The sequence below is a fragment of the Schistocerca nitens genome, chromosome 4 (assembly GCF_023898315.1).
Source record: "Schistocerca nitens isolate TAMUIC-IGC-003100 chromosome 4, iqSchNite1.1, whole genome shotgun sequence".
Lineage (NCBI taxonomy): Eukaryota > Metazoa > Arthropoda > Insecta > Orthoptera > Acrididae > Schistocerca > Schistocerca nitens.
The window spans coordinates 373128296-374281728 of NC_064617.1; the positions used below are offsets into that span (position 1 = coordinate 373128296).

A 1153433-nucleotide genomic window follows, 5' to 3' on the forward strand; every position below is an offset into this window, starting at 1 on the left:
AGAGGTGGAATGATAAAATGCGAGCGGTTGATTGCCCACCTGTCTGAATATCAATAACCTCTCCTGAAAGGCGCTATCTCGACCTCTGATCCTCTGTCTCTATATAACCCTAAGGGGATTGTACTCAAGAATCCGCCCAATAGTTTTCAGCTCTTATATCGTGCGGCTGAAATAATCTTCATTATTTTGAGCTGCACAGCTGATTAATAATAATAATAATAATAAGTACCCGAAAGTTCCTAAATGCAATGTAACATATACCGTACAGTTAAAAGGAAGTCACGCTTGATCAAGGTCCGCGTCACTTTCCATTTTTAACCAGACATAACGTCTGAGAAAGGAAAGAAATAATAATAATGATTAATGAGAAACATCACAGCTGTATTGATATACATGCAGGGTGTCTCTTTTATCTTGACCACCGTAAATAACTGTTTGTCCACATGCAAATTACAAAATGTTTCAAGCACATTTTCTTTAGCCGTCAGGGGTACATCAATCAGCGTGATTGCCTTCGTTGTAGCTTTGTTTTTTACAAAGATATGAGCAGCGGTGTGACTTTTTTAAAGGGGGCCCTGTATTTTTTATTCGATAATTCATTTTCTGTCCTAAAGACCTATTCAAAAATGTATCACAGTGTACCGTTCACAGAAACACAACGTTATTAATTACATAACACAACATTGGCTTTGAGCCCGGGACCACAAACCCGTCCACTTGCTGGTGTTGTCAGAAAACAAATGAAAACCAAGTAAAAACATAACACAAAATAGACTTTGGCTCTCCTGTACCATTGTCCAAGAGTAGAACATTCAAAGGTGCTCAAAGTGGTGACCCTGGACACCGGTACATTGATGCCCTCGTTGAATGGAAAAATTATTTACTGCTTCCAGTGTAGCCTGCTGATGAGAATTACAAGCAAACACAATACGTTCCTGCATGTCCTCTGGAGTTGTGCGCGATAGACAACGTCTTCAATAAATCCCCAAAGAAAAACGTCCAGAGGATTTAAATCAGGAGACCTAGCAGGCCAAGTAAATGTTCCTCGACCAATCCATCTGGTAGGATACCTTCGGTTCAGAGCAGGACGTGCACGCAAGACATTATCTGCTGGACATCCATCGTGTTGATACCACACAAGCATTCTGGTCCTTAGCGGCAATTCATCCAGAAGAGGAGGAAGAATTCATCTGAGGAAGTTGGCATACGCTATGACGTTTAGTCGACCGTTGATGAAATAAGGGCCAATAATTGTAGTACCGAGCATCCCACACCAGACGTTAACTCTCCATTGACGCTGATGTTCCAACTGTCTAAGCCATCGGGGGTTGTCGCTGGATCAATAATGCATGTTCCTTGTCCGCTCTTTGAGAAGGAACATTCATCCTTAAATAGAACATTCAACGGAAGGGAGAACAGTAACCTCGGCAGCTTCGTCTGTGCGAGTGCTACGACGATTGCGTTGTCGTGGGTTGAAACTTCCCGTTTCCTGAAGCGTCGCAACAAGACAAGAAAACATCCTTCGGGAAGATGGGTTCGTGTCAGGATATCGCTCTCTGTTCAGTTTCGCTGCCTGTGTAGTATTTCGCCTACCTTCTACAACAACAATAAAAGAAACGTTATGTTGATGCAGTTTGTAGGAAGGGCAGCCTTTACAGTATGCCCACTCTACACAACAGTACTCAAAAGGACTAAAGTACTGTACTAAATTTACCCGTACATAGGAAATCAGTATTACAATTAATATTCTGCTAACTTACATTCCCCACAGATGAGTAGCATTCCTACCTTCTCTTCGTCGGTGTACATTCTGCTCACATAACTCTTCAACTGACGGTGGTTGTCGGAATGAGGGGTGTGGATTCTACTTATGTTTACATTTGTGCTCTGTCAGCGTCAGCATATGGATGTGTTCCATTACCCCGAGTACCTGCACTAAGCGGTGAGAGCGTCAACGTTAGTGTTGTGTTATGTAATTAATAACGTTGTGTTTCAATGCATGGTACACTGTGATACATTTTTGAATACGTCTTTAGGAGAGGAAATGAATTACTGAAAAAAAATTACAGTCTGCCATTTAAAAAAGTAATACTGCTGTTCAAATCTATGTAGAAAACGAAGTTACAAGAAAGATAATCATACTGACTGATGTCCCCCTGACGGCTAAAGAACATTTGCTTGAAGGATTTTGTAATTAGCATGTGGACAAACAGTTACGTAGGTTAGTCAAGATAAATGGGACATTGAACCGCGATCGGTTTCGTGCGGTAGAATATCATCAGGTTGCTGATACCAAGACTGAAAAGGTATATTTATCTTATGTAGCGCTAGAGACAAGCGTAACTCCGAAATAATTGATACTTGCACAACTCGGAAACTTGACGTCGTTCTAACTATCTAAACCGGTCGTGACGCAATAAATGTTTAACAATACAGCCGTGGTCCTTTCTGATAAATCTTTAATACTGTGTAGTAGGTTTCACTGGATTCCTTTGCGCTTACACCACAGCTGATGACAGCTGTTTTTTCCCTCCTGTTCTTTACTCGAGAAAGAGAGGTCAAGGGCGTAACTAAGATGTTGGTGATAGCAGCAGCAAATGTCTTGCACTTCCTGGTCAGGAGAAATCTTGGTATAAGCAGCATACAGTGGCTCTTACGTTGTTACGAAGCTTTCTGCGAGAGTTACTCTGACCTCACCAAGTATATCTTAGACGTGTCACATTGTCTTTGACTCTGTAATGCAACAGACTGTGTCAGAAGCAAGTTTCTCAAAATGAAACACATTAACATTCGATAACATCACAGGAGTGCCACCAGATTCTGAATCTCATTTTAAGTGATAACAAGCACTTGACAAGGCTCACTAAAGAAATAAACAGCAGATGCATGATTTTAACTACGTGTACTCGGCTATAAACCAAATTTAATTATCCACAGTGTACAACGAATTAATGCAATAATTATTGGTATCGTAGCTTCAGGCACTGAACTACCAACCAATACTATTTTGCAATGATTCTCACCAACAGGTTGTCGACCACATATTGGCTCAAATGGCTCTGAGCACTATGGGACCTAACTTCTGAGGTCATCAGTCCCCTAGAACTCAGAACCAGTTAAACCTAACTAACCGAAGGACATCACTCACATCCATGCCCGAGGCAGGATTCGAACCTGCGACCGTAGCGGCCTCGCGGTTCCAAACTGCAGCGCCTTTAACCGCACGGCCACTTCGGCCGGCTATGGAGGGTGTAGTAACAGGCGTAGAGAAGCAGCTGAGTCAGTCGCCAGGTCCGGAAGGAATCCCAGTCCAATTTTGTAGAGAGTACTGTACAGCATTCTCCCCTTACTTAGCTTGCATTTGTCGCGAATCTTTCACCCAGCGCAATGTCCCAAGCCACTGAAAAAAAGCACAGGCGAGTCCGGTATACAAGAAGGGGAAAAGATGGACCATCAAAATTACAGACCTATACCCTTGACCTCGGTTTGCTGCATAATTATAGCACGTATTCTGATTTCACATGAATTAAAGTTCCTGGGGACGAAACAGCTTCTGCCCAGTAATCAGAACGAATTTAGGAAGCATCAGTGGTTCGAAATCCAGATAACTCTTTTCTCACATGATGTGTTGCGATCCATGAATAAAGCGCAAAAGGCAGTTTTCACATTCCTAGATTCTGAAAATCTCTGACAGGTGCGCCACTGCAGCAGGACCTACGGATTAGGTTTCTAGATATATCAGTGGCTCGAAGTCTTCTTCAATAATAGAACGTAGCAAATTGTCCTCGATGACGAGTTTTGAGCAGAGACAGTCAGGCTTGTCCCAGGGACGTGTGATAGGATCGCTCGCATTGTTTACATACATAAATGATATGACGGACAGAGTGAACAGCAAGCTGCGGCTGTTTCTGATGACGCTTTGATGTACGCGAACTGAGTGACTGAGGGAGGATACAAGACAGACAAAATTTCTAGTTGTTGTGATGAATGGAAATTTGCTCTAAACATACAAAAACTTAAGTTAATGGAGATAAGTGGGACAACAATCCCACAATATTCGAAAACAGCATTAGTGGTTTGCTGCTCGACACATTCATGCTGACTAAGTGTCTAGGCGTAATGTTGCAGAGCGATGTAAAACGGAACGAGCACGTCAACGACGGTAGTAGGGAAGGCGAATAATCGACTTTAGTTTATTGAGAGAATTTTAGGGAAGTGGAACTCATCTGTAAAGAGGAAGACCTATAGATCGCTAGTGTGACCCAATCTTGGGTACTACTCGGGTGTTTGGCATTCCATCGAGCTCGGATTGAAGGAAGACAACGAAGAAATTGAGAGGCGGGCTACTAGACGTGTTACTGGTATCAATACGCGTGTTTCAGCGAGATGCTCCGTGAATTCAGATGTGAATCCATGGAGGGAAGATGACGTTCCTTTCGCGAAACAGTACTGAGGAAAATTGGAGAATCGGCATTTGAATCTGACTGACGAATGATTCTTCTGCCGCCATCGTACATTTTGCGCAATCGCCACGACGATCAGATAGGGGAACTTAGGGCTTAGATAAAGACACGTACACAATGGTTTCCACCTGCCTCTGTCTGAAAGTGGAACAGAAACGGAAATGACTAATAACAATGTAATGAACCATCCGCCATGCGTCGTGCGATCACTAGACTATTTTGTATCTAAATGTAGATATAGATAAACGTTGCTGCTTCTTGTACGAGGTGAAGCTGTGCTGGTGGGTGCCCAACCTAATTTTGAGCTGATGGTTTCACTTCGATAATGGTAAACGTTGATTCGCACGGAATTCGCGTGCTTGAATCGTTTGAGCACAGAACAGGGCTTGGGTCCCGTTACGCAGCTAGCTCCCTTGTCTCGACGTTACATAAAGTCTTCGACTAGCCTCTGTACGTTGAAAACTCTACATCTTATCATATATGAGTGTGGAGTTTTACTTCCGTCTTGTAAATTAATTAATAATTATAACATAATGCTCTCACTTTTTGTAAACCGCTGCCACTTTTCCGACCCATCCCCACCATCTCTGTCGTTCGAAATTCAATCACAGCAATCAACTGACCTAATAGACATTCCCTCCCACGCTGGGTATAAAATTCTCTTGCAGCTAATCTTAAGATCTTAGACGTTTCTCTGATCTCTGTCACATCTGAGGCAACGTTTCAAAGGTGACTAGGATAATGCTGACTGGCAGCTTTAAAATCAGAATGGAGAACTAACTGACACTAAAACACACTACGTTAACGTTTCGGAAATATGCTGTGTTTAATAATTAGCAGAAGCTAAGTATTGTCATGCAGCAGGGAAGATTAAACTGCTCGTTCGTAACACTGCCATTCAAGATGACTACATATATCATTGTGTAATCGTATCTTTTATCAATGAACTTTGTACTATGAGCGGAGAGAGCACAAATCACTTTTTTTCCGCCAGGCGATATCCCATGGTCAATGAGGGCCTTCAAGCGGGCAGTACTACGTTGCTGCACTGCGGCACGAGGACCGTCTGCTGTACTGATGCGTTGCTATTTAGTCTTCTTCGGTGTTCTCAGTGCACATGGTGAAGAGAAGGTCACGGCTGGACGTACATGATTAATACTGCGTTGGATTAATTTTAGCAAATCGCACAGCTGCGGCCCAGTCTAGAAATGGCTGAGGCTACGCGCGAATTGGTCTCGGAGGAATGTATACCATTCATCATCAAAGAAACACACAAATCCATCTATAACGATAACAGAACACACATGCAGTGTACTTCATAGCAGTCGCACGTTGTAAAGTTGTAACCATTCTTCATGCACCTCACGGTTTGCTGGTTTTCTAATGAATCCCTACAGTGCAGTAAGCTCTTCATGCTCATCTTATTGTCAGCCTCACTTAAGAACAGAAAGGCAGAAACACATCCCTATGATGTTTTACTAGTCGATGTCGATCTTGAAGGTTCTTTATGAAGCATTAGAAGAGAAATGACTTAGGAAATAGGTTAGTGTAATTTGCTGAGAGTAACATGTTTGTCCTCAACACATTGTTCGAGGACAGGACAAAGTTGTGCTAAATATGACAGCAACCATATTTCATCACATAACAAAGAGACTGTACAGAATATGACGGTCCTAAATAACTTTTTAATTGAAAGTGATCGTAGACGCTTAAAATAAGAGTAAAAGTAAAAGAAACAATCGCATCAGGCAGTAAATTAGCTGTGTGTATTGTGAGATGATATAAGAGTAAGGAGATAAACAAGAATAAAATTCCTCTTCTTAGAAACTGAAAGTTACATCTACACAGATGAAATAGGCAATGATTTAAGAAATGAAATTATGCAAATAACAAAAAATTGCAGGTGCGAAGAATATAACAGAAAAGAAACTGTAAAATGAAGCTAGACACTTGTTAAAGTAAAGGCGAGAATTTCAAGCAACATAATTGATCCGAGGTAAACAAATCTCCTCTGAAATTGCTTCGAGAATGCATGAGAAGGTGCATTTGAAGTAATAAAAGAGAAATATCTTGCAACAGGAATAGGGAAATTACAAAACAAATCCTTATTTTGGGTTGACAGCACATTGCAACAGTTGAGATAGCAGATGGCACGACAGCAAATTTAATAAACATTCCGTATTTCGTCAAATACTTGTACCGCTCGAGAGATGAATCAGAAACACATTTAGTGGCCTCCGTAACGAAAATAAAGTCTTTCGAATGTAACGTCATATGAGTGCATAAAATGGATCGATGTATGCGGAAAATGAAGCAAAGGAAGTGCCAGTTTTTTCAATATTAACAGCTAAACCGGGAAAGCAGATGGAACCATTACAAAACGAGCTTGTAAAATTGAAGCATATGGCGGAAGAATGTGCTAACCCACTACAGTACTTTTTGAGAGACTGCGTGTTATAAGTTTAACTTCAAAGAGGAAAACGTAACTACAATAACACAAAGCAGTTTATTTAGTAGATGGCGTTTTCTAGCAGTACATGCATAACTACTTGTTATCAGAATGTAGTGTGTCTGGTAACAATAGATGAATCAGACTAATGCTTTGTAAACTCCGACGATCCCTTTAACTGGTTGAGGCGTCTGTAATCATCCCAAAAAGGTTGCGTAAACCTGTCCAATCTCCCATATGTTCGCCGACCGCGAATTGCTGTGACTTTCGTAATGCGCACCCTGTCATACGAGGTGATCGACGGATCACAACCATACACCTCCCTCCTAAACTGGATATCTCTGTTGGTAGTGCTGATCCATTCGTCCACCAGTTGGGGTACTCAAAGGCGTGTGACTACTGGGTTCTTCGTTGCCTGACAGAAGACCATAAAGACCAACGAAGGTCCATCTGTGCCCAATGAAGGATGCACCAAAGGACTATCCGCGCCCAATGAAGGATGCACTCCGCGAGAAGCAGTATGAGGATGATGGGGAGGTTATTGATGAGAAAGAAGTGGGCTCCGACATTGACCAGTTGAGTGGTACTATGCGAGTACACAGACCCTCCCAGTAAGGTAGGGTTAGGCTGTCGCATTGAGCGGAGACTGTGCTGATGAGTAGATTTATGTAGCAAAAAGAGTAGGGAATAATATGGCGTATGGGAATCATGAATAAAATCAATCTGCTTTCAGAAAACAAAGTGCTGCATTACTTATGAAACGATTGTCGTATGCCTGACCTGGACTCAAACACTACTTTCTCAAGCAATGCTCTTGCCAAATGAAATATCAAAGCATAATACAGGAAGAACTCCTACATCATCATTTAGGCCACTGCATTTCTCCTTCTTTCTCCTTGTTACCAGCTCTCTTGCATACCTTGCAGGATTCGCACGTCTCGAGAAATATTATCGCGGTAAAATGATTGAGTCACAGCCGACGTGGTTGTGTCTTCAGGAGTCCTTTCTAGCAAGGTATACAGGGCCGTTTCTGTAAAGTTTCGAAAGTGGGAGAAAGTAGATGTTGATATGTAACGGATTTTCTAGGCTGTTTTCAAATGTCTTACGCTTTTGAAAACGTAAGCGGCGCCTGCCTCTACAGACTACACATTTTGCATCATTTCGCCCACACTTTGATAAGTGATTTGCTGCCTAGGGGAAAATAAACATTAACGGTATGCTTGTGCCACTCGTATTTGGAGGTATTAATCAACCTAAAAACATACCAGTTGTAATAGCTGAAATCATTAGTCTGAAAATGAAGTAAATGTTAAAGTGTTATGTTCGGTACTCTGTCTTCAGCAGTCAATAGAAATACCTGCACTTACCTATACCTCTAACACTGTGTGTAGTAATATTTAATTTACCATTTTGTTTTCTCCGTTTGGCATAATAGTCCACAATGAATGAACCAGTTGTGTATCAGCAAGGAGATTTTTCGTTGGTGCCTAATCTGTGATGCTTGCCTTCTACATATTCTCGTAAGCTCTGGAGCTCGTACGGTGCCTGATCACATGGAGGGGCCAAGCGAGTTGGCGCAATGGTTAAAGTAATTGACCAGCACTCCGAAGAACCGACGCTCATATTCGCGTCTCCCACAAACATTCAAGATTTACATGGTTTCCCTGAAGAAAAATATCAAGTTCGTTCTTTCAGAAAGGACACGGACGATTTCCTTCCACATTCTCCTACAAATCGACTAGGGCACTTTCCACAGTGATCTCATTACCGAAGGCATCGACTCATCTTCCACCTTCCTTGAATTGCAGCAGCAGGCAGTCCGCTCCCCGCAGACTGCTTGTGCGGAACCGTAGCCGCAAAAAAACAGCTAGCTCGTTGTGAACGGAAAAGTCACAAGGTTTGTAACCACAACGGAAACTCCGACTGCTTCCTCACACAGGTTCAAACAGGTATAAACTGTGGTAATACAGGCTTCGACGCTCGCCTTGTTTACTTTCGCTAGGCAGTGTCTGCAGGAACGCGGCTCAGTGGGGGAGCGCCGGTTACAGGTGAGGAGTTGTGCCGCGCTTGCAAGGTGGAGACGAGATGCGGGCTGGTGTTAATCCGGCACATAAGCTGTTGCGGCGGATTATCATTACGGCGTGCAAGGAGTGGGTGGCGCGCCGCGACGCTACGTGCGGCCGCAAGTAAATCCCTCTCATTACGCGGGCGTGCTGCTCCTGTTGCTACCGGCGATTATATTCAGTGGCCGCGGGCGCTCCGGCGCGATGCGAGCGACGCACTGTGACAACACGCGCGGCGTTCCCGCAGGTGTCGTCCCAAGAGGAGTTTCTTTAAACTGCAGCTACTTAGCTAGGACGACATTTCGGTAAAGATATTACAATGAAATGAACACCCTTAGCTGCTTACAGTCGTTGACATACGTCAACGGGGACAGATGAAAATGTGTGCCCCGACCGGGACTCGAACCCGGGATCTCCTGCTTACATGGCAGACGCTCTACCCATCTGAGCCACCGAGGATACAGAAGATAGCGCAACTGCAGGGATTTATCTCTGGCACGCCTCCTGCGAAACCCACATTCTCAACGTATTGTCCCGCACTACAATCGTAGTGCTTCCGCCCATTACACTCATTACTCGCGGCGCAATGCCGATTCCCGTAAGAGTTCGGGCACTGTTTGTGCATTCGCACAGAGGAAGAAGATGGTCAAGTGGCCGGTGAGACTTATATATATATATATATATATATAGTTACATGGTTACCCTATATATATATATATTCGGGCACTGTTTGTGCATTCGCACAGAGGAAGAAGATGGTCAAGTGGCCGGTGAGACTTATATATATATATATATATATATAGTTACATGGTTACCCTAGATATATATATATATATTCGGGCACTGTTTGTGCATTCGCACAGAGGAAGAAGATGGTCAAGTGGCCGGTGAGACTTAACTATATATATATATATATATAGTTACATGGTTACCCTATATATATATATTTCGGTAAAGGTTTCTCTCGCTTAACGTAAACTAACTAGCTGATCAAAAGTATCCGCACCTCTCCAGTGTAATGCAGATTTTGTTTGGGCACCAGATCTCACAAAAGGGGACCCCACCATTGAAAAAGGGAAAGGAGGCGTGGAATATTTTGTTATCAGTAGCGAAGTTGTATCCGTAGGGATTCGTCGGGAGAGCTGAGTTACTTCAAACGTCGGAAAGTCATTAGATACCACGTGACCAAGCCGTCTGATTGTGGTATGATCATGAAGCATAAACGCTAAAGAACAACCACAGAGAATCCAAGAACAGGCGACTTCATTTAGTGACGGGAGAAACCGTTGCGAATTCCGGACAGTGTTTGTACAAAAGTAGCATGAAATCAGTAGAACGAATCGCTCTTGAGTTCCAGGGCGCTACCTGCAGTACATCTATCACAATGACTGAGCCGTTTTCGTTTGTTTCTTTCTTCAAGTAATCAGACTTCTGTCTGGATGTGCGTGTGAATTCCTAAGGGACCAAACTGCTGAGGTCGTCAATCCCTAGACCTGTACACTACTTAAACTAACTTATGCTAAGAACAACAGATACACTCATGCCCGGGGGAGGACTCGAACCTCCGGAGGGAGGGGCCGCTCAATCAAATGTGTTACATGGCGCCTGTAACCGCGCGGCTGACTGGATGGATACGGCCAGCGCGAATAACTCACTTCTGCCAAACTTTTCATTTCTCTGTAGCACTTGCAACATACGTACTCAGTTATTTGCTTGATATATCCCAATCTCTGTTTTCCCCTACACTTTTTGCCGTCTACATCTCCCTCTAGTACCATGCAACTTACTTCGTGATCTCTTAATAGATATCCTATTGTCTTGTCCCCTCTTTCTGTCAATGTTTTCCATATCTTCCGTTCTTCGAAGACTGTGGGGAGAACCTTCTCATTCCTTACCTATCAGTCCACCCAATTTTCAACATTCTTCTATAGCGCCACATCTAAATCGCTACGATACTTTTCTGTTCAGTTATCCCACAGTCCTTGTCTTATTTCTATAGAGTGCTGCGCTGCAAACGTACATTCTCACAATTTTCTTCTTCAGATCAAGTCCGAAGTTTGATACTAAAATACTTTTCTTGGACATCAGCATAATCTTTGCCAGTGCTACTCCGCTGTTTATATTCTCCTTGCTCCGGCCGTTCTGGGTTATTTTGCTGTCCAGTTAGCAGAATTAATTAACTTAATCTACTTCGTGATCACCAGTTATGATGTAAAGTTTCTCGCTCTTTTCATTTCTACTACTTCTCATTACTTCCGCCTTTCTTCGATTTTCTCTCAATCCATATTCTGTACTCATGAGATTGTTCATTCCGTATAGCACATCTATATAATTCTTCATCGCTTTCAGTGAACATACTAATGTCATCAGCGAATCGTAACACTGACATTCTTTCACCTTGATTTTTAGTTCCACTATTGAATATCCCATCCCTTTTATTTTGTTTAGTCGGCGTATAGATCGAATAGCAGAGGTGAAACACTACGTCCTAGTCTTAGACCCTTTTTAATGTGAGCACTTCGATCTTGGTCTTCGAATCTTTTTGTTACCTCTTTGTTTTTTTAAGCAGTGTGTATTACCCGTCTATCACTATAGTTTACCCCTATTCATCAGAATTTCGACCATCTTGCACCATTTTATATTGTCGAACGACTTTTCCAGGTCTATAAAACCTATGAACGTGGCTTGACCTACCTTAAGTCTTGCTTCCATTACCAACAGCAAAGTCACAACTGCCTCTCTGGTTCCTTTATCTTTACTAAAGCCAGAGCGATCGTCATCTAACTGATCCTCAGTTTTCTTTTCCATTACTTTGTATATTACTCTTGTCAGTAATTTGGGGGAATGAGATGTTAAGATGGCTGTGCGATAATTTTCGAAATTGTCGGGTCTTGCGATGATCGCAATTAGTGTGGATGACTTTTTCCGAAAGTCAGATATTATGTCACCAGACACGTACATTCTACACACATTTTGTAGCAACTTTTCCCAATGATTTTAGAAATTCTGATGGAATGTTATCTATCGCTTGTCTTATTCGATATTTTCCAAAGCGCTTTTAAGTTCTGGTTCTACCACTGGATCCCTCATCTCTTCTATATCGACTTCTGTTTGTTATTCTATCACGTCATCAGAAACGTCCTCTCACTCATCCAGGCGCTCCAATTTACTCTTTCTACCTACCCACTCTCTCCTCTGCGTTTAACAGCGGAATTTCCATTGAACTCTTAGTGTTGCCGCCCTTGCTTTTAATTTCACCGAAGATTGTTTTCACTTCTCTGCAAGGTGCGTGAGTCCTTCCAAGAATAGTTTCTCTTTAGATTTCTTCAGATTTTTCATGAATTCATTTCGAATTAGCTACGATATATTTCCTATTTATTTTATTCCTGACTTGTATTTTTGTATTCCTGAATTTCCCTGAACATTTTTGCGCTTCCTTCCTTCATCGATGATCTGAAGTATTTCTTGAGTTATCTCTGCTCTCTTTGCAGTTAGTTGCCTTCTTTATACCTACACTGATAAGCTAGAATATTATGGCCACCTCCCCAATACCTGTTATGTGCAACTTTGGCACGGATAAAGGAGGCGACGCGTCGTGGCAAGGAGGGAGTTGGCACCACATCTGCACACACAAGTCATCTGATTCCTGTAAATTCCGGGGAGGGGGCCATGAGCTCTGACACCACGTTCAATCACATCCCAGGTGTGTTCGGCTTCGTTCAGGTCTGGTAAGTCAGGGGCGGGGGGGAGGGGGGCGGGGCGTGAGTGGTGGAGGTGGGGGGGGGGGCAACACATCAATTGGAACTCACCACTGTGCTCCTTGCACCACTATATCACATGGCACATTATCTTGCTGAAAGATCCCACTGTCATCAGCACGAAGGAGTGTACGTGGGCCTGTAGGCCGATGGTAGCCCAGCGGTTCTAGGCGCTTCAGTCCGGAACCGCGCGCCTGCTACGGTCGCAGGTTCGAATCCTGCCTCAGGCATGGATGTGTGTGATGTCCTTAGGTTAGTTAGGTTTAAGTAGTTCTAAGTTCTAGGGGACTGATGACCTCAGATGTTAAGTCCTATAGTGCTCAGAGCCAGTGTACGTGGGCTACAAGCAGTGTACGACACTCCTTGACAGTCATGGTGCCTTGCACAAGCTCCACTGGACCCATGGATACCCACGTGAATGTTCCCTGGAGCATAGTGGAACCGCCGCCAGCTTGTCTCTGTCCCGCAGTACCACTGTGAAGAAGATGTCCCACAGGATGACTACTGATTCGAGCCCTCCTATCGGCGTGATGAAGAAGGTATCGGAATTAATCATACCGTGCAACGCTCTGCCACTGCGTCAACATCCAGTGCCGATGGTCACGTGGCCATTTCAGTCGTAGTAGCCGATGTCGTGGTGTTTAACATTGGCAGATGGATGCCTCGTTGGCTACGGAGGCCCACAGTTAGAAGTGTTCGGTCGACCGTGTGTTCAGACACACTTGTACTCTGCCCAGCATTAACGTCTGATGTTGGTTCCCACACAGTTCACCGCCCGTCCTATTTTACCAGTCTGCCCAGATTACGACGTCCGATACCCTTAATGACGGGTTCCCGCCCAACTCCTGGACGTCTGGACGTGGTTTCACCTTGGTTTCGTCAGGTGTTGAAGGCACTCAACACAGCAGTCCTAGAACATCTGACAATTCGTGCAGTTTGCGAAATTCCCGTGCCTAGCATCCGAGCCATCACAATTTTCCTTCGGTCAAAGTCAGAGAGACCGCTCCCCTATGCCATTCTACACACGGACAGCACGCTCAGTGATACTACATGTACCGCGCGTTCGTCTGACTAGCAGTTGTTTCTCGCCAGGTGATGCTGTTGTCTTCTGGCCGGGTTTATACGGTGACTAGGTCGGTGGTCATAATGTTGTTGCGGGTCAGTGTCTGTTTTTCTTCCCGACGTCTGTGACTGTCCTTTTCAGAGATTTACACTTCTCTTCAGCTGAAGTGCCTACTCGTCTATTCATGTGAACGTTATCTATAGTCTCACAAAACATCAAGCGTATTTCATCATTCCTTAGCACTTCCGTATCCAACTTCTTTGCATGTTGATTCTTCTTGACTAGTCTCGTAAGCTTCAACCTACTCTTCATCATTACCAAACTGCAAGCTGAGTCTACATCTGCTCCCAGGTACACCTTATAATGCAATGTCTGATTACGGATTCGCCGCCTCACCACGATGTAATCTAACTGAAATTTTCTATACCTTCCGACCATTTCCAAGTATACCTCCTCCTCTTCTGACCCCTGATCAAGTTATTCACTATTATTAGCAGAAATTTATTGCAGTACTCAATTAATCGTTCACCTCTCTCATTCCTACTACTAAGACCATATTCTCCTGCAAACCTTTCTTCTACTCCTTCCCCTACAACCGAATTACAATCTCCCAACACTATTAGATTTTCATTTCCCTTTACGCATGAATTACCCTTTCAATATCCTCGTGCTCTTCCTCTACCTCTTCATCCCTGCGACAACGGTATGGGAACTTAAATATTTTTGTCAGCTTTAGCTTTCTGTCGACTCTGATGAAAAGAATCGTATCACTGAACTTCTCACGCTAACTCACTCTCTTTCCTAGTTTCCTATTCACAGCAAATCCTACTGTCGTCACACAATTTTCTACTCCTGTTGATATTTCCGTATACTCGTCTGACTAGAAATCCTTGTCCTCTTTACATTTAGCTACACAGATTCCCACTACATCTAGATTAAGCCTTAGCATTTCCCTTTTAAGATTTTATGGCTTCCCTACCACGTTCAAACTCCTTACATTCCATGTCCTAACGCGTAAGACGTTGCCTTCTCGTCGATTATTCAGTCTTTTCCTCATGGTCACCACCACCTTGGCAGACCTCTCCCGGATATCCGAATGAGGGACTAGTGCGAAACCTTTTGCCGATGGAGACATCATATACTTTTCAATTGCAGACCACATTTCCTGTGGGTACAAGTTATGTGTGTTTAATTTAGAGGTTTCTATTGCCTTCTGCGTTCTCTAACCTTTGATCATTGCTGATTTTTCCGCTTTTTAGGGACAGTTTTTCACCCCATTGACAAGAGAGTGATCTGAACTTCCAGTCGCTCCACCGGCCTCTTTGACAAGGTCGTTGGTAGAATGAGATTGATTTCTCACTCCGAAAGTCCTTAGTTGCCACTACTGATGATTTTTATATGGTATGTAACCACTAGAGGGGTTAGAACCCGGGACTGAGGACGTTTTGGTTACTAATCAAAAACGCAACCCCTAGACCAGGGCTACAACCTGACTACCGTAGGGACTTAAATAAAATAAATGGGGTACAATGGTCGAACCACAATTTTCTGTAGCCAGTGGTGAGCGACGCTTGAGGTGGTGTAAGGTCTGACGTCACTGGACAGTGAATAACGAGGACGACTGATCTGTAGGGATGAATGACGCTTTACCTTGTGGCAGTCCGATGGGACTATTTGTGTTTGGCAACTTCCTGGAGAATCTTTCATCGTTTCTAGCGCCTACATGGAATACGGATGAGGAGATGTTATGGTATGGGAGTATAAGGGTTGGGGTGCAGTCCGCTTATGAAACCGCTTAATGCAGAAAGATACAAACACATTTTAGAGCATTGCCCACTGCGTACACTGGAGGGACAGTTCTGAGGCAAGGACTGTACCAGCATGACAGTGCACCCTGTCGTTAAGCAGAATCTGTGTGGCAATGGTTTGTGAACAATGGTATTACTGAAATTCCGTGGCCTACCCAAAGTTCCGACCTTAGCTCAATGGAACTTCTTTGGAATGATTTAGAACGTCGACCAGCGTCCAACATCACTACCTTCTCTGGTTCGGGCTCTGGAGGAAGAATGGGCTGCCGTCCCCTCCCCCCCCCCCCCTCTCCCCCGCCCCACTGACATTCAGACACCTGCAGCAATTTTCTCACGCTTAATACAAAACTTTTTCACATGAGGCATTATAAAATCATTTCAACTCATCTTGGTTACGGATATGTTTTGTTACAACCAGGAGTGATCCTTGCTCCGTAAGCAAGAAATTGCAGTTTGAGGTGGAATTCTAAATCCACTGTTCAGTGACCGCAATTGCCATAACAGGAAAACACCGTGCCGAAGCCATAGAACCCGAGATGTAGAGTAATGGAAGAAAGTCTTTTGGGTGGATGAGCCTTGTTTTATACTGTTTCAAACTTCTGGCTGAGCTTTCGCCTATCGTACGCTGTGTCAAGCCTGCGGTGGGGGCTACTTATGGAGGCTACTTACTGTCAGCTGTGAAACATTGCGTGGGTTCGGTGGTGATTTCGGAGGTCATGTCGTGGTACTATATGAGCCCTATTATTATTCTGCACGGTCGAAGTACTGCCAAGAATTGTATGGTCATTCTCACTGATTGGGTTCATTCCCTGGTACAATGTTTGTGCCCGACTGATGACACTTTGTTCCAAGACAATATGGCTGCTGTTCAGACAGCCTGCACAGTCAACGACTGGTTTTGTGAGCACGAGGATGAATATTTGCAACTCCCCTGGCCACTACAGTCACCAGACCTCAAAATTACCGATAGTGTGTCATGTGTGATTGCTGTCTACTTCCATCATCCTTAGCTGAACTTACCACTATTTTCCAGGAAGAATGGTATAAGATTCACATGAAAAAAAAAATACGGATCTGTATTGATCCTTTCCGAGCCGACTGGAAGCTATTTCGAATGCCAACAGTTTCCCTACACCGTATTAGTCATGAAAATGCGTTTCTGACGTTATGGTACTTTTATCCACTTCCTCTACCTAGAATTCACTCTCCAGTGTTCACAGTGTTGTTTCAATTAACTGCATATTACATTCAATATTACAACGTGACTAAGTTTAACGTTTTTCCAAAAGTTCTTTTTTCGTTTGCCAGTCCAAGTGCGAACACAGAAAACACACTCTTCTCTGTCTTCTACTCACGATAGCGGGCCAAACATTTATACGTAAAACCTCGGGGAAAACTTTTCAATGAAAATTTTGTTACATGTGGAATCAGATAGGTAAATTGCTTCCATGTAAAAAAAACCATCTTCTTGTGTTATGCGTAACGTAAAATAGACGATTCGAATTAGAATTAGATTACATACCATTGAAACGTAATGGATCCGTGACATATATACATGAAACTATTGGAACAGTGGAGGAATTTGACACAAGCAGTGAATAGTCTTATCTCCAAATAAGTTGCTTTTGATACGATTTTGTGTTGTTCTCAACATACCTTTAACTGGTAGCATTGATGTAGTGGTAGTCTTCAGTCAGGAAACTGCTTCGATGCAACTCGCCATGATAGGCTATCTTGTGCAAGCCTCTTCATCTGCGAGTAACTACTACATACTTACAGCCATTTGAACCTTTTTACTGTATTGAAGCATTAATCACATTCAAAATTTTTACCTCGCACACTTCCTCCATTTGTCAAACGGATCATTCCCTGATGCCTCAGCCAGTTCTTCTCGTCAAGCTGTTCCAGTTTTTTCCACTAATTATTGGATCTACCCATTTAATTTCCAACAATCTCCGAAAGCTCCTATTCTCCTGTTGACTGAGCTGCATATTGTCTACGTTTCCCTACTATACAAGGCTACACTCCGTACAAATATTTTCAGAAAAATCTTCCTAGCATTTAAATTTATATTCGATATTAGCAAATGTCTCTTTTTCCAGCCACGCTTTCCTTTCTCTCCCAATCTGCATTTTATACTGTAAACCGCCGCATTGTATGTAACACACAGTGTGTGCATGTGTCGTTGCCTAATGTCGTCTAATGTTGAATCCTCACGCTAAAAATAGTTGCCATTGACAACCTACACCTAGAGCTTCCCATAAAACGAAGTACAGTGGTGTGATCTTACTTCAGTTTATCACATCGAACCAGTCATTCTTATTGAGATGCTACAAAATGAATCACAATTGATCCCGTGATCTGTTTATTCTCAAAAAACATTTATAGTGCAAAAGTTTTTACAAGTTCTCAGTACACAATGTCGGATTCTACCATACATGTAATTTTGGGATTGGCAAAACATGTGATTAACTTTCCTCTGTTACATCCTCTATTATTCGAGACACAATGTTGGCTGATACTGCTAAGCATTGATAAACAGAAGATCTGCACCCTGCATGGCACTTAAAAAAAAAAGCAAATGAAAGTAGTCACATTTACTGTGGGCATTTCCCTACCCACAGAACTGGGGTGCACATGTCACCTATTGAAGTATGGGCAACAGTTGTAATGCGCTGATGATCTGCTCGTTGGGGCGCTGGCTGCTGTGAATATGATATACGTGGCATACCTGGACGCAGTATGCCTTTCGCCAACTCCTACGGCTGAAATTACCTCAGTACAAGACAAAACCCAAGTGAAGATTTCTCTTTGCTCACGGCCAGGAACAGAAATTCGACTGAAGCGTTCTCCCGGAATGAAGCACTTCAATGTGTCTCAGACTCCACAGGCAGCCAAGGAATCGTCACATCAGTAAACAGAAAAACAGCTCCGTTCACATAGAAACGACTACACGCGCCCCTTGTGTTGCAAGATCTCACCATCAAAGTATCTAGGTCAATCCCCAGAGGGAAGTGTCTTCCATCGGTCACAGTAGGTAAGTGCCCCTTCACGCCGTATCCAACTCCCTCCTGAACACGTGGCGTCTACGTTTGCGCTCTGGTTACGAATCCCTGCACCCGTTACAAAAACTTACCTCGCACTAAATAGGTCATGAATCTGTCAGCCAATCACCTGAAGCTCATACTTCATTCGGAAGATTTTCTGGAAGTTTCCGTTTCCCTTACTACGTCCTCAGCCTTCTGCCAATCAAATACATTTCTTTCTGGAAGTTTCCGTTTCCCCTACCACATATTTAGCAATCTGACAACCAAATATACGTCTCTGGTTTTCAGCGGGAAGTTTGCCCTGGTGCTTCCTGTAAGAGGTGAGGTCACTATTTTGTATTCCCACGCATTCCTTTGTACTAAAAGCATATCCTTTCGCCTTGTTACGCACCCGATGCTCTTTTTTCAGGTGTACTGTTTTGAAATTTTTTCCGTTCCACATTCGTGCCTGCACACTCCGCAATATGGGGGTTCGGTGGCCTCTGGCATTGTAAACCGCTGCCTCCTCGCTCTGTTGTCTCTCAGAGCAGTAAGTGTCCAATGTCCGGCCCTGATATATACGACACGTCTCTTCCCAGTCCCTTCCCTAGCCGACAGCGGCTTCTGAGGAACGCATGGCTCACGTCTCCCTCCTTATCAGTGCTCAACTCTAATTAACTCCCAGGCATGCTGTGCTACACAGATTGATAGCACGTGTTGCTAGCCGGTATCAGCAATTGAAATCATTAATAATCCGATCGTGCGTCGTAAACAACGGTCTAATATAAATATAAATCGAACAGAACACACAGAATATTAAAAGTGTGTTGGGAAAACCTTACTGCCTTACAATATCCCTTCTGTTTCGGCCGTTACCAGTTATTTTGCTTCGTGAACGGTAAAACTCATCATCTACCTTTAATGTCTCATTCCCTACACTAATTCTATTAGACTCACCTGGATTAATTTGCCTACATTCCATTATCCTTGTTTTACCTCTGTAGGAATATTGAGCATTGGGAGTATCTCGTACGTAAATCATCTGAATTAATTCTCCATGTTCGGTACTTCTGATTTCACATGGGATTTGACAGTTCAGAGTTCTGACACAAACAGAATTTTGAAAATGATACCTTCCTCGCGTGGCCTACAGGCAGCCAGACACACAGCAGAGGTAGGCTGGTGGTCCGACGAAGGCGAGCACGGGCGCGCGAGTTAATTATCCAGCCTCGCCTGCAACGCCGACTCGCAAGGCGGCGTGCGGGATGAGATTGGCCTATGAGCCGAGCGGAGCGGCCCCAATCTTCGCCCTCGGTCACAACGTACAGCCGAGCTGTTGCATCTGAGTTAATCATAACACGCCAGGCGCCGCCCTAACTAGCTGGCTAAATTGAAACGAAAAATATAGACACACCTGATTACCCGGATGAAATTACTTGCGAGAAAAAGTAGGTAAATATTTAAGCATCACTGCGTGATATAACAAGAAGTTACAAGAGGAAGAACGGTCATTTCGTAAACTAGAATTCGCCGAAAGAAACTATGAAAGGACACTAACCGACCAGCAGTTTCACAAGAGCAACGATGGAAACACGCTATCATAAGAAAAGTGCTGTGCAGTGTGGGTGCCTTCTTAACGAAAACACCGTTGTGGATAGAGGTTGCAGATCCGTTGCTGCCTGTCAGTCATCTGCTGGAGTAGTGTAGCTAATGAAGTGGTCAAAATCAAAATGGTTGAAATGGCTCTGACCATTATGGGACTTAACTTCTGCGGTCATCAGTCCCCTAGAACTTAGAACTACTTAAACCTTACTAACCTAAGGACATCATACACACCCATGCTCGAGGCAGGAATCGAACCTTCGACCGTAGCGGTCGCGCGGTTCCAGACTGTAGCGCTTAGAACCGCTCGGCCACTCCGGCCGGCAGGTCAAAATAAATGTTGCATATTGTTGAAACCTTAACGCTGAATGTTGTGATATTAATACATTGGTTTGTTTGCAGTGTAATGCTAATGGAAACATCCCATGTTCCTGGGGAGGGCACCTACAGTTTGTGGCAACTTCATTCTTCGCTTTCATTGAATGACAGGAGGATCAGGTTCTACGAGAAGAGGAAAGAAATACTAAAAACTAGTAAAAAAAAGCCCCGTTAGTGGCTGCTTGGTGACACGTCGAAGTGTTGCGTCTCACCCACAAAAAATCTGAAAATCTGAATCAGCAGCACAATGATTATTGACTTAAATATGTGAACTGGTATTATAATAAAGTATTCAAACACAGTTTGAATGAAAGTAGCATTTTGTAGTGTGTATTGAACCAGGGACCTAGAAACGACGAAGAGGCTTCGATCCGCCGTAGCCCTCAGTGGTTCACAACCCCACAACAGGCCACAACAGTCCACCCACCCCACCGCCGCCCTTCACCGAACCCAGGGTTATCTGAATGAAAGTTAGTTCACTATATTACATGTTTTGAGGCATCAAGGGATCACAAATTTAGCATTGGAGGGCAGCGTGGAGGGTAAAAATCGTAGAGGGAGACCAAGGGATGAATACACTAAGCAGATTCAGAAGGATGTAGGTTGCAGTAGGTACTTGGAGATGAAGAAGCTAGCACAGGACAGAGTAGCATGGAGAGCTGCATCAAACCAGTCTCAGGACTGAAGACCACAACAACAACAACATTACAAATTATTTAGAGGTACAGTGAACGGTGCTTACATGACAAGCTCGGGACGGTAAAAGACAAAAGAGAACAGTCAAGCACCTCCTAGAGAAACGCGTTTATTTGTACAGATAATGGCGTATAGACTATTTGGGACTTAATGGATGTAATAATTACACATTGCTTTGCGCAAGAAGACACAAAATTTTACACAGAATACAATTAAATTTTAGTGAGGCTAAGAGGAAAGCTTTGTGTCTTTGGACCAATGATTTCAATGCAGTGAAGGAAACATTAGTTAATTCAGATACGTTACTTCATTCTTGCATTATATACAGGTTTGGGCTCTCCTTCATCCTTGCGGGGCTAGCAGTAGTAGAACAAAAGATATTACAGAGACCTGCAGGGTGGGAGATGAGATACGGGCTGAAGTACAGCTGTGAGGGCGGTTTGTAAGTCGTAGCCGGCCGGTGTGGCCGAGCGGTTCTAAGCGCTTCAGTCTGGAACCGCGCGACCGCTACGGTCACAGGTTCGAATCCTGCCTCGGGTATGGATGTGTGTAATGTCGTTAGGTTAGTTAGGTTTAAGTAGTTCTAAGTTCTAGAGGACTGATGACCTCAGAAGTTAAGTCCCATAGTGCTATGAGTCATTTTTTTGTAAGTCGTAATTGGATAGCTCAGTCGGAGGAGCACTTGCCCATGAGAGTTTCGACTACCGGTCTCACAGTGTAGTAACATTTGCCTAGATGTAGGACAAATTTCCCAAGAGAATAAAAGTTTGAAGCAACAACAACAAACTTTGGAGACGTTGAAGGTAGGAGATGAGGTAATACGGAAGTCCAGTTGTGAGGGCAAGCCTCGAGTCGCGTTTGGATAACTCAGTGGACTGTGTACCGGTCCGGTACACAGATTTATGCGGTAGAAAGTTTCAAAATTTTTGTTCGGTGCGTAAATTACCGAGAATGCTGGTCAGGTAATCTCATCGGTGGCAAATGATAGTGTATTTCCACTCTGGTGCGAATGAAGATCATCATCTGACTAAGAATGGGATGTGATGATGGCGGACGAGGCCCGAAACCAATAGCGGTTAAAAACTTTTAAATTTTTTTATTGTGTCGCGTAATACATTATTAAAAAAAAAAAAATAAACACATCACTTTGCGTATCCAGCCCGACTGAAATCTTGTTCCTTCCAAAACTGTTTGATTTGATTCTGTAATTTTGCATGAAAACATTTAAGGATGTTGACACGTTTTGAAAGAATAATAATGATAATACTGTGAATGTATGTCGCGTGAAGGTACCAGTTTCCCTCGATGTTTCCTCATAAATCTATAATGGCACAAAGCATGCGACTGAGTGTACATTCGCGTGTGCGTCTGCGAGCGCGAGCGAGGGAGTATGTGTTTGTGTGTGTGTGTGTGTGTGTGTGTGTGTGTGTGTCGGTGCGAGGGTGTGGTCGTAGGCGGGTCGGTGAGTGGCGTACCGCACAGAGTGCATCGCGCCAGAAGCGAACGAGTGCCGCTGGAAAGTGCGCTAATCGCCGCTGACGGCGCTAATTAATTGATCGGCGCGACTGGCTGACGCTCCAGTCAGCCATACATCACCGCCGTCATTGCGGCTGCCGCGCCCCCGCCACTCGTAGTTCGCCGACCGGCGCTGCGCTCGTCTCGACGCTCTCCCAGCAGGGTGCCGGCATGCCCGACTAGAGAGCATTCCACGTCTCCACTCGTTCACTAATCACAAAAGCATTTACTTTCTCAGCAGAGTAAGCAGTTATAAAAGCATGAAATTAAATAAAAGGCACATTCTCGGCTTATTTGTGTCGTGGAATGTACATTAATAGGTTTTCGTGGATCTTAAGGGCATACCGGCCACATGTTGTGGCCTACATGGACGCTGTCGTTTCCAATATTCTTTCTTTGTATTCTCATACACTCTCTTTCAATGAATGTTCCAGCTTATTTTGATGATTATAATTAATGCTATATTTCTGAAGGCGTCCACTTGCGGTATCACGTGGTCACACATTGCTTCCGTATCGTTTGTGTATGTTTTTGAATAATGCACTCTTCTTTGTAAATACGTTTATTGGGCCAGATTACAGTAAATATAAACACATCACAAAAAGTTTTGCACCATCTGTTTTCCGAGAGTTCCGGAAAATAGAGATCAACATAAACATTATTTCCGCCCTTTTTATTGCTCACGAAAACCACACATTGCCTGTTGTACCATGTCTGTTGTCCTCTTGTATTAATGCATGCCTGTGTTCGTCGTGGCATACTATCCACAAGTTCATCAAGGCACTGCCGGTCCAGATTGTCCCGCTTCTCAGCGGCGATTCGGCGTAGGTCCCATAGAGTGGTTGGTGGGTTCAAAAATGGCTCTAAGCACTATCGCACTTAACATCTCAGGTCATCAGTCCCCTAGACTTAAAACTACTTAAACCTAACTGACCTAAGGACATCACACACATCCATACCCGAAGCAGGATTCGAACTTGCGACCGTAGCAGCCGCGTGGTTTCAGACTGAAGCGCCTAGAACCGCTCGGCCACAATGTACGGCAGTTGGTGCGTCACGTCGTACATAAACACCCCTTTTCAACCTCTCTCAGGCATGTTCAATAGGGTTCGTGTCTGGAGAACATGCTGGCCACTCTATTCGTGCGATGTCGTCATCCTGAAGGAAGTCATTCACAAGATGTGCACGATGGGGGCGCGAATTGTCCTCCATGAAGACCAATGCCTCGTCAGTAAGCTGCTGGTATGGTTCCACTATCGTTCGGAGGAAGGCATTCACGTATCGTACAGCAATTATGGGGCCTTCCAAGACCACCAGTGGCGTACGTCGGCCACATATAATGGCACCCCAAAACATCAGGGAACCTCCACCTTGCTGCAATGCTGGACAGTGTGTCTAACACGTTCAGCCTGACCGGGTTGCCCCTAAACACGTCTCCGACGATTGTCTGGTTGAAGGCATATGCGACACTCATAGATGAAGAGAACGTATTGCCGATCTTGAGCGGTCCATTCGTCATGTTGTTGGGACCATTTGTACCGCGCTGCATGATGTTGTGGTTGCAAAGATGGACCTGACCATGGACGTCGGGAGCGAAGTTGCGCATTATGCAGCCTATTGCGCACAGTGTGAGCCGTAACACGACGTCCTGTGGCTGCACGAAAAGTGTTATTCAACATGTTGGTGTCGCTGTCAGGGTTCCTCCGAGCCATAATCCGTTGGTAGCGGTTATCCATTGCAGTAGCAGCCCTTGGGCACCCTGAGCGAGGCATGTCTTCGACAGTTCCTGTCTCTCTGTATCTCCATCATGACCAAACTACATCGCTTTGGTTCACTCCGAGACGCCTGGACACTACCTTTCTTGAGAGCCCTTCCTGGCACAAAGTAAGAATGCGAACGCGATCGAACCGCGGTATTGACCGTCTAGGCATGGTGGAACTACAGAGTACACGAGCCGTGTACCTCCTTCCTGGTGGTGTGACTGGATCTGATCGGCTGTCGGACCCCCTCCTCTAATAGGCGCTGCTCATGCATGGTTGTTTACATCGTTGGGCGAGTTTAGCTACATCTCTCAACAGTCAAAGGAACTGTGTCTGTTATATAATATTCACCGTCAGTGTCTATCTTCAGGAATTCTGGGAAAGGGGGTGACGCAAAACTTTTGTTGATGTGTGTATATACAAGGTGAACGTTAATAAAACCGACAGACTGCAGGGACGGGTTGCTGATTGGAAATGGTGGAAAATGAACGTGTGTCCGGAAGTGCATGGTTGTCATGGTAGATGCCATTGACGAATAACAGTTCGTTTGACCACATGCTGTGTGCTCCTTGTACGTTGCATGCTGTGTGATTGACGCAGCGTACTGCAAGCAGCAGAATGGTCCGGCATTCATGTCGGGGGCAAGCCGAGATGGTGTTTGTGTAGGGCCAAGCAGGTGGAAACGGTCGAGAGGTATCACAGCTATACCGAAACAAGTACCCTCACAGACACCACATTTCAAGCCCGTTTCGGGCGTCTGTGTGACCATCGGTCCTTTAAGACAGACGAACCTGCAGGGAAGCGGCGAACTGTGCATACACCAGATTTGGACGTCCGGGCTCACATGATATTGAGACGAACCCTAGTATGAGATCCAGGCAAGTGGTCCGCCAACATGGTGTAAGCCAAATTAAGATTATGTGTGTCCTGCATGATAACTGCTACTATACCTATCACGTGCAATCCCATGGAAGCCACTTTGAATATCTGTTGTGACATGGATGCGATTCAGATCTGTGCTGTGTTCCGGGACGATTTGTTGTCTTTGCACGCACACCGTCCATTTTTGGACATATTTTCTTCGAACTTTTTCCCTCTATTTCCAGTCAGGAACCCGTCCCTGCAGTTTGTTTTATTATTGTTCACCTTGTGGAGACAACTAGTTTCAGCAAGCAAAATCAACGTCTTCAGATCTGAAAAGGTAGTACAAAAAGTTTTTCTGTCTAATAATCGTTATTGTTTATAAATAAGAAATAGTAATAGAATTATGACACACCGTCTACATACAAGGACCACTGTGCCATTCTGTGTCACATTTATTTAGTCATGGACATATTTGGGAAGAATATGACATAATTTGAGCGTTTATGGGAAATCCACCGTCAAGAAAAACAAATGTAACATGCCCGAGATGAACATACCTCGTTGAAAAAGACGCTTTAGTGTAACGTCATACAATAAAACCGTGACGGTGCCAAACAGACACAAAAGTTTCTGATCAAATACGTTTGGGTCATAGGATACTGCCTGCTGCGTCCTTGTTGACAGCTGACGGCACAATACCGAGCCCTAGTCGGATGTATTATGTAGTGTTCAGGGGTACTACCAGATGGCAGCAGTCTCTTATACTACAACTTAGAAACATAATAAATAAGTGTTTTCAATGTTTGTGTAATACATAAGAGGACGGAGAAAGACTTCAGTTAATTTTTTTTTGTGGGTAGAAACAAGATCTATACAGTTTCTTTATATTAAAAGGTAGCAAGTGGCAGTACCAGTCAGCTAATACAGGTGTAAAGTTTGAAAGTGTTCCAGGTATTACAAGATACTCTGATCATCGTCAGAACACTGTACAGTCATATTATACAAATGGAAACAAGGAATTGGACAGGAGCCGGTTCGCCTGAACCACTGACAAAACATCATCATATATTTAAGAATAAAAAATCGGGCTCGTGGTTGCTGATAGGCGTTACAATATGTAGAGGATCCACCCAGACTACTTAAAACAGCCAGCACTTGGCTGTTACAAGCAGCAGAAAACATATTATGATTCATAATTGCTAACTATGCGTTATAGATTTACTTAGCATACACTTGGGCTATTATACACGGATGAGCCAAAAACTTATGACGACCTGTTTATTGGCCTGTTTGTCCATCTTTGGAATGGAATTCATCAGTGATTCCGGGTATCAGGGATACGACAGTTTGTTGGTAGGTTTGCGGAGGTATGTGGCATTAGACGTCTACGCACAGGTAATGTAGTTTGCGTAAATAACTGGCAGCTGATTTGCGAACGCCGTGATGGCACCCGATAGCGGCCCAGATGGGTTCCTTAGGTTCTACATCACGCAAATTAGATCTCCGAAACACCAACGTGAGTTCACTATAATGCTCCTCAAAACACTGTAGGGCAGTTCTGATTTCGAGACACAGACAATTATCCTGCTGAAAGATGACATCGCCGTCAGGGAAGACATCAAGCATGAAGGGATGCAGGGTGTAACAAAAATATTATTTACCCGATGAGCTGACACGTTTCCATTGATCGACGTCCGAATCCTGAGCGTCCTGTGCCCATTGCAATCGCTGACGATGTCGTTGAGTCAACATGTAAACACGTAGGGGTGATCTGCTACGGAATTCCATGTTAAACAACGTACGACGAACGGTGTGCTCCGAAACACTTGTGCGTGCACCAGCGTTGTACACTTTCAGCAGAGAAGCCACAGATCACCATCTATCCAAATATACAGAGCAGACAAGTGTCCGTACCCCAGGTTCTGTGAAGAGTCGAGGACGTCCAACCATTTAACGCCTAGTGGTACTTTCCCGATCTTTGTACCTCTTTCTGTACATTCTGACGAGAGTAGAGCGTGAACGCTCAATGAGCTTCGCCGTTTTCGAGATACTCGCCGACAGTCTCTGCGTACTAATAATCCGCTCTCGGTCAAAGTCACTTATCTCAATGGATTTCCCCATCTGCAACCATATCCTCCCTAGGGTGATACCCTGTCAGTGTCTGTTAAGCTTAAATACTTTTGTTACTGCGTCAAATGCCCGCAACGCCACCAGGCGGCATCCAATGCCACGGTGGTCAGATGTCATAATGTCTTGTCCACAGCCAGCAAATATATAGATATATAAAACAAAAACGGTCCACGCATCCTGCAAAAGGTCTAAACTGTGTTCACGGGAAGCGGGGATACATAGTTACAATGAAGGACACTGTTGTGGAGCGGCTCTTCTCGAGCCTTGACTAAATGTTTTGGTGACTTACAGTACATTAAAGTGTACTATATATAACAGCAACGTATTAGTCATGACATACTGTTCTATAATACGTAGTAGCGTTGTAGCCATTTGCATAACAGAGATTTAAGACCGCATGTTAATCTCAAAACATATTCTGAGTCCATAACCCGTAATGCTTAATCAATAACAAACTGGAAAAATATAAATTTATAATATACACATAATTTGTCTCATGAGCATGGCAAGAAATAACTGTTGGCCTTTGTTTGAAGTGAACCCCTAATGTTAGGTTAAATCACATTGTCTAACATCCGCTGGTAGATGGAGGCCCAGGCCTTGATTAGAGATATATGTCCAAATAATGCCTACGAAATCGAGGGTAACGGCGTTCAAAAAATGGCTCTGAGCACTATGGAACTTAACTTCTGAGGTCATCAGTCCTGTAGCGTCTAGAACCGCTCGGCCACTCCGGCCGGCGGTAATGACGTGTGTCGGTAGAATTTCACGAATGTTATTAATTGTCTTCATAATGTTTACACGTGTAGTTAACGGAAGACGTAGAAACGATATTCCAAAACGAATACATATAGTGTAAGTCAAACGTTCGAATTAGAGTAGAGACCCCACGATTACAAAAAACAAATACTAAAAAAAAGGTTGCATGGCGCGAGATTCGATCCGGCGACTTCCGGATTACGAACCCGAGCGCTTACCGCTGCGCCACGACGCTGGAGGAAATAATAAATCATAGAGAGTATTTCACCGCAACGGTTTCTTTTAACTGTCGACTTTCTCGAAAACGGCTGAGAAGTGCATCTTGGTGCTTTGCCACATTACACCTCTAGCATGAGCTTTTATTATGCGCAGTATGAATCGAATCTGAATTTCACAATTGGCGGCCTCCCCTTGCGAGAGGAACTGATTGCAGGCCAGTGCTGTAACGATCGACGTGGTCTGTTGTCCTCTAAATAAAATATATAATGAATATACATATATCCTCGAATAAAGTGAGTAAAGTTACTCGATTTTCACCGCTGAAATGAATAAGTCTCCTGCGTATTATCATTTTGTTGTTGCCGATCAAAGCATTTTCAAAGCCTTGATGATGTATCCTAGCTCTCCCTTCAGTGTATCGTTTACACGTCTTTGATGAATACTTAAGTCTAAATTGATAATTTTTCGCTGGTAATTCCCCACAGCACACTAACTGTGATGACTGCTCAGTGTTTCCTCCCGTTCACAACAGCTACCTTAAAGATTTCGGTGTCGCTACTCTAAATCACAGAAAGTATAGTATTTGCAACAGGAAACAGACGGATCTCTCAGCGCACTCGGTCCACGAAGTACATCGAACTGAAAATGAAACAACAGTTCAAAGGAAAGTTATAGTACATATCGTTCCTTTACAGGAAAGAGACTTCTTACTTTTGTTCCGTAGCTCCGAGGACTCACTACAAAGGCATCATTTTATTTACTTGCATATCTGAAAGAACAGACTCTTCTGAAGATCGACAGCAGCACAAAAAAAAAAGGCTCTGAGCACTATGGGACTTAACTTCTGAGGTCATCAGTCCCCTAGAACTTAGAACTACTTAAACCTAACTAACCTAAGGACATCACACACATCCATGCCCAAGGCAGGATTCGAACCTGCGACGTAGCGGTCGCGCGGTTCCAGACTGTAGCGCCTAGAACCGCTCGGCCACCTCGGCCTGCTACAGCAGCAGAAATTTATTTAGAAATGAATTTGATGAGTGAAAATATCTTGACTTCGTCTGTATGAGGTACAAATAAAATATCTATTAAGGATATACGAAAATTTGTGCCAAACCGTTTACTTGTACGCGGATTTCTCGCTTATGGTGTCGCCTTCACCGCTTCGCCTATTCGTGCACATCTCCGGGACGCATTCAAACATTCACATGTCACACAGCCTACATCACTGCGCCATAATCCTCCACTATTTTGTATCGGTCCGGGAGGTTTGCACGGATAGCCGAATTAGTTAAGGCAACCTCTCGCGATAAGCAGGAAATCCGGGTTCGATTCCCAGTCTGGAAAAAATTTCGTATAACAATTATAGGTAGTACACGTATAACTAAAATAAGGCAGTACATATATATATCTGATACAGCCAATGCCAAGATATTCGCACTCAGCGATTTCAAACTAAAGACATCATCATATCGCAAGGGAGACAGCTGGCCATTCTGTTCATTTTTGATTGTTTGGTGTCGCAGATAACATGAAACAACAATTTGAGTGTATCATTCATCAGAAGGACGATATCCATTTCAAGTAAGAATACGATGAAAAAGTCAAGAGCTCAAAATCCTCTGTTTTGAGACTTTATACACTATAGTCTAACAATAAGGACGGAGTATCTTCCGCTTCTCCAAGTTTAGAAACAATTTCTATGATTAACTAAACCATAGTTCGAAAAAATTGTAGTAATTTTGAAAGGGTACAGTACCGCCCGACATTGAAAATAGGTACAACATACTTCATTAGTTTTGTCAGAACAACACATTTTTTTTTAAATAACTCAATTTCAATTAATACAGCGAAGCCGGATACTAGTGTGGGAAAGAATGACAATTTATTTATTTAATTGATCACATGTGCACTCCCACAAAATAAATCCCTACATCCAGTTTGGTGAGATCTGTGAAATGAATGAATGTATGGTCGTCTGCTAACCGCAGATAGCGAATGTGAATATATGATCATCTTTGAGACGATCCTTTGGCCACCTTTGGTGGGACCAAAGAGATGAAATTTACCTGAGCTTTGAGCGCCTGAAATGTGGCTGACCAATACGGTAGCAAGGTGCTCCCCCACTTCAGCAGAGGTGCGAGAGGACCTCGAGAACGGCCATGTTTCAGCACTCTGCCGCTGGATCTTGTGCTGTTAAGACCTGTTTTAGTTGTGCTCCGTAATGACGAAAGAGTGGAGACAAGGTATGCATGTGGAATATTTAAGAGTAGTTTGAAATAATAATTTCTCTATTTCAGGAACTTTTGTGGGGAGAATTAAATGTCAGGCAGGTAATATTAATGGGATTGTAGTAATCTTCGGAAGTGACCAACGGTCACAATGAAACCACGTGTAGCAATAAGTTGAAATACTTCCGTGTGCTTAAGTTAAGCTGAATTACTAGCGTGTGTACAATAAGTTGAAATATTTAAGGAATAGCGTGTGTACCATAAGTTGAAATATTTAAGAAATGGCGTGTGCAGGACTTGAAATTAGAGACGAGTACTTCCACGTGGTGAGTACTGTGTGAGTCTCAATCTGTGTATGAGACAAAGGATAAAGAGAAGTACTCGTCCATGGTATCAGTTGAGGACTCGCATGTGTGATGAATATGTTTTTAATATTACTTTGTGTGATATGATTCCGTGTGACGCCAGATTCAAACTCTGAGAGAGAAGCAAGGTGAGTCGGCCGTCTATCCAGCAACCCCACTTGGCTTGCATTGCACAGGAAGACGTGCAAATATCTCCAGAGTTCATAGTAGGAAAGTAGAATTACAAAGTGGGGCAGTGTCGTGTGAAACTGGGATAAATACTAATTGAAGTGGGAAAGCTGAAAGTGATAATTTTGTGACTATTTAGTGTTTTGTATTCCATGTCGTAGTGTGGAGTATGTCATGTAATTTGGGTATGTGTGGTTTGCATGGGAGAGTAGCAAGGTAGTTTCAAAAGATTAGTGGGTTATGCTTGTTCCTTCTGTACTGCTCGGTCTAGAGGATAGTTTCGTGATGATGATTGTGAGAGTCGAAGTGTGAGAAATAATAAAAGATCCACCATCCTATCCAGAAAGTGCACTGTAGCGTTAAATAATTACGAGACCATAATATAGAGATTCATCAATGTAAAGCCATGCCCACTGGGCGGAATTTCTCATGTGTTATTGTTGTAGGTTATAGAATTTGTGTGTTTAGGTTAGAGAATTTATCGGGATAAATAAGATAGTGAAAAGAAAAAGATTGGTGGACTTTTCCTTCGAATTGTATGATGTCATAATGTCCCGAATTTATAATGTGTGCGCCATTCATATTCAGTGCGGTGGGCACGAGTTGACAAAAGCCGTTAAATAAAAAAGAAAGAAAATGTGGTATTGCCAGTGCGTAGTGCACAGTCAGAGTTCTGTAAATTACTGATAGTCAGATGCGTGTTTCCGCTGCGTATTAATCATATAGGAGGATAACTTCTAACTTAAGTGTGAGTACTAGAGTTGATGTTACTCGATAAATAAGAATGAATCCACTCGCTTGGCAGACCACTCATCTTGCAGGCCTGACTGCTTGATGCCACAGTATGAGCAAGGCATGTGGGTGCCTCTCAATTTTTCCGTAGATAATTTCGCCACCTATGGAAAGAAACGTCTCTAATTGAAAAATTCCCTTCATTCATAATGGAAGTTGCCAAGAAACCATTGCAGTTATCGAAGTAGGCAGTATTCGACAGGCGAAAGAAGCAGACAGCAAGGTGAGTGTGCAAAATGGCATCATTCAACGCTTTCAATGAAAGGTTCTGTTTCAGAAGCAGTATTTGGGTCTGCATTGTTGTGTAGGAACAAAACTGCAGAAGACAAAAGACCGCCCATTTTATTCTGGATAGAGTGCCAAAGCTATTTCAGACGCACACAATAAACTTTAGAAGTTATTGTTTGCAAGTAGTCTGCTTTCCGGTGACCAGAGATGACGGTCTGAGCGTTGTTCTTAATAATTCACGTTCGTCCCGGCTCCTGTCACTGTGTCAGCCAACACACACTCAGTGTACTAGAACAGAACACATGCCGTACACAGCAGCGAATGTTCTCTTTTTCCATGCTCAGACAAAACATTGATACTTCATCGACGCTTTACAGTCCAACTTATCTTCAAGGTTAAATATTCCCGTTGTGCCAGAAGTTATTTATGATCAGTAACTGACACCTGCGAATTTTGCGCTCGAGTGTTTTCGTTGCCTGGCCTCAAACCAGACTTCACATAAAATGGAAAGAACAACTCGGCAAACCGATCGGAAATAGCTTAAAACCGTCGTCACGATTAAAACTGTTCGGGCGTTACTAATACCCACTGACCATCTGACTATTCAGAATACTTTGATGACAATGTTGCAGACAATTTAAACTGGACAGAGCACATTTTCGAACTCCTAACACAACTTAGCTCAGCCACATTTTCACTTAGAATTATTGCAAATATAGGTAAGAGACAAATCAGTTAGCTGACATATATTCATTCAATAATGTCATATGGAATAATGTTCTGGGGTAACTCATCTTTAAGAAAGAAAGTCTTCCATGCTGTTGTTGTTGTTGTTGCCTTCAGTCCTGAGACTGGTTTGATGCAGCTCTCCATGCTAGTCTATCCTGTGCAAGCTTCTTCATCTCCCAGTACTTACTGCAACCTACATCCTTCTGAATATGCTTAGTGTATTCATCTCATGGTCTCCCTCTACGATTTTTACCCTCCACACTGCCATCCAATGCTAAATTTGTGATCCCTTGATGCCTCAGAACATGCCCTACCAACAGGTCCCTTCTTCTTGTCAAGTTGTGCCATAAACTCTTCTTCTCCCCAATTCTATTCAATACCTCCTCGTTAGTTATGTGATCTACCTATCTAATCTTCAGCATTCTTCTGTAGCACCACATTTCGAAATCTTCTATTCTCTTCTTGTCCAAACTATTTATCGTCCATGTTTCACTTCCATACATGGCTACACTCCATACAAATACTTTCAGAAACGACTTCCTGACACTTAAATCTATACTCGATGTTAACAAATTTCTCTTCTTCAGAAACGCTTTCCTTGCCATTGCCAGTCTACATTTTATATCCTCTCTACTTCGACCATCATCAGTTATTTTGCTCCCCAAATAGCAAAACTCCTTTACTACTTTAAGTGTCTCATTTCCTAATCTAATTCCCTCAGCATCACCCGACTTAATTCGACTACATTCCATTATCCTCGTTTTGCTTTTGTTGATGTTCATCTTATATCCTCCTTTCAAGACACTGTCCATTCCGTTCAACTGCTCTTCCAAGTCCTTTGCTGTCTCTGACGGAATTACAATGTCATCGGCGAACCTCAACGTTTTTATTTCTTCTCCATGGATTTTAATACCTACTCCGAACTTTTCTTTTGTTTCCTTTATTGCTTGCTCAAAATACAGATTGAATAACATTGGGGATAGGCTACAACCCTGTCTCACTCCCTTCCCAACTACTGCTTCCCTTTCGTGGCCCTCGACTCTTATAACTGCCATCTGATTTCTCTACAAATTGTAAATAGCCTTTCGCTCCCTGTATTTTACCCCTGCCACCTTTAGAATTTGAAAGAGATTATTCCAGTCAACATTGTCAAAAGCTTTCTCTAAGTCTACAAATGCTAGAAACGTAGGTTTGCCTTTCCTTAATCTAGCTTCTAAGATACGTCTTAGTGTCAGTACTGCCTCACGTGTTCCAACATTTCTGCGGAATCCAAACTGATCTTCGCCGAGGTAGGCTTGTACCAGTTTTTCCATTCGTCTGTAAAGAATTCGCGTTAGTATTTTTCAGCTGTGACTTATTAAACTGATAGTTCGGTAATTTTCACATCTGTCAACACCTGCTTTCTTTGGGATTTAAATTATTATATTCTTATTGAAGTCTGAGGGTATTTCGCCTGTCTGATACATCTTGCTCACCAGATGGTAGAGTTTTGTCAGGACTGGCTCTCCCAAGGCCGTAAGTGGTTCTAATGGAATGTTGTCTACTCCCGGGGCCTTGTTTCGACTCAGGTGTTTCAGTGCTCTGTCAAACTCTTCACGCAGTATCTTATCTCCCATTTCCTCTTCATCTACATGCGCTTCCATATCCATAATATTGTCCTCAAGTACTTCGCCCTTGTATAGGCCCTCTATATACTCCTTCCACCTTTCTGCTTTCCCTTCTTTGCTTAGAACTGGGTACCATCTGAGCTCTTGATATTCATACAAGTGGCTCTCTTTTCTCCAAAGGTCTCTTTTAATTTCCCTGTAGGCAGCATCTATCTTACCCTAGTGAGATAAGCCTCTACATCCTTACATTTGCCTTCTAGCCATCCCTGCTTAGCCATTTTGCACTTCCTGTCGATCTAATTTTTGAGACGTTTGTATTACCTTTCGCCTGCTTCATTTGGTGCGTTTTTATATTTTCTCCTTTCATCAATTAAATTCAATATTTCTTCTTACCCAAGGATTTCTACTAGCCCGCGTCTTTTTACCTACTTGATACTCTGTTGCCTTCACTACTTCATCCCTCAGAGCTACCCATTCTTCTTCTACTGTACTTCTTTCCCCCATTCCTGTCAATTGTTCCCTTAGGCTCTCCCTGAAACTCTGTACAACTGGCAGAAGTAAAGCTGTGAGACCGGGCGTGAGTCGTGCTTCGGTAGCTCAGTTGGTAGAGCACTTGCCCGCGAAAGGCAAAGGTCCCGAGTTCGAGTCTCGGTCGGGCACACAGTTTTAATCTGCCAGGAAGTTTCATATCAGCGCACACTCCGCTGCAGAGTGAAAATCTCATTCTGGAAACATCCCCCAGGCTGTGGCTAAGCCATGTCTCCGCAATATCCTTTCTTTCAGGAGTGCTAGTTCTGCAAGGTTCGCAGGAGAGCTTCTGTAAAGTTTGGAAGGTAGGTGACGAGATACTGGCAGAAGTAAAGCTGTGAGACCGGGCGTGAGTCGTGCTTCGGTAGCTCAGTTGGTAGAGCACTTGCCCGCGAAAGGCAAAGGTCCCGAGTTCGAGTCTCGGTGGGGCACACAGTTTTAATCTGCCAGGAAGTTTCATATCAGCGCACACTCCGCTGCAGAGTGAAAATCTCATTCTGGAAACATCCCCCAGGCTGTGGCTAAGCCATGTCTCCGCAATATCCTTTCTTTCAGGAGTGCTAGTTCTGCAAGGTTCGCAGGAGAGCTTCTGTAAAGTTTGGAAGGTAGGAGACGAGATACTGGCAGAAGTAAAGCTGTGAGACCGGGCGTGAGTCGTGCTTCGGTAGCTCAGTTGGTAGAGCACTTTCCCGCGAAAGGCAAAGGTCCCGAGTTCGAGTCTCGGTCGGGCACACAGTTTTAATCTGCCAGGAAGTTTCATATCAGCGCACACTCCGCTGCAGAGTGAAAATCTCATTCTGGAAACATCCCCCAGGCTGTGGCTAAGCCATGTCTCCGCAATATCCTTTCTTTCAGGAGTGCTAGTTCTGCAAGGTTCGCAGGAGAGCTTCTGTAAAGTTTGGAAGGTAGGAGACGAGATACTGGCAGAAGTAAAGCTGTGAGACCGGGCGTGAGTCGTGCTTCGGTAGCTCAGTTGGTAGAGCACTTGCCCGCGAAAGGCAAAGGTCCCGAGTTCGAGTGTCGGTCGGGCACACAGTTTTAATCTGCCAGGAAGTTTCATATCAGCGCACACTCCGCTGCAGAGTGAAAATCTCATTCTGGAAACATCCCCCAGGCTGTGGCTAAGCCATGTCTCCGCAATATCCTTTCTTTCAGGAGTGCTAGTTCTGCAAGATTCGCAGGAGAGCTTCTGTAAAGTTTGGAAGGTAGGAGACGAGATACTGGCAGAAGTAAAGCTGTGAGACCGGGCGTGAGTCGTGCTTCGGTAGCTCAGTTGGTAGAGCACTTGCCCGCGAAAGGCAAAGGTCCCGAGTTCGAGTCTCGGTCGGGCACACAGTTTTAATCTGCCAGGAAGTTTCATATCAGCGCACACTCCGCTGCAGAGTGAAAATCTCATTCTGGAAACATCTGGTTTTGTCAGTTTATCCAGGTCCCATCACCTTAAATTCCCACCTTTTTGCAGTTTCCTCAGTTTTAATTTACAGTTCATAACCAATAGATTGTGGTCTGAGTCCACATCTGCCCCTGAAAATGTCTTACAATTTAAAACCTGGTTCCTAAATCTCTGTCTTACCATTATGTAATCTATCTGATACCTTCTAGTATCTCCAGGATTCTTCCGTGTATACAACCTTCTTTTATGATTCTTACTGATCATTACTGAAAAAAATGTTGTAAGAGTAATATGTGGTGCTCATCCACGCTCATGGTGTAGACATCGGTTTAAGGAGCTGGGCATTCTGGCTACTACTTCACAGTATAGTTATTGGTTCATTACATTTGTTGTAAATAGTACATTGCTTTTCAAAAGGCACAGTGACATACATTATTGTAATACCGGAAATAAGAAGACATCCATTAGTCAACGTTGTTGTCTCGAGCACACAAACGGGTGCAGAATGCTGCAACGAAAAATTTGATAACTTATCCAGTGACATAAAGTGTCTGACAGATGGCAAAATAAAATTTGCAGACAAACTGAAAAAGTGTCTCATTTAAGACCCCTTCTATTCTGCTGAAGAATTTCTATCATTTTAGTGTGTAAAAGATGGTGGACGAGAATTAGTATCTCCCATCTGCACATTTCAAAAAAATAAAACAAAAACTTATAAATGTTCAGCATGTTTACAAATTAATTCGCGACGTGAAAGTAAAATGACTCGTTCCACGTCATTACGATCTTGCTTCCAAGATAATCCATGAAACATGAAACTAACTAACTGTTGTGAATGTCTTACTTCTTGTTTTAAATTGAGAACGTGTCTAGTTAGATATTTCCTTGCATATAGCATGCTCGAAACAGTCTGCTTCTGAGGCTGATGATGGTGGTAATCCACATACAGGTCAGTCTCAGACTAATGGTGGAAACACTGGTGGAAGTGTTGCATCCCGAGACGGTTCCACCTATGTCCTTTAATGGCCTAACGTACAACACAAGGATATTCCCTCAAGATGATTTTAGGATATGGCCAATTGAATGTACAGATGAGTGACTTAGTGCCTTCGGAGACAGTACAAAGATAAGGCCCTTGACATTAAGGGCGATTGTGTTGATAGAAAATAAGCAATGATTTGGTAAAATGGTATCAGGAAGCATCTGACAGCAGAGACACCGGGAGAAGTGTTTGTGGAGTGTTTCGTAACAGCGCGCAAAGATAGCTAGTGGTGAATGTCCACCATATCGGGGCTTTGTCCTTTTTATGTCCGACCACAGACATAGCAATCATACCTTAAAAGGATTAAAAAACGAGACAGTGTTGTACCTGACTATGGGCAGTCTGGATTGTCAAAGTATATGATGGAGCGTGCATACCAAGGAGATGCCTTGTTTCGAGGATTCTGGAAAAGTGCAGTGCATTCGTGAAGGAAATCGCAAACAAGACGCTAGTCTCACAGGTTCTAGAATATTGTTCCAGTCTTTGGTGCCCTCATCAAACAGATATGATAACAGATGAACGAATTCAGAAACGCGCGGCGTAGATCGTAATGGTTCGATACATTCCAGTCGTAAGTATAGCTGAAGTACTCAGGGAATTTAAATGGGAATCCTTTGAAGAAAGAAGTGACTGTGCGATCTTTATGCTACCAGCAACATATACTTCACGTAGGGCTCACAAGAGAAAGATAGAGGTTGTGGGCGTATAGAGGCGGTTAGAGAGATGTTCTTCCCTCGCCCGACATGCGAATGAAATAAGAAAGAAAACTGATAATAATCGAACGACCTACCCTCAGCCATACACTTTACAATGGCTTGCAGAGTATTTATGTAATGTACAAGTAAAGGAAGAGAGATGCATGTTAAGGCAGGTAAGAAAGGTTCATATCTAGCAAGAAGTCATATGCTTGAATATTTTTGCTATCTCAACTGTCGATTTATCAGCGCTCATTTAACTTTAGAACTCTGTATCTGAGAATGAACAAAAGTGGACTTGTACCACTATTGAAATAAGCCCTTCATGTACTGAACAGAACAAGTCGGAAGGTGTTCTCACAAGAGTTAGAATTGGGAACTGTCTGAGTTACGTGGAAATTCACGAAGTGAGACCTAGAGTAAATCGCAGGAAGAACAGCGAGAGGAAACAAGATACTAATCAACAATTACGAGTAGAAATACAACTGGAGATTAAAGAAAAGAGGAAGGACCACACGAGACGACAGAAGACTACACGAAAACAACAGTATCAGCCGTAGGACTCTGTAGGTATACAATGCAGGCCTCATGAATAGAGCAGATGAAAGACGTCCTTGACAAAACACATGTACCTTACTAACAGGCGACAATCGCTGTGGGGGTAAGAACCATCTCCCTATCAAAGGAGCTGTGGTGAGAAAGAAGTATAGTCCACGACGCGTGAATTAACAATTTTTATCCATTCATTATTTGTGAATGAGGGCTCTTACCGACTTGCAACGGACTTAACACATAATTTCAAACGATTACGAAATTTGTTACCTCTCATATACCCTACAAAAGAGGAGACTTGTGACTAGGTTGATGAGGCCCACCAGGACCTTTTATCTTGTGTCAACCTCTTCATCTCAGAGCAGCAGACTACATTTTTGAGTATTTGTCCAACATATTCCAATCGCCAACCTCACAACTGTTCTTTATTTCCATTTACAGGTCCCTCAAGTACCATGAAAGTTATTCTTGTCTTAATACATGTACTATGTCCTATGCCTTCTCTTTGTCATTGTTTTCCACATGAGCATGTGAAAGTGGACTGAAAGTTCCATGAAGACAAGTTACTGATCTGAGGATGGGCGACGCTGCTAGAATTCAATAATTTTGAAATAAAAAACTGCGATCGACATTCAAGGAGAATAAGTCCATTGTGAATAATTCGATCTTCTGATATCTAACGATGAGGCAATATCTTATGATCACCTGCTTAACTACATGTTGGTCTTTGGGAAGTAGTACAGTAACAAATTCGCAGTGTCAAGCATTTGAGAAGTCCTTGGTAGCTTTCCAGTGGTATATGGCAACAGATCTCATTTTAACAAAATGCAGATGTGTAATTACGTAAGTGTGATTATATAACATCATGAAAGAAGATTACGAAGGAAATACCAGTGTGAATGTAAACAACAATAACACAGTTGAAACAGACTGTTTAATGTTAATGAGCTCCAATTGCAGAATAAAAATACACAAAAATCTGTTTGTCTAATCAGAAGCCTAGGAGGGATCATAGTTATTGGAAACCATCTTGCTGCCTAAGCTGTCAGACAAATCATCTATGTATATAGAGATCAACAGCGGTCCCATCACACTGATAGGACCACTGATGATACCCTTGTCTCTGATTAACACTCGCTGACAAGGACAGAAGTTTTCGTGCTACTCGCATATCTGCTCTGATAGGAGACCACAAGAAAAATTTTACCTCTTCGTTGCTACGGAACATGGTATTACCAGACTGGAAGCTGTGATTTGTTATTATAGACTGAATAGTCTGTTTGACCCTGCGGAAGACAGTCCAAGTGCATAAACCACCAACAAACAGTACTTACAATGCACTTTGCTGTGATCTGTGCCAATCACTTCTGTGTGTTGTACACTTTTGGTTAGCATACAGAACAGTTCCACTGCTGTGTTTAACAGTGTTCTGCTTTTTTTCTAAATGGGTAATAAAAACATACAATAGTTGACTGTTGCGCTAGTAAGCATTCCAGACAATCAATACTGAGGAAAAATTTTAATCTATGTTCTGTCTGCCAATAGTTTTAACTCAAAAAAATGGCTCTGAGCACCATGGGACTTAACTTCTGAGGTCATCAGTCCCCTAGAACTTAGAACTTCTTAAACCTAACTAACCTAAGGACATCACACACATCCAAGCCCGCGGCAGGATTCGAACCTGCGACCGTAGCGGCAGCGCGGTTCCAGACTGTAGCTCCTAGAATCGCTCGGCCACCCCATCCGGCCTAGTTTTAACTACCCAACTGCAAACCATGTGGAACGTTTTAACATACACTTCACAAGACCATACATATTGCACGTAAGTGACATTTTAAATCTGGAGGAACAGATTTTTTTTAAATTATTCCATTTTCCTCCAATATTCTATCAGAGATACTGCCAACTTAGTTTTGGTTCACAGGAGAAATGCTGTTCTATAGGTTTTAAGAAAAATGACCGGTATGTCAAGTACACTTGAACCTACTTGAACCAATTTCTATTAAAGAAATTATTCCTCAAAGTACAGTTAATGTGTTGTCTATATGGAAAAGAAAACTGGAAATGGAAAATTCTGAAGTTAAAAGCACAAACTTGGGTGTACGGCAGAAAGAACTGCCGTAACTGCTATTGGAATAAGAATACATTGCAAATGTGCATGTAAGCTTGTACATTACATAAAAAAACAGTGAATTGGAAATTCTGGATATATCTTCGGAAAACATCTGCATTGGGTGAAGTTGACTGTGTGTTGATGTACACATATTAAACAATGGATCCAAGGACGTTTGCTGCATCAGATGACACAGAAAAAATGTGTTTATAAACCTCGAATCACATCTGGATCTGCCTAGAAAAGGGTATTGTATCTAAGTGCGGTGGACTGGAGGATGTACAGGTGCAACATAAAAGCCATTTGCAGAATGTTAAGCCGATTGAATAACTACATTAAATGACCACTTCTTTGCAAGAATGGTAAAACTAAAATTTATAGAGAAATTCTGCAAGGATGCGGAGAAGGTTTGCCATCTTACACCAGTGAGGCTGTAGGATAGTTTAACAATATTACTATGCAGTAAATATAAGGCAAAATTAAAATTCATGAGTTTTCTTCACTAGAAGAATAGCAAGAAGGGACATTACCAATTGTTCATTCTGTGCAACAGGTAGTTTACAGAAAAAAATTAGGAACGTATTAAAATTTGAGGACAAGTACACCTCGTACTTATCAGTTTACTAGCTGGAGAAAGATGTTGGTGATCTGGATGTAGACTTCAATTATAAGTTCTAAATTAAATTAGCTGACATTAAAACTACAACAAAAAATTTAAAGAAAGAGTTGTCTTCTATGTGTAAATGTATAAGCATAAATTAATAAATATTTTGTAGAAACATATATGTCTCTTTTATCCATTACTCAGCAATATGTCTAAAAAAAGTCATCTATTCACAATGAGCGATGAGTGCATTTTGTGTATTGATCTTGAAAGGTAGCCAAAACTATGCACTGAAAGAAAATCATCCCCAGTTCCTTAACTGTGTCAAGAAACTTCTACAATTTTTTGGGAATTACTGTAGTACTTTTTGTTGCTGTTACCAATGATGATTCAGTAGACGGCTGAGAAAGTCTGTTAGGTACTTGTATCTTTCTGGTAAGCAATACAGTTGTGTGTGTGTGTGTGTGTGTGTGTGTGTGTGTGTGTTTGTGTGTGAGACTGAGTGTTCACAATTAATAGGCAAAATATCTTACTTAAATCTCTTTGGCTTCCACGGAAAAAAAGCAAATTCGCGACGTTTTTATGCATTATTTTAATATTAATCTGATTAAATATGGAGGTATATAAATGTGTACGTAAAAGTCTTCGGCTTTCACAGAAATAATGTGTGTCTTTGACTTTGGAGCATATTAATATGCAAGTTATGTAATTTGTTACTACGTATGCTTGAACTTGGCGCCATTGTTACGTCATTGACTGCTTCGTATCAATACTTAGCTGTGTTTGGGTGGAGAGGGACGGGGACGTATGGTAAGGTTCAAACCTCAACTGGGATAGTTCTACCGTCTTGAGAACATTTTTTTAAAATTACAACATTAAATATGTAATTTAATTTTTTAATTTAATTTTAATTTAATTATTAATTTGTAATTATATAAATTTTATTGATACCACATTCTGATTAGTGACCCCATTTTTATATTTGTGTTACTAGTAATGGGCTTAGTGAAGGGTGGATTGACTCCATTTTGGATTGTCAGGCCATGTAGATAGAAGGGCAGAAGGCAATACAGAAATTATAACTGTATTTGGTCTAGAGTCGCCACTGCACACACATTGCCATAGAGCCACCGTCCAACCTTGACGGTCTAGTGCGCACTGCACTCGTGATTAATCGTGTCGTTGGGACAACAGCAAGTAATGATCGGTCGTCTGCTGCCGGGCCCTGTGTTCAAGAAAGTGCACTGGACGGTGTGCTCTGAAGCACCTGCCATCATTTACTCTACCGTCGGATCTACCACAGACAGTCGCCTATCCTACTTTACAGAGAGAGCGGGTAAGCCTCCGATCTCAAACATGAGGCGTGGACGGCCGATCCGTAGTCGCATATTCCTGGTTTCCCGTCCTTGAACCACCTTCCATAGTTGCTCATTACACAGACGCTCACTACAGTTTCAAGCGAACAGCCGATCAGTTACCATGTTCCCTAGATGCTCTCCTCTGCGCCGGGCCGTAACAGTCTGCTCTAAGTCATTTACTTCAGTGGATCTCTCCCTTTGCAGCTTACATCGTCTCTAGAATGATTTCCACTTCGTATTGCTGCTCATATACTGTATACTTCCGTTATGGTGTCACTCCCCTGAAGGGTCACCTGACGACATTTTACTTCGCGGTGCGGAGTGATCTTAATGATTTGGCTTTGTCAGTGTAGTTTTGAATCACATTCTGTGTAATTTTCATTCTGATATTTTTCAGTGATTTTCTGCAAATGTTTTTAACCATTCTATCCTCATGTCAACCTGGTTCAGTCAATATATCGTAATCATGATTTGCATGCAAACAAATCAGCGGTCTCTGCATACTGTTTTGGCTCTACTAAATCATGCGGAAATTGGTTCACAGCGACATTAGAAACTAAATACATTTTTATTTGATCCCTAAGACAGTAATTTATACATTAGGATTTTTGATGGAGTGAGAATAGAAGCACCTCGGGAACAGGGAAGGTGATCAGTCGTTCGCTTGCCACTATAGTGATCATCTATGGAAAATGTTTCAAGGACTGTGAAACCACGAGCATGCGATAAGGTTTTAAGCGTCCACGCCCCATCACCGTGATCGTAAACACGGTAGGCTTCCATGTAATTCTGTCAGAGACAGCAAAGAACTTAGATGAGCAGCTGAACGGAATGAGCGGAGTCTTGAATGAAATATACAAGACGGACATTAACAAAAGTCAGAATTAGATTAGGAAACGTGACACTTAAAGTAATTGATGAGTTCTACTATCTTGGTAGTAAAGTAACTGATGATGGCGGAAGTAGAGAGGACATAAAATGAAGCTTGGCAATGTCAATCAAAGGGTTTCTGAAGAAGAGAAATTTGTTAACAGCGAATATACACTCCTGGAAATGGAAAAAACAACACATTGACACCAGTGTGTCAGACCCACCATACTTGCTCCGGACACTGCGAGAGGGCTGTACAAGCAATGATCACACGCACGGCACAGCGGGCACACCAGGAACCGCGGTGTTGGCCGTCGAATGGCGCTAGCTGCGCAGCATTTGTGCACCGCCGCCGTCAGTGTCAGCCAGTTTGCCGTGGCATACGGAGCTCCATCGCAGTCTTTAACACTGGTAGCATGCCGCGACAGCGTGGACGTGAACCGTATGTGCAGTTGACGGACTTTGAGCGAGGGCGTATAGTGGGCATGCGGGAGGCCGGGTGGACGTACCGCCGAATTGCTCAACACGTGGCGCGTGAGGTCTCCACAGTACATCGATGTTGTCGCCAGTGGTCGGCGGAAGGTGCACGTGCCCGTCGACCTGGGACCAGACCGCAGCGACGCACGGATGCACGCCAAGACCGTAGGATCCTACGCAGTGCCGTAGGGGACCGCACCGCCACTTCCCAGCAAATTAGGGACACTGTTGCTCCTGGGGTATCGGCGAGGACCATTCGCAACCGTCTCCATGAAGCTGGGCTACGGTCCCGCACACCGTTAGGCCGTCTTCCGCTCACGCCCCAACATCGTGCAGCCCGCCTCCAGTGGTGTCGCGACAGGCGTGAATGGAGGGACGAATGGAGACGTGTCGTCTTCAGCGATGAGAGTCGCTTCTGCCTTGGTGCCAATGATGGTCGTATGCGTGTTTGGCGCAGTGCAGATGACCGCCACAATCAGGACTGCATACGACCGAGGCACACAGGGCCAACACCCGGCATCATGGTGTGGGGAGCGATCTCCTACACTGGCCGTACACCACTGGTGATCGTCGAGGGGACACTGAATAGTGCACGGTACATCCAAACCGTCATCGAACCCATCGTTCTACCATTCCTAGACCGGCAAAGGAACTTGCTGTTCCAACAGGACAATGCACGTCCGCATGTATCCCGTGCCACGCAACGTGCTCCAGAAGGTGTAAGTCAACTACCCTGGCCAGCAAGATCTCCGGATCTGTCCCCCATGGAGCATGTTTGGGACTGTATGAAGCGTCGTCTCCCGCGGTCTGCACGTCCAGCACGAACGCTGGTCCAACTGAGGCGCCAGGTGGAAATGGCATGGCAAGCCGTTCCACAGGACTACATCCAGCATCTCTACGATCGTCTCCATGGGAGAATAGCAGCCTGCATTGCTGCGAAAGGTGGATATACACTGTACTAGTGCCGACATTGTGCATGCTCTGTTGCCTGTGTCTATGTGCCTGTGGTTCTGTCAGTGTGATCATGTGATGTATCTGACCCCAGGAATGTGTCAATAAAGTTTCCCCCTCCTGGGACAATGAATTCACGGTGTTCTTATTTCAATTTCCAGGAGTGTAGGTTTAAGTTTTAGAAAGTCTTCTGTGAAGGCATCTGTATCGAGTTCAGCCATGTGTGGAAGTGGAACATGGACTGTAAACAGTTTAGACAAGAAAAGACTAGAATCCTTTGAAATTTTCTGCTGCAGAAGAAGAGTGAAGATTAAATGGGTAGATCCGTAACTGGTGAGGAGGTACTGAACAGAATATGGGAGAAAAGAAATTAGCGGCACAACCTGACTAGAAGCAGCGATCGGTCGATAACGCACGTTCTGGGATATTACGAAATGAGGAATTTAATGTTGGTGGTGGGATGTACGGGGGGGGGGGGGGGGGGGGGCAACAATCGTGGACGGAGACCAAAAGATGATTACAGTAAGTAGCTTCTGAAGCATGTATGTTGTTGCAGTAGTTATTCGAAGATGAAGAATGTTGCACAGGAATGATTAGCATGGAAAGTTGCATTAGAGCAGTCTTCTGACTGGAGACCACAAAGGCAACAGCAACTAGGATACGTCACAAATCGCCCTTAAGGAAACTTTCTTGAGAAGGCATTGTAAAATGCTAGCAATTTTCATAAAGTTTAAACTACTCTAAATGAAAAACGTAAATTCTTAGTGGGACGAAAATTGTAGGACAATAAAAGTGTTTGTTGTATACGTTTTTAATATACAATTAGTCACATTAGTTCTCACATGGACTTTATTATAGCTTTTTTTGTGAATATCGCGGCCTTGCTGCGGTGGTAACACCTGTTCCCGTCAGATCACCCAAGTTAAGCGCTGTCGGACTGGGCTACCAGCTCGATGGCTGACCATTCGTTCTGCCGAGCGCTGTGGGCAAGCGGGATGCACTCAGCCCTTGTGAGGCAAACTGAGGAGCTACTTGATTGAGAAGTAGCGGTTTGGGCCTCGTAAACTTATATATGGCGGGGAGAGCGTTGTGCTGATCACATGCCCCTCCATTCTCACTTCGATTCTTCTTAATTGCAGTAATTTTCTTAATTTTTGATGTAGAAATCGCACTACCCCTCCGTATCCGCTTCCAGGACGCCTGTGGGCTGAGGATTACACAGCGGCCTGTCGGTACCGTTGGGCCTTCGTGGCGTGTTGGGGAGGAGTTTAGTTTAGTTTTGTGAAGAGCAGTACTCTAAATTTTTCCCGGCCCATACTTGCAATCTATGAACTGACTGACTGTGCTTCTTAGATGCTTGAAATCTTATGGACACTTTAGAAACATATCCATCGAAAAGGTAGACTACAATCATATCATTTCATGTCATAAGTTCCTATTCTAGAAACATGTACGTCTGATAGTCAAAATTAAGACAACTTTTGTATAATTGATTAGTATGTATTTTCCCTCCTGTGGACGGTAGGTTACTGTCTGTGGTCTACTTTCCTCAAATATTACCATAAATCGTCCCGAGAAATTTTAGTCTTCCAGCTCCCGTAGACTTTTTGTGAATAAAATGAACAGGTTAGAAAATTTAATTTTCGGGAAATTCAGTTCAAAGTCATATTTGAACTATAGACTTACCTCTGTGTTCCTAATACATTCCATTACATAAACTTCTTAATTTACACGTTCTTCGTCTTCTCTCTTCCATTTCTTGTGTCTTCTCGTAATTCTGGCGTCTTTACTTGCCTCAAGGACCCACTTTCCAGCATAGATCACTCTGACGGAATCACTTGCCAACAATGATTGCCTCGTATTAAACGAAAAATATATTCTTGGCAACTTTAAAATTACATGCCTGCTAACTGCCCCATCATTCCCGTCACCAAAACAAATTACAGGCGTAGTAACTGTCGCGAATGACAAAATAGCATCACCTCTAACTACAGAAACGTTTATAAAGATAACAACGACCAAAAGATATACAAGGGAAACGAGAGGGCATTGGAAAGTGTATCTTCTAACGGGGTTGCCAAGTTGAAAAACAGTTGTGCAGTACATGTTTGTCGAACTGATGTATGAAAGCAGACGGAACGTGGGTGTCCGCGTTCACCAAGAGCTTGTAAGTTGATTTTCAAACAACTTTCCTATGTCCACTTCAGTTTCAACTACTGTTTTGTTCAACAAAGTCTTAAATGCGATTTAAGATAAAAATAAAAAATAAATTTTCTGAGTAGCATTCACAAGCCAGTGACGTTAATAACGGATGCCGCCTCACTTGACGGTGAGCAGTTGTGGACAGCTTCTTATTAGTTAGACCAATAAGAAGCACGCGGTTGTGAGATTTAGGTACCTACTGGGGACACGACTATTGTGTAAAATGACAAAGCAAAGGTAAATCTCAAGGGCAAATAAATAAATGGTAAGGAAATGTCTCTCAGCAGTTGTGTGTCCTGATTTCCACGAATCAAGTTAATGTGATATCAACGACAGATATGAACGTCTGTTGTCATAGACGTGCGAAATACTGTACTTAAATTACGGCGTCTTTGACGGTGTTTCAGCAATTCATGGAAGAAGGCCTCAGCAAGAAGAACGCAACGTCGGATTATAAGATTCACAAGGATGTCACTGTTTCAATACCCAAATACAATCTCCGTGCGAAACAAAATTTCACCGAAAAAAAAATGATAAACCGTTATGAGCCCCAGCAGGACACATGTCACGTTCCCGATGTTGAGCGGTGACAGCTGACACCGAGGCTTAAGTAATTACTGGCGCTGCATCAATCATTCCAGCAGTTAGCGGGCGCGCCGCGACGCCGCCTCTGCACTGAGCGCCTGCCTCTCCGGTGGCGACGACGTCTGGGAACAAAAACGTAATTACAACCGCGGCGCGGCCTGGCGCGGTTCCTCTTTCCAGGCCCTCCAGCAAAGACAATCCAGACGCGCGGGGCCTGTCGCGCCCGCGTCACGTGGCGCCCTCGCCCTCATGAGTTATTACCTCCCGCGAAAGGGCGGCCGCCCTGCGAAACGAGAGCAAGTCGGCGGCAGGTCGTATTGTTGGCAGCCCTGTCCTCATTACCGGGGAAGCCCGCATCTGCGGCGCCGTTTCAGGAGGGGGACCGAGGCATTCCCCAGTTACGTGCAACGAGGAATCCGTGCTTCGCGCAGGCAGCCCCGCTAGAGGTTCACTTTTCAGCGTCGTTATTGCATTCTGACGTCTTCCTTCTGGTCGCGGAGAGGGTACGCCCCTAGTTGTTAAACTCTGTGTGACTAGCTTGTTGGTGGAAACGGCAAACGTCAGCAAGCCAACTGCAACGCAGGGAACGGAAGTCACGTGGTAGAAATGTAGTCCCCATCATATCTGTGGAGCCAATTACCGAGATAATGCAGGTCGTGTAAATTGAATGGATTACATATTGTGGCATCATTTCCAGAACATTTAGTGTAGGTATATTAGACTTCTGTTGCTCAGCTAATATGTACTGGAAATAATCTTAATCAAAGTTAGGTGTATCATGAGCTTACGACGGTTTCTGGCTTGTGCTAAAATTAGGAAGGCCGAAGAAAACCACGAAAATTTCGGACTTTTTTCAGTTTTCGCTTGTAGCTCGAAAACGATGCATCCTACAGAAAATTTGCAATATACCAAAATGAAAGAGCATAAAATTTCTCGCACATTGAACTTCATGATTGTTGAAATCGACTAAGACATTTAGCAACAAACGAACGTCAAATATCGGCCATTTTTACAAACTAGGCGAAAAAGTCAGATATGCTCACTTTCCAACGCCTGTAACTCAAAAACGGCTACTCCATATGAAAAATATCAATGCATCGTTGTCGAGTTAAAAGCAAAAAACTGAAAAACATCCAAAATTTTTGTCGTTTTTCGGCCCTAAAAAGCTTAGCACAAGCCAGAAAACGACGAAAACTCATGTAACTCTTGACATGTCTGATGTCGCTTAAAATTATTTTCAGCTCTTGCATATTTATTGGACAGTGCGGATTTTTTCTGGCTAATTTTCCTATGCTTCTTGTTAATACAAGGAATATTGTTAGATTTGTGATATTATCTAAGACTCAAAAAAATATGATGAAACATACTTGTGGCAATACCGACATAAAATATAGACTGTAATAATATCAACAAAAGTAAAACAATTTTAATAAAATATTTATTATTGCTTATTTGGCCAAACTAATACTGAGCCTTACAGCCCGCTCTTACATCTGACGAGGTACAAAACATTCCAAAGAATATTACATAACAGAATAATAATTATTTGCATAAGTAATAATAATAATAATGATAACAAACAATAAAGCAGAGCATTGAGAATGATGTCGATTGATCGAGCAAATTTGAAGCCGCGGTGGCTATTAACAGAAACAAAAGTGATAATGATAGGAGGTAAGACAGAAATGAAAGCGACCATGTCTATTAAGAAGGCACAGAGTTTCAGTAGAAGCATTTGTAGGCAACGAGAAGGGAAAAGAATTAGACTACGAAATGTGAAACTTAGCTTTCCTGTTCCGCTAGATGATCAAACAGCAATGATATAATACGCAGACTGACACTAAATGGAAAATCATATCTGAGGGAGATAAATTTGGAAATCGTCGAGTATAAAACAGTCAGGAAGTATTTTATGAAGGTATTTCTCTTAAGTGTAGCCATGGAAATAAGTGAAATACTGATGATAAGCAATTCAGCCAAGAAGAGAATAGAAATTTTTTATGTTGAGCTGCAGGAGAATGCTGAATATTAGGCAGGAAGATAACTCGTAATGAGTACTGAACTGAAATGGTGAGAGAAGAAGTTTTTGGCACATATTGACTAAAACAAGGTATCGGTTGACAGGACACATTCTCAGGCTTCCAATAATCCTCAGTTTCGCAGTGGATGGATGTGTGTGTGGAGGGCGGCGGGATGCAAACATTTGACAACAGTAAGCAGGGTCAGTTGGATGTAGGTTGCTAGCTATTCACAGATGAAGAGGCTCCACAAGATAGACTAGCGTGAAGAGCTACATAAAAGCAGTGTTCGTGGTGAAGGCAACAACAGCAACAGCAACAATACAGTTTTTCGCTGGGAAATATTTGTAGAAAATATTTCAGTGACAAAGCCGATTTCGGCTCATCAGTAAGTGTTAGCTTCTTTTATTCCTCAGTCCCCAATCTCTTTCTGTCTAGTCCTAATCTTCTCATCACTTCGTAACATTTACACCAGGAACTCACATTTCTTTCTTAGTCTAGTCTTGGTCTGATCCTCCCATGTTTCCATCTACTGCTGTACGCCCCAGTCAGATTAACATCCCCAGAGCCTATGTCCGACGTCAACTGGCAATAACTACCCACAGATAGCAGGTGGCAGCACTAGAAGAGGAGGATACATGAAGCCTGTCGGGGGTACGCGGAAAACAATTCAGTCGTTGTCGTAATGCCGAAACGGTGTAATCTGCTGACGTCCAGAATGGCATGATCATTGTCATTCGGGGCAAGGATGGAAGCATTTCCGAAACGGGTAAGTTTGTATATTGTTCGTGTGCCATTGTTGTTAATGTGTACCATGGGTGGCAAAGTGGCGCTATCCAAAATCGGCACCGAGGCTACTGTGATGCACCACGGGCATTAGATGAGAGAGCGAACAACGGCTACGGAAATGTGTACAGAAGAATAGACGTGCAACTGTTAAGCCAGTGACGGTCGAGTTGAACCAAGGGGCTGTCAACAGCGTCTCCTCAACAACCGTTGCTGCGTATGGCCATCCGCACCCTTCATGTGTGACGAAGGCTGGAATATGCACGCCTATACCGCAACTGGACGTTTGCAGAGAGGAGACAGCTGGCCTTTTCAGACAAATCGAGTTCTATGCTCCGTCGGACAAATGGCAAACACGTCCCAACAATCGTCGGAAGGATCCACGCCAGAAGAGGGTCTGGGGAAGGTTCTCGTGGCATTCTCTGAGTGATCTCGTAATTTTGGAAGGCACAGAGCATCAGCACAATTATGCATCGACGCCTGGGAACCATTTCCATCCCTAAGGCACATTGTTTTCTTCTCGGCATGGTGGCATTTACCAGCAGGACAATGCAAGGTTTCACACAGCTCACAGTGTATGTGCGGGGTTCGATGAGCACCAGGGCAGGTTCGTACTCGCTCGGCCACCAAACTCCGCGGATTTAAACTTATCGAGAATGTATTGGCCCACTTCAGTGGGGCTGTTTGTATCACGCATTCTCAACTGACAAACCTAGCGCAGCTGGATACGGCCCTGTAGTCGGCATGGTACTACATCCGTGTCGGTACCTCCCAGGACCCTTCTGACTCTCTTCCTGCAAGTCCCACAGCGGCCGGCTGCCCGGCAAAAGCCAGTTAGTCAGGCTGTGACTGAACAGTGTATTTCCCCTGTCGGGTATTCCTGGATGCCTTGGCAAAGGTTCCATTAACCTGAGCCTTCTTTGGATCAGAGTGTATATGGACTTCGTTCCACACCTGTTCAGTTTTAGCATATATTTATGAGGCTAACTTTATTTTTTCGAGGTGCAAATTAAAACTTTATGTCTATCCTTCATATGGTGACATCTTTCCAGGACCCTCCTTCCTTTGATTCCTTCTTACACAATAATCAGATGTTCCCTACACTTTCCGCTGTGTCCTTGCCACGTCAAATTTGTATTCATCCTGAAACTTTCGACTACTTCCACCGTCGTTATCGTCAGTTTACTGTTGGCCATTTGATACTTTACTCATTTGTCGGATTTGTGTCATGAAGACGTCGCGAGCCGGCCGGAATGGCAGAGCGATTCTAGTCTGGAACCGTGCTACAGTCTAAAACCGCGCGACCGCTGCAGTCTCAGGTTCGAATCCTGCCTCGGGCATGGATGTGTGTGATGTCCTTAGGTTAGTTAGGTTTAAGTCACATAGTGCTCAGAGCTCTTTGAACCATTTGAACCAGACGTCACGAAGTCACGAAATTTCCATACGCTACCAGATTTTACGTTGATGTTTATCACTCCGTGCCGTCAGCATGAAACAGATGCTTCATGCCGTAAGATAACAGAGAAATAAGCTGAGTCATCCGCCCTCCAACGAAATCAACACCGCTTCCATTCTGCTTCCATCATTGACGCCGACATGATCTCTGGTAGCCTATGAAAATTCCGTGACGTGAAGTCACCATGACGCAATTCGGCGAGCTAAATAAAGTACCAAACGGGCCACAGAAAATGTATCACGGCGATGACGAAGTAAGTCGTTGAAAGCTTGAGATTGAATACAGATCTGACATGGTAAGAAAGTGTCTTGAAAGGAGGATATAAGATGAACATCAACAAAAGCAAAACGAGGATAATGGAATGTAGTCAAATTAAATCGGGTGATGCTGAGGGGATTAGATTAGGAAATGAGACACTTAAAGTAGTAAAGGAGTTTTGCTATTTAGGGAGTAAAGTAACTGATGATGGTCGAAGTAGAGAGGATATAAAATGTAGACTGGCAATGGCAAGGAAATCGTTTCTGAAGAAGAGAAATTTGTTAACATCGAGTATAGATTTAAGTGTCAGGAAGTCGTTTCTGAAAGCATTTGTATGGAGTGTAGCCATGTATGGAAGTGAAACATGGACGATAACCAGTTTGGAGAAGAAGAGAATAGAAGCTTTCGAAATGTGGTGCTACAGAAGAATGCTGAAGATAAGGTGGGTAGATCACGTAACTAATGAGGAGGTATTGAATAGGATTGGGGAGAAGAGAACTTTGTGGCACAACTTGACTAGAAGAAGGGATCGGTTGGTAGGACATGTTTTGAGGCATCAAGGGATCACAAATTTAGCATTGGATGGCAGCTTGGAGGGTAAAAATTGTAGAGGGAGACCAAGAGATCAATACACTAAGCAGATTCATAAGGATGTAGGTTGCAGTAGGTACTGGGAGATGAAGAAGCTTGCACAGGATAGAGTAGCATGGAGAGCTGCATCAAACCAGTCTCAGGACTGAAGACCACAATAACAACAACATGGTAAGAAATCCGTCCATGATATATTCAAGGGTGTTGTCAAGTGTCTCCTAGTTCGTCTGCATCTACATAGACACTCCCCAAGCCACCGTAGAGGCGTCGCGGAAGACACCCTGTACCACTACTACTCATCTCCTTTCTTCTTCCAATAGAGTATATATGCCTCCGTATAAACCCTAATATCTCGTATCTTCTTGGTCCTCACGCGCAGTGTATGTTGGTGGCAATGGAATCGTTCGGCAGTCACCTTCAAATGCCAGTTATTTAAATTTTCTCAAAAGCGTTTCTCGAAAAGACCTTCTCCTCCGCTTTAGGGATTCCCATTCGAATTCCCGAAGCATGTCCGCAACACTTACATGTTTTTCGAACATACCGCTAACAAATCTAGCAGACCGCCTCTGAATTGCTTCAATGTCTTGCTTGAATGCGACCTGGTACGGATCCCAAACACTCGAGCAATACTCAAGACTAGATCGCAACAACATCCTATATATGGCGTCATTTACAGGTGAACCACCCTTTCCTAAAATTCTGCCACTAAACCGAAGTTGACCATTCACCTTCCCTGCCACAGTTCTCACATGCTCGTTCCATTTCAGATCGCTTTGCTAAGTTATGCTCGGATATTTAAAGACTTGACTGTGTCAAGCAGGACTCTAGTAATGCTGTATCCGAGCATTACACGTTCATTCTTCCTACACATAAGCGTTAACTTAACTTTTCCCATATTTAAAGCTAGCTGCCATATATCGTATCCGCTAGAAAATTTGTCTAAATCGTCTTGTATTTTCCTCCAGTCACTCATATTCGACACCTTACTGTAGACGACAGCATCATCAGCAAACAAAACCAGATTGCTGCCCAACATGTCTGCCAAATCATTTACCTATTTATAGAGCAACAGCTGTCCTATCACACTTTCTTGGGACACTTCTCAAGATACCCTTGTTTCTGATGAACACTAGTTGTCGAGGACAAAATACCATATTTTGTTTCTTAAGAAGTCCTCGAGCCACTCACATATCTGTCAACTTATTCCGTATGCTCTTACCTGCGTTAACAGCGTGCAGTATGGTACGATGGTAAACGCCTTTCGGAACACTGGAAGCGTGCCATCTGCCTGTTGCCCATCATCCACAATTCGCAATATTTCATGGGAGAAAAGGGCAAGCTAAGTTTCGCACGAGTGATGCTTTCTAAAACGCTGCTGATTCGTCGACATGAGCTTCTCAGACTAGAAAATTTACTACAATTGAACTGAGATACATTAAAGGATTCTGCAACAAACCGACATTAGGGATATTGGCCTGAAATTTTGCGGGTTTTGCTGGTTTTACCCATCTTGTGTACTGGAGTCACCTGCGCTTTCTTCCAGACGCTTGGAACTTTGTGCTGGGCAAGACATTCACGATAAAGGCAGGCTAGGTAAGTCGCCAATGCCATAGAGTACTCCTAAAAATGAACTGGGATTCCAGTCGCAGCTCGTTATTTACTTTTTTTCAAATCTTTCAATAGTTTCTCTATGCCGGCATGCTTATTATTATGTCGTCCACACGAGAGTGTCCGATCATCAAATGACGGCGTTTTTGCACGATTCTACTGGGTGAATGATTTCTTGAATACGAAATTTAAAACTTCGGCTTTCGTTTTGCTGTCTTCAACTGCCGCATTAGACTGGTCAACAAGGGATTGCATGGAAACCTTAGAGCTGCTTAGCGATCTTACAGAGTTCGGTAGCTTGAGATACTGTTGCGCATCTTACATGCTACATCCGAAATGTCCGCAGGCAGCTCTTCAAGAAAGTTTCCCGGGTGTGACGCAATTAAGAGCGTGGATGACGTACAGCCCCGACACGCCGCACCTTATTTCGGAGCGCTCGGACTCCTGCTGCGTCGCGCTATGGCGTCTGCGGCGCCAGCAGGAGGCGATGCCGGCCCAACTTTAATCCGCCGTCACTCGCCCAAGTCTTCCCCGGGCGTCGGCGATAACGGCGCCAAACTTGGCTGTCAAACTTACCTCCCAGATTAGGTTTTCAGCGAGTCCGCGCGCGCGCTATATATGAGAGAGCTCGTCGCTGTCGGTAAGCCGGCAACCTATTATCATTGTTGTACCAGGCGTCTTATGCATTAGTTAAGCCGTGTCGCCACGTTATTGGGATAACGCAGTACGGATCCTGCAATATATTCCTCCATCCCGTCGCTTATTAATTGTAAGGTATTAAGATTTACTCGCTGAGACCAACGTGGCGCCTACGTTTCCAGAAATAAAAATAAACCTCTCACTCCTTCTCCTTCTTCCTAACGCCATCCCGTCGAAAGAGTTCCGAGTTTTCGTTCAATCAACGGCATTTCTCATGTCTAAGCTTTCCCGTGGATATAGGATTCTTGATCTTAGATCTGCATCTTACGGTCCAGTAACAGTCATTTAGGTCTTCCGCGTTGTCTCAGACGTCTGCAGTGAGACGTTGGGCTGAGTTGATGACCGAACGTATTAGTAAAAAAAAAATTTCGTTTTTTTAATATTCTCATCGACTGGAGCCACTCCAACTAGTAGTAGAATCATTATATTGCTGATAACGTCGAGCAGAGAAATGGCTAATGATATAGCTAGACAAAATTCCAGGAACGTTTATGATAATTTTACGATTATTGACAGAGATATGGACAACTCGTTGTGCTGTGTATTGGTTTTGTGAATTACAGCAGACTATTTATTACTGACGAAGGAAACAAGAACTGAGGGAACGAGGAAGCAAAAATATATATATACAAAATGTTCCATATAACATGTGTTCTGTTTTCATAGGTTACTGAGACATTACAGTTAGAATGTAACCCAAAAAAAAAAAAAATACTCACAGAAGGAACTAAACGAAGCTGATTTTTAGAAGTTCCACCTCCGGCTTCGAATCCTCTAAACGACTCCTATTATTCTTTTCAGGTCGTTTAGGCGTTCTGTTATGAGAGAAGCAACATTTATAACCCAGAATGAGAGTTTCACTCTGCAGCGGAGTGTGCGCTGATATGAAACTTCCTGGCAGATTAAAACTGTGTGCCCGACCGAGACTCGAACTCGGGACCTTTGCTTTTCGCGGGGAAGTGCTCTACCATCTGAGCTACCGAAGCACGACTCACGCCCGGTCTCACAGCTTTACTTCTGCCAGTATCTCGTCTCCTACCTTCCAAACTTTAGAGAAGCTCTCCTGCGAACCTTACAGAACTAGCACTCCTGAAAGAAAGGATATTGCGGAGACATGGCTTAGCCACAGCCTGGGGGATGTTTCCAGAATGAGATTTTCACTCTGCAGCGGAGTGTGCGCTGATATGAAACTTCCTGGCAGATTAAAACTGTGTGCCCGACCGAGACTCGAACTCGGGACCTTTGCCTTTCGCGGGCAAGTGCTCTACCATCTGAGCTACCGAAGCAGGACTTACGCCCGGTCTCACAGCTTTACTTCTGCCAGTATCTCGTCTCCTACCTTCCAAACACAGTTTTAATCTGCCAGGAAGTTTCATATCAGCGCACACTCCGCTGCAGAGTGAAAATCACATTCTGGAAACATCCCCCAGGCTGTGGCTAAGCCATGTCTCCGCAATATCCTTTCTTTCAGGAGTGCTAGTTCTGCAAGGTTCGCAGGAGAGCTTCTGTAATGGAAGGTAGGAGACGAGATACTGGCAGAAGTAAAGCTGTGAGACGGGGCGTGAGTCGTGCTTCGGTAGCTCAGATGGTAGAGCACTTGCCCGCGAAAAGCAAAGGTCCCGAGTTCGAGTCTCGGTGGGGCACACAGTTTTAATCTGCCAAGAAGTTTCATTTATAACCCAAGTATTAAGTCAAATTTTTGTTTATCTTTTGCTTGTACACTTCGTCTTTAAATCACTCCCAAACGCATAAATATAAACCGGCAAAATCCGGGCATCTTGTCGGCCGAGAAACGGGATTTCTCGCAACCTATCTTCAGGGTGAATGCTAGGTTTATGTGATGTGTCACCTGACCATTATAACGTGCAGGTGCACCGTCGAGATGGAAAATAAACCATCCTTGTATCAGAGGGATCCTCTTCTTATAACGCAGGAAGCTTGTCTCCCCGACAGCCTAAATAAAGGGCGTCAGTAAGTCAGTGCGGTAAATGAGTGTCTATCATTCTGCAGTACAGATTTACAGAAAAGTTTTCTTGAAAATATGTGTCCACAAAGGCATGTAGAGTTTTTAGTACCATCGACGTGTGTTATGAACGTTTCTTATACAATCTCTAGTGAAAGTGACCATGTCAGTAAACAGTATAAATGGGATGTATCGGAGACTTGGAAATAGCCAGCGACAAAATTCCAGTCGTCTTCCTTCATGTTCCTCTTGATGCCGAATCCGCTGTAAAAACAACGGAAGCCGTGCGTATATAATGTCCGCCACGTTCTTTGCATGTGGAACATCAATACGTGTAGTAATTCTGCACTTACCTGTGAAAGAATCATGCTCTACCTACTGGATAGTGGCTTATACTTCATCCACACTCTCTTCATTTACGAGCTCAGATGCTATAATTTCTGGGCTGCGCATCAGCCTTACGCAGTTCAGAGAAAAAATGTGTGAACACTTTAAATCTGCTACTCTGTGATCAGAAAATGCACTACCCCATTCTGTACAAGTAGCAACAGCGTTTACCTACAAAAAAACGTACACAAATACCATATCAGCATATTCAACATCTGTAAATACGTGCAGCATGCTTAAAGAGTAGAGTAGAACTGGTCAACAAATAATTCACGAGCGCGGAAAAAATATGCAAATATGTGAACTCGAGCACAACTTCAGAAAGTAAACTTCAAGATACAAATACCAGTCTATAATAATCCCATGGCAAATAGAACAGCAACAAACGATGTAACCTCCCCACAAAAAATTGAAAAGACAATACTTGAATGTTAATCGGAATAGAACCAAGTGTAACCCCCCACAAAAATTTCTAAAGGACATAAATTTAAATGTTGTGCTAAGTGTAACCTCCCCGTAATTATATTTAATCACAACGACAATAAATCAGAAATATCAATCTGACCCAAGTATAAATTCCTCACAAAAATGAAAGTCAATTCAGTGATAATAAAATCTCAATGACAATAAAAACGCAAATAGACCGAAATGTCGATCTTAGGCCCTGTGCAATAATTAAACTCAAATTCTTACCTCAGTAAAACTGGATCTGCTCTTATTTTTCGCGATAGCTTGGAGGAAATGCATTGTAAATATTTTTTTTGAATTTAAGTAAATTTTTATTTAAAGGAAATGGAAGGCAAATATTCTTTCAATAAAATTGTTTGTTTTGTTAAAGTGCTTGGTTTGAAAACAAAATTATTATTGGGGCGATTGTTGAACAAATTAGTTACAGTTAATTTACATTACATTATCAAATGTGCGCAATGCTGCGTCATTACCTTATTTAAAATATATACCTTGTCCCGAATCTTGACCAGAGTGCCATGTCGACGCCCGCCGACTCCTCACACAACACCTAACTCCCTACATGCTACTGAATTCTCTCACAACTAGACCGTAACTGCCTCGCAACTGAACTCTCGCGCTACTGCCTCGCAACTGGACTGCACTCTCGCGCAGTCAAGCGCAGACTCTGGTCAAAGATTTTACAATGCCTCGCCATCGCCGCCACACAACATACGTGTTTCATAACCCTCCACTGGGGGGGCAAAAATTTGGCAGCGATGGTGAGTCATTTGGACTTGCCAAGCGCGGCAAAATTTTTTCTTAACTAATTAAATTTACAATTACAGCATATATACAGATGTAGTACATGAATTAATGTGGTGCACATGCACCGAGTACAAAACATTTCAGACAAAGACAAAATATAAGTACAAAACATAGCAGAAAAATGTATATACAAATTATTTGAGAGATAACAAAGTGCACACGCACTGAAAAAATTCTTTAGCATTTTCAGAACAAATAAACAGAATGGCAAAAAATCATGTTGACAAGTGACATGAGTGCACATGCACTGCAGTTGAGAACATATCAGCAAATGACGAAATGTATATACAATGAGTAACAAATGACATAAGTGCATACGCACTGAAGTATTGAACGTATCAGGAAATCATAAAAGGTAAACAGAATGAGTACAAATCATATTGAAAAAATGAGAAAAGTGCACAGGCACTGAAGTTCAGTAGAAAACATATTAACACATAACATAAGTGCACATGCACTGAAAAACTCTTTAGCATTTTCATAACAAATAAACATAAAGGTAAAAAATCGTTTTGACAGGTGACATAAGTGTACATGCAGTGCAGTTGAGAATATATCATCAAATCAGAAAATATTAATAAACGGCAAAAATACACACGCACTGTAGTACAGAGCATATCAGAAAGTCACAAAATATATACGTAATGAGTACAAATGGCATAGAGTGCACATGCACTGAAAAACACTCTAATATTTTAACGACAAATAAACCTAATGAGTACAAATTATATTGACAAATGACAAAAGAGCACACGGACTGTAGTACTCTCTAGTATTTTTCTACAACAAACAAACAAATCAAGGAGTGTGATAAAGTGCACATGCATTATACAAGTCTTTAGTAATTTCAGGATAACTGATCTTATTAAGAAAGGAAGTGCACACGCACTGTATATGACTTTTTCATTTTACAAGAATTAGGGAAGGAATAGGAAGGATTGCATCATGGTTGTAGCACTTAGGTTGCACGCAGCTGCACTGAAAGTCCATATCTTTCCACAGGAGTACAACACCAAGTGAGACAATTTGCAGATCTTTTCCCAGAAGTATTTATCAGCGTATCCAAGACACTGAAATGTCGTAGTAATATTTCCTGTTATCATTTTGGCAGTACATCAGGTACAACAAACAGTGGGACCATTATAACGTCTTCATCGCTCACGGTGGTGGACAACATGTCGTGTCAACACCACGCTCTTACAAGGCACACCATCGTAGAATTAGTGCAAAAACCAAATATAGTGCTCCATGATTATGAGGATGGACAGGACAAATGGATATTACAGTAATTCCAGGTAGTTAGGTCAGAAGGTGAAGGACATTAAGTCACAGAGTAGTCTTGATTACATTAGTAGTTTGCGGCATTCATAGCCCAGTTATTAAACATTTCTGTACCATGTATTTAGTATTACAGAATAATGTTCATAAAATTAAATTACTGGCATCATGGGTAATCGTATTACAATAAACAGTGGCAGTCCTTGGCCAGTCACTAAGCATATTTAGTACGACAGAATAATGTTTATCAAAAGTTATCATTGAAAAGGAGAGTCAATTATTGGCATAGCATTAACATAATTCATTGAGTTATACAAATTATTGGCACTCATTGGCCAGTTACCAAAACATGAAAAGTCATCATTGAAAACAGGAGCTAATTAATGGCATAATTAATAACATAATTCATTTAGTTACATTAATTATCGGCACTTAATGGCCAGCAAGTATTGAATAGTATAAAACATTGTTCATCATTCAGTATTATTCAGAACTCTCTTAAATGAGTAGCATTATTTGAAACTGGTGATACACACCATTAAGAAGTCATAATTAAAAATCAGTTAATTACAGTCATAGCATTAATAATCATGGGCATTATAAGTAGTCTCATTACAATAAACAGTGGCAGTTATTTGCCAGTTACAAAGCATTATTTTATATATTTTTTTTTGTATCATTAAGAAGTCATTACTGAAGTGACATACTATTCAGAGCTGATCAGTATTATTCAGAATTCTCTTAAACTAGTAGCATTATTTGGGACTGGTAATACATTTTTTTTTGTTTCTGTGCTAGTTAGTTAGCAATGCATTGCTTTGGGTAATTATAAGGGAAAGCAAGAAGAGAAAAAGAAAAAAAAATTGCTTCTGGGTTGTTCCTGTAAATGAAAAATGTGTAACGTCATTCGTCATGAGTCAGCTGCAGCAAGGTTGTGACACAAGTGGGTAAAATAAAAAAAATGCAAGTACTAGTATAGGCTTAATAAGTAACAAGTTTAGTAACTATTATGAAAGGCTTCTCCTGGAAAAAATACAAAATGGATTATTGAGCTGAAAGAAGAAACGCATACTATGCTGAAAAGTAGTGAACTTCGAATTAACAGGTAGTGAAATGTGTATAAAAATGTGTTCCATAGCTGTCCTTTCTAAAACCTTCAGTCATCAAACCATACGATATAAAACATACTGTCAAAACAAACTGCAACAAATACTTAAATAACTACATAGCATAAATACATAAACTTCAACATCATCCTCATCTGTAAAGAAAAACTTCACTATCCATATTATCTTAACTTCATTATTATCATCACCTGTAAAGAAAAACTTCATTATTCATATTCTTCATCATTACTCTTCATCAGCATAGCATAAATACATAAACTTCAACATCATCCTCATCTGTAAAGAAAAACTTCATTATCCATATTATCTTAACTTCATTATAATCGTCACCTGTAAAGAAAAACTTCATTATTCATATTCTTCATCATTACTCTTCATCAGCATTCATTATCATCTGCAAAAAAAAAATCACTTCATTATTCATTACACAACTATTCCTTATCTCTAGCATATTTCATCACTAAAACTAAGATGAATAGTTGTCTGACAGCCTGCATCAATCGCCTTGTATTCTGAAAGAAAAAATTAGTTAAGACTGCTATTCTACGATGTATAGTATATTCTTGTTAATGCTTGTTAATTCTGATCCATTTACTCTTCCTCATAAGGTTTTTTGCATCTTCTTTCGTTTATTCCGTATGTGAAATTCCCATTTCTGTTTAATTTATTTCCTTTACGTATAATTTCTTTCTGAAATTTATGAACAAAGATTAATGCCTTGCATTTAAATCATATACCCTCTAAATAATGACTGGTTAATGGTGACACAATTAAGCATACAGCATAACATGACAGAAAACGTAATATGTCAAAGGCATAGACAGTGTTCAAAGGCAAAAATGTACAGAGAATATCACAATGCAGCAGAAAAAAAAGAAAAATGTAAAATAGTCACGATGTTGAGATATCATAGGGCAAAAATGTCAAAGTCAAATGGTGTGTTATACCTTAATTATTTCACAGTGCATACAAACAAAACATGAAAACAATCGTACATAAAAAAGACAAAATGTGACGTTCGTTGTGTTCAGCTTGTATGTAGTGTAGTTAATAGAGGCGAGAATTAAAGACTTTAATGGAGAGAGAATTTGATAAAATTTATACGTCATTACATAGAATTGCATAATTATTCATAAAATGCGTAAGTTCATCTGGAAAATATGCACGGTCTGATGTGTAACGACAAGAAGAGCGACCTGCTAACCTTACCTTGCCGGGCCAAGAAAAAACACGATAGTCATCAATAATTAGTCACGTGAATATAATTGCAGAAATGATCATAAAAATTAGTAAATAGCATTACAGTGTGATAAATCGTAAAGTATGTTCATTCAATAAAGGGTTTTATGTTGGATAAGTGGTGGTTTCCTTTCGATTTTCTGGTTCTCAGAGTTTCGACGTGTACAACATTGGGGTGAGGAATGCTGCGAATTCGATATGGACCTGCGTATAAAAGTTCAAATTTACTGCACTTACCTTTTATTTTATTGGATAAATAGTGTGTTCGTACTAATATCTTCTGTCCAATGTGAAAGTCTCGGCGCGTACAAACCTGTTTTTGTTGTCTTCTCCGGCGCTCTGTGGCACGTTTGATGTTGTTCAGCGCAATGTCAATTATTTCGTAGTGTCGTAATCGACGAGATGTAGGAAATGTTACTAATTCTTTAATTTTGTTTGGTGGTTCAACGTTTTTCAGTATAACAGACGGAGATAGCATAGTGGATTCATTTGGAATGGAATTAATTACGTCTTGGAATCAGAATATGTGTGTGTCCCAATCAATATTTCTTTTGTGGCAGTATATTCTACACAGTTTACCAATTTCTTTCATTAATCGTTCACAAGGGTTCGAAGAAGCATGGTACTTGGATATATAGATCGGAGAAATGTTTCTAGCTCGTAACATGCGTGTCCATATAGCAGAACGAAATTGTGATCCATTATCGGAAATTACTCTCATCACATGCCCTACATGAAATAGAAAATGTTTTACAAATGCTCTCGAAACAGTTTTAGCAGTAGCTTTGCGTAACGGAGTGAAAGTAACAAATTTTGAAGTGAGTTCAACAGCGACAAAAATGTAGCAAAAACCTCAGTTAGTTCTCGGAATTGGACCAAAAATGTCTACTGCGGCCATATGTCTTAATTTAACAGGTACAATAGGATATAATGGAGGAATGTGTGAAGTGGTGTCTGACTTAGCTTTCTGGCAAATTTTACATGCCGCTAAAACTCGTCGTATACGTTTCTCCATGTTGGCAAAATAACAGTTCTGTCTCAGTATAAGAAAACATTTTCTGGCTCCGTAATGTGCATAACTTAAGTGAGTGTACCAGATTAATTTGTTAACCAGTTCGTCAGGAATGCATAATAACCAATTGTTGCTGTCAGGATGAGAGCGGCGAAACAGAATGTCATTGCGTACAGTGTAGTGGTTCCTAATCGTAACATTATTCCTATCTTGCCAAAGGTGTTTAATTTCTTTCCACACATTGTCTTTACTTTGCTCTTCTGCTATGTCCTGTAATGACGATGAAATAAAATTTTCAAATGCAACTTGCTGAATGTACATAACGCTGAAATTTGCTTTGCAGAAATTGGTTGCGACGTCTTGCTGATTGTTGCTGAGAGAACGAGATAATGCATCTGCTACAACATTTTGTGTGCCGGGAATGCGAACAAACGTAAAATTAAATTCCTGTAAATAAAGTTTCCATCTGCTTAATCTGTCATGAGTGAATTTAGCTGAAAGGAAAAATTGTATCGCTCTGTGGTCTGTGTATACGGTGGTATGTCTGCCATAAAGAAAGTGCCGAAATCTCATAAATGCCCAAACAACACATAATGTTTCAAGTTCTGTAACGGAATAATTTCGTTCAGCAGGTGACAAAATGCGGCTTGCAAATGCGATGTTTCTAATTACTGTTGAGCCATCTTCTTCAATCTCCTGAAAAATATGTAAGCCTAAAGCGGTGTTAGAACTGTCGGTGGCAATGGAAAAATTTCTGGTAAGATCTGGGTGCGATAAAAGTGGAGCATTCAACAAAGCATGTTTCAAATAACATTCTCGTGAACAAGATTCTGCGTGTCAAAATTATTGCTTACGTTACTGGAATATGCAATCTGTGCTGTATCTGTTTAAATTCTATCGTACGTGTTATTATTTTCAGCAGGATTCTGTGGCATTTCAACTATTTGAACTGTACTATTATTTCTTCCTGACGTATTACGCTCTGGATGATACCTACTGTCGGGTTCATTCATGAGAATATGTTGTTGTTGATCATTTTGTTGCTGGTAAGACCGACTGTTATTATATGTACGCTGATAATTGTGCTCATCGTTTTTACGTCTGTCGTAATAGTCATTTCTATACGGCGCATTGCGATACGAGTTGAAATAGTGTGTTGTCTGTACGTAGTTGTTCCTTTGCTGCCGTGCGTTACTGTTTGTTGGATCAGGGACTATATATGCATGCGGCGAAACATTAAAGCCTGGTTGACCTTGTAGACTGCATTGTTGGTTAGGTATGCTAAGCGGCTGACTTTGATGCTGTTGCGGAGAAAAACCTCTATTGTTACCAAAATGCGGTTCCTGTTGCTAAAAATTTTACACATACTGATGATTACGATTTTACCTGTTATTAAAATTACGCTGCTACTTCTGGAGTGCCTAATGAAAATTGTCACTTTCGGTAAAAAAATTTGTCACATCGGGTAATCATTATATTTTACTTAATTCTAGGTAGAGCAATAGTTAAAGAGCTGTTTTGATAGATATAAAGGATAGTAGAAGAGAAGGCAGCAGTGCAGAAAACTAAAGATGAAACAGCACTACTACAGCTCGGGGCCCTATGCATGCTACGGCACATATTCATTAAAGCGTAATGAATCCCCTGAGGTCAATTACGCACTGCAAATAATTTTTAGCTTTTGCGTTCCAGGCAATGTCGGTAAAAATTCAGAAATAAATTGCTGTATCCATGCTAATTGTTGTTTATTCATTACAGGCAATGCAATTGAAAATACAAAAATAAATCGACGTATCCAGTTCAAATCTTGTATCAGTGCACTGTCATTATTAAATTCCTTAGATTTTTTTACAAATGCAAATTGCTTATAATCAATGTTCTCGTCACTGAATTTGAGAACACGTTCAGGTTTGTGTGAGAATCTGTTTGTCTGTGTCATTTCTGATTTCAAGTTACGTAGCTTTTCAGATTTTAAGTCGCGTAGCTTTTCGTATTTTAAGTCGCGTAGTCTCTGTAAATTGCTCAAATTATACGCGCTCCGTAACTCTGACAAATGCTCGCAACGTGGCGTATTCTGTGATGTGTTATTAACTGAAATATTTTTCATCTCTGTTACTTCTTGCTGTAAACATGACAATTTTCTACGCAACGTGTTATTAAATGAATCTATCTCATTAATCGTCCGCTGTAAATTTTGAAATTCAGGTGTTTGGTTAAATGAAACAGATGGAGTATCGTCTGATTTGCTGTCATTATTACTTTCGATAACATCAATACGACTGGCCAATTCATCACATTTTTCAGTCAGTACTTTTACCTGATCATCGGTTTTAGAATCGGAGGCTTAATCTGTTTTTGCAACTTACGTGTGGTTTCGTTCAATTTTTTAACGTCAGCTTTCACGACATCGGAATCCTGTGTTAGTTCTAATTGTTCGAATCTGTCTGTCACTATCTGAATATCTGCTGTGTGTGTATCTATTTTTGATTTAAGGTCAGAAATCTCATCACGTAATTCCGCGTTCAACTATTCGATGGTATTAATTTTGTCGGACACTGTAGCAATATTGTTGTCTACGTACGTTTTTGCTTTCGCGAACAATTTACGTTTGTCTTCCTGTCTCTGTGCTGTGATTGTTTCCATTACTTGACGTTTTACTTTGTTTTGATCCTGAATACATTTACGGAAACGCGTATCACTGTTTTGTATGTGGAGATTAAAACGTTCGTCAATTTGAGAGTTCTGTTGGTCGAATTTTGCGTCTATCTTAGCATCCATTGTGCGCGAAAGTTCTGCCGTCATTAATTTAAATTCGTCGCGCAATTGTGTAGCCTTTTCAGAGCATTGTTTAGCGATTCCGCTAATTTCCTCTCTAAGTGTTTCTGTTGCAGCTGTTTGCATATCCCTTAATACTTGCGCAACAGATCTAATTTCTTCGCTACTTTTCTTTGAACAAACCTCAATTTCCTCGCGTAACTGTTCCTTGGTGTCATGACACTGCACGGCAACGGCTCTAATTTGTTCACTAAGCTGCCTAGAATTGTTGTCTAATTTTTCATTTAACTGTTTGGAATTGTTATCTAATTTTTCATTTAAGTGTTGTTTGAGATTTTCGTTATCTTGTTTGTTCTGTTCTCTAAGTTGTTTGAAATCTACATTAAGGTTGTCTAATTTTTCATTCTGTTGTTTGTGATTTTTGTCTTGTCTTTCATTCTGTTGTTTGAAATTTTCATTAAGTTGTTGTAGCAATATTGCCATAATTTGATCCAAGCCATTATTATCTACTCTATTCTCTGTGCTGTTTAATGGTGGATCTGGAATTGTCTCGCTTTTAGTAACCATTTGGTTATTCTGATATTTACAAAAAGGTTTGCCAGTCAAATGTACACTGTCGGTCACTATTTCGGAATTAAATGGATCCGTCGTACTTTCAGTACTCTGTCCATTTTCATTAAAAAAATTTGTCTATACGTTACTTGAATTTTCCAAACCGGGTGTGTTAAGCTGGGCAGCACTCATTACAATAGGGTGCCCCGCGTCATCAATTGTCGTCAAATTAACAGAGGAGACAATTGAGTTCGTTTGCTCATCAGTAAGGTAATAATCATCATTAGAGGTTGGAACGCACTGATTGTCAGTGAACGCAGGATTGTCATCATTACACTGCGTATCACAATTACTATCGGTCACATTGTTTAAGTCGGTAATTTCGTTCATAATACCTCGCGATACACTATTCATAGTCTTTCGCGGCATTTTTACGGTAGTCACAATTATTCACAAATGAAATAAGCACAAAATGCAAAAAGCAACAAACACAAATACAACAGAGCAAAGAATTGCCGATGATCTGAGGAAAGAAATTCACAAAATTAGTAAAAGCGTTGCGCCAAATGCTAATTATATTTATGCAAATAAGAGCAGATATCTGACTACTTTTCAAAAGATTTTCAACGAAATACGATCCTGGACCGGGTGTCGCCAAGTGTAACCTCCCCACAAAAAATTGAAAAGACAATACTTGAATGTTAATCGGAATAGAACCAAGTGTAACCCCCCACAAAAATTTCTAAAGGACATAAATTTAAATGTTGTGCTAAGTGTAACCTCCCTGTAATTATATTTAATCACAACGACAATAAATCAGAAATAGCAATCTGACCCAAGTATAAATTCCTCACAAAAATGAAAGTCAATTCAGTGATAATAAAATCTCAATGACAATAAAAACGCAAATAGACCGAAATGTCGATCTTAGGCCCTGAGCAATAATTAAACTCAAATTCTTACCTGAGTAAAACTGGATCTGCTCTTATTTTTCGCGATAGCTTGGAGGAAATTTTTCGCGACAGCTTGGAGGAAATGCATTGTAAATATTTTTTTTGAATTTAAGTAAATTTTTATTTAAAGGAAATGGAAGGCAAATATTCTTTCAATAAAATTGTTTGTTTTGTTAAAGTGCTTGGTTTGAAAACAAAATTATTATTGGGGCGATTGTTGAACAAATTAGTTACAGTTAATTTACATTACATTATCAAATGTGCGCAATGCTGCTTCATTACCTTATTTAAAATATATACCTTGTCCCGAATCTTGACCAGAGTGCCATGTCGACGCCCGCCGACTCCTCACACAACACCTAACTCCCTACATGCTACTGAATTCTCTCACTAGACCGTAACTGCCTCGCAACTGAACTCTCGCGCTACTGCCTCGCAACTGGACTGCACTCTCGCGCAGTCAAGCGCAGACTCTGGTCAAAGATTTTACAATGCCTCGCCATCGCCGCCACACAACATACGTGTTTCAACGAAACGAATCTTTTTCTCTCTACGTCAGCAGTTCTGTAAGGAGCTATACCTCTGTAATCATTAAAAACTGGAATAATGTTAGATCGAATGTTAGTCTAAACTGTTACTTCCCAAAATAATCACTATTTCTTCTAAAATGTGTTGTATATATTGCTTAAGTACGGATTTCGAAATGCTGTTAAATATGGCGTTCGGTCGAGAAATCAAATAAGTTTACGCGAAAAGAAAAGAAAAAACAAAAAGAATTCAAAATTCCTTTGTGTGGCTGATAAGAACTGTTTATATCACATTACGTATTCGTGAAAGGAATACGACAATTAGTCGAGGGTTCAGCAGACGAGGGCACAACAGCAGACGTGGGTATACGAGTAGAGGAAAGTCGCAACAACTCTGCGATTGTCCGGATCTTGCAGGCTAAGAGGTTCCCTCTGAAACAGGACAGGCGACAGCATCTCGCTCAGCGACAGTGTCAGCCATAGACATCACGTGGAACCTGTCTGTCAGACAAACCGAAGAGGCCTTACGTGCGGCCTCCTGGAAAGTCTTTCACCGCCTGCTGCGCCACAGGGAGATCTCCCGCTCGACCACAGGTGAGAGGTCAGCCTCAGTGCCAGCAGTAACTGGGCTGGCGACCGGCGAGGACCGATCGGAGGACTTCGACGTGTAGGACGTCCGTTGGATCCCCACGGCCCACAACAATGGTGCCCATCCACTGCAGCCTCAAGCGTGACCGAAGCCATCACAGCCCTAAGCTGAGAGTGAAGTGTCACCAACTCGGCTCGCATCCGCACACAACAATCGCAGTCCTTGTCCATACTAAAGACCGTGTAAAACTAAACTATGCAGATCAACGGACAACCGGCACGTGCTGCGCAACTCTACTGTAGACGCTGACTAAAACACAGGAACTGTGTTTAATAAATTAGATTAATACGCAGAGATTCAAAAACCTAACTACCGAAGCACTCAGGTGAAACTAAATGATTCGCCCGTCATTAGGAACCTGTACTATGTCACAAAATCGGTTTACTTTTCGACGATAATGACAACGCGAGAACTGTGGCTATTAGATATTAAATAAACACGCAGAAACTAGAGTGTTCCTGTAAGTTAGTATGGGCAGAGTCATTGTTGGCAAACGAAATAAAATACTAACAGGATCCTTTTACCGACCACCCAATTCAGACGATACGGTTCCTGAAAGGTTCAAAGAAAACTTGGGTTTGATTTCAAACAATTACCCGACTCATATGATTACAGTTGGTGCTGACTTTAATTTACCCCCGATATGTTGGCGAAAATACGTGTTTATTTCCGGAGATACGCATAAAACATCATCCGAAATTATGCTAAAGGCATTCTCTGAATTTTATTTCTAGCAGTTAGTACATGAGCCCACGCGAATAGTAAGTAGTAGTGAAAACACACTTAACTTCTTAGCAATAAATAATACTGAGTTAATAACAAACATCAAAACGGATACAGGGATCAGTGAACACAGGGTTATCGTAGAAATACTGAATATTGTAACACCCAAATCCTCCAAAAATAAACGAATAATATACCTTTTAAAAAAAGCAGTTAAAAATTAACTTGACGCCTTCCTGAGAGACAATCTCAACTCCTTCCAAATTAATAATATAAGTGTAGACCAGATAAGGCTTGAATACCAAGAAATAGTATCGGTAGCAATTAAGAGATTTATACCAAATAAAGTAATAAACGACGGAGCTGACCCTCCTTGGAACACAAAACGGGTCAGAACACAGTTACAGAAGCTACGAAAAATAATGCCAAGTTTAAATAGACGGAAAATCTCCAAGATTGGCGATCTTTTCCGAAACTCGAAATTTTGCGTGGACTTCAACGCGTAATGCTTATAACAGTTTCCACAACGAAGCTTTGCCTCGAAACCTGGAAGAAAATCCAAAGAGATTCCGATCGTATGTGAAGTATGTTAGCGGTAAGAAACAATCAATGCCTTCTCTGCCCAATAGCAACAGAGATATTATCGAAGACAGTGCTGCCAAAGCAGAGTTACCAAACACAGCCTTCCGAAATGCCTTCACAAAAGAAGACGAAGTCAATATTCCAGAATTCTAATCAAGAAAAGCTGCAAATATGTGTAACGTAGAAGTAAATGTCCTCGGATTAGTGAAGCAACTTAAATCACTTAATAAAAGCAAGTCTTCTGGTCCAGACTGTAAACCAATTAGGTTCCGCCCGCATCTCGTGGTCGTGCGGTAGCGTTCTCGCTTCCCACGCCCGGGTTCCCGGGTTCGATTCCCGGCGGGGTCAGGGATTTTCTCTGCCTCGTGATGGCTGGGTGTTGTGTGCTGTCCTTAGGTTAGTTAGGTTTAAGTAGTTCTAAGTTCTAGGGGACTTATGACCACAGCAGTTGAGTCCCATAGTGCTCAGAGCCATTTGAACCAATTAGGTTCCTTTCAGAGTATGCTGATGCATAACTCCATATTTAACAATCATATACAACCGTTCGCTCGATGAAAGATCCGTATCCAACGACTGGAAAGTTGCACAGGTCACACCAATATTCAAGAAATATAATAGGAGTAATCCACTTAATTTTAGGTCCATATAATTCACGACTATATGCAGCAGGATTCTGGAACACATACTGTGTTCAAACATTATACATTACCTCGAAGAAAACGGCCTGTTGACACACAGTCGACATGGGTTTAGGAAACATCGTTCTTGTGAAACACATGTAGCTCTTTATTCGCAAGAATTGTTGTGTCGTATCGACAAGGGATTTCAGATCGATTCCGTATGTCTGGATTTCCGGAAGGCTTTTGACACTGTGCCACACAAGCGGCTTGAAGTGAAATTGCGTGCTTATGGAATATCGTCTCAGTAGCGAGACTGGTTTTGTGACTTCCTGTCAGAGAGGTCACAGTTCGTAGTAATTGACGGAATGCCATCGAGTAAAACAGAAGTGTTGTCTGGCGTTCCACAAGGTAGTGTTATAGGCCCTTTGCTGTTCCTTATCTATGTAAACGATTTGGGAGACAATCTGAGTAGCCGTCTCAGGTTGTTTGCCGACTAATAAAGTCATCAGAAGATCAAAAGAAATTGTAAAACGATTTAGAAAAGATTCCTAGGACTTACAATTAGGAACAACTTACATTGGATGGAACATAATTATAGAAAATGTAGTGGAGAAGGGTAACTAAAGACAGTCTTTTATTGGCAGGACACTTAGAAAATGTAACAGATCTACTAAGGCGACTGCCTACACTACGCTTGACTGTTCTCTTTTAGACTACTGCTGCACGGTGTGGGATCCTTACCAAATAGGACTGACGTAGTACAATGAAAAAGTTCGAAGAAGGGCAGCACGTTTTGTATTTTCGCGAAATATGGGAGAGAGTGTCACCGAAATGATACAGGATTTGGGCCGGACATCATTAAAAGAAAGGCGTTTTTCGTTGCGACGGAACCTTCTCACGAAATTCCAACCACCATCTTTCTCCTCCGAATGCGAAAATATTTTGTTGACACTGACCTACCTAGGGAGAAACAATCAGCACGATGAAATAAGGGAAATCAGAGCTCGTACGGAAAGATATAGATGTTAGTTCTTTCCTCGCGCTACACGAGATTGGAATAATAGAGAATTATGAATTTGGTTTGATTAACCTTCTGACACGCACTCATATGTGGTTTGCAGAGTATCCATGTAGATGTAGATTATACGACTACACTATTAGGCAACAGTTGCTGGAGGCAATCCCATCGTCTACATATGTGGGAGTATGCGTACGAAACACTTGAAAATGGGAAGACCACATAACGTTAATCGTAGGAAAAGCCGATGCCACACTGAATGTACTAGAAGAATTGTCAGGCAGCGTAGCGATTTAAGGATGCCACGGAAAATCTAAATTAGAATTTCTCGCCAGGTATTTCAACCATCGTTCTCCTGAATTCGATGTGCTAATCCCTATATCACCTCGCACGGTGTGTCTAAATAATAGCAATATAACGTCGTGGGGATCGGGTTCTATCCCAGGCAACGCATAAATTTTGAATAAAATTAATCTGAGAAATGGTCTATGAAAGAGGAGAAGCGGACAGAGGTTGGGGACACCTTCTTATCTTTGGGGTGAGGAGTTTCCCCAAAAAGGCTAAAGAGCCACCTATGATCAACGGCATGAGAAAGCAGAAGGCAATGGAAACCATCGATTTAAAGACACATAAAATGTGTCCACTTGACATGTGAACTGTAACTGAAAAAATTTCGTGATGGGTCTCCTCTGACAAAAGATTGAGCGGTAATCCCTCGGTAGGATCTCCGGCAGGACGCTGCCAATGGTAAGCGTAAGTGAGGAAAAGAATGAATAAGCAACGGAATGAACATGTTCTAAGAGTCAGAGCATAGTATCTCAAAAGTCGGAACTTGTTTGGGAAAGAAGAAACTCAGGAAAGGGAAATGAAAAATCAGGCTAGATGTAATGTAGTCAGTGAAGTGAAATGGAAAGAAGATAATTATTTCCGTTCAGAAGTATATAAAGTAATATTAACAACAGCAGAAAATGGTGTAACAGGAGCAGAGCTCGTCATGAATAGGAAGGTGGACAGAAAGTGAGTTACTGCCAGCAGTCGAGCAACAGGAATGTTCTTATTGGAATAGGTAATACACCAACAGCATCAACATTAGCTCAAATATGCAGGATACATGCCGATATCGTAAGCAGAAAACGAAGTGACAGGAAAATGAAATGACAGGAAATACATATGCGCACTGAACAAGTAAGAAAGTACGCAAACGGACATGAACGTCTAATGATCATGGGGATGGGAACACTGTGGTCGACAAGGAATAAGAGAATTAGTTACTGGAGAATATGCATTCGGTAGTAGGAACAAGGCAAGAGAAGCATAATCTGAATTTGACACTAAATTTCAGCTATTGTTAGCGAATACACTGTTCAAAAACCACATGAGGAGGGGGTATACTGAAGGCCCTGGAGACACGAAAAGATTTAAGATGGATTACGCATGGTGAGACACAAATTCCGGAATTATATAGTGGATTGTAAGCGAACCCAGTAGCAGATGTAGCTTCAAATCAGAATTTAATAATGATAAAGAGTTGGCTAAAGCTTAAGACAATCGTTAGGAAGAGTCAACTTTGAAGTGAGGTACTGAACCATTGAGCAATGATGATATCGTTTCGAGGTTCTCAAAAGTTGTAGATACAGTGATGATGAATACCACAAGACGTGGCTGTGTTGAAAAATAATGGACATTTCTAAGAAAATCAATCACAGAAATTTGACAAACAAATGTAAGATACAAGTAAAACAGCTGCAAAGAAATCTCGGGTTTCAGAAAAGATTAATTGATTGGTGATAGAAGAAAGAACAAAAATATTGCAGAAAATGGGTTACAGCAATATAAGTGAAGAATGAAATAAATAGGAAGTGCGTGGAATTGGTTGCAGAAAAATGCGAAAAAATCGATAGCGAAAGTGTCTGCATTAAGAGTGCAAGTGTAGTTCCAATGTTACGTACAGAGGTAAGAACTTGTGGGTGGAAAGAGTGCGTTTAAAGCCTCTACGAAAGGGGGAGAAGGGCGTTCCGACACATGCCAAGCATTTCAGTAATTAAACAATGGAGATCTGCTGACTCGCGCTTGCTGTGTTTCAGTCTTGGATACATAAAATTTTGTATTTGATTGTCGCTGTTGTTGCTGATGTCATATCCCTGACGAAAGCGTGTTTACTCCATAGTAATGTGTGAAGTTGATTTTACCGCGATCGTTCGCTCCTTTTGTTGCCATGCGATAACTCCAGCGTTACAGTTTTTCTAACATACATCAATTGTACATTCTTTAGCAATAGATTTCATACAAGGCCACATTTATCAAGTAAACTATTTCTCTTTTTATTATTAAGACATTATAAATACTAATAAACATGAAACGAAACATTTCCAGTACGGACTAATTAAACAGATTGTACCATTACGTCCAGAACGAACACTCCAAAATAAAGGTATTACGTGAACAACGAAGGTCAACTTCATAGCGGTTTTACTAATCAGAGTCGGATTCAACCTCTTGTAACTTTTTCACTCCTGCGAGCTATATAACACCAAGGGAAACAGATATTCTTCAAGCCCTTTGTCGATGAGTTGCTGAATTTCTGTCTAGTCCTTTGTTGTGTATTTTACAATGTGGTAATTACATTGGCTGAAAAAGATAGTTTCCAGCAAACCGCAACCGTTTTCAAAATTTTTACTTCTCCTTTTACAGCTGGAAGCTGTCTTACAATATTTTGTACAACAGTTTTTGCTGGAAGGGTTTTGTACTTGAACCGTTTAGTTTTTCCATCGCTAACTTGATGCGTATCACGATTTGTAGAACTTAGGTCTCTCTCGTTTAGCGTTTCCCGTAGCCTCATCAGTAGCTTTTCGTCTGACGTAACTCCTTTCCTGTAAAACGCCGTATATTTTCACATCTCACAGAGCATGTCGAGCACTCTGCGTATGTAATTGCTTCATTCAATTTGTAAAGCTCACTAGGAATATTTGTTTTCCTTCCAAGGAATGTAATAAACAGAATGCGCACAAGAGAGAAAAAAGATAACTCCTGTCGCAAGTTAGTCGTTGTTTGTTGTGGTCATCTCTCCATAGACTGCTTTGATGCAGCCTTCCATGCTACTCTATCCTGTGCAAGCCTCTTCATCTCCGAGTAACTACTGCAACTGCAATGTCGCTAAATCTGCTTACTGTATTCATCTCTTTGTCTCCCTCTACGATTCTTACCCCCCCCCCCCCCCCCCGTGCTTCCCACCAGTAGTATTAAACTGGTGATGCCTTGATGGTCGGGATGTGTCCTGTCAATCGATTCCTTCGTCTAGTCAGGTTGTACCACAAATTTCTCTTCATCCCAATTTTGTTAAGTACTTCCTCATTAGCTGCGTGATCTACCCATCTAATCTTCAGCATTCTTCTGTAGCGCCACATTTCAAAAGCTTCTATTCTCTTCTTGTCTATACTGTTTATCGTTCATGTTTCACTTCCACACATGGCTACACTCCATACAAATACTTTCAGAAAAGTCTTCCCAAACTTAAACCTATACTTTTTTTCAGAAATGCTTTTCTTCCCATTCCCAGTTTACACTTATATCCTCCCTACTTCGACCGTCAACAGTAATTTCGTTTCTCGAATAGCAAAACCCATGTACTACTTTAAAAAACAGCGTCTCATTTCCTAATCTGATTCCCTCAGCATCACCTGATTTAATTCTACTACGTTCCCGTTCCATTAACCGCCTTTTGCTTTTGTTTATGTTCATCTTACATCCTCCTTTCAAGATACTATCCATTCCAAGTCCTCTGCTGTCTCTGACAGAATTACAATGTCATCGGCAAACCTCAGAGTTTTCATTTCTTCTCTCTGGATTTTAATCCTTGCTCCAAGTTTTTCTTGTGTTTCCTTTACTGCTTGTTCAATATACAGATTGAATAACATCGGGGATAGGCTACAACCCGGTCCTACTCCCTTCTCAACCTCCGTTTCCTGTTAGTGCCCGTCGACTCTTATTACTTCCATTTAGTCTATGTAGAAATTGTAAATAGCCTTCCGCTCTCTGTATTTTTCATGAATGCACAAAACAGTGTTACGCAATAACTCCCATTTGAGGAAAAAATCTGACACTCTGCACTGCTTCAAAGATACCCGGTACTAGCAGGTTTCAATTATGAATCAACCAGCGAAAGACACGTCCACTGCAAGTTGACATATCAAAGAGAGCATTACTAATTCAGCACTTCAATGTCTTTAAAAGAAATTGAAATAGTCCAGTAAAATGACGAATGTTGGATTTTTTTCTGTAAAGCGCTACTAATAGTTGGTTAATTCTTTCACCGACTCGCCCTGATGATGGCTGCACGATTATCAGCCGAGATGTCCGATAAAAAGTATTGTGGTATCACATGGACGTCTGCAATATGGTGAAACGATCTACCGGGTGATCAAAAAGTCAGTATAAATTTGAAAACTTAATAAACAACAGAATAATGTAGATAGAGAGGTAAAAATTGACACACATGCTTGGAATGACATGGGGTTTTATTAGAACAAAAAAAAAAGTTCACAAAATGTCCGACAGATGGCGCTGGACAGCAAAACGTCAGTGACTGAACATGATAATCGTATATAAAAGGAGGTGTAATGAGAGAGAGAATGAGATGCGCCAGCAGTCGCAGCATGTTGACGTTACCTGAGAAGGCGCTTTTAGTGCAGTTGTATTATCAAAATGGGGAATGTGCTAGTCCAGCGTTACGATGCTGTCACCGTAGGAAGAGAATTCCAAACGTAAAGGTCCGTTGACAAATGTAGCTGTGGCGAGAATGATTTCGAAGTTCGAAGCCACGGGTTGTTTAGACGATAGACCCCGTTGAGGCCGACCGAGCACAAGGCGTAGTGCTGCTGAGACAGTTCAGGAAGAAATGGAGACTACACGGGGAAGTCAGCGCTCGTGCAGTCGCACGTCGCACCGGCATTCCATACAATACTGTTTGGTTGGCACTTAGGCGTACCCTCCGATGCTACCCCTACAAAATCCATCGGGATCATGAACTGTTACCTGGCGATTTGGTGAAGCGGAGGGCATTTGCGGTGTGAGCGTTTCAAAAGATGGCGGAAGATGACGATTGGTTGAATAACGTGTTGTGGACCGACAAGCTCATTTCACGATCCGAGGGTCTGTCAACGCTCACAACTGCAGAATTAGGGTTACCGAAAATCCTAGAACTGTCGTGAAAACTCCATTGCACGACGAGAAAGTCACGGTATGGTTTCGATTTACCACATCTACCGTTATCGGACCTTTTTTCTTCGAGGAAATGCGTGATTCTGGTTTTGTAACTGCTACCGTGCCGGGTGAAAGGTGCGCCGATATGTGACAGAATCGCAATATCCTCAGCCTGGTTGATAAACACCTGCTGGAACGTACGATGTTTATGCAGGATGGCGTTCAACTCTATATTGCCAGACGCGTGGAAGATCTCTTGCGCGCGTCGTTTTATGATGATCGTGTGCTCAGCCGCCACTTTCGTCATGCTTGGCCTCCCAGGTCCCGAGACCTCAGTCCGTGCGATTATTGGCTTTGGGGTTACCTGAAGTCGCAAGTGTATCGTGATCGACCGACATCTCTAGGGATGCTGAAAGACAACATCCGACGCCAGTGCCTCACCATAACTCCGGACAGGCTTTACGGTGCTGTTCACAGCATTATTCCTCGACTACAGCTATTGTTGAGGAATGATGGTGGACATATTGAGCATTTCCTGTAAAGAACATCATCTTTTCTTTGTCTTACTTTGTTATGCTAATTATTGCTATTATGATCAGATGAAGCGCCATCTGTCGGACATTTTTGGAACTTTTGTATTTTTTGGTTCTAATAAAACCCCGTGTCATTCCCAGCATGTGTGTCAATTTGTACCTCTGTATCTACATTATTCCTTGATTTATTAAGTTTTCAAATTTATATCGACTTTTTGATCACCCGGTATCTGCCGTGAAAACTTCCAGACATGTAGACTGATGTTATCAGCGGTGGAAGAAAGAGTGATAGAGACGTGCTCAGTATTAATTGGCGGCAACGGCGTAATGAACACGCCTCTGCTGAGCTGCCACTCGGTACGCCCTCGCTATACCTGCACTCAGAGAGGAAATCGCCCCGCGCAAAGTGTCTCTGGCGCCCGGAGCGCGGCGGCAGTGCCCCTGCGGCCGGCTACCTGCATGGCAAGTCACGCGCTGACCCTCGAAATTTATTTACCGCCCCGAGTTACGGCCGAGAGGCCGCAAAACCCGCTGTGAGGGGTGGGCCGCCCCGGGGCGAGAGGCCAGACGTCTGCAATTTGTATGTGCGGCGGGCGGCGCGCCTCGTGAGCACATGACGAAACGGGCCAGCCGCGGGCCGTGGGGCGGCCGCGTCCCCCCAGGACCACTCGCCGCTTCCTCTCGCCGCGGAACGGCGGGCGACGTCAGTCTCGCTGTGTACGCGAACCGAAAATAAAAGAGTGGCGGCGGCGGTGGCAGGAAGAGGAGCGGAGCGCGAAAGCCGTGAGAAATCCTCTCGCGCCCTCTCCCCTGCACTGCTCTCCAGCTGTGTGGCTCAGCCGCTGCGCTCCCAGACGGACCGACCTGCACGGCCGCCGGCGGGCCCTTTACACACACACACAGGGGCCTGTGAATGATTGGATTCGTGAGAGGGTTTATTTCTTGAAAGCTCCTCGAGGACCAACTTCCCGCCGGGAGGAGAGTAAAAATATGATGAAATAAGTTGGGTGGCTTTTAGTTCGGTTCCTGTCTTCGATGTTGACTTGGCCGGGCAGTGCTTATCCGTCCGCCTCTTCAAGGCCCGTCCTGGAAGAAAGCTCTCGCAGCATGTTTTCCCCGCTACGTTGTGTCTTTGGATCGCCGTGTGTGTTTGCGTGTGTGTTATTTATCTACGTTTCTTGGTCCACAGAACAAAATGGACTGCAAAAGGCTTGCTCGTCTACTGAAACATCAAGCTGAAGAATCATCTAAAACAGTCCTACTTATCTCAAAGTGAATGTTGTTTTCCCACGGAGAATTACTTCTCAAACACTGCATTGTGAATTTTGCAGAAGAAAAAGTAAGTCCACACGGAGAGTTTCACGTCTTTCTCATCGTGGTAAAGACTTTCTGAAGCCAATATCGCAGCTTTCTTTATTTACAAACAATAGGTTTAGGCAAATACTGCATTCATCTTCATGTCTTCAAAAATTTATGTTATAAAATGTGTTCATTTTGAGTTGGGCCTCACGCCATGTTGCCATGTAGACAAAATGTAACATATATTACAAGGATTTGTCATAAATAAAAGATTTAGAATCGATAAGAATCTTGCGCATATGGCGATGATTAGAGCATGTCCAGCTAATGTTAACGGATATGCTAGTCTGCAATTTACTGTATAACATGTTTTCTGTGACGAAACAGCCATCTGTGAGCGCCAGCCGTATGGCCAGAGCCAAATGCACAAGATGCTTCTCGATTTTAAATGTTTTATTCATGACAAACTTTCACATTACGAACCACACATTTTATCTACACGACAACGTAGCGTGAGGTCCAGCTCAAAATAAACCTATTTAATAATACAAACTTTTAAAGATCAGAAGATGACAGCAAAGTCTGCTAAAACCGGTTGTTTGTAAATAAACACTTATGCACTCTTGGCTTTAGTAAGTTTTTACCTAGTACAACAGATAGCTGCTTCTCATATCTCAGCATAAGAAAATTCAATTTTATTCGTCGGTTGCAGGTAAAGTACTTTTATGAATGCAGTATGCGCCGTTTCTTTAATACTGTTAATATTTCCATCTTCTCTTCCTTAGTTGGTTCTTGAATTGTTTGTCAAGTACATAAACTGAATCATTATTTTCTTCTTAATCAAACGTGCTTCGCCTACCCAATGCTCCAGCCTACAATACGTGACGGAAGTCACGTGTAGTGTGCAACAGGAAAGGTTTTGCGTAGTGAAATGTCGCTTATTAGCAATAGTAAACATGTACCCTGAGCATCTAGCTCCTAAAGAAAAAAATATGAATGTATGAAAAGAATAGGTAAATATAATGAGTGTTAAATAGCAAATATAAATCCGAGCACAGAATTTTTCTTACATACATGATAATCATAACTGAATTTAATTAGCTCCTTTTATTTAATTATCTTATGTTCATGTAGAGGGTCGTCGTAATCTCTGAAAGCTAGTTAGGGTGCTGGAGGGGAGTACGTATCATTTCTTAGCTGTAAATTTTAAAATTTTTTTAACTTTGTAATATTCTTATCTGACTTCTACTTATTTGTAATATATTTTCCTGCACAGCATTCTGAAGAAGGGCACTCAGTTCCCGAAACCAGTAAGGAAATTAAATTTCTTTTATGCAACTTTCGCTTATTATTTCGTTACGTACGACTACAGTTGCTGAGAATGGCAAAAATGCTATCCCAGCAAATAGTAACGAAAGTGGTACTTGTATTTCTAAAATTAAGTAGTGATAATGAGTAATGTACAAAAGTAATAAATTTAAATGGTTGAGTGAAGACAATATATAAATTAAAAATGTAGTACCGTAACTGACCTAATGTATCAATTATTTGTGATCCCTTTCTCTTGTAGCAACGAATACCATCATCTGCATATCCACCTGGAGCCACCGCTCTCTCTCGCCACCGCGGAAAGACACCGACCGTCTTCCTCGTCTGTTGTGTCGATAATGGCTTTGCCACACCCAGCGTCGAGCGTCTCCACAGAACACCAGCTCTCAACTGACTTCCTACACTGTAGTCTACCAACTAATTAATTCAAACTGTGACCCACCATGACAACTAAGGTCTGTTAAGCCCATCCAAACAGGTCAGGCCTACGCCACACATCAAACATAGTGTCACCTCCAGATTCGCCACGCGCTAGACCGACAGCTCCTGGCAGAGGCGGAAGTCATAGCCAACACCTCCATCCTCCTCTTACCAACATCCTGGGCTTTCGCCCCCAGACCCATCCACACCCAGCGTTGACTGCTGACGGCACGTCGCATTCTTCCTGGTCGCTCCACGGCAGCGACGGCGCTGGATCCCGGGAGAAGTTCCTTGTTCAGAGATGATGTGCAGGTGGGTGCCTTCGTCCACCTCGCACCGTCTCAGCTCGCCTCAGAGCGGCACCAGCTGTGGTACTTACACCGCCGACCTCACCCTCTGGCAGAAGACCAGCGCCAGAGCAGAGTTGCTGCGGCCAGCAGGGGAAGCAGAAAAGACGACGTGCCGCAAATTTCAAATTCCTTGCAGACGAGTAAAGAACTACGTTGTTGAAATCATCCTTCCAACAGCTTTACTTCAAATTTTCTTTCTCATCAACTCGAAGCGGGACACTGTCATTCAAATGTTAATAAAAAAACACCAAAGTTACCCTTCAGGTGTAATTTTTACGCCACACGTGGTTTCGTTGTAAATGAACATCTTCATGTGTCATCGAAACATCGTCAACAGTCTTCGCAAATAGTTCTCGCAAAGTGGTACCAATTGGCCGCCGGCTGCGGTGGCCGAGCGTTTCTAGGCGCTTCAGTCAGGAACCGCGCGACTGCTACGGTCGCAGGTTCGAATCCTGCCTCGGGCATGGATGTGTGTGATGTCCTTAGGTTAGTTAGGTTTAAGTAGTTCTAAGTTCTAGGGGACTGATGACCTCAGGTGTTAAGTCTCACAGTGCTCAGAGCCACTTGAGCCAATTGGCCGTTGTCACTGTATTTCTGCCACTTCTTGAGATTTATGTTACGAAGTCTGTTGCTGGGCTTTCGTTGTTGCCTGAAGATCATTTAGAACGAAACAGATTGTATAGCTGTGATAGTTTTTTGATAATACGGCGAGATTCAAAAGGAAACATCAGACTTCAATTGCTTATAGCGGGCAAACTATAAAAGACAGAAACACATTGCTCATCTCAACGGATAGAGGGAAGTTCAAAGATTTGACACAGCTGCGCTGTTGTTTCTCTATAGCAATAAGATGACTACACCACCGGAGCAATCAATTTGTGTGTTGGAATTTGCGCTAAGCCAATACATTGTTAAACGGCAACGTGAATTTTTCCACCCGTTCAGCAAGGAGCCGCCTCCTCACAAGCAGACTTACCACTGGTACAGAAATTTGTTGGAAGGACGTTGAATATCGAAAGCGAAGAGCACTGGTCGACATCGAACGTCGATGAAAATATCGAATGTATCGGAAATGAGAAGTCCTCGGAAGTCCAGTAGTCGGGCAGTTCATGAAATTCCTCAAACAACGGTTTGGAGTGTTCAGATGCGACACCTGCATATAAAGCCTTACAGGTTGCAGTTACTGCATCACTGCGTCCCTGCGACGATTTCAGTTCTCCAGGATATGACAGAGGAAACTTTTTAGGAACAACTCATGTTTTCGAATGAATCGACGTTTCATCTCTCAGCTAAAGTAAACCGCCATAACGTAAGAACTCTGTCGTCGTCATCGAACAACATGAAATAGACTCAGCGACACTGAATGTATATAGTGCCGTTCCTATTCACAAAGTTTATACGTCTCTCTGTTTTGCAGAGTAAACTGCGACAGGTATGTCATACCTGGACAGGTTGCAAAAATGGTCGTTTCCTGAGCTTCACCAAGATCCCACTGACTTCATTTTTATGCATAACGGCTCCCAGCCTCACTTTTCCTTTTATGTGTAACGTTATCATAACAACACTGTCCTACAGTGCTGGATAGGAAGAGGTGGACAACAATATCTTGTTCGTTGTTTTCGGCCTTCCAGATCACCAGACCTCAAGCCTTCCAATTTTTTTCTGTGGGTTACATAGAAGACAGAGTTTTTGTTAGTCCCATGGCAGTTACTCTCCAAGATATGAGAAATCAAATTGTTGAACCTGTCTATTCAATAAACAGGGCGTTTTTGATTCGTATTTAAAATGAAACGGCTAACCGTTTCGATGTTTGTCGAGCAACGCATGGTGCTCAACCTGAGTGTATGGTACAGCGTCTGTGCGAACATAAATGTTACAACCTTCGTCTATGAAGTGACATGTGTACCTTTCACGGTTTGTCTGTACTAAAGAACTGAAATTTGTTTATTCTTTTTTCAAAAAATGGTTCAAATGGCTCTGAGCACTATGGGACTTAACATCTATGGTCATCAGTCCCCTAGAACTTAGAACTACTTAAAACTAACCTAAGGACATCACACAACACCCAGTCATCACGAGACAGACAAAATCCCTGACCCCGCCGGGAATCGAACACGGGAACCCGGGCGCGGGAAGCAAGAACGCTACCGCAAGACCACGAGCTGCGGACCTTATTCTTTTTTAATCACCTGTTCTTACATTATCTGTGGAGCACAAAGTGGACCCAATGTCATTCCTGCTTGATAAACCCATCTGATGATGCCTCCTGTAATGCCACATTACAAAGGTTTCCAATCGTTCCATTTCTACCCCTCTCATTGTCGTTTCAGAACCATACAGAGCTGTGAACGAAGCGTACCTCTACCTGAATCTTTGTCTGGACTCAAGGTGTGTACACTGCCAGCCATTCCAAAGAACGCAGCGTACAACATACATCATATTGGTATGAAGTATGCTGCACGGTTTAAATGCAAATGATTACCATACTAGCGCAACAGCCCATTGTAGGTCCTATTAACTCTACCTGCACTCTGTAGATAAGGAAAGATCAATCAGCGATTCCCTCATTCAGACTTCACAACTGTATGTTTGTTGTTTGTGAGGACAGCGTGTTGTTCCTGGTGTAAGAAGTCTGTACTAGCATGTGTCTGAACTCAACAGTGGCAGCGTCGGTGCTATTGAGAATGCAGTTTATGGATCCGCGACGTTACTACTAACGTTGATCAGGATCCTACAACTGTCAGGTGTAGATCAGGTTGCTCGGTCGGAAGGGCCACAATCAACCCCATGCAGTACTAAGCAGCCCCATGCGATCACCGCTCGAGAGGACAGATAAATTGTTCACTCGACAGTGCAGTATGGTGGAGCTAGGCCACATATCTTTAGTCAGTAAATGGTGTTGTTTGCAGCAAGGCAAGTCTCCGCAAGGACAGTGTGACATCTGGAAAACCACTGACTGTTAGTAGAGTGGCTGCTGTTGCGTCTTCCTTTGAGGCGGCAGCAGAGAGTCTCGCCGACGTTGGTGCATCCGACGACAACACCACATAGGAGTGGCACCATATAGCTTTCGTAGACGAGTCCAGGTTCTACGTTAAACACCACCATAAATATATCCATCTGCGTAGGTTTCACGAGAAATGCGTGTTGCCAGAATGCCTTCGTAAACGTCAAACGGGGCCAGCATAGTGCATGACGGTATAGAGTGCCACTGGGTGTCCAACACAATCACCTCAGGTGCGCGGAGGCGGTAATTTGTACAACAGCTGACTGTTTAAAACGGGTAGCTGTGCTCTGTCTTCGAGGTATCCCAGATGTCCTCTTTCTACAAGACAGCATGTTGCTTGTGATGTTACGTACTTCGATACAGAAGAGTTCGACTGTTGTCGTGTCCACCATCTCCTGCAGATCTCTCACCTATTGAAATATCTAGTACCTGGTCGACAAAGAGTTGTACACCACCAACAGCCAGGCACTTCCACTGATGAACTCTGAAATAGTTGAAATCCTTTAGTTGATTATTCAGTCTGTTTCTCATGGTCGCCTCCCCTCTTGGCAGTCCTCTCCCTGAGATCCGAATGGGGAACTACTCCGAAATTTTTTGTCAATGGAGAGGTTATCATGACACTTTTTCAGTTTTAGGCCACATATCCCGTCGGTACTGGTTATGTGTCTTTAATTGCGATTACCTTTTGCATCCTTATGCAGTGGATCAGATCTGATCTTTCCGCCTTTAGGGGAAATTTCCCACCCCAAGAATAAGAGAGTACCCTGAATGAGGGTGACTTCTTGTGCCGGAAATCTCCAGCCGCCATTGCTGATTATTAATGAAAATTTAAGCTGTGGCGTATTTCGAAACAGGGACCGAAGACGTTTTGATTACTAAACAAAGAGAGATAGAATGGATAGAATGGATATGATACCTAATTCCGTAATACTGGCGTGTCAGATAAGAAACACTCCGAAGTTGTTGAAGGGCCCTGCCCATAATACACCATACCCTCTCAATTGGTGAGTGACCCGGCCACTTTACTGGCCAAGTTGGGGCTGCATGTTGATATCCCACCACTGTTCAGGGTGCCTCCAACCACGTCTTTGGTTCTGAATGTCATTGACTGGAGTAGAATTGTCTTCAGTGATGAGTCCTGCTTCTAAATGAGCCCCGATAAGCAGCGAACCTCGAACCATCTCAGAATTTTTATTACTTAACGCGCCAATTGCACAGAATTTTGTGCAGTATCTCTCAGGAAGGCAGCCAAAAACAATATCATCAATGCCAAGCCGAGTAACTGTCTGCATAAGGACCAGAGGCGGGCCCTTATTGATTTGCTCAGTTTTTCAAGCTCTTTCTGTTGAATAAGTCATCTAATTTTCGTGAAATTGTAATCGCTTCTTTGTCTCTGCATTTACATCACATTTACCAATATCTGTCCCATTCGGACAATTCCTTCGAGGTGCGTCTTTTTTTGTCCTAGAACATCTTATAAAATTGTTTGCTTTATTACTTACTATTCAGGTCATACTTTTTTCCAGCGCCGCTACTCGAGGACTATCGGTATTTATTTTCAGCAGATGTTGACGTTTTCAAGTGAGGAAACAAAATTCATAATTCTCCTGTCTTCAGTGATGAGTCCTGCTTCTAAATGAGCCCCGATAAGCAGCGAACCTCGAACCATAAATATAACGTACTGTTCTACCGCGTGTGGTTCATCACTCCGGGGTATAAGATGAAGAGCGTATGATTTTCACTACTTTAAGGGGGATGTAAGGGAAAATGTAAACATTCATTTAAAAAATCATTACAGTCTTATTTATTAATGTACAAATCTAAAATTTTACATGTGTGAAGCAAAAGAGCTTTGTTTCAACACTAAAATATAATAAAATATGCTCCAAGAATTAGAATTTACAATATTTTATTGTCTTTTCTGTAAAAAGCCATAACTCAAATCCTAATCATGCAATTAATCTGAAAATTTTATCGTAGTGTTGTGAGAAGGTTATAAGACAGTTCATGGCACAGATTGTATCATTAACAGAGTTTTTAATTTTGCACACGCAAAATTAACTTTTTTCTACACACAATCATCCAAAAATCAGAATGTAATTGTAGGATCTCACATTTTTTTTAGTTTGAGGGAGACAGAACTAAGTTGCGAATAGTTCCTGAAAATTTCATAGCATTAGTGCATATAATTTTTGAGAAAAGGCTTCTCATAACGTAAAAAATGTAAAACAGATAAAATGAAATTCAAAGATTTTCGTCTGATACTTCTATATGTAACAAACTTACCTCAATTTTAAAATCCTCCATACTGATACTCCTCATCCTCCAGGTTTCTCTTCTCTCCTCTTCGAATCTGCCTGGCCTGTATTTGCAGGTAAGACGCTGATCTGTTAGCTTTCTTGACCCTACTCTCGTCGATGGTGTAAAATGCTTTGTTGTAAACACACCAGGATGTATATCAACTCATTTCAACACTTCAATTCTGCCATTATTTCTGTTATTGTAACTCAAATCTGCATCATACACACTTATTTTGAGTACTTCAAGTCCGCAGAATGTCCTTTATGACCATCTAATCCAAATTAAATTACTGAGGCTTTCATTTGCAGGAACCCTGAATGTTGGCTTAATTGCGTTCATAACAGGTTCTGGTAATGAGTGTTTGTGTTAATACGCCTCATTTCTGTTGTTGAACGTACACCAATCATCTTTCGGACGCAGATTGTGCGTTGGTGTTTAGTCAGTGGATAGTTTGTGGAAAAAGCTGCCCACACAGCACGCCTCATTGCCTCTAAATTATATGTGTTTTTCCTGATAGCTCTCGCATAAAATAACTGAAGAGAATCAATTTCTTTCAGAGTAAGCCTGCCTTTTCCCACTTGTGGTTTTGCATTCTCAAGTACTTCACCTTTTTTCTATTTCAGCAAGCGAGGAAGCCTACTACCAAGCCTCTTTTGGATGTGGCCAACACATTCCAACTTTTCTCTTGCTGTACTGTACGGATGTTTATCTGTTACAGCTTTGAACGAAGAAGAGTCCCCAATTCCAAGGTATTTAGTGTATCTAACACCATACCGGTGCTCAGAGCTGGAGAACATCCTCACAACTGCAGCAGCCTCCATGCCTCCACTTGAGCTGCTATAATTTTTAGAGCATGCTACTGCATGCTTTTCTTGCCGCAGTTTCTCGCTGCCTTAATTGTTGGACATTTTCCTTGTTGCAGACCGTTGGCAGCATTTAGACAATTTAGACAAAATTTCTACATATAAAACTTTACCTGAGTCAATACCAATAACACATGCAACTCCATACAGAGATATGTGACCCCTTCTCATCCAGGTCCCATCTACAGACACCCACAGGTAAGTAACATTTGTAGGAGATTCACTGTCATGAATACCTACCTCAGGATCTATTCCTTTTTGGTTTATTTCCACCAATTCCTCCACTGCTTTCTTTGCAGAAACTTTGGCAGTATCGCATACAGCACCAGACATTTCTTTACCTATTTTTTTCAAATATTTCACAAGGTGGAGACATGTTCAGAAAGCCATACAATGAATTACGTCCTTCCCTGCCCTGTCCTGGACATCTCAAAGCATATGATAACCTAAAATTGCATTCATAGGTACCAGTGTCAGTTTACTGGAGGAGGAAAATGAAAATTTATAGCCGCACGAACTACAAATTAATTTTAAAGTCGCAATCTATTCCCACTCTTTTTTCTTCAACAACAATCATGTATTCCGTATTTTTACAGCTAACACATGGACATGAAAACCTTGTAGCCTGGAAGAGAATCTCTAAATCAATAAGTCTGAATCCAATGGAATCCATATCAATATCATTCACGCACATGTAGAATTCTCCTGCCCCAAGTTACGATGTTGAAGCTGAGAGCTTATGGTCTACATTTCGAGCTGTTTCATCTTTTTCGTTAGAAAACCGATTTCTATGAAACCTCCGTTTCCTAAACACAGTTTTACTTGACTGCCACATGAAGGTTTGCGAATTGAATTTTTTACATACTAATATGTGTTAGTATTGTCAAAACGTAAATAAAACACAGGCAAGGAAGTTTTCAGCAAAGATATAGATGTCAGCCAGAGATACGAGGTGCATTCAAGTTCTAAGGCCTCCGATTTTTTTTTCTCCGCACTGAAATATGCGCATTGTTTTAAAATGAGGCCGCGTTCATTGTCAATACGTCCCAGAGATGGCAGCACCGTACGGAAGATGGAATTTTACCGCCAGTGGCGAGAATGAGAACTGTTTTAAATACTTAAAATGGCGACGTTTTCCTTACTTGAACAGCGTGCAATCATTCGTTTTCTGAATTTACGTGGTGTGAAATCAATTGAAATTCATCAACAGTTGAAGGAGACATGTGGTGATGGAGTTATGGATGTGTCGAAAGTGCGTTCGTGGGTGCGACAGTTTAATGAAGGCAGAACATCGTGTGACAACAAACCGAAATAACCTCAGGCTTGCACAAGCCGGTCTGACGACATGATCGAGAAAGTGGAGAGAATTGTTTTGGGAGATCGCCGAATGACTGTTGAACAGATCGCCTCCAGAGTTGGCATTTCTGTGGGTTCTGTGCACACAATCCTGCATGACGACCTGAAAATGCGAAAAGTGTCATCCAGGTGGGTGCCACGAATGCTGACGGACGACCACATGGCTGCCCGTGTGGCATGTTGCCGAGCAATGTTGACGCGCAACGACAGCATGAATGAGACTTTCTTTTCGTCGGTTGTGACAATGGATGAGACGTGGATGCCATTTTTCAATCCAGAAACAAAGCGCCAATCAGCTCAATGAAAGAACACAGAGTCACTGCCACCAAAAAAATTTTGGGTAACCGCCAGTGCTGAAAAAATGATGGTGTCCATGTTCTGGGACAGTGAGGGCGTAATCCTTACTCATTGCGTTCCAAAGGGCACTACGGTAACAGGTGCATCCTACGAAAATGTTTTGAAGAACAAATTCCTTCCTGCACTGCAACAAAAACGTCCGGGAAGGGCTGCGCGTGTGCTGTTTCACCAAGACAACGCACCCGCACTTCGAGCTAACGTTACGCAACAGTTTCTTCGTGATAACAACTTTGAAGTGCTTCCTCATGCTCCCTACTCACCTGACCTGGCTCCTAGTGACTTTTGGCTTTTTCCAACAATGAAAGACACTCTCCGTGGCCGCACATTCACCAGCTGTGCAGCTATTGCCTGAGCGATTTTCCAGTAGTCAAAACAGACTCCAAAAGAAGCCTTCGCCGCTGCCATGGAATCATGGCGTCAGCGTTGTGAAAAATGTGTACGTCTGCAGGGCGATTACGTCGAGAAGTAACTCCAGTTTCATCAATATCGGGTGAGCAGTTAATTAGAAAAAAAATCGGAAGCCTTAGAACTTGAATGCACATGGTATAGATGTCAACCATAGACATCGAAAGAAAATAGCCTTCACACTGACAAAAATTCCGCTGAAGCAAGCAGTTTCCCAAATGTCGTAATAGGTAGGAGTGGCCGAGAGTGCGGAGTTAATCAGTTTAACAATTTAAAGGCATTTCTAAAGCGGCTCTCACGATAAAATTCGCAAACCTCATGTATTAATCTGTGTATATCAAGGAAATAATATTTTTGAAAAATCGATTATCTGGACGAAAATCCATTACATTTCCCCATTAACAGCCGGTGCAACAGTTACTTTTTTTGTCCCTCCTTTCTTAGCCGACATGGTTTCTATACATAGGTACGAATTCCAAATGTTGGAACTGGTTGTTTAATTTTTTTTATACTTTGTAAACTGCGAAACAAAGCTTTCGGTGAAATACTGCCCGCAAATATCTACCTGCGCGTGTCGATAGCAACGCGCGGACCTGTTCGTGTATCTCAGACAGGGCATCGCTCCACTTTCCTTCCTGAGGAATCGTGTCTTCCCCTGCCCTCCTTCCCCTCCAGAGCCGGCAAACGCCCGGCGGACGAAAGCAGCGATTGCGCCTGACCTCGTCTATCTAGTTGTTAATGATCCACCTCTGCCCCTCGCTTTCTGCTGTTTGCAGCCAGCAATTTTGTACACCTTCTACTGCGCCATCCACCTTTCTCCCCTCCCATTTCCATGGCCTATCACCACCACTGTTGTGGATTAGCACTTCCCCCTTCAGTCTTCCTGACGGTACCTTGCTCCAGTACGCTAAATCTACATCTCTGTCTTTTCTTTTTTTTACCAGTTATGCTCTAGTTCAAGAGCTGTCCATACGAAATGCTAAAAAAATTTTCGTGGTCTTACTGGCACTTATTATAGTATTCTTGGCGATGTTGTAACTGTTTTATAGAGTGAGTCAAACAACTTAGAGTTTTAGCAGCTTGAAAAATCTGTCATGCGAGTAACAGAAGCCTGATAACAACAAAAATAGCAACTGAAGAAAAGGTATGGAGTGAACCTGAAACATGTTGGAGTTTATTTAGGGACTCCCCAGAGTATTTTGCAATTCCCTTCGCAATATTAACTTGTAAATTTTCTTATATGGAACTCAATTCAATGACAACTGCACTTCTTGTCGACTTTGAAACCCCTTGTCATAGACGAGGTGTCCCACTCGTCTCTGGTCGCTGTAGTTAAGGATCTTCTTATGACCACTGTTCTTACGTCGTGTTACGTGGCCACGAATGTTGCACCATTCTTTGGAGACATGTTTCAGAATCCGTGTTGATACACCAAAATGTAGGGCAACATTCTTCACGTTGTGGTCGTGGGCCCTTCCAAACACTGTAGCTCATTTCAGCCATCCTGTCGCGTCTACACGTCGATCCTTCTTCCTGAGCTTATACCATACAATCGACTGGGAACAATCGACTGGGACAACACAACACTGTATTGCCGTGACGTACCTTAGCAATGGAGGATCATACGGCTGGCAGTGGTTCTCCATCATCTACAGCGTTCCAGAGCGCCCTGTGTGCTCTTCTTTTAAGGCTGCGACGAAGGACGATTTTCAGTTATTCCGTAATCTACTACATTAAAGCTTTTTACTAAGTACAACATAAAGTATGGTAGTTTTACTCGCTCATGACCGCTAAGCTTTTTAATATTCAATTACCATGTATTTCGCTGCATTTATATTTTTAGCCGTTCCAAAGTTCGTTGCAGTAAAATGTGGAAGAATTTGATCGTGGAGTGCTTTGATGATATTAACCTACTTCCGAAGCGGACGGTTTATAATTTTTTTTCGGTCTTCTGACTAGTTAAATGTGGTCCGTGATGAGCTCCTTTCCTGTGCCCACATCTTCACCTTAAAGTTGGACTTTCAAACTACTTACTTAATTAATTGGTGCACTTACTCCAATCTCTGATCCTCTGCAGCTTTTGCTCTCTACGGCTCCCTCTTGTACCGTGCATGTTATACCCTAATACTATAATAGAAGTCCTATCATCCTGTCCCTTCCTCGCCACTTCTGCTCAGAGCCTCCTCATTTCTTATCTAATTAGTTTATCTAATTTTCAACATTCTTTTGTAGCGTCACATCTCAAATGCTTCGATTCTCTTCTGTTCCGGTTTTCCCACAGTCTCAAGTCCCACTGCCATATAATGCTGTGCTCCAAACGTAATCCTCAGAAACTTTCGTCTTCATATTGAGGCCTATGTTTGATACTAATAGACTTTTCTTGGCCAGGAATGCCCTCTTTTTCAGAGATAGTATGCTTTTTATGTCATCCTTGCTCGGTCCGTTATGACTAATTTGTGCTACGTAGGTGTCAGAATTTCTGAACTTCGTCTACTTCGTGATCCGCAGTTCTGGTGTTAAGTTTCTCAGAGGTCTCTTTCGTCTTTCTTCCATACAGTCTCAATCCATATTTTGTAATTATACTGTTCTTGCAATTCGGTAGATCCTGTAATTTTTGTTCCATTTCACTGAGGGTAACAGTGTCATCGGCGGATCTTATCATTGATATCCTTTCACCTTGTATTTTAATCTCACTCTTGATCCCTTTTTTTATTTTCGCCGTTACTTCTTCAACGCGTAGATTGGACAGCCAAGGCAAAAGACTACATCCCTGCCTTAACTCCCTTTTTTATCCGAGCACTTCGTTCTTATTCTTCCACTGTGCACGTCGCATATTAAGCGTCTTTCACGATAGCTTACACCTATTTTTCTCAGAATTTGGAACATCTTGCACCATTTTACATTGCCGAATGCATTTTATAGGAGCCTTGATTTTTCTTCGCTCTTGCTTCCATTATCAACTGCAACGTCAGAGCTGCCTCTCTGGTGCCTTTACCTTTCCTAAGGCTCAAGTGATAGTCACATAACAGAGCGTCAATCTTCTTTTCAATTCTTCTGTATAGCATTCTTGCCAGCAATTTGGATGCATGAGCTGTTAAGGTGACAGTACGAAAGTTCTCACACTTTACTACAGTACAGCTTTGTACTAGTTACGAGATACCATATGTTTTACTCTAGTGTGACTGAAGTGGACTTAACTCTCTCTTTGACGTAAACAATCAATTCTGAAACAGGCAGTGACGGGGAGTGGTAGTTTCTTGGATCTATTTTGCTGTCATTCTGTTCGTAATACACGTAAGCGTTCCCTTGTCTCCACTAGCTTCTGTTTCCGCTAGTACGCTGTGTCCAGTTGGGCATGAAGAGCGAAGCAAATGCGTCGAGTGTGGGCGTGCGATCCGCCACCGAACCCCACAGCGCGTCCTGGCGGCGAGGCGTCCTCAGAAGCAACACGGGGGCGGCGCCGGCCATCGCCGCACAGAGTCGGTGATTTAGGAGCTGATGATGGGATGCGATAGCCGGAGCGCCGGGAAGGGGAGGAGGAAGAACACGGGTGCTGGGGAGTGGGCTAACGGCAGCCAGGCACGCGAGCCCTCCTCCCACACACACACACACACACACACACAAAGCGTCCTCGCCGCGCCGCGGGCAGTACGGTTGCGCAAACAACGGCCTGCGGCGATCGCTGGGCTGACGAGAAGTTCGGTACCTCTACGGGGTAAACAACACGGCCCAGCTTTGCCCGAATTCGATAGGCGAAAGCGTCGACGGCGCGGATACATAGAGTGGTAGTCATTAGTGTCTAGACGCTGGATAGCCACATATGGTTTAAGAAAAGTGGTAACCGCGTCTGTACCTGACTTGGAAAACACTTTCTCTGTTGTGAATGAAGACTTTTTCCTCTAAGACCATATTGGGTCCTCTTGTCCTTCTTGTTGGTACACAGTGCTTAGGCTCAGTACACCTTCATGGTATTAGATTGCCCACAGGGCCTTGCAGGATGAGCTCTAAAATGGGATCTTGAGGCACGTCAGTAACCATTATCCAAAGTCTGCCTGCAGCTGAATCATTATTTAAGCATTTTCAATACGTCATGTGTTTCAGCTTTAAAAAATTGAAGAAAGGTTTTGTTAAGACTACGGCTGGTGTTTCTTAACTGGCTTACCGGTTTCAGGCTTTGCCCATTTTAGAAAGCCACTTATTACGCAGAAGGACATTTCTTATGACTGGTTGCGCATAATGAAGATAATAAACATGCCAGGGATAAAGTGATTATATGACAATTACTTATGTACTTGTATTGCGAAATATGGTTCGTGTGGAGTGTTGTCCGCAGCTCGTGGTCGTGTGGTAGCGTTCTCGCTTCCCGCGCCCGGGTTCCCGGGTTCGATTCCCGGCGGGGTCAGGGATTTTCTCTGCCTCGTGATGACTGGGTGTTGCGTGATGTCCTTAGGTTAGGTACGTTTAAGTAGTTCTAAGTTCTAGGGGACTGATGACCATAGATGTTAAGTCCCATAGTGCTCAGAGCCATTTTTTTTTGTTTGTGGAGTGTTATATTTGTGACGTCACTCGTAAATGTATCTCATATCTACGTTGAAAGATGTCTCCCGAAGTAGTTGCGCTTTACAGTATTATGCTAACGACGTGCATTGTGCTAATGCTTGTCTCATGAAACAAGTCGATATTGTGGACTAGGGCCTCTGAAAGTGCAAGACCCGTAGCATGTGTTAAAAGTGCTGTATATGTAAACCACCTCTGAAGGAGGGGCACCTGGTTTCTAGCTGGTGTGAAAAGAGTAGAAAGGAATGTCGAAAGGAAGGTACGTGTGAATATATCCAATCTTCTGGATTATTTTCCATTTCGAGTTCGAAAGCAACAGCCATGTTGTCAAGACGTTCGCCACTTCTATTACCAGAGTCTCTGAAATGGACTATTTTCAAGGCATAATAGCGCTTTCATACTCCCATATTAAGAGTGTAAGTATATATATATATATATATATATATATATATATATATATATATATATATATATATATATATATATATATATATATCTTTGTTATCCGTCATGATACGATCCAAGCGACAACTGTATTACATAGACAAAATAAAATGTCTTCTTACTGGATTACACGGCGTGTCACGCTGGCTCATTTACCGCAGGTGTTATCGTAATTTTAACAGTTATTGACCCCACTAATTTTATTATGAGGTGTTACCTAATATACTGAAATTACTTTGTTATTGTATTAATATCACTGTCAATGTTCAGTGTGAGACACAGTGTTAAGTCATAGTTGTGCAATAATTTTTTTATTTTTTTTTCAGTTCTCTCTAAGACAAAGCATACCGTTTCACGCGTATTTCAATGGAATCCACATACCATGATATCGTTATGTTGTTATAATTGTCAGTGTATACTCAGTAGACTCGCATTTGGTGAGTGATTACGATAGGATGGAGTGCAGTTCATATGTTAAACGAACAAACAGATTTGTGCAGCAAAAAGTTTATAGAAAATTTCTGTAGCACTTTAATCATCATATGAAAGGCACTCCATCCTGAATAAACCATCAAATACGCGACCACAAAAGGTTTCTAAAAACCTTCAACAGCACCTTAAGTATCATATGAATTGCACTCCGCCCTACCGAAATCGCTCACCAAATACGAGACTTCAAACTATACACTGAAACCTATAACAGCATAGCAATGTCATCGTATGTGGATTCTACTGAAATACATATGAAATAATATGTTCCTCTTAAACAGGACTGAAAAGGAACGGAAAATTTATTGTACGAATATGATGCGATGGATCACTTTGTCTCACACTGAACGTAGTCAGTGATATTAACATAGTCGCTAAGTAATGAATACATCAAAGATCATGTAAGATCTTATAGTAAAGTTCATAGTATCAACATCTGTCAGGACTAAGATAAGATAACACCCACAATAAATAAGGCATCGTGAGACGCAGTGTAATCCAATAAGAACAAATTCTCTATCTGTATGTAATACTATTGTCAAATGGATAGTATCCTGTTTAATAGCAAAGGTACCTAAATTTTGATACGTACAGTACTGCAAGGTGTATCTACAGCTGCGCAGGTATGAGACACATTTACATCTTAAGACGTAAATACACTCCTGGAAATGGAAAAAAGAACACATTGACACCGGTGTGTCAGACCCACCATACTTGCTCCGGACACTGCGAGAGGGCTGTACAAGCAATGATCACACGCACGGCACAGCGGACACACCAGGAACCGCGGTGTTGGCCGTCGAATGGCGCTAGCTGCGCAGCATTTGTGCACCGCCGCCGTCAGTGTCAGCCAGTTTGCCGTGGCATACGGAGCTCCATCGCAGTCTTTAACACCGGTAGCATGCCGCGACAGCGTGGACGTGAACCATATGTGCAGTTGACGGACTTTGAGCGAGGGCGTATAGTGGGCATGCGGGAGGCCGGGTGGACGTACCGCCGAATTGCTCAACACGTGAGGCGTGAGGTCTCCACAGTACATCGATGTTGTCGCCAGTGGTCGGCGAAAGGTGCACGTGCCCGTCGACCTGGGACCGGACCGCAGCGACGCACGGATGCACGCCAAGACCGTAGGATCCTACGCAGTGCCGTAGGGGACCGCACCGCCACTTCCCAGCAAATTAGGGACACTGTTGCTCCTGGGGTATCGGCGAGGACCATTCGCAACCGTCTCCATGAAACTGGGCTACGGTCCCGCACACCGTTAGGCCGTCTTCCGCTCACGCCCCAACATCGTGCAGCCCGCCTCCAGTGGTGTCGCGACAGGCGTGAATGGAGGGACGAATGGAGACGTGTCGTCTTCAGCGATGAGAGTCGCTTCTGCCTTGGTGCCAATGATGGTCGTATGCGTGTTTGGCGCCGTGCAGGTGAGCGCCACAATCAGGACTGCATACGACCGAGGCACACAGGGCCAACACCCGGCATCATGGTGTGGGGAGCGATCTCCTACACTGGCCGTACACCACTGGTGATCGTCGAGGGGACACTGAATAGTGCACGGTACATCCAAACCGTCATCGAACCCATCGTTCTACCATTCCTAGACCGGCAAGGGAACTTGCTGTTCCAACAGGACAATGCACGTCCGCATGTATCCCGTGCCACCCAACGTGCTCTAGAAGGTGTAAGTCAACTACCCTGGCCAGCAAGATCTCCGGATCTGTCCCCCATTGAGCATGTTTGGGACTGGATGAAGCGTCGTCTCACGCGGTCTGCACGTCCAGCACGAACGCTGGTCCAACTGAGGCGCCAGGTGGAAATGGCATGGCAAGCCGTTCCACAGGACTACATCCAGCATCTCTACGATCGTCCCCATGGGAGAATAGCAGCCTGCATTGCTGCGAAAGGTGGATATACACTGTACTAGTGCCGACATTGTGCATGCTCTGTTGCCTGTGTCTATGTGCCTGTGGTTCTGTCAGTGTGATCATGTGATGTATCTGACCCCAGGAATGTGTCAATAAAGTTTCCCCTTCCTGGGACAATGAATTCACGGTGTTCGTATTTCAATTTCCAGGAGTGTAGAACTGTGCACAACAAAAGTATCTGATAATACAAATACGAAAGTAGTTACCACGTGAGTCATTGGTCGCAGATGCCTTTATTATCATTGTTGCACACATCCAGTCATAACAAATGTTGTTCTCTGTAACAGGTGGCTGGTGAAAATGGACAAAGCCCGAAACTAGTCAGCCTGTAAATAAACAGCACCTTTGGAATTAAAATGTCTTTTCTTTAGATAACGGTTCATGCTATGACATAAGTTATCCGAATTAGTGAAATATTAGACACTGAACTGGACAAATATTCTGATACATTCAGTGCTCTTAAATAACAGCCAAAATATGACATGTGGGCGAGTTCGAAATTTGTCGTGCCAAGTCCAAGTCCCAAGCCCAAAACCCAAAGCAGAACAAGGTAGCTGAACCAAAACATTCAGGGATTCAAAGTGAAGCCGTAGTAAGCAAAGTCCTTCAGTACAGTAACTGAGTAATTATTCTAGTCCATATTCAATGGCAGGTCCCCACGAACATCTCAGGCGATGTGCCTGAAGATCTGAAGCGCCCTTACATAACTGTCACACATTCCTATACACTCGCCATACACCGTACTTCAGGGTTACGGCACTGCCGTGTTTCTATCGTTTTCTAACGCAGATCGCAACGTCGGTCAGCGATTTTTCTGTGTCGATAATGATGTCTGTGTCGAAGCCTGAGCTACTGTCAGCCCAGGGTACAGGAATCAGGAGCTTTATGCACAGGGTCACCCCAAAATGAAAGAACCTTGTCAAGTTAATAAACGTATACGTACACCAAAGTACAGATGAACAGTTACAGATCATAGAGATATTCAAAATGATCGCGTTTTTTACTACTGTTGCCACGGCAACAAAATTTAATCATTGACAGTTGTAGTGGCTGTTTGTATAGGGCTAGTCAGATTTAGAAACAATTCAAAAGCCTAGAACGCTTAAATACTGTTTCCTGGATAACCAGTTTCAACACACTAAAGGTGCCATCATCGAATCTAAATGTAGAACCTATAATGGCACTTTTAGTGTGTTGAAACCGGTTATCCAGTAAACAGTATTATAGCGATCTTGTCTTTTGAATTATTTCTACAACAGAGTGAACGGCTCACTAAGGACTACGTGTTCACTGCAAAACTAGTCAGTTTTATTCTTCTGCCGACCTCGCACATTCGACCAGTCTTGGGTCATTTATTTTTTCGTTCGTCGATCTTTACGTCTTCTTCTTACTAGTTGACATCTCAGAACCACTCATGAAACATATAATTCGTTCATCAAAGCAATGACGCAGACCAAAAAGCATAGAATTAGGTAAATTTTGTGAGAAAGCTGGCTGCTTAACATAAAAGGAGCAAAACCATAACGGTTACAGTTTCCTGTGCCTAATAATTCCGGACACAATCTGACTTGCCTGTCTTTCCCCCTTACTTGTTACTTATAATAACCTGTGTTAAAAGAGACTGAAACTTAAAAACATCAGGAATTCTACCAAAGAGTTGGGCAGTATGTAGTCTTCAATACTGCAAAACAAAAGCTCAATTTTATGTCAGTGGATTATTGTTTACAGAGCTTTGAAGGTAAATAATTATGTGCACATTATTCTGACCAGCGTCATTTTCTACTATTCATAACTGCTAATGCTTGACTCGAGAAACAAGTAGAGATTGTGGAGTGTGGCTTCTGAAAGCGCAAGGCCCGTAGCATGTGTTACAAGTGCTGTACGTGTAAACCACCTCTGAAAGAGGGACACCAGGTTTCCAACTGCTGTGAAAAGAGTAGAAAGGACCGAAGTTGTCTGTAGATGTATCCAATCTGATTGGATTCTTTTCCATTACACGTTCGAAGGTGACAACCATGTTGTCACAACATTTGCCACTTCTATTGCCGGTGTCTCAGAAATGGACTGTTTCCATGTCACGATGTAGCGCTTTGATACTGCCGTATTATGAGTAAGATACAAAACAATGAAAAAGATAATCGTGGGTCTGTCAGATGACGATCAATTGGTATTGAAGAAAGGTAAAGGCACAAAAAAAAAAAAAGAAAAAAAGACACGACCATAGCCCTCGTCGACCTGGAAAAAGCGTTCGACAATGTTAAATGGTGTAAGTTCTAAGGAGCCTAGCTCTGAGCTTTATGGATAGATGTGTGATACATAATATGTACTAAACGAAACAAGAGCAAACAAAGAACGAGCGACCAAGAAAGGGTATAAGAGAGGAATGTAATCTATCGCCCCTACCATCGAAGAATCAATGAAGGAAATAAAAATGGCTTGGAAGCGTGATTAAAATTTAGGGTAGATGGTATCAATGTTTCCATTGATTCAACGGTTTTTCCCGTTTTGATCACATTTCGCTTTTCTTTGTCACATTGGCCACTTTGTATGTTGTACAGCTGTCGATGAAGATGGTTTAAGACCGAAACCGGTAGCAGACAGAATAAGTATCATTATCACACACATCACTGTTTATGCGTTTTGTTTGTAAAAAGAGAAAGATAAAAAAAGAAAAAAAAGTGTCAATGATTGCCTGGTTTCTGATGACGTAACTATCTTCAATGAAACTGATGAACTGGAGGACTCCTTGAATGGAAGAAACAGTCTGATGAGCACACGCTGTGGGCTGGCAGTACACCGAGGAAGGTCGAGAGGAAGGACGAGTTGCAGGGATGTAATTAATAGTAACCTTATCATCAAAATTGTGGACAACGAAGTTAATTAGGTAGTAATATGTTCCGTAAATAATATTCACGATATCCTTCATGTTGCAAGTTTAATCAACACAACAAGCATAGAAAGCATAGAGCATGCACAAAATAAGTATTTAAAACATCAGTTAACGAAAATATACAAAATAATTTAACATATTGACTTCTTTATCCCAGAGTAGGCAGTTACTCATATGGCAAGAATATCCGAAGCTAAACATTTTAACAGGTCTGCTGCGCCATTATTTCCAGCTTAAGTTTTTATCTGTATGCACACCTTTCAAACCTGTTTATTATTTTTGGTAGAAGGTGGGATAGTTTTGAGAGCACAAAACTGAACGAGCTCTGTTTTTTCTATAGTATAAAGCTAGCCCATTGACGTAAAAGCAGTCACTAGCTTTCACAAAAACGTCATTTACTCTTTTTTCTGTTGATGCTTTTTGCCTCGTCTTCACAACAATGCTTGTATATTTGGCAAACAGGAGTAACTGTTTCTCGGAGTAACTATTCCTAGTGAGTCAAATAAAATGACAGATTACTAACATAAAGCAAGAACAGCAGCCTGTCAATCATCGAATTCTGTCGCACTCCCATGGTCATGTTTCTACATGCATATGATTGACGTCCTTGATATTACACGAATGCACTCCGTTTCTTAAATAAGTAAAACATGCATGTGATGTCTTATGTATTCCATAAAAACTACAATTAGCTAATAGAATGTAATACCTGACACAATCAAATGACTCTGATAAGTCAGTCCGCAGCTCGTGGTCGTGCGGTAGCGTTCTCGCTTCCCGCGCCCGGGTTCCCAGGTTCGATTCCCGGCGGGGTCGGGGATTTTCTCTGCCTCGTGATGACTGGGTGTTGTGTGATGTCCTTAGGTTAGTTAGGTTTAAGTAGTTCTAAGTTCTAGGGGACTGATGACCTTAGATGTTAAGTCCCATAGTGCTCAGAGCCATTTGAACCATTTGAATCTGATAAGTCACAGTAGATATCAGCTCTTGATATTATAACACTGGAAGACTTTACTCTGTGCTCACTAAATTTATAAAAAGGTGACTCAGTAGAATGGTTTTGTTCAAACCCTAACTGTGCTTGCCTAGGTATCCCTTCACTGCACAGCCGGACAACGAGTCAGAGTGAATCAGCTGCTTGAAAATTTTAAGAATCTGTGTGGCAAGGGGCACTAGTTGTTGACATCTGAGGATTCATCCTTCTTATACAGGGAAGTAGCTGTGCGATATTTTAACATGTGTGGGAAAATGCACTAATCATTGATGTGTTACTTAAAGTGACTAATAACTGTACATATTATAAATAAACAAAGTTGTAGGGTCTTATTGGAGATGTTATCCCCCATTGTGAACTCTTACTTTTTAAGCGTCATAATGATGATGGTGACGTGAGGTTAGATTTTATTTCACTAAAGTCACTAATTCTGTGTTGCTTCTTGGTGTAGTGTTTTATTTTATTTTCTAGACTATTTTCACCAATTTCTGCTCATACTTTTGAAAAAGTAAACATTAAAAATATCCGCCACACATGAAATGCCTTTTAACGTGCCCCGTTCGCTTTAACACGAATAATGTCATTTTCTATGGATTTTTCACCTACATCTCTTTCAACAATATTCCATATTGATTTGACTTTATTATCTGTCAGTATCAGAAAACTAGAGTATACTCCTGGAACTTTTTTACAACTTTTCTTAATACGTACTAATACTGTTTATAATACGCAGCTAGACGAAGTAGAGGAATTTTTTTTATCTTGGAAGCAAAATGACATATGACGGACAAAGCGAGGGGAATGTAAGACGCAGACTAACATGTTATGCAATGTTATGTTAACCGGGGCCCTAGGAACGACGGAGAGGCTCCGTCCCCGCCGCAGCCGTAGTGGTCCGCAACCCCACGACGACTACCACAGTCCACTTCACCCCTCCGTCGCCCCACACCGAACTACTCTTTCATTGCTATTGTACGGTTCGACCCCCGGTGGACCCCCCAGGGAACGTCTCACACCAGACGAGTGTAACCCCTATGTTTGCGTGGTAGAGTAATGGTGGTGTACGCGTACGTGGAGAACTTGTTTGCGCAGCAATCGCCGACATAGTGTAGCTGAGGCGGAATAAAGGGAACCAGCCCGCATTTGCCGAGACAGATGGAAAACCACCTAAAATCCATCCACAGACTGGCCGACTCACCAGACCTCGACACAAATCCGCCGGGCGGATTCGTGCCGGGGACCGGCGCTCCTTCCCGCTCGGAAAGCCGTGCGTAGGGCCGCACGGCCAACCGGGCGGGCTCAGATTAACATAGCCAACACGATACTGCTCGCTAAGATAAGGCTTTTACTATCATAGGCCATAATCTGAGGAAGATATATTGGACTACGTACGTTTGGACTTCAGCATTGTATTCAGATGATTTATTGACAGAAGGAAAACCAGGGAAAAAGAGAAAAAAATGTGGAATGAAGTATTATAGAGGGGCGTTATAAATTAGATGGAGTGATAAGAAATGAGGAGGATCTCCGAAGAATTGATGAGGAGCAAGTGTGCAGAAAACTGACCAACCGAGGGGACAGGGTGGAAGGTCTTGTCTTAAGACATTCGTGGCAATTTAGAGAACCGTAGAGGAAAACAGACACTGGAATATTCTGCACGCGAAATATGTTATACTGATTTCAAGGAAAACAGTGGATGGTTGCGTAACTTTAAACATTGCTACAGAGTTGGAAGACGTTAAGATACAGATATTTCAACCACACTGTCAACTTGGCTATGGACAGCGAACTGCGGAATCGGTCCGAAAATTTGTAGATGAAAGAAACAAACTTATATCATTGTTCAGTAAGGAGTTTGGTTTCAGCTAATCTGGATTTGAAGAGAAAATACATATTAGAGGAAGCCTCCAAATTAGAGTAACCAAGGAAGTTTCATCAAGATCAACTAACATCAGTGCCTTAACGCATTCATATCCAATTATGCCGACCGTTAATCTAGTTGGTAAGTTGGATGGAAAGTTAATTATCGTGCTGTGAGAAGCTGAAGGTGCCTTTCCCCTAAAATTCTTTCTCAAGTGCCTGATCTTGCAAGGGTAATAGGGAGTATTTACGTCACAGCATGCAGGAATGGGATAACGGGCGTAAGGGAGCTACGATTACGATATGAGAACTGGTTTCAATGGCTCTGAGCACTATGGGACTTAACATCTAAGGTCATCAGTCCCCTAGACTTAGAACTACTCAAACCTAACTATCCTAAAGACATCACCCGCATCCATGCCCGAGGCAGGATTCGAATCTGCGACCGTAGCAGCAGCGCTGTTCCTGACTGAAGGGCCTAGAAACTCTCGGACACAGCTGCCGGCTGATATGATAACTGCTTTCGGCTAATAGCTGGTCAAAATAACTTGATTTTGCTTTATTCCTGGTCTGCTTATAAAAATCATACTCCCTTACAACCAACTGTCCTGGGAAATGTGTGACATTGCAATTCATACAACGTGGAACAATGGAAAAATTGCCGGCCAGGGTGGCCGAGCGCTTCTAGGCGCTACAGTCTGGAACCGCGCGATCGCTAAAGTCGCAGGTTCGAATCCTGCCTCGCGCATGGATGTGTGTGATGTCCTTAGGTTAGTTAGGTTTAATTAGTTATAAGTTCTAGGAGACTGATGACCCCAGAAGTTAAGTCCCATAGTGCTCAGAGCAATTTGAATTTTTGAATGGAAAAATTCAGTCTCTGGACGTTTGTTTTCTCTAAGGCTAAAAAACACATTATCGCTGTGTCTGCAGCTACGCCGTAATGGGTAGCCAGTTTCACGATGATCTCCACGATAGACTGTTTCGCCTTCGGTCGCAGGCCATCACAGCCAGTCAGCCCTCATCACCCTTTACACCAATATGTATCTATATATATATTCTTTAAGAGATTAAAGTCCTGCGCAGTTTGCAACTCCCAAGGAGTTCGCTTCGATCTTGATGGTATGCACCTTTGTGTTCACTGTGGTTCGTCATTTTTCGTTCGCTGTTCGTGGTGGAACTTAACGGGCCGGCCGGAGTGGCCGCGTGGTTCTAGGCGCTACATTCCGGAGCCGAGCGACCGCTCCGGTCGCAGGTTCGAATCCTGTCTCGGGCATGGATGTGCCTGATGTCCTTAGGTTAGTTAGGTTTAATTAGTTCTAAGTTCTAGGTGACTGATGACCTCAGAAGTTAAGTCGCATAGTGCTCAGAGCCATTTGAACCATTTTTGAGCTTAATGATTTGTTTTGAACATTTCTTGAATGTCGACGACGTCCATGTTCTGAAGTGTCATACATACATCCCGTAGGAGGTTCATTTCTGCATCCCCCGGTCACACATTTTCTGTTGCCCTTCTGATGCACATGGTGTGTCATTGGCAGCTAATATTTTCCCCGTCATAGCTGTTAATATAACACTTTCAAATGAGTGCTACTAAAGACTGAACTTGCGACCTTGCTGTGAAGGGGTTCTTTGTTAGTCGCAGCACCGTTCATTTTGTGCTTCATCACAGGGATATCTTCATTTCCGCAATTAGCTGCCGTGTCGTAGGCTACACTGGGCTGACAGAGAACGTACTTGCCTACCACATCCTGTGCGTCGGCAATGGCGACGCCAACAAGACAGAGGAGGCGGAAGGAAGGCGCCTACTACTTCCCTTCTCTTCTGGCGAGCAGCAGGTGTCGGCACGGCGCGGCGGCTGGATGGAGCGCCGCCAGCCGCCAGCGGCAGTCACCAACAATGGCGGCGCGCAACAATGGCGGGAACAATGGCGGCGGCTGGGAGCGCGCCCACCTGCGCCACCAGCGCCAGATTTACCTTCTGCGGGCGCCGCCACTCTGATGGCCTCTTCCAACCCCTGGTAATCCATCCATTCCGGCCGCCTCCCCCCCCTCCCCCGGCGCCCCCGCCACAACCCACCTGAGCTGCAGAGCTGGAAGACACAGTGCGGTGCCGTGCGTGCCGACCTCCACCAGCGGATCCACGAGATCTCGCTGTTTGCTTTGTCCCTCTCACAAAGTTGTAAACCAGGTTTCTGTCTCACTTCGCCACAGCAACGTAATCAAAATCACTCTGATCAAATACCTCGAATAGCAAGAGAAGTGGAAACGAAACGGTCAAAGAGTTTTTTTCTCGCCAAGTAAAAAAAGAAATCGTTACAAATTAAATTTGGCCAAACGTGTGTGGCAATCATGGAAATCTATGTTTTAATATTGTCTTCAGTGCTGGATATACATTCTGCAGATGATTGGCCACAAAGCTCACTTTGAAGCTGATGGATACCTTGGTCTGTATAGAGGGTGATTCAGGTGACTCTGCCGATTGCGTTACGTCTGTATCAGCAGTGGTATCCAAACAGACGACATCCACGTAATCGATGTTAAGTTCCCTGGAGGAGGAAGAAGAGGACGAAATTAGTGTTAAACATACTGCCGACGAGTTCCCTAGAGACGGAACTCAAGCTCGGATTTGGGAAGGATGGTGCCCTGAAGCAGGTTTAAGGAAATCGCGAAAAACCTAAATCAGGGTAGGCGGACGAGAGTTTGAGCACCCGTCCTCCTGAAAGCGAGTCCTATGTGCTAACCATTGCGCCACCTTGCTCGGTGTAAGTTCCCTCTCAGAGCTCTGAGCGACTGTTTGCAAACAGCATCATGCTGTAAAAAGCTGCAGGTGAGGGTTGCCCATGAGTTACACCGTATTTCTGAACCAAGATATAGTTTACTTCTGCCATACTTATCAAAGTGTCTTCAGCCTTTCACGGTGAAATTAGCGACATTGTCGTGCAGGTGTTGGGTGTCTCTGTAAGCTTATTTCGTTTATAGTATTAAATCTTTCGTAAACCGTTCAGAAATATTGCTTTGTTAAGTTTCACCATCGGAAACAAAAAAATTAATAGGAGATACCAAACTGGGAAGCATTAACTAACAATTTCTCAGCATACAATATGATGAAATAATTAATATATGCCTTACCACGTTAATGTGCTTAAATAATTTCATAAGCAAAATTTGTACGATAGGTCTAAGCCGTCTTCGTATACTTTATTAGTTATTGTGAGACATTTTAACAACGTGCTTCACACCTGCACGGTTTCCAACAATATTGTCATATCATGTTTTGTTGCGTGAAACGAATAGGTAGGGGCAGCTGAATCACCCTTTACATTGTCACACACATTCGCGGTTCTCTTCTCGGCAAACATTGAGAGTCATTAGAACATGAAAACCTGCAGTACCATTGCAGAAAATCCATCTACGAAGAGGACTCACGATAATGTGCGTTAACACATCACGAAATTACTTATGCAGTACGAAAACGTGTCACAGAGCACGAAAACTTCAGGGGAAATATCAATATTGGAATACATCATACAAATATTAGAGGAAGTATGGTACAAGAAATACCCTGAAATGAAGAGATTTGAGTGGAACAGAAATTAGTGGTGAGGTACTGTAAGTAGGCTGTCTAGGTTTTTATGTTGGTAACGCCACGTAGCGCTCTGTATGAAAATCACTGATTGTGCTGTGTGAAGTCTGTGGCTGGTTTGCATTGTTGGAGTATTTGCTATTGTAGTGTTGGGCAGTTGGATGTGAACAGCGTGTAGCGTTGCGCAGTTGGAGGTGAGCCGCCAGCAGTGGTGGTAGTGGGGAGAGAGATCGCAGAATTTTGCGAGCGGACGATCTGGACGTGTGTCCATCAGAAAGAGTAAATTTGTAATATCGGATATCATGAACTGATATATATATGATGACTTTTGAACATTATTAACGTAAATACATTGCTTGTTCTCCATCAAAATCTTTTATTTGCTAACTATGCCTATCAGTAGTTAGTGATTTCAGTAGATAGAATCATTTATTTAGCTGGCAGTATTGGCGCTCACTGTATTACAGTAGTGTGAGTAACGAAGATTTTTGTGAGGTAAGTGATTCATGAAAGGTATAGGTTATTGTTAATTAGGGCCATTCTTTTGTAGGGATTATTGAAAGATTGTGTTGCGCTAAAAATATTGTGTGTCAGTTTAGTGTTCATCAGAATAACTAAAGAGCGAAATATCTGAGTACGTTCAGTTCTGCTTAGCCGTTTGAAAATCAAATAACGCAGAGGTTTTCCAGCACAGTAAAATATAAATTTTTCTAAGGGGGCATTTCAGTATCGTCGAGAAACTGACTGTTCGTAGAATGTGTTGTAATGATGTTCAAATCTCGTAATTCGTTGTGATAACTGCTGTGTACACATGATTCTTTTCATCAATCTTTCCACAGAGGACGACATATTACGCTAGTATGCCTTTCGCTTAGCGAACCATACGTTTTCCAAAGTGAAGTTTTCCCTCATATTTTATCATTATACGCTGTTCATCATAAGAATAAATCTCATTTAAACATTACTCTGATGTACCCTTCCGCATTTACTGGAACTTCATTGGATTTACTCTCACGTGAAAAGCAAGCCTACCTGTTTCGAGTGCAGTGAAGTACGATAATGAGTATACGTTTTACCGTGTGCGTTGCCGGTACTTCGACTCAGCGATGATACGGGCACAACTTTACCGGCAGATTCAACTTGGACAGCACTGACCTGGAAAGTAATCGAACCAACCTGCAGTGATGTGAATAGTTGCAATAAAGTAAAAAGAGACGAGCACGGAACGATATAGCTTTGAACGTCATTTGATTTTCAAACAGAGGGACATTTTAAATGGCAAAACTCAGGCGATACGCTTCTTAGTGACCTGACGGAGAACGTAAAATGCCCTTGATCTTAGCTAACATAGTACTGCAACTAAAAACAATAGTGATGAAGGTTTCTTACTTTAACAAGGGTAATTTTTCTGCTTGAGCTACGTGTGGCGTAAAACCGCACTGCTGATTTCTCAAATAGTTAAATACTGAAGCCATTGAAGGTATTACAGTCAGTCGTCTGGTAATCTCTGAAATCCTTCCGTATCGGACTCAAGAACGTATGGCAGCTTAAAAGTCTTGTTATTTCTCGCTATATATCTTTTAACTTGGCTCTATATCAGATCTGTTGTGTTCGGATGGCGGTGGTAGGATGACGACTGTAAAAATGCAGCATTTGTACATCGTGACCGATGGCGTGAAAATTATTGTTTTCCATGTCTCTAGGACGCTTGTCACTCTGACTTCTTACAAAGCAATAGGCAGATTCAAATAAAGAGTATCTGACTTCTAATTTTTCTCTAAAAGACTTCGATTGTGAAATGATTTCTTAACTTCAGCAGTCTCTAGCAATCTTCCACAAAAAACCGATACTTTAAATTTATATTTGCAATGACAACCTGATTTTTGCGTGCGATATGTAATTAGAAACTTAAAGATGGGCATTTTTCTTCAAAAACGATGGTTAAGTATGAGTTAATTAACAAACATTTGATGAACTTCATATTTAAATGATCTTGGTATTCAAACCGAAAGTAAAAATTACTGACTACAATTATATTCGAACAGCGGCCCTATAGAATACAGGATTATTTTTTCTACGACGCTACCGATTACGCCATGCAGATAATCGATGCAAGAGCTCCTATTTGTTACAAACCCTTTCTCGGAGCTGATTTTTCTGTGTAGGTTTCTGAAAAACATTAAGAACAACTTGTTTCTCGGCATTTACGGTGCTCCGCTACGAAGCAAGAAGCAGTGTCATCCATTTTGACGGCACATATTAACGGAGTGACAGAGCACAACTAGCGTTTATGGAGACTGTAACTACACATAAATTTTAAAATAAAAATTACTTTACTAAAGTATGTTTAAGAAAAATGTTGATGGATGTTAATACATCAGAATGTCTTAAAGTTTCATTTACAATTACACAACAATAAGATATCTAATTCATAAGTTTGAGCTACTTCCACGAGCGGAACACCACTGGTGTACAGAGTTATGGCTCCTGACTAGTCATCGCGCTTTTCTTTGATTACAACAGGTTTATTCTTAAGAGAAACGAAGTATAGTATCAATAACATAACTTACTTCATCCTACGCTACACACTAGAAATTATTACCATGCAGGTTTCCCCCCACTCGTATAATTTCGTTACGATGGTACGTTGTTACAATGACATGTCAGTCACACACCTTTCAACAGTACGTAGGCCGCAACCGTTCATTGTCCACACAGCAACAGATCGTACCTGTATGTACGCAGTTAACAAGGTGGGTTTCAAATAATATACTACGAACTCGAAAATACACACGCGTTTATTCTGAATATCATTCAGTGAAAATAGCCAACTGCACTTTACATTTAACGTTAATCGTACGTATGTCTCCATAACTAATTCTTGGTTGTTTATTATTATACGAGTACGTTAAAAATATTTCTTGCTACTTAGCACTGTAGTTAAAATGCAAGTAATAGCGTCTTACTAAAACAGTCTTAACTTCTCTACTATCTTGAAAGGAAAGAAACCACCTTTTACGAATGCAACCAAGTGGTCTATGTAAGAAAAGTTTCTATCAATTGTAATAGGTCCTACTATAACAGACTGAGAAAACAAAACGGTGCACCGCCATCCCACTGATAGTAAGAATTCAGTGTACTATGTACATAGTTATTTCACCAATACCCAGTGAGACACAAACGGAACACTAATAACTAGAATTATCTCGAAGGCCCACGGACCTTTGCGTCAGTTTTAGCTTCTCTTTTCGTCAGCTTTAGCTTTACACAAGAGGCCGTTGTGCCAAGCGATAATATCTATAGAATTGATTTGTGGCCAACATTTCCCTTACACCGAGTTGTGATGGGCAAAGTAAGAAACTCACAAACTCTCACTCACTCTTAAAAAATATAACTACATCTATGGTCAACATTTTGCTGTTGAAAACGTCTTAGCAGACAAGAATTATCGTTACATCAGATTGAGTAAATCTCTAACATTTATCAATGTTTACTGAGACATCATTACTTCATAAGAAAAAAAATTGGAAATTTGTGGGAAGGTCTCATGGGACCAACCTGCTGACATCGTCGGACCCTTAGCTTACACACTACTTAATCTAACTTAAGCTAACTTACGCTATGGACGATACACACACCCATGCCCGAGGGACGACTTGAACCTCCGACGAGGGGAAGCCGCGCGGACCGTGACAAGACGCCTAAAACAGCTCGGCCACCCCGCGACACTTCGTAAGATACACTAACTGAAATGTGCAATAAGTGTAAACCATTAAAATATCTGTTGTTTATGAAAATGCAGTGCTTAATATGAATTTAGTGATCGCATTATCAAATGAACATTTCTAGCAGTTTTTGACAAAATATTTATGAATAAAATCTGAAACTCAAAGAAGTTATAAAGTGAACTTTTTACATTGTTATGTTACGTGATGTTACTTTTTTTTGCCATCGTGTCACACTGCGGCTTGTTAGAAATTATATCACAAATTTTCAGAGTTTAATTCGTACTGAAAATGACATAAAATCCATCTTGTTTCAATCAATGTATAGTGCCACGTCCCCTTTTTTACACTTCTCTGTCCTTTTTTTGAGATTATTTTTTGTTTTCCTGAGGTTAGAAAAGCATCTGAAGACTGTAGAAGGCATTGAACCAGTTTACGATGCGTTATCTTTGCCTGCCGTTAGCCGTCTGTGCATGATGTTATTGTGTGTGGTGTTCCAATATAAACATTTATTGTTCTGGAGTTACTTCAAGAAGCACGAGTATCTGTAAACTTGTGAACTATCGATAAATGCCAAGATATAGCGGAAAGGTTTTTAAGAAAATGACTACGCCATTTACGTTAATTAAACAGTTTCGGCAAGCTATTGAAGAAGACTGATAATGTGCAAAACTGCTAGTTGCGAAATGTCAGTGAAGGATACTGCCGGAAGGTCTGGCCAGAACAATTACACTATTTTAGAAGAGAAGAGCTACGTGAAAACCAAGAAGATCAAAGATATGCTTATGGCAAGCATTGAGGTACTTTACTATCACATAAGTCCTAACAAAATTTTCGTTTTGCCTTTCCCGCAACTTACACTATTCAGTGTATAACATTTTCTGCTGAACCGTTGAAGGTGAAATTTGGTATAGAATTTTAAATACTAAAAAACAGCTTTCTGTGTACAAAATTTCTCAAAGAGCATTACGGGCAAATTTATTTAAAATATTTTGAAATAAAAATTGCAGTATATCATGCGCATAAATTTTTAAATTGATTGCCAGAGTTCTAAGAATGAAATTTAAAAAAAGTGGTAAACAGGTGTCCGCAGCTCGTGGTCGTGCGGTAGCGTTCTCGCTTCCCACGCTCGGGTTCCCGGGTTCGATTCCCGGCGGGGTCGGGGATTTTCTCTGCCTCGTCATGACTGGGTGTTGTGTGATATCCTTAGGTTCGTTAGGTTTAAGTAGTTCTAAGTTCTAGGGGACTGATGACCATAGATGTTAAGTCCCATAGTGCTCAGAGCCATTTGGTAAACAGGTTAGTTTATCTGACCACTAAGAATAACCTATCAAATTGTGAGAGTCATATGAAAATTAATTTTTTTAGAAAAAGTTCCTCATGTAATAGTATGTGTTCTAAAAATATCCAGCAATTTCATTATCAAATTATTTGACAAAAAATTTAAAAAATTGCTAGTTAAAGCGAACACCCAAATGACAACATGTGCAAAATTTTGTTTCAATTGTCTCTCAGACAGCAAGACTTACATTAGCTTATGCATACCAATGCGTTTTTTTTCATACGTCTTCCCTTAAAATGCTGTTTTCACACGTTGCAAAACAAAATTTATCGTACTGTACAGATCACTGGCATATTCATGTGCCTCACCTGGCGTCATACTCCCTGAGTTAGATGCTGTCTGACGCAGGCACAGAGCATATGACGATCGCTGGGCCATCGCAAGACGATGGTTGCTGTTTTTGAATAAGGAAATTAATAAACAAAGTGCAAAATAAATTTCTGTTGCTGTCACGACTTGTAGAATGCACTTCGTAAAATGTTGGGACTGCTTCAGAGTAGGATGCTCGTCTTAATTATGCCGTACTGAAATATTGCAGACACTGTTTAGCACTCTCGTCAGTGACGACTAGGTAATTATGTGCTTTAAATGGCGATCTGTCACTTTTGTTAGTAATCACTTTTAAATGTTTCGAGATTTGGTGCTTACACTGGTTAAACTAACTCAGCTGTCAACTTCGCAACAGGTGCACAATCCAAAGAACGGGCATAATAGCAGTCTCTCTTGACACGACAGTAACATCACTACAGGTCTGTGTGATGCTAAGAAACAGCACACTCCTTTGTGACGTTTTTTTGATTAGGTTGCTCTTGCTTTTTGAGTACCGATTATTTTTTGGCTCTGCCTCCCGACGTAGTCTGTGATTGAAAAAAATCATCTCTCTTGGTTATTGTTTTCCTTCCTATATTCAGAGTCTTCACCTTCTGCAAAATGTTTTCTGCTTCCAGATCTTCTCTTGAATTTCCGGTAAGTTAGTACAACAATAATTAATCGACCACTTATCGAGATTTTTGAGTTGTTCTCGCCTCCTCAGGTTTTACTGTGTTCTTTGTCTCTATAAAGTATCTCCGAGATCATCTTAATCTTCTTTGTTTCAACTGCCACAAAAAGTTTTCTACCTTCCACAAAATAATAAATTTTTCACTAATTAACTTTGCTTTCGTGATCCTTGCATGGGGGCTTAATTAAATGTGAATGCAAATAATTTTATTTTTTCGTTTTAGTAGCTGTCTGTCCGATTACGAAGTCTCGTAAACGGTTGGCCCTGACTTGTATTATTACGCTATCTGACTGCACAGAACAATAACAAAGAATGAAATGGAAATTTTCATTAACACAATTAATTAATTAAGTCCCCAGCAACTATAAAACCTACGAAACCAAAGCACAAGTGTAACTGTTCTGTGTGTGGAAGTATGACTCAACGTACGCATCTGGCACGGTTCTTCGTCAATAACACAAGAATTTATAAATATCATTTATACTGAATTAATTAAAGAAAATAAGAATACCATAATTACTCAAGAAAACCAGAATTACACTCTAATACAAGAACACAAGCCAGATGCTTTGTTGACTGAACCTGTAATGACGCATTATTTAAAACATGGAAATAATGAAAAATAAATCAAGTTTCGTTACCTTCATATATTGACCAAAATCACTCTCATAATTACAATATATCTCCACACCGACTCGCTATTACCAAATCTCAACAAGAACCTTTCAGTATCACATCTCAGCAAGCACTCTCTACTAGCACATCTGAACACGAACTGACTACTACGAGCTCTCCCCAAGCACTGCCTTCTAGCACATCTCAATAATGACTGTCAGTGGAGGCGGCGGAACAATGCTCTCTAGCGATCTCTGGCGCTGTGGCTCAGTGTAGCCACCTTTCATATGCCCTTCCTCCACGGCTAGAATTTGATGGTATTTTTGCCAGCATTGGTGGTGAAAATACCACCAAATTCGTCAAAAAAATACAGATAAAAATAAAAGATAATATTAATACGTAAATATCATATAACTAGATAAAATTTTGGCTTTGCACTGACCTTTCAATAACCTATTATATAGAATACAGTAAGCAATACAAATTCTTTCATACATGTGACTTTACATAACAGTTTACACAAGTATTATGTGGTTAAACAGTTCAATCAATAGCGTCAGCAATGACGAATATGTGCAGGTAAGAGTCTCATAACTTTCCACAAACAGTAATACACAAAAAAATCAGTTTATACAAATATTCACATAAACGCTTTCCATAGCCCATGAATAAGCAGTTGACAGTTCCAGCAATAGCACCCAGCAATGGTCAACAGGTGCAAAAACCAATAAGTAACATTTTTTCAATAGAAGCAGTCCATCAGTGGCACCCACAATGTTGATCAGGTGCACACAGCAACAGGTGACTTCATTTCAGTAGAAGCAATCCATCAGCGGCACCCAGCAATGTTGAGTAGGTGCAGACACCAACAAGTAACACCATTTCAGTAGAAGCAGTCCATTAGTGGCACCAGCAATGTTGATCAGGTGCACACAGCAACAGGTGACTTCATTTCAGTAGAAGCAATCCATCAGTGGCACCCAGCAATGTTGAGCAGGTGCAGACATCAACAGGTGACATCTTTTCATTAGAAGCAGTCCATCAGTGGCACCAGCAATGTTGATCAGGTGCAGACAGCAAGAAGCAACATCATTTCAGTAGAAGCAGTTCATCAGTGGTACCCAGCAATGTTGAGCAGGTACACACAGCAACAAGTCACATTTCTCAGCAGAAGCAGTTCCATAAAATACACTGTCACTGATCACACTGTTCATCAGAGTTTATAAGCAGAAATTAAACATGTCCTAGTGGCACCAATCATGTAGAAAAGGTACAAGTAACAGTCCATAATTTTTTACAATCACTGATCACACAGTTCATCAGCAGAAATTAAACATGTCCTTGTGGCACCAATCATGTAGAAAAAGTGCAAGTAACAGTCCATACTATTCACCATAACTACTGAGACAGTTCAGTCATGAACAATAGTTTGAATGCACATACAATTTCTTTAACAAATTATTATCAATGCTCTTACACTAAACATACAAATCATAATAAACACACAAATGATATCAGGTAATTGTCACATTAACTATTACAGTACACAATAACAGTTAACCTATAATATTTATGGGTGTCAGTGCAAGCCACTACCAACAAATAAAATAATATTTAGGAGATAGGTGGGTAGGATTAGGAAAGGAAAACACACAAAACACATCCACTCATCTTTCATCCTCATTAAGTGCTACTGTGTAATTGAATAGTGTTAACTGTGTAAATGTAACTCTGTCCAAGATTTGATGTTCATCATGTGTACCAAGTAGTAGTGGCAGCAATGTATAACAGTCAATAATAGTTAGTCAACGTCATAGTCATCATGTCAAGATCAATGTTTGCCAAGCCAGATCAAATTGTACTGTTGCTGAACAACTGTCAGTGAGCCAAGATATGCAAATACTTCCTCTCTTCAAAAAAAAGTGTATACTGCTTAGTGATTTGACAAAGTGTGTGTGTAGACAATCTTCTTTCTACTTGAGTGTTCTAGTCTGCCATCTTCATCCTCCTTGTTCCATATGGACCAACAAAAAAAAAAAAAAAAATATGCTCCTCACTTACTTTACCTCTTATCCACCAAAACTCCAATAATCATCCCTTAACTTCAATAATACCTCATTTACCTTACCTCTTGTCCACAAAACTCGAATAATCATCAACTTCACATAATCTCAATACCTCAATAATACGTCTATACATATAAACCTCAGCACCAATATCATTTCACTTCCATAACAACTCTTTCCTCTAGTCAGTCTCCTCGAACAAGTACAGACAAAATCCTAGTGCAACTTCAATTCAGCATCCCATGCAATCCGAAGACACAGTGTCCACACACAACCTCTGTGTAATCCATCTGACCCAAATTTTCTACTCATTATAAATTATAAGATACATTTTGGTTCCTTGTCCATCATTAAATAAAAGAAATGCATACATGACCTCTAACAGACTTAGTTCGAATAACTCTCAGTAATTAAGTACGATTACGGAGTGTGAATGATCATAATATTTCACAGTGTGTACACCACTTCAAGAACCATAGCAGAAGCAAACATGTGGAGTATTTTTTGTGTCAAGTGGCACTTCCTATTTCAATTGCTCACGGAAAACGCAGTGTAATAACTGTCAATGGTCTAAACCTAGTTTTGGTATGTCATGTCGTTAGCTTCCTTCCTATTAGCATACATTTATACAGCTTTCATAAAACCTCCAGCTCATGTGACTTCTATGAAGTTTCTTGTACTAATGTCGTTTATGTCGAATTACTGCAGTTCATTTTCTTATCTTAAAAATATAAGGCACTGAGCGTAAGCAAAACATGCAATAGCGAGTAAATATACCAGTAGAGAACAGAATGTCAACAAGTGGATGCAGCACAATTCTTACAACGAGGCTCTGCCAAGCGAACAATCTATAATTAATACCACAGTGTAACCTAAACTCTATGTTCGTACACAGTATATCAGCATTTCTATATACTAAATTGAAGAGTAGTTATGACAAAAAAACAGAAATGTGTAAATATGCAATCCATACGCACAGCAGCAAACATGCCTTACACAATAAACAGGTCATTAGCATCACATCGACATAAGCAAATAAATGTTCATATGTAATCTTAATAAGTACACATGAAGGCGCAAGCAGATAAATCACAAAGTATAACTTACATATCTAACCACATCAGCACAATTAATCAGGTGACAATTATAATTTAAATAAATAAGCACAGCAGGCACATAATTAAAAAATATGACATCAGTGAAAAAGCATAGCAGCCAAGCGATGCATAATATACACAAGTAATAACACTGTTCATTAATCAATAATTGTCAAAATCAGCAAATGTACACAAGCACGTCGCTTCACAAGTAAATTCATAGAACATGAAATTTAGCACAAAGTATGAATCACGTAATCGCAAGCAGCAAATTACGTCTGAAGTACGTACCTAAGTGGAATTATGTTACCTGAAAAATAAACTCAATTAACCGTTACCTTTTTTTGTTTATTACTTTCTTCTTCGAAATGACCTTCTTCCTGAAAATTTTCTCCAAAGCAAGTCGTCTTAACGTCGGACACGCACAGAATTTACCTGAAGGTCTTAAATACTTTATACAACCGTATCCTGAAAAATACTGAACGTTAATAACATAATTTATGAAGTCCTTATAGCTTTATACAGAATTTATTCGGAGAAATACGTCTGTCAGTGCATTCGCACTGAGCGCTCGATCAGCTGTAGGCGCGTGACGTAGGAAGTGATTGTTTGCGGTCAACGACTGCCTTGTGCGGCGCGCAGACTGACTGTTGCTTTGAGTACGTGCCGCCGCCAAAACACATCGCGGTACTCTTGCATTCTCCGCATGTTTACGTAGCTGTAAGTTTCTCTAAAGTATGTCATTCCACAAAAATTTTTTTTAAAAGTATATCATTCCACAAAAATTTTGGAAACTACGAACCTCACGTTTTGTGGTAGGAACAGCATAATTACGAATAGCGTCTAGTTTCTCTGGATCAGGGAGAATACCTTCTGTAGAAATAATGTGACCGAGAAATTTCACCTGAGAACGACCAAATTCTGATTTTTCTAAGTTCACTGTAATGCCAACTCGTGCAAAAATACGTAATAATGAATCCAAAATTTTGTTGTGCTCACTCCAAGAACGTTTAGCAATAAGAATATCGTCAACATATGAAGTAATATTGTCACGAAGATAAACAGGTAAAATTTCATTTAAACTACGAATGAATGCTGCTGAAGATACAGTAAGTCCAAACGGTAATTTCCGAAATCACTTTTAGGTAAAATCGTCATCCGGTTATTCTTTACCTACTGTCTAGATAGATGGATAGTAGAAGAGTTGTTTTTTATAGATGCAAAGAATAGTGAAAGAGTAGGCAGCGGTGCAGAAAACTAAAAGGGAAATAGCACCACTACAGCTCGGGGCCCTGTGATCGCTACGGCACATATTCACTTAGTGTAGTGAATCCCCTGAGGACTTTAATAGCTGCACATAAATTTCAGTTTGTGACTTAGTGGCAAATTTGGCGGAATTGCGTACGTCAATTGATCTAACCATGAACATGGATGTATGTCGTTCTTAGAATTGCGGAAGATCTTAAGTTTCCGAACAGTCAAAAAGTGTTTACAGTCAAAGCTTCCGCCTCGTGGCGACAAAGACCTACCGCGTCTGTCCCAGTTTGAATGTCGATTATTGTCAAGTTCGCGCGCCTGGCGCTCTCTTGTTGCATCCCGTAAATGAAACAAATTATTTTCTTCAAACCCCTCTGGTATCTGTGATTCTAAATCTCTTTTGCCGTCTTTTCCTACGATTTCGCCTTCAATTTGTTTGACTTGCTTTTTTAATGCCTCAAATTCCCTTTTCACGCGTTCATTAAATTTTCCCTGATTTTCAACATGCTTATTTATGTCCTGATACTCTTCGGTTTCTGCAAATGGCAATGGTGCTGTATCATCTGAATCTCTGTCCCCATGTAAACTAAGATTTGTCAATTTATCTGAAATCTCCTCAACTCTTTCCGATAAGTCACCTATTTTTTCTTTCTGTTTACCTACGTCTTCCGTAAGTGTCGCGACTCGGGTTTCAGTGTTGACACATTTGGTAGTTAACTGTTCATATTGTTGTGTTAGGTTATTTAATCTGTCATTTGGTACGGATTCCTCGATTCTCTCAAATATTTCTTCCTTATCGTGTGCACGTTGTAAATTTAACTCTGAAAATTTCTGCACTATCATGCGATCTCTTTCCTCCCGTTCTCTATCCTGTTCCCTTTGTCTAATCTCTACTGCAATTAATCTATTATTGTGAGCATTCAAAATCGGTTGTACTTCTTCTCTAATTTCTTTCTTTAATTCATCTTTCATGTTTTTGAAACATGTCCCTAGTCGTGAATCTAACCGTGTTTCCATTGTTCCCATCTCAGTTGTAATTGTTCCTATCTCTGTTTTAATTGTTCCTATCTCTGTTTTAATTGTTCCCATATCAGTTGTAATTGTTCCTATTTGTGATCCCAAATTTAATATTGCACCCATCAACTGCTCCATATTAAATGGTTCAAAATTCTTTTCGCCCCTAACATTTCCCGCAAAACCAGTTTCCTTCGTCATGGCTGTAAAGCTATTTGTGTTCGATACTATTTCAGAATCTTCTGTCGTTAATCTCGAATTCTGAAAATTTTCTGATTGAGAAAAATTTTGAAATGGTTCTGGACTATTTTCCCTGCTTATTAAATTGTTTTCCACTTCATTATTCATCATACTGTTCCCCTGTGTTGGCGAGTTCGCCATGTCAACAATTTCGTCATTCTGACTATCCATCATTTTTGCCTTTTTCATCGATCGCGTAATCTTTACAAAACATACAAAACTCGTCACAATACGAACATTACACACAATGGCTCTTTATCTCCAACAATATCATTCACACGAAATGCATCCCTCAACCACGATTAACGAACAATTGAAATAATTGCACTAAATTATCAAACCCGTAGACAAGACAACAAAAAATAAATAAATTTTGCAAAATACCATTAGAAGAATGTCAATTACCAATTCTACACATGCAATATAGACTACAATTACTAAACTACAAATTACTACAACAATACTACTGTCTACTATTTTTACAATCAGAAGAATTCCAAGGGACGATCCGAAGCAGTGGTCGCCACGTGCATGGGGGCTTAATTAAATGTGAATGCAAATAATTTTATTTTTTCGTTTTAGTAGCTGTCTGTCCGATTACGAAGTCTCGTAAACGGTTGGCCCTGACTTGTATTATTACGCTATCTGACTGCACAGAACAATAACAAAGAATGAAATGGAAATTTTCATTAACACAATTAATTAATTAAGTCCCCAGCAACTATAAAACCTACGAAACCAAAGCACAAGTGTAACTGTTCTGTGTGTGGAAGTATGACTCAACGTACGCATCTGGCACGGTTCTTCGTCAATAACACAAGAATTTATAAATATCATTTATACTGAATTAATTAAAGAAAATAAGAATACCATAATTACTCAAGAAAACCAGAATTACACTCTAATACAAGAACACAAGCCAGATGCTTTGTTGACTGAACCTGTAATGACGCATTATTTAAAACATGGAAATAATGAAAAATAAATCAAGTTTCGTTACCTTCATATATTGACCAAAATCACTCTCATAATTACAATATATCTCCACACCGACTCGCTATTACCAAATCTCAACAAGAACCTTTCAGTATCACATCTCAGCAAGCACTCTCTACTAGCACATCTGAACACGAACTGACTACTACGAGCTCTCCCCAAGCACTGCCTTCTAGCACATCTCAATAATGACTGTCAGTGGAGGCGGTGGAACAATGCTCTCTAGCGATCTCTGGCGCTGTGGCTCAGTGTAGCCACCTTTCATCCTCCGTCCATACTCATTCGAGTACTGAGCATGATTGCTCTTTCACTTGTTACTCCCGCACTTACAATTTTTTTCATACCGTAAATGTTCTGTACTGGACCAAAGCTGCAGAATAAACGGAAGTCACCTATTATCGCATTAACAGAATAATGTTACAATTGGATAAAACATTTTTCCTCGCAGTTTCACCATCAGTACTACACGAAATACATTTTAAAATCGACAATGACTAGCTAAATATAAATTTACTGTAAATTTCTGGTAAGTAGTAGACTGGCGAAAGGGTTTTATGTCATAAAATAAGGGGCTGAAAATTTTCCCGTTATAGAAAAGGTAAAAAAAATTTATACACAATTAACAGAATTCAATTTACTAATTTTACTGCAGTTTCTCAGTGATATAGTTACAAATATTTGATAACAATTTATATAGGATGTTCATAAGCAATGTGAGCAACAACACTTTACATTTGTTGGCGAATACAATTCACGCTGTAAAAATACTTTCGTCTAAATCGTTACTCAAACCATATTGTAACAAAGCATTAGTAGAAAGATCACACTTTCTGCCTACGCTGTCTTTGTCGTGTCTGTGTTGGCGACCGTGGCAATCTCTAGCGACAAAGCCACAGTTCAGATAACCAGCACTATATAACAACACATTAATTAACTGCCTTAAGCAGTGGGTTGCTGCAAACGAGTGCAAAATACCCATTGAACACAATTATCTACTTTCCTTTGCACATTGCTTAGCTGTCAGCCATTATTCTAACGGTTGTGAAATAGAGGCACATGCGTAATCCATTTCTAATTGTGCCTACGTCGACTGGATTAAGTTATCTGTATTGATAGTCACTTACAACCGTATACTCACCAAATGGCAAAGTACAACTCATTCTACAGGAAAATAGAGGCTTCTCTTGAAAGTCCTGTTAACGGACGGCTGTAGATTACGCACTATCTCATCTAATGGAGGCTACGAAGCGATCAGCTAATTTAAGGAATGACTTCGACATTCACCTGAAGGGATCTAAAGAAATAACTTTTTTTTGCATGAGGATGGCGGATTTCAGCCTACATTTTCCCATTTTCCGATATGGTAGCCCAGTGTCTTCATTACTTCGTTATCGCTCTCACTAAATGCCATTCTTTGACTGACCCTGCTCATCAAGTTGTCAGGAAGAATTGATTTGTTTCAGTCAACACATTTTCAGTTTAATAACATACAAACCAGTCAGTATTTAGTATAACTCTGCCTGTTTTAGGAAGCACTCTTATTTGTAGTATCCTGTACGGAAAGTTGTTTCAACAATTGTTTCTGTTCTTCATGTACATTAAAACAAGGCAATAACTGTGGCAGTAAATGGTAGAATAAAGTATTTCTCGTAAATGCTACAGTTTTTTTCTTAATATCGTGTAGTTATTCGTCAAGAACATTAACAGTTTATGTTTTAAATTGGCTTACCCACAGTGCTGAGACCGTCGAAAATTGTATAAATTAAAATAACATGCAACAACGTCCATGAGGAGCGTAAAAACTGGCAAAGAGTATGCTTTCTGTCTTTCTTTACCATTCTGAAAAAGTTTTCGTTTTATTAGAGTATTTGTCGCACCATTATAAGCTTGAATCAAAATGAATCAAAAAATGTCGCTAAATGCCATGTGAGAGGCGATACTTTTCCTGCTGCAAAGTTAGTTTTGATCTTTGGCACATTCTATATAACTTTACGTACAACGTAAGGTAAATCAGCAATTTTCATATAACTCTGCTGTTAAGCGAGTGTTGTGTGCTGTTTGTCGTGACGTAAACATTTATCATATCGTCTCATTGTCAGTTAGTGTGATTAAGTGCGATGATGTAATACTGCAGCAGAGTATCGTACAAATGGGGTTTCCATAAATGTTAGAACAAACTACCGCATTCACCTACGTGTTTACATCATATTTCCTGACATTACCTGCTATAATCAGAGCGTATACATTCCGTTCCTTCCCCCCATGAACCATGGACCTTGCCGTTGGTGGGGAGGCTTGCGTGCCTCAGCGATACAGATAGCCGTACCGTAGGTACAACCACAACGGAGGGGTATCTGTTGAGAGGCCAGACAAACGTGTGGTTCCTGAAGAGGGGCAGCAGCCTTTTCAGTAGTTGCAAGGGCAACAGTCTGGATGATTGACTGATCTGGCCTTGTAACAATAACCAAAACGGCCTTGCTGTGCTGGTACTGCGAACGGCTGAAAGCAAGGGGAAACTACGGCCGTAATTTTTCCCGAGGGCATGCAGCTTTACTGTATGATTAAATGATGATGGCGTCCTCTTGGGTAAAATATTCCGGAGGTAAAATAGTCCCCCATTCGGATCTCCGGGCGGGGACTACTCAAGAGGATGTCGTTATCAGGAGAAAGAAAACTGGCATTCTACGGATCGGAGCGTGGAATGTCAGGTCCCTTAATCGGGCAGGTAGGTTAGAAAATTTGAAAAGGGAAATGGATAGGTTAAAGTTAGATATAGTGGGAATTAGTGAAGTTCGGTGGCAGGAGGAACAAGACTTCTGGTCAGGTGATTACAGGGTTATAAACACAAAGTCAAATAGGGGTAATGCAGGAGTAGGTTTAATAATGAATAGGAAAATAGGAACGCGGGTAAGCTACTACAAACAGCTTAGTGAACGCATTATTGTGGCCAAGATAGATACGAAGCCCACACCTACTACAGTAGTACAAGTTTATATGCCAACTAGCTCTGCAGATGACGAAGAAATTGAAGAAATGTATGATGAAATAAAAGAAATTATTCAGATAGTGAAGGGAGACGAAAATTTAATAGTCATGGGTGACTGGAATTCGAGTGTAGGGAAAGGGAGAGAAGGAAACGTAGTAGGTGAATATGGATTGGGGCTAAGAAATGAAAGAGGAAGCCGCCTGGTAGAATTTTGCACAGAGCACAACTTAATCATAGCTAATACTTGGTTTAAGAATCATGATAGAAGGTTGTATACATGGAAGAACCCTGGAGATACTAAAAGGTATCAGATAGATTATATAATGGTAAGACAGAGTTTTAGGAACCAGGTTTTAAATTGTAAGACATTTCCAGGGGCAGATGTGGACTCTGACCACAATCTATTGGTTATGACCTGTAGATTAAAACTGAAGAAACTGCAAAAAGGTGGGAATTTAAGGAGGTGGGACCTGGATAAACTGAAAGAACCAGAGGTTGTACAGAGTTTCAGGGAGAGCATAAGGGAACAATTGACGGGAATGGGGGAAAGAAATACAGTAGAAGAAGAATGGGTAGCTTTGAGGGATGAAGTAGTGAAGGCAGCAGAGGATCAAGTAGGTAAAAAGACGAGGGCTAGTAGAAATCCTTGGGTAACAGAAGAAATATTGAATTTAATTGATGAAAGGAGAAAATATAAAAATGCAGTAAATGAAGCAGGCAAAAAGGAATACAAACGTCTCAAAAATGAGATCGACAGGAAGTGCAAAATGGCTAAGCAGGGATGGCTAGAGGACAAATGTAAGGATGTAGAGGCTTATCTCACTAGGGGTAAGATAGATACTGCCTACAGGAAAATTAAAGAGACCTTTGGAGATAAGAGAACCACTTGTATGAACATCAAGAGCTCAGATGGAAACCCAGTTCTAAGCAAAGAAGGGAAAGCAGAAAGGTGGAAGGAGTATATAGAGGGTCTATACAAGGGCGATGTACTTGAGGACAATATTATGGAAATGGAAGAGGATGTAGATGAAGATGAAATGGGAGATACGATACTGCGTGAAGAATTTGACAGAGCACTGAAAGACCTGAGTCGAAACAAGGCCCCCGGAGTAGACAACATTCCATTAGAACTACTGATGGCCTTGGGAGAGCCAGTCATGACAAAACTCTACCATCTGGTGAGCAAGATGTATGAAACAGGCGAAATACCCTCAGACTTCAAGAAGAATATAATAATTCCAATTCCAAAGAAAGCGGGTGTTGACAGATGTGAGAATTACCGGACAATCAGTTTAATAAGTCACAGCTGCAAAATACTAACACGAATTCTTTACAGACGAATGGAAAAACTAGTAGAAGCCGACCTCGGGGAAGATCAGTTTGGATTCCGTAGAAATACTGGAACACGTGAGGCAATACTGACCTTACGACTTATCTTAGAAGAAAGATTAAGAAAAGGCAAACCTACGTTTCTAGCATTTGTAGACTTAGAGAAAGCTTTTGACAATGTTGACTGGAATACTCTCTTTCAAATTCTAAAGGTGGCAGGGGTAAAATACAGGGAGCGAAAGGCTATTTACAATTTGTACAGAAACCAGATGGCGGTTATAAGAGTCGAGGGGCATGAAAGGGAAGCAGTGGTTGGGAAGGGAGTAAGACAGGGTTGTAGCCTCTCTCCGATGTTATTCAATCTGTATATTGAGCAAGCAGTAAAGGAAACAAAAGAAAAATTCGGAGTAGGTATTAAAATCCATGGAGAAGAAATAAAAACTTTGAGGTTCGCCGATGACATTGTAATTCTGTCAGAGACAGCAAAGGACTTGGAAGAGCAGTTGAACGGAATGGACAGTGTCTTGAAAGGAGGGTATAAGATGAACATCAACAAAAGCAAAACGAGGATAATGGAATGTAGTCGAATTAAGTCGGGTGATGTTGAAGGTATTAGATTAGGAAATGAGACACTTAAAGTAGTAAAGGAGTTTTGCTATTTGGGGAGCAAAATAACTGATGATGGACGAAGTAGAGAGGATATAAAATGTAGACTGGCAATGGCAAGGAAAGCGTTTCTGAAGAAGAGAAATTTGTTAACATCGAGTATAGATTTAAGTGTCAGGAAGTCTTTTCTGAAAGTATTTGTATGGAGTGTAGCCATGTATGGAAGTGAAACATGGACGATAAATAGTTTGGACAAGAAAAGAATAGAAGCTTTCGAAATGTGGTGCTACAGAAGAATGCTGAAGATTAGATGGGTAGATCACATAACTAATGAGGAGGTACTGAATAGGATTGGGGAGAAGAGGAGTTTGTGGCACAACTTGACCAGAAGAAGGGATCGGTTGGTAGGACATGTTCTGAGGCATCAAGGGATCACCAATTTAGTATTGGAGGGCAGCGTGGAGGGTAAAAATCGTAGGGGGAGACCAAGAGATGCATACAGTAAGCAGATTCAGAAGGATGTAGGTTGCAGTAGGTACTGGGAGATGAAGAAGCTTGCACAGGATAGAGTAGCATGGAGAGCTGCATCAAACCAGTCTCAGGACTGAAGACCACAACAACAACAACAACATTCCGTTCTTCTGAATTTTTCATGAAATTTTGAATTATAAATCGCTAATTATTGCTAGTAACAGTTCGTTGTTTCTAACAAGAGTGCGGTTAGTTAGTCGCGCATCAATCCTACTTCCTGTCTATGGTCATCCGCAAACCCATTTTAATACTGCGAAGGGTAGTTCAAATGTTGTTGGTTGAAGCTACACAATTAAATATGGCGTTTAATTAATGCTTCGTTCTCCTCACCTCCGTAGACTAGTCGATTATGTACCATGCATATGTTGTTATACAGACCAATGAATCATGCTGTGTGACACTGATTTACTGAATGCACGACGAAGTAACAAGCCGATTTTATGATTCCTATATTCTTTCCGCCAAACATTTTTTGTTACCATTAGGCTGTCATAATTTACATTTACTACCCCAATACATGTGTGACAGGTAAATGATTTTTATTAAAAATGCTGCAGTTTACAGTTTACAATTTTTGCTTTAGAGATATTCTACGTGGAGATCATGATGATAATTTGCCGGTTTGGGCGAATGACTGCGAGGTCCTTTGTATCCATACTAATATTTGCCGAGTTGCGTGTGGATAAAAGCGTCAAAATAATGAAACTTCAAAAACTATTTAGAATATGAAAAAGCCGGAACTGAATTAGAGTAACACCGGAGATAGCGATGGCTACTGATCGCTAGAATAAAAAGGATGATCTAGCCACTCTGCAACCCACTAAAATCTCTAGCCAAAAAACTTAGGCTGGAATCCACCTATTACACGAAAGTATATAAGATTAGCCGCTCACATCTCTACATCATCTAAAATGGAGAAAAAGTCCCTACTTAAATTAGCGTCTATAGGGTGACAGTTATTGAACTATATGAAATAAAATCGTTATAACTTCAGAATGGGTTGCGTTATGCCGCTGAAATTGTACGGTTGGCCGCTGGGCAACTTCACCGCTTGAAGAAACGTAAGAGCGAAGTCTATTCGAATGCCAGCGTTACATGGCAAAAGTTGATGAGTAATGTGAAGTGTGTACGGATGCTGTTTCACAGTTCTTCACAGCCCTTTTCGAACGGTTCCGCTGTCATGACACAGCTCGTGCCGTTCTTGAAGACTGCATACTGCGTCCAGGATTCTCAGCCGTGGCAACAGCACCTTCTTCAACAATTTGTGGTGCTATTGTCCGTCGGCCGCTCCGAGGAGAAGTTCCCAAATCACCAGTAAATTCGTACTTCCAAATCATATTCTCCAATTCGATGCGTAAAGAGGACCTCACCGCATTCCTTTAATGTGCCTATACTCGCGAAGACAACAGCATTTCTGCTACTGTTTTGATAAAATAGCTCTACGAGTAATGCCCTGCTCACTTTGACCAGGTTCATGCTGGCTGCGTCTGCAACTGTAACGCACACTGATTCTTGTGGTTCAACCCTACGCCACCGTAGCAGTACCGGAGCCTAACGGAACGTCATGAGCCGGCCGAAGTGGCCGTGCGCTTCTAGGCGCTACAGTCTGGAACCGAGCGACCGCTACGGTCGCAGGTTCGAATCATGCCTCGGGCATGGATGTGTGTGATGTCCTTAGGTTAGTTAGGTTTAATTAGTTCTAAGTTCTAGGCGACTGATGAACTCAGAAGTTAAGTCGCATAGTGCTCAGGGCCATTTTTGGAACGCCATGACACTAACACTAGTAACAACGCAAATTCTGGTGCGATCAGTTTGAATATCATTCCTATAAAGTTGGGTAACCATAGGGCAAATAGTGCCCATCTACAATGGTTCAAGTAATTATAATTACCCTGTACATGATGTATGGGAATGTGTATCTGTGGAAACCGCCAAGAGTAAAATTATTTGTATGTTTTGTTGGCATCGTATCAGGCTCGTATTTATGTAGTAGCTCTACTCTCCTAATAGTTGTATTTCAATTAGGGTCGGCTGGCGATGAGGGGTATGTAGTGGTGTAGTTGTCTAGGGCGTATGGGGCTGGATGATTTGCTCTCGATCTAGAACTGTCACTTTTATTTGTTTGTATTTTAGGGTACCAGAAGACTATGTTAAATTGCTTCAGACGCAGTTCAACGTGGAATTCGTCACCGTTTAAAACTATATTCGATCAAGCGTCGAATCCGGAAACGTGCTGGTAATGCGCTCTGCCTACTGAAAAATTTCGTGATCTTTACTTACTTTCTTACTGGTTGTTTAGAGAAAGTGTCTTACATTTACTTGCTTACTGAGTGCCGACAGTGCTTTTCTACTGATTAAGAACCTTAAAGTAAATCATTTTAATAGCCTCGAAAGGACACGACAGCTTATAGTTTGCGCAATGGATCGCTGTGCACCTAACCCGAATCTTCATGCAGCGACAAACCTCATGTGTTCAAAGACATAACACTGATGCATCCGGTATGCGCAGTGCTACGTACAAGTAGTTCATCTACTACAAAAAGGCGAAATCATGACACGGGAAAAGACATCCAGTGATTACGGAAGATGGAGCAGCGGCTGTGTGAAACTGGTAAGGGCTGTTTAAAATTAATCTACATTGGGACGAACTTCCGCACTAGTGTTTCCAATCACAACGTAAGAAAACATATGGCGGAATACTAAAGACAATCAGTGAGTATAATTGAAAAAAAACATTGAAAAATGTATCGAGAATAGTTGAAGAGAATAAAAGGAACGAATAACAGAAGCAAGAACGACTATATGGGCTGGAACACGAGTCGTAATATTGGTCGCTAAGCACGCTAAGATTCGGGGAAAAAAATTCATCTAAACTACGTGACTGTAACATTTCCAGAATGTGGCCTAAATTTCAACAGATAAAGCAAACAATAGAAATGATCGAAAGTCTTTCGGGAGACGTCTTTATCAAAAATGAGGATTTTTCTACACACAGATTTCCGTGCACCTCGTCAGAAATAGGTCCTCTTTGTTTCGTGGTCAACAGGTATGTTGACACGAAGATGATACCTGCGTTTCCGCTCCGCCGAAAGTGATCGTTACGTGCTCTCCTCAAAAACTCACGCTTTCCTAGCGCCAAAAGAGTTTCCTGCTTCAGAAATGTCGATATTCAGGCGATATCCTGGCCTCAGCAGGTAGTTCGTGTGCTGTAGGCTGAAAAAATATTAGAAGCGTGATGAAAATTAGTGTGGTGAATATTTATTGCCATACATCGAGGCAACGCAGCCAGCTTTCAATATTCGTGATATCCGAGAAATACTCGTGTAACGACTACAAGCTTGCAGCTTGACTAGTGTTCGAATCTACTAGTTTTAGATCGGTACATTACGTTTCACCTGACTGATAGGAATTGGGTGTACGAATTGGAGAACATACAAGAAATAATTTGAGTATTATATTGAGAGGTCAGCTCTTACATGACACTGCAAGTGAAATTAACGTATTAATGACAAACATACAGACTGACAAAAAGAAGTTCACCTCCCACAAGTGGAAGAGGAAACGAAATTAAGGTATGTGAGGGTATGTGATGTTATTTCAGTGACTGCAGAATCGAATCATGTTTACAAAGAACTTGGCAGCATGAGCCCACTTACCAGCACGACTTCTGCATCCTCTCTGGGCAGGATACATTCACTAATTCGGTTGGAAGCGGTGCCGTAAAACCGGTTTATTATTTGATGGGGCTATCTGACCCATAACGGTTGTAAATGGTCCCTGGTACGGGCACTGCGATGGAGTTGACGTGCAAACTAGACGCACACGTGTTATATGGGGGACAGCTATGTGGAGCTTTTTCGTCACGGGGGTACCTCAACATCATGCAGACCATTCAGAGGGAGACGTGCCACGTGTGGATGAACATTTTCCTGTTGAAAAATGGTACCATGATACTGTCACAAGAGAGGTAGCAAATGAGGATACAGGGTCCATGACGTACCATTGTACCGTCAGATTTCGTCGGTCAGTACGAGCAGTGACCTGAAGTCGTATCCAATGACTCTCCACACAATACACCTGGAATAAAATCGCTGTGGTTCTCCGGAGCATTAGAGTAATGGCAGTTCTCTACAGCTGGATGCCATAATCGCCGCTGTGGTCACCCACGGTAGTTCAGAACCGCAGTTCATGGCTGAAGGCAATGTGACGCCATTCGTAGTCCTTATTTCCTTCTTACTAAAAAACTAAACTCCATCCGAACATGCTTTGAAAGGCTCAACTGTACTGAACGGCCGCCGTGTCATCCTAGGCCCGCAGGCGTCACTGGATGCTGATACGGAGGGGAATGTGGTCAGCACACCGCTCTCCCGGCCGTATGCCAGTTTGAGAGACCGGAGCCGCTACTTCTCAAACAAGTAGCTCCTCAGTTTGCCTCATGACGGCTGAGTGCACCCTGCTTGCCAACAGCGCACGGCAGACCGGATGGGCACCCATCCACGTGCTAGCACAGCCCGACAGCGCTTAACTTCGGTGATCCGACGGGAACCGAAGTTACCATGCGGCAAGGCAAGGCATAGTATGGCGATCCTCTCTTGTTGTGGTCAGACGACTGTAACTATGGCGGTGAGTATGCTTGCATTCACTTTCCCATACACTACAACACTGGAAACTGTCTCAATACCTAAAAATATACCAATTATTCAATTCGACCAGACGGCCAAATGAAGACCCACATGAGGCCCGCTTTCAAACTTTGTCAGTTGCTGATGTATCATATGAATTCGCTTGACCTCTGTGTCCTTCACAGTGATCACTCACCATTTGACGCTATGCACGCCTCTTATATACCTACCACGCCTCGTAACAACTATACTCGAACATAGCTAATACACTCTGGGGGCCGATCAACCTCTGATCATTTACATTCCCGCCAATTGCGTGCATATGTACGAAGATAGACGTATGATCTTGTCTTCAGTATACTTCCTTTCTTTTTTATTTTAAACATACAGTAAATACTTGTCAAAGTTACGTATGACACACGTGCAAAGAACAAAAATACGCCAATTCGCTAGCTTTGAGCGACTACTAACTCTCAACTTCAAAATATCTCACAGTATCGAAAAAGCTTCCCTAAAATATATAATAATACAAGGTGATTGAGCTGCCCCTGCCTACGAGTTTTATGCAAACCACAATGCCTTCAAATACTACTCTCAAGATTTTCATACTTTGTCAGGAAGTTTGATGTAGTAAAATTTTGTACTAGAATATGTTTTTTGTAGAGGTCGTAGTTTTTGAATTATTCAAGAAAAATGTTCAGCAGCTACCTTCAAGTGTGTTTTTGTTGAGTAACTTGAAAACTGTGACCTCCAGCGAAAAGATACTCCACTACCAAATTTAACTAAATTAAATTTAGAACGTAACGAACCTGTTCATTTTTTCTGTAGGACTAGAAGTTTTTGCGTAGCGACCTAGAGAATATGAAAATCTTCTGCGTAATTTTTCAAGGACTTGCGTGTTGCATAAAACCCTGTATATTTTCGAGTCTCCATTCGGTGAGCCAGGCCGGATTTTGCTTCCTCCTGCTACTAGCAAGTTATCATTTTTCCTGGCAGCCTATCAAGCGCGAGAAATGAGAAACCGTCGCGATTTAACCCAAAAGGACTCACCTACATGGTGGCTGCAGTCCATGCCTTTAGCCTCTACATACCACAGAATGGTAATGAGTAGGTAGTATCAAACAAACATTACACGACGTAGGTCCAGCCATATAACGCATGACGTGAGTTCATTGCTAACCTCGTGGTGGCCGTATTGATGACGAACGTGTCCACATAACGTTTGCACACACGATAACGTCTTCGATGGCAGTAGAATCAGCTCGAGGGATCGTCACCCACTGCTGCTAAATGTGTTCTGCGGCGATCAATTAGTGGAAGCCAAACGTTCTCGCACCGGCTTTGCCTCATATAACGCACACAGACACAGACACGCAAGCTAGCGCTCTCTCTCTCTCTCACACACACACACACACACACATACACACACACGCAGAGGCATGGGAGAGGGGGCTGATGGGCTCCACCACAGACCGCCGCTGTCGCTCCATCAGCAGGGGACAAACAGCGAACCTCAAACACGGCGGCGCCCAGCCTAGAATGATCGGTCGGCGCGAGGAGTATGGGGGATCAGTGGCGGTCCTTCCGATCTTGGACGTGGTCCGCTCTGACGTAGAGGGACCACTGTAAACACGCTTCGGCATCAGCTGCCTCGATACCACAACTGTGCTTCTGCCCCTTCCTCTCTAAAGAAGAGAGCTGTCTGTCTCTTCTACGGGTGTGATCAGCGTCAACAGTGTATTATATGTATTGTTTTCTCAGAGTGACACTAGAGAATAATGAAGTAGGGAGGTTCAAATCGATATCGGTGAAAGTATCTATTTAGAGTGGAAGAGGCTTACACAGGATGTACGAGCGTGGAGAGCAGCATTAGACCAGTCTCGCAGCTAATAAACACAACAACAACAACATCATCATTCCTTTCATGCAATGAATAGTATTTAGATATGGGTGTCTGTTGTTTTCAGACGTATCCGAAAAAGCAAACACTATTATGATCTTGCAGCGACTATGAGCCAAGACATTAGTTGACAATAGGCATTGATTTTTATCAATGAGGAAAATTGAAAATTTGTGCCCGGGTTCGAATCCCGATCTGCACAAATTTTCATCTTACCCTGTTGTTGTAAATCAGCGTCCACTGGCAGTTAATGACTTTAATTCAGTTGTACCTTGATAAATAGTACTGATTATCTAGGACTCCAAACTCTCATGCCTCTAATAGCTCGCTAGCGCTTTCTCTCTAGCGTCCCAGTTCCCCTGCATCCTCGTCTTTTGACTCTACACTCCACTCATAGCTCCCTTACATTTAATACTAGGAGTTCTCTCACTTGAAGATTGTGCAGAGAGCCTTCTTATCTCTCTCAGTCTGCTTAATTTTCGGCACCTTTCCGTAACACTGAAACTCAGACACTTCAGTTACCTCATTTTAACCTTTCCCTAAGCTCTTGGTTCACTTCCGTACAATACCGTGCTCCAAATGAACATTCTCAGACCCAGTTTCTCAAATTAAGCTAATAATAGATTCTAGTAGTCTTTTTGCAACGAATACTCTCTTGTCCTGGGCTAATCTGTTTCCACTGTCCTACTTGATTCCTTGACAGTGGCGGACGAGTTATTGATGTTGGAATGTAGAAGCGTGTACTAGCTATCACATGCGGAGTATTTATATGTGCATTTAGTATAAGGTACGTTGACCTGCCAGGGAAGCCGAGAGCGCTAACGCGCTGCTTCCTGGACTTGTGTAGGCGCGCCGGCCCCGGATCCAATCCGCCCGGCGGATTAACGACGAGGGCCGGTGTGCCGGCCAGCCTGGAAGTGGTTTTTAGACGGTTTTCCACATCCCGCTTGGTGAATACCGGGCTGGTCCCCATGTTCCGTCTCAGTTACACGGCTCGCAGACATCTGATCACTTTCGCACTATTCCATGGATTGCACTCGACGCAGACAGTTGGGGTACACTAATTCCGTTCCGAGGGGTACGGGGTGGCGGGAGGAAGGGCATCTGCCCATCCCTTAAACATTAACATGCCAAATACGATTAACGATGGCGACACTGCGTAACTGCGGGACAAGGCTCAAGCGATAGATAGATAGAATTAGTATAAGGTACGTTCCTTGCCTACATAAAACCATTACAAGTTATAAGTTTAGAAAATATTCTTTTTGTTTATGTTTATTACTTTAAGGCTAGTAATTATAAGACGTGTCTGTAAGTACGGAAATGGCCGTCGGTGATGGTTAGGTAACCACTTGGAATCAAGCCTCCTGTACCTCGAAGTTACTGTAGTTTAGCAACGAGCCCTTGTTAGTACTACAGAATATCACATGTATTGTGAAAAGGAGTAGACAAGCACAATACCGGGGATGACAATGGGAAACATCAAAGGTGAGTCTCACAGAAACTGCGGAGACCGGGCAGGCGCGGCAGATGATTCTCAGGGCACAAACGCTATCGCGTGCTTTCTAGTCACGAGTTGATTAATTTCCGTCCAATCTGCGCGGTCAAAGCAGCGAGTTTCCCCACAGTGCCCGCTGTTTTTGTCCCTTCTCAGTCATACGACGGAAGCTTGTTAACGCGGTTTGTTGTTCGCGTGGAGCGCAGCAACCTTCTGACGACATTCCTCGACCAATAATTAGATGTTAATTCAACAGACGTCTAGAGAACAAGGTCAGATACGTCTACATAAAAGCGAACGAGTCCATTGATAGGCGTGGGGCAATGGTATAGCAACCACAATTCTCAATTAACCGTAATGTATATTGTGCTGGACATTAGCGTAAGTCATTGGAATTTAATCATTACGAAATTATCCTGGGATTACAGTGATCGTCTTTTCTATGCAGCTCATTGTGCCAGCTACGTAAGATTAAATTGATGATAACTGTGAGAGGTGATTGTATATTGTATTTTTGTGTTTGTGTTGAATTACGGAAGTGGAAGAAACGCGAGGATAAAGGTCGAGGGCAGAACTGATAAATGACTTTTTGTAAGCAGCATGAAAATGTCGTCGTTCCACACCGGCATACTGATCGCTATCAGTCACATCAAATGTCCTCTCGTTCTGAGAGACTTACGGAGATACAGCATTTACTCAAGGGCAGTGACACATTTGTGTGAGTATAAATAACTCTGGGCCAAGGCCAATCACTGTTTTCTCCAGCGAAGTATTTGAAATTTTCTTTCATAATTAGTTTTCAAACCAGCTACGTTCAGTAGCATTATACTTCTGTTACTTTATCAGCGGAAATATGAATGCAGGTGATGGTTATTATTAATTATCCTTAAAATAAGATTGTTGTGTGAACAACACCATGTACAGTGTGCAACAGGAAAGGTTATCTGCAGCGAGAAATGTAATCTGCCATTTAAAATCCAGTTTTGTGTGCAAACAGAACTTACAGAAGAACCCATAAATATTTTAAGAAATGATATAAAATTGAAAATAACTGACTGTGCCTAGTATGAACATGCAAAAAAGTTTGATTAAAAACAAACTAAACAGTCAGTTGCACAAGACTGAATTTTTCTTTTGTACGTGATAAGCATAATATAAGCAGCTAGCACCTTATCTAGGAGCCATGAACTAGGAGTAGCGTCTCTGACAAGTAATGTAAGTCTCCGCAGTCCAGGGTTCGAACCTAGCCACTGCTGAAATTTCAAATAAAAATCAGCAGCAATGGCGGTCAAGACTTCAAGCATATGAAGTCACCCTCGTTCTGCCGACGGCCTTGTCAGTGAGAGTGGAGGAATGAAAAGAGGTCAAGGGCGTTCTCTTGCCCTTGGGTTGGAAAGCTCCTCTTAAAAGGCGGAAGAATCTGCATTGATCGACGGCATGGGGTTCTAATGGTTCAAATGGCTCTGAACCCTATGGGACATAACTGCTGAGGTTATCAGTAACCTAGAACTTAGAACTACTTAAACCTAACTAACCTAAGGACGTCACACAAATCCATGCACGAGGCAGGATTCGAACCTGCGACCGTAGCGGTCGCGCGGTTCCAGACTGCAGCGCCTAGAACCGCTCGGCCACTTCGGCCGGCAACGGCATGAGGATGCAGAAGGCAATGGAGGCCAAAGTACTAGAGATACATAAGATGTATCCATAGAGCATGTAGCCTGTGGCAGAAAAAGTATCTTGATGGTCGCTCCATTGCCAAAAGATTCCGTATTAGTCCACCACTCAGAGCTTTTGGTAGGTGACTGCAAAAGGGGAGGTGACCATGACACAATGATTGAGTAACCAACGGAAGGGTAGCATTCTGTGAGTCATGACGTGGAATGTCAGAAGTTTGAACGTAGTAGAGAAGCTAGGAATCCTGAAAAGGGAAATGATAAGTGTGAATCTAAATGTAGTGACTGTCCGTGCAGAGAAATGGAAATAAGTAGAATTTCTGGTCAGACGAATGTATCATGATATAATCAACATCAAAAAAATTACATAGTGCATTACTATTTGTTATTAGTAAAAGGTAGGGCAGACAGTGAGTTGTTGTGAAATGTTAAGTGATAGGTATATCCTCATCAGAATCGACAATAAACCAACGCCGACGACAGTAGCTCAGGTATACATGCCGGCGTCACAAACAGAAGATGAAGAGATATAGAAAGTATATGAAGCTACTGAACGAGTAATTCTCTACGTAAAAGGAGGATGAGGAGGAGTTTAACGACAGCGGGGCCATTAGAGACGGAGCACAAGCTCAGATTAGGGAAAGATGGAGAAGGAGAACGGCTATGCTCTTTCGAGGGAAACATCCAGGAATTTTCCTCAAGCGTTTTAAGGTAATCATGGAAAACGTAAATCAGGAAATCCAGACACAGGTTTAAACCGTCTCCTCCCGAATGCGAGTCCTGTGTGCTAGCCACTGTGCCAGCCCGCTGCGTACTAGGTAAAGGAAGATGGTGATCAAATAATCAAGGTGACTGCTATGCGGTTGTAGGGGAAGGAATAGAAGAAGGGTAACGCAATATATGTTTTTGGTAATATGAATGAGAGATGAGACAGACTAATTGAGTTCGGCAATAAATTTCAACTATTAATGGAGAATAGTCTTCTCAAGAACCACAAGAGATACAGGTACACATGGAAGAGACCCGGAGACACGGGAAGGTTACAGCTGGATTTCATCAGGGTCAGAGAGAGGTACCGAAACCTTAAATTGGATTGTTTTGCGTATCCAGAAGCACATATAGACTCACATCACAATTTAGCAATGATGAAGAGTACTCTGAGATTTCAGAGAACCATACGGAAGAAACAGTGTAGGAGAAATTGGGTCACTGAAATACTGAGAAAGGATAACACGCCGATATTGCGATAAGCAATACTACGGTAGACAGTTCAGTTGAAGAGGAATGTACATCTCTAAGAAGTGCAATCATATTTGTGGGAAAAACAAACACAGTTATTAGGAATGTAACAGAGAAGAGAACTTGGGTAACTGAAGAAATACAATTTATCGACGATAGAGGGAAGTGAAAAATCTTCACGGAAAGACAGAATACAGTAATATAGATCACTTAGGAACAAAATGAATTATAATTGCAGAGAAGTCAAAGCCAAATGAGTGCAAGAAAAATGTGGAGAAATTGAAAAATTAATGCACATCGTAAGGACTGATACAGCATACAGAAATGTCAAAACAACCTTCTGTGAAATTAAAAGTAAGGCTGCCAACATTAACAGTGCAATGGGAATTACACTGCTAAACACCGAGATCAGAGCGGATAGGGGAAAGAGTACACCGAAGACTTCTGTTACGGAAAGGAATGGTCATGTGACGTAACAGTAGAAGAAGCTGGCGTCGATATGGAAGAAATAGGGAATCTAATATTACAGTAAGAGTAACAGTGCTTTGGAACACTTAACATCACTTAAGGAAAATGGGGTATACAACATTTCATCGGAATTTCTAAAATTATTGGTTGAAGTTGTCACGAAACGAGTACTGAAGGTCATGTGTAGAACCTATAAGACTTCCTGAAAAACATCATCTACAGAATTCTGAAGAGAGCAAGTGCTGGTAGTTGTGAGGACTATGGTACAATCGGTATAACAGTTCATGCATACATGTGAGGATGTTCTAGATTACAAACAGTTTGGTTTTAGGAAAGGTAAAGGCACCAGTGAGCCACTTCCGAATTCGTGGTTGGTAATTATAGCCAAAATGAAATATCGAGATAGGCTCATAGGATAGTCAATTATGCTGGAAAAGCATTCGGAAATGTCAAACTGTGCAATATGTTCGTATTTATGAGTAAAATAGGTGTAAGCTACAGGAAAGGAAGGCTGATGTACAATATGTGCAAGAACGACGAGGGAACAATAACGCTGAAATTCCAAGAACGTGGAGCTCGGGTTAAAAAAGTTGCAAGACGGGGACGCAGCCTTCTCCCCTGCTCTACAATCTGCACATTGAAGAAGGAACTACAGAAATTAAAGGGAGGTTCAAGTCTGCGATTAAAATTGATGGTGAAAGGATATCAATGATAAGATTCGCTGATGACATCGCTGTCGTCAGTGAAAGTGAAAAAAATTTACAGAAACTGTTGAATGGGATGAAAAGTCTAATTACAGAATATGGATTGAGAGTATATCATGAAAACAAATAAGTAATGAGAAGTTGCAGGAATAACAATAGCGAGGGACTTAACAAGAAAACTGGAGAGCATGAATTAGACGTAGTTGAGGAACTCTTCTATCTTGGAAGCAAAATAATCATGACGTACGAATCATGGAAGACATAAAAACCTGAGTTGCTCCGGCAAATACAGCATTCCTGGTCTTGATAAGTCTACTAGTATCAAAGAGAAATTAATCTGAAGAAGACGTTTCTTAGAATGTACGTTGTTAGCACATATTTTATGGTTGTGAATCATGGACAGCGAGGAAACAGGAACAGAAGAGAATCGAAGCATTTGAGGTATGGTGCTGTAGAAAATATTGAAAATCGGGAGGTCTGATAATGTAAGTAATGAGGAAATTCTCCGCAGCATCGACGAAGAAAGAAAGATACGGAAAACACTGCCAAGAAGAAGGGACGAGATGAGAGGAAACGTATTAATACTTTAGGGCATGAGTTGGATGGTACTAAATAGATCTGTAGAGGATAAAAACTGTAGAGGAAGACAGATAGTGGAATATACCCAATAAATAATTCAGGAGGTAGGTTTCAAGTGACTCTGTGAGATCAAGAGGTTGGCAAGTAAGTGGCATCAAGTTAGCTACAAGACTGATGACTTACAAACAGCGACTGAAGAGCTATAGCTGCAAATAATAACAGTTTTGCTTCTAAATACGTACTGTTAGTTTATTAGTTTTTCACCTAATTCCTGCCAGGTAAAACTCCTCTCTCTTTATTTTCCTGCAATTACATTTCTAAATACATGTGCTTCAGTGCATGTGCACAGTAGTATAAGGGATTTCTGTGAACCTGAAATAATTGCAAGAAACCTTCTCGCACATTAAATTCCTGTAGCTGGTTCTACCAGAAACCAGGTATTTCTGAAGTTGTTACTAAACTACAGCTTAAATGTGACTATCTTGATTCAGCATTACCCTAGACATTATGAAATTGATATCAAAGTTGTTTTCCTTGGATGATAATTTTAGAAATGCAAAATAAATACCACTCTTAACACTGGGCAAGTGTTCTTCAAAATACAAATGAGTATTTGTCTGAAGCATAAAGAGGCATGTTCTTTGAGTTCACACGCCAGGACTGGCTAAGTCAAGTCTTTTCTGCAATACTGCAAAACTGCAAATCCGAACATACAGATACTTCATTCAAAAACCAACATGCACAGGTGGATGGCACCACCAGGCTTTGTGTTTTCTCATAACTAAACTTCTGATGAAGTACGTCTGGAAACTCCGGCTTTGAGTGTCAGATCTGAATCTACCTCAACATCTCTAGTCTGGAAACTCTTGTGGACTGCGTAGCAGATGGTATTTCCCGTTGAACTTAACACCCCCTGTAACTTTACTATCGAATGATAGTGGTCATAAAACTACATCCCGTTGGTCAATAGTTCAGAGAGTTTTGACGCTATATTCCCATATTTCCTTAATAATTCTGTATCTTTGCGTGGCTTAGATAATCGTATGAAGTAAGTGTTTACAGTCTGTATTTAACATAAACGATAACACATTTTTAATTATAAATTTAACATTTTAAGAACTCGTGAAATAATGGTATTCGAATTTGCCTGTCAAACTCTCCACCAATGAAAGATTTCTGGCCCGTCCTTAGGAACATTCGTTCCTCTCTGTTTCGGTTTACTACGAAAAAGCCGGTAAGGCATCTATCTTCAGACCCACGAACATACTATGCACCACATTAGACAATTTGGGGAAAAATATTTTAGAAATACAGTGTCCCTAAAAAAAACACTGACAAACTTTAGGGACACGTTCCTTATACAGAAATAGGAAAAAATAGTATAGTAAATACGGGCTCTAAATGCATGCCTCAAGAGGTTGGTTGGTTGGTTGATTTGGGATGGAGTGACCAAACAGCGAGGTCATAGGTCCCATCGGATTAGGGAAGGATGGGGAAGGAAGTTGGTCACGTCCTTTCAAAGGAACCATCGCAGCAATTGCCTGAAGCGATTTAAGAAAATCACGGGAGACCTAAATCAGGATGGCCAGACGTGGATTTGAACCGTCGTCCTCCCGAATACGGGACCCAGTGTGCTAACCATTGCGTCACCTCGCTCGGTGTCTCAAGAGGTATGAGCACTTGTTCATCCTCAAAACTACAAAACAGATCTATTTTACTCTATGGTCTTTGTTTTCTATATTTTGGTCAAAAACAAGAAACAATGTGTATTATACTTTGGTCTATAATGGATACTTTAAGAAACATGAGCACTTGTTCATCTTCGATGGTGTGTAGCGTATCTCTTCTACTGAACAAGTGCTCATAGCTCTTAGGGTATGCATTTTGGAGCCCATGTTTTCTAGAGACTTGTTTCTTGTTTTGGTCCACACTGTGAAAAGCAAAGAGTTTCCAGCAGAAGAGATGTATTTCATAGTATCGAAGATGAACAAGTGCACTTGCGTCTTAAGGTATGCGCTTTAGAGCCCTTATTTACTAGGTTTACTTTTATTTGTTTGCTATAAGAAACCTGCTCCTACAGTTTGTGGATTTTTTTTTATCATAACCGATACATAAAAGACATTAAGAATTTAATCAGTGGCATGTCTCCAATGGGCATAAGGATAAAGTAAGCACTGCTTATTCAGAATAAGCAGGAAACAATGGCAAAACTATCGGAAACATTAAACTGGAAGCAATGGCAAAACTATTGGAAACATTAAAGCTTAAACGTATTCCGTACTTAGGTTGACAAATGTTATGTTATAAATTACCAGGTCGTGCTAAAAAGTAATTTTCCGATCTTTTTCTGTAAGCTATTAAAAAAAAAACAAAAAAAAACTCTGTGTTCTGCCTTACGGCAGGTCTTGCCATGAGGGAAGCCTCGTCAGAGAGGTCCACCGCATGAGTTTCTAGGGAAGTGATTCCAGTGTTGGTTTCCCGTTGCCTTCCACTGGTGATGATGAAATTATAATGAGGACAACACAACATCCAGTCCCTGAGCAGAGAAATTTCCGACCCGGGAGTCGAGCCCCGGCACCTTGGCGTGAATGACAGCCGCGCTGACCACTCAGCTATTGGAGCGGACCAATCTCTTAAAAGCTTTCTAAATTGAACGAACTTTATCAACATAATACATCTTTAGTCTTCATGTCGACGTATGTATTTCCCAGCGTAGTCATCCTGGCGACGAACACATTTTCACTACGAGAGATCAGTATTTTGATACCTTCGCTGTAATGTGTTTCTTGGCGGAGCCACTACCTCACCTTTGCTTGCACCGCTTCATCACCATAGAAGTGTACTCCTCGAAACCGTTTTTTAAGATTTTGATACAGATGAAAATCTGATGGGACGAAGTCTGGACTGTAAGGAGAATGATTGATGACAGTGATCCCAAGGTGTTGGATTGCTGAAGATATCGTAGCGATGGTCTGGTATCGTCATGGTGAAGGAGAGGGTGCTCCATGTGTCGAAGAATTCTTCGAATTAGAAATTCGGTTACAACAAACTGTTTCTCACTCACTAACAGAGTTTCAATACCCACTGCCATGTTACTCGATAGAATTAGCCCACTAGGGGCAGAGGGCTGTAAACGTCTACATGTGAAGATGAAAGATGCAGAATGTTAATAACTTTCATTATATTTAAAAAAAGACTGCAGTTTTTACTTAAGAAATTCGGACCGGTTTGTCATGATTCTCAGAAATACGATAAGTTCACCCTCACTATGAGTTACAATCAAGGCAAGGTCTGATGTTCTCAGAACGGTCTATGCACACGGCAGCTGGAGCTCCGTGACATATGGTTGCTGGGTATCCTCGACCATTAGGACCCACAGTCAATCGATTGTGGGTCTTGCTGTGAGGTTACAGCAACTGAAAGTTCTAATTTCTTTTTTTTTTTGTTGCTATGGAATCACACTCGTGGAAAGGCAATGACTAATTACTAGTACAAATAAATGTAAATAGTTTTCTTATCTTAACGCCATAAATAGCCATAACAGTTTATAATCGCCATCATACAGTTAAGCTGCTATTGGTGGGTACGTAAACAATCGAACCCTTGTGCATCTTACTACTGAGTGGTGAAATCGTGGAAATCCATGCAGCGTGACGCCACTGATAATTATGAAACTACTGCACAACTCCGCTGCCCGCAGTTTTCAAGACAAAGGAACATATTACAACTGGGTAGATCTGTAACTGAATCATTTACCACAACCATAAATCTTCCATACCCGATTTTTGTAAGCAACTTTACAACAGCAGTTCATTACTGTCACGATGCTATACTGTACAAAATCCGAATAAACGCAATTATGTTTAACTCATACATCTTATCAGTGAATATGAAGAAAAGCTGAAACGTCATTCACTGCATTCTTCCGTATTTACAACAGTGTCAAATCTAACACTTGAATACGTCTGTTTAAAATACTCTACTGTGTAAATTAAGGAAGGGGAAGGGTGGATCGAATTTTACGCCAGTTATTCTTCATGAAGTATCCGATATGTTTCTCGGAGATCTTCTCAGTACTTCACTATTTCACAGCTGTCAGTCAGTCCGTGACAGCTTTCTCAAAATTGATGAACATGCTCAGGGTGACAATGGAGCTTCAGCTGGCTGGCCATTTGAATGAATTGTAGCCAAGAGTGATAAAAACGTTTTCTACTGCAATCTTCGACCACTGTTTCGCTCGTCGACTCAGTTCAGTGCTATTGCAAGCGGTTTCAAAGATCAAGGAATTCATTTTTTTTTCTTCCTTGAATGGAATCATTATTTTTTCGTGCAACTCAGTAAAAAGTATCTTGGTTGTAGATGAATAAGTAACGAAACGACTGCCTAAAATGCCTCCTACGCAGTGGAGTTTTGCATTCCGTTTGATGAAAACCTAATATCGCTTTGAACTGTTTTCACTTTACGAGAATGTAGCAGAGCCAGACATCTTGGACTAAGAAGCTTATATTGCTGCATGTGAATTTGAAATCACGATGCAAACTGTCATGGTAAATTTCGTTCTACATACGTTTGCAGACATATTCTCTCTCGCTGATGGCTTATTTGATATATTTCAAACCTGAGTATACGGTGTTGGCTGATGTGTAAGACAATCAATGAATTCGGAGAAATATTGAAAACCAATTGTGACGAATTTGAAATAATATGGTTAAGAGTCATTTATGGCCAGCATTTGGATGAACCAGAAACTGAGCGTCCTGGGAATAATGCCGCTGTCCATCTGGAAACAAACTTTGGAGGAATCTACTTTTTAAAAATTGTACACAGCGATGTTGTAGTTAAAAGTTAGATTCAGTTACTTAGACTCTCTGACAGTTTTGTGACTTCTGAATGTACATGATTTTGCTCAACATAAACAGTGTTACCCTGGAACTGATTTGAATCATTGAAATATTGCTGTGGATCAGTTTTTGTTTGTCTTGTTTAAGATCACAGCTAGTGATTTTGTATGTATCCGGAGAAATGCATCGGAAAGATGTTGGTGATTTATTGAGGTTTATTGTCAAACGGGCTTCAGATTGGATGCTGTCCCAGACTGCATGTTGTGAAGTTGTAAATATCTTTGAACTTATAATGACTATTCATGCATCCAGTACTTCAGCTAAGAGAAACTTTACAACAATAATGAAGTAATAAACTATATATGTAGTTCACTCTCTCAAGAATAGCTTACAAACTGAGATATACTGTGAGCTGTATAGTACCACCCACGGCATACGAGTTTTGCGGCCTGTATGTATTAATTTGCGAAAAATATAGTTTATGTTTAAAACTGACATTTTGTTGTGTTTTAACAGCTTACTTTAAAGAAAAGTTCATTATAAGCGACTGACCCGTTTGATTTGTATACGCCTAAATCAATCTCTGTGAGTTTTAACTGGTCTAAACTTGTCTTCGTAATCTCTGCTGGAGTGACGTGTAGGGAGATGTAGCATATTTCTAGATTCGTCAGTACCATTCTTTGAAACTCTGGAATTCGGTTTCCATGGGAAGGCTCGCCTCTATCTTCAAGTGTATGGCATTTCTGGTTTTTCAACCTCTCTGTGAGTCAAAGAAACTTTTCCATTGGTGCTGCCCTTCTTCATGTACGTTCAAGATCCTCTTATATAAGGAGTATGATAGGATGGATCATGTGAATCTTTCATGAACAATATCCACTGCGATCATTTTTGTCATGGAGGGAACCACATACCCAGTTTTTGCACTTCACCCGTTTTTACAAGTAGTCGCTTTATTAGGACCTTAAAAATTGGTAAATTTCATCCCTACAGGCTATTTTCAAGTGCAGCTTGTGTCAATGTACAATTTTCCTGGCATAAATTGGCGGACACCCTCTTGAGATAAAAGGAAAATTTTTATATTAGTTCAAATACTTCCTGATAGGGCCGTGGCGTTTGGAAGTCATAAATGAGCAATATAACGCTAGTTTTTTGTTACTGTTCACCAGGAAAGAAATTTTCCTTTGTGCAGCCTGCTGGACAGTGGGACTCAAAGTGATTCATAACATAGGGCTATGAAACCAGTAAGTCAAGCGTATACTTTTTAAAAATCAATTTAACATTTAGAAACATTGCTTACAGAGTATTGCAGAACTATGAAAGAGGAAAAACAGTTTCAGTTATCTCCATTTCTGAAATTGTGTTAGTATATTGCAAACAATTTTCATTTGTGGAAGTGAAAAAAACAGTTTTTTTATTAGTGATACACTGATATAACTCGGATTCGGAGCATATGAACTTGGTTTCAGGGTTGGTACTTCATTAATTGTCTTTAACTGAGCAGAGATCAACGCCTACTCTGACATTTTCTCTGTTTGGAACTTGAACAACCTTTGAGCGTTTCCTAAGACCTGCTTCATCAGTGCAACCGAATTGCTGGATCCAACAAAATAAATATTAAATCCAATAGATCCATGATTGATTTCTTGCTAGCACCGACTGCCTTCTGAGCCTTTCTGTACTCAATAAGTGAGTTAACCATCGTCATGTCAATGAAACTAAAGAAGACACTAACGGGCCATTTCTTCGCGTGCGAGGATATTGGATAATAAGAAATCATTCTGTCATATGGATCCCGTCTCCTAACGATTTCTTGCAATCACATATTTGATCTGAGGTACTCCAACGAATTCTTCTGCTTTTCTTCCCCACCTTTTTACTATACTAGTAAGAGAAGCACCGATAATGTAGATGTCTCTCTAACAGGAATATAATCGATCAACTTCAACACAGACATGTTCCCATATCGTCTAACGAACTCATCAAAGGAACCTCTAATACTCCTCATCAATTCCTTGTCTCCAATGAGTACAGCTTTGATAGTAGATGGAATTCGGAGAGCGAAAATAGTTCCTACGGCACATATTCCTCTTTGAAGCGGGTGTTGTAGTGGAGGAATGGATGTGAAATATTGATCAAAATAAGCCACATGCTCGCAGGGAACCGGAATCTTCCACCAACTTCTTCACCACAGACCTTCCCAAACGGCGATCTGGTCTCGGTTGCCCACCTAGCCATGTGGGCAACAGAGGCGAGATCGCCGTTTGGGAAGTCCATCAGCAGTTGACAGCACAAAATTGTTCAGAACGAGTGGATTTGTTTAACATAACAAGGTCTATCGAAAGGTATCTACAAACCGGCTATGACAAACGTTTTCTCATAAGACTGTCAATGACTGGTTGCATTGCTTATTATTTACATTCATCTAATGTGAAACACTCAAATTATTAGAGTAGGGACCCTCAACCTGCTGCGGAAATACATTCTCGGTATTTTCATACAAACTGTTATTATGTGTTTACTCACAAGCTTCTTACTTTTAATAGTTACTGCATTTAGAGGAACCTACATATAGCATCGAAACACACTTGGTTTTTATAGACTTGCATAAGGTCTATGATAGTGCAGCACATTTTAGGATATGAAAAGCAACGAGTAACCAGAACATTCATAAACTTAATGTACAAGACGTTACAAAGATGCATTCAGGTAATACTTGTTGTATTAATTTTTGGAAGTTATTATCACATAAATGTAAGGTAGCAAAGGACTTAGACATAGTTGTTATTAAGTTCCTACCTTCTTTCGTTTTTTAAACGAAATACTGAAAAACTGGGAGAGGAAATGCAAAAACATCGGATTTACAACAGGTGATGGCACCCAGCATTCCATAAATTTCGCCGACCAGTTCATTTCCTCCGAGCAAGACCAGGATTTACAGGGTGATTTTTTTCCACCGTGTACAAACTCGAGGGATTGAGCGATGAAACGGTACGGTATAAATAGGTGTAATGAACTTAATGTCCGGAAATGCGTTGTTCCCATGCTACAGACCATTTACTCAATCACACTTTGTTACTGAGACTGCGGTCTACTACGCGTTGAACCACACAGCCACTGTTAAAGTATGTGTGGTTTCCTCTTAGAGCCGGCCGCGGTGGTCTCGCGGTTCTAGGCGCGCAGTCCGGAACCGTGCGACTGCTACGGTCGCAGGTTCGAATCCTGCCTCGGGCATGGGTGTGTGTGATGTCCTTAGGTTAGTTAGGTTTAAGTAGTTCTAAGTTCTAGGGGACTGATAACCACAGCAGTTGAGTCCCATAGTGCTCAGAGCCATTTTTTTTTTCTCTTAGAGGATAGTACTGTTCCTCATACGTCATGCCCTAGCACCCTCTACTGCCATAGTAATTGTTAATGTTGCTTCAGATTCACTTCTCTTTCTGGCTAATCTTGTAATGGATGTGATACAGCGTTGGTTCCGTATTCGACTCAAGAGCTTGCCGACATGGTGTTTACTTACGGAAAGGCGAATGGCAACGTGTGGGCGGGCAGCAAGATCGTATCAGGAGACCTATCCCTGGCGCCAAAAAACACAGCACTCAGTGTTTTCAGCAGTGCTTCGCCTTTTGTCTCAGAGGGTCGTTTTAGGAAACAGGAAATCATGAAGGACGTACCAGCAATGTTCGGACACCAGACTTGGAGGAAAATGTGACTAACACTGTGGAAGGCAACCGCCTTGTCAGTACCAGGCAGTTGGCCTACCAGTACAGGGTAAGCCAGACGAACGTGTGGAACATTCTCCACGACAGTTGTTCCTACCCTTATCACTTAAGCGCGTGCGGTGCTTACTAGCGACAGAGTTTCCACGTCAGGAGCACTTTTGTCACTGGTTTCTTCACCAGGCAACCAGTGTTCCGGGATCTGTATCATCCATCCTGTTCACTGATGAGACCTTCCTTACGCGGAGTCGTATCTTCAACTTTCATAACAGTCATCAGGGGGATAATATGCAGAACCCCTTACGGTATCGTGACAGTGAATCATCAGTATCGGTGCAACCGGAATGTGTGGGTCGGGGTGATTGGCGACCGTATTTTGGGACGAGTATTCCTTCCAAGTCGCCTAACTGGCGTTTGTTGCGGATGACTTTGCCTTTCCTGCTGGAAGAAGTGTCATTGATAATTTGAGGCGTTACGTGGCTACTACATGATGATGTTCCAGCCCACTTTGCCGTTAAGGTCCGGACGCATGTCAACTGGTCGCAGGATCGGACGAGGGGGTCCAGTTGTATGGCTTCCTCGTTCACCGGACCTCAACCCTAGCAATTTCTGGTTAAGGGGCGATCTCAAAAGTATCGTGTATGCAGAGCCAATTCCAGATATGGAGACACTGGTTCAAAATGTTTCAAATGGCTCTAAGCACTATGGGACTTAATATCTCAGGTCATCAGTGCTCTAGACTTAGAACTACTGAAACCTAACTAACCTAATGACATCAAACATATCCCTGCCCGAGGCAGGATTCGAACCTGCGACCGTAACAGCAGCGTGGTCGCAGACTGAAGCGCATAGAACCGCTCGGCCACAGTGGCCGGCGGAGACACTGGATCAGCGTATATATGCTACCTTTGACACTGTTCGGATGCAACATGGCCAGTGCGAACGTGTGATATAGAAAACGCTACGGCGCGTACGCGCATGCGTTGAGGCATATGGATACCATTTTCAACACATCGGCAACTGTGGCTGCAAGGTATAGCGCACATTAGGCGGCAGTCTCTGACACAATGGATGATTCAGTAAGTGGTCTCTAGCGTGGAAACCATGCATTTCCTGACATAAGTTCATTAGACCATTTTTGTTCCGCATACTCTCATTGATCAATCGTTATAAATTGTACACGGTGGGAAAAACCGTCTGTATATTATATGTCAAGTAAGCTTAAAGAAGAACGTCAACAGTGGGATATGAAAATAAACTTAACAAGATTCAATACTTGTTACGAGTGATCTGTCTATAGTCAAGTGCAAACGATCGTATTAGTATTTAGGGACTATCATTACGGAAAAAATTGGAAGCGATGAGGAAATAAACCAAAGAACAGGAAAGGGATGATTAAGCAGTTACACTCAATTATTTGGAATAAAAACTTCTCAGATATTTGAAGAGTAGGATATGCTACACAAATCTACAGTTGGGAGCATTTCTCTGTACTCTGTATAGTGCTGGACTGTGGGAAGTCTGAATGGTCAATGAGCAGACATTAATGTCAATGGAAAAGGAGTTGTGGAGACGAATTTTTGAATTAACAATGAGAGACAAAACAAGAAATGAAGTGTTACGAAAGCAAATAAGAGTTATTAAGCGTATTGAAGACAAAACTGAAAAGAAATGGATAGAGGAGAGGTGGCTTTCTAAAATGTAGCATTAGAGGCCTGCTTTATCGGAACGATGGAGTAGCGTGCAGTGCAGGAAAGAACTATGCAAAAAGGGGAATGACAAGATAAAAGAAGATGGAAACTTGGAGGCGAGATACGCTAGATGGTATAGAAAACTCACAGGGAGATGTAGAGGAGATGTACAAGTATATTTGTCACTTTGAAGTGTAGTGCAGCATCCAGTGAAAGTTTCTTGGCCTGATATTATAATCTGTAGCGGAACGGTTAAGGTGTTGGGCTGCCGAGTGAAAAGTTACGAGTTCAAACCTCGTGCGGTGCTTAATATTTTTCCCCCCCATGAACCATGGACCTTGCCGTTGGTGGGGAGGCTTGCGTGCCTCAGCGATACAGATAGCCGTACCGTAGGTACAACCACAACGGAGGGGTATCTGTTGAGAGGCCAGACAAACGTGTGGTTCCTGAAGAGGGGCAGCAGCCTTTTCAGTAGTTGCAAGGGCAACAGTCTGGATGATTGACTGATCTGGCCTTGTAACAATAACCAAAACGGCCTTGCTGTGCTGGTACTGCGAACGGCTGAAAGCAAGGGGAAACTACGGCCGTAATTTTTCCCGAGGGCATGCAGCTTTACTGTATGATTTAAATGATGATGGCGTCCTCTTGGGTAAAATATTCCGGAGGTAAAATAGTCCCCCATTCGGATCTCCGGGCGGGGACTACTCAAGAGGATGTCGTTATCAGGAGAAAGAAAACTGGCGTTCTACGGATCGGAGCGTGGAATGTCAGGTCCCTTAATCGGGCAGGTAGGTTAGAAAATTTGAAAAGAGAAATGGATAGGTTACAGTTAAATATAGTGGGAATTAGTGAAGTTCGGTGGCAGGAGGAACAAGACTTCTGGTCAGGTGACTACAGGGTTATAAACACAAAGTCAAATAGGGGTAATGCAGGAGTAGGTTTAATAATGAATAGGAATATGGGAACGCGGGTAAGCTACTACAAACAGCTTAGTGAACGCATTATTGTGGCCAAGATAGATACGAAGCCCACACCTACTACAGTAGTACAAGTTTATATGCCAACTAGCTCTGCAGATGACGAAGAAATTGAAGAAATGTATGATGAAATAAAAGAAATTATTCAGATAGTGAAGGGAGACGAAAATTTAATAGTCATGGGTGACTGGAATTCGAGTGTAGGGAAAGGGAGAGAAGGAAACGTAGTAGGTGAATATGGATTGGGGCTAAGAAATGAAAGAGGAAGCCGCCTGGTAGAATTTTGCACAGAGCACAACTTAATCATAGCTAATACTTGGTTTAAGAATCATGAAAGAAGGTTGTATACATGGAAGAACCCTGGAGATACTAAAAGGTATCAGATAGATTATATAATGGTAAGACAGAGATTTAGGAACCAGGTTTTAAATTGTAAGACATTTCCAGGGGCAGATGTGGACTCTGACCACAATCTGTTGGTTATGACTTGTAGATTGAAACTGAAGAAACTGCAAAAAGGTGGGAATTTAAGGAGATGGGACCTGGATAAACTGAAAGAACCAGAGGTTGTACAGAGTTTCAGGGAGAGCATAAGGGAACAATTGACGGGAATGGGGGAAAGAAATACAGTAGAAGAAGAATGGGTAGCTATGAGGGATGAAGTAGTGAAGGCAGCAGAGGATCAATTAGGTAAAAAGACGAGGGCTAGTAGAAATCCTTGGGTAACAGAAGAAATATTGAATTTAATTGATGAAAGGAGAAAATATAAAAATGCAGTAAATGAAGCAGGCAAAAAGGAATACAAACGTCTCAAAAATGAGATCGACAGGAAGTGCAAAATGGCTAAGCAGGGATGGCTAGAGGACAAATGTAAGGATGTAGAGGCTTATCTCACTAGGGGCAAGATAGATACTGCCTACAGGAAAATTAAAGAGACCTTTGGAGATAAGAGAACCACTTGTATGAACATCAAGAGCTCAGATGGAAACCCAGTTCTAAGCAAAGAAGGGAAAGCAGAAAGGTGGAAGGAGTATATAGAGGGTCTATACAAGGGCGATGTACTTGAGGACAATATTATGGAAATGGAAGAGGATGTAGATGAAGATGAAATGGGAGATACGATACTGCGTGAAGAATTTGACAGAGCACTGAAAGACCTGAGTCGAAACAAGGCCCCCGGAGTAGACAACATTCCATTGGAACTACTGACGGCTTTGGGAGAGCCAGCCCTGACGAAACTCTACCATCTGGTAAGCAAGATGTATGAAACAGGCGAAATACCCTCAGACTTCAAGAAGAATATAATAATTCCAATTCCAAAGAAAGCAGGTGTTGACAGATGTGAGAATTACCGGACAATCAGTTTAATAAGCCACAGCTGCAAAATACTAACACGAATTCTTTACAGACGAATGGAAAAACTAGTAGAAGCCGACCTCGGGGATGATCAGTTTGGATTCCGTAGAAATACTGGAACACGTGAGGCAATACTGACCTTACGACTTATCTTAGAAGAAAGATTAAGGAAAGGCAAACCTACGTTTCTAGCATTTGTAGACTTAGAGAAAGCTTTTGACAATGTTGACTGGAATACTCTCTTTCAAATTCTAAAGGTGGCAGGGGTAAAATACAGGGAGCGAAAGGCTATTTACAATTTGTACAGAAACCAGATGGCAGTTATAAGAGTCGAGGGGCATGAAAGGGAAGCAGTGGTTGGGAAGGGAGTAAGACAGGGTTGTAGCCTCTCCCCGATGTTATTTAATCTGTATATTGAGCAAGCAGTAAAGGAAACTAAAGAAAAATTCGGAGTAGGTATTAAAATCCATGGAGAAGAAATAAAAACTTTGAGGTTCGCCGATGACATTGTAATTCTGTCAGAGACAGCAAAGGACTTGGAAGAGCAGTTGAACGGAATGGACAGTGTCTTGAAAGGAGGGTATAAGATGAACATCAACAAAAGCAAAACGAGGATAATGGAATGTAGTCGAATTAAGTCGGGTGATGTTGAAGGTATTAGATTAGGAAATGAGACACTTAAAGTAGTAAAGGAGTTTTGCTATTTGGGGAGCAAAATAACTGATGATGGTCGAAGTAGAGAGGATATAAAATGTAGACTGGCAATGGCAAGGAAAGCGTTTCTGAAGAAGAGAAATTTGTTAACATCGAGTATAGATTTAAGTGTCAGGAAGTCGTTTCTGAAAGTATTTGTATGGAGTGTAGCCATGTATGGAAGTGAAACATGGACGATAAATAGTTTGGACAAGAAGAGAATAGAAGCTTTCGAAATGTGGTGCTACAGAAGAATGCTGAAGATTAGATGGGTAGATCACATAACTAATGAGGAGGTACTGAATAGGATTGGGGAGAAGAGGAGTTTGTGGCACAACTTGACCAGAAGAAGGGATCGGTTGGTAGGACATGTTCTGAGGCATCAAGGGATCACCAATTTAGTATTGGAGGGCAGCGTGGAGGGTAAAAATCGTAGGGGGAGACCAAGAGATGCATACACTAAGCAGATTCAGAAGGATGTAGGTTGCAGTAGGTACTGGGAGATGAAGAAGCTTGCACAGGATAGAGTAGCATGGAGAGCTGCATCAAACCAGTCTCAGGACTGAAGACCACAACAACAACAACAACTTGTTTTTAGGAATTTTCTGGCAGTTTTAATGATGCCTTCCTTGTAGGTGGTTTTGGACTGTATTTTCTTCCAGCTTCTCTGTAAACTTTTCTATTCGGCTCATCTGTGCTGCTGTAGTCTTCAGTCCTAAGACAGGTTTGATGCAGCTCTCCATGCTACTCTATCGTCAGCAAGTTTCTTCATCTCCGAATCACTACACCAACCTACATACTTCTGAATCTGCTTACTGTATTTATCTCCTGGTGTCCCTCTACAAGTTTTACGTGACCCCCCCCCCCCAACTAACACACACACACACACACACACACACGCAAACACACACTTCTCTCCAGTAGTACACTGGACTCGCATTCGGGAGGACGACGGTTCAATCCCGCGTCCAGCCATCCTGATTTAGGTTTTCCGTGATTTTCCTAAATCGCTCTAGGCAAATGCCGGGATGATTCCTTTGAAAGGGCACGGCCGACTTCCTTCCCTAATCCAATGAGACTGATGACCTCGCTGTTTGGTCTCTTCCCCCAAACAATCCAATCCATCCTCTCCAGTATTAAACTGACGATGCGTTGATTTCTTAGAACGTGTCCTATTAACATATTCCATCTTCTAGTCAGATTGTGCCACATATAACTTCTTTTCTCTCCACTTCTATTCAGTATCTCGTAATTTGTTACGTGGCCTGTGCCTCTAATCTTTAGTGTTCATCTGTAGCACCCCATTTAAAAAACTTCGATTATTTTCTTGTCTAAACTGTTCATCGTCCATGTTTCATTTCAGTACATAGATACACTACGTAAAAATAATTTCAGGAAAGACTTCCCCAAATTTCTCTTCTTCAGAAAATTATTTCTTGCCATTGACAGTCTACATTTGATATCCTCTCTACTCTAGCCATCATCGGTTATTTTGCTGCCCAAATACCAGAACTCATCTACTGTTTCGAGTGTCTCCATTCTTTATCTAATTCCCTCAGCATCACCCGACTTAATTCGACTATATCCCATTATCCTTGTTTTGCTTTTGCCGATGTTCATCTTATATGCTTCTTTCAAGACACTGCCCATTCCGTTCAACTGCTCTTACAAGTCCCTAGCCGTCTTTGACAGAATTACAATGTCACCAATCAACCTCAAAGTTCTCATTTATTCTCCCTGGTTTTTAATTCCTACTCCATATTTTTCTTTGGTTTCCTTCACTTCTTGCTCAAAGTATCGATTGAATAAGATCAGAGGTAGGCTATAACCCTGTCTCACTCGCTTCTCAACCACTGCTTCCCTTTCATACCTCTCGGCTCTTTTAACTGCTGTCTGGGTGATCTGTGGTAAAATATTATTATCAAGTTGGCTTACTCATGGTTAACAACGATGATGATGGAGATGACAATTAAATTCACTTTCCTCTTGGTACTGTCTTCGCGTATGTTTGTTTACTTGGTTGCAGTGTGCGCCGTGTTCTTGAAGTCTGCTCCGCTCCTCGCTTAGGAACGAGGGAAGAGAGAACCCTGGGGTCGGCAGGTCACAACCTTAAACGTGCGCCATTACGCGTCCGTCGCCTCGGTCGACAACCATTAGGGCGTCCGCCTCGGGACAAGTGCAGACGAGGACACACGGCCGTGGACGACAGCCGCTGCTCGGGGGCAGCGAACACGGCACCCCTGCCGGTGCTACCGCGCGACCCAGCTCGTGCCAAGTCTCGCTCCACGCCGCTCATCACGTTTACCGGCGCGGCGTTTCAGCGGTGGCCACGTACCGGGCGGCCTGTTCCAACTTTCACGGTTACGGCTCCCACTGCTGCCGCAATGTCTCGTCTCTCGGCCAAGACTGCGTCCCTTTTTCTACTCGCGCCAAGTAACGGCGTTATTCATGATTCAGGCGCCCGTCAGGTACGGACCGACGCAGCCCAATTCATAGCCGAGAATTCGCAAGAGGATGGGCACCGTAGAAAACTCCAACACGAGCAAAATAGTTCTGTACATCTAAAACGCAGTACTCGATTTTTTTAAACGATATACCTCACCGTAAGAGAAATGGATAGGAATCATGGTGAATGTGAAACGCTTCGTTTTATCACCAGTCAAATTTTATGCACAGCAAACATCTTGGGATTTGTAATTTTGAGAATGGGTTCACAGAATGAGACCACTCCTGTAGTTTTGCCTAAAAATGTTTCCGGTACCACCACTTGAAACTGAACCATTCTTTCGCATATACCACTAATTATTTTAGTGACAGAACATTTTTGCGTAACAATTCCTTGATTTTGAAAATCTTTCTTTAAGTGCTATTGATTTCTTAGCGGAATGCACTACATCAAACTCAAATTCAAAGCAAGACATAACTACGTCTGCCACGCTTTTTGATTGTAATAGGTATTTATTTTGCACTGTCAAAAATGGTTCAAATGGCTCTGAGCACTATGGGACTCAACTGCTGAGGTTATTAGTCCCCTAGAACTTAGAACTAGTTAAACCTAACTAACCTAAGGACATCACAAACATCCATGCCCGAGGCAGGATTCGAACCTGCGACCGTAGCGGTCTTGCGGTTCCAGACTGCAGCGCCTTTAACCGCACGGCCACTTCGGCCGGCTTTGCACTGTCAGCTTCAGGTCACTGGCAAGCGCTTCTACAACATAACAGCACACTAAAGTAGGTGTGTCAAGACATCAATGTATTGGTTCTTTTTCTATGCCTCGAAGAGTCTTCCCAAAAACGTGGCACGAACTTTGCTACATAATACTTCCTGGAAGACCGTAATTGCACAACTAAGTGGGTTGTGCCTGTCAGTATGGACTTACCATTTGGCATCTACATTACCACACTTCAACATCTGACCTGATACCCAGTGCAAAACAACAAAATAAACATTAATCGCTTGCTCTCGGCGCATGTACTTCGACATGATTATCAACCTATAATCGTATTACTCCTACTAGTAATAATTATTTGTTTGCAAATGAAGTAAATACTGATGTGACATTGTGTAATACACCATTCTCATTTATCACTATACGTATATGCAGTTATACCTGTTACATCACTTATACATACACAACACACACACACACACACACACACACACACATATATATATATATATATATATATATATATATATATATATATATATATATATATATATATATAATAAAATACGTAAACTACGTAAAGCACATGCAAGAGTAACAAAATAATATGTATGTATACCTTTGGGCGTAAACCAAAAGTTCGCAACAAAAAACAAATTAAAGTAATGTAAGACACACATCGCAGATCTGAAGTTAAGAGTATGTCCACAGTATTATAGCTATATACGACATAGTAGATTCGACAGCAGAAACACGCACGAAGTAACTGTAGTATTTGGGGAATTCGAGAACGTGATGTACTTCTTGTCTTTAGAGGTCAAAAGGAAAATATTCCTAAAACGGAATAAAATTTTTAAGAAATCCGTTCTTGCTTCCTTTTGTAAGGGTTTTCTCTTAGCAAAGTTATTGCCTTAACTGGAAACACGTCTTAACCGACGATATCCTAATATAAGGGGCGTTCAAGAAGAAACGAACCGGAGGCATAATTACAGAAACCAGTAGCTGTATCTAAGAAGTATTGACCCTGGCTGTGACATAAGGCCGTGAATGGCTGTGCCGGCCAGAGTGCCCGAGCTGTTCTAGGCGCTACAGTCTGGAGCCGCGCAACCGCTACGGTCGCAGGTTCGAATCCTGCCTCGGGCATGAATGTGTGTGATGTCCTTAGGTTAGTTAGGTTTAAGTAGTTCTAAGTTCTAGGGGACTGATGACCTCAGCAGTTAAGTCCCATAGTGCTAAGAGCCATTTTTGAATGGCTTTCTCATGAAATTCCCGGGACTGCGATGTTAACCAGTTCTGCAATTGCAGCTGGACGTCGTCGTCAGAGGTGAATCGTTTGCCCCTCAGAGCCTTTTTAAGGTGACCAAAATTGGCGTAATCACAGGGAGAGAGGTCCGGACTGTATGGAGGGTGGCCGGGCACCTCCCATTTGATTTTCTGCAGGAATGCTGCGACTGTGTTGGCCGTATGAGGCTTTGCATTGTCGTGGAACAGAATGACCCCACGGGTGAGATTGCCTGGTAGTTTTGATTTGATCGCTTGGCCAAGGCTGGTCAAGATTTGCTAGTAACACTGGGCATTCACTTTTGTCCGTGCTGCAGGAAGTGAATCAGAAGGGGTCCATCTTGGTCAAAGAGTAACGACAGCATAATCTTTCCTGCGCTCGTGTAGATGGCCTTGGCGTTTTTTGATGGTGTTAACCCTGGATGCTTCCAATGGAGACTCTGTCGTTTTGATTCTGGTTCGAAGTGATGACTCTATTACTCATCTCCAGTCACCACTCGTGCCAGTAACGCATTCCCTTCCCGAGCATAGCGCTGCAGGTGAGCGAGACAGCATGCCATTCGACATGCTTCCTGGCGTGGTTGATGACTATGGGGCACCCATTCGGTACACACTCTGCACATGATGGTACGAACACTGCCGATGCTCAATTCGACCACGGCAGCTATGGCTTTCACTGTCACTCGGCGCTTCTGGGTAATGAGTGCATCCACCCGCTGGACGATGTCATCGGTAATGCCATGTGGTGCTGCAGACCGTGCATCATCGGCTAACGACACCCATCCTTCCCTGATGCGCTTGTGCCACGCTTTGACACTTTCAAAAGACGTGTGGTGTTCGCCGTACACTTGTGACATTCGTCGATGAATGTCCGTTCCTACTACTCCTCGAGCTGTTAGAAAACTAACAACCCCTCTTTGCTTTTCTTTTGATGCCTCCATGTCACTGTTTACAATGCGACTGGTAGCGCTGGACTATTGTTGCCTGCTGCTGCTAGCTCTGTAAAGTCACGTGACGTGCATGCGTGCCCTCTAGCGACAGATTGTGAACTTCCACACTTCGTTACACACGCCACGATACTACCCTCCTGTCATCGGTATACTCATTCCAGGCTCCGGCTCATTTCTTTTTGAACGCCTCTTATATTTCTCACACTGTTCGATGCACCAGAGGACGATTTTCGTCATGCAACCTTCTACAGACGTGATTAGCTAAATGACAAAAAATAAATAAATATATAAAATAAAATGAATGAAAAAAAATAATTTTGTATCAAACAAGGGATGCAAAGCGATCGGCCGCAACGCTAGCCATGACGCCACCAGTTGGGGTGTGCTATGTCCATGCTAAAAGGTATAGAAAGCAATTCGAAAATTTTACAGTCGTTTTCTCAGAAACGGTCGAATGCCTACCCATAAGTCAAGACCCGTGATCGCTTAGTTTGGCTCCTCTTACAATGAGCAAAGTTTTTGGGAAATCGGGTTATCGCACTTGTCGGTATTCTCCTCGTCAGTACATACTTCTGTATCTTCAGCAAATCCATGACTACAGACATCGTGGATCATAACATCTCTTGTCACCCATTTAGCCACCGAATCACGAAATTTCCTCACAGCAATGCCAATATTAAATCAGAACTGAACACTCTCTGAGCAGCAGCAGACACTAATAGCTGTAGCTCAGAGCTAGTCAGCAAACTATATAACAAGAAATTTAATAAAGACGGAAGCATTAAAGACGAAATCACACTGACAAACACTAAAGAAGAAGGAAAGATAAAGTTGTAGTACTTCCATACCGGGAACACGTATTATATAGAACATATTATGCACTAAAAAAGCAAATCACAAAATAGGGTTCTATGACCAACAACACATTAGGAGCCAACATGATTCATAAAGTAAAGGAAACACAACGATAAAAACATCCTAGCGTTTACAAAATCCAATTCTCTGAACGTTCTGGAACCTATATTCGTCAGAAAGCAGAACGTTTATAACGAGTACAGAGAACACATAAACATAAGCGAAAATCCTTTCAGCTTTCAGCACATACTTCACATAGAATAGACACACCACTGAAAATATCGAGAGAAGCCTCACTATTTCCCATTATGTTTCCAAAAGCCAATTAATAGACATTTTAAAAGAAATACTAACCTACATTCACGCGACTAAGCACACAGAACGAATGCTAAATCAATAAACAGAAATGCGCAGCATAAAATTCATAGAAAATTTCCACACTACCTTCATCAGCATATGAAAGGAACTCCGTCCTGAATTAATCACCAAATACGCGACTACAAATCATTCATAGAAACAAGTTCGTTTGCGTTGCCATCATCCTTCAGTAACACCATAATTAGCATACGAAAAGCACAAGTGATTGATAGAAACTTTTAATAGCTCCATATAGCAGAAGTATTGTACTCCACATTACACTGTTCACACATCTAATATGAGACTACATACTATACTCTGGAACCTGTAACACATCACAATGCTATCATAAGTCGTTTCGATGGAAATACTAGCAAAATATTATGATTCCTCTTAAATAGTGCTGAAAGGAAATGAAGATTTATTTTACAACTGTGACTTGATGGATAACTGCATCTCACACTGAATGTACTGAGTGATATTAACACAACTGGGAAGTAAATTCAATACGTCAGAGGTTATACATGACCTGCTAATAAAAGCCTTTGGGCCAACTTCTGTCAAAATTGCGATAATACCTACCATAAAAAAGCCAGTGTGACACACAATGAAATCCTGTAACAACACTTTCTCCATTGTATATGAAATATGATTGTTACATGGATTATACCTACCCAGACAGTGAAGTTATAATACCTAAGAAAAAATTATAGTATGCACATACATTACTACAACACTGTCATGTTTACTACACCTGTGACATCGTTCAATAAAGATATGAGATACATTTAGAGTGATGATATAAATGGAACCATCCACACGTACCATATTACAAGTAAAACTACATAAGAAGTTACCAATTAAAACTTTCAAATACTGATATCTTTACTATACAAATTCTACACATTTTCTTATAACAAATTTTGTCCTCTGTAATAGGTGGCTTGTGGACAAAGCCTGAAACCAGTTAGTCAGTAAATAAACAGTAACTTTTATGCTAAAATTTTCATTTTCAGCCCGCATCTCGTGGTCGTGCGGTAGCGTTCTCGCTTCCCACGCCCGGGTTCCCGGGTTCGATTCCCGGCGGGGTCAGGGATTTTCTCTGCCTCGTGATGGCTAGGTGTTGTGTGCTGTCCTTAGGTTAGTTAGGTTTAAGTAGTTCTAAGTTCTAGGGGACTGATGACCATAGATGTTAAGTCCCATAGTGCTCAGAGCCATTTGAACCATTTTTCATTTTCAGTATTTGAGATATGCAGGACGTGACGTAGTGAAAACATTTATGTGATCCACACGATTATTTTAACAGTCTCCATGACAAAATGCTGCCCATTCTTCGAGACCTTTCAATATGCTGTTCTTCAAGAGACAAAAGCCACATTTAGATGACTGCAAGCAAACTTTTCTCGTTTAACGAGAATTCGAGGTCTCTATTGCATCTCGGTTAACGTACTAAAACAACCAGCCTTAACCTATAAGCAATTTTTGGAGGCAATTGGAAAATAGGATGAGGCTAGTCATCAATAACCACATAATCTGGAATGAGTGCCTTCAGGATTATATGCAAACGTGATGAAGTTTGTGAATTGTCTTCCTTCTCAAATTTGGGCCATTATGAAGACTTAGTTTTTGATCCAATACGCTTACTACAGATCCTATAAGTTGGTTACTTTTACCGCTCACGAGGGTGGAATAACAATGAGTGGACTGCGACTTATGTTCAATAGTATATATCTTTGTTTTTATTGCAGTGAGACAGATATGGATTATACTAATGATACAAATGATCACGGTACAGTCAAGCTGAATAGTAAGGAGAATGTTGTTGCAATGAAGTTTTGTTCGATGATTATATTGGTGATTGTACACTTCCAGAGGAATGTGATATGCAGAGGCTTCATGATGAGCTCCAGATAAATAAGTGAGTGTAAGGGAATCATGAACAGGGAAGTGGAATCGGAGTATGGTAGATAACTGATAATGAAAGGAATGTGGAGGACTGGGGGGTGGGGGGAGGAGGGGGGAATTAGATAAGGAAACTTGTCAGGTGAACTTCGACAGACTGCAAATTTTGGGGTGGGAATTTGATGCAATATAACTGGAGATGTAGTGCATGGTCGGATGGGGGCGTGATAAAACTGGGGTATGTAGAATGTGAAATGGAACTGATTCAGGGAGCATGTGGTGGCGGCATGTTGTTTAAATACAGAACAGGCAGAAAGTGCGATTTACTGGTGCATATGTGGTCATTTACAGGGGGTATTATGGAGGAAAGTCTTGACAATACGATGGGTAGTGGGAGGGGCAGAGGTGAATGAGGATGTAGGAGGGTGTCAAGAGTGACGTGACAATGGTTCTGATACTGACATTGGGCTATATCTCAAACCTGCAGCAGTCAAATGAGACGATTTCATATATTATACTGGAACAGAAATTGCTGTGTGGGACACTGCGTTAGAAGGTGGCTGCTCTTGCATTCGGGACTTGTGTGTGGGAACTTGCGTTGCTTATTTATGTAGGTGATCAGTGTATGTAATGTGTTTTTGGCACGAGGAGATCAAGATAGTTCTTTGTTGCCATTACACCGATAAATAAGAGCAATTAGGACGATAAGTAATCGGTAGTTAACAGAGATATCGATACTATACAGAAAGAGATTGTGATTCTCGACTTTTTGCTTATCTGGTTGGCTTTTCAAATCTGGGCTTTTGAGTGGGATTTAAGATCTCTTCCACGCCGGGTGATCTCAGGGTTAACTTTTTGATATCAGAAGAAGGGTATGGCAGGCGTGAAGGGATTTAGAATTATCTTAGGGAGCTTAGATGTTTATTTAAGGCAATTTGTGTTGTGGACAAAGTAGGGGTCAGAAAGTGAAAAATTTATTGTTACATAATCTTTGTGTCGTGTGAACTGGATTATATTGAAGTGTGCACTGTATCTTTGAAATCTTATGCTGATGCATTGTTATACAAGTTCTGCGATGATTCAAAAGCTGTCTTCATAAGTGTTTCAGTTTTTATACACATTAGGGTGTAAGAGCGTGTCTTCCCATTTATTTCTCTTTTCTACATTTCGTGAAGAGGTCTTAGGCGCTCGCTTTCGCGACATGCCAAGGTTGTGTGGTTTCTCGCCTAACTACGCCATCAGGTCCGATAATTCGCAGACAGCCGAGAGAGGTCTCTGGTGAGCTGGCTCGCCATTAGCAGGGCGCATTAGCGGCGACCGTTTCCTTCAAGACGGGCCTCCCTAGGGCGCTCGCGCACAATGAATATTGTTTAGGGGAGACTTTTGTTCCAATTAAAGAGATGCTGGCACTGGAGGAGAGCGTGGCCTGGGGGGGGGAGGGGGAGGAGGGGGGTGATGGACTCCTTCCGAAGAAGAGAAGGCTGCCTGGTGAGTACCTGTCTGCAAGCGGCGTCTCTCCGAAGATTACACTTTGTTTCGCGTTATCCCGACGGGGAAGCCGACTTCGAATAAACCGGCGGCTGTGGATGGGAGGTCAGAAGGAGCCGCGGACACCGTCGATAGATTGCGTTTATACGCACAAGTGGCACCGTTAATGGCGGACACCGAGACGTCTCGACTCCATCTATCTTTCTCTCTCTGTTTCGCGTTTCCATTTTCTCTGCCTTCCTCCCCCCCCCCCCCTCCCACCCCCTTTTCCTTTTATCTTTCATGGCATCCACCACAATTCGCGATAAATTGGGAGTATCAGAAGTAAATTATAAAGCCGACGGCAGCGTTTAATTAAAAATCTGCTCCGTGCCACTGCGCTGGGATTGGGCACTGAGCAACGGCAGCGGCTGTGAGATAAAGTGCGGCCGATCCATTTGCTTTCCTTTGTCATTCACTCCAAACGAAAGAACGCGTGCGGACAATGAGAGAAGATTTAATGTTTTCTAATTAAACCTTTGAGAAAAGTGTGACTGAAAAGATGCAGTGCATGCAACACAATGATAGGCCGTTGTAATTTATCTGCGATTGTGTCCCCGCGTATTCTCCTCTGCACGCAGTTACGAGACAAAGAAATCTTTGGACAGGTTTCTCATGTCTTGCATGTAAGGAGAGCCATACGCGCACGAAAGTATTGTCGGTGAGTTACTGCACAATAGGTTCACAGTATTGTACGGTAGATACGCTCCAGACACAAAAGTCGAAGAATAAAGAATTAGAATAATAACACCTACAGTATATGAGTCTCCGCAAATAACTTTACCAAACAATGCAAGTAATTTGTGTTTTTGTGTAAAGGTGTAGGGATACCGACATCGATCCCGATAGACATATCGATTCGCGCCCTTAGGTGCCAGCGGCGTGTACTTGCTATTACATTTTAACTCTTTATCTGACCATTTGTCTCGGCCTTCGACTTGTAGGACCAACTGTCTAAACAGTGGAGACAAATGCGTCCGATGCTACATTCTGTTTCATGAAACTTTTATTGTGCCTCCTGTTACAAATGACATTCCGACCCACAAAAAATTCCTAATAGCGAAGGGCGCTGGAAAATGAATTAATTTCCGCCCAATATCAATCCCTTATACGGATTTCAACTCGATGATCGAGAAAGTTGCTTATCACAACTGGAATGGTGGAGGTAACATATCTAGAGATGCTCTATACCATCTACGAAAACTACGTTTCGGTACTTTTGGTACAGCACAAAAATAACGTAGTAATTGGCATGATTACCGCTAGTGTTCGTAGCATTGGTAGGGAAATAAACGTAAGTGTATGTGTGTGAGGGAGAAACTGGGACCCGAAGACTTCTCTTTGAGTTTTGTTTGTTTGTTTTGCACATAATACTACTGCCGCACATCATTTAGTCCATTGAGTATTTTACATCCTAAGAAAATATAGACTGCATTTTACAAATAATAAAAATTAAAGAACCGCGTAACGTCTGTGCTTTTACGTAACTAAAGCAGTTCCTTTATTGCAAGTATAGTTTACCCACATAAAGAAAACAAAACGTGTATAATTATTGTTACTGGTTTGAATTCAGTAGAACGTACTTCATCACGATCAGAGAAAAGAGATTCCTGTAATTATCGATAAGTGTGAAAGTTGTTTATGAATAACAGAAACATGGCTTTTTTTCTTTTTTTACAGAAATTGGATTTCTAAGCTGTTAGATAAATCTGTAATTCGTTATTATTTTTCCTACAACATCACGCTCTGTCACGTTACAAATCAACAATTTCCGAATAAAGCCTGAGTTAAGCAATGACAATTTCAAATTTGCCTAAAATACTGTTTATTTTTAAGTAACAGACTGGAGCGTAACTATACAGAATAAAATGTTCCGTAAGTAACGCGGCCCTTTGTACATCCACATTCAGTTTCTAGAGCGTTCACTGCTTCCGGTTTTTAGAGCAATCTAGTAAGACACTTATCGCTTCCGCGAAGCATAGCGATCGGAATGAGGTAACGCCCGATACGCATGCAACACATCTAACGTACAGGTAACGCGGCTACGATCGTAACTGATCACATAGGAAAATTTCCCTAGTCTATGCTTCCTTAAGATAGTGTCTGGTAGCTTACGGCAGTTTTACGACTGTGCACGTATCGCAGCATTATGAGGGCAGCCACCTGGCGGCCATGTAAACGAACGTCTCTTCTCGGCCATGGTCCGCCTCAGTGAAGCTAACTAGACGTCAAGTGACTATCTCCGCATGAGGCTAGGAGACGGGTGTTATCCCTCCCACCTAAACCGGCTGAAAAACTTCACTTTTGCGTACTGTGATCAGGACGTAACGGTAGCGGTGGATCTGAACTACGTTATATTGGCGCGTATCAAGTGCTGGGCCTCACAGGCGGTCTTGTACAAAAAAATGTGTGCAAGGGGTTACGCCCTCCCTACAAGACTAACTGCTTCACCAAATCGATATATGTAGGTATTAATTGCGCGGGAACTAGTTAAAAGACTCTGGTATCCAGCTTTGACCTACAAGTTGTGTGGATCTTCTTCTCTCATTGAATCAGTACTGGTCGAAAAACTGGGACGTCCGGTTGTGTTTTTATTTTGCATTAAGAACTTATCTTTGTAAACGATGCCGTTCTCCAGTTTTTAATTATAAGCTGCTGTGAATGTCATTCTCCTCTGGAACAGGCCCGATTTGCACCATGAGTCTTAATTTTGTGTGTGTTTGTGTGTGTGTGTGTGTGTGTGTGTTTTAATTCATGTAACGAACTTAGCATTGTATTTCACACTTTTATCATTATTCTTTAGCGAAAATTGCGCTAACGTTAGCTTGGAACTGTTGTAACTAATGTTGGATGTTTGGAGTTAGTGCTTTAGTGTTTTCATATTGCATTACGAAGATGTGTCTCTACATCGAAATAGTTTTATTGTTTAACTATTGAAATTGCAGTTATGTTAATATTGCACTTTCGTAACTACTGTTGGCTGTATCGTCTTTGCTGCCAAAGAAAAAAATAAATAAATAAAATTGATTGTTGTACTATGGTGTGTTAGCCACAAAATATGATTTTCAAAGGCGAAAGCCCATAAGCACTTCTATTTTCACCAAACGTTAATCTTTGCAGTTTTATGTTTACTTTCTTTATTTACCAAAATAGCTTATTGCGTTCTTAACGTTTTCCTCTTCATTTTAAGGTAATTTATTTTTATCCCATCGTTTACTGTTTGACGTTAAAAAATTCTGTCGGGCACCTATCATCACTAAGTTACTAAAATAGAATGTTTTGTGCTTCACAAAACGCTCATAACCACATATTTATATTTACGTCCATGTCTTTAGTCATCGAGGTATCTATCTGTCTCTTTAATATTATCCTCTTGAATTTCAGGTAGTTCCTTTTGCATTCTATTGTCTATAGTTTTTCTTAAGAATTATACGTAACCGCAGAGATATCTAGATATTATTTTATGTCAGCAAAGTTTTCGGATCATTTTTCACAACGCAGATACTGAAACCTGCAGTTTTTGATGCAGTGCGAGTGAGAAACAGGAACAAATGGATTATCTGTTGATGATATAGATTTTCAGTCATGTGTTTATTCACTGTCCGTGACAATCTCCAGGATGAAATCGGGAACGAAATTCCGGAAGCTGGTTAACAGCTTCGGAAGGGTAATAAGCTCTTCAATAGAGTTCGTGGACCCGCAGCCGTAGTTGAAATCGAACGCACCTGCGGATTACAAATATCAGCGGCAATGTCGGAGCACACGGCGGCGTCGCACATATTTCCAATAATTGATGTGATACGTGTTTGCTAGAAATTCAATTGCTGGAACAAAATGCATTTTCGCGATGCATCTCTGTTTCCATGATTGCATTATCAGAGATAATGGGCAGATTATATGGTAGTTTAAAACGAATCACAGTGGTCGAATGAAGCACAAAGACAACATTACAAAGTATCCATCAGGCATTTATTGACATTTGATTTAACTTCGTATCATAACACAGTTCATTGCTCATGATTGGTATTTACCGTAAATTTTCGATTATCCCCCCTTTTGCAGGACGAAACTACAGTCGCTCGCCATTCGAGCGCGTAATGCGTCGCTGTTTGATTCACAGGGCCAAACGCTGGAAGTTCCCAGACACTTTCTAACGTAGTTCTGTAGCACAGTTATATGATTTATTTTCGGTGTAATGTATATGAGAATACCAAACTGGGTTGGTAATTTACTTTGTAATTTACTTTGAACGTATTATGAAGGCTTGTTAGTTTTTCAGTACTTCAACGAATAGGTTACAGTTTAAGGTGTGCCTACTATGGTTCGGTCCGGGATTCGAGTCCCGGTACTTCCACGGATTTTTCCTTAGTGGGAGGACTGGAACAGGTTGCACTCAGCCTCGTGATGCCAACTGGGGAGCTGCTTGAATGACAAGTAGCTACTCCACGATCAAGAAAGCCGACAGTGGCTAGGTGAGCAGTGTGCTAAGCCCGCATACTGCAACCAGTGGCACTTTTGGCAGGGGATGACAATGCGGTCGGCCAGTCTCAACTGGCCTATTAGGACCACAATACGGAGCTTAGGTTTGCGTTGCTAATTTGCTCCAGACCCCATTTTTTTCTCCATCTAAAACCAGTTGTTCATTGTGTTTCATATTTTCCATATCAGTTACACCAAATCGCTGTCAATATTTACACTTTATGTCTCCTTGAACCGTTGAAGGCACCACTTTCGCTTAAAGAGGACAATAAAAGTAGGTTCCTCATGAAAGCAGAGGTAACTAGGCCATTAAGTGGCCAGTGCATCAGTGGCAGTAAGGAAATTCAACACGTTCGTTCTACAATACTTCAAGGAATATGTTACAGCTCGAAACATTTATTTACTCTGCAGCTCACTTTCTGTTCTACATCGACATCTACATACATTTTCTGCAGCCACCGTATGGTGCTTGGAGGGTTGTACCCTGCGCTACCACTAATTTCCTATCCTGTTTCAATCGCAAATAGAGCTAGGGGTAAACGGCTGTCTACATTCCTCTTCACAATCCCTAATTTCTCTTATCTTATCGTCGTGGTTCTAACTGAAACGTACAATAGCGGCAGTAGAATCGTTATGGATTCAGCCTCAAATTCCGTTTCTCTAAATTTCCTCGAGTTACCATCTGAGTTCCCGAAGTACTTACATGTTGTTCCAACCTAATGGTAACAAATCTCGCATCCTGCCTCTGAATTTCTTCTATGTCTTCCTCTAATCCGACCTGGTGCGGATTCGAAATACTCGAACAGTATTAAAGAATACGTCGCACTAGTGTGATTCGGCCTCCTTTACAGATGAACCATGCTTTCCAAGAACTCTCCCAATAAACCGAAGTTGACCATTCGCCTTCCATACTACAATCCTTACATGCTAGTTTAATTCCATACCGCTTTGCACCGTTGTGACAGATATTAATCAACGTGACTACCTCAAGCAGCACTCTACTAATGTTACATCTGAATATTACGAGTTTCTTTTTCCCATTCATCTGCATCAATTTACATTTTTCTACATTCATAACTAGCTGCCATTCATCACACCAACTACAAATTTTGTCTAGGTCATCTCGTATCGTTCTAGCAGTCAACGACACCTTTCCTTGTACCACAGCAAACAGACGCAAACGGCTACTTATCCTGTCCGCCAAATTATTTATGTTTACAGAAAGTAACAGTGGTACCATCACACTTCCCTGGAGCGCTTCTGAGCATACCCTTGTCTGTGATGAACACTCCCCGTCGGGAACACGTACTGCGTTTTATTACTTAAGAAGCCGTCGACCCATTTACATATCTGGGAACCTATTGCCCATCCTCGTATCTTCGTTAAAAGTTTTCAGTGGAGTGCCGTGTGAAATGCTTTTCGGAAACTGAGGAATATGGAGTCTGTCTGTTTGCCTTCATCCATAGTTTTTACCATATGACGTGAGAAAATTACAAGATGAGTTTCGCACGAGTAATGCTTTCAAAAATCGCGCTTATTCGTCGACAGAAGGTTTTTTCATCACAAGAAAATTTATTATATTCGAACTGGGAATATGTTCAACAATTCTGCACCACACAGATGTTAAGGATACTGGTCTGTAACCATGCGCGTCCGTTCCTTTACCCTTCTTACACACAGGAGTCACATGCGCTTTTTTTCCATTAACTTTGGTCTTCGCGCAGGGTGAGACAATCGCGATAAATGCTGCCTAAGTACAAACAAACTCACTCCGAATAGGCCTTGAGGGTCCAACAGTACCAACCGGCCGCCAGTCATCCTCGGCCCATAGGCGTCACCGGATGCGGATACGGAGAGGTATACGGTCAACACACTTCTCCCCCTGTCGTTGTCAGTTTTCGTGACCTGTGCCGCTGCCTCTCAATCAAGTAGTTCCTCAATTGGCCTCACAAGGGCTGAGGCCACTCCGCTTGCCAAGAGCACTGACCTGGACGGTGATCCATCCAATTGCTAGCCAAGTCCGACAGCGCTTAACTTCGGTGATGTGACGCGAACTGGCGTTTCCGTTGCAGCAAGGCCGCAGGCTAATACTGTAGAACACTGGTAAAGCGCAGTGGGATTCCATCCGGGTCTGGTGAGTAATTTGCTACAGTTCATTAGTAATTGAATTCATGTTTTCCTTTTCTTCCTCTACATCTCCTTTTCCTCTTACTCCTTCTCCTCCTCCTCCTCCTCCTCCTCCTCCTTGGCACTCTAGCCATTTACTACGGGGTCCGATTTTTCAGTATTTGACGAACTTTATTTTTCTAATTGCATTTTGTCTGGATACACTTCCTAACGCCACAGTTGTCAAGGTAAACTGAGCGAGGAAAGTCTTGTGTAGCATCTGTAAGTGAATCTGTGTGGTATCGATTTTAACTGTTTGTTTACCGTGTTTTATAAGGCGTACTTTGAGAAACAGCCCAGGATTTGACCAAACGAGGGAGGGAAACAGCCTAAAAGTGACACTCATGTTTGCCGATGCACCGGCCCATGGTTGTTAGGTCTCGCTCCAGCTCAACTTCATCTCGTACCGCTCAGAGTAGAGAGCACCGGGCTTTGCGCTGCACGAACAAGACATGTTTTCTTTCTCACAAGGAGAGGTCCCCAATGATGCAGTCGACTTTCTTCAACCACCTAGTGGTGGTGTACGTTAAGAGCTCAGGCATCACACACTGAAGTCATTGACGCTGAGGGCCCTTGTTTACGAGTAAAAGCCGAAAACAATTTAGCCTGTTCCTCTATTGCATTAAATTAGCTGTCGATTCTCGACTGCCAGGCAGCGTAGTGGGTAGCGATCAGTAGCGTAACAGAGTGGGAAACCGAGGGTGGCAGGTTCGAATCCAATCACGCTTCTATACTTTCTCCTTTTATCCACCATTTTATTTTTCGTCAGTTATTTGCTTCAAATGTAATGTCTTTAAATTTTCTAAGTCTTTGCCAAGTAATTTTAACCAGCGAACTATCTTTTTTAGTTATTCTCATTTCTCCATTGCGCTCAAAATCATTGGTGGATTTACAGGTTGTTTATGGTGGACGAGAAAAACGAAAATTAACATACAGTTGTAAGGAAAAGCTTACCTTCTCATACAGACCCTCTTCGTCATCCTCGCTGTTTAAATTAAGGATATTTCCTGAACGCTATTGCGTCAGAATTTTTAAAATCAGGAGGGTTCCCAGAAATGACAGATCTTTCCCCGTAAATGGACAATCTATAGCGTAAGGCATTCGTGGATGTTGATGAATTTACGTTGTTGGACATTTTAAAAGCGGCACACTCATAAAACAAATGTAAGAGGAAAACGCAAAAAATAAACTAAAAGAACTGATTTGTAACTGGTAAGCGCAAATCTACCAATGATTTTTAGCCCAATGGATAAATGAGAACAAATAAGAAAGTCCATACGATGGTTAAAATGACGTGGCAGTGGATTAGAAAACTTAAAAACATTATATTTAAGGCTACCTGGGTTCTTAACCTAGACCTCAACATCGGTGGTTGCAAAACGTCGATTGCACCACTGGGGACTACTCCTTGTCAATGATTCGTAATCTCCATGGTTACTCACATTTTTCTGAAATGTCTCGTAGAATCGGTAGAGAAACCAGTCGCGCCTAAGAAGCCAATAAAAGTAGGTTGGTCTTGGGAAACATGAAATCCCCAGAGCGGCTGTTATGTACATGAAAATAACAAAAATCATGACAAAATTGAAACACGAAGAATGCGGACAGGCGAGAAACATGAGACACAAGAGTGCAAAAAAACAACTGTAAACGCTACCATCAACATTCATGAAGTAGACATTTCCTAAAACGAGGCGGTTATTTACTAATTGTCGTTATATATCACTAATATGCAAAAAAGAGAGCCACAAATATCTTACAATTTTGAAAATATGCTTGCTTTCATGAAGAACATTGCAAAATACTAAGCGAACTTCTTCGTGTTTTACGACTCACAAGATGTTTGCTATATTTTCGTTGTTTCTCTGAACAAAGTAATTCCTCCACAACAATCCTACTAAAAGTTGCTCTAATATAAACATGCGGATTATGAAGTTTGATATTTGTTACCAAACTTTTTTCAATGCATCTATAGTATGATGCAAAGATTTTGTAACTAGCCGAAATGATGTAGGGGACACACATTTATGAAGACGTAAAGGTTTTCCAGAAAGAGATTCTTGTTAAGGGACATAAATAATGTAGGCGTAGTAGCACACATACAACGCTGAGCTAAAATTTTCCAGACTGGCGTGATGTACCAGTCACCTTTCTAGGACTGACACGTTTATCACTATCTAAAGGAGATCAGCAGTTGGAGTTAGAATATTGCCGGCCGCGGTGGTCTAGCGGTTCTAGGCGCTCAGTCCGAAACCGCGCGACTGCTACAGTCGCAGGTTCGAATCCTGCCTCGGGCATGGAAGTGTGTGCTGTCCTTAGGTTAGTTAGGTTTAAGTAGTTCTAAGTTCTAGGGGACTAATGACCACAGATGTTAAGTCCCATAGTGCTCAGAGCCATTTGAACCATTTTTTGAACGTTAGAATATTTAGCGTTAACTTCAGTTTGGGAGGGAAACCTGGCGGTGGTCTGAAAAGCAATTTCTTAGTCATGATAAGTGGACCGCTGTGGAAATGGGTTTACTAGAGAACGAGTAATGTACAGTAGTGGAATGTCATGCAGGATGAATTTTGATTATTCAAGTAATATATAAGTACTTCCTCAATAATTACAATCCATTCACTTAGCAGCTTCCCTCTTAATTTAATGCTCTTTTTCTTTTAAAGTTTTGTCATTTCTGCCTTTTAGTAAGCTTTAGAAAACGTATAATGCAGGGAATGACATAGGCAGAAGAAGTTAGTACACTAATAACATCGCTTACACATCAGAAACATATAAGTTGGGATGCATAAACTAGAAACAAGTACTTTTAAATGCATGAGGGCTATACGAAAAGAAAGTCCGATCGGGCGTGAAATAGTAAAACTCCGATGAAGCTTTAGACAGATTTGTTGGGCAGTGTCTCTAACAGGCCATCGACCACGTCACGTCACAATTTTAAGTTGTGAGTGCAGAGTAAGAAGCCTATAAAGTATGTCTTCTGCTAGGTATGAGAGATTTCGCTTGATGTCATGCAGCCCACATAAGATAACTGTCATGCGTTTCCATTTTCATGACAATTCTTCGTCGCACTCTGCAGGGACAATGAAAATGCTACTGCACCAGTTTCGATGGGAGGTATTTGACCAACCACAATACAACCCGTAACTGGTTCTCCTGAGCTTCATCTCTGCTCACATGAACTGCTGGTTATGAAGAAAACATTTTGGCACAGACAAAGAGCTGTAGGCCAGCGTAGAGAATTGGCAGAAAGCGCAGGCAGCTGCCTTCTATGACTATCGTATTGGAGAGTTGGCAAAACACAACGACAAATGTCTCAGTCGGAGCGGTGACTTTGTAGAGAAGTAGCTGGAACTCGTAGCTAACCGTTGCAAATAAAATATTTTTGATTTTCACAATGGTTTCCATTTCGCGACCGATTGGACCTTGCTTCCCGAATAGCCCTCGTAATCCCACTGGATCGGCTAACTGTTTTCTTCTAGTAAACAATACTTCTATCTTTGTTAGACATTTACGTTCGTTTGAAAACGCTTTTTCTTTTTAAAATGACCTCCTGACGTCATCTACACAACCAGCGTTTAATAAATGAAAAATGGGAATTGTGTATTACAGATACGACATTATAATGTTGACCCCAAAATCGCCTCATACACAGACCAGCTTGGTGGTCTAATGTTAAGGTTCGAGCCTTGAGACCGGAAGGTCGCGGCATCGAACCACGGCAAAAGATCGGAATTCTTCTGTCTGCCTTTGCGATATTTATCCTCTCGTAAGCCAGGAAAGACACGTGGTTCGGGTTCCACGTCAAACTCTAGGTCCCCGTACACGATATGGTAAGGGCGTGAAAGTAATCGAAGTGGCATCGAACCACGGCAAAAGATCGGAATTCTTCTGTCTGCCTTTGCGATATTTATCCTCTCCTAAGCCAGGAAAGACACGTGGTTCGGGTTCCACGTCAAACTCTAGGTCCCCTTACACGATGTGGTAAGGGCGTGAAAGTAATCGAAGGGGCGTCCAGTTGAAAGAATTGGCTAAGAGGCGGCTGAACATCCCTCTTGAGGGACTGTCAGCCACCAGTCATGCCATTCGAATATACTTCACCATTACACACACACACACACACACACACACACACACACACACACACACACTACAAGCACGCGCATGTACAGTATACCCACTGGTGTCCTCTGAAATTTATCCAGGGTTGGGGGATGGTGGGCGGGGTCAGACGAGACACTATAATTTCCATTCTTTATATGAAGGACTTAGTCAGTTTCGAGATTTATCATGGAAAAAGAACTAAATTTTATAGTTGACACAAAAAAGTAACTATAACCCAGAGAGTAAAAAATCCGTACCGGAAATTCCGAAGGGTGAGGGAGGAGGTTAAAAGTCGCCCCTCTTCATAATACAGAAGATGAAGTTTGCGATTCAGGCAGCTCAGGACCACGTTAAGATATCTATTATAGCTCTTTACCTCCATCATTCTCCAAAACTTTCATTTTCTCAGAATGAGCTCTATTCCTCTCATCTGACCGATGGACCCCAGTTGTTTCCCTGTATGTTTCGTCTTCCTGAAAAACCTTTAAATTTCTTGATTGCCAATCTGAATTTGACTCTGTTGAATAAGGCCTCCTACTCAATCTACATTTCTTGAAGTCGTGTTTGGTTTTACCATGTTATCTGTTTGCATGTTTTGGAAGAACATGTAGATCTTCTTTGTTAATCTGTCTTCTTTCATTCCCTCTAGATATCCACAGAGCATATCACGTATTTTCGTAATCCCACCCGTTTTTTAAGACATAATGTATATACAGGGTGAGCACAAAGTCTTGCCCTGATTATAACAATTTATTACAGAATAATCGTTTGACATAATAATTTACATTTGATGCCGTTATATAGGTTAATGTTAGTAGTTTTTTTTAAGACCACTTACGTTAGTAAACCTCAACGTGTGCTCCCTTGGTAGCTCGGAGAACGTCGAGGCGGTATTCCAGTTCCCGCCAGGTGTTTCGTAACATGTGTTCTGTCACAGCCTTCAGTTCGTTGACGTCAGCAACTGGTACGACGAGGACTCTGTCCTTGATATAGCACCAGAAGAAAAAGTCAAGGTGCGTTATGTCTGGAGAGTGGGGTGGCCAGGGTGTTGGACCGTTCCTTCCAATCCACCGATCCGGAAATGTTTCATCCAGCAAAATCACGTACTATCAAAGCCCAGTGGGGGTGGGGGGTGGAGGTGCTCCATCCTCCTAGAAAATTATCCATGGTTGATATTCTTCAAACTGTGGGGCATTGATAGTGCGTGATTTTCTGGATGAAACATTTCCGGATCGGAGGATTAGAAGGAATGGTCCAACACCCTGGCCACCCCGCTCTCCAGACATTACGCCCCTTGAGTTTTTCTACTAGGGCTATATCAAGGACAGAGTCTTCGTCACACCAGTTGCTGACGTCGACGAACACAAGGCTAGGATACAAGCTGCTGTAGGTATTGTGACAGAACACATGTTACGAAACACCTGGCGTTAACTGGAATACCGCCTTGACGTTCTCCGAGCTACCAAGGGAGCACACGTTGAGGTTTACTAACGTAAGTGGTCTTAAAACAAAATAGTAACACTAACCTATATAACGGCACCAAATGTAAATTATTATGTCAAACGGTTATTCTTTAGTAAATTGTTATAATCAGGGCAAGACTTCGTGCTCACCCTGAATTTCCTTCTCTCGTTTCATAAGCTAAATGCTATCTTTATTCGTGATTGAACCTAATTTCTTTCGAAAGATATTCGTCTCTGTGTTTTACAAATCGTCTAATGCCATTTTGCATTTGTGACCAGTAGAGGATTTCTGGTTTTACAACGGTATTACTATGCCTTAATTTAACATCTGAAGAAAAAGATATTTATAGTACACATTTCTCAGGTTCAACTATGCTCTTTTTGTGTATATATCCCTTTTTCTTAGAACTTCGTCAGATCATTCCTCTGAGGTTCAGATCCTTTAAGAATGAAAAATATCAAGAAGTGCCATTGCGCGAGGTCTGCTTGTAAGTTATGCGGAAAGGCTCGTAAACAGAATTGTATCAGATCTGTAGTAGGAACTGAACGGAATCTGAGATTCATGTCGGGAAACATCCTGATTAATATTGTAAGGAAGAAAAGTGGTTCAGTATCGATTCATTAAGTTTTAATGCAAAATGCTACATGCGCTGGCAATTAATTATTCCACATAGTTTCAAGAAAAATACTTGAATTTTTAGTATACCTTGTACCTGTGGCAAGAGGGAAAACAGCTTGCTGAGAGTTAAGCGTAAATGGGAAATGGAGTACTCAATGTTATTCCCGTTTGCGGAGAATATTAACAAATGCCTGGCAACACAAAGGTGTCTCTAGATTACTAACAACAATGAAGAAAATATTTTATTGGCCAAAATAGACGAATTCCACGCACAAATAAAGGTAAAAAGAACTCATTGTAGATGCGGCGCACTTTTCCGAATTAAGTGAACAGATTTAAAGCCTTTGAGCGTATTAGACTTAACTGGCCTATGAATTGCTCTTGCAACATTAAGTTCGATACTACATCACCGAACCTGTCGTGTGATAGAATTGTATGAGTTGCTGCACGAAATAAATAAATAAATAAAAATAAAAAAGTACAACAGATCAAGTTAAAACCCAAATTTTGCAAACCCATATTGTTGTTACTAGACCTATTCCATATTATGATGAGACAACATTCATACAATAAGAGACATTTTGTAAAGTTTAAGAGCGCAATACATAGCAGGCCAACAGTTCATTGAAATTTCCCAGTTCTGCCCCACATAGATCTTGTTCACCTTCTTTCGTTATGGTCTCCACCCGTTGTTTCCCCATTCTTGTTCAAGGCTACTAGGGGTTTTAGGGGAGACAGTAGAGGAACTTTTGAGGACGAATCTCTGTCCAGAAATGTAGCGATTCGAAGTAAAATATGTTTAAAGATCACATCTCTTTCAGATCTCACATTCATTCCATCCATATTCATCCAGCCCACACATCCAGTAATTTTTACCTATCTCAGTCAAGTTTGTCCTGCCCTCATAGTGTGACACAGTTCTCCCCCGGGTCATCGCTTCCGTTTCTCGCCACCTCTCTGACGGCCTTGTATTTAACTCAGTATTTCTCCTTTCCTCTTTCTCTAGTTAATCTTCACCACAGCCGCCTAGTGTATCGTCTCAGTAACATACAGTATTTCATTCATCACCGTTGTCTTGTCGTGTGTGATTCTTGTATCTTTGTTTTTACTGCTTATAGATGCAGTTTCACAATTCCTGTTCAATGCTTCTAGGAGTTTTGGGGGGGGGGGGGACAGTAGGGAAACATTTGAGAAGGAATCCCTGTCCAGAAATGTAGCGTTTCGAAGTAAAATACGTTTGAAGACCACATCTGTTTCAGATCTCTCGCTTCACACTCCGCACACAGCGGAAACAATGAACTTTGAACTGCGCGCTCTACAAGAACCCATAGCATTGGCAATACTTCGGGTACTCGTCGTCGGGTTCTCTTCTACGTAGGAGGAATTTACTTTTCAAAGTAGAGAGTTCGGTGCGCCCGTGGAGTGTCAGAGTCAACCGTGCAAGTCGTGAAAATGTCAGTTTAACCACAGTCGTTAGCGCAGTGCTACTTAAACTACAAACGAATCACCTCTTTCCATTCGGAGTATTTTCAGTCTGTGTTCAAGTTTAGCCAAAGCGCTCTCTTACCTTTGGCCAGTCGCTTACATTTAATCTTTTATTCCGACCTCGCTCTCGCACAGCGTTTGTCACTTGTTCGTCGTGTTTCGCCAATACGACTCTTGCTATTCTCGACACTCGCCCGTCCTTCGATGCCTGTCGCGTTTGAGAGCTACTGATTGAGTCGAGGTGCTCCTGCTATATTGCTAAAGGCACAGTAAATGGATGAGCCTGTGTGCACGCGACAAGTGTATGGATCCTGAAACCTGGGTTAACTTCTATTGGACTTACGGTTTTAAATTTTAACATGACAGAAGGTAATGGAAACAGTAATATTTTTACGTATGCGTGTGACAGAACTAGGAAAATTTAACGAAAAGCTGGCCTCCTACATTTTGTGCTCGTGAATCTTCTGACAAACACAATACAAAAGTTAGATTCAGAGGGGCTGCATAGGAAGAGGCTGAAATCAAGACAGATATAAAACCGGGAGATGGGCTGTGACCAGTTTTGTTCATCGTGCACAGTATGAAGTGATCGGAAAGTGATGATCACTTAACGACGAAATGGTTTTGTCATGTACGTTGCCTAACCCTTGCAAAGGTCCAAACAAAAAACTCGAGAACGTAAGCAAGGCAGTCATAACAGTGGCATTGACGACTGCCTATAACAAAGCGAATCACACTGGCGACTGGCAAACACGAGAAGGGAATGCAAAAAATATGTACAAATACAAGTGCCATCGAGAAACAGGGTCTATGAGGTGATATTAGAAAGGTTGAAAAATATATGTCTAAAGGATGTTTCATGGTTGCTACTACAGCCTTTGGGCTATTGAAGGACGTAGTAGATAAAATTGTAACGGGAAAATCTACCATTTGGATACGAATTATAGTTTTCTCTAAAACGCTGCGGTAGGACTGAATTACAAAGGTTTCTTTTACACTGAAGAGCCAAGGAAACTACTACACCTGCTTAATATTGTGTAGGGCCACGCAAACAAGCAGAAGTGCCACAACACGACGTGTCATGCACTCGAGTAATGTCTGAAGTAGTCCTGGAGGTAAGTGACTCCACGAATCCTGTAGGGCTGTCAACAAATCAGTACGAGTACGAGGGGATGGAGATCTCTTCTGAACAGCACGTTGCAAGGCATCTCAGATATGCTCAATAAGATATATGTCTGGGGAGTTATGTGGGCAGCGGAAGTGTTTAAACTCAGAAGAGTGTTCCTGGAAGCACACTGTAGCAATTCTGGACGTGTGGTGCGTCGCATTGTCCTGCTAGAATTTTCCAAGTCCGTCGGAATGCACAAAGGACTGAATGGATAAAGGCGACCGGACAGGTTGCTTACGTACGTGTCACCTGTCAGAGTCGTATCTAGAGGTATCAGGGGTCCCGTATCATTCCAACTGCACACTCCACACCGTTACAGAGCCTCCACCGGCTTGAGCAGTCCCCTGCTGACATGCCGGGTCCTTGGATTCATTAGGTTGTCTCCATATCCGTGCACGTCCATCCGCTCGGTACAATTTGAAAAAGAGACTCGTCCAATCAGGCAACATGTTCCCAGTCATCAACAGTCCAGTGTCGGTGTTTACGGTCCCAGGCGAGGCGTAAGGCTTTGTGTCTTGCAGTCATCAAGTGTAGACGAGGGGACCTTCGGCTTCAGAAGCCCATATCGACGATGTTTCGTTGAATAGTTCGCACTTTAACACTTGTTGATGGCCCAGCGCTGAAATTTGCGGAAGAGTTGCACTTCTGTCATGTTGAACGATTCTCTTCAGTCATCATTGGTTCCGTTCTTGTAGGATCTTTCTCCGGCCGCAGTGATGTCCGAGATTCGGTGTTTTACTTATACCTGATATTCACGGTACACTCGAGTGTCGTACGGGAAAATCCCCTCTGTATCGCTACCTCGGAGATGCTGTGTCCCATCGCTCGTCCGCCGACTATAACACCACGTTCAGACTCACTTAAATCTTGATAACCTGCCATTGTAGCAGCAGTAGCCGATCGAACAACTGCGCCAGACACTTGTCTTATATATGCATTGGCGACCGTAGTGCCGTACTCTGCCTGCTTACGTATCTCTGTATTTGAATACTCATGCCTATATCACTTTCTCTGGCGCGTCAGCGTACGTCTCGCTTGGTCAGGCTGTCCGAAGTGCTCAGGGAACTCATATAAACATCTGAAACTCATATAAACATCTGAGTCCAATCTCCTGGAGGAACTAGAGTTTATTCTGTTCACAGATTTTTCCAGAGGATATAACAGAAACATTATGCTCATGGATCAGAAGGCAGCATTGTAGACACTCCGTCGCTCAGTAAGGATTCTTGTTTCCAGTCAAACTTTCTCGCCGAAAGATTCTGATTTATGTAATGCTGAAAATTAATTAAAAATATACCGAAAACTGTCACATGAGTCTGAAATACGACATTCGCAAGTCATATGTAAAATGGATTTAAACACAGGCACTAATTTCGTTAAAAGCCACATAAAATAACGATCAGAATCTTTGTAATCGAGCAACAGCTTTCCATAGAGAAAGGTTTTAAACAAACACAGCTCTGCAATAGCTGGCTGCAGCCTGTGACTTCACTACTATGAACATCAAAACATCCAACAAGAGACAGCAGCTGAAGACATAGTTTGAGCTGTCTGGTGATGACTGGTAAAAGCCGAAATAGGATACGGCTACCAGTTTGTAAACATTATGGTAGTCACTGTTCATTGTCCTTTTTATTTTGCCATCCATGTTTCCCTGAAAAACTTCAGACCTTCTATATACTTTTAATTTGATTATTTGTTCCAAAGGAAATCAAGGTTATAAGCAAGGCTATCCTTTGTTTGCAGGTCCAGCGTTTTGGGGTCTAATCAACCCGGAGTGGAGCCTCTGCAACAAGGGCCGGCGCCAGTCGCCCATCAACCTGGAGCCTAACAAACTGCTCTTCGACCCAAACCTGCGCGTGCTGCACATCGATAAGCACAGGGTGAGTTCTGACAAAAATCCCTTGGTAATGGAGCTAGGATGGGTAGCTCCTGAAGCTGAATCCGTGTGAAATAATCCAATCTGCTGAAAGAAATATGACCAAAGCTGAATTTCCTACCTACTGACAGAAGTTTTGAGCATGAAAAAGCTATTGTTGATACCAGTGTGAAATAGGTTTAAGGAGATGCCATATGGTATCATCAGGTTGATTCCCTAACAGCTGTCCATTGTCGGCTGCAGAGATTTTTCCGTATTTTGTTAATTTTTCCACTATTTCCACTCACCTCTTTTTTCCACATTAATTCAGAGGGCACTTCTTTGATGATTGTCATCATTGGTATGGCATTCTGAGTGATATTCGGGTCTCATGTCTTGAGAATTTCCTTATACCTTGAGTGACCATAGCAGTAACTAATAAAGACATATCCGATATATACGTTTTCTGAATTTTGGTAGCGGTGAGCACACACATGAAATAAGCAAGGACACTTCTCTTAGGGCAGCCCAAGTACTATGAATACTTTTCATGGAACTGGAGATATCTAAACCAAATGAAATATTCCGCTGGGCATAAAACTGCAACACCGGTGAGGATAGCAAATAAAGGAAATTTACTTATTGTGAGCATACATTATAGTAAAAAGAATATATGATTCAATTTTTAGGTAATTTGGGGCTGCGCGTGGTTCGAAAGTTAGTATCGAAAACTGTCATGTTTTGGCAGCAATAACGCCTCTAACTGGGCTGGGCACCAACTCGAACTGATCTTGGGTATATAATTCTATTGTTCTTCCAAAAACCCGTATGTAAGTGAATTTAACATAATCACAATTAATACTGAGACAGGCACATCATTGAAACCCAGTGCTGAATTTAATGAACGCAACGGATTTGTTAATCTTATAAATTATTTTGTTCCTAGCAGCGAAACTTAAGATCGGAGATTGGCATAATAGCTACCACTAAAAATGATTAAATGTGATTATAAACTCAAGATTTAAATGCACTCTATGGTTTATTACAAAAATATTTTGCAAACGCAAAATATTCAGACCAGTTACGAAATTATCAACGTTTCAGTGACATACTTTCCGATGAGACCTGAAAAATTAAGACTGTCAGTTGGCAGAGTTTCTAAATGCCGTGGAGTTCCTTAACAATCCTTCATGTGATTAGTTGAAATGCATCGCAGCCTGACGTAATGACGATTTCAGTCACTGTTTCGTCTCGTTCAAGAACATAAGAATCCCAAAGATCTGATGATACACTGACGAGCATGAGTCAGTGAAAACTATCACGAATCTGAATGACAAACCCATGCTGGTCCTATTATGCTGAAGCCGTAAGCGACGCTTTGCATAATCTTCGATGTAACATGAGCAGAATGTAGCCACCACTTCCAGCTGCCATGAAGTTCGATGCTCTGCAATAGCTGACTGCAGTCTGTGATTTCACTTCCGTGAACATCAGAACATCGAACACGAGACTGTAACTGAAGACATGGCCTAGGTTGTCTAGTGATGACTGGTAAAAGCCGATCTTGGGTACAGCTACAAATTTATAAATGTAAATGCGGACGTTGCGTCTACAAACGTTAATGTGGTAATCACTGTTCACTTGCCATTCTTGTTTAGCCTTCCATGTTTCTCACTCCTCTGAACAACACAGGTCGTCAGCTCAGGACTCGGACATTGGACCCCAAGTGACTTCCGCAGTTGAGAGTGCAGCGTTCAGAGCGCCGATCTCTTCACCTCCAAGCCCGGAAACGAAGTCTCTCCTTTTCCAATCTGTTAAAAGCTACTTTCTCACTTCTTCATGCCAACAAAACGGAACCACCAAACCCCTAAAAACTTATACAGCCCGCTAAAAGCATAATTCTTCTTTTAACAAAATATTGCACTAAGAAATGGAGATACATCAACAAGCCAATAAGCTGATTTTCTCGTCTCTTCTCTGAAAGCTTCCTGCAAAGTGTTATGTTCTCCTGCCATCACTTCTATCGCACCAATCAGCGCTCTCACAACCACCAGATAGCCTCACGTTACTCGTCCGCTGAAATGTTGATAAGAGCTGTCCATAAGGCTAGTCACCGACTCTTCTGAAACTTTTGAACCTTTAATAGGTCAAAGCTGTTACGCCGCGACTGTGGAAAGCCATGAGATATTTATCTGCTGATGTTCTTCTCTTAACACGATCCTTGCACCTGCCACCCACTGACAGACATCCAAAGTGGACATAATGAATAGGAAAATCAAAAAAATTTAAAATGAAAGATGGTAAACAGTCTGTAGTAAACTGAGTGGAAGTCCAAATGCCGGCCGAAGTGGCCGTGCGGTTAAAGGCGCTGCAGTCTGGAACTGCAAGACCGCTACGGTCGCAGGTTCGAATCCTGCCTCGGGCATGGATGTTTGTGATGTCCTTAGGTTAGTTAGGTTTAACTAGTTCTAAGTTCTAGGGGACTAATGACCTCAGCAGTTGAGTCCCATAGTGCTCAGAGCCATTTGAACCATTTGAAGTCCAAATCGGCAATAGCCTTTTATTGTGCTTTTCCCTGTATGACGACCGAATATCCACATTGGAGCCATGCTAAAAAAAATTCAGAATAGACCTTGCGCCAGTACACCGCCCGGCTAAGCGACTTTCTTTTCGACAAGGCGAGGCCGTTGCACCTGCTGCTCTCTTCCCCTACAGGTCTGCAAAGCCTGGTTGCTGTCGGCTCCTTATGGATCATTTCAATGAGCGTCGCTGCAAGTCACTTTATAACACTTCCATATTATTGAATTAGCAATACAATGAAGACGTTACTCCAGTGAAAGGATTTTAATTTTGACCATGTCTATGTGTTACGACTAACATATTCGACTATTTTTCGTTTCTCCAAAGATTACTACTGAAAGGAAGCAATAGCAGAACAGATCCAACCAAGATACTAAAAGTTATAAAATAAACCAAAATTGTATAAATGAAAATGGTCACCAGCCTGATAAGACAATGCTGCCCTAAGTACTAGCACAAAGAAAGTGTACTATTGATACCTACTTTACTTGATACTGAAATACTATTTTTGTTGATGGGAAACGAGACAGTACATTTACATCTACATAGATACTCCCAAGCCATCGTAAGGTGCCTGGCGGAGGGTATCCTGGACCACTACTTGTTATTTCCCCTCCTGTTCCACTTGCAAATAGAGCGAGGGGAAAACGATTGTCCGTACGCCAACGTATGAGCACTAATCTCTCGCATCTTATCTTAGAGGTACTTACTTAAAATGTTCATTGGCGGCAGTAGAATCGTTCCGCAGTCAGCTTCAAACGCCGGTTCCTTAAATTTTCTCAATAGTGCTTCTCGAAAAGAACTTAGCCTTCCTTCCAGGAATTCCCATTTGAGTTCCCGAAGCATCTGGGTAACACTCATGTATTGTTCGAACATACTGGTAACAGATCTAGCAGCCCGCCTCTGAATTGCTTCGATGACTTCCTTCAATCCAGATCCCAAACGCTTGAGCAGTACTCAAGAACAGATCACACCAGCGTCCTATATATGATCTCCTTTACAGGTGAACCATACTTTCCTAAAATTCTCCCAATAAACCCAAGTCCATCATTCGCCTTCCCTGCACAGTTCTCACCTGCTCGTTCCACTCCATATCGCTTTGCAACGTTACGCTCAGATATTTAAACGACTTGACTATCTCAAGCAGAGAACTACTAATATTGTGCTGCAGTCCGGAACCGCGGGACTGCTACGGTCGCAGGTTCGAATCCTGCCTCGGGCATGGGTGTGTGTGATGTCCTTAGGTTAGTTAGGTTTAAGTAGTTCTAAGTTCTAGGGGACTGATGACCTAAGATGTTGAGTCCCATAGTGCTCAGAGCCATTTGAACCATACTAATATTGTATCCGAATATTACGGGTTTGTTCTTCCTACTCACCAGCATTAACTTACATTTTTCCACATTTGGGGCTAGCTACCATTCATCACACCAACTCGAAATTTTGTCTAAGTCGTCTTGTGTGTTCCTATAGTAATTCAACGTCGGTACCTTACCGTACACCACGGCATCATCAGCAAACCAACGCAGTTTTCTGCCCACCCAGGCCGCCAAACCATTTATGTATACAGAGAACGACATCGATACTACCACACTTCCTTGAGTCACTCCCTCTGAAGACTTTAGCAGGCAGCATACCAGTGATTTGGCATGAACAACTCGAGAGGAATAGGAAAAATTTTTGTCAACAACCGACTCACAGTAGCTGTATAATAAAGATGCAGATGATTTACTACTGGTAGAGCACTAGCAAGTTGGACATGAGATTCTTTTATGAGGTTAATTACTGGAAAATACTATCATCGAATGATTTGTCAGATAAGTAGAACACTTGTACTGATTATCATTTGTATTCTCAGAAAGATTCACTTCCTTATATTATTTAGCTCAAATGGGCCCTTCAAGTCTACTAGCCAATAACTATTATGCATGAACACATCTTTTGTGCAGGTAACTATAATACTATAGTGAGGTTCCAACAAGACCTTTAGAATGAATACTTTATCTTTGTAATTGTACTTTGGTGAAATTTCAACTATCCTTTTGTGTAAATTACGTGGGGTGTTTTCATCACAGAGTCCACTGAATTATTATGTACATTACTACTCCACAAAGTTTATTAATTTTTGATAATGAAGGTAATAGCTTTTCAAGTCAATAAAATAGGATACGAGTCGACTAAATTATTATGTACATTACTACTCCCCAAAGTTTATTAATTTTTGATAATTAAGGTAATTGCTTTTCAAATCAATAAAATAGGATACTCGAAAATAGTGCAATGGTGCAGCACTTGGGATAGGAGCCTGTCTAGATAAACGACCAAGGTTAATGAACAAGTACTCAAAACAAAGTTTACAGAACACGAACGTACTACTGCAAAAGAAATTGTATAGCCGGTCCATGCCCTTATACAGTACTCAACTGATAATTTGAGTTGAAGGCGATGGCAATGTCAATCTGTTGTGGCTATTCAATAAAGAAAGCAAAAGTATCTGTGGCTTTTGTTGTGTAACAAGCTCTGAAAATTCTCTTCTTAGCTTCGGATGTTTATAGTACATAGCTAGCAAAAGTATTCTATGAATAATAATCCAAACTGCCTCCACATTCGAGTATGTGTTATATAATCTTGCTGTTCTTCTTGTCTCGTTCAGTTAACAAGATACGAAGACTTTGCCTGCAAGGCACCAACTAACTCTTGCCACAAAGGAGTCTTGCAGTTAGACAGCCAGATCTACCTTTTATATTCCCGGCAATGCCAGTTTTGTTGCTGAGGGACTTCCCTTCAAGTTTTACTGTTTTCAAACCTACTCTCCTGTGGATGAACCAGTATTACAAGCAACGTTTTAACAATCCCATTCTCTTACAGAACATTACTTTTGTAATTACATCCATAGATTAATTACAGTTTCATAAATGATCATAAAAATGAATAAAATATGAAAGATATGTTACACCAAAGTGCTTGATGGTACAGACAGAGATGTTGAATAAGACAAATATAGGTAACTTCTGTGATAGTGCATATGCTCCACGTTTAAAAAAAAATGGTTCAAATGGCTCTGAGCACTATGGGACTTAACATCTTTGGTCATCAGTCCCCTAGAACTTAGAACTACTTAAACCTAACTAACCTAAGAACATCACACACATCCATGCCCGAGGCAGGATTCGAACCTGCGATGCTCCACGTTTCAGTGATGTTTCCTCTTAGGGATTCACCCATAATACCTCATACAATGTGGGGAGCGAAAATGATTGCAAACATATGACAACAGTGTTCACTTTACGTAATCGTCATCATCATCATTAGTATTCTGCCGAAAGGCAGGTTTTCACATGGTAGTTCTCCAGGCTGTCCGGTATTCTGTCATCCTCTTCAGGTCTGCATAATATCCTCTTCCCTTTATGTCGTCTATCACGTTGTATCTCCTTCTTCCTCTCAGTCTTCTCCCACAGACCAGTCCTTCCAAAGCATCTGCCAGAAAGCACTCCCTTCTCAATGCATGTCCCAACCAGTTCTTTTTCCTTCCTCTTACAACCTTCAGCAGACATCCTGTCTCACCAACCCTTTCCAACACTCTTTCATTACTCACTCTTTCTATCCAGCTTATTGTCTCCATTTGCTCTACATCCACATCTCAAATGCTTCTAACCTTTTTTCATCCTCTTGTCTCAGCGTCCATGTTTCTGCCCCATATAGTACCACACTCCAGACAAAATATTTGCCAAGCCATCCCCTTAGACATTCATCTATTTTGCCACAAAAGAGTCTCCTCTTTCTGTTGAATGCCTCCTTCGCTATGGCAATTCGAGTTTTCACCTCCTGGTGACATCTTAAGTCTTCAGTTATTGTGCTTCCAGGATATTTAAATATACTTACTGGGCTAACAGTAGATTGTCCTATTTTAATATTGGGAACTCTGCGTCTTGTACTGATGACCATACTCTTTGTTTTTGCTGTGTTTATTTGCATCCCATATTCCACACAAGCTTCATTTAGATCCTTCAGCATGTTATTCACTGTCCAGTCACTTTCTGCCACTAATACCATGTCATCAGAAACTCTTATACATTCTACCCTCTTTCCACCAATATATATTCCTCCATTCCTATGTAAGCCTGTCGTAATAATCTCTTCAAGGTATACGTTAAACGACAGTGGGGAAAGGCAACAACCTCTTCTAACACCTTGTCCAATGCTGCTTCCTTCTGACATTTCATTTCCAATCCTTATTCTTACCTTCTGGTGTAAATGTAGATTCTGTATCAGTCATCTCACTTTCCAGTCTACTCCTTTCCTCTTCAAAATATCCATCAGCTTGTTCCATTGAACTCTGTCAAAAGCATTTTCTAAATCTATAAATACAGTAAAGGTTTCTCTACTTTTTCCATGTATCTTTATCCTATAGTTCTTAACAGACCAATAGCATCTATTGTTCCTTTTCCTCTTCTAAATTCAAACAGCTCCTCTGCAATCCCTCTATCCAGCTTGCCATATAATCTTCTATTCAACACTCTCAGCAATACTTTAGCTGCATGAGAAATTAGACTGATGGTCCTATGCTCTTCATATTTTTTCGTGTTTCTCTTTTTCTCTATTGGTATCATAACTGTTGCAAGGAAGTCCTCGGGCCATTCCCCTTTGTCATATATCTCATTACAAAGGTAGATTATGTCTTTTCTTGCCTTGTTTCTGAGATTCTTCAACAGTTCTGATGGCAAATTATCAATTCCACATGCCTTCCTATGCTTCATCTCTTTCAGCAACTTTCCTACTTCTGCTTCATAGATGGTAAATCCCTTTCCATCTCCCGGCACATCTTACCCCTCTTCAGCCTCAATTTCGCTTTGTATTTCATTCCCCTTAAACAGATATTCAATATATTGTTGCCATCTGTTCAAAACCTTTTGTGGTCATTCTGCTAGAGTACCATCCTCTCTTTCTATTTCCATGTTATTCCTCTCTCTTTTACGTTCAAAAACTATCTCACTAGCCACTCCATTGTTTCATGGTACTTTGGGATACTCTTCTTCCCAGTACTTCTTGGCAGAGCCCATGAGTCCTTACCTCATTTTTATCCATTTGTCATTAACACTTTCATCAACACTACCTCTTTCCCATAAGTTTGTTTTCCATCTGATGCCTTTCCAACCTCTTTGAGTCTTTTTGTGTGTAGTCTTTCTTTTGATCTACCTCTAGAGACTTTTTTCAACTTCACATGTATTTTTACCAATACTAGGTTGTGGTCTGAATTTATATCCGCTCCTGGATAAGCTTTGGCATTCTTCAAACAGTTCCTCAACCATTTTTGTATCAGCTTGTAGTTTAACTAATATCTTTCCCTATTCAAATTCGATAACCATGTGTAACGTCCACTTTTGTGCTGTTCAAATAATGTGTTACCCACTGCTAATGAATTTTCTTTACAGAAAATAATTAATAGTTCACCTCTGTCATTTTTTATTCCTAATCTAAATTTTCCTACTGTATCTTCATATTTTCCTTCATCCACCACTGCATTCCTGTCCCCCATGATGATAACGCAGGCATTTCTATTTCTTCTCTCGATGAGTTCTTGTATTTTCTCATAACATTCTTCAACTTCCTCATCTCTATGCTGGCTGGTTAGTCTCTATACCTGTATTAACACCAAATCTTTTGAACTACCCTTCAGTCATATCATCATCAGTCTTCCATCAATATATTGTACCTTGATTACCTTACTTTTCAGCTTTTGCGCTATCAATATTCCTACTCCGTTGTCACCACTCTTGATTTCACCTGAGTAAAAGAGCTTATAATCTCCACTTTCTACCTTCCCATTCTCTCCCCATCACATTTCACACAAACCAAGGGTATCTAATCTGTTCCTTTTCATTTCCTGTTTTGCATTCTCTAGCTCTCCTGCCTGCAGTAGTGTCCTCACATTCCATGTTCCAGTCCTTATCTTTCCTTCCTTCACTGTCCCTTTCTTCCTTTCAAATATGTCTACTCTCAATGTGTTCCCCTCCCGGAGACCCGAATAAGGGAAGTTTTAACTCTGGAATCTTTCACATGGTGAGACATAACATACACTGCTTGGGAATGTAACATGTTAGTTTCCCGTTACTTTCCACGTAGGCAGTGGGTTACCCAGCCCAAAATCAGCCGCTCACTACAATTCAGACGCTGTATGTAGACGCCCCTCTGGAGTACAGTCGCTATTTGTACTCTTTTCGCACTCAAAAAGGTGCCTCCTCCGCCAGCTTCAACGTTCCGAAAGACTCTTCCTCCGCTGTCGCTGCCGTAGACGTCTCATACATTTAACAGGAAAAGGGCATGGTCAGGACAGGTTTGGGATAGGAAAAGGGGAGCGATAGGCCGTTGTGACACATTGTCTGGCTCCTCCCTTTAGCCTGTCCGGCTTGGGTGACCCTTCTGGTAGTTAAGCTACCGCTGGAATAGGCCTCCAGATCCAGATCACGCAGATCTCCTCGCCCACACGCAGAGTTACACGTTAAGGCGGTGTCCCCTCAGGAGGACTTTACATAAAGAGCAATAAAAAGACATAGAACAACATTAGCCGCATGTTGTCAATACATATGTCATAGAAATCTATCTGTGTTACATAGAGCATTGAGAAACGATGAGTATACCCACTTGTGACACATATACGGGATGGTCCATTGATCGTGACTGGGCCAAATATCTTATGAAATAAGCGTCAAACAAAAAAACAACAAATTACGAAACTTGTCTAGCTCGAAGGGGGAAACCAGAGCGCGCTATGGATGGCCCGCTAGATGGCGCTGCCATATGTCAAACGGATATCAGTTGCGTTTTTTAAAATAGGAATCCCCATTTTTATTACATATTCGTGTAGTACGTAAAGAAATACGAATGTTTTAGTTCGGCCACTTTTTTCGCTTTGTGATAGATGGCGCTGCAATAGTCACAAACATATGGCTCACAATTTTAGACGAACAGTTGGTAACAGGTAGGTTTCTTAAATTAAAATACAGAACGTAGTTATGTTTGAACATTTTATTTCGGTTGTTCGGTTGTTCCAATGTGATACATGTACCTTTGTGAACTTAACATTTCTAAGAACGCCTGCTATTACAGTGTGATTACTTGTAAATACCACATTAATGCAATAAATGCTCAAAATGATGTACGTCAACCTCAATGCATTTGGAAATACGTGTAACAACATTCCTCTCAACAGCGAATGGTTCGTCTTCCATAATGTTAGCACATTCATTGTTAACGCGCTGACGCATGTTGTCAGGCGTTGTTGGTGGATCACGATATTCTTTAACTTTCCCCACAGAAAGAAATCTGGGGACGTCACATCCAGTGAACGTGCGGGCCGTGGTATGGTGCTTCGTTGACCTATCAACCTGTCATGAAATATGCTATTCAATACCGCTTCAGCCATACGCGAGCTATGTGCCGGACATCCATCATGTTGGAAGTACATCGCCATTCTGCCAAGCAGTGAAACATCTCGTAGTAACATCGGTAGAACGTTACGTAGGAAATCAGCTTACATTGCACCACTTAGGTTGCCATCGATAAAATGGGGCCCAATTATCCTTCCTCCTATAATGCCGTACCATACATTAACTCGCCAAGCTCGCTGATGTTCCACTTGTCCCAGCCATCGTGGATGTTCCGTTGCCAAATAGAGCATATTATGCCGGTTTACGTTACCGCTGTTGGTGAATGACGCTTCGTCGCTAAATAGAACGCGAGCATAAAATCTGTCATCGTCCCGTAATTTCTAAAAAGGTTCAAATGGCTCTGAGCACTATGGGACTTACCATCTGAGGTCATCATAGAACTACTTAAACCTAACTAACCTAAGGACATCACACACATCCATGCCTGATGCAGGATTCGAACCTGCGACCGTAGCAGTCGCGCGGTTCCGGACTGCAGCGCCTAGAACCGCGTAGCCACCGCGGTCGGCCCGTAATTTCTCTTGTGCCCAGTGGTAGAACTGTACACGACGTTGAAAGTCGTCGCCATGCTATTCCTGGTGCATAGGAGTATGGTACGGGTGCAATCGAAGTTGATGTAGCATTCTCAACACCGACGTTTTTGAGATTCCCGATTCTCGCACAGTTTGTCTGCTACTGATGTGCGGATTAGCCGAGACAACAGCTAAAACACCTACTTGGGCATCATCATTTGTTGCAGGTCGTAGTTGACGTTTCACATGCGGCTGAACACTTCCTGTTTCCTTAAATAACATAACTATCCGGCGAACGGTCCGCACACTTGGATGATGTCGTCCAGGATACCGAGCAGCATACATAGCACACGCCCGCTGGGCATTTTGATTACAATAGCCATACCTCAACACGATATCTACCTTTTCCGCAATTGGTAAAAACGGTCCATTTTAAAACGGGTATTGTATCACGAAGCGAATATCGTCCACACTGGCGGAATGTTACGTGACACCACGTACTTGCACGTTTGTGACTATTACAGCGCCATCTAGCACAAAGCGAAAAATTTTGGTCCAACTAAAACATTAATATTTCTTCACGTACTACACGAATATGTAATAAAAATCTGGGGTTCCTATTTTAAAAAACGCAGTTGATATCCGTTTGATCCATGGCAGCGCCATCCAGCGGGCCAATCATAGCGCAATCTGGTTTCCCCCTTCAAGCTAGACGAGTTTCGTTCTTTGTAGTTTTTTCGTTTGATGCTTATTTCGTGAGATATATGGCCAGCTCACTATCAATGGACCACCCTGTGTAAGAGAACTCATAACAAATAAATGCAGGAGAGAAAATATGGTACAAACTTTTACATAAACATTATTTAAAATTAGTTCGGTATTTACAGTTGTTTACTGGTGACATTAAGCTTTCCTTTATTTTATTTTATTTTATTTATTTATTTATTTATTTTTGGCTTTCAAGGCAGTACTTACTTTTCAGATTTTTATCATTTTCAAAATATTACCCAACATTTGACTTTGAGTTGTGTATAGGGAAAGTAATTAGGAAAAATTATTACTTTCACCTGGTAGATGTTTTCAGTAGCTTTAATTTTTATGCGGTTCAACAAAATAACACAACACTATTTACAGTAAGCTTATACTTCTTAGCTGCCCCTTCATTATTTCAGGCAGGCACACGAACACCTTATTTACAAACCTTGTTTTACCAAGGAAGCACTTGGCTACCGCCTGAGATTTCTGGCAGTCCGTTTTAAACACCTTTCCTGCTCTGTTCATTTAGGAGGAAATTATGGTGCCCATTTCACATGTTGGCACTCCGTATTATTAAATTGCAGCTCACTGTGCTGTGCAGCTCCTTAACATGTCATTTGACATATTTTTGAGAACATTATATAACGAGTACCTGAGGATTTCTTTGATTTCGTGTGCGCCAGATAGTAAGCGTGCGTTATTGTCAGGAGTTTCTTCCACTTATATATAATCTGGCATATAGTACTCTTGCGCGCGTCGTTTGGTGATGATCGTGTGCTCAGCCGCCACTTTCGTCATGCTTGGCCTGCCAGGTCCCCAGACCTCAGTCCGTGCAATTATTGGCTTTGGGGTTACCTGAAGTCGCAAGTGTATCGTGATCGACCGACATCTCTAGGGATGCTGAAAGACAACATCCGACACCAATGCCTCACCATAACTCCGGACATGCTTTACAGTGCTGTTCACAACATTATTGCTCGACTACAGCTACTGTTGAGGAATGATGGTGGACATATTGAGCATTTCCTCTAAAGAACATCATCTTTGCTTTGTCTTACTTTGTTATGCTAATTATTGCTATTCTGATCAGATGAAGCGCCATCTGTCGGACATTTTTTTAACTGATGTATTTTTTTGGTTCTGATAAAACCCCATGTCATTCCAAGCAAGTGTGTCAATTCGTATTTCTCTATCTACATTATTCCTAGATTTATTCAGTTTTCAAATTTATACAGACTTTTTGATCAACTGGTATATTTAAGCTGGCTTAGAGTACTTTGGTGGTAGTATTTCAGTAATAATCCTCCACGCATCTGAAAGTTTACTGACATATGTATTATTAATTACAATTTATGGCAACGAGACATGGTATTTTAATGCACATCTGTTAAGAAATAAGTGCTGCTCAGTTTACAATGGGGAGATCTACGCTAGGTATTAGTAGAGAAGACGAGAACATAAATATATGGGGCAGGGAAGAGATTTCAGTAGATGCTTCAATTACTATGGAACAGATTGCAGCAAATGCTTTAAGTACTATACTAATGGCAATGGAGTGGGTGTTAGGGGTATGTAGCCAGAGATACATACGATACATACTAGGCAGCTCTTTACTGAAAGTGATAAGGAAATATCACAGTGGTGACATATTGGAAACTGGTTAATTATCATCATAAAAGCACATGGGATAGGTATTGTTTATAGAGGTCAGCAATCATTCTTAACACCTCTGCCCATAGTTTCTCTGGATTGCAATGTGTTCATTATTCTTTGTCAAGCATTTTGACCATAACCGTCATCAGATCAATATAAAACCTAAAGAAAGGATGCGGCATAACTCGACAAAAACAGTAAAGTAAAACAGAGTTTGTGACGCTATACATAGTACCTGTGCTTCAGGTTTTATTTTGATCTTATGAAGACATACACATACAGACGAAATTGTAAATACTGTTTTTGAAAATATTATTGAGTGCTGTTCTGAAAACTGCCTCACTGTCAGTTTCAACAATATACAACATGTACAGTTCTCCACCTCTAAAACTTCAAATAGAATGATAAACATGTGGAGAGGAAGTAGTAACCAGAGTGGAATCATCAGTATTTTCAGGTATCCATATTGATATGAATGTAAAGAGAAACTCATTTCTGATTTCTTAAGACAATTCAACTACATTTGAATTTCGAATCACAGAATATTATGGATTGGCATAAATCATTAAGTTAAAATATTTCATTCAGTAAGTAAGGAGTAATATTCTGCGGTAACTCTTTACTTAAAAGCATGCTGTAACAGCAGTATGTGGATCTCACCCATGGTCATTATACTGATATCTATTCAAGGAGTTAGGAATTTTGACTGCTGAATAGATATAAGAACTTAAGGTCCTAAACTGGAATGCCAACAGCATTTCTGACAAAATTGTCCAACTTCAGTTCCCTCTAGATCGACATGCTATAGATGCCGCCTGCATCATGGAGACGCATCTATTACCGACCAACCGATTCAAGATGCAAAAGTGCTCTGTCCACAGGACAGATAAATGTATCTCCATGCTGTTCATGACAGGCAGATAGTCTTGATCGCCGGAAAGAAGGTGTGGCTGTACTAGTGCATCGGAAGATTTGAACAATCGATGTACCAAATATGATCAGAGTCGAGAGTCTCAGGATAGAGTTAAAGATAGAGAATAACGCTCTCACGGTAGTTTCTGCATATGATCCTCCAAACAATCATATCGCGACACAGGAACTTCGGGCAATGACTGGTAAGTTGGAGCGTGCTTAGACTTGCAACTTCATAAACGCCAGCGGGAGGGCAGTGAGCCAGGTTTTCGGTGATGATCCCTTCTTGAGGCCAATCACTTCCGAGAAGCCTACTCATGTCACCCACCAAGCCCATTTCAGGACAGATGTCGTGCACATCTACCTGTTCAAGGGGCTACCGTGAAGAACTGACACCACCGTCCATGATGAGCCGGACTCAGACCACAGGCCAATTGTCCTCGAACGTGCCACTGTCTAAGGCCCAGGTTGGGGGATGGAAAATACAGCAATATCACTGATTGGAAGCAATATAATAGCCTAGTAGGGCATCACCCGAAGGATATACCGAAAATATGAAACGAGAGAGAGAGACTGACTTGTTCGTCGAGTATTTTACAACCGCCCTCCAGACCTCTGCTCAAGATACACGTACCATGATGGCCACAGAAACTGGTGCTAGGGATCTTCCCCCTGACATATGGAGCCTGATCGTCACAAAGCGGTGCATGAGGAAGAATTGGCGACGTTATTGCGACCCCGACGATCGTCGTCCGCTTAGAAAGCTGGAAGGACAGGTGAAACAGACGTTACAATAACCCAGAGATTTTAGTTGGGATGAAAGACTCAGAAGATAGACAGCACATGAACCAAGTATGGAAGATAATGAAAGCGCAGAAGGCTGCTCCCCGAGTAGATACGCTACTCCAAAGTGGATGTACTGCCAACATCATTGGAGTCACAATTCCGAACGTGCGTAATCGAAAATGACGAAAATGAACGGCACGAGAGAGACATACTCGGACGAGTGGCTCAACTGAAACAAAACACACTAAGAACAAAGTCCACAACGGTTTCCGAACGCCTTGTATGTACCCACATCAAAGGACTGAGGAACAATAAATCCTTCAGTTTCGGAAAGGTCCGCCTCCCACACCTAAAACACACACCTCTTTCCACAGTCACCTATCTCACTACAATCTACAACCAATGCCTCTCCCTAAGCTACTTACAATCACCTGGAAAACTGCTGAGGTTATCACCTTACCCACACCACATAAGAGCCCTTACTTCCACAAAATTTCAGAAATGTATCACTGTGCATTCTAGGGAAATTACTGGAGTGTATTATACACTCAGCCCTCACCTGATTCCTCGAATACAACATAATCACCCCTGAGCAGTTTAGCTTCCAACCTGTACACAGCACCATCCAACAATCCCTGCGTCTGTGTGGAACGCATATGCTGAGCGAGAAACAGAAAACACAGTATAGGAGCGGACTTCCTCGACATCGAGAAAGTGTGCAGTGAAGTCTGGCCTGGTGGTTTAATATGCAGATTATCGCAGTCAGACGTTCCAGGACACATGATCGGCATGACTGATTCGTTCCTGGCCGGCAGGCAGTACTCTGTTAGGTAGAAAACATGTTAGAACGATTAGGAGTGCTGTGGCGGTGTAAAAAAGCAGCAGCAATATAAAGATCATTGCACAACTGCAGCAACACCTAGATACCCAGCCCCGGATCTACAATATCTCCGAACGGTGGCAAAAGATGATAGTGTCCACACACCCTCCTAGAGCGTTTGAGAAGATAGAATGCCACAAATTTTTTTAAAAAAATAGATTTTTCAACTATACGTTCATTTTGTAGCGCGCATATTACTGAAACGTTTGATATATAATATACATATGTTGGAGGAAATGTAAGACATGTTATTTGGTCTTACATGTGCAAAGTGCAGTGTCACTACTTTTCACACAGCATTCGTCTATTGTTCGTCACTGTACTTCGTTCTGTGGAATTCGAGCGTGTTGGCCGAAGTGGCCGTGCGCTTCTAGGCGCTACAGTCTGGACTCGAGCGACCACTACGGTCGCAGGTTCGAATCCTGCCTCGGGCATGGATGTGTGTGATGTCCTTAGGTTAGTTAGGTTTAATTAGTTCTAAGTTCTAGGCGACTGATGACCTCAGAGTTTAGTCGCATAGTGCTCAGAGCCAATTCGAGCGTGTGTATTTGTAATGAAAGCCATCAAACCTACATTCAGGACAATGGAAATTAAAATGTTCTCTTGAGACTCTCCTGCTCCCATTGTGCTGGTTTGACACACCACCCCCTTAAAAATAAATAAAAGATTTCATAATTAGTACTGTGTGGGATTATTTGTAACCGGGAGAATATTTTAGAAAAAATTACACTCTTTATTGCCTATTAGCTAATAACTTTCTCATTTGATCGAGCTAAAATTAAATATAGGAAACATAAAACCAGTAAAGACAAGAGACAAGCAAGACAGCACACATTTCTTCAGTCATGACGTATCATGCTACAGCTTTACCTGGCGTGCTTTCATTTCTGCGAAAGACTCTAGTACCTCATCAAAACTCGTGAAACGTTTTGCTACATGAAAAGCCAAAATGTCTTTTTCTAATATCGAAAAAGCTGTTAATACGAATAGTACCCAAGACTGGTGTGGTTTCTCGACTTTATTACCTATATTTTGTCACTGTCTGCTAGATAAATCGAAATAGGCCTTTATAATATGATTGTAATTGTTACACACCCCAAATAAGGGAGACTGTTTTGCCACAAGTAGTCACTTTTATCTACCTTATTTATATACATAACACGACAAAAGAGGTATAATTCACGAAGTACAAATATCAGATGCCTAGGTCTACGACAAGCAAAAGGTTTTACGTCAGGAAATAGTTTCACATGTCATTCACACGCTCCAGTTTTTCTAGCATAGTATCGAAAAGTAGTAGTACGAAATTTTTACATAAATTTGTAATCGTCATATTCTTCCATATAATTTGTGTAGATCCCCTGTTTCTTCTCCGTCTTCGTTCGAAAAATCAATCTTATCATCACTAATTCTGTACTATTACTGCCATTGTCAAAACGTATTGTCCGGATAACTTCACTAACCATGCAGGAATCATTAGTTTAGTTATCCACCTTTATTCTTCTGTCAGGCGTTATTACGCGTTCGTACAACGCGTTTCCACGCTATTCTGAGAATACAACTTAAAGGGCTGCTAACTGGGGTTGGCCTTTAGTAGAGTAGCGATCTGGCAAAAAATTTTGTGTCAGAATTTCATTTTCTTGGATACACCGAGAAGATTAATATGTAATTTTTCTTACTTGTTATTCCTGTTAGTCGTTTATTTCCATTCTGGCAGTCTGAATCTGTGGATTTCGCTAATAATTATAACAACGCTGATCACTCGCACAACCAATCAACCACATAAACAAACAGCGATTGGCAATTCATTCGTTCGAGTTTATTCGGCTCTGCTCGTGTAGCCCTGTCCTATTTTGTCTGGGAGAAAGTTTTCTTGTTTCTAGATGCGATGGGGATTCCCCTGGAAGAGACACCACGTAGGCCTACCCCATGCATACATTCAAAAATCAAGTTATGATTAGTTGAGGAAACAATTCAGAATGTGTTCGTAAATGTTCAAAACCAACAGGGATGCGTTTGAAAAACATAGGAATAATCGACGGACCAACGTGCGCTGGATGCTAGGCGTATGGAAACAATGTTTTTTCGTCAACAATATGAATTTGGCGCCTCCTGAAATTGTCACCCGAGCAGATTGCCCCCCTCCTCCACCCCCACCCCTTCCCCCCCTCGGCTAGATTTGGGCCTGTTGATACCATCATTTAATATTGCAAAATCTGGAAAATTGAAATAAATCCAGAGCAGGGAGTTGCTGTAATGTTCACAACACGTTAACTCCTCCAAATCGACAAATCTCTGTGGCTGGCAGAATGTTAGAATGGAGTGACTCCGCAACATACCTGGGCCTACAGCTCGACAAGTGCCTGACATTCGTGTTACAGTTAAAAAGAACCAGACACAAGGGTTGCGCTGCTTTTTACCAACCGTACCACCTCCTAAAGGGTGGAAGATTCTCGGTAGATACAAAAGTTAGATAATCCAGGAGTCTTACCCTGCCAGCGATTGTGTACGGGTCCAGCTTGTGGTCGTGCGGTAGCGTTCTCGCTTCCCACGCCCGGATTCCCGGGTTCGATTCCCGGCGGGGTCAGGGATTTTCTCTGCCTCGTGATGAGTGGGTGATGTGTGATGTCCTTAGGTTAGTTAGGTTTAAGTAGTTCTAAGTTCTAGGGGACTGATGACCATAGAGGTTAAGTCCCATAGTGCTCAGAGCCATTTGATTCTGTACGGTTCAGAAATATGGTCAATGGCAGCAGCCACATATGTGAAGAAGCTACAACTATTGCAAAGTTCAAATGGCTCGGAGCACTATGGGACTTAACATCTGTGGTCATCAGTCCCCTAGAACTTAGAACTACTTAAATCTAACTAACCTAAGGACATCACACAACACCCAGTCATCACAGTGTATGTGGTGATCACTTGGTTAAGTGGTGATGTAAATCCGATGTCTACATCTACAGGGAATAATACAGCATGCATAACATGTAAAACGGTTGGTTGTGGGGTGGTTTTAATTATCACCTATAAAAATTAGGCTGTAATCTCGAAATTTAGCCTTGGCGTTAGTCTTGCTCCGCATATACACTACTGGCCATTAAAATTGCAACACCAAGTAGAAACGCAGATGATAAACAGGTATTCATTGGACAAAAATGTATCATACTGGAACTGACATATGATTACATTTTCACGCAATTTGGGTGCATAGATCCTGAGAAATCAATACCCAGAACAACCACCTCTTGCAGTAATAACGGCCTTGATTCGCCTGGGCATTGAGTCAAACAGAGCTAGGATGGCGTGTACAGGTACAGCTGCCCATGCAGCTTCAACACGATACCACAGTTCATCAAGAGTACTGACTGGCGTATTGTGATGAGCCAGTTGCTCGGCCACCATTGACCAGACTTTTCAATTGGTAAGAGATCTGGAGAATGTGCTGGCCAAGGCAGCAGTCGAACACTTTCTTTATCCAGAAAGGCCCGTACAGGACCTGCAACATGCGGTCGTGTATTATCCTGCTGCAATGTAGTGTTTCGCAGGGATCGAATGAAGGGTAGAGCCACGGATCGTAACACATCTGAAATGTAACGTCCACTGTTCAAAGTGCCGTCAATATGAACCAGAGGTGACCGTGACGTGTAACCAATGGCACCCCATACCATCACCGGGTGATACGCCAGTATGTCGATGACGAACACACGCTTCCAATGTGCGTTCACCGCGATGTCACCAAACACGGATGCGACCATCATGATGCTGTAAACAGAAACTGGATTCATCCGAAAAAATGACGTTTTGCCATTAGTGCATCCTGGTTAGTCGTTGAGTACACCATCGCAGGCGCTCCTGTCTGTGATGCAGCGTCAAGGGTAACCGCAGCCATGGTCTCCGTGCTCATAGTCCATGCTGCTGCAAACGCCGTCGAACTGTTCGTGCAGATGGTTGTTGTCTTGCAAACGTCCCCATGTGTTGACTCAGGGTTAGAAAAAATGGCTCTGAGCACTATGGGACCTAACATCTATGGTCATCAGTCGCCTAGAACTTAGAACTACTTAAACCTAACTAACCTAAGGACAGCACACAACACCCAGCCATCACGAGGCAGAGAAAATCCCTGACCCCGCCGGGAATCGAACCCGGGAACCCGTGCGTGGGAAGCGAGAACGCTACCGCACGACCACGAGATGCGGGCTCAGGGTTAGAGACGTGGCTGCACGATCCGTTACTGCCATGCGGATAAGATGTCTGTCATCTCAACTGCTAGTGATACGAGGCCTTATGGATCCAGTACGGCGTTCCGCATTACCCTCCTGAACCCAGCGATTCCATATTCTGCTTACAGTCATTGGATCTCGACCAACGCGAGCAGCAATGTCGCTACAGGATAAACCGCAATCGCGATAGGCTACAATCCGACCCTTATCAAAGTCGGAAACGTGAGGGTACGCATTTCTCCTCCTTACACGAGGCATCACAACAACGTTTCACCAGGCATTGCCTGTCAACTGCTGTTTGTGTATGAGAAATCGGTTGGATCATTTGCATATCACAGCATCTTCTTCCTATAGGTTAAATTTAGCACGTGTAGTACGTCATGTCCGTGGTGTAGCAATTTTAATGGCCAGTAGTGTATCTTCTGTTACGGGACAGTTTCTCCAGGCGATGGAAGACGTGGGGGACATCTTAGCTGTTCAAAAAATGGTTCAAATGGCTCTGAGCACTATGGGACTCAACATCTGCGGTCATCAGTCCCCTAGAACTTAGAACTACTTAAACCTAACTAACCTAAGGACAGCACACACATCCATGCCCGAGGCAGGATTCGAACCTGCGACCGTAGCAGTCACGCGGTTCCGTACTGAAGTGCCTAGATCCGCACGGCCACCGCAGCCGGCATCTTAGCTGTAAAATGCACTCTGGCCGTTCGGGAACGTTCCAAAAAACCTCTTAGTCGTTCTAGAAATACCTGCCACGTAATGGTTTCTTCATTCGAGGAAAGAGGAACAGACCACTGGTTTCCACGCCAGGAGAATACGGGGCGTGAGTATCATTTGATAGCCCAAAGAAGCAGTGTGTGGCCTGTGATGAATGTGATGGAGCTCTGTCGTATAGCAAAACAATCCTTTGAACAGCTTCCTGCCACCCATTGCCTTGACAGCCATAACTAATGCAAGAGATTTCGGCAGTATGGGCTTTTCCCATGTACAGAAAGTTGTAAAAGAAGATGGAAACTGATCCACGACTTATTTCCACTCTTCGCCTCGCTCGTGATATGCTAGTGTTCAACCACCAAGGTCTACACGTCTCTTCAGGCGAAGGCCGGGATGGTTCCATTTTAAAGGACACGGTCGAATCCTTTCCCCAACTTTCCCTAATCCGATTGGACCGATGACCTCGCTGGTTAGTCCCCTCGTCCCAAATCAACCAGCCTCGACGTCTCTCCTAGCTCTCAGTTCTTCACAGAGAGACGGTATACCACGTCGTTCTGTCATTCAGGTTTGTTTGACCACACTGGAGGCCTTTGTTCCTGTAGACTTGTTGCCGCACTATACTCCGGTGCTCTGGTTTGTTTTTGCTCCTCTAGTGGTGTGCAGTGGTTCTGTGACGAGGAGGATTCTCTGCGCACTAAGGCTGCACTGAGGATGCAGTGAGGATAAAAAGAGAAAAAAATGGCTAGGTGCGAGTAGGACACGAGCAGAGAGTGTTCCGTACAAAATTAATTATCTATACAGACTATTTATCCAAATCGCGAATCGAGGATATTGCTAATTTTTGCCTGTTATGTATACTGTTACTGGCAAAGTGTCGGGCAAAGGGACTCGAACACTTTCGAGAATGTTTTAATTTCAAGTATGAAGTCGGGTAACAAATCACAAAAGAATCTTTTTCCTCTTTATAAATTACGAAGTAACGGTTTCGGAATTTTCCGTTTACTTCTATTGTGAAACCTTTCTTCTTACCAACTTTCATGATTCTATGTCAACTGGAAGTACCCTGTAGATTCTCATGAGTGAGTTTTCCTGTATCAAAATATGTGACAAAAGTCCCCGTATCTTTTGAATGAACTGAGTTAGAAGCTTAAAATTTTTACAGCGTGAAAGGAACAAGTCCTAAATATATGACATAGATTTTAACTTGATACTTCTATTCGTTCTTGAAAAGAAACGTTCTAAATATATGACATAGATTTTAATTTGATACGTCTATTCGTTCTTGAAAAGAAACGTTCTTAATTGTCGGACGGGCAGACAGACAGACAAAAGTCTGTGGTAATATCAGTATATGTCTGTAGTGCTTACTTTGACGTGTTATGGAAGTGGGGCGGAGGGTATCGGTAGGAGTGGAGTTTGGCTAGGGGCTGTGCCAGCGTATACTCTTATCCAGGGGTTGCGGCAATTTTCTGATTTAACACCTGACACAATAATACAAATACTCAGGAAAATAAACCGCCCGCCCAACAATGAACATACTGTACATGTATCATCTAATATAAATACTTCGCTTTACTGAGATCAACTTAACAAAAGAGATACTCAATATAGCGTACAACAATACACACTAGTAGACAAGGTAGCACAAATGCGTCACACTATGTCAACACCTTAAACACTAACAACTCAGAAATCATATACAGTCTACAGTAACACAGTAACAAAATATGCATCGATCGTGAAGACACACAGAAAGGCGACTTGAATCACTGAAGGTCTATCGCTAAAGTACAATTCTTCAGTCTTTAATTTACTTTTATTTAGCGTATCACAAAAAATATACATTTGAAGCAAATTACAAACTACTACCCTGGCCACAAATGCAGTCTTTTGATCATTCCGTCACAACCAGGAAGTCTCTTGGGTCCCCAGAGAAGAATCTCAGATGACATACTTTAATTACGTGGCGAACAGTCTGTTTTTCAACGCCACAGTCACAACTTCGGGAAATCATTTTCTTCCAGTTGTACAGAGAGTAGGCACACCTTCTAGTGCTTATTCTTATTCAGTCACGAATCTACCAGAGATTACGTGGTAATTCAAAGCCGGGTGGTTTGGTGGATATGTACGGCATCTTTAGTTGTTACTCAGAGAAACTTTCATAATCACTATTAGATTCTAGCACCCTTTAATCTTCATTCTGGGCTTTCTTCAGCCGATGCTGAAGTAACCGTATAATTTTAAGAAACGTGCACCATTTAACAGAAGTGTTAGATGTATTACCTAACATAATTTCACAGAAATGGTAGCTTCTCACCTAGTTATCTAATACTGTCACAGTGTAAAAATACACTAACCCTATTGTTAGCTTTGTTTATGTGAACCATAAAACAACAAACAATTAAAATCGCTCAAAAGAGGAAAGGCCGCTGGACCTGATGGGATACCAGTTCGATTTTACACAGAGTACGCGAAGGAACTTGCCCCCATTCTTGCCGCGGTGTACTGTAGGTCTCTAGAAGAGCGTAGCGTTCCAAAGGATTGGAAAAGGGCACAGGTCATCCCCGTTTACCAGAAGGGGCGTCGAACAGATGTGAAGAACTATAGACTATATCTCTAACGTCGATCAGTTGTAGAATTTTGGAACACGTATCATGTTCGAGTATAATGACTTTTCTGGAGACTAGAAATCTACTCTGTAGGAATCAGCATGGGTTTCGAAAAAGACGATCGTGTGAAACCCAGCTCGCGCTATTCGTCGACGAGACTCAGAGGGCCATAGAACGGCTTCCCAGGTAGATTCCGTGTTTCTTGACTTCCGCAAGGCGTTCGATACAGTTCCTCACAGTCGTTTAATGAACAAAGTAAGAGCATATGGACTATCAGACCATTGATTGAAGAGTTGCTAGATGACAGAACGCAGAATGTCATTCTCACTGGAGAGAAGTCTTCCGAAGTAACGGTGATTTCAGGTGTGCCGCAAGGGAGTGTCGTAGAACCGTTGCTGTTCACAACATACATAAATAACCTTGTGGATAACATCGGAAGTTCACTGACGCTTTTCGCGGATGATGCTGTGGTACATCGGGAGGTTGTAACAATGGAAAATTGTACTGAAATGCAGGAGGATCTGCAGCAAATTGACGCATGGTGCAGGGAATGGCAATTGAATCTCAGTGTTAACAAGTGTAATGTGCTGCTAATACACAGAAAGAAAGATCCCTTATCATTTAGCTACAATATAGCAGGTCAGCAACTCGAAGCAGTTAATTTCATAAATTATCTGGGAGTAGGCATTAGGAGTGATTTAAAATGGAACGATCATATAAAGTTGATCGTCGGTAAAGCATATGCCAGACTGAGATTCATTGGAAGAATCCTAAGGAAATGCAATCCGAAAACAAAGGTAGTAGGTTACAGTACACTTGTTCGCCCACTGTTTGAATACTGCTCACCAGTGTGGGATCCGTACCAGATGGGGTTGATAGAAGAAATAGAGAAGATCCAACGGAGAGCAGCGCGCTTCGTTATAGGATCATTTAGCAATCGCGAAAGCGTTACGGAGATGACAGATAAACTCCAGTGGAAGACTCTGCAGGAGAGACCCTCAGTAGCTCGGTACGGGCTTTTGTTGAAGTTTCGAGAACATACCTTCACCGAGGAGTCAAGCAGTATATTGCTCCCTCCTACGTATATCTCGCGAAGAGACCATGAGGATAAAATCAGAGACATTAGAGCCCACACAGAGGCATACCGGCAATCTATTTTTCCACGAACAATACGAGACTGGAATAGAAGGGAGAACCGATTGAGGTACTCAAAGTACCCTCCACCACACAATGTCGGGTGGCTTGCGGAGTATGGATGTAGATGTAGATTATGAAGAGAGTTACTGAGATGTAGCAGTTGTTAAATTACGTATAATCAACATCAAGTCTAGTGCTGGCAATATAATATTAATCTATGGAACATTAAACCTTCTAAATCATCCTGAACGCACTCTAAATGCATGGTGCCTTGCTTAATTCGTGCTAATGATGTAATTTTAGGTATAGAAAATCAAACTTAACGCCAGTTGACGGTACTGGTATTGCATAAGGATGTTATGGTGGCTGAAGAGATGCAGAATCCGTGTTTCGTGCTACAGGTGGGCGGCATGATCAGCAACACGGGACACAGCGTCATCTTCACGGTGGAGAACACGACGCGGCACCACGTGAACGTGTCTGGCGGCCCGCTCTCCTACAAGTACCAGTTCCACGAGATACACGTGCACTACGGGCAGCACGACGACTCGGGCTCCGAGCATAACATCAACGGCTACGCCTTCCCCGCCGAGGTGAGTCGCCGGCTGCCGGCCGCCACTTAAGTCCTCCGTTTCTCGACTCAGAAACCAGCCAGACTCCAGTCACCGAACAAACACTGTACGAGAGGATACTGTTGTTAACAGTGCAGTCTTTGAAAGTTTATGTGTCAGGTCGTAACAATTACTAAATACTGTCTCTATTGAGGATTGAGGGAAAATGATATTTACTGACGTTTTCACACATACGTAGCCCTTGGAAACCAATCAAGAGTTTGTCGTAAGTTTAAACTCTTGATTGGCAGCTGAATTTCATTAATAAACAGAGCTCCTTGAGGGTGTTGTGAGGCCGGTAGTTAAGAACGTTGTACCACGACATGTGTAAGGAATTGTCTTACACGTTCGACGGTGCAAGTTTACTGCTTGATTATTGTTTTTGATTGTGTCTAATGTCATATTGATAATTATTTGTGTTTTCCTTGTTTTACTGAACTTGATAACGAGATAATGTAGTTTCTACACATTTTGTGATAAAGGACATCACCATATTTCGAAAACTGGTGCTTAATTACCTTCACGCTGAAATAAAGAGCAGTCGAAAGAGATCGCTAGTATTCACACTGACTTACGTTTTACTCTAAGACTAAAGTTCAAATAGGATACATTTTGCTGGAGAATGAATAATTTAATCCCTTGCACATTCTAAATGTCTCTACTAGGATTTATACACATTCGACCGTGTTCCATGATACCGTATATCTGTAAGCTGACCGCTGCCTTTCGGAGCATGTGGTTCAGCGTAGGGCGACCGCTTCTCCCGATGTCTGCCGCTTTTAATTACTAAAGTCTCTTTGGACTGTGAGATACAGTTAAAATAGTAAATTCTGTGTCTCTTATCAGTGCCCTGTAGTAATCCAACAATTTTGGAAGGACTCCAAGATGCGACAACTGTACTGTTAAACGAGCATGACAAACATCACTACATCATCAACAAGCATTTGCTACCATCTCCACAAAATCTCAGAGATTAAAATTTCCACTCGAGGGAAACGGAATTTTTTATCATCTAATAACCCTTGACAAGTCGTCTTCTTTCGTTAAACGACACGTCCAGCTAGATAGTTGCTCTCCCCTTTGTTAGGCTGCCTCTTCCTCAACGGTCCTAGTAAGCTCGGTAAACAGTAACAGCCGCCTTGAAAAAAAAAAAAAGCATTAAGACACTTCCCACGTCCGCGTACGGGAACACACCTCTGAACACTTTGCAAAATTAACGCTACCGACTTCCCAAACACGCACCGCAACACCACCTGCATATCCAAACTCTCAAAACTTATCTTTTGCCCCCAACAGGGGTGTTGGCCCTCTCCTAGATTCTGATAGCTCCAAACTGCCCTACGAAAGTTTATTTAACACACAAGCCTTTGGTCCAATCAACCTTCGCTGCAATATATAGGTACTTCTATTGCTCGTTTCCCGTTAATACTATTGCAGTAAAGTGTTGCTGGTTGCCAACACTATCAACAGATTATTCCCAAGGGGTATTAGGAAACACCAGCGACCCCGTGAAAATCACTCGCCTTTTAAAACAGCGCCGGCCGCGGTGGTCTCGCGGTTCTAGGCGCTCAGTCCGGAGCCGCGCGACTGCTACTGTCGCAGGTTCGAATCCTGCCTCGGGCATGGATGTGTGTGATGTCCTTAGGTTAGTTAGGTTTAAGTAGTTCTAAGTTCTAGGGGACTGATGACCACATATGGTAAGTCCCATAGTGCTCAGAGCCATTTTTTTTAAAACAGCTGAGTCGCAGCAGGGAAAACCAGGCTTATATCTCCAGGCTAGAGAACAGACCAGAATACTTGTCTGCAGAAATTTAGTCAAGTAGGGGCACGATTACAAAAGTTACATTTTTGATACAACTTGTTAGCTGAGCACGACACAAAATGTGACACGAAATATACAAATCGTGTAGCATCCTCCGAGGGTAGGTTGCCACTATACGGTAAACGTACTTGATATCATTAGTATTTCCCAACTATGTCCTTACGCATTATTAACTTTCTGAGTACCCGCGTTTCCCTGGTACATTTTTATTACTCTCTTATATTAGCCCATCTCGTTCTTCCCTCTCAATCCCTGCACATCTCCTCCAACTCCTCACTGTTTGTCCATCTCCTCCTGCATCTCTTTCTTTTCATCTCCTCCTTTCCCCTCTCTCCATCCATTTATTCCTACCCTTCTGTCCACTACTCCGTTCCTCTCCATCTATTTCCTTGTTCCCCTCTAATTCCATCATCTCCTCTTCACATCTCCTCTACGTATCTCCAAGTCTCCCTCTATCTATCCATCTCTTTCTCCCTTCACCCAATTCATTTCCCCCTCTTTCCTTTCTCTGTCCACCTCCTCCTTGCCCCACATTCTCCGTCCCTCTCCTCCTCTTCTCTTTCTGTTCATTTCCTCCTCCCTTCTCTCTGTTCATCTCCTCCTCCCTCTCTCTGCCTATCTCTTCCTCCCCCTGCCTCATCCCATATCACCCCTTCCTTTGTCCATCTCTACCTCTCCCCTCCCTCTGTCCATTTCCAAGTCCAGCTCTATCCACCTCCTCCTCAACTTCGACCTGTGCTCAACTCCTAGTTTCCCCCTCCCCCCTCTCTATGTCTGTGCATATGCTCCTCCCACATTCCCTCTTCACGTCATCATGCTTTCCCCCAAGAAGAGCCTGTTGATTCTTATCCCCAAAGTATTTCTTTCTAGATCATAATTAATGTACATGTATCAAATTTGGTTGAAATCACTCCAGGGATTTAAATAAAACTTTTTACCCGTGGATTTTCCAGCGATACGCACATTTCAAATATATTTCACATATACACTGAAGAGCCGAAGAAACTCGTACACCTGCCTAATATCTTGTAGGGACCGCGCGAGCATGCACATGTGCCGCAACACGACGTGGCATGGACTCGACTAATGTCTGAAGTAGTGCTGGAGGGCACTGACACCACGAATTCTGCAGGACTGTCCATAAATTTGTATGAGTACGAGTGGGTAGAGATCTCTTCTGAACTACATATTGCAAGGCATCCCGGATATGCTCAATAATGTTATTGTCTGGAGAATTTGGTGGCCAGTGGAAATGTTTAGACTCATAAGAGTGTTCCTGGAGCCACTCTGAAGTAGTACTAGACGTGTGGGGTGTCGCATTGTCCTGCTAGAATTGCCCAAGGCCGTCGGAATGCACAATGGCTGCAGGTGACCAGACAGGATGCTTACGTACGTGTCACTTGTCAGAGTCGTATCTAGACTACCATATCACTCCAGCTGCACATGCCCCTTCCCATTACGGAGCCTCCACCAGCTTGAACAGTCCAGTGTTGACATGTAGGGTCCATGGATTCATGAGAATGTCTCCATACCCGTACACATCCATCCGCTCAATACAATTTGAAACGGACTCAGCGGAACATACTACACGTTTCCAGTCTTCAACAGTCCAGTGTCGGTGTTAACGGGCCGAGGCGAGGCGTAAAGCGCCGAAAAAGCATATCGATGATATTGCGTTAAGTGGTTCGCATGCCGACACTTCTTGATGGCCCAGGATTGAAATCTACAGCAATTTTCGGAAGGGTTGCACTTCTGTCGCGTTAAACGATTCTCTTCAGTCCCCGTTGTTTCTGTTCTTGTAGGATCTTTTTCCGGCCGCAGCGATATCGGAGATCTAATGTTTCACGAGATTCCTGATATTCATGGCACACTCGTGAAATGGTGGCACTGGAAAATCTCTCCTTCATCGCTACCTAGGAGATACCGTATCTCATAGCTCGTGCACCGACTATAACATGTTTCCAGTAATCAACAGTCCAGTGTCGGTACTGACGGGCCCAGGAGAGGCGCAAAGCTTTGTGTCGTGCACTCATCAAGGGTTCTCAAGTGGGCCTTCGGCTCCGAAAGCCGATATCGGTAATGTTTCGCTGAGTGGTTAGCTCGCTGACACTTGCTAATGACCCGGCATTGAAACTGCAGCAATTTGCGGAAGGGTTGCCCTCCCGTCACGTTGAACAATTTTCTTCAGTCGTCGTTGATCCCTTTCTTGCTGGATCTGTTTCCAGCCGCAGCGATTTGGGAGATTTGCTGTTTTACCGGATTCCTAAAATTCACGGTACAGTCTTGAGATGGTCGTACGTGAAAATAACCACTTCGACACTATATCGGAGGTTCAGTGACGCATCGCTTGTGCGCCGACTATAATACCACGTTCAAACTCACATCTTGATAACCTGCCATTGTAGCAACAGTAATCGATCTAACAACTGCGCCAGACACTTGTCTTATATTGGCGTTGCTGACAGCAGTGCCCTATTATACCTGTTTACATATCTCTGTGTTTGAATACGCGTGCCTATACCAGTTTGTTTGGCGTTTAGTGTATATTCGTTAAGAACAATATCAGACTTCGTTGACAAAGTTAGACCAAAATTCAAACTATACACGAACTTCTTTAAAATCGAGTAACACTTCTCCATCTTACCTGTGTATCAGGGCTAGATGGCCAGACACACAAGGGATATATGGCCACATGTAAAAAAAGAGTTTTAAAAACAAATAATGAATCGTATTAAAAGAATATCCAATAATCTTAGTACGTTTTACTGAACTGTTAGTAACAGTCAAGTTTTCTAGAGGAAGTAATAGGGAATCACACAAGTCGTCCCTCATTGGCTAAAACGGTTCAAATGGTTCAAATGGCTCTGAGCACTATAGGACTTAACATCTGTGGTTATCAGTCCCCTATAACTTAGAACTACTTAAACCTAACTAACCTAAGGACATCACACACATCCATGCCCGAGGCAGGATTCGAACCTGCGACCGTAGCAGTCGCGCGGTTCCGTACTGAGCGCCTAGAACTGGCTAAAACGAAACAGGAACATGGACCCATTGTAGTTTTTGAATCACAACCAATTTTCATATTTCGCTATAGAGTTTTCTGGCAATATCAAACACTATAGAACCTATTCTGACTGAACTACTCTTCTTTGTTTTTTACTTTGTTAATAGTAATTTGGAGGCCTTATTTCTCCATCTGCCTTCAGCAGAATCAATCTTCGGAATTTAAGAACCTTCAACATCGCAGCGCGTCAGCAATCGTTGCTTAATATATTAAAAAACTAGAAACCCGCCTCGATTGCGAAAAAGCACCTAGTGTTAACCTAGGTTCCGGCGTAGAGAACTACACCTTCTTCAGAACAATAAAACCCACAAGTGCCTAAGAAGACCTTTGTCAATGATTAAAAGAACACCATAGCTATACATTTATAAACGAAAAAAGGGGAAACACAAACAGTACATGTGTACAAAGTCTAAACTGTTACTTAACTTAATGGTGTAACCTCCACCTCACACCGGCCCATGTTCGATGGGCCATGACCCGCCATAAACTGCAGTTTGTGTTTCCCCTTTTTTTCGTGTATAAATGTATAGCTATGGTGTTCTTTTAATCATTGACAAAGGTCTTCTTAGGCACTTGTGGGTTTTATTCTTCTCAAGAAGGTGTAGTTATCTACGCCGAAACCTAGGTTAACACTAGGTGCTTTTTCGCAATCGAGGCGGGTTTGTAGTTTTTTAATAAATCTTCGGATTGTATTGAGTTGTCTCCTGTAAAAATAAAGGAATTCCCGTCAAGACAAAAAGTAAACGAAATTTTACTGTGTGGATGACTATTCAAAAAGGGTATGGCCATCTCTCCCACTCGACAGGGAGAGATGGCCACAGCACGTCATCAGACTTGGTGGATAGAACACAAGGAGAAACAACTTGATAGTTAGCAACAAGACTTATATTGCCTAGCAATGTAAGTTTCCCTAATTACTCAGAGTCTAACGTAAGTAAGGTGGAAAGTATTGGCATGCTATATAATATTACAGTGTATTAAAATCTAAAATGAAGGATAACATTGACTTTTTCTTGAAATAAAGAGTAAAGTGGTGCATTGACGTGTCGGTTGCGCAGAAGACTATCAACTGACTGCAGAGCTGTAAAACGTAAAGTTGAAGAACCACACCAGTTACCCATCTCCCCCATATGGTTATCGATTCCTGTTTTACCCTACCTTACCACGCGTGATATCAACACTAAACACGCACAACACTTATGCACTCTGATGGCCCCTCCAGCTGTCACGGAAGAGTGTAACCATACCCAGCCATTTACATACCCGACGATGGTATGCAGGTATACCACGTTACATTGCGATCCCACTATGGTTCCAGGGTGCTTCACCTTTTTTTTATCAGGCAGTGTATGTTTTGATTATTTGTAATCTTGCGTATTTAACTGCATTTCTCAGGTCCAGTAGTATGTGAAGAGCACGTTGAGTGCACCCCTCGTGGCTTCTTCAGTTGACGAATTGTTGTTGTTGTTGTGGTCTTCAGTCCTGAGACTGGTTTGATGCAGCTCTCCATGCTACTCTATCCTGTGCAAGCTTCTTCATCTCCCAGTACCTACTGCAACCTACATCCTTCTGAATCTGCTTAGTGTATTCATCTCTTGGTCTCCCCCTACGATTTTTACCCTCCACGCTGCCCTCCAATACTAAATTGGTGATCCCTTGATGCCTCAGAACATGTCCTACCAACCGATCCCTTCTTCTGGTCAAGTTGTGCCACAAACTCCTCTTCTCCCCAATCCTATTCAGTACCTCCTCATTAGTTATGTGATCTACCCATCTAATCTTCAGCATTCTTCTGTAACACCACATTTCGAAAGCTTCTATTCTCTTCTTGTCCAAACTATTTACCGTCCATGTTTCACTTCCATACATGGCTACACTCCATACAAATACTTTCAGAAATGACTTCCTGACACTTAAATCTATACTCGATGTTAACAAATTTCTCTTCTTCAGAAACGCTTTCCTTGCCATTGCCAGTCTACATTTTATATCCTCTTTACTTCGACCATCATCAGTTATTTTGATCCCCAAATAGCAAAACTCCTTTACTACTTTAAGTGTGTCATTTCCTAATCTAATACCCTCAACATCACCCGACTTAATTCGACTACATTCCATTATCATCGTTTTGCTTTTGTTGATGTTCATCTTATATCCTCCCTTCAAGACACCATCCATTCCGTTCAACTGCTCTTCCAAGTCCTTTGCTGTCTCTGACAGAATTACAATGTCATCGGCAAACCTCAAAGTTTTTATTTCTTCTCCATGGATTTTAATACCTACTCCGAATTTTTCTTTTGTTATCTTTACTGCTTGCTCAATATACAGATTGAATAACATCGGGGAGAGGCTACAACCCTGTCTTACTCCCTTCCCCTACCACTGCTTCCCTTTCATGTCCCTCGACTCTTATAACTGTCATCTGGTTTCAGTACAAATTGTAAATAGCCTTTCGCTCCCTGTATTTTACCCCTGCCACCTTTAGAATTTGAAAGAGAGTATTCCAGTTAACAATGTCAAAAGCTTTCTCTAAGTCTACAAATGCTAGAAACGTAGGTTTGCCTTTTCTTAATCTTTCTTCTAAGATAAGTCGTAAGGTCAGTATTGCCTCACGTGTTCCTGTATTTCTACGGAATCCAAACTGATCTTCCCCAAGGTCGGCTTCTACTAGTTTTTCCATTCGTCTGTAAAGAATTCGCGTTAGTATTTTTCAGCTGTGGCTTATTAAACTGATAGTTCGGTAATTTTCACATCTGTCAACACCTGCTTTCTTTGGGATTGGAATTATTATATTCTTCTTGAAGTCTGAGGGTATTTCGCCTGTTTCATACATCTTGCTGACCAGATGGTAGAGTTTTGTCAGGACTGGGTCTCCCAAGGCCGCCAGTAGTTCCAATGGAATGTTGTCTACTCCGGGGGCCTTGTTTCGATTCAGGTCTTTCAGTGCTCTGTCAAACTCTTCACGCAGTATCGTATCTCCCATTTCATCTTCATCTACATCCTCTTCCATTTCCATAATATTGTCCGCAAGTACATCGTCCTTGTATAGACCCTCTATATACCTTTCTGCCTTCCCTTCTTTGCTTAGAACTGGGTTGCCATCTGAGCTCTTGATATTCATACAAGTGGTTCTCTTATCTCCAAAGGTCTCTTTAATTTTCCTGTAGGCAGTATCTATCTTACCCCTAGTAAGATAAGCCTCTACATCCTTACATTTGTCCTCTAGCCATCCCTGCTTAGCCATTTTGCACTTCCTGTCGATCTCATTTTTGAGACGTTTGTATTCCTTTTTGCCTGCTTCATTTACTGCATTTTTAGATTTTCTCCTTTCATCAATTAAATTCAATATTTCTTCTGTTACCCAAGGATTTCTACTAGCCCTCGTCTTTTTACCTATTTGATCCTCTGCTGCCTTCACTACTTCATCCCTCAAAGCTACCCATTCTTCTTCTACTGTATTTCTTTCCCCCATTCCTATCAATTGTTCCCTTATGCTCTCCCTGAATCTCTGTACAACTTCTGGTTCTTTCAGTTTATCCAGGTCCCATCTCCTTAAATTCCCACCTTTTTGCAGTTTCTTCAGTTTTAATCTACAGGTCATAACCAATAGATTGTGGTCAGAGTCCACATCTGCCCCTGGAAATGTCTTACAATTTAAAACCTGGTTCCTAAATCTCTGTCTTACCATTATATAATCTATCTGATACCTTTTAGTATCTCCAGGGTTCTTCCATGTATACAACCTTCTTTCATGATTCTTAAACCAGGTGTTAGCTATGATTAAGTTGCGCTCTGTGCAAAATTCTAACAGGCGGCTTCCCCTTTCATTTTTGACGAATTAGTACATAACATATTCAAGTGCATATAATTGTGCGTAGATGTTAGTTTCCATTGCACGATGAACATAAAGTAAGTGTACTGTGGCCATAATGGGCTGTGGTTTTTGTTTCTGGAGGGCTGGCAACACTGAGTGGTAGAGGGGGATCCTCTGACCACAGCGAGCATCGCATGAGCACGGTAGAACCCCAACACAGATTATAGTATTCAGATGCGTGAAATACGTCGGTAAGGAATCCCGCAAAGTACGAATCACGTGCCGGCCATTGTGGCAGAGCGGTTCTAGGCGCTTAAGTCTGGAACCGTGCTGCTGCTACGGTCGCGGGTTCGAATCCTGCCTCGGGCATGGATGTGTGTGATGTCCTTAGGTTAGTTAGGTTTAAGTAGTTCTAAGTTCTAGGGGACCGATGACCTCAGATGTTAAGTCCCACAGTGTTCAGAGCCATTTGAATTTTTTAATTGCAAGGTGAAGATTTTATGGGCTGTGCTGTAACTGGACACGATACGTGTATGGCTCATTACACACCTTAGACAAAAAGTTGGTTGTCACAGTGGCGTTACACCGATTCCGCAGCTGCATCTGCCAAAAAATCCGAAACCACAATTTCGTGCAAAAAAACATGTCCTCACTGTCTTGCAACCGAAAAGGCATCATTTTAGTTGAATTTGTACCTCAGGTGGAGACCATCAATGTATAGCAATTCCGAGTCCCTAAAAAGTCTCAAAAGGAGGACTGAAAACAATAGTATGGGGCTGCTGACAAGAGGAGGGTGCTTGATGCACAATATCCGTCTTCACACAAGCCTAACCACCAAGGCCTCCTGGCCTCATTTTAATGTTTTGAATAGCCTCCTGTACCGCCCTGACTTGGCACCTTCAGAATATCATCTTTTCATCCCCTTGAAGTCTGCCTCGCTAGCCGAGAAGTTAGTGCGTCGGAATGCTGTGCAAAGGGGCCCGGGTTCGATTCCCGGCTGGATCGGAGATTTTCTCCGCTCAGGGACTGGGTGTTGTGTCGTCGTCATCATCACCATCTCATCCCCATCGAGCCGCAAGGCGCCGATGTTGCAACTGAGAATACCTGTACCAGGCGACCTGTCTACCCGACGGGAGGCCCTAGCCACACGACATTCCATTTCATCTCTTGGAAGGCACAAGTGAGTGGAATTAAGTGCAGAAAGTGGTTCTGAAGTGGGAAATGAACTTGTGGGAGAGTTCTTCGAGAAGGGCCACAGCTTACCACAATAACTCAACGGGATGGCGTATATGTGGAAAAATAGTAAGTGTACCAAGAATTTCTTGCAATGTTTTTCTCAAAAACACATTTTCAAACAAACAAAAAATTTAAAAAATCTAGCACTCTTACTCTCTAAACATACATCGTAATTTATGTTCTGTGTAACTTTCTATCGCCCATTCGCTTCCTTTTGAAACAGTCATCTGACGATAACTTGCTAAAACGTCGAAACTAGTAGTGATGTATGATGTATGGTAAAACATTTCACAAAATATTCCTGTCTCTCCAGGATGATGTTTGTAGTCTACATAACTACAACATTATTCGCAACAATGAGGGAGTATTAATGTTCAGCAGCTCTACAGCATATGGCCACTTGAAGTTTGTCCTTCGGCGGTTTCCTGCATCTGCATGTAGCGGGTAGATTCGCATTGTACACATGTTGCTGCATTGGTATAATGATGAAATTAGAGAAAAAAAATCGCACATGAGGTTCTATAGGCGTACTTTCATCCCAGGCAGCTGACTTGGATGGATCGGGAATTGAGACAGACGATACTGGTAACAGCTTTGTTGCACCACATACACGCTTACTATGGGATGGCTCGGAGAATACACATGGAAATGCATTCAGACGGAGTACAGCCATTATGCGCGATTGGTCCTAACGATGCACCTAACGTTTAATGAAATAATGTACTACACGACCCACTTTTACGAGTAGCGGGAGTGTGTGACGGCGGCAGGCACACGTCCGCAGCGGCCTGCCACCGCATTTCGGCCCGGCAGGAGGCTCGCTAATATTTCAAAGGGCGCGCGACATTAAGCATCCGCCGTTCGGAGCGCTAGTGAGCCATTAATCCGGAGCCTGGCGGTGCCGCGCCGCTGCCTTGCGCCCCCTACAGCCGCGCCGACTAACTACGCCGTACATTAGGTACTACATTAAGTGTAAATGACGCCTCGGACCCCCGTGTTTGTGCGAATGTACTGCTACACTGTTTGCCTCTCCGTGCGACGCGCTAACAGTATTTCGTGGAGCAGTGTCGCGTCCGGTTATAAAGCCTGGTACTGGACCTGGCGAGTACGTCGTAACAGTTGCAGAAGTCACCCTAGCAGTGTTTCAGTATCAAACTGTTGGCTGGACGTGACCAAATGATAACCGTAACCATATGCTTTACTACTACTTACTTGTATTATTTGGCAATAAATGCTATTTAAAAGTGACTTCTGAAGCATGTGACATTTCCAGACTTTAGTCGCCTGGCGTATTTACACCTACATCTACATGATCTCTGTTGGTTCAAATGGCTCTTATCACTATGGAACTTAACTTCTGAGGTCATCAGTCCCCTAGAACTTAGAACTACTTAAACCTAACTAACCTAAGGACATCACACACATCCATGCCCGAAGCAGGATTCGAACCTGCGACCGTAGCGGTCGCGCGGTTCCAGACTGTAGCGCCTAGAACCGCTCGGCCACTCCGGCAGGCAGTTCTCTATTATTTACACTTTTTTTGGCAGAGGCTTCATAGAGCAACTTGAAGCCTATTTTTCAACCGTTCGACACTCGAATAGTATGTGGAAAAAATAAACACCATATTTCCATACGAGCTCTGATTTCTCATATTTTATCACGATGATCAGTTGTTCCTAAGTTTTTGTGAGGCTTGTGTATTCAGTTGAATCGGCAGTCGTTAAATTTGTGTGATTTCTCGTATAACCGAAAGCTGATGGAGTTTTTTAGCAGTCATATGATAATATCACGATTTTTCACCATTCAGAGGAACTGCCATTTTTCGCTCCTTGCGTGTGCACTATCTCAATCATTTTGTAATTTGTTTCGATCTTCTGAAGATTTCACTGCACGGTAAAGGACAGCATCTTTATCTTCTGCTCAGATTGCTTCTTAAACCGTTAATATAGATTAAGAACAGGAATGGACTATAAGACTTCCTCGGAGTAACCCCGAAACAGTTTCCGTTTCATTAGATGGCTTAAAACTTTGATCTGTCTAATAAGAAATTACGAATGCAACTGCATAACTGAGAAGGTCCTCCATACACCCGCAATTCGATTACAAGCCATTTGTGAGGGACGGTTAAAAAGCCTTCTATAAGTCTAGAAATGTGGAATCAACTTCAGATTCCCTGACGACACCACTCATTACTTCGTATGACGAATGCGTAACGAAAGTTAAAATAACATACGGAAATGCAGCTGGGTAACCTCATTTGAACACCACCGATATTTCAGCAGCTGAACTCCCCGTCATTTTCTATTCCCAAATTAAACGAAATATCGCTGTGCTTCGCATGTCCTGTTCGGTGGGATACTCCAATGACGGGCGCTAATAACCTTGACGAAGAGCGCCATAAGCTCCAAACACACAGACACCAAACGTGAAACCAAATGGAAGGCGTATGCAGAAAGGCAAAACACTTGGTAATCAAACCAGCGGCACTACACAAACCATAGATGAGCAACGTTAGACAGTACCGATGATGAAATATTAGCCAATAGTAGGTGTTAACTTAACTCCACCGTTATTTGAAAGGGAGAATGCAGCATTCTAAACAGAATTTAAGAACAGTCCTCCTTCTCTTCTTTAAGATAATTTGCTAGTTACACCTAGACAGCTTCCTTAATAACAACTGCCCAACAACTGGAAGTACATACCATATTCTGTACGTTTCTATATTCCATTGAATGAAAGGTACAAAGACTCTGTTCTGAAATTTCAGATTTTCCCGGCTGCTGTAAGCATGTGCGATGCTTATGCTCCATATAACAGACCTTCACTGTTCTGATGATTTGCCCACAACAGCGAGGCATGTAGTAGTCACCGGATAGCATAATTAGCCATTACAGAGACTGTAAGTGCCCTATTCCCAAATGGCGGTCGAAAAATCAAGTTCACATTGTGTTTTCCCAGAATTTGATCAACACTTTTGGAAATACTACCTGCGTAAAACAAAGTAGCTGTAGACAAGCGTCACCTCATTAACCTCAACACACTCAATCGACATTTGATCAATAGCGCAACGGTCCTATGATCTGTCTCAGACTATACTCATGTTTGCGTGAGGTATCTGAAGTTGAGCTAAATCAACCGATCAGCTGATAAACTTTCAGTGACTGAGGTTATATGGGTCCTATCAACGAAGGTTTGAACTACCATTTCATGCTTATCTGGTAGGTGAGAACTATCAACCCAACAAAAAAAAGAACAAGGGCTGTTGACTTCCTGCAACTGGCTTCCTAAAACAGCCCTGTTCCAACGTAACATAATCCTTTTCCCTGACCAACATATGAAAGAAGAGAAGGCAGTTATCCTTTTACACCTCCACAGCAAAATCAATACTGTGTTGGACTGAACTGGGATATTCTAAACAGATGTGACAGTTCTTAGTGGCATGCCGCCAGCTGAGAAAGAGTGTCGCCTTCACGTCTAAAATAGCATGCAGATATCAAAGCTATTGATTACAGGATGCTTTTCCAGAAAACTTCCTTAAAATATTGGCAGTAATATTTGTTGACTTATGACTATTTTATGTGTTCAGCTTGTGACAATATAGAAGAAAGAGACACAGAATAATAATAAAACAAACAGACAGATAGAATAACGAACTTATGTAAATTTATTCCAAGTGAATGATTACATATCTCATAAACATCATAGTTCCATCAGAGAGTCGCTCGGAGTGTCCGGGCGGTTTGAGGCGCCGTGTCACGGATTGCGCGGCCCCTCCCGCTAGAGGTTCGAATCCTTCCTCGGGAATGGGTGTGTGTGTTGTTCTTAACATAAGTTAGTTTAACTAGTGTCTAAGTCTAGGTCCGATGACCTCAGCAGTTTGATCCCTTAGGAATTCACACACACACTCCATCAGAGCTCTGTGTTCCGAGAACTTAACCGTGCAGTAGTCTATCCAAAGGTCTTTGAGTAGTCGTTCCACTAGCACTGAAATCTTCTGTTTGGGGCTGTGTGACACTGTTTGTTCCACTGTGCCACCATGACATCCTCGGGTGAGTAATATAACACATCTATAAAATGATGTTTTGCATATTCCATTAGTGGCTCTGCTGTGGTTGATGCGTTCCAGAGTTTCCCTTACAGTTTCCCGTCTGTTGCTGAAATGGTTGGTTAAACTCATTCTTCAGGCCTTGTGCGACAATCCGTGTCAAATTCACTCTTTGGCGTTATTCTAAATCTTAAGGAATGCAGGACCTACATCAAATAGGACTAACAGGGCACACTGTACACATTCGGAGATGGTTAACACAAATGGCCACAGGTTTTTATGATTCACAGAATCGGCAGACGTTTGAGGACTAAAATCATCACGTAAAAGCCCATTTTGTTAGAAGATCCTGTATTAAGTGAAGAATCTAGAAATACAGCTTAGCCCCTTAACGTATCACACAGAAAATTAGACTAATTAACGTATGTACAGACGCACTTAATCAGTCATTCCTCAGGCAGCCCGTACGTGACTGGAACGGGATGAACACTTAACTTGTGGTAGAATGCTAAGTATCCTCTGGTGCCAGCCGGTGTGGCCGAGCGGTTCTAGGCGCTTCAGTCTGGAAGCGCGCGAAGGATACGGTCGCAGGTTCGAATCCTGCCTCGGGCACGGATGTGTGTGATGTCCGTAGGTTAGTTAGGTTTAAGTAGTTCTGACTTCTAGGGGACTGATGACCTCAGATGTTAAGTCCCATAGTGCTCAGAGCCATTTGAACCATTTCTTTTTTTATCCTCTGGTATACACTTCAAAGTGTTTTGCGGAGTATGTATGTCAATGTAGATGTATATACGGAGTTGATTGGTAGAGTCTATTTAGATCCTATACTGGCTTCTAGACTCAAGCCTTAACAGGAAGCACTATAGACTGTGTTAGTATACGTTGTTTGTATGTGATCCGGAACTTGTTCCAATTAACTTTCTGATAATGTTGATTCCAGTTCTAATTCGTTTGAGCGTTGTTTCAAGATGTCTTGAAAATGTTAGAAACCAGTCGATTATCACGCCCTGTTACGTAGGAAGCAGTTCGTGATTCAGATGTGATCCCTTCTGAATGGGCCGGCCGATGTGACCGAACGGCTCTAGGCGCTTCAGTCTGGCACCACGCGACCGCTAAGGTCACAGGTTAGAATCCTGCCTCGGGCATGGACGTGTGTGATGTCCTTAGGTTAGTTAGGTTTAAGTAGTTCTAAGTTCTAGGGGACTGATGACCTCAGATGTTTAAGTCCCATAGTGGTCAGAGGCATTTTGAGCCTTCTGAATGGCGGAAAATTCAAAAATCGAAAATGGTTGAACAGGCACACTTGTCCTAAGAGTAAAGTGCGAGATGTTGGACCTTAGGACCACCTCTACGATGTTAGAATCGAAGATGGAGATCCAAGATAGCAGACCTGAGGATACATGTGACATCCTGCATGGTTGTCAGATTTCTTGGATTTTCCCCAGCCATGTGACGTCACAATACAAGATGGTAAGCCGAGATATCGGGCAAAGAAATAGTGCAACAGCCAACATTGTTGCCAGGTCATTTTTCCTGAGTCCAGCATCGAGGATGGTGGACCTGAGGGTATTGGACAACTTACATGGTTCCCACATCATCTGTGCTAATAGTTCAATCATCCTATGTGTAAAGTGATATCTGAAAAATTTCCCCCACCCCTCTCGTATCTCAGTTCACTGACACAGTTTGCATATCAGAACAATTTGCCCCACCACATTTACTCTAATTTTAAAACTGTGTAACATAGTTCTGCTGTTAAACAATTACCACCACCACTGCGATAAGGCAGGGACATTTATCTAAACAACAATATTACTTGTTTATTTGGCCTGTGCACCAAGCAGTGTGCCGACTGCACAGCACAGCGTTCGCTGCCGTGCCGAGCCACACTACCTGCTTTCTGTCACCGTGCACCACCAGCGACGTCCCACCGACTCGGAGGTCCAGTGTGGTGTGGTTCTAATGCTATCACTGCAGCCACCTCTCTGTGTGATGTCAATGGTCCTACGTCTGCGTCAGCTCCACATCTCTGATAGAACACAGTGTGAGACACATATGTGTCAGTAGGTGCCCCCCTTCCTAACTAATCGTGCATGCCACGTGATTCTAGACACTGCCTGCTGGATATTTGTGATGCAAAGATTTTCCCAGTGCTATTTATAGCAATGATACTAATTGCAGTTGTACCATGGTGTAAATTTTTGGCTTGTCTGAACATGTAAGTTATTCCAAAAGAGAAAACACTTAGCAAGTGCTTATGCAAATATATTTCTATGACATTCATCGTACACGCATCTTAGTACTGGGCAGCAACCTACAATGCTATAGGAATGCGACGTAACAGTTGAAACATTCCACAGCTGCCTCAGCCCACACAGTCGCTTACTGAGCGATATTCAGTTTTCCTGATGAACGTTTTGTACTAGCTCATTAAAGTGTAGGAACTTGATGGTTCTATACTAAATGAAACACATACTTCTTTAACACAGTTTAGTCTACTTTTAAACCATGCCCCCTTCCAAGAAGCATGTGACAATTTTCGAATATGGTTGATTATTTTAGGATTTCTGATGTACGTAATAAGAATTCCAATTTTTTGCGCCTCATTCCCTGTATTGTAACATTTCGATGACATTCAGTGTAGTGTCGGCAGACTTGCCAACACTACGCACACTAATTGAAAGAGGCGGCCAATATGCACGCGCTAACTCACGATGGATGGAGTGTGGTCTGAAACAGGATACGCAATGAATGTTATAAAGAAAAGTACGTAGCTCCTTGAATACTTAACTTTTAATACATCCTTGTATACATCGTTCTTGATGAGACATCTGGAGATTGTGGCGATACAAGTGAGACTCTTTAGATACATGCAATGTTACAAATGGCGCCTTGCTAGGTCGTAGCCATGTACTTAGCTGAAGGCTATTCTAACTGTCTCTCGGCAAATGAGAGAAAGGCTTCGTCGGTGTAGTCGCTAGCAACGTCGTCGTACAACTGGGGCGAGTGCTAGTAAGTCTCTCGAGACCTGCCTTGTGGTGGCGCTCGGTCTGCGATCCTGACAGTGGCGACACGCGGGTCCGACATGTACTAATGGACCGCGGCCGATTTAAGCTACCACCTAGCAAGTGTGGTGTCTGACGGTGACACCACATTCCTCCCCTGCAAATCGGCGAACGGTCGTGTGATAAGGCTTCCGCCCGCCGTGGGGAGGACCCCAAGTTGACGTATGCGATGAGGTGGGGAGCCTAACAACAGGCGAGGCTGTGCCACCCGCACCCGGCCATTCGGTCCGAGGGGAGCTAGGAAACGCCTGGAAACCTAGTCCAGGGTGCACGTCAACATGCGGTGTATGCGCCCGTAATGAGACAGGAGGGGCCGAAGGGTCGACCTCCATTGCGTCGGGGATCCGACGCGCGATGACGACATCTGGGCCGGAGCGGGCAAGAGTTCCATGGCGGAGGACAGCTGGTCACGGGAAGCGATCGGCGGCGCGTGACCCAGGGAGGCGCTGGGCGGCTGCAGCGAAGCGTCCACTGCGGGCGGCGCCGGCGGGGGAACAGGCGGCGGCATGTCGCCATGAGGCAATATGGAAGGCAGCGTCGGTAACACCTGGGGATGAGGCGAGCCAGTAGATAGGTCCCCAGGGCGCTGACCGGACGGCACCGTCGCTGAAAGCAGACGGGGAGCGGCAGAACCCAGGCGACGACAGACGCGCAGCTGATTGAGATGCCGACGCACCTCACCAGAGGCCCCCAAAACCAAATACATCGCGCGGCCGAGGCAGCGAAGAATGCGCCCTGCGAGCCAACGCCGTGAACCTCGATAGTTGCGATAAAATACAACGTCGCCAGGAACAATAGCAGGAGTCTGCCGCTGCACAGGAACCTGATGCGGCGGATGCAGCAAAGACATCAAGGTTCGATGAGGACGACCATGGAGCAACTCAGCCGGCGAGCGACCATCGCGGGGCTGAGAGCGATACGAGGACAAAAAGAGCAATAACGCGTCCTCCCGAGAATGCGACTCTTTCAACTTCAACATCTGTGACTTGAAAGTCCGGACCAATCGTTCAGCGGCACCGTTTGACTGAGGCGAAAACGGCGCGGATGTCAGATGGTGAATACCATTGGCCTTGCAGAATGACTGAAATTCTGTGGTGGACATGAATTGTGGGCCATTGTCGGAGACAATAGTCTCCGGAAGACCTTCAATGCAAAAAATAGCAGATAACGCTTGGATGGTGGCAGATGACGTCGTGGAAGACATCCGGACAACAAAAGGAAAATTACTGAAAGAATCGTTTAATGTTCTGGCGACCTCATCACGCAATGCGTGGGGAACATTGCGCGCTCTGAAAAATTTCGGTTGCGCGTTGACTTTCAGTTCCAAATGTGCTTCATAGTTCTTAGCGCAACCAAGGCCCGGTGCAAAAATGTCTGCAAATTCGTCACACAGACTAGAAACACTGGCTGAAGGCACAGTCTGATTCACTGATAGGACCTGATTGACGATAGACAAGTTAAACAATTGAAATAAATCTAGACCAAACAAGTTCACTGCAGAAGAAGAACGAAGGACGTAAAAAGACACAAGTTTTGTTTGTCCCTTGTACGTTGCAAGAAGAGTGCACTGTCCTAACTCAGGGATATTCTGTCCTGAATAACTATTTAACTTAACAGTTGCGGCACGCAACGGCGGTTTGCCCAGTTGTTTATACGTGTCGTGATTGAGCAAGGAAACTGCAGCTCCGATATCGAGCTGCAATGGTATTACTTTGCCATTAAAGTCCAAATCTACAAAAAGTTTATTGTCCTGCTGACGACAAGAGCGACTGTTTTGTGCAACTTTAACAGACACTGGAACAGAATCACGCGCGACGTGACGGGACTTCCGTCGACGTCGACGCACACTTTTTGTGGGACGAACACAGTCACTGTTAGCGAGAGGAACACTGGGCGGAGTGGCAGTAACTACATGAATGTCCATGGGCGAAGGTTCCCGAGCCTGAGTGTCCTTGGTTCGATTCCAGCGCGAAGCAAAGGGCCTGGAATGGTTGTGATTGTCTGTTCTGAGCTTTTGCTGGCAAACACATTGAACATGTCCTTTCTTATGACAGTAAAAGCAAATAGCTTGGCGTGACGGGCAATGGTCACGCGAATGTCTAGTTGCACACCGCGGGCATGATTTCACTGCATTTGCTTGCCTACGCGGCGCACGTGTGTGAGAGCTAGGCCGCAGCTGCGCGGACGTGCGCGAGGGCTGTTTAGCGGTCCGTGCAGCGCGCCCGGCGGGCCGGTTAATGTGACACACGGCTGGCGAAGTTTCAAATGATTCCTGAGCAAAGTCAAGTGTGTCTTGCCTATCTAATATGTCTATCACTTGTTGAAGGGAGGGATTAACTAGTTTCAAAATCTGTTCCCTTATACGAACATCAGAAACGTTCTGTGCTATTGCATCACGTACCATTGTATCTGAATAAGGGAGTCCACATTCACATTCAAAAGCACAATCCCTTGTAAGGCCTTGCAATGTTGCAACCCACTCCCTATTAGTCTGACCGGCCGTACGTTTTGTACGAAAGAACGTATACCTTTTTGCAACGACATTTACTGTTTCCTTGAAATAGGCATCTAACGCCGACAAAATTTCTTCGTAGGACAGAGTTGCTACGTTGCGTTGGGGAAACAATTCCACTATCACACGGTAGGTGGACACACCTACACACGAAAGCAAAAACGGCTGCCGCTCATTACCTTGAATTCTGTAGGCGGCGAGATGAAATCCAAATTGGCGTGACCACTCTGTCCAGGATTCGGTGGCTGGGTCAAAGCTACGAAACGGGGGTGCAACTGCATGGTGTGGCTGCGGTAGCGGTGAAGCGGCGGCGGCCGCATCGGTGTGCAGTGCACGTTGACCCTGGACGAGCTGTCCTAGGGCATCCAATAACGCCTGCGTCTGCTGATTCTGCAAGCGATAAAATTCGGACAGTACATCTGGAGAAGCCATCACACGTAAATGTAAGCAAGGAGAAAGAACAAGACCCTTTTTACTCTCGGCGCCAAAATTGTAGTGTCGGCAGACTTGCCAACACTACATACACTAATTGAAAGAGGCGGCCAATATGCACGCGTTAACTCACGATGGATGGAGTGTGGTCTGAAACAGGATACGCAATGAATGTTATAAAGAAAAGTACGTAGCTCCTTGAATACTTAACTTTTAATACATCCTTGTATACATCGTTCTTGATGAGACATCTGGAGATTGTGGCGATACAAGTGAGACTCTTTAGATACATGCAATGTTACAAATGGCGCCTTGCTAGGTCGTAGCCATGTACTTAGCTGAAGGCTATTCTAACTGTCTCTCGGCAAATGAGAGAAAGGCTTCGTCGGTGTAGTCGCTAGCAACGTCGTCGTACAACTGGGGCGAGTGCTAGTAAGTCTCTCGAGACCTGCCTTGTGGTGGCGCTCGGTCTGCGATCCTGACAGTGGCGACACGCGGGTCCGACATGTACTAATGGACCGCGGCCGATTTAAGCGACCACCTAGCAAGTGTGGTGTCTGGCGGTGACACCACATTCAGCAACCCCATTGCTGTACGATAGGACATTACTGCATACTTTCCGATCTTCGTTAGAGCCTGGATAACAGTTTCTAGAGGAAACGCCATCGTCGGGTTTCACTTCGGGTAGTTGCGCAATCGTCAGAATACACAGTTTCCTCAAAGTGTTAGAGAATGGTCGTCAATGAAATGTGTTTCTTGGAGAGTGTCACACTTCGCTGAACACAAAGGAATTTTAGAAGGATGAAATATGACAACACCAATCGCATGTAGAAAATGTGCTCATAAAGCTTCATAATGTTGTGAGGCCACTGTGACAAATCTAGTAAGATAGTAGCAATAGTTTCCTATCGTTGATTCAAAATGGATTCACAACAATCTGTAGTCCCAGTAGCAGTAGTATTAGTAGTGTAAATAGTGGTCAGTTTATACCATCGATTCAAACAGATTCGCAACGAGTGGTCTTGTGACGATCATACACTTATTGTGACAGATGACAGTACTATTCTTTTCGCTGTAGGTAGTCTTTCGTGCGATAGGAATTTGTCAGTTGCGGTATTCATGGAGAGGTCTGGGTTGTTAATATAAGTAGTAGTGCAAAAGAAGGGAGAGATACAGTATGCCGGCCGGTGTGGCCGTGCGGTTCTAGCGCTTCAGTCTGGAACCGCGTGACCGCTACGGTCGCAGGTTCGAATCCTGCCTCGGACATGGATGTGTGTGATGTCCTTAGGTTAGTTAGGTTTAAGTAGTTTTAAGTTCTAGGGGACTGATGACCATAGATGTTAAGTCCCATAGTGCTCAGAGCCATTTGAAGCATTTTAGATACAGTATTTGTTGAATATGGCCAAAGTGGACACACCAAGAGTTGAAATATTTCTCATCATTAATTCGTACCATGTCTGGACCTTTCACGAGTCCAGTCATCCATAGACCATCCATTCTGTAGCCCCACTCTTGAAGTACCAGATTCCTTAGCTAAGGGCCCTGCACTTGACCGACTCATACACGAATATTGAACCAGCACCATCACAGGCTGGCCAGTCGAGGCAAGGTCATCACTACTACCAGGGAGCTGCATCAGCCATCTTTGTTGAAGCTTCTGCAGTGCTCGCTAAAACGTCCATAGCAGCTGTCTCCTGTCGCAGCTACTATTAGATGCAGTATCAGAGCTCTCTCGAATATCTGTCCTGCCATTGAAGTGCTAGCCGCCACTATCACTGGACGTGATAGACTATTGGAAGCGCCGCCGTGCCAGGACGTACCCTTAATTATAATAAATTTTTGCTGTAGGATAGACTTTGATGTGACAGAAATTTGTCAGTAGTCATACAGAGCTAGTTAGCTGTAGTTCAAATGGTTCAAATGGCTCTGAGCACTATGGGACTCAACTGCTGTGGTTATCAGTCCCCTAGAACTTAGAACTACTTAAACCTAACTAACCTAAGGACATCACACACATCCATGCCCGAGGCAGGATTCGAATCTGCGACCGTAGCAGTCGCACGGTTCCGGACTGCGCGCCTAGAACCACGAGACCACCGCTGCCGGCTAGCTTTAGTTTAAAGTATACAATTTCACGCAAAGTTTCTTCCCGTGACTACGAAACGTTTGGTGATCGTAGTCGATCTATGGGGTGTTTTGATGGCAAGGGGTGTTTGGGGCCATTTTAAAAGGCAAACACATATGGAACTTTCAGGTCTATTTGACGAACACAGAAGACCCAATTTTCACCTTTCTTTTTGGACATGTCTTACTGTTGATGACATTGCTACGTCTGGAATTTGGTAAAAAATGCAGAATCCATCTTGTAATGCGTAGTATTTTCCAGTAAGAGCTGTAATTTCCGAAGGTAAAGACCACTTCCTTGGTACTTACAATGAGTACTTGATGATGTAGTTTTTGCATCTCTGAAAAAATGGTACAGCTTCCTGAAAGTGAACATCAGGAATACCTGTGATCCATGAAGCTCTGTGTCACTCACAGGAAGATCAACGTAGAAACCTTATGGATAGGCCTCAAGAGAGTATAACTGTGGGATTGTCCTGCGTAGAACAGTGAAATCATTGTGCTAGAGGTGTGCTGTTCATGATTTAAGTCACTCAATTGCAGACAAAGGATTTCGAGCGGTTTGTATCACTTTGTGTCCAGCGTAAAACAATCACTGCTTCTGTCCACACTGTTACTTTTCTAAGATCACAGATTTTATCTTGAAAGAAGTACTATGAATTTCTTGTACTCACATGTTACACAAACAGTTCTAGACGTGGCAGAGCAGCCCATTAATTGGTGTAAGTCTTGCTTTGATACGTACTAGATGAACTACGAGAAGTGTCACGGGTTTGCAATTGGCGATAATTGACAGTGCCGCACACTCATTATCGGGAAGTGTATATCACTTGGACAACGTCAAGGTGAGGACACCAGAGGTAGCAGTGATGCGTGATGTCGAAAGGCAGAGTCTCGTTCCAAGCAAGCGAAAACAGTTCATGCAAACGTTATCGGTCTCTGGAAGGACGTGGCTTCTCATACGCAGGCTAACTGTTGTCATCCACCAACATTGGAGTCGTGAGAGCAGTCGTTATACATCTCAGTAGAATAGAATATTGAGAGGGTAAGTCTTACACATATGGGACTGTAAATACCTTATGGTGTAAACTGCAACAGGCAAATGTTAATGTTCTCTGTTGTGCAACGTATCGAGTCAGTTTGAAGTATTCTGAAACAACCCTGTTTTATACATTTTAAGTCTTTACTAGAAGACTATTTAACTAATGGGACGCAAAATGTTAAAGTGGACGGCAACTATCCCACGGCGGCCGATGTGGCCGTGCGGTTCTGTGCGCTTCAGTCCGGAACCGCGCGACCGCTACGGTCGCAGGTTCAAATCCTGCCTCGGGCATGGATGTATGTGATGTCGTTAGGTCAGTTAGGTTTAAGTAGTTCTAAGTTCTAGGGGACTGATGACCTCAGATGTTAAGTCCCATAGTGCTCACAGCCATTTGAATCATTTGAACTATCCCACATCTCAGTATATGTAAATGTTATAGCACTTAAGCAGCGCTGTAAGATTTTTCGGTGACGGTACTGTTGCATAATTGAAAGTATAACTGTTGGACTATCGTAGGGAATTCTGGAAAACCGAGGACAAATTTCGTATGAATACTGTTCCACATTCTTGACCATGTCAAGCCTAATTATAATGAAAGACTTTAAACAAACGATAATGATAATAAGGTAAAGAAAGAACTTCATGTTCTTCAATTCAAGATTAGCGATGAACATTGTACAAGTATTTAGGCTTATTACTAGTAAATGGAATGATCTCGTAATATGAGATCTTGGTTGGCGCTGAGCACTATGGGACTTAACAGCTATGGTCATCAGTCCCCTAGAACTTAGAACTAATGAAACCTAACTAACCTAAGGACATCACACAACACCCAGTCATCACGAGGCAGAGAAAATCCCCGACCCCGCCGGGAATCGAACCCGGGAACCCGGGCGTGGGAAGCGAGAACGCTACCGCACGACCACGAGCTGCGGACTCGTAATATGAGATTAGCGAATGGAAGTATTCTGGGAAAATGTTGTGTATCTGTAAAGAAAGTCACTTACAAGACAGTTATGCCACTATTCCTGAAACTTTTCCAGTGTTTTGAGTCTTCGGGAACGTGAATAGAAGTGTTATGGGAAAATCCAAACCACCTCTAGAGGAATCGCACATAAGGAATTTGTGCCACCAGTTCTGCAATATTTCAGCATTGCTTGGAGACCTTACCAATAGACATTGAATTCAGAGATGGGCTGCTAGGAACTCAATAGGACAATAGATCCCCACATACGAGAGTGTAATACAAATTCTAGGGGAACTTAAATGCGATTCCATGGAAAAATTACGACGTAGTTCTCGCAACACCACAGTGGGTAACGGGTTGTGAATATCGGAATGGAAAGGAGACATCGCCCATAGGCTGACTTCGACTACTCATGACCAAGGGGTTACACACAGTAAAGTACATGCATTCTGGGAACTTTATTCTTTTACCTCTGCAATTGCAGTGGTCTTAAACAGGTAGCGAAATCTCCAAAGTGCCTATTATTAATGCGAATTTCACTGCTAGAGACATATTTCCTTCTTTAAAATCATGATAGCTTCTTCTCAAATTTTTCATTGCAGAACATCTGATCATACATTTTAACCACCATATCATGGCCAAAAAACGGGTCTGTAATGGGTGTATGCACATTTAAATTATTATTCTTGGTGAGGACCATGCAGTTTTCTGTTAGAGAAGGGCCTGTCTATCATGTTAAAGAAGGAGGCATGTGGTGCATTTAACAGCTATCTACATTTCGCCATCTCTGTGAGAGATGGCGATAAGGCGAAAATACCATTTCTCCTGCACAGGAATGAAAATGCTGTAGCAAGAGGAATACTGCAAAAAACTCGTGCATCAATACGTCCTAAACAGTTCAAAATACTTGTAAATTATTGAGAACGTATTCTGCATTAACTGTGATGGACTGCAAAATTGTACAACTTATAGAAAAGAAATAGCACATGAAAGAAACAGATGCACATTTTCACATAACACTCGAAATAGTATCCTGTGTTCTTACTTCGCTCGGCATTTCTGTGACACCTTCGTCTGGTGCTGCATCAGCCTGTTAACATCATAGTGTTGCATCTTCAGATTCGGTGTGTATTGTCATGCCTTCTTCATAAGAGCTCCAACACCGAAAAAATAGTTCATAATTGGTGGCACTAGTCCCTTGTATGGGATATTCTTTACAGATGCATTTCAGTTTGCCAGAATGCTTTCATTCGCCTTCCCTAATAGTGATTTTGTGAAAAAAAATGGCTCTGAGCACTATGGGACTCAACATCTTAGGTCATAAGTCCCCTAGAACTTAGAACTACTTAAACCTAACTAACCTAAGGACATCACACACACCAGTGCCCGAGGCAGGATTCTAACCTGCGACCGTAGCAGTCCCGCGGTTCCGGACTGCATCGCCAGAACCGCTACACCACCGCGGCCGGCGTGATTTTGTGAGATCGTTCCACCTAATAGTATTATGCTCAAGTAACTGAACGACGTTCAGCGCTAATCTTGTAATTAGATACTATCAGGTACGTTCTCTACGTTATTGCCATTATCATACATTTCAAGTTAACGTCTTTCATTATACTGAGAAGAAATTTTGTCTTCATCTTTCAGCAATTCCTTAAGATATCTTCATGATGATACTGTGCTCTACACACTGAACTATCTTATAGCGTTGCTAACCCGAAGTGCTAAATCGTTTATGTGTATTGAGATGTGGTAGATTTGCCACCTACTATACCGCACAGTGTCCCATTAGTTAAATTTTCATCAACAAAAGGGTTAATACAATTCGAACAGGATAATTTTAAAGAGCTTTAATATGATCCCATAACCTGCATACAAAAGGAAAACGACATTGGGTGTTTTAGGCTATACTTCTAGATTTTTGCAGTCCTTTTTTTAGCCTTTCACGCTCCCACGGTTGTAATGTTGGGATGTGATGGCAGTTACCTTCCATGGACAAAAGATGTCTCCATCACCCGTTTTCTCCCACATGGAACGAGACTCTGCCTTTCGACATCTTGAACCGCTGGTAGGTTTCTGTGGGATAAACACCTCTCGATGGATGTGCCCACCGATCTGCAGGTCCTCTGTGGCGATTCTCAGTGGGTGTTCGGCACCGTCAATTATCTTTGACCGCAAATCTGCATCCATTCCTTGTAGCTCATCCAGTATGTCTCAAGGCAAGACTTTCACCAAGCCAGAAAGATTTCTCTGTCCCGTCTAGAGTTATCTGCATAGATACAAGAAATTCATATTATTTCTGTCGAGCTTTAAGCTATGACCTTAGAAAAGCGACTGAGTGGATTTATTCAGCGATTGTCTTAGATTGGATGCAAGAGTGATCGAAACCGCTCGAGTCATCGACATTGTCAACAGACCATCTCCACCTCGACTGTTTAACTATCCCGTAAAAGACAGACCCACAGACGTACTCTCATGAGATCTACCAGTTACACGTTTACGTTCATTTTCCTTATGGCGACACAGAGCTTCATAGTTTGCAGATCTTCTTTTCTCAGTAGCCGGTACGATTCTGGACACTTCCAGAAATTCGAGGATTACATCATCAAGTACTCATTGTACGCACCAAGGACGCGGTCATTGCCTACACAAAGAGCAGCTCTTACTGAAAAATACTACATTTGTGCCAAATTCGAGCTGTAGCAACGTCATCAGTCGGAATCGTCATATCCTAACAGTAAGACGATATTTAGGTGTTCTGTATTCATCAAACAGTCCTGGAAGTTTCACATATGTGTCTGCCGCGTAGGTTCGCAGAAAGCACACCTTGCCATAAAACAGAAGTCCCACACACCATGGAAGTATTAGGGTTGCCAGAACATTTCTCCGTCACAGGAATAAACTTTGCATGAAAATTCATACGGTCAACAAATGCTACATCGCTCTTAATAATCACGAAGCCTACCTACAGCAAAATTGTGTGGTACTTAAGGTAACTGCGTGCTACAGTGGACTTCCATTGGTCAGGTAGCATTGGCTCAGTCACAGTGGTGCATGGACTATGGCTTTGACCACTATAGGACTTAAATATCTGAGGTCATCAGTCCCCTAGAACTTAGAACTACTTAAACCTAACTAACCTAAGGACAACACACACACCCATGCCCGAGGCAGGATTCGAACCTGCGACCGTAGCGGTCGCGCGGTTCCATCACATGGACTATGCGACTGGCTTTTGTGAAAATCCTCGTGCTACCCCTGTTAATAGCTAGGACAGGAGATAGCTATTGGGTGTCAACACTCAAAACTGTGCGAACGAGAACTGTTTAAGTGTTATTAGAGATCGCTAGGTGTCTTCTGGGACACATGTGTGGGCCTGCCCTCGCACATCTGGCGCATGATGGAGCGAGTCTCGGGGCATGTATGAGTCGGCTAAGTGCAGCTTCCTTAAATAGTGACCTGGTTTTGCCAGACTGGAGGTTACAGAATGCATGGTCTTTGGGAGATTGGACTCGTGAAAGGCTCTGGCATTGCAAGTATAGATGGTGGGCAATATTTCAACCTGGGGAAAAATATTGATACTCTTAGAGAGTACACTTTGGTAGTTGTCAACAAATACCACATCGCTCTATGTATCTGCGCTACTACCCAACCACCTAGACTCCTCCATGAATATGGCAACCAACAAATGCATATAGCACTAAAGACTGTCTACAGGGAAAACCAGTGTTAATTAAAGAATAGTAACGTCGTCTCTCAAAGTAAGTGTACGGTCGTATCTTTGCAGCGATTTATGAATTTGTTTGAATCTATGGTATAAATTTGTTGCTAGTACTACACTACAGCTTTCTGGGAATCTATTTTGAATCAATGATAGGAAACTGCTGCTACTACTTCACTAGATATTCCACAATGAGCACAAAATATAATGAAGTTTTATGAACATGTTCTCCATATGCGATTCCTGAAATTGTCCTTCTTCTCTCTAAAATTCCCCAACTCTTTGAGGATTCTGTGGATTTTGTTGTCATAACGGAATATCACAGCTGCTGAACTGGAGTCTGACTTGGTCTTTACCTGTAGAAATTGTTATTAGGTTTCAACAAAAATCACAAGTTGCACTGTGAATTGCCATGATCCTGGGGATACTGAATGTCTTAGCAGTATTACTACGCATGGAATGAGACGTAAGAATTTAAAGTTCTCATTGTTTACATCACAGACTCAAAAATAATCTTCTATGTGTTTTTAGAACGTGGTTTTGAAAATGTCCAAAAAGTGCCAAACAAGGTGATATGTTACAAGTGTCTGATGTAGCACCAAGTACCTGTACTTCAATTATGTTGTACCAAACGCGCATTCGTTGAAAACTGAAAAGCTGTCTTCAGGCAAAATATAGGCTGCGTCAACCGTAGAAAAACACAAGTTCTACATTGCATTGCGAAGTACTGGATGTTACTGTAATTAGCAATAATCAATTATACAGTGGAATGCAGCAAACCAACTATATCCGTATATTCTGCGAGCAGCTACATTGACTTGTTGATATTTTCATAGAGACGCCCAACAGTTGGAAGCACTAGAGCATGGTAAAAAGAGTGAACATTGACAAATGTGTACCTCAGGTTTCCATTGGGAAAAATTGCTTCTTTTGCAGCTAAGACACAGTAAAGATAAATGTGCTGGATTGTAGCCATAAAATCTGAAAGGGTTAAACTAGTATCACCATGGCTTGGAAAGTACTGGAACGTTTGTTTAAACAAATGCGACAGTATTTTATTTGTTTAAACTATCAACACCACTACTGGCCTCTGAGTGAAACCATGTACTACCCGCATTACTCACTGCCCACCTGCAGCCAGCGAAAGAGTGTACTGGCCGTCACATCCTGTCGACTTGTAGGCCCAGTGTGGTGTGACACGAACGACACGACGGCACCCAATTCACTGCGTGACGTCATTGGTGCCACGCCAGTGTCAGCTCCACACCTCCAACTAGACACAGCGTGACTTACCAGACGCATGTATCAGCAGCTGCCCCACATCCCAGTGGAAAACGCTGCAAAATTTGACTCACTGTCCTGTCTATACCTTCAGAACTTTTGTCACGCTAAAGTTTTCTTAATGCCATTTATAGCGATGATACCAGGTGCAGCACTGTCACAGAACCAGTTTCTGGCATTTCAGAAGACGCAGGATATTTTCACATAGAAACCACGAACACAAACGCATTTTTAAGGCCCTGATAACACCCCTAATGAAACACGCTATCCTACAGGAAACTTAGTTTTCACTGAAACGCTTCAAAACAATCTCTAAAACCTTTAACATCCAAACAGTGTAATTGTTGCTTTACTCACGTAAACAGCATAATAGAGTGTGACAGTTACTAGCTACTGACCCGTAGCAGGGATCGGTTTTGACGTCAGCCTCTCTGTCTGTTACTGCGCCCACACACACACACACACACACACACACACACACACACACACACACACACACACACAACTTGCGACCCCTACCGTGTGTTCTAGTAACCGTGGATTCACGTAATTGTACAAGAGGTTCAGCATGGTCTTATAAGGACAGAAAGTGGTCGACGAATCACAGACTCCACCTCATAACATGCAACTGCCTTTGTACTTGAATATATGCCAGACCGGAGCACTATTGGGAAGCGAAAGCAATACCTTAAGTAGCTTCCGACGCAATCATGCTCCACCATGTAACACGGCTCATCAAACTTCTCCCAGGTTGCGAACAGCCAGTGGTTGGTACTGATCAGTGCATCCATCTCGCTGTGCCTTGTGGCGTGCAGTGATTAGAAGGTCCTTATTGTTCATCAATGACAGACTATGACAGATGTATCAAGTACCCCATTTCATGCTATGGAAACATTCCCCCCAAACGAGCATATCTCCAATATCGCCCTAAACGTGCCTTACTATTACCTATATACTATACCTATGTACTATACCTATATACTATTACCTATATAACAGGAAGCATCACTTCGTGTGGTGGTCGAAGTACTCGTATCCTGATATGGGCGTGTACCAACATGTAACGTGGCTCATCAATCTAGAGGACATTCTCGTAGACTAGCTTTCAGGATCCAGTGGTGGTGCGCAAGAGCTCATGCTTAACTCCATGCCATGTGACGTGTAGTGAGTCGAGGAACACGTGTGTGGGGGTCGGTTATCCTACCCCAAAACGAATCCTTGATACTGGGTGATAAGGTCGACCTCCAATTGTTGTCCATCTGTGGAATGGCGACTGATCTGCAGCACTGTAACCCACCTATTCGTTGCCACAGGCCTTGATAGTCGACGGCCATCGCTATCGAGAACACGCTACCACGTCTCTGGTGATAGCGTTTCTCCCCTTATCAAAGTACCCACGGTACGTCCTTGACGGGGTGAAACGCCCGAAGCCCAGTGCCTGCACCAACTCAGAGATGAAGTGTCCGTAGCGTCGGGTGCCTGCTGTCCGGCCAGGATCAAATGCGCTATCACGTCTCTTGTCTATTCTGCGATCGAGCCTCACGTCGAAGGTCAGTACAAATTGTAGTGCCGTGCTGTCAACGAAATGAATCGAAATATACCATTCTATAAGGAGGTAAGAGCGCGCTCACTCTTGAATGTCAGTTACCGCGAGTTCAGTTACTCGTTAATGTAATTTCAAAGTTAGGAAAACACTTACTAAATATAGCGGAAGACATGACGTCTCTACGTATGGTGATCACTGTAACTATATTTGCAATAATAACCCCGTCTGGGTCACTTGCTATAATCTGTTCCCCCTTTCTGTGAATAACTGTCCTTCGGATTGAAAGCTCTGTGCTTGAACTAATAAGCCGAACAAAACATAGAAAATGACCCTACGGATATGAATGCACAGCAGGTTGCTTTGGGAAAAAGTGCCGAAAAAGCAATATATTTAAGTGTATTGACGGAAAAAAGTCGCAACACCAAAAAGGAATTAATGCTGTTTGATGGAATTTCGGGAATACATTTCTCTAGGTAATATATTTAAGTGACTAACATGGAAAAATCACAGGTTACTATAAGTGCGAGATAAGCTGCTGCCAATGTGAATGATTCAAATGGCTCTGAGCACATTGGGACTTAACATCTGAGGTCATCACTCCCCTAGAACGTAGAACTACTTAAACCTAACTAACCTAAGGACTTGAAACACATCCATGCCCGAGGCAGGATTCGAACCTGCGACCGTAGCGGTCGCGCGGCTCCAGACTGTAGCGCCTAGAACCGCTCGGCCACACCGGCCGGCGCCAATGAGAAATGCTGGACATTAACAACCGGCAGAATGTTGAATGCAAGCATAGAAACGTGCATGCATTGTGTTGTACAGGTGCTGGATGTCAGTTTGTGGGATGGAGTCCCATGCATGTTGCACCTGTTCCGTCAGTAGAATGACGTATAATGCTGCTTGTCGATCACACTGGAGTTGTAGTGCGATAATATCACATACGGCGTTGACTGAAGTCAGATGTGGTGTTCGAGCAGGTCAAAGCAGCATGTCGACAGTATGTAGAGCACGTTCAGTTACAAGAAATGCACCTGCGCGAGCGTTGTTCTGTTGGAAAACACACATTCTGTGCATTATTTGCAGCAAAACGAGTCGAATCACCAGACTGACTTACAAATTTGCACTTAGGATGCGTGAGATAACCGTGAGTGTGCTCCTGCTGTCATATAAAAACGTTCCTCAGACCATAACCTCAGGTGTTGGTCCAGTGTGTCTAGCACGCAGACAGGTTGGTTTCAGGCCTTCATATGACGTCTTTCTAACCAACACATGGGCACCATCGGCACCGTAGCAGAACCAGCTTTCATCATAAAGCACAACAGACCTCCACCCTTCTCTCCAGTGAGCTCTCTCTCTCGACAGAACTGAAGACTCAAATGGCGGTTAGTAGAATGCACGTTACAGGGCGTCTAGCTCGGAGCTGTCCTTGAGGCAACCGATCTGCAATAGTTCGTTGTGTCATTGTGGTGCTAACTGCTGTTCAGTTTGTTGCTGCAGATGCAGTGCGATACATCAGAAGCATACGCCGGACACAATGGCACTCGCTAGTGCGACGTGTCCATACGGAGCAGTGGCTCCATCCTTGCCAAGTCTTTCTGCAACATCGCAGAAGGAACTTTCAGCTTCTCATAGCCCTGTTACACGACCCCTTTCAACCTCATAGAGATAGTGATAATGGCGTCTTTGTCGCCTGAAAGGTATCCTTGACTAACATCAACTTACCAGGTTCAATCTCAAAGACAACTAATGCGCTCAACCGTTTCAGCGTGTATTTCAGGCAAACGTGATCAGCACCCCCGTTGTGAGGCTGCTAGCGCAATTTTTATAGGGCTGGCGCGAAATATGAATAGACATCATCTTTCAGATGTGAGAATACTCCAATGAACTTTCATTTATGTCGCCCAACTCCTTGCTGTTGCGATGTTTTCCGTTACGCTATACTGAGGCGCTGATCGGAGTATATTAGGTGTGCAGAGCACTAAACAGAGTTGAACTGAGAATGACAGTATATGTAAGAACACTGCTACCGAACGTATGGCATGGTATGACCAAGATCATCTTCCTGCAAATAAGAAACAGTCGTACCTTATTCACAGAAACCGGAACAGAAATAGTTTAAGTACGGATAAGTCTGTCCTCACACAATCACATGAAGTAAAGATCAAATATTGTCATCCATATATCGCTCTGGCAATAACGTATTGATTGCTCTGGGCGTTGTGATAAAAAAGTAGATAAAATCAAAATCAATGCACAGTAAAAATCTTTGCTATACTGACGAAGTACGGTGTGATTCAGCGGCCCCTAAAACTGGCGTTTAATGTGACCCCCAATGCTATACCTGGTGTTGATAAACCACACCTGGATTTCCATAGTCTCTCACTCGCTACGCGCAAACTATTAATCCTACGAAAAAATTGAATTGGATCTTTTTGTAGGACATTTAGTCTAGTTAAACTTCGAGCTGGGATACATTTTTCGTAGAGGCAAGGCCCACTCCCACAGTCAGAGTTTACCGGTCAGAATTTCTAGTCATTGTCCATGGCACTCACTCCTACCACTGTACAAATATTTACGCAGGCATGAGCTGTTTCCCACATTCTACCTTTTTCGGGATTCAGTGAATGGCCTTATTACGCCACCGGCTTAGTCAAGCACTTACGAATTGTAAAACTGACATTTGTGTAAATGGTACCTAACAGTTTCGTGAATGTAACAGTATAAAATACACAATGACGTAGTTGTATTCGTCAGGCATTCTGACTACGAAACAACTGTGCTTTTAAGGTTCAGTTTGGATCGAATAGTCAACGTAATTAATTTTTGCACAACGTTTACAAAAGTCTTTTTCGTTCACTACCGTCACAGGTCGTTTAAACCAATAATGTTAACAAAGTAGCCGACTATGCTGGTAACGTAACTGCCCAATCAACACAGACCGAAAAAAGGCGAATATCGGGAACAGGTCGTGTAGTCGTAAATTTTTGTATATTGCTAAGAGAGATAGTCACAAGCTACATACTAGAAATCCTGACAGGAAGTGTGGGTTGTAGGTGCTTTTAAGGGTCACTTTTGTACGTTTTTCTTGAATAACTAGGAAACCTTGGCCCCCAGCAAAAATTTATCCCAGCACAAACATTAACCACTTTATATTTCGTACAAGAATGTCCTACTATTTTTCTGTATGACTAATAGTTTGCTCTTATGGAGAGAGAGAATATTAAAATGAAGGCCAGCTATATCATTCCCACCTGCATAAAACGACGGTAGTAGGGCAACTGAATCACGAGAGCTGTAATAATGCACTAGAAACAAATAGTGAGATCAGCTGGGTTATCATTAACGAATATGGATCGTCTTTTGAAAGTTTTTGTAAGTTAGTACTACGAACTATTTTATTCAGGCATTCTATAACTGAAAAACCAAATCACTATGAAAGTTTCTACAGCTTATTTCATCAGAAACACTTCAGAAGAACTCGCATTTAACGTCAGCACAAGGCTATTCGTAATCATTTTGTATTTGTAACTGTTGTGGCCTGATAACGAGCAGAAAAGCAACAGTCGAATAATTGAGGAAAAGATCCGTGTAGCATGAGAGAAGGAAACGTGGAAGTTACTAATCCGAAACAATTTTTGTCAACTCTATGAAAATCGTTAGCGATAATATAGCACATGTGACTACGTCCGATGTGATTCCCCATATTGTATGATGGCTTAGCAAGAGACTGTTAATGCTCTTCGTATCTACGAAACATCTCGTTTCTTTCGCGGGCATTTTTAATTTTCCGTTTGTTGAGTCCATTTCCTCCTCCTGGGTCACTTCAAAGGCGAGCAAAAAGCGAACGCAGATGAATCTTAATCAGCCTTCTTTTAAGTGAAATTATTCAGGGACTAATCGTTCGTTTTGTTTGCTGGAATTCAATTTTCCTTGTGATTAATCCGTTCCTCAGCGCGCTCTAAAACCGACGAAAAGTTTAACTCAGAAGATTTTGTAACGAGATTAAGGTATAATAAAACGTGCGAATGAAGGTTCATTTCGCTAGCTGCAATTACCTTGCGGTTTTGTAAAGCAGGGATTTAGGAGAGGGAGAGGAAGGATAGTACGTTCATGAGTTTCTATCGGAAGAGAGGTTCGTTATTGTTTAGCCCACACTATTGAATAGCTAATGGGACAGAATTTAAACTGGCATAGTGCCGTTTACAAAAACAATTTATCCTAATTTGTTAATAGAGAAGATAAAAATAAAAATGATTTCCGCTCTTTTTATTATCTTTTTTCGTTTTTGAATGTAAAATATTCAAAAGCTTTTAGTGATTGAAATTGGTAATAAATCCCTGTGTAGAAGTTACTACGGATCACGAGTGAGCCAGCACTTCTGTAAATGTATATATCTACGTGAAATGAAAGACCTCGCTGCATTTTCATTTTCAAAGCGTTGACTACACTTTAATCTACATTTTCTTCTTGGTGCCACATGGATTACCCTTTTTTTTAAAGGACTTTCTGGATAACTTTTAACGAAGTCTGCTTCTATATACTGAAGAAAATTTACTGTGAAATAAGTAACATCCCTTTCTGTGTATACTTTATTCTACACCACGTCTTTTCACTTACTGTTACAATACTGTATCCTATTGTCACTAATAAGCCTCACTGTTTTGTAAGAACGCGCCTCTGTTCTGTAAGTCGCTGAACTGTATGTTTCCATCAATTGTGTTCAGATAGTTCATTAACAGCTCAGGTATTATTAATTGTTTCAGCCTGAGCACAGGCTATAGAAATGTAATCAATCTGAGTACTACTATCTTGCTGCACACCAGCCGGAAAATTAACTACTGAAATGAAATTGGACCACCCATATAATGATTCCTGTTCAGATTTCCTGTCCATTTGTTTTAAGAAATGTACCTTCAGATCTCCACAAACCTGTTACTATTTGCCTGAGAGATTGCTTAATAATGCATCTAGATTTCTTATAAATAGTTCAAAGTTTCCTAAAGGGAGCTGTAGGCTGTTACAATTACAGCAGAAGTATTCTTCAGTTTCAACTCACAAGCACTTGCTTCTATGTTGTGATTTACGCAGAAGCTGCCTGTTTCAGTATTTTTTATTTTGTTTTAAACTTTTATATACGCCTCAATTCCACTTTTGTCCATGTTTATTCTACATGGAAATGATCCTAGTCTGTAAACCAGGATAGTTAGCTAGTCTCTTCCATTGGTTACATGGTGTTCAGAGTGGCGGAGAACATCTATCACTTCAAAATTTTCTACGTCCTCTACACACACAAGAAGCTCAACAATCTTGTTTTCTTGCCTCCTACTATTCTGATGAAACAAACTTATTTTACTTTTCTAGACACTGTCACATATGTTATAGCCCTATGCTGCATAATTTATTTAAAGATGTCTATCTCTTCAACCCGACTTTAAACTAAAAAATGTGCCACTGTAATTCTAGTAATCACAGTGAACTCCCCTTGTGTGCTTGTACCAATCCCCCGCTTATGCTTTAGCTACTCAGTTAAAATGTCCTTCCACCTCCCACTTCGGTGCAGGCCATAATTTGTGTATCCCCATCGCCCAATTGCAGCAACAGGTACAGCACAGATATGAGACTTATTTCCAGCTCAAATGTGCGTGAAATCTTATGGGACTTAGCTGCTAATGTCATCAGTCCCTAAGCTTAGACACTACTTAACCTAAATTATCCTAAGGACGAACACACAACCATGCCCGAGGGAGGACTCGAACCTCTGCCGGGACCAGCCGGTAGTTCCAGTCAAAAGCAATCCACTCAGTTGTTTCTTCACACAGTTGACTGCTGTGTTAAACCTGAGCTGGTCATGGAGATGCAGAAAGCTTCGCAAACATCACATGTTTGGGTACTGCTGCACCTACTTCCATCGTGTCACCTTTAATGCCTACTCAGAGTTACTCGGCAGGCTGTTTCCTGCTCCTCCAACTGTAAACATCAAATATTCTTCATCAAAATCTCTGCAACAAAATCTCTGTTCTCTCTCACCTGGATAAGCGTCGCACTAAGTTTCTCTATGCTTGTGACCAGCCATTCTACATGTTGCTTTTTCTGTAGCATTTGGCCTACACCCCTCTCACGATGCTATCTAGCAACAGCACTCTCTTTTTTTCTTCTCAAATTTGTTACAGACTTAGGCTTACAGTTTTTCCTACGAGTCTGCTGCTCTCGACATTGTTCAAAACTGATTGAGGTTCTTGTAATATTTCAGGTAACAAGTAAAATGTGATTTCTGATGTTTTCTTCTTTTGCTTATTACTTCCCACCTTTCCCAAAGTCACAGTGTCTCTAATTCCCTTCAATCTCTCAAATTTACTATACGCCATTTCTGATTCTCTCTGAAGGGTTCAAATACTTCTTCCCTGTTCCACTCTTCTCTTGCCTCAGCTGTATAATCTTACAACTCCGCGGAGTAGCCTCAACTTATACTTTAAATATAACGTTACTTTTACAGGAAACTGGAAAACAGTAACATGCACTTTGGTTCAAATGGCTCTGAGCACTATGGGACTTAACATCTGTGGTCATCAGTCCCCTAGAACTTAGAACTACTTAAACCTAACTAACCTAAGGACATCACACACATCCATGCCCGAGGCAGGATTCGAACCAGCGACCGTAGCGGTCACGCGGCTCCAGACTGAAGCGCCTAGAACCGCACGGCCACACCGGCCGGCTAACATGCACTTTAAACGTTGTAATGTAAGAATTGGTGAGTACTTATCTACCTATGTGCAGCAGACATACGTAAACGGCGAGTGTAAGCACTACACAGATATTCCACGAACGTAAGTTTTAGGTCACAGAAGACACGAAATGCATGAAAACTAAGAAGCTTGCTAGTTTTAATAGCAGCCTTAAACAGGCACTGTCACGTAATTACGAAAAGCACTGCAGTATATCAGAACAACAGCTAACGATTAGACGGCGGGCAGAACTACTGCAGTCGTCGTTCTCTAACCTGTATACAGTACTTGAGTCAAGCCTACGTCTCATTCTATAGTTTTTGCTGCTCACATTTCACTCGATGATCGTAATTAGGAAGAACTGGATGTTCAGAAACGTTAATGAGACACGGCCACAATAATGGACATACAATTCGAGGTTTGACACTGAATTACAGAAAAATACTGCAGGAAACAGAATTTATAGCTCAATGATCAGCCATAAATGAGATTTTGGAACGCAGATCTATTGTTGAATAAGTACTAATCACAAAATCGGGTGGAAATAGCATTCCAGCGTCAGTTATTCATTTCTGCGTGAGCCACGTGAAATAGATTGAAACCCGCAGGGGAAGCTAATAAAGAGGGAACGGAGGTTAGTGTTCACCATCCCCTCGATTAAGCCACAGGCCCACTAGTTTCGCAGTCCGCCGCACTTCCCAGCTGACTGTAAATGCGATACGTAATTAAATTGAGTGAAAGAAAAAAGAACTTAACTGTTAATCGAGAACACAGAAACAAAGTGATATCTGCGGGGCACCATAAAACAACTCTAGTAGTGATCACCGCATTGTGGAGCAAAATTGAACTAATACCGTTTAGAGTACAAAATAAAGTTATTCGCTGTGAAAAATTCATGTGGAAGCAAGATGAAACGTAAATTACTGCACGTGATAAATTTAGATCTGATATACGCCGATATTTCTTGAAAATGACTGTTCCGTTTGAATTATGCATTTCGATCGTTCCATTGCTCGGTACTGGCAATTTGTGTCTGCTAAGAGCTTTAGTTTCATTGCCATCTGATTTATGGCATAGAGAAAGTCGCGTTTATTTTCCCGTAAACTCTTACGTAGCTCCTCGTTACAACGCACACTGAGAAGGGGACATCTTCGCTTACTTGCCCGTAAGTTAGCACTTACTAATCATTTCTTTCCGAATTAATTCTGGTCTGAGCTGTAGAATATTATTCCTTTTTCGTAGTTAGCCATTCTGCTTTCTTTCGTTTCGCATGTGGTCACAGCATAGGAAATTTATCGCACTAGGAGACATGTGAGAGATGTACGTACATCTTATACACTGAAGCGCCAGAGAAACTGGTATAAGCACGCACATTCAAATACAGAGATATGTGAACAGGGAGAGTACGGCACTGCGGTCGACAACGCCTATATAAGACAACAAGTGTCTGGGGCAGTTGTTCGATCGCTTACTGCTGCTATAATGGCCGGTTATCAAGAATTTAGTGAGTTTGAACGTGGTGTTATAGTAAGCGCACAAGCGATGGGACACAGCATCTCCGATGTAGTGTTGAAGTGGGAATTTTCCCGTACGACCATTTCACGAGTGAACCGTGAATATCAGGAATCCGGTAAAACAGCAAGTCTCCAACATCGCTGCGGCCGGAAAAAGATCCTACAAGAACTGGATCAACGACGACTGAGGAGAATTGTTCAAAGTGGCGGAAGTGCAACCCTTCCACATATTGCTGCAGGTTCTATGCTGGGTCATTAGCAAGTGTTAGCGTGCGATACATTCGACGAAATATTACCGATATGGGCTTTCGGAGCCGAAGGTCCACTCGTGTACCTTTGATGACTGCACGACACAAATCCTTACGCCTCGCCTGGGCACGTCAGTACCGACATTGGACCGTTGATGACTGGAAACATGTTGCCTGGTCGGACGAGTCTCGTTTCAAGTCGTATCGAGCGGATGGACGTGTACGGGTATGGAGACAACGATATGAGTCCATGAACCCTGAATGTCAGCAGGGGACTGTTCAAACTGGTGGAGGTTCTGTAATATTGTGGGGCGTGTACAGTTGGAGTGATATGGGTCGCGTGATACGTCTATTTATGACTGTAACAAGTGATACATCCTGTGTGATGAGCTGCATCCATTCATGTCCATTGTGGATTGAGACGGACGTGGGCAATTCCGGCAGGACAATGCGACACCCCATACGTCCAGAATTATTACAGAGTGGCTCCAGGAACACTCCTCTGAGTTTAAACTCTTCCGCTGGCCACCAAAATCCACAGAAATGAACATTATTGAGCATATCATGGATGCCTTGAAACGTGCTGTTGAGAAGAAATCTCCATATCCTCGTACTCTTAGGGATTGAAGGACAGCCCTGCAGGATTCATGTCGTCAGTTCCCTGCAGCAGGCATTAGTCGAGTACATTCCACGTCGTGCTGGGACACTTCCGTGTGCTCGCGGGGGCCCTACACGACATTAGGCAGGTGTACCACTTTCTTTTACTCTTCAATGTGTTAAGTGGAACTTGAAAGAGTAAGTTACTCGTCTCATCCTACAAAAGTAGAGAGACTAGATTTCGAAAATCAAAATGCTGGAAAGAAATTAGAAGCTGAAAATGAATAGACTTTTCGTGGCAACTTCCGTCAATTACCACTTAAACATAACAAGATCTTTAACTATGTTTGTAGAAAGATGCATCTCATTCAGGAATGTGATGTTTTCAAATAGAATCCTGAAAATGAGTCTTAATTATAATAATTTCCTTAACAGCCTCCACACCAAACCTGTTCTCTGCACCATCAATCCACCAATATTTTGTAATAAGGTACACCTTTTCTGCAACAATATTATTGCGTGGTAGCGCTAGTACAAACACTGTAATGAGCTGAAAATTTTGCAGCAGGTATCTGACATACAACTAAATTGAACATGATATGGTAGACTATCTTTCTCCAACACACTTAACAGTTTTTAATTCATACTTCTCCACTTCACATACATTGTTACGCGGTTCACTTTCTCAGCGCAGTCCATGTTTCACTAAATGGAGAACTAGCAAAACTTTCTCAGCAGCAAGACACTTACCTTCGTCATTTATAATGGCACTATTCTCACGTTTTGTAACAAAATTCACAACCCTTTGTGACGAAGTTTTGCTTAAAACATCTAGCTTGCGTTTCTTCCGTTAATGCACAACCATCAGATAGATTCCCACGGTCGACTGAAAAAGTGCATTTGCAAATTTGTGCAAAATAATTTCTCTCTTTAGTGTTCAAATTCCTGAAATGGAAACTCAACTTTAATTTCGTCATTATACATACATTTTCTTTTAGGCGTCTCTGCGAAAAGTTATCACCGTACCACACCAGCTAACGTAAGCCGCGACTCTAACGATTTGAAGCAACGCTTCTTCACGCGGCGACCTGAAGCAATTGGCAATGGACAAAGAAAACGGAAATGACGAAACTGTTGGCCATGTGAAAGCATCAATTATTACTAACAAAAGTAGTTCAAATGGTTCAAATGGCTCTGAGCACTATGGGACTCAACTTCTGAGGTCATTAGTCCCCTAGAACTTAGAACTAGTTAAACCTAACTAACCTACGGACATCACGAACATCCATGCCCGAGGCAGGATTCGAACCTGCGACCGTAGCGGTCTTGCGGCTCCAGACTGCAGCGCCTTTAACCGCACGGCCACTTCGGCCGGCTAACAAAAGTAGTTAAAAAATCGTCGCTTGTTGAGTTTTATTCAATGAAAGAGTGGTTTTATCCGTGTACTTTGGGCATGACCACATTTGTTCCCCATTTGGTTATGCTGCACGTTACTTCAGCACACGCTGTTCCGAAAACCACAAGATGATTGATGAAAAACGTGACTACATACATCCCGTATATATTTTATCGCCGGCTGCTGTGGCCGAGAGGCTCTAGGCGCTTCACTCTGGAACCGCACGACCGCTACGTTCGCAGGTTTGAATCCTGCCTGGGGTTATGGATGTGTGTGATGTCCTTAGGTTAGTTAGGTTTAAGTAGTTGTACGTTCTAGAGGACTGATGACCACAGATATTAAGTCCCGTAGTGCTGAGAGCCATTTGAACCATTTTATATCTTGTCGCGACAACGGCACACTTACGATAAACAACGGGCATGCCCTTATTACGGGACGACTGGCCACCCTACGCTAATGATAAGCGCAACAACAGTGCCGCGTTGTCAGAGAGGAGTACATGTTCTGGTTTTCCTGCAGGCACAGTTCTGCAGCTATGCGGATAACAGGTGGATCTTAGTGTGGGAGAGAAATGGCGGAGCAAGGGGGAATGCTGAAGTACGCCAGAAAGTAGCAATTTTGTGGTCAAAACGTCTAAACTGCACACAGATCCACCATGAAATTTCGGCGATATATGGACCAAATGCAACGTCGCGTCAACCGTAGTAAAATGGTGCCAACAATTGGCCTAGCGCTACAGACATAGCTCATGTTGGTAGGGAAGGAAGGCCAGTGACATCTACCACAGTCGACAATGCCCAGGCAATCGAAGAAATGCTAGGCAGGTGTCACATATTTTCCAAAGATGAAGACATTCGCACGGCAGTTCTCGAATGTCTCCGTGACCAAGCAGCGAATTTCTACGTTCGAGCAACCAAACGACTGTTAAATGTTCCGATCGTTGTTTACAGACACTTGGTTCAAAATGGCTCTGAGCACTATGGGACTTAACTTCCGAGGTAAACAGTCCCCTAGAACTTAGAACTACTTAAACCTAACTAACCTAAGGACATCACACACAGCCATGCCCGAGGCAGGATTCGAACCTGCGACCGTAACGGTCGCGTGTATCCAGACCGTGGCGCCTCGAACCGCTCGGTCACCCCGGCCGTCCAGACACTTGGTGACTATGCTGAAAATAGCGTTATGTATCTGTGTCACTTTGAAGCGCACCATTCAACGAAAGTTACTTGACCTGCTGCAATAGTGTGTAACTTAAGTTTTTAAACCCGCTTGCATATGTACACTGCGGTGACAAAAGTCAAAGGATACCTCCTAATATCGCGTCGGACCTCCTTTCGCTCGATGAAGAACAGCAGCTGGACATGACATGGGCTCAACAAGTCGTTGGAAGTCCCCTGCAGAAATATTGAGCCATACTGCCCATATAACCGTCCGTTATTGCGAAAGTACTGCCTGTGTAGGATTTGTGCACGAACTGACCTATCGATTATGTCCCATAAATCATCAATGCGGTTCCTGTTGGGTGACGTGGGAGACCAAATACACTCCTGGAAATGGAAAAAAGAACACATTGACACCGGTGTGTCAGACCCACCATACTTGCTCCGGACACTGCGAGAGGGCTGTACAAGCAATGATCACACGCACGGCACAGCGGACACACCAGGAACCGCGGTGTTGGCCGTCGAATGGCGCTAGCTGCGCAGCATTTGTGCACCGCCGCCGTCAGTGTCAGCCAGTTTGCCGTGGCATACGGAGCTCCATCGCAGACTTTAACACTGGTAGCATGCCGCGACAGCGTGGACGTGAACCGTATGTGCAGTTGACGGACTTTGAGCGAGGGCGTATAGTGGGCATGCGGGAGGCCGGGTGGACGTACCGCCGAATTGCTCAACACGTGGGGCGTGAGGTCTCCACAGTACATCGATGTTGTCGCCAGTGGTCGGCGGAAGGTGCACGTGCCCGTCGACCTGGGACCGGACCGCAGCGACGCACGGATGCACGCCAAGACCGTAGGATCCTACGCAGTGCCGTAGGGGACCGCACCGCCACTTCCCAGCAAATTAGGGACACTGTTGCTCCTGGGGTATCGGCGAGGACCATTCGCAACCGTCTCCATGAAGCTGGGCTACGGTCCCGCACACCGTTAGGCCGTCTTCCGCTCACGCCCCAACATCGTGCAGCCCGCCTCCAGTGGTGTCGCGACAGGCGTGAATGGAGACGTGTCGTCTTCAGCGATGAGAGTCGCTTCTGCCTTGGTGCCAATGATGGTCGTATGCGTGTTTGGCGCCGTGCAGGTGAGCGCCACAATCAGGACTGCATACGACCGAGGCACACAGGGCCAACACCCGGCATCATGGTGTGGGGAGCGATCTCCTACACTGGCCGTACACCACTGGTGATCGTCGAGGGGACACTGAATAGTGCACGGTACATCCAAACCGTCATCGAACCCATCGTTCTACCATTCCTAGACCGGCAAGGGAACTTGCTGTTCCAACAGGACAATGCACGTCCGCATGTATCCCGTGCCACCCAACGTGCTCTAGAAGGTGTAAGTCAACTACCCTGGCCAGCAAGATCTCCGGATCTGTCCCCCATTGAGCATGTTTGGGACTGGATGAAGCGTCGTCTCACGCGGTCTGCACGTCCAGCACGAACGCTGGTGCAACTGAGGCGCCAGGTGGAAATGGCATGGCAAGCCGTTCCACAGGACTACATCCAGCATCTCTACGATCGTCTCCATGGGAGAATAGCAGCCTGCATTGCTGCGAAAGGTGGATATACACTGTACTAGTGCCGACATTGTGCATGCTCTGTTGCCTGTGTCTATGTGCCTGTGGTTCTGTCAGTGTGATCATGTGATGTATCTGACCCCAGGAATGTGTCAATAAAGTTTCCCCTTCCTGGGACAATGAATTCACGGTGTTCTTATTTCAATTTCCAGGAGTGTAATTCTACTTGTCCGGAATGTTCTTCAAACGAATCGGGAACAGTTGTGTCCCGGTGAGAAAAACCACTGTCCTGCATAAAAATTCCATCGTTGCTTGGGATCATGAAGTCCATGAACGGCTGCAAAATTTCGCCAAGTAGCCGAGAATAACTATTTCCAGTTCAGTGATCGGTTCACTTCCACCACAGGACATGGTCTGTTCCATGTAAACACTGCACACACCATTATGGAGTCACACCACTCTGCGTAATTCCATGTTGACAAATTGGGTACATAGTTTCGTGAGATTCGCACCACATTCGAACCCTGCCACTAGCTCTTACCAACTGAAATAGGGATTCATCTGATCCGACTACAATATTACAGTCGCTTAGAGTACAGCCGATACGGTCACGAGCCAAGGAGATGCGCTGCAGAAGATGTAATGCTGTTAGAAAAAAACCACTCGAGTCGGCCGTTTGCTGCCATAGCCCGTTAACGCCAAATCTCGCCGCACTGTCCTGACGAATACGTTCATCTTATATCCCACTTTGATTTCTGCGGTAATTTTACGCACCGACGCTTGTCTGTTAGCATTGACAACTTTACGCAAACGGCGCTGCTCCCGGTCGTCCACTGTGTTGTCCTTGTTCAGGGTTCGTGTGTGAAATTCGATATACGAGGTGTGGCTAGAAAAAAACGGGACTAGTACTGGTGAAACAATAAAATGAATGCAATAAGGCTGAAAGTCGCGTGGCCTGTCACGTGACTCTCGCTCCGCCTACTGCTCGAGTTTCATCTGCCTCCTGCACTCAGTCTGCCCGTGGCGTCTGTTTTAAGTAGTTGACGTTTTGTCTGTGCGTCGGGAAATGTTGAGTGTACAGAAAGAACAGCGTGTAAACATCAAATTTTGTTTCAAACTAGGAAAATCTGCAAGTGAAACGTTTGTAATGTTACAACAAGTGTACGGCGATGATTGTTTATCGCGAACACAAGTGTTTGAGTGGTTTAAACGATTTAAAGATGGCCGCGAAGACACCAGTGATGACACTCGCACTGGCAGACCATTGTCAGCAAAAACTGATGCAAACATTGAAAAAATCGGTAAACTTCTTCGACAAGATCGCCGTTTAACAATCAGAGCAGTGTCTGAGTTGACAGGAGTTGACAAGGAAAGTGTTAGGCAGATTCTTCGTGAAAGTTTCAACATGAACAAAGTGTGTTCAAAAATGGTTCCAAAGTGTCTCACAATTGAACAGAAGGAACGCCGAAGAATGATTTGTTCTGACATCCTGGAAAACATTGAAAGTGATCCCACCTTCTTACAAAAAGTTATTACTTGCGATGAATCGTGGTTTTTTACTTACGATCCCGAAACTAAACGCCAATCGATGCATTGGAAAACTCCTGGTTCTCCACGACAAAAAAAGCACGAATGTCAAAATTGAAATTCAAGGCAATGATGATTGTTTTTTTTGACATCAAAGGGATTGTGCACATTGATTGGGTACCAGAGGGACAAACAGTGAATCAGCATTACTACATTAGCGTCCTGGCTACCCTACGTGAGCGAGTACGGAGAAAACGGAACTATTTGTGGAGAAAAAAGTCATGGATCCTTCACCAAGACAATGCCCCAGCTCACAGTGCGTTGTCAGTGAAGACGTTTTTGGCAAAACACAACATTCCCATCTTAGATCATCCACCCTACTCACCTGATTTGGCCCCCTGTGACTTTTTTCTTTCCCCTAAAGTCAAGTCAGCTTTGAAAGGAACTAGATTTGAGACTGTTGAAGCAGTAAAAGAAAAAGCGACGGAAGTAATGTATGGACTTACCGAAAATGATCTGCAGCATTGCTACGAACAGTGGAAAATTCGTATGGAGCGGTGTAGTGACCGAGGAGGAGAGTACATTGAAGGAGATAACATGAAATTGTAAATAATTGTAAATAAATGTTTTTTCCAGCATCAGTCCGGTTTTTTTCTAGCCGCACCTTGTAGTCGGCACACTTTTGACCTTGTGGATCTCGGAATATTGGATTCCTTAACGATTTCCGAAATGGATTATGCCATGTGTCTAGTTCCAACAACCATTCAGCGTTCAGAGTACGTTACTTCACGACGTGCGGCCATTAGCACATATGAAACCTCTGCACGCGAATCACCTCAGTACAAATGAGAGTTCTGCCAGTGCACTTCCCTTTTACATTTGGTGTAAGCGATACTACCGCCGTCTGTACGTGTCCATATCGCTATCTTATGACTTTAGTCATAGTCATAGTCAGTGTATAAGCCATGGCGGAACCATTCGAGAATACCGCCTTCGATTACCTTGGCTCTTTACATTTTTTTATTCTGGTCACCAGAATGTGAATTCAGTACGAATGTTAGAACTAATTTAAAATCAGAGATGTAAATGCCTAGGCTCCATGAGAATATGTGCTACTGTCAATAGAAATTACCACTGGATGCGATGCGGAGGTATTCCAGCGTGCCGGCCGGTGTGGCCGTGCGGTTAAAGGCGCTTCAGTCTGGAACCGCGTGACCGCTACGGTCGCAGGTTCGAATCCTGCCTCGGGCATGGGTGTGTGTGATGTCCTTAGGTTAGTTAGGTTTAATTAGTTATAAGTTCTAGGCGACTGATGACCTCAGAAGTTAAGTCGCATAGTGCTCAGAGCCATTTTATTCCAGCGTGTCTCTGCATTGGGCTCTTGGACGCTAATTATTTGTTTCATGTCTGCGTAACCAGGAAGATTTTGAGCGGCAAAGCCATATGAAAATAATTAATAATGTCCCTTTATAAGCAAAGGGCTAAAATGATCTACTTTCGAAACTGAATCAGTTCTATTGGTAATTCTGTGAATTGGTAGCCACGTGAAAAGTCAGACTATCGGGTGGGTTTCCAAGACCAAAATGAGTTTGAATCAGATCCTTTTTGGTGTTAGGCATCGTAATTAAGGAACATTACAATGACCACAGAACGAAGATTTCGTTCGCCTTTTCTGCAGTCTTCTTCACAGCGACTGAAGAGGACCGAAGGGCAAAACGTCTGCTTTATGGTCGTTCAAATGTTTTATATCGATGAGGCCTAGCATTAAAAGAGATTTTTATTCAAAGCAAGTCAAGTGTTTAATTTACACATTGAATACACAACAAAGACTTTAAATTTTCGATGCGAATGTGCAGAAATTCTTGCGAATGAATTGCCGCTGCGCCCTGCACCACAGTACTGACTTCTCTCAGTTTCTTCACAGCCATTATGTCCTTCATATACACAGAATGTTATGCAAAAGGATCCTAAGGTAAAGCCGTTTCCTGCTCTAAGACTAGGTGGGGTCCTATTGGAGAAAGCGTGCTACGCCCTTCACCAGTCTTTGACTTTTCTCAGGCATTTATAAGGGGATCTACAGTATCACGTGGATATATCTTTATAATTTATAGACCGTAGGAACGAACGACGAAGAATATAACTTTGTATATTGTATCGGCAAGCAATCCGCTATTTCTACTATTTTTTCCGAGGCCATGTGTGTATGGGAACAAAACTGTGGTAATATTTTAAGAGAAAAGCACAGATATTACAATCGATGCTTAAGTTCTTAAGGGCCGATTCATGACAGCGTGAATCTCACAGCTATCGTAAACTGAGGGGCCTCTTTCTAAATATTTGTTCAAAGTTTTTTTTTTTTTTTTAATTTATGATTTTATTTTCATTCTATACGAGCAGATCAATTTTATTGAAATTTTCCTTCATTAGTTTACTCAATGAAAGATGCTATGAATTACGAGTTTTCACCCATTACCTGAACAACATAATACAGATCAATCGAATAACGAATCTTTTACCTTATCATTGTGTTTCTTCACTACTATCTTCTGCTACCTAACTTCGGTGCTAAAACGGCACTCATAGCGCACATATTAAATTTTATCCATGACCAGTATCTTATATATAAGTCTACATAGGACTTCTATCATTTAACAAAGATTGCATAAATGAAATATAACATTCCGTCACAATCACGCTACAAATGACTTTTTCAGTTGACGTGTATTATCTCAGTTCACACAGCAAAGAGAAACCTGTGTTTAGTCACTTAGGTACCTAAATGTCCTTCTCAACCTCAGTATGCTCATCACGGCATTAGTGGACTGCATAAGCGTTACGCTTCAGACAAACAGGAAGAACATGGGAGACATACATACAGCAGTGCAGTAATAGGCAAGTAGATTTCAAAATTCATACTTCCAACTGTAGATCTAGCCTTCCTCTTTAGAGAAAACACCAGTAGAATTACATTTACATGGAACCGTCACGTTGCAATCATATCGTAAATATTCAACAGTGTAAACTGAACGTACACCATGTTCTCGTGAGTGTTGGATAGAATCACAATTTTCGCTCAGATTGTGTGTAAGGTAGCTGGACTAGGGGGGGGGGGGGGGGGAGGGATGCAACCTCTCCCTAGCAAAAAAATAAATCTCATTAACTGTAATCGCAACTTGCCCCGCTACACAAACAGATGTGTCAGTTTAGTATGAGTTTGAGGAAAAGCTCAGTGACTCACTGCAGACAACTCAGAAAGGACCGAGCGTACTGATTTGGTTCTCAAATATGTACAGTCGTGGACAAAACGAGCGAGACCCCTCGCCTTTTCGTTATGCTGATCCGCACGGCTTTAAAGTCTGCTACACAGCATAACAGGCAAGGCGACGAAGTGCTACCAACATACTATGCGCAGGCGTGAAATTGACAAACTATCTGAACTTTTTTAGACTGTATTCCATAATTTCTAAGACTATATTAATGCTGATTAGTGTGTTAAATACAACACGTAAACATAAGACAGAACTGAAAGAAGAAACGCTAATTTGTATGAAACGGACGAATAAAAATGAATTTCAGCTTATCCAGATAACAGACAAAGAACCCCAGACCGTTACGAATTAGCAAAATATTATCCGCATTCGCCCGCGAAACGGTCTGTGTCAACGTTCAGACCAGTCATACTGGATTACCATTGCTGACCTACCATGAAAGTGTGCAAATTTAGCAATGCGTGAAGATTCATAACGAAATTCACTTAAACATCATTCAGTGCCACACTTAAGTCAATTCCATTATTGACAGAAGCGGAAAAAGGAGGCAGTATCATGTATGAAATTCTACAAGAGTGTCATATTGACATCCACAGAGCGCCAGTACAGAATAAAGGTAGCGATAAATCTTATTGGGTGCGCGAGAATTTCTTAAAATTGCTTTACTGATATTCTACCTGCCTCCATAGAGATTAGAACCGAAAACAAACCAGACCTTCCCTTCACTATGCTAGCAGACAACCTAGGCAAACAGCCCTCTATTATTACCCCAGACATGAACAAGCCGGCAATTTCGCAATAAAAATCTGCAGTTTCTGTTGCATAGAGCTTTCTGGACTGAAAAACATGAATTTTCTTCCTTTATGTCACCACTTATGCGACAATCATTCGGGATGATTATCGAAATAACAAATTACTGTTATTAGAGAGTAAATTTTGTAGGATAATTCTGCACCACCCCAGGAAATAAACGGCTACATAGCTGCCAAACGTATTCTGGCCGGCCGCTGGTGGCCGAGCGGTTCTGGCGCTACAGTCTGGAACCGCGCGACCGCTACGGTCGCAGGTTCGAATCCTGCCTCGGGCATGGATGTGTGTGTTGTACTTAGGTTAGTTAGGTTTAAGTAGTTCTAAGTTCTAGGGGACTTATGACCTCAGCAGTTGAGTCCCATAGTGCTCAGAGCCATTTGAACCGTATTCTGCATTGTTTCGAATTCTCCACTAGACTCGCCACAGCCAGAAAACGTTCATTAGCAGAAGTGTTTCTTAAGCTAGCTAGCAATGAGAATGTTCGTACTTCTAAAACGCGGTGGCATTAATACTGGGATGTGAATTACCACGTGTATAGGCAAATACATTCTATTTGCATTCCTGTAAACGTGATTTGGATCGAAAACGTAGCTACGACTAATATGCTTATGTATCGACAGCAACTAGAACATTTCGAATAAAGAGTAGCGGGTGTTATTTATGCGGCCCTCATCTTCAGTGTTTTCGTTGTTAGGATTTCGTCACCTAAACCGGTAAAAACGGAACCCTACTAGTCTCACTTTCTTGACCGTCTATCGGTCTACCCAACCCTTAAAACCCGTTTACCTCCAGAACGGGTGGACATAATAAGCGGAAATGTATCGCACTTCTTGCTGTAACCGGTCCCTTGCTGGTGTAAAAAAGTGAGCTTCTATGTCAACGCAATCAAAAGATACGACGGTTTATGTAAAGAAAATTTACGCGAAAGGTCAAAAAATGGCTTCAAGAACTATGCGACCTAACTGCTTAGGTCATCAGCCCCTAGACCTAGAACTACTTAAACCTAGCTAGCCTAAGGGCATCATAGACATCTATGCCCGAGGTAGAATTCCAACCTGCGACTGAAGCAGCCGTGCGGTTCGTCACTGAAGCGCCTGGAACCGCTCGGCCACCGCAACGCGGCGAAACCCTACTCACCTCATGTATAATGATAATATATACTGTCTAGTGAGGATAAACTGTATTCTCCAGCAACTCAGATCGTTTGATCACGGAACTTTTACGAAGCTACATTCAAACTTTGTCGAAGTCGTCTGCAATATCCATTACAAACACCCTAGGAACTTCGTATGCGATATGCACTTCTGAATACGCTGGCAGATAATGCAGTACTATAACAAGTAGGTGGGAACTTATTGTTATTGGTCCATGCATGACACTTTATTTCAATATCACTTTAACGCGCCTAGGTGTTCGTATATGGCTGAAATTAATGAACAAAAAGTAAATAAACAGTAAACAACTTCGATGTTCAGATCAAGTGAAAGTCACATGTCGTAATTACAACATAATTTCGTTGTTACATCTACATGACTACATCAACAGGATTTCTTTGCAATCCGGACTTACGTGCCTGGCAGAAGGTTCGGATTATTTCTCTACCGTCCCACTCATTAACAGTGTGCGGGAAAAGGGACTACTTAAATCTTTTCTTGCGAGCCTTGAATTACATTATTACTATGGTTTCTTCTTGTGTAAGTACCCTAGGAAATAATGTTTTGGCATTCAGAACATATGGTGGTGATTGAAATTACGTGAAAAGATCTCGTGGCAACGAAAAACGCATATGTTTTCATGAATGTTACCCCAACTCGATTATCAAATCTGGGATCCTCTCTCCCCTATTTCGTGACATTACAAAGCGTGCTACCGTTCCTTGGACGTTTTTGCGTGCACAGTCAATCACGTCTGTCAAGGATATTGTAGCAGTGGACGGACAAACGTAGTGTAGGCAGTGTTTTCAGTTGGCCTGTTGCGTATTCTTAGTGTGCGGCCAATAAAACGCAGTCATTCGTTTGCCTTCCCCACAAAAGTATGTTTTCGATCTTTCCAGTTTAAGTTTTACTGGGTACTGAGATGAACTGACAGTGCTTCGACTTGTGTTTTGTCATGTAACCGAAAGTTAATTATTGTTATTGGACGCAGCTTTCGTGTTTAATGTATTCCTCAGTCAACAACAGTAGACTCCTCGTACACCACACATAACTGTTTCAAAGTATTAAATTGTTACTGATCTTACCATGTTGCAGTGGTCATCTTAACTTGCCGTTTTGAAAAAAAGGAAAATATTTTAGCGAAATGTAGCAACTAAGAAGCGGAGTATCCAAACAAACAAACGTTTCCGGTTTAAGTAGTTGCAGTAGGTCTACTACACAGTAACGTAAATTAGGAGCAAAGTCCATAAGTAGATCCTCATCAGGAAAACCAGCCCTCATAATGCAAAGTGCAACTACAACAAAGAAAGTTTCCAAACATGTCAATGAGTAGTCGAGGAAAGTGGACGCATTCTGTCTACTGAATCCCAACGCACGCAATTTACGAGGGGGCACGCCAAGTGTCAGACCCCGATCTTGCTTTTAACTACGCTCATTGAAAGAGGGGACAAAATAAGCTTAAACTCTACCGCTTCTGAGAAAACGACGGTCAAAGTGTTCAATGCGTTGTTGCTATAGTGTAGATACCGCTTAGCGGCTAAGGATTCAACTGAAGCGGTGGCTCTGCGGCTACCATAGCGACTTCGGAATTTTGCGCTGCGAGTTCGAAACCCGGTTTTTCCTTTTTTCCCCCCTCACTCTCTGAATTATCTACGAATGTTTATTCCAATTTATGATGAAACACTGTTGTCGTTATTCGTCAGTTAATTTACTGTGTAAAGAAATAAGTTAAAAAGGGAACACACAGTGCGTAGTGGGGCGATCACTCTGTTGTAGAAATAATTCAGAAGCCAAGATCGCTTAAATACTGTCTACTGGATAACCGGTTTCAACACACTAAAGGTGCCATTATCGGATCTAAATGTAGATTAACATTGATAAACCATTTGGATATAACGATACATGAGGCAGACGAGATGATTTTATATCAGCTTGTCTCATTCGTTTATTATTTTTTTAATTCATTAATTACACATAAAGTTAATTGTCGAGTAATGACAACATTATTTCAACATAAATTAGAAAAAAAACATTCGAAGATAATTCTGATAGAGAGGCAGGAAAATAAAATAATTAAAAAACCCAATATGGTCTCGAACACGGGAATCAATGCTAAGAAGGAACGACGGTAGCCACTGAGCCACCGCTTCAATTGCGTTCTCGGCTGCAGAATGTATCTACACTAGAGCAACAGCGCGTTGATAACTTTGGCCGTCGTTTTCTCGGAAACGGTCGAGTGTCTGCAGATAAGCCGAAACACAAGTTCGCTTATTTTGTCCTCTCCTTCACTGACAAGGGGAGGCCGCCAATTGTGAAATTCAGATTCGATTCATACTGCGCATAATAAAAGCTCATGGCCAGAGGTGTAATGTGGCAAAGCGATTCATAATTTTCTACAGCGTCGTGGAGCAGCGGTAAGCGCTCGAGTTCGTAATCCGAAGGTCGGCGGATCGAATCTCGCTCCATGCAACTTTTTTTTTTTAGTATTTGTTTTTTGTAATTCAAATGTGTGTATAAACACACACACACACACACACACACACACACACACACACACATATATATATATATATATATATATATATATATATATATATATATATATATATATATATAATTCCCGGCAACAGGTTGCAACAATTATGCATATAATAAGTTGTTGAAAGTCGTTTGTCGTGGAAAAACTGGCGACTTCGAACATCATTATGTTTTCCGCAAACAAATTTGTATTTCACAAATGTTATTAATTGTCTTCATAATGTTAACCACGTATAGTTAGCGGAAGACGTAGAAACGATATTCCGAAACGAATACGTATAGCGTAAGTCAAACGTTCGAATTAGAATAGAAACCCCACGAACACAAATTTGCTGTGGCAGGTATGAAATATAAACTCCGTTAATCGCTCGTTACACTTGAAGGACAGATGTTGAATGGGCCGAAACGAGCCGCCGCATAACAGCGTAGTTGCCTGCTAACTTCGAAAGAAGGTAGATGCGGTCCCTAGCACAACTTATAACACCGTCGAAAATCAGTGCGGACGTGAGAGCTTTGGTACACCCTGTTAAACAAACGGTAAAATGGAGGCGGTACAATTGGAGAGCGATCCGCCTTCACCAACATGCATAAGCAATTCATTAATAGTTTATATATATATATATATATATATATATATATATATATATATATATATATATATATATTTGAATTACAAAAAAATAATAATAATAAAAAAATGTTGCATGGCGTGAGATTCGATCCGGCGACCTTCGGATTACGAACTCGAGCGCTTACCGCTGCGCCACGACGCTGTAGAAAATTATTAATCGGAGAGAGTATTTCACCGCAACGGTTTCTTCTAACTGTCGATTTTCTCGACAACAGCTGAGAAGTGCATCTTGGTGCTTTGCCACATTACACCTCTGGCCATGAGCTTTTATTATGCGCAGTATGAATCGAATCTGAATTTCACATTTGGCGGCCTCCCCTTGTGAGCAAAGTTTCGGGACAATCAGCCTATGACACTTGGCGAGTTCCCCTCGCTCGTCGAGTCGCTTCTTACGCCCGGCGAGAATTATGTATGCCTCCGAGTAAACTGCGCCACCTGGAAACACGGCGAGCGGGGATAAACACGTTTTCCTTCTTATAAGGCAACCCTCTACAGATAAAATTCATGAAGTGTTCTTCAGGTTGCCTCAGATATTTCAGAAATGTTTCTTGCGTCAGGCCTGCCGCATATGCAAAACGTAAACATTTCATTTCATGTAATATTTATCAGGATAAGACATGACAAGAGTGGACCAGTCCCTTCTGAGAAAAATTAGAGATTTTAAGTTGCTCCACTATGTAATGACACGGGTATGGGCTTGCGATCTCTCTTTTATGCCATCGATTTCCGTGTTACACATACTTGGCCACTGCGTTGTGGCTGCCATCGTGGAGGAGGCAGTCTGTTTCCTGCCAGCGCTGTTTCCGCAGCCAATATTAACCGCGACGAATCATTCAGTCAACGCTAAATGGCCCATCTGGCTGAGGCAGACAAGGGCGCTATAATAGAACTCCATGCAGAGGGATCTTCAAATGCCGACATAGCAAGAACTATGGGTCTTCACAAGTCGACGGTAGCCAGGTGGATCAGACGAAAGGAAGAGAGTGGTAACTTGAATGGGAGGCCTCATGGCCGTCGCCGCAAAACAACAGCAGCTCAGGATCAGCAGATACGCCGTTTCAGTGAGAACCACCCATTTGTCAACGCACGACAAATTCAGCAAACTTTGGGTCTCAATGTTAGCAGTAAGACCGTCACTCCTCGTGTAAGGGAAGGTGGACTGAGAGCAAGAAGCGCTGCTGTGAAAGAGACATTGACTGTTTCCCAAAGAGAAGCTTGCCTTGCTTTTGCTACTGAAAATGGCGACAAACCTCTCCAGTTTTGGAGGCGAGTGATTTTCACGCACCAAAAAGTTTTCTCTACGGCATCATCCGGAAAAGTACTAGTTTACCGGCCTAAATGTGCTAGGTATAATCGAAAATATATTTACAGTTGCCGAAGGAGTGGCAGGTTGTCGGTGCCGGCCGGTGTGGCCGTGCGGTTCGAGGCGCTTCAGTCTGGAACCGCGTGACCGCTACGGTCGCAGGTTCGAATCCTGCCTCGCGCATGGATGTGTGTGATGTCCTTAGGTTAGTTAGGTTTAAGTAGTTCTACGTTCTAGGGGACTGATGACCACAGATGTTAAGTCCCACAGTGCTCAGAGCCATTTGTAGTCGGTAACGGTATGGGTGTGGATATCGGCCGAAGGGTGTGGGCTCCTGTGGGAAGTGGAAGGAAGATTCGATGCGCGCAATTACATATCAATTCTGGAGAACGTGATGTTGCCTGCTGTGGCAGCAAGATTTGGCGATGATCAGATCATGTTCCAACAAGATCGCTCGTCTATTCATATGGCACGTGTGGTTAAGAGGCGGGTCGACGACCATAGTAATATTACTGTAACGGAATGGCCACCTAAAGGAGCTGACACGAATCCCATTGAGAATATCTGGGCAGAAATGGTCAGAGTAATACGAGAAAAGGGCAGTCACCGTCGACTCGCCGACAGCTTTCTGATGTGATTCATGACGCTTGGAATGAGTTACTTGAATCTCCTAGTTATGTGGCTCGAGTTGTGGGCTCAATGCCCAACAGACTTCGAGCTGTTGTGGAAGCCAAAGGAGGCTTCACCAATCAGCTGTTTCAAGCTTTGTTTCTTTCTTCTTCGTCTTTTTTTTTTTTTACTTACAGACGTATATTTTATGTATAATTTCAAGGAAACGCAGTAAATGGAATGTGGACTGATTTTTGAGGCTTCATTTTGTGACGGCTAAACAGTGCTGCATCATGGGACCCGCTATTTGTCCACATGTGGCTGAACATCAGAGGTGTAAAAAATTTTGAGGTGCCGAAGTTCTCTGGAAGAATAACGTCTTTTAGACAAGGAGATGATTTTTAGTTCATTTCATTTTAACCATTCACACTATGATTTGACATTCTAATCTTTGATTTCATTTTATTATTATGTATCTTTTCTCCAGTGAAAGTCAACGGTAGTAAGTTTCAAGATATGAAGAATAACTGGAAGTTTCTAATTTGTGGAAAGCGTATTTAACAGTTAATATTTTCGACAAATCTGTAGTTATAGGACATATTAAGAAGCGAGTCAAAAATGGCATTGTGGAATGATCAGGTTGGTCTCTAAAGGGTAACGACGATAAAATAGCAAATATGAAACTATGGGTAACAACTATTGTTGATGGTGAGGAGCCATAATCGATATGTCACTTTTCCGTAATTGTATTTCTGAAGTTTATCGTCAATCCTAGGACTGACACCGATACACTGTTTTACGTAAAGAATACAACCTTCAAAATTTATTTAGCAGCGCAGAATATTAAATCACAGTTTATAGATCAGGAACCTAATCCAACTGCCTTTAATTTTATTTTCACGGATGACATTGAGACAGTAAATAACAAGAGAAATAAGAAAACTCTCAGAATCAATATAGAGAATTCAAGTATCATGTGAATTCAAAAGTTTGCTATAATAGCGATTAATTGCTTTTTACAGACCCCTTCATGCCTACGTTTTCCGTCAGACAGACAATGTTTGAAACTAGGACTAACGAGGTAAACAATTTTTCCACAAATTGTCAAATTGGAAGTCGGAGAGCCAGTTACATAAATTACGATGACAACAAACGTTTTTCAAGTAAACTGATCACAGGAGGCATCCAACGCATTTATTGTGAGTTACATGCACAGTATGTAAACTGGCAACGCCACCAACACACAATACCACTAACAAGGGAACATCCCCATCGCACCGCCCTCAGATTTAGTTATAAGTTGATACAGGGGATAGGCCTTGAAAAACTGAACACAGATCAATCGAGAAAACAGGAAGAAGTTGTGTGGAAGTATGAAAAAAATAAGCAAAATATACAAACTGAGTAGTCCATGCGCAAGATAGGCAACATCAAGGATAGGGTGAGCTCAGGAGCGCCGTGATCCCGTGGTTAGCGCACGCAGCTGCGGAACGAGAGGTCCTTCCGTCAAATTTTCCCAGGAGTGAAAAGTTTAATTTTTATTTTCAGACAATTATTATCTGTCCGTCCGTCCGTCCGATGCGAGGTAACCGCGCCGTAGTATGATGACGCTACACCTAAAAAACATCGAAAGACATGACGTCAGTCGACTATAGCGCACGGAAGAGAGAGTATTCCTGCTAATGAGGCTCCCTGGCTGGCAGTTAACTGTTCGCTACTTTGGACGAGAGTGCATTAAATACGTGCGATGCATTGCGTGGGCAATATGAATCCAGCAAATATAGCTCGTGACTCCAATAACAATGTCAATGAATATTTTCCGAACTGTAAGGCATCGGAAAGTTCCTTAAGGGATCGAACGATTGTCGAACATTTGTATGATTATTTCCTACATTTGTTGAGTAACAGTACGTGTGGTGATGATTGTCCGAAAATAAAAAAAATCAAACAACTAACCCGAGGGAAGCCTTAAACCAACGACCTCTCGTTCTGCAGCTCCTCACGCTAACCACGCGACCACTGCGCTCCCGTGCTCAAGCTATCCTTGATGTTGCTTATCATGCACACGGACTACTCAGTTTGTTTGGTTTGAATATTTTTTTCATAGGTCCACACAACTTCTTCCTGTTTTTCGAATGATCTGTGTTCAGTTTTCAAGGCCTATCCACTGTGTCAACTTATAACTAAATCTGAGGAGGGTGCGATGGGGAGGTTCCCTTGTTAGCTATGAAACAACTGTAGCAAAACGGAGCATCCTCGTTATCCATGTGATGGATAAGACGACTAATTCGCAACATAAATGTCAATGTAAGCATCAGTTTCTGTTGGAACGTGCTTCCCGGACCAAATAACATACATTTCCTACGTCTTCAATGCGAATCATGTAGCAAATGTAATTTAAAGGACATAAAAATATCGAGTGAATTTACTAAAATAATTATGAACCACTTGAATTTGCATTCAACAGGCAATGTTCAGAAGTCTGGTGTAGGAGTACTGCATGCTCTAATTCGAAACAACAAAAATCAACAGAGTAACTATTATTGAACGTCATCAGGTCACTCATCGAGCATTCCTATGCAGTACTGTTACTGGTGACGTGTTATGATGCCTTTATCGTTAACTTCCTAAGAAGAAATGAAAGGCTGAGCCCCACCAAAAGACGTAAACTCGAGGAAAGAGTTGCGTGAACATATTATTTTACATCTGATAAATCCAAAAGTGTGTTTTGGGCTACGAATTCTGCCCCCAGGGTGTGTGCAACACAGCTGGAATTTGTTGCCAACAACTGAGACACCTTTCGGTCACAGTGTAAGAAAATCGAGCAACAAAACTACATCACCTGTGCTACTGCATGATAACGCACTATGTTGATTTGAGAAACAAAACTATCCAGGAGATTGATAGGAAAGTCGTCTCTCAGGCACATTTGTATTGATAGGGAAGTCCTCTCTCAAGCACTTGTCCCTCTCGTCATATATTTGTAAAATTTTACCTTTCCCACTCTAGATCGATCAACCGTCAAGGCAATTCATTTCTAGACGAAAATACTTTTAAAACTACTCTTGTTTATTGACATCGTTAGAACTAGTAGGTTTCTACAGGCGTAGAATTTGTAAACAACTTTAGCATTGTCATATCGTTTTAGATATCGTGAAAGAAAATTCTGCTGCTAATTAATTTCTCTTTGATAATTACTGTTGCGTTTAGTAAACTAATGGAAAATGCAATTAAAATATTCACTGTACTAATACAAACTAAAGTCAGCTTAATACAGAAACATCACGACGGCAGTCTATCTTAATAAAGCATTAAGTTTCTGTGAGACAATTGGGCTTATTTTAACACGAATTAGTAGGATATTACAGACTTTACACTTAGAAAAGATCTGTATTTATTTCATTTCCTGTACCATTCGTAAGTGTTATGAAAATGGGGCTTTTCATAGATAAAATTATGTATTCACAACAACAAAAAAATGTCGGCAGAAAACAAAAGTGGCATTATGAATCTGGCAGTACCGTAAGGTTTTCACTCTGACACTAAGAGTTACTGAAAGTAGCAAGAAGAATTTTGCTCGAGCGTTGTCTTACGATTCCCTTATTAAGTTTTTATCTGCCTGCTTGTAGCTGTGCTACAAAAGAATTAAAAATCTGGCTTTCAGCAAGTCTCGAAAGGCGAACAAAAGCAGCTTGCACCTGGTTACTAAGCATGTTACCTGGGGACTGGTTTTTTCTTAAAGCGGGAAGACATCCTTTTGTGGTTCAATTGGCAAATGTCAGTCAGACGTGTGACGTTAGTCTAAGCGTTTCGGTGTGTTGAATTTGTTCCAATGATTTTTCTACACGTTTTTTCTGTCCCAAATAGAGTTGAAGTCTCCCATTAGTATTTTCACGTCATCTTGGTGAATTTTGCTCATGGTATTTTCGAGTGTGTTCCAGAATTTTTCAACATTGTCGATGTTTTTCTTATTTTCGATGTTGGTGGGTTCAAATGGTTCAAATGGCTCTGAGCACTATGGGACTTAACTGCTGTGGTCATCAGTCCCCTAGAACTTAGAACTAGTTAAGCCTAACTAACCTAAGGACATCGCACACATCCATGCCCGAGGCAGGATGCGAACCTGCGACCGTAGCGGTCGCGCGGTTCCAGATTGTAGCGCCTAGAACCTCTCGAACACTCCGGCCGTCGATGTTGGTGGGGACACGTGCATTGATGAGTGTATATGTTTTACTGGGGCTCTGAATGACCATAGTCATAAGTCGCTTGTTGACGGGCCAGCCGCGGTGGCCGAGCGGTTCTTGGCTCTTCAGTCCGGAACCGCGCGACTGCTACGGTCGCAGGTTCGAATCCAGCCTTGGGCATGAATTTGTGTGATGTCCTTAGATTAGCTAGGTATAAGTAGTTCTAAGTTCTAGGAGACTGATGACCTCCACTGTTAAGTTCCATAGTGCTCAGAGCCATTGGAACCTTTTGATTGTCGATCGGTGTGATTTCTTTGACAGAGTTGATAGATCGGTGTTCGAGAAATGCAATGCCGAAGATTGGTACGCCTTTCGTTACCTTTTGTTGTATTCTGCTCTTGAAGATGCAATGGTTTCCCTAATGCACGGTTTCATTGTCAGTTAGTCGTGGTTCTTGAAGTGCAAGGATGAGAATTTTTTGTCGGTCCATTTCTTTTGTGAGATTATTTAGTTTTCGTGTTTGGATCAAGGTATCGATGTTTACTTTTAAATGCATGTTTTTTGCTTGTAGGGAAATTTACCAGAGATCTTCGATATTCTCTGTCGTGCTAACCTGGACTCCCCAGAATCCGAAAATCCAACTGCCGCCTGTCGACAGCCGGGTTGTGTACCACCTGGGATAAAGTTGACTTTGCTTGCATAGTTTACGTTTGCTTGTGTTTCATTGGTTGTGCTTGGGTGATACCAGGACCGGACAGGACCAGAGGGTGTTGAAGCCTTTGAAAGCAAATATTTTCAGCCAAGCTCATTGAGCTAACACGGTGACCAGAGTAACGGTGATTTTCACTCAGACGTGTCTGGATTTTGCGTTCAACGGATTGAGTAGCCGTTCAGGATTGTGTTAGTATTTGGTTCACCCCTAGTATTTGATTTCCTCGGTACCACCCATATGGGGGAGGGTTTCCACTATCCGCCACACGCGATTATTATTATTATTATTATTATTATTATTATTGTCATTATGTCTCAGCAAATCCCATATGGTGTATCTTCCCACCACTGAAATAGATGTGTATTGTTCGATTCAGTATTTCCATCACATAAATGTGGTTTATAATTACGTTACATTGCTACTAGTAGACATATTTCTCACTTTTTCTTAGACAGTTGCTACCTGTTACCCCATCATAGGAATTTATGTGCGAAGCATTGTTGAAATACAGACGTTCAAATTATCCGATTTCTGTAATTTCATTTCGATACCAGATCGTTCTAATCGGATTCAGCCAGGTAGTCTTAATGTGGATATCCGACCACGACTGTCATCATATGATAGACTGTGTAAACCACATTCTTTATCGGACTGTTGAATATAGATCACTTATCTATGACAGGACCTGAATTCTTAAACACTGTGGAAAATAATAATCCGATGTGCTTATTACAAATACGTTATTCCAATATAAATATGTGAACTAACGAGATAACAGTTTATTTACAGGAGCAGAACTAATGTTCAAATGTTCAAATGTGAGTGAAATCGTATGGGACTTAACTGCTAAGGTCATCAGTACCTAAGCTTACACACTACTTAACCTAAATCATCCTAAGGACAAACACACACACCCATGCCCGAGGGAGGACTCGAACCTCCGCCGGGATCAGCCACGCAGCTCATGACTGCAGCGCCCCTGACCGCTCGGCTAATCCCGCGCGGCTACTAAAAGTATACTCGTCCACAAAACCCATGTGGACAATTATCTGATAATCGGTCAAGCTTTGCTTTGTTGCAGCTCTTTAGGATACAAGTCCATTTACTTTCAGGCTCTTACATACAATTCTTGCAATGCAAGGTAATTGAAAAAAACTCATCCACTCGACGCCAACTGAGGAACTGACTGGTGCATGTGTTGTTCAACACACAGTAGTTTTCACCCTCACTGGAATCAATGAGTGTGTGCGTGTGTGTGTGTGTGTGTGTGTGTGTGTGTGTGTGTGTGAGTGAGTTTTCGTGTTAATGCACAATCTGAATCAATACTATTAACATCAGACAGACAACCGGGCATCAAATATGACTGTAAAGTATGTTAATGCGATGGGAAGTTACAAACTGAATTTTCACCTAACCCACGTCCTGCATATTACGTTAAGTAAGATGTATTAACTCCATAGTATCGTTAGCAGAGAGTGCGCTCTTGTTGTCGAGGCCTGCGACAAGCGCAGCGATCAGCACTGCCCAATGCCGCCGCGATTTGTTTATGTTGGCTGAGCGTGGACACTGCAGCAGACGCTTCGCCATAAACAGAAAGAAATCACCTTGGCTCTGACTGCAGTGAGCGGATATCACTGCCTGCGTGTTCTTATAGTAACCAACGTGAGACTCTACTCACAGGTGCCATGGAGCAATTGCAACGGGTATCATGTCATTAGTCATGAGAATATTAACCAGTGATGAAATGTCCACTCTATTTGAATCCTAAGAAAATAGGAACCTTCTCACAAAGGAATGTGAGGTGATATCAAAATTTATCCAACATACAAAAATTAACTGCAGGGCTTTCATGTATGCAGTAGTAGCACACAAGGAAATAATATGTCTTGGAAGCGTATATTTCATTTCCACTTCTCATATTAACGTCCTTGTTTTAGAATGAGGTGACAAAATTAACGCGAAAAACTTAAGTTCCTGAGAAGCATACAAGTCATTTCCTCGTCTCATATCACAGCTTTTGTTTTAGTATGAGAAGAAAAAATAAACAGTTTACGGCTCTGAAACATAATATGACACCAGATTCTTATCGTAGGCGCTATCGGAAACGCAAAAAGCAGGGAGCTGTCCATTCTTTTGTCCTAAAGAGCTGCGACAAAGCAAAGCTTGACCGATTATCATATAATTGTCCACATGGGTTTTGTGGACGAGTATACTTTTAGTAGCCGCGCGGGATTAGCCGAGCGGTCAGGGGCGCTGCAGTCATGAGCTGCGTGGCTGATCCCGGCGGAGGTTCGAGTCCTCCCTCGGGCATGGGTGTGTGTGTTTGTCCTTAGGATGATTTAGGTTAAGTAGTGTGTAAGCTTAGGTACTGATGACCTTAGCAGTTAAGTCCCATACGATTTCACTCACATTTGAACATTTGAACATTAGTTCTGCTCCTGTAAATAAACTGTTATCTCGTTAGTTCACATATTTATATTGGAATAACGTATTTGTAATAAGCACATCGGATTATTATTTTCCACAGTGTTTAAGAATTCAGGTCCTGTCATAGATAAGTGATCTATATTCAACAGTCCGATAAAGAATGTGGTTTACACAGTCTATCATATGATGACAGTCGTGGTCGGATATCCACATTAAGACTACCTGGCTGAATCCGATTAGAACGATCTGGTATCGAAATGAAATTACAGAAATCGGATAATTTGAACGTCTGTATTTCAACAATGCTTCGCACATAAATTCCTATGATGGAGTAACAGGTAGCAACTGTCTAAGAAAAAGTGAGAAATATGTCTACTAGTAGCAATGTAACGTAGTTATAAACCACATTTATGTGATGGAAATACTGAATCGAACAATACACATCTATTTCAGTGGTGGGAAGATACACCATATGGGATTTGCTGAGACATAATGACAATAATAATAATAATAATAATAATAATAATAATAATAATAATAATCGCGTGTGGCGGATAGTGGAAACCCTCCCCCATATGGGTGGTACCGAGGAAATCAAATACTAGGGGTGAACCAAATACTAACACAATCCTGAACGGCTACTCAATCCGTTGAACGCAAAATCCAGACACGTCTGAGTGAAAATCACCGTTACTCTGGTCACCGTGTTAGCTCAATGAGCTTGGCTGAAAATATTTGCTTTCAAAGGCTTCAACACCCTCTGGTCCTGTCCGGTCCTGGTATCACCCAAGCACAACCAATGAAACACAAGCAAACGTAAACTATGCAAGCAAAGTCAACTTTATCCCAGGTGGTACACAACCCGGCTGTCGACAGGCGGCAGTTGGATTTTCGGATTCTGGGGAGTCCAGGTTAGCACGACAGAGAATATCGAAGATCTCTGGTAAATTTCCCTACAAGCAAAAAACATGCATTTAAAAGTAAACATCGATACCTTGATCCAAACACGAAAACTAAATAATCTCACAAAAGAAATGGACCGACAAAAAATTCTCATCCTTGCACTTCAAGAACCACGACTAACTGACAATGAAACCGTGCATTAGGGAAACCATTGCATCTTCAAGAGCAGAATACAACAAAAGGTAACGAAAGGCGTACCAATCTTCGGCATTGCATTTCTCGAACACCGATCTATCAACTCTGTCAAAGAAATCACACCGATCGACAATCAAAAGGTTCCAATGGCTCTGAGCACTATGGAACTTAACAGTGGAGGTCATCAGTCTCCTAGAACTTAGAACTACTTATACCTAGCTAATCTAAGGACATCACACAAATTCATGCCCAAGGCTGGATTCGAACCTGCGACCGTAGCAGTCGCGCGGTTCCGGACTGAAGAGCCAAGAACCGCTCGGCCACCGCGGCTGGCCCGTCAACAAGCGACTTATGACTATGGTCATTCAGAGCCCCAGTAAAACATATACACTCATCAATGCACGTGTCCCCACCAACATCGACGGCCGGAGTGTTCGAGAGGTTCTAGGCGCTACAATCTGGAACCGCGCGACCGCTACGGTCGCAGGTTCGCATCCTGCCTCGGGCATGGATGTGTGCGATGTCCTTAGGTTAGTTAGGCTTAACTAGTTCTAAGTTCTAGGGGACTGATGACCACAGCAGTTAAGTCCCATAGTGCTCAGAGCCATTTGAACCATTTGAACCCACCAACATCGAAAATAAGAAAAACATCGACAATGTTGAAAAATTCTGGAACACACTCGAAAATACCATGAGCAAAATTCACCAAGATGACGTGAAAATACTAATGGGAGACTTCAACTCTATTTGGGACAGAAAAAACGTGTAGAAAAATCATTGGAACAAATTCAACACACCGAAACGCTTAGACTAACGTCACACGTCTGACTGACATTTGCCAATTGAACCACAAAAGGATGTCTTCCCGCTTTAAGAAAAAACCAGTCCCCAGGTAACATGCTTAGTAACCAGGTGCAAGCTGCTTTTGTTCGCCTTTCGAGACTTGCTGAAAGCCAGATTTTTAATTCTTTTGTAGCACAGCTACAAGCAGGCAGATAAAAACTTAATAAGGGAATCGTAAGACAACGCTCGAGCAAAATTCTTCTTGCTACTTTCAGTAACTCTTAGTGTCAGAGTGAAAACCTTACGGTACTGCCAGATTCATAATGCCACTTTTGTTTTCTGCCGACATTTTTTTGTTGTTGTGAATACATAATTTTATCTATGAAAAGCCCCATTTTCATAACACTTACGAATGGTACAGGAAATGAAATAAATACAGATCTTTTCTAAGTGTAAAGTCTGTAATATCCTACTAATTCGTGTTAAAATAAGCCCAATTGTCTCACAGAAACTTAATGCTTTATTAAGATAGACTGCCGTCGTGATGTTTCTGTATTAAGCTGACTTTAGTTTGTATTAGTACAGTGAATATTTTAATTGCATTTTCCATTAGTTTACTAAACGCAACAGTAATTATCAAAGAGAAATTAATTAGCAGCAGAATTTTCTTTCACGATATCTAAAACGATATGACAATGCTAAAGTTGTTTACAAATTCTACGCCTGTAGAAACCTACTAGTTCTAACGATGTCAATAAACAAGAGTAGTTTTAAAAGTATTTTCGTCTAGAAATGAATTGCCTTGACGGTTGATCGATCTAGAGTGGGAAAGGTAAAATTTTACAAATATATGACGAGAGGGACAAGTGCTTGAGAGAGGACTTCCCTATCAATACAAATGTGCCTGAGAGACGACTTTCCTATCAATCTCCTGGATAGTTTTGTTTCTCAAATCAACATAGTGCGTTATCATGCAGTAGCACAGGTGATGTAGTTTTGTTGCTCGATTTTCTTACACTGTGACCGAAAGGTGTCTCAGTTGTTGGCAACAAATTCCAGCTGTGTTGCACACACCCTGGGGGCAGAATTCGTAGCCCAAAACACACTTTTGGATTTATCAGATGTAAAATAATATGTTCACGCAACTCTTTCCTCGAGTTTACGTCTTTTGGTGGGGCTCAGCCTTTCATTTCTTCTTAGGAAGTTAACGATAAAGGCATCATAACACGTCACCAGTAACAGTACTGCATAGGAATGCTCGATGAGTGACCTGATGACGTTCAATAATAGTTACTCTGTTGATTTTTGTTGTTTCGAATTAGAGCATGCAGTACTCCTACACCAGACTTCTGAACATTGCCTGTTGAATGCAAATTCAAGTGGTTCATAATTATTTTAGTAAATTCACTCGATATTTTTATGTCCTTTAAATTACATTTGCTACATGATTCGCATTGAAGACGTAGGAAATGTATGTTATTTGGTCCGGGAAGCACGTTCCAACAGAAACTGATGCTTACATTGACATTTATGTTGCGAATTAGTCGTCTTATCCATCACATGGATAACGAGGATGCTCCGTTTTGCTACAGTTGTTTCATAGCTAACAAGGGAACCTCCCCATCGCACCCTCCTCAGATTTAGTTATAAGTTGACACAGTGGATAGGCCTTGAAAACTGAACACAGATCATTCGAAAAACAGGAAGAAGTTGTGTGGACCTATGAAAAAAATATTCAAACCAAACAAACTGAGTAGTCCGTGTGCATGATAAGCAACATCAAGGATAGCTTGAGCACGGGAGCGCAGTGGTCGCGTGGTTAGCGTGAGGAGCTGCAGAACGAGAGGTCGTTGGTTTAAGGCTTCCCTCGGGTTAGTTGTTTGATTTTTTTTATTTTCAGACAATCATCACCACACGTACTGTTACTCAACAAATGTAGGAAATAATCATACAAATGTTCGACAATCGTTCGATCCCTTAAGGAACTTTCCGATGCCTTACAGTTCGGAAAATATTCATTGACATTGTTATTGGAGTCACGAGCTATATTTGCTGGATTCATATTGCCCACGCAATGCATCGCACGTATTTAATGCACTCTCGTCCAAAGTAGCGAACAGTTAACTGCCAGCCAGGGAGCCTCATTAGCAGGAATACTCTCTCTTCCGTGCGCTATAGTCGACTGACGTCATGTCTTTCGATGTTTTTTAGGTGTAGCGTCATCATACTACGGCGCGGTTACCTCGCATCGGACGGACGGACGGACAGATAATAATTGTCTGAAAATAAAAATTAAACTTTTCACTCCTGGGAAAATTTGACGGAAGGACCTCTCGTTCCGCAGCTGCGTGCGCTAACCACGGGATCACGGCGCTCCTGAGCTCACCCTATCCTTGATGTTGCCTATCTTGCGCATGGACTACTCAGTTTGTATATTTTGCTTATTTTTTTCATACTTCCACACAACTTCTTCCTGTTTTCTCGATTGATCTGTGTTCAGTTTTTCAAGGCCTATCCCCTGTATCAACTTATAACTAAATCTGAGGGCGGTGCGATGGGGATGTTCCCTTGTTAGTGGTATTGTGTGTTGGTGGCGTTGCCAGTTTACATACTGTGCATGTAACTCACAATAAATGCGTTGGATGCCTCCTGTGATCAGTTTACTTGAAAAACGTTTGTTGTCATCGTAATTTATGTAACTGGCTCTCCGACTTCCAATTTGACAATTTGTGGAAAAATTGTTTACCTCGTTAGTCCTAGTTTCAAACATTGTCTGTCTGACGGAAAACGTAGGCATGAAGGGGTCTGTAAAAAGCAATTAATCGCTATTATAGCAAACTTTTGAATTCACATGATACTTGAATTCTCTATATTGATTCTGAGAGTTTTCTTATTTCTCTTGTTATTTACTGTCTCAATGTCATCCGTGAAAATAAAATTAAAGGCAGTTGGATTAGGTTCCTGATCTATAAACTGTGATTTAATATTCTGCGCTGCTAAATAAATTTTGAAGGTTGTATTCTTTACGTAAAACAGAGTATCGGTGTCAGTCCTAGGATTGACGATAAACTTCAGAAATACAATTACGGAAAAGTGACATATCGATTATGGCTCCTCACCATCAACAATAGTTGTTACCCATAGTTTCATATTTGCTATTTTATCGTCGTTACCCTTTAGAGACCAACCTGATCATTCCACAATGCCATTTTTGACTCGCTTCTTAATATGTCCTATAACTACAGATTTGTCGAAAATATTAACTGTTAAATACGCTTTCCACAAATTAGAAACTTCCAGTTATTCTTCATATCTTGAAACTTACTACCGTTGACTTTCACTGGAGAAAAGATACATAATAATAAAATGAAATCAAAGATTAGAATGTCAAATCATAGTGTGAATGGTTAAAATGAAATGAACTAAAAATCATCTCCTTGTCTAAAAGACGTTATTCTTCCAGAGAACTTCGGCACCTCAAAATTTTTTACACCTCTGATGTTCAGCCACATGTGGACAAATAGCGGGTCCCATGATGCAGCACTGTTTAGCCGTCACAAAATGAAGCCTCAAAAATCAGTCCACATTCCATTTACTGCGTTTCCTTGAAATTATACATAAAATATACGTCTGTAAGTAAAAAAAAAAAAAAAGACGAAGAAGAAAGAAACAAAGCTTGAAACAGCTGATTGGTGAAGCCTCCTTTGGCTTCCACAACAGCTCGAAGTCTGTTGGGCATTGAGCCCACAACTCGAGCCACATAACTAGGAGATTCAAGTAACTCATTCCAAGCGTCATGAATCACATCAGAAAGCTGTCGGCGAGTCGACGGTGACTGCCCTTTTCTCGTATTACTCTGACCATTTCTGCCCAGATATTCTCAATGGGATTCGTGTCAGCTCCTTTAGGTGGCCATTCCGTTACAGTAATATTACTATGGTCGTCGACCCGCCTCTTAACCACACGTGCCATATGAATAGACGAGCGATCTTGTTGGAACATGATCTGATCATCGCCAAATCTTGCTGCCACAGCAGGCAACATCACGTTCTCCAGAATTGATATGTAATTGCGCGCATCGAATCTTCCTTCCACTTCCCACAGGAGCCCACACCCTTCGGCCGATATCCACGCCCATACCGTTACCGACTACAAATGGCTCTGAGCACTGTGGGACTTAACATCTGTGGTCATCAGTCCCCTAGAACGTAGAACTACTTAAACCTAACTAACCTAAGGACATCACACACATCCATGCGCGAGGCAGGATTCGAACCTGCGACCGTAGCGGTCACGCGGTTCCAGACTGAAGCGCCTCGAACCGCACGGCCACACCGGCCGGCACCGACAACCTGCCACTCCTTCGGCAACTGTAAATATATTTTCGATTATACTAGCACATTTAGGCCGGTAAACTAGTACTTTTCCGGATGATGCCGTAGAGAAAACTTTTTGGTGCGTGAAAATCACTCGCCTCCAAAACTGGAGAGGTTTGTCGCCATTTTCAGTAGCAAAAGCAAGGCAAGCTTCTCTTTGGGAAACAGTCAATGTCTCTTTCACAGCAGCGCTTCTTGCTCTCAGTCCACCTTCCCTTACACGAGGAGTGACGGTCTTACTGCTAACATTGAGACCCAAAGTTTGCTGAATTTGTCGTGCGTTGACAAATGGGTGGTTCTCACTGAAATGGCGTATCTGCTGATCCTGAGCTGCTGTTGTTTTGCGGCGACGGCCATGAGGCCTCCCATTCAAGTTACCACTCTCTTCCTTTCGTCTGATCCACCTGGCTACCGTCGACTTGTGAAGACCCATAGTTCTTGCTATGTCGGCATTTGAAGATCCCTCTGCATGGAGTTCTATTATAGCGCCCTTGTCTGCCTCAGCCAGATGGGCCATTTAGCGTTGACTGAATGATTCGTCGCGGTTAATATTGGCTGCGGAAACAGCGCTGGCAGGAAACAGACTGCCTCCTCCACGATGGCAGCCACAACGCAGTGGCCAAGTATGTGTAACACGGAAATCGATGGCATAAAAGAGAGATCGCAAGCCCATACCCGTGTCATTACATAGTGGAGCAACTTAAAATCTCTAATTTTTCTCAGAAGGGACTGGTCCACTCTTGTCATGTCTTATCCTGATAAATATTACATGAAATGAAATGTTTACGTTTTGCATATGCGGCAGGCCTGACGCAAGAAACATTTCTGAAATATCTGAGGCAACCTGAAGAACACTTCATGAATTTTATCTGTAGAGGGTTGCCTTATAAGAAGGAAAACGTGTTTATCCCCGCTCGCCGTGTTTCCAGGTGGCGCAGTTTACTCGGAGGCATACATAATTCTCGCCGGGCGTAAGAAGCGACTCGACGAGCGAGGGGAACTCGCCAAGTGTCATAGGCTGATTGTCCCGAAACTTTGCTCACAAGGGGAGGCCGCCAAATGTGAAATTCAGATTCGATTCATACTGCGCATAATAAAAGCTCATGGCCAGAGGTGTAATGTGGCAAAGCACCAAGATGCACTTCTCAGCTGCTGTCGAGAAAATCGACAGTTAGAAGAAACCGTTGCGGTGAAATACTCTCTCCGATTAATAATTTTCTACAGCGTCGTGGCGCAGCGGTAAGCGCTCGAGTTCGTAATCCGAAGGTCGCCGGATCGAATCTCACGCCATGCAACATTTTTTTATTATTATTATTTTTTTGTAATTCAAATATATATATATATATATATATATATATATATATATATATATATATATATAAAAACTATTAATGAATTGCTTATGCATGTTGGTGAAGGCGGATCGCTCTCCAATTGTACCGCCTCCATTTTACCGTTTGTTTAACAGGGTGTACCAAAGCTCTCACGTCCGCACTGATTTTCGACGGTGTTATAAGTTGTGCTAGGGACCGCATCTACCTTCTTTCGAAGTTAGCAGGCAACTACGCTGTTATGCGGCGGCTCGTTTCGGCCCATTCAACATCTGTCCTTCAAGTGTAACGAGCGATTAACGGAGTTTATATTTCATACCTGCCACAGCAAATTTGTGTTCGTGGGGTTTCTATTCTAATTCGAACGTTTGACTTACGCTATACGTATTCGTTTCGGAATATCGTTTCTACGTCTTCCGCTAACTATACGTGGTTAACATTATGAAGACAATTAATAACATTTGTGAAATACAAATTTGTTTGCGGAAAACATAATGATGTTCGAAGTCGCCAGTTTTTCCACGACAAACGACTTTCAACAACTTATTATATGCATAATTGTTGCAACCTGTTGCCGGGAATTATATATATATATATATATATATATATATATATATATATATATATATATATATATATGTGTGTGTGTGTGTGTGTGTGTGTGTGTGTTTATACACACATTTGAATTACAAAAAACAAATACTAAAAAAAAAAGTTGCATGGAGTGAGATTCGATCCGCCGACCTTCGGATTACGAACTCGAGCGCTTACCGCTGCTCCACGACGCTGTAGAAAATTATGAATCGTAGAGAGTATTTCACCGCAGCGGTTTCTTCTAACTGTCGATTTTCTCGACAACGGCTGAGAAGTGCATCTTGGTGCTTTGCCACATTACACCTCTGGCCATGAGCTTTTATTATGCGCAGTATGAATCGAATCTGAATTTCACAATTGGCGGCCTCCCCTTGTCAGTGAAGGAGAGGACAAAATAAGCGAACTTGTGTTTCGGCTTATCTGCAGACACTCGACCGTTTCCGAGAAAACGACGGCCAAAGTTATCAACGCGCTGTTGCTCTAGTGTAGATACATTCTGCAGCCGAGAACGCAATTGAAGCGGTGGCTCAGTGGCTACCGTCGTTCCTTCTTAGCATTGATTCCCGTGTTCGAGACCATATTGGGTTTTTTAATTATTTTATTTTCCTGCCTCTCTATCAGAATTATCTTCGAATGTTTTTTTTCTAATTTATGTTGAAATAATGTTGTCATTACTCGACAATTAACTTTATGTGTAATTAATGAATTAAAAAAATAATAAACGAATGAGACAAGCTGATATAAAATCATCTCGTCTGCCTCATGTATCGTTATATCCAAATGGTTTATCAATGTTAATCTACATTTAGATCCGATAATGGCACCTTTAGTGTGTTGAAACCGGTTATCCAGTAGACAGTATTTAAGCGATCTTGGCTTCTGAATTATTTCTACAACAGAGTGATCGCCCCACTACGCACTGTGTGTTCCCTTTTTAACTTATTTCTTTACACAGTAAATTAACTGACGAATAACGACAACAGTGTTTCATCATAAACTGGAATAAACATTCGTAGATAATTCAGAGAGTGAGGGGGGAAAAAAGGAAAAACCGGGTTTCGAACTCGCAGCGCAAAGTTCCGAAGTCGCTATGGTAGCCGCAGAGCCACCGCTTCAGTTGAATCCTTAACCGCTAAGCGGTATCTACACTATAGCAACAACGCATTGAACACTTTGACCGTCGTTTTCTCAGAAGCGGTAGAGTTTAAGCTTATTTTGTCCCCTCTTTCAATGAGCGTAGTTAAAAGCAAGATCGGGGTCTGACACTTGGCGTGCCCCCTCGTAAATTGCGTGCGTTGGGATTCAGTAGACAGAATGCGTCCACTTTCCTCGACTACTCATTGACATGTTTGGAAACTTTCTTTGTTGTAGTTGCACTTTGCATTATGAGGGCTGGTTTTCCTGATGAGGATCTACTTATGGACTTTGCTCCTAATTTACGTTACTGTGTAGTAGACCTACTGCAACTACTTAAACCGGAAACGTTTGTTTGTTTGGATACTCCGCTTCTTAGTTGCTACATTTCGCTAAAATATTTTCCTTTTTTTCAAAACGGCAAGTTAAGATGACCACTGCAACATGGTAAGATCAGTAACAATTTAATACTTTGAAACAGTTATGTGTGGTGTACGAGGAGTCTACTGTTGTTGACTGAGGAATACATTAAACACGAAAGCTGCGTCCAATAACAATAATTAACTTTCGGTTACATGACAAAACACAAGTCGAAGCACTGTCAGTTCATCTCAGTACCCAGTAAAACTTAAACTGGAAAGATCGAAAACATACTTTTGTGGGGAAGGCAAACGAATGACTGCGTTTTATTGGCCGCACACTAAGAATACGCAACAGGCCAACTGAAAACACTGCCTACACTACGTTTGTCCGTCCACTGCTACAATATCCTTGACAGACGTGATTGACTGTGCACGCAAAAACGTCCAAGGAACGGTAGCACGCTTTGTAATGTCACGAAATAGGGGAGAGAGGATCCCAGATTTGATAATCGAGTTGGGGTAACATTCATGAAAACATATGCGTTTTCCGTTGCCACGAGATCTTTTCACGAAATTTCAATCACCACCATATGTTCTGAATGCCAAAACATTATTTCCTAGGGTACTTACACAAGAAGAAACCATAGTAATAATGTAATTCAAGGCTCGCAAGAAAAGATTTAAGTAGTCCCTTTTCCCGCACACTGTTAATGAGTGGGACGGTAGAGAAATAATCCGAACCTTCTGCCAGGCACGTAAGTCCGGATTGCAAAGAAATCCTGTTGATGTAGTCATGTAGATGTAACAACGAAATTATGTTGTAATTACGACATGTGACTTTCACTTGATCTGAACATCGAAGTTGTTTACTGTTTATTTACTTTTTGTTCATTAATTTCAGCCATATACGAACACCTAGGCGCGTTAAAGTGATATTGAAATAAAGTGTCATGCATGGACCAATAACAATAAGTTCCCACCTACTTGTTATAGTACTGCATTATCTGCCAGCGTATTCAGAAGTGCATATCGCATACGAAGTTCCTAGGGTGTTTGTAATGGATATTGCAGACGACTTCGACAAAGTTTGAATGTAGCTTCGTAAAAGTTCCGTGATCAAACGATCTGAGTTGCTGGAGAATACAGTTTATCCTCACTAGACAGTATATATTATCATTATACATGAGGTGAGTAGGGTTTCGCCGCGTTGCGGTGGCCGAGCGGTTCCAGGCGCTTCAGTGACGAACCGCACGGCTGCTTCAGTCGCAGGTTGGAATTCTACCTCGGGCATAGATGTCTATGATGCCCTTAGGCTAGCTAGGTTTAAGTAGTTCTAGGTCTAGGGGCTGATGACCTAAGCAGTTAGGTCGCATAGTTCTTGAAGCCATTTTTTGACCTTTCGCGTAAATTTTCTTTACATAAACCGTCGTATCTTTTGATTGCGTTGACATAGAAGCTCACTTTTTTACACCAGCAAGGGACCGGTTACAGCAAGAAGTGCGATACATTTCCGCTTATTATGTCCACCCGTTCTGGAGGTAAACGGGTTTTAAGGGTTGGGTAGACCGATAGACGGTCAAGAAAGTGAGACTAGTAGGGTTCCGTTTTTACCGGTTTAGGTGACGAAATCCTAACAACGAAAACACTGAAGATGAGGGCCGCATAAATAACACCCGCTACTCTTTATTCGAAATGTTCTAGTTGCTGTCGATACATAAGCATATTAGTCGTAGCTACGTTTTCGATCCAAATCACGTTTACAGGAATGCAAATAGAATGTATTTGCCTATACACGTGGTAATTCACATCCCAGTATTAATGCCACCGCGTTTTAGAAGTACGAACATTCTCATTGCTAGCTAGCTTAAGAAACACTTCTGCTAATGAACGTTTTCTGGCTGTGGCGAGTCTAGTGGAGAATTCGAAACAATGCAGAATACGTTTGGCAGCTATGTAGCCGTTTATTTCCTGGGGTGGTGCAGAATTATCCTACAAAATTTACTCTCTAATAACAGTAATTTGTTATTTCGACAATCATCCCGAATGATTGTCGCATAAGTGGTGACATAAAGGAAGAAAATTCATGTTTTTCAGTCCAGAAAGCTCTATGCAACAGAAACTGCAGATTTTTATTGCGAAATTGCCGGCTTGTTCATGTCTGGGGTAATAATAGAGGGCTGTTTGCCTAGGTTGTCTGCTAGCATAGTGAAGGGAAGGTCTGGTTTGTTTTCGGTTCTAATCTCTATGGAGGCAGGTAGAATATCAGTAAAGCAATTTTAAGAAATTCTCGCGCACCCAATAAGATTTATCGCTACCTTTATTCTGTACTGGCGCTCTGTGGATGTCAATATGACACTCTTGTAGAATTTCATACATGATACTGCCTCCTTTTTCCGCTTCTGTCAATAATGGAATTGACTTAAGTGTGGCACTGAATGATGTTTAAGTGAATTTCGTTATGAATCTTCACGCATTGCTAAATTTGCACACTTTCATGGTAGGTCAGCAATGGTAATCCAGTATGACTGGTCTGAACGTTGACACAGACCGTTTCGCGGGCGAATGCGGATAATATTTTGCTAATTCGTAACGGTCTGGGGTTCTTTGTCTGTTATCTGGATAAGCTGAAATTCATTTTTATTCGTCCGTTTCATACAAATTAGCGTTTCTTCTTTCAGTTCTGTCTTATGTTTACGTGTTGTATTTAACACACTAATCAGCATTAATATAGTCTTAGAAATTATGGAATACAGTCTAAAAAAGTTCAGATAGTTTGTCAATTTCACGCCTGCGCATAGTATGTTGGTAGCACTTCGTCGCCTTGCCTGTTATGCTGTGTAGCAGACTTTAAAGCCGTGCGGATGAGCATAACGAAAAGGCGAGGGGTCTCGCTCGTTTTGTCCACGACTGTACATGATTCGCAGGGAGGCGACTGTTTGCTGATGTCGTTGTAGTGTACTGGAATGTGCTATTGAGTGACTGTAAGAGAATACAAGATGATGTGGACAGGACCACAATCTGATGTGATGACTGACAGCTTGTTCTAAATGTGGAAAAAGGTAGTTAACGCAGGTGAATGGGAGAAACAATCCTGCAGCGTTAGAATACAGATTTAGTGGTGTGCTGCTTGGGACAGTAACATAGATTAAATACCTAGGCGTGAGTCTGTAAAGCTATATGAAATGCTACAAGCACATAAGGTTGGTACGAGGGTAGCCGAATGATCCACTATAGCATATTGGAAGAACTCTACGAAAGTGTAGCTCATCATTCTAACAGACCACCTACAGACCTACAGATCATTCATGTGACCCGTTCTTGACTACTGTGTTTGAAGTCCCCCACAAAGTGGAACAACGGATTAAATTTCTTTTTAGTCTTCCGTCTGGTATGATGCAGCTCGCCACAATTTCCTCTTGTGTGCCGAACTCTTCACCTCAGAGAGTAACTATTGCGCCCGAAGTCTTCAATTATTTGCCTTATCTATTCCAGTCTCTATCTTCTTCTTTAGCTTTTACCCTCTTCAGATCGCTCTGGTAACATGGAAGTTATTTTCTGATGGCTTAACACATCTCTTATTATCCTGCCCTAGCCGAGCGTTTCTAGGCGCTCCAGTCTGGAACCGCGCGACCGCTACGGTCGCAGGTTCTAATCCTACCTCGGGCATGGACGTGTGTGATGTCCTTAGGTTAATTAGGTTTAAGTAATTCTAAGTTCTAGGAGACTGATGACCTCAGATGATAAGTTCCATAGTGCTCAGAGCAATTTGAGCCAATATGTGGTTGACAACCTGTTGGTGAGAATCATTGCAAAATTTTTTTATCCTGCCCTTTCTTCTTGTCAATGTTTTCCACTTGTTCGTTTATTCGTCGACTCTGTGGAAAACCTCCTCATCCCTTACCTTAAAATTCCACCTAATTTTCAACATTCTTCTACAGCATCAGATCTTAAACGCTTTGATTCTCCTGTGTTCCAGTTTTCCCACAGTCCATGATTCACTACCACAGAATTCTGTGCTCTAAACGTATATTGTCAGAACTTTCTTCCTCGAAATTAAGACCTATATTTGACCCTGATAGACATCTTTAGGCCATGAAAACAGGGTGATGGCCTTTGCTATTCGTCTTTTATGTCCTCCTTGTTTCGTCCGTCATGGTTTATGTTGCTTCCACTGTAGCAAAATCTCTTAATTTCTTCTACTTTCTGATCACCTATTTTGATACTAGGCTTCTCGCTATTCATGTTTCTGCTGCTTCTCATTAATTTCGTCTTTCTTCATTTTACTCTCAATCCACATTCTGTGAATTAGTCTGTCCATCCCATGTAACAGGTCCTACAGTTCTTCTTCTCCTTTACTGAAGATACCATTGTTAGCAGCGATTCTTATCATTGATATCCTTTCACCCTGAATTTTAATCTCTCACAGTAGGTGTGACAGGCAGCATCCCTGTCTTACATGCTTCTTGTTCCCAGCACTTCATTTTTGGTCTTTCAATGTGAAACGTCCTCTTAGAAAAATTATACATGACTGTGCTTAAACTGACACACAACATTTTTAGCGCAACGCAATCTGACTTTCAATAATCCATACAAAAGAATGGCCCTGACTAACATTAACCTATACCTTCCACAAATCACTTACCTCACAAAAATCTTCGTTACTCGAACTACTGCAATACAGCGAGCGCCACTACTGCCAGCTAAATAAAAGATTCAAACTACGGAAGGCACTAACTACTGATAGGCATAGTTAGCAAATGAAAGGTTTTAATAGAGAACAAACAATGTATTTACCTTAATAGTCATCAAAAGTCATAATATATATAGCAGTTCATGACATCCAGTCTTACAAATTTCAAAACTCCGCCATTTCTCTCCCCACATCCACCACTGCTGGCGGCTCACCTTCAACTGCGCAACGCTACGCGCTGTTCACATCCAGCTGCCGCTGCCCAACACTACAATGGCAGACAACAATGCAAACTAGCCACAGACTGCACACAGCACAGCCAGTGATTTTCATACAGAGCGCTACTTAACGTTGCCAATAAGAAAACAAACAGCCTACTTACATAGCCCCCATGCTCCCCACAAAAAATTTTACAAATTGTTTTGGGCACTGGCTAATACAGATTTGAAAAAAAATTTCATAATTACAGTAAGAAAGATATCAAATGCACACACTTATTAATACAATGTTGGTCAAAAGCTAAAATTTTCTCACAGTCCATAAAGACAATCCTGATCATTCATCGCAGTAAAACTGCCGTTTCTTTTCTCAAAGTCTGAGCAGTAAAAGACAATGCACACGGAAGTAGTGGATTTCCATGCAGTCTTGAAGAAGTAGTGTTGTCCTTCCAACGGAAAGACAGTGCTTAATCTTGACATGCTGACGGGCCACAACAGAGCAAACCCACAGCAGAGTCATTCGACGTTTTGAAGAATATTGGTAGGTAGGTCATCACAGAGTAGACCCACTGTAGTCCTGGTAGAGATTACGGTATTGGTGGGCCACCAGAGGTGCAGACCCACTGTAGTCCTGGTAGAGATTGTGGTATTGGTGGGCCACCAGAGGTGCAGACCCACTGCAGTCCTTGTAGAAATAATGGTACTGGTTGGTCAGCAAAGGTGTAGACCCACTGTAGTCCTTGTAGAAATAATGGTACTGGTGAGTCATCAAAGGGGTAGGCCCACTGTAGTCCTTGTAGAGACGACCAGCAGCCATCTGCTGCGACTGTGCAGGTGCACGATCACCATCGAAGGGTCTTGCGGACAATATAGCAAGTCCATAACCACCACTTGTGCACTCACCAAGTTTTTGGAATGGTCCTTAGAACCAGCACTGCTGTTATCCAGTCCCTTGCTGAATTTTTAACACACGTGCAAACACTAACAGTCCCTACTTCTCACATATTGTCCATATACTACGACCAACAGAAACGTGTGCAGTGAAATGGAACTTACAAGTCAATAATATGATGAACTGGTGTCAATTACAATTTTATAACATAAGAATACAATTACAAAGGTACAAAATACATCATTAAAGAACATAACAATACAGATAACATTTGTAGTACAAGCTTTACAAAAGAATCGAAATAACATATACATCGGTGTTACAGGAATTATGACATGAGTACATACGTAAAAGTTCAGAATAACTTTTGAAACATCACCTTCACATGTGAGCAACAGAACAGAATAAATAATGTCTAAACATCTTTACAAAGTAAATAACATAGTATTAGAAAAATTCTACAACATAACTCTCATCAGCTAAACACATAAATACAGGAAAAACACAAATTCACATAGTGTAATAACACAAAGATACAGGACAGGGTTTGTTTTCAGTGTGACATCTGGTACTGCAGTCCACCCCAAAACTTCATTCCATATATCTTTCCTCTTATTTCAACATTTGTTTCCACCAAAAAAATTCTATCCAAGCATGCTTTCTGTATTTATGTGTTCACACATTCCTTACCTCATTATTTATTTTCCATTATCTTACCTCATCATTTATTTCCAAGAAAATCCTACCTAAACCTGTTGTCCCTAAACCCTACTTTTTTGGTTCGTATCCTCTTTCAAAATACCTTTTTGGCCAAACCATTTCCTTATAGCTTCTCAATGCATTTCTTCCAATTCATCACAACTTGTTCTCTTATAGGGCCTACCCCATCTTAAGCTAACTTAAATCTACTGAGCTCAGATGCTAAACTAAGGAACGAGGCAATGCAGCAGCACTAAACAATTAACACAAACAGCAATGATAAAAAATACAAATGGCAAAGCAAGCAGCATAAATTAGCAAAGCAAATGCAATATTACAACTAATATAAGGCAATGCGCAACAAACAAGAAAAATAAATTCGTAGTAAAACTGGCTTAACAGAGTAATGTAAAGTGAAATTTAGTAGCACTATGCCTGGCAAACAGCAGCAGCAAATGCAATAACTTATATCTAAACATGACATAGCTCAAGCAGAAAAAATATTACACTAAAGACAACAATGCAGAAAAGGGAAATGTCTATTCACATCTTAATGTCTATGTCATTAAAGTGGTGCACCACAACTTATTCTACAAAAGAAATTACCAAGTACTTGAAAAGAAAATTATGTATACAATTCCTGTGAAGGGAAATGTCTTTTTGTGCTCCTTCGTTTTTTTTCTGAAGTACATCATAAAGTTATGATTTACTGGATCTGTAGGCATAAAATATTTATATTAGTACATCTATAAAATTTTATTTTAACCAATGCTTCAGTGTAGCTAGAAACTAGATATTAAACAAAATAGGCAAAGCAAGGCGTGAAACGTCATTCACTAACCATATGGCATTTCATAATGCAGTAAACAATCTTTCAACTAGCAAGGCAATAGATGTGAAATGTTTCTTATCATTTCATTAGGCATTTTAGTAAACATCATAAATTACGAGCTCCACAGTGTAATCATATGTTTTCAAGTTTGAGCGTGTCGTATTTGCGATACTTTCTACAAAGAAATGTCAATAGCGAGGATAATGGCCTCCTTTTTTCTCCACCTGTGCCTCTGAAAGGCACACACTAATGGCTTTTTTCCAAGCGACTGTCGCGCAGCTGCCCACGTAATGCGTCGTGCCCACGACGCATTACGTGAAGGTCCTTAACTTTCTTACCGAAATATTTACAACACCAGTTTGCACTACAGTGGCAGTCTCATATACAAAATTTCACAGGTCGAGAATTTGCGTTGCAAATGTGTAGAAACAAAATCTTAAGAATATAACTGTGTCCAAAAAATTTTCGCCGGCATTGTGATACATTCACGCATTTACACACATTTCATAACTCTTAAAGTACGATTCTTGGTTTCCAACATCCTTTTTCACAAGTCAGAGTGCCTAACCACTATTCATTACTCCTTACCTTATTACACATATATATATTCGTTGACACTTCTTCAATATTTCATCATAAGAAATACGTAGCATAATCAAATTCCTCATATATGGTAGCATCATCTTATTGATCATAAACATACCTCAACAGCATAATACACATCGTCGTCGTAAAAATAATATCATAACACCTCAGTCAAATCTCAAAAACGTCGTAGCTTTCTGCAATAATGTCAAAATCTAAAAAAAATTCTCTGCTCATTTCAATAGTGTCATCTACCTCAAACGTACTTTAAAATCAAGCTCCCTTACCAAATACATCATTCAACGCTCTCATAGTATCACAATGGTTCCGAAAAAATATGAACAGTTCACAAATTACTTACAAAATACAATATCTTAAGTGTATATATCTGTCATAGATGTAGTAAAATAAATGTATGTCTCTCTCAGTTAAATGATCAGATAGCTGTGTAATTTATGTGTTAGAGAAATATGGTACCGATGTGTAAAGTTGTTTAAGCAAATACCATATTAGCTAGGGCTCCTTGTGCTTGCCACACATATGATACACAAAGTAAGCGTGTACCCCCCTGAGGATTAATGTAATTATACCCTCAGGTGTTACAGATTATAGCATTGGAATGAAATGTATCACGGAAAACCTTTGCATCATTGTTTTTCAAAAATCTTTAAAAATAAATGATTTAAGTGCAAAATTAATCACTCAAATACGTGTCCTGTAGCGCTAAACTGTGCGTCTTGTTGTAAGATAATCTCTGTGGAAGTGTCATAGTTCTCGTCCTCCGAAAGCTAAGTTCTGCAGAAGTCAATGTACTTACCTCATGACAAACAAAAGTGAAATGCTTTGCGTATAGATACCGTAGTTATTACGTACCTTACCGTGATCAAGAAAGTACTATAATGTAACGTACTGTTGTGCTACGAAAAAGGATGTCTCATTGTAGCTATACCACAAAAGTTACTACTAAAACGTGTTTTACTTTCCAGAATAATACAGAAAAACTGTGCAGATATAAAACAGATACAGCGCAAAAGCAATAATATAAATTGTGTCACTCATTAGTAGCGTCGTGATATAATCGTGTAGCTGTCAAATAAACTAACCACTGTGTCATCTGATATCTCTCAGAAAGTACTTTAAATCCAGAATGTATTTTCAAGTAAACCAAAATGTTGCATTAAAATCTCATTAGCAGTACTGGTAAATGTTCTAAGTATGTGAGCCTTATAGTCGTTACAAAATCGTGCAACTAACAAGCAAGAATGTACACACACAATAACACTGTGTCGTCTGTTTACTATAACAATGCATTCGTAATTTCTGTTTAAATAAGTTCTCTTGGTTCTTGACTGGATATTTTGTGGTGTCACAGCCAGACACCGCACGTGCTAGGTGGTAGCTTAAATCGGCCGCGGTCCTGTAGTACATGTCGGACCCGCGTGTCGCCACTGTGTGATCGCAAACCTAGCGCCACCACAAGGCAGGTCTCGAGAGACTGACTCGAACTCAGCCCAGTTGTACGGACGACAGAGCTAGCGACTAGACGTACGAAGCCTTTCTCTCTCATTAGCCGAGAGACAGAATAGCCTTCAGCTAAGTTAATGGCTACGAACTAGCAAGGCGCCATTAGCCTTACAGTGATTGTAATTAAAGTCTCCTTTGTGCGATGTACCACAATGATTGATTAAAGATAAGTATTATACCAGCTACGTACTTTTCTTCATAGCATTAATTACGTATCCTGTTCCAGTACTTCACGCCCGTCTGCGTTAGTCTAGCGTGCCTTTTAAGCCACCTCTATCTACAAGGTGTTGGCCCAGCTGCCGACACATCATATTTAACTTCAAACATTGCTGCATGTTAACAGATTCTAAGTCTGACAAAGCATACTAGTAATGTAAAGTGAAAAGTTATATGGCAAAGACAAAGTTAAAAAGCATATTATCTTTCAATAAACGGTTTTACATGTGAAAAGTGGTGTAAACCTTTACTCTTCCTAGTACGCAGAGTTTTAGCTTCAGTGGAATTATCATGTGGTATATGGTACATCGGTAAAGAATGTTAAAATTTTTCTCACGGTTAGCGTCTATGTAATTTTTCCTGAGCCAGCAGGCGCACGTGGCTGCCTGCGGTGCGAGTCATTGTCTGTCTCTTTGATGGCGTGCGTCGTTATTGGGATTAGGAGACCTAACTTCTACAAATTCACCTTGTCGAGAGTGCCCTGCTCTGTTTGAATCCCGCCAGTTCTGATGGAATTCAGGTCTGTCATTCTCTCGGTAGTTTACATAGTTTCTTGTTTGTCGGTCGTGTGGTGGAGAATTTCTCCCGGAATCGTAACTGCGCGCTGAACTGTTGCGTCTTAAGTTATTCTCTCTCCCTTGATAATAATTGTTTTTGTTCCCATATTGTCTGTTTCTATGGTAATCTCTGTCATATTCATTACTACGGAAAAGCGATCTTTCTCTGTAACTATTATTACTCTGCCAACGGTTGTCATATGGGTGGTGTCTGTTTTGGTCACGATTTGCGTTGTAAGAATAGACTTGTCGTGTCCAGTTATTGTTTCTGTCGTCACGGAATTGTGACGGATGTGACCTGTAGTGATTGTTTTCCTGTTTTCGCATCCCGCGACTGTCTGTGTCAATTTCTAATTCTTGTAAGAGTCCCTGAAAAGCTTCAATGTCGTCTTTGCAACGTCCTGCCAAAATAATATGTCGTAAATGTTCAGGTAATTTGATTAAGCAAATGCGGATGAGTTCTGAGGGGCTGTATGGATTTGACAGACAGGTACTGATTCTTGTGCAACATGTCTTCAAAATATTTCACAAGACTGGAAAATTCAGATTGTTCGAAACGTTTCATCATTATGATGCTGTGTTTTACTCGGTCTTGTGTAGCTTGAGACCAATATGCAGAGAGGAAGGCATGATAAAATTCTCCTTCACTGTGGCAATCGTGAATGACCGATCGCATTCTTACAGCTGGCTCATTCTCTTAAGTAGCCACACATAAATTCTAATCTGTGCTCCAATGACCAGTTGGGAGGAAAACAATGAGAGAATTGATGGAGCCACGCTTGTGGATGAATGTCGCTGCCAGAATTCTTAAATGTTTTGAATTTACGTGTAGTAATGAACAGCTTATAGTCAAAATCATCATGTCGGCGAGTCGCATGTCGGTCATTGTTACGTCGTTTCGGCGGTCCCATCTCAAAATTCGGTGTACCTTGCCAATTTCTTTCATAATTTCCGAAGTGCCCTGAGTTATTATTTTGTGGCTGTTCCGTATTTCTACGTCCCTCTTCCCGTATTGGAGCGCGAGTGTCCTCTAAAATATGTAATTCCTGTATTACCTGTGTCAACTGATGTGTTGGCAGAAGAGCCAACACCGTGTTGCTAGAGGAGGCCGAAATGCACGCGTTTAAGCTCACGCAGACTGGCGTGAGGTCTGGAACAGTTAAAGGAGTTGAGTCTACTAAATAAAGTACGGAGTTCTTGGAATACTTAACTTTAATCCATAATTGGAGAACATCGCTCTTGATGATACATTAATTATAATCTCAATATAGACTGGTAATGGCGCCTTGCTAGGTCGTAGCAAATGACGTAGCTGAAGGCTATGCTAACTATCGTCTCGGCAAATGAGAGCGTAGTTTGGCAGTATAGCATCGCTAGCAAAGTCGTCTGTACAACTGGGGCGAGTGCTAGGACGTCTCTCTAGACCTGCCGTGTGGCGGCGCTCGGTCTGCAATCACTGACAGTGGCGACACGCGGGTCCGACGTATACTACCGGACCGCGGCCGATTTAAAGGCTACCATCTAGCAAGTGTGGTGTCTGGCGGTGACACCACATCAACTGATCTTGTACTTCCCGGATTTCTCTTTGGTGTTGCGTATTAATTTGATTCTGATTTTGTTTGAATTTCCTAATTTGTTCGCGCTCGTCTGTGTCATTAAAGACTACCGGTTTTGTGTCATTCAGATTATCATCTACCTTCGTAGATAAATTATTTAGCTGATCCGAAAGTTCAACTACTTTCTCTGATAATGAACTAATTTCCTCCATGTGTCTTTCTGAACCAATTTTCAGAGTATTTACTGTGTCCTTTAAGTTTTCCTGAGTTTTTGCAAGTTGCGTAACCGAATCGGGAGATGCAACTGAGTCAATTTTAACAGTTTGCAGTTCCTTTATGGCTGCTTCGTGATTCTGTAATGCATTTTCATGACGCGAAAAAATAGGTTGGAAATGCTCACAAATTTGTGTTTTTACGTCATTACAGACTTTTTGACATTTCGATTCCATTTTATGTAACTCAGTAGTTAAATCTTCACGTGTTTGTTCAAGTGTGGTGTCTAACGTTTGAAGATTTTGTCCCATTGTGTCTAACTTTTGAAGATTTTGTCCCATTTGTTTCTGATTTTGTTCAAGCGTTGTGTCTAACTTTTGAAGATTTTGTTCCATTGTGTCTAACTTTTGAAGATTTTGTTCCATTGTGTCTAACTTTTGTAGCCTTTGTCCCATTTGTTGCATTAACTGTAATAACAATGCACTGGTGTCTGAAACATGTTCCTCAGTGCTTTTCGGCAGTGAAGTTGCACCGGCAACATTCACATTTTGACAAGGAGAAAATGTGTCTTGACTTATCTGAGAAAACGGTAAGGACCCAAAACCTGAATCTGCAGTATTTGCAAAATTGTGTCCTGTCATTCCAGATTCCTGAGGCGGGCTGTTGCCGACCGATCGATCGATAATGCTTCCCTGTTCACTAATTGTTTCACTGATATTTCCTTTTCTCTCAGATTTTCGAACATTTGTACAATTTTACTTTGTCGAATGTTATTAAATACATAGAAGAAATGCAGAGGAGTGCTACTAGATTTGTTATTGGTAGGTTCGATCAACACACGAGTATTACAGGGAAGCTCCATGAATTCAAATCGGAATTCCCCGGGAGAGAAGAAGACTATCTGTTCAGAAGTATTAGCCAAAAAGTTAAGAGAACCGCTATTTTCGACGGACTGCGGGACGATCTACTTCCAACATACTTTAATCCCTCCGGGGCATTAAAAAGACTGTGCAATGAAGCCACATGACCGCCCCTGGTAGCTGAGTGATCAGCGCAACGGAATGTCATACCTAACGGCCCGGGACTGGGTGGTGTGTTGCCCTTATCATCATCATTTCATCCCCATCGACACGCAAGTAGCCGAAGTGGCGTCCACTCGAAAGACCTGCACCAGGCGAACGGTCTACCCGATGGGAGGCCGTAGCCATACGGCATTTTCCGTCAAGCCATATAATTTTAAACATCATTTTTATTTGCATTTCAGAACAGCTAAGGTAAATTATCCTTAGAATAACGGCGTTGCGACTTCCGGGCTCCTGAATCATGAGGCCCGTGGTACATGCTGGTACTTGGCGACGAATAGCTGGTCCTAGCTGCCAGTAGCCGAGAAAATCGCCACTTGTTAGAAGATATTCATTTGTCTCAGAGCCGTTTCCGATATTCTCGCTTGAGTCACCTCTTACCCACAAGCACAAAACGCGAGTAATGGTGCCAGCGCTGTGGTAAGGAGGCGACCATGCCCTCCCCTCACCACTGTTCACCACCCGAGAGGCATAGTGTGGATACAAGGCACGTCTCGTACCGTTGCCCACAGACACTGCCAGAAGGGTCGACTTCGCGTGGCCAAACAGTGCTTATGTTATGTAGATAATCTGCCTGCGTGTATTTACAAATGATATCATTAGCGTGAATACCGTGGTAATGAAACAGACTGAATGTGCTACTTATTTCTAACTTAAGGTGCATTTCAGCTGTGCGGCCTATCATTGTGTTCTTTTCTTTTTTCATGTTTATGATACACTAGTGGCCATTGAAATTGCTACACCAAGAAGATGACGTGCTACAGACGCGAAATTTAACCAACAAGAAGAAGATGCTGTGATATGAAAATGATAAGCTTATCAGAGCAATCACACAAGGTTGGCGCCGGTGGCGACACCTACAACACGCTGACATGAGGAAAGTTTCCAACCGATTTCTCATACACAAACAGCAGTTGACCGGCGTTGCCTGGTGAAACGTTGTTGGATGCCTCGCGTAAGGAGGAGAAATGCCTACCATCACGTTTCCGACTTTGATACACGTCGGATTGTAGCCTATCGCGATGGCGGTTGATCGTATCGCGACATTGATGCTCGCGTTGGTCGAGATCCAAGGACTGCTAGCAGAATATGGAATCGGTCGGTTCAGGAGGGTAATACGGAACGCCGTGCTGGATCCCAACGGCCTGGTATCACTAGCAGTCGAGATGACAGGCATCTTATCCGCATGGCTACAACGGATCGTGCAGCCACGTCTCGATCCTTAAGTCAACAGATGGGGACGTTTGGAAGACAACAACCATCTGCACGAACAGTTCCACGAAGTTTGTAGCAGCATGGACTGTCAGCTCGTTGACCATGGCTGCGGTTACCCTTGACGCTGCGTGACAGACAGGAGCGCCTGCGATGGTGTACTCAACGACGAACCTGGGTGCACGAATGGCAAAAAGTCGTTCTTTCGGATGAATCCTGGTTCTGTTTACAGCATCATGATGGTCGCATCCGTGTTTGGCGACATCGCGGTGAACGCACATTGGAAGCGTGTATTCGTCATCGCCATACTGCCGTATCACCCGGCGTGATGGTATGGGGTGCCATTGGTTACACGTCTCGGTCACCTCTTGTTGGCAATGACGGCACTTTGAACGGTGGACGTTACATTTCAGATGTGTTACGACCCGTGGCTCTGTCCTTCATTCGATCCCTGCGAAATCCTACATTCCAGCAGGATAATGCACGACCGCATGTAACAGGTCCTGTACGAGCCTTTCTGGATACAGAAAATGTTCGACTGCTGCCCTGGCTAGCACATTTCCATATCTCTCACCAATTGGAAACGTCTGGTCAATGATGCCCGAGCAACTGGCTCGTCACAATACGCCAGTCACTACTCTTGATGAACTGTGGTATCGTGTTGAAGCTGCATGGGCAGCTACATCTGTACACGCCATACAAGCTCTGTTTGGCTCAATGCCCAGGCGTATCAAGGCCGTTATTACGGCCAGAGGTGGTTGTTCTGGGTACTGATTTCTCAGGATCTATGTACCCAAATTGGGTGAAAATGTAATCACATGTCTGTTCTAGTATAATATATTTGTCCAATGAATACCCGTTTATCATCTGCATCTCTTCTTGGTGTAGCAATTTTAATGGCCAGTAGTGAATTTGTTAAGTATGAGAAGTCTGTTCAGACATCCACCATTTTGCATGCAGCACTGAGGGTTTGGTAGCAGTGTTTACGCCATAATCACCCAAAGAACCATATTGTTTCAGATGGCTGGTATCATGTTTTTTTTTTCGAGCTAATGCTGTTCGAGTGGGTGAGGTAGAGTGTTTGTGGAGAGTTTTGCGCTATGCAAGGGTGTACTGCCTCCGACGTTTTATTGAGTTCTCAATATCGGTCGAGGTATTACACATATTGTACATTACTTTGTCCAGTTCGCCGCTTCTTTGACACAAGGTGTAACTCCCTGCCGCCACAGGGCTCAGAATTGTAACGTGTAACATAGCAGTATGTGACGTAATTACATTGATGCGTCAGAAACAGCGTGCTGTAATCGAGTTTCTAATTCTAATATTTAGTCCACACATGGGTCAATTTGCAACAATCCGACGCCTTCGGTTCACTGTCATCGATCATCCTCCATTCAATCCAGTGTTCATCCCTTTCGACTTTGATAGTGTTCAAGCGGTGCCAACAGTGCTGAGGTTGTGGCTCCGTCAACGAAGTCAAGCCTCTACAGTGACGATTTAAACAAACTGTTAATACGTTGGGAGAAATGTGTTCGCCGGCCGGTGTAACCGAGCGGTTCTAGGCGCTTCAGTCTGGAACTGCGCGACTGCTACGGTCGCAGGTTCGAATACTGCCTCGGGCATGGATGTGTGTGATGTCCTTAGGTTAGTTAGGTTTAAAAGTAGTTCTAAGTTCTAGGGGACTGATGACCTCACATGTTAAGTCCCATAGTGCTCAGAGCCATTTGAGCCATTTGAAATGTGTTCGTCGCCAGTGTGACGACGTTGAGAAGTAAATATGCAGGCATGAAGAATAAAACTGTAGAATATTAACAACTTTTGTTTCATTTCAAAATTTAAAGAATTATCACAGAAACAATTTGGAGGCATGACATTACAGCACATCCTCGTACAAGAACAACAGGCTTCATGGTCTCCAGTCTCTTATCGTTATACAACGCGATCGTGACACCGCACTACATACAGATCCATTACGCTGACGTACACTCAACAGATACACTTAGGACATAACTCTCAATCAAAGCGGGTAGAGGAGCCATTGTGCACAGAGGAAGGAAACCCACCACGATTAGGCGGTTGAATCTAACGCTTGTCGTCTCCCATCCAACTATGTCATTCGACGATTTCTTGCGTGAAAATTGAGAAGATATTTACGGAAACATTGAAATTTTAGTTAGGTTTAAGGAATTGATTCTCTATGTGGAACTCTGTGTCACGAATGGTTCTCCTGATACAAGGCCGACCGTTGTCGTCAAGATCATCCACTGAAAGGGTTGACTTTACACTTATAATAATGGTGGTCACATTCCTTAATCAAGAAAGTGCCGAGTGGCAACTACAGTCAGAGAACTTGAGGAAGAGGTGGTAATCCCAATTGCATCGTTACCATAGAATTGTAACAGTGATTATTCTTCCTTTCACGGCTGAGGAGATCGAGCTGCCTAGGATCCACAAACAAGCTGACGACGACGAAACATCCGTAGCAAGGTTGTACCAAGTAGAGGAGTGTTGGGGAACAGAGTAATCAGGTCCTGAGCTGAGAGATGGGGGATCAAGTTTGTTTCACGATTAGTGACTAAATACTGTAGATTTAAGATATCACCACAAATGTTTCTAGATACACTTGCAACTAGTCGGTAAGCATTACATGATCCACCTTTGTTCAAACTGATGCTGAACTGATAAGTTTGGTGGGGCACCATGCAAGTTCATTTTGCAAAAACGTCTCTTTCTAGACGCGTGGGAGACGGAGAGCAGTAGTTTAGTCAAGCAGCTACACACATAAAGGAGGAAGGAGATTCTAGATCAATTGTCCGCATATCGTTTCCACTGCTATAACCAGTCAATACAGTCGTGCGTTTCTAGCTTTTCCCTCAAGCTCGAATACACCATCTTTAGTTATTATGCAAACGTCATGAAAAGATTATGAGAGGAAATTAGCAAAATACCCCCACAGGTGCGGCAAGATAAGTCATAGTTCCTTGATCATAGAAATAAGTCTACCCACACAATCTTGAAAATTAACGAGTTTTCTGGCAAAATTGTGATAAATTTTGTCCCCCAGCCATCGTACGCTTTCTGTCTGTGTTTCTAAATCATCATTTCAGTGTCAGTGAAGACGTTATGGATAATTCAGATGGTTCAAATGGCTGTGAGCACTATGGGACTTAACTTCTGAGGTCATCAGTCCCCTAGAACTTAGAAATACTTAAACCTAACTATCCTAAGGACATCACAAACATCCATGCCCGAAGCAGGATTCGAACCTGCGACCCTAGCGGTCGCGCGGTTCCAGACTGTAGCGCCTAGAACCGCTCGGCCATCCCGCCCGGCTATGGATAATTCGTCACGAATACTGAAAGTCATTCCAAAAGAAAACTGCTCTGGCCCGTATGCTGAAGTGGAGACTACTAGGAAAGGAAAGAAAGTATGGGAATACTTTCTAGAAGAAAACGACTAATCATCTTCAAGGAACACAAAAATATTATTTCAAAATTTGTTTACTTTTAATGAGTCTCCATAAATGAAGGTAAAAAGAAGTGCCGAGTGCAGAACACTTAGCGGCCTACTGCGCTCCTAGTAAGCCGCCGCATACTTTCCATTTACCGCTAATGCTCAAACCCTCTCTGCGGAAACGCAGCTGCAGTCTATAAAATTAGGCCTTGTTTGGGGCTTGCTTAGCCTCGGAGCAGAGGAAGGCTCCCCGGGCTTTAACCTAATAAAGCGTAGAATTGTGGCGCTGCCGTGTGTTTGCTCAAAGTTTAAGTTACGCAAGATCCGGGCCGCCTCGGCGCGCCGCTAGCGTACACACACGCGCGCGAGAGGAGATGTACGCGGCGCTGTGACGTATAGCAGGACTTAGGAGGCTGAGTAGGCTAATTTAAATTAGATTCCCGTTTAAGATAACAATCCGGCCCGTTATGGATTACCGCGCGGCAACCCGCCGAGCACACGGCTGGGTGGTCTGCGTGCCCGACACAGCTGAGGTACAGGCTACGTAATTATCGTCATTGCGCAGCTCGCCTTGCTCGGCCAAGGTGCCGCTGCTTTATTGTAGCGGCTCGGAATGAATGTCTTGCGAGATTCTTAACTGCGCATGCGTAACACGCCCATCTACACGCACGTCCACTGCGCTGCCTGTTCTGCACGGGCGATAAGGCAGAAGGAATGAGGAACAGTATAGCCACTGACCGTGCAGGAAATATCATTCAGTTGCGAAAGATGTGTATACACTTATAGTGATGTTAGTGAATAAATCTAAAGGGATGTTTTCGGAACGTAGTCACAGAAAGTATCCCCCATAACAGTGACGCCACGTTATAAAATAGGGGTGGCTTCAATGCTCCATCGTCAATTAAGTCGGTTTTTCTCGGCTTGTCCTTCTTGTCGCCGTTGTACACTGAACACGGCATAGATATGTGTTCGGCATTCACATGATATGTAAATACACTACTGGCCACTAAAATTGCTACACCAAGAAGAAATGCAGATGATAAATGGGTATTCATTGGACAAATATATTATACTAGAACTGACATCTGATTACATTTTCACTCAATTTGGGTGCATAGACCCTGAGAACTCAGTACCCAGAACAGCCATCTCTGGCCGTAATAACGGCCTTGATACGCCTGGGCATTGAGTCAAAAAGAGCTTGGTTCAAATGGCTCTGAGCACTATGGGACTTAACATCTGTGGTCATCAGTCCCCTAGAACTTAGAACTACTTAAACCTAACTAACCTAAGGACATCACACACATCCATGCTCGAGGCAGGATTCGAACCTGCGACCTTAGCGGTTACACGGTTCCAGACTGAAGCGCCTAGAACCGCAAGGCCACCGGCCGGCCAAACAGAGCTTGGATGGCGTGTACAGGTACAGCTGCCCATGCAGCTTCAACACGATACCACACTTCATCAAGAGTAGTGACTGGCGTATTGAGTAGTACCAGTTGCTCGGGCACCATTGGCCAGACGTTTTCAGTTGGTGAGAGATCTGGAGAATGTGCTGGCCACGGCAGCAGTCGAACGTTTTCTGTATCCAGAAAGGCCCGTATAGGACCTGCTACATGTGGTCGTCCATTATCCTGCTGAAATGTAGGGTTTCGCAGGGATCGAATGAAGGACAGAGCCACGGGTCGTAACACATCTGAAATGTAACGTCCACTGTTCAAGATGCTCAATGCGAACAAGTGGTGACCGAGACGTGTAACCAATGGCACCCACACCATCACGCCGGGTGATAAGCCAGTATGGCGATGACGAATATACGCTTCCAATGTGCTTTCACCGTGATGTCGCCAAACATGGATGCGGCCATCATGATGCTGTAAACAGAACCTGTATTCATCCGAAAAAATGACGTTTTGCTATTCGTGCACCCAGGTTCGTCGTTGAGCACACCATCGCAGGCGCTCCTGTCTGTGATGCAGCGTCGAGGGTAACCGCAGCCATGGTCTCCCAGCTGATAGCCCATGCTGCTGCAAACGTCGTCGAACTGTTCGTGCAGATGGTTGTTGTCTTGCAAACGTCCCCATCTGTTGACTCAGGGATCGAGACGTGGCTGCACGATCCGTTACAGCCATGTGGATAAAATGCCTGTCATCTCGACTGCTAGTGATACGAGACCGTTGGGATCCAGCACGGCGATTCCATATTCTGCTAGCAGTCATTGTATCTCGACCAACGCGAGCAGCAATGTTACAATACGATAAACCGCGACCGCGACAGGCTACAATCCGACGTGTATCAAAGTCGGAAACGTGATGGTACGCATTTCTCCTCCTCATACGAGGCATTTCAACAACGTTTCACCATGCAACGCCGGTCAACTGCTGTTTGTGTATGAGAAATCGGTTGGAAACTTTCGTCATGTGAGCACGTTGTAGGTGTAGCCACCGGCGGCAACCTTGTGTGAATGCTCTGAAAAGCTAATCATTTGCATATCACAGCATCTTCTTCCAGTCGGTTAAATTTCACGTCTGTAGCACGTCATCTTCGTGGCGTAGCAATTTTAATGGCAAGTAGTGAAATTCAAAAACTTATCAAGTACAAACGCTCTTTCGTAAAGGAAAATGCAGGTTTACTGCCACAATGTAACTGTCTATCTGCCGCCATGGTGAATGAAAAAGATATTATTGTCAATTTCGTTGATAAGTAGCTGAAATCGTTATCAACTAACAATGCGCCAGTGATCGATGGAATCCCTATCAGATTCTATACCTTATTTGCGGATGGTTCGCTATTATAACCGTAATATGTCATAGATCTCTCGAAGAAAAAATCTGTGCCCATGGTTTGAAGGAGGCATTTGGTCATATCCTCCTACAAAAGAGTAATAGGAATGATTTACAAAACTACCATCCCGTATCCTTCATCGGTATTTACTGGAGCTTCTTAGAACACACTCTGAATTGAAATGTAATGAGGCATGTAGAAAAAAATGACTTCTTCCACCGTAACATTGATCACGTGAAATTGAACTCGCGTTTTTCGCGCTTGACATCCTGAAAGCTATGGATGCAGGTAGCCACCAAGTAGATGCAGTACCTCGTGACCTCAGAAAAGCATTTCACTCAGTAATACGTCTACGCAAATTATGTGTAGTACGTTCGTACGGCGTATCAAGCGAAATCTGAGAATTTGTCGGTAGGGAAGATGCAGTATGTGATCTTAGGTGGAGAGTCATCTGTCGATGACACAGAAGTGCGTTGAGAGTCTTGTTGTTCATGTTGTATATTAACGACCTTGATGACGCCAGCCTTTTTACAGGCTATGTGGTTATCTATAACAAAGTACTGTTTTAAAAAGCTGCACAAGTATACAGTGAGATCTATATAAAATTTCAGAGTGGTGCAAAGATTGGTGAGTTGCTTTAAATGTCAGAGCTGAATTTCGTTCTTCTGCAGTTCAAACATGAAGCGAGAAGAGTGGCCAAACAGGTGTGAAACGTCGTTTTGAGGTTCTTATTGCCGAAAGAAGGATATCCCTTAATGGAATAGCGTCCACGCTGAGTTAGCATGTACTTAGCCTGACATCAGCAGCTCACACTACGTTGATTACTGAACTGCAGCTTATAGCAGCACGAATGTATGTGAAGTATGCTTCACGAAAATATAGGGGAAAAGACTATTTGTGCATGAGCACAAATACTGAACTCTTATTTTCAGTTCCCACCCTGAGCAAGACTCCGCACAGTTAAATATGTGCAGAAGCTTCTAACTGTAACAAAAATTATTTAAACTTGCTACAAGATACGGCAATGACAATCGCTGCTTTGAATCAGACGCTGTAAAGGGAGGTGTGGTAGGCCGAGGATAGGGACTACCTAATTCTAAGCCGTGAGTTGAGAAGTTTGTTCGCCATCTGACCATCTGACTCAGTAGCGACAATGTATTCGAAGAAGAAATGTGCGTTTGTTGTGAAGATGTTTGTTTCTAACCGCGGCTCAGTAGCAGTTGCGCATTCCTATTGGGTGTTAGAGATGAGCAGTTTGTCTCTGTAACTTACAAATAATATGAGTCACTCAAAGGCATTATTATTTAGGTAGGTAAACGTAAGAAACGTTATCCATTATTGTGAATTATGAACGCAGATTATTTAGTTGTTTTCCAGAGAGTTATAGCAACCTGTTATCGTTTTCTATATAGAACATAAGTTTTTCACTATCATGTAACAGACGTATTTAAACGAATTATATATAAATCAATTTGAATCGAATTTCTATCCATTTTTGCTATGTAACTGGAAACGTAAAAATTTTTGGGGTTGGATCCAACATGCTGTACGTAATTTATTGACTGTGTTCAAATGGATGTGGATTCAAAGCATCTCCGAGGTAGCGATGAAGTGGGATTATTTTCCTGTACGACCATTTCACGATTGACTGTGTTCAAATGGATGTGGATTCAAAGCATCTCCGAGGTAGCGATGAAGTGGGATTATTTTCCTGTACGACCATTTCACGAGTGTACCATGAATATCACGAATCCGGTAAACAATCATATATTCAACATCGCTGCGGCCGGCAAAAGAAAGGGACCAACGACGACTGTAGAGAATCATTCAACGTGACGGAAGTCCAACCCTTCCTGAAATTGCTGCAGATTTCAATGCTGTGTCAACAGCAAGTGTCAGCGTGCGAACCATTCCACGAAACATCATCGATGTGGGCTTTCGGTGTCGAAGGCCCAGTCATGTAACCTTGATGACTGCACGACACAAAGATTTACGCCTCGCCTGAGCCCGTCAACATCGACATTGGACTGTTGGTAGCTGCGAACATGTTGCATGGTCGGACGTGTATCGTTTAAAATTCTATCGAGCTAAAGAACGTGTATGGGTATGGAGACACCCTCATCAACTCATGGACCATGCATGTCAGCAGGAGACTGTTCAAGCTGGTGGAGGCTCAGTAATGGTGTGTGGCGTGCAGTGTTGGAGTTATATGGGATCATTGATACGTCTAGATGTGACTCTATGACAGGTGACACATCCTTTCTGATCACCTGCATTCATTCATGTCCATTGTGCATTCCGGCGGACTTGGCCAATTACAGCAGTCCCACACGACACCCTACACATCCAGAATTGCTACAGAGTGGCTAAAGGAACACTCTTCTCAGTTTAAACATTTCCGCTGGCAACGAAACTCCCCAGACGTGAACATTATCGAACATATCCGGGAAGCCTTGCAACTTGCTGTCGAGAAGAGATCTCCACCCCGTCGTATTCTTAAGGACTTTAGGACAGCCCTGTAGGATTCATGGTGTCAGATCACCCCAGCACTACTTCAGACATTAGTCGAGTACAGGACACATCGGATTGTGGCACTTCTGCGTGATCGCGGGAGCCCTACACGATATTAGGCAGGTGTACCAGTTTTCTTGGATCTTCAGTGTATTAACTGCGAAGTAAGATGAACCGACGATTTTATCCGCAAGGATTCCACACCATAATTAATGAACCACATCTATTGACAAACGACGTGACTTACCCACCTAGAATTTCCTGTAGCTCAGTAATGTATATTATGATGTTTCACTGCACTTTAATTTCTGCACCTTACTACATCGGAGAACTTAACATTTTGTAAAGCGTTTGAAGTGAAATTAATCACGGCCTATTTGCAGGAAGTAAATTTCCTGTTGAGAATGTTCCAGAGCAGCTCCTATATCCGCGACTGGTGCTACAGGCACCAGTATTCACCCTGTACTATTTGCTTCACTACTGTAACGCTGATACCAGTGACTGCAGCAACTTCTTGTAAGTTTAAATGAGGACAGTGGGTTGCAGCAGAGAAATCAAACATTTCCATAACCTCACTTCTTGCCCGTATTCGTCTGTTACCGCCATGCCTTCTCAAACTACTTATTTCTCGAAGCCGTTGTTTAACATGTAAGAAATTAGTAACGTAGTGGCTGATGGAGCCTTACTACCAACTTATCTCACGGCATAAGTCATGCCTCCTTTGTTGTAATTGTGCCGGCATTCGCCGAGGATTAGCAACTTTTGAACGTATTTATTGGATGTGTATGCGTTATTTCGACCACGACAGTATATGTGGCAGACCGAACGTCACTTGTTGCGCATTCCTACCTATACTGCCCAGTCTATCCAAAAGCCAACTTCAGGCAGAGAATTGTGGATTCTTGTCGCAGCCAATTTAGTATATCTTGTCCTCGGGCCATTTAAACTGAGTTGTGCACTCAGGAAAATGGTCATTGGCCTGAATATTTCGTTTAAGTGAATATTCGTCCATCAGAAAATCCTTTTCGACAGAGTCAGTTATGTACTGCATGTTGAACCCATACACGAAAACTTTTAACGTTTTTGCCGGCCGAAGTGGCCGTGCGGTTAAAGGCGCTGCAGTCTGGAACCGCAAGACCGCTACGGTCGCAGGTTCGAATCCTGCCTCGGGCATGGATGTGTGTGATGTCCTTAGGTTAGTTAGGTTTAACTAGTTCTAAGTTCTAGGGGACTAATGACCTCAGCAGTTGAGTCCGGTAGTGCTCAGAGCCATTTGAACCATTTTTTTTTAACGTTTTAGTAAAATGGGCAATCGTTTCAACATTTCTTTTCAATGAACATTACTCCATCAGAAAATCCAACTCAGTACAGTTTGTTATGTACAGCATGTTGCATTCAACACCAAAAACTTTTAACATTTAATAGTATGAGTACTGCTTTGAATATTTGGTTCAAATAAACAGCCGTCACGAGAACATCCATCTCAACATAGTCATTTATGTACGTCATGTTGCATCTACCCCCCAAAAAGTTTAAAGTTTAAGATCCCTAACTTCACAGAAATTTGATTTCACTGACTTGTGCACAGTTGATTTAAATAAATGAAGAACATGTTGGACAAAAACATGTCCCGTTTAAAAATTTAATCGATGTGCCGTAGCTCCTTGGAAAGTAACATAAATGAACTACGTTCATAATTCCACGCAGTAAAGAATTTTCGTATGTTTACCTGTCAAGAGATATATTCCGTTAAGTTATTATTTTTTAAGTTACAGAGAACAACGCCTTATCTGAAACAGCCTGTATGTTCCCTCCTGAAATCCCGTTCCTGGCTGGAAATCTACTGCCGGCCGCGGTGGCCGTGCGGTTCTAGGCGCTCCAGTCCGGAGCCGCGCTGCTGCTACGGTTGCAGGTTCGAATCCTGCCTCGGGCATGGGTGTGTGTGATGTCCTTAGCTTAGTTAGGTTTAAGTAGTTCTCAGTTCTGGGGGACTGATGACCACAGCAGTTGAGTCCCATAGTGCTCAGAGCCATTTGAACCATTTCGGAAATCTACTGTTTTTTTGAGTGGACAGTTTCAAGTCAAGTAGAAATATGCAAAGAAGAAGAATGTTATTTCCACCGCACTTCGGATCGCTACAAATCGTTGAAGCAGTAAGCACACAGCTTCCCTTAAATTTACAGACTGTTCTGTGAGGCGATTTCTTCTTCATGGGCCCCACTGTCGTTCATACAAGTTGTCTGTGGGGCAAGAACTCAATGAATGACATTTAGTTGCTCGACAAAAAGCGCGTGATGAATTGCTTGAAATGTTGCCTCACAATGCCTTTATGTCCATTACATATTACGCATATTTTTGTCTGGTTTGTGAGTTAACCAAACGCTCCCCACGGGAAAGCTAACAATTCCATTGCTATTCATTAGAGAACCCGTCATTCAGAACGCATAATTATTTGTTCTACATTGGAGAGAATAGGGATCATTCGTCCTCAGTTTTTTTTAGCAAAGCGAGTTTGCAGTAGCTGAATTCTAAGCTATTTGTCAACATGGCTAAGATTGTTTGTTTACTTACTTTTGCCCAGTCCTGGACAAACTGACATTGGGGATGTGGGGTTTCGGTACGCTGTTACGGAAATGTTCCCTGGGGCCTGATCTAGAGGGGCACTCCTCTGCTCTGGCGCTCACACCCGATTCAGCTTCTTGTGATTTTCCATTATGAGGATATCTAAAATCTATTTTTTGAACTGTTCGGCCAAGGACACTTACCCATTTGTAGCAGTGTATCAGACAAGCAATAGTAACATACAATTGCTATGCTCGAAAGAGTCGACCGGAACTTTAGATTTCGAGTAAATCAGTGAACTGATAATGTGGGGCGCCATTTGCAGGATATAATTATTTAAAACGTGCAATTTTAAATTTCCATTTATTCAGAAATACAAAAAGAGGACTTGGAGAGACAGAAACGTTTCGTTACTAACATGTTTTTATTCCCCGAATACAGCTTATAATAAATCGACGCTAGTTTTCGAAATCATCTATTTTTCTATTCTGAGAGCGCCAAACAAAACCACTTTCGTGTCCCATCAATTGACTATGGACTTCACTGTTGCGAGGCTATACCTACCACAATCAACGGTTACAAACACTAACAGAATCCGTATAACAAGTGGCGACACCGTAGAGACACGGAGTACCACAACATTTCGTGACTCTCTATGTTTGATTTCCCTGATGCAGTTCTTGTCCGAATCGGGCCGAGTTGACAGTATTCGTAAGCTTCGAACTGCTTACTTCAGATAAGCTTCATATATTGTATCCCGTCAAGTAAAACACAGTGCGTGAGCAGTATGTAGCGTGAGTACTTGTGCACGCTTTATGTCTCTGATAACCTCGACTTACCTTTGTATCCGTAAAGCGTTCACTTCGATTGGGTGGTTAACTTACGATCCGAGGTGCATGGAGAGATTAGTTATAATTTAAAACCCACAATATTGTAATTTGAATTCACATTAACCATAACGTAGTGCATTTTCTTATTGTGATGTGCAGTCATTATCATCACCCTCTTCTTGTTATTCTTATTCCCCTTTGCCTTTTCCCGTGTCTCGGCGGGTACGCCATTTGTTATATTGAAATGGGTAATGTTAGTGACAGATGGTGGTGGTACGTATACGTCGCTCAGCAGCGAGTTTATTAACGCCCACGTTCAACTAATGGGAGTCGAATGTGGTTTCGTTTCGTGAAAAGTATGGTAAAATATGCAAACTCAAATACAGAGATATGTAAAAAAGCATAATATGGCGTTGCGGTCGGCACCTCCTATATAAGACAACAAGTGGCTGGTGCAGTTATATCGTTTACTGCTGCTATTATGGCAGGTTATCAACATTTAAGTGAGTTTGAACGTGGTGTTATAGTCGGTGCACGAGCGATGGGACACAGCATCACCAGCAGCCATGAAGTGGTCATTTTCCGGTACGACCACTTCATGATCGTATCGTGAATATCAGGAACCCGGTAAAACATCAAATCTCCTACATCGCAGCGGTCGGAAAATGATCCTGCAAGAATGGGACCAACGACGGCTGAAGAGAATCGTTCAACGAGACAGAAGTGCTACCCTTCCACAAATTGCAGCAGATTTCAATGCTGGGCCATCAACAAGGGTCAGGGTGTGAACTATTCAACGAAATACCATTGATATGGGGTTTCGGAGCCGAAGGCTTTACCCCTCGCTTGGGTCAGTCCACACCGACATTCGACTGTTGATGACTGGAAACATGTTGCCTGGTCGGACGAGTCTCTTTTCAAATTGCATCGAGTAAGTGGACGTGTACGAGTACGGAGACAATCTCATGAGTCCATGGACCCTGCACTGTTCAAGCTGGTGGAGGTTCTGCAATGATGTGGGGAGTGTGCAGCTGGAGTGATGGGGGACCCCTAATACGTCCAGATACGACTATGACACGTACTCAAGCATCCTGTCTGATCACCTGCAGCCGTTCATGTACATTGTGCATTCCATCAGAGTTGGGCAATTCCAGCAGGACAATGCGACACCCCTTACGTCCAGAACTGCTACAGAGTGGCTCCAGGAACACTCTTCTGAATTTAAACACTTCCTCTAGCCACCAAACTCCCCAGTATTAACGTTATTGAGTATATCTGGGATGCCTTGCAACGTGCTGATCAGAACATATCTTCACCCGCTCGTACTGTTACGAATTTATGGACAACCCTTCACTATTCATGGTGGCAGTTCCCTCCAGGACTACTTCAGACATTAGTCGAGTCCATGCCACGTCGTGTTTCGGCACTTCCGCGAGATCGCGTGTGCCCTACACGACACTAGGCAGGTGTACCAGTTTCTTTGGCTCTTCAGCGTAGAATGTAATCCTCAGCCATCCTGGGACACTGTGAGCGATTACATTTCCTGATGCCACTGCTATCTCAAGGACTGAATTTGTGTACCCCATCTGTTTGTATCTACTGGAAACGTCACAATCAAGTGTGATTACGTTTCATAAATTTTTGCGAAGTGTATATGTGAGGCGGAGCATGGGTACCAATTCGTCAGTTATTTAGCTGGATGTGGGAAACCACCTAGCAAGTATAACCAAGCTCGACAGCCCAACAGCTATCACCGTTAATCCACGAGGCGTATTCGATCCGGGACAGGCTCAGTTGCCCGAATCCCGGAAACAGCGCGTTACTCGCTAGGAGTCGCGCCGGGTTATTGTGCAGCGCAATCATAAAGTAGCGAAATTGAAACAAATTGTATAATTTTTTAAGAGGAGAGCCAAGGAACAAATCAAAGTTTAACTTTCGTAGATTGACATAGGAAGGAAGAGGGGTGGGTGCGCAACAATTTTCGAAAGCTTTGTACGTGTAATGACATTGGCGGAGGGAGGGGGCACCAAGTTTCGAAAAGCATACATGCGTAATGACATTCATCAACGAAAGCAATGACTATAGAATACTTTGCAGTAGGTAAGTGCACCGAGTATATATTTTTCATAATTTGCCCCTTACATTTACAGTAATAATGGTTAATGAAAATAAATATCCACTTCATTTGACCGTTTGTTGCAGTTAGCCACAGAATTCCTCCGCGATTCTTATACATTTTCTTCGCCTCTGATAGGGATAATTGGCAGCTGACTTACGCAATTTCCGGCGCATTCCAGCGATTCAGTAATTACAATCCGTTACGCACTCATTATAAAAGAATTATGACGGGACGCTGCTTTTCGCCCGTAGCCGGTACCTCCCGGCGCGTGTTAATTATCTCCGAGGGGCGGAACGGTTTTGTTTTGCAGAAATAAACAAGTGCTCATTAGGTGGAGCAAATCTCGGTCGCAAGAAGCGGCGCTGGCCGCGCAGTAATGCGCTGCGCTGAATTCTCCTCGCCACGAAGGGTTTAATTGCCGGAAAGCCGAACGAGTCGGGCCAGCGTCCGACGGAGGGCGGGGTGCGCGGAAGACGGCGGTGGTGCTGGCAGCGCCGAGCCGAGTGTTGGCTGGGTCCGCGCTGGCCCCGAGTGGCGCCAGAAGAGGCTGCGCGGTTGGCTGGTCTGGCCGGGACCAGGCCAAGCAGGAGGGGGAGTGGCGACGGAGGGGGCTGGTTTCTGGGACGAGGACCGCGCGCGCTGTAGCGCCCCGCCCTGATGGAGAGGGATAATATTTACCCTGCATCCGCAGACGGAGCGCACCGCGCCCCAGTGTACCGAGACCTGAGCCTGGCGCACCATACGAGCTGGCGGCCCAGTACAGTGGCAAGCGGGCTGAGGCTCTCCAAAACTTCATTGTCCTCTCATCTCACTGACCGGCTTTTCACGCATTCTCTTTCTTATATTGTAACTAATAAGCCCTCGGTCACAAATATTAAGTCAAAAATTGACCTGGTTTCGACCCTACTATGAGCGTCGTCTTCAGAATTAGACTAACTGTACTAAAACATTAGGTATATAGTACATTAATAAAATTAAAGTTTGTACTGACTCGAAAAGATGCAGTACTTACAAGTCACATATTAAAAAAGATCTCAGCCGGAAAGGCGACGTCATGAACACTTGTCAGATGGCGAGCCGCTAAGGGCTGCTCGTACTGTGGACAAGGGTTGCAACCAGACTGAGGTGCCCACTTTAGAAAGTGTGGGCAAGTAAACATGGTGTTGCTACAGGGTGTTTCAAAAATGACCGGTATATTTGAAACGGCAATAAAAACTAAACGAGCAGCGATAGAAATACACCGTTTGTTGCAATATGCTTGGGACAACAGTACATTTTCAGGCAGACAAACTTTCGAAATTACAGTAGTTACAATTTTCAACAACAGATGGCGCTGCGGTCTGGGAAACTCTATAGTACGATATTTTCCACATATCCACCATGCGTAGCAATAATATGGCGTAGTCTCTGAATGAAATTACCCGAAACCTTTGACAACGTGTCTGGCGGAATGGCTTCACATGCAGATGAGATGTACTGCTTCAGCTGTTCAATTGTTTCTGGATTCTGGCGGTACACCTGGTCTTTCACGTGTCCCCACAGAAAGAAGTCACAGGGGTTCATGTCTGGCGAATAGGGAGGCCAATCCACGCCGCCTCCTGTATGTTTCGGATAGCCCAAAGCAATCACACGATCATCGAAATATTCATTCAGGAAATTAAAGACGTCGGCCGTGCGATGTGGCCGGGCACCATCTTGCATAAACCACGAGGTGTTCGCAGTGTCGTCTAAGGCAGTTTGTACCGCCACAAATTCACGAAGAATGTCCAGATAGCGCGATGCAGTAATCGTTTCGGATCTGAAAAATGGGCCAATGATTCCTTTGGAAGAAATGGCGGCCCAGACCAGTACTTTTTGAGGATGCAGGGACGATGGGACTGCAACATGGGGCTTTTCGGTTCCCCATATGCGCCAGTTCTGTTTATTGACGAAGCCGTCCAGGTAAAAATAAGCTTCGTCAGTAAACCAAATGCTGCCCACATGCATATCGTCGTCATCAATCCTGTACACTATATCGTTAGCGAATGTCTCTCGTGCAGCAATGGTAGCGGCGCTGAGGGGTTGCCCCGTTTGAATTTTGTATGGACAGAGGTGTAAACTCTGGCGCATGAGACGATACGTGGACGTTGGCGTCATTTGGACCGCAGCTGCAACACGGCGAACGGAAACCCGAGGCCGCTGTTGGATCACCTGCTGCACTAGCTGCGCGTTGCCCTCTGTGGTTGCCGTACGCGGTCGCCCTACCTTTCCAGCACGTTCATCCGTCACGTTCCCAGTCCGTTGAAGTTTTTCAAACAGATCCTTTATTGTATCGCTTTTCGGTCCTTTGGTTACATTAAACCTCCGTTGAAAACTTCGTCTTGTTGCAACAACACTGTGTTCTAGGCGGTGGAATTCCAACACCAGAAAAATCCTCTGTTGTAAGGAATAAACCATGTTGTCTACAGCACACGTGCACGTTGTGAACAGCACACGCTTACAGCAGAAAGACGACGTACAGAATGGCGCACCCACAGACTCCGTTGTCTTCTATATCTTTCACATCACTTGCAGCGCCATCTGTTGTTGAAAATTGTAACTACTGTAATTTCGAAAGTTTGTCCGCCTGAAAATGTACTGTTGTCCCAAGCATATTGCAACAAACGGTGTATTTCTATCGCTGCTCGTTTAGGTTTTATTGCCGTTTCAAATATACCGGTCATTTTTGAAACACCCTGTACGAGCGCCATCTAGTAGCCGCAGAATCAACTAGGCTACTGTACATTCAAAATTAGACACATGAAATTGTGATGCAGCTGATTCAGGCATAACGTAAGCATTAATAATAACAGGATGAAGTTACATATTTATCTCCTTTAAATAGAGATACATTTTGTAACGTAAAACATTAGTTACGACATACAAGAAAACAGCAAAGATGTGACAGGAAAACAACATTTCGGTAAACTACATGAGGAAATCTGAATCAAAGATCAAGCAATGGCTTTATACAGTCAAAAAGTTTTTATTTCGCGGCTGCAGCTGTTCGTTGAGAATGAGGCCATCATGACGAGTGAGATGTTTGAAAATCTCCAATTCCTCTAAGACATCTAACCTACGCCCCTTCTTTTCGGTATGCAGAATATTGTTATCGCCTATGGCTTTAGGCACGTGTCCAGTAATTAAGAGATGATCGGCAAAGGATGAATTCAGGGGACTGGTGCCGTTCTTTCTCGAAAGATGTTCTTTATATCTGATGGTGAAAGCACGTCCAGCTTGCCCTATATAATAGGAGGAGCAGGTATCGCAGATGATCTTATAAACGCCAGAACTTTCTGTAGGGGAGCGAATGGATTTAAAATTATGAATGAAGTTTCTCTTTAGATTACTATTAGTAGAGAACGCAACATTGCAGTTGTATTTGTTGCGAAGCATGCGCTGAATCTGATAGGAAATGGGTCCTATGAAAGGAATAGAAAAACGTTTTTTTGGGTTAATTTCAGTGCATGAGATGTTGAGCGTGGTAGTTCTTGCAGTTTTCTTTTTTAGGATATCGTCCACTATGTTAGGCTTATATTCATTATTGACTGCTATGGTTTTAAGTAAATTAATCTCCTCATTAAACTTTTTTGTTGAAGGTGGTATAGAGGTGGCTCGGTGGACGGCAGAGTGAAAAAAGGCCATTTTTTGAGACGTGGATGAAAAGAGGAAGCAGGCACGATTTGGTCAGTATACGTTTCTTTTCGAAAAATATTGAAAGTGATGTTACTGTCTTCTATTGTAAGCGTCAAGTCTGAATAATGTAACTGGCGGTTTTCGTTTTCGAGTTCAATAGTGAAAGAAATTTCTACATGAAGGTCGTTAAAAAGTTTAAATATATGATCAATTCTATCGGCGGGTCCGTTATAGATGACTAGAATATCATCAACGTATCTTGTGTAAGAAAGGATACCTATTGAAGCGGCTGAGACACGGTTAAACAGCTTTTTTTCCAAGGAATTTATCAAGATGTCGGCAAGGATGCTGGCTAAAGGGTTGCCCAAAGCGAGCCCATCAGGCTGCTGGTACAGTTGTCCGTTGAATTCAAAGTAGTTGTACTTGACAACGACATTAATGAGATTTATAAAATCGGCAATCTGTTCATCTAATAGATCTTTTTTAAATTGACGTAAGTTTTCTTCCACAATGATGAGCATCTCATGTACCGGGACAACGGTGTAAATATTTTTAATATCTAAGGAAAAGAGCTTGGAGTCTGAACTGGCTGTTAGGAACGGAAAAATTATTTTCGAAAACGAAAGATTTTTTCAAAGTTTCGTGTAGAAATCGGGCCAAATCGTGATATGCGCTATTCATGCAATTGGAGATTGGACGTATTGGATGATTAGATTTATGAATTTTGAACTGGGACCGAAGTTTAGGGGCTGAGGGTTCATATTGATGAGTAGTTTCCGTGTCCAGACGGCTTAAGGGAATTCGAGGTCCGTCTGCATTCATATGTCTCGTATATTATAGGTAAAACATCTATTTTATACAACCACAGCATGTTCCTATCAGCTTTTTGTTGCACAATAGATGTTTCGACCTTTCTGCTGGGCCCGCATCTCGTGGTCGTGCGGTAGCGTTCTCGCTTCCCACGCCCGGGTTCGATTCCCGGCGGGGTCAGGGATTTTCTCTGCCTCGTGATGGCTGGGTGTTGTGTGTTGTCCTTAGGTTAGTTAGGTTTAAGTAGTTCTAAGTTCTAGGGGACTTATGACCACAGCAGTTGAGTCCCATAGTGCTCAAGCCATTTGAACCATCTTTCTGCTGGGATCTTCTTCAGTATCTTCTAGTGTTCCCAATTCGCTGAACACTGATAAAGAGCAGTTCCACCTTCTCTTACACCGGGTGGTCAAAAAGTCAGTATATATTTGAAAACTTAATAAACCACGGAATAATGTAGATAGAGAGGTAAAAATTGATACACATGCTTGGAATGTCATGGGGTTTTATTAGAACCAAAAAGATGGCGCTGGACTGCTACCGTGACGGGTGAGAGGTACGCCGATATGTTACAGAATCGCATCATCCCCAGGCTGGCTGATAAACACTTGCTGGAACGTACGATGTTTATACAGGATGGCGCTCCACCCCTATATTGCTAGACGCGTGAAAGATCTCTTGCGCGCATCGTTTGGTGATGATCGTGTGCTCAGCCGCCTCTTTCGTCATGCTTGGCCTCCCAGGTCCCCAGACCTCAGTCCGTGCGATTATTGGCTTTGCGGTTACCTGAAGTCGCAAGTGTATCGTGATCGACCGACAGCTCTAGGGATGCTGAAAGATAACATCCGACGCCAGTGCCTCACCATAACTCCGGACATATTTTACACTGCTGTTCACAACATTATTCCTCGACTACAGCTATTGTTGAGGAATGATGGTGGACATATTGAGCATTTCCTGTAAATAACATCGTCATTGCTTTGTCTTACTTTGATATGCTAATTATTGCTATTCTGATCAGATGAAGCGCCATCTGTCGGCCATTTTTAAAACTTTTGTATTTTTTTGGTTCTAAAGAACCCCATGTCATTCAAAGCATGTGTGTCAATTTGTACCTCTCTATCTACATTATTCCGTGATTTGTTCAGTTTTCAAATTTATACTGACTTTTTGATGACCTGGTATAAGAGAAGGTGAAACTTCTCTTTATCGGTGTTCAGCGAATTGGGAACACTGGAAGATACTGAAGAAGATCCCAGCAGAAAGGTCGAAACATCTATTGTGCAACAAAAAGATGCGGACGGACCTCGAATTCCCTTAAGCCGTCTGGACACGGACCGTGCATCCGAACGTTGATCGTTCAGCATGCCGAGTTTCTGACGTCGTAGCGTGGAATAGCACGTTCAGGAGACTTTTCCCGGATTTGTTCTTAGGACACTGAAGGCCTACGAAGGTCTGTCCTCACGAAGCGCTCTCAAGCAAAAATTACTGACTATGTTGATAAGAAAGACGAGGGGTCGCCTTCTTGCCCTCGTAGGTCACCTTTCGTTTCTAGTGTTAATTTCCACATAAGTGCGATTCTCAGGAAAAATCGTACAGTGACCATATTTTTCAGTCAGAAGAAAATAAGAGACATTTTCCGACGATAAGCAGACACACTTGATCATCTCCACACAGCGGGAGTCTACGAAGAGGAACTGGAAGGAAAGTAAAAGAACGTACCAAAAAAATGGCTGTGAGCATTATGGGACTTAACATCTGAGGTCATCAGTCCCCTAGAACTTAGAACTACTTAAACCTAACGAACCTAAGGACATCACACACATCCATGGCCGAGGCAGGATTCGAACCTGCGACCGTAGCGGTTGCGCGGTTCCAGACTGAAGCGCCTAGAACCGCTCGGAACGTACCAAAAAATGTGAAACCCACACACAGTTGACAAGTTGTGAAATCTGCTGTAGTGGAACTTGAATAGAACAGCCACCGACAACGTACGAGTGCTAACCAAGGAATACACAATTTGTGGAAGGTGAGTCCACGAAGCTGTTAAGATTTATAAGAACAAATCGGACTTCAGTAAAGATGATGGCTACAGAGTTTCAGCTTCGTGTCTTCCTGCCACCAAAGAAATATGCGAGGAATACAGAAAGCAGGATCGCTACTCCGTGGAAAGACAGCAATGTTTTGAGAAACATTTCCCCTGTCTTGCTAGGCCTGTTTCGCTACCAATCCAGTGACAGCGACCCACCAACAGTGGCTACAAAAATTTCACCCGGCAACCTTACATATTCAGGAAAAAACGCGGGGAACTGACTTGTGAATCTGACGTCCATCCTTGAACGTGTTCAGCTAACTGAACACCAGAAGATCCTGAGGAAGATCTTAGCAGAGGAGTCGAAACGTCGATCTTGTAAGAAGAAATTGAAGATCAACATGGGACCTAACGACCTAGAAAATTTATGGAAATGATTTAATACACCTTCCGTTTCTTTCTTTGTTCTTTGTACGAGTGCACAATTTTGGTCTTACTCATTATGAAGCACTTTTATCTAAAATTCATCGATAACACATAATGTCATACGCGTCTAATTTGTTTCTTTCTGTTTTGTTCCCTCAGTTCTGCATGAAGGAGCAGACCGGCACCGTATACGATAGCTCTTCAACCAAAGGCTACACAATTTTAAAAGATGACAAAAAACTGTTTAAAGACACAGTAATGGACGATATTTATGATTCTTACAACTTTTCATATGGTTTCATGTTATAATTAGTTAAAATTTAACGACTGATGATAATGTTAGTAATTCTATGATATAATGTTGATGTCGGGATGCACGAGAAATATAATCAAGATAGTAGCGGTGCAATGATGATAATTTCAGTGATACTATGCTGTAATAGCGATACGGGGGGGGTTCATGAATATGATTATGATCATGATGGAAGTAGAATAATAATAATAATGTATGTGAGGGTCTGTGGAACCGCAGGGAGCGATTTAAAGTCATTGAGGAAGGGGAAGTGATAGGGAGGGTAATGGAAGGATGGGTTGAGGTGGAGAGTTCTCAGGGGCGTTGGAAGGAGGAATTTATTTTTGGACGGATTTCGTCGTTGGGGAGTGTGAGTTGTTTGAAATTCCGGCGGGAGAGGATACGCGTCTCTGTATCTGTGTATATTTAAATGGTGCCGAATATCATTTTACTTATGAGTGCAGGTATCGCATTTGTCATAAAATTGATATCGCTTGTATCGTTAGCACGTGTGCGAGTCACAGTTCAAGAATTATATGTATTTCAGGTAGCATTGCACTCAAGATACGCATTAAGTTTCAACAGCATTTACGTAGTCCTATGTACACATTAAAAATTGTACGGCAATAACGTGTATGTTGAATACAATGGTATGTGAAATATGTGTAATTTTAATGACTGTAACGTGCACCCCTGCTGGTCACATTAATTTTATAAAAGTTAGGACGCCAACGATCATTTAAATATACCTTTGCAAGCAAAGGAGGTGGAACACGAGAACATCAGACAAAAACGGCCAGCTACGGAAGAGAACCGGCACAACAGCAGGAGGAAACCAGCCGCCGCCTCTAGTAGCAACAGTTCTACCCTTCTCGCAGACAGGTAAGCCATCCAGAAACTCACCAGCTGAGGACGAAGAAGGCTTTAAGTAACCACGCAGAACAGACCGCACTGCGAAGCCCGTGGCAGCAGACGTTGCAACAACTCACAATACCTTCGCACCGGGAGATGTTGCAGACGATGATGAAACATCAGGCATCAGCGCACGAAGGGAACGAAGCTCTGTACGACTACCAACTGTCGTGCATTTCTCGAAAGATTAGATTGGCGCTCTGGCATCTTGTGAAGCAAGCAATGCACGGGCATCCCTTTTGCGCGAGAGCAGGTGGGAAAAGGATCTTTAAAATATTACTATGCTCAATGGAATAGCACCTCCATGTCGTTGGAGTGTTTGTAGAGCGCGAAATTGGCTTCTACACTTACGCCAAAACGCCCGAAGAACTACTCAGAGGCGTCCCTCTCAACATATCCCTGCATGTAGGACAACAAGAAATGTAGCAATAAGGTGTGAAAATCTCTCAGTCATAAGGACGAAATCACCGCGCACAAAGGGCGAGATACCACGAAACGCCGGGGGCTGTGACAGTATGGGGTCCAACAAACGTTTGCTTCTGGGAAGGAGTTTCCCCCTGATACAGACCCATCCTTCAGTTGGCACTTCGACAGAAATCCGTATATATCATGTGAAAAAACCAAAAATGAAATTACGACTATAATATTAAATGACAGAGGGATTTATTAATGTTAAAACTAGAGAAATTTCACAATATATATAGCTTTGTTTATCTGAAAGCATGTGAAAAATGTTCTTTTGTCATAACTAAAATAAAAAAAAAATAGTTCAGATCAGTGCATCACATTTATGGGAACTGAAGTTCAGATGACAATGCTGGTAGGAAAAGGGTTCCTGTTCGAATACTATGCCACCTACTGTGACGACTATTGGTAACGCTATCTGTCCGATTTCACTCCACAAGACAGCGATTGTGGACTACCAAAGTTGTCGGCTTCAGTGCATGCAAAAACTGATCGCCTACTGCCACTAAATCAGACACACGCTGTGGCGAGCTTTAATAGCAAAACTGCCGAGTTCCCTAAATGCCGGCGCTGCTGGTATATTTACCACAGAGCATTACCGTGTTGTGGACTTAGTGTTCAGCGCTGGGATGAGCTGCAAATCTGAGACAAGGGCCGCCTGCTCTCGGTCACGAACACCGGACTCTGTCATCGCCACGGACTCTCCATCAAGGCTTCTCGCCACCGACACCTCGCCTTAGCTTCACGCTACCAATTCCTTACTTCAGCTTCTCGCCACAGACTGCTCTCCAACTCTCCCAAATTATCCCACGCGGACTCCACCAAAAACGTATGTCAACGAAAAGCTCGAGGCAATGTATTTCCAGGTCAAGCGTATAAGTAAGTATATCCGGTTCCTCTCCCTCCATCAGACGGGCAGAAGTCTGTCTCCCAATAGTTGCCACCAAAAACGTAGTTGCCTCGTTACGTCTTCTGACATCACTCTCTGATTCGTACCCGAAATGCTAGCTTGTTGCGAGCGCAGGAAATCACTAGGCGTGAGAACGAAAAAGCAAACAGAAAATATGCGGTGAGGACACTGTCTGCCACCCCTCTCTCCCCCCCCCCCCTTTGCGAGGCCAGCTGTTACTTGGAAACAGAAAAACAGAACTTTCACAGGGCCTACAGATATGGATCTCTGAAGCAAGGTGTTCGTCCAGTTAGCCCGCAAATGCCGAGAGAGTCTCAAAATAGTCGTCTCCCGTCATTAAACATTTTGGAAGGTACATCGTTGGCTTTGGGTGCTACGGACAGTGGCAAGCTATCTCACGATGGAGGCAGCCAGTGCCCAAACCTGCCGCCAAGTTATTGATTCTCTCCTTGCGTGAGGTCCATTTTGAATGGAAGAGTCTCCCAGCCCTCTCCTACTGTGCGGATGATCGGTCCTTCTGCGAATACATGCCCGGTCGTCGTCCTCACGGTTACGCAAATCGCTCTGCATACAGCAGCAGCGGAGCAGACCAAGGAAATAACAGTCTAAAGAAGGAAGAACCAGTAACCCCCCCCCCCCTCGTTAACAAGAGTAGCTAAATGTCAACCCCTCAAGGGCGGAATCACATGTACGTCAAATATACCTCGTCACAATATTGATAAGCAAACCGCATAATGAACATAATTATGAAAGGGCCTTTGATTCTCGTTACAGCTACCAATAATAAGTAAGTCTCTGACAAATTACGTCTATCACAGAATCTGACCTAACAGGTCAAAACTTGTTTTCTAAACTTGGACCCCCACAGTGCTCCGATGTAAGGAGATAAACCAAGCTGTCCGGCATTGAATTATGCACACTGCATACTGTGCTGCGTGAAATAAGACCAATAGCACCACAGCAATAACTAAACACTAAGCGAGGAGGATAGCAAGCTTTTCTGCGTCAGCTGCAAAAAAGCCGGACAATTCAGCAGCTACAGAGGGTGTGAGTCATTCAGATGAATCAACTATCCCACACAGCTTCATAACATAGAGTGTCGTTCGAAGCCATACCCTAGAAACGGACACACCACCAACATCACGGACAGTCATTGAACTATCACTGCCAGAATCTACAGACTTCCAACCTATACTGACCACTAAAATCTACACTGAAGCGCTGAAGAAACTGGTATAGGTATGCGTATTCAAATACAGAGAAATGTAAACAGGTAGAATACGGCGCTGCGATCAGCAACGCCTATATAAGACAAGTGTCTGGCGCAGTTCAAAAAATTGGTTCTAAGCACTATGGGAGTTCATCAGACCCTTAGATTTAGAACTACTTAAACCTAACTATCCTAAGGACAGCACACACATCTATGCCCGAGGAAGGATGCCAACCTGCGACCGTAGCAGCAGCGCAGTTCCGGACTGAAGCTCCTAGAACCGCTCGGCCACAGCTGGCGAAGTTGTTAGATCGGTTACTGCTGCTCCAATGGCAGTTTACCAGGATTTGAGTGAGTTTGACTATGGTATTGTAGTTGCCGCACGAGCGACGGGACGCAGCTTCTCCGCGGTAGCGATTAAGTGGGGATATCACAAATCTGGTAAAACATCAAGTCTCCGACACTGCTAAGGCCGGAAAAGGATCCAGCAAGAACGACGACAGAAGAGAACGTTCAGCGTGATAGAAGTGCAACCCTTCCGGAAATTAGTGTAGATTTCAGTGCTGGGCCATCAACAAGTGACAGCGTGCGAACTACTCAACGAAAGATCATCGATATAGGCTTCCGGATGTAGTGTAACGACGTAAGTTTTGTATAAATGATTTTCTTTTGACATATGACCATGTGCAGACTTCGTCACCAACGTCAGTTACAAAACACTTCAAAATTATTTAAACTCTATTTAAAGTTGTCTCTGAATGGTTCTTGAACGAAACTGTAATTAAAACATCATCCTTTGAGTCGTATGCGCAGAATTACGTCACTCAGTCCAATTGGTTTGCGCCAACTTTTTTCAATTTAGATGTAGTTTGTTTCTTCTCAGAAATTATATTAATGCAAGTTATCTGCTTTAATAAATATTAAAACCATATTGAATAAACTTTTAAGACTCAAACTCGCGATGAACGTTGTCAAAAATTAATAATCTTGTCAAATAAATCAGTAATGCTTCTTCCTTAATATAATTCTTCATAAATAAATTCTCGGAACACGTATTTAAACTTTTGTAGTATACACTAGTTTATTATCTTCCTATATACTACATATAGACGTGAACCTGAGCCTTGACAAGATAGGACTGAACATTTACAACATTATTAAACTTTCTATGACGTCATAGTTGTAGAAACATTACAAATTCTAATTTTTTCAGTGTTTAGAAGCACGACGCAACATCTCGGTTTCAGGATCTTCTGTTGCTCTTTGGCTGTCGACCCGCGACGTATAGTGGCCAGCAATTTTCTCTCTGGTCCCGGCAGTGAAGATGCTGTCTCCGTTCGTTGCGCCGCCCTCTCCGTACATGAAACATAAAAACAAATACAAAACTTTAGATAATTCACAAACATTACAAATATTACAAAAAACATAAACAAAACACGAAATTAAACTTATATTATTCACCTGCAAACTGGGCTGACACTGGTGAATGGGTGACGCTTCAATTTCGCGTCCCACTACACGGAGTCGAAGTCCCACTGGTGTATCCTTGGTGATAACACGACTCGAAGTTTTACGCCTAGCGTGGGTCCGTCCTCACCGACACTGGACTGTCGATGACTGGAAACATAATGCTTGGTCGGACGAGTCTCATCTCAAATGGTCTAGAGAAGACGGACATGTAGAAGTATTCTGGTCATATGCAAAACCCCCTGGTGGATCGAAGTGTTCTGTCCAGTTATTCACCGACAACCCTAGTGTGGGAATAGAAGGCAGCAAAATGAAAGCCGATGTTTTAAATTTTGCGTTCAACAAATCATTACTGAGGAGGATCGTACAGACATACCATTTTTTTGCCGTCGCACAGAGTCCCGTATGGAGGACGGAGAAATAGGCATCCCTGGCGTGGAGAAGCAGCTGAGAGCGTCAAAAACAAGTGAGCCATCAGGTCGGTTTACAGAGAGCACTCTACGGCAATTGGATTATCGTTTAGCTTGCATTTATCTCATCCAACGCAGTGTCCCAAGTGACTGGAAAATGCGCTGGTATTTCCTGTATATAAAATAGGTAAAAGAAACGACCATGAAAATTACAGACCCATACGTAACATCGGTATCCTGCAGAAGTCTTGAAAATATTATAAGCACAAATGTTATAAATTTGCTCGAGACGAGAAAGCTTCTGTCCGCAGATCAGCACAGACTTAGAAAGCATCGCTCGTGCAAAATAGAGGTTGTCCCTACCTCGTTCGATACCCTTCATACCATGGGTGATAGGCAAGAAGCAGATTCCATATTCCTAGATTTCCGGCAAATGTTTGACACGATGCCCCACTGCAGACTATAACGAAGGTCCGAGCGTGGGGAATAGGTTCCCAACTACATGGCTGTCTCGAAGGCTTCTAAGCCTGTAGGACCCCACACGTTGTCCAGGACGGCGATTCATTACCAGAGACGAATGTATCGTCAAGAGTGCATCGAGGACGTGTGACAGTAGCGCTCTTGTTGTCTATATACATAAAAGGTCTGATGGATTAGCTCAGCAGTGATCTGCGGCTGTTTGCTGATGACGCTGTTGTATCGTCGTTGACTGGCTATAGAAGGGTAGAGGATGAGTTAGACAAAATTTATATTTGGTGTGACGAATAGCAGTTTGCTGTAAAAGTAGAAAATTGTTAAGTTGATGCAGATGAGTAGGTAAAACTTCCTGTGCTGTTAAAATACGTTATTAGTCGTGTCCCAGTTGAAACAATCTCGACAATTAAATGTCTAGGAGTAACGTCGGGAAGCGATATGAAATGGAATGAGCACTTAAGACGTTAGTAGGGATGCGAATAGTTGACTTCGGTTTACTGGGAGAAGTTCAGTAAAGAGTAGGTTATCGGTAAAGGAGATCATGTGTAGAACACTTGTGCGACCAAGTCTTTGGTACTGGGTGCGTGTCTGGAATTCCCAGCAGATCGGATTAAAGGAATAGAGAGAAACAATTCAGAGACGTGCTGCTAGATTCCGGTAGGTTCGATAAACACGTGAGTGTTTCGTATATGCTTAGAGAACTCAAATGGGAATTCCAGGAGATAAGATGGCGTTCTTTGTCGGGGAACACGATTGACAAAATTTAGAGAATAGGCATTTGAAGCTGAGTGCAGAACGATTCTATTGCCGCTAATATATATTTCGTGTAAAGACCACGAAAACGACATAAGTGAAATTAGGGCTTTTAATTCCCACGAAAATTTGTGCAGTCGCAATAAATACGGAATGCTAGAGCGCACTGTGTCTCAAAATACTAATTGTTCTGGAGTGGAAAAATCTCAAAGTCTGGAGGAGGAGTGGAAATGATTCTTAAAAATATCTGACATAGTCAGCGGGAGAGCGATCGTGTATTCAGTGTGAACAAAGCTCCAGATGTGAGATTGTATATATTGTAAGTTAAAGCAAAGATATATCAAAGTAATAAAAACTTCATATCTGTAATCTCCTTCTGCTTTTTAGTTAACATACGTTTTGTACAAAATTCCGCTTTCGATGATTCTGCACATCTTACTACCATTTTTCCGTCGTGATCAAACAAAGCGTTCATATCGCTGTACGAAAGCCATAAGTTGGGTGCTAGTTGAACGTGTTGAATTGCGGCACAATCCGATGAAATACGTCGCAGCGCACAGCAAGGAAAGCCTATTACAAACAATTTAGACTGCAGGTTCTAAGAGAAGCGATGCAGATAAGCGTATGATAGCACGCTCATGCCGCGTAATCGTCACATCAGCAAACTTACGCTTCCCAGCGGAACTAGGCTCTTGAAACATATAAATAATTGTCCTGTCAATTAGTGATATTTAAGGTAAATACTCATATATTTGATTTTCACTCAGTCTTGAGGTTATTATTCATAATTAACTTAAAGGCATAACTATGGTTATCTTTCACGCATCAGGATAGAAAAAGGCGTCGGATGTAAGTAGAACTCTAAGGAACTTCATTTGTTTCATATAAGAAAGAACGAAATTAGTACATGGACTGTTATGTATCGAGATCAAGGATATACACATGTCTGTGTATAGAAGTTGATTAAACGACAAAACTTAATTTAATACAGGCTCGAACGTAAACAGATAGACAGACGTTTACGACTCGATCCATTAGCGAGTAGAACAGGAACGGAAATGATTAGTAATGGTACATCTACATCTACATCACATCTACGTGATTACTCTACTATTCACAATAAAGTGCCTGGGAGCGGTTTCAATGAACCATCTCAAAGCTGTCTACCGTTCCACTCTCGAACAGCGCGTGGGAAAAACGATCACTTAATTTTTTCTGTGCGAGCCCAGATTTCTTTATGTTATCGTGATGATCGTTTCTTCGTATTAAGATGTGTGCCAACAGAATTTTTGCGCAGTCGGAGGAGAAAACTAATGATTGAAATTTCATGAGAAGATCCCGTCGCAACGAAATACGCCTTTTTTTTCTAATGATTGCCACTCCACTTATCAAGTCTGTGGCACTATCTCCCCTATTTCGCGATAATACAAAACAAGCGGCCCTTCTTTGAACTTTTTCGATGTCATCCGTCGGTCCCACCTGATGCGGATCCCACACCGCACAGCAAAACTCCAGAGTAGGGAGGACAAGTGTGATGTAAGTAGTCCCTTTAGAAGGGCTGTTGCACCTTCTAAGTATTCTGCCAATGAATCGCAGTCTTTGGTTTACTCTACTCACAACATAATCTATGTGATCGTTCCAGTTTAGGTTCTTTGTAATTGAAATCCCTAAGTATTTAGTTGAATTTACAGCCTTCAGATTTGTGTGACTTATCGCGTAATCGAAATTTAACGCATTTCATTTAGTACTCATGTGAATAACTTCACACTTTTCTTTATTCAGGGTCAGTTGCCATTTTTCGCATCATCTGAATCATTTTGCAATTCATTTTGGTCATCAGATTACTTCACAAGACGGTAAATGATAGCAGCATCTGCAAACATTCCAAGACAGCTACTCCGATTGGCCCTAATGTCGTTAATCTATATCAGGAACAATGGAGGACCTATAACACTTCCTAGGGGAACGCTGTGACGTTCCCTTTTGTTTCTTCGTAGTGTAAGAAGCCATTTTGCGATGAAGCACGAATGCGTGTACGTTTCATGTAATATTTAGCCTAAATACAGTCAAATACTACTTAAAAGTGTTGTCAATGTTTATCTGTACCACCTCCTATTTTCATGAAGTGGTAAAACTAATTTCTTTATGCAAATTTTATAGGGGAACATGGGTGCAGAGGTCAGCACCACTGTTCTAATTGATAACGGCCCGGAGTCGTAATAAACATCTTAATATTCCCTAATTTTTGCTGGTAAAAATAAATGTACAAGTAGAAGATTTCTCTTGATTAGCGTTTCTTCGTTTTAAACAATAAAGGTAATCAATATCTACAATATTGAATCATGTTTAAGTAAATTGACTCCAATAAATTTTTTGGATCGCCGCTTAAAGAAATCGCAAGAACTTCCTCAGCCCTGCATTTTCGTTAACATATTTCAGTAGTAACAACAAATATAATTGAGTACATGCTGCTTTTAACAAAAATTGATGACGGTATGTAACGGCGCCTTTTAATATAAAAACACCTCGTTGGGCAAACAACTGCGAGAACTGCCACAACTGAGTTACTGACGTAAATAATTTTCATAATATATAAAAAGGAAAGGAAAGGCAAACCTACGTTTCTAGCATTTGTAGACTTAGAGAAAGCTTTTGACAATGTTGACTGGAATACTCTCTTTCAAATTCTGAAGATAGCAGGGGTAAAATATAGGGAGCGAAAGGCTGCTTACAATTTGTATAGAAACCAAATAGCAGTTATAAGAGTTGAGGGGCATGGAAGGGAAGCAGTGGTTGGGAAGGGAGTGAGACAGGGTTGTAGCCTCTCCCCGATGTTATTCAATCTGTATATTGAGCAAGCAGTAAAGGAAACAAAAGAAAAATTCGGAGTAGGTATTAAAATCCATGGAGAAGTAATAAAAACTTTGAGGTTCGCCGATGACAATGTAATTCTGTCAGAGACAGCAAAGGACTTGGAAGAGCAGTTGAACGGAATGGACAGTGTCTTGAAAGGAGGATATGAGATGAACATCAACAAAAGCAAAACGAGGATAATGGAATGTAGTCAAATTAAATCGGGTGATGCTGAGAGGATTAGATTAGGAAATGAGACACTTAAAGTAGTAAAGGAGTTTTGCTATTTGGGGAGCAAAATAACTGATGATGGTCGAAGTAGAGAGGATATAAAATGTAGACTGGCAATGGCAAGGAAATCGTTTCTGAAGAAGAGAAATTTGTTAACATCGAGTATAGATTTAAGTGTCAGGAAGTCGTTTCTGAAAGTATTTGTATGGAGTGTAGCCATGTATGGAAGTGAAACGTGGACAATAACCAGTTTGGACAAGAAGAGAATAGAAGCTTTTGAAATGTGGTGCTACAGAAGAATGCTGAAGATAAGGTGGGTAGATCACGTAACTAATGAGGAGGTATGAATAGGATTGGGGAGAAGAGAAGTTTGTGGCACAACTTGACTAGAAGAAGGGATCGGTTGGTAGGACATGTTTTGAGGCATCAAGGGATCACAAATTTAGCATTGGAGGGCAGCGTGGAGGGTAAAAATCGTAGAGGGAGACCAAGAGATCAATACACTAAGCAGATTCAGAAGGATGTAGGTTGCAGTAGGTACTGGGAGATGAAGAAGCTTGCACAGGATAGAGTAGCATGGAGAGCTGCATCAAACCAGTCTCAGGACTGAAGACCACAACAACAACAACAACAATAGATCGTTTGTAAAAATTTCTGCTGTACTTATTTCCGTCTTCAGCCAGCTTTCTGTGCCTATAACTATTTGAGCGTCAGTTCTTTGCACTAGGGCTAGGAGCTCTGGTTCTTTCCCAACACATGTATGACAATTTACTATACCGATCGTTTCTAAAACTGTCTTACTGTGTTCTACCTGGTAAAAGATATGTGCATCAAATATACATTAAGTTTTTTCTAACGAGCTGAATGGTTGAACAGTTCAAACAATGAACTCTAATTTGGGGACTGATCAAGGTCGTGCAGGAATTACGCAAATGGACTAGCACTCGGAGTAATACCTTTAAATCGTATGACGTGAATGTCGGGATATGGACAAAATGGGAATGATTGTATGGGATTGTTGGCCGGGAGGCCCGATTTGGGGGGAGTTCGGCCGCCGTATTGCAAGTCCTTTATAGGTGACGCCACATCGGCGACTTGCGAGTCAATGATGCTGAAAATGATGATGAAGGAGACACAACACCCACTCCCCTGCCGGGAATCGAACCCGGGCCCCATGCGTGGTAAGCGGTAAGCGGTAACACTACCACTACGCTAAGGAGGAGGACCTGGACACTATAATTTTGTGTATCAGACCTGAAGAGTCAGTCGTCCTGGAGGGGACCGCAGCAAAGTCAGTCTAAACGTCGGCGGTTTTGTTGTTTTAGTTTTCCCCAAAGACGCGACCTACCACCAAAAAGGTTTTTTTCAAATTTTCACTGGTCGTGAAAACCTACCATCTTGAATGAAAGTTTATTTACCAAAGGAAAACCAACAAAGAGCCGCATGTTCTCAGAAACGGCTATTTTATTTGGACAACCAGTTTCGGCATCTCATTAACAGCATATTCAGACCTCTATGCACACCACGTATTGATTGTGTACTTCGAAGATTTGTGAAGACTTCTAAGAACACACTACATAAAAAGTCCATGGAATCAAGGTGCTGATGATTGCAGTTATGCATGCCTCAATGTATCTGATTCTCTATGGATAGAGTGCATAGGAGCCTGAAGATGGCATTAATGAGTTGCCGAAACTGGTCGTGTGGATCAAATAACATCTTCTGAAAACGTACATCCTGTTTGGTGCCTTTTCTTTCTTAAACATCTCAACCGCTCCTCTCCCATTTCCAGGATGGATTAACACAGATGTATGAATGTGATACTGGTTACTTTGAAAAAATATCGGCGAACTTTCTTCCCTATCCTTGTTCTACAAGAGCTTATGTCCCAATGCCTTCGACGTTGACTAACCGTTTTATTTGTTTTTTCGAATGCCCAACCGGCCTCCAGATTCAGACTTTCTGTAGTTTCTTTAAATTATATGAAGCGAATGTTAATATGATTCCTTGCGTAACACAACCTGTTCTGTCGATGCTCCGGTACTGTCTCGCTTCTCTTTATGCAGAATCTGCAGAAAACTGCAACCAGACTGCACGGTCTCTTGGTAACAGCGCTACAGAGGACGTGTACAACACTGCTCACTCACACCAGCGTTTATAGTTTCCGCCCAGTGCCGCCAATAAAAAGATGCTAGTGGGGAGAGTGTGTAGTGACTAGGAGCCGTTGCGTAATTAGCTCCCTACAGCCTTGCCCTCAGCTCATCTCGCATTCCAGTACGCGGCACATAAAGCCCGCTGATGGAAAGAGCGAGGCGAGGAAGACGCGGAAGAAGAACAACAGTGACGGACGGGTGGGAAACGAATCGTCCAGAATGACAAATCGGCTGCCGGACGAGAAAAACACGCAACGTTTTTCCAAGACGGATGAGCGATATTATTATTCATCAGTGCTCCGTAATGTTTGCGCTGACCCTCTTCTCGACTGCGGCGATTTGTTTCAGGCCGTCCTCCCATTTTACATTACGTAAATAGCGTACAGTTTCGTGACACCATCAGCGTGGAACGGGCATGACGTTTGCCACGAGAGCGTTTTAGCTTCTAGCCGACAGTTTCAGCAAGTGTAATGGTGGGGCGGTCAGACGCCGTAGGATGACGCCCATCATGTGTCACGAACTAGCTAGTGCTACTATGACTCTGTCTAAAGAAGATATCGACGCATTAGTCATACTTTTAATTCGTACAGACACAGCTACGAGGAACTTAAGTGTAAGAAACATTAAGTAAATATATTAGTTTTCTGGCTACGTAGTCGCAGGTGTGAGGCAAGGGACGGGAGAGAGAGAGAGATAAGGAGAGTGAGATGAGGGGAGTGGGAGGGAGAGGGGGGAACGGGAGGGGGGGGGAGGAAAACAGAGAGGGAAAATAAGTGTACGGTTACATGAAAAATAAAGAAGTTTCTTTCACTGAAAATGAGTAGTGTTAGCGTAGAGTCTACTGACTTTTTATCAAAGGGGAGTGAACTCTCACCATAGTACGTTACCAGTAACCCTCACACCCTGATTCTCTAAACAATTGTACTGCTGCATATAAAATAGCTTCGAAAGTCTGATTACTTCATTAATGAGTTAATATGTTCAATTTCAGATGTTAGGCATGTAAAATCCGATTTTAGAAAAACTAATTTTTCACTCGTCTCAATATTTATAACCCCGTATCTCCTGAACTACTGGTCGTATAATTATATAAGTCAGTGGTATATGAGGATACTGTCTGAAAAAGTAGTTGCGAATAGAGTTAGTAATAAGGAAGCAATAAATTTAAAAGTCATTACTGATGCAGAAGTTTTACTGCATGACGGGTGAAAATGTAGTAAGCCATAAACTTTTTTCCTGTCATTATCATGTAGAGTTTATAGCCAGGACAGTTCCTAAATTTTTTGAAATTATGTGTAAAGTTAGACGAAAGTTACTGAGTGCTTTTATTCTCACATACTAGATGAATATAATGAGCGCAATTTGCACGCCATCAGTTACAGTGCCTCAATACTTATACACAGTTTCTAGCTTTATACTTGACTTACTGTGTTAAAACCTTAGCAAAAGATTATACGTTTTAATAAGCAGATTATGACAACATTTAAAATTTTTAAATTTGATTACTAATAATAAGAGGCACTGAAAAATACGCAGGAGGTTGTAACCGATTCTTAGATTCATCGCCGGCCTCTGTGGTCTAGCGGTTCCAGGCGCTACAGTCCGGAACCGTGCGGCTGCTACGATCGCAGGTTCGAACCCTGCCTGGGGCATGGATGTGTGCGATGTCCTTAGGTTAGTTGGTTTTAAGTAGTTCTAAGTTCATGGGAATGATGACCTCAGATGTCAAGTCCCATAGTGCTTAGAGCCATTTTTAGCTTCATCGTTTATTGTTGGTTCCAGAAACTTTCTATGTCGGTCTTCACGGAGTTGTTGTTGTTGTGGTCTTCAGTCCTGAGACTGGTTTGATGCAGCTCTCCATGCTACTCTATCCCGTGCAAGCTTCTTCATCTCCCAGTACCTACTGCAACCTACATCCTTCTGAATCTGCTTAGTGTATTCATCTCTTGATCTCCCTCTACGATTTTTACCCTCCACGCTGCCCTCCAATACTAAATTGGTGATCCATGGATGCCTCAGAACATGTCCTACCAACCGATCCCGTCTTCTGGTCAAGTTGTGCCACAAACGTCTCTTCTCCCCAATCCTATTCAGTACTTCCACATTCGTTATGTGATCTACCCATCTAATCTTCAGCATTCTTCTGTAGCACCACATTTCGAAAGCTTCTATTCTCTTCTTGTCCAAACTATTTATCGTCCATGTTTCACTTCCATACATGGCTACACTCCATACAAATACTTTCAGAAATGACTTCCTGACACTTAAATCTATACTCGATGTTAACAAATTTCTCTTCTTCAGAAACGCTTTCCTTGCCATTGCCAGTCTACATTTTATATCCTCTCTACTTCGACCATCATCAGTTATTTTTCTCCCCAAATAGCAAAACTCCTTTACTACTTTAAGTGTCTCATTTCCTAATCTAATTCCATCAGCATCACCCGATTTAATTCGACTACATTCCATTATCCTCGTTTTGCTTTTGTTGATGTTCATCTTATATCCTCCTTTCAAGACACTGTCCATTCCGTTCAACTGCTCTTCCAAGTCCTTTGCTGTCTCTGACAGAATTACAATGTCATCGGCGAACCTCAAAGTTTTTACTTCTTCTCCATGAATTTTAATACCTACTCCGAATTTTTCTTTTGTTTCCTTTACTGCTTGCTCAATATACAGATTGAATAACATCGGAGAGAGGCTACAACCCTGTATTACTCCCCTCCCAACCACTGCTTCCCTTTCATGTCCCTCGACTCTTATAACTGCCATCTGGTTTCTGTACAAATTGTAAATAGCCTTTCGCTCCCTGTATTTTACCCCTGCCACCTTCAGAATTTGAAAGAGAGTATTCCAGTCAACATTGTCAAAAGCTTTCTCTAAGTCTACAAATGCTAGAAACGTAGGTTTGCCTTTCCTTAATCTTTCTTTTAAGATAAGTCGTAAGGTCAGTATTGCCTCACGTGTTCCAGTGTTTCTACGGAATCCAAACTGATCTTCCCCGATGTTGGCTTCTATTAGTTTTTCCATTCGTCTGTAAAGAATTCGTGTTAGTATTTTGCAGCTGTTACTTATTAAACTGATGGTTCGGTAATTTTCACATCTGTCAACACCTGCTTTCTTTAGGATTGGAATTATTATATTCGTCTTGAAGTTTGAGGGTATTTCGCCTGTTTCATACATCTTGCTCACCAGATGGTAGAGTTTTGTCAGGACTGGCTCTCCCAAGGCCGTCAGTAGTTCCAATGGAATGTTGTATACTCCGGGGGCCTTGTTTCGACTCAGGTCTTTCAGTGCTCTGTCAAACTCTTCACGCAGTATCGTATCTCCCATTTCATCTTCATCTACATCCTCTTCCATTTCCATAATATTGTCCTCAAGTACATCGCCCTTGTATAGACCCTCTATATACGCCTTCCACCTTTCTGCTTTCCCTTCCTTGCTTAGAACTGGGTTTCCATCTGAGCTCTTGATATTCATACAAGTCGTTCTCTTATCTCCAAAGGTCTCTTTAATTTTCCTGTAGGCAGTATCTATCTTACCCCTAGTGAGATAAGCCTCTACATCCTTACATTTGTCCTCTAGCCATCCCTGCTTAGCCATTTTGCACTTCCTGTCGATCTCATTTTTGAGACGTTTGTATTCCTTTTTGCCTGCTTCATTTACTGCATTTTTATATTTTCTCCTTTCATCAATTAAATTCAATATTTCTTCTGTTACCCAAGTATTTCTACTAGACCTGGTCTTTTTACCTACTTGATCCTCTGCTGCCTTCACTGCTTGATCCCTCAAAGCTACCCATTCTTCTTTTACTGTATTTCTTTCCCCCATTCCTGTCAATTGTTCCCTTATGCTCTCCCTGCAACTCTGTACAACCTCTGGTTCTTTCAGTTAATCCAGGTCCCATCTCATTAAATTCCCGCCTTTTTGCAGTTTCTTCAGTTTTAATCTACAGGTCATAACCAATAGATTGTGGTCAGAGTCCACATCTGCCCCTGGAAATGTCTTACAATTTAAAACCTGGTTCCTAAATCTCTGTCTTACCATTATGTAATCTATCTGATAACTTTTAGTATCTCCAGGGTTCTTCCATGTATACAACCTTCTTTCATGATTCTTAAACAAAGTGTTAGCTATGATTAAGTTATGCTCTGTGCAAAATTCTACAAGGCGGCTTCCTCTTTCATTTCTTAGCCCCAATCCATATTCACCTACTATGTTTCCTTCTCTCCCTTTTCCTACACTCGAATTCCAGTCATCCATGACTATTAAATTTTCGTCTCCCTTCACTATCTGAATAATTTCTTTTATTTCATCATACATTTCTTCAATTTCTTCGTCATCTGCAGAGCTAGTTGGCATATAAACTTGTACTACTGTAGTAGGTGTGGGCTTCGTATCTATCTTGGCCACAATAATGCGTTCACTATGCTGTTTGTAGTAGCTTACCCGCATTCCTATGTTCCTATTCATTATTAAACCTACTCCTGCATTACCCCTATTTGATTTTGTGTTTATAACCCTGTAGTCACCTGACCAGAAGTCTTATTCCTCCTGCCACCGAACTTCACTAATTCCCACTGTATCTAAATTTAACCTATCCATTTCCCTTTTTAAATTTTCTAACCTACCTGCCCGATTAAGGGATCTGACATTCCACGCTCCGACCCGTAGAACGCCAGTTTTCTTTTTCCTGATAACGACATCCTCTTGAGTAGTCCCCGCCCGGAGATCCGAATGGGGGACTATTTTACCTCCGGAATATTTTACCCAAGAGGACGCCATCATAATTTAATCATACAGTAAAGCTGCATGTCCTCGGGAAAAATTACGGCTGGAGTTTCCCCTTGCTTTCAGCTGTTCGCAGTACCAGCACAGCAAGGCCATTTTGGTTATTGTTACAAGGCCAGATAAGTCAATCATCCAGACTGTTGCCCTTGCAACTACTGAAAAGGCTGCTGCCCCTCTTCAGGAACCACACGTTTGTCTGGCCTCTCAACAGATAGCCCTCCGTTGTGGTTGCACCTACGGTACGGCTATCTGTATCGCTGAGGCACGCAAGCCTCCCCACCAACAGCAAGGTCCATGGTTCATGGGGGGGCTTCACGGAGTAGTCTGTGTCTATCTTCAAGCGTGTACCAATTCAGGTCTTTCAGAATCTTCATGACACTCTTTCAAGTGGTAGAAAATAAAGCTGTGTCCATTCTATATTCCATTCATTATATCTATTCAATATCCCGCGTTAATCCTGAAAAGAGTCTACTAGGGCCACATACAAGTGTGCCCCAGTAATCATCAAATTACACATAACCCTGTTAAAAAATCTTAGAAACATTACAAAAGTGAAACATGTAAGTAGCGTTTATATCAAAACAATTTATGTACATTCTGGGGTTACTCAAAAATTTCTAATTTCAGCCAACTCATCTATACGAACGCTCTGCCAAAAACAAAAATCTTAATTATTTATCGTCTTTACATTGCTTGTATGAAAACTTCTGCTTCCAAGGTTAGTAATATTGACATACCTAAATTAATCGAACACTTGGTGGCTTCACGCAGTACACCACAAAAACTGCATACTCCATTGTCGTTCCCTCGCAGACAGCGACCTACAACTGTGCGCCTAGCGTTCTCCTACTCAAACACTACAGTCTCAGACGAGAAGCAGTATCTTTGGCTCTGCCGTCGCGCACTGTTAGCTATCCGCATTATCGGGCCTGTCAGAGACAGTCCTCGTTCATAGTATACTAGTTTCAATTTAATTTATTAATATTCTTATCTTATTCAGGTGCCACATACAAGTGTGTCCCAGTAGAATCCTTTCAATTATATTTGTTATTGGTCCCATACACTTCAGCAAGATTGTAGGATCGGCGGCACGAATGTTTCGTATGCAGTCCGCTCTGTAGAGTGATTGAATTTCATTAGTATTCTACCAATGAACCATAGTCTGCCGCCTGCTTTACCTACGATCAAGACTATGTAATAGTTCGAATTCACATGCCTACAAATTGTTGCACCCAGGTATTTGTATGAGTTGACCGATTCCAGCTGTGACTCGCTGATGTTATATTCGCAGGGTATCACGTGTTTTCGTTTTGCGTAGTGCACAGTTTTATATTTCTGAACATTTAAAGCAAGATGCCAATCTTTTTGCACCACTTTGAACACTAATCAAAATCCTATTGAATATTTGTGCAGCCTCTGGGACAGTACTTCGTTGTAGCTAGCTGTGTCGCCTGTTACTATTAATGTCCGCAAGGTCATTAACATACACTATGAACAGCAAGGGGCCCAACGATTTGCCCGGGACACCAATGAAGCTGCCTCTAAATCTGTCGATAACTCTCCGTCGCAGGTTTCTTTCTACTTCTCTACCAAAACTTCTCAGTCCAGTCAGAAATTTCGCTTGATACCCCATAGGACCATACTTATGGTAATGAGCGAAGAGATGGCACTGAGTCAAATACATTTCGGAAACGGAGAAGTACTCCATTTATCTGTCTTAATCCATCGCTTTCGTGTGATGAAAGGTGGCTGGGTGTTGGCTCTAACAAAGTTCTGGAAACTATAAGTTCTGGTTGTATTCCACTTCTAATGTTTCTCAAAATGCTTCCAAAAGTAAAAAAAACAAAAAAAAAAATCACCTATGAAAAGGGAAACAACATCGTTACCAAGTGCACTTATGGGATCACGTTTATAATTCATTTTACACTCGTGATTAAGTTACAGGGAAAACTGGTAAAGCGAAAATGAAGGAAATGATTTTAATGTGCTTGACGAAAAGGTTTCCGTATTTCAGTAGCACGCAAAAATAGTTGCTTGGATCATCACATTATGTCAAAGTGAAAGTGAATTCGGCGTACAGTGTGATCTACGCCTGATCGTCATTGGGTAGACAGTCTGTGGATCACGCGAGGACTCGATTTGTGAATGTATCGTCCAGACACAAGTCAAAGCATAAAACTTGTCGTGGAGTTAGGGGATACCACCATGTCAAATATGTACGTCCGTACAGTTTCCTAAGAGTTAATAAGTTCTTCCCTCTCAAGTGATGCAGTGTTTACCAGAAGAAGCAGTCGCCATGGTGGGATGAAGGCAAATCTAACACAAGGAAACTGACACCTGCTCCCATCAAGATGTACCACTCGAATCCCATTCCCTCCTGGCATCTCCGTCAGGGAAAACGTGCCTAATCATGCTTCACCTAATCAAATTTGTACAACAATCGTTCCGCCAATCAGATGAGAGGAACGTCGAGTTGCCGTCCCCTTCCACGTGCAATTCTGAGAGTGACTGGTCTGGTTTTTACCACACATAAGGCAGAACGTTTTCTACAGAGAAGTCTAGAACTATGGTATACCTATAAAGAACTCTGAAAAAATGTTTATTTCTCGAAAGATGAGTGCTGACTACACCAGACACTTCTCGAAGTATCTGGAACAGCGCGACATTTGATTTCACGTTACTGCGCGGCATTTTTCGGTGGGCACAGCTCTCTGAGTTCCGTAGAATCGTGCTGTTAGCGCCGTTTAACCCAAGCTATTTGTTCCTGTTATTAAGAGCGTTCACAGGTCCAGAGGCTGTTAGCTGAAAATGAGGCAGTCTAGCGATTTGTCGGAGCAATCATTTAAAATGAATGGGAATGACAGTAGAGAGGAATGAGAATTCTCAATTTACCTATGCTGTATATTTGTTACAAAACAACTTTACAGTACCATGCAGAAGGAATTTAAAGGTATAGTTCACAATAGAGAGCGAAAAATTACAGCGATAGACATACGGAATTCATTGTTCTGTATATCAAAAAGCACTTTGTGCTAAATTTGCAGGCCTGGAGCACGCAAAGAAATTGACGGTAAGTGTAGTAAAGTATCTGAAAACACACTCATTACTGCATTATCAATTGCAATAGTTTTCAATGGTCCTGAACAAAGAGTATGGAGACTTCACATGTCATCTCAATAAACGTTGGTTAAGTTAAGGGCATGCCTGGAACGATTTTTAGATTTAAAACTCCCTACTGTCAAATTTATGAAGGAAACTGGAGTGCAAGAACAAAATTGAGAACACCCGATATGGATTGCAGACTTCAAATTTTAGGTGGGCTTGACTGCACACTGCCCACAATAAGACACAACAAGGTGACTTCTTTCTGATTAGATGGGGTGGTATTTAAAAAGAAAATCGCATTGCAGAAGGGAACATTCTGACAAAGATAGTCCAGTTTGCTACGCTCGCCGATGTTAAAGAAAACGGGAGGTCTGACGGATTCATTGTGCTCTTGAAAGATTTTGAGGGCGCTGTCAAACTTATATCTGTTTCCTAGCTCTTTTCGAGACGGTTTGCCGTTTCATTTAAAAGCTCCGCTGAACGTGTGCATATGTAAGTGACTGCCCTGCAAGATAATTCTAGTTTTAAAGACAAACCCTTTTACGTTAAAACTGTACAGGACGTCAACATTGCTTTCCTCAGGTACAGTTTCCAAGTTATCATAATGAGGTTGCAAAGGCACTACAATATTTCGATAGACATATTTGGGTGAAAGAATAATTTTTCCAATAATAAAACTAAACAAGTCACCATTACATGGTAACCTGAGTGCGGAACTCCGTATGCTGACAGTGTGTATTAGGTAAGAATTGCATTAAGTCTTCAGTTCGACAACAAAAATTTTAAAAATAGTGAAAATTTGTTTTACTTTTGACCTTTGTCGTTGAGAATCGTGAAATATAAAACAAAGTAGTACTCAGAGTGACTGCACAGCTATTTAAATGTTTCACTTTCTCTGTTTTCCCATCTTCCCCCTTCTCACGCTCAGGCAGCGTGGCGTGGCGGCGGAGAGGATGTGGAGTGAGGCTGAGCGTTTTGGTACTCATACCAGGGTACGACTCGTCAACCGAAATCTTCGCCATCCCTGCTCTACATGCTTCTAACCTGAGCTACATGTTTCAAATTTTCTCAGTAAGAAATGACACCACTGCTTCTGTATACCCTTTACGGAAGATACAAATCTTTTTTTTCTTGCCTTAGAGGCCCTTCAATAATCATCGTTGCTACAGTTACCTCATCGCCACTGATACCAGTTTCGTGGAGGGCAACCTCAAAGAGGTCAGGTCTGTTTGTTGCCATTAGATCTAATATATATATATATATATATATACATCAGGAGCGAGGTTACGAACCATTTGTTTTCGTGAAATTTCAGGGAAGGCGTTTAGTACCGTTGCACAGAATGTCTCGTCACGCCCGCGACTAACATAACTGTAATTATCACAATATCGGACGATTAAACTAACGTATTAAAATTACAGTATAATTAAGGAACTTAAGTACAAGTGAAACGAGGTTCTCTCTGAAGCTTTTGGTTACTTCAGATGAGTCTTGTGGTCGACAGAAGGATCCAGTTATAATTTAATGCCCTTTCCTGATAGTGAGTCTTGCCGAAACAGTCTCATATGCAGTTTCAATTTATTTGTCGGTAGATGTGGTGTCTCCTGTCTGTTGCGACAATACGTCACCTCCATTTCCGATTAGCTTATCGTTCTGCTACGGTTAGCATCATAGGATATTTTATGTTTCAGTTTACTGATAGCGTGTCCGCTTTTATTATAGCCACCGGATACAGAAACAAATTATTTTCATTTCGTGTTATATTTGTGCGAAATAGGTTACTTGTGTTTATGATCTATAAATGTCGTTCAACAGTTCTTCTTCCATATTTTGTGAAGAACTTATTGTGCCTATCCCAAGTTATTATTATTATTATTATTATTATTATTAACATTCCAGACTGATTACTTGCTTTGTTGACGCTTTAGCCATTTGGCAACCTTTCTGCTGCTACTGTAAATTTCCTGTATAAATTCTTGTAGCCCCTTCTACGTGATCTCAAATGTGCAAATTGTTATGCTGCTCTATTGAGCTTTCCAATAATTTCTTGATATTTCCTTATGTTGTCCATCCATTTGACTTTAACTTTTATTTACTGTACTGGGAATACAACATCAAAGAAATATAATTATAGAAAAGAAAGGCAAACACATTGTGTCATTAACTGCGACATATTTCCCCAAGTTGCTTTTTGTAGCATGTAAGTGAAAATCCTATTCTTCTGTTTTCACTATTATATTGTTGTGATTTAGAAGCAACTATCGTTTATCCTGTAGCTATTAAGCACATATTTAAAAGAGTTGTGATGTAAAGCACCAGTGTCAGTCACCCCAGCATGATAGCCCTATATCTGTATACCAGTAATTATAGGGTAAACCGTCGTTCCGTCCCACTGACAGTAGCTTGTGGTGTTTCTACTGTCGATGACAGAAATTAATAAGTTTTTCATCAGTTGATCCCTTTTAATATCTGCAGGTCTGAGGTTTACTATGAAACCACCAAGTACAACTGTGCGCTTCTGTTTAGTTTCAAATCCATTAAAAACGACTTGTAGGTATCCTAAAAACAATTAAAAATTATCAAGTAGTGATTGTATATACATACAACAATATTTCCCTTCTCTGTTAGCTCACGGACTCAGAAGTCAATGTCTATCTTAGACACGTCTCTCTGCTTCCATTACTTCTTCGATAGCCATTCACTCCCCACACGAAGACAAAGATGTTTATTGCGGAAAGCCAGGATTTGCATACAGATATGTATAGTGAACGATGTATACAAGTATGTTGCGTAAGCCTCCGTAACAACGTTACATTATGTTGCTCGATGGCACGCAATTACTGTGCCTCCTTCAGAACAAAATATGAGCTCAAATGAAGTCTGATAGACGCAAAGCTGGGCAACGTTAATCAGAAAGTTAACTAATCGTCAATCTGTCACTAAAAAAGTTAACTTCGTTAAACGTTAAAGCGTTACTTTGCAGGAAATATATAGGTAGTTAATCGTTCAAATGGCTCTGAGCACTATGGGACTTAACAGCTGTGGTCATCAGTCCACTAGAACTTAGAACTACTTAAACCTAACTAACCTAAGGACAGCACACACATCCATGCCCGAGGCAGGATTCGAACCTGCGACCGTAGCAGTCGCGCGGTTCCGGACTGCGCGCCTAGAACCCGAGACCACCGCGGCCGGCAGTTAATCGTTAACTTGTTTACTATGCGCTGGTCCACACTAGATTTGGACATATCGCTGCCAATTGCTGCAGTTCCAGAAGACGCTCCATTGCTTCTCTATCCTATTCTTCTAATCGAATCACTGATACTGGCTCCGCTTTCGATATCTTCAAACTGTACACACCGTAATTCATGTGTTGTTTCAAATTTTTAAGACTGGAAGTGTGAGCTGTAATTGTTAATATTTTAGGCAAGCATGTTTACAGTCAAAGAAAATATTTGTTCTCCAGATTCGAATGACAAAATTACAAATTACTTAATCATTTAAACGCGGTTACAGATTTACGTCAGTCGTACAGCTAGGATCTGATTCCATGTTTTCGTTTCCTTCAGATTGCGCAATAAGAAATGGTAGTTCTTAACGCTAAATGATTAAAAAATCAACAATAAGTAACCGACATCTAATTGTTCTCGCTCGCAGACGATTGTGTACGTCAACTGCCAGCACCCCTTCGTTTCTACACAGCTACATGATCCGAACTTACGAGAACAGGATTTTCATGGGCGACCTCTGGTTCTAATCCTGCCTCGGGCATGGATGTGTGTGATGTCCTTAGGTTAGTTAGGTTTAATTAGTTCTGAGTTCTAGGCGACTGATGACCTCGGAAGCTAAGTCGCATAGTGCTCGGAGACATTTCCATGGGTGGCGCTGCGTCATTTTCGTCATAAACACTAGATGCCTAACTAACGATTAACGGACTCAAAGAGATTTAACGGAAGTTACAGAGTCGGCTGATGTCTTTTTAAAATTGACATAGAAGTTAATCTGTTACTCGAAAAGTTAACTTCATTAGTTAACTATTAATGGATTAATATTTTTGTGCCCACTTGTGGTTACAACGTGCCAGCGACGGAGTGCGGAAATATATTGTGAGATCTATGAAAATGGAATGTGATTCAGTGAGGATGCTCTCGAGAACGAAGTATTTTCCTTTTTTTGGACATGTAGGGTAATTTCGCCCATGCTGGTGAATGGTAGAGGTAGAGTTCACCGTACGATCACAGTCTGCCACAGAGGAGAACTAACATGAGACACCGAGCGCATCACGCAGTCTTCCATTTCCTTCCGTCTTCTTCTCCCAGTGCGCCGCCAGCCGTGACTTGAAGAAAGAGGAGGTGGGAATACTCAGCCCCCCACCATCTCCCATCCATTGCACTCCTAATGATCCAATTAATTCCACTAAAAGGACTTTTTCGTCCGCGTCGTGTTCCCGGGTTCCCTCGTGCCCGGCAGAAGACTGCTCCGTTTCAACTTTCCCACCTCCCTTCGGCAGTAGTGTCCTACTCGACTGGAGACCTCCACACTCCCTCCCCTGCACCCCCGCCCGGGGCACCACCTTCTCTACCCCTAGAGGTCGTTCGGCCGCATCTCATCCCGGCCCCTCCCAAATGGCCGAAACCATCATTTAAGGTGGAGGCGTCGCGCGACCGTGCTGCCGCCAGCTGATTTAAACCGGAGGTGCGCGCCGTGCGTCTTCTAGGCGGAGCGGACTAATTTGTTATTATAAATTCGGCGCCGGGAGTAGCTCAGGTTCGGCTGGCGCAGGTGGATGAGGGAGGGGGTGTGGGTGTAGTGCGGCAAGGGGAGGGAGGGGAGATTGAAGTTGCTGAATTATGCAGAGCGCTCCGCCCCTGGAGCCGACTACCTGTGCCCGGGGACCCCCTAATGGGCCGGGCCCACCCCCGCGCCGCCCGCGGCAGCGACACCGGCAGCCGCGCCGCCAGCCTCCAGTCCGGGCAACTTCAGCTGGGCAGGCCGCCCGCGTCATCGCTCTGCCCTGCTCCGCTACCCCGGTGGCCCCATTACGCCCGCCGCCGTACCCAACGCTTAAATGGCCTCTCATCGCTTTATGCTGCCAGCAGGACACTTACGCTGTTACGGTCATTAAACTGGCGATTACAGAAACTTTTCCTCCCCGCGGCTTAAGAATTCTGCAGGCCTGAGTCATGACGGCGACGGTTCACATTCTCCAGGTCCAAAGGCATGATAGAAAATGAGTCACGATACGTCTACGGATGATTAACCCTTTCACGTTCATTTCGGTATCACGAAGTAAACAATAGGTGGACAACTTATTATGGCACTGTAATTACTGGAATGTAGTCGAATTAAGTCGGGTGATGCTGAGGGAATTAGATTACGAAATGAGACACTTAAAGTAGTAAAGGCGTTTTGCTATTTGGGGAGCAAAATAACTAATGATGCTCAAAGTAGAGAGGATATAAATTGTAGACTGGCAATGGCAAGGTAAGCGTATCTGAAGAAGAGAAGGCCGGCCGGAGTGGCCGCGCGGTTCTAGGCGCTACAGTCTGGAGCCGAGCGACCGCTACGGTCGCAGGTTCGAATCCTGCCTCGGGCATGCATGTGTGTGATGTCCTTAGGTTACTTAGGTTTAATTAGTTCTAAGTTCTAGGCGACTGATGACCTCAGAAGTTAAGTCGCATAGTGCTCAGAGCCATTTCAACCATTTGAAGAAGAGAAACTTGTTAAGATCGAGTATAGATTTAAGTGTCAGGAAGTCGTTTCTGAAAGTATTTGTATGGAGCGTACCCATGTATGGAAGTGAAACAGATTCAGAAGGATGTAGGTTGCAGTAAGTACTGGGAGATGAAGAAGCTTGCACAGGATAGAGTAGCATGGAGAGCTGCATCAAACCAGTCTCAGGACTGAATACCACAACAACAACAACAACAACAATTACTACTTTATTTGAGTCACCAGTCTTCTGACTGGTTTGATGTGCCCCGCCACTAATTTCTCTCCCTCAGCATTTGCAACCTTTGTACTCAATGGAAGAAATGCGTGGAAAAACGGTCTAACCCGCATTACAGGGTGTTTCTAAATTAACATACCGGTTTTAAGACGTTTTATCATTTATAACGTTCAACTTACAATTGAAAATAATACACCAAAAGAAAGAGCAACTCAAACAGATTTGTTTGTATACTTGTGCGCTATGGGAAGAGTATGGAATGACAAAGAGTGACTGAAAAACGTGTTGAACGAGTGCCAGTCTTTCACGCTTAACCCCGAGAAATATCCCCGCGGAAAGTTTATGGGCCTTCCTTTTTCGGTGAATCAACTGTAACTGATTTTTCTTATCTTGATGTGCTACAGCTATGGCCCCTGCCTCAATGGGAAGAAGCTGAACATCATATCTTTATTTGGGAGCAAGATGGTGCGCCGCCTCACTGTCATAACTCAGTACGCTATGGTTAAACGACATTGTGTCCGACCGGTGGATTGGGTGCAAGGGGCCGGTTGAAACAGTATTTTATTCATTACCTGCACGTTCACACACGATCTGAAGTGATCATGTGTATGTGCCTCCGATACCAGCTGATCAATCCGACTTTAGAAACAGTGTTATTGCAACAGTTACTCCTGACACATTGATCACGGTTTCGGAACAACTCGCCTATCGACTCAAAGTGTGATCGATGTGCACACTGAATAATTGTAAGAAAAACTGTTTGTGTTTCTCTTTTATTTGGTGTATTATTTATAATTGTAAGGTGAATGTAATATTTGTTACAAAGCTTTAAAAGCTGTGTATTCATTGAAACACACTTTATTTAGAAATTGAGAAAAATGGGGTTGTGTAAATGCGGTTGGAAAAAATATACCAAATTATTTTATTCTCACTTTTTTAATGGAAATCCATAAAGTATGGACCAGCTATTGTTTCTTGTTTGTCATATCCTTTGTATTGGAAGGTATCATGAAAAATTATAATTAATAACGAGGAATAGTAATATGTGAAGATTTGTTTCGTACATTATCCAACTTCCACAGCCACAAATTACTATTAACTGTAGTGAAAAGTCCTGTAAAAGGGAAAATTGGCAATAACATATCACGTATGACTCAAGTCGCTCCGATGTCGCAAAAGAGAAAGGCATCCGTTGACGAAAGCAATGACCATAACAGAATTATTTTCAATTTTTTGAGTTCGTTAGATTTTCATAGGCAGTACTCGCATGTTTAACATGGAAGTTCAGTTTTTCTTCTAGATCGTGTTTCTCACTTGAGATTTGAATCTTAAGGTGATAACAGACTTGACGGGAGCCACTACGTGGATTAGCAAAGCCAATATCGAAAAACTAATAAAATATTTTACAGTACATGCCAATGCTAAGAGGTGTCTTGTTCCTGTCTTTACACTTATCTCGATAAAGATTGTACATCTTGCTATTGTTTCGTTTCAGTCTGCACACAGATACGTCATGTTGTGATTGTTTTTGCTGAAGTAGTGACTTGACTACGTAGGAGATCTAGTTACTCGTACACGAGCCCATGCAAATTCCTGGTCCTCCTCGCGGCATTTATTTGGGCAACTGTTACATCTCCCCCGCTTATCCAACTTGAATAAAATATTTATCTTTTTAAATCATGTTACACATAAATCAATCATTGTGAATGTACGTCTAGTGTTTTGTTGCCTAATGAAACACAGGAGCTTACTTCAGGAGTTTCAGAAGGTTTCTTTCGTTGAATCACATGAGATCGGCACCCATCGCTTATACCGAAGATTCTTAGACGCGGTGTCTTACAAATATGAACGTCTACTTCACACACAGTAACCTTACAGATGTTGGATGCCACCTACTCCTCTCTGGATCATCGGTGTACCTCCGCTAGACAGGATTCATAGTCACACATGCAAATATATAAGAAATTTGAAGATTATTGTCACCTAGATTTCGGTAATCAATCGAAACAACTCCTCCTGCGTACCAAAAACTGTAATATCGAAGCATTTTCTCAAATAATCTCAATCTAAACTTTGTGATTTTGTCTTTTTCACTACGCCCTTATAATTACTATACTCTTTACCACTGTTCGCTTCTTCTTCTCAACTTCTTTGCGCCAGTTCTGTGGATTAGGCTTCCTCTTTCTATAATTTCCACATATTTTTGACGCTTTCGTCAACGTTTTCCATTTCTACATCCGCCACGTTCACTACCGCTATTTGTATTCTGCACTGAATGTGCCAAATGAACACTTCAAACTCTCAAAAATAAGTTCATAAAGAGATTAATATTACATATTACACAAGGATTATATTTCACGTTTACAGTTTTACTAATTCCAATATAATGTACCTCAGCCCCCAAACCTTTTAAATTACAGCTAACTATCTGTTGTCTGTTTATCATAGGGCACAGTACTGGCTACCCTGCTACTCAGCTTCTTTCCACTGGAGGGAAGCCGGACTGTAGCTGAAGGTTAGCCCGTTTCTGACGTTACGGAAATAATATATAGCGAAACGCAAGAAATTCTTTGCTTTTTACTACACCCTAATGTTCCGTTTAGGAGTGAGACCAACGTCAATTCTGGTAGTTCCTGTATCCAGCAACATATGGCATCACTTATCTCTAGGCCGTCCGCGGTGGCCGTGCGGTTCTAGGCGCTGCAGTCCGGAACCGCGGGACTGCTACGGTCGTAGGTTCGAATCCTGCCTCGGGCATGGATGTGTGTGATGTCCTTAGGTTAGTTAGGTTTAAGTAGTTCTAAGTTCTAGGGGACTGATGGCCTAAGATGTTAAGTCCCATAGTGCTCAGACCCATTTGAACCATTTTTTAACTTATCTCTAAGTTTTTTACATTTGAGGCCTAGCCCATTTTTCCGCACGTGTCTTCAATTATTTGTTGGATATATTCCGATATTTGTATTTCTCTACAGTTTTTACCCTCTACAGTCTCCTCTAGTGCCATGGAAGTTGTTCCCAGACGACCTACCATCAAGTCCCGGTGTTTCCCACATATTCCATTCCTCGCTGATTCTGCGGAGAACCTCTTCATTCCTTACCTTATCAGTCCACCTAATTTTCAGTTTCCTTTGCAGCACCACATCTCAAATGCTTCGATTGTCTTCAATTCTCGTTCTCCCACAGTCCATGTTTCACTACTATACAATGCTGTGCTCCAAACGTCCATGCCCAGAAATTTCTTCCTCAAGTTAAGGCCTATATTGACTTCTCTTTGCAAGGAATGCCATTTTTTCCAGTGCTAGTCTGCTTTTGATGTCCTCCTTGCTCCGTCTGTCATGGGTTATTTTGCTGCCAGGGTATACGAATTCCTCAACTTCATCCACTTCCAGATCACCAATTATGATGTTAAGTTTCTCGCTATACTCACTTCTACTTTTTTTCTTTTTCCGATTTCCTTTCAATCTGTGTTCTGTACTTATTAAACCGTTCATTACAATCACCAGATCCTGTAACTCTTCTTTACTTTCACCGAGGACAGCGATGTCATCAGTGAATCTTATCACTGATACTCTTTAACCTCGAATTTTAAGCCCACTCTTGAACGTTTCTTTTATTTACTTCACTGCTTTTTCCACGTATAGATTGAATAGGAGGGTGATAGACTACATCCTCGTCTCATAGCCTTTTTTAGTCTCTGCATTTGTTCTTGGTCTTCCAGTCTTACGGTTCCCTCTTGGTACGTGTAATATCGTATATTGCTTGTCTTTCCCTATAGCGTAAGCCTTTTTTTCAAAGGATTTCGAACATGTTACACCATATCACATTGTTGAATGCTTTTTCCAGGTCGACAAATCCTATGAATATGCCATGACTTGTTTTAAATTTTGGTTTCATTATCAACCACATCGACAGAACTGACTTTCTGGTGTCTTTATCACTCCTAAAGCCAAACTGATCGTCATCTAACAGACCCTCAAAAAAACCGCACAGTCCATGACTGCAGCGCCTCGGACCACTCGGCTAATCCCGCGCGGTAAACAGATCCTCAATTTTCCTTTTCATTCTTCTATATATTATTCTTGACAGAAACTTGGATGCATAAGCTGTTGAGCCGGTTGTGTGACAATTCTCGCATTTACTTGATGAATCGTTAGAAAACGGGCTGGTCGTACAGCTACACGCACTAAGTTACGCCGCGCGGAGTGGCCGCGCGGTTAGAGGCGCCATGTCACTAATCATGCGGCCCCTCCTGCCGTAGGTTCGAGTCCTCCCTCGGGCATGGGTGTGAGTGTTGTCCTTAGCGTTAACTTAGCTTAAGTAGTGTGTAAGTGTAGGGACCGAAGACCTCAGCAGTTGGGTCCCTTAGGAATTCAGAGACATTTGATAATTTTGAACTAAGTTACGAGACGGGGAGGTGAGCCACATCCGTATGGAATCGCTTCGGCCGTTCAGCCATCGTTGTTATGGTACATTACCTATCCTTACTGTGCTTACCAGACTCTTATTCACCCTCGTTTGGGGAACATGCTGCTCTAATGCCAAATTTCCGGCCAGGAGCGATTTTTTCATATATCGATAAATGCTCAAGTTTTCAAAATTCGGTTGGGAATATATGGGCTATTTAGCCCCGACCCATGTATAAACTTTCTCGTATTCGTATGCGCATGCGCATTCAAGTAACTTCCCTTGTCTTGCGCATGTCCGTAGATAGCGGGTCAGGCTTGTAAGTGAGCGACCGTCTGTAGCTGCAGTTTATGGCGGGTCATGTCCCATCGAACATAGGCCAGTGTGAGGTTGAGTGTACACAATTAAGTTAAGTAGTGGTTTTGACTTTGTACATATGTACTGCTTGTGTTTTCCTTTTCTTTTTCGTTTATAAATGTATAGCTATGGTGGTCTTTTAATCATTGACAAAGGTCTTCTTAGGCACTTGTGGGTTTTATTGTTGTTCTGAAGAAGGTGTAGTTATCTACGCCGAAACCTGGGTTAACACTTAACACTAGGTGCTTTTTTCGCAACCGAGGCGGGTTTTCAGTTTTTTAATATATGATCTGAAGTGTTACATGTATGTAGTACATTACTGAATATCTGTTCAAAGTGAACAGTAAAGTAGCCTTATTTGTGATTAATGTTAACAATAAAAGAGAAACAGAAACTTCGAATGCGTGTACTAACAGAACTGTTAACTTCCGTCTCTGCGTTCTTCGACTACTGGGAAATTTCGGAAGCTTTGTTCCTCTACTCTGACATAGACAATGATAATTTTAGAACAGTCAAACACACAATCGAAATTATACCTACAAAATCACTGTAAATGTCAAATTACCTCCTTTATGTTATTAATATTCCGGTATGATATTAAAAACTAGATCCCCAAAAATTTACTGTTTCGTGTTTATCGATTTTCGAAAGAAATCTCTTTTTATTAGGAGACTCAAAAAGAAACATTGTACTTCTCTTTGCATATACCTTACTTGTATCCAAAACAGTTATGAGGCGTGATCGTACACACATCCGCATTCGAGTATCTCAGAAAAGACAACAACAGCCCATAAAGCGGCCATTGTCCAATGACTCACATAACTATGAAGTTGGTCATTAGCTGAATGGAGGCATGTAGTGTGGCGGAACGAATCTACACCTACAGCCAACTGTACATAGATTTACCGCAAGCCACCGTGGCGGTGCGTGGTGGAGGGTACGCTGTGCTAGTCATTTCCTTTTCTATTCCACTGTCAAAAAAAGCGACGGAAAAACCACTATCTATATGCTTCTGTATGAGCCCTAATTTCTCGTATCTTATCTCGGTGGTCCTTAGGCGTAAAGTATGTCTGCGGCACTAGCATCGTTCGGCAGTCATCTCCAAATGCCGGTTTTCTAAATTATCCCAGTAGTCTTTCTCAAAGAAACAATCACTGCAAGGCACCGAATGAACCGACTACTAAATGCGGCATTTAACCTTGAGTATATAGAGGGTGTCATTCATTTCGAAATTGGTTCTGTGCTGTTTCTTGGGAGGGCCGCCGGGACATGAATCTGAATTTGGTGCACAACACCAGTAAAAATCTGCATAGTTTGGTAGCTCGACACTGTAGCTTCCGCTACGTAACAAATTCTTGAAGAAATTTGTGGACCGTCTTCCTTGCTGGATTGAAGCCATTATAAAAACTATAAGAGGTGTCGCAATTTATTAGCACCATATCTATGGGAAGTCACTGTGTTTTATCCAGTGTCCTTACAGGTGAGTGAAAGAAAATTTTAAATCGATAAAGCCTTAATCGTCTCAATGAGTGCACCCTTGGTATCCTTTTATCAGATCACAACCAAGCTAAGCTTCTTTCAAAATTGTTAAGGATTTCGTGGCAACTTTTCGTCAAACTGCCCACTGGGTCCTGTCTCGGGTTCTTAGGCCGACGTTTTTCTGATGATTTTTCGAATGTTTCGCCAGCATGAGTGGCTAGCATTGCCAAAGCTTCACCTCCCATTGTTGGTGGTGGACTGGAGCCGATCTCGCGGCCGCAAACTACATGCACCTGCCGCGCCAACGTCCAAGGGCTTCTCCGCAGTCATTTCCGGTACGGTTCCCCTCTCGCTACCTGCAAGCGTCGTTCGCTATAGCAGGGGAATCCAGAATACGTTGACCTTGGGACTTTCTTCTTCCTTGTTGAACCTATCCTCGTGTTTGTGTATTTCTACAGCTTCTCTGAACAAGCGAAAGTGATAGCTCTTGTCTACAGCCAGAACCTCCGTGTCGAAGAATTTTATTACGTGGTTGGCATCACACAGTGCGTGCTCTGCCACGGCCAATTCTCCACCCATCCTCCACTTGCAATGTCGCTTATGTTCAGTGATCATGATGTTGATCGATCGTTCAGTAATTCCAACATAACGTTTTCTGCATATGCATGGTATACGGTATATTCCCGATATTGCAAGTGAGTCCCTTTTCTCCTTTGCCGATCTGATACACTCTTTGATCTTCTTCTTCGCTTTGAAAATAGTCTTTACGCCATGATTGTGCAATATACGGCCGATTGTGTGCGTCATTGTGGGAATGTATGGCAGAAAGTCCTTTTTCCAATTTATCACTTCGCCGAGTGCTTGTTAAACTTCTAATATCACTTGTGGAATACCTATTGCTACTCAGAACAATTTCCAGGTGTTGCATTTCGCTTGTGAGGTACTGAGGCTCACATACGCATCTTACACGCATTACGAGAGTATTAATCATGCCTCTTTTCTGACAGTTTGTGCAGGTATCGGTCAGTATGTGTCGCTTTCCGGTACGTGCTGTGCCCCAGGGTTTCACCCTCCCTTGTGACCAGCATTCCTAGAAATGGTAGTTTTTTTGCCATTTTCTACTTCCACGACAAATTTTATGTTGGCATGGACGCTGTTCAAGTGTCGTAGAAAGTCACCGAACTTTTCCTCATCATGGCTCCACGCAACGAAGGTATCATCTCAGGTTTACAAGGTTCCAAGTCCAGTGCCTGTGCTTCGAACTGTTCCGTGAAGAAGTTGGCCATTACTAGACTAAGATGACTACCCATGCGAAGCCTTGCAGCTCGTCGTAGAAGTTTCCATCCGACGTGAAACAGCTCGTGGTGAGACATGCATGAAAGAGCTTGGTGATGTCTTCCGGGAAAAAGGAATCGATGTGCTCCAGAGAGTCATTGAATGGCACTTTCGTAAACGAAGAAACGACATGAAAGATGACCAGGATGTCGTTTGGTGCAAGTTTTAGTGTCTTCAACTTCTCAATGAAATGTCCTGAGTCCCTCTTTTTTGCCGGCAGTTGTGGCCGAGCGGTGCTAGGCGCTTCAGTTAGGAACCGCGCGACCTATACAGTCGCAAGTTCGAATCCTGCCTCGGACATGGATGTGTGTGATGTCCTTAGGTTAGTTAGGTTTAAGTAGTTCTAAGTTCTAGGGGACTGATGACCTCAGATGTCAAAGTCCCATAGTACTTTTTGATTTTTTGAACCTTCTTTTTTCCGTTCTGAGTATTACTTCTGCTCCCGACATTTTCATACGGCAGGAAACGTCCTCATTGCTACTGTATTCATGCACGATTTCAAGAAATGTTTCACGTTATGCTGAATAAATATTCGGATTTCAGAAGTGGAGATGAGAACGGCGTGTAAGTGGGCGTGTAGCCTGAGAAACATTTTGATGTACCGATCTTCCCACTAAAAACTGGAATTGTAACACAAAGGTTTCACCACGACGTTTGGTACAGTAATAGATTTCTATCTGTGACTCTCTAACATACACTGGAACATAAGAGTAAAAGGAATGGAAGATACGTCGTGATTTTTTACGCCAGAAAGAACCAATTGTGAATTACTTATTGTCTTGGTTTCAGAAGAACGTCACGCTGGCGTCATAAACGAAAAAAATAACATTGCTGTAACTCTTTCGTACACAAGCATGACAAAGGTCGTTTAGATTAAAACATTAAAAATTGAAATTTATCCACGTCCATAATTATTTCAAGTGGATAGTTGAACTAAGTGTATGGTACCCACATCACATTTCGTGAAGTTAGTGGCAATCATTGGTCACTACGCAACATTCCTGCTGCCCACGTACGGTGAACAGCTTTCGCGGGAACTCTTTCAAACTAGTTTCATTTCAAGATGCGGTACTGGATGTTACATAAGAATTATGCCGCTCACCTCGTCAATGGAAAGCATAACGAGACAAATTAGAAAATAAGTAATTCATTAAGAACTTTCTAAGTTCCATACTAGGGAACTGGCTGGTTCTAAATTCCAGTAAGAAAATTTTCTGTTTCAAGTGCCATTAAACTGAGGCACTAGTATGATTTGTGATAGTGTAAGTACGAAAGTGCAACAGCACTGTTTTCACCAGTAGAACTGTAAACATCAACAATCATTTCTCATGTCTTTTTAATTTTTTACAAGAGAGTAACAAACGTAAATTAAAGAAAACTGCCAGTACTGACTTCTGTTTCATATACAACTCTGTTCTTGGGATCAAACGTTGCGAAGTTTAGTGTGTAACTCCCAGTGTTTTTCAGGAAGAAATGGCATCACCGTAAACAGAACTTTAAACGGTCTGAAATTTCACTATCATTTGATAATAACATGTGATAATGCACTGCCACTATCTGATTGCCTGTGCACCATGTACTACTCTTCTCACACACTTGAACACCTCTGATACATGGCAGAATAGGCTTACTGCCTACGGTCACTGACAATGACATTTATCCTAATGCTACATCTTAATTTTCTGTAGTAAGACAAAACGATTAAAACATGTCCTGCTGTTACTAATTGCCTGTTTCTAAACACCCTGCAGTGCTGTTTTTCAGTACTGCGTGTCGGAAACTCATTCAGAATAACAACCCTCTAGCTTGCCTCCGTCTCGCCCAAGAAAAAAGAAATGGTTCAAATGGCACTGGGCATTATTGGACTTTAACTTCTGAGGTCATCAGTCCCCTAGAACTTAGAACTACTTAAACCTAACTAACCTAAGGACATCACACACATCAATGCCCGAGGCAGGATTCGAACCTCTGACCGTAGATGTCACGTGGATCCAGAATTTAGCGTCTAGAACCGTTCGGGCACTCCGGCCGGCTCTCGCCAAAATATTTTATTGCTACGCAGGTTCTTCTGTAGGATCTTTTCGCTACTTGCCCCACCCCTGGCTTGGCCTAACACCCCTGATGCGAGACACTCACATACACTCTTATTAAAACACATTGGTGTCCAAAATTAAAGCAACAAACAAGATATTTTGTAAATTTGCGTTTATTTTTTCAAAAAAACAGTGTAAGCAGGTGATAGTAAATCAGAAACAATGTATAGAATACAGAACGTAAAAAACTGCAACATGTATAGCGGTAGACTAAAATATTCTTCGTTTCTTCTAAATTAACGGGTTTACATACACATTACCACCACTCCGTATGGTGTGTGACCACCTCTGGCAGCAATACAGGCCTGATAAAGACGGGGTATGCTGTGAACGATGTCATCAATCTCAGGTTGAGGCAATAACGGTCACAGCTCTTGGAGAATGGTTGGTGGATGCTGACGTGATGCAAACCGTCTCCCTAGTGCATCCCACACTTGGTCTATGGTATTCAAATCGGGAGACCGAGCAGACTACGTCGTGCATGTAATATCTTCTGTTCCCAAGAAAGTATCAACCACCCGCGATCTTTGAGGTCGAGCATTATTGACCATCACAACGAAGTCTGGGCCCACAGCATCTCGCAACAACACCACTTCAGGTTCCATACCGAAAAGCGGTTAAATCTTGCCGATTCGCCCACACAATTTCATGAAATGGTGTCCGAGTGGTCGACATAATCGATTCCCCACACAATTAGGTATCCGCCTCGACATCGCTCTCTTTCCACAATGTTTGGACCCCGAAATCATGTTTCACGTCCATCCAGAGGCGAGTTCGCCAAGAATCACTGTTCAGACCAAAACGGTACTCATCTGTGAAAAGAACATTAGCCAACTGCTCGACCATCCAGGTGGCATGCTGACGATTCAACTTTAGACGTTCCCTTCTGTGAAGATGCGTGATAGGTACAGATACAGCGGGCCTCCGACAACAAAGGTCGCTCCGACGAAGCCTTCTGTATACCGTTTGACTCGATACAACACGTCCAGCAAATGCTGCGAAGTCAGATGCCAGTTGGCGTGCAGTAACAAAGCGGTACAGCCGTACCCCTACAGCCAAATAACAGTCCTCTGTTCCTGATATTACACGTGGTTGTTCCTGCCCTGGTCTTCAGGATACAGTTTCGGTCTCTATAGACTGTCGCCACATCTGAGAATTAACAGAACGATTCAGATTAAGCCATAGGGGTTCTGGTTCCATTCTTTCTATGGCCGTCAACTGAAAAGAGTCTGGTTGGTGTCTTCTACTGCATCGTCTATGACTGTGTACACAGCGATTGTCGATGTAGGATTATCTGGCAAAGGGGCCATAATGTCGTCGTCGTCGTGGTTGTCCGTCGACCCTAATGCCATCTTCCGTGCAGAAAATTATCGTATGGACATCACTTGACAGTTTGTATGATTATATAGCGAATTAGATACAGGGCTGGGAAACAGTGGTTTGTTGCTTTGATTTTGGACACCAATGTAGAAAAAAATACAAATTCAGAATGACTTGTGTACGTACAACTGCTTGAAGCATAAACTATTGCTCTAGATTCTTCTAAAAAGTATCATGGTGTGGAAGTATATTAAGTACATCGTTTAAGGTGTGGAGCTAAGAGTGTGTAATCAAAAGTTAACTATTAATATATACTGATTAAGTTGTATGTTATGCGAAACTCAGTTGCAGTGAACGGTCTCTGTCGAAATGCTGGTTCCGTATGGAGGAACACCTTTTAATTTTAATTTTTTTAACAGCAAAATCCTGACAGATGAATAAACACGACTCACTTAAGCGCGTAGAACCACATCTGAATAAATTTAAAGCTCAAAGAGACGGTAATATAAAAGATGTATTATAAAAATCCTGTGACATTGTATTTTCAGTAAATGTAAGCACAGTCTAAAACAAACAGCCGCGAAACTCTGTAGGGCAAAAAATGTAAGCTTTTGACAGCTGAAGCGATGCTAGCGCTGCAAGTAGTTACCAAATATGATGGTAAATTTTCCAATACGAATACGAAAATGTAACTAAAATAATATCCAACCTCCTCCTTGATATAAATCTATAATAATAAAATGTCACTGCACTATAACACATACGGTTCACAGTAGTGGAATCGTAATTATATAATCGAATATCGTTTAAGACGAGAAATGAATTCTAACCGGATCTGTTACACCTAAAAAAAAGAACTGGTTATGATAATATCCTCGTGCTTGGCGCATTCTTTCTGATGCTTTGCCACAACTGTAGTTCTTTACATTGCTTTCTTAACTGATTTCGGACTTCTTTAATAATTTAAAACTGGACACGATTTTACAGTCTTGGAGATTAGGTGATACTTCTCATTATAAAGGCCCTTTTCTCCTTGTCCTTGCTTCTTTGCCTTCCGTGTATATATCATGTTTATCTTTGCCGCTTCCCATGTTTCAAAAGTTATCTGTCTTTGCAATAAACTCTTTCCCAAATGTAACAGCCCACCTGTGAGGTATTCGTCGTACTTATGCGCTTACCTTAGACTACACCTTAGTTGTCCATCTTCCTCTGTTATCGATACGATACTGCCTAAAAACGAAAAACATTTTGTTCGATCTTACGCTGTAAAACATCTTTCCATATTTACAAAAGTAAAGCTTTTATTCTGTAGCTTTACAGTGTGGTAAAACTGTTTCTAGACTGCTCCCCTCCTTATCTGTCTACTAAAATTGAATTTAGTTACATATTCTACCTTACTGTTCTTCCCCTCCGAACTGAGAATTCATTAAGAGCTCTCATTGCCAGATACAATGCTTTTGCTGAAATCTCCATGATGTTTCATTTTGTGGTCTCAAATAAAACCTGATGATCATTCTATCCTTCAGACTGTCCAGGCATTTACCCATAGAAACCAGACGTACCACAGATGCATAAATGTTGTAAAAATATATGCACCAAATGCAGAATACAATACGTGTAAAGCGACACCCACCGAGAGCTATAAATTTAAGGATTACTGCAAACAGAAATTGATATTTTCAGCAAGTGGGCTATATTTGTCCTTGGCTGATATTAAAAACCGTATAAATGCAACTAACAACAGAGATGTTATGCAGCCATGTACCAAACGGTGTAAATCAAATAGTTCATTTGATATATAGTTGTTGTATTATGTATAAATGAAAATGGCCAACATTTCATGTTATTTTAGAAAAATTGACAAAGAATACTAAATAAATGTATCCTTCAATTAATCACAATTGATGTCATTCCCTTTGTTGTTGTTGTGGTCTTCAGTCCTGAGATTGGTTTGATGCAGCTCTCCATGCTACTCTATCCTGTGCAAGCTTCTTCACCTCCCAGTACTTACTGCAACCTACATCCTTGTGAATCTGCTTAGTGTATTCATCTCTTGGTCTCCCTCTACGATTTATTGTCCATGTTTCACTTCCATACATGGCTACACTCCATACAAATACTTTCAGAAGCGACTTCCTGACACTTAAATCTATACTCGATGTTAACAAATTTCTCTTCTTCAGAAACTCTTTCCTAGCCATTGCCAGTCTACATTTTATATCCTCTCTACCTCGACCATCATCAGTTATTTTGCTCCCCAAATAGCGAAACTCCTTTTACTTCCCTAGTATTTCAGTAATGTAATTTGATAGAACATTTAAAACTGGACCGTTCATTGACATTACTTTTCACGTCATTTACTTTATTCGTCATTAGCTTATATCGGTGCAGTTGTTTAAAAAACTAATAGCATCAGCATTAAAACGGTAAGAACAGGATATATATGTGCAAATAAGCAACTGCAGTAAGAGAGCAAAAAGATTTAATTTCGCTTCCAAATAATAACGGATGTCAGTTAACATCAAAATGTCTGAACTGCAAGTATTTTATGTTTTTTTCCTTGTTTTGCAATAGTTCATCATTACTGAATTTCAAAATGAAATTGAGCCTTAATCTTACAAAATACCTTACAATCAGCAACTTTATTTCCTCACAACAGGAAAACCTACAACTTTCATTCACTTCTTTACAATCATAGTGCCTCAATTATGTTCATGAGCATATCTCTCGAAGTTGCTAGTCAATGCTGTTTCAGATTTCACCAAAAGCTAAACAGCTTTTCACAGCACATGGTTAAACTACGAAAAGTACTATCCTCTTTTTTGTTTCTGAACCAGCTATACAGTTTATGACTGTAATCTAAAATATTGCTACTGTCAGTTAGATAGGCAGAACATTTTTCACATATTGGAATAACAATGTTTTTCTCAAAACGTAGCCACAAACAAATCTAAGACTTTTTTCTCCCATGTCTACCGATTTGGCTAGAACAGGCAGTACTGGGATGCTGGGTTTCACATAATTTCGGTACAAATGATATTTAATGCTTTATAGAGCCTTAACATCTAAAACAGCTTTTTCTCAATCAACTCATTCACAATTGCTATTAGCTCTTGCGCATGTCATCATCTTATCCAATGCAGCATCATCGATTGCAGCAGTGAATTCTTTGGGAGGGACTGCTAAGGAATGCTCCTTTATGTCTGATAGCTGCATAAATGTTCACCAACTTTTCTTGGTTTACCTTCTTCGTTCACAGATATTTCTATTAAATGCTCATTTATTATCAACTGCAGTGAAGAACCATGCATATGTCATCATTCTTTGCATTAAATTCTTCAAGTATAGCCTTTACCACTACTGTCTATAAATTTTCTCCATTGAATCCAAGATTTCATTCTCAAGACACTGTGAAACCCTTAAAATGATTTTTCAGAGTTTCAAGTCTTTTGAGATTACAACTATTAAAAGTGTCAAACATACAGTTGATTTTTTTGCAGTAATCTGTACTGCCATAAGCAGCCGTTTTCACAGAACTACCAGATCAAAGCATCTCAGTAGCAGCTACTGTTGTGTGGATGAGCAGACTGATCACACATCTAGCAGTACTAATTCTCAAATTTTTGGAATAGCAGCAGCTCAACAACTTCCCTAGTCAACTTAAGTGCTAATCTGAAACTGCGTTTACTATGATGCTCTGTCTGCTTGTTCTTCCAGAAAATTGCACCAAAGCCGTGTCCTTCCATTTCATGAAGGACACTCTACATGAACAAATCATTTCTCACATTCTGCAAAAGAAGAAGAAATAAACCTTTCCTTTCTAAAGTCACAAAAAGTTGCTCTTCACACAGACACAGACATTTCTTCCCCTCCATGAAATTTGACGTTAAGTCAGTTATATAGCTTTCAAAATTTATACCAACCTCTCTCAACTTATGTACTATTGAAAAAAATATTTTACATAGTACGTCAGAAGTCACACATCCGCTATTAAGAAACATGGTAATGGTTGCATAAATTTTGAAAAATGACCAATTATTATCACTACTAGGACAGTGTTGGCAATTTTTGGGATCCGTGTGTCATCAAGTTCTTCAGTCCGAGTAACAACATCTAATGAAATATCATACGATATATTTGACACTAATATCCTTTCTCCCATAATAGGTACTCTAACTTGGCTCTAAACAACAGATCTAAAGCCTTCTTTGTAAGATACTGACACACTATGGTCGTAAGTATCTCCCTGTCTTTAGCCACATTTTCTGCATTCAGCTTTCTTCTTGCAGTTCTTGGGTGGTATGGGTACATTTTAAAATTTCTTCACTTTCGACGCAAACCAACAATTTCGGCAGATTTATATTTAAATTGCTTCTTCAGGTGATCAATTGTTCCATTTAATTTTATTATTTCTTCCTCACAAGAAATGAGTTCCACACCTAAATCAAGTAATGCAGCCTCTGTACTGTAGTCTGTATTCAGGCTCTCTCTGACGCACTCAGTACACTTCCGTCAGTCGCATCCGCAGAGCAGAGCAGAGCTTTTTCTGTACCGGCGCAGTCAATCTGTTCGACATTATAAGTTTGAGCGAAATAGCTGGGGGTTGATTTGGAACATCAAACAATTTCGGCCCTACATCCCACACTAATTCCTTCTTGTTTGCATTCATGAACTGGCATGCCTCAAAATGGAGAGCACAAAACCAAATATTCTTATAAAGATACTGTGTAGTCTTCTTCATAATGTCGACGCTTATGTATTTATAAGCCACTTCTTGCACTTGGGGAGTGAAAATAAGCAGTTACTCTATGATAAAGAAGACCATGACGCTTGGATATTGTACCACAAAACGTTTTACACTATCCGTGAAGTACCATAGTTATCTCTTCGTTCATACCCATCCGATGTAGCCTAATGCAATCCAGAATGTTTCCTTGCTGTCATGAAGTCCTTATGACAAACTAATTCTAGAAATTTCTTGGCTGTTTATACACGAACATGGTAATGAATAGCAACTACGTATTTCCTTACTCAGTCTTGTAGGTAACCGAAAAAATACACCAGTAAGTACATTTTTGTGAATTTGAATTTGAAGTACGGAACTAAGTATTCTCTAGTGAAAAAGTTGTCGATTGCTGATCTGTAATTGGGAAACCGTCCACACATTTTAAACAACAGTAACATAATGAAATGGTGATTAAGATTTAGCGATTCTAATTAACAGCGAAAGATCTGAGGAATGCAAATGTTAAACATTTTTAGGATTTTTCTGAGAATTTCAAATATTTTGGCCCTAGTACGTTGTCGAATCCTACTTTTCAGTCGTCAAATCGTATGTGGTGTCTCATTTTCTCGTAAGGCCACCTCCAGTATCAAGTGCAACGTCAGAACTACAGTACTTCTCTTGTGTTTACTTTTTCCTAAAGATAAAACGGTCGTCTGCTAACAGATTGTAAGTTTTCTTTTTCATACTTCTGTATATTGTTCTCGTCAACATCTTGCATGCATAGGAAGTTAAACCGATTGTACGAGGGTTATCGCACTTATCTTTTCTTGCCGTCTTCAGTACTGGGTGGATGATGTTTTCCGAAAGTCTGATTGACAGGGAGCAGGTCGGGTGGTTTATATGGTAAGGTGTCAGATCATGAACTAACACAATTATTCGCCAGAATATGTGAACAAACAATTTTACTAGCTTGGTTTTCAGCAAAAAGATGACAAAATTTCTCGGCATAGTTTTTTCTTGATAAACAAACCTCAGCAGTTAATAAGACCACAACATTTATTCAGTTCATTTGATATACAATTTTTGTGAAATTGAGAAGCAATAAAGGCCTTCAAATGACTAACTGAATTCATTGAGTAACACAGGAGCTGACATAACAAGTCGAAAGGAGCCTTGAAATAGTGATAAGAATTTGACAGGATAACAAACGATGCAGAGTAAAACAGATAGTTAGAGAGAAACACAATGGAAAACAGCATTCACATAGTTAAAATAAACAAAAGATTTGACTATAAGAAGCGCATGAGATACCAGTTATACTTATTAAATAACACAAAGTTAATATGGCAGATATGCTCTGAAAATATTTAAAAGTTTGGAGCAGATTTTAAATAAAAGGTAGTTGCAGGTTACATGATACTAAAACTAGGTTCTGCTTTGGCACTCGCTAAATTATCACAATAATATAAGAAAAAAGCGATAGTTATAAAAGGCCCCAACCTAAGGTAATAAATTAAAAACTCCAAACATGGTAGCCAACATTTAGCAGTCTACTCAGAGGAAGATAAACGTTAACTGCAGACAGCGGAAACTTCTGTCACTCACACTTCCTTTCAAGTGATACCTATAATCAGACAAACTAAGTATGAACAGTGGAAGCAGAAAAGTTGGATATTCAGTGCCAGTTATCAGGTTCGATGCGAAGCTATGACAGCAACGAGTTTAACATAAGTTTCTCACTGAAAAATGTTCCTCTGTGATTATCCAGGAGAAACGTTCATAGCCTATGATGTCGTGTTCCAAAATTAATACACTCGGGCTAACTTCCATTTCAAGGTGCTTCACCAAGTTAAAGCCAGGCCTGGACTGCAGAAAACGCACTGGAAGTAGAAAATCGCCCAGCAGAACTTTCTCAATTGGTCACAACGCAGAGTAATGTGGCCCTGTACCACATGTAGCCCGTCAACGGAGATACTGTCACATATCACTCAATAGCACGCTTGACGCGACGAACTCGACCGATCCGTTTAAGTCGGCGTTGCACCGGCTGCCCCCTGTATATACGGAAAGTAAACGCGTTCTCGACAGTCGAGAGATACGCTGGCATATACACACATCAATAAAAGTTTTGCATCACCCCGGTTCCCAGAACTCCTGAAGACAGATGTTGACTGTGGATATTGTATCACAGACACAGTCCCTTCGACTGTTCAGAGATGTCACTAAACCCGCCCAAAGATGTAAACAACCATGCATGAGCAGCGCTAATTAGACCGAGGGGGTCTGACAGCCGATCAGTTCGTCATTCCACCAGGAAGGAGGCACACGGATCGTGTTGTCTGTAGTTCAACCATGCCTAGACGGTCAATACCGCGGTTCGATCTCGTCGTCATTGTTATTTTGTGCCAGGAAGTTCCCCTGGGAAGTGTCCCGGCATCTCGGAGTGAACCAAAGCGATGTTGTTGGGACATGGAGGAAATACAGAGAGACGGGAACTGTCGATGAAGTGCATCGTTCAGGCCGCCCAAGGGCTACTACTGCTGCGGATGACCGCTACCTACAGATTATGGCTGGGAGGAACCCTGTTGAATAATTCTCTTCGTGAAGCCACGTGACGACGTGTTACGACTCAAACTGTGCACAGTAGGCTGCATGATGCGCGACTTCACTCGCGACATCCATGGCGAGGTCCATCTTTGCAACGACGACACCATCCAGCACGGTACAGATGGGCCCAACAACATGCCGAATGGACAGCTCAGGACTGACATAACGTTCTCTTCACCGATGATTGTCGTATATGCCTTCAACCATACAATTGTGTGAGACGTGTTTGGAGACAACCCGGTCAGCTGAACCCCTTAGACACACTGTTCAGCGAATGCAGAAAGGTGGAGGTTACCTGCTATTTTGGGGTGGTATTATGTGGGGCCGACGTACGCCACCGGTGGTCATGGAAGGCGCCGCAACGGCTGTACGATACGTGAATGCCGTCCTCCGACTGATAGTGCAACCATATCGGCAGTATATTCGATAGGAATTCGTCTTCGTAGGCGTCAATTCACGCGAGCACCGTGCACATCTTGTGAATGACTTCCTTCAGGAAAATGACATCGCTCGACTAGAGCGGCCAGAATGTCCTCCAGACATGAACCATATCGAACATGTCTGGGTTAGTTCGAAAAGGGCTGTTTATGGACGATGTGACCCACCAACCACTCTGAGGGATCTACCACAAATCGCTGTTGAGTAGTGGGACAATCTGGAGCAACAGTGCCTTGATGAAGTTGTGGATAGTATGCCACGACGAATACAGGCATGCATCAATGCAAGGGGACGTGCTACTGGGTATTAGATGTACCGTGTGTATAGCAATCTGGACGACCACCTCTAAAGGTCTCATTGTATGGTGGTAAAACATGCCATATTGGTTGTCATGAGCAGTAAAAAGAGCTGAAATGATGTTTATGCTGATCTCTATTTCAGTTCTCTGTACAGGTTCCGGAACTGTCGGAACCGAGGTGATGCAAAACTGTTTTTGATGTGTGTAGAATAAGAGCAGATCCCCTACGTCTTCCAGGCTGATGCTCATTTATTCTTCTATCACGTCATCGTAATGGCCACCGAGCGAGGTGGTGCATTGGTTACCACACGGGCCTCGCATTCGCGACGACGACGGTCGAAATCCGCTTCCGGCCACCCAGATTTAGGCGTTTCGTGATCTCCTCCTACGCCTATGACAGTATGGTTCCTTTGAAGGGGTAGGGCTGATATCCTTCCCCACCATTTAAATATTCCGACATTGTGCTCCGTCACTAATGACCTCGATGTCGAAGGGACGTAAAATGTTAACCCTCTTGCTTTCCATCCTTTCTTCCTTCCTTACCTAGAAGCCCTCAGTATACTAATTCCACCAATCTGCTCTCTCCTCTGCGTTTAACAGTGGAATTTGGTGCACTGTTATTATTGACCCTGTTGGGTTTAATTTCAGCGAACGCTGTTTTGATTTTGTATATGCTGCTTGTGTCTTTCCAACGACCTTCCCGCTTTCACATTTTTCTTGGAATCATTACCATTTAATTTCTTACACTTCCTACTCGTTGTATTCCTATGGAAAATGTACTGCTGTAACCGTCATTTTGCTGAACAAGAGTGCAATTTTCTTCCTTTTGTTCTTGAGAGATATATTTATTCTGTTACCTAAAGTTTCTTCCAAGGTTTCTTCTTTGTCCCTTCTGTCCAGTTCGTTTTACTGCCCTTTTCAGGATGTGCACTCACTTCCTTGCACATTGATTATTCCGGAGAATTCTCTAAAACTTCACATTGTATACATATTTACGAATATACAGACGACGATGGGGTAGAGAGTCCACAGGCGGATCCACAAGGGTTAGGCAGACGATTACAACTCTCACCAGGCCATGAAATCCCAATTGAAGCTATGAACGTTTATCAGTCTCTGTCTTATTGTTGGCAACAATTCCATTGTCTTACAAAAACACCTTATCAAAATTCCTCTAGGTGAACAACCATTCGTCGGCCTTAATCAAGATTTGCATTGACGTAGCATTCCGAAATTTTATCAAAACTTAATGTATTCTGTGCGATATCATTTCATAATTTTATCACCACACTGAAAAACTTGAATCTGTTCTGTTGACATAGGGAGACATAATATTACATGGATTTTTCAAACGATGGAAGAGCAATATAAGCCGGAAAGGGGGAACTTCGATTTTAGTGCAACGACTGGACTGTTGCCACTTTGTGGAAGGGGAAGGAAGGTGACCATCCTCGTATCATCGCACAGTTCTAAATACGCCGTAGCTAACCCTAAGAAATATCAGTGGGAGCTAAAGTTTTTGTACATCCGGCCTCTGTTGCCAGACACATGGAAGACGTTGGTATCATCGATAGCGCAATGCAACCATAAGCCGCTCCCACAAATGAAGGCATAATTTTTGTTTCTTTGCTTGGCAACTGTTGAGGCATGTCCAACATAAACGTTTGCAGTTGTTGCAATATACCATTTGGTACTGAAGCACGTTTCCGTAAAAGTAAATGAAAATTGTTTCTTCTTAGTGAAAATTGCAAATGAAGTATGTAGAAATAAGAATTTTGCAATGAGTAAAAAGGAGTGTATTTTTTTTAACGTACCATATTTTCAACATTTTTGTATTGTTAGGAAAAATTGGGTTGAGCCACATGTAAAAAATCAATTAGCAATCAAACAAATCCAATCAAGACTGAAATTTGAAAGAGCGTTTCATAGCGGGAATACGGATTGTCGAATCTGAGGTCCAGTAGCTAATCTCGCACTTCCAGGATAGGTATTAGCGTGTCAACGTGACGAACCAGGAGCGATATCAGGAAACCAATTTACGGATGCCGGATTTCAGTGTTCAATGTTTCTTGCCCTGTCCTTCAACTATGCGAATACGTAATGAAATTTGTGGAATAACAACGTTTTGTGCTCAGTGAAGTGACCTTGCCAACGGCAAATGTGTATTGAATTAAAAGAGGATCTACAACGGAAATTAGGGCAGTTTGCACCCAGCAAAAGTAAATTTCTACTTTCCGGATGGGCACGAAGGGCATTCATTCAACTTTAATTGACACCTAGAAAAACATCGAGCTGGACCACGAAAGTTGGTGGGGGACCTTCTCAGCACGTTTACTCTCCAATGCATCACATTTTTCCCTACGATGAACAATGGAGACTTGCAGGACACAATGGATGTGGAGGTTTCCATTTACGCTGTGCAGGAAATGCCCCACCTCGAAAATCACCTAGTTCTCATTCTGGAAATGCTCTCACACAGTAGCTAACGTGGCGAAGCAGCTACCTACCGTGTGCTGTGTGTATTTCAGTGCTATAGCTCGATTTAACATGCTGGTGTATGGCATGATGCTTGTTAACAGTTATGACTTGTCGCGCACCTTATTAAGGACTAGCTTAGTGCTCGCTGCTTCGCTCGCGTAGGCTGTATTGTCTTCACAGATTTTTTTTATTTGATCAAAAATTTATGCTGTTCATAAATTCCAACACCTTCCAAACTCTTAACGCTAATTGAGGCCATAGAACCATGTTCTTTGACGAATGTACTTCTGACCAAAAAGGATCCTGGTAGCAGCAGACCGGGGTTTTCGTTAATCATTCCTTCTTAGTTCTTGTGGCGGTATTTCCATAGAAACTTTCATCGCCTAATATATATTTCTTTGGAGTTAACCGAGAAATAAAATAGTGGTTTTCATACATAATAATGATTTAATAATGATTTAGTTTCAAAAATAAATTTCACCTAATATTTTACGCCCTTAGTGATTGAATTTTGAAACATTCTGACAAGCCTGTTTCTTTATTTCTGGCTAAGAAACCAGTTACCAATTTTATAGCTTTAAAACTTACTTATAAGTGACATATTTTATAAAGCTTTCACCTCATTTAACCCTCTTAGGAGTGGAATTTTGAAAAATACCTTATTAAACGCCGGCCGAAGTGGCCGTGCGGTTAAAGGCGCTGCAGTCTGGAACCGCAAGACCGCTACGGTCGCAGGTTCGAATCCTGCCTCGGGCATGGATGTTTGTGATGTCCTTAGGTTAGTTAGGTTTAACTAGTTCTAAGTTCTAGGGGACTAATGACCTCAGCAGTTGAGTCCCATAGTGCTCAGAGCCATTTTTGAACCTTATTAAACGACGCCTACGGTATAAAATAAACACCCTCTCCCAATATGAATTTTTTTTCCTTAGCGGTTTGGGCTGGGCGATGATGAGTCATTGAATCGGTAAGGTCCTCTCTCACGCCCATACGAGCTGCATTTCCAAAAGCAGTGAAACACGTATTTTTTATTTCTAACCAGGAGGCCAGTTACAAAAATTTTCATACATTTGACTCAAAATTGCGTTGATAATGAGATATTTCGATACAAGCTTTCATCCCCCTATTGCACCCACTGATGCCTGGAATCTCCAAAAATACCGAAACACGTATGTCTTTATTTTGACAGAAAAATTAAATATTTATTTCGTATTTCCAGCTTCAAAATTGCCTTATTAATGGCATTTTTCTAAAAAATTTCACCCTCTATTTGACCATTTTAGCGCTGGATTACGCGAGCGGTCTAAGGCGCTGCAGTCATGGACTGTGCGGCTGATGCCGGCGGAGGCTCGAGTCCTCCCTCGGGCATGGGTGTGTGTGTTTGTCCTTACGATAATTTAGGTTAAGTAGTGTGTAAGCTTACGGACTAATGACCTTAGCAGTTAAGTCCCATAAGATTTCACACACATTTGAACATTTTTTCACCATTTTAGGGGGTGGAATTTTGAAAAATTCCTTCTTAAAAGTCACCTACAATGGCAGATCTACACCACCTACAAATTTCAGGTTTCTATCTTCAGCGGTTTCGGCTGGGCGATGATGAGTTAGTGACGCAGGACATTGCCTTTTATATCATACAGATGGCTCATTTTACCTGAAGATGTTTCGTTTCTGACCGAAACTGGTTCGTTAATAAAGTGAGAATACAGATGTGCACAAGCCTTGATTTACCAAAAAAAAAGTTACTAATTCAATGTTTATGACTACGCGTCGTAGTACTTTGGCCTTGTGGAGGCATCAAATGATTATTGAGAGTCGCACATTTAGTTGTGCCTCAGAACTGGAACATACTTTTAAAGCAATTTTTTCCCCGAAAAACTGTTATTATTTTCGCTGAGCCACTAAGTTGTTGTAACAAGATTTTAAACTGATTACAGGCAGCCCTGGAGGCAAATCAAAAACTCCGATATCGTTCGGAAATCGGATCCCGCTCTGCTCAACCGAGAGGCGGTGCGTCCTCGGCGGGTGTAAGGGAGGCAGCGCGGGCGTGAATCGCCGTGTGACGAAGTTCCAAACTGAAATCGGATCACGGCGCATGTGTGGCAGGTCGTCCGCCACAGGCCTGTAGGCGCGGGCGGCGGAGGGTGAGGGTGGGGGAAGGCGTAGGGGGAGTAAACGATAGGAAACCGCTTGTTCGGCGGCGTTGCCTCGCGGGCGGGCGCGCAATTTCGTTAGGAGAGGTAATAAAATTCTGGAGTGAACTGCTTGCGAGGGTAGCGCAGGAGGCGGCCGGGTTGTGCCGGGGGGTGGCACGCTGCTTGGCGACAACGCGGAGCAGGGCGGCTTCTCCTCAAGTAGGGCGGCCTCGCTTGCAGAGATCGTGTAAAGTGTCATGCAACTTTCTTAGCAGAACCGAAAAAGCTCTGTTCTACAAAGCTATATCCCAACATTCCCGGAATACATTAATTAAAAATATTACCTTGATCTTATGCTCCACCTTCTGAGCTGGATGCCCTATTCGTGACTGAACTTCTGGTTCAAGTAAAACTACCAATCCCTGAATTAGTGGAATTATGCCTTATTATAAACACACTCAGCACTCAATCAGTTAGTGAACGCTGTCGCACTACGATAACGAAAAGTGAATTAAATGAGCAACTTACGCTTACATAAATCGCACAGTTTACTACATAGGAGCAATATTATGAATAACAGAACACCAGTTAACTTAAAAATCACTTCTTAAATCCTATCGAAACTATCGAAGTCTGATAATGAACGCGCTGTAATCGATTACTGTGTAAGAGGATCGAGGCCACTTAAAGTAGTCAAACTACTCACATATGAAAATAGAATAACTGGCCGCAGCTCGACTTAATGTCGGCTCAACGATGATGCATTCCGAAAGATTTGAATATGCACGAGTTGCCAGGTACGTTAGTCAGACCATTATTTAGCTAGTTAATTAGATACGTGTTTCATAGATCATTTGAACACTTCTATATCTAAATGCTGTGGAACGAGTCAGTTTACAGGATATGTATACGTAATTGGTATTAGCATTAGTGAGCACATTATTACTTTTATTCCACAAATGCAGCTACACATAATATTTCTTGTTTTAGTAGCTACCAATTCCGGAGTAGAAACCAGTGGACTAACAGGAGCTGTCCGGGAGAAATGATTTTAGATTGTATTTAAAACTGGTTCTGGTGCCTGTCAGACATTTTATGTTCTTGTCCTAATGATAAAAAATTTCTGTTGCTGCCTATTGAACTCCCTTCTGAGACACTGACAGCTTTAACAGTGATCAATAAAAGTAATTTTCCCCTTTAGTGGACATCACTGTTCTTCTCAAATTATCATGGATTTTTGTAACGAAGTTCATTAGTAAATATAGGTACTGTGACGGCGCAGTTAATATGTGTGGTTCCTTGAAGAGGTACCTATAGAAGTCCATGAGTGAAAACGACATATTATTCTTCATGCTGGCCTTTGTGCAATTAGTACTCTCTTTCTAAGTGATGAGTCACACCAGAACATTATTCGCTGGGACCTTATGGACTGTAAATATGCAAACAATGTTAGGAGGTTGATACATTTGTTTCCAGGATTAGCAGTTATACGAAAAGCAGAAGTAACTGAAGTAATAATTGTTTGAGTAGCTTGGAAACCTACTTGTTCCAGTTCCCAGTTTTCATCAATGTATACACCAAGAAATTTGGAACATTCTACCCTGTTTACTGACTCTTCCTGACGTGCTACATCAACTGCTGGTGTAACACTGTTTCTTGTAGAGAATTGACTGTATTGTGTTTATCAAGATTTAGGGACAGTGAATTTTCAGAGAACCGCTTAATAATTCTTTGGACAACGGCGACGTGCAAGACAGACAATATACAAAACTATCGAAGACGTCGAAATGACAACGTCCGCTGCAGACAAGAAGAAGAACACAATTAAATCTGTCACTGCACACGCCCTTCTAGATGGACCAGCAGTATTCTGTGGATGCAGACTCAACTTCAGCATTGACATCAACGATACATTTACCCATGGCAATGGATGGCTGACAGTGGCTATTGTACGAGGAGGTACAGGTGTTCCAAACGTGTCTGGACTGGAATCATTCGTGGACAGAGACATCATCGCCTACAAGACCTACCATGTTACCGAAAATGCAAATAATGAAATTTATTATAACACTAGTATCATCTGCAAAAAGTATCAAATGGGCTTGCTGAATGGTAAGTAGATCATTCGCAGATCTAACGTGGATGTGCACCCAAAATAGAACATTGTGGGTTTTTCTAAAAATTTTTCCCCATATTCACTAAAATTTTCCGCATTTCCGACATTGTCTGAATTATTCAGCACAACCTGTTGCATACACTCTATTAAGATGACTCAAACTAGCTGTAAATAAAGTTTCATAAAACTTGAGTTTTTCTAAGAGAGTACCATGATCTACACAGTTAAACACCGTGGATAGATCACAAAAGATAGCAACTGGCGACATTTAATTATTTAAGGCTTGTAGTATTTTATGAATTGAATGTATAAATAACATTCTCAGTCACGCAACCATTCTGGAATCGAAACTGTGATATGCTAAGCAAGTTGTTTCCATTTAAGTTTGTGTCTACTGTTGATTACCGTACATTACTTTTTCGAATATTTTGGAAAAAGATGTTGGTAAGGAATCTGACTGATAATTTATTAAGTCTGTCTTGTTACCTTTCTTTTGAAGTGGTTTAACAACTGCCTGTGTGGAAAAATTCCCTGTGCGAGGGATGCATAACATATATCACTAAGGACATTAATTATGAAGTGGTCGTGCGGTAGCGTTCTCGCTTCCCACGCCCGGGTTTCCGGGTTCGATTCCCCGCGGGGTCAGGGATTTTCTCTGCCTCGTGATGACTGGGTGTTGTGTGATGTCCTTAGGTTAGTTAGGTTTCAGTAGTTCTAAGTTTTATGGGACTGATGGCCATAGATGTTAAGTCCCATAGTGCTCAGAGCCAATTATTAAGTTGGAGCAATGTTTCAGAACTATGTTGGAAGTTCCACCAACCCCACACGAGCTTTCGCCTTTTACAATATCTAAAGCAGTACTAATTTCAGTGAAGGATGTTGGTGCTATTTCTTGTTGCTTAAAATTTTGTGGGATGATGCTTTTAATATATTCTCTTGCTTCTTCAACTGAACCATTTAATCCCATATTTGTTGCTACGTTGAGAGAGCGATTGTCAAAAGTACTTGAAAATTGTGAATTATCAGTCACAACACTGTCATTTAGCTTAATTGTTATGGAATCTTATACACTGACTGGCTTCTCTATCTCATTTTCGACAATGGCCCATTTCTTTTAACCTAATTATCTGCACTATTTATTTCTTCAGGACATTCATACTTCTGGAAAATTTCATGACTTTTCTTAAAATATTGACGCATATTTACTATGGAATAAATTGAATTTGACCTATAATTGCAGGTAGAACCATCAAGCGCTGTTATAAAGAAATTCAGCACAGAAATAATCAGTTGATAAACGCTGTCACTGAAACCTGGTAATTAAGGAAGGCAGGATTGGGTTACGATTGTGGATGGGGCCCGAATCAATTACTATTGGTTTGTTTTGCAATTTCACTCATTTATTTTAATAAATAATTTTTGAAAACAAGTCAATGAGGTGGCAATCAGACTTTTAACGCACGTAGCCACAATCGCGACTGAAGGCCTTTAACGCAAGAAATGGCAATTATTTAAAATTTAACAAATACATAAAATACGGACAGCCAAAAATTTTGGAGACAAGCCAGTGTTGTAACAATCAGATTTTTAAGGCAAGTAACCACAATTACGGCTGACGGCCTTTAACGGCCAAAATGGCAATTATTTTAAAAAAATTGCAAACATACATAAAATACAGACAGCAAATAATTTTTGAAAACAACCCAATGTGGTCGCAATCAGAATTTTAAAGCAAATAACCACAATCACCGTTGAAGGCCTTTAACGCCAAAATAGCAATTATAAAAAATTTAACAAATATACTGTCAAATGGTGAATGGGGTAGCAAAAGTTAATAAAAGGTCACCAGACAGGTGAGACAAATGATGATAACTAAAAAAAACACAAGGGCCAGTGACAGACGGTGCTCCAGGACTCGACCTCTGAGTAGGTCAGACCAAAAACACTTTCGCGAGCGAAGAGAAAGGCATCCAAGATTTGCATTCAGGTCACAATATGGTAACTCGGACTAGTGGCAGTCTAACGAGCCACTAATGATAATCTTAGTGAGGCTACCTGACATGCAATAAAACCAGTGCAAGATGTAAAATTTACGCCAAAGCCGGAACCGGCGGTCTGGGCTCTGCCCACAGAATACTGTGCTTAGGGCGTCCGGAACAAGAAGGAATGACTGCCACTAAGGTAAAAGAACGGCACCCAACCTACAATCAAGAAGCTGTCAAACTTACACGTGTCACCGGACAGCGGCGTCAAGACGAGTAAATGTACTCTGCCGTTACATACACCAACCCCCAGGGCAGGTAACTGGGGCGTTAGAGGCCACAAGACAGAAAAGTACCGCTGATTGTACTTAACAATGTAAGAAACTGAAAATAGTAAATAGTAACTAGAAGCTCAGGAAGACTAATCAGATCCGCCTTCCCCAGGTAGTCCACTCGCTGCTTTTCTCCTTGGCGACACTACGAGCACTCACACGAACCGACGTCTCTGGAGAATAGCGAGATTTCACAATGGTGGAGGTTCCTCTACGCAAATCGCAATGCCCTCAACTTAAACATGCAGCATCCGGTTTCGACGAGGTCGTGCACCCTCGTGACTACTGCCCTTCGATCCGGCAGTCCATAAACGCCGCCAGCGGTCCTGGAGTGGTGTCGTTCTGAGCGGACCTCGCTGCTCCTGCGTCTCCAACCGAACTCCACACTCACACCACACGGAAGAAGCACGAGGTCGCCCCAGAGATAGGGCGGCAGAACTACATATCGATAAGCGCCGCTGCTGGCACTAGTAGACAGGCAACGCTTACGAAATGGAGTGGCGCCAGTGAACACAAGCAGAAGACCAACAATGCAACCATGCCAACTAAACGATACGGTATGGCAGAAAGCTACACACGGCACCAATGCGAGCCACACCACGGCTCAGTCTCACTACGTTAATGGAAAGGGAGTTAAAAGAGAAACTTACGCTAACATAAACTGCACAGTAAAATAGATGACAGCAATAGTAATGAATAATACAACACCAATGAATATGAAAATCGCTCGTAAGAACCTCCTGAAACTATCAAAGTATAATAGTGAACACCTTATAGCCGATCACTGTGCAATTGAGATCGAGGCTCCGTAATATAGTCACAATACTCATATATGGAACGAGAATAGCTGGCAGCAGTTCGACTTAGAGTTATTTCAATGAAGTTGCCGTTAGAAATGTTTGAGTATGCGTAAGTTGCCAGATGATGGTAGCCATACCAAAGTAATACTTTATGTAATTTAGTGTGTGCAACATGAACAAATACGCTTCACTCAGCTACCGTCGTAGAGACGTACCTTCCTTCTCTGCGAAGATCACCATCCATAACAAAGGGATACGTATGTTATAAATAGATGTAACTATCAGAGATGTTAAATGCTTGGATAATTGTACACTGTTCGACAGTTAGTTGAGATAGATGTGGCAGGTTGTGACAAGTGGTCACGAAAGACAAAGAATATGCAAGTACGTACTCGAAAATGCAGAAACTGAATTTTGAAAATAGTAACGTGAAGTACCGAGTAATTATAATTAAGGAGTAGCTACTCATAGAGTACTGTGTGGGCTGTAATTGTTGTATCTCAGCGAAACTTGGTAGGTTTGCAAACGCTTTAATGCAGACCTGCTTCACTCTGGAAAAAAGTTTACTTCAAATTGTGGTCTCCAGGTGCAAATCTGGCGCTGTACACTATTATGACGGCATGACATCCACACTGTCATTTGACACGCCATGACGTGCGTGAACAGTGGGGCTATCCAGAAGAGAGACCGTGCGATGTTACTGTGACAGTGTTATGTGAAATGCAGCGATTACAGTGCTTCAGTGAGAGAGTACCGCCGACTGAAAGGTCCGATTGTTTAAAAAATATACTGGTGAAAAGGTAATGAAATTAGAAAACATGGGTGAGCTTGGTGTGGCGCCTGGAAGAGAAAGTCGTCCTATCTCGGTGGCAGCTATTGACAAGGTCGCTGTTGCTGTAAATGAGCATGCAGCATGTGTTGCGAGTAGTGGTAGACGTTAGTGCTCGTGCAATGTCGCGAGAATTGTCCGTCCCATGGTTAACAGAGGATTTGAGGTGTATTTTACACTGCTACTCCTACAAGCTCCAGACGGTCCAGCAACTGAAACGCAAACGCAGCTGCTTTCGGAATTTTCTCTCCAGTTTCCGGCCCCGATCGAAGTTGATGACACGTAAAAAACAGGGAGGAAGTTGTGTTTAACGTCGCGTCGACATCGATGTGATCAGAGACGAAATACAAAGTCGGATAGCGTCTTGGATGCGGAAGGAAGTCGGCCGTGCTCTCTCAAAGAAACCAACCCGGCACTGGCCTGGAGCGATTTAGGGAAATCACGGGAAACATAAATCTAGATGGGCGGACACGGGTTTCAACCGTCGTCCTCTCGAATGCGAGTCGACTGTGCTAACCACTGCCTCATCTCCCTTGGTTTGATGACACGTAGCCAGGCAATATTCTGCGAAATGACAATGTAAATTTGACACTATAGGATGCAGTGAAGACGCGAACTGCTGCATTGTGGGTACTGATAAACCACGTGTTGTGCACGAAGAGCCATTGCACTCACCGTATGTGATTGTGTGATGAGGTTTCACAAACAAGTTTATTCTCGGTCAGTTGTTCTTTGAGGAAAATACAGGCAGGGGACCTGTTAGGTGTAGCAGCTGATTCGTGCTTTGGAAGGGCCCAGTTGCGTGGAAAACACAGTTTTCATATCGGATGAAGCAACACCTCATGTCGCTCGCCCTGTGAAAGATCCACGAACGTGTAATTTCCAGAGTTTTTCCAGTTTCATGGTTTGCAAGATGACCTGATCTGAATCCTTGCGACTTTTGGCTCTGGGGATATCTAAAAGAATGCATTTTGTAGCAGGGACACGTTCTGTCTCTACCTGATCTGAAGGCTAGTATGAAGGAACACTTTGCTCAGATTTCAGGAGAAGTGCTCGTCGACGCCTCCGATGCCTCCGATGCTAGTATTGGGCAAATTGCGTAGCGGTAATCGATATTAAAGTCAGTTCCTTTCTTACTTGTTGATCTTATCTGCCCACGTCCCGTTCCTAATCTATTATATATGGAAACATTTCTATACAACTTTCTGGCATTCACAGCGCCATTAGATCATCTATCACGTTTCACTTCCATTCTGTAAGCACACTGGACCTCTGTGAGTATCTCGACTTTAGTCATCTCGGTGCCCCCGCAGTTAGTTTGGATGACTGGTTCAAAATCAAATGAACATAATATGCAAGACATTTGGTATCCAAAACCAAAACCCACCACCAAAGTAAGTAACGTATAGTAGCAATCATAAATGGCTCTGAACACTACGGGACTTAACATCTGAGGTCATCAGTCCCCTAGAACTTAGAACTACCTAAACCGAACTAACCTAAGGACATCACACTCATACATGCCCGACGCAGGATTCGAACCTGCGACCATTGCGGTCGCGCGGTTCCAGACTGAAGCGCCTAGCAATTATATACATTCGATCCCATGAAGTTGCATGAGCTTCAGCAAAATCATAGAATAAACTGAAGCTGAGAGTGAATGAACTGCCTGCGTAGTGTTTCGGATTAAACAACGGGAACACCATTCTGTAAGCAGACTCAAGCCTATTAAGTTCACAAGACAGGAAACATTTGCATCTCCAAGCGGATTGATAACGTTCACTTCCGAAATTCATAACCAGTGTAGACCACGAAATTAGTGAAACTCTGAGCCGTAGAATACGAGCACTGAACTAATGATTTAATAGAAAACCTTATATATGAGCAACCGTTTCGAATCACCGCGGTAAATGGACGTATCTCACCAGTATTACTGCCGCCGCATCGAACTCCAGTCCACCACCTACCATCCTAATCGCCCACAAACAAGTGTGTATTTCACAAATATTCACATGGGTAGTCTTCTAACCCACTGACAGTACAGACTCCTGAAGGTCACGACCGAAAACTTCCGCTAACCGTCTCAGAAAGCTACTTCAAAGAACTATTATGCATGTAACGATTCTGCTTACAGAAACATCTTTGCGAAGTATCAACAAAGACGAGTCCACGAGTTACTGAAGGAGAGTTATTGAAAAATTGAAAGTGACTATCTAACAGGCAACTTTCAACCTTCAGAGTAGTCCCCTCGGGAGCGAATACACCGATAGCAAAGTTCGTGCCACGTCTGAAACGGATCTTGAATTTATTCTTTGTTCAGATGTTCAGTTGGCTCTGTGTTTCCGCTTCTGCCTCCTCTACCGTATCAAATCTTCTCCCCTTCACTATGGTTTTTATCTTGGTGTCGAGAAAGAATTCCACGGAAACTACATCTGTAGATTAAGGTGGATGGGGAATAACTGCATCATTTTTTACGCCACTTCCTGAGTAATGTAAGACATTTTCGGCTCCGCAGCGTCCACTGTCGTTCCTATGCCATTTCTATGGACGTTTTCTCTTAAAGCCCTCTCACCGTCGCTTAGAACGTCGCAATAGAATTCTTAATTGACCTTCTGACCAGGAGGGAAGAAGAACTCGTATTGAATGCCGTCAATATAGATAACAGGTCAAAAGGGAATTTAAGTAGCTCTTGAATGTCAAGTTTTTCTGGCCGAAATTAAGAAGGATTCTTCCACTAGGATGACTACTTCTTAGTTTCTGGGTCTTAGCCATAAACACAATTTTCGTTAGGAAGAAAACTCCGTCGTACTGATGCAGCTGTTTTAGTTCCCTGCAGACGTCCAAGCTACGTTACTTGTGGCCGTCTTGGAGGAGTCATGCCACAAACTTTGTCGGAATTCTCCTCATGCTCATTTATTCTGACGTAATACGTTAACATTGGCTCAACAGAACAAGAGGCCGAAGTTTGCAAGAGTTAAGCCCGCCATCTTCTGCGAATGGCAAGAGTGTGTTATCATACCTCATTAATTACGAGTTGACAAAAGCATAAAAAATTATAAAATATCACAGTAATATGCTGTAAAACAAAAGTAACAGCAATATACCAAACTTATAACAATATTTGGTGGTATTGGAAATTTTACTGATTTTACTTTGTACACTACAGATCCATGTGTGGTGGATGATGGGTGACGTTTGGGGATTTTGTGAGAGGGGGAGTGGCTTGGCAATTAGTTTTGTGCAGCGTTTCATACCACATAATTTTAATACGCAAGATTTTACTTCTACAACTTTAGATTAATCAAGTACAATTCAGAGAATTCCAAGTTTCTTTTAAATTGAATACGTGTTATCTACGTAAATAGACACTCAGTGAAGTTTTTTATGTACAAATTGAAGATTACCATTAATTGACCGAAATTAGTTATTATTTCTGGAAACCTGTGAAAATTATAGAGTTGTGGCACATCTTCTATTAGCAAGAACTTTCTCCCCAGGAGTCGGTGATATCGAAGTCCGATTGTGTTCTGTTCCGTGGGCGATCTATGTGAATGCCAACATTTAAAATGCATTGAGAAGTTTTTTTTAATTTTTCGTTCCATCCCATGACGTCAAAAATGCTTCGAAATTTGCACGGTACAGATTTACAACTGCCAATGTGTGAGACTGAAAACAAACGTTTCCAGTCCTGCCCTGAAGTCCACGTGCTGCAGACCTACTGCCAAGTCCGACCTCCATACCATCTCTACCGATAGCGTCATTGGATGTGGCATCGATGACACGTAGCCAGCCAGTACATCACTCCCTTAACGGTTGATAACAATCTGATTGTTTTATGTAGCTTTCCTAATTTGTCACACGAGCCTGAGTGTACCATACTGCAGTCCTCCCGCCATGAAAAAATCCTTGCCATAACCAGGATCGTTCCTGGGTCCCCATTATGGCTGTTACACATGCTGACCACTTACAGGCGATAAATTTGGCAGCTGCTGATATGTCATTCTTTATATTAAAAATCATGAAATAATAATCCATAGTCTAGGGAGGTTCCCTCATAAGTTTGTAAGGTGGAAAGTTTTTGCCACCATACACTTAATATTGTGTATATTCTTTTCGATTTATATTTATATGGGATCCTTATTTACGATGCACAATCAGATTATTAACCGTTTCACTGGGTGATGCTGGATAGTATCACATACTAACAATTTCTGTAGTATTGAATGTGTGGGAGTTAATTACAGCTGAGCAATGGCAAAAAGAGCAACGTGGGCCACACGTTCCTCAGAAGCCACTGTTGGCTAAAGAAGGAAGAGACTTGTCGTGTTCTTCAGGGGCAGGGGCTGAGATTTACTGCGCTGAGAGAGAGCAGAGGTAGGTGGTGATTTGCAATTATCGATGGCGCATACCCCCTCCCTCATAGTGCAAACAGTCAGCATGGGAAGTTGCAGGCTGGTGGAACAGAAATTAATTCAGAATAGAATAGCTGGAGAAAGAGCTTTGGGTGCGGAATAAGACTAAAAGACATCCTTTCAGTGTGAAGGAAAGCACTGGGTGATAAGCGAAGGTCGTGAGCTGACCTCCGGGGAATCTTCTAATGGGAAGCGCTACGACATGCTTCTCATCGAGCAGCAGACACGCGTATTTGATTGGCAGAATGCTAAAGCTGTAATCAGGGAAACGGGAACTCCCAGAAAAACTTGTGGAAGGAGCGTGAGCTTCAGGTGATTGGCTGGCATATTCATGGCCCATGTAGTGGCGTGGGAGGTAACGTTTTTGTAACAGTCACTGGGATTCCTCGCCTGAGCACAGACATAGATGCCATGTGTCGAGGAGGTAGCAGGGTATGACGAGGAGAGGCACTTTCCTGCAGTGACAGACTGAAGATATTTTCCTCCAGGGACCGACCGAGAGATTTCGCTGGCGAGAGTTTCAGCAGACAATCTGGCGGGTAGGTTCTGAGAAGTGTTGCTTGCGACAGAAGGAGGGCGTGAAGTCGTTTCCATGTGAACGCAATTGTTATTCCGTTTACTCAAGTGACGATTATTTAGCTCTCTGTGGAATCTGACTCCCACCGAGGCGCTTCCTTACGTGAGTATCCTTAGGTCGAATTTCTGTTCGTTGCTAGTGACGTAATTTCAACCCTACTGCGTACACTGTGTGGGCAGAGAATTGCAGGTACTCCAAATTCATCGTCTGCACAGCGGTCAACGCACCAACGAGCAGATCATCGGTGCAGTAAATCTGCTATCAATACTTCAATAGGTGACATGCGCACTCCAGTTTGGTAGATGGGAAAACACTCAGACCAAAAGTGTTGAGTTCCACTTGCTTGTCCACTGAGTTCTTCTCTAAAAGTGGCCAGACAGGGTGTCGATCTTCTGTTTCTCGCTGCTAATCTGCGCCATCCGCCTTTGCGTCCATCTAACATCTCGGGGCGTGGCTTAAAGAAAGTGAAAAATATGTTCTGCCAACCCTGAAATTACATGTAGGCAGAATCCGACCGTGTGTAGTTCGTATTTACACAATTTTTTGCACTCTACTTGTTTTTTTTAACAAATAATTTACGATATCAAGCCGTCATTCATTCTAGTAGCATCCCCATAGGATTGATTGTTCTAAACTGAAATGAAGTAAAACAACAACGCGATTCTTCGTTTTACGGACATCCTTAGGTGATATACGAATATGGTGTTTTTCTTTCGGACATATCCGAAAGAACAGACACCATTGATGACCTGCAGCCGTCTAGAACTAAATTAGAATTATATTAATACCTTCAGCTGCTGGCAGGCGTTGATACATATCGACGGCGACAGGTGAAAATGTGTGTCCCGACCGGGACTCGAACCCGGTATCTCCTACTTACATGGCAGGCGCTCTACCCAGCTGAGCCACCGAGGGCACAGAGGATCGAGTGACTGCAGGGACTATCTCGCGCACGCCTCACGTGAGACCCACATTCTCACTTTGTATGTCCACACACTACATTCGTTGTGTCCCGCCCCAACGCACTCATTACTCGTGGAAGACATTCTTACCAAGTCCCATAAGAGTTCGGGGAATATTTGTGCATCTGCACAGAAGAAGAAGGCCATGGCCGGTATTAACCGATCTATATACTTTTATGGATATGGTGTCTGTTCTTTCGGACATATCTGAAAGATCCGTTGAAAGCTCATACGTCTTCTGCATGTATGTCAGAGTACAGTCTGAATGGTTTAATGGGATTTTCATTTCCCTCGTACCCTGTATAACGTTTCGTAGACAATCCTAGGTCCTTTACAGTGGGCATCAAGGAAAAAATCGTACGTACCTGCTAAACGAAGCATACCAAATTTTGGCCTGAGTGATTTCAGATAACCAACCTGGTTTAGGCTATTAACAACAGCGCGTCGCTTCATAAAGCTTGACTCTTATAGTGATAAATCTTTAGCGGTTACTTCAGACTAGGTGAAAATATATCGTGTAGTTTTGACGTGGAAGACGGTAATATTAGTAAAGAGACTGTAAAAAGGAGCCGAATGGCTTTGAATAACGTTATATCATCACTGTTATAAAGTTCCTCACACTGCTCAAAAGTCGCTGTAACCAAGCTTCATCCGTCGTGGAACATCATAAGACATCTCATTTGTATTTCATTCAGTGTAAATCCATATAGTCAAATTAAGATATTTGTAGGCTCAAAATTTTCTACTAAATTCACCAGTGAGAATTACTGCTTCTTCCCGATTTCAGTAATTGCATGACCATGTGACACTTTTCTTTTACTCTATACACTCCTCTCGCTGTCCTACACATTTACATATGCAGTTTCTAACCTCCTTTTCGCTGGTCTATGTTTCAGATTCAGATCTTCGGCTTCAACTCACAGCTGTACTCCAATTTCTCGGAGGCCTTACACAAAGCTCAGGGCATAGTAGCCATCTCTCTGCTGCTCCAGGTACGTAATGTTCAATTTTTCTTTTAAGAACTCTCATCTTACGGAAAGAGTTTGCTTGGTAATAGGTTTCACTAAAAAGTATTTTTTCGCGTAATACTTCTCAACTGCTTTTGTGGAATTCTACTGTTATTGCAGTTCCAGAAAATAAATTTCTTTTGAGTTTGTCTATGGCCAATTTATTATATCAAGATAATAAGAAACACAGAACGACAGCCTGAGAAAAGTGCATTTTTCTAACAAGAGTGTATTTGCTTTGGAATACTGGCAAACAATTCTTCACCGGTTCAAACTTTGTTCTGAAATAGGTATTACGTAGATGTTTAAGTGAGAAGTGCGACCAAAGAGATAACTAAACTGTTTCTGTGCCGACCGCTGATTATCATCTTAACTACCGCAATGTTATACTATACTTGTCGCAGTCCCTCCCGCTATCAGGAGAGCCGAGTTGTGTATCACTGTTCAGTCTAGAGTTTCGTCTCTCGTGTCACGCTGTACTGGTGCCACGAGTCTCCTGTCTTATCGGTTAAAATGTTGCTGTTCGGTAATGTTGGTAGAGCGTGTGAACGACGGCGAATGGCAAACCCATATGGATGTGTTAAAAGGGAGCAGTAACTGGCGTCTGTGAAGCAGGATATTGTGTGGCAGTGGCTCGTCCATTAGCAAGACATTTCTGTCTGGCAGTCTCGTTTGATACACTGTCAGTTATTAATACGTCCCACGAACACCATTCATTCCGATTCTCACTGAAGTGACGTATCCACAACACAAATAATGACTAAGTCACTTTAACTGACAGATTTATTTGCTGCTGGCTTGCTGTGATATATTATCGTCGAATTCTGTAGTAAATGCTTTCACTGCCATTAAATTTAAACTAGCCATTTGACTCTTACCGAACTTACGCAAATCGGTTTGGTTCATTACTTGCATGCACTAGAATATTCGGAAATCTTTTTATTTTGATCTCTAAAACAGTTCGGCTTACAACGGTAAGTGAATGGAAAATGTTATTAGGCTGTCAGTACTACTTACTACAAATGCACCACTGAATTTAACACTCACACGCAATCTAGTACGGTTTGTTCGAAGTTTCCTTCTACTTAAAATTAAAAGAACTTATATTTTAATTTGATTCGTCTATCAACTACCTTGTAATAGTCGTAATGAAGTGAGGCTGAAAAATATTTTGATTATTTATGTAAATGAGTAATTATTTACGTATTTAACTCCACTTTTACACGGTTTACTCTTGAAGCGACTATCGATATTCCTGAATAGTCTGACGAGGTTACGGGATTAGAAGTGATAAGGCGCTACCGGTACTACTTTGGCGACGCGTTTGGTACAATATAATTATAAACGACAGTAGAATCAAATGGCCCAACGCTTGTTCGGTGATTAGAAAATCTTTGAATTCTTTCAGAGAATGAAGTGAAAGCTGTAGGGGAATCTTCCAGAACTCACTCTGCTTACCTGAAGGTTCACTAAAAACTTTGCCTTCGAAGGAACTGTTTTCCAAAAGTACACTCTGAGGTGATAAAAGTCATTGGAAAGCGATTTCCACAGATGGCGGTAACTTCACATACACAAGGTATAAAGGGCAGCGCATTGGTGGAACTGTCTTTTGTACTCCGGTGATTCATGTGAAAGGGTTTCCGGCGCGATTATGGCTGCAGGAAGGGAATTAACAAACTTTGAACGCGGAGTGATGGTTGGAACTAGACGCATGGGACATACTATTGCAGAAATTGTTAGGCAATTCAATGTTTCGAGATCCGCAGATCAAGTGTGTGACGAGAATACCAAATTTCAGGCATTCCCTCTCAGTGTGGGACGTAGGACGAACGTGTCTGATAGGATAGTGCGGCAAAATTTGGTGTTAATGGGCTATGGCAGCAGACGAGCGAGGCGACTGCCTTTGGTAACAGCAAGACATCGGCTGCTGCGCCTGTCCTGGGCTTGTGACATCGGCTGGACCCTAGACGGCTGGAAAAGCATGGCCTCGTCAGGCGGGTCCTGGTTTCAGTTGGTAAGAGCGGATGGTAAGGCTTGAGTGAATCACAGACCTCACGATGCCATGGGCTCAAGTTGTCAACAAGGCACTGAGCAAACTGCTTGGGGCTCCATTATGGTGTAATCTGTGTTTACATGGAGAAGACTGGGTCCTCTGATCCAACTGAACTGATCACTGACTGGAAATGTTTATGTTTGGCTACTTGGAAACGATCTGGCTCAATATTTCCGTAGGGGATTTCTAACTACTTGTTGAGTCCATGCCACGTCCAGTTGCTGCACTACGCCGGCCGAAAGAAGATCCGACACGATATTAAGAGGTATCCCATGACTTGCGTTGCCTCAGTGTATAATCCTAGCAGTTCTTATGCTACAAATTTATTGAGTCTAATGTTAATACACTGGAAGATCTCTACTCATAAGAAGTACGACACAGCTCTGTCGTCTTAACATTTAGGGGGCACAGAAATCACGTATTATGATTAAGACAGGATAGTGCGGCCCTGAATAGGTCAGGCGTGCACTACACGCCGGAAGCGGCTACAAGGGTAGCGGAGTACGTGTGGAGTGCACATGGGGGTTTTTTAGGTTAGAGAATTCTCTCCCTAGGCCCGACAAGACGCCTCCTGAGACGCGGCAAGGTAGGAGTAGGCAAAATGCAACAGGGAATAACAATTTTAATGTGCTAATAGTAAACTGCAGGAGCGTCTATAGAAAGGTCCCAGAACTGCTCTCATTAATAAACGGTCACAACGCCCATATAGTACTAGGGACAGAAAGTTGGCTGAAACCAGACGTAAACAGTAATGAAATCCTAAACTCAGATTGGAATGTATACCGCAGAGACAGGCTGGACAGTGAAGGGGGAGGCGTGTTTATAGCGATAAAAAGTGCAATAGTATCGAAGGAAATTGACGGAGATCCGAAATGTGAAATGATTTGGGTGAAGGTCACGGTTAAAGCAGGCTCAGACATGGTAATTGGATGTCGCTATAGGCCCCCTGGCTCAGCAGCTATTGTGGCTGAGCACCTGAAGGATAATTTGGAAAATATTTCGAGTAGATTTTCCCACCATGTTATAGTTCTGGGTGGATATTTTAATTTGCCGGATATAGGCTGGGAGGCTCAAACGTTCATAACGGGTGGCAGGGACAAAGAATCCAGTGAAATTTTTTTAAGTGCTTTATCTGAAAAATACCTTGAGCAGTTAAACAGAGAACCGACTCGTGGCGATAACATATTGGACGTTCTGGTGACAAACAGACCCGAACTATTTGAAACAGTTAGCGCAGAACAGGGAATCAGCGATCATAAAGCGGTTACAGCATCGATGATTTCAGCCGTAAATAGAAATATTAAAAAAGGTAGGAAGATTTTTCTGTTTAGCAAAAGTGACGAAAAGCAGATTACAGAGTACCTGACGGCTCAACACAAAAGTTTTGTCTCAACTATAGATAGTGTTGAGGATCAGGGGACAAAGTTCAAAACCATCGTACAATATGCGTTAGATGAGTATGTTCCAAGCAAGATCGTAAGAGATGGAAAAGAGCCACCGTGGTACAACAACCGAGTTAGAAAACTGCTGCGGAAGCAAAGGGAACTTCACAGCAAACATAAACATAGCCAAAGCCTGGCAGACAAACAAAAATTACGCGAAGCGAAATGTAGTGTGAGGAGGGCTATGCGAGAGGCGTTCAATGACTTCGAAAGTAGAGTTCTATGTACTGACTTGGCAGAAAATCCTAAGAAATTTTGGTCTTATGTCAAAGCGGTAGGTGGATCAAAACAAAATGTCCAGACACTCTGTGACCAAAATGGTACTGAAACAGAGGATGACAGACTAAAGGCCGAAATACTAAATGTCTTTTTCCAAAGCTGTTTCACAGAGGAACACTGTAGTTCCTTCTCTAGATTGTCGCACAGATGACAAAATGGTAGATATCGAAATAGATGACAGAGGGATAGAGAAACAATTAAAATCGCTCAAAAGAGGAAAGGCCACTGGACCTGATGGGATACCAGTTCGATTTTACACAGAGTACCCGAGGGAACTTGCCCCCCTTCTTGCAGCGGTGTACCGTAGGTCTCTAGAGGAGCGTAGCGTTCCAAAGGATTGGAAAAGGGCACAGGTCATCCCCGTTTTCAAGAAGGGACGTCGAACAGATGCGCAGAACTATAGACCTATATCTCTAACGTCGATCAGTTGTAGAATTTTGGAACACGTATTATGTTCGAGTATAATGACTTTTCTGGAGACTAGAAAGCTACTCTGTAGGAATCAGCATGGGTTTCGAAAAAGACCGTCGTGCGAAACCCAGCTCGCGCTATTCGTCCAAGAGACTCAGAGGGCCATTGACACGGGTTCACAGGTAGATGCTGTGTTTCTTGACTTCCGCAAGGCGTTTGATACAGTTCCCCACAGTCGTTTAATCAACAAAGTAAGAGCATATGGACAATCAGACCAATTGTGTGATTGGATTGAAGAGTTCCTAGATAACAGAACGCAGCATGTCATTCTCAATGGAGAGAAGTCTTCCGAAGTAAGAGTGATTTCAGGTGTGCCGCAGGGTAGTGTCATAGGACCGTTGCTATTCACAATATACACAAATGACCTTGTGGATGACATCGGAAGTTCACTGAGGCTTTTTGCAGATGATGCTGTGGTGTATCGAGAGGTTGTAACAATGGAAAATTGTACTGAAATGCAGGAGGATCTGCAGCGATTTGACGCATGGTGCAGGGAATGGCAATTGAATCTCAATGTAGACAAATGTAATGTGCTGCGAATACATGGAAAGATAGATCCCTTATCATTTAGCTACAATATAGCAGGTCAGCGGGAGTACGCATTAGGAGTGATTTAAAATGGAATGATCATATAAATTTGATCGTCGGTAAAGCAGATGCCAGACTGAGATTCATTGGAAGAATCCTAAGGAAATGCAATCCGAAAACAAAGGAAGTAGGTTACAGTACGCTTGTTCGACCACTGCTTGAATACTGCTCAGTAGTGTGGGATCCGTCCAGATAGGGTTGATAGAAGAGATAGAGAAGATCCAACGGAGAGCAGCGCGCTTCGTTACAGGATCATTTAGTAATCGCGAAAGCGTTACGGAGATGATAGATAAACTCCAGTGGAAGACTCTGCGGGAGAGACGCTCAGTAGCTCGGTACGGGCTTTTGTTAAAGTTTCGAGAACATACCTTCACCGAAGAGTCAAGCAGTATATTGCTCCCTCCTACGTATATCTCGCGAAGAGACCATGAGGATGAAATCAGAGAGATTAGAGCCCACACAGAAGCATACCGACAATCCTTCTTCCCACGAACGGTACGAGACTGGAATAGAAGGGAGAAACGATAGAGGTACTCAGGGTACCCTCCGCCACACACCGTCAGGTGGCTTGCGGAGTATGGATGTAGATGTAGATGTAGATGTAGATGTAGAAGACAGTATGTCATGATTTAACGTACTAATACACGTAAAATACAGGTATTTTAAAAAGATTCATTCGATTTCACGTAACTATTTCTTCTACATGAAAGAAAACAGAAAATAAGGGCAAAATTTAAGTCTAACATAGGACTGAAAAGTATTTTTTTTTTCAAAAGAAACATCCTATATTACAAAGGTATACGTAAAATCTTGCACATACAAACTTAGTTTATTTTTCGGAAATGTTGAATGCGCCGGAGACACGGAAAACATACAGACGATACTCAGACTCGTCCCATACTCTTGCGAGCATGTCTGGAGTAATGAATTCACTGCTGTTGCTGTCGTCGTTGCAGTTCACCCGAAGTTGCTAAAGGGGAAGTACACAGGCTTGGATTTTCACATCAAGTCTATAGATACTTCTGACTCACGTTGTTGCAATAAATAACAAATGTCATTGATTTACAAAGGAAACAAAAACTCCACGTCTTCCAGAACACTGTGTTGACACTTTACATTTTCATTCAGAATTACATAAAGTAAGATATTTCAGGGTATTAGATACGGAAAAGCTCTTTGGATTTTTTGAGTTTGTACGCTAGAACCAGTCACTTTACGAGGAGCATTCAGTAAATAATGCATCAGGTTTGTTTTATCGGCCAGTTTGGATTGAAAAAAATGCGAAATTGTTGTGGGACACAGTGGAATATTCCCAATCCAGTGCCTACAGTTTTTTGAAGTTCCGATAGCTGTACGTAGCCTTGAAAAGTACTTTGTGTAACAGAGTTCTATTCCACGCAGAGAGCTGTCATTGAGTTTCTTTTGGCGGAAAACTAGAACATCGTAGATAATCACAGACCCTCGCAGAATGTCTACGGAGACCTGGCGGAACAAAAGTGCAGCGAGTCGTTGGATGAAGCGTCTGTCTTAATCGCAACAGGATCACAAAAATCTGTCCGATGTCCTACGTGCTAGCAGTCCATACACAGCGGGAATGTGCGGCCACTTATTTGAGTTGATCGATGGATCATAATCGAACACCTCGTTGCTCAACTGGATATCTCCGCTGGTTGTGCCTACACACTCGTCCACCAGTTGGAGTACACAAAGGTGTCTGCCCACTGGGTTCCATGCTGCGTAACCGAAGACCATAAAGAGTGACGAACGACCGTCTGTGCGGAATTGCTTGCGCGTTACGAGGCTGATCGTGACAATTTTTTTATCGAAAATTGTCACGGACGATGAAACCTCAATCTGTTCGTCACTTAGAACTAGAAACAAAATGCTAATCCATGGAGTAGCGCCACATCACCCCTCCTCCGAGGAAAATGTTCAAAACCTCACCCCCAGCCGATAATGTCATATCGACTGTCTTATGGGTCTCTGAAGTGTTTATTATGTTTGATGTCCTGCCGCATGGGGCAACGATCAACTCTGAAGCATGTTGTACTATCCTCAGAAAATTAAAGAAACGATTTTGGCGTGTTCATCACCACAAAATAGCAAACGGAGTTTTCCTTGCCCATGACAACGTAAGGTCTGTCACAAGTTAGGGAATTCAGTATTCCGAAACCAGATTTCAGATTTATCTCTCACCAAGGGAACACAGTAGCCGATAGCCTTAACGACGAAGAGCGTCAGCGCTTGCGTAGAGTTTTCAGTGCTAACAGACAAGTAACAATGCGTGAAATAACCGCAGAAACCGAGTGGGACGTACGACGAACATACCTCTTAGGACATTTCGGAGAAATTGGGCTTTAATGGGCTACGGTAGCATCAGGCCGACGCGAGTGCCTTTGTTAACGGAACGACATAACCTGCAGCGCCTTTCTTGGGTTTCTGACCGTATCGGTTGGGTCCTAGCCGCCTAGAAAACCGTTGCCTCACTTCAGCTGGTAAGAGCTGAAGGTAGGGTTCGAGTGTGGCGCAGGCCCCACCAAGTCTTGGACCCAAGTTGTGAACAAGGCACTGTGCAAGCTGGTGGTGGCTCCATAATGGAGTGGGCTGTGTTGACATGGAAAGCGCTGGGTCCTCTGGATCATTCCGTCGAAGCGGTTATATACGGTTACACGGAGACCAATTACAGCCAAGCATGGACTTCTTGTTACCAAACAATTATGGGATTTTTATGGATGACAATGCGCCACGTCACCGGACCACAGTTGTTCGCGATATGTTTGAAGAATATTGGTTCAAATGGCTCTGAGCACTATGAGGTCATCAGTCTCCTAGAATTAGAACTACTTAAACCTAACTGACCTAAGGACATCACACACATCCATGTCCCAGGCAGGATTCGAACCTGCGACCGTAGCAGCAGCGCCGTTCCGGACTGAAGCGTCCAGAACTGTTCGGTCAGAGCGGCCGGCTTGAAGAATATTCTGGACAGTTCGAGAGAATGATTTTGTCACCAAGATCACACAATATTAACCCCACAGAACATTTATTGAACATAATCGCGCACAATATTCTGCACCGGCAACACTTTCGCAATGATGGAAGTCTGTGGCGGCACAGCATGGCTTAGTATTTCTGCACTTCCAACCATTTGTAGAGCCCATCTCACGTCTAGCCTGTGCTCTACGCTGGGCAAAACGAGGGTGCCACATGATATTAGGCGGTATCCTATGACTTTGTCACGTCAGTGTATTTTCATGCAGTGTTTCATAACGAGAGCGGTTAACGATTTCCAACAAACCTGCATTAAACGTTTTTTCGCTTACATGCTTAAACGCAAATATTTAAGACATCGACTCATTCGTAAAGTTATCTGACGTTCGAAGCTGTGTAATACGTGGGTATACGTGGGAGTTGACTCTTTGAAGAATTGGGGGCTACTGGTATTTGACTAACAGAATTCTGTACGTTACGCTGGTTGGCGAATGTTCTACAGAAACGAAGGTAACATGGGTTGAGCCCCAATGGAGAGTAATAGGGTCTCAGATGTTCTCAGTATACGCAAACGACTTACTACATAGGATCATCAGCACTATCACATTGTTTGGTGAACACGCTATTGTCTGCAGGTAGGTAACTTATTTGAACGATAGGCGGAGAAGCGCAGATAGATTTTTGACTTTCCACTTGGCTCCATTAATGTCAGCTTTGTTGGGTGGAAAATAAGATAATTCCCACAACAGAAAGAAGGAACTTGACAGTATCTTTGCCCGAGTTGAATGGTCAACATGTTGAGCACGTCGCATCGAACATGTATTTGAGTGGAATATTCAGAAGCTATTTGAAATGGGACTCTGACATGAAATCAGTGTTCAAAAGTCAGTGTAGTCCCATACCAGGGAATAAGCGTGGGGGAGCAGATGAAGCAATCCTGTATCGCAGTTGTAGGTAAGTTCTTAGTAGAGGTGGTTCGCTGTTGTCTTCCTCCCACCTCTTACGAAGATTCAAGAGTGTAACTGTGTATGGTCGATAACTATGAAGAGTGCTTGCAACAAAGTGCTAGGTTGTTGTGGTCATGGATGAAGCGAAGGGACAGGGCGAAACCCGCTGTCGGCTTATAGCCTACAACTTCCGATTAGCGTCAAGGAGGCCGCGAGATAGTAACTTACCATCCGACGGAAGGATCACCGTCTACATCTGCATCTACCTATACACTGCTTAAGCCACTGTACGGGGCATAGGAGAGGGTATCCTTTATCGCTACTGGTCATTTCCTTTCCTGTGGCACTCTCAAATGGGGCGAGGGGAAAACGGCTAGCTAGAAGCCTGTGTACGAGCTCAAATTTCTCTCATCTTATCTTCGTGGTCCTTACGCAAAACGTAAGTTGACGGCAGTAGAATAGTTCTGCGGTCGGCCTCAAATGCCGGTTGCTAAATTACCTCAAAAGCGCGTCGCTAAAATAACATCATCACTAGTGGTCTATATGCCGTCTCTGTTATACGTGAGCTACAGTTTCCCAAAACTCTCAATAACACGAAGTCGAGGACACAGAGCTAGCCGCCACTCATCACACCAACTAGAAATTCTAAGTTGACCTGTAACCTCCTACCCAACGACGACATCTTCTCGTACACGACAGCAAACAGCCGTAATTTGCAGATCACCATGCACTCAGATGTATTTATGTATGTAGATAATGAGAGCCATTCTACCACACTTCCTTGGGGCACTCCTGATGATTCCCTTGTTTCTGATGAACTCTCACCGTCGAGGACCACCAAATGGATTTTTTTTTACTTAAGAAGTCTTCGAGATACTCGCTTATCTGTAAAAAATAATCCATATGTTCCTACCTTCGTCAACAGTCTGCAGTGCGGAACCGTGTGGTACCCTTTCCGGAAATCTGGGTCTGTGGAATCTGTCTGTTGCCCTTCATCCATACTTGGCAGGACATCACATGAGAAATGGACAAGTTGAGTTTCGAACGAGCATGCTTTCTAAATCCGTCAACTGAGTCACGTGCCCTCACTTGATGGATCACAGCAGAGAGGTTTGGATTTAATCCAGGATATGGGCCAAAGGCAGCAGATCAGAAACTTCATGCTGTCGTCTTTACTCCTCTTGGTGGCCGAATACTGGCAGTGATTGTAACCACCACTATACCAACGTTCCTCTGAGTCCAGAAACATCGCACCTGCATGTGTTAACGACCTCTGCTACGGATGGGGGAAAAATCGAATTAAGGTAGGCGCAATGAGGACTGAAATTTGTTGGAAGGGTGTTTGACAAATGCAATGTACCTGTAAAGGAAATCGCATAAAAGACGCTATGGTGACAATATCTTGACTGTTGTTCCAATGTTTGGACTCATTGCCAAGACGAGACATCGGACGAACTCAGAAACACGTTGGTAGGATAATAACAGCTCGGCATAGCGAACAGGAAAGTGTACCAAAAATACTCAGAGAAGTCAAATGGGTATGCACTGAATAAAGACGACGTAGTTATAACGAAACTCTGTTGCATGAATTTACCGAACCTGCATTAGAAGATGGCCGTTCCGCCATTGTTTTGCCATCGTCATATATCTCGGACAGGGATCATGGGAGTAAGCTACGACAGATTAGTGCGAGTACAGAGTCATATAGACAATAACTTATTCCTAGCTCAATACATGAATGTAATAGAACGATGGGAATTAGTACGGACTATATCCTTCACTCACTGACAGTGACTGCTGGAGGATATACGTAGAATTAGATGTAAATGTACGATATTTTAAGGAAACGATGAGAATTGAATTAAGACACACAAATAGCTTCAACTCGCTTCAGAAAAGCTTTCGACAGTATGAACAGAAAGAAACAGTGCGACGTGATGATTAAAGCTGGATATCGGAGACATCTCGTTGAAGCTATATAAAGCTTATATATTGCTAGAAAAATAATAATAAAATTTGGTAATCATAAACCTAAAGGAAACAGTACCAATAGCGGGCTCAACAGGGCTTAAGCCTGTCATCTACCTTATTTAATGTATGTATAACTGTTCTTATGAAGAACTCTAGACAGTAAGTAAATAGGGTTATACATACAGTTAGAAAAAAATTTGTTAGTATTCTTTTGTATGCCGGTAATAGTACTGCCATGTACCCGTCGCTCGTCTAACGGGTTCGGCAACACCTCAGACACAGAAGCATCATAGGTTTGCATATTTACAAGGCGCTGAGCGTTGCTACCCCGGTCTGCGTTGACCACAACATGGACGACAGACGCAGGACAAGCGCCGCCAGGGTAGGGGAAGGGACTTATTTCCTCCGCTGTGTCACGTGTGCGGAACTGGATCGGCAGGAATTCCTCCGCGTCCCGGCTATACAGGGCGGCGCAAGCCAAAACGTCGACAGTTCGCTCCACAGGAGCTCTGGGTCAATTCATGCGCCTGCTGTTAGCAGCTCATCGGTGAGAGACTAATCGGAAGGCATCATAGCGGGACTTACAACATTCTAGTGATATCGCGAGACGTACCTGTCGCCCAAATACACCGAACGCTCAACTTCCGTCGGTAGTTATTATCAGTGGCTTCGTCTTCACGTCCCACTTCTTTTGTTCACTGTATGATCCAGGCATATGTTCCGTTGTTAGTAACCCCTTTGTCCCTGAAAAATGTCTAGCTAGGAGATGAAAACAAAAAATCGTCGTGCTTTAGAAGTATCAGAAACACTCAGGAGAATGCAGCACTTGTAAGAAACGTTAGTAGCTTCATTAAGAATTAGCGACTACCGGCAACAACAGTCAAAACCAGTTAACCATCCAGTTATTGGCACAGCAATGGTATAGCGCGAATTCGTGACACTCGGCATTAACGGGTTAAATCTCTCTACTGCGATCGCAATAAACCCATTTTCTTGGTTACCTATGTCTTATTATTACTTATCAAGCATCTCCTCGTGAGAGATAGAGTAATCACCATTTTGGAAGAAAGTGGAAATGATCTGTGAAAAGTACGGCATAAATTACGTCAGTTAGTGAAAAGAATATATAGGCCTAACCTTGGAATGTCAGCAAAGAAAAATAAAATCCTGGTACATTAAGAGAAGTACCCCACACGCTAAAAAATAATAATAGATAATACAGCACTTGAGGTGGTCTCCAAATTTAATATTTTCGGATGTGACGTAAGCTGCGACATGGGCAAGGATATAGAAAAAAGTTTAACACATATCAATCAGTATGTGGAATGTTAAGAAAAAAAACGTTCTTGCACGAGATACGGAAGAAAACCAAATTAAAATTTTATAATTGCTGTATGGAAGTTAGTCATGGTTCCCTACGAAAACGCGATAAAAGGAGACTACCGGCAGCATTAGTGAGATTTCCTAGGAAATTGGAAGATGTCAGCAGGAAAGACCGCATACGAAGTGAAGATATTAGGAATGAACTAGACACTTATATAATTAAAGAAAAGACTGAAAAAACTAAAGTATTATGGAAACATGACCTACAAAAAATGAGTGCAAAGAGAATCCCAGGTGAGGCGATGCTGTAGAAGTGAAGAGGAAGAAAAGACGTAGGAAGACTCAGAATGACGTGGCAGCGAGAAGTGAGGACAGGTCAGGGCCAAGTCTCTAAACCTTGAAGTGAAGAAGAAGAAGAAATGTAGAAGATAAGAGACCAGGTTCCGTGTTTACAGCGGAAAGGTTCTCCGCACTGTGCCGGTGATAGGTGCTACTCCGTTCGTCAAGCGGCCAGCAGGAAAGCGCATTTGGCACGCGGTTGCAAATCGACTGGATCGGAATTCCCGCCGACCGGAAATTGGCATGCAGCCAGCGTATCGCCCTGCCGGCCAGGGGAAACACTTTTAATTAACGCATCAAATAGGTATACCGCCCTGCAACACGCCACCGGCCGCCGCTTTGACTCTGCCTGATCAGGGATCACGATAGGCCGGCCGCCGCGCAGCTAACCCGCTGCTTACAGGCTTACGGCCGGCCAGCGACTCTCATCAGAAATGGACGACGGCTTTATCTGCTCCATTCATATTTTTTCCCATTACCTTCTAACGATTACCGTTTTAGTAAATAATACTGGCAATCAGTGATATTCTTCACATATTAATCCCTACGTCACCGTTTTCGGAATGAATATTTGTGACGGCTAAGGATTTGGTACAGCCATTTAGTGTCCTGAAAAAAGTATATAAATTGATGTACCAAGTGGGCAATGGAGCGAGCACTGGGTGACAAATGGCAGCTTAACATTTTCAGACATTTATTAAAACTAAATATTAATGACACTTGCCTAAATTTTTACGTCCAAACGGACAAAATTAAAAACAGCACGAAATAGAAATGTTTCACGAGAACCATTACTTCCACCCAGGCGAATTTAAAAGCGTGAAAGTAAAAATCATTCACAAGAACAACACACTTAAATACAATAACTTCGTGTAAAATTTCTAAATTCATACGACACTCTGGTAGCGGTATTGTTTTCTTTTCTGAATCATTGGCTTATCATTTAAACAAACCCTATGGGTAATTCATAAGTATTAAACAATAATTTTTATGAGACCATTTATTCATCTTAAAAGCAAGTAAATAATCAATACGTATGATACAATAAAATGCAGTTACCAGTATTTACACTATTATAACATAAAAAGCTACACCCGAATGAGGTAGTTATCTATGAAAGAACCTCGGCCAGTATAATCAAACGTCCCCAGTCTGCTGCAGGCCTGGTATTGTTAACAGCCGTGGCTACCCGGTCGGCCCCAACTGACATCGAATCACTTAAAAAGACCAACGTTTATTGGACCTCGGATGCCTGTCCAGCATCTCAAAAGTCAGAAATTTCTTTACACAATCTGATAAGAGCAATACTTAACACTTGGGAATGAAAAGGCTTTCTACTGATTGCCATGGCGAGTTCCATGTTACCACATAATTACAGTGACAGCATTAACAAGGATTTTCTCATTCTCGATTTCGCTCATCACAGTGATCACGCGACGGTGTTCATGATCGGTGTAACACTCACACCATATTAATACCTTTAGGTAATCCTGTACAGAGATAACATGTGGTATTAAATAAAACTCCTCTGGTGCTACCATAAATTCTGTACACTTTTTGTGCCGTAACGCCAATAAGTAGTATACCTTTTCGGACTCACAATAACTTTTCCTCGGTAGCAGATACCGTATCCAACTAACAAATGTAGACAACAGCGTGAAATTCAGAGAGCCTACGGCAAGATTAGAGCAATGTCAGGCGGCACAGAATAACTTCGCATACTGTCAATTATTAGAAACCACCGCGTCCATGGGCGTTAAGATTCGTAGAGTGAATAATTTGTGCACTTCTGATACATCTATAACTTAAGCAAACCAATACTGGACGTTTTCAACCCAGCAGAAGTACTGGATGTAGGGGTGTTCAAATTAACGTACAACATCAATCATTTGCTGATTAGAAATATAATACGAAGGCAGTTTAATAAGTAATGCAACACATTGTTTTTCTCGGCCAATTTTGGTTGAAAAAACCGGAAATTTCTTGTGGAATATTTTCAAACATTCCCGCTTCGTCTCGTATAGTTTCATTGACTTCCGACAGGTGGCAGCGCTGTACGGAGCTGTTAAAATGGCGTCTGTAACGGATGTGCGTTGCAAACAACGGGCAGTGATCGAGTTTCTTTTGGGGGAAAAGCAGGGCATCTCAGATATTCATAGGCGCTTGCAGAATGTCTACGGTGATCTGGCAGTGGACAAAAGCACGGTGAGTCGTTGGGCAAAGCGTGTGTCATCATCGCCGCAAGGTCAAGCAAGACTGACTGATCTCCCGCGTGCGGGCCGGCCGTGCACAGCTCTGACTCCTGCAATGGCGGAGCGTGCGAACACACTCGTTCGATATGATCGACGGATCACCATCAAACAACTCAGTGCTCAACTTGACATCTCTGTTGGTAGTGCTGTCACAATTGTTCACCAGTTGGGATGTTCAAAGGTTTGTTCCCGCTGGGTCCCTCGTTGTCTAACCGAACACCATAAAGAGCAAAGGAGAACCATCTGTGCGGAATTGCTTGCTCGTCATGTGGCTGAGGGTGACAATTTCTTGTCAAAGATTGTTACAGGCGATGAAACATGGGTTCATCACTTCGAACCTGAAACAAAACGGCAATCAATGGAGTGGCGCCACACCCACTCCCCTACCAAGAAAAATTTTAAAGCCATACCCTCAGCCGGTAAAGTCATGGTTACAGTCTTCTGGGACGCTGAAGGGGTTATTCTGTTCGATGTCCTTCCCCATGGTCAAACGATCAACTCTGAAGTGTATTGTGCTACTCTTCAGAAATTGAAGAAACGACTTCAGCGTGTTCGTAGGCACAAAAATCTGAACGAACTTCTCCTTCTTCATGACAACGCAAGACCTCACACAAGTCTTCGCACCCGAGAGGAGCTCACAAAACTTCAGTGGACTGTTCTTCCTCATGCACCCTACAGCCCCGATCTCGCACCGTCGGATTTCCATATGTTTGGCCCAATGAAGGACGCAATCCGTGGGAGGCACTACGCGGATGATGAAGAAGTTATTGATGCAGTACGACGTTGGCTCCGACATCGACCAGTGGAATGGTACCGTGCAGGCATACATGCCCTCATTTCAAGGTGGCGTAAGGCCGTAGCATTGAATGGAGATTACGTTGAAAAATAGTGTTGTGTAGCTAAAAGATTGGGGAATAACCTGGTGTATTTCAATGCTGAATAAAACAACCCCTGTTTCAGAAAAAAATGTGTTGCATTACTTATTGAACTGCCGTCGTACCATATTACCCCTAAAACGAAGCACAATAATCTTGCATCTCCTTCGTCTCTATTCGCAACTGTAAGACCTCTCCATGTACAGATTAAGCCAATAATCCAGGCAAGTACTGAATCCAAACCAGTGCTATTCGCGGGACAATTACTTTAACAGGCCAGCACTACTCGTATACCAGTACATCACTGTGTCTTAGGAAGTCTATCCCGAAGATATTTATATAGATTCTACCCTTCCACGGAAGTGACACATGCACGATTATCAGTTCGGATAAGAATAGCAGCCTTATAAATGTGTTGCCGCAGAAGAATGCTGAAAATTAGATGGGTAGAACGAATAGCTAATGAGGAGATACAGGAAAGAACTGGGTAAAAAGAAATTTAGGGAACAGCTTGACTAAACGAAGGGACCGGCGGTTAGGTCACACCCTGAGGCTTGCAGGAATTGGGAGTTTGGTAATTGAGGAAAGCCTATGCCGTGTACAAATTTGTACACAGTGGTAAGTAGAGGTGGACTACAGAATGGTGGAGCAAATATCGTCGTAGGAAAATTAGACACAAGCAGAATTAATTAGCAAAAAAAAGTTCGCACTGAAAGCAGAAAATTTATTTAACTTGTATTTCTGCAAGCGAACCAAGACTCATTACAAATAATGCAGCAACAGGTTGTCCAGCTGTCACAGTGTCAACTAGGATGAGGCTCACCGTACTAAGCACAAGCGATACACGGTGGTGTCGTAGCAGTCAGGCTCCAAGTGCACGTGAGGCTGAGGTGCTGCCGCTAGCCATCCTATATTGCGTCGCAGGAGGGCGCTCGTAGTCCAGTCCTGCTGCAGGTGTGGCTCAGCATGCGTGCACCACTGGGTCCATCTGATCCCGAGTGACAGCTGTCGTCGCCGGACGGAAACTTACAATTTTGACGCCTGTTGGATGGTGTCAATATACAATTCCCAATGTGGATGGAAAAAATTGTAGGGGTACACGAAGTGATGAATACAGAATCAGTTTTAAATTGATGTAGGCTGCAGTAGTAATTCAAGGACAAAGAGACTTACACACGATAAAATATCTGTATTTCGTCATTAAATAACATTCACGTTTCTTAAAAGATCTTCTACAGCCAGTGCTTTTATATTCATAACTGTGTACAACGCAATAAAATTAGCCATTTACAATTTATTTTACAGCCGGCCGGTGTGGCCAAGCGGTTAAAGGCGCTACAGTCTGGAACCGCGTGACCGCAACGGTCGCAGGTTCGAATCCTGCCTCGGGCATGGATGTGTGTGATGTCATTAGGTTAGTTAGGTTTAAGTAGTTCTAAGTTCTAGAGGACTGATGACCATAGAAGTTAAGTCCCATAGTGGTCAGAGCCATTTGAACCATTTATTTTACAAAAAATTGTATACTTCTCACTATTAAAATAGAATCATCACTAATCAGCAGTTCTTCTCTGATAAGAGTAAGTGACAAAACACGTGCAGCAGATCTTCGAACTCAAAGTGTGTGGAATCACGCTGATTTATGCCAGAGAAGAAGAAATGCATTCTATTCTCCTGTCTATAGTAGAGCCCTTGCTTCATCGAAGTATCCATCATAGTCAAATAAATAAATATATATATATATATATATATATAAAATATTGAGGAGTACAATTATGGTAGAAGTAAGACATCAGTGTCCTCAGTGACATTCAAGTCAAGTTAGAGGACCTGTTGATTTCTGTGAACTGGCTAATGAGCACAGGGTATGGACTGCTGAGGGTAAACCAAAGAAAGTCGAAACTAATTAGGTGTATCAGAAACAAAATCAATGACAAAAACTCCACGTCAAATTTGAGAACCTGATAGTAAAACGGATGAAGGAATTCATTTACCTTGGATGTAAAATAACGCACAAGAGGGTTGTATATACAAGGTTACTGCAGCATTTAAATTCACATAATTTGCTGTCAAATGTAGAGTTTGGTTTTAGAAATGGCTTAACAACTGAAAATGCTATAGTCTCTTTTCTCTGTGAGGTTTTGGACGGATTAAATAAAAGGTTGCGAACGTTAGGTGTTTTCTTTGATTTAACGAAGGCTTTTGACTGTGTTGACCACAAAATATTACTGCAGAAGTTGGAACATTATGGAGTAAGGGGAGTAGCTTACAATTGGTTCGCCTCCTACTTTAAGAACAGAAATCAGAAGGTAATCCTCCGCAATATTGAGAGTGGTAATGATGTTCAGTCCCAATGGGGCACTGTAAAATGGGGCGTTCCCCAGGGGTCGGTGCTGGGGCCACTGCTGTTTCTTGTTTATATAAATGATATGCCTTCTAGTATTACAGGTGATTCAAAAATATTTCTGTTTGCTGATGACACCACCTTGGTAGTGAAGGATCTTGTGTGTAATATTGAAACATTATCAAATAATGTAGTTCATGATATAAGTTCGTGGCTTGTGGAAAATAATTTGATGCTAAATCACAGTAAGACTCAGTTTTTACAGTTTCTAACTCACAATTCAACAAGAACTGACATTTTAATCAGACAGAATGGGCCTGTTATAAGCGAGACGGAACAGTTCAAGTTCCTAGGCATACGGATAGATAGTAAGCTGTTGTGGAAAGCCCATGTTCAGGATCTTGTTCAGAAACTAAATGCCGCTTTATTTACCATTAGAACAGTATCTGAAATAAGTGACATTTCAACACGAAAAGTAGTATACTTCACATATTTTCATACGCTTATGTCATATGATATTATTTTTTGGGGTAATTCTTCTGATTCAAAAAGGGTATTTTTGGCTCAAAAACGGGCTGTTCGAGCTATGTATGGTGTAAGTTCGAAAACCTCTTGTCGACCCCTATTCAATAGTGTGGGAATTTTGACATTGCCCTCACAGTATGTATTTTCTTTAATGTCGTTTGTTGTTAGCAATATTAGCTTATTCCCAAGAGTTAGCAGCTTTCACTCAGTTAATACTAGGCAGAAATCAAATCTGCATGTGGAATGCACTTCCTTGACTCTTGTGCAGAAAGGAGTGCAGTATTCTGCTGCATCCATTTTCAATAAGCTACCACAAGAACTCAAAAATCTTAGCAGTAGCCCAAACACTTTTAAGTCTAAACTGAAGAGTTTCCTCATGGCTCACTCCTATTCTGTCGAGGAGCTCCTGGAAGAGCTAAAAAATTAAGCAAATTCCAGTGTTACATTCTTGATTTTCTTTATTTAAACTAACGACTTGTCGCCTGAATATGTTTCTTATATTTCATTTTATCTGTTTCTACAATCGTGTTATAATTTCATGTATTGACTCGTTCCATGACCATGGAGACTTCTCCTAAATGTGGTCCCACGGAACAATAAATAAATAAATAAATAAGTATAAGAATCAGCTAAGCACCCTCGCTAAATGAAGTCTACAAGTGTGAAACATAGAACTTCAGGCAAAAATTTCTGAGAATGCGCAATTGGAGAACAGCATTAAATGGAGGTTAATCATGTACTGCAGCGGAACTGGGAAACAAAAAAAAAATCAAAGCGTTTCAATAGTGATATTACAAAGAGATTCCAAAAATGAAGTGGACGAATGTAAGAAATCAGATACTCCTCCGCAGAACGAATCAGGAAAAGAATTTCTGGTAAACACAGTGAGGAAGGACAGGATGATGCCGGCCGGAGAGGCCGAGCGGTTCTAGGAGCTACAGTCTGTAATCGCGCGATTGCTAAGGTCGCAGGTTCGAATCCTGCCTCGGGCATGGATGTTTGTGATGTCCTTAGGTTAGTTAGGTTTAAGTAATTCTAAGTTCTAGGGGACTGATGACCTCAGAAGTTAAGACCCATAGTGCTCAGAGCTATTTAACCATTTTTGACAGGATGATACTACATCAGAGAACGATTTCCATAACTACTAAACGGAGCATTATAGATCTAACTCAGTAGGGAAAGACTGTGGCTGGAACGTATCCGACAAATAACCGCAGATACTCACTGTGGGCCAGTTGGAATTCTGGAGGTTGCGGGCGTCACAGGATTGTAAGTACAAACGAATCGCATGAAACCAGTCAGAAGACTGACCAGTCCGCTCCGAAGTCCCCCCCCCCCCCCCCCGCTAACCAACCACTTCTAAAACTAACTCATGAGTGGTCTTATTCTACATACACCAAAAAAAGTTCAAAAAAGTTTTGCTTCACCTCGGTTCCGAGAGTTCCGGAACCTGTACAGAAAATTGGAATAGACATCAACATAGACATCATTTTCACCCTTCTCATTGCTCATTTAAACGACACATTACAGTTGTACAACCAAACAACGAGACCTTCAGAGGTGGTCGTCCAGATTGCTGTACACACCAGTAACTCTAATAGCCAGCAGCACGTCCTCTTGCATTGATGCATGACTGTATTCGTCGTAGCATACTATCTACAAGTTTATCAAGGTACTGTTGGTCCAGATTGTCCCACTCCTCAACGGCGATGCGGCATAGACCCCTCAGATTGGTTGGTCAGTCACGTCGTCCATAAACAGCCCTTTTCAGTCTATGCCAGGCATGTGCGGGAGGGTTCATGTCTGGAGAATATGCTGGCCACTCTAGTCGAACGATGTCATTATCCTGAAGGAAGTCTTCAGAAGATGTGCACGATGGGGACGCGAATTGCCGTCTATGAAGACAAATGCCTCGCCAATATGCTGCCGATATTGTTGCACTATCGGTCGGAGGATTGTATTCACGTATCTTACAGCCGTTACGGCGCCTTCCATGACCACCAGAGGCGTATGTTGACCAGACATAATGCCACCGCGAAACAGCGGGAAACCTTCACCTTGCTGCACTCGCTGGACTGTGTTTCTAAGGCGTTCAGCCCGACCCGGCTGCCTCCAAACACGTCTCCGACGATTCTGTGGTTGAAGGCATATAAGACACTCATGGGTGAAGAAAACGTGATGCCAATTCTGAGCGGCCCTTTCGGCATGTTGTTGGGCCCATTTGTACCGCGCTGAATGGCGTCGTGGTTGCAAAGATGGACATCGCCATGGACGCCGGGATCGAAGTTGCGCATCATGCAGCCTGTTGCGCACAGTTTGAGTCGTAACACGACGTCTTGTGACAGCACGAAAAGCATTACTCAACATGGTGGCGTTGCTGCCAGGGTTGCTCCGAGCCATAATCCGTAGGTAGCGGTCATCCACTGCAATAGTAGCCTTTCCACGGCCTGAGCGATGCCGTTACTGGCTTCTTGACGTTGCAGAAAGCACTCATACGGAAGCTGTAACTTCTGAATGCACATCGGCGTAATAAAAGCGCTGTAAAGGCAGTAGATCGAATTTGTTATTAATCTTTACATTCTTCGATAAGAACGTGAATGTTCCCTGAATGTATTTAAATTTGTTGCCAGTTGATTTGTAATACCGATTTTTCATTTTATATTGTTAGTAGGCATGAAAAAAACAGAAAAATCATATTTGGAACACACAAAACAAAGGAAGACAACACAAAAAAATAATAAGGAGAGTTAAACGTCAGTACCAAAAAGATATACTTCTAATGATAGAAACAAATAGTGAAAAAACAAACTCAAGAGACTATTACAAAATATTTGGCAGACAATTACAAAGATATGATCCTCCAACATTAATGTTAAAAGATAAAGATAATAACCTAGCCCATAGCAATAGTAAAAATACAGAAATTCTAGCAGAAACATTTAACAAGTTACTAAATTTTGAAGATCCCCCAGAACTTCTTCAGATAAACACAGAAACCCCAATTAAAACACCAGCAGAAAATATAAATCCACCTACAATTAATGAGGTCTACAGAGCTTTGAAAGAACTCAAAAATTACAAAGCAAGTGGAGAAGATCAAACGTTTGCTGAACTATGGAAATATGCAGCAGAACCAGTAAAGATAGCATTACACCAATGCATAGTAAAAATCTGGAATGAAGAGAAATTACCAGAAAATTGGACTACTGCTGTAATACATCCATTACATAAGAAAGGAGAAAAATCAAATCCAGACAACTATAGAGGAATTTCCCCGTTTGGACTGCACGTATAAGATCATGTCAAGAATACTATACAACCACTGTAAAGATCAACTAGAACTGGAACTGGGAGAATATCAAGGAGGATTTAGATCCTGGAGAAGCTGCCCAGAACAGATAATCACCTTGAAGTTAGTTATGGATGTCTACAAAAGAAGGCAAAAACAACTAGTCATAACCTTTGTAGATTTCAAAAAGGCGTATGATTGCATCCATAGATCTTCAATGATGAAAATATTAAGGAATTTTGGACTTCATCCTAAATTAATAAAAATGATACAGTTAACCTTAACAAACACCAAATCCAAAGTAAAATTTAGAGGAGAAATATCTGAACCATTTACGGTTAAAACAGGGTTGAGACAGGGAGATTGTTTATCACCATTGCTATTCAATTGTGCTCTTGAATATGTAATGAGAGAATGGTACAAGGAAAATCCTATGAATATTAAAATTGGAACTAAGAAAGATAAAATAAACCTAAATTGCTTGGGATTTGCTGATGACCTAGCATTACTAGCTAATAATATTCAGGAAGCCACGAAACAAATAACAAGCTTACAAAATATAGCACAAAAATTAGGACTCCAGATATCATTTGAAAAGACTGAAATAATGGTAACGGATCCACTTGTAATAGATCACATCACAGTGAATAATAGGGAAATAAAAATAGTGAAACAATTTAAATACCTGGGTGAAATTATAACACATAAATTGGACGAGAAACCTGCATGGCGAGCAACAACTAATAAAATGATAAAAGCTCAAAAACTAACATGGTCTACGTACAATAAAAAATGTCTATCAATTAAAACAAAATTAAAACATTACAAGACGGTCGTTCAACCAGAGGTTACATACGGAAGTGAAACTCTTTTTAAAGTCACCCAGAAAAACAGAATTGACAAAATTTTAAAAGTAGAGAGAAGAATTGCTAGAACATGCATAAATAAGAAATATCAAAAAGCTGGGCAATGGCGGATAGTTCCAAATGAAGTGGTATACAGAGAACTGGACCCCATCACTGATACTATACGAAAGAAAAGGATCTCTTTTTGCGGTCACATTCTGAGGACACCAGAAACCAGATTATCAAGGAAAATTATTGAGAAACTCTGGAAGTTGAAACAACAAGGAGGATGGCTTAAGGAAATAAGAGAGGATATGGAAGAACTGGAAATAACCCTGGATGATTTGCAGAACAAAACGCCAAATTTACAGAAGTTGAGGAACACAGAAATAAGATTTAAACCAAAAATTGACAAACGACATACAATGAAAAGGGTATTTACAGATAAGGAACGACGAAAAGCATCGGAACGAATGAAGAGATACTGGGCCACTCGGAAGGGGAAAATACCAGAGAAGAGGACCAGAAATGATTGACTGAAGTGGTCCAATGAGGCCGTAAAAGCAAAAGAAGAAGAAGTTATGGAAATAGACTTTTACAAGCGGATTAGTATTTATCTATAATCATATTCTGGAGTGACTGTGCCAGCCAGAGTGTATAAGAACAGTGGCAGATCTGATGGTAAAGATTCCCATAGTTGCTACTCGTGTGAGACTAAACTACTCGTAGCACCAGTCAGGTTTACCTTATTTCTCAACACCACTTGAGAGTTAAATTAGCAGATTTAATTGCTTGTCATATTAGACCGAACAAAGTGTGTATTTCGTCGATAACTGAGAAACAGGAATATGTATTTCTTTTTGCCACTATGCTGAACTCGCTCTGAGAAGAATGGTAAAATTGCAATAGGGTGTAAAGATATTACTGTCACGAATACACATGATATTCAGTCTCTGACGTATGACCAGCGGTGTGCTGCTCGTGACCACTTGAAGGCTCTGAAATCTGATTGCAGGATGACGTCCCAGTACCCTTTAGTTACCTTTATTTTCGGATAACGTAGTGCACTTCTTCTTCTTCGGTTATCAACCCACAGGTTGGTTGGCAGCAGCACGCCATTCCGTTCTTTTGTCAACTTTCTTCTTCATATCTGCATAGGTCTGGCACCCGATGTCATTTATTACTTGTTGAATGTAGCTTAATCTAGGTCGTCCTCGGCGAGTTCTTCCTTCAATGATTCCTTCTAATATTCTCTTAATGAAATTGTTATGCCGTAAAATGTGACCTATGAAGGTTATTCTTCTTTTCTGTATATTTCGCCAAAGAGATCTGTTTTCTTTCACTCTTCTGAGGACATCTTCGTTTGTAGCCTTGTCTCGCCAGCTGATTTTTTCCATTCTCCGGTAGCACCACATTTCGAATGCCTCTAATCTTCTCTTTTCTTCTTTTCCACTAGTCCAAGTTTCACATCCGTAAAGGGCTGTACTCCACACATAGGTTTTCATGACTCTCTTTCTTACGTCTAAACTAACATTTCTACTCGTCAGTAAGTTTCTTTTTCCATTGAATGCTATTTTGGCAAGTTGTATTCTGTTTTTAATGTCACTTTTGCTCCTTCCATCTGCTGTTATTTTGCTACCTAAGTAGTTAAATTCTGTAACCTGCCCTAGTTTCTCTCCCTTTATTGTTATTCGTATGGGTTCATTGTAGTTCAGGGCGCCACTCACCATCACTTTAGTCTTTTTCTTATTTATTTTCATTCCATACTGCTCTTTTAAGGTGTTTTCCATTTCATTGAGTGCGGCTTCTAAATCTTCTTTCCTTTCTGTAATTATGGCGATATCATCTGCATATCGCAACATATCTATTTTCATTCCGTTAAGTTTTATTCCTACTTCAATATTCTCTCTTATTTTATCTATTGCTTCTTGGATATATGCGTTGAAAATTACTGGAGATAGTGGGCATCCCTGTCTCACTCCTTTCCTTATTCTTGCTGTTTCTTCTTTGTTTTCCTTCTTAACTAAGGCTGTTTCATTTTGGTATATTTTAAAGATTATCCTTCTGTCATTATATTTCAGACCAGCCTTCTTCAGAATTCTAAACATTTCTGGCCATACAACATTGTCAAATGCCTTTTCGAGGTCTACGAAGGCTATAAATACTTGTTTGTTTTTGGAAATTTGTTTCTCAATTATTAGTCTTAAAGATAAGATTGCTTCCCTCGTCCCTACACCGCTTCTAAAACCGAATTGGTCTTCACTTAGAGTGCTATTCAATTGGTTTTCAACTCTTTTCAAAATTATTCTTATTAGAATTTTTGATGCGTGTGAAAGAAGACTGAGTGTTCGATGGTTTTCACAGTCCATAGTAGATGCTTTCTTAGGTATGGGGAATATGATGCATTTCTGATAGTCTTCAGGAACTTCACCTGTTTTGTATATTTTCTGTATGAGTTGCAGTAATGTAGCTTTCATTTTGTCTCCTGATTTCTTAATTAGTTCAGAAGGTATATCATCAACACCTGCCGCTTTCTTATCTGGTAGTTCTTTTAGTGCTTTTTCAAATTCATCTTTCAGAATTGTGTCCCCTAGTTCTTCTTTCTCTACTTCTTCGCTTAATTCTATCATATTATCTGTTAGAGGGTCTCCTTGATATAGCTCTTCAATGTATTCTTGCCATCTCTTCAGCGTGTCATATCCAAATAGTACCTTGCCCTCTTTGTTCTTTATAGTTCCTGAAGATTTTACTTTCCGTTTAGCAAAGTTTTGTTTTATTGTTCTGTAGGCCAAGTCAGTTTTTCCTTTAACCATGTTTTCCTCCACCTCTTTACAAATGCTGTTGAGGTAATTTTCTTTTGCTTTCCTAGATTCTCTGTTTATTTGGTTTCTAAGCTTTCTATATTTGTTTTCGCTTTGCTCGTCAGAGGCATTTTTGTATAGTCTTCTTTCTTCCATTAGACAAATTATTTCAGGTGTTATCCACTCTTTCCTGTTTACAGGTTTGGCTTTCCCAATAAATTCTTCTGCTGCTTTATGTATGCCTTCTTTGATTTGTTTCCACTCCTCGTTAGTACTCCCGGGAATAATGTTTGATGCCATCTCATCAGTTTTCCGTGCATAAGGGATCACTAGTTCTTCAGACTTTAGGTTATCTCTGTTCCATACTTTGTTCGTTTTTCTCTCTAATCGCTTGAGTTTGAGTAAGCATTTCATCATTACAAGGTTGTGATCACTATTAATATCCGCAGACGGGTAGCTTCTGCAATCCTTGATTTGGTTTTTAAAACGCGATTTTACTAATATATAGTCGATTTGGTGTCTTCTAGTATCTCCTGGGGCTTTCCACGTGTACCTTCTTCTTTTATGGTGGTTGAAAAGGGAGTTCGCTATGACCAACTTGTTTTTGGCACAAAATTCAATTAGCCGGCTTCCTCTTTCGTTCCTATCTCCTAGACCATATTTCCCTACAATTCCGTCAACTTTCTCTTCTCCAACACTAGCATTCCAATCTCCCATTATAATTAAGTTCTCTTCACCTTTAACATAATTTATAACTTTGTTGATGTCTTCATACACTGTTTCTATTACATCGTCTTCTTCTGCCGATGTCGGCATATAGACTTGTACTATTACCGTGTTCTTTGGTTTGGTTCCAATTTTGACTAGTATTATCCTAGAGTTAAATTGCACATATCCTGTGACTAGATTCCCGAGTTTTCCTTTTAGAATTATTCCAACTCCACCGATTCCAGTTGTTCCTTGGTTAGTACCTGTATGAATGATACGATAATTTCCTGATCTGAAGTCTCCTGGTTCAGGCCATCGCATCTCAGATATTCCTATTATGTCTGTTCCCATTCTGTCCATCTCTAGTTTGAGGTTCTCTAATTTCCCGCATTGGAGGAGTGTTCTTACATTCCATGTTGCTATTTTTAGTGTATTCTTCAACTTTGCCTGACCTTCCATTGTCCCCACCCGGAGATCCGATTGGGGGACTATTACTCCGGATTTATGTTTAACAGAAGATTCTGGCATGGTGCGCTACTGATTCTTGGGATATCTTGAGTGATCTTTAATGGAGTGGTTTCCCGTTGCCTTCTCCATCCTATGCCGTTGACTGTGAAGTTCTTCCGCCTTTAGGAGCAATTTCTCACTCCAAGGACAAGAGAGTGCCCTGCCTCTATCCGCTCATCCGCTCTCTTTGAGACCGTTGGCACTTGATAGGGGGGGTTTCCTTATCCCGGGAAACATTCGGTCGTCAGAGCCTCGTTAGCAATAACAGGGTGTACCGTGCAGCAATCCTTAGCTGCAACTCGGGTAGGTGAGGTTGACATTTGTACAGGAGAGGCTGTTAGAGTCGCTTCACTGTACCTTACGCCCTTAGTGCACTATTACAATGAAAAGTGGGTTTAATGTTAACATTCCGTGATTAAGAAGTAACGTTAAATGAAGAGATTCGCAGCATATTCAGACAAGGTACTTGAACTCATTCATCCACTGGCAAAGCCTCTATGCCGTGATGTCGCTGCCGAATTGAGAAAGGAATCAGACATTCCCAAAATTATTACATGTAACGAGTTCATGAAATGAAATGACTGGGTGATAAGCTCCACAACCAATCTTTCGTGCCCCCGCACACACAAATACACACACACACACACACACACACACACACACACACACACAAACACAATGAGAAAACAAAAGTTGACATTACTACACAGAGAGGGGGAGTGGAGAATTTATTCCAAAAAAGTAGGGAAATCGTTTAAAGGAAACATGAAGGTTTCTGTTGACATCACATTTTAGAAGTTTCATCGCGAATACGCTCAATACTGCAGAATTAAGACTAGACTTATGTTCTGCATGTTCATCTACATCTATATGGATAATCTGCACATCACATTTAAGTGAGTGGCAGAGGGTTTATCGAACCACCTTCACAATTCTCTATTATTCCAACCTCGTATACGCGCGGAAAGAATGCACACCTATATCTTTCCGTACGAGCTCTGATTTCCCTTATTTTATCGTGGTGATCGTTCCTCACTATGTAGGTCGGTGGCAACAAAATATTTTCACATTCAGAGGAGAAAGTTGGTGACTGGAATTTCGTAAGAAGATTCCGTCGCAATGAAAAACGCCTTTCTTTTAATGATGTCCAGCCGAAATCCTGTATCATCTCTGTGACACTCTCTCCCATATTTCACGATAATAGAAAACGTATTGCCTTTCTTTGAACTTTTTCGATGTACTCCGTCAGTCCTATCTCGTAAGGATCGCACACTGCGCAGCAGTATCCTAAAAGAGGACGGACAAGCGTAGTGTGGGCAGTATCCTTAGTATGTACTGAGTTAGGGTCACAGCTAACAACTACAGTCCCTCGTCCTTCACCTGACAAACAAAAGTCAAAAACTCAACCTTTATGAAGCCCTGGCAATTAACAAATATTTGCCCCACAGCCATGACTTAATATTAAATGACCAAACGCAGCTCAGTATATCCTCTCTTCTAAACTTCAATTAATTCTCTCAGATTTTTCTATTACTTCCCACACAGCATGTTCTTTCAGTTCCTCCATTTTCCTGTATTTATTTATTTTTATTATGATGAGTGGAAATTTACTGCATATATTCTTTTGTTACAACTGCAAATCGTTTCTGTTACACAATTTATGTATCACTTTCCACGTCCAATACCTCTTCAAATTATTCTTTAGTACTCTTGTCAAGTACTAATTTTATTTTATTGGGATTGCTATTTTGATGTGAATTGTTATGTTGGATAAACAAACATGTATTTACATTGGTAGATTACCAGTGTAATACCGTTTGGTCTGTGGATCCATTTGTAAAATGCAACCCAAATTTTGTTTAAAATTCTTGTCACACATTACTCTTTCCTGAACATGAGAGACTTCCAGTTGCGACACAAACTGAAGAGCAACTCTAGTGATTAATCCTGCATTTGGAAGGATATTCGGATGTTCCCTCCATTTGTCAGATATACCGTAAAGTGCAATTGCAAATTTCCTCTGCAATGAAATTAATGTGATTTCTCATATCCGGATGAGATAACACATTTGTAACTAGGTATTGTATGCTTTCTTTGGTATTGGTTAAAGGCAATGATCACAGTAGCCATTGTTTCCTGTGCAGAAACATTATCACCAGATAGCAACAAAGTGCACACTGTCACAGTGAGCATACTATAGTCTTTCTGCAGTTAGCTAGATTATGGCGTGGATTCGCTGGTGATACCCTGTACAAGGAGGACAGTACCGTCCACCCTCACTGACGCCCATCTCTTGACCACTCCTAGCGCACATTCTAACCGCAAACATAATTGGGGTATTTCGAATAGAATACACTCATCCTTGCCAAACTTTTAACGATTATGAAAACATCGGTAATGCAACACACAACACGCGCCTTTCTCATCTTGAAAGCCATTGATCGAAGCATTCAGATGAATACAGTTTTTCTTGATTTCTGAAATAATATGTTATCTTGGTTGAGGAGTCACTGACCGAAGCAGATGTAACTTCTGGCATGTTGTAGGGAAGTGTAGTTGTTTGATGCGGCCTGCCACGAATTCCTCTTCCGTGCCAATCTTCAACTTAGAATAACACTTGCCCCTTACGTCCTCAATTATTTGTTGGATACCTTTCAACCTCTACATTCGCTTACAGTCTTACCAGCTATAATTCCCTCTAGTACCATGGCAGTGACTGCTTAGCGTCGTAAAACACATCCTAAAGTACTGCCCTTCTTCTTATCAATGTTCTACACATATTCCTCTACTTGTGGCTGCTGCGGAGAACTTTCTCATTTATTACCTTATCAGTCAACGTTAACTGACTCCTCCGTCGGTTCTTTGTAGAACAACACATTAATAATTGAAAAGCACTTTATTGTATATGTTCTACAGGATTAATTCATTTAATTAACTTGTATTTGGCTTACAAGGCCATTATCAGACTTTAATTGACCCTCGTCGTCAAAGAAGTCACAACCTTTGTAAACAAGATTGAAAAATATATTACTCATCTAGACTGAGGCATGACCACAAAGTAAATGACATATTCGTCGGCGCGGTGGTAATGCAACTAAAAAGGTACGATGCTGAACAATAATTAAATAAAAAGGGAGCGAACCAGGAAAATCGTTAACACTAAAATCGAACAACAGTGTCTACATAACAATTCACATCAAAATGACAATCCCAATAAAATAAAATCATTACTTGGCAAGAGAACTAAAGAATAATTTGAAGAGGTATTGGATATGGAAAGTGATACATAAACAGTGTAACAGGAATGATTTGCAGTTGTAACAAAAGAATGTATGGAGTGAATTTGCAGTCACCATAATAAAAATAAATAAATACAGGAAAATGGAGGAATTGAAAGAACATGCTGCGAGGGAAGTGATAGAAAAATCTGAGAGAATTAATTGAAGTTTAGAAGAGGGGATGTACTGAGCTGCATTTGGTCATTTAATATTAACTCATGGCTGTGGGACTAATATTTGTTGATTGCCAGGGCTGCTAACAGGTTAAGTTTTTGACTTTTGTTTGTCAGGTAAAGGGCGAGGCACTGTAGTTGTTAGCTTACCTGTGACTCTACTCAGTACATGCAGAGCATATGTAGAGTCTTAATTCTGCAGCCTCCAGCTGCTTTCATGTTCAACCAGGCTCGTTTCTGTTCCTGACCAATATAAAATTTACCACAATCGGTACAAGAAATCTTGTGTACTGCTTTGTTGACTAGCAGTCGGGTTTTATCTTTGCTATAGCAAATATGCCGGGTTGTCGAGTCCTTCACATAGTAGGAAATCCTATAGTCGTAGGATCTCAGTGTTTAAGCCGCGCTCTGTGATACCTGTCCTAGATATGGTATTGCACATTACTTCTTGTAGATAGTGGAAGGAGGAGCAGAGGGAATAGAGGAGGAGTATAATTTTCAGTTTCTGCCTTTTAAGCACGTTGTGGTGAATCAGGAAGAACTTTAACAAGTGGTTGAGGCAATAAATTTTGTTGTGTCTCACTCTCCTCTGAAATCTTCGTAAGTCATGGGAACGGATAAGAGACGGTGCACCATTGTTTGTGTGTTACTGGGCGTTGTGAGCAAGAAGATGTTACTGTGCCTGTATTTGTAGTTTTTGTATACATCTCGGAACGATGTGCTTATGTACTGATGTCAGTGCTTAGATCTAGATATATTTGTCACCAACCTGCATTATTTACTGAAGAAGTTTGTGACAAATTACTTGTTGTCTTCTGTCTCGGATTCTTCAGCCGACATTTGTTTGAGGACTTTATCCGACGTTTCGCCAGCACGAGTGGCTGGCTGTGTCAGAGCTTTTCCCTCCATTGCTGGTGGCGAACTGGAGTCGAGCCCGCAGCCGCAGAGTATACACGGCCCAATCACATTAATGTGACCATCTGTCAAGAGCCTGAATAATCAAGAGCCTGAATAATCAGGGCGGACAGCTGTGCAGGTAGAGGGTCACAGGGATTGTGCAACGTACCAACAGGGATGTGGAGCTTTGTCGACTCTGGCGGCTAGGTTTCTCAGATGAGAATTCATGACGCGAACAGTCCGATTCACAAATTCTCGACTGGGTTTAAAAGCGGGCATTTGGTGTCCAACAGAGTACGGTGAACTCATTCTAGCGCGCTTCAAACCACGCTCTTACACTGCGAGACTTATGACACGTTGCGTTGTCCTGCTGGTAGATGCCATCGTGACAAGGAGAAACAAACTGCTTTAGTGGTGGACATGGTCCCCAAGGGTAGATGCGTAGCTGTGATGATCCAGTGTGCCTCCCAGAATGACCAGATCACCCAGCGAATACGAATAAATCATTCCCTAGACTATAGCGCTCCCTCTTCATTTGATTTCAGAAGTTTCGTGACGTACTCTGCAACTGCCTTGTGTCGGATGCAGCATATAAAGGTGACTCATCTGTAAAGGAAACCTGTCGCCACTCAGCGGACGTCCAGTTGCGATACTGACACGCAATAATTTGAAGTCTTCGTCGGCGATGAACACCAGTCAGCGCGGGTGCATGAACCAAGCATCCGTTCCGGGAGGCGCAGGCCTAACAACGGCTTCTGGACGGTCATTGAGGCGACACTGTTGGTAGCTCCTTCGTTCATCCGGGCGGTCAGTTGCTCAACAGCTACACGTCTATTCGCCCCTACACATATCCACAGCAGTCGTTCATCCCTGTCACCTATGTCTCCTGGTGCACCACAGATGCCTTGGCGCCGCTTTTGGATCACGTTCACGGAAATACTTCCACCCTATTCTCGAAAACTACTGATCAAGCGCTTTTGTACGTCAGAAAAATTGCTCGTTTTCCGCATTCGGACATCAGCTGCAGTGTTCTCCGCGATCCCCTGACACGCTTCATCTACCCTCCACTGATAGTGCTGCCACGTGACGTATGTGAGTGGTTATTGCATGTTGACGCCGAACATAGCCCGTGGTCGTATTGGTGTTACTAGACCGTCTATGTACCTGGCGTGACATCGCCAGAGGGCTTTTCAGTAGTAATTAGCCGACCGATGTGGCCGAGCGCTTCTAGGCGCTTCAGTCTGGAACCGCGCGACCGTTACGGTCACAGGTTCGAATCCTGCCTCGGGCATGGATGTGTGTGATGTCCTTAGGTTAGTTAGGTTTAAGTAGTTCTAAGTTCTAGGGGACTGATGACCTTAGATGTTAAGTCCCATAGTGTTCAGAGCCATTTGAACCATTTGAGTAGTCATTAACGCTGTCATTCTTCCTTTCTTAACTGCACCGGTCGTTCGCTGCGGCAAGGGAATACAGAGTCCGTTCACTATGAGGCTTTCTTCTGTCTTGTTGAAGTTACAGTCATGTCTGTGGATTTCTGCAGCTTTCCTGAACAAGCGGAACTGACAGCTCTTTTCTACAGCAAGAACTTCCATGTCGACTAATTTTACCGTCGTCTGTCGCACACAGAGCGCCACAATTGATTTCTCCACCTGCCCTAATCTGCAATGTCTCTTCTGTTCGGTGATTCCAGTGTTGATTTATCGTCCGCTCATCCCAACAGACTTTTCCACATGTGGATTGTATACTGGGTATTCCCGATAGAGCGAGCCGGCCGGTGTGGCCGAGACGTTCTAGGCGCTGCAGTCTGGAACCGCGCGACTGCTACGGTTGCATGTTCGAATCCTGCCTCAGGCGTGGATGGGTTTGATGTCCTTAGTTTGGTTAGGTTTAAGTAGTTCTAAGTTCTAGGGGACTGATGACCTCAGATGTTGAGTCCCATAGTGCTCAGAGCCATTTGAACCATTTGATAGAGCGAGTGGGTCCAGTTCTCATTTCTCGATATGCGACACTCTTTGATCTTCTTTGTCGGTTCATAAACAGTCTTTAGGCCCTGTTTGTGCAATATACGGCCGACTCTGTCAGTCACTCTGGGAATGTGTGACAGAAAGGCCATACCGGGAATTTATTCTTCCGGTGTGTCATTTCGTCGGTTGTTTGATTCCGCTTGTAGGAGACCGTTAACATAATAAAATTCACCCGCAGAGAAGTTCTCACTGTGCAATAGAGCTATTACACTCGCTTGTTCACGGAAGCAATAGAAATTCACAAACATGACAGCAGCTTCAACAAGAGAGAGGAAAGGCTCACGGCGAATGGATCCTGGATACGCGTACTGGAGAGAACTCTCTCTGAAATTAGCATTGAGAGAACCACAGCTGTAATGACCAATGAAAAGCACCCAGACATTGGAGCGCCAGGTTCATATAATATGCGTCCGCGAGCTCGACTCCAGTCCAACACCAGCAATCGAGAGTGAAACTTTGACAATACCAGTTACTCATGCTGACGAAACGCCAGAAAAATCATGAAACAAACGTCGGCAGAATAACGCGAGATAGAAGCTAACGGGTAATGACTTAACAAGAGCCACGAAAGCCTTAATAATTTTGTCGATATTGTTACGTTCACTTATTAGGTGATGACAAAATGTGTGGATGATATTTTTACAAAACACTGATGGTACATTCTCAGATTCATAGACCCTACAAACCAACCTGAACAGCCTTTGGGTTGCCACTTCCCCCACTTGATTTTAAAAAAAAATTCCTAATGAATGTTATTTTTGCTTTCCACCTTACATGATCAAATGTCATTGAAAGCCGTGATAACCTCTGCCTCTGATACTGGAGCCTCTATGTCTTTGACACTGGTGGAAAATAATGCCAACTCCAAAAAATAATCGATTGTTGTTATTGTTGTGGTCTTCAGTTCTGAGACTGGTTTGATGCAGCTCTCCATGCTACTCTATCCGGTGCAAGTACCTACTGCAGTACCTACTGCAGCCTACATCCTTCAGAGTCTGCTTGGTGTATTCATCTCTTGGTCTCCCTCTACAATTTTTACCCTACACGCTGCCCTCCAATGCTGAATTTGTGATCTCTTGATGCCTCAGAACATGTGCAACCAACCGGTCTCTTCTTCTCGTCAAGTTGTACCACAAACTTCTCTTCTCCCCAATTCTATTCAATACCTCCTCATTAGTTATGTGATCTACCCATCTAATCTTCAGCATTCTTCTGTAGCACCACATTTCGAAAGCTTCCATTCTCTTCCTGTCCAAACTAGTTATCGTCCATGTTTCACTTCCATACATGGCTACACTCCATACAAATACTTTCAGAAACGACTTTGTGACACTTAAATCTATACTCGATGTTAACAAATTTCTCTTCTTCAGAAACGCTTTCCTTGCCATTGCCAGTCTACATTTTATATCTTCTCTACTTCGACCATCATCAGTTATTTTGCTCCCCAAATAGCAAAACTCCTTTACTACTTTAAGTGTCTTATTTCCTAATCTAATTCCCTCAGCATCACCCGACTTAATTCGACTACATTCCATTATCCTCGATTTGCTTTTGTTGATGTTCATCTTATATCCTCCTTTCAAGACGCTGTCCATTCCGTTCAATTGCTCTTCCAAGTCCTTTGCTGCCTCTGACTGAATTACAATGTCATCGGCGAACCTCAAAGTTTTTATTTCTTCTGCATGGATTTTAATACCTACTCTGAATTTTTCTTTCGTATCCTTTACTGCTTGCTCAATATACAGATTGAATAACATTGGGGATAGGCTACAACCCTGTCTCACTCTCTTCCCAGCCACTGCTTCCCTTTCATGCCCCTCGACTCTTATAACTGCCATCTGGCTTCTGTACAAATTGTAAATAGGTTTCGCTCCCTGTATTTTACCCTTGCCACCTTTAGAATTTGAAAGAGAGTATTCCAGTCAACATTGTCAAAAGCTTTCTCTAAGTCTACAAATGCTAGAAACGTAGGTTTGCCTTTCCTTAATCTTTCTTCTCAGATAAGTCGTAAGGTCAGTATTGCCTCGCGTGTTCCATCATTTCTACGGAATCCAAACTGATCTTCCCCGATGTCGGCTTCTACCAGTTTTTCCATTCGTCTGTAAAGAATTCACGTTAGTATTTTGCAGCTGTGACTTATTAAACTGATAGTTCGGTAATTTTCACATCTGTCAACACCTGCTTTCTTTGGGATTGGAATTATTATATTCTCTTTGAAGTCTGAGGGTACTTCGCCTGTTTCATACATCTTCCTCACCAGATGGTAGAGTTTTGTCAGGACTGGCTCTCCCAAAGCCGTCAGTAGTTCTAATGGAATGTTGTCTACTCCCGGGGCCTTGTTTCGGCTCGTTGATTAATGTAATGAAATTTCGGGAATACATATTTATGTCATATTTATTTCATTAACATATTTATGTCATTAACGTTGTAAGATCACAGGTTAATGTTAGTGCAGAAAAACCACTGCAAACATGTAATATTGGTGCATTAGCAATCAGTGTAACCACCAAATTGTTGAATACAAACATGCATGCATTGCGGCGCACAAGCGCTAGATTTCAGTTTGTCGGATGGCGTTTCTTGACTGTTGTACTTGGTCGGTCAGTAAAGGGACGGTTAACGCTCGTTGTGGAAGAGGCTGGAGCTATCCTCCCATGATGTCCCATACGCGCTCGGCTGGTGACAGATGTGGTGACCTAGCAGGCCAGGGCAACATATCGACATTCCGAAGTGCATGATACAGCGGTGTATGGGTGATTGGTATTCCGTTGAGAAACACTTCATGGACTGCTGTTCGTGAATAGCAACACAAGAGGTCGAATTACCAGACTGACATACAAATTTGCAGTCAGTATGCATAGGATAACGACGAGAGTGATCCTGCTGTCAGACAAAATCTTCCATTGTGTCTACCAGGCAGTGAGATTAACTGCAGGCCCTCAACTGGCCTCATTCTAACCAACAGACGGCCATCAGTGGCACGGAGACAGAACCAGGTTTCACAGGTTTCATCAGAAAACACGACAGACCTCCACTCCGCTCTCCAATAAGTTCTCGCCTTATCCCAGTGGAATACCCGCTACAGGGGATCTGGCTCGGAGTTGTCCTCCAGTAACCGATTTGCAACACTTCGTTGTGTCACTGTGTTGCCAACTGCTGCTCGCACTGGTGCAATATGATGCGTCACAACCATACGCCGAACATGACGTGCTTCGCTCGCAGCAGTGCCACGTGACAGTCCAAGAGCCTGGTCTTCTTGCGACTATACCTCCCCGTGGTCACCGCTGCCAGCAGTCATATAGAGTGGCTACATTTCTGCCAAGTCTTTCTGCAGTATTGTGGATCGAACAGCCAGCTTCTCGTAGCCCTATTACATGACTTCGTTCAAACTCAGTGAGCGGTTGATAATGGCTTCTTCGTTTTCTTCAAGGCATTATTGACAAAGTTATAGTACACTACGTCCAATCTCAAAAGTAACTAACGCTAACGACCGTTACAGAGCGTTTTAAAATCAAACGTGATTTTCATCCTCATAGTGGCTCTACTAGCGCCACTCTTAATAGACTGGCGCAAAATATGAATAGTCGTCTTCTTTCAAATGTAGAAATGCGCCTACAAATTTTCGCTTATCTGGCGCTACTCCTTCTTGTTGTTGGAATATTTCCTTCGCCAACTACCCTATCTTCTTCTACCAAGTCGGTTCTCCCCCTCATAGAGGCCTTTAGTGCACTCGTAATTACCCGGTCTCTCCCCTACGTTTAACAGTGAGACTCTTCTAGCACTCTTTATGATGACGCCTTTGATTTTAGTTTCATTGGAGGCTGCTTTGATTTTTTTCTGCCCCGAGTGAATCATTCTAACAACCATTTTCTTCCATTTCTTCGCATTTTTCTTGCAGCTATTTCGACTTGCCTTCCCCTCTTTTACAATTTATTCCAGTAGATAGGTGGCTTATAAGGTACTGTTATATTCACGTCTTTCTCTAAGAATTTTTCTATTCCCTCCTGTCGCCGTTTAACTGAAGTATTTCGTCTGTTAACCAACGTTTCTTCGCAGTTACATTCCTTGTACCTACATTTGTCTATACAACTTCTGTGACTGCCTTTCCAGGGAAGCCTGTTCGTATTCCACTCCACTGGTGATTTTATCAATCACTATTACAATACCTACAGCCTTAGAAACATCAGACGCACCTCATCATCCTCAGTACTTCAGTATACCACTTCTTTCCGCAATAATTCTTCCAAAACTGTGTTCGAATCACCATGGTAAATAGATTTTCATGTCTTTTTACGTGCTGAATTGCACGTTCACTATCCTCATACGTAGTGACCTGGCTGAAAATATGTGATAGTAACCTCAGATGCAGTTACATTTGAATAAGTACAATCTGAAAAATAATTATTTTATATTTTTTTCTGTATGGTGTTCTGCTGCTTGTAGAAGATTTATGTCATACATACTATTTTAATAATAATTCAAAACATATGCTGTTTTATACTTTATTTGCCACTATCGGTTTAGACCGGCTGAATCTCAACGGGTAGACGGATAGAATCAAGCTACTACACATATATAATTTACAACTATCTTATTAATTTTATTGAAGTTATACCACCTTAAATATCATAATTCAAATATTATCTACATTTGAAACTTCCTGACAGATTAAAACTGTGTGCGGGACCGAGACTCGAACTCGGGACCTTTGCTTTTCGCCGGCAAGTGCTCTACCAACTCAGCTACCCAAGCACGACTCACGCCCCTTCCTCACTGCTTTACTTCTGCCAGTACCTCACCTCCTACCTTCCAAACACACTGGATTATCTACATTTGTTTTGTGATGTTTGTGAATGGTTGTTAAATTTCGATTCATATATCACAGATGTGGCTTGTTATTAAATTTATAACTTTAACCAAAATCGATGTCTGTCGTATGGAAAACTTTCAATTCTCTTTTATTCTTCATTATATATGATCGAAAAGAATATTGTGGAAATTACCTACACATCTTTTACTTTTAAATTCTGTTTATTCATTTAAACTGTGTTTTTGTTTTCATTTTTTGTCAAGTCTTATCATGTCGCTCATATCACTATCTACCATTTTGACGTTCATGCGACGATTTAAAGTAGGAACTACAATATGATCTCTCACAGGTAAAGAGTTATGGAATGAGACGTTTAGAATTTCGGACACCTCTGTATCATCCTCCTTGTCAATGCCGTTATGGTCACATCGCGTCTCGACAGACGGCTTTGAGCCCCTTACTGATGTAAAATAAATTTGCCGTAATGCTTCCGATAGCTCACTCTTCAACTATTGGAGCTCTTTCTCTTTCCATTTCTCTTGAAGTTAGTCAACAGCTTCAATGGCGGACGAGGTCTGGAGATCCAACGGCGAAGAAGGTGGAAGAACCAACTTCAGCAGCGCCTGTACTCCATGTTAGCAGCGACTGCATCAGGCGTCTGTTCTCCATGTCAGGAGCGGCCTTTCCTCCTGCTGGCAGTAGCTCTAAAATGCTTGGTGACAGGCTATCTGACGAGCCGACCGTAAAAATTCTGTCACATGTTTATGGAAATGTTGTCTTCTGGATTCGGTACAAAGGCTATGGCGTCCCCTGTAGGCGACGCGCGTTGGCTTGGCCCGGTCAGTGTGAGAAGTTTGCAAGGGTTACCGTCGCACGGGCAGTGACAAGCTAGCCCTTACATCCCGTCTTGCAACACTCAACGTGGGCACCATGACTGGACGGTACAACGTACTATCTAAAGCACTCGAAACCTTCATCTGTGCAGCGCAAGAAACACGGTGGAGTGGAAACAAATCGTACGACATTGGATGCGGTTGGAAGCTGCTGTATAAGGGCACACGCGGAACAACTAGTGGCGATGGCATTATAGTGTCATCCAATTTTGACGGTAATATCTCTGAAGTGCAGAGATATGATGATCGCCTGATAAAGATTTGTACATCACAGATGGCAGAAAAATCCACTTCTTCAGTGCCTACGCTCCACAAATTGGCCAAGTAACTTACATCAAGGATGCCTTTTGGAGGATGCTTGATGCAAAGACTAATGAAGTGCCCCCAGAAGATTACATCATCATCGCTGGTGATCTGAATTGGCACGGAGGGTGCAGAAAGGCAGAACACACTGCTCACGGTGGCCATGGATTCGGAGAAAAGAATGACGAGGGTCAGCGTATCCTCGATTTCTCAGAAGCTAATAACCTGGCAATTGCGAACACATGGTTCAAAAAGCGTGACCCACATATAATCACGTATTACAGCGGCACTAACGCCACGCAGATCAACTACATCCTCGTGAGACGCCGTGATCTCAAAGATGTGCTTGATGCAAAGGTCATCCCCTACGAATCAGTTGCGACACAACACCGCCCGTTGATCTGTAAGCTAAGAATCAAGTTGCCAACAAACAAGCACATAGATCCCACAGGGCTTGCAAGAATCAAATGGTGTAAATTCAAGGATAACGAAGTCGACATCATTACTTTGCCACCAATTCAAAAATGGTTCAAATGGCTCTGAGCACTATGGGACTTAACATCTGAGGTCATCAGTCCCCTACAACTTAGAACTACTTAAACCTAACTAACCTAAAGACATCACACACATCCATGCCCGAGGCAGGATTCGAACCTGCGACCAGAGCGGTCGCGCGGTTCCAGACTGAAGTGTCTATAACCGCTCGGCCGCACCGGCCGGCTTGCCACCAATCACGACAGCTGAAGAAAGATGGGAGAAAGTGAAAGAGTCTGCTCACGAAGCTGCACATGCAATTCTTGGGACAACACGACCAGGACGACGGAAAAAAATGGCTCTGAGCACTATGCGACTTAACTTCTGAGGTCATCAGTCGCCTAGAAGTTAGAACTAATTAAACCTAACTAACCTAAGGACATCACACACATCCATGCCCGAGGCAGGATTCGAACCTGCGACCGTAGCGGTCGTTCGGCTCCAGACTGTAGCGCCTAGAACCGCACGGCCACTCAGGCCGGCCCAGGACGACGGAGGATCGATAGAGATGCGTGGCTTTGGAATGACACCGCCAAAGACGCGGTACACACAAAGACACGATTGTATCATGAGTTTCTTGCCGATAAAACACCGGAGCGATGGAAAGTGTAGAGAACAGACCGAATAGATACAAAACAGGCTACAGCAGCAACCAAATCCTCACGTTATGCTGATCTATACGCAAAACTTGACACACGTGAAGGAGAGCGGGACTGATATCGACTCACTAAAGCAAGACATCGCAATTCAGAAGATGTTCATCGGTTCTACGGAGTCAGTGATGAGACGGGAAATCTGCTGGTTGAGGAAGAAGGCCAGAGGCCTTCCAGCAGGGTTTTGGTGTTCCCACCATTGGAAGGCAGCTCTTCACCAAGATCACTGACGAGGGACAAACACCAGCTGATAGACAGCAGAGCATCACCGTGCCTATCTTTAAAAAGAAGGGAAATCCAGACGAGTGCACCAACTACAGTCCAATTCCACTTCTCTGCCATGCCATGAAAACCTCTGAGCGTGTTCTGGACCAAAGTATCGGTGAGATCACACAGATTTCCAGAAACTAGGCTGCATTTGTGAAGAACTGCGGCACAATTGATGCGATTCATGTTGCAAGACTCTCAGTCGAGAAACATCATGTGAAAGCCAAGCCGCGGCATCTAGCATTTCAGGATCTCGAAAAAGCCTTTGATCGGGTGCCACACAGTCTCATCTGCCTAGCACTTCGGCAGCATGATGTGCCGGAACAGCTTATTAACTGGGTGCAGTTACTTTATGCATAGCCGAGAAGTTTTGTCCGTAAAACCTCAGGACTATCCAAGGACCTCCCCATCACAGTCGGCGTCCACCATGATTCTGCATTATCACCACTTCTGTTCATTCTCGTAGTGGACACCGTGACAGCTGATCGGCACCGGCCATTACCATGGACACTACTCTACTCTGACGACGTGATGCTGGCAACAGAAAACAAGCTTGATCTGCAGAGCCTAACTCAAGACTGGAGTGACCGGTTGGCGGAACATGATTTGCACCTTAATTTTAAGAAAACCGAGAACATGACATCAGACAGACATGAAATGGGAACCTTCACGATTAATGGTGAAGATCTGAGTCGTGTGAGTAAGTTTAGGTACCTTGGTTCACGATTATCATTGACGGCCGAATCACTGAAGAGGTCAACACCAGAACTCAGGCAGCCTGGATGAAGTGCCGAACAACAACCCGAGTCACTTGCGACCGCAGAATGAAAGATAATTTAAAATCAAAAACCTATCGCACTGTCATCCGACCAGTCGTTTGGTATGGTTGTGAGTGCTGGCCGAATACAGTTGAGACAGAACCCCGCCTAAGTGCAATAGAAACGAAGATGCTAAGGTGGACAGCGGACCTCAGATAGATCACGTTTATAATGGCAGCATTAGGAAACACTTTGAGGTTGAACCGATCCAAGACAAGATGCGTGAGAGTCGTTTTCGTTGGTTTGGGCATGTATTACGGGCCGGTGATGACGCTATTGTCAAGGCGGGTTACACACTTGAAGTCGCCGGCAGTAGACTCAATGGACGACCTAAGCGACGTTGGGCTGATACAGTTCATAAAGATCTTAAATGGGTGAACATCCACCCAGATGCAGCCCGTGATAGAGCGAAATGGAGACAACGGACCCATGTAGCGGACCCCTCAGGCACGCGGGACAAACGCTGAAGGAAAAGAAGAAGACTGATTTAAAATGCAACCAAAACTTCATAGGATTTCCTATCAAGTCGGTAGAATGAATAATTTAGGCTGCGTTCAGTATTTGTTTCTTTGTGAGGCCCTGGCTATGGTTAAATTTTTAGTGGAACACTCTTTCCTTTCGCAGCAGCATTCAAACACGCCTGTCGAATCACGGAGTGTATTCCCCATACATACTTTGCAACAGTAGATTGTTATACTGTGAACTCCAAGCAAAAAAAGGTCCCTCTCCAAATATGAGGGACGTCGCAACGCGAAAGAAAGGAAGGAAGAAGCGCGTCACGGGTCAAAATAAAAGTTCCAGTCTGAAGAGGGGTCGCTGCGTAACCAAATCCTTCGAGGAAGATGGAGGACGCTCACAGACTGGCTCGATCCGTCTCCCAGTAAAATGTTTCGTTAAGAAACTGTATCGCCAGCGTCTTCCTCGGAGGGCTGTTGGGCTCTGAAACAGATCCGTGCCCTTCTCCTCCTCTTCCTCCTCCTCCTTCACCTCCCCTCCTCCTGCTTGACTCGTCCTCGGTGCAGCCCATTCAAGTTCGACCGCGGAACTTTTCCAACTAGGCACTGCCTTTCCCTCGGCGTCTCTTCTGCTGAAGTGCGCGCCAAGCTGACTGTAGCAAATCGTTATGACTGTAGCAGTGACAACGGAAAGCAAATAGCTTTGCGAAATCAGGTAGAAATGTTTCGCCTGACTATAGACTTCCTTCCTTGAGAGGAACCATTGCACGATCGTGTAGGAAACCGTCAGCAAGCCCGTATTTAGGATTTAGACAGCCATAGGTTGAACCTGTGGTGCTGGTCCAGCCAAAATAAATATTGTAATAGCTACGCCGCAAATATAGCATGTAAGTGTGGGTTAACAGGTAGAGTAGTTCTACGGGCTGTAACACAATCAATAGATAATTTCATTGTGGTGTTTGCATCAAGTGTACAATAGTTCCTACCACACTCATTTATTACCCAGGAGCAGTCACAGTTCCTTAAAATCACTAATGAAGAACACAGAGCAAGTGAATATCTTCTTTTCTGATGTCTTCCAGAGGATTACTCCTTCAGCATTCAAGATGAAATGCAGGGATTTCATTGGAATAGTTCACAGAGTACAATTCACCCATTGTTGCTTATTGCGGAGAAACAAATACTAATGAAATACACTATATGTCATATGTTAAAATAGGTGACTGACTTCAGCACGATACAGTGTGTGTGTTCCTTTGAGTGCAATTTCATTAATTTCTTGAAGTGTCACTCTCTACTCCAAAGCATACTCATTACTTTTAAGGTGGATGTACTGCCCAATGCAAAAAACAGAAAGAATTTCAAGAATCTGTCGTACCGTCAGGAAGATTTTGATGTTTCAGCAGAATGGCATTTTTTGCTGCAGCACACGGTAAAGGACCTTATGATGGGGTTGTGGGGAGCGTAAAGAGTTTAGCCACACTTGTCACCCTCAAGTGACCTTACGAAAACCATATTTTGACCAATAACAGTTGTTTCGGTGCTGCATAGTAAATGTTCATCCATTATACATCGGCTTTCCATCCTTACCAAGCTGAAGCAACGTTTCAAGAATACTACCACGATTCCATGTACCCAGAAGCTTCTCTGTAATACTTATTACCAAAGGTATAGTAAAAACAAAGACATATTCTGCTTCTTTAGTTCTAGAATTAGTGTTTGCTATGGCGAATGAAATGCTGTTAACGGGCACACGTGGCAGTCATTTACGAAGAAACAGATGAAGTAGAGGCTAGTTTCTTGTATACATGTGGACTATCTCCATCATTTGTGTTTCCTACCAAACCTGACACTTGCGTTGTCAGAAGATGTGATATTCTCACAATACTAGATCCAGTGACACCAACAGGAAGAACAAACTGTCTCCCTACATCAGATCTAGTGAACAATAACAGTTTATCTGGAGAACTGTGAGAGGAGATTTTACCACATTTAATTACGTTTTAATTCAAGTTACACTAGAAATCGGTCATAATACCACTAAATAATGTAAGTCATATTTTTGTTAAATAGTACTTACAACTAGCACTTCTAAATAAATTGTATTCCATATTATGTGCTATCTACTGTATTTTGGTAGTGCATCGATGCTGGCAAAACTAATTTTTGGCATGGTGCCTTTAGTTTGACATCTTGATATTTACCACCTTTATAGTAACAAACTGAACCAATACAATATATTTGTCCAAAAAACTGTAGACGTGGTATTTTGAGATATCCATGGTCAAAGTTTAAGATCAATTACCTTGAAAGTGATAATTCTTTGAACCTCGTCATGTTGCATATCAGTGTAAAGCTGTGCTCATGTATTTACATGCACACTTGTTTGTTTGGGAAAAGCGAGATAACAGAATCAATGTACCAGTGAAGCAAAATTTATCTACCGGGAGGTTATAATTAAACTTCCCCTATTTTACATGTAACAATTCGAAAACTAACTAACGTACGAGTACCAAACTTGGTAGCAATAATATCAAGGACATGGGGAAGACAAATAATGCAGAATAAATTCAACTGAAATAAATTTAATGTGCTGCTACGGCACAACATACCATTACATATCGGTGCCATTACTGCTCAAAGGAGGCTTAGTATGACGCCCATCACTGCCCAGAAGAGAGTGAAAGCGCAGGATTGTATTGTGCACAGCAGACTGAAGATTGTCCGTGGGCATGCTACCTCTCCTGATATGATGCGCTTCAGATCAGCACATGTGTGAATATTCCCGTGGTAAAACCTATGCTTCAGGTAGACCCACAACTAGAAATCAGGTGATCGTCCTAGCCAAGCATCTGGAAACGATCGGCTGATAATTCGATCGTTTCCAAATATGTTCCGGAGAAGCAGGTGAACTTCACGAGCGATGTGCTGTGGGGCCCCATCTTGCATGAAAACTGTTGAATTCAATGAGTCTTTCTCCTGTAGGCGGCTATGACATACTGGCGAAGCATATCGCAGTAGTGCTGCCCAGTCACACTGCACATCTTTGGTCTTGAGCGCCAACCTGTTCAAAAAACAAATTGCCAATAATGACCGTAGCCGTGAAGCCACACCATATGGTGATACGTTCACCATACAGTGGAACGTCATGCACAGTGACTGGAGGTGAAGATCCCCACACTCGGCAGTACTACGTATTCAACTCGTCCATCAGAGAAAAATGAGCTTTTTCTGTCCATAGGAATGGCCCAGGGCTAGCGCTGGTCAACTTAAATCCTTGCGAGAATGTAGAGAGCGAAGACGAGTCGTTGTGCATCCTGTGATGCAAGCAGCTGAATGATATGGCTCTTGTACGGTTACCGTTTGAGAATGGTTCGAAGCACCTTCCATACAGTGGGTCACAGGATGTTCAACTGTCATGATACAGCACGCGCACTGCCTGACGATCGGGAATGTTGCGCAGCGTTGCCTGCCATAGTAACGACGATTTCATCAAACATCTGTGGTGCAACTGGTTGTCAGCCTTTTCCTGGAGCGACGCCAAGTTTACAAGTTGATTCGAACTGCCGGACGGAGTGGCCGTGCGGTTCTAGGCGCTACAGTCTGGAACCGAGCGACCGCTACGGTCGCAGGTTCGAATCCTGCCTCGGGCGTGGATGTGTGTGATGTCCTTAGGTTAGATAGATTTAATTAGTTCTAAGTTCTAGGCGACTGATGAACTCAGAAGTTAAGTCGCATAGTGCTCAGAGCCATTTGATTCGAACTCCGTCATCATGTCCCGCACAGCAGGTAGAGAATGAGGACCCTTCAATAATCCGTTCAGCCAGTGGTATTTTCAAAGTGCAACTGCAGCATTAATCTCTTGTTTTGATAATATAGCTTCGCCAATAATGCCCTGCTCCTTTTGTTCAAGCTCATGTTGACACATCAACAAGTGCATTACGACTGGTCATGTGTGTGAGACTCCGAATCATGATGACTGATCACAGCATCTGATGGCCATAGTTGGAACTGGACAGTGGAGCTATGACGCTTAGAAATCGTGCACCCCATACTCTGGAGATTAATGCTACCAAGCTTGGTACTCGTGCGGTAATTACTTTCCTTGTTACCGTGTTAAATAGGGATGGTTTAACTATAACTATGTGGTATATCTAATTCAAATACAGCAATTATCCAAATAATCAAACCTTAAAGTGAAATTTTAAATATTCTTTCCGGCTAATTGTTTTGCGTCTACACTTGAAACCTCCACTACTTTTCGGTCTTCGTAATTGATTGGCTATAAAGTATAATTTTCAGTACTGAGTGGATCCAAAACTTTGAGCGTATCATCTAATAAGAAGGTTGGTAGCCAGATTTTCTGGAAATTCAGTTTAGAAACGTACTTTCTTTCACTGATATTTGTAATTGTAATTCACAGGTACTTCCACAAAGCGACGTCGATGTTGGGAAAAAATAGTGGGTTAGGATGAGATGTGTTATAGAAGAAATTGGCTTTCAGGGAAATCGAACACATTCCAAGCTGTAAAAATACCGTTTAACATTTTCTAAACAAAAAAAAAAAAAGCCTAAGCAGTTCCACCAACTGAACTTCCTTGTGTTTGATCGTCTGCCACTGGGAACTTGACGCGAGGGAGCGCAACTTGTGGGAGTTGAATACTGACTTAATTCATACTAATTGTCCACTCAAAAACTCAGCCGAATGAGCTCTTACAAAATAATTATGTGCACGTCTTTTAAGACTGAAAGGGGGCCACTCAACGGCTTCTTAAAAAATTATTTGACTGTAGATTTTTTTTTCTTCACGGCTTTGTCAGTGTAGGTATGTGGCAAATATATTTCACACACATACATGTTTCACATATATTTAACATATTTCACAAATATCTTTTCATCTCAATCCTGAGTAAACTTGTAATTCAGCTTGGGTAACATATATGTAAAAATTCATTGAAAGTTGTCCAACATTGGAAGCAATCCTTTTATTATTAGTGGGGCAAGTATTTCATCTCATTCCTTCACATTCATCGCACTCCATCATTTTGTTCCCTAAATTTGGTTATCGCAAATATCTGGATCTTTTAAAAATAACATTCGTTTTAAACTTACAAACAACAGTCCACAAACAAATGAGCTTCTCTCTGCACCTGCACGCCTAGGAGTGATAGTGATATCTTAGACTCGTAATATTCTAATACAAATAATGACTTACGTATGAACCACATTTGGTCAAAATTGCTACACGTGTTCCTGATTTATTTTATTTACGTTTTCTGTTCTTCATCCCCATAGTGAGTCGTAGAGGTGCTAAGGGTGACTCACTGCCACAGTAATTTTTTTCCAGGTAGCAAGTGATAAATATTGAATTTTGATAGAATTTTCGTCAAGTGTTACAGAGATGTGCTGAGATGACGGCGTACTGAAGAGTAATGCTTTTAATAAATGAATACACTGCTCTCTGCAATGGAACTCTGTTCTCTGCCGTCAAATAATTACTATGTAACACCAACCTATGGAGGCTTCCCCCCATACTCTCCCCTCCCCAATACACATAAACACACACACACACACACACACACACACACACACACAAATAATTAAAAAAATTAAATTAAATAAAACAATAATAATAGTAATAATGGAAAATCCTCAAACCTACTCACTCTCTCTCTCTCTCTTTCCCCCCCTCCCTCCCCCCTTTCCCTATTCACACACACACACACACACACACACACACACACACATATACATACATACCAAACCTTCCACACAGAATTAATTAATTTCAGGCATAGCCATTACATGTCCTAAATCGTAATTTATTATTTAAATAATTTGTCTACAATGAGTTGCGTATGGTTGCAGGTGAAAGAAACCAGTCACTGTTAAAACATAACACATTAGGAAAACCACACCATGTGGCAAAAAGGTATGATTCATAATTCTAAGTGTTTCTTCGAAAATCTGTAAATACGAATTTAAAAACTAATATTTACATGTATACAAACAGTGAAGAAGATTCTTTATGTTTAACAGACATAAAATAGAAGCCAACTGATGATGCTACAACTGCAGTGAAACTTGTTTGGGATAAAAAACAAAATTGTGTTTTTCTAAAGGCGGACCCTATCCAAAAACATATGTATTCATAAAGATTATTAAATAAAACAAACTTCATAAACATTCTACATCTTCATTCTTCATTGTCTGTATATTTATTTATTAACATAGTCACCCCGGCAATGAATACAGTTCTCCTAACGAGAGACCAGTTTGTCGATTCCTCCACTAATATTTGACATTGGCAGAGGCACAACCACATCTCTGGTTGCACCGCTTTGCCACTTTCAATGTGAGTTCCTCGAAGCTGTTCTTTAAGTTTTGGAACGAGATAAAAATTGGATGTGGCAAGTCGGTACTGTATGCATAACGATCAATGACAGTGAATCGAAGACGTCGTGTTGCTGCAGATGTCACATCACTTGTGTATTGTCTGGCACTGTCATTCTGAAGGAGAGGGTGCTCCCATGTCTGGAAGACCTCTTCGAATTCGAAACTCGATTACAGCACGCGGTTTCTCACTCATCGTGAGAGATACGTTACAAAGCACTACAAATCAGAGCCCTCTAGCGGCAGAGAGTTGTAACTTGCGCCAACGAAGCGGGAAAGTCGACCAGGTAAAGTGCATGACGTGTAATACCTTAACTGATATTGCGGATAGAATAAAAAATTCGAAGGCAGTACTATTTGGCGTGCCCACGTAATTCTCTACGAATTACATTGACAGTTAAAAAAAATGTTGGCACCCTAAAAGGGAGGAGGAAGGGAATTGAAACTTCCCGGATTGAGAGCGTAAGTGAGCACTGATTACATAATGAAGTCAAATTTACAGATACCTTAGAAGCATAAGCCCACTTAATAGTACAACGTCGCCACCTCCCTGGCCTTGATGTATGCAATGTCTTATGAGTTAACGGGGCCTCAACTTTTACATCAACCTTGATATCCTGGATAGAGACACTGGGACGGAATACAATGGTCAGTCTAATGAAAACTGGAGAGATAGAAAAAAGAAAGTAAACTGTTTATTATTTCAAAGGTAATCGACATAAGCGTTAATACGAGGGTTGTCCAAAAAGTAAGTTCCGATCGGTCGCTAAATGGAAACCACAGTGAAAATCTGGAACTTTTTATTTGCAAGAGTTAGCTACACTTTCCAGATACTTCTCTACATAGTCGCCGCTCCGAATTAGACATTTGTCAGAGCGTTATACCATATTACCAACACCATCGTCATAGAAGGCAGCCGCCTGTGGTTTCCGATAATTCTCTACGCTGGTCTATAGCACCTAGCTTGCACCCAAGTGTTGTCTTCGTATCGAGGGTTTCATGTGAACAGAGATGATACTCAGGACGAGCCAGTTAGGGCTGTGTTGTGGGTGTTCGAACACTTCTCATCGAAAAGATTGCAGGAGCGTCTTCACTGCCCCTGCAGAGGGCGGCTGAGAATTGCCATGATGAAGGAAGTGAGTGGCAGTTGTGTTAAGTGGGCTGCATTCAATAAGGCGAAGCCTCTCAGAGAGCCCTCCTACGTGGCAGGAGACATCGTTGTTCTAGGCACCTTTACTCGGTCACAGTGCGCTCACAACGGAAGAGACCGTTTTGATGCGATCGGAACTGGAGACATTACCCAACACATCTGTGCAAAGCTTCATCGGGTTCATTTCGCGACCGATCGGAACTTACTTTCTGGACAGACCTCGTAGAATTACGTCACGGTGAGACATGACGGTCAACGCCAACATGGAAAAATTCTGCGATCTCCTGCGACGATCACAACCAGGCGATCACCTCTTCGCCCGAAGCAAATCGACAACCATGAATGTTTTTGTTCAGGGCACCAATAACATGGAAATTGCATGAGGAGAGATCGATGCTGTATGGAGGATGTATAATGGCTTCGTTGTGAAGCTTCCACAGCATAGTCAAAATAATCTTACAATACATCAGGCAGCTCCATCTTTTCTGACAATGGGAAAATTAATATTAACAGTTATGGCTATTACTTTTGAAATAATAAACAGTTTACACACCTTTTCCCATCTGTCTCGCTTCAATTTGACTGCTCCTTATGTGTTCTATTTGAGACCGATCTGGCGATCTTGCTGGCCCTGGGAGTACATCAACATAAAGACAGAAAATATGCATGATGTACCGTTGTGGCGACGCATTTCCCTCAATCACTACCTTCCGTTACTTGAAGTCCTACCCAACGACTCCGCACACTGTGACGTCATGAGTACCGATATGCCACTCCAATGCATTGGGAGAACGGGACCTTTCCCCAGGTCGCTGTCATGATCGTAGACGACGAAGATCTAAGGTAGTGCAGTTCATCGCTGAATGCAGCGCAACGCCGTTCTTCAATAGTCCATACTTCTCAGCCACAGCACCACTCGAAGCACAGCTGTCCACATTGAGGTGCTAATGGTAGCCTTTACTTGTGACGGTAATTTCCTAGTTCAGATACTGCTGGTCTCTAACCAGTCATGCAGGGTGACATGAATTGTAGGGAATCCATTACTTGTTCTCGGATGGCAGCTACAGATGTGAGGAGGTTATGATGCGCTTGGTGCACAATACGGTGATCCTAGCTTGATATGGTCAGACCTCGTCGACTGGAACCGTGAAGAGGAATATGTCTGACTTCGAGTTCCCAGGCTGTCCCTCATCGGGACCCTGTGACACCCGAATGCCCCACGAATTTGGGTATTACATGATTTGAGTAGCTGTACTAAATGAGACGCACAATTAGGCCATTTTCGGACTCTATCCTTCTACCTCACATTTACCGAGAATTCCTAGAAAAGTGAATGGGCTCACGTGACTTGAAAGAAGTGCTGATCGCCCCTGTGTATGAAAAGTATTATAGATCAGATGTACAGAGTTAATGAGCGATATTGACCACATCCATCTACTGCTGGATCTCAGAGAATATTCCAAGTCAGACCTTATGGCATTCCTGGAGGGTAAGAAGCTTATTTCAGACTCCGGTCGGACTGAGGAAAAAGCCACTGGTGCGAAACAAAACTTGATCCATTCACACACTAGATAGTACCGAATGATAAATGCAGGTGAACGTATATGCCGTCTTTCTACGAGGGCCGGTCAGAAAGTAACCTCCGGTTGATTTAAAAAAATACACCAAGTTAAATAAAAATATTTTAATATATACATCTTACAACTACATCTTTGCACTATTTTTCTACATAGTCTCCATAGCGATTGAGGCACTTATCGTATCTCTTCACAAGCTTTGAAATTCCTTCTGCATAAAAATCACCCGCTTGTGCCTGGAGCCAGCCTGTGACCGCATCTTTGAGCTCTTCGTCGTCATCAAACCGCTGTGACCCGAGCCATTTCTTCAAATGCATCTGTGGAAAACCAGTAGACAACTCCGACATTGAGAAACGTCGATTTTCACGAACTTTTGCATCAACTGTCTGAACGAGTTCGTCAGTCACCAATGATGGTCTACCACTCCTCTCTTCATCATGAACGTTTTCTCGTCCACTTTTAAATAAACGTACCCATTCACGGACAACTCCTTCACTCATAACTCTTGGTCCGTACACGGCACAAAGCTCACGATGAATAGCTGCTGCAGAATATCCTTTGGCTGTAAAAAACCTTATGACAGCACGCACTTCACATTTGGCGGGGTTTTCTATTGCAGCACACATTTCAAACTGCCACAAAAACTAAACTAGCGCAGGTACGACGTTCACTCGACCACGGCTTGATGCCGACTGACCTGTTGAGTGTGTGAACGCACAGATGGCGTCGCTACTCCCCCCACAACCCGCACTGTGACCAATCGGAGGTTACTTTCTGAACCGCCCTCGTATATTTCCGAAACATTATCTACAGAAATTCAATTAACATGTGGTGTGTTACAAGGAAATGCAAAAAAACTGTCATGTTCTCAAAATACATAAAGGTTAATGATACAGGATTAGCAAAAGTATAAGATCGTTCATTGGCGATGATATTGCTTACATGACAGTGTTGTTGAAAATTTGACAGAATTGCAAAACGACACTGAAAGACATTGTTTAGAAATCGAGGACTACTCCCACAGGTAGCAAACTGGTATGTCCTAGTCTGAACTAATTTCACATAGTTTGTATCTTCTATAAGCTTTTCAAAGTAAACTGAATATAGGAATAGAAATAAAATAGTTAATATGATTCATTAAAGTTATTAATTTACAAGTCAGAATTTCACATCTATTACTAGATAAACTTACATATATCCATTCACAGAAATCACCTTATATGCATCTTGCTTATTTATTTATTTTTGCAAGGTTTACTTTGGTGGCAATTAGAATTGCAGAGTACTTTGTTTTTCTTACAATTACAATTGCATTTGTTTCTTTACAGTTTTTCATGCTACTGCATTTCACGAAGCCTTGCCGTGCTGCAACAGAATGTTTCGTGGCTGCAGTCCTTATAGATATTTCAATATCCTGGTTCACATCTCCCACATCTAGAAATTTTTTAATGTAGACGTAGAAATCAGTTCTAAAATAATTAAAAAAGTTAAAACAAATATTTTTAATATTTTATTACAAAAAATCACCGAAAATTTTAATAAAATCATACACGCAACAATGTTTTTAAAGTACACCTTGTTTGGTGTCAACTTTGTAGAGGCCATCAGTCTTTTGAAGTATTACTCCTATTATGTTTCGAAGGCCACCTCTGCCTTAATCTACATCTGGAGTAGGTATGGTTACGTTGTCTCCAATGTCAGTCGGTGGATGGGATTTGTCAAGGAAGCTTTCACTCTTTTAGCATGTTTTTTTTTTAATTTTCTGTCGCAATTTTTCTAGCATTTGAATGTCGTTGTGTCAACTTTCACAATTTTATCATCATAATTGCCTTCGTACTGTTCAGTGTTGCTGTCATCTTCGATTGCCTTCTTTAAGTCATCTTCATCCTGAAAATCATTTACGATTTCTTGAAGCAACGGGGCAGTGGAAAGTCCTACTCTAGGTTTGATTCCGAAAGTGATTGTTTTATGCCAGAGTGGTAAGCTCGATTTTTAATGAATTGGACGTACCTTAATCCTTCCGACCACTTCGTCGAGTTGTTGTCCTTTAACCAAGAACTTTTCATATTTTCAATGTCTTAGTTGGCACGTTCAACAGAACCCTGACTTTGGCTGTGCCTTGGCTTTCCATGCACAATTCTCAGTTCTGACAAAAGCTTTGCGAGTTCACTTATAACATTATTGACAAATCTACTGCCATTATCAGATTGAAGAGTACATGGCTCCCCTATAGTTAGGAATATGTCATTCAAAAGATAAGCCACTTCTTCAGTCCTCTTTTATGTTAGCGCACGAAGGAGAACAAATTTTGTGATATGATCTTGGGAAATTAGAATGAATTTTAAATTCGCGTCTGGTTGTGTTTGGAAATCAATCAAATCGTCTTGGCATCTGCTATTCATTTCCGAATGGAGAACCGGTTTTGAAACCGGCCCTCTTTTCTTTTTTGTCTTCTTTTGCTGACAAACATCACACATTGATAAACACAGGTATATCATTTCCTTTGTGATATTGGCATATTTTTCTGATGTCTCGGCTAACATCCTATGGCGACCACCATGACCGACAGCTACATGAGCTGCGTCAATCACAAGCTGGAAGAAAGTATTTTATATTCCCTTCACACTGTGCAATGAGTTGTTTCACATTACCAATTTTCAAAACGGAAAACCATTTCTATCTTCTTTTTTGTAATTATGTTCTTTTTTCTAACTTTTCCGCGTCTTCTACTTGTTTAACCAAATCCGCACATTCTACTGATAACACATTATAATTAGAAGATTTTTTGTTATCACCCTGCAAAATTACCTCCTGAAACTTTTCTCTCCACAGCTTTTGACTGGCTTGTCTACTACACGTTCGTACAGGCAGCGACATGCGTTCCGACTAGGCAAAATTAGTTCAGACTAGGACGTTCTAGTTTATCCTAAAGTAAATTCTAACTAGAATAAACCGTTTCGACCTTGGCTAAACTGTTTTATCCTGTCGGTAACAGGATGAACGAGTTTGACCTGGGCGAAACTAGTTCATCCTACACACACACACACACACACACACACACATATTCACCGCAACAGAAGTAAATAGGATCTGAATATGTAATACTCTTATGTTGCACAGACTTTAACTGTTCGTAAAGGTAACGAACTAAATTGAACACGTGTTAGGTTTCTACATGTAGCGTGCTCATCTTTGTAATCACCAACTGCTACGCAAAAGTAATTGAATCATCTGAGTGAGCATCTAAACCCCGACTTTCACTCCTACGTAATTTCGTATAAGTTAGCGCCATTACGTAGCACAATGTTTGACAAACAGCAGTCGGAAAAACAGCACCCATCGACGTATCTCTAGCGTCTGAAAATTAATAACATGTAAAGAAATGTTGCTTGATATCTGTGTCTTATTTGATTTTCGATACGCATTTAGTGGTTGTACATGTTAAAGCGGTGTCACAAGTTTCCACAAGGTGGCACCCAAACAACGTGGCACGTTGTAGTAAATTGATACACACAATGATAGCTTATATTTCTAAGGAAATCCGGAATAAATAGGTTAATAAGAAATTATGTTGTCAATCTGTTCAAGAAAATAATTTCACAGTCACACCGAGATGCCCAAACAATCAAATAGCATATTTAGGCTGACAATAAGCAATAGTAACATATTAATTTCAAATTCAAGTTCTTAAATAAGTGAAAACTATTATATACCTTAGGAGACGGTAACACCTCTAAATTTATAGTATGATGAAGTTAAAAATAATTATGACAATACAGTCAGCGTCAATTCAATTAAGTGTTATCTTCGCATAATCACTAGACTTCACCATGGTAAATAAATTGTAACAGTCTCACGCGATTCACCATTCGTTGTTGAATCTGGGCAGGAGCATGGACCTCCAAAACACAAAAGCAGTCTTCTCTCCCAACCAAGTTCCACCAACAAGCACACAGACTCGAATGTGAACAGCACCAGAACTTGCATTAGTACAGAAGGGAATGGAATGGCAGATTCGCTTTCAACCAAAAAAGAGCCGCATGAGCAGCCCTCGAATGATTCCTAGTGGTCGAAAGCAAATTGACTCGTCAAAAATGAAAACTACGTCAGTGATTAGGCAAAAATTGCTACTGTGCTTGTATCACTTTATTGAAATGGATTATAACATACCTGCATAAAATTGTTAATGTTAAATACCCACCGCAAATATAAAAACAATGTGGAGAGACGAATGTTAATGTTAAATATCACTATCTACCGCAAATATAAAAACAATGTAGAGAGACGAAAGTTCCAGATAAGCACTCACCTTACATCTCCGCTTCCTTAGTACATTGAATAGATCTGGCACGTGCTCTGACAGCCAAAAATTGAGTCGCCAGATTAACAGTAGGACTAATTATCAAGTGATAAACAGGTAATTTCATGGTAATGCCTCTTTGCTTACTTCATACCTTGTTAGGGCACAGTTTCTTGAATTTCAGTTTGGTGATCCCTGTTTATATCGTAATACACAACATGTGTAAAATTTTTATATTACATTGAAGTCAGTTCTAGCAGAATACATTCACATAATACATGTTCCAATATGTAAGACATAAAGGAAATGTTGAAGTTTCAGTGATTTGATTTTTTATTTAGTAGTTGTTCTTAAAAATGTGTTAAACACTAAGCATTGAGAACAACAGAATTCTTAAATAATTTTGAAGAGAGAGCAAGAGCATTATTTCATGGGCATTATTCAAATTAATCAGTACAGAAGATGGCGTGAGCAGAATTTGTTTAGGTACACTGACATTGGCACTCGCAATATCATGTTTGCAAGAAACGAAGACTTGAATGTTCTAGTGATAGTAGTGATACATAAAGGGAGGATAGTAATGAAGATCACTGATGCTTTCCCACAAAAGTGGAAAAGTAGTTTGACAGGTGGAAATAGTGAAGTCTCACAGCCCGGGTTTAAATCATGAGGACATTCATCCACCAGCATATGAAATCACTTGGCATAAATAACGCCCAAACTACAGTTAATCCCTAGTGGTCTGGCTTCACGGCACTCTTCTGGGTCGGGTACCCATTCTTCTTGACCAGTAAGACGAGCCTTACCATGCACGCATTTATGCGTCAATCCAGAATGTGGAATATTCCTGTTGCACCTACAGACGTGTGGTTTATGGTACTGCCAGATCTCTCCGTCTGATCCGGCTGTGGTGTTTGGTCTTTGTCAGTCTGGCTATAACAGAATCTCCATGAGCCCTATTCCCTCCAGGTCTACCATTCCAGTGCTCACTCAGTTTCTCTCTCTCTTCTCCAAAATTTCTGATCTAAATGGTACAAAGATCGCAAGAGGGTTGAGATGTTTCACTTAATTACGTCGTTTGCAAAAATTCCTTGACATATGAACATTGTTATTAGTTGTGCAACATAAATAGCTGATACACATGTTATGGACTCATTCATCTAAATAGTTTCAGTACTGATAAATCAAAAGTGTCTGTTCTGAAGTTAAAAAAGACATTGACTAGTTCGAAAATTAGCAGGAGTTTTGTAAAGAAAAATCGGCTTGTACTGCGTTTTTTAAGCGTGACCCTATCCTGAACTGCTACTTCGAAACTGGTTGGTATGCTCCAGGTAACATACGATAACCTTTTGGCTGTTTCTCCCCTTTCACTAAGTCCACTTCATGCTTTAGATGTTTCATGTCGGATGGACTATTTATTCGGCTACCTCGGTGTTTATTTTACATTATATATGGTTTTAAGACTGATGGGTCACGTATCCAGCTACTTTTACTAGTTTACATTCAAATGGTTTTATGTGTGATGGGTCTCGTATCCAGCTACTTCTATGTAAGTTTTTATTACCTTTGGTTCACGTTGTCTGCGTAGCCTTGCACGATAGGACCATGCCCTTTTCCTCCACTTGTATCTAATTGTTTGGTTTCTTCTTTTTGTAAACAATTCGATGATGTCCCCAAAGGGTGAAAAGCGTTGTTTACATTGAATAATTTCGCAACCGAGTCTGTTTTCGTACAGAAATCATAGACGACATTAAAATATTACCATAATCGAATGAGAAGGCCAAGTGGCTCACAACATCCACTACTGATTTTCCCAGCAAGTCGTAATTCGGAATGTAATATAATAAGATAGCGTAAGAGTAAACAATTGACCCATTGACCTAAGAGTGGTGTCACGAAACTACCTTTTTTTTATTTTGTTACAGCAAGAATTACTCATGTACTACACGCCACTCCAATACACATACAGCTTTTGCTCCGAATTCACCCACTACGGGACCTAGCTCTAATGCACTAACTCCCGGCGACCATGCTCAAGACCAATCATTATCCTCATGTGCCATTTTTTCTGTTCTCGCTGAAACAGACTGCTGACGCACCTCACGCCAGGGTAGTAACATAGTAAAAGCATACTTCCAAAAATTACACAATATTAACATCTGTTGGACCGATCTATCCCTATTGAGAGAGAGACTGTTATAAAATTTACATTTCATTTGTACCATGAACAAGTCGGACTCCTCTTGTAAGGAAAAAGAAAATAACTGATGTACACCCTTGTGTTTTCCGCTGGCCGAAATCCTAAGGAGTAGACTGATAAAGAATTATTAATACTCGAATACGCCACATATAACCATGGGAAAACTTATCCTCTTCTACATGCAGCAGCCTCTGATATGCTTCATCCCCCACAGTACTCATATCACCAAAAGTGATGGACCCCATCCAAAGAGCATTACCAAAAAATTACAAGATATAGGCACCAATACACAACAGTGTGAAAAGGACACAAAAGAATATAACAGCGATAACTGTCACAGCATATCCAACTCTTCGTTTATGGTACTAGCAAAGAAAAAGGAAAACCTCCACTGATACTGATTCACGGAACACTTACTGCTGGTACACTAACTTGCAAGCTTAAAGTGCGCTATTTTGTGACTCATTAATCACGATATTGATATCTGCTACAGATTTTCATCCACCCTCCATATCTTTTCGATAGTAAACGTCTTTTCTGGGTTTTCATGGTTTCAAAGGTCCCAAATGATATGAAACATATCTGTTGTACATACCAACGTTGTTATTCAAGCAACACGTTTACATATGGAATATTAAGTAACCCTTTCGATTTATTGGTTCGTAGAAATTCTGCTTCTGTGTGGTTCGAGTATCACACCCTAAATGGACCAACGCTCGAGGGAACAAATTCATTTGTCAGTGTTTGAAGCTTGCAGTACAGGTGATTCATCTTCACCAGTATTTTCTGCCTGGTAGTAAAAGACTTTGCTGACACTTTATCCTTATCATTTCTCTAAAGATTTTCAGCAGCCTTCCCAATATTTTACGAAGTAGATGTTACTATATCACTGTGCCTCAGCCTCGTGGAAACAGGCGAACGGTACATTCTCCCACAACTTATCACATGGTAGCTGATTACTCAGTAGCAAAACTGGCAGTAAAGATGTCTAAATGTTTGACGGCTCATTTATGACTCCTTCAACCAAATGTATGTATGAATCCTAAGATTTGTGACATCGATGACGATGAAGCATACATAGGTTACCAAGCTCTTTCGTGAAATGCTCACAGGGATTTGCTACTGGATGAGAGGATGAGATGAATACTGTCTTTATACCTCTATTATGCAAACCATGTTTCCTAACTACTGGTCTAAACTGTAGACCATTGTCTGATATTACTTTGTCAACATGACGAACCTTATGCAGGATCTATTCAGAGATGATCATGAGACAGATCGACTTGTAACTCTCCTCAAAGGAATGAGTGAGACAAAAAAGTCGAATCAAAATCAGTAGAAACTATAATATTGATTAGCTCCTGGAAAAAGACCAAACAAACTGCAGCAACATGTCTTAATCTCGACAGAATCTTTGGAAATAAAGGTGCTTGATGAAATACCATCACCCGTTTCACATTCTGACAAGGACTACACGTACCCACGAACTTGTGAATGCATTTTTACATATGAAGAAATAAATGAACAAGTGCGAGTAGATTTGTACTTTGAAGATTACATGCAGGCTTAATTATTGATCATGTATAGGTTTGGACAAGTAAGTTAGCGAGTAACAAAATGCTTTGCATAAATGGCCAGATCAGGTAACTTCATTGACTTTGGGGCTTAAATGTTACTCACTACAAAGGAAACAAAGACCTTAACATTTGAAATAAATTTCAACTAGATACCTCAACTTGATCCTGAGAAAAAGGTCTTAAAAGTCAGACAGACAGTAAAATTATCCTGTAAGGGTCCCATTTCGACTGACTGATATACGGAACCCTGAAAACAGTATGTTTCACAAATTTTGTGAAAACCTTTTTTGCACTGAAGTGGGTATATCTCAAATTAGGTTCCAAATCAACTTGTAGGTTTATTCGTCAAGATTAAGAAGCACACATTCCAAACTATCTCCATTTAGAGTCTCTTGAAAGAAGTATCATCAAGTTAAACTGCCTAATTCCAACGTTGCCTTGATCTCGCCGTTTCGGCTTCATCGCCTTCCGTTTTTTAACTTGCTCCTTCGCAGTATTCTCAAGCGAAGTCTGAATGAAATGATCAAGTGTTACATTCTGCAAGAAACCGACACTGGATTCATTTTCTTTAACATCCGCCTTGGTCTCATGATTCTGCCCAAGAAGACATCTGACAGAGCATCAACTACAGCATTATCCTTTTCAGGAATATACACATTAATGAAGTAAAACTCTTCTGGACACAATCTCCACCTGGCTAAATAACATTAGTCAACTTTCTTCTCATTAGAAGTTCTAAAGCTCAGTGATATGAGTAGACATTGGTCCACTCATTGAATAAATAATATATGAACTTCGTAAAACCTTGCATAATAGCTAGAGCCTTACGATCGATGATGGAATAGTTGTTTGATACCTGATGAACACTTGGCTTTCAAATGCAACAGTATAATGTCTTATCATTCCATCTACCTCAGATTCTTTGTCCAGCTCAGCACGAAGATCCATCTTACAACTATGTGAGCTTAAACTAAAATATTTACTTAAATCAGCATGTAACATGAGAGGAGTCTCCAAAAGAATTTCTCACACACCCTCGAATTCTTCCTGTACTTGGGCATCCCAATCTCAAGGAGTTTTCTTACTTGTAAACATAAAAAAATGGCTCAAATGGCTCTGAGCACTATGGGACTGAACATATGTGGTCATCAGTCCCCTAGACCGTAGAACTACTTAAACCTAACTAACCTAAGGATATCACACACATCCATGTTCGAGGCAGGATTTGAACCTGCGACCGTGGCAGTCGCGCGGTTGCAGATTGAGCGCCTGTAACCGCTCGGCCACCACGACCGGCTAAACAAAATAGTTAAGCATTTTAAGTCCCTCATAGAATTCTCATCAAGTCCTTCATAACAGGGTCTATCATCTCTGATAAGGCCTTGCTCAGCTCTTTATTACTGTCATTGCTTTCTTTTTCAGTATTCTCCAGCTTTTCACAAAGTTCTGGTAAACCATTTCATAACTCCTTTACATTATCCTCATGTTCCTTAAATTCTGTCAATAATTCCAGCAGTAAATTATTCATATTCTCATCGCAGACAGTTAGTAAATTGGAAGGAATACCCTGCCATTCAGTTAGACTATGACAAGCAGTACAATTTGCAGCACCACCTACTGAAATATCACAGCTACTAGCAGACTCAAGAGGCTGAACCACATGAGACACAATTGATATCTCATTCATGACTTCATTGATCTCTTGATTGACAGCAGTAAAATCACTGGTCCCAACCCGCTTAAATTGACTGACAGACATATTGAGTGAATCACCGTATTGGCCCACTAACTCTTTCCTGAGTAAGCAGTACTGCACAGAATACCAGACTCAGAATGTTCCACTAGTTTATCGCTTCTTTCCTGACTTTTTAATCCAAAACATGCCATTCTAATTTCTCTCTGATTAACTGCAATCTTCTTCTTCGTACATTGACTAGTATTAATAATCTTTCTATCTTGTCAAACACTACCTAAGATTCTGTTCCTCTCAAGAACTTTCAGAATCCTAACTATCTTTCTCCCAAAAGTAAAAATAAATAAATGAAGTAAATAACACTACACTTCACCTTCGTGGCACATTTTTATCACCCCGAAATACCTCCTCTATCAGCTCTGAGGTCTTCACCACATGATGTCACAAAAGGAGAGGTTGGGAAATTTTCTCAAAACTATGCTTCAGGTCACAAACATTGACTCTGCAAGAAAGATTCCAAACTGACACACAACAATTTTAATTTCTACGAAAGCCCATTGAGATCCACACAAGCTTCTCGTTACTAATATTTCATTCAGGTAGCCTAACATTAGTTAGAGGGATTTCGACTCAGTGCAATGGATATGTAAAGGACATGGCATCATGCCATAAAAGAGCGATTCTAGAACAGTTTTCAATGTTTGTTGCCCTTATTAAGTAATTATTACAGTAGACATCGAGACACGCTCGAACGTCCTTAACAGACCAGTGTAGCCCATAAAACAATAGGAATGTCGAGGAAACTTAAATGGGAATCTTTGGAGGAAACACGACATAGTTCTACCTACAAAATTTTTAGTAAGGGTAGAGATCCTGTATTCGAAGAAAACTGCGCAATCCTTATGCTGCCGCCATTGTGCATCTCGCGTATGCGTGATAATAATGTGATAAGAGAGTTTAGGAAGCTGACAGAAGCATTGAGACACTCATCCCCCCCCCCCCCCCCCTGCATGGACGTAATAGAACAGAAAATCGATTATAATGGTGTGTAACACGCTGCGCCACACACTGTTCCTTGAGTTGCGGAGTATTTATGTAGAGGTTATGTGATACAAGGAATAATCATTTGGTCCTGTATTAATCAGAATTTTGGTGTGGAGTACTATTGTTGTAAGTAACATTAACTCTTCTCGTATCTGGAGGCGATATGAGCAACACTGTGTCATCCAAACTGTGTTACCTATTTCAATTCAGGCGGCGTACTTGAGTTACAACAATAATCAGATACTTTGTGACGACTGTATGTTTACTGATGTGTGGCAGATATGTGAAATTACACTGTCGACATGTAACACGCAGTGTACGCACGCGTCCGTGGCAACTGCACTTTATTTACACTCCGTCCCAACCCAGAGGCCTCGTGCCACGTTCACCGCACTGCGAAACAACACGGGATGCTTTATTGCCGGGTTAAACCGACGTTCCATTAAAACGCCCACATTTAAAACAACATTACTCAAAACGCGGTGGACCGCCAGCTGGCGGTGTTGGATGCAATGCTATTGGACACGTAGCAGTAACTGCTGTTCGCCAAGGTGCATCTGCGGCTGTACATGTGTCAGAATGGTCATCTGTTGTTAGGCGTGTGAACATAAAAACTACCAAAAACATATGAATAGCTTTTCCAGTGTTACTGTTATTATTATTATTATTTTTTACTATTGTTAGTATAGAATAACTCACACTGGACTCACATTCGGCATGACGACGGTTCAAACCCGCGTCCGGAAAACCTGATTTAGGTATTCTGTGATTTCCCTAAGTCGCTACAGGCAAATGCCGGGATGTTTCCTTTAAAAGGGCGCGACCGATTTCCTTCTCCATCCTTGCCTACTCCGAGCTTGTTCTCCGTCTCTAATGACCTCGTTGTCAACGGGATGCTCAACACTAATCTCCTCCTCCTCCTCCTCCTCCTCCTCCTATAAGATAACTCTCCTTTTTTTTCAGGCCACAAGATTTGACAGAGGTGTCTACCGACGACATACACTGCTTCTAACGGATGAGACTGATGGAGTCGTGTCACCATTAGAGAAGGCCAAGCTATTTAAAAGACCTTTGGAAAACTTACTGAATCATGGCATTTCAACAGCGACAACACATATGCGGACCCAGTCTGACAGAGTGGAAGTCCCTGATGCATCAGAGGAAGAGATCAGTGTTGGGTTAAACGCCCTCAAAAATAGAAAGGCTCCAGTTGGTACTGATACCACAGATCAGATGCTCCGGTTTGGAGGTGAGACAGTGACGAACCCTTGGTGCTCTTAATATTTAGCATCTGGGCAGCAGAAATAATCTCTGAAGAATGGAAAGGAGCAACTGTATGTCCCATTTGCAGGCATGGTGATGCTACACAAATGTTCAATTGCCAAGGGTTTTCATTACTTGAATCTGGTTACAAAGGCTTTACAAGGGTACTGCTAAACCGCATGAAACCACTGGCGGAAGGAATTTTAGGCCTCTATCAATGTGGCGTTGACCATGGACGATCTACTCTTGAGCACTCATTTGCAGTGAGGCGGGTTATAGAATAATTTTACGATCTAGATCAGGAGTTCCACCTTATCTTCATTGATAGTCTACAAGCTTTTGACAGCACTGATGTTCCATGTTACGGAAAATGTTAGAAGAAATTGACATCGTATCGAAATACATCAGAATAACTACATAATGCTGCTCTCAATCTACTTCTCAGGTACGGTTCGGCAAAACCACTTATCGCCACCATTCAGTATTCGAATTGAATTGAGATAAGGAGGTCTATTGAAGCCAATGCTATTCGACTTAGACTTGGAAAAAGTAAGCCATGACACTGGTCGAATAGAGAAATGGAGAGGGCAGCAGCAGACACAATCCCGGCAACTGCTGAAGATGTAGTGAATATTGGTGACACCCTAGAGCTATTATGATCCGGTATTTCACGATTTTTCCACAATGAGAAGAAAACTGGGCTCGTGATGAATAATCATGAAATAAAATATCTCGTTGTATCAAGCCGTCAAGTTCTTCTCTTCCTTCCATTGTTGCTGGACGGGCATAGCTTTGAACGAGTTCAAGAATTCAAGGACCTGGGATTCACACTGATTAATAAAATGGGCATGACGAGAGAACTGAAGCAGTGAATTATAAAAGGTAGTCGCATGTTCTCTGGTCTGAACAATTCATTCAAGTCACTACTGATACCACAGAACAATAAGATCCGGCTGTACATGACACTGGTATTGCCGTTACTCTTATATGATTGTGAAACCTGGGCGCTATCAGCAACAACTCAAGAAATAATCTGTGCCTTTAAGAAGAAGATGCTTCGACCATACACGGTAAAGGATATCGAAGAACGGAAAACGATTTATGCCAGCGGTTTTTAAAGTAACACATTGGCCAAATATTAGGGTTGAAGAGACTACAGTGGTTCGGCCACAGACTTCGAGCTAATAGATCCCTCCCGTACCGGTTCCACCCTTCTCAGATTGCTGGAAAACGCCCAAGAGGAGTCCGAGAGCGTCATGGAAGGATCAGTTATTAACAGTCCTCAAAGAAGTTGAGACGACAGCTGTGGAAGATGAAACTAGAGACCAGCAGAGAAGGACTATCGTCTACAGAACATATGTGCTCTTCTGAGACCGTCTGCCTTTCTTTTTTTATTGTAGTTTTGTAATGTGTTCTTTTATAATTTTTTATGGTATGCAGATTTTTTGTTGCCTTGATATTCTGGTTATTTCTTTTGTTTTATCTGTTGTAGACCTTAACGGCCGTTTAATGTAGTAGATGATAAACGAAGATATGGGAACATTAAGAACCTCCTTCAAGGACCTACTGCTTTCTGGACATATTCACCGCTTAGTGTTCATAGGATGCCCCGTTACACTGAGGTTATAAAAGTCATGAGATACTTCCTAGTATCCTGTGGAGCCTCCTATTTCCCTGTGTAGCACAGCAATTCCACATGGCATGGGCTCAAACAGTCGCTGAAAGTCCCCTGCAGAGAGATTGAGCCATGCTGCATCCATACCTGTCCATAATTGCGTATGTGTTCTCGGTGCAGGATTCTGTGCACGAACTGATCTCTCGATTTGTTCAATAAATGTTCGGTGGGACTCACTTAGGGCGATCTGGATGGGCAAACTACTCGCTCGAATTATCCAGAACGTTCTGTAAACCAATCGCGAACATCAGTGGCTCTCTGACATGGTGCATGGTGATCCATAAAAATACCATCGTTGTTTGGGAACATGAGGTACACGAATGGCTGCCAAGGAACCCAGTCCATTACGTGCAATGACCTATCTCCAGCCTGCACAGTGTCTTTTGAGAACTTGGGTCCAAGGGTCTATGGGCTCTGCGCTACGCTCGAACCCTACCATCACCTGTTACCAACTGAAATTGGGACCTATCTGACGAGGCCAAGATTTTCCAGTCGTCTAGGATCCAATCGATATGGCCACGCCCATGAGAGGCGATGTATTGCTGTTAGCAAAGGCACTCGTTTTGTCAGTCTGCTGCCGCAGCCCATTAACGCCATATTCAGCAGCACTCTCTTAGTATCGTCGCACGTCGCATACTGATTTCTGTGGTTAATTCACACAGTGTTGCTTGTCTGTTAGCACCGACAACTCCACACAAACGCCGCAGCTGTCGGTTGTTAAGTAAAGGCCGTCGGCAACTGTGTTGTCTGTGGTGAGACGTAATGCCTGAAACGTGGTATTCTCGGCACACTTTTTATACTGTGAATCGCGAAATATTGAATTACCTAAAGATTTCCGATATGGAATGCCCCTGTATCTAGTTCCAACTACCGTTCCGTGACCAAAGTCTGTTACTTCCCGTCGTGCGGCCATAATCACGTGGGAATTCCTTTCATACATATCGCCTGAGGAAAAATCTCAGCTCCGCCAATACGGTGGTCTTTTATACCGAATGCATGCGACACTACCGCCATCTGCATGTGTACATATCACCGTCCCATGACTTTTGCCACCTCGTGTACGCAGCAATACAGTTTGGTGACAGATCAAGAATCTAATGTAAGCTTATCTCACAGCTGTGATATGTTCCATCAAAGAACACATTGGAACATGTTTTGTCCGTGTGAAAGTATTCCAAGATTCCCGCTACCTAATCTTCTTTATTTCGGTACTGATGATGAATAGCGAGTTAAATCTGAATTCATGTCGAACACCCCTTTTCATTTCCTTGTTTATCATTTACTTGATTTCCTCACATCGTAAGCTGACTATTAGATGCCATAACGGTGAGCGTTGTTTCTTGTATGGGACACCAATGTACTTAATCTACACACAATATGATGATGCAACAGAATATTCTCTTCGCATTAAAATGATGTTGCTGAATGGAAAAATGAGCAGATATTATAGTATCAGGCATTTGAAGAGGGTCTTGCAGGAAAAGGAGGAGGAAGTAAACACTCTTGGTGAAACGGAAGTATAGATTCGGCAGCACCTGTTCAGGAGTCAAAAAGTGGAAAGTCAAATAAGAAAATGAAAAAAGATCGGGGCTCTATTTCCACTTGTTCCTCTGAGCGTCAGCTCCCTTGACAAGTAGATTACTTTGAAGTAATGACACAGACGAATAATTAGATAGCACTTGTTTTCAGAACAGTGGTAGACATCCTGAACCTCCTAAGTGTCTAGAAGCATAGGAAGGGACTAATGTGGGAGTTCAGGAATAAAGATTTGTTCGTTGAAAGTGCGTCGTAACTATAGAGAAGTATAAGATATTGGTACTGTCAGTTATAGAATACTGCTTGTGAGTTTAAGGGCCTTATAAAGTAGGCTTGATGGTAGATGCAGAACTAATCAAAAGATATGTTTCTAGGAATATATCAGATCTGTGCAGCACACATGGAAATGTAACAGATTATTTTCAAGGAACTGAAACAGAGGCGTTCAGAAGAAATGGAACATTGTTATTACGGATCTCTGTTACTACGTTTACATGACTAGTATTCGCAGGGGAGCTCTATTGCTTGTATGATACGTTTCTCGCAGGAACCTTATGGATAAGTTAGGATTCATTAGGCTGGGTAGCGAGAGATGTAACAGTAATTTGGTTTTGCCCATTGACAACGGTGGAATAGTAAAGTTTGTCGGTGAGATCTTAACACTGTTAATTTGTACCTGCCACCATGCACTGTTCAGTGTCTTGCAGAGGACACATGTAGATGTAGACACACGTTTCTATCTGTTTACTTTGGAAGAAAGTTTCTCATAGGAATCGCAGACTTACAGGAAAAGAATGTTCTTGAAACCATGTGTCTGAAACCAAAATCTTGGTCTACAGAAGAATCGTCTGAAATGCGGCCATTTGATGTACGAGAAATATGTTTCTCGGATATTTCTAGAAATAGCGAAAGATCCACAGATTTTGTGATTATATCTCAGTTTCATGCCGTATCACGTAATTCAATTAAAAAATCGTTACTTTCCACAGGACCTAATTAATTGGAGACAAATTTGGGGCAGAGAGTGACGATACTGATAATATCAAACGATAGTAATTTGGGCGAACAGCATAATACTAACTGCACAATTGAAAAATAAATTTTCGTTTCGAATATGCATTGGTCCATTGTTTTCTAATATGCGTTACTGTCATGGTTGTCAATTAACGTATACAGTTAGTTTTACTGGGGAGTGATGGTTTCAAATTTGGATGTTTCAAGCTTTAGAAGACCCGTTAGTGTTTTGCCATATTGTCGTTGGTAACCCTAAAATCAAACAGAGTTGACTCTTATCAGATCGCTTGAATTTGGAAGTGGCAATGCTGAAAAGTCTTTCATAAGATAGCACAGACATGGCTTCAAAGAAACACATTCAAGACACGCAAAAATACGGACGATGGTTGAAGTCACATAAACTACAAGATTTCCTTGACATTAGCTTTGAGCCATCCTTCCCCTCACAATTAGTTGTTAGCAAGCAGAAATATTCAGCTCTTCAAAACAAACGGTAAGACATCGCGAAGTAATAATCGAGAGAAATTAAGCAGGACGTTTACTAACTCAGAGAAGGAAAAATTTCTTTTAATGAAGAACAACGACAGAGATACATGCCAGCTAGCGATTTAAAAGCCTAGGAAGCTACTGGAGGATCATCATAAAATTTCCCCATATTAAATTTTGTTTGCCCCTCACGGTCTGATTACTGGTGAATCCAATTTTCAGGAAAATGATTGCATCCTACCAACTTGGTTACCGGGTGCATATGGGGAAAGCGTTCGTTTTAATATCGTTTGGTTTATTTCACCGATATCCAAACTCGATCTCATTAAATAACATTATAAATTCGATAACGACTGCGCATTAATTGCCTAATTCCAGTGCTGGTCTAAATTTGTATCAGTTGCAAAACGCACGAATCGCAAATTAAAACTGCAGCATGCTGGCATCGATTAAGAGCCGTTAAATAAATGGGGCTTTATGTCACGTAGGGTTTACTGCGTGCTTCGTTGGTTTATGCGCTACTGTTTGTATTACATTGTAGCTGGCCATAAAAAAAACAAAAAATGACCGCTAAAGCCTTAAAATAACGATTCGATTAATTCTGCTTTTACGTATGTTTCAGCTCGGAGATTTGTCGAATCCTGAGCTGAGGATACTGACAGACCAACTTGACAAAATTAGGCACGGAGGTGAGTAAATAACTTACTTTAGTTTCTGTATTTCCGAATAACAATAATAATACTTAGTTAATAATAATATTATTGAGAATGGTACGGATAGACTTTCAAAACGGAGAAATCTGAATATAACTATAGCTTAGAACGTTTTTGCTTTAAAATACAGTACAAATTACACAATTATAAGAAGTATAGTGTCTTGGGAAACACGTCAGAACATTATAAATACTCCATGATATAAAGCTACAGCATTACTTTTCAAATGTTTCTTATCCAGTGAGTCAATACTTACGGCAGACTCCATTTTGTATGCATTTCTTCAGTTGTTTAATTAGATAACATCGATTGTTTAGTTATGGTCAGACTATTTCCTCTGCTCAGGCAACTGTCATTAGAATGTGGATAAGATCAAGATAGTGCTATTAAGATGAAACTGCAGCCTATAGTGCCCGATTACAAGAGTAGTAGGAAACGCTTAGTTCTAGTCGCATCATTTACGTATTTATGACTTATAATAAGAAATGGACGAACATATAAAATCAGTAGCAGGGAAATCGAATGAAATACAAAACACTGTTGTATTTTTTGGCCTCCCAAATCACCACTCAGAATCTGTACCTATTCTTGTAAGTGGCAGGATTTTAATCGCCCATTGGAAAATGGTGGTAACTGAAAATCCTCTACAATTCACGTAATACACTCCTGGAAATTGAAATAAGAACACCGTGAATTCATTGTCCCAGGAAGGGGAAACTTTATTGACACATTCCTGGGGTCAGATACATCACATGATCACACTGACAGAACCACAGGCACATAGACACAGGCAACAGAGCATGCACAATGTCGGCACTAGTACAGTGTATATCCACCTTTCGCAGCAATGCAGGCTGCTATTCTCCCATGGAGACGATCGTAGAGATGCTGGATGTAGTCCTGTGGAACGGCTTGCCATGCCATTTCCATCTGGCGCCTCAGTTGGACCAGCGTTCGTGCTGGACGTGCAGACCGCGTGAGACGACGCTTCATCCAGTCCCAAACATGCTCAATGGGGGACAGATCCGGAGATCTTGCTGGCCAGGGTAGTTGACTTACACCTTCTAGAGCACGTTGGGTGGCACGGGATACATGCGGACGTGCATTGTCCTGTTGGAACAGCAAGTTCCCTTGCCGGTCTAGGAATGGTAGAACGATGGGTTCGATGACGGTTTGGATGTACCGTGCACTATTCAGTGTCCCCTCGACGATCACCAGTGGTGTACGGCCAGTGTAGGAGATCGCTCCCCACACCATGATGCCGGGTGTTGGCCCTGTGTGCCTCGGTCGTATGCAGTCCTGATTGTGGCGCTCACCTGCACGGCGCCAAACACGCATACGACCATCATTGGCACCAAGGCAGAAGCGACTCTCATCGCTGAAGACGACACGTCTCCATTCGTCCCTCCATTCACGCCTGTCGCGACACCACTGGAGGCGGGCTACACGATGTTGGGGCGTGAGCGGAAGACGGCCTAACGGTGTGCGGGACCGTAGCCCAGCTTCATGGAGACGGTTGCGAATGGTCCTCGCCGATACCCCAGGAGCAACAGTGTCCCTAATTTGCTGGGAAGTGGCGGTGCGGTCCCCTACGGCACTGCGTAGGATCCTACGGTCTTGGCGTGCATCCGTGCGTCGCTGCGGTCCGGTCCCAGGTCGACGGGCACGTGCACCTTCCGCCGACCACTGGCGACAACATCGATGCACTGTGGAGACCTCACACCCCACGTGTTGAGCAATTCGGCGGTACGTCCACCATGCTTCCCGCATGCCCACTATACGCCCTCGCTCAAAGTCCGTCAACTGTACATACGGTTCACGTCCACGCTGTCGCGGCATGCTACCAGTGTTAAAGACTGCGATGGAGCTCCGTATGCCACGGCAAACTGGCTGACACTGACGGCGGCGGTGCACAAATGCTGCGCAGCTAGCGCCATTCGACGGCCAACACCGCGGTTCCTGGTGTGTCCGTTGTGCCGTGCGTGTGATCATTGCTCGTACAGCCCTCTCGCAGTGTCCGGAGCAAGTATGGTGGGTCTGACACACCGGTGTCAATGTGTTCCTTTTTCCATTTCCAGGAGTGTAGCTTAGCAGTATTTGAATAAAAACAGCTGCGTCAGTTTGATAGCAATAAAATAAAAACAGTTGAGTCGTTTGTATAACCAACAAAGATGATATAGTCTTTTACCGTGGACTTGACAATAATTGAATCACTTATGTTTATCGGCAAAGGAAACAGCTGCTTTTCTTTAGGAGGTGGTACTTTCACGTCCATGTCAGAACGGAAGTAAGTGGTTTCTCATGTATCCATTCTTTCACAACCGAAACAGGAGTGAGGTACACAGACAGTACTCAATAGTTATCTAATCGATGGACACAGCAAAAAAAAAAAAAAAAAAAAAAAAAAAAAACCGAAAATTACAGGTTCATTAAATACTGTCTTTATTTTGTACTTTAACCTGTGAATTCACAAGAAGATATGAGCCTTGAATTTCCGCCGCAGCACAAAGTTACGTTGTTCTTAAGACTCGCAAACTACATGAGTACTGAATATAGGCTATATTGCTCTGAATATGAATACAAAGTCTCATGTGTCAAACACAAGTGTCCTTCAACAGATCACTTTTCTTTATATGAACGTACATCTACAAAAGGAAAATCATCTTACATTCGTATTAAGGCCCATGAAATTATTCAATTTACGCAAAACAAGGAGGTAATGAACTGGCGAGCCCACATGATTGAATATAAATTATATCAACTGCCCCTTGTTCCAACAAAATTGTGAACTGGCACAAACAACTAATATTAGCTGCGCTGATGATGACTACAGAGTACGTAGACGTTCAATAAGTAGTGAAACACATCTTTTTCTGGAAGAAGGTTGGTTTTATTCAGAGTTTCAATACACCATACTATCCCCACTCCTTTGGCTACAAAACAAAATTTCGCAACGTCATTTCCGTTCAACGCGACGGCGTTACGCCACCTTGGGAGGATGTGTACGTCTGCATGGTAGCACTCTACTGATTGACGTCGGAGCTACGAGTAATGTCTCGCTCCATCTATAAGCTACCTATCATCCACGTACTTATTCCCGCGGACTGCATCCTTCATTGGGCGAAACAGATAGAAGCCGAAGGTTCGAGATTCGGGCCATAGGGTGCATGAGGAAGCACAGTCCAACGAGGTTTTGTGAGCTCCTTTCGGAGGCGCTGGCTTGTGTGAGGCGTTGATTGTTATGCAGAAGCAGAAGTTCATTTGCGCTGTTGTGGAGACGAACACACTGAAGTCTTTTCTTCAATTTTCGGAGGATAGTATAATGCGTTTCAGAATTGACCAGTGCAGTATGAGGGAGGATATAAAAAAGAATAGCACCTTCAGTGTCCCCGAAGACCATCGCCAAGCTTTCACCAGCTGAGGGTGCGGCTTTGAACTTTTTCTTTGGAGGAGAAGTGGTGTGACGCCGCTCCATTGCCATTTTAGAGCTGATGGACCCAATTTTCATCGCCTGTGACGATGTTCGGCACAAAAATTGTCACGATCAGTCTCGTATCACGCAAGCAATTTGGCGGTGAGGATCCTTCGTAGCTCTTTATGTTCACCTGTTAGGCGGAGGGAGCCCAGCGGGCGACACACCTTTAACTACCCCTACTGATGGACGGGAGTGTCAGCACTACCAATAGAGACATCCAGCTGAACAGCGAGGTGTTCGACGATGATCCGTCAAGCACCTCTAACGAAAGTGTCCGCACGTTCCATCATTTCAGGAGTCACAGCTGTGTGCCGCCGACCGGCACGCGGCAGGTCGTGCAGCTTCGTATGACCCCGTTGCGGTGATGACAGACGCCACGCACAACGACTCCCCGTGCTTTTGTTCGCTGTGAGGTCACCGTAGATATTTTACAAGTGCCTATGAATGTCTGTAGTGTTCAGGTTTTCCGTCATAAGGAAGACAGTTGCAGTTCTCTGCTTGGAACGCACCTCCGTTACAGTCGCCATTGTAAAGGCTGCTTGTACCACCACCAACTACAGAACTTCATGAAACTACAGGGGCTGAAGCGGGAGTATTCCACGATGTCTCACAACAGATTCCGCAATGTTTCAAGCAAAACTGGCCTGGAAAAAAAGATGTTGCATTGCGTATTGAACACAACTCATATCTCCCGTAAAGAAACTTTATGTTTCACACGGCAGCAATACGCAAGTGCAGCGCAAGCAAGCAACCATCTGCATCACTGTAAGGCTAACCCGAAGCCATATCACAGTTTCAAGTTGTCTATCGACGGCCTCCAGAGGCACCAAATATCTGATTTTCGATGTTATATGCAATTATTAACGGAGTTTAAGATGCTGTCAAAATCTACTCACTAAAAGCTTTTTCTTTAATTTATTTGGATTTGGCTTAACCATCTAGGCATATATCAGTAACTGCAGATTTCGTATACAATATGATATACACGACTTAGACATTATAAGTTACGTTAATTCCAGATAAACTTCACGGTTTGCTTTGTATAGTCGTACACTCAATACAGTCCATCTACCAAAACTTCACACGCTGGATCCTCTGTTTCTGATTCATTACTGGATATCCGCTTCTTGTAGAAACCGGACAATACTGATATAGTCCACTGTGGACAGCTATGGAAACAGGTCCGTCAGAAATGTAGGTTTGGGTATAAGCTGACGATACAGATTTAACACAATAAGTCAAGTTCTGAAATTAATAACGAAGCACAATTCACGGCGTGCAAATTATCCAGATTATATTCTTCCAATACAAAAGCATGACAGTTCTTAGCGACTTACAACAATTTCAAAGCTGTATAGAACTTTGTCGCTGACGAACCCCCCCCGCCCCCTTCCCAACCTCTCCCCGAATTATAATATGTAACACCCACAAAATGATACAAGGAAATAAGTTTATTGTTTATTACGTATTTGCTATATGACGTGTTAACATGAGAATTCCATTCTGTAAAGAACCGGTTGTGGGTTTTTTATGCCTCACCATAATCACAACGGCGTGGCTTGAATGAACCCATTTCTTTACAACAAGGCAAAACGTCTATACTAAACAAATTGGCAAGTCCGCACAGCACGAAGCGGAAGAGCGAAATGTGTCGCTTAGTTCTCCGACCACGTGGCTCTTGCTGAGCGATTCTGCCAGCCAAGCATTTCTAGATTACGCGATATGCTTAAGACATGTCTCGCAGTTTCCACGCAGAGATAAGCTGCTCTAGCAGACGAATAAGTAACGAAGACTGAGACAGGCAAGGACTTATCTATGTACAAATAAATACGTAGCATGAATAGTGTGCAAGAGCGCACGAATTTCAACCTTATCGACATAAATGTAGACTGATTGTGGTATGTCCCCCCTTGGGGTGGTGATAGCACATTTGCTTCTGGGAATGTGAAGCTCACCTGAAAAAAAAATTTAAAAAATGAAGTCTTTATCGAACAGGAGACGCATCAGAAGAATAACTAATGTATAAAGGCACTGTTAATATCACTGCCGCCGGCCGTGGTGGCCAAGCGGTTAAAGGCGCTACGGTCTGGAACCGCGCGACCGCTACGGTCGCAGGTTCGAATCCTGCCTCGGGCATGGATGTGTGTGATGTCCTTAGGTTAGTTAGGTTTAAGTAGTTCTAAGTTCTAGGGGACTGATGACCACAGCAGTTAAGTACCATAGTGCTCAGAGCCATTTGAACCAATATCACTGCCGGAAATCTTCAGCAAAACTCTGTTGTGTAAAATCAGGCAACCGGTGTTCTAGAAAGCTTGTGCCATGATTCTGCTGCCTCCATAGTACGTCTTGCAAAGAGATCATGAGAAGTAGATAGGAAAGATTAGGGGACACACACACAACTACAGTCTCTTACCCTCGTTTTAACGAACATTAACACCAATCGTTTCAGAATTATAAACGATCAAGTTTTCCCCTTAATCGTGATATATATACTGCGATACTCCGACCTTCCAAGATGAGTATGGCCTGCATCACAAGATTGCAAGTGTATGTTCCAGCTTTGACCAACAGTCAGCGTCCACATTGCACCCGTCATGGCCTGTAAAATCAGTCTCTCTTAATCGCACAGAAAATATCTGCGCCTACTTGAAACAGGGGGCGAAACGTTGCAGTCAGTATCCCCAGAATTTGATAGCTCTACGGTATCTGATCAACACTGACCGTCTACAGCTGTGTATAGGGTACCTGAATAAATCTTTAGATGTTTTCTAGGTGAATTCCAACAGGTATGAACACTAGAGGCAGTGTTACGCGGTATGAGCATCGTATTTTCTAAGGGACGATTAATTTTTTATTTGGTGGGTTTATACGTACATTTATCATGTGACGAGATTACATTCATTCATTGAAATGTTAAATGACCTCCCGCGCCCGGGTTCGATTCCCGGCGGGGTCAGGAATTTTCTCTGCCTCGTGATGACTGGATGTTGTGTGATGTCCTTAGGTTAGTTAGGTTTAAGTAGTTCTAAGTTCTAGGGGACTGATGACCTTAGATGTTACGTCCCATAGTGCTCAGAGCCATTTGAACCATTTGTTATATGACCTTATGATGTTCAAAGAGCCTAACTACATTTAACTGCGTAGGCATCAGCGGTGAGAGCCACTTTCAGTTAATGTTTACTGAGTATTGTACCGCGACATAATGTAGAAACTGTGCTGCAGAAAGCAACGTTTCAGCCATAAATGCGGTGGTCTTCTTCTGGGTTCACTGAAATGTTGCTTTCTCTAACACAGTTTTTGACATTATGATGCGGTAAGATACTCAGATGGCTTTAATGTCACCTGACTATATTTGTTTATCTGTTCGAAGTTTTGGGTGGATATTTTCACATTCCTAAGCGATAATTTACGTAATACATTATTATACGATATCTGTCTGTATAAGACAGTCAACCACTTTGAAACAGTGAATCAACTAATAGATTTTACCGAATCAAAGTTGAGAATTTGGATGAAAGAGAAAAGCTTGGAGATATCCTCGTAAGTTTAGTCAGCATACACACAACCGCAGTGGATGCTGATGAATTCACTATCCTGTTCAGGATTCAAGATGAACTGCTGGCAATCGAAAGCATCTACACTACTGGCCATTAAAATTGCTTCCCCACGAAGATGATGTGCTACAGACGCGAAATTTCAGCGACAGAAAGAAAATGCTGTGATATGCAAACGAATAGCTTTTCAGAGCATTCACACAAGGTCAGCGCCAGTGGCGACATCTACAACGTGCTGACATGAGGAAAGTTTCCAACCGATTTCTCATACACAAACAGCAGTTGACCGGCGTTGCCTGGTGAAACGTTGTTGTGATGCCTCGTGTAAGGAGGAGAAATACGTACCATCACGTTTCCAACGTTGATAAAGGTGGGATTGTAGCGTATCGCGATTGCGGTTTATCGTATCGCGACAATGCTGCTCGCGTTGGTCTAGATCCAATGACTATTATCAGAACATAGAATCGGTGGGTTCAGGAGGGTAATACGGAACGCCGTGCTCGATCCCAACGGCCTTGTATCACTAGCAGTCGAGACGACAGGCATCTTATTCGCATGGCTGTAACGGATCGTGCAGCCACGTCTCGACCCCTAAGTCAACCGATGGGGACGTTTGCAAGACAACAAACATCTGCATGAGCAGTTCGACGACATTTGCAGCAGCATGGACTATCAGCTCGGAGACCGTGGCTGCGGTTACCCTTGACGCTGCAGCACAGATAGGAGTGCCGGCGATGATGTACTCAACGGCGAACCTGGGTGCACGAATGGCAAAACGTTATTTTTTAGGATGAATCAAAGTTCTGTATACAGCATCATGATGGTCGCACCCGTGTTTGGCGACATCGTGGTGAACGCACATTGGAAGCCTGTATTCGTGATCGCCATACTGGCGTATCACTCGTCGTGATGGTATGAGGTGCCATTGGTTACACGTCTCGGTCACCTCTTGTTCGCATTGACGGTACTCTGAACAGTGGACGTTACATTTCAGATGTGTTACGACCCGTGGCTCTACCCTTCATTCGATCCCTGCGAAACTCTACATTTCTGTAGGATAATGCATGACCGCATGTTCCAGGCATGGTGGCCGAGCAACTGGCCCGTCACAATACGCCAGTCACTACTCTTGATGAACTGTGGTATTGTGTTGAAGCTGCATGGGCAGCTGTACCTGTACACGCCATCCAATCTCTGACTCAATGGCCAGGCGTATCAAGGCCGTTATTACTCCCAGAGGTGGTTGTTCTGGGTACTGATTTCTAAGGATCTATGCACCGAAATTGCGTGAAAATGTAATCACATGTCAGTTCTAGTATAATATATTTGTCCAATGAATACCCGTTTATCATCTGCATTTCTTCTTGGTGTAGCAATTTTAATGGCCAGTAGTGAATATTACCGTGAAGTGTTCAGATAAATCACATTTCTCCATAGAAAGAAACTACAGTTAATGTGTTGAAATGAGTGGCCAGACAGAGGTCAGTGACCGGTACAAGACAGGGAGCTCATCTGAAGCTCTGCTCACCTTGAACACTACTCACGTGACATCAGCCTTCGATTATCGGTGCATATTCTTACGACGGTTGCGAAATAAATTCGGTAACCACACTATCTTTGCTTATTAATAAATACTGGATGATGCTAACCACATTAAAAAAAATGTTCAAATGTGTGTCAAATCTTATGGGACTTAACTGCTAAGGTCATCAGTCCCTAAGCTTACACACTGCTAAACCTAAATTATCCTATGGACAAACACACACACCCATGCCCGAGGGAGGACTCGAACCTCCGCCGCGACCAGCCGCAACACATTAAGAGATGCACTACATGTGGAGTTGGATGTAACTTTATTGAGTATCTAGAAGGTAAACCATGCGGACTGGTGTTGAAACGCGTTTCAGGGGTCGATCACGCGATGATCTAAAGATTAATTAACGGTTAGACATCGACGTAAAACATGAATATTGTCCTGGAAATATAATAATACTTCTCATTATGAAATCATTCGACTGGTGAGCCTTGTATGAAAAGTAAAACAAAACAACACCAAACCTTACCAGAATTCCTAGCTCGGTTTAGCTACAGAGATAATATTATTCAAAACAAACGTTTTCCAAAGAACTACCTAGAAGCCAGAATGTTACTTAATACCGTCTTCCAGTAAGTGACACAGATTGAAAGCGGAACCGGAAGCAGTAAAACGTGGCATATCTTGCAGAAGGAGCAGTAATGTTATACTACTAGATGCACTAAACATACTGAAGAGACTCATATATACCGAAAGGAATAAAAATTTGTCTCGGGCAGTGGCATGTTGCACAATTAAACAATGGACACTTTAATCAAATTGATATTAAATTCGGACGAAGTCCTGTATCACAGACTTTCTGACGGCCCAGCTATATCGGCCGTCTTTAATTCAGATAGTCAGAGGTCACTCAGAATCGGCATGTTGAAATACGAAATTGTACGAACAGATCAGAAGCGGCCATTACTGTCCGAAACCGGGAGATATTCTTGTATTAACGGCAGTAATAAATTGTTAGAAAAAGATTAGTGTACGTTACGCGGCGACACTGCTGCTAAACGATCGGCGAACTGATTAGCTGGTCAGTACCAGAGGCCGGGGATGGGCAGCTGCCAGAAAACCCCGGTGCAGAAAATTATTAAAAAAGAAAAAAATGTGTTAAATGAAACTGCAGTTCTGCAATAACCTTCCAGCACCGAATACATTAGATCGGTTTATTGACAGTATTGGATCATTATCAAGGCCCGCCAGTGACTTGACGCTCGTCTCTATAAGTTAAGGCAAAATACAGTGGCGTCCATTTCAAATTTTGTTGCAAGTGGTTTAGTATATCGTACTCTATAACGATAGTGAGAACCTATCACTAAATTTTAATGTTGGACTGATTAGGGTTATTTCTGGACGGGGAACAAGCATAGTACTACAGTAAATAGGAATTCGGTTACCCAATGCAAGTGAGTTATTCTGAGGAAGCGGTGATTTTACATCAGACTTGAAACATTCATGTTCGTCCTCGGCAATCTCTGTGTAGTCAGATACAGTAACACGGGAATGGAAATCATCGGAAGATACTGGATAATTACGGGGATAGTTACACAGTTCCCGATTTTCTGTGGAGTCCTCCTAGGTCGGTGACTAACTAGGTGTGCCTAGGTTCCTTACGGGCCGACTGGTTCATAAAACAACGTATCCCGAGTTAAGTTAGTGCACGGAGTAAGAGTGACGGCGCCACAACTATCTTATCAAGAAATGTTGAGCGTCCTTGTATGAAAGGGACCGGAGACAGGAAAGGGCGACAACATTCAACTGAGACAATGGAAGACCCGCTATGCAGTCGACACCAACCACAAATTTTCCAGGGAAACTGTGTGCAGTAGGTTCATAGTATCTACTATTAAGTGTTATGTTATTGAAAGCTGCACGTAATTTTTAGCAATTGTGTCCATCAATAATCCTACCAGAACTACGCATTCAAGTTCTGTTACACAAACGCACTCGTTACCTACGTGAGTCGCATGTATAGTAGTATTAATCCAATCTTTTTTCTTTCGTAGTCAAGGTGCATATCGAAGGAGCAATGAAGCAAAAAACCGAAAATTTGAGATATGAGATTAAAGTTCAGTATGACAGGATATAAGCGATAAGATTTAGTAATAACATTCCTACCACCTTTGAGGAAGGAGAGAAGGAATTAAAGACTGCTGTATTGTCTACTGAGCATAGAATATTGCAAAGGAGAAATTTCTCACCGAGTGAAGTCTTCTGGCACCAAAGATAGGCCTTTTTTGAGAAGAAAATTTCTGACAATTTGCGTTTGGAGCAAAGCGATGTTTGGAACAGCATGTATGCAAAAATGGTGTAAGAGGGAAGAGTTTGGAGTGCTAAGTAGCAAAGAATACTAAAAATTAATTAGCCCAGTAAGACAAGAAATGAAAAGGTTCTGCGCAGAATTGATATGGAAAGCTATATGTGGGAAACTGCAAGTCGTATAAGCTACAGGATGGTAATATATATGTAAATTTCTCGTAGAGTAACTGCCATGGTACGTGTGGGTGCCATAAGGCACAAAAGTAGAGGAGAAGACAAGAGAGTTTGCAATATACATAACAAATAGTTTTGGACGTTGAGTGTTACTGTCAGATGAGGAGGCGGGCAATTCGAACGCAATACATCAACGACCTCGCGTAGCAAGGATTCGACAATTCACTGGCAGCTTTTCCGAGTACACAGCACCACAGTTCGCTCAATTCTCATAATTTCGGAAGGGTGCTATCGGGGAGCGAGGTAGGAGCTCGATACGGCCCCATATTTGTTACATACACTGCTGGCCATTACAATTGCTATACCACTAAGATGACGTGCTACAGACGCGAAATTTAAGACAGGAAAAAGATACTGTTGTTGTTGTAGTCTTCAGTCCTAAGACTGGTTTGATACAGCTCTCCATGCTACTCTATCCTGTGCAAGCTTCTTCATCTTCCAGTAACTGCGGCAACCTACATCCTTCTGAATCTGTTTAGTGTATTAATCTCTTAGTCTCCCTCTAAGATTTTTACCTTCCACGCTGCCCTCAAATACTAAATTGGTAATCCCTTGATGCCTCAGAACATGTCCTACCAACCGATCCCTTCTTCTTGTCAACTTGTGCCAAAAATTTCTCTTCTCTCCAATTCTATTCAATACCACCTCATTAGTTGTGTGATCTACCCATCTAATCTTCAGCATTCTTCTGTAGCACCACATTTCGAAACCTTCTATTCTCTTCTTGTCTAAACTATTTATCGTCCATGTTTCACTTCCATACATGGCTATACTCCATACAAATACTTTCAGAAACGACTTCCTGACACTTAAATCTATACTCGACGTTAACAAATTTCTCTTCTTCAGAAACGCTTTCCTTGCCATTGCCGTATATAGTTTATATCCTCTCTACTTCGACCATCATCAGTTATATTGCTTCCCAAATAGCAAAACTCCTTTACTATTTTAAGTGTCTCATTTCCTAATCTAATTCCCTCAGCATCACCCGATTTAATTCGACTACATTCCAGTATCCTCGTTTTGCTTTTGTTGATGTTCATCTCATATCCTCCTTTCAAGACACTGTCCATTCCGTTCAACTGCTCTTCCAAGTCCTTTGCTGTCTCTGACTGAATTACAATGTCATCGGTGAACCTCAAAGTTTTTGTTTCTTCTCCATGATTTTAATACCTACTCCAAATTTTTCTTTTGTTTCCTTCACTGCTTGCTCAATAAACAGATTGAATAACATCGGGGAGAGGCTACAACCCTGTCTCACTCCCTTCCCAACCACTGCTTCCCTTTCGTGCCCCTCGGCTCTTATAACTGCCATCTGGTTTCTGTACAAATTGTAAATAGCCTTTCGCTCCCTGTATTTTGCCCCTGCCACCTTAAGAATTTGAAAGAGAGTATGCCAGTCAACGTTGTCAAAAGCTTTCTCTAAGTCTACAAATGCTAGAAACGTAGATTTACCTTTCCTTAATCTAGCTTCTAAGATAAGTCGTAGGGTCAGTATTGTCTCACGTGTTCCAATATTTCTACGGAATCCCAACTGATCTTCCCCGAGGTCGGCTTCTACCAGTTTTTCCATTCGTCTGTAAAGAATTCGCGTTAGTATTTTGCAGCTGTGACTTATTAAACTGATAGTTCGGTGATTTTCACATCTATCAACACCTGCTTTCTTTGGGATTGGAATTATTATATTCTTCTTGAAGTCTGAGGGTATTTCGCCTGTCTCATACATTTTGCTCACCAGATGGTAGAGTTTTGTCAGGACTGCCTCTCCCAAGGCTGTCAGTAGTTCTAATGGTATGTTGTCTACTCCTGGGGCCTTGTTTCGACTCAGGTCTTTCAGTGCACTGTCAAACTCCTCACGCAGTATCGTATCTCCCATTTCATCTTCATCTACATCCTCTTCCATTTCCATAATAATGTCCTCAAGTACATCGCCCTTGTATAGATCCTCTATATACTCCCTCCACCTTTCTACCTTCCCTTCTTTGCTTAGAACTGGGTTTCCACCTGAGCTCTTGATATTCATACAAGTGGTTCTCTTTTCTCCAAAGGTCTCTTTAATTTTCCTGTAGGCAGTATCTATCTTACCCCTAGTGAGATATGTCTCTACATCCTTACATTTGTCCTCTAGCCATCCCTGCTTAGCCATTTTGCACTTCCTGTCGATCTCATTTTTGAGATGTTTGTATTCCTTTTTACCTGTTTCATTTATTGCATTTTTATATTTTCTCCTTCCATCAATTAAGCTGAATATTTCTTCTCTTACCCAAGGATTTCTAGTAGCCCTCGTCTTCTTACCTACTACATCATCTGCTGCTTTCACTACTTCATCCCTCAAAGCTATCCATTCTTCTTCTACTGTATTTCTTTCCCCCATTCCTGTCAATTGTTCCCTTATACTCTCCCTGAAACTCTGTACCACCTCTGGTTCTTTCAGTTTATGCAGGTCCCATCTCCTTAAATTCCCACCTTTTTGCAGTTTCTTCAGTTTTAATCTATAGTTCATAACCAATAAATTGGGGTCAGAGTCAACATCTGCCCTGGAAATGTCTTACAGTTTAAAACCTGGTTCCTAAATCTCTGTCTTACCATTATATAATTATCTGATACCTTTTAGTATCTCCAGGCTTCTTCCATGTATACAGCCTTCTTTTATGATTCTTGAACCCAGTGTTGGCTATGATTAAGTTGTGCTCTGTGCAAAATTCTACCAGGCGGCTTCCTCTTTCATTTCTTCCCCCCAATCCATATTCACCTACTATGTTTCCTTCTCTCCCTTTCCCTACTACTGGATTTCAGTCACCCATGCTTATGATATGCAAATGATTACTTCCTGGCAGATTAAAACTGTGTGCCCGACCGAGACTCGAACTCGGGACCTTTGCCTTTCGCGGGCAAGTGCTCTACCAACTGAGCTACCGAAGCACGACTCACGCCCGGTACTCATAGCTTTACTTCTGCCAGTACCTCGTCTCCTACCTTCCAAACTTTACAGAAGCTCTCCTGCGAACCTTGCAGAACTAGCACTCCTGAAAGAAAGGATATAGCGGAGACATGGCTTAGCCACAGCCTGGGGGATGTTTCCAGAATGAGATTTTCACTCTGCAGCGGAGTGTGCGCACACTCCGCTGCAGAGTGAAAATCTCATTCTGGAAACATCCCCCAGGCTGTGGCTAAGCCATGTCTCCGCTATATCCTTTCTTTCAGGAGTGCTAGTTCTGCAAGGTTCGCAGGAGAGCTTCTGTAAAGTTTGGAAGGTAGGAGACGAGGTACTGGCAGAAGTAAAGCTATGACTACCGGGCGTGAATCGTGCTTCGGTAGCTCAGTTGGTAGAGCACTTGCCCGCGAAAGGCAAAGGTCCCGAGTTCGAGTCTCGGTCGGGCACACAGTTTTAATCTGCCAGGAAGTTTCACATCAGCGCACACTCCGCTGCAGAGTGAAAATCTCATTCTGGAAACATCCCCCAGGCTGTGGCTAAGCCATGTCTCCGCTATATCCTTTCTTTCAGGAGTGCTAGTTCTGCAAGGTTCGCAGGAGAGCTTCTGCAAAGTTTGGAAGGTAGGAGACGAGGTACTGGCAGAAGTAAAGCTATGACTACCGGGCGTGAGTCGTGCTTCGGTAGCTCAGTTGGTAGAGCACTTGCCCGCGAAAGGCAAAGGTCCCGAGTTCGAGTCTCGGTCGGGCACACAGTTTTAATCTGCCAGGAAGTTTCATATCAGCGCACACTCCGCTGCAGAGTGAAAATCTCATTCTGCAAATGATTAGCTTTCCAGAGCATTCACACACGGTTAGCGCCGGTGCCGACACCTACAACGTGGTGACATGAGGACAGTTTCCAACCGATTTCTCATACATAAACAACAGTTGACCGGCCTTGCCTGGTGAAACGTTGTGCTGATGCCTCGTGTAATGAGGAGAAATGCGTACCATATCGTTTCTGACTCTGATAAAGGTCGTAGCTTATCGCGATTGCGGTGTATCGTATCGCGGCATTGCTGCTCGCGTTGGTCGAGATCCAATGACTGTTAGTAGAATATGGAATCAGTGGGTTCAGGAGGGTAATACGGAACGCCGTGCTCGATCCCAACGGCCTCGTATCACTATCTGTCGAGATGACAGACATCTTATCCGCATGGCTGTAACGGATCATGCAGCCACGTCTCGTTCCCTGAGTCAACAGATGGGGACGTTTGCAAGACAACAACCATCTGCATGAACAGTTCGACGACATTTGCAGCAGCATGGACTATCAACTCGGAGACCGTGGCTGCGGTTACCCTTGACGCTGCTGCACAGATAGGAGTGCCGGCGATGGTGTACTCAACGACGAACCTGGGTGCACGAATGGCAAAACGTCATTTTTAGGATGAATTTAATTCTGTTTACAGCATCATGATTGTCGCATCCGTGTTTGGCGACATCGTGGTGAACGCACATTGGAAGCCTGTATTCGTCATCGCCATACTGGCGTATCACCCGTCGTGATGGTATGGGGTGCCATTGGTTATACGTCTCGGTCACCTCTTGTTCGCATTGACGGTATTCTGAACAGTGGACGTTACATTTCAGATGTGTTACGACCCGTGGCTCTACCCTTCATTCGATCCCTGCGAAACATTTCTGCAGGATAATGCACGACCGCATGTTTCAGGTCCTGAACGGGCCTTTCTGGATACAGTAAATGTTCGACTGCTGCCCTGGCCAGCAAATTGTCCAGATCTCTCACCAATTGAAAACGTCTGGTCAATGGTGGCCGAGTAACTGGCCCGTCACAATACGCCAGTCACTAACCTTGATGAACTGTCGTATCGTGTTGAAGCTGCATGGGCAGCTGTACCTGTACACGCCATCCAAGCTCTGTTTGACTCAATGGTCAGGCGTATCAAGGCCGTTATTACTCCCAGAGGTGGTTGTTCTGGGTACTGATTTCTCAGGATCTATGTACCCAAACTGCGTGAAAATGTAATCAGATGTCAGTTCTAGTATAATATATTTGTCCAATGAATACCCATTTATCATCTGCATTTCCTCTTGGTGTAGCAATTTTAATGGCCAGTAGTGTAGGATTCATATCAGGTGAATTTAATGGTCAACATCAACGTAAATTCATTATCACATCTCTTGTGCCACTGTAGCACAATTCTGGCCTATAACATGGACAGTTATCGTGCTTGAAGGTGTCATCATCGTCGGAGAAGATACCAGATTTGAAGAAATGCATATGATCCACAGTAATGTTCACGTAGCCCGGAGCTGTCATGGTTCCTCAGGTTACTAAGACATGTCCCACGGACCCTAGCTGTACCTTTCCCATTGCATACTACTGAACCCAACGGCCTACATCCGTGATGGGGTATGTACTGAGGAAAATTCCGTCTCGATGTCGATGTATCCAGCCACGACCACAGACCTAGTGTAACAAGAATCTTGACTCAACCAAAGCGACACGTCTCCATTGATCTACGGTCCAATCTCAACGACCTCCTGGCGCACTACAGTCATAATTCACGATGTCGTCGGAACAACATGGGTACACGTGAGGATCGTCTTCTGCGGAAAGCGGTTTACTCCGAAACACTTGTGCTTGTTCCAGCTTGTTAATTTGTGTGCCACAGATCGCCGCTTCTCCTGCCTTAAAAAGCGGCCAAGTCCGACCTCCACTTTCCATGATGAGAAGTAGACATCCAACACCCTGTCGCCTACTCGTGCTTCCACCACCCTCCAACCACTTTCCGTTCATACGACAACAGCATACGAATAGGCGACCTGCTTCACCGATCTAAGATGCTCATTCCAAGACGCCGCACCATAACAATCAAAGTCGACTGTGCCAGTCGATTTCCACATCTGAAATTAGTATCGTCCGTATAATTATTCGCCATCCTTCTCTGCTTGCCTGTATACTTTCCTCACCACGTCACGTGCCTGCGACGCCGCCAGCAGCGCTCAGTCTCGCGGAAGGCAGTCTTCCTAGAGTTTTGGCGCATCATTGAACGTAGAAATGGGTAACGATATTGTTGACTGCCGATCGAACGAAAATGTGCAAACAGTTTTTAAGTGACGTTAGTTTCTAGCCATTTCTCCACGGAGCATACAATTTTGGCAAAATTGTTCAGTATTACAGCCGCTTTAAAACTAGTCCAAATGATTTTGCATACCAGTCAATGGCGTCTACGTGACCGTGGTCCAACCGTTTTTACTACAAGCGGAGCAGCAATCAAATCAATGTCAGTGGCAGTGGCCCTGCGCAAAGGTAGAAGAAGATCTACATCTACATCTACATCTACATCTACATACATACTCCGCAAGCCACCTGACGGTGTGTGGCAGAGGGATCCTTGAGTACGTCTATCGGTTCTCTCTTCTATTCCAGTCCCGTATTGTTCGTGGAAAGAAGGATTGTCGTTATGCCTCTGTGTAGGCTCTAATCTCTCTGATTTTATCCTCATTGTCTCTTCGCGAGATATACGTAGGAGGGAGCAATATAGTGCTTCACTCTTCGGTGAAGGTATGTTCTCGAAACTTCAACAAAAGCCCGTACCGAGCTACTGAGCGTCTCTCCTGCAGAGTCTTACACTGCAGTTTATCTATCATCTCCGTAACGCTTTCGCGATTACTAAATGATCCTGTAACGAAGCGCGCTCCTCTCCGTTGGACCTTCTCTGTCTCTTCTATCAACCCTACCTGGGACGGATCCCACACTGCTTAGCAGTATTCAAGCAGTGGGCGAACAAGCGTACTGTAACCTACTTCCTTTGTTTTCGGATTGCATGTCCTTAGGATTCTTCCAATGAATCTCAGTCTGGCATCTACTTTACCAACGATTACCTTTATATAAAGCACTCCGTCTTCAGGCCACAAGTGGCCCATCGGGACCATCCGACCGCCGTGTCATCCTCAGTTGAGGATGCCGATAGAGGGGCGTGTGGTCAGCACACCGCTCTCCCGGTCGTTACGATGGTTTTCTTTGACCAGAGCAGCTACTATTCGTTCGAGTAGCTCCTCAATTGGCATCACAAGGCTGAGTGCACCCCGAAAAATGGCAACAGCGCATGGCGGCTGGGTGGTCACCCATCCAAGTGCCGGCCGCGCCCGACAGCGCTTAACTTTGGTGATCTCACGGGAACCAGTGTATCTACTGCGGCAAGGCCGTTGCCACATTAACTTTATATGATCATTCCATTCCAAATCACTCCTAATGCGTACTCCCACATAATTTATGGAATTAAATGCTTCCAGTTGCTGACCTGCTATTTTGTAGCTAAATGATAAGGGATCTATCTTCCTATGTATTCGCAGCACATTACACTTGTCTACATTGAGATTCAATTGCCATTCCCTGCACCATGCGTCAATTCGCTGCAGATCCTCCTGCATTCAGGTACAATTTTCCATTGTTATAACCTCTCGATATACCACAGCATCATCCGCTAAAAGCCTCAGTTATTCAATTTATATTTTATTTAATTGCTAGACCATCGACACCAATAAGTGTTTTGCAAAAATATACTGCATTCTCAAAAGTACTTCTACTATCGTACTCGTCATTTAAAGTCGTTAAAATAGTACCTGCAGAATTTTATTTACTTGCAATCTTTCATTTATAAATTTCTACGTTGCATTCGCAATTGCCGAATGATATGAACCTCTGACCATTCGATTCATCTGTATATTCATATTGTATACTGTAGACTCAGCATTTTTTATTTGTAATGCGGCAACTACGTATCCCAGCCCCTAGACAACGAAACCAGTCAAAACATTTAATATTTCAACACTGGGTCAGAAGGAATGTAGTTGAAGGCCATACCACACCATCACATCATTTCATATTTCAGAGCAGAGAATCCTAACGAAGACATAGTTGACAAAACTCTCGCTCGACATTTCTTGACCATTCTTCGTCGGTTTGGGACCCTTTGTGTCAAGGAGAAGCTCAATCAACTGCAGCGACAGACTACAAGAGAATCGTGGTGAATACGAAGAAATTTACCTTAAAACTCCCAAAAAATGAAAAACAACATTAAATCATACGAGTACAGTATCAGTGATGCATAATTTGGATCAACCAACTCATGCAAATGACTGCATGTAATATTTTTTCTGGCTATGAAATGGAATGATAAAGTACTCAGTTGTAAGAAAGCCAAATGGCAGACTTCGGTCCATTGTATGACGCTGGGAAAATGCATTCTACACTTCTGCAGCACACCTAGAAATATTTATCAGCTATGTGAGGCCCTTACCGGGTAGAACTAAAAAACGGATACGGAACGTACAGAAACAACGGCGCCTTGGATCTTCACGCGTTTATTTGACTTGTGGGAGGGCGACACAAACATGCTGGAAACCTGAAGTGTGTGACGCTTAACGATTCTAAGAATAAGTTTTAGGAAAGGAATTGAAGAATATACCGAAACTACTATGTATCACTTTAGTAGGCATATCAGAGATTGGACGAAATTAGTTAAGTCAACCCACGGAGGCATTTAAGTAGTCGTTGTTCCAGCGCTCCACACCCGATTCGACCAGCGAGAAGACCTTCATCGTGGCGTAGCGGGAAGTACCCTCTGCCAACGCCTTCGCAGTGATTACTGGAGTTAGAATACGTATGTAGATATCTCACAGACTGCGTAGCGGTAAAAACACATAAATTATATGACACACGGAGCCCTACGGACAGTCACTGTCACTACTTAATGCGTAAATTGGACAGAGAAAGGCAAAGTGACTGTGGTACCTGAACTAGCCGTGCCATCCCACACTGTGAAGCGGTGTTCGGAATATACTGTAGATGCAGATAATGTTACCGTACCAGAACGCTGTGAGTCAAATACACTGGTTCGTTGTAGTTGCTGCTTCCGCCTTCTGACAAATGCGGACAGATGACAACTCATATTGAATAAATGCTTTATGGAGTTCTTGCTGCTTCAGAGCTTTCGACGACTTCCACCGTGGTCTTTGGCACTAGATTAGATTTCAATAGGCATTTACGTACTTTAGTTGGCCAAATGATGCCATGGAGACATAACGAAATCAGTGAACTTCCATATGCTACCAAATGGTATGCCTATATCAGTGACTGAGCATAATTAGCAGCGACGCTGATTTCGTGAGATGATGGATGATTGAAATAGTTTCACTTTGCCGTTCAGCATCGGTTGAGAATTTACATGCACCACTAAGGGTGTAGCCGCTGTGTACGTTAAGGGTGAAGCTACACTTTCTGATCTCAACGGCTTCTTTGAAGAAAGAATTCCGGCATATTGATGCATAGGATAATATTTCCGTTTCATAAACTTAATCGTTTGTTTGTTTGTGAGACTGTGGCCGGCAAATATCAATTTATCAAATCAGCGATATTTAGTACGCTCCGTACATCGTTCTGAAATTGTTCGTATTGCCTTACCAATTAAATTAAGTCAACACTAAAGAGAAGCTGGGCCCATGAAAAGTCAGCTTTCGTATCGGTGTTCCTGGAACAAATGAAATGTGTATGGGGTAGCAGTTAGGTCAACACGAACAGCGTCAGAGCGCTGCACACAGCAACGACGCCACACTAAATGTTCAGATTTTGAAAAATCTGCTGTTGCCGAACACACTATCAGGAGAAAACATGCGATTGTGTTTGATCAAACGGAAATATTATCCCATGCGACTCTACCTACTGGGATTGCGTCATCAGAGAAGTTGTTGAGATCAGGATGAGTGACAACTTGAACCGAGACAGTAGCTACATCCATACTGGTAAATGGGAACGGTCACTTGTCGCTGTAAGGGAAAGAGATATCAGAAGAATCGTCGCCATCTAACGAAAACAGCATTGCTACCAATGATCTTCAGTCACAGACATCGACATAATCTTTACTAACGTATCGAAGTTCCGTGACTTAATAACGTTTCCATGGCATAATTTTGTCAATTAAATGAAGTACCTATAAGCCCACTAAAAGGTAAAGTCCTGTAGACGACGGCGGAGGATGTTGTCGAAAGCTCGAGACTAACAAATCTGACCGGGAAGAACTATATGAACCATTCACACAAAAATGTCACCGCGACAAGCTACTTCGTGACACCTCACATTCTTCAATTTTGGCAGGTAGTTTTCTGATACTTTTAGGCACTTGCCGCATATGCTTTGGTACACGTTTTCCAGTGTTTTGTACGACAAGGTGGGCATTTCTTTTTACCTACTGACTTTTGATTCATAGGTCAGGAGGTGGAGGTGCGTCGGCTGTCGATCCGCGGCCTGCTGCCCGAGACGGACTACTACATGACGTACGACGGGTCCACGACCATGCCCGCTTGCCACGAGACCGTCACGTGGATCATCCTCAACAAGCCCATCTACATCACCAAGCAGCAGGTAGGGTAGAGCGGAACACGCTGGCTCTAACGCCACTACGGCGTGATGCTACAAGGAGATTAATTTGTCTCCCTACAGGACGAGCTACGTTGTTAAGCAGTATTATGTTCAAATAACCGTCAATTCAACAGTTTGTTATCTTAGAATGTCTTATACAATTTCGACTTATCAAAAATTTAAGTGTCAGTCTATCTCCTCTTTAGCCCTTTAACTGCTCTGGATGTGTAACGCGCGCGCCTTTGTACCTGTCCCTGTGTGCTCTGAACGTGTTTACGCGCGCCACCAGTCCCTCTACCTGGTACCTGAACGTGTCTATGCGTAGACACGTTCAGAGTACCAGGTAGAAGCATTAGGTGGCGCGCGTAAACACGTTCAGAGCTCACAGGGACAGGTACGAAGGCGCGCGCATTAACAAATGGTTCAAATGGCTCTGAGCACTATGGGACTTAACATCTGTGGTCATCAGTCCCCTAGAACTTAGAACTACTTAAATCTAAGTAACCTAAGGACATCACACACATCCGTTTCCGAGGCAGGATTCGAACCTGCGATCGTAGCGGTCACGCGGTTCCAAACTGAAGCGCCTAGAACCGCACGGCCACACCGGCCGGTGCGCGCATTAACACATCCAGAGCAGTTAAAGGGTTAGAAACAATGAAACATAAATAATTATTAAACTAAGAGGCCGTAAAATTCTCATTGTTTTCTTATGGTCTGTGTTTGTGGAAGTAAATATCAAACGTAGCTTTATAAAAGTAGTTAGGACAGTAGATAAAATTTTGCACGAGTTGCAACTTTGTTAACTTCGTTCAATGTGCTGTTCGACGGTTAAACCATAATCATCTCCTGGAAGACGTATTTTTCTTGGCCTTTTTACAGTGGAAAGCAGCGGCGATTTCTTGTGGGGACAATTTAACTCCTATGGAAAATATGTGTCCACATATGAGATCACATGTAGTACTCTTTTAAAACTAAAATTTACCACATCCAGATAACAAGTGCGCAAATAAATGCTGTCTCCTCTAATCACTGGAAATAAATGTGAATATATCTATGTACAATGCAGTCCAGACGAGCTTCACAAACGAACAGGAGAAATGATTAACGTAAGTTTGCGAAACAAGACTGGAAATTTAGGAGGAAACTGAACTAATTTACAACACGCATAAGCTACAAAGAGAATGTTCTTCATTGTCTTGTCTCTCCATGACTGTTTTTAATTCTTTTTGATTAAAGAAGTAATTTTTTTTTCATCTCGGATTAAGTTGTGTGGTACAGCATTATATCTATTTTCTTATCTTAGGTAATAGCGATTACCCTAATTCCAGCTACAGTTACTTATCTTCAGTATCTACAGGGCGATGCCGTGGGGATTCACAGACGATCACATGAATAACGTATCATTAGGTATACGAAAATCGTTTGATACGGCATCATACTGTGGTTAACCAAAGAAGCTGAAACGTCCCCTTTTTGAAAAATTATACAAGACTGTGCTTAAACTGACACACAATATTTTTAGCGCAACGCAATCTGACTTTCAAAAACCCCTACAAAAGAATGGCCCTGACTAACATTAACCTATACCTTTCACAAATCACTTACCTCACCAAAAATCTTCGTTACTCGAACTACTGCAATACAGCGAGCGCCACTTCTGCCAGCTAAATAAAAGATTCAAACTACGGAAGGCATAGTTAGCAAATGAAAGATTTTAATAGAGAACAAACAATGTATTTACCTTAATAGTCATAATTGACATCCAGTCTTACAAATTTCAAAACTCCGCCATCTCTCTCCCCGCACCACTGCTGGCGGCTCACCTCCAACTGCGCCACGCTACGCGCTGTTAACATCCAGCTGCCGCTGCCCAACACTACAATGGCAGACAACAATGCAAACTAGCCACAGACTGCACACAGCACAGCCAGTGATTTTCATACAGAGCGCTACGTAACGTTGCCAATAAGAAAACATAAACAGCCTACTTACATAGCCCCCATGCTCCCCACAAAAAAATTTTACAAATTGTATTGGGCACTGGCCAATACAGATTTGAAAAAATTTTTCATAATTACAGTAAGAAAGATATCAAATGCACACACTTCTTGATATAATGTTGGTCAAAAGCTAAAATTTTCTCACAGTCCATAAAGACAGTCCTTATCATTCATCACAGTAACATTGCAGTGTTTTTCTCAAAGTCTGAGCAGTAAAAGAAAATGCACACGGAAGTAGTGGATTTCCATGCAATCTTGAAGAAGTAGTGTTGTCCTTCCAACGGAAAGACAGTGCTGACTCTTGACATGCAGACAGGTATTAGTCCACAACAGAGCAAACCCACAGCAGAGTCAGTCGAAATTTTGAAGAGTATTGGTAGGTAGGTCATCACAGAGCAGACCCACTGTAGTCCTGGTAGAGATTACGGTGTTGGTGGGCCACCAGAGGCGCAGACCCACTGCAGTCCTTGTAGAAATAATGGTATTGATGGATCATCAAAGGTGTAGACCCACTGTAGTCCTTGTAGAGATGGCCAGCAGCCATCTGCTGCGAATGTGCAGGTGCACAATCACCATCGAAGAGTCTTGCGGAGAATATAGCAAGTCCATAACTACCACTTGTGCACTCACAAAGTTTTTGGAATTGTCCTTAGAACCAGCAATGCTGTTATCCAGTCCCTTGCTGAATTTTTAACACACGTGCAAACACTAACAGTCCCTACTTCTCACATATTGTCCATATTCTATGACCAACAGAAACGTGTGCAGTGAAATGGAACTTACAAGTTACTTAATTTGATGAACTGGTGTCAATTACAATTTTATAACATAAGAATACAATTACAAAGGTACAAATTACATCATTAAAGAACATAACAATACAGATAACATTTGCAGTAATAGAGGCTTTACAAAACAATAGAAATAAGCATATACATCAGTGTTACTGGAATTATGACATAAGTAAATACATAAAGATCAGAATATCTTTTGAAACATCAACTTCACACATGAGCATTAAAACAAAACAGAATAAATAATGTCTAAACATCTTTACAAAGAAAATAACATGTTATCAGAAAAATTCTACAACATAACTCTTATTAGCTAAACACATTAAGACAGGAAAAACACAAATTCACATAGTGTAATAACACAGAAATACAGGACAGGGTTTGTTTTCAGTGTGACATTTGGTACTGCAGTCCACCCCAAAACTTCATTCCATAGGTCTTTCGTCTCATTTCAACATTTGTTTCCACCAAAAAAATCCTACCAAAGCATAATTTTGGTAAACATTTTTGGAATACAGTGATCAATTAATTGTTATATTTTGATTAAAGTTCAGTCTTGATCTCGTTATGTCTGTTTTAATGAGTAACCGGTTTCGGTTTTTTCTATAAAACCATCATCAGACCCATTGGCTCCCTTGGGTTGGTAGGTGGAGCTCTCCTTGCTGCTGTGCAGTCAGTTGACTGCACAGCAGCAAGGAGAGCTCCACCTACCAACCCAAGGGAGCCAATGGGTCTGATGATGGTTTTATAGAAAAAACCGAAACCGGTTACTCATTAAAACAGACATAACGTGATCAAGACTGAACTTTAATCAAAATACTATCAAAGCATGCTTTCTGTATTTATATGTTCACATATTTCTTACCTCATTTATTTTCCATTATCTTACCTCATCATTTTATGTAAGTAGGCTGTTTATGTTTTCTTATTGGCAACGTTACGTAGCGCTCTGTATGAAAATCACTGGCTGTGCTGTGTGCAGTCTGTGGCTAGTTTGCATTGTTGTCTGCCATTGTAGTGTTGGGCAGCGGCAGCTGGATGTTAACAGCGCGTAGCGTTGCGCAGTTGGAGGTGAGCCGCCAGTAGTGGTGGATGTGGGGAGAGAGATGGCGGAGTTTTGAAATTTGTAAGACTGGATGTCAATTATGACTATTAAGGTAAATACATTGTTTGTTCTCTATTAAAATCTTTCATTTGCTGCATTAATTGCAATAATAATGTATTAGTGTCTGGAATCTGTTCCTCTATGCTTTTCGGCAGTGCATTTGCACCGGCAACATTTACATTTTGACGAGCAGAAAATGTGTCTTGACTTATTTGAGAAAACGGTGGGGACCTAAAACCTGAGTCTACAGTATTTGCAATATTGTGTTCTGTCATTTCGGATTCCTGAGGCGAGCTGTTGCCGACCGATCGATCGATAATGCTTCCCTGTTCACTAATTGTTCCACTGTCTACGCCATTATTTGCCGCCCGCTCCATTTCCCTATGCACAATTACCAAATTACCACTTTGAATGTCTGTTAATTCATTACACAGTGGTGCTGATAAGCTACGCTCGTCGTCACTATTATTTCTCAGTTTACTTTGTAGCCTAGTGTTACGTTTTTCACACGCCATTATTGTCACAATATTTCACACGATAATACAGAAAAGCACAATTTGAAGAGCAAAAATAAGAGAACACATTAACATAGCACTGAAAATAATATCTAGTTAATTGCAGCTGCGAAATACTTGGTGCAGATCTACATGCATGCCACAACTGTTTTACTGTACAACAATGAAAAACTACAACTACAAAGGAAATTCTCTCTATGATTACGCGCTAGGAATAAACAATAGCTACACTAATTACACAAACTACAAGAAAAAATCAGAAGATTCCAGTGAGGTATCCTCGGTTAAGGGTCGACATATGAAACGTCCCCTTTTTAAAAAATTATACAAGACTGTGCTTAAACTGACACACAATATTTTTAGCGCAACGCAATCTGACTTTCAAAAACCCCTACAAAAGAATGGCCCTGACTAACATTAACCTATACCTTTCACAAATCACTTACCTCACCAAAAATCTTCGTTACTCGAACTACTGCAATACAGCGAGCGCCACTTCTGCCAGCTAAATAAAAGATTCGAACTACGGAAGGCACTAACTACTGATAGGCATAGTTAGCAAATGAAAGATTTTAATAGAGAACAAACAATGTATTTACCTTAATAGTCATAATTGACATCCAGTCTTACAAATTTCAAAACTCCGCCATCTCTCTCCCCACATCCACCACTTCTGGCGGCTCACCTCCAACTGCGCAACGCTACGCGCTGTTAACATCCAGCTGCCGCTGCCCAACACTACAATGGCAGACAATAATGCAAAATAGCCACAGACTGCACACAGCACAGCCAGTGGTTTTCATATAGAGCGCTACGTAACGTTGCCAATAAGAAAACATAAACAGCCTACTTACAAAGCTAACAGGTTAGCAGACGTCTCCTACGTATATTATGTTGGCTCATAAGATAGTAGCGTTTTTGTCTTGCACGTTGGTATTCCGGTTGCTATGGGTTTATTTACTGACCGTCATTTTTTATTTGCAGTTCATTGTTGCTACCCGAGTTTACATATCGCCATTTTGCCATTTGGAGATAGTGAGTGGAGATGTGGACGCTGGAAAATGGAATGCCAAGTGGAGAAATCGGAACGTTTCCGACATATTCTGTTGTTTGAAATCAATAGACGCGTGAGAGCAGAAGGGGCAGCCAGAAACATTTGCCCCGTATATGGCGATAATGCCATTGGACGGAGCACGGAAAGAAAATGGTTTTCTGGTTTTAAGATCGTTCTGAAATCTTTGAGTCTTCACATTCAGGAAGACCTTCGAGGTTTGCTGAAGATCGTTTAAAAGCATTAATCCACAAAGACCCATGTCACTGCATTCGAGAACTGGCAAATGTGATGAACTGTGAACATTCCACCATCGCGCGATATTCGCCTGCAATGGCAAAGGTTTAAAAATCGGCTGTATAAATACGGCGTTCTGTAAGCCAAAACATCAAAAATCAGCGGGTGGCCACATGTACAACTTGGCTTGTTCGTCATTAATTGGCTCACGAACAACACCGTCCATTCTAATCCTGTATCGTTACTCGTGACAAGATATGGTTCTTTATGCTAACATATGGAAAAGAAGAATGGTTGATCCTAAACAAAACAGCAAAATCCCCGCTCAAAGATGTGCACGCAGTCACAACAGATAATGTCATGCATTTGGTGGAATAGCGACTGTGTGGTGTACTACGAAATGCTTATCCGGGGTGCAGACATTTACCGTCCATAAGTGGTACGTCTTGCAGACATTGTCCAACGACGACGACTAGGAAGGCTGTGTGAACTGATGCTACCCCATGTTAAGGCCCGAACGCATTCTACTAGACAGTCAAAAATCCTACCATGGACTTGGGCTGGGAAGTCATTCGGCTCTCACCTTTTCCACGGTCTTGCATCCTAAGATTATCACATTTTTCGCTCTCTATCCAACAAGCTTCAACGAACTTCTTTCCCGGATGAAAATGCGCACCGAACATGGTTCTATGAGTTCTGGGCCTAAAAACCACGTGATACATATTGTTGCCCAGCCTTGGAAAACTGTTGTAAATAGAGAAGGAAAATTTGTTATTGATGACTAAAGTTCCTGTTATTTGTATCTGTTGTGTGTGTATGACACGGGAAAAAGGTACGAACTTATCCGTCAGCCCAATCAAACTTTTTTAAGGTGCAGTTCAGTGAGTGATATGCGCTTATTGCTGCACAAGAAATAACATATCACGTTACTGTTTTAAGCGTGTATTGCATGACCAATTCTGCGTGCGTTGTAGCGATATAGTCGTCCCGTCTAGGTATTAAAGTACGCTAAGGAAGCTGGGTACTTGATTTCTGTGCCTTTGGTTTTCTGTGATGGACAGGGCGGGTGCCGCGAGCGCGTACCACTGCCATTTGCTGCCAAAGGACAAGGCAGAGTCTATGAGATGGCCACCCTCCAGACCACAACATTGGTGGAGTTGAGCTCCTGCTAGCAAAACGGTCGCCTAATAGTGATTTCCCAGGTTCTTTTCTGCGTGATTGATTAATGGTGGGCTTCTTGGTGTTCTGACGAGTTGTTGTTTCATTCCACGCGCAGTCTTTCAACGATCGACCCCGCTACTATTTTCAGATACCTCAAGTTTTGCTGTTACATGTGCATCCGGTGTCTGGACTCCGACCAGAGTGCGTCGATTGTCGGAACAGCGTGTATAAAATGGAAATACCAACTCGACACAACACCCGGAAGCGTATTATTTCACCTAATGGTACTCGCAGGGGTGTCTAGCAAAGGCTTCGCGTCTGATACTGCCTCAGAAAGTCACAGAACAGAGTTAAATGGAGTAATCCACCAACGATTAAAACTAAGATTTGGAAAAGAGAACTAGTAGCTTACGGAAGTAAAATCCACAGACTGTGGTTGGCCGCTTTGTGACTGACTTGCGCTTCTTCAAAATTGTTGACGTAGCACAGCGTAGTACCTGATCAAATGTGTCTCTCACTATCTGAAGCTTTGTGGCTTCACATGCACCGTATTGTAAGGACTACAAGACGCTACCCACTATCAGACGCACCTTAATTTTTACGCAATTAAAAAAAATTACCATTTTTATTATTAGACTGCAAAGCTCGTATATGAGATGGTCTTCACTACTATCTAGAGCGTTACTTATGCTGCACTTCTTGAAAGACTGTAAATTAATGTCTTCTATCACTTTATCGTACGACTGACACACTTGTTTGATTTTAGGTCGTTTGAAAGCTCCCTTCAGCGTGAATTCATGTTGGGTTTAATGCGTCATCCATTTGTTCCATTCGCCTCTCATATGCACTTTTAATGATTTATTTATCTAAACATCAAGAGGATGCAGTTGTAAAGTAAGTCATTCCGGAACAACAGCTAGCTGCGTACTTCCGTGTCTCAATTTCTCTTTCACGGAATTTTTCAAATGACTCCCAGTTTCTTTTCTTTCCTTTTTTTTCGTGTGGCTAGGGCCTCCCGTCGTGTAGACCGTTCGCCGGTTGCAAGTCTTTCGATCTAACGCCACTACGGCGACTTGCGCGTCGATGGGGATGACATGATAATGATGAAGACAACACAACACCCAGTCCCTGAGCGGAGAAGATCTCCGACTTAGCCCGGAATCGAACCCGGGCCCCTTGGCATGACAGTACGTCGCACTGACCACTCAGTTATCGTGGCGGAAGTTGAGCTTGAAAATGACCATTGCATTATGTTTAGTACCGTCTACACAACATGAAAGAGCGACAGTGTACTGCGCTTTTTCATGCCCACTTGTTTTCATAGTTACAATTTCAGTACCTTCCATGGCAACAGTTCTGTTACTTGGCACATCAAATGTCAGAGCAGTTTCTTCCATATTCGCTATTCGGCTTACCGCAATTCCACACTGGTTTTCTTTTACTGTTGAAAATAAAGCGATGAAAAGATAATATTTTCTCTTCATACTCTTATGATATTTTCTGAGATACTTTGGTTTTGGTTGTATGCTAGGTCCATGGCGTTTCATAAATCTGTAGCACCAACCATCTCCTCCCTTAAAGTCTGTTAAGTTCCACAGTAGCGCCAGCTTACGAATGAGTATATGAATAATTATTGCATTAATTACAACGCCATTTTGATGGAGTTCTTGAATCCATTTCAATATGTCATCATCTAATTTTGGTCATTTTGCATTCAGTCCTCTATTTGTACATTTAGTCTTCCTCCTTTCTTTCAGTGCTTCTTTACTTGTTTTTTTTTCTGTTGGTGGAGGACCGAAGTGCCGTCCGCTGCTCGGTTTCCATGTCCTTCTGCACATGCTCATATTCAATTTATAGCCCGCATTTTATCAATACTTTTACTTTTTTCAATTACAAAACTAGCTACGGACAAAAATTTTGTACTGTTACCGATAACACAAATCACTTTCAATTCAAGTTCACTGTCACCGTAGACTGCAATGACGCATCAAAGGCTAAACAGTGTTCTGTGTATGTGATAGGGGGGGGGGGGGGGGGATGGAGACAGTGTTAGCTTGCTTGTAAATCCCCGTAACGCTTCGACGCACTGCTGCTGCGAGTTCACTCAAATTTGTCAGTTAGAGATAGGTTTCCCGGGTCATTGAATATACGACCATTTTTAAGAGCGGCAGGAATTTAAAATAAAAAACTGACCATTTTTATATTAATTTTGAGTATATAAACGCACCTGAGATTTGAAGGCAGTTCTTCGAAGAAAAAAGTGCGTCTTATCGTCCGTAAAATACGGTAGGCATGGCGGACTGTAGAAGGGGGAGAGGCATGCCATATTTGTATTTATTAGCGTTGTTGAAACTCGTTAAAAGCAGCTGTGTAATTGCTACGCTATGCTACTTTCTTCTCTGAAGTCTCTGGTAATATGGATGTAATAAACTTTAATGTATGTAGTTACATATTTTATTGGAGTGTTCACACTCCTGGCGGATCAGAACATGAAAAGAATGTTTAATGTAGAGATATTTTCAGCCTATTTCCCTCGTTCTGTACAGGGGATAAGTTACATATAAACAAATATATTAAGACTTTTCTCACCGAAATCACGTTAATTCATACTAGTTTACTTCAGTTTGTCTCTACGTATAGGGGCACTATGGAATACAAATTTGAAAATTATAGTGCGTAATCACCTCAAAATAACGTAGATACAAGCATTATTAATAGTTCAGTAGGTATCAATTTGCAAAATGTATAATGGTAGCCACAACTGCACAGAATCGATATAAAGTATATGGTCTATTAAATAGAAAAAAGTTGAAAGATAATGCGAATACAGTTTCTGAAACTTCTTGTCATTTGACATCTTATTCATAGTGATTCCCAGTTCTCAGGCCAAATGAAGAAATATTATCACAGGCTGCTGTGGTTTCACAACGAAGTTAAAAATTTTGCCATCAGGCAGCACCCATATACCTTGGTTTTCCATTTGTTTCTACTCACACTTTAGACCACTGATTCCCACACTATTTCGTCATTCGACTTATACATTACATATATTTGAACATAAATATAACATTATACACAAACGGCAAAAAGCAGAGCAAAATAACATTTTCATATAAAGTGAAAATCAAAACCAACACTCAAGTTGGCGACGTCACACACACACATTTAGTCTGGAGAAATTTCACGAACAGTATTGACGCTATATTTTGTCATATTACACAAAAAATGGGTAAAGCTGCAAATCAAAGTGAAAATAGGCCAGAAACATCAGCTCCAGAGATAGAAATACCTGGAAAATGTGCAAGAAGACAACATTCACAGATCTAATTGGAAATCAGACTAAAATGGTGTAATTAAAAAAATACATTCTATTATCTTTTTTAACAAACTATCTTTAGATATAGAAATCAAACCAAAATTGCAAATATGTTTCATTTCAGACTGCTGATTGCTGCATATTGACGTTAATGATATGCACCTGTAATTTAGTAGATTATTCCTCTTGCATTTCTAGAATATTGCCATCACCGATGCAACTTTCCAGTCTTTGTGTACAGATCTACCGTCGAGTGAGTGGCTATGATTGTTAAGTACGGATATTTTCCATCAGCATACTGTGAAAGGAACCTAACTGGTATACAGTCTGGACAGGAAAATTTGCTTTTATTAAGTGATTTAAACTGCTTCTCTACTCCGAGGATATCTACTTCTAAGGTACTCATGTTGGCAGCTGTTCTTGACTCGAATCTTGGAATATGTGCTTCGTCTTATTTGTTAAGGGAATTTCGGAAGGCTGTGTTTAGCAACTTGCCTCAGCAGCAGTGTCATCGAAAGTATTTCCATTGTTGTCGCGCAGAGAAGACACTGATTGTGTCTTGCCGCTAGCATACTTTACATACGACCAGAATCTCTTTGGAGTTCTGCCAGGTTTCCAAATAAAGTTTCGCTGTGGAACCTATTATGAGTATCACGAATGGCAACTACTCTTCAAGAGCTGAGAAACTGAATTGCTGAAGCTGTCGATCCAGTAAAGAGGGATTTGTTAATTCGTGTGTGGAATGAAACAGACTATCGTTTCGAAGTTTCTCGAGCAACACATGGTAATCATCTTAAATGAATGGTACAGTGTCTGTGAGAACATAAGCCTTGGGACCTTCCTCTATCCAGCGACATGGGATTGTCTTTCTATCTTACAGAGTGTGTTCTATAATAAACAACTGAAATTTTTCTTTCTCTTTGAATCACCCAGTATAGCTCACGCAGGAATCGTTAAAACAAGATTATCCTAATTACAGAGCGCATAGAACAATTTAAGCAATCATTCTTCTCCCGGGAAAAAGCCTTATTAGCTGATCAATGGGAATTACTCTCTGCCAAGCACTTCGGAATGCAGCATTATCACACTGTTTGTCAGCAATTTTTCTGAAGCCACATTTACTTTCATTCTGAGAAGAAACAAAGAAATTTATTTAATGAAGTAGAAATCGTTGTTCCAAGCTTGCGAATGTAAAAACAAATATTCTGGTTTTTGGAAAAGAAAACTTTATCCAACCAGACTCAATTTTTGTATATTTATTTCCTACCGGACACAACTTGGGCAATGACGGCCATTATAAAGTGCCATTTTTGTGTATTATGGAATTTTAGGTGGCATGTTTGGACTGTGTGAGCTGCTATAGTATTCTGGTGTAATGTAGAAAATAAAACTTGATCCGAGCTCAGATATAATGAGGCATCTGAAACAGTGATCACCTCCATGCTAACTAGCATAGACTCCGAAAACATCTATCAGTGTGAAAACGAACTTGCGCTTTTCTTACATTACATCTTGAAAGCCACAGCTCAAGGACGTCAGGACGTCAGGAGGCATAGTCTTTCTTAACTTCTGGAATGCAATTGACTCAGTATCATTATCGAAATTACGTTAGTATGGGGTATAATGTGATGTGTGTGACTAGACTGAGGGCTTCTTGACAGGGTGATTGCAGCATGTTATCACGGATAGAGAGTCTTCAGCAGGTTCAGAAGTAGCTTTAAGCGTGCCCCGTGGAAGTGTGTTGAAGCACTTATTGCTAATGTTGTATATTGATTAACTTGCAAACAATGTTATTAGTAATATTTGTTTTGTAAATAAAAGCCGCCTTTTCTTACTGCACTGTAATTTATTCCTCCCAAACGCCTTTCACCTTTCCTGCGGCCAGTACTGAATTTCAGAAAATTCTCCACTTACATTCTTGCAGGATACATGTCAAAATTACTATTAGAAAATTTCAAAGTACAAGAAGACGGAATTATTAAAAACGCTACACAGATAATACAACAAATAAAAGATAAAAAAATCCCGGACACAGCAGCACTCCTCTCATTTGATACAGAAAGAATATATTCCAACATACCAGTATCAGAAACAATAGAAATCATAGATAATAACCTGAACTCTTATAGTCAACTCCTTGACGAACAGAATAATGAAATACATTATCCAAGATCATAACAGAACAAAATTAATTTCAGTTCAGTAGTGAATTTCAAGAGGATGGATTACCAATGGGGTCACCAGTGCTGGAGCCTTAGCAAATATGTTCATGAACCATATTGAACAGATCATTTTCACAAAAATTGTAGCAAAGAATACAACTTATTATATTGTTGCAGGTATATGGATGACCTCATTTGCTTAATAAAAGAACCACAAACATAAATTGAAAGACTACTTACTGACATCAACATATTACATAAAAATACAAATTCACAACTGAAAGAGAACAGAATAACCAAAAAATTTTTGCTGGCTATAACAATCAAAAAACAAAACAATAAGCATCTGTCTGAGAGTTACCGTAAACCCGCAGCCACACACATTGCCATTCCGCAATCCTCAAACAACCTGCACTCACAAAAGTAAGCAGCACTTCGACACATGATCCATAGAGTAAACACAGTGCCACTCTCCAAAGAAAACTATCAAAAGGATCTGGAAATAATAGTGTGGATAGCACAAAACAGTGGTTACTATAGCAACATAGTCACAGAGCTAAAAAAACAATTTAAAAGAAAAAGAAAAGCAGAATACAACAAACACAACAATACAACAGAACCAAACACAAATACTCAATAGCATAACACAATAATTAGAAAAACATGAAAGAAAACACAAGATGCTACAATGACTTACAAACACAAACCACACATAAAATCACCATCATTTTCAAAAGACAGGAAGTAAACATAGCATACAATTCATTGTTTTCACCAACAGATAACATAATAGAATAACACATCAAATGAGGATTGTTATCATAGTAATAATAATACCACCCAACACCTTTTCTCTCACTTTCCACGAAACCCTCCACAGAAAATTTAAACCAAAATTCAAAACAGCTGATCAGCAAAGCTTTCAAACACTCTCTCACAGCTATTACATTCATATTCAACAAGGTACAACTCAAACCACAAACAGCCCACCAACCCGCACACACACCGACACACACGCACATACACACACACACACACACACACACACACACACACACACACACACACACACACATACACACACACCTGTACACACTCTTCAGCTCTCTCTCTCTCTCATTCACACACACACACGCAAACACACACACACACACACACACACACACACACACACACACATATGCAACATATGCACGCATACCGGTACCCACATACACACGCACATTATATATATATATATATATATATATATATATATATATATATATATATATATATATATACATCATGAGTAGTGATTAGTTTTCATCACATACTCCGTTTGGTTGCAAACCAGACACGGGGAAACACGTAGAGAACCCACAATATTTACCTCTTTAAAAGCATAGTTTTCGAACATAGTGGCAAAAGAGTAATAGTGCACTACAAAAAAAGGGTAAACATGGTGAACAGTGTGAAGGACGAAGTTCGGAATATAAAAATGTGCCTGTATTTCGGATATGAAATGATAGCGTGACCTCCAGACCAGATGAGAGGAAAAGCAGATGCTAACAAACTGTAAGTAATTACTTATTTCATTAAAAACGCGACGTGAACTGTTTTATAATCTAAAAATAACACATATCAAAACAAAACTGTATCGTTATAGACCCTACTGAAGATGTCTTAGAGTTTAAAAAAGTAAAAAATAAAAAAAGACAAAAGTCGTCTGGGAGAAATAAATTACAGTACAGCAAGAAAAGGTGGCTTTTATGTACTTGCTATTGAGGATGACCACGCAAACAAACTTAATATTCTGAGTAATGTCAGAGCTATCGCAGATGATTCAGTTTATTTATAATGAAGAACTGCCTGGTCTTGGTAAGTTTTCAGAGTAGGACAAAGAGTGGCTTCTTGCCTTATACGGAAAGAAAAACGTGAAATCTCACACTTCACAAAACACGTAGTATCCTACAACTACAATGTAAATGAGTCACAATTGGAATCGGTCGGCTTATACATATACCTAGTTGTATCAATATGTAGGAATATGAAATGGAACGGTCACATACGCTCAATCGTAGGTATAGTGGAGGACTAGAAGTCGCAAGTGGGAGACTTAGGCTCATTGGTAGAATACTAGGAAACTGGAATCAGTCTGCAAAGGAGATGGCTTAACTGCCTGTAAAACACTAATTCGATCCCTTTTAGAATACCGTCCACGTATGTAGGACTGACAAGGGATTATCACGTATACAAAGAATGGCAGCACGAATAGTCACAGTGTTGGTTGACCCATGGGAGAGCGTCATGGCCATGCTGGAAGAAGTGAACTAGTAAACGTTTGTAAATAGACGCAAACAATGTCGTAAAAGCCATTTTGACAAGTTGCAAGAACCAATACTAAGTCTTGTATCTAGAAATATGTAACACCCAAGTACGTAGGGATCGCGCTGACAAGATTAGCCTAACTACAGTGCTCACAGAGGTGTTTAAGCGATCAGCACTCCCATGTTCCATCCCTGAATAGACAGACGAAAAAGCCGTAATAACTGGTACATTGGGAAGTACTGTTTGCCATGCACTTAAAAGTGATTTGGAGAGAATGGACGTAGAAGTCAATGTGGAAAACAAGGAAAACTGTGTTTGGCATCAGAAAAAGCTATTTTATAGCAAAAAAAACTTAAGAGAACAGTAGCTTTCATCTACACCTCGCACTATCTGCACTGTGCAGTAGGTTTATGAACACATGAAGCATCTAGCTATGAATGTTTTTCACCGTCGGGAGGTTTCTCAGTACGATTTTTCTGCCGCAGCGATACCTGATACCACGGGAACGAGCTCGGGCGGTCAACACTAAAGCCTTTCCGCCTGTCAGTGCAGATCCACATCAGGTCGCGACCGCTCGCTGCGCCGCGGTTGCAGACAAATGATGGACGTATAAAATTAACAAGACCCACTAAGAGAATAAACCGCGGTCCGGGAATTGGCTGTCAATCAGCGCGCCGCGGCTATCGGCCACCAGCCGCGGGCTTCGATTGACTCAGACGCATCTGATTGTTAATTACGCCGGCCTTTATACGTGGATGACATTTTCATCATGAGCGACATGGATGGCAAGCAAATCAGCGTCATTGTGCGTATGAACGGCTCAAACAGAACCGGAAAGTCATTTCAAAAGAATAAATCATTGAAATGAAAGTAGTTATCGCTCTATCTATCTACGTCGATGTACATTGTGAGTTCAATTACTGTATGTTCACTGACGAATATTGTATGTGTATAACGGCATACCTCCTAATTAAAAATTTATTTGGAAAGAAGCCTACATAGCAGAGCTTTTGCGTGTGTGGTGCCGACAGTAAGATATATTTACCGATTCCGAAGATTTTCACGAAATATAAAACTCACGTAACTGTAAACTTTTAATGTGTTTACTTCTGGAATAGTTTGTTCTGGCTGCTCTACATTTTTACCTCTGTTGAAACATCTCGTTCCTTATCTTTCTTTTACATGGTAGACGGGCGTTCAATAAGTTCTGAGTACAATGGGACTTAACTTCTGAGGTCATCAGTCCCCTAGAACTCAGAACTACTTAAACCTAACTAATCTAAGGACATCACACACGCCCATGCCCGAGGCAGGATTCGAACCTGCGACCGTAGCGGTCGTGCGGTTCCAGATTGTAGCGCCTAGAACCACTCGGCCATTCCGGCCGGCTTCAATAAGTAATGCTCACACTTTCTTCTGGGACAATTTCTGTTGAAAAAATGCGGAATTTGCTGTGGGACATCACAGAATATCCACGGTTAATGAAGTTCCGATAGGTTGCGGCGCTCTACGTACCGTTTTAAAATTACATTTGTAACCAAGGTGTGTTACAAGTTGATAGATATCAGTGGGTTTCTTTTAGCTGAAAAACAGAGCATCGCAGATATTGATAGGGGCTTGAAGAAGAATGCTGCGGAGATCTGGTAGTAAACAAAAGCACGGTGAGTCATTGTTCGAGGCGTCTGCCATTACCGCAACAAGGTCGCTCAAACTTGCCTGATCTCTCGCGTGCTGACCTTCCGCACACAGCTGTAACTCTTGCAATATGCGAACATCGAGACACTCTCATCAGAAGTGATCGACGATTCACAGTCAATGATCTCGCTGCACATGTGGACACCTCTGTTGGTAGTGGTGAAACACTCGTCCATCAATTGGGATACTGAAAGATGTGTGCCAGCCGGGGTGGCCGAGCGGTTCTAGGCGCTACAGTCTGCCACAGCGCGAACCCTTAGGTCGCAGGTTCGAATCCTGCTGCGGGCATGGATGTGTGTGATGTTCTTAGGTTAGTTAGGTTTAAGTAGTTCTAAGTTCTAGGGGAATGATGACCTCAGATGTTAAGTCCCATAGTGCTCAGAGCCATTTTTTTAAGGATATGTGCCCGCTGAGTTACTCGTCGTTTAATAGCAGAAGATCATAAAGAGCAGCGAAGGATGTTCTGCACGGAATAGCTTGGGCGTTACGATGCTAAACGTGACAATTTTTTGTCGAATGTCATCACAGGCTATGGAACATGGATTCATAACTTTGAAGTGGTAATTAATCGATGAATTAGCCCACACTACCTGTTCCCCGAAGAAAAATTTGAAGCCGAACTATCAGCTGGTAGTCATGGCGACGGTCTTGTGGGAATCTGAAAGGCTTATTCTGTTTGATGTCCTCCCTCATATTTCAACGATCAACCCTGAAGTGTATTGTACTACCCTCAGGAAATTTAAAAACGACTTCAGAGTGTTCGTCGTCATAATGATGCAAACGAAGTTCCCTTCACCATGACAGCAAAAGACCGCACAAAAATCTGCACTACCGCGAGGAGCTCACAAAGCTTCATTGGCCTTTTCTTTCTCATCCACCCTATAGCCCTGACCTCGTACATTCCGACCATCTGTCTGGCCTAATGAAGGATGCTCTCCATGGGAAGCAGTAAGTGGATGATAGCAAGATTGCAGCAAGACGATGGCTGCAACGTCGACCAGTAGAGTGCTAGTATGCAGGCATACAGGCTCTCCCAGTGAGGTGGCGTAAGGCCGTCGCATTGAACGCAGACGATTTCGAGAAATAGGGTTCTGCAGCCAAAAGAGTGGAGAGTAATATGGTATATTGGAGTCCTGAACAAAACCAACCTACTTTCAGAAAAAAAGTGTTACATCACTTATTGAAAGCCCCTCGTACCTGAGTCTTGCTGTGGGGACCTGTTATTCTTCAATTTTTTTTTTTTTGTTTCTGCATTCAGTAATTGAATGTAATAACGACCACCGACATACTTTCCCTCATGTTATTATTTTTAGCGTTTTAATCGTCATTGCATTGTGTTGCTATGTATCCTTCCTAGTACACAAGGTGAGTTGTTTAGTTTGAGATATCAAAGTATCTCGAGAATTATACATAAAAAAAAAGAAACAGTAATACGAAATTCGCATGAATTGTTGGACCTCGCAAGATGCAATTTCTCAGGTTCTGTTAGACGACGGTGTTGTCGAGGAGGCATGGAGAAAACCCATTTCTTTTTAAATATGGCCCTCTGTCGTTAACTGCTTATTCGTGTTCTGCAAGAAGAAAAAAGATTAACTTCCTATCGAGAAAAGTTTAATTTTTGTATTTATTTAATACAAACTCATTCCTTTGAAAAAAAGTTAGAATAATTGTGCTAAAACAAACTACTCCAAAACATGACAGATGTGATAGTCTTCACCGATGACTCGTTTGTTGACCCATGTTGTAAAATATTCCTAACAACACACTGGCTAATGTCTCTGTAAACGTAAGTATCACGTTCATTTATTGACATTGTTTTTTAAGCCAAACATGAGTAAATTCTATAGCTTTTTATATGGGAACCCTCAACTTTAACAGTATATTCGTCTTCTTGACAAAAAAGAAAAGCTACGTACTACTATATGTTTTACTTTGTAGTATTTATTTAATAAAAACTCATTTTAGTTAATCTCAAATAATCCTTCAAAACGAATGTACTCAAAAACATAATAGAAGTGATAACCTTGATTCTGTTGACCCTTCCTGTAAATATTTACGACAATGGAATGGTGTTTCCTCAACAGTTTATCTGCAAGCAATAGTAGGACCAGCAAGCTTTTGGTTTTGTTTTGATATATGTTTTCTTTTAATATTCCATAACGCAGCAAATACGGAGACGTAACATCTAATCATGTATCTGTCCTATTTATTTTAGCCTGACTATCAATCCCGCCACTACAGTGTTTTCCATGTAATACTTGAGCTTTTCGTAATATGCCACCCAACCATTATGTTGGATCCTTTTGCAAAGAGGTACATTTTCATTCTGTTTTTCAAGAAATGGTGGTAATTTGTCATCCACAAAGCTTGCGTGCTTCTGCCATCTAGAACGGCCCTAAAGCCACTAACACCAATACATTTGCCACTTCATAATGCGTACTGTATGTTAAATTCATCACTTATTATTTACCGTTAGTGCACATTTGTGTCTGTTTAGCTTATAATGTGAAAGTTCATTCATCATAGGTAAGTAGATGGCTAAACATTACATCGATTTACTTCTATTTGGTTACAACACGATAGACAGAAGTTGAAGGGATTACAGTGGTCATAACCACGAAACTGTTGACGTACTGTATAGGAATATGGTACGAGTGGTAACGTAATATTCTGAGAACTGTAGCCTACGAATATCCAAAATCAGAAGAAACATAACGAAAAGTTAGGTGATAAGTTACAGCAACCGTATCTAATACTGCAATCGCCTTGTTTTCCCCCTACCTGCTCTGTGTGTTCCTTTCTTTCGCTGGCGATAAATCTTTCACATTGCTTTGCGTTTCTTCCAGATTGCCCACAAATTAATGACAGTTTACGGTGTTATTCAACACTATACTCCATTTCAGTCATCGATACGTATCAAAAAGAGCCCGCAAGACAGCAAACAGCAGGTAAGACTAATGAAAGTTTTCCATATGATAGTGCACTACAGAAAAGGTTGAAAATAAACTCACAACAACGCTCTCATCTTCTAGCCATTCACAGCATGATTGTATGTTATGGAAATTTACCTGCAGTATTACACTGTTCCACAATGCTATCTGAATACAAACTCGGGGCGCCAACATCACGGAGAGGCAACGGAAGAGGCAGGGAGGTATATTGTTGAATTTCCGAGAATGGACGTTCCGAGAAGGGCCATGTACCGCATTACATCCAAACATACACATTTCGCGAAAGGGCCGCAAGGTGAAAACCAGATAAATTAGAACTCGCCCAGAGACCTCAGCGCTCAAGTTAAAGTTGCGTTAATTTGTAAAGCAAATGAACGTTCTGACAACTCGTGGTACACAGTTAAACAGTCACAATTTCGACCCAGCTCTCAGTGGCACATATTAAAAGTCCATTGAAATCTCTATGAAAAATATTCTGCGTCCGTGACTACATCGAAAATATATGGACTACTTTACTATGTGACACACCACAATTTTTTTTTTTTTCAAATCTCTGTCAGCGCGCAGCAACTCAGAATTTCAGCCCTCAGATTTGTTGCCCAAATATTAGACAGTTATCGAAGAGTGGCAAAAATTTTCCTAGTTCCAAACGCTTTCAGAAATCGACTGCTAGGTCGAACATACTCCGTCAGTTCAAAAAGTTTCCCTACTGGATTACAAACAAAAGGACTCTGAGCACTATGCGACTTAACTTCTGAGGTCATCAGTCGCCTAGAACTTAGAACTAATTAAACCTAACTACCCTAAGGACATCACACACGTCGATGCCCGAGGCAGGATTCGAACCTGCGACCGTAGCGGTCGCTCGGCTCCAGACTGTAGCGCCCAGAACCGCACGGCCACTCGGGCCGGCGGCAGCACCAAATCTCGCAAAACGTTATGATTTTTCTCAGAAATTAACTGTCAGCCTTTTGTATTGCAGTCAAGTCGTAGAAGGCGTCCACGTGTCGTTGGTTTTGTTAGCGAGTCAAGGCGTGCCAGATTAACTTTGTTTAAAATTTTCTCTTCTTCAAAGTATTCTCGAGAATGTCTTAAGCCCTTTGATTCAGAGATGTTGGTCCACTGCCATATGTGACCAGACAACGTAACACATTACGGCCGCATGTCCACTTTTTGACACTGTCCGCTCGCAGCTGATTGATTGTCTTTGATGACAGCTGCCGGTTCAAGCTGCAAGCGTGGTTACTGCGCTGACGTGGGTTACACATCAGGAATAAACTCAGTTTGTGAACTTTTTCGACGGACTCTGTGAGCAAAACTCCACGGCCCATATGCAGGTCCTTCATCGACAATAACGCACGGCTAGCAAGGCAAATTCCCATCGCACGCCCCTCATATTTAGTTGTAAGATGGCCCAGTGGATAGCGCGTCAAAAATTCAACATAGATCAAGTATGAAAATAGGAAGAACATCTACTCGACGATGAAAGTAAAAAGGAAAACTGAAACAGTGAACGGCCCAAGCCTAACAAATGCAATATTGAGCGAAACTAGATACCCTCGCTGTCGTCGTTAAGTTGTCACGGTGTTCGACTATAAAAGAATGAGCCGTTAGTATTTTTTTTTCGCGACATTATAAGCTGTCCTTCCGGTCATTGAAATGTTTGTTCTCTTCCTGTAATCTTGGCAGTTGTACTATACATTGGTTATAGAACACGACTCAGTTAAGAATACGCTACCGTCGCAAGTAAACGTGATGAACAGCGAGAGCGGGCGAGATACCACATAGACTTCACACAGAAATGAAATCAACAAATAAATGGGTGTGAACTATATTACAGCAAAGGAATTCAAGCATCAAAACTTCCAAAACGGATCGCAGCTTCAGAAACATTGAAAACAGGTATTGACAGATCACAGAGACACTGTGTAATTGCGAAACTCTTGCGTTCAATTGTTGCAGCTTATGTGACAAACTGCTATGTTTTCATCATCTACTTGGCAGTAATCACATTCACATTCATGCGAACGCCTAAATCGGGCAAGGAGGCATACCTCACTCACCAGTAGTACAAATTAGGTGCGCCAATAAGAGATCATACGACACATGTACACACGTACTATCACTAACGCCGTGTATGACACATCACACGAGTTTTCCGGTTGAGGATTCAGTTGTAGCCGGTCGAAGTCGCCGTGCGGTTAAAGGCGCTGCAGTCTGGAACCGAAAGACCGCTACGGTCGCGGGTTCGAATCCTGCCTCGGGCATGGATGTTTGTGATGCCCTTAGGTTAGTTAGGTTTAACTAGTTCTAAGTTCTAGGGGACTAATGACCTCAGCAGTTGAGTCCCATAGTGCTCAGAGGCATTTGAACCATTTTGATTCAGTTGTCTTATTGCCTTGTCATCTAACGTCTGCTGTTCCCACCGGAAAGCCACTTCCTTTCGGCTGCTAATAGAGTCGTTGTGCAGAATTGTCATTATGGGTCCCGTCCTTACACCTCGCTGTTGCAAACCAACGTTACACCAAGACACAGATACAAATTTGAATAGGGTGAACAGTGAAGAAACAAATATTACAACTGGCACCCCACGACGCAGTTGCTGTCACAGTGTACTCTTATATTGCACTTCTTGTCCTTGGACCACTCACTGTTTCTAATTTGCTTTTTTTCACAGTTCAGTACACCTTCTTCCTGTTTTATTGCTTGACCCGAGTTCAGTTTTTCAAGGGCTTCCCACTGGGCCCTCTTACCACTAAATGTGAGGGTAAGTGCGATGGTGAGTTTCGCTTATGAGTATCGAAGCTAAAATGGCAGCATGCTGCAGGTGGTAATTAGAATTGAAACATTGTACAAGCAGCCAACGAATTCTTTCTGGTAGTCCTCTGGCAGAGTTCCTGCGCAACGTGAAGTCAGCAGAGGCACTCCTGGTGGCGATGACATCTGACCTCATAGCGAGGCTGTTACGGCTGTTCACCGCTTGAAATAGATCAGCGCAGCGACGGGGAAAAACCGGTCAGTTGAAATAGATACCCGTGTTTTAGTTCCGGATAACCAGTATTTTCCGGTATTTGGTCTCGGTTATGATAGGTGTTTATCTTTTGTAGTAACCGAGTAAAAAACCGACATATCAATTAGTCATAGCGGCGGTGCTAATTTTTTTGTTTTTAAATAAACCTGTTTTAGAAAAGGAATCATTTTTATTCCTGAAATCTCCATTGGTTTGGAATTTTGATTTGTTATGGAAAATGGGGAAATCGATCAGTTCTACTTTAATAACATTGCCGACAGAAACGAGCGACAAACACATGGCATATGAATTGGCACAGCATTCATGAGACAATAACGTCCCTGTTGCCATGTGAAATGGCTTATTAAACGGTACGCGTGTGCGTGCAGTGTGCAAGGTCGGACATTCGTTGCATTTCAGAAGGGCACGAACCCTAGTCTGGAAATGTATTTAGCAAGTGATGTAGTAACGAACTGCATTGTTTCATTTGCTTTAAAAGATTAAAGAATTTTCCGCAATTTGTATGAAATAATAAAAGAGGAAGGAAACTATAGTAGCAGTAATGAATGAAAAACTTAACAACAGTTCATTCACAGTATAGACCTACAATAAAAGAAAAAGTAGCTGATCTGATGCCTGAGTCTATATAATATGCCTTTATCTACTTGCAAACCTTGAAAGCGGACAAATTAATGCGAAAACCAGAGTCTTTCAACCTCAGCTTTCGCCCTTTAGCACTGACTATTTGTAATAACCAAATAGTGATATGATCGCCGATTACAATATGATTTTTAAGCACAGCTTTAAAAACTTGCAGTCAATAGAACAATATTGACTTTTTGCAGTTTCAAGGCACGTATCACATTTCGAGAAAACCAGTGAATGAACGACGAACTACATTTTTTGTTATTTGCCTACTTAATTTAATATTTTGGTTCTGTCTATCTTGAAACTGTGAGAGTCAGAATTTTTCTGTCTTTGTTGGTTTTCTAGGTTTACTACAGGAAATAACAGGAATAAAATACGGAAAATCGCTTATTTCAGAAATCTGTTGTTTTGAGCGGGTTTAACCATCAGGTTAAACTGGCATGCGAAAGAAACGATATGAACGACAAGCGGTGGTTTCAGCGATAATCGCCATCTCTAGTTCAGCCTGAGCCTAACGAGTGATCCGTTGCACTGTTATCCTGATATTCACTGTTGGAATTGGCGGCAGTCGACGACACGCATAAAAATAACATCTTATTGAGCAGTACCTGCACGCCTTTTGGATCGTTGAGATCACATAGTAAACGCGATCAGATTGCGAATAAGTGTGCCGAGGCAGCGCCGTTTGCCTTTCCTGCGTTCGCCTGTCACTGGTGTAGGTACAAAATCGGCGCCATCCCTCTCACATGGCAGGCAGAACTATTCTCTTCACCGTGGGTACTAGAGAGTTCGCTCTCTCTTTCAACGATTGCAGCCATTGTACACTACTGGCCACTAAAGTTTGCTACACCACGAAGATGACGTGCTACAGACGCGGTATTTAACCTACAGGAAAAAGATGCTTTAATATGCAAATGATTAGCTTTTCAGAGCATTCACACAAGGTTGGCGCCGGTGGCGACACCTACAACGTGCTGACATGACGAAAGTTTCCAACCGATTTCTCATACACAAACAGCAGGTGACCGGCGTTGCCTGGTGAAACGTTGTCGAGATCCAATGACTGTTAGCAGAATAAGGAATCGGTGGGTTCAAGAGGGTAATACGGAACGCCGTGCTGGATCTCAACGGCCTCGTATCACTAGCAGTTGAGATGACAGGCATCTTATCCGCATGGCTGTAACGGATCGTGCACCCACGTCTCGATCCCTGAGTCAACACATGGGGACGTTTGCAAGGCAACAGCCTTCTGCACGAACAGTTCGACGACGTTTGCAGCAGTATTGACTACCAGCTCGGAGACCATGGCAGCGGTTACCCTTGACGCTGCATCACAGACAGGAGTGCCTGCGATGGTGTACTGAACGACGAACCTGGGCGCACGAATGGCAGAACGTCATTTTTTCGGATGAATCCAGGTTCTGTTTACAGCATCATGATGGTCGCATCCGTGTTTGCGGACATCGCGGTGAACGCACATTGGAAGCGTGCATTCGTCATCGCCATACTAGCGTATCACCCGGCGTGATGGTATGGGGTGCCATTGGTTACACGTCTCGATCACCTCTTGGTCGCATTGACGGCACTTTGAACAGTGGACGTTACATTTCAGATGTGTTACGACCCGTGGCTCTACCCTTCATTCGATCCTTGCGAAACCCTACATTTCAGCAGGATAATGCACGATTGCATGTTGCAGGTCCTGTACGGGCCTTTCTCGACACAGAAAACGTTCGACTGCTGCCCTGGCCAGCACATTCTCCAGATCACTCACCAATTGAAAACGTCTCGTCAATGGTGGCCGAGCAACTGGCTCGTCACAATACGCCAATCACTACTCTTGATGAACTGTGGTATCGTTTTGAAGCTTCATGGGCAGCTGTACGTGTACACACCATCCAAGCTCTGTTGGACTCAATGTCTAGGCGTATCATGCCCGTTATTACGGCCAAAGGTGGTTGTTCTAGGTACTGATTTCTCAGGATCTGTGCACCCAAATTGCGTAAAAATGTAATCACATGTCAGTTCTAGTATAACATATTTATACCAATTATCATTTTTTTTTGTTAGTAGAGCCTGCAGCATGAACTAAGTCGAAATATGACATTCTACGAGAAGTCAATTCCATCAGCGGCAGTTCAATATTCAATTGCTTGTACTGAGAGATTTCTGCACAACAAACTTGCCTGTTTCAGCTTACAATGCCATTTTAAACTGCACCTGTGTTTGTTATGAATAGTAATTCTTGCATACGTCCTACTATCAATACCGTCGTTTTTAAATTACGGTATCGAAAGCTTTTTCTAGATCGAAAAATCGTACAGACATGTTTTGATTTTTCTTAAATCTCTCTTCCAATATCGACGGCAACGTCAGAACTGCCTCTATGACGCCTTTACCTTTCCTTAAACAAACTGATCGTCGTCTAACAGAACTCCATTTTCGTTTCCATTCTTCTGTGAATCAGTCTTGTCGGATACTTGAATGGATCAGCTGTTAAGCTGACTGAGCAATATATCTCGAAGTTATCTGTCCTTATCGAGTGAAAAAAAAAAACAAGTTTACTGCTGCCACTCGCTGTTTATTTACTCTAACAATGCGTTTCAAATGTTTGAACCTCCATCAACAGTTGCATTTATGTGTATTAATATGGCATGTATATGCTGTTACGGCTTTTGAGTAACCTTTGGCACTATTTAGTGGAGAAAAACAAAACAGTATTTAGGAACATGGCTCTGTGGAGGTCTTTGACTGAGGACTGTACATAAATATAAATGTGAAAGTAAAGTAACCATAATACAGTAACTCCAAAGATCACAGCCCCCTTTCTCTTTCATAACAGATCACATTTAAATCGGCACAAGTGCAAAGGGCATATAGCTAAAGACAGGAACGCTGTTTCCAAGTGTACAGAACATTTAGCAAAAGAAGCACTGTTTTGGAGCAAGTCTCAAAGCAATGTGGAGATCTTTGGATATGTAGATGACTACCTGTACTAGCGTAAATATCTCCAGTACTACACAAGCTCTTTTCTGCCAGTTTTGTACACATTGATGTAATCAAGTGACTTGTTGAATACAGTAAGTATAATAATTATGTTGCCAACAGTGGCGAAAATTCATACGTAAATTACATTTTAGATTGGGATTCGGAGGTAGATGATGAAAGGAGTAACAGAAGAAAGGCAAAGAATTAGTTTTGTCAACGCTTGGGCTACATTTGTTACATGTAATAGGCCAGTAAAAGCATTACACTCATTTTTCTTTAAGATAGTAGGCTAATAGGTATACTATTTATAATGTAAAGTAATACATATACTCTCAAGCTGACAGTGGGTGTAAAATATTGTTAAGTAGATGGATCTGTTGCGTTAAGTGAGTTTGGCCATTGCATTGTTCATTTACAAAACATCATGTAAACATGCAGTTAACTAATCAATTTATTGTAAATATGAAGGGCACGATGGAGGCAGTGGGTGCGTGCGCGCGTTTGTGTTTGTGTGTGTGTGTGTGTGTGTGTGTGTGTGTGTGTGTGTGTGTGTAAATCTATAATGTGGTCTGTTGCTGTTGTCAAGAGCGGAACTTTTTTCTTTGGTGTTTGTATATTTGGAATGTTTCAAGGATGTCAAGTTTTTGCCTTTAGGTTGGATATGAAGGATGTTGATACATTTTACTAACTTGATGTTTCGTTTCATGCAGGTTGGCAGCTGTTGCTGATATGCGGTATTTTTGTATTTTAGTCCTTTCATGTCCTCCAAGCATGGAATCTCAAACGATCTTCTTGTACGACCTGTGCATAAACGGTAAAAGGCCATTTTTTTCATTCTGGTGAACACCAGTATGATGCAGTTGTTTTCTTCTGTTGCTATTATGAGGTAATTCCTGCTCAGTTTTGATGTCATTGGTCAAAGATATATTTACGTACGTCATTTCGTTTAAAGACACTGGCAGTACGATATGAAATACTATCCATAAATGGTACTGTTTGGGTGATACTACTATGTGTTTGTTTTTTACGCTGTGATTGTTTTGTCGTTGTTGAGTGTTTCAGAGTGTCTACTATGAAGATATTACAGCTATTTGCAGTAGCTGTTTGTTTTATTATTTCCACTTATTGTTTGTATTTAACTTCAGAGAATGGTCACGGGATTGTACTATTGAGCGCATACCGGAAGGCTGACATTTGTGGGCCGTCGGGTGACAAGATGTGTTACGGATGATAGTGTTGTGGTGAGTTTCTGATAAATTTCTTACTAATGTCTATTATTCCTCATTCTAATGGTCAGCTCTAGAAAGTTTATGTTGTCATCTACCTGGTGCTCAACAGTGGACGTTATTTTTCGTGGAAAATGTTAAGCAATTGGTTTAAGTCACTAGTGTCACCCCCTGTACCACTGACTGAAATGATGCCCTCGTCTATACATCTGTAGTACTAAATAACGCTTTTGAGGATGAAGTGGTAGAAATTCAGAATCTTTTCTTCTGAGGTATTTATAAATGTTTCCGGTAACAATCCTGAAAGGTTTTATCCAGTTGCCAGGCCATCTGTTTGTAGAGTTTAATGTTGAACCTGAACTTGTATGAAGGAGTGAATTCTAACAGGTCTGTTTACTTATGTGAGTTGAACGGACTTTTTTTCGTGTGTCTCTTTGTAGATTGTCATTCAATATCTGTAATGTGGGATCTGTTGGTACAGAGGAATAAAGGTTTTGTATGTCAAACGAGGTAAGTGTTGATCCACCTGGAAGTTTTGTCTTTTTTACACGTCTAAACTCTGACGTTTTTCTAAGTGTTTTATTATTATTGCATGCATATGTTTCTTTAAGAATTCTGAAGACGTTATTGTTGAGTCTGAATGCTGGATTGTTCCTGCAGTTCACTGTAGGTCTGATCTGATTTCCATTTTTGTGAATTTTTGATTGTGACCTGAGGCCATTTCCTTGAGATCTCATTGTTACAATGTTTCTTGCTTCTTCACTGGCGTGTAGGAGGTTTAGCCTGTTTATGATGTGTTTAATTTCTTTCTGGACTATGACTTTAGGCGCTTCTGTATGTTGTTTAATTGGATGGTATATAAAGTTATGTATATGCATGTTGCTCTGTTCATGATGACACTTGCAGTGCCCTTGTCAGCTCTTTCAGTTACTGCATAATTTATGTTTAATTTAGTCTTTATGATATTTGTAGCAAGTTCTTATCTTTTCCTTGTGAGGTAGGAGTGCTTTTGCAAGCTGTTTCTCAGTAATTTTGTTTATTTTGTGGTAAGTTGATATTCTGGGAGATGGTTGAAATCCGTGTGACGTAAGGGCGATAGCTAGAATTTCTGTGACAGAAGTGATGAGCAGCTTCTCGCAATTCTTTGGGTCCAGTGCAGGCTGAATGTTGCGTTTTAATGGGAAGCTCAGTTTTGCCACTTCTACTGCAGCGAATATTATGCTGGAGTTGTTGAGGAAAGATGCGTAAAATGTGCGTTTTGGCTTCATTCGTTCAATTTGGAAGGCAATTGTTCTTTGGTAAAATTAGATAGGTTTTTTGTGTGGCTTTCATTTCATGCACAGTGAATTAGGTGAACTTTCTGAGATTTTCAGTAATGGATTCAAATTCTAGTCAACGAAGCAACTTTCCTTACATCAATTCTGTACCATAAATCTAGGTTGTAAACTTTTGCTTTTAGTGTCAAGTTCTTTCGTTTTGTTTTTCACTAGTAGTTTCCGTACATTTTCCAAATTTTCTTAGCACCTATTATCTTGGTATCGACGTCTGTTCTGACCAAATTTTAAGTGATGTTATTTTTAGGCAATTTTTAAGGAAGTGAACAAGCTGGGTCGTCGCTCCAAGTTTTCCGTTATGTTTCCGTATTCACAAACAGCCTTGATTGCTTGATTTGCGCAGACAATGGTACGTGTTACTCCAAAGTCGTAACAAAACATACATGCCATGTTAATACACACAGATCCACCTGATGATGAAGATTTAAACCTTTGAATCGCTTTGTGCCAATAAATAAACATTGATTGGTAACAGTAGAGTAGTTGTTTCATTCAATACTCTGTAACATTTCCATAAAACCTAACCTAAAATGTTGGCATTCAAATTTATTTACTCTTGCCTTCTTCGAGTATACGTGGATGACATTTTTCTTCAGTAGGTAAGTCTTTTGGCCCATAGCCTCGATAAACGAACTTGAGTAGTCGTTTTGATTGCCACTTCTCCCATTGATTTTATGAATTTCATAGTTATGTTACCTACACCGCCTGACTTATTATGCATTGCTCTGTCAAACTGACTGTAAAAGTCAATATATTAATGTGACTGTACATTTCTCAACTGTCAATAAATTTTCAATAAATTTTGGAAGAAACTGTATCCTTACACATTGCTGCCGCAATGTGCCAGGCATGTTCAGTTATTCTGAATAACAGCCAGTACTGCGAAGTAAAGGCACAGCGCTTGCTCCAACTCTATTTCATTTTAGAAGCATATTGTTCTTATACATGTTTTTCTCTTACTACATTTCTCTGCATCTTTCGTCTTATTTTCACATCCCCCAGTTCCAAATTTTACGAACAGAGCTGAATGTATCACACCCTAATTCATGCGTTCGACTGTCCACCATAACTTACAAAACTTGTCATTCGGTTTACTTGACGCCGTTGACGCTAGAATGCGGTCTCTCTCTCTCTCTCTCTCTCTGTCTCTCTCCCCTTGTCTTTCTCTCGCTCTGTCTCTCTCCCCTTTTCCCTCCGAAACTTCAGCTATCTTTCATTTAATAGCTTATTTTAATAAATCAGCTTCCCATTATATATTTTCTAGAGTTTAGACCTAAGTTCATCTATATCATTTCCAGGTTGCGTAGGCTGACGATCTTAACCTGAATGGTCCTTAACACTGAGATCATTATACCGTAATATCTGAAGTCACTCTCCCCATTGAAAGGAAATTGTATTTGTAAAGGAACTGAATCATTGTAGAGCGTCGTAGTAGGATGTCACGCTGATAAGCCACGTTGGATTACCTTGAGTCACAAGCAACAGAAGAATGTGTGGTAAAGGCCCAGTGCTTGATGCAACAAAATCCCGTTGTCGAACCGTACTGCACTTGCGTATGTTTTTCACTTACTCTGTTCCTCAGTGATCGTTGAGTTTATAAAACCCACAGTTTCAAAATTTTCCAACAGAGCAGTACGTGACAGTGGTCTGACTGCTTTCGCCATAAATATACCAATGGAAGCCTGGCACTGTGGGCCCACGCAACGAAAGCAACGAGAGCTTCACTGAAAATATTAATGTAACCAATGCCTCACAGACGAACAAGAAGTAAGCGAATCGAAAACTAGCGTAAGGAGAGACTTGCGTGAAGTGTTCAATGAATTCAAACGTACTGACTTTAAAGAAAATCATAACAAGTTTTGGCCTTATGTTAAATCAGTAAACGGTACGAAGCCATCAGTCCAGACAATATGCGACCGTAGTGGCTCTCAATCGGAGGATGATATGGAAAAAGCCAAAATGCTAAATGTCGTTTTGGGAAAATGTTTCACAGAGGATGAACGCACTGAAACAACTTACAGATATCAAAATAAGTGGCCATATGATAGAAATGCAATGAAAATCGCTCAACAGATGAAAAACACTGGACATGGCTGGTTCACAAAATATGTGAAAGAACAACAATGTACCATAGGTGTCTGGAGGAACGAAGCGATCCTGGCGACTGGAAAAGAAGCTTAGGTCATTCCTGCTTCCCAAGACGTGTCGTCTGTACGACGCACAAAAATATGGGCCTATATCTCTGGTGTCAGTCTGTCGTTGAAATCTGGAATGTGTTTTATGCTCGCGTATTATGACATGTCGGTAGGAATCAACGTGCGTTCTAAAAAAAACGGTGGTATGAAACCCAGTTAGCTCTGTGTAGTGCACGAGACTCAGATAGCAGCAGGTACTGGCGCCCAGCTAGATATCGTGTTCTTTGATTCCAGGAAGGCATTAGACAGCCTTTCGCACTGCCGCCAGATGAATAAAAGACGAGCGTACGAAGTATCAGCTCAACTTTGTGATAGGATTAAGAATTTCTAGCAAATAAAAAAGTTCATGTCATTGCCAACGCACAGAAGTGTTCAGACGTTATAGTAACTTAGGGCGTGCCCCAAGGGAGAGTTATAAGAAGATTAGGGGTTTTCAAAATACATAAAAATGGTTTCTCCAGACAACTGTCAGCAGTGGATGTTGTTGTTGTAGTCTTCAGTCCTGAGACTGGTTTGATGCAGCTCTCCATGCTACTCTATCATGTGCAAGCTTCTTCATCTCCCAGTACCTACTGCAACCTACATCCTTCTGAATCTGCTTGGTGTATTCATCTCTTGGTCTCCCTCTACGATTTTTACCCTCCACGCTGCCCTCCAATGCTAAATTTGTGATCCCTCGATGCCTCAAAACATGTCCTACCAACCGATCCCTCCTTCTAGTCAAGTTGTGCCACAAACTTCTCTTCTCCCCAATCCTATTCAATACCTCCTCATTAGTTACGTGTTCTACCCACCTTAGCAGTGGATGTACGTTTCAGAAATTTATTACACTTGGGTGCATTAGCATCCTGTATTAATCTGCTACCGGGTTCGGTCGCTGACCATCAACTTGCACGGAAAATTGGCTACTGCAAGTGACATGTCAATAACGTTAAACCATAGTCGTGTTAACTGTCATTTTCATTAGTAACTGAGAGCAACTGACTGTTAATACGATTGTATGATTCAGCATAATTGACGCGCGACTTGCAGTAGCCTATTTTTCGTGTGAAATAATGGTCAGTGACCGAAACCTGTAGCAAATTAATGAATTGTTCTAATGTAGCGAGTGTCATGAATTTTCTGAAACATAAATGACGTAGTAGACAATGTCGGAAGTTCTACGAGGCTTTTTCTCGGATGATGTAGTTGAATGCAGAGAAGTCGCAACGCTGTAAAATTATGAAACTATTGCAAAGACCTACCCAGTATCGACGCTTGGTGCAAGGAGTGGCAATTAAGTTCAACATAAACAAATGTAGCGTACTGCGTATAGGAAGACAGAAATACTCTTTGTCATATGATCAGTGGTCTATATGACAGCAGAACTATCAGTGGAAGTATTTAGTTTCACAAAATACCTAGGAGTACGAGTGCGGCGCGATTTAGAGTGGAACGACTACTGAGATCCATAGGAAGAACCCTCGGGAAATGTAATCCTTCAACAAAGGAGGTAGCTTACAAAACACTCGATCCACCAGTACTTGAATATTACTCGCCAATATGAAATCATTACCAGACAGGATAGCCGGCCGATGTGGCCGAGCGGTTCTACGCGCTTCAGTCTGGAACCCTCGCGACCGCTACGGTCGCAGGTCCGAATCCTACCTCGGGCGTGGATGTGTGTGATGTCCTTAGGTTAGTTATGTTTAGGTAGTTCTAAGTTCTAGGGGACTGATGACCTCAGATGTTAATTCCCATAGTGCTCAGAGCCATTTGAACATTTGAACAGCCAGACAGGATTGATGAGGAAATTGAGAAGATGAAAAGAACAGCAAACTGGCTCGTTACAGGTTCGAATAATAAGGAAGAAAGCATCACTGATATGTTCAACCAACTCCAACGGCAGACGCTGCAAGAGAGGCATTAGAGGCCTCCTGCATCATGTTGTAGCCTACTGTTAAAAAGTCTGAGAGGCTACGTTCGTAGAAGATTCAGCCAATGTATTGCTTCCACCTACATACATCTCGCGAGAACACAATGAAAATAAAATTAGAGAGATTCGATCCCCATACAGAAGCCTATCGGCGATTGTTTTAACCGCGACCCTTTCGGGACTGAAACAGGAGTGGGGGGAAGTGACAGTGGTACACGAAGCACGCTCCGCCACACACCGTAAGATGGTTTGCGGAGTACACATGTAGGTCTATACACTATTTGATTAAAAGTATCCGCACACCTCCAAAAACATACGTTTTTCATATTAGGTGCATTGTGCTGCCATCTACTGCCACGTATTCCATATCAGCGACCTCAGTAGCCATTAGACATCGTGAGAGGAGAAAGGGGCGCTCCGCGGAGCTCACGGACTTCGAACGCGGTTAGGTGACTGGGTGTCACTTGTCATACTTCTATAAGCGAGATTTACACACTCCTAAACATCCTTAGGTCCACTGTTTCCCATGTGACAGTGAAGTGGAAATGTAAAGGGACACGTACAGCACAAAAGCGTATAGGACGACCTAGTCTATTGACTGAAAGAGACCGACGACAGGTGAAGAGGGTCGTAATGTGTAATAGGCAGACATCTAGTCAGACCATCACATAGGAATTCCAAGCTGCATCAGCATTCACTGCAAGTGCTATGACAGTTAGGCGGGAGGTGAGAAAACTTGGAATTCATGGTCGAGCGGCTGCTCATAAGGCACACATCATGTCGGTAGATGCCAAAGGTCTCCTCGCATGGTGTAAGGAGCGTAAACATTGGACGACTGAACAAAGGAAAAATGTTATGTGGAGTGACGAATCACGGTACACAATGTGGCGATACGATGGCAGAGTGTGGCGTATGGTGAATGCCCGGTGAACGTCATCTGCCAGCGTGTGTAGTGCCAACAGTATAATTCGGAGGCTTCATCTACATCTACATCTGCATGGATACTCTGCAAATCACATTTAAGTGCCTGGCAGAGGGTTCATCGAACCACCTTCAAAATCCTCTATTATTCCAATCTCGTATAGAGCGCAGAAAGAACGAACATCTACACTCCTGGAAATTGAAATAAGAACACCGTGAATTCATTGTCCCGGGAAGGGGAAACTTTATTGACACATTCCTGGGGTCAGATACATCACATGATCACACTGACAGAACCACAGGCACATAGACACAGGCAACAGAGCATGCACAATGTCGGCACTAGTACAGTGTATATCCACCTTTCGCAGCAATGCAGGCTGCTATTCTCCCATGGAGACGATCGTAGAGATGCTGGATGTAGTCCTGTGGAACGGCTTGCCATGCCATTTCCACCTGGCGCCTCAGTTGGACCAGCGTTCGTGCTGGACGTGCAGACCGCGTGAGACGACGCTTCATCCAGTCCCAAACATGCTCAATGGGGGACAGATCCGGAGATCTTGCTGGCCAGGGTAGTTGACTTACACCTTCTAGAGCACGTTGGGTGGCACGGGATACATGCGGACGTGCATTGTCCTGTTGGAACAGCAAGTTCCCTTGCCGGTCTAGGAATGGTAGAACGATGGGTTCGATGACGGTTTGGATGTACTGTGCACTATTCAGTGTCCCCTCGACGATCACCAGTGGTGTACGGCCAGTGTAGGAGATCGCTCCCCACACCATGATGCCGGGTGTTGGCCCTGTGTGCCTCGGTCGTATGCAGTCCTGATTGTGGCGCTCACCTGCACGGCGCCAAACACGCATACGACCATCATTGGCACCAAGGCAGAAGCGACTCTCATCGCTGAAGACGACACGTCTCCATTCGTCCCTCCATTCACGCCTGTCGCGACACCACTGGAGGCGGGCTGCACGATGTTGGGGCGTGAGCGGAAGACGGCCTAACGGTGTGCGGGACCGTAGCCCAGCTTCATGGAGACGGTTGCGAATGGTCCTCGCCGATACCCCAGGAGCAACAGTGTTCCTAATTTGCTGGGAAGTGGCGGTGCGGTCCCCTACGGCACTGCGTTGGATCCTACGGTCTTGGTGTGCATCCGTTCGTCGCTGCGGCCCGGTCCCAGGTCGACGGGCACGTGCACCTTCCGCCGACCACTGGCGACAACATCGATGTACTGTGGAGACCTAACGCCCCACGTGTTGAGCAATTCGGCGGTACGTCCACCCGGCCTCCCGCATGCCCACTATACGCCCTCGCTCAAAGTCCGTCAACTGCACATACGGTTCACGTCCACGCTGTCGCGGCATGCTACCAGTGTTAAAGACTGCGATGGAGCTCCGTATGCCACGGCAAACTGGCTGACACTGACGGCGGCGGTGCACAAATGCTGCGCAGCTAGCGCCATTCGACGGCCAACACCGCGGTTCCTGGTGTGTCCGCTGTGCCGTGCGTGTGATCATTGCTTGTACAGCCCTCTCGCAGTGTCCGGAGCAAGTATGGTGGGTCTGACACACCGGTGTCAATGTGTTCTTTTTTCCATTTCCAGGAGTGTATATCTTTTCGTACGACCTATGATTTCCCTTATTTTATCGTGGTGATCGTTTCTCCCTATGTAGGTATCAAAAAAATATTTTCGCATTTGGAGGAGAAAGTTGGTGATTTGAATTCCGTGAGAAGATTCCGTCGCAACGAAAAACGCCTTTCTCTTAATGATATCCAACCCAAATTCTCAACCATTTCTGTGACACTCTCTCCCATATTTCGCGATGATACAAAACGTGCTGCCCTTCTTTGAACTTTTTCGATGTACTCCGTCACTTCTATCTGGTAAGGATCCCACACCGCGCAGCAGTATTCTAAAAAGAAGACGAACAAGCTTAGTGTAGGCAGTCTCCTCTGTAGGTCGGTTACATTTTCTAAGTGTCCTGCCAATAAAACGCAGTCTTTGGTTAGCCTTCCCCACAACATTTTCTGTGTTCTTTCCAGTTCAAGTTGTTCGTAACTATCACTTGTGTTTTACTCGATGAGGCTGTGGTGTTATGGTGTTCTCGTATTTTTGATGTACGGGGCTTGCATCCCCTGTTGTTTTGCGTGGTGCTATCACAGCACAGGCCTACATTGATGTTCTAAGCACCTTCTTGCTTACCACTGTTGAAGAGCAATTCGAGGATGACGATTGCGTCTTTAAACATGATCGAGCACCTGTCCATACCGTACGGCCTGTGGCGGAGTGGTTACACGAAAGTAACATCCCTGTAATGGACTGGCGCGGACAGAGTCCCGACCTGAATCCTACATAACATCTTTGGGATGTTCTGGAACGCCGACTTCGTGCCAGGCCTCACCGACCGGCATCGATACCTCTCCTCAGTGCAGCACTCCGTGAAGAATGGGCTGCCACTCCCCAAGAAACCTTCCAGCACCTGACTGAAGATATGCCTGCGAGAGTGGAAGCTGTCATCAAGGCTGAGGGTGGGCCAACTCCATATTGAATTTCAGCATTACCGATGGAGCGCGCCACGAACTTATAAGTCATTTTCAGCCAGGTGTCCGGATACTTTTGATCACATAATTTAAATAGATGTATCGCCACTTTCACTTCGCAAAGCATTCTCTCTGACATTTCTCAAGTAGGAGCCTTGTTCGGATTCGAAAATTGGGCCTAATTTGTTTCTTAAGTAGCATTTACCTCTGGCTCTAAATAAAATTAGGAACAGATTTTTCATATGCTGCGAGACATTGAAGAGACCTATCCCATATACGAATATCAAATCTTCTATTTTATGTTTGCAGGAGACAGAGACTTATATTGATTTTCTGTCATCTCAGAGAACAGGACGCTGAGGCGTCTGTCTCCAGACAGTACTTTTCGCAACTTGTGCCTGAAACGTTAGATGTAGAGTTCCTGTCGGCCGGAACTACAGTTCGATAATTTTGGTACACTACATAAATGACGTAGCAAAAGATAGGATTTTCGGTAGCATCAGCAGCATTGGTAGGGAAACAAACATAAATAAACGTGTAAGACAGATACACGGAGACGGCGACTCCTCTTTTTTATTTTTTTAATTTTATTTTTTTGTTAGTTTCGTTGTTTGTTTTGCATACAAATAGAACAGCATATCGTTCAGTCTTAGTCTGTTCTGTTTTATAACATCAGAGAATATAAATTGCATTTTATAAGTAATAAAAATTAGTTGAGACAGGGTGGTCCATTGATAGTGGCCGGGCCAAATATGTCACGAAATAAGCGTCAAACGAAAAAACTACAAAGAACGAAACTCGTCTAGCTTGAAGGGGGAAACCAGGTGACGCTATGGTTGGCCCGCTAGATGCCGCTGCAATAGGACAAATGGATATCAACTGCGTTTTTTAAGTAGGAACACCAATTTTTTTACTACATATTCGTGTATTACGTAAAGAAATATGAATGTTTTAGTTGGACCACTTTTTTCGCTTTGTGATAGATGGCGCTGTAATAGTCATATACGTATAAGTACGTGGTATCACGTAACATTCCGCCAGTGCGGACGGTATTTGCTTCGTGATACATTACCCGTGTTAAAATGAACCGTTTACCAATTGCGGAAAAGGTCATATCGTGTTGATGTATGGCTATTGTGATCAAAATGCCCAACGGGTTTGTGCTATGTATGCTGCTCGGTATCCTAGACGACATCATCCAAGTGTTCTGACCATTCGCCGGATAGTTACGTTACTTAAGGAAATAGGAAGTGTTCAGCCACATGTGAAACGTCAACCACGACCTGCAACAAATGATGATGCCCAAGCAGGTGTTTTAGCTGCTGTCGCGGCTAATCGGCACATCAGTAGCAGACAAATTGGGCGAGAATCGGGAATCTCAAAAACGTCGGTGTTGAGAATGCTACATCAACATCGACTGCAGCCGTACCATATTTCTATGCGCCAGGAATTGCATGGCGCCGACTTTGAACGTCGTGTACAGTTCTGCCACTGGGCACGAGAGAAATTACGGGACGGTGGCAGATTTTTTGTACGCGTTCTATTTAGCGACAAAGCGTCATTTACCAATAGCGGTAACGTAAACCGGCATAATATGCACTATTGGGCATCGGAAAATCCACGATGGCTGCGACAAGTGGAATATCAGCGACGTTGGTGGGTTAATGTATGGCGCGACATTATGGGAGGAAGGATAATTGGTCCCCATTTTATCGGTGGCAATCTAAATGGTGCAATGTATGCTGATTTCCTACGTAATGTTCTACCGATGTTACTACAAGATGTTTCACTGCATGACAGAATGGCGATGTACTTCCAAAATGATGGATGTCCGGCACCTAGCTAGCGTGCGGTTGAAGCGGTATTGAATAGCATATTTCGTGACAGGTGCATTGGTCGTTCACCGGACCTGACGTCCCAGGATTTCTCTCTGTGGGGAAAGTTGAAGGATATTTGCTATCATGATCCACCGACAACGCCTGACAAGATGCGTCAGCGCATTGTCAATGCATGTGTGAACATTACGGAAGGCAAACTACTCGTCGTTACAAGTATTGCCAAATGCATTGAGGTTGACGGACATCATTGTGAGCATCTATTGCATTAATGTGGTATTTACAGGTACTCACGCTGTAACAGCATGCTTTCTCAGATATACGTTCACAAAGGTACATGTATCACACTGGAACAACCAAAATAAAATGTTGAAACGTACCTACGTTCTGTATTTTAATTTAAAAACCTACCTGTTACCAACTGTCCGTCTAAAATTGTGAGCCATATGTTTGTGATCATTACAGCGATATCTATCACAAAGCGAAAAAGGTGGTCCAACGAAAACATTCATATTTCTTTACGTACTGCACAAATATGTAATAAATAATGCGGGTTCCTATTTAAAAAACGCAATTGATATCCGTTTGACGTATGGCAGCGCCATCTAGCGGGCCAACCATAGCGCCATCTGGTTTCCCCCTTAAAGATAGGCAAGTTGCGTTCTTTGTAGTTTTCTCGTTTGAAGCTCATTTCGTGAGATATTTGGCCCGGTAACGATCAATGGACCACCCTGTATATATACTCAATATTATGCTCTTCATCATGATCAGAGGCAAGAGTTTCCCATTATTGTATGCGAAAGTTATTTATGAATAACAGAAGTATGTCTAATGTAAGTTCTACGAACTATTAAAGCAATGTATGATATAATTTTGTTTTGCTTTCTTTTTATTTTACCTGTTTGCTGAATAAATTTCGGTTTCTAGCGCTATGTGATAACTCTCTATTGTTTTCTTCATTTTTACTACAACGTTCCCCTGTTTCACGCTACACATCAACAATTTCCGAATAAAATCTGAATTAACCATTGACATTTGCAATTTTTTCTGTAAATACTGTTTACTCTTAAGTAACAGACAGGAGGCTAACTATGTAGAACAAAAATATTCCATACGTTACCTGGCCCGTCACATATCCTCACTCAGTTTCTAGACAGTTCACCACTTCCGCCCTATATGGTAATCTACTAAGGCACTGATCGTGTACGTGAAGGAAGCGATCGTTATGAGGTAATGCCCGATATGTATGCAACGCACCTAACGTACAGCTAATGAGGGTACAACCTTAACTGACCAAAGCTACTACGAAACAATGGTAGTCTACAATTACTTGTGATAGTCTACAGTAGCATACGATAATTTTTTAGCTCTAGTCAGACGCCAACTAATGTAAATCGGACTACGCAACAGAATGAGACTCAAACTGCTGGGTCAGGTCACGGCTGTACTGCGACAGCTGACGACTGGCTCCGTGCCACGGTGTTCGGCGCGACCACTTCCGACGTAGTGAGCGAAGTGTCACTGCCGACCGGCAGCCAGGTAATGGATTACCCTGGCGCTGGCTCGCGCGAACGCGTCCTGCGCTGTATAATGAACCTCGTCGCCTTCGGCGACTGGCGGCGCGCCATAATTTTTGCCAACTTTTACGGTCTGCCGTACTGGCTACTAAGCCGAGCGCCGAGATGCGAAGAGCGGGCCGGTAGGACGCGAGGAAACGGGTAACAAGGTGGTAAGTGGCGGCCTACTCGAGTCTGCTTCAACTTCTACTGCAGATGGCAGCACCGCGGCCAGAGTCCGGCGGAACGACCTGCCATTTCACGCTACGTGGTCACAAACGGTCCCCGGGTAACCCTGCTCCTTATTAACTTTCTTCCCGGTGCGGTCGCCTGCTGAATACGAACTGCCAAGGGAGGCTCTTAGCCGAGAGGTACACTCTTCGTTATCCGGTGAAATCACGGAAAGCTACCGCCGCAGTAAAATAAACGAGGCCCACGTGAGACCGTCCTTCCGCTATTTAGCTATGACGTAAAATAATCGATAGTGCTTTAAGGGGACCACACCGCGGTTCAGGTCGAAAAAATCGATTTTCGGTTTTCATCATATTTCGATAGATTAAGGATTTATTTAAGTACTCCGAAAAGGATTTTGCTGAAAAAAATTTTTTTCGAGCATTTAAAGAGCATTTTCCTACCACTTGCGTTTATGTGCCACGCCCACTTTTCTGTCGCCCACTGTCAATCCACCCACTGTCAACTCTAACCCATATGGAGATGCCATTGTTAACAAAATAGAATGTGCAGGCCATGTTTAAATATGTTTGGGAACAAGGCTGTTGATATGAGAGGAAAAAAATTAGAAAATGGAAAATTGTTGACCGGATAGGGTCGGTTAACTAAAACTGAAATAGAAAACTTTCAGGTATACTATGGGCAGGCAATTAGGAGAAATAAAGAAAATCTGGAGGCAATGAAGAGAGATGTTTGGGCCATATTCTTCCAGAATTCCTCTACTGATGATAAGCCATGTCACGGATTGTGTCCATCAGATGAAAATTCGTGATGCAAATACAATAGGTCTCAAGCAACTGGAGAATCTTATTCTCACCAGCATTCTCTTCCTGTTGCTGTTATTACAGCAATTAAACCTATTTTCAGAGACTTGGCTCATCCTGACCATGGGCAGACTCAGAACCCAAACGAATGGTTCAGCAGCATAATTTGGAACCGCCTTCCTAAAACTGTATTTGTAGGCATGCATACAATAAAACTAGGAGTTAATGATGCTGTTATTACATACAATTGTGTTAGTATTGGAAAGTGTTGGGTACTGAAAAAGCTGGGTATTAATCCTGGTGAAAATATGATCACTGGGATGCAACATTACCATAAAATGAGTATAGCTGATGCAGACAGGTTTGCATCTAATATGGCCAAGAAAGCAAGACAAACATCCAGGAAGATGAAAAAGAAGCTGGAAGACCTGCTAGAGGCCAAAGAAGGGCCATCATATGCAGCAGGACAGTTTTAATTAACTGTAAGTAACAAATTTCGTAAGTTTTTTCTTTAAAGTCAATTTTCTGCAAACTAAAATTTTCAGTACATATGCCCCATTATATCAGAATCTATCATAGATAAATGAGTGAAATTTTCAGAGACTCTGGATAACATAAAAAGCCACGTCTGGTACTACATTCATCAATATTCCCTTATTAGGAAGTTCACAAAAAATATTTTCTGCAGAAAAAAGTTAATATTTTTTGTTAATAAATTTAAAAAAGTATTTCTTAAAAACTATAAAATGAATAAAGTAGATTTTACTACAGTTGACTCTACTAGCATCATGTAAGATGCAGTAAAAATATTAAGGTCCTGCATCAAATAATTTTTCTCTTAAATGGGTCAAATACTTGCCTAAATTAACATGGGGTAGATAGGCAGGGTGTGGTCCCCTTAACGTATATCATGCCGGACACTCGTGGGTCCAAGAGGACGCTCATATGAATCATGACACCCCTTTACGCTGAAAAAGGAAACAATTTAGTAGAAGTGTTTATATTGTTACATGTGTTAATTTAAAAATTTCACATCTAATTTACGACGAATATGGTTGCACGAAAGCTAAGAGTGTCAATAAGGACAAACAGCTCTATAGATTACGGGATACATGAAACACAGGATACTTTTGAACTGCTTGTGTCAGAGCCCAACAATGTGGATGAGCTTACTGGTAGGGTTCCTGCACTTAACTTAGGGTCCACTTAGTAACTAATAAATACACGAAACCCTCCGTTGCCAAATTTACCTTTATTGTAATTTTAGTTAACGTGGAAGCCATAGAAACACCAAACATGCAGGCAAAATGTACGCATCTAAAGGCTACTTAAAAAAGAAATAAAATCACTTAAATTTGTTTCCACAAGAGGAGAATACAGCGTCCCAATTCGGACCTCGCTAACACTTACATTTACTGACATTAAATATAACAAGATAAATAATCACACATGTGACGAGAACAAATGAATAACACTATCAATTTTTACAGGTGAGAATACGACTATATCCACGAATGTTCGCGCCCTGGCAACAAACGCAGTAACGATATAAGCGAGACAAATGTGCTGAAGGAGGATAGCCGGATGTGCCGTAGTAAAAAGTGCCACTATCAGCCCCGTTAGGACGCGACCCCCGTGAACACGTCAGTTTCAGCGACCTGCAACATACACAGACTCATTTGTAGCTTCTTAAAAACAATTAACATAAAAGACACAACGCGTAACACACTAATAAAATATAAACGACTACTTCACAGAAATAGCTCCTCTTTAGACAAAGCAAACAGCAGAATATTAATAACACGTAAAACACTTCTAACCTATAACAAACTAATGTACCACGTAATAGAATATCGTCTTGAGCAAACCCGCGAATACCAAACTCGAAATATGACAGGAATAATGATTGAAGCCACTGACAATGCTAGGCTGCCACACAGAAGAGACAATAGTAATTTACAGCGGCACACAACCGACCTTACATCTCCAATTTGGTATAATCAGAATAATCAATTTTGTGTATAATAATTACTTACAGTGTCATGACAATCTCCGAATAACAATTATTACTCAAGGTGGGTGCTGCTATCGAAAGGCACCTTTAGTAATACAGAGTTCGAGTGTATTCACTTATTGGATGGGTTTCAACTTTACATCCCTTTTCACCTATCTCTCTGTTTACACATTTCGATAACTTCTGCAACTAAAGAAGGGCATATAAATGCACATATAACTTACAGATTTAAGCAGAATAAAACAGTACATTAGTATGGCGCAAATGCCTTCATTTGCTGTACGCGTGGGATAACTTCACCATTCAGTAAGAGCAAGACATCGCCGTGGTATCAGCTATTTACTTAACATAATTTCCTGCACAGTCACAATGCAGACGAAGCGTTTTCACATGCAACAGCGGCGAGCATCTCACATTTCCTCTGTCACGCCATAGACGCATCTCAATTTCAATGGCCAGTAACAAGAACCTATACATGCCCTCGCAGCAGAAAAGCCCCAAAACACAACAGTGCACCACTGCGATACCAAACCCGAGGTCCCACCAAGTCACTGCCGGGATCTCTCGCTGACCCTGCCCATAGCGTACAGGCGTCGTACCACAGGCGTCACGGTAAACGTCAACAAGCCACCTCCGACCCTGCGAATATCCACTCCGCTGTCTATTTTCTCTCACCGTTAACCACCCGAAAACCGGCCTGAATCGCGGAAGGCAAAGATGGTCACCCTATAATCGATGGCAGCGATGCCATTCTAAGTGCGAGAACACTGGCGCCAGCCGCACCACGGTTCACTTACGACAGACCGACGAGCAACCAAACGGGTGAAGACTTACATTCAGAGGCTGCTACCGACAAGTCCATAGGCAGAGCCGCCAAACAAAAGGAAGCTGAGCAAGAACAGAAACGAAAAGACCCTCAACTAAGAAGAAAAGTAACAGAAAGACAGACTTCCCGGAAGCTGTTGGAAATGACTAGAAGTAACATTTCTCACATTTGCACGCTCACATAGGCGTAGATTGCTGTCCCGTGTGCCCAGCCGTCGTGCTAAATTAAATTCTGATAATGGTAGGTGCACACTTCGATTTTATATTGTGTAAATTATGACCGAGCGTCAGGCGTCTCCAACAGCTTCTGAAACGCTTGAAGACTCGCAACGACGGCGTCATTTAAACGCTGTACGATAAACAGAGAGAAGTCGTGCCTTTCAACCGTCAGATGTCAGACCCATTTGCTTGGATGCAATCTATCGGTAGATAAAAACTAAACTGAAGTTGCACAACATCAGACTAACATTAAATCGTCTCTGCAGGAAGCGTAAGCTACAGAATAGTCAGGTGCATAGATTACCTTGCTTAGAACAAAATGCAAGTTAGTCGTGATAAGGAAGAAATTGGATTTAATTACCAACTTACTATCGATCTCGGATCTGGTATCGATTCCTGGCTGAGCCTGATCTGTTCCGCTCCAGACGGGGTATCATCATTTCATCATCATCGACGCATGAAACGGCAAAGTGGCATAAAATAAAGAGACTTCTCACCAAACGGTCGTACATCCCTGCCAATAAAGCTAAACACATATTTCACTTCATTTTGAGGTTAGATGTCACAGGGAACCATGTGCTCAGCGACTCTTACATTGGTATTATAAACAAGAAAAATGGCAACATCGGCCGTAAGAGGTTTGAAATCATTCTTTACAGCAAACAGATCTAATTTCATTTTGCTAACATGCGAGCGGAGCCGTGTGTATCATCTAGGACACAGTGTTTATTCAATCCTCGAAGTGTTCAATCGACACTACCGTTCTAATGTTACAAAATACGACAGTCACTCAGACTGTTGCGTTTTCACGACTAAACCACTGAACGGATTTCCATTTGGAAATATCTTGAGCCCTATGGAAAAACATGAGCCACTTTAGACATTTAAAAATATGAACAAGAAAGAATCGATCGCTAAGAGAGCGCAGTAAGTAACGGAACATCCTTTTTTAATTCAATGATCATTAACCATTTTAAAACATTAATAAATTTGTTGCTTAATGTTCATGTCCTATAATGTTCCCAATCCCCTCTGCATCCAGCTGATATTATTGTCTGTAAAATATCTTATTAACTCACGATTACTCATCATAACAAAACAACAGATATGTGAGTGCAGCTGCGGGTCAACAGCTAGTCACATCTATTTGATTCTTATTATTAAAAGCAGCTGTCCGATTAGAGTGTTGGTGATGGGAAGTACTCGTATTATTCGCGGCGAAGCCGGAACAAATTGCGAGCATCCTGGCAATGGAAGCACGAAAACTGATTAGAGAAAATACCTTCGCAAGCAGCCACGGGACTTACTGCTAACATTTTTGAATTCTTAGACGATGAGATAAATAAAGAAAAGACAGTGCTAAGGAAAAGTTGATGGAACGTGCAAGCAAAATGTGAAAGCTGACTAAGTTTGCGGGAATGAAAATTACGGATGGCAGGACACGATGCCACACGGGGTGGAAATGAAGCTCGAGTATGTACCCCGAAGAGCACAAACAAAGCGTACATAACAAATACTCGATTAAATATGAAATCAGGCAGCAATTTCTTCGTTATTATTAACGATGCAAAGAAACACAAACTTTACGAAAATTGAACTGTTTTTGTTTCATAGAACCGTATGTCAAGGCTACCAAGGAAGTAATAAGAAAAAATGTTTCTTTCAATGCGATATAATTTTAAAAGGTGCCACAGTAGCCTAGTCATCATCTACGAACGAGGCAACATATTTTTTTTTCAAGAAAACCTTACACGTTAGGTTTTAAGAAAAAATAAAGCATCAGAATTTGAGCTGACGTAGGTTTATTTAACATTATTACGATCATATCAAATGTTGTCGCAATGATAGAATGCGGCGGATATTGTCAAACAGAAACGCCCATTAGTGTTTAGCTGTCGTGCTGTGCAAGGCACTTCCATACAGACGTGTTACCTGAGGGAACATTCCTCTCGTCAGATTACTGGAGTTAACACTACCCGTACTATTCCCCACCTTTTTATCATCGCAAACGCGACAGAACTGCTACCCTGGCATAGTCTTAGGGTTTGCTTTGATGAGTAATGAAAGCTTTAATTTTGCTAACAATACAGCCGAAACATGTTGTTTTATTGTTCAAACATACATGAGCACTTAAAATTATTTGTCTGTAGCATTTACCATCAGCGTAAAGGCTAATATCATATGATTCGCTTAACTGAATACCGCATCTCTGGAACCACTCGCCATTGTGCGTTCGCAAACTAGGCCTGCCGAAATGCAGTTGACTGGAAGTTAAACTTAAACCTGTCACCAACCCGAAGCTTCGGTTTAAACACTAACTTCAAGGTTCCTTCCTCAGTCTATTCTATACGCAGCTTTTTGTCACTTATCGCTCATTTCACTTCTGTCTATAATCTATATATCTGTGATAACAATTCGCAGGTTTATTGTCATGAAACATCAAATATCCTCATTCACTGTAATGCTACCAATTAATATTATAATTGTATTCATATTCTTTCTACATTATTTTTCTGCTGATGTTCTCTTGCTGCTTATCTTTATTTCGGTGGCAAAAATTGCATTCACAACGTGCATATGGGGTTGGCATATACACAGTATAAAAGACTTATAAACTAAACATTATGTAATAATTCTTCATAACCTAAATTTCAGTATTGCATGCACTTAATTAGTTCATTATTAGTTTCAAAACATTTTATCGTTTACTGCACCACTAGCTACAATATATCATGACAGTTTTGCGTGAGATGTGGATGTATGTCAGTTTTATTTATGTGCGCGTGACGCTTTCTTACTTTGTACACTATTGTAGACAATATTTTTCGATACCCAAAGATGGATGTAAACGAATCTCTACCACATTGTGACATACCAAGACAAGTGATGCTTCAACCTCTGCCTTCGATGGTTTTTTTCTTTTTTTTTTTAAGGAAAAGTGACATGAGGCCTTTTTAGATTTCAAGCGATTATGTACAAAAATGACTATTGACGTACTTAGCGACAAATTGTCTTCAATCGAGCCAGTTTTCTGAAAAGTGCAAATAAACTCGGGGCAGTTAATAAATGAATATCCTTTTGGGAGTAATACGTTCCCCCCCCCCATGAACCATGGACCTTGCCGTTGGTGGGGAGGCTTGCGTGCCTCAGCGATGCAGATAGCCGTACCGTAGGTACAACCACATCGGAGGGGTATCTGTTGAGAGGCCATACAAACGTGTGGTTCCTGAAGAGGGGCAGCAGCCTTTTCAGTAGTTGCAAGGGCAACAGTCTGGATGATTGACTGATCTGGCCTCGTAACACTAACCAAAACGGCCTTACTGTGCTGGCACTGCGAACGGCTGAAAGCAAGGGGAAACTACGGCCGTAATTTTTCCCGAGGGCATGCAGCTTTACTGTATTATTAAATGATGATGGCCTTCTCTTGGGTAAAATATTCCGGAGGTAAAATAGTCCCCCATTCGGATCTCCGGGCGGGGACTGCTCAAGAGGATGTCGTTATCAGGAGAAAGAAACCTGGCGTTCTACGGATCGGAGCGTGGAATGTCAGATCCCTTAATCGGGCAGGTAGGTTAGAAAATTTAAAAAGGGAAATGGATAGGTTAAAGTTAGATATAGTGGGAATTAGTGAAGTTAGGTGGCAGGAGGAACAAGACTTCTGGTCAGGTGACTACAGGTTTATAAACACAAAATTAATTAGGGGTAATGCAGGAGTAGGTTTAATAATGAATAGGGAAATAGGAATGCGGGTAGGCTACTAAAAACAGCATAGTGAACGCATTATTGTGGCAAAGATAGATATGAAGCCCACACCTACTACAGTAGTACAAGTTTATATGCCAACTAGCTCTGCAGATGACGAAGAAATTGAAGAAATTTATGATGAAATAAAAGAAATTATTCAGATAGTGAAGTGTGACGAAAATTTAATAGTCATGGGTGACTGGAATTCGGTAGTAGGAAAAGGGAGAGAAGGAAACGTAGTAGGTGAATATGGATTGGGGCTAAGAAATGAAAGAGGAAGCCGCCTGGTAGAATTTTGCACAGAGCACAACTTAATCATAGCTAACACTTGGTTCAAGAATCATAAAAGAGGGCTGTATACATGGAAGAAGCCTGGAGATACTGACAGGTTTCAGATAGATTACATAATGGTAAGACAGAGATTTAGGAACCAGGTTTTAAATTGTAAGACATTTCCAGGGGCAGATGTGGACTCTGCCACAATCTATTGGTTATGATCTGTAGATTAAAACTGAAGAAACTGCAAAAAGGTGAGGATATAAGGAGATCGTATCTGGATAAACTGACTTAACCAGAGTTGTACAGAGTTTCAGGGAGAGCATAAGGGAACAATTGACAGGAATGGGGGAAAGAAATACAGTAGAAGAAGAATGGGTAGCTCTGAGGGATGAAGTAGTGAAGGCAGCAGAGGATCAAGTAGGTAAAAAGACGAGGGCTAGTAGAAATCCCTAGGTAACAGAAGATATATTCAATTTAATCGATGAAAGGAGAAAATACAAAAATGCAGTACATGAAGCAGGCAAAAAGGAATACAAACATCTCAAAAATGAGGTCGACAGGAAGTGAAAAATGGCTAAGCAGGAATGGCTAGAGGACAAATGTAAGGATGTAGAGGCTTATCTCACTAGGGGTAAGATAGATACTGCCTACAGGAAAATTAAAGAGACCTTTGGAGATAAGAGAACCACTTGTATGTACATCAAGAGCTCAGATGGAAACCCAGTTCTAAGCAAAGAAGGGAAAGCAGAAAGGTGGAAGGAGTATATAGAGGGTCTATACAAGGGCGATGTACTTGAGGACAATATTGTGGAAATGGAAGAGGATGTAGATGAAGATGAAATGGGAGATACAATACTGCGTGAAGAGTTTGACAGAGCACTGAAAGACCTGAGTCGAAACAAGGCCCCGGGAGTAGACAAAATCCCATTAGAACTACTGACGGCCTTGGGAGAGCCAGTCCTGACAAGATGTATGAAACAGGCGAAATACCCTCAGACTTCAAAAAGAATACAATAATTCCAGTCCCAAAGAAAGCAGGTGTTGACAGATGTGAAAATTACCGAACTATCAGTTTAATAAGTCACAGCTGCAAAATACTAACGCGAATTCTTTACAGACGAATGGAAAAACTAGTAGAAGCCGACCTCGGGGAAGATCAGTTTGGATTCCGTAGAAATACTGGAACACGTGAGGCAATACTGACCCTACGACTTATCTTAGAAGCTACATTAAGGAAGGGCAAACCTACGTTTCTAGCATTTGTAGACTTAGAGAAAGCTTTTGACAATATTGACTGGAATACTCTCTTTCAAATTCAAAAAGTGGCAGGGGTAAAATACAGGGAGCGAAAAGCTATTTACAATTTGTACAGAAACCAGACGGCAGTTATAAGAGTCGAGGGGCATGAAAGGGAAGCAGTGGTTGGGAAAGGAGTGAGACAGGGTTGTAGCCTCTCCCCGATGTTATTCAATCTGAATATTGAGCAAGCGGTGAAGGAAACAAAAGAAAAATTCGGAGTAGATATTAAAATCCATGGAGAAGAAGTAAAAACTTTGAGGTTCGCCGATGACATTGTAATTCTGTCAGAGACAGCAAAGGACTTGGAAGAGCAGTTGAACGGAATGGACAGTGTCTTGAAGGGAGGATATAAGATGAACATCAACAAAAGCAAAACGAGGATAATGGAATGTAGTCAAATTAAATCGGGTGATGCTGAGGGAATTAGATTAGGAAATGAGACACTTAAAGTAGTAAAGGAGTTTTGCTATTTAGGGAGTAAAATAACTGATGATGGTCGAAGTAGAGAGGATATAAAATGTAGACTGGCAATGGCAAGGAAAGCGTTTCTGAAGAAGAGAAATTTGTTAACATCTAGTATAGATTTAAGTGTCAGGAAGTTGTTTCTGAAAGTATTTGTATGGAGTGTAGCCATGTATGGAAGTGAAACATGGACGATAACCAGTTTGGACAAGAACAGAAAAGAAGTTTTCGAAATGTGGTGCTACAGAAGAATGCTGAAGATTAGATGGGTAGATCACATAACTAATGAGGAAGTAGCTCAGATGGTACAGCACTTGCCCGCGAAAGGCAAAGGTCCCGAGTTCGAGTCTCGGTCGGGCACACAGTTTTAATCTGCCAGGAGGTTTAATGAGGAAGTATTGAATAAGATTGGGAAGAAGAGAAGTTTGTGGCGCAACCTGACTAGAAGAAGGGATCGGTTGGTAGGACATGTTGTGAGGCATCAAGGAATCATCAATTTAGTATTGGAGGGCAGCGTGGAGGGTAAAAATCGTAGAGGGAGACCAAGAGATAAATACAATAAGCAGATTCAGAAGGATGTAGGTTGCGGTAGGTACTGGGAGATTAAGAAGCTTGCACAGGATAGAGTAGCATGGAGAGCTGCATCAAACCAGTCTCAGGACTGAAGACCACAGCAACAACAACGACTTTCAGTTTACTTGCATGCTCCGATTTTCAATATTTGCCCGGAACGACCGATTTGTAATTGTAGGTGAGCGATTATTAAACAGTGAAGACACGTAAAGCTATTACATGTGCTCCACGTTCACAGAAGTATTATTTAGTAATCAGTAAGGCCACACAGTAATTCAGTAGGAATCCACATTCTTTCATCATCTATAATCATACATCAGCTTCTCTACTTTCACAAATCACTTCCAGACTCTTAACAGCTTTAATGACTTAGGATCACAAGGTCTTTACCCTGACTTACACACCCTTTTCAACAACTGTTAGACCTTGGATCTCCTAATCTTCATTTTCATACACTCGATGCCCAGAAAAATCTTCGGTAACGCTATTGTTTTCTCCTTCTCCGGCTGTTTTCATCTGATCGTTCCTCTAATTTTAGAACGATATTAATCTGCTCATATTAGCCATAAGACAGAATATACACACACAACAATTGCATACATAAAAATATATATATTTCGGGAAACATTGATAATATTAATCGCGGAATAGATAGAAAAAATTCACATAAACAGGGCAGGAAATCTCCGTCACATCATCCTGGCTACGTACTTGTTAACGAACGTGAAATCGAAATGGATAGGAGACGGAGCAAAGCAAGTAAGCAGCAGAAGGGCTTAGGTAGTCCTTTACTCAAAAGTAAGTTACAAGGAAAACCCCAAAAGGCTCGCTGCTGGAATGTATTAGAGAAAGGGCAGGAGGAATGGATGCACTTAGCTGGTGATCCTAACGCATGGATATCGGCAGGAACCCTTAATGCAGCAGTCAAACTCAAATGGCTGATGTTGATATTGTTTTAATCAGTCTTCAAATCGCAAATAGCAAATAAGATGGCCGAGACTAGGAATTCGAATGTTCTTGATAAAAAGAAGTCTATGAAGCACTTTTAATTAAGGCAAATTTTGGTAGATCTCACGTTGTACTGTTGAAACAATGAAAGAAGTTATTACATTAATCCATACATATTACAAAAACGGATGTACGTGTATATGAATGTATATATGTCCGAGTCTCCTCCTAAACCACTAAATCGATATTAACCAAACTTGGTACACATATCACTTACTGTATGGAGAGTGTCGTTGTTGCAGTAAGAACCAAGTACCTATCACAGGGCGGGCGTGGTGGTAATAAAGTAGCGTAGCTCGCAACTCGCGAATTTGCAGATTACACAGGCCAACGATGGAAAAAACGTTTTTGCTGAAAATATCTTATTCTTATGTTTTTTAGGGTGAGAAATCCAAATTTGATACTTAAAAGACTATATCACCCACTATTTATTCACATTTCACAGTTAAATTTATTAAATTAAGCGATTTTTTAAAGAATTTAACTTCTTTTATACAGTTAAAATAATTTAAAGAGCAGGTGTGATGAATGTAGATGACTTTGGCAGCACTGCTCAAAAACATTTGCTGGAAAAACAGGTCGATTCTATTTTTGTGTTAACAGTTGATGTTTTGTTTACTGTCAACCTAACCTCACTTTCCCGTTTCCTGTACTTGTGCTCAGTACAATGTCTAATCGTGGTTGTAAAATCTATGCTGACAGTTTTTGTTATATTTGTGGTGAATTTCTGATTAAGAGTCCAAAGAACCATTACAGACTTTGTAAAAAAGGTTTATCTATCATATATTGGATTTAAACTGGGTGATCAAGATAAATCTTGGGCGCCGCATAAGCTATGTTATGTGTGTGTTGAAGCTCTGAGAAAATGGTCCAAACAGGAGAAAAAAGCCTTTATATTTGCTGTTTCTATGATATGGAGGGAACCAAGTAATTATTCCGATGACTGCTACTTTTGCAGTGCTGATATTACTGGTCATAATTCGAAAAACGAGAAGGTAATAAGCTACCCTAACCTTCCGTTCGTCATCCGACCAGTAGGGTATGGTGTAGATTTTCCGGTTCCTGAACCACCAGATTATTTAAATTTTGTTCCAATACAAGTATTTCCTGATGTAGAATCTGATTTACGTGAACCGGATGATGATGAATTCCATTGTAATTTAGAAAGCCTAGAGCCCAAATTGTTTACTCAGACCGAGCTTAACGATTTGGTTAGGGACCTGGGCTTAACGAAAGAAAAAGCTGAACTGCTTGGCTCTAGATTAAAAGAAAAGAGCTTATTGGCAGTTGGAACCAGCATATACATGTATAGAAAGAGAGAGCAGCAATTTTCCAAGTTTTTTCAATTAAAATGTGATTTAGTGTATTGCTCAGACATTCCCGCTCGGATGAATGAGTTTCGTATCGAATACAAAAAGAAAGACTGGAGGCTATTTATTGATTCATCCAAAACCAGTTTAAACGCTGTTTTATTGCACAATGGTAACATGTATGCACCTATACCTGTTGGACATACTGTACATATGAAAGAAAGCTATGAAAACCTAGAAATAGTGCTAAATAAAATAGGCTATTATGATCATGGTTGGATGATATGCGGCGATCTAAATGTAACATGCATGCCCTTGGTCAGCAAGGTGGCTTTACCAAATTTTCATGTTTCTTGTGTGAATGAGACAGTAGGGCTAGTGATCAACACTGGTGCAGAAAGAACTGGCTTGTGAGAGAGTCTTTAAAACCTGGTGACAAGAACATTCTACTCAAAAACCTTGTAGATCCAAAAAACGTACTCCTACGACATCTACATATAAAGTTAGGCCTAAGGAAACAGTTTGTAATGGCGAGAAGAACATTGTACGCAAAAACCTTGTAGATCCAAAAAACGTACTCCTACCACGTCTACATATAAAGTTAGGCCTAATGAAACAGTTTGTAAAGGCTTTGCCTAAAGATGGACAATGTTTTAAGTATCTCTTCCAAACGTTTCCACACCTTTCAGAAGCTAAACTAAAAGAAGGCGTCTTTGTCGTACTTGACATTAGAAAATTGATGTCTGATGTTAACTTTGAATCCAGAATGACCTTTAATGAGAAAGAAGCATGGGTATCATTCAAGCAAGTCGTTACAAAGTTCTTAGGACATGAAAAAGACCCAGAATATGTTTCTATTATAGCTACAATGATAAAAGAGTTTAAAACTTTACGATGTTTAATAAGCCTGAAATTTCACTTATTGAACAGTCACCTTGATTACTTCCCGGACAATATGGGAGATGTTAGTGAGGAGCAAGGAGAGCGTTTTCAACAGGACATCAAAGTGATGGAAAAACGCTACCAAGGCCGCTGGAACACCAATATCATGGTGGACTACTATTGGTCACTTCATAGAGAAGTTCAGCAAGTAACTCATCGTAGAAAAAGCTGCACAAGAAGCTTCAAAGAATAAAGAGAAAGAAAATAAAAACCAATTCAAGCTGACAAGAGGAGCCTCTATTAACCCATATCATTGTTTTAAGTAGCTTACTGTACAAACCATGCTTATGATGTAACAAAGCCTTACACTAATTTCCCCATTTACCGTACAGCATAGGATTTTTATACTGTATAATAAAAAGCATATTGCTCGAAAATTATGGATTATACAAAAAAACTAAGGCTAGATTTGGATTCAGTTCATAAAAATCTATAAAGATCAGCTATCAAAGTAAAAAAAAAGTTTTAAAAAACTTTTTCGTTGGCCTGTGTTATTCATCCAGTGTCTGGCAATAAAAGCACTTAGTGACTTGCAAAGAACTTTACCAATAATTGCAAACATTATCAGAATTTTTCTCGCTGGCAAACCCCAGAAGATGATGAAAGGAAAAAAAATTACGGCTTACTACATTTTCGCTGTTCATGCAGTAAAACTGCTGCATCAGGCGTGACGTTTCAATTTATTTCTTCTTTACTAACTACATTCACGACAAATTTTTCGCACAGAACTGCACTATATGTACCTACAAAATTATATCATTGTACGATACATACTTCAGGAGAGAAGACGTCATAAACAGTGAGATACGATAGAAACTTCAGCGTCATACGTGACGTTTTGATTTATTACTTCTTTACTAGTGACTATATTCACTACACATTATGCGGGTAGTATCCAAATAGATCAACGAATCTGCCTGCAAAGTTATATCGTGGTACGACACATTGTTCAGGAGAAATGACGTCATACAGATTGAACTGCACGAAAACGAAATTGTAGGACGAAATTCGCTAGAGATACAGATGATATATGTGTACGAATTAATGTGATATCTTTGTGACATGTGCATGCTCGCAAATCAGCGGGTAAAAAGCTCCTCGTAAACTCTTGGGTCGATTTCAAGCAAACCTGGTACTACTATCTGAAAAGAAATATTGTGGGGTTAAGAACCAGCGACCTCCTATTACGGTGGAGGTGAAAATGTGAAGAAAGAAGGGAGGATGAACGATGGACAGACAGGCCGAAGAAGGGCAAGCAAACAGTTATGAGGGAGGAAAAGATACACTCCTGGAAATTGAAATAAGAACACCGTGAATTCATTGTCCCAGGAAGGGGAAACTTTATTGACACATTCCTGGGGTCAGATACATCACATGATCACACTGACAGAACCACAGGCACATAGACACAGGCAACAGAGCATGCACAATGTCGGCACTAGTACAGTGTATATCCACCTTTCGCAGCAATGCAGGCTGCTATTCTCCCATGGAGACGATCGTAGAGATGCTGGATGTAGTCCTGTGGAACGGCTTGCCATGCCATTTCCACCTGGCGCCTCAGTTGGACCAGCGTTCGTGCTGGACGTGCAGACCGCGTGAGACGACGCTTCATCCAGTCCCAAACATGCTCAATGGGGGACAGATCCGGAGATCTTGCTGGCCAGGGTAGTTGACTTACACCTTGTAGAGCACGTTGGGTGGCACGGGATACATGCGGACGTGCATTGTCCTGTTGGAACAGCAAGTTCCCTTGCCGGTCTAGGAATGGTAGAACGATGGGTTCGATGACGGTTTGGATGTACCGTGCACTATTCAGTGTCCCCTCGACGATCACCAGTGGTGTACGGCCAGTGTAGGAGATCGCTCCCCACACCATGATGCCGGGTGTTGGCCCTGTGTGCCTCGGTCGTATGCAGTCCTGATTGTGGCGCTCACCTGCACGGCGCCAAACACGCATACGACCATCATTGGCACCAAGGCAGAAGCGACTCTCATCGCTGAAGACGACACGTCTCCATTCGTCCCTCCATTCACGCCTGTCGCGACACCACTGGAGGCGGGCTGCACGATATTGGGGCGTGAGCGGAAGACGGCCTAACGGTGTGCGGGACCGTAGCCCAGCTTCATGGAGACGGTTGCGAATGGTCCTCGCCGATACCCCAGGAGCAGCAGTGTCCCTAATTTGCTGGGAAGTGGCGGTGCGGTCCCCTACGGCACTGCGTAGGATCCTACGGTCTTGGCGTGCATCCGTGCGTCGCTGCGGTCCGGTCCCAGGTCGATGGGCACGTGCACCTTCCGCCGACCACTGGCGACAACATCGATGTACTGTGGAGACCTCACGCCCCACGTGTTGAGCAATTCGGCGGTACGTCCACCCGGCCTCCCGCATGCCCACTATACGCCCTCGCTCAAAGTCCGTCAACTTCACATACGGTTCACGTCCACGCTGTCGCGGCATGCTACCAGTGTTAAAGACTGCGATGGAGCTCCGTATGCCACGGCAAACTGGCTGACACTGACGGCGGCGGTGCACAAATGCTGCGCAGCTAGCGCCATTCGACGGCCAACACCGCGGTTCCTGGTGTGTCCGCTGTGCCGTGCGTGTGATCATTGCTTGTACAGCCCTCTCGCAGTGTCCGGAGCAAGTATGGTTGGTCTGACACACCGGTGTCAATGTGTTCTTTTTTCCATTTCCAGGAGTGTATACATAGTGAGCGACTGGGGAAAATGACCAGAGAAAGGGGAGAGAGACCAGGGAGAGGGGGGAGGGGGGTCGGAGGAAATAGACTGAGAGGAAGTGTAGGAGGAGATGGACGGAAAGATAGGGAGAAAGAATTAAATAGAGAAACGGAAGAGAATATGGACAGAGAGGGGAGGAAGGGGAGATGGATAGAGAGAGGGTGAGGAGGAGATAAAGAGAAGAGGAGGATCTTAAAGGGCAGGAGGAAATGGACTCAAATGGGGAAGAAGGACATGGACGTAGGGTGAAGGACCAGATTGACAGGGGTTTGAGTAGTGGACAGAGAGAGTCGGGAGAAACAAGGGGACAGAGTGAGAAAAGTAGTAGATGGGCAGAGAGAGGGATAGGAGAAGATAGAGAGTTGGGGGTGGATCAGTTGTGCTTAGAGGAGAAGTAGGGGAAAGGGAATGGAAAGAGAGGAGGGTGCAGGAGATGGATTAAGAGAGAGCATTGGGGGAGATGAGTTAAAGGAATAAATAAATATCCGGGCAACATCGGGTACTCAGCTTGTTGCAGTATAAATACAAGCACAGAAGCATCCTACGTTTTACTTGTGAATGGACCGGATAGAGCATTTACTGCCACTACAATCCTGAAGTGTGAGTCTATTTGTACAGATGTCAAGGCCGGACTGTAGGAGTGCATGGAGACGCCTAGGCAGCTACCTCTGCAGTAGCCTGTCCATTAAGGAGTGTCGCTCTGTTATGGTGATTGTTCACGTTACGGTGGTTGTCAGCCACAGGGCTCGCTACGACGCAACAGACAGTCTGGCCATGTAAATCTCGGTACGCTGGCGCTCGTAAAACAGGAGACGTTTACTGGCCCGCCTGCTTCGCGGCTCGTGCTGGAGGACAACCGCGCTCGGGTGTTGCCTCGGTTGACGGTGAAGGACTCGTCACAGGGTGCGCCGCAGTTCTGCAAGCAGCTGTCATATTCGTAAACTCTGGTGAGAGGCGAAAAGGGTGATTTGCCTTCTGTGAGTTTCCGTTTTGTGTTGGCAGAATCCCTGTCAGTCTGACTTCCAGCATATGCTCTTACTTGCTTTACTTTTAGATAAACGTGCTAAATTACGGTTGAACCATGTAAGTATGTTAGCCGCTCTGTAGCATTCAGAATTTTTGGGGCCCTAAAAAGGAACGGTTCATTACTGGCACAAGTTAGTGTAGAGATTCTTGAACGACATTGTAACTCCAGTTAAGAGTAGCAAAACGAAAACAGGTCGACCCAGTGACTCTTGATTTCCTAAATTAATTTGACTCAGTAAGATACTTTCATTTGACTCAGTACCACAATTTATTGTCGAAAGTGCCGTCGCATTTGTGACTGAACTGAACTTTTCCTGAGAGGGAGAACGAAGCATGTTATCTTGGATGGAGAGTCACCGAAAGATTTAGAAGTAAATCCAGACGTGCTGCAGGAGAGAATGCTGTGACCCTTGACGTCCATGTTGTACGAGGAACGTTCAATAAGTAATGCACTAAATTATCTTTCTTCTGAAACCGGGTTTATTTTATTCAGGATTCCAATACATATTACTCTCCACTCTCTTAACTACAAAACCCTATTCTATATGGAAAAGTGGTGTAATATTTGGCAACTTGCTTTACGTGCTCAGAAATGGAAAATTGTGTAGCTCACAAAATAAAAAAAAATATAGTTCGCACTAGTATACAGTCAATGAGTCGCAAGTGAAGTCAGTCGATTAACAAAAATACCTTGTTGTAATAATCTGTAACGATATGAAATGGAACCATCAGACAGACTCCATGGTAGGTAAATCAACCAGCAAAACTTGATTTATAGATACGATATAAGGGAAATGCAATGGTTCTGTAAGGATGATTACATGTAAAATACCTGTGCGGCCTCGAACGTTCACATGTTTGTTCGACTAATGGGAGAGCATAACGGCGATGATGAAAGACCTGTACTGGAAAACGCTTGAATATAGTCGCTGACTATCGCGTGAAAACCTGCTTACAAACTTTAAGGACCAGCTTTAAATCAGGCATCTAGGAACAGCAACCCTCTACGTAACGTTGCCGTAAGGATTGTGAACACGAGATTAGTCTGATCTCACGCATGCAGAAGCTTTTAAGCACTTATTCCTACCGCGTTCCATAAGTGAATGAAACGGGAATAATCCCTCATAGGTGTCACAATGAGAAGTACCCGCTGACATAATGCGCTTAGTGGATTGCAGAGTGTGAATGGAGGTACTGCAAAAAGTAATATCATTTTTGGAAGAAGCAGTTCACCACACTGCAACTGGCTCCATAACATAGAACCAGCTACACCAATAAAAAGTCACTCAAGGTCTCAAGCAAATGACAGCCTATTTCTGAGAACTCTCGAAATAAATGTTGTCGTCACGCATCGTAATTATCGAATCACGACAAATTAAGCTGTTTTCCCAACACTTTATTATCGACGACCCGCCAGTCATTCTCAAGGAACCGGTAAAAAGACAAGTCGTTTCTAGATGGCTTTTACACGTTTCTGTTGCGTCGGGCGAGATCTAATATCGGTCGAACCACTGACTTTTTCACTCTACCTCAAAACCTAGCATCCATCTCTCAGTGATGTTGAGATTCGCCAGAAACGACACGTGGTTTGGATTTCAGAGAGGTCCCCCTAACAATGTTGGTGTAGTCTAAGGACATGCAGGTGGTCGCAGTATCCGTTCGAAAGACTTGCGACAGGCCATTAAGACACAAGAAATTATTATTTCCATAGGCGACATTAAACGAATTTTACCTTTTTACATTTGTATATTCTATTCGTTATCCAGTAAAAGTGGAACACTTTCTATTCAACAAGGCAACCAGAAAAGTAGGAAACAGCAATCAGTGTAAGTAACTGGACTGACGAAGCACTTCAGACACATGCGAGGCCATTGATGGCGCGCAGTTAGTAAAATGCAATCGGTGTCTATTTATGATTCTAACGGATACCTTTTTGTATGCAGTACAGCAAAGTAATGTAAACTGTCACGTTACATTTTAGAAAATAATAAAAGACATTATTTGATCTTTCACCTAACCTACAACAAATATTTATTCTTCACGGGGAAATAAAATAAGTTACCTTACAGCGAGATGATCTAAAGAACTATTAAATAAATATTAATATAAATACATTGTCGCCTATTGTTGATGAGAACTGAGGACCGTTTTACCAAAACTCAACAAACGCCATTCTTGTCAGACTGTGTTTTTAACCGATTCTGGTTCACACAGTGGCTAAAAGAAAATACGACACAACTATGTATGATGTTCTAAAAGTAACCTGAATATAGCTAATATTTATAAAACTCGAAATCTCCATTTTTCAAGATTCTACAAAACTCAAGTAATTCTTCTTTTACAGTACAAAGTTCAAGCTTACAAGGCAAAATCTAAAAGTTAAATTTAGTAATCCTTACATTCGCATATGTTTATTATCAGGCAGTTACACAACGTGGCACAAGATAAACCAACTGCTTGATAAGTATTTGTTGTACAACAATGGATATTGTACCGCTTAATTCTCTATCATGTTGAGCCACTATTTTGCTACAAGATTAATTGCTGTTGTAGTACGCTCTTCTTGGAACAAAATTATTAACATATTAGAAAATTCAGAACATTCTGAAACAGTTCAGCAGGTGAAAAGGCTAATATAGCAGGAGCTATCAACGTCAAAGGAGTGGGAACAGCACGACTGCACCCTCAAATCAAGATATGAAAACAGGTTGTAGCCATACTGAAACAACAAAGGAAACAACATGAAAAACGGGATGTTTGTATTTCAATGATCTTATCGATTTAAGATATAGTCATGATATTAATTAAACAAAAATTGTCATGACGACGATGGCGTAGCTACCCATCAGAAGCTCGATAATTTTATTTGAATTGACGCGGCTTGAAAACCGAGAAGATTTTATTCAGTCAGGCTGCCGCCAAAGACTCCGAGGACAAAACAAAGACAGGATCATTTCTTACCACGATTGGGGTAGGCAAATTAGGCTTTTGCTACCCAGTAAATATGCGCGATGTAGAAATAACTTGAATCGACGTTAGGCATCCCAAATAAAATTTAAACAAGCTTGCGACGATTTCTAGCCTGTGCAAAACAACGAAATTTAAGGACTTGTTTCAGTTTTTCGCTTCTAACTCTAAACCGATACATCCTCGAGAAAAAATGCGAAGTATCAGAATGAAAGAGCATAAAATGTCACGTAGAAATGCCTAGTCAAGAGCTAAAGTCGGTTCAGCCGTGTAGCCAACAACTGAGTGTCAAAGATCGGCAATTTTTACGTTTGTCGGAAAAGTGAATTATGATCCTGTTTCAATGTCTGTAACTCAAAAACAGATATTCCAAACGAAAAGATCCATGCATGAAACTTGTAGAGCATCAATGTCGGCGTAAAAAGAACTCCTAAATTTTGAAACTCAATCACTACTTTCAAAAGATACATGTAAAAATGTGAAAGTATTCGTAGCGCTACAGAAGAAACGCACATGGAAACGTGGATATGTTGAGTTTTGTAAACATTTGTAATTTCTAACTTTTATTCCTCACTAAAAAAGATTAGTGAGGAGCTTCAATTATTCATTCATCAGTCCCTATCTACATGGATCATCAGTATTACATTTTTGAATTTTTTTCAATCAGCGATCTTGAGTAGAGGTAGGGGTGTAAGTGTGGAAACCTAGTTTGTTTTTGCTGTATAAAAGAAATGTTTACAACTGTTTCAGCTTCAAAAATTAGCCAAAGCTAATTCATAATGTTTTAGCAATGAATGTAATATTATGAAACAGAAACTAAATAGGTTAAAAATTAAAAAATATTTTCTGCTTGCACAACAGCTGACTAATTTTTCAAAAAGTGCGGGTAATGTGGAAACGCCTTAAAATTGTGGGAAACTGACTACTTCAAACAAAAGTTATTAAAAATCTTAGAAACTAATTTATTTTATACTAAATTTAAATTACCCAAAATAATTTTTAAAAGTAACAGTAATAGAAAATTGCTTCATAAGCGAAGTTCACTTGCAAAAATCGCATATGTAAATATCTCCTTCATTTCCGGCACACAAAGAGTGACTCCACTCCTCACACACTACACACTTAATCCACAATTCTCACTGAACTTCTATGGAAAATGCGCCTCCACAAAAAATACAAATGGCATCTTCTTCAGTAGGTTTTTCTTCCCCAACTGGAAGATCCAGATCTGACTCGCCTGAAGAGACAGTTGGTGCATTGGGCTCTTTATCTGAATCCTCAGATAACTTAAGCCGTTTTTTGCATGGTTTTCTAGGAGGAGCTTCACGTTTTTTCTTAATTTTTGCAGGTGCCTTAGGAAGCTTCTGTTTACCCTTCAGTAAGGAGTCTTCAGTGCGTGTTTCATAAGGCGATGATGTCAAAACAGCTGATGAACCTGGCGTACGACCTCTGTTGGAAACCGCTCCCTTTAGAGGAGGGATTGACATAATATCTTGTGGAGACACACGCGTGTTTGATGAGGTATTTGAAAACGATGTTGACCTTCTGCTTTCTCTTTGGCCATCTTCATTTGGGCTGTCAGTCGTCACAGGTCTGAATGCGTTCTAAGTGTCTTCTTGTCTGAGGTCATTACTTCCACCTGGATATGCTGGATTCTCATAAGTTCCTCTCAGACTTCTAGCCTCATCTAAAGCTGACGTGGCAGCTATAAAGTAGATTTCTGCAAAAATAGTCCTGTTGCATGGGAAAATTCCACTCTCCAAAAATCTTTTCGCAGCAATAGAGCCAGTCTAGCACTTTAGGTAGGCTTTCCCAAACAACTCAGATATGTGATATGGTGCTAAGGGCCAGCTGCTGTGCTCGAACCATTGGTGAACATACTCAGCGTAATAGGTTTTTAGAGTGCCCATGAAGGTCTTATCCAGTGGCTGAGTTTTATGAGAGGTGTGAGGCGGGAAGCTCACGATTGTAACATGGTTCTCCCTTGCACGTTCTATAACTTGAAGGTTTCTGGCATGACTGCTATGCCCATCAAGAATTAACAACACAGGAGCTTCTTTTGAGGAATGTACCTTAGAAATGGAGTTGTCGAACCACTCGTAGAAGAGCTCAGTTTGAATCCAGCCTGAAGGATGGCATTCACCAATTGTTCCAGGTGGTGCTCCTTTCAGTAGAGTACCAGTCCAGTTCTTCCTGGGGAAGATCATCATTGGTGATATGAAAGCACCGCCAGCACTCATACAGCACATGACAGTCACCAGGGATCCTCGCTCTGTTGATGTGAGGGCACCTACTTGACGTTTACCTTTCAGTACAATTACATGTGGTATTCTGCTCTGGACGACAGAGAGCTCAGTCTTGTCCACATTGTACACACGATCATCACTATCGGAGTATTTACTGTACTCAGCTTCCAAATGTCAAAAAACTTGTCTACAGCTTCTTTATTCAGCCAGTTTGCTCTCGAGAATGAGGTCCCCATAGTTTTCTGGATTGTGAGTTTATTTCTGCGTCGTCTAAGAAAAAGGTGAAACCGAGCTGTACCTGCAGCTGGTATGCCATTCTCTTGACATCTAATCTGGTAAGGCCATAGAAGCGGTTATCCATTTCAATGGGATACTGTACCAACTGTTTCTCAATAGCATCAGGTAGTACAGGCTTACGTCCAGGTCTCAAAGAAACACATTCTTCAGGTGACATATCACTATGCACAAACGTTTGAAGAGTCGTCTGAGGTACACTGAAAGCTTTTACTGCTCTTCTCAACCCCATTTGCTTTTCCCTTAAGGCTATTATAGTATTAATCATGTTTCCGGCATCCCACTTCTTCACAATAGCTCTTGGTTTCCGATCAGTTACCTTTCTAGAAACAGACGCAAAACGTATTAGAAGTAATGTATTTGATGTTGGTGTTGTGGAAACGTTTCCACAATGCCATCGTATGTATGCTTCCACATTACATACACAATGACCATTTTAAATTTCGGTAGATTACATTAAGCAACTACCCATTTAAGGTTGACAAAGGACTGCTAAAACCTTCTATGCACCTCCCTTTATAAGCTATCAGACGTAAAGAAATGTAACTACAAAGTATGTAGGTAAATATAATACCACAACTTACCTCGAAAAAGGTTTAGAAAATGCGCGAACGTAAATGGCATCACTGTCACGGCGTCTGTTGTTCAACTGACTGCTAACCCTCCACCGTGACAAACAGAACCCACTCCAACAATTTCTGGCTGCCCCGCTTCAGTGCAGCACTCTGCAAGCCAGATACTAGACGTTTCCATATTACACACACGTTTCCACATTTGCACCACTACCTCTACGAATAAAAAATTCTCCTCTTGTAAAAATTCTGTAAGTAATATTTGTTGAGTTTTGTTAAAACGGTGCGCAATTGATACACACAGTTCAGTACCGGTTTCGGAACCGGTCGTGTGAAAATAAAGTAATTTACAACTGAAGCGGTATTTTCAACCTCTACAGTTTGAAAACATGAGAATCTTTCCTCATGCATCAACATATCCGGATCCCGTCATAAAAAAGGCCACTGAGATTAGAATTAACAGCCAAAATTTTAATAGAGATCAGAGGTACGCAATTAGTAGGGCGTGGGGGAGGGCTTTGCATGTCGAAAGGAAGCAGCAATAAATGCCTGACTCCTGCGGTGAGGCGGGAGAGGCAGTTCCAAACGTAGCGCTGGCCCCTCTCGCCATTTGACGTCACTTGGTCCTTCGCGGGGCCCACGACAAAGACAGACTGTGGCACGTACGTCACAGCACGTGACACTGCAGGTCTTACGAGTGCCAGCAGCCGTCCCTGGCACCGAGCGAGTAGCTATTTCAGACGAATTTAGTAATTCTTGACTTTGTGTTTAAATGCAGGCAAGATTTCGACAGCACACGACAAAATTAAAACCTTTAGTGGGTACGTTTCCAATTACGTATTGATTTCTTTTCGTCCCTGCACAGAGCCGACCGTTCCCGATGCGTGGCGTAGAAGCCGACTAGTGTGACGTCGTAAGTTAGTTGCTGGCCCCGGTCCCGAGGCATGCCGGAGCTGCTACGAGCTGCCCAGCTCGCCTTCCGCATACGCGTCGTTCGCGCCCTCTCTGAAGCCAGAGGCCGCATTCGTCCCTGTACGGAAAACCGCGCCAACCCCGGCAGTCACTGGTTTTTCTCCTGACAATCACGGCGGGAACAGCCATCGGAAGCTTGAGAATTTTGTTGAAAGTGACGCGGCTTGAAAAGCGAAAAGATTTTATTCAGACATGCCGCAGCGAAAAATTCCGAGGAGCTTGAGCAATTGTTTGCTTGCCACTTCCCCCAATGATTCTAGAAATTCCGATAGAATGTTATTTATCCCTTCTGCCTTGTTTAATATCAAGTCTTTCAAAGATATTTTGTGTTCTGACTCTTATATTGGTTTCCCTATGTCTTCCATATCGACTCGAATTATTTTTCCATCACGTCTTCCGACAGTCCCTCCGTCTTGTAGAGGCCTTCGGTGTAGTCTTTCCCCCTACCTGCTGTGTCCTCTGCGTCTAAAAATGTAAGTCACATTACACTCTTAATATTAACACCATTTCTTTTAAGTTCGCCGAGGGTTGCTTTTCTTTTCCTTATGCTAAGTCAGTTCTTTCGACGGTTATTTCTTTTTAGATATTTTCGCATCTGTCCGGCAGCCATTTTGCCTTGGCTGTCCTGCGTTTGCTATTAATTTCATTCCTAAGCGATTTATATTGCTGTAATCCTCTCTTGGTTCAAAATGGTTCAAATGGCTCTGAGCACTATGGGACTTAACATCTAAGGTCATCAGTCCCCTAGATGATAGAACTACTTAAACCTAACTAACCTAAGGACATTGCACACATCCATGCCCGAGGCAGGATTCGAACCTGCGACCGTAGCGGTTGCGGTTCCGGACTGAAGCGCCTAGAACCGCTCGACTACTCTTGGCCGGCAATCCTCTCTTGCCTTGAACATTATTGTACATCCTTCTTTCGTCGATCTTTCGAAGTATTCCATCTGTTAGGCAATTTTTTTTTACTTCGCTAGTTCAACATCAGTGATTTAACTTTTTGGAGATGTTCACACGTCTTCAACTGAAATGCCTAATGTGGTACTCTTTATCAAAGTACCCACATGTTTAACGAACTTCAAGCGCCTCTCATCATTCCTGACTACTCCAGTATACCTTTCCCTCCATGCTGATTATTCCATATGGTTCCAGTTACCGGTCGGTATCAGACAGCAAATGGAAAAATTTTAAAACGTTTAACATGAAAGATAACGATTACTTCTTTACCGACTCCTACAATTCATTCGAATACTTTGACTCCGTGATGTAAATCCCATGTAGTCTTAATATTTGTATCACTTATATCATGTCTTATCAGTAAATAGATATGTGACAGATCTTCCAGTGGTCTGTATAAAGTTCGATAGATGCTTTGTTTGAAATATTAGATAAGAACAGATAAGAGGAGCAGGATGAGGACTGCTTGGTTTCAAAGTAGTTGTTTTTCTGCTAACACGATTGTATAACATAATCAACGAGGTTAATCCCAAAAGTAAGGTCAGAACTCTGTTTGTGTTGCAGTTGGTCAGACTGTTATGAAGAGTGCTTCATGCGCTGTGTGTATACATGCGCACGCCGCGCTGAGGCGCTGTCTTGGCTTGGCAGCCGTTGAGAATGGAGCTCCCGTTTGATGTTACTGCCAACTGATAACTGCGCGCAGATATTCGTTTCTTGAATGCAAAGGGCACTGCCCCGATTGAAATCCATCGCCAGTTGACGGAAGTGTATGGCGAGTCGTGCATGCATGTCAAAAATCGCCGTAAGTGGTTGTAGAGTTTTCAGCTGGTCGGAACGAAATTCACGACGAACAAAGGAGCGGGAAACCGTCAGTTTCTGAGGAGACAGTGTTGAAGATTGAGCAAAGCATGCGTGAAGATTGGCGAATCACCATGGATGATCTCTGCACGTTGTTTCCTGAGGTTGAACTACCGGAAGGTGAGCGCAAGATGGGTCCACGCATGCTGACTGAGGAACACATGTGACAACGAGTTTATGCTTCCCGCGCATTTCTTCACCGCCTTGCAACCGAACAGCACAACTTTCTAGACTCAATTGTCACGGGTGACGAAACCTGGGCATACCACTTCACACCTGAGACCAAGCAACAATCACACCAGTGGCAGCATCCTTCTTCGCCAAAGCAGCGAAATTCAAACAAACACAGTCTGCCGGTAAAGTCATGACAACCGTTGTTTGCGATCGGAAAGGGGTATTACTGGTCGACTTTATGTCCACAGGGACCACAATTAATGTTGAGCAAGGGCGTACACATTCCCGATGACAACGCTCGCCGACACGCCGCTCGGCAAACCGTTGCTCTTCTGGAACAGTTTCAGTGGAACATAATCACCCACCCACCCTATAGTCCTGATTTGGCGCCCAGTGACTAACACCTGTTCCCTAGCTTACAAGAACATTTGGCCGAAAAGCGATTCAGCTCCGACGACCAGGTGAAAGAAGAGGTTCATAACTTTCTGAACAGCATGGCGGCGAGCTGGTATGACATGGGCATACAAAACGGCCACAGCGTCTACAAAAATGCATCGACAGAAACGGTGATTATGTCGAAGAATAGCTAAATTTTCAAGCTGTAAACTGATGTAAACCATTGCAGAAATAAACAGGTCTATGTATTGGAGACCTTACTTTTGGGATTACCTTCGTAGTAGTGATTACCCTAATTATCAGAGTAGATTGGCACTAGTGAGAATTTGTTGTTGGTACTCATTACAGCAGCAGTTAATGTATACCTTCGGCGACTTCACATCTACGATTGCTTCCTGGCGATGGGATCTAAGGGACACGATTTGTAAATTAATGAATGATGAAATTAAGTCTGTAAAGGCTGATGGCTCATGTCTCAAAAGACATTTCCTAATCAGCATGCTGTCCAGTCAACGTTCATACAAGACACGGAAATATGTAATGACAGTTTTGAAATACTCGTTCCGTACGTATTGCTAAATAACAGGTAAAGTAGTATATTTACACGACTCCCCACCCTCTCCCACCCCGCAAGTGCTACAGCGCAGGACTTGATTCGCACATTTACATGAGGTACTGTTAGTTAAGAACGGCAATGAAAAGTAGAACGGGAGAAGGTAACTCCCATAAATGAATAAAAGAGCGGCTCCCCCAGTGTTTGGCCCCTGAGGACGTCGAGTAATTGCTTCAGTAAATATTGACGTAGAGCCGTTAGGCTGCTGCAGTAAGAATCGTTTTACGATTTCCCGCGAATGTGGTCTGAAACGCGCCTCAAATTACCTAGCGGAACTACCCTTTATCCTTGGTTAGCAAAGAATAGCGTGGGGATACGTCCCAACACAAACTGCCACTCTCGCGTTCACTGCCCAAGTTTTAAATTCTATTTAGTACTCAGTACGGCTGCAGCTTCCTCTTTGAACGAAACGGCTTGGCAACTGAGTCACACAAATAAGTTACCCACTTACGCATATTATGTCCACTCTTGCCAAAAGTATGTAATACGCATGTTCTGTAAGACCTTCCGTATTTGTTTAGACGAACGAAAGTCAAGTGGTAGCTAAAGATAAAAATCTATAGTGAGGAATTACAAATAAGTAATGTAGCACTAACAGTTGCCGTGGTTTAGATCACGAACTCTAAGGTTTCCAGAATGAATTTTCATTCTCCAGAAGAGTGTGCGCTGATTTGAAACTTACTGGCAGGTTGTTAATGTATGCTGTAACGGGCCTCCAACCGAGAATCTTTTCCTTTCTTGAGCAAGTGCCCTGGCGTCTGAGTTGTCTAGGCCCGGTTCAAGACACGTTCTCACAACTGTACATCTGCCTGTACCTCATATCCTACCTTAAAAACTGCCTTTCTTTCAGGAATGCTAAGTTCTCCAAAATATGAAGGCTTCCTTGCCTTCAGAAGATTAGATATGAGATACGGGCGGTAGTAAGTTGTGAGGATGAACCTTGGGTGCTGCTTGGATATCTCCGTAGTGTTAAATATCCTGTTGTCTCCTGTTGACAACTTAATATTCACTTAATTATATCGGTATTTTCAGAGAAATTAGGTACCTGCATCTGCAGCTATACAAAGAGTACGGCAGAATTTCGGTTACATGGTACATTACATAAATCTAACTACTGTGAATTCAGCTAAATGAGAGAGAGTACCACAGATAGAGTGCCACGGATATGATACGTGAATTTGGGTGGCGATCATTAAAACAAAATCGTTTACGTTAAGAAAAATCTGAACTCGCACGGAAAAAATTAAGAGTTCGTTTTTCCCGCGCGCTGTTCGAGAGTGAAACAGAGGAGATATAGCTTAAAGGTGGTTCAATAAACCCTTTGTCAGGCACTTGATTATGAATTGCAAAGTAATCACGTATTAGTACTTGACGTGGAACTTGAACCCTCGAGCGGGCGCGCTGTTGTAAGAAGTATAACAGTAGCACTTTTTATGCATGATCGATGCCTTAACCTTGAGATATTGCGCCATTATTGTCATGTATTCCATTGTCGATGTTTTCTCGACAATGTTAAAGTGGATTCAGATCGGAAGCTTTGTTCCAACTGTCAATGTCCAGAGAAAAGTTCAAAAATTGGCTCTAAGCACCATGGGACTGAACATCTGAGGTCATCAGTCCCCTAGACTTAGAACTACTTAAAGATAACTAACCTAAAGACATAACTCACATCCATGCCCGAGGCAGGACCGGCCGCGGTGGTCTCGCGGTTCTAGGCACTCAGTCCGGAACCGCGCGACTGCTGTGGTTGCAGGTTCGAACCCTGCCTCGGGCTTGGATGTGTGTGATGTCCTTAGGTTAGTTAGGTTTAAGTAGTTCTAAGTTCTAGGGGACTGATGACCACAGATGTTAAGTCCCATAGTGCTCAGAGCCATTTGAACCATTTTGAACCCGAGGCAGGATTCGAACCTGCGACCGTAGCAGCAGCGCGGTTACGGACTGAAGTGCCTAGAACCGCTCGGTCACCTAAGCCGGCCCAGAGGAAAGTGTACTAAAAAGTTAACTATACTTGCTCGTTGCTTTTTTTTTTAGTTTTTATGAACGCACGTTAAACGTTACTTTGGTTACACTGACATCTGAATGTATTTATTCATTTCACTTCTTTGACGATTTCTTCCAGTTCAAAGGCTGCATCAGACGAAGAAATTCCCAAACTGCTCGAAGGAGGTGATAATGAAGTCCATCCAAACTTTTCCGACTTGGAGGAAAGTAAAGTAGATTTGAGTGATGAAAACACTGAATAGGACCATGGCAGTGAATCTGAACTCGAAGGTGACGATGGTGATAATCCCAAAGAGATAGTTTATAGACGAGGGTTTTTTATTGACAAGATAAAGTTTCACGTCGGCGTAAAAGCGAGTGTGCTGAAACATCAAAAACCAACAGAAAAACATTGTGCAAATTCCACCAGATCCGAAGAGAAAAATGATGGGTATAACTGATGGAGTTAGTGCTTTTTGGAAGTAATTGACCTTGACTTTATTGATGAAATCGTAAACTATACAAATACCTGTATTAGTAAACTGCCAGATACACATCAATTGTCGCGCAAGAGAGGTAATAAAGTGACGAAATAATGGCTGTGTTCGGAATTTTCTTTTTAAGAAGAAGAAGAAAATGCCATCATGCTAATATATTGGTACTCTGGGCAGCAGACGGAACAGGAATACTACTGCTTAGGGCTGCAGTGAGTTACAATAGGTTTCTGTTTTTTCTAAGGTGTATGCGGTTTCTTGATATGGGAACGAAGAATGACAAAAGAAAAACTGATAAGTTGGTTGCAGTTCGAACAGTATTAGATCTTTTTGCTGCTACGTGTCAATTTTCTTACAGCATGGTGAATTTACCACGACAGATGAAATGCTTCACCCCTACGGAAACCGCTGTAGATGGATTCAGTACCTACCCAGCCAACCGGCTAAATAGGGGCCAAAAATTTTTTTTCTGTGTGATGCAAAAATATTTTATTGCAGTAATCTGGAGGTTTATTGCGGAATGCAACCAAAGGACAATATCGGGTATCTAATGCTCCAGAGGGCAGAGTGAATAGATACGTGGTGCCTATAGAAAATTATAACAGGAACATTACAACTGACAATTGGTACACAAGCTAACTCCTTTCTGAATATTTGCTGCAGAAGATTATCTCTTGCATTCGTACAATGACGAAGAACAGACGTGAAATTTTGCCAGAATTTCTCCCAAACAAAACAAAAGAAATTGGAAGTGCAATCTTTGAATTTCAGTAGGATAAGACCTTAGTTTCATATGTTCCTTGTAAAAACTGTGCTACCACACTTTCGTCTGCTGCGCATGAATGATGGCAGTGGATGAATAAACACACAAACCTGAAAACATAATCGAGTACAACATGACAAAAGGTGGAGTTGACGTTGTAGCTAAAATGTGCACCTGATACTCCATTTCAAGAATTACAAGATGGCCATTGGCTACTTTTCATTTTTCTGAACATTGCCATAATTACTTCGCAAACAAATTGTCTGTGAAAAGTGTCACAAATGTGAATATATGTCAGAAAATATATAATAGTTTGTAAAGAACAAGCTTGTGTTTACTGATAAATGACAATGTTGTAAATTTTACAACGCGCTCTTGCTCGTGTGACAACAGTAGGCGCGTCTGCCAGAGGGTTAAAATGACCACCGCTACTTCTATTGTAACTAACACAATATTTCAATTTTTGAGTCTAGATATTCAAAAGATTTGCAGAAAGCGTGGCTATTGAGGTATTTCTTTTATTTCGAATTATTGGAGATATTCAGACGATTTTCTGCAAGAGTGGTTAATTAAGTACTTTTGTTTCTTTCTAACTGATAGGGACTCCAAATTTCTTACCTCAATGGAAGCTTACTATATTGACAGTCTTTGCGCCAGAGTACAGAACTCCCCTCCGAACACAAGCCATGGAAGCCGGGCATAAAAAAATGGTATGTCTATGTCTGCGATACGATAGATCACAGACCGTTTGAACCTGACTTTTATTAGCGGCAACAAAGAATCTTCAGGAGTAAGTGTACTAGGAACTGTGCGTAGGATCCTTAAAAATGCCTTTTCAAAATGTGAGGCTACATACGGTTCCAGGAAATAAATGCTTTATTTCAGGTGCACTTTCCCAGATGATAATTCTTTATGACAACAGGCAGTACTTAAATGTCAAATAAATCGAAATTCTTGTCCTTATATCAACACAGTGAGAATGCTTCTAAGATCAAACCATTCTTATCTGAGATAGTTAATAAATTCATCCCCGCTTAGAATCCGTTTTAACTTGTTTTCTGTGAACCGTGGGAATTTATATACAGTGTTTCACTTTGTGCATGACCAGTGACGTCAACATCTGCCGGTTGCAACTTACTTTTCACTGTCTGAAATCGAGTTATCTAATTTCATGTGAGATTAAGGCTTAAACTCTTTGTCGTTAACCATTAGTGGACCTGTTCATCTATGATTCGTCCTACGCCTCGTAATGTCGAGCTGGCAACCCTGATTAGTATGGTGGAGTCAACAGAAAAAAGAAAAGTTTTCAAATCGTCCTTTAAAGCCACTGGATGACAATTTATATACGTTACGAACGTAAGTGACACCGAGACGGATCTTTGTGCGTAACCACACGTTAGGTTCCTACTATCTGGTGTTAGTTTGTTTCACAGTCTGTCAAAATAAACCTATACTTTCTATAATGAAGATAAGGCTCTGCAACTGAATTTAGTTGGCCATTTCGAATTTTGTGATTCACATGAGAGGCTTTATAATTAATTATGCGTGCAAGTAATTTGGACTCATTTCAATCACAAATGTGCTAGTCGTCTAAAATTTAGTTTTTCATTTATGTAGGGCTGTAGACGCTCATAACCTAAACCTAAAGTGTAGAGAAGTGCAACACAGTAAGCTACGACATGGAAAACTACGGTTTCCAGGAACTTTCAGGCCTACAGTTACATATTCTGTATTTTGATGAGATAAGAAATCATCTGCCGGAATCTTTTTTTTTTTTTTTACGTATTCCAAATTCAGAATACTGAGTTAGCAAGTAGTCGGAAAACGATCCCTTCGCAATCTTCCACAAATAATACTGTAACAGCAAGTCGATTTTAGTAATGAAGTTACACAAATTTTCATCCATTTTAGAAAAAGAAGATCACAGACAACCAATTAGTTCTCCCATAGACTAAATTTAGTGAGTAAAGTACCATCTTAACTGCATACATACTGTTTAACTGATCGATTATGAACTCATGCAATAGATCTAGTATATAATCTGTAATTTAATAACATATTCTCTTCCTTTATCTTCTGTAAAACTTTAGGCGGATGTCAGAAAAACTGGAAAAGCCGATAGTGTTTATTATTTGACGAGTAATATTAAGTCATACAGGATTTTAAAGAGGGCACTGCGTATTTTGTGAGATGGTAATATGGACCAAACCAAGAAAACTATGTCCAGTAAACATAGACTCCGAAATATATTCCTTAACAGGTATGAGCACTTTATCTTCCATAATGAAAGACACAACTCATCTACTACAATCCGTTTGCTATTACGGAGGACCTAAAGTAAGCAGTAAACTAATAAGAAAATAAATGGTAACGCATTATTGTATGACTGTGAAAAAACAGAGCTTCTAATCTAATCTTCTTGTTATTACATACGACCTGCACTTGTGGCCGCGCGGGGTAGTCGCGCGATCTAGGCCGCCCTGTTGCGGTCCGCGCGGCCCCCCCGTCGGAGGTTCGAGTCCTCTCTACGGCATAGACCTTACCACAAATTTCCAATTTCGGCGCTTGTGAGACCCCGCCAAATGAGGTGTTGAATACGGTGTCCATTCATAGTCAGGCTTTTTAGGGAATCACGTACTCTGAAAAACACAAGTTGGTCACGGGTATGCTTGCAGGAGCTGACGACGCATTCTGTAGTGTTTGCACATCGCTAATGGGGTCTACATACACTGGGGACTTGAAGTGTCACAACAATCAAAAATCCAAGGGATTGGGATCGGGGGAACGAACTAGCCAACCAACTGCAGCTCCACAACCAAACCAATGCCCGTTAAATGTCCGTGTGAGGCGTTCTCGGATATGAAAGGCATCAGGGACGTCCCCACTACGAAATTTGTTTGTAGGGTGTATCGTATTTAGTAGTGAAAACAACACATTTCCTCGCTAACTCGTTACCGATTTATTTTTAAACTCTTCACAAATGCTCAAGGAACGGAAACTAACGTGTGTAAGGGGAAGGGAAACGTACGATGGGCGGCAAATGATACGTTGCTTGTGTGGGAAATCGTTCTTGAACCAGCTTTGCTTATTCCCAAACGAACTGGAAGGCACATTACTATTGCCTCAAGGCGCAAGTACACAGAGTGAGGTGGCACAGAGGTTAAAATTTGGAGTCGCGTTAAGGACGATGACTGTTGAAATTCCTGTAGGAGCACCGAGTGTTAAGTTAACTGTGAGTTCTCGAAATCGTTTAAGGCGAATGACGGTTATAGTTCCTTTGGAAAAACACACCAGAATTTCGTCACAAGCCTTCCACACTCTGAGTTTGTGCTGCGTCTCTAATGACCTTGTCGTCGACGGGACGTTAAACCGTAATCTTCCTTACTTCCACACGAAAATGACAGGGGGATGATGTAACAAAGATGAGTTGTACGCCGGCTGTTCTGACTCCACAACAATCTCCATCTCCATCTTGGTGACCTTACAGCTCTTCTTGCTGTGGGCTCGTACTTGTTTGCAATGACTGGAATTCAGTCTTCATCCACTTGCTTGAGGTGTTGTCCCGTTTCTTCTTTCGTCTATCTTATTATTTAAATTACAAACTCCCAGCTCTACTTGGTTGTCATCATTTTTTATGTGGTTTCTCTTAAGCATTATTTGTTAGTTCTTAAAAATCGCATTTCTGCTTAGTATATGATTTTATTTATTTATTCGAATAATCCTTTTGGAGGGTACGATAAATCAACTTTGGTTTCGCTTCTTTGTGTTTAATTTTCGTTGATCACAGACTTCTTTCAATTTTCGAAAGTGGCGTTCCTTTTCTTCCTGGGTCCACTTACTTCCTTTTGCACACTTCTTTCTTTCCTGAAATCCTGACTTTTGTGTTACGTCTCTACAAAGTATTCTGTTATATACTATGTTCATTCTATTTCCTGTGTTTCTCATATCTTTGTTAATTTCGATTGGCCCTGTGGGTTTGGATTTGTGTTGTTTAGTAAATTGAAGATCTCTTTTCTTAGTCTGTTATTATCCATTCGGTATATTCGGGCATAAAACTTAATCTTCTTTTCCTCATTACATCAGTTAGCTTTTCCATTTTAAAACAGAGTTCTGTATTTGATCTAAATTTGTATTCAAGATTACTACTATTTCCAGGTCCCAGTATTTTCCTTAGAATTCTTCTTTCAACTGTTTCCAATTTTTCAAGATCCCCAAATCTTGTTACTTTAAGTGTTTCTGCTACATACAGTGTTTCAGGCCTGAACACTGTTTGATTGTGTCTTATTTTTGTGTTCCAGTGAGTCACTGATTAACGCCATCTTATCTAATAAAGCTAGAAAATCTATGGTGATTATCTAGATATATTTCTAACTGAACATCCTTAGCACTGATATCTTTCCTCCATTCTCTCACTGCCTCCTCTAATGCGCAGTTGAAAAGGAGGGTGATAAACCGTCACCCTGTCTTACCCCTGATTTTATTTCAAAAGGTTTTGACAGTTTCCCCATAATTTGCACTTTTGATGTTGCTTTGTTAAAGATCCTTTAATAATTTCTGTTCTTTTTTATCTAGTCCGAATTCCGTTGAAGTGTTCATCAGGATATTTCTGTTAATCGAGTCATGGTTTTTTTGATACCTACAAAATTTATTACGTGCGACTATCCTAGTTTCTGAGTTTACTCATATCTATTAGGTCCTTTAGTTTCAGTATTAGCTCTGCACAAAAGCTTCCCTTCCTAAATCATGCTTGATCCTCTTCTCGTTGTGGGTTGAGTATTCCTCCAGCTCTATTTAAAAGTGCCATGGACAAGATCTTAAATGTCTACGGTAAGAGGAAAGTCCCGCTATAATTCTTAGGATTTGTTTTCTTTCCATTTTTATGTGGTGGATGTAATAATGACAATGTCCATTCCGATGGTAAGCTGTTTGTTGTCCAAATTTCATTAATGATTTCCGTTAGACATAGAATAATATTGTCACTAGTGTGTTTCCACAATTCCTAATGTATATGTTGAAATTAGTGGTTTTTATGGTTCAGGTACTTCAATGGGTAAAAACGAACCCTTGTGGGATCATTTGTTGTCCGGCTGTCCGTCTGTCCGACAGTTCAAAACCCTTTTTCGCAGGAAGGGGTAGACGTATCAATTTGAAATTTACGTCACATTTCAAGGCCTACGTTCCTTGGCGATTTAAAAATCTGAGGCATCTAAGTCAGCGCAGTACGTCACATTTTGAACTCGCAGACTCATTCATTAAACTCTGCAGTGAACTTCCCTTTAACCTGGGATCACGATATTTCCAAAGAAGCAAGGTTTCACAGTACAGCAAAAGAACAAACCTCCAAAAATAGCCAATTTGTAATTATATCACACAAAAAACTTTGTCATTTCTTATCAGACTGTCTCTCTGTCCTTCCGTTAATCCCCCTTTTTCTCAGGAACGGGTGGACGTATCAAGCCGAAAGTTCTGTCACTTACTTAGGTCTGTAGTCCTTTGGCGGTGTAAAAGTATTAAGCCTCTAAGTCAATGTAGTCGAAAGATTCGGTCATTTATAGCACATGTTCTGATACTCGTAAACACATCTGATTAAAACCTGTAGTGTACTTCCCCTTGACGCAGAATCGTGAAATTAGGAAAGAAGAAAGGTTTCACACCACAAGTAAAGGAAACAAATTTGAAAACTGTTAATCTATATAACACGAAAAAAAGTATATCTTATGTCATACTGTTATACGACTTCGTATTTAAAATCAAAACATCCTAGAAAGCCATGGAATCCGTGGAATCGATATCTTGCCAGTATCAATGTCGATAACAGGAAAAAATCGTCGAGATCCTCGATTCCTGGAACGGATGAACTATCTGTATAGGAAATTACATTTTACGGAACCCTCAGTACGCGCCGGCCGGGGTGGCCGAGCGGTTCTAGGCGCTACAATCTGGAACCGCGCGACCGCTACGTCGCAGGTTCGAATCCTGCCTCGGGCATGGGTGTGTGTGATGTCCTTAGGTTAGTTAGGTTTACGTAGTTCTAAGTTATAGGGGACTGATGACCTCAGAAGTTCAATCCCATAGTGCTCAGAGCCATTTGAACCATTTTTGAACCTAGTACCCGAGCCCTACTCGCACCTTTCCAATTTCATTACTATGTCTTCGTCCACTTCCAGACTTACATCACTGCCTAAATAACAGACGCGGGGCTCACGCTTGCTCGTGAACACCGATTTCGTCAAAATTTATTGCATGTGGAGAGCTTGGAGAGAAATGAAAGTGACAGATGGAGCCCGAGATGGTAAAGCTGTTAGAAAGAAATGCTTTTTTGGCACCGGTCGGGCGCTGCGTAAGCTATTTACGTTAGCGTAGCTTTCACACAGCTGTTGGCATAGCGGACAGAGTAGAGAGCTGTAATCCGACGATCGTGGGGTCGAGTCCCTAGACGAACTCTGTTTTTTCTTATTTTACTTCCAATTTTTACATCACATATACTGCAAATAAACCGAAATAAGGCCAAATATATTGAGCTGATTACTATTTTTGTAAAAGACATGACAACGAAAGGCAAAGAAAAATTTGAGCTTGCAAATAAATTTATAGCAGGAGATTCTAAGGCGTACACGAGTAGTTAGTACACAAAAATAGATTATTTTATTGTTTTACGGATGATGATCTAACATGTGCTAAAATGACATTCATCGTAAAAAGAGGAGAGTCTATTCTTCCTGGGCAGCTGCTGAGGGCTTCTCTAAGGTCAAAATGAAACTAACGGAATACGAAGTGGTGCACGCTTTAATTACAATCCCTCTGTGAAAAGTTAGTTGCAGAGTCTCCGTGGACACTGTAACTACAATAATTTCTTGGAAATGATTTACAATCTCAGATTTACATTTGCCTTTTATGAAGATATTAACAAAAACAAATAATTGAGCAATATTTTGGTTTATTTGCCGCGAAAGTAACGTGAAAATTGAAAACTGAAAGCTGTTTCCTCATAGCGACTCAACCCCACGAAGCTCGCATTACAGCTCTGTATTCCTTACCCTGCGCCAACCGGTGTTTGGATATTACCTAAATGTAAATGGCCCATGGCTCGCCCGACCCACGGCATTAACGCTTTCTTTCCTAAACGCAAATTGCCGAAGTAGCGTCAACTAAATAGGACTTGCAATGCGACCGCCGAACTCCCCCGATTGGGGCCTCCCTGTCATCAATTCCATACGATCATTTCATTTCGTTTAATTTTAAACGATTGGCCGTCTGGAGTTCTTACTTCTGTCAGTTTCATTTCTGGCCAGACCCTCCTCATTCCACAAATTTGGACGATATGGGCGAAATGGGTGGTGGTGAGTAGGCGCACTCCCCTTGTAAATCTGGTGAATTCCTCAAGTACACTGTATTCGGACAGGGTGTATACGACCCGGGACAACCGGGATCTCCGGGGAAAAAGCCGGGAATTTTTTCATCCAGGAGAAAACCGGGGAAACCCCGGGAATTTTTCGGAATTCCGGGAATTTTTCATTGTTTTAGCTTTCAGTTAAATCTTTGTAATTTTGACTGGTAAGAATTGATGCTCTAGCAAAAATGTTACTGTATGCTGCTACTGGAGAATGGTACTGCAGCAATAAAACATAGACGAGAGGGAAAAAAATAAAAGTTTAGAGGCAAAGGAAATGCGCCAGTTACAACAAAACACCGTGAACGCACAAGCGTCTGGAAACATCAAAAATACCTCAAAGGCCTTAGGGCGAAGACTACGTAATACGTCTTAACTATAAACTGCTTTCTATGAACGTGACGTCACAACTGTTTACATTAGGTTCGTTTGACCAGTTGCCAACGGACTCATGCGCATGCGCTGTTGACTCGCTAATGAGCAGTACCTTATCCCGCTTCCAGCTACTTCAAGTGTGGCTGTTACCTGCATCGGCAGTAGCAGCAAGCGCCCAGATGCTAACGTAAAAAACTTTCTAGCGAGCCCTAGCTGCCAGATTCGCGCATGCGCAGAGTTGGCTGAGTTGTAGTGAGTGACCCGTGTTTGCGTTAAGTAGCTGTTTCCTATTTGTCTACACCTCCCACGTCGAATGAAAACAAAACGGATTTCTGTGGCCGGGAGCTATTAAGTGAATTAAAATACATTCACTTAGTTACGGAAGGCAAATGTATATTATTAGTTTCACTTTTCTGATTTGATTTTATTTCCAAGTTATTAGCAGTCAAGCATTAATCGCCTTGCAGAACAATGAAGTTATTTTTGTCAGTTTGCTAAAGAAATTTGGCTTTATTAATCTTTCCGCCGAAGCAATCAATTTATCTGAAACGAAGTGTTTCATTCCACAGTTTTGGCTAGTCCAACCTGTTCACTGAATTTCAAATGCACATTTTCATCCTCCGCCATGTATGACATTATGCCATAATAAAGAACCAAATATGAGATAGTACAGTACTGGTATTCCAAGAAAATTTACATCCCAAAAACTACACTGAAAAGCTTAATGTCAGATGGATCCTGCTTCAGTGTGAATCTGGAAATAAAAAACAATATGCACTTCGAGCCGAATTATGCGTTTTAGTATGGTTTACGAAATTACGATGCTCTTGGAGTATCATCTGATGTCCTGTTTGTTATAATGCTTCATGTAAGCTTTATTAGTGCATTATACCTACGAACATGCGGGCTTCCTACGCAACTGCAGCTGCACACGCGCAATAATGTCTGTTTTCTGGCGCTCTGTGGCAACTGCTATATTTCGAACCTATTTCTAACAGTCTCGGCATAGTATAATGAACGGTGGTTCGAAAAGCGTTACTTTCAAAGGAAATTTCTTTTTACGCAAAATGAATTATGTTACGTGTGGGAAAGTGGGATGAGTTTCTTAAATCACAGAGCATTTAATACTGAACAATTTGAGGACCAGCCACTTAACCAGCCACTTACAAGAATTTCGAGCCCATAAGACCAGACATTTATGTCATTATTTTAAATCTACTGGCACATTTGTGTGATGTATCTTAAAGTATAACACACGCAAAAAAAGATCAATATTACATGTGAAAGCTTAGCTTCTCATTTAGCTTATTAATCTTCGAGACCAATATTGTATGTGAAAGCTTAGCTTTTCATATAACTGTACTATGTATATTAATGTAAAACACTAACTTTTCCTCTTTGTGTGTTCGCGCTACGTGGCAGTGATCTTGTTACTGGTTGACTATTGCACGTGTCCTATGTTCTGAATATCTGCTGTCATCGGCTGGCGAGGTCACGTGGCATGAGATATGACTGGCTTACAAAATGACATCGCGGTCTCAGTTTCAACGTTCCGGAAACCAACGTGCTGTGTTTGATGGAATTCGAATTTATACTTTCGTAATACGAAAAATTGCAGCGTACATTTTGCTGCACATCAAAGGCCTTTTTTTTCATCAAAAATCTTTCCAAAACTTCTCTCCTCCTCCTTTTTTTTGGGGAGGGGGCGGGGGAAGTTCTACGCCAATGTATAAAACATTAACCATTAAAAGGACTGATAAGTTTTACAGTTCCGGGGGAAAAATCTACGTAAAACCTACTGTCACTTGGCACGGAAAAAGTGTATTTTCGCCCGGGAAAAAGTATACTTTTTAAACCGGTTATCCGGGAAATATCCGGGAATAATCCGGGAATTTTTTTCCTTGTCCGCGTATACACCTTGTCGGAGCACTCTTTGATCTAACTGGTATTTTCCCGAGTGATTTTGTTTCCTTGGCAGATATTTTTAGACTTCCCAAGCCAAGTAACTTATACACAGATTGTTCCGAATCTACTTCTGTATTCTGTAACACAATTATATCGTTTGCGTACAGCACTGCATGTGTATGGTAGTTTCTCTTCTGGTGTATACCCTCACCGGCCTCGTTCTTCCACTTTCTTATGAGATCCTTAATACACACGTTAAAAAGTGTCGGTGGGATGCTACACCCCTGTCCGTCACCTCAGTTCGAATACTCAGAAGTAAGCACAAAATTATGTTCCTTCAGGACCGTTGATCAGCTTTCCGAAGATGAAGAGGCGACATTGAAGAAAAAACGACAGCGGAAGGTGCACACGTTTAAGAAAATTTCGGGTCTAAAGAGTTGCCAGAAGTTGCGATACTGTACGAGAGAAATCTGTACCAAGAAGTTAAACATTTTCAATACTCTTAGTTGAGTCTCATCTTCTAGGGCATTGCTACCACTCATGTCCATGTAGAATAATGTTACGGTATGAGTTATGTGTCGATAATCTTTTAAAAATATCTTGTTAGACCTGAGCTCTGTGGATGATACCGAAACAGTTTTCGAAAACTGGGTGTTCTGTACTTTCGTGCATTTTATAAATTTTGGCAAGATCTGTGATAGTGCCGTAGTAACGAGCAGTATGCGTCACTTGTTATATCACTCGATTCGTGACGTTTTACTTCAAGCGTGGCTACTGTGAGAAACTAACAAAGATGTCAAGAGTCATCAATCAATGGGGGCGAGATACCCGTTACGTATCGAGGCTGGTGGAGGAAGACGCGACAGTTATTTGCACAACTCATTTCAATGGTCTGCATATCCGCGGACCTTCAACAACTGTAATACATTTTCAGGCCCGGCATTTGCACTTGTCTCATACAGTTCCCCACTATTCTGCGTTCCCGGCCTGCTCGTCTCTTGTACTCGCGGAAACAACATGGGACAGGGGAAGCCAGCGCACGATCGCTGCTGAAATTTGATTTCTGAAATCTATTACTCGGACGCAATCACATGATACGGCGGTAAATCGGATTTCGGGCCGCTTGTATACATACGGGGCCCGGCATTAATTTTACGCCGTCCGGCTATGCGTCGCTCTAGCGTGGCCTTCGTACACGTGTTCTCCCGACCACGTGATTTCCCATTGTTTTCTGGACAATGGCAGCCGTACTCAATTAACGATAGGCAGGAAAAAATCCGTTACATTTTTAACGACAAAATCTTGAAGCTTCTTCACGTTTTTATACTGTTAAATAACTTGCTGCAAAATCGGTTTTGACTAGTATCATGCCGTCATTATGTTAACATGAAACTGTGTATCTACTTCATAAATACCGTAGTCGCAATATAGATTCAACGTTCATATCAAGGCGAAAGCACGCAAGTACGCACCATATGCTAAGCTCGTTTACAATTTCCGTATTTACGTTGCAGAGCCGGCCGGAGTGGCCGTGCGGTTCTGGGCGCTACAGTCTGGAACCGAGCGACCGCTACGGTCGCAGGTTCGAATCCTGCCTCGGGCATGGATGTGTGTGATGTCCTTAGGTTAGTTCGGTTTAATTAGTTCTAAGTTCTAGGCGACTGATGACCTCAGAAGTTAAGTCGCATAGTGCTCAGAGCCATTTGAACCATTTTTTACGTTGCAAAAAAATAACTGCTTGTTGGTGAGGACAAATGGTGGAGTTATTTTCACTTTGCACGAGCAAGAGCCGCTTAGTAATTTGCAGCTGGAAAACAGGCGACAGTGTGTCACAGATGGTGCTGTAGGCAGTATTAGAAATTATGTTACGTTTAATGTCTGAAGAATTAGCGGCTCTCCAGAATAGGTATTTTTCCTTCAAACCTGCTAACAGGTTGCATAGCATTTACAGCTGACACTGCGCATCTATGAAACATAGAAAGATACATGATGTGTGTTCCTGTACCCCTTTTGAGCGTCCCCGTATTGAAATCCGTCACTGTGTAAGAGGTGTTGCCTAATGTGATCCATTAGGAAAGAAGGTTTCTACTGTCAGCTGCCGAAAACAATGCGCGTGACAGGACTGAGGTAGAGTCGAGTGGGCATTGTGAAATATCCGCGAGCGAAATACAATGTGCCATTTTTGAGTAGGAACGCTCGTATTGTACAAACGTGTTCGTCAATATAAATTAGTAACTGTTATTGACTGGATGAGGTTTGAGTGAAGTAAATACACCCATGCTCATAATTTAAGGATAATGCTGATGCATGGTGAAGCAACGCTCTGGTGGGCAGTTTTCGGGCTTAAATCACCTCGGGATATGACCATGCAGTGCATTTGACTTGCGGACGTAGCACAGTGGCTCTGGCAGCAGTCCACATACGCAGAGGTGTGTTGCATGTCAGAGTACGGTGCAGCGAGTAAGTGTGCAGACGTTTTCAGACGTAATAATGGTGACTGTGTGTTGAAAATGGCTCAAAGACCACATATTGATGACAGATTGAAGACCGATATCTCACCATCAGTGACCGCAGACAGCCACGGAGTACTGCAGATAGCCTTGCTCGGGACCTTACCGCAGCCATGCAGTCTACAGACGACTGAAAAGACATGGTTTATTCGCCCAGAGACCTGCAAGGTGCATTCCACTGACTCCTGGTAACAGGAAAGCCCGTAAAGCCTTGTGTCAAGAACACAGTAAATGGTCATTGTAACAGTGGTCCCAGATTATGTTCACAGACGAGTCCAGGTATAGTCTGAACACTGATTCACTGATTCTCACCCGGGTTTCATCTGGCGTGAACCAGGAACCAGATACAAACCCCTACGATACTTCAGGAACTCCGACAGACACTGGTGCAAGAATGGAAAGCTATACCCCATCAGCTGCTCGACCACCTGATCCAGACTATGCCAACCCGTTGTGCGGCCTGTATACGTGAGCATGGTGATCACATCCCATATTGATGTCGGGGTACATGCGCAGGAAGCAGTGGCGTTTTTCAGCACATGTGTTTCGGGACGGTTTTCTCAACTTATCACCAATACTGTGGACTTACAGATCTGTGTCGTTTGTGTTCCCTATGTGCGCCAGTTTTGTGTAGTGCCAAGTTGTGTGGCACCACATTCTGCTATTATCCTTAATTTATGAGCATGAGTGTATATCAAATTGTCCCACCTCTTCGGTGTTTTTACGCTATAATATTTTCATTTGTGTGTATATGATATCAACAGTTACTGTGTATATTCTTCAGTATTAGTTGTAGTGTGTATGCGATTACTAAAATAGCAGTACATTTTCCTTTTATTAAGTTTATACCTCTTCAGAGGATGGATATTCTCGTTCGATCCTTACTTGCACTGGGAACAGGATGTCTGTGCGTACATTTCACTTGTATTTTCCATATTGTCTGCGATGGAAAGATATGGATGGCCAAAGAGCGCGAACAATGAAACACGATAACACTGACAATTAACTCGAGCAGTAAGACGATATTTTTCGTGTGACCAACAACATAGAAAATTAAGAACGGGAGAAGAAAAGGACTCCCCCCCCCCTGCCGCTATTACCCGTCGCATATAATCTTCAGAGCTCCCTACCCTGCCGGTTCGGAAGACAGCCAGGTAGTCTTGCACATAAATAGTTCGCAACTGGGATCCTTGAGTTTAGTTCGCAGCTCCGTCGCGATTTACGTCGCTCTTTTAGTTCGTTAGATTCATTCTCGAATTCCAAAGACAAATAGTTAGCTCGCTATGCTACCGCTTTTGCACGTGCTCTTTTATTTGGATTGGTAGTTTTTTAAAAAAAATTATTATCAGTGTTGCTAATGACTAAGTAATTACTCGTATTTTGGGTAGTTAGACATGAAATGGGCAAATAAACAAGTCATTTACACAAATGGGGTATTGAACTACTTTACATACAGTGTACTCCTAGTATTTTAATTTTGAAATTTATATTTTTTAACTTTTTAAATGGACGTTTTTTTTATTTATTCATTTATTTATTAATGCGTAGAAGAAATTTAACTTACAAAATATGCAAAATAAGTTTATTTTGGCGAATAAAAATACCCTTTTATAAATAACCGAGTGTTTAACTTCTAAAAAGTTTGGGAAATATTCAACAAAAAGTACTTCTGCTATTAGTTACAGGTTAAGCACTATATGGCACAATACCTAGACATAGAAAAAATAATGATGACCGCCGAGTGACATCGCAGTCTAAACCATATTTTTTGTACTTTAAATTATAATTCTTTAAATATCAATCAGTCCTTTAATTATCAAGTTAAATATCGAAAAAATTAACATATTATTATGGAAAAATATTAATTTGCAAATTTTGTTCGCTGATTACGATGCTCTTCGTTTATTAAGGATTTGTCCCGTCGCCGATAAAACACGTTCGTAGTGTACTGATGTCGCTACTATACAAAATCTCTTTAACTCATACGCGTTAAAATGAGGCTGTAACTGACGACACTCGTACCACCATTCAAGTGTTTGTTGTTTTCGACCTAAACACTCTTCGTCGAGGTCTTTATCGTGTTCGCGAATACCAGCAGAGGGCGTCTCTGCAGCATTCCTCTGAAACCCAGGGCATGTTGGTATATGCGGAAACGAGGCAGCCGATATAGCGGATAAGTCTGCTGTCTCTCTTCCTCAGCCTGCTGTTCGCATAGTTCCTTTTGCCGATCTACAGAGCGTTTTATGTCGTCGTGTTGCTCTTTTATGGCACACACATTGGTCTGCACTTACGGATAATAATTTACGGGACATAAAACCTCTTCCCTGTGCTTGGTCCTCTTCCTCCCGGCCTCGTCGTCGGGAGGAGGTAATGTTAATTAGACCCCGTATTGGGCACTGTCTTTTTAGCCATCGATATCTTCTAAGTGGCGATCCTCCCCCGCTTTGTCCCCACTGCTCTCAATCGTGGACGGTGAGACACCTTTTACTTCAGTGCCCCTATTTTCATCTGCTACGCGCCCGTTTACAGATGTCGCCTGATATATCTCCCCTTTTAGGTGAACAACCGCACTCAGCCGATCGCGTCCTTGAGTTTGTAAGTGTTAGTGAGATGACATCGGTTATCTGAAGCCTCCTTCCAATACCACTTTTCTAAGGTTTCCTTTCGTTTTTAGTTTCCCTCGTTCTTTAGTTTCGCTCCATTTGCTGCTGATTTATATTCCTGGTTTTACCCTCTCTTAAGCCATAGAATGAGCCTTATAACCATAGCTGTTTTGTGCCCTAAAACCAAAATAAAAAAAGAATTCAGCAGCAGGTTAGTTATTTGGTCTAGTAATTTTTCTAATTTCTTGGTCATACTTGTCTCATATAAAACCCTTTTTATTTTCATTACTACGACCTAGAAGTATATGCCGATGAGTCGCTAGTAGTAAGATCAGTCACTGCAATTTCTCGATTCTCCCTCTGAAGTAGTTGCACTCAGTCGATTTTATTTCTGAGGCGTTGTAATGCAACTTCACAAGCTCTGCAGTTTCTAAATGCTCTGCCTCTACATCGAGAGTCCAGAAAGGTACACTCAGCGTATAGAATATTACTCTCTTTATCTTCAAAATGGTCTTCCATGATTTTGCCGGCCGAAGTGGCCGTGCTGTTCTAGGCGCTATAGTCTGGAACGGAGCGACCGCTACGGTCGCAGGTTCGAATCCTGCCTCGGGCATGGATGTGTATGATATCCTTAGGTTAGTTAGGTTTAATTAGTTCTAAGTTCTAGGCGACTGATGACCTCAGAAGTTAAGTCGCATAGTGCTCAGAGCCATTTGAAGCATTTGAACCATGCTTTTCTTCAGCACTGATTGCAGAGTGACTATTTTTTTATTGTTGGAAGCATGTCTTTTGCAGAAAACCGTTAAGCAAATTACAAAACGCAAAACTTTTGAAAACATCACATTTTTTCTGCACATGTTTATGCTATAATATCATAGAATGGACTAAGTAAGGGCAGACCTTTTTCTATTATATCCTAGCCCCTTTCTTTTCTAGTTTGGCCAGAGCGCTGAAGTACTAACATGGTAATCACAGCATCCTTTATTGGCACTATTAGCTGAAGCATGTCAGAAGTATTATTCCAGCGGTTCTGGACGTCCTGTTGGAGCTTGAGGACCAGCAAATTCGTTTGCTGTTGTGCAGCAATCAATTGTTTTTTGTCCTTGTGTGCTACCATTGCAAAGCTCGACAGTATATTCAACTTGTGATAAAATGACACATATTTTTTTCATAGCTTCTTGCTAAAATTTAGTGTGTGGGTGAAACATAAGACTGACCGCCACTCAGCAAGTTTGACAGCAGATAAGATATTTGCAAAAATCACTAACAATGTCAGCAACTTTGTGGGACGTATGGCCGTCTACCACAGCGTCTTTCATGAAAATGCGTAAGCTTTAGCTATTATGCCGCTCATTATAATTTATATAACAAAGTAAGCATGACTAAAGCTCTGTCTCTTCATCTGTAATGTGGGCGACAATGACTATAAATTTTCTGATAGCGTTTTCCTTGACGGTAGTTTGTAGGCTGGGCAATGAGAAACTAGTTCTGTCAATTTTCGCAAATCTTTTTCTACCAGCAGTTGTAGAGCTTGATGCCCTTTATCGACCATTTTGACAACTACAATGGGACTTCTTCGGTATTTATATGGGGTAGTGTGATGGATCAGTTTTATTATAGGGTTGCTAAGTTCTGTTTCAGGCTACCTGTATTTCTTCAACCTTTCTGACTGGCCGTGTTCTACGAATGTGCTGCTACATACATCGTTGGGAGTCTGTTACCAGAATAATAGTCTTCGACACGAATGTTGTTTGAATTGATTGCAGTGAGTTTAAATTAGACATTATCGGTGACTGTCTTTCAAATGTTATTGGGTCAAAGCGTGTTTTGTTCTCGAATGTCGGATTAAATTTCCGTTTGAGCCTCATGCAATTCTTATTAATGTTGAGCAGTGGTTACATTTTGCTTTTCTTTTATCTGTGTCTTCAGTAAAAAGTATCCTCATTGAAATAGGTTTACTTGTTGGTGATGTCGTAATAATTAGCCTGAAACAAAACATAGCAACCCTATAATCAGACTGATTCATCAGACTATCCTACAGCAAAACATTGTGGACGTCTCATTGTAATATATTGATAGCCATTTTACGTAACAAATGTAAAGTAGTTATCTAATGCAGTGCACAATTTTCCTTTTTGATGCAAGGGAATGTGAGTTAGTCGGCCGGTGTGGCCGAGCGGTTCTAGGCGCTACAGTCTGGAACCGCGTGACCGCTACGGTCGCAGGTTCGAATCCTGCCTCGGGTATGGATGTGTGTGATGTCCTTAGGTTAGTTAGGTTTAAGTAGTTCTAAGTTCTAGGTGACTGCTGACCTTAGCAGTTAAGTCCCACAGTGCTCAGAGCCATTTGCACCATTTTGAATGCGAGTTATATTTAGTCTGACACTACAATGTAGAATATCGTAAAATAGAAAATTTTTAGCAATGAACTATGTAACTGCAGCTGGCAGACGCTGAGCACGATACGACGCTCATTGGCGGAAGGAAAGATATGTCATTTTAAAGTCTGCTGTGCGCCTTTACTCCCTCTCGCTATTGCACGTAAGTCTTCGGAAAAGGATCGAATGAACGAAGAACGAGGGGTCTGGGAAGTAGTTCGCGTAGTTCGCCCGTGGGAGCTCCCTACGTTCGTGTGGACAGATAGGCTCCCGCCAATGTTATACGCGCAGTGGGAGCGTAAAAACTGACCGTAAAAAAAACTAACTGTTTAATAAGTAAGCCGGAGAGGTACGTAAATTCTCTCACTCTTCGTGTTCTTATTTCTGCCTACGTGAAGAAGACTTTCCCTCGTGTCGCGACTGTACTGTAAACGCATGTTTGTCACAGCATCACTTATATAGTGCCACTTCGTCTACGTAGATCATTAAGGTATTGTAGGATCTTAACCCGTGAACGCTCGCGCCTGTTGTTGCAAAGCTATAACTCCCATGTAACGTTTTTCTAACAAGCATAACTTTTACGATTTTTAGCTATGAGGTTCCATGAAAATCTACATTTATCAACAAAATTTCTTCTTTATTATGATCAACACATTACAAATACCAATGAAAATAAAATGAAACATGTACATTGCTTAAACTAAAAATATTTCAGTTTTAAATGTTCACACACACTTCAGCCTTACATTCACAACATCTCTTCAAATCAAAATTCAAATGGCTCCAAGCACTATTGGACCTAACATCTGAGGTCATCAGTCCCCTAGACTTATAACTAATTAAACTTAACTAACCTAAGGACATCACACACATCCATGCCCGAGGCAGGATTCGAATCTGCGACCATAGCAGAAGCGCGATTCCGGACTGAATCGCCTAGAACCGCTCGGCCACAACGGCCTGCACAACATCCCTCCTGACAGCCCTTTGGCAGTACTAAAGTAAGTTAACAACCACGGTTAACTTAAATGATGACTAACTGACAACCTACGCTGCCGACAGGTGTTGTTGTTATACCTCGATGTGGACAGCTGAAAAAGTGTGCCCCGACCGGGACTCGAACCCGGGATCTCCTGATTACATGGCAGACGCTCTAGCCATCTGAGCCACAGAGGACACAGATAAATAGCGCGACTGCATGGACTTATCCCTTGCACGCTTCCCGTGAGTCTCACATTCACAGCTGTCCACAATTCTACATATGTATTTTACCTTATAGACATTTGCTCACCCACTCGTTACTCGCGCACGCTTTGGCGATTCCCGTAAGAGTTTGGGCAACCTGTGCGCATTCGCACAGACGAAGGCCAATGGCTGGGTAGCCTTTAACTATATATACGAAGACAGTAACTAGTTCTCGAAAGAACAGTTACTGTTGATGACCGTGCAGCATTTCCCTGGAATAAATGATGACTAACTGACAACCTCAGCTGCCGACAGGTGTTGTTGTTATACCTCAATGTGGACAGCTGAAAATGTGTGGCCCGACCAGGACTCTAACCCGGGATCTCCAGCTTACATGGCAGACGCTTTCCATCTGAGCCACGGAGGACACAGATCAATAGCGCGTCTGCAGGGACTTATCCCTTGCACGCTTCCCGTGAGACTCACATTCACAGCTGTCCACAATTCTACATATGTATTGTACCTTATAGACATTTGCCCACCCACTCGTTACTCGCGCACGCTTTGGCGATTCCCGTAAGAGTTTGGGCAACCTGTGCGCATTCGCACACACGAAGGTCAATGGCGGGGTAGCCTTTAATTATATATACGAAGACAGTAACTAGTTCTCGAAAGAACAGTTACTGTTGATGACCGTGCACCTTTTCCCTGGAATAAATGATGACTAACTGACAACGTCAGCTGCCGACAGGTGTTGTTGTTATACCTCGATGTGGACAGTTGGAAACGTGAGTCTCACGGGAAGCGTGCAAGGGATAAGTCCCTGCAGTCGCGCTATTCATCTGTGTCCTCGGTGGCTCGGATGGATAGAGCGTCTGCCATGTAAGCGGGAGATCCCGGGTTCGAGTCCAGGTCGGGGCACACATTTTCAGCTGTCCACATCGAGGTATAACAACAACACCTGTCGGCAGCTGAGGTTGTCAGTTAGTCATCATTTATTCCAGAGAAAAGCTGCTCGGTCATCAACAGTAACTGTTCTTTCGAGAACTAGTTACTGTCTTCGTATATATAGTTAAAGGCTACCCAGCCATTGACCTTCGTCTGTGCGAATGCGCACAGGTTGCCCAAACTCTTACGGGAATCGCCAAAGCGTGCGCGAGTAACGAGTGGGTGGGCAAATGTCTATAAGGTACTATACATATGTAGAATTGTGGGCAGCTGGGAATGTGAGTCTTACGGGAACCGTGCAAGGGATAAGTCACTGCAGTCGCGCTATTCATCTGTGTCCTCGGTGGCTCAGATGGCTAGAGCGTCTGCCATGTAATCAGGAGATCCCGGGTTCGAGTCCCGGTCGGGGCACACATTTTCAGCTGTCCACATCGAGGTAAAAACAACAACACCTGTCGGCAGCTGAGGTTGTCAGTTAGTCATCATTTATTCCAGGGAAAAGCTTCACGGTCATCAACAGTAACTGTTCTTTCGAGAACTAGTTACTGTCTTCGTATACAAGATTAACTTCATTCCCGTTTTACCAAAGTGAGTCCGATCAACCTTCCTCTGCCTTTTTAACTTCTACGACTAACGTATGAAACATCAGGGTAAGTCGATAATTCTTCAAAATCTTTCTGTGGGCAGTCGTGAAGAAGCTGCTGGCATTCTGACTAATAGTTTTTAGTTTGTGTATTTTACAGCTTAGTCAATTGCGGTGTCTGGAAAGTATAGTTTCTAGCAATTTAGGACCATTTTCGGATTTTTTGTTTCCCACTTTACACTTGGAAAATGTGAGACAATATTCCAACGAGCAGTACCTGTTGCAGGTGCTTATTCTTGAACCATTATGTCTTTCTATCCCTGCGTTTACAATCGCTGTCAGACTACTTTATTGCCGTGCCGATCTCTGCATACTTTAAGCCGGCCGCGGTGGTCTCGCGGTTCTAGGCGCGCAGTCCGGAACCGTGCGACTGCTACGGTCGCAGGTTCGAATCCTGCCTCGGGCATGGATGTGTGTGATGTCCTTAGGTTAGTTAGGTTTAAGTAGTTCTAAGTTCTAGGGGACTGATGACCACAGCAGTTGAGTCCCATAGTGCTCAGAGCCATTTTTTGAACCTCTGCATACTTTAATTTTGCGCCAGTGCACGAAGGCAAGCCCTCCGTGTGGGTATTCTCATCTAGTGGTCCCTCTAGCCACACCAATATCGATTTGTCTGACATGTTTCCTTTCGTAAAACAAATGTATGCATCTCCTCATCTGACAGAACATACCACGTTCTCGGTGTACGCTTCTGCTTTATTCGGTATGTAAAACTCAAAAAGTATACTTACTTTCCTTATAAAAGAAGTAATGTACGCAAAATACGCCCAGGAGGAAAAATAACCCAGTCAAATGCTAGTACAGAAGAAAAAGAGTAAGAGAGAAGCAAGGTGATGTTTCAGTAATGGACAAGAAAACTCTTATGTAATAACTTCCGTGTGAGAAAAAATCTAACAATGTGAACTGCTTCAAACAAAGCCGCTAGTAGCAGGCTTTACTTGTGATTTGGTCAACGAAAGATGCGTCCGTTGTAGGTAGAGAGATGAAATAAAGCATTTCAATATTTCTAAATGCAGAGGTTCCCTAGAATCGAGAATGTTAGATTTTCTTCTCAAGCGCGAGCGATCGGAGGTTAAAGGTGGACGAGCAGGCGATGAAGAAAATATGCTATTTGACCAAAGCTTCGAAGTTTTCCGATTTCCCCTGACTAATGGCCGGAGACAGACGCAAAGAACGTGCTGCTGCGTAAATAAGGAAGGTGTCAACAGTAGGCCTTCCTAGATTAAGTAGTAATATTACGGGAGTGGTCATGCTACTGACTCAAACCAGAACGCAGACATAGTATTAGAAATCCTATGAACTGAGCGAGAACTGCATCCCTCCCATTCATACAAGAACATTCATTTATTTCTCTTCAATCTGTGGTGTAACTTGACTATGTTTATGTCTGGAGGAAAGTGGATAGTGGTGAGGGAAATTGTAGCTGGAGGCCAAGAGCTGAGTACAGTACGTAGTTTCAACTACACTCCTGGAAATGGAAAAAAGAACAAATTGACACCGGTGTGTCAGACCCACCATACTTGCTCCGGACACTGCGAGAGGGCTGTACAAGCAATGATCACACGCACGGCACAGCGGACACACCAGGACCCGCGGTGTTGGCCATCGAATGGCGCTAGCTGCGCAGCATTTGTGCACCGCCGCCGTCAGTGTCAGCCAGTTTGCCGTGGCATACGGAGCTCCATCGCAGTATTTAACACTGGTAGCATGCCTCGTCAGCGTGGACGTGAACCGTATGTGCAGTTGACGGACTTTGAGCGAGGGCGTATAGTGGGCATGCGGGAGGCCGGGTGGACGTACCGCCGAATTGCTCAACACGTGGGGCGTGAGGTCTCCACAGTACATCGATGTTGTCGCCAGTGGTCGGCGGAAGGTGCACGTGCCCGTCGACCTGGGACCGGACCGCAGCGACGCACGGATGCACGCCAAGACCGTAGGATCCTACGCAGTGCCAGTAGGGGACCGCACCGCCACTTCCCAGCAAATTAGGGACACTGTTGCTCCTGGGGTATCGGCGAGGACCATTCGCAACCGTCTCCATGAAGCTGGGCTACGGTCCCGCACACCGTTAGGCCGTCTTCCGCTCACGCCCCAACATCGTGCAGCCCGCCTCCAGTGGTGTCGCGACAGGCGTGAATGGAGGGACGAATGGAGACGTGTCGTCTTCAGCGATGAGAGTCGCTTCTGCCTTGGTGCCAATGATGGTCGTATGCGTGTTTGGCGCCGTGCAGGTGAGCGCCACAATCAGGACTGCATACGACCGAGGCACACAGGGCCAACACCCGGCATCATGGTGTGGGGAGCGATCTCCTACACTGGCCGTACACCACTGGTGATCGTCGAGGGGACACTGAATAGTGCACGGTACATCCAAACCGTCATCGAACCCATCGTTCTACCATTCCTAGACCGGCAAGGGAACTTGCTGTTCCAACAGGACAATGCACGTCCGCATGTATCCCGTGCCACCCAACGTGCTCGAGAAGGTGTAAGTCAACTACCCTGGCCAGCAAGATCTCCGGATCTGTCCCCCACTGAGCATGTTTGGGACTGGATGAAGCGTCGTCTCACGCGGTCTGCACGTCCAGCACGAACGCTGGTCCAACTGAGGCGCCTGGTGGAAATGGCATGGCAAGCCGTTCCACAGGACTACATCCAGCATCTCTACGATCGTCTCCATGGGAGAATAGCAGCCTGCATTGCTGCGAAAGGTGGATATACACTGTACTAGTGCCGACATTGTGCATGCTCTGTTGCCTGTGTCTATGTGCCTGTGGTTCTGTCAGTGTGATCATGTGATGTATCTGACCCCAGGAATGTGTCAATAAAGTTTCCCCTTCCTGGGACAATGAATTCACGGTGTTCTTATTTCAATTCCAGGAGTGTACATTAAACCAGTCTTCAGACTGAAGGCTACAAGAACATCATGGAATGGTCCAAGTTTTGTTTCACAGAATGATCCGCTCCAGCCTACATTTTCAGAAACTTACTCCTCGCTTACATATCACTAACTGATTCCAGTAGAGATCTCTGATTCTGCCATTCTACGCTGCCTGACAAGAAACTGAAGCACCCAGAAGGGGAAGAGGAAACAGTAAAAAACTTCACAGATTGAGAACGTGCGTAATGTTATTTCAGTGATGACAGTATCAAGACAAACTTACAAAGACGGTGGCAGTATGAACTCAGTTATCAGTACCACGTCTCCCCCGCCCTAGCCTGGGTACATACACTGTTTAGGTTGGGAAGAGTGTCATACAACCGCTGTATGATGCAAGTTGGTTCACCACTCTCTTAACTCGTCCTTGATATCCTGGAAGCTGACGCCGTATCTGGTCCCACACAATTTTTATTGGGAATAGGGCTGAGGATCTTGTTGGCGCGGGAGTACCTCAACAACATGCATAAAATTCAAAGTGGCACCTGTCCTGTGTGGACAGGAATTTTCCATTTGAGAAATGGACCATGATACTATCGTGTGGAAAAGTGCCACATCAGTAAAGACTATTTCCATTACGTAGCGTTGTACCGTCACACTTTCCTCATTCTCTACCATCCGTGACGGGAAAGTCGTACCCTGTGGTTCCCCACACCATAACAGAAGGGGTAACACCTTTGGGCTTCTCCAAAACATTGGAAGAATAGTATCTGTACCCAAGTCGCCACAGTAGTCGCTGACGATTTTCATCCGAGATTGTAGAGAACAGCGATTCTTCGCTGAGCACAATGCGACACCGTTCATCAGCAATCGTTGCTTCCCGGTCATGGCACCATTACAAACGCTGCTGATTGTGTTATGGTAGTAACGGCAGCCAACGCATGGGACGCTAATTTCCTAGTCCGGCTGCTGCTAGCCTCCGATCAGTGGTGCGAAATGACACAGAATGTTGCAAGTAGTCACTTGGGCTCGGACTGCTGGCACAGGTATGAAGGGGTCGCGAAGTCTTGACGGACAATATGGCGACCTTCCCTTGTGGTGGTTAGACGTCATCGATCGAAACCTTGACGACGAATATTATGCCTGCCTTCAGTTCCCAGGTAGTCCAACATGGGGCGTCTGTCCCATCCTAGCACCCCACAACTCTCGATGTTGCACTATTCGACCACCTTTTCAAATCATATAATGTGCTGGAAAAGCTGTCTCAGACGAATAGTTGTTCTCTTCATATCCTTCACATTGATCACTCAACATCTGACGCTGTTCACAGTCATTACGTACTATAATAGAGCTGGTAACAATACTAAATACGAGCAACACCTGTGGCTGTTCGACTTTTCACGGAGAACGGCATCTCTATATCACTTACATACCTGTCGATGGTTTGTACTTGTTCAAAGTTGCATTGACATGGGATCATGTCTTTTGGGTACATCGCTTTTCTGTCAAGCAGTGTTCGTCTGTTCTCCTCCTTGCTTCTGAAATCGTGTTTTATCTTGCTTCCTAGATTACCCTCCTTGCTTCTGCCATCGTGTTTTATCTTGCTTCCTAGATGTGTAAAATTAATTCACTGATATCACTACAGAATTATTCCCAGTTTTGTTGTTGAGCAGCCGACCGCTGTGTCCGAGCGGTTCTAGTCGCTTCAGTCTGGAACTGCGCGACCGCTATGGTCGCAGGTTCGAATCCTGCCTCGGGCATGGATGTGTGTGATGTCCTTAGGTTAGTTAGGTTTAAGTAGTTCTAAGTTCTAGGGGAATTATGACCTCAGATGTTAAGTCCCATAGTGCTCAGAGCAATTTGAACCATTTTTTTGTTGTTGAGCGTTTCCTTAACCTCCTATGTACTATTCCTCATCACTGTCTTTGCATTTTTTTAAAGATACGTAGATCTGTAGTTAAGCCGGCTAGATCGCATAAAAAAATCTCACAGAAGGTGAAGAATGACTATGTTGATCACGAAGTAAGCATGACGCGTTTCGGAATTATTTCCATTTTCAGAAATCCAAGTGGAAAAGCAGCAGAAGGACAAGTGCGTCATCAATTGTGTATTCGACATACGACAGACTACGTATACAACTGGTAACGCTATTGTCCTTGCGCTAGCTTTGCACTTGGATTTGTGAAGATGGAAATATTCCCTAAACGTGTCTTGCTTATTTCACTTGTTGCACGACTTTTCATGTGCCCTATTCAGCTTAACTACAGATCTACGCATATTTACTAGAATGGTAGCTAGTCTCCTACGTGACTTCATGAGACTGATTTATTAGGGTTGTTTATCCTTAAGGCATATTTTGTGCTAGGTATGCTCTCCAAACCCTTTCAGCGTGTCATTCAAGCTAACACGACATCCAAGCAGAAAAGTTCTATTTTACACGGAGTTTGTTGTTAGTATTTGTACGAATAGAAGTTTTATTCATGATGCGTACTTTCTTTAACTTCTTTCACCGTATCATCGACCTACAAGTTGGACAGTTGCAGAAATAAGTTGTAGCCCAGCTTCACGCACTTCTCAACGCGAAATTGTCCCCTTTGACCATTGGCTTTTATGACTCACATTAGAGCTTTGTAGATGCTGTAGGCGATTTATCCGCAGTAATAACCATTCCGTAAGGCTCACCTGCCTAGTGCTAGTCTTTTAATTGGGCGTACTTCGGCGATTTGCGTGTCCCTCTCCTACCACCAGTAGTCCAACCAGGGAAATTTAATCTACAGTTTAACTTCGAAGCCGAACTACGTGTCACCCGCGGCACATTACTGACTAGAGAAGGCTAAGTTAAAGACAGAGTGAATATTCCGAGGTCTGACCGGGATTCGATGCGGCTACCTTTCTGTTGCGATGAGCGCTCTTTGCCATTGGGCTACCAGGCCCGACCGACTCGCCTGTAATGGTAACGTTGTCATTGGGTGGTAGGTATCATAATACTACTAGCAACATAGAAAGTTGTTTATTTGTGTTTTCTAGTATGTTGCTTATGGTACTACAATTCGCACTGACATGCTATTAGTACCCAAATATTTTTACATCTGTTTATGGCACATAAGGCATTGACACTAGTCGTATGTTAATAAAAACGCTTTGCGATCGAGACAGAGAATTTTAATACTGTTCTATAGACACGATCTTCGTCAGTCTCTGTGTTTTACCCCAGCCGCCAAATGATCTTCGTACAGTATGTCATAGGTTTATCTTTCTGTGCTATTGCATTTGATTTTTCTTCATCAGTTTATTTTCTTTACTTGTCTGGCCAACATTTAGATAGTTTTCACATTTATCCGCATGTATTTTCATTAAGTTTGTATCCTGAGGTAAATAATCTTTTCTATGTCATCAAACCGTTGATGATACGCGCAGTATTCAATATGGTTCCCAGACTTAACACACATCCTTTTCTACTATTTTCTCGAAATATAACAAAGTAATGCGAACTCTCCATTTGAAGACGAGCAAAGGAGACATCATCTTTTAACAGGTGCATGTTTTATGAGTCATTCAAAAGAACTAAGGTCAGGTGACTCAACAGGCTATACCACAGGACCACCTTAATTTATCCGTCAGTCACTATAATTTAAGTCAGATACTTTCGCACGAGGCGTAGAAAACGGATTTGCGCATTCCATCCGACGAACGTGACACGTCTCTTTCGATTAACAGCATTCGATAAACCGCAGCAGAATACCGTTTCTACAACTGCCCACAAACGCTTACGTTGTTCACACGGCCCGGGATGATTAAGCCTGTGTTACCGTCAGTACAGTACAGTGCGTAAGAAACGTCTGATCAGGAGACTATTGGAATTACAATGACTGGCTTTAGCACCGCTGTGATTTATCTCCTCAAAGAGACAGACAATTTCAATTAGTAGAGAGCACTTAACTGTAAAAAGGACTGTTGTACGAGAGGAATTCAGAAATTGACCCACGCGTTATCATGCATGGCAGGCCAATTTTTATTGATTGCTGAGCTACACTTCAAAGTAGAAGATACATGGAATTATTTTTTCACATCATAACCAAGTCCATGGATACAGTGAATGAGGATTTCTACCAATCGTTCAATTTCTCGACGATAAAACTTCGCTCCTCGGTCACCGAGCCATTCCAATACCGTTGTGTAAACGTCCCTACCGTCGAAAAAATCTCTTTCCCACAGATATTCTTTCACCTTTCCCACAGATATTCTTTCACCTTTCCAAAAACATGGAAATTGCATAATGTTAAATGTGGACCATAGGGCAGGTCTGTATCACCCACATTTGTGCGGCCTTGGTCAAATTTTTGCCACCATTTTACTTCGGCATAATGTGACAGTATATTTTGCCGATATACCGCCATTGTGTCACGGTGAATCTTTGCACAATTTACACATTTTACTCACAAAATCGTACTTTTCCGCTTACTTGAACTTTTGAGTAAGTTTGAAAATGCCGAGCCATTTTACTCGCACACTGTGAAACACCTGTTTTCCATATCCGAACTGAAATGCCTCAACAGGACTCTCGGATAAAGCAATATTTTCTGACAATGCACCGGTCTTGTTGAGCAGTGATCTTAGCGTGAGATGACATTCGTCACTTACTTTCTAAACTCCCTACTTACATCAACTAGTACTGTACATTCTTAACGTAAATGAAATGGCTCGTACTTTATATCATACTTGTTTCCAGACATAAGCAACACTACTTCCCGTATGAATATTGGAAGTTTCCTCATACACCTTGTGGTTTTTCCCTGTTAAACAGTTTGAGGATGAAGTACACGAGCAAAAACCTTGCAGAAAGAGAACACAGCGGCGTGTTGATGTTCTGAATTTCATAGCAGGAGGAAAATGTCATCCGTAACTGTACATCAAAAATGGTTCAAATGGCTCTGAGCACTATGGGACTTAACTGCTTAGGTCATCAGTCCCCTAGAACTTAGAACTACTTAAACCTAAGGACATCACACACATCCAAGCCCCAGGCAGGATTCGAACCTGCGACCGTAGCGGTCGCGCGGTTCCAGACTGTAGCGCCTAGAACCGCTCGGCCACTACGGCCGGCAATTGTACATCTCTGTAGCAGACTGTCTTCCAGTCTACTGTACAAAGTGCAGTTGCTCCAATAACGTATTAAGAACGTATTAAGCGTAAATATGAAAGATTAAACTAAACGTTTAAGTTCTCTCGTTTGCTTCCTATTGGACAATCTGCACACTGCAGCTCAACATCAGAACATGATCTGTTAATGAGATTGAAACCGATCACCCTAAAAATATGTTTACTGTTGCATAATGTGTTTTCTTTAACGCAAATCTTATTGCTTTAAGCGTTGATCTTAATGAAGAGACGGTACAAAAGTACACTGATAACTTACGTAAAATAGTCAAAATTCAGCCCCAGTCAGCGTACTAGCTACTCGTCAATACGTGTTATTGAGGCTGTGCATATACGCTTCTGCCGAGATTCACTGTCCTGGGAATAAACGAACGTTAGGCGTTGCCTGGGGAACTTCTGGTAGTAGTTAGCTGGGAGTGTTCTGCTCCAGCTGTGCTACCAAACGGCAGTACTCGTGAGCCAGGTCTCATGTTGGCTTTAATCAGGAAATTAACAGATGGGTCCCGGTGGTTCATAACCGTTGCTCTTGAACAAATACTGCGCGACCTCACAGGCTGACAACATAACCGCTGCATCGAGGAAACTTTTGGATGAAAAGCAGTAGAGGCATGCACACCGAAGTGCTTACAGACGGTAGAGGTTAGGTCGCTGAAAGTCACAGTTTGAATAGTAGTAACATCTGAGAGGATGCAGGTCTGAGACGATGCTGCCACTGAAAGTGAGACCTTGATTTGCGTGTGTACGTCACAGAGAGCTAACTAGCTTTTGAAAGTCATGTTTGAATCAATGGTGAACGTGATTGTATTTCACTTGTCGTCCCACTGTTTCTGTACGCTAAGTGCTGTACCTTAAAGTACACATTATGGTTTCAGGTAATTTATGTGAAACCTGAAAGACCTCATTTGCGCAGATTAATAAAAAAGGCCACTATTCGCTTATATATTGATAGGGCAGCTCCATCTTGTGTCACTATTACAAAACACACAAAAAATATTTAAGGACAGAGTTAGCTCATCGGTCTTCGATCAAATATTAAGACAAATGAGCGATCGGTTTCAGTAATTGTTGACAGTAAGCTGTGCTCTGTCCTATAACACGCACTGAGATCTGAGAATGGTCATCATCAATTGAAAGCGGACAGCATTCTTTTTAATATGTAGAAACAGAATTGTTTTGAACACTTCCTGAACCACTGTAATCTCTGCAAGTGAAAACATCATACCTTATTATAGTTTCTTGTAGCTGATCGAAACATAAAAAGAATCGAACGTTTGCAGTAATCACTGTTTCTATAAATTTTCATTTGTAGAACCTACTCTATGTTTGATAGAATCAAGAGCTATAGTACAGTCGGTGGACAACGTAGATCCCTCTAAAATGCATTAATTGTATATTCATCGTAATATTTAATTTTTTTAAATAATTAATAATACACTCCACACCCCGAACGCTATTTTCTCCTGTGGTCCCTTTATGTCTTTTCTCCACCACTGCGGAAGTAATGTGAAATCTCTCCGCTATATATTATTTCCTCCACATTTTGTTGTATTTTTACGGTATTTCTTCTGACTAACTCCAATCTGCTTCTGCTGCACAAGTTTTTATAAGACGTGTTGGATATTAATTTATTAATTATAGAAAAATTAGAAAAGTAACCATAACGAAAAAAATTGTGATCCGAATGTAACGAAGCATTGAAAAATGTAAAATTTATTGTATCATTCTTGTGACTCACCGCTTTGTATTAGCCTTGCTACAGTCCATCCGCCGAAAGAAGAGTTCTCTCATTTAAAATAGACTCTGCATGTTTGCTTCCCGCGCATACTCCGAACAAGACGTTACGAGATTTTGTGCACGTTTCTACGGTAGCGCCTCATTGTTGCCGCAGCCGTATAGCATTGTTTACACTCATGAAGATTCTGTAGTCTTTTGCTCTTCGTACGACTTTTCTTTTACCATGAGAAGTCCAGTATGTGCCACAGGTTTGAACTACGTGTCACATGGCGTAACTGTATCTGTCTCGTATAGATGCCTGTGAAGCGGATGAATTTGCGTTCTCTTTTTGTTCTTGTGGATGATAATGAAATAAAGATGAAGATCATAATGATTATGATGATGATGATGATGATGATGATTGTGAGACGAACGTAGAGGATGAAATCTGTTGTCCACACACACGCGCACACATATTTCCGAATGGGGAGTCGATCATAACTTTTCTGCCGGTGTTTAAAGCACAAAAGCACAGTTACAATTAAATTATTCTCGTAGAACTTAACTTTTCTTCAAAGTAGAAGATGGATTTTTCATTTTCCCATAGCACTAGTAACATCAGAGGGATTTACCCTTAGCAGAGGTGAAGTAAAGCCGATGGTGGCTGCCAAGCTGTTCTCCGCGAGGCAAGAATCTGGAGCAGATGAATTGCTTACCCAGAGGTTCTCAAACATACTCTATGGGTCTGACTTCGGTGGTCGATCTGACATGTCTATGCACTGAATGCTCTGGTTCCAAATGAGCAATTTAGGTGAACATTGCCATTTTGCAGGAGGAAAACCTTATCTTCCTTTGTACAGTTAATACTGAGTCATGAAATTCACGTCATGTATCTGAGGTAGAGGCCGGTCATCTTTTAGCTTTGTAGCTTCTCGCACGGGGTCTTCTTCCCTTACGGGCGTATGAAAGTTGTTTCGTACGTGCATTTGTAGAGGGTGGACGAGCGTAATGGATGCATGTATAGTGTAGTGATTTGTTTGTCTTATGTTATGATAATGATGATGCCAGCACATAGTACTCTGCTCTCGAACATCACCTAGGGGGCCCGTCAAGTTTAACGTCCCCATCCGACGGACGGATCACCAACAACAGTGCTACGTGTCCCACTTTATGAGACACTGTGGGGAGATATTTAGAATTTAACTGAGGACATTAGCACAAAGACTGGTAATCGGAAACTTTCCATCACCACTACTCCTCCACTTGTCGTCCAAATACTAGCAGCGAAATTTCATCCACCACCAGGATTCGAACCCGCTTACTTCAGAGTCGAACGTCACAGCAGACGTGTACGTTAGTGACCTCGGCTAAGGAAGCAGGTACATTGCTATGATCGGTCTCAGCAATCGGAAAGGCTTGCAGTTTCTTTAGTTCACTGATACTTCACACATTTTCGTCTTCTAAAACAACTTTGGTTTCTAACACGAAGTAATACCCTTTTTGCAATTAACCACTTCGTCAGGTGACTGTACGATGGATGTTTTTATATCGCTGATGCTTGTTATTACGGCTTATTGAGGCAAGAGTCTTGCTTCTGCCGGTATTGTTCTCCAATGTACTTATCCGGCATTAACACTTCGTGAATAGATGCAAGTCACCAAGTGTCGTGTGGCAGACGCTTGATGAGGGAATTACAATAATATTCACCTTTTCCATCCCACTCATTGATGATGGACGATACGGGTGAGACGGAATTTCTGTAATTTTACCGCGTTGGTCACGGCACAATACGTATATTTCTGGAAATAATGTTCATTGATCCATACTTGATGTGAACTACAGAACGATGTGTGATAGTGGTTACAATTTTGAACTCGCATTCGCATATCTGTGAGTACAAATGGACAAAGTTGAAGAGCATTGCTAAATATGCCTTAGACAGGTGTGTCCCGGGTAAACGTGTGAGGAACTGTGAAGTGTCTCCGTGATTCAACAGCTTCACCACGGATTTAAACGTAGCCAAAGGCTTGTAGACTAAACTGAACATACCCAAAATGAGCGTTAGGAGAGCCATTCGAAAAACATTCAACGAATTCAAAAGTAAAGCTCTGTCTATCTGTCTGATACAAAATCCTAAAAAGTTTTGCTTTGATGGTAAATAGTGTTTCGGATGAAGTCCAGTGACCATATGGCACCGAAATGAAGGATAACAGAGAGAAGGCGAATTCCGTTTTCGAGGGCTGTTTCACTGAGGATGATCGCCATGGTCTTACTCCCTTCAATCATCGCGTGAACATCAGAATGACAGATATCGAAACAAGAGTTCGCTGTATAGAAAATCAATTAAAACCACCCAACAAAGGAAAGGAATTTTGGTCTGGTGGGATATCTATTCCATTGTGTATAGAGTAAGCGAACGTATTTCCGTCTTCTTCTAGCAGCAATATGTAGCAGATTGCTGGGGCAGTGACACAGTCCAAGTATTTGAAAAAATTCGCAGCTCATCCCAGTTTTCAGGAACTATCCTTCTACGGTTGCTCACAACTATAGACATAACTTACTATCGTAGATTGTTGCGGAATTTTTGAACATGAAGTCGTATGTTCTGGCTCTTCAAAATGATAATTTTCGAACTTCCTTGCTTTCTCTGACCGGTTGGCGTTGTGTACCCATCTTACTTTGGTAGTGTGGCGGCAGTATTTGGCTACATGTCCCTGTTAACCACGTTTATAACATTTTGGTAGTCTCTTCCGAATACTCTCTCAAAATGTTCCCCTTGAAGCTCGGTTTTTCTCTTTCTTTTCCTTGATCGCACTCTTTTCTCGTTGGAGTTTTTCCATGACTTCGTCTGTGTTAATATTTTCGAATCGACTGCGTCCAGTCGTCTGTACACTCTCACTGGCTAATACTCGAATAAAACATACAAGGCCTAAGGCATAAATTAATTCTACGGTACTATTTAATCGTTCCCTATCCGTTACTTGTGTGACGGAAAGCCTAAGTGGCATTTGATTTCCCAGAATAATGTCTAGCTTGAAAAACCCCACAAGCATGGAAATTTACGGTTCTTTTGTCGGAACACTTCCCCTCTAAAATGTTTCTCACTCCAGGCCAATTATTCGTATTATCCATTACTAACAATTTTACTCTAGAATCCTAGGTTTTTTTAGATTTCAGATATTGAAATAATACTTTTGCATCCTCTGGTCTCGCTGCTTTGAAAGCAGCGTCCAAGTTTTCAATAAATTCTTGCAGTTCTCTGTTGCCACCACCAAAAGTCTTCGGAACTGAAACTAACTCATTTTTAGCACCTGTACCAACGCTTTCACTCCTGGAGTACGTCACTGTATTTCAAACGGAGGGACCTTATTCTTAATGCGTAACGGCGCCTTGCCATTTCTGGTACCTTGCTGACCCCATTCTTCTGCTGATCTGCTGGGCTCTGCAGGTCCTCTGACTCTTGGGAGCTGCTGCTCGCACCGTCCGCTGTTTGCTACACTCTCAGGCATCCACGGCACTGATGCTCAAGATCTAGGACGCTTCTACTCGTGAGGGCTTCTTCTCCTTCTTTCGGTGAGAGTAGGCGACACAACTGCTTTAATTTGTTCACCTGCTTCGTATGTTTCTTTTATTACCATCATCACTACGTACCTCGCAAAAATCGGTGAACACTCACGCAACCCACACACCCGACAACACATTTTTAAGTCTCGTCCTGGCACAGGTTCCATACCCCTGCATGGCGCAATCAGGACGGCAACTACATTGTGAATTTAATTTGATTTGTTCTCATCCTTTACAGCGTACATGAGAGGCAAAAAATCATGACTTTTAAGTTTTCTCAAATGCCACGCTTCAGGTACTGGTAAGACTCGCCCTAAGACTGACCTACTTATAATTGTGAAGAAATTCCCTTTTAGAAGTGTAACACTGTGAAATACTACAAGTGCATGATTAATTACACTACTGACCATTAAAATTGCTACACCAGGAACAGATGCAGATGATAAACGGGTATTCATTGAACAAATATATTATACTAGAACTGATAAGTGATTACTTTTTCACCCAATTTGGGTGCGTAGATCCTGAGAAATCAGTACCCATAACAACCACCTCTGGCCGTAATAACGGCCTTGATACGCCTGGGCATTGAGTCAAACAGAGCTTGGATGGCATGTACAGGTACAACTGCCCATGCAGCTTCAACGCGATACCACAGTTCATCAAGCGTAGTGACTGGCGTATTGTGATGAGCCAGTTGCTCGGCCACCATTGACCAGACGTTTTCAATTTATGAGAGATTTGGAGAATGTGCTGGCTAGCGCAGCAGTCGAACATTTCCTGTATCCAGAAAGGCCCGTACAGGACCTGCAACATTCGGTCGTGCATTATCCTGCTGAAATGTAGGGTGTCGCAGGGATCGAATGAATGGTACAGGCAAGGGTCGTAACACATCTGAAATGTAACGTCCACTGTTCAAAGTGCCGTCAATGCGAACAAGAGGTGACGCAGACGTGTAACCAATGGCACCCGATACCATCACGCTGGGTGATACGCATTTCCAATGTGCGTTCACCGTGATGTCACCAAACACGGATGCGACCATCATGATGCTGTAAACAGAACCTAGATTCATCCGAAAAAATGATGTTTCGCCATTCGTGCACCCAGATTCGTCGTTGAGTACACCATCGCAGGCGCTCCTGTCTGTGATGCAGCGTCAAGGGTAACCGCAGCCATGGTTTCCGAGCTGATAGTCCATGCCGCTGCAAACTTAGTCGAACTGTTCGTGCAGATGTTTGTTGTGTTGCAAACGTCCACATCGTTGACTCAGAGTTCGAGACGTGGCTGCAGGATCCGTTATAGCCATGCGGATAAGATGCCTGTCATCTCGACTGCCACTGATACGAGGCGGTTGGGTTCCAGCACGGCGTTCCGTATTACCCTCCTGAACCCACTGATTCCATACTGTGCTAACAGTCATTGGATCTCGACCAACGCGAGCAGCAATGTCGCGATACGTTAAACCGCAATCGCGATACGCTACAATCCTACCTTTATCAAAGTCGAAAACGTATTGAAGTATTGTTCCATGTATGTTAGCCCAGTACTTAGCCATATCTGTAACTTTTCCTTTAGGAGTGGTCGGTTTCCTGACCGATTAAAGTACTCGGTAGTGAAGCCACTTTATAAAAAGGGAGACAGGGATAATGTTGACAATTATAGACCCATTTCTATGCCATCGGTGTTCGCTAAAGTTATCGAGAGGGTTGTATATACAAGGTTACTGCAGCATTTAAATTCACATAATTTGCTGTCAAATGTACAGTTTGGTTTTAGAAATGGCTTAACAACTGAAAATGCTATAGTCTCTTTTCTCTGTGAGGTTTTGGACGGATTAAATAAAAAGTTGCGAACGTTAGGTGTTTCCTTTGATTTAACGAAGGCTTTTGACTGTGTTGACCACAAAATATTACTGCAGAAGTTGGAACATTATGGAGTAAGGGGAGTAGCTTACAATTGGTTCGCCTCCTACTTTAAGAACAGAAAGCAGAAGGTAATCCTCCGCAATATTGAGAGTGGTAATGATGTTCAGTCCCAATGGGGCACTGTTAAATGGGGCGTTCCCCAAAGGTCGGTGCTGGGGCCACTGCTGTTTCTTATTTATATAAATGATATGCCTTCTAGTATTACCGGTGATTCAAAAATATTTCTGTTTGCTGATGACACCAGCTTGGTAGTGAAGGATCTTGTGTGTAATATTGAAACATTATCAAATTATGTAGTTCATGAAATAAGTTCGTGGCTTGTGGAAAATAATTTGATGCTAAATCACAGTAAGACTCAGTTTTTACAGTTTCTAACTCACAATTCAACAAGAACTGATATTTTAATCAGACAGAATGGGCATGTTATAAGCGAGACGGAACAGTTCAAGTTCCTAGGCGTACGGGTAGATAGTAAGCTGTTGTGGAAAGCCCATGTTCAGGATCTTGTTCAAAAACTAAATGCCGCTTTATTTACCATTAGAACAGTATCTGAAATAAGTGACATTTCAACACGAAAAGTAGTCTACTTCGCATATTTTCATACGCTTATGTCATATGGTATTATTTTTTGGGGTAATTCTACTGATTCAAAAAGGGTATTTCTGGCTCAAAAACGGGCTGTTCGAGCTATGTGTGGTGTAAGTTCGAAAACCTCTTGTCGACCCCTATTCAATAGTCTGGGAATTTTGACATTGCCCTCACAGTATGTATTTTCTTTAATGTCGTTTGTTGTTAGCAATATTAGCTTATTCCCAAGAGTTAGCAGCTTTCACTCAGTTAATACTAGGCAGAAATCAAATCTGCATGTGGAATGCACTTCCTTGACTCTCGTGCAGAAAGGAGTGCAGTATTCTGCTGCATCCATTTTCAATAAGCTACCACAAGAACTCAAAAATCTTAGCAGTAGCCCAAACACTTTTAAGTCTAAACTGAAGAGTTTCCTCATGGCTCACTCCTTCTATTCTGTCGAGGAGCTCCTGGAAGAGCTAAAAAATTAAGCAAATTCCAGTGTTACATTATTGATTTTCTTTATTTAAACTAACGACTTGCCGCCCGAATATGTTTCTTATATTTCATTTTATCTGTTTCTACAATCGTGTTATAATTTCATGTATTGACTCGTTCCATGACCATGGAGACTTCTCCTTAATGTGGTCCCACGGAACAATAAATAAATAAATAAATAAAAACGTGATGGTACGCATTTCTCCTTCTTACACGAGACATCACAACAACGTTTCACGAGGCAACGCCGGTCAACTGCTGTTTGTGTATGAGAAATCGGTTGGGAATTTCGCGTCCTTAGCACGTCATCTTCGTGTTGTAGCAATTTTAATGGCCAGTAGTGTAGTCATAATTAATGTCAAATATGTGATATAAATACAAAGGCTTTATGAAATGGAAAGACTGCACAGTTTTGTCTGGAATGAATTGGCTGGTTTCGTTTCATTTGATAGGATATTGAGAAACCGACGAAACGAGTTAAGAGAAGCTTTTGTTAAGGTTTCGGTCTGTAGACTGTTTGGATGCAGTTCGCCTCCCTAGTCCATCCTGTGCAAGTCTCTTCATTTCTGCACAACGACTGAAACCTGCATCCGTTTGAAGCTGCTCTTACTGTACTCTTGGCCTGGTCCTCCTCCCCAGTTTTCATCAGCAGCTACCCTCTCTGATTCCGTATTAACTAAACCTAGAGCACCAGGATGTCACATATCACCCGACCATTTTTTGAGTGAAGTTATGCCGTAAAATTATTTCCTTCACATTTCGTTTTAGTATCACCTCATTAGTTACTCAATTTACGCGTCTAATCGTCAGTATTATTCCGCAGCACCACATTTCTAAAGTTATTATTCTCTTTTTCTCTGTACTGCTTACAGTTCACGTTATACTTCCATACGAGACTTTTGCTGCAGACAAATACTTTCAGAAAAGACTTCGTCGTATTTCATTTCATATTAAATCTTAAAATATTTCTGTTCTTCAGAAGTACTTTCATTGCTGTTTCCAGTTGCTCTCTATTTCGGCCATCGTTATTTTGCTGCCCAAACAGCAAAACTCATCTACGAAATAGGGACTTCAGAAATTTAGTTGCACAACAAGAGAGGCGCATGGTCACGAGAGAGTACATGTTCTGGGTGTCCTGCTGACATAGTTCAGGGTTACACAGTGCATCACAGTGCGCGAATCAAATGGTGCGTAACTGGAAGCGTACTCCAAAGTTGAAATACACAGGACAGTAACATTCTTCTGGGCAACAAGTCCAAATTCCAAACAAATTCCCTGTGAAATTCTCTTGGTGAATAGCAATGATTCTATGGCTTTATCGGTCGTGAGACCGCCTGGCTGTATTTGGCCGGCACGTGCGAGTCTTTCTATTAGAGTACGCTTCGGGCAGTCCCGCGACTGGTGGAGGCGAGATGAATCATGAGAACAAGACTTACACACCGCCTGAACAAGGTCGCACGGACCTGGGTGATGCTGATTGGGCAGCAAGACCACTGACATCGACCGCAGATGACCAGGCAGTCTTTTTGGAAATCTGGAAGAACATCTGGTGAGGACTCCTATATGGCGATTCGCGAATGATTCCGTAACAAAAAAATGGATTAGTATCGTCGATGAACTGAACGGTTTGTACAACTTGTCGACCGTTCTTTACAGAGTTTTGGAAAGTCTGATGAAAAACTGTGCCATTATTTGTGTCACTTTGGAGAGTAGTGCAGTATTCACTAAAATATACTTGGCCCGTGGAGATAATAAACTAAACTCCAGTTCCTGAAAGCTCAACGACACCGACCGACCGCCGTGTCGTCCTAATCCCCTCTGGCATCACTGGATGTGGATATGGAGGGGCATGTGGTCAGAGCACCGCTCTCCCGGCCGTTGTCAGTTTTCGTGACCGGATGTCATAATAATGTGTAGATTAAATTTGGAAGTCCCCTCGTGCTACCGGCCTTTGTGGCCGAGCGGCTCTAGGCGCTTCAGTCTGGAACCGCGCGACCGCTACGGTCGCAGGTTCGAATCCTGCCTCGGACATGAATGTATATGATGTCCTTAGGTTAGTTAGGTTTAATTAGTTCTAAGTTGTAGGGGACTGATGACCTCAGATGTTATGTCCGATAGCGCTCAGAGCCATTTGAATCATTTTTTCCCTTGTACTTGGGATAACTGATATTGTTAAAGTTGGAGAAGGCTGGAGACAGGTGGGAAGTGGTAGCAAGGAACAGGGGCCACAGAAAGAGAAACGTATCTAACAGTTTCATCATTGGAATAAATATTGGATTTACCTTGCTAAATCAGTTAACTAAGGAAGAGGCTGGCGTAGATCTTAGTGTAGTTAATACTCAGCAGACTTTCACCAGGAAACCGTCTGTTTTAAAAAAATGTGGAAAATAGGAGGAAGATGGTGTTGTTAGGTAGTAGCTGCGGAATGGTGTGGGCTGGATCTTGCAGGAAAATTAGGTGACAGGTATGTACCAGATCACAAGTTTTTTACAAGCGCGGTGCATGTCTTAGCCAAATGATAGAGCATGTACGACCATTGAGCAAGGGTTCTACAAAGCAAGATCATGTTGTGATAGTGGTTGGAGCAGGAAACAGTGTTGATAGGGATGAGGGCTACAATATCGAGTGTGACCTGGTAAAAATATCTTCTGCAACGAACAATTCAGATGTTAGCATGGTTCCTGCTTTTATGCGGTATGACGGCTCAACTATACACCTCTATCAGGAAGGTCAACATGGAGCTAGATCTGCTGCTTCGGGCAGCTACTTTGTCAGCCATGGGTTTGGTTTCTGTTGATACTAATAGTACGTGGGACTTCACAAAGCTTGACCTGCATCTCAGTGGGAAAGGGAATAGTCAACTGGCCGGAATGATAGCAAAATATTTAAGAAGGGGAGAGGCACTGAAACCCATGCAAGTATCTCCTTTTTAGGCTAAAATCGGTGTCCAATGAATCAACATTGAAAGAGGGTGGAATAGATGTACTACGCCGGTCTGAACGTCATGTTGTTGCAAGTATAGACACTATGGAGAGAGGAGTAGTTGGCATATATATTAAAATTTATCACAGAGTGAAAAATTTAGAATCAAAAACATTTTGTGTAGAACAACATGTAGAAGCATATGCCTGTGAGATTAAACTATATAATGGTACTTTTATAACTGTAGCTGTAAACAGGTCCCCATTTGGAAATTTTCAGATATTTCTGAAAGACTTGGATACTTTGTTGTGCTTTCTGTCAGGCAGAGGGAAGTAAATTATTGTTTGTGGCGACTTCAATGTAAATTTTCAAAAGAGTCCGATAGAAAGACTGACCCTGAAGTATTCCTGGGCTCTTTTAGTTTGATATCAGTTACTGATTTTTCTACTCGGGTAGTTTTTTCATAGACCAAGAAAAATTTAATCAAAGAAAGACTTTTCCCATTATGTATGGTCTTTCCGATCTTGATTCACAGCTAGTTACAGTATATGACATAGTTCCACAGAGTAGTGCGAAACAGCCACCAAAATACTGCATTCAATTCATGATTTAACAATCGCATATTTTAAGGGAAAACTGGAACTGGCAAAGTTAGACTGGGATGAGACGTACAGGAAACTGGAGGCTAATATAAATTAATCTGTTTCATGATATCTTCATCAGTATATTTCAAAACAGTTTCCCTTATTGAAACATGATTCTAAGAAGCCATCTGAAACACAGTGGCTTACTGCTTACTTATTACTTACTAGTGGTATAAAAATATCTTGTAAGGATAGGGAAATGTATCTCATAGCTAGAAGGAATAATGTTCCAGAAAGAGTCTAACATTACAAAAACGTCCGCACTGTATGAAGAAAAGTTTTTACAGTTACAGAAATATGTGCATTATGTCTGAGATTAATACCTCTGATAATAAAATTAAAACCACTTGGAATATTGTTAAAAGGAAGCAGGGCAACTGGTAGCACACGAAGTGTATACTTGTATCAAACTCAATGAAAAGTTTGTTAACAAGAAGTCAGAAGTAGAATATATTTTTAATAATAAGTGTTGTAGACAAACCAGGATCCAGCTGTTCATTAGAAAATGCACGGCTCTTTATGGTAGGGGCAATACCTATGGAATTTGTTAAAACTGTAATTCAGCTAGTGAAATTAGGAAAATAATAAATTCACTCAAATAGAAAAGCTCATATGGAATTGATGGCTTTTCCAACACAGTACTAAAAGCTTGTTCCCAACAGGTAAGTAGGATTCTCAGCCACATCTACAGTAGCTTACCGAATGAAGGCATTTTTCCATACAGAAAAAAATATGCCATTGTTAAATCGTTGCATTAAAAATTGGAGAAGTCTGATGGTAACAACTACCGACCAATATCACTTCTGACAGTTTTATTCAAAATTCTAGAAAAAGTAATGTATTCAAGAGTAGCTTCACATATTTGTAAAAATGAAGTACTAACAAACTGTCAATTTGGTTTTTTGAAAGGGTTTTCAACAGAAAATGCTATATACGTTTTCTCTGATCAAATATTAAATGCTCTGAATATTTGAACATCACCCATTGGGATTTTTATCTCTCGAAGGCTTTGGGCTGTGTGAATCATGGGAGTCTTCTAGATAAGCTTAAATATTGTCGTAGAAGTGGGACACTGCACAAACGAGCAGAATCGTGTGACTGGGCTGGTATCAAGATCAGTATCACGCAGGGTTCAGTCATCGGTCCCTTATTGTTCTTAATATATATTAATGACTTGCCACTGTACATTCATGAAGGTGCAAAGCTAGTTGTTTTAGCTGGTGATACAAGTATGGTAATCACACTCAACAAACAAGAATTAACTGAGGAAATTGTAAATCGCATCTTTCAGAAAATTATTAAGTGGTTGCCTGCAACTAGATTCTCACTACATTTTGAGAAAACACAGTACACGCAGTTCTCTACTGTAAATGCCATAACATTATTGATATAAGTATAGACTTTCAACAGAAAGGCAGAATATTCAAAATTTCTGGATGTGAGCACCGATGGGAAATAGACTTTGAAGAAACACGTCGGTGGTCAGCTGCAAGGTTAGAGTTCAGCTACTTGTGTTATTAGGGTTATTGAAAATTTAAATGATAAGCAAACCAGTAAATTAGCCCACTATCCATATTTTCATTCACTGCTTTCATATGGCATCACATGTTGGGGTATTTCGTCATTAAGAGAAAAGATATTCATTGCACAAAATAGTGTAGTCGGAATAACAGCTGGAGCCCAACCGTGATCACCTTGCAGACATTTATTTAAGGAATTAGGTATATTCACAGTGCCTTAACAATACATATATTCACTAATCATATTTTTATTAATAATCCATGTCAGTTCAAAAATAATAGCAAGGCGCATTGTTTCAACACCATAAGAAAAAAATGATCTTAATTATTCTGGTCTAAATCTGACTTTGGCACAGAAAGGAGTGAATTATGCTGCCACAAACGTATTTGGTCGTATACCAAATAGCATTAAACGTCTGACGGGTGGCCAACCAGCATTTAAAAACAAATTAAAAGAATTTCTGAATGACAACTCCTACTCAATATATCATTTTTAAATATGAAGTAGTAACTGTTAAAAAGAAAAGAATTAATTATATCATCTAAAGAAACCTTACGTCATACAGACACTTTCCACATCATTACGAAATGTCGTTATCATGATATATGGAACAAGTACTAATATAATGTAATATGATTAGGAATGGGACGTTGGCAGAAAAGGCCAAGGAAGTGAGAAAGACATATTGTTTATTTTATTATTAATCGCCCTGCTTGCATAATGTGTTCAATATGAGCACCAGAGACGTCGAAGAGCTACTGTACAGCGCCAGATTTGCACCTGCTGGCCGAAATTGGAACAATTTTCTTTTTTCCAGCATAAATCATTTCCGCGTTAACGCAATGGTACATCTACCATGTTTCGCCACCATACGATACAGCCAACACTGTAGCTCCGTGAATAGATGCACTTTAATTGAAACCACCCGACAGAATAGAAGGTACGGTCAGTTGCTTGCCTTCCCCGAGGACAATGACGGAGTTCCGTATTCTGCAAAATGGTAACTTAGCAATGAGTATTGACTGTCACAAACGTAGATATCTGGTTATAACAGTCAAGGTAAAAGAAAGAAAAAAAAAGAAAAAAAGACAGAGGGACGCATATTCTTTGTAGTTTACGTTGTTTTGATGTATCACCCTCCGCACTCGAAATTGCCGAGAGCCAGATCGCAATCTGCGTCTCGCCGGTGCTGCGGATTATAGAATAAGCATTAGAATGTCATTACAGCACGCACAAAAAGTGGCGGCTCCGGCAGGGCGTAATAATAGCTGGGCGCTCCGCCACAGTACAGGGGCACCGCAAAGTTGCGCTCGCAACAAGTTGCCAGCCCAGAATGGACGCACCATTAGCGACGCCGCAAAACGCGCCCGCGCCGACTAACTACAACGCGCGCCAACTCGCGGCCGCCCGCCCCTCCGCCCCCTCGTAGCCCCCGCCGCCCCCATTGCCGACCAGGCAGCTCATTAAATGTGTCCGGCTCGCTTCCGCATCGGCAGTCGCATTATGCGGCCGCCTGCCACGCTTCCAGTGCCGCGGCCCGGCATCGCCGCGGCTCGCAGTATGTCGCTGGCCAGTGCTCATCCACTGTAAACTGCCAGCTGGCCCGCTGTATAGCTATCGACGTGCCCTCAATGCGCCGTGTACGCAGCGGGCCTCGACACAGGTAGGTTACTAATTTTGTTACGCTCTTGTCGGTCTGTAAGAAGCTGCTGTAGCGGTCTTTCATAGCAATAGAATTTTTATTCAGGTTGTGGACTCACATATAAGGGGTAGCCAAGACAAAAGAGGCCCCGCGTTATACTGAACGTGATACTTGGAGCTATCTGAGTGTTGTTATTCTTTCACGCTAGGGCGGCGCGCTCAAGCGGAGTCACGTGATGCATAGCGGCGATTTAGCGATCAGTGCTTCGGCCATAGATACTAGTAGACTGGCCTTGCTGTGCAGAAGCTATGGGGCTGGTGTGGCTCCAACATAAACCACGTGACTGTTGGCAAAACGTGGCGGGATTTCAAATCAGCGGTCTGCCATCCTATGTTTATAGCGTATTTTCCCCACATTTCTCAATTGACTGCCAAACGCTTCCAACAAAAATTACTTTTTTATTTGCGAAAAATTATGCCAGAAGTACATTTGACTTGGATTTGTTCACAGTACCATTTATAAAATACATCGAACGCCACTCTGGTGGGCGCGGGACGAAATTACTATAAACTATCAATTAAAGTAAAACGTTAAAATTCTTTTAAACAATAAGAGTTGGCTTGTGTCAAAACTTTAAACATTGGATTCGCCGCGTTTTGAGCTCTAGTCACTTATAAAACAAAATGGGATATGGGAATTATGTCAACTATAGGCGCCAAAATTGTCGACTTTAGGAGCGGGTCCATTTTAGAGTATCAATTTTAGATGCACTTCAAAGGTTGAGTTCCCACTATTTTTACAAAAGTTTAAACTATCAGTTTAAAAAAATGATATTTTAGATGAAAGGTGTGACTTTGAAGTTTCAGAAAATAATTTTGGAGCCTAGGTTTAAAAATGACAGACACTGTAAATATAAATAATAAATATACATTGTAAATAATAACTTACCTATCAAAACACTTCTCCGCGAAGTGCTTCGAGCAAAGGCACGTATGTGCAGATGGCTTAAAGTTTTTCCGTTTCAGGGCCTGTATCCAAAGCTGCCTTCGGTTTTCATCCATAGAGAAACTATAAGTAGGAACGAGAAACAATTATACTTACTTCTGTAACCGAATTATCGCAGATACTTTCCAAAGTGTAATATGAGTGTGACTTTACAGGCATCACTTTCAACACTTTAATTTACGTGATACTCTATTTCAAGTGTAAAAAACATATAAAAGTCACTTCAGCAGATTTCAATAAACGCATCTGCGCTATCATATAAACACTTACACGTGAAATGTAATGCTATTTCCCCCGACAAAACGCTGAGCACAGCCATAAGCGCAACACGAAACAACCATGTTTTGCCAACATTCACGTGACTTCAGCCCAGAGATGTTGGAGCCACGAAAATGACTTCGGGCCAGTCTATTATATTTATGGTCGAAGGATCAGTGCTACGTTGCATAGTTGCCAACTGTAGGGACGTGTCCCTATGTGTAGGGACTTTTGGCTCTTTTTTCCAAAATGTAGGGACATAGGGATGGAATTCAAATCCTTCTGTAAAACATAGTGACATTTTTCCCAAGAAAGAAAAATTATAAAATAAAGGAAAATTCACCAAACTGTGTAAATTTTAAACAACGTATACGCCTGTCACCACTGCATCTGGAAACTAATTTTTTTTTCTTTGTGTAATGTGGAACATCTAACCCTCGCCGCACCCCTACCAACATCTCTGTACTTCATAAGTGCCGCGCGAGGTGGCCGCGCGGTTTGAGGCGCCACGTCACGGATTGCGTGGCCCCTCCCGCCGGAGATTCGAATCCTTCCTCGGGCATAGGTGTGTGTGTGTGTGTGTGTGTGTGTGTGTTGTTATTAGCATAAGTTAGTTTAAGTAGTGTGTAAGTCTAGGGACCGATGACCTCAGCAGTTTGGTCCCTTAGGAATTCACTCACATTTGAACATTTGAACTTCATAAGTACTCGATCGCCGACAGGCTTAGATAAAGGTAACAGACAATAAAACTTAAAAATAAAAAAATGAGTCTTCTCATCTCATACACGTGCAATGGAGAATAAATGGAAATAGTGCATTTCCAAAAGAAGACTTCATTTCTTTGTGTCTGTTGGCGCCTTTAGTAGCACGAAATGATGTAGTGCCGCACATGGCATAGAGACTAACAGCAACAAGCTTCCCAAATAACAATGTAAATATTTCGTTCGAAAATAGTGAGCGTTCACTGAAAAAAATTTTTAATAAAGGAATAACGTTACAACACAACACATGATTAGCTCTTTTTTTTTGTCGTCAGTCTAGAATTTTTTGCGTCCTTAGGGTCTTTCAAGGTGAACGAAGGGACTTTTCCCACGTGTAGGGACATGGTCGAAAATGAGTTGGCGACACTGCTGCGTTGTCAGTAGCATAGTTGCCAACCGTAGGGACATGTCCCTGTATGTAGGGACTTTGGCACTTGTTTCCAAAATGTAAGTACGGACTTCCGATCCCTCCGTACAACATAAGGACTTTTTTTTTTCAAGAAAGAAAAATTACAAAATAAGAGATTAAAAAAGAAAAAGCAGCCAAACTGTATAAATTTTGAACACTGTATTCGTCTGTCACCACTGCGTAAGGAATATTGGCGTATAAGGGCCTACCTCCGCGTACAAACGATGTGCAGAAGGACGTTGGTTTGGTCACGGTCTGGAGAGAGTACGTGACAGGGCAAGTACTAACGTGGTTTTTGGTTAGCACTCCTCGCACAGATGAGCTGCTGCCTCCTAAGCCACAGATTTAGCACACAAGTAAAATAGATTCGGCAATGGGCATTATGAGACAATCATTTACAAATGCTATCCTTATTTGTAACAGAGAACGTAAATTTAACTAAAGTTGTTGCAATACCACACAATGATTAGAAGAAAAATGGCCACTGTAGAAGAAAACTTGACGCTAGCAACAGTAGTGAACAGAAGATAACCAACGCGAAGTGTTCCGAATGGGACCGACATACGACGACCGAAACCAGGGGCCCATCAGGCAACTTTTATCTCGTATACTGTTAGCTCTCCACCATTGTTACTTCCACGGTTACATTCTTAACTTCCACAGTGGCGACTGTGTTTATGTATTTGCTGTGTGTTCGGACGTTGAAAATAATGATAAACAGGTCGCGTGTATCATTTCAATTCCTTTTGCCTTAACATGAACTTTTAAAGTTACTTTTCTTGGGGTCTGTAACTGTCGTATTACTATTACTTTATTATGGCTTCGGCACCGAAAAAGAAAAGACAGTTACAAAATTGTGACGGTCAAAGCCGAAAAAAGAAATTTAAGGAAGTGTGGCGAAGAACAGTTAGAACGATGGTTAACTGCAGATCCCAAGGACAGTTAAATTGTTCGTTTCAGGGTATCTGGTATTAACTTATGAGCTGGAAGAAGCGAACTTCTGAATCACGCATATCGCGATTCGCCCGAAAGTCGAATGTCACAATTTAATAAATACTCAGTGCTTTCGTCGTAGGTGCATCAACCTACTGCAAGCACCGCAAGTCTCGAGCTATAAGGGGGCACTGAAGCTGATGAAATAAGATTGACTACAGAACTTTTCTCGTCAACAACAGATCACATAGGTGAGCTCATAACAGACATTTTCGTCGATTCTAAAATTTCCCCAAAACACTAACAGCAGCAAGCTTCCCAAATAATAATGCGATTATTTTGTTTCAAAACTGTGACCATTCAGTGCACGGAATTTCTCAACGTATTGGCTGTTCACATGTAATGCAGGGACATCGTCGGGAACGAGTTCGCAGTACGGGTCAGTATCCAGTTTGAGGCTGTTGTGAATACAGTTCTGCAGAATGGCACTCTCAGTCGGACAAAGAGTGTTTAAGGTTGAAATTTTTTGTGGATGTAAATCATTTACAACGTTAAAAGAAAAGTTCACGATAAAATGTCCAAAGACAGCCGCTACTGCAAAAAGTTGGGCAGTAATTGATCACCAAATTTAGAGTAACAGGTTCAGCTACTAACGCCAAACATAACCGTTTAAGGAAATATGGTTAGCCGAAAAATATTGAAAGTACTCACGAGAATATGGCAAGAAGTCCACGGAAACCAACTAAACATCAAACGTACGTCATTTCATGACATGTTGAAGAGGTTCCATATGGGAGCATACAAAGTAACGGTAATGAAAGCATTAAAACCTACGGAATATGCACAACGACAACATTATTGCGAATGGTTACTCACGCATGTCGCTAATGGTTGTCTGCATTCATATCTTTACTTCAACTCAGACGAATCATATTTTCATCTTAGCGTGTACGTTTGTGGGGAAATTTAAACGATAAGATCTACAGTAATAATCCGCGTACGGTCGTGAAGTTCAAAACAAACATTAGCAATACGATTGCGTTTATCACACCAAATGAAATGACAGAAATTTCCAGAAACATGTTGGGACGTTCTGAGTTAGGTATGGAAGTTTATGGCCAATATTTTTACCCTTCTAATTGCAGCCAAAGGAACTTTCTTATAATGACGCGATAGCGTTAGCGTTTCATCACCATTGCTTTACATGCGACGTTCTCGAAAAAGTAATGTCCTGTTCTTCCACCCTTTCAAAATCCTAACCAGACATCGACTCACTGTGTGTTCGTCGGCTGTTCAAGAGTTGTACGAGGGTTCTCGCCGCTTTAAATCACAGTCCGACAGTTATGCTTGTTAAATTTGTCATCCGACTAGAAATGCACCTCGTAGATAAAAATGATACTCCCCGAAAAACTTATATTTAAATTACTCTCTTCCAACACCGACTCGATGTATTGAATCTTGTAAGGTTGTAAACGAAGATCCTTCGAAAGAATTCGCTGCTGAGCTTTTACGAAAGGTCCATTTTTTCTAGTCGGTGTCGAAATGCGGTTCGCGGACCTTGGCCTAGACTCTCATAAACGGATGCAATATTTTTAGCAGGCTTTCATGACGGCAACGCAATTGTTGACAGTAAAGCCATTCATTTCAGTAATCACACTATCTCTGGATGACAACTGAGCAATAGCAAGCGTTGCCAACAAATCTGAAAGATATTGCCACGCAATTTCAGCTTTGCTTTATTATTGGGACACCATAAATCTTGTGTACAGAAACATTTATGGAAACAATGTATCACATTGCCTTCTTAAAAAGACATAGCGAAGTGTTGTGTAACATCCACGAGATAAATTTTAGTTACAGTGCGACGAGAGGAAATTATGCCTATAACATTTATAAACATTATCTATTCGACATATGAAAAAATAGTGAAAACGATGATAAATATTAATTATTTATATAATATTCTATGATGTAATTGGACATATCGATGTGTATCATACAAAGACACTGATAATTGTAAATTCCTTTTATGATCTGCGTTTGTCTTCCTTTGTTTTTACTTTCTGTTGGTTGGCTTATGTAGGTTGCGGACGCATATCAAACTGAGGTCTGTTAAGAAATTGTAATTATTTGTTAATTATTACTTGAGACTAGAGTTAATTATTATTATAAATATTAGTGAATAATTATTTATAACTTTAATTCCTCTCTCAGTCAGCATTATCTGTGTTAATTATTTCTTTCGGCTGCAAGGAGCGCAGCCATTGATGATAGCGATTTGTCGCGTTTTTGTCTGTGTTTTCCTTAGAAACAAATCAAATGTTTGCTTGATGAAGTCCAAATAGTGCACAATACGAAAGTAGAGTTTATAGAGTTTAATAAGCATTTCAAATATTTACTTATTTGGTCTAACAATAGAAAGTCTCTATCAATTGTCTGCCGCCATCTTAACAATTATCTCAGCGGCAAATTCAAATTACGCAACTCTGCAGACACAGATGCCGAACGTAATACAAATGTGTAAAAATAAATGTGCACCGGTGGTCCTGAACACATTTTAATGAAAACGATTCGAATCAGATTGGTTTGAAACACTTATGTAATCATTACCAGCGATGGCGAGGCATGACAGAATCTCTGACCAGAGAGTTATTTATCGTTGCTAGTCTGCGCTTGACCGTGCGAGAGTTCAGTAGTGTGTGGCGAGTGGGCAGAGAGAGTAGTCAGTTGGATAGTAGTAGCAGTCTGGTGCAGTTGCGTGTAGCGAGTCCGCAGCAACAGTAGTTGCACTCTGTCTGTAGTAGTAGTCAGTCGGCAGTAGTTGTAGCGAGTGGACGGTTATCCTGGCAGGGTCGCCAAGTGTAACCTCCCCGCAAGAATAAGATAATCAAAATGTGAGCCAAGCTTAAACTCCCCACAAAAATTGATTAATGGAAATTGACCATAAACCCACAATAATATTAATTAGCTAATGAACCATGAACTGAATGTAACATCTCAACACAAATAATTAAACCTGATAAAATTTATAAGGCCAGCAGTGCTGACCTTTGGCCCTGTGAAATAATTAAACCTGATAAATTCTTACCTCAGTAAAAAATGCATCTATATCTGCTCTTATTTTTCGGCACAGCTCCGTGCAATGCTGGCCTACATTTAATTTTGATTCTTGGAGGAAATGCATTGGAAATATTCTTTAAATTGAAATGAATCTTTTTCTTTAAAAAAGTTACTTTATAGAAAAATTATTATTGGGGCATTTTTTGAACAAATTAATTACAATTAACATACGTTATTAGCTGAGCGCAATGCTGCTTCATTACCTTCTACAATAATACACATCGTCCACCACAATCCTGACCAGATTCGGAAGAACAGCACGCCGTCGACGCATGGCGACGCCTGCTCAGTACAACCGTCCACTCGCTACAACTACTGCCGACTGACTACTACTACAGACAGAGTGCAACTACTGTTGCTCCCGACTCGCTACACGCAACTGCACCAGACTGCTACTACTATCCAACTGACTACTCTCTCTGCCCACTCGCCACACACTACTGAACTCTCGCGCGGTCAAGCGCAGACTAGCAACGATAAATAACTCTCTGGCCAGAGATTCTGTCATGCCTCGCCATCGCTGGTAATGAATACATACGTGTTTCAGGTTCTTTAAAAACAGTGCTCATAGCACGATCGTTATAACAAACTTATCTAGCTGATGTATGGAGCCGAAATTAATTACGCACGAGTTGCGAAGAATATTGTTTCAGGTAACATACGTCAGTGTTGTGCGCGGCTGATATTCGGTGGTTTTAATGATAATTTTGCTGAAGATAACGATTTCCATCATAATCAATAGTTGTATAGAATCTGTTGTATGAACAGTGATTTAGTGACACTTACACAACTTACAGACAACACTTTAACACGACGTTAACTTGGAGTTCTTTAGCAACTTGACCAAATCTTTAGCCGGGAGAAAAATTATTTAGTAATTACTCAATGTAATAAAATATGATTATCATTTTCATTTACAAATTAGTTAAATACCAAACCACTGAATAACACAGCGAACACAACAGTTGCCATGCAAAGCGACTTTCAGTCGTTGTGGAATGGATGAATGCAACTTCATCCATACTATTTTTCTTACAAAACAGTGGCAACATCAAGTAACGATAATAGATGTGGATAGCGATCTCGCACACTTCCCTCCAAAGCAAAGGCTCAATAATTTTGAGATCTGGCGAAGGAGGGATGCGACACTTCATCCTCATGCCCACAAAACCGGCCCTGCACGAAGCGAGTAGTGCGAACATAGGCCCCGATGGATGTGATCAGCGAAAATTGTCACGTAATTCGTGAGAGTAACACGGCCTTTCAAAGTAACCACGATATAAAACACCAAACACTTCGGCTACATGGGTTATGGAAGCACTCACCAAAGGAGCACCAATAGGCCCCCGTTCGAGTACACTGAGCTCAGACTTAATGAACTCACAACTACACAGAACACTTTGCTGACCGCGACGGACACTTGATGTACTTTGAGACCATAGCACAGGTGCTGTTTGCGGCCGAACACAAGAGCGGTATCTGCAGCCTTGGGTACCACCTGCATTTACGCTCAAGGATACATTTCTCGTTCTGTTTCCATACTTCCGTGCTCCCTGGATGTGCACTACCTTGCCTTACAAATCTACTATTCTCTCAGCGTCCTCCTTGACATCTTGCAGATCATCTTTCGAAAAGAGTCTCCCGCGTACAGTAGGATTCAGAGAAATGAAGCTGAAATCGGAAAGGCAGAGACTGGAGTGCTGAAGAAACAATAGCACGGAGGAGCACGTAGAAGCGCTGAATAAACTCCCTCAACGCTTGTCTGCAATTCATCATTAGTCTTTTACCGACGTTTAGCTGTGTGGGACTTGATTGTTCCCAATGATAAGTTGCTTGGAGTGGTGATATCTGCGAAGGTATTGAGTTTACGTACAGGCCAGTAAGGTAAGTTTAGATGGGTTCCTTTCCAGTTCTTGCACATAATGGGAATTTTCTTTAGATCAGCGGACTAGATTCCCCCTATGCGTATTAGAAAATAACACTATTGTGTGGGACACTGTACTTGGAAATGGTGCCCAGGAAGAACTGCAGGATGCAGCTTACTGTTTCCTGTCGTCGTTAGATAATTCAGTTACATACATAGGTTGTAATGGCTTCTTTCTTGCGTTTGAGAACTGGCTTCTTATCCTTAAGCTGTCTTGTCTGCTTGTGTTGTAATGTGAATCTGAACAACGCTAGTGTTGTGCTTACGTAAACGTTAATAAAACGAGCAACGAAATCCAGTTGAAACCGAGTAACTGTAATGCGATTAACTTCTACCAAAAATAAGTAGAAAAGTTAAAACTCTAAAAAACTAAATAAGGTATCCTATGATATTCTGTATTGTGCGGTGTAGTGAACAGCGCTACAATGTGTTACGTCACAGTGCTTGTCTTACTGTTCCGACACACGAAACAAAACACAATTAAAATTCTACATAATTGCAAATCAGATTTTGAAAGAATAAATATCCAAAACGCTTTTAGTAAAATACCATGGAATTTAACGTACGCAAACTGACTAAGAAAATCCTGAACCTAAACAACACACACACACACACACACACAACAAACCCATATGTAATATTGCACTGTAAGAATAAGGTAGCCTGACAAAGTAAATTGGATCTGTACTAAACTTCAGTCAACTGGACCTGGTAATAATTTTGAAGTACAAAACTTGACTGTGAACGATTTTATTGTGACCTGACTTACGTTAACGCTTCCACAGCTGACTCCTGAGGGTAGATGGCTGTTATGCAGAGGAGTCGTATACGATTCCCGGTACTACCGAGGACTTTTCCCACGCGGGAGGACTGGTACAGGTTGAACTCAGCCTCGTAATGCCAATTGGAAAGCTACTTCAATGAATAGTGGCGGCTTCGTGATCTGGAAAGTTCTCAAAACGGCCGAGACAGTGGTGTGCTGACCACCTTCCCCTCCATGACGCATCCACTGTAGGACGGAGGATGACACAGTGGCCTGTAGACAGCCCTTAAGCCCTCACAGCCTAGCGAGGAGTTCCGTTCGTTTGACTGATGATAAAGTGGCCCTAATAAATTTTCGTGACCCACCTTGTGGCAAAGGAAACTCGTTACTACTCGAAGGTGGTGAAAATTAAAAAGTTGGCGCCGAGTTCCTCAACAATTACAACTTTCTTAACAAACGTGAGTTCTTACAAAAGATATAACTCTGACATGAAATTAGTTAACGAAATGTAAAATAATGGAGATTGAGTCCAAGCCAAGTGAGCGGATAACTGACAGAGAAAAATTGTGTCATCTCGTGGGACTGGTGTACTTCCGCAGGTCTTCGTCTTCCCAGCACAGTAGTTTGACGTCGCAACTCGGCGTCTTCATCAGGTGTTTCTTGTGACTGGTCGACAAACTGGCCGTATCCCGTATTTATACCTGGGCCGTGTTCGGTGTTCCCTATGCCATCCGTACCCGCTGCGGCCGTCTCTAGGCGTTCGATCTTCCGTCCGCGGCCGCTTTCGCTGTTTTCCCCAGCGGCAAAAGTGCCACGGCGCTTTCCCAGCACTATCGGTACCCTCTGCTCAACCCGTCATCAGCACTGCCGTATGTCATTACTCTGTACCTAGAAATGCTCAGGTACGGGCCAAGGCGACTGACGCCCACGTCAGCGCGCTGCAGAGGGTGAGCAACGGGCGCTAAAGCTCGCTCTGCGCCTGCCGTGGCCTTATTCTACAGGTTTTCTTCACGAGCAGACCGATATCCCATTACTACGGGATAGATTTCGGCAATCAGCGCGGCTGGTTTACGAGAGGACCGAACGGTGCTAAAACCAGGCCAACGACACATTGATCTGATCTGTTGCGGGACTAATAACCCGTAACGGAGTCAGGATGCCACCAACAGCTTTTCCTCAGGCCGGTTCTAATCGTGAGGCCACCACAACAACGAAGGAGCCTCAAAAATAGCATTAAACTCTTAACCTGCACCAACACGAGCCGGGGTAGGCTCTTTTGCAGCATCAGCAGCAGCAGCAATATGCTGCAGACGTTTCTTATGCTTTTAGCGACCATTCCGGCTTTCTGTTGTGCCTCTGTCGTTCTCCTGGCCTTGTGGGTTCGTTACGACCTTGCAAAAGGTGCGCTGCCTGCTGAATTAGGCTGCTGTAGGAAATCCTTATCCTGTCCGTGAAAGCAGTAGCAGTCTCTCGTGGCAGTGGCTACCGACTGGAATTCTGTACTGTGTTTGCTCCTAGGATGTGTGCTGCCTGAGGTTTCGGATGGTTGATGTTGTTTCCTGTCTTATGCTTGAGCGATACAGCTCTCTTCCGAAGAGGTAGTTACCGCTTGGTGCTCCATAAGAAATTCGATCCTATTAATTACGCCCATTGTTTCTGAGGTTCGTTACCCGAGATGGGACATTTTTTCCATTATTTATTTGGTAATTCCAAAGCCGCATTCCATGCCGTACTGATCTGGTATCCTGCTTCCCGGCTGATCATTCTGATTTCGACAGATTCAGTATCATGCCATAATCTGGGTGTCTGAGCTAGAGTCCTGCATTTATCACAATGCATGCGTTTTCAAGTTCCACGCACTGTTCTGTTACCGCTGATTTAGTGTCATGTCGTAGCCTGGTATGTCTCTGGTGTTCTTTACATCCTATTCGAACTGTTCTGGTGGTTTGACCGATGTTAGACACACCACATTCACACGGTATTTCGTAGATACCAAGTTCCTTAACACCATATCGCCTTTAACCATTTTAAGGAGCGCCCTGATCTTGTTAGGTGGGCAGAAGACTCTTCGGATTTTATGTTTTCTCAGGATCCTGCTGCTCTTAGCAGATACAGGGCCTACATACCGTAGAAAGGGTACCCTCCTGGCCACTTCTTCTTCTTCTTCTCCCATTATAGCAGGTCGTTTTGTGGGGTGCAGCGTTTTGTGGGTATCTCCGTTTGAGTTCCCGTCGTCTGTAAACGCTTCCTGTAGATTTTCTAACGACGTTACCAATCTGTCTAAGATAGTGTCTTGTCTCAGTGTACAATTGTACTCAGTACTCCGTTCTTTTGCGCCAGATGATGGCAGCTGTCAGCCTGTAGATATAAATCGGTGTGTGTTGGTTTCCTATACAACCTGTGTCCTAATGCACCGACTGTCTTTCGTTTCACCAGGACATTCAGGAATGGAAGTTGTCCATAATTCTCTAGTTCCATTGTGAACTTAATGTTGGGTTGTCTCAAGTTCAGGTAGTCGAGGAACTCGTCCAGTCTTTTCCAACCTTGTGGCGAAATGATGAATCTATCATCAACATACCCAAGGAAACACGTCGGCTGGTTGTGAGCAGTCGAAACTGCCTCATACTGGAATCCATAAACAGATTTGTCACTGTCGGAGATAAGGGGCTACTCATTGCCATCCTTCAGCCCGTTCATTAAATTGGCCTCCACGTAGGAAGTGAACCGATGTTAAAGTGTGCTTGAACAGGTCCTGGAGAGCTCCATTAATTCTCTCACTGATTAAACTGAGTGTGTCCTGAAGTGATACCCTCGCGAAGAGTGTTTATCAAATGAGTGGATCCCTGAGCTCTATCCTGATGGCTAAAAGAGCCAGACGCAAATCGAAGTGCTATCTGACATTAAAAACAAAGTAAAAGATTGGGTCGCCACCAGTTATAGCCACACGACAAACAAGAGGTTCGACTGAGTTGGAAAATTAATTAATTTAGTCATAACAAGAAAAACTCCTAAAAGAACATTCATTGTAATGTTCCTCATTAAAAATGGAATGCAATTATCAATATGACCCAGGGATTGTTCACATGACTTGAATATTAAAATAAAGGGAAAAGTGGGTGAACACTGTGAATAAGAGCAGCTTGCAGCAGCATTCCTGAAATCAAGATCTATTCTAAAAAAAATGTTTTAAATAAAAAGGGAACACTAATTATTGGACCTGTGCGAATGGAAACGCTATGAATTTGCGTACAAGGAAACTACAAGGTGAATTGCGTAGGTAAAGGAAGCGTAACATCGGTTCACTGGATAAGACTCGAAACAAAATTATTTATTCCTTAAGACATTGATATAAAACATTTACTATACAATCCACAACAGAATCTCTTAATTTAGAACCGCGGTCGCAGTTAAAGGGGGACGGGAAAGATTTAATACTCGCATTCAGATCCACATTCACTCAAAGAACAGCAAGGACGGTCCCAGCACAAACATGGAAGGAAGCTAGGAGGTTTGTTCCGTTGTGTTGAGAAATGATTAAATAAAAGAGTAAGTCTGAACATCACGGTTGATTTTAAAGTTGAACCTCAGTTTGGAGAAACAGCCTCACCGCGGCCTCACATACACGCTTAGGTACTTAACATGAAATCACAAACCCCAAATGCAATTGTAGAATCCGGACAGGATATATTTAATATTCCAAAATCAGAGCAATACGTAAACTCGAGGTCGGAGGCAGCGGCCAAAGAAAGTTAGGCTCCCAGTTAACACGTGTGCCCACGTGGTACGGGGAGACACAATTTCTACCTACCGTGGCCAAATTTAACAACATTAAATCACGCAGCTGCGAAGTATTAACATTTTACAGAGGACACATTTGAATAGAAAAAGGGTAATGGCAGAGAGCTAAGATACTCTGATATTAAACCACGTGGATGGTTTCTAACGGACATATATTAGTGAAACATAGAAAATTCACTCACAAAGAGGCAAAAATTATTAAGATTCGGAAAAGATCAGAATGTATACACACGCAGTCGCAGGCACACAAACATTCACATTGAACCGGATGCACACTTCACGCCAAAAGCTAAAAGGTCCCCTCTCGCTATGACGCAACGCACCACGAGATTAAATCAACTCACCCATCTTCGAAGAGACCTCGGTTGCAGATCCTCGGAGAGATGGAAGCAGACTGCCCATCTCACACTTCTGCCACCAACTTAACACCGATAACTTTCACACAAGGGGAACAAACCTCTTTGCCTACCCGAAAACTACAAGTGTTGGCCATTGTGAAAGACTACCGCTGATTTCTCTGCAGCAGACTAAGCCACCATACAGAAAAATGAAACACACGCACATTGATTCACTCACGCATGCCAGAGAGTTTTGGGATAGGACAACAATGAATAAACATTTTACAGAACATAGTCGTGAGTTGGGTTGCATGTTGTTGTTGTTCTGGTCTTCAGTCCTGAGACTGGTTTTATGCAGCTCTCCATGCTACTCTATCCTGTGCAAGCTTCTTCATCTCCCAGTACCTAATGCAACCTACTTCATTCTGAATCTGCTTAGTGTATTCATCTCTTGGTCTCCCTCTACAAATTTTACCCTCCACGCTGACCTCCAATACTAAATTGGTGATCCCTTGATGCCTCAGAACATGTCCTACCAACCGATCCCTTCTTCTAGTCAAGTTGTGCCACAAGCTCCTCTTCTCCCCAATCCTATTCAATACCTCCTCATTAGTTATGTGATCTACCCACATAATCTTCAGCATTCTTCTGTAGCACCACATTTCGAAAGCTTCTATTCTCTTCTTGTCCAAACTATTTATCGTCCATGTTTCACTTCCATACATGGCTACACTCCATACAAATACCTTCAGAAACCACTACCTGACACTTAAATCTATACTCGCTCGATATTAACAAATTTCGCTTCTTCACAAACGCTTTCCTTGCCATTGCCAGTCTACATTTTATGTCCTCTCTATTTCGACCATCATCAGTTATTTTGCTCCCCAAATAGCAAAACTCCTTTACTATTTTAAGTGTCTCATTTCCTAATCTAATTCCCTCAGCATCACCCGACTTAACTGCTCTTCCAAGTCCTTTGCTGTCTCTGACACAGTTACAATGTCATCGGCGAACCTTTCATGTCCCTCGACTCTTATAACTGCCATCTGGTTTCTGTACAAATTGTAATTAGCCTTTCGCCCCCTGTATTTTACCCCTGCCACCTTCAGAATTTGAAAGAGAGTATTCCAGTCAACATTATCAAAAGCTTTCTCTAAGTCTACAAATGCTAGAAACGTAGTTTTGCCTTTTGTTAATATAGCTTGTAAGATAAGTCGCAGGGTCAGTATTGCCTCACGTGTTCCAATATTTCTACGGAATCCAAACTGATCTTCCCCGACGTCGGCTTCTACCAGTTTTTCCATTCGTCTGTAAAGAATTCGCGTTTGTATTTTGCAGCCGTGACTTATTATACTGATAGTTCGGTAATTTTCACATCTGTCAACGCCTGCTTTCCTTGGGATTGGAATTATTATATTCTTCTTGAGGTCTGAGGGTATTTCACCTGTCTCATACATTTTGCTCACCAGTTACATATAACATGAATTACTTATAATGCCGTTAGAAACGCATCTGCAAGTCTGAAAAGAACCAACATGACAACCATATGATGCTTGCAAATCGTAGAAAGAAATAGGCTACGGCTAGATTGAATCATAGCTCAGTCTTCTCTGGTACGACGTTTAGTAACGAAAACACCCGAATTGTTCTGTAGGATGCAAAGTTCACTGGAAAGCAAATACAATGATAATGAAAGGGGACTATAGGACCCTCTCAACATCAAAGCTGACAGTGATGTCTCTGCTCAACATTCGTACGTTTTTGAGACATTCCAAAAAATCTGAGGAGTTGCGGATGTGGTGGACGCACTTTTCCATTGCCGGAGCCAGACCAAGTGCTTCTATAGAATGTTTGATGGATTCTGATTTGAAATTATCTTCGCACACCTCAGTCATGAAAAATTAGACATACAGCTTCAAATGATATTCTTTTTTCTTTCGAAACGGTTCATAATATCAGTTTAGTATTTATTTTAATCAGAATTTTATAAGTGCGCCATCTGACCTCAACAAAGCATTTCCGTAGTTGTTCCGTATGTAGAATTACCAAACTCATTCTTCTGATTATCTATGTCCAGTTAGGACGGCTTTCTGTAGGTGTTAACCACGGAAAAGAAAACGTTATACGATGACAGGGTATTTCAGTTTATTTGAAGAAACCACCGACAAAATAAATAATTTTAAAGATATAGAAACATTATTCGACAGACGAAACAGATGCCTGACTTCCCTTCCGCGCAACATTGCATTGCATGGGGGCTTAATTAAAATGCAATAATTTTAGTAGCTGTGTGTCCGGTTACGAAGTCTCGTAACCGGTTGGCCCTGACTAGTATTAGTACGCAATCTGACTGCATAAAATAACAATAAAGAATGAAAGGAAATTTCCGTTAACACAATTTATTAATTAAGTCCCCTGCAACTATAAAAGCTACGAAACAACAAAGCGCAAGTGTAACTGTTCTGTGTGTGGTAGTGTGATTCACCGTACATGTATATGGAACGGTTCTTGCTCAATACGACAAGATATTTGAAACACCATTTACAATGAACTAATTGAAAAACCAGAAATACTATAATTGCACATAGAAACCAGAGTTATAAGTTATACATGAACACGAGCCAGATGCTTTGTTGACTGAACCTGTGACCAAGAGGCATTGTCGTTAAGGAAATGTGAAATAAAAAAAAAATTTTTACCTCCATATATATTGACGAAAAATACACTGTGATCATTGCAACATCTTCCATCAATACATTACACCAGCCGAACAGCATGTACTGTCTCGCCCAACAGAACAACAACTGCTCACGACATGCTCTCACTAGTACTGTTCTCGACATCCTCTCAACAAGCACTGCCCACGACAACCTCTGAACTACTACTGCACCAGTGGAGGCGGCGGAATAATAATCTTTGGCGCAATCTCTGGCGCCGTGACTCAGTGTAGCCACCTTTCAACATTCCTCAGCTTAATAGAAGCTAAATGTCGCCGATAACAAAGCCATTTCTGTGAAAGGTCGACAGGTCTCCAGCTTGCCCCCCATATTCCAGTGATCCTGCCAAAACGTTTCATCTTAAAGGCTCCACTGATACTCTTAATGCTTTGAAAACCCAGTTGAACGTATTGCTGAACAAGGATAACGCTGTTATAACTGCAACACATTGTAAGATTTGACGATGTTGAACTTTCATTAGTACTCCCACTTAAAAACTACGTGTGTTGTGATCTTATGGGAATCGACAAACCAAACCCCTCCATATGTTGTACCAACATTAATATTCGTCATAGTGACCTTTATCTGTTTTGTAAACTGTTTGCTGTGCCTGCAATGAAATCAGTACGTTACTTCACATAACAGTGTTTATAACGAAGGGAACAACAGAAGCAACATTTCGCGCATCTAACAAGTGTAATCTTAATTTTAAGTTCGATCAAAAATAGAATTAAAATTTTCGTTCTGACAGTCTCGCGCGTAATATCCTCGCACATCGCCTATAGATCGAAATACGACTGACACACTGCGTGCGTATCAGGGTAAATGCAGCCCTGCAGTATCAGTACGCTTTCCCATAAAACAGAAACCATTCGAATGCTACATTTGACAGGCAATATTACGATTACTTCGTGCGTTCATATCTGAAAACAGAAATTTCTCCTCTCTGCTATGAGTTCGATGTGCCATTTACTGTTACGGTGCCCATAAACATTTCCGGAGCTGTTTAACAGCTCGGATGTTCGCACAGAACTGAAACGAAGTATGGGCTATGCAAACATGATAAAAATTACCGTCACATCGCCAGTTATATATATAAAACGAGATAGGAAATTAATGAAGCAAGGTTGCGATCTACTTCGAAGCTACGATTAATCCATATCAATAATACATAGGGTGTATCAAAAAGAATGATATGACTTATTTTAAAAAAAACTTAGCTATTAAGTTATCTGAGGTATTTGCGTGAACAACGTACTGTTGAAAAGAGAAAACTCTCGAGTTTTACGTGGTTCCCGCCAGGTAGCAGCAGTGTGCGCCCACATCAGTTGTAGTAAAATGATGTGGGGACAACTGAAAGAGTTTTGGAATCTACGTTTTGCGCAGTGTGGGTCAATAATAACTGTTCAGCGTGACTTTCGTACTAGGTATGGTGTGGTTCATTGCTTTAGATGATGGCATGAACAATTCCGAGAAACAGGTTGTTTGTGTAAACGAATTTGCGAATACGAACAACCATCATCAGTTCATGGGGATGACGACACTGAAACTTTGTACCGGACCGTAACTCGAACCCGGATTTCCCGCCTTAAGAGAGTTTCCCGCCTTAAGAGAGCGGTCTCATAACCGCTTTGGATGTTCGTGCATGACTCCCAGCCAGACACAAACTTCCGTATGTGGTCGTTCCTACGTCACAACCTCTGCTCGTACACACATTATGTACAGCTCATGGTTGTTCGTATTCACGACTGCAAGCACATTTCATTTATTTCCAGACGGCTGTAGTCTCCACAGTGCCTGATGCTTCAATCATGCATTCATCTCCAAAGGAATTTTGCATCGTTGTTCTTAACAACATAAGCACTGCAATATCGTGCTTTACGCTATGTTGTACTGATGCCATTGATGCCACCGTTCTACCAGGGGGCTTTTGTTTGGATAAAGTACTGTAGGCGCCCCGGTGGTCCCGTTCGCCTACGGTGGACTGGATGGCCGACCGGTGACCTCTCCAGTTGTCAGGATACTAGGAAATGGCTGTAGAAGCGTCAGAAACGCCAAAGAAACATTATTCATTCGTAACAACTTTATTCTTGCCGAGTACAATATGGCTTGGCGATATCAACGACCTTCCCCGAGTCCTCGCTGACTCGTAGCGATGACACCAGATCCGGGCCGCGCAGTCTTGCTAGCGCAGCGCCGCGTGCTGTGACGTAGCGGTGGAATGTCCTTACTTCGGCCGCGCGTGGCTGGCGACGCCCGGCTGGGCGGCGGCTCGGCTGCGGACAGCAAGCTGCTGCGCGTGGAGGCTCTGGGTTGGAGTCCCGACGCTGTCGGCACAGGAGGCGTTCTCGTAGTGTGGATCGTACTCTATCCCACCCCGTCTTCTTCCCTGCTCCTCCTGGTGCCTAGTCCGCGGTGGACGGGCGGAACGGACTGCAGTCCCCCAACGTCGTAGACTCACCCGGTTGTGACGGCGGATGCACAGGGCCTAGGCCCCGCACGATCTCGACGACGGCTCACTGATGTGGTCAGCATTGGCGGCGAGCGAGTCTGCCGCGATGTCTGCTAATCCTGTGTTGATGATTGACAGCGGCAGCAGAGAGGACCAGAGCTGGTACTGACCCCTCACGTCTGCTGCTGGATGGGCCGCCCCTACTGCAATCGATCACCAAGCCGAGCGCTACGCAGCGACCCAGAACACATCTAACTGCAATTCTAACTGCGAGTGCGAGTGCGAATGTGAGTGTCTTGTTGCTATCAAAGCTGGCGTATTTAAAGGAAGCACGAGTGACGTCCTGACGTCATGCTCGTTTGTAATGACCGCATTCGTTCCACTTATACTGCTGATTCATCTGTCTTACTCGCCCCTTAGGTGTTGTTGCGACAGAGTTACGTGTTGTTGCGACAGACTTACGCGAAGTTGTGAATCGCAGTACAGCTGACTATATACCTCTGTCTTGCACTCTACGAAAGTCTCCGTCTAACACAAACCCGCGTGCTAAGCAATTCTCTCTCGCCTGTTGTGCTTAACCAGGCAATTGCCCCTGCGTGACGACTCATTCCGATATATGTGCAACTCTCTTAGCTCTTGGCTAACCTACTGGCTCTGGCTCTCTGCATAGGCAACGAAACTTTGACAATATTCCATGTTTCCAACTTTTTACTATTCCGCGACACTACAGTACTTACTCGCACTAAACCCAGAGGTGGCAGCGGTCTGTTACACCGACATGCGTACATTTCAGTATGTCACTCCTCCCTCGCAGTTGTAACGATTATTAGCTGAAAGTAATATTCTCTTGCATGCGGTTGAATATCTGACCTGAGAGTTACGGTGCTGTTGTCGTGGATAATGAAAAGGGATGCCAATAACTTTTATTTATCTTAGGCAGCCAAGTGTACTATCTCCCCGAACAGACAATCTCTTACAAAGTTCTCATACCTTCGCCTACAGTGCTTATACAGGGTGTCCAGAAAAGGGCTCCCTGATTTCAAAATTAAATATCTCGAAAACAAAGATCGATAGAGGAATGCAGTAAACGGTATGTTTATTGTGAAAGCTGTAAGAACTTTATACAGCAGTTTGAAATAATAGTTACAAAAGCTGCTAACAGATGGCGCTGTACGCTGTACAGCTCATATCACCATACATAAGTGAAATAATCGTATGAAAACAATGTTTTCAAAATGTTCACCATTGGCACTACAGAGGTGGCGCAAACGAAGAATGAAATTCGCCATCACATTTCGTAGTGTCTCAACCGAAATGGATTCACATGCCACAGAGATCGCCGATTCAAGCTTGTCCAGCGTGGCGGGATGCTTCGGGTAGACCATGTCTTTGACTGTGCCCCACAAAAAAAGTCACAGGGAGTCAAATCCGGCGAATATGGAGGCCAATGCATGACTGCACCAGTGAATTTGGGATATTCCAAAGCAATGACTCGATTCCCGAAGTATTCCTCAAGAAACACTTGTTCGGTCCTATGTGGTCGGGCTCCATCTTGCATAAACCATTCAGTACCTGGTCGATCCTCTAACGCTTGCTGTGTGGCGACAAACTGTTCCAAAGTTGCAACGTAACGTGCACCAGTGACCGTTTCTCGAATGAAAAAAGGGCCAATAATGCCTCTGCTGCATACTGCAGCCCACACAGTAACTTTAGGAGAATACAGGGGTTTCGATTCACACCAATATGGCCTTTCGGAACCCCAAAATCGCCGGTTCTGCTTATTCACGTATCCATTCAGGTGGAAGTGTGCTTCATCTGTAAACCAGATGCAGCGCCGGCCGCGGTGGCCGTGCGGTTCTAGGCGCTGCAGTCCGGAGCCGCGCTGCTGCTACGGTCGCAGGTTCGAATCCTGCCTCGGGCATGGGTGTGTGTGATGTCCTTAGGTTAGTTAGGTTTAAGTAGTTCTAAGTTCTAGGGGACTGATGACCACAGAAGTTGAGTCCCATAGTGCTCAGAGCCATTTGAACCATATGCAGCCAACATCAAATCCTTCACTATCAATCATTGTGAGCATCTGATTAGCAAAGGCAACCCTTTGTTGCACAGCTCGTACGGGTATGGCCTGGTGCGTTTGAATTTTGAATGGAAACATGTGTAGGCTCTTTCTCAGTATTTTCTGCGTGCTGGAACGCTTCAAACCAGTCTCAGGTGCAATTCTACGGACGGATGACATTGGATTTCGCTGAATAATTCCAGAAACTGTGGCGATATTTTCAGGCGCAACTGCGATTTGCTTGCGGCCAACTTGCCCCACTAGATCATCAGTTACGCTGTGTTGAAATTTTGCGAAGAGCGTACGAATGGTTTTCGCATCGGGTCCTTTTGGAACATTAAATCGTGCTTGAAAACTTCGCCTAGTTGCCGTAGGACTCTCTTCTAACCTGTGGTACTCTAGCACCAGAAAAACGCGTTGTTCAATGGAGTACATGGTTTTAATCTCTTCCTTCGGTACGCTAACCTCCTTTCACGTTTCAATAGTGGAACTGATCGCTCTGGGCTTCCGATCACTATTTATACTAGGCATTACGTATGGCGATTACAGCGCCATCTGTTAGCAGCTTTTGTAACTATTATTTCAAACTGCTGTATTAACTTCTTACAGCTTTCACAATAAACATACCGTTTACTGCATTCCTCTATCGATCTTTGTTTTCGAGATATTTAATTTTGAAATCAGGGAGTCCTTTTCTGGACACCCTGTATGTCCACATGTTTACACTACCTGATCAAAAATATCCAGAGGCATCTATGTAACGTTTAGGCTACCACTTGACGTCGCAGGAGGCGGACCCGCCAGTATTAAACGAAATGGAGGCTATTGTGATGTCAGCAGAGGTGGAAATAAGAGCAGAAATGGTCGGTCAGGAGAGCTAAGCGACTTCGAGTCTCAAATAGTTCCCAGATGTCACCTGACTTACAAGTCCATCTGGGGCATTTCCACCCCACTAAAGCTGCCCGAACCGGTCCTTGGTGGAGGTGGAGATGGTGTTAAGTTATGGGGCTGCTTTTGGTGGTTAAAGTGTACTTTCTTACTGGACCTCAAAAATGCTAAATGTGGAAAGGTTGAAAACATTTGCAGCATTGTGTAATGCGTACAGCGTAGAATCAGTTCTGAGACGATGACTGATTGTGTCAGCATGGCAATGCACCCAGATACGAGGGTTGTTTTTTAAGTAAGGGCCGTTCGCGCGTATAGTCCCATAGTTCGCGCGGACGCCGCAACAATCCACCGCGCCACTTGCCGGCATCCTTCCCGTTCACACTGATGCAAGTTGCAGCTCTGTAGCTGACGTGTACGCATCGCTGTGCTACTTTATAATGTTGACGATTATTGAATCGCCCGCCGCGTGTGAGATACGGTCAGTGATTCGTTTTTTGACCGCGAGAAGCCTATCAGCTGCAGAATTTCATCGCCAGTTAACAGAAGTTTATGGCTTGAATGCAATGAGTGAAGGTAAAGTGCGTCAATGGGTTAGTGAGTTTAAAAATGGCCGTCAAAACGTCCATGACGAAGAACGCTCAGGCCGGCCGGCCCTCTGTGATCACTGATGATTTGGTGGCTGCAGTCGAAACAAAGATTCGTGAGGACAGAAGATTCACAATTTCCACTCTTTCTTTGGAATTTCCACAAGTTTCAAGATCGGTTTTGTACAAAATTGTGTCTGAAAACCTTAACTTTAAGAAACTGTGTTCTCGGTGGGTATCCAGACTCCTCACAGAGGACCACAAAGGGAAGAGGTTTGCCACTTCATTGGACTTTTTGATTCGTTACGAGGAAGAAGGGGATGACATGTTGAGTCAAATTGTCACTGGAGATGAAACATGGGTATTCCATATCGCTCCCGAATGCAAGCCTACTCGATGGAATGGCGACACACAACCTCACCCGTCAAGGTCAAAGCCGAACAGACGCCGTTAATGCGCAACATTATGGCAACTGTGTTCTGGGACCGGCGCGGTGTTTTGCTAGTGGACTTTATGCCACGAGGAACGACAATCAACTCAGATGCCTACTGTGCAACTCAAGAAGCTCCGCAGAGCAATTCAAAACAAAAGGCGCGGCCTGCTGACAAAAGGAGTTTTGCTCCTGCACGATAACGCTAGGCCTCAAACCTCTCAAAAGACTCGGGATTTGATTGATTCTTTTGGCTGGGAAGTTTTAGACCATGCACCATACAGCCCCGACCTTGCTCCTAGCGATTTTCACCTTTTCCGGTACCTGAAACACCATCTTGGCGGGCAGCGCTTCAATGACGACGATGAAGTGAAAGCGGCCGTGAACTCTTGGCTGTCGGAGCAGGCGGCGAATTCTTTGAAGAGGGAATTAAAAACTTAATTGTACGGTATGACAAGTGCTTAAATAAACAAGGCAACTATGTAGAAAAATAGGTAAAAGTGTGTAGAATCAGAAAATAAAAGTTTTTTTTACAAAAGTATTTGTATCTTTTTTAAAAAATAAAAGCGGCCCTTACTTAAAAAACAACCCTCGTATAAAGCTGCATCCGCGACGCAACTTGTTGTGGACAGTAACATTCCAGAAACGATCTCGTCTACCCAGAGTTCTGACATGAATCCAATGGAACACCTTTGAGAAGAATTACGTAAGTTAGAAAGTCAATTTTGCTCCAAATCGCAGTGTCTAATATCACTGCTTTCTGTCGATTCGACTTTTGAGGAAGAATGGACTGCAGTTCATCCGTAGATAATCAGACACTTTACTGACAGCCTACTCACCAGAGTAGAAGCCGTCACAAAGGCGACGGGTGGACACATCCCATATTAATGTCCACTCATAAATATTCGGATAATTTTAATCAGATAGTGTATATTACGCAAAAATCATTTGTGATGAGGCTGAAGTCCAAAGAACCTACTTAGCGACGGATCTAGCGACATGCGAAATCAAAATATTAATACAAGTCATCACAAGCGACACATTTGATTGAGACAAAACGTCGAGCATTGATTGACTTTTTGGTGCGTTAAATATCAGCATTAGAATTTCGACGAGCTGCGTGCCATCTTCAGTTATTCCCCATTAGACACAAACTCAACGAAAGTTTTATATAATTTTTATAATCAAAGCAATTAATAACAGGATTAATGGAGGGAAATTATAAGGCTGTTTATCCCCCAATATACTGCGGCCATTTCCTAATTTATTTAATATTTGTTATTTTCTTATTTTATTCTGTGGCTCAAACTACAGTCGGGTTCCACTTTCCTTTTCCTACGAAGACGACTGGTCCACCACCGGATCATCTGCTGCAACATATGACCACTGTAAGTGACTGTCTGTTCGAAAAGCCACTTACGGTCACTTAACAGCAGCTCTCCATAAATCCTGTAACATTCAGACTTTGCAGCTCAGCTAGGAAATTAATAACACTTGCAATAAAATGGTCAAAATGCACAAAATGTCCGTTGCATTTTGACGGGGATCGTCAAACATTGTTAAAGGGGAAATACGTCTTGATGTCCATGTTACGAAAGTCGTCAAGTTGTCCCAATACTTAAATTCCGAGGGCGGATAGAGTGCTAATCAAAAAGGAACTGAGAATGAAGTTTCAATCCATGATGTCATCTAGATCACTGAGGTGGGATAATCCGAGCTTGAAAAGGACAGGAAGACGAAGTAGGGTAGTAAATTATATTCTGATGTAGTATATTGTGTTCAATTAGTCATGAGACATGCTAACAGAAACTATGTGCTGCACTGTGTTAAGCAAGTTTCCATCCATACTCTCCAGTAGGCTGTCGGACCATGGAACAAGGTCTACTCCTGAAGGTCATCGAGAACAAGGAGGAGGAGGAGGAGGAGGAGGGAGATGAAGAGGTGGAAGTGGAGGAGGTAAAGGAAGAGGGAAGCCATCTGTCTTTTGACTGGTCTGGTGCAGTCCGCCACAAATTCTTCTCCCGTGCCAATCTTTTCATCTCAGTTCTGTACTCTGTTCGCAATCAATTAGATATCGTTTCTAAGTAAAGTAGCGAAAATATTTTAATAGATTTCAGGCGTCTGAATGATATCTAGTGACGATAAGACAGCTGATAATATTTTCTCTTGTAATTCCAAAACACAGACCGAAATTACCTTATTGCAGATTAGTAACCGCGGAAATAAATAAAATTTTATACTACTGCTGAAACACGTTGTTGTATTTCTGGGACACACACGCAATAATACTTGCCTGCAGATGCAGTAGTTCTTTGGTAAAGAAAAACGAGATAGTCACATCAACTAGTAGTTTTCGTATTCTTTCTGTGTAGATGGTGTCAAATTGATATCATCACATTAACTTTGTCATAATAATGGGGAAAAGATCTCTTTCCACAGTATATTAATGAAGGTAATTCCAGTTTCTTCTCTCATTACTTATTTCGCTTTCTTCTCTTTTAATTATTTCACTTTCTTCTCTTTTTACCTAGATGATAACAGTAATTAATTCCTTTCACTGGTTTCATTTCTTTCACTTTAGCTTGAATTCTAGTATTTTCCATTCTTACAAGCTTTTTCAGTCGTTTTCTAGTCCTTGGTTGTCATTCTCCATGTCCAAATCCACTCTGCTTGTTGTTATAACGGCCTGGTACCCCAATAATGGTTTTATGCAGTTCTCTATGTATGTAGATCTATCTACTTTAGCTCTTTCATTAGAAGTAAAATTTTCTAACGGCCCACAGGCTCCACTGTAATGAGAATTTGTGAAGTAGTGAAATAACTATACTTTATAAAATTTATAAAGCAGAGTTATAACAAGTCAAAGAATATAATGATGATTTCACACCAAATACTATACCAAATTATACAACAAATTGACAGATACGTACAAGTTGCAACATTTATTTTCGTTATTGCTGGAAGTCCATAAGCTCTTCGTCAAATTAATTAAGCTAGGCGTGTGAAGTTCAGCCCTCCACTAATTTACAAGATGTATTTAAGTGAAATGAAGAGTCATGTGTATGTTGTTACATAGCTTAGTGGATGATTTGATAATTAACTTAGGAGTGAAAGTAATAGCCAAGTAATAAGGAAAATTAATATTGCAACTTGACCGGTTTCCCTGCAATTTATTGCATAACTTGATAAACCATACACCTGGCTGGGATAAAATATAGGGGGCGAAAACCTGTTTACATGTTGTACAGAAACCAGTTATAAGGGTCGATGGCATGAAAGGGTAGCAGCTGCAGTTGTTGAGAAGGGAGTGACACAGGATCGTAGCTCATCCCCGATGTTATTAAATATGTATAGTCAGCAAGCCAGTAAAGGAAACAAAAAAGAAATTTGGAGTAGGTATTAAAGTCCACGGAGGTGAAATAAAGAGTTTTAGGTTTCCTGAAGATATTGTAATTCTGTCAGACACAGCAAAGGACTTGGAAGAGCAGTTCAACGGAACGGACACTGTCTAGAAAGGAGGACACAAGATGAAAATCAACAAAAGAAAAAGGAAGTGTTTTCTAAAAGTCTTTGTATGTAGTGTAGCAATATATGGAAGTGAAACAGTGACAATAAACAGTTTAGGCAAGAACAGAATAGAAGGTTCTCAAACGTGGTGCTACAGGAGAATGTGAAGATTAAATGGTAGATCAAGTAACTGATGAGGAGGTACTGAATAGAACTGGAGAGAAAAGAAATTTGTGGCACAACCTGACTACAAGAAGGGATCGGTTGGTAGGACACGTTCTGAGACATCAAGGATAACCAATTTTGTTCTGGAGGGAAGAGTGGAGGGTAAAAACCGTAGACGGAGACCCAGAGGCGAATACAGTAAGTAGATTCAGAAGGAGTAGGTTTCAGTAGTTACTCCAGATGAAGAGGCTTGCACAGGATTGAGTATCATGGAAAGTTGCGTCACGTTTGTCTTCTGACTGAAGACCACAATAACAAAAACAGATACTGCCTTCATGGCTTCAAGACTCGTGAAAATCTGCAAACACTTTATGTCAAAATTTGTTGAAAATGTAATGAAAATGTTTCCACAACAGCCATAGACTACAGCCCACCATGAAAGCAGGATCGCCCGGTAGTGCACGGTAGGGACCCGGTTGATTACAACTGTCATATGTTGTCAACTATCAGTTTCCGTAAAAATGACGTATAGTCGACGATCTGCTCCATACATGTGAAACCAAGCTCCCCCGGAAAATTTTTTTAAGGTTTTTCAGAGATATTTTCCATATCTACTTTGGTCACATTTGGCTTCTTATAGACTAATTATCCATATTTTTTACCCACATTTATTTCTTAATTTGTATTGCAAAGACAAATCTGCAAAACTATAAAAATTATAGGCGCTTTGCGTAGTATATCTTATTTCCAAGCAAACATGTTTCATTAACTCACGGCACAATATCTTAACAATAGAGAAGCGCACTTTACATAGATGTGACAAAAGTCATGCGATACGTCCAAATATCGAGTCGGACCTGATTTTGCCCAGCTTAACGCGACAGTTCTATGTAGTATGGACTCAGCCAGTCGTTGTAAGTCCCCTGTAGAAACCTTGATTCACGCTGCCTCTATAGCCGCCCATAACTGCAAAAGTGTACCCGGTGCAGGATTTTGTGCACGAAATGATTTCTCGATCATGTCCCATAATACGATGCCATTCATGTCGGGGGATCTGGGTTAGGAAATCATTCGCTCGTATTGTCCAGAATGTTCTTCAAACCAGTCGTGATGAGTTGTGGCGCGGTGGCATGGCGCATTGTCACCCATAAAAAGTCTATCGTTCATTTGGAAACATGAAATCCGTGGATGGCTGCTAATGGTCAATGATCGGTTGAGTTGGACCAGAGGACGCAGTGCATTCCATGTAAACACAGCTTCCACATGTGCCTTGTCGACAATTTGGGTCTATGCCTACGTGGAGGCTGCGCCACACTCGAATCCTACCATCAGTTCTTTGCAAATAAAATCGGGACTTACTTCACCACGCCCCGGTTTTCCAGTCGTCTAGTACACAACCGATATGGCCAAAAAAAGGCGTTGCAGACGACGTAGTGTTGTTAGCAAAGGCACTCGCTTCGGTCGTCTGCTGCCATAGCCCATTAACGCCACATTTCTCCAGACTGTCCTAAAGGATACGTACGTCGTATGTCCCACATTGATTTCTGTGGTTATTTCACACAGTGTTGCTTGTAAGTTAGCACTGCGCAAGCTTCGCTAAAACAAGGTTGTCTACTACTGCGCTGGCCGTAGCGAGGGGCAAAGCCTGAAATTCGGAATTCTCGGCGCTCTCCTGACACTGATCTCTGAATACTGAAGTCTATAACGATTTCCGAAATGGAACGTCCTACGGGTCTAGCTCCAGGTCCGCTTTCAGAATCTGCTAATTCCTGTCGTGCGGCCTTAAGCACATCGGAAACCTTTTCACATGAATCGCCTGAGTGCAAGTGCCGGCTCTGCCAATGCGTTGTCTTTTTATGCGTTGTGTACGTGATACTCCCGCCGTCTGTATGTGTGCATGTGGCCATCACGTGACTTTTGTTACATCAGCGTATTTTTAGCCATCACGGTGAACTTCTAGTATAATGTCCTTGCGCATCTGAACAACTGATACCCCTTATCGCAGGATAGGAATTGGGTGTCTTGTACCATCGCCAGCGCAATAGCTCACTCTTATTGACTACGTTCTGCAGGGTTACATGAAGTTTTCGGTGTGTAATATTATAGTAGAAATTAACGGGGCAGTAGTTGATAGGGTACTGATGATTGTCATTCTGCAAGAGACAACTGGGGATGGGACTGTCTATCATCAGTTCGAACTAATACTGTTGTTAATTGTTGCTGACCGGGATAAAGCTTTTGTGTCCTTAAAAGGGTAAGTACTTGCGATTGATTTAGTACCTCAAATGAGTCTGTAGAGGACATTTTAGCCTCAGGATAGTTCTGACCACACAGCTTAGGACATGTGCTGGGCGAGATCTAAAAGAAGACCTTATGGTCCTAGCGTTTCAGGTAAAATAAAGACGCAAAGAAATCGACAAGTAAACTGAATAATTCTTTAAGTGTAAAGTGCTCATGCAGAAGAACATTAATCATAGGGCAGCTAGGTTCACACAAATTATCGCTGAGAAAGGACTTCTCAGCCCTACATCCCCTATAATTTCATGACGATCCAGGTGGCCCCAACGCCGCTGCTAACAGTAAGAACAGAGCACGAGAGATTAAACTCCTCTGCAGGAGAGAGAGCAGGTTGCAGACAACGAGAACGCTAAGAGGATTCTAGCGCCTGCCACTGCCACTGCTAGCGCTGCTGCGCGGCGTCGGGTAGATACGGGGCTTCCCCTCCTCCTCGGCGAGTGGCTGTAGGTGTCGGCGCAGTGTCGCCAACCCCTCGCCACCTCTAATCACCGCCTTGCGGGGGCGCATCTCGAGGCAAGCGGGTGTCGCCCGCCGCGAAAGCAGCACTGCCGTATGCTTTGTACGGAGCTAATCTGCAACCAGCCTGTTGGCGAAAGAGATTAGGGGACAAATCATCGCCGTCAGCAATTAATTAAACTCAGAGCGCAGAGGAGGGGGGAGAGGAGGCAGCGTACGGGTGTGCGGTGCGAATGGCTGGCTGCAGGAAGCGGGGAACTTGAGGGTAGTGTCGACGCTGCGGAACAAGGAAATTGAGCTGGATGGCCTACGGTGGACGGGCCCGTGTCCTAGCTCGCCATGGACGGAGGATTGTGTTAGCTCGCGATGGGAGGATACGGAGAATGAGAGGGAAGGAACGTTGGTTATGAGTAGGAGGGGATGGAGGGGGGGCCTGGCGGGAGATAGATGGCCGCGCACTGGCGCAAGGGTAATGCGGGGAGTGCTGTACGGATGATGAAGTGTTTGGGCGCGCGGGACGTGAACGCTGGGGGCGGAGGAGAGGGCGCCAGAGGGACTCTGCGCAGGGGGCATAAAGATGCTCACGCAGAGCTGCAAATCCGGTAATCGGCTTTACTCGCAGCTCAGGCTATCAGCAGCCGGCGAGCAATTGCCGTTCCTGGGCGGCAATTTGTGAGACGGGCGCGCCGACAGCCAACGTGGTGAGCAAGTCTACTACCCTGGCGACGTCCTGAGCCAGATGGAGGTTAATCACGACGTCGCCATTGTTTTAGTGATGGAGACATCCACCTAGAGCCTCGAGCGGCATAAAAGTGCACGCTGTCGCTGTGTGTCTCCGAAGCACTGTCTCTAGAGCTCAAGTACATATTTAGCCATTAAAATTTTAACTGTAAGAAGGTAGCCTGCAACAGGCGTCAAACAGGAATGTAGCGTACAGCATGTTCTCTTGTACAAATAATTAGCTATTCAGTGCAGCCGCACGAAGTGCAGTCCCCGCCCATGTCATGCACTTTGGGATTCCTGCAGAAGGTCGAAGGAGATGGGTTCATGACCTATCGAGGTGAAACAATATGGCCCATCGAAGTAAAACAATTATACACTACCGGCCATTAAAATTGCTACTCCAAGATGAAATACAGATGATAAACGGGTATTCATTGGGAAAATATATTATACTAGAACCGACATGTGATTACATTTGCACACAATTTGGGAGCATAGATCCTGTGAAATCAGTACCCAGAAAAACTACATCTGGCCGTAATAACGGCCTTGATACGCCTGGGCATTGAGACAAAAAGAGTTTGGATGGCGTGTACAGGTACACCCGCCCACGCAAATTCAACACGATACCACAGTTATCAAGAGTAGTGACTGGCGTATTGTGACGAGCCAGTTGCTCGGCCCCCATAGACCAGACGTTTTCAGTTGGTGAGAGATCTGGAGAATGTGCTGGCCAGGGCAGCAGTAGAACATATTCTGTATCCAGAAATGCCCGTACAGGACCTGAAACATGCGGTCGTGCATTATCCTGCTGAAATGTAGGGTTTCGCAGGGATCAGATGAAGGTTAGAGCCACAGGTCGTAACACATATGAAATGTAACGTCCACTGTTCAAAGTACCGTCAGTGCGTACAAGAGGTGACCGAGACTTGTAACCAATGGCACCCCATACCATTACCCAGGGTGATACGCCAGTATGGTGATGACGAATACACGCTTCCAATGTGCGTTCACCGCGATGTCGACAAACACGGATGGGACCATCATGATGCTGTACACAGAACCTGGATTCATCCGAAAAAATGACGTTTTGCCATTCGTAGACCCAGGGTCGTCGTTGAGTACACCATCGAAGTGCTCCTATCTGTGATGCAGTGTCAAGGGTAACCGCAGCCATGGTCTCCGAGCTGATAGTCCATGCTGCTGTAAACGTCGTCGAACTGTTCGTGCTGATGGTTCTTGTCTTGTAAACGTCCCCATCTGTTGACTCAGGGGTAGAGACGTGGCTGCACGACCCGTTACAGCCATACGGATAAGATGCGTGTCATCTCGACTGCTAGTGATACGAGGCCGTTGGGATCTAGCACGGCGTTCCGTATTACCCTCCTTAACCCACCGATTCCATATTCTGCTAACAGTCATTGGATCTCGACCAACGCGAGCAGCAGTTTCGAAATACGATAAACCGCAATCGCGATAGGCTACAATCCGACCTTTATCAAAGTCGGAAACGTGATGGAACGCATTTCTCCTCCTTACAAGAGGCACCACAACAAAGTTTCACCAGGCAACACCGGTCAACTGCTGTTTGTGTATGAGAAATCGGTTGGAAACTTTCCTCATGTCAGCACGTTGTAGGTGTCGCCACCGGCGCCAACCTTGTGTGAATGCTATGAAAAGCTAATTATTTGGATATTACAGCATCTTTTTTCTGTCGGTTAAATTTCGCGTCTGTAGCACGTCATCTTCGTGGTGTAGCAATTTTAATGGCCAATAGTGCATGAATACATGATGCCTATCCACGCATTCATGTAATTCATATAATATTTGACTTTGCTGATGTAGACACAATCTCACCTCTGCTCGCACCGTTTCACCACTGTTAAAGTGAAGTCCACAAAGGTGTTCTTTAAGGAAAATCGGATGGTCCAAGTCGGGACTGTACAGATGAAGATCAGTGACTGTGAACCTAAGGCGTACGGTTGTTGCAGATGTCCGAGCGGTCGTGCGTGGTCTGGCATTGTCATGCTGAAGAGGATGCCATATGTGTGGACGAATTCTTCCAATTCGAAACTCTATTACAGCACGCTGTTTCTTGCACACCAACGTAGCTACGTTACACATTGCCATATTACACGCTTCACCTCGGAGCACTCTAGCGATAGAGTGCTGCAAATATGTAGAAATGAAAAATAAAGATCTAGAATGTTAATTACTTTTGGTTTATTCAAAACCTCTAAGAGTATTCACATTCGGAGGCATTACTTTCCAGCACACCCTCGTACATTGTCTTCTAATCGCTACTACGCACATTATTGTTACGTGGTTAAGAAAGGCAACTAGCGTAAACACGCCATATAGACACCAAGTGAGCCGACATTCACAAATCAGGAAAGGGCCACCTTATAGCGTACTATAATTACTGGCACAACGTCGTCTTTCCAGGCAAGTCTGATTCTGCGTACATGATGACAATGGGCGTACACGCTTTAGGTGCCTCCGCTATCTTCTTTCGGGAGCAGCACCTGCCGTGCACGTATGATTCGTCATTGGATACACAAAACGATTACCGTTACATTCCTAACATGTTAAAGTCGATGGCTGCACTATATTTTCGAACCATCACTCAACACGATAACGCAAGCGGGAATGTTTACCATGCTGTCCTTACCTACCTCGAAAACGGGTTTTTGGCCATTGTCCTGGCTATCACGTTCTACAGAAATCTCACCTACTGAAAACATTTGGTGACCTGCTGGCAGGAGAGTGTCACGTCATCACTCGCCAGCTGCTACGGCTAAAGTACTGGCATGGAGTTGCATGGAATGACGAACCTGTATCTGTCATCCATAGTCAGCTCGACTCGATAACCAGCCGAAATAAAACATCGTTTTTCCTACAATTTGCAGCACTGTCTACTACATTTCGCGCGCTGTATGTATCCAAATCACCTTCACATATAATCATGCATTCTTCCTAATAAACTGTATACTCGTACACAAAATAGGTAAAATTTCCTTATTTACTAATCCATGTCAGTGGTCCAATTTTATTTACCAGCAGCTCATGTTCCGGTTGCCGAAGTCAGAGTCCATAAGCTTTTTCTCGGTGGCGAACTGCGTCTAAGAGACGCCGTTGGCCTCCAGAATCTGAAATTCAGGCTGTCTGCTGTAGTGGCAGTCAGAGGAGGCATTGCAATGTATCTCTTGAATGCTGTCTTCTCTGCTGCCTTACAATCCTCAATAGCAGTGTAAATAAAATTCGTAATACAACTGGATATGGAAGGTCGGAGGAAAGGAGCTGATCTTCTTTATTGACAGTAATTTAAGTCTGAACTTCATTGTCTCTAACAACCTTCATCGAACAGTATGAAACTATTGGTACCTTACTGTTCCCTAATGAATTGAGTGTAACCTACAGAAAGCAGTGCGCCTGCTGTATAACACAGCCAATATATACGGCTCAGATATTTCGAAAATTAATAAAACTCACTTTACAGCCTTTAAAAGAAAAAAAATTAGAAAATCAAAAATATGTTCAGACAGCATCTGTTGCGACAATCTGACACTTCAGCTATTGCGTGGCGGCAGTATCACATGTAAGCATTATCGAGAATTCGAGAGAAAGTAGGGTCTCACCAAGGTGGGACGTATTCGGGAGAACACTGTCAGACACTTGGAGCACAGAGACGAGGCAATGCTAGCCTCAAATCTTGTGCGTGACAGCGCCTGAATTGAAGCCAAAGAAGTGAAATATCAGGAGGGAAACAGAACAGAGGTTGTATCAGACTGTGTCCCATGAGGAATGAAGACACCGCACGTTAGCCGAAGAACTTCTCTTTATTTTAAAAAAAAAGATAAAAATAAATAAAAATTAAAATTAAAACGACTAAAGCAGAAAAAACTCGCTCAACCATGGCCTCTATTTGGCAATGGTTGGTTATAAAAATAAACTTTTGAATACCGACCGATAGGCAAAATGTTTTTGGAAAGAAGAAGACTGAGGTTGAAGTTAATATCATGAACTGCTTCAAGTATTTTGATACGGTTTTCACAAGCAGACTGATTTTATTTTATTGCCATTATGCCAGATAAGTTGCCCAGCCATAGATACTTAGCACTGCCCATGCTACAGGTCGCTCGTTAGTAACTAAAGGATTATTAGTCAAACAAACCCCAAATGACTACGCCCACTAAACTTTTGTTTAAAACGCCACCTCCTCTTTCCCTCATAGACGATATTATTTATTTCGCCACCTCCTTGATAAATGTAAATGCCTCCCAACCCCATCGGTGATAACTTCCGAGAACTACAAGGTTGTTTTAAATGACTGACGCGCTTTCACAGATTTACTTTACCTACATTGTTTGACGTACTGTCACACGGCTACGCACTCACCCTCAGAAACTCAAAAAGGATTTTTGGCATATTGCACTCGCTCCATATGTGCATGTCTACTCAATCGGCCGATATCAAGTCCATAATCAAATAATTCCCACGATTCCCGCAGCATGTCCTTAATAATATGTTCAAAAGCATTGCTGATGCCAGCCCGCAGCTCTGGTAGGTCTGCTGGTATGGGAGGCGTAAACACTGAATCTTTCACATTACCTCACACAAAAAAGTCCATAGGATTAGATCGGGAGACCGTGGAGGCCGTAACATGAATTTCTGACCATCAACCCCACCACGACCGATTCATCGGCTTCTCAATTTCCTGTTTAAGAATTCACGAACGTCGTGCTGGAAGTGGGTTGAAGCACCATCCTACTGGTAGATGAAGTCCACACTGTCGATCTACAGTTGTGGCATGAGCCAATTTTGCAACCTGTCCTGGTACACGTGTCCTGTAACCGTCTTTTCGCAGCAGAAAAAGGAAACGTAAACTTTAAACACTGACACTAAAAAGAAAAAAGAAAAAAAAACATTTTGGTGAAACTCGAATATGATACACGATGGCGTGGGGATCCTCTGGCACCCAGATTCGCACATTGTGCCTGTTCATAGTGCCATTCACAAAAACGTTAATTCATCACTTAATATGGGTTTATGACAAAACCCAACCTCTTCCATAAAGCTGCTGCAACTGTGCCGGAAATTCAGAGCATCTGACTTTGTCGTGCTGAGTCTGAGTGTGTAGCAATTGCAAGCGGTAAGGCTTCAGCCCTGCTTGCTCTGCTCGTCGATTTCTGTGGGCTGTGTACAGAAGTCGCCCGCATGCGGTTAGCTATCTATATCTTCACTGCAGGTCGACCCATTGATTTCCCCTTGCAGAGGATTGTTGAAGCTTTGAACTGCGCGTAACATCAAATGGAGTTGCCAGTTCGTAGAGCTTTGTTGAACTTCGTTTTGAAGTTCTTCTTATAGGACAGCCTCAACTGTCCAAGTCCATTTACTAAAATTAAGAAACGTGTGCTTCACCCACAATCTTTTAGTGTGCACACTACCGGTTTCGACTCACTTAAGGCCGGCCGGAGTGGCCGTGCTGTTCTAGGCGCTACAGTCTGGAACCGAGCGACCGCTACGTCGCAGGTTCAAATCCTGCCTCGGGCATTGATGTGTGTGATGTCCTTAGGTTAGTTAGGTTTAATTAGTTCTAAGTTCTAGGCGACTGATGACCTCAGAAGTTAAGTCGCATAGTGCTCAGAGCCATTTTTGACACACTTAAAGTTCCATCATGTGATGTAAAAAAAATAAAATCACCTAACCATCTAAGGTCATCCTCATCTCAAAGTTGTAATGCAAACAAAGGTTCTGTGTCAAAAGAATAGAAGGGACATAAATTCTATAAAAACAATTCCCTTCGTGTTGCGCGACCGGGAACGCAAACAAGAAAACTATTTTATAATATTGGGTATAACAATGCATAGTTTTCCTATTTGTGTTATAATATAAGGTGTACATATATAACGTATATACTATAAGATACAGCAATGCATAGTTTTCCTATTTGTGTTCCCGGTCACCTAGCATGAGGGTAATTGTTTGTATGGAATTTATGTGCCTTCTATTCTTTTGACACTGAACCTTTGTTTCCATTATAACACTGGGATGAGGATGACCTCAGATGTTTAGGTGATTTTATTTTTTACACCATATGATGGAACTTTAAGTTTTATTTTTTTTTTACATGGCAACTTTGGTTCCATGACATTATTGGAGTTAGAATGAGCTCAAATGGTTCAGAGATTTTATTTTCTGCATCAGATGATGGAACTTCATGTGCTCAGAAACTGTTGTGCTGTATCATCATTTAACAGAATTCGTTCCGAAGAGTCAGTGCACTGTTACGGCTGACTGGTGTGAATGCATTTCAAACACATCTTCTTTCTCGCCGCCTGTCGCCATCTTCCCTAATTGCTCACTGCTGTGCTTTCGTGGCAGAGATATGAAGTGCGGCTGCGAAAACTTCTTAAGTTTTCCTTTGTGATCGTTGATTCTTATGACAGTGTATCAATTAAAGCAGGTACAGTGAATTTTTGAAGTTGGTTAAGTCATTTATAACAAACTTGTAGTGATCTAGTCGACGAAGTTTATCGTACTGGCGTGCTGGGACGAACCATTGTCATATAATACCACGAAGCTCGCCCAAGAACGCCAGTATGACTGATTACGTCAACCAGATGATGGTTGTGCTGTCGGCAGTAGTCACTGGCTAAATAAATCATATTACAACCTCTCGGCGATCACGATAAATGTCAAAGTGGTGCAAAGACTGACAATGTATCTGAACGCTCAGAAATGTAAAATTCGGAACTACACAAAAGGGAGAAAAGTACTATCCAGTAACTACAATATCAATGAGTCACAAACTGAATCTGTCACCTCACACAAATAATTGCACATAGCAGTTTGCTGAGGTATAAATTGCAATTATCAACTGGTCCCAGGCGTAGATAACGCTGGTGATAGACGGCTTAAGTGGCGGAATACTGAAAGAATGCAGTTACTCTTCAAAAGAGAATGCTTACAAGTTACTCGCACGGCTCATCCTAGAATAAGATATTGCAGTGCTTGTGTTATTAAGAATAACGCAGCGTTCCGTCGCCTATGCACGCGTATAAGAAGAAACACTGCATCGTTTTTCTCAACAACCCAGGTACTACATTTTCATATTTATTCGCAGCGGCTATCAATTAAAATATACTTTCCTGTACGGGAATTACGTAGTGTGTGTTCGAGTATACGCTGTGACGCAGGAACGACGACATATGGAAGTTTGTGTGTGGCCGTGAGTCGTGCACGGATAGCCGAAGCGCCTAAAAAAAATTGTTCAAATGGCTCTGAGCACTATGGGACTCAACTTCTGAGGTCATTAGTCCCCTAGAACTTAGAACTAGTTAAACCTAACTAACCTAAGGACATTACAAACATCCATTCCCGAGGCAGGATTCGAACCTGCGACCGTAGCGGTCTTGCGGTTCCAGACTGCAGCGCCTTTAACCGCACGGCCACTTCGGCGGGTTCGAGTACCGGTCCAGCACAAATTTTCATTGTCGTCGTTCCCTTAAACTGCTGACGGTTGTTCGTACTCGCAGTTGTGGATACATTTCATGTCCTCCTAGAATATCGCTCAAGAGTATGGAACTCGTACCACATAGTACTAAGTAGAGATGTTGAACGTATACAGAGAACGGCGGCACGGTAGGTCAGAGATTTGTTTGACTGACGGGAGTATGTCACGGAAACTTCGCAAAATCTGACTTGGTATGCTCGTCAGGATTTTTATTTTTTTTTTTTAAGTAGTCATTTGTAGTTCGGTCAGTCAAACAGGGGATTGAAGCTTCCACCGTCACAAAATCAGCTTGGGCTTCAAAGTGTGAGAACGTCGGTAATCGGTCTTCTAGCGCTGGCGGCGGCAGGAGGTTTAGCAGTCGTGGCCGGCGTGCCAAACACCGCCGCGAGCCGCCTCCGGCCAGTACTGATGACCGCGAGCGCTCGGACATCGCGTGGCGCCGAGCGGCTGATCCCCCGACCTCATCTGTCTTTCTGCGCACCTACCCCCTCTCTCCCCCCTTCCCACCAACCTCTCACCCCTCTATCCCCGTCCCCACAAACCACCGCTCCATTTCGGCCCATTCCGTGCGGCAGCGGCCGAGCTATTCGTCTTCCACGCAGATCCCGTGATACGCTCTGTGACAAATATCCCTCGCAAAAAACGTATGCGCGCTCGGATGGCAGGCGGCCTGCAGTGGCCGCGCAGAAGGGCCTGTTTTGTCTGAGCTGTGCGCCCGCCGCCGGATGCTGGCAAATTCCGTGACGTCCCAAAGCTAACAGTCCGTTCACCACTTCTCTCGAGAAGGACACTTAAGACAATACAATCACTGGGCAAAAGTGAGAATTCTTCTACGCTGTGCCACACGCCTGCAGTTTAATGGTTGTTCTTGTCCTTAAAGCTTGTAATATGACGAATGCAAAAGAGGAAAGGTGCCTATTATGCGATAGTTCCCTAACATGAGACACCCCAATTGTGCTTATGTTAGGGGTTGCACTCTGCTGAAGAGTTTTTTTTAAACACGTCTATTGCGTGTCAGACAACGACACAGCGAGTAGGACGCCATAGTTTAGCCGTGCACAGTACGTAGAGGTTGATAAAAAATTTCTTCTGTTTGAAGTTTTTGCGACATCGGTGTTAAGACCGTATTTGAGCTTAAAGGTGAGTGGATATTACTGCACTCTTTTATTGTTATTGTTTGTGACGTTATTACCTATAATTATTGATAATTGGGTTCATTTTCCAACGAACGTTGTTAGCAAGTGGGTGATTCTTTGTGCAAGATGGCAAAATTCCTAATATGCGATGGTATGGGGATCCAAATACGCGACAGCGTCACATATTACGATGCCTATCGAATATTGGGGGAACTCGTTCTCTCACGATTTGTAATTTACGCAATACTATCATGAGACAACAATATTTATCGTTTATTGTAGTAAAAATTTGGCAACTGCATTTATTTTAATTCGATTAAATTATCATAATCAAGAATTACTTTGACTATTCTTATGATTAGAAGTTGGAATGTTCTCTGGAACTTTCTTTCAAGGCAGTTTTTGCTCAGAAGTTGATCAATATTACTCCAAATTCAAAGTACTCCGTTCACAGTACTTATAAGAAATAATCTAACAAATAAAATCATAGAAGTTGAAGTCCTTTAAGAAGTTTGTCTGATTATTGTATTTATTCTTTGTAGATGGCACTGGCACCTAAAAGGAAATCGTGGGATAAAGATGCCATGGTTCGTGCCACTACATGTGTGAGAAATGGCGATATGGGGCACTTAAAAGCCTCAAAAGTTTCTGCTGTACCAAAACGTAGTTTGGAAACGTATGTGAAGGATAAAACTCGTACACCCGAGAAGCTGGTTGGTGTTAATCTTGGCAGAAGGCCTGTTCTTTCATCTCAACTGGAAGATGAACTATTTAAATACTGCCTTGCAATGGAAGAGCGATTTTATGCTGTTAAATGTAGACATATGAAGCATGGCCTTCCAGTTAGCTGTCAGGAATAGGCTGAAAAATCCCTTCAGTTCAGAAAAGGCTTCAGCAGGAAAGAAATGGCTCCGAGCATTCCTTAAGAGACAGCCCATTTTATTAATGAGAACTCCTCAGGGTCTTGCAGCAGCAGGAGTGCAAGCTTTCACTCCAGAAAATGTGGGGACATTTTTTGATATTTACGAATCTGTGCTATCTAAAGTCAACCATAACCCGCACCGAGTCTTCAATGTTGACGAAACTGGGGTGACGTCTGTGCAGCGCAAACACAGCAAGGTAACTGCTATGAAAGGGAAGAGACAAGTTGCTGCCTTGACTTCAGCAGAAAGGGGAAATCTCATCACAGTTGTAACGCGTGTGAACGCAGCTGACACATGTTCCACCACTAATCGTCTTCTCAAGGAAGAATATGAAGTAGGAATTGATGGACGGTGCACCTGCTGGATCAGCATCAGCTTGTCATCCATGTGGCTGGATACAAACTCACATCTTTACTGAGTGGTTTGATCATTTTGTGAGTCATGTAAAGCCATCTTCAAATGACCCTGTCATTCTTGATGGGCATTATTCCCACACAAAGAATCTCGATGTGTTAGATAAAGCACGTGAAAACAATGTTCATATTGTATGTTTGCCACCTAACTCAACGCATAAAATGCAGCCACTTGACGTCGGATTTATGGAGTCTTTGAAAACCTACTATGCCCAAGAGATAGAAACGTGGTTGGCAAGTAACCCAGATCGTGTTATCACCCCAGTATTAATAGCCAGGTTATTTGGGGCAGTTTGCAACCGAGCAGCAAGAATGGAAGCATCTGTGAATGCCTTCAGAAAAACAGGTCTCATCCCACGCAATAGAAACATCTAAAGAGAACATGGATTTTCAATTCATCGTCATGCTGACGCTCTTCAAGAAAGAGATGCTAAAAACGAAAATGAAAGTACTGATGTTGATGGTCAAGCTGTCAGCCCAGCAGACATCAGACCTCTCCCACACATCGCAAAACCACCTGGAGATAGTCAAATAGGTTAAACATCACGTTCGTACTCTGCTGCGTTCTAACTTCAGCTCCTTATGTGAAGCAATTGCAAGAATCTAACCAGAAGAAATCGGAGGCTGAAGGTAAGAAATCAGCCAGAAAGTTATTTGGGGAGAAGAGTGGAAAATCTTCCAATCGTAGACCTAAAGCAGAAGAATCGTCTAGTGACTCGGCATCCGATGTCCATCTTGATGACAGTGGGGATTCAGACAGCAGTGATGACGATGACGCAGAGTGTCTGTTCTGTACTGGGGCTTTTCTGAAGACAAACAAGGGGAGAAATGGGCACAGTGCACGAAATATTATCGCTGGGCTCATGAAGATGGCGGTGTCACAATTTTGTTTGCCCAGGATGTCGTAAATATAAACCTAAGTGATGTGAAGTGAGTGACGTATAACAGAAATTAATGAAGATGCAAAATTGTATATTCATATGTCACTATTCTGTAATAAAATAATTAAATCAAAATATTATCACTGTCTCTTATTAGGAAACCTTGATCTCATTTCTACGAAATGCCTTGTTCGTGAAGATTTAATACCTACTCTGAAAGATTGTTTATTATTGCAAATACCATAATTGTATGATAAAATTAAATAGTGCAAGATTATACCATCATAAAAAATACAATTGCACTTACTTTTAGGTCTTTCAAATGGGTTTACAAAAGTGTGTCTCATATTAGGCACCTTTCCTCTACGTTTAAAATGTGATTGAAATTACGTAGTCTGAAACACAACTGTTAGAATGAGAATGGCATGTGAACGTGTATTTTATCTCATCGCTTACGCGCTTTGCCCTGTATTGAGCTTTCCTGGTTGAGAGAATGTAAATTTAATTTAGCTGCGAGAATGTAAACTGTCAATAACTTTAAACCAAACCAAAAATGCATGAATTAACGTAACACAAAAACTGAGTGTGATGCAACACTATTGATTTGAAATTGGCCCTGGTAATAAAGGAAAACCTGCTCAATTTGAAAATAATGGTCCCTGTGCTTAATGAATGCTATCCCTGAAATAATCAAATTTCTTACCTTTATTTACGAAATGCGAAATGGTAACGCTCTTCGCACTGCTCGCTGTTAGTTATATAAATTGTATGGTTAGCAAACAGCTATTTTGCATGGCTGTCGCTTAGCATATATTATAATTAAATCGAATATGACTCAGACAATAAATTCTTGAGAAAAATAATTAAACAAAAATGACATGGATCTGGGAACTGGTATTCGCTTGGGGTAAGTAACAATGTAGCACTAACTTGTTTTTGACTATTAACACAATAAACAGATTATACATTAAGAATTAGCTTTACAAAATCATGGGATGTGAGTGCTACGTATTGTGTCAATCATGACTTACGAATAAGCGCATTGCGTTAGTAACATAACAACTTTCTTTACTTTAATTATTTCCAACTTCTGTTGAGAGACCATTATTGCCCGTAGCGAATAAGTATATATCCAGCACATATCTAATACAACACGTCTTTACACCTGAGGGTCGCGCGTCGTAGCCATGCGGTCCAAGGTGCTTAGCCACGTTTTGCGTGGCTCCCCCGCCCCCCCCCCCCCCCATAGGAGGTTCGTGTCCTCCCATGGGCACGGGGGTGTGTGTATGTGTGTGTGTGTGAGGGACCGATGACCTCAGCAGTTTGGTCCCATTGGAACTTACCACAAATTTCCTAATTTTCACAGCTGAGAGTCCTCCACACATCTCTCGATATAAATTTACTCTAACACATTACTCATAACACCTTTCAGCGATCACTGTTGAGCAGTGACGCTGCTACATGATCGATTCTACATTTGACTATCTCTGGTTCAATATAATATTTTCTTAAAAAACTTGATTTAATTTACCCTGTGCATACACTTTTCAAGCTTACCAAATCGTTCCTCTCATCATTCTCGTGCTCCGTGGTCAGGTAAGCCATTGAATTACATTTAACGAGCGATTTAACTAAATCTGATTATGGGTCAACCTTCCAGAACCTGGCACCAAGAACTGTTAACTGTCACAGACAACGATGGTGTTGCACTGTCGACAAGAGTTTGTGGTACAATATCCTTTACAGAGAACGGCAAAGTACCTTATAACTATGATATTTCTCCCAATATGATCTTCCGTCTGTGCGTGTGCATTTGGCTCGCCCTAATGGTGCAAAAAGTAGATGGGAGTGCTTTACCGTCAGTCTTGTCGTCACGCTATGATGCCGGCTGAACGAGTTAGAGCTGAAATATTAGCAGAAGACATAATTTAGTTGATGTTGATTTCACGGAATTTTGCGGATGAAGTTCAAGGGACGATAAAAAATGTTTCCGTTTGAGGTCGTTGCTGCAGCGTATATGCAATGTACTGCGACACCGATTCGGGTATACAAGCACTAACACGAAGGCAACGCATTAGCGTGCCATTTGTGTATTTCCGAAGTGAGTGCGACAAATGTAGAAACATGAACACTGGTGTGAACTGCGGCGAATTTATTACCAAATGCGTCCAAACGGGACCTATGTGCTGTTTTCGTTTCTTTCCTCTCACCACCCCCACCCCACCCCCCTTTGACTGCCGGGGGCCAAACACCGGTAGACATCCATCCGAGAAAGAAGAACGTGTGAGCATGTCGAAAATGACCGCAGTGAAATGATGAAGCAAGGATGCTGCCGTTTCATGGTGACACACGTCCCCATATCGCAAGTGTCGTAACGCAGAGGTTATGCCAACTCACGTGGGTGACACTCGAGAACCTCATCTCACCCCATGCCGTTACCACGGCCAAGAACTCTTAAAAAAAGGCCTTCAAGGGAAGACAATTCCTGTCGGACGAAAATGTGTTGCACACAGTTACGGACTTTTGCTGCTCGGAGGGATGATTGCATCAATACTCGCGGTGACTTGGCCCGGTTGGCGTACCGATTCTGGACTGCACGGTCTCCGGACTGAAACCTGCTGATCACTCCTTATAGTATGGCCTGAGAACATGAAGTTCTATAAACTTATACAATTCCAGTTTTGTTCTGCAGTAAGATCTTTCCTTATCTTTCCTTCTTTTACATAACCTTTAGCCGATATCATCACGGGGTTAACATATTACGTGTACTAGCTGGCAGTGTCAGTGGTAAAGGGGGGAACCGGATGTTCTTTCTATCGCCAAATCCTCCTTCCCCCTCTCACCCCCCCCTCCCCAAGGAATGTGTGTTCGCACCCCAACTGTAAGCGTTTAGTGTTAAGCCATGAGAAAGTGTGAGAACTTTTTCGAAATTTTTGCGAATCGTCTAACTGAGGTGTGACGTGGATATCACACGGTATTCACCTAGTCAGATGTGTACAACCCCCTAAAGTATAGTAGGGGAAATGTGTGCAGGACGATGCGTGTTTCTATGAAAAACGGTGGTCATTGAATTAAAGACGTGGAAATGGTGTTTACGTCTATACGTCAAAGCCTATTCTCCGTATGCCATCTTAAATTCGGTGGTAGAAGGTACCTTCGGCACTACTACCTTTTACACCCTTCACTGTTTCATTCACGAGCGGCGCGTATGAAGACTAATTGTCGGTAATGTTCCATTTGACATCCATTTCCTCTTACTCGTATTTTTCTCCTTGTGATCATTTCGTGAGACGTTTCGCGAGACATGCGATTCTTCTTGGAACGTGCATCCTCGAAATTTCAACAATAAATTTCTCCGTGATGCACAACACCTGTCATAATCATCTGCGAAATCAAAGCCACCTACTTACATCCTATTAAAAGGGCAGTTGTCAGAGGTAATGCACGCCCGCCGCCTCCTTTTGTATACAACACCCTCCTGGCACTCCATTTCGTTACACCACTTCTTCGAGAGGTAATAATGCCGCCAAGGGACGATAATGTCCAGAACTAACGACCTGCTCGATGTGAGCAGGTGCATTGGCTTACAAGCCACTGTGACTGCTGACGTCGAGGAGATGGTGATAAGGCAGCCGAGTAAATGATGACATGATAAACGCGTCCCACTTCATTGAATCTTCTCTGTATTTCCCTTAATCTTATTTTTAAGGTTTCAAGACTGATTGAAGCTATTTCTTTCGTGAATAAATTATATTCCAGCTATTTCTTTCGTAAGTAAATTATATTCCCTTAAGATTCTTCCATTGAATTCCAGTCTAGCATCTCCTTTTCCTATCATTTGTTTATGTGGTCATCCCTCCTTAGGGTGCTCTTAGGTATCCCACTGCAGCCGGTATTTCCAGTCGTTTGTCGCCAATACAGTAACTGATCTCTTCGTCTACTTGTGCGAAATAGGTTACATTTATTTACTTTCAGGGTCAGCTGCCATCTTTGCCCCAAACGTTGACCCTCTGTAGCTCTCCCCGCATTTCCAAAGACAACAGCATCGTCCGCAAAGAGTCTTCAACATCATTACTTGTATCATTAACATAAATCCACCATTATAAAAATTTATGTATGTATGTGGGAACGTTCCACATCTCCTCCTAAACCACTTGGTCGATTTCAACCAAACTTCATACACATATCACTTACTGTCTGCAAGGAATCGCTCTTGAAGTTAGAGCCACCTATTTATCAAAGGGGACAGGGAGAGGGTGGAAAAGACGTGTAGTCCACGCCGTGGGAATACCATAACTTACTCATGCAGTATTTAAGAATGATAGCACTTAGTGACTTGCAATAAACTTAGACGTAATTTCAAAACCAAGTTTTTCTGAAAACACTCACGAAATGAGGAAAGGAAGAAAGTTTATTCCCTACTACATTTTCGCAGTTTACCCAGTGGAACTGTCGCATCAGGCATTTCATTTAATTCATTACTTCTTTATTTCTAACTATTTGCCACACATATCGCTGACAGTATCGATACATTCCAGTGACTGTACCTGCAATAGTATTTCACTGTACGACACACAGTTCCGGAAATATGACGTCATGAACATTGAGCTGCGTGAAAATGAAACTGCAGTGTGAAATTCACTACAGATATGGGTGAAATATGTGTACAATACTTTCGAATCATGTTAAATATATGTGAAATTTCTGTGGAAATTTGCGTATGCGGACAAAGTCACTGTTAAAAAGCTTCTGTTGAACTAATCTTTCGATTTCAACCGAATTTGGTACACATATTATTTATTGACTGGAAAGAAATACTGTGTGGGTAACGACCAGCAACGTCGTATTGGGGTTAGGGTGATAGCAGAATGCGGGAGGAGAGGTTGAAACAGACAGAGATGTGGAAGGAGGCGAAGATCAGAGAGAGGGAAAAAGGGGAAATGGACAAAGGAAGGAAAGAACAGAAGATGGACAGAGAGAGGAGACAGTAGGAGATGAACACAGAAAGGTAAGAGAAGAAGATGGAAGAGACAAGGGAAGGACGAAATGGGCAGAGATGGTAGTAGGACATCCACACAGAAAGGGAAGAGGCAGAGATGTACAGAGAGGACGGAGAAAGAGAAAGACAGAGAGAGTGGGGGGGGGGGGGTGATGGACAGAGAGAGGGGCAGGAGGATATGGACAGAGAGTGTGGATGAAGGAGGTGGACAGACCAAGGGGATGGATAGGATGGACAGTAAGGGGGTGAGAAGGAGATACACTACTGGAGAATTGGAAGTTGTAATTAACAGCGGCTCTGTAACACTTCCCTTGGGGTACTCCCGACAGTACCTACACATTTGTTGATTTTTTTAATTAAAAACGACATGTTGAGTTCTATCTTCTAAGGATGTCCTCAGTCCAATCACATGTCTGGTCCTATAGAAGTGTTGTACACTCCTGGAAATGGAAAAAAGAACACATTGACACCGGTGTGTCAGACCCACCATACTTGCTCCGGACACTGCGAGAGGGCTGTACAAGCAATGATCACACGCACGGCACAGCGGACACACCAGGAACCGCGGTGTTGGCCGTCGAATGGCGCTAGCCGCGCAGCATTTGTGCACCGCCGCCGTCAGTGTCAGCCAGTTTGCCGTGGCATACGGAGCTCCATCGCAGTCTTTAACACTGGTAGCATGCCGCGACAGCGTGGACATGAACCGTATGTGCAGTTGACGGACTTTGAGCGAGGGCGTATAGTGGGCATGCGGGAGGCCGGGTGGACGTACCGCCGAATTGCTCAACACGTGGGGCGTGAGGTCTCCACAGTACATCGATGTTGTCGCCAGTGGTCGGCGGAAGGTGCACGTGCCCGTCGACCTGGGACCGGACCGCAGCGACGCACGGATGCACACCAAGACCGTAGGATCCTACGCAGTGCCGTAGGGGACCGCACCGCCACTTCCCAGCAAATTAGGGACACTGTTGCTCCTGGGGTATCGGCGAGGACCATTCGCAACCGTCTCCATGAAGCTGGGCTACGGTCCCGCACACCGTTAGGCCGTCTTCCGCTCACGCCCCAACATCGTGCAGCCCGCCTCCAGTGGTGTCGCGACAGGCGTGAATGGAGGGACGAATGGAGACGTGTCGTCTTCAGCGATGAGAGTCGCTTCTGCCTTGGTGCCAATGATGCTCGTATGCGTGTTTGGCGCCGTGCAGGTGAGCGCCACAATCAGGACTGCATACGACCGAGGCACCCAGGGCCAACACCCGGCATCATGGTGTGGGGAGCGATCTCCTACACTGGCCGTACACCACTGGTGATCGTCGAGGGGACACTGAATAGTGCACGGTACATCCAAACCGTCATCGAACCCATCGTTCTACCATTCCTAGACCGGCAAGGGAACTTGCTGTTCCAACATGACAATGCACGTCCGCATGTATCCCGTGCCACCCAACGTGCTCTAGAAGGTGTAAGTCAACTACCCTGGCCAGCAAGATCTCCGGATCTGTCCCCCATTGAGCATGTTTGGGACTGGATGAAGCGTCGTCTCACGCGGTCTGCACGTCCAGCAAGAACGCTGGTCCAACTGAGGCGCCAGGTGGAAATGGCATGGCAAGCCGTTCCACAGGACTACATCCAGCATCTCTATGATCGTCTCCATGGGAGAATAGCAGCCTGCATTGCTGCGAAAGGTGGATATACACTGTACTAGTGCCGACATTGTGCATGCTCTGTTGCCTGTGTCTATGTGCCTGTGGTTCTATCAGTGTGATCATGTGATGTATCTGACCCCAGGAATGTGTCAATAAAGTTTCCCCTTCCTGGGACAATGAATTCACGGTGTTCTTATTTCAATTTCCAGGAGTGTATTTTATCCACTAAATGACAGTTTGGAATGTGTCGAGTACCTTACGGAAGCCAAGGAACACGTCATCAATATGGGCGCCGATGTCTACAGCTCTCTGGATTCCACAGACCAATTATCCGCAAACCGCGGCTAGCGAGAAACTTGCAGCTCTTTGGCCCTCTCCCACAAAATATCACGTGCGGGTGCGTGTATACAGCGCATCTGAAAGGCCCATTGCGTAAGACAGTTTACGGCCATGATGAGTGTTTTGAGAACCAGGGAATTAGATGGAGTTTTAGGTGAAACTGCCATTCATCCCTCTGCACTCACACCACGTGCATTCACTCGCACCACTCTCAAGAGTGGAAGGGGGGGAGGGGGCAAAGAAGAATAATGGCTCAAATCCAGATGCGTTGAATAATTTTTAATGTGCTCTGTCCATCGTGCATGTAAAAATAGAAATAAGAAATCCAGTCGTATCTACAAGTATTTTTATTAATTATTGCAAAATTCATATTCAAATCACATTTCGTGACCCGGAAATGGCAACAGCCGAAACCGGTAATTGTGAAACGTAAAATTTGTGCGACCAAAAGGGACCTTTACAAGTAAAGTGAAACAGTACGATTACTGCCTCATTTATATAGACTTAATGTCTTCAATTAAACTACCATCTTCTGTTTCACTTATCTCTGACTCAAAACTCAAGAGTTATTACTAAATAGTTTTCCAAATTACCCACTATTGGTTCAGTATTAATAAAATGGTTTTCTTCTTCTTTCTCCCGATTTCACCGGTTTTCAACACTTCACGAGATACAGTTGCACATTCTTCAACAGAACCGATCTGCAATTAGACTTGCGCATTACGAAAGCAGCGCGCATATGTGTGTATGGCTGTACTCGTTAAACGACAGATCGTTTTCTCAAAGAACTTCCTTTCGAGATATCAACTCTGTCTCCTTGCACCATCTTCTTTGGAGCTGTTTCATTTCTGTAATCGTCTTTCTTTATGATGAGTGCATACATAGAAATGTTCTCATTATATATGATTGTGTATTACGAAAAAATTTGCAGTTAAAGTACTACATCACAATAAAAGCCTCGAAAGACCTTCTTCCTTCCTTATCTTCTAGTATGGTGTTTGTTGTGATTTCTCGTCTTTTAACTGTGTTTTGTGTGTGTGTGTGTGTTTGTGTGTGTGTGTGTGTGTGTGTGTGTGTGTGTGTGTGCCTACTGGGTATTTTATTAGGTGTTGGTGCTATTTAACAGTTGATTATAATTGATTATACGAAATACAGTCTATGAACTCTTATAGAGCCTCAGCACCATAGTTCTGATTGGAATATATTGCAACCTTTGTAGAAAGTTGTTATTGTACATAACCTCTAGTAGACCTAAGCAATTTTTAATGTAAGTCATAACTGTCAATCACTGCCTACATTTATTTTTTTCTAGTGTACAACCCGATACATTTTCTTTGTCTCTTCTAAAATGGTGCTTGAGAACAATTTATATTTGAAATATTAAATTTGAGGGTGTTCTATGTGTTGCTCCAGGAGTGTGCCTCATTAATTACATTCTTCCAGTGATTCAGACTGCCTATTTTTTATGTTTGCGTACTTAGTGTAGTACTTTCGTTCACTTGTTTTTAGGAAGTTACAGGACTGCTTCGTGACATCGTTCTATGAAGCCCACCTTGTACAGTCAACTGTTTTTTCAGAATGTCATTTGTTAGGTTTTTGGACCTTGAGGTTCTTGCAATGGAGGTCAGGATCACTAATTTATAAGGTACGTATGTATGTAGAAAACAATAGCGCGTTACTTGATAAACATTGCACATTTTGGCGCTGGTGACATATGTTTACAGGCATACTTTACAAGTATCAAAGATGTGGAGGGTAATAAATTTGAGGCTCTGTGAAGCGTGGTGCGCAGATCGAATTATGAGTGCCATCTCTTGTTAGTGATATTAAGCAACAGACGGCTTAAAGCAAAAGTTAATTTCATTTCACGTTTCTGAGGTTTACCGGAATAGTATTTCATATAAAACCCATTTTTAATAACTACATATTACAAATTCGTTTATTACATTGCACAGTCAAATGTAGGTTTTCAGATAATTCTGGAGAGTATGTGTTAAACTCATTGTGGTATTCCGTAAGAAGTATACCCTCGCGTTTAGCAGGCATTTAGACGTGAAAACAATGTTGGAGTATTAACTTCAGAGTTTACAGTCATGTTTTCGACACCAATATGATGTAAACATTGCACTTTCGAGTATTGTTGACGTTGTTTGCAGAATTTTGAATGTGGAAAGAACATTGTGAAACTGGACAGCCATCATAGATGTGGAATATAAATGAGCTGAGCAGGTCACTGTAATGTTTGAATAATTTTGATATCAGACGGCTTTTTGGATTGGTGATAACATTGTTTACTCTCATAGACAAGTGAACTTCAAGTCATATTAGGTTGTTTGGATTTCAGCACGACAAGACTTGTTGGAACATGGAAAACTACTTAGTCAGCACTGGAGAAGCGGAGAGATAAAGGGAGAGGGGAAGGGTGGAGAGCTGCGTTATTACGTAATGTGTGTCAATGTCAACGTCACTGACATCACAGAGGGGTCAAATATATGGATCACGTGATGTCACAACTGTAAGCAGTGACCCAGATCGGAATACTCCTCCTACTACTACCACTGCTACTAAACGCTACTAAGCAGATATTCTGACAGAAATCAAAGCGTTACCGTTCTCTGCTAAAACAGTGAAAGATAGAGCAATCAAAATATCTTTGAACATAACAAACAAGCGAGCTAGACCTTAAATTGGTTTCAGTTTTATCAGTAGGATTTGGCGAGTCTCGTGACGTATTGTACAGGGCAAGCTTAATTTTTTCTATGATTTATTTCGTCTACAGCTCATGAAGAACTTTTTAGGATTATTGCTGCTCGAAGCTGTAGAAAAATTCTGTAATTGATTGCATTATACAACATGATATTCAACTACATAAAACTCAGTCTTACCAGAGGGGGTGAGTACCATGAATGCGTAAGAAACGGGTTTGTTGCTATTTTGAAAGAAAAAAATTACCCATGAGATACTTACCATTGCATCATGCTACAAGGAACACTTATAAATGTGAAGCCATTTCAAGAAGAAACTTGCAAAATAATTGAACTCGTGATGGAGATTATCAACTCCGTTATAGCTAAAGATCTTAATCACCATAAAGTACGTTGGTTCTCAAGAAGAAACGTTTTAAAACGTTTCGATTCCTTATTAACATAAATAATATCATTTCTTCTTGAGAACTACGTTTTTATCTACAACTGGCGAACGATCAGCGAATGCAAAAGTGTTATGTCATGGTAGACGTTACGTATTACCTAAATCAGCTTAATCGTAAACCAGAGGGGAAAGGAAACGCTATTATTTCGGTGTCAGAGGGTAGAACTTGATTCGAAAAGAAATTATTTATTTTTCTGAAGATTTCGAAAGAGAAACTTTAATTCAGTTTATAAGTATATTGAAACACTGCGAAGAACATAATTCTGGTATTGACATTTGCAACTCTGAAACCAAATTGTCGCATATGAGGGAAGCATTTTTTATACACTTTTAACATTATCCTTTGTTAAATGCAAATGTAACACAATTAAATTTATCTCCATTTAGTATTGAAGTTGTCACTTTGAAATGCAATTTCTGGATTTAACAAAAACGAATTGTGTCTTCGTGCTCATGCAGAAATACTGGAGAAAAACAAATGAGAGCTTAGTTCACTGCACAAGTGGTCTGCTGTGAAAGACCTGCAAAGGAAGATATGCTGATTTCTAACATCTGAAATAATATTAGGGACCCACATCATCAGCTGAAAAGATTAGCATTTGTTTTTCTTTTCTTAATCGATTCTCCTTATTTATCTGAACAATTATTTTCTGGTTTTCGAGCTTAACAAGAATAAAATGAGAACTAATCTTATGATGAGAACCGAAAGTCGTATCTAAAATTAAAAAAAGCAACATAGAAACCTGACTTGCTAAAACTTCCGAATGAGATGCGTGACCATTGTTCTGAGTAGTGTTTGTAAGTTGTCGTAGTAATTTAATTTTATGGATACCTTACATTGAATTTTATGCTTTTTTACGTATGACATCAAATTTTATTTATTGTATGTATAGTCCAACTAAGATATGAAATTAGAAGTAAAGCTCATTAAATTTGGTCTAGGAGCGTCGTGAAGAGAAATAAGATGTAGTGTCGAATATTGGGAAAGTTAAATTGAGATGATTTGGACATATAGAGAGAATGAACTAAAGCATACAGACAAAATAGGTATACGAATGTAAATGCAAAAAACGGCTCTGAGCACTATGGGACTCAACTTCTGAGGTCATCAGTCCCCTAGAACTTAGAACTACTTAAACCTAACCAACCTAAGGACATCACACACATCCATGCCCGAGGCAGGATTCGAACCTGCGACCGTAGTGCCTAGAACCGCACGGCCACCCCGGCCGGCGAATGTAAATGCAAGAGTTGACAGCGATCGACCTCAGCGAATATTCCTCGATCACATAGAGGTCGTTTTTAGCAAAGGAGAGGTTAGGAGTATCCCAGTTAAGTTAATAACAATGTAGGCCTTACATTCCTACATAGTTTAAAAAATGTGACTCCCAAAAGAAATTTCAATCGTCGTACTATTGATGTTTGTTTCTGTTGACTAATGAGAAGGCCAACCACCCACTGTCACAGACGAACAAAGCGACATATGTGTTCTCCAAAATCGTCATAATGCATTACCATAAAACATCTTCCCAAATTCTACAACAGCATGACGTCAGTGGTACAGGAAAGTAAACAAGACTGTCGTCCCATGGCCCTTCTCTAAATGGTAATGACGTGCGCTTTTCTCTAATCTCCAGGTACCCTTCTTTGCTCCAATGCCCTACGATAAACTACTGCTAGAAGAGAAGGAAGCTCTTTCGCATAAACCCTGATGCATTTCCACGGTTGAGCTGCTTTATCTGATTTTCTGTTACTCGATCGCTTATCTCAGTATCTGCTATTTCGACATTCGTGTCTACCGCATTGCAACAATTTAGGAATACTGAATTCAGTATTTCAGCTTTCTGTCTGTCGTCTTCAGTTTCCCTGCCAGTATGATCACCGAGCCAAAGAATAGACGCTTTTGTTTCACTTACTGACTTCACATACTACTCATATACGCCCTATTTGTATCCTACCAGTCTTCGAAATCAACAATATTTATCTACCTTTTTAACACACCTGGTAATACCCTTAGTCATTGTTGCTGTCACAGCCTTATGATCACAGATTCCCAGCTCACTTTGCCTGATTTCAAAATTTCGGGTATTTTAATTACTAGGTCTAAAAGACACGTCAGTTACTTGACTAAGTACTCGAAGAAATTTGCAGACAATACATTCAGAAGAATCTCACACAAATCTTTGTCTGACACCATTTCAGACGGCATAACTCCTACTACGATACCAGTTTCAGAAATGTACTTGTCATATTATCCAAGTTGCCTTTAAAGCGCACTGCCACTACAGTTCACGACGCAGGTGATTTATAAAACCAATCCATTACTGTGTTTGCCGTATCGTTGATGTCTACCTTCACCCATACTATTTCATATGCGGAATCTGTAGCAATCTCACAAGATAATATAGAGTTATTTAAGGACATATATACGCCGCCACCAGTGGCCCTTGCAGTATACAGAGTGAAGCGAAATTCGTGCACACGGTTTTCGCAGCGCGACTCCTCACATGCCAGCGATAAAAAAAAGTCTGTCGCAAATTTTCGCCATGTGAGTGAGAGCATCCGGCAGAAAAAGGATATTAAAGAGTGGCAATCTGGCAACACAGTAACCACATGTATGGTAACTATCGTTGTCAGGAGATTTTTGTTGTGCTGCACAGTTGGTGCCAAGGGTAGAGCATTGGGTTGGCATGCAGGAGGTTGTGGGTTCGATCCTGGGTTGCGGTGCATTTTATTTATCATTCTGACATTTCATACTGTAATATACTGTAATAATTCTTACGTCACATGTATCCTAATTTTACAACATTTTGTAACTCTGAACGTAACAGATACGTGGTTAGACAAATAAGAAATAGATGGTTGAAGCAAATGACATGTCATAGGACAAAGTAACTACAAAAACAATATCAGTTTCGAGATATTAAAGATGCGCCTGTTCCATGTAATACACATTACCCCTCTGACAGATATTGTTCTGCAAGATTCATACCGACATCGCTGATTGTGAAATGTTCTGATTCGAATTACACTGTCTCCCTAACGGTAATAGACGCGATGTTTCCACAGTCCCATCAATAGAATAGTAATAATAATAATAATAATAATAATAATGCCTTGAAATACATACTAAACAGCATGCAGTTGCCAGACTCAGTTTCGAAAGGCATGGGACCATGGTGATAACGCATGCAAATAGTAACAGAGTTTGGTCATTATTCGCAAAGCACATCGGTAGTCCTATTGGTAACGTAAGGCCCTAACGAAACGTATGGACCTGGCGAGGCAAGAATAATAGTTGCTACTAATCTCTGGGACCACTGGAGGGGGATACAAAGAAAACATGTTTCGCATCTAGTGGATGAGGTACTGTGAAATTCCATGATATGAAAAGGGTTTCTTTCAAAGCTGACCTATCTTCCATTTCTACGATGTAGTATGTAAGTGCAAGTGTTTTCTGGAAGAACAGCTGCAATCCCTGTTGACGATTAAGGGGAGTCGTACCGTCCAAAATTACAAAATTTGACATTTTTACTTTTATGCAAATTATGAACATATGGTTCTTTATGCTTAATTTGGTGTTGGTTTTATTTAAATATTCGATTATTTACTATTTTCAATAAATATTTGAAAATAATCATGCAATGACATTTCCGAGAATTTTGTTTTCCATCATTTCGCATATTGGAATTTTTCTCTGGAATTTAGAAAGCCGTGGTTTCTTTTGCTTTGTAGAGAACTGTCCGTTTCATAAGTTGCCTACACTGGCAGTACTTCGCAGTAAACTCTTTGAACTGTACATTTGTTTGTGTTCGACAACAACAGTTATTCACTAGGCGCATTTTAGTTTCTGTGTTTCCTGTGATAGTTTTCGTCATGACTAAACCAAAAGGAGTGTTTAAAAAAATACGAAACAAAGGAAACAGATATTGCAGAATAAATATAACAGCAGTAAAATGAGTGGTTAGCGCCGAAGGGCGTGACAATTTGGTTGTAAATAGTGACAGTCCTTCTACTCCTCAGAGTGCTTCCAAGAAAAAACTGCTGGGTAATGATATAAAATACAATGCAGCTTCAGACAGTGGAACAAACTGCAATATCATTATTAATCTCCATATACTTATTTCAGCTTTGTGTGAAATAGTGTGTTGTCATATATGTGGAGGGGAAATTGAAAGTTCTGAACAGCTATCTCAACGCAATGGTCTGGTGTGCATTTTACAAATAATGTGTTTGAACTGTAAAAGTGAAAAGACTTTCTAGACTTCAGAAGTATGTGTAAAAAATGGACTTTTTGACACTAATCTAAGATACTTCTATGGACGTAGATGCCTAGGAAAGGGCCATTACGCTGGTAAGGTTCTCTGTGGCTTGCTCAACCTCCCTATTCCCCCTACAAAATCTATCAAATACAACTCCATTGTAAGAAGTAGTGTCAAGGCGTATGCTATGGAGTCAATTACTACAGCAGCAGAGCAGGCTGTAGCAGAAAATGGTAGTTCTGACATAGCAATATCACTCGACGGATCCTGGCAAAAAAGAGGTCTCCAGTCAAAGAATTCAGGTGCATCTATTATCAGCATCGACAATGGGAAAGTGTTGGATGTTGATGTGTTGACCATGTACTGTCAGGATTGTAGGCAAGCAGGCAAGAGTACTGAAAAGCAAACTAAGCATGAAATGAATTGTCAGAGAAACTATGAAGTAACTAGTGGAGGGATGGAGGTTGCTTCTGCAGTGAAAATGTTCCAATGTTACCAGCATGACCGTGCTGTTCGCTACATGAGTTTCCTTGGGGATGGAGACTCACGATCGTATAAGGCAGTGGTGGAGAGTAAATCCTATGGTGATTTGTCAATTACAAAACTAGAGTGCATTAATCGTGCGCAAAAGAGGATGGGCACGAGACTACGTAGACTCAAACAGCAGTTGGGAAGCACCAAGTTATCTGATTGTCTAAGTATAAGACGTCGACTGACTGATAAACAAATTGATCAGATTACACAATATTATGGTACAGCTATTAGAAGTAACAGAGATAGTTTAGATGGTATGATGAGAGCTGTTTTGGCAATTTACTTTCACAAGCTGTCTACAGATGCCGAACCAATACACAACCTGTGTTCCACTGAATGGTGTAAATACTTGAAGGCAAAAGAGGAGGGTAAAGTAGACTCTTTCTCGCACAAAATTACTATACCTAATGCTGTTATGCTTGCCATGAAACCTGTGTTTCAGGATCCTGGCCAACCAGAGCAGTTGAAGAAATGTCGTATGGGCAAAACACAAAATGCGAATGAATCACTTAACAATGTTATATGGTCAAGGATACCAAAAAATGTGTTTGTTGGAAGGTCAGTCTTTGAACTTGGTGTTTTGGATGCTGTTCTTACTTTTAATGATGGCTATTCTGGAAGACTACAGGTTTTGGAATATCTTGGCATTCATAAAGGTTACAACACCACTAAAAATTTGATGGACTTGGACCAACTGCGAATCATGAAGGCAGGAATTGCAACAAACAGTATGTCAAAAGAAACCAGATCCAAGAGAAGGAGGGCAGCACTGGGTGAGGAAGATGAAGGAGGAGATGAGGACTACCATCCAGTAGGATTCTAACATATTTTTTTATACCAGTCGGCTGTATATCAAAATTTTTCCTTTAGACGCAATTTTCTCAACATGACATTGCTCAGTATAAAAGTCCCTTTTTCTAAGAAACTTTTGAATGTACAACAATGAGTTATTTACCACATAGCATAGATAGTACAATGGTGGTGTAGCTCTACTTCAGTAGTATTTACTGTAATAATTTCAAGAAATTAAAATTGTGAAAATTTACACCAAAAAATTATATCTTTAGGGAAAAAATCGTAACTTTTTTCTAGTTGTTATTTTAAAGTGATTGTAGAGCAATACAGTCACAAAACATGGGAGAATATGTGATAAAACACCACATTTATATACTCAACAGTTCCTGGGAAAACGGGGCATTTATATAGCCAATGTAACATTGTCGAGATAGGGCGGTACAACTCCCCTTAAGATGCTAGGTACCGTACCACCTGCACTACATTTACCACATAAAAAACATAGGCCTCAACTCAGGATCGAACCATCGACCAATTACATGCTGCCCCAAAGCTCTAGCCACTACACCAACTGTACAACACAAGAACGTTGTGTTGACAGAGGTAGTTAGCGTATATATGGTTAACTGTTGCCAGATTGCCACTCTTTAACGTCCTTTTTCTGCCGAATGTACCCGCCGGACGAAATTTTGTGAGACATTTTTTTATCGCTGGCATGTGAGGAGTTGCGCTGCGAAGCCCGAGTGCGCGAATTTCGCTTCACCCTGTATATTCTGATCTGAATTTATTATTTCGCTTTTCTTCACGTCCGGGTACAATCAACTTTCTATTCTTAGTACCATGTGGGTACTATAACGTTCATTAAGTGAGATTGGATAGGATGTGTGACTGCTGTGTACGGACGCAGGAGGAGCTGGCCACTGTTCGCGAACAGCTGAACGTGTTGATGGCCGCGGTCAGCCGTCTACAGGCTGCTGCCTCGGAGTGTAGCGGCAGTGGGGAGTCTGGTGCGTCGCATGGTACACCCCAGGTGTTACACGCTTCACCCACGGTCCCTGCTGTCGAGCCATCTTCGCGTGTACCGGACGTCGTTGGGCCAATCTGTCCCCAAGGGGAGTATAGGGGTCAGTGGCGTTCGCGGCGCACGAGGCGGAGGGTCAATGTGGAGGCTGGCCGTGTGGCATCGCCCGCTATGCCTGTGAGTGGACATGTGGCCGCTCCTTCAGCAAGGTCCGAGCAGGCTCACGGGGGGAGCGGTTTATTAGTTATTGGGAGCTCCAACATTAGGTGGGTGATGGAGCCCCTTAGGGAAATAGCGGAAAGGTCGGGGAAGAAGGCCAGTGTTTTTCTGATTGCCGGGGGGTCTCATCCGAGATGTGGAGGAGGCCCTGCCGGGGACGGTAGAGAGCACTGGGTGCACCCGACTGCAAATTGTTGCTCATGTCGGCACCAATGACTCCTGCCGTCTGGGTTCAGAGGTCATCCTCAGTTCGTACAGGTGGTTGGCGGAGTTGGTGAAGGCGGAAAGCCTCGCTCGCGGGGTGGAATCTGAGCTAACTATTTGTAGTATCGTTCCCAGAACCGATCGCGCTCCTCTGGTTTGGAGCCGAGTAGAAGGTTTAAACCATAGGCTCAGACGATTCTGCGGAGATCTGGGGTGCAAATTTCTCGACCTCCGCTATCGGGTGGAGAAATGTAGGGTCCCCCAGAATAGGTCAGGCGTGCACTACACGCAGGAAGCGGCTACAAGGGTAGCGGAGTACGTGTGGAGTGCACATGTGGGTATTTTACGTTAGAGAATTCCCTCCCTACGCCCGACAAGACGCCTCCTGAGACGCGGCAAGATAGCAGTAGGCAAAATGCAGCAGGGAATAACAATATTAATGTGCTAATAGTAAATTGCAGGAGCGTCTATAGAAAGGTCCCAGAACTGCTCTCATTAATACACTCCTGGAAATGGAAAAAAGAACACATTGACACCGGTGTGTCAGACCCACCATACTTGCTCCGGACACTGCGAGAGGGCTGTACAAGCAATGATCACACGCACGGCACAGCGGACACACCAGGAACCGCGGTGTTGGCCGTCGAATGGCGCTAGCTGCGCAGCATTTGTGCACCGCCGCCGTCAGTGTCAGCCAGTTTGCCGTGGCATACGGAGCTCCATCGCAGTCTTTAACACTGGTAGCATGCCGCGACAGCGTGGACGTGAACCGTATGTGCAGTTGACGGACTTTGAGCGAGGGCATATAGTGGGCGTGCGGGAGGCCGGGTGGACGTACCGCCGAATTGCTCAACACGTGGGGCGTGAGGTCTCCACAGTACATCGATGTTGTCGCCAGTGGTCGGCGGATGGTGCACGTGCCCGTCGACCTGGGACCGGACCGCAGCGACGCACGGATGCACGCCAAGACCGTAGGATCCTACGCAGTGCCGTAGGGGACCGCACCGCCACTTCCCAGCAAATTAGGGATACTGTTGCTCCTGGGGTATCGGCGAGGACCATTCGCAACCGTCTCCATGAAGCTGGGCTATGGTCCCGCACACCGTTAGGCCGTCTTCCGCTCACGCCCCAACATCGTGCAGCCCGCCTCCAGTGGTGCCGCGACAGGCGTGAATGGAGGGACGAATGGAGACGTGTCGTCTTCAGCGATGAGAGTCGCTTCTGCCTTGGTGCCAATGATGGACGTATGCGTGTTTGGCGCCGTGCAGGTGAGCGCCACAATCAGGACTGCATACGACCGAGGCACACAGGGCCAACACCCGGCATCATGGTGTGGGGAGCGATCTCCTACACTGGCCGTACACCACTGGTGATCGTCGAGGGGACACTGAATAGTGCACGGTACATCCAAACCGTCATCGAACCCATCGTTCTACCATTCCTAGACCGGCAAGGGAACTTGCTGTTCCAACAGGACAATGCACGTCCGCATGTATCCCGTGCCACCCAACGTGCTCTAGAAGGTGTAAGTCAACTACCCTGGCCAGCAAGATCTCCGGATCTGTCCCCCATTGAGCATGTTTGGGACTGGATGAAGCGTCGTCTCACGCGGTCTGCACGTCCAGCACGAACGCTGGTCCAACTGAGGCGCCAGGTGGAAATGGCATGGCAAGCCGTTCCACAGGACTACATCCAGCATCTCTACGATCGTCTCCATGGGAGAATAGCAGCCTGCATTGCTGCGAAAGGTGGATATACACTGTACTAGTGCCGACATTGTGCATGCTCTGTTGCCTGTGTCTATGTGCCTGTGGTTCTGTCAGTGTGATCATGTGATGTATCTGACCCCAGGAATGTGTCAATAAAGTTTCCCCTTCCTGGGACAATGAATTCACGGTGTTCTTATTTCAATTTCCGGGAGTGTAAATGGCCACAATGCCCACATAGTACTAGGGACAGAAAGTTGGCTGAAACCAGACGTAAACAGTAATGAAATCCTAAACTCAGATTTGAATGTATACCGCAGAGACAGGCTGGACAGTGAAGGGGGAGGCGTGTTTATAGCGATAAAAAGTGCAATAGTATCGAAGGAAATTGACGGAGATCCGAAATGTGAAACAATTTGGGTGAAGGTCGCGGTTAAAGCAGGCTCAGACATGGTAATTGGATGCCTCTGTAGGCCCCCTGGCTCAGCAGATGTTGTGGCTGAGCACCTGAAGGATAAATTGGAAAATATTTCGAGTAGATTTCCTCACCATGTTATAGTTCTGGGTGGATATTTTAATTTGCCGGATATAGACTGGGAGACTCAAACGTTCATAACGGGTGGCAGGGACAAAGAATCCAGTGACATTTTTTTAAGCGCTTTATCTGAAAACTACCTTGAGCAGTTAAACAGAGAACCGACTCGTGGCGATAACATCTTAGGCGTTCTGGTGACAAACAGACCCGAACTATTTGAAACAGTTAACGCAGAACAGGGAATCAGCGATCATAAAGCGGTTACTGCATCGATGATTTCAGCAATAAATAGAAATATTAAAAAAGGTAGGAAGATTTTTCTGTTTAGCAAAAGTGAAAAAAAGCAGATTTCAGAGTACCTGACGGCTCAACACAAAAGTTTTGTCTCAAGTACAGATAGTGTTGAGGATCAGTGGACAAAGTTCAAAACCATCGTACAATATGCGTTAGATGAGTATGTGCCAAGCAAGATAGTAAGAGATGGAAAAGAGCCACCGTGGTACAACAACCGAGTTAGAAAACTGCTGCGGAAGCAAAGGGAAATTCACAGCAAACATAAACATATCCAAAGCCTTGCAGACAAACAAAAATCACGCGAAGCGAAATGTAGTGTGAGGAGGGCTATGCGAGAGGCGTTCAATGAATTCGAAAGTAGAGTTCTATGTACTGACTTGGCAGAAAATCCTAAGAAATTTTTGTCTTATGTCAAAGCGGTAGGTGGATCAAAACAAAATGTCTAGACACTCTTTGACCAAAATGGTACTGAAACAGAGGATGACAGACTAAAGGCCGAAATACTAAATGTCTTTTTCCAAAGCTGTTTACAGAGGAAGACTGCACTGTAGTTCCTGCTCTAGATTGTCGCACAGATGACAAAATGGTAGATATCGAAATAGACGACAGACGGATAGAGAAACAATTAAAATCGCTCAAAAGAGGAAAGGCCGCTGGACCTGATGGGATACCAGTTCCATTTTACAGAGTACGCGAAGAAACTTGGCCCCCTTCTTGCAGCGGTGTACCGTAGGTCTCTAGAAGAGCGTAGCGTTCCAAAGGATTGGAAAAGGGCACAGGTCATCCCCGTTTTCAAGAAGGGACGTCGAACAGATGCGCAGAACTATAGACCTATATCTCTAGCGTCGATCAGTTGTAGAATTTTGGAACACGTATTATGTTCGAGTGTTGTTGTTGTGGTCTTCAGTCCTGAGACTGGTTTGATGCAGCTTTCCATGCTACTCTATCCTGTGCAAGCTTCTTCATCTCCCAGTACCTACTGCAACCTACATCCCTCTGAATCTGCTTAGTGTATTGATCTCTTGGTCTCCCTCTACGATTTTTACCCTCCACGCTGCCCTCCAATGCTAAATTTGTGATCCCTTGATGCCTCAAAACATGTCCTACCAACCGATCCCTTCTTCTAGTCAAGTTATGCCACAAACTTCTCTTCTCCCCAATCCTATTCAATACCTCCTCATTAGTTACGTGATCTACCCACCTTATCTTGAGCATTCTTCTGTAACACCACATTTCGAAAGCTTCTATTCTCTTCTTGTCCAAACTGGTTATCGTCCATGTTTCACTTCCATACATGGCTACACTCCACACAAATACTTTCAGAAACGACTTCCTGACACTTAAATCTATACTCGATGTTAACAAATTTCTCTTCTTCAGAAACGATTTCCTTGCCATTGCCAGTCTACATTTTATATCCTCTCTACTTCGACCATCATCAGTTATTTTACTCCCTAAATAGCAAAACTCCTTTACTACTTTAAGTGTCTCATTTCCTAATCTAATCCCCTCAGCATCACCCGATTTAATTTGACTACATTCCATTATCCTCGTTTTGCTTTTGTTGATGTTCATCTTATATCCTCCTTTCAAGACATTGTCCATTCCGTTCAACTGCTCTTCCAAGTCCTTTGCTGTCTCTGACAGAATTACAATGTCATCGGCGAACCTCAAAGTTTTTACTTCATCTCCATGAATTTTAATACCTACTCCGAATTTTTCTTTTGTTTCCTTTACTGCTTGCTCAATATACAGATTGAATAACATCGGGGAGAGGCTACAACCCTGTCTCACTCCTTTCCCAACCACTGCTTCCCTTTCATGCCCCTCGACTCTTATAACTGCCATCTGGTTTCTGTACAAATTGTAAATAGCCTTTCGCTCCCTGTATTTTACCCCTGCTACCTTCAGAATTTGAAAGAGAGTATTCCAGTTAACGTTGTCAAAAGCTTTCTCTAAGTCTACAAATGCTAGAAACGTAGGTTTGCCTTTTCTTAATCTTTCTTCTAAGATAAGTCGTAAGGTTAGTATTGCCTCACGTGTTCCAACATTTCTACGGAATCCAAACTGATCTTCCCCGAGGTCCGCTTCTACCAGTTTTTCCATTCGTCTGTAAAGAATTCGCGTTAGTATTTTGCAGCTGTGACTTATTAAACTGATAGTTCGGTAATTTGCACATCTGTCAACACCTGCTTTCTTTGGTATTGGAATTATTATATTCTTCTTGAAGTCTGTGGGTATTTCGCCAGTCTCATACATCTTGCTCACCAGATGGTAGAGTTTTGTCAGGACTGGCTCTCCCAAGGCCATCAGTAGTTCTAATGGAATGTTGTCTACTCCCGGGGCCTTGTTTCGACTCAGGTCTTTCAGTGCTCTGTCAAACTCTTCACGCAGTATCTTATCTCCCATTTCATCTTCATCTACATCCTCTTCCACTTCCATAATACTGTCCTCAAGTACATCGCCCTTGTATAAACCCTCTATATACTCCTTCCACCTTTCTGCCTTCCCTTCTTTGCTTAGAACTGGGTTGCCATCTGAGCTCTTGATATTCATTCAAGTGGTTCTCTTCTCTCCAAAGGTCTCTTTAATTTTCCTGTAGGCAGTATCTATCTTACCCCTAGTGAGACAAGCCTCTACATCCTTACATTTGTCCTCTAGCCATCCCTGCTTAGCCATTTTGCACTTTCTGTCGATCTCATTTTTGAGACGTTTGTATTCCCTTTGGCCTGCTTCATTTACTGCATTTTTATATTTTCTCCTTTCATCAATTAAATTCAATATTTCTTCTGTTACCCAAGGATTTCTATTAGCCCTCGCCTTTTTACCTACTTGATCCTCTGCTGCCTTCACTACTTCATCCCTCAAAGCTATCCATTCTTCTTCTACTGTATTTCTTTCCCCCATTCCTGTCAATTGTTCCCTTATGCTCTCCCTGAAACTCTCTACAACCTCTGGTTCTTTCAGTTTATCCAGGTCCCATCTCCTTAAATTCCCACCTTTTTGCAGTTTCTTCAGTTTCAATCTGCAGTTCATAACCAATAGATTGTGGTCAGAATACACATCTGCCCCTGGAAATGTCTTACAATTTAAAACCTGGTTCCTAAATCTCTGTCTTACCATTATATAATCTATCTGATACCTTTTAGTATCTCCAGGATTCTTCCAGGTATACAACCTTCTTTTATGATTCTTGAACCAAGTGTTAGCTATGATTAAGTTATGCTCTGTGCAAAATTCTACAAGGCGGCTTCCTCTTTCATTTCTTCCCCCCAATCCATATTCACCTACTATGTTTCCTTCTCTCCCTTTTCCTACTGACGAATTCCAGTCACCCATGACTATTAAATTTTCGTCTCCCTTCACTACCTGAATAATTTCTTTTATCTCGTCATATGTTCGAGTATAATGACTTTTCTGGAGACTAGAAATCTACTCTGTAGGAATCAGCATGGGTTTCGAAAAAGACCGTCGTGTGAAACCCAGCTCGCGCTATTCGCCCACGAGACTCAGAGGGCCATAGACACGGGTTCCCAGGTAGATGCCGTGTTTCTTGACTTCCGCAAGGCGTTTGATACAGTTCCCCACAGTCGTTTAATGAACAAAGTAAGGGCATATGGACTATCAGACCAATAGTGTGATTGGAGTGAAGAGTTCCTAGATAACAGATCGCAACATGTGATTCTCAAAGGAGAGAAGTCTTCCGAAGTAAGAGTGATTTCAGGTGTGCCGCAGGTGAGTGTCGTAGGACCGTTACTATTCACAATATACATAAATCACCTTGTGGATGACATCGGAAGTTCACTGAGGCTTTTTGCGGATGATGCTGTGGTTTATCGAGAGGTTGTAACAATGGAAAATTGTACTGAAATGCAGGAGGATCTGCAGCGAGTTGACGCATGGTGCAGGGAATAGTAATTGAATCTCAATGTAGAAAAGTGTAATGTGCTGCGAATACATAGAGAGAAAGATCCCTTATCATTTAGCTCCAATATAGCAGGTCAGCAACTGGAAGCAGTTAATGCCATAAATTATTTGGGAGTACGCATTAGGAGTGATTTAAAATGGAATGATCATATAAAGTTGATCGTCGGTAAAGCAGATGCCACATAGAGATTCATTGGAAGAATCCTAAGGAAATGCAATCCGAAAACAAAGGAAGTAGGTTACAGTACGCTTGTTCGCCCGCTGCTTGAATACTGCTCAGGAGTGTGGGATCCGTACCAGATAGGGTTGATAGAAGAGATGGAGAAGATCCAACGGAGAGCAGCGCGTTTCGTTACAGGATCATTTAGTAATCGAGAAAGCGTTACGGAGTTGATAGATAAACTCCAGTGGAAAACTCTGCAGGAGAGACGCTCAGTAGCTCGGTACGGGCTTTTGTTGAAGTTTCGAGAACATACCTTCACCGAAGTGTCAAGCAGTATATTGCTCCCTCCTACGTATATCTCGCGAAGAGACCATGAGGATAAAATCAGAGAGATTAGAGCCCACACAGAGGCATACCGACAATCCTTCTTTCCACGAACAATACGAGACTGGAATAGAAGGGAGAACCGATAGAGGTACTCAAGGTACCCTCCGCCACACATCGCCAGGTGGCTTGCGGAGTATGGATGTAGATGTAGATGTGGATATAGATTAATTAGGGGGCCTTATCATGAATGCTGTCGCAGTTTACTAACACCACATCAACGTTTTATTTATCCGTTATGCAAGGCCGAAAGTTCTCCTCTGTGGTTCAAATGGTTCAAATGGCTCTGAGCACTATGGGACTTAACAGCTATGGTCATCAGTCCCCTAGAACTTAGAACTACTTAAACCTAACTAACCTAAGGACAGCACACAACACCCAGCCATCACGAGGCAGAGAAAATCCCTGACCCCGCCGGGAATCGAATCTGGGAACCCGGGCGTGGGAAGCGAGAACGCTACCGCACGACCACGAGATGCGGGCTCTCCTCTGTGAGGAATGTGGCTGATCTATCTTCGATTTAGACAAGCATTTCAGCCTGGACATAAAGATGATTCCCTTTAACGTTTTTCTTAAAATGAAAATGCGCAGACCATGCCATGCAGATTTGTGAGAGATGTCAAAGAATGTACTCTGCAAGACAGACAGCGCGATGCCGGTATAAGACGCGATATGAGGAGGAAGGAAACATAAAATGGCAACCTACTACACGTCGTGGTGTCGATGTAAGTGGCTACGATACACACAAATTAAGACTGAGCACACGCTGCCACAAGTACTGTTACAATACTGACCCAAACAAAAGAGAGGACGGAGAACAAGGTAGATTGTAGTTGGGAAAGATAAAAAACCTGATCCGTTACAGATTTCTAGAAATCAGTAACGGAGAGTAATGAGAGAATATAGGAGATATAACAGATCGAACGAATTGACATCTACAACGTATGGTATCTGATACAGTCTTATGATGACTGTTAGAAATCATAAAACTAATTTTAGTTTGCAGTAGAACACGAACATAGAAAGCTACAGCTTTAATTGTCTTATCTGTTCCGTATAAGCCACGTTGGACCACCACGTCACAAAAGAAAGGGTCATTCTATTGCTTTGTTGCTACCATGTTCTCTGGAGTACAATAGAGAGATGCGAGCCCTTCGATAAATCAGTTTGACCTTACTTTGGTGGCTTGCTTCGGATAATGCCGCTTATTAATTCAAAAAGTTTGTCATATAGCTCGAGCTGTGTAGACTCTATTCGGCACAATCGAATGCCAGAGAAATTTGAGGTGGGTATCGGCAATTGAACCCATGATCTCTGTTCAAGTAACAAGTTAGGCTAATTACTAGACAAAAGAGATACGCATAGTCTGCATATGGTTCCGGGTTCGATCCCTGGTAACACATTCGGTATTTTGCCTGATATAAACATATGAAACGCGTCCACTCAATCTCTAGACAGCAGACGTGTACGTCTTATATAAATAACAGGCGATTTTAACAGGAAGCGGCCAAAGTGACCTAAGATCGTTTAACCGTACAACATAGTAATATCGGCCTTAACTTCCTATTTTCAGCTCACTCTCGTTCATAATGTGACTGTCTTTCCCTTTCGCTTAGCCGCGTCCTTCAGGACCAGTTTTCAAATTATTTCTTTCAGTCTGTACAGAGATTACTGGTTTATTAGTGTTTTAGAATAGGAGGAGGGATGAAAAACATTTAAAACGCTTTCCTGCTTTGGATCACGTTTCTTTGGAAATAAGCCTATTCTTAACATGGTTTTGAGGCAATATCCACATATAGAAATGAATGGAGCTGCAAAATTGTATCGTAGTACTACACATAGTTCAGGATATACCGGTCGATCAAAAAGTCAGTATAAATTCGAAAACTTAATAAACCATGGAATAATGTAGATAGAGAGGTAAAAAATTGACACACATGCTTGGAATGACATGGGGTTTTATAAAAACAAACAAAAAAACAAAGTTCACAAAATGTCCGACAGATGGCGCTGGACAGCAAAACGAGAGTGACTGCGCATGACAATCGTGTATAAAAGGAGCTGTAATGAGAGAGAGAATCAGATGCGCCAGCAGTCGCAACATGTTGACGTTACCTCAAAAGGCGCTTTTAGTGAAGCTGTATTATCAGAATGGGGAATGTGCTAGTTCAGCGTTACGATCCTGTCGCCATAGGAAGGGGCTTCGAACGGGTAAAGGTCCGTTGACAAATGCAGCTGTGGCGAGAATGATTTCGAAGTTCGAGCCACGGGTTGTTTAGACGATAGACCCCGTAGTGGCCGACCGAGCACAAGGCGTAATGCTGCCGAGACAGTTCATGGAGAAATGGAGACTGTAGCGAGTTCGTCTATGCACGGGGAATGCACCGGCATTCCATACACTACTGTTTGGTTGGCACTGAGGCGTACCCTCCGATGCTATCCGTACAAAATCCATCGGCATCATGAACTGTTACCTGGCGATTTAATTTAGCGGAGGGCATTTGCGGTGTGGGCGCTTCAAAAGATGGCGGAAGATGACGATTGGTTGAGTAACGTGTTGTGGACAGACAAGCTCATTTCACGCTCCGAGGGTCTGTCAACACCCACAACTGCAGAATTTGGGCTACCGAAAATCCTAGAACTGTCGTGGAAACTCAATTGCACGACGAGAAAGTCAGGGTATGGGTTGGATTTGCCACGTCTACCGTTATCGGGCCTTTTTTCTTCGAGGAAATGCGTGATTCTGGTTTTGTAAGTGCTACCGTGACGGGTGAGAGGTACGCCGATATGTTACAGAATCGCATCATCTCCAGCCTGGCTGACAAACACCTGCTGGAACGTACGATGTTTATGCAGGATGGCGCTCCACCCCATATTGCAAGACGCATGAAAGATCTCATGCGCGCGTCGTTTGGTGATGATCGTGTTCTCAGCCGCCACTTTCGTCACGCTTGGCCTCCCAGGTTCCCAGACCTCAGTCCATGAGATTACTGGCTTTGGAGTTACCTGAGGTCGCAAGTGTATCGTGATCGACCAACATCTCTAGGAATGCTGAAAGACAACATCCGACGCCAATGCCTCATCATAACTGCGGATATGCTTTACAGTGCTGTTCACAACATTATTCCTCGACTACAGCTATTGTTGAGGAATGATGGTGGACATATTGAGCATTTTCTGCAAAGAAAATCATCTTTGCTTTGGCTTACTTTTTTATGCTAATTATTGCTATTCTGATCAGATGAAGCGATATCTGTCGGACATTTTTTGAACATTTGTATTTTTTTGGTTCTAATAAAACCCCATGTCATTCCAAGCATGTGTGTCAATTTGTACCTCTCTATCTACATTGTTCCGTGATTTATTCAGTTTTCAAATTTATACAAACTTTTTGATCACCCGATATATGACGTCTTAAATATTGAGACGCGTGAAAAACTGCCATTTTGCTTAAACCAGAGGACAAATTAGCCAGAGACCACCGAGAAATTTCAAACATAATTTCAAATACCTTCTAAATAATTTCTTGTTTGCATGATCGCCAAATATTTCTCAAATTAATTCATTCGAAGGGTAATCAGACATGTGAAGCTGTTTAATACACGGGAATTGGGTTCTTGAAAGAAAATCGGGGGTAGGGGTTCAGTGATTATTCCTAATCCGTAACCTCTCTTGTTCCAGCTTGCCTAATTCCCGGATGTCACAGCCGATAAAGGACTTTCGCCCACTAATCCTCTCGAGGGCACCCCTATTGTCTGCTTAATGACCTACCGGCAGTTAATACTCCCTGGAGCGCATGCCACGTTTTCCTGATGTCGTACTCGACACCATACGAACAGGTCGATGTGAACACTCGTAAAACAGAGTCGGTAGCTTTGTTCGATCATGAGACGTGAAGTAAGGATTTCACGATCAAAAGCTTCTCCATTGTTGAGAAACAATGTTAATAGTAAGAAAAATATGAAGGAAGTTATCAACAAGAAAATTACAACGTAACACTGCAAAGTGCCGTGATTAAATATTTTAATTTATTTCTTTTAATCCCTCACTCTTTTATTTCCACTAAATCTAAATTAGTAATCTCTACGACAATAAAAAACCTATTGGAAGTAACACTCTTGTTTCTGTCATCGAGCTTACATTAAAGCTAACTGCTTCGTCTCTACTGTTAGTTACTCGATCCTTCTCTTAAAATGGCTTTTTAAGGCAAGTCTTTCGACTGGCTATGTGATGGGACGTGGCTTTTACAGGCATAACTACATTGAGTGAAACACTGATATAGTAAAAGTGTGGTAAGAAGTAAATCCTACAATAAAAGTAAGTCGTGATCTAATGATACAATAGAAACCACCTTTCGTACCGACATGTTATTATTGTTCAAGAAACAGAGCGTCTGTTACCATCGTTGCGGAAATTATATAAGTTTCCTTAGAATAGAGGATAGAAATACGAGCCCATATCGCAAAAATATGACTTTCCAGTGAAAATTATTCTGTTCATTCGTAAACAGATTTAGCTTATGATGAAACTTGGTTTTACTATTATGAGCCGGAATCAGAAGATGGAAGAAGGCCGGCCGCGGTGGCCGTGCGGTTCTGGCGCTGCAGTCCGAAACGGCGGGGCTGCTACGGTCGCAGGTTCGAATCCTGCCTCGGGCATGGGTGTGTGTGATGTCCTTAGGTTAGTTAGGTTTAAGTAGTTCTAAGTTCTAGGGGACTTATGACCTAAGATGTTGAGTCCCATAGTGCTCAGAGCCATTTGAACCATTTGATGGAAGAAGAATCATGGAGTGGAAGCACACCGTCAGCAGGAAAAGTCATTTTAGCGGTGTTTTGCGATGATGAAGGTCCAGTTTTTTTGCGATTATCTATAAGAGGAGTGTACAATGAACAGCCAATACCACTCGGATTTGCTCTGAAATAAGCCATGAGAGAGAGACATCGTGGATATCAGAGGAGAGGTGTGATCCTCCAGCAAGACAACGCACGTCCTCATATTGCTCAATTAACCCGTGAAATCATCTACAATATCAGCTGGGAGGTACTGCCTTATCCCCCTTATAGTCCTGATTTAGCACCTAATGATTTCCGTTTGTTTGGTGCACTGACGGAAGCATTACGTGGGAAGAGGTTCTAGGACAACGACGATGTGAAAAAGTTTGTGAGAAATTGGTTCACACATCAAGAGAAGGAGGTGTTTGCAGCCGGAATAAAAATAGCTTGTAGCCCGTTGGAACAAGTGCATAAATGTTCAAGGGGATTATGTTGAAAAGTAGAAAAAGTATTGTTTTCTAAAAATAAACGGTTTTTTTCTGCAGACCAATTTGTCTCTTTTATTACTGAAGGACCCTAGTAGTTTCTTTATCACCATTGTGATATAACCACAAAACCTCTCAACTAAATTGACAATTTACAATTTGGGAAAGTCCTTCTTGGAATTAGCATTTGTTCCTTACTGAAGCTACATGTTTAGAAAAGGAAACTTATCACACTGAAACTCTTTTCCAAGCCTTTAATTAACTTTAATATTTATTCCCACGTGTCATATACAGAAATATATAAAGTAGTATGCTCCGGTAAAGAAGTAGTAAGCAGTTGATGGTTGCCGTCGACTGGTTCTTTCACTGTACAAACAATTTTTCTTGTAGCTTTATTCTTCGTTGTTAGTGCTATTGCCTGAGATGCAATGTGCGATAATTGCATTTAGCTGACTTTTCAGGAACTCCATAATCCACCACCAGTAAGTCTATTAAAACCATCTAATAGGAAGCTTATTCAGGAAATTTGTAGTAAGGTCATATGGAACCAAACTGCTGAGCCGGCCGGAGTGTCCTGCGGTTCTAGGCGCTACAGTCTGGAACGGCGTGACCGCTATGGTCGCAGGTTCGAATCCTGCCTCGGGCATGGATGTGTGTGATGTCCTTGGGTTCGTTAGGTTTCAGTAGTTCTAAGTTCTAGGGGACTGATGGCCACAGCAGTTAAGTCCCATAGTGCTCAGAGCCATTTGAACCAGACAAACTGCTGAGACCATCGGTCCCTAAGCTTACACACAACTTAATCTAACTTACGCTAAGGACAACACACACACACCCATGCCCGGAAGCTTATTCAGGCCGATCCAGGACGAGCTTCTGCGCATTTTCCTGTTTTGTTTGCTCAGGCAGTGTGATACAGTGTCAAGACGCTTCAGACATGACCTGTTCATGTCTTCATACTAACTGGCAGCCAATTTCCATGTTGCGAAGTATAGTAAGTAAGGTTTAATGGACGACGAATGTTAAAAATATCGAAAATAGTGTTGACTTTGCCACAAGAAATGGTTATAGAACAGCAGTATACTTTAATGAGTTATCAGAAATGTTCAGCAACACTATCAGATAGTTCGCTGATAATGTATTGTCTACAAACTAACATAGCAGGATGAGAGCGAGGTGTTGCTAAATGAGTTACAGGTGGTGTTCTGAAATGCATTTATTTTGACAAATAAAAAGCACAAGATAATTCGATATTAAAGAGGTAGGAATCGAATAGTGGCAAACTTCGAAGTCCTCCACATCGTTTAAGAATCTAGGGGTAATACTATTAAGCAATATATAACGAGACGAGCACTTAAACTCTCTGACATTAAATGCGAATGAAACTTTTGGAGAGAGCAAAGGACCTCTGAGAGAAGTCATGTATTTTTCGTTCTGGATTCAGCAGTTATCAGACTGGTTTGAAGCAGTTGGCTAAGGTTTTCGCGTCTGTGCTAATCCGCAGTTTCTGGAACATTTTTCGTGCATCTACATCACTTATCAAAGGCATGTCGGGCCTGATGGTCTAAAGGTAAAGTGCGTGCCTGGAAAAAGAGAGGTAATGGGATCGAATACCGGTCAAACATGGAAATTGAGTATGTGAGTTCGAATTTCACGTTAAATTGTAGATTCCATTTCCCGAGTTGGATTACTGGCATAGATTAGGGACATACAGTCGCCAAAGTAGCGTCAAGTAGAATGACTTGCACCCAGCCATTTCGCTACATGAAATAATAATTATAAAGGAGATACGACAGCTGACATTTCAGGCTGCAGAAACGAGCTACCATTCGTGAAAGATTGGTGTCGCCCACATGCAAGTGGAAATTAGAATCTGAGGAGACATAAAGGTAAATCTATGCAAGATAGACGTTGTAGTTTTCAGAAAATGCTGGTAGATAAATATGGAGAACCAGTATTAAACGATGGTTGTAGTACAATCATATTGCCTTTGTGGTATATCTAACGTAAAGCCTTCCTCACACAGGACGAGGCAGCAGACGTTGGCTGGGGCGCGGACAGGACGTCCGACCACACCAAACACAGCACCGTCGGCACGCGGGACGGGTTGCTTAAAGCGATTTGCGCTCTCAGCGCTGTCCAGCCGCCGTTGTCGGCTTTGTTTGACACGCAAACCACACAGTTCCTTTGGGAATATGTAGGCACGTAGAACAGCTCCGTTTACTCTATTACGGATTATCGAAGAAGAACGGAGTAAATCACGAATACGATTCTGGACTCACCTACAGCTTGGACAGCGCAATAGTGATAAAGGAACACTACATAACGCTGTACAACGATATGGATAAATACTAGCAGTTGAATTTCCATCTCATTTTCGGTTTTAAATGTAATATAGGTGAGGTAAAGTGTCTAATGCCAGCTTACAGGTGAATAACATCCATGTTCAACACGTTGCATTGACTGTCAAAATCTGAAAGAACGCACTTTATCGCAATTTCATTCAAATGGAAGAGATTTTTTTCGAAGATGTTCACTATCATTGAAAACGATAGTTACAAATGCCAATATGAGCCAGTTCATAAACCCAGACATACACATACATATATTTTCAAGAAGGTTAAATAAAATCAAATGTAAAATTAAAAAAATTTAAAATATTTTTAAAATTTTGAAAAATTTTCTATAAATTGTTTCAATTGCATCTAACATTAAGAATTTGACATACTAAATTTATTCATCAGTACGCGAAATTTATTAAAGACTTGTTTTTTTGTTTTTTATTTTTGTTTGTCTGTTCTCAGATCTGAAGATGACAAGTTAGGTTACACAAACTGCCCAGCACTCTGTACAAATAAAATAAATGTAAACTGCAACTGAGAGAATATAGAGAGAATTTTTGAAAATTTTAAGAAGGTTTATAGATAGTTTCAAAATGTTTATAATTTTATATTTCTATATCTGCTTATGATCACTTTCTATTGTTCTGTCAATGTCAGATATATTTAGAAAATTTCATGATAGCAAAACCTTACAGTGTATAATCTTACGTTTACTTACAGACGAAGAGTGGCCATCACATTAAGACTTCTGTCTAAGGCGGAAACATTCCAGTTGTTGGTCTTTATTTACAATAAATAACACGACTTTTGAGATAATGCTTGCAGTACACGAATAGTAAAGTCCCAGAACATTTATAAAACAAAAGGTGAAAATAAACTTTTAAGGACTTCGACGCAAACTTGCTCCCCTTCTCACTATAAACCATGTTACTGGTGCGACATAGAAACCGGCCTTCCGTAGATGGCATACACTTTCTCGTCTAAAATCTGTATCTTTAAATGTCATTATTTGATATTTGATACGCAAATCACACCATAAAGATGCGCTTTTGATAGATCATCTTTGTGTCGTAGCATTGCAACTGTATACTTTAGTATCACACAATCTATAACACTGAACATATCAAATACAGGAAGGCATTACCTATCGATAAGTAATTTCCAATCATTTTAGTATAGCAAATAGTAGATAAAGCAACACGTTCTCAAGAGATTCTCAATTCGTTGATGCTCTGGAACAGCTTACATTCATACCAGATACCCTATGAGAAAGCAAATCCAAAAAATACCATTTTTAACGACAGGCATTATAGCCGTTCTTAGGTTCTTCTTATGACAGAAAACAATATCATATCTCTTGCATCTCACTGGCCACATTACGTATTTGTTTCACATTCAGTAATGCAGCGGACATCCCCCCCCCCCCTCACTACCCAGGAATCATGAAAATTGCCGTCGCTGGGGAGGCTTGCGCGCCTCAACGATATAGATAGATGTACCATAGGTGCAACCACAACGAATGGGTATCTGATGAAAGGCCAGACAAACGTTTGGTTCCTGAAGAGGGGCAGCAGCCTTTTCAGTAGTTGCAGGGGCAACAGTCTGGATGACTGACTGATCGGGCCTTGTAACATTAACCAAAACGGCCTTGCTGTGCTGGTACTGCGAACGGCTAAAAGGAATGGGGAATTACAGCCGTAATTTTTCCCGAGGGCATGCAGCTTTATTGTGTGGTTAAATGGTGGGTAAAATAATCCAAGGGTAAAATAGTCCCCCATTTGGATCTCCGGGCGGGGACTACTCAGGAGAACGTCGTTATCAGAGAACTGGCGTTTACGGATCGGAGCGTGGAATGTCAGATCCCTTAATGGGGCCGGTAGGTTAGAAAATGTAAAAACGGGAATGGATAGATTACAGTTAGATATAGTGGAAATTAGTGAATATCGGTGGCAGGAGGAACAAGACTACTAGTTAGGTGAATATAGGGTTATAAATAGAAATTCGAATAGCGGTAATGCAGGAGTAGTTTAATATTGAATAAAAAATAGGAGTGAACGCATTGTTGTAGCAAAGATAGACACGAAGCCCGCGCCTACCACAGTAGTACAATTTATTTGCCAACTAGCTCCGCAGATGACGAAGAAATTGATGAAATGTATGAAGAGATAAAAGAAATTATTCAGATAGTGAAGGGAGACGAAAATTTAATACTCATGGGTGGCTGGAATTCAAGAGTAGGAAAAGGAAGAGAAGGAAAAGTAGTAGGTGAATATGGAATGGGGGTAAGGAATGAAAGATGAAATCGCCTGGTAGAAGTTTGCACAGAACATAACTTAATCATAGCTAACACTTGGTTCAAGAATCATGAGAGGAGGTTGTATAGATGGAAGATGCGTGGAGACACTGGAGGGTTTCAGGTAGATTATAAAATGGCAAAACAGAGATTGAGGAACCAGGTTTTAAATTGTAAGTCATATCCAGGGGCAGAAGTGAATTCCGACCACAATCCATTGGTTATGAACTGTAGATTAAAACTGAAGGAACTGCAAAAAGATGGGAATTGATGGAGATGTGACCTGGATAAACTGAAAGAACTAGACGTTTATAGAGTTTCAGGGAGAGCGTTAGGGAACGATTGACAAGAACGGGGGGGGGGGGGGGGAGAAATACAATAGAAGAAGAATGGGTAGCTTTGAGAGATGAAATATTGAAGGCAGCGGAGGATCAAGCAGGTAAAAAAAGCCAGGGCTAGTAGAAATCGCTGGGCAACAGAAGAAAAACTGAATTCAATTGATGAAAGGAGAAAATATAAAAATGCAGTAAATGAAGCAGGCGAAAAGGAATACAAACGTCTCAAAAATGATATGAATAGGAAATGCAGAATGGCTAAGCAGGGCTGGCTAGAGGACAAACGTAAGGATGTAGAGGCATGTATCACTGGGGGAAAGATAGATACTGCCTACAGGAAAATTAAAGTGACCTTTGGAGAAAAGAGAACAACTTGTATGAACATCAAGAGCTCGGACGGAAACCCAGTTCTAAGCAAAGAAGGCAAAGCAGAAAGATGGAAGGAGTGTATAGAGGGTCTATACAAGGGCTGATGTACTTGAGGACAATATTATGAAAATGTAAGAGGGCGTAGATGAAGATGAAATGGGAGATATGATACTGCGTGAAGAGTTTGACCGGGCACGTAAAGACCTAAGTCGAAACAAGGCCCCGGGAGCAGACAACAATCCATTCGAACTGCTAATAGCCTTGGGAGAGCCAGCCCTGACAAAACTCTACCAACTGTTGAACAAGATGTATGAGACAGGCGAATTACCCTCAGACTTCAAGAAGAATATAATAATTCGAAACCCAAAGAAAGCAGGTGTTCTCAGATGTGAAAATTACCGAACTATTAGTTTAATAATTAACGGCTGCAAAATACTAACACGAATTCTTTACAGACGAATGGAAAAACTGGAAAATGCGATCTCAGGGAAGTTCAGTTTGGATTCCATAGAAATTTTGGAACGCGTGGGGCAATACTGACTCTACGACTTATCTAAGACGACAGATCGAGGAAAAGCAAATCTACGTATCTAGCATTTGTAGGCTTAGAGAAAACTTTTGACAATGTTGACTGGAGTACTCTTTTTCAAATTCTGAAGGTGGCAGGCGTAAAATACAGGGAGCGAAAGGCTATTTACAATTTGTATAGAAACCAGATGGCAGTTATCAGAGTTGAGGGGCAGGAAAAGGAAGCAGCGGTTGGTAAGCGAGTGAGACAGGATTGCAGCCTATCCTAGATGTTATTCAATCTGCGTATCGAGCAAGCATGAAAGTAAACAAAAGAAAACTTCAGTGTAGGAATTAAAATCCATGGAGAACAAATAAAAACTTTGTGGTTTGCCGATGTCAGAGACAGCAAAGGACCTGGAAGAGCAGTTGAACGGAATGGACAGTGTCTTGAAAGGAGGATATAAGATAAGCTTCAACAAAATCAAAATGAGGATAATGGAATGTAAACGAATTAAATCGGGTGATGCTGCGGGAATTTGATTAGGAAATGAGACGCTTAAAGTAGTTAATGAGTTTTGCTATTTGGGGAGCAAAATAAGTGATGTTGGTCGAAGTAGAGAGAATATAAAATGCAGACTGGCAATGGCAAGGAAAGGGTTTCTCAAGAAGAGAAATTTGTTAACATCGAGTATAGATTTAAGTGTTAGGAAGTCGTTTCTGAAAGTATTTGTATGGAGTGTAGCCATGTATGGAAGTGAAGCGTGGACGATAAATACTTTAGACAAGAAGAGAATAGAAGCTTTGAAAATGTGGTGCTACAGAAGAATGCTGAAGATAAGGTGGATAGATCACATAACTAATGTGGAGGTATTGAATAGAATTGGGAAGAAGAGAAATTTGTGGCACAACTTGACCAGAAGAAGGGATCGGTTGGTAGGACATATTCTGAGGTATCAAGGGATCACCAATTTAGTACCGGAGTGTAGCGTGGAGGGTAAAAATCGTAGAGGGAGACCAAGAGATGAATACACTAAGCAGATTCAGAATGATGTAGGTTGCAGTAGGTACTGGGAGATGAAGAAGCTTGCACAGGATAGAGTCACATGGAGAGCTGCATCAAACCAGTCTCCGGACGGAAGACGACAACAATAACAATGTAGTGGAACGTGGAATTCCTTGCTGTAACGTCAACAGCTCCCCGTCCAAGCGTGTTTTCAAGTCCCACGAGAGGACAGTTTAAGGCCTATGAGAATAATGTAACAGAGTTAAAGGAGAAAACCATGGCCTTTAGACAGCCCTTTTTCCTTTTCCACAATATGCATATTTATTGCAATAGAAAAACGATATTACTGGTACGTGGTACCAACTGCCGCTATCGTGTCAAGATGTATAAGTAAATATAAATGCAGAACAGTTATTCCATTCGGAGAGTGAAGAAGAAATTTCCCATGGCCTTGTAGGACTACCCATACGGAAATTAATGTGCAGTTGTTATAGGCATTACTGAAAACTGATACCAAATCGACTGTAACATGATCATAGCCGAGCACATCCGAAAACTATCTGCTTTGGAAAAATGGAATAGGCAATGCACGCATACACTATCAACGAATGCAGTTGTATAAACTTATCCTATCTAATGTTGTTTTAGGTTTTTCCACGCAGTAACTACTTTAGATTGTTCCTGAACATTTGTTTGCAAAATTTAATGAATAAATATCGATAAATTAGCCTAAGCGCTGAGGACGTGCAGTATTGTAAATTTCCTCAGGGGCATTGTGTACTGATGACTGATCCAGCTACAATGTTTACGGTCGCTGTTGCCTGTTGTATTTGCATATCGAGCGATTCAAGCTGATAGCGCTGGACAGGATATATGATCGTGCGGAAAGGCCATAAGATAACAAAATTAGCAAAACTGTTTGAACTAGTTACAAAACGTCTGTCACTGATTCGTGCAAGAATACAGTATTCTTCTCAGAAATTGAAATGTTTTGGTATGTCGTCGCAAGTAAATAGCACGACAGAGGATTTTTAGAATGGTCAAATGTCTATTTGATTACAACCACTGACAACACGAGTGATTCTTCATGGATGATTACAGATTTCACCCAAGTAATGTTTCAGAGTTTGTACTTTTAGGGCCCAAAAAAGGTCCTTATTCGTCACATATCTCTGAATTTCGTGCATGTTATGGTAGGCTCTATGTAATCTCGCCTGCACACTGCCACTAGGTATTTCTAATCATGTCGACGGTTTTCAATAGAAAAGAACGAGACCCAATTACTATGTGATTGCGAAGAGTAGTTCCAGTAGATCAATATTTGAACCAAAAAGTTTTTCTTACCATAGGATAGTCTTGAGCCGAGTGCAGTTTAATTAAAAAGAATTACACCAGGCGCGTTCCGCTTTTATTTGTAAGCATCTTCCGTGGTTAATTCGCTTAGGTTAAAAACAGAGTTTTGCTTATGAAGTTGGTCTGAAAGTTACTTACGGTGTTTCTTTACATATTTCGTTCCTTCCCTCCTTGCTAGCAGCGTTTGGCGTCGAAAGGCTTCATTTCACATTTGCACTTGGCAGTTTTTGCCATTCTGCACTATTTCCTGAACTGTATTATTTACACTTCACTTTCTTAAACTGTTTCTCATGTCGCACTGGCACAGTGTTTTCGTTCACGTTGTGAGTGTTGCCAACCTGTGAAACTACTTTTTTTGTGTGAGTTTGTGAAATTTGCGGAACTGTCTTGTATGTAGGCATAGATTTTAGAGGAGTGGGTGTGGGCTGTTTTTTACTTTGTTTCTATTTACCGTTCCCAGAAAGAGCCAGCCTCTTAATTCACAAGGAGTCCTTGGGTCTTGTTATGTATCTAGTGGTCATTGTCCTCTTTACGAAGGGCTGCAGGATTCCAGTGAAGTCAGCACCCGCAAACAACAATCAACGAGGTTTACTCCCTTAGTGGTTTAATACACTGTCTTGACCTGACTTACATTACTGTCAGCAGTCAATAGAAACTTCCGGTGCCTGATGGTGAGGATATTCTCATAGATCCTGAATGATTTGTGTATAAAGCGCCATTTATTCTGAAAAGTATTGCTTATGTTTGTGTTGTTACAGATTCAGTGTTCACTGCTTGGATTAATTCAATTGCACGTAAACAACGTGTACGCAGTTTTGTTGTTTATGTTAAATACTCTGATTACCATTTGCTTTTTGTCGACTCACCGCAGGTAGCGCTTGAGGAAAGACAGTGATATATTCCCGGCAGTTATTTGTTCAACAAACTGGAATTCCGATAACATCGGGCACGGAAAATTCATCCGGTTTATTTTTATTTTTTATTTATTTATGTACTTATTTATTTTGCGGTAATTACATTTCGTTGATTTGTTTCTCTTTGAGACACGTCACATAACATTTTGTAACAAACACTGTACAATGTGCACAGTAAGACGCGTGGTCGTGTGACACAAAGCGACTGGAATGATGGTTCCTAATGTTTAATTCATGTAATATAAAGTAAATTTAAAATTTACTCATGATTTTCAAATCGATTTCCGTCGGTGCATTGCGGAGGGGGTGCCACTGGTTCCCGATAGCACATTATAAAACGATAAAGTAATAGAGCCAATAGTTGGTCCCCATCTGCCATTAAAAAACCTGTACTTAAATCCAGGGACCTCTCTCGGATTTCGTTCCCACTTAAATATAGAAACGTTAGCGTAATTGGAAACACTGTGAAGAATACGTGCAACTGAAATTTATACGAGAAAAGACTACATGATCTCTGAAAAGCAGTGAGGTGAACAGACCCCAATTGCTGCAGTAAGACGTTAATGGAGGCCCGTAAAACAGGAAGAGGTTTTGTCGGGGAACAAGAGATTACCGAACATCGTGTGGGAGGCCTATCTGTCATGTTTGTTATACCTTTTTTTAATCGCAAGACGAATCTGATTTTAAGAAGTAAAGGCAGATTATTTTGTGTAACAAATAGTGCATATAGCCTGAACATTTATTTGTTTAGTCTGAGTTTAGTACCAGATAGCACCCTCTTAGGCCTATGTAGGCCAGTAAAATTCGGGGAGGGATTGCTGGCGGACGGAGAGACTGCCAAAAATCACACCACAGACCTATCTACAATATTTGTTAAACCTTTTTTAATCGTAAGACGAGTTTAATTAAAGAAGTTTCAGTTTATGGGGCAAAGAATAGCAACCATGTTAAAAAAGAGCGAGAAAGAGATACATCTTGCACTCGATTGGGAAACGTGGATTTCTTTCGTGCGTGAGTCATTCTCCCGTATTAATGCGAACTGTCGTACGTCGGAAAAAAAGGGCAGGAAAATGCCGCTACTTTGTAACATGTCGATTGACTGTATTGCTCTGTTCGACACATTGTTGTGAAGTGGGCTACGAAGCGTATTCCCACTGTTGGAATACTCAGATTCTCTGTCGTAGTCTTCTTGTGTAGTCAACAATAGGTGACGCTGTTGTGTCTGGAGAACTGTTCAGCACGACAGAGAGACATAGTGCAAGAATGTTTCCTTGTGAGTATCAATAGAGGCATTGTTTCAGTCTTACCAAGAAAAGGAATATGTTTCTTTAAGATACCCTTAGCCAGTGGCACAGTGGAGAGGAATATTAATCATTATGAAGAGAAAACGGTGTTTACATAATTACCGACTGTGTTACAGCAAATTTTTGAGATAGCTGTACGTGAATAGAGATTTAGTTTCTTCAGGCTAAATCCCAATTTGGTGACAATAGAGGTTGACGAGATGAGCGAAAGATGGTTTGAAAGCTTTATCAGTAAAGTGTCAGACTTTACAGTGGAAGAAATGACTCATCTGAAAGCATTTCAAGGTATAACTTCAGTCATTATCCGACAAGACATCAGCTCTTAAATCAAGTTCTTGAGCAAAAACAGAAATATTTCACAAACGTCCAAAATGCTCTATGAACATTACCCTGGCAGTAACTGTAGCTGAGAGTGAAATATCATTTAGCACAATAACGTATTTTTTAGGACAGACAAAAATGTGTAGGATTATTTTCTACTTATTTCACTGCGGCTTGTCAAATAAACTTCATTTACATAATCGAAATACACGGTCCACATTATTGTGACCACTGTCTACGTTCGACGTAGACGTGCAATAACCACTCATTTACGGTAGGTGGCAGCACTAGCAGTGGAGCTTATATGAGGCGTGTCGGGGAGAGGTGGACAATAGTACTGAACAGTTGTTGTAATGCGGAAACGGAGCGGTTTATCTGTCTTCCATAAATGAATGATCACTGGCTTTCGGGGAAATGGTGGAAACATTCCCATAATGGCTAAATTAGTAAACTGTGCGCATACTATCATGATTCAAGCAAACCATGCATGGCAAAATGGCGCCATACAAACACCGGGGCCGAGAAGACTACCGTGCACCACGGGCCGTACATAACAGGGTTCAACGACCGCTGCAGAGATGTGTACGGGCAAATAAACGTGCCACTACTTTTTGATTGACTGCTCAGATGAACGAATGGGCTACCAACAGCGTCTCCTCAACGGCCGTACAGCGAAAGTCGCTGCATATACACTATGTGATCAAAAGTATCCGGACACCTGGCTGAACATGACTTAAAAGTTTGTGGCGCCCTCCATCAGTAATGCTGGAATTCAATATGGTGTCGGCCCACCCTTAGAACTGATGACTGCTTCCACTCTCGCAGGCATACGTTCAATCAGATGCTGGAAGGTTTCTTGGGGAATGGCAGCCCATTCTTCACTGAGTGCTACACTGAGACATAACGATGTCGGTGGGTGAGGCCTGGCACGAAGTCGGCATTCCAAAACATCTCAAAGGTGTTCTATAGAATTCAGATCAGGACTCTGTGCAGGCCAGTCCATTGCAGAGGTGTTATTGTCGTGTAACAGGCCGTGCATTATTATAAGGTGTTCGAACGTGATGAGAAATGCAATCACCATCCCCCAACAGTGGGAAGCAATAGGGTGCTTAAAACATCAATGTAGGCCTGTACTCTGATAGTGCCACACAAAACAACAAGGGGTGCAAGCCCCCTCCATGAAAAACACGACCACACCATAACACCAACGCCTCCAACTTTTACTGTTGGCACTACACACGCTGGCAGATGACGTTCACCGGGCATTCACCATAACCACATCCTGCCATCAGATCGCCACATTCTGTACCGTGATTCGCCACTCCACACAACGTTTTTACACTGTTCAGTCGTCCAATGTTTACACTCCTTTCACCAAGCGAGACGTCGTTTGGCATTTAGCGGTGTGATGTGTGGCTTATGAGCAGGCGCTCGATCATGAAATCCAAGCCGGCCGCTGGTGGCTGAGCGGTTCTAGGCGCTTCAGTCTGGAACCGCGCGACCACTACAGTCGCAGGTTCGAATCCTGCCTCGGGCATGGATGTGTGTGATGTTCTTAGGTTAGTTAGGCTTAAGTAGTTCTAAGTTGTAGCGGACGGATGACTTCAGATGTTAAGTCCCATAGTGCTGAGAGCCATTTGAACCATGAAATCCAAGTTTTCTCACCTCCCACCTAACTGTCACAGTACTTGCAGTGGATCCTGATACAGTTTGGAATTTCTGTGTGATGGTCTAGATAGATGTCTGCCTATTAGATATTACGACCCTCTTCAACTCTCTGCGGTCTCTGTCAGTCAACAGACGAGTTTGGCCTGTACGCTTTCGTGCAGTACGTTCCTCTACACGTTTCCTCTCACTATCACATCGGAAACAGTGGATCCCGGGATGTTTAGGAGTGTGGAAATCTCGCGTGCAGACGTATGACACAAGTGACACCCAATCATCTGACCAAGTTCGAAGTCCGTGAGTTCCGCGGAGCGCCCCGTTCTGCTCTGGCTCTGAGCACTATGGGACTTAACATCTATGGTCATCAGTCCCCTAGAACTTAGAACTACTTAAACCTAACTAACCTAAGGACAGCACACAACACCCAGCCATCACGAGGCAGAGAAAATCCCTGACCCCGCCGGGAATCGAACCCGGGAACCCGGGCGTGGGAAGCGAGAACGCTACCGCACGACCACGAGATGCGGGCTGTTCTGCTCTCTCACGATGTCTACTGAGGTCGCTGATAAGGAGTACCTGGCAGTAGGTGGCTGCGCAATACACCCAATACGAAAAATATATGTTTTTGGGGTTTCCGGATACTTTTGATCACATACTGTAAAGCTTCAGAGTAGGCGCCTTGTTCATGCACTCATGCTGACTGCTGTTTGTCAGCGACGAAGGCTGAAATCTCCACGGCAGTAGCGCAACTGGACGTCCATTGAGAGGCGGCAGGTGGTCTTGTCAGGAGAATCACGATATTTTGTTCCATCAGCATGAAACGTCAAAACAAACACCCTGCAGCTTTCGTCGGAAGTGTTCATGACGGAGGAGAGAGTGTAATGTTCTTAATATTTTAATGGCATTCCCTAGGTGATATCGTCATTTTGAAAGGCACAATGGATCAACAAAAGTATCCATCTATCCCTGAGGACCATGTCCAGCCCTACGTGCAATCGTTTTTTCCTTGGCAACGGTGGCATCTACCCGCAAGACAATGCTACGTATCACACATCTCGCAGTGTGCGGTGTTTGTTTCGAAGAGCAGCAGGATGGGTTAATCGTACTCCCTTGGCCACCATACTCCCCGTATTTAAACGCAATAGAGAATCCTTGTAACCAACTCGACTGGGCTGTTCACGGCATGGTTCCTCAACCAAAAAATTTAGTGCAGCTGGCCACGGCACTGGAATCGGCCTGGCTCGCCATCCCTGTCGCAACCTTCCATAACCTCAGTGGTCTCTCTTCCTACACTTCTTACAGCGGTTCGCAACCTTCCATAACCTCAATGCTCTCTCTTCCTAGACTTCTTACAGTGGTTCGCAACGTTCCATAACCTCAGTTGTCTCTCTTCCTAGGCTTCTTACAGTGGTCCTGGTTGCAAAAGATGGTTATTCAGGCCTCTGACAGGTGGTCACTTTAATGTGAGTTGGCACATTATTTTCCAAATAAATCTTAACCTGTTTTGTAGTTAAATGTTTTTCTAAGAATACGGCTCCCCCCCCCCCCACACCCCTTGAACCATGGACCTTGCCGTTGGTGGGGAGGCTTGCGTGCCTCAGCGATACAGATAGCCGTACCGTAGGTGCAACCACAACGGAGCGGTATCTGTTGAGAGGCCAGACAAATGTGTGGTTCCTGAAGAGGGGCAGCAGCCTTTTCAGTAGTTGCAAGGGAAACAGTGTGGATGATTGACTGATCTGGCCTTGTAACAATAAACAAAACGGCCTTGCTGTGCTGGTACTGCGAACGGCTGAAAGCAAGGGGAAACTACGGCCGTAATTTTTCCCGAGGGCATGCAGCTTTACTGTATGATTAAATGATGATGGCGTCCTCTTGGGCAAAATATTCCGGAGGTAAAATAGTCCCCCATTCGGATCTCCGGGCGGGGACTACTCAAGAGGATGTCGTTATCAGGAGAAAGACAACTGGCGTTCTACGGATCGGAGCGTGGAATGTCAGATCATTTGATCGGGCAGGTAGGTTAGAAAATTTAAAAAGGGAAATGGATAGGATAAAGTTAGATATAGTGGGAATTAGTGAAGTTCGGTGGCAGGAGGAACAAGACTTCTGGTCAGGTGACTACAGGGTTATAAACACAAAATCAAAAAGGGTAATGCAGGAGTAGGTTAATAATGAATAGGAAAATAGGAATGCGGGTAAGCTACTACAAACAGCATAGTGAACGCATTATTGTGGCCAATATACATACGAAGCCCACACCTACTACAGTAGTACAAGTTTATATGCCAACTAACTCTGCTGATGACGAAGAAATTGAAGAAATGTATGATGAAATAAAAGAAATTATTCAGATAGTGAAGGGTGACGAATCTTTAATAGTCATGGGTGACTGGAATTCAGTAGTAGGAAAAGGGAGAGAAGGAAACGTAGTAGATGAATATGGATTGGGGCTAAGAAATGAAAGAGGAAGCCGCCTGGTAGAATTTTGCACAGAGCACAACTTAATCATAGCTAACACTTGGTTTAAGAATCATGAAAGAAGGTTGTATACATGGAAGAACCCTGGAGATAATAAAAGGTATCAGATAGATTATATAATGGTAAGACAGAGATTTAGGAACCAGGTTTTAAACTATAAGACATTTCCAGGGGCAGATGTGGATTCTGATCACAATCTATTGGTTATGACCTGTAGATTAAAACTGAAGAAAATGCAAAAAGGTGGCAACTTAAGGAGATGGGACCTGGATAAACTGAAAGAACCAGAGGTTGTACAGAGTTTCAGGGAGAGCATAAGGGAACAATTGACAGGAATGAGGGAAATAAATACGGTAGAAGAAGAATGGGTAGCTTTGAGGGATGAAGTGGTGAAGGCAGCAGAGGATCAAGTAGGTAATAAGACGAGGGCTAGTAGAAATCCTTGGCTAACAGAAGAAATACTGAATTTAACTGATGAAAGGAGAAAATATAAAAATGCAGTAAATGAAGCAGGCAAAAAGGAATACAAACGTCTCAAAAATGAGATCGACAGGAAGTGCAAAATGGCTAAGCAGGGATGGCTAGAGGACAAATGTAAGGATGTAGAAGCCTATCGCACTAGGGGTAAGATAGAGACTGCCTACAGGAAAATTAAAGAGACCTTTGGAGATAAGAGAACCACTTGTATGAACATCAAGAGCTCAGATGAAAACCCAGTTCTAAGCAAAGAAGGGAAAGCAGAAAGGTGGAATGAGTATATAGAGGGTCTATACAAGGGCGATGTACTTGAGGACAATATTATGGAAATGGAAGAGGATGTAGATGAAGATGAAATGGGAGATACGATACTGCGTGAAGATTTTAACAGAGCACTGAAAGACCTGAGCCGAAACAAGGTCCCCGGAGTAGACAACATTCCATTGGAACTACTGACGGCCTTGGGAGAGCCAGTCCTGACAAAACTCTACCATCTGGTGAGCAAGATGTATGAAACAGGCGAAATAACCTCAGACGTCAAGAAGAATACAATAATTCCAATCCCAAAGAAAGCAGGTGTTGACAGATGTGAAAATTACCGAACAATCAGTTTAATAAGCCACAGCTGCACATTACTAACACGAATTCTTTACAGACGAATGGAAAAACTAGTAGAAGCCAACCTCGGGGAAGATCAGTTTGGATTCCGTAGAAATACTGGAACACGTGAGGCAATACTGACCTTATGACTTATCTTAGAAGAAATATTAAGGAAAGGCAAACCTACGTTTCTAGCATTTGTAGACTTAGAGAAATCTTTTGACAATGTTGACTGGAATAATCTCTTTCAAATTCTAAAGGTGGCAGGGGTAGAATACAGGGAGCGAAAGGCTATTTACAATATGTACAGAAACCAGGTGGCAGTTATAAGAGTCGAGGGACATGAAAGGGAAGCAGTTGTTGGGAAGGGAGTAAGACAGGGTGCAGCCTCTCCCCCATGTTATTCAATCTGTTTATTGAGCAAGCAGTAAAGGAAACAAAAGAAAAATTCGGAGTAGGTATTAAAATCCATGGAGAAGAAATAAAAACTTTGAGGTTCGCCGATGACATTGTAATTCTGTCACAGACAGCAAAGGACTTGGAAGAGCAGTTGAATGGAATGGAAAGCGTCTCGAAAGGAGGATATAAGATTAACATCAACAAAAGCAAAACGACGATAATGGAATGTAGTCGAATTAAGTCGGGTGATGCTGAGGGAATCAGATTAGGATATGAGACACTTAAAGTAGTAAAGGAGTTTTGCTATTTGGGGAGCAAAATAACTGATGATGGTCGAAGTAGAGAGGATATAAAATGTAGACTGGCAATGGCAAGGAAAGCGTTTCTGAAGAAGAGAAATTTGTTAACATCGAGTATAGATTTAAGTGTCAGGAAGTCATTTCTGAAAGTATTTGTATGGAGTGTAGCCATGTATGGAAGTGAAACATGGACGATAAATAGTTTGCACAAGAAGAGAATAGAAGCTTTCCAAATGTGGTGCTACAGAAGAATGCTGAAGATTAGATGGGTAGATCACATTACTAATGAGGAAGTATTGAACAGGATTGGGGAGAAGAGAAGTTTGTGGCACAACTTGACCAGAAGAAGGGATCGGTTGGTAGGAAGTGTTCTGAGGCATCAAGGGATCACCAATTTAGTATTGGAGGTCAGCGTGGAGGGTAAAAATTGTAGAGGGAGACCAAGAGATGAATACACTAAGCAGATTCAGAAGGATGTAGGTTGCAGTAGTTACTGGGAGATGAAGAAGCTTGCAAAGGATAGAGTAGCATGGAGAGCTGCATCAAACCAGTCTCCGGACTGAAGACCACAACAACAACAACGGCTCTGTTACATTTACCGCTAAACCTTGCTATGGGGAGCCGTGTAGGTCCTACACCGTAAATGCTTTCCTTACATGTGAGTTGCTTGCTGCGAAGATACTAGTATGCTCAAACTGGCCACCGGCCGCGGCTTCGGACGTGTGTTGCTAAGGACAGGTATCTACACTGACTTGTCCGACGTAGCGAACAAAGCAAGTGTATCCTGAAACAGTTGTTCTGAAATCACAAAACTATTTCGTCAGTAAAAAGTCAAAGGTGCTGTCCCCCAGCTGTGATCCTGGGTGCGCCCTTCAAACAGTTCTTATATCTAATACTGAATTTAACAGTTAAGATGGTTATGACATGAAAAGTGATAACAGTAACTCAAGTAACGAAGACAGAGAAGAAATGTTGTGACTGACTGAGAAACGACAATAGAAACAAGCCCAGGTGGTAGAAGAAGCGAGCGCTTGTCTCATTGTATGATGGATAGAAGTGTCCATATCCGAGGCGGGTAAAGTTACACTGCCCTGGAATAAAATTCATTCATCTGCCCCAGGGATGTAAGCGGGTTGCCTAGATTCAGGTGCATGACATACTTCTCGAGCCAGTTTTTTTTCCACCCATTATGTTAATTGTAGAGGATAGGTAATGAGGCTGACAAAAGAAAGAGCTTCATCTTATTCTAGAATACAAATGGATAGTTAATTTGTGTAGAGTGTTCTGTGTCAACTACTTTCTCTCAAACTATCTGCCAAGCCCCGTTCATCTGTGGCAGTCTGTTTGTGAAGCGTGTACCTAAAAAAAAACTACCGTTCTTGGGATCGAATAGTAACTGGGACTCGAAATACTTGGTCGGTCTTTAACCTACGCTTCACCTCAGTGACGGGTAAGCCAGCGCGAGACCCATACCAAAAGCTTGGTATGCTTTAGGCTCCAAATTTTAGCATATAAAACCAAAGAGCACTTTACAAAAAACTTTTCTCGGTATAATTTCGGATAATTAGAGATAACACCAGTCAAATCAGTGTCTCTAAGCAAATTGTATTCCACGTTCATTAAAGTGAAGTCATTCAGTTATGCTTTTCCCGTGGTATTCATTAACTTAATTTCAATGGGCTTTCATGTCGCAAAACAACGTTTCTCGCTGCGATTGCGATCATCAAAGACAAGTAAATGAGTAAGGCTATTGCTGCAGTTGGGAAACGTGATTCGAATGAATTGTCCATTAAAAGTTGATGAAACTGCAGTTCCATAAGCTTACGTTTTTTGCTATGAATAACAGAAACCGCGACTGTTGTGAGCAGCTCAGCTAACTGCAACAGTCCGTCACCTAAGTTTTCTTCCAAACCGTCTGGACAAGCACTGATGATAACTAACATCCCTTTCAAGATCTCCTCTGCTGTTAAAGGCTTAAATTGCAACAGTATTACAAATACACTAGTCTCTTGGCGATACACTTCCATTCGTTTAGCTAACGCAGACAACACATTTTCATATAAGCACCTGGATTTAAAAATCTGTTCCAAGAGTCTGATTTTCTCTAACTTCACCGAGGTTAGAAGACTCGCTACAATGGTAGTACTTTGTATTTCGCTTGCTTTGTCTTGAAAGCTGTTGCTTTATATTCTTCACAGGCAGTCAGCACCTTGGCTCTTGCTTCAGTATCTAAAAATGTAGACTGCCTTGCTTGAATGTACCCGCGTAAAGATATAGAAAGGGAGTATCCTGAAACTTCCTGGCAAACTAAAACTGTGTGCCGGACCCAGACTCGAACACGAGACCTTTGCCTTTCGCGGGTAAGTGCTCTGCAAGAGCACTGCCCGCGAAAGGCAAAGATTCCGTGTTCGAGTCTCGGTCCGGCACGCAGTTTTAATCTGCCAGGAAGTTTCATATCAGCGCACATTCCGCTGCAGAGTGAAAATCTCATTCTGGAAACATTCCCCAGGCTGTGGCTAAGCCATGTCTCCGCAATATCCTTTCTTTCAGGAGTGCTAGTTCTGCAAGGTTCGCAGGAGAGCTTCTGTAAAGTTTGGAAGGTAGGAGACGAGGTACTGGCAGAAGTAAAGCTGTGAGGACGGGGGCGTGAGTCGTGCTTGGGTAGCTCAGTTGGTAGAGCACTTGCCCGCGAAAGGCAAAAGCCCCGAGTTCGATTCTCGGTCCGGCACACGGTTTTAATCTGCCAGGAAGTTTCATATCAGCGCACACACCGCTGCAGAGTGAAAATCTCATTCCAGGGAGTATCCTATTTTGAAATGTTGATCATAAGACTGCAGCGAAACGCTAGTCGCTTCCAAGCGTTCTAGATTTCGTCCCGAATGGAACTAAGGCGGCTAGGCTACAGTTTATAAAGACTGTACTTTTACCAAATCGGTATGTACGTTTTCTGGGATGGTTATCGCCACACAAACAAATTAAACATAAATTATTTTCGAACGATGAGAAAATATAAATGCTACTTTACTGTAATCACATTTTTATACAAATTCAAGGCATTAAAATTGAGGGAAACTAAAGTTAATATAATGATTGAAAAAAGGTGTTCAGGTATCTGTAATTAAATTTAAGAAAAGAATTGTATTTAAATTTGCAGAAACAAAAATAAAGAAAACAAGGATTTTGATAAAGATTTTTTTTAAATATACCTTTCTGTACGTACTGAACACGCGATTCTTAGCTCACGAGCCTAGAGGCTTTGCCCGTATGCTACGGAGCTATCGTGTGATTTTTAATGGCTTAGTGTCTCACACGAAATTATTTTGGTCACATTTTCATTAACGAGGGACCATTATGGAAGATGCCTACACAGTGTGAAATCAGGCACCAAATCCTGCACTACTGTACGAGTGGTTTCAAAACGTAATGATTATAACGACAAGACTTTATATCAGGTCAAACATCGATAGCTGATACCTACATTGTTATATACGTTGTACATAGAACATACTTCTTTTTTTCAATTTGGTACCGGTTACATACAAAACAAAGAAGCTTATCTTATTCTTCCGCGCTTCTCGTTTTCCTGTGGGCAAATCTTGCAATCGCTACATAAAATTATGTTTCACTCACGTAATATGTTCTGCTGTTGTTAAACAGTAGTATTGTATCCTGTTATTTAATCGCAACCGAAAAGAAACATCGACACAAAGGACATGAAGGAACCACGAAACAACAGATTACACAACAGTAATTCATCAACAAGAAAGCAACCTTCACTCTGGACGGCTCGTACCAAAAGTTCTAAGAAAAGTAAATACACTATAGAAGGAATTAACGACTGTAATAGTGGGCTTAGAAAAATAAATACGGCATCCATTCATTACATTCTTATTGGTTGCCAACAGAACTTAGTGATCTGTTCTAAATCATCGCGGTACTACGACTATCTCGGACAACATTAGGAAATTCTTCTCTAACTTTTCCGGTGTTGTCAACTTACAACACTTAATGTGTGCTGTAGGGAGCACTGTAGAAATGAGGTAAAACTGTAACTACTCATTGTAGATTTGGACACCACCGTCTTTCCATTGGACTATCAGCCGAATAACATTTATATATAAATTGGCAGATTTATTTCCCACCCAGGCGTGGAGCCCCCAAATTCTCTGGGGCCACGTTGCATTTGCTAACTCTCCGTACGTGGCTAGTCCGACACTGCTTCAGCTTCCAACAATGTGAAGATTAAGAAGGGCGAAACGTGTTATAGTTCTCACGTTTGCTCGCATGCTTTCTTTCCCCGATAGCATTACTGGGGTACATTACGGACACGGCCAAGAGAAAGACTTGGCCTGGTATTTGGGCCACATGAAATTATTATTTATTTTAATATAGTTAATATAATCATTGTCCACAATTAGAAATTCGATACATTCCAATCTCTGTAGGGGTTTTTTTTTCCCTACAGTGCCCTGAAGTACCACAGAAGTTATTCAACTGAACAGTTAGGTTGAAAGACTAAGTTTCTGTCTAACTTTCTTTACAAACCGTACATTTCGTTCTTGGCCTTCCAAGCAGATTTTTTACTGCTGTTCTTATAACATTATATTTTACCCGCCCTTCCCTGTAACACAAAATTTCGAACATCTTACATTATTTTACGTTGTCGTACATTTCTTTAGATCGACAAATTCTATGAATGTCCTTTGATTTATCTTCAGTTTGGCTCACATTAACGTGCGTGTCAGAATTGGTTTTCCATTCTTCTGTGCAGATGGGAAGTAATAATCGAGAAACGCTTTGAGAATAGATTTATACTATGGATGAGCACATCAAGGATACCAGCAAAGTGAGACACTGTGTTGCGTTTATGATGAGATGATAGGTACGTGAACCATTATGCGAGTTACTGAGGTGAGTCTACTCCGAGGAAGCGTTGAGGAAGACGTAGGGTGTGGTAAAAGCTTAACGGGAACTAATTGCAAAACTTTATATAGCATGCCTCATAGTTCCTAGTTAGTTTTCAATAGTTGTCTTATTCGTGAATCACGTAACTCTAATTTTATTTTAATCTTATGATATGTTTTACATTGTACTCATTATCAGTCGTCATAAGCACGGAAGTCCAAGTCAACAGTGTTTACATCCATACATTTTGAACACACCACCTCGCAAAATTGTAAATAGAAACTTTAACCTATATCCGTTTGTATTTTATGCGATGCAATATTCAGTAATATCGGGTTCGGATAACTGTTTCCTGTTCAATAATGCGGAAAATTGCCGCTAAGTTGTGTGTACAAACATTCTTAGACTGCATTGTTGTATATGAGAATGTTGATCGAAACATCTAAAATTTCACAAACTTGTGTAGTGCATTTTCATTTTCGTGACTATTCAATAAAATGACTTTTCAAAGACATTCTGTAACAGGTTACCTTAATAAGGATATTTCCCACGCATGACTGCTAATATATAGCATATAACACATATTATGCTTCAGTACCTACACACTCATCATATACAAAATAATTTTAAGCCCCTGTAATGTGCTAATGAGCAAATAGTATGTCTTCCTCCAACTTGGCATCCTGTAGATGTCTACCATAAGCCTTGTCTTGTACACCATCCGTCCAAAACGTGACAAAGGTTGTTCTATTTCTTGTGTGTAAGCGACTTCGGCACAGTATCTACGGTGGCAGCTTGATCTAACAAACAGAGGTGCATCCAACCAGTTAGCTGTAAGAAGGCAGTGTTAACGTAGACGACGCGAGACCGTAGTGTGCCAATGTTGATTTGTCACAAATGGGAATGGAGCAACATTTCTACATAGAGTTTTGAAGCCGTTCTATAGAATTTTTTGAAGAAGGGAAAGTGTGAGCGAAGTTTTTCCCCGACACCTTGACCCTCGAACAAAAACAACGCGTGGACGCCTACCGCGAATTGGTTCAAATACGAAACAAGGACTTGTTTTCTGGAATTAATCAGCACGGGTGACAAGACTTGGTATTATCAACTCAAACATACCATAAAAGTAGTCTTTGACGACATAATCGACATCCACCCTAATGCGAGGATCCAGTTTATCAACATCCCAAAGAAGGACGTTTCACACTGTTGTATGAACGCTCCTTACGTTGTACTCAGATGCGGGTGAGAGGTGTAATGCAGGAAAGCTGAAGCATTGAAACCACCATCTTAAAATCTTTCTATTTTTTAGGCTCGAAGCTTTTTTGATACTGTAGGGATATGTAAATGTATATTCATCAAAACATTTGTAAGATTAAATTTTGTCAGGTTACGGGGAGAACAGGAGCGGTAACTCGGAAGTAATTTTCCGATGAATTTACTGCTCGTCCATACTAGTTATAGTATTAGAAGGCGAAGGAAAGCTGTATTTTACATTTTCTCGAGCACAAGTCCCAGCATCCACATTCTCAATGTTCAAACCCAGTAGCAAAACTATTACATGATTCAAAACACAACTAACTTCAAGCAGTTTATGTGGAAATGTATTACATTATAGGAATCTCAATAATGTCCACAAAAGTACATGTCTTTCAGTTCAAATCAAGTTTCATTGTTGGTATTTCACAGTAGCTTTCTCAGGGCACATTATTGTAGATTTCAGATAGTATCTGGTGGGCAATGGAAATAAAATTTAGCTTCCTTTGTGTTATCTTTCAACAATAATTTAGTTTATTTATTCTTATTGAAATTAAATTTTGTTGATATAGTATATGAGTGACCATTAGTCTCATTTGTTTTTAGTTGTTACTAACTTCTAATTGTCCTTCTACTAGTGTTACTACAGCCAACTATTTAACACTGCGTTACTCGTTGCAATTTTTTGATCAAAACAAAAGCAGCAACAGAAAATAACATAACATTACTGATTTATAATTGTGCAAGTTTTAGGCATTAGTCATATTTTCAATTATCTGTTGCGATCTTCGGCCCGGAGACTTGGTTAATACAGCTCTATAAGCTAGTCTCTCAAGAGTAAGCTTCTTCATCTCTGCGTAACAATGTATACCCATCTGATCTTCATTACTGTAGTCAAACCTTGATTTTTTCTACACAATTCGCGATTCATTGACACCTCAGCTGGTGCACCATCCCTTCTGTTAGTGAAGTTATGCAATTCCTTTTTTTCTCCCTTGTTCGTTCCAGAAAGTCAACAATTATTTTATATATCTATGTAATCGCCTTCTGTAATGCCACATCGCGAAAGAGTTTACTTTCTCCTTGTATGGAATATTTACAGTTCTCGATTCTCACCATACAAATACAAGGCTACATTTGAGACAAATATCTTCAGAAACGACTTCCTAGCACTTAAATTTTATTCAGTATTGTCACATGTCCCTTTACCAGAAACTCTTTGCTTGCTATTGCGCATTTGCATTTCATATCCTCTCTAGTTCGAGTATCGTCCGTCACCTTCCCGCCCAAATAACAAAACTGTTTTATATTAATAGAACCATACCTTCATAGGCACATCCCCACGGAAATGAAATGTCAGTGCACCGGTACTAACAACTGTCTACTAATTCATGAGCTATAGTTATACAACAATGTTAGCCTTTACGAGGAGTGATCAGAAACACCATTCTTGTCAGTAGTGAATTAGATGCCTCTGGCAGAGCCTGGAAGAAATCAACTGTCTCACTATTTCTTCACGTAATTATTCAGTAATCTCGAAGCGTAATGTCTTGTGTACTGTACGTAACAACGGGGCATACGCACAGCGTTGCTTTTCATTGACACACTATGCTGTACAAGTGAGGCATTCGTAGCACAGTTCTTGAAGGTGTCCAAGTCTTCCTGTCTAGTTGTTGTCTTCACATTACATTTGATCCGATTCCTGGCAGTATTCGCAGTAAATGATCGAACAAACGGTAGCAGTATCCTTTCCGTCATTTTCAACATTTTTTGTATGGCAGGATACGTTATTTGCGTCTCCGGGAAGCAGTTGTTGTGTAAGGTTTCGGCTGTACTGTAGCCCCGCAGGTGTCATCTTATAGAAGATGCTCCAAGAGTGAACACAATGGCGGTGAGCACAATTTTCTTTTACTGCAAATGGTAGCACCTTCTTTCGTTCATGTAAAGGCTGCGTCTTAAAGAAAACCAAGGTACCGACGCTTCCATTTTAGTGGTTCACCAGTTAAGTGAACGATGTTCCCTCTTTGAACTGTATGAACACCATACTTTATTAGTCTTTTATCACAGCACTCTGAAGCTTTAAGGAACACATACGATGATGTCACAAGGTTTGCAGCTGCAACGATATTGAATTTCGCCGATGAAACAGTAGTTTCAATTGCAGGAGGGTATTTTTTTCTGCTTGAGAATTGATAAAACAATCCTAACTATCCACCTTTAAAGGCAGTTTATCTGCAGAAGTGGATTAGCCAAGAGGGTTTCACAAACTCTAATTAACCTTGAAAATAAACGACTTAAGTCAGAAACGTCCTGCTGTAATTAACTACGGTATCCAAAATCAGTTCTCTCAATTCATTGTCAATAATACACTAGTAGCACGCAATGTTGTTGCAAACACGCAACACATGAAACACAACGTGGTCATAAAGGAGTATTCCTTATTTAAAAGTGCCACTTTGCTTTACGCGGACTCACAGTGACACAGGAAGCTACAATGCGAAATAAATACACGTATGAAATAGTCTTGTGGCTACCTTTGCTCTTACGTCTGTCATAGTTTGGCAAAACAACTCTCAAACACCGTTACGTAATACAAGAACGTTAAATGTTTGCTACTGAAATCATTGAGATGTGCACTTATGACATGTACTGGGTGTTCCGTGGTGGAAGATAAATGTAAAACGTATTATAATTTTGTTACATGCCATGTTGTAGCTTCCCATTAACCTCGCTTTTGCTATACAAAGCCAAAAGCAATCCCCTTCTGGCACAACTTCTCAACATATTCAACTGATTGAGAGACCTCAAGTTGAGCTTATACGGTACCGTTTTCAAACAACTTACAGGAATTTAGCCAGGTAACATTAACAGCGACCGCGGGACCACACCCCGTCATTTTCAAGGCATACTGCAACGGACAGGCACTGTATAGGTAAATTTGAAACATCGGTTCTTGGACTAATGCAGGAAAGATAATACCACAATGAACACTAGTGCCACCAAAGATGACAAAAGTCCGATAGTGAGACTACGAACTACCAGGTGAGGTAGCATTGACTCTGTCCCTCAGTTCTTTGACAAACTCTGTTTGGAATACTGCTCAAGTGAGGTGAGATAACTGATTTTGGATGCCGTAGTTAATTACAGGGGGACGTGTTCAGGCTTACGTCGTATATTTTAAAGCTTAATCAGATTTTGTGAAACCGTCTCAGCTAATCCACTTCCGCAGATAAATTACCTTTAAAGATATGCTGTTAGAACCGTTTTATATTGATACGCAAGGCATAAAAAATACCCTGCTGCAACTGAAACTTTTGTCTTTATGGAGAAATTCAGTATCGTTGCAGCTGCAAACTTGTGAAGTTATCGAATGTGTTCCTCAAAGTTTTAGACTGTATTGATAAAAGACTAATAAAGTGTTAAGTATATTGTTGCAAACACGTAGCACTTAAAGCACAACGAGGTTACAACGAAGTCTCCCTGATCAAATTTTATTTCATAGTGCCACGCTGCTTTCTGCAGATTCATATTAACACAAAAAACTACTATGCAGAATTAATAGACCTAGCTTTCTTCTTATTTCCATCCGGGATGAGGAAATAGACTGTTTCACATACTCTTATAAAAGTTGCAATTGTGTATTAGAATTTCAACTTCTGTAATTCGAAAGAGCAACATTTACAAGTGTGATTCACATACTCTTAAAACAGTTGCAATTGTGTATTAGACCACATACTCTTAAAACAGTTGCAATTGTGTATTAGAATTTCAACTTCTGTAATTCGAAAGAGCAACATTTACAAGTGTGATTTTTAATGTGTGTATTAGAATTTCAACTTCTGTAATTCGAAAGAGCAACATTTACAAGTGTGATTCACATACTCTTAAAACAGTTGCAATTCTGTATTAGACCACATACTCTTAAAACAGTTGCAATTGTGTATTAGAATTTCAACTTCTGTAATTCGAAAGAGCAACATTTACAAGTGTGATTTTTAATGTGTATCTCGTGGCATCAACAGACCTCAGGTTCAAGTTATATAGTATGACTGTAAATTTTAAGTGCGAGAGAGTTCCGTTCTGGTAATGTAATGGTCTTCAATGAAATTCTGCGTAGTACTTACCTCAATTGGTATTTACATAACTGTTTATTAATGAATGCGGTTTCCGTACTTTATGAAAAAGTTGGTGGTGGTGTGTAGAAGTCGCTTATGAAAACGTTGGTGGCGGTGTGTAGAAGTCGCTTGAACATTCGTATGTCTCAACTTGTTTACTACAATGAATGCTCTTTGACGCTACTGTGCTGCTTCTGTTTCGAAAATTGCTGGATTACAGCGAGATGGCGCCTGCTATCTTGACAATTGGAAAATTTAACACCGTAATATAAGCAAATTGTGGAGGTTTCTCCAGTGCATCACACCCGTAAAATTTTTAACTTTTCCGAACGGGATGCAGGACTGGGTTATGTCGGTTTTGTTAAAGTAGACACAATTTTAATGGACGGATGGCTGCATAACTATGTGTTGAGCAGGCAGGTGGTCCGTTTATTAATTTTCGCTTAAAATATTGTAAACTTCGGCCCATCCACTTATCAGTCTAACCCCTGAAGTAGTTTTCAGTGTGACACACTGAACAAATGGTTCAAATGGCTCTGAGCACAATGCGACTTAACTTCTGAGGCCATGAGTAGCCTAGAACTTAGAACTAATTAAAGCTAACTAACCTAAGGACATCACACACATCCATGCCCGAGGCAGGATTCGAACCTGCGACCGTAGCGGTCGCTCGGCTCCAGACTGTAGCGCCCAGAACCGCACGGCCACTCCGGCCGGCCACACTGAACAATAGATGTCATTCTCCACTTCTAATACAGTCCATAGAAAGGGGAAACTTCAGTCTCTCTTCTGTTCTAAATAACACAGAAAATAGCTCAGAACTCTCTTGAAATTCATGACTTCTGCCTCTCCCTCTTTTCTTCTAATTTCTCCGCTCTTGCGAAATTCTCTTCTGCATTGAATTTTGGAATGAATTTTGTTTTTGAAGTACTGATGAGTTATTGCAATATTACTTAATCAGGCATGTTCCAGGACGTCCGGAGTTCTTTTCGTCTCCTTACGTATTTACTGCAGTCTGCTTTTCCATGTACTGATTCTGCGATCTTAACAAGGCCCTCCACTTTCCAAAGCTACTGACACCCTTCTGTTTTCCTCAAAGCAAGTTTTCCACTAGTTAACTCCACTCTGGCGCCCATTCGTTCACGCACACTCGCCTTAGACTGATATTTCGGCACTTACGTTAGTCTTTCATGGATAAAACGATCACTGCTGAACCAAAGCTTCTGTACACACAGATGTTACATATAATGACATTGGAAGTGTAATGTTACAAATTCAGATGACTTTTTCCTTACTTTTCCACTTACAGTAAGAAATAAATAAAGGATATTTAAAAGACTATAAAAACATATCGCAGCATTTGAGATATGGTGCTACAGACGAATGTTGAAAATTAGGTGGACTTACCAAGGTAATAAATGCAGAGGTTTTGCACACAATCGGAGAGGAAACAGATACATGGAAAACACTGACAAGGAGAAGGGTGGAGATAATAGGACATCTGTTAAGACATTAGGGAATGACTTCTATGGTATTAGAGGAAGCTGTAGAGGGCAAAAACTGCAGAGGAAGACAGGGATTGGAATACATTCAGTAAATCACTGTGAACATAGTTTTCAAGTGCTACTCTCAGATGAAGAGGTTGGCACAGGAGAGGAATTTGTGGCGGGCCGCATCAAACCAGTCAGAAGACTGATGGCGTCCTTTTTTTTAAAAAAAAAAAGAGGGAAGAAAACATATTTACAATAAATCCTGTTTTGTATGGCTGGGTGTGGTCGGTGATTCTCTGCCGATGCAGTGCAGCAGGAGTTGACAGTTCGTAGATATGAGAACTTTTTTTATTTCTGTTTGTTTACAGTCGTTGGACTCTTGAAGCTGCTAGGGTTGCTGGTGAGCTGAGTGAACACCTCGTTAAGCCACACAGTTCACTGACCTGTAACACAGCGCGAAGGAAATAGCGCTGAGAGAGCGCCATAGCCACAGCTGCTGCGTCTAGTGTAAGAACAAAAAGAAAGCCAGTAGTATGCGTGCCAACTCACAGCGCTCCCCAGCGCCGCTACACATGCCTACGGGTGCTCACAGGGAACCCTGGTTAGCCTGCTAGTCAAGGTGCAGCAGTGCCATTACCGGTAGAATGTTGCGCGCCATCTGTTAGCTCGGTTGTTTTTCTCACATGATTTTACAGAAACTACCCACAAGAAAATGACTTTTACACTACGTATTGCTTTATAGGTCACCTTCACGGTGAAGTGCCCATCATCTTGCTAATGGTCGTACATATTGTGACAGTCGCGTTTAAGTAATATGCTGCATTCGAAAAAGTCTGCAATGAAGTTTATGGGCCGCAGTGATTTTTCGTCTGGTGCATATTACACCGTATATTGCTAGAAATGAAATTTAGGTAAGATACTGTACTTTCATTTAGACTTGGCAGGAAGTCTCTGTGTGTCTTCAATCTCGAAAAAATGGAATTAATGTAGTATGTTCACTTACGGCCGCATGCGTAAGAGAACGAAGTATTCATAACATATCTCATACCTCCTAAATCGTTCGCTATATCGGAACGAAATTCTGACAAATGGTGGCACACAACAAGGAGAGTATTTTGCCATTGGTTAACATGTGGAACTTTCTTATCCACTTCGATAGCTTTTATTTAATTTTTTTTCTCAAACCAGTACTATATTTTTAAAAAAAGTCGTTGATAGCTACTGAAAAGAGAGTTTGCTAGTATGGAAATAAACCTGGCATTTCTTATGTTACAGCAAACCGACACAATGACGTTTTCTGTAAGGCACATATTGCTTGTTTGATAAAACACAGTTTCAAGATCCTGTTACTTCAGCTATACCGAGCGAGGTGGCGCAGTGGTTAGACACTGGACTCGCATTCGGGAGGACGACGGTTCAATTCCGCGTCCGGGCATCTTGATTTAGGTTTTCCGCGATTTCCCTAAATCGCTCCAGGCAAATACCGGGATGGTTCCTTTCAAAGGGCACGGCCGACTTCCTTCCCCGTCCTTCCCTAATCCGATGAGACCGATGACCTCGCTGTCTGGTCTCCTTCCCCGAAACAACCAACCAACTTCAGCTATTGCAAGGTGTGTTTCTGCAATTTGTACTGTGTTTTGCCAAAAAAAGCAAAATTTAATGTGGCAATTAGGTAAACCTACGTGTTATTCAAAACTCATCGCTGATGACACTTTCCTGAAGAAAAATGACTATTGTCAGGTTACAGCCACATAAAATTTGGAAATTGGTGAGTCCACGGTGCTATTCCCGCAATCCTTCTGAATGCACGCTGCACTGATGTAATAGAAGAACATCACACGTATTCCCACGCACAAAAACTCTTTTCTTGTTTTGTCGTAATTTGGTCAAGACACTGTAGTCGTAATGCCATGTAATGAGCACGAGTTTGACGTTCTATTCATCCATCAGTCAAATTTGCACATGTGTACTTCAGAAAATTTACAATTCTGAAAGCGAATGCATCATTCATAATAGCCTGCGTTTTTATTCCCTCACAGGAGGGTGTACCCAGAAGAAACGGAACATTTTTTTTAAGTTGTTTGTTCACATTTTAAATACAAAGCTTCAACCTCCTTCAAAGTATTCTCCACTTGCACTAATATAGTTATCTAGTCATTGTTTCAATTCACTTTTTTATGCTTGACGGCAACTCGTCAACATTTGCAAAACCATTTCCTTTCTTGTATATATTTTTTATTCTCGGAAACCAATAAAGTCGCACATGGCAAAGTCGAATGAGTATGGAGGTGAGGAACAGGGTTCATACCAATTTTATTCAAGAATTGTCGTACAAACAGGGCTGTGTGAGCAGGGGCGTTGTCATGATGGGAAAACCAGTAACCCGACTGCCACAAATCAAGCTGCTCACACCGCACACTGTAGCACAATCGTTTTAAAACTTTCAAGTAGAAAGCCTGGTTAACTGTCTGATTCAGTAGAACGAACTCTGAATGGAGACTCCTCTCACATCGAAAAATCAAATCAGCATTGTCATTATATTTGATTTCACCTGACGGGCTGTCTTGGGGTAAGCCAAACTTGAAGTCTTCCACTGCTTTGATTGTTGCTTTGATACAGGATCGTAAGCATAGCACCAAGTTTCGTCACCAGTGATAATTAAAAAAAAAATCATTCCGGGACTCTTCTTTGAAAGCACACCATGCTTGCACGCGACCTTGTTTTTGTTCAGCAGTCAGAAGTCCAGGCACGAATTTGGCAGCCACCCTCATCATTCCCAGATCTTCTGTCCAACTCGCTGCACTGAACTCCGAGTGGTTCTCAACAGCTCCACAATTTCTTTAATGCTCCGTCGTCGACCTTACTTCTACATCTACATCTACATTTATACTCCGCAAGCCACCCAACGATGTGTGGCGGGGGGCACTTTACGTGCCACTGTCATTACCTCCCTTTCCTGTTCCAGTCGTGCATGGTTCGAGGGAAGAACGACTGCCGGAAAACCTCCGTGCGCGCTTGAATCTCTCTAATTTTACATTCGTGATCTACTCGGGAGGTATAAATAGGGGAAAGCTATATATTCGATACCTCATCCAGGAATGCACCCTCTCGAAACCTGGACAGCAAGCTACACCGCGATGCAGAGCGCCTTTCTTGCAGAGTCTGCCACTTGAGTTTGCTAAACATCTCCGTAACGCTATCAAGCTTACCAAATAACCCTGTGAGGAAACGCGCCGCTCTTCTTTGGATCTTCTCTATCTCTTCCGTCAACCCGATCTGGTACGGATCCCACACTGATGAGCAATACTCAAGTATAGGTCGAACGAGTGTTTTGTAAGCCACCTCCTTTGTTGATGGACTACATTTCTAAGGACTCTCCCAATGAATCTCAACCTGGCACCCACCTTACCAACAATTAATTTTATATGATCATTCCACTTCAAATCGTTCCGTACGCATACTCCAGATGTTTTACAGAAGTAACTGCTACCAGTGTTTGTTCCGCTATCATATAATCATACAATAAAGGATCCTTCTTTCTATGTATTCGCAATAAATTACATTTTTCTATATTAAGGGTCAGTTGCCACTCCCTGCACCATGTGCCTATCCGCCGCAGATCTTCCTGCATTTCACTGCAATTTTCTAATGCTGCAACGTCCCTGTATACTACAGCATCATCCGCGAAAAGCCGCATGGCACTTCCGACACTATCTACTAGGTCATTTATATATATATATATATTATGAAAAGCAATGGTCGCATAACACTCCCCTGTGGCACGCCAGAGTTTACTTTAACGTCTGTAGACGTTTCTCCATTGAGAACAACATGCTGTGTTCTGTTTGCTAAAAACTCTTCAGTCCAGGTACACAGCTGGTCTGATATTCCGTAGGCTCTTACTTTGTTTATCAGGCGACAGTGCGGAACTGTATCGAACGCCTGCTGGAAGTCAAGGAAAATGGCATCTACCTGGGAGCCTGTATCTAATATTTTCTGGGTCTCATGAACAAGTAAAGCGAGTTGGGTCTCACACGATCGCTGTTTCCGGAATCCATGTTGACTCCTACAGAGTAGATTCTGGGTTTCCAAAAACGACATGATACGCGAGCAAAAAACATGTTCTAAAATTCTACAACAGATCGATGTCAGAGATACAGGCCTATAGTTTTGAGCATCTGCACGATGACCCTTCTTGAAAACTGGGACTACCTGTGCTCTTTTCCAATCATTTGGAACCTTCCGTTCCTCTATCGACTTGCGGTACACGGCTGTTAGAAGGGGGGCAAATTCTTTCGCGTACTCTGTGTAGAATCGAATTGGTATCCCGTCAGGTCCAGTGGAGTTTCCTCTGTTGAGTGATTTCAGTTGTTTTTCTATTCCTTGGACACTTATTTCGATGTCAGCCATTTTTTCGTTCGTGCGGTGATTAGAGAAGGAACTGCAGTGTGGTCTTCCTCTGTGAAACAGCTTTGGAAAAAGGTGTTTAGAATTTCAGCTTTACGCAGATGCAGCTTTACTTGATTCAGCAAGACTGTTTTCAAAATTTTCATGTGTTCGGGCCTGGATGTTCAGAAAGAGGTTTGTCATCAGTTGACATTCCACCCATTCGAAACGGGAAAAACATTAAAAGACTTGAGTTTTCCTCATTGCATCGATCTTGAATGCCGTATTTAACATTTCAGTACTTTCTATTCCTCTTTTCCTGAGCAAAAAGCAAAATTTTACCGCCACACTCTGTTCACAAAATAAGTCATTGCAGGAACACAAAACGGTTGCCACTATAAATTCTGCCGAAAGCAGTCCTGGCCTTCTTCAACGACTCTGCAATATTCGCTCTATGCGCTCCTTGCGCCAAAACGCTGTACTACGAAACCTTTGCCCATCAAAAAATTGCCGGACGGGGTGGCCGAGCGGTTCTAGGCGCTTCATTCTGGAACCGAGCGACCGCTACGGTCGAAGGTTCGAATCCTACCCTGGGCATGGATGTGTGTAATGTCCTTAGGTTAGTTAGGTTTAAGTAGTTCTAAGTTCTAGGGGACTGATGAACTCAGAAGTCAAGTCCCGTAGTGCTCAGAGCCATTTGATCCGACCAAAAAATTGGTCCACTTTCTATTCGATACCCCTTGTATGTCGCTACGTAGAAGACGAACTGTAGTAATATATAGTGTAGCCTTCGGAGATACTCTTGCTGGTGGCTTCGGCAATGAGGAATGGTAATAGCGTCGTGCGCATTTAGTCCCTGCGAAACGAAGAAAGTTATTCCCGCCTGGCGACGCGGGGCGGCTCGCGTGCGGCGCGCGGGGTGGATAAGGCAATCAGTGTCACCCTTAAGTTCTCGTTGCTCGCCCGACACGCCGCGGGGCGCGCTGTTCGCAGCGAGGAGCCGCTCCCCGGGAACCGGCGGGCTCACAGAACACCGTCAGGGAAGATATACATCACAATATTCCCACTTCCTCCTCCGGTTTTCTTTATACCCCCTCCCCGCGCCGCTGCCACTGTGTAGCTGTTTATCATCGCCGAGTCGGCGGAGGCGGCAAGAAATGCATATCTTTTGTTTCGCCGTTTCATCTCGGCTGATTTACTGCACGCGCCTGTCCAGATGCGGCCCTTCTCCTCCCTTCACACCACCCGTCCTGCCCTTTTTTTTCGTGCCCAACGAATCGCGTTGACTTTCCGCACCAGCACTCCTCCGCCGACCCTTGTTCGGATTCATGCCCTTCACCGTTGTCCCTACAAATATTTATGGACCGTTCCGGTTGATGCCCTCGAGAACCGTGATGTAGGTATCGACTTGATCGGGGAACTGACGTGACTGGACTCAGAAATGGATGTACGACTGTTCCCTCATAACTCACTACGGTCTCACTGCGGTTGTCTTTGCACCTGTTCAAATCCAACATTTCCTCCATCTCAAATCCACTGCAATGCTCAGACTATAAAGCAAATGTGTCTGCTGCTACATCTGCAAACACTACTGGCCATTAAAATTGCTACACCACGAAGATGACGTCCTACAGACGCGAAATTTAACCGACAGGATGGAGATGCTGTGATATGCAAATGATTGGCTTTTCAGAGCATTCACACAAGGTTGGCACCGGTGGTGTAAACCTACAGCGTGCTGACATGAGGAAAGTTTCTAACCGATTTCTCCTACAGAAACAGCAGTTGGCGGGCGTTGCCTGGTGAAACGTTGTTGTGATGCCTCCTGTAAGGAGGAGAAATGGGTACCATCACAATTCCGACTTTGATAAAGGTCGGATTGTACCTATCACGATTGCGGTTTATGGTATCACGACATTGCTGCTCGCGTTGGTCGAGATCCAATGACTCTTAGCAGAATATGGAATCGGTGGGTTCAGGAGGGTAATACGGAACGCCGTGCTGGATCCCAACGGCCTCCTATCACTACCAGTCGAGATGGCAGGCGTCTTATCCGCATGGCTGTACCGGAACTTGCAGCCACGTCTCGATCCCTGAGTCAACAGATGGGGACGTTTGCAAGACAACAACCATCTGCACGAACAGGTGGACGGCGTTTGCAGCAGCATGGACTATCAGCTCGGAGACCATGGTTGCGGTTACCCTTGACGCTGCATCACAGGCAGGAGCGCCTGCGATGCTGTACTCAACGACGGACCTGGGTGCACGAATGGCAAAACATTTTTTTGGATGAATCCAGGTTCTGTTTACAGCATCATGGTGGTCGCACCGTGTTTGGCGACATCGCGGTGAACGCACATTGGAAGAGTGTATTCGTCATCGCCATACTGGAGTTATCACCCGGCGTGATGGTATGGGGTACCATTGATTACACGTCTCGGTCACCTCTTGTTCGCATTGACGGCACTTTTAACAGTGGACGTTACATTTCAGATGTGTTACTACCCGTTGCGCTACCCTTCATTCGATCCTTGTGAAACCCTATATTTCAGCAGGATAATGCACGACCGCACGTTGCAGGTCCTGTACGGGCCTTTATGCATACAGAAAATGTTCGACTGCTACCCTGGCCAGCGTATTCTCCAGATCTATCACCAATTGAAATCGTCTGGTCAATCGTGGCCGAGCAACTGGCTCGTCACAATACACCAGTCACTACTCTTGATGAACTGTGGTATCGTGTTGAAGCTGCATGGGCAGCTGTACCTGTACACGCCATCCAAGCTCTGTTTGACTCAATGCCCAGGCATATCAAGGCCGTTATTATGTCCAGAGTTGGTTGTTCTGGGTACTGATTTCTCAGGATCTATGCACCCAATTTGCGTGAAAATGTAATCATATGTCAGTTCTAGTATAATATATTTTTCCAATGAATACCCGTTTATCATCTGGATTTCTTCTTGGTTTAGCAATTATAATACCCAGTAGTGTAAATTCTCTGCAAACTATTGTGCGGCGTGTGAAAGTAGGTACCTCATACAAGTGTTAGAAATATCCTTTCTCTTCCGTACGAGCACTGAGAAAAGGAAAAGTTGTTGGCTACAAGGTGCGCCCGAACTCCACTGACGTACTTTCAGGCGTTGTTCAGGGGCAGTTTCTATTCTGGTATGAGGGAAGCTTGGTCTCGGGCGGTTCGCTACGGAGTAATAAAGTATTTACGTTTCATTCGGTTTGATATCCCACGTACAAATGGTTCAAATGTCTCCGAGCACTATGGGACTTAACGTCTGAGATCATCAATCCGCTAGAACTTAGAACTACTTAAACCTAACTAACGTAAGGACATCACACACATCCATTCCCGAGGAAGGATTCGAACCTGCGACCGTAGCGATCGCGCGGTTCCAGACTGTAGCACCTAGAACTGCTCGGCCACTCTGGCCGGTGATATCCCACTTACAGAGATTGGAGAAAATGTGGGAACACCGCGAGAAACGCATTCTTGAACATAAATGCAGATGCTAGCCAAGCTTCACTGTTGTATTTGAACGGTACCTGAACTATGTCCTCCGTACGTTGTAAGTATCAAACATCGTCAGAAAAATGTTCTATGTAGTTGTGAGTGCATTATGTCGGAACTAAGTGAATTCGATCACGACCACATTGTTTGTGCTCGGATGCTTTCGTAAACCAAGCTAGCCGAAGTGTTCGATGTTTCAAAAGGCACCATATCGAAGCTTTATACCACACACAGGGGAAACGGTAAAACATCATCCTCTAAGTCTCAAAGCGACGAAAGGGCGTCTTCAGAGATCGTGACAGGCTAATGTAAACGGATTGCAGCGACAAATAAGAGAGAACGAGCTGCAATAGTGACTGCAGAACTGAATGTCGCACTCTCGAACTCTGTCAGCACCAAAACAACATGAATGGAGATACATAACCAGGGAATTGTAATCCGAGCTACCGTTTCAAAACCAGTAATCAGTGACGCAAAGGTCCGTAACAGGTAAATGTTTCGCCGAAGGCATAACCTTGGCCCATGGAACAACGGAGGAAAGTCATTTGGTGGAATGAGTCATGGGATTCTTCACCTTTTAAGGGAATTATCTTGCATGTATCGACATTTACGGAAAGCTCCAAATTATTGAGTTTATTGTTAGTGGAAATTAGACCCAGCAGTGTCTACACTAGCTTACTACCAACTAGCGTCGGTGCTCTGTTATAGGCAATAACAATGTCAGGGAACTGTAACGGCACCCCAACTGATACATAGTTTATGTGTATTATATATATTGGTGGTCTATTTATGTTTCCTTAGAGCACGTCTGAGTTAACCTCTTTTCTGTTGAAATTCATCGAACTAACTGAATACCCGTGAAAATACTCTGTATGTTCGTGTTTTGGGTATTACTCGACAGGACGGTACAGTATCAAATGCCCTTCGGAAATGTAGAACAGGGTTTCTAAACTGCTATGTTCCGAAACATTGGTTTGTCGTGAATACATGTCAGGTCAATCACAAGTGATTTTTAATGTCTCTTAATCTTGCGCAGATAAATGATCCAGAACATAAAAATGTATTACCAAGTCATTTCTTGGAGTAATAAATTTATAAAATTAGTATCTCATAGCCGTTCGATAATAAAATATGTACTGTGTGTACTTTATATGTGCTTGCCTTTTAACGTCTAGCGAAAAAAAATCACAAGTTGGGATGTTGCGAACGACTGAAACGTTTTTGGTGTGCTCCAGAGCAAAAGCAGGGTTGAGGAACATGGCTCTATAAACTCACAATCTTCCTGTTTATCTGCATGTGTCTTGTTCTTACTATCACTTTCCTTTTTGGAAATTTTAAAAGTGACATTCCCTTCAGTTTGCCCCTTTTAAATTGTTGTTGTTCTGGTCTTCAGTCCAGAGACTGGTTCGATGCAGTTCTCCATGCTACTCTATCCTTTATCATCTCCGAGTAACTATTGCAACCTACATCCTTCTGAATCTACTAACAAGGGAACCTCCACATCGCACCCCCCTCAGATTTAGTTATAAGTTGGCATAGTGGATAGGCCTTGAAAAACGGAACACAGATCAATCGAGAAAACAGGAAGAAGTTATGTGGAACTATGAAAAAAATAAGCAACATATACAAACTGAGTAGTCCATGCGCAAGATATGCAACATCTAGGACAGTATGAGCTGAGGAGCGCCGTGGTCCCGTGGTTAGCGTGAGCGGCTGCGGAACGAGAAGTCCTTGGATCAAGTCTTCCCTCGGGTGAAAATTTTAATTTTTTATTTTCAGACAATTATTATCTGTCCGTCCGTTATGTTTTCATCACTTTTTTGGGAGTGATTATCACATCCACAAGAAAACCTAAATCGGGCAAGGTAGAAGAATCTTTTTAGCCATTCGCCAAGTGTACAAGTTAGGTGGGTCAACAACATATTCCTGTCATGTGACACACATGCCGTCACCAGTGTCGTATAAAATATATCAGACGTGTTTTCCTGTGGAGGAATAGGTTGACCTAGGACCTTGCGATCAAATGTTTTCCGTTCCCATTGGAGAGGCAAGTCCTTTCGTCTACTAATCGCACGGTTTTGCGGTACGGTCGCAAAACACAGACGCTAAACTTATTACAGTGAATAGAGACATCAATGAACGAACGGACAGATCATAACTTTGCGAAGATAAAAAAAGTAAACTTCTCATTCGAGGGAGGACTTGAACCAAGGACCTGTCGTTCCGCAACCACTCACGCTAATCACGGGACCACGGCGCTCCTTGGCTCTTACTATCCTTGATGTTGCCTATATTGCACATGGACTACTCAGTTTGTAAATTTTGCTTATTTTTTTCATAGTACCACACAACTTCTTCCTGTTTTCTCGATTGACCTGTGTTCCGTTTTTCAAGGCCTATCCACTTTGCCAGCTTATAACTAAATCTGAGGTGGGTGCGATGGGGAGGTTCCCTTGTTAGTGTACTCATCTCATGGTCTCCCTCTACGACTTTTACCCTGCACGCTTCCCTCCAATACTAAATTGGTGATCCCTTGATACCTCAGAACGTGTCCTACTAACCGATCCCTTCTTCTTCCCAATTATATTCAGTACTTCCTCACTAATTATGTGATCTACCCATCTAAGCATCAGCACTTTTCTGCAGTACCAATTTCGAAAGCTTCTATTCCGATCTTGTCTAAACTATTTATCGTCCATGTTTCACTTCCACACATGGCTACACTCCATACAAATACTTTCAGAAACGACTTCCTAACACTTAAATCTATACTCGATGCTAACAAATTCCTCTTTTTCAGAAACGCTTTCCTTGCCATTGCTAGTCAACATTTTATATGCTCTCTACTTCGACCATCATCAGTTATTTTGCTCAACAAATAGCAAAATTCATAAACTACTTTAAGTGTCTCATTTCCTAATCTAATTCCCTCAGCATCACCCGGTTTAATTCGACTACATTCCATTATCCTCGTTTTGCTTTTGTTGATTTTCTTCTTATATCCTCCGTTCCAAACACTGTAAATTCCGTTCAACTGCTCTTCCAGGTGCTTTGCTATCTCTTACAGAACTACAATGTCATCGGCAAACCTTAAAGTTTTTACTTCTTCTCCATGGATTTTAATTCCTACTCTGAATTTTTCTTTCGATTATTTTACTGCTGGCTCAATATACAGATTGAATATCATCGGGAATAGGCTACAACCCTGTTGCACTCCTTTTTCAATCACTGCTTCCCTGTCGTGGCCGTCGACTCTTTTAACTGTCATTCGGTTTCTATACTAATTGTAAATAACCTTTCGCCCCCTGTATTTTACCCCTGTCATCTTTGGAATTTGAAAGAGAGTATTCCAGTCAACATTGTAAAAATTTTTCTCCATGTCTACAAATGCTATAATCGTAGGTTTGCCTTTCCTTAATCTATGTTCTAAGGTAAGTCGTAGGGTCAGTATTGCCTTGCGTCTTCTATCATTTCTACGGAATCCAAACTGATCTTCCCCCAGGCCGACTTCTACCATTTTTCCATTCGTCTGTAAATAACACGTGTTAGTATTTTGCAGCCATGACTTGTTAAACTGATAGTTCGGTAATTTTCACACCTGTCGACACCGGCTTTCTTTGGGTTAGTAATTATTACATTCTTCTTGAAATCTGAGGGTATTTCACCTGTCTCATACATCTTCCTCACCAGATGGTAGTCTTGTCGTGGCTGGTTCTCCCAAGGCTATTAGTAGTTTAATTTAATGCTGTCTACTCCGGAGGCATTTTTTTGACTTAGGTCTTTCAGTGCTCTGTCAGATTCTTCAGGCAGTATCGTATCTTCCATTTCATCTTCATCTGCGCCCTCTTCCATTTCCACAAACTGTCCTCAAGCACTTCGCCCTTGTATAGACCCTCTTTATACTCCTTCCACATTTCTGCTTTCCATTCTGTGCTGAGAACTGGTTTTCCATCTGCGCTCTTGATATTCAAACAGGTGGTTCTCTTTTCTCTTTCTATAAAGGTCTCTTCAATTTTCCTGTAGGCATTATCTATCTTACCCCTACTGATACCTGCCTCTACAAGCTTACGTTCGTCCTCTAGCCATCCTTGCTTAGCCATTTGCACTCCCTGTAGATCTCATTTTTGAGACGTTTGTATTACTTTTCGTCTGCTTCATTTACTGTATTTTTATACTTTCTCCGTTCTTCAATTAAATTCAATATTTTTTCTGTTAGGCAAGGATTTCTACTAGCTCTCGTCTTTTTACCTACTTGATCCTCTGCTGCCTCTGCTGCCTTCACTATTTCATCTCTCAAAGCTGCCTGTTCTTCTTTTACTGTATTTCTTTCCCCTGTATTTGTCAATCGTTCCCTAATGCTCTCTCTGAAACTCTGGCAGTTCTTTCAGTTTATGCAGGTCCCGTCTCCTTAAATTGCTAACTTTTGGCAGTTTCATCAGTTTTAGTCTACAGTTCATAACCAATAAACTGTAGTCAGAGTCCACATCTGCCTCAGCAAATGTCGTAAATTTAAAACCTGGTTCCTAAATCTCTGTCTTATCATTATATAATCTATCTGAAATCTTCCAGTGTCTCCAGGCCCCTTCTACGTATACAACCTTCTTTCATTATTCTCAAACCAAGTGTTAGCTACGATTAAGTTATGCTCTGTGCAAAATTCTGCAAGGCGGATTCCCCTTTCATTCCTTACCCGCAGTCCATATTCACATTTTCCTTCTCTTCCTTTCCCTACTATTGAATTCCAGTCCCCCGTGACTATTAAATTTTCGTCTCCCTTAACTATCTGAAGAATCTCTTTTATCGCATCATACATCTCTTCAATCTCTTCATTATCTGCTGAACTAGTTGGCATGTATACTTGTACTACCGTGGTATGCGTGGGCTTCGTGCCTACCTTGGCAACAATAATGCGTTCACTATGCTGCTCGTAGTAGATTATCCGTGCTCCCATCTTTTATTCATTATTAAACCTACTCCTGAATTACCCCTGTTTGATTTTGTATTTATTTCCCTGTATTCACCTGACCAGAAGTCTTTTTCCTCCTGTCACCAAATTTCACTAATTCCCACTATATCTAACTTTAAGCTATCCATTTCCCTTTTTAATTTTTCTAACCTAACTGCCGGGTTAAGGGATCTGACATTCCACGCTCCGATCCTTAGAATGCCAGTTTTCTTTCTCCTGATAACAACGTTCTCCTGAGTAGTCTCCACCCGGAGATCCGAGTGCGGGACTATTTTACCTTCGGAATATTTTACCTAAGAGGATGCCAACATCGTTTAACCATACAGTAGAGCTGCATGCCATCGGGAAGAATTCCCTTTGCTTTCAGCCGTTCGCACTACCAGCGCAGCAAGGCCGTTTTCGTTAACGTTACAAGGCCACATCAGTCAGTCATCCAGACTGTTGCGCTTACATATAGTGAAAAGGCTGCTGCCCCTCTTCAGCAGCCAGACGTTTGTCTGGCCTCTCAACAGATATCCCTCCGTTGTGGTTAGACCTACGGTACGGCTACTGTATCGCTGAGGCACGCTAGCATCCCCACCAACGGCAAGATTCATGGAGGGGGTGTCTTTTCATGTATTCGCATTTAATTATGCAGCTTGGGGGCGGATGTGGGGGTTTGAATTAGTTTAATGCATGTAATGATATCACAGTGATTGTATGAGCCTATTTCACTTCCTCTTCTTCATGGTACTGGGTATATCAATTTGCATTAAATGCATGCTTTGGAAGTGACTTGTGGTGAGGTCCAGCGCAATGAGACATCGGGAGCCCCAGACACACCGGCCTCCGCAGGGGCACAGGGATAAGATGTGGAGGTATGTCCTCGCCCTGTCGGGGGCGGATTAAGGGGAGAGGTAAAAACCGTCTTACCGAACGGTGAGAAGGCGAATAGGCCCTTTTCCGGTTTATAGCAATATCTGGGGGTTGTCCGAGAAAAAAAAAGGCTTCGCTCCAGGAGACGGATTTCTGTCAGCGGGTGACAGATGCTAGAAGTTTGTTGAAAGAAATACCTGAGCAGATATGCATCTGCTGGCTTTCTTAAAAACATGATAAAACAACTCTGACCGACTTAATGTTCAGCAGTTGCAGCGGAGTCGGCCACTAGCCTCGTGATCACTTTTTTAACATTTTCACAAGTCATGTACTGCGATGCTACTTGATGACCTAACGAAACCGATTGGTTTGTTTGAAATGAAGGTAATTCGTCAAAGAAACAACTACGCCATTGGCGGGCTGTGATAAATTTTGAGAGGATTGGTAGGCAAGGTTTGTTGGCGGGAAGAAAGTAGCAGGCTGCTATGAAAATATCAGATGCAGACAATTCGACGAGGCGGCGATAAGAGTTGCGGTTCTCAACTGGTGTAGACGTCTGCGGTCCAATGTTTGATTCCTCAGCTGCCAATCATAGCTCTGAACTTCGGACCAGGGAGCAACTGTGGCACCTCTCTGTTCACACTACAGTGAAGACCATGGCAAGCGTCGCTTACGGCTGTGGCATATTATGATCAGCGAGAGTACTATAGTTCAAATTCTAAATACATTTCACTGTCTCATATTCGTCAGTGCTTCCTCAGTCTTTGGAATTCTTAGATTCTCGTAGTAGCCGAACAGTCACTGTGATCATCATACTCATACTACAAATCAGTTCTTAGGGTCATATGCGAGATTATTCAGCCATTCCATCTCATTCAGTAACTTTGCCATATCAGGGTTTTACTCTGCAATTATTATCGGAAAGCGCTTCATTTTAAAGTTGGTCGCATCCGTGTTTGGCGACATCGCCGTGAACGCACATTGGAAGAGTGTATTCGTCATCGCCATAGTGGTGTATCACCCTGGGTGATGGTATGGGGTGCCATTGGTTACACGTCTCGGTCGCCTCTTGTTTGCATTGACGGCACGTTGAACAGTGGACGTTACATTTAAGATTTGTTACTACCCGTGACTCTACCCTTCATTCGATCCCTGCGAAACCCTACATTTCAGCAGGATAATGCACGCCCGCATGTTGCAGATCCTGTACCGGCCTTTCTGGACACAGAAAATGTTCGACAGCTGCCCTGGCCAGCACATTCTCCAGATCTCTTACCAACTGAAAACGTCTGGTCAATGGTGGCCGAGCAGCTGGCTCGTCACAATACGCCAGTCACTACTCTTGATGAACTGTGGTATCGTGTTGAAGCTTGTGACCTCCCCGCAAGAAATTTGAAAGTCAATGATTATAAAAAAATGTGCCAAATGTTGTCTTTCCACAAAAGTGAATAATAAAAATGAGCCAAGCGTAACCTCCTTGCAAAATTAAAGAATAATAATTGATCATATGTAAATTACCCACAAAAATAAACTAATGAAGATTACTTATTAAACCCACATTAATATTAATTAAATAATGAACCATGAATCGTATGTAACATCTCAACAGAAATAATTGAACCTGATAAATTTTATAAGGGCAGCAGCGCTGACCTTCGGCCCTGTGAAATAATTGAACCTGATACATTCTTACCTTAGTAAAAGTGCATCTATATCTGCTCTTATTTTTCGGCACAGCTCCGTGCAATGCTGGCCTATACTTAATTTTGATTCTTGGAGGAAATGCATACGAAATATTCTTTAAATTGAAATGAATCTTTTTCTTTAAAAACAGTTACTTTATAGAAAAATTATTATTGGGGCATTTTTTGAACAAATTAATTACAATTAACCTACGTTATTAGCTGAGCGCAATGCTGCGTCATTACCTTCTACAATAATACTCATCGTCCACCACAATCCTGACCAGATTCGGAAGAACAGCACGGCGTCGACGCATGCCGACGCCCGCTCAGTACAACCGTCCACTCGCTACAGCTACTGCCGACTGACTACTACTGCAGACAAAGTGCAACTCGCAACTGCACCAGACTGCTACTACTCTCCAACTGTCGACTCGCGCGGTCAAGCGCAGACAAGCAACGATAAAATAGGTCTCTGGTCAGAGATTTTGTCATGCCTCGCCATCGCTGGTAATGAATACATACGTGTTTCAAGCTGCATGGGCAGCTGTACCTGTACACGCCATCCAAGCTCCAAGTGGACTGACAGTTGCTCTACAGCTGTTTGTGCAGATGTGTCTGTGTCCCATGCTAGAACGCAAAATAAGGAAGGCGATCGAAATTATTAAGCAGCCTGACAACATCAACAGAGAAGATGGCTACAAACGCCCGGCGTCCTGGCTGCCGGCCATCCCAGTCCAACAGACCGTGGGCGGTCGCGGGGCAGAAGCTACACGGGACACGGACATATCTGCACAAACTGCTGTAGAACAACTGTGTCTACTTCCGCGCACACCAGGAGGAAAACTGCCGACCAGAAGCCGAATGCTGATTGGCGGACAGCTACCAATCGTTGACGACTTGGACATCCACGAATAGTCTCTTTCCTTCCATCTTCCCTTACGTTATGGCTAGCCAATCATATTAGATGGGCAATTAAAAGTTTTACAAGCGTGACGTCAGACATCGATTGTCTGTAATAAATAGAAACACATATCTCCATGCAAAACCAGTCGTGCCCTGACAAAGGCCGTTTCAATTCGGGCGAAACGTCGGTTTTAGTATGTTATTGTTGTTAGTTTTTAGTAATGACGCGGCATAGTACCCAGAAGAATTTTAATCACTACGTTTGTGCTATCTAAGACAATATTTGATAAGGAAGTCGTTGGCTTACGTAATCACACATTTACAGTTATCTCTCAAACAGCTCTTATGCAATCCCAAGTTTATTCGGACGTCGTTGCTTCTGTTAGTGTATATTTTAACCCGTTGGGATCAATTACAGATCCCCTGCCTATAGCATACGTTCCTTCCTTCGATTAAAAAGGCAAAGGTTTTTCACAAGAACGATAATTTCTGAATCCGTGCTGACTATGTGTCAGTAGGTTGTTACCTTCGAGTAATTCATAGTGTTTCGAATACAGTTTATGCTCCAAAATCCTACTGCAAATCGACGTCAATACTATGGCTCTGTAATTCATCGGTTTACTTCTATTTGCTTTTTAGAGTATTGGCGTGACCTGTGCAACTTTCCAGTCTTTTTGTACGGCATGCGTTTGTATACAGTGTTACAAAAAGGTACGGCCAAACTTTCAGGAAACATTCCTCACACACAAAGAAAGAAAATATGTTATGTGGACATGTGTGCGGAAACGCTTACTTTCCATGTTAGAGCTCATTTTATTACTTCTCTTCAAACCACATTAATCATGGAATGGAAATACACAACAACAGAACGTACCAGCGTGATTTCAAACACTTTGTTACAGGAAATGTTCACAATGTCCTCCGTTAGCGAGGATACATGCATCCACCCTCAGTCACATGGAATCCCTGATGCGCTGATGCTCCCCTGGAGAATGACGTATTGTATCACAGCCGTCCACAATACGAGCACGAAGAGTCTCTGCATTTGGTACCGGGGTAGCGTAGACAAGAGCTTTCAAATGCCCCCATAAATGAAAGTCAAGAGGGTTGAGGTCAGGAGAGCGTGGAGGCCAATTGGTCCGCCTCTACCAATCCATCGGTCACCGAATCTGTTGTTGAGAAGCGTACGAACACTTCGACTGAAATGTGCAGGAGCTCCATCGTGCATGAATCACATGTTGTGTCGTACTTGTAAAGGCACATGTTCTAGCAGCACAGGTAGAGTATCCCGTATGAAATCATGATAACGTGCTCCATTGAGCGTAGGTGGAAGAACATGGGGCCCAATCAAGACATCACCAACAATGCCTGCGCAAACGTTCACAGAAAATCCGTGTTGATGACGTGATTGCACAATTGCGTTCGGATTCTCGTCAGCCTACAAATGTTGATTGTGAAAATTTACAATTTGATCACGTTGAAATGAAGCCCCATCCGTAAAGAGAACATTTGCATTGAATTGAGGATTGACACATAGTTGGATGTACCATTCGCAGAAGTGTACCCGTGGAGGCCAATCAGCTGCTGATAGTGCCTGCACACGCTGTACATGGCACGGAAACATCTGGTTCTCCCGTAGCACTCTCCATACAGTGACGTGGTCAACGTTACCTTGTACAGCAGCAACTTCTCTGATGCTGACATTAGGGTTATCGTCAACTGCACGAAAAATTGCCTCGTCCATTGCAGGTGTCCTCGTCGTTCTAGGTCTTCACCAGTCACGAGTCATAGGCTGTAATGTTCAGTGCTCCCTAAGACGCCGATCAATTGCTTCGAACGTCTTCCTGTCTTGACACCTTCGTTCTGGAAATCTGTCTCGATACAAACGTACCGCGCCACGGCTATTGCCCCGTGCTAATCCATACATCAAATAGGCATCTGCCAACTCCGCATTTGTAAACATTGCACTGACTGCAAAACCACGTTCGTGATGAACACTAACCTGTTGATTCTACGTACTGATGTGCTTGATGCTAGTACTGTAGAGCAATAAGTCGCATGTCAATACAAGCACGGAAGTCAACATTACCTTCCTTCAATTGGGCCAACTGGCGGTGATTCGAGGAAGTACAGTACATACTGACGAAGCTAAAATGAGCTCTAACATGGATATTAAGCGTTTCCGGACACATGTCCACATAACATTTTTTGTGTGTGAGGAATGGTTCAAATGGCTCTGAGCACTATGGGACTCAACTGCTGAGGTCATTAGTCCCCTAGAACTTAGAACTAGTTAAACCTAACTAACCTAAGGACATCACAAACATCCATGCCCGAGGCAGGATTCGAACCTGCGACCGTAGCGGTCTTGCGGTTCCAGACTGCAGCGCCTTTAACCGCACGGCCACTTCGGCCGGCTGTGAGGAATGTTTCCTGAAAGTTTGGCCGTACCTTTTTGTAACACCCTGTATAATTGCTAAGTATGGGGCTATTGTATCAGCATACTCTGAAAGGACCCTAATTGATATCCAGTTTATCATTCACATGAACTTTGGAAATGCATTCAGCAGTGGAGTATGGGCTCGGCACTCTCGCACTCTGGACGGCAGGTAGTGGGCGACAGCACTGCTGAATAATAACGCAACTGGACGCGGCGGACCTGCGCAGACGCCGGAAACCGCACAGTGGCGACACCTGGCCACTGCCACGGCTAGCCACCACGTCCTTCCGGACGGCCGTATCACTGTAGCCGCCCAAACAATATCGGCCTGTCACCGCTATCACATCCGTTCTACGGAAGCCCGTAATTATTCCAATTGTACTGAATGAATGTGAAAGGAAATTCGTCAATCTGCCGATAATATTAATCAGGTTGCCACGGAACGCTTCAAAGATACGCCGCTACTTGAATGCAGCACGCTAAACAAATCTTTATTTGGAGTTCAGATTTGATAAGACGTGGGTGATATAAAAAGTACAAACGTATTTCTCTTAATATCATTCTACAACGTCATATTGGCCCATTTTTAGGGGTAACGGTTCAATGAACTGGGAAAACCATCTTCCCAGTTTGTTTGTTTCTCAACGAAATTTGTCATAAAAATATGTCCTAGCGATAAGTTTATAGAATAAACAGTAATAATAATTATCAAGCACTGAAAGACCTAACTCGAAACAAGGCTCCGGGAGTAGACTACTTTCCATTAGAACTACTGATGGCCTTAGGAGAGCCAGCCATGACAAAATCTACCATCTGGTGACAAGATGTATGAGACAGGCGAATTACCCACAGATTACAAGAAGAATATAATAATTCCAATCCCAAAGAAAGCAGGTGTTGATAGGTGTCAAAATTACCGAACTATCAGTTTAATAAGTCACGGTGCAAAATACTAACGCGAATTCTTTGCAGACGAATGGAAAAACTGGTAGAAGCGGACCTCGGGGAAGATCAGTTTTGAATCCGTAGAAATATTGGAACACGTGAGGCAATACTGACCCTACGACTTATCTTAGAAGAAAGATTAAGGAAAGGCAAACCTACGTTTCTAGCATTTGTAGACTTAGAGAAAGCTTTGGACAATTTTGACAGGAATACTCTCTCTCAAATTCTGAAGATGGCAGGGATAAAATACAGGGAGGGAAAGGCTATTTACAATTTGTACAGAAACCAAATGGCAGTTATAAGAGTCGAGGGGCATGAAAGGGATGCTGTGGTTGGGAAGGGAGTGAGAGAGATTTGTAACCTATCCCCGATGTTACTCAATCTGTACATTGAGCAAGCAGTAAAGGAAACAAATAAAAACTTTGAGGTTCGCCGATGACATTGTATTTCTGTCAGAGACAGCAAAGGACCTGGAAGAGCAGTTGAATGGAATGGACAGTGTCTTGAAAAGAGGATATAAGACGAACATCAACAAAAGCAAAACAAGGATTATGGAATGTAGGCGAGTGATGCTCAGGGAATTAGATTAGAAAATGAGACGCTTAAAGCAGTAAATGAGTTTTGCTATTTGGGGAGCAAAATAACTAATGATGGTCGAAGTAGAGAGGATATAAAATGTAGACTGGCAATGTCAAGGAAAGCGTTTCTGAAGGAGAGAAATTTGTTAACATCGAGTATAGATTTAAGCCTCAGGAAGACTTTTCTGAAAGTATTTGTATGAAGTGTAGCCGTGTATGGAAGTGAAACATGGACGAGAAATAGTTTGGACTAGAAGAGAATAGAAGCTTTCAAAATGTGGTGTACAGAAGAATGCTGAATATTAGATGGGTAGATCACATAACTAATGAGGAGGTATTGAATAGAACTGGGGAGAAGAGAAATTTGTGGTACAACTTGACTAGAAGAAGGTATCGGTTAGTAGGACATGTTCTGAGGCCTCAAGGGATCACCAGTTTAGTAATGGAGGGCAGCGTGGAGGGTAAAAATTGTAGTGGGACACCAAGAGATGAATACACTGAGCAGATTCAGAAGGATGTACTTTGCAGTAGTTACTGTGAGATGAAGAAGCTTGCACAGGATAGAGAAGCATGGAGAGCTGCATTAAACCAGTCTCTGGACTGAAGACCATAACAACACAATAATTATCTTCTTATAAGGATTTAAAATCACTTACTTTGGTCGAGAATGGTGTTCATTACTCAGGAACATACAGTTTCAATAAATCGCCAGCAGCCCTAAAGTATTGGACTATTAATAAACTTCAGTATAAACGAAGCCTACAGGCTTTATCGGTCCGCAAATCTTTCTGCTAAATTGTTGCAGAATCTGAATTCAGCAGATCTTCGATGCAGTACTGTGATTATTGTAAATGAGTGATGTTGTGTGGCTATCTTTGTCTAAGATTAATCATATGTGTCGCAGTAAATTGTAAATTTACCTACTTTGTGACAGGTTTATTATTATCTCTTAAATGGAAATGTGTTTAAAATTTCGTTAATTGTTTCATAGACGTGAGGACCATCTCACTAAGGATCTGTGGAAGCAATATTAGCATATCTCTTTATTTTTATGTGAATATGGATTATGTGTTGTTGTTTTATGTCGTGTTCTACATCCTTGATGAATCTGCGGAACAAGAAGTATATTAAATCAAATTTGTCCTGTGTTATATTGGCCTGACTACCGTTTTGTATCGTTTGATTTTTTTTAATGTTAGTCAACAGTCTTTCGATTACTTTAATGCTATTCTCCATCTTTTCCCATCTTGTTCTAACGTTTTATTTTATTTTATTGTTTGTTTTTTTATCGTATTTTAATATCTCACAAGGGTGAGGGCTGTTAACGAATAAGAAAGCTGTTCAGCCAAAGATGTTGCTTGTTCAGAATGTATTGATTGTATAAAACAAATTCCGGATATATTCTTTTTCTTAAAAATATACACACAGGTAAAAGAATATTATTTTAAATACTTATCATCAATTTTTATTACAATCTTTATGTAAGCAGAGACGATATTGATGCTGTTATGGTATAACGCACATGCTGCTCGCACATGAAAATGATCATATTTATGATGGACAGGGAATGATGAGTGCTACAGTGGATACCAGCGAAACCGCAGGAAGCGACTAACGCTGAGGGGGAAGATGAAGGAAGGAGGAAACGATAGGGCTGAGTGATGAGGCGAACTGTTATTCAGGGCTGGAAAGAAGAATTTAAGTTGGGACCGATTTCATCGTTGTCTGCTGAGAGTTTGTTGAAGTTCCGGCGAAAAAGGATGGATAAGCCACAGAGATGCACAGATGTTGTTGAGCGTAGCGGCTCTAGTCGCGAAAACTGGCAACGGCCGGGAGAGCGGTGTGTTGGCCTCATGCCACTACATATCCTCATCCTGTAACACTTGTCGTCTGAGGATGACACGGCGGTCGGTCTGAGCCACTGGGCCTTCGGAGGCTTGTTCGGCCTAGGTCTGGGAGCTGGGACTGGGTGTTCCGACTGAAACATTGGTTTCTTAGGTAGTCTAAGAAGTAAAGAAGATCTGGGAAGGCGATGGATTGGGACACGTGCTAGATGGTAAAGTAGAAGGCTGCATATGGTGAGGAAGAGTACATATATTTTTAGGATTTCAAATTATTTATGGAATTTAGGAGAAGCAAGAATCCATGCCATTTTGGCGTATGTTGTAACGGGATGGATGAGGGATTTGCAGGTGACTATAACAGTAGAAGGATGACGACTCTAGAACTTCGTATTGGATGGTAAGGAGGTGTTAGTTTTATTTCTGGGGTTAGTCCTACACACTTTCCTGTGTTAGTGAGGGAAATAGGTTGGTTTTACTAGGGGAGGTAGAGATCTGGACGTCGGAAATACTGAGTGTCTTGAACCTTTCTGAGGATTTACTTGAAGTTTCTACTTATTGCATAGGTCGACCTGGAGATACTAGTAAGGGATGCATTGTTCGAGTGTGTGGTCGGCGGAGGGGGGGGGGGTGGGAGGGGGAGGGGGAGGGAGGCAAAGGTGGGTGGAGATTCGGAAAGATGTAGAGAAGGAGGTGCCAGTAACCCGCTGGTACACTGCAACATCTACACAAGGTTCAGAGGCGGAACAAATAAGAGGCCATGTAGGAAGACAGCGATACTAGCACCACTGCCTACCAGAGGTAGAGGTAAGACGTGTGAATAATAAAAGCTAGTGGAGAGATGAAGGAGTAGAGCTAACTTTATCCCTGTCCTGTTTCACTAGAAAAAGACCGTAATCCCATGAAATTTCAAAGAGGGCCTTCCTTTTCTCTTTGCAAGGCGACTTTTTAATTTAATTTCGACAGTCTTCCTTATACCTTGACCCCAAAGTTGAAAGAGCAGATCTGCTTTGCATATTCAGCTTCTCTATTATCCTCGTAAACTTAACTAATCGTGGATGCCGTAGTGGATGCCTCATTAATCTGCCCTTTCTCCCTGAAAGGATGTTCCGTGGATTCATTTCATTATTTATTCACGTAATAGGAATTGTAAGTTAGTTATAAATAACAGTGGCGTTTTGTAACATACTATTCCGTACATTGTAGTGAAGGCTGTCTGAAGCGCTAAATAATCCCCTTCGAATTTTTGTTTACATTACAATTTTACTTACATTAAGACAAGCGCAACAGAACAATGCTGACTAGACCTATTACTTGGTCACTGAGACTGCAGCAGGAGCTTTTTTCTTAGCTTTTCCGTTTCGCGAGAGACTCTCTTGGATGTACGAACCATAGAGGAACAAGCTGTGTAAACATAAGCCACGAAGCCTTTCCCAACGGAACTGTTACATTGGATGTTCTAAGTGCACTTTTATTCTCTGTGAAAATCTGAGCTTTCAACAATTTCAACAGCTGCCTTCGTCATGAAAACGATTGGCTGTCGAGGATGTAACACAATCGAATGTATGTAAATGGTGCAGCTGTGCCCCCTTTAACCAGCCAATAAGTCAGTCAATGGAATGAGCATTGACCTGCACAGAAAAGAGTTTCTGTCGCCTACAGACTTACATGAATTTCAGAGTCATTACATAGCTAGTGCAGACATATGCCGTCGAGACGTGCAGTGGACTTTGTATATGCGTTTCATAGTCCACTTAACAATTTGCATTCTATATCTAATGATACGAAAGAAATTTGAAACGAAGAATTTTACTTGCAAAGAGTAAGACTACGTTTGGCTGGGGTATTTATTAATATAGCCAACATCAAAGTAAACACAGATGTAGTTATTAAAAATAATAAAGTTTGTGTGTTCATCCTCCAAAATTTATAAAATCGTTTTAAATAAATAGTTTGTATCGTTCAGCAAACAATTTCACTGTATGTTCGTACGATTTAAGAAGTAAGATCACGACGGAAGGTACTCGGACGGAGGTTCTACCCTGCGCATATGCAAGTATTGAAAACTATTAACACAAACAATGTACGTGGCCGAGCTGTTCTAGGCGCTACAGTCTGGAACCGCGCGACCGCTACGGTCAAAGGTTCGAATCCTGCCTCGGGCATGGATGTGTGTGATGTCCTTAGGTTAGTTAGGTTTAAGTAGTTCTAAGTTATAGGGGACTGATGACCCCAGAAGTTAAGTCCCATAGTGCTCAGAGCCATTTGAACCAAACAATGTACCTTGTGTGGGTCAGTATTAAGAAGCGGGAATACAGTGCAGTGTCCTAAGGAGAAGCAGTACGCAAGTAGTAAACAGAGTATCAGGTGTGTGCGGAGATCTGAGAGCAACGATGTATTATATTGTTCAAACTACCCCTAGCTCAGCAAAAGGTTCCCCCGCAATAAACTTTGCAATAGGCGACCAGCTGACAGCGCTGCTGAAGACAGTTGCTGCGACACCACCGGCCAGTGATAACACAACTATAGCCGTTGCAGACGAGTTGATCGTGCCCAATTGCTCCTCTGTCGCCCTCGGGCAGGTACCGCACTTCTCACTGCTGGTGGACGCACACCGCACTGCCACCCAATACTCCCAGTCCCGTGATGTTGCGACGGCTGCGAGGTCTCACACACGCCATACGGCGCCGCTACACTGCAATGGCAGGCAGGTTGTTGTGCGCCAAGTGGAAATTTGACATATGCAGGAAAATCAGCACTCTAGAATGAACTGGGATTAAAGTTTTTGTAGAGGCACTACATTTTCCTTGTTAGCTGCGAGTGTTAAGGCTCAGACGGCGCATTTTCTTATTCTTAATTTCCAGGAAAGAAAGGAGCCATCCCGCTACTTGTAAAATTTTATTCTGCTCTTGATTGCATTGCGGAGACTACGCATTAATGCACCACTGGCCATTAAATTTGCTACATCAAGAAGAAATGCAGATGATAAACGGGTATTCATTGGACAAATATATTATACTAGAGTTGACATGTGGTTACATTTTCATGCAATTTGGGTGCATAGCTCCTGAGAAATCAGTACCCAGAACAACCACCTCTGGCCGTAATAACGGCCTTGATACGCCTTGGAATATAGTCAAACAGAGCTTGGATGGCGTGTACAGGTACAGCTGCCCATGCAGCTTCAACACGATACCACAGTTCATCAAGAGTAGTGACTGGCGTATTGTGACGAGCCAGTTGCTCGGCCACCATTGACCAGACGTTTTCAGTTGGTGAGAGATCTGGAGAATGTGCTGGCCAGGGCAGCAGTCGAACATTTTCTGTATCCAGAAAGGCCCGTACAGGACCTGCAACGTGCGGTCGTGCATTATCCTGTTGAAATGTGCGGTTTCGCTGGGATCGAACGAAGGGTAGAGCCACGGGTCGTAACACATCTGAAATGTAACGTCCACTGTTCAAAGTGCCATCAATGCGAACAAGAGGTGACCGAGACGTGTAACCAATGGCACCTCATACCATCACGACCGGGTGATACGCCAGTATGGCGATGACGAATACACGCTTCCAATGTGCGTTCACTGCGATGTCGCCAAACACGGATGCGACCATCATGATGCTGTAAACAGAACCTGGATTCATCCGAATAAATGACGTCTTGACATTCGTGCACCCAGGTTCGTCCTTGAGTACATCATCGTAGGCGCTCCTGCCTGTGATGCAGCGTCAAGGGTAGCCACAGCCATGGTCTCCGAGCTGATTGTCAATGCTGCTGCAAACGTCGTCGAACTGTTCGTGCAGATGGTCGTTGTCTTGCAAACGTCCCCATCTGTTGACTCACGGATCTAGACGTGGCTGCACGATCTGTTACAGCCATGGGGATAAGATGTCTGTCATCTCGACTGCTAGTGATACGAGGCCGTTGGGATCCAGCACGGCGTTCCGTATTACCCTCCTGAACCCACCGATTCCATATTCTGCTAACAGTCATTGAATCTCGACCAACGCGAGCGGCAGTGTCACGATACGATAAACCGCTATCGCGATAGGCTACAATCCGACCTTTATCAAAGTCAGAAACGTGATGGTATGCATTTCTCCTCGTTACACGAGGCATCACAACAACGTTTCACCAGGCAACGCCGGTCAACTACTGTTTGTGTATGAGAAATCGGTTGGAAACTTTCCTCATGTCTGCACGTTGTGTCATTGTAGCTTCAGTGTCGTTAATCTTACTAGTTCTGAATTCAAGATTCCTTGCGGAGTAGGAATCTGGTAAGACGAGGGGCAATGGAAGGGCAGATCTCCGTATCTACGAAAACCGATTCTCCAGCAGAAAAAAAACCCATGCCACAGTAAGGTTGCTGCAGTTCATGGAAGCCTACGCGAAACTGGGAATCTGCGTTCTCTGATTATTGGTGATGGTAGCCGTGACGTGAGAACACCAGATTTTTATGATGAAGTGATCCGTAGATTTGGCAATGTACTTCCAAGCAGCAGGCATGCTATAGTCCTGTTATGGGGACAGGTCACGTCTGTGGAGAGTACTGTAGGACTAAAACTTACACACGTACCTTTCTCAAAGATTGCAGCTTTCAGCACCAGCTGATTACCCATTTCGTATGTAGTTTGTGCAATGGTTCCTACGTGGAAGAGTGAACGACGTTGCCTTCCACACTCGTTTTATTTCAGATGAGGCCTTCTTTATGCGCGACGGGTGTTTTAACAGCACGAACAGCCACATCTGGGACAATGAGAAGGCGCATGTTGCTGCTGGTAGATCGCATCAAAGAAGGTTCTCCAAACATGAGGCCGGGAAAAGTGGATGGACCTGTAATACTGCCTCATAGGTTAACTGGATGATCTTACTTACAGTTCCTGCAGACCATATTAGCGGAACTGCTGGAGAGTTCGCCGCTTGCTCTAGAAAAAGGTCTCTGGTTCCAGCATGATGAAGCCCCAGGACACTTCACTGTCCATGCACTAGCACACCTAACTTGATTTTGGGGAACACTGTATAGTACGAGGAGGACCTGATGCAAAAATAGGGCGTTAACCTGACTTGAGGCCCCTTCACTACTTCCTTTGTGGCACAATTACGCCCTTACCTCCTGCGGGAATCTTACAGTAGCGAGCATGGAAGATACGGACAGGGCTGAGGGTAGGTGGCGCTCGGTGGGAATGTGGGTGGGCCGAGACGCAGGCCGAGGTAGACCGCACATTTGCGATAAATACTGTGTGGGGGTGGCGCAGAGGTAAACGCAACTGGCTAGTAAGTAGGACATACCACGTTCGAATCACGGTCCAGCCCACGTTTTCACTTGTCGCCGCTGAATTCGCGATCAGTCTCGCTGCAGCTGACATCGATAGTCCTTTCTCATTCCTTTCCTTTCTCCCCACTCCCTCCTCAATACAATCGGGTTTTGAAGAAGAAACGCATATGAAAGAACTCCTGGAAGTTAGAGGCACCAAGAGAGCTGTATCAAGATCATTTAACATCAATGCCTTAAGGCATTCGTATATAATTCCGACTGTTAATCTGAATGATGAATTGACTGGAAAGTAATTTATTGGGGTACAAGAAGTGGGAGGTTCTGCCCCCTATAGTTCTCTCCTGTGCGCGTGATTTTGCAAGGGCAGTAGGCAATATTTACGTCCAAACTAGCAAGAATGGAAAAGGGGCCGTAAGAGAACTACAATTATGGTATGAGCACTGCTTTTGGCCAATAGCCAGTCAAAATAATTACTTAATTACTGGTTTATGTATAAAAATCATACTCCATTAGAGCAAATTATTCCTCCTGAAAAGTATGTGACGTTGCAGTTCATACCACCTAGAACCACTGGATAAATTCAGCCACTGGATGTTTTTTCCGGGCCTATAAAACATATTATCCACTATCTGAAGCTACGCCTTAAAAGGTAGCCAGTTTCACGATAATCTCCACGACATAATGGTTCACATTCGGTTGCATGCCATTACATTCCATCAGCTCTCATCACCCCGTTAAACCAATGCGTTCTTTAAGAGTGATTACCCACCTGAACGTTCTGCACGGTTTGTAACTCCCAAGGAGTTCGAATTCGATCTTGATGATGCGAACATTCGTGATCAAAATGTTCAAATGTGTGTGAAATCTTATGGGATTTAACTGCTAAGGTAATCAGTCCCTGCCGGCCGAAGTGGCCGTGCGGTTAAAGGCGCTGCAGTCTGGAACCGCAAGACCGCTACGGTCGCAGGTTCGAATCCTGCCTCGGGCATGGATGTTTGTGATGTCCTTAGGTTAGTTAGGTTTAACTAGTTCTAAGTTCTAGGGGACTAATGACCTCAGCAGTTGAGTCCCATAGTGCTCAGAGCCATTTGAACCATTTTTTAATCAGTCCCTAAGCTTACACACTACTTAACCTAAATTATCCTAAGTACAAGCGCACACAAACCCATGCCCGAGGGAGGACTCGAACCTGCGCCGGGACCAGCCGCGCACAGTCCATGACTGCAACGCCTTGAGACCGGTCGGCTAGTCCCGGGTGGAACCTTCGTGATCACTGTGACGCTCCATTTCTCACTCGGTATTTATGTTGCAAGCTAATGGTTCAATTTTAACATATCTTGAATGTCGACAATGCCCATTTTGTGAAGTGTAATACGTACATCCAATTGAAGGGTGATCTCTGCACCTCTCGGACACTCATTTTGTGTCGATCTCCTGATTCACATGTTGAGTGACTAGCAGTTAATATTTCTTCTGTCGTAACTATTAACAAACTACTTTCCAATAACCCTTACGAAAGCTTGAAATTGCGAACTGGCTCACGAAGTGTTTCTTGAAAATCAGAAATTCAAATGGTTCAAATGGCTGTGAGTACTATGGGACTTAACATCTATGGTCATCAGTCCCCTAGAACTTACAACTACTTAAACCTAACTAACCTAAGGACACCACACAACACCCAGTCATCACGAGGCAGAGAAAATCCCTGACCCCGCCGGGAATCGAACCCGTGAACCCGGGGGGGGGGGGGGGGGAGCGAGAACGCTACCGCACGACCAGGAGCTGCGGACGCTTGAAAATACCATTAGTGTAAGTGCAGCGGACGAAATCAGGCGCACGCACCAGCAGCAGCGTCCTGCTTGTACACGGGATAGTTTGGCCTTGAATCTCAGCTGATTATGGGGAGAATTGGATAGTATGTCCATTTAACTGTGTTGACTAGTTTTAATTAATTTTTCTAAGTGCATATTTTTCCAGCGGTAGTGAACGTGATGTGACTATGCAGTGTTGTGATAACCAGAAGCAGCATTGCATCAATACTTACACTACGTCTAGCGACTTGATTAGTGTTTGATTTTAGGCTTTCCCAGCATTGGAGAATTTTGGATTAGTGATATATGTCTTGTTCTGTAGATGAACACAAAGGGGTTGAAAAAAAATATGGAAACACGGAAAACACAACCCATTACCATGTCTGTTACGTTGTAGGAGTAATACAGAACAACTTGCAGTCGTCTCGGAATGGATAAATACAAGTCCTGTGTGGATATTGTAACATTTCTCCTGTAAAATAATGTCAAGTTCAGGTAATGACGGTAGAGGTGGATAGCGGTTTCGCAGCCTTCTCCTTAAAGTAGACCTTAAAGGCTCATTGATAAAGCAGACCACAAAGGTAAAATAGTATTGTGAACTGATGACTGAGGTGACCAGAGGAGATGCGAGTGTTCGTTCATTCTCGTGCTAACAGAATCCGTTCTGGACGATGCGAGTTGTGTGAAGAACGGCCCTGCTGTCGTCAAACACAGCAGCACCTTTGGGAAACTAAAATTGTACCATGGGATGAACCTGATCAGACAAAATGGTCACGTAATTCTTGGCTGTCATGCCACATTACAAAGTAAGTGACCATGAGGCCCATGAAATACCACGACTTGGCATCCCAAATCATCACCGAACTCTCACCATGTTTCATGATTGGGTTGTAAATTCGGCCTCAAGTTGGAAACAGTGTGAAACCGCATCAGACCATTGCTCCATGGCCCTGGTTTTATGGTTTTCGCCACAAGGTTTTCCTGTTACTGGAAATCTCATAATTGATGAGTGGCTTTGTAATTCCTGCTCGTCATGCAGTGTCCAGCTTTGGCCTCTCCTTTCATGTCGTTTCGTCGCTGACAGGGTTCGCGAGTGCAATATCCAGTTCTGCAGTGACTTTTGCAACAGTCGTCCCCGTATTTTTCGTCACAATGCACTTCAGTGAACATTTGTCACGTTTACTTAACATATACTTTCGTCCGCTTTGGGACTTAGAGGATAATGTTCCTCCATTTATCCTGTATGCGGTGTGAATTTTCGATATGGTACCTGTTGAAAAATCCAACATTTCAGGTCTCTTGGTTACGGAAGTACCCAACATACGAGCACAATCTTCGAATTTACTTAGCTCCGACATAATGCGCTCACAACTACACAGAACGCTCTTCTGACCATGAATGACACTTGCAACGTATCGAAACTATTTCACAGCAGCCGTTTATGGTCAAATGTAATAGCGTAACCTACATTACTGTCATCATCTCCATTTGTGTTGAAGCATACGTTTCTCGCTGTGTTTCCACATTTTCGTCCAATCCCTGTAAGTTAAAGATTCATAGGGACTGCGCCTTGTGTGCAGCAGGAACAAGCCACTATCTTGAAAATGTTGGAGCTCTGTTGGCCGCGGTCGCAAGGCTTCAGGCCCCTGCCTGGACAGCAGCAGAGTTGGGACGCACCTGAAACGAACACTTTGCCACCTCTGGAGTCTATAGATTCGCTTGGAGGTCGCTGACGTCGCAGATTCTTCTGATTCGCTCCTCCTGACCGATGGAAACTCACATTACGGTCAAAATCAAACCATAGTGGGATCACGTAAATCTGGGAGGGAGCAGATATTGGGCGCACAGGTAGACCCTAATGCCTTAATAGCTGGTCTGAGAAACACTGAAGCGCCAAATAAAGTGTTATAGGCATGCGCATTCAAATACAGAGGTATGTAAACAGGCAGAATACGGCGTCGCTGTCGGCAACGCCTATATAACATAAAAAGTGTCTGGCGCAGTTGTTGGATCTGTTACTGCTGCAATAACGGCAGGTTATCGAGATTTAAGTGAGTTGGAACGTGGTGTTACAGTCGGCGCACGAACGACGGGACACAGCATCTCTGAGTAGCGATGAAGTGGGGATTTTCCCGTACGACCATTTCAAGAGTGTACCATCAGTGTCAGGAATCCGGTAAAACATCAAATCACCGACATCGCTGCGACCGGAAAAAGATCCTGCAAGAACGGGACCAACGACGACTGACGAGAATCGTTCAACGTGACAGAAGTGCAACCCTTCCGTAAATTCCTGTAGATTTCAGTTCTGGATCATCAAAAGGTGTTATCGTGCGAACCATTCAACGAAACATCATCGATATGGGCTTTCGGAGCCGAAGGCCCACTCGTGTACCCTTGATGATTGCACTACACAAAGCCTTACCCCTCGGCTGGGCCCATCAACACCGACATTGGACTTTTAATGACTGGGAATATGTTGTCTGGTCGGACGAGTCTCATTTCAAACTGCATCCAGCAGATGGGCATGTACGGGTATGCAGGTAACCTCATGAATCCATGGACCCTGCATATCAGCAGAGAACTGTTCAAACTGGTGAAGGCTCTGTAATGATGTGTGGTTTGTGCAGCTGAAGTGATATGTGACCTCTGCTACTTCTATATACGACTCTGACAGGTGATACGTACGTAAGGATTCTGTCTGATCACCTGCATCCAATCATTTCGATTGTGCATTCCGACGGACCCGCGTAGTTCCAGCAGGACAATGCGAAACTCCACACGTCCAGAATTGCTACGGAGTGACTCCAGGAACAATTTTCTGTGTTTAAACACTTCCGTTGGCCATCAGACTGCCCGAGACATAAACATTATTGAGCATATCTGGGATACTTCGCAATGTGCTATTCAGAAGCGACCTCCACCCCCTCTTACTCTTACGGATTTATGGACAACCCTTCTGGATTCATGGTGTCAGTTCTCTTCAACACTACTTGAGGCATTAGCCGAGTCCATCCCACGTCTTGTTGCGGTACTTCTGGGTGCTCGCGGAGGCCCTAACGATATTAGGTAGGTGTACCAGTTTCTTTGGCTGTTCAGTGTATTTCCCACTGCTGAAAGCAAACTCTAGCACGGGATGACTCTTTTGTTGAGAATGGGACCAGTCGTCCTGTAAGGAGCAGGCAAGCACAGAGGCTGGGTTTGAAGGTCGATGAGACGGAGCACATGAGGGAAACGCAGATCGGGGAGGCCAGCAGTGTCCTTTCTGTTTGCCGAAGTTCACGTTGGAGTTGGGGAGGACGTATTGGCGGTGGCGACTGAGCTTACTGGGAGCACCCGGCTGCAATTCGAGGTTCATATCGGCACGATAAACGAGTGCTGCCCGGTTACAGAGGCCAACCTCGTTTCCTATAAAGGGCTGGCCACTTTAGTGCAGACGCTTAGCCTTATGCCCGGGATGGAAGCAGAGTCAGCGTTTTTCAACACCGATTCCAGACCCAACCGTCGGTCTCTGGTATAGAGACGAATGGAAGGGTTGCGCCGGAGCCTCAGATGCGGGGTTTGGATACTAGGATGTAAGAATATGTGTGGCCTGCACATGTGGAATTTTCATTGTACAGAAATCCCTCCACAGACTCGATAAGATACTTTCTCATTTTAGGTAGGGAAGAACATCAGTCTCGTTAATGAAAGAGAGTAGCATTCGTCATAGTACACCGAAGAAAGAAATACTATAGATTGATTAAATGCAGAAGAGTCCGTGGAAAAGTCATTGAACTACACTCCTGGAAATGGAAAAAAAAAACACATTGACACCGGTGTGTCAGACCCACCATACTTGCTCCGGACACTGCGAGAGGGCTGTACAAGCAATGATCACACGCACGGCACAGCGGACACACCAGGAACCGCGGTGTTGGCCGTCGAATGGCGCTAGCTGCGCAGCATTTGTGCACCGCCGCCGTCAGTGTCAGCCAGTTTGCCGTGGCATACGGAGCTCCATCGCAGTCTTTAACACTGGTAGCATGCCGCGACAGCGTGGACGTGAACCGTATGTGCAGTTGACGGACTTTGAGCGAGGGCGTATAGTGGGCATGCGGGAGGCCGGGTGGACGTACCGCCGAATTGCTCAACACATGGGGCGTGAGGTCTCCACAGTACATCGATGTTGTCGCCAGTGGTCGGCGGAAGGTGCACGTGCCCGTCGACCTGGGACCGGACCGCAGCGACGCACGGATGCACGCCAAGACCGTAGGATCCTACGCAGTGCCGTAGGGGACCGCACCGCCACTTCCCAGCAAATTAGGGACACTGTTGCTCCTGGGGTATCGGCGAGGACCATTCGCAACCGTCTCCATGAAGCTGGGCTACGGTCCCGCACACCGTTAGGCCGTCTTCCGCTCACGCCCCAACATCGTGCAGCCCGCCTCCAGTGGTGTCGCGACAGGCGTGAATGGAGGGACGAATGGAGACGTGTCGTCTTCAGCGATGAGTGTCGCTTCTGCCTTGGTGCCAATGATGGTCGTATGCGTGTTTGGCGCCGTGCAGGTGAGCGCCATAATCAGGACTGCATACGACCGAGGCACACAGGGCCAACACCCGGCATCATGGTGTGGGGAGCGATCTCCTACACTGGCCGTACACCACTGGTGATCGTCGAGGGGACACTGAATAGTGCACGGTACATCCAAACCGTCATCGAACCCATCGTTCTACCATTTCTAGTCCGGCAAGGGAACTTGCTGTTCCAACAGGACAATGCACGTCCGCATGTATCCCGTGCCACCCAACGTGCTCTAGAAGGTCCCCCATTGAGCACGTTTGGGACTGGATGAAGCGTCGTCTCACGCGGTCTGCACGTCCAGCACGAACGCTGGTCCAACTGAGGTGCCAGGTGGAAATGGCATGGCAAGCCGTTCCACAGGACTACATCCAGCATCTCTACGATCGCCTCCATGGGAGAATAGCAGCCTGCATTGCTGCGAAAGGTGGATATACACTGTACTAGTGCCGACATTGTGCATGCTCTGTTGCCTGTGTCTATGTGCCTGTGGTTCTGTCAGTGTGATCATGTGATGTATCTGACCCCAGGAATGTGTCAATAAAGTTTCCCCTTCCTGGGACAATGAATTCACGGTGTTCTTATTTCAATTTCCAGGAGTGTAGTTTGGCTTACAAACAGTAATAATTCCCGCAAAGTATTGCGAAGAGAAAGCTGGCTCTAACCTGATGTTAAGAGCAACGAAATTCTTTATTCTGACTTTATTAGATACCGCAAAGATGGTACTAGCGTTGGTAGTGGAGGCGTGTTTACATCCGTAACGGCCCGCATCTCGTGGTCGTGCGGTAGCGTTCTCGCTTCCCACGCCCAGGTTCCCGGGTTCGATTCCCGGCGGGGTCAGGGATTTTCTCTGCCTCGTGATGGCTGGGTGTTGTGTGCTGTCCTTAGGTTAGTTAGGTTTAAGTAGTTCTAAGTTCTAGGGGACTTATGACCACAGCAGTTGAGTCCCATAGTGCTCAGAGCCATTTGAACCATTTGAACATCCGTAACGAATGTGACAATAGCTAGCAAGCTAGGAATAGATTAAGAATGCGAAATAATTTGGGTAAAGACACGTATTAAAGGTGGATCAGACGTGATCTCCAGATGATTTTACAGGTCCCTTGTCTCAGGAGCAGTAGTGGAGGAACGTTTGAGGGGAAAGTGGGAGAAGATTCCGCATACATTTGCGAAACTTCTTACAGTATTTGGCCAAAGTTTCAGTTTGCCAGATTTAAGCTACGAGGTTCGAGTGATTATGGCGGGTAGTAGGAACAGGGGATCGTGTGGAATTATATGAAATGCCTTATCTTGGACAATGATCCAGAGAAGCGGCTCATGAAGGTAACTTCCTAGATCTACTAGTTACAAATAGGGCCGAACTTTTGGACTCGGTGGACGCAGAAAACATCATCAGTGATCATAAGGCCATTATAACATCAATGACTACGAGGATAAATATGAATGTATAGGAAGCTAAGAAGACATTTCTGCTTAATAAGTGCGACAAGAAACAGATTTCAGATTATCTGAGCGGTTCACACGAAACATCCAACTTTGAAACAAACGATGTTGAATATAAACGGACAAAGCTCAAGATTATTTTGCAACAGGCATTAGGTAACTATGTGCCCAGGTATAGGTGCAATTCGTCATGGACAGCAGTGTTAGGCAACTGCTTCAAACCGCAAGGACAGCTTCACTGACGATATAATCATAGCCGAAACGACGTAGGCAAACAAACACTGAACGGAGTCCAAGCTATCGTAAGGAGAGCAATGCGTGAAACGTTCAACGAATTCAAAGGAAACTTCTGTATAGCGATGCGACAGAAAATCCTAAGATGATTTGCTGATATGTTACATCAGTAAACAAATCAAAGTCGCCTGTCCACAAACTCTGTGACCATAATGACATCGTAATAAAGGGTGGCAGAGAGGTGGCCGAAATACTAAATTCCCTTTTTCGTGGTGCCTCCTGCAAATCGTTGCAGGTTCAAATGGCTCTGAGCACTATGGGACTTAACATCTGTGGTCATCAGTCCCTTAGAACTTAGAACTACTGAAACCTAACTAAACTAAGGACATCACACACATCCATGCCCGAGGCAGTCGCGCGGTTGCGGACTGAGCGCCTAGAACCGCTAGACCACCGCGGCCGGCTCGCAAATCGTTGCAGAAACGTCAAAATGGCAGATATCGAAAGAAGTGGACGTGGGACAGATATGTCAGCTGAAATTGTTCAGCACAGGAAAGACAGCCTGGACCTGATGGTAAACCTAAATGATTCTGCATAGAATGCTGGTTACTCGGATAGGTGAACGAGCTGTGACTGCCCGTGTCACACTACCTTACACACACCTGACGTATCGTATAAGTATGACATGCGTGAAATGGATCCTACTCGTTTTCCAATATTCCAATACTAGGCCAGATAGTGGTATTTAAGAAACATTTTATAAAAACACTCTGACTGCCCAGAATCCTACCGATAAATCGCAGCATGACATTTACTTTACTTAGGCCATGGCTCCACTTGATATCTCTAACCATTCTACTTGCTCGTATTTGTACGGCATGACACAGATTAATTGCGATTATAAATCAACAATTTGAAAATTAGCTTAATTTATACGTTGTATATTGTGGACAATTTTTAAATGTCTTTTCATTAAAGCCTACTTCATTTGAGGACATGTCTCAGCGCAGCTGACATATTGATCAGTTATGAAATTTTAAGATAAACAGCAATGGCGTTATTATCTCAATTTGTAATTAATAAGCCGTTTAAGTGATTTTCGGTGTATGGTGGCATAGAGTAGAGCCAGTTCTCTCGCAAACTATACAATTTGGGGACATCTTACAGTCCAACTGACTTAATACGCTGTTATGAAATTTGTGCCGGCCGGTGTGGCCGAGCGGTTCTAGGGGCTTCAGTCTGGAACCGCGCTACCGCTACGGTCGCAGGTTCGAATCCTGTCTCGGGTATGGATGTGTGTGATGTCCTTAGGTTAGTTAGGTTTAAGTAGTTCTAAGTTCTTGGGGACTGATGACCTTAGATGTTAAGTCCCATAGTGCTCAGAGCCATTTTTTTTTTGTTATGAAATTTTAATATGAATAACAAAGTTGTTATTGTATAATTTTGTCATTAATTAGCCGCTTAAACGATTTTCGGTAAATGGTATCACAGAGGAGAGTCTGTTCATTTGAAGTACGTGTTTAGCATCAGAACTGTATTTCACCGACATTTGAAACACAGCTGAGATTTTTGTAATATCGTTTGTTGGTACTGATCACTATGAAACTAATTTCTTCTATGTTACAGCACTTGAACAGCGCCAAAATTCCTTGCTTTTCGTAGCAGAAACCAGACTCATTTGTTTTAGGTTTGGTGATCGTGTATTGCAGTATTATTCAATGTTGTGATGGTATTTTCACCGAAATACACCTAACTGGGGTACGCAACGGATAAATTATAATTACATATTACCCTGCAACGAGCCAACAGAGACCACGAGCCCCTTGGACCAAAATGTTCAGAAAATATTCCTGAACAGTCTCTCTAATTTTATCAGCAGAGTTCGGATTGACGCAGAATATTTCTCTAGAGCCTCATCAACTAATCTCTGGTGCTTGGGCCACAGCTATATACTCATTGCATGTAATTTCGACATGCGAGAAAATTAATTGCGCAGATGGAATTTTTGGCCGAGAGCTCCTTCCTGGCGTGTTCGGCCGCCTGGTGCAAGTCTTTTCACTTGACGCCAGTTTGGTGACTCGATCGTCCATGATGGTGACAACACGTAAAGCCAGTCCCCAGCGGAGAAAATCACCGTTCTTGCCGGGAGTCGCCGTAATTGAGAATCGGCAACCTAAACACAAGACCACGATCTACTGAGAACAGCCGAGAAACGAATGATACACACAAAGAGACGATTAAAGCAGGACATGTGTCAAATGCAAAATGTTTCATGTTCGTTATTTATTGGTACAGCTACGGTCGCAGGTTCGAATCCTGCCTCGGGCATGGATGTTTGTGATGTCCTTAGGTTAGTTAGGATTAATTAGTTCTAAGTTCTAGGCGACTGCTGACCTCAGAAGTTAAGTGGCATAGTGATCAGAGCCATTTGAACCATTTAGTGGTACCAATCACATTACGGCAATTATATGTACCTTGGACTTTATCCAAATGTGCAGAGTAATGTTATATCTGAAATACATATCCTACCATTAATTTGCCACGAACATATCTCGAGAACCACTTTCTACTACGGCCTCGGAATATATACTCTGCAGACAGTTTGCTTGTCCTATTACGATTCTAGGCAGTGTTAGTGGGGACGGAAAAACCTGAGTTGCCGTGTTCCGATTCAATAATTTGTGACATTAACTGACTGTTTTGGAAGAATGGAATTGCAATGAAGTGTGACTGCACCGGCATCGATGATGCTAAGTTAGACTGCAGTGAATTAGTGTGGGAAGTTACTGGTAAAAGCCGCCAACTGAAAGTCTTCCGTACCTTTACAGACGATGTCGTAGATCAGTAACCTGACTGATCTATGACTCTCTCCCTACGAATTGTAAAGAGACAGCAGATATTACAAAACATACTTCTGGATATGTATGATACAGTGCCGATTTAAATTGTGCCCTTTTATTTCATTCATCGTGTTCTGTAGATTTCGTAAAAAAAAGTGAACCTTCAGGGACTAGGGAGCCGACGCGGTATACCTTAAGAAAAGAGATGGAACCACAGGAACATAATGTGTAGAATGTATTGACGATAAACTGTGACTTTACGGATTAATGATATTCTGCTAAATTAAATCGGGTAAATGAGGGAGATATCAGGTACTCGGAATAAAGGTGCTGCCAAGTGATACTTCATAGCTGCTGTTTATTTACTGCTGGTAGTTCAGTAGCCAACTTACTTCATTGCATTGGAATTTTTAAATAAACAGTTACCTCAACTACTGAGTTATATTTAAAGAGTGTCAGCACTTATCATGCAGCTAAACATTAAACTGTGTTACCTGCGATGAAGCTAAGAAAACTTTTAATTCCTAACTGTAGATATTCATGTATGTTATAGAAATAGTGGAGAATGAGATAAGGTTTATTTTTTCTTCAGATTAGGTTGTGATTCCCTATTTGTTGTTTAATGTTAGATGTTTGTTTGTTGAATAAGTTCCCACCAGAGTGCATAACTCCGTTCTTAACCCCAGATAATAAAACCATGTCTACATGAAAATTATTAGTGTGTCTTCCATTGTGACTAAGTAAGTCATAACAATTATATTTCAGCTGCATATATAATTTTTGATATCAGAAAAAACAGCCCACAGCTATCATGGGGCCTTGGATTACTATCGCAGGTCCCATGGATGACCAGATGCATGTCCCCCTAACATAATACTGTTCCCACCGCCCTGCATCCTTGGCGCACTGCATGTTTCGAGCAGTCGTCCGCCTGGATGACGGCGTATTTGGACACGACTATCGACCTGGTTTAAAAATAAACAGAATTCATTAGGCCAGACGACACGATTCCAGTGATCCGTGGTCCAGTCTCGATGATCCCGTATCCACTGTAATCATAAAGACGTTTTTGGGTCAACACTCATGCCTGCACCAGCACTGTATTCTGTCTGCCACAGATCGCCGCCCATCCCACTATGGAGAGGGGGCAAGCCTCCAATCCCTGTGTTCTGTGGTGAGATATGGACATCCAACTTCTTGTCGCCAGCAACGGCCTTGCCGCAGCTGATACACCAGTTCCGGTGAGATCACCGAAGTTAAGCGCTGTCGGACGTTGACGGCACTTGGATGGGTGACCATCCAGGTCGCCATGCGCTGTTGCCATTTTTTGGGGTGAACTCAGCCTCGTGATGCCAATTGAGGAGCTACTCGACCGAATAGTAGCGGCTTCGGTCAAGAATACCGTCATAACTACCGGGAGAGCGGTGTGCTGACCCCACGCACCTCTTATCCGCATCCTGCACTGAGGATGATACGGCGGTCGGATGGTGCCAGTAGGCCACTCGTGGCCTGAAGACTGAGTGCTTGATTTCTTGTCGCCTACTCCTGATTTCAGCATTCTTGAACCACTTTCCGTAGATTCTCACGACAGTAACACGCGAACAGCCGACCAGCTTTGCCATTTCCGAGATGCTAGCTCCCACACACAGGCTCACAACGATCTGGCTTTTGTCAAAGTCGCTGAAGTCGGCGGATTTCTGCAGTTGCGCCACTTATCGTCGCTAGAATGGTTCCCCCTTAGTCTCTGCTCGGCTCATATACATCTCGGCGCCACAAGGCAGCGTACAACATCGCGGTGGGTCATAATGTTTTGGCTCATCAGTGAATGTCCACAAGCCAATAAAAATCCATTACCGACTGCTGGTTCCCTGTCTCAATATAATCGGTTGTGGACCCACTATTACCTGTTTCAGTTTGACTCAAAAGGTTTGAGACGCCCTATGTAGGCGCAGCGACTAACAACTCGGTCGGCCGGAGTGGCCGAGCGGTTCTAGGCGCTTCAGTCTGGAAACGCGCGACCGCTACGGTCGCAGGTTCTAATCCTGCCTCGGGCATGGATGTGTGTGATGTCCTTAGGTTAGTTAGGTTTAAGTAGTTCTAAGTTATACGGGACTGATGACCCCAGATGTTAAGTCTCATAGTGCTCAGAGCCTTTTGATTCATTTTGAACTAACCACTCGCGCAATATCGGTAATTAGCCATAGAAGGCTTAGTATTAAGTTCCTCCTTATTTAGGAAGCAGCATATTTCCTGCTTGTTTGCTTCAGCGTCGCTTCTGTCTCTAGTCCTCAGTCGGCGGAAATCAGCTAACATCAAGAGTCTCCGATCATGTTTACTACAGCACCGATCCCCAACCTTTAAGAACCTACAAAACCCTAGCGAATTAGAGCCAGAAATCCGACCAACACGGTGTCCCTGTGTTAACTATGCAGCGACTGACGCATATGTTACAGTCGTTTGTTTATGATGCAACTTGGACTGAGGGAGTGTTACTGTAGAAATGAGATTGCGACCACGGGACTGTAGTAAAAAACAAATGGCACCATGGAAGCGCTGGTGAAATTGTAGTCCTGGTTATGAAAAAAGTAATCGGGCCTACGGAAAGAATGACAAACAGATGAAGTTAAACGGAAGGACACAGTTATTGGTATATAGAGACGACATCACAGCCTAAGCGGAGTCTGAGGAAGAGATGACAGAAACGGCAGGGAACTTAGAAAAGACGGCCAGTAGGACCGAACTGAGGATTAATGCAGAGAAGAATGAAATGACAGAAGCCATTAATAGAGCTCCATTATAGTTAGAAATATAGAACATTTCCACAGTGGAAAATTTTAAATGCTTGACACCCGGTACAACAATCATAATAACCTAAAACACGAAATTAATCAACGTACTGTTAATGGATCTAAACCGTATTTCACTTTGAAGCAGATAATGTCGTCAAGAAATCTTTCAATTAAGTTCAAACTTAAAAGAATGTAATATAGAGATAGTACAAATGTTCTATAAGGACAGAAACCTTAAGCACCACAATATAGATTAAGAGAACCTTTTGATCTTTGAACAGAAAATCACGAGAAAGATATTTGGACCAATATGTGAAAAGACCTAGAGATGTGGGAAGAACCAGGAACTATAGGACATAATCAAACATCGGAACATCGTTCAGGAAATGAATGCGTGGAATGGCAAGGCACCTTAAAGACACTAGCCGGGTCAAAAGTGCGCTTAAGGGAAAACGTGATGAGACCCGTTCAATTGGAAGACCAAGGGAACGATGAGAGGATGGACTGCAGATAGATCTTCAGCAGCTGAGTGTCCACGAGGACAGAATCCAAATTCCACAAGGTCACCATCTGCGGAGGAACTTCGTAAGATCAGCGTATGATCTTCAGGTTCACTGATTGCCGATATGTATGTAGATCTGTTATTATGTTGTTCATGTACAACTAAAGAATGGCGTTGTGCTATATCTTCTGGGGAAAATATATTAAAGCTGTTATTTTTAACAGTCGAAAGCTATTAGCGCGCAAGCGTATGTAATGCAAAGTGTTTAGATTTGTAGCTTTTGTAAAAATATCTACAGTAGATGTATTTTCGTTGGTTTTGCGACAGATTGAGCCAATGTTAGGGCAATGGCCATGTTGGTCTCGGGGCAGCCCACTTTGAGGCGTCGGTAAGTAAACACTTGTGCTGATGAATGGCATCCAGACGCGACTAAAACAGTTTACAATATTGCGGGCGACAAATCTAGCGACTTGTTGAACGTCTGCAGGACTTCGGGATCTTAGAGAATTTCGACAGTTGCGCATGTGGTCTTCGAACAGTAGAGGTGCAAGATTTCCCTTCGAAGACTAGAGGTGAAAATTCGGCATAGGTTCGGGATTTTAGCTCTGACCTGCTGCATCGTGTTGTGAAATAACTGTTATTTTTCGAACTTTGTACAGCAATGTGATGTGTCCGACTTAATACATTCTCACAGTATTAATCAGGCGTTAAAAAATTAATAACTGAACAGCACACAGCTTGTGTTTCTGACATTTGTTCATTCGCCAGCCTTAATTCTTCTTGCAGTTTTACCCTTGATTACTAAACCCTCATAAACTTTGCGATTGCAGTAGGGCATAAGACAGGACATTCTATTTTTTTAATTTAGTCTGTAACATACCATCTGAGATCTGATAATTGTAACTAACTGATCCATAAACTATAAATTCTGACTTCTATTGAATAAAATGAAGAGTAGTAAACATTACGATGTTTTGGTAGCAGTGTAACATACGGCCTCCCCCTTTAGTGTTCCAGCCTTAATCAAGTCACAAGAAGTTAACATAAGAGTATAAATGTATTGCGACAAATGTTTCGCTGTGCTCTAGACACAAACGAAGTCAACAAACTTTAAAAATCGACCACGAACTTGGTTAAGCCCTTTGACGGAGATGTGATAGTACAGTACAAAAATATAATCCATCTCAGAGTTAAGCCGTAAATACGTTATTGATTATTTATGTACACTAAATCCTTTTCCAGAGCCCAAACCATTAAGAAATAACCACGCTCGTTCTTGTCGAGGTAAATTGGTTCGCAAATCAGACAAGTCATTTGCAACTGGCTGACTAAACGAAGAACTCCAGAGTCTCCTTAGCACTGTTCCTCGGCGTCTGCCCTGTTCTTTCGTGTTTTGCTGAGTTGTTTTGGATAGTCTTTTGTTCAGGTGACTCCCGTAACGTCTCTTTGTTCTCTTTCTTGCTTTCTTTGTCTAGCCGGCATCGCGTGCAGGCGACTTGCCGAGATATACAAATGGAACACGCCACGCAGAGGAGCTTCGAGCACGAACATGGGAAAGTTACACAAGACTCGTGTCTAAACCTAGATTCCAGCAACTGCTGTTTATTTAGTGCACTGCTACCACGGTATTAAGCATTCGCTCAAATCTAAATCGTCATTCCAGTAAAAGTGGCATCTATTCACAAATCTCAACAGTACTGCAATAACAAACTTGATGCCCTGACTCTTGATATACCTATGGCATATGGCTGAATAAACAGTAATTGAATGCCCTTAATCACGCTAAACTTAATCACAAGGCAAGGAATTTATGGAAGCGTTGCACTACATGGAGAGGTACGGCCTCTTCAGCTACATAGATCTGAACTTTCTTTTTTTACGTGTTTGTGGAATGGCATCGCAAAATTCCGGAAGAAACTGGAAGATTTCATATTCTGCCCTAAAATCCTGTCGGTGGTTTAGTCTTCAGCTGGACCAAGTAGTGAAGGAGACATATTACGACGCTTGACTCGGGAAGGTATACGTGTCAAGCGAAGTATACGTATTTAAACATGGGTTTTCCTTCGATCCCTAGTTAGAGGAAAACTTAAATGATTTTTTTCTTAGCACATGGCCGAATCATTTTCACGACTTCGTCAACTGATCCAGAACCAAGCAGAAAATCATCGGCGAAAATTCTACAGCTGTCTCATGTGTGACACAAGTTACGATGTACCATACGTCTAGGTATAGGCTATAAAATATAGACAGTGTGAGGACCGATCACGGGCTGTGAAATGGCCATGATTGTCATCCGCGTTGTCTTTAGTGGCAGTGATACCCACTCCCGTTGTTTATTTGTCTTGGCAAACCAAGGAAGACCCGCGTTAGTACGTATTCCCACGACATCACCTGGACCGCGATAGTTGGCCCAGTTGTGATCATCTGTTAATGTCTCATATTAATTATCATTTAATATTCTCAGACTTTTTCCTGTCGTTACTGTGAATAAAACTGACTTTTTGTTCAGTTTTTGGGAATATTAATACGAATCTTCATAATATCCTGTTTTCGTTGATTCAGTTCTTGTCGGCTACGCGAAATGATCAGAATACCCCGCATATACAAGAACAGACGACTGCAAGCGTTGTTTCTGGCTGCGATAAAGTGATACTAGTGCACGTAAGTAATGAAAATGCTATTGTGCTGTGCATAAATTTCGTAATAAGCATACATTACGTAGTTGTGTGAAACTGGGGATTGAAAGTGATAGCTGATTTCCTTGAATTAGATGACTAAATGTTCATACAATCATTCTAGCTCCTAACTACGTATCAAAATATTAATGTGGTACTTTTCAATAACATCTCTCAACCCTCTGCGCAAGATGGCCGCTGATTCTCAGGGGCAGATAGCCAGTCAGTTTTTAAATGATTCAAATGGCTCTGAGCACTATGCGACTTAACTTCTGAGGTCATCAGTCGCCTAGAACTTAGAATGAATTAAACCTAACTAACCTAAGGACATCACACACATCCATGCCCCAGGCAGGATTCGAACCTGCGACCGGAGCGGTCACGCGGTTCCAGACTGAAGCGCCTAGAACCGCACGAGTCAATTTTTAAGCAGTTCATTCCACTGACTGGGTGTGCCCCATATTTCTGCCTCAATTCCTTAAATTTTGCTTTAAGGGTGTCTAAAATAGGGTTTACAGGGTTTTTTTTTCAATTCACTCGTTATCCGTACTCTATCCGGAGTGAACAGGGAATGGATGATGACTGACAGTAACATGTCTTACGGTGCAGCCTTTTAACCACTGAGATAAACTGGTACTTATTTTGCAAAACAAAGTTTTTATTCTGACTGTCGCATTATAAGCGATATCGTCACTGCCATTCAGCATAGACATCGATGTATGAAATGCGTACAGTGCCTTAGACACCCAGTTCTCGAGGAAACACCAAAAAGCTCGTGCTCCATCATTACCAGTATTTATCAGTCACAATCACCTCATATGCTTCATTTATCCCTAATCGTGTGTAGGTTTATTGTTCTGCCGTGGCACTGCTGTCACACCTGTCACAAGTTCAATTGACTGCGTACTAGAAACATCAATTAATGAATGTTTATGGACGTACCTTAAAGGGCTAATATATTTAGCGTTGATGTATCGGGTAACAGGTTAAAAACATTCTTTTGACTTCAGCAAGACAAACGCTACGATCGTAGACGGGAATTTGTTGCCGGAATTCCAATACGCAACCTCTTTACAGCCATTTGCTTATCCCATTGTCCTAAAGAGGCGGGTTACGAAACCGATTACAATCGCGCTGATATGCCACAACAACTAAAGAAGACACTCACTGCGCGCGCGTGCGTGTGTGTGTGTGTGTTGAAATACCTATGACCTTCCTCAACGAGAAATGACGTAATAAATGCTGTCATCAGTGTGCTGGATAACAGAATAAAGCATTTGTCAACTACACGATATTTACGATACGTTTTTTGTATCTTTCTCTGTAAGCACCTCATTAGCACGATGTCATCGTACAAATATGATAACAGCTACACAAAATTATACATTCGAAAAACTCTCAAATCTGCAAAATCCCTGATTGTTAATAAACTGAGGGAAATTGCTTTTTCACACACACGAAATACAAGTGTTTAAAAATAAAATATTGTCTTTTTAATCACTTACGTATTTCGCTTATTCCGTACGAACAAAAATGTCCAGCTGTTAAGCCAAAAGCTCTAGTTAATAACACCCGCAGACGAAAAAAATTCCGTCAGCATTTAACATAACAAGAGGTTTGTTAATTGCCCGTTTATTCGACGTAATTTGAAATTACGAACCAAATTGGTTGTTATGCATACGCCGTTTGAACCATAACTCATAATTAATGGCGCAATTACATTGAGTTTGGCATTTCTTTAATTAAAACGGTGTAACTAACAGAATGGCGTTGCAAATATTATTGTGCACAGCACGTTACGTGCAATATCGCGCAGTTCTTTCAGTAATGTGTAATCAGCGATCGGCCAAACATGGGCGTACGCTGGTAGGAAGAATTATTTTCAGTTTTATCTGATGTGGCCCCAAAAATATTCCTCTAATGATCAGCGTAATATACATTCGTGACACTGCCACCTACAGGCTAATAAATGAACATATTTCAATTAAATCCGGAGAGAGGAAAGGCAAATACCGCTTTGCTTCTAGCATTCTAGAAATTTTAAAGTACGTAAGAAGTCCGTATGGAATATTATCAATGGATGAAGACAGTAGAAGAATGGCTGCTTGCTATAAAGAATCTTATTTTTTCAAAAAATTATAATCATACCATTATTTTAAAAAAACATGTAATCGGAAAGCGTGTTTTAAAGTCTTTTCATTCTACAAGCGATTCATAATGCGTTAACGTGATTTCGTCTTTAAAAGCAGTTCTGAAGAGTGTAATGTGAGAAGTAGCACTGATAGTTACGTATGCTTGGAGTGTGGCTAGTGGGATTGGAATTCAGAAGAGGCAAAACCTGGTAAGGCTTTCGTGTAAGAAAAACAGCGCTCGGAATTTAAAATATGGCTTGGATTTATTCGTCCTCTCGAGGATGGTATCATTGCAATCGGAGAGTGACTTATGAATAGGCAGTGACTGGGTAGAAAAACGGCCTCGTCCTTTTCGAAGCAACAATTCCGGCATTTTGGTAAAGCGACTTAAGAAAACTCTGCAGGACCTGACGAAGAATGAATGAGATGTTGTTGTCTTACCTCGCCAGTACCTCTGGGAATATCTGAATAGATTACTCTTTCTCTGTTGCACATACCCGTCTTTCTGGTTGTTGTTCAGTTTAGTATAGTGACCCAATTAACAAAATTGCCAGACCATAAACTTATACTGAGACTGGGAGTATAGATCGCACTTGACGAGTTCATACAGATAACTCGTCGCTTCAGTAGACAGCCATCATATCAAAAACTTAAAGAATCAATATCTCATTTTACGTCAAATAGCACATGCAATTTTTGTAGAAGCACATCGTGGTTGCAGACATCTATAATGACTTCTTGACCTGCTTTATCGCGCTCATACTCTCACCGCACAAAGAAAATAAAAGTCACATATTTGCAGCAGTACAATGGCTGCTGTGGAGGTCTGTAGGTTGTATAGAACACCCGCTCGAATTACACTAGTTCACTAATTTAAACTTTTTTTTTCTGCATATGGTTTCCAAATGGGTGGATTTACCTAATTTTTGGGTGCTGAATATACTGGTTAAATCAGTTTTTCTCTATGACATCACATTTCTTAGATACACAGCAGAATAAAAAAGGGTAATAGCGAAAATTTACACAATTAAGTCAAAAACATTCATAACGTTTGAAATCAATACTGTTTTGTATGTATATATGGGCATGATGCCAATAAAAGGTCCAAATTACTTCAGAAGATATTTTCACCTTTAATCGTCTTTGGTTTTTGAAAAATGCGACGACGGGGCTCTTCTTTTGTTTGCCGTTTCATCACTCTCCCTAACAATACCCCAGCAGTAGTCACCCATCATCGAAGGGTTTTAGTGGCCTTGGTAATGGTGTTCCATGGTAAGAATGTCTTTGTGAAAGCGTTCACCAAGTTCGTCGCTTACAGCTCCCAAATTTTCCGGGAAGAAATCAACGTGAGAATATAAAAAGTGAATTTTGAGCGATATTCTACACCCTATGTTCTTATAGTTGTCCAACAGATCATTCATGATGGTAACATAGTTATTGCCTTTTCTGTTACCCAGAAAGCCCTTCATAGTTGCTTTAAAAGAATACCAAGCAGCTAACTGGATATCAGTGAGCTTGGTTTCAAAGGTTGGATCTTTCAGCAATTTTCTTATTTGTGGTTCAATAAATATACCCTCTTTCGGCTTTGCTTCACTTAATTTGGAAAACTTTTCTTTTCACTGATTGAAGGCCTCACCTTCTTTATCCAGAGTTTTACAAAGTTCTTGACAAGGCCCAACCTGATGTGAAGGCGAGGCAAAATAATTTTATCTGGCTCAACCAATGGGTTATTGTTCATATTTACGTTTCCAGGAACATATGACTTCCTTATAAGCCATTCCTTGACCGTATAATGGTTCTTCGTGTCATGACTGTTCCCAAGGCACAAAAAGCAGCAGTATTTCCTGAATCCAGCCTGTAATCCTGTAAGGATTGCAACAACTTTCAAATCACAGTAAAGCTGCCATTCATGATATATTTAATTGCCTCTAGCAGCAAAGCCATGCTTTCATAAGTTTCTTTCATGTCTACCGCGTAAGCCAAAGGTGCCGATGAGAATGCATTGCCATTATGTAGCAGTACTGCTTTCAAGCTGGTTTTACTGGAGTCAATAAATAGTCGCCACTCCTGTGGATTATGTTGTACACCTAGCTGCGTCATCAGACCATTGACATCTCTACATACACATATTGAATTCCGCATATCGAAATATCGAGCGAAGGAAGCACCTCTTGATCTGAAATAGGAAATTTTTGTCCCTGGACCTAGAAGGTTCCGTTTGTTGCAGTCTCGACCCTATGAGTTCAGCTTGCTGTTTCGAAAGTTTTAGATCGCGAACCAAATCGTTCAGTTCCTTTTGATTAAAGAGCTGAGGCGATGTGTCATGATATTGAGGGCAATATTCTTCTGTATGTTCAGTACTTTGTGATTCACTTGACATGGTGTCTGGGTCCGTGGCTTTCAAGTTACAGACAGGAACAGGCAACCCCTCATCATGAGGTACAGCCAAATGCACTGACGACATATTTGGATACTTTATTTTATGTCTAGTTTTGCTTGAATGTCCGAAATATTTGTAAGACAGAAGTAACAGTCTGAATCAGCGAATGACATGGCTCGGCGTTTTCCTTTCAACCACTTGGATAAGGTTGTAGTACTGGTTATGCAGCCAATATGAGCTGCAAAATTTTTATCTTGATCACCAACAGGTCAATCAAAATACAATTTATATGCCTTCTTAACCAAATCAGTGATTGGTTTTCTTTGTTTCTTTGGGCTTTTGGAGTGAATTTCCCACACACATAACAAAAGTTGTCGGGGTGGTTTAGACAGCGAAGAGGTTTCCTAGTTGCCATTATTCTTAGTGTGTGTTTTAAACACAAAACGTTTGCACTATCTTTCACAGGAAACACTCACTGAGGTTCTCTTTCGAACCACTGGATTACCACACCAACTATTTACTGACGATTCGTAGATCTTCTAGCTCTCCTATGCAAATCAAAAACCGACAATTAAACATCAAACCAGAAGAAAAGAAAAAGCGAAATACTGGATAGGAAAAGTAAAAAACCTTTGAAATCTCGAAAGTGGCACGTGCAAGAACATTTTGAAAGGTACATTCCGATTCTACACGCCAAAATACATACTAGTTGATGTATCACCTCCCAGATCCAAAATGCCTGTTGACTAGTGTTATCCTCGACACGCGACACAAATAATGGCGGTGAAATGTTGTGTACATGTAAGTCGCCTGTAAGGAGACCATTTGGAAAAGTGACAAAATGATAGAAGCTTACGTGTTTGACTGTCTCGTGATCACACTAGTGAATTATGTCTGCATCTACCTCTGTAATTGGCAATCTGCCATACATTACGTGGCAGTGTGTCCTTTGCGTACTACTGTTAGTATTCGCAGTTCCCACCGCGATTGCGCGCAGAACGAACGATTGTTGGAAAAACATCCGTATGACAACGAATCTCTCTAATTTTACGTTGCAGATATTCTCTCAGGATATACGTAGCAGGTGGCAAAGCATTGATTGATTCTTCTAATGGCGTAGGCTCTTGGAAATTTAACAGTAATTCATAAAATCGTCACGCAGAACGCATCTCTCGAATTGTCTGCCACTAGAGTTGGCTCAGCAGCTTCGTCACGGATTCGCACTTACTAACTGAACCTGCAACGAAACGCTCTGCTCTTTTTAGGATCTTCTCTATTTGCCCTATCAACCTTATATGGTACGGATTCCAAACCGACGAACAGTATTCAAGGAGCGGTCGATCACGTGTTTTATAAGCTACCTCTTTGTGGGTGGACTCCATTTCCTGCGGATTTTTCCAATGAATCTCAGTCTTGCATCCACCATACCTGCGGTTAGTTTTATGTGGTCCTTCCACTATAAATCGCTCCATGTGCATAACGCTTATTTCTACATATTTTATATGTGTGACACTTTCCAGCGATTGTTCTGCAAACGCTTAATCATACAATAATGGGTTTTACATTTGTTTACGTTAAAGGTCAAGCCAATCCCTGCCCTAAGCGTCGATCCAATGCAGGTCTTTCGGCGTTTCCTACAATTTTATAGCTTCTCTGTATACAACAGCATCGTCCTCGAAAAACCTCATCGAACTTACAACATTGTCCGCCACGTCATTTATGTATGTTGTGGAGAGAATGAGCCGTTGAGACGTTGAGATCTATTTACTATAGACTCTTTCGTTCATTCACAAACCTGGTCTGATATTACGTACACTCGTATGTTGTTTCTTAAGCGGCCGTGTGAAACTGTATATAAATCCTTCCGGAAGTCAAGTAACAGGACATCAACCTGTGGGCCGCTTGCTGGATCTCGTGGACGAATACAGCAACATGGATTTGACAGAAACGTTGTTTCCAGAACCCGTGTCGATTCCTACAGAGGAACTATGCTGTCTCCTTAAATGTCAAAATATGCGAGTTTGAGACATGTTTCAAATTATTCTACACAACGACGTCAGAGACATATGCCTATAGTTTTCGTTGTTATTGGACATTATAAAATAGGATGACAGATGATATGTTCTGTTGAAACATGTGGATAAAAATCCTGGGGCAAGATCGCTGAAGTGTCTTTATTAATTACTAGTTTCGGCTCACTAACGAGCTATCTTCAGATCAACAAAAATTATTACATGATTCAGTGTGTATCAGCCACTAGGCATTACGCATTGCCATAATCTCAACAGTCTGTGACGATGTGTAATTCGTGGTAACTGATAAACACTTCTTTAAGTATTTATTTTTACTGATCTTCTGATGGTTCGTCAATGATCTGAAACTAGTAGTCAAAGAAGGAATTGTAAGGACCTCAATGTATGGTTTTTAGCCACACATTTCAGCCTATAGTCTTGATCGTCTGTTGAAACGACCCTCCTTGAAAACAGAAACAGCCTCGGCTTTTCCCAGTCACTGACAACGTTTTGCTCCTTCCGCAACCTACGGTACACAGCTGCTAGAAAACGATCAAGGTGATTTCAGTTGCCTTTCTATACCGTCGTTACTTATTTCGATATGACATTTTACGTTCGTTATTCGATTTGATGGAGAAACCATATTACGATCTTCCTTTTTGAATACAGTTTTGAAAAAAAGGCGCCCAGTACCGTATTTCAGACGTTTTTCCGTCATCTTCCATTACGATACACTACGGTCACAGAGCAACTGGACAGATGACTTCGCTGCACTTCCCTCATGTAACATAAGACAGACACTTTTTCGGATTTTCTGTCAAGTCGATACATAGCATTTTACTGTTGAACGCTGCACGCAAGGCTCTCCAAGCGCAGCTAAAGGTTTCTTTTAGTTGTTGCTCGTACAAGGCTTTGGTTACACTTAGATTTGAAGTAAAGCTGTTTTCGTTTTCGTAGCAGCTTACTACTGCGGCTTTCTAATTAGCGTTGATCTTTCCCATCCCTCACAACTTTGTTCGGCACACACCATTCTAAGGCGATTTGTACAATACCCTTGAACTTTGTCCATTAACGCTCAAAATTTTCGGTCTTGCACATGAAACCGTCATGTTGATCGCTCAGAATGTTTGAAATCTGTTCTCTGTTTTCTTGCTAAGCAGAAATATCTTCCTACCCTTCTTTATATCCTGATTCACAGCGGTACTCGCTGATTTTGTAACGACCTTATGCTCACTGACTCCCTGCTTTACGCTTATTCGAAATGTCCGGAACTGTTGGTGGCAGATCTAATATGTTGCATTCACGTGTCTTTTCAGTGATGACGAGCATGTTTGATCCATCTTTAACTTTTATCTTTACCCAAATTCTATCGCATTCAGAATCTGTATTAACATCATTAGGCACAAGTGTATTTTTTTACAGCTGTGCCTCCATCGCATGCGTTCAGTCTACCTCTTTGATACGTATTCCAATTGGAACTTAACATTTCATTGACATTAATAACTGGCTCCTGTCAACTTTCTATCCTTATTACTAAGTCGATATTGTTACTGTTTATAGGCTAGTACTTCGGGCTCTTATTCTTAGACAGTCTTGCGTTTAACTATTACTGTACTGAAATTTTCTTTCACCGATCTGGCATGGCTACTGCTACCGTGTGTGATTAATAGGGATCGTATTCTTATCTGTCTCAAATCAGAATGCCTCTTATCGGGTGGTCCTCTGGACGGAATTCTCTATCCCAAAAGACCCACATGTGCACGCGAAACCTAAGTGCTACTCTATAAACCTTTGTCTACATGTGGTGCACGCCTGACATATTAGACAGGGTCCTTCAATTCACCATCCGATAGCTGAGGTGCCAAAGCATTCATCTCTGATTCCCTAGCCCCCGCAGCCCAGGGCAGAAACCTAAAACCTGTCGACTATGGTCAACACAGTTTCATATTATTAACAATTAGTGACGAATTCTTTACAGAGGAATGGAAAAACTGGTAGAAGCCGACCTCGGGGAAGATCAGCCTGGATTCCGTAGAAATGTTGGAACACGTGAGGCAATACTGACCCTACGACTTACCTTAGAAAATAGATTAAGGAAAAGCAAACCTATGTTTCTAGCATTTGTAGACTTAGAGAAAGCTTTTGACAATGTTGACTGGAATACTCTCTTTCAAATTCTGAAGGTGTCAGGGGTAAAATACATGGAGCGAAAGGGTATTTACAATTTGTACAGAAGCCAGATGGCAGTTACAAGAGTCGAAGGGCATGAAAGGGAAGCAGTGGTTGGGAAGAAAGTGAGACAAAGTTGTAGCCTAGCCTATCCCATATGTTATTCAATCTGTATATTGAACAAGCAGTAAGGAAACAAAACGAAAATTCGGAACAGGCATTAAAATCCATGGAGCAGAAATAAAAACTTTTGAGCTTCGCCGATGACATTGTAATTCTGTCAGAGACAGCAAAGGACCTGGAAGAGCAGCTGAACGGAATGGACAGTGCCTTGAAAGGAGGTTATAAGATGAACATCAACAAAAGCAAAAGTATGATAATGGAATGTAGACGAATTAGATCGGGTGACGCTGAGGGAATTAGATTCGGAAATGAGACGCTTAAAGTAGTAAATGAGTTTTGCTATTTGGGGAGTAAAATAACTGATGATAGTCGTAATAGAGAGGATATAAAATGTAGACTGGCAATGGCAAGGAAAGCGTTTCTGAAGAAGAGAAATTTGTTAACATCGAGTATAGATTTAAGTGTCAGGAAGTCATTTATGAAAGTATTTGTATGGAGTGTAGCCATGTATGGAAGTGAAACGTGGACGATAAATAGTTTAGACAAAAAGAGAATAGAAGCTTTCGAAATGTGGTGCTACCGAAGAATGCTGAAGATTGGATGGGTAGATCACATAACTAATGAGGTATTGAATAGAACTGGGGAGAAGAGAAATTTGTGGCACAACATGACTAGAAGAAGGGATCGCTTGGTAGGACGTATTCTGAGGCATCAAGGTATCACTAATTTAGTATTGGAGGGTAGCGTGGAGGGTAAAAATCATAGGGGGATACTAAGAGATTAATTCACTAAACAGATTCAGAAGAATGTAGGTCGCAGTAGGTACTGGGAGATGAAGAATCTTGCACAGGATAGAGTAGCATGGAGAGCTGCATCAAACCAGTCTCTGGACTGAAGACCACAAAAACAACAGTGGTCAATTCCCTCCTACAACCGTAGCCGACAGGTGCTGTCCCTATCCATCTTTAATGACTATTCTTTTATGCCAAAAGGAATATAAAATTAACTAAAGGTGTCTCTTGGATGTTATCTAAATAACACTGATACTCTACTTCTGGTTTTTACTACACTGCAAAATCAGTTCACACAGTGGAAATGTACCAAAACTTAAGAGCCAAAAACTTAGAATTAGTTAGTATACACTAGTAAGCACTACAACTGAACGAGTGTACCGGAAATGACTGCCATGCCGTGTCAACGATATCGGTTTCAAACTGACAAGGACGCAGGCCCATCGAAGCCAGTTTCATCGCGTCTACATTTTGCCTCTTTTCCGTATGATGCTGGAGCACCCACGCTCAGAGAGAATTGTCAGAATGTGATGGAGGCCGTAGCTCCGGATGGAGGTTTTTCTGTAAATTTTCGTTGGCGTTTTCCATGCCGTGATTGTAAAGCATACATTTTGGTTACAATGAAGATGAACCAAGGTGTTTGTTTCATAATTGTGGCTGACCGGGTCCTGCCCTCTCTTCTACATCTTCATGAAGAATATACTATGGAAATTTCCCGTCTTCCAAGACGGCAACATCCGTGTTCACAAGTGTGCAGACATAAGTTGCCGGTTTGACGAAAGCTCAGGCACCATATATTACCACCACTAGTTCCGAAGCTCTCCGTGATCTAATCACCAATGATTCGCTTCAGTTGGATACAGCATATGTGAATACATTTGTCGATTGTCTTCCTTGCCAAACTAAGGACATTATCGACGCTCCATTTGATCGTTTTAGTTTGCTGTATCTAGGGAACGGGGAGGTGCGGTAGGACAAATGAATTTTTTTTTAATCCTGTGTGCTCATAACTGTAATATTTTGTGGTAATATGTGGCTTGGAATACGAGAATATTCTACTACGACTTCGGTGTTAATCTTTACAAGAGCATGCACGTTCGTCCTTTTATATTCATTCCCCTTTAGTTCCTGCTAAAACTTTCCTAGCTTACACTGTTAAACCTTCTGTCAGTTGTTTTCCACCGTTTGCAGATTGTGCGATACAGCGATGAAAAAGCATATTTATCACATTCTGTGTTGTAGTTTATTTCAGAACTGGAACTAACCATTGGCTTCGAACAAGTTCGCTCCTAATGTCGCAACTGCTGCTTTACTGTCGTCTGTCATATACGTTTAGATTCTCTGGGAGATAAACTAAAACGTTTCACTTATTTCTCGTCGTACAATTCAGGTGCAAGCACACTACATGCAACTTACGCTGAAGTGATATAATTGGTGTAACACTTGAGAGAGAAATTTCTCGAGGCGACATCCTTGATCAAAACCTCTTGATTTTCTTGATGTGTCAGATGTGAGCGGAACACGATTATTCGACGAAATCCTCCCTGATCTTGGTTACGAGCAACATCACAAAGACAACGGAGGACTTCGTCGACAGCTCGAAGTTTAATTCGGATTCGATGCTGCGACAAATCCGAGAATGGTGTAATAATTAATAGTGATCATGTCATTACACAATAATGTTTTCGTCATCGACGGGGCGCTAAACTCAGTTTCCCCTGTATGTAGGACAAGGTAAACAAGGACTCGGGAGTGCTAAGGTTTGGTAGCACAGAAAACAACTTTAAAGTTCTCATATTTATTTTAACCAAGATACGTGTTGCAAGGTAATTTGACACGTTGCAACAGCCAAATAGTGCAACAGATAAAATTATAAGCCTTTTTCAAAATTAAAGAAGACTGATTATGAGTGAACTTTTTTTTAAACCAACTATGATCTGATACGACAGTAAACCTTAAAGGAAAAGTACTTCAACTTCTTGTGACTTAGCTTGAATCTTAGTTGAATCAGAATTTATACAGCCTGAATTAAAATGCAAAAATTAATTTTAGTGAGTCGAAACAGTCACTTAAAGTGAAGTTAAAAATCTTGTTTCCTTCTTTTTATTTTGACAAGGATTATAGCTAATAAACTAACATATGACAGATTTTATAAGATGGTATTTTACAACACGGAAATTCTGCGAGTGATATACCTTTTCAAGCGAAAATAATTGTAGGCAAATCACCTTCGACAGAACGGATACAAGCAGATTCTTCCGCCACCACGTGAACCGGCGGCACACAGTACAGCAAAGAGCAGAGTGACATAAACAATAGTGAGGACCTTTTTTGACACCTGAACACACCAATTACGATAAAAAAATATGCAGTCCAATTCTCTCTGGCACCAGCCAGGGTGGCCGAGCGGTTCTAGGCGCTACAGTCTGGAACCGCGCGGCCGCTACGGTCGCTGGTTCGAATCCTGCCTCGGGCATGGATGTGTGTGATGTCATTAGGTTAGTTAGGTTTAAGTAGTTCTAAGTTCTAGGGGACTGATGACCTCAGAAGTTAAGTCCCATAGTGCTCAGAGCCATTTGAACCATTTTTTTGTAACCGCAACCGGCGTGTGGCTACAATCGGAGAACGACCAGGAGCCAACTGGATATAAGAGGCCAGAGTGTTCAATGTTTCAAAAGCAAATCCTCACCAGTAACAACGACCGGCGTGCAGTAGCTCTGATGCAGATGTAGCCCTAAAGGTTAACGAGGACCTTATCCCAGCAACGTATCTACTCCAAAGCAATCAGGAGCATGCATAGCAGAAAGGACTGCACATCCGTGTAGTGTCCCAGTACTAACGGTCACTGGCTGCGCTTGCGTTGCTGTGTCTATCCGTACTGACTGTCAGAGCCTCCTCCTGGCGGAAGACCCACACTCTTCTCCCGTAGACTCGGTAACACTGCCCTGTTGGAATCACAGATAAAGCTCACGAGGCACCCTACCCAAGGATCTGGTAGGACGAGATCGATTACTTTGATACAACGGGATCGATTTGAGACACCATGGTTCAGTATCTCTACGTGGCGAGATGTCCAATCACAACTTGAGTCAAACGTAGAAATTTACTGCGCAGCCAATCAGAGGATCGCCTATTTGGCCCTTCATATGTCTATTTTCCAGACGTACCGCTGATTCGAATTGCATCTGTATACATCGTCAGTCGTCAAAGTAGGTATCCATATACCCTTTGCAATCAGTACAAAGCAATTTTTGAGAGAGGTATTATTGCTAATGATGAGACTACAGTGATATCCGCACCTTACACTCCTACTGGACAGGAACCACAGCACACCTACGTCTCGCAATTGGCCTAAGCACAGCAACCGCGTACACGCGTCTCCACGCCAGCTAGGACCACAATATTTTGCGAGTAGGAACCCAAGGCGACAGCAACACCATTAACAAGACTTGCTGCCACCGGAGACTCAGGGCGCTACCTATGCGGGCGCTGCTTTCGTAGTCTGACAGCGTTCCAGTCGACGATGGAAGGCGCAGGGAACGCGGGACTATTTCCCTCTGCAAATAATGCGCCGCAGAAACGTCTGCACTTTATACTTCCACCTCAGAAATATAGGGTGGTTATTATTAAACTTTGGTTAACTGAGTCGGTGTAGATGGAAAGCTATTTACCATCTTGATACGCAACTTTATGGGAATAACGTTCACTGTGTGCGCAGGAGGATTTGCATTGTTACCAGAGTTAGTGTGAGGCGCCAGTACTGGTACGGTGACGTAGGCTCGAGAAACGAGCATCAGCCTCATTTACAGTGGCAGACATTCAACGTGGGTCTGGACGAGGTGAGCAGGGCTTTATTTGTGACGCTGTTTTATTAAAACGACAGCAGCAGTACTACAGCTCTCCGCGATTATCGAAGCATTCAAAGTGTTATGACCAGACGAAACTACTGTGGCAATTGTCAACGACCATGACGTCGAACATTGTTCTGTATGTTAATCTTTTGATTGCCTTTTTTATCTTCTTTGTGTCGCTATGTAGCTGTGAAAACTTGCCTGTGTTGCACCCTTTTGTTGGGAAGTAACGTGTGGTAAATAAAGAAGGATTCAGTAAAGTGCATACTTTATGCACTTGTCACTTATATTACAATCGTTCGGCCATAACTGTGGCTTCTTTGATTTATCTGGGAGATGGCTCATTGCAACTACAACATATGAAATAATAGTTCGCTTTACTACATGAATGAATAAAAAGATATTTGCAAAAGTACGTAACCGTCTGACAAGGAGAGGTCCCCAGTGGTGGGATCCACTTTTTGAAATCATATATACTATGACGTAGGTTAAGGTCCCAGGTATTGTACCGTGTTAGCCATTCACCCAGGTGGCCCCTTGTTTCCGAGTAATCGACGAAATTTTTTTATTTAGCGTAATAACCTACAGTTTAAAATAAGAAATGTTTTTCGATGTGGTTGCTTAGTGTAATGGTTATAATACTAGCGTCGTATGCAACAAGTTGTGGGTATAAATCACGTTAAGTGGTTTGAAATTTTTTATTTTAAATTTTTATCGAAGTGACTTTGATCATTGTTCTTATTAAGTTAACTGGTTTAAATGTAACTTTCTATTTCTAGCACTTCGTCAAATTGGTGTAATCACCATATTAACCATTTCAGTTTCTCTCATTTTTAATTCCCATCACTCGTTTTCCAGTTGGAACCTTTGTGCATGCGAAGTTAATTATTTAATTATTTTTATTTAAATTTAATATTTGAAAACGCCAATTTATTACTTAAAGAACGAAAGATGAAATGATCGGTTTATACGTGCAGTCGTGTCAAAAGATGTAAATTTTCTTGAATGGTAATCACCACACAACAATTCTTTTAAGGAAAAGTTTTATATATAGTGACTATGACTTCACTACAGTAGTGTCAAATAAACCTTTAATATAAAACATACATTCTTACTGCACAACTAACAAAACGATGCAGATTTAAACTAAAGTAAGTGTAATAAGTAAAGTAAAATTCAAGCAAACTGACCGATAGGAGTAAAGAATGCAATAAAATGGACGAAAATATAGAATAATGAAAAGGAAGAAATTGGCTCTGAGCACCCTAGAACTTAGACTACTTAAACCTAACTAAGGACATCACACACATCCATGCCCGAAGCAGGATTCGAACCTGCGACCGTAGCGGTCTCGCGGTTCCAGACTGTAGCGCCTAGAACCGCTCGGCCACCCCGGCCGGCCAAGGAAGAAATTAATTCGATATTAACACATGGCATCATTGAAATTTCATGCACAAAAACTCCAAATGGAAAAAGAGTGAAGGGAATTAAAAATGAGAGCAATTTAAAACGTTAATACAGTGATTAAAATTCTCAGACAAAAGGATGGAAATAAAAAATTACATTTAAACCAGTTAACTGAATAAAAGCAACGTCCAGAGTCATTTCAATAAAGATTTAAAAATAAACAATTTCAAAACACCTTACAGGATGTGACCCCAACCTTTTCACCACTAGTATTGTAACCATTACCCTGTGAAAACTCTTGCTAAAAATATTGCTTGTTTAAAGGTGTAGGACATCATGCAAAATGCCAATTTTTTTGTTTCGTTGGGCACTTGCAGACGATGGCCCACAAGGGTGTATGGTTGTAAGGCGTAATATCTGGGACTGTAACCCACACCATCGTATACGTGGTTTCAGAAAGTCGATCCCACCGCTGGGGGCCTCTCCCTGTCAGACTTGACAAACACTAGTCCTACCCGACCATGTTGATCGCTTCAGTTGAGGTAAAGAACTAGGGCAGAGCGCGTCCATGCTCGTCTCTATACGGACCTCTGCAAGAGGGCACTGGGCTGCTGACAAGGGAACCTCCCCATCGCATCCCCCTCAGATTTAGTTATAAGTTGGCACAACGGATAGGCCTTGTAAAACTGAACACATATCAATCGAGAAAACAGGAAGAAATTGTGTGGAACTATGAAAAAATAAGCAAAATATACAAACTGAGTAGTCCATGCGTAACATAGGCAGCAACAAGGAATGAGCATGTTAAGCAGTGCCGTGGTCCTGTGGTTAGCGTGAGCCCTTGGCTGAAAATTTTAACTTTTTTTTCAGTTTATGTGACAAACGCTTATGTTTTCATCACTTTTTTGGGAGTGATTATCACATCCACAAGAAAACCTAAATCGGGCAAGGTAGAAGAATCTTTTTATCCATTCGCCAAGTGTACAAGTTAGGTGGGTTGACAACATATTCCTGTCATGTAACGCACATGCCGTCACCAGTGTTGTATAGAATATATCAGACGTGTTTTCCTGTGGAGGATCTGGTTGACCTATGACCTTGCGATCAAATGTTTTCGGTTCCCATTGGAGAGGCACGTCCTTTCGTCTACTAATCGCACAGTTTTGCGGTGCGGTCGCAAAACACAGACACTAAAATTATTACAGTGAACAGAGACGTCAATGAACGAAGGGACAGATCATAACTCTGCAAAAATAAAGAAAATAAACCTTTCACCCGAGGGAAGACTTGAACCAAGGACCTCTCATTCCGCAGCTGCTCACGCTAACCACGGGACCACAGCGCTCCTAAGCTCATGTTCTCCTTTATGTTGCCTATCCTGCACATAGACTACTCAGTTTGTATATTTTGCTTATTTTTTCATAGTTCCACACAACTTCTTCCTGTTTTCTCGATTGATCTGTGTTTAGTTTTTCAAGGCCTATCCACTGTGCCAACTTATAACCAAATCTGAGGGGGGTACGATGGGGAGGTTCCCTTGTGAGTGAGGAGCATGGTCCTCATAGAGCCCCTCAATTGTCGCTGTGGTTTGCAGCGAAACTCGCTAACACCTGTAATGTCGACGATACCACAAAAGGAATACGGGAAGTCCTCTTTCCGCATCGGGTTTGGAGATCATCATTCCGAAGTTCGAAGTAAATGGTGGTTTAGGAAGTTTGAGACCGATGGTCAAATTGCTGAAGAAATTACTGTTGCCATGGATGAGAATACTAGCGCAATGAGCAATCTTCAATCAGTGCGAGAGCTGTGTCACGACAATTAAACATTCCATCCACCGGTCGAAAATTGCTGCGAACAACTGTGAAATGCGGTAGCAGGCACTCGTGGATACTGATGGTTGTGACATTGAGCAGCATTCGCAACTTGGATAGTAAACCTGATACGAAATTTACGAATGCTACGCTCTCATTTGAGGCTTAAAATGTATTTCTTTCAATGTTTCATTCCTTGTTTCTCTTCCGCATATCTTTACGGATGTTTCCATAAAGTTTCATTGTCGTACGATCACTCGATTTTCATGGGGCAATCAGAAGTAGCAGGAGCTCAATTATGATCAGCCTGTACTTAAGCGGGCGTATGGCCTCTGAGAAGTAAAATTGGAAATTTGTGGCAAGGACTAAGGGACCAAACTGCTGAAGTCATCGGTCCCTAGGCTTACGCACTACTTAATCTGACTGAAATTAACTTACGCTAAGGACAACACACACCCATGTCCGAGAGAGAACTCGAATCTCCGACAGGGGGAGCCGCGCGAATCGTGACGAGACGCCCCAAACTGCATGGCTACTCTGCGCATCTCTGAGAAGTAGTCGTCGTCGGCTGGACAATTGCGTCAGTCGCTCCGCGGTTCCTCATTCGAAGTATTACAGAACAGTACAGCTGACGTCCGACTATTCCAGGATCCTGTATTTTATCTTAAGCTCAAACATTAAGGCGTTCAAGTAAGAAAACCAGATTCTCTCAAACAATCAGTACGAATTCAAGAAAAACTACTCGTCTGAAATATACATGACGTCTTACAAACAATAGCTCGAGCTGAACAGGTAACGGACGTCGAATATTCGACAAAAAAGGAAATAAGGTCGGGTGCGTCCCAAGGAAATGTGATAGAACCTCTGGTGTGCCGAATATACATAAACGATTTATCTAATAGGATCAGCAGTACAGCAAGATTAAGCACTGACAATGTTGTCGTCTACAAGGGTGTATCGACGTTGTATTATCATAAAGAAATGCTGAGGGGCTTGGGCGTAGTTGCAGTTTGGTGCAATGAATGGAAGCTTTCTGCATTTGTGGATCATTTATCTGCAGCAAAGAGAACCAGTATTCGATTACAAGATTAATTATGAACAGTTTGACATGTCAGATCGTACTAATATTTTGTGGCAATACTAAGAATAAATATGAAACGGGACACCATCATTAGGAAAGACCAATGGAAGACTGGAAGAGTGCTCGCTGAGCACCTTTGCGGCGCCACCAGCCAAAGAAAAAGCTTAACGTCCCGTCGACGGCACAGTCAGTAAAAACGGAGCACAAGCTCGGATTTCGAAAGGCCGGGGGAGGAAATCGGCTGTGGGTTTTTCAAAGGAACGGTCCTGGCATTTTCCCGGAGCGTTTTAAAGAAATCACGGAAAACCTAAGTATGGATAGCAGGAATGGGATTGGGACCGTCGCCCTCGCGAATGCGCGTTCGGTGTGCCACGTCAGTTTCGATGCATGGCAAGCCATTTTTTTATTTTTATTTTTAGTCATCAGTCTACTGACTGGTTTGATGCGGCCCGCCACGAATTCCTTTCCTGTACTAACCTCTTCATCTCAGAGTAGTACTTGCAACCTACGTCCTCAATTATTTGCTTGACGTATTCCAATCTCTGTCTTCCTCTACAGTTTTTGCCCTCTACAGCTCATGGAACAGTACCATGGAAGTCATTCCCTCGTGTCTTAGCAGCTATAAGCCATAAGAACTTAAATTTTAAGCGTAAGAAAATGGTAGGGTAAGTGACCTCCCGCCCCTTGTGGACGCCTGTGGCAACAAATCTAAAGTATTTAGACAGGCGCTGGTAGGAAGGGCCGCGACCGGAACAGAAATGCTCTGGGACCTTAAATGAGGATTCTTGGAAGAAAGACGACTCAATTATCGCGCAACACTGTTGCGTAAATTTAGAGGACCTTCATTCGAGGAAGACTACGCCACCATTATGGTGCTACTATTGTACGTCTGGTACTGGAGTTATAAGAAAAGGTAAGAATGATATGGAGGCGTACGACAGGACATAGATAGTAATTTTTCTCTCGCCCGAAACACTAGTGGAGCAGGACAGAATAGTAGCGGGGTGTACTATCCTCCACACACTGTAAAGTGGCTTGAGGAGTATAGACGGTGGTCCATTGATCGTGGCCGGGCCAAATATCTCACGAAATAAACATCAAACGAAAAAACTACAAAGAACGAAACTTGTCTTGCTTGAAGGAGGAAACCAGATGGTGGTATGGTTGGCCCGCTAGATTGCGCTGCCATAGGTCAAACGGATATCAGCTGCGTTTTTGTAAATAGGAACCACCATTTTCTATTACATATTCGAGTAGTGCGTAAAGAAATATGAATGTTGTAGTTGGACCACTTTTTTCTATTTGTGATAGATGGCGCTGTAATAGTCACAAACGTATAAGTACGTGCTATCACGTAACATTCGGCCAGTGCGGACGGTATTTGCTTCGTGATACATTACCCCTGTTAAAATGGACCGTTTACCAATTGCGGAAAAGGTCTATATCGTGTTGATGTATGGCTGTTGTGGTGAAAATTCCCAACGGGCATGTGCTATGTTCGATTTTTTTTTGAAAAAAACGCAGTTGATATACGTTTGACCTATAGCAGCTCCACCTAGCGCCAACCATAGCCCCATCTGGTTTCCTCCTTCAAGCTAGACAAGCTTCGTTCTTTGTAGTTTTTTAGTTTGACGCTTATTTCGTGAGATATTTGGCCCGGTCACGATCAATGGACCACCCTGTATACACGGACGTACATGTAGATGTGGGCTAACTCACGATCGAATCCGCGAGGCAGTATAACCTATGTGATTGTATGCTTCATGAAAAGACATATCTCTCAACTCGGCTTGTGCTTTAATAATGGCGTATTCAACGAATGTTCTTCTGATTCCCTTTTCAAATGTAGGAAGACTGATAGGTGAAATGTGTCCTAGTAATGAAATGACACATGCAAATTTTTGCACGGTTGACGTTAACGTGATCTAGTGGTGACAGAAAGAGTAATGGGAGATGGAGTAGCAGGTGGGAGTGAAACGGACCAAAGAGGAATAGGAAAGAGAAAGAGATTGATTGAAAGAGAGAGAGAGAGAGAGAGAGAGAGAGAGACCTTGTAGAAGGATAGAGAGATCGTTATCGTTGCGGTAAAGATTTCATTTCTCTCCTTGTTTGATATAATGAGGTGTATTTGTGTTTCAAAACTAGACATAATTGTCTCAATGGGAATTCCGCGATCGTTCATTAATAAAATATGGCGTTTCAGTCTTCGATCGCTGTACTTTATTTTTTATGACCGGTTTCGGGCTAGCTGCCGATCTTCAGATCATATATTGTAGTTACAGAGTAACTTGTCCGTACAGAACACTCGGTTCGCTGTCATAAGTAAAGAACTTATGACAGCGAAGCTAGTGTTCTGTACGGACAAGTTACACTGTAACTACAATATATGATCTGAAGATGCGCAGCTAGCCCGAAACCGGTAATTGAAAATAAAGTATAGCGATCGAAGACTGAAATGCCATATTGTATTTCTGTTTTCCTGTCGCATCCTTAGGGTGTATCAAAATTTCATATAATAATTGTACTGTTACTGAGAGACTACTGGTTTCAGTAGGAATTACCGCGTTTGTTTGTTCCATAGAAGCGTGCTGTGTCTGGCATCTGCTGCAGTATCCAGTGATTCCCTCCCCCCCCCCCCCCCCCCCAGTCAGCTCGGCTCGCTGCGCACCTCTGCGGCGCCACCAGCCAATTACTTTTCAGGGCTCAGCCAACTCTTATTACTTCCTCAGCATCGTTGGCGGTTCACTACAAGCCGATCTGTTCTTCACTGGGCATGCTGATATCTACAACGTAGTTAACCCTAGGATGCATGGTGCCGAAAACACACATGAATTCATATGCAGGGCCTCCAAGGCCCTGCCCTAATTTAAAATTTTCCTCTTTTCATATAATCATTCTTCGGAGTTAAATTTATTTCTGTCAAACTTATTGTCATATTGAAAGATTCCTAAGATACAGAAACAGTATCTGGTGGGCCTGATTAACATTTTATTAATTTTTTTAAAAAACTCTAAGAGTGAATTTTTATTAGTTACATCCATTTACATACAACATATACAAATAATTTTATTGATTCACTTATAAGTTGTAGTTTACATTTTCTAACATTTATTACAACCAATTTCTTCAATTAAAACATACTCATTATTCACAATATTATGTATATAGGCAATATTTTGACAAAAAGTTATTATTCATTGTTCACATAAAATTGCATTTTTCTTAATTTTCAAAATGTGACAAACAAGAAGCACAAAGAACGCCACTATGTTCCCTACAAATGTTGGTTTTACACTTAATGCATGTAATAGCACATTTCCTGTTTTTATTACATGGACAATAATTGCATCTTCTTCTTTTTCCTGAAACAGGTAGTTGGTTCGGCAATATGACGTCTTTCTGAACACCACATCTTTGCATGGCATCAAGAGTAGGAATCTGAATTCGAAGTTCAATTAGTGGTCTTACCATTTCCTCTGCTAAATCTCTTAGGAACAAACGCCTTTTATCACTTCTTCCGCTATGGTATGTCAGATGTTGGGCGGAAATAAAATTTCACTGTTCATTGCTGCGACGTCCATCATATTCATTCATAATGCAAATAGCCATCTTCTTGTTTGTTTCTTGCAAGTGTGACACGAATTTTCTGGTCCATTTGATCTACTCCACCCTTCGTAGAGTTGTAGAACTTTATTATATCTGGTTTCTTTTTTGCATGAGTTTCATCAATGTTTCTGTCGTGATGCAATGTGCTAATGAGAACTACAGACTTTTTCTTTTTGGGAACATAACTCACCATTGTAATGTCACCTCTAAATGCAAACAAAGAGGAATGAATCGCTCTTGAGGCAGATGGTTTCATCTCATTAGGAATTCCTGGTTTATTTTGTTTGAATATTCCCACCACTGTAATTTGCTTCTGAAGTATCTCTCCTGCCAGCTGCTCACTAGTAAAGAAATTGCCAACAACAATATTTTTTTAATGATCCTTCAATGCTTTTAGCAAGATCTTTCACTACATTCCGTCTAAGATTTTTCTGAATAGGTTCATTGGGCTTCCTTCCCGTGTAAACAATTCCGTCTAAAGCATTGCAGATGTAGCATCACATAACCAAAATATTTTTATGCCATACTTGGCTGGTTTAGAGGGCATATACTGGGTGAAGGTGCATCTTCCACGGAATGGGACTAGCTGTTCGTTAACTGTGAGCGAATCATTGGAAATCATTCTATTTCTACAATTGTCAAGAAATGGTTCCCATACATAGTGAACAGCTGCAACTTTGTCATCTGTTCAAATGGTTCAAATGGCTCTGAGCAGTATGGGACTTTACATCTATGGTCATCAGTCCCCTAGAACTTAGAACCACTTAAACCTAACTAACCTAAGGACATCACACAACACCTAGTCATCACGAGGCAGAGAAAATCCCTGACCCCGCCGGGAATCGAACCCGGGCGTGGGAAGCGAGAACGCTACCGCACGACCACGAGCTGCGGACTGTCATCTGTAGATCGAGCTTCACGGATACACCTGTCATCAAATCTAATCATTCTCCTTATATCCTCGAATCTATTTACTGACATGGTGGCCTTATATGTAGGATTTGCCTTTTCATCCAAGAATATTCTCTAAGAGGGACATCCCAACTCTTCCCAACACCAGAAAGCAGTAAAAGAGCACGAAAATCCTCCATTTCATCAAGTGAAACGTTTTTCCACGTTTTACCACGTAAAGCAACCACTCTTCTGCCTTCAATATTTGTGCAGTTGATGATTTCCTCTAGTATTTCCATGGAGATGAAATAGTCCCAGGCATCCTTAAGTTTACAGGTTTTCAAACCGTGGGTTGGACCGGGTGCCTTCTTTACGATATTATGGACAGGCGTACGAAAAGTTGCAGGAGGATCTAATTTTCAAATCGTTCCATTCCGATTAATGTATGTGTGGTCTACTATACCTTTTTGTGGTGGTTCTTCATTTTCAGACTCTGATGAACTAATATTATCGAAAGGACTGTCATCTGCCTCAATATTCACATCTGCAGGTGTATTGGCTGATTCTTCACTACTTGCATCTTCAAAAATATTTACTTCCTCGCAAGAATCATCTTCTTCAAACCAATGAGCCACAACACTTTCAAAATTAGCTGCATTTGCACGTACTGACTTTCTTGTTTTGCGTGTCGAAGCCATAGCAAAAGGTGTGTCTCTCGAACAGCAGCTTGTGCAGCACTAAACAAGTCATTGTGGTGTTGTTGTGGTCTTCAGACCTGACACTGGTTTGATGCAGCTCTCCATGCTACTCTATCCTGTGCAAGCTTCTTCATATCCCAGTACCTACTGCAGCCTACATCCTTTTGTACCTGCTTAATGTATTCATCTCTTGGTCTCCCTCTACGATTTTTACCCTCCACGCTGCCCTCCAATACTAAATTGGTGATCCCTCGATGTCAAAGAACATATCCTACCAACCGATCCTTTCCTCTAGTCAAGTTGTGCCACAAGCTCCTCTTCTCCCCAATTCTATTCAATACCTCCTCATTAGTTATGTGATCTATCCATCTAATCTTCAGCATTCTTCTGTAGCACCACATTTCGAAAGCTTCTATTCTCTTCTTGTCTAAACTATTTATCGTCCACGTTTCACTGCCATACATGGCTACACTCCATAGAAATACTTTCAGAAACGACTTCCTGACATTTCAATCTATATTCGATGTTAACCAATTTTTCTTCTTCAGAAACGCTTTCCTTGCCATTGCCAGTCTACATTTCCCTCAGTATCACCCGACTTAATTCGACTACATTCCATTATCCTCGTTTTACTTTTGTTGATGTTCATTTTATACCCTCCTTTCAAGACACTGTCCATTCCGTTGAACTGCTCTTCCAAGTCCTTTGCTGTCTCTGACAGAATTACAATGTCATCGGCGAACATCAAAGTTTTTATTTCTTCTCCATGGATTTTAATACCTTCTCCTAACTTTTCTTTTGTTTCATTTATTGCTTGCTCAATATACAGATTGAATAACATCGGGGATAGGCTACAACCTGTAATATTATTGGGATTTCCGTCGTATGAAAGCTTTGAGTACCCTTGGAAAGGCATTCACCTATCTGTATATTAAAAGATCAACTTATGAGATGAGACATATTCTTTGAAAGACATTTGTTTTATATAATTTACGTAACTGTAAAGATGCGCATCTAGCGCGGACGCTAATACATCGATTGCGCAGTCAAAGAAACTTTTTAACAGAAGCTGAACTGACGTTCCGCTTCGATCTAAATAAAAGAGGACAGTAAAGAACTTTTGTAGATCTTCAGATTTTAATGTACTTCTTCAGCTTGTAATGTGAAAACGTAAAAAGAAGGTCACCTTTAAGCTAGAAAAGTCAGCGGTCTTGCCAGCGTGCAGACAACATTATTAATTAATAAAATTCAAGTAATTTTGTTCGAAACTGTAAATCGGCAAGTTATTGTTATGAAGGTGTTGGACAGTGCAATAATTGTCTTTAACGAAGGAGAAAAGTAATGACTGTAATTTGTGACAAAAACGTAAACCAAGGAGACAGCACAGGGCAGGCTGAAATCTGATCGCACCACACAGTTAGAAAAGTACTTATGTAAGTTATATTGTTTATAAATAAGCCCTAATTTGCTAGTGAGAATTGTTTGAATATATTTAGTGTTTACCAGATTTCTTATTCTGTTTTTTTCCTTTATAATTTTTAACCTCCATTACGTATTATTTTTATAAATGTCAAACAGCCTGGTCGTGTACAGAAGGCCGCCCCTTGTCTTCTATACAACTCATAGCTGCTCCATTTATTAATGATTTCATTTGCAAATGCAATTTTTTTTACTGTTTATTGTTAAAGGTCCCTTAGGTAATTATAAAATTCATACTGATTACGTAAAGAAATCCGGGTTGTTCTTTTCCAAATATTAGAAGTATTTGCGTAATCAAAAACTAGCCTCCTTCTGACAACGATCAGGAGCCGACCAGAAGACGGATGTCTTCGACCGCTTTCGTGTCTCCTGTGGCAAAGCTGTGCCAAACTGGGAACACGACATTCTAGTATGAAAAACAGATTTAAACGGAAAGAATTGAAATATATTTAACTTAATATTTTTTTTTCTTCATACTAGAAACCCTGTCTCACTCCCTTCCCAACCACTGTTTCCCTTTCATACCCCTCGACTCTTATAACTGCTATTACTTTCTGTACAAATTGTAAATAGGCTTTCGCTCCCTGTATTTTACCCCTGCCACCTTCAGTATTTGAAAGAGAGTATTCCATGCAACATTGTCAAAAGCTTTCTCTAAGTCTACGATTGCTAGAAATGTAGGTTTGCCTTTCCTTAATCTTTCTTCTAAGATAAGTCTTAAGGTCAGTATTGCCTCACGTGTTCCAATATTTCTACGGAATCGAAACTGATCTTCCTTGAGGTCGGCTTCTACCACATTTTCCATTCGTCTGTAAAGAATTCGTGTTAGTACTTTGCAGCTGTGACTTATTAAACTGATAGTTCTGTAATTTTCACATCTGTCAACTCCTGCTTTTTTTAGGATTGGAATTATTATAATCTTCTTGAAGTCTGAGGGTATTTCGCCTGTCTCATACATCTTGCTCACCAGATGGTAGAGTTTTGTCAGGACTGGCTCTCCCAAGGCCGTCAGTAGTTGTAATGGAATGTTGTCTACTCCGGGGGCCTTTTTTCGACTCAGGTCTTTCAGTGCTCTGTCAAACTCTTCACGCAGTATCGTATCTCCCATTTCATCTTCATCTACATCCTCTTCCATTTCCATAATATTGTCCTCAAGTACATCGCCCTTGTATAGACCCTCTATATACTCCTTCCACCTTTCTGCTTTCCCTTCTTTGCTTATAACTGGGTGTCCATCAAAGCTCTTGATATTCATGCAAGTGGTTCTCCTTTTTCCAAAGGTCTCTTTAATTTTCCTGTAGGCAGTATCTATCTTACCCCTAGTGACATAAGCCTCTACATCCTTACATTTGTTCTCTAGCCATGCCTGCTTAGCCATTTTGCACTTCCTGTCGATATCATTTTTGAGATGTTTGTATTCCTTTTTGCCTGCTTCATTTACTGCATTTTTATATTTTCTCTCTTCATCAATTAAATTCAATATTTTTTCTGTTACCCAAGGGTTTCTAGTATCCCTCGTCTTTTTACCTATTTGATCCTCTGCTGCCTCCACTATTTCATCCCTCAAAGCTACCCATTCGTCTTCTACTGTATTTCTTTCCCCCATTCCTGTCAATTGTTCCCTTATGCTCTCCCTAAAACTCTGTACAACCTCTTGCTCTTTCAGTTTATCCAGGTCCCATCTCCTTAAATTCCCATCTTTTTGTAGTTTCTTCAGTTTTAATCTACAGTTCATAACCAATAGATTGTGGTCAGAGTCCACATCTGCCCCTAGAAATGTCTTACAATTTAAAACCTGGTTCCTAAAACTCTGTCTTACCATTATATAATCTATCTGATACCTTTTAGTATCTCCAGGGTTCTTCCATGTATACAGCCGGCTGTCATGATTCTTAAACCAAGTGTTAGCTATGATTAAGTTATGCTCTGCGCAAAATTCTACCAGGCGGCTTCCTCTTTCATTTCTTAGCCCCAAATCCATATTCACCTACTATGTTTCCTTCTCTCCCTTTTCCTACTCTTGAATTCCAGTCACCCATGACTATTAAATTTTCGTCTCCCTTCACTAATTGAATAATTTCTTTTATCTCATCATATATTTCATCAATTTCTTTGTCATCTGCAGAGCTAGTTGGCATATAAACTTGTACTACTGTAGTAGGCATGGGCTTCGTGTCTATCTTGGCCACAATTATGCGTTCGCTATGCTGTTTGTAGTAGCTTACGCGAATTCGTATTTTCCTATTCATTATTAAACCTACTCCTGCATTAACCCTATTTGCTTTTGTGTTTATAACCCTGTATTCATCTGACCAAAAGTCTTGTTCCTTCTGCCACCGAACTTCACTAATTCCCACTATATCTAACTTTAACCTATCCATTTCCCTTTTTAAATTTTCCATCCTACCTGCCCGATTAAGGGATCTGACATTCCACGCTCCGATCCGTAGAACGCCAGTTTTCTGTCTCCTGATAACAACGTCCTCTTGAGTAGTCCCCGCCCGGAGATCCGAATGGGGGACTAATACAGTAAAGCTGCATGCCCTCGAAAAAAGTTATGGTTGTAGTTTCCCCTTGCTTTGAGCCGTTCGCTGTACCAGAACAGCAAGGCCATTTTGGTTAGTGTTACAAGGCCAGATCAGTCAATCACCCAGACTGTTGCCCCTGCAACTACTGAACAGGCTGCTGCCCCTCTTCAGGAACCACACGTTTCTCGGGCGTCTCAACAGATACCCCTCCGTTGTGGTCACACCTACGGTACGGCTATCTGTATCGTTGAGGCATGCAAGCCTCCCAACTAACGGCAAGGTCCATGGTTCATGGGGGGGGGGGGGGGGGGGGGGAGAAACGGGTCATACTCGTAACAATATGGGCCTTGCAGCAACAAACAAACTACAGTAACAATGAGGCTAACAAGAACAGAACAGGATAGCAATACTATGCAATAATAAAACATTTGATAGGAAAAAGTTCAATAATACACCGCCAAAATGTGAAGGTAGTGTGTATTATTTTTTAGTATACTATTACTACTACAGCTATTGCTGCTGTTGGCACTCCTGTTGCTGGAAATACCACTACAGTTACTGTTGAATTAATAACTGCTCCCAAACAAATGTTGAAGACAATATAGGCTAAAAAACATTTATAAATGTGTGAGGGCCTCTGAAGCCCTCCTTATGCATTCACGGTGTATGGGTAAACGTATTGAATTATACAAAAAACTTAAAAAGGTATCTCATACAGACTTGATAGGAGGAATGCCACAGTGTCAGTGAAAGAGTACTGCAAAGCAGTTTGAAATCAAACAAAAAATTAAAGAATTTGTTTAAAAATGAAGACATACAAGGGCCTCGGAGGCCTTGTATATGCATCCTAGGGGGGACTCAACCAACTGTTATTACTTCCTCAGCATCGTCGGTGGTTCACTACGAGCCGATCTGTTCTTCACTGGGCACGCCGATATCTGCAACGTAGTTAAGATAAACTGAAATGAAATGATATTAACTAAACATCTGTACAACGGGAACTCCTCATAAATGCAAAATAAAAGAAATATAATATCTCATTCTTTAATCCCTGATAAATTTTCATTAATGCACCTTGACAGAGTTCCATCATTTCAAATATTCGGCTCAATATGCATCATATGTGTTAAACAGCATACTTTGGAACCAGCTTAATCTCGAGGAAGGGAACGAGGTTGACATGAAAGAAATATTGCACTCTGTTTGATAGAGAAGTGTATATCTTGACCTAACTAAGGTGGTTAATGACAGCTGATGGTCCTTGCGACACACTTGCCATGTACTGTAGATTTCGGTGGTAGTTCCTCCACGCACAGTTTACTCCCGAAGTCGTAGGTTTCGCAGTCGATTAATTGAACTTTACGTTAATGTGTTAATTTAATGTGTCAATACTGTCGAAACGCCGCGCGGGGTAGCCGCGCGGTCTCAGGTGACTTGTCACGGTTCGCGTGGCTCCACCGTAGGAGGTTGGAGTCCTCTCTCGGGCGTGTGTGTGTTGTCCTTAGCGTAAGTTAGTTTAAGTTAGATTAAGTAGTGTGTAAGCTTAAGGACCGATGACCTCAGCAGTTTGGTCCTGTAAGACCTTACCACAAACTTCCAACACAATTTTACTGCCGAAATAGTAATTATGCTGTACCGTCTTAACGCTTCGCATCACAAATCGTAATACCGTATTACCAAACATATGCGTGTAACTCAGTAGCATGGACTATGTGCTAACTGAATGATGGACGGGGTGGACCAAAACTACAACGTATAGCCATGCCTAATACTCTGTACAGAACCCGTCCAGTCGGCTCGAAATGGATAAATATGAGAATTATGCAGTTTTCAGGGAAATCTTGCTCCTTTCTCCAGCACAGTAATGTCAAGTTCAGCTAACGATGATGGAGGTGCGTACCGATCATGGACCCTCTATCCAAAGTAGATCACAAAGGTTCAATAATACTGAGATCTGGTGAATGTGGTGGCCAGTGGTGATGCAACAATCCATCCTCGTTTTCAAAAAGACCAGTACTGGACGATGCGAGCATTGTGAACAATGCGTTTGTCGTCTTGGTTCAAATGGCTCTGAGCACTATTGGGACTTAACATCTGAGGTCATCAGTCCCCTAGAACTACTTAAACCTAACTAACCTAAGGACATCACACACATCCATGCCCGAGGCAGGATTTGAACCTGCGACCGTAGCGGTCGCGCGGTTCCAGACTGTATCGCCTAGAATCGCTCGGCCACTCCGGCCGTCTGTCTTCTTGGAACACAGAATAACCATCGGGAATAAAACACTGCAACTTGGGATGGACCTGATCACCAAGAACGAGCGGATAATCCGTGGCAGTAATGCGACCTCGTAGAGTAACCATGGGGCTCATAGAAAACCACAATATGGCTTCCCAAATCGTCATCCAACACCCGCCATATTTCTCTCTTTGGACGTGAACTCGGCCAGAAGTTGGAAACAATGTGAATCCAGACATATTCGCCAGATGACTTCTCTCCAAAGTAATGGTTTTACGGCTCGACCACCACGTTTTCCGGTTACGCGTATTTTCATCATTGATGAGTGGTTTTGGAATTCCAGCTCGCAATTCAGTTAGTTGTTTTGGTGCTGACAATGTCTGCGAGTGCGACATTCAATTCTGCAATACGTTTTACCGCTGTCGTTTCCTAATTTTGCCCGGACGTCACGATGAGTCAACTCACACTTTCGTCTGTATTGTGACTTAGTGAATTACGGTTTTCCGCTTTCCTTTATGCGGTATAAGACTTCGATACGGTGCCACTTGAAACACCAAACACTTCTGCTGCCTTGGTTACGGAAGCACCCACCATAAGAGAACCAACTGTTGCTCACGTTCGAATTCACGTAGCTCCTACAATGTTCTCACAACAGTACAGACCGTTAAACACTACGTCTGACAGCCGGCCGAGGTGGCCGAGCGGTTCTAGGCGCTACAGTATGGAACCGCGCGACCGCTACGGTCGCAGGTTCGAATCCTGCCTCGGGCATGGATGTGTGTGATGTCCTTAGGTTAGTTAGGTTTAAATAGTTCTAAGTTCTAGGGTACTAATGACCTCAGAAGTTAAGTCCCATAGTGCTCAGAGCCATTTTTTGAACTATGTCTGACACTCCCGTCATACTGAGGTCATTGCACAGATGCCGTTCCTAGTCTAGTGCAACAGAAGAATCTGAATGAAGGCTTGTCTAGCAAACATCTTTTAGATGCGTACAAATTGGTGTTCGAGACTAGACTCTAGGAATCTGATAGGGGATATACAGTAATAAATAAAATTAATTTTTTTTACAATCAAAGCCATCAAATTCGATAATAGAAATGAGTAATACAAGTAAACACACTTAAAATAACATTAATTACGTCTACGTTTGCACCATGTATGCTGCTTAGCAACTACCAGCGTCTTATTTGTCAGGGACAAAACCGGAATAACGAAACCTGACATGAAAAATAATAAACTGAAGTAACGTTACGGTACTTAACCGCCCATAGTGTGTTAAGAGCAAATAAAATTACCTTGAAAACATGTTCGTGGAGGTACATGGTATCTTGTGGAGTCGGGTCAGGTGGTTAAGTATCGTTACATTTTTTTCCCATTTTCTCATTTTTTCATGACGGTGTAAGTGGTTCCAGTTTTCTCCCTGATGTAAGAAATATTGACAGTTGTCAGCTAATGATCTTTATTACATCCACTGTCGGTTTTCTAACGCCAATCACCAATAAAAAAAATGTTTCAAATGGCTCTGAGCACTATGGGACTCAACTGCTGTGGTCATCAGTCCCCTAGAACTTAGAACTACTTAAACCTAACTAACCTAAGGACATCACACACATCCATGCCCGAGTCAGGATTCGAACCTGCGACCGTAGCAGTCGCACGGTTCCGGACTACGCGCCTAGAACCGCGAGACCATCGCGGCCGGCCAATCACCAATCGAATAACAAATCTTACATGTACGAAATACTTTGAAACTTACCCCTGACTGCGGAATCGTTAACATCAGCTACTACCCAGTATTGACATACGAAAATTTATCCTGGACCGGGACTGGAACGGTCGCCTTAAGCACATGTTTCAAAAAATCCTTCTCCTTCATTGTAAAAAGTTTTCCTTTTTCAACCTGTATCTCCTTTTGAAATAGCAAGGCGCATTTAAAATACAAGTAACATAATTACTAAAAATATTAATCTGAATTACAAAGTTTAAAGAGAGGATTTAACAGTCTGTACACCGATCTTAATATCTCAGATGCAGGGATACAACGCACTTTGCGTAATTTGAAAAATTGTTTTGATTATTTCGTTTGTACTGCAGTTCACGGTGCAAAGTTATCAGCTTCGACTTGCGTTCCGTTTAACTTGATGTTTCTGATGTTATCACATAGTACACGAATCTACCCGATATCCAGACTGGCATATTGTTTTTCTGGGCAGGGTATCGCTTTTGGTCTGCTATTACAACTTCCTGTACCTTGACACACTGCGGTGCCATCCGCAGCAGTGATGCAAGTTTTTGTTGAGTCCATTCTCAGATTTCGCGTGCGTGGTGACATGTGAACCGGCGTATAAGTGTGTCCCATTCATTACATATATCACAGCTCCGTGAATCCGAAAGACGGATAGAGTATAGCTTTGTGCACACTGGAACTCTTTCTTTGACTAAATTGTACCATTCTGCCCCTACATCTGACGTAAGCTGTTTGTTGTAAATGTTCTTCCACAGCTCAGTCCAGCTGACGTAAGGGTATAAGGGTATTTACTTTCCATTCTGTTAGAACCTGAACATTTCTTAATGTAGTATTACTTTTTCTTTGCGTTGCACAAATGATCTATCTGTGGTACGTGGTTGTTCTCAACTAGACTGTTCTGAAAAAGGTGAGCCTTGAATGTATTTTGTCAGTTCTCACGGGTGCTACTTGGCCGTCTGGCTGGACTGCTTTAAGGGTGGTTGGGCTGAATTTTAAGCTTTTAAGGACATTGCGTACTTGCAGTTCTTTACATTTTGAGTTAATATCTGTTAATTCGACCCCGTTTCCTTCAGAGGTAATGTTAGTGTGCTGTAGTTTACCTTGAAAATATTTCCAGAGCGTACGAAATGTTCAATACTTTTAGCTATTGTCATATTCGTTAAGATGAACTCTTTCACTACTTTAGCATTGTGGCTCAATCGGGACTTGGTTTGGAATGTAACAGCATGCACGCCATTTGGTTGTTCAACATCGATCGCCAGTTGGTAGTCAGCATTCTTTCTGTATGTGACATAAGATCTCGCCCTAGACGTCGTATCTTTGTTGCTGTGGATACCCATTATTGTTCTTCCAACAGTTAATCTTTCCCTAAATTTTGGGTTGAACATGGCTCTTGTTGCTGCATAGTAAGTGTTCAGTAATTGTTTTGCGTGCGGTATCTGTTCTTGTGCCGACACAAATATTTTCAGTTCATCTGCAAATACTCGACATACGACTTGATTTCCTATTGAGACCAACACAGGGAGTGAGTTGTTAAGTTTCTTTAGAAGATGTTCGACCGCAATACAGGGCCATCGATAGTGGATAACTCTGAAGGACGGTCCACGTTCTATCGAATGGCCTAGTTATTTCCGCATTGATCGTGGTTTTGGACTGAGCTCTTTGCATAATGTCTCTTACAAGTTCGGAGACTTTGTTGCACACACGAAATTTCTGCAGAGTTTTTAGAAGAAAAGTGTGAGAGATCCGAGTGTAAGCTTTCGAAAAGTCAGTATATATCACAAAGCTCCCCGGCTTACACATATCTGTGATGGTATTAAGCCACGGTAGTCACTCAGGGTGCCGGTTATACCGCGTCCCGGAAATGTGCACATTTGGTAACCTCCTGTCATATTTTTCACAATGTCCCTTAATCTCGCTTTTACTGTTCGAATCAATGTTTTGTAGCCGACGTTCTTCAACCTCATTGACTATCCGTGCACGCTCTTTGTATCTAACCAAACTTTCACATGTCACACTGTCTGTATTCTTATACCGTATTCCGCTAAATTCATCAGCCAATGCTCGCAACGTTGCTTGGATTCCACCAACAGGTATGATGAGACAACGAGGAACAGAGACCAATGTCGCTATCGTCGTGCGCCCGCCCAGGCTTGTAATACTTACGTGTCTGAAAGAACAGTAACTGTTGACAATCCCCAGCTATACGACATACTTCGAAATTAATTAACTGTCTGCGAATTCCTTGGTATCAGCTGTATTACGATGCAGGTCCACTACTCAATAGTAACATATGAAATTTTGTGCCGAACCGAGACTCGAACCTGGATTTCTAACTCATTATGAGACATAGCCTTAATTACGTCGTCTCTCCATGCACGATCCTCGGACCGACGCAAATTTCCGTATGTCACACTATCTACAGACAGTGGGTTCGATTCGCGGTCCGGCACAAAGTTTCTTAGGTTACTGTTGGGTATTAGATCTTTACCTTACACAGCTGGTGACAAGGAATTTGCAGACAGTAAATTAATTTCGAAGGAACAATAAATTATCTGTTTTCAAGAAATATTTTTAACATGTAAATGAAATCTGGAGAGCGCTTCCTCCAGAAAAACATGTCAAGTAAACACCAACGGTTTAACATTATTTCCATCTTGTTCATGTCGTATTGACGTCGTGGCATAGAGTTTAATTGTTGCTATGAAACATGTTGCTTTGTTTCGTCAAATTCGTTTTCTCTCACCTAGCCAGAGTACTCGATTCTGGTGATCGCGGACACTCTCTTGCGATGGGAACCCCATCTCCCTCGGCTCACGGTGTCATTGCAAACTATCGACACTATGGCTATGTACATCTCTGGAGCGACGAAGCATTAGGCATCCTTTGCTGTTGAACATAATAGTGGATATCGTAAACGCGGTATAAACGGAAATAAGCCCAGTTCTTGTTGGTCTCAAGATGATCGTTTCATATGACTGAAACCGGTCAGGGTGGAAGTAAGTGATGAGCTACGCCAGGAGATGGTTTCTTTTTTTTAATAAAGTTGTCATGCATGTATCAAATATACGTGATACGCCAATATAAAGGAAGGTGACAGGAGTATATGAAAATCTATTTTACGTAGAAGTGAAATGGATGAGGTGAATTAAGTTGATGTCGTAGAATCTCTTTTAGCCAAGCTACGTGAACTCAGAAAAGTCAGTGTCTTTGTACTTGGCACAGCGAGTGGGTTATGCAAGCAGTAAAAGAAAGAAGAATATAAATTTTAGATAAAGAATTTCTGAATGAATATTAGTTTCGCTTCAGAAAGACAACGGTACCATTAACGCACTTTTGAATGCGCGTCTAGCACTCAATGATAGCATCTGGAAAACTTCACCAGTGCAGCGTTATATGAGATGTTGAGCTATACTGAAAACAAACAGAATGACACAACTAAGCTTTGAACCAGAAAAGAAATGAAGCCAATCGTTCGTGCTATGAAGTTACGGTAGGACGATGAAAATAAAGTGAGGTGGTACGTAAATGGAGAGGTCTTCTGCCGATCTGGCGGCGGCATGCTTGTATTGAAAGCGCATACTATAAGAAAGGTCAGGTGTAACTAAAGAAAAAAAGGAAAAATCATGCTGTGAAATGAAAACGGAACAAGTACCAAAGGAAAGGAGAACATCTTCTGTATTGGACATTTTTACATACCCGTGAAATCAAACTCTGCAGCTGAGTACCATTCAATACCGTAATGCTACAGTTCGTGCTTTGTAAAAGTCTTTGATCCTCAGTGCCCTGAAGTAATTCAAGAACAAAATATTCTTCTTCAGTATTCGGATAGGAAGCTGTACTCTGTATGCTGAAGGTGGCAACTTCCATACTGGTAATGTATCCACGTTTAATCCATATTACTTGCTTATCCAATGTTCTGCATCGTATCGCTGTATAAACGTGCGGCAGCTACGCGAAAGTGACAATAATTCCACACCCGACTAAAGTGTTGCTCTTAGTTTCTCATCGTATGTGGCTCTACAGAGAACACCTGCCGAACCTAGTGTTGCCACCTGAGCGTGTCCTACCGAGCAGGTGTAGATAGAAGTAGACTCTTTCATAAGGAACATTTTCAAGCTGTGATATATCCGCACGCATTGCAGTACGTGCTAAAACGCCGCTTCTGGGACGGGTAGGTGCGCCGGTACCAAATCGAATTCGCCCAGCGGATTAACGACGAGGGTCGGTGTAGTGGCCAACCTGGGTACGGTTTTTCGGGAGTTTCCCACACCCGTCTATCAGAATACCGGGCTGGTATCCAATTCCTGCCTCAGTTACGCGATTCGCAAAGATTTAGAAGACGTTCGCTCGCGCTACACGCAGTCAGTTGGCTTGCACATATTCTTTCCCGGAGGGAAACAGGCTAACGACAGTAAGAGTATCCGGTCACCCCTTTAATTTACCTTGCTAAATCCGTAGCGGACAAAGCCACAAGAAAAAGGACATTTTCAAGCTGTGAAATCTGTGACAGATCCATTTCTGAGAGAATCTAGGGTTTCAGCAAGAGGGGCAACAAATACTTTCAGTAACCTAAAATCGAAAATGCTCTAGCATACCTCTAGAGTAACTTCAGCTTGCTTACCAACAACGTTAAGGGATTTGGTCCTATCATGTGGTCATTACACATATTGTTAGAAAATTTGAGAATTCAAATGCAAAGTGATTGACATTAGAGGTGAAATTTGTCAGAGGGCAGTGGATAAGTTTGTGCCGCTGCACTGGCAAGAAATACGGGCTGCTCGATTTTGCTACTATCTGCAATGTCCTCAGTAGGGAGAAGAAGACGTACATCCAGGAATAATGCATCTTCTAAAATTTGCACCATCAACGTCCTGGGATGTGGAGGTCATTTCGTCCTACAAAAACTTTCTTTGTGATCGACGACATTCTACGACTGCAATAAGTTGCGAAAGTATCTGGTAGTTTACAGGACTTCGAAATGGAAGGTAAGGTAAGGGTATCTCAATAATTTCAGTAAAGGTAGATATTTCAGTAAACAGATATGACCGTAAACAATATTCTTTTATCAGCTCAGGGTATAAGCTCAAAATTAAAAAATAGCTAATTTGAAGAATATACCTTAGCGTATTTTTTATTTTTCTGACCTTTACGAGTATCTGAAGATACGTATGTTTCAGAAGTTGATTTCAGCCTAAATTATTATTTCATATTTAATATTTAACTAAGTATTTACGTTATGACCTTGATGACGATGAGCTCGTATTAATGTTAATGATAGCAGGTGTATTATTATTACACATTTATTGTATTACGATCGGTTTCGTTCGTTGAACTTCTTCAGGCTGCCGAGCTGTCTCTTGACTTTAGCACAACATGACAAACTGAAAATGTTCAACGAACGAAACCGGTCATACCACAATAAATGTGTAATAATAAAACTGAGGCCGCTCGTTGTGGCCGCGTGGTTTGAGGCGCCATGTCATGGATTGGGCGGCCCTTCTCGTTGGAGGTTCACGTACTCCCTCGGGCATGGGTGTGTGTGTTGTTCTTAGCATAAGTTAGTTTAAGTAGTGGTGTAAGTCTATGGGCCTATGACCTCAGCAGTTCGGTCCCTTAGGAATGCACACACATTGAACAATAAAAAAACTGAGGTGCTTTTCATTAATCGCTAATATTTTCCTTTTATTAGATATTCTCGTATATTTTACATATACATATTTTGCATCATTCCGAAAACAAAGTGGAATTCCTCCCTCAAACCAAAACATGACCTTTAGGATGAGATGAAAGGCTGAGTTCGCTCCGGATCCCAGCTTCCAGCATCACTATCTTCTCTGATTTCGGTTCCTTAGGAAGAACGGGCTGCCATTCCTCTACAGACATACAGTACCTCACGGAAAGTATACCTAGCAGAGAACAAGCAGCTATACAGGCAAAGGGTGGACACACCACATATTAGCATCCAGTAACAAATGTCCGAATACTTTTGATCAAATAATGTTCTGTTACTTTTCCTAGACGAAGTAGCTATTCCAAAGAGAACACCTGAATCATAAGTGCATGCGGCTTAACGAAAAACAACAGCTATAAGACTGTGATAATACAAAGGTGCAGAAAGGATTAACGAAGTGCCAGAAATAGAAATTGTAGCTGACAAGGTAGTACAAGAAGGGAGTGATTTCTTCTATAAAAAAGAGAGAGTAGTACGGCAATGCTGACTTGGACACCTGTAGGGATGGGCTTCACTGGCCTAGTCGGAAAGGATTTTCTTCCACCATTCTCAATGGTCCCTTTACTTGAGGTGCGTGTCAATTGTATTTTAAATGCACCTTGTATGTGTTTATGGCGTGATGTTGTGTTGTATGATAACGAGAGAAGGATGATGCTGTCACCTGGTACCGGTACATAGCCTACTGCTGCTAGGAGACTGCCGATGGGCAGATCACCATCAGTAGTGCCACCCTGAGCTCACTTCATGAGACACTGCAGAGACGCTTTAAACTGAATATAGCACACTGGGGCAAAGTCTGGCGATGAGGAACTTCTCGCCACCATCTCTGTTCCACTTTCTGATGTTAAAATAGTGTGACGAGCCTGTGAAAGCTTTTTCCAACACAAGAACTCCCAAAATGACCTTCGAGTCCCACGCCGACGCACAGTCGGGCTTTAGTGACCTCAGCTACTTAAGCAGGTCTTCTGTCTAGGAATAAACATTACCTAATACGAATGAAGCAACGAGGTACAACAGAAAAGAAGAAGATGAAGGAGAAAGTGAGACATATTTTTTTTTTTTTTTTTTTTTGTTTGCGTTGATATCTTAGAGTGCCAAAATTTGTAGCACTATGTACTTGGTACAAATTTTCGCACTCTGTGTTATTCACATACAGGGATGTGAGCAGAAGCGCCTTGCTCCCCGACAAGCAACACGGTCTTCCAGTCAACAGCCCACTACCTCTTCCGCGACTCAGCCAATTACTCTTCAGGGCGCAGCGAACTGTTATTACTTCCGCGGCTGCGTCGGCGGCTCCCTTCGCATGCCTCCGTTGTTCGTGGGCTCGGGTATCTGCGAGTTTCGGAGGCCCCTTGTAGTGTCTCTCCATTTTTACAAAGCATGGGTGGCAGCATACAGGGTATCTGAGTATTCAGCACTGGCGACGAAGACGGGGAGCAGAAATGGATAGCCGGCCGTTGTGGCCGAGCGGCTCTAGGCGCTTCAGTCCCGAACCGTGCTGCTGCTACGGTCGCATGTTCGAATCCTAATTCGCGCATGGACGTGTGTGACGTCCTTAGGTTAGTTAGTTTTAAGTAGTTCTAAGTCTAGGGGACTGAAGACCTCAGATGTTCAGACCCATAGTGCTCAGAGCCATTTGAACCATCTGAACAAATGGATAAAATTCAAAAGCATTGTGCAATACACCTTGGATTAGTACGCAGAGTTTCTGACAGACCCACCATATTAGAAACATGCTACAAAAACAAAGATAACCGGATCACAGATTTGGACGCAGTATGTTACGATTAATAGCGGCGTCAGTCGCATGAGTGCACTGAAATAATTCAGTGGCAACAACTGAAAATTTATGCTGGACCGGGACTCGAACCAGATTTTCTGCTTTACGCGAAATATGGGTTAAACCATTCGGTTATCCGAGCATGCTTTCCGACTCTCCCAAATTTCCAAGTTGTCGCACACTACTTCCGTAGCTGCCCCCTTTACCGTTTCGTCATTGCTCGCTGCATCTCCCAGGATTCCTGAATGGGGTCGGACTTGTCCAAAAGAACAGACACCACACCTATCACTAATATTTAGACGATCCAACTGTAAAACTGTAAACATTGTTGTTCTGTAACGTTGTTCTTTGGGGATATTCTTAAGCTTCGTTATCAACTGCTTCTCGCATTTGGCTACTCTTCTGTTCGTTACCGGATGCTAATGATGTGACCTGTCACAAATAGCACGTTGTCACCTTCCCCACAGCCAAAAGTCATGTTACTTACCTGAAACTGTAATCGTTGGCGAAATCATCGGCTTCCTCCCGTGGTTAACGTATTACGGAAGTCAGTTAAAGTCCTTTTCTTCATTACAAATTTCTTCACCCTTATTTCTTCCAACTTGCTTTCTTGGCCATGCTGATAGATCAAAAAATATTGAAAAGATGGTTAAAATGTTTTTGTATAGATTTCTTTGTAAAGAACTAATAAATAATGTCATGTCACTAGGGCCTCCGCCAGCCGGAGTGGCCGAGCGGTTCTAGGCGCTACAGTCCGGAAACGCGCGACTGCTACGGTCGCAGGTTCGAATCCTGCCTCGGACATGGATGTGTGTGATGTCCTTAGGTTAGTTAGGTTTAAATAGTTCTAAGTTCTAGGGGACTAATGCCCACAGCAGGTAAGTCCCATAGTGCTCAGAGCCATTTGAACCATTTTCTAGGGCCTCCTGTCGGACAGACCGTTCGCCTGGTGCACGTCTTTCGAGTTGACGCCACTTCGGCGACTTGCTCGTCGATGGGGATGAAATGATGATGATGAGGACAACACAACACCCAGTCCCTGAGTGGACAAAATCTCCGACCCAGCCGGGAATCGAACCCGGGCCCTCAGGATTAACATTCTGTCACGCTGACCACTTTTTTTTTAAATCTAATTTTGTTCGTTTTTGTTCGTTGCACCTGCTCGGGGCGGACGTCGTAAGACATCAGTTTAAGTTCGTTGTTGATCGATTAACTCAGTTTTTTTATTACAGAGGGTGGCTAACCCTCTGACCGAACACGCTGAGCTACCGTGCCGGCACCACTCAGCTACCGGGGGCGACAATGCACTAATAGTACATAATGTTTCACGAACTGACGCAAGGTAGTGGCACGCGATTTGCATCGGCTTGTTGCTTTGGCGTCTGCCACATGACAGCTGCACTTCTTGAGCTCATCATTTGATCTCGTACAAAAAATGATGTTCCTCTGCGGAAAAAGCAACCTTGCACTTTGTGAACACACCGACTAGCACTTGTCAAGTTTCGGTTGGCGAAACTCTTGAAATCACAAGCCGGATATTGTCTTATGACTCTTTGAGTACACGATTCCGACATACAACTGATGTTTTAACATTTCTGTAAGAAATTTGAACATGGGGAACAAGGAGACCCACCATCTACCCTAAAATCAAGAACATCTCACAGTAGTGTGATAGACACAGTGACGGTGTGTGATATTGGTTTGTCGTGCGTGAAATAACCTAAAGTACAGGGTGTCCGAAAAGTCTTTCCCTGATTACATAAATCGATAACTCAGGCTAGAAGTAAGACACAAATATGAAACTGGTGTCTAATTGTTTACAAACTCTCAAAGTTTTTTTCACACATCAGTAAGCTTCCACTACCATTGTTGTCCAATGACAGTACACGTCGATATGACTTTGCGGTCGAAATGCTATCACGAATTGAGGACGATGATGGTTATCTCAAACGAATTGCCTTTTCCCACGAAGCGACCTTTTTTGTCAGTGGAGTAGTGAATCGCCATAATGTGCGCATTTGGGGTTCACAACCCCCTGGCGAGGACATGGAGTCCACCAGAGGCAGTCCAAAGGTGAATGTTTGGTGCGCGCTATTGCACGATCGAATTATCGAACCATTCTTCTTCGCTGAGGCTACCATCACATCTGCAGTGTATCTGGACATGTTTCAACAGTATACTGTTCCTCAGCTGCTTCAGTATCACCCGAATGACTTGTTTCAGCAAGACGGTGTACCGCCTAATTGGGGTTTGGACGTCCGTGCCTATCTCGATATGACCTTTCCTGGGCGATGAATTGGTCGTGATGGGCGAACGGTTTGGCCTCCACGCTCTCCTGACATAACCCCATTAGAGTTATTTTTATGGGGTTATGTCAAGGACGAGGTCTATCGAACACGTGTACCAGATCGTGAAACCCTGCGGCAACGGATAACCACAGTCGTTGAATCGATCCCTCCAGTGGTGTTGGCTAATGTGTGGACGGAAATTGAATATCACCTAGATGTGCTACGTGCTACCAAGGGTGCTCATGTGGAAGTTTACTGATGTGTGAAAAAACTTTGATAGTTTGTAAACAATTAGACACCAGTTTCATATTTGTATCTTACTTCTTGCCTGGGTTATCAGTTTATGTAATCAGGGAAAGACTTTTCGGACACCCTGTATATTTGTTAGTTGCCAGTTAAATGGGAAAATGCTTCAGTTCATTGTTCATGTATCTCTGAGAAGTTACGGTCTGATAGAAAAAAAACGGTTCAGTGACTCGTGTAGCAGTGACTGGACACCACTCCCCTATTCTTACCCCTTGCAGGAATCCCTACTCCGTAATTCCAGCTTCGATGGTTTTTGTGAGTTCTCTTGCTTCGAAAAAATTCAGCCGTGTTTCATCATAAAAGGCAAATTTCAGGATCGATATCTTTATCGTACAACGCCTGCTGTATTCTGTTGCATTACTGACGTCGAGCGGCTGTAGTCTTTAAGCCGATGCAGTATCATTACTTTGTAAGACTTCCGTTAGCTTTTGTTCACAGGTTTGTGTACAAATGCTTCTCAAATACCGGTATGGAATGCTAAATAGTACAGTCGTACTGCTATGGAAAGGAATGGCACCCAAGCCAGATCATTACTCCTGGTTGTCGGGCCGTACTGTGAGCGACAGTCAGACTAGTATCCCACCGCTGCTTAGGGCGTCTCCAGACGCGCCTTCACTGGTCATCTTGGCTCAGTTCGAAGCGGGACTCGTCAGTGAAGACAGTTCCACTCCATTTAACGATATTCAGAGTCAAAGGCGAGTCTGGAGACGCCCCAAATACTGGTGGGATACGAATCTTCTGCCGCCTGCCATACTGCCTAACAACCGGGAGTGATGGAGTATCATTCCTTTTCATAGTAGGACCCGCTGCACCCTTGCATAGCGGTAGGTCGACGATGTTGTATGCTCATTTTTGTTCCTCTCTTCGGCATGTCATCCTGGGACATTTTCCCCAGGTAATGATCGCCCGCGCATGACGAGAGTATCTACTGCTTGTATTCATACTTGCCAAATCCAACCTTGGCCGGTAAGGTCGCCCAAATTGAGATCATTTGGAATTTTATGGTAAGGGTCCTACTATCAGGTTGAATTTTGACGATCTAATGCACCATTTGGACAGAATTTGGCACGATGTGCCTCTTGAGGGCGTCCAACAACTCTGTCATTTTGAAGCTCTTTCTCATGACTAAATCATAAAATTTTTCCAAAACTGTAATCATTCGTTTGTCAGTAAGTGTGCGCCGCATCTAATGATTTCCGTCCCATTCGGATAATTTCTACGTCGTGCGAGATTTCGTTTGTGTTAGAGGGTACTTACATCCGCTGCACAAACCTAGCCTCATGTCTGGCAACAGTAAAACAATTTAAGATGTAGGAAATTGCTTATGGCGTTTTTTAGCGTGCAGTATTTCATGTGATTCTAAGATCAGTCAATAGGTTAAACACCGATCAAGTAATATCATGTGTTCCCATCTACGCTATCCTCTAGTTACAACACTCTCCTCTTCTTGCAATAGGGGCAGTATTTATTTTGGACAAGGACTGTGATTTCCGCCGCCACATGTCAATCCAGTGACTGTTAACTTCACACATAGGTGGCACTTCAACTCTAGCAATTTTCTTGTCTATTAAACATGGTCTTGGTAGTGCAGTAGTAGGTTTCATGCACCAGTTTGACCCATTTTTCGTTTTTACAGTTGTAGCGATGGCCGTCAGTTGAATTTTACAGGTGACAGCAATTACAGTCACTTGCGGTTGCTTCAAAAAAGTGATGCACTGATCACTAATCATCACTGGGGCAAAAGTGCAGATAGTTCTTTGTATATGCTTTCTTAGAAGTTTAATGTCAATCATTTACAGCTAACGATATTTTCTTCGGCGTTAGACCCTGTTAGTAAGAAATTTTAGTCGTACCGATAACAGAATGAGCGAGCACTGTCGATATCGACTTCTACTGTCCTGATACCTCTGGCAGCTGAATGCATGTACCGGTACTACTGTTGCAAAGACTGCAAGGACTGTAGGGTAACGAGCTTTCAATGGTGGTAGTATGAACCAAGAAAAAGGAGCCAGAAGCAAGGGCTCTAAAGTAGTTACCTCAAGAGCTATGAGCACTTGTTCATCTTCGATATTGTGAGATACGTCTCCTTTACTGGCTAAGTGCTCATAGCTTTTAAAAGAACCCATATGCACAGGACTTTTTTTTTCTCGTTTTAGTCGATACTTCCTACTCCAAAAATATCGAAACCGAAGAGCTAGCAGTAGAAGAGATGAGTTTCACGTCACACAGGATGAAAAAGTATTCATAGACTTTAATATATGCATTTTAGAGCCTGTGCTTACTAGACAATTTTTTTCCTGTTTCCGGTCCGTACCACCACGTCCGGACGTTTCCCACTTTACAGTCTTAGCAATGACAAAAGCAAACAAACACCTTCTGAACAGGCCTTGAAGTCTCAACGATCCCGACTGGCCGCCGTATCATCCTCAGCCCTCAGGGGTCACCAGATGCGAATACGGAGGGGCATGTGGTCAGCACACCATACTCCCAGCCATTGTCAGTTTTCGTGACCAGTGCCGCTACTTGTCGGTCAAGTAGCTCCTCAATTTGCCTCAAAAGGGCTGAGGGCACCCCCACTTGCCAACAGCACTCGACAGACCGGGACGGTGACCCATCTAAGTGCTAGCAAAGCCCGACATCAATTAACTTCGGTGATCTGATGGGAAACTCTGTTACCACAGTGGCAAGGCCGCTGGCTCTTAGCAACAACACGGCGGATATACAGGGTGTTTCAAAAATGACCGGTATATTTGAAACGGCAATAAAAACTAAACGAGCAGCGATAGAAATACACCGTTTGTTGCAATATGCTTGGGACAACAGTACATTTTCAGGCAGACAAACTTTTGAAATTACAGTAGTTACAATTTTCAACAACAGATGGCGCTGCGGTCTGGGAAACTCTATAGTACGATATTTTCCACATATCCACCATGCATAGCAATAATATGGCGTAGTCTCTGAATGAAATTACCCGAAACCTTTGACAACGTGTCTGGCGGAATGGCTTCACATGCAGATGAGATGTACTGCTTCAGCTGTTCAATTGTTTCTGGATTCTGGCGGTACACCTGGTCTTTCAAGTGTCCCCACAGAAAGAAGTCACAGGGGTTCATGTCTGGCGAATAGGGAGGCCAATCCACGCCGCCTCCTGTATGTTTCGGATAGCCCAAAGCAATCACACGATCATCGAAATATTCATTCAGGAAATTAAAGACGTCGGCCGTGCGATGTGGCCGGGCACCATCTTGCATAAACCACGAGGTGTTCGCAGTGTCGTCTAAGGCAGTTTGTACCGCCACAAATTCACGAAGAATGTCCAGATAGCGTGATGCAGTAATCGTTTCGGATCTGAAAAATTGGCCAATGATTCCTTTGGAAGAAATGGCGGCCCAGACCAGTACTTTTTGAGGATGCAGGGACGATGGGACTGCAACATGGGGCTTTTCGGTTCCCCATATGCGCAAGTTCTGTTTATTGACGAAGCCGTCCAGGTAAAAATAAGCTTCTTCAGTAAACCAAATGCTGCCCACATGCATATCGCCGTCATCAATCCTGTGCACTATATTGTTAGCGAATGTCTCTCGTGCAGCAATGGTAGCGGCGCTGAGGGGTTGCCGCGTTTGAATTTTGTATGGATAGAGGTGTAAACTCTGGCGCATGAGACGATACGTGGACGTAGGCATCATTTGGACCGCAGCTGCAACACGGCGAACGGAAACCCGCGGCCGCTGTTGGATCACCTGCTGCACTAGCTGCGCGTTGCCCTCTGTGGTTGCCGTACGCGGTCGCCCTACCTTTCCAGCACGTTCATCCGTCACGTTCCCAGTCCATTGAAATTTTTCAAACAGATCCTTTATTGTATCGCTTTTCGGTCCTTTGGTTACATTAAACCTCCATTGAAAACTTCGTCTTGTTGCAACAACACTGTGTTCTAGGCGGTGGAATTCCAACACCAGAAAAATCCTCTGTTTTAAGGAATAAACCAGCACACTTGCACGTTGTGAACAGCACACGCTTACAGCAGAAAGACGACGTACAGAATGGCGCACCCACAGACTGCGTTGTCTTCTATATCTTTCACATCACTTGCAGCGCCATCTGTTGTTGAAAATTGTAACTACTGTAATTTCGAAAGTTTGTCCGCCTGAAAATGTACTGTTGTCGCAAGCATATTGCAAAAAACGGTGTATTTCTATCGCTGCTCGTTTAGTTTTTATTGCCGTTTCAAATATACCGGTCATTTTTGAAACACCCTGTATGTATTCCACTGTCAGAGGTATCAGAATGATTCTCGCTTATAACTTTCGACCTGGTTGTTTCATGATCAGGGTCCCTTTCCTGAGCATGAAGCCTTTACCCTTCTCCATAATCCCTGACAGCTTATAACACCATAACGGAACACCCTGTACACAATACTGCAAGGAGCAGAAATCCTACAATATCCCCTCAGTCAAAATAACATCTAAATTTGTCGTTTTATTCATTTAACAACGAGATGTTGATTTGTGTCTGCTTCAGAGTCCTGAGTCCATTCACGAATCTGATTCGATACTCAGCTGGTCGTATTTTGTTCACCGCAGCAGAGTGCAGAACTGTCTTCTTGTAGTGAAGCAGTATAGTGTCAACCTGGGAACCAGTGTCTACGGCACTTCGGACATCATAGATGAACAAAGCGAGCGTATTTTCGCAAGATAGAATCCACAGTGGTTTGTATAGAGCAGATTATCTTTTCGAAAAACTTCACAATAGAAGAATATTTCACGATTGTTAGGCCGGTATTACACTATCAAATTTCTTTGTCAAAGATTTGATCAAAGATGTGATCCAATATTCCGTCCAATATATTTGACAAAGATCTTTGACGTAGCGCTACAAGGGGTATTACACTGTCATCACATTTTTCGTCAAAGTTCAAGATGGCTGACAACAACTTGTTATTAACCGCAGCAGTTCTACGTACTCCAATTGCATTGTGTGCACATGCGGAAAAGAAGTGGGGGGAAAAAATGGAACCATACATACGAGGTTGACAGTCTTAAAAGTCCTGGGATTACAACTTGATAATAAATTCAGTTGGGAGGAGCACACCACAGAACTGCAGAAACACCTTAACAAATCTGTATTTGCAATTCGAGTGTTAGCAGACATAGGCAACATAAAAATGAAAAAGCTTGCATACTTTCATTCCATAATGTCATATGGGATAATATTTTGGGGTAAATCTTGAAGTCAAACAAAAGTTTTCAAGGTCCAAAAGCGTGTAATACGTATTATTTGTGGAGTAAATTCACGGACCTCCTGCAGAAACCTCTTCAAAGAACTGGGTATACTAACTACTGCCTCTCAGTATATTTACTTCTTAATAAGATTTGTCGTAAATAATATATCTCTTTTTCCAACAAACAACTCAGTTCATACATACAATACCAGGAACAAAAATGATCTGCACAAGGACTTAAAAGCACTTACTTTAGTTCAAAAAGGGGTCCACTACTCAGGAACACTCATCTTCAATTATTTGCCAGGAAACGTAAAAAATTTAGTTAGAAATAAAGATCAGTTTATTAGTTTAAAAGGAGCCTGAAAGACTTACTACTGGCCAACTCCTTCTACTCCATTGGCGAAATTTTTAATAGAAACAAATGATGTATTGTATTTATTCATACTATTAGTATTTTTATTTCAGCTTAAAAAAATCGACATATTCCCCATCCACGAGGATCTCCTCAGCACGGATCTATGGAACGAAAAACTAATCTAATCTGAGCGAAGCCGTGGGTTTTACGACGATACGATAAAAGCATTCAACAAAACTTGTTACGTGAGCTTACAGTGGAAGACGTCAAGTCGTACATCAATTACTTAAGAATGGATGAGCATACATTTCTGTATGTGCTCAATGAAGTGTATCCTCATATCACAAAGCACAATTTTCACTTAAGAACTGCTACATCTTCAGAAGACAGGCTCACTATAACACTCCGATTCCTTGCTACAGGAGAGGGTTATGTTAGGTTAGGTTAGGTTAGGTCTGGTCTCCAATCTTCTTAATCTATTTTTGTATTCAGGGTGCCTCACGTTGTAAAGCGCCTCATCAGCTTCAGACATCTCTATTAATTCTGCAGTTGTCGGCACACACCAATTGTATTTACCGGCAATGGTTATAAAAACACTACAGACGACAGAACGCTGCAGCGATGCTAGCGCTCCGCGTGGAAACATATCGCATTGCAGTGAACAGAAGACAAGCGATTTCTTTGATCAAATATACGGCCTCGGCCTAGATTTGATCAAATATTGGACGACATTTGTCAAAGATCCCTATTACACTATCAAATATCTTTGACAAAGATATTGGACAAAGATATTGGACAAAGAAATTTGATAGTGTAATACCGGCCTTAAAACACCGATGTCAGAGGTATAAATCTATCATTATGTGCATTTCTTCAGGGATGTTTCTTAAAAATGGGAGTGACATGAGTTTTTCTCCGATCTTTATGTATCCTTCGTTGCCTCAGCGGCTTACGGTGAACTTTTGTTAGAAGGAGAGCGTTTTTCCACACAATCTCTATAGTTCTTACAGGTATCTCATATCGTCCATATGCCTATCCACTATTGAACTATGTCAGTCTACTGCCTGTCCCACGATGTCTTATCTCAATACATACAATATTTCGCAGTAAAGCAATACCAGAATCCCGAATTCAGTATACCACCCTTATCTCAGTAAAAACCCGTTTCGGTGTCTTTTTCACCGAGCGACTGAATAGATAATTTCGGCACCGTTCAGCTTTTCTTAGCAACTGGCTCTGTCTTCACTTAAATCTACATCTACGTCCATTCTGTGAAACCGCTGTGAAGTGCATGGCAGAGGATATTTCCACTGTACACAGGATTCTTCCCGTTCCATTCAAATATGGAGCGCATGAAGAGGTGCACATAATGATAGGCGCTGTGATTAGTCAAAGCTTGTCCTCGCGATCTCTAGAGGTAGATACGTAGGCTGTTGCAGTTTATACAGAGACTCGTCACTTAAAGTTGTTTCTGGAACACTTGTAAGCTAGTCAGTGCCTGCCTTTGATAGTCTGGCAGTCAGATAGAGTGTAGTGGCACAGTGGCCAGCACACTGGGCCCGTACTCAGGAGGCCAATGGTTCTAATCCCCTTCAGAGCGTACAGAATAAGGTTTCCTGTGAGGTCTATAAATCGCTTCAGGCAAATGCAGGGATGGTTCCTTTGACAGGGGCCTGGCCGATTTCCTTCTTTATCCTTTCGTAATCCGAGCTTGTGCTCTGTCTCTAAAGACAGCGCTGTCAGGATGTTGAACTCTAATCTTCCTTCTTTCTGCCAGTCAGTTTTTTCAGCATCTCTGTGACACTCTCCCGCGGTTCAAAACTGTGATAAGTCGTGCTGTTCTTTTTTGTATACGTTCGACATCCCCTTTTAGTCCTATTTGGTATGGATCGCACTCGTTTCAGTATTATTCTAGGATTAATTACGTGAGTGTTTTGTAAGCAACCTTCTTTGCAGACTGACTGTAGTTCCATACTACGTATTATACCAATGAGCTAAAGTCTGCCACCTGCTTTACCTATGACTGTGATCATCTGTAACAAAACTGTTACAGGCAACTGTTTGTGTGAACTGACCGGTTACAGTTGTAATTATTGACATTTTAGTTTTACGGTACTACATTTCGTTGTTTTGTGCACGGTACAGCTCTCCCTTCAGAAAATTTGAAGTGACCAAAGCAACATTTTGTGATCTCATTAAGACCCGACTGAATATTTGTGCAGCTTTCTTTCAGTCGATAATTCGTGGCAGATAACCGCATCATCTGCGAGAAGTCTGATGTTGGTATTAGTTGCTATTACTATTATACGAGATTTGGAGTTTGTTCTTTGGGTATTAAGTAAGAACAGATACCAGCGGCCGTATATGTACATGTTGAAAGAGAAATATCGACGACAGCCGCATGTGGGGATTGAAATAATTCAGTGGTGACATGAGAAAATTTGAACATGACAGGGACTCGGATCCGGATTTCCCGTTTTCACTTAACTGCTTAGGCTATCCGACCACACTTTGTGACCGACCCAAATTCCAAACGTTTTGCACGCTACTTCCGTAGCGCCCCTGTCCATTTTTCTCAGTTTTCGCCCCATTTTGCATGATTCTCGCTAGAAGTCGGATATAGGTCGCATCCACTCTGAAGGCAACATGATCTGCCGTCAGGGCCTAGGTATGTTAGTCAGTGGAGGAAGTAACAACGAAGTTAATGACTTCGCTGATGATCACAAAAAAATGGTTCAAATGGCTCTGAGCACTATGGGACTTAACAGCAGAGGTCATCAGTCCCCTAGAACTTAGAACTACTTAAACCTAACTAACCTAATGACATCACATACATCCATGCCCGAGGCGGGATTCGAACCTGCGACCGTAGCGGTCGCGCGGTTCCAGACTGAAGCGCCTATAACCGCTCAGCCACTCCGGCCGCCAGATGATCACAATTTCGGGTAATTCACATAACTACTTTAAATGGAGATTCTGATTGTGGGGAAGGTGACAATGTGCTACTTGTGAGAAGTCATTATTCGGTATGTACATCACATCATTAGCGTCTGGCAATGAACTGAATAGTAACAAAATGCGAGAAGTGGCTCATAACGAAGCCTAAATGTTTGAATTGCTGAGGGACCAAACTGCGTGGGTCATCGGTCCCTGGAGTTACACACTACTTAAACTAAGTTAGTCTAAGAACAACACACACACCAATGCCCGAGGGGGGACTCGAACCCCCGGCGGGAGGAGCCGCGCGGTCCGTGATACGACGCTTCTAACCACGCGGCCACTCCGCGCGGCAGCGAAGCCTAAAAATACCCCAAGAACATCGTTACAGAAGGATAATGTTTACAGATTTACAGTTGGATCGTCTAGATATTACTATCACACGTGTGGTGTTTGGTCTTTTAGACATGTCCGACGTATTTAGGGAATCCTGTGAGATGCTGCGAGCAACGAGGAAAACGCTACGGAAGTAGTGTACGACAACTTGGAAATTTTGGGAGAGTCGGGAAGCATGCTTGGACAACCAGTGTGGTTTTACAATTTGATCGTCAAAATAATACACAAACGGATAGGGAAAAACTTAACTGCTTTTATAAGAATAGTTGAGGACGAAATTCGAATTCTACAAAAACAGAAGGACGGAAGTCGGTTGAATTTCGCGTAAAGTAAAATAATTGTATAATGTCAGCAAGGTAGAACCGTATATGTTTTGTTTGCTGCTTGAAGTTAACGACCGGTCGTCTAAATAGGCCTGCTATGACAGATCTTACAGTCTCTTTTGACCAGAAATACCCCCGTTGCCGTGCTAGTTTGCTTATTGTGCTCTTCTTGGTTCGTTTGTTATGTTTTACTTTGCCTCCAAGATAGCAGCATTCCTTCCACTACTACGTATTCAGCAATTTAGACGTTATATTTACCGCTAATCTAATTTATAGAACGACACATTACTTTAGTCCTTCTTCAGTCTATAGCAGGTACGGTTAAACTCCGCTGCTAATTTCTAACTCTGCCCTCCATTGCAATTTTTCCTTGTGATAACTGCTTACCAGAGACTGTGTTTCGGTTCTCAGCACCAAGTCTGTGGGAGACTAATGACTGTTTGGCTGTAATCATGCGCCATCGGACATACAAAACAGCGTGACGTGGCGCCTGTTTAATGAACGACCCGCTGTGTTGACCTGCACAGTGTTCATCAACGTGACGGAGGACTCCCAGGTGCGTAATCAGCCTGAAACGGGATGACTGTGGACGTTTTCCTGCCATTATAGTGGAGCACAGTGGCGCTAACACAATGTGCTCTCCTGAAAGGGCCACAATACGTCATTGTGGGCAGTGGCAGTGTAAACCCATTCACCAGGTCCGTGGAACACGACTTGGTTTGTCTCTTGTGTACGTTGCGTGGGATCAGATTTGCAGGGAGCAGATGAAGGCCGTGGCTTACCCACCCGTTCCTTGCTTCGCTCCTTCTGCCTGCTCCGCCCCCTACGCCCGTAACCCTTCCCCCTCGAGGGGTGGGGACCGTAATAACGCCCCGCGCGCGGATCGGCAGTAAAATTGCCGGCGGGCCGTAATAACGGCGCGAAGACAGCCGCCGAGCGGGAAAGTGGGCCGGCCGGAACGAGGCGGTAGGCAGGTGGAAATGCAAATTTGATTAGCGACTTCCCAGAATTTTTCCAATGGGTATTTGCATGTATGCATGGCTCGCGCCGCTTGTGCTCGCAGAAATGCGATAACTCCTTGCTATCTGACTTCGAGATCACAACACACTCGCTCAGCTAGTACACAATTAACGCCACTAATTCATTTACCTGTTTACGAGAGTTGTTCAAAATATTCAAATGTGTGTGAAATCTTATGGGACTTAACTGCTAAGGTCATCAGTCCCAAAGCTTACACACTGCTTAACCTAAATTATCCTAAGGACAAACACACACACCCATGCCCGAGGGAGGACTCGAACCTCCGCCGAGACCAGCCGCACAGTCCATGTCTGCAGCGCCTTAGACCGCTCAACGAGAGTTGTGTTTGTAATAGTGCACTGGAGCACTACCAGCGTACGTACGAGGACAACATTTCAGAGCTCATCGAGAGCAATCGGCCGATATTGAAGCACGATTTGTTCAACTATTGCTACTGTCTCTTCGGGAATTGGCAGTCCCCGCTTGTTTCCCGGTCATGAATTTCAGTATGACCATCTGCAAGCTCTCGACACCACTTCCGGACATTTTTGGCATCCATACACATCCACACTTTTCTTTCAACTGACGACGAATGTTGTTGTTGTGGTCTTCAGTCCTGAGACTGGTTTGATGCAGCTCTCCATGCTACTCTATCCTGTGCAAGCTTCTTCATCTCCCAGTACCTACTGCAACCTACATCCTTCTGAATTTGCTTAGTGTATTGATCTCTTGGTCTCCCTCTACGATTTTTACCCTCCACGCTGCCCTCCAATGCTAAATTTGTGATCCCTTGATGGCTCAAAACATGTCCTACCAACCGATCCCTTCTTCTAGTCACGTTATGCCACAAACTTCTCTTCTCCCCAATCCTATTCAATACCTCCTCATTAGTTACGTGATCTACCCACCTTATCTTCAGCATTCTTCTGTAGCACCACATTTCGAAAGCTTCTATTCTCTTCTTGTCTAAACTATTTATCGTCCATGTTTCACTTCCATACATGGCTACACTCCATACAAATACTTTCAGAAACGACTTCCTGACACTTAAATCTATACTCGATGTTAACAAATTTCTCTTCTTCAGAAACGAATTCCTTGCCATTGCCAGTCTACATTTTACATCCTCTCTACTTCGACCAACATCAGTTATTTTACTCCCTAAATAGCAAAACTCCTTTACTACTTTAAGTGTCTCATTTCCTAATCTAATCCCCTCAGCATCACCCGATTTAATTTGACTACATTCCATTATTCTCGTTTTGCTTTTGTTGATGTTCACCTTATATCCTCCTTTCAAGACACTGTCCATTCCGTTCAACTGCTCTTCCAAGTCCTTTGCTGTCTCTGACAGAATTACAATGTCATCGGCGAACCTCAAAGTTTTTACTACTTCTCCATGAATTTTAATACCTACTGCGAATTTTTCTTTTGTTTCCTTTACTGCTTGCTCAATATACAGATTGAATAACATCGGGGAGAGGCTACAACCCTGTCTCACTCCCTTCCCAACCACTGCTTCCTTTTCATGTCCCTCAACTCTTATAACTGCCATCTGGTTTCTGTACAAATTGTAAATAGCCTTTCGCTCCTTGTATTTTACCCCTGCCAACTTCAGAATTTGAAAGAGAGTATTCCAGTTAACGTTGTCAAAAGCTTTCTCTAAGTCTACAAATGCTAGAAACGTAGGTTTGCCTTTTCTTAATCTTTCTTCTAAGATATTTCGTAAGGTTAGTATTGCCTCACGTGTTCCAACATTTCTACGGAATCCAAACTGATCTTCCCCGAGGTCCGCTTCTACCAGTCGATTGGTTAAATGCCTTTTACACTCAAAACCGAGTAATAGCGCGAACTTCGCACCTGCTAATAGTGAGCGTCGCAAGCTCCATTATAACTGGCTCCCGAGCCAAGACTGAAAGCTCCAACGGATGTGCGGTGGTTTCTGTGGAGGGTGGAGAGAGCAAATAAAGATTCCGTGTGGCCAACAGCCACGTTATTAGTTACTCGGCGGCATCAGTGTTTTGGAGACATTTCTTGGATTAACTCGTATTTCGTTCATATGAGCCTACATGTATACATCGAATAAGCTCGTTCATTGTAACCACACTCACCAAATAAGTATCCTCTGTTTTAAATCGATTCTGTTTACATTCTTCTCTACATACATACTCCGCAGACCACCATGAGACACATTGTACCTTATAACACTGTCCGCCCCCTGTAGCTGAGTGATGCCGGCACGGTAGTTCAGCGTGTTCCGTCAGAGATCCAGTTGGCCTCTGTAATGAAAAACTGAGTGGAAGGATCAACCGCCGAACTTGAACAGGATGTCTGGCGACGTGCGCAGCGACCAAACACAACGATCAACAACGAACAAAATGCAAAAAAAAAAAAAAAAATAAATAAAAAAATAAAAATAAAAAAAAAATAAAAAAAATGGTAGAGCATTAAAAAAAAAGTGGTGAGCGCGACAGACTGTCAATTCTAAGGGCCCGGCTTCGATTCCCAGCTGGGTCTGAGAATTTTTCTCCGCTGAGGGACTTAGTGGTGTGTTGTCCTAATCATCATCATTTCATCGCCATGACGCGCAAGTCGCCGAAGTGGCATCAAATCGAAAGACTTGCACCCGGCGAACCGCCTACCCGACGGGAGGCCCTAGTCACAATAGTCACAAGACATTTATTCACCTTATACCACTGTTAGTTATTGCCTTTACTCTTCCACCTGTGAAAGAGCAGGGGCAAAATCACTGTATGGGATACATGCTTCGTTACGAAACGTGTTCGCGTCAAATTTACAAAAATCTTGGCAGTATGAGGTCACTTATCAGTGGGACGTCACACCACCTCTGGCCTGGACGCATGCACTGATTCGCCTGGGGAGAGAGTGATAAAGCCGTTGTATTTTCTCCTGAGCAAAGTTGGCTCATAAGAACTTTAAGTAGTCCTTTAATGCTCGATACTGGCAGTGGGACAGAGGTGAGCTGATCTCAAACCTGTTCTGATGGGTACAAATGTGGACTCTTACAGGCCACAACAAACAACAACAAATGTGTGTGAAATCTTATGAGACTTAACTGCTAAGGTCATCAGTCCCTAAGCGTACACACCACTTATTCTAAATTATCCTAAGGACAAACACACACACCCATGCCCGAGGGAGAACTCGAACCTCCGCCGGGACCAGCCACACAGTCCACGACTGCAATGCGTCAAACCGCTTGGCCAATCCCGCACGGCTTACCGGCCACAGGAGCACCCTATCATCACGCAGACAGTTCATACAGACGTGAGACATGTGTGTACGAGCATTGCCCTGTTCAAAAGTAGCACAACGCTACTATCACAGGAGATATAACAAATGAGTAACTTGGACGTTCGTGACGTACCGCAGTTGGTTCAAATGGCTCTGATCACAATGGGACTGAACATCTGAGGTCACTATTCCTCTAGAACTTAGAAGTACTTAAACCTAACTAACCTAAGGACATCACATACATCCATGCCCGCGGCAGGATTCGGACCTGCGAACGTAGCAGTCTCGCGGTTCCGGACTGGTGCGCCTAGAACCGCTCGGCCACAGCGGCGGGCCGTACCGCAGTGTTATCAGAGTTACCTCTATCACGTTTCTTAACTATTGCGGGTTGTATAATACAGATTTTGATAGTGATGATAACTGAAACAACGTGTTTAAAAATCCATTATACCGGGTTGAATCCATTTATATATTACAGGTGAAATAGTGTACGCTAAAAATCCACCACTTAACCTTTTAAAAAATTTGTTAGGCATATTCAAGGTACCTTTGGGCAGAAGTGGCGTTTTGCAGATTTATGGTGTATTATTCATTAAGCTAATGGTGCTGTGGCTCTCATTTTATACTTATCTGTTCACGAATAACACACTATGATTGCTCACTACACCTGCACACCATATTACTGCAGTGAAACACTTACTGAATTAATCTGTCCACTGGAATATTTAAGACAAAAACTCATTTTTTTTCTCTGCCCGTTTTGGCAACACGAACGTTTTCCTGGTGCCACGTCAGTGTCAACGCACTTTGAGAGTGGCGCTGTGGCATCCAGCATCGTAGCCTTACTAGAATAATGAGGTCTCCAGGAATGTCCCAGAATCAAACGGCACTGGACGCTTGACCTACCCCATTCCTCCACCTCACACTACCACCATCGTCACCACTAGCAACTAAAAAACATAAATAAAAAAACCAGTAAGACAAAAAACATAAAATTGCAACGTCAGAGTCGCACTCTATTTTCAATTCAGAAATTTTATTATAAAATAAACAGTTGTATCGGTACCTGTTTACAGTTGAAGACGATAGATTTCGGTCTAGGGTCAGAACATCTTCGGCTGCACTGCACCAAGGAAAAAAAAGATCTCTCTCTCTCTCTCTCTCTCTCTCTCTCTCTCACACACACACACACACACATACACACGCATACGCACACGAACACACACACAAATAAGAAGTGTGTACCACTACAAGACACTGCTATTACGTGAACAGGCGTTAAATATATAATACCACATATTAATACAAAAGGATACTTACAAAACCATTTCAGCTACGCATTTATATAAATGGAATAGCAATTGTAAGTTGGAAACTGTTCCATTACTGATAATGGCTGTATGCGCATCACATATATGTTCTGCCAATCATGGAGAAGCTTGTGTGTGCTTGTTATCATGTACTGAACTGAATAGACCAATGACCATTCAATGGTGACTTCAAGGCATTGGAAAGCTACGATGGCTACTGATTAAATCGACTGTCAGCGTAAGACAGATACCCACGCTGCACCTAATGCAGTACTTCAAAATGGTTCAAATGGCTCTGAGCACTATGGGACTTAACATCTATGGTCACCAGTCCCATAGAACTTAGAACTACTTAAACCTAACTAACCTAAGGACATCACACAACACCCAGTCATCACGAGGCAGAGAAAATCCCTGACCCTGCCGGGAATCGAACCCGGGAACCCGGGTGCGGGAAGCGAGAACGCTACCGCACGACCACGAGCTGCGGACATGCAGTACTGAATGCGTAGTTCAGTCATAGAAATTTTATTTTATCGTCGAGGTATGACGCCAATAAATACATTTTGAGATATACCTAAGTAATAAATACAACGAAAATCATAAAGGTTCTAGTCGTAATACACAACATAGATCAAAAGTAATTTTTTTCGAAATAAAAAGATAAACTGTTTGAGGAACCCATATAGGCCAATGTCCACATAGATTATATAGTTTAATAATCATCACTGCTGAATAACTTCAGCAAATTATGCATTCCGCTAAATTTCTTGAAGTTAATCAACAATGGTGTTTATTAAATTATTTTCTGTGTGTGGACATATGCCTATATAGGTACCTTAATCAATTTCTCCATTTAGAAAAGAAAATATTTAAGTTTTTGTCGATGTTGTATAGCATATCTATGAAATATAGTGTGACTAGTGACTAGAACCGTTTTTACTTTCATTATATTTATTACTTAGGTAGATTTTACAATGTTTTTGTCGATGTTAAATAGTGACCATGAAATACAATTAGTCTATTATTGAATTAACAATGTTGCAGTGCCTAGCGTATACTTTCAATAGCTGAATTACCTGCAGTGTTCTTACAAGTGACTTGCAGACAGTCGATTTAATCAGTAGTCATTGTATCGTTGCACTGCCTTAAGGTCGGCATCGAATGGTCATTGACCTATTCAATTCAGTATTTGATAACAAGCACACATGAGCGTCTCAGAGGTTGGCAGAAGATATGTGTGAGGCACATACAGATAGTATTAGTAAAGGAACAGTCTACAACTTACAGTCGCTATTCAATTCGTGTAATTACACAGCTGAGATATTTTTGGAAATTCTCTTTTATATTAATACGTGATGTGACGTATTTTCAACAAAAATGAGACAACTTTGTACTTTATAATTCAATTTTCAACATTTATAAAAGCTGTTCAGCACCAGCTACGGAAAATCCATTTGTCACATTTCTTACGCAACAGTCAAGAGGAATCAATAGAACGTAGGAATTTTTTTCCTGTCATGGTTTTTATATAGTTTTGTGATTATACTGGTACCTTATATCTGGGACACCGTCTGTACTAACGGTTTTTGGGCCAACCGTTCTGTTTGTGCCAGTGTGGAAACCTATATTTAAGACTTCTGCCTGAAGACCGGTGGTAATATTCATAATTGGGATATGTCCGAAAGAACATATACCATTTTTTATCCAGCAGGCATTACGAACTAAGACACAATGGAAATATAGACATTGTTGTGGGCGGGCGTTGATTGAAATCAATGGAGAAAACTGAAAATTTGTGTCCGCCGGTCCGGGACAAATTTTCAACTTTCCCCATTGATTTTAATCGATGCCCGCTCGCAGCAAACGTCTGTATTTCCTTTGTGCAACAATAACGTGTCATATTCAGCAGATGTGCACGACGAAACATTATGGACTATTGACAACAAATTACATCCGCAGACCCAGCAGGGGCGCACTGCAATAACAGTCGAAACGCCAGTTTTATTCAGAGACAATTATTTTACAATACTACACAGCATGCCCAGCATATACACATAGGGGGTCAAAAGTCACGAAGGGGTTGTAACTTTCTGTCAGAATCTGAAACGAAAGAAAGGAGAAAAAGTGCGTAATGAATGTTATTCACCGGTATAACACTTTTGAGACTTGTGTATTAATCTATATCAGCAGTTTCTAGTACCAATACTCCGTGAGGCTCTATGATATGGGTGGGAATGCAACCCACGACGCTGGGGATTTACCAGTTCTGGCAATTGTGATGGCGAACGTTTCACCAGCACCCCTCCACGCCTCGCCGACAACAGATAAGTGTCATCACCACTACCACCATCACCAGGATTCAAAACCCACATCTCCCGGTTGGACGCAACTTCGCTATCGAGGCGGCTACTGTAGCGTGTAGCGACGTCCTCTCGCGCGCATGCGGCACGTAGCAGCGGGCCCGCCACGTGCGAGCTGTAGCCGCGTCTGCAGTAGCGCCGCCTCCGCCCCCATCTCCGCCCCCGGGGGCGGTCCGCGTGATGCACGGGCCTGCGGGGGCCGATTAGCTAGCAAGCAGAGGGTGCGGGGGCTGGTGCCCGCGCTAAATACGAATTAGCCGGTCCGACTCCACCTCCACGCGCTCCCAAGAATTCGTGAAAGTGCATAAATCCGTCCGGGATCGAGGACTGGATTTCGCTGCTTGCTCGTGTTCCTTGCGCGAACTTCCGACTCTCCGAGAAGCGCGGGACATATATTAATTAGCTGCTACTTACCCGTGGCATTAATCGCTCCCTCACGTCGTGCTGAAGTTGGCGTCTCTTTCCGCTCTCTTGCATTCACATAAATCCAGAACTCTCGAGGGCACAGCAGTGTGTGTACACACGAGCTGTTTTGTTCATAGTGAAATGCTGTTAGTACGAAGGTTGCGATAGAGTTTTAACTATCGTGTCATAAATATTAAGTCATGCAATGTATGTTGTTTTTTCATTTGCGGATTCATGTCCTGTCCACGGATAATGTGGTGACAGGCGGCGCCATTCCGGTTTGGTCCCTCTAGCTACGTGCTATGATACTACAGGCACCGGTATTTCGTTTTGTTTACAGGAGATGTACCTGCAAATAACAAAAATATTGAATGACGTATTAATTATGTTGAAATCTGTGTGAATTCCTATGGGACCAAACTGCTGAGGTCATCGGTCCCTAGACTTACACACTACTTAAACTAATTTATAATAAGAACAAGTCATACACACACCCATGCCCAAGGGAGGACTGGAACCTCCGGCGGAAGGGGCAGCGCAATCCGTGACATGGCGCCTCAAACCGCGCGGCCACTCAGTGCGGCTATTAATGATGAGAAGATAATTAAAACAGTGTGACAACTGTCGTGGAGGAGGATGAAGGAGTAAGTTTACGATCAAAAAGCTTAACAACTGATTGACAAAATTATTGCATCATCAATGATAAGGACATTTTCAATCAAGAAAATTTTCTGTAAAATGCAGTACCTCGCTAGACAATGGTTGATATGTAGAGTAATTCAGTGTTACACAAACTTCGCAGAACTGAATCAACCAAGTTTTATTTGTTATTTTTTAAGGGACATCGTGCTTGTCGTTGACTGTAGAAATTGTTTATTTCACTTCAGCAATTTTGGCTTTTTGAACAAGTGGTAGTGCAAAAGCTAAAAGAATACAAAACTGAAGCACAGGGTATATATACGGAAATGCACAAACATATCATGCAGACAGCAGTACATTACAAAAAAGGTGATGATAATACATCACTTAAATTTTGCTTCAGCACATGTTAGACTTTAGAATCCTTCGGCATGTATACATGTTACTACCAAAAAATAAGTCTTTTCGCTGTAGAAATACAGTGATATGAAACGTGTGCGAAGCTCTGTACATACTGAAATGACGTACTTTATGTTGTTACCAGTGTTAGCATTATTCACATAAATCATAGAACATTGATTTGCAGCGATTTATGTGAAGGATGTTAACATTTGTAGCATTTCACCTAATTTACACCATTCCACGATGTACTGTTCACGATGTACAGAGATTCCAAATCGTTTTATTTTACTATATTTCTACAGTGAAAGGACTTATTTGTTGGTGGTGACATGTATACATGCCGAAGGATTCTAAAGTCTGACATATGCTGAAGCAAAATTTAAGTGATGTATTATCATCACTTGAAATTTATACATGGCGAAGGATTTTAAAGTTCGACATGCGCTAAAGCAAAATATACTGTAAGTGATGCATTTTTTCAATTTTTGTAATGTACAGTACTGCTATCTACATGATATATTTGTACATTTCTGTATACGTACTCAGTGTTTCATTTTTCTATGATTTTATATTTTGCAGTGCCTTTTGAAAATGGCCCATAAGCCGAAACTGAAACTTCGAAATAAATAGTTATATCATTTGAAAACTTCTACATGACTCTGATCACCGGCCTTAAAAAGTCAATCAGGTTTTAATTGTGTCTCTGAGAAAACGAAATCCAGACTGTTTCTGCGTGAATCAAAAAGTGCTTTATCACCAGCAAGGCACCAGTTGACAGAACCCTAGGTAGGTGTAACATATAGACGTAGAGTCGTAGAAATACAAGCACGTCTTATGAGTCCGATTTGTACAAGGACAAATGTTTTTGCCATCTGTTGCTTGCATGGACACATTGAATTTGTGTGGTGAATGCGATGAAATACAATTACACCGTTTCAGCAGCAACTAGGAAAATCTGCACTAGCGTCATTTTAACCGAATTGATGAAATACTTTACAAACCAATCAATACCTGTGAGACACGCATTGGTAATGTAACCGCTGATCAAATGCTACATATGTGTAAGGAACACTCTTTCCATTAGCATACGTTTACAGCTACAAAACTGGAGAGAAAATACACGTGAATAAACTGCTAGTTCCAGGGAAAAACGGTGTGGGTTGAGGAATCCACGAAGTCGAAATATATCAAAGAACCAATATAATTGTTAGGAGATTATGTACACAATTTCACCATAGTGGCTATGAGCAAACATCGAACTGGAGTATGTAACGTCCCTTCCGAACAATATCCTAGTGACACAAATGGGATAACATTGGAAATTACTAGTAAACAGTGGGATAAGGTATTTGTAGGTCACTTAACTTTACAGATTTTTAGCAGAGAGACGGATTCAGAGCACCAAGTGTTCTGAAGCAATTTGGAAAAGACCTAGAATTCCGCACGCGAGATCCACATGCAAATGACACCATGGAAAGACATGATTTTACATACCTTGATTTTTTTTTGAGTTATCAGTCTTTTGACTCGTTTGATACGGCCCGCCACGAATTCCCCTGTTCATCTCAGAGTGGCTCTTGCAACCTATGTCCTCAGTTATTTACTGGATGTATTCCTATCTCTGTTTCCCTCTACAGTTCTTGCCCTCTACCACTACCTCTAGTACCATGGAAGTCATTCCCTGATGTCTTAACAAATGTCCTGTTACTCTGTTCCTTTTCCTTGTCAGTGTTTTCCTCTCCGATTGTGCGCAGAACCTTATCTTCCCTACTTTATCAGTCCGTCTAATTTTCAACACTCGTCTGTAGCACCACATCCCAATGCTTCGATTCTCTTCTTCCCGATTTTCCCACAGTCCATGTATCATTACCATACAATGCTGTACTCCTGATGTACGTTCTCAGAAGTGTATTCCTCAAATTAAAATCTTTGTTTGATACTAGTAGGCTTCTCTTGGCCAGGAATGCCATTTTTGACGGTGCTAGTCTGCTTTTGGTGTCCTCCTTGCTCCGTCCGTCATTGGTTATTTTGTTGCCTATGTAGCAGAATTCCTTAACTCTATCTACTACATGACCATCAATCATGACTTTAGGTTACTCTCTGTTCTCATTTCTGCTACTACTCATTACTTTTATCTTTCTTCGATTTACTGTCAATCCATATTCTATACTCAGTAGACTGTTCACTCAGTTCATCAGATTCAGTAATTCTTCTTCTTATTCACTCAGGATAGCAATGTCGTCAGCGAATCGTGTGATTGGTATCTTTTTACCTTGAATTTTAGTTCCACTGCTGAACGTTTATTTTATTTCCATGAATGCTTCTTCGTTGTACAGAGTCAACAGTAGAGGCGAAAGACTACATAATTGTGTTACACTCTTTGTAATCTGCACATTTCCTTCTTTGTCGTCCACTCTTGTTATTTCCTCTTGGCTCTTGTGCATGTTGTATATGACCCAAGTCGCCCTATAGCTTACCCCTATTTTTCTGGCCGGCCGGTGTGGCCAAACGGTTCTAGGCGCTACAGTCTGGAAACGCGCGACCGCTACAGTCGCAGGTTCGAATCCTGCCTCGGGCATGGATGTGTGTGGTGTCCTTAGGTTAGTTAGGTTCAAGTAGTTCTAAGTTATAGGGAACTGATGACCTCAGCAGTTAAGTCCCATAGTGCTCAGAGCCATTTGAGCTTATTTTTCTCAGAAATTTTAACATCTTGCACCTTATAAAATTTTAGAACGCTTTTTACGGGTCGACAAATCCTGTAAAAGTGTCTTGATTTTTCTTTAGTCTTTCTTACTTTATCAATGGCAACGTCAGAATTGGCTCTCTAGCTTTCCTAAAGCCAAACTTATCGTATTCTAATACGTTCTCAATTTCCTTTTCCATTCTTCTGTACATTATTCTTGTCAGCAACTTGTATGCGTGAGCTTTTAACCTGATTCTGCGACATTCTAGCACTCGTCAGCTGTTGCAGTCTTCGGAATTGTGTGGACGATACTTTCCTGAAAGTCAGATGGTATGTGGCCAGACTCATACATTCTATAGTTTTTTGTTGCCACTTCCCGCAATGACTTTAGAAATTCTGATGGAATGTTATCTGTCCCTTCTGCCTTATTTGACCTTAGTCCTCCAAAGTTCTCTTAAACTCTGATTCTAATATTGATTTCCTATCTCTTCTAAATCAACTCCTCTTTCTTCTTCTATCACATAAGACAAATCATCCCCTCAGAAGTTTTCAACGTACTCTTTCTACCTATCCGCTCTGTCCTCTGCATTTAACAGTGGAATTCCCGTTGCATTCTTAATATTACCACCTTTGCTTTTAATTTCACCTAAGGTTATTTTGACTTTCCTACATGCTGGGATAGTCCTTCCGACAGTCACTTCTTATTCGATTTCGTTACATTTTTCATGTAGCCATTTCGCCTTAGCTTCGCTACACTGATTATTTATTTAATTCCTCAGCAACTTGTATTTCTGTATTCCTGAATTTCCCTGAACATTTATGTGCTTGCTTCTTTCATTGGTCAACTGAAGTATTTGTTATGTTATTGATGGCTTTCTTCACAGTTACCTTCTTTGTATTTATGTTTTTATTTCCAACTTCTGTGATTGCCCTTTTTAGATATGTCCATTCCTCCTGAACTGTACTGCCTACCGAGCTATTCTTTATTGCTGTATCTATAGCCTTAGAGAACTTCAAGTGTACCTCGTCATTTCTTAGTACTTCCGTATCCCATTTTTTCGGGAATTGATTCTTCTTGACTAATCTCTTAAACATTAGCCTAATCTTAATCACTACTATATTGTGATCTGGGTCTACATCTGCATATAGGTACGTTCACAACCCAGCACCGTGATGTAATCGAACTGAAGTCTTTCCGTATCACACGATTTTTCCAAGTATGGTTCCTCCTCTTGTGATTCTTGGACAGAGTGTACGCTATTTCTAGCTGAAATTTATTACAGAACTCAGTTGGTCTTTCTCCTCTCTCAATCCCTGTCCCAAGCCCATATTCTCTTTGTAACCTTTTCTTCCACTCCTTCCTCAAACTGCATTCCAGTCCTCCATGGTTATTAGGTTTCCATCTCCATTTACGCATTGTATTACCCTTTCACTGTCTTCATGTACTTTCTCCATCTCATCATATTTAGCTTGCGGCGTCGGCATGTAAACTGAAACTATCTTTGTTTTTGTTGGCTTGCTGTTGTTTCTGATAAGAACAACACTTTCGCTGAACTGAATAATATTACGGAGCCCAGTTTTATGAATTTTTGTGGCTTGCTGCGTCTGACCGTTCCATCGAAGGTAGCTGGTCGAGCGTGCCCACATTAAGCACAAGGCAAAGGTCCAAACCACTGCTAGCTTCAGCGAGCTGTTCATTTCATGTGTGGAAGACGAGAGGAGAGAGACCTGCGCTTCATGCTGGAGCCGAAACGAATTCTGCCGCCTGCTGATCCCGCTGGTCGGCTGTACTGAAAGATTTCGTTGCCAATCTGTGCCACCAGGTTATGTGGTTCTCATGTCAGTATATAAATTTCTACGATATTTCTATCACTGTTGAAACTTACCTTCCGGAGCGTGTTTTGCTGACCAGGGCGTTTTGCTGGTAAAAAAAAAAAGTCCTGTAAAAGGCCAGTTGCAATAGTGGCAGAAACTTAGGAGTATCTTTCATATCGACAGTGCGGCCATAAACCCTGAAGACGTTTGCTGAGTGTGGCAATGGCCGCATAAGCCTACGCTTACACAGCGCTTCCTTGTTTTTGGCCAAGCTGAGTTCCACTCGCGGTCAGAGGTGGCTCGTGATTGAGTAACTGTCTGTGGTCAACAAGTTACTTACACGGAGCATGGTGCAGTGCCGCCACCCGTGATACCCGCTCTTTACGAAACGGCCACCTTTCAAAATATAGGTCCTGAATCCATTGGAGCTTACTCATTGCGCCACAGTTTGCCAGTAAGTGTATCACAGTTTGAAAATTATAATTAGTGGTACATTAGTTACAATTTCGTCGGTGATATGTGTGCCAAATTTAAAAACCGTTTAGTAATGGCTCTGAACACTATGGGACTTAACATCTCAGGTCATCAGTCCCCTAGAACTTAGAAGTACTTAAACCTAACTAACCTAAGGACATTACACACATCCATGCCCGAGGCAGGATTCGAACCTGCGACCGTAGCGGTCGCGCGGTTCCAAACCATTTAGTAGTATGTGGGAACAGGCACTTGTTTATAGGTCCAGATACTTGTTTACACACACACACACACACACACACACACACACACACACACACACACACACGCACGCACAAGCACGCACACATACACACACAAGTCAAAAATCTTATATACAGGGTGGTCAGAAACAGTGCGAAACACTTATATGGGTGTTAGGGTGTTGCAGGATGGATTGTGCAGAGAAATAACTGTTAATGGAAAAGTTCGGTACGTCTCGCCGTTTCCAACGTCATTACCACTAAAGTAAGCCAGGCAGAGCTTTTAGCGTCCATATTCAGGCGGCCTGCCAAATACAGTTAGGGTCAATTGTTTCCATAGAGTAGATCAGGGGTCTCCAAACATTTTAGCGTAAGGGCCACACTGGCTCGTCCGTTATGTCCCAAGGGCCAAGACCTAACTGTAGTCTTTCTAAGTTTCCTTGAGGCATGATACCGTAATACTGCTCTGAACCCATCGGTACAGCTCAGAAGTTTTCGTAACGGTTACTACTACTGTTAGTCTTTACGAGCTCGCACTATCACTACATTAGTCTTTAGGGAATGAACCGCTTTTTTTGCTTGACCTTGAGCTATTGCCTTAATTTCATTCCATATACATTGCTACAAATAAATACCGCTCGTGGAGGTCATTGTAGAGTGCTTTCAAGAAACATTGCTACTTCCGTCCGTCATTGACGTCATAGCAAGTGGTCAGATCGTAGTACGAGCTACATATGGTATCAGCAGCGCTGCACATCTTCTCATCTCAACATTCCTCGCCACGCGGCGGCAATAGCGGTTACCTCTTCGTTCCCTGCGGTCACAGCGTAAGATGGGTACACTATACCAACATACTGTAGTGTTGAATTACCCGCAAATTTTCGATTTATGAGTAGACGGCGATTCAGATATCTATGGTGCAGGGTGCGTTGGTTGACTTCAGTCGCAATATTTCTGGTGGCCCTTTCGGGCAACTTTCCAGGTCATTCTGCAGCCGCGGTCGCAGCCGAGACATACGCTTAAGTCTTACGTACTGCTACGACTACCTCCAGCAATGCTATACATGCATTAGTTTCGTCTTCCGGGGAGTAGACGAGTTAAGCGCAGGAGTGCAACACCATCTTGCGCTTAGCGGAAACATGTGCGATATGAGAAGCAAAATACAGTGAAACCAGCGTGATTTCTAACTACAGTTTCTTTGTGACGATGCATTGCGTTCAGCAGTGAGTTATTAATTAATTAAAATTGCCTTAAAGATTAATCCAGTGCATTTATTTACCCACAACCATTGTTCTTAATACTATTACTTGGCATCTCTAGATTTCCAGCTACATCCCTTTTTGGTGGATTTGTGTAAATATGCAAAAGAAAAGGAAGCTACAGCGCAGAAATTTTCAAGAGAAATGAGGACACCAATATTTCTTGGTTAAGTCAAGTAATAAGAAAATGTGTATAATTTGTAATAGAATGTCATTTCCCGAAGAATGCAATAGAAAATGTCGTTGTGAAACTAACGATTCTCAAAGTTATTCCGTATTTACCGCAGCCAACGGTTAGAAACAGTGGTGTCTTTGAAACGTTGTGTGGAATCTCAGTAAATGGTGGTTAAGAAAGGAAATGCTGAACAAGAAGCAGCAACTCGTGTTAGTTTCCGCGTGGCTCACTTAACAACAAACCTTTGAAAATCTTATACTGATGGGTGATAAAGGACTGCATGATTGTAGCAGTCGAAGGAATGTGTTCAGTAAAAGCTAATTTATTTAAAAACATCACTTTGTCAGCAAACACTGTGGCTCAAAGAGTAAATGATACTGCTGAAAATATAACCCAATTCTCTGAGAAAACTCGACGCCTAGACTGGTTCTCTTTGGCTCGGAATCAGTCAACAAATATTTCAGATACTGCACAGAATTTTTATTAGAGGGATAAACAAAACTGATGAAGTGCATGAAGAGCTTCTTGGCATTCATAACATTCACGAAACGATCACTGGAGAAGAAATTTTTAGAGGAGCAGAAAATGCTATTCATAAAAACAATCGTGAGTGTAAAAACTATTGGTGTATCACAACTGATGGTGGAAAAAACATGTGTTGACAAAAGAAACTTGTCGTTGTTACGGTGTCAAAGGCAGTAAAACTTGACGCTGGATCGAAACCATTACTCGTACATGATATCATTTATTAACAGTCTCGAGTGAACAAAAATTTTTCACATGTTTTAATATATGCGAAACATTCACACAGTAGCCAGAGACACCATTTTCGGTAGATTTCGCAACTGAAACTGCGACTGATTCAAAAATGAATTATGAGAAAAAACTTTCAGTTGTCTAGATTGCATAAATTAGTCTTTATTGTTGACATCCAGATTCGACAGTTGTAACCGTCATCTTCAGATCATAAAATTTTTTGTCAAATAATGTGTTTCGGTGTGAATTAATATCACATGCCGTGTTGTCATTATGGTGGATAAAATGAAGCACATTATCCACAGTAATATTAATAATAATAATAATAATAATAATAATAATAATAATAATAACCATTTACACCGTATTTGCACCGTATACTTCGTCTGAGGTGGATACAGATGTAGGTAACATGTCATGCGAACATAAACACATGCACAATGTGCAGTTTACTGTTTACTGTAAATTTAAGGATCTCTGTGAGTGCTGCGTATGGGAACATACCCATGTGCACAAGATGCTTTTCAGTTGCTGCTACCGAGCGAGGTGGCGCAGTGGTTAGCACACTGGACTCGTATTCGGGAGGACGACGGTTCAATCCCGTCTCCAGCCATCCTGATTTAGGTTTTCCGTGATTTCCCTAAATCGTTTCAGGCAAATGCCGGGATGGTTCCTTTGAAAGGGCACGGCCGATTTCCTTCCCAACCCTTCCCTAACCCGAGCTTGCGCTCCGTCTCTAATGACCTCGTTGTCGACGGGACGTTAAACACTAACCACCACCACCACCACCACCACCACCACCACCATCACCATCAGTTGCTGATGGTTTTATTGTCAATAAACCTACGTAAAATATGCTTTATTTTATGCACCATAATGACAACATGGCACGGGTATTAACTCACAGTGCAACACGTTTTGTAACAAAAATGTTTTCAAAGACCAACCGCATTAATTATAGTATAGTATATCCTATTTTATAGCAAAGTTGTCTAAGAATATTTTTTATGTCTGTGCTTCAAAATTAGCCGAAAAAGAGACATAGCATTGTAATTAATTAAATTTACAACGTGCATGGGCATCGTTAATTAATTTGATGAATTCGCTGTAGTTAACAACGACAAATCAGAAGTAATATTTATAAACAGATACTGCGAGGGAAAAGATTACCCTGCGTCAGTTCTTGCAGAGATTTCGAAACGTCATCGCGGAAGTCTGAGCAGTGGTACGGGCAACAAAATCTGCTGCGCGAGGAGCTCAAATGGCTCTGAGCACTATGGACTTAACATCTGAGGTCATCAGTCACCTAGAACTTAGAACTACTTAGGGACATCACACACATCCTTGCCCGAGGCAGGATTCGAACCTGCGACCTTAGCGGACGCGCGGTTCCCGACTGAAACGCCTAGAACCACTCGGCTACAGCGGCCGGCGCCAGAGTAGCGTTGCGATCAGTACAGCCGACAGAATACAGCCTCGTCGGAGTGGTAGTTTCTATTAGAGCGCATGAATCAGTGTTCATTTATAATAGTCACAGAGACCGATCCAGACCAGAAGGCTGTTTTAGAAACGGTTATCTAAGACTAAAAAAACATTACACTAAACAGACTGTTTATGCGAAACACCGTTCGTTAATCGAGTCAGTTTCTTACATTTTCTGCTACTCGTTGTGCGAATAACTCGTCATGGGAGATGCTCGATAAGCAAGGTAAGAATGCAGTAAAAAAAAAAAATTACTGTGGACCGGATGCCTTGCATGTCAGAACCGTCTCCGCGGGCCGCATTGATGATATTCACGCGCCGGTGTTGACCCGCGGGCCGTAGTTTGTAGAAACCTGGCGTAGATGATAGCGCCCGAGAATGGTCAACTTTTGGCTTGGGTTCGGTCCTTACTAGCGCCCCATGTCCATTTTTTGTAACGCTCTTTTGTCCGGTTTTGGGAAATTAAAAGACGCTCACGTTTGCCAGCACCGTCTCTGGCGAGCTGCTTAAATCTGCGCGCGCAACGACCTGGTGGGCCATCTTCAGTGTTACATTAGTCGGAATGGCGCTACGTATGGATTTTTTTTTCTGAAAAATTATTTCTCAGCTCACCCTGACCTGCCACACCCTTACACGCCTTTCAGACTGTTTCTGACCATCCTGTGTAGTTCCCACGTAGCACTAAATAGTTCGTAAATATGACACACATCAAAATGGTTGGTTCAAATGGCTCTGAACACTATGGGGTAACCTCTGAGGTCACCAGTCCCCTAGAACTTAGAACTACTTAAACTTAACCAACCTGAGGACATCACACACAACCATGCCCGAGGCTGGATTCGAACCTGCGACCGTAGCGGTCGCGCGGTTCCAGACTGTAGCGCTTAGAACCGCTCGGCGACCCCAGCCGGCGACACACATCAAACGTAACAGTAATAAATGCAATATATATATATATATATATATATATATATATATATATATATATATATATATATATATATATATATATATATATATATATATAAAGTTTAACGCTGTTAAATGAATTCTTTACATTCTTACTTCGTTGCTGTTATTGTTAACGGCATCTGAAATGGGCACAGAGACCGAATCTGGCCAGTAATGTAATGTGACGCTGATGGATTATCAGTCGCTGACGTGTACGTAATGTAACGTAATACATGATTAAATAATGATAAACTTCTATAACGATTCTGAAAGACTAGGTGGATGTTTAAAGTGGATTTACCAATCAAAAACTACGTCGGAGCCTTGGAACCACATACGATGAAACTAATATTGTTATCTTGTCCTCGCTTCCCTACGGGAGCGAGACGTATGTGGTTGTAATACCTTCCTAGATTCATCACTAGAAATTGGTTCTTTAAATGTACTAGTAGCCTATCAAGCGATAGTTAATGTCTTCAAACCTTAGTCTGTTCAGTGCTTTCTACATCTCTGACTGTTTCCATGGATCAAACAGACGTGTGACAGCTCACGCTGCCCTTTGTATACGCTCAGTTTCTCCTGTTGGTCCTATTCGGTACGCATCACACACACTTGAGGAACATTCTGCCACGTGTCGCGTAAGTGTTTTACAATCAGTCTCCTTTGTAAACTGGTTCTATTTCCCTTTGCTTTGTTGTACCTAATAATCAGGGAAACAGCACGTACCCTCGGGCAAGTGTTCACAGCCATGTGACAATATCCATAATGAAACAGACTGACAAATGAAATCTGTGTACCAGATCGGTGGTCTGACACTGACCCTAGGCTCTCGCACACAGTGCAGCGCTCGTATTCTGAAGAGATACATAAGTTAAGTCGGGCTACATTATCATCCGTCTCGACTGTTACTATATTTCCTGTTAATAGTTAACAGAATTTTTATCTTCAAATCTTCTGTGCGCTGACCGTGGAAACCTCGGACTCCTTTTCGTTCCATATTACACATTCCACTCACACTGATGTGACCACCGCCTATGTATGACAGACAGCAGGTGGCAGCAGGGTACATAAAGAGTGTCGGGGGGACGGGGAAACAGTGTAGTCGTTCTCGTAATACGGAAGCGTAGCGATTTATCTGACGTCCAAAAGGACGTGATCATTGGCGAAGGGTGGATTCAATACGGAAACGGCTAAGTTTGTAAATTGTTGCGTGCCACCGTGCTAAATGTATACTGCCGGGGCAAAATGACGCAATTCAAACCCGGCGACGAGGCAAGTGTGGTGTACCACAGAGCGTACACGACAAGGGTCAACGACTGCTTCGGAGATTTGTTTGATCTAACAGACTTGCAACTGTTGAGCAACTGGACACCCAGATGAACGAAACAGCTACCATGAGTGTCTCATGAACAACCGTACAGCTAACGTTGCTCAGATCGATTCCATATTGCTAGATATCCGGAAGACTATTGATACCGTTCCTCACAAGCGGCTATTAATCAAATGGCATGCATGTATCGTCTCAGTTGTGTGACTGGATTCGTGATTTCCCCTCAGATAGGTCACAGTTCGTAGTGATAGACGGTAAATCATCGGGTAGAACAGAAGTGATATCTGGCGTTCCACAATGTAGTGTCATAGGCCATCTGCTGTTCCTGATTTACATAAATGCTCTAGGTGGTAATCTGAGCAACCCCTTACATTGTTTGCAGATGAAGCTGTAATTTACCGTTTAGTAAAATCATCAGACGATCAGTTCCAATTACAAAATGATCTAGAGAGAATTTCTGTATGGTGCGAAAAGTGGCAATTGGCACTAAACACAGAAAAGCGCGAGGTCATCCACATGCGTACCGAAAGATAAAAGATTTTGGGTATACGATAAATCGCACAAATGTAAGGGCTGTCAATTCGACTAAATATCTAATAATTACAATTACGTGCAACTTAAATTGGAAAGACCACATAGATAATATTGTGGGGAAGGCGAAACAAAGACTGCGCTTTGTTGGCAGAACACTTAGAAGATGCGACAGACCCGCTAAAGAAACAGCCTACATTACACTTGTCCGTCCTCTGCCTTACCAAGCAGGATTGACGGAGGACATGGAGAAAGTGCAAAGAAGGGCAGCTCGTTTCGTGTTATCGCGCAATAGGGCTGAGAGTATGTCACTGATATGATACACAGATTGGGGTGGCAGTCACTGGAACAAAGGCGGTTTTCTTTGCGGCGAGATCTATTTACGAAATTTCTGTCATCAACTTTCTCTTTCGAATGCGAAAATATTTTGCTGACACCCACCTACGTAGGTAGAAATGATCATCATAATAAAATAAGAGAAATCAGAGTTCGAACGGAAATATTTAGGTGTTCGTTTTTCTCACTCGCCATTCGAGAGTGGAATTGTAGAGAAGTAGTATGAAAATGGTTCGATGAACCCTCTGCCAGGTACCTAAGTGTCAATTACAGAGTAACCATGTAGATGTAGATGTATGCGCCTCCGCAGCAGGCGCATGGTCAATGAACTCATGCTGATTGCTGTTCATCGGCTACAAATGCTAGAATTTACGCGCCAGTAACACGTTAGGACTCCACCGTGTGGCGACAGGTGGCCTTTTCGTAGGAATCACGTTTCGTGCTCCATCGAACAAATGGCCGTTGGCGTGTACAGTGTGAAACGTCTGAATGCAAAGGGTCCAAGCCGAAGGCGGGAGCGTTATGCTCTGGGGAATGTTTTCGTGGCATTTCCTGAGTGGTCTGGTCATCCTGGAAGGCATAATGGATCAACACAAACAAGCATCTCTCCTTCGAGACCCTGACCATCCCCACACGCATTTTCCTTTTAGTCTGCACTATGTCATCTACTACAGGTCAGTTCAAGATTTCACACAGCTCGCAGTGTACGTGAGATGTTCTAAGATCACCAAGATCAGTTTAGCGTACTCCTATGGCCACCAAACTCCTCAAATTTACACCAAATCGTGAATCTGTGGGACCATCTCGATAGGCCTTTTCGCGCGATGGATCCTCAGCTGAGAAAGCTATCGTCTTTGGCCACGGCACTCGATGGTTCCACATCCCCAGAGGTACCTTCCAGAACCTCACTGATTTTCTTCTTGCTCGCCTCGGAACGGCTCGCGCTGTAAAAGGTTGTTATTCAGGCTTTTGACTGGTGGGTACATCAGTGTGACTATAAACTGTATTTCCGTTTCCGGAATAAATGGTATTAAAAAAGGAGCCAAGGGGAAGCTACAAACATCTAGCAGGCAAAGCGTTTGAAGAATCAAAGTATATTGGTAAGTTAAGTAGAGATCACTTTAACTGATCGGCGGATACTAAAAGTGATCCGTCCCATCCATCCGATGCTCCTTTACCTGTACAACACATCGGTCGGTCTAGATAGTTGAGGCGTAATGATATTAATATATAAATTCGTCGGTTAAGTTTACCGGCTTGTCCGTGATAACTAGCAGCTTAATTGAAATTAAGTATGTTGTTTTAATGTGTGATCGGAAACATGAGTAATACGACTACGAAGGCTTTCCCGGCGTAATAATTGATAATATTCTTCTCGGGTATGCAGCCGGATGATAATGTCTTCATGACACAATATTTCCGCGGTCCAACTGGCCGCCATCTTCAGGTGAGTGTGCTGGTGCTCGATCTCGCCGGAACTGACTTCCCAGCGCAAGCGTGGCGACAAAGCCTGGTTGTTTCCTCATCCACGTGCTGACGTCGACGTACTTTTTATTCAATGACAAATATTTTGAACAGACTGACGGAGTGGCTATGGGGAGCCCATTGTCCCCAATAGTCGCCAACCTTTTTATGGAAGATTTGGAGGACATGGCGCTGAAGACGGCGTCCTTAAAACCAACCTGTTTCTGGAGGTACGTTGACGATACGTTTATGGTGTGGCCTCATAGCAGAAGCTCTTGACCGCCTCCTAGGTCATTTTAATTCCCTGCATCCTAGCATCAAGTTTACCATGGAGGTGGAAAGTGATGGAAAGCTTCCGTTTCTGGATGTTCTGGTGTACAGACAGGATGATGGGACACTGGGACACAGTGTTTATCGAAAGCCTACGCACACGGACCGTTACCTGCATGCTTCTAGCTGTCATCCATCGTTCCAGCGTACGGAGGTCCTGCGGACGTTGGCGAGAAGAGCTTATACCATTTCAGATGGAGAAAGCTCGACACAAGAATTGGACCATCTTACGGATGTGTTCAAGCAGAATGGCTATACAGATAAACAGATCCGTCGAGCTTTCCAGTTTGGACCATCGCCTGAACCACCAGAAGATACCTGCAAATCTGTGACTTTTCTGCCTTTTGCTGGGAGCATTTCCTCGAAGATAGGAAGAATTCTGAAAAGATATCATATCAAAAGTATTTTTCGTCCGCCGGCCAATATTAGAGTGCTTCTTGGCTCTGTTAAGAATGACTTGGGTTTGAGGAAGCCCGGTGTGTACAAGATCCCTTGCCACTGTGGGAAGGCTTATATTGGTCAGACAATCCGGACCATTTAGGACCGATGTGTTGAGCATCAGCGGCACACAAGGCTGCTTCAAACTGAGAAATCCGCAGTGGCGGAGCACTGTCTCACCGAGGGACACAGAATGCTATGTGACGCGACACAAATGGTTGCCCCTGCATCTCGCTGTTGGGACTGTGTTTCAAAAGAATCCATAGAGATTCGTTTATCTGACAATCTTATTAATAGAGACAAGTGTTATCTTTTAAGTAAGACTTGGGACCCGGTGTTATCTGACATTAAAAAACAACGGTCTGTGTTTCGCACGTCGGAATAAAAAGTGTTAGAAATCTTTTAATTTTTGACAGCGATATCTCGATTTCGCCTGTTTCCACCACTGGCAGTTACGGCACGTTCTTTCGCACGTGTTGTGGGTCTTCTGCGGCCTATATAGGGGCCGCCGCTTGCGCTGGGAAGTCAGTTCCGGCGAGATCGTGCACCAGCACACTCACCTGAAGATGGCGGCCAGTTGAACCGCGGAAATATTGTGTCATGAAGACGTTATGATCCGGCTGCATACCCGAGAAGAATATTATCATGAGTAATACGTTATTAAAGAATTTCTTAGTGGGTGGAGTGTTGTGTGAAAAATGCGAAGTTCTATTCAGGAGTTCCCGCTTCGACACACAGTTTAGATGAGCCAGGGCGAATAAAAAAACAGGTCAGGCGAGTCTGTAGGGAGGAAGATTCAGACTGGGTACGAGCCCTTTGTATCTGCCATGTCCCCTTGATATGGTTTCGCTCAGGAGAGGTATGTAGGAGAACTGTGTGATGAGAAGATACTAGCAGAATTGATGCTGTCGTGGCCGGTCTTCTATAGTGCCCGCATAGTCCCGCCAATAGTAGCATTGCCGCTCAGAGGAAAGATTCTGGATTCAAGCCTCAGCTGAGCACACAGAAAGTTTCAAAAGCGGCGCTGTTCTAGAGTGAAAGATTCATGGGAACGCCGCCCATGGAAACGGGGTAATTCCGGGACTCCTACCTTCGGTTCTATTTGTTATGGAAAGGTAGGGTCAAATGTTTTTGATAGCTCTTGGGGCCATTCGTAAAACCAACAGAAGGAAGGTCTCACTGTAACTGTCCTACAGTACTGTGCCAAAATTTGAATATTACAAACTTTCTCCAGGTTAGGCACATCAAGCAGATTAGTTGGTTCTTTGTGCATTATATGTTGCCTGTATTGCGCCTTAAGGAGCTTATGCAGGCACCATGTAGTTCATGAGCGGTTCCTAAGGAGACAAAGAAAACATTATTTTTTGTGTACCACAACGGAACAACAGATTCCAAGAAGGCTATACAAAGCAAATGGCTGAAATTTTTACGATGTCTTCCAACGATCCAGATCTCTAACAGCCTTGAAAATTTTCTGCATATTTTTATCTGTTTTTGAGATTTAGAGGTCCAAAATTACCCTACTTGTACTCTTAACATACGAACGTAATATCCAGTACGAGGCCAACAAGTAGTTTATAAAGTGACGTTGCACTGAGAAATGCTATGTAAAGCGTCTCCGTTATCATCAGAAGCGTTCTGGGAGCAGCATGTGGTGGTACTGAAGCACGTGCAAAATTATTGTCCACGTAAAACTCCGTTCTCAGGCGTAAAATTATATAGCTTTTACACTGTTTCAATTTCACATCACAAACTATAAAAGTTCTTTTCATATGAGTGACATTCACTGCTGTGAAGGATAAAGAAGGGAACTATCCGAGAAATGCTCCTGCTGGAACGCCAAAAAGCGAATATGCTTCTCGTTAATTTCTATGGGAAATCTTTTTTAAAATTCTGAGAAAAGTAGAATGAGTCTCCTGATATCCCGCTTTTCAACATCTTTTAAAAAGGGAGCCTATTAGCCTTTTTTGTGTTCCGATAGGAGCATTTGTCTGCTGGTTGCACAATACTGTTAATGTTGGGGGGAGCCAATGAACACAGATGAAAAGAAATGCAACACAGTCTAACAGACACACTACCTCAGTTAAGCGCAGGACGTAAGCGACACGAAGCTCGAATATTATGAACGATCACGACTGAAAACCGTGAATACCATGTCTCACCACTCCAATTTAGTGTCAGTGTGCTCTCAAATCCTCCATGAAAAATCTGTAATCCTTTTAATTTGGATGAACGTATAATATTTCGTAGTAGATTACACCTGTTATTTTTCGTCAGGGGAGCTGAAGTGACCATTTACACACCAAAAATGCGTTTCTGCACTGACGCACCAACAAGAAAGTGCATTCCGAGTTACTGTAGTTTGACATTACAGGTTGATTATTTCCATCGCGTACAAACTCTAGGGATTGGTTGATGAGAGGACATGAAAGAAGAAAGGTCTAATGAACTTATATCCAGAAATGTATGGTTTCCATTCTAGAGACCATTTATTCAATCATACATTGTTACAGAGACTGCGGTGTAATACGTGCTGTACCATGCAGCCACAGTTACAGTATGTATCGTTTTCTCCTACGTCATGCTCTTCTGCCTTAGTAATTGGTAACGTTGTGTCGGAATCACTTTTCTTTCTGACTCAACTTGTAGTGGATGTGGTAAAACGTTGTAGACAATGGTTCCGTATTCGAATCGACAGTTTGCCGACATGGTGTTTACATACGGAAAGGCAAATAGAAACGGGAGGATCTAGATAGGTCGTATCAGGAGACCTAACCCCGCTGACAACTACAGCATTCAACGTTTGCAACAGTGTTCCTGCTTCCTGGCAGGAAATTAGAAAGAACGTAGCCGAAATTTTAGGATACCAGACTTGGAGGAAAATGTGATTAACCCTGTGGAAGACGACTGACGTGTCAGTACGAGGCAGTTGGACCGGCAATACAATGTGAGCCAGACGAACATGTGGTACATTCTCCACGACAATTATTACTACCCTTACCCATTACAGCGTGTGCAGGGCTTACTGGCGACAGACTTTCCACATCGAAAGTAGTTTTGTCACTGGTGTCTTCACCAGGCAACCACGGTACTAGGATCTGTGTCAGCCATCCTATTCACAGATGAGGCCACTTGTACGCGGAGTTTATCTTCAACTCTTATAACCGTCACCTGTGGGACAGTATGCAGAACCCCATGGTATGGTGACAGCGAATCATCAGCACTGGTGCAGCCGGAATGCGCTGGCCGAGATAATTGGCGATCGTAATTTGGGGCCAGTCTTCCTTCCACCTCGCCTAACAGGCCGGAAAAATCGGCGTTTCTTGCGGGTGACTTTGCCTCCGTTGCTGGAAGAAATGCCGTTGTTGATTCGAAGAGCTACGTGGCTGCTACATGATGGTGCTCCAACCTACTTCGCAGTTAACGTCCGGATGCATCTCAGTCGTGCCTTCCCTGATCGATGGATCGGACGAGGACGTCCAGTTGCATGGCATGCACGTTCACTAGATCTCAACCAGTGCGATTTGTGGTTATGTGGCCTTCTCAAGAGTATCGTGCGTGCAGAGCCCATTCCATATGTGGAGGCACTGAGGCAGCGTATCCATGCTGCCTTTGACACTGTTCGGATGCTGCCTGGTCGATGTGAACGTGTGAGACAGAATATGCTGCGGCGCGTACATGCATGCATTTAGGCACATGGAAACTATTTTCAAGACATACTGTGCCTGTGGCTGCATGCTACAGCTGTAAGACTGCAGTCTCTGTAACAATGTATGATTGAATAAATGTTCTGTGGCGTGGAAACGATGCATTTCCGCACATAAGTTCAACAGGCCTTTCTTGTTACGTATCCTCTCACCGATCAATCTGTAGAGTTTGTACACGGTGGAAAAAACCGCCTTGTGTAACAGCAACAAGTGTAGTATACTATAGACAATGTAAACATGAGGGATGAATGATTTTCCTAAAGTGCTCCAAACTAATGCCGGGATAGATACTTTGAAAGAGCAAGGGCGATTTCTTTCCCCCTCCTCGCCACAATCCGAGCTTCTGCTCCATCTCTAATGACCTCTATATCGATAGGACGTTAAACCCAATAATATTCCTTCCTTCTTGTTTTTTGTGGGGGATAATTGTAATGCTACCACCGCACCTAGTGTCACATAGTGTGCTCTGCGTTGTCACTAATTACAGTGAGCTGCAGCGAGAGGCGCCCTGGGCTCCCCCAGTGAAACAAACTGCGTCGGCCATTACGCCGCAGCAGGCGCAGCACGCTCGCTCTGTACGTGACGCGGGCAGCTGACGTGCCGGCGATCCCAGGCAGCTGTCACCAGCCGGCTGGGAAAGACTCCGCTGCCACCAGGGCGTTTGAAGGAGGGCAACGTGATTAAGGCCTCAGTTATAATCCGAGCAGCAGCAAGACCATACAAAGGACCTCAGAGGTCGAGGGGGGATGGAGGACGGGGGGGGGGGGGAGGGGGGTTCAACTGACGTTAGTTTCGTGGTGAATGAGCATATATTTTTGACAGTTCCAAGACTGGGCACACTGCCCAACAATCAACATCCAGTACAAGTCCTGGCTTCCTTTACACATGCAAGATTGATAACGTGTCCGTTTGGTGAGAAGATTTTTTTTTTTCAAACGGATGAGTAGGGGTGAGAGCAACACGCTCCCATGCCCCTCGCTCGGTATGTTCTTGCGTATACTGAGACGCAACTATCATAAGATTTATAAGTGTGGAGCCAGCCGGAGTGGCCTTGCGGTTCTAGGCGCTACAGTCTGGAACCGCGAGACTGCTACGGTCGCAGGTTCGAATCCTGCCTGGGGCATGGATGTGTGTGATGTCCTTAGGTTAGTTAGGTTTAAGTAGTTCTAAGTTCTAGGGGACTAATGACCTCAGCAGTTGAGTCCCGTAGTGCTCAGAGCCATTTGAACCATTTTTAGTCTTTGGAAATCACCACATGCAAGTTGGTATAGCTTTTAAAAACGTTTCACTCTGCATTGTATCAAATTTTCATATATGTACGTAAATATGAATCACGCAAATATGACTAACAATCTACATAAAGTCGTGATCGCACCTCCATACGTACAATGGGTTTGATCTCAGCAGAACATTTCCTACAAATACTAATGGAATATTATATACATCTGGTGCTTAAACAAAGACCAAAGATCTTGCTTTACTGACTCATTTCCTGACCGGAAAATGTGGTTGCATGTTGTGCAAGTATCAGAGCTCTGGTGAATGTGAAAATTAATGAGCAGCCGCTCGAAACGGCGTCACAGAGTCCTTTCCAGATTGCTAAAAACCTTACGAAAGATGACGTGGATTTGCATTACCGTGGAAATTTTGTTGGGTGCCATGCACTGTACATCAAAAAAGAGATTCGAATAGGACAACAATCTATAGTTGTGATGTACAATGAAAGGCGAAAAGATTGCCCAGCCCGAATAATTTGGAATCCAGAAGTGCTACTGTTCACAACTCTAGCGGTCTGTGGAGCATTACCTTGGTGTCTACATCATCAAATAGAAGCAATATAATAGTAAACGGTATATGTTGAGATTAATTGCAGTGTAAATTGTCGTATCATTTCTTCTTAAAATCGTTATTGTAGCACGTAGAAACGGTTGAAATATAAGACCTCCACGTCGGTAGAGTTACTACAACGATGAGAGTTTCACTTCTGTTTCAATAGCTGAGTGGACATGCTGACATTTCACAAAAGTAAAGGACGAACTTTCGAATCTAACTATAGTCAATTTTCTTTTTATTTTTATTTAGACCTGTGCAAGTAATGTTTTAAACTTTAATTCGCTACAAATTGTCCAGTTGTAGGCTTTTCTAGGATCCTCATTATTTCAAAAAATTTCATTCTATAATAGTCTAATCTCTAAACAAATAGATAAGCGGCCACAGGCGGGACATTGTTATGGTGTTGATGCTTCCACGCAAAGGAGATAAGGTTAGACGATTTAGAGCTAATGGCCAGGTAGCGAGACGTTCAATACGTGGAAGATCACGAGTCTCTACACATAGACAAGATGAGGAATAGGTCAGGCGGCCCAAAATGCTCCTCTGTCACCCATCCGGGAACTAAGTAGAGCTTCATATTTCCCGGGTTCTTCGAGAACTGCTCACAGCAGATTAGAGGAGCATGGAATCAGGTCCTCATGCTCTGATCAAGGAACTATTGGATTGACTTGCAATTGTGAGTTCCTTGGACGTCATTTTCTGACGAGTGCAAAACTGAGTCCACGAAACGAGTGCAAAATTGAGTCCACGACTAGAGGTCCTGCTCTTGTTTACCGCACAGATGGGAAACGATATTACGCTCGCTTCGTGGCCACACACTCTAGAAGCGGACAAATAAGTGTGAAATGTTAGGGCTGGATGTCTCACGTGGGTGCATGAACTATAGAACGTATCAATTCAACATGCTATGCACATTTCCTTGAAAATGTAATCATTACTGGAGTTCGGCTTTAGTATCCCGAGCAGTGTCTCACTTACCAATATGATAATCATTTATCACACACTAGCATTAGGATTCAGATCTGGTTTCAAAGGAGGGAGAATACTATTCATCACCTTCCGTGGGCTCCGAAGTCACCTGGTCTCAATCCAATAGAACACGTATGGGCTCACCGAAAGAAGTCTGTGTGCAACAATCGGCCAGACCCTCCTCCGGCAAGTGTGAATGCCCTCTGGGATTTAGTTCATTCTTCATGGGAGAGAAATGACATGGATGGGGACTTTCTCCATAGAATTGCCAATTCTATGCCTCGACGGAGCCAAGCTGTTCTCGACGCCAATGGCATATGGACAAAATACTCAAGCTACATGTGGCCTGCTCTTCATCCTGTCTTATTTCATTTTTCTGTAAGAGACCTACGTATTAAAAGGCCAACAATACTAATATCAAAATACAAGTCTACATACTACTGTATTACTTGTATTTTTGTGGGATCTCAGATGAATATCATCCTCCTAGGATGATTAGTTTTATTGTTATGGGAGGTCAGATAAATATTACCTTCCAAGAAAGATTATGTTTAGACATCAAATTCAAAAACTTTAATTAGTTATTTACTGAAGAGAACACTGAAAACTGTAAAGGTAAGAAAATAAATTTAATAAGAAAATGTAAATAAAACACGGAACATTTGCGATGCGAAAAGAAAGAAAAATGCTGATCCGACACGTACTACAGCTACCAGTAGAGCAAGCCGACATGCTGCCAAGCAGCTACATTTTAGCGTAACGATAAAATAAGCCTACCGTAGCTGAAGAACGAATATTAAACTGAAAACAACAGATACTGGAAGGCTGATCCACTCGCCGTTGTAAACCGCGTATAAAGAGTTAGAAAAATATGCCAATCAACTGATACATTTCTCTTTTCTGAGGACTATAGAGACACCAGGTGGGGTCGAAGTAATTAAAAAGAAATAAACTTATTTTTCAATATTTTTACTATGTCCATTTGTCTGTTTGTTTAAAGATTAGACTATTACAAAATGGGATATTTTGAAAGAATGTGGAACCTAGAAAAACCTACAACTGCACAATTTGTAGCCAATTAAGGTTTACAATAGTACATGCACAGGTCACAATAAAAAAATAATGACTGTCGACTCGTGTTAGACTCAAAAGCTCGTCTTTTAAACTTCGTAAACCGGCAGCCTATCCATTATACGCTGAGCTACAGTGCCGGCTTTCAATCAGGCACTGAAACAGATGTGTCATCGTCACAGTAACTCTACCGTCGTGGAGTTCTTATACACTCCTGGAAATTGAAATAAGAACACCGTGAATTCATTGTCCCAGGAAGGGGAAACTTTATTGACACATTCCTGGGGTCAGATACATCACATGATCACACTGACAGAACCACAGGCACATAGACACAGGCAACATAGCATGCACAATGTCGGCACTAGTACAGTGTATATCCACCTTTCGCAGCAATGCAGGCTGCTATTCTCCCATGGAGACGATCGTAGAGATGCTGGATGTAGTCCTGTGGAACGGCTTGCCATGCCATTTCCACCTGGCGCCTCAGTTGGACCAGCGTTCGTGCTGGACGTGCAGACCGCGTGAGACGACGCTTCATCCAGTCCCAAACATGCTCAATGGGGGACAGATCCGGAGATCTTGCTGGCCAGGGTAGTTGACTTACACCTTCTAGAGCACGTTGGGTGGCACGGGATACATGCGGACGTGCATTGTCCTGTTGGAACAGCAAGTTCCCTTGCCGGTCTAGGAATGGTAGAACGATGGGTTCGATGACGGTTTGGATGTACCGTGCACTATTCAGTGTCCCCTCGACGATCACCAGTGGTGTACGGCCAGTGTAGGAGATCGCTCCCCACACCATGATGCCGGGTGTTGGCCCTGTGTGCCTCGGTCGTATGCAGTCCTGATTGTGGCGCTCACCTGCACGGCGCCAAACACGCATACGACCATCATTGGCACCAAGGCAGAAGCGACTCTCATCGCTGAAGACGACACGTCTCCATTCGTCCCTCCATTCACGCCTGTCGCGACACCACTGGAGGCGGGCTGCACGATGTTGGGGCGTGAGCGGAAGACGGCCTAACGGTGTGCGGGACCGTAGCCCAGCTTCATGGAGACGGTTGCGAATGGTCCTCGCCGATACCCCAGGAGCAACAGTGTCCCTAATTTGCTGGGAAGTGGCGGTGCGGTCCCCTACGGCACTGCGTAGGATCCTACGGTCTTGGCGTGCATCCGTGCGTCGCTGCGGTCCGGTCCCAGGTCGACGGGCACGTGCACCTTCCGCCGACCACTGGCGACAACATCGATGTACTGTGGAGACCTCCCGCCCCACGTGTTGAGCAATTCGGCGGTACGTCCACCCGGCCTCCCGCATGCCCACTATACGCCCTCGCTCAAAGTCCGTCAACTGCACATACGGTTCACGTCCACGCTGTCGCGGCATGCTACCAGTGTTAAAGACTGCGATGGAGCTCCGTATGCCACGGCAAACTGGCTGACACTGACGGCGGTGGTGCACAAATGCTGCGCAGCTAGCGCCATTCGACGGCCAACACCGCGGTTCCTGGTGTGTCCGCTGTGCCGTGCGTGTGATCATTGCTTGTACAGCCCTCTCGCAGTGTCCGGAGCAAGTATGGTGGGTCTGACACACCGGTGTCAATGTGTTCTTTTTTCCATTTCCAGGAGTGTATTTCAGCCGTTTCTACGTGCTCAAATAATGATTTTCAAAAGAACTGATACGGTAAGTTAAACTGCAATGTATCTCACATATACTGTATCCTAACTATTATATTGCTTCAATTTGGGATGTAAACACCAAACTGACGTTCCACGGACCGTTGGAGTTATGAATACAGGCACTTCTGAACTTGAGCATGCGCAATGCTGTGATCTTGGACTCCAAATAATTGGAGCCGAGCAATATTTATGCCTTTCATTGTAGATATACCGACAAACAAATAATAACCATTTCACTAAAACTGTAATATTTATTCAAGGGAAAGAGCTTCACAAATTGAGCGGGTCAATACCGCATTCGTACACCTCTGGGTCTCATGCAAGCAGTTACTTGGCTTGACATTGAGTTGTTGAATGTCCTCATTCGCTGGTCATTGGGGCTCAATTTGAAGCAGGACTCATCACTGAAGACAGTTGTACTACAGTCATTGAGATTCCAGGTCGAAGACCAATCTGGAGATGCCCCAGACAGCGGTGGGTTACCAACCTGACTGTAGCCCGCCATATGGCACAACAATATGGGATACTAATTCTTTTCATAGCAGGAACCCTTTGCTTGTCATACAGGGCACCCTTACAACACAGCGGTACTCCGAAGACATTCTACGCCCCGTTTTGTTGCCTCATGGCAAGCCATCCTGGGCCTACATTTCAGCAAGATAATGCCCGGTTGTACACGGCGAGAGTTTCTACCACTTGTCTTCATGCTTGCCAAAGCCTAACTTGGCCGGCAACGTCGCTGGATCTCTCCCCATTTGAGAACGTTTTGGGGTATCATCGATACGGCCCTCCAACCAGCTCGGTTGTTTTTGACGATCTAACGCTCCAACTGGACACAATTTGTCATAGTATCCCTCAGGAGGACGTTCAGCAATTCTGTGAGGAGTGCCAAGCCCAACAACTGTTTATATAAAGACTAGAGATAGACCAATGCTTTATTGACTTACTCAATTAGTAAACCTCTTTCTCTCATCCAACTTTTCTGAAACTAATCATTTGTTTGTCTGTACACGTACATCACATCACCTGTATTCATGCAGGTGCGTCGCTTCCTTTCTCTCTCTTTTGTGTCTTAGAATATAAATGAAAACAATGTGATCATGTTGGGCAGGGACACAGGAAATCTCTACAATAAGTACGCCAAGGAAACATCTGATGCAATGAACTCAATAACGTTAGAAAATCTTACAAATTATTAATACTACATAGAGAATATATTTCATTGATAATAGACAAGTCCACAAATCACTTAACTACCCAAGCAGATTTATAATGAAAATTACAGAATGTTTCTAACGGATTTTACGAGAGAGAGGGAGATTTCTAAGCCTAGCTCGCTTCAAGGACATAAACGATATAACTAGGATTCGACGCCCACATATCTGGAGCGTTCTAAACGTAGTCTCGTAACTAATCTTCATAAACGTTGTTCGTGAAAGTACTTTAAATGAACATCGAAATGTATGTTAGAGAAACAAGAACCAGAAGTTTGCAGCAAGCCACAGTTTCACCCACGAAGACGACGAAATACGTCGGCATAACTGCTCCGACCAGGATCCAGCACCAAGAAGTGACATCTTGTCAAGCACTACCTTCTCTCGCCCCACGAGGTCGAAGCACCCGCCCGCCTTTGAGGTTGGCAAAAAACACTCAGCGAGGATAATCCCGCTCTCTGGGTGCGAAGATACATTGAGTTAACATCTCTGTGACCACGGCCCTGCTGGCTAGTTTTGGAGAACTCTTGGGCACGGCATGAGTGTGGATTCAACTTCCTTTTTTTTTAGACTCGAAATTTAACCAGAGGGGTGTGGGGTATATTCACTCGGTGGGACCCTTTCACTGTGAGGCAGGAGACAACTAGAAGTAACCCCATGAGCCTGTTCAGCTTACTTGTAACTAGAAATATTCTACTGCGTACTTTGGTCACTACTATTGATTTAAAATAATGGCTTAAGTGTTTCACGCGGTGCTTAAAATAGTCGAAGTTTTCCCATAGTCATGGAATGAGCGTACGGGAGTATACGTAGGAAACTTTTAGTGCCTTTAGGCAAGGTCCTAGTAGAGATGAGTAGGCGTTTCCTTCGTCCAGCCTATAATGATGTATCAGTCCTGTGTCTGAGTTGGGAGGATGACTATGATGAGTGCTTGTACAGTGTAGCGTTGGGTTTGTATTGTTACTGACGAAGCGAAGGGAGAGAGAGAGAGAAACCCGGTGCCGGCACATAGCCTACTCCTCTAGAATACCACTGGCGGACCACCGAGCTTAACGTCCCCATCTGACGGACGCGTTCACTTCACGATACACTGCGTACAGGTTTGCCATTTAATCCAGGACACTGGTGCAAGGAATGGTGGCCAGGTACTTTAAGCCATCACGTTTCCTCACTAGTCACAAGCTATCGGCAGTGAATATGTCCCACCACCAGTAATCGAACCGATGTATCTCCGAATAGAACACACAACACCGCCATGCGTTAGGGACGGCAACACAGGCTGGTCTAGTACTGGTTGCGTAAAGTACACAGAGTTTCACAATCCCCAAAGACTTTCCTGTCCCCCAGCCAGTTATTCGCTCTGTTTCGTGTGTGTGTGTGTGTGTGTGTGTGTGTGTGTGTGTGTAAAACGCGTATAAAAAGCGTAATAAACTAGTAGTAATCTTAACTGTGACGTAACAGGAAGAGGTATGGAGGGAATGAGCGGCGAGTGCTCATAATTGTAAAACATTTATTTAACAACATGGTAGAGATTTCATATTACAATCGACAGGAAAACGTTAGGAAGATAAAGTTTTAAATATTTAATAACAGCTAGCTGAACAACAAAAAAGATTTACTAATAGAATAATATCCTCTCAATAAAAAAAATGCAAGGGATATTACAATTAATTAAAGTCAAAGCCAGGTAATATGCCACAAAAATACTAACTATAATTTTAAATACAAAAAGCCCAATAAAATCCACGGTGAGGTAATCGACGGCAAAACAACAATTTAAAAATACATACGAATTGCAAAAATGAACTGAAGGTAAAAAGTCACAGCAGCAGATGGAAACTTAGTATATACTATGAATAATCGTGCCAAGCGTCTCTGCCAAAAGACACAGTCACAAGTAAGCAGAAATATAACAAGATATAAGGATTTTCGTTACAATCCAGAACTATACAAAATGAGAGAACATTTCCTAATAATGTCCTAAAATGGCTTCAGTCCTAGACTCAAAACTGGCATTATGCGTAACAACATCAACAAGAATATGCGGGAGGTTCTTAACTCACTAAATGCAAAAGCAACCAGAGCAGTAATTACAACAAACTAGCTCGAGGACACCAGAATATCCCAAGTGTTTGTTTTACTGAGATATGCTTACAATCACCAGACAAAAAGCCCAACAACATAATTAGGTGATTCACTGAGCGCTACTGCTCAACTGGTCACAATGATTACAAGTACTCAGAAACAGGGGCAATCTATTACAAGAACATTAAAAATGACGCAGTAATAAGCAGTCACTCTTGCACAAATTGAGAAACTATGTATGCATCAATAACACTGCCTGCTCCTTCCTGTAAGTACGACATTGGTCGTATAGGGGAGAGAGCAAACAACACTTGCAGCAGAAATGAGGAAAACACTGCATGTTAACACTTCCACACAGCTCAAGACGCTGCGCCAATTTCTCCCTTTCAGGAACCGCCAGGAACAGACTACTTTGTAGCAAACAGCACCAGGCATGCCGTCATTCCACTGTTCGGACATTATGACGCTCCTCTTATAGGGAACCGACTAGACCACGGCTACACAGGCATCGGTCCCGTTCGGCTCTTTGGTGGCAGTCCAGGGATCGCTCTCATGTTACTCACTCGGTCGTAATCCCGGTTCAGCCCGATATGTCCTGCTGGACTCGCAAGCAGCCTCGGGTCAGTGCTGGTGTCGCTGTGCTCCTGCAGACAGCGCCATCAGGAGTCCTGCAGCCGCGGCCGCATCTCTGTTCGCGCGGCTTTTCGGCTTGCCACGGCAGAGTGAAGTCTTGTGACGGCACATTTACCTACCGTGATACGCTGATCCATACGACAACCAGACGTCTCAAAAAGGCCTGTAAAATTTGTGTTTATAACCCTGTTCCACTAGTACTTTTCCTCCACGTGATCTCCTCCGTCCACATACCTGAAGCTGGTCATCCACCCTCCATCAGGCCTACTGAAGCAGCACCATTATCATTCAGTATAACTTCAACGGCACGACGCGTTGTGTCCCGGGTAAAAACTACTAAATGGAAAATCGGAATTAATGATAACTTAGAAGATTTATTCTGAAAACAAGGTGAAACACAATTCAGCGTAATCACTCGTGTCCAGGACTGTAGCCAAAGTTCATCTCCCGTAAACACCATCACAGTTAACAGCGTCGCGACTCAGAGGAGACCAGCTCCGCACTCCAGGACGCCCACCAGACAACTTTCCTTCTGGGCTGTGACGACGCTACTTAATCTAGTAGGGCTGCGTCCTGATTGGCTCCGTCGACTCCAGAGGTATGACTGCTGCATCTCTTGTGGTGCCGCCAATGTGAGCACTTTGAAGTATGCCACGCTGCTGCCACTGGAGCGTTGGCACACGGTGTTCGAGACGCCGGTGGTCGCGTCTTACGTGCGGCGACCGTGGCGTATGAACGCACGGCATAACACAACGTTTATCACGACTTCACGGACATATCCGCTGTTTCATATTTTACTTATACCTACAGTGATAAGGGGAAAAAATAGAGTAGCAAAGTGTCCGAGAAGGCGCAGGCTGGACGGTGTGACCTGACCGGTTGCGAAGAATAGGGACATTGGTTTGAACGAACACTATCGGTGTAACAGGCGAGCTGTATCGTAAGAAATGTATCGTACTTATGTAAGTATCAAAATAAAGTATCGGTGTCTTGATGTATCGATACATATCAATGGTAAAGGGATTGGAGCATATCTAGCTGTTGTGGTGGGGTGTTTTTAGAATCTTTTTCCGTGTTTGTAGTATTTCCCGAAGACTTCAAAATTTTCAAACAGATCTTGCACCTCGCTCCATTATTATCGAATTTGTCAAAATAGTGCAAAGCTTCACATTTGGTAGGCGCCATTTAGTCTGCGGATTCAAAATGGTTGCACTTAAACATTTTAAACTTCTTAGCACTCCGTCTTGAGGCCACGAGTGGCCTACCGGGACCATCCGACAGCTGTGTCATACTCAGAAGAGGACGCGGATAGGAGGGGCTTGGGGTCATCACACCGCTCTCCCGGTCGTTATGGTGGTAATCTTGACCGAAGCCGCTACTATTCGGTCGAGTAGCTCCTCAATTTGCATCACGAGCCTGAGTGCACCCCGAAAAATGGCAACAGCGCATGGCGGCCAGGATGGTCACCCATCCAAGTGCCGACCACGCCCGACAGCGCTTAACTTCGGTGATCTCACTGGAACCGATGTATCGACTGCGGCAAGGCCGTTGCTCTAAAAATTTTCAACTACAAAGCATAAACAACCTAGGCAGCCGAATAGTGAAAACGAGGGGATTCCAAGTGAACGAACTGTGAACGAAACTTTTCCAATGTACATGAAGTATTGCTAATATTTTCGTAAACTTACTATGTCTCTCGCACTCATCGTTTGTTCAGTGATTAGCCTGGAATTGAGACAGGCGGGAAAGTTTTTGGGTAAATAACAACAATGTAAAATATGTATTATGGCATAAAACAGTAAGAGATTAGAGAAACCTTTATAAAACTCATTCGCATTGCCACAGGCAAACAGAGGGAGAGGCGCAAGTAGGAAGCGAGTCCAGTTTGTCGCAAGTGGCTCAGGTCTCCGACACACTACGACACCCTCTACAAAGTAGAGGTACCCATTCAGAAGAAAGGAGAACGCGACAGGAATCCAAAGGAAGCGAGGCGAGCGTATTTGTTCAGAATTGTTCAAATGTGTGTGATATCCTAAGGTACCAAACTGTTGAGGTCATCGGTCCCTAGACTTACACCACTACTTAAACTAACTTCTGCTAAGAACAACACACACACAAGGTGCCACGCAGTCCGTGACATGGCGCCTTAAACAGCGCGTCCACTCTGTGCAGCGAGCAAATTTGTTTTCTCAGAGTACATGCCGCAAGAAACTCTACCTCTTTCACAAGAACACGTAGCGAGTGTCGTGCACAACTGTTAACAACCATTAAGTGAAGACAGCAGAACAATGAGAGCGCATTCGGACATTATGAGCCGATTCTTGTTTCATAGCCTCACGCATTTTTTTTTTTTTTTGTTTGGTCATCAGTCTACTGACTGGTTTGATGCGGCCCGCCACGAATTCCTTTCCTGTGCTAACCTCTTCATCTCAGAGTAGCACTTGCAACCTACGTCCTCAATTATTTGCTTGACGTATTCCAATCTCTGTCTTCCTCTACAGTTTTTTCCCTCTACAGCTCCCTCTAGTACCATGGAAGTCATTCCCTCATGTCTTAGCAGATGTCCTATCATCCTGTCCCTTCTCCTTATCAGTGATTTTCACATATTCCTTTCCTCTCCGAATCTGCGTAGAACCTCCTCATTCCTTACTTTATCAGTCCACCTAATTTCCAACATTTGTCTATAGCACCACATCTCAAATGCTTCGATTCTCTTCTGTTCCGGTTTTCCCACAGTCCATGTTTCACTACCATACAATACTGTACTCCAGACGTACATCCTCAAATTTCTTCCTCTAATTAAGGCCGGTATTTGATATTAGTAGACTTCTCTTGGCCAGAAATGCCTTTTTTGCCATAGCGAGTCTGCTTTTGATGTCCTCCTTGCTCTGTCCGTCATTGGTTATTTTACTGCCTAGGTAGCAGAATTCCTTAACTTCATTGACTTTGTGACCATCAATCCTGATGTTAAGTTTCTCGCTGTTCTTATTTCTACTACTTCTCATTACCTTTGTCTTTCTCCGATTAATTCTCAAACCATACAGTGTACTCATTAGACTGTTCATTCCGTTCAGCAGATCATTTAATTCTTCTTCACTTTCACTCAGGATAGCAATGTCATCAGCGAATCGTATCATTGATGTCCTTTCACCTTGTATTTTAATTCCACTCTTGAACCTTTCTTTTATTTCCATCATTGCTTCCTCGATGTACAGATTGAAGAGTAGGGGCGAAAGGCTACAGCCTTGTCTTACACCCTTCTTAATACGAGCACTTCGTTCTTGATCGTCCACTCTTATTAGTCCCTCTTGGTTGTTGTACATATTGTATATGACCCGTCTCTTCTTATAGCTTACCCCTACTTTCTTCAGAATCTCGAACAGCTTGCACCATTTTATATTGTCGAACGCTTTTTCCAGGTCGACAAATCCTATGGAAGTGTCCTGATTTCTCTTTCAAAATGGTTCAAATGGCTCTGAGCACTATGGGACTTAACATCTATGGTCATCAGTCCCCTAGAACTTAGAACTACTTAAACCTAACTAACCTGAGGACATCACACAACACCCAGCCATCACGAGGCAGAGAAAATCCCTGACCCCGCCGGGAATCGAACCCGGGAACCCAGGCGTGGGAAGCGAGAACGCTACCGCACGACCACGAGATGCGGGCGATTTTTCTTTAGTCTTGCTTCCATTATTAGCCGCAAAGTCAGAATTGCCTCTCTCGTCCCTTTACTTTTCCTAAAGCCAAACTGATCGTCACCTAGAGCATTCTCAATTTTCTTTTCCATTCTTCTGTATATTATTCTTGTAAGCAACTTCGATGCATGTGCTGTTAAGCTGATTGTGCGATAATTCTCGCACTTTTCAGCTATTGCCGTCTTCGGAAATGTGTGGATGATGCTTTTCCGAAAGTCAGATGGTATGTCGCCAGACTCATATTCCACACACCAACGTGAATAGTCGTTTTGTTGCCACTTCCCCCAATGATTTTAGAAATTCTGATGGAATGTTATCTATCCCTTCTGCCTTATTTGACCGTAAGTCCTCCAAAGCTCTTTTAAATTCCGATTCTAATACTGGGTCCCCTATCTCTTCTAAATCGACTCCTGCTTCTTCTTCTATCACATCAAACAAATCTTCACCCTCATAGAGGCTTTCAGTGTATTCTTTCCATCTATCTGCTCTCTCCTCTGCATTTAACACTGGAATTCCCGTTGCACTCTTAATGTTACCACCGTTGCTTTTAATGTAACCAAAGGTTGTTTTGACTTTCCTGTATCCTGAGTCTGTCCTTCCGACAATCATATCTTTGTCGATGTCTTCACATTTTTCCTGCAGCCATTTCGTCTTAGCTTCCCTGCACTTCCTATTTATTTCATTCCTCAGCGACTTGTATTTCTGTATTCCTGATTTTCCCGGAACATGTTTGTACTTCCTCCTTTCATCAATCAACTGAAGTATTTCTTCTGTTACCCATGGTTTCTTCGCAGCTACCTTCTTTGTACCTATGTTTTCCTTCCCAACTTCTGTGATGACCCTTTTTAGAGATGTCCATTCCTCTTCAACTGTACTGCCTACTGCGCTATTCCTTACTGCTGTATCTATAGCGTTAGAGAACTTCTAACGTATCTCGTCATTCCTTAGTACTTCCGTATCCCACTTCTTTGCATATTGATTCTTCCTGATCAATGTCTTGAACTTCAGCCTACTCTTCATCACTACTATATTGTGATCTGAGTCTATATCTGCTCCTGGGTACGCCTTACAATCCAGTATCTGATTTCGGAATCTCTGTCTGACCATGATGTAATCTAATTGAAATCTTCCCGTATCTCCCGCCCTTTTCCAAGTATACCTCCTCCTCTTGTGATTCTTGAACAGGGTATTCGCTATTACTAGCTGAAACGTGTTACAGAACTCAATTAGTCTTTCTCCCCTTTCATTCCTTGTCCCACGTCCATATTCTCCTGTAACCTTTTCTTCTACTCCTACCCGTACAACTGCATTCCAGTCGCCCATGACTATTAGATTTTCGTCCCCCTTTACATACTGCATTACCCTTTCAATATCCTCATACACTTTCTCTATCTGTTCATCTTCAGCTTGCGACGTCGGCATGTATACCTGAACTATCGTTGTCGGTGTTGGTCTGCTGTCGATTCTGATTAGAACAACCCGGTCACTGAACTGTTCACAGTAACACACCCTCTGCCCTACCTTCCTATTCATAACGAATCGTACACCTGTTATACCATTTTCTGTTGCTGTTGATATTACCCGATACTCATCTGACCAGAAATCCTTGTCTTCCTTCCACTTCACTTCACTGACCCCTACTATATCTAGATTGAGCCTTTGCATTTCCCTTTTCAGATTTTCTAGTTTCCCTACCACGTTCAAGCTTCTGACATTCCACGCCCCGACTCGTAGAACGTTATCCTTTCGTTGATTACTCAATCTTTTTCTCATGGTAACCTCCCCCTTGGCAGTCCCCTCCCGGAGATCCGAATGGGGGACTATTCCGGAATCTTTTGCCAATGGAGAGATCATCATGACACTTCTTCAATTACAGGCCACATGTCCTGTGGATACACGTTACGTGTCTTTAATGCAGTGGTTTCCATTGCCTTCTGCATCCTCATGTCGTTGATCATTGCTGATTCTTCCGCCTTTAGGGGCAATTTCCCACCCCTAGGACAAGAGAGTGCACTGAACCTCTATCCGCTCCTCCGCCCTCTTTGACAAGGCCGTTGGCAGAATGAGGCTGACTTCCTATGCCGGAAGTCTTCGGCCGCCAATGCTGATTATTTATCAAAATTTAGGCAGTGGCGGGGATCGAAGCCGGGACCGAACACGTTTTGATTATGAATCAAAGACGCTAACCCTAGACCACGGGTACCAGTAGCCTCACGCTAGCTCCTTTCAAATAGTCCAGCTTTCCAGTTTCTCACTGGGATCGATGGTATTCACAGTAATTGCACTCGATTTCATAATTACGAAAATGTAGTGAATCTATGTCCTAGATGCTACAGCACAGTCTACGTGCTAGCCGAAGATGTACTCAAGACGAAGGCACTCGCCTGATGATCTTCATGCTGCTCGTTGCCTACCATCTACTGATGGAGGAACTGACCTTTTTTCTCACAGCACCACATAGCAGAGTGCTGCCAATACTGGACTTCAACCTGGAAGCCAGCAACAGGACCTAGTGGGGTCCACGTTCCTGTTCAACGTTCAGGCACCTCAGGGTGCTGACATCTACTAGGGTTAGGGAGGACATCAACCACCAGTACAAAAACAGATACCAGATACATTGCGGGTGGGTCATCGAGAGAATTTAGAGAGTAAAATTTAGAGTGGGACCGATGACACTAAAGCAGCGAAAACGACAACCACTTTGCTCTGGACGATGTCTGCTCCTACTCGCCATAGTCCACATTTTCTCCTTGTTGTGCAGACCGTGAGCCGACTCGATGGGCGTCAGCTAAAATCCAACACACAGTTTAATGAGAGACAGCTGTGGCAGATGCGGAAGAACGACGAATTGTAAACATTGAGAATTAAAGACTGAACTCTAATAATATTTTACTAGAGTCGTTGACGCTTCACAGGTACCCAAGAGCTATCCCAGCTTCAACGAGAGGTGTCTCTTCTCGGCCCTCTTGTAATATCCCCACGGAAAATTACCCTCTACCACGCACTAATTAATAGTGATCAATCAAATTATCCACATTTATTTACGTTTGAAAAGTATCGGATTAGATTTTTCTAGTAAAATATGCGCCGACAGCTAGTCGACGCCAAGGTATTTTTCTAGTACGTTTATTCTTTGGAACAACAGAGGTACTGATATGTATGCTCTATGGTTATTATTGTTTAGAGAAAGAGAGAGAAGGGAACAGTTTCGGAAATATCGGTGGGAGGATTTTTGGATTCCTAAAGAAGTTTAGGTACTCTTCTTCGCACTAAAGCGAACAAGGGAAATTTGTGCCGATAGCGGGATAGATAAAGAAATGATAAACCTGTAAAAAGGTAAATTTCCTGAGACTTAAAATACACGGAAACGGAACCCTGTAATTAACAAGGATTCAATATACATCTTTCATCAGAAATAAGGTTTGTGACCATTTTATTACAGAGTGAATGAAGAATGAGTTCTCTGTATGAATCATTGATGATTGTCTAGGCCTGTAATTAATTGGGAAGTTTCAGCTGTGACGAAGAGAACCTGCAATCTATGAGTTTTATAAATCGTCCAAAAAGGCTTCGTCCACATCTGAAATATTAGATCTGTCGTAAACTGAACGAATTGTTCAAACGATCGATTTTCCCAACTGAATGCAGCGCTTAATAATAATAACAAATGTAAAGATTTTTTCTAGCAAGACCGCCGCTGAGTATTAAGACGAAGGGCTCTACCGGAGATTCGACCAGGCTGATCTCAAGTAATTTATATTTGAATTGTACACAGATAAATTAGAGAGAGAGAGAGAGTGAATGTAATTCTAGAAATTACTTAGAATCCTCCAGTAGTATAATTGTTTGTCTGTCCTCTTACGGATCAGCCAGCCATAATACACGAAGCCCTGACTTTACTGTACTGATTCAGGTGTGAGAGTGAAGGAGCGATAAATAAGACAGATACTCTTCTGTACAGACAAACATTACACCAAGTTAGCGGCAAGCTGCATTCATCACATACATAGACTTTCATCAGAATCAAAACCACAAAACAAAGTAGTAATCAGAGAATTCATTAGACTCTGTAAATCATAACTAGATAAACTTAATAAGATACCTGCTGGAAATAATGATATGAGTAGAAATGTCGACTGTAAAACCGTGAACAAAAATGTGACAGTATGGAGTTGAATGTATACCATAGAAAGAAGTATCAATACTTTTACCTCGTCCCTAACAAAAACTACGCTAGGCCCTCCACAAATGCCAAAAGTAAATGAGAGATGTAAAATTTCTTCATCGTCTAAATAGAGCCATTATCTAAGTTAGAAGTGCTCTTACACGGTACTACTGTGATATCCCCTGGGGATGACAAAGTACACTACTGGCCATTAAAATTGCTACACCACGAAGATGCGTGCTACAGACGCGAAATATAACCGACAGGCAGAAGATGCTGTGATATGCAAATGATTAGCTTTTCAGAGCATTCACACAAGGCTGTCTTTCTCTGCCTCGTGATGACTGGGTGTTGTGTGATGTCCTTAGGTTACTTAGGTTTCAGTAGTTCTAAGTTCCAGGGGACTGATGATCATAGATGTTAAGTCGCATAGTGCTCAGAGCCATTTGAACCATTTGAAAAAGGCTGGCGCCTGTGGCGACACCTACAACGTGCTGACATGAGGAAAGTTTCCAACCGATTTCTCATACACAAACAGCAGTTGAACGGCGTTGCCCAGTGAAGCATTGTTGTGATGCCTCGTGTAATGAGGAGATATGCGTACCATCACGTTTCCGACTTTGATAAAGGTCGGATTGTAGGCTACCGCGATTGCGGTTTATCGTATCGCGACATTGCTGCTCACGTTGATCGAGATCCAATGATTGTTAGCAGAATATGGAATCGGTGGGATCAGAAGGGTAATACGGAACGCCGTGCTACATCCTAAAGGCCTCGTATCACTGGCAGTCGAGATGACAGGCATCTTATCCGCATGGCTGTAACGGATCGTACAGCCACGTCTCGATCCCTGAGTCAGCAGATGGGGACGTTTGCAAGACAACAACCATCTGCACGAACAGTTCGACGACGTTTGCAGCAGCATGGACTATCAGCTCGGAAGCCATGGGTGCGGTTACCCTTGACGCTGCATCATAGACAGGAGTCCCTTCGATCGTGTACTCAACGACGAACCTGGGTGCATGAATGGCAAAACGTCACTTTTTCGTATCAATACAGTTTCTGTTTACAGCATCATGATAGTCGCATCCGTGTTTTGCGACATCGCGGTGAACGCACATTGGAAGCGTGTATTCGTCATCGCCATACTGGCGTATCACCCAGCGTGATGGTATGGGGTGCCATTGGTTACACGTCTCTATCTCCTCTCGTTCGCATTGACGGTACTTTGAACAGTGGACGTTACATTTCAGATGTGTTGCTACCCGTGGCTCTACCCTTCATTCGGTCCCTGCGAAACCCTACATTTCAGCAGGATAATGCACGACCGCATGTTGCAGGTCCTGTACTGGCCTTTCTGGGTACAGAAAATGTTCGACTGCTGCCCTGGCCAGCACATTCTCCAGATCTGTCATCAGTTGAAAACGTCTAGTCAATAGTGGCCGAGCAACTGGCTCGTCACAATACGCCAGTCACTACTCCTGATGGACTGTGGTTTCGTGTTGAAGCAGCATGGACAGCTGTACCTGTAACGCCATCCAAGCTCTGTTTGACTCAATGCCCAGGCGTATGAAGGGCGTTATTACGGCCAGAGGTGGTTGTTCTGGGTACTGATTTCTCAGGATCTATGGCCTCAAATTGCGTGAAAATGTAATCAGATGCCAGTTCTGGTATAACATATTTGTCCAATGAATACCCGTTGATCATCTGGATTTCTTCTTGGTGTAGCAGTTTTAATGGCCAGTAGTGTATTTGTACAGTATGCTTATAAACTAATAGTTACGACAGTGGTCAGTTATTGGCCGGAGTAAGATCAGTGCCGTTTGCGGTCAGCCTTCCCGGACCCCACGCACCGACGCTGCCTCCGGTATTTAGGGGTCGGAGAAATGGACAGTAGCCATTAGTGGCCCGGCGACGCTGTCGTTCCGAGGAAATAAAAAGCGGACGCAGGGCGGCGAGATTTGCGGCCGTAATCGCTGGCGGTCGGCCGTCGCCAGTGATTGCGGCTGCCTCGCGCCGCCCCGCCGTTCAGCGTGCAGCGCGCCCCACGGCCATTTGTCGGGCAGACGTGACTGGCGCCAGCCCGCCGTCGGCCGGAAGCACCACTAGCACCCCAAACCACCGCTACCGGCGGCAGCGCCACCACCACTGGCACCAGCACCCGTGGCACCACACCAGGCCTACACTGGCGCCACCTCCCACGGATCCCATTGAAAAACCCGGACACCCGCGCACTGCCGAATCAATATGCCCGGCCAGCCGCTGCTAGAGTTTTATTGCCCGCACCGATATTGCCGAAAAAATTAGCGCAATGCCGTGAAATGGAATGAGAATATCAAAAGTTATGCGGGTAGCGTCCGGATTATATCTGATCACAATTACGCCTTTTTGTTGTCACAATGCGCGCCGGAAGAATAATTTATTCCTGGCGCCAGCACTCGACAGCGCCAGTAGGCCGCGCGTGCAATTCCGCGCCCGTTGTTTTCTGAGTGTTACACGCACTGTTGCTCCGACGATTGTTCGGCTGAAAGAATTTCCGGAGCCGTGTCCAGCAGGCGAACCGACATTTAAATGCATTTTTTTTTAAGTGCACGAGCTCAATGACGTTGCTGAAACGTCGCCCTTTTGTCCTGTCATGTGCAATTTCAAGATCACAGCCAGCGAAAATAAAACTCTGACAACTGCGTGCTGTTTGACTCTCCTACGTTCACAAACGTGGATTTGCCACTTCGCGGTTCGCTTTCACGCCACACTAACTAGCGCTAAATTGTACCAGTGGGTATTCAGGCAGATCTTCATTCGTGCTATTCTGAAATAGCAACAATGTTTCCTGATTACGCTACTTTTAATTAATGTATCTTCAGGACTTAACCCTGTGCCCACGTTTAGTTAAACAAAAATTTGGTTCTCTATGAAAGAACATGGTCTTCATGTGTATCGTCTTTCTTAGTTGTCGGTGGTGTCAAACGATTCCGAAGTTCCAGTGCACCACTAGAAGTTATCCATTTGCCATCATGAGTCTGGGAATGCTTATAATATCATCTTTAATACATGACATTAAATCGTTAGCAAAGCCCATCATTATGCCAAAAAGTAATGTAGTTTTTGTTCTAATTTTAAAAAAACTTTTAATATTGTTCTTAGTCTTAAAAAGCGAACTTTCTTTAATAAATGATATAAAATCATTATATGACACTACAGTTATTACCATGAAGACACTAAAGGCAACACCTTGTTGATGTAAAAATTCTTCTCAGATTCTTGCCGTTTTTACAGTTTGGTTACATTTGCTGCACAAGTGCCCATAAATAATACGTAATCATACATATGTTCCGGTCTGTTGCTTGATATTCTCTGGATGCTGGTTATCAACACGCTTATCTCTTTAATTTATTTCAGCAATTGTTCGTCGCAATTTCTTTCTGTCCCGGATGTTTTTGTGACTCTACTTCATATATACAACTGTACTGCTTCTAATTCTTTCTTTTTCTGTTGCCCCGTAACGCTCCCATCACTATCATAGCCGTAAATACTCCAAATAAATTTCTTGAATTTATTTCTCCTTTTTATATTAAAGGGGTGTTTGTCAATAAATCACTTATTTCTGAAGGTTTGTTTGCGTCTTGAAATTCTTCTTTTAATATTCACTATACACTATTATTTCACAATCACGTACTAGAATTGTCTTCAGTTGTTACTAGCATTCGTACATTAGGATTGTATTCCTCATCTTAATATTTGCTCTGACATGTTTGTCCGATTTAGCTCTCACCATGATTTTTAGTCGTCTCAGCATTTATTTTCAGTTTGTTGTTGTTGTTGTTCTTAATGTTGTTATTTCACAAGGTGATGTGACAAAATGTTAACATTAGTCTATGGTTAGGTCATACGAGGGGAACTAGCAAGATATTATGTATCATTTTTTAACGTTGTTCTTATGATGGTTGAAGCCAGAGCCTTTAGATATCACCAGTGTTAAAAAAGAAAAAGGAAAAAACAGTCAATAAGGAAAACTACATTGACTAATGGCAATAACAACTGACCATATATCTTCACGAAAATGGCTGACTGGTTTGCAAATTACATAACAACCGGAAGCTGCGTTAAAATTACTTTAGTAATTGACTTATACAAGCAACTAAGCGCGGCTCTTAGAAAAGCTACGAAAAGCAGGTATTTGTTGACTGTCTGATATTGATCAACATTCGTTTGGCACTTCGAAACATTAGCCAGTGCGTAGTATCAGTATCTATACTATTAAATCTCTATCCTGAGACCCGGAAGTCTGTACCAGTTGCAGTGCAGGGTCAAAAGAAAAATCCGATTTTCCATACTTAATTAATTAATTAGCGAATAAAAATTTAAAATGCTATGATAACTTCTCAGTAAGAGGTATAATCTCACGATAAAAGTTTAACACAATAAGACAAGTATTAGTGTTACTGTGGGTCTCGACGGCGCGCAAATATCTGCACTTGATTCATAACATTTTGGAGAATGAAAGCACTTAGCGACAACCAAACCTTTTCCCGTTGTTCATGCACTAAAATTGCAGTACCAAGAATGACGTTTTGACTTATCGCCTCTTTACTACAAGCTCTATGCTCAATCTGCAGACAGTATCTACTTGTATCACTGAATGTGCCTGTAATATTATATTACTGTACGACGCATAGTTCAAAACATATGAGGAATTATCATGCGTACGAGTAAAAACCTAGCTTTTTCTTAAAATGGGGAGAAATAAAACTTTAAAATCGAAATGTTTTTTACTATTACGTCTATTCGCACACTCTTTGCAGACAGTATCTACCTATACCACTGAATGTACCTGAAAATTTATGATGGTACGATACATAGTTCAGTAGATAAGACGTTACGAACACTGAGCTGCAAGAAAAAAAACAGCTTTTGCTTGAAATGGAAGGCAAGGTACACAGTCTGAATTCATCTGATCTATCGTACTGAAAGCATTTAGCGACTTATAACCTAGGAACTTTAAACAGAGTTTCAAATCTTTTCTAAACTTTTTCTCGTTGACGTGCTTAAAGGCTAAAATTTAGCACTCTGACTAATTTGCAAAGTGATCAAATCTTTGAAACTGCTTTATACAGGTGAATTCGATTCTTTAAAGGACTGGAGGTTTTACGAAAATAGCCAAGGCCTCGAAACTATGTTTACAATACGGATGTGACTGAATGCTTTATTTTATACCCACTACTCGCTCTTGTGAAACCAGTACTATCCATCTAAGCATAGATTACCACCAAAAACTTTTCGATAAACGTTCTATGAAAGGAAATGGGTAAAATATGTCAAAGCGTTGATTTCTTTGTTTCTGTAGCTAACAATGACACGAAGAGGAAAGCTGATGAAATCTGCTGCCTGATAGGCCCCACTATATATTTCTGCCAGTTCAAATGTAAAATATCTGTACACAAAAAGATAGAACAGCAAAACCCAATCAGTAACTTCTGAAATGGTGACATCGTCACTGGCATGTAATTACTACAATACTCGTGGGTATACTCTTGGGTGTATAAAAGTTTATTTCCGTTTCGAATACAATGTATTTTTATTATATTCTGGTAGCCGGTGCACCATTATAAAACATAAAACTTACTAATGTAAAGTAAGTTTCGACTGTTTATGATGTCGTCAGCGCGCAAAATAAATTTCATTGCAGGTCTCACAAAAAGTCCCAATCCATTTATGAAAAGATGCTGTTACTACAGTAACCAGGTGATGATTTCCAAGTGCCTCACGTCTAAAATTGCACCTTATGCACAGATATGAAATGTGCACGTAAGAAATCAACCACAAATCATCTCTACAGAAAACACATCATATAACATTCTGAACGTAACTGAATGGAAAAAATGCTGATAGATATACACTGAAGAGCCAAAACGTCTGGTACACCTGCCTAATATCGTGTAGAGCCCCCGCGAGCACGCATCAGTGCGGTAACACGACGTGGCATGGACTCGACTAATGTCTGAAGTAGTGCTGGAGGGAACTGACACCATAAATCCTGCAGGGCTGTCCATAAATCCGTAAGAGTACGAGCGGGTGGAGATTTCTTCTGAACAGCACTTTGAAAGGCGTCCCAGATATGCTCAATAATGTTCATTCTGGGAAGTTTGGTGACCAGCGGAAGTGTTTAAACTTGGAAGAGTGTTGCTAGAGCCACTCTGTAGCAATTCTGGACGTTTGGGCTGTCGCATTCAAAAATGGTTCAGTTGCCTCTAAGCACTATGGGACTTAACAGCTGGGGTCATCAGTCCCCTAGACTTAGAACTACTAAACCTAACTAACCTAAGGACATCACACACATCCATACCCGAGGCAGCATTCGAACCTGCGACCGTAGCAGCAGCGCGGTTCCGGACTGACGCCCCTGGAACCACTCGGCCACAGCTGCGAGCTGGTGTCGCACTGTACTGCTGGAATTGTCCTAGTCCATCGGAATGCACAACGGTCATGAGTGGAAGCAACTGATAAGACAGAATTCGTACGTGTGTTTCACCTGTGAGAGTCGTAGCTAGACTTATCAGGGGTCTCATACAAGTCTATCCGCTTGACACAATTTGAAACGTTACTCGTCCAACGAGGCAATATGTTTCCAGCCATCAACAGTCCAATGTCGGTGTCGATGGGCCCAGGCGAGACCAAAAGCTTTGTATCGCCCAGTCATCAAGGGTACACGAGTGGGCCTTCGCTCCGAAAGACAATATCGATGATGTTTCGTTGCAAAGTTTTGAACATGGCTGCTTTGTTCAGTGACCGTTTATAAATTAAAATTGAAACAAATGAGCTCTTGTTCACAAATTTTTAGTCTTACTAACGAGGTTTCAACACTTCTAAGAGTGCCTTCATCATAATTTAGACATTTAAAATGGTCTATAACATAATTACAAATTTATGGGAAGAAATTTTTTTATATAAAAAAGTGTAAGTACTGACTAACAATTCAAGACAGAGACAGTACTTATATGTCAAGTGTAACAGGTCAGAAGGCTTTAGTCACAAAATATTTAAAAGGAATGTGTGAAGGCGAGCCTGTAAGGGCTGCTCATACCTGTGCAGCCACAGGTAGCGTGTGGGCTCTGGTGGCTGATGCAGGGGGCCGGGCAACAATGCTCACCAACGACACCACCCTCCCGCTGGCTAGTGACTGCTGCCTGCTCAGTGCCTGTTGTTGGTTGTTGTTGCAGCTGCACGGGCTCCGGCGGCTGATGCAGGGGGACGGGCACCAGCCCAACGCGCCGCTGGGCAACAACTACCGGCCACCGCAGCCGCTCTTCCACAGGCCCGTGCGCACCAACATCGACTTCAACTTGAGGCGCAGCGCAGAGGCCCCTGTGCGTTGCTCGCAGAGTAAATGGACAAGTATACCTTGGACACATACAACTCTTTCATACACGCTCACAAAGACAAGCACAGATGATCTATCTTTCTTTCATGGACCATCTATCCTCCTCCTCTTCCTTTACAACTACCTCTCCTGTATAAGTACCATGCATTGCATCTCTGATTTTCTATCCCACAAGTCTGAATCAGTCGGGTCAACAATATTGTCGACACACAGACACACACACACACACACACACACACACACACACACACACACACAATAGTCCAGAGCTGACAAAAAAAGATGGTTGCGTTACAATGGATATAATTCCATCAGCTAACATTATGTCTCTTACGATATAACATCGGAAGTTCATTGAGGCTTTTTGCGGATGATGCTGTAGTGTATCGAGAGGTTGTTACAATGGCAAATTGTACTGAAATGCAGGAGGATCTGCAACGAATTGACGCATGGTGCAGGGAATGGCAATTGAATCTCAGTGTAGGCAAGTATAATTTGCTGCGAATACATAGAAAGAAAGATTCTTTATCATTTAGCTACAATATAGAAGGTCAGCAACTGGAAGCAGTTAATTCCATAAATTATCTGGGAGTACGCATTAGGAGTGATTTAAAATGGAATGATCATATAAAGTTGATCGTCGGTAAAGCAATGCCAGACTGAGATTCATTGGAAGAATCCTAAGGAAATGCAATCCGAAAACAAAGGAAGTAGGTTACAGTGCGCTTGTTCGCCCGCTGCTTGAATACTGCTCAGCATTGTGGGATCCGTACCTGATAGGGTTGATAGAAGAGATAGAAAAGATCCAACGGAGAGCAGCGCGCTTCGTTATAGGATCATTTAGTAATCGCGAAAGCGTTACGGAGATGATAGATAAACTCCAGTGGGAGACTCTGCAGGAGAGACGCTCAGTAGCTCGGTACGGGCTTTAGTTGATGTTTCGAGAACATACCTTCACCGACGAGTCAAGCGGTATATTGCTCCCTCCAACGTACATCTCGCGAAGAGACCATGAGGACAAAATCAGAGAGATTAGAGCTCACACAGAGGCATACCGACAATCCTTCTTTCCACGAACAATACGAGACTGGAATAGAAGGGAGAACCGATAGAGGTAATCAAAGTACCCTCCGCCACACACCGTCAGATGGCTTGCGAATTATGGATGTAGATGAATATGAGTAAAGGAACACTGTGTTCTTCAAAGCATTAGCAGACTTACAGGCAAAAATCGATTCCAAACGCATCTAGTCAAGAAAGTTAGATTCTGCCGCCAGTATGTGCCAACTGGCACAAAATTATGGATAAAATGATTACATAATTCAGCTTACTTCTGATGACTGTGAGTCCTACATTTTATACCAGTAGAAGCCTACTGAAATTTCAGGCTTCACGTGGGCTTAGAAGCTAAACCTGTCTGCTCGATGTTCGTTTCGACAGTTAACTATGATTATGTTACAAATACGCGTTGGGGTAGGGGGTTGGCTAAGAACATTTTTGTTAGTAATATGCGACCTTGAGACATGATATTGTTACAGAAGAAGACTTATTACTAATAAAGTTGTTCATAATCTAATTCGAAGGCTGAAAAGGTGATGTGCACTTTATTTATTAAATAAATTGTGTCAACGAATCCCAGTGCCGTTACTCAAACTCGCTATCAGCTGCCAGAAACTTTCTTTGAATACGATTCTATGAACAAATTTACACTAAATGAATGCCGCGCGGGATTAGCCGAGCGGTCTAGGGCGCTTGCAGTTATGGATTGTGCGGCTGGTACCAGCCGAGGTTCGAGACCTCCCTCTGGCATGGATGTGTGTGTTTATCCTTAGGACAATTTAGGTTAAGTAGTGTGTAAGCTTAGGGACTGATGACCTTAGCAGTTAATTCCCATAAGACAGATTTGAATATTTGAACTAAATGAATACGTAAATAGCACAGAGGATGTGATGTAATTCTGATTGGTAGCTTAAAATTTGGAACTTACGATGTCAGTAGTCATTTTATTAAGGGATGGTCACAGACATATAAAATTGACGGGTTTTGTTACATTAATGAAAGCTGTGATGACCCACCCTTTGAAATTATTTCATTTTCAAGGAATACATCAACACCTTATTGAACTACATTCCAATCTATGATATTCAGGATGAATCTATCAATGTATAGCACGATGAACAAACAAGGAAAAATATTATTGGAATTTTATACAGCATTTCAGGTGTATGGAATTTAACATTAGGCTACTAGCTTCACTGTATAAGTGAAATTGTGAGCACGTAAAGCCGTGGTATTCTGAATGGTGGAGAGTCCATTGTATGTACATTTTCGCCACCTGTTTTCCACACGCAGCAAAATGAACGTTAGTTAGAACGATTATTTGACAAAGCGGAAAGTGTTTTGACTGTTGTGCATGATCTTTTCCTGTTTTGTGATAATTTTTTCTCCTGAGCACACCATCTACACTCAGATTCTTAGATAATCTACTCTAAATTCTTTCCTCGTTTTCTTAATTCCGATAATCTGTTTCATTTCTTCAAATTTTAGGACTACAGTATATTTTTACTCCTTTACTGTTCGTCAGAATGTTTTGCTAATTTTGTCTGAATGGTTTCTCTTGTGAAATGTTTTGCCGTTTCATTTATTTGTCCAGTTTACTTTTAACATTCTTCTGAATCCCCAAATTATACATGATAACAGTTTCATCCTCTTCAGACCTTGCATGATGCATATAGGACGTCCATGATATGTCTCCATTAATTCCAAATCTTGCAGAAGTTCCCCGTCATACTAATTACGAAAATGTAATGTAATACATTTCTTTATCCGTCGTTTACCTGGTATGGGCACGGGAAAGGGTACTGTTATCGGTCGGACGAATGTTTCACAGGAAACCTTCTTAACGAAAGAAAGAAAATCTGTCCCACCGACTATGATTTCATTGAAGGCGAATGTCACAGTTTGAAAAGGGTTCGAGAAGGATATGCCGTTTCTTATTGAATGGACCAATCAGGAATTAGCCTACAGTGATTAAGTGTTAACGCGAAAACCTCAAATCAGTATTCCCAGAACGGAAACGACATAGAAGTCCTTTCAAATGTAAATTTAGTGTCTTAATTACGACAATAATCTGATCCTTTGACTACCATCGTAAAAGAAGGAATCTTCTCATTAACCACAGTCTGCAGAAGGTCATCAAATAGCACCACAAACTTCTTGGAAATTTTAACATCCAGAAAAAAAAGGCAAAAGTGAACTCATACACTGACCAGCCAGAACGTTATGCCCACCTACCTAATAGACGGTTTGTCTACCTTCGACATGTATAACAGCGGCGACCCGTCATGGCATGAAAGAAATGAGGCCTTGGTAAGTCGCTGGAGGGAATTGGCACCACATCTGCACATAAAAATCGCCTAATTCCCGTAAATTCCAGGGACAGGGTGACGAGCTCTGACACCACGTTCAATCACATGCCAGTTGTTTACGAGTAGGTTCAGACCTGGAGAATTGCGGGGGCAGAACATCAATTGGAACTCGCCACTGTGTGCCTCGAGCCACTATCACACCTCCGGCCTTGTGATATGGCGCATTATCTTTGGAAAAATGCCGCTGCTCTCTGGAAACATGATCGATGCCAAGGGCTGTACGTGGTCTGTAACCAGTGTACAACACTTCTTGACCGTCATGATGCCTTGCACGAGCTCCATTGGACCGATGGATGCCCACGTGAATGTTCCCCAGAGCATAATGGAGCCATCGCCCGCTTGTCTCCGTTCCGCAGTACAGGTGTAAAGTTGTTCCCCTGGAAGACGACGGATTCACGCCCTCCCATCGGCAGGATGAAGGAGATATTCATCAGACTGTGCAACGCTTAAGGCTCTGTCACTGCCAACGTCGAGTGCAGATGGGTACGTGCTCATTTCAGTCGTAGTTGCCAGTGTCATGGAGTTAATACTGGCACATGCATGGGTCGTCAGCTGCGGAAACCCATCTTGCGTGTATTCACACTTGTACTTTGCCTGGCGTTAACGTCTGTGAGTAACGCCACAGTTTGCCGCCTGTCCTATTTTACCAGCCTGCCCAGCCTAGAATGTCCGACGTCTGTAATGACGGGTGACCGCCCAACCCCACAACTTCTAGACGTGGTTGCACCTTGGTTTCGTTACGTCTTGAAGACACTAGCCACAGCTCTCCTCGACCATCCGACAAGTCGAGCAGTTTCCGGGGCATCAGTATCTGCCCTCGGTCAAATTCATATAGATCGCACCTTCTCCATTCTACACACGGACATCCCGCTCACAGATACTACATGCACCGTGCGTGTGTCTGGTTAGCAGTTCTTCCTCGCCAGGTGACGCTGCAAGTCCCTGGATGGGTTCATATCGTAAATTGTAAATTTATGGTAAGATATTATGGGACCAAACTGCTTAGGTCACCGGTCCCTAAGCTTACACACTACTTAAACGCTGTGGTCAACACACACAACCATGCTCGAGGGAGGACTCGAACCTCCGACGGGGGGAGTTACGCGGACCGTGACAAGACGTCCCCGACCGCGCGGCTACGTTCATGTAGATAATAGGTCTGTGGTCATAATGTTCTGGCTGATCAGTGTATTTGGATGATGTACAGAACAGATTACAGGTAAAGAGTGATAAACAGTGTAAATAGCTGATGAAAGCGGGGACCCATTAGAGCTCTATCTTATGTGATTGGACCATTCAAAATGACCATATCGCGGGATGATCCCCATCTAGCACGGTCGGTATAGCTTTCATTCATTGTTGACTCAAGACAGAGTTGAACAGGTGACAAGAATGCTGTTTCGCCGGCTATCTCAGTACCTGAACCTCTAACGAGACATGTAACAGTGAACATTAGACTTTTTCTTCCAAGTCCCGCTCCAAAATTACGTACAGGGATGGACGTGGAAGCGTTATCGTTTTAATGTTTACTACAGTCTGGTGGCTCAAATGGTTCAAATGGCTCTGAGCACTATGGGACTTAACAGCTGAGGTCATCAGCCCCCTATAACTTAGAACTACTTAAACCTAACTAACCTAAGGACATCACACATATCCATGCCCGAGGCAGGATTCGAACCTGCGACCGCAGCGGTCTCGCGGTTCCAGACTGTAGCGCCTAGGACCGCTCGGCCACACCGGCCGGCAGTCTGGTGGCCTTCATTCTTGATTGCTGAAGGAGAAAGCACCAATTGTATTGTGTGGAGCACAATCTACTTTATCGACTCTTCGAAATTTAGGGCAACCTAAGCGGCAATCGGTTTACATAATGCAGTCATTAGGAACCTCAATACTACTCCTACTTCATAACATTTTGCCTACTACGTTTGTTGAGTAGAAGATTGCAGTCATTTCACGATTTTTTACCAGTTACATTTTTCTGCATTTAGGAAATCAGATGCCACTTAAATCTGTTCGTCCCCAATTACACAGTTATGCTGTATACTATTATACAGTGCGTGTCTCGGGGCGTATCATATAGTCGTACAATCCGTGCACCAACAAGTAACTTCAACTGCGCTCCACTGTGTCTGTGTTTCTGTGGAGGGAGGCATCTGCCTAAGCCGCGATCCCCTGCACGTGTACCTGCCGTCAGGGAGAGGCAGACGTAATAAATTCAGAGGCGGCGTGTGTCAGGTATTATCCTTAGTGCTGATATCGAGTTTTGTAGCACCGGAGATGAGTTGCAGCAGCCACGCCGGCACCCGGAAGGCCTTCCATGATTGACAACTGCCGGTGCTTGCAGGCATCAGCCTTGCGCACACACACGGCTTCCGTCCTCCCTAACTCTACCCTCGCTCTCTCTCCTATTCTCTCTCTCTCTCTCTCTCTCTCCCTCCCCCCCCTCTCTCTCACTCTGTTTATCACCTCTGTCTCTCTTGTATTTCTTCTTTGATTCACTGCTACTTCCTCCTCTTACTCGCTCTACTCCTTGTTCAGTCCGTGCCCATTCTGTTCCATTTTCACTCAAATATAGCCGCACCTATTTTCTAATACCCTCTAAGAGACATACATACTCAAACACACACTATGTGTTTCATTCCCGTTCGTATTTATCAGTTAAGTAACACATTCCTTAATAAAACACGCCCGAGAATGATGCAAACCCAGTACCGTTGTATTTGATAAGGGAATTGAAACGTGCAGTTAGACGACTAAGTCGTGAGATTGCGATATGCACATATAGAGATGGCGGTATTATCGCCTACACAAGGTATAAAGTGATAGTACATTGGCAGTTCTTTTGTAATCACGTAATTCATGTGAGATGGATGCCGACGTCATTATGGACGCACGACGGGAATAAACAGACACTGAACGTGGAATGGTAGTTGGAGTTAGACGCGTGGGACATTCCATTTCGGAAATCGTTAGGAAATACAATATTCCCAGATGCATAGTGTCAAGAATGTGCCGAGAATACCCAATTTCAGGCCATACCTCTCACCACGGACGACGCAGTGGCCGACGGCATGCACTTAGCGTCCGGGAGCAACAACGCTTGCATAGAGTTATCAGTGGTAACAAACAAGCAGCACTGCCTGAAATAACTGCACAAATCACCGTGGGACGTACGACGAACGTATCCGTTAGAACAATGCGCGAAATGTTCCGTCAATGGGCTATGGTAGCAGACGACCGACGCGGGTGCCTTTGCTAACAACACGAAGTCGCTTCGAGCCCTTCTCTTGAACTCGTGACTACATCGGTTGGACCATTGACGACTGGAAAACCGTGACCTGGTCATATGAGTCCCTATGTTGGTAAGAGCTCATGTTGGGGCTCTTGTGTGGCGCATTCCCTAGGAGCCGCGGACGCAAGTTGTCAATAAGCCACTGTGCAAGCTGCTGCTGGCTCCGTAATGTTGAGGGCAGTGTTTACATGGAATGGATTGGGTCCTCTTGTCCAACTGAACCGATCATTTGCAATTTGCTGCCGTTCTTATACTTAATGCTCCCAAACAACGTAGGAATTTTTTGCATGACAATGCCACAACGGAAGACTTGGAATAAAAAAGTTTCCAAGTGCCAAAATCGTGAATTTGAGGAAACGACTTTTACGTGTAGTAGGTAATTAATGGTCTTAACTGTTCTACTAATGTGTTTCTTTTGAAAGTTAGGCATAGTACGGATCTAGATTACAAATGATTGTATTGCAATAGTATGGAAAAAAGATAAGTAAAAAATGGAAATGTGGAAATGTAATGAACAGCTCTAATTGCCATAATTAAGTAGTCAACAACAAGACAGTAAAAGTTCATTTTGGTTTTGTAAAACTGTCTGGGATCATTTTATACCAGGTACGAATATTTCTTCTTTTCTTCATTGATGTGGCGTGTAGTATCCAGAGCAGGTAGTTGCATTTTGTTGACATCCTATACTCTTTCCTTTTTCTCAAAATAGAGTAACCTTCCCAGGCCTCAATCTCATTTAAGCTTCTCTGGTCTTAAATACATGACGATTATGTTTGTACAACCATAGCAACTGTAATTTAGATATGTTTAGATTTCGTGTATTTATATTACAACCTGGAACTTCCTTAAATCTAAGAAGCCAGATTCGTTCATATTATTAACAATAAATAGCTTTATTTGTCTTGGTTACTTGAGCATCTCCTTTACAGCTTTTGAAATAATACATTTAGTAACTCAAGAATAAAGATGATGTCTAGTTACGTTGTAGCTTAGTGATCAGTAATGAGACTTACGTCCTGCGCTGGACGAGCTTTTGCGGGAATAAATTTATTGATTTAACTTTTGTATTCATTTTTCACTTTTTTCCTCCCTAGTGCCACATTACCTTCTCCTTTGATCTGTCGTTTCTCGCCACTCAAAATGTTACAGACATCTGCTGCCTCCGCCATTTTATCTAACAGTCAGGAGTAAGCGCGCGGAACGTAGAGATTTTCATATGTCAAACCGCATACCATCTGTTGATTGCATTTGGTACTACATTCTCATTCGTGGCAGTTAGGCTCTTATACGTTATTGGGCTTGGTATGTAGATTATGAGACATAATCGAGAGCTCAGTTCGTGCACCACATCCTGCACCGGCACGCAATTATGGACGGCTGTAGGGGTAGCATGTTTCATTATTTTTGTAGCGGACTTCCATCGACTTGTTTATTCCATTCTTCGTCTATCTGCTAAGCTGCTACACTAGGCCTGGCAAAAAGAAATCAGGCGCTATATTAGGAAGTATCACATGACTTCTGTTACTTCAGTATATCCATAAGAATCACGATCGTTCGAGAATAACGATTAGTGTTGAACAAGGTTCGCATACACACGATGTCATACAAATAGTAGATGCAGCTGAAAGGGTGGAATCTGTAAATGTATACAGGGTTTGGGAAAGTGGAGAGGCGGTTGTTGCATATGCCTCGTGGCGGCAGTGTGCAGGAGGTCTAGAGGTCAGGATTTGAGAGTGAGCATCCAGGGCTGCCGTTAAATGACAAAACAGGAAATTAGGTACAATAAAGAGGATGTATTTCAATGTACGGTGTACAAGGGGCGCGCCTAGGGTCGGAAGTTAACAGGTTTATGCCAGTGCAGGAGGTCGAAGTATTAATTGAAATGGACAACGGAAGGGGAAGCGGTTCATGCAACTTACGTTGGTGGCCGGTCGTGAAAATCAGAGCCAGAGTCTCTGCCTTCCAAGAAGATGTCTGTTCTGCTCGAAGTCTGGATTACAAGATAGAGAAGCAACTGTGTTCCGCACCGCAGAACACTTCAGCGGCCACACGAGAGACCTGTATCCCACGCACGCTATTAGCTAAAACCAGTCGCGTGAATTCGCTAGCAGTTTCAGCAGAGATCTCAGGGCGTCTCTTGTCAGCAGCTTTAACTGGACACAGCTGCCTAGATTTTGAAAGATACCCAACTTGTGTCACGGGGGCACAGCGTAAGTTGGTCCGGCAGTAAACTTGTAAAGATTTGACTGGGCCTTTGAAATAAATTTTTAAACCAATTCCGTAAAATATTCCTTGACTGGCTGCCACCATCTACTAATCTGTACAGTTCTCGGAAAAGCGTTTAGTACTATTCGACGTTATCGATTGATAACTATGATACAATAGTACTACATGACTTAAAATACAGCGAAACTTCACTGATTCTGACTAACTGGGGCGAGCCCCAGTCCGAATTATTGGAAGCCCGAATTATAAAAACCACTTGTAAAATAGTCTGTTTCATATTTTAAATATTATTCTATTATCTATAGATTCTCTGACTTCGTAGATTCAGTCACTTTGTCGCCTTCAGTGGAAAACCGATGGTCCATTAATTAGTCCTCAGTCAGGATCTGATTGCCAAAATCTTGTCATCTTTATCCAGGTAGGCACGAATTTACTCCGAGGGTGTAGAAACTTCATGCAACCTGGACATCTTAATTCTTATTCCATGAAGATAAAACTCGATTACACAGAACGTCCCAGGAGAAACGATCAGTATTCAGGGCTGTAACAGGAACGATATTTCAAAAAAAAAAAAACGTCTTTTAAACATGGACTCTAAAATACATACTTTAAGGGCTATGAGCTCTTGTTCAGTCGAAGAGGTGTGTTTCACAGTAGCGAAGGTGAACAAGTGTTGTAACTCTTAAGACATGCTGTTTAGAGTCCTTGTTTACTGGTCAATTGTTTCTTTTTGTTTTGATCCATACTACCACCTCCCAAAACGTGGAAAGCAAAGAGCTAGCAGTAGAAAACATTTGATTCACTGTTTCGAAGATAAATAAGTGCTCATACCTCTTATTCAATGTACTCGTATTTTAGAGAAAATTAATTCTAAGCTTTTTTGCTTCGAATGATCATTTCTGTCACGTCCTTGAATACTGACCATTCCACCTCGGATACCCTGTATACCCACCGAAATTAAAAATTTGCAGTGCTGTTATAATGTAATCATGAAGTAATGTACTCACTCCTATGTGAGTTTAACAGGATATGAGACAAGTATTAGAGTTAGATAATGTTTGTTTGTCTTGAGGCAGTCTAAATGAAGGTGCGCAAATACCCATCCTTCACTCATACAGTATTTGAGAATGGACGCACTTAGCAACTTCCAGAAAACTTTGCACATAATTTCGAACCTTTACCAACCATTTTCTCGGTGACTCCGCACACAAAATAAGAGGAGGATTGGAGTTTATCGCTTACTAGAGTTCCGCTTTTCATACAGTCAAACTTCAGCTTCAAGTATGCCGTTTAATTTTATTGCTTCTTCACTACTAATTCTATTCGCAAGACAGTTTGCAGACTGCATCCATATGTGCCAGTCAATGTACTTACATTATTGTACGATACGTAGTTCAGGAGTGTTGGCATCATAAAATCTGAAACAGGTGAAAAATATGTTTTCCCATAAAATGAAAAGCAAATTACGCAGACAATTTTCATTCATAATTTGTTAAAGAGAGCACTTCGCGACTTCCAATAAACTTTAACATAATTTCAAACACTTCCTAAACTTTTTTCGCTTACATGCTTAACTTCGAATGTTCAACGCACTAACTCATTTATAATTAAATCAGACGTTTGAAGCTCTTTTATGCATGGAAGATCGACTCTTAAAAATTATGTGGTTTAATGGTATACTCTAGCAGGCGTAATAATTAATCACGAACAACACTGATTCAGACTCGTGGCCTTCCTACCTGTCACAGAAAACTGCAACTCTAATCATTTACGTACTCGCCTATGATGTGTACAAGTATGAAATGACTTTAACGTGATACTACGTCTTCGGGATGCTTCCCCGTTTTTTCAGGCAGTGTATAAAAATTGACTTACATCCACTGCATTCAATCCATAAGAATGATAATATTAAAATCCAAATGCATTTTTGCTCCGCGAGAGTCCTTCAGGTAATGATGACCGCGCTCAGAATCGCCGAGAGGAGCTCCCTGAGTTTTGCAATGGCCTAGGCAGGGCTGCTTCGCTCGTCAACCTAGACAAATCGCGTCACGCGGTTTTGAGTACGTCTCTATGGCAACGCCTCAGTGCTGTCGCACTTCTATGGACAACTACCGACATCACCAGCAGTCGTTTGCGCTTCGCAGTTGAAAGCTGATAACAGAGCTGCCATCAGTCATGTAATTATAGCTTCTCGCCGATTGCACTGTAGGTTACCTATTTTGATGTATCACCCACAATGGCCTACTGTAGCCCTCCTGTAGGCGACTCCACACCAGGTCGCACGGCTATTTCTGCGTTTGCCTAGCGGCCTTGTCCATATATACCCGATAGTGCGTTTTAAGGCCTTAGTAAATCTTTCAGTAAATTTATTATGTCCAAGCGATTGATTATTAGTTTCGGTGGTGACCAGACAATAGCATAACGACTCTCTCTCCCCGCTCTTTAATAAAACACTATTCTTTGCTTTATATTTGTTCTTCTAGACAGAATCGTTGCAGTTAGGGCACCAGAAATACTTTCAATCTTAGAAGCGGAGGCCACGACGTTGGGATAACAGATTTACTTCAAACTTTGTACATGTTTAGTACGCCATTAAAACAACATAATGTGCAAGTAGTAAGATGCGCTACTCTGGCAGTTCCGAGAAAATGGCAAGAGAGGTTTTACGCTTCTATCATGTGGCTCAAGTACCTGATTATCCTTCGAGCTTCGTAAAACGAAAGTCTATGCAACGACGTTTCGTCTTCCACTCAAACAATCTATTTCTTTCCTCATTGGCCATATTATTTAATATATATGATATTCGAGAGGTAATATAATGAAAAAACCAAATGTATTTGCATGAAGTTTTAATTTATGTTTTCCATGTCTGTATGACAAATACCATCCTGCAACGATTGATGTCGAGAGTACATCCGACGAGTAATTGTACATTACTCTTGAGATCTGGCACATTGTGACTAACTGTATTACTGATTTTGATTAATGTTATTTGCATCATTATTTATTGAGGTTTGACTTGGGCTTTCCAAGCCTGTCTCTCGTTCTCGAAAATTTAATTACCAGTATTAAATAGTCAAATAACAGATGAAATTTACTACAACTTCATGAAAATGCACGTGAGTTTTTTTCACTACGTTACATCTAAAATGTCATAAATTAAATAATGTGACTAGGAATGGAAAAATACGAATTAAAAAAATAAGTATTAGAATATTCGAAACGCCGCCTCGTCCACAACCAACTTGCAGCGCGTGAACTTTAACCACTTGACCACAATGACGTCTTACAGCTAGCGTCTTTGCACAGGTACATCAATTACATAATAGACGCATAAAACTTCTCTTGCGAATTTCTCGTAATTGCCAGAGTAGTGGACCTTACTATGCGCTCATTATGTTGTTTTAATGGACCACTAAAGACGCAGCAGGTTTGAAGTAAATACGTGATTCCAACGTCGTGACCTCCCCTTGTTAGTTGACCACTGTTACTGCATAGGGAACAACGATCATGCTGCTCGATACGAGAGTGAATGACCCTGTACTAACTGCTGTGTACAGCATATCAAGAGGAAGAGAATGTTGCCAAGTCAACAAGAGCCACGCTAGTTGCAGGCTATAACCACATCCGACTCGCATGCCTTTCTCTAACCACTCTTGGCATAGTATAAAAGTTGGAATGAGTTGCTTTTGGTAGACATGCAATCCCCTTATACCTCTGTATTAATCTAGCGCAATTTACATCAGCTATTTGATTTGTGTGTATGTCTGTGTGTGTGTGTGTGTGTGTGTGTGTGTGTGTGTGTGTGTTCAATTGGTTCAAATGGCTCTGAGCACTATGGGACTCAACTGCTGAGGTCATTAGTCCCCTAGAACTTAGAACTAGTTAAACCTAACTAACCTAAGGACATCACAAACATCCATGCCCGAGGCAGGATTCGAACCTGCGACCGTAGCGGTCTTGCGGTTCCAGACTGCAGCGCCTTTAACCGCACGGCCACTTCGGCCGGCTGTGTGTGTGTGTGTGTGTGTGTGTGTGTGTGTGTGTGTGTGTGTGTATATGTGTGTGTGTGTGTCTATGTAAAGCCGCCAGGAGCGAAAATTTACTGCCGTGGTATCTTCGTGAAAATGATGGAGTTTGACTGCTATAAATAGATGAAAACTAAATAAAAGTGAAAACACTATACTCTACTGATTAGCTATTTACACATAATGCAGATTATGTCGGACAAAGTGCAGAATGTTATTGTGCTGCATCAATCGGTGTCACAGTTATGGATTAGACTGCATTACGGGCACGAGATGAGCCATAAATAAACAATGAACGCATTGAAAGCCGCCGTTCCGAAGAATTAATGCGCAGCGCGTTTGATCAATTAAAAGCGACCGCCTTCCTTTAATCAGGCGGGCTGCAGTGCGCCTGTTTGGGGATGGCCTTTACCTGCCACGCGTTATGCAAGCGACTACTTGGGCGCCAGATAATTGCAATTAGCTGCTAAGTGCCCCGCCCGAAAGAAGATGGCTTTGAAGCGATCAAACAGCGCCCTCCTAATGAAGTGACGCTGGGCATGTAACGGATGTGGAGAGAACGGAGCGATGCCGGCAGCCATTGGAATGGAAATGCCAGCTTCAGCCTGTGTCGTTCATTTGTGTGTCAAGCCGTCGCGAGGCAATTACTGCAGCGAAAACTGCAAAATGAAATTCATCTTAATACATGTACCTGTCTGATTTCAGTTTCTCTCCTATTGTAGAGGCAGGTAAGTGCAAACATGTGGAAATGCGTAGTATTGTTTGAGGTATACGAAGCAAAGCGGCAAACTAAATGCAAACTGCAAGAAATAAGCTGACGACACTTAAAACTGAAAATCCTGGAAGGATGGGACGCATCGAAATTTTATTTATTTTATGTAGGTATGACATTAAGGAGAATACGTGATTAAATCTGTAGGAAAATTGCGGGTATACAAGGTTGAAATTTAGAACACACGTCTGGGAGAAACAACTGTTCTATCGCGAATGGAAATTGGGTCGAAATGAGCTTGGATGACAGATACGGGCAAATCATTGCATGTTGCTTTCACTCTGTGGCACGGTTCATCAATCGAAGCGACTGACGAATGGTGGTGCTCAAAACTCTCGGCAACCCACTGCCAAAACGCCGAGAGATCTGCATTTACTTACACACTGAATCGCCAAAGAAACTGGTATAGCCATGCCTGTTCAAATACAAAGATATGTAAGCCATCACAGTACGGCGCTGTGGTCGGCTACGCCTATAAAAGACAACAAGCGTCTGGCGCAGTTGTTAGATCGGTTACTGCTGCTACAATGGCAGCTTATGGAGATTTAAATGAGTCTGCAGGTGGTGTTACGGTCGGTGCGCGAGCGTTGGGACACAGCATACCCGAGGCAGCGATGTAGTGGCGATTTTCCCGTACGAACATTTCAAGAGTGTACAGTGAATATCAGGAACCCGTTAAAACATCAAATCTCCGACATCGCTGTGGCCGGAGAAAGAGCTACGACGACTGAAGAGAATCGTTCAACGTGACAGAAGTGCAACCCTTCCACAAATTACTGCAGATTTCGCCATCGACAAGTGTTGGCGTGCGAACCATTCAACGAAACATCGTGGATATGGGCTTCCAGAGCCCAAGGCCCATTCGTGTACCATTGATGACTGCACGACACAAAGCTTTACGGCTCGCCTGAGCCCTTCAACACCGACTTTGGTCTGTTGTTGACTGGAAACATATTGTCTGGTCTTGTTTCAAATTGCATCGAGCGGATGAACGTGTACGGGTATGGGGATAACCTCATGAATCTATGCATCCTGCTCATCAGCTGGGAAGTGTTCAAGTTGGTGAAAGCTCTGTAATGGTGTGGGGCGTGTTTAGTTGGAGTGATATTGGAACCTCTGATACGTCCAGATACGACTCAGACAGTTGAAAAATACGTAAGCATCCTGTTTGATTGCTTGCATCCATTCATGTCCATTTTTTATTCCGACGAACTTTGGCAATGCCAGCAGGCCAATGTAACACCTCACACGTCCAGAATTGCTACAGAGTGACTTCAGGAACACTCTTCTGAGTTGCAACATTTTTGCTGGCCACCAAACTCCCCAGACATGAACATTAATGATCATATCTGGGATGCCTTGCAAAGTGCTGTTCAGAAGAGATATCCATCCCTTCGTACTCTTGCGGATTTATGGCCAGCCCTGCAGAATTCATGGTGTCCCTCCAGCACTGCTTCTCATATTAGTCGAGTCCATGCCATGTTATGTTGCACCACTTCTGCGGGCACGCTGGAACCCTACACGATATTAGTCCAGTGTACCAGTTTCTTTGGCTCTTCAGTGTAGCCGGGAGATCTACATCTACATGTACAATTAAACTCTGCAAGCCACATTACGGTGCGTGAAGGAAGGTACTTTGTGTACCATTGTCACTTGCCCATTTTGCTGTTCCAGTTGCGTACGATTAGTGGAAAGAACTGTTGTTGGGAATCCTCTGTGTGGGGTTGAGTCTCGCTGATTTTATCTTCATGGGGTTTTCGCGAGAAATACATAGGAGGGTGCAAGATATTGGCTGACGCTCCTAGTATGTTTTCGGTACTATAATAGTAGACCACACCGTGATGCAAAACGCCTCTCCTCCTGTGTGTGGCACTGGAGTTGATTGAGAATCTCTGTGACACCTTCGCGCTTACAAAATGAACCTGTAACGAAATGTGCTGCTCTTTTTTGGATCTTCTTCATGACAAGCGCAATAGGTGAATACCTTTTGTATCGAGGTAGGAGGGCTATTCCGAAATTAAGGTCCGAACGGTCACGGAATGAAATCCACAGAGAAAATAAAAAGAACGAAAAACGTTTTATTTGCAGTAGTATGCGACACCTCCCCGCTACTTCTCTACATAGTCGCCGCTCCTACTTAGACATTCATCGTAGCGTTGACCCAACTTTCCAATACCCGCGTCACTGAAGTCAGACGCCTCGGCCTTCTGCCAATTTTCTACAACGATCTGCAGCTTGTTGTCTGTGCCCAAATGTTGTCTTCATAGCCAGTGGTTCATGTAAGTGTAGATGAAAATCAGAGCGAGCCAAGTCTGGGCTGTATGGTGGGTGATCAAATGCTTCCCATCGAAAACGCTGTAGGGCCTTTCTCATTTTCCCTGAAGTGTGCGGCCGAGAACTGTCACCAAGAGGGAAGTGCATGACAGGCACGTTAAGTGGAGTTGCGTGAAATCAGAAGAAGCTTCGCAGGTCACATCCATTCTTGGGGGGAGACACTGTCGTCGTAAGCAACTTTACGTAACCACTGTGCGCTCAGAATTGAGAAGAGCGTCGTGAAAGATCGACAGGTACACTAGAGACACTGCCCAACACATCTGTGCCAAGCTTCATCGGAATTTCACTGTTGTTTCCATTCGGCGACCTATCGGACCTTACATTCAGGTTGGCAGACCAATAAGGTGTGTTGCGTTACCTTGCAGAAATATGAGACGATGGAGGTGTAGTACGGACTTTAGCCAAATGTCTGTTTGCACAGACATCAGTAGCAATTCCTGCCGAGTCTGAAACAGATTATCATTGACAAGTCGTGACAGTCATCTCCGGTCCCTATCGGTTACGACCATTATGCAGCCATTGCCGGTAAATCACGTTACATGCCTGCGAGAGCTACACCATTTTTTGTAGACGAGTGGGATAGTTCGCGATGGTGCATTACGTTCATTCACGGTGTGATCATGGACATGTCGAAACACAGCGATTCCTTTCTGCTAGTCTGTCACGTCTCCAAGTCGGCCCTTGCTGCTGCACTGATTCCTTACAAGTGACTGACACATGCAAAACACTACACTGCCGTGATATGAGTCAGCGGTGGAGGCTCCAAAGACCGCCTTGTACCAGCCGTAAACCACCTATATTGCTCCAAACGGACCAGTGTGATCTATTAAGATTGTGACTAATATTTTGTCATGTGGTTATGCCGGGTGGTTATAATTAAACTGACGATGTTTCGAGTGCAAAAGTGCAGGCTGATACTGAAACATGATTGGTATGTTCATTAATGGTTGCGCTTGCGGAGTAGGATGTAAACGATAAAGTTCCACTTTCTGCTACCAGGTGAAAATATGGCGCTGTAAGCAGTAAGAGTGTATAATGTCTTCTGTTTTGACGTCAGTAAACTCTTTGTCACTTGGTGATGCGCTTTTGATGTCTTTTGTCAGGTGACATTTGGTATAAAATGGTTAAGAAGGAAGGAGTTTTCCATACGAAACGCAATGGCCATTAAAAAGACAGTCGGTACACTGATTGCAAAGTTCTTTTATCAGAACAGCAGCGCTGCATTGCGGGAATTTTGCCAACGAAAACGGCTGCGGAGAGGCCCCATATCAATAAATGGACTAAAGAACATAAGAGGTTAATTAGTTGGTGCAGCAGGGAGAGGGATCCGCTTATTCCCGTGGCAGTTATTAACAAACTGGAATTGTCTCCCCCTGGTCAACATTTCAAATTATTTTGGGTGGTGCATTTTACATTGGAATCATTATAAGATTCAGAATGTGTATCAAATGAAGTCCCAAGATAGGCCACAACACCGTGACTTTGCCCTTCGCTTTTTGGCACGCGTGGGAATGGAGACATGTTGACAGGGAATATTCTTTGGTGGAATGCTACATATTTTACTATGCACAGTGCCTTGAACGCACAGACCTGTCGCATAAGCGGTTCTACTGCGCCACATGTTGTGGAGGAACATCAAATGCTCCTATCTTATGTGACGGAGTGGTGCGGGTTTACAAGCTCCTTCCTCCTCAATCCATTTTTGATAGAGAAAATAACATTTTGCGGACCTGTTAGGTTTACAATAACACTCGTACGTAATAAGGCATCCTTGTGCAACAAGTGATTGCAGCTTTAAAGAACGCAGCTTTTTCTGCATCATCATTGTCATGCAATGGGTTGGCACCATATATCTCTTCCCAGGTTAAAGTGTTGCTTGGAGCAACATTCGGTAACAAAATTTCTAGGCAATTTCGAGATGTGGGGCCTTGCAGATCTGCCGACCTAAGTGCATGTGACTTATGGTTGTGCATATATCAGAAAAATCGTCTCCATCGGTGAGGCATCCTGATCTGAAGGACAGCATACGACGACATATCGCTCTGATTACACTGGATACACTGCGAGTCACTGTCGACCGTGCTGTGTTAAGGATTCGGCATGTTTCTGAATCGGAAGACCACACTGAACACATGCTATAACTTGCGACCATTTGAAACTTCCTGGCAGATTAAAACTGTGTGCCGGATCGAGACTCGAACTCGGGACTTTTGCCTTTCGCGGGCATGTGCTCTACCAACTAAGCTACCCAAGCACGACTCACGCCTCGTCCTCACAGCCTTACTTCTGCCAGTACCTCGTCTCCTACCTTCCAAACTTTACAGAAGCTCTCCTGCGAAGGTAGGAGACGAGGTACTGGCAGAAGTAAGGCTGTGAAGAAGGGGCGCGAGTCGTGCTTGGGTTGCTCAGATGGTAAAGCACTTGCCCACGAAAGGCAAATGTCCCGAGTTCGAGTTTCGGTCGGGCACACAGTTTTAATCTGCCACGAAGTTTCATATCAGCGCACACTCCGCTGCAGAGTGAAAATCTCATTCTGGATTGCGATCATTTCCTTATAAAAGTGCCAGATGCACCGTTATGATGTGTTTCATCGTTCCTCCCCGTTCCCCGCACCCATACTGCATAGGAATGCTTACAGCGCCATACTTCCACGTGGAATTATTACGTTTCTCAGAATACTCAACGAGAGCACAAATTAATGAACATATCTATGATGTTTAAGCGTTCTGCGATGTATACAGCCCACACTGCAGCACCCGAAAAACCTTCAGTTTAATTACAACCAGAATTGGCGTGCTTGTCTCCTACAGCATTTCCAACTCACGTAATCATTGTAATCATTAAAAAACACTAAAGAATATATTCCTGTTCTAGACCTTTCGATGTAATGCAGTCTTGAACAATATGAACCCTTGTCGTTTCTTTACGACACTGACTAGATTTGTGTCAAAACCCCTTGGAATCAAACATTTTAACTACGTTCATAATGTTTTACACTAGCCGGCCGGAGTGGCCGAACGGTTCTAGGCGCTACAGTCTGGAACCGCGCGACCGCTACGGTCGCAGATTCGAATCCTGCCTCGGGCATGGATGTGTGTGATGTTCAAAATGGTTCAAATGGCTCTGAGCACCATGGAACATCTGTGGTCATCAGTCCCCTAGAAATTAGAACTACTTAAACCTAAGTAACCTAAGGACATCACACACATCCATGCCCGAGGCAGGATTCGAACCTGCGACCGTAGCAGTCACGCGGTTCCGGACTGAGCGCCTAGAACCGCGCGGCCACCGCGGCGGGTGTGTGTGATGTCTTTAGGTTAGTTAGGTTTAAGTAGTTCTAAGTTCTAGGGGACTGATGACCTCAGAAGTTATGTCCCATAGTGCTCAGAGCCATTTTTTATGTTTTACACTCATTTTATCCCCTGGTCAATTTATTTGATATCCTATCTCTGCTAGTTACTCCCAACACCCATCTCCCCATTGATTGCTGAGCAGCTATCATTCTAGGAATGGTTTTAGCACTGAAATTCATGTTCCCAGGCCGTCACTCAAAACGGTTAATGTACTGATAGCTGGAATTCCTATTCCGATACATGGGAAGCTTAGCCAAGAAAACCCATTGTAGCTTATCAAAAATTCTCCACCACATCCTTCCTCTTCAGTTTATTTCTTCGCCTGTACGTTCTGCCACTGTCTTTACTTTTCCTATGTACAGAAACTTGTGACCTGCTTCATAACATAGTCGTTAAGTTGTGCTATTGCCCTTCCGATGTCATGATTATAACCCTAGTAAGTTCTTGCACTGACTGATGATATATTTGTGTACTAGAGACAAAATGTAAAATGTTTTCTGCGAAATGAAGCTCCTTCAGGTGTTATCCGCGCTGCCTCTCCCGCCGGGGGTTCGAGTCCTCCCTCGGGCATGGGTGTGTGTGTTGTTCTTAGCATAAGTTAGTTTAAGTAGGGTGTAAGTCTAGGGACCAATGACCTTAGCAGTTTGGTCCCTTAGTTATTTACAAACATTTGGACATTTGAGATGTGATCCTTCAACAGTAATGTCTTCGTTGCGGATTTAGAAACTTCTGCTGGGTGTAGCTTTAGCCAAATGAAAATTGTAAATGAAATTGTAATATTGACGCACACAATATTTACTGTGCTAATATGTGTCGAATATACGCCGTGTTTTTCAAGTTTTGTGAAATAAGATATTGTTCAGGAAAGGTCAAAACATTTCTCGAAATCTTTCTATTCCGGTCAAAATGGTGATTTCCATCTATTAGTTTTAGAGACGAAACTTGTCCATGGTACTACGTCCATTTCTACATCTACATCTACATCAACATCTACTCTGTCATTCACAGTAAAGTGCTTGGCAGAGGGTTCAATGAATCACCTTCAAGCTGTCTCTCTACCGTTCCACTCTCGAACGGCACGCTGGAAAAACGTGCACTTAAATTTTTCTGCGCGAGCCCTGATATCTCTTATGATCGTGATGACCATTTCTCCCTATGTAGGAGGGTGCCAACGGAATGTTTTCGCAATCGGAGGAGAAAACTGGTGAAAAAAAAATTCATGAGAAAGGTCCCGTCGCAACGAAAAACGCCTTCCTTTTAATGACTGCCACTCCATTTCACGTGTCATGTCTGTGGCACTAACTCCCCTATCTCGCGATAGTACAAAACGAGTCGCCCTTCTTTGTACTTTTTCAATGTCATCGGTCAGTCCCACCTGATGCGGATCCCACACCGTACAGCAATACTCCAGAATAGGGCGGACAAGCGTGGTGTAAGCAGCTCTCTAGTAGACATGTTGCACCTTCTAAGTGTTCTGTCAGTGAATCACAGTCTTTGGTTTGCTCTACCCACAACATTGTCTATGTGACCGTTCCAATTTAGGTTATTTGTAACTGTAATCCTTAAGTATTTAGTTGAGTTTACAGCCTTAAAGATTTTTGTGACTTATCGTGTAATCGAAATTTAGCGTATTTCTCTTATTACTCATGTGAATAACTTCACACTTTTCTTTATTCAGGCTCAATTGCCACTGTTCACACCACAAAGAAATCTTATCTAAATCATTTTGCAAATCGTTTTCGTCTTCTGATGACTGAACAAGACGATAAATGACAGCTTCACCTGCAAACAATCTAATAGGGCTACTCAGATTGTCTCCTATGTCGTTAATATAGATCAGTAGCAATAGAGGGCCTATAACATTTCCTTGGGGAACGCCGGATATTGCTTCTGTATTACTCAATGAGTTTCCGTTTATTACTACGAACTGTGACCTTTCCGACAGGAAATCACGAATCCAGTCGCACAAATAAGACGATATTCCATAGACACGCAGTTTGGTTAGAAGACGCTTGTGAGGAACGGTGTCGAAAGCCTTCTGGAAATCTAGAAATTTGGAATCCGTTTGACATCCGTTGTCGAAAGCACTCATTATTTCATGAGTATAAAGAACTAATAAGTTTCCTTTAATTTACGTCTATGGTCACAATCTTTTCTGTTTAACAGATTACCGGTTTCGGTCTATTAATGACCATCATCAGATCTGTCTCATAAAATCAAAGTCCCAATGCACTGCAGCCATAGTGGCATAGTCAACTGTTAAATGCGGAATCAGCACCAGCATCGTCAAATACATATAAATCACATCACATGCACGAGTAATGTGATGTGATTTATATGTATTTGACGATGCTGGTGCTGATTCCGCATTTAACAGTTGACTATGCCACTATGGCTCCAGTGCATTAGGACTTTGATTTTATGAGACAGATATGATGATGGTCATTAATAGACCGAAACCGGTAATCTGTTAAACAGAAAAGATTGTGACCATAGACGTAAATTAAAGGAAGCTTGTTACATGTACGGGTCACTGTGTTTTTTTCGCGGCGATGCCGCAGCTTGTATAAAGAACTAGTTGTGTTCCACAAGAACGATATTTTCTGAATCCGTGCTGACTATGTGTCCGTAAATCGTTTTCTTCGAGGTAATTCATAATGTTCTAACATATCATATATGTGTCAGAGCCCCACTGCAAAACGAAGTTAGTGATATGGACCTGTAATTTAGCGGATTGCTCCTATTTCCCTTTTTTAGGTATTGCTCCGACTTGAGCAATTTTCCGGTCTTCTAACGACAGCTTGCTTCATTATAGTCTAACGTTTACTTTCAGTGCGGTTGAGAGTAATTCTGGAAATTTCATGTACATCAGGAACAGAAAACTTTTGTATCTATAGTTTTTTATGAATTGCGTGTCTCCTCTCTTTCGAACCTGAATAATAACATCATTGTTTCAGTTGCAGGGAACTGCGTGCTTTCGCATTCTCTAATTCTGTAAACTACTTTTTGAATCACTTTGTCTCCAGATTTAATCATTTATTTTGAAAAAGTGCCATATGCAGGACGTTTTCTTTCCTTTAGGCCTAGTATGACTTTTTACATCTCACCTCGCATTGCTTCTGTTACTTCTTGTTCGAATATTAAATCACAATACAAACAGTGGCATTGTACAGAAATAGGAGTTGAGGTAGGAGAGATGTGACGAAGTGCTGGATATATTGAGGACAAGAGAGACTTGGTGGAACATGATTTGCAACAGGTGACTTCATTGATGACCCCGGTTTAGCGTATACACGGAGCGTGTACATTTGCATGCGTTTTGTTATCTCTTATGTTTGAGGTAAAGGTTTTCCTCACAATCACCGAGTCCACGTGGAGCTGGCTGCAGATGTTCCTGGCGTTGGCCGTAAATTAAAATTAAGATGAACGTCTGTGACGATGAAAAATGAGAGGTATTACACGAATCCCGCCCTGCCACGCAAATGTAATCTGCTAAAATTATTCACTCCAGCTACGTGCACCTTTTCTTTAGCGGCATCAGTAACAATACCTAATATTAAACTGCTGTTTCAACTGTTCCTTGCTAATGGAACATTTATTTTAAAACTCGTCTTCTTCTTTTAAGAAGCTCAAATTTACCATCAACTACGTTTTCATAGCTCCTGCAAATGAATACCCATGGAGATAAGAAAAGCTTCATCCGGTTCCACTATAATATATCGTCTACACGGTTGAAGATAAGATCTCAAAATAAATTTTAACCTACGTATCGGAGTATAAAGTTCTTATTTTCTAAATATGAATATCCTAGAGTATATTTTACAATCATGCACGTACAGTGTTCGAGTACTTTTTACGATTACGACTAGGATCAAAGTTTTCATTTAACTTTCAGTAGTGTGACCTCAACCGAACCCAGTATAATCTTACGGACAACAGTCAGATTCGTCTCCCACATTTTGCAGACGTGTCTCGATTGGTCACATTCATGCTGATGCTGCTTGTCGTCGATGTTCAACAAGAAGTTTAAGGAATGGGGCAGATAGACAGGAACTTCATTCCCTCCTTCTCTCATCCCCTCCCCAATGACAAAACCACAAATGTGAGATCAGGTGACCTTGAGGCCAACAGGGCAATCCGTGGCCTGGACGCCCATACATTTCATTGTGAAGAATTACTCTAATATCCAGGTGTTAGAGCGGCGATGGTGCGTCCCTTTGAAAAATGAAATTTTCGTCATGTTTTTGCAAATGTAAAAAAATCCAGATAATCGAGTGGGCGAACTAGCTTCATCAAGGTGTCCTGTAATGGCAACCACAAGAAATGATAACTTCCCGCTGGTTCCAACATATGCGGTTAGTTTACATGCGTAAGTCAGAATTTAAACCAAGTTCCTGACTTCATTCGCGTCTTGGGACATGTATCGGAACTTACATAATTAACAAAAATGTATTTCGCCAGTAGTTACGAAAAGCACTCCAACATAATCGTTCGTCAGTCCCGATTCAAAACGAGACCCTGCAACAATAAAGGAGAAGCTTCGTTATCGGGAGGGACCAGGTTCACATCCCGAGGATTTTCTTCAATTACAGATCTTTTGTGATTCTGATTAATCGCTAGGAGGCTGCGACAGTTGCTTTAATAAGACCGTAACCGAATTCTGGTTCCATACTTGTTGTCTAGGAAGTTCAATTAAAGTTTCGTATATGAAATATACCAGGGGCAGATGTGGACTCTGACCACAATCTATTGGTTATGAACTGTAGATTAAAACTGAAGAAAATGCAAAAAGGTGGGAATTTAAGGAGATGGGACCTGGATAAACTGAAAGAACCAGAGGTTGTACAGAGTTTCAGGAAGAGCATAAGGGAAAAATTGACAGGAATGGGGGAAGGAAGTACAGTAGAAGAAGAATGGGTAGCTCTGAGGGATGAAGTAGTGAAGGCAGCAGAGGATCAAGTAGGTAAAAAGACGAGGGCTAGTAGAAATCCTTGGGTAACAGAAGAAATATTCAACTTAATTGACGAAAGGAGAAAATATAAAAATGCAGTAAATGTAGCAGGCAAAAAGGAATACAAACGTCTCAAAAATGAGATCGACAGGAAGTGCAAAATGGCTAAGCAGGGGTGGCTAGAGGACAAATGTAAGGCTGTAGAGGCTTATCTCTCTAGGGGTAAGATAGATACTGCCTACAGGAAAATTAAAGAGACCTTTGGAGAAAAATGAACCACTTGTATGAATATCAAGAGCTCAGATGGAAACCCAGTTCTAAGCAAAGAAGGGAAAGCAGAAAGGTGGAAGGAGTATATAGAGGGTCTATACAAGGGCGATGTACTTGAGGACAATATTATGGAAATGGAAGAGGATGTAGATGAACATGAAATGGGAGATACGATAGTGCGTGAAGACTTTGCCAGATCACTGAAAGACCTGAGTCGAAACAAGGCCCCGGGAGTAGACAACATTCCATTAGAACTACTGATGGCCTTAGGAGAGCCAGTCCTGACAAAACTCTACCATCTGGTGAGCAAGATGTATGAGACAGGCGAAATACCCTCAGACTTCAAGAAGAATATAATAATTCCAATCCCAAAGAAAGCAGGTGTTGACAGATGTGAAAATTACCGAACTATCAGTTTAATAAGTCACAGCTGCAAAATACTAACACGAATTCTTTACAGACGAATGGAAAAAGTGGTAGAAGCTGACCTCGGGGAAGATCAGTTTCGATTCCGTAGAAATATTGGAACACGTAAGGCAATACTGACCTTACGACTTATCTTAGAAAAAAGATTATGGAAAGGCAAACCGACGTTTCTAGCATTTGTAGACTTAGAGAAAGCTTTTGACAATGTTGACTTGAATACTCTCTTCCAAATTCTAAAGATGGCAGGGGTAAAATACAGGGAGCGAAAGGCTATTTACAATTTGTACAGAAACCAGATGGCAGTTATAAGAGTCGAGGGACATGAAAGGGAAGCAGTGGTTGGGAAGGGAGTGAGACAGGGTTGTAGCCTCTCCCCGATGTTATTCAATCTGTATATTGAGCAAGCAGTAAAGGAAACAAAAGAAAAATTCGGAGTAGGTATTAAAATCCATGGAGAAGAAATAAAAACTTTGAGGTTCGCCGAAGACATTATAATTCTATCAGAGACAGCAAAGGACTTGGAAGAGCAGTTGAACGGAATGGACAGTGTCCTGAAAGGAGGATATAAGATGAACATCAACAAAAGCAAAACGAGGATAAAGGAATGTAGTCGTATTAAGTCGGGTGATGCTGAGGGAATTAGATTAGGAAATGAGACACTTTAAGTAGTAAAGGAGTTTTGCTATTTGGGGAGCAAAATAACTGATGATGGTCGAAGTAGAGAAGATATAAAATGTAGACTGGCAATGGCAAGGAAAGCGTTTCTGGAGAAGAGAAATTTGTTAACATCGAGTATAGATGCAAGTGTCAGGAAGTCGTTTCTGAAAGTATTTGTATGGAGTGTAGCCATGTATGGAAGTGAAACATGGACGATAAATAGTTTGGACAAGAAGAGAATAGAAGCTTTCGAAATGTGGTGCTACAGAAGAACGCTGAAGATTAGATGGGTAGATCACATAACTAATGATGAAGTATTGAATAGAATTAGGGAGAAGAGAAGTTTGTGGCACAACGTGACTAGAAGAAGGGATGAAGAAGCTTGCACAGGATAGGGTAGCATGGAGAGCTACATCAAGCCAGTCTCAGGACTGAAGACCACAACAACAAAAACATATGAAATACAAACTTTACAAGCTGTATAGAGTATTCTCTCTATGACGAAGGCTGATGGGAGAATTCTATTTTTATCTTAGGAACTTCAGATATTTCTACAATCTTATCTTCTGGTTAGTATACTCTACAGACGATGTGAAAGAGACCTGGTTCATTTCTCTATCTTATATGGAAAAAAAGAAGATCTGAAATGGTCAATATTTACTGGTCACCCTCAAAGTCTCACTTACCGGGAAACATCACGAAAGCGCCAAGGAAAAGAAAACATACTTCCAAGATATCAGCCACAGCAGTATATGAAAAAAAAGAAGAACCGAAATGGTAAATAGTTACTGGTCACCCTCAAAGACTCACTTACCGGGAAACATCACCAAAGCGCCAAGGAAAAGAAAGCATACTTCCAAGATATCATCCACAGCGGTCGATCCCGCGAAAAATTTTCTCCGTAGCTGTGGTAGTACGCGGTTATCACCATCTGAAATTTATAGCTCTTAATTTACGCGCGCACCGGTTGTTTTCACTTGCTCCACCCCACTGAAGGCGGCTAACGACCGAGCGCGAGGTGCCATACAACGGGGTAATAATCAAAGGTCTCTTATTCACGGAATGTTGGAGGCAAACAAAGAGTACAGTGGTAGGGTCACATCCGACGAACGTGTTTTGAAATACACGGTCGGAAAAAAAAATTGTACACCTGGAAAGACGATGTCAGTTTAGATCGGATGACGGCAAATACCACATGGAGGTAGTAGCTGTAGTGATACTGATTTCAACGTCGTCCGCCAAGAACCAGAGTAGTGGCACTGCAAGCAGTGTGCCATTTGAGTCTACCCTTGGTACGGAATGCCCACAGCCAGAACGCGCAATGTGATGCAAAACTGTGAAGCATGCGGGCAACCATGCCACGAAGACAGACTCGTGCTTTTTTCAACCCAAGGAGTGAGTTTGAAACAGGTCGAATTGTGCCTTCCCGAGTGGTCGGATGGTCATTTCGAACTATTTCCACAAACGCTCGACATCTTGCAACATTTGTGCGACGATGCTGGTATCAGTGGTCACTTGAACATTCTCACAATCGTAGACGAGATTCTGAATGTCCACACACGACGGACACCCGCCAGGATCGTCGTATTGCAAGGGCAGCAGTGGCTGATCGTACAACTACCACAGCACAGATAAGAGGACTTGTGAGCCGAGATGTTTCAACACGAACTGCTATGTACCGGCTATGAACAGTGGAACTGTAGACACGTACCCATTCAGCCCGTCTTCTTCTCACACCACAGCATCGACGTGCCCGGGTAGATATGTGCCGTCAGATAATGACTTGGAAGATGGAACAGTGCGTCGTAGTCTTCGGCAATCCAAGAAGATTTTGACTTTACGCAAATAATGTTCGTATGCGCGTACGACGTAGACGTGGTGAGCGCTGTCTCATATAATATGTTCGTCGATGTCGCGCTGTGCCGTAATCTACAACTCTCGTTCACTGTAGGGGACGCTAACCAGCGGTCGGTACGTGCAGAATGTAGGTAGACCAGTTTTTTTGCAACAGCAAGGTTATGTGTTGTTGTGACAGGATCATTCTCGAAGACACCCTGTCCATGAAACACAACGTGTGTGGGATACGATGGGACGTGACTTGTCGACTAACAACTTTTGCATAACTACGTGAACAATTCAAGCAGACGTGGCATAATGTATCCCAGGACAATATTCACCATCTGCACTATGGACTGCCTGCCACGGTGGCCGAGCGGTTCTGGGCGCTTCAGTCCGGACCCGCTCGACTACTACTACGGTCGCAGGTTCGTATCCTGCCTCGGGCATGGATGTGTGTGATGTCCTTAGGTTAGTTAGGTTTAAGTAGTTCTAAGTTCTAGGGGACTGATGACCTCATATGTTTAGTCCCATAGTGCTCAGAGCCATTTGAACCAATTTGTACTATCGACTGGATGACAGGGTCAGTGCCTGGATTGCCGCCCGTAGAGGCTACACCACATATTAATATGGGCGTTTCAAGGTCAATACCTGGTACCTACGAACCGCTTGGGCTATTGATCTGTAAATAAAATCATTTCATATACTCCATATGCACTATTGCAACAATAATTGGTAACCTATGGGAAGGTGTACTAATTTTTTTTTTCGGCAGTGCAATCAAAAAGAGGAAACCTATGCAACTGAAGAAGTATTATGAAATGAAGTTAATGATTTCCGATTTACAATTTAATCAGCCCAGTCAAGTTAAATAATAGCGCAACACTTGAAAGTGTACTCACTTTAACCATGTCAACTTTTGAATCCAAAGAAAAAAAGGCACAACAGCGTTGATACAATTAAATAGCGCTATGCTACGTCTTTAATGCCATACTCGATCATTGCTTTAATTTCACCGCATTTTTCTGTTGCAGCATAAAACTGTTCTAAGCAAAGTGATCTCTGGCACAAACGTCAGGTTTGCAACCGCTCACTTTGACAGAGTGAACGAAATATTGCCCCTGCTTAGTTCATTGTCAGTATCATACAAACATGGGACACATTCCTCGGTACAGTACTTGGCATTCGGGCATTAGGCGGCTACAGTGGCATGGTACGAGTTGTAAACAGCCGGTGTGCCCGAAGATTAATATCTGTACATTCACAAGGTCATAACTGCGCACTATCACAATTATGGCGCCAATTATCACGCGGGATCGATTTCTGGGGCGACATCTAGCAACTGCTCTTTTTATTCCTAAGTATCAGGTCGATTTGGCGGTGTTTCCTTTTTTAATGAAACATAATCAGGATTATCTCACGAAACTGGTGTACATTCACTAGAAGGACAACATGAAAGTAATGAAAGTTGAGAGGGAGTTCAATGAAAGGCCCTAGTTGGAGTAGTTTAACATTGTTCTCCTAACTAAAGCACGTGTTTGCAATTCGAGACTACTGCAAGAACTGCTCGTGAAGTTAACTATTGAAAATACGATTGTGTGAAAACTGTTGTCAACATGTTGCTTGAGCGCCGAGGAAACCGTGGAGCATACGGTCGACATCGGGAGGACCTTAGAGCCTACGTTGTGCGTCAACCAAAAATGGCTCTGAGCACTATGGGACTTAACATCTGCCGGCCGCGGTGGTCTAGCGGTTCTAGGCGCGCATTCCGGAACCGCGCGACTGCTACGGTCGCAGGTTCGAATCCTGCCTCGGGCATGGATGTGTGTGATGTCCTTAGGTTAGTTAGGTTTAAGTAGTTCTAAGTTCTAGGGGACTGATGACCACAGTAGTTAAGTCCCATAGTACTCATAGCCATTTGAACCATTTGAACTTAACATCTGTGGTCATCAGTCCCCTAGAACTTAGAACTGCTTAAACCTAACTAACCTAAGTACATCACACACATCCATGTCACAGGCAGGATTCGAACTTGCGACCGTAGCAGTCACGCGGTTCCGGACTGAGCGACTAGAACCGCACGGCCACCGCGGCCGGCTGTGCGTCAGCCCTTAGATACTATGAATATGTGTCAACTGTAATTTTCAACACTGATACACACACTGAAAAGAATGTAGAGAAGCCATTTCAAAAGTATTTACCAAGGAAAAGGACATCTTGCTATACTATCACTGTTCACTGATGCCTCCGATATGCGGACATCGGTAGCATAATAAAATTTCCTATTATTATTCTGCACAGCAGTATAAAAATTATCACACTAAATAATTTTGATGCTGATACATCAGTCGCATCATACAAAAACACGGAATCGCATTTCAACCTCTCCATTATCCTATAAGCACTATCATCATAGACACCAGTGGAAAAAGTATGTTCAGGAATATTCAGTAATATGGAAATGCAAGTCACTTAGGATTGAAATAAATAGGAAGTGCTAGGGAGCTAAGGCGAAATGGCTGTATGGGAAATGTAAAGAGATTCAAAAAGAAATGATTGCCAGACAGATTGACTCAGCACACAGGAAAATCAAAACAAACTTTGGTGAATTTAAAATCGCGGGTGGTAACGTTAAGAGTACTGTGGTAATTCTACTGTTAAGTGCAAGTGAGTGACTGCAAGAGCTGACAATTGCGACAACCATCCCGCAATCACCTTACAAGCGGATGTGCTAGAGGACGATCATTTTGGCTTTAGGAAAGGTAAAGGCACCAGGGAGACAGTTCTGACATTGCGGTTGGTAAAGGAAGCAAGACTTAAGAAAAATCAAGAAACATTCATAGAATTTGTCGACCTGGAAAAGGCGTTTGACATTGTGAAATGGCGCAAGTTGATCGAAATTCTACGAAAATAGGGGTAAGCTGTAGTGAGAGATGGATAATATACAACATGTATAAGAGTGGAAGGCCAAGAATGACGTGCTCGGATCTAAAAGTGTGTAAGACAGGCATGTAGTCTTCCGTCTCTACTGTTCAGTCTACACATCAAAAGAGCAATGATGGAAATAAATGACACGTTCAAGAGTGGAATTAAAATTGAAGGTGAAATGTCATCAAGGATAACATTCACTGAAGACATTGCAATCTTCAGTGACGAAAGATTACAGTATCTGCTGAACGAAATGTACAGTCTACTGCGTGCTGAATATGGATTGAGAGTAAATCGAAAAAACGACTAAAGCAACGAGAAGCAGCAGAAATGGGAACTGATGGTGACGAGATAGATGAAGTCAAGGAATTTTCCTGCCTAGGCTGCGAAATAACGTATTACGGACGGAGCAAGGATGAAATCAAATCAGACTAACAATGAAAAAGTAGGCATTCTCAGACAAGAGAATTCTGCTGGTATCAAATATAGGTCTTAAATTGAGGAAGAAATTGCTGAGAATGTACTTTTGAGGCAAAGCATCGTATAGTAGTGAAACATGGACTGTGGGAAAACGAGAACATTAGAGAATCCAAGCATTTTAGATGTAGTTCAAAACCGACTGGACTGATAAGGAATGAATAGGTTCTGACCAAAACCAGAGACGAAAGGAATACGAGGTGCGGCTAGAAAAAAACCGGACTGATGCTGGAAAAAACATTTATTTACAATTATTTACAATTTCATGTTATCTCCTTCAATGTACTCTCCTCCTCGGTCTCTACACCGGTCCATACTGTTCCACTGTTCATAGCAATGTTGCAGATCATTTTCGGTAAGTCCATACATTACTTCCGTCGCTTTTTCTTTTACTGCTTCAACAGTCTCAAATCTAGTTCCTTTCAAAGCTGACTTGACTTTAGGGAAAAGAAAAAAGTCACAGGGGGCCAAATCAGGTGAGTAGGGTGGATGATCTAAGATGGGAATGTTGTGTTTTGCCAAAAACGTCTTCACTGACAACGCACTGTGAGCTGGGGCATTGTCTTGGTGAAGGATCCATGACTTTTTTCTCCACAAATCGTTCCGTTTTCTCCGTACTCGCTCACGTAGGGTAGCCAGGACGCTAATGTAGTAATGCTGATTCACTGTTTGTCCCTCTGGTACCCAATCAATGTGCACAATCCCTTTGATGTCAAAAAAAAAACAATCATCATTGCCTTGAATTTCGATTTTGACATTCGTGCTTTTTTTTGTCGTGGACAACCAGGAGTTTTCCAATGCATCGATTGGCGTTTAGTTTCGGGATCGTAAGTAAAATACCACGATTCATCGCAAGTAATAACATTTTGTAAGAAGGTGGGATCACTTTCAATGTTTTCCAGGACGTCAGAACAAATCATTCTTCGGCGTTCCTTCTGTTCAATTGTGAGACACTTTGGAACCATTTTTGAACACACTTTGTTCATGTTGAAACTTTCATGAAGAATCTGCCTAACACTTTCCTTGTCAACTCCTGTTAACTCAGACACTGCTCTGATTGTTAAACGGCGATCTTGTCGAACAAGTTTACCGATTTTTTCAATGTTTGCATCAGTTTTTGCTGACAATGGTCTGCCAGTGCGAGTGTCATCACTGGTGTCTTCGCGGCCATCTTTAAATCGTTTAAACCACTGAAAGACTTGTGTTCGCGATAAACAATCATCGCCGTACACTTGTTGTAATATTACAAACGTTTCACTTGCAGATTTTCCTAGTTTGAAACAAAATTTGATGTTAACACGCTGTTCTTTCTGTACACTCAACATTTTCCGACGCACAGACAAAACGTCAACTACTTAAAACAGACGCCACGGGCAGACTGAGTGCAGGAGGCAGATGAAACTCGAGCAGTAGGCAGAGCGAGAGTCACGTGACAGGCGACGCGACTTTCAGCCTTATTGTATTCGTTTTATTGTTTCACCAGTACTAGTCCGGTTTTTTTCTAGCCACACCTCGTATATGAAAAAGACTGACAAGAAGAGGAGACAGGGTGATAAAACATCTGTTAAGAAGTCAGGGAATAACTTTCATCATACTAGAGTTAGCTGCAGAGGCCAACAATTGTAGCGGAAGAAATTGGAATACATCTCACAAATAATTGAGCGTACGATGCAAGTGACAGGAGAGCATTACGCGGGAGGGGGGGGGGGGGGCAACTCAAACCAACCAGAAGACTGATAACTCAAGACAAAAAATTCTGACTGAAAAATGGGGTACCAGACGCCTGATTGTACCTTCCTGGGCACCTTTAAAATTTTTGCCAAAAGTTTTGTGATGCGAATATATTCGCGCTATTTTAACATTCCACTCACCTCAAACTTCCACAAGTTCCCCACTCACACCCACTAGTTCGTCTTAGTTATTCTTGAGAATACATCGTAAATATTATAGCAATTGCTGCGTAAAACCGTCTGGGAATCATCAGAAGAGTTTTGGTAAAAAAAAGTAAGAAATGGATGTTTCTTAATATCGGATAAAGAGTTTTGAAAATGAAGAGATAGTTTTCCTAGAAACATGTTTAGAGAATATACTATCAAAATATCAGCAATTTACTGCGGTTGTCCATTATTTAGATTTAGCGTCATACCGGATTTTACGTGTAGAAGTGGCTTAAATGTGAACCTACATATCTTGGAAACGGATATCATGAAAATTTTCAAGGGCGGGATCGGGATTTTGGGAACATATCGTAAAAATTATTTCATCCATTTGCTGTGCGTAATCGTGTTGGAATCCTCGGCTGGGTTTTGGTCAGCTCGCGACGGCGGAATTACAGTTAAAAAAAAGTGGCTTTCCGAACAACCGTCCATGAACTAATGGTGCTTCCGAAGTCCCATCGAGCTCACAATAGACCAAATCAAATGCGAAGAGAACCAAGAAACGACCCTTCTGTTGGGTATGTAAATGGTCCCTAGGTTAAGGGGTATCCAAAGCATTTGACCGTCTCTTTTTATCACCAACATAACTCGAATTAGGGGCAACGGAAAATGAACTTATAGCACAATTAATAAAAACTACGTATTCCGAAAACAGATTCACTCATTTTACCCAGAGACCTGGATACTTTGGTACCAATTCTAGACGTAATAAAACTGATTGAAGGAACATATTGAAATACAAAGTAATAGCAGCAGGTAGCAGTATAGAGCTAAAAAAGCCTTTCAAGTTATCACATCGCAAAATTATTTCCAACGTGAAAAGCAATATTCCTTCTTACAAGAAGTTGGCCTCTTCCAGGGATTCCAAATACCAGGAACACTGTCGAAGGTATTCATCAACCACGTGGAAAATGAAATCTTTTATACAATTATCACAAAAATAATACAAAATCGGTAACTGGCAGAGATTTGTGGATGATATAATCTGTATGGTACATGAACCAAGAGAGAAAATAAATCAACTATATGCAGAATGACAGTTTACATGGTATCGTCCAATCACAGTAGGAAAAGAAACACAGAAAAAAAAACTTCTTAGTTACAACAATAAAGAGAGATGACAACAAGCACAAATTAGATAGTTCAAGTAAGGAAACAGCAATAGATACAATTACAAATGTCACAAAAAACTACCCGTAAAACCACAGACTAACAGCTTCCTACAAATGATACACAGACTGCACCAACTCCCACTGATCTGAAAAACAATTTTTGAAAAGAATTAGAAACAATACAATTTATAGGAAAAGTCAACGGAAATAACATTCACACGATACAAAAACTCAACCACAAAAACAAAACAAAACTGAAGGAAAACTCCAGAAACAACTCAGACGCGACAGTACACACAAACACAAAGAACAAGGACACCTATGATATGACTAATAAAATTAATTTGTATGCTTTAACATACAGACACAAATATACAAGCCGGCAGTTGTGGCCGAGTCGTTCTAGGCGTTTCAGTCCGGAACCGCGCTGCTGCTATGGTCCCAGATTCGAATCCTGCCTCAGGCATGGATGTGTGTGATGTCCTTAGGTTAGTTAGGCTTAAGTAGTTCTAGGTCTAAGGGACTGATGACCTCAGACGTTAAGTCCCATAGTGCTTAGAGCCATTTGAACCATTTTCTACAAATATTCATACAGAATGGGAAATATTACGAAGAAACACGGATTACACATAACATACTAGACAGAAACACACTCCAGTCACAATAAAAACGCATACAGTTTCAAGGACTCGGTGCATACCAGTTCGAATGCCTAGATTGTAAACCAGTGTATTTGTGAATGACAGACAGAAATTTCAAAAACAGCTATAAAGAACACACAAGAATTTGGAAATACCATACTGCCGTTCTACCTTTGCTGAACACCTGATATATAGACACGAACCATCTTACATAGAACAAGGCTGAAAATTGTTACGAGTAACAATCAAAACAGAAAATTCTTAACACTACTAGAAAATTTTCACACACAAAGAGCCGTTGCACTGACAAGAAAGTACTAAACAGCCAAATCAGCATGAGTAACAAATCACTGATGATGTTAGCCTCTTAAACAATTAAAAAAAAACAGAGATATATAACGCACTCGAACTAAATTACAAGTAAACATCACGTGCGTGCACATACACATACTCACACACACACTCATACGAACACACTACAAACAAAACAATCGATATTTTAAAAAGTTGACATGCTTATCTTTTCTTGGTTCTCATCTTTGGGATCAGTTATGTACTAGAAAGTGGGCTTATAAACCGAGACCTACGTTGTGCAGTAATAATAAAGTTTTTAAACAAGTCTGAAAAGTGTTTCGTTTAGTCAATACGAACAAAAGAATATTAAAAATCACAAACAAAACACAGAGAAACAATTGGCATCACTACATACAATACACAAACGAAACCAAAACACAGTGATAAGTGGAAGTGAGCTATTAAGTCGAAATATATTCGTAAAACACCGAAAATCGGACGACCAGTCCATCCAAACCATCTAAGTACAATTCAGGACGGTAGATGTGTTCTAATGAGAATATTAATTTAAAAACACCAGTGTTAGTGCTACAACATATCGTTTCCCACCAGACTACGAAAGAATGGCCGAAACGGTAATGATGTAACAACTGTATTGTTATTACATAATGCAAGTATTATACAGGGTGATTCAAAAAGAATACCACAACTTTAGGAATTTAAAACTCTGCAACGACAAAAGGCAGAGCTAAGCACTATCTGACGGCGAATTAAGGGAGCTATAAAGTTTCATTTAGTTGTACATTTGTTCGCTTGAGGCGCTGTTGACTAGGCGTCAGCGTCAGTTGATGCTAAGATGGCGACCGCTCAACAGAAAGCTTTTTGTGTTATTGAGTACGGCAGAAGTGAATCGACGACAGTTGTTCAGCGTGCATTTCGAACGAAGTATGGTGTTAAACCTCCTGATAGGTGGTGTATTAAACGTTGGTATAAACAGTTTACAGAGGATGGGTGTTTGTGCAAAGGGAAAAGTTCTGGACGGCCGAGAACGAGTGATGAAAATGTAGCACGCATCCAGCAAGCATTTGTTGGCTGTTCCCTCAGCTCGAACAAGAAGCACAACAATTCATATTTCAGCAGGATGGAGCGCCACCACATTGGCACTTACCTGTCCGTAACTACCTGAACGTCAACTACCCGAGGCGATGGATCGGCCGCCAGGCAGCCCGTGACAGAGCACTTCATCACTGGCCTCCAAGAAGCCCTGATCTTACCCCCTGCGATTTTTTCTTATGGGGGTATGTTAAGGATATGGTGTTTCGGCCACCTCTCCCAGCCACCATTGATGATTTGAAACGAGAAATAACAGCAGCTATCCAAACTGTTACGCCTGATATGCTACAGAGAGTGTGGAACGAGTTGGAGTATCGGGTTGATATTGCTCGAGTGTCTGGAGGGGGCCATATTGAACATCTCTGAACTTGTTTTTGAGTGAAAAAAAAAACCTTTTTAAATACTCTTTGTAATGATGTATAACAGAAGGTTATATTATGTTTCTTTCATTAAATACACATTTTTAAAGTTGTGGTATTCTTTTTGAATCACCCTGAAAACTGAACTGTATTACAGTTTACTAAAGATGCTCCACAAGTGAAAAGAAACAAAACTCGTGTGAAATAATATAAACTGACCTGCATTAGACGACCCTCATCCAAAGGATTGCTAGATGCTTTGAATCACTGACTACAGTCATATATGACGGCCATATCTTCACTTCCGTGTGACACGAGACTGCGGGTGCGATGTATTTGGAATGCAAAACGAAAAGAAAAGTAAGTAAAGAAGATGTCCCTGCACCCCAAACGTCGTACAACGATATCTATTCCCGTTAATTGCGTGAAGCAAAGACATTTTTGTAGGTATCATTGTTTTCTAGTCTTGGAATCATATTAAAGTATACGGGATGTAGCAGGAAACCACTGGCAGTCGAGCAGCAGTGCAGTTAGCTGCTGCGAACTTGATACTTTAGACTTTACAGTAATAATCTACTTTCAGTAATTGGTTTTCAGATATAACAAATTTCGTTGACTGTATTCGAAATATCAGTTTACGGGCAGACTTAATGAATGTGGCAGGATACACTGTGATAATTAAAGTAAATGTTATCTTGTACGTAATTAAGTTCAAAATGGTTCAAATGGTTCTGAGCACTATGGGACTTAACATCTGTGGTCATCAGTCCCCTAGAACTTAGAACTACTTAAACCTAACTAACCTAAGGACATCACACACATCCATGCGCGAGGCAGGATTCGAACCTGCGACCGTAGCGGTCACGCGGTTCCGGACTGCGCGCTTAGAACCGCTAGACCACCGCGGCCGGCGTAATTAAGTAACTAGCGCAGTTTACAGACGTTGATGTAACATATTTGTTTGTAATTTGATATTCGCCAGGGCTGCTTAAGAGCTAATATATTTAGCACGTGAAGTTCGCATAAATAGTTGCGTCATTCCTGCACGTAGCAAATTAAAATGTTTCGCACCATGACTTGATGAAGGATTCATATCTCAAACGGTCAGGGCAATAACAGGTGCACTATATGAGCAAGTCTCACAGACCGACTGACAGCACTTCAGTCTTTCATGGGCTTCTTCTTATTTCGTTCAATCTACAGTCTCAGGACATTTACTGAAAGCGAAATCTGTGATTTGCAGAGTTCATGTTGTGGTGATCACACATTCTTACCACTTATAATACACTACTGGCCAGTAAAATTACTACACCACGAAGATGACGTGCTACAGACGTGAAATTTAACCGACAGGAAGAAGATACTGTGATATGCAAATGATTAGCTTTTCAGAGCATTCACACAAGCTTGGCGCCGGCGGCGACACCTACAACGTGCTGACATGAGGAAAGTTTCCAAGCGATATCTCATACACAACCAGCAGTTGACCGACGTTGCCTGGTGAAACGTTGTTGTGATGCCTCGTGGAAGGAGGAGAAATGCGTGCCATCACGTTTCCGACTTTCATAAAGGTCGGATTGGAGCTTATCGTGATTGCGGTTTATTGTATCGCGACACTGCTGCTCGCGTTGCTCGAGATCCAATGACTGTTAGCAGGATGTGGAATCGGAAGGTTCAGGAGGGTAATACGGAACGCCGTGCTGCATCCCAACGGCCTCGTATCATTAGCAGTCGAGATGACAGGCATCTTATCCGCATGGCCGTAACGGGTGGTGCAGCCACGTCTCGATCCCTGAGTCAACAGATGGGGAAGTTGGCAAGACAACAACCATCTGCAAGAACAGTTCGACGACGTTTGCAGCAGCATGGACTATCAGTTCTGCTACCAGGGCTGCGGTTACTCTTGACGCTGCATCACAGACAGGAGCGCCTGCGATGGTGTACTCAACGACGAACCTGGCTGCACGAATGGCAAAAGTCATTTTTTCGAATGAATCCAGGTTCTGTTTACAGCATCATGATGGTCGCATCCGTGTTTGGCGACATCGCGTTGAACGCACATTGGAAGCGTGTATTCGTCATGGCCGTACTGGCGTATCGCCCGGCGTGACGGTATTGGGTGCCGTTGGATACAGGACTCGGTCACCTCTTGTTCGCATTGACGGCACTTTGAACATTGGACGCTACATTTAAGATGTGTTACGACCCGTGGCTCTACCCTTCATTCGATCCCTGGGAAACCCTACACTTCAAAAGGATAATGCACGACCGCATGTTGCAGGTCCTGTACGGGCGTTTCTGGATACAGAAAATGTTCGACTGCTGCCCTGGCCAGCACATTCTCCAGATCTCTCACCAATTGAAAACGTCTGGTCAATGGTGGCCGAATAACTGGCTCGTCACAATATGCCATTCACTACTCTTGATGAACTGTGGTATCGTGTTAAAGCTACATGGGCAGCTGTACCTGTACACGCCATCCAAGCTCTGTTTGACTCAATGCCCAGGCGTATCAAGGCCATTGTTACGGCCAGAGGTGGTTGTACTGGATACTGATTTCTCAGGATCTATGCAACCAAATTGCGTGAAAATGTAATCACATGTCAGTTCTAGTATAATATATTTGTCCAATGAATACCTGCTTTTCATCTGCATTTCTTCTTGGAGTAGCAATTTTAATCGCCAGTAGTGTATTCACTCCAAGGTCAATGCAAGGAGTAAAAGATCTGAAACACAGTTGTCCCATTTATGAAACTACTTTTCATGCAGGAAATGGAGTGTCTCAGTGATATGTTGTTGGAGTTTTGTACGAGGGTTGGCCGTAAAGTAATGCACGGCATTTTGTTTTTCTTCAACAACTTTTTCTTGAACGTAATGAGAATTGCACACTCGAAAGAATGGTGTTTTATCTACACACCCTATTTCTACACGTAGTCTCCATCCCATTCTGTGGCCTTTCTCCAGCGCGAAACAAGGGTGTGTATGCCCTGTCGGTGCCAATCCTTGTCCTGGCGGTAGAGCCAGTGCTTCACTGTGTGAGCTTCCTTTGCTGTTTGACAGATGCAGCGACAACTGCCGAGTCGTAATGCGTCTGTCCTCGCGAATGACAACATCAGCTCGCCGGAACATGTCAGGTGTGGCAGCCGTGGATGGTTTCCCCGGCCGCTGCAGATCGTGGAGTTCCGCCGAAACGCCTTCTGATTACCTAAGCCAACGTGCCCAGTGACTGTACTTCCGCCGACAGCAGATACTCCATAGACTTTGCCCAAGCGTTTTGAATATTCCACATAGTTTATTTCTCTGCAGTGAGAATTTCAATGACGGCACGTTGCTTCTGACGTACATCATCAACAGATGCCATTTTGAAACTGTCCTGCAGCTACGCTATCAGACGGAAGTGATGGAAACTTGGCAAGCTGACTCAGGAGACTTCAAATGGTACACACATAATGTTTCGCATTCGTAACATTGTATTCGGCAGAGAAAAGAAAGTGCGGTGCATTACTTTCTGGGCAAACATCGTATAAGTCAAAGCCTTCCAGGTTGCTACATTGGTTTTAATTACTGGTATACTGAACTGTTGTTACTTACATGAAATAAGTGCGCGTGGCGATTTATCAACACTTTATTTGTACAAGCAAAAATAGAACCGTGAAATTTAGCTTGTAAGGGAAAAAGTTGAACTTACGAAGAAATGCGAGACGGTGTTACGAACGTTTCTCTGGACTATTGCGGTGTCGTCAGTCAAGTGAATACTACCAGTCATGTTAAAGACCTTTCTGAACTGGTGGCGTAAAAGTTCAGAGAAGGAGCCATCACCTTCCTCTTTCAGGGAACTAGCATGATCTGAATTGATTCATCTTCCAGGACGGCAGAGTGAAGGGGAAACACAACTGGGGTAAGACAGATAATAATTTGTTCAAAATGTGGGACCACAGTCATAATACATTTCTTAAAAGTCAGTACCGCCATTAGAATGTTTCTTATTTGCAGTGTTACATTTACACGATCGTGATTTCGGCTTTAAAGTGCCATTATTAAGTGTTTCAATATTATACAGTGCCTAAGATGGCATACTGTCGTATTTAAAATGTGTCTAATAGTGTATTTTAAATACGACAGTATGCCATCTTAGGCACTGTATAACATTAAAACACTTGATAATGGCACTTTAAAGCCGAAATCGTGATCGTGTAAATGTAACACTGCAAATAAGAAACAGTCTAATGGCGGTACTGACTCTAAAGGGCTAAGACAGTGATGAAGCCGGCGGAGGTTCGAGTCCTCCTTCGGGCATGGGTGTTTGTGTTTGTCCTTAGGATAATTTAGGTTAAGTAGTGTGTAAGCTTGGGGACTGATGACCTTAGCAGTTAAGTCCCACAAGATTTCACACATTTGAACATTTTTGAACAGTGATGAACGTGGACAGAGAGGTCTTTGGGGTAGGTGTGGCGTAAATTGGAGGGAAGGTAAGGTTCAATACCAGGTCATGGTCTTGGTTTTCCCTTTTGGTGTAGACAGACATTATTTGCAGTAAGGGTCTATAATTAATTGATTTAGTTTTTTTTTTACTTCTCAGCTATCATCAAGAATCCATCATAGTTTGATGCTGATAATAACCAAAATCTTATGTTGACACCATTTCATCTTTATTTAAGAGTCTCGTGTCTTGAATGTGTGATGTTCTTTGATTAAGGGCAAAAAATTGAAACGCAAGCACCCGTGAACATTTTTTAATACCTGATGTAACCTACAAGCAGTAAGCCAACGCACCAATACCATCAAATATTACAGTCACTACTGTTTTCTATTTGAAAGTTATACGAGTATTACTGCTCATAATATTTTCTTTATAATATCTTTCACTTGTGGCAGTCGTTCGGAAAGTCGACCATTATCCGGTGTGTGATAACGACACCTGTGTAAAAATTCCTCTACAAGATTCTCTGCGATGTCTGGTGAGCTGTGAACTACAGAATCTGAAACTTCTTATACGATTTTTTTGTCTCTATATTCACAACTATTGAATTAACTGCTAACTGTAATTGTGAATCTACGAAATAGCTATTGGCACTGTTAATAGCACATTCACTAGGCACTATAGTGCAGAACCTGCTGTCCTTTATCCTCGTACATGCTGTTTACAAACAACTTCACAGAAAATTTTGTGATATACACAGAAATGTAGCGATAATGGTATTATATAAGTCAATTGACAAAATATTTTACAAGATAATCTGATTTGACTGCAGCGTTAACTTTATAATGCACAACATTACGCAGTTTATCTGTGTGAGTTTAGTTAACCATTGCTACTAAGGTTCCGTTCTACGATTTCAGCCTACCTTACGGAGCGCATTATTAAGACCGCCTTGGTTATCAAAGTCGAGCCGCTATCAGATTTAACTCCAGGTCTAATTACGCCGTTTACTCTGCTGGGGCTGCGAACTAAATTACCTCTAATTTGTAACTTGGAATTCTGAAACTGCAGTTGCTTGATCACCAGTAATGACCTCCGTACTGTTATTATGTCATCACTTCTTGAATAACTCACGAAAGACGTATGGAATCTCAAACAAAAAACGTACGTGAACCATTTAAAGGATTAACACGTTTTTACGGTGTGGTGCTGTCGATGACCCACGCAATTCTCGCTGCTGAAGTGAGTTGCTGTTCTGCATCCTTCCTTCCATAAGATTTATTTGTATTACAATTTAACTTGTTATACCATTCGATCTTCTAAGCGGAAGTGAGGATAACTTGAAACTTGTGAAATCTTATGGGACTTAACTGCTAAGGTCATCAGTCCCTAAGGTTACACACTACTTAACCTAAATTATCCTAAGGACAAACACACACACTCATGCCCGAGGGAGGACTCGAATCTCCGCCGGGGCCAGCCGCATAGTCTATGACCGTAGCACCCTTAGACCGCTCGGGTAATCCCGTGCGGCGAGGATAACTTAGATGAGTTGTTGAAAGGTAAGGACAGCATACTTACGGTGCTGAAGAGTAGCAGAGAATAACCGGTTTTTAACAGAAAAAATGAAAACGACGAACTCGTAGAAGAAGCGAAGGAAGTCTTCCATCTACAAAGCAAGAGTAAAAAGACTTTCTTGCAGTTTCAAACGGTGTGCCAGAACGAGACTCGAACCTTTGACCCTTGCCTTTCGCTTGCAAGTGCTCTGCCGCCTAAAGTACGAACACGACCGCCGTTCCTCATCTACTTCCCCAACTTCACAGAAGTACTCCTGCATGCTTCCGTGAAGCTTGTAAGGTAGGAGATGGGGTACTGGCGGAAGTTAAGCTGTAAGGAGGTCGTGAGCTGTGCTTCGATAGCCCCCGAAAGGCACAGGCTGCACGCTGGAGTCCCGTTCCAGCACACAGTTTTAATGTAACAGGAAGTTTTAAGTCTGTGCACATTCGGTTTCTGAATGAAAATTCATTCTGGATTACACAGGATGTCTGAAGGTAGAAAGATTTACGACGTAGATTGACACAGCTGAAAATAGGTCTCTTTAATAAAAGGGGCTGATAAGGAAATGAAGAAGTTCACTAAGGCGTACGCGCGTTGAATATCAGAAGAGAGACAAATTTGTAGCATTTGAAGTGTGCTGCTGTCAAAGAATGTTAACAATTTGGTAGAAGGCTAAAGTACTAAATGAGTGCTAAATAGAAAAGGGGAGGAATGAAGTTTATGGACGACATCTACCAGAAGGAAAGATGAGTTAGCAGAGCAGGAGAAGTGAAGAAATTAGTAGAGCAGTCCAAGATTAGAATATGAGAGGTTTTAGACGGCGTTGCATTTTGCAGATAGACAGAGATAAAAATTTTAACACAAAATATGACAAGTAGAAATACAGTATTAAACGAGTCATAAAGACAGTTATATGGTATTAGAACATAGCAATAGATTTATCTCAAAGAACAACACATTGATGAACGGATTTTGAACTGAGCGTGTGATAACGCGGTCATTAAACATGCAGATACAAACTTTCCCCAGCAACAGGTGAAAAAGTGGAGCGGAAAGTTTGCAAATCCTCGTACGTATGAGGAAGACGTTTCTTCTGTGTGTTATAAGAGTATAGAAGACACACCAGTTGTAAAACAGATACTCGTGGTAAACCCCGGAGTGAGAACAATAGTGAAATAGAAGACGAATTACTTTCTTCTACCAGTAGATTACGCTGCATTAATATCATGTGATAGATTAAACCTGTGACCCCGACAGAATTCACATCCTTGAAATTGTGTTATCACTGCAACGTAGTCTTCGTATGGAGCAGAACATATCATTTTTAGTAGGATGATGATAAGACATAATCCCAGCTATAGCATTACTGATTATACTGCTTGTTCCATAGCATTGTGGAAGACTGCAGAGTTCACGAATAAAATTGAGAGACTCACGACAGGTAGAATCTCCGACTGGGTCAGTGATGCGATCTGAGACGGAAATTGGTAGCGCAATGCCCGCGACAGCAGGGACCGGTTTCGAATTCCTGTCCGCTATGTAACTATTGACAATTAATATACACTTAAGTTTTAAGTAAACTATTGTAGACATAGTGTGCTCTAATGCAAATGCCATGAGGCAGCTGTGCAACGTCAGCTGGAAAGTGAAAGAGCAATATTGTGGGATGATGTGTGCGATGAGTATTTGTTGAACCTTAGGTGAGGAAGTGATATGTCATTCCCAGGGTTGATCTGCGTAAAAACTCTGCGTCCGCTGTTGACAATGGTAAAATACTGCAACGAGTGAATTGATCAAAATGGATTCACAAAAACTCGAATTCGATCACAGAAGAAAATACTCGTTGGGTATTGTTGATTAGATTTCGATTAACGAAGCTCCTTATCCAGCAATGCCACACCAGTGAAATACCGAGGGAAGGACAGTGACTCAATGTCACTATAGAATAAAGGCATACTGTATTTGTACTCAGGGAGTGAAACTGGAAAGAAGAAATTCATTGCGTTATATTATTAGTCCAACAAATGTGACCATCAACGAAGTAAATTTTAAGAACTTCCTATTCGTTACTTTGGGACCATCTTGGTTATCTGCTAAGGAGACATACCTGATATACAGGATGTCCCAAAAAGAATGACCCGATTTTAAAGAGATTTATTTATTAGGAAGAAGGGCTTAAATCGAATATGAAACGCCCGCTTAACTGCGATCACTGATTGAGCACCACTAAATTCAATAACACAATACGTCTGCTGTTGCGCGGATGCCAGATTGCGCGAGACTGGCAGCACGCTTCAGGTCAGCGCTCGTAGTGACATCTAGCGGATTTTTTCTAAAACTCTAGACCATGCCGATTACATCGAACGCTGTTTCAGTTACCCAGCGAAATTTGTCTCAATACTATTACAAGTTAAAATTTGGTCATTCTTTTTGGGACACTCTGTAGACCTAGTACCACTTGGTCCATGTGTCTTCAGACGAACAACTTAGGAATTGGAATTGCTGTAGAATTAATGATCTTCGTTAAAATTTACGGAGATACAATGAACACGAATTAAATGATACGGGCGAGTACGCTGTATTCTACAGCAGGTTGTGTTGAAATCTATGTTTAAGGGTGTATATTCGTATTCCCAGTTTTCCGCTACTTCAGCTATAGATAGAGGAGTAAGACTGTTTCGATAGTAGATTAACGCTACAGTAGTTCAATGATATAGTTTATTACTTACATTACAGTTCTGAGACGGCAGCAAAATCGACCACACTTGGGCAAGATCGCAAAAGATCGAACATACATTACTTCCCACAACATATTTCTTTAGTTCAGAAAACTGTTAATTTCACGGTGATGCATACAAACACCTAAACGGAAAATTTGATGTAATATTTATGCTAGCACCCGAAATTAAATCATTTCTTTGGGCCTTAATTAATTATGAATGTCTCAAGCTCCATTGTCACGAACATCACTTACTGCGAAGCCATTACAGAAAAGTGATTCAGAACAAGTGATATTCATGACATTAGAGCTATATTCTGGAAACTTTGCTACTTTCTAACTTCGCCATCCGCGTGACTCGCATGTAAGTTCTTCTTTATGGGGAATTAGACCTACAACTTCGTAGCAGAACGTTACAGTTCATAAATAGGAGTTGTAGCTTGTCTCCGCTACACTACTTCCGTGATCAGAAGAAATTAATATATTTTATACGAGAACGTAAATCTATACATGAACTTACGTAATATGATGTTGTCAACTGAAAGGCGTTCCATGTCGTGACTGTCACGATATGATCAGTGAAACACTGAAGCTCTAGCCTCGGATTAGCGATTTACTAATAACAGATTCTACAAAGATGGACATTTTTAAGTTTCGAGTTTGCTCAGATTTAACGTAAGTCGTAAAAGGATTTTTGCCGCCTCTCTTCTATCGTCTGTCTTGCCGCCGATCCTTATGGAAGTCTCTAAATGAAGTGAACGATTTCGGAGTAAATTTCTGGAACGTACTCAGACTAATATACACTCCTGGAAATGGAAAAAAGAACACATTGACACCGGTGTGTCAGACCCACCATACTTGCTCCGGACACTGCGAGAGGGCTGTACAAGCAATGATCACACGCACGGCACAGCGGACACACCAGGAACCGCGGTGTTGGCCGTCGAATGGCGCTAGCTGCGCAGCATTTGTGCACCGCCGCCGTCAGTGTCAGCCAGTTTGCCGTGGCATACGGAGCTCCATCGCAGTCTTTAACACTGGTAGCATGCCGCGACAGCGTGGACGTGAACCGTATGTGCAGTTGACGGACTTTGAGCGAGGGCGTATAGTGGGCATGCGGGAGGCCGGGTGGACGTACCGCCGAATTGCTCAACACGTGGGGCGGGAGGTCTCCACAGTACATCGATGTTGTCGCCAGTGGTCGGCGGAAGGTGCACGTGCCCGTCGACCTGGGACCGGACCGCAGCGACGCACGGATGCACGCCAAGACCGTAGGATCCTACGCAGTGCCGTAGGGGACCGCACCGCCACTTCCCAGCAAATTAGGGACACTGTTGCTCCTGGGGTATCGGCGAGGACCATTCGCAACCGTCTCCATGAAGCTGGGCTACGGTCCCGCACACCGTTAGGCCGTCTTCCGCTCACGCCCCAACATCGTGCAGCCCGCCTCCAGTGGTGTCGCGACAGGCGTGAATGGAGGGACGAATGGAGACGTGTCGTCTTCAGCGATGAGAGTCGCTTCTGCCTTGGTGCCAATGATGGTCGTATGCGTGTTTGGCGCCGTGCAGGTGAGCGCCACAATCAGGACTGCATACGACCGAGGCACACAGGGCCAACACCCGGCATCGTGGTGTGGGGAGCGATCTCCTACACTGGCCGTACACCACTGGTGATCGTCGAGGGGACACTGAATAGTGCACGGTACATCCAAACCGTCATCGAACCCATCGTTCTACCATTCCTAGACCGGCAAGGGAACTTGCTGTTCCAACAGGACAATGCACGTCCGCATGTATCCCGTGCCACCCAACGTGCTCTAGAAGGTGTAAGTCAACTACTCGGCCAGCAAGATCTCCGGATCTGTCCCCCATTGAGCATGTTTGGGACTGGATGAAGCGTCGTCTCACGCGGTCTGCACGTCCAGCACGAACGCTGGTCCAACTGAGGCGCCAGGTGGAAATGGCATGGCAAGCCGTTCCACAGGACTACATCCAGCATCTCTACGATCGTCTCCATGGGAGAATAGCAGCCTGCATTGCTGCGAAAGGTGGATATACACTGTACTAGTGCCGACATTGTGCATGCTCTGTTGCCTGTGTCTATGTGCCTGTGGTTCTGTCAGTGTGATCATGTGATGTATCTGACCCCAGGAATGTGTCAATAAAGTTTCCCCTTCCTGGGACAATGAATTCACGGTGTTCTTATTTCAATTTCCAGGAGTGTAACTAGAAGTCGAACTCTCTTTCCTTTGTGTATGGATATTACATGGAAAATACGGGAAAGTTCGTGTGATACAATAACTGATGATAGGCGTAATCACCTATATACCGTGTCTGGAATGTCGACGCTGTTGGACTCATTACTCATGCAGTTCAACAGTTAACGGATACAGGGTATTAAACACCTTCCTTGCCACAAACTGTTTATATATCCTCGCTAGGCACCTGGCTACAAGATACATATTTTCTAGATTACCCGTCATATTTTGAGATAACGTTCCTCTTCCTTGAGGTATACAGCGTTATTATCGTGTTTAGGCTGGAGTAAATTACTATAGCGATGTAATTTGGCGACTAGTTCTCTCTATTCATGAAGATACGCGTTACCAGTCGCCTTACGAATATAAAACATGATATGAAGTGTGTCTCGTGACGAACTAGCGTAATGCCAAAAGAATTATCATTTTTAGGTACCGCGGTGTGTAATTCGAATCCCAGTACGCAGAAAAGCTCTCGTATTCCATTCCTGATAGTCACAAGAAAAAGTCACCCAACGGTTACGGCTAAGAGCCGCTACCTAATGTATTTATCACTAAACACTTTCCAAGTGCACAGGTATTTGTACAGAGCCCCCGGAGAAGACGTGGATTGTCTATGGAAAAGTAACGTGAAACCGATCGTGATTGATGGTGCAATGATGGCGGGTATCTTGCTGTTGGTGTATTCCATCTAGTTAATTGTGCCACAAGAGGCATTCATCCCTAGGAGCCAATTAAGGTGGTCACGAGAACTTAACTTCTCTTTACAGTATCTTTGGCGTATACTCGCTCCTCTGCTCCTAAGAGTTTAATCTAATACACGGTTGAGAGGTTGCTTTACAGAGGGTGTGTCTTTGGCAGACATGAGAGTGCGTTTAACAGCAACTGGACACGAACCAAGGCGGCGGCGGGATGTAATCAGGTGTGGGTGAAGTGCATCAGGCTGTCGGATGGCGTGAAGTACTTTGTATGTCCGTTCTTGTAGTAAATGGTTACACGGACTTTAGCTGTTCAGAATAAAATGAGAATTAAAACACCTGCAGCCGTCTCTTTCGCGTTTAATGTATTTACACAACCAGATTCACTGTTCCATTGTATCATCTTCACGCCCCTTGAGCAACGTAATTTGAGAGCAAACCAATCTCACGTGTAGTCATAACACGAGCCAATATTAAATAATTTGCGTCCTCCGATCTCTGGTTTGCACGACTCCATCACATGGCGTCGTTTGATGAACGAAGTGATAGTGTCGTGAGGACCAAAAATCTACGGACACCAGTTATTTAGTATCGTCTCCTGTTATGACTGCACATGAGACTCGATCCCTCCCAATTTACGATGCTCAAGAGGCCTGAAAATGGTGGCATGGAACACCGAAAGTGGTTGTGTAAATATACACATCAAACAAAGTTTTACATCATCCCGGTTCCCAGAACTCCTGAAGAAAGACGTTGACTGTGGATATTGTATAACAGACATAGTCCCTTTGACTGTTCGGAGACGTCAATAAAACCGCCCAAAGACGTAAACAACCATGCATGAGCAGCGCCTATTTGACGGAGGTGGTGCGACAGCCGATCAGTTCCAGTCATTCGACGAGGACGGCTCGTGTTGTCTGTAGCTCAACCAGGCCAATACCGCGGTTCGATCGCGTCCGCCTTGTTACTTTCTGCCAGGAAGGGCTCTCAACAAGGGAAGTGTCCAGCCGTCTCGGAGTAAACCAAAGCGATCTTGTTCGGACATGGAGGAGATACAGAGAGACAGGAACTGTCGATGACATGCCTTGCTAGGGGCGCCCAAGGGCTACTACTTCAGTGGATGACCGCTACCTACGGATTATGGCTCGGAGGAACCCTGACAGCAACGCCACCATGTTGAATAATGCTTTTCGTGCAACCACAGGACGTCGTGTTACGAATCAAACTTTGCGCAACTTCACTGCCGACGTCCATAGCGAGGTCCATCTTTGCAACCACGACACCATGCAGCGCGGTAGAGATGGGCTCAACAACATGCCGAATGAACAGCTCAGGATTGACATCACGTTCTCTTCACCGAGGAGTGTAGCATATGCCTTCCATCATACAATCGTCGGAGATGTGTTTGGAGGCAACCCGGTCAGACTGAACGCCTTAGACACACTGTCCATGAGTCCAGCAAACTGGAAGTTCTGTTTTCGGGTGGCATTATGTGAGGCCGACGTACGCCGCTGGTGGTCATGGAAGGCGCCGTAACGGTTGTAAGATACGTGAATGCTTTCCTCCGGCCGATAGTGCAACCATATCGGCAGTATATTGGAGAGGCATTCGTCTTCATGGACGACAATTCGCTCCCCCATCGTGCACATCTTGCGAATGACTTCCTTCAAGTTAACGGCATCGCTCGACTAGAGTGACCAGCATGTTCTCCAGACATTAACCCTATCTAAAATGCCTTGGATAGATTGAAAAGTGATTTTTCTGGATGACGTGACCCACCAACCACTCTGAGGGGTCTACGCCGAATCGCCGTTGAGGAGACGGACAATCTGGACCAACAGTGCCTTGATGGATTTGTGGATAATATGCCACGACGAATACAGGCATCCATCAATGATAGAGGACGTGCTGCTGGGTATTAGAGGTACCGGTGTGTATAGAAATCTGGACCACCACATCTGAAGGTCTCGCTGTATGGTGGTATAACATGCAATGTGTGGTTTTCATGAGCAATAAAGAGAGTGGAAATGATGTTTATGTTGATCCCTGTTCCAATTTTCTATAAAGGTTTCGGAACTCTCGGAACCAAAGTGATGTAAAACTTTATTTGATTTGTGTGTATTAAATGCAAAAGAGACGGCTACGGGTATGTTAATTTTCATTTCGGCATGGATTACGTCTATGTATCGGTAGCAGTCGAAGACAGCTGCTGCTAGCTCTGGGCTGCCAGTACTTGTAGTTGTAGGGACCGATGCGCTGCAGCGTCAGGTGAAGGCATGTGGTAATTAAGATTGCTACTGTATCACTGCTTAAGGGAATCGTATGGAGGAGTAAGTGTAGAAGAGAGTGGGACACTAGAGTACTGAGGAATGATAAGACGGGTTTGAAGTTCGCTAAGAATGTGCCTATTCTATTAAGGAATACCACAGTAGGTAGATGAAGCAGAAAGAGTGGACATCTCTAAAAAATGTTATCGCACATGTTTCGAAGACAAAAATAAGTACTAGGCAGGTAGCTACGAAGAATACCTCGTTAATATAAGGTATATTCCAACCGATTGGCAAAAGAAGGAAGTATAAAAATGCACAAGGAAAGACAGGATTACAGCAACATAAATGACTTAGCGATGGGATAAATAGGAAGTGCAGGGCTGCCAAGGCATAAAGGCCACAGGAATAATGTGAAGAAGTCGGAAGGACTGACCCAGTGTATGGAAAAGTCAAATCAATCTTCCGTGAAACTGAAAGCAGACAACATTGACAGTGGAAGGCGAACTGCACTGTAAAACTCAGAGGAGAGAGCGGGTAGGTCGAAAGATTACATCGAAAGCCTTGAGGAGTAGGGTGCAACAATGTCGATGAAGGGATTCAGCATTGCTTTTGTAGAAATATGACAGCAAAATAGTGGTGATAGTGCTGTAGTTCATCGCTCAATTCGGTGTAGGGTCTTAGCAACTTGTACTCATCCCGAACATTACCAACTTTTCTCACCGATATGCAGCAGCCACCGTGTAAGTGGACGATATTATCACCACAACCGGACATCAAAAGTTTTTGGTGGTTGACTGAGCAACACTATTCACCGTTCCTGCCTGTGAGACTATACCTGTGTATTGCTTATGGTTTAGGAGGTATACTAATTAGGGTGACAGCTTATCCAAACGCTGTCATGATTTCTTAAGACTCACTTTGTTGACCTGAACCGATTTTTAGTTATATACACCGTCAGACTTGTTCCATGCGACTCGTCAGGATTTCCTCTCTTGTGTCTTCATCCCTGAGAAGTACTTACGCCCAACGTTATGTTCTATGCTTGTAGCATAGAATGACATATGGCTCTTCCCACCCCCTCCACCGCCCACTCACCAGTTTCCTTTCCCAAAAAGCGCTGTGCTGTCGTCGAAGCTACGAAGCTACACCCTGGTGTATTAAAAAAAAGTCCTATCCTCCTCTGTTTTCGTCTGGTATCTGTTCTCCACGGACGGCCGGTGTGGCCGTGCGGTTCTAGGCACTCCAGTCTGGAACCGCGTGACCGCTATGGTCGCAGGTTCCAGTCCTGCCTCGGGCATGGATGTGTGTGATGTCCTTAGGTTAGTTAGGTTTAAGTAGTTCTAAGTTCTAGGGGACTGATGACCACAGATGTTAAGTCCCATAGTGCTCAGAGCCATTTGAACCATTTTTTTTGTTCTCCACGTATTCCATTCCTCGCCGATTTTGCGGACCAGCTTCTACCTAATAATTATCAGCAACCTCCTCTAACAAAAAATTCCAAGATCTTCGATTTTTTCCTGGTCCTCCTAGTCTGTGATTTACTTACATGTAGTTCTGTGTTCCAAACGTATAACTTCAGAGACCGCTTCCGAATGAAGGCTTATGGTTTGATAGTAGCAGACTTATTTCAGCGAGGAATGCCTTCGTAGCCCTTTCTAGTCTGTTCCTTTTGTACCCAATACTTCCTCCGCTGTGAGTTATTTTGCTTCCAAGACAGCAGAAATGTGTCACGTAGTCTGGTACGTTGTCACCAGTTTCAATGGTGAGCACACCGACTAATCTCATGTCCACGGCTTCTCATTACATTCGCGGTATTGTCTTTCACTCCAACCAAGATCTCGAATTTTTTCTTTTATTCACGAAGGATAGCAATGTCAACAGCAAAGCATATGTGATTACAACCTTGCGAAGAATTTATTGGGCGATGCCAAGCCCTGTACACACGCTTTGGACGCTGTAGCAATCTATTACCATTAAATCTAGAAACTATTGAATAGTCATGGGTGGTTGTGGCTGTGTGAATATACAGGCTCTTTTGGAGGTCATGGTACGATTGTCTACTGTTCACAGCGCAGAAATCAGCTACGTGCAGCTTGCAATCTTTATAGTGTAATTCAGAAGACATTACCAAAATCGTATGTTCTTTAGACAGCAATGATTTCATTAAGAGGAACTCAGTAAATATCAAGTTGAAATGATGCATAGCTACCATACCCGTGACTTTGATGAGCGACCGTGCAACAAATCGGTATGATCAAGCTATCAAACATTCAGCAGCAATCTGAAAGACTACTATGTAAACGAAACACGTTAGACAGATGACGGTAAAAATTGTGCCTCTCTCACAAGAACGGTCACCGTACTTAGACAAAGGGCTACAGTTGACCGAAGCTCACAGAATACCTTTTTCTTCGTAAGTATAAAATCTAAATCCCGTCACTTCTATAATTCGAGATCCCCCGAAAGAGGACGAGTTTACAGAAGTCACATTTATATCTCACTGCGAAATTTGTAACGTTTAATCTCAGATGAAAAAAAAATGGCGAAATGTGGCACGTCGTCGGAAAGTTCCACCTACAGTAAAATTTCGGACAGTTCTATCGCTGCCCAAGTAATAATATTATCGACCTGCTGGGAATAAAGCCTCCGCGCGGATGTAGCACCGCTCGATCTCGCGGACTGGGATTCGTGACAGCACACACGCGACTGTTACGTGCGGCAGGCATTAACTTCATCCGTATTCACGACGGACCTTCTGTTAGTCATTGCTGCCAACTGTCCCGGACGCGGCCGGTGGAGCAGGGGCGCTCGGCGAGAACCATTGGCGGTAATAACCGTTAGCCATTTGCATACATTAGCAAATATAGACCAAACACGCATTCTGATGTAAATTGTAGGGTCGCCGGTTCGTTATTTGCTTCGGCCGGCTTTCGGCTTTTCGCCAGCCGACGCATCCCGCGGCGCCACAGCTGCACGCGTCGCGCGCATGCGCACTGTTTGCCGCTCTATGATGCACCCCAGCGCCATGTTAATCATCTCCCGCGCTGCACCGGTTGCTAATTAGCAACTCAAATAAATTGAGCTGCTCCCCCCTCTCACTCCCCCTACAGTATCGCTCCTCGTCAGCCCACATTTTTCTTAGGACTTAATTCTGCAGACGTACAACCAGTGTCGGTGTAATTACCATGAACAACAATGAAATATGAACTGTATAATGGTTATTGCTTGCTTTTAGGATGCGATTTCGTCATACTTACAAGGCAACTAGAAAGAAAATAGTTGGTTTATGAACTCTGTTTGTGCTTTTATATGGTGTCCCATCTGATCACATATGCAACAAAATTCGTAAGTATAGTTATTAGATATTTGTGTTTCGACATATTTTACTCAATCAGACCCTGCATTCGGCAAATATTATGTTGGTGCGTAAGTTCGTAGCGCTTTTCCGTAAGTTTCACAAACACAACACATACACATAGCAAAGACTTTATTCATCAGTAATATATACTCCTCAGTTTTTTACGACAATCTGACAATGCTGGGGTAGCTTTACTATTCAGCGACTGTAGAAATCACGTAGTTTTGAAATGAAGAGCGCATCTAGCCATATATGGAGCGCATTTTCATCCGGAATGGAAACTCCTTGAAGGTTGTTCGATAGAGAACGGGAAAGTTGAGAATTTGAAGGCGCAGGCTCACACGAGCAACTTGGGTGCGCAATGGCTTCCTAGTCCAATTACGGCACAGCGCTTGTTGTCAGTCTAGTGGAATGCGGGCGGGCGTTATTGTTGAATAGCTTCACCTCACAGTCTTTCTGTGTCCTTGTTCTTGACAGCTGCTGACAATAAACCTCAGTAGTGATGGTTACACCTGCGGGAAGCAATTCGTTATGCACGACAGCGTCGCTGTTCCAGCAGATGCATAACTTTATCTTTTGTCGATGCGCTCATGTCTTTGTACGGAGATATGATGTTTTGCTTGGGCTCAGTAATTTCCTTGTTTTCCTTATGTTAAGATAAAGACACCATTTCTTGTCACCAGTAACAGTACATGATATGAATGGTCGGTGTTGTTCACGAGTCAATTAATGAGGAGCAAGCGGAGATGAACATTGGACACCCGCTGATTTTTGTGATTAAGGCTTACAGCATGCGATTCGTATACATTCGATTTTTGAATCTACGCTATTGCATGCAAATGTCGCAAGATGGTGGAATGAACATAGCCTATCTCACCACATTTTTCAGTTCTGGAGTGTACTGACGTAGATCATTGTGGAGTGACTCTTACAAACGTTTTTCATCAAACTCAGAAGGTCCTTCTGAAACAGGAGAGTCACTAGTGGCAAAACTATCCTCCTTAAAACGAGAAAACAATTTTCTTGCCGTGCTCGGTCCGATGTTATCCCCATAAACGGCAAAAATTTTTCTGCATACCTCCGCTCGTGTCACCCCTCTGTTCAACTCAAACAGATGTCAATGTCGGAAATGTTCCGATTTCCCCACTTGGTACTCAATTTTATTGCTTCCGCAGCATCACTCACTATTTCCAAATGACATACTGATATTTAATCTCACACAGCCGGCCGGAGTGGCCGTGCGGTTCTAGGCGCTACAGTCTGGAACCGCGTGACTGCTACGGTCGCAGGTTCGAATCCTGCCTCGGGAATGGATGTGTGTGGTGTCCTTAGGTTAGTTAGGTATAAGTAGTTCTAAGTTCTAGGGGACTGATGACCACAGCAGTTAAGTCCCATAGTGCTCAGAGCCATTTGAACCAAGCCATTTAATCTCACAAGGGAAGGCCTCAGACATGGCCAACCGATTCGGTTCAAATTTGGCAGGTCGCTTGTGTGCAGCCTAAAACGAAGGATTCTAAGATATTTTGGGTCAACACCCCCGCAATTTTGCGAAAATCGCCCCTACAGCTTATGACGAGCAATCAACCCAAAATTGAAGGGATCGATAAATAATTGTAAATAGAGCATTTTTCATCATCAGGTATGGGGCCCGCAAAGGCAAACTTTTCCAGAAATCGAGGAAATAAACTTTTACAACTCTCGCTTCTGTACCCACATGGTAAACGTTTTTCGCCGACGGTGCCGATAGCGCAGCGGCCAAGGTAAGTGGCTCGGAATCGAAAACCCGGGTTGGAATCTCGAAGAAACCTAGCGGATGTTATTCTTTTCGTTTGTACTTTTCCATATCTCAATTGATAGGAATAGGAGGCTTAATAACGTAAGTAAATCAATAAGGAATGATAATAATTAGGTAGGCAAACTAATTTCCCAAACGCCGTGAGTTAGTAAAGTATTAAACTTTTAAGCCTTGTCACGTGAAAACAACTCCGAGTAAGAGTGCTGCGAATTGGCTCTGAGCACTATGGGACTTAACATCTATGGTCATCAGTACCCTAGAACTTAGAACTACTTAAACCTAACTAACCTAAGGACAGCACACAACACCCAGCCATCACGAGGCAGAGAAAATCCCTGACCCCGCCGGGAATCGAACCCGGGAACCCGGGCGTGGGAAGCCAGAACGCTACCGCACGACCACGAGATGCGGGCTGCTGCGAATTCCTCACGAGGGATCACAGATAACCAACCGCGCGACGCTTGTTTACAGCGAGGCACGGCACAGAATGCACGCGGGGAGAGTTATGTTGTGCCGGTTGCCTCTTCATCATATCATAGTTGTGAACCTGGAAGAGTGAAGGTGTCCAGCACGAGGCTAATAGAAGTCAGTCGGAAAGAATTGTTTTCCGTCATTAGGCTGCCACGAACATCGCAGATACATGTAGTGATTTTTCCATCTTTAATGCGCAGAATGAAATACGTTTTGTGAATGAATACAGCGTTCTTCAGTAAGTAACCTATTACGAGTATTGTATGTTCTTTGCAGTAATTAGCTCGTCTGTTTATGCCGTAGTAACTAGTTATTGTTTCCTGTGTCATATCTTTCAGGTGCATAATCTAAATAATGGAGGATGTACACCCTTCGACCAGCGCTGTAATATATATTTGGGAGCCTGTCACAGACGATTGAAAGCGGGAAGTTACCGACGATGTGTTTTGGTTTGTAAAAGTGTTGCAAGACAGATGCATTATCAATGCACTACCGGAAGCAGGCAGCTCTGTTTCTCGGTGTTCGAGAAATTTATTGGCCTACCTTAATATTATCATTCCTTATTGATTTACTTACCTTATTAACCCTCCTATCCCTATCAATTGAGATATGGAAAAATACAAACGAAGAGAAGAACATCCGCTAGGTTTCTTCGAGATTCAAACCCAAATTCTCCGAATCCTAGACAATTACCTTGGCCGTTGCGGTATTTTTTTATTGTTCTCGTTTTGTTCGATTCATTTGTTCGGTGCGGATGTCCCATGACACCTGTTCAAGTTCAGTGTTGAGCCGTTGACTCAGTTTTTTATTACAGAGGGCAGCTAACCCTCTGACCGAACACGCTGAGCTACCGCGCCGGCGACTTTCGGTGCTGTCGGCGAAAAAAGCGGCAGTTGTAAAAGTTTCTTACCTCGATTTCTGCAAAAGTATGCGTTTTCGGACCCCATACCTGATGATGAAAAACGCTCTATTTACAGTTATCTATCGATCCCGCCAATTTTGAGTCGATTGCTCGTCATAACCTTTAGGGATGATTTTCTCAAAAACGCGGGGGTGTTGACCCAAAATATCTTAGATCCCTTCGTTTTAGGTTGTACACAAGCGACCTGCCAAATCTGAGCCGAATCGGTTGGCCGTGTCTGAGGCCTTCCCCTTGTCAGTTAGCAATAGTGAAGTACGAATAAAAGATGACAGCTGATAAATAAGCCCATAGAAACCGGAATACTGAACTTATGTATCAGCTTAATAATTCTGTTGACGAATTTTTGCAGTAACCTTTGAGCGCGACAGGGAATATCTTAGTCGTCCGGTTAATAATTTCACTTCAGAAATGTACCGAGGCGTTCCTGAAATCCACTACAACGTGGTTGCCTCATCTGAAGCATGACTCCTGCCATCTACGGTTTCACAGGTTATATACGCTGAACTTCTATTTTTTTTTAAAAAAAAGTGTTTCAATACACCGCTTTTTCGAGATCCATATCAAATATATTACATCAATCAATTCTTAACTGAGAGACATCCTCGGACCTAAAAGTTACTTCGCGTGTACCCCAGGGAGTATTACAGGACCATTACTCTTCACATATGATATAACGGATAGCGCCGGAGCATCCATGAGCCTATGGACAATTATGTTGTTTACGGAAAAGTCACAATGCTAGAAACGTTTAGTGAAATTCTGGATGAACTGCACAGAACTGACGCTTCGTGCAACAATTAGTAGCTGGCCCTCAACATAAACGAATAAAACGTACAACGCAAGCAGGTCGGGGTGGCCGATCGGTTCTAGATGCTACAGTCTGGAACCGCGCGTCCGCTACGGTCGGAGGTTCGAATCCTGCCTCGGGCATGGATGTGTGTGATATCATTAGGTTAGTTATGTTTAAGTAGCTCTATGTCTAGGTGACTGGTGACCTCAGAACTTAAGTCCCATAGTGCTCAGAGCCATTTGAACCGTTCAGCGCATAATTACGCCGTTATTCCCGTTATTGTGCGATTTCATAACAACCAAACATCTCTAGAAGTAGTTACATCCATTAAATTTCTGGTAATATGCTTAAGAAGCTGTTTAAAGCGGAACGATAACATAAAAGTAATTGCAGGAGAGGCAGATGCTGGAATGCGATTGATTTGGAGAAATCTCAGAAAGTGTAATCTGTTCAGGAAAGAGATTGTTTACAAACTCTCACTCGATAATTATGTGAGTATGCTTCAATAGTCTTGTCAGATTTGAGTGATATATAGAGAAGACCCAGAACAAACTACATTCCTGGAAATGGAAAAAAGAACACATTGACACCGGTGTGTCAGACCCACCATACTTGCTCCGGACACTGCGAGAGGGCTGTACAAGCAATGATCACACGCACGGCACAGTGGACACACCAGGAACCGCGGTGTTGGCCGTCGAATGGCGCTAGCTGCGCAGCATTTGTGCACCGCCGCCGTCAGTGTCAGCCAGTTTGCCGTGGCATACGGAGCTCCATCGCAGTTTTTAACACTGGTAGCATGCCGCGACAGCGTGGACGTGAACCGTATGTGCAGTTGACGGACTTTGAGCGAGGGCGTATAGTGGGCATGCGGGAGGCCGGGTGGACGTACCGCCGAATTGCTCAACACGTGGGGCGTGAGGTCTCCACAGTACATCGATGTTGTCGCCAGTGGTCGGCGGAAGGTGCACGTGCCCGTCGACCTGGGACCGGACCGCAGCGACGCAAGGATGCACGCCAAGACCGTAGGATCCAACGCAGTGCCGTAGGGGACCGCACCGCCACTTCCCAGCAAATTAGGGACACTGTTGCTCCTGGGGTATCGGCGAGGACCATTCGCAACCGTCTCCATGAAGCTGGGCTACGGTCCCGCACACCGTTAGGCCGTCTTCCGCTCACGCCCCAACATCGTGCAGCCCGCCTCCAGTGGTGTCGCGACAGGCGTGAATGGAGGGACGAATGGAGACGTGTCGTCTTCAGCGATGAGAGTCGCTTCTGCCTTGGTGCCAATGATGGTCGTATGCGTGTCTGGCGCCGTGCAGGTGAGCGCCACAATCAGGACTGCATACGACCGAGGCACACAGGGCCAAGACCCGGCGTCATGGTGTGGGGAGCGATCTCCTACACTGGCCGTACACCACTGGTGATCGTCGAGGGGACACTGAATAGTGCACGGTACATCCAAACCGTCATCGAACCCATCGTTCTACCATTCCTAGACCGGCAAGGGAACTTGCTGTTCCAACAGGACAATGCACGTCCGCATGTATCCCGTGCCACCCAACGTGCTCTAGAAGGTGTAAGTCAACTACCCTGGCCAGCAAGATCTCCGGATCTGTCCCCCATTGAGCATGTTTGGGACTGGATGAAGCGTCGTCTCACGCGGTCTGCACGTCCAGCACGAACGCTGGTCCAACTGAGGCGCCAGGTGGAAATGGCATGGTAAGCCGTTCCACAGGACTACATCCACCATCTCTACGATCGTCTCCATGGGAGAATAGCAGCCTGCATTGCTGCGAAAGGTGGATATACACTGTACTAGTGCCGACATTGTGCATGCTCTGTTGCCTGTGTCTATGTGCCTGTGGTTCTGTCAGTGTGATCATGTGATGTATCTGACCCCAGGAATGTGTCAATAAAGTTTCTCCTTCCTGGGACAATGAATTCACGGTGTTCTTATTTCAATTTCCAGGAGTGTAGCATGTTTCGTGACAGATTCGCTAATAAGCGCGAAAACGGCTCGGAGATGCTAACCAAATTGCTGTGGCACATATTACAAGAGAGGCGCTGTTCGCAGTTAAAATTCAGAGAAGTTGTGTTCCTTGAAGATTCAACGAATATATTTCCTCGACCTACATATTTCTTGGGGTTAGTTCATGAATGTAAAATTAGAGATATTCGTGCCCACACGGAGGCCTAATAACAATCGTTCTTCCCGCACTCCAATCTCTAAAAGGCGAGAAATGTCACTGTTGCACAAAGTGCCCTCCGCGACATACCATAAGGCGCTTTACGAAGGCTAGATGTAGGAGCAGATTAATCGTCTTGTCCATTAACAGGTATACAAAAGACTATATAATATTACAAAAAATGGACTGGACATACCAAAAAATGATATGGAGGATATCTTTCGAAGTTCATACAAAATCACGCGGTATACAGAGAATGCTGACAGGATCCTCAAAGTTAGTTATCATTTTTCATCTGAGCCAATATTTTTAAACCAAAAAAATATTTCTATGCTTATCGATTTGTTTTTATATGTGAAATTCTCTGGGGTGAATATATACACTCAGTGAAGTGACCAGTGAGTTCGTCCATCATGTATCCCATAGAGTGTTTCTGTTGTGGATTGTTCAGCTGACAAAAAGTTGTCCTACATATTTTCACTTAAGAGTCAACATTCTTCTACAGCATACTGTCTCATACATTTCGATTTTTGGGTTCTCCTCCTTTCCAACTTTCCAAAAGTACGCGATCCTCTTTCATTAATGGCGCATTTGTGATTTTTATTATAGTACTTTCGTGGATATCGATGTTTAAACCGAAAATCTAGATACGGACGGAACAACAAACATTCAAGCTCTGACTTAGACTGCCATCCAACAGAGATCTGCAACGTCTTAATTCAGCCGTGGAGGATCCTATTATGTCACATCCAACATATAAATTTAATCAGTTTGGTATGAAGTCTTTTAATAGTTTTACGATCTTTGTAGGACAGTATTAGTAACATCTTATTTTCTTGATCACCAAAACAGTTTACTAGTCTGTCACCATACATCTTGCAATTCTAATTAGCCCCCTCAACGTCTATGTGGGAAAATAACAAGCGAAAGCACATGAAGATACACAGTGTTACAGGACAGATATGGCAGAGGGGTCGAACTGCACTGGGTTTAGCGACCATTTAATAAAGAATTTTGGCGGCAGAGAGAAAGAGAAGCCACCAATAATAATAAAGAAAGTCTTAAACACTCATATCGGGGGAAGAATACGTAATATTTTGTTTTATCTTATTTAAATTGCGTAAATAAATAGTTTCACTGTAGCCCTGTCCAGAGTCGTAATGAGGTGCTGTTTACATTAGGCTTCGCTACCTTTTAATCGCGAAGCTTGATTTGAATTCGCCGGACGACTAGCGTAGTGTTTTTTCAGCGCTTGTGCCAGACTCACTCCAGGTCACAGCTCGCCGCCATTGGTAACACTGAACGGAGAGGCGCCGGGAGGCGCCGAACACATTGTTGCTGGTGTAGAGAGGGTCACCGCCCATTAGCATATAGATCAATGTTGGTACTGTGCCAGGAGTACAATTCAGTTTAGTGTAAATACAAGCTCGAGTGTTGTGTCAATAGATTAGCGGTGCTCGAAAGGGCAGTTGCGACAGCAACCGGCGGAGTTTATCTTTACAAAGGCTGGTAATCACGCCGTCTGATTGGCCGCTGCCGATGCGCGTAATCGGGCTACCAATCTAGGCAACGCTGGTCGCCCGTACCTTGGGGGTGGCGCCCTTTACTTGGGCGTCATCTGAGAGCATTCAAGCTCCATTCTTCACATTAGAGTGCTTGTAAGTTTAACAGTCCGTCTATTTTGCAATATTTTTGTTGTTAGAAACAAATCTCTCTCACTCCCTCCCTCTCCCTCACTCCCTCACTCCCTCTCTCTCCCACCCTACCCCTCTCTCTCTTTCTCCTCTCTGTCTCCCTCTCTCTTCTCTCTCTACACCCCCGCCTCCCTCTCTCTTTCTCACATCGAAACGCGGTTTTCGGCAAACGATAGCTTTCCTCTCAAATATGCCAGCTAAGCTCGATAATGGTCATTGACCGAAACTCGTAATGCATTATGCCAAATTAATGACAACTGAAGATCTCACCATGAATTTCATCAATTCTGAGCACTATGGTACTTAACATATGGGGTCATCAGTCCCATAGAACTTAGAACTATTTAAACCTAACTAACGTAATATCACACACATCCATGCCCGAGGCAGGATACGAACCTGCGACCGTAGCGGTCGAGCGGTTCCAGACTGAAGCGCCTAGAACCACTCGGCCACAGGGCCGGCATTTCAACAATTAGTTGGCGGCTGAATATCCCCACCTGCGAATATACATAAGCAATAGTGTGTCGAGGGACACGTATGTTTTTGTCTGATTAATGATTTAGCACTGGTATCAACTGAGATATTAAACAAGTTTTTTTAAACGGAACTTTTTTATAACTTCATTCGATAGCTCTTGAGAAGACAATTGCAGTGCTAAATTGGCGTTGAAAGATGTCTTAAAAAAATTCGAGAAATGTGCTAGAATCTGAGACCACTGTTGACGGAAACGGCATTTGCGGCGAAAATACTGGCAAGCAGGCATCTCGGGGGTAGGCTGCGTAGTTCTTTGTATACCGTAAGGTGGGCCTGCGTTACAAGAATAAAGCTTAATTCCCCATTGAACCACCTTACCACCTAGATCTCGGTTCACCTACGAATGTTGTGTATTGAAATACGACATAGGCTAGAATCTAGAGCACTAAAAAGAGCTTAGGAAAACTGTTTCACATTTGTATTTCCTCTCAGATTTACCTGAGCTGGAACAGAGAAAAGGAATGTTCATTCCTCAAAAATAAAGAGGACTTACACCCTGCAAAAAGCAACTATTTATTAAATATCTAAATGCTAGAAGTAAAATGAGACCGATCTTTTCTTGTACGTGACTGTTTCTTAGATGTAAAATGCATCTATCGGACAACTGTCTGTACCTACACTGCTCTAAATTACACTCCTGGAAATGGAAAAAAGAACACATTGACACCGGTGTGTCAGACCCACCATACTTGCTCCGGACACTGCGAGAGGGCTGTACAAGCAATGATCACACGCACGGCACAGCGGACACACCAGGAACCGCGGTGTTCGCCGTCGAATGGCGCTAGCTGCGCAGCATTTGTGCACCGCCGCCGTCAGTGTCAGCCAGTTTGCCGTGGCATACGGAGCTCCATCGCCGTCTTTAACACTGGTAGCATGCCGCGACAGCGTGGACGTGAACCGTATGTGCAGTTGACGGACTTTGAGCGAGGGCGTATAGTGGGCATGCGGGAGGCCGGGTGGACGTACCGCCGAATTGCTCAACACGTGGGGCGTGAGGTCTCCACAGTACATCAATGTTGTCGCCAGTGGTCGGCGGAAGGTGCGCGTGCCCGTCGACCTGGGACCGGACCGCAGCGACGCACGGATGCACGCCAAGACCGTAGGATCCTACGCAGTGCCGTAGGGGACCGCACCGCCACTTCCCAGCAAATTAGGGACACTGTTTCTCCTGGGGTATCGGCGAGGACCATTCGCAACCGTCTCCATGAAGCTGGGCTACGGTCCCGCTCACCGTTAGGCCGTCTTCCGTTCACGCCCCAACATCGTGCAGCCCGCCTCCAGTGGTGTCGCGACAGGCGTGAATGGAGGGACGAATGGAGACGTGTCGTCTTCAGCGATGAGAGTCGCTTCTGCCTTGGTGCCAATGATGGTCGTATGCGTGTTTGGCGCCGTGCAGGTGAGCGCCACAATCGGGACTGCATACGACCGAGGCACACAGGACCAACACCCGGCATCATGGTGTGGGGAGCGATCTCCTACACTGGCCGTACACCACTGGTGATCGTCGAGGGGACACTGAATAGTGCACGGTACATCCAAACCGTCATCGAACCCATCGTTCTACCATTCCTAGACCGGCAAGGGAACTTGCTGTTCCAACAGGACAATGCACGTCCGCATGTATCCCGTGCCACCCAACGTGCTCTAGAAGGTGTAAGTCAACTACCCTGGCCAGCAAGATCTCCGGATCTGTCCCCCATTGAGCATGTTTGGGACTGGATGAAGCGTCGTCTCACGCGGTCTGCACGTGCAGCACGAACGCTGGTCCAACTGAGGCGCCAGGTGGAAATGGCATGGCAAGCCGTTCCACAGGACTACATCCAGCATCTCTACGATCGTCTCCATGGGAGAATAGCAGCCTGCATTGCTGCGAAAGGTGGATATACACTGTACTAGTGTCGACATTGTGCATGCTCTGTTGCCTGTGTCTATGTGCCTGTGGTTCTGTCAGTGTGATCATGTGATGTATCTGACCCCAGGAATGTGTCAATAAAGTTTCCCCTTCCTGGGACAATGAATTCACGGTGTTCTTATTTCAATTTCCAGGAGTGTATATCATTTGGGAAACATTAGTTGCGCTAAACATTTCATTAAAAATGCTTTAGCGACTACCTGTACACCACAAAATAAATGTCCTTCTTAACGAAATGTCTCATGCTGAAAGTAAGTGCGTAATGACAGTGTTACCAGCTACGTACAATACACGCTTGCGAATTGTTTGACATTGCAGTGCAGTTTTGTAAGCTCCTAAATTAAATAAACAATGTACTAACAAAGATTTGGTAACCACCTAAGTCAGATAATAGAAATTTGGTCTTCCAAAAAAATTACTTTATCCTTTATTTAAGCTTGTGCTCAAACTGTTGACTATGCACTGAAAGGCACATTTGCAATCACCGTTCGAAAGAACGATGAACAGATGTAATTACAGTGTATGATATCGTAGAGCATGCACTGGCGATATGACGAGACATATCGACTTGCGTAATTGGAGCTTCGTCATAGATTGCATCTTTGAGTGCTCCCCAAAGAAAGAAATCGAGACGAAACAAATCGAGGGACCTCGCAGGTCATTTGACAACAGAATTTCGTCCTGTCCAACGCCCAAGAATGTTCTCTTGAGTATTTCCGTTGCCACACGGGACGTGAGGTGGAATCCGTCGTGTTGCAGCCCTACTGTCGAATATCGAGTAGTGCCTCATCTAGAAGAACCGGCAGAATGTTAGTCAGAAAGTGTGAGTACGAATATCCATTTAGAATGCCTGAGATGAAATAAGGTCGCACAATGCAATTTACTTTGGCGACGCACCATACATTTACGCTCCACGGCCATTGACGTTGCACCTGACGAAGCCAGTGTGGATTTTAGGCTCCCCAATACTGCATATATAGCAAATTTACATTAGCATTCTTAGTAAACGTCGCTACGTCGGTAAAGAGCACACGTTGGAAAAAAGTAGGTCGTCTCTCACTTTCTGAAGGTCAAACAAACAAAATTCTGTATGACGTTCATAATCACGATAGTCGAGTGTCTAATATAGTGACAGACGATGGGTAGGGAAATTCTGTCGGTGCAGGATGCTAATGACACTCGTCTGGTATTTTCCACATTCCTTAGAAATAAGTCTCGTACCACTGTACGGATTCGTTAGTGTCGTAGCCAGAACAGCTTATTCGTGACAGTTGCAGTCTTCTTTCTTGGCCTCTTTTTTGACGTTTAAGCAACCTGTGCGCACTGGCCTCGTAATACTTCGTGCAACTGCCTCGTGCCTTAGACACTGGCGATCCGAGTAGATAGCTCTATACTGCTGAACTGATTTTACGGCATTTCTCTTAAATTCACCATATAAAAGTAGTGTATCCAACTCGTCCTCGTTGGTGTACGAATGAACGTTGAAGCAGAAATGAGGCGCCTGCAGTGCAGACAAGTAAACAGGCAAATGTGTTGACATTCTGACACAGCGTAGCACCATAGATCTGCTAGGTGGTGTTTGCACCGCTAGTGTCGATTCCGGCAATCGTGCTCTCGAATTCTAGAAAAGTTCTCGAATTTTTTACGACATGTTTCAACATCAAAACTAACGAACGATGTACCACTGTAACTGTCTTCTGAACACCTATCCAACGTAGTTATAAAAAGTGTATGGTTCCATTTTAAGAAATGTGCTAGCCTCAGCATCTGCGTTGATACCAGAGCTAAAATCATTAACAAAAAACAAAAATAAATGCTCCTCGACGCTCTAACATTTGCCGGAAGCTGCATTTCGATATGTGTAACCGTTCACGAAATAAAAGGGTACCACATCTTACGTAGCGCACTCTGTGTGTATATAAATAAAGGCCTGAATTAATCCACGCTCAGAGTATATTTGTAGCTGAGTGGCAAAGGATGACGCATTATTCTACAGGGTGATTCAAAAAGAATACCACAACTTTAAAAATGTGTATTTAATGAAAGAAACATAATATAACCTTCTGTTATACATCATTACAAAGAGTATTTAAAAAGGTTTTTTTTCACTCAAAAACAAGTTCAGAGATGTTCAATATGGCCCCCTCCAGACACTCGAGCAATATCAACCCGATACTCCAACTCGTTCCACACTCTCTGTAGCATATCAGGCGTAACAGTTTGGATAGCTGCTGTTATTTCTCGTTTCAAATCATCAATGGTGGCTGGGAGAGGAGGCCAGTGATGAAGTGCTTTGTCACGGGCTGCCTGGCGGCCGATCCATCGCCTCGGGTAGTTGACGTTCAGGTAGTTACGGACAGATAAGTGCCAATGTGGTGGCGCTCCATCCTGCTGAAATATGAATTGTTGTGCTACTTGTTCGAGCTGAGGGAACAGCCAATTCTCTAACATCTCCAGATACTGTAGTCCAGTTACAGTAGCACCTTTGAAGAAAAAGAGACCAAAAACTTTATTGGCTGAAATACCAACGTTTAATACACCACCTATCAGGAGGTTTAACACCATACTTCGTTCGAAATGCACGCTGAACAACTGTCATCGATTCACTTCTGCCGTACTCAATAACACAAAAAGCTTTCTGTTGAGCGGTCGCCATCTTAGCATCAACTGACGCTGACGCCTAGTCAACAGCGCCTCAAGCGAACAAATGTACAACTAAATGAAACTTTATAGCTCCCTTAATTCGCCGACAGATAGTGCTTAGCTCTGCCTTTTGTCGTTGCAGAGTTTTAAATTCCTGAAGTTGTGGTATTCTTTTTGAATCACCCTGTATAATACTGAGTGACATCATTGACGACAGTAATTTTTTTGTTGCTTTATTGCTTTACAGACTGTTGGTCGGGTACGCCTTCTTCTCTTATAGTAACGTGGTATGATTTTGTTAAGAAGGCGTCAGTTTTCGTGCAGCCGCACGTGCAGTTGCATCGACCGCTCACGCAGAAGATGCCACGTTGTTATAGGAGAAGAAGGCGTACCCGCCTAACAGTCTATAAAGCAATAGATAATATTAATATCAAGACCGAGAACTATGTAGGCGCACAAGTCGTCTTGCACCGGCCGTCAGTTTTCTGTGGTGGGATTCTGAACTTTACACATAGCAACAATGATGCCACTCAGCGAGGTAATGGCTGGGTTACTATTGCTTTAGTACGTGGGCCTAAAGTCGATAAAGTCGCAGGACTTGTGTCGTTCAACAGCCGTGACGTCATCGCTTATCGGACATTCCAGATCGCAGAGGTCTACAGTAGAGATATGGGAAAATCGTATTATCTGTCGTCTATGCCTTTGGTCCTCAGGACGAGGATCATCGTAAAATAACCGAATCTGAAGCTGTATCAGTGTGGGTGAAAGGTGTTGACGCATTTCGATATCTGTAACCGTTCACGAAATAAAAGGGTACTACATCTTACGTAACGCACTCCGAATGAATCCACGCTCAAAGGATATATGTAACTGAGTGGCAAAGGCTGTGTGCCTCCAGTAACTCTCTCTATTGTATTATACCAAGCTCTGTCGTGTAGTGCCCCACAACTGTTATGGTAATATTATTCAAATATGAGTTTGAATCGTCAGTGTCAGAGGTTGGGTATATGGGATACTGGCATTGGAGTTCGTTAGTACTATCATTTTGCCACATGCAGTGCAAGTTGTTGCGGCTAAGTCATGCGTACATGGAAAAGGGTCGTGCTTATAAACCACAAAGTAGCAATATACACTGGCGGTAAAAGAAAACTGGAAAGACGACGTCGATTTTGATCCGATGACGACATATGCGACATGTGGAATAGTGGATGTACTGATAATGGTTTCAACATCGTCCGCCAATAACCATCGTTGTGGCATAGCTGCCAAAATGCCATCTGTGTCTGCCCTTAATGGGGAATGCTCACAACCACAGTGTGGTGCAAACGAGCGAAGCATTTGCCACGGAGACTCACTAGTGCTTCCTACAGCCAAGTCAACGAGTTTAAAACGGGTTAGATTGGGGCCATTCGAGTGGCAGGACGGTCCTTTCCGAGAATTTTTACTCAAGGTGGACGTACTGCGTCAGTTGTGCAACGATGCTGCTACCGGTGGTCGCGTTAAAATTCTCACACCTATAGATGAGGATCTGGACGTCCACTTAGCACAGGATCGTCATATTCTGAGGCGAGCAGAGGAAGAACGTATGGCTACCACAGCACAGGTAAGAGCGCTTGTGACCCCTGACAGCGCGAACCGTTGCGAAACGATGATTAGCACTGAGACTACGGGCACGCACGTCTGTAGCCCGTCTTCCACTCACATCACAGCATTGACGTGCACGGTTCAACTGGTGCCATCAGAGGATCACTTGGCAGATGGAATGGCAAGCCGTGGTATTCAGGGTGAAAGCAGCTTCTGCCTGCACGCAAGTGTTGGATGTCTATGCGTACGGCGTTGACATGGTGAATGCTGTATCGTAGAGCGTATCCGTCCGAGACGCGCTGGCCCCATCTCAGGTCTCACGGTCTGAGGTGTGATAATCTACAACTCTCGTTCTCCTTTAATGTTCCTGGAGGGGACGCTAACCAGCGCTCGGTACTTGCAGAATGTTGTTAGACCTGTTCGTTTGCCGTTCTTGGGACAGGAAGGTAACGTGTTGTTCCAACAGGATAATGCTCACCCACACAGTGCCCGTGAATCTCTACGTGCTCTCCAAGACGTGTAGCATCTTCTCTGACGAGCATGATCTCCGGACTTGTCTCCAATCGAGCATGTGCTGCACACGGTGGGAGGAGAAATGACTCCCGCCACATCTCAGCCAACAACTGTTACAGAACTACGTGAACAGGTCGAGCAGGTGTGGCATAATGTATCCCAGGACAGTATTAGATATCTGTAAGATCGACCTGATGACAAGGTCAGTGCCCGCCTTGCCGGCCATCGGCGGCTACACCACGTACTAATATGGGTGTTTTGCCGAGCCGAGTAGCCGCGCGGTCCGAAAAAAAAAAAGAAATTCAAATGGCTCTATGCGCCATGGGACTTAACATCTGAGGATCTCAGGTCATCAGTCCCATAGACTTAGAACTACTTAAACCTAATTAACCTAAGGACATCACAAACATCCATGCCCGAGGCACGACTCGAACCTGCAACCGTAGCAGCCACGGGGTTCCGGACTGAAGCGCCTAGAAGCGCTCGACCACATCGGCCGGCACGCGGTCCGAGACGTCTTGTCACGGTCCGTGCGGCTCCCCTCGCCGATGTTTCGAGTCCTCCCTCGGGCATGGGCGTGTGTTGTCCATAGCGTAAGTTAGTGTAAGTCGGACTAAGTCGTGTGTAGACTTAGGGACCGATGACCTAAGTAGTTTGATCCCATAAGACCACAAATTTTGAAAAAAATATGGATGTTTCAACATGTGTCGACACCTGTTACCTCAGAACTGCTAGTGCTATATATCTATAAATTTTATTTAATGAACTCCCTCTGCACTCTTGCAAAAATAAATCTTACGTGAATTGGAAACCTCTGAAGGCAGTGTATATACATTCATGTTCATAAAAAAGAATGTCTTGAACGATTAGAGACAGAACGTTCATATTCGCAGGACATGTATATTAGTATGTTCTGCACCCGGCCGCGGTGGCCGTGCGGTTCTGGCGCTGCAGTCTGGAACCGCGGGACTGCTACGGTCGCAGGTTCGAATCCTGCCTCGGGCATGGGTGTGTGTGATGTCTTTAGGTTAGTTAGGTTTAAGTAGTTCTAAGTTCTAGGGGACTTATGACCTAAGATGTTGAGTCCCATGGTGCTCAGAGCCAGCCAGTATGTTCTGCAGAAACGATTAGCATATAAGCCATGTCGGCCAGTGGGTGCAAAGTCAACATCGATATCGCTGCTCCACGCTGTCTACCGGTAACAGTTGTCTGCGACTTTCGTTGTCGTTATAAACCGAAGATAATGGATCAGTATGATTAGAGCAGACGTGCAGGATGCCTCGCAGACGTATGCGTGAACCGAACCGTCAAATCAGTGAGCTTCAAAGAGGGCACGTGAATGGCATGAGAGAATGTGATGCATCCATCCGGTAAATCTCTGCTCGCGTGGGACGAAGCGTTTCGGCAGTGCAACGGGTGTGTACAGAATGGTTCACCTAAGGTCACAGAACATGACGAGATGGATCAGGTCGCACCACGCAGGCCATCCCCAGTGAAGATCGACACCTCATCCGAAAGGCACTGCAGGCAGTTCTGCGTTCTCCTCGGCTCTGGCGCAACAATGGAACAGTGTAACACATCATATACCATCAGGGGTGACGGTTAATCGCCGTTTATTGCGGCATGGGTTACCCTTTACGAGTGTGCGGAAACATGCTAGACGGAAATGGTGTATGAAGCGACGTCACTGGGGACAGGAAGGGTATCAGATAATGTTTTCGGACGAATACAGGTCCTGATTATTAGAAAATATTTGATAGCAATTTGGTTGACGACAGACAGTGACTGCATTCACACGAGACATAACAGCGCTAACTCAAGGCCTTATGCTATTGGGTACAACCATAAATCATAGTTGGTGTGTTTTTTTTTTTGGTGGGGTTTAAGGGCGCTCAACTACTGAGGTCATTAGCGCCCAGTCACTGTTGTTAGTGCACAGGGAATCTAGTAAAACTCAAGGGGAGGGGGGGACACCAGAAAGACCTAACAAAGATGTAGATAAAATAAGTAAAAAGGTTAGATGTCTTCAGACAAGCCAGTCAAAGTTATAAAACGCAGAACACGAGCAGCTGCTCGAGCGTCATCAGCTAAAATATCGGGTAAAGTAGATGGCAGGGACAGGACAACACGAGATTGACTAAAGCGGGGACACGACAATAAAACATGGTGCACTGTTAATGCCTGACCACAAGGGCACTGCGGGACTGGGTCACCGGAGAGCAGGTAGCGGTGGCTAAACCGGCAATGCCCAATCCGCAGCCTGGTCAGAAGGACCTCCTCTCGCCGAGATGGTCGGGAGGAGGTTGTCCAAGCAGTTGGGAGCGGTTTTACTGCCCGGAGCTTGTTCCCTTGGATGGATGACCAAGCATCCCACCACAACGACACAAGCCTCTTACAAACATCCCCACGAACGTCAGATGACGGGACACAATGGGAGGCTGGCCGAGGCAGGAGGACTGCAGCCTTGGCTGCAGCATCCGCAGCCTCATTCCCAGGCACTCCTACATGTCCGGGAACCCACAGAAAGCTGACAGGAGAACCATTATCAGCGAAAGAATGGAGGGACTGCTGTATCCATTGAGCCAAGGGATGGACCGGATAGGGAGCTCCAAGGCTCTGAAGAGCACTAAGTGAGTCAGAGCAGAGTACATACGATGAATGGCGGTGGCGGCGGGCATACTGAACGGCCTGATGGAGAGCAAAAAGCTCGGCCGTAAAGCTGGAACATTGCTCGAGGAGTCGGTATTTAAAGGTGGCGGCCCCGACGACAAAGGCACAGCCGACACCAACGACAGTTTGGGAGCCATCGGTATAAATAAAGATGTGACTGGCAAGTCGAGCACGAAGTTCGACAAACCGTGAGCAGTACACTGCAGCCGGGGTATCCTCCTTCGGGAGTGAGCTGAGGTCGAGATAAATATGAACCGGAGATTGGAGCCAAGGTGGTGTCGGGCTCTCACCGTCTCTGAAGGTGGTAGGGAGGGCAAAATCCAATTGTCGAAGCAGGCGACGGAAGCGGACTCCGGGGGGCAGCAGGGCAGACACATACAACCCGTACTGACGGTCGAGAGAATCGGCGAAGAAGGACTCGTAAGAGGGGTGGTCGGGCATAGACAACAGTCGGCAGGCATACCGACACAGCAGTACGTTGCGCCGGTAGGTCAATGGTAATTCGGCAGCTTCAGCATAAAGACTCTCGACAGGACTAGTGTAGAAGGCTCCGGTCGCAAGACGTAACCCCCGATGGTGGATGGAGTTGAGACGACGTAAGAGGGATGGCCGAGCAGACGAGTAGACGAAGCTCCCATAATCCAGCTTCGATCGGACTATGGACCGATACAAGCGAAGCAGGACAGTGCGATCCGCTCCCCAAGATGAACCACTAAGAACTCTGAGGACATTAAGGGAACGTGTACAACGGGCCGCCAAATAAGAGACATGCGGAGACCAACACAGTTTCCTGTCCAACGTGAGCCCTAGAAACTTAGTTGTTTCCACGAATGGGAGAACAACGGCACCGAGATGTAAGGATGGCGGAAGGAACGCTTTATATCGCCAAAAGTTGATACAAACCGTCTTCTCTTCAGAGAACCGGAAGCCATTTGCCACGCTCCATGAGTATAGGCTGTCTAGACAACGCTGAAGGCAGCGCTCCAGGAGGCATGTTCTCTGGGCACTGCAGTAGATCGCGAAGTCATCGACAAAGAGAGAGCCTGAGACATTAGGTGGAATGCAATCCACAATTGGATTGATCGCGATGGCAAAAAGGGCTACGCTCAAGACGGAGCCCTGAGGCACTCCATTCTCCTGGAGGAAGACGTCGGACAATACGGAACCCACACGTACCCTAAACTTTCGATCCGTTAAAAAGGAATCAATAAAACTGGGCAGGCGACCGCGTAGGCCCCACCTGTGCATAGTGCGGAGGATACCTCCTCTCCAACAGGTATCATAAGCCTTCTCCAAATCGAAGAACACGGCTACCGTTTGGCGCCTTCGCAAAAAGTTGTTCATGATGAATGTCGACAAGGTCACAAGGTGGTCAACAGCGGAGCGGCGGCGACGAAAGCCGCATTGGACATTGGTAAGTAGCCGTCGAGATTCAAGAATCCAAACTAACCGAGCATGAACCATGCGCTCCATCAACTTACAGACACAGCTTGTAAGAGAAATGGGGCGGTAACTAGAAGGAAGGTGTCTATCCTTCCCGGGTTTGGGTATAGCAACAACGACGGCGTCACGCCAACGCATGGGGACCTGACCTTCGGTCCAGACGCGATTGTAGGTACGAAGAAGGAAGCTTTTGCCCGCCGGAGAAAGGTGTGCCAGCATCTGAACGTGAATGGCATCTGGCCCCGGAGCAGAGGACCGGGACAGTGCAAGCGCACGTTCGAGTTCCCGCATAGTAAAGGGGGCATTATAAGTTTCCAGATTCAGCGAGTGGAAGGAAGGTCGCCGAGCCTCTTCTGCCTCTTTCCTGGGAAGGAAGGCAGTGTGGTAATGGGCGGAGCTTGAAACCTCCGCGAAAAACCGGCCGAAGGCGTTGGAGACAGCCACAGGATCAACGAGGACCTCATTACCTGAGGTCAGGCCAGGTACCGAGGAGTGGGCCTTAATGTCCGACAGCCGGCACAGGCCACCCCAGACGACAGAAGAGGGAGTTAAACTGTTAAAGGAGCTGGTGAAAGAGGTCCAACAAGCCTTTTTGCTGTCTTTGATGACTCTACGGCATTGCGCTCTGAGTCGTTTGTATCCAATACAATTCGCCAACGTAGGATGGCGGCGAAAGGTGCGTAAAGCACGTCGCCGAGCACGGATAGCGTCTCTACAAGCCTCGTTCCACCAGGGGACGGAAACGCGACGTGAAGAAGAGGTTGTATGAGGAATGGAATGTTCGGCAGCATTGATGATAACAGCCGTGAGGTATTCGACCTGACTGTCACAACTGAGAAAATCGTGGACCGGAAAGGTCGCCAGGGAGGAGTAAAGACCCCAGTCAGCTTTCGGTATGTTCCAGCTCGAAGGACGTGGGGTTGGGGTGTGGTGCAGGAGACGAACGACAAAGGGGAAGTGGTCGCTCGAATAGGTGTCAGAAAGGACATACCACTCGAACCGATGGGCAAGAGTGGTAGAACAGATCGAGAGGTCCAAGTGGGAGTAGGTATGAGTAGAGTCGGAGAGGAAAGTCGGGGCGCCAGTATTGAGGCAGACAAGATTGAGATGGTTGAAGACATCCGCCAAGAGTGAGCCTCTTTGACAGAATGCAGGAGAGCCCCAAAGGGGATGATGGGCATTGAAGTCGCCAAACAATAAAAACGGCGGGGGAAGCTGAACAATCAGGTGCATCATGTCAGCCCGACTAACAGCGGATGACGATGGAGTGTAGATGGTACAAACTGAAAAAGTAAAAGCAGAAAGAGTAATACGGACAGCTATTGCTTGGAGTGGGGTGGTCAATGGGATGGGATGGTAATAGACATCGTCCCGAACGAGCAACATGACCCCACCATGAGCTGGGATACCGTCCACAGGGGTAAGGTCATACCGCTCCGAGGTATAGTGGGTAAAGGCAATACGGTCAGTCGGGCGCAACTTGGTTTCCTGGAGACCAAGGACGAGCGGACAGTGCAGGCGGAAGAGCAGTTGGAATTCCTCCAGATTAGATCGAAAACCTCTTATGTTCCAATGTAACAAGGCCATCGCTAGTCAAAAAAGAGGGGGAACGAGACGGGGGAAGAGCTGGTCACCTCGACGGCCGCGGAGGGCCAGGTTTCGAGGGAACAACGCTACAACCGGCGGGAGGCGGATCCTGTTCCATCGAGTCGTCGCCAGCTGCGGCCGCTGTCCCTGGTGGTGTAGGAGGGGCAGCATCATTTGCCGACGAGAGGCCAGCTGAGCGCCTGGCAGCAGAGCGTCCCGGCGAAACTGAGGACGGCCGGGAGCAGCGACTCACGGATGGAGCATCAGACGAAACGCGCCGGGGTGGAGAAGTGGATAGAGACTTCTTCTTGGGGGCCTCCTTGGAAGTTCGAGGAGGCACAGGGGTGGTGGGCTGGACCCGAAGAAGGTCCTCACGCGCGGGGTCCGTTTTGGAACGCCGGACCTCGGAAGCTGGGGTCCGGAACGTTTCCCCGATGGACGCCTCAGAAGGCGGCGGGAGGGAGGGGGCAAGAGGAGGAGGAAGGGTGGCCCCTGGGGCAGAGGGGGCGGGGGCCACGGGGGAGGAGGATTTGGAAGGGAGGGATTTGGGAGGCGGAGGCAGAGGCAGAGACCCCGGATGGGGGGAGGAGGCGGAGGGGGGACAGGATAGGGGTGGGGATACCGCGGAAGGAGGGGACACAACTGAGGCAAACGAAGTGGTCAACGGCACGGGATGGAGACGGTCATACTTCTTTCTGGCCTCAGAATAAGAGAGACGATCCAAAGTTTTGAGTTCTTGTATCTTCTTCTCCTTCTGATATGCGGGGCAGTCTGAGGATCTAGGCGAGTGGATGCCAGGACAATTAACGCACCGAGGTGGTGGGGTGCATGTATGTTCCTCACGAAGAGGACATCCACAATCGCCACAAAGGGGCTCAGCCTCACACCGTGACGACATGTGCCCAAAGCGCAAACACCGAAAACAGCGCATAGGAGGCGGGACGTAAGGTCGCACGTCGCACCGGTAGCACATCACCTTTACCTTCTCCGGGAGAACGTCCTCCTCGAAGGCGAGGATAAAGGCCCCAGTGTCGATGCGACGGTCTTTGGGGCCGCGCTGGACTCGCCGGACGAAATGCACGCCTCGGCGCTCCAGGTTGGCCCTGAGCTCCTCATCAGATTGCAGCAGGAGGTCCCGATGAAAAATAACCCCCTGCATCCTATTTAGTGCCAGATGCGGGACAATGGACACTGGGATATCCCCTAGGCAGTCGCACGCCTGGAGCGCCGCCGACTGTGTGGCGGAGGTGGTCTTTATAAGAACGGACCCCGAACGCATCTTACTGAGAGCCTCGATTTCCCCGAAGATGTCCTCAATGTGCTGAACAAAGAACATGGGCTTGGAGGTGGCGAACGTCCCCCCATCGGTTCGAGAACAGACCAAATAGCGGGGGAAGTACTTCGCCGCAAGCCGGCGGGCCTGTCCCTCCTCCCAGGGAGTGGCCAAGGGGGAAAGGGCATGAGAACCAGAACTAGAGTCAGTACCTTTCCTTTTGAAAGACTCGGCCGCAGAGCGACCTGATACGTGTTGACGTTTCATCTGCAAAACGTCCGCCCCGATACCACCCACTCCGACCAGGGGCTCTCCCCACAGGCGCCACCCAGCCTCAGCAAGGGCCACCTGGCAGGATGACCGTTGCCGGGAGTCCTGATGCCCCAAGGAGACGGGCATCTACTCCTTGGCTGACGTGGGGAGGGTGCAGCTCAGGTATCGGCAGTACGATCCCTGTGTTGTCAGGGGGCTACAACCTAGAGGGTACATGACGACCCCACCACAATGGGCTGGCTACCGTGCTGGATTTCTGGTGTCAGGGAAAGTCCATCGTGATCGTAGGTGCAGATGGGGACGCACTATGGGCGTAACTTGTACAACCCATCAGGCATTTAGGCCCAATTTGAGGAATAGTGGGTATGGTTACAACGCCGGTACAAATGCTGAGTGCCAAGGTCTTAGTGCACTGAGGACCAGTGGTACACCACGTAAGGCGTCCTTCCCCAAAAGGCTCGTACTTCTGTAGAATTTTGAAAAAAAATGGAGGTCATACTCCAAGGGGGACCATCACATGGAAGGCCGAAACGGTTGAAACTCCTTTTAGTCGCCTCTTACGACAGGCAGGAATACCTCGGGCCTATTCTTACCCCGGACCCGCAGGGGGCACAGTTGGTGTGTGTCCAGGGTACTGCGACCAGTGTGACCTACGTGAATGGCATCATGTGACCCGTAGCCATACCCTTTCTGCACACCTTCCTGGACGCCATTCTTCATTGAGACAATGCTCGACCACACGTTGCTGGACAAACTCGTGCCTTCTTAATGTCACAGGATATCAGCCTTTTCCCTGACCCAGCAGATCAGCAGACTTATCGCCAATCTAAAAAGTGTGGAGTATGGTGAAATGACGGGTGCTGTGCACTGAACTCATACCAAGCACCACACATGAATTTTGGAACCAAGTGAATGCAGCATGGATGGCTGTACCACATGACGCCACTCGTGCCTTATACGCGTCGATGCCATCACGCATGAAACAAGTTGTCACGCCCCATGGCGGACCCTGTTCCTGATAGGCAACAGGACTCTGCTAAACTGAGGTTACTGAAATGATTATCATTATATAAATGTCCAGTGAATATGAGCGTCCTGTGTCTAGTCGTTGAAAGTGTTCTGTTTTTTCTGAACATGAGTGTATGTAGCAAGCATAGCATCAACGCCGCAGAACCAACACGTGATTCAGTTTAAATCTGTTAACATTTTGAGCCAAGAATGAAACTGTAGTACAACACGCGTTTGTCCTGTTGTTATTTATTTATTTATTCATTAGATTAAGAACTGGTAGAAATTTTTGCAGTAATGGATGCAGAACAAAATCTGTTACTGTAGAAGCTGTTAAATGTCCTATTTAAGAAGAACAATGTATATAGAGAAAAATTTATATAGAAGTCGAAGCTCCTGAACGTTTGAATCATCACTCAACAGAAACTCCTGCACTATGACAACTACAGATGCTAAATGGCTTGGTTCAAATGGCTCTCAGCACTATGCGACTTAACTTCTGAGGTCATCAGTCGCCTAGAACTTAGAACTAATTAAACCTAACTAACCTAAGGTCATCACACACATCCATGCCCGAGGCAGGATTCGAACCTGCGACCGGAGCGATCGCTCGGCTCCAGACTGTAGCGCCTAGAACCGCACGGCCACTCCGGCCGGCCACATGCTAAATCATGCGCTGTAATCACAGTACTCGATAACCGTCATCATGTACACATGGCCGTAACAGACTTCACGGTTCCGTCCAAAGTGTTGGCTCCAAAATGAACTAATGTCTCATGTCATAGAAGAATCTGATTTTGGACGCTGCAGTGCTTGGACCATTCTGCTATGCGCGCATGCTGTTGCATTGTGTTCCACTGTCCAGAAACCACGAAATACCCTAGAGTGTATGGTGCATCATCGCCTGATGACCTTTTAGTTTCGGTGGCTCATCTTACAAAAATTCTTTCTTAGTAAACTAACATACACTACGTGATCAAAAGTATCCGGATACCTGGCTGAAAATAACTAACAAGTTCGTGGCATCCTCCATCGGTAATGCTGGAATTCTTATTGTGCTGGCCTACCCTTAGCCTTCATGACAGCATCCACTCTGGCAGGCATACGTTCAGTCAGGTGCTGGAGGTGGTGGAGGGTTTCTTGGGCAACGGCAGCCCATTCTTCACGGTGTGCTGCACTGAGGAGAGGTATCGATGCCGGTCGGTGAGGCCTTGCATTAAGTCGGCGTTCCAAAACATCCCAAAGGTATTTTCTCGATTCAGGTCAGGACTCTGTGCAGGACAGTCCATTATAGACATATTATTCTCGTATAACCACAGGCTGTGCATTATGAACAGGTGCTCGATGGTGCTGAAAGACGCAGTAGCCATCGTCGAATTGCTCTTCAACGGTGGGAAGCAAGAGGGTGCTTAAAACATCACTGTAGACCTGTGCTGTGATAGTGCAACGCAAAACAATAAAGGGTGCAAGCCCCTCCATGAAAAACACTAACACCCCGTAACACCACCGCCTCCGAATTTTACTGATGGCATGACACACGCCCGCAGATGACGTTCACCGGGCATTCACCACAACCGCACCCTGCCATTGGACCGCCACATTGGGTACCGTGATTCGTCACTCCACACAACGTTTTTTCACTGTTCAATCGTCCAATGTTTACACTCCTTACACCAAGCGAGGCGTCGTTTGGCATTTACTGGCGTGATGTGTGGCTTCTGAGCAGCCGCTCGACCATGAAATCCAAGTTTTCCTACCTCCCGCTTAACTGTCATAGCACTTGAAGTGGATCCTAATGCAACTTGGAATTCTTGTGTTATGGTCTCGATTAAGCATCACGGCTCTCTTCAGCTGTCGGCAGTCTCTGTCAGTCAACAGACGAGGTCGGCCTATACGATTTTGTGCTATAAGTGTCCCTTCACGTTCCCACTTCACTATCACATCGGAAACAGTGGATCTAGGGATGTTTAGGGGTGTTGAAATCTCGCGTACACACGTATGACAACTGACACCTAATCACCTGACGACGTTCGAAGTTCTTGAGTTCCGCAGAGCGCCCCATTCTGCTCTCTCACGATATGTAATGACTTCTGAGGTCGCTGAGATAGAGTACCTGGCAATAGGTGGTAGCACAATGCACCTATAACGAAAAACATATGTTTTTGGGGTGTCCGGATACTTTCGATCACACTAGTGTACATGATGAACGACAAGCCACTAATTCTGTGGCAGAGAATGGAAGAGTACTTGTACACATGATCAGTTTCCATACTTTCCATGTAGCGTGAGTTGTAGAAACTCTCAGAACAGGAAACACTGAAACTGTATTACTTTCTGCCGAAACACAAGGTACCTCCTGCAGTTTTCCCTCCCCATAAGAGAAGCAGCGATGTATAATCGTCCAGACACCCGATAAATTCATTCATGTATCAGGCTAGAAGAAAGAACAAGTAACTCAGCTTGGCAGCAGATACAATTTATAGGTACAGGAGTGGCTTTCAAGAATAACGTTCTGTTGAGGAGGGGGTGGAGGGTGGGGAGAGACTGTATAGACTTCAGAAACAATCAATTTACATGCCAAAACTACATAATTTCAAACTACCATAAATTAAAATTAACAATGTCCTTAAAAAAGCGTTTGTTGACAACGTCTAATAGACAGAAGAAGAAGTTTCATAATTTGCTACCTAATCAGACTTTTCGGCATTGAGACGATTCCCGGACCGTTATCAATTTGTCCAAACGTTCGTTATCTGACGATGAGACACCTGTGCTTGCCAAGGGAGGAAATTTTGCTGTTAGTCCGCGTTTTATGCCCACGGAAGAAATTATAGCCAGTGTAGAAGTAGGAATTCGCAGTGTGGATTATGTAACAGCTGAAGAAATCCGTATAGAAACAGTAAGAATATTAGCCAATGCAAAACCGCCGAAAAGTAATATAGCTGTGGGTGAGAGAAGAGCTTTAAAACTACTGAATGACGACGATAGTATTTTGGTTCTCCCAGCTGACAAAGGAAGCGTAACGGTGGTTATGGATATGGCCGACTATCGGAGTAAAATTACTGATCTACTGGATCCGCAAGCATATAGGAAGCTGAATAAGGACCCCACTAACAGCGTTCTCAGAACTGTGTCGCAGTTAATAAAAAAGTCCTCCATTGAAGAGAGTGTACAGAAAGGTCTCTACAATTCGGTTGCGCTACCACCGAGGCTTTATGGATTGCCCAAAATTCATTAAGAAAATGTGCCGTTAAGACCAATACTAAGTGCCATTGGTTCGCCCACCTACTTGTTAGTCAAGTGTTTGACTACGCTGCTAAAACCACATGTGGGCCGTTCGGACTCTTATATAAACAATTCGACACATTTCATCAGCAGATTGAATGGCATAGTGGTCCAGCCGGAGGACATATTGGTTAGCTTCGATGTGGTATCGCTGTTTACCATGGTTCCACTTAATGATGTATTGGAAGAGATGGCTCGAATTTTTCCTGCCGATATTTCAGAACCGTTTAAGTGTTATTTGACGACCACATACTTCAAGTGGAATGAACAGTTTTATGAGCAAACGGATGGCGTTGCTATGGGGAGCCCCCTAAGTCCCGTAATTGCAAACTTCTTTATGGAGAAATTCGAAGAACAGGCCTTAGGAACTGCCAGCAAAAAACCAAATGTATGGTTCCGATACGTGGATGACACGTTTGTGCTGTGACGACATGGTAGGGAGGAACTAAGCCTGTTCCACGAACATCTGAACAGTATAAACTCGAGAATTAAGTTTACAATGGAGGAGGAGGTAGACGGCAAGTTACATTTCCTCGATGTGCTTGTTTTTAGAAACGAAAATGGTAGTTTGGGCCACTCAGTATACCGCAAACCCAAGCACATGGACCGTTATTTGCACCGGGATTCGAACCACCACCCACAACAGAAGCGGGGTGTTATCAAGACGTTAACGGACAGAGCTAGAAATATTTGTGAACCTGAGTTGCTCGACGCTGAGATGGAACATCTCCACAATGCCATAATGAAGAACGGATATTCGTCCGCCGAAATAAAACGTGCGTTGAGGCAGCCACGCAGAAATCATAACAGACGTACAGGCTACTGCAAAATCTAAGGTTTTCCTGCCGTTTGTTTAAAGTATAACGGAAAGGATAGGGAGGATCTTGACGAATGGTAATATTAAAGTAATTTACAAGCCCACCAGGAAGATACAGGAATACCTTAAGCCTGCCAGGACGCTCGCAAACCACTGGATAAAGCTGGAGTGTATAGAATCCCATGCAGCTGTGGTGATGTTTATGTGGGTACCACTAAAAGAACTGTTTCTAAACGTTTGGAAGAGCATAAGGGAAATTGTGGAAGAGGAGAAACGGAACGATTAGCTGTTGCGGAGCATGCTTTCCAGCCAGGGAACAACAATATTCGTTTCGAGGAGACGCAAGAACTAGCGGCCACAAGCGGATATTACGAAAGGCTCTACAGGGAGGCAATCGAAATCGCTAAACACCCAAATAATTTCAACCGAAAGGAGGAGGGTGTGAAATTAAACGGTATATGGATGCCGGTGTTAAAGAAGATGTCTACCACCCGTCCACTACTGGGTGATGGCAACGGCGATCGTCGGCGACGGACAGCGGCCAATTGCACTGACGTTTTCAAAACACGTGACGTCACGCCGCGGCGTGGGAGCGCGCGGACTCGGAATTTAGCGGCAGTCAGTAGCGAGCCAGTGGGTGTGTTGGACCTTCCATTGAGCTACGGACCCCCTTGAAGATGTCTTCCGCAGTCGGAGACGAAACTTTGGGAATCGACACAATTCATCAACCGACCACGGCATAACAGCCCGGATAATTATAACAGACATTCCAAATCTGTTGTCATTATAGTGAAATACAATTTCTGGCTTTTTCTCTAATCCTGATTCTCCAGAACTCCTATTTGATGATATGTGCATATTCTAAAGGAGGACCATAGTTTTCCCTTTTCATTGTTATCACTAATACTAGTTCTATCTTGTGTTTTGTACTCACTAAAGTAATAACTTCCATGACCCTTCTGCCCATGAACTTCATTATCTGCATCCGATTCTACGGGTCCTGTTTCTGTTATGTCTCCAGATTCGGAATCATTTCCTGCAAAATGATATTGTATGGGTATATAATAGTCTAAAAGAAGGTGGTGCATGTCTTGGATATCCTTAGGATTTTCTAAATGAAATACACATCGCAACAAAGTACAGAATATCATTGAGTGCACTCCAATGACTTCTTACAGTACACCCACTGAGATTTGTACAGTACCTTATTAGCATAAAAAATATGATTCCTTCTGAAAACAAGAAAGATTTAGATTAGTTACAATAATTCATCACAAAAGAAAGCAATCTCTCTCATAAGTGTACATCTTAAAAACAAAAACTGAAAATCTTCATCTCACGATGATGATTACCAGTCTCTAGCAGCGAGTATGTCCTCCTCCCCACACACTCTGCGGGTCTTACTCTAGATGAACCGTCAAGTTTATTTTGGTGTATGAGGTACCATTCCTCAGTGGCATCTTCGGTGAGATCCTGAAGATTGTTAGGCCTATTCGGACGTTTGCAATGGCCACCTTCAACAGGTTCAATGCGTGCCCTGTTGATTCCTGTCTAGGTACTGTGCTGGCCAATGCAGTCGATTGATGTCGCGTTTTTTGAAGATATCGAGACACTCCTAGAGTACAGTGTGATCTTGCATTGCCATCGACCAGGATGAAGTTGTCACCGACTGCACGTCTGTAACGCATTACAGTCGTTTGTAGGACATCTTGAAGGTGTCGAGTACCAGTCAACTTGCCGTACATGGGAATCAGAGGGACCCGCCGTTCCATCATTATTGCCGCCCAAAACATTACACATTAAGATCTAAATGTGAGGTGTGTAAAGTGTTAGTTATACACGCAATGTATGCAGACAATGTACTGCTTTTCCCCGTTGATTTTACGAGTGCTTGACACTGACAACTAGTCGAAATCAGCTAATCGCAAGATTAAATAAAAATCACGTTACAGCCTACTAAGGACCAAGTTATGTTTATTAAACATCTGGAGGCAATGGATCCCCAAAAATAATTTTTTTTTAAAAAAAAAGAATCAGTTTTGTCCATGACTCCTTTCCTTTTCATCTGAATCGAATATTTTATCTGGTCTTTTCACCCCAAATACCAACCCAACAGTCATGCCGCCACGTCAACGATATCTCCGGCAGCAACCCTATCACTCGAGTGTCCAGTTTCAACATTTGAAAGAAGGCTCTGTTACAGCAAATATAAATACAAAATGGTTCCAATGGCTCTGAGCACTATGGGACCCAACTTTTGAGGTCATCAGTCCCCTAGAATTTAGAACTACTTAAACCTAACTAACCTAAGGACATCACACACATCCATACCCGAGGCAGGATTCGAACCTGCGACCGTAGCAATATAAATACAAATATATAGAAACATTTAAATTCAGATTGAATGTATTGACATATACTACCGAATGCAATAAATAAACCTTATAATAAAGGGAACCTATGTTTATATGGGCACCTAAGAACTATTCCTTTACACGTTACGGCAATCCTTCAACCTGGGTGGTGCGGTATAGCGGAGAAAGACATTGACCAATTGCAAGCCTGCTTCAAGAAATGACGCCAATCCTTGCTTTCTTAGTTCACATAGCTGTTTAACCTAGTGGGAAATGACTAGTAGCCTATTTTATTTATGGCTCTTCAGCAACGACTGTTAATATTTTGTGGTCGTGCAAACAAACCAAGTGGAGGGACGTTTGCCAGGAACATATCTGACGAGATTTTATTGACATAGTGAGGCTGCTTTGCTTCTCCATTGACGTGTTCCTTTGCAACCAGCATGTAACTACAAAATGATCGTAATTTGGAGCCTCTTATATTAGAATAAAGTCAACGACCACAGACAACGAAATAAAAACGTGTTACATACTAAACCCTTTTTTGATTCCGTACCATGACATTTAAAGGCTGTAACTGTAGAATATAGGATCATCAGCCTACACTGAATTCGGAAATAAAATTTTCAGTACATTTCCGTGATCCTTACTGTTCTGCATTGTTGTCGAGCCAAATGGACAGTTTACTTAGCACAAAATATTTATTCAGGACAATCAAACAAAGGCCAAGGTGAAGGACAGGGGTATGGAGGGAAATAATGAGTTGTTTAGCACAAAAATTTCGGAAGACACATCAGTGGAACAGTATAAGATTTTTTCCTTATACAGAAACCAAGGTTACACAGATTATCCCTAACAAAGAAGGACGAAGAAGTACATTAACGTGGACGATTAAAGATTTTGTCAATAAAAGAGTTTTGTCTGTATCAGATAACCCACAGGTTAATGAGGAATAAGTCCCTGAAAGTTTTTTTCTGGAATAAAGCGTTTGATGGATGCGAAACTTGAACCATCGCAAAGCAGAAAATGAAGAAACGGCGAGTATCTGTAATTTGGGACCGGCAAAGAATGTTAAAAATTAAGGGAATCTATGAAATACGAATTTACGTACGAAAGGAAAATATAAGTCAAGATGTGAAAGAAAAAAGTTAACATTGTAAAGGAGATTTAGTGGGACCTCATTTCCGGCATCTAGAAATAGTGATCCTGGAAGTGAAAAGAGTTGCAAGTGTGAAATGTAGTAGAGGCAGCCCAAGATTTAGAGTATTCAGAACAGATTTTGGCTGGTATTGAGGTTCCATGGGGATTGAAAAGAGTAGCGCAGAGCAAGAAAAGAGGGAGAACAACTTCAATTCAATCACGTTACTAACGATTTCAAAATCAGTCGAAACTATAGAGTGTAGTTGACTTCCAGCAAGTGTATCTTTGTACAGGGTGAATCACACAAAACTTACACCTCAAATATTTCAGAAATGGAAGACGTCATTGGTAAGCGGATTTCACAGATAGTTATGTTATGTATAGGCGCATCAGCCGCGCGGGATTAGCCGAGCGGTCTCAAGGCGCTGCAGTCATAGACTGTGCGGCTGGTCCCGGCGGAGGTTCAGGTCCTCCCTCGGACATGGGTGTGTGTGTTCGTCCTTAGGATAATTTAGGTTAAGTAGTGTGTCAGCTTAGGGACTGATGAACTTAACAGTTAAGTCCCATAAGATTTCACACATATTTGAACATTTTATGGGCGCATCTCTACAGCCCATACACTGAGTGTTATCAGTTTCTAATATGTATTGATTTACAAATAGGTACAAATATTTCAATGGAACAATGCCTACTGATAGAATCAAAATCAAAGTAGAGTAAATCAGAATATCAGTGGTGTTTGTTGCAGGAGTCTATTGGGGGTGGTTTACGAGATAATCTTTGTTTTTTGATTGCAAATACGACAGTTGTTTGTTCCATGTGACAGCACAAAAGATTGTGAAATAGACATGGGTGCACACGTGCTGGCCTACGCAGATGTTAATATATCTCCAGAGGTGTCATGCTGTTAAATTGGACACTGTCTAGAACAAACGAAAGATAAATACAATTGAATACATCACCTGTGTGGGGTCTGACACGTAAAGAACCAATGTAGCCCAAAGCCGGTTCTCAAAATGACATCTACCAGCGTCAGTAGAAGCTTGCACTCTGCCGTACAACGTCCTAGTATTTCAACGGCGATTGCAGCGCAAGCACAGTAATTCGTCGTTTCGTATCATCTGCTGTCGCTGGTATGTCTCTGCAGATAGTGTGTGCCAGCTTTCCTAGTAGAACAACATCCAGTGGCGTGAGATCTGGCGAACATCTGTGGGGGAACATCTTCTGAAATCAGTGGAAGATGATACGTTAGAAGGTTGAGATACTTGTGTGAATTCAGTGTTCCCTCCATGAACAACAGCCCTATGAGGTGATGGTACATTATTCAACAGCACACGTTTAAACTCCATGGAAGCTGACGTCCACCAGACGAAGCCGACGGGCATGTAGGGCATGCTTCAGTTCGCCATGATCAACAAACGTTCCCTCATCCGTCAAAAAGATACATAACATGTCCGGAGCAACGTATTTTAATGCCCATGTACAAAATTTTACACGATTCCCAAAATCATTTGCATGCAGCACTTGATCGAGAGAGGTGTGATAGGGATGGAATTTACGACGATGGAGAACGCTTATTATGTACAAATGCCTGATTCATGCCGCTTCCTCGTGCAATTTATTTTGCTGGTTTACTGCTGGAACAGCCAGAACGTTACATTCAGCCTCCTCTCCAATCACACTTTTGTTCTGTTGAGTATTTCAGGCGTTACACTAACACTTACACGAAATTCTTTAAAGACGTTCACAAATAACTGTCTCAATACCCCTTCGGTTACCTCAGGGCGTACACTATCACACAATAACTGACAGCTAGAGCACGTCAAAACGCTGCTCAGTCTCGCTCGCTCCTCGCTGAGTAGGCGGCTCATTATCGCTGGCACAGGCGCGTCAGGTGGGGATGACTGACGTCACGCTACGGAACTGAGCTGACACGAGGATTGTCGAATAGGGCAAGTGCCGGCCCGAGACTGCGAGAGCGCGAGCTGGCCGAGAGACTCGCATTATCGTAACGTAGCGGTAGGCAGTAAACTGACACGGGACTAAACCCAGCATGAGTGGTTCCGGAACCGGGACCAATGCAATGACTACCATCACAAAAGATGATGTGTTGAAGAAACTTGCTGATGGGACGTACATTCTGATAAATAAAGTGGGAGTAAGGAGTGCCAGTTCCAGTTGGGAAAAATTTAAGGAAGCCCTTGAATTATTACTAACAAGGGAACCTCCCCATCGCACCCCCCTCAGAATTAGTTATAAGTTGGTACAGTGGATAGGCCTTGAAAAACTGAACACAGATCAATCGAGAAAACAGGAAGAAGTTGTGTGGAACTATGAAAAAATAAGCAAAATATACAAACTGAGTAGTCCATGTGCAAGATATGCAACATCCAGGTAGATGTAAACCCCTGGTCCCGTGGTTAGCGTGTGCAGCTGCGGTACGATACGTCCATGGTTCAAGTCTTCCCTGGGGGAGAACATTTTAATTTTTTATTTTCAGACAATTATCAAAGTTCTGGCACTCACATATAATCAACTTCGCTCTCCAAAATTCCAGGACATGTTCAGATTTGCTTGGACATATGCAGTATTTGACGGTCTACACACGGAAAAATTTCAAAACGTTAAAAACATGTTTTGACAGAGCACAGACAAAACTGTGCGACTGTGAAACTGTTGCATTCATTTGTTGCAGTTTATGTGACAGACTCTTATGTTTTCACACTTTTTTGGGAGTGATTATCACATCCACAAGAAAACCTAAATTGGGCAAGGTAGAAGAATCTTTTTACCCATTCACCAAGTGTATAAGTTAGGTGGGTCGACGACATATTCCTGTCATGTGACGCACATGCCGTCACCAGTGTCGTATAGAATATATCAGACGTGTTTTCCTGTGGAGGAATCGGTTGACCTATGACCTTGCAATCAAATGTTTTCGGTTTCCATTGGACAGGCGCGTCCTTTCGGCTACTAATCGCACGGTTTTGCGGTGCGGTCGCAAAACACAGACACTAAACTTATTACACTGAACAGAGACGTCAATGAACGAACGGACAGACCATAACTTTCCAAAATTAAGAAAGTAAACTTTTCACACTAGGGAAGATTTGAACCAAGAACCTCTCGTTCCTCAGTTGGTCACGCTAACCACGGGACCACGGCGTTCCTGAACTCGGACTCTCCTAGATGTTTCCTATCTTGCACAAGGACTACTCAGTTTGTATATTTTGCATATTTTTTTCATAGTGCCACCCAACTTCTTCCTGTTTTCTCGATTGATCTGTGTTCAGTTTTTCAAGGCCTATCCACTGTGCCAACTTATAACTAAATCTGAGAGGGGTGCGATGGGGAGGTTCCCTTGTTAGTAACTACAGAATAGAGATTTCGAATTCGATACGTGATTTGTTTAATCGAATAGCTTCGTTTGTCTAGCATTTTTTAATGAATTGATACGTTTGTTGTGTCCGTAAACGAAAAGAAAAATTGTCTTCGCGAAACATACATGAAGGTGTTTATCACGACTGTTGCAGGTGGTTGTTGAAAGAGATACACATCTTCCAGCTTTACGTTCAGTGCAAAAATGGAAATTGTGGAGCATTGCTTGCTTACAAAGGAAGCACAACTGGAATGAACAGACATAAATGTAAGGATAATCAACACTTGTCAAGCGTTGCAACTGCCAGTGCTGATAAAATATCTCTATTAGGGACAAATGTGTTTTAATGTGTGCAACAGACCTCCGACCATTTAATCTCGTAACTGGTGAAGGATTCATAAGCTTAGCTCAAGAAAGGAGCAAAATATGGACAAATCACCGCCCAAGACGTGCTACCTTCCCCAAGGACTGTAGCACGACATATTAAGGAATTGGCTGATCAAGTCAGGAGTGAACGTACTTCAGTAGTGAAAGAAGCAATTGGTAAAAACAAGTGTTCAGTGACGTGCGATCTGTGGATAGACAGTTATCGTAAGACCCATTACCTGACTGTCACATCCAGCTATATTGATGAGTCGACGGACAAATGGAAACTGATAAACAGTGTACTCTTAACAACGAGGTTTCCTGATGTTGCCAAGATTGGTGAACATATCATTACGGAAATATATGAACAAATGGCAGAGTTGCAGATAACGTCCTCGGAACTAAGACAGGTTACTTTCGTTACAGATCAGGGAGCTAACATCAAGAAAGCACTAGAAGTACACAAACGACTCCCATGTGTGATGCAGTGTATTAATACAGCACTGAGGCACACATTCAATGAAGGTTTCTTAATGGATGAGATTCCTGGAGTGTATGACTCTATCCTGACTGTACGCAAACTAGTAGGCTTCATGAAGCGATCTGGCTTAGTCGCGAGATTAGATAAAACCTTACACCATGATGTAGAAACCAGGTGGAACAGTGAGTACATGATGTTATACTCATTCCAATCACAGAGAGACCAAGTAGAAACCGTTTTGCGTGATTCAGTCAAACACGAGATGATGGCGTCGTATCAGAATGCGACTGTGGAAAGCGTTATTCAATTTCTGAAGGTTTTCAAAGAGGGCACGGACGATTTGGTTGGTTGGTTGGTTGTTTCGGGGAAGGAGACCACACAGCGAGGTCATCGGTCTCATCGGATTAGGGAAGGACGGGGAAGGAAGTCGGCCGTGCCCTTTCAAAGGAACCATCCCGGCATTTGCCTGGAGCGATTTAGGGAAATCACGGAAAACCTAATTCAGGATGGCCGGACGCGGGATTGAACCGTCGTCCTCCCGAATGCGAGTCCAGTGTCTAACCACTGCGCCACCTCGCTCGGTGGACGATTTGGAAGGAGACAATGAGCCAAAACTACCATTTGTAGTGCCGTGGATTTTGAAACTGATACGTCTTTGCGAAGCTGGAAGCGACGATGTAACAATGTGTAAGCTAAAGAAAAAGGCAGAATTGTTTATAAAACAGAAAGTTCTAAATGAACTACATGACATTCATTACGTGGCAACGTCCTTGCATCCCTGTTTCAAGGAACTATTAGTTTTACCCGAAGAAAGAAGAGAAAAAATTCATCACGATGTGCGAAAAATGTTAAATAACGTTGTTGATACGAACGTAACCAAAGATGTCATGCCTTCTCCCACAAAAAAAATCTCAAAATTGGTGAACATTCACCTCAAAATCGAAAGTTGAGGTTGAGAAATATATGAACATGGAGAGTCCAAACGACGAGTTCACGTACCTTCTTTCACGGTGGAAAACAAATTCGTGTGCCCTGTCGAAACTCAGCAAAGAGGTTTTCTGTATACCTGCCTCGAGTGAAAGAAATTTTAGTAAAGCAAGGTTGGTACTGACTCAGAAAAGAAGTTGTCTTGATTCCGATCGCGTTAATGATATTCTCATCATTCATAACAATCAGAGAACCAAATAAGCTAAATTTGAATCACAGAAGCAAAGGCAACTGACAACTGATTTTCTGAGATGTTTACGTAATCAAATATAATATTGAGTAGTGATAAGTAATGACTGCACAATTATGCAGTGAATTTTACGTACTTCATACTGAGTAACGTAAATTGTTGTGTAACTATGGTACTAACAGGGGAACAGAGAACAGTGCAATATCTTCAGAAATGGGACTGCTGAATTAAGGTTTCAGATTAATTTGCCAAACTATATTCTACATTATTCGTTTTGAATATGTATACTTTCTTTTAATAAAATGAATTTATTATTGTGTACTACGGTCGTTTACATCGCTTGAATAGAAGAAAACTGGTTGTGTATAAGACGCTACTTCTTCACTAAATAACAGATTTATTCCAACGTACTGTTTAGCAGGTGGATCACATCCTTAGCAGCTGCTTTAAATCGTTTTTCTTTTGGGTGCTATTGTACAACTGCCGGTACAACAGTCTTTGGTTGGTCAGTTAGTTAAATGTTCGATAGATCATTTGAATGATTGTTTTATGGAAATTATGTGGAAAGAGCGTCTCTTTTTCTCTGGCTACCACCTTTTCAATAGACATTCTTCAATGGAACAGAAGGAGTTGTCCAGGAGAAGTGATTTTTAAGTTCGATTTAAAACTCACTTTGCTACCTGCCAGATATTTTAATTTTTAGGTACGATTTGAACTTACTTCGCTACCTGCCAGACATTTTATGTTATTGGGCAAATAATCAGAGATATTTGTTGCTGCATACTGAACTCCTTTCTGAGCCACTGACAGCTTTAACAATGGGTAAGATCTTTTTTCCCTCTAGTGTTCTCCCTATGGACAATACTGTTCTTCTCAAACTGTGATGGGCTGTTTATAACGAATGTCATTAGCAAATATATGTATTTTGACGGCGCAGTTAAAATGCCAACCTCCTTGAAGATTGTTGTGTCTACATGATTTCCGTGGGTGAACATAGCATATTATTTTTACTGCTCTCTATTGTGCAATCAGTATTTTCTTTCTAAGTGATGAGTTACCTCAGAACATCATTCCATAACGCATTTCTCTTTGTTGAGTTCAAGCATCGTAATCTTAAGGTTCTTTCAGCTTTAGAAAGAGGTGGATCCGGCTTTTTGTAGTTTTTCTTATGTCTGTTGCTGTGATTTGTATATTTTCAGTCAGAAAACACAGCATATAAAAATAAAATTGCAAGGCAGAGATGGTTAATAGAAGGGTATCAAACGATAACGAACCGTAACTACGTACAGTGATTAATACATTAAGCACCTATGACCTGAAAAGTCGAGCACCTCAGAAGGTGGTCGTTTCCTTCAAGCGTTCTAAGTATGTAGCTACAGAGCCTGCGAAAGACTGTTCACAAGTCCAAAGCCTCTGCCTTCTCGAACATTCTACCTGTACAGCATTGTTGCAAAAGTGAAATATCTTTTATAGAACTAGGGCCTACAACAAAATAAAAATAAAAAACAAAAGTTACACAATTAGCTTTGACAGTAAACGTTACAAACTTAACTCTGAAACAGATATGTTAACAACCTTGCACTAGTTGACGACAATCTTCAATGCTGACGGAGATCGTAATAAATACAATGAACCGTATTAAGTCGTCGAAGAGTGAAGAAACAGTGGGATAATAGCTAAATAAAGAGGAAGAAATAAACACAAGCATAAATGCAATAAACTTCAAAACTAATTCCGCGAAAGGAAATCTTGCGTGTGCGAAGTTACACACGAAATAGGAAACATTTGTAAAATGAGACGTCACTTTAAAAACAACCGTAAGTACGAAACGCACACACACAAAATTCAACATAAATATCTATGCTAGGCAGGAAAGTGGGTGGCTAGTTTTCCTTGCTACTGCACGAAATGACTTCGTGTTAATGCTTAGACCCCACGATAAGCGCATCTTCATGTAGAAAATAATTTATAGTCGTTAACTCTTGCTTTATCATAAGGTTTCACAATTTCCCTTGTCGCCGTTTCATGACAGTTTCTGAGTAACCTGAATGCCACCACTGATAGCACTTTTACAGGAAACTTTAGCAGCTTTACTTTGATAATTACGTGGACTGGATTTGTTGGAATGTCTCAGTTTTGAATCGTTCGACCGAAATGTGTCTTGGTTCTCCCAAAATGAATTCATACATACCAGCACAACTGTGACATGTCACATGTGCATATTCCTCACCAGTATACTTGTAACGCGGATAGCCGCACACAGTACGATCCGCGTTGGGAACAGCCCCATGCGACCGGCGGCGCAGAGGGGGGCCAGCCGAGAGTGTCGGGTCGCCTCGTTATCGAGACGGCGCTCTCGGAACACGATAATCTCGCAGGCAGCATTCTCGCTGTTCAGTCTCGCTTACGAGAACGAGCGGGAATACGGCGACAGTTGACGGCCTCTACTGACAGCACCGTCGCAGTGCAGTCGTAGCGTACCAACACAATGTAAACAAACATAGCGTCGTCGCTTAGCATCCAGGAAATAAGATGGAACAAACAATCGTCTGTGTTTGCAAAGTCCTCAATACGACAAATCGTAAACTACTTGCACTGGCTTCCTATAACAAACACCACTCATATTCTCATTTATACTATTTTTAGGATTTTACTGTCAATAGATATTGTCCCATTTACAGTTTATAACTGCTCTGAGGAACTGCAATTTCGTAAAAATCCCTAAATTTGTCTATTAGCTGCAAATACACGTCATTGTCTGTAATTCATTTCTGTGAAAGCCACATGTCGATAGCTCGTTCCATGTCGGAAATATCTACGGCGTAAGTGTTAGGTGAGTCAACCTGCACAACAATTTATTACTTGTAAATAAAGACCGCCTCAGCAATACTAGAATTACTGGTTTCGGTAATTTACTATCATCTTCACGTGAGATTATTAAACCACTAACAGAGTTGGATGTCTGTAAAATTTGAACCATCGGAAATCAGAAAGTGAAGAAGCAACATCTTTTTTAAATGTACAGTCAAAAAGGATGTTAACAATTAAGTGGGTAGGTGAAGTACGAATCGCAGAACCATAAAGAAAGATGAGTAAAGAAAGGAATAATAATAAAAGTTCAAGTTACGCTCTTTGAACATCACGAAACACATTTTATACGATTTAGCGATGTTCAGAGTGTACGACTTGTCTTATATGACAAAACAGTTAGTGGTTTAAGTATCACAAGTGAAGATCGCAATACGTTGACGAATCTGGTGATGTAAAAAATCTTCACCTAACAAATTATTGTATTTACATTTACAAGCTCACATGCTTGTGTTTCACAATATGACAATTCATAACAGACGTCTATATTTCTTGGTGATGTAATTTCCACAAATGTAAATGTGTATTAAGCGCTAGCAATTACTGATGACGATTACGTTGCGTGTGATAAATCATTGAACAGAAATCGCCTAGTAGATTTCATATACGTGAAGTATAACAAATTTATGTGACGTGTACGGCAAAAAAATAATTTCCGCAGAGATTACAACGAATAGGTTCTGCATTAACAACAACTACATTCCGTAAGTCCCTACAAATAACACTGTTAAGGTCATACTTTACGTTTTATTGATTTAGATATTGTTATTGGCTTTTTAAGTTCATACCACTCAGACAGTATCTATCTACATGGATAGTGCAGGTATTGGTGACATAAATGTGTACAGTTTTACAGTCCGTGTAACACCCCACAAGAGATCACAACAAATCATAGTAGCTATTATCGAATAACTTGAAAGGTAAGGTAAATAATTGTACACAAAAATGCTAATTTGATCTGAAGTAGGATAATAAGTAATCTTCTGGTTATCCAATGATTCCCGTAAGGAAAAGACTGAAGAACAAAGGACATTATGCACAATCATTTGACATTCCATATCAGGGTGCAAGAGCAATTCGCGGCAGTAGAGAATAAGTTATACGGGCAAGCTATCATTACTTAAAAACTTCACTGTAGTTCTGTACGTTTCGTATCTTCAGATGTCAAGCTAGTAGTACTGCTGATAGGGGTTTAGTGTTTCAGCTTACTGTAGACTCTTAAGGAAAATGACTTGCTTTTCGTAAAGCCAGTTACACCAAATGGTGGAAATTATTTGCTGACCTTGAGTAACATGGGGATCTAACGGCGTCTCCAGCTCCTGTCTATAGAGGTACCTGGGCGGGTTATTGTTTTATTTTAATTTGTATTTGGCTTGTATATTTGTCGATACTACAACCAATAGAGTAATTGCCATTGGGATTAAAGTGACCTCAGAGGCAAAAAAAAATTAATTTTCATGCCTCCCTCTCTCCCGTCCTTTCATTCATTCACACTAACACACACACACACACACACACACAAACATAAACACACGCACACACACACACATTACAAACGTTTTTCATGAAGCTATAACTACATATAGACAGAACATGTATGTACAATAACAACCATATAACTGCACGTTGACACCAATATAGTTCACTTACTGGTATATCTCTTGATACATAGGGAATCTTTTCTTATTCAGTAATGTCATTGGCCTTGCAGGTAGGATACATACTGTGCACGATTATGCAGTGTTTTAACGAGACTATCTGTTTGCATTTCCTAGTATGTGCAATGAAACAGGCCATGACATATTTCTTCTCCTAGATCCCAAGGGCAGTCTGGTTTCTGACAAACATACCTAGAAGTTGATATTGCCTTGCACTTAGTTTAAAAGGAAATAGTCCTATATTCAAATCGTATGCATGATTGTTATCTACATATACATAATTTTATTTTTCTTTTCACTCTCTCTGGTACTAACCTACCTAGATAATTAGAATTATATTAATACCTTCAGCTGCTGACGGGCGTTGATATATATCAACGGCGACAGGAGAAAATGTGTGCCACGACCGAGACTCGAACCCGGGATCCCCTGCTTACATGGCAGACGCTGTATCCATCTTTTAATTTTTCATTTTGTTTGGTATTGCTCGTTGCGTTTGGTCTGGGCGGACATCACAAGACATCCATTCAAGTTCATCGTTCATTCCTTGACTCAGTTTTTTTTATTACAGAGAGCACACAGCCCTCTGACCGAACACGCTGAGCTACCGTGCCGGCTGTCCATCTGAGCCACCGAGGGCACAGAGGACAGTTCGACTGCAGGGACTATCTCGCGCATGCCTCCCGCGAGACCACACACCACATTCGTAGTGTCCCACCCAAACACACTCATTACTCGTGGAAGACATTTTTACCAAGTCCCGTAAGAGTTCGGGGAATATGTGTGCATCCTCACAGAAGAAGAAGGTCATGGCCGATATTGCCAGAACTATATACTTATATGGATGTGGCGTCTGGTGCCTTCTTCAGCAGAGAGATGTCCTGGGCCTGTTACCAATATGATACTGAAGAAAGTATGGTGCTTAATAATTTTAACTCAACATGAATCTCTCTCTTCCTTCATAACCAAGGTATCATCTGTTGACATGTGATCTTTTCATTTGACATAACGAAGGTATCACCTCCTGAAACGTGATCTGTTCTTATGAAACTTTATTGAAGAGGTAAAAACCTATAACAGTTTCTCAAATCCGCCAGTTCGTTGGAAATGCGTTGCTTAATGTCTGTATTAAGCTACAGTCAGTATTGTTGCCAAACTCGCCACAAACATGTCAGTAATTATTCTTGCAGTATATAATAAAAAGTAAAAGATGTTATTGCAGCTCATGCAACCACTTCAGAAAAGAAAAGAAAAAGTCTTGGATTCGTAAGTATGATCTCCATTAGAGACGCCACATTGGTTACATAGTTTGATTTCCATCTCCTTTAGGTTGTTCAGCTAATGTTGCGTTTTGGATTCTGTAAGCTATATATACTTCTATCTCTGATTTGGCCTATAGCCTCGTCTTATCTGTTAAACATGCCTTCATGCAGAATCAGGCACAATGTTAGTAAATCTACAGCTAACAGGAATCTTCTCACGTGTGATCTTCCGTTCTGATTTACATCTCTAGGTTGTATTGTACATAAAATTCTATGCGAGTGAATTACATATTTACGCCTTATCTATTTCAAGCAAATGAAAATGTGAATCACAAATGCAAAATATGGGGGAGAAGTTACAGGAAGATAGGTAATTCAGATGATAGTAGATAGACAGATAATTCAAAGCAATTTTTATGACACGGGAATAGAGTAGTGAGAACATACACTGAGGTGACAAAAGTCATGCGATAGTGATATGTACCCATACAGACGGCGATAGTATCGCGTACACAGGGTACAAAAGGTCAGTGCATTGGCGGCGCTGTCGTTTCTACCCAGGTTTTTCATGTGCCAAGGTTGTCGACGTAATTATGGCCACGCAACAGGAATTAACAGACACTGAACACGGAATGTAAACTGGAGATAGGCACATCGCACATCCAGTTTCGGAAATGCCATATTCCGAGATCCACAGTGTCAAGAGTGTGATGAGAGTAACAAATTTCAGGCTTACATCTCACCACGGGCAACCGACGGCTTCCACTTAACGACCGACTGCAGCGGCGTTTGTGTAGACTTGTCAGCACTGATAGACAAGCAACATTGCGGGCAATAATCGCAGAAATTATCCGTTAGGACAGTGCGGCGGGTTTTGGTGTTAATGGGCTATGGCAGGAGAAGACCGACGTGGGTGCTTTTGGTAACAGCACGACATCGAATGCAGCGCCTCTCCTTGGTTCGTGACCACATCGGCTGCATCCTTGATAGCCGGAAAGCCGTTGCCTAGTCAGATGAGTTACGATTTCGGTTGGCTAGAGCTGATGCCAAAGGTAGAAGGTGGCGCAGACCTCACGGAGGCATGGACTCAGGTTGTCAACAATGTACATTGCTAGCAGGTGTTGGCTCTCTAACGGAGTGATCTGTGTTTACATGGTGGGTCCTCTGGTCCAACTGAAGCGATCATTGTCTGGAAATGGTTATGTTCGGCTTCGCGGAGACCATTTGAAACCATTCATAGACATCATGTACCGAAACAGCGATGGAATGTTTGTTGGTGACAATGCATCGGGCCATAGCTGTTCGATATTGGTTTAAAGAACGTTTTGGACAATTAGAGCGGGTGACTTGGCCACGCAGATCGCCCAACATGAATCCCATCGAACATTTATGGCTCGTAATCGACAGGTCAGTGCGTGCACAAAATCCTGCACCAATAACAGTTTCGCAATTGTGGGTGGCTATGGAGGCAGCATGGCTCAGTATTTCCGCAGCAGACTTCCAGCGACTTGATGAGTTCATATCATGTCGAGCTACTGCACTACGTCGGGAGGAAGGAGGTGTGACACGATATTAGGAGGTAGACCATGATTTTCGTCACCTCAGCGTCTAACAAGAGCTAATTTCTAAAACCAGATTAAGTAGGTTCTCTGCTAGTTTCCTTGCAATAGAAAACAATCTAACAGGCCACTAAACCACATATGAGAACCAGTCGTCAAGGAGTGGGCAGGTAATTAATCCTGAAGGTTGCAACATGCGGAGAATTTTAGACGATCCCTTCTTCAGCAATAAGTCAAAACTGGTTAATCCTACATCTGCTGTTGATGAAGATGATGAATATCAACCCTCACACACTATATGTTGTCTTGTGTTAATCAACTTTAGCATTTGTTGCAAAAGCCGTTAAACCAAAGTGTTCTTTTACGCTATGTGTGTAGCAGTACATATAGACCAATGTACTTGTTTACAGTTTTGAAATATAAGATGAAATATGAATACGAAATTCGTCTACAGTCAGACGGATAGGGTACTAGAAATTAAATAATGTAAAATTACTCTTAATTTAATATTTAACGCTCGTTTAAAGAGTTGGGTCTCATGCACGGTTTCTCTTTTCAGTCCGGGAAGTACTGTCCAAGCATGTATCGTGAAGTGTATTATAAAGGTGAGAGAAATAGCACACTTTAACTTATAAAATGAAACATTAATAAATCAGACTGTAAAACGTCTAGTCACGTGTACGTAACTAGATAATAAAGTAAAACAATGTCTCTTGTTTCAGCAAACAGTTGGAAACATCACTGAATACTTATGCGGCAGGAGTTTCAGTGGATAACCAACTAAGAGACCACTGAGGTCCTTGTGTTGTAGTAAATCGTTGAGCTCCTGACAGAGACATCGTGTAAATAGTTTGTACATGGAAGCTTTTTAGGCTTTGAAAGGTAAGCTGCGATTCCTTTAACACTGATAACATGCATAAATTTTGTAAGCAAAATATAATAAAAGTGTTTGTTGGGGTATACACTAAGTGTAACCAAAATTTGATTGTGGCGGTTGGAAGTGGAACTATTTCCCAAAGTTACGTTTAATGGACTGTAAAAGTGACTATAAGGAACAGTTTTCTTCTTAAGGTGTAGAAGAAACAATCTGAGACAGTGGTAATAGAATATCTCGAAGATAGGACAACAAAAATGAAGAAATTTGCTTGGAAATGCTTTCACAAATGTTAATGGAATCGCTTACAGTGTTACATGTGATGTACAATAATAAGAAAATACATATCACAATATTCTTCCGTGATCTGGTCTTCATGTGTGTTTCTTATGGTGGAAAAAATAGAAATCTGTAGGACGAGATTTGTTCAACAATCATCAGCTCGTGTTTACAACACAAAATAATTAATTTACATTCAGTTCACAAGCGCATATAAAATGAGTTACGTATGGTTTGCTTTGCCATACTTGGCGAATAACAACTGCTGTTACTCCCTTGTAAAGTTCTTAGCTTAGTTTCGAGTACATTAATTATCGTGTGTAATGTTATTTTGCATAGCATATTGTATCAGTTACTGTGAACTCAGGTACATAAGTGGATATTCGTAGGTATAGTTTTGAAAAAAGAAGCAGCTGTTTGTCAGGAGACGCTGGTGTTTGTTGAGTTCTAGTATGATCACATATCTTGATATGTCCGTGTCATACGAGGTAAGCTTTATTTGCTATATACTGCGCATTACAACAAAACGAGGGCTGGAATGTTTGTATGTTTTTGTGTGGAAGCATATCAGATCTGAAACTTAAAATGTGATTAATTCAGAAGAATTATATTTGTAACATGCGAGTATACATTTAGGTGAGTGAGTTGATTTGAGGTAAATGTGTGATGAGCCAGAGAACTGTTGTTTAATTCTGTGTACTTCGTAGTGGAAAGCTGTATGTCAATCAGTTTGTTCGCTTGTCCTTCACGCTGGTTCTTCGAAGAATCATTTTCTAACATCAATGGCGCATGTGAATGAATGCCGAAATATCTGACATTCCGCTGGAGTATATGTATAACTAGTGACATGTAAGTCATACAGTGCGGTTAATTTTCCCAGCCGCAGATGTGCCTGGAATATTTGCTAATGTTGCATCAGTATAGTAGAAAATGCTACTGTTATTGTAATGGAGACTAATATATAAACGCTTGTAAACTAAAGTCTGAATAACAGAAGTTATATTGGTTTTTAATAAAATAGTTGCTCAGAGTATTACACTGTTTTTGTCAGCCCTCCTCATATCCTCTCCTGAGAGTATCTCCTTGCACATGTCATGATTATTCACAGAAGTATATTGCCTTTATTTGACATTACTGTAAGAACAGGAAAATATAAAATTATAAATTGTATACACTGAAAACATTAAGACAGTCCTAAACTTACACTGACATACATTTGCATCAACTACAATAATCTGTTAAACGTCAACAGCTTGTGAAGTTTCCAACTAGCACAGATGTAGGTCACTGAAGGTAGGAAGTCTCGAAGTCTTCAGCAATGCTTACTTGCCTTGTACTAAATGTAAGCCACATGTAAAGAATTGAGAAATGTTGCCACCGATGCAACTTGTTTGAATATCGATTCTGCTAAATATAAAGTCTACTTAATAGTTTATGGTGACTTCAGTTGAGATTTAAGTAAGTATATAAGGAAATATGGGAACATCTCATGAAAGCAGTATAAAATTCATAAGTAACTATGGGTAGGAAACAAATCAAGAAAACGTAAGAATGAGTGTATGTTACAATTCTATAATCCAATGATAAATAGCAGTAACAAGATTCCAGTCGCCTCTCGACAGACGACATGGAGAGCAATGCCATAGAATATGAAAATCAGGACAAAGAGGAACCCCAATACAATCAACAATTCCTGTAATGGCATGTTAATGACTGCCTTGGACTACACTCAAGAATGAATCAATTTAATATCGATGTTGATTCTTGTATGTGGTACAAAGCTTCTCTCTGAAGATGAAGATGTTTACCTGAAAACTCTTCAACGAATTATTACTTCTAGCTTCGCTTGCTACCAACTGTCTCATCATAAACTCCAATGTGGTACAACATGGAAAGGTTATCCAAATGGTAGAAATAATCTTATAAGCACAAGCAATTACCTCGTGATACGTGTAATCTCAATGACTATGGAGAAAAGACGTTCTAGAAGAGCTTGCAGAAGCAGAGAATGCTGAACATATAATGCCTTTGTTTGTGCAGACAGCATGGGCTCCCTTCCTTTGAACTCTTGCATAACGAAACCTGACTGGTCAGTCTGCTAGTCCTCCAGAGAAAAACCTATAGAGATACCTACACTAGGCAGCCAAAGACTATTGCATACTTAAGGAGATGAGAAACCAAGCATAGTGTCTCTTTGCATCCTGCCAGTAGCACATATCTTGGATTACCAATGTGATTTAAAGGAAGTTGTAGTCGAACCTCCACTCACTTTAAATCATTATTTGGTGTTCTTTCGCAATGTAATTAACAAAAGTCCAACAAAGAGGACCTAATTTCCCATATATCTGTCTACCAGTTACAAACCTCACAATGTATTTCACAATGATAGTCCTTGTCACAAACAGAAAATGTCGGGGGTAGTGCAGTTGCCCAAAGAAATACACATACCGTGATGAACAAAAAGGCAACTTTGTTCATTAAACAGGCCTAAATATTCAGTGACAGTGTAACTACTACAAATGAATGTTTCTGTAACACAAAAGAAATTCGCTATAGTTATAATTGGTGACGGACAAACTTTAACCTCTCATTCAGATGTAAAGACAAATTACATAAAATACAATAAATATCTTTGCTAAGAAAGAAGCACACACATGAAACACGAGTAAGTGTGATGTAGGAGGCGGGTTTAGGTAAGCTGTCCCTCTGAACACAATAACTAATCACAAAATCTTCCAACACATCTGTTTGTCACACAGATGTACAGCTGTTGGAGCAAGTTCATCAACCATAGTAACAGCCTTTTGTAATTCCTCTTTACTTCCCTAGATTTCCTTTCATGTATTAATCTAATCCTTCTACTCCCTCCTCAAAGTTTTGCATAACTACTTGCCCTGTAATTTGATCCACCATATCTGAAGACTTTCCCTTTTCTTTTGCATGTTCCTGTCACAAGGCATTCAAATTCTCTTGTAATGATTTAGTTTTATCTTCCACAGCCTCACATTATTTCAACTTTTTCCTACTTAAACAAGTTTAGTTTTAACAGAAGATTTTCTGTCATCTGGTTTGAACGTAGTTCTACCCTCATTTGACTTTTAAATTGAGTGAACCTGTTAAAAGTATCTTCCCCAATAGATTCTAATTTACTTTCCAAGTTGTGGGTTTGTACCCTTAGTTCATTCATACTAGTTTGCTGTATTCTTCAATGAGCCTCAGGTTGCTCTCTTGTTATTCACTTACTCCTTATTTACTAAGATCTAGTTGGTCACTTAATTTAACACTCTGTTCTCTTACATTAACCTGCTGATCCCTTGCAGTAGCATCAGTTTCCCCTCCTATACGATGACAACAGCTCATTGTTCCTGTTAGAATCAAGAATTCCTTTGGATTCTGGAATAACATTCTGCTGCTCAACTTTAACACTGAATGCATTAGAAAGTACAGAATTATGTGAGAAAACCTCACAGCTGCTAATGGACTCAAGGGAAATCACCACTTCATATCCACCTGTTTCGACTCTCACATCACCAAAATTGCTTCCCGACTCACAACAATAGCACTACCCATATCAACACCTTCCACTTGACTGTTCTACACTCTCCTATTATTAATTAGCACATGTCTTTCACCATTCTGAATAGCAAGACAAAACGCAGCATCACTATTACCTGATTGTATTACTGGCCTAGATTTCTTACTCTATCTGTACTCTTACCCAGCCTGCTGTTCCCTGTTTCCCTCTGACTTGGAACACTCCTCTCTGTTTTATTATAAATGGTCAGTCAGTAAGCTATAATCGAACTCGCATAATAAAACTTCAATGAAGGAAATACAAATGCAGTAAGTATGACTGAAGCAACTGATAGTCAAGAAGGAATGTTACACTGCAAACTCTCTGCATAGCACCACAAAATCCGAAATGTAACGCAACAGTACGAGATATTGTTCTTACAGAACCAACAATATGCTTTAGGAACAATAGTGAGCTCTGGCAAGCATTAAAAAAAAGAAATCTGAGTTTTCCACAAAAAATAGAACAATAACTCAGCAAGATATTAATGTTAATAATGGTAAATGATGAATTCTAATAAAGAGATGTACCAAAAGTACTACAAAAAGTTGTCAAAGTTCACTATATCTTTTCAAAAGTAAATAAGCAATCCATGATACTAAAACCATTAATTTCAATGTATTTAACAACTTCAAGAAGTGCAAAGATGAACATACACTACACTCTAGAGGATACACACTCATAATCACTAAAAAGAGGCTTGTGTGATGCAGACTACTTTCTGAACACTGGCAAACCACAATTTCTTTGCTCTGATAATTACTCGTACCATCAAACTCTCTGATAGCACGTAAAAAGCCCCAATATTTAGCAACAGTACTAATTCTTACAGAATCAACAATACGCTTCAGAACCAATAGTGAGCTCTTACAAGCACAAAAAAACAAAGTTTTCACAACAACACAAAAAATAGAACAATAAAAATAGGTTAGTGTGCTATGGACTATTTTCTGAACTCTACCAAAACTACAATTTTTTTCCACTGATAATTAATGGTAACTATGAAACTGACAATCAAAATATTTTCTACCACTCCACTGTTACCCAGACATCTGTTGCAACAGCATATGGGAACTCCAATCGAGAACTTTATTAAAATTATTCAGACCACCAATTGGTAACAAGTATACAGCATAGCCACACGAATAACGTATAGCACAGACTCAATTACAATTAACTAGCAATAAGACTGTTGTGCAATTGTGTTATCTTGGTATATGAATTTGATCTCAATGATTGTATCATAAACTCAAATGAACGAAGAATAATTGCAGACAAAAATTCAGTATTCAGTATAGACGGCCACACATTCATGTCAGCAAGTTCAGTCCTCTATTTCCCAGTCAAAAGAGTAAAATAGTATTCCAATAAATAGTAATATTCACTCCACGACAGTGTCAAGTATCATAAGGGGTCAACAGAAACTTCCAAAAAGGCAACAAGCCGCAAAAAATGACAATTCTCAATCCGGATATTCACATAACATAATCCCCGTGGAGTCTGATAAAATTCTCAAACTTTTAAACATTCTTACCATTACGTGTCCACAAAACATCCAAACATAATTTTCATTTCACATAGACATGGAAAGAGATGTTAAAATGAACTGACAGAATTTTTAGCCTGCATCTGATCATCCATTAATATTCAGCGCCACTATAAGTTGATTTTGCATTAAAAGCACATGAGAGCATGATAACTGCACTAGTAGAAGTGTATTTCACCTCACTGTCACAGGACCTTTTTTCAAAAGGTCTATTACTAGCATACCAGGGCACAAAAAAATTTATTTCTTAGAACAGTATGTTAAATAACTAGTCTGGAGTCAGCTGAGGTATTGTGTAGATCATATTAATCCTGTGGCACATGCAGTTTCCTCCAAAACGCAGAAAGAAAATAGTTCTAGTTATGCTGTTCCCACACATTCAGATAAAAGTTCAACAGTTCCCTCAACACCCTGATTCTATCAAATTCCACAACTACCACATGAAGAATACGATTCTTCAAGGCATTTAGTAATTTCTTCAAAGATAAAAGCATGAATACATGTAATTGAAAAAAAGACGTATCGCGAGAAAATATTTCTTGTAATTGATTCCAGATTATGAAAGTAACACCAAATCTCAATAGTGTATGTTAAGAGGACAATAGATATATAGCAAGAATGCGTGACGCACATAAATGAATTTCTAAAAAAGTATTTTAAAAATTTTTTGAAACAGTTCCACTCTGCATCACGAACGCCACAGCCAAAAGAATAAGAAACACACATTAAAAGAATCAGTATGACATATTGCCTGGAGGCTGCTGTTTCGTGTTCTTCGGCCGAACTTTTACGATTTTCCCGACGTTTCGCTGGCATTAGGGGCTGGAATAGTCAAAGCTTCACCTTTCATTGGTTGTCGCGGACTGGAGTTGAGCTCGCAGTGGAGATTATACACTGGAGAGCCAAAGGAATTGGTACATCTGCTTAATAACGTATAGGGTCCCCGAGAGCACGCGAAAGTGTCGCATCACAAACGTGGTATTGACTCGACTAATGTCTGGAGTAGTGCTAGAGGGAATTGAAACCACGACCAAAGCACGGCTGTCCATAAATCCGTAGGAGTACGAGGGGGTGGAGATCTCTTCTGAACACAATGTTGCAAGGCATCCCAGAAATGCTCAATAGTGTTCATTTATGGGGACTTTCGTGACCAGTGGAAGTGTTTAAACTCGGAAGATTGTTCCTTGAGATAGTTTGTAGCAATCCTGGACGTGTGGAGTGACGCATTGTCCTGCTGGAATTGCCCAAATCCGGCGGAATTCACAATGGACCTGAATAGATGCAGGTGATCACCCGTCAGAGTCGTACCTAGACGTCTCAGGACTCCCACATCACTCCAACTGCACATGCCCCACACCATTACAGAGCATCCAGCAGCTTAAACAGTCCCCTGCTGACATTAAATGTCCATGGATTCATGAAGTTGTCTCCATACCCGTACACGTCCATCCGCTTGATACAATTTGAAACGAGAGTCGTCCGACCAGGCAACATGTTTCCAGTCATCAACAGTCCAATGTTGATTTTGACGGGCCTAGGCAAGTTGTAAAGCTCTGCGTCGTGCATTCATCAAGGTTTCACGAGTAGGCCTTCGCCTATGAAAGCCCATATCGATGATGTTTCGTTGAATGATTCGCACGCTGACATTTGTTGATGGTCCAGCATTGCAATCTGCAGCAGTTAGCAGCAGGGTTAAACTTCTGTCAAGCTGAACGATTTTCTTCAGTCGTCGTTGATCCCGTTCTTGCAGGTTGTTCTTCCGGACGCAGCGACGTCGGAAGTTTGATGTTTTACCGGATTCCTGATATTTACTGTACAGTCGTGAAATAGTCGTACAGGAAAGTTCCCACTTCATCGCTGTCTCGGAGATGCTGTGTCCCATCGCTCGTGCGCCGACTAAAACACCGAGTTCCAATTCACGTAAATCTTGATAACCTGCAATTGTAGCAGCAGGAACCGGTCTAACAACAGTGCCAGACACTTGTTGTATCATAGAGGCGTTGCCGACCGCATAATCGTATTCTGCCTGTTACACATCTCTGTGTTTGAATACGCATGCCTATACCAGTTTCTTTGGCGCTTCAGTGTATATGACTGGTGCACGAAGATCTAGTGCTTTTGCCAGGTCATATTAGAGCTTTAGTTTATTGGTAGCTAACCTGGAACGGTCATTCGGTGAATTATGGGAATCCAGGCTCCAGTTAGCTTAAGACTTCCCTGTTTCTTGTTGAAGGTATTCTAATGTTCATGGATTTCTACGGCTTTCCTGAACAAGCAGGTGTAAAGGCTCTCCTCCACAACGAGAACTTACGTGGTCATCCCACATAACGCGTGCTCCGCCACGGCCGATATTCCAACCGTCTCGACCTACAACACAGTTTGCGTTAGGTGATCCTGATATTGTTGGAGCATCCAGTCACCCCCACAATAGATTTTTCCACATATGCAGGGTATCAGGAATATTTCCGACACTGCGTGTGGGCCTCTTTTGTTTTAGCCGATCAGAAGCACACTTTGATTTTCGTCGTCGACTTTTAAATAGTCCTTAGGCCATCTTAGCGCAACGTACTGCCAATTTTGTTCGTCACTCTGAGAAAGTATGCACTAAGGTCGTACCCGACATTTCTGCTTCCGACCTGTCATATCGCATAGTAATAGATTTCGTGACATTTCTTATGCAACTGCTGGAGTACTTATTACTCTTCGTAACGCTTTCCAGGTGCTTCATATCGTTATCCAGTTGCTGCTACTCACATATTCGTATATTAAATTACCTGAAACCAGAACTTGCCTTCTCAGCTCATTTTCAAGCTACCATTCTGTCTCACAGATACTGGTTTGGAGCACTGTCTCGTCAGTGAGCTATTTAGCACTGTTCTTCGCATATTATCAGTTTATCTCACAGATTTCGTCTCCAGATTTGAGATAATTTCATACTATGACGGTCATCGCAACTCGCACCCATATTCGTATCTATAACGGCTGATAATGTTGTCATTACATTACGCACCGCTATTTAAAATAAGCTTGCATTTCGTAATATTATTCCCCATGAGAACAAATTTCGTGATGTCCATATCTCTCTTCAGATTTTGAAGTTATTGACAACATTTTTGTTTCTGACTCGTAGAACTAAAGCCATTTTCTTCCTTCTCTAGAGCATGGCCAAAATCTTTATGAGATTAATTTAAAACACCATATGCTCTCTGAATGCACATTTTTCATTTTTAAGGCAGTGGCTTACGCTATAGGTCACCTCAACCAATTTCAATTGCAGCATTAATTTTTCAGGACAAGAGCAAACGGAGACTCTCAATATCCACTGTTCGTTGGTGGAAAAGGAGTGACATCTTACACTGGATGCTTCCTACACTGACGAACTTTTGTCGAAATTCTCCTCTGCCTCTGAAAGAAAAACCATGGTGGAAGTAATGAATATTACGAACTCAGTACCTTAACTGGATGATCGGGAATAGCTTTCATGGCATACTTCTTGTTACCGAGCACAATAAAGTCTGGAGTGTTAACAGTGTAATTGGACTGACAGGGGATCTTTCCTTGCACCTTGTTACTTTGAATATGTCTGACTCATCTGTGCGACACCAGTGTGTTTGAAGTCCAGTGACAGAATTGAAAACGCTGTTAAGGAATTTTAATGAAAGTAATCTGAAACATACTTTGAGACCACGTATAATGTATACATGATTTTACTTTACTCAGAAGCATAATTTTTTACTCAGCTTCATTATACTTTCTCGTTGAGAGAGCACGAAATATTCACTAAATCTCTCTCTCTTAGTCTCTCTGTCCTTCCGTCATCTCCTTCTTAAAGACACACACAAACACATACATAGGGTGGACTAAAATACGGAAACACCGAAATTACATTTTATCAAGCCTGATACGGTGTAAGAACCCCATTGACATTGAAAGTTGCTTCTACTCGTCTCAAATTGGATAAGTACAGGTCCTGTATGGTGCTCAAGAGAATCTTATAGCATTCTTCTTCCAAAACTGTGGAAACTTCAGGGAACTGTGATAGAGACGGGTAGCAATCAAACGCATTTCTCTCCAAATTCGGCCGAAAAGGCTAATTAATATTGAAATCTTGTGACTGTGGAGGCCAGGGGATATGCAGAAATTCACCTCGTGCTCACAAAACCGGTCCTAGGCGATGCTAGTTGTGTGAACATGAGCCCTGTTATCTTGGAATACAGAATCATCTTTGGGGAACAAACATCGCAATCAAACTGGTCCCATACTCATTGGCGGTGATACGGCCTTGCAGTGTGAAGATATGGGAGTCGAAATCTTAATCGAATCCCCGTTATGTTACACCCTTGGGACGTAAACTCGGCCAGAAGCTGGAATTGATGTGAAACAAGAGTAACAAGGCCATTTGACATCCTTCCACTGCTCTATAGTTCTGGTTTTATGGCCTCGGCACCACGTGTTCTTCTTAAGGGCATCTGCATCAGTGATGTGCGGTTTTGGAATTCCAGCTCGCAGTGCAGTTCTCTACTTATGGAGCTCTCATCGTGTTGTTTTGACAGTGGCTGTATTTGCGAGTGCGACATTCAGTAACTATGCAGCTGTCGTTCTCTTACATTTCTCCAATGATCGTCTGTCACGATCACTCAATATACATTTTCGATAGCATTGTCACTTAGTGGATGACGTTTTTCCGCTTTCCGTGCGTTCGGTCTAAATCTTTAATAAAGAGTAGCTCGAAACTTCATAGACTTTAAAAACCCTGTTTACGGAAACACATATCATACGACCACCAACGATTTTCCCACGTTCGAATTCACTTAGTTCCGACTTGTTCCACCCCTGTACACACACACACACACACAATAATGCATAAACTTTACGGTAGCAACGTCAAAAACTTTTTCCTTTGGCAAAATGGAGCCAGACCTTTGTCGTCTAGTCGTCTTTCGAAAAATCAACTCGTATTCTTGCTGTAGACTCTCTTTTCGTCTCTATTTTTCGATTTTGTCCTGTATAAAAAAGCGAGGCACACCTAGATCTGAAACAGCTCCTCCTGATAAGTATGATGTTCTTCCTTATGAGTTGTTAAGAACTGTAGAATGAAATACTTGTAAACTGCCAATTGCGGCTATTTAAAAGAACGTGAAAGTCAAAATAAAGATGGTATACTGGAATGTATTTATTCTGGGGGGACGAAGAGGCACAAAAGGTAAAGCGGGAATGGGAATGATCATATATTTAGTTTGCAGCTTTGATACGATCCAAGCAAAACTTCCAGCTCTACCTGATTCTTTCCTTTGTGACTTCCAAATTTCGTGATGTAGTGGAACCAGGTGTACAAATCGGCGTAGCAGAGCGATAAATTGGCTGATGGTTCGCAATGTGAAAATCCAGTACAGTACGTTTATGTATGTCGCAGTATGCAGCACGAAAAATCGGACTTTATACACCAACAAGTTAGACAGCAAATCCTAAGAGAAAGGAAGCAAATACGCTTATGATAGCATGCACATGGCGACTAGCCGCCACATCAACAGACCCGCTTCCGAACGGAATTGAGCAGCTGAAACATGGAACAAACCCCTTACACATAATAAATGGCAGTTGAGGTACATATTCAATTACTAGTAAGTCTTTTAACTAATAATAACATTAATATAAACAATTATTTATTAGTTACAAATGCGGCGTTCTTACATTCATCAAGACAGAAGACAGAGAGACAACAAGAAGTACTCTAGACTTAGAACTTCCTTTGTTTTATACAAAAGAACAAGGTAGTCATTCTATCGACTTTAACACACTGGGTTCAGTTACAAATATATATCTCAGTATGCTGCTTAAATAAAAGACCAAATGCTGTTGAATGGATATGACAAGGACTCGAACGGCTTGGAATACTTCTTCCACTGAAGTATCAGTGGATTGGTTAGTTAGACGTGAAATGGTGACATATTGTTTACAGTATCTTAGTTACAATCAGCTTAAATGTAATTGTATTGTTCAACAAGCACTTACAAATGCTTGATTATCAAAGTTTCACCTTTGTATTTTACTTTCAAAAAATTATGGTGCAAAGTGCTATTTTGTACAGTGGCCTGTTAAACGTAAAGAATAATAAAAATTTTCGATTTATCGTCGTTCAGACAATGTAACTGCAAACAGAAAGAGTGATTTTTTATTGTGTAGTATGAAAACCACTCGACTCACTGTGGAGTGCGTAGTGTAAGACCTTCAGAACACACACCATCAGGTTATTTGACTTGTCGCTCTAACGAAGTAGGCGAGTGTCAGCAATATCTCTCGTGGTCTTATCGTGGCGTGTTTATCTTCTGCCGTTAGTTCAGACGATAGAAATGCCACTTGCACGTTTAGAGTAGCAGATTGACGGTGACCAGCTTTAAACAGAACTTGATTAATTTTCACACACATTTATTAAAATAGTAACAAGCATAAAAATTACTTAACTTGGTTCTGGATGCTATTTACAATTGACAATCTGAATTTCCTTTGGTATTGGTACGTTAATCTTCTTCTCATATATATCTCTGATACTTGACAAAAGTGTCTATACATTTTATCTTCATGGATATGTACAGGAATATGGTAATCTTATTAAGCGCAGACTGAAACTTGACTATAGACTGGTACAGACAAATGTAGAACTCGTACAGACTGTTGTAGACAAATGGAGACTGGCTAATCGGAGGTATGTACACTCATTATAATACCTCGCGCGTTCATGTATCACTGCGTGAGTGTGATCCGTGAGGAGAAAACGTTCTACGTTTGCAGCAATCTCATTGGCTGCGTTACATGTTAATACGCGGATCGGCGGAAGCAGAATTTGGTCCATCTCTATGGCAGCACCATCTCGTAGTGTGGAGACGGACGAGCGTTGCGCCTGTGCTGTTGTGCTTTGCGGGGCCCGCTCTAGTGGGAAAGTTGCGTACGTGCTGACTACGCGGAACTATGTACACAACACTCACTGATCGAAGTTGGTGTCTGGGGACATTGTATTTACAGTGACGTTGTATAGTCCACTGCAGTTCGCAGTTTAAAATCATTACTGTCAGGTTTTTGTTTACCACAAATACTTCAAATGTTTTGTAACTGCTTTTAGTGTTTTCCCGTTTTGTACTAATGGCGATAACACAACATTATAGTGACACAACACTAAATGATCAATATTCTAGCTGATTAATGTTCTCTTGTGGCACTGACAATAGGTGTACAAGTTCATGAGGTGCAGGTTTCAGGAGGAGATAGATGCGGTGTCAGGTGAGGTCCATACCGGAACTCGGCCCGGTAATGGAAAGGCATCTGCGGGAACAACTGACAGGAGCCATTTATCCAGTTTGTCTGGCATCTCAAAGCTGCCTCAATCGGTTCAGCGTTTTCCATTAGCATGAAATAACTCTGCACCATATTTACTAATACATTGTGATGACACATGTAGGAATATTAGAAAAGAGTCTTGATTAGCACACAAATAACATTTTACACTAAAAAACCGAATACACGTATATACATCTACTACATCAAATAGGTCCATATTTATCATGGGTAATATTTAAATATTTTACTTCTGGACCATCGCTTTTTCAGTCATATATTTTTTTGAATTATTACAGTTGGCTATAAACGAGAAGCTTCATTCAGTAACATATATTTTAACATGCACAATGGGAGTATCACTGCTAAATAAATCCATAAGGCTTTAACCACAATTCAGTAATGTCGACGCACCACTGAAATGCACCGACAAACACAACTGACGCCACGCCAGCCATAACAGTTGAGGCAGGTGAGTACGCCGTTGGTTCTTGAGCGCTGGAGAAGCCTAATATCTTAGTGAGTGCTTGTGAAGTGTCTAGAAGGAACCAGTTTCCATTATTCTGTGCGACACCAGAGGAAGTTAGTGAGTCGCTAAGTGCATTTCAAGGTAAGCACAGAATCTGTTGTATAGCACGCGCCCATACTTCACTTAGTGGTCCGCAATAACACGCTCCCACCCCGTAGTACTACGACTGTGCCGTCTAAGGTTCACTTTGTATGTGTTCATCACTGTCCGGTCTTTCGTCGTAGATACGAACACTGAAATCTCTTGAAGTAGTGTTTAATACATTTCAGTATTTATAGTCCGTGATTGCGCGATTTCCCACACTGATTCCAAGATAATCAGCATAATAGAACCAGGTAATTTGTCCACAGAATAAATACACGAAAACATCTCCTTGCTGGAGAAACATATACACTCACTTGTAAGTTCCCTTGATGATTTCATCTACTACTGTTTCGTAAAGGTAACATAATTACACAGTCCAGGACAGTGAAACTTGGAAACTTGGTAGTCAAGGAAGGCAGAATTCGGTTACGACTGTGGATGAGACCGTAATCAATTACTATTGGTTCCCTTTTGCAATTACACGCATTTATTTTAAAACGGTTATTCCAGACTCAGCAGTAAATAAAGATATCATACGTTATTAATGAATGAATAAACAACTGTGTACTTAACAGCGTTTTAAGTGCTTTGCAATTTACCAAATGAGCATAAATACAGACACAGCAAATATTTTTTTTCAAAAAACAAGCCAATGTGATCACAACTAGAATTTTAAAGCAAGTAACCACAGTCACGGCTGAAGGCCTTTAACGCCAAGAATGGCAATTATAAAAAAAAATTAACAAACATACTGTAAAACAGCAATGCAGTTGCAAAGGTTAATTTAAAAGGGCAGGCAACGGATCACCAAACAAGTGAAACACAATGGTGATAAGGTTGGTAGGACAACCATTGAAACCTATTGTAACGCCAAGAATGGCAATTATATAAAACATTTAGAAACATACAATAAAACAACAATTACAACAATAAAACATAAGGGCCAGTCACGGACGGTGCACCAGGAATCGACCTCTGAGTAGGTCCGGCAAAAAACACTTTCGCGAGCGATGAGATAGGCAGCCAAGAGTTGCATTCCCTTCACAAGATGGTAATTCAGACTAGTGACAGCCTAACGAATGGCTAATGATAATCTTGCCGAGGCTGCCTGACGTCCAATAAACCAAATGCAAAGATGTTAAAATACGCCAAAGAACGAACCGGCGATCTATGCTCACAGAATACTGTGCTTAGAGCGGCTGGAACGAGAAAGGGATAACTACCATCAGAGTAGAAGAATCGCCAACCAACCTAAAACCAAGAAAGCTGTCAAAACTACACGGTTCACCGGACAGCAGCGGCCAGGTGAGGAAACGTACACTGCCGTTACATACACTAACCCCCAGGGCAGGTAACTGGGGCGTTAGTGGCCACGAGGCAGGAAAAATACCGCTGGTTGAACTTAACAAATAGTAACAAACAGTAGTAATTAGCAGTCCAGGAAAGCTAATCAGATCTGCCTTTCCCAAGCACTCAACTCGCTGCTCTTCACCTACGCAACACTACGAGCAGCAACACAGAGCCTAGTCGCTGGAGAATTGCAAGATCTCACAATGGTGGAGGTTTCTCTACTTGAATCCAAATGCACTCCAAACTTGCAGGATCCTGTTTACGACGAGGTCGTGCACCCTCGTGACCACTGGGCTTGGATCCGGCAGTCCATGTGCGCCGCCAGCGGTCCCGGCGTGTTCTCGTACTGTGCTGACCTGGCTCATCCTGAGTCCCCAACCGAACTCCACACTCACATGACCTGGAAAAAGCACGACGTCGCCCCAAAGATAGGGTCACAGATCCTACAAATAGATAACCATCGCTGCTGCTACTAGCGGACAGACAATGCTTGCAAAATCAAGTGGCGCCAGTCAACAAAAGACGATGACAAACAACCGCAACCATTCAACTAAACAGTAGGGTCTGGCCTCCACCAGTGGACAAAAACCTACAGACATCACCAACGCGAGCTGCAGCATGGCTCGGACAGCATTGTCTACTAATGGGTAAAATTCTACTTCCCTACTTATTGTTAGACCAAATCAACAGTGGAATTCGAAAAAATAAGAAAAGCAACAAAGAAGACGCTCATAGCTGATTGAAACATATGGTTACACTTACAACTCGCAAAAAAGCTCGAAGTACAGTACTTATTCAGAGCCTGCTTAGTCTCTTATCCTAACAACTATATAGCTTTGCCATGAGTACCCCTAATAATATAGTGTATGTAAGTAACACTCAAATAACGATTCACCCTAAGCAAAACAAATGATACACACATACACCTTTACTATGTCAAATGGATCTGTGTTAGCATGGGTAGTTAGGTAGTTAAAACGTGTCCCTTTTTTCAGTGAGTATAATTAGTTGCCCCGTAAATACTGAAAAGCTAATTGCTCAGTAGTCTGCGAAAGACCACTCACATGGTGAAAAGTCAGGTCAAATTCACATGTTGGTGTTTGTTATCTGCTCTGTTCAAGATATACTAAGATTCCATGGGATCGGATTCTCCATATTTAGAAATCAGAAATAGTGAAAATTTCCTTTTGCTTTTAACTCAGTGTTTCTCCCACTGAAGCATTACAACGTGTGACAAAATTTTAACAGAACATTCGCCCACAAAAATCTTAGACTAATACTACAATACCTCTCAAGTAATAATCCTTTCAACAGCCGTTTACATTCATGCACATATATTGGCAATTAAGATAGCAGTGTGCGTTGCAAACTTTCCAGTCCCTAGATAAATAATTCACTTAAGCGTTTGCAATTTAATCACCTCGTCCTCTGCGAACCTAAACATTAGCTTCCTTAACTTAATAGTATTTTTCCCTTATTCTCACGATAAGATAATTATTTCCGGTAGACTCCTATCTCTCATAAACATTAAGCGTTAAGTAGTTATAAATTGTCCACAATAAGTACACTTATACACGCACAGAGGTGTCAAAAGTCATGGGATATCGATATGCTCATATATTGGTTGCGGTAATATCGCGTACACGAGGTATAAAAGAGCAGTGCCTTGGCGGAGCTGTCTTTTGTATTAATGTGTTTTAAGTGAAATGGTTTCCGACGTGATTATGGCTACATAGCGGAAATTAATGGACTCTGAATGCAGAGTAGTAGTTGGAGCTAGACGTATTGGACATACCATTTCGGAAATCTATTGGGAATTTACTGTTCGGAAATCCACAGTGTCAAGACAGTGAGTCAGAATACAAATTTCCAGACATCTCTTATGATCGCAGACAGTGCACTGGCCGACGGCCGACGGCCACCGAGAGCAGTGGTATTCACGCAGAGCTGTCAATTCTAACAAACAACACTGCTTCAAATAACGGCAGAAATCAATCTCGGACGTACGAAGAACATATCCGTTAGGACAACACGGCGGATTTTGGCGTTTTGGGCTATGGCAGCAGACGGCCGACGCGAGTATCTTTGCTAACAGCAAGACATCGCTTGCAGCTTCTCTCCTGGGCTCATGATCGTTTAGGATGGACCATAGACGACTGGAAAACCGTGGTATGGTCAGATGAATAGTGATTTTTAGTTGGTCAGAGCTGGTCGTAGGGCTCGAGTTTGGCGCAGACTCCACGAATCCATGGCACCAGGTTGTCAACAAGGCATTGTACAAGCTGGTGGTGACTCCCTAATTGTGTGGACTGTGTTTACATGGAATGGACTGGATCCTCTGGTCAAACTGAACCGATCACTGATTGGAAACGGTTACGTTCGGCTACCTGGAGGACATTTGGAACCATGTATGGACCTAATTTTTTTGCATGACGAGGCGTCATGTCACCGGGCCACAATTGTGCGCCGTTGGTTTGAAGAACATTCTGACAATTAGAGAGAATGATTTGGCCACCCAGATTGCCCAACATGAATCCCACCGAACATTTGTGAGCCACAACATTTTCACGATTATGGACGGTTATAGAGGGAACATGGCTCAATACTTCTGCAACAGACTTACAACGACTTGAGTCCATGCCACGTCGAGCTGCAGCACTACGCAGGGCAGGAGGAGGTCCGAAGAGAAATTAGGAGATATTCCATGACTTTTGCCACTTCGTTGTACATATGACATAGGTGAAAATAACATCAACTACTTTTAAAAATACTTCTCCAAATCCTATGGGAATATAATCCCTCTGCCTTTTCACTCTTGGAATAAGCCAGAAGATAACATCTATCATTGTTTGTCCTCACGATCTCGTAAGGTCCATTGTATAATAAATAGTTGCCACGTGACTATTCCTCTTACGCAGAAGTGATGACTTTCGGTGAGTTCCTACACGAATATAATCTGCATCCCTGTATTCTTGCACTCTCTGTAGCTTCCTAGAATAATACAATTTATGTAAGCGGGCCTATTGTGTGAGTGTAATTAATACGTTTCTTACCATCTCCATTCAAAAATATTCTTCCGTCCATAACTGAGGAAGTGGATTTATCCATTCGTTCTTGTCTTTGGATTTACATATGAGATCAGCTGTGCGAAAATGTGTGTTACGCAGAGGAAGAGTGTTTACCATCTCATCAAGAAATTCTCAATACGCGATGTATTTCGCTTGATGATACTGTGCATAACGAATTTCTTGAACACTCTATGGGCATGTTTGCATGGATTCCTTTTTAGATAAAAAATGAAGTTAGTATATGTTTAATGGTATGTTCTCATTGAAATGTTAACCAAGTTTGACAAGTAAAATTAGACTCGTTGTGAGATAGCAGTATGGCAGTTTTTCCAGCTGTTGGGACCTAACGGTTTACTATTCTTTTGATGATGGAAGCTGCCGCTGTAGAGTATAATTTAACAGTATAGTGTATAATTTAACATACTTGGAGAACATATCATATCTGTCTACCACGTATTTAACTACATCTGTCGCAGAGGGGAGACGTCCTGCAATATCCACGCAGAATGTTTGAACTGTTTCTGTTGGTATAATGGGATGTAACGCTGTGTGACTGGATTTACAGGTGGGTTTCAATTTTTGACTGATAGGAAATGTTTTAGCAATTGCTTTTATTTATTTTCTCATGTTTGCGAAATATCAGTCTAATTTTATCTTCTGTGTACACTTAGTAGTGCTATAATACCTCCAAACATTACGCATACAACATTCTCATGCACCTTCATATGCACTAACAACGCAGACACTCCTGGTGTTGGGACTGGGTAGAGAATAGGTCAGTATTATGAACAACGTAGTGCTCTTCCAGACTGTCTAAAAGTTTCTGTGAAGGCAATGTTGTAATCGTCTGCCAGTGCAAACCAGCCATGTTCCTGCACATGTCTAAGTAATATTGGTGGTAATTACAATATGGCATTAACAAGATTCAATAGTCACTTGTTTGACAATTAGTTCCGCAAATTGTGAAAAAAATTTGTGGTAATCATGACAGTACATGTGTCTTGCAGATATTTAAATCACCTCAAACTTGTATTCCTGAAGAAGGGAGAGAGAGAGTAGAGGGGTTTTGTGGGCGCACGACAGCAAGGTCTTCAGCGCCCGTTCAGTATCATAGTGAGACGGGTGTCAAGAAAAAAAAAGTCAGAACATGTACAGAAAACGGAACATAAAACACGGGAAAAATAGGTGCTCACCCACACCGAAGCTTGGGATGAAGCAGGGCGTCAGCAGGAAAACACGGACAACACAGGAAGAAAATGGTAGAGGGAGCTAAAACAATGTAGCAGATGGAAGTGGCTGGCTGACCGCAAGGAAAAAAGGGAGGAGTCAGCCACTCTGCAATACACTAAAACCTCCAGCCTAAAAGTTTAGGCCAGAGTCCAGACACATCACAAAACTTAAAAACCCCAGACACACACGTCTCATCGTTAGCTAAAACACAAGGCAGATCCCCATAAACTTGAGCTTCTGCCCTTGCAGCACGGTATAAAATGCAGTCTGTTAAAATGTGCCGGACAGAGATTGGCACACCACAAGCATCACAAAACGGAGGATCCTCCCGCCGCAATAAATACACTCCTGGAAATTGAAATAAGAACACCGTGAATTCATTGTCCCAGGAAGGAGATACTTTATTGACACATTCCTGGGGTCAGATACATCACAGGATCACACTGACAGAACCACAGGCACATAGACACAGGCAACAGAGCATGCACAATGTCGGCACTAGTACAGTGTATATCCACCTTTCGCAGCAATGCAGGCTGCTATTCTCCCATGGAGACGATCGTAGAGATGCTGGATGTAGTCCTGTGGAACGGCTTGCCATGCCATTTCCACCTGGCGCCTCAGTTGGACCAGCGTTCGTGCTGGACGTGCAGACCGCGTGAGACGACGCTTCATCCAGTCCCAAACATGCTCAATGGGGGACAGATCCGGAGATCTTGCTGGCCAGGGTAGTTGACTTACACCTTCTAGAGCACGTTGGGTGGCACGGGATACATGCGGACGTGCATTGTCCTGTTGGAACAGCAAGTTCCCTTGCCGGTCTAGGAATGGTAGAACGATGGGTTCGATGACGGTTTGGATGTACCGTGCACTATTCAGTGTCCCCTCGACGATCACCAGTGGTGTACGGCCAGTGTAGGAGATCGCTCCCCACACCATGATGCCGGGTGTTGGCCCTGTGTGCCTCGGTCGTATGCAGTCCTGATTGTGGCGCTCACCTGCACGGCGCCAAACACGCATACGACCATCATTGGCACCAAGGCAGAAGCGACTCTCATCGCTGAAGACGACACGTCTCCATTCGTCCCTCCATTCACGCCTGTCGCGACACCACTGGAGGCGGGCTGCACGATGTTGGGGCGTGAGCGGAAGACGGCCTAACGGTGTGCGGGACCGTAGCCCAGCTTCACGGAGACGGTTGCGAATGGTCCTCGCCGATACCCCAGGAGCAACAGTGTCCCTAATTTGCTGGGAAGTGGCGGTGCGGTCCCCTACGGCACTGCGTAGGATCCTACGGTCTTGGCGTGCATCCGTGCGTCGCTGCGGTCCGGTCCCAGGTCGACGGGCACGTGCACCTTCCGCCGACCACTGGCGACAACATCGATGTACTGTGGAGACCTCACGCCCCACGTGTTGAGCAATTCGGCGGTACGTCCACCCGGCCTCCCGCATGCCCACTATACGCCCTCGCTCAAAGTCCGTCAACTGCACATACGGTTCACGTCCACGCTGTCGCGGCATGCTACCAGTGTTAAAGACTGCGATGGAGCTCCGTATGCCACGGCAAACTGGCTGACACTGACGGCGGCGGTGCACAAATGCTGCGCAGCTAGCGCCATTCGACGGCCAACACCGCGGTTCCTGGTGTGTCCGCTGTGCCGTGTGTGTGATCATTGCTTGTACAGCCCTCTCGCAGTGTCCGGAGCAAGTATGGTGGGTCTGACACACCGGTGTCAATGTGTTCTTTTTTCCATTTCCAGGAGTGTAGCTATGCGTCAGAGGACAGTGCCCAATCCGAAGACGTGTGAGGGCCACCTCTTCCCGCCTAAGCAGCCGGCAGGAGGAACGCCACGGCCGAGTGGTTGACTTTACCGACCGCAGTTTATTGGCCGTCACCGCCAGCCATTCGTCCTCCCACAACTCCATGCACTTCCTGCTCTCTGCAGGCCTCCTTGGCAGCCCGATCGGCCTGTTCATTGCCCCATATGCCGACATGACCAGGCACCCAGCAGAAGGATACCTCTTTACCCCGCCGTTGGAGCAAGTATAGTTGGTCATGTATCAGCTGGACCATCTCCTCAGTCGGGTATAGGTTCTGCAGTGATTGTAAGGCACTAAGAGAATCGGAGCAGATAAGAAATCGATCGCCCCGAACATGATGCATCTGCTCCAGTGCCTTCAGGATCGCTTGGAGCTCCGCTGCGAAAACGGTATATTCAGCAGGGAGGCGAATCCGGGTAACATGATCAGGGAACACCACAGAACAGCCAAGGAAATTCTCCTGTTTGGAGCCATCAGTATAAACAACAGTGAAACCGTGATGCACATCTAAAATGTTAAAAAACAGAGATTGGAACGTAAAATCTGGTGTGCCATCTTTCTTAAAATTAGTCAAATCTAAAATAAGTTTGGGTCTCCGGAGGAGCCAAGGTGGAGATCTGCTCCAACCGCGACGTAAAACACGAAGACCAGCCATAGACATAGCACCGAGGCAATCCTGTGCGCGAATCCAATAGGGCTGCGTCGCACGTCACCGGTTATGAAACAATCGTGCCAGAGGAGGCTGAGAAACGGTATGGTATGCAGGGGTGTATGGTGTGGACAATGTTTTATACGCCTGGCGCACTGTAAGTAGCCGTCGCCGCATATGAAGAGGCGGTTCACCAGCCTCTGCACAGAGGCTTGGTATGGGGCTAGTTCGGAATGCCCCAGTGGCCAACCGAAGCCCTTCATGGTGGACAACGTCCAAAATCTTTAAGTAAGAAGGCCTCGCGGACCCATACACCGTGCACCCATAATCGAGCCGAGATCGCACAAATGCCCTGTAAAACTGGAGCAGACAAGTCCTGTCAGCTCCCCATGTACTGTGGCTAAGACATTTTAAAATACTTAAAGCCTGAAGCGACCGCCGTTTCAGGTCTTTAAGATGAGGTAACCACGTGAGCCTCGAGTCAAAAATGAGCCCCAGAAATCTCACCGTGTCTTTAAAAGTAAGGATAGCGTCCCTCAACCGCAACTCAGGAAAGGTTAAAATCGAACGAGAACGGTTAAAAAGAACACATACAGACTTCTCGGTGGAAAACTTAAAACCACTCTTCTGCGCCCAGTCATCCAAACGCCTAATCGTAAGTTGCAACTGACGAGTTGTCGTTGCAAGGCTTAAAGAAGAGCAGAACAGAGAGAAATCATCCACAAACAAAGAACACTGGACAGGACTTTTCACTATGGACGTAATGCTATTAATAGCGATGGCAAAGAGAGTCACACTTAAAACGCTACCCTGAGGGACACCATTCTCCTGCTCAAAGCGATCAGACAGGACGTCACCAATTCGGTATCTAAAATATCGTGGCGGGAGGAAAGACTGAATAAAAAGAGGAAGACAACCACGAAAACCCCATTCGTGAAGCTGCTCCAGGATGAGACGCCTCCAAGTGGTATCGTAGGCCTTCTCGATGTCGAAAAATACACCTAGAAGGTGATGACGGCGGAGGAAAGCTTGTTGTATAGCCGCCGCCTCCAGGAGAGCAAGGTTATCGAAGGTGGAACGAAACCTCCTGAACCCACACTGAAAGCGACTAAGGAGTTGCCGGGATTCTAACATCCAGACAAGGCGGCGGTTGACCATCCGCTCCAAGGTCTTCCCTATGCAACTAGTGAGGGCAACACTACGGTAGCTACTTGGGCTCGTGCGGTCTTTCCCAGGTTTTAAAAAAGGGATTAAAACTGCCTCACGCCACGCGTCAGGAAAGTGACTCGACGCCCAAATGGCATTAAAAAGTGCGAGGATTATTTCTCTGTTGCGCATTGTGAGGTGCCATAGCATACTGTAATTGATCCTGTCGTGACCAGGGGATGTGTCACGAGCTCCAGACAATGCAGAATCCAGCTCCCACATAGAAAATGGGCAGTTGTCAACTTCATGAGAGGTGGACTGGAAGTTGAGACTACATCTCTCAGCAACCGCTCTATGGCGCTGGAAACCTGGATCCTGACTGGTTGTTGCAGTAACTGTGGCAAAATACGCTGCCATAGTCTGGGCAATGTCCCGCGGATCCGTGCGGAGAGTGTCGTTAGTCATTACAGCAGCTATGGGGCACCTCCCTCCTCTGCCAGAAATTCTCCTGATGGTCTCCCACACAATGGAACTTTTGGTGGAACGATTAATGGTGTTCAGGAACGTTTGCCACGACCTCTTCTTGCTCTCACGAATAATGCGGCGACATCTTGCCCTCGCCACTCGAAAGGCTGCAAGATTCTCAGCAGTCGGCCGACACTTGAACCGACGCAGAGCCGCACGCCTGGTCCTGATTGCAGAGCGGCATTCGGCACTCCACCATGGCACAGGTGGCCTCTTCCGGTGGCCTGTGGACTGTGGAATGGATGCTGCAGCGGCGTGGTGGACCGTTTTGGTAATATGATCCACCCACACCTCAACATTCGCACAGTGTTCGAATTGGGCCAACTGGCTATAAAGTGTCCAGTCAGCTCCACTGAGCACCCATCGTGGTGGTCTCCTTTCGGGCCCCACGCCATCTGGCAGGTGAATCCAGATTGGGAAATGATCACTGCCGTGCAAGTCAGCACTGGCGGCAAGAGCTGGAGAGCAAAGCGAGAGATCAATGGCAGAGAACGACCCAGTCGCCGTGCAGAAATGAGTACTCTGTCCTCCATTGAGCAAGTAGGCACAGGATGACAGGAGAAGCCTCTCAATTGGTCGACCCCTGGGGCAGGTAATTGCAGAGCCCCAAAGCACATTGTGGGCATTAAAATCACCACAAATAATGAATGTCTGGGGGAGCTGTGTAAGAAGGTCGGTGAGGGCCGCTTCATCAAGAGCATCATGTGGGGGCAAGTAAAGTGAACATACAGTCAATGGATGACGCACGTGCACGGACACAGCGACGGCCTGTAAAGTCGTTGTAAGTGAGAGAGGCGAGGAGTGGTAGTCCGTCCTGACGAAAATACCTACGCCTCCTCTAGCTCTCTCTCCACGCAGGTCGTCCTTTTGTGGAGTGTATAGCCTCGTATCTCAGGGGAGTATGATGGATGGAAATAAGTCTCCTGGAGACATAGAGACAGTGATCTATCCTGAGATAGTAGACGAAGTTCTTCCACATGCGTCCTGAACCCTTGCAAGTTCCACTGAAGTATGGGAGCCATCTATGATGGGGGTAGCACCTTCATCCTGTCTCTCCGACGAGGCGGGGAGACCGAAGCAGGTGGAGGAACAGGCGTGGGGCGAGATGATTGCCCCACACATACATCGTATTCCATCAACTCCGGGGAAGAGTCAGAGGAAGCCTCACGTAAAACAACATCCGCATGGTCAGATGGTTTACCACGGGATTTGACCCGCTGTGGCTGCTGTACAGGAGCTTTCTGCGGTTTGGTGGGCTTTGGGGGAGCGGATGTGGGAGTGGTAATCGGCGCACTGGGCTTGGGAACAGCCGCAGCTGTTGGAGGCGCCAGGGGCTGGCCCAAGTTCGCCACTTTACCTTTGTCTGCCAGTGGAGTAGGGGCTACTGGCTCTGAAACACTGGCTGCGTTGCAAGTGCACTGACAGCTGCAGGTGTTAGTGCCAACACTCACCACCTCGGTCTGCGTCGAGGCATCGATTTTTGGAGTAGGCTTCTGAACCAGGGATGCAAAAGATGTAACAAATGTGGGAGGTTGCATCGACTTATAGATCTTCTTGGCCTCACCATAGGGGACACGTTTGGTTGTTTTTATTTCCTGGACTTTGCGTTCCTCTAAAAACATTCGGCAGTCCCTACTCCACACAGGGTGGTTGCCAGAGCAATTGATACATCTAGGTGGAGACGAGCAACCAACTCCTTCATGAGCAGCCTTACCACAGTTGCCACAAGTCGCGTCGCCTTTACACCCGAAGGTGGTATGCCCAAAACGCTGGGGCCGGCCGCGGTGGTCTCGCGGTTCTAGGCGCGCAGTCCGGAACCGTGGGTCTGCTACGGTCGCAGGTTCGAATCCTGCCTCGGGCATGGATGTGTGTGATGTCCTTAGGTTAGTTAGGTTTAAGTAGTTCTAAGTTCTAGGGGACTGATAACCACAGCAGTTGAGTCCCATAGTGCTCAGAGCCATTTGAACCATTTTGAACCAAAACGCTGGCATTTAAAACAGCGCATTGGAGACGGGAAATAAGGCCGCACACTAAGGCGAAGGAAGCCAGCTTTAATATGGTCTGGAAGTTTCGTGCTACTGAAGGTCAGAATAAAAGAGTCGGATTTCACAAGATTGCCATCATCCCTCATCATGATATGTTGAACATCAACGATACCTTCCGGAGCCCACTCACGTTGCAGTTCGTCTTTGGGAATGTCGACTAGATCCCGGCATGTCACAACACCTTTGCTATAATTCAAGGTGCTGTGCAGTTCAGTGTCTATGGCATACTCCCCAAGGCATTTAGCAGCTTGCAGGTTAGTGGCTTGTTGGGAAGAGGAAGTTTCCACGAGCAAGGTCCCATTACGCAAACGCTTCACTGATTTTAAGGAGCCACAGATGCCCTCCAGACCCTTTTGTATATAGAAGGGCGAAACCTTCTCAAAACTACCCTCCTTCCGTTTTACAATGAGAAACACATTCTGATTACCAGAATGCATTCTGTTACTAAAGACTTGACTTGTCAAAGATGTGCTGCAGTCAGGGGGACTGACTGCACGAGCCCTCTTCAGAGACTGGGTGTTGGAACCTTCCAGCGGCCCACCCTTTACGCTGGGAGGAGGAAAAGAAGAATTCGAAAGATCCATATCGGTCCCACGAGCAGCTAGGGAACTAGAAGTCCACCTAGACAGAGCCCCGCGTGCCTAGGTAAGCCTTATACAACTGGGGTGCGGCAGGTGCCCCAGAGGTTGCCCGCTTGCGACTGTTCCACCTCAACAGCCATGCATCTCATAGGCGCGGAGCACACCGGAAGATTGAGGGGTTTTTATAGAGGTTGGCCTTCCTCGCAATCTAGGCGGTTAAGCCAAGATTACCATTCCCCGCAGCACACAACATTCCACCGCCGCGCCATACGGTGGTCGCTGAAGCATGTCCGGGGGTTACGGTGACAGGAGACCGGCGGCGCCGACCAGTCCCCAGCTCAGGACCCCGGGGTCGCCAAGCCCGTACTCAGCAAATGAATGCTGAGCCCCTGGGGGCATTCCTGAAGAAACACCATCCCATTGCGCTAAGGGGATGGTGGGGGGAGAGGGGGAGGGTGTAGCTCAACACCTGATGGTAACAGGAGACTAATGTTCTTGCCATAAGTGCATTTAGCAAACTTTTCAAATACTAAAACCACTACTAAACTTCCTAATTCAGTAGCGGAGTGTTCGAGTCCTGGTACGGTGCAACTGGCATAACGTTTTACTCGAAACTCTCGTTTTCCTTTCTCCTCATGCATTTGAAATAAACAAGCTCCTAATACAGAAAATGGTGAATTGGCAAACAGAAAACCTTAGCCATATCTGGATGACGCAGAATGTCAGAATTTACTATAGCTCTCTTACTACATTAAAAGAAATCTCACAGTCACGCACTCAGACCCACAGCGCATTCTTCCTCGAAAGACTTAGGGAGTCTATATGCTTAAAACCTGATTGGGTACAAATCGATGAAAAACAGAGCGTAAGCCAAAGAATTCTTTAACCTCTTTGTTAGTACAATGGCATGGAAAATATTTAATACTACTAAGCTTACCTGGGTCAGGTGCTTTGCCAGCAGAGGTAATTATGTGACGAAAAAAATCTAACTTTCTCCCTAATAAAGTTTGATTTTACCAAATTAGCTGTCACTCCTGTCCCTGATAATTTTCCAATATCCTTCCTGGCAATATTACAAGCTCTTCCCACGTGTGAGCAGCTATTAATATGTCATCAACATGCAGTGGAACCTGGTCAAGCAGTTCAGGTCCTATGATAATATCTAACGTTCTTGGATGGAAGCACACAGGACTGGTAGCTTCATCATTCAGAAAGGGAGATTAGCGATCATAATGTCATCATAGCAACAACGATTACGGAAGTTAATAAATCAGTCAAGAAGGTCTGGAGAGTGGATCTGCTAGGCAGAGTAGATAAGCAGTTATTAACATCTCCATTAGACAGTGAATTAGTATCACTTAGTTCCAGTAAGATGGATGGAGAGGAATTATTTGCAAAGTTTAAGCAGATTGTATATCGCAGTCTGGAGAGTTACGTGCCTAATAAGTATACGAAAGATGGAAAAGATCCACCATGTTCTATTAATGAAATTCGCCGGATGCTGAGGAAGCAGAGGCTGTTGCACTCTAGGTTAGAAAGGGACGCAAAAAAGACCAGAAGTGAAGAGACTCGTGTGTCTGTGAAAAGATTTATGAGCGAAGCACACAACAACTATCACTCTCACATCCTAGCAAAAGATCTGACAGAGAACCCAAGAAAATTTTGGTCGTGCGTAAAGTAGTTAAGCGGGTCAAGGCTTTCATTCAGTCTCTTGTTGATCCAGTCTGGTATGGCAGTTGAAGATATCATAACGAAAGCCGACGTTTTAAATTTCACGTTAAAGAAATCGTTGACACAAGTGAATCGTAGTAACATCCCTCATATGATTGTCGGATAGACTCACGCGTGGATGACATAGAAGTAAGCATACCTGGCGTAGAGAAACGACTGAATCATTTGAAAACAAATAAATCACTAGGTCCAGATGAAATCTCTGTTCTATTTTACAAATAATACTCTACGGCACTCGACCCTCACTGTGAATGTCTCGCCCGGCACAAAGTCTTAAGCGACTGGAAAAAAGCGCAGGTGAGGCTAGTATGTGAGAAAGGTATCAATGGCTGTGCTGTGTGCAGTCTGTGGTTTTCATACAGAGCGCTACGTGGCGTTACCAATAAGAAAACAGAAACAGCCTACTTACAGATAAAAGAACAGATTCTCAAAATTGAAAACCAATATCCGTAAGTTTTGTTTGCTGCAAAATTCTCGAACGTATTCTCAGTTCGAATATAATAAACTTTCTTGAGACTAAGAAGCTTATATCCACTAATCAGTATGGTTTTAGAAAGCATTGCTCGTGCGAAACTTAGTAGGCCTTTTTCTCACATGATATACTGAGGGCTATGGATGAAATGAAACAAACAGATTCCACATTTCTAGATTTCCGGAAAGCATTTTACATGGTGCCCCGTGGTAGGCTGACCGCACGGGATTAGCCGAGCGGTATAAGGCACTGCAGTCATGGACTGTGCGGCAGATCCCGGCGGAGGTTAGAGGCATGGGTGTGTGTGGAACTTCCTGGCAGATTAAAACTGTGTGCCGGACCGAGACTCGAACTCGGGACCTTTGTCTTTCGCTGGTAAGTGCTCTACCATTTGAGCTACCCAAGCACGACTCACGCCCCGTCCTCACAGCTTTGAGGACGGGGCGTGAGTCGTGCTTGGGTAGCTCAGATTGTAGAGTACTTGCCCACGAAAGGCAAAGGTCCCGAGTTCGAGTCTCGATCCGGCACACAGTTTTAATCTGCCAGGAAGTTTCATATCAGCGCACACTCCGCTGCAGAGTGAAAATCTCATTATGGGTGTGTGTGTTTGTCCTTAGGTTAATTTAGGTTAAGTAGTGTGTAAGCTTACGGACTGATGACCTTAGCAGTTAAGTTCCATAAGATTTCACACACATTTCACATTGTAGGCTGTTAACGAAGCTACGAGCATATGGAATAAGATCACAGGTATGTGAGTGGCCTGAAGTCTTCTTAAATGATAGAACCCAGTATGTTGACCTCGACAGCGAGTTTTCAACAGAGACAGGGGTATCGTCGGGAGTGCCTAGGGAAGTGTGATAGTAATGCTGTTGTTCTCTGTGCACAGAAATTATTTGGTGGCCCATGTGGGCAGCAATCTGCGGTTGTTTGCTGATGATGCCGTGGTGTCCTGTTAGGTATCGAAGTTGAGTGGTTGCAGGAAGTTACAGGACGATTTAGACAAAATATGATGACTGGCAGTTAGCACTAAATGTGGAAGTATGTAAGTTAATGCGTAGGAAACCAAACCTGCGATGTACGGATACAGTATTACGTGTCGTGCTTCACACAGTCAAGTAGTTTAAATATGTCGGCGTAACGTCGCAAAGAGATATGAGGACGAATGAGCATACGAGAACTGTGATAGGGAGGGTAAATTTTCGACTTCGGTTTATTGGTAGCATGCTAGGAAAGAGTGGTTCAACTGTAAAGGAGATCACATATTGGACGCTGGTGCGACCTATTCTTGAGTACTGATTGAGTGTTTGGAATCCGTACCGTGTCGGATTGAAGGGAGACATCGAAGCAGTTCAGAAACGGGTTGCTAGACTTATTACCGGTAGGTTCGAACAACACCTAAGAGTTACGGAGAATTCCTGAAAGGAAGGTTACGTTATTTTCATAAACACTGATGAGGAAATTTAGAGAACCCGCGTTTGAAGCTTATTGCCTAACGATTCTACTGCTGCCATCATACTTTCCCGCGGAAGGACCACGAAGATAAGGTACGAGTAATTAGGGCTCATACGGAGGCGTACAGACGGCCTTTTGTCCCTCGCCCTATCTGCGAGTGAAACAGGAGGGGTAGTGGAACAGGAGGGGTAGTAGTGGTACAGGGCTACCTCCGCGACGCACCGTACGGTGGCTCGCGGAGTATCTATGTACATGTAGATGTAGATGTAGGTGTAAATAAAGGCAATCTCTTTCCTAGACTCCTTGGTGAGACTTACCTGCCAGTACGAATTTCGTAAATCCGTGGTTGGGAGGAATTTATCCCCAAAGATATTTATGTAATTGTTCATCCAAATACTCTCGGTGGGTTCGATCAGGGATAATAATCATGCTAATTGCCCTTGCATCCAAAACCAAGATATCTCTGTCGCCGTGTTTTGCCACTGCTAACAGTGGACTTACAGTAGGGTGATAGAAGGTTATATTACATTCCACCTGAGCATGTGTTTTATTTCACTATTTGCTGCTGCTGTCTTAGACTATTGGACTGAAAACATATTGTAGCATGGGGATGGACTTCCATATGATATTGATAAGAGTTTATGATACCAGATTTATTTACTAAATACATGCACATACCTTAGCAATAAATATTTTACCTCAGTTTGTTGTGACAAGCCAATACCGATAAGTTCAGTTGCTTTGACCATTATCTGTCACTGAATAGTGACTGAATAGTTCAATGTGACTGTTTCTAATTGACATTGATTTAATCTTTGACAGTACCTACCATGGTCTACTTTATCCTTAACCAGTATAGTTATAATCCTTTTGATATTCATGTACACCTCCCCCCATGAACCATGGACCTTGCCGTTGGTGGGGAGGCTTGCGTGCCTCAGCGATACAGATAGCCGTACCGTAGGTCCAACCACAACGGAGGGGTATCTGTTGAGAGGCCAGACAAATGTGTGGTTCCTGAAGAGGGGCAGCAGCCTTTTCAGTAGTTGCAAGGACAACAGTCTGGGTGATTGACTGATCTGGCCTTGTAACAATAACCAAAACAGCCTTGCTGTGCTGGTACTGCGAACGGCTGAAAGGAAGGGGAAACTACGGCCGTAATTTTTCCCGAGGGCATGCAGCTTTACTGTATGATTAAATGATGATGGCATCCTCTTGGGTAAAATATTCCAGAGGTAAAATAGACACCCATTCGGATCTCCGGGCGGGGACTACTCAAGAGGACGTCGTTATCAGGAGAAAGAAAACTGGCGTTCTTCGGATCGGAGCGTGGAATGTCAGATCACTTAATCGGGCAGGTAGGTTAGAAAATTTAAAAAGGGAAATGGATAGGTTAAAGTTAGATATAGTGGGAATTAGTGAAGTTCGGTGGCAGGAGGAACAATACTTCTGGTCAGGTGACTACAGGGTTATAAACACAAAATCAATTAGGGGTAATGCAGGAGTAGGTTTAATAATGAATAGGAAAATAGGAATGCGGGTAAGCTACTACAAACAGCATAGTGAACGTATTATTGTGGCCAAGATAGATACGAAGCCCACACCTACTACAGTAGTACAAGATTATATGCCAACTAGCTCTGCAGATGAAGAAGAAATTGAAGAAATGTATGATGAAATAAAAGAAATTATTCAGATAGTGAAGGGTGACGAAAGTTTTATAGTCATGGGTGACTGGAATTCGGTAGTAGGAAAAGGGAGAGAAGGAAATGTAGTAGGTGAATATGGATTGGGGCTAAGAAATGAAAGAGGAAGCCGTCTGGTAGAATTTTGCACAGAGCACAACTTAATCATAGCTAACACTTGGTTTAAGAATCATGAAAGAAGGTTGTATACATGGAAGAACCCTGGAGGTACTAAAAGGTATCAGATAGATTATATAATGGTAAGACAGAGATTTAGGAACCAGGTTTTAAATTGTAAGACATTTCCAGGGGCAGATGTGGACTCTGACCACAATCTATTGGTTATGAACTGTAGATTAAAACTGAAGAAACTGCAAAAAGGTGGGAACTTAAAGAGATGGGACCTGGATAAACTGAAAGAACCAGAGGTTGTACAGAGTTTCAGGGAGAGCATAAGGGAACAATTGACAGGAATGGGGGAAAGAAATACAGTAGAAGAAGAATGGGTAGCTTTGAGGGATGAAGTAGTGAAGGCAGCAGAGGATCAAGTAGGTAAAAAGACGAGGGCTAGTAGAAATCCTTGGGTAACAGAAGAAATATTGAATTTAATTGATGAAAGGAGAAAATATAAAAATGCAGTAAATGAAGCAGGCAAAAAGGAATACAATCGTCTCAAAAATGAGATCGACAGGAAGTGCAAAATGGCTAAGCAGGGATGGCTAGAGGACAAATGTAAGGAGATGTAGAGGCTTATCTCACTAGGGGTAAGATACACTCCTGGAAATTGAAATAAGAACACCGTGAATTCATTGTCCCAGGAAGGGGAAACTTTATTGACACATTCCTGGGGTCAGATACATCACATGATCACACTGACAGAACCACAGGCACATAGACACAGGCAACTGAGCATGCACAATGTCGGCACTAGTACAGTGTATATCCACCTTTCGCAGCAATGCAGGCTGCTATTCTCCCATGGAGACGATCGTAGAGATGCTGGATGTAGTCCTGTGGAACGGCTTGCCATGCCATTTCCACCTGGCGCCTCAGTTGGACCAGCGTTCGTGCTGGACGTGCAGACCGCGTGAGACGACGCTTCATCCAGTCCCAAACATGCTCAATGGGGGACAGATCCGGAGATCTTGCTGGCCAGGGTAGTTGACTTACACCTTCTAGAGCACGTTGGGTGGCACGGGATACATGCGGACGTGCATTGTCCTGTTGGAACAGCAAGTTCCCTTGCCGGTCTAGGAATGGTAGAACGATGGGTTCGATGACGGTTTGGATGTACCGTGCACTATTCAGTGTCCCCTCGACGATCACCAGTGGTGTACGGCCAGTGTAGGAGATCGCTCCCCACACCATGATGCCGGGTGTTGGCCCTGTGTGCCTTGGTCGTATGCAGTCCTGATTGTGGCGCTCACCTGCACGGCGCCAAACACGCATACGACCATCATTGGCACCAAGGCAGAAGCGACTCTCATCGCTGAAGACGACACGTCTCCATTCGTCCCTCCATTCACGCCTGTCGCGACACCACTGGAGGCGGGCTGCACGATGTTGGGGCGTGAGCGGAAGACGGCCTAACGGTGTGCGGGACCGTAGCCCAGCTTCATGGAGACGGTTGCAAATGGTCCTCGCCGATACCCCAGGAGCAACAGTGTCCCTAATTTGCTGGAAAGTGGTGGTGCGGTCCCCTACGGCACTGCGTAGGATCCTACGGTCTTGGCGTGCATCCGTGCGTCGCTGCGGTCCGGTCCCAGGTCGACGGGCACGTGCACCTTCCGCCGACCACTGGCGACAACATCGATGTACTGTGGAGACCTCACGCCCCACGTGTTGAGCAATTCGGCGGTACGTCCACCCGGCCTCCCGCATGCCCACTATACGCCCTCGCTCAAAGTCCGTCAACTGCACATACGGTTCACGTCCACGCTGTCGCGGCATGCTACCAGTGTTAAAGACTGCGATGGAGCTCCGTATGCCACGGCAAACTGGCTGACACTGATGGCGCCATTCGACGGCCAACACCGCGGTTCCTGGTGTGTCCGCTGTGCCGTGCGTGTGATCATTGCTTGTACAGCCCTCTCGCAGTGTCCGGAGCAAGTATGGTGGGTCTGACACACCGGTGTCAATGTGTTCTTTTTTCCATTTCCAGGAGTGTAGATACTGCCTACAGGAAAATTAAAGAGACCTTTGGAGATACGAGAACCACTTGTATGAACATCAAGAGCTCAGATGGAAACCCAGTTCTAACCAAAGAAGGGAAAGCAGAAAGGTGGAAGGAGTATATAGAGGGTCTATACAAGGGCGATGTACTTGAAGACAATATTGTGGAAATGGAAGAGGATGTAGATGAAGATGAAATGGGAGAAACGATACTGCGTGAAGAGTTTGACAGAGCACTGAAAGACCTGAGTCGAAACAAGGCCCCCGGAGTAGACAACATTCCATTGGAACTCCTGACGGCCTTGGGAGAGCCAGTCCTGACAAAACTCTACCATCTGGTGAGCAAGATGTATGAAACAGGCGAAATACCTTCAGACTTCAAATCCAAAAGGAAGCAGGTGTTGACAGATGTGAAAATTACCGAACAATCAGTTTAATAAGCCACAGCTGCAAAATACTAACACGAATTCTTTACAGACGAATGGAAAAACTAGTAGAAGCCGACCTCGGGGAAGATCAGTTTGGATTCCGTAGAAATACTGGAACACGTGAGGCAATACTGACCTTACGACTTATCTTAGGAGAAAGATTAAGGAAAGGCAAACCTACGTTTCTAGCATTTGTAGACTTAGAGAAAGCTTTTGACAATGTTGACTTGAATACTCTCTTTCAAATTCTAAAGGTGGCAGGGGTAAAATAAAGGGAGCGAAAGGCTATTTACAATTTGTACAGAAACCAAATGGCAGTTATAAGAGTCGAGGGACACGAAAGGGAAGCAGTTGTTGGGAAGGGAGTAAGACAGGGTTGTAGCCTCTCCCCGATGTTATTCAATCTGTATATTGAGCAAGCAGTAAAGGAAACAAAAGAAAAATTCGGAGTAGGTATTAAAATCGATGGAGAAGAAATAAAAACTTTGAGGTTCGCCCATGACATTGTAATTCTGTCAGAGACAGCAAAGGACTTGGAAGAGCAGTTGAATGGAATGGATAGCGTCTTGAAAGGAGGATATAAGATGAACATCAACAAAATCAAAACGAGGGTAATGGAATGTAGTCGAATTATGTCGGGTGATGCTGAGGGAATTAGATTAGGAAATGAGACACTTAAAGTAGTAAAGGAGTTTTGCTATTTGGGGAGCAAAGTAGCTGATGATGGTCGAAGTAGAGAGGATATAAAATGTAGACTGGCAATGGCAAGGAAAGCGTTTCTGAAGAAGAGAAATTTGTTAACATGGAGTATAGATTTTAGTGCCAGGAAGTCATTTCTGAAAGTATTTGTATGGAGTGTAGCCATGTATGGAAGTGAAACATGGACGATAAATAGTTTGGACAAGAAGAGAATAGAAGCTTTCGAAATGTGGTGCTACAGAAGAATGCTGAAGATTAGATGGGTAGATCACATAACTAATGAGGAAGTATTGTATTGAATAGGATTGGGGAGAAGAGAAGTTTGTGGCACAACTTGACCAGAAGAAGGGATCGGTTGGTAGGACATGTTCTGAGGCATCAAGGGATCACCAATTTAGTATTGGAGGGCAGCGTGGATGGTAAAAATCGTAGAGGAAGACCAAGAGATGAATACACCAAGCAGATTCAGAAGGATGTAGGTTGCAGTAGGTACTGGGAGATGAAGAAGCTTGCACAGGATAGAGTAGCATGGAGAGCTGCATCAAACCAGTCTCAGGACTGAAGACCACAACAACAACATTCATATACAAGTATCATTTACCTGAAGAGAAGTCTGTTATTGTGTCCTTCTCTTGTAAAACGCCGATCTTCTAAATACATTCTACTACTGATCCATTGATCATTAAGAATGAGCCTTTTATCACGCTATTTCAGAATCTTATTCCTGTCTGTGTATATATTTTGAAATTGCGTGATTTAACGCAAGTATCTCCCACGACTCTACAGTTCTGGATGTAGGTACCATTGAAACCTTATGTATCTTATTGTACAAAGCAGTTGACATAATACTAACCACAGCACTTGCATCATCTGCAATGTCAGCTGATATACCTCCTACAAATGTATGTAAAGTAGCTTGCAAAATTTCTTTCGTTTGATTATACGTCTAAACTGATCTGTGGCCAATACCTTACTGATATCTGTATCATCGTTATGTAGCAATTTTAATAAATTTTGTACGTTGCCTCCAAACCATCCCATGGTTAGGACTTGAGGGGTTCATGTGACTGTGCCTAGTTTGTTGACCCTGTATTGGAGGAATGTGGATCATCATCCATATCAGTTGTACGTACTGTTGGGTGTTAGGTGCACCAGTCATCTTTAATAGATGAGTATGTGGTAGTACTTCATGTATGATATTACGATTGTTATGGTGATGTGTCTGCAATTGGTCATTAGCTCACATTGGTTACCTCCGTTTGTCATTGTCGTTGTTATTATTACATCTGTTATTATTGAGAATTTTGTTACTATTACATCAGTTATTACGGAGAATATTGGTCTTTCCCTCTCTTTCTTTTATTAAACTCAGATGGGCCACAATCTCTATGTTGCAAACTTTGCATGGGAGGCAGTCCGGCTGTGTTACATGATGTATTCTATTGTTTCTTGGGCTCCTGTTACTGTACCACTGCACCCACTGCAGGGAAAATTAGGTTACACTGTTAGTGTCGTAGTTGTCTATTTTTGAATCTCCTTGTATGAGAAAAGATGAATCTAGGACTGAGATAAAGCGATCAAGGTCGATTTCCAGTACTTTACTAATTCCTCTCGGATATTAATTGGCAATTTGTCCTTTAAATTTCTTAGAATGTCCAGATTAGATATGTTGTATCACAATGTCTTGTGTTGTCTGGATATTTGCTACCCTGGCTGCCGTTACATGGTTCTTGATGAAATATCTCCTAACTAAGTCTTTCCTGCACACACGCAGTGCAATACTTTCCTAAGAATGCCCACTGAGATTGAGCATAATCTTGGCAGTTCCCTGCTGTCTCACTGGCGGCTTTCCCTTGGATCAAACATGTACTGAATTATTTGTTTATCAGTCCATGACCCGAGAATACATTTTAAAAGCCTTGACGAACATGATGGAATGTATAATTTTTTCTTCTGGAATAAATACTTAGAATTGCCTGTGTGAAGGTCGGGTTTCGTCTGATAAGCCAAATGACAAATACGGTTCTGCCCCTATACCACAAAACACACTGTCAGGAGATATGCCATTGTAAGTAAACGCATTCCCATACACATACCCACAAGTCATATGATTGATATTTCCATCTGTGATAACAGCAGTGGCTGACGAATCACTGACATATTGCTTAACCTATGCCAGATCTTGCACAATTTCTTTGAAGTGTCATCTGACATTCTCTCACTATTAAGGCACATGTTTGTCCACCACTGTTTTTATCTGCTTTAAGTCTGCATTAATAACTTCTCCTAAACAACTTTCTTGTGAGATCGCTAAATTATATGCTGCTGTTCAGAATCTAAACATTCATTTACAAGTTTACGTTCTCTTAGAAGCCACTTAGAATATTCTTTGTCGAAGTTCCCTAGTTGCACAACTAATTGTGGTTTAACATTAGCGTCTAGTTTTGCAGTGAAATTTTCTACTTTAAGATCGAATTTAAGTATAGATTCTACAATGAGTGTTTGCCCATCAAACTATTGCTTCATCTTCTTAGGCAAATCTTTGTTTAAACTCGTCAATGCTGCTGCATCATTAGTGTGGTAGTTCTGATTCAAAGACAATACTGGTACAGTTGATGGTTATTACATTGCAACGTTTACTTTGATACATCCTTAGACAAATTCATTGTCTGAGCAGAAACTTCGCTAAAGAACTCATCATATTTTGCAGAAATTTCAGACAAGAATTTTGCTGGTATTTAGTCGCATATGGTTGACAAATGATTTGACAATTTACTGCATATAGTGGCTACGTGAGTTGATAAATTAATTGATAACTGATGTGACTGTTTTGACATTTCATTTCTTACTATCTCCACTAAAATGTGAATCAGTGTGGTATTAAAATGTGGTGCTCGACTGGTGGTTAGGTTAGACATAATATTAACTATATGGTTAACTGTAGGATGAACCACTTCGCCATCAGTTCACAAATGTTTTTGGTGTTGAGCCATTTGTACCATCTACAACTATGTCATCAAACTCTTTCTCATCACAATAGATTCAGTGTCATGTTTTGTTACTGTCTCCATTGAAGTCAGTTTTCCAGTCTTTGCCATAGAAATACAATGTATATGAACTCACTTGTTTCATATACAACTTAGTTCAATAAGATCAGTATCCAAGTAATTAATACTATTGAGCAAGATCGTTCTTACAGTATAAAGTGCTGTGCTGAAATAGTGAATCAACGCTGCATTACTACACGCTCAAGCGACAGAAATTCAGCCATCGTGTATGAACCAATTACTCTTCATTGTTAGAACTTCATGCTATGGGAATTGTCAACTCAGCTATGGTATGCAAATCTGTTGAGTGAGTACTGTCTGAAAATGACACCACTCTTCACGTAAGGTAGAGTAATAGATGGTATCATATTAACCTGTCCCAGTACATTGAGAACAGTTGGCATTTTCTTCAGCTATTTTGATATTATTTTTTTTACATACTCCAACAGAAGTTACTGTTGTGGTTCATTCTCCATTACGATCTATTGGCATTATAATCAGTTTCTCCAATATATTCTGTACGTAAACGAGAAACAGAAAAATTACAACAATGTAAAGAAATGCAACACACGTATAATAATCATAACATTTATATAACAGTCCTGTTTTGGGGGAGTCACTGTAGTTCTTTTTTTTTAATGTGTGAACAATCAAATTAAAGATGGGTTGCTAGATTGCATTTACCACATCATAAATATTATTTAGAAATTAAAAACAGCAACAAAAAGTGAAATGGGAGTGAGAATGAACATATTTACTTTGCAATTATGGTAGAATTTAAGCAAAACTACGAGCTAAGAATGAATCTGCACTTTGCTATCTTTTAAATTTCCTGATACGATCAAGCCAGTTGCAGAGAAAGCTGCAAGAGAGCGTTAAGTTGGCTTATCGTTGACTATGTTAAAATGCAGCCAATTCCACAATGTATGTCGCAGTGTGCAGCAAGAATAATCAGACTTCATTAAGAAACAATTTAGACTACAAGTTCTAAAAGAAAAAATTGGGATATGCATATGATACCACGTTGATGGCGCGTCATTGTCGCATGACCAAACTCCCTCTTCCCAGTGGAATTAAGCGGCTGAAACATAGAATTTACCGGTTTAGACCATAATGTGATGTATGAGGTACACAGTAAAATAGTAAGTCATTTTAACTACTGGTAACATTATTTACAATTATCATCCAGTTACAAAAATTGCAGCCATACATTCATCAAGTCAGAATGAAGAGAGTTAACAAGAACTCTGAAGAACTTCTTTTGTTTTACACAAAAGGTCAACGTAATCGTTCCATCGATTGACACACAGTAAGTTCAAATAATACATATCTCACAGTATCCAACTTAAATAGTCGACCAAATTTAATGTATTACACAAGGCGCTGATATGATTTATAAAGACCTTAAATGCGTGAACATCCACCCAGATGCAGCCCGTGATAGAGCGAAATGGAGACAACGGACCCGTGTAGCAGACCCTACAGGCGCGCGGGACAGACGCTGAAGGAAAAGAAGAACAAGACACAAGACGCTGTGTTTCTCTATACTCACTCATTAACTAGACGTGATGAAAATACCACAGTACTCCGAATATCCCAAAGTCTTAGCTTCATTACAAATATTCATAAGGCGTACAATGTGACACATAGATAAATACTTTCAATCTTGAATTGCTTGTGACATATTCAGGTTTCTGTGTTCACATTTACCCTTACTGTTACTTTTATTGTAATAGGCCCCAGTGACGTAACAACAGCGGAATCAGGCACCATTTGCAAACAGCATGTACTCAAACCAGGAAGAGGCCAATGTGTCCTCTGATACCGCGAGATAGTCACGGAAAACAGCCCATAGAAAATTCCTGACGCCACACCATGTTAAGAGCATTAAGATGTGGTTTGTGAATTTCAAGGAAACAGCGAAAGACTGTGACTTCCCTATAACAGGTAGGCCTGAACCTAGTGTGCAGACAATTCAGACAGTGAGGCACGCCTTCGTGAGAAGTCCCAAAAAGTCACTCTGGAATTATCTCTGAACTGTTTTTGGTGACTAAGTCCCCTGATACCAGGGGATACAACAGGCTTTCTACTGGTTTGAATGCATGTTTGTTGCACATGCTGCCATATTCCGCTGGTGTCACTGGAGCCTCTAATAAACAAATTAATAGTAAGCATGTATGTACACAAAAACTTGAATATGTCACATACAACTCAAGATAAAAAGCATTTGTCTATGTGTCATACTTTCTGCGTTATGAATGTTTGTAATGAGGGAACGACTTCTGGGACACGTGTTTTTGTTAAGTCACACTTACTAAAACACTGCTCAGCAAATGACACGTAATGTAGGATATGTTACCAGATAATTCTGTTAGACATAGGAGGAAAAAGTGTTCAGTACACTTTCTTCTACCAAAGCTTAATCAATTTTCTAGCACGAAGTTTTGTTATAATGGATATTTATTACATTTCAAAGCATTTAAATAATAGAAAATACCGATGCAGTAACGGAAAAGGAACAACAGAAGAGACAATTACTCAAAAGAAAGAAAGAGAAGTTACGGGCCTGTTGTAATCGTAAATCTCTCAGGTAACAAAATAAAATCTGCAGCTCTACATCATGATATTAATAAGCATAAGAAAATGTATACTGAAGGAAATCAGTCTGACAGTGAAGGAACAGCTGAAAATGAAAGTGCTCTCTCCCATCCGTGACTAAAAAATGTAGGATACAGGAATTACTTGAGTACCACTGGTCTATGAAGTGCATTGCAAATGTCCCCCACTTACAGACAGATTTTCTAATTGCCATTTCAGTCAAATTATCAACACTGAAAGACATTATGAAAAACAGAGTTTAATGAAAATTCATGTTAATCGACATTTCTTTGACTTTGTATCGTATATCATACAACGCTGTTGGCCCTAAGTGGTGTACAGAAATTACATTTTGTTCAGTTTCAAATATTTGGCATATGACTGTGTAACTGACTGGAGTGGAGAAGCAGGGAAGAAAAGTTGGTACTCACGAGTCAGAGTACGACTGGTACGTGTGACTGAGCGGTACAACAATACAGTAACAGCCAGACACCACCCACATGTGACCGCCCTGTCAATTTTCAAGAAGTCCTCACACCTACTCGGAAGCCGTGATGGAGCAGAGCAAAGTAATGTAGGCTACTGAAAAAGACAAATGCGTCAACAGCAAAGACAGTGAATGGTTACAAGTTGTCTCTGGCCTGGCTCTCGGTGATCTAACGAGCAGAAGACGGCAAGTGCCACAACTCGTTTTCTCAAAAATTTCGTTCAGTGGAAGAGGAGTTACAATAAGCGAACATCTGTCTCAGCTTATCCGTGGACTCTCGACCGTTTCTGAGAAAGCGACGGTCAAAGTTTACAGCGCAATTTAGATGTCTATTAGCGCATGATAGGTTTTGCTGAAGTGATGGCATAGTGACTAGCGTCGCGGCCCTTTGGTTTTGCGCCCCATGTTCGAAATGGGATTCATTTTTTCTTTTCTTTTATTTAGTATTTATATTTGTTATTTATCTAGCCGTGTCCGCAGAAGGTGTCTACGCGAATGTTTCTTATCAAATTAGGCGATGCAAGAGAGTTATATTAACTATAAAATTATAATTGGGTTCCACAATAAGGGTCATACATTTATTATGTAAGGAATGTGTTACGGTAGGGGTTACAACCTTTTAAAATTCTCATGTTCTTATATTTCATTCTTATATCAGTTCTTAAATGAATTCTTATTTTTTATTCATATGTTTATTCTTCGGAAAGATTTGGTACATTCCCTCCAATGATACCGATAGTAGGAAGATTCGAAACACAAATTCCGAACACCGTCAGCGTCGTGCCGCAGTGACACTTCTCCGTAAGAATCTCACACCGAAAAGAAACGTCGTTGACAATGCTGAAGACTTGGCTCGTTAGCAGTAATTTCACTGCAAACCACAAATATCGCATCACTTTACCGAAAACTGGCGTTGCAATTGATTATGAATCAAGACACAGTACAATAATTTAACCGGAAACAATTTCAGGTAATTTTCTCATTCATTTTAGTTAAATTCATTCACAAGACTTACAATAAATAGATGACTAAGGGCAACGTTATTTCAATGCACATTAGAAAAGTAATCTTCTTTGGATGGGTTGATAAAGGGAAAACAAAGATAAAAATAATAGAATTTCCAACACCTGTCGTAAAGGTGTAAAGTCGCAACACTAGTCACTCTGACACCACTTCTGTGGAACTTTTTATTCGCTAAAAGGCAGATAAAGTATCTCGAAAACTTTCACCGTCACTTCCTCAGAAACAGTCGAGTATCTGCAGATAAACCAAGACACGCGTTATCTTATTTTGACCCCTCTTCCACTGAGCGAAGTTTCAGGGTAATCGGTTTATGGCAATTGCCGCGTTCTCCGCGTCAGTCCAACGAGCCACATGTGTTCGCCAACTTGAAGCTCCTCAATACCAGGATAAACCAATGTAATCGAGCGGCTACTGGGAAACTCTGATGTGGCATGAATGTCTTGCTGTCGGAAAACGCCGCAGCGGGTACAAGATGGCGATTTGCCTGACAATCACCCATAAGGCTTCCCTTCTCCCTACCGTTTACCCCATATAATGCGGTTGTTTGCTGTTTCAGGATTTGGAAAATTTTATTTAATGATTTCCCGACGTGGCCAAATGTCCTACCCGACGCCACAGTCATCAAGGTAACCTAAGGGAAATCGTATGTGCCGTCAGTCTGGGGAGGGGGCGGGGGGTCGTAAAACCTTTCTTTGCGTTATCGTATTTTGACTGTTTGTGTGACGTATTCTCGAAGGCCGAATTTGGAGACTAGGTCAGTGTTTCCCTAAACGATCATGGGAAGCCTCTGAAGTGGATTGAATCCGGGTGTGATTTACCTCATTCAATCACAAGGTAAAGCGTTATGCGTTAACAATGCCAGCAGGTCAAAAAAAATGGCTCTGAGCACTATGGGGCTTAACATCTCAGGTCATGTCCGCTAGAACTTAGAACTATTTAAACCTAACTAACCTAAGAACATCACACACATCCATGCCCGAGGCAGGATTCGAACATGCGACCGTAGCGGTCGCGCGGTTCCAGACTGTAGCGCCTAGAACCGCTCGGCCATTCCGGCCGGCCCAGCAGGTCAGTCTCCCATAAAGAGTGTCACTGATAATAACCTCGCAACACCTCATGATAGCCGGCCTGTGTGGCCGTGCGGTTCTAGGCGCGTCAGTCTGGAACCGCGTGACCGCTACGGTCGCAGGTTCGAATCCTGCCTCGGGTAATGGATGTGTCTGATGTCCTTAGGTTAGTTAGGTTTAAGTAGTTCTAAGTTCTAGGGGACTGATGACCACAGGTGTTGAGTCCCATAGTTGGTTGGTTGGTTGGTTGGGGGAAGGAGACCAGACAGCGAGGTCATCGGTCTCATCGGATTAGGGAAGGACGGGGAAGGAAGTCGGCCGTGCCCTTTGAAAGGAACCATCCCGGCATTTGCCCGGAGCGATTTAGGGAAATCACGGAAAACCTAAATCAGGATGGCCGGACGCGGGATTGAACCGTCGTCCTCCCGAATGCGAGTCCAGTGTCTAACCACTGCGCCACCTCGCTCGGTGAGTCCCATAGTGCTCAGAGCCATTTGAGCCATTTGAACACCTCATGATAACCGAAAGAAGACTGTAAACAATGGACAGAGTACCACCATAACCTACTTTTAGTCGTCCTGGAGAGGATCGCTGCGAAAACTCCTGCAACGCCATACTTGTAATTCGTATGCCTCATGACGACGCGGATTAACCACTCAAGAAGATATTATCTGATAGCCATGGACTGATCAGAGACAACTTGAGAAAATGCTTTTTTGTCTTCAATAGGGCAAGAGAAAGTTTCGAAATGCGAGATAGACTTTGTAATGGACCCTCGCTGTCATCTGTTGCTGTCGTGATTCTGTAACATTATGACATTGCGTATCCACGTACGACGTATATCAACGTCAATCAAGTGACATGCCGCATGCAACAAATGAAATAAAAATGCACTCATAAAAGCGCACTCTGATTGAGAAATCTGGCCACCGTCATCCCAGGAAAAAAAAAATTATATGGTCAGTGCAGCAATTACGTACATGAACTATAAATTAACAACTAATAAAATGTTCTGGTCTATTATGACTTGGTACAATGGATTTTGCCTTAAATCCCAACGTTTCGTCCCCGACAGCGGAGCACATTTTCAAGGGGGATCGTAGCTTCTTTGAATGTCCGATTTACAGCCTGGCTCGCTACTGACTACATATAATTCTGCTTCCGCGTGCTTCCGCCCAGTTGCGTGACGTCACATGTTTTCGCGAGCGCTACTGGCCGTTGTCCACTGCAGTCGTCCGCTGTTACTATCAACCCATGGTGGAAGACACACTTCTTCCTTAGCTCCAGAATCCAGACGTCGTTCAATTTCCAGACCTCCTCCTTCCTACAGAAATTTCTGTGTTGTTTTACAGTCTCTATGGCCTCTCTATGTAACCTTTCATGGTATCCGCTCGTGGCTGCCAGTACTTGAGTCCTATCAAAGGGAATGTGCTGGTCTCCTGGGTGCAAAGCATTTTCCGCAACAGCTGATCTGTCAATCTCCCCTCCAGCCACAAGCGAATACCATGAAAGGTTATACAGAGAACCCATAGAGATTGTAAAATAACCCAGGAATTTCTGTAGGAAGGAGGAGGTCGGGAAATTGAACGACATCTGGATTCTGGAGCTGAGGAAGAAGTGTACCAGTATTCCACCGTGGGGTGATACCAACATGGGACGACAGCAGTCGATAACGGCTGGTTGTGCTCGCGAATTCAAAATGTGTGACATCACACCACTGAGCAGAAGCACGTGGATACAGAATTTTGCTGTAGTCAGTAGCGAGCCAGTGTCTGATTCGGACATTCAAAGAAGCTACAATCCCCCTTGAAAATGTCCTCCGCAGATGTGGACGAAATGTCGGGTTTTAAGGTGAAATCTATTAGAACACGGCATAATAGCCCAGGACATTTTATTAATTGTGACATTTCCGGCAGTGAAAGTTTTCATTTTACGCCTGTAAATTAGTTACACAAATGTAACCTTTAATTGTGAAAAAGGGGAAACAACTTACAGTAATGTTTGATACAGCAGTGAACGCTGTGTGTCTTCAAGTTATATTACTGCCCTTCACTAGGTGACTTGTGCGAATAACTTATTCCAACAGTCATCACTTTCTCGTTTAATGGCGCAGAGCATGTGTAGTGTTGTTTATGGTTTCATGAATCCAAACCCTCTATCGTAGTTCAGAGACAAATTAGGGCTAAATATCGCAAGCCACCACCACAAACTGTTATTAATTGGCACAATCGTTTCACCGAAAATGACTGTTTATCACGTAGGACGCCGGTTAAGGATCGGCCAGCAGTGTCTCATGCAGCAATTGGCAAAGTTCGCCAGTCTTACATTCGTATACCGGGTATATCATGGAGATGTGCGAGCTTAAATTTGAATATGTCTCGTGTTATATTGTGGAAAGTATTGCGGAAACGTATGTCTTTCAAATCCTACAAACTGGGACTGTTTCAAGCTTTAAGAAATACTGACTGAGAAAAAGAAGCTGATTTTTGTGTAGAACAGTTTAACAAAACATAGACTGAAAACGATTGCTTAGCGTTCATGACGAAGCTACGGTAAAGTGAATCGGCATAACGTTCACACATGGGGCGAGCAGAAAACACTTCAAGTAATGGAACATGTGTGGGACACGCTTAGGGTAAATGTTTCTTTCGCCGCAGGAGAAGTGAGCACTGAGTTTTTGACATGAGAATAAGATTGTTTAGTCTCATCGACATGTGCACTTTAAGCTGCAAGGTACAATCAGTGGTTGTTCTCATATCTGTTTCATAATGCTGCACACACATCACATTATGTAGAGCAGAGAGCCAAATACATTGGATGTCAGCAGAAAAAGACTTACCAGCAGAATCAAAACTCTCAAGTCAGCGAGTTCACTCTTGACATTGTCATGCTGTCTGCCTTGTGACACTTCAGAAGCATTATAGGGCAATTTGTAGGTGTAAAATATTTTATTTGGGATTCCTTTGCCAGTTAAACCGTCCAGGGTAAATACAGTGAACTTTTCAGATACTCATACGCTGCTTCCTATAATTTTTGGATAAATAATTTGAATATAGCTCAAAAGAATTCAGACGGTTCAGATACTTTTGATCATACTGTAAAGTACTTTGAAATACTGAAATTTAAACCGTCTAAGTAATTTTTATGGAAAAATACTTTTGTATGTCGAGCTAATTCAGGTGAAGAAGCTTGCTTGTCGTGTGTATTTACGAGAATTTTTATTAATAATCTAATACTTTTCAGTGTGGTTCCCAAAGATGCTTGTGTAGGTACTGTAGCATAATTTGATACTTTTGAACATGACGCCAAAATGTGTGTGTGTGTGTGTGTGTGTGTGTGTGTGTGTCTATGTGTGTGTGTAAGCAATTCAGAGGGAAACATGTTACATAAATAATTTGACATCGTCATTTAAGTAGAGCTAGTGGAAATAATACCACCTGATACCATTTTACCCATCGTTTTAATATTATGGTAATTAAATACAGAGGAATATATGTGTACCATAATATCTCTCGCTCTCAAAGAAATAATGCATAACTGCGACGTCAGTGGCTATTTAGATGGAGGTTGCGTAATTTTTTACCTCGTGTCTCCTAACTTGGTGCCATTGCTACGCAACTGGCTGTCTCGTTTTAATACTACATTGCGATTGGGTCGTGAGGAGAGGGAGACGATGGGGTGTAAAGTACAAATGGGCTAGTTTCTCCTATATTCGATTTTTGAAATTTATTTTGTCTATTTATTTATTTATTGAAAGTACATTCTGGTTGGGTGCATTATTTGAATACATCACTATGATTGGCTGGAGATAGGGGAGAGGAGGACTTGGGCTTGGCTTGATGATCTCATTGATAAAGATTATCACTTAGCTGATGAGGCTGCTCCTGCATGTACCAACCCACTCTAATACTTGCTATGTCCAAGATCAAGTTGCCGGCATCTTCAAAAAAAATGGCTCTGAGCACTATGGGACTCAACTGCTGAGGTCATTAGTCCCCTAGAACTTAGAACTAGTTAAACCTAACTAACCTAAGGACATCACACACATCCATGCCCGAGGCAGGATTCGAACCTGCGACCGTAGCGGTCTCGCGGTTCCAGACTGCAGCGCCAGAACCGCGCGGCCACTTCGGCCGGCCCGGCATCTTCGATTGTGACGTTTGTGCAATGGCATACTTCGATACGGCATGCAAGTGCATAGTTGGCAGAGTCCTCGTAGCTATGCTACAATTTGCGACGTTATCTGGTTTTCTCTAACGTAGAAAATGCGTGTAAAATTCGTAGTAAGCATGTACAAACTCAGTTCTGTGTGGACAACACAAACACAAGAAACTGTACTACATCGTTCCCCTAGATGATCCGAAGAAAAACCAAATATTGAACCCATTAGTGCCAAATTACTTCAAAGAGTCTCCTGCTGTAAGAGCACAGCTTATTACTTTCATCATATTTGTTGCAGCAAAATTTGAGCAACGTTCCACTTTCATAACCAGTATGTATGATCTGCCTTTTTTTGCCACAGCAAAACTCTTTATAAAATTCAAGGAAGTATTGTTCTGAATGTAACAAAACATCATTACCTAAAGTCACAGAAGTCAGTAAAATTTTAACGTCAGATAAATTTTTTATGTTAGTATTTTTCAGTATTATGCCTCATCCGTAAATACCAGTAGGTCCGCCAGGGCAGACTGTGCCGGATTTTGAGGCTAAGTTCAAAGAAATGTGTTGTATTTTGAATGATTTTTTCGCATTCACTCAGGCCAAGCACTTCTTCTAGCACTCCCCATTTAACTACATATATTGTCTTCGGATCTGCCTGCTTCAGTTCTCATTGTGTTTTGTGAGCTACAAGTAGCCCTACTACGTCGTTGGTATGGAGTAATTCCTCCACATTTTAATCCAGTCACCCGCATAGCTCATAGTTGTTCTCCGTTAGCCCATACGACCTTTTGCTGGTGTGGGCCTCTCTTCATAACACTATTCTGCCTTACGTCCTTCAGGCACTTAGTGATTCCACATTTATACATGTTTTTCTGCTGCTGTATAGTTGAGCAATATCCGCTGTGAGGGAACCTCTTTCTAGTTGCATGTATTTAAATAAGCAATAATAATCTAGCAAATGTTGTTAACAGCATCGTCAAGTTCCTCTATATATAGGACCATCAAGAAACTGTAGTGAATTGTTTGATAGCAAAGAGAAAGACCTTACCTCCACGCTATTATGGGGCCTACTCCGTGTGAAGAACAGAGGAAGGTACGATTTAAACTGTTTCTGTTTCAAACACTCACATTGATATTTAAAAATGTGAATGGATTATCGAGGGTAGAGTGGTGAGTTCTTGTTTTGTAATGTGGAATCAAATGGTTCAAATGGCTCTGAGCACTATGGGACTTAACATCTTAGGTCATCAGTCCACTAGAACTTAGAACTACTTAAACCTAACTAACCTAAGGACATCACACACATCCATGCCCGAGGCAGGATTCGAACCTGCGACCGTAGCAGCCCCGCGGTTCCGGACTGCAGCGCTAGAACCGCACGGCCACCACGGCCGGCCAATGTGGAATCACTTCAGCTTATTTATTTCAAATGTGGAATGCCATCTTATGTAATCTCGATGGATTGAAGATCAACTTATATTTTGTGATAAATCTTTGGCATTTGCAAAGGTATCTTCAGGATTTTTTTCTGCAACACCAAGTATCTCAAACTCTATCAATTTAACAGGATCGTCAGCATAAAAGAACTGGCCTTTAGGGACGAGCTTGGCGATTAGTGTCTATATTATGGGCAAACTGTGATAAGCGGCATTGCATGGAATGTCTGATCAATATATAGACTACCAAAAATCGTTAGGCAGGGTATTGAATATATCTTATTCAACATTTTACCTAGGCATTTAACAGAATGCCTGTTATATTTAAAGCAAACGATGAAAGGCAGATAATTTAAATACTTTGACTGTTACAGGATTCAAATACATCATAGTTGTAACAATTTCAGTCCAGTTTCAGTCGTGGACAATGATTTTGGCACAACATGTGCGAAAACTCAGGTGTTTGTTGGTAAAAATAAAGCTTATTTTTACAGATCTCACTTCTTTTCTGCTTACGGCAAGAAGGAATTATAAATGAAGTACAGTTTCGAAGTACATAAAAACTGGAAGTATAGATTCAGTTAGTTTTTATTACACATTGTTGTAATCGTTTCATTGCAGTTGTTTATTACATATTAGTAATTGTTAAAAAGTTAATTAAAGACATACATTTCAAGGTAGACCAATTTTCAGACATGCTCAGTTATGATAATTTTCATTTTTTAAATGAACTTCTATTAAATATATAGATTTCGAGTTCGAATTTTTTATTTCAATGTATTTTTTTTAGTTTGCCTGTAAACAGTTCGCATTTTTCAAACACCTAGACATCTTATTTATTTAATATTATATGTATTAGAATGAAATCAAACCCTTTGACAAAAATTCCAGGCATTCTGTGTAGTGCCTAACCATTCTCTGTAATGACACGTTTTGACACTTTGCTGGTAACATACGTGTTAAACGACTTGGGACATATTACGCTATCTTGACATAAAGTAATCCTCTTATAGCTCCATCATCCGTGATTGTCCTGAAAGTCAACAGGTAATTTGTTGTTATCAAATAAGATTTATATTATTTTGTTAAGACAAGAATTCTCTATTATTTTGGAAAGTTTACTGTGGAAGATGTCTTTCCTAAATTTATTTAAATCTGTTGTGACTGCATCTAATCTGTCAGCATTCCGCAGTTTAGTTGGTTCACACCTGCAGTTATCTCAGTTGATCTTCAACTTAATGTGTTATCTTGTTCGACAATTTGGATTAATGGCATATACTGCAATGAAGGCTCACTGTCAGCCGAATCAACATAACCAATCTGCATGTAGTACGTACAAAGCTCTGCATTACAAGCTCACAGCGTATGCATCTTCCTCCCAACTCATATAGCGCACAAACTGCATCAATATGGGCAACTCAAATGACAAGCACATTAACTTTGGTAATACGAATACATATAATAACACAGCAAACTATGGTAGAAATCAGACCAGAAAAATGTCTACATCGGTTACAGGCATTCGAGGTACCCACCACTTGGTATTTCAATCCACTGATAATGATTTTACAGAGATGAAATTCTTGTGGCACGTTTATTTATACATTTTTATCTGATACTATTTAGTTAATAATTTCTGTTTGATCTAAAATATGTAAATTTGTGTAAGTTTTGCAAATGTAATTTTTATGTTGTATAGGTACCATGCCGAGAGGGATTAATATTTGAGTGAAATCATAGCAATGAACAGCTGAAGGAAGGTTGCAGGAGAGAAACAAACACAAGGATAACATGAGATGTCATAGACATCAGCTATTTCAAACTGAGTATTTAGATGTCTCAAGGACTAACATTCAGTGAAATAGGGTAGAGTTATGAAAGTGAGATTCTTAGTGATTCTTAAGGCAATTTGCGATGATAGAGGAACTGATGTGCGAGCTACAAAAGACAGACGAATGAGGCTGTTTACTGTTTTACGGTACGGAACGTTTGCTTAGTAAATACATGTTCCAAGCAAATACTGAAAACCCGCGATTTTGATCAAAGTAGAAATGTTGGCCCTACCTGGATATCTCTCCGAGGTTACTTGTACTTTTCAGAGAAGCTGTTTCATCCAAGCTGGTTTGTTGCCAAAGAACGTCAGTATTTATTTTAGTGTGTGTCCGGGTAAAATCAAGAAAGACGCCACTCCATGTTAACAGTAAAACACTTCTACGCACACACACACACACACACACACACACACACACACACACACACACACACACACACGTACACACACATGCACACGCACACACAATTTTGTATATATCCTAAATATTTTGATGTGTTACTTTACAACGCTTTAGATATCGCATATGCAAACAACGGAAATAATGTTCAAAAGGAAACAGCCACCATAGATTACCGGTTTAAGTTTCAACATTCTAAGACGCCGTTTAAAATCCATGATCATTCACGCATAATTGAATTAGTGATACTTGGTGTGTAGTATAGTGGTCAACGGAAGTCGATGCACGGTTCAGTTCTCAAGAGGGAGGTTAGGGTGTCATTGTTTACCACTCACGATAAAATTTGCCGCCATCCACACTTTAAATTTATCACAAATGCATATGATTTTGATTTTAGTAACAATAAAATATTTAAAATGTTGCATAGCACAATAACATTTTGCTTATTTCAGTGCTTATTACAACGCATCAACTTAACTTTTCAAGAAATAGCAATTCAGAGATATATACAGGGTAATTCAGATGCCCCAACCAATGGGTTTTATATAACCTGTAACAACTTCAAATACTATAAACAAGATTTTCATGTTCTCTCGCTCGCTATGAACAAATTATTATCCTACAGAAGAAGATGAACAGTAGCTATTTGTAGGAAATTTCATGCGGTTAAATTTTGTACTGGGACACTTTTTCACTACATGGCATAGTTTTCGAACTATTCGAAGTAAATGTGCTAAACTGGCTTCAAACGAGTTTTTATTGATTAACTAGAAAACTGTGGCCTCCAGTGGAAAGGTACACCAGTACAAAATTTACCTATATTAAGTTTCGTACATACGGCTCTTGTTTATATTTTCTGTATGTCTAGTAGTTCGCACATAGTGTAGAAGAGGATATAAAAATCCCTCGTATGGTTTTAGAAGATATTGCAGGTTCCATAAAGCGAATCAGGAGGGGCACCTTACTCACCCTTCACTATCGAAAGAGTATAAAACTCTTATGTAAGGGACTAATGACCTCAGATGTTAAGTCCCATAGTGCTCAGAGTCATTTTGAGCTCTTATGTAAGGTGCGAAATTGACCTTCATTAATTCTGCCATCTTACAGACTGATTTATGAACTATAGTAGGAGAAATCTCTCACAAATTGAAAATGTCATTATTTAATTGATAAGAAGTGGAAGATTTCAGTATCAATATTTCACTTAACAATAACCTGGACGATAGAGACCTTCGGACTCGGCTCTGTGAGCGTGTAAATGATTTGTGTGGGATGCGGAGCTACGAGGAGGAGATCGGTGCTGTAGCTTTCAGCTGCTTCCGCAAACAGTAGAGACCGTCTTTTTCTGGATGAAAAACTCTAGGAGGTTGCACGGGATAATGAAAACATTTTTTTTCCTGTTTTAATTACCTATTACCAAGAGACAAATGACTTCCATTGACCTGTAAACAGAGATTACACTGGTGAATCATGTTCTCAGGAGTGCCTATAGTTCCTACTGCGGCTGCTACTATCTGGGCAACCAGACCCTCTTCTAATTCAACATGGGAATTAACAAAGTTGTACATCTCACCAAGGAAATTCCAAAGGGGTCGAATCAGGTGATAGAGTAGGGTACGCTACAGCACCACAACTACCATTCAATTTTGATGGAAACCATCTGTTTTCAAAGAATAGACGCACAGGACGACTGAAACGTACCGGCGCCCTGTTGTGTTTAAACCATATTCGGTGTTTCGTAGCTAGTGGCAAGTCATCCAGCAACTCTGACAATGCTCTGGCGAGGAAATTATAATAATGTCTGTCATTTGATGGCCTAGGTAGGAGATAGGACCCAATTAGACAGTCAGTACCAACACCTGCCCAAAATGCACGGAGAATTGCACTTGAAGATCGCGAGTAAATGTGGCAAGTGGATTAACCTCACTCAAAACGCGCGGACTGTGGATGCTGAAAAGCCGGCCGTAGTGGCCGAGCGGTTCTAGGCACTTCAGTCTGTAACCGCGCGACCGCTACGGTCGCAGGTTCGAATCCTGCCTCGGGCATGGGTATGTGTGATGTCCTTAGGTCAGTTAGGTTTAAGTAGTTCTAAGTTCTAGGGGACTGAAGACCTCAAATTTAAGTCCCATAGTGCTCAGAGCCATTTGAACCATTTTTTTCATGCCGAAAAACCCTGTCAGCCCGAATGTTACTCTGTCTGGAAACAGCACGGAGGATGGAAGTGTACGATGTATTTGACATTGTTCCAGGTACCAGTGTGAAAAATATGTTCTGGGTGGACATTCAACTGGTTCCAGTTTGTGCCCACGATGTCAGTAAAATGGATTGCCAATTACTCCTCACGGATTTATCTTACATTCGTCTGATTCATCCCCATGTTATGCATAATTGCACGAGTTCTGGGAATAATTACGCCCTCTACTGGATTAAAAAATGCCCACAGGTGATTTTCACGTCAGAGAAAAATGTTTGTTTCGGTGTCCCATGCAGCCTGTTTAAATAACTTTCATTCTGTATGTTCCTAAAATTCGGTTGACAAACGAAGCAAGGTGAAAAGAATGAAATTCTATTGCTAAATAGACACTCAGTCAAGGTCGGTACTAAGCTGAAGTGCCACCTACAAATCTGGGTGGTGAACACATACCGTTTCCGACGATACGTCAGTAAATTCATTCAGCGACTGAATTAAAAGCGATGATCAATATGAACCGCATCCTTTTTGGCCAAAATTACACTTCTCCAGGCCTTGTTAGACATAAGCTCATGCTGCAAGCGACTCCTTTGTGTGGTCATCAATGACGATATGGTGCTCCAGTTTCTGAAATACATAACCAACCTAGTTTTTGAAACAGGGCACATATATACATAATATTTCAGCTAACTGGCGGCGTACCCATTTACGCAACGTATGACAACCGCATAAGCGATATCATATATTGCAAGGAAAAGTTGCACCCCGAAAACCACTGGCATGCACGGTTACATGTTCAAAATGGTTCAAATGGTTCTGAGCACTATGGGACTTAACATCTGAGGTCATCAGTTCCCTAGAACTTAGAACTACTTAAACCTAACTAACCTAAGGACATCACACATATCCATGCCCGAGGCAGCATTCGAACCTGCGGCCGTAGCGGTCGTGCGGTTCCAAACTGTAGTGCCTAGAACCACTCGACCACTCCAGCCGGCACAGTTACATGTCAAAAACATCAGTCGCTTTCAACGTCCACCAATTGAAACAGAGGATAGACAAGTAATAGCGTAGATCATAACTCCCTGTTCAATGTCTTGCAATAGGAAACTGTTCCCTCACTTCACAGGCACAAAGTTTAGCAGAAGGGTAGGAGGCTGGAACCACAGAGAAATTCGACTTGACTGATGAATTGCTGGAGACGCTGATGGCAGGGTAGGGTAAGTTTACATTCACAAGAGCCGATCCATCATGGTTGCAACAGGACTTCGTTCATTTTTGTGGTAGAGTATTCGTAATGTGTAGGTGGAGGGGTACATGAGGAAAGGGAGGGAGGCTGGCAGTGACGCCGTTTACATGGGATTAAATGTGCCATTTGGTAAGTATGTGCCTGCCCTCACCAGCGAACGACAGAGGAACCCACTACTCATCTCTTTGTTTACCTACAGCACCCCTCAGGTGAACACACCTTTCTGCATGACTACCATAGACGAAATATGCAGAACTGCCTGACAAACATTCACCGGACATGAGGGTGGCTGTATGTCCTTCCACTTCACCTGACCTTTGTTCTATGGAGCACATGACGGACACTGTAATGTGACATTTGAACAATGAGAACTCACGTAAGACTTCTGCTGTCCCGTTGAGTCCATGGCTCCATTGATAGGTCGGGGAAGGGCATCTTCAGAGCGAAAAGGGAAGTTACATTTTGCTATTAGATAGGTGTTCTTAAACCAAAAGCTTACAATACATTTTGTACAAGTGATGTTCCATAATATTTGAAAAAAAAGGTATTTCAAAAAAGGTATTTCAAACAGCTGAGAAAATATTCTGTATTTACGACTGTTGTGAATCATCTGATCGTCTTCGTGTATTATGAAATTATTTACTAGTAACCTTCAGGCTTTGACGTCAAATATAACCGAAGCCTCCTTGCCACACTTCCGTTTCTATTAACATGCATTATACAATCAATAATAAAATGTACTGTATAAGAAGGTAAACTAACTTTGTGCAGCTCTCTTCTTTAAGAACTAACCTCAAAATCCTTGTGCGTAAAGTTAAATGGATAACGCGAAAATTACGGCCCTAGGCATAGCTCTTTAAGTGTGGAATTTGCTAAACAACTATTTCACTCTGACTATCGCCATCTGATTGGTGTAATATGTTGGCGATCATTTTGAGTTGATTGCTAACAACCTCCAGGATATAGATTAGGAGCCTGTGGCTCAATGTATGTGAAGAGGTCGAACACAACAATGATTAAAATCAATATTCACATTTAATCGTAAACAGAATTATGAGATCAACATATAATGAAGAACTGAAACCTGTGATAAGTAGCTCCATCCAAATTTATATAAAGATTAAATTAAAAGCAGTGTTACTCCTCGATCAGTTGTTAATTCTTGACCTCCTAACAATTAACTGTACCCCCCGAAGTTCAGTTATAACTGACAACTATTAAAACGCGTAATGCTTTATCGGAACAGTGACTGGTAGTTTGAGATTAAAAATCCAGAAAACTACACATTCAGTACCAGTGCAAAGGAGATAAGACAGGCGATCGTCCTGGATGCGACGACTGTGAACTCAGTTTAACTGCTTTGCCGGTGCTGCCAATTATGGTCACAGTAAGGAACACTAGGATGTACTGAGTTGCGCGGTGCAGACAGAATAGTCACGACCTGAGCAGGATTCCACCAGCCAGTGCTTCTCATGCGTCGCCCATTTACGCTTGCCGCCGAACCCGCGCAAGCCGCTAATCTCCAAATTACGAACCGCTTAGATGGAAACCCAGTTCCAAGCAAAGAAGGGAAACCAGAGAGGTGGAAGAACTATATAGAGGGTATATACAGGGGCGATGTTCTTGAGGCCAATATTATGGAAATGGAAGAGGAGGTAGATGAAGATGAAATGGGAGATATGATACTGCGTGAAGAGTTTGAGAGAGCACTGAAAGACCTAAGTCGAAACAAGGCCCCGGGAGTAGACAACATTCCATTAGAACTGCTGACAGCCTTGGGAGAGCCGGTCCTGACAAAACTCTACCATCTGGTGAGCAACATGTTTGAGACAGGCGAAATTCCCCCAGACTTCAAGAAGAATATAATAATTCCTATCCTAAAGAGAGCAGGTGTTGACAGATATGAAAATTACCGAACTATCAGTTTAATAAGTCACAGCTGCAAAATACTAAGGCGAATTCTTTACAGACGAAAAACTAGTAGAAGCCGACCTCGGGGAAGATCAGTTTGGATTCCGTAGAAATGTTGGAACACGTGAGGCAATACTGACCCTCAGACTTATCTTAGGAGAAAGATTAAGGAAAGGCAAACCTACGTTTCTAGCATTTGTAGACTTAGAGAAATCTTTTGACAATATTGACTGGAATACTCTCTTTCAAATTCAACAGGTGGCAGGGGTAAAATACAGGGAGCGAAAGGCTATTTACAATTTGTACTGAAACCAGATGACAGTTATAAGAGTCGAGGGACATGAAAGGGAAGCAGTGGTTGCGAAGGGAGTGAGACAGGGTTGTAGCCTCCCCCCGATGCTATTCAATCTGTATATTGAGCAAGCAGTAAAGGAAACAAAAGAAAAGTTCGGAGTAGATATTAAAATCCATGGAGAAAAAATAAAAACTTTGAGGTTCGCCGATGACATTGTAATTCTGTCAGAAACATCAAAGGACTTGGAAGAGCAGTTGAACGGAATGGACAGTGTCTTGAAAGGAGGGTATAAGATAAGCATCAACAAAAGCAAAACAAGTATAATGGAAAGTAGTCGAATTAAGTCGGGTGATGCTGAGGGAATTAGATTAGTAAATGAGGCACTTAAAGTAGTAAAGGAGTTTTGCTATTTTGGGGAGCAAAATACTGATGATGGTCGAAGTGGAGAGGTTATAAAATGTAGACTGGCAATGGCAAGGAAAGCGTTTCTGAAGAAGAGAAATTTGTTAACATCGAGTATAGATTTAAGTGTCAGGAAGTCGTTTCTGAAAGTATTTGTATGGAGTGTAGCCATGTATGGAAGTGAAACATGGACGATAAATAGTTTAGACAAGAAGAGAATAGAAGCTTTCGAAATTTGGTGCTACAGAAGAATGCTGAAGATTAGATGGGTAGATCACATAGATAATGAGGAGGTATTGAATAGAAATGGGGAGAAGGGGAGTTTGTGGCACAACTTGACCAGAAGAAGGGATCGGTTGGTAGGAAATGTTCTGAGGCATCAAGGGATCACCAATTTAGTACTGGAGGGCAGTGTGGAGGGTAAAAATCGTAGAGGGAGACCAAGAGATAAATACACTAAGCAGATTCAAAAGGATGTAGGCTGCTGTAGGTACTGGGAGATGAAGAAGCTTGCACAGGTTAGAGTAGCATGGAGAGCTGCATCAAACTGAAGACCACAACAACAATATCGTTCCAACCACGGGAATTCCCAACAGAGAACCTTTCCGAAAATAGTGAGTGTTTTTCAGCCTTCAATGACAAAAGTCCTCCCAGCTCCTAAAAAGCATTTGTTTCCACGCAGCGACCTGACGACGCACTTCATTACACCAGCCGTATTTTCTTCTGCAGATGTCCATATCCTTGCAGTCGGGTTCAAGAAATTCAGAGAGGACTGCTACGAGGCTAGTGTTTGTTTCCGGTGGCCCGTGCTTTCTACAAGCGGCAGAAACCAATCTTCAAAAGAAGTCAGAAAATTATGTAAAAATCGCTCTTGACTCCTGCACGCGGCGCCCTATCTCCCGAGTCCGGACCTTAGCCGACACCACTCGCTGTGGGAGGATAACCCTTGCCGTAGGTTTTGGGCTCGATATAATTTCCTAGAATCTTACGGAACCCAGGCTGTGATCTCATACACGGGTCACCGAGCTGTTTGACCAAATCGTTTCCTGTCTCTCTGTCTCGAATCCTCTACATATCTACGCACCTCTACATATCTAGGCACACGCTAGACATTCATAATACATTAAAAACTGGTTCCGAAATAATGAGGAGAGACATGCAAATTACATAGAACACCCTAATGCCAGTCAGCTTATTTTATGATATCGATAATACACTCCTGGAAATTGAAATAAGAACACCGTGAATTCATTGTCACAGGAAGGGGAAACTTTATTGACACATTCCTGGGGTCAGATACATCACATGATCACACTGACAGAACCACAGGCACATAGACACAGGCAACAGAGCATGCACAATGTCGGCACTAGTACAGTGTATATCCACCTTTCGCAGCAATGCAGGCTGCTATTCTCCCATGGAGACGATCGTAGAGATGCTGGATGTAGTCCTGTGGAACGGCTTGCCATGCCATTTCCACCTGGCGCCTCAGTTGGACCAGCGTTCGTGCTGGACGTGCAGACCGCGTGAGACGACGCTTCATCCAGTCCCAAACATGCTCAATGGGGGACAGATCCGGAGATCTTGCTGGCCAGGGTAGTTGACTTACACCTTCTAGAGCACGTTGGGTGGCACGGGATACATGCGGACGTGCATTGTCCTGTTGGAACAGCAAGTTCCCTTGCCGGTCTAGGAATGGTAGAACGATGGGTTCGATGACGGATTGGATGTACCGTGCACTATTCAGTGTCCCCTCGACGATCACCAGTGGTGTACGGCCAGTGTAGGAGATCGCTCCCCACACCATGATGCCGGGTGTTGGCCCTGTGTGCCTCGGTCGTATGCAGTCCTGATTGTGGCGCTCACCTGCACGGCGCCAAACACGCATACGACCATCATTGGCACCAAGGCAGAAGCGACTCTCATCGCTGAAGACGACACGTCTCCATTCGTCCCTCCATTCACGCCTGTCGCGACACCACTGGAGGCGGGCTGCACGATGTTGGGGCGTGAGCGGAAGACGGCCTAACGGTGTGCGGGACCGTAGCCCAGCTTCATGGAGACGGTTGCGAATGGTCCTCGCCGATACCCCAGGAGCAACAGTGTCCCTAATTTGCTGGGAAGTGGCGGTGTGGTCCCCTACGGCACTGCGTAGGATCCTACATTCTTGGCGTGCATCCGTGCGTCGCTGCGGTCCGGTCCCAGGTCGACGGGCACGTGCACCTTCCGCCGACCACTGGCGACAACATCGATGTACTGTGGAGACCTCACGCCCCACGTGTTGAGCACTTCGGCGGTACGTCCACCCGGCCTCCCGCATGCCCACTATACGCCCTCGCTCAAAGTCCGTCAACTGCACATACGGTTCACGTCCACGCTGTCGCGGCATGCTACCAATGTTAATGACTGCGATGGAGCTCCGTATGCCACGGCAAACTGGCTGACACTGACGGCGGCGGTGCACAAATGCTGCGCAGCTAGCGCCATTCGACGGCCAACACCGCGGTTCCTGGTGTGTCCGCTGTGCCGTGCGTGTGATCATTGCTTGTACAGCCCTCTCGCAGTGTCCGGAGCAAGTATGGTGGGTCTGACACACCGGTGTCAATGTGTTCTTTTTTCCATTTCCAGGAGTGTATTTTCCGTACCGAATTTTCATGGTGCCAGCGTCAGAACGATAAATATATTTTAATTATTAATGAAATCGGTAGGCAACAATGCTTGTCCGATTTCATCACTATTCACGGCAGTGACGCACAATATCTTTTATTTCGATTGACACCACAGACAGAACTTTGCCAAGCAGGCTGTAAGTAATAATTTTATGAATCCCGAAGATGATCAGATGACCGTAACCGGTAGTAAGTAAAGAATTATTTTATCTGCAGCTCTTGGTGATTGTTAAGTATAATGATATTAAAGTTTTAAACGTGGCTGCGTTGTCAGCGACCGTTACAACGCAATTTAAACCAATGATAGCCCTCGGTCGCCTGTAATATCTGAAACACTTGATGTGTCAATGCATGATGATTTCTGGTACAGAAGTTTAAGTATTCCAATTGCACTCCAAAAGTATTCCATGAGTAACAAACCAGGAGACTTAGCAGGCCAATTTAGGATCACAGATTTCTCAAAATGTTTGTGGTGTGAACTGCGATGTGGAGTCTGGCACTGACCTGCAGGAATTCAAAAATGGCTCTGAGCACTATGGGACTCAACTGCTGTGGTCATTAGTCCCCTATAATTTAGAACTACTTAAACCTAACTAACCTAAGGACATCACACACATCCATGCCCGAGGCAGGATTCGAACCTGCGACCGTAGCAGTCGCACGGTTCCGGACTGCGCGCCTAGAACCGCGAGACCACCGCGGCCGGCGCAGGAATTCACCATTTGATACCTGGCCATGAATGGTTTGATACAAGCGTATATCATTCTTCACACCAACTGTTGAGCAAATTATTCCAGAAGTCATATACAATAGCTCACTATACCATGTTCCCTGGACTTGTAGAAGTATGGGTTTCCTCAATATACCTTTCACCAGACCGCCTAAGGACACGTTGGTGTCGATCTGACCACCACAAAAAGAAGCGAGACTCATCGCCGAACACCACAGACTACCACTGAAATTTTTTACGTCCATCCTATTGGCAGGAGGTCGTTGGGACGACGGCCGTTCACTAGTGTGACAAAATAAAACACCTACAGCCGTCCCTATGATTTTATTTTATTTTGTTTCAACCAGTTTCAGCGCTTCAATGCGCCATCTTCAGGTTGTTGTTGATGCGGTACGGATCATAGCAATCTCTACCGCATCAACTACAGCCTGAAGATAGTGCATTGAAGCGATGAAACTGGTTGCAACAAAATACGATAAAATCATAAGGACGGCTGTAGGTGTTTTATTTTGTTAGAATTCCTGTAGACTCTAACATTGCACCTAGCATACCTCTGTTGTCCCTGTTGTCTGCGGCACACGACACACATGACAGCTCGAGAGCTCATCCCGGATTCCACTTATGTATTCCCTACTGTTCATGGACACTGCTTGAACCTCTGTCCAGGTTTAAACTTGTCATCACTTTATTTCTTACGGTCAGTCGAACAATCCTACGCTCCATTAGTTTACTCATCTTGAGTTGTAAGGAGCAATCTGCAATAATTACTTGAGAGAAGGTGAGCTTCTTAGCGAAGATCGCTTGCAAATAACTTTTATCATTGATTACCGGTTTCGGTAAAGCTTCGTTACCATCTTCAGATCTGGGATTACATTCACACAATGTACTCACAGGAAGATACCCTTAAAATAACACAGTACCGGGTACTTGTGGGGGTGTCATGCGTCTGATGCGTGAATCTAATTTGTTCACTACCAAGTGTTTCTTGTGTTCTTCCCATTTGTTTAAATTTTGTTAACGCAATGACTTTAGCCTGTCCATTAATGTCATCGTGGTGAGTGTATATTGTTTTAGTTGTAGATCCCTGGAACTAAATGTAGCGACAGGTCATGACTCTGATTAGGGTCGAACTGTTGGTACTATGCGAATTGGTTGTCATCCGCAGCGCGAAAGAACTTGCCCCCCTTCTAACAGCCGTGTACCGCAAGTCTGTAGAGGAACAGAAGGTTCCGAATGATTGGAAAAGAGCACAGGTAGTTCCAGTTTTTAAGAAGGGTCGTCGAGCAGATGCGCAAAACTATAGGCCTATATCTCTGACATCGATCTGTTGTAGAATTTTAAAACAAGTTTTTTGCTCGCGTATCATGTAATTTCTCGAAACCCTAATCTACTCTGTAGGAATCAACATGGATTCCGGAAACAGCGATCGTGTGAGACCCAACTCGCTTTATTTGTTCATGAGACCCAGAAAACATTAGTCACAGGCTCCTAGGTAGATGCCATTTTCCTTGACTTTCGGAAGGCGTTCAATACAGTTCCGCACTGTCGCCTGATAAACAAAGTAAGAGGGTACGGAATATCAGACCAGCTGTGTGGCTGGATTGAAGAGTTTTTAGCAAACAGAACACAGCATGTTGTTCTCGATGGAGAGACGTCTACACACGTTAAAGTAATTTAGAGTAACCTCTGAGTGCCACAGGGGAGTGTTATGGGACCATTGCATTTCACAATAAATAGATAAATGACCAAGTAGATAGTGTCAGAAGTTCCATGCGGCTTTTCGCGGATGATGCTGTAGTATACAGAGAAGTTGCAGCATTAGAAAATTGCTGCGAAATGCAGGAAGATCTGCAGCGGATAGGCACTTGGTGCAGGGAGTGGCAACTGAGCCTTAACATAGACAAATGTAATGTATTGCGAATACATAGAAAGAAGGATCAATTACTGTAATATTATATGATAGCTGAACAAAAACTGGTAGCAGTTACTTCTGTAAAATATCTGGAAGTATGCGTACGGAACGATTTGAAGTGGAATGATCATACAAAATTAATTGTCGGTAGGCGGGTGTCAGGTTGAGATTCATTGGGAGAGTTCTTAGAAAATGCAGGCCATCAACAAAGAGGTGGCTTACAAAACACTTGTTCGACCTATACTTGAATATTGCTCATCAGTGTGGGATCCGTACCAGGTCGGGTTGACAAAGGTTATAGAGAATATCCAAAGAAGAGCAGCGCGTTTCGTCACAAGGTTATTTGGTAAGCGTTACGGAGATGTTTAGCAAACTCAAGTGGCAGACTCTGCAAGAGAGTCGTTCTGCATCGCGGTGTAGCTTGCTGTCCAGGTTTCGCGAGGGTGCGTTTCTGGATGAGGTATCGAATATATTGCTTCCCCCTACTTATACCTCCCGAGGAGATCACGAATGTAAAATTCGAGAGATTCGAGCGCGCACGGGTGGTTTTCGGCAGTAGTTCTTCCCGCGAGCCATACTCGTCTGGAACAGGAAAAGGAGGTAAATGACAGTGGTACGTAAAGTGCCCTCCGCCACACACCATTGGGTGGCTTGCGGAGTATAAATGTAGATGCAGATGTAGATTGCCATCCAAATGACACTTCTGCATAAGTTTATAATTTTTTTAATTTAATAGTTTTTAGTTATGTTCGCAGATTTTTATAAATTACAAAATATTGTCATACAGAAATTTATTGTGAATCAGTTTGTGGAAATTGCATCAAGTTGTAAAGCAGATTCTACATAGGCGCGCTTGTGCAAGTGAACGAAAGAAGAATAATTGTTAATTCCTGTTTCATTAATTATCTACATTAATTTAAAATAGATTGTTTAGGAATCTTTTATTGACGAATAATGCTGTAATTAAAATACGTAAATGATTTGAAGTAAGAAGTACTTGTATACACTACTGACACCTCTCGGTGCCAACTGTCAATTTTACGAGCAGTAGCAGCCATCACCTGCCAGTCAAGAGATGCGCTCGCTGCAATAAAATACACAGTAGTGAATGGTACTGGACACAACCATTTGGCGAAATACTCTATATTAGGTATTTCTAACCTTTACTTGCATGTGTATCGTTCCTTTCGTCCCTCACTAACCAGGCAATCTTTTCGGGAGAGTACTTGAATGGCTGGTTTAAGTCATGCAATAATCTTTAATCGAGGTATGTTGTAATACGGCTGTGCTGTTAATATGCACCTGTTATTGGATACTTAATTTTATCTCTTACATTATATGAATGCATAGGTGGTACCCATCATTACAGAAATCGGTAATCGGCAATAAACGTTATTTACAAGCGATCTTATTTAAGATGTTCACCTTCTCTAACACTACAACCGTCTCGCGTTGTAGTGGTTCTGGAGAGCCCCTTGTGCAATCCTCTTGCCACGCTGCTGTCCTCAGCCCACCTCATCTAGACATGATCGGCACCTATTGCTCTACAATCTACGTCTATCAATATGGTAGCTACGCGAATGATTCGACTTTTCTCAAAGTCCAAAATATGGTGATAAACCTAAAATCCAGGTGGATTTTCTATTAAATTATCCTGCTTAATCGAAAATCGTGACTGTGAGCGCATCGGTCTACACAACCCCCAACATACTACTAGCACATACAGATGCAGAATCTTAGTGTTGCACGCGTTTTCGGAATATTGAAATTAGGTTTTTAAAAGAGGAAGAAAACACTGTCGATACTTGGAACTTAGACGAAGGAAATGGTTATGCACTTAATCACATAATAATATTACATCGTATTAGTAATAGTTATTACTAACACACTCATTCATGCAAACTACCCTACGAATCATGCACTGAGCAGTGTTCTTTTAACTACAACAGACGTCGTGCAGATAATGAAACCAACAACTTCCCTCCAGTGGCTACATATTTTCGTGAGTTTATTTTGATCGTCTTTAAATGCCGAAATTACTACTGCGATATGGTGATAAGTTATGGAATGAAAGAAAGCGAGTTCTTGTACAGTGTAAAAGTATGGAAATATTCACCGTGGAGCTGCAGTTCACAATATTTCTTAACAAACTACTTAGCTGGTTCGATGCATTGTTGATGTGGGTGCTGGGTAATTTTTTAGGCATGTCTGTGGCAAACTTACATCTCGTCATCCAGGGTAATAAATCTCTTTTCACCTCATTAAAATATTGCCCCTGCAGTAACGACAAACCACGCTTCTGTTCCAGATGACGTATTCCACTGAATTTCAAGCATTATATGTCACTACTTTGCCAGCCAGCCACAGACTGCTAATTATTACATACGATGCTATTACAACAAATCAAGTCCCTGCCTAACCAGTGTAGTTATCTCACCGGCATAACAATATAGCTACGAACTTTGGTTCTTTTTTGTACACATTCCAATGTTTCCATCTTGTTTAAAGTAGCCCCAAAACCGCCAATAATACGGCACAATATTTCCTGATGCCTAGTACTACTGAACGTATAGGCGTGACATTGAGAGGTAGCATAATAATGTTGAGAACATAAAAAACTACCGAGCGAGGTGGCGCAGTGGTTAGACACTGGACTCGCATTCGGGAGGACGACGGTTCAATCCCGCGTCCGGCCATCCTGATTTAGGTTTTCCGTGATTTCCCTAAATCGCTCCAGGCAAATGCCGGGATGGTTCCTTTCAAAGGGCACGGCCGACTTCCTTCCCCATCCTTCCCTAATCCAATGAGACCGATGACCTCGCTGTCTGGTCTCCTTCCCCAAACCAACCAACCAACCAACCATAAAAAACTTCTGTAATATACAGGGTGGGCATGAACGAAACCGACAAACTGCAGGGACGCATCCCCGACTGAAAATGGAGGAGAAAAGCTTCTAAAAAAGTGTGTCTAGTAATGCACGGAAGATGACGCTGACGAATAACAGTTCTTCTGACCACATGCCGTGTGTTCCTGGTGTGTTGCAGGATGTGTGATTGACGCATCGTACTGTAAGCAGCAGAATGGCCGGTATTCATGTCGGTAACACGCCGAGATAGTGTTTGTGTACGGCCAACCAGATTGAAATGGTAGAGAGGCAGCACCAAAACAAGAACCCTCACAGACACCAACCACATGACACAACAGTTCAACCCATTTTTCGGCTTTCGTGCGATCGTGGGTCCTTCCAGACAGACGAATGAGCAGGGAGGCGGTGAACTGTGCGCACACCAGATTTGGAGGACGAGGTTCTATAGGATATTGAGACGAACACACTAGCATGTTAGCTCAGCGTGTTCTGTCAGAGGGTTAGCTGCCCTCTAAAATAATAAAGCTGAGTTAATGGATCAACGACGAACTTAAACGGTCGTCTTACGACGTCTGCCCGAGCAGATGAAACGAACGAAAACGAACAAAATGAGCTTAAAAAAACTCTAGTACAAGCTCTAGACAAGCTGCCCGCCATCATGGTGTAAGCCAAAGTATGATTATGTGTATTACGGTAAGCCAAAGCACGACAACCACAACTATCCCTATCACCTGGAACACACAAGGAAAGCACGGCACGTGGTCAGAGGTACTGTCATTCGTCAGCGCCATCTACCGTGACAACGATGCATTTCCGGACGCGTTCATAGGACCTTCCTTCCAATGTCAGTCACATATCCGTCCCTGCAGTTTGCAGGTTTTATTAATGTACACCCTGTTTACGCTGCTCGGAAACAGTGTCGCGTACATTGCCATTGTTGATAATACCCTTGCCAGTCTCTCGCACACTACAGTCGCTGGATATCTTGCTGTTCGCTGTTGCCTTTGTGTTGAAAATGAGTTCCTAACAATATGAAACAGTGTTCTTACTAGTGCGCATTGAAATGTGCAAATCTTTGCCGGCATCGCGGGTTATTAGCACATGTGACTACAAGAACAGAAATGTTGAAAATGAGCAGTATGTTTCTCACCTCAGAAAATGCCTCTGACCGTACCATACAGCCATAAAGGCAGACAGTTTAAAATTTTATAAAATGCATTTAACCACGAGCTGCTCGGAAATAGTGTGGCGTATGTTGCCAGTGTCGATTATACCCTTGCCAGTCTCTCGCACACTACAGTCGTTGGATATCTTGCTGTTCGCTGTTGCCTTTGTGTAGAAAATTAATTCCTAACAATATGAAACAGTGTTCCTACTAGTGTGCACTGAAATGTGCAAATCTTTGCCGTCATCGCGGGTTATTAGCACATGTGACTACAAAAACAGAAATGTTAAAAACGAGCAGTATGTTTCTCACCTCAGAAAATGCCTCTGACCGTACCATACAGCCATAAAGGTAGATAGTTTAAAATTTTATAAAATGCATTTTAACCACCAGCTGTTTATTTGTCCCATTAGTCATCTGCCGGTTTCGGTCATTAACCAACACCCAGGATGTCGGGTACAACAGGTTAGTTAAAAGTATCCCACATTCCTTTGAAGCTGAACACTACCGAAATTACGCAGTGAAATTTTACAAACAGCTGACACAATTTGTCTTAGATTACTGACAGTCATATCTTATGCCAAATAGACATACATCACACGAAAAATTTCAAGTAATAAAACGAAAAAGAGCATATTTAAATAAACAATGATCAGTCAGAACATTATGACCACCTTCGTAACAGACGATATGACACCTTTGGCACGTGAAATGGTGGTAATTACGGCCTCTTAATTCAGCCACGAAGGAAACTCGGGAAGGGCTGGACCAGTGGGGATTTTAAACACTTAATTCACTGGTATAACACAATTTTATTTTACTTAGTTTCAATCACACAACAGCCAAGTTAAGCTTATTGTAATTAATTAAAAGCCAAATCAATGAGAAACTCATTTAAAACTCAATTCGAAATTAAATAATTAACAAAAAAATTTAAAGTTAATTTCAACCCAAAAAAGACTTAATATTCCCTAAGGCAAGTACACGACCTATGTAAGGCACATAATGTAATAAGGCTAAAGGCGCAGCAAAGGCAGACATAAATCTGAACAACAGCATCCGAACAGACCAGAATGCCCTTAATTATAAAATGGTAGGAATAAAACACAATTTAAACTTGACTGATTAAAAAATGGACTAAAACAATGCTCAAAATCAATGAAAAACAATTTAACTGCGATACGTAGGCAAGATAAATTTAAACCCAGAAAAGCACATCAACTGTAGATATAACAACTTTTTTCAATAACATAAGAATAATTAAATTACAACAGATTAAGGTATTTGTTGGGATCTCAACGCACATCAAAATTTGTTTAATGTGAAGCCCACACAAGCTGACGGACACAAATTCAGAATTATTTCAAGTATGAACTTTACCTGAAGTTAAATAGTGCAGCTGCGGCTGGAGGAAACAACGCGAAAGACGGACAGCAGCGAGAGCTGCCGAGTGTATGCACTCCAAATGATGTAAACAGCCGACTAAGCAAGCCGGCGAGGTGTGACTAAGTGGGGCAATGAAGTACAAGATATAATTAACGACAGTTTACTGCAGCAGAAATAATTTTAATTAGACACAATTCCAACACAAGGCCGTGCATCAAATTATTGCTCCTAGAAATAATTAATCTGAGCTCTTATCAAAAAGCATGACAACTTAACTCTCTTTTAGTAAGTTAACCAAAAGATTTAAGAAAGCAATTAAAAATATTTAAAAAATATTACGTCAGCATTAACACAATAAAATAAGAAAAAAATTTTGTTTCTGCCAAATCATTAAAGGAGTCACAAGACTCTTCAGTACACACATTAGTCCACATTAGTTCGGAGAAGATGCACTATATAATTTCTTAGACAATTTAGGGCTTAGGCATTAGCTTCAAAGAAACCAGACCACACTAGCAAACTGTAAACAGGCAGATAAAACAGCAAAACAGACACACATTCTGACACGAACAGTTAATCATCCATGGTAACTGGTGACACTAAACATTTCACTGCGACTCCAATTGAAAATTATAGACAAATCATCTACTTTAAGAAACAGAAGAATGAAGGGAAGGCAGATAAGAATAGGGAACGTATATATTAATCCACACCCCCAACATTAAAAATAAGTTTTCTTATGGAATACGACGCTTAACACTGGTTATTGGTTCACAAGCAATACGGATACATAAGATTAACAATAAAACCAATTATAATGAGATATCAGCCAGTGACTCAGTTTAAAAAATGTACCAGATCTTGCAGTCACATTGCCCATCCGAATACCATGGAGACGCCGACATCCATACCACACAAGTAGAAGGAAGACAGACCAAAATGACACTGTACACTGCCCTGAGAAATCGGCGCCTTTCCGTTGTCATGTTAGTCGAAGATCCTATGTATAGTGATAGCGATACATTGCGAGAAAGCCACCACGCCTCAGCGCGGATAATACCGGCGGCGCATCGTGACACGGAAGCCTTGGTAGGTCGCTCCACGTTTGCCGACACACGCCAACGTAATTCCCGTACATTCCGTAGAGGGGGCGATGGGCTCTCATCAGTCATATCCCAGATTTGGTTGATCGGGTTCAGATACGGCGAGTTGGGAGGGGGGAGGGGGGGTGGGCAGCACATCAATTGGAACTCACCACGTTGTTCCTCGAACCACTCCATCACACTCTGGTACTTGTGAGATGGAGCGTTATCTGGTGAAAAAATGCCACTGTCTTCGGGAAACATGATCGTCATAAGAGGGTATGCGGTCTGAAGCCAGTGTACCATACTCGCTGGCCGTCATGGTGCCTTGCACGAGCTCCACTGGACCCATGGCATGATGAAGAATGTCCCTGGATTCATCAGACCATGCAACGTTCTGCCACTGGACCAACGCCCAGTGCTGATGGCACGGGCCCATTTCAGTCATAGTTACAGATATAGTGGTACTAACGTTCGCACACGCATGGGTCGTCGGCTGCAGAGTCCCATCGTTAGGAGTGTTCGGTGCACGGTGTGTTCAGACACACTCGCACTCTGTCCAGCATTAGAGTCTGATGTTAGTTCTGCCACAGTTCGTCACGTGTCCTGTTTTAGCATTCTACCGAGACTACGACGTCCGGCAACTGAATGATGTGTGGCCACCAACCCCCAAGAGGTCTGGAAGTGGTTTCACCTTGATTTCGCAACATGTTGAAGTCTCTCACTACACCACTCGTCGAATACACGACAATTCGTGCAGTTAGCCAAATGCTCGTGCCGAGCGTCGAGGTCATCTCAAGCTGCCCTCTGCCATTCTAGTCACAGTCAGCTTGCTCACTGATACTATACGCAACATGTGTGTGTCTCACTAGCAGTCATTCCTCGCCAGGTGAAGCTGCTCTCGCCTGGGTGGGTTTATATCGATAATAAATCGATGGTCATAATGTTCTCACTAATCAGTGTATACAGGGTGTTACAAAAAGGTACGGCCAAACTTTCAGGAAACATTCCTCACACACAAACAAAGAAAATATGTTATGTGGACATGTGTCCGGAAACGCTTACTTTCCATGTTAGAGCTCATTTTATTACTTCTCTTCAAATCACATTAATCATGGAATGGAAACACACAGCAACAGAACGTACCAGCGTGACTTCAAACACTTTGTTGCAGGAAATGTTCAAAATGTCCTCCGTTAGCGAGGATACATGCATCCACCCTCCGTCGCATGGAATCCCTGATGCGCTGATGCAGCCCTGGAGAATGGCGTATTGTATCACAGCCGTCCACAATACGAGCGTGAAGAGTCTCCACATTTGGTACCGGGGTTGCGTAGACAAGAGCTTTCAAATGCCCTCATAAATGAAAGTCAAGAGGGTTGAGGTCAGGAGAGCGTGGAGGCCATGGAATTGGTCCGCCTCTACCAATCCATCGGTCACCGAACCTGTTGTTGAGAAGCGTACGAACACTTCGACTGAAATGTGCAGGAGCTCCATCGTGCATGAACCACATGTTTTGTCGTACTTGTAAAGGCACATGTTCTAGTAGCACAGGTAGAGTATCCCGTATGAAACCACCATAACTTGCTCCATCGAGTATTGGTGGAAGAACATGGGGCCCAATCAAGACATCACCAACAATGCCTGCCCAAAAGTTCACAGAAAATCTGTGTTGATGACGTGATTGCACAATTGCGTGCAGATTCTCGTCAGCCCACACATGTTGATTGTGGAAATTTACAATTGGATCACGTTGGAATGAAGCCTCATCCATAAAGTGAACATTTGCACTGAAATGAGGATTGACACATTGTTGGATGAACCATTCGCAGAAGTGTACCCGTGGAGGCCAATCAGCTGCTGATAGCGCCTGCACACGCTGTACATGGTACGGAAACAACCGGTTCTCCCGTAGCATTCTCCATAAAGTGACGTGGTCAACGTTACCTTGTACTGCAGCAACTTCTCTGACGCTGACATTAGGATTACCGTCAACTGCACGATGAATTGCCTCGTCCATTGCAGGTGTCCTCGTCGTTCTAGGTCTTCCCCAGTCGCGAGTCATAGGCTGGAATGTTCCGCGCTCCCTAAGACGCCGATTAATTGCTTCGAACGTCTTCCTGTCGGGATACCTTCGTTCTGGAAATCTGTCTCGATACAAACGTACCGCGCCACGGCTATTGCCCCGTGCTAATCCATACATCAAATGGGCATCTGCCAACTCCGCATTTGTAAACGTTGCACTGACTGCAAAACAACGTTCGTGATGGACACTAACCTGTTGATGCTACGTACTGATGTGCTTGATGCTAGTACTGTAGAGCAATGAGTCGCATGTCAACACAAGCACCGAAGTGAACATTACCTTCCTTCAATTGGGCTAACTGGCGGTGAATCGAGGAAGTACAGTACATACTGACGAAACTAAAATGAGCTCTAACATCTAAATTAAGCGTTTCCGGACACATGTTCACATAACATCTTTTCTTTATTTGTGTGTGTGGAATGTTTCCTGAAAGTTTGGCCGTACCTTTTTGTAACACCCTGTATGTGTGTGTATACCAAAATAAAAAATGTTCAAATGTTGTTAATTTCGAAGGGACCAAACTGCTGAGGTCATCCGTCCCTAGCCTTACAAACTACTTAAACTAACTTGTGCTAAGAACAACACACACACACTCATGCCCGAGGGAGGACTCGAAACTCCGGCGGGAGGGGCCGCGCAGTCCGCGACATGGCGCCCTAAACCGCGCGGCCACTCCGCGCGGCTATACCCAAATAAAATCCTGCGTATGTTGTTATACGAGAAGTTGCTATAACTACGTGTCAAGTACTTTGAGGTGAAAATGTACTTTTATATTTGAAGTGTCCGAAAGAAATGCTACTAGAGGAATATCATAGCGTAACAGATAAGTGCTGCCTTGGTAAAATTGCGTCTCTCGTTGTACTACCTTTATTTTTCGGAATAAGGATGTGGTTGCATATTCATAAAAATTTGTCAGCGTATTAGAGGGGGAGGGGGGGCTGGCGACAACTCGTTAAAATTGTAATTTTTGATGTAAATTATTTGGTGAGTATTGACGTGTCATCCCACAAGAACTAAATGTTATAGGTGACTAAAAAACTTACTATATTCTACATCTACATTCTGGAATCTATTCCAGAGATCTGATCGTAATTCCTCCTATATTTGTTATGGGTACATTACTTTGATAATTAAAACCAGCAAACAAGCTTCTCAAATAAACTACGAAAAATCCAAGAGGGATCTACTACTTTACCGTTACCGAAATATAAAATACACAGCAATTACTAAAGCCGTAGTACTGTTTTACTGCAATCAGTGACGCAGTGGTACATTTGGCTAATCGAGAGGCTTAGCGAAATAACGGTAAATCACTTCTTGAAGCGTGTGAGAATTTGGTATTGAATAAAAGCTCTGTACTCGAGATACCATCTGGTGAGATATCAGTCTTCGTGTGGTGTTGTACACTGTGGACGTCCCGTACTGTAGACGGGACACGTTTCCTATCTTCTGGAATCGTTGCCATAATCTTACACATTGTGGCACATGGAGGGCCCATGCTACGACCTGCTGGGTTTGGCTAGTCTCCAGTCGCCCTAGTATTCTACCCCTAATAACGTCATCAATATGTGTTCTTTGAGCCAATTTCAACACATAGTCACCATTAAAACGTCTGAAAACTTCTGCACACTTACTCGCTGCACCGTACTCTAACATGCAATAGCGCACCTCTGCCAGCGCCACCATGCGACGACCGCATGTCAAAAGCACCACAATGTCATACCCCGAGGGGATTCAGTCCCGTAAACTGCCCACCAGAGCGTTGCTTCACCATGTATCAGCATTATACTTAATTTATGAGCATAAGTATAGTTATGTATCAGATGGTGTGCAAGCAACACGTAAAATGTTGTGATGATTTTTTTGTTCAACTTCATTTGTCTCAACAAGTTTTCGTGAGTGAACTTCGACGCATCCTCAATTGATTTTTTGCTCATGCAAAAAGATTGAGCAATGATTACGACAAAAGAACCTTTGTTGTACAAGACACCGAACACAACAGAGTGTAGTGTGTACTTTAATAATATTGCACAATATTATCAGCCTAAACACGCTTGGCTTTTGTTGGTATGGATCACAAAAATAATAATAGGGAAAGTTACTAGTTTGTTGAAAATGAAAATGAAGTTTATGCAAACAGTTTCCTACGCCATTGTCAGATGGCCTTATTTGTTATATTTGCATAACATTTGCGTGTACATAAAAATAAAGCACACTGCTTTATTAAATGAATTTAACAAATAAATGAATAAAATTAATGCTGTATGTATGCGTTTTAAAGTATGTTTTTTTAATATATGCTAATCTTGTGTTAACTTCGTTACTATAAGTTACGTGCAACTCCTCAGGGCATGCTACCTTGCGTTCTCGAATTCAAAAGTTCCAGTAATGCTCGAAATACCCGGGATCCATAACTTATTTACACTGTAGAGGGGAACTTTTCTGTACTGAAAACACTAAAATTAAACACGTGCAGAAATGAATTTTTAATCACCATATCATGCAGGCCAGGACATATTGAAATATCAGTTTAGTGGCGTTCGGTCAAAGAGTTCGTGATGCACGCATTACATTTTCGTTAGTGAATTTATTAGACTCATAGTCGGCGCTCGAAATATTGGTTGCAATGACGCCGACGGAGCTGCTGAGAGAAAAATACTCGGGCTATTAGTATAGCAAGGTCCGATCGGGATCGAAATTGAAATCACAGTGAAAATCCGATGAAGCTGTGCACAGTTGTGTTGGTCGGTGTCGTTAGTACGCCCGTCGATCGCGTCACGTCGCTCTTTTGGGATCTGAGCGCACGGTAGGCGTGTAAAGATGTGAAGTTGGGAAGGTAGCGGACGAGATACTGGCGAAAGTAAAGCTGTGGGGTTGAGTCGGAAGTCGTGCTTGGGTAGCTCAGTCGGAAGGACACTTGCCTGCGAAAGGCAAAGGTCCCGAATTCGAGTCTCGGCCCGGCACACAGTTTCAATCTGCCAGAAAGTTTCATGTAAAGATGCCTAGACAATAGTGTCTCCCTCCAAGTATGAAGGCATGGTGACTTATTTCGCCTAATGTCATGCAGCCCACATACACTCCTGGAAATGGAAAAAAGAACACATTGACACCGGTGTGTCAGACCCACCATACTTGCTCCGGACACTGCGAGAGGGCTGTACAAGCAATGATCACACGCACGGCACAGCGGACACACCAGGAACCGCGGTGTTGGCCGTCGAATGGCGCTAGCTGCGCAGCATTTGTGCACCGCCGCCGTCAGTGTCAGCCAGTTTGCCGTGGCATACGGAGCTCCATCGCAGTCTTTAACACTGGTAGCATGCCGCGACAGCGTGGACGTGAACCGTATGTGCAGTTGACGGACTTTGAGCGAGGGCGTATAGTGGGCATGCGGGAGGCCGGGTGGACGTACCGCCGAATTGCTCAACACGTGGGGCGTGAGGTCTCCACAGTACATCGATGTTGTCGCCAGTGGTCGGCGGAAGGTGCACGTGCCCGTAGACCTGGGACCGGACCGCAGCGACGCACGGATGCACGCCAAGACCGTAGGATCCTACGCAGTGCCGTAGGGGACCGCACCGCCACTTCCCAGCAAATTAGGGACACTGTTGCTCCTGGGGTATCGGCGAGGACCATTCGCAACCGTCTCCATGAAGCTGGGCTACTGTCCCGCACACCGTTAGGCCGTCTTCCGCTCACGCCCCAACATCGTGCAGCCCGCCTCCAGTGGTGTCGCGACAGGCGTGAATGGAGGGACGAATGGAGACGTGTCGTCTTCAGCGATGAGAGTCGCTTCTGCCTTGGTGCCAATGATGGTCGTATGCGTGTTTGGCGCCGTGCAGGTGAGCGCCACAATCAGGACTGCATACGACCGAGGCACACAGGGCCAACACCCGGCATCATGGTGTGGGGAGCGATCTCCTAAACTGGCCATACACCACTGGTGATTGTCGAGGGGACACTGAATAGTGCACGGTACATCCAAACCGTCATCGAACCCATCGTTCTACCATTCCTAGACCGGCAAGGGAACTTGCTGTTCCAACAGGACAATGCACGTCCGCATGTATCCCGTGCCACCCAACGTGCTCTAGAAGGTGTACGTCAACTACCCTGGCCAGCAAGATCTCCGGATCTGTCCCCCATTGAGCATGTTTGGGACTGGATGAAGCGTCGTCTCACGCGGTCTGCACGTCCAGCACGAACGCTGGTCCAACTGAGGCGCCAGGTGGAAATGGCATGGCAAGCCGTTCCACAGGACTACATCCAGCATCTCTACGATCGTCTCCATGGGAGAATAGCAGCCTGCATTGCTGCTAAAGGTGGATATACACTGTACTAGTGCCGACATTGTGCATGCTCTGTTGCCTGTGTCTATGTGCCTGTGGTTCTGTCAGTGTGATCATGTGATGTATCTGACCCCAGGAATGTGTCAATAAAGTTTCCCCTTCCTGGGACAATGAATTCACGGTGTTCTTATTTCAATTTCCAGGAGTGTAGTACAATTGTCACGCGTTACCTTCTTCATGACAATACTGCAGGGTCAATGAAGATGCTCCTACAGCGTTTTCGATGGTAAGTGTTTGATCACTCACAATACAGCCCTTAATTGGCTTCCCTGAGTTTCATCTCTGCTCACTTCAACCGCTGGCAATGCAGACGGGATTTGGGCACAGGCGACGAGCTGTATACCAGCGTAGAGAAGTAGCGGAAAGCACAGGTGGCTGCCTTCTATGACGAGAGTAGTGGAAAGTTGGTACAACGCTACGACGAATGTCTAAGTTGGAGCTAAGGTGTAGCTAAGTGTTACAAATAAAACATTTTTGATTTGCACAGTGGTTTCCATTTCGCGACTGATTCGGTCCTGACTTTCCGAATAGCCCTTGTAGCTAAGCGCCGGCACACGCACCACATGTACTGAGCGAGGTGGCACAGTGGTTAGTACACTGGATTCGCGTTCGGGAGGACGACGGTTCTAACCCGCGTCCGGCCATCCTGATTCAGGTTTTCCGGATTTCCGTAAATCGCTTCAGGCAAATGCCGAGATGGTTCCTCTGAAAGGGCACGGTCAAATTCCTTCCCTACTTTCCTAATCCGATAGGACCGATGACCATGCTCTTCGGCCCTTTCCACCAAATCAACCAACGGACTACATACGAAATCTGCAGCTGTATTGGAAGCACATCCGACACACGCTCGACAGGAACGCGCCGTGTGAAGCTGCATAATTGTTTCCGACGCGCGTAATTAGGCGGCTGCACGTGTCCCTCTGTTCTTGGCAGTTGGGAAACGCGCAGCGCGTTCCAACAGTGCGAAACGCGCCGGCCAGGCCTGTTTGCATTCTCACTCTGAGCTGCGGAGCGGATAAATTTATAATCAATGGATTTATAAACTAGTACAGTACACATCATAAATACGTCCCCCGAGTGCGGGGGTAGGTTTATTGCCGTCGTGCGGGCGGCCGAGCACACGTGTTCGGCGCGCGCCTGTCGACCGACTGGCCGCGTTATTGGTCGCGTTTGTAATGTATGACGCCTGCCGCACGGACGTACTTGGAATATAAAATATCGTTAATTGATATCCGGGCAAAACGAATCGGCCGCCGGCGCGGTCCGCTGCCGGAACGTCGGCCGTTCGCCGCGTCAAGTTACGCGGCTGTTGCACACAAATTGTTGCCGGGCGTATTCGGCATCGCGCCCACCGCCTGTAGTTCTCCTACAGTAAAAGAATATTTGCTGCGGCCGCGTTTGAAAGCTTTCGCTTCCGACTGCCTGTTTTATGGCTATCCGTGTCGGATTATCGACGCGTTTCCTCACCGAGCGGACGGTTGAAACACAACTGTGCATCGTAACCATTACCTTTTATAACTGCACTAGCGTGTAATATCAATACAATGTTTACTTAACTAACAGGGTAGTCGCTAGATGAGGCCACATTCGTACGAGAATTCTTCACGATAGTTACCGATTGTGCGGAAAAGGCGTTTATCATTATAAATACGTATAACAAGGTGATTTCCAAACCCATCAACCAAATTTCATAGATTTTCAGAGTAACTTTCGATTTGGTGTAGGAACAATTGGTCTGAAGTGGCTCGTACGGAGTAATAACATAATTATTACTTACTCGGTTTATTACTTTTATCCTTTACTCAGTGAAAATGCCTCGAAACGACGAATGTTCCTGTATTATGTAAGCACAAAACCGTACAGCAAAAAACAGGGTACATTTTACTAATATTTACTACCACAGCACGTTTCGGCAGCATGATGCTGTCATCAGGTGCATCATAGTTACATGTATAGTTCATTACTCTGGAATGTGATGAGATTTATTCGCTATGTGGGCCAATGAGGTTATGCACCGAAATTTAACATCAGTGGCACACTCAGCAACCTGATGATGACACCATGCTCCCGAAACACATCATTCCAATAAATTAAGTACATTCTTTACATCACTTACGTGTGGGGGTGACCTAGAGTAATATGAAACACAGAACTAAATTATTCAGCAGCCAAGATCGCTAAATACAGTTTTATTTATGGCGACCGGTTTCGGCAAATATGTCATCATAAGATTTAATGCAAATGCACCGCAAGAAACCTTCATCATTCGTACAACAGACAGAGTCAAGTCATAGCACGTCATTCCAGAAACACAAAGAAAGTGGTAAATGTGCGTATCAATAACCAAATAGTATTTACATAAAATATCACGCATGTTGCACCGACTGCACAGAACCATATTCACACCATATGTGAATATTTGCACCTGAATGTCATTGAAATCGATAACTGCAAATCTGAAATGTTGGTCCTAATGGATTTTAATCCTTTGTTGTGGTGGGAAAGAGAGAAGCTTGTTTATCGTTATTTATATTCATTTTTCCTGAAACGACATGGATACCTGCAAATTCACTGTGTTCAGAAAAGCTATTTTCGAAAGCAGGATGAATACTAGTAGGCCCAATAGGGAGTGATCCATCTTGTACTACTCTCGTACAACCTGGCACTACACTTGGTTTTGTAACTAATCTGAACAGCCAAAACTAGCCATCACTAAACCTGTTTTTATCTACGATCTTAATTACCCTTTTTTTTTAATTTTTTAAATATCTTGTTGAAAATATTTAGGTAGCTTATCTGCATCTCCTGATTATGTGAGAAATTAATATTACCATTGTAATGTCTGTTTCCTTTGAATTCCGAAAATTTCTGTAGATGATACTTATCTAAACATTTTAATTAAGAAAAATATGTTTTTACTGCCGATATATATATATACTTTCTAAAAAAACTGGAATAGTATACGTGTCAGGTGGTCATTAGAAACATTTTGTGGCGCAGCAGAAGTTGGGAGTGGAAAGTGGCTGGGAATTGCATGGATGTAAATCAATAACGGTAGTTAAAAATAATTATTACAATCAATTTCAACGACTCTGTACAGATTCACAAGATGGTATAAGTAAAGTATTGAGGGCTCAAATTACCAAAATGTAAAACTTAATGTAAAACACAGTAGAATGCACGAAAAGATAAACGGCATTATCCCACCAACAATCACACACCAGTAATAAAAGAAAAAGAAAAGACACAATAATCAGTTATAGCTGAGAACACAAAAATCTAAAACATACCCAACAAAAAGCCAATGCGCTAACGCTAAACAAGGAATTAACAAGAAAGTGAAAACCAGCAACAGAATACAATATCTCCAGTTATCCACTGCTGGACACAGAAATGAGAATAACAAAACAGTTAATACCAGCAGCACGAATAGATTAAAATTTCACTGCATACTACAAATATAAAATAATTTTTTCTTAATTCAATACATTAAGCCCCACAGCTGATTCACTGTATGTGGAAATTGCGATCTCTTGGCAACTTAACTTGTCAGCCCATAAGCACTCGTATTCACTATATTGATCGCACCCAGCACCGTTTTCTTTGATCATCATAGCTGACAGCAAGCTGAAACTAACAACACTAGACCCTTGTCCATACCACATTCGCAGGATACACAATGCTCCAGACTGGAATGGTGCCTCGAGTTGGCTAGCCACTGCCAGACCTGAGTGCAAGTCTCTTCAGACAAACTCGCTGCTTTGCACCTTAGCTGAGAACAGAAAAGCATAAATCATTCCCACCGGAAAGGAAGTACAAGGTGACAGTTATTGAACCATATGAAAAAAAAAATCTAAATTAATTGCAAACTACGGCGTGCACACACTTCATTCAACATGTAAACGCCACTACAGATATTTGGGTTTAGGTTATGACATGTTCAATATGCCTGCCATCATTGTGATGATGTGGCATGACGCACTGAAGTGTGGAAACATCAACGACCTTCTGAATGGCTGTTTTCCACTGAGAAATGATTTTGTGGGTTATTGCTGTACACCTTGCCCTTAATATAGCCCCACAAAAAAGGAGTCGCATGTGTTCAGATCCAGAGTATTTGGCGGACAATCGATGCCCATACCAGTGGCCTCTGGGTACCCCAGAGCCAGAATTCGGTCTCCAAGGTGCTCCTCCAGGACAACGAACACTCTCCTCCTTCAATGGGGTCGAACTTCGTCTTGCATGAATCAGATCTTTTCAAAATCAGGTCTCGTTGGATAATGGGGATTAAATCACGTGCCACCAAGGAACATCGCACCGATTATTCAGTGACTGGACATTGCACACCATACGGTCACCGGTTGTGGGTGAAGAGACTTCTCGAATACGGAATGCGTATTCTCAGTCCCTTAAGTGCGCCAGTTTGGATTATTGACGAACCCATACAAAAGAAAGTGGCCTTCATCGCTAATCGAAACCATGCATGAGCGTATTAATTATCATCATGCTCTGCAGACCGTGCTACTTGAACTTCCTAATGCCAAGTCTTCGAATGTTATGACGATTTGATAACATTTAGTTCAATAATTTTTGTTCTGTAACAAGAGAGTGAAAAATCAGCAGTAAAATGCTACATTTAGGTGATTGGTATCCTCGAAAGTTGCTAGCTATGTTGGCTTACAGCTGACCATCTTCCAATCTCATACGACAACAGTGGCAACCAGTTTCTGCATCTGCAAAGGACCAAGGACACAGTGAGTTGCCTGGGCCAACCGTTCCAGGAAATAAACAAGCTCAGCCAATGAGTTATGTATGGTCCCGCACCTTGTCCACAGCTGTCCACGGCCACCGGAATTTGTACCAAGTCCATCCCGCTTCCGTAACTTACTCACAACTCCCGTCTTCTTAGCTTCCAGTACCCCGTACGATAGTGGGTCTCCTGTTCTCCCAGGCACCCCTGCTTTTGAGATGTCCTGACCCAAACATTGCATGGCAACGTACATAACTCTCATCTTCTGCTACTAACCACAGCCTCCGACACTGACTCTATTTGATGTCAGTTCATTGCCGTGGCTCCAGAGAGCTCCTTGCTGTGATACGCCTCTTCATGGCTCTACGACTGATTATTTTGCAGTTACTGACAGGCTTTTACATAGTTAGAAGCAACACCAGTGGTGGCGCTAACAGTCTTGCGAGGTGCGAATATCACTGTGCCATGAATCGCAAATTCATGTGTTTTCATTTAAGAGAATATCTACTATAATTTTACCCAGCATTATGAAATGTGATTGTCGTCGGACATGGGAGTACCCAGGGCTAAAGGTATTGGGAGACGATGTGTGGGTGTGGTAACACCTGCTTCACTAGAAAAAACTGATCTTCACAGACCAAGCTCGCATCGTTCGCGCCACGTAGACAGAGGTACAATTTTAGCACCAGCCTGTAGTAAGGCATAGCCTGTAATAGATACTGAGCTGATGCATTTAGACTGAAGTGCCAAAGAAACTTCGTATTCAAATACAGATATATGTAAACAGGCAGAATAAGGCGCTGCGGTCGGAAAAGTCTATATAAGACAAAGGTCTGGCGCAGTTGTTAGATCGGCTAGTGCTGCTTCAATGGGAGGTTATCGAGACTGAAACGAGATTAAACGTTGTGTTATAGTTGGCGCACGGGCGATGGAACAAAGCATCTCCGAAGTGGCGATGAAGTGGGGATTTTCCCGTATGACCATTTCACGAGTGTACCGTAAACATCAGGAATTCTATGAAACGTAAAATCTCCAACGTCTCTCGTCCGGAAAAAGATCCTGCAAGAACGGGACCAATGACGACTGAATAGAATCGTTCAACGTGACAGAAGTACAGCGTTTCCGTAAATTGCTGCAGATTTCAATGCTGGGCCATCAGCAAGAGTCAGCGTGCGGACCATTCAATGAAATATCATGGATATGGGCTTTCAGAGCCGAAGACCCACTCGTGTACTCTTGATGACTGCACGACACAAAGCTTTACTCCTCGCCTGGGCCCGTCAACACCAACATTGGACTGTTGAGAACTAGAAACATGTCTCCTGGTCGGACAAGTCTCGTTTCAAATTGTATCGAGCCTATTGTCGTGTACTGGTGGAGTCATCAGGGTCTGTTCAAGCTGGTGGAGGTTCTCTAATGGTCTGAGACGTGCGAGGTTGGACTGATACGGGACCCCTGATACGTCTAGATACGACTCTGACTGGTGACACGTACTAAAGCATCCTGTCTGATCACCTGCATCCATTCATGTTCATTGTGAATTCCGATGGACTTGGGCAGTTCTAACAGGCCAATGCGACACCCCAAACGTCCAGAATTTCTACAGACGGGCTCCAGGAACACAACGCTCTCTGGGTTTTAAGCAGTTCCTTTGGCCACCAAACTCCCCAGACACGAACGTGATGGATCATATCTGGGATGCCTTGCAACGGCCCTCGTACTCTTACGGATATATGGACAGCCCCGCAGGATTCATGGTGTCACTTCCCTCCAGCACTACTTCAGACACTAGTCCAGTCCATGGACTTCGTGTTGCGGAGCCCTACACGATGTTAGGCAGTTGTACCAGTTTCTGTGGCTCTTAAGTGTATGGCCACATGTATTTCTCGTGAAATCTCAAAACAATTTCGCCATTCATCTTGACATTTGTATGAATTGCTTCCGCTTACTGCTCAGGTGATGAGAATTGCTCTTGTTATTGGCTGCAGTTTTAATTTCCACTTTAACATTCTTGAAACCCATGGAGTACTATACAGTTAGATTATAAAACGGGTACTACGAGTGAGAATCGCTATCTGGTAGTTCCATACAAACCTAGTTGTGTATATAGACAGTACCCCTATAGATTTAGAGGCGTGAGTTTGCGAGTGTGAAAATGTATGTGACGTAAATGGTCCCCGCTTTTCATTCCACTGACTTTGAAGCTTAAATTTTTTACACATGCAAAGGACTGCTGACCTTAGTATTTGTCGTATCAACTCGATGGCTACACCTGTTCCTGATAAAGAAGGGTCTTACGGGGGGATGTAAGGCAAAGTGTAATAATTTACTAAAAAAATAATCACAGCCATATTCTTTATTGTACAAATTTAAAATTCTGAATGTGTAAAGAAAAATAACTGTGTTTTAACTGAAAAATGCAATAAAATATGCAGGATTAATATTTTGCCAGAAATTTGAATTTTTAATTTTTTATTGTCTTTTTTATAAAAAGCCATAACGCAATTTCTAATCATAAAATTAATCTCAAAATTTTATTGTAGTGTTCTGAGAAGATTATAAGACCACTGAACTACAGTTATTAATTTATGGTACAAATTGTATCGTTAAGAGAGTTTTTCATTTTGTACATCCGAAATGAATTTTTTTTACATACTATCATCTAAAAAGCAGAACGTAATTGCAGGACCTCGTATTTTTTAGTTCTGTGGAGACAGCAAAACGTTGGAAACAGTTTCGCGTACTTTCATAGTATTAGGGCATATACTTTTTGAGAAAAGGCTTATAATAACGTAAAAAAACGGAAAACAGAGAAAATGAGGTCCACAGATTTTCTCCTCGTGTAATAATCTTCTACACGTACTAAGCTTACCTCATTTTTAAAGTCCTCCGTACTGATACTCCTCATCTTCCGGGTTTCTCTTCTCCCCTCTCCGAATCTGTTTGGCCTGTAGTTGCAGGTAAGACACTGATCTGTTAGCTTTCTTGACCATGCTCTCGTCGATGGTGTAAAATGCTTTTGTTGCAAACACACCAGGATCTATACCAACTCTCTTCTGCTCTTTAATTCTGCTATTATTTCCATTACTGTAACATAAAACTGCATCGTAGACACCTATTTTGAATACTTCAAATCCACAGAATGTCGTTTTTAAGCATCTAATCGAAATTAAATTACTGAGGCTTTCATTTGTATTTTGTGTCTTTCCGTGAAGACACTTCCTCAATAAATCAGGGTATGCAAGAAACCTGAATGTGTGCTTAACTGCATTCATAACAGCCGTGCGGGGTAGCCGCGCGGTCTGGGGCGTCTTGTCACGGTCCGCGCGGCTCCCCCTCGTCGTACGTTCGAGTCCTCCCTCGGGCATGGGTGTGTGTCGTCCTTAACGTAACTAGTTTAAGTTAGATTAAATAGTGTGTAAGCTTAGGGACCGACGACCTTAGCAGTTTGGTCCCATAAGCCTACCAGCAAGCCTCTTTTGCATGTGGCCAACACATTCCAACTTTTCTATTGTGGTATTGTACGAATTTTTATCTGTTGCAGCTTTTGATGAAGAGGAGTCCCTATCGCCAAGGTACTTAGTATATCTAACACCATACTGGTCCTCATATCTGGAGAACATCCTCACAACTGCAGCTACCTCCATGCCCCCTCTTGAGCTACCATAATTTTTAGAACATGCTACTGCATTCTTTTCCTGCCACAGATTCTCACTGTCTTCATTGTTGGACATTTTCTTTGTTGCACACTGGTAGTAGTATTTAGAAATAATTTCTACATCTAAAACTTCACCTGAGTCAATACTAATAACAGATGCAATTCCATACAGAGATGTGTGACCCCATTTAATCCAGGTCCCATCTACAGACACACACAGGTCAGTAACATTTGTAGGAGATTCACTGTCATGAATATCTACCCCAGAATCTATTTCTTTTTGGTTTATTTATATCAATTCTGCTTTCTTCATAGAAACTTTGGCAGTATCGCATACAGCATCAGACACTTATTTTTTCAGACCTTGCATAAGGTGGAGGCATGTTCAGAAAGCCACACAATAAGTTACCTCATTCCCTGCCGCGCCCAAGGCATCTCAGAGCATATGCTAAACTAAAATTGCTTTCGTAGGTACCAGTGCCAGTTTTTTTGGAGGAGGAAAATGAGAAGTCATAGCCACACGAATTACAAATTAATTTAAAATCAAAAGCTATTCCCACTCTTCTTTCTTAAACAATAATCATGCATTCCGTAATTTTACAGCTAACACATGAACATGAAAGCTTTATAGCCTGGCAGAAAAGTCATAAATCAAAAACTCTGAATCCATTGGAATCCATATCAACATCATTCACGCACCGGTACAATTTTCCTGTCCCAAGTTTTGATGCTGAAGTTGAGAGCTTATGTTCTTATTTTCGAGCTGCTTCCACTTTTTCGTTGGTAAACCGATTTCCGTGAAACCTCCGTTTCCTAAACACAGTTTTTCCACCACACATTATGCATAAATCTTGACTTCAACCTAAAGGTTTGCAAATTCAATCTACCACTATGTGTTATTATTGTCAAAATGTAAATAACCACATGCAAGAACGTTTTCAGGCAAAGATATAGACGTCAACCAGAGATACAGATGTAAGCCAAAGATGTCGATACAAAATAGCCTTCACACTGATAAAAATTCCGCTGAAGCAAGCAGTTTCCCAGATGTCAGAAAATGTGGGAGATACCGTCAGTGCAGAGGTAATCAGTTTAACAATTAAAAGGCATCTCTAAAGCTGCTATGAAGATAAAATTCACATACAACATAGATTAAACTATGTAGATCAAGAAAATAATATTTTTGAAAAATTTTTTTTGGGCCAAAATCCATTACATCCCCCCTTAAAAAACAGACAGACGACAATACACTGATCTTACAAGGGGCAGAGGTACGGTACGCTACAAAACGAACAATGAAGTAGTAAAAAATGGACGAGTCCGAAAAAGGTCCGGTCAGCAGTGAACGACAAGGAGATCCCAAAGACGAACTAGTTGCCGCCAGCCCAGGTGTCACATGGAGGCCTGGTCCATCCAGCACAAAGTAGAGGCCGTCCGCGCTGACCCGTTGCCTCCGCAGGCCAGCGGGTTGGTAACTGCAGTCTGTTCAGAAATACTTCAGGGTTGACAGTTTGGCAGGGGCGCGTGGAGGTGCAGGGTTGACAATTTGGCAGAGGTACGTGCAGTTGCGGAACAGAGTTGCCCCATCCCACACACAATTCTCGCATAAAAAATGGTTCAAATGGCTCTGAGCACTATGGGGCTCAACATCTTAGGTCATAAGTCCCCTAGAACTTAGAACTACTTAAACCTAACTAACCTAAGGACATCACACATACCCATGCCCGAGGCAGGATTCGAACCTGCGACCGTAGCAGTCCCGCGGTTCCGGACTGCAGCGCCAGAACCGCTAGACCACCGCGGCCGGCAATTCTCGCATAACCTTGTATTTCATTCAGATCGCTGAAACTCGCAAACTGATAACTTTATAAATATAGAACGTGCACCAGTATGTTCAAGAAGAGCCGCAGTATGATTCCATTATAATTTATTTGCGGCAAATCATTATTTAGACGATATGCGGACACTTCACAAAAATGCATTCTCTCACGACGTTAATGAATTTTCGAATTGCTATAAACAATTTTGTTTTGGAAGTTTGGTGAACTAATTAAGGGAATGGAATCTTGAGACCACCTCAAATGTTCATCTCTGTTAGCGTATTATAACACGATATAATTTCAGTCACATATGACACTCTTTCACTCGCTACTGCGACGGGTACTAAGCGATCACCTGTATGGTTCTATTGCTACGTTGTATAATTAACCTTATCAGTATTAATTGTCCACCTCTTTATTTCTAACATAGTACAATATACGTTTTATGCTTTTTTTATCGCGGTGAGTAAACGTATCTTAAATTGGCCACCCAGTTTTTGCAGAAAGAACAAAAGATATACAAAAAATATTATTTTAATATTGCAGGAATAACATCGTTGACAGTAATATTTATTTTGTGTAGTATAGATATTACTCCTTATGTGAAATTCATTTGGCGTTGTATTCTGATAAGGCCTTCCTATTAAAATGCGAAACTTTCGAAAATATAATTTTGTATGTACCTGCTTACCCTTGTAAATTGCGCACTTCAGATACGCAGCTAAATCCGACTGTACTTCATTTCTGTGGTGGTAATTTAAAAACTGAACTGATATCACTCTTCTCGGTATAACAGTTGTTTGAAGCATAATTGTAAGCGTGACTGTTGTTATTTCATGGAATGAAAAAACTGTGTGCCACTGGCTTCAGAAAGACCTGATTTCGTAGGGGTGACCAAAAACTTGCTAATCGTTGAATTTTCCTTCCTGCGATAATAATCATAAACATGACGAAGAACCGCATCCTTAGCAAATTGGTCTAAGAGAGCGTGTTGAAAAGTAATGCCTCCGAAGAGAAAACCCTTCAACATTTTAAATAAAAGAATGTTTGTTAACATTCTACATATTTATTCCTCATGTCTACATATTTATTTCCAAGTATAATGACCCTGGCGACGAATACATTTCTCCCAACTAGAGACCAGTTTGTTGACACCGTCACTGTGGAAAACTCGACTTTGTTGGCGGAGCCAAATCTCACCTGAACCTCTTCTTCTTTAAGTTCCGGAAACAGCTGAAAATCGGATGGGGCCAGGTCGGGACTGTATGGAGGATGATCGATGACTGTGAACCCAAAGAGTCAGGTTGCTGCAGATGTAGCGGCGTTCATGTGTGATAAGGCATTATCATGCAGAAGGAGCAGGTTCTCCATGTGAGGACTAACTCTTCTGTGGTTATAAATTCGATTACTGCACACTGTGTCTCACGCACAGACATAGTTATGTTACACACCGACATGTTTCCCACTACAGTTTGGAGTCCTCTAGAGTCCAGATGAAGCGGGCTTCAACTCGCGACAACGAAGAGGGAAGCTGACCTAGTAATATACATGAAATGTAATACCTGTTCCGAAACTGTGAACAGCACAAAAAATTCGGCTGCAATACTTTCGAGAACGCATTCGTATAACGTTAATCCGCTTATCTATACAACGTTTTTTCTCCAAAATTTTCCAGCTTGAGTGTTTTTCCAGCTCTCTTTTGTTTCCCCAACCCTTCCTTGCCAGTCTTCACACTAGTGCTTTCTTTATGTTCATAGTAACAGCATATCTATCAATTACATTGTTAACGAAGAGCAGCGGGACATCATTAAGTTTTTCAGTCTCGAAGTAGACACGTAACTCGCAAAGTATCTCTCTCGACTATCTTCGTTTGGCAATCCCTAACCAAGAGAACGACGCAGAACTATTCCACTCATAACTTTCGACGAACTTTCTACTGACACTGTTCAGTACCACACTTCAAATAACAGTAACAACTCCTGCAACAGTAAAGAAAGACGACAAAAAAAATTACAGGGTGATAAGTTCACAGAGACCACAAGCTGCTTGAAAGCGAAACACAGTGAAAGCGAGAACTGTTGTAATGGTAGTGTGGAGGACGGCAACTTGGGAGCTTTGCTGCGGCTACGGATATGGTGGGATTGTCGAAATGCGGTCCGTAACTCTCACGTGGGTTCTCTCCCTCCCCTTCCCCCCTTACACCTCCTCACCCAGTAGTACGACCGCACCAACTACATCCGTCGTAGTTGCCAATCTAATATTAATTTTGAACAGACTGTAGGAAGACAACCTCTCTCCACTCGTGTGCTATATTCTGCGTGCGTTTGCGAAGCGCTGCATTCCATTTTTATATATTGTGCTTTGTTATTATTTCGATTAACTGCGCAGGAGAGGTTGGCAGGAGAGTTATCATGCTTCACTGATTGGCAGTTCGTAGATCATTTTTAGATTCAGCAAGGTACAGGGTCGATATATGGGGATGAATTATTTAAGATTAGAAGTGTATGCATGAAACCATTAAGTTTTACTGAAAGTCTTTACCTGATAAATATTTTGCTAATGACACTTCGTAATTTGTAAATGCGGTAAATCAAACATACGCTGGCGGAATTAGACACAGTGTAGGATAGAATCAAAGGTGAACAATGTAAGAGCTCATTGACACACAGCAGGAACTACTTAGCAGAGAATATCGTTGTCACTTTACTTCTTCGCAAGTTTTAGGACACACACAAGGTGCACCACAGTACAGTAGTCGCGACTGGCAGAGCGCAAAGCACAGTTGACTGCTGAACCGACAGGCTAGGGCGCGGGATTTTCCCTTTGTCTCCGTTGCGGCGGGTTGCAGCAAGTGGCCCTCAGTTCGCTAGTCCGATGGGCCAGGCTGAAATCTCTGGCACACGGGAGTCTAGTGGTGAGTCAGCGCCAGTCGGCTGTGTGGAAACAGCGTAGTAAGAAGCGTGGACGTGGAAGCGTAACGCAACGGCAGAAAGGAGTTACGAAGTCCGGAAGTGCCCAAGACTACGTAATGACTGCAGTAGCCTTATTTGTTTGTGTATGAACCCGGACTATGCGACTCAGCAAGGAATGCTATACTATCCGTATCCATGTTACACAGCGTAACACAATGATCATAGAAAGATACTAAAACGACAGGAACAGAGGAAGAGCGTCATGCGTTATCAGTGGAACTTGGTTTCAAATCATACAGGAAATGATGCTGACAGTGAGTGGAGGTCCATCTCAACAAGATTTCGAGCGAAGGGGTCTAAATGCAACTGAGATTTTAAGTTGAATACCTCCCAAAAAGCCACTGCTCACAGCAGCAGTTACTAGTCAAAAATGGTGCAGATGGTTCTGAGCACTATAGGACTTAACATCTGAGGTCATCAGTCCCCTAGAACTTAGAACTACTTAAAACTAACTAACCTATGGACATCACACACAGCCATACTCGAGGCAGGATTCGGACCTGCGACAGTAGCTGTCGCGCTGTTCCAGTCGGAAGCGCCTAGAGCCGCTCGGTCACAGCGGCCAGCTGTTAGGAGTCAGTAAACTCTAAATCATCAGCGCTTTGTTGTTCCCCTTTAAATTATTCCCGTATTTTTATACTTACTGCGTATGAGGTCCACTGAGTTTTGAAGCGTATAGGACCTTGTATTAAAACTTCGCCCGTTAGATAGCTTTCGTAAATGTTGATCCACTTGGTACTCAGTTTAAGTAACACCTCTCGCACTCAATTTCATTGTTTTTGCCTCTGTCGATTTTTCATCTTGTTCTGCAATCCGCGTGCGAATTGAATATCTCCCAGTTAGTAGATTTTATGAGACAGTATCTTAACGCTTATATGTAAGATGTTGAGACCACGTGGCGCTTGGTCCAATATGACATTGGAATTAATCGAATAATATTCGTGCTCCCGATAATAACAGTAATTTTGCATTTACATAATTCAAGAATCGTACGATGAATATCCTCGAAATTTACGTGATATATGGACGGGGGGCCACTTTGTTTCTTTATCCTTCTTGTATTGAGTTATTATTTAGTCTGTCTCGTGTCAGTGCTGTGTCCATAGTAATAATTCCCACCCCCTTACAACCACTAGCGTGATTTTCATTCTGTTATGGTCATGCTACAGCATATTCACTGATGAGCCAAAACGTTATGCTTAATAGCTTCTTTGTCAGTCTTTGGAACGAATACATCACTGATTCTGCGTATCAGGGATCCGACAGATTCTTGGTAGGTTTGTGGAGGAATGTAACCCACGCTGATTTGCATGCGCGATGATGACGCCCCCTAGTGACCCAGATGGGTTCCATGGGATTCACATCAGGCGAATTTGGTCGCCGATACATCAACGTGAGTTCACTATAATGATTCTGAAACCACTGTAGCACGGTTCTGGCTACAAGACACGGACAATTATACTGCTGGAAGATGACATCGCCGTCGGGGAAGACATCACGCATGAAGGGATGCAGGTGTTTCGCAGCTGAGAGCGTGTTTTGGAACATCTCGACAGGTCCCATGTAAGCACAGGAGAATGTCTCCCATAGTGTAATACTGTTCCCGTCAGCCTGCGTCCGCTGCGCGCTGCACGTTCTGAGTAGCCGTTCGCCTCGGTGACGGCGTTTGTGAAGACGACCATCGACCCAATGTATCAAAAATGTGATTCACCAGGAGAGCCGACACGTTTCCATTATCGACGATCGAATCCCGGTAGTTCCGTACCCATTGCGATAGTAAATGACGTTTTCGTTGGGTCAACATGTGAACACGTAGGGGTATCTATTGCGTAGCTCCATGTTCAATGATGTTTGATGAACGGTGTGCACCGAAACACTTGTGCATGCATCAACATTGTACTCTGTCGCCAGAGATGCCACAGTTCGCCATCTATCCTACTGCGGTGCAGACAAGCCTCCGAACCCCATGATCTGTGAAGAGTCGTAGTGGTCCACCCATTTAGCGCCTAATGGTAGTTTCACTTATCTTTGTCAGAGTCTCTTATCTCAATGGATTCCTCATTTGCAACCCATATCTTCGCGAGGGTGATACACCGTTGGTGTCTGCTCCGCTTACATATTTGTATTACCGCGTCACGTGCCTGCAACGCCACGAAGTGGCAACAAACTTCGCGGTATGTAGTGGGCACAATGTTTTGGCCTATCACTGTATCTTCTTTTTCCCGCTTAATCAATTAACTTAGTTCCTTATTGAGAGCTACTACTGTTGAGACCTCTGCTATCCTGTGAGAGACAGAGTGAATTTCATTAACTGGTTTATTCATATCCTTCTAATTGAAAGTGAGATACTGTACAATTAAATCTGATACATCCCCAAGAATTCCTCATTCAATGATAATCCACCCTCCAAGAAGCCGTTTAACGTAGAAGAATTTGCAAAGCACTGTAATAGCCTTAATTGACTTACGTTATTGTATTGCGTATTTGTTATTACTAATCCTTTAGAGTTCTATAAAATTTAAAGTCACTATTTATTTACTTCTGTTCATGTGTTTTTTTAATTTTTTTCTCTTTTAACGTTGCTATCTTGGATTGTAGTAATTCTGCATGTACAAATTCAATGTAATGTGTTACGCAGAATCAATTCCATGCATGTATTTAATTTCGTTCCAATTTTAGGATCTTCGGCCCTTTAGGAAACTTAATTTCTGTGAATAATGTAACAAAGGGACAGCTAAGAAGCTGTGGTGAGTTACGTTGCGTAGCAACTACTAGTGAACGAAAAAATGAAATGAAACGGACTGTCTTCGTTTGGTGCACTGAGCTATTTGTGGTCTGGTTTGGTGTGCTCCAAACTGTATTGGAATTTGTGGGAGGCCATGTTCCTGACCTATTTAATTTTAGTGAGGTGAAAAATTAACTGGAAGACAGCGCGTAAGGGTTAATGCTCGGCCGTCTGTCCACTGTTCTTTCAGGACATCTAGGTTTTTTTGTTAGATTAACGCGATTGGCCTTGTCCCGTTCTGCTTTCGGACCAGTGAGGTTTCATTTATGGTGTATTTTGACGGACCGGCCATCGACGAGACAAAGGAGCATCGGCACCAGATATCTTGCAGCAGTGGTCTCAGGTAGGATGCTGCCGAACGCACATCTCTGTAATCAGATTGTCAACTGTGAACCGACGTTCATTCTCTGCGAAGCATCAGTACAAATAAACTGCTATAGACAAATATTAGTAATGTATTTAGCTAGAGCGTCTGTGACATTAAATAACTCTGAGTTAATGTTTGTTATTGAAGATGAATGTGTGGGTAGGCAGTGCAACTCATGTTATATGAAAACATCATTACAAAACTGTCACAATGATAAAAATTTAGATCTGATAGAATTGCGAATGCCATTGGTGGCAATCAACATATAGATGCAACGTATAGGTTCAAGTCAATTTTCAGTTTGCCTTCGAACAATTCTCCTTCCAGAACACCTCAAATTAATATTACACTTGTGCTGACCAGGGTAATTTCGATGTCAGAATTTGGCGTAGTTGTCTCATAATCAAATATGCTGACCTCTGGATTATAATTTAAATAACGATAGTTTGAAAGCACTAGGAATAAAGAAAGAACGATATTGTTTTGTATAGTCTGTGACCTCAGATTGTTGAAGTTAGCGCTCGTGAAACAATAGGGGCTTTTATCATCAGTCGACAACGACTTTAAGTGGAAACCGTTTGCAGCTGTGTCATTCTTCAGTGCTGACATTAACTTTATTCCAGTCAGGGACCATTTAATTGTTTGTTGATTGTAGTGCTCAATGTCTTAGTTCAGAGTAGAAGCAGCCTTTTTATGGATTGGATTAAGTGGACAGATGTGTGACGCCTAAAACGCAACAGTCCTTAGACCCAACAGTTTAAAAGGTGCTTGGTGAAGGTTTTACTCCCGAAGCACTGAGTGTTACGACCTGTACAGCACTTTAAAATTTTTCTAGCTATTTGACAAGATGGGGGAAGGTATCAGCTGCGTGTTTACTTGTAGGGCATTGCAGAAATCATTATAGAACACGTAGCCGAATAAGAGTCTCTGCAAATTTTTTATAATAGGTCTTAAACGGACAGAAGTAGTAAATATGAATCATTTAGGGTAAGAAAGAAGAAGTTAGGACCGTTTTATCGCATGCAAGGCTTTGCCGGCGATGGGCGAGGCATGACAGAGTCTCTAACCAGAGAGTAGTAGTTAGTTAGTTGTTGCTTGTCGCTAGTCTGCGCTTGTCTGCGCGAGTCGACAGTCGGCTTTAGTGGTCAGTCGGGTTTAGTAGTCGGTCGGCTTTAGTAGAGAGTCAGTAGTAGTCTGCGCGTGTCGACGGTGTGCTCTGCTCGGGACTCTGGTCAGGACTCTGCAGGATGGGTATTGTTGTAGAAGGAAAAGAAGCAGCCTTGCGCATATCTAATAATGTATGTTAATTGTCATTTAATTTGTTCCAAAAAATGCCCCAATAATAATTTTTATAACATAAAGTAACTTTTTTTAAAGAAAAACATTCATTTCAATTTAAAGAATATTTCCTATGCATTCCTTACAAGAATCAAATAAAAAAAAATATACGCCAGCATTGCACGAAGCTGTGTAAAAAAATTTCTACATAAGAGCAGATATATTTGCAGTCTTTTATTGAGGTAAGAATTTTTGCTTTTTCATTCAGAATACAGGGCCGAAGGGCAGCGCTGCTGTCCTCATAAAATTTACTAGGTTACAAATTTTTTTTTCTATTATTATTTCCGGGTTTACGAATTGAATTTTGAGGTTACATTAAATGTGAATGCATTTCGGCACAGAGATTATAAATGGGAGGCAATTTTGTTCAGAGGTTACATTAAAATCAATTTTGTTCAGAGGTTACAATATTAGAAAAATTCATTTAATTATTAATTTTGTGGGGAGTTTACGTTTGGTTCATGGTTTATGGTCATTTTCAGTTATATAATTTTTCTGTGGGGAGGTTACACTTGGCGACATCCGGCCAGGATCGTATTTCTTTGTGAATCTTCTTAGAAGTAGTCATATATCTGCTCTTATTTACTTAAATGTAGTTTGCATCTGGCGCAACGCATTTACTAATTTGTCACTCTTTCTTTCACAGATCATCGGCAATTTGTTGCTCTTTGTTGTATTTGTGTTTGTTGCATTTTGCATCGTCTTTGTTTCATTTGTGAATAATTTTGATTTGTGTAAAAATGCCGCGAAAAACTGTTAACAGTACATCGCGATGTGTAATGAGCGAAATAACTGACTCCAATAATTTGACTGATAGTACTTGGGACACTCAGTGTAATGATGACAGTTCTCCATTTACAGACAATCAGTGCCTACTGACCACTAGTAATGATTTTTATCCTAGTGATGTGCAAACAAACTCAGTTGTGTCCTCTGTTAATTTAAAGACAACTGATGACGCGGGACGTTCTGTTACAATGAACGCTGCCCAGCTTGACACACCCGATTTGCAAAATTTACGTGACGAACAGACAAATGTTTCTAATGAAAATGAACAGAGTAATCAAAATACGTCAAACTTATTTGATTCCGAGGTAGTGACTAACAGTGCACATTCGATTAGCAAACATTTTCATGAATCACAGAATATCCAAATGGATACACAAAACGTGACAATTGCAGATACGCCATCATATAGCACAGAGAATAGAGTAGGTAATATTGGCCCGGATCAAATTATGGCAGTATTGCTACAAATTAATGAAAAACAGAAAAACCATTTCAAACAACTTAATGAAAAATACGACAAACTTAATGAATCGTGCAAACAATTAAATGAAAGTTTCAAACAGCGGAATGAAAATTTCGACAACCATTTCAAACAACTTAATGAACAACTTAATGAAAGTTTCAAACTGTCGAATGAAAAACACGACAACCTTAACGAACAGAACAAACAACTTAGTGAACAGATTACAGCCGTTACCGTGCAAAGCCATGATACTAAAGAACAATTATGTGAGGAAAGTAAGGCTTGTGCTAGGAAGAGTAGTGAAGAAATTAGATCTGTTGCACAAGAATTAAGTAATACACATGCAGCGACAACAGAATCACTTAGAGATGAAATTAATGCAGTCACTGAACAATGTTCAGAAAACGCAACACAGATACGCGACGAGTTTAATTTAAAGTCACCAGAACTTTCACACACTCTGGATACAGAAGTCGATAAGAAATGTGAACAACAGAACAACCAAATTGAGGAACGTATTAAAGTAACAGAAATGCAAAATGTTTTAGCCTCTAACACGTCACAGCATACGGCACATTCCTAACATTTCTCACACTCGTACAGCCAGTATAACTTAAGTAATTTACAGAGACTACGTGACTTAAAATCCGAAAATACACAGACAAACAGATTCTTATGCAATCCTGAACCTGTTCACACATTCAGTGACGATAACGTTGATTATAAGCAATTTGTATGTGTAAAAAAATCTAAGGTATTTGAAAATGACAGAGCACAGGTACACGCTTTGAACTGGATACGTCGATTTATTTTTGTACTTTCATCAGCTTGGCCTGTAATGCAGAAACTAGCTTTGGCATGGATACAACAATTTGCCTTTGAATTTTCACCGCCATTGCGTGTAACGCAGAAACTAAAATTTATTTGCAGCGCGTAATTGACCTCAGGGGATTCATTACACTTTAATGAATATGTGCCGTAGCGTGCACAGGGCCCCGAGCCGTAGTAGTGCTATTTCATCTTTAATTTTCTGCACTGCTGCCTTCTCTTCTACTATCCTTTATATCTATTAAAACAGCTCTTCAACTATCGCTCTATCTAGGATTAAGAATGAGTAAAGAAAACCCGATATGACAAATTTTACCGAAAGTGACAGTTCTCTTTAGACACTCGCAAAATGACAACTACCAGCGTAATTTTAATATGAAAAAATTTTTTGATCATCAGTATGTGTAAAATTATTAGCAACAGGAACCACATTTTTGGTAACAATAGAGGTTTTTCCCAACAACAGCAACAAAACCAGCCGGTTAGCATACCTAACCAACAATGTAATGCACAAGGTCAACCAAACTTTAATGTTTCGCCGCCTGCACGTATAGCGTCAGCTCCAACAAATAGTAACGCACAGCAACAAGAAAATAACTACGTACAGAAAACAGATCATTTTAACTCGTATCGCAACGCGCCGTATGGAAATGACTATCATGACAGATGTAAAAAATAATGAGCACAATTTTCAGCGTACATTTAATAACAGTCGGTCTTACCAACAGCAGAATCATCCGCAACAACATATTATCAAGAATGAACCAAACAGTAGATATCATCCCGAAAGTAATACGTCAGGAAGAAATAACAGAACCGAACAAATTGTGGAAATGCCACAGCATCCTCCTGCAAATAATAGCACGTCAGATAGAATTTGACTAGATACAGTACAGGTTGCATCTTCCAGCAACGTAAGCAATAATTCAGATACACAGAATCTTGTTCACGAAAATGTTATTTGAAACATGCCTTGTTGAATGCACCACTTTTATCGCACCCAGATCTTACTAGAAATTTTTCCATTGCTACCGACAGTTCTAACACCGGTTTAGGCGTACATATTTTTCAGGAAATTGAAGTAGATGGGACTAGAGTAATTAAATACATAGCCTTTGCAAGTCGCATTCTGTCACCGGCTGAACGAAATTATTTTGTTATAGAACTTGAAACATTATGTGTTGTATGGGCATTTACAAGATTTCGGCGTTTTCTTTATGGAAGACACACTACCGTTTACACAGACCATAGAGCTATACAGTTTTTTATTTCGGCTAAATTTACACACGACAAATTAAGCAGATGGAAACTTTATTTACAAGAATTTAATTTTACAATTGTTCACATTCCCGACACACAAAATATTGTAGCAGACGCACTATCCCGTTCTCTCAGCAACAATCAGCAAGACATCGCAACCAACTTCTGCAAAGCAAATTTCAGCCTCATGTACATTCAACAAGTTGCATTTGAAAATTTCATTTTGTCGTCATTACAAGACATAGCACAAGAGCAGAGTAAAGACAACCTGTGGAAAGAAATTAAACACCTTTGGCAAGATAGGAATAATGTTACCATTAGAAACCATTACACTGTATGCAATAATATTCTGTTTCGCCGCTCTCATCCTGACAGCAACAATTGGTTATTATGCATTCCTGACGAACTTATTAACAAATTAATCTGGTATACTCATTTAAGTTACGCACATTACGGAGCCAGAAAATGTTTTCTTATACTGAGACAGAACTGTTATTTTACCAATACGGAGAAACGTATACGACGAGTTTTAGCGTCACGTAAAATCTGCCAGAAAGCTAAATCAGACACGACTTCACATATTCCTCCGTTACATCCTATTGTACCGATTAAATTGAGACACATGGCCGCTGTAGACATTTTTGGTCCGATTCCCAGAACTAATAGAGGTTTTTGCTACATCTTTGTCGCTGTTGAACTCACTTCAAAATTTGTTACCTTCACTCCGTTACGCAAAGCTACTGCTAAAACTGTTTCGAAAGCATTTGTAAAACATTTTTTATTTCATGTAGGGCATATGTTGAAAGTAATTTCCGACAATGAATCACAGTTTCGATCTGCTCTATGGAAACATATGTTGCGAGCTAGAAACATTTCTCCGATCTATATATCCAGGTACCATGCTTCTTCGAACCCTTGTGAACGATTAATGAAAGAAATTGGTAAACTGTGTAGAATATACTGCCATAAAAGACATATTGATTGGGACACATACATACTCTCATTCCAGGATGTAATTAATTCCATACCAAATGAATCTACTATGCTATCTCCGTCTGTTACACCGAAAAATGTTGAACCACCTAACAAAATTAAAGAATTAGTAACCTTTCCTACATCTCGTCGACTACGACACCATGAAATAATTGACATTGCGCTGAACAACATCAAACGTGCCGCAGAGCGCCGGAGAAGACAACAAAAACAGGTTTGTATACGCCGTGACTTTCACATTGGACAGAAGATATTAGTACGTACACACTATTTATCCAACAAAGGAAAGAAGAGATGCAGTAAATTTGAGCTTCTATACGCAGGTCCATATCGAATTCGCAGCATTCCTCACCCCAATGTAGTACACGTCGAAACTTTGAGAACCAGAAAAACCAAAGGGAACCACCACATCTCCAACATTAAACCTTTTATTGAATGAACATACTTCATGATTTATCACACTGTAATGCCATTTCCTATTTTTCTTATGACCACTTATGCAATTATATTCACATGACTACTTACTGATGATTATCGTATTTTTTCTTGGGAAGTTCCTGGCAAGGTAATGTTAGCAGGTCGCTTTTCTTGTCGTTACACCTCAGACCATGCATATTTTTCCAGATGAACCAACACATTTTGTGACCACTTATGCAATTATATTTATGTTACTACTTACTGATGATTGTCGTATTTTTTCTTGGCAAGTGCCCGGCAAGGTAAGGTTAGCAGGTTGCATTTCTTGTCGTTACACATCAGACCGTGCATATTTTTCCAGATGAACTTACACATTTTATGAACACTTATGCAATTATATTTATGTGACTACTTACTGATAATTATCGTATTTTTTCTTGGCAAGTGCCCGGCAAGGTAAGGTTAGCAGGTCGCTTTTCTTCTCGTTACGCATCAGACCGTGCGTATTTTTCCAGATGAACTTACACATTTTATGACCACTTATGCAATTATATTTATGTGACTACTTACTGATGATTGTCGTATTTTTTCTTGGCAAGTGCCCGGCAAGGTAAGGTTAGCAGGTCGCTTTTCTTGTCGTTATATATCAGACCGTGCATATTTTCCATTTTTCATGTATGTATGATTGTTTTCCTGTTTTGTTTGTATGCACTGTGAAATATTTACGATATAACAAACACCAGTTGACTTTAACATTTTGCCTTATGATATCTTAACATCGTGACTATTTTACACTTTTTTTTTTTTGCTGCTACATTGTGATACTCTGTGTACATTTTTTCTGCACCTGCACACTGTCTATGTTTTTGACATATTACGTTTTCTGTCATGCTATGCTGTATGCTCAATTATGTTACTATAAACCAGTTTTTATTTAGTGGGTATATGATTTAAATCAAGACATTAATCTTTGTTCATCATTTTCAGAAAGAAATAACGTGTAAATAAATTAAACAGAAATGGGAATTTCACCTTCGGAATGAACGAAAGGAGATGCAATACCTCATGACGAAGAGTAAATCGATCAGAATTAACAAGCATTAACAAGAATATGTTATACACATCGTAGAATAGCAGTCTTAACTAATTTTTTCTTTCAGAATACGAGGCGATTGATGCAGGCTGTCAGACAGAACTACACATCTGAATTTTAGTGATGAAATATGGTAGAAATAAGGAATAGTTGTATAATGAATAATGAAGTAACTTTTTTGCAGATGATCATGAATGGTGGTGAATAATGATGAAGAATATGCTAATATGGATAATGAAGTTTTTCTTTGCAGATGAGGATAATGTTGAAGTTTATGTATTTATGCTATGTAGTTATTTAAGTATTTGTTGCAGTTCGTTTTGACAGTATGTCTTATGTCGCATGGTATGATGACTGAAGGTTTTATACACATTTCACTACCTGTTAATTCGAAGTTCACTACTTTTCAGCATAATATGAGTTTCTTCTTTCAGTTTAATAATCCATTTTGTATTTTTTGCAGGAGAAATTATTCATGAAATTAATGTGCTATAAGCAGTTGGTCATTAAACCTGTGTCATTTATGAATGTGATCACATATACTCTACTTGTTTCATAACCTTGCTACATCTGACTCATGACAAATGACGTTACACATCTTCATTTGCAGCAATAACTCAAACGCAAATATTGTTATCCCCCAGTAATTAATTATCGAGCTCAACGCAATGTATTGCTAGCACAAAAAAAAGGAGAGTTCTGAGTAATGTTTCTAGTCACAGACGTTGAATAATAGTTACAGTATGTTACATTTTCAATATGTCCTATGTCACTGGAATGATCAGTTCTGAGTAATATGTCATTTGAATGATGAATTCTGCGTAATACTGAATAATGTTTTCTAGTCACAGAAGTTGAATAATAGTTACAGTATGTTACATATTCAATATGTTCTATGTCACTGGAATGATCAGTTCAGAGTAATATGTTTTGAATGATGATTTCTGATGGTTTGTAACTGGTCAATGAGTGCCAAGGATTACCTCTGATGTTTTGTAACTGGTCAATGAATGCCAATAATTATTTCAAATATGTCGTATGTCACTTGAATGATGAAAAATGTTTTGTACTATTCTATACTTGCTAGATGTTTTGTAACTGGACAATGAGTGCCAATGATTACTTTAACTAAGTGAATTGTGTTAATACTATGCCATTCATTAGCTCCTGTTTTGAATGATGACTTCTGATGGTTTGTGACTGGCCAATGAGTGCCAATGTTCTCTGTAAACAGATAATTTCTGAATATTATTCTGTAATACTTCATACATGGTATAGAAATGTTTAGTAACTGGGCGATGATTGCCACCAATTACTCAAATCAGTTGTTAGACTAGTGTAATTCTCAATGAAGACTAGTATGTGACTTAATGTCCTTCACCTTCTGACCTAATTACCAGAAATTACTGCAATATCCGTTTGTCCTGTCTATCCTCATGATCATGGAGCACTATATTTGGTTTTTGCACTAATTCTACGTTGGTGTACTTTACAAGAACGTGGTGTTGACACGACATGCTGTCCACCACCTTGAACGATGGAGATGCTATTATGGTCCCACTGTTTGGTGTGCCTAGTGTACTACCAAAATGATAACATGGAATATTACTACGACATTTCAGTGTCTTGGCTACACTGATTAATACTTCAAGGAAAAGAACTTCAGATTGTCTCACTTGGTGTTGTGCTTCTGTAGAAAGATATGGACTTTCAGTGTAGCTGTGTGCAACCTAATGTGCTACAACCATGACGCAATCCTTCCCATTCCTTTCCTAGTTCTTGTAAAATGGTAAACATTTATACAATGTGTTTAAATTCTTGTAAAATGATAATGACATATACAGTGCGTGTGCACTTCATTTTCATTTGTTAATATGATCAGTTGTCCTAAATATGCTAAAGACTTCTACAGTGCGTGTGCACTTTATTTCACTCCTTGATATGTTTATTTGTTGTAAAAATGCTAAAGAGTTTTAGAGTGCGTGTGCACTTGATGCCATTTGATAATATGATTTGTACTCATTACGTATACATTTTGTGATTTCCTGATATGTTGTGTACTACAGTGCGTGTGCACTTTATGTCATTTGTTAATATGATTTCTACTCATTTCCTATACATTTTGTGATTTCCTGATATGTTGTGTACTTCAGTGCGTGTGCACTTTATGTCATTTGTTAATATGATTTCTACTCATTCCGTATACATTTTGTGATTTGCTGATATGTTCACTACTACAGTGCGTGTGCACTTTTGCCATTTGTTAATATGGTTTGTACTCATTGTGTATACATTTTGTCATTGCCTGATATGTTCTGTACTCAGTGCATGTGCACTATATTTATTTCATGTTCTGCACCTATATATATGTATTTATTCTGTGATTGTAAACTTAGTTAATTAAGAAAAATTTGTTGCTCATGGCAAGTCCAATTGACTCACCATCGCTGCCAAATTTTTGCCCCCCCAGTGGAGGACTATGTAAGACGTATGCTTTGCCGGCGGTGGGCGAGGCATGACAGAGTCTCTGACCAGAGAGTAGTAGTTAGTTAGTTGTTGCTTGTCGCTAGTCTGCGCTTGTCAGCGCGAGTCGACAGTCGGCTTTAGTAGTCAGTCGGGTTTAGTAGTCGGTCAGCTTTAGTAGCGAGTCAGTAGTAGTCTGCGCGAGTCGGCGGTAGTCGGCGTGTGTCGGTGGTGTGCTCTGCTCGGGACTCTGGTCAGGACTCTGCAGGATGGGTATTGTTGTAGAAGGTAAAGAAGCAGCCTTGCGCATATCTAATAATGTATGTTAATTGACATTTAATTTGTTCCAAAAATGCCCCAATAATAATTTTTATAACATAAAGTAACTTTTTGTAAAGAAAAACATTCATTTCAATTTAAAGAATATTTCCTATGCATTCCTTCCAAGAATCAAATAAAAAAAAATATACGCCAGCATTGCACGAAGCTGTGTCAAAAAATTTCTACATAAGAGCAGATATATTTGCAGTCTTTTATTGAGGTAAGAATTTTTGCTTTTTTATTCAGAATACAGGGCCGAAGGGCAGCGCTGCTGTCCTCATAAAATTTACCAGGTTACTAATTTGTTTTTTTTTCTATTATTATTTCTGGATTTACGAATTGAATTTTGAGGTTACATTAAATGTGAATGCATTTCTACACACAGATTATAAATGGGAGGCAATTTTGTTCAGAGGTTACATTAAAATCAATTTTGTTCAGAGGTTACAATATTAGAAAAATTCATTTAATTATTAATTTTGTGGGGAGTTTACGTTTGGTTCATGGTTTATGGTCATTTTCAGTTATATAATTTTTCTGTGGGGAGGTTACAAAGGAACTCCATAAGCAGTTGTTTGGAGAACAATAGAACTTACATTGTCCCTTCGCATGTTCGGTCGAATCTTGTGTTTCCATTGCGTTGTTGCTGAATTAGATTCACATGCTACAGCTTAAACTTGCTCTGGTCCGTAACGAGCCTTAAACACATGAGTGACGAAATAAAGATGAATTAATTGTCATTTCTCAATTCACAGAAAATAACGTCTTGCAAGTCACCGCACGCTTTAATCATAAATATATGTCTGAGTAAAGCTACTCATGTACCACCAAAATAAGATAAAACCAGTGTATAGTAGAGGTTTGTGAATGAGAACAGTAACTTATTTATGTATGATGGAATGTTGTATTAAATCTTTAGTAACTAAAAATAGCTGATAAACATTACACTAAAATAGCCAACATAAATGAGATAAGGAATGTTGTTTGATTGGGAACGCATATGTTGGGGTGGAAGCAATACAATTTATCTCCTGAATTGCTCCCTTTTACAACACAGTATGAGTTTTTTTTACATGAATCCACTAAGAGGCCGAATTCCATTCAAATGCAATCAACTACGATCACCTATACCACAAACTATGGCTCACATGAGAACAGGAAGTTCCGAATATAATTTAACAAACTTACGCTAGTTCAGAAGTACTTTGCCCTTTAATTTTGATTCGGTGACAGCAGAGAACGGCGCGATATGAGGGAGGAGCGGTCGCTGCGGCAACTTTAATGTTCTGGCACGTCCACGAAAATATACGAACTACGCGGTCTGGCGTTCTGATTATCAGAAAATGGGAAATTCCAGCAGATTTCAGTGTGAGGTGCACCCATTTGCTGGTCTGTCCAATCCAATTTGACTCACAGGCACGACGTTGCTTACTGGACCTGTCAAATGTCAGACGGCCGACTCAGTACGAGTAAGTTCACCCTCGTGACACACGATATGACTGAGATGATATGCAGTTCCTCTGCTGGTGAAGTTGGAAACTGTTACAGATGCTTAGTCCACCATAAGATACAGTCCACAAGTCTCATCCTTCAGTTGTCCAACAGGGGAGGAGCAGAAGACGAAGCCCACGAAGAATCACCACAACTTTTCAGCAAGCCTTTGTATGGGTGCTGGATTAGTAAAACGAAAACCGCCCCACGATGCACAAACCAATCGAACTATCCTCTGCTCGTTGAATGTGCCCCTTAACAGTACTGTTGGCCTGGTAGCCAATCCAGATAGAGTACTCGGGTTCCAACGTTTGGGGGTAAGCCTCTAGTTTGCATATCCTGAGAGAAGCCAATCAACGACCCCAGATGTCTCTTGTATGAAAAAAGATTTTAGAGTAGGGAGGCATCGTTCTAACAGTAAGAATGGCCATGTCTTGGCAGAAAACATCTACCTAGACGGGACCACAGTCCCTTATTTATGGAAAGATCTAATCTTTCTGGTTTAGCCATTTCCAGTTTCTAAGTGAATGCTGTTAAGCTTTGCAGGCAGTTATGCCCATGAAAAATATGTTGTTGCCGCTCACTAGAAAAACCTGGCTACTTCCTCACGTCTGGGGGGGGGGGGTTACAGTCCTACTTCCACTAGACACGAACACTAGCTGTTCTATCCATGTCGTCGTAGCTTCTAACACGAGAATGCACGGTTTTTTATGACCTTCCCACTATTTGCAAAAAAGCTCAGTTTACAGCAGCCTCTCTCTTAAATTGCTTCCTCCACCCATTCTCAGCCATCTGGCCTTCTTCTAGACTGGACTGGTGCTTGATCCAGATAAAATGTTTCACGAACCAGCACCCTTCTGTCCGACACTAAGCTGAAGGAAGAGAGGGCTCCGGCCAGATATCCCTCTACAGGTAAGAACCACTGTACACTGTTTCCCAGAATCACTTAAATGCCCAGGTCGCTGCGCTCAGTATATCTGGCCTCCTATTCATCTCATTACTTGTCCTCAGTCCCCTGCGCTATTGCCCCCACCGGGTACAAGCTCTCTACAGGTTACACACACAATTACAAGAACATTCTGCCCACAATTTCGTCATATAGAAAAAGTCATTAAATACATATAGCAAAAGTAGTACCGGTTAACACCGAGATCATGGCCTAAAATATGTTAATCTGTCTGCAATGTTGTTACAGTGAGAGAGTGGAATGCCTCCTCTCTCACTAACTCCACGTCACCCAATAATTTCTGTGTGTGGAGTGTAACACTTCAATAATTACGTAGATTAATGCGACGGAGAGCAGAAGAAATTATGACACTTTAAATAGGTCTTTGAGAACGGCATCCCTGACCATAACAGCTTGTCAAACGAAAACCAATATTACTACACCCCATCTTGACCTCATTCAACCAGGTGTCATACACACACTCACTGCTGCATGGATGCGAAAGTGTTGTGATTCGTTGGATGTTAGAATTGTTCCTGTGGGCCCTCAGGTCTTTAACATATACCCTGGCTCTGAATAGAATGATTGAATGGTTAAAAGGTCATGCAGACACCTACCTAATCCACTCACATCGAAGCTGATGTTAGAAATGATTGGTTTCCCTAACAAAAGCACAGTATCTTTGAACATTGAGCATTATCTGCCACAGGGATTTTTTTACCCCCGCCCAACTATTCACAGTGATTCAATCCTCCATAGAGACAAATAACATGACACAATCTATGCAAGCATTCAGCAAATCTAGGCAAATGAAGGGTGTGATCTTGTGGTATGTGCCATATGTTAGCGCTGTTTCATAGTAATGTGTCTTTCTGATCTTTAGTACATCGGAGTACATGGCGTTAACACAAGATAAAGAAAATTTAAATGGCATGCAAAATACAGTGAGGCTTTACACAACTGACAAAGGCAAAATGAAAACATGAGTCAATTTCAAAAAGTGGTCTGAATATTAGTGTTTTTATTCTGTGTTACCTTTTGTCACTCTTATATTTTAGAAGAGAGTAACAACAAGGCACACAAAAATGAGAATTAAAAAGTCACAAAAATATTTGGCCTCTGCTACTATCCTCTTCTCAAGGGTCTTTAGGTACTCCAAAAATTAACTAACTTTACATTCAGCACATGACCAAAGACAGAAATAAACTTATGATGTGTGTAGCAGGTTGTGCATGGCAGCTATTGGGAGTTAGTTGGTGCTAAGAGATGGGCTACCCCTTTGCTTAACGTCATCAGTGGTGGCAATGGTGTCTGTGGCAGGACCTATCTCCTATCTACGGCAGCAAAAATGTAGGCATCTGGACTATTTACAGTCAACAAGTGGGGTAGCAGTTGATAAACTGTCCCTCTTGCTGAAGACAGTACTCCAGCAGCAGTTGCCAGTGTTATGGCGAGTGTCTGGAGACATCAGTCGCTTGGTTCGGCATTCTCTGGTCCGGCCTTTTTCGTTGGCAGCGGCATTGTCTTCAGGTCCCCTCCCAAGAGACCATTCTGTCTAACACTGGCGACCCCATGTCATCATGTGACATCAGGTGCGAGCCTCCGTTACCTGCTGGCTGCAGGCAAAGCTCCCCTACTGATGCACTGCAGTGCCTGGTATTCCTTTTCCTCTAGTGCAAAATGGCCAAGCAGTGAAGGCTAGAGGACAAATGTAAGGATGTAGAGGCTTATCTCACTAGGGGTAAGATAGATACTGCCTACAGGAAAATTAAAGAGACCTTTGGAGAAAAGAGAACCACTTGTATGAATATCAAGAGCTCAGATGGAAACCCAGTTCTAAGTAAAGAAGGAAAAGCAGAAAGGTGGAAGGAGTATGTAGAGAGTCTATACAAGGGCGATGTACTTGAGGACAATACCCCTTATGTAAATTGAAGAGGATGTAGATGAAGATGAAATGGGAGATAAGATACTGCGTGAAGAGTTTGTCAGAGCACTGAAAGACCTGAGTCAAAACAAGGCCCTGGGAGTAGACAACATTCCATTAGAACTACTGACAGCCTTGGGAGAGCCACTCATGACAAAACTCTACCATCTGGTGAGCAAGATGTATGAGACAGGCGAAATACTCTCAGACTTCAAGAAGAATACAATAATTCCAATCCCAAAGAAAGCAGGTGCTGACAGATGTGAAAATTACCGAACTATCAGTTTAATAAGTCACAGCTGCAAAATACTAACGCGAATTCTTTACAGACGAATGGAAAAACTAGTAGAAGCGGACCTCGGGGAAGATCAGTTTGGATTCCGTAGAAATGTTGGAACACGTGAGGCAATACTAACCTTACGACTTATCTTAGAAGAAAGATTAAGAAAAGGCAAACCTACGTTTCTAATATTTGTAGACTTAGATAAAGCTTTTGACAATGTTAACTGGAATACTCTCTTTCAAATTCTGAAGGTGGCAGGGGTAAAATACAGGGAGCGAAAGGCTATTTACAATTTGTACAGAAACCAGATGGCAGTTATAAGAGTCGAGGGGCATGAAAGGGAAGCAGCGATTGGGAAGGGAGTGAGACAGGGTTGTTATTCAATCTGTATACTGAGCAAGTAGTAAAGGAAACAAAGGAAAAATTCGGAGTAGGTATTAAAATCCATGGAGAAGAAATAAAAACGCTGAGGTTCGCCGATGACATTGTAATTCTGTCAGAGACAGCAAAGGACTTGGATGAGCAGTGGAACGGAATGGACAGTGTCTTGAAAGGAGGATATAAGATGAACATCAACAAAAGCAAAACGAGGATAATGGAATTTAGTCGAATTAAGTCGGTTGATACTGAGGGAATTAGATTAGGAAATGAGACACTTAAAGTAGTAAAGGAGTTTTGCTATTTGGGGAGCAAAATAACTGATGATGGTCGAAGTAGAGAGGATATAAAACGTAGACTGGCAATGGCAAGCAAAGCGTTTCTGAAGAAGAGAAATTTGTTAACATCGAGTATAGATTTAAGTGTCAGGAAGTCGTTTCTGAAAGTATTTCTATGGAGTGTAGCCATGTATGGAAGTGAAACGTGGACGATAAATAGTTTAGTTAAGAAGAGAATAGAAGCTTTCGAAATGCGGTGCTACAGAAGAATGGTGAAGATTAGATCGGTAGATTACATAACTATTGAGGAGGCATTGAATAGAATTGGAGAGAAGAGGAGTTTGTGGCATAACTTGACTAGAAGAAGGGATCGGTTGGTAGTGCATATTCTGAGGCATCAAGGGATCACCAATTTATTTTTGAAGGGCAGCGTAGAGGATAAAAATTGTAGAGGGAGACCAAGAGATGAATACACTAAATAGATTCGGAAGGATGTAGGTTTCAGTCGGTACTGGAAGGTGAAGAAGCTTGCCCATGATAGACTAGCATGGAGAGCTGCATCAAACCAGCCTCTGGACCACAACAACAACATTCTATTTCCACTGTTATAAGATTTTTATTCCAATATGAGTGCCTCTGTTTTCAGATCCGATAGGAGCTGCAATCTGAAGTGAATAAACAGCAAGAAAATTTCATTTTTAATGTTGAATAACAAGTGTACTGTTTTTGTTCTATTGATTTATATTCTTTTCAAACTACTTTTCGGCTTATTGGGCTATCTTCAGCAAATAACTGACTAGCATCTGAAAAGGGACCTTAGATCTTATGTAATCAAACATTACAATCAAAGATACACTCGACTTGCATGCAGTATTGTGCATCAAACTTGTTTCCTGATGGTGAAATTACGGTTTACAATGGACAATGTTAAGTACAATAAATAATTTAACGATGCGCTACAACAGGTTGAATGATTATAAAGCAGAATTTGGTGAGGCCCAGACATTGACTGAGAAATTAATCACACTTCATCTATGTTGTCAACAAACATGCTTTTTTTAACATGTAAACTAAACTTAAGTCAATGGACAGGATTATATACCATAATTAAAATACTAAATCATACAGTATTGTCCATTGCCCAATGTTTAGTTTAAAATCTTACGAAAAATGTTTGTTGCCAATTTTAGCAATTTTTCAGTCCTATCTATTTAACTTGTAATACTGTATAGTTTAATTACGTACTGTACTTAACATTGTTTATTGTGTAAAGTGTAATTTCAACATTAAGAAATTAGTTTGCTGCACAACACTCCATGCAAGTCGAGTGTATCTTTGCTTATAATATTTGTTTACCAAACAACTAATGCCCATTTACGATGCCAGTGTGTGGTTTCCGGAAGACGGCTTAGGAAGCTAAAAACTAATTTGAAGTAAACAAAAACAGTGTATTTATTCCCGTAAATATGGAATTTTTCTACCAAGAAGTAATAGAAAAGCCCATAAATAAAATTTCTTATCATACGTTTTAGGTTCACCTACCCAACAAACAGTCATAGAGCAGGCTGTATTTCTTTGCTACGTTACGGCGTTAATAATTAATTGCCTAAACTGTAAGTTGATTACTTAGAAATGCGTGCAGCCTGTCTCTCTCTCTCGTCAGATATGCTACTTTTCCTACCATATTTAAACGTCTCAGTTTCCGAATTCCGGAATGATGACCACGCTGTTTCGACCCTTTAATCCCAAACCAGCTAACCAGCAATTAACGATAACGCCGATATGTGTCGCAATAGGAGAAAGACTTACCACGAGTAAATAAAAATGATATTGTACTGTACTCATATTGTGAAAAAAGTGTTAAGATCACTATGTAAACGCAGTTCTGGATTACTAGTTTCGGCAATACGTATTTGCATGCTCGGGTGCATAACCAGGCAATGGTAGTTACATCATACAATGCTTACACTGCTCTGTCAGCCGGCCGCGGTGGTCTCGCGGTTCTAGGCGCGCAGTCAGGAACCGTGCGACTGCTACGGTCGCAGGTTCGAATCCTGCCTCGAACATGGACGTGTGTGATGTCCTTAGGTTAGTTAGGTTTAAGTAGTTCTAAGTTCTAGGGGACTGATGACCACAGCAGTTGAGTCCCATAGCGCTCAAAGCCATTTTGCTCTGTCAACGTGGACTACAGAATACGCATAAAAAAGGTTTAGAGACAGTAGAAGACAACCCGTACATTCCCGTGACAGCAAAGTAGCAGACCTTATGTCACCCGTTCTGGACTGTGGTTTGGAAGTTTCTATTGTTTAGGACATGAGAGACAAATTTTTAAAACATTAAGTGTGTCACTCATTTTTATTTTGTTTCAAGATGCCTTTCGATTTCTTACTCCCCCACATTTACGAGGTCAGCAGATTAAAGTGGAATTTAGTAATTGGATGTAGCCAGTTATCTGTCTTAACCTTAACTTCTAAAATTTAAAAATGGAAGAAAAATGCAGATGGCCGTTGTAAACACACTTTATAATCCCCTGTGTGTAATCCCTGCACTGTTTCGACCTACACTCTTCTTTTTACTGGAACTTATTCGAATTAACGGTTAAGATAGACAACTGGCTGCATTTAGGGATAGAAAAGCGACCTGCCCGAAAGATGAATGAGAGTAAGCCTCGAAGGTCATCGTGGAACACACTAGATGTATACAATTATTTTAATTTGTGTTTTAGAAAGTAATAGACTATGCAGAAGAGTATTAACGAGGTCACTGCGATCCACAAACCAAACACTTTATAAAGGAAAACACAGCTTGAAGAAGATAAAGAGAGTGTTTCCTCGTTAATACTGTTATTATGTTCTGTCAAGCACCAATGGAAATTTCAACTAAGATATTCAGTTCGTTTATAAGAAGTATTATAAAAATAAACTTTTTAGTCACAAAAATAAATTACATTTATAGTATGTTTATGAAGCTACTCATTTGTACTTTATCATTTGGAGGAAGCTGTTTTCTGGAACCCGGAATAATTTATAAAATATTAGGGCACATGTTATATAGTATGCTGTGTACGATAATGGATAAATTCACTCCCTTCTAAAAGCTTTCATATTTAAAGCTTTCAAATGACAAAACAAATATGACTTGATTTCAGCGAAGAAATGAGTTGACTCTCATCGTCTTTCCTAAAACCAACAGCAGCCATATACGGGAGACGTTATATTTTCGTTTGCTTAATACTGCGTCTGATGCTTAAGGCTTATTCGCACGATGCTGCCATTGCGAGTACAGTTATTTTTTTATATCCTAAGTAAGTCCTAATATCCGTAGTGAGTGATTATTCGTCAACTGGACTTTATTCAGCAACGCTAATAAACTGTACAACAGTGAATCATGAACACACGCTGACATCGACGCATTTATATCGAAAAAAAACTACAAAAAATTTGTACTTTCACACATTTACAGATGAATAATCACAGTATGGAGACACTGCGATACATCAACTTTTATTTCCACTTCTACAAATCCATTCACCCAGATTTCCAACAATTTTATCACTGGCATTGTTCACACGCCTTCTCTTTTGAATTTGGCGAAATGGTTTCGTTGGGAATTGGCAATATCACAGCGAAAGCGATTCGCTGTGGAGCCAGACAGACGTGTCTGTTACTAAGGCTACAGTCGGAGTTTCGTTGCAAGCCAGTAAATGACCAGTCATCCGATAAAACAAAGGGTCGCTAACGGAAATCTCGCAGATGTTCGTCGCATTCGCGCGCCTCGCACGCGATAAATCGGATGAGCCCTCTTTCGGTCGCGGTGCGACAGTCCGCACGCGCGCGCCTCTTAACGGCGTATGCCACAACTACATCAGCCGCAGCGCCGCTCCGCGTCACGTCACGGCTAACTATTTTGGCACTTTCGATTAAGCGTGCGCGCCGCGGCAGAAAATTGAGCTCGGCTCTGGCTCTCCACGTGTGTCATTCCCTCCATCCCTCCCACCCCTCCGCCGTACGGCCTCTGGTGGCTGTAGACGCTGCGGCGTCCGTCTGTAGGCTACAAAACAGGAGGACAAACAGAAGGAGACGAGTTTCAACTAAAATACCAGTAGCAGCTACGAGATTATGTTAACAATAGGTGAAAACGGCTATACACGTTAGGGTCACTTGAATATTTCTTGGCGCTGAATTGCATTTGAAGGAAAGAGTTTGCAGAACTGTCCGATGCGTCAGAACAAAAAACTTCTATTTTCAAGAAGTGGCCTTAACAATTTTTCACTTGATGTAAGAGAGAATTTCGAGTAGAGTCAGATTTCACAGTGACAGTTATTCTGCAGTATGCCACCAGTTAACTGAATAATGTTGTGACCATAGAACATTTTAATTTTTATTCTTGCTTTTGTGAGCTTAATAAGAGTGCAGGCTCCATTTGCCAACAACGAGCCGACATTAAGAAATAGTCCACCAGGACGTAGGGACAAGATAAGCGGCGGAGGATGCCAACTATGGCTTGTTGATCAAATAACTTAGTGTTTGAGTTCCTGCCAGAGGAAGCAGCATGAATCAAACTTCCGCAATGGAAAACGCAAACACCAGGGCGATAATACAGCAAGAGAGAGTGTCAGTCACGTGCAGAAAAGATTTGTGTGGAACCAAATTAAGTTGTGTGCAGCTAGAAACGAAAGTGTCGTGTGGAACCGAAGGCATTCTTGCGCAAGCCGACCAATTAGAAACGAGAGGGTCGTGTGGAACCATAGGCATTCTTGTGCAATCCGATCACTTAGAAATGAAAGGATCGTGTGAAATTATCTCGTGTGCACCCAAGTACATGAGAAACGAAATAAAAGGCCAGGCATCGGAATAGCCAGAGGCAGAGATTCAGATGTAGATTCAGAGCCAGTGCCAGCAGTTTGGAGATTCTGCAGCGAGACGCCAGTGGAGCCGAGTAGCCCCATAGCAGCCGATACAGCTGATAAAGACTTCAACTATGAGAAGACGCTGATAGACTCTGGTGGACACTCAGGAACTGCTGGTCAAGTAGGATCTTTAGAGTTTCATTGAAATAGTGTTGAACGGAGGTTGTCAGTCTTTGTCTCAATTACTTAGAGAGATTTCAGTGCTAACAAAAGACAAGTGATTGCTTCGTACTTGTTTCTTATGTGTGCCATCAATTAGCTTTGAAGTAGCAAGCCCGAATAAATGGACTGAATCTTACTAAGGGGATTATGGTCCAACACCTCACATAAGTATATGTGAGAATAAACTTGATAGAAACCAACCAATCTTTTCTGCCTATTGCAATTCTGTTGCCTATTTTCAGGAAACTTATTTGCTTCAAACCAAGGAGATTCTCCCCTCTCATCTCCGATATAGAGGTTGACAACAATTTATAACCAACCCATTGTCGTTAACGTCGTGATTGCGCTATGCATTTCGCACTTACTTCATTCTGGTATAGTGAGGCTGTAACGGGACGTGACAATAATAGTGACCATTATTTCAGGACGTTGCTCAAGTCTTGAGAATACTGACAGTAACATGAGACCAGCAGTGAGATCAAATAAGGATTTGAGCTGTTGTGTTAGAGTAAGCAAGTACATCCACTGTTTTATGGGTAAACAAGTTTTCTGCCCACCTTCTGTAAGTATCCTTAGTTGTATTCAAATTATGTGTGATGAATTATCTAACGGCGAATTTCTTAAATTCTATGGCTTACTTGATGAGTTTTAATGGTAGTTTGTACGTATCTGCAGCTAAATGAAGTATTTTTTTTGAAATCATTATTTTGTTCTTAAGAAAAGCATTGACTCCTTACATGCCAAAACACACACAGGCTTTTAAGCTGTGATACAAATGTACCTGGAGAAATGTGTACCCCAACAAGAAAACCATAATAACAACATATGCACGAACAACAGTAACCTGTGAGATGGCATTATTCACATGCATTATTTCTACAAGACACCACTGTTGTCAGTGAAACAGAACCTGTCTGCAATGACAAGCAAAATACTGTTCTTTATTGTTAACAATATGACAGTCTTAAGAGACAAATTATAAATGATTATTTATTTGAATATTTTAACCATTAACGACTTATTGTATAAAAGCTTCTTTCTTCCTATAACGGGAATGATTTTTTAAAAAAGAAATTACTCTCCTAATTGACAGTGGGGATGGCTTTCAGTCTCAGTATATTTACTACTCCTTGTTCTGAAGTTTTTCTGTCGGTCAAGCAGAGTTTCGTTCCCATTATGATGGTAGCAAGGTCATGAAATTAACAACACGTTTATTAAACAGAATATTACGTGGATACTTGATACATGAGGAAATGAAGGTACGTTATGCAGAGTTTCGTTCCTATTATGATGGTAGCAAGGTCATGAAATTAACAACACGTTTATTATACAGAATATTACGTGGATACTTGTTACATGAGGAAATGAACGTACGTTATGTTACCACTATCATGATCACAAAACTTGTTAGAATTATCGAGGAATCTGTGTTATGAACCATTAACGATAATTTAAAGGAATATGTTAAAAACAGAGTATAAACTAATTTTAGGTGCCATCAAGAACAGCGTGGATTCCCAGGTGGTAAGTCAGGCAGAGTCCATATTTTCTCACAAAGACAGATTTTGGAAAAGAAGAAAAGAAACATTGTATTAGTTTTCATCGATTTAAAAAGGGCAAGTGATATCATATCAAGGAAACTAATTTGTAAAACCTTACATATGACAGATTGTAGGATCCCTTAAAATATTACAAGAAGTGTATAAAAATAATACATGATAAATAAAAACTGATAACATAATTTCAAACAAATTTAGAACAAACAAGGAGATGTTACATTGCTGCACAATCTCACTAGTTCTATTTAAAGTACACATAAATACTAGCTGATACCGGCCGTTTTGCTCACATATCAGTTGTTTTTTATTATGAGTGCTAATGAGTAAATAAGCCAATAATTTTATGTGTTGTCTCTGTATATAGCGGTGTAGACATACATATAAAAATGTTTGCAGTGCCAGTATGTAGGTGTAGAATAAATGTGTTTCTATTATTTTGCTGTATGTAGAATCTGAAATCATGTATTATATATTGTAATTATCTTTTAAAAATGCTACAGTTAATTACATTCGTGCTCAAGTAGACTTTTTAGGTGTTTCTCTAGCTCACCTCATACTGGATATCGATTTTGCCACCAGAGCAACAAATACCAACCGTTTCTTCCTACCATTTTAATGTTATCACACCTACATTTTTGATCGATCGCTCTATGATGACTAACATAGTCAGTTAACAGGTCAAAATCAAATGCAGCCCCACAAAAAGCCTCCCACATAGCACATGTGGAAGTACAAATGTCTAAATTGCAAAAGGCTTGTGACTGTTCCGATGTCTCTGTAGCTCTTAAGGCTGCCTGACGTTCTCCATTCGAGTCCTGGCTGAGGTTTGTTGATATCAAATAACTTTCGCAGCTTGAGGTCTCTTAGAAATAAGTGCCATATCAGACTTACGTTTGCGAGGCTTATAACCTAATAGTTTTAAATATAGTTCTCGAGTTCGTAACTTTAAAAATATGTAGGTGAGTTATTGGTTCACCTAGGGATGGTATTGAGGACAGGTGAATTTGGTTGCATGGCTGGGTACGAGTTGGCAGGAGGAGGACGTCGCGTCACTGCTCCATGTAAGAGCAGGTACAGAGAGAAAAGAGTGTGTGGCTGGAAAATGGTCGAGCTTCTCTGACACTCGAAAAATGGTCGAGTGTCAGACAATATTAAAGATGGCTAAGTTACAGGTCTCTGATATTCAACAATGACTCACAGCCAAATACTAATTCAAATCTGTATACTCTGCTATTTCAGAGCCGGCCGAAGTGGCCATGCGGTTAAAGGCGCTGCAGTCTGGAACCGCGAGACCGCTACGGTCGCAGGTTCGAATCCTGCCTTGGGCATGGATGTTTGTGATGTCCTTAGGTTAGTTAGGTTTAACTAGTTCTAAGTTCTAGGGGACTAATGACCTCAGCAGTTGAGTCCCATAGTGCTCAGAGCCATTTTTTTGCTATTTCAGAAAAACAAGACATATCCAGTGGCACAACAATATTTCAATATCCTTAAAACTACGAAAGTTAATACTTGACACTCAATAAACATTTACATAACGAACTTCGAAGTTAACAACTTTTAATAGCTTCAAGCGATTGCAACAAACGATATCTCTAATGACAGCACTGCACTGTAGCATCACCTCTGAAAGCTATGTATCTGTTGTCAAGTAGCATTTTTGTTTGTTGGTAACGCCATAAACTGTGTTAATATCGCGGACAGCGTTCTGCGCCCTCAGAAAGAGATTCTGTAGTTCGACAGACTAGCAGTTAGCGAGTGGATAACGAACTGTATGGACATGATTTTCTTAGTGGAGACTCTGTGTTGATAGGACACTCAATGTAAAGTGAGATGAAATAATGTGTTTATAAGAAAGTAAGCAAGGAAATGTATGATGATGAATGGTGTTGATAATCTTTGGGTACTGGAATTATTGACAACTATATCATTTTTGGAACTGGATGTCACATGAATAAGGTAAAATTTTCTGAATACATTGTTTGATCTTCAGCAAAATCTTTCTTCTCATAACCACATGCTTCCTAGTAGGTAGTCTTTTTATTTAGCTGGCTGTTGTTGCTACTTGCCATATTTGCTGTAGTTCGTGTTATGAAGATTTTCTGTGAGGTAAGTGACTTATGAAAAATAATGGGGTTTCCTCTATCGGGATTCGTGATTTAAATGAGTTTAGGCAATTAACAGAGTTGGAGGTAGTTTCATATTTCTTTAATGTAACTTTTTTTGGATTTGTATTATTGTCAGGATTTCTTGTAATTCAGGGCCATTCTTTTGTGTTAATTATTGGAAGTCATCTTGTCAATGTACAGCAGTCAGATTGCATTGGGCTTGTATGTTGTGGGTAATGATTGAATAGGTTAAGCTTGAGTTGTCTTTGTTCGGGAAAATTCTATAAGTCAGTTAATAAAAAATAATTAAAGAGGTAGTTTCACTATATCTATTTTATTTCTTAACTAACTATATCTTTTACATCTTTATTAGTATCCAAATGTCAGTCAGAACATCATAATCTCCGCATTTAAACAGCAAATGAATATAGTATCAGTACCTTATGTTTTATTGTACTTGTGTATTCACTGTTTTGCTAGTAACTTTATTTAATTTATGACTGCAAAAGCTACTAACAACTGTGATAATTTAGAAGTGGTGAATTGCATGTGTTAGTGTACACCACAACTGAAAAGAGAACCAAAAGACGTTTCTGCTACGAAGGCATAAATAATTGTTTGAATGATGTTTAATGGCAATTAGTTGTCATTTAATGTGAGCAAACTTGCACAAGAATAGCAACTTGTTCATTTAGGAACAGTCCTTTATTTGTAATTATTGTGAATGATCTGAGAGTGATCAAATATTTATAGTATTTCTGTATTCAAATATTATTGTAATAAATTAGTTTAGTTTGGAAAGTGGTCGAGTCAAATGATGTCCATAGAATGGAAGAATTATGTATTTTTGTCGGCAACAGCCTTCAGTTAATGGAAATGTAGACAGTAACATAACACCATGGGAGTCAAGTGGAGATGGGATCTTGAAGGCAAACCTGCCTAAGGTAAATTCATGATTTGGTAACATAGCTGATTGATTCTGGGCAGTGAACGGCTGCTATCATACCTGATCTTCTGAAGTTACTTAATATTTCGAGAGGTCTGAGTGTGCTCCTAATTAGGACTCTAACCTTTGCCATTTGATTTACGGATCTGCAAATAAATAAAATAACGAACTACTATTCTTTGCATCATGTGTGTTAATTTATAAATCATCATGTTGAACTCTGAAACATTTCGAGCTGGTGAATCTTTTGTGTATTGTGATCATGGAATGGACTCAGTTCTCGCCAGTCTTTCATGACTGTTTGGTTTGTGGATTTTATTATCATTCTCAGAACGCTCTCAATGTAACTTTATTGCATGTGATAAGGGTATTTTTTGTATTTTAATTAAATATCCTAGGACCACTTTCCATTTATTTTAGAGGGCTATTCTTTGATAAACATTATTCATAATTATTGGTCGTCTACATCAATGACAGATTGTAGAGTAGGACCCTAGTTATTAAATTATCCATTTAAATTTTATTTTGTATTCCAATGGATTTTATTAACCCATAATTCTAGAAAATGCATAGGGTAATTGACTGCAGGATTACAGCTGTGGGTTATTATTTGCAGTGGAATTATCTGTGGAGCACCAGAACAGACTTGCACAGGTTGAACCTACGAATACATCTTTTTTTTTTAAACAGAGCCGTGCATTGCCGAAGTACCTAATTTATGAGAAATCACAGGTAAAGACACAACTGGTTTGCTCGTATTGGATGCTGCTTATAAGGGCAAATACATAAGCAGCAAACGATTAGGTAGTGTTGCATTCCTAGTGCCCGATTTTATTGTTGTATCTCTAGTAATGTCAGGCGGTGTAGAGACTCAATATCAAACCACACAGACAATAACATAAGAGTTGCACTGTCACAGAGTAATCTATAGACTCAAGGAGTTGCCAGCTTCATATGCTAACCAATCCTGTAATTCACGTTTAAAAATGGTAATAATACTTGAAAATAAACAACTTTCAAAAGTAGCATATGGTCTTCCTCAGCAACCATACCAAATACACAATGGAGTTGATTCAGCGGTAGAGGCGCGAAAACATAATAGAGTAACTTTCGCAATTATTAATGCCTGTATTAGTATAGAAGTATGAATTAAACATGTTGAGGACTGAATGAGAATTGTATTGATTTCATTGGATCATATTAAGTGAAACACATCCAGCAATGAAGGCATTTTCACAAGAATGATAAAGTTAAGAAGTGAAAGAGTAGATAGTTTTTTCAAAGGTTAAATATTTTTTCTTGATTTGCGTAGTATTCTTCAAATCGATAAATATCCTGAGCTTCACATTTAGTAAAGTAGCCTGTCTTCTTCGTCAAGGTTCAAGCGATCTCACATCAAATTTCATGGATATCGGTTCAGCAGTTTAACCCTGAAAATGTAACAGATGGAGTTACTTTGTTAATTACAGTATTAGTACATAAGTATGGATCAATAGGGATTAAACACGCTGAGGATTGTAAGCATTGTATTCTAGCTGTTACCCACAGCTGCTTTCACATATCAGTAGAACGAAACGAAATCCGTATATGGCTTTATTGTCTGGGAGGCCCTGGTTGGGATGTAAAAGAGCTACATACCAGATTATTTTATGCAGTTTGGTGACTTGTATCTCAATGAGAAAATGATCATGAGGACAATGCACACATACAGATGCAAACAGAGGAAGACCTATGTAGGCGGAAATTGAACCCAGGAATTTTCGATTGTGAAACAACAATGCTAACTGCATGACCATGTAGTGTTCACATATATTATATCACATCAAAAAAGATATAAGAGGAACGTCAGACTCAGCAGCTAAAATACGATGGGTTTGTGACTGTTATTACTATGAGAGTATTGATTAAACATATAGAAGACTGTATAAATACTGTATTCGTTATGTTGAATAGTATTATCCACAACATAATAAACAATAAAAGAATTTTCACAAATATGAAGTTCAAACTCAAAAAGTAAATAGCTTTCTCATAGAGTAATTATTGTTCCATACTTCAGGTTATGTTTTCAAATCAATAAATCTATTTCACTACACACTTTTTAAAGTAGCCTGTGTCCTTCCTCAGCATTCAAGCTGTCTCCAAGACAGATTTTATCAATATTGGTTCACCAGTTTATTTGTGAGAGTATAAGAGACAGAGTTACTTTCGCATTTATAATATTAGTATGGATTATTCTCAGGAAATGGTCTCATAAATGTAATAGAAATGCTTAGAGATTGTAGATGGAACATACTGGCACCATTTGCAGTTTGATGATGACTAAGTCATTACAACACAAGCTAGGAAGGAGGCAAATTGTGTGTAATCAGCTAGCAATGGAATATGAAACGGGGTTTTCTGGTTAATTGCAGGAAAAACAGAATCTCTCATGAACTGGATGAACTGCACATATGGGGGAAAAACTAAAACGTCAACAATTTTTTCCTAACTGGGGTTTATTTTAGAAAAGACTGATATTTAACAAAATTAATTCATAAAAGAGTTCATACTGGAAGTAAGGTCACTGGCTGCTAAACTCCACCTTATGGAGCAAAAATGCGATATGCAGATTGGAGAGACTAATGTTGGTATCGATATTAGAGAGTACAGTCCTGTACAGAACATAGACCCGGAAAAGTAATCAGAGGAATAGGAAAAAGCTGGCAGAGATTAGAGATTCATTTCTGGAGAAGATCAGCAACAATCACTAGAAAAGACCTCACAAAGAATGCCAATTCATAAAGGGAGTGGAAGAGGAAGATGAAAAATGTAATGTTAATGATTGAAGAATATTACATTTACACAGACATATAAGAAGAATGGAGGAAGCAAGAGTACCAAAACATATACTCGGGTGGGAAATTGAGAGAAGAAGAAGAACAAGAACAAGAACATGATCGATTACTACTTGGATCAAACATGTACGTGACAATAAGATTTGGAGCACAAGGAGAGGATACAGAAGATGGAAGTACCTGGAGGATCATCTTGAGTACTATACTATGTAATACCCATTTTAATACTTTCTGAGCCGGCCGGTGTGGCCGTGCGGTTCTAGGCGCTTCAGTCTGGAACCGCGTGACCGCTACGGTCGCAGGTTCGAATCCTGCCTCGGGCATGGATGTGTGTGATGTTCTTAGGTTAGTTAGGTTTAAGTAGTTCTAAGTTCTAGGGGACTGATGACCACAGATATTAAGTCCCATAGTGCTCAGAGCCATTTGAACCAATACTTTCTGAACCTATAGTTAAGTAGGAGAGAAGCCTCTGTGCTGAAGAACGTCTCAATATATAAATAATAATAATAATACTGTAAATGTTTGTAATACCTTCAACCAAATGTGTACCAGTATTTTTGTAAATTTTCTCTTGTTAAAATATCCCAAAGAAAGGGATTAAGAGGTGTAATATATGGTGATCTACTAGATCAATTTGCTATACAAACATTTCTCATCCACCTGTTTCTGTCATTGCTACATAATAGCTTCTGTGGCCAACCATTATGATGAACCCACATAAATAAACATTATCGAAGAATTTTTCATGCATTCATAGCAATTGATTTGCCAGAAAGTTTGTTTATTGAATATTTGTAAAGTCAAATAGATTGAGAGAGGCTTCATAAATTCTAAGCCTTACCTTTCTGATCACTGACAGTGGCGGGCAAACATCCCCTCTACCCTTGCCTATCTTTCTGTTATGTTCTTCTAAACTACAAATATTTTTACATAACTCTCACTTTTGATTAAAATTCGCCATTTCTGTTAACATACTTGCTTGACGCTTTTTGTAACTCATTGCTATTATTTTAATTTCGATTTATTGAAAATAATATTTGCTTGTAATGCTGAACAGTTAATTTTATTACATGATGATAACTGTAAAACGTATAGCTAGTTTTAAAAAATTGGGTAATATATTGAGATATTGGAGTGGTGTGCCATTTTACTGTGCATGCTAATATCAGAGTTATCATGTCTGTGGATTACAATAATGATTGAGAAAACGAATCAGGTGAAATCTTTGCAGGTGTATGTGATGGCTTACTCAAGTCAGATTGTTAAAAACTGCGTCATAATCCGACCGTGGAACCTCGAGATACTTGAATTTTGCTTGGGCATAATAATCAGAATTGACTGTAGCGAGTAGCAGCCATGAGAAGCCATTGTCGCACACTAGGGTGAAGGCGCACGCAGAAAACGAGAATCATCATGGCGCGTGTTCCGAGTTTCATATACGTAAGTTCGGAGGGCTGGCGTAAGAATAGCAGCAGGGGCAAAAACAAGAATACGGCATAGTTTGCAGGGGCATACAACATCCTCAGCAACACCCTGCTGGGACACTCCAACGCCGTGCAGCACGGGCAGAAAAAGTAGTCCATCATTCAATTATGCATTCTCAGAGAAAGGAGAAATTGTTTCACATAGCGTTATAAGAGTGTCTCCAGTGGCGGAATCGAGTAAGGCCGTCCTATTGTGGGACGGATTAAGAATAGGCAGTGAGTCTGATTGGTGTTGACAAAGTGCATTTTTATTGTTGACAATCTACGGAGACTCAGACGATGATAGGTAACGCGCAAAGTTTATACTGCGTGAAACGTCCCCTTAGAAAAATTATTCATGACTGTGCTTAAACTGACACACAATATTTTTTAGCGCAACGCAGTCTGACTTTCAATAATCCCTACAAAAGAAAGGCTCTGACTAACATTAACCTATACCTTTCACAAATCACTTACCTCACAAAAATCTTCGTTACTAGAACTACTGCACTACAGCGAGCGCCACTACTGCCAGCTAAATAAAAGATTCAAACTACGGAAGGCTCTAACTACTGATAGGCATAGTTAGCAAATGAAAGATTTTAATAGAGAACAAACAATGTATTTACCTTAATAGTCATAATACATATAGCAGTTCATGACATCCAGTCTTACAAATTTCAAAACTCCGCCATCTCTCTCCCCACATCCACCACTGCTGGCGGCTCACCTCCAACTGCGCAACGCTATGCGCTGTTAACAGCCAACAGCCCAGCACTACAATGACGAATATTACAACAATGCCACCCAGCCACAGACTGCACACAGCACAGCCAGTGATTTTCATATAGAGCGCTACATGGCGTTACCAATATAAAAACCTAAACAGCCAACTTACATGCACAATATGCAACCACTTCAACGCTTGTGGATAAGTGGGATAAGATGGACTATCTATTTGTTTACTGCGTCAATGTTGAGACTACGTTCTCACTGCTGACCTACTGATCATGAAAAAGGATTTAGATTACTGTTTTGGAGATGATCGTATTACATATCGCGAACAGTCTCGCATGGTACAGAGCGTAATTCGTATGTCGCACAGTATAGCAGTGCTGTGGCATCTGACATCTGTATGGAGTGAGGTCATGCAGTGGTTACCACACTGGACTCGCATTTGGGAGGACGACAGTTCAAACCATCCTGATTTCAGTTTTCCGTGATTTCCCTAAATTGAAACTTCCTGGCGGATTAAAACTGTGTGCCCGACCGAGACTCGAACTCGGGCTCAAATTAATTGAGCTGAAGATTCTCCTGAGCGATCGAAACATGTAATCTAATTAAAAATGATCAACTGAAGCACAACAATAAATGTTATCATAACGTACAATGTTTGGTTGAAACCGGTCCAGTGGCTTAGGAGGAGGTTCAGAACATATGTACCTACATTAGAGGTGTACAAATTCCCCTTGCAGCCTGCTTGCCCCTAGCTCCTCTGCAACCATTCAGGCAGGTCAGCCTGCCGCGACGTACACACAAGAGTGCGCGTGTACTGAGGCATAGTGGGTAATGCAGCCGACTTGGGCTCCCGCAAGCCCGGGCTACCTAAGTTCCCACAGGCCTGCCAAGCTTCACGGGACCCGCTCAGATTGCTGCGCCTGACAACAGGTTGCGCTGTCAAGCTACCATGACTAGAGTAGCCAGGTAGTTAGCCCGCAGTTCATTTATCGCAACGGTGGGGGCAGCACAATGAATAGGTCGAATTTTAGTGAGATTAAAAAAAAAAATTGACAACTGGCGAATACATGCTGGTAACGAAACAGAGCACAAGTGCCACATGGGAAACGTTTTCGTGTGTTTATGAGGCCGCTTCAAATAAATCGGGAGGTGTGTCTCAATGCAAACTATGTAAAAAGCTCTTAAGTACTTATTCGGGAACCTCGAGTATGTTACGACATGTGTGCAAATTTGACAAGCAGTTCCCTCACTCCGTAAATATCTTGAAAGATTACAAAGATTTAGTGGCCGAAAAGTGCATCGAAATGTGTGCTAAGGACCTGAGACCATTTAGCAGTATAGAGGGAGAAGGATTTCATGGTAACCCGCAAACGATGTCAAAATCTTTTGTAAGGTACTCTATTCCATGCACTGTCCGAAATATTATGTAGACAGTGATGTTCCTCTTGATGGTCAAGTGTGCAAAATTTTTTCAAGATCGGAATTAAACTGTAGGTTGGTGTAGAAGTGTGTAAGTAAAGTACCCTCCGCCATGCACCATTCAGAATTTTAAGCAGACAGCGCCCTCCATCCTGCTTTGAATATCAAGTGTGCCAAATTTCATCAAGATCGGAATAAAAACGTACAATTTGTCGAATTCCGTTAGGTAAAGTAGCCTCTGCCATGCACCCTACGAAATTTTATGTAGACTGTGACCTTCCTCTTGGTTTCTAGGTATAGTGTGCCAAATTTCATCAAGATTGTATGCAATACAAACACACGGACACAATGAAAAAGCACTTTCAGTTTTTCTCAAATTTTCCAGTTTTCCGGTCGATTTTCCAAAAATTTAATTTCATAAAAACCTTGTCCTGAGAATTACGAACACAGCAAAAAAAATTAGCCGAATTGGTCCAGCCGTTCTCGAGTTTTACGCTTATCAACACATTTGGCAATTCATTTTTATTTATATAGGTAATAACCCCGAAATATACGCGTAAAGGAAGAATATACAAATAAAACCCAATATTTTTTGACCTTAGGTTTGTCTTTTGGTGCTGAGGTAAAATAAAAACTTTTAACTAACGTTCATAATAGGACAATGACGCGCGCAGACTAAACGGCTGCGTAGCGTAGCTCAGCACTAATATGGGCAGGCAAGCAAGTTTCCCGCAGCCTGCCCGGGTTGAGTTCTGCTTGGCTTGGCTAGGAGTGAAACAGCCTGCCCGTTCTGTTGAAAATTCGCGGCGGCCTGCCCGCCTGGCCACCGGGCAAGCATGGGCGTGTTAAAAGGGGAACATGTACACCACTGACCTACATACATACCTTCATACTTTTGTAAACACATCCGTTTTTGTAATGTGTGACATAAGGACGCGGTATTTAGATTACAGTTCTTCCACGTCCAGTTGTCAACTAGCAGCTAAACCACGCGTGGATCCAAGTGGTCCCCCTTCTAGAAAACCTTTCAGTCAAAGCATATACCACATTCCAAATTTCTCAACTATAATTTCGAAGAACAAAGTAACGTGAGTATTATAAGTCCCATAAAAGGCAAGGAAATCTAGGAAGTTGCAAGGTATGTTTAACACAGGATACTTTCCAGTTTCATGACCACTTGTGTGAACGCGCCTCCTGACCTGCGGAGAATTTGCCAGATAGGTAATGGCGCCCACCCACAGGTCAACTGCACTTGCTGCTGACAACGCATCCTACACGGTTCGTACTTTCAAACGTAATACTGGCATACCGCAGAAAGTTCAGTAAACCAAGCAAAAGACCTACCCTGACCTCCACCCCCCCCCCCTCCCCCAGTAAAAGCAAAACAACATAAAGACCGACGTATGCGGAAATGAAAGAAACACAACTCCCTCTTTTCAACGTACAGTAGCGTATACCTAAGCTAAAATAAATAGAAGTCGATGCCTACTTGAATTTTATATCGTGTGAATTTTGATAGTGTGCAAGTTATGAGAGTCTCTTGCTACTATAGCCCTAACTCAGTTCCATCATGTGGATTTTGATACTGTTAACTTCATGAGAGTCGGTTGTTACCATAGCCTTAAATCAGTTGTGAGCTGCTTCTCAAATTTCCACAAAATTGCCTTTCATATGCTGTGTTTCTCTATACTCAAGTCACGTTGAAGGTAAGCAAAAATGATCTACTATGCATCGGTGTAAGGAAATCTCTACTACAGCAAATAATTTCATGTATTTCTTTGTTATTAGTACTATAACGATAGGCATCTGTGGCTCATTACAGTAGAGATAGTGGCAAGCTAAGGGGGAAGGAAAACTGTGTAACATACTGTAATCATTCCTAAACCAAACCATGGACTCACGCCCGAATTAATCTCCTCAATACTGAAAGAACAGCAGTCGTCTTTGCACTCTGTACTGCACCATACCGATGTAAAACGAGAGACACCTGTGCTGCAGAGTTTCACAGAATTTTCTTTTATTGTTTTTCCAACTGATCTGAAGTGTTGCGAAAACTTATTTTAAATCTGCAAGCCATTAAGCTGTAACAAACTGTACGAAGCAGTGTTATGAAAGGCATGTTTTTTTGCTGAGTTTATGACGTTCTTAGCGCTGTACATTTCTTTATCGATGTGTAACAATGCTTAATTAGAGGAAACGCTCTTAATTTATGTTCGTTCTGGCGGACTAGTGTCAACAGCAAGGTATTTCCTTTCATTACAAAGAAGAAAACAGGGCTAATGAATGAAGGCCTGGGGAAAATAAACGAATCAGAAAGATTACTTGCTATGTATTTTTTCTTTAAGATTCCGTTCCATTTATTCTCTGTACCCGAAGAAGCATAACACCTGACGTCAAACATTGCTCACGGAGAATACATAGATTGCAAAACTTCTAACAGTTGAAGTAAACTTTTTGGCATCGTGTATATAACCTCGGAATAACTATCTCTTATGAAAAAAGAGAAACTAAGCAAAATGTAAAAAGGCTACTAGCAATGCATAACATATTACGATTTGTTTTGGACGTATTTAGAACACACTATAATAACGTCTGGTTGCTGTTTCCCGGCTATAGTTCTCGCTGAAGTGAAAAGAAGACGCAATCGTTAACAGTCAATGTGTCTAATACAGCTACTATTACTGAGGACTATTAGGATTTAACGTCCTGACGACTACTAGGTCATTAGGGACGTAGCTCAGAATACAGAAGACCGACCTGGCCCAGTGAGCTGGTCACAGTGACAGAAAATAATAAACGATGCGATGAGGAAGCATTAGGTTTTCTCTACAAGGTGCTCTATAGAGCACCAGGGGTAAAATGCCTCTAAATTATAGACGTTAACAGGATTACGAAAATTATTAGAGCTCTAAAGAGTTTCTGGCTACGATGTCGCTTTCTAGTAGGGTACAGAAATGTTGTGCTCACTCGGTAGGAACACTCTTGAGCTACCATTGCAATTCATGTACAAAACTGTGAAGACGGCTCAAGTAGATACCTAGTCCACATATCTAAGACGATGGTGACAATTTGTTCACTTGTCCAAAACTATGCGAAATTTTCAGGAAAATCACTTCATTAGGCATGTAGTCTGAAAATAAAAATCCACAAAGGTAATCACAAGCATGCAGCAGCTACAATATTTTATGGCGTAATGATAATTTGATAGCTTGTTAATCTGTTCGTAAAAGAAATCAAATTATTATAAAACTACCTACGATATACCAAAATCAAGCAATAAGCTAATACAATAGAAAGCGAGACGCGGTAAATGGCTGTGTTACATATGAAGTTGCTGTTGACACATCGTGTTCCAAACGATATTAGCTGTAGGAACCGATGACGGCTAATGATAGCATTATTCGTCACATTAAACATTGCTTCGGTCGATAGTATGAAAGCTTTTAAGTTGCTTGAAATTTCGGTCATAACAGCTTGCAATGATTAACCAATATAATATGGGAAAGAGTTCATTCGACAATTAAGAGTGTGCACAGAATGAACTTTTGCAGATAACAGGCGTCTGCTCCATTTTTACACAGCTTTCATGTGCTCAAGGACAGATTACAGGTGCACAAACTAGAAATTTTATATTTGTTTGGCAATGCTAATGGACTCTACTCTCTTGAAGGGTAGTCTATATGAACGCGTTTTCGGTTGAGAATACATTTACTGAGCCACAACTAGATGAATGGCAACTTCCACGTTAAGACAACAGGAATATACAGTTAGTAGTTACATTCGCCACCCTAGCATGGTCAAATATAATCAGGCACTATGCTCAGTGCTGTGAAAATTATTACCGTCTCACTGTTGGCACACCAGCGCCCCTATCGGTGAGAAAACCAGCCGTAAGCTTAATGTTTGCTTTTAACTGCTTTCTACTTAATTAACTAAATAGTTATTATATTTTTGTATTCCTAGCGCTAGAAAATGATTAAGAGGCATTAATGATTGTGAAACAAGCGTTAAACATCCGAATCTCACTGAATAATTGACGTAAGTTACAACTTATTCATGAAGAAATATTTTAGAGTATGCAGCTTATTCTGCTGAAAGTAAGATAATATAAACACAAATTTCGTACACGAGAAGCATTTGCTGCTTTTGGGGTCCGTTATTATTGCGACTATACTTTCTCTGATACGTAACAATTTTGTATGTAGTCTGATGATAGATACACATCACTTTCCTTTCTAATATATGCGTGTTTTTTGTCAATGTATTTACTTTTGTTTCAAAAGCGAATGTGTTGAAGATTCTAGACGCTTGTGGCTATGACGTCCAAACAATTGGCGAACAGCTTTCTTTTGTTTTGGGAAAGAATTCTATTGTTTCGGCGTTTTATTGTAGCGTCTTTGCAGTTTTCTTCTAAGATACGACAGTGATAGATAATTTTCTACGTTAAATAATGTTGGTATTGCAAACATACAATTTTTCTACAAGTCACATTCACTGATTTGACTAGAAATGTAATGATGAAAACTTCACGTTGCTGAGTAGAAACACGAGGTCTTTCTGCTAAGTGTCAGGTCCACTGCTGTTCACTAACCATTGTTTTGTTTTTAAAGTAAAACGACATTCTTCATTAACCATCTGTAGATTTAGATAAGAATCGTAAATAAACTGCCCTGTAATGACCGTTTCATACACCCATGGATACCTAGAAAACTGAAGAAAGACATATGTGCCAGCCGCGGTGGCCGAGTGGTTCTAGGCTCTTCAGTCTGGAACCGCGCGACTGCTAAGGTCGCAGGTTCGATTCCTGCCTCGTGCATGGATGTGTGTGATGTCCTTCGGTTAGTTAGGTTTAAGTAGTTCTAAGTTCTAGGGGACTGATGACCTCCGATGTTAAGTCCCATAGTGCTCAGAGCCATTTCAGCCAAAGACATATAAGGTGTAATTTTTATTTGTTGTTGATGCTTATGGCACTACATGCGCTGCCCAATGTAAAAAAAATACGTTACAAATCATTATAAACGATACTATTCTCATTCAGGTGATTTCGTATTTCTGCCCGCTTGGAGTGCTGCTGTCGCTATGTATTAAAAAAAATGCGCAGGACTATCGCGAATGTATGTGTTAGACTGTAACCGTAATTTGCTAATTCAAGACGTTGCTAAAGCCTTCCAATGGGTTTGGTGATGCAGTGTATGCAGTTATGCACTCTCTGCTAGCTGCTGTTCTCGAATCTACCTACGGCGACTGTCACTGCACAACAAATTTCATCTTTTCTGTTTAGTACAGTCGAGTTACTCCACTCTCCACAGAAAATTCTTCCACCGCCTTTCAGTGGCGTTGGCGTGTGGTGTTTGATGGGACCGTTAACAACACTATCAGCACTTAATAAAAGTTCCGAGTCCTTCATAATTAATTAGTGCGAACTCATAAAGACGTTTACTCAGCGACAAGATCAACGTCAGAGTTGAGAAGATAAACACGCCGAAACTAAGCCATTAGGTGACGCAACAGGAGGTCGTTACAGCTCGCGATAAATGAGGCGCGACCGCAGTTCCGAAATAAAATAGAAGATATCTGCAGGAACGGAGCAGCCACCGACGCGACACAGTAATGGCACAATTGAATTTCCTGCTGCTGTCACACAAATTACGCCAAGAAAATGAAACAGAAAGACAATTTCTTCAATATTCTGTGACAGTTACGTCATACCAGATATAGAATATGTTTACCACCTTCTTGCTAACATCGATGTTGCTGAATGGCTTAACTCTGTTCATGCCTCATGGTGCAAAATTCCAGTTGCAGCTTGCCTATCTAACTGCTTCCAGGGGGAACAAAAATCTGGTTTTCAGTATTTCACGTGGGATAAAGCGAGGAGAGATGATGCACATTTTGGAAACATTGTTTAAATCCCTTAGGAATGTATAAGTAAAAGTATGAATGCCTGCCAAATGCTAGGCACAAATTTCTAGTCTTTGAGAAAAAGATCGTTTCTGTAAATACATAAATGATATTAGAATTTTAAATAGTATCTAAAAAGACCGTACTTTGCTAACTCTCCTCCTAGAGTAGGTAAGACGACGCTTCTTGAGTAGGAGAGATGCTTCGTGATTGTATTTTGAAACTTGTTCCTTTGTTTATAAAGACAACACTAGCCTATTGGCTCAAAACTAGATTAACAAGCTTTTATTACAAGCCAAAGGAAACAATGAAAGAGTCAGAATAACAATTATTATAAATACATGTGGGAACAGATACAAACGTAAAAACTAAATCAAATTGTTCATACATGTATAACTAAACTAAGAAATAACTAGAATGGAAGTATTATTCTACTTTTGTGCAATTATTATTCTTTCTGATTTTTCTTTTCACTCTTCCGCAAAGGGCACACATGTTGTTATGAACTGAACAGTCTTCACGCAAGGACCTTTTGCACCCTGCACATTGCAACCAGTCAGCTTTAGAGCGGGCAAAGTTCCAAACGTTCTACACATTCATCTTCATTGAATTCCTCTGATTCATTACAGCGTTGCCCGCATTTCTCAATATAGCTTGACTCCAAGAAGCTCGATTCGATATACTACTGTACGTATTCGGCATAATACACACATCGAGAAAAATTTTGAATCTCTCCGGTTCCCAGATCTACTGAAGACAGACTTTGGCTGTGGATATTGTATCACAGACACAGCCCCTTTGACTGTTCAGAGATGTCACTAAACCCGCCCAAAGATGTAAACAACCATGCATGAGCAGTGCCTATCAGACGGAGGGGGTCCGACAGCCGATCAGTTCGTCATTCCACCAGGAAGGAGGTACACGACTCATGTTGTCTGTAGTTTAACCATGCCTAGACGGTCAATACCGCGTTTCGAACACGTCTGCATTGTTACTTTGTGCCAGGAAGGGCTCTCAACAAGGGAAGTGTCCAGGCGTCTCGGAGTGAACCAAAGCGATATTGTTCGGACACGGATGAGATACAGAGAGACAGGAACTGTCGATGACATGCCCTCTCAGGCCGCCCAAGAGCTACTACTGCAGTGGATGAACGCTACCAATGGATTATGGCTCTGAGGAACCCTGACAGCAACGCCACCATTTTGAATAATGATTTTGGTGCAGCCACAAGATGTCGTGTTACGACTTAAACTGTGCTCAGTAGTCTGCATGATGCGCTGCTTCAGTCCCGACGTCCATGGCGTGGTCCATCTTTGCAAGCACGACATGATGCAACGCGGGACAGATGGGTCCAACAATATGCCGAATGGACCGCTCAGGATTGGCGTCACGTTGCCTTCACCGATTAGGATCGAATATTCCTTCAACCAGACAATCTTCGGAGACGTGTCAGGAGGCACCCCGGTCAGGCTGAACGCCTTAGACACATTGTCCAGTCAGTGCAGCAAGGCGGAGGTTCCCTGCGGTTTTGGCGTGGCATTATGCGGGCCGACGTACGCCGCTGGTCATGGAAGACGCCGTAACAGCTGTACGATACGTGAATGCCATTCTCCAACCGATATTGTAACCATATCGGAAGCATATTGGCGACGCATTCGTCTTCACTGACGACAATTCGCACCCCCATCGTGCACATCTTGTGTATGACTTCCTTCAGGATAACGACATCGCTCGACTAGAGTGTCCAGCATGTTCTCCAGACATGAACCCTACGAACATGCCTGGAATAGATTGAAAAGGGCTGTTTATGGACGACGTGACCCACCAACCACTCTGAGGGATCTACGCTGAATCACTGTTGACGTGTGGGATAATCTGAACCGACAGTGCCTTGATGAACTTGTGGATAGTATGCCACGACGCGTACAGGCATGTATTAATGCAAGACGAAGTGCTACTGGGTATTAGAATTACCAGTGCGTACAGCAGTGTGGTCCACCACCTCTGAAGGTCTCACTGTATGGTGGTACACCGTGCAATGTGTGGTTTTCATGAGCGGGAATGATGTTTATGTTGATCTCTATTCCAATTTTCTGTACACATTCCGGAACTCTCGGAACCGAGGTGATGCAACACTTTGTTAGAGCGCACGGGGAGAGCGAGAGACGGGTTCAAAAGTTCAAATGGCTCTGATCACTATGCGACTTAAGTTCTGAGGTCATCAGTCGCCTAGAACTTAGAACTAATTAAACCTAACTAACCTAAGGACATCACACACATCCATGCCCGAGGCAGGATTCGAACCTGCGACCGTAGCGGTCGCTCGGCTCCAGACTGTAGCGCCTAGAACCGCACGGCCACTCCGGTATGCGAAAGTGCGGTGCTAACGCTGTCGCAGTAGAGACCACCATTTCGGCGGCATCATGTACGCGCCGGCCAGATGACTAGTAGCAGGAGGAAGGACAGTGGGCGGGCGGAAGAGGCCGTATTAATTACGATTGCCCGTTCCTGTAATTAGCCGTGGCCCCACAAGATGCTACCGTCTTCAACAACAGCAGCAGTTCCAGCAACACAGATTCGTCGTCGGCTCCGAGTTCCGTCACACGCATAGCACTGAGATAAGACAGTTCATTGGTAGAAAGTATTAACGGCTAACCCAGCAGTACAACTGAACTTGATTTGATTAATGAACTTCATTTAAATAATAATCAGTCAAATTCAGTGCGACTGTGTCCTCATTGCCCCCATATATTGTTACCAAGCAGGGTCCTTGTTCCCTTTTTTCCTTACATGCTAACCGATGTTTGAGAATCTATCACTGGAAAAAAATCCAATTTTAAAGAGAATGCACAAACTAAGAGTGCAGAAGTTTTATTTATTTTACATACAGCTTGGAGCACATGTCTGTTTGGTTCGGTACGTGTTCTAGCATTAAATTCTGTCCAAGTCAGTAAAAAAAAAGGGCTTAGTTGTTCAGTCAAAAATATGAAATCCAATTTGAAATTTAAGTAATTGCAAAGTAAAAAGTGCTTGCTTTCTCTAAATTTCTTTGATCACGTTATGTTGAGGTCTCTGATTGTCATTATTCACGTAACGAAGTGGAATACTAACATACAGTTTAAATGGATATTTTCAAATCATTACTCGATTGCCTTTTTCGAAATTTAATGACAAACTTAACGTAAAGATGACTTCTCAGTTTTCTTTATCATTCCATACTCACTTAAAATTAGTGTCCAAAACGTGACTACCTTCAGTTGCCACGTCAGTGTTTAATAATAAATGTTTTTCTTTCCAATCATCTTGTACAGGATTTTGGATGTAAATCGACCTAGTGGGCTGGCGATCATAATTATTTCCTTTTCGTTCATTAGTGTAACTTTTGGATTCATGATCAGTGGTACCCCTTTTCTGTCCAGTGTTGTTCGTGAGTGAGTGCACAAAATAACTTTCATTTTACAATTTCTAACCCTATTCGGTTTAATTATTTTTTTATTTTAGTATACTTTTTCTATCAGAAAGATCGGTTGTACACTTTCCCCATACTTATCGGTATTACTTCTTTGGGAAAGATGGCCTTATCCAATTAGAAAAATTCCATTAGGTATACACGCGATCCACTGTCATATTTTATATCGCAAGCAGGATACGCCGCTTAGTAAGGGGGAGGTTACAGTAGGACAGTTCTTATTCTCTGTGTGCATAAATGATTTGACGGACACGGTTAGCTGCAGTTTGCGGTTGTTTGCTGATGGCGCTGTGTTGTACGGGAAGTCGTCATTGAGTGACAGAATGAGGATACAAGATGATTTAGACAAAAATTTCCAGTTATTGTGATAAAAAGCATCTTACTCTACATGTAAATCTGTAAGTTAATGCAGACCAGTAATATGTTAAAATATAGTATTAGGAGCTGCTGCTCGATACAGCCAAATCAATTAAATATCTGGGCGTAAAGTTGCAAAGCGACATGAAATGAAAAAAAAGAAAGAAAAAAACGAGTAAGGACGGTGATAGGGAAGGCGAATGGTGGACTTCGGTTTATTGGCAGAGTTTTAGGAAAGTGTGGTTCATCTGTAAAGGAGACCACCTACAAACATTAATGCGACCCATTCTTGAGTGTTTGGGATCCCCGCCGGTTAAAGGAAGAAACAGAAGCAGTTCAGAGACGGGCAACTAGATTTGTTACCAGTAGGTTCCATCAACACGAGAGTATTATGGAGATGCTTTGTGAACTCAAATGGGAATCCGTAGTGGGTAGACGACGTCCTTTTCACTCAACATTACTGAGAACATTTCAAAATTGGCTTTAAAATTGACTGCCGAAAGATTCTATTGCCGCCAACATACCTTTCGTGTAAGGATCGCGATGGTAGAAGAAATTAGGGCTCGTACGGACGTATGCAGATAGTCGTTTATTCGGCGCTCTGTTTGCGAGTGGAACAAGAAAGGAAATGGCTAGCAGTAGTAAGAGGTATCCTCTGTGTTGAACCACACGATGGCTTGCGACTGTGTACGTTGATGTTAATGTAGAAAGCCCTAGAACGCTTGGTGTATCTTAGAACGATGATATTTGGTTTGTGGGGCGCTCAACTGCGCGGTTATCAGCGCCGGTACAAATTCCCAATCTGTACACAATCGCCATTTTCACGAATGATGATGAAATAATGAAGTCGACACAAACACCCAGTCTCCGGGTGGAGAAAATCCCCAAACCAGGCCGGGAATCGCACCCGGGACCCTGTGATCCAGAGGCAGCAGTGCAAGGCACTAGACCACGAGCTGCGGACGTGTCTGAAAATGAAAGTAATTTCAGTAGGGGTGACGGCTATAAGTTTCCAGGGTCGTGGCGTCCCGCCTCCGAGGACGTAAGTATCCAGCCACGGTGCACAAGGAATTCAGTGAAGACATCTCTGCGAAACGACAGCTGTTTTCTGGTTAACATTCCCCATCACTTTATCTGCCTGTTGTCGCTACCAATCCAGTTCTCTACGCACTCTTATACTCTACTTCTGCAGAAGAAACACGAGAACATTTTCCTTTTTATCTAAACATGACACGTACTTTTGACAATGTTCAACTAACCAGTAACCGGAGACACCAGAAGCTCCTAAAGAAGATTCCAGCAGTGGAGTCGAAAAGTCGATTGTGACAAAGGAATTGCTAACAGTCGCGTGATGCGACCTGAAATCTACGAAGCTTTATCTGAGATGACAACAACAACGGATGCCTGCAGACCTACATAAAACGCTAGTCTGCACTAAATGTTTATACCACCCTAAGAAGATTGGAGAACCTATGTAGAAGGAGAGGCAAATGATCTAGTGAGCTGGCTTTTCTCTACCGATGTCATGATAATGACCCTAACCCCAAACTTCACTAGTGACCTCTACGGAGATCGTGACGTTAAATCCTTGACTTGTTTCCCTTCTTTGCTTCCTTCGATCCCCTTGTCCCCAATTTTGACAGAATTAGCCAACATGCAAAGACAGAGCAAGCACCGGCAAAAGTCTTAGCGAAGCACTTCTTTCAGGAGGTTCAAATGGCTCTGAGCACTATAGGACTTAACATCTGAGGTCATCAGTCCCCTAGAACTTAGAACTACTTAAACCTAAGGACATCACACACATCCATGCCCGAGGCAGGATTCGAACCTGAGACCGTAGCGGTCACGCGGTTCCAAACTGAAGCGCCTAGAACCGCACGGCCACACCGGCCGGCTTCTTTGAGGAGGAATTCAACAAGTACACAGGAACTTATATTATGCCAACTCTGTTCAACTTGTTTTGCTTTTCTGAATGACTCCAATTCTCTCTACTCGCGGCTGGGACAAGATGGACAGAACAGCATTCAGTCTTTCGGCAAGGTTATCAGCTTTTACTCTACTGTTGCAGAAGAAACTGACAAATGAACTTCATTGGAAAGGTGCCATTCTAGACCCAAAACAAGCAGTGATGAACCTCTCGTCAGAGAACAGGATTTAGTAACCACCTCGATACTGGACAAAAGCTTGAATTTCGAACCTAATTGTACACCGTAGAGAATTTAATTTTGAAGAAACTGTCAGTGCTGTCCAAGCATCCTTGTTTTCTCTTCCGAAGGTTGAGGCTGAAGAAGTAAGACAGAACTGTTGGAGGCCATTTTTGTCTGCAAATCATCTTCGCGTAGTGCCATATGGGCACAAGAAACTTTCTCTTTCGTCGTCAGTGTATCTGTTACCGGCCAAACCAGATTTTAGGATGAACCAGTTTCGCCTAGGTTAAACTCGTTCATCCTGTTACCGACAGGATAAAGCAGTTTGGCCTAGATCGACTCGGTTTATCCTATTTAGAATTTACATGTTTTACGATAAACTGGTACGTCCTAGTTGGAAAAAAATTTACAATGAAATGAACACTCTTATTTGCTTACAGGGGTTGACATACGTCAACGGGGACAGATGAAAATGTGTGCCCTGACTGGGACTCGAACCCGGGATCTCCTGCTTACATAGCAGGCGCTCTATCCATCTTTTTTTTATATTTTTTTTATTTTTTTTAATTCTCATTTTGTTCACTTTTGTTCGTTGCATCTGCTCGGGGCGGACGTCGTAAGACATCCGTTTAAGTTCGTTGTTGATCGATTAGCTCAGTTTTTTTATTACAGAGGGCTGCTAACCCTCTGACCGAACACGCTGAGCTACCGTGCCGGCTGATCTGAGCCACCGAGGACACAGACGACAACGCGACTGCAGGGATTTATCTCTGACACGCCTCCCGCGAAACCCACATTCTCAAAGTATTGTCCCGAACTACATTCGTAGTGCCCCCGCCCACTATACTCATTACTCGTGGTGCGTTGCCGATTCCTGTAAGAGTTCGGGCTCTGTTTGTGCATTCCCACAGAAGAAGAAGATGGTCAGGTGGCCGGTGAGCCTTAACTATATATATATACTAAGATGGTATCTGTTCTTTCGGACATGTCCGAGGCCATGCAGCTTTACTGTATGGTTAATTGATGATCCTCTTGGGTAAAATATTCCGGAGGTAAAAAAGTCCCTCATTCGGATCTCCGGACGGGGACTACTCAGGAGGACGTTATTATCAGGAGAAAGAAAACTGTCGTTCTACGGATCGGAGCGTGGAATGTCAGATCCCTTAATCGGGCATGTAGGTTAGAAAATTTAAAAGGCAAATGGACAGGTTACAGTTAGATATAGCGGGAAGTAGTGAAGTTCGGTGGCAGGAGGAACACAACCTCTGGTAAGGTTAATACAGGGTAATAAATACAAACTCAAATAGGGGTAATGCAGGAGTTGGTTTAATAATGAATAGGAAAATAGGAATGCGGGTAAGCTACTACAAACAGCATAGTGCACGCATTATTGTGTCCAAGATAGATATGAAGCCCACGCCCACCACAGTAGTACAAGTTTATATGCCAACTGGCTCCGCAGATGACGAAGAAATTGATGAAATGTATGATGAGATAAAAGAAATAATTCAGATAGTGAAGAGAGACGAAAATTTAATAGTCATGGGTGAGTGGAACTCGATAGTAGGAAAAGGAAGAGAAGGAAACGTAGTAGGTGAATATGGGATGGGAAGAAGGAATGAAAGAGGAAGCCGCCTGGTAGAATTTTGCACAGAGCATAACTTAATCATAGTTAACACTTGGTTCAAGAATCATAAAAGAAGGTTGTATACATGGAAGAAGCCTGGAGATAGTGGAAGGTCTCAGACAGATTACATAATGGTAAGACAGAAATTCAGGAACCAGGTTTTAAATTGTAAGACATTTCCAGGGGCAGATGTGGACTCTGACCATAATCTATTGGTTATGAGCTGTAAATTAAAACTGAGAAACTACAAAAAGGTGGGAATATGAGGAGATGGGACCTTGATAAACTGAAAGAACCAGAGGTTGTAGACAGCTTCAGGGAGAGCATAAGGGAACAATTGACAAGAATGGAGGAAAGAAATGCAGTAGAGAAGAATGGGTAGCTTTGAGAGATGAAATAGTGAAGGTAGCAGAGTATCAAGTTGGTAAAAAGACGAGGGCTAATAGAGATCCTTGGATAACAGAAGAAATATTGAATTTAATTGATGAAAGGATAATATATAAAAATGCATTAAATGAAGCAGTCAAAAAGGAATAAAAGCGTCTCAAAAATGATATCGACAGGAAGTGGAAAATGGCTAAGGAGGCTTGGCTAGAGGGCAAATGTAAGGATGTAGAGGTGCGTATCACCAGGGGTAAAATAGATACTGCCTACAGGAAAATTAAAGAGACCTTTGGAGAAAAGAGAACCACTTGCATGAATATCAAGAACTCAAATGGAAACCCAATTCTAAGCAAAGAAGGGAAAACAGAAATGTGGAAGGAGTATATATGGGGTCTATCCAAGGGCGATGTTCTTGAGGACAATATTATAGAAATGGAAGAGAATGTAGATTAAATATGAAATAGGAGATATGATACTGTGTGAAGAGTTTGACAGAACACTGAAAGACCTAAGTCGAAACAAGGCCCCGGGAGTAGACAACATTCCATTAGAACTACTGACACCCTTGGGAGAGCCAGGCCTAACAAAACTCTACCATCTGGTGAGCAAGATGTATGAGACAGGCGAAACACCCTCAGACTTCAAGAAGAATATGATAATTGCAATCCCAAATAAAGCAAGTGTTGACAGATGTGAAAATTACCGAACTATCAGTGTAATAAGCCACGGGTGCAAAATACTAACACGAATTCTTTACATACGAATGGAAAAACTGGTAGAAGCCGACCTCGGGGAAGATCCGTTTGGATTCCGTACAAATTTTTGGAACGCGTGAGGCAATACGGACCCTACGACTTCTCTTAGAAAACAGATTAAGGAAAGGCAAACCTACGTTTCTAGCATTTGTAGACTTAGAGAAAGCCTTTGACAATGTTGACTGGAATACTCTCGTTTAAATTCTGAAGGTAGCAGGGGTAAAATACAGGGAGCGAAAGGCTATTAACATTTGTATAGAAACCAGATGGCAGTTAGAAGAGTCGTGGGACATGAAAGGGAAGCAGTGGTTGGGAAGGGAGTGAGACAGGGTTGTAGGCTATCCCAGATGGGGAGTGAGACAATGTTGTAGCCTATCCCCGATGTTATTCAACCTGTATATTGAGCAAGATGTAAAGGAAACAAGAGAAAATTTCGGAGTAGGTATTAAAATCCATGGAGAAGAAATAAAAACTTTGAGGTTCGCCGATGACATTGTAATTCTGTCAGAGACAGCAAAGGACCTGGAAGAGCCGCTGAACGGAGTGGACAGTGTCTTGAAAGGAGGATATAAGATGAACATCAACAAAAGCAAAACGAGGATAATGGACTGTAGTTGAATTAAATCGGGTGTTGCTGCGGGAATTAGATTAGGGAATGAGACACTTAAAGTAGTAAAGGAGTTTGCTATTTTGGGAACAAAAGAACTGATGATGGTCGAAGCAGAGAGGATATAAAACGTAGACTCGCAATGGTAAGGAAAGCGTTTCTGAAGAAGAGAAATTTGTTAACATCGAGTATAGATTTAAATGTCAGGAAGTCGTTTCTGAAAGCATTTGTATGGAGTGTAGCAATGTACTGAAGTGAAACATGGACGAAAACTAGTTTAGACAAGAAGAGAATAGAAGCTTCCTAAATGTGGTGCTTCAGAAGAATGCTGAAGATTAGATGGGTAGATCACATAACCAATGAGGAGGTATTGATTAGAATTGGAGAGAAGAGAAATTTGTGGCGCAACTTGACCAGAAGAAGGGATCGGTTGGTAGAGTATATTCTGAGGCATCAAGGGATTACCAATTTAGTATTGGAGGGCAACGTGGAGGGCAAAAATCGTAAAGGGAGACCAAGAGATGAATACACTAAACAGATTCAGAAGGATGTAGGTTGCAGTAAGTACTGGGAGATGGAGAAGCTTGCACAGGATAGAGTAGCATGGTGAGCTGCATCAAACCAGTCTCTGGACTGAAGACCACAGCAACAACATCAGTAGACGAATATGAGAATTTGGTTAAACAAGTAGAAGACGCGGAAAAGTTGGAAAAAAGAACATCATTAGAAAAACGAAGACTGAAGAGATTTGCTGTCTTGAAAATTGGTGATGTGAAGAAACTCATTGCACGGCGTGAAGGGAATATAAAATACTTTGTTCCAGCTGAAGAACTTTATGATGTGTTTGACTCAGCTCATGTGGTCGCGATACGATGTCAGCCGAGACATAAGAAAAATATGCCAATATCACAAAGGAAATGATATGCCTCTATTTATCAATGCGTGTTGTTTGTCAACAAGAGAAGACAAAAATAAAAGAGGGCTAGTTTCCAAGCCAGTTCTCCATTCGGAAATGAATAGCAGATGCCAAGTCGATTTGACTGATTTACAAACACAACTAGACGGGAATTTAAAATTCATTCTAGTTTACCAAGACCATCTCACAAAATCTGTTCTTCGTGCGTTAACATCAAAGAGGGCTGAAGAAGTGGCTTATCTTTTGAATGACATATTCTTAACTGTAGGGGCGCCGTGCCCTATGGGACTTAACATCTGAGGTCATCAGTCCCCTAGAACTTAAAACTACTTAAACCTAACTAACCTAAGGACATCACACACATCCATGCTCGAGGCAGGATTCGAACATGCGACCGTAGCGGTCGGGCGGTTCCAGATTGAAGAGCCTAGAACTGCTCGGTCACACCGGCCGAATGCAGTAACTGTTAAGCACTGCGATGAGTAGTAGGTTCCTGAGAGAAACACCATGTGGGTGTTTCGGAACGAGCACAACCGTTCCTTCCAAGAAGTCTTTCGAGATTTCGAAGTTAGGAGTACTTTATTCGTTTCATATGCCATCAGACTATCCGCGCACATTTCGCGCCCAGACCCTAATCTTCCATATGTCGTCAGCAATGTGTGCGAAGGAAACTTTGCTTCATACTTCTGAATAACACAGGCACTGAAATACCGTATTTATCCACCGCAAACGAGCAAGCGAATATCATTTAGAACGTATCCTTTGTACAGGAATATACACTACTGGCCATTAAAATTACTACACCAAGAAGAAATGCAGACGATAAACGGGTAGTCATTGGACAAATATATTATACTAGAACTGACATGTGATTTCATTTTCACGCAATTTGGGTGCATAGATCCTGAGAAATCAGTACCCAGAACAACCACCTCTGGAAGTAATAACAGCCTTGATACACCTGGGCACTGAGTCAAACAGAGCTTGGATGGCGTGTACAGGTACAGCTGCCCATGCAGCTTCAACACGATACCACAGTTTATCAAGAGTAGTGACTGGCGTATTGTGACGAGCCGGCTGCTCGGCCACCATTGACCAGACGTTTTCAATCTGGAGAATGTGGTGGCCAGGGCAACAGTCGAGTATTTTCTGTATCCAGAAAGGCCCGTACAGGACCTGCAACATGCGGTCGTGCATTATCCTGCTGAAATGTAGGGTTTCGTGGGGATCGAATAAAAGGTAGAGCCACGGGTCGTAACACATCTGAAACGTAACGTCCACTGTTCAAAGTGCCGTCAATGCGCACAAGAGGTGACCGAGACGTGTAACCAGTGGCACCCCATACCATCACGCCGGGTGATACGCCAGTATGGCGATGACGAATACACGCTTCCAATGTGCGTTCACCGCGATGTCGCCGAACACGGATTCGACAATCATGATGCTGTAAACAGAACCTTGATTCATCAGAAAAAATTACGTTCTGCCATTCGCTCACCCAGGTTCGTCGTTGAGTACACCTTCGCAGGCGCTAATGTCTGTGATGCAGCGTCAAGGGTAACCGCAGCCATGGTCTCCGAGCTGATAGTCCATGCTGCTGCAAACGTCGTCGAACTGTTCGTGCAGATGGTTGTTGTCTTGCAAACGTCCCAATCTGTTGACTCACGGATCGAGACGTGGGTGCACGGTCCGTTACAGCCATGCGGATAAGGTGCCTGTCATCTCGACTGCTAGCGATACGAGGCCGTTGGGATCCAGCACGGCGTTCCGTATTACCCTCCTGAACCCACCGATTCCGTATTCTGCTAACAGTCATTGGATCTCGACCAACGCGAGCAGCAATGTCGCGATACGATAAACCGTAATCGCGATAGGCTACAATACGACCTTTATCAAAGTCGGAAACGTGATGGTACGCGTTTCTCCTCCTTACACGAGGCATCACAACGTTTCGCCAGGCATCGCCGGTCAACTGCTGTTTGTGTATGAGAAATCGGTTGGAAAATTTCCTCATGTCAGCACGTTATAGTTGTCGCCACCGGCGCCAAACTTGTGTGAATGCTCTGAAAAGCTAACCATTTGCATATCACAGCATCTTCTTCCTGTCGGTTAAATTTCGGGTCTGTAGCACGTCATCTTCGTGGTGTAACATTTTAATGGCCAGTAGTGTACGAGCGCAAGTTGTAGGCACATGGTCCACGACATACGGAAATTTGATTCTGACGCCCGGATAGCCTAATTGTAAGGTGCCCATTCGTGATAAGCGCGAAATCCGGATTCGCATCACTGTCCGAAACAATTCTTCATCGTCGTCATACCGTCATACACCCGATGGTCCTCCATATTCGGAACTGTGTGTAGAGCTTATGTATCATTGCGGTCTTGACAGATATTCTGGCGCCTCGGTGCGGAGGGGGCGGAGAACCATCGTTGTCTGTCCGGGCGCGTAAGCGGACGCGGAGGCCGCCGCGTCGCGGGGGCGCCCTAATCGGATATGCGGTCGGCGCTGCCCCCGGGGGCCGCTTGGGCCGCGCCGGTCCAGTTCCGCCGCCGGCGCCGCCGGCCATCAGAAGCGTTCCGCGACGGCGCTCCGCGATTGCCTTTTGTTCGCCCCAGGGCGCAGGAGCGGGAGAAGGAGCCGTACCGCAGCGCGCGGAGGTGTGGCGTGGGCGTCCTGGGGCGGGAGTTAATTAAAAAGGACCCGTATTAACTAGAGGACGGGCCTCCCCGTGACGAGGCTGTGTGGGATGGCGGCACGAGACAAGACTCCGCGACACGGGGAAAACTTTTGTGAAGTCCGGAATCTGGAGGATCAAAGGGTGCGGCCGTAGCTCCGAGTTGAGTAAAAGAACAAAGCTACAAAAACTTGGTGCTTGGGAGTGATCCTGGATACAAACTACACAACTGAATCAGTAACCTAAACAGGGACAAGTACTGAATGTACCAATGCTAAATTACGTTCGTGTACTTTAAGCTAGTAAAAAGATGTTTTGTTCTTCAAAGGTTTTTATGACGGTATCCCCATTTGGGCATTGAAATGAATCAATGATGACGGGTGAAAATTCAAACAAAATTCCCGGCCTGACGTAGCGTCACCTACCCATGAATCATTTACTCGCACTTCCTGAGTCACATAAAAGATCATACACCCACAGTACATATGTACAGGGGGTAACACCTAAAACTTGCACCGCAGGTATTGTGGAAATGGGAAGTGCTATTGATTTGCCGTTGTGCTGTTTTACAGAATGAATTGGTAGTCAGGAGCTCGTGTTGTTGAATGATAAACAGGTTGGAATAACAACCTGGCGGATTAAAACTGTGTGCTGGACCGTGACTCGAACTCGGGGGACCTTTGCCTTTCGCGGGCAAGTGCTCCACCAATCACGACTCACGCCCGTCCTCACATCTTTATTTCTGCCAGTACCTCGTCTGTTACCTTCCACTTGCCCGCGAAAGGCAAAGGTCCCGAGTTTGAATCTCGGTCCAGCACACAGTTCTAATCTGCCAGGAAGTTTCATATCAGCGCACACTCCGCTGCAGAGTGAAGATCTCATTCTGGAAACATCCCCCAGGCTGTGGCTAAGCCATGTCTCCGCAATATCCTTTCTTTCAGGAGTGCTAGTTCTGCAAGGTTCGCAGGAAAGCTTCTGTAAAGTTTGGAAGGTAGGAGACGAGGTACTGGCAGAAGTGAAGCTGTGAGAACGGGGCGTGAGTCGTGCTTGGGTAGCTCAGTTGGTAGAGCACTTGCCCGCGAAAGGCAAAGGTCCCAATTTCGAGTCTCGGTCCAGCACACAGTTTTAATCTTCCAGGAAGTTTCATATAAGCGCACACTCCGCTGCAGAGTGAAAATCTCATTCAGATTGTAATAACACTTTGAAAGTCTATTTTTGTGCGAACACGTATCTTTCTAAATCGAACAATACCTGTTGACATTAACAAACTATAAGTAGTATAAATTAGAATGTCAGTGGCGTTTGTTGCAGAATAGTGGTCCAAATAACACTGAAAAGTTTCCACACCGACAATTATGCAATACCGTGGTAGCGCATTAAGAAATAACACAAATGTGCCGGCCGGAGTGGCCGTGCGGTTCTAGGCGCTACAGTCTGGAGCCGAGCGACCGCTACGATCGCAGGTTCGAATCCTGCCTGGGGCATGGATGTGTGTGATGTCCTTAGGTTTAATTAGGTCTAAGTTCTAGGCGACTGATGACCTCAGAAGTTAAGTCGCATAGTGCTCAGAGCCATTTGAACCATTTTTGATCACAAATGCATACACCAGTTATTTGCATTCTGACCAGTAACGAGACAAGTTTGTGTTTAAACTGATTATCGTCAGCGGCAAAATACACTTCCTGTACGGTGTGGCTGCACACGTGCTAGTATTTCAGTGGAGATGTCCGAGCAGGCTCCAGTAATACGCCGTTGCATATCATCGCGTGTAACTGGTAAGTCCTTGTTGACAGCGTCTTTCAGCTTTCCCCACAGAAAAACGTCTAGAGGCGTCAAATCCAGGGAATGGATCGGCTAAGGGTCAAGTCCTTTGCGTCCAATCCAACAATTTGGAAACAATTCTTGAAGACATGCTGTAGTACTTAGTGCACTATCAGCTGAGCATTAATAGAAGTTACACCACATGCATCAAGTATGTTGTTTAGTGATGAAGCCACATTTACCGGTCATGGACAGATAGCCGGCGAAACATTCTGTTGACACTCAACGTTGGCTCCGTCAGATGGGACATCAGCGTCCAGTACCACAGGATCCTCCTAGTCTCCAGTGGGACTTCATTTAGAATCCCTGGAAGATGGTCTGTTATGAGGATGCTATACTTGTGCGCGTTCAGTGTTCAGTCTATGAAACAGGGGCCTACAAACTGATGGTTCACTATCCTACACCACATGTTTACACACCATGGACGCTGATGTCCCATCTGACGGAGCCAACGTTGAGTGTCAACAGAATGTTTCGCCGGCTATCTGTCCATGACCGGTAAATGTGGCTTCATCACTAAACAACATACTTGATGCATGTGGTGTAACTTCTATTAATGCCCATGTACAAAAGTTAACACTATTATCATAATTATGTCCATGCAGCACTTGATGGAGAGGAATGTGACAAGGATGTAACCTATGTTGATGGGGACTGCATTGAACACTTCGCCTGACTCATACTAAGTACTCGTGCGGTTGCGCGTGAGCTAACGTGCGGATCAACTGCAACAGCACCGGGAACATTAATGTCCCCCTCTTCTGTCGCCATTTGTTACCTTCCGTTACTTAGTCTAGGTGTTATACTACCACTTTCATGTAACCGGTTGGTCAACATTAGCCAAGATGCTTCACGTCAATCGGGTGTTCTTCCCGCATACGCAACTCCCACCGCCAATAATTCTCTATAACCGAAAAATATAAGCACACCTGGACAAGTGGTTTATATGAATCGCAGACTCATTACGACTGCGAGAGAGAAAGAGATTATCTCCGATTCGTGATATAAACTTACTTCTGATTAGCAGTTGAGAGGAGTATGGTCACAGCGGAACTGTAGTTAGCGGCACTGCGAAAAGCTGAGTACGGAATGTAGTTTAATTATGACAACATTTCATCTCATACAAGAGGATGATGTATCCTGAAATACGGTTATGAAAATCATTTATGGAAACATATACTTCCACGAATGGAAAAGGTATGTTTGACTGGTTGGTTATTCTAACTTCTCCCTTGCCTCTGAGTCGGAACATTATTTGGTGTGTCGTAACTCGTGGGGAATTTGTATCCTGAGAAATCAGGTAAAGATTGCTCTACTTTCGTTTATGCTATATTTTGAGAGATTAATTTTTGGACTTTTCCGAAATGAATACGCAGCTTGGATAGTGATTCACATGCTGCAGAATAACTGCGTCATAGCACCCAAAATGGCTTCCCCTTAGCGTACGACTGTGCTCTGACTATTTTACTAATTTTCAGAGTCGGCGATAGATGAAATTCTGCGGAGCACCATGTGCTGACTTCGACATAGATAGGCAGACAGAGTATGATTACGAACTGTAACTGCCTAACCATTTTGTTCTCTGGACTTGAGAATTCAAACACGAATTAAATTTATGTCTGGTAGTGAAGGAGATATTTGTGTTAAGACATTGGGGAAGCGATTTCTCTCGCCCAAAGTTTCCATTCAAGTAACTACATAATTTGACGTTAGTTTAATGGGGAGAGAAGTTAAAAAGAAACACACAAGCTCACTTTAAGCAAACATAACAACATCGTTCTAAGCAACTACGCAGTTTGAAAGGCACAAGCAAATGTCGGTGTGGAAACTTTTCAAAATACTACGTCTAGTAAATGACTCGCACTAGATTCCTGCAACAAACACCACTCACATCTAATCTATCCTAATATTTGTTTGTCAATGTCACCAGGCATTATTCTATTTAAATAGCGTCTGTTTGCACATAAAATATACTTTCTAAGTATTATTACAATCTGTTTATTGCCTAGTAAAAATGTTCAGAAGTGTGTGAAATCTTATGGGACGTAACTGCTAAGGTCATCAGTCCCTAAGCTTACACACTACTTAACCTAAATTATCCTAAAGACAAACACACACATCCATGCCCGAGGGAGGACTCGAACCTCCGCCGGGACCAGCCGCACAGTCCATGACTGCAGCGCCTCAGACTATTGGCTAGCAGCACGACCACTTGACTACCAATCCATTATGAGGAAATCACACATCAATGGCACTTTCCATTTCCACAATACTTGCGTTGTAAGTTTTAGATGATTCACCCTGACATTTCCGAAAAACAGACACGTTATGTATTCGAGAAACCCTACGAAGACTTTGTTCAAAGATTTTAATTATGTTAGCCGCGTTTCGGCATTGTAATGAATGAATGTTAATGGGTGAAAATTGGTACCGGCGCCCTGACACACTGTTCCTTTTCTGAAAGACAGCATCTTTGGATGGTAGTATTCACGCATATCAGCACCTACCTTCTTTGGATTTCCCATTGTTACATTCTTCTTGATGTACGAGGGCGTGTCGCGCATCTGATTTATTTTGCTTAAAAGGTGGAACAATTTTGTCATGACTAGTTGTTCCAAGGATGTCTCAAATGTTGAGAAAATGTCATGCATTCAGTGGGATTTGTTCCGACTTGGGGCTTTCATAGCTCTGGCAAAGTCTTCTCGCAGTACCATGTTTCCCATATCATATTCATTAACTTCATCCCATCTTCCTCTAACACTGTCTTGATGTTTTTTTCTTTCGTACAGAGCCTTTAACGTTTCAACCCTCCCTTCTTTGGTTAGTTTGGGCTTGCCATATGAGCTCTTAACACTTGTACAAGTGCTTCTCTCTCCCTCAATTTTCGTACTGGTTGCATCTCTTTTTGCTTCTAGTCATGCATACTTTTACATTCCTATATTTCTCATCTAGTCATTCCTGCTCTGCCATTTCACATTTCCTCTCAATCTCACTTTATTGAAACGTCCGTATTCCCATATGCATGTTTCATTTTCTACTTTTTCCTCTCGTTACTTAGATTCAGTATCTCGCGCGTTACCCAAGAATTTCTATCATGGTTTCTCTTTTTACCTATCTGATCCTCTGCTGCCTTTACTATTTCATCTCACGAGGCTACCTATTCGCCTTCTGTTGTATTTGTTACCCCTGTTTGAGTTAATCATTGCCTAATACTCTCTCATGAAACTCTCAAAACCCACGGCTCTTTTAATATAACCTGATATGATCTCCTTCATTTCTTCCTTTCTTCGGTTTCTTGAATTTCAACCTGTAACTTGAATTATGGTCAGAGACGAGATCTGATGCTGAACCATTTTGCTGTTATATATCCGGTTTCGAAAACTCTTACTGTTGTGTAATCTACTTAAAATCTTCCTGTGTCACGAGGTCTCTGCCTTCTTTCGTGATTTTAAAACGTATATTAAGACGATTGAACAGTGTTCTGTGTCAAATTCTACCGGACAGGTTAAAGGTTCTAAGGTACCATGGTACCACCCGTGCAATGCTAGTTCTGTTTTTCGTGATGACAACGATCTACTGAGTAATCCCCGGTCGAATATCATTTTACCTTCGGAATATTTAACCCAAAAGGTCGCCACCATCATGAAAACTTACAGCAGAGCTACATGTGATCGGCAAATATAATTGCTGTATGAAACTTCCTGGCAGATTAAAACTGTGTGCCCGACCGAGACGAACTCGGGACCTTTGCCTTTCGCGGGCAAGTGCTCTACCAACTGAGCTACCGAAGCACGACTCACACCCGGTACTCACAGCTTTACTTCTGCCAGTTCCTCGTCTCCTACCTTGTGGCTAAGCCATGTCTCCGCTATATCCTTTCTATCAAGAGTGCTAGTTCTGCAAGGTTCGCAGGAGAGCTTCTGTAAAGTTTGGAAGGTAGGAGACAAGGTACTGGCAGAAGTAAAGCTGTGAGTACCGGGCGTGAGTCGTGCTTCGGTAGCTCAGTTGGTAGAGCACTTGCCCGCGAAAGGCAAAGGTCCCGAGTTCGAGTCTCGGTCGGGCACACAGTTTTAATCTGCCAGGAAGTTTCATATCAGCGCACACTCCGCTGCAGAGTGAAAATCTCATTCTGGAAACATCTCCCAGGCTGTGGCTAAGCCATGTATCCGCTATATCCTTTCTTTCAGGAGTGCTAGTTCTGCAAGGTTCGCAGGAGAGCTTCTGTAAAGTTTGGAAGGTAGGAGACGAGGTACTGGCAGAAGTAAAGCTGTGAGTACCGGGCGTGAGTCGTGCTTCGGTAGCTCAGTTGGTAGAGCACTTGCCCGCGAAAGGCAAAGATCCCGAGTTCGAGTCTCGGTCGGGCACACAGTTTTAATCTGCCAGGAAGTTTCATATCAGCGCACACTCCGCTGCAGAGTGAAAATCTCATTCTGGAAACATCTCCCAGGCTGTGGCTAAGCCATGTCTCCGCTATATCCTTTCTTTCAGGAGTGCTAGTTCTGCAAGGTTCGCAGGAGAGCTTCTGTAAAGTTTGGAAGGTAGGAGACGAGGTACTGGCAGAAGTAAAGCTGTGAGTACCGGGCGTGAGTCGTGCTTCGGTAGCTCAGTAGTTCGGCGCTAGCAGCCGTGCGAAGCGGAGGTCCGATACTTCCGCCTGTGCGGCGTGTGCGAGTGTTTGTTTACTTGTGGACTTAGTCTGCACGCGGGCTAGTAACAACGATCATGGCGAACAAGTACAGGAAAACTACATTACGATTCAATTTCTGCAAAGACTACGAACGACCAAAGGCTTTAGCAGTGGAACGATTCATTCGAGAGGACGTCAAGATACCGCCAAACGATATTATCGGAATTCACCTATCCATCGTTAGTCCCACGGTGTATGTTAAGATGGTAAATGACGCGGCGTGTGAGAGAATTCTACAGGCGACAAAAGCAGGTCTCCGATTTTGCCATAGTGACGGGAATGTCGGCACGGTAACTGTAGAACATGCTGGTCTGGGTGTACGGACAATACGTGTTTTTGAGCTGCCATTTGAGCTCCCGGCTGACGAAGTTATCGAGGCTTTTAAGCCATATGGCACAGTACATGGTCACACAGCAGAACGCTGGACACAATTCGCCACATACCCCGTTCTTAACGGAGTGCGGCAGATCACTATTGATCTTCAGAAGCATGTACCGTCCTATCTGACAATTGGTGGTTGTCGGGCGGTGGTGATTTACGATGGTCAACCACGTACATGTTCTGGATGTGGCCAGGAGGGACACCTCAGGTCGAACTGTATGCAACGGCGGATTACGCAACTGCCTTCAGATGTGCGGGAGCCGTCGCCGGCGATGACAGTACTACCGATCACCTATGCCAAAGACCTCACTGCGTCCGCTGATGACCGAAAGGACACAGCCCCGGTGGAAGATCAAGATGGCACTCTCCGAAACCTTGTCGCAGACGTCGGGATGACAGAGCATGCTGCTCCGTCGAGCATACAATCTACGGCGACAACATCAGATGAGACCGAACTCCCACCAAGCACACCGATAGTACAAGAAGCAGTTCCAGCCACTACGGATGCTGTTCCGTCTGAAACGCACTCTGAGACGACATCATTAGTTTCGACCGAACTCCCGCCAAGTTCAACGATGGGACTCGAAACACTTCCAGTTCCTACGGATGCTTTTCTTTCGGGCAGCCGTGATTCCCTGCAATCTGAGGACACGGACGGAAGATCACGCAAACAGCGTTCCCCGAAAAGGAGGAAACGGCGGCGTCGCACGACATCTCCTCGGGATGACTCCCCTTGCCCCGACGACGATGTGCCTGTGGACCAAGACGACACAACAGCCTCTACGAAACAGGATGAGGCACTGGGAACTGTTCGATCCGACCCACAGCGGTCTGTCACATTGACGGTACCGGTACGTGGTGATGCTGAAGAGAAATCACAGCCAGTTGGCTCTCCAGACGCAGATGCTGTGGCTGTGGACACGAATATATCACAGCCTGAAAAGATGTGGTATGAGGATATTGAGGAGGCGCCGGACGTCATACAGAGGCAGCCGGCACTCACGAAGACGGACTAATAATTGCTGAAGGTGAAGGGAGAGGGGCGAGAGAACGTCTTCTAACTCAACCCCCGGCGCCGGTGCAGGGAGATGTTTTTGCGCCTCGACAGAGTGGGATTCAACGCCATGCGAACCGTATTGCGACATTAAATATCAATGACGTGCGTTCACCGGCCAAAATACACCTATTGAAGGAAACGGTTTGGGCATCTGATGTGGATATTGCTTTGCTGCAGGAAGTCCACATAGCTGCACTCCCATACATCGCAGGCTACCAATCCTATTCGTCACATGGAGATCACAATGGGAGTGGGGTGGCAGTTTACGTGCGAGATGGCTTCCCAGTGGAAAACGTGTGTTATCTTCCGTCGGCCAGGGGAATGGCTTTCACGACGTTTGGGACACGCATCATCAATCTTTATGCACCGTCGGGAAACAATCGGCGGCGGGAAAGGGCGCGATTTTATGCAGAAGACATTGCTCCACTATTCCATGGACGTTCTGAATGTGTAATAATTGGTGGAGATTTCAACTGTGTTCTCAGCCAGAAAGACCAATGGCCGCAAGCAAACATCAGCCAGGAGTTGCGAATCGTTGTCAACGACCTTGTACTTAGTGACACGTGGGAATTACGACATGGAGCTGCACCGGGATACACCTATGTGACAAGTCATTCGGCGAGCAGATTAGATCGCATTTATATCTCACGGGCTCATGCAAATGATGTCCAGGACGCGGAACGCTGGCCATTGGCATTTTCCGATCACAGCGCTTACATCTGTACGGTGCTTCTTCCCCGTAGAGAGGTGTGGAACAGTAAGGCCCCGTGGAAACTAAACATTCAACATCTACATGATCCTGAATGCCGTCAACGGATCCTTGAGACATGGACGATGTGCGAGCGAAGGGTTGGAAGGTATGCGACGAAGCTTGATTGGTGGCTGACTTGTGCTAAACCGGCACTTCGCCGTACGTTCATCTCATATAGCAGGGAAATGGCAGAATGGCGCCGCCGTACCACCGACTTTTATTTTGCAGCACTGCGCGACCTGGATGATGGCCCTCCGGGACAGGACATCTGGATCGAACGCAAAAGGATAAAAGCTAAACTAGTGGCTTTAGCTCGGAAACATCTTCAGGGAACCATGGTGCGCGCCAGATGTCACGATACGGTAAGGCACGAGATTCCTTCCATGCACCACGTCGTGAATGAACGAAAGCACCGACGACGCGTTTTGGTACGGGAGTTAATCACCCGCGAAGACCGAAGAGTGACGCGTCAAGCGGACATTGTCTCTGCATTCGTCGACCATTACCAACACATCTATCGGGAAGAAGCAGCCTCTTTCGATGACCTCGACCGTATAGCCACGTCCGTCTCCCGTACACTGACGGTGGAAGCCGCGGGAACCTTACTGGAAGCCATTAGCTGTGAGGAAGTACATGATGCGATCGCACAAGGTGCGTTGAATCGGTCCCCAGGCATTGATGGGCTTCCTGCTGAATTCTATCGCGAATTTCGCAACGAAATGGCACTGCGATGGACGGAAATGTACAACGAGATGTTAAATTCCGATGCGCCTATTCCACCGGCTTTTATGGAAGGCCTCCTGGTGCCAGTACATAAACCGAAGCCAGGAATTACGGTCACACATTATCGCCCCATCACCCTGCTTAATGCCGACTATAAGATCTTTGCACGGTTGCTAGCGTCCCGATGTCGTATGTTAATTCGTAGCGTTCTCTCTCCGGAACAGACGACACCGGGTGGATCGGTGAATGTGCAAACAGCTACTGGCGAATGCCGTGATGTGATAGCGCTGGCGGAGGAGTGCCGGCTTAAAGCGGCGATGGTGGCGGTTGATTTTGACAGTGCTTTTGATAAGGTGCGCCACAACTATCTGTATGCTGTACTGGAACAAATGGGTTTTCCAGACCGTTTTACTGGTCTCATTAGAAGGCTTTACGGGGGCGCACAATCCTTGGTACAGGTTAATGGGCGTATAGCAGGGCCCATTCAAATTCGACGATCTATTCGCCAGGGCTGCCCTCTTTCGCTGCTGTTGTTCGCGATAGCGTTGGAACCATTAATTGGGAGGCTCACCAATTCTCTTTCTGGGGTGGAACTACGGGGCTACACCTTCAAATGTCGTGCCTATGCGGACGACCTCCTGCTGCTCGTTCGTTCTGAGGAAGAGGTGAAGACGGTCTTTGAACTGTTGTTGGACCACAGTGTGACGGCGGGTAGTGCAGTGAACATGAACAAATCGGCGGCAATGCCGGTGGGAAGGGGCCTTACGCCGGAAGAAATCAGTCCGTTTCCTTGTGTGCAACGATTCCGCTATCTCGGCATAGACTTTACCTCATCTGTAAAACATACTGCAGCAGTTAACTACCGACGTATGTTACAGACAACACGTACCATGGTCCGACAACATCTCCTACGGCGCCTTGATCCTTTGCAGCGAGTCGAGTACCTGAACACTTATGTGGTTTCTCGAATGGTGCATATTTCGCAGATCCTGCCCCTACCACTCACGCTCGGACGTCGACTTCAATCAGCACTAGGCTATTTCGTGATGATTGGATCGCCCCTCAAGGTGCGATACTAAACGCTCACTCTCCCTACGGACAAGGGGGGACTCGGACTTACGAATGTTCACTGCCGTGCGACGGCGCTCCTTCTAGCCACAATGTATAAGCAATGGCGTAGCGGGCGTGATTCCCTTACATCCCGCCTACTGGATCTCCTGGTTCCAGCGTCCCTCACACCTCCGGTGGCGGTGGGCAACATTACGCCACATTTTGCGCATGTCTCAACATTTATCGTGGAACTTAGTTATATCAGAGACGAGCTTCCGCGCACTAGACCGCCATGCGCGAAGGATTTTTATGTTTGGCTGCTACGACGGATAAGTTGTAATGTAATTGAACTGAAACACCCCAGGTTGCATTGGCAGAAGATTTGGAGACATGTGCACCAAAAATTCTTTCCTACCTTCGTTCGGGCACTGTGGTTCTCTGTCGCCTGTGGCAAGTTCAACACCCACCAACGGCTCCATGCAATTGGACTAGTGGACACTCCACTATGCCCGAAATGTCACCAAGTGGATGACGACCATCACCGCTTAACTTGTATCGCGGTGGAGGACGTCTGGCTCCTAGGAAGACAGATGGTGGCTTGCTACCTCCGTGTGACCCCGCAGCATATTACACCTGCTTCCTTCTTACATCCGGAGAGTGACTACTTTCCGGCGACTAAATCACAGTCGATCATCTGGATCAAAGGTTGGACGATCGCGTACCTCTATGGGGATACTGCCACGTCGCGACTTGACTTTTGGTATTTCTTGCAGCAAGCCCACAGTGAGGTTCACAGATGGTCCCACTATCGGAAAACCTTTGCCAATTATCTTCAGGCAGTCTTCCTTGACCCCCCACGCAGTTGGAATGTGCCGGGTGCAGTCGGTGTGCACATTTGACAGCTGATGATGCACCTCACGCTTCTCTCACCACTCACTATGTAATGCACATACTATACGATGAAATGGTCTATATGTTCCTTTTAACAGAGTGATCCTTCTTGAAAAAAAAAAAAAAAGTTGGTAGAGCACTTGCCCGCGAAAGGCAAAGGTCCCGAGTTCGAGTCTCGGTCGGGCACACAGTTTTAATCTGCCAGGAAGTTTCATATCAGCGCACACTCCGCTGCAGAGTGAAAATCTCATTCTGATAATTGCTGTAGGTTACCTTAGATTTCAGCCACTGGCAGTACCAACACAGAAAGATTGTGTACGCTATGTCACAAGGCCAGAGAATCATCACTGCTACCACCCGTGACGTTTTGGTCTGCTCCTCCTCAGATACCCCTCTGTAGTGGTTATACTAATTGTTTGGTCATAAGGCACGCAAGCTACCACATCTCGTCGGGGTTTAAGGCTTGTGAAAGGCCGTGAGGGGGTGGGGGGAGGGGTGGGGGGAAGTGGAAAAAAGGTCATAATAAGGAGATAGTAACTAGATGGTTGACATATACAGTATACAAGATGCTAGTGTAACTAGTTCGATAGAGTTATTCCGATTTTTGGAGTACTTATAAAGCAGGCATCACAACTAACTTTGAAGGAATTCAAAGACGCGCCGATAGGATCGTATCACAAAGATAAGCATAAAATGGAAATGTGTCGTAAACGCTGGGGAATTTAAAATGGATTCTTTAGTAGAAAGATGTAGGTATCGAGAAACCCTGATGGATAAGTTCAGAGAGCCTGTATTTTAAGAAGACTGTGTGGCAGTTATGCTGCCACTACCGTACGGATCCTGAGATTAACGTAAGAGAGATTAAGTCATGTACACAATCATTTTTATTTCTCTCAGTACGTGACTGGTATAAGAAAAAATCGAGAATATTGGTACGATGTACATTCCTCTATGCACTGCTCTGTGGCTTGCGTAATGTATCTTTAGGTGCTTTAGAGGTAGATATCGAGCTCAGAACACTGTTTTGTAACAGCTTCCTCAACGTATCCACTATAAAAGGGTACTCCTAAATCACAATACAGTGAAGAAGTAATACAAGGGGGCGCAAAATAAGTGTTTGAAAGTATTATCCTGCTGTGGTTTGACTGTATGGCGTAACTGATTCTCCTTGTGATATTCGTGAAGAAGCTCTGAAAACTCTGTAGTTCTCTCACAGATGGCTCACTTGACATTTCAAAATGGAAGCACAAATACTGAAACAAATTTTGTTGATCGTAAGTACTTTTTACGTAGATACTGGCCTTATCGTTGTAGTGAGGCGCATATTCAGCAGCACATTTGGCCCAAGGACTGCACCATCTAGAATGACCATTTCTCCGTGAGATCACAGTACACAACCGAAGTCACATTGTGGTGACAAAGTTTTAGCATCCCCTGATACAGATTTTGTGCATAGTTTTCCTTCCTTTGTAACAAGTTGAAGAAATGTCTTGAGAACACCGCATCCCTGCGTGATGAGATGGGGGGAGGGCACAGTCACGACGAACAGCTTTTGTTGTAACCTTGGAGAACGTGGAACCAGTGCGAATATTATTCAGTGAATAGCCCACTACGTGAACAGCACATGCAGTGCAGCAACCGTGGATGTTTTGGTTGAAGAAATGTCTTGTGGAACCAGTGCGAATATTATTCAGTGAATAGCCCACTACGTGAACAGCACATGCAGTGCAGCAACCGTGGATGTTTTGGTTGAAGAAATGTCTTGAGAGCCCCGCATTCCTGCGTAATGGGTCGAGTAAGGGCACCGTTATGACGAACATCTCATAATATAATTTTTAATACCATGGAACCAGTGCACAATTTCTGCAATAACTACCCAATTACTTTAACAAGACATGCAGTGCAGCAGCCGTTGATGTTTGAGCGACTTTGACAGGTTATCATAAAAAGAGAAATTTTAGCTTTTCATTACGAAATTCAACTGTGCGAAACTTTGGCCAGGGATGTGTAGCAGCGCTATTCTTTTGGAAATGAAGTGATTGAGGCCTTTCAAAATCAAACAGCCTATACGGATGACATCTGGTTTAGTGATGAGACTCACTTCCATCTCCATGGGTATTTTAGCAAACAGAAATGGCGCCATTGGATTACTGAGTATCCACACGCTCGAGCTGCTGCTCCACCTCATCAATAAAATGTCGTTGTTTGGTGCTTAATCACTGCATAACCTCATATTGGGCTCATTGTTATTGAGGAAACATCTCGGCAGGCAAATAAAAACAGGTAGTGAAATATGAAATTGTACCAGTTTCACGCCCCAGCCGAATGCTCCTAAACTACTAGCATGAACTACAACGTGCTACGGACGTCTTTAATTTCTGTCAGGACACATCCAGAACACACAGCCCTGGACACCTTACCATCAGTGGACAATTTCTTATAAGGTTATCTAAAGCAGAGAGTCTTCGAAAATGCACTTGCAACGCTAGTACTGCAGTTTCCATAAAGAATCATGCAGTCTAAAATAACGTTCTCCGGAAAGTCATCATAGAATGCAATTCAAGGCTGTACATACTCATAGCTGCACAAGGGGAGCACTGAGAAATCTTACTGTATTAAATTTCAGGTTGTTTGTTACAGGACAAATATGATACCATGAATCTGTCACAATATTATATTGTAGTAGACTAAAGCTTTTTGACAACTATTTTGTGCCACTTAATAAGTAATTATGGACGAGCATCTCCATTAGACAGAAAATGCTGTCACCATACAGGATGAGATACGTAAACTCGTGCAGTCTCTAGTTCTACCGTGCCTCTGCTCTTGCGATACAACATGAATAACGTAAGCACTACAGGGTTGGAACTAACAGTGAATACAGTTAATACTTATGTGTTTACTTCTGCAACATTGTCTGTTTGACCATGTTAGTACTTCATACTCCCAGTTAGGCTGGTAGCAGCCAGGTGAGCTATGTGACTACCAGACGCTATATCTACTTCATCGCCGAGTGAGGTGGCGCAGTGGTTAGCACACAGGACTCGCATTCTGGAGGAAACTCGCGTCCGGCCATCCTACTTCAGAACCTTACTAACTCTCGTACTGATCAACTTAGAACTACTTAAACCTAACTAACCTAAGGACATAACACACATCCATGACCAAGGCAGGATTCGAACCTGCGACCGTATCGGTCACGCGGTTCCAGACTGAAGCCCCTAGAACCACTCGGCCACACCGGCCGGCGCCAGTCTACACATGTTTGCATATGTTGAGGTATTTCCATAAACAGCAAGATCCTCAGATCTCTCCCCGAAAGAACACATTTGGAACCATCTCAGACGGAAGACTTTTCACGGGAACAACCTGAGTACAAAAGACAGCTTCGCCAATACACTGCCCTTTTATACCTTGTGTACGCGACACTACTTCCTTCTGTATATGTTCATATCGCTATAACAGGACTTTTGTAACCTAGTGTATGTTACAATGTTGATCACAAAAACTGATGTTTCATTCATAAAGAGCGGTAAAAACTTTTCCACCTTGCACTACTGTATCTCAAGGTTATAATGTGACGGAGCGATTCTGGTACATTTGGTTTTATTTTATTTCTTTAACCTGGCAAGATAAAGGACACCAAACCAGTCTCTTAATTCTAATGACGTAATATTCTTGTTTTACACTGCATTCTTAACAATAAACGTGTTAGGCCAGTAAGTTATAGAGAATTCAGAATAAAAGATTAGAAATTACAGAAGTGCCAAAAGTTAATACAGTTCGTATTCTTATAATAAAGAAGACAAATCACAGAAATGTAGATTTAAATTGAGACTGCTGGCATAAATGGGCATGAAAGGAAGAGGAGCGTCATAAAACAGGGAAAAGAAACTGAGGTGACTGAGAAACAAAAGAGAAGAAAGTGTAACAGGGAGCATACGCGTGGATGAAGCAGGTTGATAGGTTGATTTGGGGAAGGGACCAAACAGCGAGGTCATTGGTCCCATAAGATTAGGGAAAGATGGGGAAGGAAGACGTCCATGCCCTTTCAAAGGAACCATCCTGGTATTTGCCTGAGGCGATTTACGGATATCATGGAAAACATAAATCAGGAAACCTTAAGGGATTGTAGCCCGTTATTTGTATGTTAAGAAATCACTGTTTGTTGAATGGTATTTTGGTGCGAGGATTATTTGAAATGGGCGTAAGTTCCCGTTTGATTTCGGTTTCCTGTGCCAGTGGGCCTGCACAGAACCATCTTGTGAAAAAAAAGTGCGTTATTGGTTGTGGAACTGTACCGAACCAGTGGTTGAGACCCACGTGGAAAATATTGGGTTAACAGGTGCTAAAGTGCGCGCCATATATGTTGGCGGCCGAGTTTAGGTTTGTTCTGCGCATCTGACGTCACAAAACACAGTCAGCCAATGAACAGAGAACGACGTTGCCAGATCTCGACTGCAGAGCAGAGCACGGACGAGTGTCTTCAGTTTTAGAAACGTTCGGTCATAAATAAAGTAATAGAACAAAAGCAATGTCTTGATAGCAGATTTTCTTTTATAGAAAGTTTGGAAAAAGCATTCTTTATACCAATTGCTTCATATTCTATTAATTAATTAAACCAAACAAGCAATAAGTCTTCTAATTCAGGCGATAGCAAGGAAAGGTGTTTGTATCAATCTCATGAACCGCTTTTTCGCAATAAAGAACAGCGGTAATTGTTTATTTCCTATTGTACTTCGACGAAGTGTGAGTGCCGGCCGCGGTGGTCTCGCGGTTCTAGGCGCGCAGTCCGGAACCGTGCGACTGCTGCGGTCGCAGGTTCGAATCCTGCCTCGGGCATGGATGTGTGTGATGTCCTTAGGTTAGTTAGGTTTAAGTAGTTCTAAGTTCTAGGGGACTGATAACCACAGCAGTTGAGTCCCATAGTGCTCAGAGCCATTTGAACCATTTTTGAAGTGTGAGTAATTCATAATCATACCAACAGTGTTTGTCAGTATTTTGCCTGACCTGTTAAATACCTCGTGGTGTTACATTGTAGGACGAGTTGTGGTAGCGTAACGGTTAAGACGTTGGGTTAGAGCGTGAAAGGTGTAGAGATCAAACCTTGTGCGGTGCTTATTATTTTATTTGTTTAAAAACAATATCGAAGTGTATTACTTCACGAATTTTATTCGTTTGAATGCATTTTTTTGAAATTTCTAGTGCTTTGTCTCTTCATTAACCCTTTCGCTGCTGCAGACGTGCTCCCCGCATTCCGCGCTGTGCGCGATTTTGTCATCACTGCACTGCTCGCCTGTGCAGACACATGGTGCTCTCACTGCTTTGACACACTTATCATTCGATTTCACAAAAACTATTTGGCCCAAAAATTAGATTTTTACACATCTTCTTGACTGATACCTTCCCCCCATAAATGACTTAATTTTGTTTCGATGTTCAACCCAGTTATTGTGCAGCATTAAATATAGTAAACCATTGCACGAAATTTTGAAGAGTTTGCAGAAGTAAATGTCCATTGAGTATACTTTCCGTATGGTCGATTTTAGTTGCCACAATGTTGAGAATGAAATGTGGACAAGATACCTAAATTTCATATAAAATTTACTGTGTAACAATATCTCATTTAATTTAAGTACCACATAGGTGTCGTATGTAATATTGAGAAATATTCCATCTTTCGCGACTGCAACAAAAGTGTGTCTGCACAGGCGAGCAGTGCAGTGACAAAATCGCGCACAGCGCGGAATGCGGGGAGCACGTCTCTGTAGCAGCGAAAGGCTCAATGCGGCCGTGGTGGCATTACTTCATGAACTGCGCGCTCCCCCCTAAACGTAAGCTTGTGAACTATGCTATACTATGGTGCTGCTTCCCTTGGCGCGTGCGTCGTGTGCAACTGGCAACGCAGCAATCTCCCGCGTCTGGGCGTGCATGCGCGAGCCGCCAAGATAAAAGAATTGAACTATAGTAGAAAATTGCCAAAAACGAAATTTGTAAAACAGCGTTGTTTGCCGTAAGGTTGAGGAGGTCTTTTATTCGAATTCCAGATTATTTATTTGCCAAACCGAATCATTAATCTGAACTACGGTCAGTGCCATTATTAACTTAAGGGATAGCTATGGCAATTAAAAAAAATGGAAATGATCGTATGCCATTGTTGGCCGGAAGGCCCCATGGGTCCCCGTGCGCCGTATCGCAAGTTCTTTTTAGATGACGGCACTACGGCGACTTGCAGGTCAGTGATGACGAAGGACACACAACATCCACTCCCCTGCAGGGAATCGAACCCGGGCCCCCTGCGAAGTAGGCGGAAACGCTACCGCTACGATACGCAGGCGGACACTGTGGCGCTTGTACAACATATATGTTGCAACACTCAGTGGGGTAAAGCAGTAGTTAGCCGCCTTCATCTGAAGCTGGACAGTTTGTTTAAATGGCAAAGTAAAAGTGGCGGTGGTAACATTTGTTTTTGTTGTAGTCCAGACAGACAGATAGGCTTACGCTGCCACTCGGCCACAGCATCGGTTGAGAGTGTTAAAACCGTAATGAATAAAGTTTCCACCTTAAAAACAAATAAATTTAAGGTCTCGACTATTTTCATTTTGCCTATCTTGAGTTAATCCCAGTGCTTAACGATCGGCTGCTGCAGATGCATACGATGCGCCACAGGCAAACGCCGACTACGATGTCTTCCCTTTCGGAAGTGCCAAATGGTTTTCCGAAGCCCGATCTTTCTAAGACCGTACTCTTTCGTGAAAACCGTTGCCAACAGTTATGTAAAGTGGCTACATCCCTGTCAAGTGTTTCCGCAATATCTCAGAAGGAACATTCAGCTTCTCGTAGCTCCACAACATGACCTCGTACAAATTTCTTGAGGTGTAGATAATGGCGTCTTTGTCCCCTTATGACATTCTCGACTAACATCAACTCACCACGTCCTATTTCAATAGTAACTAATGCTCACGACAGCGTGTATATAAAGCCAATCTAATTTGCATCCTCATAGTGGTGCAATATCCACGCATGACCTTTCCGACTAATTAGGATTTAAATGGACCGTGTACCTAAAGTTCGTTGCTGCTCCGAAGAATAAATGAAATCCGCGAAACTTAAGTACAACTATAACCGAATTAGCAATGCTCTTTACTTGCAGCAGTGACGACAAGAAGCAAAAAGTATTAAATGAATATAAAATTTGGCTTGATGGAATTACAGTAGTTACTTAAATTTGGAAAATCTTACAGGTTTAGTTAATTGATTAAATTAACGGTCGTTATCTCAGTAGTTAGCAAAGATACTGTCATTATAATCACTGTCTGTTAGTGGTGAAAAACTTACGTAAGAATGCTTGGTTTTGAAGCTAGGCAAAAACAGCACCAAACTGATAAATATTGTACTGAGGTGATTTAAAATTGGTATGTCACGGTGAACAAATGCCTTTCAGTTAGGCAGCAGTTCATGGAAATCAATTAATAATGATCAAAGAACAACAAATTGCTAGTAAATAGTTACGTAAACGCAAAAAAAAAATCCTGTCGTCATTCACTGTATTGCTTACTGTCTTTAATTTTATGCAAAAGTTAATTATGTTTACTCATTACTGAATGCTGTCATTTAGCTTAAAATTTATCGTAATGATGTAGCGTCATTCAATAATGACAACCCTGTGAGTTACAGTTATGTAATTTGCATAGCCAAAATTTCGATTGTAAGAGAATGGCAAGGTTTGTGATAGGCTTTTGCTAACTCAATGGTTTGTTGTAACTCTAAATTTTATTATTAATTGTAACTGTAAATTTTATTATTACTCACTAACAGTTACTGCTAATTTCCTCGCGCAATTACTGCTGTTATTGGCTAAAAATATTAACACACGTTTCTGATTGATTAAAAGTTATTTAGCCATAAAAAGGCACAATTAAAACTGTCTATTATTGAATGTTACTTCATTAAACAGTGCTTTCAAATTACGGTATACTGCACCAAAGCACTTACGTTAATTGAAACATCCTGGCAGATTAAAACTGTGTGCCCGACCGAGACCCGAACTCGGGACCTTTGCCTTTCGCGGTCAAGTGCCCTATGATCTGAGCTACCGAAGCATGACTCACGCAAGGTCGTCTCAGCTTTACTTCTGCCAGTATCTCGTCTCCTACCCTGCAAAATTTACAGAAGCTCTCCTGCGAACCTTGCAGTACTAACACTACTGAAAGAAAGGATACTGCGGAGACATGGCTTAGCCACAGCCTAAGGGATGTTTCCAGAATGAGATTTTCACTCTGCAGCGGAGTGTGCGCTGATATGAAACTTCCTGGCAGATTAAAACTGTGTGCCCGACCGATACTCGAACTCGGGACCAGGGCGTGAGTCGTGCTTTGGTAGCTCAGATGGTAGAGCACTTGCCCGCGAAAGGCAAAGGTCCCAAGTCCCAAGTTAGAGTCTCGGTCGGGCACTCAGTTTTAATCTGCCAGGAAGTTTCGTATCAACGCACACTCCGCTGCAGAGTGAAAATCTCATTCTGGACTTAAGTTAATTATTTTTTGCAAATTATTGATATTTTAATTGCTATTATTTCTTTAATTAAAACACTGTAATAGTTGCTCAATCATCAATATTTGATTGGATGGATCCTAATTCGGTATTTTGTCTCACGTAAAAGTGAGGGTCATCACTTTGGTATAGCTCGGTATTATTCAAACACAAAAGAAGTACAGGGCTGGCTAGTCGTATTCAAGTCTGACAAGTAATTTTTCTCATCTTGCATCAGGTTGAGCTGTCTCCGGTGCAATGTAAGGCATTGTTCGTTGTCAATGTGTGGCACTAACAAAAAATGGTTCAAATGGCTCTGAGCACTATGGACATCGCACACACACCCATGCCCGAGGCAGGATTCGAACCTGCGACCGTAGCGGTCGCGCGGTTCCAGATGTGGCACTAACAAATCAAATTCGGCCCATAGTACACTTCATGTTAATTTGTAAGCTTTTGCTTTAGTTATACTGTGCCCATTTAATGCCATACACTCCGCCCGTTCACACCACATGTAGAGCGAGCCATTACATGTTGTGTGTAGCACCACTGCCTTACGACCATTTCTCAACAAAAAAACCGCAACGCTACTCGTCTCGACTGTCTCCTCTCAGCACTCTCGTATGTTCTGCTCTGTGCTGTACTCATCTGCTGGCGCACTTGTTTGTCCATCAATGATTGGTGGGACTGCTACTTCACTATACTTCTGGAAATAACGCGTTGCGGTGACTAAGCCAGCGTGTCTACTTACAGCCAGATTACAAATATTATGTGCTTAACTTTATGATGAGAACACATCCCATTTCATCACACAAACCTTAATACACGAACTGAAGAACTGTGATGCAGTGAAAAAGCACACTGAAAAATAAAATTTCGAGGAAAAAGTTTGGTAGCCCGCGTAGTTGTAGTGTTATAGCGCTAGTAGCACCACGTTTAGGCGCCTGGCGCGAAATTTTAATAGACATAATGTTTCAGACGTAGAAAAACGTCTACCAATTTTAGTTTACACACAACTCGTTATTGGTGTTGCGGATTTTCTTCCGTCAGTCTATTCGGGGGGATGTGTGTTTGGCTCAAATGGCTCTGAGCACTATGGGACTCAACTGCTGAGGTCATTAGTCCCCTAGAACTTAGAACTAGTTAAACCTAACTAACCTAAGGACATCACAAACATCCATGCCCGAAGCAGGATTCGAACCTGCGACCGTAGCGGTCTTGCGGTTCCAGACTGCAGCGCCTTTAACCGCACGGCCACTTCGGCCGGCTGGATGTGTGTTTGCTGACGGAACCTGAATGAAATGTTCCTCTAGTCTCTAAGACTGTGATAGCAATATGTACATTTTCCGTAACTCTGCACTTCATTCGGAGTGCCTTATCAATAGAAGGGTAGACAGAAAAATGGTGAAATACTAATTTTCTTCATCAGTGGAACATCAGAACAATTTCGTGTTCTTCTTTTTATTGGTCATTTGTGCAGCATCGGGGCAGGGTCGGTTGGTTATGAACGGATGGTTCTACAATCGGGCTGGTCGGCAGACCGACCCCCATTGTTCGATCTGGAGCCAGTGCACCTCGCCACCCTGGAACTGGAACGTAAGACACATGGCCATCCAGGCGGGTGTTATCAGTTGTATTCTGTTGTTTCGTATGTTAACCAGGGACCTAGAAACGATGGAAAGGCTCTGTCCCCGCCGCAGCCGCAGTGGTCCACAAACCCACGACGACTACCACAGTCCACCTCATCCCTCCGCCGCCCCACACCAAATCCAGGGTTATTGTGCGGTTCGGCCTCCGGTGGACCCCCCCCCCCCCCCCCCAGGGAACGTCTCACACCAGACGAGTGTAACCCCTATGTTTGCGTGGTAATGGTGGTGTATGCGTACGTGGAGAACTTGTTTGCGCAGCAATCGCCGACATAGTGTAACTGAGGCGAAATAAGGGGAACCATCCCGCATTCACCGAGGCAGATGGAGAACCGCCTAAAAACCATCCACAGACTGGCCGGCTCAGCGGACCTCGACACAAATCCGCCGGGCGGATTCGTGCCGGGCACGAGGCTCTTCTTCCCGCCCGGAAAACCGTCCGTTAGACCGCATGGCCAACCGGGCGGGCCTGTTATCAGTTAAGAAGCAGAAAGTCGTAAGTGGCGTGAATAAGCATTTTGTAAGACAATAGATTCGAAGAAATATATTGCACGAGGTACTGATAAAAGAAAAAGAACCTGAAAACTGGCATCTGCTAGGAGAGATAGAGAAGAAAGATCTCGAAGGAAAGGAAAAGAATATACCGTTTTTGGCAGCACAGATGAACTGACAGTAGAATGCTCGAAGGAAGCAGTGTGCCCGGTTGTGAAGGTCCTCCGTAATGGAACGAGGTGGCCCTTTTAGAAGGGCGATGGGCTGGAATAAGGGCGCGCAGGCCCGCGCTGGGCCCGGGACCCTCAGGCTGATGACTGGCGATTAGCCGGGTGGTACGTCACGGCCGGTTTGCTGGAGACACCGGCCTATTAAGTGGCGGCGGCGCCCGCTCTCTTTCCGCTGTCCTACCCAGCACGCCAGCCCCCCCCCCCCCCCCTAACCCTCTGCTCCACCCAGAAATCAGTTTTACGACACTACAGCGCCTCCCCACCCAACTGCCACGCCCCTCCCACTCCCCCCCCCCCCCCCCCGACGGGCGACTACTTCCCCGCGCCGGCAGCGTTTTGCAATTTCGAGTTTATTGTTCCCCCGGTTGAGCGCATCTTTTACTTCGGTATTTTGCTTTTAGAGCCCTCGCCGGGACAATATCGTAGACTGCACACGTCTTCCATTTACTGGCCGGCCGCGCTCGGCGAGAGGCGAGTGCAGAACAACGCGCTTGTCTTCTAGAAGAAGTGTGAAGCTACGAGGTAATTTTCTTTGCAGCTTACATCAAATACAGTTCCCCGAACAGTAGCTGGGAGGGAAATATGATTGTCCATTGCATCTGGATTTAGGCATCTTACTGTTTTCTGCAAACGCTTTTCAAATCACAGAGGTTGTAGCTTACAGTAGAACGTAGAAAAAAAAAAATTATGTTCCACTCTGGTATTATACGTTTGCTGTCTAGCACTTACAGACTCAACTCATGCTCATTTCTGGGAGGGTTATTTCAAAAGTCCTCCACACTGCTAATGCGAGACCTTTACGGTGGTGTGATCAAGATGAAATTTATGTCAGTTGTGAGCGAGAGTTTAGGAGTGGCGATCATATATGTGTTTGTTGGTTCGCCTGGCTGTGCCGTGATTAACTCAGTTTTATAATTGGACATGAAACCGAATCAGGCCGGATTACACGTAGTGACCAGCGTTCCTAGATCAACATGGAATTCGTACGTGGGAAGAATCAAACGGGAATTTAAAACGCTTTGAGAGAGGTATGTGGGAACAGTATTGTGGATCGTAGCACAATACCTCCATGGTCTGCTCCTTTCTGCGAAAGTCGTATAGACTTTGGGGACAATCCGAAAAGTGGAAAGCCATCAACTGCACAAGACTGCAATCCTCAGGTTATTGTTAATGACATTTTTGAGAGATGATCGACGAAAAACGTGTGATGAAAATGGCATACGAGGCTGGAATGTCTGTCATTTCAGTTTAAAGAATCATAATTGAAAAGTTAGAGGTGAGAAAAGTTGCTGCCAGAAGAGTTCCGCCTGTTCTGAATAAAGAGCAGAAATCAGGTCGCAAGAAAATCGTAGAAGAATTGCTGCAGCGTTATTGGCCAGAAGGAGAACAGTGTCTGAAAACGATGTTGCACCTGATGAAACCAAGAGAAGAGATTTTGAGCCAGAATTGAAGACTTGGTCGTCACAACAGAATAGTTTCGTTTCTCTCACGCCCGCAAAAATTTCGCCGCCAACAATCAAAGGTGAAACTAGTGATGATCTTTGCATGTGACATGGATAAAGTCATAGGACAAATAGTGCGTCAGGGGTCATCTGTAAAAGGGGTGAACTTTAAGTGTTTCTGTATAATTTTTGTACCCGAAAACTCGTCAAATAAGGCCTGGAGTGCCTTTGGTTGATGTCCTGATTTTGTACGAAAATGCAAGACCGCATATTTCCCTACTAGTGAGAGAAACTCTCAACAAATATGGATGGGAACTACTTCCCCACCCAGCATACAGTCCTGACACGAGCCCACCAAACTTTAATGTGTTTCCCAAACTGGAGGTACAACTCCGTGTAGAACATAATCATACAACTGATGCAGCTTCACATTATTAACTGTGAACTCTCAACAAATGCCCTTCTGTGTGTCACAAACTTCACAGTACGTATTACGATCGGTGTCCTTTTAGAACGGAGCTACTTTCACATGTAAACGTAACACTAAAGCAGACTTTTACATTCTGAACATTTGACTTTATGTTAGATTGCAGAATTAAATCTGTGGTGTCACCGCCAGACACCACACTTGCTAGGTGGTAGCTTTAAATCGGCCGCGGTCCATTAGTACATGTCGGACCCGCGTGTCGCCACTGTGAGTGATCGCAGACCGAGCGCCACCACACGGCAGGTCTCGAGAGACTTACTAGCACTCGCCCCAGTTGTACAGCCGACGTTGCTAGGAAAGGTTCACGGAGACTTACGCTCTCATTAGCCGAGACGATAGTTAGCATAGCCTTCAGCTTAGTCAATTGCTACGACCTAGCAAGGCGCCATTTATCCTTTGCTATGTATCTAATGAAGCATGTACAGTAACAAGACCAATGTTCACCAATTGTGGATTAAAGTTAAGTATTCCAGCAGCTACGTACTTTTCTTTATAGCATTCATTAAGTATCCTGTTTCAGACCTCACGCCATCCTGCGTGAGCTTACAGCGTGCATTTCGGCTTCCTCAAACAACACGGTGTTGGCACTTCTGCCGACACATCAAAATCACATGAATTTCTGCAGTGGGAATAATAAAGAAAGAAACACTGGATAACTTTTTATGTTTTTGCGTTTTACCTGTTCCAGTTCTTGGCGGAGATCATTTTTAAATCCAAAATACATTTATTTCAATTCGCCGTAACCCAAATAAGCATAAAAGCGACTCAGATGATGTTCGTCTCTCTTTATTATATTTAAAAAGGTTGCACTGCCCATGAGTGTTACGTCTTAAATTTCTTGATCGCAAAGAAATAAGTGTTAAAACTATCTACAATTACACCCCAGTATCCAGTCCACGAATATAATCTATTGCTCTCTTCACCATCACCAGGATCGCCGTGGAAAGCTCTCAGTGCACTTCGTCAGTGACAAGAGCTCAGATGGGATTTGGCAGGGCACTGCCTGCGAGACACAAGTACGCACTTTCGAATTCCTGCTGGCTATTCAGTGTAACTAGTTACGTATAATATAAATTGAGGTGACGAAAGTCATGGGATAGCCATACGCACATATACAGATGGTGGTAGCATGATGTAAACAAGGTATAAAAGAGCAGTGCATTGACTGATCTATCATTTGTACTTATTGAAAAGGTTTCTGAAGTGATTATGACAGCACGGCAGGGAATAACAGACTCTGAATGCCTAAAGGTAGTTGGAGCTAGACGCAAGGGACGTTCCATTTGGAAACTAGGAAATTCAGTATTCCGAGATCCATAGTGTCAAGAATGTGCCGAGAATATAAAATTTCAGGAATTACCTGTCACCGCAGACAACAAAATGCCGATGGTCTTCAGTTAACGAGCGATAGCAGCGGCGTTTGCGTAGAGCTGTCAGTGCTAAGAGACGAGCAACACTGCTTGAGATAACCATAGAAATCAATTTGGGTCGCACAATGAACGTATTCGTTAGGACAGTGCGGCGAAATTAGATGTTAATGGGCCATGGCAGCAGACGACATGGCATGCAGCACATTTCGTGGGCTCGTGACCACATCGGTTGGGCCCAAGACGACTGTAAAACCGTGGCCTGGGCAGATGAGTCCTGGTTTCAGCTGGTAAATGCTGATGGTGGGATTCGAGTGCGGCGCAGACCCCACGAAGCCATGGTCCCAAGTTGTCAACAAGGCACTGTGCAGGCAGTGGTGGTTCCATAATGGCGTGGGCTGTGTTTACGCTGGGAACTCTGGTCCAACTGAACCGATTATTGACCGGAAATCGTTATGTTCGGCTACCTGGAGATCTGATAACCAGAAAGTGAAACGTCCCCTTAGAACAATTATACATGACTGTGCTTAACCTGACACACAATATTTTTGGCGCAACGCAATCTGACTTTCAGTAATCCCTACAAAAGAATGGCCCTGACTAACATTAACCTATACCTTTCACAAATCACTTACCTCACAAAAATCTTCGTTACTCGAACTACTGCAAAACAGCGAGCGCCACTACTGCCAGCTAAATAAAAGGCACTAACTACTGATAGGCATAGTTAGCAAATGAAAGATTTTAATAGAGAACAAAAAATGTATTTACCTTAATAGTCATAATATATATAGCAGTTCATGATATTCAGCCTTACAAATTTCAAAATTCCGCCATTTCTCTCCCCACATCCACCACTGCTGGCGGCTCACCTCCAACTCCGCAACGCTACGCGCTGTTAACAGCCAACTGCCCAACACTACAATGGCAGACAACAATGCAAACTAGCCACAGACTGCACACAGCACAGCCAGTGATTTTCATACAGAGCGCTACGTGGCGTTACCAATAAGAAAACCTAAACAACCTACTTACAAAAGTAGTAGTGGTTCTGTTGTCAGCTTATAAGACAGCAAGGATGGAATGTTTATGGATGACAAAGCACCATGTCACTGGGCCACAATTGATCGCGACTGGCTTGAAGAACATTCTGGACCATTCGAGCGAATGGAATGGCAATTCAGATCGCCAGAACTGAATCCTATCGAATATTTATGGAACGCAATAGAGAGGTCAGTTCTTGCACAAAATCCTGCACCGGCAACACTTGTGCAATTATTGTCGGCTATAGAGGCCACGTGGCTCAGATTTTCTGCAGGGGGCTTCCAGCGACGTGTTGAGTCCATGCCACTTCGAGCTGCTGCACTACGGCGGACAAAAAGAGGTGCTACACGATAATAAGTGGTTTCCCATGACTTTTGCAAACTCATTGTACAGCGCCACAATCACAGCTTGGTGAAGTTATTTTCTGACACTTGTGCGAAGAGTCGGCATACGTTCCTGAGGTGATTCCTATGTAGTTAAGTAACCACCTTATGCTGTATGGAAGTTGAAAGCCATGTGGCTCGATATGCACGGCTTCCTGAAGTGTTCTGTCGCAGCGTTAATCTGCCGTCTGCGTCTTCAATAATCGTCAGTGTTATAGCCGTTTCCAGCTAACTTTTTTCCGGTTTCCAGGAGTAAGTGACGAGTTTCCTTTTTCTGATGCTTGGAATGGCTGCGGGAACGAAGAGGTTGGGATTTTTCAGTAGTTCTTTGTTCTCCAGTAGACGTGCACTTTCCTGCCGCAGAGATGGAGGTTGTACGTAGCTAAGTATAGGTAGTGAGAAAGTAGGTGTGGGTCTTTTGTCAGGTTACTTTGTTGTTAGGTTATAAGACACGTGGTAATAGAAGTTTCTTGTAACTGAGCGTTCTATCAAGGGTAACTCCTAGACATTTTGGATTCCTGTTATGAGTAATCTTCCTTTAACCCTGGAGTGGGCGTGTGCGGTACACCCGTCACCCAGCGGTCTTACATGTGATTTCCGTTACGTTTAAAGTTGCAGCGTTCCGACGCTCAGTAGCTTTCAGATGGGTGCGTTATTGAAGATCTGTTTACAGTCAACGTCAGTTGGACGGCTAAACACAGAGTAGCAGTACGTTGAAATGAGTTGTCCACCATGCGCCTATCTACGTAACAGTTTCTTAAGGTAGGTGTTTTCTTTTTTTTAAACATTTTTCATACTAAATTCGTTGTAAGTACAATACTTAAAATTTCTATTAATCTGAATAAAATAACTATGTTAACTGAAGTGATTACTTATACAGTCTTCAACACGTACTAAAATTTACAGAAACTGATACTCATAAACATGTTTTTACACTCCTGGAAATTGAAATAAGAACACCGTGAATTCATTGTCCCAGGAAGGGGAATCTTTATTGACACATTCCTGGGGTCAGATACATCACATGATCACACTGACAGAACCACAGGCACATAGACATAGGCAACAGAGCATGCACAATGTCGGCACTAGTACAGTGTATATCCACCTTTCGCAGCAATGCAGGCTGCTATTCTCCCATGGAGACGATCGTAGAGATGCTGGATCTAGTCCTGTGAAACGGCTTGTCATGCCATTTCCACCTGGCGCCTCAGTTGGACCAGCGTTCGTGCTGGACGTGCAGACCGCGTGAGACGACGCTTCATCCAGTCCCAAACATGCTCAATGGGGGACAGATCCGGAGATCTTGCTGGCCAGGGTAGTTGACTTACACCTTCTAGAGCACGTTGGGTGGCACGGGATACATGCGGATGTGCATTGTCCTGTTGGAACAGCAAGTTCCCTTGCCGGTCTAGGAATGGTAGAACGATGGGTTCGATGACGGATTGGATGTACCGTGCACTATTCAGTGTCCCCTCGACGATCACCAGTGGTGTACGGCCAGTGTAGGAGATCGCTCCCCACACCACGATGCCGGGTGTTGGCCCTGTGTGCCTTGGTCGTATGCAGTCCTGATTGTGGCGCTCACCTGCACGGCGCCCAACACGCATACGACCATCATTGGCACCAAGGCAGAAGCGACTCTCATCGCTGAAGACGACACGTCTCCATTCGTCCCTCCATTCACACCTGTCGCGACACCACTGGAGGCGGGCTGCACGATGTTGGGGCGTGAGCGGAAGACGGCCTAACGGTGTGCGGGACCGTAGCCCAGCTTCATGGAGACGGTTGCGAATGGTCCTCGCCGATACCCCAGGAGCAACAGTGTCCCTAATTTGCTGGGAAGTGGCAGTGTGGTCCCCTACGGCACTGCGTAGGATCCTACGGTCTTGGCGTGCATCCGTGCGTCGCACGGTCCGGTCCCAGGTCTACGGGCACGTGCACCTTCCGCCGACCACTGGCGACAACATCGATGTACTGTGGAGACCTCACGCCCCACGTGTTGAGCAATTCGGCGGTACGTCCACCCGGCCTCCCGCATGCCCACTATACGCCCTCGCTCAAAGTCCGTCAACTGCACATACGGTTCACGTCCACGCTGTCGCGGCATGCTACCAGTGTTAAAGACTGCGATGGAGCTCCGTATGCCACGGCAAACTGGCTGACACTGACGGCGGCGGTGCACAAATGCTGCGCAGCTAGCGCCATTCGACGGCCAACGCCGCGGTTCCTGGTGTGTCCGCTGTGCCGTGCGTGTGATCATTGCTTGTACAGTCCTCTCGCAGTGTCCGGAGCAAGTATGGTGGGTCTGACACACCGTTGTCAATGTGTTCTTTTTTCCATTTCCAGGAGTGTATTTTAGTGATGCCAGATATGAAGAAAAGAAGAGTGAATGTGTCTTCCGACCCTGAAGTGTGGATGAGGTGGCTCGAAGAAGATACAGAGAGTGATAAAAATTGATTCTGAAGAATCTGATTCAAATGAAGATGATCAGATAATACAAAGCGATCATGGTACTGAAACTGAACAATCTGCAGATGAATACGATAATATGAATGCCGAGTCTGGTATCTTCTATTGCCTTGGGGAGGACAGTAAAACAAAATGGTCTAAATCTTTTCCTAAAAGAAACGTGAGAATAAGGTCAGAGAATATAATAATTCATCTACCTGGCCCCAAGATGCAAGCATTAGCTATGCTTTCTAAAGATAAGTTATTAGATCTTTTCTTAGAAAGCAGTGTTTACAAAATTATAGTTAACTGCGCAAATATTTATGTAAGAAATCTGAAAAGCAAATTTGAGAGACATAGGGATGCTAGACTCACTAATGAGATTGAAATAAGAACACTTTTCGTCATACTCTTGCTAATAGGAAGCTTAAGAAGTTCTAGAAAAAATACTAGCAAGCTCTGGGATAGCTCTAGAGGAAATGGCTTAGAACCCTGTTACTTAACAACGAGTGAAAAAGATTTAAATTTTTTCTGAGATGTTTACGTTTTGATGACGTACGGGACAGGAGACTTCGGAAAGGAATTGATAAATTAGCCAGAATTAGAGACTTTTTTGAGACTGTTGTTCATAATTTTTCAAAACAGTTGGTTCCAAGTGAATATCTGCCTGTCGGTGAACAGTTACTTTCTTTTCGAGGAAAATATCAATTCAGACAGTATCTTCCAAATACGGCATTAGACATTTGCTTTGGTAGATGCTGAAACTGCCTATACTTTCAACTTAGAAACTTATGCTGGCACTCAGCCAGTGGGTCCTTTCAAGTACAGTAAATCTCCTACAGATGTAGTAACGAGATTGGTGGAACCTGTCAGCGGGAATCACCGTAACATTACTGGTGACAACTTGTTCAGCAGAGAACCACTGGCTAAGAAGCTACTAGAAGACAAGGTACTGATACACGTTGGAACGCTCCGGAAAAACAAGAACGAAATCCACAACGAATTTTTACCTAATAAGCAAAAACCTCCATATTCTTCTTTGTTTGGCTTCCAAGACAATTGTACACTAGTTTCATACTGCCCTAAAGTTAATCAAGCTGCAATCTTGATGTACAATTACATCGTGATGATACCGCTGGCTAAGATACAAGAGATTCACTGAAACCAGAAATTGTAGCTTTTTACAATATGAGAGAGATTCGAGTGGATTTGCTTGATGAACTAATTCAAAAAAATGATGTGCCGCGAACACTCGTAGGTGCCCTATGGTTGTTTTCAACACTTTACTTAATGTTTCTGCCATGAACGCACAGTGCATGTACCGATCAAATTCTAGAACACCTAAATCATTGAAAAGAACGGAGTTTCGGCAGATGTTGGCCAGGGAAATGATGAAACCTCAAATTCAGAACAGATCTGCTGTCCCTCGTTGAATTACAGTTACACTACAAGACAATCTCAGAGAAAGTTCCAAAGGACGCTGCTACGAGTGTGGAAGGCAGAAAGACAAGTCATCTAAAAAATGATGTCATAAATGTAAAAGGTGGATGTGTTTGCCTCTTTTGCATACCGTATGTGTCAATTGTCTCCGAATTGAATTTTTTTTTTTTGAAATTTGTGTTTTATTTCCGTCCCTATACGTATATAAACATAGAATAAGCAACTAAACCACATTTGATAATCATTTCAGTGATTAATTAAGAAACACAAATAAGGGGCAGGAATCCCCCACGCGCCTAACTCCGTAACGATACAGCAAGCGCCTACTGCAGGGTTAAGGTGGACAGGGAGCTCTTTGTCGGCCATCTTGTTGTTTAGGTGTAAATACACTCCTGGAAATTGAAATAAGAACACCGTGAATTCATTGTCCCAGGAAGGGGAAACTTTATTGACACATTCCTGGGGTCAGATACATCACATGATCACACTGACAGAACCACAGGCACATAGACACAGGCAACAGAGCATGCACAATGTCGGCACTAGTACAGTGTATATCCACCTTTCGCAGCAATGCAGGCTGCTATTCTCCCATGGAGACTATCGTAGAGATGCTGGATGTAGTCCTGTGGAACGGCTTGCCATGCCATTTCCACCTGGCGCCTCAGTTGGACCAGCGTTCGTGCTGGACGCGCAGACCGCGTGAGACGACGCTTCATCCAGTCCCAAACATGCTCAATGGGGGACAGATCCGGAGATCTTGCTGGCCAGGGTAGTTGACTTACACCTTCTAGAGCACGTTGGGTGGCACGGGATACATGCGGACGTGCATTGTCCTGGTGGAACAGCAAGTTCCCTTGCCGGTCTAGGAATGGTAGAACGATGGGTTCGATGACGGTTTGGATGTACCGTGCACTATCCAGTGTCCCCTCGACGATCACCAGTGGTGTACGGCCAGTGTAGGAGATCGCTCCCCACACCATGATGCCGGGTGTTGGCCCTGTGTGCCTCGGTCGTATGCAGTCCTGATTGTGGCGCTCACCTGCACGGCGCCAAACACGCATACGACCATCATTGGCACCAAGGCAGAAGAGACTCTCATCGCTGAAGACGACACGTCTCCATTCGTCCCTCCATTCACACCTGTCGCGACACCACTGGAGGCGGGCTGCACGATGTTGGGGCGTGAGCGGAAGACGGCCTAACGGTGTGCGGGACCGTAGCCCAGCTTCATGGAGACGGTTGCGAATGGTCCTCGCCGATACCCCAGGAGCAACAGTGTCCCTAATTTGCTGGGAAGTGGCGGTGCGGTCCCCTACGGCACTGCGTAGGATCCTACGGTCTTGGCGTGCATCCGTGCGTCGCTGCGGTCCGGTCCCAGGTCGACGGGCACGTGCACCTTCCGCCGACCACTGGCGACAACATCGATGTACTGTGGAGACCTCACGCCCCACGTGTTGAGCAATTCGGCGCTACGTCCACCCGGCCTCCCGCATGCCCACTATACGCCCTCGCTCAGAGTCCGTCAACTGCACATACGGTTCACGTCCACGCTGTCGCGGCATGCTACCAGTGTTAAAGACTGCGATGGAGCTCCGTATGCCACGGCAAACTGGCTGACACTGACGGCGGCGGTGCACAAATGCTGCGCAGTTAGCGCCATTCGACGGCCAACACCGCGGGTCCTGGTGTGCCCGCTGTGCCGTGCGTGTGATCATTGCTTGTACAGCCCTCTCGCAGTGTCCGGAGCAAGTATGGTGGGTCTGACACACCGGTGTCAATGTGTTCTTTTTTCCATTTCCAGGAGTGTATTATATTACCGTCTTTCCATATCGTTTACAGCAGTTTTTCCGAGAATTTCGGAAAGTCTTTCTATTTTATGCTGTCGACGCTTATCCTAATCTGACAATTCTTATGAAATCGTCTCAGTTTTTCTTACGTCTAGTATCCATTATCAAACTTAACTTCAGAACTGCCTCTCATATCAACTATGACCACAGTAATTGCAGTACGTAAACTAAAATCATTTACTGTTGGAGAAATTTTTTAATTTTTGCTAGTAATAGTTTTACAGGAGAAGCTGTGTTTGTTAAAAACATATTTAATTTGAAAAAAACCTTTTTAAATAAATATTTGAAATATCGTTTCATTCTCTTCTTATTTAGATCAGAATATTGAGAACTGCCTTTCTCCTTCCTTTTCCTCAAGAGCCACGTTTTTTTGCTTTAAACTCCATTATTTTGTGATAATATGAGCTCAATTGACTCACAGCCGTTCTATGGATATTTTCTATCGTCGTTTCTGTCGTGCTACGTTTGCCAGACTGACGAGCAAAGCTTATGTGTCAGTCAATCGAGTGTTTAATAAACGGCTTCTTACGTGGATGAACTACATTTTGTTACGTACTACTGTCTGGAATCCGCTTTTTCTACTACCTTTATTTGGTCGTTCTACGGTAGGTCACTCCCTGTGGATACTTATAGCTTTTTAACGGATATCCCACTGAGAAAACTGTGTTGAATGTCATCCACTAGGAACTAGTGGTACCTCTCGTAAACGTGATAAAGTAACCCATGCACCGTCAGTTTGTTCACTAATGGACTGCGATGATTGCTTTCCGGCAGATAAGGAACACAGCATCAAACCCTGCGTCCGTATCATTATGGTCGAACAGAGCAATCTCAGTTCACACGATGCCTCTTTGGGAATGCATTTGAAATGAGTTGTCCATCCTCCAGCAGGGTAACTGTACGCAAACATAAAGCACCTCCTATATTTTGCAACAGGTTGGCTCAAATGGTTCAAATGGCTCTGAGCACTATGGGACTCAACTGCTGTGGTTATCAGTCCCCTAGGACTTAGAACTACTTAAACCTAACTAACCTAAGGACATCACACACATCCATGCCCGAGGCAGGATTCGACCCTGCGACCGTAGCAGTCGCACGGTTCCGGACTGCGCGCCGAGAACCGCGAGACCACCACGGCCGGCGCAACAGGTTGACATTAGCGATCTAGACCTATAACTCTGTGCAAGTAATCGGCAATCCTTCTAAGAAGTGGAATGCCATCAGCCTTTATTCAACGATAACACGAGCCCCTGGAACTTCACTCTCAGGTTGTGCTATTATCTTTTCCGGTTCACATACGAAACTTCTACTACAAATGATATTCTCTTGTAAAAATATTTTCACACCCAGTCTTTACACTTACTGATATGCTGTTAAATCATGTAACGCACATTACTTTACTGCCCTTCGTGTCATCATGTGAGCAACTGACTATTTGGAAAAATTTTATTTTCGACACTGTCCATACCTTACAATAATGTGTCTACATTCAGTGAAAACAAAGTTTCACTCACATCTGTTATTGTTTTCATAGGATCCCTGGTTGTGGCCTTGTACAGCAAAATCATGGCAAGTATCGGTTCCTGTCATGTGGAAACTTCGGGTCTCGCATGACATCTGTGAAAAACGGCGTATTTAAATTCGCACCTTAAATTCATTATTACTTCGTATCATTTCGTAGCAGTGTCGCAGACGACCCATGGTGCATACTGCATCTACCTCGCTCGTCAAGGATCCTCTACATAAATCTTGATACAAAAATTCATTCATATGTCTCCTATAAATGATTATAGGCACACACATACACACACAGACAGACAGACACACACACACACACACACACACACACACACACAGAGTTATATACAGGGTGACAAATATTGAACTCTATGAAATAAACATAATTTAATTAAAAACTACGGCGTGCACACGCTTTATTCTACACGTAAACGTCACTAAAGAATTCGGATTTAGGTTATGACATAATCGATATGCGTGCCCTCACTGGCGATGATGTGACGCAGACGAACATCGAAATTATGCATGATCCGGGGAAGTGTCAGAACATCAATGCTGTTAATGTCCTCCTGAATGGTTGTTTCCAGCTCAGCAATGGTTTTGGGGTTATTGCTGTACATCGTATATTTAATATAGCCACGCAAAATGGAGACCCATTTGTTTAGATCCGGAGAATATGACGGCCAATCGAGGCCCATGCCAGTGGCCTCTGGGTTCCCCACAGCCAGAATTTGGTCCCCAAAGTGCTCCTCCAGGACAGGAAACACTCTCCTGGTTCGATGGGGTTGAGATCCATCTTGCATGAACCACATCTTGTCGAAATCTGAGTCACTTTCAATAATGGGGATTAGATCATCTTCCAGCCTTCATGTACCATTCGATAGTCACCATGCCATCAAGGAATATAGCACTGATTATTCTGTGACTTGATACTGTACACCACATGGTCACCCGTTGAAGGTGAAGAGACTTCTCGATCGCGAAATGTGGATTCTCAGTCCCCCAAACGTCCAGTTTTGCTTGTTGACGAACAAGTCCAATGAAAGTGGGCATCGTGGCTAAACCAAACCATACTGCGCATTCTGATTACCATGTTACCCCATGGCCAACCATGCCGTTTGAACGACCTAAGGCAAACTGTTCAGAGGTTATGACGGTTTTATTTCAATAGTTGAATACTTGTCACCCTGTATATACATATACATACAAGGTGTATCAAAAAGGACGGCGCAAACTTACACGGCTGAAAGTACACGATAACAAAAGCACAAATGTTAAGTAAACATGGGCTTTAAAACGAATACCTTAAGAGCTATGATATATTCTTGATTTTCAATATTGTGAAACAAATCTCTTTTAGTGCAAGCTCTTTGGTTTCCATATTTTGGGAAGTGGTAGTGTGGACCAACACAAGGAAAAAGGTCCAGTAAACATCTGCTCTAAAATGCATACCTTAACAACTATGAGTACCCGTTCATCTTCGGTACTCTTCTAATGAACAAGTGCTCATAACTTTTAAGGTATGCATTTTAGGGCACATGTTTACCAGACATTTTTTTCTTGTTTTAGTCCATACTACCACTAACGAGATTTTCACTCTGCAGCGGAGTGTGCACTGATATGAAACTTCCTCCAGATTAAAACTATGTGCAGGACCGAGACTCGAACTCAGGACCTTTGCCTTTTGCGGGCAAGTGCTGTACCGACTGAGCTACTCAAGCACGACTCACGACCCGTCCTCACAGTTTTAATTCCACCAGTACCTCATCTCCTACCTTCCAGACCTCGCAGAAGCTCTTCTGCGAACGTTGCAGAACTTAGCACTCCTGGAAGAAAGGATATGCGGAGACATGGCTTAGCCACAGCCTGGGGGTGTTTCCAGGAGTGCGTCTGCAGCAGGCGGCAAAGTGGTCAGCGTCTGCTCACGAGAGGTGCGGCTGAAATTTCCCTTCCAGTCTTAACACTTTGAGTTCACTCAGTGAGTCTACTCTACCCCAACTGATTCCAGGTACAATCATCATGGAGCACTTAAATAATCACAATATTACCGCAAGTGGTCAATCCAACGTCAGTATTATTGGCGCATTGGTTTTTCGGATTCTGGGGCAGCCAGTTTAAAATTCAGTTTGATCCAACAGAGGAAGTCTGAGTCCTCTAACCGCCTTGAAACCTAAACAAATATTTTTTTTACAAAATTCAACATACAAACACTTGTGCAACCAAGTGAACTTCATAAATTTGGAAATAAATTAAAACATCAGAAAATTCAAATTTTAGAATGACGGACAATGATAAACTGATAAAAGAATACTTAATAATACACCACATCTGGAAGTTGCTTTTGCAGTCTCAAAAAATATTTTGAATTCCATAGCGGTGGTAAAAACCATTAATAATAGATTAACGACAATTTCTCTTAAATGTACAAATAAAGTATACACTTTAATTAATACCCACATGTCAGTCAATTAGGATAACTGTAAAAAACCTGAGGAAGTTATTGAAGCTTGGGAAATGTTAGAAAGCATCGGCTCCCGAATTCCCTCAAACCACGTTCAAATTTTAATGTGTGATTTTCATGCTCCATTAGGTAAAGAGAAAAACAGAAGAATACAGTAGGTGGATTTCCTGTGCATAAATGGAGAAACCACAATAGTCAAAGACTTGTTGAAATGCACAAAAATTTTAACCTTAAAATCACGTCAACACATTTTAAAAAGAACCCTTCTAAACAAAAGACTTGACAGGCACCCAATACATTTATTGAAGATTTTCAAATCGATCTCGTAGCAATTTCGTACCCTAACTAAAAGAAATTTTAAATGCCCAAGTTAGGAAAGGGGCTAATATAGATTCTGACCATTATATAACGTGAATGGAGGTAAAACTTCAATCTGAAATACACTACAAAACAAGAAAAGGTTATCCCAGAATCTGACACTGTTAAAATAACCCCAACTCTAACAAGATAGATGGACAAAACACAATCCAACAAACGGCAAAGCCTAAAAGAAAAGTTCATCAAAGCAGCACAAAATTTAATTCCACTTCGAAAGAAACAAAAACACCCTTGGTGGAATACGGATTGTGAAACAGCAGTTAAGTCCAGGCATGAAGCATTAAGAAACTGTAATAGTAAGGAAACTGAAAATATGAACAACACGTTTCTAACTGTAAGAAAAGAGACATATAAATTAATCTGGCAGACTAAAAGAAACTAAAAAAAATGCCCAACTTTTAGAAATTGGAAAAGACTTCCAAAAGTGCAATACAAGAGACTGGTTGCCAACCTCGAAGTCTTTGCTTAAAAAATGAGAATGCCAATTTGGGATTTAACGACCATGAAAACTGTAAAGTACTGGCTACGTATTTTGAAAAACTATTAAACTGTCCAGAACCAGCGAATAAATTCTAACCACACCAAACTAGAAACACAAATCCTAACTCTAAAGAAACTGATGAATCTAAATAACTAAATAAGGTAAAAGTTTTATAAACAATAAAGCATTTGCAGAAGATGTTATAATTGCAGATCTACTGAAGTCATCTGGTTCTAATATTATTAAAGAGATCACCAAACTAATAGGACATATCTGGCCAACTGAGAAAATACCTAATGACTGGAAAACTGCCCTAATTAATCCACTGCATAAAAAAGAGGATAGTACCGATGTTAATAATTACCGAGGAATCTCTTCTCCTGGTCACATACAAAATTCTCTCGCAAAGTTTACTTCGTCGAGACCAAGAACGGTTAGAACCTAAAATTGGTTAAAATCAACCAGGCTTTAGACCAAAAAGATTCTGCCTGGAACAAATTCTTAATTTAAAACTAGTCCTTAGGCGCCAAAGGATTTCTAGAAACAATATTGTACGTGGGTAATCCCAAAAATTAGCTCTCCTATTTTTTAAAAGTACATAGACCTGCTTATTTTTACAGTGGTTTACATCAGTTTACAGCTTGAAGATCTAGCTATTTTTCGACATAATCACCATTTCTGTCGATTTATTTTTGTAGACGCTGTGGAAGTTTTTGCATGTCTATGTCATACCAGCTCGCCGCCATGAAGTTTAGAAAGTTATGAACCTCTTCTTTCACCTCGTCGTCGGAGCTGAATAGCTGGGACCACAATTAACGCTGACAGGTACTGTGAGACTCTGAAAAAACTCAAACGGGCTTTTCAGAACCGGAAAAGGGGAATATTGACCAAGGGCGTACACATTCTCCATGACAACGCTCGCCCACACATCGCTCGACAAACCGTTGCTCTCCTGCAACAGTTTCAGTGGAACTTAAATCACCCACCCACCCTATAGTTCTGACTTGGCGCCCAGTGACTATCACATGTTCCCTAGGTTAAAATAACATTTGGCCGGAAAGCGATTCAGATCCGACAACGAGGTGAAAGAAGAGTTTCATAACTTTCTGAACAGCACGATGGCGAGTTGGTATGACATAGGAATACAAAAACTGCTACAGCGTCTACAAAAATGAATCGACAGAAAAGGTGATTGTGTCGAAAAATAGCTAAATGTTGAAGCTGTAAACTGATGTAAACCATTGTAGAAATAAACAAGTCTATGTACTCATAAAAATTAGGAGACCTTACTTTTGGGATTACCCTCCTATGTACATTTGTGGATCTGAAAGAGGGCTATGACTCAGTTGATCGTGAATCTCTTTTCTAAATTTTATAGGAATAAGGGCAAGATAATAAAACTTCTGCACTTATTAAGGGAACTTTAATCGACACTATCTCTAAAGTTAAATTTATGGAAGATATTTCTGAAACATTTGATGTGAAGACTGGTGTTAGATAGAAAGATGGACTCTCCCCGCTACTGTTTAACTGTGTTTTCAAAAAAGGTAAGTACACAATGGTGAGAGAAACAGTCGAGTAAAAATTAGATAAATCAATCAAGTTAGGTAAAAGTAATATTAGAGTAGATTGCTTTACCTCTGCAGATGATATGGAGATTTTAACTAGGGATATTACCACAGCTCAAAAACAAATTGATATTCTTAAAGAAGTTGCAGAAAAAGTAGTACTACAAATATCATTCGCGAAAACGGAGTATATGACATCCAACAAACAAGCACCAAAGTTTTTGAACACGATATATGAAAAAATGAAAAGGGTTTCTCAATTAAATACTTGGGGGAAATCAAACAAGATAATGGTATGGTAAAATGTGCAAACGAAGTTCACTGTAGAAAAGTGGCAAGTTTAGGGACCAATGACCTCAGCAGTTTAGTCCCTTAGGAATTCACACACATTTGAACATTTTAACAAAAACTACATGATAATAATAAAAATAATGATAATGATAATAATAATAATAATTCCAGTGGAGGCCCAGGAAAAGAATAGGCCTCCGGTATGTTCTGCCAGTCGTAAAAGGCGACGAAAAGAACAAACCACTAATAGGGCTAACCCCCTTTTAGTGTGATTAGTTGGTTCAGGACAGAACTAATGAAGCCTCGGATAAGCGCTGTCATGGTCAGGGACGACGCTTGATCCTATGCCCATCCGCAATGGTAACAACACTGCTTGCAACACGGAAAATGATTTAAATCCAAACAGAGGTGTTTTGCATGATATGCTTCCTGCAGCCACTCTAGAAGGAAAACCAGAAACAGGGGATGAGATGGTCAGATAATGTTAACCGACACCTCATGTTCTGTTATTACCAAGCAAGATACGTAGGAACCAACACAACTGGATACAGATCACAAGTATATACAAAATTTATTACCAGATGCCCAGAATTAAAATTTTTTACAGAACAACGACTAACTGATCAGATCCGTGTAATAATCAAAAATAACAGGATACCCCAGTCAGAATTAGAAAACATGAAACAACAAGTACAACAAATACTGGAACTAAATAATGTGCAATCAGAAGAAGAAGAAAATACGGTAATGGACCCAAACATCCCACAGCAAACAAACAAAGAACACCATGCATCAATTAAACAATCAGAGGAAAATGAAATCTTAATATGGCCACCAGAACAAGCACAAATAGAACATGAAGTGACACACATGTTAGATATAGAAGAAAAATTTCAGCTAACACATATAGAATACAAAGACACAAAGACAAACATTAGACCATTCTTGCATAGACCACCAAATAGCCCACAAGCCGAAACAACAATAAAAACTATCAACACAATCATACACAACAAAATAAATGAAAATACAACTATGGAAGAGTTACAACTACTGGTTTATATAGGAGCACTCACTACACTAAATATAGACACTAGGCAGAGATCAGAACAAACCAACACGCAGAAGAAACCTACAAAACCAGCATGGCAACACAGGCTACAAATCAGAATAGAAAAACTGAGAAAAGACATCGGACAGCTAACACAATATATAAGAAATGAAATATCAGACAAAAAACGAAAAAGATTAGGTAAAATCTCACAGCAAGAAGCGATAGAGCAATTACATGAAAAGAAGCAGAAATGACAAGCATTGGCCAAACGACTTAGAAGATACAAAGAAAGTGAAAATAGAAGGAAAAAAAAACCAAACATTCAACACAAACCAAAAGAAATTTTATTAGACAATAGATAACACACACATTGAAATAGACAACCCACCAAACATAACAGACATGGAACGCTTCTGGAGCTACATATGGTCAAACCCATACAACATAACAGGCATGCACGGTGGATACAAGCAGAAACAGACACATACAAGATGATACCACAAATGCCTGAAGTGATAATTTTGCAACATGAAGTCACCTGAGCAATTCATTCTACGCACAATTGGAAAGTCCCTGGAAAAGATAAAATAGCAGTTTTCTGGCTAAAGAAGTTCACCTCAACACATTCACATCTAACTAAATTATTTAACAGTTCCATTCCCTGATATACTTACACATGGAATGACTTATCTGAAACCCCATAACATGCCTACCGACAATATACAAAATATTAACTTCAGTCATTACATAGAAATTAATGACTCATACAACACAGAACTAAATTATAAATGAAGAACAAAAAGTATGTTGAAAGTAGCACGAGGATGTAAAGAGCAATTGATAATAGATGCAGAGGTGACATATCAAGCTAAAACTAAAGAAAGGTCGCTACACTATGCATACATTGTTTACCGAAAAGCTTTTGATAGTGTACCCCACTCATGGTTACTACAAATACTGGAAATATACAAAGTAGATCCTAAATTGATACAGTTCCTAAACATAGTAATGAAAAATTTGAAAACCACACTTAATATCCAAACAAAATCAAATAATATCACATCACAGCCTATACAGATTAAGTGTGGAATATTCGACGGAGACTCATTAAGTCGTTTCTGGTTCTGCCTTGCTCTGAACCCACTATCCAACATGCTAAATAATACAAATTATAGATACAATATTACTGGAATATACCAACACAAAATCACACATTTGCTATGCATGGCTAATCTAAAACTACTGGTAGCAACAAATCAACAACTCAACCAATTACTAAAGATGACAGAAGTATTCAGCAATGATATAAATATGGCTTTTGGAACACACAAATGTAAGAAAAACAGCATAGTCAAGGGAAAACACACTAAAGAAGAAGATTACGTATTGGATAACCACAGCGACTGCATAAAAGTGATGGCAAAAACAGATGCCTATAAATATCTAGGATGCAGATAAAAAATAGGAATAGATAATACAAATATCAAAGAAGAACTAAAAGAAAAATATAGACAAAGACTAACAAAAATACTGAAAACAGAACTGACAGCAAGAAACAAGACAAAAGCTATAAATACCTATGCTATACCAATAATGACCTACTCATTTGGAGTAGTGAAATCGAGTAACACAGACCTAGAAGCACTCAATACACTTACATGATCACAATGCCACAAATATAGACTACATCGCATACATTCAGCAACAGAAAGATTCACATTAAGCAGAAAGGAAGGAGGAAGAGGATTTATCGACATAAAAAACATACATTATGGACAGGTAGACAATTTAAGAAAACTCTTTATAGAACGATCAGAAACTAGCAAAATACACAATTCAATCACTCATATAAATACATTAGCTACACCATTGCAATTTCATAACCACTTCTACAACCCTTTAGATCACATAACATCAACAGATACGAAGAAAGTAAATTGGAAAAAGAAAACACTACATGGCAACCACCCGTTTCATCTAACGCAGCCACACATCAATCAAGAAGCATCCAACACATGGCTAAGAAAAGGCAATATATACAGTGAGAGGGAAGGATTCATGATTGCAATACAGGATCAAACAATAAACACCAGATATTACAGCAAGCGTATTATTAAAGATCCCAATACCACAACAGATAAATGCAGACTTTGAAAACAACAAATAGAAACAGTAGATCACATCACAAGCGGATGTACAATGCTAGCAAATACAGAATACCCCAGAAGACATGACAATGTAGCAAAAATAATACATCAAAAACTTGCCATACAACATAAAGTAATAAAAGAACACGTTCCCTCATACAAGTATGCACCACAAAATGTACTGGGGAATGATGAATACAAATTGTACTGGAACAGAACCATTATAACAGATAAAACACCACCACATAACAAACCTGACATCATACTCACCAATAAAAAGAAGAAATTAACACAACTAATCGAAATATCCATACCCAATACAACAAATATACAGAAGAAAACATGAGAAAAAATTTAAAAAATACATCCAACTGGCTGAGGAAGTCAAGGACATGTGGCATCAGGATAAAGTTGACATTATACCAATTATACTATTAACTATAGGAGTCATAGCACACAATATCCACCAATACATCAACGCAATACAGCTACATCCAAACATATATATACAACTACAGAAATCTGTAATTATTGATACATGTTCAATTATCCAAAAGTTCCTAAATGCAATGTAACATATACTGTACGGTTAAAAGGAAGTCACGCTTGATCAAGGTCCACGTCACTTTCCATTTTTAACCAGACATAAGGTGTGAGACAGGAAAGAGAAATAATAATAATAATAATAATAATAATAATAATAATAATAGTACATATACATTTATATATGTATGTATCTATATGCACATAACATATACACTTTTATTCATTATTAAAATACTCTCAACTTTTTGTTTAAACAGAGACAATATTTTCCTAATTTCTTTTCTAACCGCTTCCATTTTTGTCCACAGAAAGTAGTAAGTAGTGTGGCAAAAGGTCTTAACTCTTGAACGTATTTATGTAATAACCGAGCTAGTTATGTCTGCTGTTGAGGGCTTAAGTATCTGTATAATCAGATTCAGCTAACTATTTCGTAATATTATTTAGTTTGGTTGCACATTTTCACAATCTTTATTTAGTTGCCGTCTTTCTTCTTAGAGATTTCACCGCTAATTTGCAGTATTTTAAGTCATACATGCTTTACTCTGATACTCTGACAATATTTGCGATGTATCTCTTTTGTTCTCAACTTTTCCAGCACAACTCTGTCCCCCTTATTATCATTCCCCACTCGAGAGGCCTATCATATCATTCCTTTCTTGCAAAAACTCCTATGCTAGGTTACAGGTGGTTGACAATTCTTTCACAACAAGGGAAGTGCATAAAAAGGCTCATTTCCCGTAATCAACTCGACCTACAACTGATTTTCTGTACCTTGCACCCGAGCGCTAAAGGCGCCTGTCACCTCACAGTTCTGTAAAAGAAACGGGGGTATTGTAGTAGCCCGGCTGATTCTCTTAAAGAAATCATGTGTCATCACATTCATTGAAGCACCTGCGTCTAAAACGATGATCTTTTATTGCCGTTGTCATTACACCACGCGCTAACCCAATGGTGGCGTTCCTACAGCTTTGAGGTTCAGTGCAAATTCCCTGTCACTTACCTATAACATCATTATATAGAAATATGTGTATGTTATTTTTCTTGTCACTACTATTTGTTCCCTCACTGTGTCTTATGACCCACAACTGAGGGGTTATTATAGTGGATATTAGTTTGATTTGAGGGACCCTGAGCCATCTCAACTACCATCATATTGTGGTTTTGTCCCTGCCAGTTTAGTGGATTGTCACTAATATCATGTATCTCACCAATATTTGGATTGTTTAGTTCCATGTCTGAGTTAAGTGATGGTTCTGGATTATGGCTCAATGTGTAGGATATCTGTTACGCCGCCGGTTCACAGAATTGCTCCTATTCGGATTACTTCGGTACCCAGGATCAAATTTACTGTCAAATCTACGCTTCCTACTAAAACAAGGCTGACGATTCACATCTGTTGCCTGTTATGACGCATTTCACCAGCCTGCATTCGGTTATACCGAACGCTGTTATTAATGTTTTTTACATGGTCCCTACCATAACCGTTGCAATTGTGATTGTTGTTAGATGTGTTGTTATTTTGTTATGGAGCAGAATGCCCATTCCACCTTCCATTGCTCTCAGTGACTTCCTCCTGCATTAGATGTGTTGAATCAACTACAGATAAGAAATGCTCTGAGTCATGGTATGGCACGTTTATTAAATTTTCCTTGACTTCAATTCGTAATTTTGATTTCAGTACTCTGATTACATCTCTATTTGATATGGGTTCATTCCTGTATCTGATTTTATTACTGTGAAGTTCAAAATATTTGCATAGACTCTCTTGGTTAGGGTTGTGTGCTTCCAGGTTGTACAATTCTTTTCTCATTATATCTTATATAGAGGGGAGCAATCCTTCGTCAAAAACGATCTTTCAAACTGTCCGTAAGTGTAACAGCTCTCTTCAGTCTCCATTGCCCAGAGAGTTGTGTCGCCTAATATGTTTGATGTGATAAATTGTATTTTCCCTCCTTCAGACCACGCTCTTCGTAAAACATTCCTACATACTTTTATGAAAACGACCCAGTGGGTTGTCTTTTTGCCGCTCCAGATGGCTGAATCTCCCTGTGCTTCAATAAGATAATTCTCGATACTGAAGGAACTGCCCCACTGCATTAGTTGTTTGGTCGTTTGGTGGGCTATAGTCACCAGCGTTATTTTCATATAGTGGTTCGTATTTATGTTCAGTAGAACATGAATTGTCAAATATATTAACCCTTGGTACTGTGTGGTCGTCAAACGTGTTCTAACCTGCCACCTGTTTTTATAATTCTGAGATGTTCTTAATGAAATGATGTTGCCACCATGATATTTCCGACTTAAGTGTCTCCCTAATATGTCTTAATTTGATTTTAGGCGTTTGTCTGGATTTAGCTCTGCCAAGAGCTACGCCTGTGCTAACGCACTGGATAGCGTTTTCTTTTTAACTCGTCCGTCTATCTCTTGACTCTAATGTCTCTACCTAGTTATTAAAATCCTCTTCCATCTTTATTGCTTGAGACACTGAGTGCTTTTCCGTATCTTTCTTATGCTCGATGTCAAACTTTTCTAGTTCTGTAGTTAATGTCTGCAAGCTATCTTTTATTATGGTTTGTACTCACTAAATTCTGTACATCTGAAACAAGGTAAGTTAACAAATCTGGTATATTCACGTAAGCTTTTTCCTCATCTCCTATATTTCGGATTGTATTTATTCTAAATTCTAGTTTCTGTTCTAACTGTATGATTAGTTCTTATTATAAAATTTTTCTTTCTGTTCTGACACCATGAGAAGTTCTGTTAAGTTCGTTATCACAGGTCTCATACTTGGGCCTTGTTCTCTATGACTTGCCTCTAACTTCCTTAAAAATTCAACAAATTTTTCAGTGATTGGAGGACATATAGGTACTGTCTTAAATTGCTCTGCCTCCCCTGACGCAACATTAGTCGTTGTAGAAGCAATACTGTGTGTTTAACTTGTTCCCAACGTAAAATTCACTGAGACAAATTCTACGCTTGCGACTTTCTGTGCATTTGCATTCATTCTTGTATTTATTGCAGCAGACACTATTTTTTAAGATTCTTCACTGTCTCAGTCATGCATATTTTGACATGATCCCTTGCCAGAAATGTTATCATATTCCAACTTTATCCTTTTTCTTAACTATTCTTGCTTTTAATCACATTCTTTTTGACACACAAAAGTAAATGATAAAACAAAATCAAAGAATTAGGAATTTGTACTAGTAACAAAATTCTGACGAAATTCTATCTTGTCTACTCAGCATCGATAAGCGGCCATCCTGGCTCCATGTATTTGAGAAATCTGTTGAATCTGGTGTCAAAATTTCTTTAAAAATGCGACATGAACTACGGATAATCTCATTCATTATTTCCTTTAACGTAGCACGCAAACGCAACAATCCATGCATTGTTATTTCTTACCTTGCATAAAACATCGTATTCCTCCCATAAGATCATAAATTTCTGCTTGTCAGTGTTTTTTACATTAATAGCTTTTTTCTGTGAGTGGGTGTATTTCATAAATTTTAAGTAATTGCATGAAAAGGAAAACACTTAGCTGGTACCATAAGATTTACGAAATATATACGTACACATGTTCTTGTCACTGTTAATCAAAATACGCTGATCCCACATTGGGCACCAGTTATAGCATCTCTCGCTACATAACATGAATAATTATATGTTTTCCATCATTTTAGTACTAAACACGAGACAGTTTTCTTGTGATAAATAATCTTTAATATCCTTGTGAAATTATCTTTAAGAATGCTTTCAATATCCTTTCACTATTATTTTGGCAACATATTTTCAACGACATGTTAATTTTTAGTTATGTTATGATGCAGGCTAGGAGCAAGTCTATATTTGAGCATAGCTAAACTAGGAAATGAGATCTCAAATTTGATTAAGAACCTGTAAATTATTAATTACGACCTAATTATTTATCACTGTTGACAAGGAGTAAGAGTTCGGTCCGTTATTTATTGGAAATAAGATCATGAAAATAATGTTCTAGTATTATAGCACTTACAAATGCGCTACCAGCGATGCTAATTGCAAAAGTACCCAAAAAAAAGTGCGCTACCAGAGATGCTAATTGCAAAAGTACCCAAAATTGAGCTTTTCATCGAAATCTGGTTCAATATTTTGCATGGAGAATTTCTTAGGTTATATTTGGAATAATAACAAATCATTAGATAGATATATTTTAAATTAATTCATCTACACGTCGTTTTTCATAAACATCCAACGATCAGCTTACTACAGTACCAAAGTCAGAATCGAAGGATCTGTTCTCAAAAAATGAATAAGACTAACGCTCTTTTTCTGATGCTTAGCATATTATATACTGTCTATGAAACTTTTATCTCTTTGCACTAACAGACTGTCATTTCACGTTAGTAATAATACTTACACTTCTACACCTTTTTCTGGTAAATCCACTGGAAAAATGTCAAAGCATATTTTATTTGTACAGAATTTTCATTCATATTTGTATTATTCACAGTTCTACCATAAAAGTGGCAACACTAATGAACATGATAGAAAGTGGTCTTAATATTCCACAAATGCATTCACACTTCCTAAGCTGCTCTCCGTCTTGCTTGTGGAGTGACAATTTTGGATGCGCTGAGAAATTCTAGCAGCCTTACCATTTGGGCCCTCCTTAGTGACTCTCCTCTTCGGCCCCTCAGAAAACAACTGCTCGGCGTTGAACTTCAGCCTGAATTTCGATAGGACGAACTAGTTCGCTGGGCAGTCATTCAGAGTGAATCCAATGGCACAAGAAGTGATTCAACTTTTACTCGTTATTGAAATATTATCGAAAAATTTGTACTAAAATGTGTTTTTGACTGCGGGTGATAGTTTATTATTGAAAGATTTTCCCCGAGATTAAAAACGAAGTCTCAATTCTGCTCTAGCAATAATTAATGAAGAAAGATGTAAGGTTTGTTCATGGTCGGCAGAGGTTTATCCCTCCGTCACAGCAGCCAATGAAATTGCAAGATCATTCAGTTAAGGCAATTTTTCATATTAAGTGTACTGGTAGAGCCACCTGTCGTTCGTACTTCAAAGGACTTCATGACGTCATGTACCAGCTATTGTGTCTTGGCCTAACTGAGATGTCAAGCGTGGGAAAATCATCTTACGGCTCCAGGAGTGTTGCACAGGGTCCCGTTCAGACCAGGCCTGGTAGACATTAATTGTTGAATGTGCTACAGGAGGAACGAACGACGAGACCCTGACAAGCGCCAACGGATACGAAGCAAATCTCGTGGAAAAAACGAACGTTTAATCCCCCGTAGGTCCGATGTGCGAGCGCCGCTAGGACTAGCAAATGCCGCACGCAGTGGTTCGATCGTTCACGCCGCTTCAGTTTTGAAGCGTGCCGCTGCCACTTGTACTGTACTGCGGCTGAAAGCACTACAGGGCACCGCGGGAAATCGTGCCAAGCTGGAATGTTTGCCTCGCGTGGAATGCGTGGAGAACGCATAAAGAAGAATGGCCGTACTACAGATGTTTCCGATGTATCCGAAAACAATTTAGACCGCTGATATGAATTTCATGGTGGCTACAGAAGCAGATGCCGCAGTATAGAACGAGTGTCATAACGCATTTTATTCTGCAGATGTGAGACTGTCGAGAAAAATTTTGAATTGCGAACATATGCCACACGGTAAGGTTATAAAATGAAGTTCAGTGTCAGCACTTCGCATTATTTAGTGCAGTTCTCTGAATGACTTCATGTTACACGTTTAGTGAAAAATCGGCAGTGAAATTCACAAAAAAAAAAAAAAATCAAAAATAGTTTTCGAATTTGTTTCTTGTTTCAAACATATAGGCTAGTAATGGAAAAAGTAAAAATTCATTTGGTGAAAATGCAGACCGTGGACTATTTCGTTAATCGTAGGAAGGTTGTATCTGTTTAACTGTTTCACTATAAACTATATACTGAAGCGCCTAAGAAACTAGTAAAGGCATGCGTATTCAAATACGAAGATATTTAAACAGGCAGAATACGGCACTGCGATCGGCAACACCTACATAAGACAACAAGTGTTTGGCGCAGTTGTCACATCAGTTACTACTGCTGCGGTGGCAGGTTCCCAAGATTTAAATGAGTTTGAACGTGGAGTTATAATCGGCGCACGTGCGATGGCACGCAGCATCTCCGAGATAGCGATGAAGTGGGGATTTTCTCGTACGACCATTTCACGAGTGTGCCGTGAATATCAGGAATCCGGTAAAACATCAAGTGACGAGATGAGGTTCTGTCTGTATGCGTAAACGTGATGAGCTGCAAATTCCAGAGTGAGTTCCTCCCTCGAGACATAGGTCCCAACCTAGGTTTATGACATGGGCAGCGGGGGAGAGGGGTTACAGGTTACAGGTTACAGGTCGCTGTCAATCCTCCAGGGTAAAGTGCCCACCACACTGCATAGGCTGTTACCCCTTGACACTGCCATTTTTTCGACAGGAAGGTGATGCGCTATTTCAGCACGATAGTGTTCGGCCACTTTTGGCTGCTGCTGTCTTCGTGTTACACAAGAAGTGCACAGTCCAGCGAGATCATCAGATCTCCCGCCAACTGAACACTTCTGGGACGTGGACAAGCGGGAATACACTCGTTCTACAGAGCCTGCCGAATTGCGACAGAAGGTGCAAAATGCTTGGAATAATCTTTCGCACAACGGCAATCCGTACCTTTACAATCGTTTCCGTGTAGCAATACAAGTCTACGTTCCCGCCAGAATGCGATACACGTGTGGTGAAACTAATCTTTGGACACTGTTTAATATGACATGTGTGTTTCGCTTCGTCTGAATTGTTACCGTGTAATCCTACATTGAACTATCTCTTACATCACTTGGTAGTAAAATGATCTTATGCTTGTGGGTGTTGCATTTCTCTCCGGTAGCGTATGATCCCATGCACCCCACGCCAGTGACTGACCTTTCTCAGTCTGAAAGAGATAGTTAAACTATACTTGCAGAATTTGGCCACAGTTGAGCCGACATTTAAGAGGGGTATTAACGTCTTCTACTTTTGTAGTCCTGTCTTCCTCAGTTGCGTGTCTAATAATACGATACACTGATAATTTTTACTTTTAGGACTGTATGACTACAACTGAATGAAACACAATATTAGTGGCATACGCTTATCGCCTTTATTCTCTGCAAGGCATCTTCAGTGGCGTTGAATACGTGCATTTTTTTCAATATTCAGTTTTCTTGAAAGTACGAAACAAACCATTACACATTTGCAGAACATTTAAAACAGCATAACCACCATTCTACAAACATGGAGCAAGAAATGAAAATAATGAAAATATGTAACCATGACAAATACCTTATACAAATGCAAGAAAACTTCCACATTGAGAAAGCCATCGCTGAAAACAAACACGTGACAAATGAGCAAACACACATCAGTACAGGTTCCCTACTACACTTAATAAAACAAATGACAAGATAAAAATCGTCCCTCTCACGCAAGCGGCCACAAAGAAAGCACACCAAAATATGTATTATTTCACACCAAAACACACACACACACACACACACACACACACACACACACACACACACAGACACACATGCACATACACATCCATACACAAATAGTTCAGGGATACTTCAAAAATTACTCTCGAAAGTTGGCAGCAACATTTGGTCTTTTGGCAGAACATCCGACGGTGGGCAACACAAATCAAAACACTGAATCAAAACAAGTGTTCAGTTCCCAGTCCTGTGAAATATAGTAAAAGCCCCAAGTGGCAATTATAAGAAGAGAAACGGCACCAAAAATGGAACAGAAACATAATATGTAGAAAATCATCCACGCAATTTAAAATACTACTATACCTTAGCAAAAACCAGCCAGCAGAACTGTTCATAACCTGTAGGTACATTGCCCCGAAATGTAAACTAAGTAGTAAAAATATGTACATATTCCAGGCCAATGATGATGCCTTGCAGAGAATAAAGACAAAACACGTATGGCATGAAAATTAGGATTTATTCAGTTGCAGTCAGACGGTCAAAAAGTAAAAATTAATATACCTCAATTTAAGAGGGGTGTTTAATAAATAGTGCAAAACATTCTGTCTTCGCCAATCTCTGTTGAAGAAACACAGAACTTGTTGTGGGATATCGGGAAATATTTCTGCTTTTGCCCCTATAGTTTCACGAAGTTCCGATAGGTGGCGGCGTTACACGTGGTCTTCAAAATGGCGTCTGTAAACAAGGTGAGTTCCAAGCAGATAGCTGTATTGAGTTTCCTTTGGCGGAAAACCAAAGCATCGCAGATACTCACAGGCGCTTCCAGTGTGTCTACGGAGAACTCACAATGAACAAAAGCACCGTGAGTCGTTGGGCGAGGCGTCTGTCATTATCTCAGCAAGGCTGCGCAAATGTGTCCCATCTTCCGCGTGCAGGCCGGCCACGCAGTAGCTGTGACTCCTGCGATGTGGGAACGGGGGACACTCTCATTCAAGGTTATTCTGTTTTATGTCCTCCTTCACGGTTAAGTGGGAAGTGTATTGCGTTGCCCTCAGGAAACTGAAGACTCGACTTCAGCGTGTATGTTGCAACAAAAACGCAACGAAGTTCTCCCTCCCTATGACAACACAAGGACTCACAGAATTCTGCACACCAGAGAGGAGTTCACAAAACTAGAGACTGTAGCTTGCTCCTTCCGACTTCCATCTGTTTGGCCCAATGAAGAGTGTACTCTGCAGAACGTGGATGATGGGGACGTTATTGACTCATGAAGATGTTGGGATCGACGTTGACCAACGGAGTGGTACCATGTAGAAATGCAGGCACTCCCTGTACGGTGGCGTAAGGCAGTCGCTTTGGAAGGAGATTATGTTGGAAAATAGGATTTTGTAATCAAACGGTGGGAAATAATACTGAAATCCTGAATAAAGCCAATCTACCTTTCGAAAAAAGGTGTTGCACTACTTATTGAACGCCCTTCGTAATTACAATCCTTCATTTGTCGGGAAGGAGTTTTTCTGTACTGAAAATGCTAAAAATAACTCCTCACAAGAAAGAAATTTCTATCAACATTTCCCACAGACATGGAATACTTTAGTAGTATTGGTAGCATTCGGCTGAGGTACGCCAGAGTACCTGGTTGCCACTACAAGCAAATTTGTTTGTTTTGTTGTGTCAAGGTATGATTTTTGAGGATCACTAATACGTATACCACAAAGGTCTATATCGACATTGTCTAAAATCATAATACCTGTTAGCAAGTCTTATGTTATTAGGCATAATCGCATATTCTATGTACGCTTCCCAAAATTGTCCATTCTACTTCTCCACGTTATGTTTGTAACACCACAATTCTTCCAGTACAATAGCAGCTGCTGAAGAATTAATTTTGTTTCCATAAAATGTTCTTCCAAGAATATCAATTGGTGCAGTAAAGTACCTCTTCGCCTTTTTATGTGCAATAGCGACAATCATTTACGTTCAGGGTCAACTGCCAGTTCTTGCTCTGAGTGGTGATCTCTTGCAGTTGTTCGTGCATTTCTCTACAATCTACTGATGTGGGAACTCTCTCACAGACATCAGCATCGTCTGCAAATAGCCCACATCGACATCTAAGAACGTAAACCGCAAGCTGCTCTACAGTGCACGACGGAGGGTACATGGTAATAGTATTATCGACTTTCTATTGTATGTCAAGCACTTATTGAGTGAGATAAGAGTAAAGGTTGTCTATACAGGGTGTTACATAAAGGTACGGCCAAACATTCAGGAAACATTCCTCACACACAAATAAAGAAAAGATGTTATGTGGACATGTGTCCGTAAACGCTTAATTTCTATGTTAGAGCTCATTTTAGTTTCGTCAGTATGTACTGTACTTCCTCGATTCACAGACAGTTGGCCCAATTGAAGGAAGGTAATGTTGACTTCGGTACAATCACGTCATCAACACAGATTTTCTGTGAACGTTTGGGCAGGCATTGTTGGTGATATCTTGATTGGGCCCCATGTTCTTCCACCTACGCTCAATGGAGCACGTTATCATGATTTCATACGGGATACTCTACCTGTGCTGCTAGAAGATGTGCCTTTACAAGTACGACACACATGTGGTTCATGCACGATGGAGCTCGTGCACATTTCAGTCGAAGTGTTCGTACGCTTCTCAACAACAGATTCGGTGACCGATGGATTGGTAGAGGCGGACCAATTCCATGGCCTCAACGCTCTCCTGACCACAACCCTCTTGACTTTCATTTATGGGGGCATTTGAAAGTTCTTGTCTACGCAACCCCGGTACCAAATGTAGAGACTCTTCGTGCTCGTATTGTGGACGGCTGTGATACAATACAACATTCTCCAGGGCTGCATCAGCGCATCAGGGATTCCATGCGACGGAGGGTGGATGCATGTATGCTCGGTAACGGAGGACATTTTGAACATTTCCTGTAACAAAGAGTTTGAAGTCACGCTGGTACGTTCTGTTGCTGTGTGTTTCCATTCCATGATTAATGTGATTTGAAGAGAAGTAATAAAATGAGCTCTTTGAGTGTGAGGAATGTTTCCTGAAAGTTTGGCCGTACCTTTTTGTAACACCCTGTATACCCCTGTACGTGCTCTGATCTCTCTTATCTCATTCATATTATCGCTACACCAGATACCTACTACATCACGTCACGTCTCATCACATAATATTATCATGAGCCCTGCTCTGTAGACTCCATATCTGAGATCTAAGACTAGTATTGTGTCTCTGTAATGCAAGTATTAGTATGATGCTGCTAGTTAAGTCTGAGTGGGATGTGGCTCAGTGTTTCCCTGTGAGTCCTAACAGTGTTGTTTACCGACTTGCAGACTCTACCGAGAATGACACCTCCTCCCGCAGAGCGTCGCACGTTTCCGGCTGCCCGGCGTGTACTGAGCACTGTACACTGGCGCGCATCGATTGATGGCTGGCAGTGCACCGGCCCGGAAGGCCGCGGCACTGGCTACGCGCGCATTAATTATCCTGTTTGTCGCTGACGGCGGGCGGTCCCGCTCCGTGTCCGCCCAGACGTGAAGGCGCTCAATTTGGAAATGGAGCGGCTAATTCCTGTGGAAACAAAGGAGGCAGGCGCGCCGTGTTGACGCAGGCCGGAGGTGACGCGACACCCGGCCTGGTGACGCGCGGGCGTGTCCGCGGCAGCGACCCCGGCTGGCTGGCCAACAGAGTGGATTAAGTGGGGCTGCGACGAGTGTGTTTTGAGACCCGCTCACCTCCTGCCAGCTGCTGGGTCGTAACGGTTAGTGGAAAACATATTTACTGGTGTTCCGGTTACCATGCACAATTTAATAATGAACCTATGAAGGAGAGGTAACATACACTCCTGGAAATTGAAATAAGAACACCGTGAATTCATTGTCCCAGGAAGGGGAAACTTTATTGACACATTCCTGGGGTCAGATACATCACATGATCACACTGACAGAACCACAGGCACATAGACACAGGCAACAGAGCATGCACAATGTCGGCACTAGTACAGTGTATATCCACCTTTCGCAGCAATGCAGGCTGCTATTCTCCCATGGAGACGATCGTAGAGATGCTGGATGTAGTCCTGTGGAACGGCTTGCCATGCCATTTCCACCTGGCGCCTCAGTTGGACCAGCGTTCGTGCTGGACGTGCAGACCGCGTGAGACGACGCTTCATCCAGTCCCAAACATGCTCAATGGGGGACAGATCCGGAGATCTTGCTGGCCAGGGTAGTTGACTTACACCTTCTAGAGCACGTTGGGTGGCACGGGATACATGCGGACGTGCATTGTCCTGTTGGAACAGCAAGTTCCCTTGCCGGTCTAGGAATGGTAGAACGATGGGTTCGATGACGGATTGGATGTACCGTGCACTATTCAGTGTCCCCTCGACGATCACCAGTGGTGTACGGCCAGTGTAGGAGATCGCTCCCCACACCATGATGCCGGGTGTTGGCCCTGTGTGCCTCGGTCGTATGCAGTCCTGATTGTGGCGCTCACCTGCACGGCGCCAAACACGCATACGACCATCATTGGCACCAAGGCAGAAGCGACTCTCATCGCTGAAGACGACACGTCTCCATTCGTCCCTCCATTCACGCCTGTCGCGACACCACTGGAGGCGGGCTGCACGATGTTGGAGCGTGAGCGGAAGACGGCCTAACGGTGTGCGGGACCGTAGCCCAGCTTCATGGAGACGGTTGCGAATGGTCCTCGCCGATACCCCAGGAGCAACAGTGTCCCTAATTTGGTGGGAAGTGGCGGTGCGGTCCCCTACGGCACTGCGTAGGATCCTACGGTCTTGGCGTGCATCCGTGCGTCGCTGCGGTCCGGTCCCAGGTCGACGGGCACGTGCACCTTCCGCCGACCACTGGCGACAACATCGATGTACTGTGGAGGCCTCACGCCCCACGTGTTGAGCAATTCGGCGGTACGTCCACCCGGCCTCCCGCATGCCCACTATACGCCCTCGCTCAAAGTCCGTCAACTGCACATACGGTTCACGTCCACGCTGTCGCGGCATGCTACTGCGATGGAGCTCCGTATGCCACGGCAAACTGGCTGACACTGACGGCGGCGGTGCACAAATGCTGCGCAGTTAGCGCCATTCGACGGCCAACACCGCGGTTCCTGGTGTGTCCGCTGTGCCGTGCGTGTGATCATTGCTTGTACAGCCCTCTCGCAGTGTCCGGAGCAAGTATGGTGGGTCTGACACACCGGTGTCAATGTGTTCTTTTTTCCATTTCCAGGAGTGTAATTATTGTTTCCCGTCCCGTCAGTAACGTGGTGCCGGCCGGTGTGGCCGAGCGGTTCTAGGCGCTTCAATCTGGAACCGAGAGACCGCTACGGTCGCGGGTTCGAATCCTGCCTCGGGCATGGATGTGTGTGATGTCCTTAGGTTAGTTAGGTTTCAGTTCTTCTAAGTTCTAGGGGACTGATGACCTCAGATGTTAAGTCCTATAGTGCTCAGAGCCATTTGAGTTAGGTGGTCTTTAGAGACGGAACATAAGCTAGGATTCCGGAGGCATGGGGAAAGAAATCAACCATGTTCTTTCAAAGGAATCACCCCGGTATTTGCCTCAAGCCACATGCAGTAATCCTGTGTGACCGGACGGGACTTCAGCCCATCTTCCCGAATCCAGTGATCCTACGAATTAGTACTCACATTTACAGACTGTAATACCTTAGGCCATTGTTTAGTAATGTAGCCCCTGTAATAGAAAATGGTGTCTACCGCTATGATCAAAAGCGGAAACATTCACCTTTCCTTGAGTCAGAACTTCCCAGATTTTTACATCCGTTATTACTCAGTCGTGCTTATTCAGAGTTACTGACATCCTTTTACAGTTCTCTTGTTTCTGTCATTAATTGTGCTAATATACCCTCACACCTTGCCAATTATTCTTCCTCCATAGTCCCCACTGCTACCAAAATCAAAGTTTACAATCACTCTTCTTCGTCTAGGTATGTTATAAACCACTTGATTATTCCTAAACCTAAATCTATTATTTCCAGTCGTCAATAATTTTTATTACTCTTGAAACTGCTAGCAACGGTATTGATGACGGGACGATACAATTGTACATAAAGCTTTAATAAAACAAAAAGCGAAAACTACTAAGCATTTATTTCAAATTTTAATTTAGCAGATACTCATAAATAACTGCAGAGACTGTTTTTTTTTTCCTTTATTGGGTTTCGATTCCTCCCGATAGGGGCTGGCTGGCAGCAGCTTAGTACGCCGCTTTTCAGCCTACAGAATTTTTAAAACATAAGAAGGAGATAATAAACAATAAATGCAGGCGATAAAAACGGTGACTTAAATTGTAAAATGGCGGAAAATTGTGATAGTTAAAACATAAAACAAAGCGTTGGAGGTGCTAATGAAATACACAGGAAGCAGACAGGTAAGATAGTAGACAGACATTTAAAAAAATACGGTGACAGTCTGGTTTCTGTTCGCAAAAGATATAAAAAATCACACCCAGCGACAGTATGATTTCTGTTCGCAACGCTTCGGAAAAGACGCACAACATTTAACACTAACTTAAAACACTGCACTAGAAAGCTGGCACAAATGAGGGAAAAGAATGGGGGAGGAGCCAAGACTGTTAAACCTTAAACACTTACAAGGTAAACCTACTTGATGTAACTGTCTTAAAAACTTAAAATCGAGAAGCATAATAGGAAAGACGTTAACCTGAACTCTTTGACAGTGCTAAATTTAACTGCATGGCCTGAAGAAAGTGGCGTATTACATTTTCCCGACATCGCGTTTTCTTGTGGAACAGCGAAGTATGAGTCCCATCTGCGTCGTGTCCAATTTGCGGTAGTTCCACAAGACACCGTTAGATGGCTGTAGCATGCAAAACAGCGACTGTCCACTGCACAAATGTCGTACGTAGCCAAGACAGGTTTCATGTCTGATCACAACGAAACTCCCCATCGCATCCCCCTCGGATTTAGTGGCAAGATGGCCCAGAGGATAGCCCGTCAAAAACTGAACACAGGTCAATCATGAAGAAGATGACGTACTGAACCGTGAAAAAAAAGGTAAAATGGAAACAGTAAACGGTCTAAGAATGAGAACTTCAGTAAAGAGCAGCCTGAATCAGCAAGGGTATTGTGGGTAAGTGATTGTGGTGTTGGACTGTCAATCGGGCGAGCGGTGTAAAAAACTACCTCGTGCCATTTTCTTTTTGCACGACATTATGAATTTCCGTCCGGTCATCAAAATGTCTGTTCTCTTTCTGTAGTCTTGGCACTTGTCATACATTGGTTATAGAATATGAGTCATGTGGTAAGAATAAATTAACGACGCAAGTGAATGTGATGAACAGTGAGAGCAGGCGAGATACCTGGAAGACATCTCAGAGCCATTTTAATCATTTTTTTTTCCCTAGACGGGCGCTGCAGCGCTTGTTGGGCCGCGATAGCACGCAGAGATAACCACAAACGATCTCTCGCTCTGGAGACAGTACCAAATTGCATCAACTCCTACTACCTACATTTATTACATATATCGAAAAACGTTTTGCATCACCTCGGTTCCGAGAGTTCCGGAACCTGTACAGAAAATTGGATGAGAGATCAACATAAACTTATTTTCCACTCTTTTTATTGCTCATGAAAACCACACACTGCAGGTTGTACCACGCTACAGCGAGACCTTACGAGGTAATGGTCCATACTGCTGTACACGCCGGTACTTCTAATACCCAATAGAACGTCCTCTTGCACTGATGCATGCCTGTATTCGTCGTGACATTTTTTCCACAAGTTCATACATGCACTATTGGTCCAGATTGCCCCACTCGTAGATTCCTCAGAGTGGTTGGTGGGTCACGCCACGCATAAACAGCCCTCTTCAGTCTATCGCAGGCATGTTCTGAAGGGTTCATGTCTGGATAATATGCTGGCCACTCTAGTCGAGCGATGTCGTTATCCTGAAGGAAGTCATTCGCAAGATGTGCACGATCGGGGCGCGGATGGTCGTCCACGATGACGAATGCCTCACCAATATTCTGCCGATATGGCTGCGCTTTCGGTCAGAGGATGGCATTCACGTTACAGCACCTTCCACGACCACCAGCAGTGTACCCCACAGAATGCCACCCCAAAACAGCAGGCACCCTCCACCATGCTCCACTTGCTGGACAGTATGTCTAAGGCGTTCAGCCTGACCGGGTTGCCTCCAAACACGTCTCCGACGATTCTCTGGTTGAACGCATATGCGACACTCATCGGATTGATGCCAATCCTGAACGGTCCATTCGGCATGTTGTTGGGTCCATCTGCACTTCGCTGCATGGTGTCGTGGTTGCAAAGACGGACATCGTCAAGGACGTCGGTGGTGAAGTTGCGCATCGTGCAGCCTATTGCACACAGTTTGAGTCGTAACACGACGTTCAGTGGCTGCACGAAAGACATTATTCAACATGGTGGCGCTGCTTTAAGTATTCCTCCGAGCCATAACCCTGGCGTAGCGATCATCCATTGCAGTAGTAGTCCTTGCCTGGCCTGAGCGAAGCATGTCATCGACAGTTCCTGTCTCTCTGTATCTCCTCCATGTCCGAACAAGTGAAACGGAACTTGTGGTCCCTTTCCAAATTTTTCCGATAAATTCCGGCACAGGAGAAATATAGACAGAGTGTTTTGACTCTGCAGAAGTGAATTCCGTGTATAACAAAAAGAAGAGAATGGAGCAAGTGGTGTTTATTTATTTAATTTTATTTTATGTGTGCCACGTTTCCTTGTATCCTTTCCCGTATGCGAGCTCGGACTGTTTCAATGAGACAGTATGGGATGTAGTATAAAGCTCTCGTAAGAGGTCGTAGCATTGCATATGTCGAGTCGTTCTGTGGTAGGATAGTACCAACCCCTAAACGTAAACTAGTTTGGCAAAGATGGTGCGCGAATCAGGTCAGAGAGATCACAAAGTCACGAGTACTGGCTCTGTTAGGCTGGCGTACCATCCACTCCACCGCCTTTTGAACGAAGAACGGTTAGGCAAGGTGTCCGGAGGTCCACTTGTTCCTGCGTCGCGGCGCTGGACAGACGTGGATACACAGCTCTCGACTTGGTAATGTTAACAAAGGTATTAGGTTGTCTGAAATCCAGTTGTTAAACTCAGGTGAAAGACTTCCACTGAACTCCCATAAGGATTTTATTTTCATAGTTTATTCAAATTTCAGTAGAGCCTTGCGTTTGTGCCTTGGTCAGGCCACGCACCACGGGCCTTAAACTCACGGTTATGTTATTGCTGTGTGCTTAATGGAAATTCACTCATTTAATTTACTTTAATCTGCTCTTTCATTTACAGTAGTATTTTGAGGGATTTTTATTTATTTTCCATATGTTTCTTTCTGAACTTGCTTTCGCGCCACGTGGTCGGTTGGAGCAACCACCACATTGATAAACTGTAGTTTCGGTCTGAGAATGTATTCTAGACGATGAATAATCATACGACAGTGGGCGAGTGTAAAATAGGGAAGAAATAATCTTGTGTATCCGTATTTATCTGGATTTTTTGTTGACTACCGCAACTTGGCCACGTATGTAGAACAGTATTGAAGTGATGATGTTTCTTGCGCTCCCCCATAACTATTTGATTTGTCGGCAATGTTGTGCGTTAAGTAAAATACGTGGTTTAAACTCGTGCCTCTGGGATAAGTATCAGATTTTAGTGCCGAATGATTTGGTAAAGACTTGCGAAATACTCTTCCGCCCTGACCTGGTTTGCCTGTAGTGTCTTTGCTGAACTTGTTCTGAGTCACCTAGAGAAATTTAATGTATTAAGCATGGGTTTAGGTATAATTGTGTGTTCATATAAAATTACATTTAAGCCAGGTCTGCGCTCCCCTGTCCCATTCCATAATTGCGTGGCGAAACTGAACCATATTAACTAGAGAGACCAGTATATGATATTTATTCAGTACCGATGCCATTTCAACCGCTAGCCCTGTTTATTGCAAGAGAAACAGGGCTAGTTGTTGAAATGCTATCGGTACTGAATAAATATCATTTAATTTATACCCTTGACTGGTTATTTGCTCCCTCCATCATAAAGAAAAGAGAAACTCAGCACCTCAGTCGAATCCTGGGTCATGAAAGCAAATAAAAGCTATATACCGCCTATTAAGCCCTGTATAGGTGTATTCTGTAGTGGTTAAAAAATATGCCTTATCCGTTGCGTTGAAATTTTTACCGGTTGGTTAAAACCTTCCGCTAGAAATTGTTAATACCCTGCAGTAGCTCGCAGGGGTCAGTAATTTCGTGGACCAAACGAATTTAAGGAACCATTTACTACAGACGGTAGCTTGCAGGAGCCGTAGGGTATGACAAAACTATGGTAATCTTCCTACTTAAGTAGTGTTTTACTGCCCCCAATACTGGAAATTACGTTGCACAAGATCGCTTTGGGTCACTCCGAGACGCCTGGACACTTCCTTATTGAGAGCCCTTCCTGGCACAAAGTAACAATTAAGACGCGATCGAACAGCGGTATTGACCGTCCAGGCATGGTTGAACTACAGATAACACGAGCCGTGTACCTCCTTCCTGGCGGAATGACCGGAACTGATCGTCTGTTTGACCGCCTCCTTCTAATAGGCGCTGCCCGTGCATGGTTATTTACATCTTTGGGCGGGTTTAGTGACATCTCTGGACAGTCACTTCGACTGTGTCTGTGATACATTATCCACAGTCAACGTCTGTCTTCAGGAGTTCTGGGAACCGGGGTGATGCAAAACTCTTTTTTGCTGTGTGTATTAGCATTTCTAGTTTTAGAAACAGTGAGAATAATGATTAAAATTCTTCTGGGTATTATGCCGCGTCATTGCTAAAAACTAACAACAATAACAAACTAAAACCGACGTTTCGGCCGAATTGCAACGGCCTTCCTCAGGGCACGACTGGTTTTGCATGGGGATAGGTGCTTCTATTTATTACAGACTATCGATGTCTGACGTCACTGTTGTAAACAGAAGCTACACGGGACACGGACGTATCTGCACAAACAGCTGTAGAACAACTGTCAGTCCACTTCCGCGCACACCAGGAGGAAAACTTGCCGACCAGAAGCCGAACGCTGATTGGCGGACAGCTGCCAATCGTTGAGGACATGGACATCCACTAATAGCGTCTTTATTTCCATCTTCCCTTACGTCATGACTAGCCAATAATATTAGAGAGCCAATTAAAAGGTTTACAACAGTGACGTCAGACATCGATAGTCTGTAATAAATAGAAGCACCTATCCCCATGCAAAACCAGCCGTGCCCTGAGGAACGCCGTTGCAATTCGGCCGAAACGTCGGTTTTAGTTTATTATTGTTGTTAGTTTTTAGCAATGACTTGGCATAATACCCAGAAGAATTTTAATCACTATGACACCGGCCGCGGAAGCCTACGTTCCTATATCAGTGAGAATAATGTTATAACGGTTGTTTCGTTTGATTGTAGCTTTTAAAATTCGTATTATTCAATATATCGTGTCCCTCGTAGTTCGCAAAATACTTGAAGAAAAAATAGTAACTGTGTGGCAATCAGAGATTGAGAGTCATTCAATTGAAAATAATTATGAGATGTTTTATAACCTTTTGCTAAAAAGCATTTGCATCCGCTCCTTCCCTCCATCTAACCTCATCTAATCACATCTCGCCCTCCTCTTTCAAATTCATCTCCTCGCCCTCATCTTAGTGGATCTCCTTCTCCCTGCGACCTCTATCCATCTCCTCCTCCCGCTCTCTCTATTAGTCTCACTCAGCCTCTCTGTGTCCAAAAAACTCACTCTTCTCTCTGTGTCTCTCGTCCTTTTCGTTTCTCTGACCATTTCATCCTCTCCCTGTGTTCACCTCCTCCTCCCTCCTACCAGTGTCAATCTCCTCCTTACTCCTCTCTGTGTGTCTCCTCTTGCCAGCGATTTTTCATCATCAACAAGTTTTCACCCTCACCCAGACAGCAGGCTGGTGGTTCTAGCCCACATTATATTGCTTTACAGATAGTAATTAATATATGTACCAAGTGTGGATGGAACTGATCCAGGGGTTTAGGAGGAGCATTCGAGCCATGGGTTTGACAGAGAACAGACATGTCACATCTATTTCGCATATATTTAACATTTTTCACCCATAGTTGTACACATATTTTACATGTACCTGAAAATAATTTCATCCTGCAGTTTCGTTTTCGAGCAGCTTAATCATTATGACATCATCTCTCCTGAAAAATGTGTCGTATAATTACATAATTTTGCAGCTACAGGGTATTTCAAAAATGACCGGTATATTTGAAACGGCAATAACAACTAAACGAGCAGCGATAGAAATACACCGTTTGTTGCAATATGCTTGGGACAACAGTACATTTTCAGGCAGACAAACTTTCGAAATTACAGTAGTTACAATTTTCAACAACAGATGGCGCTGCGGTCTGGGAACCTCTATAGTACGATATTTTCCACATATCCACCATGCGTAGCAATAATATGGCGTAGTCTCTGAATGAAATTACCCGAAACCTTTGATAACGTGTCTGGCGGAATGGCTTTCACATGCAGATGAGATGTACTGCTTCAGCTGTTCAATTGTTTCTGGATTCTGGCGGTACACCTGGTCTTTCAAGTGTCCCCACAGAAAGAAGTCACAGGGGTTCATGTCTGGCGAATAGGGAGGCCAATCCACGCCGCCTCCTGTATGTTTCGGATAGCCCAAAGCAATCACACGATCATCGAAATATTCATTCAGGAAATTAAAGACGTCGGCCGTGCGATGTGGCCAGGCACCATCTTGCATAAACCACGAGGTGTTCGCAGTGTCGTCTACGGCAGTTTGTACCGCCACAAATTCACGAAGAATGTCCAGATAGCGTGATACAGTAATCGTTTCGGATCTGAAAAATGGGCCAATGATTCCTTTGGAAGAAATGGCGGCCCAGACCAGTACTTTTTGAGGATGCAGGGACGATGGGACTGCAACATGGGGCTTTTCGGTTCCCCATATGCGCCAGTTCTGTTTATTGACGAAGCCGTCCAGGTAAAAATAAGCTTCGTCAGTAAACCAAATGCTGCCCACATGCATATCGCCGTCATCAATCCTGTGCACTATATCGTTAGCGAATGTCTCTCGTGCAGCAATGGTAGCGGCGCTGAGGGGTTGCCGCATTTGAATTTTGTACGGATAGAGGTGTAAACTCTGGCGCATGAGACGATACGTGGACGTTGGCGTCATTTGGACCGCAGCTGCAACACGGCGAACGGAAACCCGAGGCCGCTGTTGGATCACCTGCTGCACTAGCTGCACGTTGCCCTCTGTGGTTGCCATACGCGGTCGCCCTACCTTTCCAGCACGTTCATCCGTCACGTTCCCAGTCCGTTGAAATTTTTCAAACAGATCCTTTATTGTATCGCTTTTCGGTCCTTTGGTTACATTAAACCTCCGTTGAAAACTTCGTCTTGTTGCAACAACACTGTGTTCTAGGCGGTAGAATTCCAACACCAGAAAACTCCTCTGTTCTAAGGAATAAACCATGTTGTCTACAGCACAGTTGCACGTTGTGAACAGCACACGCTTACAGCAGAAAGACGACGTACAGAATGGCGCACCCACAAACTGCGTTGTCTTCTATATCTTTCACATCACTTGCAGCGCCATCTGTTGTTGAAAATTGTAACTACTGTAATTTCGAAAGTTTGTCCGCCTGAAAATGTACTGTTGTCCCAAGCATATTGCAAAAAACGGTGTATTTCTATCGCTGCTCGTTTAGTTTTTATTGCCGTTTCAAATATACCGGTCATTTTTGAAACACCCTGTACATAGAATGGCAAACTTGGATACTGTCTGGAAGTAGTTAGTATTAGAAACGTAACAATTTGAAAAGTCTTGCGTGATGCGTCAGTTTTCACGCATATCAGTGTTTATGACGCCATATCTCCTGAACAATGTGTCATACAATGAAATAATATAGCACGTACTTTCAGCTGTATGTCAGAATAATCTTTTCAAAATTTTTCGCGAATAAAGTTAGTAGTAGAGAAGTAATAAACCAAAATATAATGCCTGATGTGGCAGTATTAGTACATGAATAATGGAAGTGTAGTAAACTATAAAATTATTGCTTCCATAATTTTGATAGGGTTGTCATCGAGAAAAAGTTTCTTGATGGTTTGGAATTATATGTGAAGCTTGTAGCCAGTCATTAAGTACTCTCATTCTTAGAAATTTGTCGAATAAAGTCTGAGAAATCGCACGTCGTGAATTACACCACTTTTCACACCACCGCTTTGGTAGGTGCGTGGTTTATAACCCCAAAGTGATTCTTTCCAGGCAGTAAATGATACGTGTACTGTACTGTTTCTCCTCGGTGGTCTTGGAGTTAAAAAAATGGAAACTAAATATTACGATAAATCTTATAAAGAGCCGACAAGTTACGCCAAGGAAGAAGAGTTAAACTACAATGGACATGTTATTCCGTTGACTCTTGCTCTTCTATGCATGAGCTATCTTTCCTTTGTCATTCACCCATTTTATCTGCTTGGATTCGGACCTAAAAGGACGTTCTTGTGTAAAGCTCATTTTGCTGTACCAGCTAACAATGTAAGTTGTACTTAAAACCAGAAAAATATAATGGTTATTTTGTCAAGAGAAATTGTTCCTGCGGTCAATCAATTTGTAATCTGATACCTGGATTGTCCTAAGTAGATATGGGTCTTAACAAAGAATTTTCATTGTTAGGTACCATATTAGAAAACATTTAACATTTTTCTTTTAGCTCATCTACGAGACGTGCCATCTGTTAGGACAATTAACTTTCTTGCAGATCCTACGAGCCCGGCGGCCGCTGACAACAATTTATCAATTTTTACTTACATCTTTTCTTTATACAACGAGACAACATGCCAGGCAGAAAAGGTCTGGTCATAGGATTCCAGTTCCATTTTACGATTTCATTTGTAGGTACTACTCTTGTTATCTTATATTGGAGAATCGAGACGAAACCACGATATTACGTATTGCAGTAGTTTGCATCGAACAGAATTGTTAACTATTCTCGGGTGCAATAAGCACATGACTTCTCAGGAGTCTGGAATAATATCTGTGGTGTTGGGTAAAGAAGGAAACTATCAACGATAACGTAACTACCCTGAGAACTGAGCTAGTTCATTAATTACTGATCTGTGTCGGGCTAACTTAAAAGATATTGCACTGTTAAGAACATTCTTGTAAGTAATTTGCAGAAAAGTGTTTTCAACCGCTACTATTGAGTCATTAAGAATACGATTACATTGGCAGACTGCCGTATATTGTTTACATATCACTGTTTTTATATTTTTGCATTACAATTGGCGCCGGTAGTAAGTGTTCTGCAGCATATATGATTGAATATCGAAAGAATTCTTATCAGTATATATTTTTGTGTTTAAACAGCTCGGTGCATATTCACCAATAACTGAATTACCTGAACACTTACTAGTGGGGCCGAAATTGAAACTGGAATCCTACGACGTATTTCCATTGTTGTAACTTACTACTTTTATGTATACCAGAAATAGTAAACAGTAATTAATGCATAAACGTTTCCGTTCCATGTACCACACGCACGGGAACGACGGCAAGCTGATAGAAAACTGAATGAGTGATTGCAGACCCCTGCTATTTCTTACATCTGACATAGACTGTAAGGTAAGGAGCCGAATGCACGCGACCAGGTTTCTAATTAAAACTAGTCAGTAGCACCCGGGCGCACGCAATTAAAACAATCTGTACACATAGCTGTCTTCTAGTTTTTCAATTCTAACTATTACTGTAGGGAGTGTTGTGTAGTTATAGCCTAATTTTTTTTGTGTGAACTGATTAGTATCAGCATGGTTAGACCAAGTACTAGACGTAACCGTGTGGAGGTTGAGAATTATGAAAGTGATGACCAATTAGAGAATATTCCTGTCTCATATACTACAATCACATTATGGTATCAGAATTTATATTATTATAAAACGAATTGACTCTGAAATAATAAGCGCCAAAACTTTTAAGAGCGTATGTCCTCAGTTTCAGAAGACAATTACCAAAATTTGCTTTAGTAAGAATTTTACTTCACCCACAATGTACTCCCCTGACTTTGCGTGGTTTCATAATGTGTTACATGACTTCTCTCCATTCTTCGGTCGTTGACATTATAAATAAAATCAAGAATGTATGATTCAGGCCTGCGTTGTGTGCACTCCTAGAGGGCATATTATAAAAAATATTTTCTCGAACAGAATAGAATACAGTAAGTTTTCAATGATTCATGTCAATGTAATGGTAACTGCATATTTATTTTTAAATTCCTAATTTTCTTTTTTTTGTATCTAAGTGTAAATCAAATGTATTCTATAATTCTTGTAACGTTTCATGTAATATTATTTCTGTTCTATTTACACTGGAGCGCCAAAGAAACTGGAATAGGCATGCTTATTCAACTACAGAGAAACGTGAACAGGCAGAATACGGGCTGCAGTCGGCAACGCCTGTATAAGGCATCAAGTGTCTGGTGCACTTGTTAGATCGATTACTGCTGCTGAAGTGCAGTTTATCAAGATTTAAGTGAGGTTGAATGTGGTCTTATAGTCGGCGCACGAGAAACGGGACACAATATAGTCGAGGCAGCGATGAAGCGGGGATTTTCCCGTACGACCATTTCACGAATGTACCTTGAATATCAGGAATCCGGTAAAACATCAGATCTCTGACATCACTGCGGCCAGAGAAAACTCCTGGAAGAACGGAACCAACGGCGACTGAAGAGAATCGTTCAGCGTGATAGAAGTGCTACCCTTCTGCAAATTGCTGTAGGTTTCACTGCTGGCACCGAGTGTCAGCATGCGAACCGTTCAAAGAAGAATATGGGCTTTCGGAGCCGAAGGTCCACTCGTGTATCCTTGATGATTGCACGAGACCAAGCTTGACGCCACTGGTCGGCCCGTCAGCACCGACTTTGGACAGTTGACAACTGGAAACTGTGTTGCCTGGTCGGACGAGTCTCAATTCAAATTGTATCAATAGGTTGAACGTGTACGGGTATGGAGACAACCTCATGAATCCATGGACCCTGTATCTCAGCAAGGGACTGTTCAAGCCGATGGAGACTCTGTAATGATGCGGGGCGTGTGCAGTTGGAGTGCTATGAGGCCCCTGATACATCTAGAACGACTCTGACAGGTGACACATACGAAAGCATCCTGTCTGATCACCTGCATCCATTCATGTCTATTGTGCATTCCTACGGACTAGGATAATTCCAGCAGGACAGTGCGACACCCCACATGTCCAGAATTGCCACAGAGTGGCTCCAAGTACACTCTTCTGAGTTTAAACACTTCCGCTGGTCAACAAACTCACCACACGTGAACACCATTGAGCATATCTGGGATGCCTTGCAATATGCTGTTTCAGAAGAGATCTCCACCCCCACGTACTGTAATGAATTTATGGATGTCGCTGCAGGTTTCATGGTGTCAGTTCCTTTCAGCACCACTTCAGACATTAGTCGAGTCCATGTTGGCCGGCCGAAGTGGCCGTGCGGGTAAAGGCGCTGCAGTCTGGAACCGCAAGACCGCTACGGTCGCAGGTTCGAATCCTGCCTCGGGCATGGATGTTTGTGATGTCCTTAGGTTAGTTAGGTTTAACTAGTTCTAAGTTCTAGGGGACTAATGACCTCAGCAGTTGAGTCCCATAGTGCTCAGAGCCATTTGAGTCCATGTTCCGTCTTGTTGCGGCACTGCTGCGTGCTCGCGGGGGTCCTTCACGATAGTAGGCAGGTGTACCAGTTTATTTGGCTCTTCAGTGTATGAAGGAAGTTTATATCTGTGATGAAGTTTGTTAACAAAGCAGTGACAAGTGAAAAGAGTTAGCTGGTATGGCGACTTAGTAACGTAATAAATACATGTCGGTCAGTTGGTAATTTCCCAAAACGTGAAAGCCACAAGGAGAGAAATTCAATAGTGAGACGTAGAAAACAATCTAAATACGCAGAAACATGGGGAACGCAGAATCTTCCAAAGAAATATTATAGCGTCATTTTTCCAGTAAAATACAAAGTTTGGAAATGAAATACGATTTAGTATTTTCAACAAAGGAGGGGAGTGATAAGAGAGGAAGATTAAAAGAAAGAAAGAGGCAAGACGTAAGATTTCAATATCGATTTATCTTGCAATCGAACGCTAGAAGATCTGAAAACTGCCAAAGCATAAAATGTAGGAAATAAATAATAGTAATCACACAAATGTGAATGTACAGTGAATTCTATGAGACAATGAACTGAGTAGTTATCACATTTATTTTGATTGAGAAGAACAGTGAACTACAGCGGTTAATACGGATCGTGTGACACAAAATGACTGTTTCTGATTATTTGAAATTCGATAGTGACCTGTGATCACATTTTCTGTCATTAATTTATCTTATATGAGGACCAAAACATACGGTAACTAAGAAAATGCAAAATTGGTAAAGGGACGACACATTAGTCAGAAAAACATCGTTGTGTGGTTATTGCTGTGCATACGGTTTTCGTATACCAGTTAGCACATACAAGACCCACATCATTTTCTGGAATAAGTTCTAAAAGTATACAATGAAAGTTGCCAAACGGGACGACGCACGAGAGCAGCAGTAGGACGTATAATGGTTTTCTAAATTAACCTATTTGTTTACAAGATAGCTCTCCGAGATCTTTTCATTTCTCGGTTCGTTGAAAACATCTTCCATTTGACAGCTGAAGCTAATGTCGGCTGAAGCGGCAGTATCCTTGGTGAACGAAGGCAAAATTGCATATTCGTCTTTGGCATCAGACAATGTTTTCTACATCTATGCAGATGTTTATCTTGCAGCAAAATCTCCAGGTAAACATTAACGAAAGTTATACAAATGTAAAGCACGATGGAGGTTTAGTTAAGTTATCTCAAAGAATAAAAGTTAGGGTAAATACGTTACCTTTTCTGCTCAAATGTAAGTTCTTTCACGGTTAAAAGTTGTTGTCACGCTACTTAATTTGACCTCGAAAGCATATGGGCTTGATTAGAAAAACAATTTTTCCTTTTTCAGTTAATGGATAATATGTAAATTTCGAAATAGTTTTGGTACATGAGCCCATTTCCAGGAGTTCAGGTCTACATATATTTTTACGTAAATAGAGTTTGACTGTTATAACCGCTACCACAAGCAGTAGTATCAATATTTCCATAGGCAATCTCTGTTGGAAATTTAATTTAAATTGTTAACTGATTCTTGCGTAATTTCTATGTAGAATAACATAATAATAAATAAAAAGCGCTATATCTCGTATGTTCTACAGCTTTCATTTTTCAGGTTTACTGGTTTTCGTCCTACAAGGACATCATCGGACTGAGTATCGTGGTGAAAGAAGCCACAATGTTTGTAAAAAAACATTGGAAAAAAGTTACTCATTTTCACTGAAGCATAAATACACAGTAAATGTCATCTTTGACACTTCAGTCATACTTAAGATTAAAAATTAAAAAGATGAACAATAAATAAATATAAACAGAACAAACAAAGGAAAACATTAACACTAAACTAGAAAAACAGTGTCCTAATAACAGTTTACATTAAGTAAACAGGCCCAACAAAATAAAAGAATAGTACTTGACAACGGTACCAAAGGGATATGACATGTGTAGAGCGATACAGAAACCAAGGAAAGACGGAATTAACAATTGTAACAACAAATTAAGTGGAGCACGTAACCAATCACAATATGAATAAAAAATGAATAAAACAGGAATAGAGAGGAATATGTAGGAACAGACAGTGTGGGAAGTAATGGAAAACTGGGGGTAATATGTGACTAATGAAAGCGAGGAAGTAATTATGCTGTGATTGGTAATTTTTCAAACGAGGGCCAAAAACTCAAGCTTTGGGAAGCCCTGGAAATCAACAAAACCTCTAGTCCCCCGCCCAGGATTAAATCTTAAGTGGCCAAACAGAGCTTAGTACTTCCCCTCTCCTAAAATTCATATAATTGTCTTCGTTTCCCGTTAATTTTCAGACTGTCCGTTTTCACATATTCCTCCATTTTCCTGTTGAACTCCTTTGCTTTTATTTTATTGTTGTTACGTATGTAGTCCATATATTATATTGTCAAACCTGTTAGCTCTATGTTTTACTTGGCTTCTGTATCAACTTCCATATGTAATGTCTCTTGAAGTAGCCTTGTGACGTACTAATTCTGTTGTGATTAATTAAGTTTGTTTATTTAATGCATAGTATTATATAGATAGTGTTTTGCGAGTTTAGGGTTAACGTTTCCTTGGTTTGCTCCTTGAGAAAGATAACAATGACTGTGTGTTTATGTCTCGGCCTAGATGAAGAACATCTTTTCCAATATTGTTTACAAACATTGAAATTTATTTGCCGACGATAGTCGGTTGAAGTCTGATAATGGCCTTGTATATCGAAAACCAATAAACCTGAATAAATTAATCCTGTAGAGCGTATGCAAAATAATGTTTTGCATTTATTCATTTAAATTGTCATGTAAAGAACAGTTATCTCAATAAACGTTGGTAGCTCACTTTGTTTTAGATAGTCTTAATTTCATTCAGTAAAAGGTGTGCTAAATGTCTTCACATACAACGGTTAAGAAGAATCTAGAAATACAAGTTGTCTTTTCAGGTAATTATATAAAAATGTAGCCATGTGATTTCATGTTTTACCTGTGGGTTTGAATTTGCCTTACGTTGCCTTTCAAAGACAAAAGCAAGCTGAGTCCAATAGTATATAGATTCAATAGAAATATTTGTCTTCTATTAAATTATTTTAATGATGTTCCAGTATACATCCAAGGTTTTTGAGTCCACGAATCCGAATTTCTGTGTTCTTCGGCAATCAGTCAGCAACAGTACATCATACGTCTTTTTATTTATTTTACATCGAAATGCCGAGCTATGGAGCGTGACTGAACTTTCTTCGCTGATGTGCATGGTTTCTTCTGGTCCCAGTATCTCTTCATCTTCTCATCTTGGCTTGTCTTACGTTCTTTTGTCCATGTTATCTTAGATGCGCTGGAATACTCTCTTTCAAATTCTAAAGGTGGCAGGGGTAAAATACATGGAGCGAAAGGCTATTTACAATTTGTACAGTAACCAGATGGCAGTTATAAGAGTCGAGGGGCACGAAAGGGAAGCAGTGGTTGGGAAGGGAGTGAGACAGGGTTGTAGCCTCTCCCCGATGTTATTCAATCTGTATATTGAGCAAGCAGTAAAGGAAACAAAAGAAAAATTTCGAGTAGGTATTAAAATACATGGAGAAGAAATAAAAACTTTGATGTTCGATGATGACATTGTAATTCTGTCAGAGACAGCAAAGTATTTGGAAGAGCAGTTGAACGGAATGGACAGTGTCTTGAAAGGAGGATATAAGATGAACATCAACAAAAGCAAAACGAGGATAATGGAATGTAGTCGAATTAAGTCGGGTGACGCTGAGGGAATTAGACTAGGAATTGAGACACTTAAAGTAGTAAAGGAGTTTTGCTATTTCGGGAGCAAAATAACTGATGATGGTCGAAGTAGAGAGGATATAAAATGTAGACTGGCAATGGCAAGGAAAGCGTTTCTGAAGAAGAGAAATTTGTTAACATCAAGTATAGATTTAAGTGTCAGGAAGTCGTTTCTGAAAGTATTTGTATGGAGTGTAGCCATGTATGGAAGTGAAACATGGACAATAAATAGTTTGGACAAGAAGAGAATAGAAGCTTTCGAAATGTGGTGCTACAGAAGAATGTTGAAGATTACGTGGGTAGATCACGTAACTAATGAGGAGATATTGAATAGGATTGGGGAGAATAGAAGTTTGTGGCACAACTTGACTAGGAGGGATGGGTTGGTAGGACACGTCCTGAGGCATCAAGGGATCATAAATTTAGCATTGGAGGGCAGCGTGGAGGGTAAAAATCGTAGAGGGAGACCACGAGATGAATACACTAAGCGGATTCAGAAGGATGTAGGTTGCAGTAGGTACTGGGAGATGAAGGAGCTTGTGTAACGACAACTGTAAACATAATAATTTTTTTTCTTTATGAATTTCGATAAATTAGTGTGAACAATGTTTGATTTTATTTCTTTCTCTTTTCGTGTCATGTTAAAGAAACAGTGAGCAACTTTTGAAATGAATATTATTAATTATGTTAGATTTCAAATGATGTGATAATCAAAAGAAAGTGTACTTAATGTTAAAACTATTGTAAAATGTGGAAATTGTAATTTAAACACTTGGTCCATACGTAGGTAATGCAGTAGGATATGTGTAGTAGAAAACCTGTGGTGAATACCCTACCTGTAGGGGAGCGGGAAAAGGTGGAGGCAGGCGAGCGCGGGAAAACGCACACTGGGCGCGGTTCGGCACAACGGGCTCAGTAGAGAGTCGGAGGCGAGCAACAGTAAGAGTCGGAGTGGTGAATTGGTCTGAGGAACACGTACTGTACCGAGGCGGCTACCCAGGAAAAGTGGATTCCATTGAGCCTCGGGTGCACCGATTCCGATGACTACTTGGCATGGCTATATTCTGAGGCACAAAATTGGAAAGATTACGACGCTAAGAAGAAGGAAAGTGCCGATGTAGTGTGAGCCTTAGCCGTGCTTGTATGTGTGCCGTGCTGCCCGCTATCTCGCTGCCTGACAACCGCCGCACCGACTTGCACAGGTCAAACCTTTATTTCATCTTTAGAAGTGTATCTGTGAGGACCAGTGTCGAAAATGTTTCTAACTGTTGAATAATAACGTGAATTTTACCAGAATTGCCTTAACCATGACTTATCCTGATCACTGACCTAGACAGGATCCTTACCTCGTATTGTACAACCCAAGTATCCTGAACTGAAAGTTTATAATTAGTGTAAATGAGAATTATCAGCATTCAAACTTTTGCTATAAAGAAATTTAAAAGTTCTGTGAATTATTGCAAATGTTGGTAAAGAACAAAAGTATGACTAACTTGGAAGAGAGTTTTTTGAATTGAGTTAGCGATGTTATTTAATTAATCTGAGACAGAAATAATGATAGTTAAATTATTCAGAAATAAGACAAAAGAATAGTCATCCATAGATTGATAATTTTGAGTGTTAATTTGCCTTCAGTACTTAACAGTTTCAGTATAACGACCATAACAGTTTCAGGCCCCCCCCCCTTTTCTTGTCCATTCTTTTAAACCTTGAAGTGTGTTGATCAAATTTGACCAGTAAAGTTAAGTTCTATATTAATCCTAAGTGTATTAGTGTTGCTTTTCAATTTCAATAGTGACATTGTATATGTGCTTTCAAAATTGCTTATTCTAGGGAAATCTATGCCCGATTTCAGTCTGATCAATATACAAAATGCAGTTCGTAGTAATCATTGATGTGTGGTATCGTGTAAATTTAGCTCGTCCTAATTAGTACAAAAAGAGAAAGCTTTAGTTCAGTGGAATTTTCTGGTTCCAAACTTTGCCATATAACGCATCATTACTACGTGTTACTATGCTTGTACATGCACCCACTTGTACAAGGAAAAACTCACTCATTGCCTAAGTAGGCTGGCGACCGAATTATTAATTAACGGTAGCATCTACTGTGTGTACTTCTTGTCCATGCGAACGAACAATTATACTTTACATTTGCTTGATGCATCACTGTAGTTATTGACTGAGTATAAGTCCGATCTTGCTTCTATTAGGTACACGCGGTCAACTTATGTACTAAAATCCTTGTTTATAAGGTGAAGCCCGTGAACTTATTACAGTACAGGCTTTATACAGATAACGTACGGCCGATTAAGGGCGGTAGTGATACACGTGGCTTCCCGGTGACAGGTCATCCAGTTGTTGTCGGTTACAAATTAATGTAAAGATCGAACAGTGGATGTTCAGTGGCACGAATAGCAATAAAGTTCAGTAAAATAAATTACAGTGAGCGTCAAGTATAATAGTGTGGTATAGTTGGCATTTAATATGGACAGGAACGTAGGCAGGATAGATGCGCCAAGCGAAATGGAGAATGCAGCTGGCAGTAGTAGGAGTTTACGCGGCCAGATAACAGATGGCGTTAGCGGAAGACAATTGGCGTACATACAGTACCATAAACACGTCAACGAACAGATTGAAATGTCGAGATCGTCTCGAACACAGCAAGGGACAAAACAGGAAGTAGAGGGTGACTTGGTAGATGATAGTGGGTACGTGAACGAATCCACTGACATGTTTGATTCACCACAAATAAAGAAAGAACCGAAAGAAACTTCTGAAGTAGAATCGGAACACATCGATTCCGTAGAACAAAACAGTGTAAAAATTTTAAGCATGAACGACTTATTTGAACAATTAACCAAACAAATTGCAGGACAGAATGAGCAGCTTAAAACGCACGTTGACGAGCAGCTCAAAACACAGAATGAGCAACTTCAAAAACAAGTCGGCAATCAGGTTAAACAGCTTAAAATGCACGTTGACGAGCAACTCAAAATACAGGGATGTCAGCTCAAAACACAGAGTGATCAGATTAAAGCACAGGTCGAAGGACAGGGAATTAAAATTAGTAAACAAATAGAACAGGTAGAACAAAAAGTGGGTAATTTAAGTTCTGTAGTAAATACACTGAAATTTGAAATTGATACCATTAACAAGAATATGGATACTATGTAGGGGGAAATTGGAAACATTAATAGTAGATTCGATGTTGAAATTCTCAACATCCAAGAGAAAGTAGAACCTCTGGTTGAAACAAAAGTAGACGAAAAAATTTTCGGTCTCAAATCTGAGATCGTAAACGAATGTCAACACGGAATTTCACAGTTGAAAAGGGCAGTTTCAGACACTGAAAAAGATTTAGGCGAGAGAGTTACCGAATGTGAACAAAATTCTTCGAAAATTCAAGGCAAAATTTTTGACCTTGAGAATAAAATTAAAGATAGGCCTGGTGTTGTCTGTAATGGCACACCGATTACGAAGCTGTTAGAAGGCGAGGAACGCTTTGATCCCGCCAAGAAACACAACGGATGGCATCCGTTAGATTTCATCAAAAATTGCGAGAGAGTATTTCCTGAGCACTTGTCTGATCAGGAAAAGATAAATGTTGTAATTAGCGCCTTGGCAGGTGATGCTAAGCGCTGGGGAATAAATTTAAATACCGAACGAATGACGTTCGAAGAATTTAGGCAGAGATTTACGGAAGAATATTGGTCTGAACAAAAGCAGGACCATTTATGGCGGGAGTTCATCATGGCAAAACAGCATGATAACAGGGGCAGAAATTCTTTGAAAGATTTCTGTGAGCATTGGTACCGGAAATTGACACACTTAAGAGGTAGGAGATCAGATTCGGAAATTATCTGGGAGCTATACAAAAAGCTTCCGGAGGATTCAAAGAGGTATGTAGGAAGCAATCATCGTAGCTTCCAAGCATTTCTAGAAAGGGTCGAAGACGAAGACCATTGGCGCGCAAGTCGTGCCAATTATCAAAACGTTGGTAACCATAATAACCGACACAATGACGAACGAAACGACGGCGATGGATTTCGCGTCAATGTAATACAGAGAGGAAGAGGCAGAGGAAGAGGTAGAGGAAATAATTCAGGTCGCGGTAGAGGGTATACCGCGCAAAATACGAGGGTCGGTCAAAAAGTAATGCCTCCCATTTTTTTTCTACTTAAAGAAATTAAGTTAAGTGAAAAATTTGAATTTGGCGCCATTCCTCAAACCTTCTTCTGCAATCCACTGCAGTAGTAACTTTCTGTGTCAACAGGTGGCAGCACAGCAGAAGTTTGTAAGATGGCCGACATCGATGTTCGTTTGAGACAGCGTTGTGTGATTGAATTCTTGAATGCAGAAGGTGAAACGCCCATACGCATTCATGAAAGACTGAAGAAGGTGTATGGTGTTGTGACAGTGGATGTCAGCACTGTTAGACGATGGGTTCGTCGTTGTAAGGAAGCTGAAGGGCAAACACCGTTGACTGACGAAAAGCGGAGCGGCAGGCCGGTGAGTGCAGTGACTCCACACAACATTCAGCAAGTTGATGACATCATTCGTGGTGACCGTCGGGTGACTGCAGATGAAGTGTGTCGCATTATTTCTCTTAGTAAAGGCAGTGTGATCACGATTATTAAACAATTGGGGTACTCAAAAGTTTGTGCACGGTGGGTTCCAAGAATGTTAACCGATCAGAATAAAGAGGCAAGGAAAACAATAGCCTCCCAACACTTGCAGCGCTTCCGTTTGGAGGGAGATGAGTTTCTGAAAAAAATTGTGACCGGGGACGAAACATGGGTGCATTTTTTTGAACCCGAATCAAAGAGGCAGTCAATGGAGTGGCGTCACACAAGCTCGCCGAGGAAGAAAAAATTCAAAACTGTGCGATCGGCAGGGAAAGTTATGGCAACAGTTTTCTGGGATACAGAGGGTGTGATTCTGGTTGATTTTTTGGAGCAGGGATGCACAATAAATTCTGTTCAATACGTCACAACCCTCAAAAAACTTAAAGCACGTCTTCAGCGAGTTCGCCCAACAAAATCGATGGCAGATGTTCTTCTTTTGCATGACAATGCAAGACCACACACCAGTCGTCACACCTCTGACGAGATTGTCAAAATTGGATGGGAAGTTTTGCCTCATCCCCCATACAGCCCTGACCTGGCACCATCAGACTTCCATCTGTTCGGGCCACTAAAAGAAGCTCATCGTGGGATTCATTTTGAAGATCAGGAGGCCGTCAAAACATCCGTGCGTCAATGGCTTAGGAAGCAGAGCTGTGATTTTTACCGTGCTGGGATACATGCCCTTGTTCAAAGATGGTCCAAAACTGTAGAGATGGGCGGAGATTACATTGAAAAATGACAAAATGATCCTCAATGTTGTGGTTTTCAACCTATGTAATTGCATTTAAATTTCCTGACAATTAAACGTAGAAAAAAACATAGGAGGCATTACTTTTTGACTGACCCTCGTAATAACGACGCGGGAAACTAATTTCCGCGAACGTTGCGGGCCAAACGGAAGCGGACAATACATACCGGCCCCGATTTGAAAAAAGATACCGGACCGACCGTAATGTAATGAGACAGGCTAGGGACAGACACGGAACGCCGCGACGTGTTGTGGCGAAACAAGCGTCAGCTGCGAGCCAGAATGAGTCATTTCTGCCGCACAGAACGCTACATGTTAACAGGCGAGTGGAGCATCAGAGGGCAACGGCCCAGCCTAGCAGAACATCTGTTAGGAAAGAAGCCGCTGGAAATACGGCAGCAGTAGATACGAAGATAGCCGTCAGGGCAAATGAAAATTTTACGAATGATAATTCCGTGGCAAAGGAAACGATAAAGGAAACTGAATACACAGAGAGGTGCGGTTAGCAGTGTTTGCAATGAGAGAAAAGGCGAGGATGAATTAGTGGAAGTAACTGATTGGCATGTGCAGATCGATGATCTGTACAAGGGCCTAAAGCAATGTGAGTGGGAGGATTTTAAGGAGTATGAGGCGAAGAAGGTAGTTAATAGGAAAGGAAATGATAGGGATGTCGATAAGGTGACGTGGCCCGAATTGGAAGAGGAGAGAATAAATAGCGCCGCGCAAAGTACGCGTGCCGCCAATAGGATGCAGATTAAGGATAGGAGGGATTTGGAGGATGAAATCCTCAGCATTGACGAAGAAATAACTTCTGCTAACAGTCCGCCAATGGTACAAGCTGCTACCGAGAGGCACCGTGGAGAAGGGGCAGATGATTACCTGAAAGTAATCAAAGTCCACGAGGATTACACCGAATATGAAGTCACAGTGGATGTGAATAAAGCTGAGGATGAGGCCGTATTGCCAAAAGAGGAGATTGAATTGAAATCCAAGCCTGACGACAATACAGAGGAGGAACTTAGTGCCTGTCTCAGAAAAGCTTTTATGTTAGAACCTGAAAGCGATCCGGAATGGTCGGATTCCGACGATAGTTCGGATGATGGAAGATACGCAAATACAGACGAAAATGAATGTACTAACTCTCCCTATTGTGCAAAAGTAGAGTACTTAAGTGAATTTGATGGTGAGGAAGAGAGTAATGATGACTCTAGTGACGATGAATTTGCAGGTGTAAACGAAAGTGAATATACTTTTACTGAAAGAGGGTATGAGAAAATTAGTGACATTTTTCCAAAGAAAGATACAGAAAATAGAAGTGGGCAAGAACCGAACGAATTATTCAGTAATGTAAAACAGGGGCATAATTTGCAGGAACCTCCAGATGATTCTATACTGGGGCACGCCTTAATAAATGTTTTGAAGGATTGTGAATTACAGGAACAAAAAGAACCACCTGATAAAATGATAGCAGAACAGGGAATGTTGTACCTTGCTAAAGACTTCGAAATTTCGAAACCTAAAAAGCCGCCTGATCAAACGAAACGTTGGCAAGATCTGAATAGCTTAGTGAAAGATGTAGAAAATAGGAGGCCTAGAAAGCCACCAGACTTAAGTGACTGTTTTATGAACCTTAAAAGACTGCCTTGTTAATAAAGCGACTGGGGGCAGGATACTGTATTTGTATATATTATTAGTATTATGCATGACTTTATTATTACTGTATCTCAGTGTTACCTGAAAGTGGAATTATTGTTTTGTTGATTTAGAATCTGGGGCAGATTTATATCGGATTTTGAGAATGTCATGAACACATTACATCATGAAACTACAGGATTTCCACCGGAAGAAATTTTGTTAGGCAGAAGTAGTAAAAGTTTAATTGAAGAAAAACTAGAGTTTCCACCTTGTACAAGTTTGGGATTGGATCAAAAGAAAGAATTGGTGAAAAAAAGGGCAAAGCAAAAAGCTGAATCTAGATCTAAAAGACACAATAAAAATTTAAATATATTTATAATGGACCATATATAATACAGAATATTCCACACGACAATGCTTACTACCTGATCTACCCAAAATCCCAAAGACCTTTAGGTGTAAGAAATATTGTGGACCTGAAACTGTATGTTCCTAGAAATGGGTGATATAAGGATAATCAGAAAGCGACTTGCAGTAAATGTGCTGTATCTTATGCTGAACCCAAGTTATTCTAAATATAACTAATCTTTGTAAATGTCTGTATACCCTTGAAAGTGTGCTAATGTAGTTATGTGAGTTTCAGATTACCCATTGTACTGTAACTATAAAAATGTATGGAGGAAGGGACTGAAATGAAAGGATAAATGCTATCAGCCCGATAAAAGATGGAACTGTCAAAAATGAAAATGGGCAGTGTATGAACCATAATATGAAGGACTGCCAAATACCAATGAGGGCAGATAAATAGTCGATGGAAAATAGTAAATGTGATCCAGGAGATGTGACAATATGAAGTGAAAAGGACTGCCCAAATCTGCTTGATAGGCAGCAAATATGTGTGGTTAATTTTCTGAATATATATGAGTGTGTTTTGTTTAGTAAGTAAGGAAATGGACTGCTATTCAAAGCAAGCAGCGATAAATTATCTTATAGTGTGTACAAAATATGCTATTGTTTTTGTAGTTAAATGTTTGTATTCCAGAGTTTTAAAGTATTTCTTTGGAAAAAAAAGATTAAATTGCTATTTTAGTAATGTTATGATGGGAAGTTGGACTGTGCAAAGGGCACTGCAGTACATAACAAATAATTATTCTTGATGTGTTAAAAGAGTGTAAACTTATGTACAGTAAGTAAAAGGGGATATGTAGTGTAAATCTTTTTGGACGTTTAAGTAAAGATTCAGAACCACTGTATAATTGTAAGATTTAATGTTCCCATAAAATTTGGACTTAAGCAAAATTTTCTGGAAACAGGGGCATGTGTAACGACAACTGTAAATATAATAATTTTTTTTCTTTATGAATTTCGATAAATTAGTGTGAACAATGTTTGATTTTATTTCTTTCTCTTTTCGTGTCATGTTAAAGAAACAGTGAGCAACTTTTGAAATGAATATTATTAATTATGTTAGATTTCAAATGATGTGATAATCAAAAGAAAGTGTACTTAATGTTAAAACTATTGTAAAATGTGGAAATTGTAATTTAAACACTTGGTCCATACGTAGGTAATGCAGTAGGATATGTGTAGTAGAAAACCTGTGGTGAATACCCTACCTGTAGGGGAGCGGGAAAAGGTGGAGGCAGGCGAGCGCGGGAAAACGCACACTGGGCGCGGTTCGGCACAACGGGCTCAGTAGAGAGTCGGAGGCGAGCAACAGTAAGAGTCGGAGTGGTGAATTGGTCTGAGGAACACGTACTGTACCGAGGCGGCTACCCAGGAAAAGTGGATTCCATTGAGCCTCGGGTGCACCGATTCCGATGACTACTTGGCATGGCTATATTCTGAGGCACAAAATTGGAAAGATTACGACGCTAAGAAGAAGGAAAGTGCCGATGTAGTGTGAGCCTTAGCCGTGCTTGTATGTGTGCCGTGCTGCCCGCTATCTCGCTGCCTGACAACCGCCGCACCGACTTGCACAGGTCAAACCTTTATTTCATCTTTAGAAGTGTATCTGTGAGGACCAGTGTCGAAAATGTTTCTAACTGTTGAATAATAACGTGAATTTTACCAGAATTGCCTTAACCATGACTTATCCTGATCACTGACCTAGACAGGATCCTTACCTCGTATTGTGCAACCCGAGTATCCTGAACTGAAAGTTTATAATTAGTGTAAATGAGAATTATCAGCATTCAAACTTTTGCTATAAAGAAATTTAAAAGTTCTGTGAATTATTGCAAATGTTGGTAAAGAACAAAAGTATGACTAACTTGGAAGAGAGTTTTTTGAATTGAGTTAGCGATGTTATTTAATTAATCTGAGACAGAAATAATGATAGTTAAATTATTCAGAAATAAGGCAAAAGAATAGTCATCCATAGATTGATAATTTTGAGTGTTAATTTGCCTTCAGTACTTAACAGTTTCAGTATAACGACCATAACAGTTTCAGGCCCCCCCCCCCCCTTTTCTTGTCCATTCTTTTAAACCTTGAAGTGTGTTGATCAAATTTGACCAGTAAAGTTAAGTTCTATATTAATCCTAAGTGTATTAGTGTTGCTTTTCAATTTCAATAGTGACATTGTATATGTGCTTTCAAAATTGCTTATTCTAGGGAAATCTATGCCCGATTTCAGTCTGATCAATATACAAAATGCAGTTCGTAGTAATCATTGATGTGTGGTATCGTGTAAATTTAGCTCGTCCTAATTAGTACAAAAAGAGAAAGCTTTAGTTCAGTGGAATTTTCTGGTTCCAAACTTTGCCATATAACGCATCATTACTACGTGTTACTATGCTTGTACATGCACCCACTTGTACAAGGAAAAACTCACTCATTGCCTAAGTAGGCTGGCGACCGAATTATTAATTAACGGTAGCATCTACTGTGTGTACTTCTTGTCCATGCGAACGAACAATTATACTTTACATTTGCTTGATGCATCACTGTAGTTATTGACTGAGTATAAGTCCGATCTTGCTTCTATTAGGTACACGCGGTCAACTTATGTACTAAAATCCTTGTTTATAAGGTGAAGCCCGTGAACTTATTACAGTACAGGCTTTATACAGATAACGTACGGCCGATTAAGGGCGGTAGCGTTACACGTGCACCGGATGGATTAGCATAGAGAGCTGCATCAAACCAGTCTCAGGACTGAAGACCACATCAACAACAACAACAACATCTTAGATGCAGCATTTGTTTTAGCTCCAAGCTGATGTTTGTGAGGTTTTGACTACATTTCTGATGTGGAGAATTTCGTTCACAATGTCTATTCTCTGAAGACCCTTCCCGATTCAAATTATACTGTTGTTTTTAACTTTCAGTGAGAGAAAAAGGTAGGCCACTGTTTTTTTTTTTTCAGGCCATCGTCGTTCATTCTGAGAATGTGGCCATAAAATATCAATAGCCTTTTCCTGAAAGTGTAAGGGAATTTCTCCAAATTTCGATGTGCATCCTCATTTCCTCAACACAAACCGAATAAAAAAATGTCCTTAGTATTTTCGATTCTTCTTTTTCTATGTCTGTAATTAATGATCTACCTCCTGTAATAAGTCTCTTATGGATGTAATGATTCAGGTTTGACTACTGCGATGCAATGTTTTAATTTTCTGTTACGGGATATTGAGTTTTTATTTCACCTAGTGCCTGTAATTATATAAGCTTTTTGTTATTTAATGAGACTCTCTGTGTTTGCTTCGATTTGTGCAGACCACTGGATGATTTCTAATAGGTATTTAAACCTGTCATTTTCAGATGTTTCACCAAATAGCGTACACGTGGGTTATCCATCTAAATATCAGGGAGACCCTTCCATGACCTCGGTTCCGCCATAAGAAATTTTCATTCCACTTTTCGCTACTATTTTATTGAGTTTTTATGAGGCAATAATCGCCTCTTCCCGGTTGTTTCAAAAAATCGCTAGATCGTCTGCATAAGCTAAACATCATTAATGAATTAAAGTTTCATGAAATCTGCCATTTGTTATTTCTTTTATTTATTTTTTCCAATGTCCTAATTACTTTTTTTAGTACATAACCTCTGTTTTTATATCAAGAGGTTCAGGTATTCCGCCTTCAAATTTAAAATTTTGAGCTACTTTCGACTAATGGTTGTTTAATGAACTATTTCTATCTAAGTGCTTCTAGCATATTTAACGGTGTACATCTATCTATGGGATCACAAGCATTTTTGAAGTCTACAAACGCGGTCACCTTTCATTTGTCTTCGCCAATTTGTAAGACTATATATGAGGTTGAAAAGTAGTTCAACATAGGATCTATGTTTCCTAAAATCCGCTTGAGATTTGCCAATTAAATCGTCCGTTTCAAACTTTTAGAAAATGGTTTTTGAAAGAATTCTGTAAATAACTGGCTGCAGTAGGATACCTCTGTTGTTAATTATATTAGCTTGATTCCCCTTCTGCGTAATGCGTGGACTAAGGAATACTGCACTTCTTGAGGGATTGTTTTTAGCAGCAAAATATCTATCAGAACTCAACGAATCTCCTGCGTCAGATTTTATACCACGAATTTCCCACATTTATGCTAGCAACCCCTCTTTCACGATAGCTTTATTGTTTTTAAGCTCTCATATTGCTGTGTCAAATTCTTCTATTATAGGAGGATCTGATGCTGTGTTTGGTCTATGTTTTTCGACTATGATTTAAAAAGTGGGAAATCCACAGTTAACAAAATTTTTAAAATCGTTTGATAAGAGTTTACAATTTTCATTCTATATTTCCAAACCCCAATCTTGTTACCGAAATTACAGGCGCGTATCCAAGGGGCTGGCCATGAGGGTTATAACTCACATCCAAGGAATTTACTAAAACCATTTATATTTATGCACATATCAGTTTAAAAAATTTTCAGCTAACATTCAGAATATAGGGCATCACGAAAAATAAGTATCTCCTAAATGTCAAGGAATTACAGACTAAATTTAGAGCACAGCACTTGTTCGTTGCTTGAATGAGACCTAAGCCACACTCATAGGCTTGCCGTGTGATTGGGACCAGAAAGCATTTGAAACGTCCCCTTTGAAAAATTATACAAGACTGTGCTTATCCTGACACACAATATTTTTAGCGCAACGCAATCTGACTTTCAAAAATCCCTACAAAAGAATGGCCCTGACTAACATTAACCCATACCTTTCACAAATCACTTACCTCATCAAAAATTTTCGTTACTCGAACTACTGCAATACAGCGAGCGCCAGTACTGCCAGCTAAATAAAAGATTCAAACTACTGAAGGCACTAACTACTGATAGGCATAGTTATAAATGAAAGATTTTAATAGAGAACTAACAATGTATTTACCTTACTAGTGTTCAAAAGTCATAATATATATATCCATGATATCCAATATTACAAATTTACTGTCTCTGTCCAAAACTCCGCTATCTCTCTCCCCGCATCCACCACTGCTGGCGGCTCACCTCCAACTGCGCAACGCTACGCGCTGTTAACTTCCAGCTGCCCAACACTACAATGGCAGACAACAATGCAAACTAGCCACAGACTGCACACAGCACAGCCAGTGATTTTCATACAGAGCGTACGTGGCGTTACCAATAAGAAAACCTAAACAGCCTACTTACACATTCTACCCAGGACAAGACAGTCATTTACGCACTACCTGTATCTGCCGCCCACAACAAATCCCACATTATTTGTGGGCCAATACAAACCCAAATCTTTAACAGAGACGCTGATGAGAAACATATTTGAAATGGTCATTGCAGAAAAGTCATGAGTCACATTATTAACGAAAAACGAGGTACACTATGTGATCAAAATATCCGGACACCTGACTGAAAATGACTTACAAGTTCGTGGCGCCCTCCATCGGTAGATCTGCAATTCAGTACGTCGTTGGTCCACCCTTAACCTTGATGACGGCTTCCACTCTCACAGGCATACGTTCAATCAGGTGCTGGATGGTTTCTGGGGGAATGGCAGCCCATTCTTCACGGAGTGCTGCACTGAGAAGAGGTACCGATGGCGGTCGGTGAGGCCTGGCACGAAGTCGGCGTTCCAAGACATCCCAAAGGTGTTCTATAGGATTCAGGTCAGGACTCTCTGCAGGCCAGTCCATTACAGATATGTTATTGTCGTGTAGCCACTCCGCCACAGGCCGTTCATTATGAACACGTGCCAGGTGCTTGATCGTTTGAAAGCTGCAATCGCCACCACCGAATTGCTCTTCAGCAGTGGAAAGCAAAAAGTTGCTTAAAACATCAATGTAGGCCTGTGCTCTGACAGTGCCTCGAAAACAACATGGGGTGCAAGCCTCCTCCATGAAAAAAACGATCATACCATAGCACCACCGCCTCCGAGTTTTACTGTTGGCACGACACACGCTGGGAGATGACGTTCACCGTGCATTCGCCATGCCCACGCCCTACCATCGGATAGCCACATTGTGTACCGTGATTCGTCACTCCTTACAACGTTTTTCCACTGTTCAATCGTCCAATGTTTAAACTCCTTATACCAAGCGAGTCGTCGATTAGCATTTACCGGCGTGATGTGTGGCTTGTGAGCAGCCGCTCGACCATGAAGTCCAAGTTTTCTCACCTCCCGCCTAACTGTCACAGTACTTGCAGTGGATCCTGATGCAGTTTCGAATTCCTGTGTGATGGTCTGCGTAGATAGATGTCTGCCTATTAGACATTACGACCCTCCTCAACTGTCGGCGGTCTCTGTCAGTCAACAGACGAGGTCGGCCTGTACGCTTTTGTGCTGTACGTGTCCTTTCACGTTTCCACTTTGCTCTCACATCGGAAACAGTGAACCTAGCGATTTTTAGGAGTGTGGAAATCTCGCGTACAAACGTATGACACAAGTGACACCCAATCACCTGACCACGTTCTAGTTCCGTGAGTTCCGAGGAGCACCCCATTCTGCTCTCTTACGATGTTTAATACTACTGAGGTCTCTGATATGGAGTACCTGGCAGTAGGTGGCAGCACAATGCTCCTAATGTGAAGAACGTATGTTTCTGGGAATTGTCCGGATACTTTTGATCACATAGTGTGTATACTGCAAATGGGTGATGAAGCGTAGCCAGATTCATGCATACAAGAAGAGTATTAGTCAACCATAAAGTGGCGTCACTACCGCATATCGAAAGCTTCACTCCATGTAGAAAGGTAATGAGTCATTGACTCGTGCACTTTTCGCAGTTCCTTTATGGAAGTGGGTCACTGTTGCTGCTTTCGCGGACACATTTTCTTGTTAAATTTTACTAACTCCAACCTTGTGGTTAATGGTTCATTACAGAAGATGAGAAAATTTTACAGTACAATTATAGAAGTTTCTGTACATAGCGAAAACGAAAATAATGTCTGTGAGCTGAAGTTTGACTACACGCTAAATCTAACGTTACGAAACACTCCTGTTGAGTATATCTTTTATTTGTGAAAACTACAGGTCATTGTCTTTTGACGAATATGAAAACCAAGAAAAGTGGATATTAGGTTTTCTCCTGTAAATCAAATATGTCCAGAAACGTATCCCTAAATATGTGAATGAGCTTCACCCGTTCTCCAATTGGTGTGCGCTTCAGAATAAGAATAATACAATGACTCACTCGTTTTTAAGGACTTGTAATGACTGTTACATTTAAGGAGATGAATCATTACTTCCCTACACATAGCTATAGCGTTACATTTAAGAAGATGAAGCACTACTTCCATACACATAGGCATAGCTTCCCCTCAAATGATAAAGATGAGACTACAAAAACTTGGTTAGCCATCATGATACAACTTATATACTTGAAGAGTACGCCATTATGCTCAAAAAGGCATCTAGTATGTTCTCAGTGAATATGTTGTCGAGTTACTGTATTAACATTTGAAAACTGGTGGTCTGTCTATTTTAAAAAGTCTTGTCTGTCTGAATCAAGCGTGGCAAAATTTGCTAAGAAACATAAAATATCATTTTCGTCTTCTGAATGGATGGTTTCTGAGTACAATGCACATTTTCCTGGGCAAGCCTAGGCAAGTGAAAACACAACAGTTAGTTGAAGGTGCTGTCACAGAGACATTTCACTTTCTTTACAGATTCACCAACAATCCTGTACCTCCTAATAAGTCAGCATCTGCTGAAAAATCGATGTCCATTAATGTCAGAAGAAACAAAACATATTGCAAGTAAAAAGGTATGTCTACACCTAAGTATATTGAATTTTTTTAGCCTGCAAGAATCGTCAACAACAGGTGAACAAACAGTGACAACGGTGATGAAGAAGATTGATTCGTTTTACAGTGTTTTGCTTCAGCATTGTTCTAAGAAACGCAGCTATAGCTCAAAATGTGATTAAAATAGTAGTACTCCCGTTTGAGTTTGCATATTTTTAATAAAATCAGTATGTATTTCAGTATAGCTTTGGTATTCTGTAACGAATACGCATTCTTTCTAGAAAGGCCGTGAATCATCAGTTTTTAAATTTTCTTTTATACTAAACTATAAATTACGAAACAAAACTACACAATTGTAAACAAACTTTGAATACTCAGTAACCATTGACATCGAAATAACGATAAACACGCAGATAGTTTATGCTGTAGGAAGTTTTTGCCTTCTCCTGCAAAATTTTACGTTTTTGACTCATGATCTTTTTGATATGACCGATTCATTTCAGAATTACGAAAAAACCGTGACCTCTTCAGAATCGAAACCTAAATCCGTGCTTGCAAACTGACAGTGTTTGTTGGAACCATAACCTACATGTGATGTCTCATACATCACGCCTTATTATTATCGTGGAATACTTGGCTTTGGTGTCTCATAAACCAGATCTTATTCGTCTTACAGAGACATATTTGTCCCGCCAGTTCGGTACCAGCCTAGCTAACAGAATGAAGATTCAGACCGGGAAGCGGAAAGCGGCTGAAGAGGTCGCTCGGAGCGCCTGGGGAGCTGCCTGTTACGTGACGCAGCGTGGCCGTTAAGTTGCTCCTAACGATAATTGAGTTTGTTTTCGCCCCGCGGATATTCGACGGAAATGACTCGGAAAAAAACCTATATGGAAATTTCTGGAAATGGGCGGGAGGTAGGGAACGACCCCTCCAGGCAGGCAACGCCCGCTGATGGCGCTGGTGGTGGAGGTGGTGGGGGAGGGGGGGGGGGCTTGGCGGGAGACGTTGCGTCGCGTCGCGTCGCCTTGATAAGATTCCCGGACGCAGAGGCCGAATCACTGAGATGGCGTTACGTGCCGCCTAAGACGCTTCTCTCTGCAGTCCAATCCTGTCCACCTAATACGACGCCTAGTTCTTGTCTTGCTGCAAAGTGTCTACCAAAAAGGGTGGTGCCAGATTGGACTCTTCGTGTTTCATGAACCTTAGCTTCAATGATCTTCATACATATATTTCATATTGTGTATTCCTCACATTTTGTTAGCATGAGGGAGATCTGCAAGAGTGTGGACTCTGAAGAAGCTTTCAAACGCCAAGGTCGGTAGCAAAGCTTTTGTTAGACTCAGATAACCGGTTTTGACGAGGCTATGTTGCCATGGTTTATAACATTCCATCATCTTTTTCATCGTTACTGCAAGTGGTGTAACACCACGTATGTTCATGTTTGTGATGTGAACTTCACTAGAGATTAGCAAGTCAAACATTAAAGAAATACTACATAAAACATGACGTTTTTGACATCAACAGCTGTTGATATGTATGGGCACTTGCAGCTGACGCACTACTATAATGTTTCTTCACAGTATTTCTTTTACGAGGGTTGCCCAGAAAGTAATGCACCGCATTTTTTCTTCAACATAATGAGAATTACACACCTGAAAGAATGGTGTTTTATCTACACACCCTACTTCTTCCACGTAATCTCCATCCCGTTCTATGGCCTTCCTCCAGCACGAAACAAGGACGTGTATGCCCTGTCGGTACCAATCCTTGTCCTGGTGACAGAGCCAGTGTTTCACTGTCACATCCTCAACGTCCTCAAAAGTGCTCAAACTCATACAGACCATCCCCCTTCCTCACTACTGGTCCTTAGATGCTCGTCCCATTTCTTATCGCCGGCCGCGGTGGTCTAGCGGTTCTAGGCGCTCAGTCCGGAACCGCGCGACTGCTACGGTCGCAGGTTCGAATCCTGCCTCGGGCATGGATGTGTGTGATGTCCTCAGGTTAGTTAGGTTTAAGTAGTTCTAAGTTCTAGCGGACTGATGACCACAGATGTTAAGTCTCATAGTGCTCAGAGCCATTTGAGCCCATTTCTTATCACTTTGCAACGGTACGATTACATACTTCATCTACGTGACTGTACCAAGCAGAACATTACTAATGCTATATTCTAATATGAAGGGGTTGATTTTCCTAGTCATCTGCGTCAAATTACATTTTTCTACAGTTATAGCAAGCTGCCTTTCATCAACTCTGTCCTTTCGGGCATTAGTACCGTGGGGGACACTGAGATCTTGGTTGGCGTTGAGTATGACCCCAGTCCATCGATTTCATATTCACGTGACGAGTATTGAAACCCTGGGTAACATGGGCAGCAATACTGCAGAGCAAGAAAAGGCAATCTCTATGGACAGCAGTAATGCCTCTGTGGAATTACGAGACGTCTTCGTAGACGTTTCTTCATCTTAGACGAACGTGCGAGGTGGCGCAGTGGTGAACACACTGATCTTGCATTGAGCAAGACCATGGTTCAAATCCGCGTCCAGACATCCAGATATAGGTTTTCCTTGATTTGCCTACATCGATCCAGGCAAATGCTGGGATGGTTCCTTCGAAGGAATACGACCGACTTTCTTCCCCATCCTTGAAGCATTCCGAGATTATGATCCGTCTCTGATTACCTAGATGTCGACGGGACGTTAAATCGTACTCTTCCTCCCTCTCTCAGATGAGGCGTAACAATATTTCTCACATAAAACAAACAGTCAAATGAATGAGAACTCTGTCGCGCAATCTTTCCTTGCAAACAGAAATTAGGTGGCGTAACCCTTACACTTTTGAGGTTCTGCTGAAATCATAACCACTTGCATATCCAATCACGTAGTATATTTCAGAAAAATTTGATGTTCGTCTTCAAGAGACTGCAATTTATTGGCTGCAGTGTAATAGGTATCAAAGGAAATTAGAAAAAAATAAAAAAAATAAAAACTTATTCAAAGAAATTGGAGAGCTGGCACTCACTTTTAAACAGAAATATACAAACTCCCATGTGTCGAAGCCACAACTTTTTGATTTACTGTACTACACACATATTCGCTCAATCAGCTGTTGAGTTTTCCCGTATCTCACATAAGTGACCGAGACAGAATACCATAATTCGCGTTTAGTATTATTTCTTCTATGCAATTGCCGGCCGCGGTGGTCTCGCGGTTCTAGGCGCGCAGTCCGGAACCGTGGGACTGCTACGGTCGCAGGTTCGAATCCTGCCTCGGGCATGGGTGTGTGTAATGTCCTTAGGTTATTTAGGTTTAAGTAGTTCTAAGTTCTAGGGGACTGATAACCACAGCAGTTGAGTCCCATAGTGCTCAGAGCCATTTGAACCTTCTATGCAATTCAAATCCAGTCCCATGATTCAAGCTCTTAATCAAAAAACAAACGGGGACAAATACCTCGGAAGCCAAAGAATATCACAAAGTCTACTAATTAACTTTTTTTAGAGCAAATGCCCGCACCACGGCCACTGGCTGTCTGATTTCGTCCCATACTACAAAGCCAGGTATTCTAATGAGATAGTTACAGACTGCCAACATATTGCGCAGGCCGTGCAGTCAGTAAAATTACTGTCTCCGAATTTTCAGTGAAATTAGTTTGCATTATTGACCAGCTACCGTTCACTGTGGTCTACCTCTCAAGTACGATGGTCACTTTAGCATCGGTTGCTTGTTAGCTTGCACTGCTGACAAACTACCCTGCATGACCTATTCAGTAGTCATATGCAGTCAATAGCAAACCTTTGAGGAGGGGGGGGGGGTGCTAATGCTGGAGAAACTACCAATTAAAGGAGAAGAAAGTCCGAAGAAAACAGTGACCGTAAGGGGAAACAGAAACGAATTTGTGGTGTTGAAAATTGAGACCGGTGAGACTGAAACTTGAGGGGAGAAAGAGAGAGAGAGAGTGAGGGAGGGAGGAAGGGAGGGGGGGAGGGAAGGGTTAGGTTGGGACTGGCGGAAGAACGAAGTAGAATCTCAGGGAACAAAAGACAGCGGAACAGAGGCGTGATATCCGTAATGCGCTTTACGACGCAGTTTAACGGCTGGCGACATTCGACCGTTCCCACCTTTAGGGCACTTACCCTAATGCGTGCTCAAGTTGGGGACACACCGCAGCAACCACGTAAAGCCGGGAGCCTCGACGTCGGTACACATTTGACTTTTTAATGCGCCGCCGTTGTTTCGCCGATGAGCAGAGCTCCTGCTCCGCCGTGGGGATTTCAATGTAGCGGAAGAGCGGGCTTGCACCATCGCCAGAGTACTTCGTTTTTATACTGCTCTGCGCCCAGCCTTCCTCTTATCTCACTTACTGATCTCCTTTGGTCTTCATCTCACAAAGAGACAGAGTCCCGTTGTCTAGGCTGCAGCAGCTTTCCACCTTACTAAATAATAACGGAACGACTATGTGCGAACACAATCTTCATTTTGTTATGTACGAGTATGACCTCAGCAATGTTACCTTAGAACCTACCAGTGCAATACTCCACAGATATTACCAAAGTAGCCTTAATGAAAATTCTTTCTGATC

At 42.4% G+C, this 1153433-nt stretch overlaps 1 protein-coding gene and 1 non-coding gene across 2 annotated transcripts; one reads left to right on the top strand and one right to left on the bottom strand.

Moving 5' to 3' along the window:
* Positions 1 to 9360: 9360 nt before the first annotated feature.
* Positions 9361 to 9434, bottom strand: Trnat-ugu (transfer RNA threonine (anticodon UGU)). The gene has a single exon. It is a non-coding gene; the product is annotated as a tRNA-Thr (tRNA).
* Positions 9435 to 133085: 123651 nt separating this feature from the next.
* Positions 133086 to 921470, top strand: LOC126252317 (carbonic anhydrase-related protein 10). Its single transcript, XM_049953202.1, has 9 exons — positions 133086 to 133107; positions 178323 to 178459; positions 203040 to 203231; positions 373990 to 374085; positions 442286 to 442352; positions 463689 to 463843; positions 821792 to 821938; positions 919878 to 919923; positions 920041 to 921470. The coding sequence occupies exons 1-9, from the start codon at positions 133086 to 133088 to the stop codon at positions 920061 to 920063; spliced, it is 885 nt and encodes a 294-aa protein (XP_049809159.1). The 3' UTR covers positions 920064 to 921470.
* The last annotated feature ends 231963 nt before the right edge of the window (positions 921471 to 1153433 follow it).

Bases quoted from the DNA above. Each gene is read 5' to 3' on its own strand.
- LOC126252317 (XM_049953202.1), top strand. From the start codon at position 133,086: ATGACAATGGGAAACATCAAAG. The intron at 203,232-373,989 runs GTGAGTCGCCGG...TCTATGTTTCAG, and splicing joins GCTACGCCTTCCCCGCCGAG to ATTCAGATCTTCGGCTTCAA. The intron at 919,924-920,040 runs GTGAGAGAAATA...CTCTTGTTTCAG, and splicing joins TCGTGAAGTGTATTATAAAG to CAAACAGTTGGAAACATCAC.